Source organism: Pseudonaja textilis, chromosome 2, assembly GCF_049901715.1.
Source record: "Pseudonaja textilis isolate UNSWEBS1 chromosome 2, rPseTex1.2, whole genome shotgun sequence".
Classification (NCBI taxonomy): domain Eukaryota; kingdom Metazoa; phylum Chordata; class Lepidosauria; order Squamata; family Elapidae; genus Pseudonaja; species Pseudonaja textilis.
The window spans coordinates 36,899,891-37,827,018 of NC_141991.1; the positions used below are offsets into that span (position 1 = coordinate 36,899,891).

The 927,128-nt window shown below is 37.3% G+C and overlaps 2 protein-coding genes and 1 long non-coding RNA gene across 5 annotated transcripts in view; 2 read left to right on the plus strand and 1 right to left on the minus strand.

Moving 5' to 3' along the window:
• Positions 1-411,830: 411,830 nt before the first annotated feature.
• On the minus strand, positions 411,831-758,209 carry LOC148126826 (uncharacterized). Its single transcript, XR_015741609.1, has 3 exons — positions 758,199-758,209; positions 413,896-414,278; positions 411,831-411,921 (listed from the first exon to the last, which is right to left on the minus strand). It is a non-coding gene; the product is annotated as an uncharacterized LOC148126826 (long non-coding RNA).
• Positions 543,415-888,701, plus strand: LOC148126827 (contactin-4-like). Of its 3 annotated transcripts, XM_087923702.1 has the most exons (5): positions 543,415-543,858; positions 680,716-680,798; positions 841,114-841,254; positions 887,542-887,668; positions 888,516-888,701. In XM_087923702.1, exons 3-5 carry the CDS (start codon positions 841,200-841,202, stop codon positions 888,697-888,699), a joined length of 366 nt encoding a protein of 121 aa, XP_087779828.1. In that variant the 5' UTR covers positions 543,415-543,858; positions 680,716-680,798; positions 841,114-841,199; the 3' UTR covers positions 888,700-888,701. The 3 variants fall into 3 exon arrangements, with proteins under 3 accessions (XP_087779828.1, XP_087779826.1, XP_087779827.1); XM_087923700.1 differs by lacking the exons at positions 543,415-543,858; positions 680,716-680,798 and adding an exon at positions 774,030-774,359; XM_087923701.1 differs by lacking the exons at positions 543,415-543,858; positions 680,716-680,798 and adding an exon at positions 774,030-774,251.
• A 38,415-nt stretch (positions 888,702-927,116) lies between these two features.
• LOC113451119 (contactin-4-like) overlaps positions 927,117-927,128 on the plus strand; it is a 20,619-nt gene continuing 20,607 nt past the window's right edge. The window contains exon 1 of the mRNA XM_087923156.1: positions 927,117-927,126. Coding sequence (XP_087779282.1) covers positions 927,117-927,126 — 10 coding nt within the window. The remainder of the gene's footprint in view (positions 927,127-927,128) is intronic.

Below are 927,128 nucleotides of genomic sequence, written 5' to 3' on the forward strand. Positions count from 1 at the left end.
AATATATCTGTGACTTTAATAGCAATTGTAAAAAAGTACACAGGATTGCATTGCAGTGTTTTGTTATATGTATCCTAAACATGCAAACTATTAAGAACCACCAATCTTGACCAATACAACAAAGGGTTCCAATGGTTTGTGATGTACAATATTATTAAAACCAGTCTGAACTAAATATGTATTGATTTTTCAAATTTAAAATATTTCTTTTTACCATTTCTCCTTTTTGTAGCAATATTTGGATCAGCAGGGGAAAAAACCATACAAGGGACATGAATTTTATTCCAATGTTATAATTCAATTTAAAAAACAAACAATAATATTAGTGGGGAAAGTATTGTATGGAAAACTTTGAGACCAGACTATTAAATGTATGTTATCAAGAAATTTTAAAAATCTTTGCACAAGAATAGAAACCTACATTTTTTAGAATATATACAATTTATCTTTATCCTAAGATAAATTCTATGCACTGATCAGGAAGTCACAATTTCAAACCAATATGGTAAGACTTACTTGTTCCAGATTGGTAAAGGGATGAGAAAACTATGTACACTCTTTTTATTCCAATTATTTCCTAAATATATATTGAGGGAAGCTAGATTGGAAATTGAGTGTGGTTTTAAAACATAAGGAATTTCAACAACCTATGCTATGTGAATGACACTGAGAGCAGAAAATGCAAAGGATCTGCCAAGTCTCTTAATAAAAGTCAAGGAGCAAAATGGAGAAAAAAAATATGGAACTAAAATTAAAAATTGAGAAAAGTAAACTAATGACAAGTGGTATGACAACTAACCTTGGAATTGGCAATGAAGATATTAAGGAAACAGTTGTGAAGAAATATGCCATAGACTAGCATTAGGCCTTGAAAAAAATATTCAGCTGCAATGTTTTTTTCCCATATCTACAAAGATCAGAATCCTGCAGGCAACAGTTTTCTCTGTGGTGTGAGAAGCTGAACTTGGAACAAGTAGGATAGAAAAAGTATTGATGCTTTTGAGCTTTGATGCTGGAGAAAACACATGAGAATACCATGGAGAGCCAAGACAACAAAGTAATTTGTTGATCAATCAAATCAACTCAGAGTTCTTGCTCAAGGTACAGTTGAGCAGGTTTAAATTATACTTTAAACACATTGTGAAAAAGCAAAGCTCTCTGAGAAGGTTCTAATGCTGAAAGAGAGCAGCCAACAGCAAGGTAGATGGACTTAGTTACAATAGTAATTCAATGTTGTTAATGCGTGAAAGACCATATTGAGAATAGATCATCCAGTAGAAATGTGGTCTCTAAGAGTTGACATGGATTTGATGACACATCATCATAACTATAATTAAATTGTAATTAATTTAGTTACTGGAACCCCTACTGTATCCATTTCAATAAAACTTGTTAAAGAGAATTTCTGATATTTGTGCTTGGGGGAAAAACTCACTTTCAATTTTGATATCTAGAGTCTGACCATATTCTTATTTATCTATGTCTGTATTTATTAGTTATACTTGTATAACCCTGAATCTGGAGCAGCTCACAGTAGATTATAAAAGTCATGAGGCAAAACAGAGGCAGTGTTAAAACAATCCAACAAAAGAGACTATAAACTCTCCAAAAAATGTTTACTTTATGTATGAAAGAATCACTGAGAGCAATTTTTATCACTTCAGCCCCTGCAGCTATTGAAACAAGCTTCTTTTAAAACACTGACTTGTCTTCTTATCAACAGCACATGTCGACAACAAGAAAGCTGCAGAATTGTAGATGATTGCTTTGGATGCACATAAATGGCTTATTTTTCTTAAAACTATTGTATGGATTTCTAGGGGCATCGAAGCCACAAAGACTTTTAAAAAAATCTGAAGTATAACTATCTCACAAGATTGGAAGAAATTATGATGATTTAGGGAAGAAACTAAAATAAAATTACCGGACTATGAAAAGAATTATGCCTGTACTTAAGTGATTTATGTTTACACCTGCCCATCTTGTGACCAGATGTGGCTAACAATAGTAAAACTAAATGCAAAGTAATTAAAAACAACTGCAGGAACAATCAGTATACAGAGTGGCAAGGATCCAAATATATCCTTTCCATCATGCAGGCAGACACATGACTAACCCACAAAGCTCATCCAGCCACTTTGCCTCAGTGGAAGGTGAGAAATATAAAGTTTTTAATGTCTTATAGAAGGCAGGGACATTGGCAGGATATGGATAAAAAAGTCAAGATGGTGGCTGTGACAATCAAAGTCACACCCATTTTTAGGTCCATCACCATAACCCCACTCTTCAGACACTCCTGATGGAAAAAAGGGCTATGACAAATAAATATATCATCCAGAATTACCATGTGGCAAGATGGGCAGCTAATACATTTTGCAAATAAATAAATAAAATAAATAAATGTCATTAGCCCTCACTTTTTCAGTATTTAATTCTGGAACCCATTTTCAGGGAACTTCTCTGAGGCTCTAGAGCAGGCTTGTCCAACCTTTCACCTTCCCTGGGCCACATTAGAAGATGAAAATTTGGTTTGGGCCGCACATAAAATAAAATAACAGTAACGATACCTGATCATCCAAAAAAAACCATAGAAAACATTTTTTTCATAAGATATCATAAAAAATAGTCAACCAGGGAGAAAGGAACGTGGGGGGTGGGGGGAAGAAAGCTCACCTGCCTCGCGCCTACCTCTCCTCCTGCAAATGGCCTGGCTGGATGCAGCAGGACTGGAAGGCGAGGACCGGAAGGCTCGGTGCAGCAGTGGCGGCGGTGGCAGAAGCCACTACAACAGCTCTGGGGTGACGGGGGCAGAAGCCGCTAAAACAGCTCCGATGGCGGCAGCAGCAGCGGCGGCGGCAACAGCAGGAGGTGGCGGAGCGGGACTCTTGGGCTGCGGCTGCCTCAGCACGAGGAGCGCTCTGACGGCGCCCGCCTTTTCTGTTGCTGCTTGGCATGGCACTCACCTCGCCCTGCCTCGCGCCTGCCTCTCCTCCTCCTCCTCGCTGGCTCGTCCTCTTGCACGAAGGTTGGGGTGGGCACTGGGCCACATTACGAGCCGACCTGGGCCGCATGTGGCCTGTGGGCCGCGGGTTGGACAAGCCTGCTCTAGAGCAAGGGTCTTCAAACTTGGCAAGTTTAAGACTTGTGGACTTCAACTCCCAGAATTCCTGAGCTAACATGACTGGAGGAGGAATTCTGGGAGTTGAAGTCCACAAGTCTTAAAGCTGACAAATTTAAAGACCCCTGCTCTAGAGAGAAGTTCCCTGAAGATGGGCTCCAGCATGGATTTGAAAGCTCAGAAGGCAAAACATCTGGTCCCGATGACTGACTCCAATTGGATCAATTTATTCACCTTAAGGATATACTACATAATTAAACATTCAGAAACATTATTGAATTGTTTGGGTATTTTGCCTATGTATTTTGCCCCTTCCTGCAATATGTTTTCTTATTGTTATAATTTCTTGGTCAAACTGTGCTTATCACATTGATCAGTAACACCATTTTTCTCCATCAACATTGGAATTGAACAGCTTTGTCTCCTCTTGATGTTTCACCTCCTTTGGGAAATGCCAAACCCATCTCACATGAATTACAAAAATATTTGAGACATTTCTGGTGTGTCTTTTTATCATACCTTGAGATCCATGTCAATGTCACTTCAGAATGAGGAAATGCCAGTTCATTTCATATCAGATTTCCTCTGGAGATCAGTATTCAACCAGCTGGTTTCCTTTGGGTATGAGCTCTCATTAGTGGAGTAAAGTTGACATGTATCGAATCAATCCAGAATGATCTTGCTATGGGTTTTTAGTTAGGCTGATGCTAATGAACTTTTGCAAGAGCTAATGAAATGCTAGGTGCTATTGAGAAGCAAGCAAGATGGGAAGGCAACCTTTCAATGATTTTTAAAAACTGGATAATGAGTTGAACATTGCAAATTGGTCAAAAAGACAATGGTGGTGTAGGCAAAAAATGTTGGCCACAATATAGACCTGGAAAATTGGGAGAGAATGTGGGGATCAAATTACAAACTAATTACATCCACAGCATACAAGGAAAATCAATACAAAATGTTCTACAGATGGCACCTTCTTCCCACTAGATTGGCAAAAATGTTTAACTCAGACCCAAATTGTTGGAAATGTGGAAAAGAAAAAAGCACTTATTTTCATACCTGGTGGACATGCCAGGAAGTGAAAAAATATTGGAATACAATTAGACAATGGATAGAAGAAATCATAAATCAGAAAATTGAATTTAATCTGGAAACTTTTTTATTAGGTATAATAACACAAAAATCTAATAAAACAGATTGATATATTATGTTACATATATTAACAGCTGCAAGGATTTCGTACACACAACTCTGGAAGGAAAAAAAGGATTCCACCAGAAGGCATGGTTATAAAAAAAAAAAAAAAGATTGTATAGAGATGGACAGGCTAAAAATGTAAATAAAACACACAGAAGATTCAATTTACTATAGGGCCTGGGATGCCTGGTATGAGTGGTTTAGAAATAAAAATAAAATAAAATGGCAATTAGGAAAAGAATGAGGGAATATGTAAATATATAAATATACCATGGAGAAGATTTAGATGTAAGGATAAAAGATACTGATTTATAGTAAGAGTAAGATGTAATGATAAAGGAATAAGTAAATACATATACTGAAAAATGTGAGGTAATGCAAAAGGTGTTGATAACAATGTATAAAGTTTAATTTTATGTTTTTAAAATTTGGAAACTTAATAAAAATTATTTTAAAAAAAAGAAAATTGAAAAATTGAAAATGGACAGATTAGAATTATTTGGAATTTTTGAAACACTTTACATATGTTTGTTTATATGGAGCTAAAATTCCTTCTAAACGCCAGTGAGGGTAGACCTTAACATGTAATAATATTTGGAAGAACATTATGATCTAGTTCAGTTGTCTCTTATTTCTGAACTTCCCCCATTTCTCTGAACTTTTAAGTGTAGCACTGACTCATCTGATTTCTCACTAGCAGTGTAGCTCCTTTACATAATGTAAGTAGGCTACGGAGTGTTCTGGGAAAAACCTACATAATGATGTTGCATTATCGTTATGAAAGAAAAAGATAAAAGTCAGTTCCATTTGTCTGTGTTTATACTGAGAAAATGCTGAAGAAACACCGGCACACAAAGATACTATAGATCTTCTCAGAATAGCTTTCTCCCCTTCAGTGACCTAGTGACTACAAGTCTCAAAATTCTCAACAGTCTCAGTAGATTCAATAGTTTCAGAAGACTCAATAGCAGCATTTCTTAACCGTGAGAACAATTAACCAGTTGAATGGCTTGCCTTCAGAAGCTGTGGCTGCTCCATCACTGGAGGCTTTTAAGAAGAGACTGGACAGCCACTTCTCTGGAATGGTATAGGGTCTCCTACTTGAGCAGGTAGTTGGACTAGAAGATCTCCAAGGTCCCTTCCAACTAGTTATTGTTATAATTTGTTATTGTTATTACTAACTGGAACTCAAGGAGATTGCCATTAAACACATGGGGGCATCTAGGAGTGGATTTTTTTTTCCAAAAAAGAAATATTGTGTGATTTTGAAGAAAATTTTTAGAGGCAGTGGAGCTCCTATATTTGGGTTGCAAAACCCAACAGGTAAATGTAAGCAATGAATTTTCTGTATGTTTCCTGCCAGATAATGGTTGCCTGAATTTTTGCAATCTGAATTGTGTAGGTTTATAGAAAGGGAAGACCAAGAGAGTGCTTCAGTAATTACAAGGGGTCTTTGTAATAGAATACTTATTTTTGTCCAGGGAATATTACTCAGCTACTAATTTCACATATCAGTGTTCTTATAACTCATCTCCGCATGTTATTTCACAAGTGAGTCATTTTCTACATTTAGAGGCCAGGGAGAAATGATGTAAGCTTCATGCATTATTTGTGTCTGGGTTCCAAAGGGGCCTGTTTCAAAACAAATCCTTTTCTGCTGGATTGTCTACATAGATGTAGCAGTGAAACAACCAGTCCCTTATGCCTAAGTAGTTCTAATTTGTGCTAATCCGCTGAATAGAAAATTATTAAAGTACTTTGTACTCCTCTCATTTGACTGAAGATCAGGGTTTGTCCTTAAAGAAAAAAAAATATTCATAACAAATCCCTCTGCTTAGTCATATAACCATCTCAACTCGAGTAAAAGTCACTTGTTTACAACATCAGTTTTGAATGTTTAATGTCTCTGCTAGGCTACATTCAAGATGCATTTTCCTAGCATTTCAAATTTCATAATGATTGTACTTCTGTCAGTAAACATGATGGCAAAAATCTCTGAAGTACCTAATTCCCTAATCTTATCATTCACCATTTAGGAACCATGGTCGAGCAGTGATTAGAATGCAGTACTGCAAGCTGCTTCTGCTGACTGTCAATTGCCAGCAGTTTAGAAATTCAAATCTCACTAGCTCAAGGTTGACTCGGCCTTCCATCCTTCTGAGGTTGGTAAAATGAGGACCCAGATCATTGCGGGTAATATGCTGACTCTTTAAACTGCTTAGAAAGGGCTGTAAAGCAGGAGTTGTCAAACTTTTGGATCCCAGGGCCCACCAAATTCATACTTTTAAATCCCGAGGACCACATATATGATTTTTTTTCAAAAGCTAATATATTTAATATAAATATAAATATTATACATATACATATACATATACATATACATATACATGTAGGTCTAGGTGTGTTCGGGTCTTTTCCTGTGTAAGATTAAGAGTATCTTGGCGACGTTTTGGCGAGGTCCCACACACCATCCTCAGGCTAATGCTTTCGGCTTCATGTCAGTACAAGCAGTGTGTGATTGGAGCTGCCGTCTCTTTATAAATACTGGTGGTGGGGGCTGGTGTGCTGGGCTGGTTGGCTGCACTGCTGCCTCTTGATTGGTTGATGGAGTTGATGTTGGTATAATGGGCTGTGTGGTGGCCTTGTGAGTTTTGTTGTGGAGATATCCTGGATCTTGTGCTGTAATCTCCTGGGTCATTTCTTTTGTAGTGATCTTTTTTCCATTAGCCTCTTGTGTTTTAATGGCTTGGGTAATGGATTGTGTGATGGGCTTGCGAATTCTTTTGTTGTGGTATCCTGGGTCCTGTGTTGTAATCTCCTGGGTCGTTTGTATTTTAATCTCTTTTCCATTAGCCTCCTGTGTAGTAACGGCTTGGGTAATGGGTTGTGTGATGACCTTGTGAGACTTATTGCTGTGGTATCCTTGGTCTTGTGCTGTGATATCATGGGTCATTTGCTGTGTTGCAACTTCTTGAGTTCTTGTGGTGTAATTTCCTGAGTTTTCTGATTTGATATCCTGCCAAACCTAGCCACAAACAGTGATTATTTGGGGGTGTGGGAGGGAAGAGAGAGAGAGAGAGAAAGAAAGAAAGAAAGCATCTCTGGCATTACCAGGGGAGGAAAGGAGGTGAAACAAAACTCACTCTTTCACTGAGACCTACAAAACACCAATCTACCGCATCCCAGGAGATCTTAAAAACCACCAAATGCTCCCACTTGCAGTTCCCGCGCCTCCCAGCTCAGGTCCCTGAGATGCACGCTCCCACACACCACAGTGGTGGTAACAACAGTCCCCTCCCCCAGCACCCGCTGACAGCTCTCCCGATTAGTTGTCTAGCTTTGAATTGCTCCCAGCACTCTCTCTTTCCTCCCTGCTTCCCCTACGCCCATGTGCAGGCAGGAAAGGAAAGGGAGACGGAGACGTGCACAGCTCTCTGCTTTTCTAGCCCTCACTGCCTCTCTCAACATCAAAGTCTCAGAAACGCAGGCAAAGCCACAGCAGCAGGAGCACCCAGAGTTGCTTGCTTCTCCACTACTGCCTCCTCCTCCTCCAGCACCTCCTTCTCTGGGTAGGGCAGTTCGTAACTAACTGAGCATGCTAAGGCAACTCAGGGCACTACTGCTGTGGCAGCTTTGCCTGCATCTCTGAGGCTTCAATGTTGAGAGAGGCGGCGAGGGCTAAAAGAGCTGAGAGCTGCGCACGGCTCCACGTGGGCACAGGGTGGTGGAAAGAGAGGCGGGAGCAATTCAAAGCTAGAAAACTAATGGGGAGAGCTAACAGTGGGTGCTGGGGGTGTGGACTGTTGTTGCCACCACTGCCACCATGTGTGGGAGCTGGTTGGCACGTACATCTCAGGGACCTGACTCTGGGGTCCCTCGAAGAGCCGGGAGGTGAGAGAACTGCGCAGCCCAGATTAATTGCTTTTGGTGGCCATTTCTTCTGCAACCCACCAAAAAATTTCCATGGCCCACCAGTGGGCTGTGGCCCACCGGTTGGCAACCGCTGCTGTAAAGCATTGTGAAGCAGCATATAAGTCCAAGTACTATTTCTATTTCTAGTCAACATTTTAAATCATGGGGTACCCAAGTTACTTCATGACTGCCAGCTTACTCAGTGATACATAAAAAGAACATACCTTCAAGAATGATTGACTTCTTTCTTTATTGACAAAAATGACCAGTTTACTGAGTGAAGAAATGTTATTGTTTTGTATTCCAGTTTGCAAGAGGAAAACACTCAGAAAAGGTATCCTAAATAATGTATGACTTAACCCTCTACTTGTTGCAGTATATGAACCCCAGCTATATATTTTAGTCTTCAGAATATTCACATAGTATTCCTGGAAGACCAAAAACAAAACTGAATCACTATATTTAGCTTCTAGTGTTCTGTTTCCCGCCCTATCTTACTGTGGACAAAGAACTGCCAAGAACAAAACTAATGGCAGGTTTTTGTCATATTTTATAAATAATCAATGATCCAAACCATTATTTTTCTGAAGAAATAACTTCCTTCCTGAAGGATGCTGAATAACATGGAAACAAATATTTAAGACATATAGTATACATTTTATTTCATGGGATTAGCTCAGTGGATTTCTGATTCCCTAAAATAAGGAAAACAATCATAATCAATAGATGTTTCAATTAAATGAACAACTTTTCAATTTGCTCAGCATGCAAGGAAAAAAAAAGAATAAGTTTCAGCATCCAGATGTATATCAGTTTTTTTTTAACTGCCCAAAGGAGGCCACTGGGGTTTCATACCAACAGCTCAAGGTCAAAAGATGTGCAGGGGAATAAGAGTTTTCTTTTCCATGGTTAACAAGAAGAGCCCTTCCAGCCAAATGTCTACCTTAATGAATGCTATTTCCATATACACTAGTTGAATCAGCAACCAAAGGACTATTCTGAGAATAAAGAAAAAAGTAGTGTATGTCATATTTGGGACCCATAGGAGTTTAAAATGGCTTTGGCCAGCATAATTATAAAATTTGAGGGTCATTTGAGAATATTCCCCTGTCCTCCAATGAAAGAATTTTCATGCAGGACTGTAAGGACAAACCTCATGAGTTGCTGTTTCAGGTCAATTATAACCCTCCATTACTAGACAAGATCCAAAAAGGTTGATTTTGCTGCATCCTGTAGAACTAGCAGTGTACAGGTTTTCAATACATAGAATGTGTGGAATATATATTGAAAAAAGGGAAAATTTCTAACTGGCAGAAACATTCAATAGCATGGCAAATATGTTCAGGAGATGGTGGACTTTACTCTGAAAAACAAACATTTAAATTGTGTCTAGATGTGACATAAGGCTTATCAGATCTTGGAAACCCTGAACAGGCAGCAAGACTGTTATGGGAGAAAACAGGGCTATTGTAGAAGAGGTTTTTTTAAGTTTCATGGGAGGAGGAAGAATGAAAAAGAGCGTAACTCTGCCTTAATCATACTAAGTATACATTTTGCAGGAGAATTCCCTTGATGGGCATTTAAGATTCTGTCACATACTAGTCAGTGGAGGGATTTAAAAAAAATTACTACTGGTTCTGTGGGTGTGGCTTGGTAGGTGTAGCGTGGTTTGGTGGGAGTGGCTTGGCAGGCATGCCAGGGTAAGGATACTGCAAAATCTCCATTCTCACCCCACTCCAGGGTATGGATATTGCAAAATCCCATTCCTCCCCACCCCACTAACTGCTTCCAGCTCTGTTCTCCTGTGCAGGGCAACAAAAGAAGACCCAGCCAATTAGCTGGGACTCAGGAGGCAGAGAATAGATGAGGGTGGGGACAGTCAGAGGTGGTATTTGCCAGTTCTCTGAACTACTCAAAATTTCTGCTACCAGTTCTCCAGAACTGGTCAGAAACTGCTACATACCACCTCTGATACTAATAATACAAATATTTTCTACAAATCCATATGGTTCATGTATCTTGCCATTGCCACATTAGCCTGAGTTTGGATGACTATCTGCTAGTTCTTATAGTGGATTCCACCCAGAGAAAGGGTGGAGCTAATTTTTCAAGATTCTTTCAAACTTTTATACTCTCTGATTCTGTGAAATCTACAAGCTATGCATTATCTTATGACCTAAACTCTTTCCTTCCTTCCTTCCTTCATTCCTCTATCTCTGTCTGTCTCTCTCCCTCTCCCTATCTCTCCCTCTCCTCCCCGCCCATTCTCTCTCTCCTCCCTCCCTCCTGTATTTTTGGCATTTGCTTTTGTTCACTTATAGGGATATTTGAAGCTATAATAATTATTTAAATATAATTTAATCATGTGTCTAATTCTGATATGAATAAATAGCTCATCCTCAGAGATGGAATACATTTTCATTGGGTCAATGTATGGATGGATGAGACCAAAAATAGATTTAGCCACAAATAATTTCTCTAACCAGAAATCCTTGGAAGCTCATCCGTAGAGACATTTGAAGTCTCAGACCAACTCTTTAGTTTGTCCTCTTATGGACAGCAACTATTCACAGACCCATGGAAAAGATCTTTCCCAGCCCAGCAAAACTCTTTAGAAACTGTATTTGCTAACTAAAGCAATTTTATCTACTATACTTACAAGCCAATTATCTTAGAGATAACTAAGACTTGCAAGATTGAACCATTTATTTCTTTACCACTACTGTAATGATGCCATTATTGTCACACAGCCCTAATGGGACTGTAACAAAAATAATTAACCTTATCAACTCCTTATATTTTTAAATGCTCATAGAGGCAATGCATATTCTTGTTTATCTGGAAGAGAAAGCCAGTAAGGAAAAATATTTATTTTAGAAGCTGAGTATACAAATGCACATAGTCAATTATTCATTATCTCTGTCTGGCTGAGAAAGAAAATCAAAGAAATAGAGTTGAATTATTCGAGAGTATATAGCTGCAGATATTTGTAGCTAAGTCCAAACATAATAATTCATCTAATGTATCTATGGCATGAAAATCATATGTATGGACTCCCAATGATTTTCAAGCATTATCTCTTAGTCTTCTGTTTACCCGGAGTCAGCCACTAGAATATTTATTCTATAAATATAGAAGTGATATTTACAGTTGTTGAGGATTTCTAAACAATGAGAATGTATTTTCTACTTGAGAATGTATTTTCTAACTGTTTAGAAAACATTTTAATATAACTTCAATACACACACACACACACTACAAACTATTGCTTGCACACACACACACACACACACACACACACACACACAAAAACACAAACACAAACACACACATAGTGATGGTTTTCTTTTAAATTAAAAACATTAACCATGATTTGGTCATTTTGTATCAGTTCATTCTTTAAACCAAATAAAACTGCCAACATTTCTGATTCATAGGCTCTCCAGACTAGACTGGTACACTGCCTAGCATTTAATAACATTTAAATATCCCAGACCAAACCTTCCTGTCAGTTTTAAATCAAATCTTCAACATGTGTCTGGTCTTTAATCAGAGTTCCTATGTTATTTATGGTAGATCAGATGCCTCTTAGATCTGTACTATAAAGGAGTTTGCCAGGGATATAATGCAGCACTGTGTTTGTTCCTTTTCCAGGTGGAAGGCAAATAGAAAGATGAATGAAGGCCATTCGATTCCTGAGATATCAGCCCGTACAAATCCTATTCCCTTATTGATAAGTCTATCATAGTTTCTCCAAACATGTTTATTTTTCAGATATATAAAAATCCCTTCTGTATTACATGCTAATGAGGAATTACTTTAACACATGAAAGCCACTTAAAAGTTTCTCATAAATGTTAACATGGGAGCCAAAAGAGGTTCCCATGTCAACATCTATTATACTTGATTAGCATACTATTATACTTTATTAACATCTATTACTTTATAATGACCATGGCATTGTCTAAAAAAGTAAAAACTATTGCAACTTTTCATCATTTTGATACAAATTCCATGGTTTATGGAACCATGGCCTTGCCTAAATAGAGCATTTGTTTGTTTAGGTTTCAAGTTTCTAAACCATCACTAGCATGCATCTGGTGGTTTACAAATAAAACAGTGAGATATATATAACTTTTCTTAGCTTTTTGTGGGTACTTACATGTATGGCACTCAGCTTTGTTCGGGTATTTTCCCACGTCATTGTAGTTGTGCTTTTAAAGTTGTAGCAACGTTTCGGCAGAATCTCATCTGCCATCATCAGGCTTCTGTATAATATTCATCTGTGAGTCAGACTTTTACAGTGGTTTGAGATTTAAATTTGGGGCAACCTATTGCTGTGCCAGAATGGTTTTTTTTCTTCACCCTGATTGGTTGGGAGTCTTGGAGTTTGCTGTGTTCTGCTTGATTGGTGTTTCTAATATCTTCTGTCCAAACAAAGCTGAATGCCATATACATACATACATACATACATACATACATACATACATACATACATACATATTATATATACAAATAACACACACACACACACACACACACACACACACACACACACACCCCAGATATTACAAATTCCAGTTTATTATGGTGATGATTAGCAAATTATAATTGTCATTGGCTGAATAAATTATGAGATGAATTGTTCTTTTATCACAAGATGAAACTGAGTAATGTTCTAGAATAATAGATGATTCTATTAAAAATTCATATAGTATCTAATAAACAATACAAATTTTGCCAATCAACTACTGAAAAGCTGGAATTTTTTTCTTCCAGAAAAATAAATTTCAGCCATACATCTTAATAGAAAAATAGCAATTCTTTAGTATATTATTCTTTTAGCATGACTAATAACTTCTGATTGTTATATTATAAACAATTTTGTATGTGATGAATTAGTGCAATTAAATCACATTTTCATATACAGAGGAATACAACAAATTGTTTTAGAAAATATATGTCTCTATTACATATTGAAAAACATAAATTAATTTACAGAATCTCATTGAGAGAATTGGACAAGAGAAGTACAAATATATTATCTATGTGTTATTTCCTAAAGATGAACACTCATAAAACTTGCAAAAATGTTAAATCACTTAAATAATGCTAGCAATTTTTAGTTTGCTTAGAGACTGTTTTTAACTTACTTTATTTACTAAGCAGTTTGTCTTTAAGTTTCTCTTTCAATACAAGTACCAAATGAAAAATTTGACAGGAAATATTGCATAATAGAGAAGTTATAGTACTTTGGAGAATATATTTCTATAGACAAAAGTTATAAATAAAGTTTTTCAATTTTTATGTTGTTGCATTCTATCTTACAGTAAGATAATTGAAATATTATGCACGCAACTCATTTTTTTTCATTAAGACTGTTCCTTAGCATTAACTGGAAAATATTTCCCTGCTTTCTATTAAAGGGGTATTTTGGTGAAAGTCAATGTTAGAGTTTACTATTTTTTAGTGAAAAAGAAAAGAACCCCCTCCTTTAACTTCTAATGGCCTCATGAATGGGACATATCTCCTTTCTTCCTTCTTTCCTTCCTCTCTTCCTCCCTCCCTCCCTTTCTTTTTAAAGACAGCATATAAGTAACTTTGAAAAAAAAAACAGATAATACTAAACTAAACTAACTCTATTAATATGAAATTAATAAAGAAGTGAGTACCACCGAGAAAGAAAAATAAGAAATCCAAGAAGTAAAAAACAAGCATGGCTGTACAAAGATCTCTCTGGCAAATTGAAAGAAAAAAAGGACAAGTAAAAAAATGGAAAGAGGGACATACAGCTAAGGCAGAATATCAGCAGGTAGCCAGAATCTGCAAAGATGGAGTCAGGAAAACAAAGGCTTAAAACGAACAAAGACTTGCAACAAAAGTCAAAGATAATAAAAAAAGTTTCTTCCAACATATAAATAACAAGAAAAAAAATCAAGGAAACAGTTGATCCACTAAAGAGAGAAGACAGCAAGGAAGTAACAGGCAACAGAGAGAAAGGAGAACTGCTTAATTCATTCTTTGTATCGGTCTTCACGCAAAAAGAAACTATAGCTCAACCCACCAAAAAAGACAGACCAGAAATAAAAGTTAAAATAAGCAAAAAATAAATAAATAGTAAGAGAACACCTGTCTGATCTTGATGAACACAAATTATCAAGGCCTGATGGATTACATCCCAGAGTTTTAAAGGAGCTAGCAGAGGTCTTCTCAGAACCACTGCACCATATCTTTCAAAAATCCTAGAGCACCAGGGAACTACCAGAGGACTGGAAAAGAGCTGATGTGTTTCCCATCTTCAAAAAAGGGAAAAAACAGACCCAAGAAACTATAGACCAATCAGCCTAACATCAATACCCAGGAAGATACTGGAAAAGATAATTAAAAAACAGATCTGCCAACATCTAGAAACAAGTAAAGTCATAACTGGTGGTCAGCACGGGTTTGTTAAAAACAGATCATGCCAAACCAATCTTATTTCATTCTTCAAGATAGTGATAAATTAGTAGAACAGCAAAATACTGTGGACATCATATATTTAGATTTCAGCAAGGCATTTGACAAAGGAGACCACAACCTACTTCTTGGTAAGCTATAAAAAAGTGGAGTAGATAGCACCAACAATAGATGGACTCGCAACTGGCTGACAAATTGTACTCAACGAAGTAGTCCTTAATGGGTCTAAGTCTACATGGAGGGAAGTAAGCAGTAGGGTGGCACAAGGTTCTGTCTTAGGCCCAGTACTCTTCAATATCTTCATTAATAACTTAGATGAGGGAATAGAAGGGGAAGTTACCAAATTTGCAGATGATACTAAGCTGGCAAGAATAGGTAACACCCAAGAAGATAGGCTCAAGATCCAGATGGATCTTGACAGACTAGAACACTGGGCCATATATAACAAAGTGAAATTCAATGTAGAGAAAAGTCCTACACTTAGGCAAGAAAAGTACACATATAGACTGGGTGAAACCAGGCTCAATAGCAGTAACTGTGAGAGGGATCTTGGAGTCTTAGTGGACAACCAGATAAATATGAGCCAGCAGTGTGCAGCAGCAGCCAAAAAAGCTAATGCAATATTAAGTTGCATTAACAGAGGGATACAATTGAGATCAAGTGAGGTACTAATACCACTCTGTAAAGCTTTAGTAAGACCACACCTAGAGTACTGCATCCAGTTTTGGTCATCACATTATAAAAAGATGTTGAGACTCTAGAAAAAGTACAAAGAAAAGCAACCAGAATGATTCGGGGACTGGAGACTAAAACATATGAAGAACGGTTACAGGAACTGGGCATGGCTAGTCTAATAAAGAGAAGGACCAGGGGAGACATGATAGCGGTCTTCCAATATTTGAAAGGCTGCCATGGAGAGGAAGTGGTCAAGCTATTTTCTAAAGCTCCTGTAGGCCAGACAAGGAATAATGGATGGAAACTGAACAAGGAGAGATTTAACCTGGAAATAAGGAGAAACTTTCTGACAGTGAGAACAATCAACCAATGGAATAGCTTGCCCTCGGAAGTCACTTGAGACTATCAAGAAGTGATCTATATATTTTATGTAAATTTATGTAAATTTGCCCAGGTAATATTAATTAATTATGAATAACAATACATCATTTTAAAATACTGAAAACAAGTATAAAGCATCCACTCTCTGTATCTATACCATGTTTTCCTGAAAATATGGCCTACTCAGAAAGTAAGTCCTAGATTGATTTTTTACATGTGCTGCCAATATAACCCCCCCACACACACAAAAAAAATAAATCCTAATTAAGACGCTGCCCACTCCAGGGTGCATAGGTAAAAATTAAGATAGGGTGGAGATGGGTTGTGGATCTGCCCTACTACTTACCTTTGGACAGTTGCAGCCAGTCCTCGCACACCACCGCCCATTTCTTCTGCAGCCAGCAAGACTTTCCTGAAGGCCTCTGTAGCCGATAACAGAACTCCAGATCAATCTGGAGCTCTGTTATCAACTGTGGAGGCCTTCAGAAAAGACTTGCTAGCCTTGCTAGCTGAAGAAATTCCTGAAGGCCTCTGACAGTGATAAGGAGGCCAGGGGTGATGTGTGCAAGTGAGGTGAGTCAGTGGATGACATCCCCTGGTGCCTTTTTTTGGTGGGAAAAAATATATAAGACAGGCTTGTATTTGGGGGGAAACATGGTGTGTGTGTGTGTGTATGTGTACACACAGACACACACACTGTTTTCCCCTAAAATACAACCTGCTCTGAAAATAAGTCCTATCATGATTTTTGGGGTGGGCCTAATATAAGTCCTACCACAAAAATAAGCCCCAGTGAAGGGGACAGGGCTTATATTAGGCCCACCCCAAAAATCAGGCTAGGACTTATTGGCCTGCACAGGAAGCAACCCTTCCCTTCCCTGGTCATCTCATGGTGGCTCACCCCTAATCATGGTCTGCAGATCAGCTGAGACAGTGAGGGCTGGGAGCTGCCTCTCATTCTATCTCTCTGAGCACCTCCCGGCACACTCTTGCCAGCCCCAGCCCTGCCCGCAGCACCAGGTAACCCCACAGCTGAGGGCCCCTCTCTTCCACAGCTCACCTGGTGGCTCTGGAGCAGGCAGCGACCACCTTTTATGTTCCGCCCGCTGGAGCTCAGATCTTGCTCAGCCTGCTGCTATGATGAGGCAGAAGGTCATGTGGCATGTCAGAATTGGCTCCCCCTTCCTGTCTCTGCCCAGTTGCTGGGCCTACTTCACTATTCTGCCTTTTTTAAAATATTCCTCAGATATTTTTCTAGGAGAGGGTGGCTTCCCACACAACCTTCTGACAAGGAAAGTCAATGGGAAAGCCAGATTCATTTAACAACTGGATTACTAACTTACCAATAGCAGTGATTTACTTGACAACTGTGGCAAAAAGGTCCTAAAATGGGGCAAAACTCACTTAACAAATGTCTCATCAACAACAGAAATTTTAGGCTCAATTGTGGATATAAGTCCTCGAGTACAATATAGTCCTGCAGGTCAGCCTTTAGGGATATAAATAAGTCTTGTATTTCATCAGTTTTAGTAATCACAGAGTTATTTTTCTTAGCACTGCTTAAAGTTAAAAAGTTAAAAATAAGAATATGGTTAGATTTACGTTGGTACAAAAAAGAATTTCTATAATTTAAAAACTAACAATACCCCAATATTTGATAGTCAGTATTCTAAATCATTGGAACTCATTTTAATAGCAAGGTATACATAATGTGTGTGTGTGTACATATATATACATTGATATACACACATATATATGTATACATATACACATGTATATGTGTATACACACGCTCACACACACACACACACACACACTCACACACACACAGAGAGAGTATATGTGTTAAAATAAAGAATAAATTAGCTTCAATTACCTGGCCTCAATAATGATGTGGATTTTATGGAATTAATATTTGAATGATCATGAAAAGAGGGGCTTCAGAGGGAGTCCAGAGGGGAGTTGCTATTCTTTGTGTAATTCTGTATTTCTAAATTTCTGTATTTAACCCAATAAATAAATCAGCAATATTTTTGGATCATAGAAATAGAAATACACCATCCCCATTTGGCCCGGAATATATTTGTATATTTGTTCATATCAAATAATTACAACATAATCAAGGACTGCATGGAGTACATTAATATGTTCTTAGCATTACAGCCTTTTTTAAAACCTGTAAACAAATTAAAAACAAACAACTGAGCTGACCTTACCCTTGCTCTGCTCCGGGGTTAATTTTCTGCAGTCATCTCCTGCACCTATGCTTCCCCCAAATTCTACAGAGTCCTTCATTCTCTCAGAAGTTCAGAAAATAATGTTATTGCCTAACAGGAGGGAAAGCTGCCTTAATTTTGTTGTCACTGGGAGTCTAAATGTGTAAGGACAGCTGCTGTGCTCAAGCAACAATGCAATCAGTTAAGGCTTTCAGCAGGGACACATTAGCCTTCTTTGCCTGCTAGGCTGGGAAAAATAACTTATTTGGGAAACTTTTTAAAGACAATTTATTTGCGTATGCATAGTGCATCTTTTCTTAAGCTGGACAAAGACAGGAAGAGTTCGAACATGGAAGTACCTTTCACATTATTATTATTTCTACTTTTCATGTTTCAAGTTTGTTTTAATGCCCTCAAAAACTACAATAATCTCAGTTTGAATTCATAGAGAAATCAGCCTGGATTCCCATTGGCTGGTTTCTTCCCACTTTCCTCTCATTTCCATACTCCATAACAAAAGAGTTGTTTCTGATTTACATTCTCTCTCTCTCTCTCTCTCTCTCTCTCTCTCTCTCTCTGTATGTGGGAAAGATGCATAGATAGATAGATAGATAGATAGATAGACAGATTCCATATTCTTACTATGGTAGGTGTATCCTAGTCATTTTTAAAATCTAAATTAAACTTATATATGTTGTACCACAATATCCATCTCACCCAAATCTCAGTCATGTTCTTCCAACTCTAAAAGTCATTTATTTCTCAGCAACACTGTTCATCCAAATGAAGTTCAATCTGCAAAATAAAATTTCAGCCCAAACCCCAAATACCTCTTTCCTTTCCATCCTGTAATACCTTAAATTAAAACCATGATTTTTTTTCCTTCCTGTAAAAAAAAAAACCCTTAGATGTAGCCCTTTGTCACTTTTTAACTGGGGTATCAGTTGTAAAAATGATACTGTACAAAACATTATTCTACGCAAAACATTCCTTTTGATCACAGAAATTCTCTCAACAATCACATCTATAATTTCTCCCATCTTAATATAGGAATCTACAGAGTTCAATATATTCTCATTCCTTGAGAAAGCAAGCATGCTAACCTAAAAACAAGCAACATTTATTTCCATATTGTTGTAATAATTAAAGATGCAGGGTGGAAAGGGTGGGGGGGAAATCCAGCCCCTTTAACCTTGTCACTTGTTGATTTGAGCTGATAATGAGTATTTCTTTCTTCCTCTCCTATAGAATTGCTCTGTGAAACCAAGAGTTGCTCAGGGCAATGTCAAATTCATGTTAAGAAGCTATCTCTACAGAGTGCTTGAGAGAGAACACTAAACCATCCTAAATAATAAAGAGAAATGTGTGGTGGATTCAGGGAGTTGATTTCTAAACAAAATGAAAAAAAAAATATGTTGCAAATAATAACGTAATTTCAGAGGAAGTCTCCACATTTATAGAGTGCCATAGAATGTCACCAGGGAAATCTGATCCAAATATTTGGAACACTTGTTGATTCAAACAGCCATCCTAACTTGGAGGAAGACTAATGGAATTTAAAGAGATTAATACAACTTTTCAACGGTTATAGTGCATGTTTCATACAACACATGAATTGGCTATGATGTCACACATTCAATTTATGATTTTATCATGTCTTTAAGGAGATCAGGTTACCATGCTTAGTGTACTTCTCTGTTTGTCTTCTTAATTTATGCAGACCCTGAAATAAAAAAAAATGCAAACATAATGAATTGATTAGATAATTTGCAAACATGTTAAATTGATTTCTGCTAGAATGTCTAAGAAAAATATTCAAATTTGTAAGGAGATAGGTGTGATGGTCTACAGGGAACTGGGTGTTTTCCAGGAAGAAGGAAGCATATTACAATGAGAAAGGTGATGGGAATGCTACTGTGAGACAAGAAACAGCCCAGCCCAGAACTAGATCAGACAAAGAGGAAAATATTTAGGATAGCCGTTTCCTAGAATCTTCTGGGTTGTATCCATTGGAATAGTATAGGTTTAGTCTGGCAAAATTCTGTCTATATGGTATGAGCCAATAAAGAACTGAACTTTGGCTGGATTGTTCTATGTCATTCTTGGGCTAAGGCCTGATAGGATGCCCATAGATCTTTCCCAAGGCATTGGGCCTGGATAGTAGTTGAGCCCAAAGTATATACATTTAGGATAAGAGTATTATGTTTTAGTCATCTGAAATTTTTCATTTTTTTGAGTTTTGTTATTTAAGCCTATAATTGTTAGCCCAAGTTTGTACTGTATAAGAGAACGGCCATATAAATATTTCAAATAAATAATGATAAATGCCTGCTACTGTCTTACATAATAGTTCTTACACAAAAGTAAACTTTAAATATTTCATACAAAATAATAATTATGTTCATCAAAGAATGTGTTCAAATCTTGATAAATTAACATATATTCCCATAATGCTAAGCTGCTGGAAGTAATTGGGTATGCTATCTCCTGAAAGTTGCTTTGAGAAAAATGGATGAATTAACCCTAGAAAAGTATCTGCCACTTAGAAAACTATATATTGGATATAGTGATGAAGACAATATTCTTTAAATAATACTCCACTATATAGTCACTAAGTTTTCAATCTTTTTTTTAAAGAGTGGTCCCTAATCATATCTAGTTTGCCTTTGATCAAGAATCTGGGACTTTTTTTAAAAAAAAAAAAGATAGTTTATATGAGTTTCTCTTCCATTTGTCCCAGTTTGGAATAATTGCAAATTTCAATTGCCTCTGAGGAATGGATTGTGAAGATGTCAAAATTGGCAGAAATGGCAAATTTGAATTGTTTGGGACAAAACAATAAGTACTCTTCTAAAAGTCTGGAACCTTTTTATGGAAATGCTGAAAATGGAGGAAAAAAGTGATTTATTCATGTGATGATTGAAATAAGTGTCTGAAGGGACTTTTGTAAGGCAGGATATTGGGTTTCCCAGTTGAAAAAAAGGTTGGAAGTTATTTATATTTTTCTGATTCTTATTTCTTTTTCTTTCTTTCTTTCTTTTCTTCATATTTGTCTTTCATTTATATAAGCATTATATAAAACATGATACATCACCTCCAAATCAGTGCTTTTTTGACCAATCAATAGGACAGTATAGGAATTGTTAGCCAATTTAACTCTTTATCCCTGAGTAACAAATCCCTTTGCTTCCACTCCAAAAAAAGGGCTAAGCATTTATATGTTCATTTTGCAAATAATTTGAGTTGGTAGCAAAAAAACCCACAACTGCCTGCCTATAAAGCAGTCCTTTCCCATATATCAGAGGTATCAATTTTTTGTCATGTTGTCATGTATCATGACTTTTTCACCCTTCACTAAACCGGAGGTGGGCGTAGTCAGCACGTGACACATCCAGCCCACAGGCTGCAAGTTTGACACCTTGCCTATATACAGTAATATTCCCCTTAAAATATGGGTGAATGATGGCATGACAGCATTGTAATCAGGTATTTTTGTAGTCAAGTGCTGAAGATGGCTGCACTTATCAGTGCTTGAGGAGGGAGAGGAATTAGAGAGAACAATGGTTCCTTGAGTCCAGAGGCTGGGTAATAATTCACTATATGCTATTTATATAAGCAGGATAATCAATCCAGGCTACTCCTGCTGCTGCTACTGATACAATAGTAGTGGTAGTTATAGTGATGGTGGAATTGTAAAACTTACTAAAAGGATTAAGATCAGCTTGCTCATCAGGTGGCCCATGAAATCTACTAAAGAGCTCCCAATTTAGGCAGGGAGAGTCAAACTGCCCAACGTGAAACCCTGCAGGATTGCAATACCATCAATCACAACATAGACATTTTGCCAATTGAGTTGTGCCACAGCCAAGCAGAAGCAATTAAGTTCAGCCAAGGAAGACAACATCACAAGAGCATGACAAACTAAAGTCTGAGTTCAGATTTTTCAAAATTGTACAAATATCTCTCTGACCTAAATTCTAATATCTGAATATGGCAGAATTGAGGAATTATATAGAGATTACTGGATTATTTTTATGGATTGAAATAATCTAGAATCTATAAAATGGAAAATTGATGATGATAGATAGATAGATAGATAGATAGATAGATAGATAGATAGATAGATAGATAGATAGATAGATAGATAGATAGATAGATAGATAGATAGATAGATAGATACGAAGGCAGGCAGGCAGACAGATAGATATGAACCACAGTGGCACAGTGGTTAGAATGCAGTATTGCAGGCTACTTCTGCTGGCTGCTGGCTGCCTGCAATTTGGCAGTTCAAATTTCACCAAGCTCAAGATTGATTCAGCCTTCCATCCTACTGAGATGAGTAAAATGAGGATATAAATTGTTGGGGGCAATATGCTGATTCTGTAAACTGCTTAGAGAGGGCTGTAAATCTAAGTTCTATTTCTATTGAGATAGACAGACAGACAGACAGACAGAAGGCAGAGGTAGAGATAGAGATGGTAGAGACAGAGATAGAGAGACAGAGAAACACATATAGAGACAGAGAGACAGAGAGACAGAGATAGAGATAGAGAAATATAGTAACGGAGAAAGAGACAGACACAGACATAGATAAATGTAAATATCAGATTATGCATATGAATTGATATTTATCTATTATACTGTAAATCTGTTAAAAAAAACATAAAAACATCCTAACTGTGATAGGCTTAACAAACTGTGCTTTTCTGATTTATTTAGTACAACTAGACTTCAAGATTTGCTACAAGGCTAGAAATAAGATGAAATAATTTGCAAATCTCCAGCTAATCTTCAGTCCATGCTACTCTGTTAAAGTTATATTTGGTACATAGCAAAGTACCTACAGGAAATGTGTCCAATATTTTAGAGCAGATAAAAAAATAGCCCATCAACATTTTATTTTACATTCAGGTCAAGAAAAGCACATGGGAGAATTTTTTAATTTAACATCAGGAATGGTGATAAATGTTTAATTAGCTAAAATGTACCACCTGAAGAATATTGGAGGCATGTACCTGCATTGTGATGAGATAAAGAAATGACCAGAACATAAGCAATGCCTTATCAAAATTTATTTGGTCCATATATCATGTTAGACTCAAATGGGCTTTTTGCCACTGGTGCATATAATCAACAAAATGGATATCCACACAATTTCATCAAAACGTATCTCATCACTTAACCCAATATAACACAACCAATGCAAGCCGTAAAAAGAATAACATTGTCATACTTCAAAAACATCTCAGAAATTACCAACAGACTACTACAATCACATGGAATCAGCATAACACACAAGCTAACTAAAGCTCTTCAAAACATCCTAAGTAAACCAAAAGATCCAGCAGTTCCAGAAGAAAATACGGTCATCTACAATATAATGACTGGAGCACCTACTACATAGGGCAAACAGGCAAAAGACTAGCAGAATGCATCTATGAACACCAACTAGCAGTCAGAAGACATGATGCAAACTCTTTAATTTCACAACATACGGACAGATTTAACTATAGTTTCAACTAGGAAACTCTGATCATCCTAGACCAAAAATGCCACAAAATTTTTAGAAGCCTGGAATTCTGACAAATCAACAGACATATAGACACAAAACATAATTGCATGTTGTGCAAAAGAGATAATCAATAAGCCAAAAAGGAAAGAAAAAGACCAAAACATTTCCCCACCAGCACTCAATACCCAAATGAGCAAGATTAGCTTCAAGGTTAACATCAGACCAACAGTCAAGTAGTAAACAATAGTCCTATCAAGGAACTGCCAAACAAGCTATTAGTAAACAGCCCAATCAAAGAATCTTCAAGACCATCCCCATCAACACTGACAGGGAAAGCCATTAGAATATAAACTGAGAGCCAAACCTACTCCTTACTAGCACTGATAATGTTACCTCGTTGGGTAGTAAAACAACTAAGCTCAGAGAACATCAAGAACTCTCAATTCAATCCTTAGCCACAAATATTATTCTTTATTAATTAAGAAATTCTATCACACTGACTACCACAAATAATTGCTTTCCTAAATAAAAAGCAAAATAAAATGGGTAACATGTTTTTTGCAAATTATTTTGTGTATTTATTTCTTTTATTTATCTAGCCACTCACTTTGTGAAGCATAACTCTAAATGGCTCACAAAACAATAAAAAATCAAAACAAAAAAACAAAGCCCTCAAATAATAACTACAGATAAAACTTTGATACTCCAGGCATTATTATTCCAATATCAATGTACCCATCTTCTTGAGCTCCAGCTTCATCCTACCCAATGTATGTGGGAAGAGGCATCTCTTAAAGGTCTTTGGGAGGCAAGGAAGATAGGGGCTTGCTAGATTTCAGAGAAGAACAAATACTGCAGAGAAGGAATATTTCCTTTGAGACATTATGAATAACGAGTCTCTAACATCCTAAGCATTTTTATGCCATTTTTGTGCTGTATGTGCCAGATACAGTGGCAATCAGCAGCTTAAAATCAGGCCTGAGACATGGAATCATCAATATAGTTCCATCTAAATATAGGATCTTCAACATTCCTTTGAAAGGAGATGGGACAATAATGCTATCATTCCATATAATGAAACACTGCTACATTTAAAATGTATATCAAAAATATGAAGCTCAATAAAAGTTTATAGTAAGTACAAAGCTACATAAGCCAAACATTCTGACATCAAGTTAACACCTTTATGACTGTATGATTGTGAGCTTCCTAGAAACATAAAATGAGATGGGGTAGAACTTAATGGGAAGGAAGAAGGAAGGAAGGAAGGAAGGAAGGAAGGAAGGAAGGAAGGAAGGAAGGAAGGAAGGAAGGAAGGAACTCTGTGTGTTTCATTTGAAATGATAGCATTCAGTTTGAGGAATTTGAAATGAATGAGCAGAAAGAATAAATACTTCCACAAAAAGTCAGGAGAAAAAAGATAATAGTAGAATATCCTTTATAATTCTGACTGCTTCAATTTTAAATGTCAGTTTCTCAGTTTTTCTTCTGTAATTTTCTGTCTGTTCTATGAACTAATGATGACCTACCCGATTTCTTTCTAATGTTGAGTTTAAGCTGTTAGTATTATTTGTCTTATTCAAAGGATCTTGAAGAGCACATTATTTCTCCAAACCCTTGTTTTATTTCTTTCATGAAAGTTCATTTTTATTTTGGCTCTTCTCATTCACTTAAGGCTTACATTTTCTGAAAAGCATTTTCTCCCTCTAAAACCTTCTATAACAATCTTATTGAAATGAGATATTCATTCAGTGAGTTTTTACTGTAGTTATTTAGTTATTAACTCTGATATTAATTTCAGGAATTTGACTCTCTAGACTTAGTTTCTATGAATTTTATTAGACTTGAAGAAAAATTTAAGTCATTGTAAAGAAGAATAGCAACAGAGTATTATATTGATGGTGAGACATTAAGAAAATGTCACATATATAACAGCAGCTTCCCTAGTTCACATGATGGAATTTTAATCATGAGTTTAAGAATTTAAAGAATCTGAAATAAACAGCACAAATAAATATTATTTTGATCTTGGAAAGTTATAAATGAACCAAGGGTTCAGATAATGTTGAAAATTGAAAATTTTGCAACAAGATTTTGGAATTTATTTTAAAAGTGCAAACAACTTCTCCTGTGAAGTAGAAGATACAAGATACAATATAGATAAATGGTTTCATGATTTCAAAAACTGCAAACTAGACAGAACTAAAGATTTTAGGTAGAGGAAAGATATGTAGATCTGAAAGATGACTATGACAATAAAAATACTGAAGGAGACTTTTGAAGAATTTAAAAAAGAAATACAAATGACAAAAAGACAGTAACCTGAATATTTTTTAATGTGATCACTTCTAGCTATCCTTTTTGGACTTTTTGCTGATATTAAAACTGAAAAGATGGTGTTTTATGTTTTTGTTTATAGATAAAAGATAGGATATGGGATAAAGATATAAATATTTGTAAATTTAGAAAGGTTGAAAGTTATTAAATTTGTTTCTACTTGTGATGAAGATTGGAAATCATTTTTCTTCTCTTTTTGTTTCTTCCTTGCACTTTTTTACTCTTCTATTTTTTAATTTAAATTTAGTTTGTATTTGACTTTATGTTTATAATCAAAATTCTTAATCAAAAGTTATATAACAAAAGATGGGCATATTTAGTTTGTAGACAAGATTATTGCAATGATAATAAAAATTTGCTTTGTTCCAAATGCTAGGGCATAGACTAATTAGTGAAAATGTCGAGAAAGGAAATTTTACCTCAATAGTCAAGAAACTGTGCTTCAGAAAATGGAGGATTTTCCTTCATTAGAACTTTTAAGCACAGAATGGAAAGTTATGTATCTATCAATTAGAGAAGCAGAAGATCTGGATTTCCTACATTGCATGAGAAGATACTGGAGAAGATGAATTTTAAATTTCCTTCAAGTCATTGGATCACTATGTGATCTAACTAGGATGTTACTGCTTCAAAGCCTTAGTGGTTCATTCAAAACAAACAAGATTAATAACTATATTCAGTATGTTTGTTATGAAGATAAATGCAATAAAAAGAATCCTTTGAAAGTACAGTGCAAGTGATAAATAGATGTTCCAAAACCATATAATTGGGAATCACAACTTAAATTATCCATCAGTGGCCACAAGAAAAACATATTCCTTCATACACCTTAAGCTCTAGTATGAGTATATTTCATGATTATTACATCTTGTAAGTTTAAATGTTTAATATAGATGAGACGAAGATATTTAAAAGACAATGAAAGTTTTAAAAGAAAATGAAAACCTTAGCAAGTGAAACTCCAGAATCTTCAAATACTGAGGGTATCAGCAAAAGACCAAAACAAAAAGCATCCCATCTACCTCAAGATTCAAATAAATTGTTGGTTTAATCCTTTAGTTGTAACATTTATCTTAATTCCAAAAATCTATTGAAAAGGGATTTAAGAAAGATAAATCATCACTAGAACTTCTTAGAAAACGACAAAATTAAACTTTATAAAAGTCCTCTATGGAGAGAAGTGATTATATGAAGCTGCATGGAAACTAATGTGAAAAAACATCCATTTTATTGGTTAATCTTTCTGGACAGATTCAATTCTGTAAATTATATGGACATTAATCTTGAAAAATGTATTACATTTCCAAGTGTGGTTTTGCTCTCCCTCCCACAACCCTGGGAAAGCCCTATTTTAGACTTCAGCAATGAATTAGATTTTCAGATTGCTGTATAAGCAAACCCTTTTCCAGGCCCAAGTAAACAAAAGATTGATTTCATCATCATCATCATCATCATCATCATCATCATCATCATCATCATCATCATATTGTTATTGTTATTGTTATTATTAAACTGCACAGAGAAGGAAGGAAAAGGAGAAAGGAGAAAAAAGACAATAAATGTAAATGAACAGAATGTAGATGCTTATTATCTTTTCCTTGGTCCAATCATGCCTAGAAACTGAAAACCCACACTTGGGTTTTCAGGATTATAGAATAAACTTAACCTCAAGGAGATAATAAAGTTGGTTTCCATTCTCTTCTATTAATGCCAGACTTTGTGAAAGCCCCTTTTCCATAAGATTAAAACCTGTTATTTATTTTCCTCTCTCTTATGGGGAAAGGGACAGGGGGGGGTCGAGTAAACCTGATTAAATGCAAATAATTAAGTAAGCAACTGTTCTGCTTATAAGTCTTTTTTTAAAAAAAACATGTTACAAGTGTTCTGAGTCTTTTGGTACATATGAGTCATTTGCACATTCATGTATACTGAAGGTACTTAAATGAAGCCTTTTTGTCAACCGTCCCATTGGCATATGCAGTAAAAGAAACTTTTGGGACATTATTTTACCAAGAGTATAGCTTTACAGATAGATCCATATAGGCACAGTAGAAGCAAAGCCAGTTCTGAAGTTTTTGTGCAAAAAACTGCATAGTTAATCCCCTCCCCCTTTCCCACCCTGGGCCACCCACTGTCCATTGCCCATCAACCCAGTACAATCTCTTTGTTTTGGGAAATAGTCTGCTTGACTCAGAAAGCTCTTGTCATTGGACCTTGAAGTATTGAGATTCTCCCAGGCCACAGATGCTGCACATAAATTCCTCAGTTCTGTCTCAGACATCCATAAATTCCAATCCTACCCCTCCCCACCTCCCTGGATTCTGTTATCTGGCTGTGAGCAAAAGTGCACAGCAAGTCAGCCATGACACTTATGCTGTGTAATCACTGTGCAAAAAATAATAATAATGGAAAGATATTATTCCATACAGGTTGCTTTAGAAAAGGATAATAATCAGTTCTATGCTTTCTGGCTTTTGCATGTTTGAAACCACCTTGTAATACTAAAATTCTATGAACTTGGGGTTGAATGCTGTTTCTGTATAGTTCTGATAAAAAAGGTTCCTAACGTTTACAGGCAATACTTTAATATTAACTGATTTAACTGCTAACTATACAGCAATTATATACTGAGATTGCTACTGCTCTCCAAAACCAGTCTCATCTGGTTCTTTTAGCTTTAACTCAAGAAATGGTGTTCTGCCTATAGATTAAGTCTTAGTGAATCTACTGAATCAACTTATGATCAGATCAAGTGAAATTAATGAGGTTTATGTCATAAATAATATTGGACACATGCATTTGAGATGTATTTTGGATTTTTCCTGATTCACTCCACCACATGATTTTGTAAGCAAGACTTTGGGAATTATAAATGTCAAAGTAGAATACTAAAATAAGCCTTTCCCCTATGCTATCATTATGATCATTTTTAAGTATGTTTTTTTCCTCCCAGGTATGTTTGTGATGCTCATTTTTTTAATCTTTAAAAACATATTGTTAGAAATAGTGTAAGATTGTTTGAAATAAAGAGTTTTTTTCAAAAATGTATCAAAGAGCCAGTTTTGTGTAGTGGTTAAGGGATCAGGCTAGTAACTGAAAGACTGTGAATTCTATAAACAAAGCACAGTAAAAGCCTCCTAACAGGAAGGTGGATCAACCAATCAGAACAGGGCGCATCTTCACACAATGTATAGTTGAGATTTGGGAGGTATCTTCAACCTACACTTATCAAGCAGTCCTCCCAAATCTCAACTATACATAACAGCTCTTTCACAACATAACTATGTGTTGATGCCCATGTAGACTGCTTGATTCTATACTGGCAATCTCTTCTTCAGTCTTCTTAAAGAGATACTGTAGTTTTAAACTCAGTGCTTTCATATTATAATTAACAGATTAATGCATTAGTAAAGGACCTTGTTATGTATTCATTTCTTTGTGTAGCTACTATGTTATCCTCCAAGTCTTGACATGACTTATAGCATGTTCTATAAACACTGCCATATAAACATTTTTGCATGTCACTTCAGCATCCAAATCTTTTGTTCTGTGACATTTAGAGCCATTTGATTCCAGCAAAGGCTGTTGCTTTTCTTCTTTCTGACTTTATGACCTGTCTTAATTCCAGTCAACATTCCAATCAGCTTTCACTGACATATAGAAAATGGGGATATATTGACTTTTACAGGGAGACACCTAATGCAAATAAATGAAAACTTCCGTATGAATGGAGTGTTGGAAGTTAAATTCCACCTCTCTCCTAGGAAAATGAAATATTTTAGGATATACTAAAAGGCAGAATATTTCCCTTAAAAGAAAAAGTAGAAACTCAGCGCCACAACTTTGTCAATGGGCCATTAAGAACTGAGCCAGCCTATTCTACATAACAAAGATCTACCTCCTTCAGGCAGAGCCATAATTGGAATCCCAAAGCCACATTATCAAATTATCATCCAGCAAGGATCAACCAAGCCTGGGACTCAGGACAGCCTACAGAGTTGCCCCTCCATGGCCCCATGGGAATCTGACAACCAATCAGAATACAAGCTCAAATTCAAATCCCAATAGAGGGTATAAATCTCTCTCTCTCTCTCTCTCCCTCTCCCTCTCCCCCTGCCTCTCTCTCTTCACTCCATGTGCCTTTTCAGCCCAGGAACCCATCCTGCCCACAATTAAATCATCTTTCCAAACAGCCTCCATGTTTCCAATGTCTTTTTCCCCACTTGAAACTGAACCCAGAAGGATATTTCTTCCAATGGGAGCCATCAACAAACAAAAGGAGGCCTTTAAGAGACAAAAGTGATTTGTAATTATATTTTTAATTATTGTCATGTATTACTTCTTTCATCACTCGAAGGAATATTATTTTGATCTGTAGATAAAAATCTGTGTTATGAACAAAAATAAGCATACCATTTATTATATTTTTAGATCACCCAATAAATCAAGCTCTTTATCTGGTATATAGTTAAATGAAAAGTATAGATTGCAAAGTCTTAAATAAGAATATGGACCCAAAAGTAAGAGCAGTGCAGCACTTGGAATAAAATAAGACCAGCAAAATTAGAGCTGTGCTATAATCTGAAATTTTCACTTGGGTCTCAAATTGCTTTGGAGAATAAACTATTGTCTTTTTTTAAAAAAATCCTGAAACCAAATTGATACTAGCTTTTTTTTTTTTAATTCCCTCCTTCCTTCTTTCTTTCCTGCAATTTATATGCCACCATTCTGGTTATTGCAACACTGAGTAGCTGACAGTAAATAAATCCAAAAAAGCCAACAATCCAAATAATTAGAAACAATTACACCAATGATCAATATACAGTGTGCCAGAGATCTAATAACTGCCTTCCATCTTACAGGCACCAACAAACAGCAACTAAGGTAAGCAGAGATTGGGACACCATATTATTAATGAAAATAATTTCTTTCCTTATTCTTTTTTTAAAATTATATTGTGGCAAACTATATATAATAAATTATATTTTGGTGCAGAGGCATTAGTATAGTATTAGCTAAATATTATTAATACCATGATGTTTAAATAACAGACCATTCATGACAGAAATAAAGAGAAATATTATATTATTTCAGTATTAACTCTAATTTTAAAAATATCCACTATTAATAATCTAATTTTTTTTCATGTAGAACTAAATATTGTATTAAAAAGTGCATCACATTATTTTTTTTATTTCAAATTATAGATAGATTTCTTTTCTTCTGCCTCTTTCCCATATTTCATTTGTTAATCTGAGGGTCTCAGTTGGTTAAAATATAGAAAAAATATTAATTGAAACATTTTCTGAAAATTATTGATGCATTGAAGTTTGAAGTAGGAAAAATGTATACATTTCAATAAGCACTATCTCATATAAATATAAGGTGGTTTCCATTATATTTTTCACTCATTATTTTAGAAGTTACAAACTTGGTTTAACAAATGAATATTAAAACTGTTTACTCAAACAAAATTGCATTTCATTTGCAGCTTTCATAATAATACATTCATATTTATAAATGAATATTTTGACAACTGACAGGGTAAATTACATCTGATTTTTTCAGGTACTTTTTATAAGCTCTCATTGGAAAAAAAGTTAAATCATGCCAAAAGAATGATTCATCATGCATTTTAGCAATGTAATAAATTATTTAAGGTGCAAATTTTTAAATTCTTTAATACATTCAATAAAAGAATAAACAGTAATGTGAATTTTTAAAGCTCAAATTAAAACAATACATCTTATTCCTTTATCAAAATTATCTTGTTCTTACCATGCATCTATCACATATAATATGGGATTGTGCCTCCTCACTAACTCATTTAAGAAGATGTTTTGAACATCAAATAGTCATCTCCCAGAAGAGCTCTAAATGGAAATAAATTGGAGGTGGGCCTTTGATACAGAAGGTCAGTTCCATCATCTAATTCTATTAAGTTTGTTTTATTTTAAAAAATAACCCAATTCTCCATTTATTTTCAGCAATGGAAGGCTGAAAATCTGAGCAAGACTATTTGTTTATGCCATTTTGAAGACACCAGATTCCCAAACAATTCGAGAATAACTCCCAGAACTGAACTTATAACAGAGCAGCTACTGGAGGGTGGAAATAGTGTAGAAGATAAGCATCCTATAATTGGCAGAATCACATCAAGGAACTTTCATAGCCATAAGATCTTAGGATCAACTGAGTAATAGAATGACAGTGTTGGAGTTCTTCTAGTTTAACACCATACATAAGCAGGAGCCCTTATATCATTCTGGACAAATGGCTATCCAATCTCTTCTCCATCTTAGTGATGGAGTACCTACAGCTTCGGAAGGCAACCTGTTCGACTGGTTAATTGTTCTCATTGTTAGAAAACTTCTCCTTAGATTTAGGTTGCTTCTCTCCTTGATTAGTTTCTACCCATTGCTTTTTGCTCTGCCTTCTGCTGCTTTGGAAAATAGGTTGATCCCCTCTTCTTTGTAGCAGCCCCACAAATACTGGAACACTGCTATCACATCATCCCTAAAGCCCCTTGTACATTAGACTAGATATACCCAATTTCTGCAACTTTTCTTCATATGTTTTAGCCTTCATCCTCCTAATCATCTTTGTTGCTCTTCTCTGCACTCTTTCCAGAATCTCAACATCTTTTTTATATTGTGGAGACTAAAACTGGATGAAATATTCCAAATGTGGTCTTACCAAAGCATTCTAAAGCAGTACTAACACTCTCTAACATTAATGCAACTCTGTTAATGCAACCTAGGGTTGCATTGGCTTTTTTGGGTCTCATTAGTACAGTATTCTGGCTAAGCAAGCAGAACAAGATGAAAATAGTCAGCTAATGGACATCCCTTGATGCATTGTAACTGACAAGGTATATAATAGTAAAGGCAAACTAATGAGTATTCTTGTCTCCATATTATGTCATAACCAAACCTTGAATCTGACTTGATTGATTGTTAAGTAGTAACTAGCCCAGTTGCTTCAACAATGGTATAATATAGAATACAGAATAAGCAGGTTGGAACTTCGAAGGGATCTTTGAGCTCTTCTAGTCCAACCCACTGCACATGGCAGGAGATCCTATAGCATTCAGGATAATAAGTGGTGATATTCACATTCATTTCTTCATTGAGGGAGTTAGAATTTTATAAATGAATGATACCTCACAGTGGACATTGAAAATAATCCACCAAAATAATTAATGAAGTATGAGCCTTTTCAAATATTACCTTTTATATTCATATGTGATTGTTGCTAAGAGATAGTTCTACCATTTCTGAATTTGCATCCACACAAGATTTATAAAATCACATTTCCTAATTAGCTCTGTTCTTCTTTTGTTCCAGAGAATTATATTATCCTATCTGCAAAAGTTACTTTTTCCTGATGCTTGGGTAACTTGTCAAGTGGGCATCAGACTTAATAAAACCCACAAAGTTCATCTCTGATAGTGTACTATGACCCTCTAGTCTTCATGACCCTCATATTTCTGAATAATTTTGTCACTGTGCAAAATTGACCCAATGCTAAAACTCAGTATAATACTTTCAGTGCTGCAGAACCAAAAAACATCCAACCCAGGGAACAGATTCTCAGCTGATTTGAGTTTAAACCTCACTGCATGATAAATGTTACTTCTGTTTAAAATTAGAACTTCATGAAAGTAAAACTGCAAAATAATTCTCCCTCTAAAACCCTGGAGCAATGAGGTCATTAAAAATGCAACTGTCAAGCTGAATGACATGTTGTATGCTGCTGCTGTAAGCTTCGGGACCTGTTAGTTTTTTACCTTTTTAATTTATTTTTAGGTCTTCCAAGTCATTTCTCTCTTCTTTAAAAATAATGGGCCCATGAAGCACCTATGAATGTGGATATATAATGACAGAGTTCAAAATTTATGAAATGTCATATTCCTCCAATTATGAAGCATATACAATCCACTTCTTTCCTCATATGGCTCATGTCTTGCAGCAAGATTTCTGGAATGCACAGAAGAATCCACATTTAGAAGCTGAAAAAACCAATAAAATCCATGTATTGTTAATAAGGATCTTGTTTTGCGATATTTTATTCTTTGTCACCAACCCTCACCCTCACACAATTTCCTTGATGCATTTTTCATTATGAATTCTGATTGAGGCTAATACATGTCCTATAGATGCAAGGATGGTGTGATTTGTCTCCCTAAAGGCAGACAAGAAGAATAAGGAACTTCCATTGGCTCAGAAGCTACAGTACATGTGGCTTTACATATTATGTCAAGTGCTGCATTCCAAAAATGAACATTTATGAGTAAGCTTAGGGATCTGAGTGAAATGAAAAAGCTCTTAGTCTTTCCTTTAAACCCTTCTAAAACCCATACTTTAAAACCTTTCACAAAAATGAATTAAGCTCTTTCTCCTCCTCTTCCTCCTCCTCCTCCTCCTCCTCCTCCTCCTCCTCTATCTTCTGCATCTTCCTCCTCCTCCTCTTGATCTAATTTACAATCTGAGAATAAGTTTATTATCAGTCTACAAGTCACCTACATATTTGGCTTTTGACTCTCCTTGTCTTTTCCTTGTCTATACCTTGGCATCCTTCCTTGATTCCTTGACATCCTTCCTTCCTTGACTTGCTTGAGCATACAGATCCCGTTTTTCTTAGATAGGCCTAGGGAATGAGTAGACACTCGAAGGAGCTAACAGCTCCTGCCCATCCTTTCCACAAAGAAAGAAACAAGGAGAATGAATCTGACTATGTTTCTTTGAATAAATGTTTTGAATTATTCTCACAAATCCCATGTCTTAAGCCTTCAATTGTGTGTGAAGTACACAATTGCATTTAGTTTCAAGATGGCATCATTAAGACTATTTTTCTCACAAATGTAACTTTTACTTTTTGAATGAAAAGTTTTTCATGTTTGCAAAAAGTGGACAGTGAGGGAAGAAAAAGTGTCCATTTCTTCCTTTTGATAAAGCTGTCATTTCAGGCATTTATAAAGCTGTCATTTCAGGCTCATTAGCACAGATCCCTCTGATAGATCAATAGTACTTCCACAGAATCTGAAAAAAAATGTTAGGTACCATGCTCATTTTCTATGATAATTATGATGAGACCTATTGATGAGAACACAGAGGTATATATACAGGTTATTGAAGAAAGTTTGAATTTCTGTAAAGAAACAGAACAAATTGAAACCAATTATAATTCCCTCTTGGGATGCTTTTGTATCTTAGATGCAGTCATTTATACAACCCCTTGAAGAAACTGGATAAGGAATAGATCCAACCCTACAGGTGATTAGTTGGTCCACTAATCACCTTACTGGACTTCATAGGTCATAAGAAATTTCATACAAGATGCTGCCAATTATCATTTGGACTTTGCCCATGAAGCCTCAAGACTTTGGTGAATATTACTAGCTGTATTAATAAAATACAATAAAAAGTGTCCTGAAAGGAGATCTTCATACCCATCCTTCTGCATTAGGGAATGTCCTGCTCTAAACAATATTGCTGTTGGATGACAAGTCTCCAATGTAATGATACTGCATGTTGACAAGTCCCTGTTGCTTTCCTTGGCAATATTTTGGAAGTGATGTGATGAAATGCAGTCCAGATTCCCAGGAAGGAGGATTAAGAGACAATGGCATTTGGATACTTTGGTTGGGAGGGTTAGAGAGTCAAGTTAGCTCCTCCCTAGATGTCCTCGGTGTTTATTTTTAATGATGCAGGTGGCCTACTTTAGTCTGGCAAGATTTTGTCTATAGGTGAGATAATAAAGGAATAAAGGAACGTGCTTAGAAAGAACCCTATATGTTTTTTTTGTTTGGTTGGTGCTTGATAATGGTTTGCCATTGGTTCCTTCCTGGGGCTGAGTGAAAGGAACAGGCCCACTATCACCCAGCTGGCTTTGTTGCTTAAATCAAAACTAGAAAAACTCATAGCCTCCCAGTTTCTAGCTTAGTGCCTTATCCATACACCAAACTGCCTCTCACCAATGTAACTAGGGCAAAGAAATTTTGCAGCTTCACCACCTTTATCATTATGAAACTGTTACCTGTGATCAGTCAGGTTCACTTTTTTGTCCCCCTCCACCAGTACTAGATGCTCCATCTGCTGATTTGATTTCTCTTTAAAAAGCCATTCAGAAACATATCAATGTATCTGGTGTTCAAATATGTCCCAAACCCCTCCCCCCACAAAAGCAAAACAAAAAACAAAAAAAACCCAAAACCCCAAAAGACATCATGTAGCAAAATAAGTGTTAGCAACAGTTTTCATCTTTTTAACTTGAGAAGAAAATGCGCTGTCAAATAAAGGGTGGTATTTACTTTCTCTCCTTTTTGGAGGAAGCTGCCTGCTGTGAAATATGGAGAGCTAATTGGTTTATAGGTGGCAGGCAAGAAGCATGAATCACCATTTGTGGGATTTCTGATACCTTTTCTGGCATCCATATGTTTCCTATTAGTTATTATATTAGCTCCCGGTACACAAGTCACAATCATGCTATGATTAAATTTTATGATCAGTCATTGAAAGCCTTTATCAGTATATATCACTAGAATTACTTGGTAGGTAAGAAAACTTGATCTAGCACACTATTGTAAAGTGTGCAGGATATCCTTGCAATGTTTATTGACTTTATTCCAACATACTCCTGGATGTGGGCACAAATGTTTGCATTGTTATGATATAGAGCCGTGGTGGCACAGTGGTTAGAATGCAGTACTGCAGGCTACTTCTGCTGACTGCTGTCTGACTGCAATTTGGTGGATCAAATTTCACCATGCTCAAGGTTGACTCAGCCTTCCATCTTTCCTAGGTCAGTAAAATGAGGACCCAGATTGTTGAGGGTAATATGCTGACTCTGTAAACCACTTAGAGAAGGCTGTAAAAGCACTGTGAAGCTATATATAATTCTAAGTGCTATTGCTATTGCTATTTAGATTGTGAGCAATATTGTCCACATTCTATTAGTTTAGCTTATTTCCAGATTCTAAATCAAGTTTTATCTTTACAACTGTTAATTGGAGCATAACAACTAACTAGTTCTAGGCAATCAAATGAAGATTATCTGACTATTAATCTTAAGCAATCTTATAACAAAAGACAAAACTGATGAGATTAAAATAAAATAAAAATGTTTGTATTCTATTACAAGACTATCCAGAAACTTCTGCATAACCTATCCCTTCTGCTCTTGGTGCCCAATTGAATTTTGAGACTTGTAGGCCCAGTACTTACAAATATTACTTTCACACTCCTAATATAATCATAATTTCTCTGTTAATAATTTGGTATTTCTATAGTAGGAACATGACATAAAATGAATAGGGCCATTTCTGTTCTTTAATGGAATTTGTATTTCTTTTCATGAAATAATAATGTGGAAGAATATTTTGTCATGCTGTAACCCATCCACAGTTTTTTTGACATGAGATGGGCAGCAAATAAATTTCATAATAAATAAATAATAAATAATACGCACACAGAAATTTCCATAGCATATATTAACTGTTTAAAAATATTTTTGTAAGTTTAAAAAAAACAATACAATACAAACTAAACTCAGAAAAATAAAAAGAATAGGAAAAGAAAAGGATCAAAGAGGAAAAAATAAGAAAAAATAAAATAAATATTTAAATAAGTTATTTCCAAACATCATCACAAAGTACAAATTTAATAATTCTTCACCCCCTATAATGTGACCTGCAAATATCTCTTCTTTCCATAACCTATCTCTTATCCATATGAAATCCTAAAATCATAAACGTTTCAGTCCTGATGTCAACCAAAATATTTCAGTCACTTTATCTCAGTGCTAACCAAAGAGTGTCTCCCTCTTTCTGTCTCCCTCCCTCCCTCTCTTTCTTTTATTACCTTCCAATGTCCCATGTCTAAAATCATAAAGTCTCAAATTTCTGGGTTGATTTAAGATAGACTAAACAATTTCATTTCCATGAAGCTACTTTTTAATTTATATACAGTACTTCTAAAGTCTTATACCAAAAGTCCTAATTTTCAAATTTGTCTTATCCCTTAATTCATTGATAATTTTCTTGAATTAAAGTCCAGCCTTTTATTTAGCTTTTTGCCATTTATTTCAAATTCTTTAAATCCTTAAGCTTCTAGTTAATTTTTATTTTATTCTGGAATTAAGGTAAACTCACCAGGTGGCACTGCAAACTTGCTATTTGAAGATCTCTAACAGATATAAGCTAGTTAAATGGATAATTTCTAAAGGTGATTAGAAAGTGAGGTTAGCAAAACTGTCCTTTAAAAGATCCACCATGGTTGAAATCATGATGGCTTTTCTTCATCTTCCAATGCTCAAGAGGAAACCACTACCCTGTGGTCTTCTTGCAAGGAACAGCCATTCAGAGCATAGAGGAAATATTTCCCATTTTCTCTTTATCTGGGGAGGTTCTATGAGATTGGTCTACTCTCTGATCTTCTGGTCAGGACCACAATATTGTCTCTGCACATTTAAAGATATTCCAGCTTCCCATTCTTCACCTGAAAATTCCCATTCCTCTCCTGGAAGTCCCGTAACATATATCAACATGGAAGTGAGGCACCTTTAGTTTTTAAAGCCAGATTTTTTAAAAAATAAACTAGACTAAAATACAAAACCCAGGGGCTAAATTTAAGCTGATATATGCTACATTTTAGTTACTGAGCTATATATTTCTATTGCCAGACATTCTACTTATCATTCCTTTCTATAGCCCAGTCAAGGGCTGACTATTAATCAGAAATAGAGAAATGGGGGACAACTGAAAAAGGAGCAGGAGAGAAAGTGGTATATTAGGCACACATACTGAATATCTTCTGGCATGCAAAGGGTAAACCAAAAGTCTTCATGACAGACTTTTTAGCAAATGATTAATCAGATAATGCCTCTTTCACACTGTTCTGTTATCTTGAGCAATGTGAGTGGGATAGATAACACTTCCAACAGGTTTTTGCATTATCAGTTGTAACGCTCCAATCATCTCCTTCAAAAACTTATAGTTTGACATTTTGCTAGATTTATCCTCCTATCTGTGGAGTAGCAGATACATACTTGTACATTTGAAGGCATCCATTTTCTATCACATCTACAATTTCAATTCAGTATGTCAGGGTTTCTTCTTTCAAGAATAGCACAATCCTCTCTCTGTCTCTGTGTGTGTGGGGTGGGGGGTTGAGAGAGGGGGAGGGAGGGAGGGAGGGAGAGAGAGAGAGATGCTTCTTCACATGATTTAAGACTGCAGAGACCTAATTCTAAAAACCACATACATCTCTGACACAGTTCATTGGTCTTATAAACTGAGTGACTACAATGAATGATTGTACTTTTAAGTAGGATTATTGACAAATCTATTTCCTTTTAAAAAAGATATACAACATACTCAGATATAGTAAGCATGAATATAAGTATAGAAACAGGAAGAATATTGTGCAATCTGAAATTAAGCCTCTCTGATCTAGGAGTTGATTGTACAATGAACTTTGTGACTTGGCATGTATGCCCAAAAGTTGGGTTGAAGAGAGAATCAGAATCAGCTTCATTCAGTTAATACCTTCTGGAAACTTGATTTGGAATCAACCCAAATGAACCAAATGGAAATAAAGTGTTGGTTCTGGTATACAAGGATTCCATTTCCCTGGAATCCTTTCATTCAATGTGATTTTATACTAACTAAGCCAGATACATATAGTGGGGAAATAATGGGATATGAACATAATACAATGGCTATTGCTTGTTTGTTTTATTTGCCTTTGGGTCTGGTTTTGACTCCTGGAAACTACTGGATAAGTCCCTGCAGTTTTCTTGGCAAGGTTTCTCTGAAGTGGATTGCCATTACCTCCTTCCTAGAGGCTCAGAAGAAAGACTGGCCCAAGGACACTCAGCTGGCTTTTTGCTTAAGGCCTACTTTAGCTCAGCGTCTTTAACCACTAACACTTGCAAAAAATATTTTTCCAAGCAAGAAATCTCTAGATATTGACAAATGCACGTTAAGATATTACACAGACATGTATGTATATAAAATAAAATCAGTCTTCACCATATAAATAATCCAAGCAAGGTTCTCATTGTGGTGTCCTTGGTGCTCTTTGAGCTTGCTTGTTTTTTTGCAGATGTTTCATTACACAAACTAGGTAACATCATTAGTGCATGTCAGTGCAAAGACCCCTCATTTCAAACTGAATTATAAATATTCTCCTTTATTGGTAAAGTCCTCATTGTTTGACATCTAAAGCACAAATGAAGCAAACAAGGCAGAAATGACTATATATCTTGGGACCAACCTTCAAATAGCTCTCAGATTACAGCAACAATTATTGAATCCATCTCCCTAGCAACACAACTGCTAATTGTATCATGCAATTAATTGTGTAATTGTACCACAGTTAAAAAATGTTTTTGCTCTGTTTGGGATTATCAAGGCAAAAAGAGCAATCAACTGCACTCAATGATAAATATAATTAAGTAGAGGTATTAAAACACAACATGACCTAAATTGTACATGGAATAAACTGTTGGGATATGACATTTACTGGCTCTTCACTGTGAAGTGCTAAGATCTCTTTCCTTTTGCTTTTCCATCAGAAATATGGATGCATTAGGATTACACATACACTCTCCTGTCAAAGGAATTCTTGACCTTATCTAATAAAGTTTTAACCTCTTCACTGACAAATCTATGTCTCTAGTGTCAAAATATTTGCTTGTGTAGGAGGAGGAAGGAAAACTCAGGATTAAATACTCAAATAATCTGTATCATAAATCCTGAATCTGAGCAAAAAAAATTTCTATGATGGAAAAGCCAATGTGATAAGCAGGATGGGTATGAGAACAATGCCAGTAACATAGCTAGCAACAAAAGAACATAATCTAGCCTGGTTTCAAACTTCAATGAACACGGAGATGCCAGTGGTTTGTGGCCCATAACAAGCTATGACATCATATGATGATGTGGGCATTGTGCTATCATCACATAAATTGAGTTCTTATTCATTTTATGACATCTTATGCAAGTAGACAGGTCGTGTCATTTGTATAGTGAAGCTACATGCATGTATGATCATCCTCTCCACCATCATGAATACTCATGTCTGTATCTGAAAACAAGGCCCCAGTTAGTCTGGGAAACAAAAACAAGCATTCAGGCACACAAGACTCAATGGAACCCCTGTATCCAATATCTAAAATCCTTGTTTTGAAGTGTTGATTTATAATGTCAGAGGTCTGTAGACAATTAGGCCAATCAGAAACAATTTTATTAGGCAGATTTGATAATCACATGCTTGTAACTGAATTCATATGTTCCTGTTTTTCCTAGGGCCATTGGAGATTAGCTTTCCCACTTCAAAAACATACTGTAGCACCAATCCTACATTATTTAAGAGATGTTAGTGCACATATCATGCCTCCATCAGCTCAAATGCCCCTCCCCCTTTTAACCGCTGAAGCAGAGAGAGGGGAGACTAAGTATAACTCTTTTAGGAATATATGATAACTTGACACAGGAAACATTTCTCTTCTGTGGTTGACAAACAGATCTGGGAAATCGCTTCAAAGGTTAAAATTAACATATGTAGTTTTTTCCCAAGCCTGGAAACCAATTAGAAACCAATGGACTAGACATGCTGTTTGGGATTTAATTTCAAATAAAGATAATTAAATTTGAACTGCAGAATAGAATTTATATTGAATATAGGCTTATTCATGCTTAGGTTATATCCACTGAAATATTTTTTTTCAAAGCAAACTTGTCTGTAATTGTACAAAAAGGATGATAATGATGATGATGATGATTGAGGAGAAGGGGATTTCTAAATCATATAATAGCTAATATTCTTTGTTGGATTATGCTATGATTTAATCCAAGAACTCATTCTCCTTTCTTTTCCTGTAATATAGGATAACTTCTACATCTTCTTAAAGGGTGGTTTATTTCTTCAAAAAGCAGCCTCTATGACATGATGGAATAATGCAGTTCTGAAAAAATCTCCATTTTGGATTGACTCTGAAAATATAAAATTTGGAAAGTTAGAAATTGTTTATAGAGTAATTAGTTAACACTTGCATTCATCCAAAAAGTTTTACTTCAAAAGAAAAAGATCTGTTCAAAAAGAGGTGAACTGAAGAAATTTGCTATACTCAGTTACAAAATACTGCCTACATTCCAACTGCTTTGAACTATATTTATTTAATTCCAAGACTGAAATATTATGCATACTTATTTGAGAGCATACTTATTTTAACTTATAAAATACTGTACATTGTGCATTGTGCAACAAGTTCTTCTCAGTTTGAATTATTAAAAGGCAGTAGTTTGATTATGTATTTAGAAATCAAAGGTCTTAATTTTAATTTATTTATTTATAATTTGCAAGTATATAATGTATATAAATGTTGTCTTTTATTGTATAACCTTTACATAACGTAGCTTGTATTTATTAATTTTAAAACAAGAATATTGCAGTTATGCATCTTTATAAATAACAAATGTATACAACATTTTCCCCAAGAACTCAAAATAAGATGCAGTGAGATTTTCTTTCTCCAATTTTCCACATCATATTTCAATAAGATAGATTGATCTAGGAGCCATTGATTCAAATTCACTTGGTCAGCATCCATGGACTGAGACTTCCTATCATAATCTTAAACTGCTACATTATATACAACATTATAATGAATGGATCAACGTGTCCCACATTATCATTTTATGAACTTAGTTCAACAGCAAGGACATTTTTGGTAGACTCCCTAATAACATTTAGACACCTATGTCTGCAAGGAAATATGTATTATTAAGCCCTGGCACAAGCCACTGGTGAGTATTATCAGATGTGTAAAGGCACTCTTCCAATCCTCATCTGAAAGCCATTGGCAAGGCAGTGAGGATTAGTTGTGTTGAACACTCTAGCTAATATAACAGGGCTTATTTATTTTTTTAATCACAGTTTACTTCCCAATGTCCCAAAGGTGCTTTTCAAAAGGCAACTGGACTTCCTTTGTTTTTTCCTTGAAAATGTTTCATTTCATATTCAAGAAGCTTTTTAGCTTAGTACAGAAGTGAAGAAGCTTTCTTGGATGAGAAGCAAAACATTTTAAAGGGGAAAAAAAAGAGAAAGTCCATTTGTCTTTTGAAAAGCATCTTTGGGACAACCGTGACCTGGAAGACTGAGAATCTCCATAGACATTCACTTCCCCATGTTTTTCTTTAAGAAGAAATACACCAACCTTTCCACAGCAAGCATCATCATAATCCCGTATGTCAGACTTCCATTGCTAATTAATAGTAGAAGGCATTTATGCTAATCTTGAAACAAGTAGTAGCACTCAGGCAACCTTATATGAACTTAGAAGTTAATTTGATCCTGCCTGGGAGATGAATTAAAACAACTGAAATTATCAGATGTATTTATGTTCACTCTCTCTCACCTACATTTACATCAGGTTGGAAATATATTCCATGCACTTAACCAGGAAGCCACCAAGTATCAAACTCAGCTCAAAGGTTCATTGAACATAAGTTGAATTCTCTTTGGTTTAAAATAAATTAATTTATAAAAATCTAGAATCCTCTCTGTTACCTTTTCAACATTCATAACAAAACCAATAAGATTGCAGAAGCATATTGCATGTTCAAACAAATATTTCAAGACATGAATATTAACATTTAAACAGAAAATCAACACAATAAGCCTACAAAGTTTTAATCACTGCTGAAAACTTTCAGCACTTTTCTTCATATGGATGCAGATGATGACATCATCTGAAAAACTTTGCTTTAAATTATTACCTCTTGATAATCAAGTTAAATGGAAAAGAAAATCTGCTGTTTACACAATAAATGGGAATCATAGTTTCTATGCCATTGAAGGCAAGTCATTAAATTTAATTTTCTGCTTCTTTTTATCAGTATACCCAACACACACTTTATTTTAAAAAGTATTAGAATTATGAAGAAGAATGAAAGCCAGAAAATCCATAGTGAGTCTCGACAGGGTATCTCCTTAACTAGGTCTCAAAAAAAATCATATTCTGTCATCTTGTGCTTGGAAACGTACATTGTTTGTTGTTATGACTTGCTGTTTCAATTGTAGTTCTTTTGACTGACTCCAATCTTCTCTCTAGTGGGAATAAGCTATTCTGTTATTTCTCTCTTTGTTTCCCATTTAGCAACTTCATATAATGATTCTAACAGTAAAAATATCTTTATATTTTATTATGTTGCTCAAAACAGGATGAGATGAAAGCTCCCAAAATTGTAAATGATTGGACTTCCAGTTTGAGCTTCTTCGGCGACAGACCGAAACCTCGTCTCTCCGAGGCTTTGATCCGTGCTTGCTGCTGAAGCGCCCCGAGCCGGCTGGTTTTGGGGCTAAGCCACCCCGTAGAGGTGGTGAAGAGGGGGGAGACTGCCTGCAGGGTTGAGGATAACAGCATCTCTCCTCCCAAGCTGGCCATTACTCCCTTTCCCGAAGGCAGTTGTAGCGCTGGTCAGAAATGGCCACCACAAAGAAGAACTCGGCCGGAAAAGAATGTGCAAGAGGAAAATTAGAAGAGAAAATTTTGGTTGACTGGGTCAAACAGTAAAAGCAACAATTAAGGTATCCTGGAATTTAAACTTAACAACATTGTTCCCAAAGAAGATTTTGAAGCTGCGAAGGAGAGAGAGAACGGAAAAGATTAGTTTTTTTTTCTTCCCTTCCTTATACTGATTGCTAAGAGACTTAAGCAAGAAATTGAAAAAAAATCCACTTTGACATTAATAGGCATCTAAGCTGAAAATAAAAGTCAAAAGGATAATAAAGATTTCTGGACATTTAAAAAAATTTTAAAGCAGGAAAGGAGAAAAAAAAAGAATAAAAGGGCAGGATCTGGAAAAATGGAGGAGACTGCCTGGAATTAAGGAATGGAACTGTAATTAAAAGGAACTTACAGTGGAATTTTAACAAGATTCCTCAAAGATACATTTTAATTGAAACTTGGTAACAAGATAATAGAACCCCAGGAAGAGAAAGTGGAAAAAAAGAAGCAAGAAGAAACAGCCTTGGATTATTTGGATTATTTGGTGATTTTTGGTTTTTGCATCTAGATGACTAAAATTAACCGGGTGGTTGTTTAAAAGTTTTTAAAATGGTATCACTCTTAGAAGAACTGAAAATGGAACTTAAAAAATGGAAAGAAGATGCACAAGAAGGGAGAAGTTCTTTTGGCTTCGTGTTTCAATTCTTAGAAATGGAGATCTGGAACTATGAGAAGCAACAAGAAACGCTTGCAGAACAAGAAGATTGGGACAAAGAAGAAGCCTTCTTTAATGATCAAATAATTTTAAGTGGGGGAAAAAAGAAAAGGGGGGAAAGAGAGTGAAAGGTTTAAGACTAGAAAAAACAACCAAAAAGAAGAACAATTTGAAAGATAAGTATAATATTAGAAAGCAACAGAAGAGGAGATTACAGATGAGAGAGTTAGAAGTAGAGAGACGAGGGGGTAAAAAGGGGAGGGAGAAGAAGAGGGGGAAGAAGGCAAGGAAAAGAAGTTGTAAAAAACAGAAACAAGAAATGGAGAAACAGAGAAAAGATATAAGGATTCTACCCATAAGCTTGTTTAGAGATAATGGGTGAAAATTTAATTGCAAAAGGGATTCTGCAAAGGTACATAAGATAGCATTGTTATATTACAAATAGAAATAATTTTAGAAAATATGATGATGGATAAAATATTTACTGTAATGTAGTGGGATGTTTGTTAATAAATAAATGAATTAAAATGATTGAGAGAATTAAAAGGGAACATTTTTAATTATTAGTAATGATTTATAAAATATGTGAGAAATATGGGGAAAAAAGAATTAACTATGGAAAGTTTATAAGTGTTCCCAAGGAAGTATGATATTTAATTGAAAAGAAATGTTAAAGATGTTAAGATTTTAATGCATATTAATGATAGAATTGAATTGGAATGGAATGTGTGTTTTATTTACATTTATATATATTTTTTTCTTTTTAAGAATATAGTCTCTATTTTAAGAATGCACCAAGCAGAACTCGATTTGAAGTTATGTATTATATTGAATGCTATAATCTTAAAGGTATACATTGAAGCTTAAATAAGAGTTTGAATGGATAAAATTAAAGGATATAAAGATGTCATACTCTAATTGGTAACTACAGGGAAAAATTTGCTTAATAAGAAAATATAATGTGAAATTGAAATAGGACAGACAAAAGTATAAATATAATGATTTGAATTGAGATGAGATAATTAAAACAAAGTTGAGAAAATTAAAAGAGGGGAAAAACTATGTAGAAAATATAAAATGGTAATAAGATATGGAATAGAATATAAAAATGAGCATGAAAATGAGTTTTGTGTCTGTATGAAGAAGTGATAACCTGGACCATGCTATTTTCAAAAAAGATGTTTTATTTGTATTTTGTTTTTGTGAAATCCAAATAAAATTTTCAAAAAAAATATATTTATAAATGATTAAGGAGATATATATCCCATTTTGCATCAGAACCTGGAAATGGGCTTTGGAATAAGGATGAAATCTCCTTAGCTCACATCAGCATATATATTTATGTGATTGTGTGATTATGTATGTCAGGAAATGATTGTTTTTTTAAAAGGATGCAGGGGTATGTGCCCACCAATCCTCCTAAGCCCCTTTTCAGTGTTGAATCTGAAGTTCTGCCCATTCCTATAGATTATCTTTGTTTTGTTTAGTAGATCCAAATTTAAGGGTTAGCCTCCAAAGGACCCGTAATGGGAAAAAAAGGTGGTAACCTAGAGTGCAGAGCTGCAGGTATTCTTCAAGTCTCTTTATGAAGCCATCAAAAATGATAAAAACAAAGGACAGAAGTTCCTGCTACTTTAATATAGGCAAGATGGAAATTGTTTTATGAATTCTCAAGTATAATTATCTAAGTTAATAAAGAAATAACCTCCTGTAGAAACCAATCTTTGCCACTGTGTATAATGTGGCTGCAGCCAAATATTGTCCCCAGTTTTTTTTCAAAATTGTATGAAGTTCCTTGTTTCAATTTACTTACTTAAATATATTTCTGAGTCACTACTGTCTTGGCAGCTCACAGAGAAAAAAATAGAACATAAAAATATATAAATAAAAACACCTCAGCACTACAGCAATACAAAGAAATTAAAAAGATGGCAACATCAAAGCAAATCTAAGTAAATCTTAGTGACTAAATTAGTAGGCCAGCAAAATACTGTGGACATAATATATTTAGATTTCAGCAAGGCATTCGACAAAGTAGTCCACAACCTACTTCTTAGTAAGCTAGAAAAAAGTGGAATAGATAGCACCACCACTAGATGGACTCGCAACTGGCTGACAAACCATACTCAACAAGTAGTCCTTAATGGGTCTAAGTCTACATTGAGGGAAGTTAGCAGTGGAGTGCCACAAGGTTCCATCTTAGGCCCAGTACTCTTCAATATCTTCATTAACTTAGATGAGGGAATAGAAGGGGAACTTACCAAATTTTCAGATGATACTAAGCTGACAGGAATAGCTAACACCCAAGAAGATAGGCTCAGGATCCAGATGGATCTTGACAGACTAGAACACTGGGCCGTATCTAACAAATGAAATTCAATATAGAGAAAAGTAAAGTCCTACACTTAGGCAAGAAAAACTACAAGTACACATATAGACTGGGTGAAACCAGATTCAATAGCAGTAACTGTGAGAGGGATCTTGGAGTCTTAGTGGACAACCAGCTAAATATGAGCCAGAAGTGTGCAGCAGCAGTCAAAAAAGCTAATGTAATCCTAAATTGTATTAACAGAGGGATACAATCAAGATCAAGGGAGGTACTAATACCACTCTAGAAAGCCTTAGTAAGATCACACCTAGAGTACTGCATCCAGTTTTGTTCACCACATTACAAAAAAGATGTTGAGACTCCAGAAAAAGTACAGAGAAGACCAACCAGGATGATTAGGGGACTGGAGACTAAAATATATGAAGAATGATTACAGGAACTAGGCTTGGCTAGTCTAGTAAAAAGGAGGACCAGGGGAGATATGATAGCAGTTTTCCAATATTTGAGGGGCTGCCACAGAGAGGAAGGGTCAAGCTATTTTCTAAAGCACCTGTAGGCCAGACAAGGAATAATGGATGGAAACTGAACAAGGAGAGATTTAACCTTGAAATAAGGAGAAACTTTCTGACAGTGAGAACAATCAACCAATGGAGCAGTTTGCCCTCAGAAGTTATGGGAGTGCCATCACTTGAGACTTTCAAGAAGAGATTGGACTGCCATTTGTCAGAAATAGTGTAGGGTCTCCAACTTGGGTGGGGGGTTAGACTAGATGACCTACATGGTCCCTTCCAACTCTGATTATCTGTTATCTGTTAAATCAAGGGAAGGCCACCCAAAACTTTAAGAGCTGGTCATTAAGAAGTTTCAAGAAGCAGGGAAGACCCATTTCACAATGTTGATGCTGCAACAGAAAAGCAGAACTTACTCACCTCAGTCCCCCATACCTCCCAAATCCTCCCAGTGTGTGATCTGATACAATTTCTCACTGGTAGTAATTGGCTGGGCTAAACTACAAAAGGTGGTCCTAGAGGCATCCCCTGGGAATCCATGAAGAGCTAAAACCAGCACTAAACTGGACCCAAAATCATTTGGGAACCAATGCAGGGTTCACAAAACAGTAGTGTATATGTTTCCAATGAGAGGAACCCCAAAATATGTGGGCCACTGCATTTTGAACCAACTGCAATTTCTGAGTAACTTTCAAGGTAGCCCCAAATAAAGTTCATTAGAACAATTAGCACACCCACTGTTGATGATGATGCCCCAATTAGCACACCCACTGGAATTTGATGCTTCTACCTGCGAATCTAAAAAGAGCTCTAAATAAAGCCCCACCCACCCCAAGTTGCAAACCATGTCTCTGATGGATATTCTTTTCCATCCAGATTCTGATAGCTTCCTGGCACTGGGAGAGGGTACTGACAGTCTCTTCTTCAAGGCCAATTGGTAATGTGCAATTATATATCAGCATAAACATGATATTATACACCAAACCATTAAGTGGTCCCATCCAGTAGCGTCCTATAGATATTAAATATAAGGGGAAAAACTGTCTGCAGGTCTGCTAAATCAGCTGTCTCATCTATTACCAAATATGGATGAAAATGAAATGACCATCCATTCCACAAGATGGGGGGAAATGAGCTGGAAGTGGAGATAATGATCACTTTGCCCATCTTTGGGCATCATCAGCTAAAATATAGTTTGCTGCATATAAATATCTTTATAAGGAAGTGTGCTACTACCAATGTTCAAGTATAAAAATCAAGCTGGATCAACGCATGTAAAGGGCAAAATCCTAGCATGTCTATATATTCCCATACACGACACATCTATCCCTCTATTTCAATTTTGTGGCTTAAAGAGCCTGATTTTTCAAGTGTTTGCTTGCCATTTGAATGTGAAGAGGACAGTGTACATACCTATTTGGACTTATTGATCCAATAGAGTTGTTGTATAAACTGATATTGACTGAGAATCCAGCCAATAGGATGATGAACTGACAATCATGGAAGTGAAGTTCTTTTCTACAGGAAGGATTGAAACAGAGCTGGAATTGGCCAAATCTAAATCCATGGTTGTATGCAGGAATATATATTAAAACCCCAAGAGATAGCTGACTAGCTTTCCTTCAACATATTCAATAAAGGCAGCATATTCAATAAATTATCTCTCCTCCAGCAAGCTATTCTTACTATTAGAAAATTTGTTCTAACTTATAATGCAATAAATATGCCATCTTCAATATTAAATCTAGGAAAAGTTCATTTGGACTTGTATGAAAAGATGACCATTATAATAGCAATACCACTTAGACTTATGTACCACTCCATAGTGTTTTAAAGCACTCTCTAGGAGGTTTACAATGGCACATAGCTTAATTTCCACAAAACTATAGCATGAAACAGTCTGTTTTTCCCCTGGCCTTCCCCCTTTAAAATTGCTAAATATCATTAAAACATTGTTCATATTCCTCTTTTGAGCCATGCTAGGGCTTTTGGGATAAGGAATCAAAATGAAAAAGGTATCTTGAAACTACTGGTCATTAGTTATTGAATACAAACAGAGCTACATTCCCTGCTCCTCTCCCAAATAACTAAAACATAGAAACGAATGGAGTCTGCAGGAGCAAAAATATGAAACAGTGAATGTCTTTTTGGTGGTTCATCCACTAACCGCCAGGGAAATCAGGAGATCCAGGCAGTTCAAATGGGTATAAATATTTATTGCAAGCTTAAGTTCTCTACAAGAATCTGAACTACTAACAGCTCAAGCAAATTGGAGGTAGATAAGAGTCAGTGGAAGTCAAGGTGGACTAGACTTAGATCTCTTGTGGGCTGTACTTAGATATCTTGGGTGGGTGCAAAGGCACTCATGACTGGTGATGGGTTTGACCAATCCCTTGGCCTCCACCTGGTCATCTCCTGCATCTTCTTTGAGAGAGATAAGCGAAAGACAATAGGCAATGAATTTGACCCCACCAAACTGAAAATGAGCTCTTTACTAGAACTTTACTAAGTGTTAAGTTTGGGAAAAGAGAGGCTGAACCAGAGCATGAGTGCAACAATACTTTATTATAACAATAAAGGGCTGACCGTGCTTGCCACGCCTGGAACTGGCTCGCGGCGATCAGCAACTGGTTGGACCCCGCAGCCTGCTTTTATAGCTGGCTGCTGGGGAGAATCAACCAATGGGTAAAGGGGAGAACGCCCCCGCAAAGTGAATGGACCTGAGTGAGAACTCCTAGAGTCCTCAGGACATAACACCCCTTCCCCCCAGATGCGAACACGCATAGTCTTTGAGGTAGGTAGGAGGTTTATGTTGGCGCCCGGAACGGCGCAGCTCTGGAACGCTGACTGTCCGCTCAGAGTCTGTCTGGGAAGGCAGAGCCGGGTGAGTGTCATCAACATGCCCCTCGGTTCGGGCAGGCCCGGGACTCGTAGAGTTGGTCACTGGGGACGTGCTCCCGTAGACTGGATCGGGCTGGTCCACCGTCTGGGCGCCGCTGTCCGTGCTCGGGTTTTCTGGACTGACGGTTGGTGTGTACTGGTCGCCGGGAAGGATGTGGATGTGGGGTTGATGCTGAGACCTCCCGTCGCTTTGTGATTCTGGGTCCCTGCTAGAGTGGGTGCTGAGGCGCCTACGCAGCTGGTCCAGGTGCCTTCTCCAGACCCGGCCGTCCTCCAGTCTGACCCGATACGACCTTGGTCCGGTGATGGCCACGATCTCGCCCGGGATCCACAGGGGGTCACCAGCGAAGTTCCTCGCGAATACTGGCTCCTGTAAGATAAAATGTCTAACCCCCGATGTGGAAGCGAGGGAGAGTCAGGGCAGTATTGTGGATGAAGTCTGTCCAATACAGTCCTCAGACGCCTGCCCATCAGGAGCTCAGCTGGGGACTTGTTGGAGACTGAACATGGAGTTGAATGCTGGCTCATCAGGAAACGCGAGAGTTTGTGGTGCCAGTCATCCTTACTGAACCTAGCCAGGGCTTCTTTAGTGGTCCTGACGGCCCTTTCAGCCAATCCGTTACTGGCAGGATGAAATGGGGCTGTGAAAATGTGGCGGATACCCAGGTTGGCAGTGTAACGGCTGAACTCGGTTGATGCGAACTGCGGGCCATTGTCGGAGACAATGGAGTCGGGTAGCCCATGTGTAACAAACAGGCGTGTTAATACGTTGGTGATTGCTTGTGTGGTGGTCGTGGATAGCTGTGCAACGTCAATCCATTTAGAATAGGCGTCCACGACCACTAGGAACATCTTCCCATGCAACGGGCCGGCCAGGTCGATGTGAATTCTGGACCACGGAGCGCTGGCGCTCTCCCATTTAGTAGGGGTGGCAATAGGAGGAGCTGGACGGGATTCCTGGCAGGTGTTGCAGGAGCTTACCCATCTAGCAATGTCCTCGTCGAGGCCCGGCCACCATACGTAGCTGCGTGCTAACGCCTTCATTCTCACGATGCCAGGGTGTCCCTCGTGCAACGCCTCCAGGAATCGGGTACGCAGTAAGGTCGGGATGACCACTCGAGTGCCCCACAGTAGACAGCCCTGCAAACTGGACAGTTCCTGCATGCGGGTCTTGAAAGGTGAGAATTTGTTTTCAACATTGCCACCCGGCCACCCCCTCCTCACCCAGTCAAGCACCTGGGCGAGCGTTTTGTCTGCCTTGGTTTTAGCAGCAATGTCAAGGGCAGTGATGGGGAGGTCCAATTGTGTTACCTCGAAAATAGCGTGGACAGGCGCAGGGTCTTCAGCCGGGGCCGGCAAAGGACAGCGGCTGAGAGCGTCAGCGTGGGACAATGTTTTACCTGGGCGGTGTATGAGTCTGTAGGAGTAGGCTGCTAGGAAGAGGGTCCATCTCGTCATCCTAGTGGAAAGGACTTGAGGGGTCTGTTTGTCCCCAGCTAGTAGACCCAGGAGGGGCTCGAAAAAATGGCCAAAAAGAAATTCGTGAAATTTTTTCACTGCTGCAACAGCTGTTAGAGCTTCCTTATCGATCTGGCTGTAATTACGCTCTGTTGCGGAGAGCGTTCTGGAGAAAAAGGCAATGGGAGCCTCGGCGCCATTGGGAAGCCTGTGGCTTAATACTGCCCCAATTCCAAAGGGGGATGCGTCTGCTGCCAGCACTAAAGGAAGGTTTGGGTCGAATTGAATAAGTACCGCCTCTGACGTGAGTAGTGATTTCACGGCGTGAAAAGCATGGTCTTCTTTGTGCCCCCAGTGCCAAGGTGACTTTTTATCCAGTAATCTGTGTAGGGGTTCAGCTACTGATGCTTTATGGGGCAAGAAAGACGCGTAAAAATTTAATAGCCCCAAGAAGGCCTGTAGTTCAGTTTTGGAGGTTGGAGTGGGTGCCTCGTGAATTGCCTTAACCTTGGACTCCAGGGGGTGAATACCTGAAGCGTCAATTTTATAACCCAGAAAGTCCACCTGTCTAGTGGCAATGGCGCATTTTTCTTTTTTCAATTTGAGGCCATGCTGTCTGAACCTCTCTAACACTGCTCGAACTCTCTGGAAGAGTTGGGGTCTGTCCCTGGCCGAGACCAAGATGTCGTCGAAGTAGGGTACTACTCCAGGGAGGCCCTGTAAAATCCGCTCCATGAGGGATTGAAAGATACCTGGGGCAACACTTACGCCAAATTGGAGACGCTTGCATCTGAAAGCACCCCTGTGAGTGACAATGGTCTGGAGTTCCGCTGTTTGGTTGTCAACAGGGAACTGTTGATACGCTTGAGACATGTCCAATTTGGCAAAAATGCTGCCAGGTTCAAAAGTGTGTAATAAATGCTGAATGACGGGCACTGGGTAAGCGCTAACTTGTAGAAACTTATTGATTGTGGTCTTGTAGTCCGAGCAAATTCTCAGGCTACCGTCTTTTTGAGGGTGTGACAATGGGCGTCTCCCATTTGGCGAAATCTGTTGGCTCAATGACCCCTTGTTTTAATAGTTTATCCAATTCAGCATCTAGTTTTGGCCGAATAGCGAATGGGACCCTACGCGGTTTTAGCCTGATTGGGACTGCCTGGGGTCGACTGAGAACGATATTGGGGTACCGTTATAACACCCCAGCTCATCGCTGAATACATTTGAGTAATCAGCGAATAAGGAGTCAGTGTCTGAGGTTGAGACAGCATGGACTCCTGTTAGCCCTAGGCCGAGATGGGGAAACCAATCGAGCCCCAATAAGGTAGGGAGATTGCCGTTAACTACCACTAGAGGTAGGTGACCTTTAAAAGCTCTAAAACTGACAAGGAACTTGCCTCTGCCGATTACAGGATTGGTCCTCCCTGGTAGTCCTTCAGGCTAAACTGGCACTTCTGGAGCCGGCTGGTTGATAGGCTGGGCTGGAGCCTCTTGAGGGTGTTCCACGAGATAATTGAGAGCGCTGACCCTGTGTCAACCTCCATGCGGCACGGTTTACCTTCTAAGTAAACGGAGAGAGAGATTTTACTAACAGTGTGGCAAGTGTGTTTGGCACGGTGATGTGTGCGACAGTTCAATACTTGCCTCTGTGGCCCCGAGTGTGAAATGGGGGTGCCTTTGTGTTGAGCTTTGAGGGGCTTGGCAGACTCTCGCGATGTGCCCCCTTTATGGCAGTTATTGCAGGTGGCTCCTTTAAACTTGCAGGTGGCCCTCAGATGAGATCCACCACAGGCTAGGCACAGGGTGATGTGCTTGGGTGGACCGATGTTTTCTTGTTTGGCTCCTACCTGCGGCCGTCTGTCGTTGGAGAGGCGGTGGACGTCGTTTTCATCACTCAGGGCTTCCTCTGCTACCACCTCCTCGGAGTGGACTGGGATTGATGTCAGCTTGGCCGTCGGGCCATGGATTTCGGTGGCTGAGTGCGCTGCCAATTCTGCTGCTAAGGCCTCTTCGACTGCTTGTGCGAGATTGAGGTCTTTTTTCGCGAGGAGACACCTTTGAAGGTGTAGGTCCTTGACCCCGCAGACTAGTTGATCGAGGAGCATGTCCTCCAGGTAGGTTCCAAACCCACAATGCAATGCTGCTGTTCTGAGAGTGGCCATATACTGATTAATGGTTTCCTTGTCCGCTTGCTTCCTCATACGGAAGGTGAATCTCCTGGCAATCTGTGAGGGCCTGGGAGAATAGTGGTTAGTGAGGATTTCAAGTAGCTCTGACCAAGGAACGTTTTTCAACTCACGTGGAGCCACGAGGGCTGTGGCAGTATCGAAGACGATGGCTCCACAGTAGATCAGGAAATACGATTTTTTCCGATGTTCTCCAGCATCAGCAAGCCCAATTGCATCGATATAATGGTTAAAATGGTTCTTGTATGATTCCCACTTCTCCTCATCCGGTTTGAACGCTGGGAAGACTGGATTGGAGTTCATGGTGATGGGGCCGGTAGAACAACCTGTGGAAAAAAATCTCTCTGGGGCAGCAGAAAAATGTTCTAGTGCCTGTGGCAGGCAAGTGATTTCAGCTCTGGAGAGGCTTTTCGCAATCCTCTCTCTCTCTCTGGGTTAGCCACGTTTGGCCGTCAGCCGTTGGTGGCGTTTGAATTCGCGCCTGCGTGGGCGTCAGTGACTGACTATAGCACCGTGCTGTGCCTTTTAGGTTTGAAATTCAAATGACAGCCGTTTGAATTTCGCGCCTAAACAATGAGCGGCTGCGGCTCGCAGCGCTTCACTTTCCCTGTAGCTGGGCTAACAAGCGGCTACAGACGCTTCTAACTTTTCGTTCTGACCGCTCTCTCTGGCTGCGGATCAGTGTTCGCTTCTATTGCTTGCTGGCCACTTTCTCTGTCAGCAGACCAGCGTTCACTCTTTTTGTTTGCTCTTTTTGCTTGCTGACCGCTCTCTCTGGCTGCGGATCAGTGTTGCTCTTATCGCCGGCCGATCGCTCTCTCTGACTGCAGATCGGCGGCTAGTGACTCAGCGGTTGCATGGTGCTTCTGGTAGCCATCCCACCTTCGTCGCCAGTGTTAAGTTTGGGAAAAGAGAGGCTGAACCAGAGCATGAGTGCAACAATACTTTATTATAACAATAAAGGGCTGACCGTGCTTGCCACGCCTGGAACTGGCTCGCAGCGATCAGCAACTGGTTGGACCCCGCAGCCTGCTTTTATAGCTGGCTGCTGGGGAGAATCAACCAATGGGTAAAGGGGAGAACGCCCCCGCAAAGTGAATGGACCTGAGTGAGAACTCCTAGAGTCCTCAGGACATAACACTAAGTCTAATCAATTAATATTTACCCTTGATTCCTTCAACCTGGCCAGTGTCTGATAAGCTCAGCCAAAAGCCCTGCCTTTTATAGCATTGGGTTATGAATAAAATAAAATCACTCCCTAAAAAGAAAAGCATTTGCTGACATTCCTCCATTCCACACCTCAAACTTCACATACAGATATTTCTGTACATTTCCTGGCCCTTTCTAAAAATCAATTCTGAGAGGCTGCTATACATTGTTTAGAACTGGTCTCCCTTCATCTGCTGTCATGCCATTTTCTAATTTGGCAAATTTTAAACTTTACTGCAGCTGCCATAAGCAGCTCTCTCTGTGGGTTGCAGAATCCAGCCTGTTAGTGTTCCTCACAAAGTAACAATTGTTATATATGGTGGATTTAAAATATAAATTGCATTTTGTAGGCAGTCTGATACTATGGAACTATTGCATGCATGCAGAGAAATGAAGTAGAGGGTAAATTGTGAATGAAAGGACTAAAAAGCAAGTCAAAAGATGTGAAATTGAGTTATCTAGGTACTTGTGGGTGGCTGTGAAAGAATAAATTTATTGTTGGTGATAGTTGCATTATAGGATCCTATGAATGGTGATAAGGGAAGAATCAGAGGTGAGCTTTTATTTTTTTAAAAAATGTGCAGAATTCTGTATGAATGTGATTGGGTGTGTGTGTGTGTTATACCATTACATGAATGGATAGGTGGGAAGAAGATAAAAGTACAGGAAAAAATGGTAGAGCTATTTAGACATTCAGGAATGAAGCAACTGGATGTCAAGGTTGAATTGCTTTTGAAATATTTAGGTCTTATCACAATTCAACTTGTCAAAGAAAAAGAGGGAAAAAGAGAAAGAATGCAGATGTGCCAGAGAGACCGTGAGAGCCAACAAACCATTAAGGCCCCCGATGCAGGTGTCCCACAGAAAAGTTAACAGTTCTCAAAACAAAAGGATGATTCACAATTGGACAATGTGACCAACCAAGGGAGAGGAGAAAGAGAAGCTATTGTTTAACTATACATGCATTGCACAGGAAAAACCAGAGTTGGTTTTGATTCGTCAGTACCAAAATGATGTCTCCAATAAAGTTTTGCTTTTGGAATTTCAAAGTTCTTGAGAGTATCTACTTTTGGAGGGTTCATTAGTGGGACCATTGACACTGGGACCTGCTTACAAAAATATTTTGCTTATATTCATGAATTAATCATAAGTCTTGGACTATGACTTAGTGACCTCCTATTTAGAATAGAATAGCAGAGTTAGAAGGGACCTTGGAGGTCTTCTAATCCAACCCCCTGCCTAGGCAGGAAACCCTATATCACTTCAGAGAAATGGTTATCCAACATCTTTTTAAAAACTTCCAGTGTTGGAGCATTCACAACTTCTGGAGGCAAGTTGTTCCACTGATTAATTGTTCTAACTGTCAGGAATTTTTTCCTTAGTTCTAAGTTGCTTCTCTCTTTGATTAGTTTTCATCCATTGCTTCTTGTCCTGCCCTCTGGTGCTCTGGAGAATAGCTTGTGGCATCTTTGTGGCAGCCCCTGAGATATTGGAACACTGCTATCATGTCACCCCTAGTCCTTCTTTTCATTAAACTAGACATACCCAGTTCCAGCAACTGTTCTTTATCTGTTTTAGCCTCCAGTCCCCTAAATGTGATATGTAATTTATTGAATCAGATTTTAGGCACAAACAAGAGAACCATTTCTTTCTAAATTTCAGTAGCTGAGCAGAATATTGGAATTCAATGGGAAATGTTCTTTTTGTTTGGGAAATTCATGTTTTGGGCCAAGAATGTTTTAGATTATGCCCTAGTGATCACTCACTTACATGAGCATACTGATACAGCACAACTCCCTTGTTAAGGACTTTTTTAGAAAGTTATGGTCACTTCAGTGTTCAAAACTGTGGATGTGAAAAGATTTAGTATCATAATATAACATTAGAATCACTATGCATTGATAATTCTGTTTTATTTACAGAATTTATTTGGGTTCATTGAATGTATCCTTTGTTTCTGTCAAAAGAAGAAGTACAAAACATAATAAAGAAAATCTGAATCTATATGTTTCAAACTAGTAGAAATTCCTAGTATTAAAAATATCTAAATATTGGCTGGGTGAAACCCGAAATAAATGCTGCATTGTTGTTCTCACATGAGCCATAATATATACAATCCATATAAGCCTTTCTGGTCCTGTCAAAGTAAGTTTATTCTCATGTAACCTAGCTTTTATTTGCAACATATTATGAAGAGACACCAGCACAATGCAAGCAAAGACTGACATATTAAGCTGTTGGGTAAAAGTAGAATCTTGAAAGTATGCTTACAACTAGTATATGAAAAGGATCTTCATTCCAGATGCCTATAGCCAAACCATAGCCATAGCCACCCAGAGACACCTCTAGATGAAATGGGTGGCACATAAATCTTATAAATAAATAAAAATAATGAACTAGAAGTTATCATTGACAAGAAGTCCTCAAAATGTACTCTTTATCATCACACATTACCTGTATATGTAATGCTAAAGGTAAGTATTTTTTTTTAAGTAATAAGTTATAAATCAAACAAGAACAACCGTAGACAAAGAATCAAAGGGAGTGATCATATTATCTTCTCCTTCCTTAAATCATGGCTGTTGCTGAAGTATAAGCATTTCAAAAATGCAATAGAATTGCACAGTTGTAAGCATAGAAAGGGTATTTTCATTCTGGACAGATACAGCAGTTTTACTAAATCAGATGTAACTCAGTTCTGGTCATTAATATCTATCTGTTGTCTGACTTGTAAAACGTACTGCTTCATACAAATACAACCCCTTTGAAATTACCCCCAGAATAAAAGCATCCGTTATAATATACTGAAATTGATGGCATCCCCAAATGGAAAAAAAAATAGATTCACCTTTAGCTATCTTGGTTGGGAGAAAACGAAGTTTCACAGTACTAGCTCATGATATAGTTTAAGAAAATAGCCAACAGCTATATTCAGAAGCCAGTAAAAATGTCTCAACAAGTGAACAACATGCTGCTGACATTTAAGTAAAGTCAATGATAAAAGATAATACAAGTTTGCTTATTGCGATGATGACAAATGGATCCATCCTCTCTTTACAATTATTATTTATATTTTAATTTATACTTCAAGGCCTACAGATATTTATGAATCATTCTATTGGACTGAGAAAATGGAAATGTTGCTTCATTCTACTCACAGCCTGACAAGCCACAAGAAAATATATCAGCCCTGAAGGATAAATTTGTTATTTTTCAAATATATTTTGGAACTTTTTTCTCTTCATAAAAAGATAAAATTCAGAAGAATAGATATTGGCCACATCAGAGCAATTATATCTAAATGTTTAATAAAAGACTTTTTAGGGAACAGATATTCACAAAAATAATTTAATAAATATGTGTTGAGTAAAACTTCTAAAGTAGCTTAGGCTATTGAAAGCTATACAAAACATGGCTAAGATAATTGGCTAAGACTTACAATTTTAACCAACTTAGGATGTTTAGCTATCTTTATATACCACAGGCAATAATAATGTATTAAGAAAGTAATTGGGTCATTATATTCAAACATTTCTAATCTTGTCAAAAATATATAAAAATACTTGGTCATAGAATAATTAAAATAGAGAATAGAATAGGTTTAATATTCATTGAATATGGATACATTATGCAGAACTAATCATTGGTTGCCATAGCAATCCACTTCTTTTTATACAGAACAGCAGGGAAAATTTACAAACATATATGCTCAAGCATTTTAATCAAATTTAAAAATGTATGTTCCACAGTGGGTTTTCTTTCCCTTTCATTATTTCCTTATGTGTTTGCTTTCTTCAAACAAAAAATGATAGTCTTTACCATATTAGTTCTATTAGATTCAAATTACAGAAACTTCAGAATAAAGTTTACTGCAAAACAAATCATCATTTTAAATCTGTTATGTTTAAAAAATTTTTTTTTCATATTTGCCCTTTTCTCTCTCAAAAAACCCAGTTTCCATGACATAAAGTGTTTATTGACTTCCATGGAATTCATTCAATATAATCTCTTTTGTATTGATTAAACAATTTTGAAGCAAGTCAACAAAGCAAGTTAATGAATGAAAATGTGGCCCTCTTTTTCAAACACCAACATGCCTTCCTTTTCATACAGTCTGATGAGAATGAGAATGAAATGCCCAATTACGAAACTTTCCAAATAACAGCAATTTTTGGAGGAAAAGGAATAAGGAACAATGTTACAAAATACCTATCTATCTATATCTATATCCTCTATATCTATGTCTGTCTGTCTATCTATCTATCATCTATCTATCTATCTATCTATCTATCTATCTATCTATCTATCTATCTATCTATCTATCTATCTATCTATCATCTATCATTTTGAAGCAGTTCAACTGTTCTATGTCTTCCATAGATTTTTCCAGCAGGAATCATGAATTCCAGAGGATTGCAGATCTTGTCTGCACAGGGCCTGAAATCCTGTCCAAAGCTAATGCTAAATTCTAATGGAAACAATTCGCGTCTCAATCACTATGTATTTCTACCTTGCTGGGATTGAATCTACGCTTGTTCCTCTCCGTGCAGACCCCTCACAGCTTCCAGTTATTGGAACAGAACTTCAACTGCATCTCTTGCTCGCTGTATTAATGATAAGTCAAAGCTTTAGAATAAAATATATGTAGCATAGGGTTGGACTATGGTGTCCTTGGTGTTCTGTGAACTTAGCTGCTTGCAAACTCACATCTTTCCTGATGGAAGACCTCCTCTTATCTCTTCAGTGGAAGAAGTGAAGTACCAACTTTAAGCAACTTGCAATGGAGAGCCCAAAGGCTCAACCCTCATCTCTCCTCCTGAAATAGAAATCACTCATTTTGGAAGGACAGTAATTATAGAACAATGCCACTGTGTGTCCAGTCCCTTAGAAATTGATGGAATTGAAGGATTCTGAGAGGTAAAACATGCTAGAGTTTATTGCAGAAATTCAAATCCAGAAAGCACACACAGATGACTGATTCAGCAGGATTCATTAACTGCTTTATATACATAATAAATGAGTAAAATGTACAATACCGATAGTGGATTCTTCCAACATAATACAAGCAAAACACAAGCAGCAGCTTCAGAGCTCAGAGCAGATTAATTTCAGTTATGGAGATGAGAGCATAGAGCTAAGTCACACTCAGACTCCTTCTAGTCTCAGCCCCCAATTCAGCTCTCATTGGCTGACCTTGTTATCATGTCTCTGCCAGTTCATGAACATTCTGAGAAAAGACAGCAATGACAAGGATTTCTTTTCTTTATTTTTTGTCCTTGTGGTCAATATTCTAAGACTGGTAAAAGTGAAGATGATTGCAGATTGTCCAAATGACTTACAAGGGATTGAAAGAGTGGAGATAGTGATTATGTGACAGATTCCAATGATAATGCAAACTATGCACATATCTACTGAAAACCAAGTAATACCGAGTACAGCAGGATGTCCTCACAGATTATTGGTACAGTGTAAGGTTTCACTGCAAATGTCTTAGACTCTTAAATTTCAGTGAAACTTAATCACACTGGTTCTTCACTGTCAATCTGAGCTGATCAATTTCCTTAAACAGCTGCTATCCTGCTTGTAATAAAACCTAGTCTTAGCCATGTGATTCTGTGAGAAGGTAGCAAGAAGTGAATTCCTAAATTGTGGGCTCAAGATCAAATCTCTTTTAGCCTGTTATTAAGAATTTTAGTTCTATTATCTTTGTTTCAATCAATGTATTTATTTAAGAAAAGAGATGTCGTTCCAGAATGGAAAAAAATATCTGTAACATTACAGTATTCACAAAACTGAATACAAAGCCACCTAGAGTCACCTTGGAGAGTGAGATGGGCATAAAATAAACAAATAAATAAATAATAAAGTTATGTACTTCTCTGCAATTTCATGGATGCTACTCCAAAGTTCATGTGGAAGTCACTAACCAAAGTACACAAGGGAAAATAAGGTTTAATTAGCTAAATTTCATTTTAATTGAAATCCATGTAAATCTTTACCATCCTGCTCACCTGACAGTTTTCCTTCTAATCTCTACTCTCTAAAATGCAAGCAGCTGACTTGCAGATCTATATAGAAAGATGGAACATGAGCAATGACAATTACTTTGAAATGTACTTGAAATGTGCAGAAGACAGAATTTGTAAGAAAAAGGAGTAACAAAAATATCCAGGAAAGAGATTAAAAGGATGCGGTGGTGGGGAAGACCAGATAAATGTACAAAATAGCCATAATCAGCTATTCAGCACATGTCTAATCATAAATTAACCCAGATGAGAAGTAACACCTCCAAAGCATAACGAAGCAATTTCCAAGCAAGATTATATACTTCATCACTGAGAAGAGATTAATCATACCCAGAAGATAGAGAAAGACATCCATAATCTCTTCTGATTTGTCAATTAATGAATCACTAAGATTCATAGAAAGCAACCAAACACACAATGCAGACCTGTGCTAAAAACATGAAAAACAATGACTTCTTGTGCTTGGTGTTATTTATTTCTCCACCCTCTGTCTTTAACTATTGTTATCAAAGGCCTCAATCTGACTTGGTTTTCCATTCATGCCTGAACATCGTAAGTCTAAGGCCATTTATTTCTTTTTCTGTAGGACAATTTATCAAGTAGAAGCTTGTTAGCTAGGGTAATATTATTTTACTTGTAGATGTATACCTGGGGTAGGTTTCTCATAGAAGTACCCCAAACAACATAAAAACTCTGGAATATACATATACCTTTGTTGACTGTTATCGGGTTATGAAGGGTACATTGGGCATAATTTATTCTTAGTTCTTCTGATAGTTTCCTCTGAATCACAGAATGGAAGTAAACAACACTCTTTAGTATTTGTATAGACACATATATTTGCCCACATTCAACGAATTAAGTCACAATTCCTTGAATAGTTAACATTTGCACTTTAACTTTGTGTCCGTTCTGTCATACACACAAATTTTCTTGCTTCATTAACTTTTACTGTCCTGAGTTTCCCACTAGCTTATTGCATGAATTTAAATTTCATTATTATAAGTGTGAGAGAAATCCTGCATTCTATGGATAATTTTGCCCACTTTATCTTTTCAGTTAATTTTCACTTCTGGTTGCCATTTCTTTCTTATTTAGAGCAATGTGAAGTCAAGATTAAAAAGATTAAGTTGCCATAGTTTTACATGGATTATACTAATTTTGCCAAAATTTGGGAACGTCTTGTTCTGCATGTTTCCTTTTCTACAACTGAGTTTTAATCCAATATACATGAAGTTTAACTTTTAAAGATTACCCTCCTGTGGCAATTTTTCTTTGGATTTTATGCTCTATTTATAATAATCTATATTCTCCTTAACTAGTGAATGCCATCTGTTAGGGCTCTGGATAAAAAAAAAAACACCCTGAGTCAATGAAATATAAGAAGGCAGAGAGTTTTTACACACACACACACACACACACACACACAAATATATATATATATATATATATATATACATATACATATATATATATATATATGTGTGTGTGTGTGTGTGTGTGTGTGTATGTATGTATATGTATATGTATATGTATATGTATATATATGTATGTATATATGTTTTCTGAGGTTCTCGCGGGTATTTGTATGTGGATCTTTGGTTGTTCGGGTTTTCTCCGCGTAAGATTCAAAGTATCTAGGCAGCGTTTCGATGAAGTCTCATTCATCATCTTCAGGCTTCTGTCTCCGGCTCTGTGCTTCTCAGAGTGATGTGAGATTGCAGCTGCTTCTTCCTTTTAACTGCTAGTGGGGGTGGGACTTGATTGGGTGGGGGCTTGACTGTGTTCTGATTGGGTGGGGGTGTGTTCTCATTGGTAGGGGGTTTGGCTGTGTTCTGATTGGTTGGGGGGTTGGCCGTGTTCTGATTGGTTGGAGGCGTGTTCTGTTCAGGTGGGGGCTTGGTTGTGCTCAGGTTAGTCTTAGTTGCTGGGGGATTTGAGTTGGTGAGCTGTGATCTTGCTGTTTGGCTTCGAGTTCGTGGTCGTGCTGCATCTTCATAGTGGGTGTCGGTTTGCTTCATGTATGGCTCGGAGGTATGTATGGCTCGGAAGTATGTATATATGTATGTATATATGTATATATGTATACATACATACATACGAACACAATACAGAAGCCTGATGATGGCAGATGAGATTCTGCCGAAACGTTGCTACAACTTTAAAAGCACAACTATAATGACGTGGGAAAATACCCAAACAAAGCTGAATACCATACATACATACATACATATTTTCATAGATTTTCACAGGTACAGGTATGCAGGTCTTGGCATGTTCGGGTCTTACAATCTTACATGGGAAAGACCCGAACACGCCAAGACCTGCATAGACCCGTGTAAGGTTGAGAGCATCTTGGCAATGTTTCGATGAGGTCCCACTCGCCATCTTCAGGATGGTGCTTTCGGCTTCACGCTTGTGCGAGCAAAGTGTGATCGGAGCTGCTGTCTCCCTATATATACTGGTGGGTAGGTTGGCTGTGTTGTCATTTCTTGATTGGTTGATGGAGTTTATGTTTGCAGATTGGCTGGCTTTTTCGTAAGAACATGTGTGGCTGAGGTATTGGCTGTGTGTCTATCAGCCTTCTGTGTTGTAACAACCTGGGTAATGGGCTGTGTGATGACCTTGTGAGTTCTATTGTGACATCCTGGATTTTGTGCTGTAATCTCCTGGGTCGTTGGCTGTGTTGCAACATCCTGCGGTTTTGTGGTGTAACCTCCTGAGTTCTGTGGTGTGATATCGTGAGCGGGTGGCTGTGATGTGATGTTCTTGGTTTTGGTTTGCTCCGAGTTTGAGGCCTGTATATGCATGCATGGCGTGTGTCCATTTCCTTGGTTTGGGGGTGGAGGTGTGGCAACTGGTGATGCAGCCATGGTCTGGTTTCTGGACAGTGGTTGTTTTTTATCTATGGGATGGGTTTGGGTTTGAGTCTGGTGAGGAAGAATGGTGGTGGTGTTATGTGTTGTTTTGGGTCCAGTGTTGGTTTACATGGCTGGGACTTGTTTGTTGTTAAGGGCTAGTTTCCAGATGTCTGGATTTCCTGTTCATTCATGTTATGGGGGTGTTTCTCTATTTCGATGGCTTCCCTGATTATTCTCTAGTTGAAGTGTTCAGTATTGGAGATTAATTTGGTTCCCTCAAAATTAAGTTCATGTCCTGTGGCTTTAAGGTGCTGGAAAAGGGAGGAAGTATTTTCTTTTTTTCTGACTGCATTCTTGTGTTCTGCGATTTGTGCATTTATTCTCTTGTTGGTTTGTCCAATGTATGTGGCTGGGCAATTGTTGCATGGTATTTCATGAACTCCTTGGTTTTCTAGCTGGATCTTGTCTTTGGGGTTTCTTAGGATGTTGGCTATTTTTTGGTCAGTGCCGAAGGCTGTCCTGATATTGTGTTTGTGGAGAATTTTGTTGATTTTATTTGTGGTGCCTTTGATATAGGGGAGGAGGGCGATACTGTTGTCCTGTTCTGTCTCGGTTTCTGGGGGGTGTCTCCCTTAGGATTAGGTTGGTAATTGTGCTTTTTTGGAATCCATTGGAAATTAATACGTTAGTGAGGGTGTGTAATTCTGTTCTCAGGTGGTCTTTGTCAGCTAGGCATTTGGTTCTGGGGATGAGGGTCTTGGCTACGGAGTTGATCTGTGCAGGGTGGTGATGGGATTGTGCGTTTAAGTAGTGGTTGGTGTGTGTTTTCTTCCAGTGGATGATGTGTCCTAGGGAGCCATTGGTTCTTTTTGTAAATTAGGACATCCAGGAAGGGAAGTTGTTTGTTGGTTTCTGTTTCCATGGTGAATTGTATTTTGGGGTGTTGGCTGTTGAGGTGTGTAAGGAAGTTGTCCAGTTTTTCTTTCCCATGTGTTCGGATTTGTCTAGAGCATTGGTTTCAAAGTGTTCCATGTATAGGTTAGCGATGACAGGTGAGAGAGGTGATCCCATAGATGCTCCTTCTATCTGTTTGTATCTTTGTCCATTGTAGATGAAGTATGTGTTGGTTAGGCAGTGGTTGGTCAGATCTAGGATGTTCTTAGGGGGTTGTATTTGTTTTGGATGGCTGTCAAGGCTTCTTTGATAGGTACCTGGGTGAAGAGGGATATGACATTGAAGCTCATGAGTAGGTTGCCGGATTGTAGGTTTTGTTTCTTTATTGCTTCTATGAAGTGGAAAGAGTTTTGTACATGTGAGGTGATGGATTCTGTGTAGGACTGGAGTTGTTTGGTGAGAAATTTGGCAACATTCTGCAGAGGTGAGCCTATGGAGCTGACTATGGGTCTGAGTGGTGTTCCTTCTTTGTGTATCTTGGTGAGGCCATAGAGTTTAGGGCATCTGGATGATTTTTCTTTGGGGATGATTCTTTGCTGGATCTCTTCACTGATGGGGAGGCTTTTATTTTGAATTTGGTGGGTTTTTTTTCCAGGTAGGTGGTGGGGTTAGTATTTAGAGGTTTGTAAGCGGGGTCTTGGAGTAGATTGGATAGTTTGGATTGGTAGTCCAATGTGTTCATCACAACCGTGGCGTTGCCTTTGTCTGCTGGGAGAATGATTATGTTGTTGTTTTTCTTCAAGTTGGCGAGTGATTTTTGTTCTTCTCTGTGTAAGTTGCTTCTGGGTGGACTGCTGAGGCAGAGGATGTTGGTGACTTCAAGTCTGATTTTATTGGCTACATCTGGGTTAATTATGGTTAGGCTAGCTTCAACTCCACATATAATGTTTTCGGTGGGGATACATTTGAGAGTGACTGCAAAGTTGAATCCCTTTGAAAGAACATTGGTTTCTGGTCTTGTGAGGGTTCTGTCTGATATATTGTGTACTGCTTGTTTCATGCATTGTTGTGGGAGGGGGTTGGGCTTCTGGTGTTTGTCTAGTCTGTGGAGTTTGCTGGTGAGTTTGTCTATCTTGTGGGAGGTTTCTGTTTTGGCTCACCAGAGGATTAGTTGTTTGGATTTGTCCCAGAGTGCTGGGTGGATTTTGTTGCTGGGTGGATTTTGTTGCTGGGTTTGAGGTGGAGAGTAAGTAGATCCCTGTTGGTTTGGTCTAGTAGGAATCTTTTCCTGTGGAGTTCATTTCTGATTAGGGCTAATTCCATTCTTTTCATGATCCTTTCAGTGGCTGAGGTTTTGGAATGGAATTTGAGTTGAAAGCATGTGGGGATCACTTTTTTTGTCTTGGTGATTGTGTAGGAATATGAGGTCACATAAGATGGTGGCTCTTGGGACTTCGAGTTTCTCATAGGTCCTGGTCAGCTGGAAGGTTTCCTCCCCATAGAGGTACAATTATTTGTTTTCATAGTTTTTCACGGGTACAAGTATGCAGGAGCCTGGAGATTACAACACAAGACCCAGGATGTCAAAACAATAGAACTCAGAAGGTCATCACACAGCCCATTACCCAAGTTGTTACAACACAGAAGGCTGATAGACACACAGCCAATACCTCAGCCACATATGTTCTTACGAAAAAGCCAGCCAATCTGCAAACATAAACTCCATCAACCAATCAAGAAATAACAACACAGCCAACCTACTCACCAGTATATATAGGGAGACGGCAGCTCCGATCACGCTTTGCTCGCACAAGCACAAAGCCGAAAGCACCATCCTGAAGATGGTGAGTAGGACCTCATCGAAACATTCTCAAGATGCTCTCAATCTTACACGGGAAAAGACCCGAACACGCCAAGACCTTCATACCTGTACCCATGAAAATCTACGAATATATGCCTTGGTTTTCCAGATCAATTTTATCTTTGGGGTTTCTTAGGATGGCTGCTATTTTTCTGTCTGTTTTGAAGGCAGTCTTGATGTGATGCCTGTGTAGTATCTTGCTGATTTTGTCTGTAGTACCTCTTATGTAGGGCTGGACAGCTGTTCCATAGGTCTGTTCATCTTCTAGGTCTCCATTATGTCTCAGTGTGTTTTTGTGGATCAAGCTGGTGATTTTGCTTTTGTGGAAGCCATTAGCTGTCAGTACTTTAGTCAGGGTGCATAGTTCAGTCTTTATGTGTGTCTTGTCTGCCGGGCGTTTGGTTCTGGTGATTAGTGTTTTGGCCATGGAGTTTATCTGTGCTGGGTGGTGGTGGGATTGGGCATTGAGGTAGTGGTTGGTGAAACCCCAAAGATAAAATTGACCTGGAAAACCAAGGCGTATATGAAGTCCCCTGTGCATCATGCCCTGCCACATACATTGGACAGAGCAATGGAAGAATAAGTACCCGCAGTAAAAAAGCTGGAACACACTTCCTCACTAGTCCAACATATGAAAGCCACAGGTCATAGCATCAACTTAAATGGCACCAAAACCCTAGCCACTATAGAAAACCCCAACCACAGAATTATCAGAGAAGCCATAGAGATTGAAAAAAGACCTGAAAGCATGAATAGAAGAGGTGATTCCACCAGACTGTCAATTATTTGGAAGCCTGCACTCACAAACAAAAAAATCTCCACACCACAAGCCAGGCAAACACCTGGGCACAAACAGATCCCCCCTGATAACTCCAGCTCAAACACACTCCAACCAGGCACCCAGATGAAACCTAGCTTCCTAATAAATGATAGCCGTCCATTTACTCGGAGCCAAGCTGCACTAAAAGACTCCAATACAGGAACACAATGTTGCCAGCCAATCAAGACAAAAAAAGCCACAAAACAGACAGAAGATATTGGAAACACCAATCAAGCAGAACATAGCAAACTTCAAGACCAATAAACATAGACCAAGACTCCCAATCAATCAGGATGAAGAAAAAACCATTGTGGCACAGCAGTAGGCTAGCCCAAAATTTAAAACTGAAACAACTGTGAAAGTCTGACTCACAGACGAACACAATACAGAAGCCTGATGATGGCAGATGAGATTCTGCCAAAACGTTGCTACAACTTTAAAAGCACAACTACAATGACGTGGGAAAATACCCGAACAAAGCTGAATACCATACTATACATATACATATGCGTATACGTATACGTGTGTGTGTCTGTGTGTGTGCATGTGTGTGTGTGTGCATGGTACATATACGTATACATGTGTGTGTGTGTGTGTGTGTGTGCATGTGTGTGTGCGTGCATGGTTTAGAGATGCAGGCTTGTGATTGCTCACCTTGGTTTCAGAAAGGCATCAGGATTCATTTTTGTCCAAATCTTCCTTTTGAAGTTCAAGTGTATTTCCATCTAGCCATGATACCTATTAAGCAATATCCTTTGCTGAACACTTTTTCTTTCTTATCTCTATTAAGCACTATCTCTCTCTCTCTTGTCTGGATAGAGCTGATACTCCTAATTCATCATATCTCTTACTGAACTCTGATATATCAACCTGACGCCAATTACTCCCCCCCCCCAATTTTACAGATGCAGGAGTCATTGAAAATATGAAAAAGGATCAATGTGGAGAAAGGACGATATGAAGTGCAAAATGGTAATATATAGATTTCAGCCACACTGAAATCCATGTGCTAAAATTAATTCTATAGTACAAAGAACTGACTGCAGGTGAGAAGCATCTTTTGCCACTTTCATATTTTTTTTTCTCTTTTCAGAAACTTACCTCCCACTTCTGCAAACACCTCAGAACAGAAAGATATAAATTGGCCCACAGATGAGTGGACTTCTTTTACTGTGATAATAATATGCAATTTGAGATCAGCTAGTTTTCCCACAGAACTTATGTCTCTTTGATGGCCAGGATGAGCTCTTTATATCTCCAGTGCCAGAAAAAGTTATTTTGTGATAGCAATGCAAAAAATAAAACATTTTTGTAGACATTTTCTTTTTTCATGTATCAGAATTCTGTGTTTCAATATTAAGAATATTAAATAAGAATAATAGGAATAATATTGAATATTGATTTTTTAAAAAAATATTTATATTTAGCTTTTTAACAGATTAACAGGGTTGGAAGGGACATTGTAGGTCATCTAGTCCAACCCCCCACCCAAGCAGGAGACCTTACACCATTTCTGACAGATGGCAGTCCAGTCTCTTCTTGAAAGCTACCACTGATGAAGCTCCCACAACTTCTGAAGGCAAGCTGTTCCATTGGTTGATTGTTCTCGCTGTCAGAAAATTTCTCCTTATTTCCAGGTTAAATCTCTCCTTGTTCAGTTTCCATACATTATTCCTTGTCTGGCAGGTGCTTTGAAAAATAGCTTGACCCCTTCCACTCTGTGGTAGCCCTTCAAATATTAGAACATTGCTACCATGTCTCCCCTGGTCTTTCTCTTCACTAGACTATCCATGATCAGTTCATGCAATCAGTCAGGTCACTCTGGCTCGGTATACTGACATTGAACAGGCTTTCTCCTATTCAAGTTAAATTCAAAGTACTTATTGTAATGTTTAAATCCACTCATGACTTAAGTCTTACCTACTCCAAGGAATAACTCACCCAGTATGTTACTAACTGAGAGCTCTATCCATTAAGGATTTTCTGTGGGAACTGCCTAGAAAGCAAATGTAGTACAAATAACATGGTGCAAGAAAAATATATTGCAGTAGAGAAGAGTAACAGAATTTTAAAAGCCTGTCCAAGTTCTTCCCTGCTTCATCATGTACTGAATAAAATTAAGATGGAGTTGAGTTTCTTACTCATGCTTTGCTCTTTCTTAGGATTGAATTGTGGATTTATTTCCCCCCAAATCTGTTTCTTAATGGCTTGTTCATTACTTCTCTAGAATTGAGGTTGAACCTTCATTCTTTCACACTGGGCCCTTCTTAGTTCTTTTCCTACTTGTGTCCCATACATTGTGGAATACTTGAGATGTGGACTGAATCTTGCCTACCTAATTTGGGAGAATTATGAACCCTTACTTTATAAGCCAACAATCCCATCATAATTGCATATAATTCATTTATGATTATTTTATATCATTAAATTAGACATATATTTTAATTTCTTTCATTATGTTCATACTTGTATGGTTTTATTGACTGGGTGCTGTTTTGTAAGTTGTTATTTTTTGGTATTGTAAATCACCAGAGGGAGAGTGTGAATTTTGCCTGGAGCTTTCAGAAAAGTCTATTTCACTAAGTGAATTGTTCCTGGTTAACTACAGGAATTATTCAGGCAAATTTATTGTTGATGTTATGTATTATTAAAGTTATTGGCTATAACCTAATTTTGTTGTGTTTTGACCATTTTTGTTATTGAAAAGCCTTGGTCATAAATGTACCTTTTTTTTTTTTTTTTGCAACTGATTGTCTACATTTTATTTGACAACAATATAATGTGGCTTTCATATTAAGCAGAGCCTTGACTCAATTTTGAACCCACCTTTTCATGTAAATATAAGCCCATTTGGGAAGTAAATCCAGACATAATTATGAAGGTACCTGGCATTCAAATAGATGTATTCATATTCTGTTTATGCTACTCAAGACATTTTACCGAATCATGAATAGAAAATGTTCAAGGACTCTCTCTTGTATGCTAATTACAGAGTAAAATTAGCAGCTGTCTTTCAATTCTCATGCATTTAAGGAAGACAGAGCTCTAGATATATAGCTCTCTTCTTTTATCTGACTTTTATGAAAGCAAGCAGTGGAATGAAACAGTTGCACTGAATGAAATGTGTTTCAGAAAATGAGGCCTCATCAAAGAACCACTGCTTCTGCATTCATTTACATTTATTTGCTCATCATTGTTTTTCACTAGCTCTCAATTCAGTTTGTGAAAATTTTTACTGAGATCTGTCATCTAAAGATATTAGCAGTAATTGTAAAAATATTAAACCCTTGGGAAGCAATTAATTCTAATAGCGTAAGCTTATGCATGTTAATATAGAAGAAAGGGCCACTGGGATTAATAGTACTTACTTCCAGGTAAGCTTGACTATTCTTTCAAAATATTCATTTACTTTTTTTACTGCCCTTCTTTCCATATCATCAATTCTGTTACTATTCATCATTTTTAAAAGCATTATTTCAAGTGTTTATTTCTTGGAAATAGATCAGTGGGTGGTAGTATCTATTCTTTCTTATTATTCTTCGGACCATTTGGTTTTAGAAGGAGGGCAGGTGAACAGCAATGAGAATAAGGAGTTGTAACAAAATCAAAGGCTCAACAATTCTCTCTGAAGAAACTAATAAGTCATTGATCATTTAGATGACTAATCATTCCAGTTCCTGAAATGTTAAACCTCTGTATTTAAAGAGCTTCTGCAGCAAGTTGGAGAATGTCATAAGAATGTGTCATATAAAACTGATTTCTAGGGCATGTTCATATTGCATTTAAAAAGAAGATGACTCTTAAATGGGAAAGTCAGAAATGAAACTAGTTTTGTTAGAATCATTTTAGACCTATATAATTTCTTCTAGTTGTATCATAAACATAAAATATAAGAACTCTGAAGACAGACCTATTGCTGACATTGCACTAATTTGCCCAGTCAACTCTCAGTAGGTTCAAAAGATTTACTTTTTGTTGGGAATGATGTATTGTTCTGTATTAAGATGGGGATTAACATATGGCATTACTTCATGCAAGACATAATTGTAATGATGAAAGTGCTTTGATTATATACTCACATTACTTTTTCATGCAATTTTAAAAAATGTCACTAAGGCTGTTTTGCCAGCTATTGAGCCAAGGTTAGAAAACAAAGCAAGAACCTTAGAACATACAAAAGTTAATAGCAAAAACTGAAGTTATTATTGATTGTTGGGGACAAAATGCAGATGTTTGCAAAGAAATAGACAATTTTCTCTTGTAATTACTAAGTGCCAAGTCAGAAATCATGCAGCAACTCTCACAATTATCATTTGACTAAATATGATAAAACGATAAATGTATGACAATGTTAGGACTATTAAAATAAGGAAAAAGTTTAACTTTTGCTTAGTTTTCCAATTCCCCCCAATTTTTATTAAATATTTTAATTACAATAAAACCCAGTACAAAATAAATTCAGAAAAAGAAATTGAAAGTAGAAAAAGAAGATAAAGTAAAAAGATGGAAAATAAAGAAGAAATAAAACATGTAAGAAGTTACTACTGTGGAAAACAAAAATATAGGCTATTGATCTATCAGATTCAATAAGCCTTTGGGTGATAGCAGGCCCCAGAATAAAGAGACATGAACCAAAGTTTTAGATAGGATAATTTCAAAAGGTACCAGAACTATTTGTAATCCTGCTGAGCCATTGCTAATTGTGAAACATGATTTTGCAAAGTATGTTGCTTTATAAATATATTTGGACATAGAAGGATGAAATCACAAAAAATAAGGAACTTAAGGTAGCCGGTGGATAGAGGCTTGAGATGTACACTGGTGTATGTGAAGACCATCTATCAGTAAGAAAGAACAAGGAAGTAAGTTGTGAAATGCATGCAGAAAAGTATAAAAATAATGTCTTGAGGTGTGTTTGGGGCCACTGGCCATAGCTATTCCTTGCTGGACTCAGCTATGTCACTTGACCTCAATATGTTATTGATGTAAGTAATTTTATGATGGCTCTTCATGTTCCAAATTGCTCATGAAATAAACCTCTGAATCTTTTTTTCCCATTTTTTTTATTTCAATCTGCATGTGCACAACAATACATTAACAGTGCAGCATCAATATATCATACATTTTAGTATAAGCAAAATCAATCAATATCAATCATATCTCTCAATGCATATATTTCACATTAATTCATAATCTTTCAATGCTTATTGTCAACCTTTCAAAACTCTCTCCAAATGCCTACCACCATATCAGTTAGACATACCTAGTAATTCCATTATTCAATTTTCTTCCTGCTTTTACTTTATTTTTTAAAAAAGAAAATTCTCATTTGGCAAGCAGTGTGGTTCCAGGTTTCACATCTCAATACAAACATGAGCATAGTTACCTGTTCATTATATTTGTTTAGTTTCATATTGCATCATCCTTATTATTGTTAAATATTAAGCTTATCTTATTCAATTCCAATTCATGTTATATTAATACATTCTTATATCTTATTTTATAATGTTATCTAAAATTCTCATCTCATTTCTATTGTCATTTCCTCTGAATCTTAAAGTAAGAATTATTGTTTGTGGTCTGTCTGTGTTCCTCTTTATTGGAATTTTCCTATAACACTGCCAATATCATTACAAGTAGAAAAACATTAAAATGTCTCCCCTCATAGAGTTATAAATCTGTTCTTCCCATTTGCCATCCCTCATCTATATACAACTCCATAAATCATAAACTTTTCAACCCTTAAATCAACAGATACAATTCCTAAAGGATCCCCAGAGCTTTATAGAAGCATATTTTAATCTTGAGCAAATAAACCAACTCTATATTCCTTCCGTTTACTTCTAACAATCTTAATCCTTAGTCAATTCAAATATTTTCATAGGATTGATCTCGCTTTTTCTTTTACTGGGCTGGTCCATTCCCCTCCTATCTCTCAGGACCATGGGTGAATGCTAGACTGTGAAGACTAGGTCTATTTGCAGTCACCTCCCACCCTGTCAGAGATATAGTTAGTTTACCATGCCTCCACCAGAACTCACTTCTGCTTATTTTTCCACTGTTTTTATTAACATGATACAGGAACTGGCGATCACCATTCAAAACCCCTAGAACAACATGTCACAAGGGACAGAGATGTGAACTTGAAGATCAGACTTCCAATGTTTCTTTGTGTCATTAAAAAAAGAAAGAAGTGCATATCAAAATCAAAGCTAGTTCTCAGAGCTTGGTCCCCATTTTCTAATGTGGCACCAAGAACAACAATATTGGAATCTCTTACCTTACTTTGGAGCTTCTTCACTTCATGGAATAGCATGTAGCTCTTTTCCAGTAGATAGCCACCCTTCCCTTATCTCAGTCTAGATTAGTAGAACAGTAGCAAATCTCCAATCTCTGATTTATAGACTACAACTTTAAATTTTAAATTTTAAACTTTAGAACTAATTGGAAGCAACTTTAAAGGAAGGAGGAGAACTAACAATACATTGTGCCACCCATACCCAACACCTGAAGTCAGTCTTGAAGGATACCATGATTGATTGTGTCAAAACCCACTAAGAAGTCAAGAAAAGCAAGGATGGATGCCCCCCTGATTCCATTCCTGCCAGAAGGCAGACATATATGCTATCGGTGCCATTTCAGTTCCATAACCAGACATAAACCCTGACTGAAAGCAGTCCAAATAATTTGCTTCTTTCAGAATCCTTTGATACTGCATGCAGCTACCCTCTCTAAAACCTTTCCTAGAAAAGGAAGTTTGGAAACTAGATGAAAATTGTCCAGAATGATGAGGTCTACAACAGTCCCTTTAGTAGTATAATTCATTGTATTCTACTTAATGTACAGCAGCTGTAGTTTATTCAGATGCATGCAGCAGGACTGTATTCTCTGGAATACATGAACCACATCAATATTACATGAAATGTGATTCATTTGGTGCAAAGCCTAGGATAGTTACTGACTTAGAAGGGGGAAAATGCAAGGTAGATGATTTCACAGTCAGCGACTGACCAAAAAGCTATTGAACTGATTTATGTGACACTCCATTCTCTGTTATATTTGACTCCAAACATTTCAGGAAAGATTTCCTCCAATCCCTATAGAATTATGGCAACCACTGGTCCTGAGATATCAACAGTATCACCATGGCTACTGTAAAGTGTTACCAATAGGAAAAGGAATATTTTCCCATCACTGACAAGAAGAATTTTTGCTTGAGAGGATTCAGAAGAGCCATGCTTGCCGAGTCACAAAACCCATCAGCAAACCTGGAGGCAATTTGAAAGCTGCCAACATGCTTGTCAGTAATGTCTGCCAGGGGATCAGATGTTGCTATCGCAGAAATCTTTTCTGAAACTCAACATTTGGGGGTCTTGAAATTTCAATCCAAAAAGATCATATAGTTCAGTGAGCACATTTATGTCATAGCAGGTGAATATCTCCAGCCTATTGTGCTTTCCACAATGCTAGTGGCAGAGGTGGAATCTTTTCAAATTAGCATTGCAGTTTTTAAGAGGGACAATAAATGTGTTGCTTCTGACAATTTAGGGAAAAGACATATCAGGTGTGAATAGCATCCTTAAATGCATCTTACTCCACATTACTGGTCAATCAAATGTTTACAAAAATAACATTAAAAAAGTAAGGCAGCAGAATTCAAAGTGGAAATAGCCTTGAGGCAGAAGGAATAGCTTTGGGGACAGGAGGAAGAGGCATTACCAAGGAATGGTCAGATAAATGTCCTGAATCTGGAACAAGAATCCTGTAAGGACATGCCTCAAATGATATTTGATTCACTTTTGAGAGAAGTGATTGCAGAGAAGTCAGGCAGAGTCTGAAGATTCCTGCACAAAGCGTTAAGCTAATTTCCCCTGTTCAACCTCTACCCAGTGTCCACTAGCAGCCAATATGATGTCATAAAGGTGTAATGAGAATGTGAGGTGGGATGGTGATAACAGGTCATTCTCAGGGTGTCACAGCCTTCAGTAATAGGCTGGAACCAGCTGGAAGGGAATCCATTGTGATGGTCCAGGCTCCTTCCCCAATTCCCATGAAGTTACATCAAAGTAAAAGCATTCAAAGCATTCAACCACAAGAAGCATCCCCCTTTCCTTTCGAAATGCCAGTATTCTGTCAGGAACCTGGCAAACCTCCTTAATGGCAAGATTCATGGGTTTTGTTGTTGTTGTTTTACACTTGTGGATTGTACACTTTTCTTTTTCCTTCCAATTTTTTTAGCAAAATTAAAAAGACAGGGGGAGAGAGAGAGAGAGAGAGAGAGAGAGAGAGAGAGAGAGAGAGAGAGAGAGATTAGAAACAAAAAAATAAGAGGAAGAAAACAATGAAATGCTAAAGATAATGAATGGCTGTTAAAATAGCATTCAGGAGCCATCTACTCGAGCAAGGACTTTTCCCCGGAGCAACAAAAGTAATCTTTTATTTACTGTCAAAAATAAAATACATTGTTTACATGCATGCATATATGTGCACATGCATACTCCTTCTGAAAGACCTAGCTGCATAAGTGAAAATGGAATTCAGAAATTAGAATGATAGGAGGTATGAGTTATTTCCATTGGAGAAATGGGCATCCCATAAGCAATGTCAAACCATGGCTGCACAAGCAAGAGTGTTATACCACAACTGAGTGAAAAACAGTTTGTGGGGTTCCAGAACCTTGAGCTGTTTTTGAACTGATGCAGAATCCTTGCACAAAAGTGTTCCAAGTAGCTGTCATAAACATTTGTTTATTATCCTAGTGCAATAAATAAACGGCTATCTAAATTGCATTTTCTACCCTACTCCAATATTTCAGCAAAAGGTGTTTAGTTTCACTTTCTGTGCCTCACAGATGCTTAACAGAGTTATCAAACATTTCCAAGTCAAGGTCTCAAGAGACAGTAAGCCACTAGTAAGCAGAAATATTTGATTGCAGGTGATGGACTACTTGTCTGTACTTAAAGGCAAGAATCTGTGTTTGCTGTGTCTCAGATCTTTGCAGCAAAAATGGTCAGATTGGAAAGTTCTGATTTGTGGTGGAGGTTTTTTCCCTGAAAAGAAAAACAAATTTGTTGGAAGAGAAATAAGTTGAGAAGTCACTTGTATACCTCTGTAGCAATTTCACCCAGAGGATGCTGATTTTTTTCTGATCAGATTAACACAAGATAACTTTTAAGTGACTTTGCTATGCTGGCCCAATCTTGTGTATTGACATTGTGACTCATTATAAATCTCAAAAAATAACCTTTCAGTTACACAATTCCCTTAGCACAAAATGCTGCCAAGAAAGAAAATCTTAAACTGCATGGGTTTCCTATGAGGCAGTGCATGCCACAACAGTCTGCACATTACAATAAACATGTGCTAGCACCAAGTGAATTGATTACACAACTTTGTCAAGCAATGCACTAATCATTAGGCAACTAGGAACACAGCCCCTAGGAGCAATACTTTCAGGATTTCTTCAGTTAGTGCTGGGCAGAGTAGTAATGGCAGTGAAATTTTGCAGCAACAACCATGTCTCCCGGGCATTGTGTGAGTGAGTGCCAGCTACATAGGATTTGTTGCAAGATGAAAAAATAGCATATTTAGCTTTGTCTTACCTACCTATTTGGTATTATCTTTCCAATATGTTCATGTGGTCCCTAAAACAGCAATGTGTGTTTAAAAGAAGTGGTAATTTCAATAGCACTGCAGAACACTAATTCTTCATAGCAATGGAGTTTCTTTATTATGGCTTGACTGATGATCCATTATAGCAAGAATGTGTACAAATGGAAGAATCAAAATGAAGCAAAACTTGCTCTCAGGACAAAATATGAAGCATAATTCTTTAGTCATTGTAAAGTACTATTTGATTTGATATTTAGTAAGTCTTATTTCTGGGCAGGAAAGAGGCTGTAAAATCCAGGGGTGGGTGGGTATTGGCAAACACAAGACAAAAGAAACAATTCTTGTTTAAATTATAAAAATAATACCATACTTTTAAAAATGGTAATGTAAGGATAGAATGGAATGGAATGGATTGGAATAGAGTAGAGTAGAATAGAGTAGAGTAGAGCAGAGCAGAGCAGAGCAGAGCAGAACAGAACAGAATAGAATAGAATAGTAGAAAGGAGGTCTCAAATCCAACCTCCTGCTTAGGCAGGAAACCCTATACCATTTCAGACAAATGGTTGTCCAATCTCCTCTTAAAAACTTCCAGTGTTGGAGCATTCACAACTTCTGGAGGCAAGTTGTTCCACTGATTAATTGTTCTGTCAGGAAATTATGCACTAAAGATTTAGAGAGTTAAATGATTTTATTTTAAAAAAATTATATCCTGCAGTATGGTACTGAAAAAATCATAGTGGTTCTATTTTGACACTTGTTGCTCTTCTTTCTTTCTTTCTTTCTTTCTTTCTTTCTTTCTTTCTTTCTTTCTTTCTTTCTTTCTTTCTTTCTTCTTTTTTGTTAAATAAATGTCTGCATCATTGCAAAAAAAAAATATTTGGCAAACTCAGAAGTCAGTGTAAAGTTACAAGTCACACATTTGAGGTCTTCAGTAATTTGCTGAAAATAAAATGACCAGGTATTCATGAAATTCAGTCTAACATTCTGGAGATAGTTCCACTGCACTGAAAATAGCTCATAATATGTCAATAATAATTTTAAAACAATATAATTCTGATTCAACAAGTGATTCATTTCCCCCCCAGAAATTTAAATGAAAAGCTTTGGATTCTTACAATGAACTTGGGGGCAGGGCTAGAATAGGAAATAACAAACTAAAGAATCTTGGTCTGATGAGTTTATTTTAGAACAAATCAAATAAATTACAAATGGTCATTGTATTTTTGGTAGTTGCTACTACTGACCCATAAAATATTTGGAGGTGACAGAATTTAAGTTTAAAAGATGTTTCTTTAAATCAAGCTCCTCTACGCACACAAAAAATCACTATTTAAACACATTCTTATATATAATGATAGGTTGTGATCGTGTTAAGCATAATTATACACTTTATGAGCTGTAGTATATGTAAATCATTGGTGGAATTTTTTTTTACCATACTAAAAGTTATGGCTATAAATTATTATTTATGAATGTATTAAAATATTGTATAGGCTTTCTTAAAGCAAAAGGTAAAAATTGTTGAATCACATCATCTGTGTTTGTCATAGATTTTTTTTTTCTCACAGCAAACGAAAATGCCATGAATTATTAGCTCCAGCTCACTGTCTAGTTTGATAGATAACAAACCTAATACCTAGATAATGAAAACTAAAGTTAAAATTTAGAATCAACTTAAACTGATTACATGGTAGTTGCCCTGTGGTTATGGAATTTAGATAATTTCCCCATTGAAATTAAATTGGTTAGCTCACAGCCCATTGAAAGAAAAATAAACTGATTAAAACAATCACTCTTTCACAATTCTATGTATGCATATGTGCTTAGGTATAACTGAAAATTGGCAATGGTTGCTAGCTAAATAATGTTCATAACATGATATGATAAATAGAAACACTCCTCATCAGTTTGCTACATGGTATATAACCCAAGCATATGCCAACTTAAAAAATAACTTCTCTTGAATTCAATAGGGCATACTCTGAAGTATAGAACTACAATGGGTAGATATAGCAAAGCTACCTTAATAAAGGCTACTGAAATGTCTTCTTATAACATTAAGATTTCTATACCTTGGCTGGAATTTTACATCTGTGTACAAAATAAGAAGCCCAATAGAATTGTATGACATTCTGCTTTCAATAAAATGTGGTTGATTGTATATTTTGAAATAAAGGTATGGAATAGTCTGTTTTTGTAAAATAAATCAAAACTCATTAAATAGCAGACTAAAATAATCAACAAAATAAGGCCAAAAATAAGGATCAGTGTTACATGTTTCTCAGGCAGCAAATAGCTGCCATTCTGGAAAAACTATATTGTAAAATACCAAATCTTTCCTTATCCCTTAAGCCGAGTCTGGCTTCAATTTTTTTTTCTTTTTATAATAGCAATAGCACTTAGACTTATATACCGCTTCATAGTGCTTTACAGCCCTCTCTAAGCAGTTTACAGGGTCAGCATATTGCCCCCAACAATAAAAATGGGTCCTCATTTTACCAACCTCAGAAGAATGGAAGGCTGAATCAACCTTGAGCCTGGTGAGATTTGATTTGCCAATTTACAGGCAACTGGCTGTCAGCAGAAGTAGCCTGCAGTATTGCACTCTAATCACTGCACCACCAATAACACTTAAATAAAAATCTCAATCTATGATGAGAAAGAGGAATGAAGTTTTTAATGTTTAAATGTAGCTCATGGGATCCTGGAAGCAAATCATGGGTGAATGTATATCTTTATTTTATAACATCCTGAAATCCTGGCTCCTACCTCCTATGAAACAGGCATGGGAATGTGTGCTTTCACTTGGAGAATGACATCAAGGGATACTAAAACAAAATTAGATGTTGAAACATGGCGACACTATGTATGTTTTAATGATATTGTTATTGTCATTAGAAGGGCAGACTAAAATGTTAAATAACTAAATAATGAAGGCCTATATTTTAACACAAATATGTATAATACCATTACAATTACATAAGTATGATTTAAGTAACAAATAGTATTAATACTACCACTACTACTTGTATCTAATTGAATAATACCCAGGTGCCTCAGTGTTCATGTATTGATATTGATGTATATTCAAAAATAAAAAAATAAAAAAACATGTTATCCTTAAAACACCAATCACTGCATTTATAGGTAGCATGAAGTTGGTTGGGTGCTGTCTCTGTTATCTTCCCAGGAGAGATTATAATTCAATAGCCATGCAATATAAGAAAAGATAAACTACTAGATTCTTGAAAAGGCAATGGGGCATTTCTGAAAGTATTGATTCCTTCCTGTTAACTAACAGCAACATTACTTCAAAGGCACTAGTCACAAAATTAGCAATTGCATGAATGGCTTTTTTTTAAAAAAATGAATGGTTGAAGAAATAGACTTTATTATAAGATAAGGAGGACTTTTAACCTTTCATCCTTTCCCATGATCCAGAACTGAAAAAGGTTAAAACGTCACTATTCCTCTCAGGCAAACAGTTGTTCTTGAAGAACTGTAGATAACATGTATTTTCCCCGTGCCACACAATATCCAGCCTTCTTCCCCAATGGATGCTGATTGTTTGATGTTTCTCAGCTTCATTCATCTAAGAAATCTCAGTGATAGTTTAGTGAATAAGATTTATCTTATTTTGACTCATATTTTTCCAACAACTCTATTCCAAAACTCTTCATCTTACTTCCCTGAATAGCATTTGTCTGACATAGTTCACTTTTATCCTCTTCATTCCTTCTTTGAAACTGCTGCCTGGAATCATCTTTCTTCATTTATTTATCATCCAGCCGATGTCTCTCAGCATTATTTGTGTACATTAGAAATTATTATTTGACTTCATTTCTCTATTCCTTCTACTGTTGCTATCAGCATATCAAACAGTCATAATCAGCTATCAGTTTATTTAACTTTCTTATGTGATCTAAGTTTATCTTCACTAACAGCTATTCAGCAACTGCTCTACTGCAGACAGTTATACAAGCTAGCCTACTGCCTTATACCTCTGCTTCACAAGCCGCATTGGCTGACAATCTGCTTCTGAGTCCAATTCAAATTGCTGGTTTGACCTTTAAAGACCATGACATTATAGAATAGAATAGAATAGAATAGAATAGAATAGAATAGAATAGAATAGAATAGAATAGAATAGAATAGAATAGAATACTTTATTGGCCAAGTGTGATTGGACACACAAATAATTTGTCTTGGTGTAAATAATCTCAGTATACATAAAAGAAAAGATACATTCATTCAGAATCAAGAATCATAATGTACAACACTTAATGATAGTCATAGGGTACAATCAGCAATCAAATCATACTAGGAAGCAGTCAATATTAATCATAAGGATACAAGCAACAATGTTACAGTCCCACAATCACAAGTGGCAGGAGACGGTTGATAAGGAGTGATGAGAAGATGAAAGTAATAGTAATGCAGTAATAGTAGTCCAGTATGGGGCTGGCCTGTCTGAGGGATCACCTACCTCTGATTACATCTGCTCATCCACCAGATCCAGAAAGAATGGCATTCTGTGGGTCCCATTTCTCAGAAAACTAAATTTGGTGGGCCTGAGATAGCAGGCCTTTTATGTCATGGCATCTGCCTTATGGAACATTGTCTCCTCAGAAGTGATGTCAGTTCCATCCATCCTTATGCTATGGAAGAGCTGACTTTGTTATCAGGCCTAGGGGGTCTCAGGAGACTGGTGAGATCTTGAGATGGTTCCACTGCTGATCAAAACTCTTGTGTGTTTTTTTTTAAATATATATAACAAATATATAAAAATATATAATGTTCATTGGTTTTTATACTTTTCTGCTATACGCTACACCCAAAGTCCCTTCTTGTGAGATGAGCAGCCATATCAATTTGACAAATAAATATAATATGTACAGAGATACAGATATATGTACACTTATTTATGCATAAATGCTTACACACAGTAAACAATGTGTACATAGCCATATACCGATAGATACTGATGCACATATACAGTATACTTACATGCAGATATGTGCATGATGGGAAACTAAGTGCCAGATAGAAGTGCAGAGCAGAGACTAGGTAAATAAGGGAGAACATTCTCTTGGGTGTGGTGAGTTAAGGGAGAGAATGGGCAGTGGAACAGGGGGCAAAATGGAGCAACAGAGAATAGTGGGATATGGCTGAGAAAATAAGAAAGAGCAGGATGGATATATTAAAGTCAGAAAAGAGAGGAAGAGAAAAGTAATGCACAGAGAACTCCTTGAGAGAATGAGGAGCAAAACACTGGAGCAAGAAACAAAAGGAGAGGGTAAGTAGTTAAAGGGGTCAAATAGGGGAAGTAGTAATTAGCATGGGGGTGAGACCGAGGAGGTGTTCTCAGCCACACTAGTTAGACTTCACATTTGATACTTTTGATTTATGATCATGATAGCATCACTATTATGCACTTCACAGTATACATCAAGATGGCTGGATAACCAAACGTGTAAAGGTTACAAGAGGTATATATGCTGGGCAGTCATATTGCAACAGATTTTCTGCATGGGAAATATGATTAAATTATCACTCAGTTCCAGTGTCCATATCCAGTGTTTCTACAAATGCATCTCACTTTCATACAACGTCAGCTATTTCTATTAGCACCTTTTTTTTTGGTTTCACTCATGTTCCTACACTTTTATCAGTCTAGACATCTGTAAGAATGACTCAATCTTTTACAACTTCTCTATCTCAGCAAGATTTCACAGATATAGTAGGATTAAGTGCTAGTTTCCATGTTGTTCATCAAAGCTGTCCTGACACTTGCTGATCCAATAGTCCTTAAGCATTAGCAGAGTCAGAGTAATATTCAAGATGATATACAGCACCTACATCATCATCAGGTAATAGTCATAATACTGAGATTGTAAATATACAGAAGCTCATAATAATTATGAATCTATATTGTGAATATATTGTGAACATATAGAAGTAGCTTCCACTAAATATTGGAAACGGAGGCAGTTTTATGAAGCAAAACCTACCAACCAACCTTTAAAAGACAGCAGCTCTTTCTACTTTCTGTCTGATCAGCTTATATTTCAGGATATCTATACAGAAAAAGACTAATTTTCAGGACTTCTTCAATATCTTGAGTAGCCTCTAAATTCAGGGTGAGAAGAATAGGCCAAAATAATTAAATTGAGTTTTCAGGTTTATCATTAATGGGATTGATAACAATAAGATGACTTTAGAATTTAGCTAGGTTTAAATTCCAATCTTGATGTCTGCTTTTAAAGTGTTCACTCCTCTCTGGTCAATGATATCAACTTGCCATAGACATTCATTATCCTTCTTTGACCATCTAACATGGGTAGATGGACTGTGTAATTGGAAAACTGAATTTAAAATGCTAATTGATTTTTTTTAACAGAGGCAATGTCCCACTTAATCTTTGTTTCTTCTGTGTGGGACAAAGGTTTACCAAGTTTTTGATTGGCTTTGCAGAGTTCTGTAAGCTGAGAAAGTGAACTGTATACTTTCAGGATCCTTGTTAAATACAAGGTTCACAATAAGAATAATGTTTTCTTTAGTTCTTCAAAGTGTATTTTTCTGCAAGGGCTTTTTAAAGCAATTCTCCCTCCTCCATCATATGAGCAGACAGCTTTGTTATTGCATGGTTGCTCATGAATTCTGGACTGCTGGCATTGATTTTTTTTTTCTGGCAGCACTGAGAATTTGTATTGAAAAATAACCCTGGTGACCACTAAATGGACTTTGCAAAAAGAATGGAGGAAAAAATAAAAAATAAAGGTAGGTCATGTTTGAGTTAGAAGAACTTTGGCAGTGGGTTTTGTGTGTGTGTGTGTAGTTGTTTTTCTTTTTAAGAAAAGAAAATGGGGGCCAGGAGAAATAATTCTAATTATTCAATATATTTAGAGCAAAGCAAAATTGACTGAAAAGAACTCTTCAAAAAAGCTACAAATTTAGGCATGCCTTTCTTATGAATTTGGATAGAGCAACTTGGCTCAAGTACCATACGTATTTTGGAAAATATCAAGGTTTCTAGCATAATTTATAGCATAATTTCACACCTTTATAAGCAGCAATCTGCAAATCACAAATTCTTAATGTGATCTCCCCCTCCCCCTTCTTACATAGAAGAATGATTGATTTCTAAATAAAACATTTAGAAAAACTATATTTACCAGCGTGTACAGAGCAGTTATCGACAAGAAATACCAATCAGTATTTCCATGATTTGCCAAAACTCTTTCCCGAAGAATGCAAAACCCCTAAATGTAACTTAGCCCAGTATACAAATGCTCCCCCCAAAAGAGAGTTTTCTTTTTCCTTTATTTCAAATGTTATCATAACTTGTACCTAACAACACTCTTTTAACAACTTTATCACAATCTAATTTGGATATTCCCAAATCCTGAGCAACGAGAAAGTGAAGCTTTGATTGCACAATGGAAGCCACCATCTTGACTTTTTTGAACCAACCCCTCCATCATCCTGGGGGTTGCTCTGGTGATACTAAATGGCCTTCTTCTCAGATCAAATCAACATGAAGAGATCAGGCCTGGTAAATGCTTTGGAGCCTGGATATTCTGAACAAGGCCAAGAATTTCAGTAGGTCAACAAGGGATGCAAAAATTCTATCAATGGGCAGAACTTGGATTTCTCTGTTTTGTTACAATGCCATGATTTGATCTTTTAAAAAGATTAAGTTTATTGAACATGTTTAATTTCTCTCTAAGGCACCTGCCCTCTTGAATAACATCTCTCTGAAGATGACTCTTCTCCCAGGCCTAGATTTGAGGGGCTATCAGGTCTGTTAGTTCATTTTAGAGCTATTGGGCTGTTTGTTCCAGCATGTCTCATTTTTTTCCTTTCCTTTTATTGTTTCCTAATTTTTGAGATGTAATCTGCCTGGAGTTGCTGGGAATCAGGTAGGTTCTGGATCCAAAAAGTAGAAATGTATTTATTTATTGTTATGTATTTGTCTAATTTTTATAGCCTCCCATCTAAACAAAACAACACTGGGAATCATACAACAAAAATAAAACAATAAAGACCTAAGACCATTGTTATTAATTATTTGAAAACATTAAAAACCATAAAAGCAAAGCTATAAAAATAAAGTAAAAACAAAGAAATAGCAAAGGATGTTAATAGCAATAGCATTTAGACGTATATAGCGCTTCATAGTGCTTTACAGCCCTCTCTAAGAAGTTTACAGAGTCAGCATATTGCCCCCAACAATTTGGGTCCTCATTATGCTAATACCTAATAATTCAGCGACCTCACCAATTTATTCATTCCATGGAGCTTAAGGCCTGCTGGCACAATAAGGAACCATTAGAAGCTCAGAAATGATTGTTAAAACTTACATTATAATGTTGCATGTTTCTTCAAAAAGTAGGAAAGTTGCATCACTTGGAGAATTGCTGCATTGCCAGATTGCGCTTCTGTGAGTATGGGACACCAACTGTTAGAAGACAATTATTAGTTTCATTACTAAACAGTTTGGTAATGAAATCAACAGTACTCTGATGATATTACCTAATTGGTAATGAAACAACTGCAATAAAACCACCAAGCTAGGACCATGGCATGGAAAATAGAGATTTCTTGGCTGTTTAGATATAGCAGATTGTCTTACCAGCCTTGTGTGGGTTTGTCTAGCATGTGTTAATTGGTAGTAATGTGTCTTCCTTGATTGGCATGCTATTAACTGCTGCATATTTAAATGCTGGTTGTTACTTATCTGGCTTTTAGTTAATAAGAATGATAAGAGTGATAAGAGATGCCTCTTTCTTTGACCTTTGCTTCTTCTTTTTGAATGGTTCATAGAGGGTTGGTGTCCATTAGAATGTTGACTGCTGATTTGTCATAGTGCCAAATGTCAGAAGTTATCTTGCATTCTTAAACTTGTTTAATGTAAAACATCTACAGCTTCCCAGCTCAAATTGCAGTTGAAACACATTTGTCTGAACACTGTGAAGGTGATGAATTTTCATCATGTCTTCTGACCGCCAATAGATGTTCATGAATGTGCTATGCCAATTTTCTATCTGTTTGCTCTCTATACTTTCCTTTTACTGTGAGGTCAATATCCTGATTTGTCCACTTTGGCTACTAGGTCTCTGAATTTGCCTAAGATGCTTTGGGTAGATTTTGCTGATTTGGAGGCTATGGTGATATAGAGGCTATAGTAACCTATTGATGGTTTAGGTTTCTGCAATAATCTTTTATATGTACTGAATTAGAGAACTATCTTTTTTTGAGGGGTAATTTGACAATTATGCGGTGATTGGTTATGTGGATTGACACTTTTTAATGAAGTGTTGTGTAGATATCATTGTATTGATAAGATAATCTATTTCTGCTTTCTGTAGTTTTGGATATTGCAATATTTATTTGCTCTTCTGAACAGAGTTCTTAACTATATTTTTTTCTGTCTGCTATTGAACAAAGCTATGATATTTGATTAGTGTGTTTAGGCTTACAGTTTGCTTTTCTTTTCTCTGCTAATGAGAATGTCTCAGAAAGGTAGTCCCCAATTGTTCTCTTCTTCCCTCCATCAATGTTTGTTGATTGTCTTATGGGTGCTTTCTCACTTCTCTTTTCTGATTACAAGGGAAGTGTAATCTGTGTACCAGATCCATATTTAGGTTTTTTATTCTTCCATATATTCCAGATGTTGCATCATTGTCTCAGCCTTGAATTTTTTTTAACAAATTTTATTCAGTTTTTCACATTAAAAACAAAAATCTTTTTTTAGTGGACAACATATTTCTGGGTCATCACCTTTACATACAAATATGACAGCAATTATACATTCATATATGCATACTTAATTCTATTATCACCTTTCCCATTCCAAATTTTCAGAAAGGAGAGAAACAAACACATTAATTCTAGCCTCTTTCATTAATCTCAATTGAAACATCTTTTTGTTTCATTTCAATTATTTCAAATATAATCCTTTAATATTTATTTTAAAAATAAAGATAAACAATAGTGTTTGCCTAATAATAATAATAGTAATAATAAAAAAGGTTACCAATGTCTCTCCTTGCTTTTAATAGTCTTTATTAACTTATTAATTTAGTTGTTTCTTTCGTCTGTCATATTCCCTTTCCATTACACATTATTTTTATAAATTCTAGATTAATACAAATTTTAACACTAAAGAAAAAAAAACAAGTATAGGTTTCCCCCCTTTTACTGCTTCGAGTGTGACACCTCAATGATTAAAATATACCTTTATTCCCCCATCTTGATTCCCAGTAAACCATTATTTTTAAGAAGTTACAATAATAATCATTACATCTTTTTATTTGGATTCCGCAGCATATTTCCCCCCCTTAATTTTTAATAAAAGTTATCAGTATCTATATTACTCTATTTTCTAAATATTTTTAATTACAGAAATATTCTTATTACCCCGTTACCCTGCAGAATCCCCCTTTTAATTCATCAACCATTATCTCTGAAAAAACAATTTCTTTTCAACATTTTACTATTTCCGTATTTCTTTATTTCATGCATCTGTTTCTTACTGCTTCTCCTCCCCCTCTTTTCCCCATATCTTTTCTCATTCCAATTTATATCCCTCCCTTTCTTAATATCTTCCTTTCCCCTTTTCTGTTGGGTCTTTCTGCCTTTCCCGACTTCACAGGTATTCCCCCTTTTGATTGCCTTCTTAAATCTCAACTTTTTAACCTTCCTTCTTTCCCCACTTCTTTGTAGTGTTCTTTGTGTTAATTGTTTATTTAAAATGTCTTCTCCTTGAGTTGAATCCTCCTCCTCTGAAGCTCTTTCTTCTTGTTCTTCAATCGCCATTTCCATTTTTTCTAACATAAAGCAAACTGATTTGCATCTTTCCTGTAGTAATTCTCTCATATTTTTAAGTTCCATTTTTAATTCCCAAAGAGATATCATTACACTCTTGTAGTTTATGATCATTAAAGTCCACTCCCGCCCCCAAAAAGTTTTATTTTCCTTCTTTCTTCTTTCAATTTTCTAAAGTTCTCAATTATTCCAGCCCAGGGTCTGTACCAAAAACATCAATCAATCCCACAGTCAGTCTTTCCTTACTTCAAGTTTTTGACAAAAGGTGGCACTCTCCATTATACAAAGTCTTCACCTTCCCCCCCTATTTTTTGGTTTAGGGTTTTTCGAACCTCAATATTCCAGCACAGTCCAGTCTCCAATTTATAAACTTTATTATTATTATTTTTTGACAATCTTAAGTCCAGCTTTATTTTATGCCTGTTTATTGCCAAAACATTTTAGTCCAATTTAGTTAAATCTTTAGTTCCGGCTTCTTCCTTTCCCGGTTCAAAGCCCCGCTTAGCTGTCAAAAATATTTTCTTATTTTTTTTTCCTGTCCCTTTGTAATTTCACCACTCACTTTTCTTTTCTTAAAAATTCCTGTTCCCTTAATCCCGAGGTACTTTTGTTTAGTTGTATTGCCCAGTTGTCCCGGTTCAGATGCTATCCACCTCTTTCTTCCCTCCTGCACAAAGCTTAATCCAGCTGAGTCCTCCTTTTCGGGGTGGCCATTTTCAACCACTGCTGCAGTCGTTTTCGAGGGGAAAAAGACCAAGCCCAGGAGGGGAGATGCGGCTCCCCTCAACCTGGCTTGTGGCTTCCCTTTACTCCACCACCCCTCCAAGGCAGCTTCAGCCCCTAATCGTAATGATTGGGGCTCTCCAATGAAAGAGCACGGACCATAGCCACAAAGAGTCACGATCTACGGTCCATCAGCGAGGAGGCTCCGCCTTCTACCAGCATCTCAGCTTTGAATTTGAGGTGGGTAATCTTATGCATTTCCCCTAGTATGTCTCCCTAATTTCAACTAGACCACAGTGTTAATAACTGCATGGTGATTATAACATTTGTCTGACTTGTTGAGAGTTACAGTAGCAAACCTGTTGTACAACTTATTTTGAACCTCGCTAAAGGTTAGACACACTCCCTTGAGTTAGAAGAAAAATCCTCACCAGAAAATTACCTTAGTGGTGAGAAGATATCCCATGGGAAAATGCTCCCATCTCTATTTTCTCCTTTAAACTGCTAATTGATGGCAAATGGAGAAATACAATGGTGCCGTAAGCGGATATACATTGTTTCCAGAAACCTTAGATAAAACCAGGAAAGGTTATAATTTGAAGTGCTAGAAAAGAGACAATGCAAAGAATGCTGCAGGCAGGAAGCTAGAGCAGAGCCAATCAACATTTAAAGGGCAAAACACTACTTTAAACTGTTTCTTTCTTTCAGCTATTCCCTCTTTGCTTAGCGTTTTTGTTTAATCATGCAGAAATGCCCAAAGTTTCAGCAATCAAGCTTCACAATCAGAGGAGATGACCTGCAAAACAGAAAGCAGTGGACTATGAATTGTTCATGTTCAGAAAGACAAATTGTTTAAACTATTTTAAAAAATTCAATTTTTTACAGTTTATCTTTCCTCAAATGACAAATCAAATTAATACCCCTTTAATAATGAGATGTTTTAGCTGTGCTTATTAATGAAATTAATTGGAATACAAATCATATTTGACAATTAAAATTTGATCTTTAAAATCTAATGACTGTATATATAGAGTTGATATATAGACTAGTCAAATAGTCAAGGTAAACTATTCATAATTGGTATATTTATTTTATTTTTATGTAAAAGGCCTTTAGCTTATACTTAAGGCTGTTAACTTCTTTTTATGAAGTGCTAGCGCATATCTCCTTGCAAGGGAATGTGATGGCTCAGTGGCTAAGACGCTGAGCTTGTTGATCTTTCAGATTGGCAGTTCGGCAGTTCGAATCCCTGGTGCTGCATAACAGAGTGACCTCCTGTTACTTGTCCCAGCTTCTGCCAACCTAGCAGTTCAAAAGCATATTACAAATGCAAGTAGAAAAATAGGGACCATCTTGGTGGCAAGGTAACAGTGTTCCATGCACCTTCGGCGTTTAGTCATGCCGGCCACATAACCACAGAGTTCTCTTCGGAAAGCGCCAGCTCTTCAGCTTTGTAACAGAGATGAGCACTACCCCCTAGACTTGGGAATGACCAGCACATATGTACAAGGGGAATCTTGACCTTACAGTATATTTACATTTATTAAATCAATGCAAAATGCAGTGTTTCTACAAGCAAATAACTTCGGTATTTTTTTAATCATTGTACCATTTCACATTAAAGGGTTCTTTATTAAAGCTAAAAGCATCTCTAATATTTTTAACACTAATTCATGTGAAGTGTACGGAAATTCTTCGTATAGATTAGTTGTTTATATTTCTTGCAATAGACAATACATCTTACAAAAATGGGAAAACTCAGGACTTGATTGTTGTGATGAAAACTTGCTAAACTTCTTTGCTGTCTCCTGGATTCCCCGATCTCTGTATGCTTTTAGTTTTTATTTTCTATGTGTGTTTTTGTTTTATTATTTCTTATTTTCTGTGTATATGTGTGCATGTTTTCTATCTCTGTGCTTTTCTTTCTAATTTTATCTTTGGCCTTCTTCCTGAATGTACTGGTATATATGTGAATTTTTCAGTATGGACAATAAAATATAATATCCAAGTAATTTATTTCCATTTATTTTATTTATAAAATTTATTGGCCATCTTATCACAAGGTAACTAATGTAATTAAAGGTGTATAACCTCTTTTTGGCTACCTAATGGCTGCCAGTAGATTCTTTTAGGATTCATGACAATAAACACTTGTAGAACAAACAACACAAAAGTTTATTGAAGTGATATACATTACAAGAAAAGGTATAACTAAATATCCTTTCAATAGATAGGAACTCTGAAAAAGACTGGAACTTTTTCTCATGCCAGCTGAAATGTGGCATGTTGACAGTTTGTTGTTGTTGTTTTAAATCAATGTTATTACATTTCAAGAAAATATAAAATACAACATAACAAAAAGGAAAAATCAACAGGAAGGAGGTTTATGCTGAAGTTCTCATACCACTGATTTCTCCCAACTTAAATACTTTTGCAGAAGTGAGGGAGGATGATCTAATTTAACACTTGGAGATGTCTGTCCAGAGCATTCCAGAGAAAATGTATTTTCCTGAAAGCTATCAACTCATCCTACCTTTCAAACAGCCGTATTTCTGTTCATTACAGCCGATAAGGTTGAGATAAATAACATAAGTCTGTGCCTATCAAACTCTGTACAGGATAAGGTTATTAGAGGGTAACCAGAAGAAATAGCAAATGCAAAGGCAAAGGAATAATACATTATTGGATGATATCAAATAATGCAGAAGGAATCATGCATCACACCACTATGCCTCCTTGGATTTCTACTTCTTTTTTAAAAAATATTTTATTGTACATTTTTCATGATTATTCAGCACAATTCCAATTTCACAATGTCAGTGTACTGGTTATATCAAGTCCTTTTTTACATCATAGTATACATCCAGGTTATATATTATTCTTCTGGTCATATAGTATAATATCTTTTGACTACATAGTGTTGTACATCATGATTATAACTATTATTTTCTTATTTATACCATAATACACTGTTACATTTATCATTCTGTGCATTTTAAACTATATTAACATACAATCCAATAGTGGTATTGCTTACATTGTTTATTCTTACATATTTCGATATAACTTTATTTATTTCTATTTTATTTATCTTCTTTCATTGTTAAATACTAATCTCCATCTATTATTTAACCAATTATACAATACTTTCCCTGTTAAGTAGTATTCTGTTTCCTCTTTGTCCTTACATTCCATTGTTAGTCTGTCCACTTTGGCACATTCTAATATTTTTTATTACCTTCTCATCTGTGGGTGTACTTTCATTTTTCCAATTTTGTGCATATATGATTTTAGCTGCTGTTATTATATGTATGATTAAATATGTGAATCTTTTATTATATTTCCCCAATATTATCCTTGATAAGAATAGTTCTGGTTTCAGATGTATTTGCTATGTTGTCATCTCTTCTATCCAATTCTTTATCTTTAACCAATATTTTTTCACCACTGGACAGGTCCACCATATATGGTAGTAGAATCCCGACCTTTGTTTGCATTTCCAACATTCTGATGACATATTTGGAAACATTTTTGTCAATCTTCCTGATGACAAGTGCCATCTATAGAACATTTTATACAGCTTTTCTTTGTACACTGTTGACAACGTTAATTTATAATTTCTTTCCCACAATTTTTGCCAATTATCTAATTCTATAGTGTACCCCAAAATTTTGTCCACAGAATCATAGTTTCTTTTACATATTCCTCTTCCATTTTAAAATTCAATAGGTAATTATACATTTTCTTTATTAATTTTTCATCTGTCCCTAACAGTATTTTGTCCAGTTCCTGGGGTTCCTTATAGAATCCATACATTTCTAAATGTTTCTTGTGTCACGTTTGAATTTGGGTAAATGTCCACCAGTCCAAGTCAATTCCCTGCTTTTTTAATTTCTGTTTAGATTTTACACCGCCCCATTTATTAATTATATCTTTATATCTTACAATCTTACCTGGATCTAAAACATTAGGGTATATTAGCACTTCCATCATGGAAGACCGGTATTTTCATGTAGTAGTTCTGTTTGATTTTTTCCCATACTGACAGCAGAACATTTCTAATGTAGTGCCTTTGGAAAATATCTGTGTGATTTATTTTTCCCGTTCCATATGAATGCGTGCCACCCCAATTGTAGATCATGTCCTTCTATCATCAATATTATTTTATTCTTTAAATTTATCCACTCCTTTACCCATGTGAGCATTGAAGCCTGATAATACAGCTCCCAATCCGGGAGTCTGAACCCGCCTAGTAGGGGGCGTGCATAAGCATACCATCATGCCTACCATCCCTGTCCTATTGTTTCTTTTATTTTTCTTATACGTATCCATGCATTCATATCTATGTTTATACTTATACTTATTATCTTGTAAGCAATTGACAAATCAAATCAAATAAAAAAAATAAAAAAGTTTCATGCTTGCCTCTATATCCCACTCTTCATGTTTTTTAAAGAAACTGAACTGAAAAATGAGTTAAGTAACTCCAATTTTCATTATCTATTAGTATGTTGCATTTTTAATGGAATAGTAGTAGGATTACTTTTTTCTTTTGTACTTATTATTGTTCAGATTTCTGTAAAATCTATTTTTTTAAAAGATTATGTTGCACATTTGAATATGTCCTTCTTTAATTTTCTTTAAGTTTAAGAACTCAAGTATTAGGTAGCTATTTTTGTCCAGAACTAGCTACTTCCATTTGTTTGACTGAAGCTTTCCTGTTGGATAATATTAAATTGGACATAGCCATTTCTCTTGGACCTTCCTGTACCTTGTGAAGGAAATTGTCACTAAGAAAGGCAAGTCAGAAATTTCCTGTAAAGCCCATGTTTGATATAAACAGAATAATTAACCCCTACTCCCAAAATCTAGGAACTATTTATTTTGCTAACAGAATATTGTATTCTATATGTATTATATGGTGGTCACATACATTTTAGAAAATTTATACAGCCATCTAATCCATTCACATATCTTCAGGTATCTCACATAAATAAAATTCTAATACACAAATCAATAAACCCTTCCCTCCCCCCAGTGACAACAATCAGACCAACCATTTGATGGGCTCCATATCACTCTGGGGCATGCAGGCCCTTTAGTAAAACTATGTCTTCGGGGTCTTGGTTGGAGTGAGAGCCAATCTTATTTCTACAATGGTGATGATCCACAGAAAGAGCCATCACAGAGAAGGCCCTTCTTCTTGGTCCCACTAGATGGACCTCCTTAAGAGAAGGAACTGTAACATTCCCTGCCTCCCTGCAGTACTTAGAAGGGACCTTGGGGTGAACCCTATACCATTTCAGAGAAATGCCTGCCCAGTCTTTTCTCAAAAACTTCCAGTGATTGAGCATCCAAAACTTCTGGAGACAGGCAGTTCCACTGGTTAATTGTTCTCACTGTCAGGAAGTTTCTCCTTAGTTTTAGGTTGCTTCTCTCTTTCAGTTTCCATCCATTGCTTCTTGTTTGCATTCTGCTTCTTTGGAAAATACATTGTCCCTCTTTCTTTGTGGCAGCCCCTTAAAAGCCTGTTGCCTATCACACTCTTGAGTAAAGCATGTCAGCCATTTCCTCTTTTCAATGGTCCATAAAAGTACATCTATAGTATGCAGATAATAAAGTCAAAAAAGGTGAACAACATTTTTACAGAGCTATAGATAAGCTGAGGCTGGGTGACAAGGAATGGCTGGGAGGGGAGGGGCCAGGTAAGGCACCCCCTTATGTGAGTGACATTGAGTTGACCACGCCCATCCAGTCACATGACCACTAAGCCACAACCACCCAGTCACATGACCACTAAGCCATGCTCAACCAGTCACATGACCACCAAGCACGCCCACCCAGTCACATGACCACCAAGCCACATCCATCCAGTCACATGACCACCAAGCCATGCCCACCAAATAAGCCACGCCCACAGAACCGGTAGTAAAAAAAATTAAATTCCACCACTGAATATTATGCATTCTAAGTAGATCATTCAGAAAACTAAATTAAGCCTTAGATTAGTGATCAATTCATAATCATTTCAATGAATTAAATGATAGAATACTCTCCATAGAATATTTGCTAATGCAGTTGCTTCCCCCTTATTATAAACAAGAGATTAGCAACTAGAAAACCCTCAATAGGTTCAAAAATTGCTAAGTCTTTTGTCAAGCAACAAAAAGAAAAAAAAATCAGCATTCCAGTAGCTTATGACATTACAGGAGGTAGAGCTTGAAGGAAAATGGGAAAACATTTTTATCTGGTGATACCAGAACCAAGGGTCAGCTATTGAAACTGGGTTTTTTTTAAAAAAAAACAGATTTATGACAAAATCAGTCAACAGATATAACAGCAGGCCTCTGTGCTTGGATCTTGAATAGAGAGGGGAATTACAAACCACCAGATACAAATAGATAGCATTTTATAAAATTTTAGAAATAATGCTGCTGCAACAACAACAACAAAAAAAACCCACAAAGTGTAAACGAGCCCCTTTGTAAAATAAAAATAAAAACATCTTATGAAATGGAAGGACTAGATTTATCTGAACTTTTAAAGTTTTATATCTTAGACGACTAGTAAAAAAAATCTGAACCATTGATTGAACTTGTAGGAGAAACCCAAATATCACAGGTATTTGGAATTATGTCAGTCTCTCCTTGTGTCTGCTATTTTGGGAAAGGCCTAGCCCAAGAAAATCAACTTTCAATGCAGTCTGAAGGAGGAAAAAACACTACAGGCATTTTTCTGGCAGCAAAGGAGCCGAGTCTGTTACATTCAAGGCAGAGCAGAATGCTTGATGCCAAATCATCACCCTTCTCTGTTTGCTAGAATTAATCTCTTGATCCTTCATCTTCCCTGTAATTATGCTTCAGATCTCTGCCTAAAAGGGTCACCTAGTAAAGCTTTCAGCAGACTGTTATTTTTACTTTCTTGTTTAATCCAGGAGCAAGAATAGTTAGGAAACACCTTTAAACCATTTAATTGTTCCATATAATTCTGATGCGGGAGGCAGAGGTTCTGCCTTTGACTTTTAATTATTAAAACCAGACTTTGGCTATAAAAAAAGTAGCTCAGAAGTTAAGATACTTTGTCCTAAAAAGCTTTCCCCCCGCTCCTTTTGAGAAAATCATGCCATTCTCTCCTTCTACATTGCCCTAAAATATGATGCTGAAATTATAGGATAAGAATTTCTCCTATAATTTCTCTTTGGCAGGAAGCTCTCTTCCAGATTCTACCCTTATCCCCTCACTCAGGCCTTAATGAATACATAATTTCATTCAATAATGCCTTTTTGCTATTATTGTTGTTGTTAAAATAACCCTGCTTGTCTATCTATACCTCCCAATTTATCTGTTGACAAGTTTTTATATGGCATCAAGGATATCATTACCTTGCTCTTTACTCCTACATTCCTAGACATCACTTCCTTCCCTCTGTCTGATCTGCTCATGTCCTTTTTTCCCTTTGGAAATTTTGTTTTTTTATATTGAACAATTCTTTTAAAAAGATTGTGTCTTTCTGCAATTACATTTATAAGTAACTGGCTTTTTCTTTTACATCATTAGAGCCTCCATGAATTATTTATTTTGACTGCTACATGCCCTTACTATTACACCTTACTTCTGTAAGTCTTCCTCAGTGACAGAGCTACCATTTGTCATTTAAAACACAAACTTCAGTAACTGTTCCTAGACTGGAAAGTCCTAGGCATTTCAATTCCATTATTATTTATGATTTTGTCTTGATTCATTGCTGTTGTAGCCAAATTCCACTGTTACATCTGTGCTAAAAATTCTTACAGTATTTGTCAATGATTGGATTTTGATTTCTGGTTTTTTATAAATAAATTCAGATTATCCATACAAAACAAATGTGAGATTTTATTAGCACTTTTTGCTGTTTGGTAGTCAAGATTGTTTTCTTCAAAATCATTCAAAGTGGCATCAAGGTAATTGTTAGGTATAACATAAGTCACCTAACGTAGTTTTGGGTAAAATAATATATATAAGCTATGATTGTTAGTTTAAGTGTGTGTCACTTTAAATGTAAAGCATGTAATTTGGGGTGTGGTGTGAAACCACCATAAGAGGCAGCAAGACAACCTGATTGATTGCTGATGAGACGCTGACGATTCCCTGGCAATTACTGACAATTATTGGATGGTTGATGGTTCGTTAGCTGCGTTTTTCCCCTACTGAAGAGTTGCTGATAAGGAAGAGAGGAGTTTTTGAGTTCTTCATATCTCTCTACTGCGAGGAGATATATCACCGGACTGACATTTGTAAGTGTACTGACCTCTCTTTTTCGACACTGGACTTTGCAAATGAATAATCCCTGGACGGACTGAACTAAGTGAATGATATATGGACTGTTTTGACTATGCTTTAACTCTTGCTGGAATAAAACTATTTAATTAGCACTGTGCCTCTGTTTTACTGAGTGTAAGCTACAAAGACATTTATCTCACATATTTTGCCTGCCTGCCTGACTGCCCTGCAGATCTTGCTAGGGTGTATCCCTAACAGTAATGACAAATAATAGGAGATATAATGTCTTATTATTTTCCAATTTTATTGGTGCCAATAAAATGGATAACAGAAAGAAACAAGTCTCAAAATGGGACTCCTGTCCAAAATAACTTGCAGATACACAGTGATCAACTTTTGTCCTAATGAAGTCACTACTAGATATGACAGCACTACTGTCAAAAAGACACAATAGCCACTGCACTGACAAATTAAAATCTATGGGGAACCAGTTATAAAATCAAACCTTTCAAAGGAAAGAAATGAAGAACATAAATCACCTATGGACAAAGTTATACTCATCGCAACATAAGGTGAATTAATGAACCATATCTCCTACAGAAGGCTATTTAAGGCTTTATATTTCCACTTCTTACTTGAAAGCAATTTTAACCACTGTGTGAGAAAACAAAAACAGCTTGATAGGATAACAGATGTATTATTGACAGAGTGGAATAACAATAAACATACAGTACCTCAGATAAATGAGGAACTATACATTCCTTGGGAACAAACCTTAATTCTGATATTTATAGGATATAAATATCTGGAGCAGGTCCAAATATTTCTTTGCTGTTTCACCCAGATAGTCCATAAAATGAAGCCCTAAATCAATCTTCTTTTTTCTGCTTCCCTATTTCTCTTCAAAGAGAGAAGCAACCTAAAACCAAGGAGAAATTTCCTGACAGTTAGAACAATTAATCAGTGGAAAACTTGCCTCCAGAAGTTGTAAAACACTGGAAGTTTTTAAGAAGAGATTGGATAGCCATTTTTCTGAAAAGTTATAGGGTTTCCTGCCTAAGCAGGGGATTGGACTAGAAGACCTCCAAGGTCCTTTCCAACTCTGTTATTCTATTCTATTCTATTCTATTCTATTCTATTCTATTCTATTCTCTATATTTTATTCTATTCTTCAAAGAAGAAGACAGTGTCTGAATGTTGCCTGAACTTTTCAATTTTTGCTCTGCATATCAAGGCTAAAAATGGCTTGAATTAAATTGAGGACAATGCATCCTAACCTTTACATATTTTGTACATAATGGTGGCGGTGTTTGACAGATACCTTGGATTGTGGTTACAATATGCATAGTTATATAAGTCTTTTAAAAGAAATAAAATAATTGTTCAAGTATGAAGGGTGTAGGTGTATATAATTTACAATAGAACTCTTGAATTTGCTATGTCATTGACTGTGTAATGCAGTTCACTGGATCAATTCTACAATGAATCTTCTCCTGCTCTGCAGTTACTGCAATCAGAACTTTGAAACTGCAATATTAAGAATGTTAATATTTTATTCTAAAGCAGGGCTAAAATTCCAATTGCTGAATTATGGGTTCCAGCACACTTTAAGCTGGGCTTTCTGGCATTCTCCATCATTTGCAGTTTGGTATTACAATTTATATGGAAAAGCATTAATTAGATTTTGCAAGAGGGAGGGAAGGAGGGAGAGAGAGAACTTCTTGTTTTGCTCAGTATACATTGACATTGATCTATGAACAACTTTTACAGGACAGTATTCAATTACATTATGTTTTCCTAACAATATTTCCATAGCAGTTTCAGTGAGGTAAGGTGCATAACTTGCAGAAGGATTTTTATGCTCATCCCATTGTTAAATAGGCTGCATAGAATGCAGCCACAAGGAATTCTTGATCTAGCCTGAAGTCTATGGGAAGCTAGGATAATCAGAAAAACTCATTTTCTTAAAAGCTGTTCTATCTTGAAGGTGTTTCTCAATCTTAATAACTTTAAGTTGTGTGGACTTCAGTTCCCAGAATTCCCCAGCCAGTTGCTGGAATTGAAACACTGATTTTGTGACAGGTCTTAATACAGCATTCATATTGTTATTTCTTAATAGGCTTAGCTCCTGAATTCTAACCTTTTTATTTTTATGATGATGCAGTCATTTGAAAAAGACAAATATAAATATTGAGATGGGCAAACTAACTTCTTCAGAAGTTTTGGAGGTCAGGACCTATCAATCTTAGCTAACAAGATCATTAGTAAGGAATTGTGGAGGTATAATGACTGTCCATATTCTTTGTTCAATGAGGAGGATAGGCTCACTTATCGTTTCATCCCATATAAAATCCACATCATAGCACCATATGCCAACTAGATCTAAAATAAGCCTCTTTGGAGGATCTATAGATCCACTATGTCTAGACTAATAAGAGTCCTATGAGTATACATTTTAATGTTCCATGGGGCTCATTTCAATATTTATGCTTATTCGATACAGATGGACTTATAGTCTAGATAGTGGAATGACAATACTCTCACTAACACCAAAGAAACAGTGTTCAATTAAGCCATAATCTACAATTAAAGCAGTCTTTAAAATAGTGCTTTGTATTATCTGGGACCTTGTACAATTCATATAAAGAGATAAGCAAACGTTTTCCAAGCTCACCTGGGTTTTCCCCCCACCAAATGCTTTCTAATTAAAAGGTTTCTGTGATTCATTTCAGTATTCCTTTTCTACTGCCTGTTCTGACTTCCTCAACCTCTTCAATTTGCAGATCTGTTTTGCTTTGTTTGCTCCAATTTAATTTCTCATTCATTGTCATTTGTTTTTAACAAGAATCATCACCAGCAATCAACATTCCTCCTAAAAATGTACTCACATAATTGGCCACTGAGAAACAAACGTGGGGGTAGAGATGTCATTATGCTTAAAAGCAAACGTAGAGGCAAGATTTTTTCAGAGGTATGCAATTTTTAAAAATGCATTCTGGTAGCCTATAGCTTCCCAATGCTTCTCAACAAAAGGTGAACCATGAAAATCGCTGCATTTTTGCTACCCCTGTGCAGTAAATAATGTGGCAGTATACCCTGCCTTTTCTGTAACTTCTTTGGTGGGAAATAAAAAAAGAAAAATCATGATTTGTTTTCTTTCCAGCAAGAGGAGCCATGTGCATGGAGCAGGGGAGAGAGAGGAGATTGTCTATAGACTTATTTAAAGGGAGAAGGATATCAACTTATGAAACAAAAAGCATGAATGAGCATTTTGTCTGCTTCCGTGTTAAAATCTACTACACAGATTTTAATGCAGACCTTCTTCATATCACTCTAGAGTGAAACAACAGGGTTTCACCCCAGAGAATTCCTCATACTATCTCCTTTACTCAAAATCTGTTAACATCAAACCTGTGCTTTTAACATTATTTGCTCAAGACCCACATTTTATCAAGGCAGTGAAAAAAAACTCAAAAAACAACAGCACAGCTTAACCAAATAGGAATCCTATAACAATGTACACATGTTTCAAAAGACTTACAGGGTTTTTCTTTTCTTACTTGAGCAAATTCAACCACGAATAAAGTAAAAAACTGCAGAAATCTTTTCCTTCGAATCTTTGCAGGGTCAAAGCATCAGTCCAGGAATACATGGACTGGAAACTCAGATATTTTTTAGGGAAGATGAAGAAGGGGAATACCAAAAAGGCCATACAGCTGGCCAAAGAAGAGACAATAGCCATGATCCAGAGAAATCCTTCCTATTCTGATCACATCCAAGGCAATGTCCCCTCCCTCCCTTAATGGAAGAGGAGGAGCAGCCAAAATTCCAAAGGGTGTTTTTGTAGTATCTTTATGGTTCATTCATTCATTCACTCACTCACTCACTCACTGATGATTTAGCTATATTCGCTGGGTATTTCTAAAATTCTTGCATTTGACATTTTACAGAAGTCATGACCTCAATTCACTCTTTCTTTGTTTTTGTTTGATGCCTTAAGGAACTTTTATATGATTCCCCATCTCAAAAATCTTTACTTCCTGATTTCTTTTACTCAAGGAACAATTGGAAATAGCTACTGCTTTATTAATGCATGTGCATAGCTTCTCTCTGACGCTATCTATTCTTCATGTTGGTTTTTAGATATTGCTATTGTGATAGGGCCTCCTGTTCAGGGATTTCATGGTCTGGGGATTGTGGATTGCCTACAATTAGGCATATTATCAAATCCAACCCATTCTGACCTTTTGAACAATCTGCTGCATATTATCTCTAGCCCATCTTTTTTGTATTCTTGAATCTGTCTATTTTTCATTCATGCTAACAGATGCCGTGGCAAGTGAGGATGAACCCTACTGTTCTTTTATCATCCTTTTGTGATGCATGTGAGTTTTGTATTCTATTTAACTTTTACTGACCAGTTCTTACTGTTGCTGCAAAGTTTGGATAACACCTTCATGTTCTGATAGTGAAATCTGAGCTCAGCTAAAGCCAGTTGCTGTTCAGACTTGTTACTTATTCAGAAGATGATGGAAGATAACAAAAGTCCAAGATTTACCTGCCAGAGGAAAGCTGGCAGAGGACAATCTGGCAGCCTGAGTCAAGTCAGGGGGAAATAGAATTGTCATTAATCTCTGTAAAACCTTCCTTAACTTCCCTCCCTCCGATTACACAACTACACACACATACACACACACTTGTTTCCCTTAAGTTGAAAGTCAGTATTTGTGGGGGAAATGTCTAAAGCACTAGCCACAGCAGGGAATCTTTGCAGTAGAAAAGAAAGGCTTTTGCTCACAATAAAATGTTAGGCAATTAGCTGGCTGTAAATTGTACTTGCAAATAAAAACGAAGCTGCTTCTGCTATGTATTATCAAAGCCTGAATAAAAGGAAGGGGGAAAAAAACCAATCAGAATATTGTTTGCACTGGTCTTTCAATCAAAATCTCTGAACCTCTATGTCCACCCAATGACAGATGGGTAAAAATATGTTTGATTTAAGCATGGCAAGTTTGGCTTTAAACTACAATCCTGGGCATGTGGGTTGGGGTGAGGGTAGAATTAGAGATGAAAACACCTCAGATAAAGACTTGTACACTCTAAAAGGAAATGGGATTAGTCATTGAAAAATCAAAAATAACATTGTCTGATAAGGTTCATGGTAATCTTGAACTAATGCTCAGGGTATGAAAAAATAAAGAGCTTAAACTCTTGAGAGAGGATAACATTTGATTGCTACAGCAGCATCCTGGTAAGGTATGCTCCAAGTTTGGGATATAACAATTAGCAGATACAAGGAACAACAGATTACAAGAATAGGAAAGGAAGTAGACATTGCATGAACTTTGGGGGAAAGTAATCATGTAATGTTGAAATTCTTGATTTTTAAGTAAAAATAAAGCTGAAAGTAGTTGAATTTGGCCCTCAGCTGTTTTCCTCTTATGCATTCAACACAAACATCTTCAGGCTCCAGTGTTACCCTATCTCAGCACTTGGAAGAAGTACCAATTCTTTACTCCCATGCAGGAGATCAGATTCCTTTCCCTGAGCAAGTTCAATGTGTCAAGAATGCTTTCATTAATATTTCTGTATTAGTGATCTGAAAGGCCCCTTCAAATTATTTCATGCTGGGAGCAAGTTTTAGGATGGTGATGTTCTATTACAAAGTTCCATGTGATCTGTTAAAGTAATTTCATGGGAATGGTCATGAGATGGGATTCATGGGTCCATGGTTCTTCTCTGAAAAAAACTCCACCTAAATTTATCTCAGCCAATCATGATACAATGAAGTGTATCAGAGATATCTTCAGAGGTATCCATGGGTTCTCTTGCTTCATCAAATGATGGAAGCAGTATCATGCCATCAGAATGTGATGTCACAATATGTGCATGAAATTAGCAAAGTCTGCAAGAAGGCAAGAAGACCTCCCCCTCCGAAAATACTGGTACTCTCCATCCTACATTATCTGCTAGAGTTGATATCTTTTTCCCCTGAACAATCAAATGTTCTTCTTTTGTAATTGGATATAAAGACATATATGCAAGGTTAGATACATACATTTTCTCAAAGTCTTATATTGTGGCAGAGCTTACAAGAACTATATTTTTGAAGCTAAACTTTTCTATTTGGAAGCACAAGCCAGATTTATTATCTCATTAACTCCTGCTGGTTCCAACACTTTGAATTCGTGGGGTGCTTGCTGGTCACAGAATGTGCTTCTAGCGTGACCAGAAATAAGCAGAGTTTTAATGCTAGGTACAGAAAATTACTGGCATGTCATTAGTATTCTAGTAACATAGCACATTTCCTAAGTGGATAAATGAAACCTGTAGAAAAAAGAAGAAAATGTATTTGAATTCTACCTAGTAAAAGAGACACACAGAAAGTTTGTGAGAAATTTTAGGTACAATTAACATTAATCCATTTTAACTCACATAGCACCCTTATATACTGATTTTTTAAGAAATCTTAATATCAAATAATGCCACATGGTATCATTAATCATCATCTGTTAAATCATTTTACTTTTCCATCTGGTTGGGATGTCAGGTGTGATCCGGAATAGTTGCAGTACATTAATTTCCAACTGGTGCCTACTAGTGGCTGGCCAATTAGATTACTTTGTGACTAATTTATTAGCTGCATTAATTGTTTGATGGATCATTATTGACAACCATTGAGTGGATGGCAGATGGCCAATAAAACATTTAATGCACTTTGTTGTCCTTTTGTACACCTTGAATCAATCTATGGGTGTGTGTTTTTTTTAAACAAGAACAACAACATAAAAAACAGCATAATTCAAAGTAGAATATGTTTTATAACAGTATATAGAAAACGTAATTTATAGAAGGAAATTCTCAAATGTAATGTAGCTACAAGTAAAATTAAGATTGAGATTCAAAACTGATGCTGAAATACTAAAACAACTCATGCTCTTTGACTTTTAACAAAATTGCAATCAATTCCATTTTCAATAGAAAAGAATATCTGTAGCTTAAGATTGAACTGTAAGATCCTTGGTACTCTCTCAGCTTAGTTATTTTATTGCAGATGCTTCATTACTCGCTTTCTATAAACCACCATTAACCACTTGTATATAAACCAAGAGCAAACACCATTTCCTTCTAGAACTGATGTTACCTAACTGGGTAATGAAATGTCTGTAAGAAAGTAATGAATCTCAGAGAGTACCAAGGACCCCATAATTCCATTTTCATTATGATAATATACAATATTCTGACAATATGTGGCACAATATAGCTACAATTGTTTATACAATTGAAATTCAGGATCGGTGGTAAATTTGCTTTAATATTGAAACCAGAGATATTGTGGGAAAAGGTAAAAAAAAATATGTATAGATGCTGATCATATATATATATATATATATATATATATATATATATATATATATATATATATATATATGGATCTTTGGTTGTTCGATTTATATATATATATATATAATATATATATATATATTCTTAAGTTTTCATGGGTACTTACATGTATGTTATTCAGCTTTGTTTGGGTATTTTCCCATGTCATTATAGTTGTGGTTTTAAAGTTGTAGCAACGTTTCGGCAGAATCTCATCTGCCATCATCAGGCTTCTGCATTGTGTTCATCTGTGAGTCAGACTCTTACAGTTGTTTCAGTTTTAAATTTGGGGCTAGCCTCCTGCTGTGCCACAATGGTTTTTTCTTCATCCTGATTGGTTGGGAGTCTTGGTCTGTGTTTATTGGTCTTGAAATTTGCTGTGTTTTGCTTGATTGGTGTTTCTAATATCTCCTGTCTGTTTTGTGGCTTTTTTGTGTCTTGATTGGCTGGCAACATCGTGTTCCTGTATTGGAGGTTTTTAGTGCAGCTTGGCTCCGAGTAAATGGACGGCTATCATTTGTTAGGAAGCTAGGTTTCACCTGGGTGCCTGGTTGGGGTGTGTTTGAGCTGGTGGTGTGAAAGTCTGACTCAAAGATGAACACAATACAGAAGCCTGATGATGGCAGATGAGATTCTGCCGAAACGTTGCTACAACTTTAAAAGCACAACTATAATGATGTGGGAAAATACCCAAACAAAGCTGAATACCATACATGTAAGTACCCACGAAAACTTAAGAAAAATATATATATATATATATATATATATATATATATATATATATATATATATATTTGTTTTCGTAGATTTTCATGGATACAGGTAGGTAGGTCAAGGTGTGTTCAGGTCTTTTCCCATGTAAGATTAAGATTAAGATTGGTGACACTTTGGCGAGGTCCCACTCGCCATCCTCAGACTGGTGCTTTCGGCTTCATGACAGTGCAAGTAGTCTGCAAGCAGTCCCTATGGGACTGTTGTGGTCAAAACTGCTCAAAAGTTCTATCGATAGACATCTGTTCCTAATTAGATCGTTGTACAACCAGACCTCTAGTCAGGTCAGGTGTGGTCTGCAGGGAGAACTTTCAAATCCTATCCCGATTAAGAACAGAGTAAGGCAGAGTTGTGTTCTGGCTCCTCTTTTGTTTAATTTATTCTTATCTGACTTGGCCTTTCACATTGGACGTGTTGAGTCCCACACCCCAAAGTTGTCAACTACGAAGATCCGCTTCTCCTTTATGCTGACGATGCGGCCCTCATTTCATTGTCAAGGCCAGGTGTGAAAAGATTACTTTCTGCATTTGGGTCCTACTGTGCTGAGAACCATTTGTCTATTAATTACGACAAATCCAAAGTATTGGTGTTCTCTAGAGCCCGGAAATTGTATAACTGGGCCATCAATGGTAATGCTTTTAAGCAGGTTTTCCATTTTAAGTATTTAGGTATTCAATTTCAGAACACCGGTGCTTGGACTAGACATCGAACCCAGGTGCTGAACTCGGCCTTCTGTAGTCACCAGCAGATTTAAAGATTTTTATACCCAAGGAGGCCAGTTTATTCCTTCTGCTCTGCATATTTACAAAGGCAAACTTTGGCTCAAACTCTTTATGGAATTCCCATATGGATACGGGGCTTCAAGGATTATATTGAAAGAACCCAGGCTGTCTTTTTAGAAAACTTCTGGGTCTTCCTCCTTGTGTTGGTTTTTGCTCCAATGTACCTGGAACTGGGCACCCGATCAGTCAAATGTATGGCGTGGATTAACACCTTTAAATGGTGGTTTGGGGTGCTCTTTTGCTGACTCTCATATTTCTCATTGGGAGAGGGAGCTGATGAAGAAATTACACCTGCTAGGTTTTACTGGGGATGCCCTGGGAGATTATGGCCTTAAGGATGCCCAATTTAGGGTAGTCTAACGGCTTGTGGACATTGACTTGCAATATCTGAGCCAGAGCTAACAAAACTTGCTCCCTCTGATCTTCAGCCAATTTAATAATTACAGACTGAGGGTGGCTTCCTATTTTTACACTCAAACCATTCCCAAGTATAGAAGACCCCAAAATACAATTCACCATGGAAACAGAAGCCAACAACCAACTTCCCTTCCTAGATGTCTTGGTATACAAAAGATCCAATGGCTCCCTAGGACACACCATCTACCAGAAGAAAACACACACTAACCGCTATCTACATGCACTCACACCACCACCCAGCACAGATCAATTCTGTAGCCAAGACACTCATCTCCAGAACAAAATGCTTAGCCGATGAACAACACCAAAAAAACCGAACTACACACTCTCACCAACGTATTTTTACAGCCAATGGATTCCAAAGAAAGAAGATTACCCACCTAATCCAAAAAGAAACCCCAACCAAAATCCAAGACAGAGAACAAGAAAACGGCAAAGCCCTCCTCCCATATATAAAAGGCACTACAGACAAAATCAGCAAGATCCTCCAAAAACACAACATCAAAACAGCATTCTGCACAAACAGAAAAATATCCACCATCCTAAGAAACCCCAAAGACAAAATCGAATTAGAAAACCAAGGAGTATACGAAATCCCCTGCACTGCCTGCCCTACCACATACATTGGACAAACTAACAGAAGAATAAATGCACGCATTGAAGAACATAAGAACTCAATCAAAAAGAAGAAACGACCTCTTCCTGGTCCAACACTTCAAAGCCACAGGACATGAAATTGATTTTAAAAATACCAGAACTATCGCCAAAACCGAACACTTCAACAGCAGAATAATCAGAGAAGCCATAGAGATAGAAAAACGCCCACACAGCATGAACAAACGAGATGACACCTCCCGCCTTCCAGCCATTTGGAAACCCGCCCTCATGAACAGACGAGTACCTAACATGAAGAAGGACACCAGACCCACACCCATGAGAGCCACACAAGATGCCACCACCACACTTCCATGTAGAAAACAGACTCTCACCCACTCAGAAGATGAGACACGACCATGGACCAGAAGCTGCACTCACAGCTGCATCACTACCCACTTCAAACCCCTCCGAGCCATACATGAAGCAAACCGACACCCACTATGAAGATGCAACAGGACCACGAACTAGAAGCCAAACAGCAAGATCACAACTCACCAGCTCAAATCCCCCAGCAACTAAGACTAACCAGAGCACAGCCAAGCCCCCACCTGAACAGAACACGCCTCCAACCAATCAGAACACGGCAAACCCCCCAACCAATCAGAACACAACCAAACCCCCTACCAATGAGAACACACCCCACCCAATCAGAACACAGCCAAGCCCCCACCCAATCAAGTCCCACCCCACTGGCAGTTAAAAGGAGGAAGCAGCTGCAATCTCACATTACTCTGAAAAGCACAGAGCCGGAGACAGAGGCCTGAGATGATGAATGAGACTTCATCGAACGTTGCCTAGATACTTGGTCTTACGCTGGGAAAACCGAACAACCAAAGATCCACATATATATATATATATATATATATATATATATATATATGGATCTTTGGTTGTTCGGATTATATATATATATATATAATATATATATATATATATTCTTAAGTTTTCGGGTACTTACATGTATGTTATTCAGCTTTGTTTGGGTATTTTCCCATGTCATTATAGTTGTGGTTTTAAAGTTGTAGCAACGTTTCGGCAGAATCTCATCTGCCATCATCAGGCTTCTGCATTGTGTTCATCTGTGAGTCAGACTCTTACAGTTGTTTCAGTTTTAAATTTGGGGCTAGCCTCCTGCTGTGCCACAATGGTTTTTTCTTCATCCTGATTGGTTGGGAGTCTTGGTCTGTGTTTATTGGTCTTGAAATTTGCTGTGTTTTGCTTGATTGGTGTTTCTAATATCTCCTGTCTGTTTTGTGGCTTTTTGTGTCTTGATTGGCTGGCAACATCGTGTTCCTGTATTGGAGGTTTTTAGTGCAGCTTGGCTCCGAGTAAATGGACGGCTATCATTTGTTAGGAAGCTAGGTTTCACCTGGGTGCCTGGTTGGGGTGTGTTTGAGCTGGTGGTGTGAAAGTCTGACTCAAAGATGAACACAATACAGAAGCCTGATGATGGCAGATGAGATTCTGCCGAAACGTTGCTACAACTTTAAAAGCACAACTATAATGATGTGGGAAAATACCCAAACAAAGCTGAATACCATACATGTAAGTACCCACGAAAACTTAAGAAAATATATATATATATATATATATATATATATATATATATATATATATATATATTTGTTTTCGTAGATTTTCATGGATACAGGTAGGTAGGTCAAGGTGTGTTCAGGTCTTTTCCCATGTAAGATTAAGATTAAGATTGGTGACACTTTGGCGAGGTCCCACTCGCCATCCTCAGACTGGTGCTTTCGGCTTCATGACAGTGCAAGTAGTCTGCAAGCAGTCCCTATGGGACTGTTGTGGTCAAAACTGCTCAAAAGTTCTATCGATAGACATCTGTTCCTAATTAGACCGTTGTACAACCAGACCTCTAGTCAGGTCAGGTGTGGTCTGCAGGGAGAACTTTCAAATCCTATCCCGATTAAGAACAGAGTAAGGCAGAGTTGTGTTCTGGCTCCTCTTTTGTTTAATTTATTCTTATCTGACTTGGCCTTTCACATTGGACGTATTGAGTCCCACACCCCAAAGTTGTCAACTACGAAGATCCCGCTTCTCCTTTATGCTGACGATGCGGCCCTCATTTCATTGTCAAGGCCAGGTGTGAAAAGATTACTTTCTGCATTTGGGTCCTACTGTGCTGAGAACCATTTGTCTATTAATTACGACAAATCCAAAGTATTGGTGTTCTCTAGAGCCCGGAAATTGTATAACTGGGCCATCAATGGTAATGCTTTTAAGCAGGTTTTCCATTTTAAGTATTTAGGTATTCAATTTCAGAACACCGGTGCTTGGACTAGACATCGAACCCAGGTGCTGAACTCGGCCTTCTGTAGTCACCAGCAGATTTAAAGATTTTTTTATACCCAAGGAGGCCAGTTTATTCCTTCTGCTCTGCATATTTACAAAGGCAAAACTTTGGCTCAAACTCTTTATGGAATTCCCATATGGATACGGGGCTTCAAGGATTATATTGAAAGAACCCAGGCTGTCTTTTTTAGAAAACTTCTGGGTCTTCCTCCTTGTGTTGGTTTTGCTCCAATGTACCTGGAACTGGGCACCCGATCAGTCAAATGTATGGCGTGGATTAACACCTTTAAATGGTGGTTTGGGGTGCTCTTTTGCTGACTCTCATATTTCTCATTGGGAGAGGGAGCTGATGAAGAAATTACACCTGCTAGGTTTTACGGGGGATGCCCTGGGAGATTATGGCCTTAAGGATGCCCAATTTAGGGTAGTCTAACGGCTTGTGGACATTGACTTGCAATATCTATGAGCCAGAGCTAACAAAACTTGCTCCCCTCTGATCTTCAGCCAATTTAATAATTACAGACTGAGGGTGGCTTCCTATTTTTACACTCAAACCATTCCCAAGTATAGAAGACCTTTCTCCCTAGCTCATTTTAATATTCTGCCCTCAGCACTACTGGATGGGCGATTTAAGAAACTCCCGATTAACGAGAGGCTATGCCCCTGTGACAGAGCTGAGGTTGAAACTGTGGAGCATGTCCTTTTATATTGCCCTACGTATAACGCAGGCAGATCTAAGTTACTGTCTCTCCTTGAAACAGACCCTTCTAGACCCAATGTTAGTAATTTGTTCTTATATTGTCTAGGGGATGGCTTCTCATATATCACTTCTTTGGTTTCCATTTTTTTTTAAGAGCTGTAACCATCAGAGGAGAACATTGTAATTCCCTTTAGTCAAGTTTTTGGTGACCAATTGTTCATGATTAATTTTCCCATGTTCTTCTTTTGTTGTACTTGTGTTTTGGTCTGTGACCTCAAACAAAATATTATTATTATTATTATTATTATTATTATTATTATTATTATTATTATTATTATTATTATTATTATTGGTACGTTATGATTCTTGACCCTTAATGAATGAATGAATGTATCTTTTCTTTTATGTACACTGAAAGCATTTGTACCAAGACAAATTCCTTGTGCGTCCAATCACACTTGGCCAATAAAGAATTCTATTCTATTCTTAGTACGGATAACATGTGAGGCTGTTAGTAAAGCTAGAGGAGAAACACTAAACCAGACTTCTGGTTCTCTCATTCCATGAGAATTCTTCTTCTTCTGGATCATAACCTAGGATGAAGATCTGACAAGCCCTGTCTGCTAAAACTATTCTAGCTGCAGCCAATTTCATGATGTTCAGCATGTCATTATGAATATTGAATACCATGGGTTCATTTGGTTATCTCATTTTAAAACAGCCTGTAAATTTATATCCTTTGATCTAACTTTAAAAGCTGCAACTGAGTTTGCCATAAAAATAGCTTTGTTCCCAATTAAAAAAAATACCCCTAGAGTACAACTAAACTGGGTGTATTTGAAGGAAGTTAATGTAGATTAGATGTTAAGAAATTGTCCTTTTATGCATTATTTAGAGAAAGGGGAGGGTTTTGTAACTGAGGTCCCATAACAACCTATATTTTGTCAGCACTAATTTAATCAAGGAAATGGGAACAGAAAATACTAATAATCGAAGAAATAGGCTGGTTTGTGGGCTTTTTCATTTTTCTGTGAATTTCCTTTTTGATTTTCATTGCCGGTTTTTGGACCTAAGCATTTGCTGAGCATTGTTAAGTGTTTTTTGGTTTTGTATTAAGCATAATTCTTTAGGTACTTTTAGGAATCTAAAACTAAAAGTTTCAAGGTTGTTGCTTTACTTTTTAATGTGCTAAATTTATTATCTTCTGTGGTTACTGCTTGCTATAAACTGGTCATAAGAAGTTTTCTAATGGTGCTAGTTTTGCTCCTTTTGAGTTTTATGTTTTAATATTAAAAAAATTTCTTCTAGTATCGGGATTTTATTCCTCAAAAGGTGGAAAGCATACCTACCTATACGTCTTTAACATTTAAAGCAGGCTTGTCCAACCCGCAGCCCGCTGGCCACATGAGGCCCAGGTCAGCTCATAATGCGGCCCAGTGCCCACCCCAACCTTCATGCAAGAGGATGAGCCAGCGAGGAGGAGAGGCAGGCGCAAGGCGGGGCGAGGCGAGTGCCACGCCAAGCAGCAACAGAAAAGGCGGGAGCCGTCAGAGCGCTCCTCGTGCCGAGGCAGCCGCAGCCCAAGAGTCCCACTCTGCCACCTCCTGCTGTTGCCACTGCCGCTGCTGCTGCTGCCGCCGGAGCTGTTGTAGCGGCTTCTGCCCCCGCTGCCGCTGCTGCCGCTGGAGCTGTTGTAGCGGCTTCTGCCCCTGCCGCCGCTGCTGCTGCACCGAGCCTCCCGGTCCTCACCTTCCAGTCCTGCCGCATCCAGCCGGGCCATTTGCAGGAGGAGAGGTAGGCGCGAGGCGGGCGAGCTTTCTCCCCCCCCGCCCCCTTGTTCCTTTCTCCCTGGTTGACTATTTTTTATGATATCTTATGAAAAAAATGTTTTCTATGGTTTTTTTTTGGATGATCAGGTATTGTTACTGTTATTTTATTTTATGTGTGGCCCAAACCAAATTTTCATCTTCTAATGTGGCCCAGGGAAGGTGAAAGGTTGGACAAGCCTGATTTAAAGTAAATGTAAAGGGTTAAATATAAAATATCAGTTAATTAAAGGATCCCATTTTGCAGATCATCTTAATTTGGAAAGGTATCAAACATCTGCCATATAATGATGCAGTTAATGGCATTCCAAAATTACTCAATGTCACTTAGAATGGTTTATATTAAAATAGATTTTAATACATATTGTATTTTAAATATTTTAAATTAATGTGACAGCAATTAATATGAATCCATAGTCACCAGAAGAATCTGGATTTGGGATATATAATATACCTAAAGGTAGTTTCCAATGCTGAGAGATAAAAATTGTAGGACATATTAAAATATATTGTCTTGCAAAATATCTGTGTTCTTAAAATCCTGAATTAAATTGCTCGTTTTAAATTTGCAAATCAAATATGAGCTTTTGCTCCATTAACAAAATTTTAAAGTATTTCTTATTCAATTCTGAATATGTATATGAATTTAAGTGTTATTAAAGTTCACTCTAAACAGACCCTGTTTTAGAATTGATTAGTTTGACAAACTTGTTTGAAATCTTTTTTTTTAAAAAAACCTTTCTTTTATACACAGATTGAAAGAGTCGACTAATTTATAAGTACAGTTTGCTTGTTTTAAAATCAAATTCTCAAAAAAAAAAAAATTGTTCAAACATTGGATTATTACCTAACGTGATAAATATTTAAAACATATTGAATATTTATTTTAGCCAGTTCCACTTTTTAACTGCTTCTGGAAAAGGCTATTATGCAATCAACCAGTCTCAAGAGACTGACAGACCCAAGCTGGAATTGGGGGAAGGGAGAGAAGTTCAGGATAGCCACACCCTAAAATCTCTCAAGATCTATCTTAGTAAATTTGGAATATTTTTTGCTTTTCTTTGATAAGACTCTGTCTATTAGGTGTCAGCTGGATCTCACTGTCTCTTCTCTGGATGTCAAACACAGGAAAGCAGGAGACTGGGCCGTTCAAAGAAATATAGTTTTATTGTAAACCAATGCTCTCTACAAGAATCTGAGCTACTAATAGCCAAATAGAATCCAAGGTGGGCTATATCTCTTGTGGGCATGCAGGACTTGAAATTGATGATGTATTTGATTCCTCCCTCAGGCTCAGTCTTGTCATCTACCCTGGGCTTGGATATGACATCAGCCCAAGAGTTGGAACAAAGTAGAAAAAACTGACCCAAGTACCAGGTTGAGCTTGAAAGGGAGCTATTTTTCCATCTTCTGCTTTCCTTTTTACCTTAGAAACAACTGAAATAGCTGAAAAAGAAAAGGAATTCTAAGAAGTTAATGTAACAAAACCCAGTGATTGATTATTTGGATGAGGATGAGAGAGAAAAGGGGGGAAGGCAGTTAAAAAAAACTTCAAAGATGATTTGTAGATTTTTTAAAAATATGTTAGATTTGTAAACTTAGGTTTGCAATTAAATCACATATACATTCAGAACAAATAAGAACAGTAGCATCATAAATTATTCACTGTGTTAATCTCTCTATCATAATAAAATATTTTTTAGTTAGCATTTCAGTACTGTGGAATCTTTGGGTCACTTATTTCTTTTTTATGACCCTCTAATATACAGGGCATTGGCTCTCTCTCTTTTTTTAACTATACACAAATATAGTTGACAATGATAGCAGTTTTTGAACTCAAAGGCAGCCTTTTAATTAGAAATATTAGAAGCTTCCATCTGGAAGCAATCTATTTGGACTTCCAGAGAGCATCAACTTTCAATCTACATCTGAACTTTCACTCCTACCTTTCTGTAGAAATTATTTAAAATTATTTTAGTCCAACTTTTGAAAAGAAATGAATGAAAAGCTGTCTGTTTGATACTATGTCTACGCTTACCAAGATGAAATATGTAGTAAACTATAAAATATTTTTTAATAGGGACCCTAACAGGATTTATTTCACCTTGTATCATGCAAGCTATTTTCATTAACAATCAGTGGCAACTTAATGTTCAAATCAAGTGTGCCTATTTAAGGAAACAAAATATATTAAATCTCCCAAATCAATAAGTGTAATGCTTTAAAATCCATGAATTTTTCCTAATTATCATTTTCCTAGAAATGTTTTGGATAAGATACTACTTATGTAGCATAGGTGGTGCAAATGGCCTTCTGTGCAACAAGCATATTTCACATTAACACATAAATATATTCAACTTGGTGATCACATTGTTAACACTTTATTGGTACTCTTGTTCTCAATGCCCATACTCAGAAGCACCATTTAGCTCCAATGTCCATCTCAATGAAATGTCAAAGTCAAAGTTCATATGATTCCATCCTAGAGGTAATTAATAACTATGACTGTTAAAATAAACATGCAAGCATACACATGAAATATATGGTTGTGTTCACTATGATGAGAAGCAAGTCATTTCAATTAATTTCTGACTACCAAAGAAAAACATACTGGAGTTTGGGTTGGGGATTGGTTTGCCAACTAATATTTTTTTCAAAATGCCTAGTTCAAGTGACCTTTTTAACAATTTAAGAAAGAGTTATTTATCCTGAGCTGTAAACTCAAAGACAATCTCAAGTCAGGCAATTGGTTTATTCAATTTATGCATTATCTTCCTTCTGTTGTTATTTTGTTCTTATTTAAGTATCTTCTTTACAACCTGGGAAATTGCTAACAATCTAGATCTGTAGGAATGGACATCCACTTGTGATTCTCATTTCTGTAATGCCATCTCTTCAAAACCACCCTCCTTCCCCCACAAAAAAGTAATCCAAGATATACAGAATTAGATTTGCCAATCCAACAGGAATATGAGGAGCTCATGTAATTTTTCTGGCAATCTCAAAACAAAGGAGGAGGATAGTTTCATTCACATTATCAATATCTTGACTGTCAAACATGAGACTATTTCATTTACAATTATACATCTTACTATAATGTCACTATGAGCTCTTCAGGATGTGGTGAGCTAATTTTTGCCCTATTTTCTTTCTCCTGAAGTAACTTCTAAAGGGATCAGAATAGATATCTCAGGAAAAGCTGCTTCAGGAAACAAAATTCCTTGAGGTAACATCTTAGACTTTACAAGCTTGGACATCATTAGATAACAAGCATTAAAGGATCAGTGGACAACAAAAGAGGGAAAGTGGATAGAAAAAGAGAAGTAAACATATGATGATGGATGATGATGATGATGATAATGATGATGATGATGATGATGTAGTAAAAGAAAATCCTACACCACGAACAGGGGAAAAATTTAAAAAAATGATTATGTAATGAGTAAAACTTTCTAGACTATTATAATTGAAATAATAAATATGACAACAATTAATTAAAAAAGAAAAAACAGAAAAAGGATCTGTTTTAACTATAAATAGCAGTATAAAATTAACTTGGTATTAAGACATATTGCTTTCTCCTTGTTTTTAGTGCACTTTCAAAAACAGATAAATGACGCATCTTATATTCACCCAGTCATTTTTTGAGATGGGTGGCTATATAAATTGGTTAAATAACTAAATAAATCCCTTAAAATCAGAAGGATATATTTATATTCAGTTATGTAAAAATTATCTTGTTGAAAGTTTATTTTTAAGAATACAATTTAACTTCCTCCCTCCCTCCCTAGAATTCCTGCCAGCTTCCCCATTTATTTTGCTATGCAGTAGGGAAGCCAGCAGGAAATTACATGTCCAAGGCCAGTTGGGTGCGGGGAGTGCAGCACAGGTCAAATAGGTTGTGCGGAAGTAGATAGGACACCTCTGTTTCATGGTTCAGGACAGGGGACAGCATGGATTTCACATAATGCACATAGGGTGGCATGGGTAAGGGGGGCAGCACAGATCAGGGGCAGCACACACAGGGAACATCTTCTCTCTCTTCCCTCTCCTTCCCCTTCCTTTCTTAACAGGTAGATAAGTAACTGCTGCTGTATGGGGGAGAGGGCCAGGAAGCATGTGGCTGGGAAACTGTCACAGAACATGAAAATAAAGATCATGGGACTGCAGACTGCAGCAGCCACCTAGCAACACTGAAGGAGCAGGAGTCTAGCAGTACTGAAGCAGCCATAATTTCCTCAAATTTCATTCCCTCAGAAGTAATGGGTACCAGCATTCTGTAAGTTCACTTGAGGTACATTTGTTGATGAAATTCACCATTTCACAGTTAAAGTTTATAGACATGAGAGTATTAGTAGTATATAGATTAATCCATAATATTTTGGCATTGCTGTATGGATTTGTACTCAATTATTTATTTATTAGTTTGTTTGTTTTACTTTTTCATACTATGCATGATTACACATCTTCCTTTTCACACTTATTTAAAACATCTGTTTTCATCCAGGTTATTATTTTAAGCACTGTGGCTTAGCCATTCTTAATCACATTAGAGCTGAGAAATGAGCCACTATTTCAACAGGAAGCTTTATTGTTCACCAAAAAAAAAAAAGCTTTACTATTTGTTTATTTATTTATTTTAAAATGTTTATGGCATGTGGATTTGGGGGGGGATACTGTTGCACAGGGCAGGTGCCATGACAGAGAAAACACAACTATTTGATCCAAGGTGAATTGACAACTGTCATGTATTTCTCTAATAAACAGCTTTTTAATCTGAGTTTTTTTTTTCAGGTGACCCATGATATTTGTCAGATCCAAATTAAAATTAAAAATCAGTAGCAGATGAGGAAAGTCTTGTTTTTCATTAAAGTAAAATTAAAGTAAAATAAAATAAGAACCTCTTAAGCACATTTGTTGGCTCAGTCATCTAACTACACTATAACACAGCAACTTTCCATATTTTCTATCCATAAGCTGCTTATGACTAAGACCCATTGAACATGAAAAATTAATTATTTTAACAACAGCATCCATTACTTGGTTCATTTGTATAATTTTATCATACAGTGCTTCCTTATGTAAAATGTTACAAAGAGCAGGAACAGGAAGTGGCATGCCAAGATTGTTCAATTTCGTTCATAACAATACTTGCTGAATCCTTCCTTAACTCCTTGATATGGGGCGGGGGGGACATCAAACAAATAATATTTGTTTTACAAGTTCAGTTGCTGAACTTGTCATCTTGCAATTTGCCAGTTATAGCTCTCAATAATATCGTCACATAATATCCACACATTACAAACCATTAGAATGAAACATAGTTGCAAAAACAATATTTTATTTTATTTTTCATCTCTGTTACCAAATATTATATTTCCATTTATCTTGGAAAATCCATTTTTACTCCACATGTTTTTGTCAATGAGGATGATATATTGACAATTTATTAAAGGAAAAATAGGTTATCTCATATAATATCACACCATCATGAAGGCAATCTTGCTATTGTCCTATGCCTTGTCTCTGTGTTGTTCCGCATGGACTCCTGGTGGAAACTAGCATGGAATTGTGATGTCACCAGCTTGCTTTGTGTGTCTATGTGGTCATCACATGCCAGCTCAGACAAAGCAGCAAGACAGAACAGCAATAGCAGACCACGGGGGCCTTTAGAGCCAACCCAGCAGGGATTGGGTTTCAGCAGTGGCGTAAGTTTTTGAACTGTCACAGATCACACAAAATAACTCATAGGGTTGCATGCTGTGAGATTCCTGTTGCCCAACTCAATAAACTTTGGCAATGACATTGTATAATTATCAAGGATAAGCATAACATTATGAGCATAGAAAAACAATTTATTTTCAGTGTTGATTACCTCCACACCCTAAATTTCTTGAAACTGTCTAACAGACGAATAGTTCAAGAATCAAATGGAAAATTAATAGAAGCAACGACATCTCTGAGGGGTACCGCTATATAACTTGAGAGGCTGGAAGATAAAATGTTCACAATTACTCTAGCCAATTGGAAAAGATACCAAATTGTAAGTTGCATGGGAAGATGGTGGAAACCCATATCTTCCTAGATTGCAGTTCATAATCTGGACTGTATCAAAGGATTTTTCAGTGTCCAACAAAATTAAAATATCTGATTCGAATTTATCTGATATGATACTTAAATTATAAGGGTGGTTATAGTCAGATGCCTGTTTTTTATAAGTCCAGATTGAAGTGGATGAATTACAGAATCATAGAAGCGTTACTGAACCTTTCTGGTTAGTGTTGCAGTTAATATTTTATTTATTAATTACATTAACCACCAAGCTCCCCCCAATTGATTAGCACACAATTTAGAACAGATTAAAAATGTAAAAGCCACAAAAATAAATAACATACATACAAACAAAAAAATTAGCATCCACATTAAGCAAAGATATTGATCTAACGCATCCACATCCAGGTGGATCTCTCTCAGGATTTAATATTGCTGTAATGTAAGCCTCATAAAATTATAAAGGAACTATAAAAAGAGTAAATGATTGATTATGGATCTCTAATAATATAGGTGTCAATAAGTCCATATAGGGTATGTACCATTCCATTAGAAGTCACCTCGTTTGATGTCTTCCCCTCATTTCATAGATCAACGTGCTTCTATAATTCAATAATTAAAATTCCCTTTTAATGACCCCATAATCCCTTAATTTGGATTTTTTTGATCAAAGTGCCTCTGTAATTCAATATTTATGACAGTTTATTTTTGTCTTGTTGGGATATTGTTTCCAAATCAATATTTTCAAAAAAAAAAAAAAATTGAAAAATTATTATTCAGTTATCTAATGCAACCTCTGGGCCAAGACCCATTTGGAATTGGGCCATATGAGCAGCAAGCTGGTATGTGTATGCACAGCTCAACTCAGTCAACTGGCAGGCTGGCATGCACACATGCATGCACAGTTCAACTTGCAGGCTGGCGTGCACACATACATGCACAGCTCAACTTGTGTGAGTCAAGTTGCGTGGGCATGTGCATGTGCACTGGCCTGCCGCTCTCACGAGTCAAACTGTGTGCATGTACTCCAGCCCGCACTCACACAGGCTAGTTCCACGGTCCTCCCCAACTGGACTGTCAAGCCATAAAGACTGGGGACCGCTGATCTAATGAATACAGTGAGTACAGAAACAATACAGAAGTACACATTTTTATAAAGCATACTATCTTTTTCTTGTGGGGGAGGGCTTTGGTACCACTGATTTTTCTCTATACTTAATTCTCAAATAGCATCCTGGTTCCTTGCACAGCACTATCTACCCACAATTTTATTAACCACTCTTTAAAAAAAAAACACCTCATCACAACCAAAAATGAGGTAAATGATACATAACTTTAATTACATCATAACATGAGGAGATTAATCTTGATACTTTCCATTTCTTTTATTTATTTAAAAGATCTCAGAGCACAGTGAGGGTGCTGGATTTATAATACTTCATTTTCTTTACCTTCTTTTATTTTTTTTCCATTTTTTGGTCTCAGATTCAAATGACCACAAAAAATGAAATGAAAACCTGATTTGAGTCATCCACCAATAAAGCTAAAAAAGAAACATGGAAGAGTTGATTCAAGCTAAGAGTTTTTTTCCCTCTTTAATCGCACACCTGCAGTTCTTTTCAGTAGATATTAGACAGCAATGTTGTTTCATGCATTATTCTTTAGAATAATGATTCTAAAGAATCATCAAAGGACACAATAATTTTATTGGGCTGAGTTCTGTCCCCACCCTTCAAACCTTCAGTCTCTTTGACTATACTCCAAAAAATCTCTCTCTCTCTCTCTCTCTCTCTCTCTCTCTCCCTCCCTATCTATCTATCTATCTATCTATCTATCTATCTATCTATCTATCTATCTCCCTCTTATCAAGGCAGGCAAAATGAACCTGGGGAAGAGAAAACCAGAAGCAAAGTAGGCTATTGCATGATACCCACCCACCCACCCACACAAACACACAAAGAAAGAAATTAATAATTTGTAGGAGAGATACATAAACAAAGGCTAAGTAAAATAAAGACATATCTGTAAGCAAGATAAAAAAATTGAAATACAATGTCGAAAAAATAGACAAATGTCACGTTGCATGAGGAATTTTAAAAGAAATTTGAAAATTCAATTTGAAATTAAAATCGAATTTTAAAAGAAAATCAAGAGAGAGCACTAATGAGCAGAGAACCACTCCAAAAGAGAAAATGAGTTCTTGGGTAACCATTGTGGTAAGGCTAGCTTTATACCATTCTCTCTCTATCCTGTTTTTTACTATCCCAACTAGAGGAGGAAGATATGTTGCCATACATCATGCCATCTTCATATTTGAATGCCAATCCAGAAGAAGATTCTGCCATGTTTTTATCTTTATAGCGCTATGACATAACACTATCAGGGCAATGATTGGCTGTTTTCCATGGCTGCAAATTGAATGCCACTTCCTAATGCAAAACACCAGTAAACATCAGTAGAGAATACATACTGAAAAGATACTTGAAAGATCTGAACTCTCCATCCAATCTTTTTTCTATTGATCTAGCAACTTAACAACCATTAGATGGTAGCAAAGAGCCCATCTCTCTTAGCTAAAACAGAGTGATCGCCCAGATTTGTGAGCCAGATGCAATGACAGCTTAAGTGGAGATAGATTTCAGAAAAAGTGTTTTACTGTGTGAAAGTGTTTGCAGCTGTCAGGCATGCTTGAGTATATCCACAACATTTCTTTAATATTACCAACCACTATTGGATATCCTGCTTTATTGTTGACATTATATTTTGATTTTTCAGGCTGATGTTTCAAAATCAAAATCAAAATGCATTGTAATATTGCCTTTATTTCTGCAAAATACGTAGTGCATGTCTATGGTAGCCTGAAAACAGCATTCCTTTGAGTTTAACTCTAATAAAGGAAAGGCTTTATAGTGATGTGTTATTTACTTTTTTTAAAAAAAGACAAAAACAAAACTGTTGCCAAATATCTTTTTAACAAGGTAACTACTCTTTAACTCAAGAAATCTATCTGCTACAGAATGGAACAAATAGTAATTTTTAACTCATTAAGCTTGAAACACCAATCAGCAATATGGAATTTGGCAATTTAGTCAAGAGTGACAAAATTATATATTTTGATCCCACTTCGGCTCCTTATTCTCAAACTCTTCTATAGAAGTTAGTTCTGAGATCATCACAATACCCCATGAAGTAGGGCCCCCCATTGGAGATAAGGCCAACATGAATCCATCAATCCAAGGATGGACCTGCTTGTGGCTTGAAGTTCCCAATAGTTTTTATAGATATAATGAATGGCCAGAAGTTATAACCTTGAGGAATGTTGTGGGGGTGGGGGGGGGGAGAACCATTGGTCAGATAAAAGAAATCTGAGTTTGAGGTACGACTTAGATCCTAATAAGCATCTCAAACAACATTCCCTCTAGTTGTCATAAAGATTAGAGGGAAAGAGGGAGTGCATTTAGACTTGCCAGGGTTCTGACCCAGCCTTAGCAGAACCAATAAACAGACACCTGATTCCGAAAAACTCCTCTTTATTTAGCTACTGTGAATTATTGTCATTTACACAGGAAAAATCCAGGCAATAATACATCCAAGGGTTAACTGAAGTACAGACCATATCATTTCCTTGGGATAATTGTCAGGCAGGGAGCTTCCAGCTGCAAAGCTGAAAATTAAATTCCAGCAAGCAGTCTGTGAGGCACGAACCACGATGAGCAAATCTTCTGACAGAAATCCAAATGGTAGTCTCCTACAACCACCACTCCTCTTTTCCTTCTATTTATTCCCCAACCAAGAGGAGCTATTCAGTGTCCATGTGTGCCTTGCAAGTCGACCCTTGGTCCTCAGCTGTTCCCCTCTCCTCGAAGCTCTACACATTCGTGCATCTGGAACAGGCCCCAGCAGTTCTTGCTCCTTATCTCAGTATCCAAAGACAGCCGCCTTTCTGGTGGCTGGGAAATGTTGGATGGCCCTACTTCTATCTCTGCTTCTGACACAGAGCATCCATCAGAGCCTTCCCCAGACTCCAGAACTGGCCCAAGTTCCTCCCCAACCTCCTCATCGTCCAAGCAAATTTTAATTTTAACTAGTCTGGTCTAACTTTAAGGATTTTTGTAGCCATCCCAAAGACATACCTCCTTCTACTTGATATAGATATACTGTATATACCTAGGAATATATATACTGTATCGAATTATAAGATGCACTTTTCCCCGAAAAAAGTGGGTGGAAATGTCTGTGCATCTTATAGAGTTAATACGGGCTCATTTTTGGCCTCTCAAAGCCTCTGCGCATCCTGTTTTTGACCTTCCTGGCATCCAGAAGCACTCTGCATGCCAAAAATGTGCCTGTTTTTGCCTTCCAAAGCCTCCACACCAGAGGTGGTATTCAGCAGGTTCTCACCAGTTCTGGAGAACCGGTAGTGGAAATTTTGAGTAGTTCGGAGAACCAGAAAATACCACCTCTGACTGGAGATTTTACAGTCTCCTTCCTCTGCCACGCCCACCAAGCTACGCCCACAGAACTGTAGTAAAAAAAAATGAATCCCACCACTGCTCCACACGTCCTGTTTTTGACCTTCCTGATGCCAGGGAGGGCAAAAACAGGACCTGCGGGAGGCCTCCAGAGGCCTAAAATGGGCATGTTTTTGGCCTGCAGAGTGCTTCTGGATGCCAGAGAGGAGAAAAACAGGATGCACAGAGGCAAAAATCTATTTTTTCTTAGGTGCATCTTATGGTCTGGTGCATCTGGTGCATAGCCTGAAAATATGGTACTCATTTTCTTTAAATCTAGATCTTCAAAACTAAGACTGACGTATGTGACCTCACTCACACAAGTGTACAAATACATATAAAGAGTCATAGTTCTTTCCCTCAAATTCAAGCCGTCATGCATTTTTTTAAACAAGAGCAGAGCTTAGATAAAGAAACCTTCATGCATTTAAAAAATTGGAGAGAAAAGTAGAGATAAAAAGTGGAGATAAAAATTCAGAAATCTAGTAATAATAGCGATCTTTTTTGCTCTTTCAATTAAATAGCCCCTAAAAATATGCTGACCATGCTAACGCAAATGTTAGATCAATAAAGCAGAATATTTGTAGTCCTTGGGTGAGAAGTCTTTGGTACTGTCTGAGAGCAATTGTTGTCTTGCAGACGTTTTCTTGCAAACTAGGTAACCTCATCAGTGTTAGATGTCAAAAGAAAAAATGTTACATGTTAAAAGAAAAAAAAACACAAAATAAAAGCCTGGAAGAAATTCTGGTCAGTTGATGTGTCATGCATCCCTATTCCCCACTAATTTAATGTGTTTCCTATGCTGTCTCCCTTTAAAGAGAAATTTCCTGACAGTTAGAATAATTAATCAGTACAACAACTTGCCTCTATGTGTTGTGGATGCTCCAACACTGTAAGAAGAGATTGGACAACCATCTGTCTGAAATAGTATAGGGACTCCTGCTTGAGCAGGGGGTTGGACTAGAAGATCTATAAGATCCCTTTCAACTCTATTATTCTGCAATCTAAAAGCTATTTACATATGCCTGTTATGCCCTTTGTTTGTTGCAAGATTAGAACAAGACATTCTAACCAATGATTCCCAGATGTTTAGGAGATACTCCTGGCATCTTTGGTGTGATGCAGATACATTTCCACCAGGGTGCCTCCAAGAGATCAGTACAGAGCCATTTAAGACAGATGTTTCTGTAATTCTGATTAATAGCAAAAGCTCAGAGTGCTCAGCAACCATTTGTGCATGCTCTCACTCTCATTCTGAGTGAACAGTGAGAATGGAGGACTTCAAAGAAATCTGACTTTATTCTGACAAGCTAATGCTCTCTTCTCAAGCTTGCTTCCCTCGGTGAGAATATATGCTTTCATTTCTACTTGTCCCCATTCCAAAAAAATGCTAACAATACCAACCTGCAGGACTTATGAAATGCACCTGTTAGGTTCTCCCCTGCCTGACACACCTGGTGACTACCCACAGTCTGGCAATATGTCACTGGCACCCAGCGCAGGCAAAAACGACAAACAGATGAGCTGGATGATAAATCTCTTTTCTTTACAGTCTCATCCCAGATACCCTTTTGTTTAGCCATTACACCCTGGGATATTTTGGCAAGCTATTACAACATCCTTTTTCACAGAAGGATTGACTTTTGAAATGGGCAGGCTTGCCACTAGCAAAGCATACTGGCTTTGAAATGCCTCATCTCCTCTCTTTTCTTAAGAAATGAAAAGTTGCATCTTCATCTGTGCAGCAGCTTCCAAGCCCTTCATGACATACCGCGCTTGCTTTTGAGAATTGGGCTGTCACATTAGAGTTGATTCTCAGGGTTTGTTTTCAGATAAAAACTGAGCATCTCAAACAGGCCTGTTTCTTGGAAGTGAGTAGGAATCAAATTTATAGAACTTTCTCAATGAGGCAGCTTGCGATTTCATTGCTGCTAATGTTGAAAGAACTGAAAAATATATGTGTTGTATTGAAATCTGCAGGTTTTTTTCTTTTTATTTAAAAAAATCTATTGGGGGAAGGAATAGAATAGAGTAGAGTAGAGTAGAGTAGAGTAGAGTAGAGTAGAGTAGAGTAGAGTAGAGTAGAGTTGAGCAGAGTAGAGCAGAGCAGAACAGAACAGTTGGAAGGAGTCTTCTAGTCCAATCCCCTTCTTAGGGAGTTTGAATTTGAAGGAAGTAACTGCCCCCAGCCCAATCTATTCCTGTTCCTTGGAAGTGTTAATCTGCCAAGACATCCATTCATTAGAAAACACTACAGATTATTAAAAATGGCACTGCTATAGTAAATGATAATTCCACTTACAGTAGCTATTAATTTGCATCCCTATTTTGTTTTTTTATTAAACCCCATGAAGTTCCTGAACAGACATAAGATCATAAGATCATGTCTTACATATTGGCAAAAAAAATCAGAAAATAAAATACAAGCTGAATAGTCAAGACCTTGTTGATGATCCAAACTCTGTCAAGGACCTTGGAGTACTCATCTCTAATGATTTAAGTGTTACAGCCCACTGTAACTACATAGCCAAAAAGGCATTAAGAGTTGTTAACCTAATCTTATGTAGCTTTTTCTCTGGTAATATCACACTACTAACGAGAGCATACAAAACATCTGCTAGACCAATACTTGAATACAGCTCATCAGTCTGGAACCTGCATTACGTATCTGATATTAACACAGTTGAGAGAGTCCAGAAATATTTCACAAGAAGAGTTCTCCACTCCTCTACTTATTGCAGAATACCTTATGCCACCAGACTTGAAATTCTAGACCTAGAAAATCTAGAACTATGCCACCTTCGGTCCGATCTAAGTATAGTATATAAAATCATACATTGCAATATCCTGCCTGTCAATGAATACTTCAGCTTCAACCATAACAATACAAGAGCACATAATAGATACAAACTCAAGGTAAACCACACCAAACTTGATTGCAGGAAATACGACTGCAGCAACAGAGTGGTCAGTGTCTGGAATACTCTACCTGACTCTGCGGTTTCTTCCCCAAACCCCAAAAACTTTAGCTTTAGATTGTCTACTATTGACCTCACCCCTTTGCTTAGAGGTCTGTAGGGAGTGTGCATAAGCACACCAATGTGCCTACCATCCCTATCCTATTGTTTCTTTTTTATTTTTCTTGTATGTAACCATTTCATGTATCCATAACTATGTTTATACTTATACCTGTTATCTTATAATTGCTTGACAAAACAAATAAAAAAATAAATAAATGATGAAAGGTCACTTGAAAAGCACTAGGAAGGGAAATTATCAGCATTTTAAGTTCTGTATTCTCAAGGGACATCACTCAGCAATGTATTTCATATGTTCCATGCCTAAATTATAGCACAGAAAAAATAATGGCAAGGCTGATACTTGAAAAGCTTTGGATCAAAGCAAGGTTTGAAAAATACAGGTAGTCCTCACCTTACAACAGTTCATTTAGTGACCATTCAAAGTTACAACGGCACTGAAAAAGGTGACTTCTGTCTGTTTTTCACACAACAACTGCAGCATCCCCATGGTCACAAGATCAACATTCAGAAAACTGAGTCATATTTATGACCGATGTACTGGGTTCACGTGATCACCTTTTGTGAACTTCTGACAAGCAAAGTCAATGGGGAAGCCAGATTCACTTAACAAACATATGACTAATTTAACAATTGCAGCAATTCACTTAACAATTGTGGCAAGAAAAGTTGTGAAGTGGGTCAAAACTTAAAAATGTCACATTTAGCTACAGAAATTTTGGGCTCCACTGTGGTCGGAAGTCAAGGACTACCTGCACTTACTGATACTTTTTGTTATATTGCAATTAATGGATGTGTTGGAATGTAGCAAGGAGATGGATTCAAGGAAGGAGGGTATGCATTCCAGAGGACAAGAAGAGGCAACTCAACCCAGATATTTTGTGTGAGAGAAACAGGGTGAAGACAATCTCTCTCTAATAGTTTAATGAGTATATTGTAGATATAAATAGTAGAGTCCTCAGTCTGGCAAGATGTTTGGATGTAAAAAAGTCAGCACAGATCAATGATTTTAGACAAGCAAACTTCTTTCTGACAATGTTGGAGTATGCCTTTGTTTGTTTGTTCATCACATTTTTAACCACTCTTCTCTTTTGAAGAGGGATTCTCCAATGTTACTGGTGGAGGCCCTGATGATGGTCACTCATGTCTGAAGCAACTTTCAGATAGATTTAGTACAACTCACTCTGCATTGGGCTCCCCTTGAAGATATAATTACTACAGAATGCAGTAAAATGTGATATTTCTACTTGATTGCTGCACTGTTTACCAATTGATTTCTGGGTGCAATTCAAGCTTCCTGCTGTGGACTTTGAGATTGCCAATCTAACAAGAGCATGAAGGGAGTATCAAACCCTAAGAATTGACATCAACAACTACAAGATTGGGTATCTGCTCACCTTATATGAAACAACTTGCTGTTATATTGGAAGTTATCTCCAAGGAAATAGCCCTTGTTTTCCCTTAACACCATAGCTTGTACTTTCTATAACACCCAGCTAAAACGTTAGTGTTATGGGGGAGGCAGCTCTCAATCTTTGGAAGGTAGCCTAATCTTCTGAAATAAACAACAGAAGACACTGAAATTCAACAATAATAAGACTTTATTGATTTCAAAGCTTGGGAGAGAAAAACCAGACACATGTTCACTTACTCATACTCACTTACATAATTCCTGTCTATGATTGAGTTACCTGAACTTAATCTGTGTTATTGCAGAAGACAGCTTCATGACACAGTGAGAATCTGGATGGTGAGATCTCCCCACAGAGATTGATAGTGCTTGTGCTGTTTATCTTTTGCCATCAGCTTCTATCACACTTTCCTTTCCACATCACCTCAAGTCATTAAATGACCTAACAAATTAGTATTAGATTATGGATAAAATGTGACTTGCTGCATTTCAATTAGCAGTAAAGTCCTTACCTCTGGTTGTTGCCAGATCTGTCTGATCTGATCTTGATGAATTGTTTCCCAGTTCCATGCATTACTGCGTGAACTTAGTGTGTGCCCAGCTGTAAGACCCCATTTTTCCATTCCCATGCAGTGATAAAGTTGTTTTCTTTTACATTCCACTTGTCTACTAATTTAGCTATCATTGGTGCCAGGTTGCTTACTGTCACTAACATTCAAGAAAAGATTAAATGATTTAGTGAGAGAGATGAGTGGCCCCAACATTGCTGGGATTCTGGAAATGTCCTTTGAGGGATTATGTGAATTATGATACCTTTTAGAGAAATGGCTTTGTTGTCTGCTTTATTTTAAAAATGTTAATCTATATACTATTTTATGTTCTAATCCTGTTACTGCATACTGCACTATAAACTGCTCAGAGTTGCTTTTAACTGGAGCATCATAAAAGTATCTATAAATAAATTAAATAAATATAGTTTAATGCTTCATACTTCAGTGACAGTTGGCAATTCTCAGGATTTTCTACAAGCAACTTTCTCGCTTGTACTTGGAGATGTCAAAGAAAATAGCTAAGCTAATGATATGCAAAGTATCTACATTCAGGGGAGTTTCTTTGAAACAGATAACAGGTGTTGATGAGTTTGTATGAACCAGGCAACAGATTTTCATAAAGGAGTAAGAATCAGTTCCCTTTATTTTAACTGAATTCAAACACACCATTCCCCCACCCCCCCAATATCACAAAGATTGTTTTAAAAATCATGTTGATTTTGCAAACTGTTCCTTTGGGTATTTACAGATTCCCAGGTGATGATGTAAGAAAACTGGCCTTTACAAAGTGAATGATGAGATAATCTCTGCTTAAGGGTTTCTGTCAGGTTTGATATGTTCACCAGCATTTGGAAAAGATTTTGAAACATACTCAGGTCTTTCATTTGGGAATAACTATATCCAGAAATGCCATCAAATCTGTCAATTTCCTCATAGACAGGTAGAATTTCTAAAATGAACTACCATATCTCAAAAATACATTTGGGGGATTTAGCTAGGAAATCATTTAAATGCTTTAGAGGGAGGAAAGGAAGAGACCTGTAATAGCTTTAACTGGGTGGTTTGAACAACATAGGATACTATCCCCTACAACAGGACTGTCAAACTCCCAGCCCGCAGGCTGGACGTGTAACATGCTGACCATGCCCACACCCAGCTTAGTGAAGGGGAAAAAACTCCCGATATGTCACGTGATGTTGCCATGATGATGTAAGTTTGACACCCCTGCCCTACAAAGTCAACATGTTGGTCCTATATTGCTGACATTGATTGACAGATAGTTTTGTAGGGTCTGTGGCTAAGAGAATGACTTAGGGTAGTTGTGAATGACATCAATCTTAGTTTTAGCTAGTTAAATGCTGCTGATAAATTAAAATTTGGATGTGAATCTAAGGCTAATTAAAGGTTTGGTTTCAAAGAAAGTTTTTTATTAAAAAAGTAAAACAGAGTGTCAGCCTAGAAAGTAAAGGTTAACAAAATCTGTGCACTTCCAGAGGATTAGTAGCCATGTTATTTTCTAAATCTTTAGATCAGTTACTTATTTTCCTAATAAAAATTTCCAGCATACTCCTAATGATTGATATTTTCACTCCCTGATATCCAGTCACACACCCTTTATTTTAAAGCAATTGTTATAACCTCATTTTCTGTGGCATCACTTGGAGTATATTTGGATGTACTTGCTCTTGAATTAATTCCCAGAGATGAAACCAGGATAAATAGTCTTAGAAAATGCTGAGAAAAGAAAATGAGTAATCAGAAAGAAGAATTCCTCCCCCAACCTTTGGCACTTGAAATTACATCTCATTTCCACTTAATGTAATATTGCACAAGCAATTGAACACTTGAAAACATGGATCTGTTTCCATCATAATAAATTTGAGGAAAGAGTGAAGGAAAGATAAAAGACAAATTGGTGTGGGTCACTGAAAGTCATATCCAGAATGCCATCCAAGTTTATATCTTTCCAAATCCCATGAAAGGTCACAATTTATCTTTCTCTTGTAATGTTTGCTTTATGAGGAGGGAGTAGGATTAGACAGTGTTGACAGGTTTAAGCCAAATTAGTCAAAATTTGATTTATGTTATTTAGTAATCTTAGTTGATATAATATTTTGATGCAGTAGTTGGAACTGTTCTTTTTATTGTCAGTAAAACTTAAAAAAAAGATTTTATGAGAAGAGGATGAAATAGATCAAATTTGGTTATCCTGTCCCATAGCCGGTAGCCAAAACTAATATTTTACAGAATATAACAGTATGGTTTGGAAAAAATGAATCTGTGGTTAAAAAGAAAGCTATTCATGTAAGAGTCTGATTAGTTTCCAACTCCAGAAGAAAATTGCTATTCTCAGATACCTGTATCTCAAAGGATATGGGCTTTGTTCTGAGTTAAAAGCCACAGATAAATTTCTTTGATTTCAACAATAAATAAGCTATTAGCTTATCCTTAAAAGCTCTATCTATTAAATACCTTCACACATGCTCTAATGGTCTAAATATGTCTTTTTGGTAAAAGCTGTATTTGATACATTTAGTTATTTTCTGAATAGAATAGTTTGTTGGAGTCAGAATATGTTGTAGACATATGTGTCCCATCTACAATATCATTTTCCCCTAGCCTGATGTTTTTCAGTAGAAATACAGAACTCATTCATAGCATTTACTAAGTCTTATTTCTAAACTGTTAGTCAAATTTTATTCAGAAATTAAATACCATTTGATTAAATAAATGAAGAATTCAGATGAAGTAAATGTTGCACAACAAAGGAAATTTCAACGGAAGAAGATTAAATTCAAATCAAATATTACATTTAGAGAAAACTATTTTAAGATAGTTTATCCCTGGTACATTTTTACAATATTGATTACTAGATTGAACAAGTTCGCTTTCCAAAAAATGTTGGAAATGTAACAATAAGATTGGCTCATTTTTCCATATGTGGTGGAAATTTGTAGGTAATGTTCAACAACTTTAGAAAAAGTTTTATAGCAGAATGACACAAATTCTAAAACTGAATTTCTTTTCCTGTCTGCTTTTTTTAAAATTAAATATCGCTCGACCTTACATTCTCCCAAAGCTAACTAAAACAGTTTTGCACACGGTAATTGTTACAAGGACATTTTACGCTTCCTAATAGACAGTACGTACAATTCCTTTTGCAAGAAAAAAAATGGCTAATTAAGTTGTAGGAATGTGCCTCAATGTCCAAAATGACTTTCTATTTCAAAAGGAAATCTGACGCATTTTTTTACTGAACCTGTACACTGTATTTTTGCAATATAATTCTTTACATGAGTTCATACCAGATCCAAAATAGGTTTTTTTCTTTAACATAAAGTCAATGATCTGTTAAATAAGGATAGATCTTTAACTTTTTGTATAGAAATCACTGTAATTACTAATTTCATGTATTATGCATAATGTATTACACTATGTTGCTTACTGTGTTACTATGTTGATTATACTTTAGAATGACCTCTAGCTTTTAACATAATATGAGCAGAATGCAAATAACAGTTTCCATTCTTCTGCAGCCTCCTGAAACTAGGATTAGTTTTCTTTAAAAAAATCTTACTACCACATCTCTTCTTTTATTTAGCATTCTCACTGTGGCAGGTTCAAGCAGAATGCTGTTGCCTACTGCTCGACAGACTAAGAAAGTTACCTCTACCACTAATCATTCACCAGCAACATGCCTGAAGAATATTAAGGAGCTTCTTCTGTCAAAGATCTTCAACAGAGCACTGCTTGCTTGATGCCATGGAATCCATTCTCTCTTAATCAGTAATTGTCCAAGGTTTTGTTTTGATTTGTTTTTGCTGGAAACTGGTACTACTTTAGATTCAAATGCCTGATGAATGAAGATGTATATATGTGTCCCAGGATAATGTTGCAGGATCCAATCTGGATCGGTCACCGGAACCAGATATTTTGTTTTCCAAGCTTTTGGACTCATACTGAAGCCCCTCCTCAGGGAACTTCTCTGTGTGCTTTGGGCTATTTATGTGGTGTTTGGTGTTTATGCGGTGCCTGTTGTGTGTAGCTTTTTAGATGTAAATTAAAGAATTGATGACTGGCAATTAAGTCACTGGAACTCCATCTTCCCAGACATATAGTTCACAATGGAGGAAGAAACAGTCAATTACCATTTTTAGATGTCCTTGTCAACAGACAAGATGATGAAAGCCCAGAAACCACAGTTTACCAACACTCCACACATTCTGAATTTCACAGCAACCATCACACAAAAAGAGTTGCATCAAAACACAGTATGGCATGTTAAACATGGATTTTTATCTGTTCTTCTATAATATTTCACTTTGCTTATTACTCAAAAGTAAAACATTGAAGTTGTTTTTGAATTGTTTAATGTTTTCTTTCTACAATTTTATGGCTTTCTCCAACTGCACTGCCATGTTTTTTCAGTAATAAACTTCATTGATCCATCACAATATTTTGAGGATGTATATGTATCCTTAGTCTACTGTCCGGAAGAAAATATAACATCCTAGGAAAAAGCCATTAGTCACTTGCACAATCCCTTTTAAGCATTTTTAGCCCAATTAATTGTCTCCTTGGTAATGTCCTTTTAACTCTGAATGCCCTTTCTTATAATGTTAGCAAGCATGGCTTTGGAAATGACGGAAAGTGAATCTTTGAAAAGCTCCAAATCTTCTTTAATAAGTCAGCTGCTGTAAGATTCTCTTCCTGAATGGACCAGAAGACTATATTCCTTCTAATGACCTTAATTATTGGCAAATAAGTTACTAATACTGCAACTGAATATTAGTAATAATATAATTTATTATAAGAATGAAATTATTCATTAAGACTGTAAGTTGTCCTTTTGTTGTGGATGCTTCAAACTGAATTCCTGGATAGAGTAGGATTGGACTCAGTGGCCTAACTGGACCACACCAATTCAGTCATTTCACAATTTTCGTATTTAAGCTATAGTTAAAAAATGCATTTATTCCAGACATGACTGTGATGTGATCATAAGTGAACATGAATATAGATCCCTCTTTCTAATATACCTTTGAATTGATATGAATATAGCTTGTGTGTGGAGGTAATATTTCTTTTCAGTTTATGGTATAGTCACAGTCTTCTGATTGTATGTTGTTGTTGTTTTCTACAATGTATTTTATAATATAGAGCCATGGTGGTGCAGTGGCTAGCAGGCAATATTGCAGGCTAACTCTGCCCACAGTATGGAATTTGATCCTAACCAGCTCAAGGTTAACTCAGCCTTCCATCTTTTCCAAGGTCAGTAAAATGAGGGCCCAGATTGTTGGAAGCAATATGCTGACTCTGTAAAAATGCTTAGAGAGGGCTGTAAAGCACTGTGGAACAGTATATAAGTGTAAGTGATATTGCTATTGCTATTTGTAACCAAATATTTTCTGAATCATCTGTGTGTAGCATTATATCTTCTGAATCTCACTAAATATATTGTTCAATACATTCCTTCTCAAATTAATTGTTCTAAAAGGAAAATCATTTGCTCAAATCTTTTCTTTAGCAAGTTGTGTTTGCTTTTAAAGTTGAGGGGAGAGAGGCAAGTGTGTGAATTTATATCGCACAGCTTTAACAGAAAATAATTTTGGTGATTTCTCCATGGCACTGCAATTATATCCAGTACGCCTGACAATGAAATAAACAAATAGTACAAATGAAGTCATTAATTTCCTCCCTATCTACACAATTCTAATTGGAAGCATTTAATTAGACTTGGCTACAGTTTCTCAAGAATATTGCAGAACACATATTGGAACTAACATTCAAGCAAAGATGTATTTATCATGGTTTTATTAAGTACAACAAATAGGCATAATACTGCTAGGTAGCTAATGATAAACAATGCTATCAGATATAATCTTATATCTCCAAATTTATGGGAAAATAAATCATTTGCTATTCATTTGCAGCTGTTTTAAATTGTTAAAATTAATATACATCTTTATTTGTGCACCAACTTTTTAATAAGTTTTTTTATAGGTAGCAATAAATGTTTGTAAAACTCCCAGCAGTTTGTGCTAAATGTGATCTTCCTTGATGATTATGATAGTTTTCCAGTAATAGACAATAGTGTTTTCCATCCTCTGGTTATATTCTGTGACTGCATGAAGATTACAACCCTTTATAGTTTACACTGCCAGAATCATTCTTTGAGGGAGGGTGGTCTCCAAATTTCATTTATAAACAAAAATAAATAATTTGACAGAATAATTTGGCCTCACCTCTATTCAAGGAAAAGACAGAAATAACCATGGGGTTGCAAATGAGGGATGCAACCAGGTGATTGAAACCACATCCCTTTTTATGTCTATGCAGTGAGAGCCATGCAAATTAGGTCTTGGGTTTGGATTACATAATTGCACCCATTATTTTAAAGGTCATGTTCATCACTGGGTTTCTGTCCAGGATCAAATGCTGTGGATCTTGTTACAATCCAAACCACATACCTGATCAGAAAACTGTTATCAGCTGATGAGTCAATAGTGGAATACTAAGCATTTTTAATATGGTGATAATTCTCAAGCCATTTTTGAAAGCTCTGAGTTTTATTATTGCCTGTTGCTAAACATGTAACAGAGATTATGACAAAAATCAGTAGAAATTCCAAGGAGACATTTATATCTTATCCATATATCTTGTTTGACCCAGCTTGAAGATAGCTCACTTACCATTTCTTGAGGACAGGATTGCATAACATGTGCTCAGCCTGCCCCAGGACCATATCAAAAGCAGCTTCCACAGATATTTCATCTCAGTGTAACAGTTGTTTCAGATGAATTAAGAGATGGGTAGCATGGAAGATGAGAGTTCACAATGATACTGTGCCCTGTTGCATCCACATATTTATCATTCCATCCTCCTGAACAAATATTTTGCAACTCATCTCCCTTCCCCCCTAAAATAACCAGATTTAAGATGAATCTAATATCGTGTTTCATTTTAAGAGCCATGGTGGGGCAATAGTTAGAATGCAGTATTGTGAGCAAATTCAACTGACTGCCAACTGCAAGCAGTTTGGCAGTTTGAGTCTCATGGGCTCAGTGTTGACTCAGCCTTCCATCCTTCCGAGGTCAGTAAAATGAGGACCCAAATTATTGGGGGCAATATGCTGATTCTGTAAACTGCTTAAAGAGGGCTGTAAAGCACTCTCTAAAGTGGTATATAAGTTTAAGTGCTATTGCTATTACTATTTTGATTTCATACCTCATAAGCCTTGACTATTTTAAAATGAAGCAACCCCGTCCACTTTCTCCTGTTTTAGACATCAGGGCCTAAACTGATTAACTGCTTGGGAAAAGCACCTCGACAGTTAAAAAAAAAATCAAGCTGATATTTTAATATTTATTCCCTCTAAATGGGTGCACTTACATCAACTGCAATTGCCTGTCCCTGTGGGATCTGTCTTCTATCAGCAATCACACCAACCAGCAGGTAAATAAACAAAAGACAACATAACATTAAGGAACAGGAAACAGTCTCGGCAGCCCCACAGACAATATATGATCAGATCTCCCTCATTAATAATCGCATTTCTGAATGGCACTGGTACTTTATAAACCTCTTAAAGGAACAGGAGACATAGTATATCCTTCTTTACTTTGAAAAGTTCTCTGTACACCAAATGGTAAAAATACTATCATGTCAGTCAATTACAGAGCTCTAAAGCCAGAGAGTGCTAGCATTTTGTTCTCTAGTCTAGCCTTTACTTCTACATATTAAATATTTATATATAACCTATCAGGTAACTGCATACGGTATTCATTTTGGTTGTATATCATTTTGCCAATTGTTTCTGTGATATTGGCTTTCTATCACTAAGCTCCTAATCTTATGTATGATTATCCTGTAGTTGCCTCTTGGACTGAGGTGGCTGATCCTGCTAATGGTGATTAAAAAAAACCCACTGTACTTAAGTGTATCTGCTTTTGTTACTTTTGATAGGAACAAAGCTTGTTCTTTTTATTTTTTGACACTTGACCATTCCCAAGTTAATGTTTTGTATGTGTGTGTGTATGTGTGTGTATGTGTGTATGTGTGTGTGTGTGTGTGTGTGTGAATTCTAATTTCCACTTTTAAGCACAGAGGTCACAAAATGTAACCCTTTTGTACCTTTTCACTTTTGCCATTGTTGTGATTGCTTCTGGTGGAAATCCCAAAGGTGCTTTTTCAAGAAGCAACTGGACGAGATGAAGAAGCTTCTTGGATGAGAAGCAAAACATCTTCAAAGAAAACCAGAAAGTCCAGTTGTCTCTTGAAAAAAGCATTTTTGGGACAACCACCACCTGGATGATTGAGAATTTCCATAGACTTTTGGTAGGAATAAACAATGATGAGGAACAGAGGCATTAACACATCTGCTGTGGTCAGGTATAGGTGTATTAAAAGTGATCCCATGAGAAATTATGTTAGAAGGTATGCATGACCAGTGATCAGAAGGTTCTACTGAATAAACTAAACTTCTTGCCCATAATTCCTGTTATTTAGCCCCAAAAATGGACATGAAAAGCTTAAAATCAACAAGGAGGAAATTGAATTAGTTTGAAATTTATCTTCCTTGGATCTAAAATTGTTCATAATGGCAGTTCTACTCCAGAAATCAAATGCAGGATAATCTTAGGCCACACTGCAATGGTTAACATGAATGAGATTTGGAAAAGCAAAGATATTGATATAGATACAAAAAGAGGGCTAGTAAGAGCAATAGTTTTCCCTGTAATGATGCATGGGTGTGAGAGTTGGACACTAAGCATTGATTCCTGTGAACTGTGGTGCTGGCATAAATTATTGCATATATCATGGACAGCCAGAGTAACTAACAAGAGATGTGTTGAATTGTATAAAACCAGACACATCATTAGAAGCTAAAATCCTAAGACTATATCTGGCCATGTCATGCATGCAAAAAACATGCTGACTTGATAGCATCAAATCTGATACAAAGTTGAATCTCCAACAATTGAAAACAGCTATGCTTGACAGGGTACCATGGAGAGCACTTGCCTATAAAGTTGCCAAGAGTTAGACAAACTAAATGGTTAAAACAATAACAATGAAACACTGCCTTGATGGGGCCTCATGAGACCAGATAGCCTGTCTCACTTTCCTTTTGTTACACATTAGACTGCTAATGTAGATCAACCCAACTTTGTGATGACATACTGGATTTGTCCATTTCTGTAGATCACAACTGGTGAAGGTCTACAAAAAGACTAATACAATTTAATACAAAATATAAAGTAATATAAACATATCTTTTTTGTTGTCACAATCATGACATGTTTTTCCTGGCCCAATATAATTCTGTTGAGTAAGGATGGATTGCCCTTATCAGTGTCATGCATAATTGCCTCAGTGTTGTCAGATTCTACTTCAGTGCTGTGCTATGCAAACTTTTCCATGTGTAAACAGACTACCATAAAATATTGCCTATTGTCCAGTCTTTATAATGGCAAACTTTCCCTTGCAGGTTTTCTGCTATATCTGCAAGATTAACAACCATGTCTGCATTACAGTTTAATTCCCCTAAAACTGGTGTTCCAGCTATTGTTACTGTGCTGTACACAAACATAACTTTTCTGAGTTCAGAGTACCTATGAATGTACTACTTTTGCTTTTGCTTAAAAACAGCAACAACAAAGTTTTGTTCTTGCATTTTTGGAAAAAAAATTAAACTCAGGAACACTTAAAGCAAATTACCCCATAAACAAGATATGATCTAAATTTGATGCAAGATGTACAGAACCAGTTGCAACAATGGCATGTTGTCACAATGAAGTATTTTGTTTTAGTAGTTTAGACATCACTTTACTGTACAACTGACAACATGAGAGCTAATTTGGTGTAGAGGCAAAGATGATGTGAAAATGCTAGAAACCAGGAGACTGTGAGTTCTAGTCCTGCCTTAGCAATAGCAATAGTACTTAAACTTATATATCATTTCACAGTGTTTTAGAGCCAAGCTCTAAGCAGTTTACAGATCTAGCATATTGCTCCCAACAATCTAGGTCCTCATTTTACCAACCTCGGAAGGATAGAAGGCTGAGTCAACCTTGCTTGCAGTTGACAGCCAGCAGAATTTGCTCACAATACTGCATTCTAACCATTGCCTGTCGAGATTCAAACTGCCAGTTTGCAGGCAGCTGGCAGTCAGCAGAAGCAGCCTGCAATACTGCATTCTGACCACTGTGCCACCATGGCTCATGAAAGCAGCTGGATGGCTTGGACTAGTCACTCTCTCTTAACCCAACTTTCCCCCTAGGGCTGTTGTGTGGAAATTAGGAGAAGCATGGTGAACTAAGTATATTTGCTGCTTTGAGTTACGTATAAAGTAATAAAAATTAAAATCTAATAAATAAATAAGTAAAATGTGAGTTGCTTGGATGCCTTATTTTTTGCTGAACAGTATCATTTGTGGAATTAAAGTTAGGCCTAACTTTAGCTTAACCTCTCACAAAGTTTTTTTGTTCTGCAAACATCAATTGCTTTTACTAGGTAAGGGAGGTATTTTCTACAAATGTTTCCTTCAAACTGCTATCACGTATGCCAAAAACAATTTTGGCCCTCAGTGTAAGATCTTTAGAAAGCCCACATTCACAGTGCCGTGCCTTACTTTGAGGTTTTGTTACAAAATCATCTGTGCTTGCTGCCTCACCATACTACCCATGCTAGAACAGATAAATTTCTAACCTAAGATTTTTCTTCGGCTTGTAGTAGTTTTTGAGAGTTGCAATTACTCTGTGAGAGTTTTATTATTGGAGCACATCTTACCAGCTTTATCCTGCATGCAGTGAAGCATGACTTCAACTTAGCAGTCTTCAGATTCTTTCTTTAAAGAAGTGAGACACAATTTAAGCACCTGCTTCTAACTCCTTCAATTTTCTCCCAAATTGTCTTTAAAGGACAGTGGTGTAGGAAGTACAAAATAATCCATGAGACACAAGAATTATTGTAGATTCTTACTTAAGAAGCAGACCTATTCTTAGAACTACAGTGAGGAGTCTTTGATGGTCTCCACAGAACATAAACCCCAAATATTTGTTAGACAGACTGATAATTTATTCCAGTCATTGATCAATATAAACACATTCTATAAAACAGAGCAAAGTTAATCCCCAGCATGAGTGTTGGCAATTATTTATGGATGAAAGTTAGAACATAAAATACAGAATAACAGGATTAGAATGGAGATTTCTAGTCTACCCCACGCCAACCCACTCAAGCAGGAAACCATATACCCTTTCAGACAAATGGTTGTCCAATCTCTTCTTAAAAATCTCCAGTATTGGAGTACCCACAGTTTCTGAGGGCAAGTAATTCCACTGGTGGCAAATGTCCTTATAGAACTGACAATACAAAAGAACATGGGCTGTGGTTTTTATGGCACTCATGTCAAAATATTGAATTTAATAAGGAGTTTCCTATATGTCCCTTCCAAAACAGTGGTGGGAAGAACATTAAATTAAGTTACGGATAAGACTGTCCTGTATCTGAGGACATTGATGTTATAAAAACATGAAGTTGGTAGCAGTAAAATTTGATTATTTAAAATTATATTGTGAGGAAAAAAAAACAATTTCTGTTGAGCCTTCTGTATTTAAGATCTTTTGCCTTAATATTTGTATGATGACATCTGCTCTTTTCACAATAAGAAAACATAGCAGAAAGAGTAGCCCTCTTTATTCAATGTGGAAATGCCTACAACCAATATAACTTTTACAAATAATACATAATTTCCTCCTACCCACCATACACATATACATATAGAGAACAAACCTCTCTATCACACACATGGAGACCTTAAAAAAGAGGCTGGACAAGATTTCCAAGCTACTTGATTAAGAAACATATCACATTTTAATATTATTGAAAACTGAAATTTATATACATAAGTTTTTTTTAAAAAAAATCCATCCAACATGCACTCAAGGGCAAGGACAAAAACAAAACAAAAACAATATGCTGAAATACGAGACAGGTGTATTAGGATTTTGTTCATACCTAGCAATTTTTAGAATCACAGTGGTTTATCCTCTTCTACTGAATATCTGAGAATCAGAAAAGATATTAAACTCAGGTGGTTCTGACCGGAATATCACCCCAATGTAGCAATCCAACTTGTTCCACCACAGATTTCTAAAACTACTTGTCACTGCTGGTTTAAATCTCCCAGTGTGATCTTTCAAATAATTTGCTGACTGCTACCACTTTGGAAGTAATACAGGAACAAGAGCAACATGCTGTGGATAAAAGAAAATGCTTCACTAACCCAATCAGTAGTACAACCAAGATGCTTCTTACTAAACTTAACCTCCTTCAGTGAAGTTTGTCTTTCTCTTTGGATTCTACACTCAAAGGACTGCTTCCATTGATGGAAAACACTGATGGCCTTGATAATAAATATCTGATTGTGCATGTCCTTTAAGGATCATGGCTTTTTAATCTCCCTTTTTCCTAGAATTTGAAAATTAGGCATTAGGATTTAATACAATTTGAGAACCTAATTTAAGATGAGCTGCTGAGACCTTCTGGGCTAAACATTCAATCACTGTGTAGAATTAATGGGATTTGGTGGCATAAAAGTGATTCCTTAAGGCAATTGACTGCTACATCACAGCTGCAAATACTGAATTGCCCAGTTGTTTAGGATTAGTTAGATAATTGTTTAGATTAGTATTTTTATATAGACAATGGACAATGGTGGGAAGAAAAATGTATTATGATGATGAATGGTAAACATCAGCCTATGTAAACTGTGTGAAGACTTTCTTTCCAGTATCTGGGAGTTGTTATTATCATCACCTTATAAAGTATCATCACCATCACTCATTATACAGGATTTCATTCTCTTTTCACTCTTAATATAAACAAAATCTTCTTAGCGACATGTTGAAACTGCAAGCACCAGGATTCCCAACCATCATGCATTAGCACAAGGACCTTCAAACTGGGCAAGTTTAAGACTTGTGGACTTCAACTCCCAGAATTCCTGAGCTAACATAATTGGAGGAGGGATTCTGGGAGTTGAAGTCCACAAGTCTTAAAGCTGTCAAGTTTGAAGTCCCCTGCATTAGCATGTGATTGTTCCAACAAAAATTGTTTAACAATTTAAAAACCCTTTTCCCTCTCTCCCAATATATATATATATATATATATATGGATCTTTGGTTGTTCGGGTTTCTCCCGCGTAAGATTCAAGTATCTAGGCAACGTTTCGATGAAGTCTCATTCATCATCTTCAGGCTTCTGTCTCCGGCTCTGTGCTTTTCAGAGTAATGTGAGATTGCAGCTGCTTCCTCCTTTTAACTGCCAGTGGGGGTGGGACTTGATTGGGTGGGGGCTTGGCTGTGTTCTGATTGGGTGGGGGTGTGTTCTCATTGGTAGGGGTTTGGTTGTGTTCTGATTGGTTGGGGTTAGCCGTGTTCTGATTGGTTGGAGGCGTGTTCTGTTCAGGTGGGGGCTTGGCTGTGCTCCGGTTAGTCTTAGTTGCTGGGGGATTTGAGCTGGTGAGTTGTGATCTTGCTGTTTGGCTTCTAGTTCGTGGTCCTGTTGCATCTTCATAGTGGGTGTCGGTTTGCTTCATGTATGGCTCGGAGGGGTTTGAAGTGGGTAGTGATGCAGCTGTAGTGCAGCTTCTGGTCCATGGTCGTGTCTCATCTTCTGAGTGGGTGAGAGTCTGTTTTCTACATGGAAGTGTGGTGGTGGCATCTTGTGTGGCTCTCATGGGTGTGGGTCTGGTGTCCTTCTTCATGTTAGGTACTCGTCTGTTCATGAGGGCGGGTTTCCAAATGGCTGGAAGGCGGGAAGTGTCATCTCGTTTGTTCATGCTGTGTGGGCGTTTTTCTATCTCTATGGCTTCTCTGATTATTCTGCTGTTGAAGTGTTCGGTTTTGGCGATAGTTCTGGTGTTTTTAAAATCAATTTCATGTCCTGTGGCTTTGAGGTGTTGGACCAGGGAAGAGGTCGTTTTTTCTTTTTTGATTGAGTTCTTATGTTCTTCAATGCGTGCATTTATTCTTCTGTTAGTTTGTCCAATGTATGTGGTAGGGCAGGCAGTGCAGGGATTTCGTATACTCCTTGGTTTTCTAATTCGATTTTGTCTTTGGGGTTTCTTAGGATGGTGGATATTTTTCTGTTTGTGCAGAATGCTGTTTTGATGTTGTGTTTTTGGAGGATCTTGCTGATTTTGTCTGTAGTGCCTTTTATATATGGGAGGAGGGCTTTGCCGTTTTCTTGTTCTCTGTCTTGGATTTTGGTTGGGGTTTCTTTTTGGATTAGGTGGGTAATCTTCTTTCTTTGGAATCCATTGGCTGTAAGTACGTTGGTGAGAGTGTGTAGTTCGGTTTTTGGTGTTGTTCATCGGCTAAGCATTTTGTTCTGGAGATGAGTGTCTTGGCTACGGAATTGATCTGTGCAGGGTGGTGGTGTGAGAGTGCATGTAGATAGCGGTTAGTGTGTGTTTTCTTCTGGTAGATGGTGTGTCCTAGGGAGCCATTGGATCTTTTGTATACCAAGACATCTAGGAAGGAAGTTGGTTGTTGGCTTCTGTTTCCATGGTGAATTGTATTTTGGGGTGTAGGCTGTTGAGGTGTGTGAGGAAGTTGTTCAGTTTTTCTTTCCCATGTGGCCAGATTATGAAGGTGTCATCTACGTATCTGAGCCAGAGTTTGGGTTTGTGGTCGTATTTTTCTAGAGCTTGTGTTTCAAAGTGTTCCATGTAGAGGTTAGCGATGACAGGTGAGAGGGTGATCCCATGGGTGCTCCTTCTATTTGTTTGTATTTTTGTCCATTGTAGGTGAAGTATGTATTGGATAGGCAGTGGTTGGTTAGATCTAGGATGTGCTTGGGGGTTGTATTTGTTTTGGATGGCTGTCAAGGCTTCTTTTATTGGCACTTGGGTGAAGAGGGATATGACATGAAGCTTACTAGTAGGTCGCTGGGTTGTAAGTTTTGTTTCTTTATGATCTCGATGAACTGGAATGAGTTTCTTACGTGTGAGTTGATGGATTCTGCATAAGGTTGTAGTTGTTTGGCGAGAAATTTGGCTAGGTTTTGTAGAGGTGAGCCTATGGAGCTGACTATTGGTCTGAGTGGGGTTCCTTCTTTGTGTATTTTGGGGAGACCATAAAGCTTGGGGCATCTGGATGATTTTCTCTGGGTATGATTCGTTGCTGGATTTCTTCACTGATGGGGGAGGCTTTTATTTTGGATTTGGTAGTTTTTTCTAGGTAGGTGGTGGGGTCTGTCTTTAGGGGTTTGTATGTGGGGTCTTGGAGTAGGTTGGTTAGCTTGGTTTGGTAGTCAGATGTGTTCATAACCACTGTCGCATTGCCCTTGTCTGCTGGTAGGATTATTATGCTGGTGTCTTCTTTCAGGTTAAGTAGTGCAGTTTGTTCTTCTTTGGATAAGTTGCTTTTGGGTGGTTTGCTAGTGCAGAGGATGTTGGTGATTTCGAGTCTGATTTTGTTAGCATCATCAGGGTTGGTTTTGGTCAGGCTGGTTTCAACTCCACATATGATGGTTTCTGTGGGGATGTGTTTGGGAGCGACAGCAAAGTTGAATCCTTTTGAAAGGACCTTGGTTTCAGCTTCAGTGAGGATCTTGTCTGAGATGTTGTGCAATGTTTGTTTCATGTGTGGCTGTGGGGAGGGGGAGTTGGTTTCTGGCATTGTTGTAGTTTCCTGAGTTTGTTGGTGTGAGTATCTGTCTTGAGGGTGGTCTGTGTTTCGGCTCTCCAGACAGCAAGTTGTTTGGATTTGTCCCAAAGTAGAGGGTGAATCTTGTTGCTGAGTCTGAGGTGGAGTGTGAGGAGATCTTTGTTGATTTGGTCTAGGAGAAACCTTTTCGTGTGAAGTTCATTTCTAATTAGGGCCAGTTCTGTTCTTTTAAGGATGCGTTTGGTGGCTGCTGTGTTGGTGTGGAATTTCAATTGGAAGCTTGTGGGAATTAAATTTTGATCTCGGCAGTTGCATAGGAATGCAAGGTCACATAAAATGGAGGCTCTTTGGACTTCAAGTTTTTCATAAGTCCTGGTCAGATGGTGGGTTTCCTCCCGTAGAGGTGCAATATTTGTTTTCTGAGGTTCATGGGTATTTATATGTGGATCTTTGGTTGTTCGGGTTTTCTCCCGCGTAAGATTCGAAGTATCTAGGCAACGCGTTTCGATGAAGTCTCATTCATCATCTTCAGGCTTCTGTCTCCGGCTCTGTGCTTTTCAGAGTAATGTGAGATTGCAGCTGCTTCCTCCTTTTAACTGCCAGTGGGGTGGGACTTGATTGGGTGGGGGCTTGGCTGTGTTCTGATTGGGTGGGGGTGTGTTCTCATTGGTAGGGGTTTGGTTGTGTTCTGATTGGTTGGGGGTTAGCCGTGTTCTGATTGGTTGGAGGCGTGTTCTGTTCAGGTGGGGCTTGGCTGTGCTCCGGTTAGTCTTAGTTGCTGGGGGATTTGAGCTGGTGAGTTGTGATCTTGCTGTTTGGCTTCTAGTTCGTGGTCCTGTTGCATCTTCATAGTGGGTGTCGGTTTGCTTCATGTATGGCTCGGAGGGGTTTGAAGTGGGTAGTGATGCAGCTGTAGTGCAGCTTCTGGTCCATGGTCGTGTCTCATCTTCTGAGTGGGTGAGAGTCTGTTTTCTACATGGAAGTGTGGTGGTGGCATCTTGTGTGGCTCTCATGGGTGTGGGTCTGGTGTCCTTCTTCATGTTAGGTACTCGTCTGTTCATGAGGGCGGGTTTCCAAATGGCTGGAAGGCGGGAAGTGTCATCTCGTTTGTTCATGCTGTGTGGGCGTTTTTCTATCTCTATGGCTTCTCTGATTATTCTGCTGTTGAAGTGTTCGGTTTTGGCGATAGTTCTGGTGTTTTTAAAATCAATTTCATGTCCTGTGGCTTTGAGGTGTTGGACCAGGGAGAGGTCGTTTCTTCTTTTTTGATTGAGTTCTTATGTTCTTCAATGCGTGCATTTATTCTTCTGTTAGTTTGTCCAATGTATGTGGTAGGGCAGGCAGTGCAGGGGATTTCGTATACTCCTTGGTTTTCTAATTCGATTTTGTCTTTGGGGTTTCTTAGGATGGTGGATATTTTTCTGTTTGTGCAGAATGCTGTTTTGATGTTGTGTTTTTGGAGGATCTTGCTGATTTTGTCTGTAGTGCCTTTTATATATGGGAGGAGGGCTTTGCCGTTTTCTTGTTCTCTGTCTTGGATTTTGGTTGGGGTTTCTTTTTGGATTAGGTGGGTAATCTTCTTTCAGCAAGATCCTCCAAAAACACAACATCAAAACATCAAAACAGCATTCTGCACAAACAGAAAAATATCCACCATCCTAAGAAACCCCAAAGACAAAATCGAATTAGAAAACCAAGGAGTATACGAAATCCCCTGCACTGCCTGCCCTACCACATACATTGGACAAACTAACAGAAGAATAAATGCACGCATTGAAGAACATAAGAACTCAATCAAAAAAGAAGAAACGACCTCTTCCCTGGTCCAACACCTCAAAGCCACAGGACATGAAATTGATTTTAAAAAACACCAGAACTATCGCCAAAACCGAACACTTCAACAGCAGAATAATCAGAGAAGCCATAGAGATAGAAAAACGCCCACACAGCATGAACAAACGAGATGACACTTCCCGCCTTCCAGCCATTTGGAAACCCGCCCTCATGAACAGACGAGTACCTAACATGAAGAAGGACACCAGACCCACACCCATGAGAGCCACACAAGATGCCACCACCACACTTCCATGTAGAAAACAGACTCTCACCCACTCAGAAGATGAGACACGACCATGGACCAGAAGCTGCACTACAGCTGCATCACTACCCACTTCAAACCCCTCCGAGCCATACATGAAGCAAACCGACACCCACTATGAAGATGCAACAGGACCACGAACTAGAAGCCAAACAGCAAGATCACAACTCACCAGCTCAAATCCCCAGCAACTAAGACTAACCGAGCACAGCCAAGCCCCCACCTGAACAGAACACGCCTCCAACCAATCAGAACACGGCTAACCCCCAACCAATCAGAACACAACCAAACCCCTACCAATGAGAACACACCCCCACCCAATCAGAACACAGCCAAGCCCCCACCCAATCAAGTCCCACCCCCACTGGCAGTTAAAAGGAGGAAGCAGCTGCAATCTCACATTACTCTGAAAGCACAGAGCCGGAGACAGAAGCCTGAAGATGATGAATGAGACTTCATCGAAACGTTGCCTAGATACTTGAATCTTACGCGGGAGAAAACCCGAACAACCAAAGATCCACATAAATACCCAGAACCTCAGAAAAAAATATATATATATATATATATATATATATATATATATATATATATATATATATATATATATATATATATAATATATACATATACATATAATATATATATATAATATATATATATATACATATATATATATATATATATATATATATATATATATATATATATATGTATGTATATGTATACATGGACACACTCACAGAATGGGGGAGATTATTCGGCATGAAGATATTGAGATCTTCAAGAGAAGAAGTCAAAATCAGCAAGGTGGCAGGTGTAGCGTCATGATGCAAGTCCTACATCTTTTGAAGAGGAGTGCAACACTTACAGACACAAAATAATAAAACTTGCATCACAAGGCTCTCTTTGCCCTCTTGCCTATTTTGACTGCTCTCCTCCCTTTGTGGATGGCATTCATTTGCTTAGCCACAGCTGGAGCAATACATCTTAGAAATGAATTAGGGAAACCACATCAAACATGGCTTCTGTAATTCTTTCCACCCTACCCAGAAGTGATCAGAGGAAGCTTCTATATCTACTTCTGTGTAATGCAGTTGCCTATCCAAGTTCCGTGTGTGTTTCTCTTTTCTCATCATGTTGCATCTATAGATGTTTGTCTGTTCTGGAATACACAGGGCAGGCTTGAATGTATTCTATTCTAGGTGACATCACTAGAAGGAGAGGAGGCTTAGAATCGAGGGGTCAGCAACATTCCAAAGTCACTGGAATGGTGGTCTGGCATTGGATGATAGCCTTCAAGTTGTTGTTGTTGTTGTTGTTAGTTATTATTATTAGTTATTATTATTATTTGTTATTATTTGTTATTATTATTATTATTTGTTGCTGTTGTTGATTTCACTGATTTTTCTCACCATGCCTTATTTGGTTTTATTATGTTCATTTTTTAAGTGATTCCTAAGATGAGCAGACAGGATGTTGATCTCCTTATATAATTTATTTCCAGCATTGCATTGGTTCATGGTTATTTCACTGGTTCATTAGTCAGATTAACAGTTTACCCAAGATATATCTTTATTGAATGTGATTGGTTTGGGTGATCTCAACTCTTTCAAAGACAAACTGAATCAATTGTACCTTCATTACATACTTTTTCTGCCAGGGAGAAAAGGCTGGATTGAGTAGCGCTAAAAAAACATGGTAATCCTCTCTGACAAGTCATTACTGCACAAATTTTTCCCTCCACTAAAATTACAAGATGTTTAATTTCATGTATTAGTGTTCACACTGAAAATAATGTGGCTGGAATTTTGTCCTCACTTATGTTTCATGCAGCCTTTACTCTATGAATTTCATAATCACTGATTATAATTCTACATTACATTTTATGGGGGATATAAATTCACATGATGGTAAAAATCAAAGCCAAAGCCTAAATGTAGTAATTTAGCATAGCAGTTTATAGTTTTAAATCAAATAGCCACTGTCACCGAGAAATATTCCACCAGTTCTTCCCAGTTTTAACTATCTAAAATATCTCAATTATTATTAGACTCTCTTCTTGTATATTCTTCTCTTAGCTATTGTTACATTAAATGAGTTCAGCTATATGTCTTGATTTACCACAAAAGTTAAGTGTTGTATTTTAGGCAAATAAAAAATGATTAAAATGTGACAGCTGGCAAATTATGCTAACATCTGGTAACAAATCATTCCTGACAGTTCAATACTAAAGTTCTTATAGTTCAGCGATTAATGTTATAAACAGTGAGCTGAAAAATTAAAAAAGTACCACTCAAATAATATATTCCCAAAGTGATCAGAGAAAAATGCATTGTTTATCTTCATGTACAAGAAATGCTATCCATTTATTTCTTGTGTTAGAAGCAGATTGTAGATGAATAACTCTAAACAGAGGGTTATATCGATTCCTAACATTACCTGTAAAATGAAATGATAAAGAGAACACAAAATGTGGAGGTAAGTCATTCTCTCAAATAATGATGATGTTGGGGGCTTTTGTGAATATAAAGAGCTCTTTAAGAGCCAATTCTCATGCTTTCTGTGTGTAGGCAACAGGCAAAGAGGCAATGTAAGATTCAATGTAAGAGCAAGGCAATAGGCAAAGAGGCAATGTTAGATTCAATAATGGCTCCAAATTCTATTTAGAATGTCAGTCCAAAGCTTTAATTTTAGCTTAACATGATACTGCGCTTAACACTGTAGCATTCAGACTTTAAACAGACATTGGTTCTGCATGTAGTATATTGTACAATGAGGCTGTTGTTGCAGCTAGCACATAAGCAAACATGAAATCTCAGACTGTGCATGTAACAATGTGTCTAACAGTTTTGAAAGTTGGATGCTCAGAGCTCTCTGTCAAGAGACAGACCTCCTACTTGAAAGATTTCAGGAGATATGAGAAAAGTGTGAGAGTTTTTGGGAAAAGCAACAAGTAATCCAAGGAAAAAGAAGAAAAATAGCTAATTTATTCTAAGATTAGTTCATCATCGCCCTTTTCTTTAAATATTCTTATGCACATGTTGTTGTTGTTGCTATTGTTGTTGTCATTTCAGTGTAGTTTCATTCAGCTTTGCTTTTTATAAACACTGTTCTTTTGCCATTTGAATAAAGTCATTCCACTGTGAGAAGATAGTAAACTCTGCAGTATGCCTTCTACTGGAGATTTTTCTGCACAATCTTCTCTTTTACCATGCTCAGATATAAAAGGATGTTCTTGATTTTTTTCTGGTATAATGTGGCAAAACAGGGAACAATACTCAAGTTGAATTGGTAACCATTTATTTTTATTTCTTATACTAGCTTCTTAGACACAGGGAAATTGCATATCACAGGAAAAGGTTCTCAAGCTGATGTGCTGGTGCATGCATTTTGCTGGTTAAATAGATGTTACTTTTCATTATTTCCTCTGATGTTTATATTTTCATCATTGGTTTTTTCACAATCTCATAGATTTAGTTAGCTAAACAACCAACTCTTACTTTAGGGATATCAAACTCGAGTTCATTGAGGGCTGAATCAGGGTTGTGTTTGACCTCAGGGGGATGGGGAACCTGGTTAGATTGGGTAGTGGCCAGCTTGATGCAACTCATGTTGGGGGTGCCTATGGTGGCCCAAAGGCTCTGCCAGCAAAAATGGGCTCCTGAGTTCCGTTTTTGGCTGCAACGGCTTCCTGCAACCCTCTGCCAGTGAAAATGGAGCTCAGGAGGGTTACCAGAGGGTTACCTCCTGAGCTCAAATTTTGCTGGCAGAAGCACCATAGGCTGATCCTTCGCTGTTTCCAGAGCATCTCCATGGGCCAGATTGAAGTGCCCCGCAGGCCGTATCTGGCCCCCAGGCCTTTAGTTTGATACCTCTGCTTTAGACAAAGCTAATAAAAGTAATAGAATACAATAGACACATAGTAATACTGGACATATGAACCAGATGGCAAACAGTCTTTTTTAAACAAACAGAATGTAAAACACAACAAAAGGCAGACTCAATGAGATTGCACTATAGTCAAAGTAAAAATTTAGAATAGCATTTTAGGTGACCGGTCTATCAGTATAGATTTCTTCTATTTTTTCCCCCTCAGAAGTGATTGACTTTTAATTCATTATGCAACTCAAGACATAAAAGAAATGTTACTCTCTGTGTCATTTAATAAAATAATTTAAGTGGTATTTGGCTATTTGTATCTGGGACTTCTGAGCTGACTTTAAAGTTAATGGGTCTGAGAAGGCATTTGTTCTGTACGAACATTTGCATACTCGAAATCCAGCAGCCCTGATTGGCCAAAGCGCACGGCCACCAGATTGGCTGAGTGCGCAACACTTATTGGTCGTTAGGAATCGGCCGCGATTGGCTGAGCCGATCGCGGGCGATTCAAAACGACCCGATTGGCCGCAGCGCCCGGCGAAAAATGCTTTTAAGCTGCATCTCTTTCCCCATTTCCCCACTTGTGTTTTACCCCGAATAAAGAGCTGAACCAAGTCACTGCCTCGCGTCCTTTGTTCGTATGAGAGATACGACACTGGCGACGAGGATGGGATCTTAAAACAAGTCCCACACCGCACGTGGCTCACGGAACCGCAATCAGCAACATGGCCAGCGGCAACATGCCACCCGCTCCCTTCAACCAAGCTACGGAGGACTGGGAATCGTACATAGACAGATTCCTCATGTTCTTGGAGAGTAGCAACCTCAAGGACGCGAACGGGCAGAGAAAACGAGCCGTCTTCCTCACGCACTGCGGGCCCGCAGTGTTTAAAATGGCAAAAGCCCTCGCCAAACCTCTCGACGTGAAAGCCATGGACTGGGCCGATCTCGAACCGCTGCTGAGGAGCCACTACGCGCCTGCCGGGCCCACCCTCATCCGCCGGCACGAATTCTACCGCCGCGACCAGAAGCAAGGCGAGAGTGTCAGCAACTTTGTGGCTGACCTCAGGGACCTCGGGGGACTGTGCGGGTTCACCGATCTCGATGAAGCCTTGCGGGACCGCGTCGTCCTCGGCCTCAGGGACCCCGTCCTGCAGAGTCGGATCATGGCAAAGGGCGACATCTCCCTCGCCGATGCCCTTGCCGAAGCCACCGCAGCAGAGGCGACCCGGAAATCAGCGGCCCAATTGCGGCAGGCCAGCACCGCGGAGCGACCCGCCATGGCCGAGACGACTGCGACCCCCGAGAATCGGGCCGAAATCAACCACCGAGCGGCCGCATCCACGCACCATGGCGACCTCGAATCCCCCTCTGACTCGGAAGACGACGAGGAAGACATCCACCGGCTGCAGACGGGGCGTGACCGGCGCGAACCACGGAACCGAAAATCAAAGTTCCAGTGCGCTGGCTGCGGCGGCGAGCACCCGCGGTCGGAATGCCGGTTCTTTGATGCAATATGCCGGCATTGCGACAAGCGGGGCCACATCGCCAAGGTCTGCCGTTTCAGACGAAACCACAGCCCCCGCCACCGAGACGGCAGCCCACGGAGACGCGACAACGCCAGGCGCGACAACACCCCCGAGGAACCGCGACCGGGACAGCGAGAGCCGTTGGAGCCGGGAAGCAAGGAGCCGCCGTTTCAGCGAAAACTGCCAGCGAGGAAACGCACCAGGCGATCATCGTCGGCCATTCCTCCAACTGGGATGGCCGGAAGGTCCACGTGGAGGTCGCCATCGAAGACCGCCCATGCAAGATGGAAGTGGACTCCGGGTCCTACCTATCCATGGTCGCGTGGCGGGAAATTAAGCGGCTAGTACCCTCCATGAAGCGGCACGAGCTGGAGAGCCAGAAGGTCATCCTCAAGGACTACCAGGGGAATCGCATCCCCGTGGTAGGGACCGGGCACTTCAAGGTCACATTTAAAGGCGCACCGAAATACTCCCCTGACCATCGTCGAGCGAGACCGCCCCAGCCTCCTGGGACTCCAATGGTTCGCGCCGCTGGGAATAGAAGTGACCGGCACCAACCACGTCGCCGAGGCAGACTGGGAGGAGCAGCTCGTGCGCGACTTCCAAGAGGTCTTCGACGGCAACCTAGGCAAGTACCGGGGGGCCCCCAATATCGTTCAGCCTGGACCCCACCATTGCCCCCATCCGCCTCAAACCCCGGCGAGTGCCTTTTGCCCTCCGCCCCAAAATCGATGAGCAATTAAATAAGCTCATCGAGCAGGGAGTTCTCGAGCCAACGGACCATGCCCGGTGGGAGACCCCTATAGTCACCCGATAAAACCAGATGGGTGGGTGAGAATCTGCGGGGACTATAAGGCCACCTGAACCGCGCTCCAACAAAGCGCCTACCCCGTCCCAGTAGTGCAGCACCTCCTACACTCACTGGGGGGGCAGGGTTTTCGCCAAACTCGACCTGGCCCAAGCCTATCAGCAACTGCCGGTCGACGAGGCAACCGCAGAAGCGCAGACCATAGTCACACACCGAGGGGCATTCCGCTGCAAGAGACTCCAGTTCGGAGTCAGCGTAGCCCCGGGGGTGTTTCAAAGCCTAATGGAGAGGCTCCTCCGGGGCATAAGAGGGGTAGTACCCTATTTTGACGATGTGCTGGTAGCCGCGGCCGACCAGAAACAATTGGAAGGCCGCCTAAGGGAGGTACTGCAAAGATTCCAAAGTGCAGGGCTAAAAGTTAAGAGGGAGAAATGCCAACTGCGCACGGCACGGATTGAATTCCTGGGATATCTCCTAGATCAGCACGGAATCCACCCCACGGAGGGCAAAATCAAAGCCATCAAGGAAGCCCCAAGACCCAGTAACAAAACTGAGTTACAAGCGTTCCTGGGGTTGATTAATTTCTACAATGTTTTCCTGCCCCAAAAGGCAACCGTAGCGGAACCGTTGCATAGGCTGCTCGACAAGGCAGCCACCTGGACGTGGGGAAGACAAGAAGAGGACGCGTTCAACAAAACCAAGGACCTTCTCACATCGGACGCTGTCCTCATCCAGTACAGCGAGACACTCCCCATCACGGTAACATGCGATGCATCACCCTTCGGTGTAGGAGCCGTCCTCAGCCACACCCTCGCCGACGGAAAAGAAGCCCCCATCGCCTTTTTCTTGAGGACCCTTTCAAAACCCGAAAGAAACTACAGCCAATTGGACAAAGAGGCTCTAGCAATCGTCGCAGCTGTAAAGAAATTCCATGAATACCTTTACGGCAGGACTTTCTCCATAATCACGGACCACAAGCCGCTGCTGGGAATACTGGCGGGAGACCGGGCTACCCCAATCATCCTCTCCCCAAGGATGACAAGGTGGTCCGAATTTCTCGCCGCCTACAATTACCGGCTAATCCACCGCCCCGGTAAGTCAATCCCGCACGCGGATGCCCTCAGCCGCACACCATTGCCAACCCTGGACGCTGACCCGGCACCCACCACATCTACCCTGAGCATCGAGACTTTACCCAACCTACCCCTGACCGCGTCAGACATTGCCCTAGCAACCAATAAAGACAAACGTCTGGCGCAGGTCCTAAGATGGGTGGGAAAAGGGTGGCCGGAAAAGGACGTGGACAACGAGTTCAAAGCTTACCGGAGCCAACAAACAGAGCTATCAACGCAAAAAGGCTGTCTACTGTGGGGGGACAGAGTCATAGTTCCAGAAAAACTGCAAAAAAAAGTCCTGAGCATGCTGCACGAAGGGCACCCTGGCATCGTTAGAACAAAAGCCCTGGCCAGAAGTCACGCCTGGTGGCCAGGGATGGACAAGGAGATCGAAGCCTGGGTGGCCTCCTGCAAGCAGTGCCAGGAATCAAGACCAAACCCCCCCGCCGCCCCGATCCTAGAATGGGAAACCCCCAGGGGGCCATGGTCCCGGATCCACGTAGATTTCGCGGGACCAACCAGAGGACACACCTTTCTGGTAACCGTAGACGCTTACTCCAATTGGCTGGAGGTAAGCAACATGAAGACAACAACCACAGACGCCGTCATCAGAGAACTCAGTAAGCTTTTCGCAACCCACGGCCTTCCCGATGTCATCGTGTCAGACAACGGCCCCCAGTTCACCGCGCTGCCCTTCGAGAAATTCCTGGCAGAACGAGGGATCCGGCACGCATTAACGGCACCGGCGCACCCGGCGGCGAACGGAAGGGTGGAGAAAATGGTCCAATTCACGAAGAAGACCATTCAAAAGATCGAAACCGGGGACATACAAGACAAAATAAACCGGATGCTGCTAATACAGCACATAACCCCGAGCACTACAACGAACAAGAGCCCAGCGGAGCTACTAATGGGGAGGAAACTGCGATCACCGCTCGACCGCCTGCACCCCACATACAACCCAGAGAAACCCCCTGACTCCACCAGCAAACGCAGAACATTCGCACCAGGAGACAGGGTCTACGCAAAAAACCTTACCGGGGACCCCCTCTGGATACCGGCAACGATCACCCAAGCAACAGGCCCACACTCGTACATCGCCTTCAAACTACCGACGGACGAGCGTGGAAACGCCACATCGACCAACTGAGATCAAGAACCACCGCGGGAAATACAACCGACACGCAAACACCAGACACTGAAAGGAACCGGCAAAACACCAACCAAGAGGGGAGGGCCCCAAAGAACAAAAAGAACAAACCCACCCAAAAAGGAACCAGCAGTACTCACCACCTGAAGAACCGGAGAGCGACCCACTCGAAGCCTCACCTGGAAGGAGCAGCCGAGCCAGCTCAACCGGCCCTGGAAGCCCGAGCGGGAGCAGCCAAGCCAGCTCAACCAGCCCGGAAAGCCCGAGCGGGAGCAGCGAAGCCAGCAGCTCGACCAACCCGGGGAGACCAGGAGGGAGCCGCGGCGAGAGGCCTGACTCACCCTTCCAGGCGGGTCCATCAACGAGGCGAAGAGCAACAGGAAGCCCAACCGAACCGACTGACAACCAAGAAACAACTGACCTGCGCAGGTCCAGTCGGGAAGTACGGACCCCCGCCTACTTACGGGACTACGTCACGTAGGACCGATCCAAGAGGAGAGGGGTGTTCTGTACGAACATTTGCATACTCGAAATCCGGCAGCCCTGATTGGCCAAAGCGCACGGCCACCGGATTGGCTGAGTGCGCAACACTGATTGGTCGCTAGGAATCGGCCGCGATTGGCTGAGCCGATCGCGGGCGATTCAAAACGACCCGATTGGCCGCAGCACCCGGCGAAAAATGCTTTTAAGCCGCATCTCTTTCCCCATTTCCCCACTTGTGTTTTACCCCGAATAAAGAGCTGAACCAAGTCACTGCCTCGCGTCCTTTGTTCGTATGAGAGATACAACAGCATTTGCTTTTCCTGATTGCGGCTATCAAGCCAATAGACTTGTGACCACTCAATAATCATGTTCCAATTTATCCAAATTTCTAAAATGTAGTGAGAAGACTATCTGCAAATATATTGATATAAACTCCCCACAAAAAGAAAATCTAGGCCAGGTCCCACATTTAAGCAATAGGTAGATGAGGATGTGTGAAAAGGGGACAACCTTTTGGATTCATTATATATTATAATAGAAATAACAGAATAACAGATTTGGAGGGCTTCTAGTCCAACCTCCTGCTCAGGCAGGAAACTCTATCCAGTTTAAACGAATAGTTGTCCAATCTCTTCTTAAAAACTTCCAGTTTTGGAACATTCACAACTTCTGGAGGCAAGTTATTCTACTGATTAAGTGCTCTAACTGTCAGAAATATTTTAACTGTCAGGAAAAAATATATTCTTTCATTGTGTAGAGATTCTCTTAGGCTCTGTATTGTCAAGTTTGAACTGAAAGATCTGCTTTCAAAATAAGGAGTTCTATAGTCTCAAGATGGAATATGAAAATTGGGAACTTCATGTGGATAAGCTTAGAGGCTGATCTTCTTACAAAGTGTTGAAGAATGAAGGATAATTCCTGTTTCTTCCAGACATGTAGACCTTCTGTGTGACTTGTAGAATGAAGAGGAGGGTAGTGCAATAGTTAAGCTAGCTTTCTCAGACCATAATATCAGTATCAACAACACATCCAATCTTCAAGAATGGACATGACTAGGTCTATTAAGGCATAGGATGGTTGGAAGAAAAAAAATACTAAAATTAAACTATAAAAGGAGTTTCATTATTATGTTGACAAAGGTTCTTCTGTAGAATCTTACTACTATTCAGTGAAGATTTGTACCTAACCATGCATTGTTATAAGCTGGAAAAATATAGAATGGACCTAGAATTTAGTCAAAGCATGCTGAATTAAGTGTTTGGAAAATTCTGCTGAGGTCTTGTCACTAAGTCAAACATTTATTAAACCTCACCTAAAATGAGAATCAACTCCCCCCGCCCGCAAAAAAATATATTTTCTGGCTAATGCTGACATCCAAGTTTCAGAATATCTTTGCCTTCATCCCTGTAATCAGTATGAATACCTTTCACCACCTGCTAAGTTATATTTTCCCCTCATATGCAATTCAGAAATATGGTTGTAGAGGGAAGAGAAAAGTTATTTCTTCCCACACCATTATTTCATCCTTCTAATAAATGACTACATTATTTATCAGTTTAAAATGATGTATAGCCAGGAGTGGATAGTGAAAAAGAAACAGGACATTCCAATAAAATCTCCTGCCATCTTCATTTCATCTGAGTCTTGTAAGAGTTCTCTATTTATCTGCTGGATATCCCTCAGTCGTAGTCACATCTTACAATTTCCTAATGCAAACAATAAAATCTCTTTGTTTCCCTTCCTGCACAGACAATCACTATTCAAAATATCCCCATGGATAGATATGTAAGTATCATTCCTTTTTTATCTGACCTGAGAGTATTGTACATATATACATAACATTAAAGTTGAGAGAATTCAATATCACCAAGTCCATGAAGCAATATTATTTTGGCCATTGCTCTTTCTCCATCAAATCTAACTTTCATGGAGATCATACTTAAAGCAAGCTTAGCATCAGTGGTGGGATTCAGCCAGTTCACAACATTTCAGGAGAACCAGTTGTTAACTTTCTGAGCAGTTTGGTGAACTGGTTGTTAGAAGAAATCATTAGGGCAGAGAACCAATTGTTAAATTATTTCAACTCTACCACTGCTTAGCATCACTGTCAATCTGGTCTTGTAGCTTTTTCTTCATCTTTGGAGATCACGTGGTAAAAATCATGATCACGTCCAGCATTATTTAAACTGTTTTTCAGTTCTCCCTTTAGTTTGCCTCAGTGTTAGGATTCTGATGCTGAAGATTTTTTTTTCTCTGTTGAAAATTTGAGATCTAAAAATACGCAAGAGCAAAGGAGTCGTAGATTTTACCACTTTCACAGATAATTTATGGAATAATTTTACACCTCTCTAGCACCCAGCTTACAAATCATGTTCAAATACACGAAGTGTCACTTGACGTTTGCGGTGGATTGTTAATGAAACTCTCTAGGTCTTGCCTTTTAAATGTTTCACAGATTCACAGATTTTATGCTTGGCCAGAACATTGAAACTGCATTCACAGATGTTCCTACTGTGCAAGTGGAAAGAGAGTTGCTGTGTCTGCATTGCAGCTACATTCACAATGTGCTCTTTCATGGAGGGAGTTGAAGTGGGTTAAACTACAATAAATGCGGTGTGAAAGAAAGCTGTCATTACACTTGAATTAAATGCACATATCACCTTCAGCAGATAGATATCACTTCCAGCTGGACTTTGAAGTGAAGAACAATAATCCATAAAACAAGAGTGAATATTGAGGAGAACTCGACTACCATAGCAACATATCATGGATTGTTAAAAACAATAACAGAAACTGGGCTGATTATAATGAAGGTAAACCAAAAGCAGATTTACTTCACAAAACATTTACCAGTTATGAATTGGATAACATGGTTTAACATACCAGGTAAAATTCAGTATCATCTAGTTAAAACCCAGATTATTGTATACTCTTATTTGGGGGAGAAATGACAAGAAGCTGAATATCTCCATAGCATTTATCTGGGTCAGTGGTAAAGGGAGGGCAGATAAATTTAAGGAAGATTAATTATTTTGTGTTCAAAATTAGCAGCAGTATTGCTATTTCCTTTGTTTAATGAATTGTTATAGAATGATTTCTATTTTTATTCTCAGAAAAGCTTTTTTGAAACAAATATTCTGAATTAATTCTAAAACAAGTTACAAATAAATGCACACCCCTTTTTAAAAAAAGGATAAACTTGAAGATTATCTGAATATTTAGAATAGGGATCAAATGCAACTCCTAGGGGGAATAGGTTTCAGGGCCTGACAGTCTCATAAGAAAAAAAAGGTATCCTTCTGACAATGAGTATGTCTTCAAAGGATCTTCTACAGATCTTCTGAGCTTTCAAAATAGTGTCAAAGAAGCAACTCACAGCCAAGGCATAACTTTCAGCAAAGATGGCTTTTTCATTAAACTTGTATTGCCCAGTTGGCTCTTTATAATATTTATACAAAATCTAAAACAAAAAATGCATGTGTCTATTTCTTAATCATTAAAAATGAAATAAGATACTTATAGTTTAAAGTTTAGCAGCAATATTAATATCAATACTATTTTTTTCAGAGGTTTGCTCTAGTAGTATCTTTGAAGATGGTTTAGAAATTTGGTTACCCCTTAGTAGAGTTAATAGATTTTAAATGTTGAGTGCCAGATACGCAATCTCTGTTGATCCCTACACCTAAATCTTAGCTGCTGGTTTTTAAGACTTGGGACCAGAGCCACTTGATGTAACTCAATGTAATGTCTTTTGTCTTATGTATCCTGCACAGGTCCTTCAGTTATCTATGGAAACTTTCCTGTAATTGAATACCAAAGGGATGGCCTTCTTTCAGTGGAACCCCATTCACGGAAAATCCTTCATAGGAAGACAATTAAATAATGCTTTTATATGCTGTTTATTTTAATGACCTTATTGATTTCTATTTTCATTATCTCTTTAGTTAATAAGCTTCAGAAACATTTGATGATAAATAATTGTGCAATTTTGATAGAAGATGTGGAATTACAAATGTAATACTATCATATAATTCAGTCTGGATTGGACCAAATGGATCAATTATAAGTAACTAATCAAGGTGATGCTAGGCAAAGAAGAAAGTCTTTAAATTACATGACTTTTACTATATCTTTGATCTCATTTTTCATGTTTTCTTTTTTTTCCCCTGAATCGTCCTATTCAAACTCAATGGAACTTCATATTTTGTAAACTTATAGGAAAGAATTGTGAATAAATTATCTGAAAAAGGCCATAAACTTTGATCCTCTTGACAGTTCTGTTGTTAGATCAATGTGCTATTCTCCAACACTATGATAATGAGTTAATTTTAAAGATAAATGAGTAATTTAGCCTTTAGTTCTGGCATTAAAATTTGACTGATGTCAAAGTTTGTGAACACTGAATAAATCCAATGAGACAGCTAAATGCTAGAATTTAAAAGTAGCATATGCCTTTTTCAACAAGATGGAAGAGAAATAGCTTAAGTAAATGGATAACTCATATTCATTCACATGTTGGCTTCCAAAAGTTTTCATTTCCTAAGAGTTGACTTATTTATAAATGCTAGTATTGTCACCCATATGGCGCTCTGCCCTTTGTTTAAATGGTCATTAATCCATATGCAGTAATTTTTAAAACTAAAGTTATTGGATATCTGGACTTCTGTGATCTTATGTATTCTTAACCAAGGAGTGCTCCTGGAATAGTATGACAATGACTGCATTGTGGATGGGAAGTCCAACTCTGGGGAGGAAGTTCATGCCCCTCCTAGAAGTAATAAATGTTGAGTTCCAACTTTCAGAAAATAGAACAGAAACAATAGAAAGGAAGGACATTTGATTTCAAATTGTGAGTCAAGAAATTCTAGGGTTTTGATCTGCGGTCAATAAGAGAGCTCCTTGGTACTCTCTGAACTTAGTTGTTTTCTTGCACTTTCTTGTTTCATTACCCAAACTAGGTAGCATCATCAATGTTAGCAAGGAGTGGAGTTTGCTGTCAATTTATATTCTAGTGCACGGGTGTCATGTGACATATTGTGACATTTTTTGCCTTTATGGAGGTGGGGTGAGCACATGATGCCTCTGGCCCATGGGCCACCAGTTTGATGGGCCTGTTCTAGTGACTTGTTTTTTAAGTGTTGGCGTGAGTCATTTAGGAGGTTCTTTAGTTGAGCTGTTTACTGTTAGCTTGTTTTGGACTTCCTTGATCAGGGTATTATTTACCTCTTGATTGTTGGCCTGATGTTAATCTTGCTCTTAATCTATGGACATATTGGTGTTGATTGCTGATGAGGAGTTATTTTGATCTTTTTGTTCCCCTTTTGGCTTGTTGCTTGTCTCTTTTGCACAGTATGTAGTTGTTATTTATGTCTGGGTCCATTGATGGCCAATTTGCCAGAATGCCAGGCTTCCAGAAATTCTGTAGCATTTTGAGACTTGGCTTGGTCTAGGACAGTGGTCGGCAAACTCATTAGTCAGCAGAGCCAAATATCAACAGTACAATGATTGAAATTTATTCTGAGAGCCACCAACACAAAATAATTACAATTCTTAAATTGATGAAAAAAATACCTGTAGGATTTGCAGCTGGTTGAAAAAATACAGGTAACTTTATGGTTCAAGTAGGTACTTTTGTCACCCATGTGCGATTTGTGGAGGCGACTAGCACTAACCACTGCACAATGAGACTGCTGACTGACTGGTTCACTCAACTCATGCATGAATCGCATGCGCCTACCCCGCACTGCATATCCCGTGGCCCGCCTGCACCGCATCTCCCGTGTTACATGACTGGATTGCCAGCAGACCCACAAAACTACACAACTGAAAACACACTCCCTACACAACTGAAAACTACACACACACACACTCACAAAGCAGATACAGCTGGAAAAATCTAAAATCTAAAAATATAGCTTTAATTTATAGGCACATAACATTTCACACAATTTAAAAGAACTTCCATACACACACAATGACAACCTCACAAAGCAACTGCTTTCTAAAAATAGAAAAGCAGCTAAAATTTCCCAAATTTTATATGACTATTTTTTTAGGAAAAAAATTAACACACTTACTGTTTTTTTAAATCGGGGTCTTCAAACTGGAGAGCTTTAAGACTTGTGGACTTCAACTCCCAGGAGCCCTCCTCCAGTCATGGTAACTCGGGAATTCTGGGAGTTGAAGTCCACAAGTCTTAAAGACCCCTGCCCTGATTTAAATAAGAAAAAAAGCCACTTACTTACCCAATTGAAGAAAGCAGGCAGGCAGAATCAGTTGCTCACCTAGAAATTGGATGCAGCACAAGCAAGGCCGAAGACAAGTTTACAGCAACAGTTTGGGAATCGGAGAAAGCGTCTGAAGGAGGTAGGTGCTTGCTGGAGGCTGGAGGTGGGAGGAAAGTGGGTTATTTTAACAAGGCTGGCTAGGCTGGAGCCTATGGGCTCTAGCCTGATCAGCAAGGACCTCTGAGGGCTTTTAGAAGCTCTTGAGAGGATGGGGAGTGATCACGACAGCTTGGAAACAATTGCAGCAACTTAGAAATGATTGCAGCGGCTCAGAAACTCAGGGTGAGACTGGACGGCAGGAAGAAGATCTGGGGCCTTTGGCAACACGGCACAAGCCATCATGGCTGCTTGGCTGGCCACGTAAGGCCCTGGGCTGGAGGCCATGGCCTCTGGAGGCTCCACAAAGGGCAGGACGAAGCCGGGTGGTGGGAAAGTGCAGCCGGGGCCTTGGCAGTGCGGCACAAGCAATCGCCACTGCTTGGCCAGCTACAAGAGGCCCAGGCTTTATGCCACAGCAGCCAGAGCTCCACAAAGGTCCGGATGAAGCCAGGTGGTAGGAAAGTGCAGTGGGGGCCTTGGCTGAATAACACTCTGAACAACTACACTCAAGGGGCCAAAAAGCCACATGTGGCTTGTGAGCCCTGGTTTACTGATCACTGGTCTAGGATGATTACAGTTTCCCAGTTGAAACTATGGTTAAATCTGTCCATATATTGAGAAATTAGTTTTCATCATGGCTTCTGACTGATATTGTTGTTCACAGATGCATTCTGCTAGTCTTCTGCCTGTTTGTCCTATGTAGTGGCTGTTGCAGTCTTTACACTCTATGTTGTAGATGACTCCTGTTTTTTCTTTTGGGGCTGTTGGCTCTTTTGGTTTACTTAGGATGTTTCCAAGGACTTTAGGCTATTACAAACATATGGAATCAGCATAGCACACAAACAAACTTTATTCCAGTTGTTATAAAATATTTCAATAAAAGAGGAACACAGACAAACCACAAGCAATAAATCTTACTTTAAGAATAAGAGATTTATTTCATGAGCAATTTGGAACATGAAAAGCCACCATAACATACCTTATATCAATAACCCATTGCAATGAGGTCCAGAGACAGTAGCTAACTCCAGAAAGGATAGCTACTATCAGTGGTCCTGATTTGAGATTTACCCCTTCTTTTATATACTTCTTCTTCTGAAGCCAACCCAGTGGTATGTAATCTTATTGGATGTACTTCCTTGTTCCCTCATACTGACTGTCAATTAACACCCACTTGTAGGTATATGCCAACTCGCTTACCATCTGCTCTTTTCAGTTCCCTTTTTTCTCAATGTCCCAGACATTTGTGATCCAAAATAGCTCTATTTTTGACTGTCCAGCAAATATATATGTTTTTGCAGAAGTAGCAGATAGCAGATATTTTGCTGTGCTTGCAAATTCAGCTCAGCAGATTGCAAATATTTCACCATGCTTGCAAAATCAGCTCAGCCGGCACTAATAATATATACTTAATTTGAGGCCTTCAATTAAGCAGAGGTCTGTACTAACTTTACAGCCTAGTTACCCTTTTCTCACACAGTATAGAAGAAATTATATAAGCTCTGGTTGTGTAAGGCAGGGGTGTCACACCTGTGGCATCACACTGTCATCACGTGACGTATCATGACTTTTTCCCCCTTCACTAAACCAAGAGTGGGTGTGGCCAGTGCATGACACATCCAGCCCATGGGCCACAAGTTTGACATCCCTGGTGTAAGGAGTCATTTCATTGTTGGGGGGGGGGGATTTTAGAGGTAGCAATACCCTTAATTAGGTTACAGGCTGTCCTTCTAATGACCGCCTCATTTAGCAACAACATGCAGTTACAAAGATAATGAAAAAGTAAAACAGAAGAGAAGAGAAGAGAAGAGAACAGAACAGAACAGAACAGAACAGAATAACAGAGTTGGAAGACCTTGGAAGTCTTCTAGTCCAACACCCTGCTTTACAGCTTGAAAAGATTAAGGGGACTTTGTTTAAAGGCAGAAATAGTTCTTGCAGGACTGGTAGGATTTTATAAACCTGCTCCTTATCATGTTTACAAAGTAAAGAGAAAAAAAATGTCTTGGAAGAAGGTTTTCATTTTGTTGGCCTCAACAGTCCTTAGGTCTTCAGTCATGCAACTTTGGAGAGGCTTAGGTCACTTTGTAGTTTAAATAGCAAACAGAAATACTATAATAAAGAAAATAATGGGATCAGTTAAAAAAAAAACCAAATTCCATTTGTATTTAAACTTTTCTTAAAAAGTTAATCTGGTTACTTTCCAATCATAATGCCTCACATATTTTATTTTAAAAGTTTTAATTTGATAATCTTTGAAAGGCTATGGCCAGTGATGCTGTTACCATCTGCTCCTTTCTCCATTTTCCTCCTTCTGTTGGGAAACATTACATCTGTTGCCTGGTAAACAGGTAAAATCTATACCAGCACATTATGTAATGGTGGTAATATAAATAGCAAAGGGACAGATTTTCCTTGTTCTAGTTGCCTTAATTGTTAAATCTTTAAAGTACCTGGAATAATTGTGATTAGTTTCATTCCATAGGCTATATGTTATTAAGACTATAGTCTATTAAACAGGCTTATGTGCTCTTAAGTCCAAAAATAAAAGTACAATTACTGAATAATCAATACAATTTATTAAATAATATAGAAGCTAATGGGCAATTGACTAACTAGAGGTTGACACTTTATGGGGAATGTGTCACCAAGAATACTTGAGTCTAATGCCATACAAGACAATCAGATAAGAAGCAGATAATCTATGGTGAATTTTATGTATTCCATTCAATAAGAGAAAGGCAAAGAGTGAAAGTAACACATTAAATTCAATGAGGGAAAGATAGAGAGAATAATTATCTTTCATTTCCAGGTTGTACACTTAGTTCTGATCCTTAAAAATCAATGTAATATTGATCTGCCAACAGCTGCAAGAAAAGGAAAATATCCAAGACTTTTTGCCATTGCTTTGTCTGCTTTGTACACTTCCTAGGTTTTGGAAGACACAGTTCTCCATGACTAGGTTGGATTTGGAATCCACCTGATATGTTGAATCCATCTGATTCTTCCAGGCTGAGGAACAAAGATCTGTTTCAGGGATCTTGGCAGACTGCAGTTCCAAGTTCTAAAACGTCAACGTACTAAAAATGGTTAGTTCTGCTCCTATAAAGCCTACCACTCTCCTTGGACAGAGGCTATCCACTGACATCCTGCTCAAGCCCCTGCCAGTTTGAGAGCTACACACGCTGGTGTCTGGTCCAATCCATGAGGGAGGTTAGACTTCAGATATCTCAAGATTCCTCTATAAGCAAAAAGCTGGCAGGTGGGAAGCTTGGTACTGATACTCTCTGTCTATGGTTAATATGCACATGGAAGGGACTATTAAATGTATCCTGCGTTTTTTTTTCAAACGGATATCCTTTTTCCAGCAGCAGTGTCATCCTTCTTCTAGTCCATAAGAATATCAGGGCTTTTTTTTTTTTTACAAAATAAAATTGTTCCCTGCACATAGACAGGATAGCAAAGTCAGAAGGGACTTTGGAGGTCTCCTAGTCCAAATCCCCACTCTAACAGGAGACCCTATACCAGTGATGGCTAAACTTTTCGTCCTTGTGTGCCGAAAGTACGGGTGAGCCAACACCCATAATGCCATGTGCATGTGACCCCCCCACCCCCCTGCACATGCGTGTGTAACCACCACCCTGCACCTCTGCACATGCGCGGCAGATACCCAACAATCACCTGGCTAGCGGGAGGCATGCATGCATGTGCAGTGGACCTGATCTGGGGTGACGACTTGCGTGCCAGCAGAGATGGCTCTGGGTGTCACTTCCGGCACATGTGCCATAGGTTCGCCATCATGGCCCTATACCATTCCAGACAAATGGCTGGAAACTCATCATCTCTAATCCATTTGTCTTCTATTAAGGAATTAGAAAACAAGGGATGTAATATTAATGTAAATATTTTAGTTACTCCCAAAGTGATTATCAAACTTAAATCTTTATGTTAGTGAGTTTCATACACAGAAACAGCCCTGTCTACATTCTCTCAATCAGAAATTAAGACATGCACAATGGGATTATATTACAGGATTTCTGATGTTAAAAGATGGGCAAATCCACATGGAAGATATAAATGGTTCACTCTCAAGTCTTTTAAATATCTGGATGGAAGTATTGTATTCTCATAACTGCATCGGGAAACAAACTGGTAGGCAGTAATTAGTACAAGAAAGAAATGTTACAATCCCACTGTTTGGCCTTGGTAGAATCTTAACTGTGTTATTTCTCTCCTGTTTTCAAAGATAGCTTTATACAGAGTTTGCTACAGAAGTCCAATCCCAGTGGAACAAATGGTGTAGCTTAATATAGCAAGATCAGGTGAGTCAGCTTTGTCTGAATCATCACTTTCTAAAAGCCAAGGATAAATGCCACTGGCCCAGTGTGAACGCCTCTTTCATTTTACTGCATTACAGCAGGGCCTACATATAGTGCAGGAAGGAAAGCTCATTTAATTTCAGTGCCTTTAATTCCTACAGATGACATTTAAATTTTCATCTTTTCAATTGCATTTCCGAACACATAATAACAAGTAGAAAAATCAGCACTTTAGTTCAGCACATTGCAATGTCAAAGTACCACGATCAATCTTACTTTATAAGTAGATACTGCTAGTATACTTCAAGCTACACTTGATATCAGTCTGGAAGATAAAAAGTAAATTAGCCTAGTTAGGTTTGTGGTTTTGACAGTTTAATCTAAGATCAGGTAGTCCCCAACTTAAAACCATTAGTTTAGCAACCATCCAAAATTACAACAGCACTGAAACAAGTTACAACCAGGGTTCACATTTACAATCATTGCAGCATCCCCATGGTTCACATGATCAAAATTTGGGTACTTGGGAGCCGAGTTCTATTTATGATTATTGCAGCATTCCAGAGTCATGTGATGTCCATTGGTGACCTTCCTCACTGGCTTCCAACAAGCAAAGTCAATGGGAATAGCCAGATTTGCTTAACAGCCATGCAATCCACTTAACAACTGCAGTCATTCACTTAACAACCATGACCAAAAAGTTCATAAAATTGGGCACAACTCACTTAACAACTGCCTTGCTTAGCAATGGAAATTTTGGTCCCAATCGTGATCGTGAATCGAGGGCCCCTGAACAATGGGATGAAATAAGAGTGGATGCATCTATTGGTTTTGCAAAATCAGTCAAATGTCTTCTACTTTAAATTACTGAAAAATACTTGGTGCTCTTTTGTAACTTGTTCCAAAAATACTTTTTAAAAAATTAGTAAAGTATGCTGTTCCTCAAACCTATCTTTCCATCTTCCAAAGTCTGATCGGCTCAAAGATACCAACCAAATGACTTCTGCCTCAGGAGGTGGACATTGGACATTGAATTGAAGAGGGACCATCTTATTTCTATCCAGGTAATAAGTGGAAAGGACAAAGGAACTCTTTTCCTTTTCCTTCTCTCCACTGGTGTCTATTTCTTATAGCCAACCATCCCAGAAGGTGACTTCTGCTTTGAGTTTCTAAGAGGAGGATGAGATCGTAATATAATGAACTCCGCAGTCTATTGCACAGCCCAGTTAGATTCAGTGAGAATTGTCAAACCACATGTGACAAGGAAAGACTTTAAGATTTAAGTCCATTGTCCACTTGCTTTGAGTTCAAAAGCAGTTATACATAATTTCATTTAATTGAAAATTTGCTTGACTGGATCTGTCAATGAAAATGATATCAGGAAATGATACTGCCATTCTCAGCTTCAACAGTTCCTGTACACTGTGGCCCATATATCTGTCTTTTTTGTCTATTAGCTACTGGAAATAGCAATTCATTTCCTGAAAAGGTTGCAATGAATAATATAAAAGTGGCATCCATTTTGATGCTTTATGTTAAAAGAAACTACAGCTATGCTCTTCTCCCTGAAGGTTTTGAAGAAAATATATTGTTACCATCCCAATGCTGAACATCAACACAGAGAGGAAGATTGTATATATGTGCAAAAAGAGAGATAGAGACAGAGACTGAGACTGTGAGAAAGAGAATTGAAAAAATGAAAACCTTTTTCTAACAATGTTTTCCTATCACCAATGATTTGGTAGGATAGGGAAGAAACATTTGTCTACATTATTTGTTTAATATGTAAGTATGAAGTGTAAGGCAATGCAGCACTAGATGCACTAAATTGTACAAAGTCCCTTCTTTGAAAATAAAATTTAGATAAAACATCTTGGAAAATCCAGCTATGTACAATTTTGTCACTGTAATTCTTTAGAATGTCTAGGACTCTAGGACATTCAACCTGCAGGATGAAGATCCTGGTTACAGATATGCAGCAGTCTGGATTAATGGAACTGCAACTATTCCTGGTTTAGCATTGCTGCCACCTTCCTTTGCTTTAAGGAAGAATCAACCGATGAAATGAGCAAGCCCGTATTTCCTTGGAATTACCTTTTTCATACAACTTTAGATCATTCAACAATTTGATATTTTAGTAAAAACAGGTTGAAAATCTAGATGGATGGATGAAACTAATCAAGCATAGATCCAACCTAGAATTTAGCAGAAAATTCCTGACAGCAAAAACGATCAACCAGTGGAACAATTTGCCTTTTGAAGTTGTGAGTGCTCCATCACTGTAGAAGAAGAAGAGACTGGACAGCCAGCTCTCTGAAATGGTACAGGGTGTCCTGTTTGAGCAGAGAGTTCAACTAGAAGACCTCCAAGGTCCCTTCCCACTCTGATAGCCTATGTTCTGTGTTCTAGGGGTGAATGTAGACATTTATTTTAATTGTAGCTTTGGTTTTTTTATTCACAGATGATGAATTAGTTTGTTTCTGTTCAGGCTCGCCCATTTGCCTGTTATATCCTATTTCTACATTAGTCTCTGTTTTTTTAAAACAATGAATTCAAATTTAAATACCTAAATACATATATTAACATATTTTAGATGACATGTTGCTTTAAATCTCTCTCTTTCTCTCTCCCTCCCTCTCTCTCTTTGTAACTATTTCAAAATATGTCAACTTCATCAGAACAGTATAAAGTGTTACTGCTGGGGGAAATGCCCATTCAGATAATAGTCAAATATTAAAAGGAACATATAGGTTGGTATTCCTGCATATGTCCCTGTAGTGAGAAGAACATTATTGGCTTTGTAAAGAATGAGTCAAGAAGTGGAGCTATCATATTTCAAAAAGCAATTTAATCATCTATTTAATCACAATCACACCTACCGGTAGCTGTCAGTAGCTCATGATATTAATAATTGAAAAAACCCCTCCACATGTAGTTGTTTTGAAGATAGCATTAGAAAAAAAGTAATAGCAATATACATATGACATACCTTCTCTCTGTGTCTCATTTTCATCAGCGACATAGAACACTAAGTCCTGGATGGGACTGATCACTATCTGGGTCAGTAATGAATTGGGAGACTAATATATTGAAGCTTAATACAGAAAAGAAGAAAATGCAATTTGTAAGTCCTTTGAATCCTCAAGGTGATGGTACTCAGTCTCTTTTTAATAAAGCTGTACCACTCCATATATATGGACTGCCAGGCACAAAGAATCAGGTTCAGTCAGTAAGTTGTGTCTGACTCTTTGCAGCCCCCTCCCCTGCTGTCCTAGTTCTACACTGTCCCTGGGAGTTTGCCCAAATTCATGCCTATTGCCCTAGACACTATCTAACCATCTTATCCTCTGCTGTTCCCTTCTCCTTTTGCTTCAATCTTTACCAACATCAGGATCTTTTTTCAATGAGTCCAGTCTTCTCATTTGTTGTCCAAAGTATTTGAGCTTTAAAGAATCAGGATCATATGTTAAGTTAACAGCAAAGAAGATTTATTCAACCCTATACACAAGAGGCTATTCAACTAATGGTCAGCCCTAAATTGGTGCTCGATAAAGGTCAAAGGAGTTCAAGGAGGGCTGAAGTTGGTTCATTTGTGGCAATGTAGGGACTCTAAGCTGATGACACATTTAACTCCCAGCTCTGTCTGTTCTTCTCCTATATGACCCTAATTATATTTGCTATAAGAAGATGATCACAAAAACAGAAGTTAGACAGAGATTGTGTCATGCCAAGAATAACACATGGCGATTCTTTCAGGCTGAGTTCTTTATTGTTTCACACCTATTTTCTCACATTGAGGACTCTAATATCAGCATCTAGTCTATCAATTATTAGGGAGGGGCTGTCTTCACCAAAGGTGGTATTCAGCAGGTTCTGACCAGTTCTGGAGAACTGGTAGTGGAAATTTTGAGTTCGGAAAACCAGCAAATACCACCTCTGACTGGAGATTTTACAGTATCCTTCCCCTGCCACACCCACCAAGCCACGCCCACAGAACCGGTAGTTAAAAAATTTGAATCCCACCACTGGTCTTCACCCTTCTTCTTTCACACATGATATCTGGGCTGAATTGCCTCTTACTTCTCTAGAATGCAACCCCTCCTTGCTGGGGATCCAACTCCTCTCTACATTCCATCACAGATAGCTTGATCCTTTGCTATCTATGACCCCCATCCAGCATCTCAGACAGTTGCAACAGAGTGTGAACTGAAACTAGTTGATGAAGATGTTTCCTTTCCTCCATCCTTCGGAAAGGTGTAGCGTCTGTTACCTGACTTCAAAAGCCTTATTTTAAATGCTTTGGTTTCTCCATATTTAGAAATGCAATTTGGTTACCCAATTTTTGGCCAGTTCTGAATACTGCTTGCACAACTTATGATTTTTGAATTCAGGTATTTCTGTTTGATGTTTAGTGTATGAGGTACCACTTAATTTTCTCTGCAGGAATTATGTTACTTCAGGGAAAATGTGCTATTTTCTGTACCAGCATAGAAATGAAGTGGATAATTGCTTGCCTAAGGTGTTTTTAATCCTGCTATGCATCAATGTTCGTAATCAATATTTTTAAAAATAGTTTCAGACATTAACACTCCAATATATTACAAAAAAAGTAACCTAGCCTTGTGTTTTTTTTCTTTCTCATTTTCTACGAGATTATAAAATTATGAAATATACAGTTGCTTTATACCATTTTATTAATTTATAGTAGAACAGCATTTGCATAACAAGGAAATTCAGATCAACTGCTTCTTGATCTGAAATCAGCCTTAATGTCTATCAGTAACAACTACGTTACATTACACTTTCCTTGAAAGGGGAAGGTAGAAACTGATGTAAAGTTGTGTGAAACAGTCAGACCAGATAATAGGACACAGGCTGTCTCTTTTTCAGAGAAGAAAACATATTTTCATCAAAACAAGTATGGCCTCTGATTGAGAAACTTGAATCAAACATAAGAGACAGGGGCTGCAAAGTGTGGATTTCACCCTCAGAGACACCTATCTGCTTCCACAGGAGTCACAAAGCAAAAATTATCCCAGCTGACATCTCAGCCACCTCCACCATAATTCGCCAGCTAGAATCTTAACAAAGCTTGTTTCTCTTTGTATGGAAATGGCATTCAATATTTTTTTTCTCTTAGAATTTTAATTGAAACTTGAATTTCTTATTTTGCATTTTAGATTTGATAATTGTATTTCTGTTAGCAATTACAGGTGAGATGCCAGAACAAACATGGAGTGATCATACACATCTTTTATTTAATGGATAAATACAACAATCAAGATGCTGATTATCACACAACAGGCATAGGTTTCTTTCACTCTTGTTAGCATGTGCTTCTGAATGATAGCTTAATTCAGTTGCACTTTTCTATTATCATGTCACTCCATCAGGTTTTATTCAAAACTGATCAATACACTGAATGCTTATATCAACTTTGGCTGCAGCCCTGGGTCACATCAAGATGGCAATGCTTGCTTCACACCAATACATAAACAATTACAAGCCATTTAAAAAGTTTAAAACATAAAATTTACCCCAGTATCTTTGTTATAAGCAAGTTCCATTACAATTTTTTCTACGGTAGAGATCTGTTTTAGCAAGCATGTTTACTACAAGGGAATGGTAACCATTTCAACAAATGAGAGAAATTCCATACAGCCCAATGTCACAAAGTGTTCTGGTGTCAGAGATGGACATTCATAGTTACTAAAGCAAATGTAAAACCTCTGAATTATTTTATGTAGTAAGCTCTTTGCAAACAGTCTGATTGCAAGGTGGAATGTCTGCTACCTTGAAGCAGCGTTCAGCTATCTCATACATGATACAAAATGCTTAATCAGTGCAGGATATTTTTACTATGCACAAAATCAGTCCAGTTTGAAAATGTACAGAATTTCATATTTGATTTACAGATGCATGGGTGCCCTATGAAATGTGTTCACGATAATCAGTTCTATTTTTTCCCCCTATGGAATTATTTTGTTATTTAAGACTGTTGTCAAATTATGAGAGACAGTAGGACTATACAGACTTCTTATTTGTTTGTTTTTATGGTATGTATGGTTAGTCAGTTCCTTGTACTAAGCACTTTAAAACATATTATTAGCTTATGTTACACTGAACTTGCCTTTTCAGTTTTCTAATACTCTAATTGGTCTAATATTTGGATTGATACTTTTATTTATTTATTATAAAATAAATAAGAGTAAGGCCTATGGATGATACCAAATTATTCAGACTCATTAATATCGTTAGTCCCAAAGGCCCCACAAGGTCTCCACCATCAGTCTGAAAAAGGTCCAGAAGTCAAGGCAGGGATTTTGCTGAACAAGTTATTGTTGTTCAGTCACCAAGTCATGTCCAACTCATTGTGACCCCATCAACCATAGCAGACCAGGCCACTCCTGTCCTCCACTGTTTCCCAGAATCTGCCTAAATTCATACCCACTGCATTGAAGACACTATCTAACTATAAGCTATGGTGGTTCAGTGGTTAGAAGGCAGTACTGCAGGCTACTTCTGCTGTAGCCTGCAATACTGCAGTACAATGGCTGTTCAGCATTCTGACCAGCTCAAGACTGACTCAGCCTTCCATCCTTCCAAGGTTGGTAAAATGTTGGGGGCAATATGCTGACTCTGTAAACTGCTTAGAGAGGGCTGTAAAGCACTATGAAGTGGTATATAATTCTCAGTGTTATTGCTATTTCTATCTCTTCCTCTGTAATCCCCTTCTCCTTTTGCAAGCAATAGGTAGACAGTCCCATCAACTGTAACTCTATCTTGTTTCTGCACACCAATCTAATTTCTATAGGGTACCAGTGCCCTACCAGAAAAAGTCCTAGATACCATTAGTTAACATAGTTTACAGAAGGAACCTAGAGCATGTCCAACCTGCCAGAATTATAAAGGCTCCTCAGCCTAATTACTCCAATCATCTTCCTTAAATAACTTTCAATGGGTAGTTATGTAAGTATTGTGCAACAAAATAAAAAGCTTCACATTAACATATTCATACATGACAGTCACTGCATATTGCTGGTTGATGACAGTATAAAGAAGAACCTTCTCTGGATATCATGCGGATTGTGCCAGACTGGTAGGCCTAAAGCTTCTTTTAAAATTAATGCATTATTGTTGACCTCCCTCAGCTACCAGTTTTGTTTCACATCTAGTTTTATTGATTTTCTTTTTATGATGTTGTTATTATATAGATATCATCTTTGTATTCTGTTTTAACTGTATATTTCTACAAACTGTTTAGAGCTTTTGAAATAAGAATTTGTATATGAATACATGTAATAATTGCATAAACATAGATAATTAGCCTTATGTAATATAGGAAACTTTATTTTTTATTGATAAAATGCATTTGATCATCTAATAAATTAACTGCTCCGTGCTCAAACCTTTCCTTTCTAAGGGAAAGGAATACAGGTAATTCCTGACTTGCAACTATTTATTTAGTGACTGTTTAAAGATACAACGGGTCTAAAAAAGTAGACCCATGATTTTTCTCACAGTTATGACCATTACAGCCTCTTTGAGGTCATGTGATCAAAATTCAGCTGCTTGGCAACTGGTTGCAGTGTCCTGGCTCATGTGATCATCTTTTGTGATCTTATGACTAGAAGTCAATAGGGAAGTCCAGATTATTTAACAATTATGTTACTAACTTAACAACTGCAATAATTCACTTAACAACTGTGGCAAGAAAGGTCATCAAATAGGACATAACTCACTTAACAACTGTCTTGCTTGGTAACAAAAATTTGGGGCTCAATCGTGGTCACAAATTGTAGTTGGCCACAAATATTTTAGAAATGTGAACCTTCCCCGCAATTCACCTTAAGTTAAGATGAGTTCTTAGCTATTATTTGTATGCCTGTATAGAAGCAGGAGTTAACTGGGTCTTATGTATAGCTACACTGATATCAGTATCAACTACAAGCTTAGTCCCTTAGATTCCAATGATGTGATATGGAATTATATCTAAAACGTTTAGCCTGGATGCTTAATAGAACTGTTTAATTGAATTTAATTTTAGTATTGAGTTTTTAGTTGAGTTTACTAGGAAGTATAATTCAACAGGGACAGGCTTAATGAGTAATTAGTTCAAGGGATGCAATGCCAAGATGAAATTTTAATTATCAGAAGCCTTCTGAAGCCAGGTAGACTTTATGGCCTATCAATTTCTCCTCTTTTTGGTTAAATTTATCATTAGCTTTATGGCATCAACAGACTAACTCTAAAACCTAGGTGTTCTTTTTTAAAGGGCCAAACAATGAGGTTTGAATGGAGATAGCACATTAACTGAATCCAAAACCTTAATGGATTGAATAAAAATTTGGACTGAGTGTCCAACTATAATGATTCCAAGCTTTTTCCATTCTACTAATTAGATTTTTTTTTTACTCTTTTGCCCAAGAAACAGCTAAAAATGTCAGACTTCCAAATCTTTCATTGGAAAACAGCTGGAGTCCCAAAGCTGCAAACACAGTATGAAGCTGTAGTTCCAGTTTTTCATCTAGCTATTGCTTTTATTCATTTTCACCTCATTAATTCTAGTAATATACTGCTGGATAATTCTTTATCAGCTTTTTTCCCCACCTTCCCACTTAACATTTTTCATGTCCTCTGGATAGTTTTAATTATCTTTCATAATCATTATTAGTCTAAATTACACGTATTAAACTCTTTTGATCTCCTGAGATTGTAGACTCTGATTCAGTGTTATGATTTTCTCTTGAAATCTATTTTTAAATGTGTGTGTGTGTGTGTGTGTGTGTGTGTGTGTGTGTGTACACAGTATGTGTGTGTGTGCCTGTTGTATTAAATAGCATTTAAAACTATATATGACATGCTAACTAACTTTCATTAGGGAGATGGTTTAATTTTGACATTGGCATTATTTTGAATTCATATTCATGCTACTAAACAAATATAGTGAGAAAATAGTAGACACTGGGAATATGTACAGATCAATATTTTAAAGGAATTTTCCCCCTTACAATTTACTCTATGTGGTTGTTTTCAGCTGATGAAACCACTACAGAATCATTTTACCAATTTCTCTCTTCCTTTAGATTTTTCATAATAACAATTCTGTGGAGTAGTAACTGTTCCAGATGCAGTATACTGTGTACAACTGTCGTATTTCTCCAAAAGCACAATAGACAGCAAAAGCTCAGAATGAGCAAATTAATTAACTAACTGTGAAATCAAATAAATTTCACAGCAGCGACCCTGACATAAACTAGATAAAAGAAGACTTTTAAGTTCATGTAAATAGTTCTAGCTGGAGTAAAACCAAAAGTTAAACCAGAGGCTTTTAAAACTGTACTTCCCAATAAAAACAAAGCATTTAAATCCTACAAAAATAAAATGGGAGGACTGAGAGTTTAGTGTTGGTGCTTTCTTTCTTTGCTTTACCAAAATAAAATAAAAATATATCTCCTTTGTCTATTGTATATTCCTGCAATTTTTTAATTTATTAATAAATTTAAAACTCTATTAAATTACTTAATTAAATAAATTATAGGAAATACAATGTTGAAACGTTCTTTCATGTTTTTAATGTGTATTTCCCTTTTTTTTAATAACTGAAGATTTTTCCAAAATCTCTGATTGTAGCAATTAGAGATTCAGAGATGTGACCAGTATGACATCATGAAGCACTATTAACTTCTCACTGAAATGGTACCTATTTATCTACTTGCATTTTGCATTCTTTTGAACTGTTAGATTAGCAAGTACTGGGGGCTCACTCTGTCACGTGATGCTCAGATCTCAAACCTGGGCTGCCAACGTTCTAGCCAACAAGCCCAGCATCTTAACCAGTGAGCCACAATACTGTCCTAGTCATTGCTCTATGTTCTATTTAAATTATAATACTTATTCTTATCTGTGTAGCTATGGTGGTGTCATAATATGTAAGGACTAAAAGGAGAACCTTGAGGAACATCTTTTCCAATACCCTGCCTAGTACAAAAAACTTCTAGTACAGGAAAACTGGCAGAGTGCCCTCCAGAACATCTTCAGCGAAAGAAAGTCCGTCATTGAGAAAGTAGGGTCTATCATGGAAAGCAATTACCTTTAGGATACATTTCCGGATGTCCAACTGAAACTGGTTTCCTGGAACAATCTTAGTATGATGATTCTTTAGCTATTTGATAGCTGATTTGTTACTCTTCAGACATCCAAACTAAATATATCCATTCCAAATATTTTCTTTCTTTCTTTCCAGGTCTCTTATTATCTTGACTAGTTTCCACTGGACACAATCCAATTTGTTGATTTCTTTTCTATATTACTGCACCCAAACTGAATGCATTATTCCAAGGATGGATTTAACAATGCAGGAGAATGGAGCGAGGATAATTAATAATATGTCTGTGTAATTTTTTACATCATACAACATTTACCATTTAAAAAGATAGGTCTTTATTTGCTTATGTTCTTAGCCACACATGCTCTTATGCTCTCTCTTTTTCTCATGCACTTACCACTCACTAGAGAACAGAGAAAGGAACCCAGATAACTTCACATCTGTTTCTTGGTGATAGATACAAATTTTGCATACTTCCTTGGCCCGCACTGAAAGGCTGAGTAACTCTTGCCCCATTCAGAGGCTACAACAGTGAATAGAAGCAGTTTTCTTTTTTTAATTGGCTGGGGTTGGGGTGAGGGGAGATGTTTTCTAAGGACAGATGAGCAGGAAATAGCTGTCAGCAAAACAAATGTCTTGTTTATTTCTTTTAAGGCAAACTTTCAGTAGCTGGGCCTGATGAGGAAAATTAGCTTCCCAAATGATTTCCCAGAATTGTCAAACTTTGCCTGTACCATCTCTCCAAGGTGAGGGATACTGATTTTGCTTTCCAAGAAAGAATCACAAAGAAACAGTGGACCCATTATTGAAGCAGTGCTTCATTCAACATTTTAGGAACATTGACACTCCATGGTTATTTGTAATTAACCTTAGCTTTATCTTGGGATTGCTTTATTCCAGTGCTTGTACGCAATCAGATAAGCATGTAAGACAGATGAAGATGAGATAGATGATAGCCAGTCTATAAACAAAAATTTGAAATGGGTAGCAATTTTATTTATTAAAAATATTATTAAGCTCTCTGTTATAAACAAAGCAGAGTAGAACTTTTATTTCTCTTTTTTTTTCACTCTGTATCACTTTTCTGGGGTGGAAAAACTCATTCCCCAAATTTTTTTCCTGAATGTTATTTTTTTCCTCAGCTACTGTTTTTTCTCAGAATTAGAATGGGCCTGGTGTTCCGAAGATGTAAAACTATGGCTTGTCTGTCAGTGCAGCTGTTTTCATTTTCACTTTAGTAGTAGAAGCCTGGGGAGCTGTAGGGCACAACCAGATGGCCAGATAAAGCACTTTATATGTGATCCATAAGCTGGCAGAAAAACATGCCAGCATACTTTGGACTACCTTTATTTCCAGTAATTGCTGCTGCTGTTGTTGTTTTTTTCAGTCTTAATGTGGGACAAATTAATAAAGCAGATTTGTGTATACCTTTTTCATCATGGCTCACCTGCCAACAAGAAGAACAAGCACCAGCCATTCTCTTTAACATGTAGTAGGCCAGGATTGGTGAGCGTAGGCACGTGCTTAGAACAGCTGGGTAAGTTATATGCCAATTTGTCCAACAGGTTGTACGCTTGTAAGTTCTCTGCACCTGGTATCTGTCAGATAGGTGATTTCTGAACTCAAGTTCAACATGTTTCTGAAAACATGTCTCAAATTGGCCCAGCAGACAGGGAGCAAAAGAGCCTGAGCTGAAATGCAATAAAGGGGAGTACTTGGTGATTTTATATTTTCCCTCAACTTTATTATTTTTGTAAACAACTCAAGTCAACAAATATATCTAATGCTCCTTCATTGTCTTATTTTCTCCACAACAACAATCCTGTGAGGTAAATTGGACTGAGAGAGTGTGAGTCACCCAGCCAGCTTTCATACCTAAAGCAGGTGTAAAACTCATGGTTTCCTGGCTTCTAGTCTGGTCCCTCTTGTATTATAATTTGTACAAGGGTCTTTCTGTGAGTTTCTGGAATTTTGCTGAACACAAAAGGGTGACAATTGGGGGGAGGGGGAGTGTATGTAGTCCATTCTACACTACTGAGATGCCTGGTTTGGGGTATCTCTTAAAGAGAGAAATTATTCCCAACATTTATTTTGATTTTTTGTTTATAACTGTTTCATCAGTCAACAAAACTACCTATTAATTAAATAAATCAATATCTCTCTTATGTTTGATATAATGTAGGAAGCCCCTTTTTCTTATTATTTAAACAATCCTCTCAGCAGAATACTCAATCTGCAGGCATGAATCAAATTATGAAAATTCCTATAGAAACATAACAGGGCTTTAGTGTCTCATAATTTGTGACAGGAGAAGAGAGAGTACCAGTTCTGGTTAAATCAATTCACTTATTCCATTGAGAGAGCTTCAACATTAATCTCTGGGCTCTTTCAGATGAAAATCAAAGCACTGTTATACAGTGCAGAAATCAAAGTTTGCCAACTTAAAGAAACAAGGACCACATTTCCAACCTGTTTTCAACAAAGCAGAATAGAAGTTCTGTCTGTACAAGAAGTAGAAGGAGGAAAGAGACAGTCATAAGTAGCTGCTGACATTTCTTTGTCCAGCAATCCATGTGATCATTCCATGGAATTGGAGTAAGGGCCTGCAAAGAAACAATTTCAAATCCATTGTCCCTCTTTTCTCTCCCCTCCTTCTGCCTTTCAGTTGGGGACAATCATTTCTCCCTTCTGCCACCAATGACAACATTTCCAGTCTTAGCTTCTTTGCCAACCTAGTATCAACAGCCACCAGAGTCACTGAGAAGCATAAAATATAATAAGCCATCATTATTATCCTTAAAATGTGGCAAGGTTGGCTGGAAGAAGTGTGGAGGTCACTGGAGTAGACGTTTAAACCATCTTTCAGATTGTTAAGTGATAGATTCCTGCTGCAAAGGTAGTCTGCAATGGTATCACGTCCCTTGGTTTGTTTCTGAGCACAGGTCTCCTGAATGCACCAGTAAACAAGAAAATAGTCCATTTGACTGGCTGCTGGAGCAAAGTAATGCTCTTGTCCATGTCACCTCACCTCCAAAACATCCCAGATCAATAAGTTCTGCAAGGAAATGCTGATAGCAAGTGGACACTGCATAAGGAGTATAGGATGGAATGTGCAAATTAGCACCGATATACTAAATTTATATAGGATATCTTTCTGTAAGATGGCAAGCAGACACAGGCAGGTGATGCAACACCTACCATATCACCATTCACATGGGATTAACTTCTTCAGCTATTCATCCAGAGCATCATTCCCTTACCTGTACAAGTATAATGTAACAGTGTTACAAACTGTTGGCATTTTCAGTTCTGTAAAGAGGTCACATGCAGGGATGGGATTCGGCCAGTTCGGACTAGTTCAGGCAAACTGGATGTTAATTTTATATCTGGTTCACCGTTAATTTTATATCTGGTTCACTGAACCAGTAGTTGAACCAACCGGCTGGCACCACCCACCCCTACCCCACCCCTCCCAGGATTCTCCACACAGCCCATTTTAAATGCAGGTAAGTGCAGGGTCCACGTGAAGGCTCTGGGAGGGTGAAAAATGGGCCTTCTGGAAGTCCAGAAATGGACTTGTTTCCAGCTTCCAGAGGTCCTCTGGACCCCAGGGGAGGTCATTTCTGCCCTCTCAGAGGCCCAAGGGAAGCCTCCAGACCCTGAGGAAGGTGAAAAACAGCCCTCCTGGAAGTTCCGGAAGTCCGGAAATGGACCTGTTTCCGGCCTCCAGAAAGCCTCCAGACCCTGGGGAAGACTGTTTTTGCCCTCGCCCCCAAAGCTTGAAGAAAGCCTCTAGACCCTGGGGAAGGCAAAAAATGCCCCTCCTGGAAATTCTAGTAGGTCACACCCACCATGGCCCTGCCTATCCAGCAACTGGACAGTGAACCTGTTGCTGGGATTTTTGAATGCCACCCCTGGTCACATGGAATCTGAGACACGCCTGAAAAATGCAGTCAAGATGTTTGTGGTTGAAAACATTGCACATTCATGCCCTCAGTAAATGGTTAGTAGGACATTTTTTACATATAGCCAAGTAGGACAATACAGATGAGCAATTAAACTTAGAGAATTATTGAAAATAGAATTTCCAAATGGAAGAGCAAACAGAAGTCACCATAGTCTTCTATCGTCAAAACTAGAATTTTAGCACAGCTTTAGGCAGTAGCATCATTATTTTTAAACTATCACATGTCTTTCTAATCAGATTTTTTTTAATATGAAACAATATTTTACTTTTTTATTTTTCAGGCATAACTTTTGTGCAAAATGTTATGTATATCACTATTATGCCCTAACAAGTAAAGGCATTATGTTTTATATCAGTTCTACATAATAAGTCCAAAGTTGTCAGGTGCAATTTGCAACCTGACACTGAGGATTTAAAAGGAAAATTGTTGTGGATGGGAAAAGAGAGTAATTTTTTCTATTTTTTTGTAAGTTTGAGTTCTCTTACGTTAACAGAAAGGCAGCTCTATTTTTTTTTCTTAGCTATTCTATTCTTTCCACAAATAGTTTTCCATTATCCTCTACTGAATCTTGAAAAATTGATTGTCAGCCCATAGAGCCTTCCCCAACAAGTGACCTATTTCTCAGCCTTATGATTTCAGCCAGCAATCCACCTACCAGCTCCCAATAAGACTTCAGTCTTTTCTAATGCAGCTGCTGACTACAACCCTTAGGGGATCTGAAGTGCAGTGCCATCAGTTACAAACTGAACTGTGGATGCAACAATGCTAAAGTCAAATAGGTTACAGCTGAATTACCAAAAAAAAAAAAAAAAAAAACTAAGTTTCCATGTAAGTTTCCATGTCTTCAAATCCAAAGGCTGGCTAATTTACTTGTTGTGGACCAATTTGCATTATCTTTACAGGATTTATACAGTGTGGCTATGGTTAGAGAATCATTTTTATCTTATTATCCAGTTATCCTGTGACTCCACTCACTGAAGATAACATATTCTTGGTGCCACAAGCATCTCTTACCAGCTCCAATAAAATAGCTATGTTTCCTGGACAGAGCTAGCCAATTCACAGTAGTTTGTACTTTGATTCAATTGCTCATGATTCAATTAGTGTAACGTTCTTTGTGTTGGACTTCCCTTCAGGGTGGTTTAGAAGCAGCAGCTTGTACTACGGTGAGATTTTTCAGATAAGTAATTTGCTGGACAGATTTGACTGTTATGCTAAATGGCCACCAATCAGCTACCAAGCCATTCTCAAGGTGTTATTGTTGATTCAAAGGCCTACAAAACTTTGGGACCCAATTTCTTGAGGAACTGCTGCTTTCTTTACAAGGCTACCTGAACTTTGGGTTCTTAGTGTCTTCACTAAGTTCAATTCCCAAAATCATCATTTCAAAATATATTTTCTTTATTTCAAAGAGAGCTTATTTTATTGGTAAAATAGAAATATGCCATTCTTCAATTTTTTAAAAACTTTGTAGGGTTAGTTTTAGCTAAGGATGATTGATAGTGGATATGAATTTCTCAGCATCATAAATGAAAGCTATTGGCATAGCAGATGGAAAATCCATTGGTATTTAACCCTGGATATTTTCTGCAAAAATTCTAGAGTGACATGTGTTACAACTATACAATCCTTCGTTGAATTTTAATATTTTGACTGAAAACTGATAAACACTGTTGTAATTGATATATGTACAGTAGGTTTGGTTCATAACACAACGTAAAGCAACAAAAAGTAGGATCATCCTGTAATTATATCTCAGGTTTTCTATTCTATAGCCTTAAATCCAAAATAACTATTAACTTAATATACAGTATGGCATATAAATATGTGGCAGTGAAAAGATAGTTTAAAGGATATGAGAACCAGTTTGGTCTAATGGTTAAGGCATGAGGCTAGAAACCAGGAGATTGAGTTCTAGTCCTGCCTTAGCCATGAAAGCTAGCTGGGTGATCTTGGACAAGTCATTCTCTCTCACCTCAGCTCATCTCATAGATAGTTGTTGTGGAGAAAATAGGAGGAGAAGGTGTGTTGGATATAAGTTATTTGCAAAAATAATACAGGTAGGGTGTATGTATATGTTTATGTTTAAGAGAGAGATATTCTATGTATTCTACACTCTCTTAACTAAACACACACATACAGAAATGTCAATATTGTCCATTAATGATAAAAATAGATTTTAAAGCCTTAAAACAGTATTATTTCATCACAATTATTACAAAAGTTAATGTCCATGGCATGCAGAAGTGATTTTCAATGATTAGTTAAAATTTTGAACTGTGGCAATAGTGCTTATGCATATAAAATAAAGCTCCTGCTAATTGTGAAGAATGCCAAAGAGTGGATAGCAAAAGAATACCAACAGAATATTAAATTAAATTGCACATGCTTTCAAGGACAGGAACAACATTCCAGTAATAACAAATATACAAGTGGCTATAAAGTTGAGGCAGTAATTTAAAACACTTGAATATGATGGTTGACAAAATACTAGAAAAAATAAAATCAGAAGAAATACTAACATTGATGGAAGCAGCTGTATCCCTAACCTCTAGGAAAATAATATTCAGTATAGCTTTTGTCATGTAGCTTTATATTAAATGAAAACATTTTTCAATATGGCAAAGTCTTGGGAAAAAAATTACACTTTGTATACAGTTCTGCTCTATTACTCTCTTGCAGCTATGGAGCTGTGTGAAAAATTTAAAGTTTGTGGAAACAGCATGGTGGCTTAGTAGGAAAATTCAACCATGTATATACAATAGATGGTAACTTCAATATCATTGATGACTGAAGACCAAATCACAGATTCATAAGCAGGTCTAGAAAATCTGGAGCAGTTTAGAAACCTACCTTTTTGGCAATGTCATTAACAAAAATAAGGCAGGAAGCATAAAATATACTCTTGTACAGCTGTGATACCTTAGGAAGGAGCAATAAAGACACCTATAAAGAAAAGAAAAACATTAATTATCCTATATTCAACTTTCACAAGACGGAATACTGAAAATTTCTGAAAAGTTGTAAAGCCTATAGAATGAACAGAGGAAGACAAAATGAGGTCTAAAACCTCATCCAGGAATTTTGTAGACAGAGCCAGGCTTCAGATTACCCAAAGCTTTCTTTGTATGATATTGATATAACAATGAAGGAATATGTTGTAAAATGTTGCATTGCATTAATGGTAGAAATAAAGCTCTTACTCTATGCTTTGGAGAACTCTAATTCATTGCTTCTTAGTTATTAGGAATTAATTCATGAAAATAGCAGTAATCACAGCCAAATCCATCTGAGGCAAAAGGCCAATCTTTCCTCAATTTGCCATGGCTGAAGATTATTGAAGAGCATATTTTCAATTTTTATTTAGTAACACCACAACATAAGCTCCTAACTCTTGGTACAAAGTGCCCTGTAATATAGTCCTCAAATTTTCCACAATGTTTGGGGAATTCTAACAGATGGTCATTTTTCTGAAGCAATACATCAACATGGAATGTGTTGATTTAAGATTAATGTTTGAAAACCAATGTGTTTGGACAGGAAAATCCAGAATATTATTGGAGTCAGAAGCAAATTATACTTACAGAGAATCACACACAGTCAAATAGAGCTACATTTATTAGCAGCTTGGTTAATTCTGCTGAACAAGTGAGCAGTTGTGCTATATTTGGTACCTTTGTATTGCAAAAGACAGTTGTGACCCACATACTTTAAATTAATCACTATATGACATTTAAAATAGTTATAAAACAAGACACAAAGGTTTAATTAATCATTGCTGTCAAACCTTACCACATTGTATATTGTCTGTAATTTTCAGCAAACTTCTCTGTTAGAAAGAAGTTAAATATGTGTCATGACACATAGCTTCTTTTCATTGTGTTCTCATAAACACTTTTTTTAAAAAAGCTGTAGCAATACTTCTGCGAAAGCAAGGTTTAAAATATATCTACTGAGGAAACTAAATGCAATCAAGCTTTCTCCTCTAAGTTCAATAACTCAAGGTACAAAAAAGTTATAAGCAAGTGCATGAAGAAGAAAAAGGACAAATAATTCCAGGGTCCCTTGGAAAAAAGAAGCCCAATTTATTTTTCAAGGTTCCCCAAAAGTTGGACTTCACATTCTCTGATCAGGTTAGACCATACATGCAAAAGCAAAAGCCCTCTTCCATTCAAGAACTGTTTGAATGGAATGTTTGTATGTTTTTTCCCAAAAACAACCACCACCAAAAGTTATGCTATATCAAAGTATTTTGCACTTCAAACATTTTAAAGCAATTTTGCTATAATCTTTGGGAAAGTATTTAGGATACTTGATTAATTTTCCAAATATTCAAATCTTGCAGATTTCTCTCCACACAACTGAAAATATGGTTCCTGTTGAGAATGAGCACATATAGGGAAACGTAAAGAGTAGTGTTTGAATACAGCATACAGATACACTATACAGTAAATGTAGACTTTTACTTTCAATAAAGATTTAAGCAAAGTTCAAAATTATCAGTCCAAAATCATTCACAGGTAAGATCAGTCAGTTTTCAATCCAGGGGTAATCCAGTAACAAAGTCCAGTGTCAAAAACAGTTCAGTATCAGACTTACATCAAATTCAGTAATATCAGTCAATTAGAAGAAATGGAGGAACGGCAATACTTTCCATCAGAAGGAAACAGAGATACACTCTCTTCTGAGACTCAGACTAAACAACCCAGGTTTCTGGCTCCATCTTATGGCCATTTGAGAAACCACACCTAATTACAGTTTTGCATTTTTTTAAAGATACAGTTTTAAAATGTTTATCCTAGTTTATATATTTCTAACCCAAATACCTGTTAGGTGACTTATATTCCTAACAGTTCCAATTCATTGAAAGCAGATACATTGGTGACATTTCTGAAGTCAGTCTTTGGCAAAAACCTAAGGAACTGTAAAAACCTCACTCAAAAGTAAATAAAATCCCTGGATTCTCTACTTCCTAAATGTCTATAACCCTTGAAAAATATGTAATTTACAAGAATCCTAAAACTTTTCTCATTGTCACTCTTAATGAGCATATTGGTAATAGGAAGAAAGAGTTATCAATCCTCCAGAGCCAATTCTCTACCCATGTATTAGGTAGAGGGATACAATTATCTCAGACAGATTTACCACAAAAGAACTGCAAATTGTTATTTATTTACTTCATTGCTCATTGATCGTCCTTTTAGTTTAGTTTAGTTAGTTTAGTTTAGTTTATCATCATTGCACCTCATGCAATGAAATCAAACACCATCTTCAGTGCACATCATGACTATGACCATGAAAATAAACGTAAACACACAGGGTGAGGAATAAAATGAAATTTTTTGTCTCATATGCAGCCATGGATTGGATGGGGAAAGACACCACTTCTTACTTTCTTCACACAGCAGTTTTGGTCTGAACTTACAATCTCTGAACTTCACACATCTCAAATAACAGATGAATGAAAGATGAAAAAGAAAGAGAGAAGTGGAATGTGTCAAAAGGAGTAGGACCATCTCTGGAAATTGGGAGAGGTGTCTTAAAAGCCTGAATGGTAAATAGGACAATGTGATCTTTAATAGCTCTAGGCAAAAACAAAATACCTTATCACAAAAAAATAGGTTAAGGTACTGCTTGGACATATTTTTGCCAGATAATTAGACTCCTGAGGGAATATTAAAAGATATGTATCTAATGAACAAAATTGCTCAGGATGTACTAACTTTTTGCAGAAAGTTTTCTTTTGTATTGTTTTTCATTGTTGTTTCACTTCCTGAAATAATCATACTAATATTCAGTGGTCTGTTATTTTGCATCATGGTTTTGTTGAACCAGAACTTAATTTATATTTTAAAGTAGAAATCTCATAACAAGATATACTATTGATTCAAACTCCGGAAATAATTTATTTCAAGCCTGTCCCTGGATTTGCTAGAGTAAGGAAGCTAGCTGCCTGGATGTGTTCAAAATTTATTCCTTTAATTTTGCTTTTAATACGTTTTATTGGGAAATATTGCTAAAGAGACAGATAAATTTATAATACATTCTTTTCCAATGAATCTAGCAGTGCCAAAATGGTATAGTTGCAATGTTGGCAATTTTTTTCAGGCAAGGGACTATTTAAAATGGAACTTCATATGTGGCTAAAATAGCATGGGATATTTTAATATTGTTGAACAATAAATATTGTAATCTTAGCTAGCAAAAGCAAAAACAACATTTTATATAATTTAATATTATCGATGTAATTTATATTGCTAGCACAATTTATTTTACCACCTCTAAAATACTCCCCCCCCCACAATAAAAAGTAGGGCCATTTGATTTCTTGAATTAGTAGCAGGTTTTGATTTTGAAATTGGAATAGTATCTACATTACATTTGAATTGCATTTGATTTAATATTGCTCAAATTGTGTTTCACTGGATATCATGAACAACTAGCAATAAAATCTTCTTCACAATGTTGTTTTTTTAAATGAATATTGTTCTCTTTTACATTTTGATAATCAGGGAATATATATTTTTAAGGGGAGAGGAAAAGGAAAGGACAAGCTATTCACAAACCATGACCAAAATATAAATGATCTCAGATATTAAAATAAACCAATTAAATGGAAAAAAAAGCTTTCCCAACCATAACAAAAAAACCCTCTATCAATGCACAAATAAATGGGTTTCTGAAACCATGTTTTGTTAAGTTATATAACAGATAAGTCACTAAATTAAAAGATTCAGGAATTACACAAAGTGTGAACAATACTTAAAATTTAATATATAACTTTCCAGGGCTGTTGAACTCACAATATTTAAGACAAATGTCAAAGATTAAAGACAGGTTAATTTGTTTTTATTTGTTAAGTTTATGATACAAAGTAAATTATGAATCACTGATAACTTAATATTTGCATACAGTTTTCTGTTTGGAACTTTTAAGAGGTTGAAACATTCCTAAGAAGATTAAATACTTAAGCATTCTACTGTCCTTTAAATTAAGGAAATTTATAAACTCAATTACTGAATTACGCTAAATGTCATTATGTAGCATACAGCATGATTAAACGTTTTACTACTTCTCTATAAAAAGTATTATTTCTAGTAGGATTAAATCCTGTCTCCACTAATTATTCAGAAAAACTTGAAATACTTAACGAATAATGTATTATGGGGTCATCATTGAGAAACAGAAATACTCATGGAAAAACTGGTTACATATAATTAATGATCTTGTGAGGTCACTACTAATTCTACTAAGCAAATGCATCTGTAATGTTTTAACTTTAATATGCTTAAGGCTTAATATGCTGGAAAGTAATCATGTGGATATCTTAAATCCACATATTCTGCGTGTAGTAAGATAATGCAAAATAAGAAAGTAGCATTATAGTCTTCAGTGTACAAACAAATATATTCTTCTACAAATGCAGTTCCCTTAACCTCCACACAATAAACAATATAAAGGGTTTATTCATAATGCCCTGTGGAAGGAATAAAAATATTTTCAACAACAGGAATTTCTAGTATCACTAACTATGACAACAAACCATTTATAAGGTGCATTTTCATCTTACATAAGTAGACACTCACACACTTTATCTCAGTGATGTTAAATCAGCGCAAATCTTTGTACATTATTTAGGTGTTCTGTGCCACACAGCATTAATCCCAACCACTAGCATTTTTCACACAGTAGATCTTTACAACTCTAATTTTTCTTAGTTAGACAGTAAGGACAATGCATGTAATGAAAAAGAACAGGGGTAACACTGAGAGGCAAACAAATCAAAAGAAATACTAGGAGCCAACAATGCAAAGAAGAGACACTATAAGGTACATGCAGTACATCTATTCATTGACAAGCAATGTCTTCCAAAAGCAGTTTGTCAAAGAAAAGGAAATAGTAATAATTATAATTGGGCTACCTCAATATTGGCCTTCCTTCCTTCCTCTCACTGGGAGAAAAATGATTGATTTGCATTTAGCTATAGCTCTGTTTTCATTTAAGGCAATAAACATTACCTTGAATGTTCATCTAGAGCCAATGATTAACTTTAGAATACGATAATGACTTTGTGCTGGCCCAAATCATCTTTGGATCTCTCTAATCCCACAATATTGATAGCATTCAAAAGCCAAATTTATTCATTCCCAGCTTAGTGGGGAAGCATTTGAACTTGTAATAAAATAGTATTTTCTTTGAAATGCTGCAATTTTCTGGAACTTTCGAGCAAATTATTTCCTTATAAGGAAGAAACTCTTCACTCTCACCTCTGATTCCTGACCAGCTAGGGTAACAGATCTCTCAATGAGAAAAGTGCTGCTAAGAATTTTTTTTTCATACAGCTGGACAAATGTAGATGTAAATTGAGAACACCAGTGGTGTTTGTTAGGAATATGAGTCACCTAACAGCTATTTGGGTTAGAAATATATAAACCAGGATAAACATTTTAAAACTGTATCTTTAAGAAAATGCAAAACTGTAATTAGGTGTAGTTTCTCAAATGGCCATAAGATGGAGCCAGAAACCTGGGTTGTTTAGTCTGAGTCTCAGAAGAGAATGTGAGTGTATCTCTGTTTCCTTCTATTGGAAAGTATTGCCGTTGCTCCATTTCTTCCAATTGACTGATATTACTGGATTTAATGTAAGTCTGATACTGAACTGTTTTTGACACTGGAATTTGATATTTGGATTATCCCTGGATGAAAACTGACTGATTTTACCTGTGAATGACTTTGGACTGCCTATTTTGAACTTTGCTTAACGTTTCTGGAACTAAAAACCTACATTTACTGTACAGTATATCTGTGTGCTGTATGTGTATTATTCAAACACTCCTCTCAAATACGACTCCCTGTATGCGCTCATTCTCCTAATGGGGAATTACCTCAACATTGTTGCTGCAATCAGTTCATTTTATTTCCCTGTTGTAAGTACTTACTTCTCACAATTAGTGAAAACCCAGATGAATGCTAGCTTGACTATTGTATAAACAAACAACAGATATTAACAAATCACTGTAGCTCTCAAAATGGAACAAATTATCTGTGGCAATAGATTTGCCTTGATAGGGTGGCAAGAAAAAATAAATATAAGAAAGGTTAATGATTGTCATTATACAAAAGACTACAGTTGCTGAAATTCTTTTGGTACTAGCTTTCAAAATTCTTCAGTAAGTAGTTATTTATTTCCAGTTTTTTTATTTACTTGTGGGGTTATTTCCAGTCCCTCATATCCTGGACATAAACTGTTTCAACTCCTACCCTCAAAACAATGCTACAGAGCACTGCACACCAGAACAACTAGACACAAGAACAGTTTTCTCCAAAATGCTATCATTCTGCTAAACAAATAATTTCCTCAATACTGTCCAACTATTTACAAAGTCTGCACTACTATTAACCTTCTCATCACTCCTTATCAATCACCCCTCCCACTTGTGACTGTATGACTGTAAGTTTGTTGCTTGTTTTTATTTATTTTTATTTATTTTATTTGGTTTGTCAATTGCTTACAAGATAATAGGTGTAAGTAAAAACATAGTTATAAATACATGGATATATATAAGAAAAATAAAAGAAACAATAGGACAGGGACGGTAGGCACATTGGTGCGCTTATGCATGCCCGCGACAGACCTCTTAGGAAAGGGTTGAGGTCAATAGTAGAAAGTCTAAGGTTAAAGTTTTGGGGGTTTGGGGAAGAAACCACAGAGTCAGGTAGAGTATTCCAGACATTGATCACTCTGTTGCTGAAGTCATATTTCCTGCAATCAAGTTTGGTGTGATTAACATTGAGTTTCTATCTATTGTTTGCTTGTGTATTGTTATGGTTGAAGCTGAAGTATTCATTGACAGGTAGGACATTGCAATGTATGATTTTATATACTATGCTTAGAACGGACCAAAGGCGGCATTGTTTTAGGTTTTCTAGGTCCAGAATTTCAAGTCTGGTGGCATAAGGTATTCTGCAACGAGTAGAGGAGTGGAGAACTCTTCTTGTGAAATATTTCTGGACTTTCTCAACTGTGTTAATATCAGATACATAATGTGGGTTCCAGACTGACGAGCTGTATTTGAACATTGGTCTAGCAAATATTTTGGATGCTCTAGTTATTAGTGTAATATTACCAGAGAAAAAGCTACGGAGGATTAGGTTAATAACTCTTAATGCCTTTTTGGCTATGTAGTTCCAGTGGGCTCTAGCACTTAGATCATTAGAGATGAGTACTCCAAGGTCCTTGAGAGAGTTTGCATCATCAACAAGGTCTTGACTATTCAGCCTGTATTTTATTTTCTGATATATTTTTTTTTGCCAATATGTAAGACAGAGAATTTGTTTGACCATTCTGATACATAGTCGAGGTCTTTTTGAAGGGTAGCAGTATTGTCTGTGGTGTTGAATAGCTTTACATCGTCAGCAAAGAGAAGGAAGTTGCTCTTAATATGATCACAGAGGTCATTTATGTAGAGTATGAAGAGAGTTGGTCCTAGAACACTGCCTTGGGGGACACCACTGTTGACAGGTACAGAATTTGATAGGACGCTCCCAATTTTGACCATTTTTTGTCTGTTTGATAGGAATGCTTCTATCCAGTTATGCAGGTGTCCAGAGATACCATACGATTTTAGTTTTAGGAGTAGTTTGTTGTGTACCACTGAATCAAAGGCTTGACAAAAGTCTATGTAGATTGTGTCTATTGCTTTGCCCTGATTGAGTTGTGTAGTCCATATGTTTTTGCAGTGTAAGAGTTGCAGATTGCAGGATAGTTTTTTTTTTTAAACCAAATTGTTTATTAGAGAGTAGGTTGTTTGTCTCTAAGTGGAGAATAATGGATTGGTTTGGCTATGGCAATGGATAGCTTTTTAAAGAAGTAGGCACATATTCCATCTGGTCCAATAGATAGAGATGGTTTTAGATTGCATAGTGCTTTTTCAACAATGTCTTCTGTAAAATTGATATGTATTAGACCATTGTAGTTGTCTGTGGTTCGACTAGGAAATACTGGGCATGATCCATTGCTGTTTACAAATACTGAGCCAAAGAATGTGTTAAAGAGGTTGGCTTTAATAGTGTCGTCGTTGCAGTCTTTACCATTAAGTCCTTTCAGGGGTGGGATGGACCTTGAGTCTTTTAGTTTGTTGTTTACAAAATTGTAGAAAGTGTGGGTGGAATTGGTGCGTAGAAGGTTTTCTTCTTGTTTAATGTGATAATTGGTGCATTCAGTTTTTATCTGGTGGAATACATTTTTGTATTGGCTTTTGAAGTTGGCAACATGACCAGATTTGTTTTTCTACCAAAGTGATCTCTTTTTGGATTGAAGATTCCTTATTGTTATGGGTAATCTGTTTTTTCTGGTTTTTGGAGTTGTTATTGGTACATATAGTTTGATGACTCTTTTGACTTCAAGTAAAAATATGTTGTAATGGTCTTCTACAGTATTGCATCCAGTGAATAGAAATTGCCAATCAAGCTATGAGAGATCATTGTCTGTAAGATTATAGTTGCCTTTTTTGAAGTTATAATTGGGAATCACATCATTGTGTTGATTTTTGTGTGGAATGTATGTTGAGACAAAAGTCTATCATGCTGTGGTCACTGTTGGAAAAGGGTTCTTTAATTTGTATTCCATAAATTGAATTCAAACTAATAGCAGAAGATGAGATCGAGGCAGTTGTTAAGTCTGGTATTGTTGGTTACTAGTTGTTCAAGTCCCAGATTTGTTACAGCATTGTAGAAGATTGCATGTATGGGTTCAGTTTTACATTTGTTTAGGGTCCAGTTAATGTGAGGTAGATTGAAGTCACCAAGATAGATAAAAGTGTGTGGGCAGGATGTTTCTCATGTTAGCAGTGAATTTAGCTTGTTTACATGTTCAATGTCATAATCAGAGGCTCTGTAACATAGTAAGAATCAAAATGTGATATTTAAGGACAGTTCACAGATGATGGGCTCAGGAAGAGCAAGCTGTTGGGTAACTTGGATGTTTTTTAGATGTAATGACTTTTATAGAAGATAGCAACACCACCTCCTCTATGGATTTCACGATCAGATTGGTAAACATGATAGTCTCTTACTGTGGTAATGGAGTCAGGAGAGATGCCTTGAGCCATGTTTCACAGACAAATATGAAGTCGAATTTAGCCATATTTAGTAAGAGGAGAAATTCAGGTATTTTATTCACAAGGTTTCTTGCATTCAGTAGCTTGCATTTAAGGCCAGTTGTAGTTGGTATTCAGGTAGTTAGGGGCGTGCGTGCCTAGTTTTGAGTGATGATGGGTTGGATGAGGTAGGGTTGGATGTGGAGTTGTGGATCGTGTGACTTATTTTTGATACAATCTACATGGTAGTCAATGTAGACATCCTTCTCTCCATTGTCAAGACATCTTTTGAGTTCATTGAGGAGTTCACAGGAGTGGATTCTTTGCAGTATGGATAAGTCTGGTCTTGAGCGAAGTTTTTTGTGGTTGGGATTGGTTTTTCCAATGGCTTGTATCCTGACGATCCATATTGACTGTTTCCGAGTATGATTTGATTGCTCATTTGTACTCTATGACTATCATTAAGTATTGTACCTTATGATTCTTGACAAATTTATCTTTTTTTTAATGTATATGCACCAGAATAAATTCCTTGCGTGTCTAATCTAACTTGGCCAATACATCTTTCATTCATTCAAACCTCCAACACAGATACTGAACAATTTTTTAGGATCCTAGGACTCTAGGATTAGTTGCAACTTAATGCAGAACAATATTTTTTGTACTTTCTTCTCAGCAATAAAAGGACAATGAAAGTATATAGTATTCATTTATATTATCTGAAAACTGTTTCATGTCCTTATCTGTCACACAGATTTTGTAATTTGTTTCATGTGGCTCCTCTTGAAGGAATTGCAGCTAGAGGAGAAAAATCTAGGAGAAGGTTAAAACTCAGAGGTATTCATAAAGAGCCATGATGATACAGGGAGTAGAATACACAACTGCAGGCTAACTCACTGCTTAATCTAGGAGTTCAATTCTCACCAGCTGAAGGTTGACTTAGCCTTCCATCCTTTTGAGATCAGTAAAATGGGGGCCCAGATGATCAGGGGCAATATGCTGACTTTTGTAAACCACTTAGAGAAGACTATAAAGTACTATGAAGTAGTGTATAAGTCTAAGCGCTATTGCTATTCTGATCAGTAACCCTTTAATTTGAAATAGCATCCTACTGAACATTATTGAAGGATGAGAGCAGTTCCTATTTTTTTAACTTTTCGTAAGTTGGCTACAGGGCATTAACAGATAACAGCTAATCAGAGTTGGAACGTACCTTGTAGGTCATCTAGTCCAACCCCCTGGCAAGCGGGAGACCCTACACCATTTCTGACAAATGGCGGTCCAATCTCTTCTTGACACTTCTGAGGATCAGCTGTTCCATTGGTTGATTGTTCTCACTGTCAGAAAGTTTCTCCTTAGTTCCAGGTTAAATCTCTCCTTGTTCAGTTTCCATCCATTATTCCTTGTCTGCCCTACAGGTGCTTTAGAAAATAGCATGAACCCTTCCTCTGTGGCAGCCCCTCAGATATTGGAAGGCTGCTATCATGTCTCCCCTGGTCCTTCTCTTCACCAAACTAGCCAAGCCCAGTTCCTGTAACCGTTCTTCATATGTTTTAGCCTCTAGTCCCCTAATCATCCTGATTGCTCTTCTCTGTACTTTTTCTAGAGTCTCAACATCTTTTTTATAATGTGGTAAACAAAACTGGATGCAGTCCTCTAGGTGTGGTCTTACTAAGGCTTTATAGAGTGGTATTAGTACTTCCCTTGATCTTGATTGTATCCCTCTATTAATACAACTTAGGATTGCATTAGCTTTTTTGGTGGCGGCTGCACACTGCTGGCTCATATTTAGCTGGTTGTCCACTAAGACTCCAAGATCTCTCTCACAGTTACTGCTATTGAGCCTGGTTTCACCCAGTCTATACGTGTACTTTTGGTTTTTCTTGCCTAAGTGTAGGACTTTACTTTTCTCTACATTGAATTTCATTTTGTTAGAGTGTTCTAGTCTGTCAAGATCCATCTGGATCTTGAGCCTATCTTCTTGGGTATTAGCTATTCCTGAGAGCTTAGTATCATCTGCAAATTTCGTAAGTTCCCCTTCTATTCCCTCATCTAAGTCATTAATGAAAATATTGAAGAGTACTGGACCTAAGACGGAATCTTGTGGCACCCCACTGCTTACTTCCCTCCATGTAGACTTAGACCCATTAAGGACTACTCGTTGAGTACGGTTTGCCAGCCAGTTGCAAGTCCATCTCGTGGTGGTGCTATCTATTCCACTTTTTTCTACCTTACTAAGAAGTAAGTTGTGGTCTACCTTGTCAAATGCCTTGCTGAAATCTAAATATATTATGTCCACAGTATTTTCCTGGTCTACTAATTTAGTCACTGTGTTGAAGAATGAAATAAGATTGGTTTGGCATGATCTGTTCTTAATAAACCCGTGCTGACTGCTAGTTATTACTTTACTTGTTTCTAGATGTTGGCAGATCTGTTTTTTTATTATCTTTTCCAGTATCTTTCCAGGTATTGATGTTAGGCTGATTGGTCTATAAGCAGGGGTGTCCAACCTTGGCAACTTTAAGACTTGTGGACTTCAATTCCCAGAATTCACAAGTCTTAAAGTTGCCAAGGTTGGACACCCCTGGTCTATCGCTTCCTGGGTCTCTTTTTTTTTTTCCTTTTTTGAAGATGGGAACCACATCAGCTCTTTTCCAGTCTTCTGGTAGTTCCCCGGTGCTCCAGGATTTTTGAAAGATATGGTGCAGTGGTTCTAAAATGACATCTGCCAGCTCCTTTAAAACTCTGGGGTGTAATCCATCAGGCCCCAGTGATTTGTTTTCATCAAGATCAGACGGGTGTTCTCTTACTATTTGTTTGCTTATTTTAACTTTTATTTCTGGTCTGTCTTTTACAGTTATGTTTTTGGTGTGTTGAGCTATGGTTTCTTTTTGCGTGAAGACAGATGCAAAGAATGAGTTAAGCAGGTTTTTTTTTTCTCTGTTGCCTGTTACTTCCTTGCCATCTTCTCTCTTTACTGGACTGACTGTTTCCTTGATTTTTTTTCTTGTTATTTATATGTTGGAAGAAACTTTTTTTATTATCTTTGACTTTTGTTGCAAGTCTTTGTTCATTCTGAGCCTTTGCTATCCTGACTTCATCTTTGCAGATTCTGGCTATCTGCTGATATTCTTCCTTAGTTGTATGTCCTCCTTTCCATTTTTTGTCTTGTCCTTTTTTTCTTTCAGTTTGCCAGAGAGATCTTTGTGTAGCCATGCTGGTTTCTTCTTGGATTTCTTGTTTTTCTTTCTCAGTGGTATTGTGCTGGTCTGAGCTTCTATGATCATACTTTTTAGAGTTTACAAAGATTCTTGAGTTTTTTTCCTCTTTAGGATTTTCACCCATGGAATCTTCCCCAAGTTCTCTCTGAGTTTATTGAAATCAGCTCTTTTAAAATCCAAGACTCTGGTGTCATTATGTTCTGTTGCTTGTGTTTGTGTTATGTTGAATTCTAGTATGACATGGTCACTCTCACCCAAAGTTCCTGCAGTTTCAATTCTCTCTACCACTTCTTCTCTGATTGTAAGAATTAAGTCCAGTATGGCTGTCCCTCTCATTTCACCCTCTACCTTTTGGACAACAAAGTTGTCAGCTAGGTTGGTTAGGAACTTATTTGATTTCTCACTTGGTGCAGAATTAGTTTTCCAATTGAGATCAGGATAATTGAAGTCTCCCATTACTAGTGCTGTGTGTTTCCTGCATATGTTTGTTAGTTGGCTGGCAAAAAGGACATTTATTTTTTCTGCTTGATTGGGTGGCCTATAATATACACCTATGGCCATGTCATTCTTTTTTTCTTTTATATTGACCCATATGCATTCTAGGAGGTTTTCATCTTTGGTTTCATGCATTTCTGTAGCAATATAGTGGTCTTTTACATACAATGCAACTCCACCTCCACTTTTAAGTTTCTGTTATTCCAACTATATTTACCTTCATGTATTCATAGTTCAAGTTCACCCTGTTTGTTCCCCAGACTTTGTGCATTTGTATATAGGCATTTCAGATTTTTATGTCTGACACTGTGTTTACTGTCTACATAACCTGTGTTGTGCCTGCCTGCCCTTACTTTCTTGCCACCTGTTTGATTAATGCACTTGGTATGGCACTCACTATTAAATGCTTGGTTTTGGTTGGCATCAAGGTTAATAATCTTACCTGCACAAACATCTATTTTGCATGCACTGGTATCCTTATTAGTTTTAGGTTGCTCGGGACAGAAATGTTCTGAATCCATTAATTCTCTGTCCCCACTGTTCAGTTTAAATGTTTATCCAGGAAATCTGTGAATTTAATGCCAAGTAACTCAGTCCCTTTCTTTGATGGATGCAAACCATCTCTTTTGTACAGTTTTTCATTGGACCAGCTGCAAACATCATGACTAATAAAACCAAAGCCTTACCTTTTACACCACTCCTTTAGCCACTCCTTTAGCTACACGCTGCCCTTTCCCTTTTTGTTCCTTGTATATTGGTAGAACCTCTGAAAAGATAAGCCTACAGCCCATATTACTAAGTTCATACCCCAAGCTCTGGAAGTCTTTCTGAACAGAAAGTACATCCTTCTGGGACAGATCATTTGTACCAAGATGTATAATAGCATCAACATCACAGTCCTTGCTGGCATTCTTGACTATCTTAAGAATACATTTCTTGTCTCCGCTGGCAGTAGCACCTGGTAGACACCTGACCTCTTTCAAAACCTTAGTATCCTTTCCTAAATTTACATCCCTTACAATTGAGTCCCCAACCAGAAGGTGGCTTCTCTTTTTGGATGCCTTGCTTTTCTTGTGTGACTGGTGCGTAATACCTGATTCACACTTTCTCCTTTCCAAGGTAAGTTCTTCTTCTAGGACCATGATCCCCAGCTTACTTGAGCATTGAATAAGTCCCCACTTATTCAATGCCCTGTAGCCAACTTATGAAAAGTTAAAAAAATGGGAACTGCTCTCATCCTTCAATAATATTCAGTAGGCTGCTATTTCAAATTAAAGGGTTACTGCTTTTTGTAGGCGGCAGCAGCGTGCATGGTTTTGTGCTTTCAGTAATACAATTCTGATTTTATAGACTTCAGTTCATGCTCGGTATAAGCTACTGTCTGTTAGTCCACTAAATGACATACAAGCTGTAGTAAAATAAATAAGCAAGCAAGCAAGCTGCTCACAAAGATTCACAAAATAGGTAGAAAAGATGATCATGCAGATCTAAGTATAGTATATAAAATCATACATTGCAATGTCCTACCTGTCAATGAATACTTCAGCTTCAACCATAACAATACAAGAGCAAACAATAGATACAAACTCAAGGTTAACTGCACCAAACTTGATTGCAGGAAATACAACTTCAGCAACAGAGTGGTCAATGTCTGGAATACTTTACCTGACTCTGAGGTTTCTTCCCCAAACCACAAAAACTTTAACCTTAGACTTTCTACTATTGACCTCACTCCTTTCCCAAGAGGTCTGTAGGGGGCGTGCATAAGCGCACCAACGTGCCTACCATCCCTGTCCTATTGTTTCTTTTATTTTTCTTATATGTATCCATGTATTCATAACTATGTTTTTACTTATACCTATTATTTTTTAAGCAATTGCCAAACCAAATAAAATAAAACTATACTAGCAGAAAATTTGGAATTAACTTGATTTGACATTGCAAATCTCCTTTAAGAATAATTATTAGCCAGCCTTGCCAAAAATGATTGAGGTCTACAATCAAAAATACCTTTCATCAAATGTCTAAATTATTTTCCTTTTTTTAAAAAAAAGAATTTTGATTACCATTATGACATCATTCTTTAATTTGAATCAGTAACTTTACCAAATATTTTATTAGATGGCATTGTCGCAATTGTACCTGACAGAACTCTATCTTGCCATTTCTTTATTGGAAGTTATTATTCTATTGGCTCACTTCATATAATTCAAATGTTCCCTTCTTGAATTTCAAACAATGTCTCCACATAGGTCTTACTTAATTTTAAAGAAAGCCCTCCTAGATTTCTGCTGAAAATTATTTTTGTGAGAAATGAAAAACATGTAGATAGAATAATGGCAACAGAGGTACTGAATTTAAGTTACAACTGTGATCATTCCTGCATATGAGATACTCTAAACCATTTTTTCCACTTTGCACTGTGAATTTCAAATCTCTTCCCAAGTTATTTCTCCTAATTCTGTTGTTCATATAAGCTTTTTAATATATCTTTTTTAAATTTCCAGAATGATATGTTGGGGGGGGGGGGTGATGCTAATGATTGATCTATCAAAATAAAAACTGTTATTTTCCCCAATTTAAGTAAATATAACCAAGGTAAAAATTAAATACGTGAAGTATCCGAACACAGATACTTCATGAGTTCATATTTTAATTTAAAATTTACATCATTATGTGTACTCCTTCCTGTTTAGAGATGTTCCTTTTCTGTCCAATTCATTCCAATATGAAAATAAGAGGTAAATAAAAACAACTCGGTAAAGTTATTCATATAGTCTGGTATAAAATACAAATGTAACATTTTTCCTTCTGCAATTCTATTTTCCTCTAGAGGATATAGGATTTTTTTTTTTAAAAAGCTTGTGAACATAATTCCTTACATATACTAAATATACAATTAGCTTTTTAGTAATAAAAAGAGGGTACAACCCTATTTCATTTTGGTGCCCAGAAATAGCTCAGTAATTTGCACAGTATTTCTCCAGATTATGAATCACTTGTTTAAGTATGAGGTAATCCATATGGTTCAGTTCTATTTTTAGAAGTATTTATCTGTATGATAACAGAGGTCTTAGAAAGACGATTAGCATCACAGTAATCTAGCTGAGAAGAGAAGAAAACAGATACCGTTGTTTTGTATTAAAGTGTGCCTTAGCTATAAAGAAAACAAAATTGAGGTGAACATAGTGAGATTTTTCAAACTCTGTGCAAGCTACATTTTAATTTGGCAAAGGGATCCTTTGGAATGTAGCAGCTGTTGAGTTAGTAAAACTATCCTTCTTGCTTTCTTGACAATTTTACTTTTCACCTGCCAAATTACCCATTTATAATCTGATATCCCACTGAAATATAAATTCTGGGTGATAAATGAAAGCTACATGTGATGTATGAGTGAACATCTTAAAATATTAATATGTGGATACACACACCCACATACACAACTTTTTTATATAAGTGTTACATTATTATTACTATGAAAGCAAGTTTGCTGTAGTGTTTAAGGCACCAGGCTAGAAACCAGGAGACAATGACTTCTAGATCTGCCTTAGGCATGAAGCCAGCTTGGTGACTTTGGATCAATCATTTTCTCTCCATCCTGAGAAGAATTCATGTCAAACCCCTGTGAAACCATTCCAAGAACCTTGGAGGGACTTATAAAGTCAGTCTCTGGGAATCAATGCTGATGCCAAAGCATTTTTATTATTATATATTATTTTATTATCAAATATCAGCAAGATATATAGTTTAGATCTGGCATTTTCATCCATCTCTCAAGTCTTTTCCAATGACCTGAAATAGGCAGATGGTTTTTTTATCGTGTCAAATGTGTTGTCACAAGAAGTAAGCTGTTCCAAATAAATCTGCCTTTTGCAATTGACTGGTGATTTTGTTGTTGTCATTGGTGTTCAAGTGATGCTCCAGATGTTTTGGGATTTTTATTGCTGGTTACACATTTAGCCAGATTTTAGACTGGATTTGTCATTTTTATCCACCTACTGAATCCTTCCCAAGGACCTGAGATAGGGAGATATTAAAGACATTGTCACAGGATATGTGGTGATGAGATGAGATATGAGATGAGATCAAGTGAGATAAGACAGGATAGGATAACCTTTATTGACATTTTTTACTGTGAGTACACTGGCCTACATTAATAATGAAATTCTGTTGCTTGCACTCAAAAGAATGTTGATGACTGATGTTGATGTAATAATGTTTATGTTTAATAAAAATAATTATTGCTATTTTTGAGACCTAGTTTGTATGTAGTGGTTAAAACTTCACACTAGAAACTGGGAAACCAGGAGTTCCAGTTCCGCCCTAAGCATGAAGCCAGTTGCATGATTTTGGACAGTCCTTCAGTCTCTGCCCCAGGAAAGAGGCAAGGGCAAACAATTTTTGAAAGCATTGGGAAGAAAACTGCAAGCAGTTGTCCAGGCACACACACAAATTGAGTTTTATTAAAGATACTGCTTTATGTGATTCGTTATGCCACAGCAAGTGTCAGAAAATCAATTGCAAATAATAGCTTGATTCTTGGATGTATATATATAGGATTCTTTCTTTTGGCATTTCCTTTGTTTAAACAACTAGCCAGATGGAATTATCAGTCCTCCAGCAGGAAAAACCTGTCAACAATGGAGTTATATATTACCAGTAAACCATGGAAAGCAAATCCCAATAATCATTTATATAAACGTGCTTTTGTTGATTTGTTCTCATCCTTGCAGAAAGAGCTTTTTGCACTATTCCCTAACAGAAAACTGATGGGAGATTATCAGATAATTTAAGCTGAAACTATTCTTCCCAATGTGGCAAGAAAAGAATTTAAAACTTTTATAGGGTAGGAAAAAATGAGAAAAATGCTATTGATCATTTTAGAAACTTCTCATTAAGTATTTTGTATGATTTTAATATTTGTTTTACTTGAGAATTGCATTTCTTGGAACATCACTGATGGTCACAGAAGGCAACATTTTCTCTGTCCTTCCAATATTTATAATTAGCTCAACAACTTTGTTTTGTTACCACCTGATTTTTAACATGAAAACAATTTCCTAGAAAATTTATTTTATTATTTATATTTGCAAAATTTAGTAGCAAAATTCAGCAAAGAACATTACTTCCCATTGCTGTCAGAGATTCGGTAGCAGGTTGCTGCTTAACAAATTAATTAAAATAATACTGATTCATTGATTGATTCATTGATTGATTAAATGTCATCAAAGAGGTATCAACCTTTATTGACCACATAAATTGGCTTTCCCCAGGAAGATCTACCACCAACTTGACTCTTCAGGTCTTCCAACAGTGCACCCATCATCCCTGTACTTGAGTCCATTTATCATGCTTCTGGTTCTCCTCTTCGTTTCTTTCACTTTGCTAGCATTATAGACTTTTCCAAAAATCCAGAAGCATAATGTGGCTGATACAGGGTGTTTGAGACTGATCACCTGTGCCTGGAGAGAGAACTTTGAATTTATTTCTTCAGTGATTTATTAGTTGTTTGTTTTTTGGCTGTACATGGTATTTTCAGTTTTCTGCAACACCAATGTTCAAAAGGATCAATAATCTTTCGACCATGCTTCTTCAAAGGCCACATTTCAATTCCAAATTATAACATTATAATTATAACTTTCTGCACTGGAGTATCTTTTTCAATGCCTACGTGCCTGCTCTGCATCCAAGTAGCCCAAGAATGATTAGGGGGCTGAAGGCTGAAACATCTGAAGAACACTGTGGATTGGAATTGGACATGTCTATTTTAATGAAACAAAGGACTAGGAGTGACATAATAGCACTGTTTCAATATTTAAGGGGCTGCCACAAAGATGAGTGAGTCAAACTATTTTCCAAAGCACCAAAAGGCAAGACAAGAAACAATGAATGAATACTAACCAAGGAGACAAGCAACCTAAACTAAGGAGAAATTTCTTAATGGAATAGCTTGCCTTCAGAAGTTGTGGGTGCTCCATCACTGGAAGCTTTCAGAAAGAGTCTGGTCAAACATTTATCTGAAATGGTATAGAGTTTCCTACACAAGCAGAGGTTAGACAAGAAGATCTCCAAAGTCCCTTCCAACTCTATTATTCTATTTCTATCTTGTATGTTCTGCCAATTTCTGAGTCTACTTGTTTATAAAACACATCAACCTCCTCTTCATCTGCTTCAAATTATATGAAAACAATGCTATATTTTCTTTCCTTCTCATATTAAGAAGAGTAAACAGTATGATCTTCTGGCTAAAAGTGCCCAGTTCCAGTCCATCTCAGTTTGCTGATACCTAAGATATCTAAATGAATCATCCATTAGTTAATTAATTTCATCTTCACTGTTGAGCTTTTCATGTTCCTGATTCTTATATTCCATGTTCCCTCTGTAACTGTGTCTTTCACCTCTATTTCTACAAGGCATCATCTGCAACTAGATGTCCCAAAGGTATATTAAAAAAACAAAACAAATTAAGTTCTCCTCAGCTATTCCTGAGTAGAATGTTGAATGTCTCTGTCTTCAAGGAACAATAATCTGATTAATGTATTGTCAGTCATTGTATATTTTCTATCCATGTTTGTTTTGGGAAAAATACAGAAGTGGTTTGTTTGCCTGTTTGTTTAGTTATTTATTTAAAAATCAATATAGCTGACCATCATTTATTGTACTCCTAGTGGTTCCCAACTTCATTATTTATCATTACCTTCTTCTTCTCAGTATGAATTGATGCCTTTCTTATTGTCACTAAAGTGATTGTTTAGTTTTATCATCTCCCTATATTGCTACTGCCCAAAATATTGTTGTCTGCTTGCTTTAAGTGGGCAACTGGTAAGAATGGATACACTTTGCATGCATGTTCATTCTTCACTTATTCCTCCCAAGAACCTAGGAATATACACGCCACCAATACCATTACCACAGTGAGTCATCACAGGACAAATTGTTGGAGAAGAAATTTTACTGTGTTCTTTGAAAAACATATTCTGTTTTGGTTGGAAATAAACATGGTATTTAAATGATACAATATTTACTCTTTGATTTAAGACTCTGGGACACATACATTTCAGGGTATTTAATTTATCAGTCTTCTTCAGTCTCATGTCTCCATGTTTATAATTGGTTGGAGAATATGACATCACTGGTGGGGATCTGAAAATTAAATCCTACCAATATATTATATCACCATTCCTGAAGATGCGTCTGAGAAGGCCAACATATCAACACATCCCCCAAATTCATAATCTTTGACTTAAATTGGCTATAAGTGATGTCATGACCTTCAAAGATTAATTTAACTGGGTATTAGACATTCTAGATACTTAATGTAAATATGAAGTTCTATTATGCACGTATTTGGGAATAATATCTCCAGGATTGGTTTCAGGTGCAATTGCCTACTTGAGGTTAACAAAAGAAAGAAACTGGACATTGCATATGATTTTTGTTTGTGTTACATTCAGGTTTTCCAGTATAGTTTCTATAAGATGGGTAAAGTGTCTTAAATTCAGGATTGTCCTATGTTAGTGTGAATGTTCAATATATTTTTTTTTACTCAGGCCTTTGTAATTCAAAAATAAACCAAATAGTATTGCCTTTATATTCTCCAGCAAGCTGCCATGTCATCAAATCTACTGTGTAGTTATCAGCACAATAACATGCAGTATTTTGAGAAGGTGCAGCATATATCTTTTGTCACTGCTCTATGTGCATTTTGCACAAAATATAACCCTATTAAAATTACAATGCATTTATCATCCAGCTCTGGTTAAGAACTCACAAGCTGAAAAGAATTTAATTAAAATATGATGATTTAATGGCAAGCTCCATCTATTGTTAACTTTGGAGGTTGAGATTCTGTTTGAAATTGGACCCCAAATTTAATTTAGGCTTCTGCCAAACTTATTATACTTCTAAGGCTGCTTTAGGTAGGAGCCACATGGTTAACACATCCTTGTTAATCTTTTTTCTATAATGTCTTTCAAGAATAGTTCAGAAGGTTTAATAAAATAATTTTTAAATCTGCTTGCACTACAGCCCTTTGTTCTGACATGTTGCTTTGTTTTCAGATGCAATGTTTGTTAGCATCAATTGTTATTTAGAAGGGTAGTTGAACTTTTTCCAATGTAATAATTGAGTTATGAGCCGGTAATATTCATTTTGTAGAAGATAGCTGCCACTAGTCAATCTTGATTGTTCCTGAAAAAGTAAGGAATCTCAGATTTGCTAAGTAGATGGATCAAATACCTTTTGGAATTCCCAGAATAATAGAGCAAACTGGAAAATAAAAAAAAGATATCCCAGAAATCATTTGGGTATTATTCCAAAAACAATTTATCCACAAAGCCATGTAGTCAGCAATATTGACTTAAAATGGTTGTTGTCTATATATCCTTTTCATTTTGGCATTATGAGAACATCGAGTAGTCTTAATATCCTTGAGAGTGGTCTTGATAGAAAAAGTCCACTCACTTTGGTGAAGGAAATTTTACTCCAATCCACAAGAATGTAATAGCACACTACTTCAGAACAGAACTTTAAAGAACAGAACTTTACTGACCAATAAAAATGCAGTGCATTCTCTAAAACAGACACAACAAAATCCCCTAAAAGCCTAAACTCTTAGCAACCATTTCTGGGCAAAACTTATACACAATGTAGCAGAACATTTTAGATAAATAAATTCATCTTGGTTGTTAAATAGGTATAATGTAAATAAAAATTATCAGACTGTCCTAGAAATTTAAGTAAAAAAGGAGCAATCATCTGGTGGCAAATGACCCTGTAGAACTAACAATACAAAATACAACCATGGGTTATGATTTCTATATACCCAAGTAACAAGGGTAATATTGGGTTTCATATGGGTTTTTCCTATATTTCCCTTCCAAACAGCTTTGGGAAAGTGTTAAACTGGACTAGAAATATAATTTTCCTGAAATTATGATAGGAACTGTAATATGACATAAATACGAAGCTGGTTTAGAGACTAAGATTTGGCTATTAACAATTATTTTATGGGGGAAAGCAGCAGATGTGGTTGTTCTTATATATCTTAGATCCTTTGCCTTAATATTTATCTAGCTTGATCAGACTATAAGTTTAAGAGGGTGGGAGAGAAAGAAAAAGATGTATCTTTCAAAAATGTATTGACCTGAATTGCATTTAATACTGTCTATACCACCTATCTAACCCAACAATACTATTTCTGTATCATTACCAAGCAAATTGTACAGGCATATTTTCTGAAGCTGTGGTAATCTCTCTTCTACCCCTTCTCTTATTATCTTGCCCCCTGCCTCCCTATTGTATCTCCTAAATACTTTACATAATTTTACTTACTGGGGGGGGGGGGAGAGGAGGATACACTATTATCAAAGAGTTAAGAGTTTACTGTTGTAAGTATTAATAGTAAAAAGGGATAAACTTTGTTGATATAATCTATTTATAAATTATTTAGACTACTTATGACATTTAAGATTAATCCCTTAAAGTGTTAATTGATGTACTATTGTTGACCAATTTTCTTATTACAAAGACTAGAATATTGTTGCAGATCTCTATTTATGATATAGGGGAAAAGACTGTGGAGTGAGATATAAAATTGAAATACGTGAATAGTCTTTCAAGTACAGGACCCAAATACTGAATGGTGATTTGGGATAATATATTTAAAATTGTGCATCAACAAAAACAAATACTTAGAGAGATGACATCCACAACAACTATGGCCTTAAAAACAGGAAAGAAGGCTATCCCGACCCTATCGACTACGTCGACAGCCACCCCACCAACATCTCAAAAAACTATCGAGGAGTCTTTAATAGGGGAAAAGCAGCCCAATGTCCCCAATATTAATATACAAACTTCCATATTAGCCTTGCAGGAAGCTATATCTAAAATGCAAGAAATGATGATTAAAAATCACAAGGAAACTAGAGCAGATATAAGCGAATTGAAAGATGAGATGGGGAAACTGAAGGCTGAAATGAAAGCGGATATATCGAAGGTGGAGGGTAAGATAGGGTCTCTACAGCAGGCCATGGAGAGAAACGAAGTGAAAATAAAAGATATAGAGAGTAGAACAACACGCATGGAGACTAACTTTGAAAGGATGGATGAGGAATTTAAAAATGTACTTAGAGAAACGGAAGACTCTCTGGTCCACCTCGAGATGGACAAAGCAATGGCGTATTTAAGATTCCAGAATGTGGCGGAAGCCAAAAATGAAGAATTGGAACATTTGATGGCAGAAATATTGGCTGAATGGCTAGGAAAGGAAAAAGATGATCTAATTAAAGAGTTTGATGAGGTATATAGGGTTAGCACAAGCTACGCCAGGCGTAACAACTGTCCAAGAGAAATTCATATCCGCTTCTCTAGGAGATGTCTGAGGGATTTAATTTTGAAAATGTCTAGGGAGGAAACAATATCATATAAAGGCAGAGAAATTAGGATTTTAAAACAAATTCCAAAGAGAGTGAGGATGATAAGACAAGATTATAAATTTTTAGCTAATGATTTAAATAAAGAAGGAATCCATTTTAAATGGTTAATCCCGGAAGGGATGTTAATTACATGGAAAGAGAGGAAAATCAAAATCGAATCGATAGAACAGGCCCAAGTTTTTCATCAACAGCTTACAGATAAGAATAGTCAACCCACCAAAGAAGAACCTAAAACAAGACCACAGGAGGTCCGATATTATCACAGAACCCAAAAGGAACGACTTTCTCCAATTTCAGGAAGTGATAATCCACAACATGGGAGAGAAGAGCAAATCCCACAACAACAACAACAAGAGAACCGAATCATTACTAGGCAAAAATCTAAGCAGAAGTAGATAAATGGTGGAGGGGAAGAAGTTGCTCTCCATCAATATAAACGGATTAAATTCATTATTAAAAAGAAAAAGGATATTCTCAAAACTTATTCAACATAACGCAGATATAATATGTCTTCAAGAGACACATATTTCGAAAAATGACGAAAGACATCTAATTTGTCCAAAATTAGGTAAACTTTTTACAGCACCGGCCGACCAACACAAGAAAAAAGGAATTGCAATTTATGTAAAACAAGATGTAAAGGCAGAATTAATCTGGTCGGATCCCGAAGGAAGAACTCTGGTTATACAAGTTTGGATAAACCACATCACATTTTTACTTGTAGCAATCTATGCCCCAAATGATGACCAGGGGAAATTTTTTAAACACCTTCACCAAAAAATAGTAGGCTTTGAAAAAAGAAACATTTGCTTGATTGGCGATTTTAACTCCATTGCAGACTACCAGAATTTGAGTTTCAAATGGCAAGAACTTGAGGTTGAAATAAATGAACTGATATGGATTAGAATAGGTCTCTTTACAATGTGTTATATTGTTCAAGGAATGAATTCATCTACAGCAGCAATGATACTCAAAATGGCAGTGTTGAGGTAATTCCCTGTTAGGAGAATGAGCGCATACAGGAAGACGTAGTGAGAGAAGTGAAGAATAACACACAAACAGCACACAGATCCATTGTACAGTAAATGTAGGTTTTTACTTCCAATAAACATTTAAGCACAGTCCAAGATAAGCAGTCCAAAGTCATTCACAGGTAAATCAGTCAGTTTTCAATCCAGGGATAATCCAGTAACAAAGTCCAGTATCATAAACAGTTCAGTAACAGACTTACATCAAATCCATGAATATCAGTCAATTAGGAAAAATGGAGGAACGGCAAAACTCTCCAACAGAAGGAAACAGAGATTCACTGAGACATACTCTCTTATGAGACTAAGACTAAAACAACCCAGGTTTCTGGCTCCATTTTATGGCCATTTGAGAAACCACACCCAATTGCAGTATTAAAATGTCTATCCTGATTTATATATTTCCATCCCAAATAGCTGTTAGGTGACTCACATTCCTAACAGGCAAGTACTATGAATCTGCTTGGCTATAATTCAATAAGTGAAAGGATGGAATATATTTTTTAAAAAATACAGTATATCCAATAAACTGTAGCATTCCACAGCTGTATACTTCTGCTAAAGACACAATAGAGGAAGATATTGAGGAATTATATAGCAAATTGCAAAGGATGTTGGAGGAAGGACATAGTACTCAAGAAAGGACACAATTAATGGAAAATTGAAATTGGAGAAATCGAAAAACATGGAATTACAATAGTGAGGAGGTATGTTATTAACTGAGCAAGATTATGATGAAACCTTTTGTCAAGGAATTATAGAATGACAAATATTTGGAGGGAGGTAATGTACATAGGAAATCACTACAGAATTCATATGATATAAAATAGGACAGATCCCAAAATAAGAAAGCATTACCTGTGCATGAAATACTTGTTGAACAGTTTAACACTGCTGGAGAAAAGTTAGTTAAAATTTTGCATCATCAAATATGGAACAGATCTCTATGACCTAGAGATTAGAAACTTTCAGGGTATACATATGTTTATCAAAGAAAGGAAACAAATAATGCAAATTAAAGAATATTTGCATTCCTTCATCATACTGACATACTAGTTTGGCTTAAAATCTTATAAAGAAAAGTAAACCTATACATAGAAAGAGAATTGCCTAATGAACATGTTTCAGAAAGGGTAGAAAAATACAGAATCATTAGCTAAATGAAGATGAATAAAGGAATGGAGCAAAAAATAAAAGGAAGTTTACCTTTGCTTTATTGATCATACCTAGGGTGTTTGGCTATGAAAACCATTCCTGAATGTCAAAATTATTAAGGCTAATGAGGTGTCAGGCACATAATCATTTTTTGAGGAATCTTTGCAATGAATAAGGGGTTACTGTAAAAACTTAATTAGGAGAAACAGAGGAGTGAGATAGCCCCATAATCTGCTTAATTCATTGAAATTAATGAAATAAAATATTTTTTTTTTTTTAAACCATAGCAGGATTGAAAGACATGACAGCTGGAACCACAATCAGAAGCTGATATATTAACATCTTAGTTTTGCATACAGACAACACTGTTTTGCTATCTGAAACTAAAGAAGATTTAAACAAGTGCACTATAAAAATAAAAAAAATGGAAAGTGAAAAATCTGGATTAATGTTAAATGTTAAGAAGCATTCTTATTGAATTTACAATTGGCAGTGAAGAAATGAAGGTGTCAGCTTAGAAATAAGTAAATAGGGACTGTGTTCTGGAGAATTAAAGAGGGCATTAATCCTAGAAAGGCAATGACAGAGTTAGATAAGTTCATGACAGATAAAGGGCACTTCAGTAATAACATAAAATGTTTTTTTCTAGTGGGTAATATAAAGATGTAAATGCTGGAAAGTGAGAAGAAGTGAAAAAAAAGAGGAATACATGTCTTAGAACTATCATCTTGAATGATTTTACTATGTATATTGTAGATCAGTAAAATGAGTCCTGTGCCATATAAAAGCTGACTGAGAGAAAACTTTAAAATGAATTAAAACAATGTTTCTCACACTGGCAACTTCAAGATATGTAGACTTCAACTTCCAAAATGCCAATTGGTTTGGGCCTTTCAGTTAAATCAGCCTGAAACTGGCTTGCTTAATTGTCCATTCCATGTTTTCAGTCATGGTAAGCACCATTCAGAAAAAATAAAATAAAATCAACCCAATTGGGCTATCCACACATCTTGCCAAGATTGAGAAACACTGCATTAAAATAATGATTAGCAAGCAGAAGCAACGCACTTGTACATGTGATGCAAGCAGGTGTGAGCTACTAAAGAATTGCTTTACTTGGCAAGATTCAGGGCTATACAAAAAGGAAAAATAACACTTTAATGGAATTACAATTATTAAAAATAGGTCAAGGTGTCAAGCATTTGCCCATAGGGTCATCATATAGTCAACCAATCTTAATTGAATTTAACTGAATACTTTTCATTTTAAATTTTTCTCTCAATCCAGTGTTGAGTGCTTTTCTATTTTGATTATTAGTAAATATTCACATTTTAAAATCCCCTTATGGTTATTTTATATTTTTAAAAAGATTTTAAAAGGTGGGTTTTTATTTTTATTTTATTTTTTTTTTTTGTTTTTTCTTTCTGTCCAAAGATACTGGAGAGTTCTTACACATAAAATGCAATGAAATACTGTAATATCTGTAAATTTTATTCATTTTATTTTATTTAGAAAATTTATATTGCCACTTACTCACACATGGAGACTCCATTTCCATATATTGTGATCATCAAAATCATCTTTTATAAATGCTTTAGCAATAGAGATGGCTGGGTGCCTAGATCTCAACTTATTTTGCTCCAAGCAGGCTATGTCACTCAGTACTGACAGCTGGGAATGATCAATAATCTTCAGGAATTCTTGAAGGAGGACCTTTTTCATCCTATTTCTGTAAGTAGTATATGACTCAGAACAGGCAATAATATGTGGGAGTAGACTGAATTGCCCCTCTAATGATGTGCATTGATTCATACAATTGTCCATCAATCCTACTTGTTTGCCAGGCTATTAAGTCACACTGGGGCATAATACTCTGCTGTAAGCAAACTAAGCTAAGTTTAGTACCTTGCAAGGTGTCTTTTGCCAAACCCAGCTAGTGCCACACAATTTGTGCAGGATGCTATTTCATTTTCTGAGTTTGACATCAGTCTTTATCAAGTGTTCTTTATAGGAATGTGTTCTGTGATCCCAAGATATTTAGGATGCATGTTATAATTGAGTCAGTTTCCTTTAAATCATGATCCCCACCCCCCATCCCCCCAGTCCATGGCTCGGAGTCAGGCTACAGCCTTTTGTGAACCAGGCTGTACAAGTGGTGAGCAAGTGCATATGTGCAAAACTGCATTTGTGGAAGTGGCATGTGTACAACAAAAGCATCCCCTCCCCTCTCCCCCACTGATGCCACCGCCACTCCACCAAGATGGAAAGGGGCGTTGGTTCTTACCTGATACGCTTCTTTTCGTAGAGCTGTTGAGAGTGTCCAGGTTGGGAGGAGCTCCAGTCTCGGCTCTTCCAGGCTGAGCTTGAAATTGAGGAACGCCCCCTCACCGTCACGTGGTCCTCGGGCGCTCCCCAGGTTTTTGCACAGACGAGAAGGAAGGTCCTGTTCTCATCACACTCAGGAAAAAAATATATTAGATTGCTCGGTCAAACAGCCAGGTTTCCCACCAGACGGCCTACGGGTGGGGCTGGACACTCTCAACAGCTCTACGAAAAGAAGCGTATCAGGTAAGAACCAACGCCCCTTTTCCATAGAGCTGTCTCGAGTGTCCAGGTTGGGACATACCAAAGCTTGGCTAGTCCTGCGGGTGGGGCCCCGTCTGGTATAGAATCTCTCCTGGAACCCTGATGACCCGCTGGAAGGCATGCCCAACAGGAGAAAACCCTGGATATTGGGATGTCTCAACAAGTGGCCTAGAGAGGAGGCGGAGCTATCCGGGAGGCAGTCCCGCCAAAGAGGCCAACAGGCGTGCACTGGGACCGGGATTCAAGAAACTGGGAAGACCGACCCGTGTGGGGAATTCCCCTGGGAGAACTCTGGGACAGAGAGAAGGAGGAGGTGCAGAGATCTGTGTGAGGCCCGGGAGCGCAAGAAGGGACCCGGCTAGCATTGAATGGGGGTAGATGTGTTGCCGACCAGGCGCCCAGGGCAGGGTGAGGAGGACAAGAGTGCTCCTGGGGTAGGAGCCTGTTGCAAGCAGGGGTTAAAGATCGGAGTAGAGGTAGGCCTTCTCGCACTCCTTCCTCTTTTTTTTTTTTTTTTAAAGGACAAGCGCCTGAGGGCGACTGCATTATCGAGAACAGCGGAGCGAACCTCTCCCGGATCCCGGGAGGGCTTCCTGGAAGGATTACCTCCGGACCCATCCGGCTCCGCTCGGTAGGGAGATCTATAGGGAGAGGATCGGTAGTATCTGGCAAAGGAGGAGGAATGAGAAGAACCCTGGCGAGGAGAGGGGGAGCCTCTGAAGTCGGACCTCCTAGAGAGGGAAGGGAGGTACTTGCGCTTGTTCCGGGTCTCGGCCAGGAATGGGTCGAGAACCGGTCCAAATAACTTCCCCCAGAGATGGGGGCTGTTGCTAGCTTAGTCTTGTTTTTAACGTCCGCTTGCCAGTGGCGGAGCCAGAGTAGACGGCGGGCGGTAACCTGGGACGAAATGGCCCTGGTGGAGAACTTTGCCGCCTGGAAGGTGGCGTCTGCAAAACTCGGCCGCGGCCAGGATCTTGGCAATGTCCTGGTGCGCCCTGAGATTGGCTGTGGGGACATGCTGCTTGAGCTGCTGGAGCCACTTGATGGAAGACCTGGTGAAAACGACGCGGCAGTGGAAGCCCTGACTGCCCAAGCGTCAGAGAGGTGAGCGGCACAGGGCCAGTTCAGCTCGCTTGTCCTCGGGCTGGAGAGCATCGAGTGAGTCGCTGGGAGTAGAGCGGGAAACCAGGCCTACCACGGGCTCGTCCACGGGGAGGATCGAGCAAGGTGGAGAACTGCGGTTCCAGGTTAAAAAACCGCTTGTCCTGGGCGTTGGGGGAGGGGGCCCGAGGAGGCCAGCTGCCTAGAAACCATGTCTGAGAATATGGGCGGGACAGGGATCACCTCAGTTTCCGCCACGGGCTGAGAGAAGAGAGAGTCGGGAGGAACCCCTGCCGCCGCCGGGTTGGGTGGGGAGGGGTTCAGGCCCAGGTGGTCCTGGCTTTGAACAGGAGGGACCTAAATAGGTGTGGTTTAAGGAGCCCTAGAAAGCGGGCTGACCTGGAGGGAGGCCCTCGTCCTCCCGACATGTCCCCTTCTGGGGACCTGTTCCCGAAAAGAGTTCACTGCCTATGAGGGACCTCATGTCAAGGTCCTGCTCGTCCCCAAAGAGGAAGGGTCCCGGGTTCTTGGGCCTCCATTCCCTCCAACTCCAAAGGTAAGGTTAAGTCCTCTTGGGGAGTTGCTTGACCATGCGAGGCCGCTGATCCCTAGGGCCTCGGGGGCGCGGGCCGAGGAGCCAGGCCGGCCAGCTGCTGCATCTGTTGTGCTACCCTTTGCCGGATGGCCAGCTCCATAGCCTGCATTAGGTTTTCGGGTATTTCCGCCATGGGGAGAGACTCCTCCGGGCGCAGTTCTACAGCAGTGGTGGGCAAGGTGACCTCAGGGGCCTGTCCAGGCTGTGGGGAGAAGCAGAAGCAGGAGGGGAGGGGAGAGGAGGATGGGTGGAGGTTGATGGAACGGAAGGGTCCCGGGGCACAGAGCTTGACTCCTGAGAGCGTCTGTCAATTTCCCTTCGAGGGCCCTGTGTGCCTGAGGGCATCCCTTTGGGAAGCTTTGGATGGTTCCTGTGCCTGTTTGCGCAGGTGGTGGGATTTGGCCTTGGCCTTCAGAGAAGTGCCACGAGAGGTATTGTCGTCTGCCATCTGGAGAGGAGAGAAAAAAAGGAAAAAATTTTTGGTTAATGCGAGGCGGTTAACGGGTCTGGGTACAGCCAAAGCAGAGGCTGGAACTCCCAGTGCTCGTGTTGCACCCCCTTTTTGTCAAGGCCACAGAATTGTTCTGTAACGTGTTGGGAAGTAGGGCCTAGCCGGGGCCAATCAGCCAGAATAAACGCCAAGCTGTCCCTGCCGGGCGAACCGGGAAGGGACATGGCAAGCAACTAACTCCTTAGTTGGGGGAGACTTAGGCAGGATTGCAAGGTATTTGAGCAGTCCCAGGATCTGCCCAGGAGTCAGGAAAACAATGCGGCCTACTGGTAGGCCTCTGAAAAAAAAAACCAATGACCCTGAGGCCGCAGGCAGAAGGGAATAATGTAAGCTGAAACCAGGTCTGGATGCGGCCTACGGGAGGCCGGGAATCCCAACGCACGTTCCACGCCCCCTTTTAGTCAAAAAAAATTTTTCTGTTTAAAATAGAGGTTTGGTACGAACCAGGGCCTAGCCCAGAGACCAATCAGCCAGAAAGGTGAACGCCAGGCAGCTACCCCTGCCGGACGGACCGGGAAGGGGTGGGGCAGAGCTGCTACTTCGCCTGCTGGGGAAAAAAGGCTGCAGGGCCAACAGACCCTATTTCTGCAGGAGGCTGAGACGAGGGAATCCCAGGCTGCCTAATAGTCAGTTAAGGCTGCGGCCTGTAAAAGGCCTCTAGTAATGGCAGAGCGGCCATGCGGCCACTCCCAAGATGGCGGCCGTTCAGGGCACACCAAGATGGCGGCGTTCCAGGGCACACCCAAGATGGCGGCCGTTCCAGGGCACACCCAAGATGGCGGCCACTCCAGGGCACACCCAAGATGGCGGCCGGTCCAGGACACACCCAAGATGGCGGCCGTTCCAGGGCACACCCAAGATGGCGGCCGTTCAGGGCACACCCAAGATGGCGGCCGTTCCAGGGCCCACCAAGATGGCGGACGCCACAGGGGCCCGAGATGGAGAGCCGCAAGTAACGGAGGCAGCCCCAGCGGCGGTAAACTCCCAGGAAGATTAGAGCCTTTGGGAGAACCAGGAAGCGGCCCTGGGCTAGAAGGCGTTGCGGGGGGGCGGCTAAAGCGAGGAGAGGCAGGCAGGAGCAGGCGGCCTCGCGGAGCGATTAGGCGGCAAACGAAGCGGTGGGGGGCAGCGCTCGAGCGCTCGTTTTCTCCCCTAAGGAAACAGTTCGGAAGTTAAAAAACACTCCCTGGGAGTTCAAACCTGAAGTCCTGCGCTGCCTGCGGTGATCCAGTAGAAAGCGATGAGAAGGAGAGGCCTAGAATGCTGAACGACCGGAGCAAGGGAAAAACAGCCTGTTAGCCACGAGGCTGAGCAAAAAACTGGGGAGCGCCCGAGGACCACGTGACGGTGAGGGGGCGTTCCTCAATTTCAAGCTCAGCCTGGAAGAGCTGAGACTGGAGCTCCTCCCAACCTGGACACTCGAGACAGCTCTATGGAAAAGATTGGAGTGCGCTGCCTTAAATTGTATACCAAGCTCTCTACCTACTCATCTGTTATTAAGATGAAAGCAACCAACTCAGATAGCACCAAGGACTCCTCAGTTCAACCTTGAGCTCCATATATTCCCTTCTATTAGCAGTATTTCTTTCAGGAATGAATTTGGTTCTAAACTTGGTGACACAAGTTTGACAAGTTGCATCATTATTTCCTGCATCTAACAAAGAGAATTCTTCTTTATTTTACAGCTTCTCTCATCATAAATTCACATCTGTTTGAAGAGTCTCTTGAAAAGTGTCTGTAGAGTCTTTTAACATCAATTCTTTCTACCATGCCTTCTCTTCTGCCATCATAATTATAAATTTAGCTTACCTGAATATTAGAATTAAATCCAACACTGTCATTTCAGAATATTCACACCACATTTGCCATGTAAGAAAAATAGATCTTGCAAAACACTCTTGTTAAAATATACTTCATCCTACAGGGGACTGTCCCCTATAGTATTTCCCATCTAAAACACTGAACAAAAAGCATATTTCAGTGCTTTTGCATGTTATTCTTGGATAGAATAGAGCCCAGTTCCTGATAGTTTGTCTTGAAATAAGCACCAAATTGTTTGCTTGGCCATGAAAACAGCTCAGATATGCAATGAGACATAAACTTACTATAAGATAGTTAAGTCTGTGCAAATTAGGCATAGAGCCTAGATGAAAACCCTGCTTTTGAAATAATTCAGTTGTGTGCCTTTTTGTTAATTGTAGTAATTTCCATCTAAAATTAACTTCCAACATATAATGGTCAAATAGTCTGAAGATTCTTTCTTTGGTTCTTAAACATCAAAGTTAAAAAGTGAATAGAAAAAGTTCTATCCTAGCAACTTCAAAGATAAATGGGGTCCTAAAGGTGAAAGTATTTAGTTGTTGAGATTTATGTAACATCGTGTCACCTTTTCCCTTTCAATAAAATAGCTTACAGAATCCTCTGTGACACTCTTACTGTTGAGGTGTAATCGGCTGTCAGACATTGGACACAAAGCTTCTATGAACATACATAGTGCCACATCTATAGCAGGAGATACATGAACAGGAAATATTCCCCCATGACCTCCAAAAATTTGTAAATTGCACAAGTGAATGATAATAAAGAAATTGATTGATTTAAAATAGGGAGAAATGAAAAGCAACACCCCTCCCCTTTTCACTTTTTAACTATTTGCTAAATCATTCAGTGCCATGGGCGATATAAATATTTTTTTTTCATTGTTGTTCTCTGTACAAAAAGAGATGTTTCTTTTTCTCCAAAATGAAAAAAAAACAACAACAGTTAAAATAATATGTAAAGTTAGACTGTAGGTTCAAGTCCTACTTTAGGCACAAAGCCAGCTGGGTGACCTTAAGCTACTAACTTTATCTCCACCCTGGGAAAGAGGCAAGGGCAAACCACTTCTGAAAAACCTTGGAAAGGAAACAACAGGGACTTCTTCCGTGTTGAGATCAAACTTTTAATTGCCAGATTGAACCTATCTTCTAGGCTTTGTCTTTAGCCAAAAATAAGTCATTATCAGTATATGTTTCTGATAGTAGCCAACATAGCAGCAGATGGGCCAGATTCTTTGTCTCTCCACATTCACACAGCATGCTACTATCTGCTAAGAGCCTCCACTTAAGTAAATTGGTTTTACATTTAGGTGCTCCAACTCTCAACCTATTCTGGATCCTCCAGGTGATATAAGGGAGGTCAGATCCTTCAGCCATATCCTCATCTAATGTTATTCCTTGCTTGATGGTCTCCTTTTTCCAACTTTTAATTTGATTTTGATCTTGTGTACCCAAGAGACTTGACCAGGCAATCTCTAATAAAGGGGATTATTTATATCTCAGGGTTGAAATGCGGGTCCTTGGTGCTCTTTAAGTTTGGTTGTTTTGCAGATATTACCAAAACTATGTAACATCTTCAGTGCTAATAAGGAGTGAGGTTTGCTTTCAATGTATATTCAGAAACATGCAGTTTCTGAAAATTGGACATGATTGAACAGAAGGAAAAACAAAGTTCTGTGTAAATCATAAAACAATATTGATCTGCTTCTTTAAAGAATTTAGACAAAAATCCGTTACAAATGTTCCAGACAGCAAAAAATATGAATTTGCATATAAGCCTCAGAACCAATATATTAACAGCTATCACAAATCAGACTTAAATACACAGACTCAGGTGAAGTATAAAATCCTAATGCAGATGTCTAGCTAAATTTGTTTACCTGTTCCTTAGAGATAAATGGATTTCAAGGTACCTCATTACTTCTCCAGATTCTGTGTAAACTTTATTCAGAGTCTCAGCGAATAATATTATTTTAGCTCTTTCTCCTGCCCAAGAATCCACACTCTGCTTCATAATCCCTCTCTTTCTTTCTCTCTCTGGAAACTGTTTTGTTTATCTGTTTCCTTGTCTCAGGATGATTCTGCATATAGAGAGTATGTTCATTCTATTTCTGGCTAACAAATGCCTGTGATTATCAGGTGACATCACAACAATTGATAAACCATGGCATCAATCAAATAAAAACACTAAGCACAGAAAAGCTTAGAGGAAAGGAGAGTTTTCTGATAATTTCCTTGGCATGGTTGAAATAAATCCCTGAATGTTTCTGTCCCCAAAATTGCAAGAAAAAAATAAAGTACAGTAAAAGCTTTAAGACTTTTCAGAGGATCCGTGCTCATTTAACTTAAAAATCTGTTAACCAGTATCAATAAGTTGTATCAATTTATACAAATTTATTTCATTGGTGCCATTATATGATGAATGTAGATTTTGCAGTTTGCAGTTTCCACATTCAATAAATGATGAATCACTTGTTCCAGGAATGCTAAAAATGTGATAAGTTTCTATAGCAGTATTGTGAGAAGTTATGGGGAAATGTAAGATGAGATGTTTGAAGGTTCATTTCAGAAACAAAAATTCAATCCAGCTATGACAAGTGGGCAAGAATTTCATGGAGACTCTGCCTTAATTAACTCACTATAAATGAGACTGTGGCCAGTTGCCAAGTGTCTCATTTGGGGATGCTGCATGGTTGCATGAAAAAAGTCACTTTTTTCAGTCACTTAATGAATGATTGTAAGTCAAGGACTACATGTAATGCTTAATATGACCAAAAGTTTTGATAGTCTGTTATAATCAATAATCAAGCTCATGGAAAGTACAAAATCCTGAGATATCTCTACTCTTGTTCCATAGCACTGCTCCTGAATAGGACTCTGAGAAAGAACACTAAGGAGTTCTAGAGGCTGCCTTCCACTAGCATAACATTCACATCAAGAACAAACTTACTTCCTATATCCAAAGGCAGCTGTTACCTTTGCCTAAAGCTTGTATAAACTCTTTTATTTGAGGGAAAACAGCTAATATTAACACTTCAAAGCAGAACACCTGCATTCTTTTGGTCTTATCACTGTGCTACAGCATATGAGTGACAATATGTAATATGAAAGGTCCTTAGTGTTATCGAGCCTGATTGTTTTCTTATAGACATTTAATTACCCAAACTAGGTAATATCATCAGGGCTAGTAAGAAGGGGGGTTGCTCTCAGTTTATATTCTACAATATAAACTGACAGCAAAATCCACTCTTTACTAGCACTGATAATGTTACCTAGTTTGGGTAATGAAAGATCTGCAGGAAAACATCCAAGCTCAGAAAGCACCAAGGACCCCTCTTTTCAACCCTGAACTACTAATATTCTCTTTATTAAAGTACCATACCATAAACACAAAGAATTAAGCTCAAATTTAGAATGAAAGAATTGGAAAATAACAGGAATAGGAAAGAATCATGTTATGTTCTGAGAACCCTAGGAGTTCTCACCCTGGTCCATTCACTTTGCGGGGGCGTTCTTCCCCTTCATTCATTGGTTGGTTCTCCCCAGCAGCCAGCTATAAAAGCAGGCTGCGGGGTCCAACCAGTTGCTGATCGCTGCGAGCCAGTTCCCGGCTTGGCAAGCACGGTCAGCCCTTTATTGTTATAATAAAGTATTGTTGCACTCATGCTCTGGTTCAGCCTCTCTTTTCCCAAACTTAACACTGGCGACGAGGATGGGATGGCTACCAGAAGCACCATGCAACCGCTGAGTCACTAGCCGCCGATCCGCAGCCAGAGAGAGAGCGATCGGCCGGCGATAAGAGCAACGCTGATCCGCAGCCAGATAGAGCGGTCAGCAAGCAAAAAGAGCGAACGCTGATCCGCTGACAGAGAAAGCGGTCAGCAAGCACTAAGAAGCGAACGCTGATCCGCAGCCAGAGAGAGCGGTCAGAATCGAAAGTTAGAAGCGTCTGTAGCCGCTTGTTAGCCCAGCTACAGGGAAAGTGAAGCGCTGCGAGCCGCAGCCGCTTGTTTGTTTAGGCGCGAAATTCAAACGACTGTCATTTGAATTTCAAACCTAAAAGGTACAGCGCAGTGCTGTAGCCAAGTCATTGACGCCCACACAAGCGCGAATTCAAACGCTGTCAACGGCTGATAGCCAAACCGTGTGCTAGCCCAGAGAGAGAGAGAGGATTGCGAAAAGCCTCTCCAGAGCTGAAATCACTTGCCTGCCACAGGCACTAGAACCTTTTGCCGCTGCCCCAGAGAGATTTTGTCCACAGGTTGTTCCACCGGCCCCATCACCATGAATTCCAATCCAGTCTTCCCAGCGTTCAAACCAGATGAGGAGAAGTGGGAATCATACAAGAACCGCTTCAACCATTATATCGATGCGATCGGGCTGGCTGATGCTGGGGAGCATCGGAAAAAATCGTATTTCCTGATCTACTGTGGAGCCATCGTTTTCGATACTGCCACAGCCCTCGTGGCTCCACGTGAGTTGAAAAACGTTCCTTGGTCTGAACTACTTGAAATCCTCACTAACCACTATTCTCCCAGGCCCTCACAGATTGCCAGGAGATTCACCTTCCGAATGAGGAAGCAATCGGACAAGGAGACCATCAATCAGTACATGGCTGCCCTCAGAACAGCAGCACTGCATTGTGGGTTTGGAACCTACCTGGAGGACATGCTCCTCGATCAACTAGTCTGCGGGGTCAAGGACCTCCACCTTCAGAGGTGCCTTCTCGCTAAAAGGACCTCAACCTAGCACAAGCCGTCGAGGAGGCCTTGGCAGCAGAACTGGCAGCGCACTCAGCCACCGAAATCCATGGCCCGACTGCAAAGCTAATGACAGTTCCAGTCCACTCCGAGGAGGTGGTAGCAGAGGAAGCCCCTAGTGATGAAAACAACGTCCACCGTCTCTCCAACGCCAGACGACCGCAGGTAGGAGCCAAACAAGAAAACATCGGTCCGCCCAAGCACATCACCCTGTGCCTAGCCTGTGGTGGATCTCATCTGAGGGCCACCTGCAAGTTCAAGGGAGCCACCTGCAATAACTGCCATAAAAGGGGGCACATCGCGAGAATCTGCCAACCCCTCAAAACTCAGCACAAAGGCACCCCCCCTTCTCACACTCTGGACCGCAGAGGCAAGTATTGAACTGTCGCACTCACCACCATGCCAAGCACACTTGCCACACTGTTAGTAAAATCTCTCTCTCCGTTTACTTAGAAGGTAAACCGTGCCGCATGGAGGTTGACACAGGGTCAGCGCTCTCAATTATCTCGTGGAACACCCTCAAGAGGCTCCAGCCCAGCCTATCAACTAGCCGGCTCCAGAAGTGCCAGTTTAGCCTGAAGGACTACCAGGGGAGGACCATTCCTGTAATCGGCAGAGGCAAGTTCCTTGTCAATTTTAAAGCTTTTAAAGGTCACCTACCTCTAGTGGTAGTTAACGGCAATCTCCCTACTTTATTGGGGCTCGATTGGTTTCCCCATCTCGGCCTAGGGCTAACAGGAGTCCATGCTGTCTCAACCTCTGACACTGACTCCTTATTCGCTGATTACTCAGATGTATTCAGCGATGAGCTGGGGTGTTATAACGGTACCCCTATCTCATTCTCAGTCGACCCCCAGGCAGTCCCAATCAGACTAAAACCGCGGAGGGTTCCATTCGCTATTCGGCCAAAACTAGATGCGGAATTGGATAAACTGTTAAAACAAGGGGTCATTGAGCCAACAGATTTCGCCAAATGGGAGACGCCCATTGTCACACCCCTCAAAAAAGACGGTAGCCTGAGAATTTGCTCGGACTACAAGACCACAATCAATAAGTTTCTACAAGTCACCGCTTACCAAGTGCCCGTCATTCAGCATTTATTACACACTTTTGAACCCGGCAGCATTTTTGCCAAATTGGACATGTCTCAAGCGTATCAACAGTTCCCTGTTGACAACCAAACAGCGGAACTCCAGACAATTGTCACTCACAGGGGTGCTTTCCGATGCAAGCGTCTCCAATTTGGCGTAAGTGTTGCCCCAGGTATTTTTCAATCCCTCATGGAGCGGATTTTGCAGGGCCTCCCTGGTGTAGTACCCTACTTCGACGACATCTTAGTCTCGGCCAGGGACAGACCCCAACTCTTCCAGAGAGTCAGAGCGGTGTTAGAGAGGTTCAGACAGCATGGCCTCAAATTGAAAAAAGAAAAATGCGCCATTGCCACTAGACAGGTGGACTTTCTGGGTTATAAAATTGACGCCTCAGGCATTCACCCCCTGGAGTCCAAGGTTAAGGCAATCCACGAGGCACCCACTCCAACCTCCAAAACTGAACTACAGGCCTTCTTGGGGCTGTTGAACTTTTACGCCTCCTTCTTGCCCCATAAAGCATCAGTAGCTGAACCCCTACACAGATTACTGGATAAAAAATCACCTTGGCACTGGGGGCACAAAGAAGACGCTGCTTTTCACGTCATCAAATCACTGCTCACGTCAGAGGCGGTACTTATTCAATTCGACCCCAACCTTCCATTAGTGCTGGCAGCAGACGCATCCCCTTTTGGAATTGGGGCAGTATTAAGTCACAGGCTTCCCAATGGCGCCGAGGCTCCCATTGCTTTTTTCTCCAGGACGCTCTCTACAACAGAGCGCAATTACAGCCAGATCAATAAGGAAGCTCTAGCAGCTGTTGCAGCAGTGAAAAAATTTCACGAGTTTCTCTTTGGCCATTTTTTCGAGCTGGTCACGGACCACAAGCCACTCCTGGGTCTACTAGCTGGGGACAAACAGACCCCTCAGGTCCTTTCTCCTAGAATGACGAGATGGACCCTCTCCCTTGCAGCCTACTCCTACAGACTCATACACCGCCCAGGTAAAACATTGTCCCACGCTGACGCTCTCAGCCGCTGTCCCTTGCCGGCTCCAGCTGAAGACCCTGCTCCTATCCACGCTATTTTTGAGGTCACCCAACTGGACCTCCCCATCACTGCCCTTGACATTGCTGCTGCTAAAACCAAGGCAGACAAAACGCTCGCCCAAGTGCTCAACTGGGTGAGGAGGGGTAACCGGGTTGTAATGTTGAAAACAAATTCACACCTTTCAAGACCCTCATGCAGGAATTGTCCAGTTTGCAGGGCTGTCTACTGTGGGGCACTCGAGTGGTCATCCCGACCTCGCTGCGTACCCGAGTTCTGGAGGCGTTGCACAAGGGACACCCTGGCATCGTTAGAATGAAGGCATTAGCACACAGCTACGTATGGTGGCCGGGCCTCGACGAGGACGTCGTCAGATGGGTAAGTTCCTGCAACATTTGCCAGGAATCCCGTCCTGCTCCTCCTATTGCCACCCCTACTAAATGGGAGAGCGCCAGCGCTCCGTGGTCCAGAATTCACATCGACCTGGCCGGCCCTTTGCATGGGAAAATGTTCCTAGTAGTCGTGGACTCCTATTCTAAATGGATTGACGTAGCACAGCTATCCACGACCACCACACAAGCAATTACCAAAGTATTAACTCGCCTGTTTGTTACACACGGGCTACCCGACTCCATTGTCTCCGACAATGGCCCACAGTTCGCATCAACCGAGTTCAGCCGTTTTGCCGCTAACCTGGGTATCCGCCACATCTTCACAGCCCCATTTCATCCTGCCAGTAACGGATTGGCTGAAAGGGCCGTCAGGACCACTAAAGAAGCCCTGGCGAGGTTCAGTAAGGATGATTGGCACCACAAACTCGCGCGTTTCCTGATGAGCCAGCACTCAACTCCATGTTCAGTCACCAATAAGTCCCCAGCTGAGCTCCTGATGGGCAGGCGCCTGAGGACTGTATTGGACAGACTGCACCCACAATACTGCCCTGACTCTCCCCTCGCTTCCACATCGGGGGTTAGACATTTTATCTTACAGGAGCCAGTATTCGCGAGGAACTTCGCTGGAGACCCCCTGTGGATCCCGGGCGAGATCGTGGCCATCACCGGACCCAGGTCGTATCGAGTCAGACTGGAGGACGGTCGTGTCTGGAGAAGGCACCTGGACCAGCTGCGTAGGCGTCTCGGCACCCTCGCTAGCAGAGACCCAGAATTACAAAACGAAGGGAGGCCTCAACATCAACCCCACATCCACATCCTTCCCGGCGACCAGTTGACGCCAGCAGCCATTCCAGAAAGCCCGAACACGGACAGCGGCGCCCAGACGGCTGACCAGTCCGATCCAGTCTATGGGAGCACGTCCCCAGTGACCAACCCTACGAGTCCCGGACCTGCCCAAACCGAGGGGCACGTTGGTGACACTTTACCAGCTCTGCCTTCCCAGGCAGACCCTGAACAGACAGACAGCGTTCCGGAGCTGCGCCGTTCCGGGCGCCAGCATAAACCTCCTGCCTACCTCAAAGACTATGCGTGTTCGCATCTGGGGGGAAGGGGTGTTATGTTCTGAGAACCCTAGGAGTTCTCACTCTGGTCCATTCACTTTGCGGGGGCGTTCTTCCCCTTCATTCATTGGTTGGTTCTCCCCAGCAGCCAGCTATAAAAGCAGGCTGCGGGGTCCAACCAGTTGCTGATCGCTGCGAGCCAGTTCCCGGCTTGGCAAGCACGGTCAGCCCTTTATTGTTATAATAAAGTATTGTTGCACTCATGCTCTGGTTCAGCCTCTCTTTTCCCAAACTTAACAAATCAGATGTGGAGTTTATCATCTTCCTGCTGAATGGGACCCTCCCATTTTCCCCCCCTGTACAATAGTGTGCTTCTGCCATGAAAAATCTTTGTCTCATGCAGGTTTACCATGCAAACACCACAAATTATTTATGCAGACATGATATAATGTCTTATTGACTACTGTATTGTAAAGTGCCCTACCTGCACTTTAAACGTTTTATGTTATTTTAATGCTAGTAAATTATTTAGGAAACATTAAGATTGTTTCTGTTTTTGACTAATGAGCAAGGAAAGCAATGCCTGCATGTCCTTCATTGGCTGTTTACATCTTCCTGTGGAAATTGGGAATTTGTTATTTCAGGCTCAATTAAGTATGTGGATGATTCCTGATGGAGATGTTGTCTGTTTTTCTCTCCTTGATCGTGTCACTAAAGGACATTTGTGGATTATTGTTACTGAATAGCAAAAAAAAAAAAAAAAGCACTTTCATTTTGGGAAGCACTAGTAAACTAAAAATGTCAATGATTATTTTGAAATATTTAGTATCCTTTGTAAATTTAAACCTGACATGCATTATTTTAAATAGCATAACTAGATTAAAGATGATATTACAGTATATTACATGTAATATTACATGTAAAGTCATGTTTACTGTTCTATCAAAATTGGGAGAGATTTACTTCTGTGAGGAGAATTCAAACTGTGTTGTGCAATGAGCTTAATCATGTTATGATTAATTCAATACGACTTACTCTGAGGACCAACGTTTATGGGAACTACCTTCTGCTAGACATGTTAAGGGCCACAGCATTCACTCCCTCTTAGATAAATTTATGACTACAGCGCTGTACTTAAAGCTAAAATATTTATTTGCTTATTTAAAGATTTTACATTCCCTATTTGGTTCCCTTGTTAAAATAAGACATGTTTCAAGACTACAAAATATAAAGTATATAATTGCAACAGATGAAGCCAAATTATTTTAAGTAAAAGAAGGGGAGCTGAATAACACATTAAGATACTTTTAGGCAACCACATATTGTTTGCGCTTTAGGCAGGAACTCCCATTGAGAAAGCTTTGTCCTAACCATCCGAAAGGCTTTGTGGTGGGCCTGAAACTACAGCTCCCAACTGTGGAGGAAGGATAGGCTCCTCACACAGAATAAGCAGGCACTTTTCATCTCCTCTTGCAACCCAGAGCTTTGGTCCTGCCTGGGAAGGAAGGATTGAAACAGACACATCTTCTTCTTAATTGGGAAGTATGTCCTTGTATAAACATGGCAAAAAGAGGAGTTTATCTAGGAAGATGGTAGAGGAGCAGAAAAAAATCACCAGTTCCAAGGTGAGAAGCTCAGCTACAGACCCAGGATGAATGGCAAGCCTTGGGAGCTGCAAGACTCTCTGAGAGACAGAATAGAAAGGCAAAGAGATAGAGCCTGAATGGTATCTAGAAAAGAAGCAACCAACTCTAACTCCACAAACACAACCGCCTAAGTGCAAAATTTCCTAAAGCAGCTCAAGGAAGAGTATTGAGGAAAAGTCCACAGAGAAAGGAATAAAAAGGGGGTTCAGATAAAAGTGACCTGAATTTGGCAATTAGAGCCAAAGATCTTGGGGGAGCAGAAAAAAACTCACAAAGCTAAGAAATTGTCAAGATAGGAAAATATAGAGCACAAATATCGAAGCAGAAATGTATAAATGAAATAAGATAGAAGCAATTGTAAACTTATACCAATTGAAGGGCTCTAGATTAAGCTAAGCAGTATTGAAAATAAATAGTGAAGAGATAAAAGATAAAGGTAGCATTTAAGTTTAGAAATAAGAAAAAGGACTTTAATTTTGCGCAGCCCAAGTGCGGCAAAAGAAAAAAAGAAACTAAGCCTTTGTTCTCTGTGGTCCTTAGCAAATTAAGAAAAACCCTAGCACTGCTGGACAAGTTCAAACAACAATAATGTGGCCCCAAGCCATCATAGTAGAAGGAATGGATTTTTTTTTCAAAGCAGAAGGCAATTATCCTGTACAAATAGATGAAGAGTTTAGCAATGTCAACTGGAGGGGGGGAAGCACAGTCGTGACCTACCTGCTGGTCTCAGTTCTCACTGGCAAATATTGATTGTAATTTTTTACAGGGCTTCATTATGATCACTCCAACATATGAAGGGCCTAAATATATATCTAATGGAAACCTGCAGTCTGCCTGCAGTCACGGTATAAAAATGCATAGAGGACTGAGACAAAGCCGACAGATAAATCAACAATATCCTCTCTCCCAAACTCTTCCATATCTTCTAAAAGTTTCCTAATTCATGAAGCCCATAATTGACCACAGTCAATCATTATCTCTCATTTCAGACGTCTCTAACACTGATTTTCGAGTCAACGTGTTCAAGATTGCTACAGGACTGTGTTTTTGAATCCAACTGGCTAGGCAGGCATTAAGCACATGTATTTTGAACCCTGATGCTATGCATTTACCCCCTGCATACAACAGGAATAAGGAACGTGGGGCTACTGAAATATAGAGGACTGAATGAAAGGCTCTGATGGCTGTGACTGCTGGGAGTATTAGTGCAGCAACGTCTGACCCACCATATATTTCCAATTCCTGACATAGAACTAAATCTTACTGAAGAGAAGAAATTAAATTGCAGGCAATCCTGTCTGTCATTCCAGAATACGTTGCCCCCACCCCCTTTTGCCAACTTATTCATTCTTACTCACAATCAATAAATAGGTGTAAATTTTCAAAGGGCCAGGATCCAAGCTAACAAATAAAGCTTATGCACAAGTCAATATATCTTCACTTCCATTGTTCCCTGCGTAGCTTCAGAGGAGAGTTCTCGGAAAAAGAGCTGTAGGAAACCGAGTATCGTGGGTTAAGCAGTCCGAGAACAATTTATTACTATCGCTTGCTTAATATTCTGCTTGTTGAGCTGAAACTTAACCCTGTTGCTCTTCTGCTTGTTTTTAATTAGTAGTGGAGGATGACAATGAATGATCTGCGTGGAACCACAGGAATTTTTTTTAATTAAAAAAAAAGCTGCTTTACCTTTTTTTTACTTTGACAACAGTCACTTTTTTTCTTCTTTTTTTCTTAGGGATATTTGATATAAAGAAGTAATTAAAAATCTTATGAATGCTTTCATTGGATTTTTAATATGCTTCTTTGGACAAGTCTGCTCTTGAATATAGGCTTGGGAGATTCTACTTGAAGCATGGGATGCAAAGAATGAATCTTGAGAGTAAAAGAAAATTATGATTCCATTCCTGAACAGGAAAAAAAATAAACAAAATTTGCTGAAAAAATGTTGATAATACTGTGTAACCTCTCAGCTTGTTGTCATAGGATCTATATCTATGTCTATATCTATATCTATCTATCTATCTATCTATCTATCTCCTATGACAACAAGCTGAGAGGTTGCACAGTATTATCAACACTAGATAGATAGATAGATAGATAGATAGATAGATAGATAGATAGATAGATAGATAGATAGATAGATAGAGATAGATAGATATAGATATGTATGTATGTATGTATGTATGTATATGTATATGTATATGTATATGTATATATTTCACTGCCAGGGGTTCAATCCTGACCTGCTCAAGGTTGACTCAGCCTTCCATCCTTCTGAGAACCCAAATTGTTGGGGGAAATATGCTGACTCTGTAAACTGCTTAGAGAAGACTATAAAGCACTATGAAGTGGTGTATAAGTCTAAGTGCTATTGCTATTGCTAAAACATTTAACATGACAAATATACACACATTTTCAAACTAAAACATGTAACATGACAAATATATATATACATTTTCAAAATTATGCAGCAGACTAGGTATGTTGCAGCGATCACCTGCACTAAAAGTTGCTCAGCCCAATGGGTCATACTAAATCAAAATATTTTCAGTAAATGATAAGGTCCAAAATCATTTGTGGTAGCATCTTTCACCTTTTCCCAAAGAATCATGTTTTCATTCAGAATTTGAAGAAGAACTTCTTCTGTAGTTTTCAAGAAATGGAAAAATTCTGTTCTCCGCTGTTTTGTTTCCAAACCATCAGGATTTTAAACAAATAACATATATAACATAACAAATAAGGAAATCAAATCAAGTAACTTTATTCTGATCTTTGACTAGCTTTTACATTAAAAAACAGATAATTGTTTTAATACAATTTCTTATTAAGGGGGGAATCAATAGGAAAACCAATTAGTATAACTAATTAAAAGTTCAGCAGAATTGTATGAGTTGGTGAAGAAATTTGAGTGTGGGGTTATGTTGTGGCCCGTTGACAGAGTTAGAAGCAGAGTCAGATGAGGAGGTGGTTGAGGGAGAGCCTGGGCCTGCTTCAGAGCCTTTGGAAGGCTCTGATAAGGAAACAGAGATAGAGGCAGAGCCTGGGCCTTCCATCCTTCCCCAGGTGGAGAGGCAGCTGTCTTCAGACCCTGAGTTGAGTGAGGGGGAGGAACAGATGGGGTCCATCGAGATGCACGTATGCACAGAGAGGAAAGGAGAGGAGAGCAAAGGAAAATAATAAGCCGGCTCTCAAGGAAAAGCAGACATGGGTGCTAGCCACCCCCTCCTCAGATTGGAAATAAATAATAGGAGTTTGGGAGTGGCCTGTTGTCACAGACAACTGTTCGTTTTTAGGATCTAGCAAGCAATTTGGATTTCTAGGCCAGAACCAGGTCTGTTGGGGCTATTTACATTTGGTTTTTTGTTTATCCATGTGAATAAAAGACTGCTCCTACCCTGTTTGAAAAGGGGTTTGTTTTTACTCATGAGTTAGTGGCTTATCATTACTTGCAAGGCTGGGTCAGAACAGGTTAGGATCCCTTGAGAATTTCTATCTTTCTGGATCCACAAGGGCAAAGTCTCTGTAGGTAAGGAGTCCCATCAAAATCTTCCTGTCAGTAGAGCTCATGGGAGAGCATCTAAGTGGTCTTTGGAAAAGCCCCAAAAGTACAGAAGTAAATTTGTCATAAAATTGGATATGACTCACTTAACAACCACCTTGCTTAGCACTGGTCCCAAATGTCATCACAAATCCAGGACTAGTTGTACTAGAAGAGACAGTCAGTTTCACCCATCAAGTGAAACTAAATACATATGACTAATTCTATTATCTTTTACTCTTTTTTGCAACTGCATTATTAATTATCCCTGCATCATCTTTATTACAATGCCTTTTTCATAATCAAATGTAAAATATTTTTTCAACTTGTGTACTTGTATATGGAGGATACAATATCAAACAATTTAAACAGGTTGATCGTGCCTTCAATAAAGTCTGCGAAAGATCTTCTATTCTGATATATTGAAATAGGTCAACACAAAAGAACAAAAAAAAAAATCCCTGTTTACAAAATCCTTCATCTGCTCATCATGATATAGGTATCCTGAAAAAGAGTGATTATATGATATTTGTGAATGCTTCACAGTTTTGAAAGTAGACTACACTTACAAGGTAAGAAGCTGAGGATATTTATGCTCCACTATCTCAAATCTGACTCATTTGCTAGGTGAAAACAGTACACCAAATCATTGGATTTTTCAATTTTAATTAAGTCTTAGGTTTCAGACTGATAAGAACTGTAGGTATTCAGCACCCGTTCTCAAGCTTACTTTGCAGATCATAATCTGAACTCACTGGCTGAAATTTGAAATGAAGTTATTTGTTATTTTCTCATACCAGTAAAAAAAAATCACAATAAGATTAAAAGAATGGTCTTGTTCAGACATTTAAATGATGAATTATGCAAGCATTTTATCTTCCACTAGAGAGAAATAGAAGAAAAAATTGTTTTCATTCAAGTAACATCCATGACCCTGGTCATTCTAACTGCAACTTTATATACACAAATAAAGATTTGCTAATGCTTTTATATGTACTCTGTTTGAGAGCTGGACACAATGAAATACAATTAAATGTTTTAAAAGGATTTTTTAAAAGATGGGCATGTGCAAAATAGGTAAGACACTTGCTATGCATACTTGTCACATGTCACTCAGATTGACATTGGAAGTAGAAGGCTCGGGGACAGAAATTCAAGGCACAATTTTTTTTCTAAGACAGTTTGGTTACAGATACTAGAAAAGTCATTAGTACAAAGAAAACTGCCACTTAGAAATGGTAAGATTCAAATCAGTATAAATCTGTATCTATCTATACCTATAGCTACATCTAATCTATATCTATTTCTACTTCTATACCAGGGCTGTGCATAGACAGAAGAAAGGGATCTCAGATTGGAACTATGAATGTGAAAGACAAATATACAGAGAGAAATTAGAAGAGATTCAGGGTTTTCTGAGATCCTTTTCTTCTCTCCATGCATCACAATAGGCTGAGGGACTCCTGTTTTCCAGCAGAAGGAGCAGTTGACATTTCTCTACAATTATTGTAATGGACAAATCTGGTCTATGGCCCTTGGCTTTTGATTTGCCCTATCTATCCAACACAATAACCTAAGGATAGCTAGCATTTCCTCACCACCACCACCACTCACAGCTAGGCTGTCAGCTTTCAGGGTAAAGTTTTGACCTATAATTGTAAAACCCTTTTCTTGAACTATTTTGGCAGGGAGGTCTACTCCTGTCCTAAAATGAAATTTTCCTCAGAATGTGAAAGGAACTTACTTTTGCTGTCTGAGCCACACAAATGCAATCTCCTAAAGATGACACTGAAAGCAGAGCAATAGCACAACATCTTCAGTATGTGTGCGGTGCTTTCCTCAACACAACAGGCTGGCTGTGGTGAATATAAATTTGATTAGAAGAGGAATCTCAGAAGGACTTTTTCTGAATCTTGGAATAAAATTTAGGACTTCAGCACTTGCCTTGTTTTCTCTGCAATAACCTACTCTACTGTTTGGAAATTGGCCTAAAGAACCTCAAATCAAGAATCACATTCAATTGTGGTAAACTATACATGATCGTGTTAGTGTAGCAACAAATCAGAAACTCCAACCTGGCTGCTTAGGTCTGAGTCATTTCAAATTGCAAGCCTCGTGTACATATAGTAACTGTAGTCTATATAGTAGCATGTATCACATCCTTTTTCTTAAGCTTTGAATTACAACTTGCCAGAACAGTTTTCCTACAGAATGCTATCAATATAAGTCAGAAATGACATTTATGGACCTCCTTCTTGACAGCTGATTTATATCATAGTCTTATGCCTCATCCTCTTTATTGGTCATCACCAGTCAGTTGTGACAACGTAAGTGCCACATCTTGGGGCTTGGATGAAGAATGAGAATATGGATCCAGTTCATCCGGTGTTTCCTGAGAGTCAAGCACTGCTGGCAGCTGATTTTCAGATATATATTCATGAGCTGTCCAAACAGTTTTGAGATGTCTTCTATTTCTTCTGAGATCAGTTCCATTGGGGACTGTAGACATTTCAGAGGGCCATGGTTCATTCTTCCATTGTTCTATGAGTATGGAATACCATCCTTGGGACGTTCCTATACACCCTCTCTCCTTTTCCGCAATGGGAGAAAATAGCACTGCCTGTCATAATGGCACAGGGCAACTGCTCATGAATTCCGTATGTGTACATGGATTGGATGCAAACAACTGCTTGAAGAATATCTCACACTTTACCCAATAAACATTCTTGCTGGTGACTATTCCAATATTATTAGCCTCCCAGTGTCACTGTATCGGTAAGATGGAGGCATAAAAATGAATAAACAATGAAATAAATGTCAAATCGTTATAATGTGAATATTGCACAGCATATGAGCTATGGTGGCACAGTGGTTACAATGCAGTATTGCATTGTATTGATAACTGCCAAAAATTTGATTCTTATATTTATTTGTTTGTTTGTTTGTCAAGCATGTATGAGAAAAAAAGTATAAGTATGAGCATAACATATAAACATATAAGTATAAGTAGGTATAAGTATATACATAATAAATGAGTATGAATAAATGGATAAATGGGAACAGTAGGACAGGGACGGTAGGCATGTTGGTGAGCTTATGCATGCCCCCTTACAGACCTCTTAGGAACGGAGTGAGGTCCATGGTAGACAGTTTAAGGTTAAAGTATTGAGGGTTTGAGGATGTAACAACAGAGTCAAGGAGTGAGTTCCAGGCATTAACTACTCTGTCAATGTCTGATTCTGACCAGTTCAAACTTCATTCAGCCTTCTGTTCTTCTGAGGTCAGTAAAATGAGGACTCAGATTGTTGGGTGCAATATGCTGACTCTGTAAACCACTTAAAGAGGGCTGTAAAGCACTATGGGATAATATATAAGTCTAAGGGCTATTGCTATTGAGCCAATAGTGCTAGATGAGGGGTTAATTCCAGTTTTCAGTGTTTTGTAGAACATAAGTTTCACATTTGGATTATTTTCTCAGTTCTGTACATTGTAGAGAACCAGTGTGGAAAAGTGTGAGTCTGATTTTCTGTTTCAGTGGCAATTTTCTTCATGGCTTGAAAAGACTCCATGATCATTCACCAATTACCTTTGTATATTTTGGCACATACACACACTTTTGAGAGTATCAATAACTATACAAGTTGGTTTATTTTATAAATGAAGTGGTTCAGAATATTTTTAAAAATAATTCACTACCAGTTAAATATGCGTTAATATAAGTTAAATAAACTTATACTGTGAGAGCTGGGAAATGTCATTTGTGTGTGGCCTGAGGTGTATGCAGCTCCTACCCCAATGACATTCCAGAAAACTTTAAAACCTTGGGGTATGTTGGATTACATTCGAGTGTTTGTGATATTTTATATTTGCTTTGTTGTTGGATTGCCATCTTGTGATTATTTTGTAGTTATTTTTCTATTTCTCTGTATATCAATTTTATTCAGCTGTTTTTGTGTAATTGATTGTTGTGAGCTGTCCAGAGTCAGTTGGAGTCAGTTGGCATCCATTTTGAATGAATGAATGAGTGAATAAATGTGGCATCTTTAGCTTCTTCTGGTTCCAAGAAAGGCAGGAGTTCTGGCAAAGTTCACAACATTCAGCTGTTTGTTCAATATGGCTATTTATTACCAGCCAATGCTCTGGCATGGTCTTGTATCTTTGTATCACTTGAGTCCGCTTAAGTCTTTTGACACCTCCCACCAAAATTGATAAGGCAACCACTTCATATAAACAGCAGCAAACCCCACACACACTTGCACTAATGATGTTACCTACTTTGGCAGTGAAACATCTTTAAGCAAACAATAAAACTTAGGAAGCATCAAGGACTTTTAAAGTCTTTGCCCCTCAAACAGTGATGTTTGTCTAATCAACCAAAAATATCCTATCTTTTTTTCAAAACTAAAGTCATTATTTCAGAGTTTGGTAAGCCTTCAACTGAGGGTTTAATTGCTTCTATCTTTTTGGCCATTCTTAGAGTTGTAGTTGTCTTTCAAGAGTATGTAAAGAATGTGCCATGGTTAGATTGAGGTTTTCACCTATTATCCTGGACTATTCAAAGCAGGTCTTGTTAAAGTACCTGCTAACAACATGTTTTTTTTCTCAAAGTATAAGTTGTTCAGGAGTCTGTGTTTGTGTGAGTGTGTGTGTTTTCTTGACCACATTTTCAGAAATCATCTCTCACTGCTTTCTTTCTGAAGAGTGGCTGAGAGAGACTGACTGTGAACCAGTGGGTTTTGTGCTTGAGGCACAAAGATTCCTCAGTTTCCAGTCCAGTGTCTTTAATGACTACAGCAAACTCATAAGTTATCTTATGGTCATACTTTTATAACTGAAGTACTTTATTTATAGCTGTGCATGAGTCTGTTGTGGTGTTTCGTTTTGTCTTCTGAAGCAGGTAGATTCCTAAACACCTCCATCTATACTACAAGTTGTTCTTTGGAATCAAAGAATTAGAGTACTGTATCAATGGTGATAACTCTTTTTAGCATCTCTAATCCTTTATGATATTCTAGTGTGTGAGAGTTTGCAGCATAAATTCAAATCCAGAAAGCACACAGATGACTGATTCAGTAGGATCATTAACTTCATTATAAACATAATAATTTGTAAAGCATACAATACCATTTGTGATTCTTTCAATGTAACATAAGCAAAAACACAAGCAGCAACAACTCAGAGCAGATATCAGTTTAGCAGGCAAATTAGTTTCACTTTAGAGCTGAGCACTGAGCTAAGACATGCCCAGACTCCTTCCAGTCTCAGACCCCACATTTGCAAACCTTATTAATTATGTATCTGCCAGTTCATGAATATACTCTGACATGGGACCCAATCCCTTTTAACTTTTGTTTCTTAAGTAATTTTCTTAAATATGTTGTAGTAGCAGATTTTCTAGGACTGTATTGTGCTAGATTGTGTAGTTCATCATCTTAAGTAAATGCTGTAATGACTTTTTGTCTTCAGCTGTTAGCATCCTGACCATGTCACCTATTTTGCTCTTTTCTGGCTTCATATCATCTTTAATAAAGGTATATCCCATGCAACTCACTTCATTGACTATAAACTGTATCTTGTTTCTACTGACTACCAGATACCTCTCCATCATCCTCTTAAGAATGCCATTATGTTCCCAATATGTAGTGGCAGCTATAGTTCTTTTGTTGGAACATTATACCAAATAATTTTTTACTAAACAGTAGTCTTCTGAACTATAGACTATGGAGAGCAGAGAGGATGACACCGATGAAAAGAGGAGAGATTCATTCCCAAAGAAATGAGGAACAAAACAGGGCTTAGAGCCTAAACAAGAAGGTGGACACCCCATAATTCATATGTATATAAGAAAGGGTGGTATTTACTCCCTTTATTGTTTACTATTTGGTCAAGTATGGCATTATTTTCTGCTTATCTTGGTATTGATTGCTGGCAAGGAGGTATAGTAGTCTTTTAGCTTTTTGATAGTCTTTTTTTAATGTCATGTAGGTGTTGTTTATATCTGTGTGCCTGTTGATGGTTGATTTCTCTGACTGTCGGGTTTACAGAAATTTCCTAGCATTTTTGGACTTAGCTTGTTCTAGAATGCTCACAGTTTCCTAGTTAAAACTCCTTAATTGTACAACATATGGACAGACTTCACCATAATATCAACTGGGAAATTACGAGTGGTAAACAATATCCCAATCAAGGAACTACCAACTCAGACAAACAATCAAACAATGAACAATAGCCTAATAAGGGAACTGCCAAGAGGACTGCCAACAAAACTGACATGAAAAGCCACCTGCAAATAAACAGAGAGTAAACACCACTCCCTTTTGGTACACTGATGATGTTACCTAGTTGAGTGATGAAATATCTGCAAGAAAATAACCAAGCTCAGACAGCACCAAGGACTCCATCAAAAATCACTCCTCTATTTAAAAAAATACTATATTTCCTAGCATAATAGAAGAAAAGAGAAAGAGGAATGTGGAAATGAAATTTTATTTCTATCTCCATTAAAGCAGCTTAGCAAGCGGCACAAGAAGAAAAGGCACAAAGTTCTACTACAGCAGAAACAGTTAACATAAATGGATTGGATCATACAGCATTAAAAAACTAAGTAGAATTTTCTATTTTTGTTCTTAATTAGTGAACAGTAATCAGGAAGGCTTTTCTCTGCTTACCTTATATACCTCAAACAACAGCCTCTCCAAAGAAGGAGATTTAGAGGAAGAACGAATACCAGGTTTGACTCAGAAGAATTAATATTTCATTTTTGTCATAAAATATATTTTGCTATTGGTTTACAATTTTCAGGAAGTAAATGGTCAGAATTGCTAGTGGATCATGATGCTTCATATATAGATTTATTCTAAAGCCTATTCCATCCCCCAAACACAAAATTCAGCATATCCCTATTCTATTCCTTAAATGTACTTAATTAGTTATTTACTTGCTGAAACTTTCATGTTCTTTAATGTTCATGTTCTTATTTTTTCATATATAATGGGCACAAGGTTTTCCTTTGAAATCCCTTTGAATTTTTTTTTTTGAATCTGCAATCATCTTTATGGCAAAGCTTAGTATTTTTATCAAATGAGGGTTAGATAAGAATTCAGTTTTTGTAGTAGATATTCCTTCCCACTGGCATTATATATCTAATGTGACACTAATATGATTGGGAGCTTAACATCTCTAAGTCTTTGAAATGGATTTTAAGTCACTACATTGTTGAAGTCCATCCTTTGGGATTAAGCTTTTCTTCTTTTTCTTCTTTATTTCTCTCTTAGTCTACTTAGTATTCATTCAAAATTTCAGGAAGTTCTAATAATCCTCCAACAACAAAGTATAGCAGGTGAGTAAACCATTAGGGACCAAGACAAAGGTTTGAGTGAGAAAAAAAGAAAAATAATTTTAAAAAGTAGAGTTTAGCACTGGCAATATTAAAAATCGCTAAAATCCTTGGGACCTTAGAAAAAGTAAAAGGTTAAAGGAAAGCAGCATATCCAAAATTGCTATGAAGCACTTGTTTGGGGAATAACATTTCATCTGGCAATAGCATGTATTGCATAAGAAATGTTTTAACTATTTGCAGTAGAAAGCTAAGTATAAGAAAAATGGTGTTGCATTGAAAATTACAATTTAGGAGAAACTCTTGGAAGGCTTTGTGCATAGTTAAAGCTGGTAAAACATAGATTGGAGCTTTGCAAAAATTGCTCCTGAATTGTAACTTTTATTGTGAGATATATACTATAATATGAGAGGCTTCCCTTTGGCTTTCTATGGGAGCAAAGGTTGGATTTTGAAGAAACAGGATAGGAAAAAGTGTTGATACTTTTGAATTTTGGTGTGGAAGAAGATTCTTGAGTATACCCTGAAATCACTCAGAAAACAAACAAACCAATAGATCATCAATAAATCAGCCCAGTGTTCTTAATTGAGGCACAAACGATCAGGTGCAAATTATTCTATTTATGAGAGCACATTATGAGAAGACCTAACTCTTTTGAAAAGTTTCTGCAAAAGGAAAAGAAAAGAAAAGAAAAGAAAAGAAAAGAAAAGAAAAGAAGAGGACAACCAGCAGCGATGTGGATGATATCAGTTACAGGGGTGATGAGTGCACTGTTGGAAAACCTGGAATATCAGATTAGGGATAGATCATCATTGAAAAAAATCTATTTACATAGTTACTAACAGTTGATGACTCAATGGTACATAATCAATCACAAAAGAAATAATGAATGATATGGAAAAATGACTTGCCTCAGTGTGCTTCATTCATTAATAAAAATGTTTAAAACTGCAGCTGTCATTACAACAGGTTTAGTAAAACCATTTTTGTTGGGTGAAAAGAGATGGAAAGGATAACTTGCAAGACTGAAAGCAAAGACCAAAGGTCTACTTTGGACTACATTAATTCTTGACTAGCAAAAAGGAAGAAAATCTTGGTCATAGCTGAGCTTTGATTATCTCAATCAGATTAAAAAGAAACATGAAATATGTAAGAAAATTCTACTTTTTTCTCCCTAAGCACTTTGAAAATCTTTATCTCTACAGATGTCCTGTATCTTTCTTATCTTCTATGATGTATGTACAAAGGTTAAAGATTCTGCTCTTAGACTTGGTCTCATCTACTGGAAGGGGTCACAACTTACGTATGTTAATTATGTAGGAAATCAAGAATTCCAGTTGCATTTGTGTAATTCCTTGTGCAAACGGCTCTGCAGTTTTGTTCAATGACTGCTTTATTCATCATATATATCAATACTAAACAGACTTTTGCTATCTGGAGAAAGAAAAGAAATGTAAGCGTTGCTTGTTCTTGACAAGCAAGGTAGAACGTTGCTTCTTGAAGCCCTTTGGAATTTTATTTGTCAAAACAATGTACTTTGAACCTCATGAAGCAATTCAATGTACTGAAATGCCGCATTTCCTTAAACTGCAATTAAAATGCTTGAAATTCTTCATAAATAAATTTATCCCTGGATACAGATTAAAAAGAGGGCAGCATCCATTTAATAAAAGGAAGCACCAGAGTGAAACTGGGAAATATGAGGAGCTTTCATAAAATTACTCAATTGTCCAATATGTTTCAGCAGCAAATTACCTTGAGAATGTTATAATTCAATTAGGGGACTTATTTTAGTCATTGACATTGCCTAAAACATCCACAACGATCGTTGTTGTTCTCTTTCCTATCAAATAAGGGAGAAATGCAATTATAAGTGAGACTGAAATTTGAAGAGGAATGTTTATAAAAGGAATATACTGAGACTTGAAGTTCTTCAATGTTCATGGTCATAATTTTTGAAAGGATGAAAAGATGCAGCTATATATTCTAAATGCATGTGCCTCTCTTTAGGAATTGTAAGTAATGGATCCGTGAAAACAATATAGAATCACATCAAAACCAAATCAACATATTTTAGTCTTCACTATTTATTTGTTTAGTTTAAAATGACATTTCCTTTCCAGTTTCTATTCTGTTTCCAAGTCATTGAGCTTTTATAATGTATCTATTTGTCTGTCTGTCTCTCTGTCTGTCTATCATTTATTTAGTCTATCAATCTAATTATGAAACCTTGTAAACCCATTATTCCAAAATAATTTCCATTAAAGTAGTACTTGTATGAGAAATGAAACCAGAAAAAAGGATCTTGCAACTTTTCTAAGCATTCGTTTAGGGTATTCGGGATATCCTTCTATGGGGCAGTAATTACAATGCAGTTTTGCAAGCTAATTCTGCCAACTACCAAGAGTTCAACTCTGACCAGCTCAGGGTTGACTCAACCTTTCATTCTTCCAAGGTCAGATTGTTAGGGGCAATATGCTGACTCTGTAAACTGCTTAGAGAGGGCTGTAAAGCACTATAGAACAGTATATAAGTCTAAATGTTATTGCTATTATTATATTTTATCAAATCTTTAATGAATTGGATAGTTTTATTATTTCTTCTGCATAGGCAAACTTTCCAAGTTGTTTTCTTTTTACACTAAGTATTTCATGGGCAATGGCACTCTGTGTTATTAAGATATTCAGAAATGTATTTGTTTATTGAATTTATGTGCTACCCATCCTGTCCAGATTGAGACAAAAGAAATGAAAAAATTTGAAATGGAAAAAATAATTGAAGTATCAAAGAATCGACTTCTCCTGTATCTCACCTTTATAGAGAATGTATCATGTCAGACTTGCTGAATAATGTTCTTGTATTTGGCACAAGGTTTACTGAAGAGTAAAGGGAGGGACAACTGGAAAAAAGTGCATAAATTTAATTTCTATTGCCTTAAAAAGTGGAGACCCTTCAAGAATTAAAATAGTGGGAGAAGCACATTGGAGTAGAGTGACCAAAATTTGACCCTGGAGAAGAATGGCTTCATGTAAGCAAACTGAAGAGATTAAGGAAATAAACTTTGAAAACAAAAAAAGACTGGAGAACAGCAGTAAGGGATAAGAAAGTTAACTGTTGTGCAGCATATCATGTTTGATCCAGCAATTTAATGGTCAACAAAAGGACAGCTGAGATGACCTGTCAGCTGTCAGCATGTGGCTAACAAAAAATACAAAAGATGGCTGAACAGGTATCTAACTGAAAGATCCCAATTTGTGCATGCATCTATAAATAATCCTTAGAGCACTTTTATTTTCCTCTTAAGTGTGCACCACATGACCAGAGTGCAGCTCTACAACTGAGAATGAACTGGTATGTGTTTGTAATTCAAGTAAACCTTGATTAATATGCACTCATTGAATGACCAGAGGTGGGATTCAGCAATTTCTGACCAGTTCTGGAGAACCGGTAGCAGAAATTTTAAGTAACTTGGAGAACCGGAAAATACCACCTCTGACTGGAGATTTTACAGTATCCTTCTCTGCCACACCCACCAAACCACGCCCACAGAACCAGTAGTAAAAAAAATTGAATCCCACCACCATGAATGACCATTCGAAATTATGATAGTACCAAATAAGGAGTACTTACAATGTGTCTTCATGGTTGTGGGTGTTGCAGCAACCCCATGGCCACATGATTTGCCATTGGTGACCTTCACTGCTAGTCTCTGACAGACAAAGTCAATGGGAAACTGGCAGAAAAGTCACAAGTGGAGATCACATGAACGTAGGATGCGACAACCATCCAACCTTAAAGGATTCATCTAATGTATCAACTAGGACTGACAGAAGTGCTGCTATAAATTGGCAGAGTCACATGACATCACACCTTACTAGTTCCCAGTCTCAGTGTCAGTAAATGAGGACTAGCTGTATTTAAGCAATTGTAGTTGATAAAGCTATTGTACTTTAACACAGCATCTCTGAGTGCCATTTGCTCTCTTGGGTTTCAAATGTATAATAGGGATTACTATGATTTATTTGTTTATGTTTGTAAGCAATTTTCATATTAATTTCAAATGGCTATACAAACAAAACTCAATCTCCTCTAAAGTCATAAAAATATAAATATTAAATATTCCCGTTCTCCATTTCCGACTTAAACTTGTAAAGCTAGCTAGCTACTTCCCAAATAATATCATTCCAAAGAGTGGATGTATCACCAAAACCTTAAAGCATGGATATGCAACTGAAGCTCCAAGCCTATTCAAAAGGCATTCAAATGTGAACTTGAAAGAATGAAGTGCTTGGCTGAAGAAAATAAGTTGTGTATGGGCCAAGGTCATGGATTCTTTTTAGGAAAGGCAGATGACTCAGCACAAGAGCATGAGCACATAAACAGAAAAGGGCAAAGTGGTAGAGAGTAGCATATACCATCCCTGAAAGGAACAAATATTAAAGACTGCAATGATGACACCATTAAAGCCAACCCCTTTAACACATTCTTTGGCTCAGTATTTGTAAACAGCAATGGATCATGCCCAGTATTTCCTAGTCGAACCACAGATGACTACAATGATCCAATATATCTCTACTGAAGATATCACTGAAGTAACCAGAGATGGCCCTGAGTACACATACAATGATGGCTCTCTGGCCCCAAAATTTTGTAGAGTTGTTTGCAAAAATGAGTCCAGCAAATGCATATTCATTCATACTATAAACATCATTGCAAAAACCAATCCCAACCACAAAAAACTTTGCTTAAGACCAGACTTATCCATATTGCAAAGAATCCACTCCCGTGAACTCCACAATGAACTCAAAAGACGTCTAGACAATGGAGAGAAGGATCTCTACATTGACTACCACACAGATTGTATCAAAAGTAAGTCACAGAACCTACAACTCTACATCCAACCCTACCTCATCCAACCCACCATCACTCAAAACTAGGCATGCACACCCCTAACTACCTCATTTCCAACTACAACTGGCCTTAAATGCAAGCTACTGAATGCAAGAAGCCTTGTGAATAAAATACCTGAATTTCTCCTCTTACTAAATATGGTTAAATTTGACATCATATTTGTCTGTGAAACATGGCTCAATGCATCTCTCCCTGACTCCATTACCACAGTAAGAGACTATCATGTTTACTGATCAGATCATGAAATCCGTAGAGGAGGTGGTGTTGCTATCTTCTATAAAAAGTCCTTACATCTAAAAAACACCCAGGTTACCCAAGAGCTTGCTCTTCCTGAGACCATCATCTGTGAACTGTCCTTAAATATCACATTTCAATTCTTACTATTTTACAGAGCCCCTGATTATGACATCGAACATGTAAACAAGCTAAATTCACTGCTAACATGGGCAACATCCTGCCCACACACTTTTATCTTTCTTGGTGACTTCAATCTACCTCACATTAACTGGACTCTAAATGAATCTAAAACTGAACCCATACATGCAACCTTCTATAATGCTGTAACAAACCTGGGACTGGTACAACCAGTAACCAAGAATACTAGACTTAACAATTGCCTCGATCTCATTTTCTGCAATAGTTTGAATTCAATTTACGGAATACAAATTAAAGAACCCTTTTCCAACAGTGACCACAGCATAATTGACTTTTGTCTCAACATACGTCCACACAAAAATCAACACAACGATGTGATCCCCAATTATAACTTCAAAAAAGGCAACTATGATCTTATAGACAACGATCTCTCATCCCTTAATTGGCAATTTTGTTGATGATCCAAATTCTCTCAAGGACCTTGGAGTTCTTATCTCTAATGATCTAAGTACTATAGCCCACTGTAATTACATAGCCAAAAAGGCATTAAGAGTTGTTAACCTAATCCTACATAGCTTTTTCTCTGGTAATATCACATTACTAACCAGAGCATACAAAACATTTGCTAGACCAATACTTGAATACAGCTCATCAGTCTGGAACCCGCATTATGTATCTGATATTAACACAGTTGAGAAAGTCCAGAAATATTTCACAAGAAGAGTTCTACACTCCTCTACTTGTTGCAGAATATCTTATGCCACCAGACTTGAAATATTAGACCTAGAAAACCTAGAACTACGCCACCTTCAGTCTGATCTAACTATAGTATATAAAATCATACATTGCAATGTCCTACCTGTCAATGAATACCATAACAACACAAGAGCCAACAACAGATACAAACTCAAGGTTAATCGCACCAAACTTGATTACAGGAAATACAACTTCAGCAACAGAGTGGTCAATGTCTGGAATACTTTACCTGACTCTGAGGTTTCTTCCCCAAACCACAAAATCTTTAACCTTAGACTTTCTACTATTGACCTCACCCGTTTCCTAAGAGGTCTGTAGTGGGGCGTGCATAAGCGCACCAATGTGCCTTCCGTCCCTGTCCTATTGTTTCCTTTTTTATTTCTTTTATTTTTCTTATATGTATCCATTTCATGTATCCATAACTATGTTTATTTTTATACCTGTTATCTTATAATTGCTTGACTAAATAAATAAATAAACAAACAAACAAATAAATAAACATACTATATATGTCCTGCATACAGATTGTAAAAAGAGCAAGCAAAAATGTGGGTGGGTGTTATTTCAGATGCTGAAGAACACACTGCTGGAGAGGACATTATCTGGATAATGTGAAGTGATGCTTGCTAAGTTTAGAAGGTCCAGACCTGGGATGAAGAAGACTGGGAGAAAAATCCTGAAGTGATTTGTGAACATGTGGAAAGATCAGGAGGACAGACATCTTTGTGTAAAAAGATTCAGATCCTGGACAGTGGAACTTTATGAATTAAAGGCTTTATTTGGCATCAAGACCATTTGGAGAAAACTCAGATATTCCAGAATCAGCAACTGAGATAAGGAGGATGAGAAGCCATAATCAAATAAGCAGAGAGTTGAAGTGAAGTGAAGGATTAATATTTAGTAAGTTATTTCTTATATTATAGGTCCACATATAATATACCAACTGGCTTTGTAAAGATATTTTCACTTATATATAATATTAACTCACAATATTTTATTAGCTCAGTGTCCAAAATAAAAGCCTCCCCCATTTTTTTGGTACTGTCTGTGTCTGCCTATCTGCCTGCCTTCTGCCTGTTGTCTTTCTCTGTGTGTATCAGCTCCTATTCTGATGCATCCCCTAATCATTCTTTCCAGAACCTTCCATGATTTGTTATTGGACTGTATTTTTAATGTGACAAAATATGGCAATTATTTAAAGGAAACGGAGGGATAATCTATTATCTGTTTAATAAATGTCATTTAATGAAAATCAGGGCCCCTGTTAAGTTAAAATTATCTTACATTTTGCCTCATTCTTTGTGTCAGTCCATCTATTTTTAATGGGATATCTCCGCTATGTCTTTCCAAAATGCAGTGCAGACCTTATCCTAAAAAAAAAAAAAAAGAAGACTAAACAGAGTTGAATAGAACTGACTTAGAACATAATCAATGTCTTTGGAGAAATGAAGCAGAAATGTAAGCTTATCACCCACATTACAAATGCTTGATCACCAAAGATCGGCTTGTCACAGTTCTTCGAACATTCTAAAATGAAGGACACGGCTATCTGGAAAACCATTGAAGCAATTACATTGGTCGAGCCCTAATAAGGTGCTCATGCAGATAAGAAGATAACTAGTTCTTTAGTATTCGTTTTCAGTTTCATCATTCATCCATTCACTGGTTCAGCATAAGCTGTCCCTTAGCTGAACAGATAGAAACAGATTTGTAAAGATCCAGAATTCAAACGCTGTATACATGCTGATTCTATGTGTTGAAAGACTTACTGATTTCTCTATTTATTTGGTATAATGAAGCCTTTATTATGTTAATTACACATACACATACATATATATTCTGGATCCTTGCATAAATAAGGTACAGATTACTATACTCGTGCTGTATAGGAATTTTTTTCTATTGCTGTAAATGTCTATCACATTTTAGGAAGAATGAGGCTTTGCTACATTAAGTTAGAAATTATTTAAACCATTTATTTGTATCACTGTTAAGATTTTTTTTTACCTTGAATGACTGCATTTGTGGTACAATATATGAAACTATTTTGTTGTTATTAACTTTTAATAAGCAATCCACTAACCCTTCGTGCAATTGGCACCTTCATTTTTAAACTGTTCCAGATTTGCAAAGAGCTCATTTATAGATATTAATTGAATAATAAAGTTTCTGTAATTGTATTGTGACTTGCTCCTATCCTGATTATCTGATCAATTTGGTGGCACAATTGGATATATATATATATATGTGTGTGTGTGTGTGTGTGTGTGTGTGTGTGTGTGGATTTTTGGTTGTTTCTCCCGCGTAAGATTCAAAGTATCTAGGCAACGTTTCGATGAAGTCTCATTCATCATCATCAGGCCTCCGTCTTCGGCTCTTGCTTCTTGGTAGGATTATTATGCTGCTGTCTTACCAGCAGACAAGGGCAACGCGACAGTGGTTATGAACACATCTGACTACCAAAGCAAGTTAACCAACCTACTCCAAGACCCCACATACAAACCCCTAAAGACAGACCCCACCACCTACCTAGAAAAAACTACCAAATCCAAAATAAAAGCCTCCCCCATCAGTGAAGAAATCCAGCAAAGAATCATACCCAGAGAGAAATCATCCAGATGCCCTAAGCTTTATGGTCTCCCCAAGATACACAAAGAAGGAACCCCACTCAGACCAATAGTCAGCTCCATAGGCTCACCTCTACAAAACCTTGCCAAATTTCTCGCCAAACAACTACAACCCTATGCAGAATCCATCAACTCACATGTAAGAAACTCATTCCAGTTCATCGAGATCATAAAGAAACAAAACTTACAACCCAGCGACCTACTAGTAAGCTTCGATATCATATCCCTCTTCACCCAAGTGCCAATAAAAGAAGCCTTGACAGCCATCCAAAACAAATACACCCCCCCCCCCAGCACATCCTAGATCTGACCAACCACTGCCTATCCAATACATACTTCACCTACAATGGACAAAAATACAAACAAATAGAAGGAGCACCCATGGGATCACCCCTCTCACCTGTCATCACAAACCTCTTCATGGAACACTTTGAAACACAAGCTCTAGAAAAATACGACCACAAACCCAAACTCTGGGTCAGATACATAGATGACACCTTCATAATCTGGCCATACGGGAAAGAAAAACTGAACAACTTCCTCACACACCTCAACAGCCTACACCCCAAAATACAATTCACCATGGAAACAGAAGCCAACAATCAACTTCCCTTCCTAGATGTCTTGGTATACAAAAGATCCAATGGCTCCCTAGGACACACCATCTACCAGAAGAAAACACATACAAACCGCTATCTACATGCACTCTCACACCACCACCCAGCACAGATCAATTCCGTAGCCGAGACACTCATCTCCAGAACAAAATGCTTAGCCGACGAACAACACCAAAAAAAACGAACTACACACTCTCACCAATGTACTAACAGCCAATGGATTCCAAAGAAAGAAGATTACCCACCTAATCCAAAAAGAAACCCCAACCAAAATCCAAGACAGAGAACAAAAAACGGCAAAGCCCTCCTCCCATATATCAAAGGCACTACAGACAAAATCAGCAAGATCCTCCAAAAACACAACATTAAAACAGCATTCTGCACAAACAGAAAAATATCCACCATCCTAAGAAACCCCAAAGACAAAATCGAATTAGAAAACCAAGGAGTATACGAAATCCCCTGCACTGCCTGCCCTACCACATACATTGGACAAACTAACAGAAGAATAAGTGCACGCATTGAAGAACATAAGAACTCAATCAAAAAAGAAGAAACGACCTCTTCCCTGGTCCAACACCTCAAAGCCACAGGACATGAAATTGACTTTAAAAATACCAGAACTATTGCCAAAACCGAACACTTCAACAGCAGAATAATCAGAGAAGCCATAGAGATAGAAAAACGCCCACACAGCATGAACAAACAAGATGACACCTCCTGCCTTCCAGCCATTTGGAAACCCGCCCTCATGAACAGACGAGTACCTAACATGAAGAATGACACCAGACCCACACCCATGAGAGCCACACAAGATGCCACCACCACACTTCCATGTAGAAAACAGACTCACACCCACTCAGAAGATGAGACACAACCATGGACCAGAAGCCGCACTGCAGCTGCATCACTACCCACTTCAAACCCCTCCGAGCCATACATGAAGCAAACCGACACCCACTATGAAGATGCAGCACGACCACGAACTCAAGCCAAACAGCAAGATCACAGCTCACCAACTCAAATCCCCAGCAACTAAGACTAACCTGAGCACAACCAAGCCCACACCTGAACAGAACACGCTCCAACCAATCAGAACACGGCCAAACCCCCAACCAATCAGAACACAGCCAAACCCCTACCAATGAGAACACACCCCACCCAATCAGAACACAGCCAAGCCCCCACCCAATCAAGTCCCACCCCCACTAGCAGTTAAAAGGAAGAAGCAGCTGCAATCTCACATCACTCTGAGAAGCAAGAGCCGAAGACAGAAGCCTGAAGATGATGAATGAGACTTCATCGAAACGTTGCCTAGATACTTCGAATCTTACGTGGGAGAAAACCCGAACAACCAAAGATATATCAACCACAAAATATATCAAAGGGCTTGGATATCTCCCAAAGGATAAAAACAATTATAAAAAAAATAATTGGACCCTTTTTGGATTTCATATCAGCTTTTAATCTGATTCTAAGGAAGAGACTATGGGAAAAACTTGAGAGAATCTCAGTGCCCCTTCTTATCCAGACTCTTTATTCTAACAGCTCATTAAAAGCCACATGCTTCCCTTTCTTTCTGGAGCTGTTTCCAGCCACATTTCCAGCCGCATTCTAGCCACATTACTTTTCAATCTGTACATTAAATCAATAAGTCAGACTCTCCCTTTTGATCATAATTCTCCAATATTAGAGCCTTCAATTCCCTTCTTGCTATATGCAAATAATATAATAATTTCATCCGTCTCCCAGGTGGGATGAGAAGGACATTAAGGGCATTGGCCTCCTGTTACCTAAAAGAACATTTTTTAGTAAATTATCAAAAAAACTAAAAACTAAAGTCCCACTCTTCGCATGACACGACAGTGGATGCATAAATCACAAAATGAATGGGACGCCAATGGAGCAGGTATAAATATTATGCTGACTGGGGAATTTGGGGAATTGAAGTCCACATGCCTTAAAGCTGACAGTTTTGGATTCCCCTGCTCTACAGTTGTTTTAAGATTTTTAAATTCAAAGAATGTATATTTTATTCCTGCAGTTTGCAAGGTTTTCTTTACTACAATTGTTTCCCAGCCTCTTAATGACATTCAGATTTGTGTCTTTACAAAGATTAATATCCTGGAAGCTGTCCATTCTAAATTTATAAGAGCTATACTTACTATTATAAGATGATCAGCAATGCTGCTAGTGGTTAAAGACAGGTTTGATTTTTGAGAGTGCCACAGCTTCCTTCTGTTGCTTTAATTTCAAGCTAAAAAAACAATATTTTTCCTCTGTTCCTCTATTGGCTCTTAGAAACTGTTTTAAACCAACCTGGCTAATAAAGCTCATAGCAAATAACAGGCTTTAGGACTTTCTTTGGAGAGCCTCTGGCCATTAGGTTAAGGGTCATGTTAAGCAGCATATCTGAGACACTGATTCCCAAACCAGTTTAAAGAGAGTATCTAACCCCATGGATTCGCCCCCACCCCAAATATGCATGTGTAATTGTCTACTCCCTCTTCAGTTCTAATTTTAAATTTCCATTGGGCCTTCACCTTGGTTAGGTTAGGATAGTTGCATACCCTTTGCAGTCTTGTGCAGCTGATATAAAAACATCCCTATTCATCATGCCCGTGTAGGGATGACTCCATGCAAGCCCTAAGCCTGATGCTCCTTTGTTGCTTTTTTAAAAGAAGGCATATCTCCACCCCATTTTAAAGAACTACTCTGTAGAGAGCAAAAGACTTATCTTTCATTTCTTCTAGTCAACCATTATTACTCTGATGTATCTTTCCATATTGCCATTCACGCTGCCTATGATTGAAAAGTAGTACAATTTCTGGAGGCTGGAATTGTTATTTGTAACTTTTTCATTTTATGTAATTTTATTATACTTTGTTTATATTTTAGTTATATTAATTATAGGTTTATGGATTTTTACTGTAGAGCTTTCTGACCTAAAGGATATAATAAAGGTTTCAATTTAATTTGAAAAATAGGAAACAAAAGCCAGATTCTTGGGCATTCTATTATATGATTGCAGAAAATACCAACATTCAGAATAAAATTGTATATAAATTTGCAATTTGGTTAACCCAGTTAAGGTACAATTTTCTAAATTAAAAAAAATAATTCTATTGTATTTTCACAGGAAAATATGATAGTGTTAAGTTACATACCAAAGATATTTTCATTAAAAATCCACTTGAAAAATTTGCAGAAAAAGCTATATGAAAATATGTTAAAAATCCGTAAAACACCTGATAGTATACTGATGAGTTGGAATAGTATAAGAATACATATTTCATTGATGCAGGCTAAATTTCTACTAATCCAAACATCTCTATTTTTAAATATGAATTTGAGTCAATTTCCTCTAACTATAAGCAAGTAAGCTAACTAACCAAACCAATATTGTATGTGTAAACCACATCCCTTAAAAAGATTTTTTTAAAAACAGCTTCAGTTCATGCAGGTGTGTATACTAACATTTCCATAAATAGCAAGGCCAAGGATTTGTGCAGTATTCTAAAGTCAGCAGTAACCAGAGTCAAAAATCTAGGATTTCTATCCTTATAGCTGAAGAATCACTTAGGTTAGAAAAATTATATATATATTATTTTGCCAGCTGCTATTAATAGGCTATTTTGGCCAGCAGCAAAAAAATATTGTCCATTAAAATCATTCATGTCAATTACCTTGTCAGTTGCACAGTAAGAACTCATTAGATTATTTTAAATGGATCCATTTTAATTGACATTAATGAGAATGAAGTCATTTTGGAGATTTTATATACCATGCAGCTATTAGGATTACGTTGCTCTTTATCCTTCCTTATTTTTTCAGCAGTGGAAAGGGGAAGTAAATCAGGCATGAATGAGACACACTTTATATATGTAAATAATAGAAAACTCCTAAAGACCTTAACACTCTTACTTTACTGAACAAGACCATATGGTATATGTAGCCATATATCTGGAATAGATAATTAGTCTTCAGCTTCTGTTTGGTGACTTCTTTCCCATGACAGAGAACCACAAATTAAGATCCCTTTGGCCCTTAATGTTTGTTGATGATGACGATGACAACAACGATGATTGCTATGCCCTCAGTTCTCCTTCTGGTCCACTCCAGCAGGGGGTGCCCAGCCGCAATCTGATTGGTCACCAGTTTGACAACTCAGTATATAAGGTGCTGTCAAAAGGGCCAACAGCTGTTGCCTCATGGCTGAGCTGAACCAGCGTTGTTAGCGCGCGAAGCTAAAATAAAGCCTGAGCAACCAAGCAAGCCACCTCGCCTCAGTTTGTTTGTTTCTGAGAACAAAACAATGATGATATCCATCAGTTGTGATCAACTCTTGGCGATTCTATGGAGCAGGTCTCTCCATGTCTTCTGATCTTGCGTTATTTCTTTTCTATGTTCTGGCTGGTATCAGTTTTGATTGGCATCCAGCCACCATATTCTCTGACAGCCTGGTTTCCTTTTACCCTGAATTCTTCCAAACATAACTCTTTTCTCCAGTGAATTTCTCCATGTAACATGGCTGGACTCCAATAAAAGGAATCAGACAAACCTGGTTCAATGAAACAATATTACATTTCACTGCTGTTATAGAGTCTTTTCACAATAAGAGAAAAGGGAGAACTTCTGGTGAAGATAATGGTGAAATAAGGCATCTCCAAGGAAATTTTAGTTTAGTTTAGTTTTAGTTTAGTTTATTGTCATTGCACTTCATACAACAAAATTAAATACCATCTTTACATGGAGACAATGTTGTGGTAGAGAGCAACATATAGGTGACCAGCCTGGGCCAGGGAAACTTCTCTGGAAAAGGAGATACCAAGAGTTTGCCCACTCCTAATAGCTGCTCTTCTCAGAGAGACTACCGGATTGCATCAACTCACACATAAAAGTGCTGTGAGTCATGGAAAAACATCAAGTTCATAGCTGCAGTGGATCCTTTAAGGACACTGGGGTTACTAAAACTTCACTTTCCTAAGCACATTTTAATTAAAATACTTCAAAATTAAAATATTTTGTATTAGCTTTTATTATTCTAAAAAATTAAATAACAATAAGAGAAGAATACAATCTCTTGAATGTTTTTGGGGGGGAAATCTCAGCAGTAGAGCTTGTGGGCTATTAGAGAGAAAGTTAGAATTCATGAAAGTCATATTATATATTTCAAGCATGTTTAATGGATTTCTTTACCTTTAGACTTTGGAACATTTTCTTAATATTTATTGCTTTAGAGTCTGATATATACATACCTTGGTTGCAACTGCTCTAAAAATGCAGCTTTTCTTAGCTTAATAATAGAAATCACAAAACATTATGAGAAAACATGATTTTATTTCAGTTGATAGACAGCTTCAATTTTGACTGTATAGCCTAACTAATGCACTGAAAAATTACAACATGGGAGTCAATTATATTCATTCATCTGTTTTTAAAGTAAAAGGAGTTCAAACTGTATGTAAAACAACTGACTGTGTATTGCGGTTCTCTTTGTGGCATTCTTATCAAAATACTTGGTTTTTAAGTGAGAGTATTTCTATAAGCCTATACATTTGGCTGACTTGTGATGTCTTGTTATTTACAAAAATAAAGTGACTTCAAATGCCTTGACAAATAACAATGGAGAAGATAACAAAATGAATGTACACCAGTTGAAATATATGTAGATTCAACAACATATTCATAGTTCAAGAAGGGATAGAAATGCAGACTTCAGGCTAACTATTTATTTCAACCTACAGTTCTATCAGATTTCTTAATCCTTTTGTTCCTAGCTGCTACCTCTTTAAAGAGCTTTGTTGAGTCTTTGTACTTTCCTCCCCCCCACACACTTTTTAAATCTCTAGAAAATTATAATGGTAAGCTGTAAGTAAATATGGAGTATGTGTGGGCAAAAAGAAGCAACAAATAAATTTATCAGAAAGGAATTGGAAGAGGAAGCGGGGAAAGACCACTGGCTGTTTGCTGAGTCAGACTGTTATAGTCTGCTGATAGTTTCCTTCATTGATGATGTTACCTGGTTTGGTAATGAAACCTTTACAAGAAAATCACCAAGCTCAGAGAGCAACCCCCCCCCCCCCAGTTTTCAGAGTGCTATTAATTGGTTTACTGAATGATTGCCCATTGCATCTGATTGGAGCACTGAGGTAGCTCAAGAAGCCTATAAGGAAGCCAATTTCTAGAGGGCAAACTCACCATCAGCAAACAGGAGTTCAAGTGGATGGGGAAAAAAAAATGTTTTCTAGAGCAAGGAAAAGGTTTTCCAGAAAGGCTAGAAAAAACATAGAGGCTCCCTGGTTTGTTTGCTTCCCCGCCCCTCTTCATTCACATTCTTTATCCCCAGAAGAAAAGCAGAGACACATCAATCATACTATATGTATGTGGCACAGAGAAACAGAAAATGGTATGGAAAACAGACACTGGAAAAAACTTTGACGAGATGATATCTTTCCCCATTCCTTTCCTCCTTTTTAATTTAAAAGCTGAAGGTCAGGATAGCAAAAATACCACTTAACCTAAGAGATAATATAATAGTGATTATATGATTTGTTAACAGTGGATGCTAAAGGGTGGAATACCACAAACTGTTATGGAACTATGAGAAACTCTTTATATCAATATATACAGTGGTACCCCAGTACTCATCATTAATTGGGAGGCACCATGAGTACCAAAAACAATGAGTACCGAACAATTTTTTTCCATAAGGAATAATATAGTGGATCACAAGGCAGCCAATGGCGTAGTGCAGTGGCCTAGAGGTGAAGCTCTCACCTCACAATCAGGAGGCTGTGAGTTTGATCCTAGGTAGAAGCAGATATTTCCCTCTCTGGGCACACTGAGAATATATCTGCTGAACAAAACTCTGCATTGGTGACAGGAAGGGCATCCAGCCACTAAAATACTCTGCTAGCTCCATTCAGTTGTCCAGACTCCAACCCACAAGGGATTATGGGGTCATTAAAAGAAGAAGATGGTGATGATCACAGGGCAGTCAACACTGATAAGCTCCAACTTGGATATCAAGAACCAAATATACTATGAGCATTGGGGCAAAATTTTCACAAGTATCAAATTTGATGAGTTTCAAAACAGTTGAGTATCAAGGTACCACTCTACTAGTTTAGGAGGCAAAACACTCTTTCTGTGTGTGCATAAATTCCTTCCCCTTTCTCATTCTCCGATTTAAAAATATACAATTATTTATATATGAATAATATACATTTAATCAGATATTTAATAACATTTAAAAAGCCACTGAGATCTTTTGATATAGTACCTTCTTTTTCATATGTACAATTCTATATCAAAAAATTTCTTTGTAGGAAAAAAAATAATGATCTTCTCTTCTTATGCACAAGTTAAGGTAAAGAAGAAAGCTAATCAATTTCCACAAATTGCACAAATATCAGGAATTATTTTGAAGTCTGAACTTCATTGAAAGAGAACCAGCAGAAATGTGGAATTAACTCAAAGAAGTTGTTAAAGATGAATGTGGGAAGAGAAAAAAACAAAAGAACTAGATGTCAAAACAAACTACACAGACTGCCAAGAAGAGAAGAAAAGCCAAAGCCAAGAAAGAGGAAAAAAAATCTCAAGAAAGAACTTTCAAAGGTTCACAGTGCTGTTAGAAGAGAAGCATCGGTATTACAACCACATCTGTGAATACATTGAAGATGGAAAAACATATTTTAAAAACCAACCAATTTTTTCCAAAATATGTCTGGACTCGGAAGGCGTTTCTAACCTCAAATTGGCATGCTGAAGGATATCAATAGACAAATAACAATGTGCCAGCTGAGGAGGCCTGTTAAGTATCCCATTGGTCAAGGAATTATGACTGATGGGATCTAAGAGAAGAACCCTCTCTGCGGTGGCAGTAGTCCTCTTCCCCGAGTGAGATGCTCCCCCGGCCTCCTGTCCTTCCACAAGGATCTGAAGACCTGGCTCTGCCTGGCTCTGCCTGCAACCCCATAGGGGTTCACTGGTCATGGCTGCTGGACTAACTAGCTGACCCCACCTCCCTCGTGTGCTTCCTGATCCCTCTATGCTCATCTTTTTAATTTCATATTATTGTACAATTTTTATTGTTTTATTCCTTGCCATTGTTATGGTCATTGTTTTTATCATTTCTTCCCTCTCCCCCCGCCATTTTATTGTTGTATGCTGCCCAGAGTAGCTTCATGGCAAGATGGGCAGCAAATAGAATAGAATAGAATAGAATAGAGTAGAATAGAATAGAATAGAATAGAATAGAATAGAATAGAATAGAATAGAATAGAATAGAATAGAATAGAATTCTTCATTAGCCAAGTGTGATTGGGCACACAAAGAATTTGTCCTTGGTGCAAATGCTCTCAGTATACATAAAATAAAAGATACATTTGTCAAGAATCAAAAATCATAAGGTATAGTCATAAGGTACAATAAGGAATCAAATCACACCTGGAAACAGTCAGAAAAAAAACCTTAGGATACAAGCAACGAGGTTACAGTCATACAGTGATAAGTGGGAGGAGACGGGTGAAAGGAACAGTGGGAGGATTAATAGTAGTCATAATAATAATGCAGACTTAGAAAACAGTTTGACAGTGTTGAGGGAATTATTTGTTTAGCATAATAAATAATACATAAATTTAACAAACAAAAACCAAATAAACAAACAAACAAACAATTCAAAGAAGATAAAGAAAGATGGAAAGACTATTGTACTCTAGAGATGTCAACACCCAACATACTTTAGAAGATGCTATCTCTTTTCAGGGATCCCTAGGATTAGAAAATGAACTTGGATCAGCCATTATCAAGTCAGAGGGCTACAGTGGATGATGGAATATACACAGAAATATGGCAAGCACAGAAGAATCAGTCAAGCTACATCAAGAAATCTGGAGAAAGATATGGTGGATGACAGATTGGAAGAGGTCAATCTACATTCCAATACCAAAAAAGGAGACTTAAAAAATATAGTTTGCTTAATTTCACATGCCAAAAAAATAATGTTTAGGATCATCAAATTCAGATTAAACCTCTACAAGGAAAACAAGATGCCAGGTGTTCAAGCTGACTTTACAGAATGCCAAGGAATACAAAACCTTATTGCTGATGCATGTTGGATAATTGAGAAAGCCAAAGATTTAAAAAAAGGCATCATTATGTGCTTCATTGATTACCGAATCACCTTTTATTGTATAAATTATGTAAAGCTGTGTAGATGGTGCTCCAAAAAATGGGAATCCCCAAAATATGTTTTATGTGTAACAAATCTAAGACTGTTTTTTGGATAATTATAAGTTGGAATGTTGTACAGTGAATGTTCAAAGGATGTTTGGCTCTACCGATAAATCTTGATAAAGACACGAGACAGCTGAACAATAGAATCAACCAATTCCTCTTAAGCATGTGAGCTTGCCTAATAGAATGGCTTAGGAAACTGCTATAATTTTACTTTTATACATGTGTATATGGCATAAAATAGGGATAAAAAGGAGGTCTCACAAACTGTTGAAGATGAAAATGTTTTTAATTGTTTTCAATCTTTTTCTTTCTATTTTCTTCTTCTTTTCTTTTTCTCTCTTACATTTATGTATGTGTTGTTGGTCTATTTTAATTGTAAAATCAATAAAATTTATTTTTTAACTTTTTCTTTTAGAATTAATAGATAATACAGAAAAAAGTCATGGAAGAATATTTTAATATATAATTGAGATGAGATTATTATATGCACAAAGATGGAAAAAATGAATACTACCCAGTATGAAAGAATGGTTGGTGAAATTGAAAGATTTTGTTCAAATGGATAAGTTGATTTTTATTTTATTAAAGAAAAGACATTTTCTGTATTTATTGGTGACAGGAAGCCTTACATGGATTTTTGCATAAAAATGAAAAAAATGAACTTGGGATTTAAATGATGTTGATGGTTAGACAGGATAGATTATAGAAAGAACAATGTGGTGCAATTTTAGGATGAGAGCTTAAAATATATTTGTATTTGTAATTGCCATGTAGAATATTGAAAACTTTCTTTATAGCATTTTTTCTCATCTATTTCTCTTCAATTTTTCTTTTTTCTTGCACTTTTTTCTTTTACTTCTATCTTTTTCTTCTTTTTATTACTTTGTCATTTTTGTGTTACTTTGTTTTAATTTTCTTATTTAAATGTTTTAATAAAATTATATTGAAAACATTTGCATAAATTCAATATATCTACCTGCAAAGATGTGTGCACTAAATTCCAATTTTGAGTCATGAAACATTCATTTATGTGACCTTGAACATTATTAGAAGACAGACTTTTGGTCTAAGCCCCAAGATTAGATACTCCTCTGCGTAACTTGATTAGTGCATCCACTTAACCCAATATGAGGATTGATTACTGTTTTTCAAGATTGGCAACTCTTTCAACTTCACTATCTCAATGAATGAAACTCATTGACTTAAAGATATATTTTCTTCATTCACACTCAGGAGTGACTTTAATAAATCAATATTTCTAATTTGCAACGTTAAAACAATGGGCAGTATCCGGGAAATGTTCCTCAACTAAAAAGAAGGCATCTATTCCTAAGAGCCTTAGTGACGCACTGGTTAGAATGCAGTATTCCAGACTAACTCTATCCACAGCCAGGAGTTTGATCCCAATGGACTCAAGGTTGACGCTAATTTTCATCCTTTTGAGATTGCTAAAATGAGGACCAAGATTGTTGGGGGCAATATGCTAATGTTGTAAACTGCCCAGAGAGTGCTGTAAAGCACTAAGGGGTGGTATATATATTTAAGTACTATTGCTATTTCTATCTATCACAAAAACAGGAAGGAGTGTTTAAATCATCATCATCATTAACATCTAGCGCACCACTTGGACACCATCGGCATTGACAAATTCACTATCAGTCAATTGCAAAAGTCAGCTTTCCTTGGAATACCTTACATCCTGCAATATCTGTAACACTATCAAACATCCAGATCTGCCTACCCCGGGTCCTTGGAAAGGATTTGCTATATAGACAAAAATGCCAAATCCATTCTGAACATCTGTCTGACTGTGAATAACAATTATTATTATTATTATTATTATTATTATTATTATTATTATTATTATTATTATTATTATTATTAAACACAGTTCAATTGTTCAGCAGTGACATCAGAATGAATTTTGGACTTGAAAAATGTGCCATATTATCCATGTAGTGAGGAAAAATAGAAAAAAAATATAAGGAATATAACTGGGAAATGGAAGCATCATGAAAGTATTAGCAAAGGATGATGGTTACAAATACCTAGGCATATTGGAAGCAGATAACATCTTGAATGGAAAAGTCAAAGAGTCAATGCAAAAGGAATACATCAGGAGGGTCCACAAAATATTAAAATCAATGATGAAAGTTGGAAACATAATTAAAACCATTAATACATGGGCAGATCTAGTGATACGCTATCCAGCTGGAATCATCAACTGGTTGAACTGGAAAACATGGACCAGAAAATGTGCAAATGTTTGAATATGTACCACACTTTACATCCATGAAGTGACATCAACAGGTTTTACCTGCAAAGAAGAATAGGGGGCAGAGGGCTATTGCAAGTCCATCAAACTGTAGAAGATTAAAAACGAAGTTTGAATGACTATGTGAATCAAGGTAGAGCAAAATTTCTGCAGGCTGTTGGCATGGCCTAAGGTGGGAACCATCAAGAAAGAAACAGAAGGTTTAATACTTGCTGCTCAAGAACAAGCACCACAAACTAATGCCATGAAAGCAAAGATACAAAAATCCACTGACAATCCAAACTGCCAACTTTGCAATGACAAAGTTGAAACTGTTTCACAAGTGAATATGTGAGTGCAGCAAAATCGCGCAAACTGATTACAAAGCTAGACATGACCAAGTTGCTAAATTAATCCACTGGTCATTATCTAAAAAATATAACTTACCTGTATCCAAAAAATCATGGGAATATAAAGTGGAAAAAGTTGTCAAAAATGAAAAAGTGAAGATCTTGTGGGATTTTCGAATACAGACAGATCATCATTTAGAACACAACATGCCAGATATCACAGTTGTTGAAAACCGAGGTGTACAAATTATTGATATCAATTGACATCGGAGTTGAAAAAAAAACTGGAAAAGATCATGAAATATTGCAACCTGGTCATCAAAACTATGTGATTATGGATGAAACATGTAATAGTGATACCCATTGTCATCAGGGTACTTGATACCATGTCCAAGAAATTTACAAAATACATCAAGAAATTGCAGCTTCCTGCAATAACACCAGTACACCAGTAGAACTGCAAAAAACTATGCTACTCAGAACATTGTACTGTACATTTTAAGAAGATACTTGGTTTGATACCTAGGATGCTGGCAGCATATCAACCATCAGTGCCAGTCAATTATATTTGTGATAAGTTTTTAAATGTTCAGTTGAATGAGTTTCATTTTAATTTAATAATAATAATAAGAACAACAATAACAATAACAATAATGTTATTTTCTTTCAGTACCTTATGTCATTTTCTGTCCAGAAAAAAAACTGATCTAAAGAGTTTTCAGGCTATAGAGGAGTGTTATAGAGGAATGGAGGATTTTTGGAAAATTATTATTATTCTACTTCATTTGGGGATCTTGTTAATATATTTGGATGGGAGTCCATTAGGAGAACCTGGGCTTGCAGACTAAACAGGTAATTGGAAAAATCCCCAAAAGGCAGTGGCAACCTCTGCTATAGAAACTTCCAGAGGCGTTTTTCTGAGATCACTAAGATTTCAACTGAACTCAGAAGGAACTCATTTCTTATTGTCTTACTGTGCAATCTGCTGGTGGAAATCTTCCAATAGTTGTCAAGGAAAGATACTAATTGGAGACTTTTAATATTAATATCCTTTAGTAGGTCATGTTGCATAATAGCTGCCTTTAAAACAAACAAATATGCATATAGCAACTAGCACATCATGTTTTTTTAACATAGAAAAGATATAGCAGTCACATGCTATAAATACTCATTTAATTCAAAATTTCAAATCAGTCAAGAATAGAGTACTGTATTTTAAATGATTAAAATGGTAAAACACTATAACAAAGTTCACAATGTTATAAAAGTGAGTAGAAGTAATAGAAGTGCAAAATGCACATATGCAGAATAAAGACGTGGTAAATTTAAAAATAACTGAAGATTTTTAAAAAGAGTCATCAAGTTAGTTTGAAAGTTATCAGCCAATAAAACTTCTGTAGAGAGATAATGATGGTATTATATCTGTGTCCTTCATCCTACATCACTGACTTAAAAAATTACTGAAGTTATCAGTACTTTCAACTGAAGTGCATAGGAAGCAGTTTCTTAGAAATGAATTATGATGTATTTGTCCATGACTAAGATATTAAATTGTGCATATGAAACAAGGAAAAGGCACATACTTTTAATAGGATTTTGCCTTTAGCTTCATTCAGAAATATTCTAGAAGACAAAAAAAATGTAATTCAACAAATTCTTCTCATTTCTGATAGTTAATCATAGTCATTAATGACATCCTAGACAAACAAAATAATGCAGTTTATCTGTGTAAGCCAGGGGTGTCAAACTCAAGGCCTTGAGCTGGATCCAGCTCATAGGGTGCTTAAATCCAGCCTGCAGGGTCGACCTGGAATTATCAAGGGACCAGCCCATGGTGCCTCTGGTAGCTAAAATGGGCTGTGTGCAGCTCCCCACACCTCATTTTTACCCTCCATGGCCTTCTACAGCACTCTGCTAGCTGAAACTGGGCCGAAAAATTGGACAAAAATGGGCTGAAACAGGCTGAAAATGGGCCCAAAAGAGGCCAAAAATGAGCCAAAAAACAGACTGAAAATTGGACAAAAATAGGCCATGAAGCCCATTTTCAGATGGCAGAGTGCTGCAGGAGGCATCCATTTTACCCACCCCCACTGCCCACTCCCTGATGGCCTGCAGAGAACTACAATGCTGATCCGACCCTCAAAGAAATCCATTTTGACACCCCTGGTCTAAGCTGAAATCAATCCCCATTTATTCAAAGAAGTCCCATTATCTCAATGCATGTAAATATGAATAGACTCAGAGTACAAATCCAGTGACTTTGTATATGTTATTCTTCCAATAAATAGGACTTTAACATTCACTATATCACAACTGGATAAGTTTAATAATAATATTAATAATTGCTCAAATAATTGTTCCTATACACATAAGGTTATCCCATATATACATAACATCCAAATAATATCGACAGCACTTGGATTTATATATCACTTCATAGTGTTTTTACAGCCTTTCTAAGCATTTTACAAAGTCAGCCTAATGCCCCCAGCAATCCAGGTCCTCATTTTACTGACCTTGGAAGGATGGAAGGCTCAGTCAACTTTGAGCTGGTCAGAATCGAAATCCTGGCAGTAAGCAGTGAGTTAGCCTACAAAACTGTATTCTAACCACTGCGCCACCATGGTTCTTATATAAAGTATTATTATATGTATAACATAATATAGTCTGTAGCTATCCCTAACAAGCCTGGTTATGCTGTGTCATAGTAGAGAGGTGTTCATGGGACAGATGAATAAGACTTAAGGATGTACTTGCCCAAAATATATATTCTCAGCAATGATGCCCAAGGTATGAAAGTCATCCCAGCTCCCCAACTAAAGCAAGCACATACTTATATTGGACAGCAGCAATGGTGGAAAATGGTGATGATCAATTTCATGATAAAAGCAATGGCAATATTTCACACTGAGCTGAAGAAGGTAAGTCATCCTTGTGTATCATCAAGGAAACTGTATAAATAGACAATGTAAAGTGATTGATGCTATAGTGTTGGTTGATGAGCCCTACAGATAGATTGGAATTCAACATGCCACTGAGGAAGACTTGATTAAAGACTTGAGGATCTCTAGTTGCTGATGCTACCATGCAGAAAAGTGAATCGGAAACTGCAAAGGCAGGAATACAGTGGGAATATGAAATGTAAGAAGCCTGAATACAGGAAAGCTCAACACAATGAAAGATGAAATGAAATTGATACAGATGGATATTGTACACATCAGCAATTTGGGAGGAATGGGATTAGATACTTTCAGTCAAACAATTACACTGTTTACTACTCCAGACATGAAAAACAAAGAACAAACATGTTGCTTTCATAGGTAGAAAAGATGTAGCAAGGACCACACTAGGTACAATGCAAAGTTTAGTCATGCCGGCCACATGATCACAGAGATTTCTTTGGACAGCGCTGGCTCTTCGGCTTTGTAACGGAGATGAGCACCATCCCCTAGAGCTGGAAACAACTCGCATGTATGTGCGAGGGGAACCTTTACCTTTTTAATATCAATAGCCTTTGTGGATATCATGTTAAAATGATGGCCATCCATTTTTGTGCTCCAACCACTGATTCATAAAAATAGGAGAATGATTAATGTTATGGTCAAGTTCAACTGAAATCAACAGAACATGAAAGCAAGAGGTGCTGTTTGAGGTTGGTGGCTAGAATGCCCAAATCAGACAGATTAAGGAAGAGAAATTTACTTGGGTTGCATGCCTAGGATGCAGAAACGAAGCAGGAGAAACAGTTATCAATTTCTGCCAATAAATGATTGAATTATCTCCAGTTCTGAGGTACTACTGTAAGTAGTATACAGGTAGTCCTCGACTTACAACAGTTTGCTTAGTGATTGTTCAAAGTTACAATGGCACTGAAAAAAGTGACTTATGACCATTTTTCACACTTATGAGTATTGAAGCATCTGCAGGGTCATATGATTTACATTCGGATGCTTGACAGGTAGCTCACATTTATCATGGTTTCAATGTGCCAGGGTCTTGTAATCTTCTTTTGCAACCTTCTGACAAGCAAACTCCACGGGAAAACCAGAATCACTTAACAACCGTGTTACTAATTTAACAACTGCAGTGATCCACTTAACAAATATGGCAAGAAAAGCCATCAAAGGGCGCAAACAAATTTCTCATTTAGCAACATAAATTGTGGTCATAAATTGAGGACTACCTATATGTATAGAATTATTGCGGTCCAATTTCTTATACTTTGGGTGCTGAACTAGTAAACAATAAGCACAGACCAGTCTAAGAAAACTGGTTAACATCTTTAAGAGTTGATAACAGATTGGCAGACTCAGTCAAGAGTAGTCTCCAACAAGAACTGCAAAATAGGCATCTTTCAGATGTTTTGATATCAGCTCCCACACCTCTTTAACAAGGTTGGCCGAACAGGTGAAGAATTCAATCTGAATGGAATCAGTTTGCTTAATTGTGTAATATTATAACTTCATAAACACTCTAGCCATTTTTGTTAATTATTCAATGGTATTTTAACCAGAGGATTCTGACTGATCTTATTCTATTTTTGGAAAAAAATTAATTTTATATTAAAATGTATTTGAATAATATTAATTTTAGATCATTTAAATTAATATATTGCTAAGTATCAAAACCTCCAAAGAATTAATGGTAAAATTATTTTTACTAAAAGAGCTAATTTAAAATAAAGCTATTAAAAGCATTTAAAATAACACTAAATGCCAATAAAAATAAACAAAAGAGCTACTATTAATTACAATTAAGAATTAACCAATAGTTAAATCCCTATTCAAACAGATGTGCTTTAAAAACCATTTAAAAGCTAATAAAGCTATTAAGCTTCTTATCTCTTCAGGAAGTGCTTTCCAAAGACTTGGGATGGAAATAGAGAAGGTTCAATCCCAAATCACTATCAGATTATCTCAAAATGTGTGGAGGTTCATACATATAGAGAATTTTCTCAAATAGCTTGGACCTTAACTATATAGCCTAAAAAAAAGCTTATAGAGATTTTTAGTCATTCAGATCATGGTTGCCCTAAAGGTGCTTTTCAAAAGACAACTGGACTTTTTTGTTTTTTTCCTTGAAAACATTTTTTTTCTCATCCAAGAAACTCCTTCAGTTCAGCTGTATTGGGGTGGTGGTGAATGGAAGGACTTATATTCCTTGCAGTCATCTGGTTGGTAACCTTGAGGGCACAGATAAACCCCCAAGTAGCCTTAATGACTCTCAAAAAGAGTGCTAAAGACCAGATGACTGCAAGAAATATAAATCCTTCCATTCCGCCCCCTACCACTCAGTCAGAACTGAAGAAGCTTCTTGGATGAGAAGTGAAACATCTTCAAGGAAAAACAAAGCCCAGATGCATTTTGAAAAAGCACCTTTGGGACCACCATGACCTGGATGACTAAAAATCTCCATAGACTTTTCGGCTATATAGTTGAGATCCAAGCTATTTGAGAAAGTTCTCTTGCTTAAAAAAAAAAAAGAATTTCATATTTTGTACAGAAAGGAATTAGCAACCAGTGCAGTACTTGGATCACAAATGTAATATGGTCTCCTGGTTTTCTTGCAAAGTCCCCACTGGCTACCAATTTATGTACAAATTGAAGTTTCCAAACTATGGAGTTCCATATCATATCCAATCCTGGGGATTACTTCCACATGTATTGCAGTTTGATGGTAATTCTTTTCTGCAAGGGAACAAAATTGACATACCAAAGGAAGCTGGTAAGAGGTTTTCCTGGCTCTTGCCAAGGAAAGTGGAGAAAGATTTGGTTCAGAAGTAGCTCCAAACTGCATGCCCTTTCCTACTAGAGAATACAGTCCCATTCTAAAATAAAGAATTATAGTTTGCCACCTTTCTGGAATTATAGCCCATAATAAACCCAGAGCGTTGAACGTCTTCAAAGAAAAATCAAGAAAGTCCAGTGGCCTCCAGAACAAGCACCTTTGGGACAACCGTGACTTGGATGACTTCTAGCTATACAATTTGGGATGAAAACCCTTTGAATGGTGTGGGAGTATGAACAGATTTCCAGGAAAAAAAATTGCAGACTACAGGAACCATCTGGTGACCCTGAGGACACAGATAAACCTCCAAGTGCTTCAATGACCCTCAAAAAAGGATGCAAATGATGAGCTGTCTGCAAAGAATATAAATCTTTCCATTCTATATCATCCAGTGAAAGCTAAAAAAACTTCTTGGATGAGAAGCAAAATGTCTTCAAAGGAAAAAAAAAGAAAGTCCCAATTGCCTCCTGAAAAAGGCATCTTGGGATAACCATGACTTGGATGACTGAGAATCTCGATGGACATAGCGCATAATAAAGAACACTTCTGCCTGGCCTAGATTAAATTTCAATTAATTTTATCTCATCCAGTTTGTTACTGACTTCAAACAGGTGTTCCAGGAAATCACTCCATTTCCTGAAGATATCACAAATCTGGGTTCATCAGCCAGTTTCAGCTCTTCTAACAATATCCCCAACAGTTTATGTCGAGGCTGAAAAGCAATGGAGACATAATAGAATCCTGAGAGACATCAAATAATAGGTCCCATTGCAAAAAAAAAATGACTGCTTCCAAGTGTCTCCCTCTGAAATCTGCCTGAGAGATAGGAACGAGACTACTGCAAAGGCAAGCCCGCTATTCCCAAATTTCTTAAGCACTCCAGAAGGACACCATGCTCAATCACATTGAAAGCCATTGAGAGATTAAGAATAGAGTCATACTCCTTTTGTCAATTCACAAACAAAGCTTATCCATCAGGGTGGTTAAGATAGTTTCAGTCTTTCAGTCAACCCTGAAGCCAGTTTGAAATGGATTGAGATAAGCTTGTTTTCTCCAGTTGAAAAGGTACCACTCTCTTATCATGGGAAGTTAGAGACTCATATATAATTGTTCATTTCTGCAGGATCCATGGCAGATTTCATGAAAAGAGGTTTAATAGTTGTGTCCTTTATAGAAAGGGGCATCCTGCCCTCCTTCAGAGAGACATTTATGATATTCACTACTGTAAGATACATTTAATAACCCCCAAGTAACAAGCCAAGTTGCTCAAAGGACTAAAAAAAATAAGTCATCCCAGTCCAAGCAAACTAACCACCTCCACAAGAATCAATCCAACTAAATTATTAATCTGTTTTCTCTTTAAAATAAGAAAATGAGGTTGTTGTTTTTTAATTCCATGTAATAGATACATCTTTTCATATTGCAAATCACTTGGATATTGGGTTTTTTTTAAAAAAATGAAAGCAGTATAAAAACATTTATTAAATAAAATTCAGATAAAAGTTTTTAAATGGCAATGCTTCATTCCTGCAGATATTTATTCAAGCCTTTAGAAACTATATCCAAGACCTCTGTAAAGTTTCAAAAAGATACTGTGAAACCTTGGGTCACGACCATAATCCATTCCAGGACTTCAGTTGCAACCCGATTTGATCACAAACAGAAAGGAGACTGTCATGTCCTTGTTGGAGTCTGATTCAGAGGGGGTGATTGAGCAGCTGACATGGAGTGGGAGCGTGGCTCTGGTGGCTATGGAGAAAATGGGGGAAGGGCACAGTCCAGCTGGGCATTCAAAGGAAGACCCAGGGCCACTCCCTCTTCATTCTAGGGCATGCAGGGAGGAATGGAGAAGGGAGCAATATGATTTATGGGAGAGAAAAAGGCCCTGATCCCTTTCATTAGTCGCAGCTGGAAGAACAGGATATAAGAAGTGCATTTGCACACAGCACCTTGCTGGAAGCAAAGCATGCATTATCCTTGTCGAAGCTTATCTGGGTTTTGGCATCCTCCCAATTGTTTGTGTTTCATTATCTTTTGGAAGTCTGCAATTTATTATCCTGGCCTGTCATGTTAATTACTGCAGCATAGTTTGTGTTGGTTTTTTTATTTCTAATTTATCTGTACTTTGGGCTCAGACTGCATTTCTTCCCTTCGCAGACTGTTTCTGGAAGAGTTTGATCTCCAGCCGAGGATAACTGTACATAGGGGGCCAAATTGGAGGTATTAAAGGGAATTTATCTACTTTTGTGCCTTTGTTATTTTTGTGCCACACCCCGGGTCATCACAGGAGACTGACTTGCATGTGCCTACAATTCTGCAAATGCATGGAAGGGGAAATCATCACGGCAGGGAAAATCGCCGTGGTTGTACTGACCAGCATCTGAGGATCTGTTCGCGATCAGAAACAACAATTTCTCCAAACTTTTGGTCGTCACCCAATTTGGTTGCAAATAGAAGCGTTCATGACCCGAGGTTCCAGTTTACTTTCAGAAATTGTGCCAAATGTTTAGTCCCAGTTTTGAAATCATGATCCATTTTACTGTCCCAGCCTTTCCAACAATGTGGTCTCCAGATGTCAGAATACCACTTTCAATGTGTCACCTCCCTGGTTTGGCTTGCAGGAACTGTAGTTTCAGCACGTAGGATGGCAATTAGAGCAGAGAAAACTTTCATCTGCCAAAGCTGCTGCAACCACTTCAAGTGTTGTTTGTGTTCTGGAAATAAAAACATCTCTGAACAATACACGGAAAGAAGAATCTTCAAACTAGATCCTTTATTCTTTATTGTCCATTGCTCACAAAGAGTTGTGCTTTATCACATAAACATTTCATTGTCATCTCAAAAATAAAAAACCCTGTTAGCCACCCTGGCTGTTGGCTAGGGGGGGGGGGGGGGGGGGGGGGGGGGGGGGGGGGGGGGGGGGGGGGGGGGGGGGGGGGGGGGGGGGGGGGGGGGGGGGGGGGGGGGGGGGGGGGGGGGGGGGGGGGGGGGGGGGGGGGGGGGGGGGGGGGGGGGGGGGGGGGGGGGGGGGGGGGGGGGGGGGGGGGGGGGGGGGGGGGGGGGGGGGGGGGGGGGGGGGGGGGGGGGGGGGGGGGGGGGGGGGGGGGGGGGGGGGGGGGGGGGGGGGGGGGGGGGGGGGGGGGGGGGGGGGGGGGGGGGGGGGGGGGGGGGGGGGGGGGGGGGGGGTGGGGGGGGGGGGGGGGGGGGGGTTTTGGGGGGGGGGGTGGTTGGACACATGGACACTGTTACCCTAAGGATGGACCTGCCCTCACCCACACCATTCTTTCGCCTGATCTGCCTGTTGCCTTGCATAGAGATGCATCAGTAATGCAATGTTTATCCATCTTTGCAACTTTAAGATGTATGAACCTCAACTCCCAGAATTCTGCAGCCAGCATGCTGGAGAGCTAATGGTTGAGATAGATAGACTTGTCTGCCCCAAAACTCTACCAACTATCACAAATCAAGGGGTTGTGTTAACCTTTGGCTGAATCTGCCCATCTAAATTTATTATCCCGGGGGATAAGGTGCTCTTTTAAGTGGCATGACAAAGAAAAGCAATTGTAACCTCATCACTTTTACATCCTCAGATCACTTGCTTAGCTTATATCTTGGCATGTTCTGCTTAGGAAAGACTCACGTCTGGGAGTCCATTGTTAGACAGTTGGTGCACAGTGACATGTGCACCAACCATCTTACATTGTCTCTATTAAATATTCAAAGTCATTCATTCAAATGAAAGATGCCACTTCCCGAGTTATTTATCCTGCCCAAAGCAGCTAAGGAGATACTGATGATACCATTTCTATATCATAAAATCTTGATATTTATCAGAGCATGTTAAATTTATTTTGTTAGTGTATAGAATGAATCTATAACCCCAGAATTCAATGTTATACACAAGGAGCCACCAGAGATGAGGAATGTAAGTAGCCTGAAAAATTCAATATTAGCATATTTCTGTACAAATTGGAGATGAGAATGTATCTATCCACTGGAATTTACAAGTATTTGAATGCTGTGTTACCATATTAAGCTTTTAAAAATGTAAGATGCAGTGTTTGAAAGGAAATAAATAAAATTTGGAGACAAAATGTTTAAAAAAGCAAAAATGATACAGAAAGAAACATGTCAAAATAAATGTGTGTAAGAATTATAGAATTATATAGATCAGAAATGTTAAATTTCTATTGGTAAATTGGGTCAAGGTAATAGAAACAACTGCATTATCAGTGTTATATTCTGAGCCAGAAAAATATCCAAACTACTCAGCAGAAAATAACCCAAATAGATTATCATGACTCCATTTACTCAATGGAGCAAAAATTAGTTACAATAAAATAAAAGATAGAAGTCTACAATTAATTACAGGAAAAAAAGTGAATTGACATATAGTCATTGCTGAACAATTAGTCTTGTTGTTAGGCTAAATATGAAATTTTAAATCACAAATTTCTGCCTTTGATCTTTATTGTGGGTTTTCACGGGTATTTATATGTATGGTATTCAGCTTTGTTTGAGTATTTTCCCAAGTCATTATAGTTGTGCTTTTAAAGTTGTAGCAACAGCAGAATCTCATCTGCCATCATCAGGCTTCTGTATTGTGTTCGTCGGTGAGTCAGGCTTTCACAGCCGTTTCTGTTTTAAATTTAGTACTAGCCTACTGCTGTGCCACAATGGTTTTTTTCTTCATCCTGATTGGTTGGGAGTCTTGTTCTGTGTTTATTGGTCTTGGAGTTTGCTGTGTTCTGCTTGATTGGTGTTTCTAATATCTTCTGTCTGTTTTGTAGCGGGTTTTTTTTTTTTTTTTGGTCTTGATTGGCTGGCAACCTTGTGTTTCCTGTATTGGAGGCTTTTAGTGTGGCTTGGCTTCGGGTAAATGAACAGCTATCATTTATTAGGAAGCTAGGTTTCATCTGGGTACCTGGTTGGGCTGTGTTTGAGCTGGAGGTATCAGGGGGGATCTGTTTGAGCCCAGGTGTTTGCTTGGCTTGTGATGTGAAGATTTTTTTGTTTGTGAGTGCAGGCTTCCAGATAATTGACAGTCTGGTGGAGTCATCTCTTCTATTCATGATCTCTAGATACTACACAGACATCACATCAAGACTGCCTTCAAAACAGACAGAAAAATAGCAGCCATCCTTAGAAACGCCAAAGATAAAATTGACCTGGAAAACCAAGGCATATATAAAGTCCATCATGCATCATGCCCGGCCACATACATTGGACATACCAATAGAAGAATAAGTACCCGCCTGGATGAACACAAAAATGCAGTCAAAAAGCTGGAACACACTTCCTCACTAGTCCAACACATGGAAGCCACAGGTCATAGCATCAACTTCAATGGCACCAAAACCCTAGCCACTATAGAAAACCCCAGCCACAAAATCATCAGAGAAGCCATAGAGATTGAAAAAAGACCTGAAAGCATGAATAGAAGAGATGATTCCACCAGACTGTCAATCATTTGGAAGCCTGCACTCACAAACAAAAAAATCTCCACACCACAAGCCAGGCAAACACCTGGGCACAGACAGATCCCCGCTGATACCTCCAGCTCAAACACACCCCAAACAGGCACCCAGATGAAACCTAGCTTCCTAACTTATGATAGCCGTCCATTTACCCGGAGCCAAGCTGCACTAAAGGCCTCCAATACAGGAACACAATGTTGCCAGCCAATCAACAGACAAAAAGAGCCAAAAAACAGATAGAAGATATTAGAAACACCAATCAAGCAGAACACAGCAAACTCTAAGACCAATAAACACAGACCAAGACTCCCAACCAATCAGGGTGAAGAAAAAACCATTCTGACACAGCAATAGGCTGCCCCAAATTTAAATCTGAAATCACTATAAAAGTCTGACTCACAGATGAACACTATACAGAAGCCTGATGATGGCAGATGAGATTCTGCCGAAACGTTGCTACAACTTTAAAAGCACAACTACAATAACGTGGGAAAATACCCGAACAAAGCTGAATGCCATACATGTAAGTACCCATATTCATAGATACACACACACACACACACACACACACACAAACGCACACACACACATTCTTCTTAACCTTCATGGATTCAAATTATTTACATTATTTGTGCTTTATTTTGAGACAATAAAAGGCTAAGAAAAAGAAGACCATTACATATTCTTTCCAGCAGCCAATATTTGGATAATCAGGGATTAACACCAGGCAAACACCAGGCAAACAATCAAATAGAAAACAGTATCCTAATCAAAAAAACTATCAAGAGCTATCCTAAAAGCACCACTGCCAACACTGGTGGTCAATCTATTATATAACAATATGAAGCAAATCCTATACTCATTAGCACTGATGATGTTACCTAGTCAGGTAGTGAAATGTCTCTAAGCAACCAAGCTCAGAGAGCACCAACAATTCCCCATTCAACCCTGAGCTACATATATTCTCTTCTATTGGATTTTTGGCCATGTTCCATAAGTATTCTGGAAACAGATAATTGCATAAAACAGTAATGAGTATATGGTAAATATTTTGAAGAATTGCAAGACTTGATGCTATTGATTTCATTCTGATTTTGTGCAACAACATTCTAAGATCAACCCTCTGTATTTTCATCCCATAAAAGCTATAAATCATGTCAAGAAAATTATTTCTTCTTTGCTAATATTTCTGCAGTGATATTATGGAAGGATGAAATGGAAGTATTTTTGTGGGACTGCATGGAATAGGAGCCACCATCATATATTACTTACAGTATGTCCGCTGAGACCTGAATAGGAATGCATGCAGACCACGTTAAACCATGTAAAATTATACCAACTGTGAATGGTGCTGATAAGAAATATTAGATGTTTTTCCTCCCACAGATTCTTCAGAATCCTAATAGAAGCAGAATCTGATTATTTTTGACATGTGTTAATGTGCTTGTCACATTCCTTTTTTTCTATGGTGATATGCATAACTTTTTATGATATGCCTCACATTGTGTGTATATTTTATGAGAATGGATCATGTGTTGAAAACACACAAGATGCACATGGAATATATGATACTGAATGGATAAATCATTCTTTGGAAAACCGCATAACTTTTTTTGTTAATGAAAGAAAAGTGGATTCTTACCTTTGTTGTTGGTTGATTATCTGCCATCAACTCACTGTGAATTCTTAGCATCCACATACTGTAGATATGTGGTTCTCTAGATTCTCTTTCTCCAAAATGACCCTTCAAATCTTCCAACAATGTACCCATTACCTTTGTAATTGAGCCTATCCAATTTAGAGCTGGTCATCCTAGTCTTTTTCTTTAAACCTTTCCCAGAATTATAGACTTCTCAGGAAAGGTTTATTCTTGCACAAAGTAACAAAAAGATGATAAGGATAGTTAGCGCTAGCACCAAATTTAAAACAGAAATGGCTGCAAAAACCTGACACACGGACAAAGCCAATACACAAGCCTGATGATGGCAGATGAGATTCTGCCGAAATGTCACTACAACTTTAAAAGCACAACTATAATGACATGGGAAAATACCCGAACAAAGCTGAATACCATAAATATAAATACACATGAAAATTTAAGAAAACAAATACACACACACACACACACACACACACATATTCAATTTTAAAAGGTCATCCAACAGATCCTGAGAATTTTTGCACAGTTGAGAAGAAATTCTGATTCTGGACTTTTATTTCATTTTATTTATAATTCACATTTATGACTTCCTGTAACCAGAGCAGTTAAACAACCTGAACACTAGAAAGAAATAGTCTTTGAATTAACCTATTCCCAGGGCTTTATTTTGCCTATGTTTACTACTATCATCCCACCAATTTCCCTGCATAACACATGGCAGAGTGACACTTAATAATTAAGAAATGCTTTTCAGTTCCATACTGGAAAAAAATGATTGCTCAAAAAGATCTGATATGTCAGTGTTGTGACAACATAATTACCTAGTCAATGATAGCTTACCAAAGTGAAATCTTAGTGCAACCTTCTTTTACCCAATATCCTTCAGATATACTGAGATCAGGTGTCAGCATTCCCTGACTGTGGGCTTCCAGTAGATTTCAAGGTATCATTACCCTGTCCTTATTTTCTTTAGTGATTCAGAGACAATAAAGAGGATTTCTACTAAGGAGGGAATGGAGACAATCCCACGGGAAGTAAGCACTAAAAATAAGGCATGGGTGTTATGGAAAAATCTGGAAACTTATTGGGAACTCATAATAATAATAATAGTATGAGAGGCAGTGCAACAAAACATCAAGGATTTTTAAAGGTCTAACACTAGAAGCATATTGTTAGGTATCATTTTGTCTGGTTGAAATTGAACAGAATGAGATATGATACTGGAAGAAGTGTCTCTGTCTTGTATCACTGGGGATGGAAAGATTCCTCTTGTTGCAATTGTGGTGCTAATATGCAAACTATTAAACATACTGTGCAGGATTGCCCATGACATGTGTTCTATGCCATGAGCATAGCATAGGCACTAGCATCACCACAAGCATAGTGCAGCCCTAGCATTGGCACAAGCATAGCACAGGCACTGGCATTGCTGCAAGCATAGCGTAAGTGCTAAATCACTGTGAGCATAGCGCAGGCACTAGTGTTGCTGCATCATGTGGGCTCTACCATTGCCATGAACATTGTATGTGTGCTAGTGTCACCACAAGCAGCCCCATTTGCATTGCACCTGCATTCGCAGCTCCATTCGTGTATGCACAAGTGTGCGTAAAGGCACCTACCCCTCCCTGCTCCAGGCAGCTAATCCTGAAAGGTTGGAGAACTCTGCCCTAGAAGATCTGCATGAAGCAATGCCAGAAGTGAATTCCCTGGATAATTGAATTGGAAATCCAGTTATGAGGCCACTGCCTTACCCCCATAGGAGTTTTACTTATAATTATATGGATTGTGTATACTGCATATGCGTATGTCTCTTCTGTCATGTTCTCATCATACTCTAAATAATAATTAGAAACATGTCAATAAACAAAGTCTGAATTAATTCCCACTCAAAATCTCTCAATGGACCCATTGTTTGCCAATGTATGCAAGATATTGACATGCCATCAGATTGTATCCTGGCTAACTGGTAAAGAGCCTATGATATTGTACAAAATAAGGAAGATGACCTTGATTGAGATGTGCTTTAGCCTCTTTCTCCTGGGCAACACATTATGAATAACTCCATCAAGGTCATCATCCTTACACTCTATGGATACTACATTATTCTATATGATTCATGAAACATTAGTACTCCGAATTAAAACCATCATGTGTGTTTATATAAGCAAAAAAAAAAATCACAACTATTTAATTATTTATTTAATTGTGTGATTTGTCTACACTACAACCTCCAACTTAATAGAGCCTATACAATATAAAAATCAATAGAATAGTTACTTAAAGTAATAAAATCCCTAAGCTAATTTTTTCCAATAAATTCTAAGATAAAATAAAATAAATACTAAAATTGTTTACTATGAAGCCACTGGTTGTAGTTAATATCCAAAGAACTTCCAGAACAACCATGTTTTTTACCTGGATGGTCATGAAGACGAGGGCCACCTTTGTTTCAAGGGACAAGTGCTTATGGAGATTCTCAGTCATCCAGGTCACAGTTGTCTCAAAGTCACTTTTTTTAAGAGGCAACTGGACTTGGTTGCTTTTCTTTGAAGATATTTTTCTTCTCATCCTCTTGGATGAGAAGTAAAGTGCTTTCCAAGAAAAACAAGACAGTCCACTTGCCTCTTGAAAAAGCACCTTTGGTTCAAGGGTATAAGCTATGTTAGAAGAAAGCAGCAATATTCCCCATCAGGTTCCCTCCTGCCACATCTCCCTTGGTTAGAATACGGTGAATAAAAATTAGCAGGAATTTTATTCAAAATTAGCAGGATTAGCAGTCTCTAAGATATTTAAGCCCTAAATCATACAGAGCTTTGTAAGTAATGACCTGCACTCTGAATTACACTCAGAAACCCACTACTACTGGTAGTAATCAGTGCAATTCCTAAAGCAGAAGCTTAATGTGACAGTATTGCAATTGATCCATCATGTGCTATTATGTTCTAAATCAACAAAATGCAGGATGGTTTTGTTGTAAATGAAAAAAGGAATAGGCGAGAGGCTTAGACCAGAGCATACAAGCTAACAGTCTTTATTCAGGGAATAAAGGGTTGTCGCAAATCTGCTAGCTAACAAGACAGACTGCAAGTGAACAACGACTGGCTCTGCTTCCAAAAACAGCCACGACCGCATAGCCGACTGTCAAATGGAGCCAACCAATGGGAAGCCTGCTGATGCTCCCGCTCAAACCAGTGGACCTGGTTGGGAACTCCAACCCAGTCCTGAGACATAGACTTCTCCTCCACCCCTGGCTGGGCACATGCATAGTCTTTGAGGTATGAGGGTGGACTTCGCTGGCGACCGGGGCGTCGTAGCTCAGGAGACTGCTGGTGGGCATCGAGTCCATGGGAGCAAAGACTCCGAGTGCCCGAGGTGTCATCTTGGCTTGGCGTTGGATCCTGGGAATCAGCGGCTGCCGCGCAAAGGCCACCAATGCTGCTATCCCCTCAACGCGGACCTGGTGGACTCCAACCAGTCCAAAGACACGTTTTCAAAAGGCAAACCCATGCAGCACAAATTACAGTAATCTAATCCACAAATGACAAATGTATGAGACACCATCTTTGGTACAACTTGTTCCCAGTAAGGTTGAAATGCTCATGGCAGCTAGAGCTCTGCAAAAGTCATCCTGGTTATAATATCAATATACTAGCTCAATAGCCGTGCTTCACTACGAAACTATGTGGCCAGGCTTAGTTTTTGGGAAGGAAAATAAGGGGAAAAATTCTGTCTCTGCCTACCAGCATCCATCGATATCCATCTGGCTAGCATTCTGTCAGTGTGTGAGAGAGTTGAGGGCTGTTTGAAAACTGAAGCAGTATTTGCTGTGTGAGCAAGAAGGAGACAAAAAGGAGCCTGGGCATGGCTTAGCTCAACTGTTCTGTACTAAAGCTGCTTGCTGCTGTGAAACTGAAACTGAAACTGAAACTCCTCTCCTCTGCTGGTGTTTTGCATTTGGAACAGATTTCTTTTCAGGTGGGGAGGGGGAGTAGAACTCCTTAGCATCAGAGCATGCATAAATAATATACAAAATACTAATGCTCTGATGGTCATTTTGAAAAATCCTTTCTTAGTGAGCACCTAGAAGCCACGAGGAACATGTGTGCCAAATTTCAAGTTTGTGGGCTTTACAGTTCTGGAGATTTTGTGATGATGCATGAGGGGTATTTTGTTTTTATATAGAGAGATTATTTGAGCAGGCTGTGGGAAGTCAGAAGGTTCTCTGGATTGCAACTCCAGTCTAAATTTCTTTTTCCTGAACCAAAGAACCAAAAAGAGCATACTAATGGAATCATCAGACTTCTGAATCAATCACCACTCTGTTTTACCTGATCTGTTTCTTTCCATCCAGAACTTGACAGTCTTCAGACATTTGGCCAAGACCTCCACCATATTGCCCAACTTGCCCAGGGTACAGTTGTATAACTGAATACCATTTAAATATTGATGGAACTTCAACCCAAACAGACCAATGCTTTTTCTCAATGACTCCATAAATATGTTAAGCTGTATAGGGGAAAGGATTGATCCCTAACAAACTTTATGACAAACTGTGCATGGGTATGACCTCTCTTCCATTAGGAGCAGAACCCACACAACACTGTGCTCAGAATTTTAGTGATCACAGGCAATCCAGAAGGATATTGTTGAATGTATTGAAAGCCAGTGAAAGATCTAGGACAGGGCTACCAAACTCCCAGCCCGGGGTCAGATGCATCATGGGCTGGCCACACTCGTGCCTGGTATAGCAAAGGGTGGAAAAGTCATGTGATGCCACCATGATGATGTGAGCTTGACACTCCTGATCTAGGAGGACAGAGACATTTCCATCCTCCAGAGTCCTCTGCAAGTTCAGTCCTACCACTTTCTGAATAAACATCCCCTTTCCTCAAGGAAGAGTTGATTCCAACCCAGATTCAATTCTCATTCCCTACCCCCTCATCCATGTCCATTATCAAGTGAGAAAAGTATTTAGTCTACAACATTGCCAAGGATTTTATCCTCTACTGAGAATATACACACTCAAAAACTTCCCAGGTAGCACACCAATTCTGGCATCTCAGAAGAGTCTACACATCCTCCATCCAGTGGTGGCATTCAGCAGGTTCTGACCAGTTCTAGGAAACTGGTAGAGGAAATTTTGAGTAGTTTGGAGAACTGGCAAATACTACCTCTGACTGGAGATTTTACAGTATCCTTCCCCTGCCATGCCCACCAAGCCACGCCCACAGAACCGGTAGTAAAAAAAAATTGAATCCCACCACTGCCTCATGCACAGACAAATAATAACCGCTTACCCTGGTTGAATCTTTTAACTCATCTTTTTCCAAGAAGGTCCAGCAAATGCAACTGGCTGATTTTCCACAGCTACAACAGTAGAGAACTGATAATAAATAAATAGTTTATTTAACTCTAATAAGTAAATTATTTAATTCTTCTTTGCTTGCAATAATACCTTTCAGAGATCAAATTATGCAAGAGTAGCTTTAGAAATATTTTTGCTCACACAGAGTTAGGTTTTATGTCTGGGCTGATAATACTCGGAAACAAAACAGAAGCCATTCATTTGGATGTTGGTTGCAAATGCACTAGAAAATTTGGTGTAACAATTCAGAAGGTTTTCATTATCAGCAGGGAAAGCAACTTGATTATTTAATAGAGTTATTAGCTGTTATTAGCAAAGGCCATAAAATTTCCCCAGGTGAAAGATAGAAAATATTCAACAAGAAAAGCACTTCAGTTATTTAAATAATCCTTTTATTGTGGCATCAGATGTGAACATAGTTTAAAAACCCACTTACTTCTGTCATCAGGGCTGCTGTATCCAAATGAACAAAGCTTGCCTCTTATCAGCACCTTCCGGCTGGACTTCTTAATGCATTTGATTCCAGCTATTAACCCAAGAGACCTGTGTTGACAATCATTTAGCTGTTTCTAAGGCCCTCAAGTCTATACTGCTTTCGAGACTTTCGTATAAAGATTATTACCTTATTTTTCACTGAGTGCTGTTTGCCAATATCAACTTGATTTGTGGCTAAAAGTGACTAGAAGATCAGCCTGATAAGCTCCATGAGAGCTAAAAATTTTATTCCTGCCATGTTCCGGGTAGTGGGGACAAAGAATGTGAACTTTTAAACAAAATTGCATGCTACATTAATGGAAAGAAATATGATAGTATTATCTGTTCCTGTTTTTTTTTAAAAAGCAACAAGTTTCCTTATGTAGGGTCTTGGCCAACTTCTCAAATGCAACAACCTAATGAACCAATGCTGTGACAAATAACAAAGATAAGCTAATCATTGCGTATGCTATGTTTTATATGTTTTAACTTTTTTTCTGGACTTTCCATCACATAGTGATTGAGTTAGTGTTTCATTATAAAGACCTGACTACAATAGATATGTGAATACTATCAATAGTATCAATAGAAACCATAAAACCTGAGCAGCATCAACATGTGGGCAAAGAAAAATAATAATTCCTTCCCTTTGACAAGTCTGATTAATTCTATCATAAATCAATTTTATCCTATTTTTCACATCAATCTGGGGTTTCTTCTTTTTTAAAGGAATCACCAAAAATTCACATTTAAATGGCATAATATGCATTCTATGTACATTTATCCTATATGATACATATTTATAATATCCTCTCATGGCAAAATTTATAGATAAAAGTAATATTAATATACATCTACCTGACCCATCATAGCAGGGAGGCAGGGAATGTTTCACGTCCCATCCCTGAGGGAAATACACCTAGTGGGACCCAGAAGAAGGGCCTCCCCATGGTGTCTCCCTCTCTCTGGAACATCATTCCTCCAGAGATTAGAATGGTCCCCACTCTAATACTCTTCCAGAAGGTGCTGAAAACCTGGTTCTGCCAGCTGGCCTGGGGAACCTAGGGTGGAATGGAGCCCATTAAATGGCTCCTTTGATCTGCTGTCACTGGAGCAGGGTGGGAATTGGGGAGTTATTTTGTTATATTGTACTATATTAATTTATTTGATTCTGTTTGTTAGTTTTTATTGTTTTAAGTGTGGTTTTATATTCTGTAAGCCACATTGAGGTGCCATGGGAGAATAGGCAGCAATATAAATTCAATAAATAAATAAATATAATCTCATGTTTATTGGTGGTCCCATACATCTCTGAAAATGATCATGTAACTGCACCTGACACATAAATGTGATTTGGGATGGGGGGGGGGGGGAAACATCCTAAAACTTTGAGGTTATTACTAAAGTTGCCATGCTTTAAGAAGTTGTCATGCTTAAATTTAGAAGATACATCTTTAAAAAATCCAAATTGTATAAATCTAAAGATTTCCTCTTTTCTGAGTTTTAAAGGAAGTGGTCCTATCATTCAAGAGCATTTAATAGTTACATAAAATAAAAATTGCTTACTGACAGCATTGGACCAAGAAACATTTGATAGTAAGATAACAAGACAAAGACAGAAACCTTCCAACACCCTATTTTTGTTTTGAGATCCTCTGATCAGACAAAAATAATAGTAGTGTTATACGAAGTTCCCAATTTCCAAGCTTTGCAGATGGATTTATAATTCAGTAGCATCAAGCTATGGGAATGTGGTGGCTCAGTGGCTAAGACACTGAGCTTGTCAATCAGAAAGGTTGGCAGTTCAGCAGTTTGAATCCCTAGCACCGTGTAACAGAGTGAGCTCCCATTACTTGTCCCAGCTTATGCCAACTTAGTTCAAAAGCATATAAAAAATGCAAATAGGAACCACTTCGGTGGGAAGGTAACAGTGATCCGTGTGCCTTCTACTCAGTCTGATAATTCAGGCAATATTAGAAGGGATGCAATTGTACAGAGTAGGTGAATATTTTTTTATTTAGTGGAATGGGTTTGGTGTGTGTGTGTGTGTGTGTGTGTGTGTTTAGGTAAAGCTTGTCTTTCTATTTTCTCACTATGGCGCTCATCCTCATGACCCACTAACTGACATGAAGGTAACCATGCTGGCAATTCTGACTGCACCTCTGTCCCTTCACTGATAATGATTCCCATTTTACTTTGCAAAGCACCAGACTGCTAAACTAGTTTCATCACTAGCACATTCTTCCTGGTTTTCAGCTGAAAGTTGTCTTTGTATAACTTAAGTCTATTATTCATGCTTTAGGGGAACAAATGACAAAACCTGTAGTGTATGGTGTCAGATCACCACCTCCACCCTTTATGTACTTGCATGGAACTCTATGATACAAAGACAAAAGGGTGCACTTTTAGTCATGATGCCACAATGCACATTTGTCATTTGGGCACCATGATGATGAGCTGAAGTCCTCTCTGAGTCATTTCTGTCAATGCAGACTATTTTTTTAATTATTTTTTGGGGGGCAGCTGCAGGACAACAAACAATTGATTTGTATCTGTCTCACTTGCTTTCTTCTAGGGCCAAACTAGCAAATGTAGACTTTTCTTTCTTAGGTCTCAGGTGTTTTGTGGCCCAGAAAAGGAGATAGCTAGATTATTCCTTTTGTTTATTCATTTAAGCCACAGAGAAACTTGGTTTGTCATTTTCCTGTTCAGAACTATTTTTAGAAGAACATTGAGCTCATCTCTCAGATCCTAGTAGGTTACAACTTAACAATTGTCTGGAGAAAATCTTGTTAGTTCTTCATCATTATAAGCGCATTGGCAGTAATATCACAAGCTGCTCCCAATTTCCTTCACTATAATTAAAATATCCCATTATGATCAGTGTCTTGTTGCTTGTTCTGTTTCCTCATTCGGTGTTCTTTGGCCATGTTCATTCCACTCTAGAGGTCTTTAGCAGATCCCTATAATTACTTCTCTGCATTTATTACTCATTCATTGCAGCTGAAAAAATTATCTCTGAACATCCCTTCCATTTGCAAAATCTTTCCTGCTTTATTAATTTTAATTAAACTATTGTACATGGTCTAAATGAAGGGAAGGCTAGCATTTCCACACTTTGCCTACTCATTTTCCCACTCAAGGATACATACCACATCTAAAATACTGATGCTGAATAATTTCATCCTATAAGACTGTAATTAGTTTGTGTATTCTTAAATGATTCCATTATATTTCAATGCCTTATTGCTGCTCTGGAATAGATCTAACTAAAAGTCAAAAGTAGGAGTATTTTTTTCACAGTTAATAAGGAAAATAATCTGAGCCAAATATTTGTAAAGTGTCACAATCTTAAATGGCTACAATGTATGAATTTATCACCTTGGCATTTTCCATACTAGGCACTTTCTATCAGGCCCAAAGCATGACATGTGGTGATTCTTCCAAGCTGAATTCTCTATGTTTCATACCTATTGCTGTGTTCACAGACTGACAGCAGTCCTCACTCTGGTCCGCCGCCCACGCGGGAGCGCCGCCCGCTCCCATTGGTTGATACCATTTGACAGCCGGCTATAAAAGGAGCTGTCAAACGGCATCAGCTGTCACCGCCAGCTGACTGCCAGTTAGCCTTGGCAGCCGCGGCGACCCTTTATTTGCTAGAATAAAGCCTGTTAAACATTGAGCCTGTGTCTGTCTCTATCTCTACCGCCGCTCCACAACATTATAGCCAAAATCTTGCTAGACTGGGGACACACACACACACACACACACACACAATCACACACATACTACTATATCAGATTGCTGAGAATATGACTCTGTAAAACCACTTAGAGGGGGCTGTAAAGCACTGTGAAGCGGTATATAAGTCTAAGTGCTATTGCTATTCTGTGAGCTATTAGAAAGGCCTGTCTTCATCCTCTCCCTCTCACAAATAATATCTGGCCTGTATTGCCTCTTTCTCCTCTGGAATGCATCTCCTCCCTCTTGGCGATCTATCTCCATATTACATTCCATCACATTCCTGACATATTGTCTTGAATTTCTGTGACTCGTGAGAGAGAAAAAAATAGTTTTCCCACATCTGCTTCACAGGCTGAATCATGGGCTGAACCAAGTTGACAAAGAGTGGAAGAAAGGCAGTTGGGTATGTTGCAGTATAATGAGGTCTGTGTCTTAGAATTTAGTCTAAGGGTATCTAACTTGTGTCATCATGGTGGCATCATGTGACATATCAGGACTTTTTTCCCCTTTGCTAAACCAGGCGTGGGTATGGCCAGCGCATGACGCATTGGCCCACAGGCTAGAAGTTTGACACCCCTGGTTTAGACTGTTAAGAGAAATCATATGTTACCTCATTTCTGCAGAAAACAAGTAGCAGCCATTTTGTTAAGAGCAACTAACTGAAGATGCGAATAGAACCTTCAACAGCTCAAACTTAAAACCAAATTATTGGAAGTGCAGACAACAAAAATGTACCTTCTTTCATTCTTGGTGGACATGCCCCAAAGCAAAAAAATACTGGAAAATGATTCAAATGTGGTTAGAAGAGTTAACCCCCCCAAAAATTTGATTTTGTCCCGGAATTATTTCTCTTAGAAATAATAAAAAACTATAATAGAAAGATAGAATATCTTATATTAGATATATTAACAGCAGCAAGAATTTCATATGCTCAGTACTGGAAGAAAAACTTTATACCACCTGAAGGCTTAATAATAAAAAAAAAATTAGAGTGTGTGGAAATGGATAAATTAACTATGGAATTAAAAGGGAAAACAGACACAGAATACAATGCAGTATAGGAAACACGGTTTATTTGGATAAATATTAGATATAAAAATAGAAAATGTAAATAATGTATATAATAAATAAGAAGCTATGAATGTATTATGCATTGTAAGTTTTGATAGGACACATAAATGTATATATAATGTCACAGTGCTGTTTAATAACTATTGGTATTATCTATAAATGGAAAAAATTCAATAAAGCATTATTTTTTTTAAAAGAACCTTCAACAGCTGTTACAGGAGTTTTGTCACAGAAGACACATTGAAAAGCATCACAGTTATTATTAGGCACAGTAAATGGACCTTATTATTCCTTTTTTTCTTTCTCTTTTTTTCTTCTCGAGGAGGAATGTCTCTTATTCAATATTATTATCCAATAATAAATTTGGGAAGAAAATAATGCCTAGAAAATTAGGGACAAAGGAAATTTTCACATGCCTCCCTCCATATTTTAATAGATTTTTCTACATGTCTTTTGTTCCTCTTCTTTTTCTTTCACAAAATAGTGTGTTGGCTATTTGTACAGTAAAGAAAATGACTTTCAAAAAGAAATTATGTCTTCCCATTTGAAACATTTAGAGTGCTTCATTCTTTCTCTGTCTTTGCAAGAACTAAAGCTGGTAGATTTCAAAGTTAAAAGCCATAGCCGAGGGTGATGATGCCCTACTTTTATTTAATCCAACTTAAGGCAATGTACATGATCTCTTTATAGCCACCCAGAGTCACCCTACTGGGGAGATGAACAGCATATAAATTTAATAAATAAATAAATAATGCTCCTATCTCCTGTTTTGTACACAAAAACAACCTTGTAAAATGGATTGGGCTGAGAGAGAGTTAAGTGGCTGTATCTTTAAAAAAAATAAGGGAGGGGGAAGGAAGATGGGGGAGAGTATATTATGCAAGTTAAGAAAAACCTGATAAACGTTTATTATAATTAGGGGTACTTTTTTTAAAAAAAATGAAAATTTAAAATTTATTGAGATTATGTTTTGTAAGATTCCCCCCAAATGTTCCTTTAATCTGTGATGTTTAAAAAGAAACTAAACTACAAAAGTTTGGGGGGGAGGGGGAGCAACCAGAAAAAGGAGATATGGAGTTGTGTTTATATTCCCACCTATTTCACTTCCATTCTCACATACATAGCTTGAATGCCTGAATAAGACTGTTAACAAAATGTATTCTAATCTATTTTCCTGCCTTCTTAGAAAAGGAAAATTCAGATTTGCTCCACTATTGCCACTCTAAGAAAAATCACACCAATTTGCCCTTGCCATTTTCAGCTTAAAAATCAATCACAGAGTCCTGAGTGATGGGCTTAACATCACATATAGTTTTCCCTTTTGTGTTGCCTATCCAAAATTGTTGCTGATTCTTGGCTAGGGTAAAGATTTCTTTCAAACTCCTATGACAAGCACAGAAAATCAATGAATTTAAAAACTAACTCCTATCAAAAGACATCAGCAGACCAATACAGCTAATTTAACCTGCAATCTACCAGACATAGAAATGACTAGCCAACAAATATAGCCCTATTGGCTTAAGCAAAGTTAAATATTTGACATAAGCAGCACGTTTCAGATTTCAGATTTATTCGTATGCAAGAGTTGAAAAGTACAAGAATATTTTTAAGTTATTAAATTATATGTTTGAATTACTTCCATATTAGAACTTTAGTTGTACATCCATGAGAAACTTATGTTAAAGTACCATATGAGCAATTCATGAGCTGGAAGTAGGCTCGCTGCTGATGTGTGTGAAAAAATAATAATTACAGTTTTAAAAATGAACACTATAATTATAGGCTACCTACAGTATTATTATAGACAAGACAATATATATATTTTGAAGTTGATCAAATTTCATAATTACACACTTTTATTATTCTCACTCAAGAAAATCCTTCCCATTGCTCCAAAAATAACAGGATCTTCATCTATTGTGAAAGCTCACAGATGTTTTCCAAATTATTCAGCATCTGAATCTTTACAGGCTTGTATGTAGAAAAGAAAAGAAAGAGAGTGTGTGTGGGGGGGGAGGGTGTCGAATGTATAAGAGGCATGTATGAATCAGCTACCCAGGGAGTTAGGTCTGGTAATGAGAAATATAATACTATCAATCTGTCTTGAAAAGTTAAGTGGCAATTTGATTGATGGTATCTGCTGAGCTGGGTCATTAGCTTTTTAAGATGATTGCTATGATTTTAGGGAGAGATTCAGAGAACCACATTTAGTAATTAATCATAATCTCAGAGGAGGGGCATTCACTTTGGCATGCACTTATTTAACACAGTGCTCCCCAAATTTAGTGCATGACCACCACAGCATTTAAATCAATGTAATCAGTAAGTGGTGGGGAAACCCACTGCTTATAACTACTACAGATGTTGCTCTGGTAGGAAATAAAAGAAAAGTACTTCAGTGCATCTTAAAATAGGAACAGAGCAGTAAACGTACACATTTGTTCTTTAAGTGAGCAATTTGAATTAGGTGCTGTCAGACATAACCCCTGGTGACTGCACGAGCAAGTACTTCCCTTCTCAAGGTTTCTGTGGTAATAACTTGTAACTATTCCAGGCATTCCATAACACCTTTGATCCAATCAATTCATTTTATTTGCCGTTTCCATTTCTTCTATTTCCCTCAACCCTGAAAAGCTTTGCTGTTTCTTCTATCCTATTACTGCTCTCATGACATACATAAAGAATGTAAATTTTTGTTTGTTGATTATAACTTTAAGATTATAACTTTGAGAAGTCACTCATTCTTTGGTCTACAGTTAATTAACTGGTTGTTGCAGTCCATGGCATTCATGATTTCAAAGGTATCTGGTCACCTTTCTCTCACATTTGTTTGCCCAAATTTTATACTCATATCTTACAATTAGAAAGGGAACATTTTAGCTATAATGATGTTTGTTCTCATTGAAATGCCCTTACATTTCATGATGTCAATTTTTTTCATTGTATTCTTATCTAGTTTTATTACCCTCTTTACTTCCAAAGTGGCTTTTGGTGATGTCTGTTATCACCTATTCCTGAGCTAATCAAACTACCCACCTCCTTCACTTATTTGTCATCAGTTGCAATTAACTTAAGCATATATGTCTATGGAGATTCTCAGTCATATGGGTCATGGTTATCCTAAAGGTGCTTTTTCAAAAGGCAATTGGACTTTGTTTTTTTTACCTTGGAAAAACAAAGCCTAATTGCCTTTTGAAAAAGCCCCTTTTGGTAACCCAAGCATAATTGAGAAAGATAGCATAACTGAAAGAGACCATGATGAAGGTTCCAAATTGATGAGAAATTCCTTCCCTTCCATTTATCTTGAATGGCTGCCACTCCCCAAATCCCATTGCTAATAAAATTCCATTTTAAACTTAAGCAAGAACCACCACCACCACCACCACCATCCCACAAAAAAAAAACAACAACGCTTGATAACACAGCAAGTATTGGAGGAGACATAGGGTTACTAGGGTCTATCTAGTGTTTCTGAGAAATCCTCCTTCCCTTATTGTCCTACTTCCTTGCTGGCGTGATATTTGCTTCATTTTAATGCCAATGGTGCTCAGGGGAATAAAATTTCCATTGTGAGGAAACATATGTAGGCTTCTTGTTGAGATTAAAAATCTCACAAGTGATTATCACCTTGAATGCAAGATAAAAGAGAAAGTAAAATTACTGGAATGGCCTCTTTAATATATAAAACCACCCCTCTTTTCTTGGATTGTGTCAAAGAGGTAAACAATTTCCCTAATTTTGGTTGTAATAACAATTGTTCATGTTGCTTTTTAATATGAACTTCTTGTAAACAAATTATGTCGAACCTTAATTTCATTAATTTATGGAAAATCTTCCTTCTCTTAGCAGCTGAATTCAGTCCATTTATATTCATTGTAATCAATTTTTTTCTCTTCCATAATTATGTTTTATATTTAGATTTAACCACTCTCGTGGGTCTTGCCTCACGTTGATCTTTAATATCCACTTGTCCACCTACTGCACCTTCTTCTTTTCCAACCTCCATTTGTTCCTCTTGGGATTCAATTGATGGGACCTCCTTTCCTGCTCCACCTTCTCTGGCTCCAAAACCTCTGCACAAAACAGTTCTGCTTTCTCGATTGAATCAATTCTATGTCTCTGTTCCTGCCACGTAAACATCAATCCTTCTGGAATCAACCACCTGTAAGACACCTCTTTTTCCAATAACCTTTAGTCAGGAATCGGTATTCTCTTCTCATCTCTCTCACTCTTCTAGGTATTTGTTTTAAAACCAAAATTTCTTTACTTTTGTATTTCAGTGGCTTCTCTCTTGCTGCTTGCAATATTTGTGTCTTCAAAGATTTTTTAATAAATCTAATATGAACTTCTCTGGGTAGGTTATTTCTCATCGCATATCTTGTAAAACTCGATATATCTCATCAATTCCATCCATCATCTTCTCTTCTGTTATCTCGAGCGCCTCCGCCAGAATTCCTACCATTATCGCAACCAAATCTTGTCCTTTTTCTTCTTCTATATTTTGGAATCTAAGATAAAATTCTGATCTATCCAACTCCCACTTCAACATCTCACTTTTTTTCTTGTTCAATCGCTGTTAATCTATTGTCGATATTTCCAATTTTCTCCTCTCTTTGTTTGCCTCCCTCTTCAACATTTTGGAGTCTCTCTTCATATTTTTCCATCATCTGTTCCATCCTACCTGTTCTTTGTTCAATAGTATCCATTTTTACCTTAAGATCTTGAATTCTTGCATAATCATCTGGAAGGATACTCTTTCTTGTTCTTTTCTTCTCTTTATCTTGCTTTAACAATGTCTGAATTGAGCGCTGTCCAGATGGTGGGGAGGCAGAAGCAGACATAGAGGCACCCGAAGATATAAATTTCTTACTCATTTTAAGTGGTTCCAACTCTTCAAATTTTTTCAAATTTTAATCCACAAAAAAAAAAAAAATATGAAATTATAATCCAAGGTAAAAAGGCCAACAATAAAAAAGCCAAAAGTGAGAGAAAAAAAAAAAAAAAAAAAAAAAATTCTTCAAATTCTTCCTGACCTTAGTCCAATAAAAAGAGAAAAAAAAAAACCATAAAAAAGTAACAGTAAAAATAAAAACCCAATAATAATAATAAACAAGACAAAGCCAAAAGGGAAGAAGGGAAGAAGAAAAAGAGAAAAACAAAAAACAAAACAAAAACCAAGAAAAATAAGTTTCTTCAGATTCCACACCTTAGTCCAGCCAGAGAAAAAAAAAAAAAAAAAGAAAGAAAAACCTCAATTGAAAAAAAGGAAAAAGAAATAGTCCACTGATGTACATTAAAAAAAAAAGGAAAAAGAGAAAACAGGATCCAAATAGGCAAAAAGAAAAATAAAATCAGTTAAATCAAAATAAAATATAAGTAGAAAAAAGAAATTCAGAGGCTTCCTTTGCAAATAAATCAAGCTTAAAAGTAAGGACCTTGATATTAGTGAAGGGGTTGGCAGAACTCAAAAAAAACAACAACAACACTGCACTCTATTTAATTATCCAAGGCTCTAATTATAACTCCCTTCTTTCCCATAAGCTTCAAAGCTGAGCCATGTATATCCAGAAAGACACCTGTAATAATATTCCACAAAGTGCTTTCCTCTATCTTATCAGGGATGTCCTTGAGAAGAAGAGTCTATTTTTTATTTTTTTTAAAATATTTCCGAGCCTCTAGGTGGCAGTGTTACAAAGTATCATAGTTCTCACTTTCCCCCTCCTCTCTTAAGGGAAAGCCGCTTGCAATACACAAAACAGAAACCAAAAATCAAACAAAGTCAAGAGAAGCCTCTAGCCCAGAAAAAAAAAAAAAAAAGTCCAGAAGAAGAATAAAACATATGAATATATAGAAAAAGAAAACAGTCCAGTTATCCAATAAATAACAATAGAGTCCGGAAGCAAAGAAAAGAAAAAAAAATGGATTCTCTCTTTGACGTTTCCCTAAAAACGCCGCTAAGTCAATTTTGTCAAAAAACAAAACAAAAATCACACAGGTTTCTTCAGATAATTAGAGTAAACTTTCAAAATTCAAAAAATTAAATAAAAAAAGAAGTTCTCACCCAACCGACAAACTCTTTCTCAAACTCTTTCCGTCTGGAGTCGCCCGGCCTCAGCAGCATGGGGGGCTGCCTCTCCGCCGCTGGCAAGAAAAGCTTCACCCGGCTCTCCAGGGATTTTGCGGTATCCCGGAATCCTCAGGATATGCTCTTCACGATGGCTGTCCCTACGGGACAGCGTAGGTCCATTGGACCGGCCAGTGGCGGAGATATCGGCTGCAATCGAGGAGCTCGATTGCAGACCGTATCGCCACGGCGCAAGCTCCTCCCATCTCCTTGAACTTGACGTGGGTTAAAGAATGGATAACATTAAGGAAAACCAGATTGTTGACATTAGAAGGTCATGATTTGTTGTTGGGCTGGCATGCTTTTTTATGGTACAAGGGAACTAAAACACAGGGGTATTTTAGAAGACATTATATACGGGAGTCTCTGTGGTTGAATTGGGAGAAGATAAAAAAACAGTGTTATTTGAAAATTCCAGTTTGGTTATCGACGATAGAAGCGTTCTCTTATCCTATAATTTATAAAAAGGAACAAACAGTTAACTATGGGGAATTATTAGATGAAAAGGGTGAACTTAAATCGATGCAAAAATTGGAAGAACAAGGTATACAGATGAATTGGTTTTCATATTTGCAAATACATTCAAAGTACTATGAGGATTCCAAAGCAGAGGGATTTTATGATAAGCAAACTGACTTGGATAAGATTTTGATGGGTACTGATGAAAAGGTGATTAAAAAATTGTATGGTTATTTATTGCAAATTAAGCTTGAGGAAGAACAAGTTAAAGAAACTATGATTGCGTGGGGAGGAATTTTGGATATGGGATTGATTTAGAGAAATGGCAGAAATTATGGTCGCAAAATTATAAAATGACAATGTCTACAGCCTATAAAGAAAACTTCTATAAGATGTTTTACAGGTGGCATTTTCCCCGACAAGGATAGCAAGAATGTTCAAGAACAAATCCGAAAAATGCTGGAAATGTCATCGGAAACCTGGTTCATACTATCACATGTGGTGGACTTGTGAGGATGCTAGAAAATATTGGACTAAAATCCACATGTGGCTGGAAAAAATGACAAAGAAGCATATAGACTTGAAACCGGAGTTTTTCTATTGGGAATACTACCAGATACTTATAGTAAAGAGTTGAAATATTTGATTGTAAATGTATTGACTGCTGCTAGGATTGTATTTGCAAAAAATTGGAAAAATGAGAAAATTCCATTGCAAGAAGAAGTTGTAAAGAAAATTTTGGAATGTGCTGAGATGAGTAGATTGACTTTTGAAATTAGAGAGCAAGAAGATAAACAATTTTATTTAGTTTGGGATCTTTTCTATCAATGGTTGAATGATGAAATATTAAAATATAAAAGTTAGATAATAAGGAATAATAATGACTTTATTTTCCCTTTCCTTTTATTGGTTTTTGATACTATATCTATATAATAGTTTTCTTTGTTTCTTTCTTTTTCATATTTGGGATAGAATTGGTATGATTATAAGATTTGTTTTAGAATAAAATATTTAAAATATAGTTATCTCATAAAGGCATGACCGAATAAGAGTTTAGTCAATTTTTTTTTTTCTTTAATAGCGATACTAGGAGTTATAAATTTGTATTGATAAGAGTATTATATAAAGTAACTGTAATTGTGACTATGAGGTGAATGCACAAAACCGATGGACCAACCGACTTACTGTGTGTACAAAAATATGGGGGAGCTGATACTTTTATGTTTTGTTGTTGTGTTTTTTATGTTAAAAAAATAATAAAAATTTATAAAAAAAAAAAAAAGAGAAAGTAAAATTAGAACTGGGAAGCCTTTTCTAAATTTGGCCCTGGTAAGGGGATGATTCAGCAACCCCATCTCTCTCCCTTAATAAGGCACATTGAGCTAATAGACCATAAAACAATCTTTTTATCAGAAACTGAGAAAAAGATTTATTTCATTTATTCATTCATTCATTTGTATTTATTTATAGTCCATATTTCTAAACTGCCCATCCCTCTCAGAGTTTATATTGTCTTTTTATTTCTAAGTGAAGTTGCTCAAGGAGAAACTCCTGCAGCTGAAGAATCAATTGGAAGATTCCCTCTTTCCTTGCAAGCTTTTGGTTATTCAGGGAACTTCCTTGAGCCATTTGAAGCCAGTTTTCCTTAAAATCAACTAGTCCAGGGCTGTCAAACTCCCAGCCCATGGTCCGGATGTGTCACGTGCTGGCCACTCCTGTGCCCAGTTTAGCGAAGGGGAAAAAAGTCCCGATACATCATGTAGAACCACTGTGACAACATGAGTTTAACACCCCTGAATCAGCCTTAGTGAAATTCCTGATTTCCACAGGTAGCCCATGTGAGGTAGTTTCCACAGCTAGAAGATCCAGCTGCCTATATTCAGTTGATCCGGCCTAAATAGGAAAAACACAGGCAGCGAACCAGTTGCTAGGATTTTTGAATCCCACCCCTGATCAGGATTGTGATACAGAAAGATTCACCAATATTAGAGGAGGGGCTTTGTTAAGTTTGGGAAATAAGAGGCTGAACCAGGGCATGGGTGCAACAGATACTTTATTAGGGATAATAAAGGACTGAACGTGCTAGCCAAGCCTAGAACTGGCTCGCAGCGATCAGCAACTGGTTGGACCCCGCAGCCTGCTTTTATAGCTGGCTGCTGGAGAGAACCAACCAATGAGCGAGGGGGCAGCCGCCCCCGCAGCGCGAACGGACCTGAGTGGGAACTCCTTTGAGTTCCAGGGACATAACACCCCTTCCCCCCAGATGCGAACACGCATAGTCTTTAAGGTACGCAGGAGGTTTATGCTGACGCCCAGATCGGCGCAACTCTGGTGGGTTGTCTGTCAGTTCAGAGTCTGTAGTGGAAGGCTGGATCGGTGGGGAGTCACGAACGCGTCCATCGGTCCGGGCTGGCTTGGGACTCGAAGGGCTGGTCACTGGGGACGTGCTCCCGTTGACTGGTTCGGACTGGTCAGCCATCTGGTAGTCGCGGTCCGTGTCCGGATTCCCTGGCTCGGCTGTTGGTGTAAGCAGATCACCGGAATTGGTGCTGATGTGGGGTTGATGCTGTGGCCTCGCCCCGGTCAGTAACCCTGAGTCACTGCTGACGAGAGTGCTGTGGCGCTTCCGCAGCTGGTCCAGGTGCCTTTTCCAGACTCGGCCGTCCTCCAGTCTGACCCGGTATGACCTGGGTCCGGTGATGGCCACGATCTCGCCCGGGATCCACAGAGGGTCTCCAGCGAAGTTCCTCGCGAACACGGGTTCCTGTAAGACAAAATGCCTAACCCCCGATGTAGAAGCGAGGGGAGAGTCAGGGCAGTAATGTGGGTGAAGCCTGTCCAATACAGTCCGCAGGCGTCTGCCCATCAGGAGCTCGGCCGGGGACTTATTAGTGACTGTGCACGGTGTTGAGTGCTGGCTCATCAAGAAACGGGAGAGTTTGTGGTGCCAGTCATCCTTGCTGAACCTAGCTAAAAGCTTCTTTAGTGGTCCTAACGGCTCTTTCTGCCAATCCGTTACTGGCGGGATGAAAGGGAGCCGTGAAGATGTGGCGGATGCCCAGATTGGCAGCGAAACAGCTGAACTCGGCAGATGTGAACTGAGGGCCATTGTCGGAGACAATAGAGTCTGGAAGCCCGTGTGTTACAAACAGGCGAGTCAATACCTTGGTGATCGCTTGTGTGGTGGTTGTGGATAGCTGTGCCACATCAATCCACTTAGAGTAAGAGTCCACGACCACTAGGAACATTTTTCCGTGCAACGGGCCTGCTAGGTCAATGTGAATCCTGGACCACGGGGCGCTGGCGCTTTCCCACTTCGTGGGGGTGGCAATTGGGGGGGCTGGACGGGATTCCTGGCAGGGATGGCAGGAGCTTACCCATCTGATGATGTCTTCGTCGAGGCCCGGCCACCATACGTAGCTGCGTGCTAATGCCTTCATTCTGACGATGCCAGGGTGTCCTTCATGCAACGCCTCCAGAACTCTGGTACGCAGTGAGGTCGGGATGACCACTCGTGTGCCCCACAGCAAACAGCCCTGCAAACTGGATAATTCCTGAAGGCGGGTCTTGAAAGGTGTAAATTTGGTTTCAACATCACCGCCTGGCCACCCCCTCCTCACCCAGTCCAGTACCTGGGCGATCGTTTTGTCAGTCTTGGATTTGGCCGCAATGTCAAGGGCAGTGATGGGGAGGTCCAATTGGGTGACCTCAAAAATAGCATGGACCGGTGCAGGGTCTTCTGCTGGAGCAGGCAGGGGGCAGCGGCTGAGGGCGTCTGCGTGGGACAATGTTTTACCTGGACGGTGTGTGAGTCTATACGAGTATGCCGCTAGGAAAAGAGTCCATCTCGTCATTCTAGGAGACAGGACTTGAGGGGTCTGTTTGTCCCCAGCTAGTAGACCCAGGAGAGGCTTATGATCAGTGACCAGCTCGAAAAAGTGGCCAAAGAGAAATTCGTGAAATTTCTTCACTGCTGCGACAGCTGCTAGAGCTTCCTTATCGATTTGGCTATAATTGTGCTCTGTCGCAGAGAGCGTCCTGGAAAAAAAAAGCGATGGGAGCCTTGGAGCCATTGGGGAGCCTGTGGCTTAACACTGCCCCAATTCCAAAAGGGGATGCGTCTGCTGCTAGCACTAATGGAAGGTTGGGGTCAAACTGAATAAGGACCGCCTCTGACGTGAGTAGTGATTTGACTGCGCGAAAAGCGGAGTCTTCTTTGTGACCCCAGTGCCAGGACGATTTTTTATCCAAAAATCTGTGCAGGGGTTCTGCCACCGATGCTTTATGGGGCAGGAAGGATGCGTAAAAATTCAATAGCCCCAAGAAGGCCTGCAGTTCCGCTTTGGAGGTTGGAGTGGGTGCCTCGTGGATTGCCTTAACCTTGGACTCCAGGGGGTGAATGCCTGAGGCGTCAATTTTATAACCCAGAAAGTCCACCTGTCTAGTGGCAATGGCACATTTTTCTTTTTTTAATTTGAGGCCATGCTGTCTGAACCTCTCTAACACTGCTCGAACTCTCTGGAAGAGTTGGGGTCTGTCCCTGGCCAAGACTAAGATGTCGTCGAAGTAGGGTACTACACCAGGGAGGCCCTGCAAAATCCGCTCCATGAGGGATTGAAAAATGCCTGGGGCAACACTTACGCCAAATTGGAGACGCTTGCACCGGAAGGCACCCCTATGGGTGACAATGGTCTGGAGTTCCGCTGTTTGGTTGTCAACAGGGAACTGTTGATATGCTTGAGACATGTCCAATTTGGCAAAAATACTGCCAGGTTCAAAAGTATGCAATAAATGCTGAATGACGGGCACTGGGTAAGCGCTGACTTGTAAAAATTTATTGATTGTGGTTTTGTAGTCCGAGCAAATTCTCAGGCTACCGTCTTTTTTGAGGGGTGTGACAATGGGCGTCTCCCATTTGGCGAAATCTGTTGGCTCAATGACCCCTTGTTTTAATAATTTATCCAGTTCCGCATCTAATTTAGGTCGAATGGCGAATGGGACTCTACGAGGTTTTAGCCTGATTGGGACTGCTTGGGGGTCGACTGAGAATGAGTTGGGGGTACCGTTATAACACCCCAGCTCATCGCTGAATACATCTGAGTAGTCAGCGAATAAGGAGTCAGTGTCAGAGGTTGAGACAGCATGGACTCCTGTTAGCCCTAGGCCGAGATGGGGGAACCAATCGAGCCCCAAGAGTGTGGGGAGGTTGCCGTTAACTACCACTAGAGGTAGGTGGCCTTTGAAAGTTCTAAAATTGACAAGGAACTTGCCTTTGCCGATTACAGGAATGTCCTTCCCCTGGTAGTCCTTCAGGCTAAACTGGCACTTCTGGAGCCGGCTTCTTGATAGACTGGGCTGTAGCCTCTTGAGGGTGTTCCACGAGATAATTGAGAGCGCTGACCCCGTGTCAACCTCCATGCGACAAGGTTTACCTTCTAACAGAACGGAGAGAGAGATTTTACTAATGGTATGGCAAGTGTGCTTGGCATGGTGGTGAGTGCGACAGTTCAATACTTGCCTTTGAGGTCCAGAATGTGAGAAGGGAGGGTGCCTTTGTGCCGAGTTGTGAGAGGCTTGACAGACTCTAGCGATGTGCCCCTTTTTGTGGCAGATGTTGCAGGTGGCTCCCTTGAATTTGCAGGTGGTCCTCAGGTGAGATCCACCACAGGATAGGCACAGGGTGATGTGCTTGGGTGGACTGGTGCTTTCTTGCTTGGCTCCTACCTGTGGTTGTCTGGCGTTGGCGAGGCGGTGGATGTCGGTTGCATCACTGGGGTCTTCATCTATGATCACCTCTTCGGAGTGGACCGGGACTGCTGTTAGCTTGGAAGTAGGACCATGGATTTCGGTGGCTGAGTGTGCTGCCAGCTCTGCTGCCAGGGCCTCCTCGACAGCTTGTGCGAGGTTGAGGTCCTTCTTGGCGAGTAGGCGCCTTTGGAGGTGAAGATCCTTGACTCCGCAGACTACCTGATCGAGGAGCATGTCCTCTAGGTAGGTTCCAAACCCGCAATGGAGTGCTGCAGTCCTGAGGGCGGCCATGTACTGGTTGATGGTCTCTTTGTCTGATTGCTTGCTCAATCGGAAGGTGAATCGCCTGGCAATCTGTGAGGGTCTGGGAGAATAGTGGTTAGTAAGGATTTCTAATAGTTCTGACCAGGGAACGTTTTTTAACTCACGTGGAGCCACGAGCGCTGTGGCAGTGTCAAAGACGATGGCTCCACAGTAGATCAGGAAATATGATTTTTTCCGGTGCTCCCCTGCATCAGCCAGCCCAATTGCGTCGATGTAATGGTTAAAGTGGTTCTTGTATGACTCCCACTTCTCCTCATCCGGCTTGAACGCTGGAAAAACTGGGTTGGAGTTCATAGTGAAACAAATCAGGTTGTATAATCTGTTGGGAAAAAAAATCTCTCTGGGGCAGCAGCAGGAAGGTTTTTTGTGCCTGTGACAGGCAAGTGACTTCAGCTTTGGAAGGCTTTTCACAGCTCTCCCTCTCTCTGGGCTAACACGTGGTTAGGCTACACGGCCGTTGGCAGCGTTTTGAAATTCGCGCCCTGCGTGGGCGTCAGTGACTTCGACTTACAGCACCGCGCTGTATTTAAGGCAGAAATTCAAATGACAGCCGTTTGAATTTCGCGCCTAAAGAAATGAGCGGCTGCGGCTCGCAGCGCTTCACTTTCCCTGTAGCTTGGCTAACAAGCGGCTACAGACGCTTCTCACTCTCGCTGTTTGCTGACCGCTCTCTCTGGCTGCGGAATCAGCGTTCGCTTTTCGTTGCCTGCTGATCGCTCTCTCTAGCTGCGGATCAGCGTTTGCTCTCTTTGCCGGCTGATCGCTCTCTCTGGCTGCGGATCAGCGGCTAGTGACTCAGCGGTTGCAATGTGCCTCTGGTAGCCATCCCACCTTCGTCGCCAGTGTTAAGTTTGGGAAATAAGAGGCTGAACCAGGGCATGGGTGCAACAGATACTTTATTAGGGATAATAAAGGACTGAACGTGCTAGCCAAGCCTAGAACTGGCTCGCAGCGATCAGCAACTGGTTGGACCCCGCAGCCTGCTTTTATAGCTGGCTGCTGGGGAGAACCAACCAATGAGCGAGGGGGCAGCCGCCCCCGCAGCGCGAACGGACCTGAGTGGGAACTCCTTTGAGTTCCAGGGACATAACAGGCTTCTTCTTCCTGGTCAATTCATTTTCTATCCATATATACAGGCTAACTTCTCAGTTTCTTTTCTCTTTGTCATTTCTCTCCTACCCCCAAAATACAGGCTTACCTTTTATTTCTCCTTTGTCCTTTTTTTCTTCTACTGACCTTATTATTGAAGCTATGTGTTGATTAATTCCCCATGAATACTCACCCAAATATCACTTTAAGAAAAAGGAAAGGATCTCTACAGAGAATATATGAGATGGACACTTCTCTTAAATGCCTGCAGTGTATGTGTTGTCCCAGGGATTTTTTGCTGTTCCCTAAAAACTGCTTACATATTCTGGTTCCCCAAAAATCACTACCTTCCCTCATATTACTTTTCCCTACTGATTATTAGAATAATTTCATTGCTATTCCCTCAATACTGTTTACCATCTACTCTTTTAAAGGATATTTCCCCATAGAAGTATTCACTAATATTCAGTTTTCCTTTTTTTAGCCATTTCCCATTGGTTCATTTTTATTGTACAACCCCTGATTAATATCCAACCCCTTTCTTTTTTTTAAACAAGTTTTATTGATTTTACAAACAAACAAACAAAACAAAACATCATTAAACATTAAAAACATAAAACCTCTTTCCATTGTAGATCCTTACAAGGCAGGTAACATATTGCTTTATATCATGTACTTATAATTTATCCCATTTCCATATAAACACGTAAATTCCCTTTACCAAATTCCACATTGTTTCTCTTTAATCATTATTCAATCATATTTCCTTTCTGATTTATCTGCTATCCAGTCATCAACTTTATATTTTCCTCTGGCTTGTTTATAATTATTCTCATCTAGTCTTCCTCCGAGATTTTATTATTTAATTCTTAATTAAACACACACACATAAGACATAAACATAAAAACAAAACTTTCTTCTAGAAAGTAACTTGGCCCCAGATTACCTCTTTTTGTATGGACTCAATTGAATTCACGCTCTTCTTATATACCATTACCCATCTTATTTACCATTCTATATCTATTATATAACTCCTCTCCACTTTTGCCTCATCTTAATTCTGTTTTATATATTTAATCTTGCTTTAAAAAAATATTTTTATATCTTTTGTCCATTTCTCCATTTACATCTGTCTCATTTCCAATTTAAGAAAGAATAGTTTCCCCTGGAATCACTAATCGAGTATGATGCCTTTCTATCATTCCCCTAAGTTAAAATTTAAAATAACACCTAAATCCCAATCAGATTCTGCTTAGTACATTCTACTATTTCAAAAACCAATACTACAATAATAAATCCATAACAATCAACACATTAATCCATTAAACTCTAAATTCAAACTAATATTTTAAACATTCCCTTTAGTATTTTATTAAAACTTATTATCATTCATTATTAAACCTTTTAAAGTTATACCTTGGTATTTTAGTCTTTTATTAGATCTTAAAAAGTTCTAATTATCTACTTATAATACAAATACCATTATTACAATACTCATGTGTACTTTGCAGAATCCCCTTTTTTTAAAAAAAAAAAATCCCATATATTACCCATTATCCCTAAAAAAAGTTTCCTTTTCTCCATCTTGTCTTATACCTTTGTAACTTTTTTTCCCCTTTTCCCTTTCCTTCTTAGCCTGCCTAAACTTTTTACCCTCTCCTCTCCAAACCTCTGCCTTCTTGATTTCCCCTTTCTGTTGCATTCCTCTTTCCTTTTGCTTTCTAGCATTCTGTTGTTTTTGCATCTTCTTTTTCTCTTTCATAAACATTTTTTTATTTCTTAAGTCCTTCCTTTTCGCTCCTCTCTTTCTCCTTTCTTTCTTAGTCACACCGTTTAGAAACAGTTTAAAATGGCTCTATCTCTTGATGAACTAAAAAAACAATATTTAAAAATGAAGAAAGAAGGCAAAGATGTTATGGGAGAAGCCCTTTGTTTTCTAGATATGGCGCTTGTCATGTGTCAGCAAATTAAACAACAGCTGGAAGAAGCCGAGGAAGAAGAAGCCATTTTTAATGAACTCAACCCCTTTCTATAATGTCTGTATGTTCACCAATTTTGCAATGCATATTCACTCTAGGATGTATAGTTTTAAAATATTTTTCAATTAAGATATTTCACTTGCATAGCAGGCTCTCCAAAAAAGAAGAGGGACCCTATGTAACAAAATGAAAATAAATAGAACACTTAGAGATTGCATGATTTCCTCCCTACATTGGGTAGGAATGGTTTGGGATGACAATGCAAAGAAAATTAGACACCATAACTGAAAACATTTGTATTCTTACTGTCTATTATATATTCTATTAATGAAGTTGGCTTTTAAGCAATTAATTGTTCTCCACTGGGACCTAATAAAGCTGGACCTCTTTGATAATGCTTTAATTCCCAGTGTCTTTGTATAAGGATGGATACTAGACCCAATGGTGGTGGCATTAGTGCTACAAAAACGTTTATGCTTGTAAATATGCTAGAGTGCATGTAAGTGCACAGATGGGTATGTATTGTATTGTGGTTTGTTTCCAGGCTTCCAAATGATATAGCACAATTGCCACATAAGAAGTAATCTTATATTCCACAGTTTTTTCTAAGAAAATAAGAGGACAAAATATAGTAAATCTCTACACCCACCCCTATTTTTACATATAACTACACAGAATAGAAGCATTTTCCAAATGGCAGAGATAAAAAAGAACATGCTAACTCTCTTTAGCAAAGTTTATATTTATTGCTTGTGTCATTTGTTCAGCCTTGGTTCTTTTGGGGCAGTGATAATAATCTCCAAGTTTGTGAAAGCACTACCCAATTTAAACATGGTACACAAGAGTTTTATTTTATTTTCTTGCCTATTTAAATATCATGACTGTGTGAAGTAGTGTAAAATGACTCCGATTAAGGGGAAAAGAACAGTAACACAGTCATGGAAAAGTGTAAAGCTTGGAAAAAAACTTTATTAGCCCAACTTGATTCTCTTTGGTATAAGATGGCACCAAGAGAAACTCTTGCATCCACAAGCATGTTTCCTTATATAGTGCACCCTAATGGTCTGAGAGGATGGGAGGCAAATGTATATGTCTATCTACATTTTTGTATGTATTCATGTTATTCAATAATACAATTAATGATATCTTTATTGTTGAGCAATAAATAAGTATATACCAATGTTTAAGAGCAAATCATTTTTGAGTTATTTGACTGTGGAGACAAAAATATGCTTACCCTTCCAAAAGGCAATCAGGTTTTACTGAAGTACTGTACGTAGAATTATTCATTTAACTGGGATCCATTTCAAATCCTTGAAGTATAATGTAGCAATACAAATAAATAACATAACAGTGAAAGATTAAACAAAGGAGAATGAAAACAACAGTCAATATTATTCCTCTTCTCACAACAATGTGGACAAACTCAAATAAGAAATGTGATTTTTTTTAAACTACAGAATCATTGCCTGTTGCCTTTGCTTCAACTTGAGCTAACAGTCAGTCTTTTCTCTTGACCCTCTGTGTTTTTCAAGGTGTGATCATTCAATTAAAATAATATTGCAGGAGATATTTAAATTTTATTTGTCAAATTTCCATGATAACAATTGTAATGAAGGCAAGATATTATAACAGGGAAAGTTTTGTATAAATTAAATCCTGGAGCAAAGGAAATGGGTCAATTTTTTTTCTTTTTTCCCCAAAGGAAAGAATTACCATATAGCAAATACCACAAGTCAAATTTTGCTTCCTTGACATTAAGGAACAGCGGGTGGGTGACAGCGGTTCATGCAGCATCTGAAAAGGAGGAAAAATAATGATTTATTCAATTGCACAGAATTACTAACAATTCATATAATACATTGAAATCCATGGTTCATTTTCTCACTGAGACAAGTTTCTATAATCCCAGTCAAGGGGGTTAAAATATCCTTAATTTATCTTAGCAATGTTACAGAAACATGTGTTCTGTCTATATAATCCTATAAAGGAAGATTTTTATCCTTTAATTAGGATAAGATAGTGCTGAGTATGATTAGGCTTATATATAGTGTTTGACTTCTATTGATTATCTTAAAAAAGTAATTCATATAAGTACAATACTATTTATAATCTGGAAAATCTTTTTTTTTTCAAAAACATATTTCTGTTGCCCTTTAAAGTTCTGAAGAATAGAATCATAAAATATAAGACCATTTAATCCATTGTATGCCCACTATAATAACATACCTGAGAGAGTACAGCTAGCTCTTGTTTAATTACCTTCTTCAATAAAATACTCTAGTATTACTTGAAACAATCTGCTCTATTGTTTAGCCATTCTTACCATCAGGAAATTTACAGGTTAAAAAATGAAACTGTTTCTCTTTCTTGGTCTCCTAGAACAACTTGAGCAGTCTCCACAGCTACTTAATCTTGTCAGGATTAACCCTGGACCTGTTCCTCCCCATCTAGATCTGAACCCTACAAAGCTTAGGCACACAACTAGACTTATCCAGTAAGAGTCCAACTTTAAATTGATCCAAATGACTTAATTCACCAAGAAGGATAAAAATGCTTCAGTGGGAGATATTCCTGACTTTTGTTTCTATGACAAATTCAGATCATAAACAAACAAATTCATAAACAAAGCTGTTCATGAGTTCAATAAGGGCACAGAAATAATTTTTTTTCCTGTCCTTGTCACACTGTGGCAATGTTCAGTCCAAGACCTCTAACATTCATTTATACCAGATTGCAATCAAGGCCTCAGCCAAACCATCAAATCCTTAGGAAAAAAAACAACCCCAACTTCATTCTGGAATCCCATAAGGTCCATAGGTCACCTGAGTTTTTCTTCCTTTTTTATTCACATTGCAAAAAAAAATTTTTTCCTTTGTAAAGAAAAGTATAATTCCATTTGCATTTTAGCCTTTCTACTATCTTTTTGTAGATATTAGTCACTTGCTGGTATGCTTTCTTGGTGATTACTCCCAAGTTTCATTTCCCAGGCATGTCCTTTTTATTTATTGGATAGATTATAAGGAAAGCCTCTAGATTCCTATAATGTCCCTCAATTTTTATTGGAATAATGTGTAATTATAAGTATAATAGTTTATTTTTTAGAAGTACCCCATCCTTCTGCTTTCCTTTTATCTTGAGAATTTCTATCCATGAGATCCCATTTAACTTGAAATAGATTTACCTGAAATCTCATGTTCATGTTACATTTCACTTTCTTTTTTTGTAGTATTTTGACATTCAGGATCACATGGTCATTTCCTCCCAACCTTTTCACCACTTTAGCTCTTTAATGAGCTGTTTCTTATTGGTTTAGAGCAAGTCTAGGAGAATTGATCTTCATGTACTGTACCTTCTTCAACCTTCCAAAAATAAAGCAGTCACCAAGACCACTGAGTCCTTGAAATCTTGGATGAGTTCTTTTCCAATAGATATCCCATTAATTATGTTAGTTCTGGTGTTATATGGATCTTTTGCTGGCTTGAGCAGCCACTCCAACCCCCAATAATGTGTTTCTTGTTTCTCCTTTCTTGTATTCTTACCCAAATCTCTCATCTGGCCTCTCATGTTCATTTTCATGAATCTCAATACACACACAAACACTACACCTTCAGATATACTCCAGCCTTACATTCTGTTTGGCCTATTCCATTTGAATAAATTATATCTTTCAATCCTTGTAAACCATTCATGACTTTGAATCATTAGAATTTATTGCTTGCTAAATCATGTTTGTCTGGCTGTATTAATATCTTCTTCCTGCACTCCCCACTCTGTGCATCTGTATGGAGACATGGAATCAATGGATGATATAATGTGACTTATTCCATCCTTTAGGTATGAGCTCAGAACTGCATGCCTCCACATCCTGCACACCGGTCCCAGTGTTATTCCAAGTATTTAGAATTGTACTCTACTCGGTCCTCAGACTTAAACATTCTATAAAATATCAGTCCATTAGTTGTTAATGGCTAAAGTGCAGGAAATTGAGCTCAAAATGTAGATAAGCAATGGGTCCTGGACTTGTTAAGTAATGTTAAAGGGGTAAGTTTAAGAGTATGGTCCAACTTTAGATGTAATAATGAGTCATAAAACATAATGAATTTTTATGACAAAGAAATCACAGTAGTCAAAGCAATATTTTCTACGCTAATATACAGTTTTGAAAGCAGGACATTACAAAAGTGTGGAAGAACAAAGACAGGTTCTTTAGAATTATAGCTAATACACTGCAAGAAGAGCCAATCTATCAATTCTGGACCAAATAAAGACAAACTGGACCCTTGAGGTGAAGATCAACAAGCAGAGACTCATATACTTTGGACATATGGTGCAAATAGATGATAGTTCTAAAAATGGTTAGTACATTTTGAGGAAGTCAGAGAAGAAAAAATGAATAGATAAGATAAAAAATTATAGGACTGTCCTTGAAGAAGCTGCAAGCTGTACTGTAACTAATGATAAAGTAAGATTATAACCATTTGTCCATGACATCTCCAAAAATCAACTCAAAACTATGGTACCCAGCGAATCCAAATAATCAACAGTTCCTTCCAGTTAAAAGTTTTTACAGAAACACATAGAGAGCATGGAATTAAAATCAATTGATTTATTCTGTGGAATGAAGAAAATAACATTTAAAAGTATATTTTAGCTAAACAAAAATAATTAAAAATAACACCATGGCAAGAAATAAACACATATTCAGGTCAAAGGGATTTGAAACAAAGGATGAGAATTTGTACTGAAAATAGAAATCTACAGGATAGCAGAATGAAAAGGGGAAAGAGACACTCAAAACAGGAATGTAATTTTTAATATTCTTGAGGCTGGTGCTTGCATAGAAAAAATAGAAATAAAATGATGATAAGGAAGTCTACCTAATGGAAACCTCTCTAACATTAAGAGCCAGTGTAGAAAGTCTGACAAGTCCCTGAACAATAGAGGTTAGAGGAAGAGGATTAACCTCAAGAAGTAGGAAGTGATAAAGAATTTCAGCCTAATTATTAGGAGGTATGTTACTTAGAGACAGGCAAAGTTAGTCGTTTAGATGAGGAAAGGAGATAAAAGTGTGGAAGCTCTCTGGAAACTATCTCTATATCTACTGGTCTTACAGTCAATAGATGTAGAGGTTCAGAAAGTACTGGATTCAAATTTTATTCCAACAAATTCCTGAGAAGAGGAACCAGAAGAGAATATTCAAAAGATTTCCTAAGAGTTCTATTGGAATGATGTAGATCAGGGGTATCAAACTTGTGATGACAAGATGTCGTCACATGATGTATCGCAACTTTTTCACCCCTCACTAAACCAAGGTGGGCATGGCCAGCACATGATGCATCCAGTTCATAGGCTGTGAGTTTGACACTCTTGATATAGACAGTATTGGGAGCAAGTGGAAATAGACTGGATTTAGGCCACAAAATAATGGAAAAGGAAACAGATACTGTAGTACTGGATAGCATGGGATCCATGATCTTGCCTTTCTTTGGCTCTGACATGTGCTTCCATTTCAGCCTCTGTGAAACTTTTCTTGACTCTGTCCTAGCAGATCTGTTTATTCTGTTAGGAAAAAGGCAATCATAGATGTACAGGAGAAAAATCATTCTGGTTTGTAGGAATCCTACCTTAGTCATGCAAAAAGCAGTGAGGCAAAAGCAATGAAGAGACTGAGGTTTCATTCTGCATGTTAACAATGTCTCTGGATTTCTTTAGAAAGATTGGAGAAAGAACACTTTGAAATGCATTTTTGTTTGCCAAAGAATGTGGGTTGTCCAATCAGAGGAGAAAGATAATTGATAATTGATGGTCTTGAGAAATTGAGGTTATAGAAAAAGCACCAAAAAGAAAGGTTAATGCATGTCTTGGTTGGTTTTAGCTTCACCAAAATAAAGAGATTGATTAGATGAAAATGGAATAGAAAGCTTATTATTTAACCTTTGCTTGGTTGACCCATTATATGAGAATTCCATTTTTAATTGTATTAGCACATTAGCCAGAGTCTTGATAATGATAATCTGATAAAGTCATTTAGCCAGATTTCTCTTTAGAGGTATTCTGATATACATAAGTATTCAGCAACAAACATAGATTTAATTAAGATTTGGGTTCATTCTTTCTTTTTTAGCATTATATTCTGACTTTCTTCTAGATAGAACCTGTAAGCTGCCCATATATCTCCTCTTATATCTTTTCTAAGTGGAATTTTTTACGGGGTAGGCAGAGTTAGTTGAAATTCACTAGAAGGATGGATTTAGACTGTTCAATCCTAATCCATCTGATTAGGCAATTGTCTGTAAATGCCATGAAAATGATTTCAAGAAAATTTACAAGCACGAACACATATCTGTTATTTACTAAAGTAGATCAAATACTTTCAGGTTTCTGTACAAGCCTTAATCATGAAATCTTATTGCTTTTATTCATGCTTCCATGGTAGGGAAAAGAAAATAAACAGTTTGCTTTAGTAAACAGGAGAGAAGAGTACTTGTACAATGTCTGAAGAACTTCTTCCACATTGTTTTCAAAGGGTCATGAGTCAAATACCAGGTCCATATATGTTCAATTAATCTGATTTATTGTTAAAAGCCTATGCATAGGAATCTTCTCAACTAATGATTGGCAGCTGCTTAAATAAAGATCAATGACACACAAGGTGACTTAGTTCTAGGCTGATTCCCTTTTTTAGTTCAGATTTACATTTAGACTTAGACTTAGATTAACTTTATTTCACTTTGAATGTACACTAATCGGCATACATTAAAATGAAATTTTGTTGCATAATCAAAGGGTCACCACCTCCAATATACACTACATAAACATGACAAAATAAATAAATAAATAAATAAATAAATAAATACACATATACATACATACATTATTATGCACATACCCACATATATTATGTGACACGGAGAAACAAAACAGTCTACTTCAGATGTATACATATACATGGTGAGAAAAATGAATCTTGTGAGTTTGCCAGACAGATGGTATAGGGAACAAAGCTTTTACAGAATCTGGTAGTCCTGCTAGAAATACTTCAAAACTTCCTCTCAGATTGGAGCAACAGAAACGACCGTGAAGTGAATGTGTGGAGTCTCTAACAATGCTTTGAGCTATAAGCACATAGTTCTTATGAGCAGTATCTTGAATGATTCGAAGCGAGCTTTCTATAGTCTTCTTAGCTGTCCTTACCACTCTCTAAATGGACTTTCTCTCTGAGGCACTGCAGCCACCAAACTAAACAGTGATGTTTTGTTAAAACATTCTCAATTGTGCCTCTGTAAAAATTGGCCAGGACAAAAGGAGAAAGATGTGGTCTCCTCATCCGATGCAGGAAATGCAGACACTGGTTTGCACGCTTCAGTAAGGATGATGTGTGGAGAGACCGGTTCAGATTGTTAGTTATCTGTACCCCCCATACTTAATATTGTTGTTCACCTCTATAGCTGCATCCTTGATACTGAGTGAAGTATGACTATGTCAGCTCTTTCTAAAATCTATGATGATCTCCCCTGTTTTATTAACTTTTAGAACCAGTTACTTTTATTGCACCAGTTTACCAGAGCCTTCACCTCTTCCCTATAAGCATCTTCATGGATCACTGCCATGTCATCCGCATACTTCACAATAGGCTTTGTAGCAGATTTGGCACAGCAGTCATGGGTCATCAAGGTGAACAGTAGCAGACTCAAGACACAGTCCTGTGGGGAACCTGTATTCAAGGAGATGGAGTTGGAAATTTTTCTTCCAACTTGCAGAAACTGGGGCTCACACAAACTGGGGTCCATCTGCAGATTCAGAATTCCTTCTCCTCACAAAGTATGTGAATAACTTCCAGGGATCTTTCAGGGATTGTTACACTAGGCAACTGGGTCTGGGTTTCAAAATTTAGACAATTAGTCACAAAATGATATAGAAAATACTTACTTTTTTTTAAACAAATTTTATTCAGTTTTTCACATTAAAAACAAAAATCTCTTTTTAGTGGACAACATATTTCCGGGTCATCACCTTTACATATAAATATGACAGCAATTATACATTCACATATGCATACTTAATTCTATTATTACCTTTTCCATTCCAAATTTTCAGTAAGGAAAGAAACAAACACATTAATTCTAGCCTCTTTCATTAATCTCAATCGAAACATCTTTTTGTTTCATTTCAATTATTTCAAATATAATCCTTTAAAATTTATTTTAAAAATAAAGATAAACAATATGTGTTTGCCTAATAATAATAATAATAATAATAATAATAATAATAATAATAGTTAGCAATGTCTCTCCTTGCTTTTAATAGTCTATATTAACTTATTAATTTAGTTGGTTCTTTAGTCTGTCATATTCCCTTTCTATTACACATTCTTTTTATAAATTCTAGATTAATACAAATTTTAACACTAAAGAAAAAAAAACAAGTATAGGTTTCCCCCCTTTTACTGCTTTGAGTGTGACACCTCAGTGATTAAAATATACGTTTATTCCCTCATCTTGATTCTCAATAAACCATTATTGTTAAGAATTTACAATAATAATCATTACACTTTTTCATTTGGATTCCGCAGCATATTTTCCCCCCTTAATTTTTAATAAAAGTTATCAGTATCTATATGACCCTATTTTCTAAATATTTTTAATTGCAGAAATATTCTTATTACCCCTTGTCACCCTGCAGAATCCCCTTTTAAATTCATCAACCATTATCTCTGAAAAACAATTTCTTTTCAACATTTTACTATTTCCGTATTTCTTTATTTTATGCACCTGTTTCTTACTGCTTCTCCTTCCCCTCTTTTCCCCATATCTTTTCTCATTCCAGTTTATATCCCTCCCTTTCTTAATATCTTCCTTTCCCCTTTTCTGCTGGGTCTTTCTGCCTTTCCCGACTTCACAGGTATTCCCCCTTTTGATTGCCTTCTTAAATCTCAACCCTTTTAATCTTCCTTCTTTCCCCATTTCTTTGTAGTGTTCTTTGTGTTAATTGTCTATTTAAAATGTCTTCTCCTTGAGTCGACTCCTCCTCCTCTGAAGCTCTTTCTTCTTGTTCTTCAATCACCATTTCCATTTTTTCTAACACAGAGCAGTGATTTGCCTCTTTCCTGTAGTAATTCTCTCATATTTTTAAGTTCCATTTTTAATTCCCGAAGAGATATCATCACACTCTTGTATTTTATGATCATTAAAGTCCACAAAAAAAACAACAACCACTTTTACTTTCCTTCTTTCTTCTAAGTTCTCAATTATTCCAGCCCAGGGTATGTACCAAAAACATCAATCAATCCCACAGTCAGTCTTTCCTTGCTTTTTTCTTTATTCTGGTTTTGCTTTCACTTTCTAAGATTCTTACTTTGTTTCAATATTTCTTTAATGTTATATCCACACAAGTTTATTCAGAAACAGGATGCTTTCCCTTTTGTTTGAGCTCAAGTTTTTGTCAAAAGGTGGCACTCTCTATTATACAAAGTCTTCACCTTTTTCCCCTATTTTTTTGTTTAGGGTTTTTTGAACCTCAATATTCCAGTCCAGTCCAGTCTGCAATTTGTAAACTTTATTATTATTATTATTATTATTATTATTATTATTATTATTATTATTATTATTATTATTTATTTGACAATCTTAAGTCCAGCTTTATTTTATGCCTGCTCATTGCCAAAATATTTTAGTCCAATATAGTTAAATCTTTAGTTCTGGCTTCTTCCTTTCCCAGTTCGAAGCCCCGCTTAGCTGTCAAAAATATTTTCTTATTTTTTTTTTCCTGCCCCTTTGTAATTTCGCCGCCCACTTTTCTTTTCTTAAAAATTCCATGTTACCTTAATCCCGGGGTACTTTTGTTTAGTTGTATTGCCCAGTTCTCCCGGTTCAGATGTTATCCACCCCTTTCTTCCCTCCTGCACAAAGCTTAATTCAGCTGAGTCCTCCTCTTTGGGGTGGCCATTTTATACCATTGCTGCAGTCATCTTCAGGGGGAAAAAGACCAAGCCCAGGAGGGGAGATGTGGCTCCTCTCAACCTGGCTTGCAGCTTCCCCTTACTCGACCACCCCTCCAAGGCAGCTTCAGCCCCTAATCATAATGATCAGGGCTCTCCAATGAAAGAGCCTGAAAATACTTACTTTTGACTGCCCCCAGTTGATGTTGAGGAATTTGCTGGAAGGCTTGCAACAGAATGCCTTATACCACTAGACCAGGTGTAGGGTTCAACCAGTGTTACTACCAATTCAGTGAGACTGCATTTTGTGCATGGGTGTTCAGCATTTGCAAAAAACCATCAGCTGTGCCATCTGGACAGATGACAAGCATTGCACACAGGTGTGCAGCATTTGAAAACCCTCTTCTTTCCTGATTTTTCAACCTCAGCTGTGCCACACAAAGCAGCTGAGGTTGAAAAAGCAGGAAATAAAGGACAGCCAAGAGCCCAGGTGGGTGGGTGGGCCAAAAAGAGCAGCAGACACCGAACCGGTTAGGTGTCTGCTGCTCTTCAGAGCTACCGGTTCTATAGAACCAGGCCGAACCAGTAGCATCCCACCCCTGGACCAGACTTGAAATTCTGGGCTTAGACAACTGTTGCAGTAATTCCCCGTTAGGAGAATGAGCGCATACAAGGAGACGTAGTGAGAGAAGTAAAGAATAACGCACAGAGCACACAGATACACTGTACAGTAAATGTAGGTTTTTACTTCCAATAAATGTTTAAGCACAGTCCAAGATAAGCAGTCCAAGTCATTCACAGGTAAAGCAGTCAGTGTTCAGTTCAGGGATAATCCAAATATCAAAGTCCAGTATCAAAAAGCAGTTCAGTAACAGACTTACATCAATGATCAGTAACAGTCATTAGGAGGAACGGCAAAACTCTCCAACAGAAGGAAACAGAGACTCACTGAATCTCTTTTCTGAGACTAAACAACCCAAGTTTCTGGCTCCATCTTATGGCCGTTTGTGGAACCCCACCCAATTACAGATTTAGTATTCTCTTGAAGACATAGTATTAAAATGTCTATCCTTGTTTATATATTTCCAACCCAAATAATTGTTAGGTGACTTACATTCCTAACAACAACCTAGAACCATGCTGCCTTTGGTCTGACCTAAACATAGTACATAAAATTATTTGCTACAATATCTGTCAATGACTACTTCAGCTTCAACCACAACAATCCATGAGCGCACAATAGGTACAAATGTAAGGTAAACTGCTCCAAACTCAACTGCAGAAAATATGACTTCAGCAACAAACTTGTCAATGCTGGAATACACTACTGACTCCATGGTTTCTTCCCCAAATCCCCAAAACTTTAACCTTTGACTGTCTACTGTTGACCTCACCCCATTCCTAAGAGGTCTGTAAGGGGTGTACATAAGTGCACCAATGTGCCTACCATCCTTGTCCTAATGTCTTCTTTTATTCATACCCATTTCATGTAATCATAATCATGTTCTAATTATATCTATAATCTAATACATGATTGACAAATAAACATTATTATGTCATTTCAATCAAAATTTGTGTGAAACACATTTTTGTCTACTTTGTTTAGCATTTGCAAAATGGGGTGTTGTTTGCAAACACTACACATAACACAGAAATATTTTTCAGCTATTAAATTTATTCAAGTCAGGCAGAATTCTGCAACATATCTCTCAAGACACAATGTATTCATTTTTGCCTCTAGAAAGAAAGTTGCATCACTCAAGTTCTTTGGAATCTTTGGTGATCTCTGGGCTTGGCTGTTTCCTTGCAGATATTTTGTTACCTACCTACCTACCTAACAACATCAGTGCAGGTGAGCGAGGGCTTTGCTTCTATTTATATACAGTAGCTTGCTCTGCCTGTGTAGGAGGGATTTGATTTTTCTCCTTGTTTTCTGCAGGAATGTTTGTTACTGTATGTAAACTGTATACTACTGTATAAAGCAGTGGTGGTATTCTACCGGTTCGGCCTGGTTCTGGCAAGCCAGTAGCAGAGACCAAACCTGTTCTCTCTGCTGTTGGGCTCACCCCACTGCCCGGGCTCCCATACTCACCTTTATTTGCTGAATTTGAAGCGCAGCTGCTTTGCACGCCACAGAATAGTGCCATGCGGCAGCTACTGAAGCAACCGGGATCATGCAGGCTTGCAGGAGGCAGGTTAGAACACCTCTGCACCTGCACAAATGCCTCTGAGCCTGTGCAAAGTGCACATTTGGTGCACGTGTGATATAAAGTGTGTGCACATGTGCAAAGCGCACCCACCAAGCCATGCCCACCAAACCGGTGGCAAAAATATTTGAATCCCATCACTGGTATAAAGCTACTATATATAAACAGGGAGCAAATTCCACACTTATTAGCAGTAGCGCTAGTCAGATAATGAAATGTCTGCAAGCAAACAGTCAAGCTTAAAGAACACAGTTCAGCTTTGAGCAAGATATATTATTTTTCTCCTGGAACAAAGTTCTTTGTTGAGGGAAGCTGATTCTATAACCCAGTATCTTAGGCATTGTAACACACTGGTTCTGTTCTGAAAATACAACTTTTTAAAACATCAGGAATTAGTCAACTATGTAGGTAAATAATTTCATATGCATGGTAGAAATATTTGTGGTTATTCTTTTGATCTGGTTAATTTCACAGACTTTCCTTGCATATTTTCACAACCCGAATGAATAGATAGACATAGCCTTCCTCATATATTTCATGATCAAAAGAGTTGTGGACCCCTGTGCTTGGCCCCAGACTCAAGTTTATGTGATTATGCCTAACCCATCACATACTTAGGGTCCACTTTCTCAAGAAGGGATTTGTCTGTATTTCTGAAGGCTCTCTGTATTTTTTTCTTATTTACCACATTTCTGTATCACCCTATGCCCATGCCATTAAAAGTTCCCAAAATGAAATCATTGGTCTCAAACACCATGTTTAAAGTCTATGCCTTGCAGAATGTCAGAAATGACAATGATACCTCAAGGGTGTCATATTCCATAAAGTATTTCTTCTTTAGATTGGTATTGAACAGACGTATATAAAGGATTTTAACTACATCCCATTTTCACTTTTTTGAACATAAATGTGATAATCCTTTGTTATCCAGCAAACAAAGTTTTCATTGTATATCATGGACATATATTCCGTGTTCAATTTGAGACTCTAGAAAAAGTGTAGAGAAGAGTAACAAAGATAATTAGGGGACTGAAGGCTAAAACATATGAAGAATGGTTGCAGGGATTGAGTATGTCTAGTTTAATGAAAAGAAGGACCAGGAGTGATATAATAGCGGTGTTCCAATATCTGAGGGGCTGCCACAGAGAAGAGGTGCTCAACCTATACTCCAAAGCACCCGAAGGCAGGAAGCAAAAGATGGAAACTAATCAAGGAGAGAACCAACCTAGAACTAAGGAGAAATTTCCTGACAGTGAGAACAATTAATCAGGGGGAAACCTTGCCTCCAGAAGTTGTGGGTGTTCCAACCCTGGAGGTTTTTAAAAAGAGATTGGACAACCCTTTGTCTAAAATGGGATGAGGTTTTCTGCTTGAGCTAGGGGTTGGACTAGATGACCCCTAAGGTCTTTTCCAACTCTGTTAAGTGCTGCACAAATATATTGACTTTATTCATGGAATCCATCTTTTTTTAAAAAAAATGTATCACAATTCCAAACAGTTTATGAGACTTTCATTACAATCAATGAGCATTTCAGCAAGGGTAAAGCATTCATAATGAGCAAATTCCTCACCTAAACCCACAAACCTGCTATCTTTGGGTGCCTAACCTTTAAATACAGACCACATATGGAATTCCTGATTTATTTTGTGAACATGGAAAAGAATTCAGCTGATGAGAAAAACAGGTATGGCATGACAAAATGGCTGAACTCTGATTATAAATGACACAATTATAGACTCCAGCATCTTCACTATAAGGCATTGTCTTTGCTACAGAATTGAGATCAATGCCTGTTTCAGATATAGCTGATCGTTCATCAGCTCAGGGTGTTGCCAGCCGGCACGTGCTCAAAGAGAGCTAAGAGCATTGCATTTCTGTAATTTCTCAATATCCCAATTGCCATGACACCTTTTTAACCATTTCTTTCTGGTAGGGGGAAAACTATCCCACAAAGCTCTGTTAAGTCAGAATACTACTAAATTTAAGATAGAAAGTGATCTATTTGTAATAGTGTCAAATATTTATATTATAATATGTGAAATTCCTCCTTCTAGGATACTTACTGGATGTAAATCTACTTATAAGCTCCAGTTAGCCCAGCCATAAACTAAAAGAAACCTATTTGCACGATTGTTATACACTACAGAGAGTGGCACAGTGGCTCAGTGATTAAGGCGCTGGGTTTCTGGACTTGAAGGGGGGGAATGAAACTTTTATTTTGGGTTTTACTGATTAGATAGATTTGTTGTTACAGAAATGGCTAGTTTATACTGTTATGTAAAAGTAAAAAGTTGAAGCTTGATGTTACTATCTTATTCTTACTGCACCAAATAGAGTCAAAAATCAATGCCTTTTCTTTCTTTTTCCTTTCTTGTCTACACTTTTCCCTTCCCTTTTCCCTCCCCTATTTTTCCTATTATTTGCTTTTGTATTTTTGTATTTTATTTTATAAACTAATAAAAAGGACAATTGAGAATAAAATAATAATAATAACAATGTAGGATTCTGGCAGCAACTGGTGTCAATGATACCAGTGTCAGTCAATGATATTTGTGCTACATTTTAAAATATTCAGTTGACTGAGTTTCATGTTTAATGAATAAAAGAGGCGATGATGATGATGATGATGATGATGATGATAATGATGATGATGATGATATGAAAAGGCAATGTAACCAGAAGCAAGCTACAAGTACTTAGGGATATTAGAAGCCTCTGATTTAATGCATAATAAAGTCAAGGAATAACTTCAGCCAAGTACTTTTAAAGAATTCATAAGATTTAAAGTCCAAATTGAGTGGTGAAAACATCATAAAAGCAATAAATACCTGGGCTATACTTGTGATTTGATACTCTGCAGGAATAATTGACTGGACCCAGATGGAGCTGGACAATCTGGACAGAAAAACAAGGAAGCTTATGATTATGAGTCATTCTTTGCATCCTAAAAGTGATGTTGATCATTTATATCTACCGAGACCAGAGGGTGGTCAAGTTCTCTTACAAGTAAAGCAAACTGTAGAAGAAGAAAGACACGGCTTGAATGACTACATCCAGGAAAGTGAAGAGCCAATGATTAAGGAAGTACATAAAGGAGGCCTTTTGAAGACAATCAAGTCAAAAGCTGAATACAAAAAAAAAAGTAATTGAGAAGCAAATTGAAAACTGGAAAAGCAAAGCTATGCATGGCCAATACCAGAAAAGTATTGAAGGCAAAGCTGACTAAAAGCTTACATGGAATTGGCTAAAATCAGGAATACTGAAAAAAGAAACTGAAGGCTTTATTTTGGCTGGTCAAGAACAAGCCTTAGCCACAAATTGCATGAAGGCAAAAATTCAGCATGTCACCACCAACAGCAAATGCCGCCTCTGTAATGAGAAAGATGAAACAATTGACCATTTAATCAGTGGATGCAGCAAAATTTCACAAACTGACTACTTAGAATAACATAACCGAGTTGCTTAAATCATTCACTGGAAATTATGCCAAAAGTTTGGATTTGAGTATAGTAACAACTACTGGGAATATCAGGTTGAGAAGGTTCTGGAGAATGAAAAAGTCAAGATCTTGTGGGACTTCAGAATTCAGATGGACAGGCATTTGGCCCACAACATGCCTAACATAACAATAGTTGAGAAGAAAAGGGTTTGGTTCATTGACATTGCAATACCTGGTGATGCACGAATGGTAGACACGCAGCAAGAAAAAATCACAAAGTACCGGGACTTACAAATTGAAGTTGAGCAACTTTGGAAAAAGAAATTGTCCCAATTGTAATTGGAGCCCTTGGAGCAATACCTAAAGGGCTGCCTCGCTATTTGGAAATCCTGAATTTATCAGACTTGAATACCCTGATTCTACAAAAAAACAGCCTACTTGGAATAGCTTATATCTCCCAATGCTACCTGAACAGTTCCTAGGTCCCTGGTTAGGACTCAAGCTGTTGAACTACCAACCAGCCCCAAAGTCTGTGAATAATAATAATAATAATAATAATAATAATAATAATAATAATAGGATGAGGATGATACAGGGATTATTACTGGAAAGCCAGTACCCCATATTCAAGACCTGAGTCCCATGCGATGGGATGAGTTCCTGTCCTCACCCCAGTTCCTGCCAACCTAGCAGTTCAAAATAATGCAAATGCAAATAAATAGGTACCATTTTGGTGGGAAGGTAACAACTCTCTGTGATATCATACTGGCTACATAGCCATGTAACATCTTGGACAGTGCTGGCTCAATGGCTTTGAAATGGCAATGAGCACTACTCCTATAGTGAATGATGCAATGATTAGTTGAGTAAAATCTACAGATATTCCTTTACCTTTTTTTTTCACACTACAGTGTCCACACAGATCTTTCCTTAATGAATAACACATCCCTTAGAAATTTGGTAATACTGAAAACATATTGGAAGACAAAGTTGGCTTTAGAACAATAATTAGAGGTTCATGAACAGAAAGAGGTACAGAAAGTGCCCTTGGCTGGAAGAACAGGGATTTTGTGTAACATCTTCCTGCCCTCCTGATTACTTTGGTGTGCATGCATATCTCTCTTCTCTCCCTCCCAGATTTGCCCCAGGGAACTTCCCAATCATCCGGGAATCAAGAGAACTACAAGGGAAGAGTAATCTATTTAGCCAGTAATTTTTATTCCACTGGTATTCAATTGAATTCAAGCCATTATTGCCTTTGGCTAATTTAGTACAATTTTGCAAAATTTGCAAAATTATTTTTCAGTAGCAACACTGAGATTACTGTGGAAACATAGAAACACATGTTTTCATTGCGTCACTTTTGCACTTTTGAATATATCTTCATTTATATAATTAATTTATAACCAATTTAGCTAACATTAAAACCAACACAGTACAAGAGACAGAAAGAGGCTTCACAATAGGATTTAGTTACACTTGAATGACCCTACTAGAAACTGGCAGGAATAGAGAAGTTTTGGGTTGTTTTTTTTAACTAAAATATGGTAAAATATATCAGTTGCTGATTTGTGTCCAATAGATATATGTCAAGAGATATAACATGGGGCTCGCAGAAAAAAAGATATTCTGTATATTCACAAAAAATAAGCATTAACTTCCATTTCATGGAAATTTATAGGAAATGTTAAACAAGCAATATATCGTATTGCACTTAATATACCATTCAGAGTATCGTTGCTGCAGAGATATTTATCTCTGTGTTGTCTCCAGCCCACACTACTAAGTCTCACATTGCTATCAGACATAAAGCATAATTCCTACAATTACGAAGCACGATTATAAAGCACACACAGTGCATGTACCCAACTTTTATTATGAGTAAATAATGCCTTCTAAATTCCTTTGTCTTATAGTGTCTAATTCTTCATGCAATAAATAAAAATATGTTAGTTTGGAAATGATTTATAAGAATTTCAATCCCACTTATCTATTAACATAATGTGAAGCTAAGCTATTTTCTACAAGGAAAAAATATAGTATGTTTATTCAGAATTTTTTTTAATCATTCATAACCCAGTCATTTAGAAGCAGTCAGAGTGAACTAAAGTGTTAATGAATTATTTCTGGAACTAACCTTTATAAAACCTCCAACAATCATAAAATACACTTAAAGCCATCTTCTGGTGCCCTTTTCAATCATTGTGTTTGTATGTTTGCAAAATAAGTAGCATGTTGTATTTTTTTTAATTTTAGAATAGAAAATAGAATAGAATTTACAGCCATTTATTCAGCAACATCTTGAGATTAGGATGGCACTGAATGGGGGTTACACCTGCTCTTTGAAATTCCCTTCCCAATCAGAATTTCTTGTATATCTTCACTTGTGACTAGCTTGCTTAGCAATGAAAATTCTGCTCTCGATTGCCATCATAAGTTGAGGACTTTTAGTCTGCAACTTCCAAGTCAAACAAACAGGAAGCCATCCAGAATATTAGTACTGTTGCTTAAACTTAAAAAAAAAAAACCTAGGGAAGATAGGTCATTTGATCACTGCCTATTAGTCTTAGTTGTTTCTGGAGAGCATTTGTTCCAGTAAATTGTGTCTTATATACAAATAGTGCCATTTAGCATTATTATTATGGTGCTTTTCCTCTAATATGCTTCAACAGGATTCTTATAGGTATGGATGATATGAGGATATCAGTACACTGACATCAGGTCTTTGTATCATAATTTATGCATGTAATCATAAGCACAGGAGAAACAAATATTCTATTATTGTGTGCATGTTTCCCATAGGTAACAAGAAGATCATTTTAACATCAACTTTTTCCTTGGCTATACTATATGAAGTTTACAAATAAATCAGTAGACCACGGGAGCAGTGGGGCCATTGGATCAACCTGTGTTTCTATCAATAAGAACTGAAGAAGTGCTGCAATGATTATAGTAATTAGATAACATTTTATGTTTGTTAACATCAAAACATTTTCTCTAGGACTCTTGCCTCATAAAGGCCTTACAGGAGGAACCAGTTAGCATGATAAAGATCTCTAATAATCACCACATTCAAATGCTGAGCTTTGTAATAATCAAGCATGTTTATGGGAAATAACAAATGAATGCATCAATCTCTTTCTTTCCTTGCACAGGAAGCTCTTTTTCTTGTCGTCAAAGAATTCAAATTCTGCTGGATAGCTAGTAAGTGAAGAAGGGAGCCCTTGTAAGAAAAGTTTAATTTATATTAAGAAAAAGACAATGTTTTTTTCTCCTTATCATTCAATACAGTGATTAGCAGGCACCTAGGTAGAAATGCAAAAGGCTTGTAAAACTCATAATCAAACCAAGCATTTCACTTAACTCCTTCCATTTCAATTGAATGTTGGCAAGGAATTATGCCCCCAAAAAAAAAGGGTCTGCTAAGTCTTTGTAGGCTAAACATTCCTGCCCAAACCAGGAAAGTAAATTTGGATTACAAAGTAGACTATACCAAGGCTGGAACTGCAGCCAAAAAAAAAAAAAATTCCTGAAAAATCAAGCAATATATCTCTGCAGAAGAAGCCGTTGGACAACAGCTTGGACCATCCATCCAAGATCCTTGCCTGTTTCCCTTCCTGTCACATGATCAGTGGTGGGATTCAAAAAAATTTGCTACTGATTTTGTGGGTGTGACTTGGTGGGCATGGTTTTGTGGGCATGGCAGGGGAAGGATGCTGCAAAATCTCCATTCCCTCCCCACCCCACTAACCTGCTTTCCAGCTCTGTTCTCCTGTGCAGGACAACGTAGGCCGATTAGCTGGGACTCGGGAGGCAGAGAATAGATGGGGGTGGGGTCAGACAGAGGTGGTATTTTCCAGTTCTCTGAACTACTCAAAATTTCAGCTACTGGTTCTCCAGAACTGGTCAGAACCTGCTGAATACCACCTCTGCACATGGTCCATTACAAATTGTATGAAATCCATCACATGCTTCCCCTTTCATACATATGCACAAATGTGCAACACATGGGGAGAGTAGAAACCCAAACATGGAGAAAAGTAATATTGTGTGGCACAGAAGAAAATACAAGCTACTCTTGTGCACTGATGGTCAAGTTATTTGGCACCCTTGGAAGAATACTAAAACAATAAAGGGATGGGGGGGATCTACATGCTTTTCCTACTTTGTTTAGGAGTAGCATCTGTGATGATGAATTGCGTGTCACTTTTTAAAGTTTCAAGAATTCAAATATTTTTTTATGAAATCTAAATTAATAAAAAAGATGACTGTGGACTCAGCGTGCTAAATGGCCTTCAGGTAATACTGGAAAACAGTATGACAGTTGGAAAAGGAAAAAAAAATGGGGAGAATGATAAATTGGCCTGCAGTCTCTTGCTGATCATTTTGTGCCATAGGAGGGCATGGCTGACCAGATGGCATCCTGAATAAAATGCCTTCCCTGCTTGAATCATTTATTGCCCTTTGGTGTGGCAATATTTCACTCATTTGTTTACTTCATTCATTCATCGGAGTGAAAGATCATTTTCCATTTCCATACTGGGACAGCAGTTCAACTCTTCTTATATCCTTCTCACTACAGCAGATTATCAGAAGCAGATCAGAAAATTTGATCATGATCCTGCAAATCACTGTGTATTGGACCAGTGATGAACTTTGTACATTTTGCCTTAAATATATCAACCATAATTTGATATAGAGCACAAAAAGTTCATGATGCGTTTTCAATTTTGGCCAATGTTAAGAATCTTCCTTTACATCTGAAAAAGTAATCTATATGCAGATGAGTAAAGTTACTGAGAGATACTTGATAGAATAGAATAGAATAGAATAGAATAGAATAGAATAGAATAGAATAGAATAGAATAGAATAGAATAGAATTCTTTGTTGGCCAAGTGTGATTGGACACATAAGGAATTTGCTTGCAGTGTACATAAAAGAAAAGATACATTAGTCAAGAGTCAAGAATCAACAGGTACCACACTTAATAATAGTCATAGGGTACAGTTAGCAATCAAATCATACTAGGAAACAGTCAATATAAACCGTAAGGATACAAGTGACAAAGTTACAGTCATACAGTCACAAGTGGGAGGGGTGGGTAATAAGGAGTGATGAGACGATTAATAGTAATAGTAATTCAGATTTATAAATAGTTGGACAGTGTTGAGGGAATTATTTGTTTAGCAAAGTGATGGTGTTCGGGAAAAAAACTGTCCTTATATCTAGTTGTTCTGGTGTGCAGTTCTCTTTAGCGTCATTTTGAGGGTAGGATTTGAAACAGTTTAAGTCTGGGATGTGAGGGATCTGTAAATATTTTCACAGCCTTCTTTTTGGCTCGTGCAATGTACAGATCCTTGAATGATTGCAAGTTTGTAGCCATTGTTTTTTTCTGCAAATTACTTTCTGGATCAACTGACTTTTCATAGTTTTTAGTTAACCATCCTTCCTATGAATCAGAAGTAGAGTAGAGTTAAAATCCAAATGATAACTTTTAATGAGAACATGTCATCTTTTTGTCAACATTACCACATTCTGTCTTTAATCACCTCTTAAAACTAGATGTTAGTTTTTACTGTTGGATCTTCTGCCACAAGTAAAAGTACGAAGTAAATTAAAACATGAGAAATATTTTATTCATATAGAAATATATATAGCAGTGAATTTGTCTTTTTAAATTGTTGACAGGAAACTTCTTAAATCTTCTAGGACAATATTCTGTGACAGAGGGTTTTTTAATATCATTAGATATTACATATGTCTAATTTAGTTTAGTTTACTTTATTTTCATTGCAACTTGTAAAATGAAATCAAATACCATTTTCAGCGCACATCATGACCATGACCATGAAAATAAATACAAAAACACATCGTTCACTCTCCACACATTGAACCAAAAAACCCCGACACCGCACCAATACTGCACTATACAGCAGAATTCAAAAGAACTACTGCCCTGGGATAGAAGCTGTTTTTCAGCATATTTGTCCTTGTTTTTATTATTCTGTACCGTCTCCCAGATGGTAATAGTTCAAAAAAAGGGTTCCCAGGATGAGATGGATCTTTGAAAATGTTTTGAACTTTCTTAAGGCAGCAGGAGCTATAAAGCTCTTCCAAAGTGAGGAGAGGGAAACCAATGATCTTCTGGGCAATGACGTTAACTCTCTGGAGTGCTTTCCTATCTGCCACAGGGCAACTGGCAAACCATACAGAGGTGCAGTAAGTTAAAATACTCTCTGGTGCAGCAGTAGAAGGTCACCAGCAGTTTTTCATTCAGTTGTTGTTTTCTGAGAAGTCTCAGGTAGTATAATCTCTGCTAGGCCCTATTGACCAGTGCTGGGATGTGAGCATCCCAGGTCAGGTCCTCTTTTATGGTAACACCCAGAAACTTAAAATTGGCCACTTGCTTCACTCAGTTTCCATTGATAAGCAAGGGCTGGATGTCTGATCTGTTTCTTTTATAGTCCACTATAAGCTCCTTGATCTTATTGGTGTTGAGGACCAAGTTATTATCTCCACACCATGAAAGCAACTAGTCCACCTCATCTCAATAGGCAGACTCATCCCTCCTGGAGATGAGGCCTACCACTGTTGTATCATCTGCAAATTTAGCAATAGTATTACTAGTGTGAGTGGGAATGCAGTCATGCATATAAAGAGTATAGAGTAAGGGACTCAACACACAACCCTGTGGTGTACCAGTGTTAAGAATAACCTGGGCACAAACAGATCCCCCCTGATACCTCCAGCTCAAACACACCCCAACCAGGCACCCAGATGAAACCTAGCTTCCTAACTAATGATAGCCGTCCATTTACCTGGAGCCAACCTGCACTAAAGGCCTCCAATAAAGTAACACAATGCTGCCAGCCAATCAAGATACAAAAAGAGCCAAAAAACAGACAGAAGATATTAGAAACACCAATCAAGCAGAACACAGCAAACTCCAAGACCAATAAACACAGACCAAGACTCCCAACCAATCAGGATGAAGAAAAAACCATTCTGGCACAGCAATAGGCTGCCCCAAATTTAAATCTGAAACCACTGTAAAAGTCTGACTCACAGTTAAACACTATAAAGAAGCCTGATGATGGCAGATGAGATTCTGCCAAAACGTTGCTACAACTTTAAAAGCACAACTACAATGACATGGGAAAATACCCGAACAAAGCCGAATGCCATACATATAAGTACCCAGCAAAACTTAAGAATATATATATATATATATATATATATATATATATATATATATCTATATATATATATATATATATATGTGGATCTTTGGTTGTTCGGGTTTTCTCCGCGTAAGATTCAAGTATCTAGGCAACGTTTCGATGAAGTCTCATTCATCATCTTCAGGCTTCTGTCTCCGTCTCTGTGCTTCTCAGAGTAATGTGAGATTGCAGCTGCTTCCTCCTTTTAACTGCCAGTGGGGGTGGGACTTGATTGGGTGGGGGCTTGGCTGTGTTCTGATTGGGTGGGGGTGCGCTCTCATTGGTAGGGGGTTTGGCTGTGTTCTGATTGGTTGGGGGGTTAGCCGTGTTCTGATTGGTTGGAGGCGTGTTCTGTTCAGGTGGGGGCTTGGTTGTGCTCAGGTTAGTCTTAGTTGCTGGGGGATTTGAGCCGGTGAGTTGTGATCTTGCTGTTTGGCTTCTAGTTCGTGGTCGTGCTGCATCTTCATAGTGGGTGTCGGTTTGCTTCATGTATGGCTCGGAGGGGTTTGAAGTGGGTAGTGATGCAGCTGCGGTGCAGCTTCTGGTCCATGGTCGTGTCTCATCTTCTGAGTGGGTGGGAGTCTGTTTTCTACATGAAAAATTTTGGACAAATCCAAACAACTCGCTGTCTGGAGAGCCGAAACACAGACCACCCTCAAGACAGACACACACACCAACAAACTCAGGAAACTACAACAATGCCAGAAACCAATTCCTCCCCCCGCACAGCCACACATGAAACAAACAGTGCACAACATCTCAGACAAGATCCTCACTGAAGCTGAAACCAAGGTCCTTTCAAAAGGATTCAACTTTGCTGTCGCTCCCAAACACATCCCCACAGAAACCATCATATGCGGAGTTGAAACCAGCCTGACCAAAACCAACCCTGATGATGCTAACAAAATCAGACTCGAAATCACCAACATCCTCTGCACTAGCAAACCACCCAAAAGCAACTTATCCAAAGAAGAACAAACTGCACTACTTAACCTGAAAGAAGACACCAGCATAATAATCCTACCAGCAGACAAGGGCAACGCGACAGTGGTAATGAACACATCTGACTACCAAACCAAGTTAACCAACCTACTCCAAGACCCCACATACAAACCCCTAAAGACAGACCCCACCACCTACCTAGAAAAACTACCAAATCCAAAATAAAAGCCTCCCCATCAGTGAAGAAATCCAGCAAGGAATCATACCCAGAGAGAAATCATCCAGATGCCCCAAGCTTTATGGTCTCCCCAAAATACACAAAGAAGGAACCCCACTCAGACCAATAGTCAGCTCCATAGGCTCACCTCTACAAAACCTAGCCAAATTTCTCGCCAAACAACTACAACCCTATGCAGAATCCATCAACTCACACGTAAGAAACTCATTCCAGTTCATCGAGATCATAAAGAAACAAAACTTACAACCTAGCGACCTACTAGTAAGCTTCGATGTCATATCCCTCTTCACCCAAGTGCCAATAAAAGAAGCCTTGACAGCCATCCAAAACAAATACAACCCCCCAAGCACATCCTAGATCTAACCAACCACTGCCTATCCAATACATACTTCACCTACAATGGACAAAAATACAAACAAATAGAAGGAGCACCCATGGGATCACCCCTCTCACCTGTCATCGCAAACCTCTACATGGAACACTTTGAAACACAAGCTCTAGAAAAATACGACCACAAACCCAAACTCTGTCTCAGATACGTAGATGACACCTTCATAATCTGGCCACACGGGAAAGAAAAACTGAACAACTTCCTCACACACCTCAACAGCCTACACCCCAAAATACAATTCACCATGGAAACAGAAGCCAACAACCAACTTCCCTTCCTAGATGTCTTGGTATACAAAAGATCCAATGGCTCCCTAGGACACACCATCTACCAGAAGAAAACACATACAAACCGCTATCTACATGCACTCTCACACCACCACCCAGCACAGATCAATTCCAGTAGCCAAGACACTCATCTCCAGAACAAAATGCTTAGCCGATGAACAACACCAAAAACCGAACTACACACTCTCACCAACGTACTTACAGCCAATGGATTCCAAAGATTACCCACTTATTCCAAAAAGAAACCCCAACCAAAATCCAAGACAGAGAACAAGAAAACGGCAAAGCCCTCCTCCCATATATAAAAGGCACTACAGACAAAATTAGCAAGATCCTCCAAAAACACAACATCAAAACAGCATTCTGCACAAACAGAAAAATATCCACCATCCTAAGAAACCTCAAAGACAAAATCGAATTAGAAAACCAAGGAGTATACGAAATCCCCTGCACTGCCTGCCCTACCACATACATTGGACAAACTAACAGAAGAATAAGTGCACGCATTGAAGAACATAAGAACTCAATCAAAAAAGAAGAAACGACCTCTTCCCTGGTCCAACACCTCAAAGCCACAGGACATGAAATTGATTTTAAAAATACCAGAACCATCACCAAAACCGAACACTTCAACAGCAGAATAATCAGAGAAGCCATAGAGATAGAAAAACGCCCACACAGCATGAACAAATGAGATGACACCTCCCGCCTTCCAGCCATTTGGAAACCCGCCCTCATGAACAGACGAGTACCTAACATGAAGAAGGACACCAGACCCACACCCATGAGAGCCACACAAGATGCCACCACCACACTTCCATGTAGAAAACAGACTCACACCCACTCAGAAGATGAGACACGACCATGGACCAGAAGCTGCACTGCAGCTGCATCACTACCCACTTCAAACCCCTCCGAGCCATACATGAAGCAAACCGACACCCACTACGAAGATGCAGCACGACCACGAACTCAAGCCAAACAGCAAGATCACAGCTCACCAGCTCAAATCCCCAGCAACTAAGACTAACCTGAGCACAACCAAGCCCCCACCTGAACAGAACACGCCTCCAACCAATCAGAACACGGCTAACACCCCAACCAATCAGAACACAGCCAAACCCCTACCAATGAGAACACACCCCACCCAATCAGAACACAGCCAAGCCCCACCCAATCAAGTCCCACCCCACTGGCAGTTAAAAGGAGGAAGCAGCTGCAATCTCCATTACTCTGAGAAGCACAGAGCCGGAGACAGAAGCCTGAAGATGATGAATGAGACTTCATCGAAACGTTGCCTAGATACTTCGAATCTTACGCGGGAGAAAACCAACAACCAAAGATCCACATACAAATACCCGAGAACCTCAGAAAAAATATATATATATATATATATATATATATATATATATATATATATATATATATATATATATATATATGTCAGTCTGTGCTCCATTCAAAATCCAAGAAAAAATACTCAGACTCCAATGATTAGAGCAAAGTTTTTCTTTACTGAAATTCAAAGTGGAAGCTACAGGTAGAATTCTGAATCTAAGGATTTAGGCGTGCAGATCACATATACAAAGGGATGGAATTGTTCCCACCCTCCAAAGTTCAAAAGATTCTTCCAATTAAAAGTTCTGAATATGATCATGTGGGCATCTTCAGGTGGTGATGAGGCCTTTGTCCGTTGACCTTGACATATTTTGATAAAACTTCGCAGCTATGCAAAAGGAAAGAAGGCTAAGCAAGGAAATAGAAACTTAAGAGCAGGAATTTATACTCCCCCCCCGACTCCTCATTTATACAACAGAAGAATGTAACACCTCCAGCCCTCTTCCCAGATGCAACCCCTCCCCTCCCGTTACTCATGGCAGCCGAAAGATTCGAAGCAGTAGAAAAATAGAAAAGATCTTGAAGGCTGACTATATGTGTGTGTGTGTGTGTGTATGTGTGTGTGTGTGTGTGTGTTTCTTGAGGTTCTCGCAGGTATTTTACGTGGGAGAAAACCTGAATAATCAAAGATCCATATATATACACACACAAAGATAAACACACACACACACACACACACACATATTAAAGGTTGGATTTAAATAGCAAGATAACTATGTTGTGCTATGGAATGCTTCATACATTAAGAGACAGGCTGCTATTAAGCATTGATAAAAGAGCCAATCTTCTCCTGATTTTGCAATCCATGATTATAAAAGAGCCTGGCCATTGGAAAACATAAATTGGCCGTTGCAGATGTGAGAAACCTGTCTGAAAATATTCTTCTAAGTGTAATACCATTCTGTATAAAATGATTGATTTGTGTAAGAAATCATTAACAGGCTACAGATCATATACTTCCATTATATGGTCATAGAAGGTTGATCACAGATCCATTTATTTTAGTGAAGAGTGACAATTATTGTGAATGTAGAGTATGTGAATGCATAGATTAAAAAGCTAGCCATGGAAAGACATATCAAGGCTGCACAAAGACACTTGCTATGATTTGTGTCAAAGTAATGAGCATTCCAGGAGGAATATAAAAAGAACAGAGTCCCTTTTAAAATTTATGGGAGATCTTTATCAAACACTTTCAGAAATGAACTCCTTGAAGGTTATAGTAGTGACACTATAACTAAGTGCATGATGGTGTCATAAAAAACACTCTTCGTCTTCCAAACTGTGTTTTTAAATCTAACATCTATGATCCAAATCAAAATTAACCCTTTCAAAATTGCTTTATAAATCCAAAACGAAGTCCTTTTAGGCCAAGGATGTAACAATGTTTTTAGATCAATGGCTCCGGTTAGCTTTTATGTATCGTGTTAGACACTAAATTCCAAAAAACTAAGTGCAGCCAGGTGGAATAAGTGCATGGAATATGGACAAAAAAACCCAAAAGAGGCTCAGTGCTCTCTTTTCAGGCTTTCTGAGTCCTGCAGATAGCTGTAGCTTTTGGCAGTTAATCAGTGTGAATGTTTATGTCCTCTATTTTACTCACTGTGGCTGACAAAGAAGTTAATATCACACATATTTATATTTCAGAGAAGCTATGATGCAAAGGAGAGAAACTGACAATTGCAAATAACTAGATTTTGTCCTTGAGAATCTGGTGCCTATATAAAAACAGTTTGTTTTGACATGTGGGTTGTTTATTATTATTTCAATATAAGTGTGCTTAATATTACAGTCTAGAATAGTACATACTTGGCTTATTCTGCTCTTCCCATTGATACTCCAACCTTTGCACGCACTAAATGTTTAATTAATTAATGTAATTAATTAAAGTTAATTAAATAATGCCAAATTGCATTAGCTGTTATACAAATCAGGCTCTTAAATTCACTGAGATTTCAGATTAGATAGATGATAGATACAGGGGTGGGATTCTACGGGTTTGTACCTATTTGCTAGAACCAGTTGTTAACATTCTAAGCAGTTCGAAGAACCAGTTGTTAGAAGAAATTACTGGCCTAATCCTGTAAGGAAGGCAGGAAGGAAACATTCTGGTGTTGCTTACAGAAACTGCCTCTCTGTTGACCCTTATTGCAGTCTTGGCAGGACTAGATTTCCTATCTCAGGAACTTCTCTGGAGTTTTTTTTCCTCCTTTGCTGGTACTTTGCTTGTGTGGAGTGACCATTCAATGTTACAATGGCACTGAAAAAAGTGACTTATGACCATTTTTCACACTTACGACTGTTGCACCATCCCCACAGTCATGAGAGGCCAAGCGAGGAGATGCGTACCTCAATGTGAGTGATCTTGAATTGGCCACACCCAGCCAGTCACATGACCACCAAGCCATGCCCACTAACTAAGCGATGCCCACAGAACCAGTTGTTAAAAATTTTGAATCCCACCCCTGGATAGATAGATAGATAGATAGATAGATAGATAGGTAGGTAGACAGACAGACAGACAGACAGATGTAGGCAGGTAGATGGACAATCTATATACTACTAAAACTCTTGTTCCTATAACTTTTAAGTGGGTGAAACAGTGCATCATAGTCAATAAATTTTGAACTAAGGCACCTAAACGGGATAATTTATGGAATGCATCCAGCCTATGCCTCTAGAGGGAATGAAATTTGGACAAATTGTGGCTGCTTCAGCTGCTGGGTGTCATGGCCAGCTTAGACTCTGAAAATGAAGACAAGTTACAAGAGGGTCATCAGCCTGAGGAGATTCGGCTGAAAGAATCATAGGCAGGGAAAGCAATATTACCTGGCAACCAGGAGATGCAACTATTGCTGGAATCAGAAGATGAAGACATGGTGCAAACAACTCTCCTGAATGCAAAGGCCAATCAGGAAGTGGGCAGAACAATGGCATCTCAGCAAGATTATTGGTCAGATAGAATCCTACTTCACCAAAAGAATGAATCAGAGTCATGTTGCCCTATATAGGGTAGTAACACACCTCACAGATTAGTTGGTGATAACTGTCATTTATCTTACCATTGTGTTCCTCAGCTCTTTAGCCAATGATCCTAGACCCTTATATCACATTTATTTGACTTTCTTGTATCTTATTTACATTTTGCTTTCTGTTGCCTATAATTTAAGCTTGTTGAGTTTTTGTGGACTGAGTATTTTGGGCATGAAGAACTGTGATTGTTTGTTCATACCTTTTTGCCATTAGAGTTCTGTTTAAAATATGGGACCTATTTCTATATAATTTCTGTGGACAGGAGAAGGTATTGTTGCTATGGTCATGTGATCTTTATTCACAATGTTCTGTGACAGTTTCCCAGTCACTCATGCAATCCCTCACTCACTCCCCCACACACTTACCTACCTGCACAAAGGGGAAGGGAAATGAGGGTTTTCATGATCCCTGTCAGCTTCCCACAATGAAACTAAATGGAGAAGCTACCAAGAAGTTGGAAATAACCCCCACTCTTACTGCTTTTTTGCCCACCTCTAGTCATTCTGTTTTCTCTTTTTAGGTAAGGAAATATCTCTGAATTAATGACAAAACAGGGCATTAGTCATCTAGTAAATTGAATTTATGAGAATTATGAACCACCTCAGGAACACTGATGTATACATACAATGCAACAATGGAATGAAACCCTTAAATATAATATCTTACTCATTATAATAGCCACAACAATCACACAGGTGCCAACAGCTAAATAGCCATCAAACCCAAAGATCTTCAAGGGGCTTGCTTTTATGAGATGTAAAAGGCTGTGCAAGGGAAAGTTTTTGTTATTTCAGGAGGCAAATTATTTAGGAGAAAAGGAAAGTTCACCAAGAATATCTGGTTTTCTGCCTCCTCCAGTTAGACATCTTCGGAAAAATTCAGAAATTTGAAGGAAATTCTCTCTTCCCTTGGATTAGACAGGCAAATCCAATCTGGGGTAGATGATCAAGATCCCAAACTTTGTATATTAGAGTGCTCACTGTGTTAATAAGATGCTATCTAAGACCATAACTGGAGGACAAAGTGCTTAAAAGAATAGTACAGATCAGCCTCCCTTGCCATGTCATCTCCCAGGTTGTTGTGACTGGCAATCCATGACTGGCTGGAATTTTGCCCGTTGGTGAGGAGGGCTGCCCTAAGAATAAGAAATAGCATTACCTAACAAATGAAAAATAGGGAGAGAAAAATAGACCTGGTTGTTTTTTTCCCCATCCGAAAATAAAGGCTATGCTCCTGTCTATGCAACTCAGCTACCTTACTTTTCTTTTCCTTTTTTTTAAAGCTTTCAGCATGAGCATCACAATTCATGAGTAATTCTAATTTTCCTATGCATTTTCACAATTTTAATAGAAGAGGGGGTTCTCTCTCTCTGCCTCATTTTCCCTCACAGTGGAACATGCACTCATTTCAATTACTGCACTATTAACCTTGTAACAAAACAATTCTCTCAGTATCTCTCTGAGAATTATAAATCACTCAGGTGGAGAGCATACTGACACAGTTTCTTATGGTGGAGCATAATACCATTTTAAACCTGTTTTATTAACTGGTGCAGAGCTGTTCTTGGAGCCCGATCGGTGAAAAATTTCATTATTATGCCCTCAGTTCTTTTGCTCTGCAAATTATTTTTACATGTGTCCCCCAGCTGTGCACAATCATTTATGACCTCCCTGTACATTTGGTTCCTTATTAGAAAAATCATACATTCTTTAAGTTTTGGGGAAAGCCATAAAAACTGCAGTTTGGGTTGCTGTTCTCTTCTTTGGATGACTCATTAACATAAATTATTGAGACACTGGATTGACAACTTAAGCTATTGCTTGCTGCTAGTCAATAACAAGTGTGTTAATTATCATCAAATTACTACTCCAATTATGTGGCCATATTCCTATCTCTAAATATGCATTTCTTGGATTGACAGAGGATGAAAGTTCTATAACAGACTAAAACATCATGGCAGCCCCAAATATATCAAAGTATCAATCAATCAGTCAATCAAAATAGAGCTGGAAGTAACCTTGGAAATCTTCTAGTCCAGGGGTGTCAAACTGGTGGCCTGCAGGCCATGCCTACTCTAGGTGCACGAAGGGAAAAAACACGATATATCACGTGACAGCAATGTGACATGACAAGTTTGACACCCAAGTTCTCGTGCAACTCCCTGCACAAGCAGGAGACACTATGCCATTTCAGACAGGTGGCGTCCAGTTTTTTTCTTCAATAACTCCAATGATAAAACACCTACAATTTCTGAAGGCCAGCTGCTCCACTGATTAATTGTTCTAACTGTTAGGAAATTTCTCCTTAATTCCAGGCTGTTTCTCTCCTTGATTAGTTTCCATCCAATTTTTTCTTTTTCCTGCTTTTTGGTGTTTTAGAAAATAAGTTCACCTCCATGTTTGCATATATGTTGCTTGCAAACTTTGCAAACTGCAGTCTCAGCTGGATATTGAATAACCAAAGGCCAGCTGCTGAAGCCTGCACTGCTGCATACTATACCACTTTACATTTTCAGGTAAACTTTGAGAACAGCAACAGATAGGATACATTGCAGTAGTCAAGTCAAGAGATGGCTATGGGATGAGTGATTATGTGAAGGATCCTTCAATCTAGGAAAGAGTGCAATTGGTGCACCAGATGGTTGTGCAAATTTATTTTTTTTTTGCCTCAGCTGATAACCACATTCTTCAAGCAAGACATTTTGACCCCAGAAAAACCCCAATATTGCATTCCAGTCTTGAAGGGAGAAGAGGTATCCCACCCAAGGTCAAAGATAAAATACCCATTGATCTACATGGCCTGTTAAACATGTGATAGGACTGAGACAGACATGATTCTTTCCCATCCAAATGTACATAGTCTCTAAGCAGTGGGATGGAATCCTGAAAGCTGCATTTGGCTGGCATCAGATTAAAAGATGTATAACAGATAACAGATAATGAGAGTTGGAAGGTACCTTGTAGGTCATCTAGTGCAACCCACTGCCCAAGCGGGAGACCCTGCACTATATCTGACAAATGGCAGTCCAATCTCTATAATTGAGTATCATCAGCATACTGATGATATTGAACCCCAAATTAGTAGATGATATCACCCAGAAGCTTCAGGATCTTGCCTAAAATAAACAGTCAAACTGTCTGTTCTATAACTGTCTGGTCCCTCTCCTCTTTTTTCATGATAGGGACATTTATTTTCTTCTGGTCATCTGGGGCTTTATTAGTTCTCAGGGAGTTCTCAAAGATTATAGTTGGTGATTTTATGATAAATTTATTAGTTCCTTGAGTACCCTAGTGTATAATCCATCTGGCCCTGGAGACTTTAAGTTAACTTCTATCCCCTTTTTGTCTATCCTGAGCTCTGTTCTTTTAAATAGTGGCACATTAGGGCATCGTTTCATTTCTAAGAGAAGACATACATAAATTATGAGTTAAGACACCCTGACTTATCTTCATCAACCATTATCAGATTTTCTCTTTGTCCTTGCAATGCACTCTTACCCTTTTTGCCTTTCTTTTCATTTTTGAAAAGCAATTTTAGTTTTTCTGGGCATTTCTTTCAATTTTTATCTCAACAAGTTAGCTTTTCTGAAACAATCCATACAGTTTCTGGCATTTGCCTTGTAATCTTCTTTATTAGGGGTACATTTGTTTTCTTTTCCTGTACATGTTCCCTAGCATTTTAGAAAGGTCTGTGTATGTTCACACTGGTCTTTAGATGTCTTTCTGTTTTTCCTTCAATTAAGAATTGTTTGTAATCATCTTTTCTTCACCTTTCCTGGATACTTTTCTCCTGCAAGATTTCAAGCAGATGTACCTTCTATCTGAGTTCATAAAAACCTGTTCTTCTGAAATCCAATAAATAAGTCTGAATATTCACAGGCCTTCATATTATTATTGCTTCGTCATTTTACCCCAAGGTTCCAATCACCTTCATTTCTTCAGCTAGTTCCTCCATTCTGATAATTGAGCACAGAATAATAGATTCCCTGTTTCTTTCTAAGATAAAGGTAAAGGAAAAGGTTTCTCTTGTTCAGTCATGTCTCACTCTAGGAGTCAGTGCTGATCTCTGTGTCAATTCTCAAAATTACTCTAGCCAAAGCCATGCTTTACTTTGCTTCATTTCTAAGTTGCCATGCATATTGGGGTGAAGGGGATTTGAAAAATGTAGAATGTTTTCCTCCAAAGTACCAGACATAACAGCGATAAGGCTCATGAGAACCAAGGTCAGCTCAACGTGCCCTAGCAACAGCAGGAGGGAGTGATGAGAAGCTCATCACCTGCTTGGTTGGTTAACATGATCTGTGACACAAGGGGAGTGGACAATATCTATTCTTTAATTGTACCAAAGCAAGGGAATTATTCAGAGTTGCTTTCACATTTGAACATGCCGGTATGATGTACCCAATAAAATGGATCTTAGAGAAAAACCACAGCCTCGGAGTTCTGAATTGATTGGGCTCATTACTCAGAACCATGACACTCTGTTTCTTAGCCAAGAGAGCTAGTGTTGTCCAAAGACATTTCCATGGTCATTTGACCATCATGACTATATGCTGAGATGCATGGAATGTCGTTACATTCCCCCCAACATGCTACCTATTCATCTACTTGCATTTGCATGCTTTCAAGCTGATAGGTTGTCAGGAGCTATGTCTAATAATGGAAGTTCACCCCACCGCAGAGCACTCAGGTCTCAAATCTGCCAGATTTGTGATAAATGAAGTATTCTGTAAGAAAGAATATGAATTTCTTGGACCTTGGATGTTGGCAGTTTCATTTGCAGCAGATGTCCCATTGTTACCACTGCATGTCTCTTAGAAAGTTTGGTCATCTGACATAGAAAGATGTCATTCATTTCTTCTATCTGCCCAGCCACTCTATAATAAACTAGCAGAATATCCTCTTTTGTTTTTCTTTCATTTTATTCTTACCCAAATACCTTCAACAGAATTTTTATGCCATCTATTTATGTATAAGTGTATAGTTCAGTGTAATGAATCTTCCTTTCTTTTGAGCATTTTTCTTTTCATAAATTGTACTCTTCATTTGATATTTACTTTTCCATCTGTGTTGCAGATAATAATTTTGAATAACCTGAGGAATTATTAAATAAATTTTGGGATGGGGCAGGGAGAGGGAAACAGAAATTAAATTAAATCACCTCTATGACCATGCAAAATATTCATTGCAAATTAGCTTTGATCAAGTAGTTGCAGGATACACCAATGTTAAATATCAGTTGAAAAAGTATTCTTAATCTGATTGGGGAGATTGGTTTGCCTTAGTCTCTAATATCTTGGAAGAGAAAAGGGATTATTACTTGGATTCTGAAAGAAGAATATCTATTGTGGTAGTATAAGTCATTTATTGCAAATGATGAAAAAGGTCACCATCTGAAGCCCTGGAAAATTGCTGCTAGGACTAGTAAACAAGCAGATGCTGAACAAATGATCCACAGGTCTAATTTGCCATAAAGCAATTTCTTTTTATATGTTTTAGATGAGTTTGGTAGGCGTTTGGCTTTTGCACAGGTTCTACAGGTAAAGTAAGGAATTTACAACATTTGTATAGCTCCTTAGCAGACAAGCTCATGGAGACTCTTTTTTTAATTTTCCCACAAGCCCAAGTGCACCCTAAGTAGCTCCCCTGCCAGTTTTCATGCATATGAAATAGGGCATTTAGCCAATTTGATCATGATCATCTTGGAAATTCTCTTGAGTACAATTGTTGCAAATACCTTTTGGGTCTATTGTGCATAAAGGCAGGTGGTTGCTGCACCAAAGCATAAAAGTCACTTACAAATGAGGATCCCCACAGTATTAAAAAAAAAACCCACAGCTCTTCTGATAATGCTTCTCCATTGAGATTACCATTGCAGTATTTAAAAAAATATTGTAAATAGCATGTTTTACTAAGATGGCTTTTCAGTATTGAATAGCATTCTGTTTGCTGATGAATGTTAAAAGTAACTGCCATATAATTCAAGCTGTGAGCAAAACAATCATAGGTTGAAGACAGTTATGAAACATAATTTAGAAAGAACTGAACAAGGAACTCTGATCAAAGGCAGATCACAGGCTTTCCACACAGAATTTAATCCCTGGCGTTTAAAATGATCAGGCTCTATTTGATGGGGGAAAAAACCTCCGTGAATATAGAGGGATGCTGCCATACTGGACTAGATACATCAGGCTTCCAGTGGTTCTAAAAAAATACTCTCATCATAGCTTTATAAGTCAATTTTCTGAATTGTTGTATCACACAGATTGCTATAAGATCTTAACTCTATGCAGTTCAGATGAAGTTTTCTCAATGAAGCCAGATATCACTCTGCTTACCTAACTGTACAAGGTACAAAAGCATTTAGTGCCGATATTCCTCAAATTAATATCTTTGAATGATATTATGGTTATATCCTTCCTTCCTTCCTTCCTTCCTTCCTTCCTTCCTTCCTTCCTTCCTTCCTTCCTTCCTTCCTTCCTTCCTTCCTCCCTCCCTCCCTCCCTCCCTTAACAGTACAATTATACAATTGGTGTTTCTGCCATAGTTATATTGACAAAAAACACCACTTCCACTTTAGCAAAATGGGCTGGCCCTAGATCAATTACTAGAGCAACATGTGGGGGGGATGTCTGTACATTAATCAGAGCTGTTGTATGTTTCATGAAGACTTAATTACACAACAACATAAAATAGCCAGAGTAGTTAACTCCTTAACTAGGGACAAAGAACATTTTTAAGAACAAAGGAAGGACAACCAATCCAGTGGGATTGGCTCACTTTTAAGCTCCTGGATTGGAGTTGAGTGAAACATTTATTATACAATGTACTTTTTAATGTTTGTGTGTCACCCAATGTTGCCATTATCCTTTTAGTTCTGCCTCACAGAACATTCCATAGATCCCATACAATTTCAGATGTTAACTGCTCACTTGCTTACTAAATACTGTATAAAAGCCAAATGGGATTTTTTTTTACCTGGAATGCTAGGCATTTTTTCCCCATAAAATGTCCATGCCTGCTTTTGAAGTGCAGGAAACTGTGTTTTCTTTTTATCCACAGCCATTTTCAATGTCTTAAAAATAGCTAATTGATAAACTAATCAGTAGGGACCATATTCTAGAGTCCTTCCATGTTGTAAGGGTCAAAGAAACAAGTCTGGCTGAGAAAAAGAAAGATGCTATATAGTTTAAGGGTGTCTGCCTTTTATAACATCTAATCAGTGTCTTTCATTATTGTTTTCTGACACACCACAAATACCAATATTGTGTATCAATAGTTTCTGTATCTATATAAAGACTTGACCCCTTAATAAACAGTTCTTGATTTGCCTGATTTTTGGTCCATACTGGGAGAGGTGAGGGGGTTCCCTTTTAAAGTTAGTGTCTTTCTCCTAAATTCAGAAAACAAATTCCCAACATCCCCTCCCCTGCTCCATGCCAAATCAGGTGCCTGAATTTTAAAGGCAACAGTACCAGAAAATGTGGTAAATTCTGTCTTTATTTCCCAAGTTTTGTTTAATTCAGAATTTTAAAAATGGAAACAACTAGTTTATTGACATTTTATATAGTTAGTTAAAAGCTCTTTATCTTTTTGAAAATATATATCAAAATTTCCCAACATTTATTATAATTAAATTGATTTATAGTCATATTGTTATTCTAGCAGTTCAAAGCAGAAAACTCTTGTCAGTTTTACTTCAGTATGTTCCTGAGATAAACTAGGTTGTGAGAAAATATGAGCTAAAAACATCCAGTAAGCTCCTTTACAGATATAGGCAATACCTAAAGTATATTCCATACCTCCCTTTAGACTTAGCCCAATCTTTCTTTACCTGGGGGTACGGTGGGGGCAGGGTGAGAGGGAGAGACAGAGATTTATTCAACCACTTCAAATTGTGACAGGACACTAAACATGAAACTGTCTGAGATGGCGTCCTAGATGCTATCTGTTTTGCAAATCAAGATATACAGTAAGCTATAGTGAAATATACTTTCAATTTAAGATTATAAATGGAACTAGTGAGGGATTGGTATACTACTATCAACAAAGGATTGGTAAAGGATTCATTGTGGTGTTATACATGTATAAATATACAAAGAATTTAACTGCATTTGGAAAAGTTTATACATTGGCCTTGTGGTGCCAAATTTAATCACAATAAATTTGTATGATTGACCCCAAATATTTCTGAAATTGATCTCAATTCCTATTGATCATTATTTTTGTAGAAGAAAAAGTAGTATCATCATACATATAAATCTTTTAGTTATTTCAAGAGCACGAACATGAGAGCGTTATTTGTTGCTCAAAAGGTATATTTCAACATGGCAAATCTAAAAAGCAATCATTTTCTTTCCATCTAACTCAATCACCAACCTTTACCCCAACCTTCATCTCACTCATGTAAAGTATCCATTTTAAATTAAAAACAATTATCTCACATGGCCCTCCAGCAGGGCAAGTACAAAATCCCATCTGAATTATAATGAACACCATTGATTTAGTTACACCACAACTGAAAGAGTGGTTTGTTGTGATTCAGGCATAATGGCAGGGAAATAAGCAAGACAGAAGATAAAACAATATATTACATTCAACAAGCATTTAATGAAAGCCAGAATGGTCAATTTTATCACCTTAACTTGATCCTTGACAGATCACAAGAGAGTTACAGTGCAAAGAGTTTTTTCAGTTATCACTGCCATTCATGGAGTTTTGTAACATTCAAGGGATACTAGTAGCCCCTAGAGACATAGAAAACAGATAAACAGCTTCAATTGACTCAGAATTGGGGACCAAGCCCAACTAGACAAGAGATGATTAAAAAAATTGTCTTCATCAACATTTCTTACCATATATGGGAGTTCTCATTAACTCAGTCTTGTTTTTGAGGAGACAACAAGAAAATGTTAGCAATCAGATTATTTTCCCCTGTGTCTTTGATTTTAAGACTTCATGCAGTCTGCTTTGCATGTATGCATTAATTCACCAACTAGAGAAGAAACTTGACAGGTCATACAATTTTCACTAAGATTGATGGATTTATAGTACACATCCTTGTCCTGTAATGACAAAACAGACTTTTGGAAACAGTGGCAAGCAGCACGGCTACCATTTTGAAATTCACTTTAGAAACTCTGCAAGGTAAATTAGTATAGAATAATAGAATAAAATGAAGACCAAATTGGTCCATTTATCATTACAAGCTGCCTGTTTTCCAGGTTGACTTGAAAATGCCAAAGGAATGAAACATTACAAGTTTGTGAGTCAAGCTATCTTGGCAACTGTTTTAGGATGTAGATATTGATGCCAGGCTTGTTCCAATTATTTGAAGATTGTATTAATAGAATAATAACTTAGAACAACCAAGACATGTTGGAAATGAGATGAGCTTTTTTCCTAGAATGTTATATCAAAACATTTCCTAACACATTCATATACCTACGTGAAATTTCTTAGTAGAAAAATTAAAGTGTTGAACATGTCAGATATTTTTGACATGTCATTCCAGAAAAAAGCTAGGTAAAATTATTTATGTAATCTTATAAATCATTGGCTCATGTCAAAGCCAAACTTTCCATCTTTGAAGATGTTGAAATTCACATTCATTGAAAATAATTCCCTTACTCTCCTTCCTTTACTACTTCATACTGTATATGAAAATCTGCCAAACTTTAGTAATAGGAAAACCTTTTGAAATACTATGGATGAGCCTGAGATAAGATAGGAGATATTGTCCAATCTTTTATATGAGTAAAGATGGAAATTGAGATCCAACTCACAGTACTATAATAACAAGAATCCATTGAAGAAAGGATGATGTGCTTTCCACGTCAACAATATGTTTTAGATTTAGAACATTCTTGTGATGAAATGTGTACCTGGAGAAGCAGTGGGTAGGATGAGTTTTGGCAACATAGAGAGATAAATGAATTAAAGGGCTGCACACAATCTAGAGCTGGATGGAGAAGAGGGGAAGAAGTTCGTGGTAGCCATACCCTAATATCTCCCAGGATAGATCTGTAAGGTTAAAAGGCACAGCTTTAGTTTGGAAACACTTACTTAGAATAATTTTATTGTCACTTTGAATGTACACTAATCAGCATACATTAAAAATAAAATTCTATTGCATATAGCTCTCAAAGGGTCACTATCTCCGATATGCACTATATAAACCAGTGGTGGGATTCAATTTTTTTTTACTACCGGCTCTGTGGGCATGGCTTGGTGGGCATGGCAGGGGAAGGATACTGTAAAATCTCCAGTCAGAGGTGGTATTTACCGGTTCTCTGAACTACTCAAAATTTCTGCTACCGGTTCTCCAGAACTGGTCAGAACCTGCTGAATACCACCTCTGATATAAACATGACAAAATAAATAAATAAATAATGTTTTATTAGGTTCAAGCAAATAAAGGACTGTATTTGATTGGACCTTGCTGTGAATTATCAGATCCAAGTCTTTGGGCTTGGATCTGACAATTCTGCATCTAATGTTTATATAACAAGGTAGAAAAAGCATGGCTTCTGGAGTTCTTTGCCAACAATATGGTATTCAGCTTTGTGTAACAAAGTAAGGTGCACACACACACTCTCTCTCTTTCTGTTGCCTTATTTAACCTAGTTTTGAACTGAATTTTTCTTTTGCTGTTTTTTCCCCCACCCAAACATACTAACCAAATTTGGTTGAGTTCTTTCTGTTTTCAAAGTTATTTTGCTGGTGGATACACAAGCAATAGAATCTTGAAATGCTTTATATGTTTTTTTTCCAAATTTCTTCAGGTTGGAAGCTAGAACAAGGCAGGGAATACATAAAGAGTGTGACTTCTGGCATTTTGCTTCCTTTATTCTTTACCAGCAGGAAACACAGGGAATCATCTACCTTTTTCCTTTTGTGTGACAAACTAATGTGGTGTGTATGTATTTCTACTCACTAGTCACCCAGAATGCACTAAGCAGCATAAGTCAGACACTATATGCTCCATTCCAAGTCATGTAACCAAGAAGCCTGGGGTTTAGAATGGAACATTCAACAATATAGGTTGTCCCCGACTTACGACAACTGGGATCAGAATTTCAATCGCTAAGCCATTTAGTTGTAAAGTATGATTGCATCTCTTAGTGACAGCAATCTCAGCAGTTCCAGTTACTGTTGTTAATTGAATCCCACAGACATTAAGTGAGGCAAGTTCCGGATGACATCCAACAACCAAGTCAATGTGATAATTTTTGGAAGAATGAAAATACAATGTACAACTTTTTCAGCTGACTTATTCTTGATCTATTTTTTCCTATTTTATTTATTACCAATTCTTTATCCATAGCTTAGTCATGATTTTTAATTATGCACTAGATGTTTTGACTTTCAAACCAATTCAGTTCCTGCCTTTTCCCCAAGTATGCTATTCACTTAATAGTTGTGTCACAAATCAATAAAATACAACCTATCCCAAGTCTGTGCTGCAGAAACGCTTTGTTTCATAATGGGTAATCTACACATTTATTAACATGGTAGGAACTCCATAGCAACAAACTCATACAATTAAGGCTATGTACTATTATACTGATTACAAGAGAACACATACTAATTAAATATACATTTTCACAACTTAATTTCTTGAATCATGAATGGGGAAAGCACAAAACTGATGTGGTGAGTCTATTATTTAAGGAAATGTGTGGAAGGTGGCTCACTGAGACCCTGCTATTATAGTAGGCAAAAATACTAAAACGATGGATGGCCAAAAGTAGCGACACAAATTCCACCATAAGAAGCAGAGCTAGCCCATAAATTTCAGATAAATCTCTTTGCCTCAAGCAAGATTACTCTATTATAAAAAAGGTCTCTGTTTACCAATTTTTTGGCAAGAGTTTGAGCCAAGGCAGACATGAACAGTTAGAGGCCTAGGTCTAGTTTTACAGTTCATATTATTTTGCAGTTATAATATATTCCCGAAAAAATCATAATGAAATGATAGCCTTGCAGTTAAATGACTGGTACTGTTAGAAGAAATACAAGATCAATCGAAGTTTCTGTGTACCAAGTTAGAAATCACTTCTATCTTCCTGGCTTTACAAAAGCATGCATTATTTAGAGAGAAGGAAACAGAGCTTTACTTTGGAGGTGACATGAAAACATTTTATAGAAATACCAGATGGAATACATTGTAGATTCCGTGTTGACTTAGGAAGAAGCCTACATCTAATGGATGTTCTTCAAGAATAGCCTCTTGAAGTGCTCATTATAGTGGATAAGATTTGAGACTGCAAAAGCATAAAGGATGGTTGCTAGATCAAACTGTGGCAGACAAGGATTTAGCCTCATTATAACAAAGAATTGAAGATAGCAGGCATCTGATATTCAGGCCATGTGCAGCCACTAGAAGCCTGAAATCATCATGCAAAATCTAAAGGCACAATGGCCAATTTTCAGTAGTGGTTTTTCTTTTGTTGCAATGTGCTTTTGTTTTGGTTTTTTTCCTAAAACTAAGGAAGGGGGAAAAAAGACCTCTCAGAGGCAAATCATTCTCGCTTCCACCTTTGTTAAACAATCCAAAGCTATAAAAATGGTCAATATTGTACCACCAAACTGGAGACACTTTGCTGAAGAATTTGAAGGGGAAGCATTACTGGGAAGGCTAACTGTTTTAAGGATAGACATGAGAGCAGTTTGTCTCCTAAAGTTTTCTTATTCCCATTCTCATTATAAAAATCTAAGTACCTCAAAATAGGGCAAAAAGTTTGCTCTTTTGATCTCACTACCATTTCGGTAATTACTGGCGGCTCTCCAACTGGTCCAGAGAACTAGTAGCTGAAAGTTTCCCAGTCCTTCTTTTATATATTAATATTTTAATTATAATCACCCATTATTTCAGGGGTGGGCAATTCATTTTCCCGAGGGACATCACAAGAAAATGGGACTATTGTACAGGGCCAAATCAATAGGGCTGTGACAATGCAGAGGCATGCATGCATCCACATATGTAAATTTTTTAAAAATAGGAGTCAATTTCAAAATAAAAGTGACACGTGTGGGCCAGACAGTGACAGCCAAAAGTCTGGATATGGCCTGAGGGCCAGAAAATGCCCAGATCTGCATTATTTCATCAATTACCAGGACATTATTGAGAGCATAGCTCTCTAGTGATGTACAATGAAAATAAAAATAGCAAGTAGAAGAAAAAATGTATTTCTCTTGCAAAAAGCAAACAAATAATCCACCTAATTTGTTTGTGACTAAGTCATGCTGTTAATGGTAGGAAAGCTTTAGTTCATAATTCCATCTTCCCAAACAGAGGTGGTATTCTGCAGGTTTTGACGAAGTTCTGGAGAATTGCAAGCGGAAATTTTCAATAGTTCAGAGAACTGGCAATCACCACCTCTGACTGCCCCTGCCTCCATCTATTTTCTGCCTCCTGAGTCCCAGCTGATCGGCTGGGTCTTTTTTGTTGCCCTGCACAGGAGAACAGAGCTGGAAAGCAGGTTAGTGGGGTGGGGAGGGAATGGGGATTTTACAGTATTAGTGAAAGAAAGTAACCTTGTATAGAATGGTGTTTATCTACATATTAAACAAATTTATATAGCACCCATCTCACACATGTTGGGCTCCAAGTTCACTCTGAGCCCGTCAGCTCTGAATATGCCTTGCATATTTACAGGACCAGTCTAGTTGGTTTGGAAAAGAGAAGCATGCTTGTCCCTCTGGATCTTCATTAGTATCTCAGGGTCCTCTACAGAGTTCCAGTCCACTGGACATTCCTAGGGGTCAGGAGCGTTATGAACCACCATCTGGATGATTCCTAGAGATTATGGGGCTAGTTGTATCCCAGAGATATGGAGCTTTGGGACAGCCTGGAAGATGTCAACCAGATATTAACATTACCCCACTTGATTGGGGTGGAGCAGGGCATGGAGATGAGAGGCAAGATCCCACCAGGTCTGGGGTTGGCTTAGCCCCTTGGGGACCACAACAGAATAGCTGGGGACCTCTTCAGTTACATGCCACATTTGTTGGAGCAGCAGAGATACGGTGGCATGGCCAGCTGACTTGCTGCAAGGCATATTCAGAGCTGAAGGGCTCAGAGTAAACTCAGAGCCCAGCAATAAACAGTGCTATTGCGCTATTTATATTTTAATTTTCTGCCATGATACTTTTGATAATAGTTTTTATGGCTTACTGAACAGAGCTCAAGGTATGGTCCATACGTTACATTTAAAATCACTGGTTGTCTTAAGTAGACACAACTGGTAGGATATGGCTCAGTGTCACATAAACTGTACGCTCTGAAAACCATCCTGAAAAATTTTACCTTCTTAGCTAAGCACTTTTTAAAATTTTTATTTGTAAGATAATAACCATTCTGGAGCTAGACTGACATTTATATTGTCTGTGCTTTTTTTTCAATGAACATTTATAATTTATGTGTTTATTATTTTTAAGATTTTATTTAAGAAGCCTTTTAATAGTCTCTTGTAAACTGCTCTGGCTCTTGGATGAGAAAGAGTAATATAGAAATAAAATGAGACTTGTATCATATTGTATTATATTAGATTATATTTGCTTGGTTTGTTTTTTTTTAAATTTCTCGTTATTATTGAACAAAGTTTTGTAGCATGGGAAAGTCAACAATAAAATATTTAGGACACTTTTAAAGCAATCTTTTGTTGTGTATAGGCTCCAGCCTGAATTGCTCTTACAGCCATATCTATTTTGAGAGCTCAGGGCAAGTGCTTCAGATTTTTTTGGCTCCTCTTTATGGAATTGGAACAATACTGTGGATTTCTTTGAATTGCTGTGGTCCACAAAACTTTTGGACAATCCATTTTCCCAAAGACAAGAACTTTTTCAATCCATTTTTCCAGTGACAAGAACTTTTTTCATTTTAGAGCAGTGGTCCCCAACCTTTGCTGCTTGGTGGCCCAGCTGGAGGGGAGAGGGAAACCGCCATGCAAGTATCAGGCCATTGTGTAGGCACGCAGCTTGACTTGCATGAGCAGCAAGTCATTGCACATGCATGAGCACCCACCAGCCCTCTGGTTGCACAAGTTTGAGCTGCTCATGCATATGCGCTCTGACCAGTCATTCATGTGGCCCAGTGGTGGGATTCAAAAACTTTTACTACCATTTCTGTTGCTTGGTGGGCGTCATGTTGCTTGATGGGCATGGTGTTGCTTGGTGGGCATTGCTTGGTGGGCATGGCAGGGGAAGGAAACTGTAAAATCTCCATTCTCTCCCCACTCCTGGGGGAAGGTTACTGCAAAATCCCATTACCTTCCCACCCCACTAAACTGCTTTCCAGTTCCATTCTCCTTTGCAGGGCAACAAAAGAAGACCCAGTCGATCAGCTGGGACTCGGGAGGCAGAGAATGGATGGGAGCAGGGGCAGTCAGAGGTGATATTTGCCAGTTCTGCGATCTACTCAAAATTTCCCTTACCAGTTCTCCAGAACCGGTCCAAACCTGCTGAATACCACCTGTGATGACCTGGAGTGTAACTCAACATAACAAATGTAAATAACTGTCCTTGAATGCCTCCAACTTGGCCCTACTGTTCAATAATTCTCAGTTGGAGATAAAACATATTCAAAAATAGTCTTCAAAAGAAAGCAATACAGTTCGAACTTAATGAGCAGATACAGTTGAAATAAAAAAAAACTAAAGCAAACTACAATGAAGGAAATTCCACAATGGACCATGATAAGTAATTACCAACTTCAAGGAGATAACAAGGCATAGTCTGTTGGAAGGACACCAACCAAGATAACTTCAGCCCAAAATAACACACACTTTGCTTCTGGCAACGATGTGTTGTAACCATCTCTCTTATATACTATTCTCCCCAGCTGCAACTAATGAGGGGGATCATGGCTGCTTCCTCTCTTGTAAGCCAAGTTGTTGCCTTCTCCATTCCTCCCTGCCTGTCCTAAGATGAAGAGGGGATGGGCCTGGTTCTTCCTCTGACTGCCCAGCCAGTCTCTGCCCTTCCTCAGTCTCTTCCGGAGCCACACTTCCACCCCCTGTCAGCTGTTCCTCCTCTCCCTCAGAGTCTGACTCTAACAAGGGCATGACAGCCACCTCTGGTGTGGCCCAATTCCAAATAGGCCACGACTTGGTAGTGAGCTTCAGCCTAGGGATTGGGGATCCCTGTTCTATAGGACTCTGGCTTCTAGGATCAAGTCACATTCCTCTTTCTTCTTCTCATTCATATGGCCATAGGTTCACTATTTTATTCATGAAGCACATATTATCTTGTATGGATTCTCTACAATTTCTCTTGTCATTTTCCCAATTCAATTAGCAGAAAAAATATGCCACCAAGTTCATAGTTATTTGAGAAAATGCCCAGGAGCAAAATTTCAATCTTACAACTTCACAACTCATAGAGGCTTTTAAATACAAGATCAGAATGATAGAAATAGACCTGGAGAGACTTCCTAGGACTTCATTGCTTTTTGGTATGCATTGAGGGACTTCTGGAAGATTGAAATCTCACTCAATAGGCTGTGTGCCATGTCAGAAAAGGCTCATCTCCTGGTCTGCTTAGGATTTGGCATGGTTTGGTCTGCTTAGGATGTTTTGAAGGGCTTTAGTTGACTTGTGTGCTATGCTAACTTCATGTGGTTGTAGTTGTCTGTAGTGGCTTCTGAGATATTCTTGATGTATGGTAGCATAACTGTTTTTAGAATTTGTGTTGGTTGTGTTATATTGGGTTGAGTGATCAGAGACTTTTGGACAAAGTTGCAAGCAGGGGTGGAATTCTACCGGTTTGGGTGAACCCCTTGTTCCCATGTTCAACTTGCTCCAAACTGGTTCACTGCAACAAGGAAATGGGCCCACCTGCCTGACCGCCTCTGCTCTTTCCTGTGCTTTATGCCTTTGTTTAGAGCACAGCCGATTCACATGACAGAGCCGTTTGCCACACCTCAGCTATTTTCTTCACAGAGGCTGCAGCTGAAGTTAAGCATGGGCTTGCCTCTTTTAAATGCAAAGTGTGCAATCCCTGAATCGGTTGTTATACCAGTGGAATCCCACCCCTGGTTGAATGGATATCCACTTTGTTGGAATATATTGTAATGATGATCTATTTTCTTTTTCTAGGTTGCTGCAGTGTGTTTGGGCTCATCTAAATAAGATCTTTATGCAGTTTCTCTTATGGAAGGTTAGGTTGTTGCTTTGGTAGTGGAGCACCTAGTTAGTATGGATGGTTTTTCTATAGACCTGCATTCTTAGTTTGCCATTGTGGTCTTGCTGATCAGGATATCCAGGAAGGGTAGTGAGTTGTTGTTTTCTTCTTGTCTAATAAACTGGATTCCTTTAAAATTTTTATTGATAGTTCTGTGCGTGTTCTCTTATTGGTCCTTTTTTATTATGGTGAAGGTATCATCTACATATATGATCCATATTTTTGGTTGTATTTGTGGAAATGCTATGACTTCTATAAGTTGCATGATGACCTCCATTATAAGTCCTGAAAGCAGTAATCCCACAGGTGTCCTTTTAATTAGTTGGTAAATTTGTCCATCAAATTGGAAGTATGTAGTTAATCCTGGGTGTTTCAATCTTCATTTATTCCGTTAAGTCAGATGTGCTGTGGAGCAATGCAGTCATGGATTCTTTGGCTAATATTGCATCTATAAATGTGAACAAGGCTATAACATCTAATGAGACCATGATTTCATCCTCATCTATAGCACATCCCTGACTGTTTGAAGCAGGGGTGGGATTCTACCAGTTCTCACCTATTCGCTAGAACCAGTTGTTAACATTGTAAGCAGTTCAGAGGACCGGTTGTTAGAAGAAATTACTGGCCGAATCCTGTAAGGAAGGCAGGAAGGAAACATTCTGGTGTTGTTGACAGAAGCTGCCTCTCCATTAACCCTTATTACATTCTTGGCAGGACTCTGGAGTTTTTTTCCCCTCCTTTGCTGGTACTTTGCTTGTGTAGAGTAACCATTCAAAGTTATAATGGCACTGAAAAAAGTGACTTATGGTCATTTTTCACACTTATGACTGTTGCAGCATCCCCACAGTCATGAGACACCAGGCGAGGAGATGCGTGCCTCGATGTGAGTGATATTGAGTTGGCCACGCCCACCAACTAAGCCACACCCACAGAACCAGTTGTTAAAAAATTTGAATCCCACCCCTGGTTTGAAGACACTGTGGTGGAGTGTTAATGGAATCTTTGCTTCCTCTTATGAGGTGCCCAAGCTTTTTTGTTAATTCTTTTGCAAAGTTGTATGTAGGGATCCCTGGTAGTGATGTGATTGGATGGAGGCACATGCCAGTTTGTGTATTTTAGGGCAACTGTAAAAATGTGGGAGGAGGTGTCCACTGCTTCTCAACCATCACTGTTCCTCTTTTGTAATTTGACCTTTCTTAGTGAGGTCACTTATGGTTCTCTTGATCTGATTGTCTAGTTTTTGTATTCTGTTAGTAGTCCCCTCCCCCCAGTATTTCTTTTGTTTTTTTTAGTTCTTGTGCTCTGTCAATAATAACCATGGTTCAACCTTTGTTTGCAGATAAATGATGATGTTCTGGTTGTTCTTTATGTTTCTGAGAGCTGCTTTGTCTTCTGTTGTAAATCAATTCTGTCCGTGTCTTCTTTTGATCTGTGGAATAATGTTTTGTCTAATGTTTCCTTAAATGTCTGTGGCAAGTGGTTTTAAATGCCCCTGCTATGGCTGCAAAAAAATCTATGTTGTTGGCATCACCTATTTTATAATTGAGTCCTTTTTGTAGGATCTTGTGTTCTGCAGTGGACAGTGGGCAGCTGGACATGTTGATCACTCATTCAGACTCTGGTATTTCTTTGGTTCTGGAGTTGAGTTTAAAGAATTTGCTCGGTTTTTCTTTTCCCAGTATGTCTATAGGATGTATTCATGATGGTAGTGGCCAATCTCTCCATGTGCTCTAGTATAATAGTCTGATCCAACTGTTCTTTGAGATTTGCTATGGTGTGCAGATATTTGTTTAATCTGAGGTGCAATCAGCACTAATTAATAGATTAACCCCAAGATTTACTTCAGTGCAACAATCAGATAAACAATATTCCAATCAAGAAACTGTCAAAGAAGCCAACAGGAAACAGCTTAATCAAAGAATCTCTAAGATCACCCCCACCAAAACTGACAGGCAAGCTACTAGAATATAAACTGACACTTTTTACTAACACTGATGGTGTTACCTAGTTTCAGGAATGAAATGTCTGCAAGAAAACAAGCAAGCTCAGAGAGCACCAAGGACCTCTGAGTTGAAGCTATTTATAATTTACTGTTCCTTTCTATTTGGAAATTTCCCTTTTGTAAAATAAAAGGGAGATACTAAAATTCTTCCATATATTTTTTTGGGGGAAAGAAGTCAATTTCAAACTACTTTGTGAGGGATTGGGACTAGAAATGTTGGTGCTTTATGTAATTACCCCAGATATAGTAATTAATGCCAAGACATAAATATTGTCAGGATTCCAACATTTTGTATACAAGTTTTATAGTTGTCAAATATTTTCTGCCTACTTATATGATTGTTTTAATGGACATCCTGACTAAGCCAAAACAAGTAGATTCCAAGAACTGGATAACTATTCAGTCATCATCTCGAAAATATTCAACATCAAATTCTTAAGGGAGGAATTTGATAAGAATTGTTGCCTTAATTTTGTGATTTTAGGAATTTGGGTAGAAAGTAAACTATCAATCAAGTGTGAAGTTGTGGTGAATTATAAATTATAACAAAGGTAGGCTATCACATTCCAAATGGACTTTCCAAAGGAGATAAAAAAATATGATGGAGAGAGATTAATAAATTCTTCACAGCCTATTGGTTAATTTTCCTTCCTTCACAATGAAAAATCTAACTTTACTGTTAGATATGATTGCTACAAGCACCTTTGAGAATGTTCCAAGGTGTCATTCATTCCTATTATTCTGCCTGTATCAAATAATATTTTATTTCTTCATGGCCTCAGGGATACAATGATTCAGTTTGTTTCTGTACTTTCCTTCTTGATTCACGGTTATATTTGGTTTCTCTGTTGTACCAGATTTTCAGTCAACTTGCTGACAGCTCTTCTTAGCTTCAAGAATTGTATGTAGGATTTACTTGACTTATAATTTTTCAAAGCCACAGTTGAACACAAGCTTGATTTGAAGTAGGTGGTAGTTTGTTTAAAGCAAGGGCACAGATTGAAAAAGTACCAACATTTCTAGTTTGCTAAATATTTAATCCTGAACAATTTACAGCATTTACTCTCTTACTGGAAATGAAGCCACCCTAAACTCAACGAAGCTTATATTTGAGTTGACAAATATAGAACTATGGTGTAACTTTATGGAATAATGGAATAACAGAGTTGGAATGGACCTTGGAGGTCTTCTAGTCCAACCCCTTGAACAAGTAGGAGACCCTCTTGTCACTGATGTACACAAGCAAATTGATCCCCTAGGATAGACTTACATGAAGTTTAATTTGCCCTCCATATGTCATTTCCATTGTTCCAGTTGTTTATAGTGTCCTGCCTTTTTGATGGAGAAAACAGGAGCATCTCTGCCTAAATAAGGTGACAGAGACAAATGTGGAAGACAGAGACTTCAAAGAAAAAATAATATATTTTTAAGATTTCCCCTTTTTTCAAACAGAAAACAATGCAGAGTATATATTTGCAGTGCTTTAAGTAGGCTGAATATTTTTGGTTTACAATCTATTGGTCTTTCCAATCAATGGGATGGACTCAAAGTTTGTCAAAGTTGTGCCACTAAAATTAATGAGATCTGTTAAATTTAGCCCTGTTTATTTCAAGGGGACAAAGCTTATTTCAAGGTCTATCCTAAACATGGTCAAGTCTGCATACAGGCAGCTTTAGTGATTGGTGTGGTAGCTTCCTAGAGACCTTTGTGTGGCATGGGTGTAGGTCACAAAGGTGGAGGAGCAGGTGCCCTTTGACAGGAGGATAAGGAAGGCAGGTCAGTTCCTTGGGAACACTAATAGCTTTATGATTTCATCCCTGCAGGCTACAATGTCAGTTACTGTCAATTATCAGTTATCAGAGCCAAGATACCTTCCTAGAGATAAGCTGCTCCTCAATAGGGCTCCTGGACTCTGGGAAAGCTTCTCTCCTTTTATAGCCAACTCTCAGAGAAGTAAGTGGGTGAGAGTTTGGGTTAGGTTTAGGGTGGGGGTGAGGGGTTGAGAGGTTGGGAGAATGATGAGGGTGAGGGGGAAAGGGGGAAAGGGAGGAACAGTCTGAGAGGAAGGGTGAAGTTGAGAGTCAGGGTCAGGATTGGAGGGAGGGAACTAGGAGTATAATGGGAATGGGGAATGGGAGGAAGAAAAAGTAAAAAGGGGAAAGGAGGGAGAGCAGAGGGAAAGGAAGATGGGAAAGGGGTGGGGGACAAAAAGGTGAAGTAGATGTCAGCATTCCAGCAAACCTCCACTCCAACCAATAACTCTGAGACAGACATCGCTCAAACATTCTCTTTTATTTGGATAGTAACTGGCACAACTGGGAGAATCCCGAATCTGAAAATTCTGAGCTTCTTTGCAATAATCAAAACTACAAATCCAAACCCCTACACCCATCATCCCATCACATGCTCCAATCATCATCCATCCCAACTGAAGACTTCCCCTCACATATGCGCACAATAGCATGACCTTGAACTACAAAAAGAATGTTATTTTGTCTAGCGACATATGCCCCAAGAACTTCCACCCTCCCACTTTCCCAGGCTCAAAATGTGGCAGCTTGGGAGCATCTGGTTTCAATATGGCTTCCAAAGCTGACAGTAGGATGGATGGAAAAGGGGAAAGGGAGAGAGGAGGAGGATAAAATAGGGAGGGAAGGGAAAGGGATGATGAAGTGGGAGGGGAAGGGGATGAAAGTAGAATGGACCCAGTAGGAGAGGGGAGGAAAGGGGGACAGGACAGGTAGAGAAGGGAGGATAGGCACAAATTTGCCTATAGGCGGGAATTTGAATGCCTTTATGACTTCATCCAGGCAGGTTATTATCAGAGGTAAGGGAGAGGGAGGCAGAGTGATGGGGAGAAGAGGGGAAAAGGTGAGAGGAGGATAGAAAAGAAGAAGGGGTGGGGTTGAAGAGTAATGGACTGGGATGGAGTAGCAAGAGGAGCGGAGGCAGAGGGGACCATGAAGAGAGGAGCAGGGAGGAACAGGGAGGAGGGAATTCTAATGTCTTTACGACTTCATCAATGTAGGTTATTATCAGAGATAATGGAGAGAGAAAGAGAGGTGGGGGTGAGGGAAATGGGGAGAAGAGAGGTAGAGGCAGAAAGTCCAGGGGATAGGAAGGAGGAAGGGGACAGGAGTGAGCCAGGGAAAAGACGTGAGGGGTGGGAGGGGGAAAAGAGCAGGGGATGGAACAGGGTTGGACAAGAAGGGTGAGTAGGAACATATGGGGGGATTTTTAATATTTTCATAACTACATTTGTGCAGGTCACCAGAGGTAAGTGAGAGGAAGGGAGAAGGAGGGTGAGGGAAATGGAGAGGAGAGAGGCAGAGGCAGGAGGAAGAGGGGGAAAGGTAGGAGGAAGGGGACTGGGACAAATAGTAGAGCATCACAGAGAGGAGAAGGCAAGGGTAAGGAAGGGGGAGAAGGACTGAGGAAGGACAAGAGCAATGGAAACCCCATTGCTGATGTCCCTGATGTGTGAGATCTAATACTTTTGTGTAAGCATTGAACAAACTTGGTGTACTGGTGATTTCATAATTCATCATGATTTTCTTCACTGCAAATTGCTGAATTGTTTTCCACCCATTTTAATAAGGTTACATTATCCATATATATGGTACTTTCTAACGTATATGTTTAATAATTTACAATTGGGGGGGGGAAAATGACATGGACCATTTCCAGATTATGGTGCATAGACTGAGTTGATCCTTCCCCTTGTAAGCAACTGCATTGCTGTGGGATTACCATCACTCTATCTCTATCTCTGTCTTTATCATCTCTATCTTTAATCTCTATCTCTACCTCTATCATCAATCCAAATCTATATAACCACCAATCCACCAATAGCCAAAATTCACTTTTGGCAACAAACAAAATAAAAGCAAAGTACACTAAAAAAAGACAATTTAAAACAATAAAAAACATTAAGTCCCACATTCATCTATGAACCACCACATGCCAACTCCATCAACATTCTGGTCCCAGTGTCCAAGAAGAAAACCAAATCTTAACTGTTGACTTTACAATCTGATGTCTTCCTGTTGCAATCTCAAGATTTTTGTAAAATGGGGAACTTCCATTTCAAGCAGCAAGTATCACTGTGTGGGGTGTTGCATTCTGGTGAGGTTTTTTTTTATTTTATTTTCTGAAGCCTGTTGAAAAGGCAACTGGTTTGCCTAACTCTTGTTCATTATTTTTTTTCATTGCCATTAATGGTAAAAGGATCCACTATATGTTGTAGAATTCAGGTGGTGTATTGTCCCTGCCAAAACCTCTCAATTGACTATTTCAAGGCTAGTATGGAAATATCCCCCAAATAATGCCTGTTGTAATATAAATCAATTACACTTCTGCAGTATATTTAAAGTCAAAAGCAAACATTGCTGAGTCTGCAAACAAAGAATGTGAGGGATGTGACTGCCTGTAATGAGAGGAGAACTTAAATGGCTTCAGGAGATGACTAAAAATTTAACCCCTGGAGCATTAACCAACGTTGAGCAATTAGTACTGTTTTCTGTTTATCAGCATTAAGACTACATACTGCCAGCTTGTAAATATGCTCAGATCAGCACTTTAGCAACAGAGTGGTCAATGCCTGGAATGCACTACCTGACTGTTGTTACATCCTCTAACCCCCACTCCTTTAACCTCAAACTAACCACTATTGACCTCACCCCATTCCTAAGAGGTCTATAACCTAGAACTATGCCACCTTCGGTCCGATCTAAGTATGGTATATAAAATCATACATTGCAATGTCCTACCTGTCAGTGAATACTTCAGCTTCAACCATAACAATACAAGAGCAAACAATAGATACAACCTCATGGTTAATCGCACCAAACTTGATTGCAGGAAATACGACTTCAGCAACAGAGTGATCAATGTCTGGAATACTCTACCTGACTCTGTGGTGTCTTGCCCAAACCCCCAAAACTTTAACCTTAGACTTTCTACTATTGACCTCACCCCTTTCCTAAGAGGTCTGTAGGGGGCGTGCATAAGTGCACCAACGTGCCTGCCGTCCCTGTCCTATTGTTTCTTTTATTTTTCTTATATGTATCCATGTATTCATAACTATGTTTTTTACTTATACCTATTATCTTGTAAGCAATTGACAAACCAAATAAAATAAAATAAATAAGGGGCATGCATAAGTGCATCATCTTGCCTACCGTTCCTGTCCTATTGTCCCCATTTATTTGTACCTATTTCCTGTATTCTTACTCATGTTTATACTTATACCTATTATCTTGTAAATGATTGACAAATCAAATAAATAAATAAATGTACATCATTGTGAACTCTTAGAAGGACAGGATAAAAATCTACCCTCCCCTCCAAAGTATCTCACAAACAACAAAGAAACAAAACATGCTACAGTGAGCGTTTAAATAAACAAACTGAAAGCTCACTATTGTTTGTATTCTCTTTTTTTATTTCCCCCCAAAAAATGTTTTTATCAAACCTAGGACGCATACATACTTACATATCCACCGATTTCTTGCTTGCTGGGACTTTTGTCATATTTCTGCATTTGTTTTCCTATTTCACGATATTTAATGAGGTGCATTTTGATTATTTTTGTACCTGTATTTCCAGAAAGTGTTTGCTTATTTCTCTGAAATATTTCTAGACTGCAAAAGCTGGCTCACAGAGTAATTATTTGGCTTGAATGCACAAATCTTTAAAAGCTTTCTAAAAAATGAAACTCACTAGTCTCCTAATCATCCTTATGTTTTCTATAAGCTTTCTTTTGTTCTAGCCTCAAAACCATATAATCTAAGTTGCACATTTTATGATTTATAATATGTCCTGTCAATCATCTATTATAATCAGCTGGATGCTTTTGGCAGAGATAGCTAATAGTTTTGGGGCTCAAGCTGTTCCATTCTATAAAAGTACTCATTTTAAAGGTTTAGATAGATTCCTTCATCACAGTTGAAGTTTATCTCTATAAGATTGTCATTTAAACATCTGCTAGTATGCATATCATTAATTATTCATTGGTTTGGGGTCATGTAATTCTAAAATGTTCTAATAGTATATGAAATATTTTGATGCACTTTATTTATAAAATGTATCTTATCATAGGGTAACTCTGGGCGGCTTACAGTTACATCTAAGCTAAAACATAAAAAGTTAAAAACAAACCTTTAAAACCAAAGATGCATGGGAGGGCAGGGTGGGATGGGGGGGAAGGTGGAATTTGTTATTACTCAATCAATCACTTGCATTATGCTGTTCCATCACTGGGCCCCCAAATTGACTGGCAAAGCCACATCTTTAGGCCCTTACCAAAAGATAGCAGGGTTGGGACCAATCTCAGGTCAAGGGGAAAGATGTTCCAGAGGGCAGAAGCAACAGCAGAGAAGGCCCTCCTCCTGGACCCTGCCAGCCAGAATAATTGGGCTGCCGGGACCAACAGCATGCCTTCTCTGCTTGCATGAGTGGTACGGGCCAATCCCAGTGGGGTGAGATGTTCCCTCATATAACCTGGCCCCATGCCATGAAGGACTTTAAAGGTGATCAATAATACCTTGAATTTCACCTGGAAGCCAACTGGTAACCGATGCAGCTCATGGAGTAGTAGTGCTACAGGGGCCATTCTTGGTGGGGGGAGGGTCAAAATTATTCATGCTGCTGCACTCTGCACTAGCTGCATGTACATATTTTAGTGCTAACTCTTTTCCAGAGAGCTTTAGATTCATGTGGACTAGAATGAACTCCTGAGTAAACATGTATAAATGGCAAGAAAAGGATTTATGGGTCCCAAGAGAAAAAAAAGGGAAAAACCTATTGATCAGAATCCAGGGAGTGAACTTAATGAACATTTGATATTAAGTTCTATCATATGATTTGAAAATCAGTTGCTCTAATAGTTAAGACAGCAGGCTAGAAAGCAGGAGACCATGAGTTCAAGTGTCACCTTAGCCATTAAAATCAGATTTGACTTTGGGCAAATCATTCCCTCTAAGCCCAACTCACCACACAGGGTTGTTTTTGTTGTGGGGAAAATAGAAGGAAGAAGATGTGAAAGGCCCTTGGTGATTTCTGAGCTTGGTTGTTTTCTTGCAGTCATTTCATTACCCAAACCGGGTAACATTACCAGCACTGGGAGAGAATGCTCTCAATTTATATTCTAGTGACGTCCTATCACTGACAGTGGGAGTGATCTTGGTGGGGTTTTTTGGTTGGACTGTTTACTGTTGGATTCTATGGAAGTTCTTTGATTGGGGTATTTTTCATTTCTTGATTTCATTTCAAAGCTGAGCTACAGACATTTTCCTTTATCAGAGGAAGATATGTTGGATATGATTTCCACCTTGTTTATTTCTGGTAAAAATAATACAACCACAAATAAATAAATATGGAGACATATGTATTAATGTAAGAAGATAAACTTCTCTTGCAGTGGAAATTCATAGCCCGTAGGACAGGGGTGCCAAACTTGTGTCATCACAGCATCATCACATGATGCGTCATGACTTTTTTTCCCTTTCACTAAACTGGGCATAGGCATGGCCAGTGCATGACACATCTGGGCCGTGGGCCATGTTCTGGCCTAGGCTTCCCCAAAAAGCACTAAGCCAACTCTTTGTCCTGCAAACCCCCTTTTATTAAATGAAGGTGAATTTCTTGCATTCACATTCAGCCAAAGGCCTGGCAAACAATCTTTCAAGGGTTTAATTAGGAGCACAGACCTTATCTAGCTTGGAGAGCTGCCAAGTAAATATTTTCAAACCAAGTGCTGACAAGGAAGGACTTGGCACAGACTCTCTGAGATGCATAGATAGATCTTCACACTGCTGAAACAAACAAATTGTTTCCTTCAAAAGCCCCCTCCTCTTTTGCTCTTCTATTAATCCCTATGGGAGGGGCCATTCACTGTCCACCGGTGGCTTTACTCCAGGGGTGGGATTCAAATTTTTAACAACTGGTTCTGTGGGTATGGCTTAGGTAGTGGGTGTGGCTTGGTGGTCATATGACTGGGTGGCCATGGCTTGATGGTCCTGTTATTGGCTGGGCATGGCCAACTCAATATCACTTGCATCGAGGCATGCATCTCCTCGCCTGGCCTCTCATGACTGTGGAGATGCTGCAAAAGCTGTAAGTGTGAAAAATGGTCATAAGTCACTTTTTTCAGTGCCATTGTAACTTTGAATGGTCACTTCACACAAGTAAAGTACCAGCAAAGGAGGGGAAAAAAACTCCAGAGTCCTGCCAAGAATGTAATAAGGGTTAATGGAGAGGCAGCTTCTGTCAACAACACCAGAATGTTTCCTTCCTGCCTTCCTTATAGGATTAGGCCAGTAATTTCTTCTAACAACTGGTCCTCTGAACTGCTTACAATGTTAACAACTGGTTCTAGCAAATAAGTGTGAACTGGTAGAATCCCACCTCTGCTTTAGTCCCATGTCGACCCTTAGTTAGTAATTGTTCTTTTCTTTTGGCAGCTCTGAGCATGCGCAGGCTGGGAATTGGCTCCAGCTGCTCCCCTGCCTCACTGCTGTGTGACTCCAAAGGTAGCTGATAACTGCCAGACTGCCTTGGCCCTATCTCTGCCTCTGATGCAGAGCCCTCATCCAAGCCTTCCTCAGCCTCCAGGACTGACCCATGTTCCTCCCCAACTTCCTCACTGTCCAACTCTGCTCCAGCTCCGCTAGCCACTGGCAGGCCACAACAGGTCATGGGTTGTAGGAGATGACCAGGCTGAACCGAAGGGAGGTGTCAAACACATCATCAATCACGAGTCCTTTCATGCTCACAAGAAATCTAAGTCCAGCCCACTTTGAACTCCTTTCGATTCTTAACTCCAATTAATTTCCCTTGAACATTAGTGGTTCAGATTCTTGTGGAGTGCTTATGCTTACAATGAATCTTTACATGCAATCAAACATTGTATGCTTGGATCTTCTGATTTCCCTCGTGCTGACTTAGGCAAACTCATCATTTGATCCTCCATATATATATAAAAAAAAACCTTCTAAAAGTTACTCCATTTCCACCTGAAATCCATAATAATGGTCTACATAATGAGCAGTTCCTGGCCATGCAGATGTGTTATATCATGTACAGTCAAATTTTGGCAATCTGTCTTCCCAACTTTGGGAACAATCATAGTAGAGCAGTGATCGCCAAACAGTGGGCCAGAGACCACTGGTGGTTCATGAGAAAATTTTGGTGGTCCGCAGAGCACCCCCCAAAGCAATTAATCCAGGCTGCATAGGAACACAAGGCTGCACCGTCCACATGGCCCTCAGGAACACAAGGCTTGTGTCACTTGCATTGCGAACAACACAAGGTAGTGAGGGGAAGGGGGAAGGGTGGAAAGGTGGAACTTGCCCCACTCGCCCGTGCTCCTGGCTTGGCCAACAGGCTGCTTCTTTCTGCTTCTTTCTTCTTCTGCTTTTGGCTGCACACAAGGAAAGCAGCAAAAGTCTTTCTTTCTCTCCCCAAACTCTGCCAAAAATAAGTCTTTGGGACCCTGCAAGGCATCCTGCTCCAAGAGGCTGCACCAGTGCAATAAGTCTCACAAAGGCTCATTCCTAGCGGAGTTTGGGGGAGAGAAAGAAAGACTTCTGCTGCTTCTGCTGCTTTCCTTGCATGAAGCCAAAAGTTTCTCTCTCCTCCCCCTCCCCCCGAGACCGGAGCTGGAGACGGTATCCTGCGATCCCAAATAAAGAATGATCGATCGGTAGGAAAACGGGGTGGGGAATTTTCCTGCAGACTTTTTTGGGGATTTTCCCAGGGTCTCTCCTGCTTTCTGCAGAGATCCTGGCAAAATGTCAGCAAGCCACCATCAGTCAAAATTCATATTAGTGGTCCGCATGATTTAAAATTATGAGTTTGGTGATCCCTGAGATCCAAAAGTTTGGTGACTATCTCCTCCACATGGTTTTAAAATGCTCAAGGAAGTATATCTTATTTAGGACCCCGGAAAATGGAAACATATTTTGGAATAGTAGCAATTCTTTCTTCTTTTCAGATAGCATATGTTAAGTTTGGGAAATGAGAGGCTGAACCAGAGCATGAGTGCAACAATACTTTATTATAGCAATAAAGGACTGACCGTGCTTGCCAAGCCTGGAACTGGCTCGCAGCGATCAGCGACTGGTTGGACCCGCAGCCTGCTTTTATAGCTGGCTGCTGGGGAAGAACCAACCAATGAGTGAGGGGAAAACGCCCCCGCAAAGTGAATGGACCTGAGTGAGAACTCCTAGAGTTCCAAGGACATAACACCCCTTCCCCCAGATGCGAACACGCATAGTCTTTGAGGTAGGCAGGAGGTTTATGCTGGCGCCCAGAGCAGCGCAGCTCTGGTGGGTTGTCTGTCAGTTCAGAGTCTGTAGGGGAAGGCAGGATCGGTAGGGAGTCACTAACACGCCCCTCGGATCGGGTTGGTTCTGGACTCGTAGGGCTGGTCACTGGGGATGTGCTCCCGTTGACTGGTTCGGACTGGTCAGCCATCTGGGCGCCGCTGTCCGTGTTCGGATTCCCGGAATGGCTGCTGGTGTAAGCTGGTCACCGGGACTGATGCTGATGTGGGGTTGATGCTGAGGCCTCGCTCGGTCTGCAATTCTGGGTCACTGCTGGCGGTGCTGTGACGCGCCTACAGCTGGTCCAGGTGCCTTCTCCATACTCGGCCGTCCTCCAGTCTGACTCGATATGACCTGGGTCTGGTGATGGCCACGATCTCGCCAGGATCCACAGAGGGTCTCCAGCGAAGTTCCTCGCGAATCACGGGTTCCTGTAAGATAAAATGTCTAACCCCGATGTGGAAGCGAGGGAGAGTCAGGGCAGTAATGTGGGTGAAGTCTGTCCAATACAGTCCTCAGGCGCCTGCCCATCAGGAGCTCAGCTGGGGACTTATTGGTGACTGAACACGGCGTTGAGTGCTGGCTCATCAGGAAACACGAGAGTTTGTGATGCCAGTCATCCTTGCTGAACCTAGCCAGGGCTTCTTTAGTGGTCCTGATGGCTCTTTCAGCCAATCCGTTACTGGCAGGATGAAATGGGGCCGTGAAAATGTGGCGGATGCCCAGGTTGGCAGCAACGGCTGAACTCGGCTGATGCGAACTGTGGGCCATTGTCGGAAACAATGGAGTCAGGCAGCCCGTGTGTTACAAACAGGCGAGTTAATACCTTGGTAATTGCTAGTGTGGTGGTCGTGGATAGCTGTGCCATGTCAATCCATTTAGAGTAGGAGTCCACGACCACTAGGAACATTTTCCCATGCAATGGGCCGGCTAGGTCGATGTGAATTCTAGACCACGGCGCTGGCGCTTTCCCACTTAGTAGGGGTGGCAATAGGAGAAGCTGGACGGGATTCCTGGCAGGGGTTGCAGGAGCTTACCCATCTGATGATGTCCTCGTCGAGGCCCGGCCACCATACGTAGCTGCGTGCTAATGCCTTCATTCTGACGATGCCAGGGTGCCCTCGTGCAACGCCTCCAGAACTCGGGTGCACGCAGTGAGGTCGGGATGACCACTCAGTGCCCCACAGCAGACAGCCCTGCAAACTGGATAATTCCTGCAGGCGGGTCTTGAAAGGTGTAAATTTGTTTTCAACATCACCACCCGGCACCCCCTCCTCACCCAGTCCAGTACCTGGGCGAGTGTTTTGTCTGCCTTGGTTTTAGTAGCAATGTCAAGGGCAGTGATGGGGAGGTCCAATTGGGTGACCTCAAAAATAGCGTGGACTGGAGCAGGGTCTTCAGCTGGAGCCGGCAAGGGCAGCGGCTGAGAGCGTCAGCATGGGACAATGTTTTACCTGGGCGGTGTGTGAGTCTATACGAGTAGGCCGCTAGGAAAAGGGTCCATCTCGTCATTCTAGGAGAAAGGACTTGAGGGGTCTGTTTGTCCCCAGCTAGTAGACCCAGGAGAGGCTTGTGATCCGTGACCAGCTCGAAAAAGTGGCCAAAGAGAAATTAGTGAAATTTCTTCACTGCTGCAACAGCTGCTAGAGCTTCCTTATCGATCTGGCTATAATTTCTCTCTGTTGCAGAGAGCGTCCTGGAGAAAAAGCAATGGGAGCCTCGGAGCCATTGGGAGCCTGTGACTTAATACTGCCCGATTCCAAAAGGGGATGCGTCTGCTGCTAGCACTAATGGAAGGTTGGGGTCGAACTGAATAAGTACCGCCTCTGACGTGAGTAGTGATTTGACGGCGCGAAAAGCAGAGTCTTCTTTGTGACCCCAGTGCCAAGGTGATTTTTTATCCAACAGTCTGTGTAGGGGTTCTGCCACTGATGCTTTATGGGGCAGGAAGGACGCGTAAAAGTTCAATAGCCCCAAGAAGGCCTGCAGCTCAGTTTTGGAGGTTGGAGTGGGTGCCTCGTGAATTACCTTAACCTTGGACTCCAGGGGTGAATGCCTGAGGCGTCAATTTTATAACCCAGAAAGTCCACCTGTCTAGTGGCAATGGCACATTTTTTTTTTTAATTTGAGGCCATGCTGTCTGAACCTCTCTAATACTGCTCGAACTCTCTGGAAGAGTTGGGGTCTGTCCTGGCCGAGACTAAGATGTCGTCAGTAGGGTACTACACCAGGGAGGCCCTGCAAAATCCGCTCCATGAGGGATTGAAAAATGCCTGGGGCAACACTTACGCCAAATTGGAGGCAGCTTGCACTGGAAAGCACCCCTGTGGGTGACAATGGTCTGGAGTTCCGCTGTTTGGCTGTCAACAGGAACTGTTGATACGCTTGAGACATGTCCAATTTGGCAAAAATGCTGCCAGGTTCAAAAGTGTGCAATAAATGCTGAATGGCGGGCACTGGGTAAGCGCTAACTTGTAAAAACTTATTAATTGTGGTCTTGTAGTCCAGCAAATTCTCAGGCTACCGTCTTTTTTGAGGGTGTGACAATGGGCGTCTCCCACTTGGCGAAATCTGTTGGCTCAATGACCCCTTGTTTTAATAGTTTATCCAATTCTGCATCTAGTTTTGGCCGAATAGCGAATGGGACTCTCGCGGTTTTAGCCTGATTGGGACTGCCTGGGGTCGACTGAGAATGAGATAGGGGTACCGTTATAACACCCCAGCTCATCGCTGAATACATCTGAGTAATCAGCGAATAAGGAGTCAGTGTCAGAGGTTGAGACAGCATGGACTCCTGTTAGCCCTAGGCCGAGATGGGGAAACCAATCGAGCCCCAATAATGTGGGAGATTGCCGTTAACTACCACTAGAGGTAGGTGACCTTTGAAGGCTTTAAAATTGACAAGGAACTTGCCTCTGCCGATTACAGGAATGACCTTCCCTGGTAGTCCTTCAGGCTAAACTGGCACTTCTGGAGCCGGCTTGTTGATAGGCTGGGCTGTAGCCTCTTGAGGGTGCTCCATGAGATAATTGAGAGCGCTGACCCTGTGTCAACCTCCATGCGGCATGGTTTACCTTCTAACAAAACAGAGAGAGAGATTTTACTAATGGTATGGCAAGTGTGCTTGGCATGGTGGTGAAGTGCGACAGTTCAATACTTGCCTCTGAGGTCCAGAGTGTGAGAAGGGGATGCCTTTGTGCTGAGTTTTGAGAGGCTTGGCAGACTCTCGCGATGTGCCCCTTTTGTGGCAGGTGTTGCAGGTGGCTCCTTTGAATTTGCAGGTGGCCCTCGGATGAGATCCACCACAGGCTAGGCACAGGGTGATGTGCTTGGGTGGACGGTGTTTTCTTGCTTGGCTCCTATCTGCGGATGCCTGGCGTTGGTGAGGCGGTGGATGTCGTTTTCATCACTAAGGGCTTCCTCTGCTACTACCTCCTCGGAGTGGACTGGAACTGTCGTTAGCTTGGAAGTTGGGCCATGGATTTCGGTGGCTGAGTGTGCTGCCAGTTCTGCTGCCAGGGCCTCCTCGACGGCTTGTGCGAGTAGGCGCCTTTGGAGGTGGAGATCCTTGACCCCACAGACTAGTTGATCGAGGAGCATGTCCTCCAGGTAGGTTCCAAACCCACAATGGAGTGCTGCTGTCCTGAGGGCTGCCATGTACTGGTTGATGGTCTCTTTGTCTGATTGCTTCCTCATACGGAAGGTGAATCGCCTGGCAATCTGTGAAGGTCTGGGAGAATAGTGGTTAGTAAGGATTTCTAACAGTTCAGACCATGGAACGTTTTTAACTCACGTGGAGCCACAGAGCTGTGGCAGTGTCAAAGGCGATGGCTCCACAGTAGATCAGGAAATATGATTTTTCCGGTGCTCCCAGCATCAGCCAGCCCAATTGCGTCGATGTAATGGTTAAAGTGGTTCTTGTATGATTCCCACTTCTCCTCATCCGGTTTGAACGCTGGGAAGACTGGATTGGAATTCATAGTGATGAGATCGGTTGTACAATCTGTGGAAAAAATCTCTCTGGGGCGGCAGCAAAGTTTCTAGTGCCTGTGGCAGGCAAGTGATTTCAGCTCTGAGGAGGCTTTGTCACAATCCTCTCTCTCTCTCTGGGCAAGCACGAGGTTAGGCTGTCAGCCGTTGGCAGCGTATTGAACTTCGCGCCTTCGTGGGCATCAGTGACTTGACTTACAGCACCGCGCTGTACCTTTTAGGTTTGAAATTCAAATGACAGCCGTTTGAATTTCGCGCCTTAAACAACGAGCGGCTGCGGCTCGCAGTGCTTCACTTTTCCTGTAGCTGGGCTAACAAGCGGCTACAGACGCTTCTCACTTTCGTTCTGCTGACCGCTTTCTCTGGCTGCGGATCAGCGTTCGCTTCTCGTTGCTTGCTGACCGCTTTCTCTGTCGGCGGATCAGCGTTCGCTCTCGTTGCTTTCTGACCGCTCTCTCTGGCTGCGGATCAGCGTTGCTCTTATCGCCGGCCGATCGCTCTCTCTGGCTGCGGATCGGCGGCTAGTGACTCAGCGGTTGCATGGTGCTTCTGGTAGCCATCCCATCCTCGTCGCCAGTGTTAAGTTTGGGAAATGAGAGGCTGAACCAGAGCATGAGTGCAACAATACTTTATTATAGCAATAAAGGACTGACCGTGCTTGCCAAGCCTGGAACTGGCTCGCAGCGATCAGCGACTGGTTGGACCCGCAGCCTGCTTTTATAGCTGGCTGCTGGGGAGAACCAACCAATGAGTGAGGGGAAAAACGCCCCGCAAAGTGAATGGACCTGAGTGAGAACTCCTAGAGTTCCAAGGACATAACAGCATATTTTTTCATCTTCCTCCTATTCATTTTTATGAACAAGAATGGATGTACCTGTGCAAATAAGTTTGGGGAATTTATATCTACTCTCACAAATAATCATGAATGATAGAAGTTGTTCTTCTTGCCATAAACATATAGAGGACATTAGATTGCTTACTCTTAATATTTCTTATCTACCTACTCCTCTTTATCTGGTCTGCTAGTTCAAAGCTAATCTTCACAGTCATTGAGAACTTTATCTGTGGGAACATTCAGATTTTTGATCTTTCACTTGTAGGCTGAAATTATACAGTCTAGCAATTGAGATACCATAAGATCCTGGCTATTGTGCCTTTAATCTTCCAGGAGTGCTTAAAATCAACAGTGCCTAACCTATGTATACATTAAGAAAGTGCAACATCCTGAATGATAACTGCTGTTCATACATATATACTCTTTCCAATCACAAATATTAATCCTGATTGGGTTTTTTTTAAAAAAAAACAGCACTTTTGATTAGCAAAAACTGTCCTTATCACTAAATCTAAAGCAGAGAATTCTGAAATATTGTGCCAATCAGAAACAGTGAGTAGAAGTAAAGAAATATGTTTTTCTTTCTTTGTCTCCCACTCCCTCTGTGTATTTCAAATGTTCTCTGGCACTGTGAGTTTCTCCAATGATTGATATACATTTTCCCCAGAATAAATAGCTTCTTGAAATGTGGGAAAGACTTTAGAAATCACATTCTATTTTAGCCTTAGCACCACCTGCTTAAAGATTCTTTTTGGACTTTTCTGTGTTGTGATAACTTAATATCAAAAACAGTCCTACAGAGAGAGAGATCACAGAGAACCTTATCCCTGACCTTGAAGAGGTAAATCTAAAGAATCCTGTGGTCCCTAAAGCTTAAGAGATACCTGGAATAATATTGAAAAACAATCAAGTATGAATGAATAGAGATAACAAACTCATATTTGAGACTATATCTTCATAACTGTAGCAAAAATCAATACTTCTCTGTATTTAGTACATCTATACATTATTATTTTAGATTGTTATCCAGTATCCCCTTTAAGGTTGAAATAAGGGCTAGAAGATCAGTTAATGCAGTGAATTTGCAAAGAATCTGTAGAATAAAATCACCCATGCTCATTTGGACATTAGCTGGAAGGTATGTAACAGATGTCTTGCAAGATGTTCTAGGAATAGTTTGAGCTTGTAAATCCTGAAGTTTTGCGTATGCAACATAATCTCTGCCACCTCTACTTTGGATCCTTGCCACATCTGGGATATGGCAGAAGACTGGGGTATGGAAACTAGTTGAAGCATCATTATGAAAAGAGACGTCACTTTCTTTGAAAGAGGTGTGGTCCTCCTGATTTAATTCATTTGATTTCAACACCACCCAACTCAGGACATCACCTATGGATGCTTTGTGAGTGGTCACTTACACTTTTTCTTATATTTTGATCTTGGTATTGTTGAATACTATCCACATCTAATTAGCCATCTATCAGAGCTAACACTAATGCTTATTAAGTAATCCCATTACCTTAAAAATATAAGGACATCATGACAAAGATTGTTTGAGAGAGAAATATGGGTTTAATTACAAATATTTGAAGCGCAGTACAATGCTAATACTAATATACTATTGATTGTACTGCATAGTTCTAATGTAATATTAATATAACACAAACTGACTACCATTCCATCCCAGTTAATAGTAAGAAATGTTTTTTAAAAAGCTGATTTCAAGAAATGAAGAAATAATACATTCAATACTTGTGTTACATTTATTAATAACAAAATGAAAGTTTCTAGAAAAGTCCAGAAAGATAAGTCAGGAGGTTGCTAAACAACAATAATTAATCTCTGGTTCTTTTACTGAACAGAATAATTCACAGGCTCAGAAGATTTATCAGAAGCAAACCAGAACTGTGTAGCTAAAATTGTTCTACAATGCCAGATATGGACATAAGGATCTTGCTGCTTCCATCAGAATTATGAAAGCAATGATGCATTGCACATTCCACTCTATTGTATGTAGATGAGATATTATAACACATCCACAAAAGAGATGATCTTGAATTGTGACACAGCTGTCAACATTTTGACACCATTTGTCCCCTCCTGCATATACAATAAACTCCAGAATGAATTTGAATTTGGTCACATCCTCTTTGAAGATTTGAAAGCTGCTGGTTTCTATATATTGGTTTCATATGCGAACACACAAATATAAATCATATTTTGCTACAGTATTCCCAAACAAATGTATCTGTATCATATCACTGAACTGAAATTGTAGTCATTCATCATGCCATATGCATACACAATTACAAAAACCACTTCTTGTGTATGTAGATATGTTTTCTTCGAATGGAAAGTGTGATGGTTCTCCTCTTCTTCTGCCTTAATATTGGTGGCACTAGCACAGTATGTGACTTAAGTGACTATTATACCTCCAGCAAGCTGGATCCTCAAGTAATCTAACTATAAATAATTTTTTTATATATTTTTCAAGTCCTTTACATTCCTTCAAGGGTTCTAGTGCAAATGTTTGTCTCATCATTGATGGTACACAGTTAACTCTAGCAAGTGTTTGATGCACATAGATCTAAACACATATTGTATACAGTATGTGTCTCTGTCTTGATGCTGCTACAACAGAATTCCAAATCATGTTGAGTAACCAACATCTTAACCCAACATATCATGCATGCAATAATTGTCTTTCCAAGTATTACTCAATCTTGTACTATCATGGCATTCCTTATACTTGACATATTCTTTCAGTTACAGTTACTACAGTTAATATTATTCTAATAAAATATTCCACAATTAAAAATCCATTATCCTGTTCCATACATATAAAATCTAATGTTATTTTTCTACCTCTCTCTATTAAATGGAAATGAAACATATCTTTTAGATATGCAATGGGGAAAGCAATTTTATTCCTACATATTCAAATTTCACCTTGGAGGAAGATTTTTTTTTGTCTTTGAAAATTCATACCAAGCTTATAGCAAAGGCCAAACAAATAAGCATGAATTGGGAGTAATTAATGACATTAATGGCACAATGATTATGATTGTGTTAAAAATTATTTAAACACTAATAAAAGCAAGCATTTTGAGGCAGAGGATTAAAATTACATTTGGGAGTAGGAGATCCAAACATGTAGGAGGTCTATAAAGTTGAACAATATTGCATGATTTTGATAAACATGATTTTGACCTGAAAAGAGGTTTGAAATGACAATACTCAGCTCAAGTTAAATTACTTTCCATCCTTCCATGGTCAGTAAAATGAGGACCCAGAGTGTTGGGGGCTATATGCTGTAAACCGCTTGGAGAGGGCTGTCCTTTATTCACTGCTTTTACCTCCTCAGCTGTTTTGTGCAGCACAGCTGAGGTTGAAAAAGCAGGAAACAAGAGGATTTTCAAATGCTGCACACTGAGCACAGTACTTGTCAGCTGTCCAGGCACCACAGCTGATGATTTCTTGCAAACGCTGCACACACGAGTGTTCCCTGTTCAGAGAACCAGCAAATCACTCCACTGGCTGGCCCCGCCCTTCCCTGCCCACTCACTCCTTACCTGGCATGCAAGCCATACTTGCCTGGTTTGGTAAGTTGCTATTTTTCCTTTTTTTTCAACCATCAGCTGTTTTGCTCTGCCAGGAGATTTAGATTAGCCAGAAAGCAGGAAATCATTAGCTAATCTAAAAGCAGAGCCGAACCTCCCTTAGGACTGAAGCTTTTCAATGCAGACTCAGGTAGCTGATTGCAGATAGATAGATCTCTAAGTGAATCTGTGATTCTGTGAGCAACTCAATCTGCCTGCCTGCTTTGCCTACTTTTGGGTAAAAATTGCTCTTTAAAAAAAAAAAATTACATAAACATTTATAATATTTACATACAAGCCATGACCACCCAGTACATGACCACCAAGCCACACCCACAAATTAGGCCACATCCATAGAACCAGTTGTTAAGAAATTTGAATCCCACCCCTGGAAATCATCTTTGCCTTAATATAACAAAGCATTCATTCATTTTCAGAGCTGTAATAGTAGTATTACTAGTATTCCCGCAGAAGCTTAGTAATATACTATAAATTTGAAGAATGTTTATATGGTATGTGTTTATATCCAAGTGCAGTATAATCAAACAATAAAACTAATATAAGCAATTTAATTCATATTCATTACTATTACTTTCTAAGCACCTTTTAGAATGCTTTTGGAGGTTCTGTTAATAACGTTCCATGAATTCCAATTTCTATTTATTTATAGAAAGAATTTCAGTGTGGTGTGTAACAAGGAAATTATACTTGTATATATTCACATATAATATTATCCTTTGCTTATGAACAATTCTCAAAAATGTCATGCACAAAATCATGTGCATGAAATATTATTTCAACCTCTCTGCTCAAGGAAGCCAAAAAAATCATTACAAAAATATCAGGTACATTGACCTACTTTATATATTTTAATTTTTTTTGTAATGTATTGTATTGCATTATGTTTATTGTATTTATTGTAATTTTATTGATTTTAAGTAAAAGAAGTGACCTGCATTGAAAAGTATTCCCAGAATAACCCAATCCCAAATAACATTTGGCAAAAAAAAAATATGCTAATTCTAAACTTAATTTTCTGTTTGTGTCATGTTTATTCTGTGTTAAAAATGACTTCACCCTCTCCTCCTAATATTCCTGCTAGGGCTGCCTTCCAAAAAAAATATATGCTTCTTTAAAAACCATGAAGAATGGGCTTTAGCAATAGAAACACATTCCAGATGCAAAAGTGTAACTTTCCTTCTCACATGAATCAGGTAATCATTTGCATCCCTATTCAGGAGTAAATTAAATGAAATAACAGAACAACAGAGTTAGAAGACACCCTGGAGGTCTTTTAGTCTAACCCACATGCAGGAAAACTTATATCATTTCAGAAAAATGGTTGTCTAATCTCTTCTTACATGCCTCCAGTTTTGGAGTACTGACAACTTCTGGAGGCAAATTGTTCCACTGATTAATTGTTCTGTCAGGAAAATCCTCCTTAATTCTATGTTGCTTCTCTCCTTGATTAGTTTCCATCTTTTGTTTCTTGTCTTGCCTTCAGGTTCACTGGAGAATAGGTTGACCCCTCCACTTCTTTATGGCAACCCCTTAGATATTGGAACACTGCTATCATGTCACTCCTAGCCCTTCTTTTCATTAAATGGAATTTCCTTAGCAATTTAAAAAGTAGTCCTTCTGAGGACGATTGTCCCACTATCTCCAAAAGCCTCAGAGGAAGCCTTCAGTCCAATTTTTTCCGTAGACTAAGTGCCAAGTGACTACTGGAGTAGCCTCAAGTGGCCATTAAGAGATGAGCATATCATCCCCAGCATCATCAAGGGGGGAAAGACCTGTTTGGGGAAGAGGATGATTACAGAAAAGACTTCTAAATAAATAAATACATTCAAATGTATGCTGTCTTAGTGGTAGGCTGGGGGTATCTTGAGGACATGTCCTGTTAGTAATCTAGCTTTGTGCTATATTTCAGCAGACCATGGGGATGTGACCACAGGCTATAAACACTATAAGTGTTTGTGTGTGTGCGTGTGCGTGTGTGTGTGTGTGTGTGTGTGTGTGTGTGTGTGTGTAAACTTGGAACCCCAAATAGGTCAGCCTTCATTATATTTTTACATTGCATCTCTGAAACAGCCATTTTTCTTTTCCGCTCATTTATTTTGGTAGTGTCATTCCCGATAGAAATAAGAAATACTTCAAATGATTCAAATATATGCATGAAAACATTGAATCACAAACCTTCACATTTAAAAAAAGCAAAGGGAACATTTTATGGTTGAAATGTTCTGTGACTCACCTAGGGGATAAGGATGAAATTATTCCACCACCACCCCCAATAATTCCCTGTTTGTTTTTGTTTTTTTATTTCTCCTGTATAGGAGCACTATGCTTCAATTTCTGCAAAAGGCTATCCTTTTTCATTTTCTAGAGGAAAAGAAGTCTAATAGTTGTTCTATTACCAAACTTTCTCTGGTCAAATTCATGTGAAGCAGCAGAATGAAACATAAATAAATAATATAACAAACTGCATAAAGATTTGGAGAGAGAAATATGCACATTTAGAAAAACAGTAAGCCATTTTTATAAATATTGGGCAATGCCTCAAAGAGTGTCAAATATTCTTGTGGGAAAATACTTTACGGACTTTTATGTATAGTACATTCATTGTCTAGAGTTATATCTTGTAGATAATTTATGGAAGTTGCACATTTCTGTTCCTATTTTTTCTTACTGTATGAGCCTCATATGTTTTGTAGTAATTTCTTCTGTATATCCTGAAGGGATCCAGTTAGCAACTTTTTTTCCTAACTCTCCAAACAAAATAATATATTTCTGTGACACACAAGCACAATTATAAAATGTATCAACTACAGAGTCAGCAATACAATATCTGTAAGCCCCTATAATGTGCAGCACCCTATAGGATTTCATCAATTTAACCAATGACTGATACCTGATACAAATCTTATGAAGCTTCAGTGCTTGTGAAATTTTATAAGATTTGGGGAGAAAAAATATTGAGCTATCAATGTTTTGGCTATTCCTTTACTATGCATTTAAGCAATTGAATTTGATGTTTTGTCACACCTGCAAATATTGACAAATCTTCACTAAAAGGATTGACATACAAACATAATAGAACCATAATTGCTACAAATAAATTAGCAATGTCGTTAAACCCAAAGAAACATTTTAAAATTATAAGCTGTTTTTAGCATTTAAAATAAATGTACTTAATTCTTATTTCCTGAACTTGTACAGTGTACACAGGAAACAGAGGCATCCAGAGAATTTGACAGTTTTGTCAGGAGGATGAAATGAGCATGATGTGGGTGACACAAGCTCTGTCCCTTACATGTTTGGTTGTGGTGTCCTAACATTAAAATGGCAGAACTTGTGTCTCACAAAATACACCATCATTCCCCTTTCTTATTCTCCTCTTCCCCCACATATGTCTATGACTAGAATGTTGTGTTTACCTGAATTAGAACGTTAATACTTTTTGTCATACAGGTTCCACTCCCCGCCGCAACCCAAAAAAGCATATGGCCTATGGGGATAAAGTATATAAAGTGCACAAGTAAAGATGTACATACAAATATGCTTTTAAAATCTGAATGATGCTGAAATAGGTGGACTGAAATTGAATGGGAAAATTCACCTACCGTGACTTCTCTGGTTCAGTATTGTGTGAGTTACTAATGACAGTCAGTTCCCTGTATATATATATTCCTAAATTGCTCCACTGGTACTTTAAACCCTGAACCCTAACACTGCCCAGCATGAAATAACTCATTGTAACTATTTGTTTCTTCAAAAAAATTGATCAAAATTCATCAAAATAATTAGTATTTGGCTAATTAGACATTGTAATTAAAAGTGAGAATAAGTATCACTTCTACACAAAAATCAGACACTTTATCCTATAGAAATTCTTTGGCTGCTGATCATCATGAATTTATTTTATTTTGATTATTTATATGCAGTCTTTTAATCCAATTATTTTAACATTACTTTATAAGCATATTATAATAAGCATTGGTTAGTGTATGATGTGGGATTTCAAAAAAAACTTTACCCAGAATTGACCAAATAACAATACAAAATGTGAGGGGGGGACTTGAGGGGGGACAGGGAAGGAGGGATAAATTTGCCATACTTTTCAAAAGCTAAATAAAAAAAATGGCCAAGTAAAATAGACATGGAGAATTTTCAAAATGCAATGATATTGTATTATATAGATTCTTGGCTCTTTAGTCCTTTACAAGAAGAGTTTGTTTCTAATGTGCATATTATCCAGGATCAGAAGGTACAGGATCAATAGGATTTCCAATAAAATAATTATATTCCTGTTCATTGGTATCAAACTATTGAGACTCTTACATATTGTGCATTAGGAGCTAGAGTTCAGTAATACCCTTTAAAAAATACAATGAAGATCAGATGCATAGCAGAAATTTTATGTTGTTGTTTTTTTAAAAAAAAATTGTACACATCTCTTCAAATGAGCAATGTGATTCCACATTACAATATACATACATAGTCATAGTTACATTTCCAGCTTTCTTATCTAGTTTCATAGCAAATCATTATATATTCATTTTCCTTTTAATAAATTTTGCTTCATATTTTTTTATTCATTAATCTAGTAGCAAAAACATTTTCATCCTAAAACATATTTTCCACTATTTATCATCCCCTTTTATTCATTTCCATCTTACTACCTATTTTGTTTTACATATTTTCTCCTTTTTCTTTCTCAAAGCCGATGTATAGCAAACAAACAAAAACTAATATCAATATACTCATTCTTAATTATTACCTTCCAATTAACAACAATAATTCAATTTACAAGAATATTTTTTTCCTCCAACAATCTGGGTCCTCATTTTACCAATCTTGGAAGGTTGGAAGGCTGAGTCACCATGAGCTGGTGAGACTTGAACTGCAGGCAGCTGGCAGGCAGCAGAAGTAGCCTACAGTACTGCATTCTAACCACTGCACAACCACAGCTCATTTTAAGGCAGACATCTCCAGGTTCGGTGATGTGGGTACTTTATGCCTCCTACATTCTCTCTTAAAGAGTACTGGATTATGAACAATCTAGAAATAAGGATAAATCAAGCTAGAAATAATAATTTCAAATTGGATATCAAAAAAATATGCAAGACTTGTTGTCTAGTTAATACTCTCTTTGCCATATCTTAATATTTCTTAATATATTAATTGCTTATTATTTCCCTTATAATGACTATCAAAACAGCAGGAATTATATTCTTTTTAGCATCTCCCCTAGGCAGTCTGTATAAAAATAATAAATCATGTAAATGAGGCAGAATCACATGTAAGTTCTCTGATTAATTTTGATTGAGAGTGGAAGAGGCATCTATGCCCCCAAAGATCAGCATATATTGGAGAAGTAGAATAATTTCTGCAGTTCATTCCATAATAAGAAAACAGAGTTCTATTAATCCTCCACTGCATCTCAGGACAGAACAGCCTTCCCTAAACTGATCCTTGTGAAATCTGTTGGGAAAAAAAACTCCCCAAACCCTGGGCTGTTACCAAAGTTGGGTGAAAATTTTGATCATATTCTGTTCCCTAATTGTGAAACTAATTTCCTTTGGAACTACATTTTCAGAAAGGGTCACAAGAATGCTACGTTTAAACGTCCAGGTGTATATTTAACTACTCACTGTGACCATGAAAACTGAAACAACAATTGTCAAAGGAGGAAGAAATTTTGGTGAAATATTTGGGACCAAAATAGTAGCAAATAGAGTTTTGAATGTGCTTACACTTTTGAGTAGCTCTTGACTTTTAGCAACTGCATGGAAAAATTCACAGTTTCCTTAACAATACTTTTTGGGAAGCATTTGCCATTACTTTTTTCTTTGGGCTGAGAAAAAGTGACTGGTGCCAGTTAGCCTTGTGCCTCAAACAGTACCAGAATTTACTATGTGTCAGATTCTAGCCAAGTGCCTTTAACTACTATCCCAAAGTGGCTCTAAACAGCTAATAATATATTTTACTTAGGACCTGTAATTAAAGTATAAGTAAGAACCAGAAAACAGGGATCTTGGGTTCTTCCTTTCATGAGTCAGGGATCTCTTCAATAGTTTGGAACCTACCTAATCCTCTACTCAGAAACCAGCAATGCCATAATCAGGTTCCCACAGTTATTTTCCAGATCAAGAAGCATCAAATAGCAAAGAAAAGATGATGATACAGAGGTGTGGAATTAAAATTAAATTTAAAACTTCGTAATAATCCTGTAAAATAAAATAAAAAAACAGAATAAGGAAGGATATTTCTTTTATGTCTATGGAGCTTCTCAGTCATCCAGGTCATGGTTATTCCAAAGATGCTTTTTCAAGAGGCAACTGGACTTGTTTTTCTTTGAAGATATTTCAGTTCTCATCCAAATAAATGTGAAGCAGTTGCTTTGTTTAAAAGACAAAGGCCACTCTTTTCAAGACAGTAAAGTCCACATTTTGGGACAGAGAGGGCCAGTGGTTTGAAAGAGGGTCAAAGAGATCATCTATATCAAAATTGAACAGCCGTCTCTTAACAGAGGGGGAGGGATACAATATCATCTATCTCCAGTCTATAATACAGTCCTTTCAGTGGTTCCAAGAAGTCTCCTTGTCCATTTGCACTACTCAGATGACCCTGATGACACAGATAAACCGCCAAGTGGCCTCAATGACTCTCTAAAAGAAGGCAAATGACCAGCTGTCTGCAAGGAATATAAATCCTTCCATTCCCCACCACCAAGTCAAAGCTGAAGAAGCTTCCTGGATGAGAAGCAAAATGTTATCAAAGAAAAACAAAAAAGTCCAGCTGACTTTTAAAAAAGCACCTTTGAGGGATATTTCTTTTACTTTTCCCCTGTGTCAAGCATTTAAAAAAAATAAAGCAATTTTATCTCATGAAACCATCAGGGAAAAGGTAACCTACTTCAAAGTCATATCAATTAGAAACAGATTTGGAGGCATCAGTGACAGTCAGGAGATCATTTGTGCTTAATGGTCCATTGTGTCTCATGATATGGAGATGGAAACCTCACAGAGACCATAGGACTGTTACTTTAGTGGTACTTTATTTTAAACAAAAGGTTATTTTTATTAGGTCAAAACCCTACATGATTATTATTTTTAGTAGTAAAATTTTTGCAGCTCAAACTTGTGAGACTTAAACTTTAGCACTAATATTTTGTTTCTAGTAATAATAATATTGCCTCTAAAAACAATATAAAAATTCTAATAACCAAATTCAGGTTTAAATTGAACTTGTACACCAAAGGAAGGTTGATTAATAGTTGGTTGGTCATTGAACTATTTAGCCATTGATGTGATGGCTAGATAGCTCAATGACCAACCAACAAATTCATTGACTGAGTTTATAGAAATTGAATCAATAAATTACTATTTCCCAGTATTCTTTGAAGTAGGGTCATTGCATAGCTTTCATGAAAGAGCTACAAATCTATATTTTCTGCCTTAAGCTAATTAGTAGTTGGAGAATTCTCTATGTGCATTCCTAAGAGTGGGAATTTGACATGAGTAATGATTACTTAAATAAGCTGTATAACTACCATACAAAAAAGGTTTACTTACAGAAAATAGATTAAAGGAACTCATTCCATCAGGAGAAGATTTGGAGCACATTCCTGTGTATCTGACCCTGTTGAGAAAGGCAAAATAAATTACCTCAGATTTAAAGTGTCATAGACTGGAAGCAAGCAAAATAATAAACACACAGTAAATCCTTAACTCTCTTTCTGCCCTTAGTGATCAGTAAATCAATGAATAGCCAATACTATTAGATTTATATCTCCAACAAAACATAGAAGTCATTGAATCAGAATATGATCCCCAGATTGTAAGTTTTAAATTAGGCTCTAATGTCTTTATCTGTTTTCTAGGGCTAAGGCAGAGGAACTGGCCCAAGATTTTGTGCTTAAGGTGAGCTGGAATTGTTGGTATCTGACCTCATAGCCTAACCAAAAGATATAATTTTGAGTTTTCATGATTATCTACACTTCTTCAAGCACTATGCTGAGTCTGGAAGGACCAAGGAACTGGATAGGAAAATGTCCAAACTTTTGGTTTGAAAACACAGGTCTACCTGGGGGGACAGATTCATCTTTTTTTATAGTCTGAATTAGTTACATGCAGAAGAATTGCATAAGTCGGTGGTTCTCATCCTTTTCTTCACTGTGGACCCCCTTTAGGTATCTTTTGTCACCACAGACCATGGCCATATACCCCCAAGACTTAACTCAAGATTTAAATCATAACATTTTTTCAACCCTTTAATGACATTGCAGCCCCATCAGTCACAGACCACAAGTTGATAACCATTGGCATAAGTGGTTAATTGCCAAGTTGCCCTATAAAGAGAAAAGGAAGATTACAGGAAAACAGTTGTGATACTTTGACTGTTTCATTCAATGCTCAGACCAATTTGATTTTTTCAAGCCATACCAGAGATACAAATTGATGCCTAGCAGAGAAAAAATGTATAATTTTCCCTTCCCGAAAGAACAGTGGATTTTTACTGCACCTCAGTTAACTCAACATTGTTTCTGTTATTGTGTACCATGACTCAAAAGCAGTATCTGAAATCTTCTATTGTTGCAATAAAAAGAAAAGCCGCAGTTTATTTAGCTAGAAGAAAATTACTGAAAAACTAATGTATAATGGCAAGAGCTAGATGGATACAGCTTGGAGCAAAGCAGTGAAAATGAGCTAGTTAAATGAAATAATGATGAGCCAAGGAGCTTATGAAGTCCTTTAAAATGTTCTTCTCTAATGAACTGTATGTTTTTCTCCTCCCATGAATTTTAGATGAAATTTTACCAATTTTGGAGGTTGCACAGATAACAATAGAATTCAACATTCCTTGTTGAAACCTAGCTGCGAAGGAATAATATAACCAGATGTGTGATATTTTGTTTGTGTCTATTAGAGCATTATTTTACCTTAATTTGCAGAATGTTAAGTTATATATTTGAACCACATAGCTTTGAAAACAGGATATGGAAGAACAAAACTACATTATAATAACATTTGTTGTCTTACCAGTAAAGAGGCCACTTGTGCTTAATATGCTGTATATGTTCTCACTTGTACATACCTAGGGCTCTATAATCAAGTGGGGCAACCTGAGCCCAAAAATTGTGTGTTGCAGCATCATGGCTACTCTATCAAGTCTGTACTGTACATCTTGACAGCTTGGTGGTGCCTCCTAAAAGGCAGATATTATCCATTTGGGTATGCAATCATTGTCAGTTTTAAGCAGTGGTGTGTCGCAGCGAGCGACCGGTCCGTTGTTCCGTCTGCGTTCTTTCGCTGCCTATGGAATTCCCCGCAGGGAAGAAGTTTAGAGGGACCCTCGCAAGGGTGAATACCAATAACAGACACCAGACATCCGATTGTTTTCTTTTTTTTTTATATATAAATTTTATTGAATTTACAATTAAAAAAATAACATAACAACATTACATAAGAAACAGAGAGAGAAAAAGAAGAAAGAAAGAAGAGAAAGAGAGAGGAAAAAAAAAAAAAACGCTCGGTCTTGCGACCGAAAAAGGAGAAAAAGAAGTATAAAAGAGAGAAAAAAAACAAAGAGACGGAAGAAAAAAGAAAATACGTTAAAACCAGACAGATATTCTTTTTGACAGTCTACAAGATCCAATTCTCCTACCTTACTTTAAATATACACATCTTATCACTATTTATGGTTATTTATGCTTATTTATGCTCATTGAACAGTTTATCTCTGATATAACCAATTATACCACGCATTCCAATTATTATCAAATGCTGAAGACTCTTTATTTTTAAGAGCTATGGTTAAATTGTCCATTTCTGCGCAGTCACATATTTTCTGAATGACCAATTGATCTGTAGGTAAACGGGATGATTTCCAGCACTGGGCAAATGCTAATCTGGCCGCAGTTAGAATATGAATTATTATATATTTCGTCTTTTTAGGAAAATGTTTATCAGAGATCCCTAGTAGGAAGAACTCTGGTTTGTATTCAATTTGTTCTTTGGTTATCTCCTCCAGCCATTTTCTAATTTTTTGCCAGTATTTCTGGGCTTCTTTACAGGTCCACCACATATGAAAGTAGGTTCCCTCTATGTTTTTACATTTCCAACATTTTGGACTAGAGTTTGGGTTCATTTTCGCTAACCTCGAAGGGGTAAGTGCCATCTATATAACATTTTATACATATTTTCTTTGTACGCCGCAGATTTCGTAATCTTAATGATTCTATTCTAGATCTTTTCCCATTCTGTTAATGTAATGCTTCTTCCAATATTCCTACTCCACATTATCATGTTCCCTTTCACTATCTCTTGCTCTAATTCTACCTCCAATAAATATTTATAAAATTTAGAGATATTCTTTTTATTTGATCCTAATAAGATTTTATCTAAGTGTTGTAATTTGCTATAGATTCCAAACTCTTTGATATCTTGTTTGTATCTACTATGGATTTGTATATATAACCACTGATCAATTTTAAATCCCTGTTCCTGTAAGTCCTGTCGAGTTCTTAATTTTCCTAAAGGGTCTAATAAATCTTTATATTTAGTCGTTTTTGTTATATCCAAATTGTTGGGATGAACCATTGCCTCCATTGTTGAAAGCCAAATCGAATTTTTAAATAATGTTTTTACATATTTTTTTCCAATTAGTTAATAGTGAATCTCTAATAAGATGTCTATGAAAGTACGCCTGTTTAGTTTTCCCCACATCCCATAGAAATGCGTGCCATCCTCTCTGAAGGTCGTGCCCTTCCAAGGCTAGAGTTCTTTTATTCCGTAAATTGACCCAGTCTTTTAACCATAATAAGTTGGCTGCCCAATAATATAATTCCCAGTTTGGAAGCGCTAGCCCACCTCTACTTTTTGCATCTTGTAAGGCCTTAATACTGATTCTAGCTTTTTTCCCTTGCCAAATAAATTTAAGAGTTACCTTATTTATATCATCAAAAAAATTTTTGGTAATTTTATTGGGATTGTCTGGAATAAGTAAAGGAGTTTTGGTAAAATGTTCATTTTGATTGTGGCAATCCTGCCCAGTAAAGAAAGCTGCAACTTATTCCAAGATTCTAGATCTTTCTTAATTTGCTGTAACAGTTTATCATAATTATTCTCTTTGAGTGATTTACTATGTGGTGTTAACCATATGCCTAAATATTTGACCTTTTTTGTTGTCTGTATCCCCATGGTTTTTTCTAATTCTTTCCTCTGGTTCTCTGTTAGATTTTTAGTCAGTAATTTCATCTTATTTCTGTTAATCTTTAATCCTGCTACTGAACCATATTGTTCTAGTTCTTTTATTAGATTATGTCCTTTTTCCATGGGATCCTCTAGGAAGAAAACCATATCGTCTGCAAACGCCTGTAATTTATATTCCTCTGCTTTGACCCTAACCCCTTGGATTTCAGAATTTTGTCTTATCCGCATTAACAATGATTCTAAAGCAAATATAAATAAGAGGGGTGAGAGAGGGCAACCCTGTCTAACGCCCTTTTCAATGCTTAGTGGGCCTGTTTGTTCACCATTAATTAGTATATTGGCTTGTTGGGTATTGTAAATTGTTGTGATAATATTCTCGAATTTAGTGCCCAGATTCATGTTATAGATTTTTTGTATTAAAAAGTGCCAATGTAAGTTATCGAATGCTTTCTCCGCATGTAGAAACATGAGTGTAAATTGTTTCTCTGGATGAGCTTCATAATATTCTAAGACGTCAATAACGGTTCTTAAATTGTTTTTAATTTGGCGGAATGGAAGGAAACCATTTTGGTCTTCATGAATGTATAAATTTAAAACTTGTTTTACTCTATTCGCAATAATTGAGGTAAATAATTTATAATCGGCGTTTAAAAGTGAGATTGGTCTATAATTGTTGATATATCTGGCATCCACATCCTCCTTCAGAATTAACGCAATCAACGCCTCCCTCCATGAGTCTGGCATTTTGGCAGCCAAAAGTACTTCGTTAAACACTTCCAGCATCAGAGGCCCTACTAAATCTATTGTGGCTTTATACAATTCTACTGGAATCCCATCTGGACCAGGGGATTTATTATTACATTGATTTTCCATTGCAGATTTTAACTCAGACCATGTAATATCCTTATTTAGTAATTCTTTGTCTCCTTCCCCTATTGTTTTATCATTCGTATTCTCCAGATAAGTTCTTATTTTATCCTCATTGATTTCTTCTTTTTTATATAATCTTTGGAAATAGTTTAATATAATATCCTTTTTCTTCTCAATCTCATGTTGTGGGATGCCTTTCTCGTCTATTAATTGGTGTATCAATCTCTTTTCTTTTTCTTTTTTAAGTTTATAAGATAGCCATCTTCCTGGTTTATTGGCGTGTTCAAAATAATTTTGTTTGGACCTTCTCAAGCTAACTTCTATTTTATCTTGTTCAATTAAATTCAGCTTATGTTTGGCTAGTATTAACTGATTTTGTAGTCCTTGGGTCTTAGGGTTTTTTGTAATTGTATTTCTAAGTCTTGGATTTGTTGTTGTAACGCTTTTGTTGGGCATAAATTCTTTTGTTTCTCATAGCATTATAGGAAATTGTTGTGCCTCTTATAATTGCTTTCATTGTATCCCAAATGTTCTGTTTTGAAGTTGTTTCATTATTATTATCTTTTAGAAAATAGTTTAGCTCCTCTTTCAGTTTATTAATATACTCTTCTTCGCTTACAATTTGGTTATTTAGTGTCCATCTTTTTTTATTCGTCTCCTATCTCTCCAAATTAGCTGTATTGGGTTATGATCAGCCCATTCATTCGGTAGGATTTTGATTTCTTTTATTTCATTAGCCAAGTCCAAATCCATCCAAGCCATATCTATTCTGGTCCAAGTCTTATGTGGGTTAGAATAATATGTAAATTGTTTTCCTTCAAGATTCCGTTCCCTCCATAGATCTTTTAAATTTAACTCTCTCAACATTTCTTACATGCCGCAGAAAGTTCCCTTTTCCCTTCTTGTTTTTCCCCATATTACTATGGTCTTTCTGGTAGTCTGCAATGGAGTTAAAATCGCCAATCAAGCAAATGTTTCTTTTTTCAAAGCCTACTATTTTTTGGTGAAGGTGTTTAAAAATTTCCCTGGTCATCATTTGGGGCATAGATTGCTACAAGTAAAAATGTGATGTGGTTTATCCAAACTTGTATAACCAGAGTTCTTCCTTCGGGATCCGACCAGATTAATTCTGCCTTTACATCTTGTTTTACATAAATTGCAATTCCTTTTTTTCTTGTGTTGGTCGGCCGGTGCTGTAAAAAGTTTACCTAATTTTGGACAAATTAGATGTCTTTCGTCATTCTTCAAATATGTGTCTCTTGAAGACATATTATATCTCATGTTATGTTGAATAAGTTTTGAGAATATCCTTTTTCTTTTTAATAATGAATTTAATCCGTTTATATTGATGGAGAGCAACTTCTTCCCCTCCACCATTTATCTACTTCTGCTTAGATTTTTGCCTAGTAATGATTCGGTTCTCTTGTTGTTGTTGTTGTGGGATTTGCTCTTCTCTCCCATGTTGTGGATTATCACTTCCTGAAATTGGAGAAAGTCGTTCCTTTTGGGTTCTGTGATAATATCGGACCTCCTGTGGTCTTGTTTTAGGTTCTTCTTTGGTGGGTTGACTATTCTTATCTGTGAGCTGTTGATGAAAAACTTGGGCCTGTTCTATCGATTCTATTTTGATTTTCCTCTCTTTCCATGTAATTAACATCCCTTCTGGGATTAACCATTTAAAATGGATTCCTTCTTTATTTAAATCATTAGCTAAAAATTTATAATCTTGTCTTATCATCCTCACTCTCTTTGGAATTTGTTTTAAAATCCTAATTTCTCTGCCTTTATATGATATTGTTTCCTCCCTAGACATTTTCAAAATTAAATCCCTCAGATATCTCCTAGAGAAGCGGATATGAATTTCTCTTGGACAGTTGTTACGCCTGGCGTAGCTTGTGCTAACCCTATATACCTCATCAAACTCTTTAATTAGATCATCTTTTTCCTTTCCTAGCCATTCAGCCAATATTTCTGCCATCAAATGTTCCAATTCTTCATTTTTGGCTTCCGCCACATTCTGGAATCTTAAATATGCCATTGCTTTGTCCATCTTGAGGTGGACCAGAGAGTCTTCCGTTTCTCTAAGTACATTTTTAAATTCCTCATCCATCCTTTCAAAGTTAGTCTCCATGCGTGTTGTTCTACTCTCTATATCTTTTATTTTCACTTCGTTTCTCTCCATGGCCTGCTGTAGAGACCCTATCTTACCCTCCACCTTCGATATATCCGCTTTCATTTCAGCCTTCAGTTTCCCCATCTCATCTTTCAATTCGCTTATATCTGCTCTAGTTTCCTTGTGGTTTTTAATCATCATTTCTTGCATTTTAGATATAGCTTCCTGCAAGGCTAATATGGAAGTTTGTATATTAATATTGGGGACATTGGGCTGCTTTTCCCCTATTAAAGACTCCTCGATAGTTTTTTGAGATGTTGGTGGGGTGGCTGTCAATGTAGTCGATAGGGTCGGGATAGCCTTCTTTCCTGTTTTTAAGGCCATAGTTGTTGTGGATGTCATCTCTCTAAGTATTTGTTTTTGTTGATGCACAATTTAAAATATATTATCCCAAATCACCATTCAGTATTTGGGTCCTGTACTTGAAAGACTATTCACGTATTTCAATTTTATATCTCACTCCACAGTCTTTTCCCCTATATCATAAATAGAGATCTGCAACAATATTCTAGTCAATGTAATAAGAAAATTGGTCAACAATAGTACATCAATTAACACTTTAAGGGATTAATCTTAAATGTCATAAGTAGTCTAAATAATTTATAAATAGATTATATCAACAAAGTTTATCCCTTTTTACTATTAATACTTACAACAGTAAACTCTTAACTCTTTGATAATAGTGTATCCTCCTCTTCCCCAGTAAGTAAAATTATGTAAAGTATTTAGGAGATACAATAGGGAGGCAGGGGGCAAGATAATAAGAGAAGGGGTAGAAGAGAGATTACCACAGCTTCAGAAAATCAACAAACAAACAACAAGGAAGTCATCTTAAAGAGAAAACCCTGGCTATTGAATGGTATACCGAATTTATGAGTGATGGCCCACTTATGACAAAACTCAGCAAAGGGAGAGCTGACATAAACAGGACCATTATCTGTTTTGAGAATTTTTGGACATCCCAACGTTACGAATGTTCGAATACAGTGATTAATAACATTTTTAGTTGCCTCTCCTCTTTGCAATGTTGCCATAATAAACCCTGAATAAGTGTCTACGGACACATGAATGTATTTCCAGGGAGCAAAGGGAGGGTAGTGAGTAACGTCCATCTGCCATGTGTCACAAGCTTGGATACCCCTGGGATTAACACCTTCAGGGATACCTCTAGCCTGGAGACTACATGTGGGACATTGTTGGATTATTGCTGTGGCTTCCTGGTATGTAATCCCGAATTGCTGTACCAGGGCCTTCTTATTTTGATGGAAATAGTCATGACTCTCCCCAGCCGAAAGTGGTTGAGGAAAAAGGGAGGATGTCATGATTTTGCAGGCCTCATCGGCCATATGATTGCCTTCTGATAAAAATCCGGGCAAGTGTTGATGACTTCTAATGTGAGCCACAAATAAGGGCTTACTTCTTTCCTTCAGTAGCGCTTGGAGCTGTAAAAAAAGTGTCATGAGAGAGGGAGGGGTAACAGGGGAAATATAGGCATCAAACATGCAAACAGCCATTTGAGTGACATACATACTATCAGATATGACATTTAAAGGTTGCTGTGGAAAAAGAGACAAGGCCAATGAGAAAGCAGCCAATTCAGCCTGTTGTGCTGATTTCTGCGGGGCAGTTAAGCGTTTATTCCATTGAGCATCTATGTACCACACACAGGCCCCAATAGTCTTAGAGCCATCAGTGAACACAGTAAGGGCTTCTTTCAAGGGCTGTTGAACAAAAGGTGACTTCAGAACAAAAGGGACTGTTCGCAAAACTTGTAGCCGAGTATCAGGGGGAAGATGGCATGACACTTGACCACATCAATCTTCCAATGCATCCTGCAATACCATGGAGGTTTGCAGGAGAGGTTCCCATTGAGCAATCTTAAAAGGGATATATAGTGTAAAAACATCCATTCCCATCAAGGCTTTGGTTCGTTTTCGCCCCTTCTCTATAAGGGAAGCCATCTGAGCTGCTCTAGTGGTTATAGATGTCTTGGGAGTGTGTGGTAGGTGTAACCATTCCAAAATGTGGAGGCGTTTTTCATCCGAAATTTGAATCACTATAGCAGTTAATAGCTGTTGGGTAGAGAGAACGGCAAGGGAGGGTGGTCTATCAGTGAGGGCACGGTCCACCCATCTAGTGGCTAAAGCTGTATTTACCTGGTGCAAAGCGTGTAAGTGTTGTTCTGAAAGATAAATTTTGTCTGCTGGATGCTTTAATCCTACTAGTGCCTGAAACAGTGGTGACAGCATATGTGTGGTCAATGCAAGATAAGGTCTAGCCCAATTGATGACCCCTAGGCATTGTTGCAGCTGAACCAAGGTGGTTGGTTGAGGAAGTGTAAGTGAGGGAATAGATGGAGAAGCCGTGGAGGCTAATACCTTGTGACCTAAATACTGCATTGGGTAATGAGACTGGATTTTTTCAGGTGCTATGTGTAACCCTGCTTTTGCTAATGTGGTTAAAAGGATTGGAAAGGTTTTCTGAACTGTTCCTTTTGGCCCATCTGCAGCTATCAAGATGTCATCCATGTAATGATAAACAAGAAAAGTGGGAAATTGAGACCTATAAGGCTGCAAGGCCTCGTTAACAAAAAATTGACACATAGTTGGTGAATTTAACATGCCTTGCGGAAGGACCTTCCACTGGTACCGAGCCGTAGGTTTTGACTTGTTGAGCTCGGGTACTGTAAAGGCAAAAATGATCCTGTCCTTTTGTGCTAAAGGTATGGAGAAAAACTAATCCTTCAAATCTATAATGATAAGATCATATCCGACAGGAATTAAGTTAGGATTAGGCAAACCACACTGCAGAGGTCCCATGGGCTGCAAGATAATATTCACAGTCCTTAAATCTTGTAATAAACGTCATTTGCCTGATTTCTTTTTGATAACAAAAACAGGAGTGTTGTAAGGACTTGTAGATGGCTCAATATGCCCTTCCGCAAGCTGTTGCTGAACAAGAAGGTGCAATGCTTCTAATTTTTCTTTGGTAAGAGGCCATTGATCAGTCCATACAGGCAAAGATGTTTTCAATGTGAGAGTTAGTGGTGCAATAGACATATTGAAAGAAAGCAAAGATTTTACACAGAGGTGTTAGGGTAGCTGAATATAGGCATGAAACTGAGAAAGCAAATCACGTCCCCACAGATTGCAGTGCAGGGGAAGAACATAAGGCTTAAGGTATGCTGTTATAGTTGAATGTGGAGTAGAAGCAGAGAGCCAATTAGAGCTGACCTTAGCGGCTTGAGCTCCGCCTACGCCTTGCACTGAGGCAGCCTCGGTAAGAGACCAAGTAGGTGGCCACTCAGCAGAGCAGATGACAGAAACGTCAGCACCGGTGTCAATCAGGCCATCAAAAGTGTAACCATTCAAGGTAACAGACAGGGTAGGTTTAGAAGCGTGCACAGGTTGCTGTAATGCAAATAGGGAAGGCGGATCAGTAGGTGGCATTAAGATAAGCGTAGCGACCACAGTCCCCTTTTTTAAAGAAAAACAGCGATCCCCTATTGCAGCAAGAGCCAAGTTATTGAGAGCAGAGGAGTCATATAGATAAGGAGCAGCAACAATACCTTCTATAGTGAGAGTGGAATTGGGAATGAGCAGAATAGGCAATGAGGGAGGCAAGGGTGTTAAAAGAGTTGCAGTTAAAGGAAGCGTTACAACAGCACCAGGGTCATCATACACAAGGTCTTCAGATAACACTACCGGGAAAGTGGTAGTGGGGAGGTCAGCCTTGGTAGCGGGGCTAGCTGAGGGCCCCATAGTTAGTTTCCGAAGGCTGAGCAGAGGGGGTTACTACGACACTGCGAAGCCCAGTGAAAGCCTTTACGACAGCGAGGACAGATAGTTTTTGGTTTTTAGAATCAGGAGGCGGAGGGCCCCTAGCTTGGCCGCGGGGTGCCCCTCCTCCTCCCGGCATCCGACACTGACTTTTAAAATGTCCAGGCTTGCCACAGTTGAAACAATTGCCATTACGAGTTAAAGCAAAAGCGTCGGGAGAGGAAGCGGGGGTAGGCAAAGAAGAAGATATAGCCGCTGCGAGCGCATCCATTTTATGGGAGGTTGTGCCAACAATTCTACAAAGCTGGAGAAACTCAGCCAAAGTGACCCCTGGCTTGTTAGCAACAGGTTGCAAAATCTTTTGACAGTCATGATTAGCATTAGAAAAGGCCAATTTCATGAGTAATTCCTGTTTAGCAGTAGCGTTGTCAATCTGACGATCCAATGCAATTTGCAAGCAACTAATGAAAGATGCATAGGATTCATCAGGATTCTGCATTACTTTTAAAAAGGCTTGGGTGGATTGTGAGTCTGTATCATCCACCCATTTTAAAGCATTCATTGCACACATATGAATGATGGCAAAAGCACGGCGGGGACAAGTCTGTTGTTGAACTAAAGTGGCAAATTGCCCTGTCCCTTTAAGATGGCCTTCCGTGACTGCTGCCGGCAAACCTCGCCGTATTTCTACATCAACACATTTTTCATACTCAGACTGCCACACAACATATTGTGCTGGGGTCATAAGCATAGAAAACAACATTTTCCAATCATAGAGCAACATGACAGTATTACCAGAAACCAAAGAATCAAGTATGCCTCTAGTGTAAGGTGAGTGCAGACCATAATTAGTTGCGGCATCTTTTATGTTTTTCAAGACCTTAAATTCAATGTTAGTATGTACAGGGTTGCCGCCACCTCCCGGGGGAAGGGCAAGAGGGAAAGCAGAAAGAGTTTCAGAATCATCCAACGGTAGAGGGGAGGAAAGGAGATTGCTAATAAGGCCTCCTCGAGGAGTTAGTGGAGAGGAAGAAGGAGTGGGGGCAGAAGGGGGAGGATTAGAAGATTCTGCAGGATTGGTGTAAGGTGGTGGAAGAGAGGGAGTTTCCACCTGTGCCACAAGAGGATCTCCAGATTTAGCAGGATTAGTAGAGGAAGAAGAAGAGGAAGGGGGAATTTCAGAGGTAGGAGGTGCAGCATTCTCTTTTGGAGGATAGAGTGTGTTTAATGCTGCCATGACAGCCCGCCAAGATATTAATATTTCAGGCGGGGCTCGGGGGATATCGTGTAGATACTTCCCCAATTTCTGCCATGAAGAGTGTCGAAGTGTTCCCTTCTCAGGATAAGATGGACAATGTTCCTCTATATATGCCAATAGGTTAGTCAATGATTTTTTTTGAAAGAGGATATACAGTGGTGCCATTAAGTTTTTGAAATGAATTAGCCTTCTTCACTATAGTATAAAGTTCGTCCCTATGACTTGACAAAACTTTGGAAAGTGAGGAGCCCATTACTTACGATTGCGCGATGCCTTTGCCAGGTGCGTAAGAACGGAAGTGAAGGAGATGCACCTCTAGACAGAGATCACACCTTTGAGACAGCAAAAGGCAGACGGATCCCGGACGAGCCCCCAGTTGTTGCAGCGAGCAACCGGTCCGTTGTTCCATCTGCGTTCTTTCGCTGCCTATGGAATTCCCCGCAGGGAAGAAGTTTAGAGGGACCCTTGCAAGGGTGAATACCAATAACAGACACCAGACATCCGATTGTTTTCATAGGAGGGAGCACATCACACCCGGGGCAGATGGAATGACCCAGGCAGCAGCAGCAGCAGCAGCCGGAGGAGCCCCGAGTGCTTCGCACAAACCTCATTTATTATCCTCTTTCAAGCGGGTGGGGGAGCACACAGGGGGTAGCAAAGTTTTACCTTATATGGAAGAAGATCATAAACAAAGAACAAAGAACAAAGTATGTGATAGTTTACAAGCTTGCAATTATGCTTATCATACTGAGCTAACGTGTCCTGGGATGGAAAGTAACAACAGTCAGTGTTTCATGATCATATTGAAACATTTTGCAGTTGGCTAAAACAAGGTCATTAGATACGTGCAAACATCCCTGTATCCGTGTTTGACAATGTCTGCTTAATGGTGGAATAGCTACAGTGGTGGAATTCAAAATATTTTAGTACCGGTTCTGTAAGGGCACATGGTGGGGAGCATTCTAAAATGAGCAATTTTAAGCATGAAAACTTACTGCCAGTGCTGGTGAGTAAAACAGCTGAGACACGGCAATTCACTCTGCCGCACCTATCAGCTGAGCTACAAAGGAACTATAGGATAGGGTGGGTAGACAGGGCCAACTGCTGACCAGCACTACCGGATTGCTAAAATTGGTGCGAACTGGCAACATACCACCACTGGTTCTAAGGCTCATTGTTATCAATAGTTTGGTTGTCTTTATATTTAATTTTAGTCCCATTTTTTCACTGTGCCTTGATTTTTATTACTAAAACTTAGATATCCTTTGCATTTTTGGCTATCAGATGTTTTTTTGGCATAGCATGAATTATTGATGCTTCTTCCTTCCATTTTAAAATCACACTCAACTTCTTCCAATCCAGCTTCCCTTAATATGTATTCAGCATAAACTTTGAATAAATAAGGAGCTTGTCTCACTCGTTTGCCAGCCTGAAGCCAATTTACAATACTTTGTCATCTACTGTCTGTACTATGGCTCCTTGACCAATATAATGAATTATTATACATGGCCAGAATCACCTTATGTGAGAAGAGTAGCCATTTAAATCTTCCCATTTCTTCTTCTGCAGCTTGCCATATTTCTGTGGGTATCCCATCTGTTCTTTTAGTTTTCCAACTTGGTAATGACCAGGGTGCTGATCAAATTCTTCTAGTACTAAAAGTTTTTGTAAGTAGATATTATCTTCTAATAATAGATCGTAGATATTGGCATCACTACCGTACAATATTTCAATATACTTCTTCCTTCATTTGATCTCCTTTGAACTGGTTACTATTAGTTACTTTAGCATACTAGTTTAAGGTTGGAATGTCCTTCTAAGTTCAGAGATATTTTATTTTTTGAAAAACTTTTGTTTTGCAGGGCTGTTTCTATCTTCAGTTGCTTTATGGATGCTGCTATAATATTGCTTCTTATATTTTTTAACAGCTCTCTGAAACTTTTTGTGAAGTTTCTTTCTTAGATGTTTCTCTTTCTTAGCTTTGAATTCTTTTTTCTTCTTGAAAATTTTCCACATTTGTTCTGACATTGTTTGCTTGCTTTATTTTTGGCCCTGTCTTTACACTTTCCTCCTTTACAACCTCTTTAAATTCATCCCATAATTTCTCTTGTACTTCATGAAAATGGTGGGTGCATGTTGAAGAACATATTGTAGAAACCAGGTGGCTTTTGTCTTCTTTAGCTTAATCTGGAACTCATACATGATCAATTTGTGATCTGTTTCAGCCTCTGGACATGCCTTTGATTCTATAACTGAGCTCTTCCATCTGTTTTAACAATAGTATAGAAAATTTGATTTCTACAAATACTGTATGTTGATACCCATCTATAAAGGCATTATTTTGGTTGCATTGTTAACTATGAAGAAACCACTGACATGGCAGAAATTGACAAGCCATTCTCCTGATTCATTTCAGTTGCCAACTACATTTTCTTCCTTAATATTTCCACTTTTGGCTTTGTAGTCTGGTATCAGAAGCAGCACTCTTCTTGTTGGTTTCAAATGGAACTTAATCGCAAAACTCATTCACCTTTTCTTCTGTATCAGGTTTGGAGCGCTCATTTAAAGCAGTAGCTTAGAGTATCTAATATATGTTTTTCAAAAAAATGTTTTTCAAAAAAAATCTGTCCCCAAATTACTATAAAGTGTTATTTTAATCTGTTAAAATCTGCTAAAAATAAGTCTAAAATTTTACCCCACACCCAGACTCCCAGACTCTCAAGAATCTCTGCATCACCAATACTCCCCAAACTATGACAACAAAAACAATAATTCTAAGCTGAAAAAGCCCACTCCAGGTGTAACTTAAACCTAAAATAGGCTGCTTATACTTAAAAAGAAAAACCTAACCCCAAAAATTCAGAAAAAAAACAAAGAATTCACGAGGTAGATGCATAATGCTCAGTGTTGGGTTCTGAGTTCACCCAGAGCCCACCAGCTCTGAATATGCCTCTCAGCAAGTCAGCTGGCCATGTCACCTTATCTCTACTGCTGCCAGATCTGTATTTCTGCTTGTGTGCTGGCCGATGGCTTTGGAATAACACAGCAGAGCTGAGGATGGATTCTGCAACAACTGCGGGGCTGCTGGAACTGGCTCTTTATTGATGGGGTGCATATTGTTAAACTGGGTTGGGGCAATATAGGTGGTAATTAGGACTTAGGTTAAAACATGGTGAAGGTGGCACCAAATGGGGATCAGTTAGTGAGGGTCGGAATAAGGTAGGAATGTAGACATGTTATAGGGTTAATAGCATTTAGAGATAATGGGCCAGAATTTGAACTGCATATAGGCCTTTGGATTCATTTAAAGACAAATTTTCAATACTCAAGGACTGGCTGAGACTCAGCTTTTTTTCCATGGGTTCCATTTGACTAAAATGTGTCCCCAAACCACACTTAAAATTAATTTACAAGAAACAAAAGCAAAATATTAATTGCTTCAGAGCATGCCTATTCATCAGAGTCAGCTATTGAATTATAAATTTTGCTTGATTACATGAGCTAACTTTTTTTTCAAAATTAACTTTGGGTCCAGAATTCAATTAACTTTATCTTAAAGAAGCAAAAATTTATTCTTTTTTATTACTGAATATGTAAATACAATATGTATTTACATATTCAATAGGGGATGCAGTGGCTCAGTGGCTAAGACGCTGAACTTGTCAATCAGAAAGGTCAGCAATTTGGCAGTTCAAATCCCATTACTTGTCTCAGCTTCTGCCAACCTAGCAGTTCAAAAGCATGTAAAACTGCAAGTAGAAAAATAGGGACCATTTGGTGGGAAGCTAACAGCGTTCTGTGCACCTTCAGCATTTAGTCATGCTGGCCACATAACCACGGAAACATCTTCTGACAGCGCTGGCTGTTCAGCTTTGTAATGGAGATGAGCACCAACCCCTAGAGCCAGAAACAATTAGCATGTATGTGCAAGGTGAAGCTTTACCTTTTAGGTATTTACAAAATTCCCTTTAAAAATGCCAGTGCCAATCATGTCAGTGCTGGAGAGTGGATTGGAAGTCTGTAGTATATCAGAATGTTGTCCTACTTTAATGTTAATATTGCACACAGGTCCTTTACAATTTTCTAAGCTTCCTTTAGACCTTTAGACTAGTATTTTGTCTGATGTTTAATTCACCTTTCACTATTTTTGTTTATTGACTTGTATCCCACATTTATTATTTGTTATTCTTTTTAAAGCACACACATTTGTATTTGGGGTGTGTGTGCCTTTTTTTAGAATTAGCCATGTTCTTCAACTTTTTCAGCTGCTAAGAGTTGAATTCACTGTGGTGAGATATAAATGCAGTAAATACAAAGTAAGTATATAACAAATAAATAAACCAAGTAGTGCCACAGGTTCCAGAAACAAAATATATTTAGAAACAAAATATATTTTTGGTACAGTGAATATATAGAATCACAGCAGTGAGAAATTAAAAAATAATTTCTCTTATTTTCAAAATATAATTGCTGAGGTTATTCAACTTGATTAGAATCCATGTCTCTATATTGTTCAGTAACCAAATGTAAACAGAGAAGGATTTCTGATAAGGCAGTTCTTCTTGTATGTATAAATAAGTGGTCCAGTAGGTGTTCTTCTATTTTTAAAAAATGGTTTGCATCCTGTATATTGCTGTCAAAGCTGTTGCAATGTGTTCTGCAGAAAAATAAAAATAGAAGTTTATATAAACATTGAGAAGGTGGAGTGGATGCACAAAAACATAAAGCAATAACTACACTTTTTCATCAGAAATAAAATAACCCAGAATTGTTACAATTACATGCAATCTCCTCAAGACCACAAAATCACATTCAATCAAATGTTTCACTTATTTATAGCCTTTTAAAATCATTTATATATTGGGGATAGGAGGGTGGCTTTGAGCCAATGTTTTAACTCCGGCATTGGCTTCGATATAAGTCCCTGCATTTTTCATCCCTGCATTTTCCCTTCCTTTTTCCTGGGGCTGAGAGAAAGTGACTGGTACAAAGTCACCCAATTGGCTTTCTGTCTAATACAGGACTACAATACAATAGTCTCCCAGTGGTTAATCTGATGCCCTAAACACTGCACCAAACTGGATCCAATAACTGGATTGTTATTACAATCCAAAATCAGTTCAAAACTCAAATCTCTGTGTTCTTCCCCTCCATCCCTCAATGTAAAGCCTTCTAACTATTAATTTTATTTTTCCAAGTTCAAATCCAGAAATAGGCATCATTCAGTGGGCATCATCAAGTCATAAATAGTGAGTTAAGGTAGCATCTTATAACCATTTGTGCCCAAATAGTTCATGGACTCCAGTGGAAAAAGAGGGAGAGGGAGAAAAAGGGAAAGATCATTATATAGCTATAGCAATGCAATATATTGGTGAACAGCATGATAAATATACCTGACAGCATCAATTATCTGCTATCTAAGATGAAAAAAGATCCCACAAATTTAGCAAAAAAAGTAACTGTCTTGTGCTGTTCTTTTGAATTCCCCAATCAGAGTAATTAGACAGGGAATTATCTTCAGAAAGTTTTACTCATTGCTAAAGAATTCAAAGCCATAGATTCTCCCGCTGTATAGAAAATGAGGGAGAGAGGAGGGAAAAGAGAGAGAGAAGGAGGGAGGGAGGGGGAGAGGGAGAGAGAGAATATGAAGATCCTTTTTTTACAGTACTTTCAGTCTGGCATGTTTTTGAAAGTTACATGTACCTTTTAAAATTAAAATGGAATTTTTGTTCATTTATGCATTTAGGAAAATAACATATGCAAAGCAAAGTGACTGAATTTTTAAAGTATATGGGTATGTGCTGAAGGAAATGCAGATAGCTTGTCTCTCCAATCTTGGCAGTGGTTAATAATGGAGATGCCAGACAATGAAGATAGGAAATCTTGATTTTAAAGAGAGAGGGCAAGAGACTGAATCCATTGGAGAGAAAGAAGACAGCTGCAAGTAGTTCTACCAATAAGAGGTGCAAAATACACAAATACACAAGGAAGTTATGCCAAATAATTGGGGGAGGGGAACAATAACATCATTGAAATTCCTACTTTTTTCTCCCTTAGCATCAAAGAGACAGCTGCAGTGCAATCTGCTATTTATGTAGAGAAAATGTTAATAGGGAGAAGGACAACATCCTCCTGGGAACGTTTATGCTAAACTTATTATTAACATGATAGCCACCAAGATAGATGGCTTTAAATGAGGATTTGAGAAAAATGATGACATGGCTGGCAGTGTGTACTTGATGTTGAGTTCCAGGTGCAAAAGCATTATCTTCTCACTCAAATCCAATCAGTAGGGATTATATTTTAGAAGGTGGCAATACTGGGCTCCTAAACTATTTCTAAGCTTAGTACCAACACCCATTTGGCTTCTGTGAGAATAGTATGCTGAACTAAATAGACCGTTGTTCTGATTCAGCACAGTTCTTCACATATCCTCAATAAATGAAGCTGTATTATACTGAAAGACACCCTTTTCTCTAACCAACCACTATTGGGCAAAACAGAAAGAAGCTTCCTACAATGTCCAGTTTCTTTGTCTTGTTTTTTCTTTGTTCTCCCATACTTAAGGATTGCAGGCATCTGAAATTTTTATTTACCAGAAATAATTATGGAGCCCAAGTAAAAAAGGAAAATGATATATTTTTTATTAGTGAAATCTTCAGAAACCTTTTTTTAAAAAAAAGTCAGTTGGTACAAGGAAGCCTGCAAGCATCCCAGGAGATGGCTATAGGTACATTAGGACATGCACTTGGTGAATAGCAACTTCAGGGTGGACCATTTATATAGCATTTCCTTCTGATAATTGTTCAGCAAATGCTAACATCCCCAAGGCTCTATCTTTGCTAGGGTAATTTAGGTAATAGTTTAAGTGCTAGCCAGCGGTAAGCCTGTAGTATATCTATGAGGAATAAATTCCCCGTTATTTAGAACAATGTCTACTGAAGCATGCACAATGCATCAATCTATTGTAAAGTTGAACATACTATAAAGGAAGTGCATTGATTTCAGAATATAGTAGATATTTATCAGTTTAAAATTTGTGCTTCTATATCAGATTCTCAACTTTATTCATTCATGATCTTTCTATGTAATTTTATACAAAATAAAATGGAATATATGTACTATATATTTAATAAATGTTAAATATTCCATTATAAATATTTAATAAAAAACAATATAAGTACTATATAAATACTGTAAAATTTATGGATGCAGTAATATAGACATTATAGTTTTTGACACCTAGTTTTAAAAAAATTATTATGCAGCTGAAATTAAGTAAAGCAAAAAAAATTGGTGAGAATTTTATTAGTCATTCTCAATATTAATGTTTTAATTTTGTTCATTTAAATATTTGAAAAATTAACCATCTAGGATAATGACTCTATTAACCCTGCAGTATCTGAATCCAACCACTATATCTCTCTCTATATATAAGTATATATGTGAGTGTGTGTGTATGCACATTTGTATACTAGAAAAAGAAAAAAAATATAATATACTTAAATTATATATACAACTATCAGTCTTTTTTTAAAAGAAAGCCTACTGCCAAAAACCCCTTACTTTCCTGATGTAACAAAAACTATTATTTCCATGCAGATTCATGCTTATTCAGGTTTATTTATCATGATTAATTATAATAAAGACCCTTTATTAATTCTTCCAGCCTTGATAGGAGGCTTAAAATATGATAACTCTATGACAGCTATTAATTGCAATATTAGGTTCTGATATCTCATATCCTTGTTTAAGTTTTAAGACATGGTACTATTTACAGCAATAAATACATCACCAAACTCAGATATCTGTGATATAATTAATGGCAATGCATAATTATGGATGCTAGTAAAACCTATTACTACACTAATCTATCATGCATTTTACAACATTTCAGAGAAAGCACAGCTTCCAAATGCATCAGAGATGAAACTAATTATAGCCTACATGCACTCACTGCCCACCACTTCTATAATTATTATATAAAAGAGGAACAACATTTTAAGAAAGGAATATCAATATGTAAAGATTTGACAGTTGCCATGAAAGTTCCAGAGACCTTAATAAAAGCATTCCGTGTCAGTGTAAAATCATATCAGAAATGTGTAGGATGACATTTCAACCCCTTACACAATTCATGCGATCAGTCACAATATACCCCATAGTCACAAATTAATTATAGTGGTGTGATCCATTTTGCCTTGAGTTGATAGAACCAGTGAAAAGAAAACTTACCCTTCTTGATTTGAGTGTCTTTTATTTTCTTCCTTCTCTCTGTCTCTCTCTCTCTCATTTCCTCCTCCCAATTCATGTTTTATTTTGTCAGGCATACTCTTATAAATTTATCTCCCACTGTGTGTACTTATTTTATTGTGTACTTATAATACTTTTCTACTTTGAGCCAGTCTTCTTCTGACTTAAATATCCACAGCTGTTACAAATCTACAGGAAGCTTTCTTCATAGGCACTGATTAAAGTTTCCTGCTTGCTTGAGCTTGTCTGTTTTGGTTTGGTCTCTGAATAGTAGTGGTGCTTCTGTGTTTTCTTGTTTCTTAAATTGTCTAGATTGTGTGTGATCTCTGTATTAGTTTCTCATCCTATTACTTCTGCTTCACTATCTATGAACAATATGTATCCTGCATTTGCTTTTATCACTGGCTCAGCAAGCAAAAGTGTTTTTCTTCACCAGATTTCCAGTGTTCCACAAGAGAGAAAGAGAAAATGGTTTTTCCAAATAATATTTGCATTTAAATAATAGGGATTGATGGTGTATAAAATGTGGAAAGCAGCTCTAATAGACATAATGTTGGACTGGATCCTAGATTGAGGACAGATTCCAGCTCAGCATTTGCAAGTGTTTTTCTCATGCTGTGTTGCCCTTAAGTGGGATATTATTATTTTTTCCTCTGCTGCTTACTAGATTTGGTAAAGAATTTAATGTGTGAATATACAGCCTTGCTACATTTCTTATTTTGTGGAGAAGAACAATATTCTCAGGAATCAGATGATCCATAAATTAAAAGCAAATCTAGTCTATTAAAATAGCATCAAAACTACTTTTATATTTTCCCCAATTCTGATAATGTGGTATTATATTTCATTAACAGAGAATATAAATAAATGGGTGTTGGTTCAAACACAATTGCTTTACAGTTGCAACAAAACAGATATTTTTAATATCCCCCAATATCTATTTTTCTTTAGAATGTGAAATGAAACACATAGTTGCAAATAGCACTAAAAATAAATAAGGAGGATAGCAGAAAAAGCCAATTTGACTCCTCAAAATATCTAATGTGGATCTAAAAACAAAGCAGTGAAAACATTGGAAAGGGGCTTCTAGAATTCCTTGAAATCCCTTAGCAATAGGTCCAATGTGAGTCACATGTCTAAAAAAAAGACCAAAGCAGAGCCTAGGGATACCATAGTGTTCATTTCTGAGATCCTGTGCAACTACCATTCTGACTGAAATTGGTTTTTGTTTTTGTAAATTTCCTTCCTGACTTTTTGGCTGAAACCAGCCCTGTTTCTTAATTCTGTTGCCCTCTCCTCTCCTCACAAATGTTCTGTTCAGTCTACAGAACTCTATCCTGCTGAATGATACAGATACAGTTCAAAAGAGAGAGCAGCTCCTAACTTTTGCTCAATGAAGATAGCCAAATGCTAACAAGAAACAATGTCCAGGCTTCCCAACCAGTAGATAGGTGTTTCATTGTACAGTTGTGAAGAACAGAAAGAAGCAACAGGATTAAAGTTTGAGAATGATAACTATGAGCTCATTTTAGATCAACATAGGAAAGTCCAACCAATCCATTTCAATATGGCCAAAGTTTAAACAACTGTTTAAAACCAATGTTTTCCTTATATATTCCTCATATATGTTTTCCTTATATCCTGTTTATTTTTTTCAGGTTTTGGTAGAGGTTTAATCTTTCTTTCTGTACAAGTGATATCATGAAAAAAAGAACTAAAATCACAAATAAGAAAGAGAAGAAGGCAAGGCAGCCTTCCCCAATTTTTATTGTACAGATATGCTATGAATACAACTTCCAACCTTTCTTCAGTTGCGCTGACTAGGAATTTTGTGATTTTATTATAATCAGCTGGAGGCACAAGAAAGCGGATAGCTTGCAATCTTCTGGAAACCACACCAAGTTTAATGAGACCTGTCCTGCGTACAGATTCTCGTATGATTTCATTAGCTAAACCAATGGTAAACTACACATGGCTAAATGTACACATTTTTAAAACTTCCATTTTCTTTTAATTGTTTTTCTCATTGTTGTAATAATGTCTTGACTACCAAATGAATGCTTATTTGGATAATTTTTGCAGCACAAACATTTCTATAGCCTGTTTTGCCACAAATCTATTGAGAGCTGTATTAGCAATGCTGTGTTTATATTCAAAGCAGTGATGCTAACCATGTTACACCTCCCCCCCCCAAAAGAACCCAGCTTTAACTCATAAAGATATGTCTTAACAAATATGAAAATGATCTTAAATAAAGTTAGAGAAGGAGGACAAGAAGTAAAGGAGGTGGAAATGGGAAAAATAAAATTGAAGTGCTTTGAGATGAATAGAAACACAAGTAGATGTGTCCTTAACTTTGAAAATAAAGCTAAACTACAGGTAGTCCTCAACTTACAACAGTTTGGTTAGAGACTGTTCAAAGGTACAACAGCACTGAAAAAAGCAACTTATGACCATTTTTTCACACTTATGACCGTTATAGCATCCCCATGATCATATGATCAAAATTCAGACATCTGGCAACTGACTCATATTTATGAGGATTTCAGTGTCCCAGCATCATGAGTCATGGTGGCGCAGTGGTCAGAGTGCAGGACTGCAGGCCACTTGTGCAGGCTGCCTGCAATTTGGCACTTCAAATCTCATCAGCTCATGGTTGATTCAGCCTTCCATCCTTCTGAGGTGAGTAAGGACCCCAATCATTGGGGGCAGGTGGTATTCAGCAGGTTCTGACCATTTCTGGAGAACCGGTAGCAGAAATTCTGAGTAGTTCAGAGAACCAGCAAATGCCACCTCTGACTGGCCCTGCCCCCATCTCTTCTCCGCCTCCCGAGTCCCAGCCGATTGGCTGGTTCTTCTTTTGTTGGCCTGCACAGGAGAATGGAGCTGGAAAGCAGGTTACTGGTGTGGGGAGGGAATGGGATTGTGTAGTAGCCTTCCCCCTGGAGTGGGGAGGGAATTGAAAATTTACAATATCCTTCCCCTGCCACAGCCACCAAGCCATGCCCACAGAACTGGTAGTAAAAAAATTTGAATCCCACCACTGATTGGGGGCAATATACTGATTCTGTAAAATCACTTAGAAAGAGCTATAAAGCACTGTGAAGCAGTATATAAGTCTACGTGCTATTGCTATCAGGTAATTCTCCTTTTGTAACTTTCTAACAAGCAAAATCAATAGGGAAGCCAGATTCACTTAATGAATATTAGTAACACTCATGTTACTAATTTTACAACTGCAGTGATTCACTTAACAGCTGTAGCAAAGAAGAGCATAAGATGGGGTAAAATTCACTTAACAAACGTTTCACTTAGCAACAGAAATTTGGGGCTCTGTTGTGCTCGTAAGTTAAGTACTATCTGTACTACATCTTAGGGTGCTTAAAGAACTAACTGATGTGAAATGAGACTGAAAGTAGAATGACCTCAGGAAGAGAAAGACTACACAGAAATGTGAAAAAGGGATTAGAATATTAGCTAATCTCCCACTGAATAACTTGAAATAGGATGTACTATAAGAATATAATTAAATAATCAAGGAACAGTTAATGTCAAATGAGGCAGATAAGATGCAGACCAATTTTAAACAAAAAAAAATGTTTGTGAAGTGGGCTAAAAAAGAACACCCAGCAGGTTGAATGTTGTTGTTGTTCATTTGCTAAGTCATCTTCTGTCACCTTTTTTGCCATTTTCCTTCAGTAAAAGGTTAAATTCAATTAGAAATAAAGCGATGAAATGATTTAGGATTAAACTGAAGTGGGGGAATATTTGTTTCTTAAAAGATTTCTATGGTAACGATAGTGATAGACCAAAGAATGAAATTATAATTAATATTATAAAATGATGAAAATGAAGTCTTACTTTAAATGTTTTGCTGTGGAAAAAAGGTAAGACAGTGAGTATTAACAAGGACATGTTAAAATATGCATGTGGTTTGCTTGTGGAGTGGCTGTGGGATTTGATTTACCTATGTGTGAAGGTGCTATCTGTGCCTGATGATAGGAAGGATGTAGCTATTGTTTAACTATAGAAAGGAAAACGTAACAAGAATGATGTAATAATTACTGAAGCGTATGTTTTTTGCTTGATAAGCATGCCTGCAAAAGTATTTGCAGGAAATATGACTGAAAGGAAACAGAAAGTTGATAATAAGAACATTTGGGAAATGTAGTATAGCTTTACGCTGGGAACAAAGCATACAGACCACATTGTTGCTCTTTAGCAAATCACTGAGCAATGTATTAGTGTGAAAACAAAAGTCTATTTCATATTTGTTGATTCTGAAAAGGCATACAACAAATGATTAGGTTTGAACCACTGAATGTGTATTGCTTAAATATGGAGTGGTTGACTGTTAGTTGTGATAAGAGCTAATATATAATGGGAACAGAACATACCTGAAAATAAATGGAATGTTAGCAAATTGTCCTACACTGATCAAGGAGTAAGATAAAGATGTGCAATATCCTCTTTGCTCTTTAATATAGTCATGGATACTTGTATAAAGAATGCTTCTGATGGATTTGGAGATATGTTGGGAATATGAAAGCTTATCTATTATACATGCTGACAATAGTATTGTTCACGTAGTCATTTGTTCTAAATGTTCGAAAGGTTGTTGTAGGAATCAGTAAGGAACATGAATATGAATGTTAACATATCAAAGAGACAGGTAATTGTGTTTGACAGGTTAAAGCACCTTATGCACCTTGGAAGAATATCAACTAAAGCTGGAGAAATTCTAAGAGATGCTAATGCTTGTAAGAAAAGTAGTGGTGGTGCAAATATTTTAAGGGGTGTAAAATGGCTAAGAGTGAGCTTCTGCTCACTTTGTTATAGGGAGTTGAACATACACTTCTGTATGTTCAGAAGTGTGTGAAGTAGAAACCAGCAGGTAATGTCAGAAATGAATGGATATGGAATGAACATGTGTTTATTCAAAAAGAACCTAAAAGAAAGCAATTAAGTTGATCTGCTCATGTAGAAGAAATAAATGGAGATCAAATTTCAGAACCAATTACATGAAGTCTGATTGGTTGAGAAGAACAGAAATACTAAGAAAGTTATGGTTAGCTGCAGTTGAGATTCGCTTTTTAAAAAGGGAAGAGAACTTTGGAGAACAAAAGGGAGTGTGTGTGTGTGTGTGTGTGTAAAATGGAAGTAAGGAAATTTGCACACATAGAAAAATATAGTATAGTGGATGGTATTGGCACAAAATAGATTTAATTGGTTTACCTGTTCTTTTCCTTTATCTCCCCACTTAATTTTTCTTGATCTTTACTTCACACTTTTTTGTGTCTTGCATAACATATTGTAGTTCAATCTTTTCCAGTTCTCCATGACCAGATAGAAATAATTTCATCAGGATGTACAGTAAATGTTGACTAGTTTTTTTTTGATAATTTGGTGAATATATAACTGGTTAGAATATTATACTTAAAATATCCCACTCAAACTGGAGAGAAATATTTATTGGATTGCCTCAAAAATTACTTTTCAGCCCCCTACTCTTCAATATTTTCAATGATGATTTGCACAGACGCAGTCAGAAGAGAAGAAAATACTTCTTCCCTCTTCCAGCACCTTAAAGCCACAGGACATGAAATTAATTTCGAAGGAACCAAATTAATATCCAACACTGAACACTCCAGCAAGAGAATAATCAGGGAAGCCATCGACATGGAGAAACACCCCCATAACATGAATAGACGGGACAATACCTCCTGTCTATCAGACATCTGAAAGCTAGCCCTCACCAACAAATCAGTCCCAGCCACAAAAACCAACACCAGACCCAAAACAACATGGGACACCACCGCCAATCCCCCTCATCAGACCCAGGCCCAATCCCATCCTATAAATGAAGGACAACCACCATCCAGAAAACAGACCATGGCTGCATCACCAGCCGCCACACACCCCAACCCCCAAACTAAGCAAATTGACACACACCATGAACACACAGCCAGACCTCAAACTCGGAGGTAAACCAAAACCTGGAACGTTACATCACAGCCATCCGCTCAGGACATCACATCATGGAACTCAAGAGGTTACACCACAAAACCTCAGGATGTTACAACACAGCGAACGACCCAGGAGATTATAGCACAAGACCCAGGATGACACAACAATAGAACTCAGAACGTCATCACACAGCCGATTACCCAGGTCATTACAACACAGGAGGCTGATAGACACACAGCCAGTACCTCAGCCACACAGGTTCTTACGAAAAAGCCAACCAATCTGCAAACATCAACTCCATCAACCAATTAAGAAAAAACAACACAGCCAGCCAGCCCACTTACAACAGAGCCAGCACACCACACCTCCCCACCAGTTTATAGAGAGACGGCAGCTCCGATCATGCTCTGCTCGCACAAGCACAAAGCCAAAAGCACCAGCCTGGAGATGGCGAGTGGGACCTTGTTGAAACGTTGCCAAGATACTCTCAATCTTACATGCGAAAAGACTCGAATACACCAAGACCTGCATACCTGTACCCATGAAAATCTACGAATATATGTGTGTGTGTGTGTGTGTGTGTGTGTGTGTGTATAACAATAGGAAATGAAATAATTACTCTATTTGAGTTCTGATCAGCCATTAATGTTAATAGCAATCTTTTACATTTCTATTTAAAATATTTCCATCTTTTAATAAACATTTCATTACCTAATAATATCAGTTGTCATTCACTTTAATCACCTATATTTCATATTTTACTCAAAACAATAATTATTAACAGTAGTCAATAAAATTATTATTCTTATTCAAATTCATCCTGTCAACTGATATTAATTTCATTAAAAATCTTTCATTTTCTTTTCAATTATATACTTTTTTAAAATCATTGAGAGCCTTATTCTCTTATCCTCTTTGTTTCATTTAATTACTAAGAAATATTCCATTTCATATCAATACCAATTTTATCTGTCACTTTAATCATCTATCATATTTTCTAACTCTTTTCTATTTCTAATATAACAATACTATCTCATGTACTCTTACAGAATCCTCTCTAAGTTAAATTAACCATTGTCTCTGTATCTTTTAAATAGGCTTATACCTTTAATTCTTGTACATTTTTCCTGTTTCTCTATATCTTGTTTCCGTCCTTTATAACTTCTTTTCCTTTCCATCTTCCCCCTCTTCTTCTCCCTTCCCTTTTTGTTCCCTTTTCTATCTGATTCTCCCTTCTGTGATCCTCCCTTCTATAGTTACTTTTCAAATTACTCCTTTTTTTGGTTGTTGCTTCAAGTCTTGTTTTTAGCTCCCTTTCCCCCCTTTCCCTTTTTTACTACACTTAAAATTGCTTCATCATTGAAGATGGCTTCTTCTTTGTCCCGCCCTTCTTGTTCTGCAAGTATTTCTTGTTGTTTTTCATAGTTCAAAATCTCCATTTCTAAAAATTGAAATACAAAGCCAAAAGATCCTCTTCCATCTTGTGCTTCTTCTTTTTGTTCTTTAAGTCTCATTTTTACCTCTTCAAGGAGTGATGCCATTTTAAAGATTTTTAAACAACCCCCAATTGATTATATTTCATTTCATTAGGATCCACCATCCAAAATTCCAGGAATTTTCAGGTTGATTTTCTAATTGATAAGTTTCCATTCATTGCTTCTTGTCCTTCCCTCAAATGCTTTGGAAAACAGCTAGACTCCCTCTTCTTTGTGGCAGCCCCTGAGATATTGGAACACTGCTATCGTGTCACTCCTAGTCCTTCTTTTCATTAAACTAGACATACCAAATTTAGTGTGTGGCATTTCATAGATGGACTAATGATATATATTAACAGTCCACCTAAATTAATAAAATGCAATAAAATATAAATATTATAAATGGGCCATGAAACTAGTCCACCTTCCTGGATAGCACCACAATGTAAAGTAAATGAACTAACAACTGCTGGCAGCCAGATTATTCTGTAGCCTTTCCAGGCTCTCAAAAGACATGATAATGAAATAAAATGAAAAAAAGACAATAATGGGAGGGGAAATGGGGCATAAAGGGGAGAGACACAAACTGATAAAGAATGGAACTTTTGGCAAAGACATAAAAGAAGGAAAGATGGCAAAGAAAACAAAGTTGGATATCCAGATGCTCAATAAGAAAACAGATTTCCTTGACCTTTAGTACCTGGAAAGGCAAGGGAATCAGCCACTTCATGAAGCATATTTACCTGCTTTGAATTTTTACTGGTATGACATAGATACATTGCTTCCTTTTATCTTAGGTTACTCTGTGTAGTCAGAGAATAGGCAAGACTTGAGGAACTTGATGGCATGAGGGCAAAAAGAAAGATGGAAGCAAATTACATGCTGAGACTAAAAGTAGGTTACCCATGAACAATAAGCAATTGGTCTACTGCCAGGAATAATAATATAGACAAATACTGTGAAGAAGTAAACCAAATAGGAAGTGAACTGAGATCCATGATTTTGGGAAAAGGCACAGTAGAACAGAATAAAAGAGTTGGAAGTGATCTTGGAAGTATTCTAGTTCACCCCCTGCACAAGCAGGAGACCCTATACCATTCCAAACAAGTGACTGTCCAGTCTTTTCTTAAAAGCCACCAGTGATGGAGCACCCACAACTTCTAAGGGCAAACTGTTCCACTGATTAATTGTTCTGCCAGAAAATTCCTTCTTAGTTCTAGGTTACTTCTCTCCTTGGTTAGTGTTAGGAATATAAATCACCTAACAGCTATTTGGGTTGGACAATATATAAACCAGGATAGACATTTTAATGCTGTCTCTTTAAGAAAATGCACAAACCTGTAATTGGGTGTGGTTTGTCAAATGGCCATAAGATGGAGCCAGAAACCTGGGTTGTTTAGTCTTAGTCTCAGAAGACTCTCAATGAAGTGAGTGAGTCTCTGTTTTTCCTTCTGTTGGAGAGCTTTGCAGTTCCTTGATTTTTCCTAATTGACTGATATTCATGGATTTGATGTAAGGCTGATACTGAACTGTTTTTGACACTGGACTTTGTTATTGGATTATCCCTGGATTGAAAACTGACTGATTTACTTGTGAATGACTTTGGATTGCTTGTTTGAACTTTGCTTTAAAGTTTCTGGAAGTAAAAACCTACATTTATTGTACAGTGTATCTGTGTGCTGTGTGTGTATTATTCAAACACTGCTCTCAAATACTGCTCTCCCTGTATGCGCTCATTCTCCTAACAGGGAATTATCTCAACTGTTAGTTTTCATTCATTGTTTCTTGACTTGCCTTCTGATTCTTTGGAAAATAGGTTGATCCCCTCTTCTTTGTGGCAGCCCCTTAGATATTGGAACACTGCTATCATGTCACCCCTAGTCTTTTTCAGTAGACTAGACATACCCAATTTATTCCCCAGTTTCTACCATCTTCTGCCTAAGATAGCCATTTCACAATTTTGCCTGATGAAAGGGCTAATCATTTTTTTTCTCTTTAAAACATTTTGTCTATTTCTAGAACAAAATCTTACATCAAATCGAACTCCTTCTCTTCTATCTCTTGATAGTTGTCTCATTCTTCAACTTTTAGGACACATTTCAACACTATTATTTTAGAAACTTGAAGATCAAAAGATAATTTTACTAAAGTAGTCCTACCTGTCTGCAGTCCAAACACAAAATTTTCTATAACTTAACAAGCAAAATAAAAAAAGTATGATGAAGCTCCAATTGCACTTTCACTGTCAGGAATGACTTTCAGCCTCTAGGCTTTCATTAGGCATTGTAGAAAAGAAAAAGAGAAGTCTGATTCATACAACTTGTGAAAGGTGCCAAATGACTTTGCTCATTTCCTCACCATCAGGTCCAGCTGTCAGATACCTGTGATTCATTAGCAAATATAGTTTCCTCTTTCTTTGTGTCAAAATATGTCCTCTTGGTTTTAATAGAAATGATGTCAGATGCGCTATAAGTGATGCTGCTTAAAGACATAAATTGGACCTCCATAAAATGTATTTCTCCCAGTTGAAAACTTATTTCTTTAGGTTTCAGTTTGACTTATTACTTATATTTAGGGTAAACTCACTCAAATCAGTGTGATTCAATTTGGTATGATTAACTTTTGTGCCATTTGAAAAAGTCTCAGTTTAGGATTAATACTGACTAGAATTTGAGATGAAAGGTGCACATTCCACTTTTTTTTTTTGAAAACAGTTTTATTAATTTTAACAACAAACAAAAACACATAAAACATAAAAACATCATCCAGGCAGTGTGTCGGTTGGTTTACCACTTTTTTGTGCATCCATTTCATAGTCTCCATTGTAGTTATATAACATAATAGCTCATATTATCAATCAACAATTATATAGCCTGATATCATTATTAAACAATCATTTGACTATAATTTTATTAGTTCATACTTTAACGAGATAACTATAGTTTACTTAATTTATTTTATAGCAAATCATAAAGTCATACCAAGTCTATCTTAATAGAATTTTATAAAGATAGTATCAAAGAAAAAAAAATGTATTCATTGTTTCCAAAGGTTCTAAATATTCTATTATTATATTTTATGATCTAGCCATTGATAGAAAAGGTCCCAAACTTCATAGAATTGTTTATCTTCTTGTTCTCTAATTTCAAATGTCAATCTACTCATCTCAGCACATTCCATTATTTTCTTAATAACTTCCTCCTGCATTGGTATTTTCTCATTTTTCCAGTTTTTAGCAAATACAATCCTAGCCGCTGTTAATACATTTACAATCAAATATTTCAAATTTTTATTGTATGTATCAGGTAAGATTCCCAATAAAAAAATCTCTGGCTTTAAATCTATATGTTTCTTTGTCATTTTTTCCAACCATATGCGAATTTTAGTCCAATATTTTCTAGCGTCCTCACAAGTCCACCACATATGGTAATATGAGCCAGGTATCTGATGACATTTCCAGCACTTTTCAGATTTATTCTTGAACATTCTTGCTATTCTTGTCGGGGGAAAATGCCACCTGTAAAACATCTTATACAGATTTTCTTTATATGCTGTTGACATTGTCATTTTATAATTTTGAGACCACAATTTTTGCCATTTCTCTAAATCAATCCCATATCCAAAATTCTTTCCCCAAGCAATCATCGTTTCTTTAACTTGTTCTTCCTCTAGTTTAATTTCCAGTAAATAACCATATAATTTTTTAATCACTTTTTCATCAGTACCTGTCAAAATCTTATCTAAGTCAGTCAATGGACTGAACTCAGCTACCAAAAGAAGAAAAACCTTTCACAAATTAGAGAAGTTGAAATTTGATATAATTTGCTTACAAGAAGTACATATAAAAAAAAAAAACATGAACAATTACTGACACGACCAAAATTAGGGAAAATATTTACTTCTCTGACCCACTGTAAGAAAAGAGGAGTGGTTTTATATATTAAAGAAACTATCCCAGCCGAACTGATTCATACTGATGAAGAGGGAAGAGTATTAATGGTTGAAATAGTGGATAATAATACAAAAACACTCCTGGTTGCAATTTATGCCCCGAATGATAAACAAGAAGAGATTTTATAAAAAATTACATATGAAAACAATGGGACTGGACTATATTAACATAGTTATGATGGGAGATTTCAATGGAATTGTAGACAATAAACTGGACTATACAGCAACAGCAACAAGACAAAATGCACATTCCACTTTTCTAAAGTGGCTTCCAAAATCTTGACATAACTGAACACCCAAATTAAGCAACAAAAGATTTGCAGAAAAATTATAACCACTGTTATCCTTTGTATTTTCTTTTCTTTTTTTCACAGATTCCTTTTCATTTCTAAGCCACCCTGCTTTGTTTGCTCCAATATATCAAGTAACATTAAACAGGCATTCACTGTTAATAGCAGTATGAATTTGAGCCAAATAATTATGTCAAATCTTTAAGTGGTTCTTAAATATATGAGATGCTCAAACTGTCATCTGAGTGATCCATAGAAAGCTGTCGTAGCAACCACACAATTTTTCAGAGATCATCCTCAAAGGTCAGAGAGCTTTGTACTCTGATGTGTAGTGAAGAAGAGATAAAGATTGGGAATGATAATCCAGTCACCATTTCAGCGATTAATCGTTTCAGGTGCTAGAGCTACAACATATTTCTCAAGCCCCTGAAACCATCATTCTGTATATTCATGCATACACACAAATTTCAATCTAAAAGTCAGAATGTCCTATTCCTATTATGGAAAAAACTAATTGAGGCTCTCTTCAACTGGATACATTAGAATATGCTATTGGAAGCCAAGTTACAGTTGAAAAAGTGACAGTCTTAAATAATTATAAACTTTGATGGTATCAGTAAAATATTGAAATCTGTTTGATTTATTAAAAGAGTCATATAAGATGTATAATTTATGTGAACGTTGTTTAAAAGGTCATTAAAGACAGATTGGTTTTATGGCTATACCTATTTATTTAAAACATTTACATAATCACTTATCTTATACCCAAGTCCAGGTAGCTCACAATCAAAATTAACACATATATATTAACACACTATATTGTATATTAAAATACACTTAGATATTTAGTTTATATATACAATGCATTCAGAATTCAGACCCCCTTTACTTTTGTCAATTTTGTTATGTTGCAGACTGATTGTACTGTTGCTGAAATTCATTTTTTCTCAGTCTATACTCAGTACCTCATAACAACAAAGTGAAAATAAAACTTTAGAAATATCTGTAAATTTATTAAAAAGAAAAAACTGAATTACAACATTGTCATAAATATTCAGACCCTTCACTCAGTAATTTGTTGAAGCATCTTTGGCAGCAATGACAGCCTTAAGTCTGTTTGAGTAAGATGTGACAAGCTTTACACACCTGGATTAGGAGATTTTCTGCCATTCTTCCTTGCAAATTCTCTCAAGCTCAGGTTGGATGGCAACCATCAGTGACCATCAGTGGACAAACATTTTCAGGTCCCTCCAGAAATGTTCAATAGGGTTCAAGTCAGGGCTCTGGCTGGGCCACTCTAAAAAATTTACAGAGTTGCCCTAAGCCACTTCTGGGTTGTCTTGGCTGTGTGCTTAGGATCATTGTCATGTTGGAAAGTGAACCTACAGCTGAGACTGAGGTCCTGAATGCTGTGGAACAGGTTTTCATTGAGGATATCCCTGTACTTTGCTCCATTTAGTCTTCCTTCAATCCTGACCACACTCTGGGTTCCTGCGCCTGAAAAACACCCCCACAGCCTGATGCTGTCACTACCATGCTTCACTATTGAGATGGTATTGGGCAAATAATGAGCAGTGCCTGGCTTCCTCCAAATGTAACATTTAAGGCCAAACAGTTCAATCGTGGTTTCATCAGACCAGAGAACCTTGTTCCTCACAGTCTGAGAGTACTTCAGATACTTTTTTGCAAACTCCAAGTGGGCTTTCATGTGTTTTGCACTGAGAAGAGGCTTCCAACTGGCCACTCTGCCATAAATCTGCCAGATCGGTGGAGGACTGCAGTGATGGTTGTACTTCGGGAACTCTGTCCCATCTCCACACAGCACTACCAGATAGATTGCCATCTGAGCAGTCAGAGGAGATTGGGAAAAACCACTTATCAGCAGACACAACTGCCATCACTCTATGAAGATGAGGGGGCACCACAGAGCAAAGGCTCACTGCAAGACTTCTTGTATAGAAGGATTTTCACCCTACTAAATGAATTACACCAGGGCTGCTTCTATTAAAATGGGACAGCAAGCAAAAACTTTCGGTTTGCATAACTACTCATTGATTCCCACTTCATGTGTCTTGATTTGTGAAGCTCGCAACTCTTGAGTTTGAACCTGGGCCAGCTGTTGATTCTGCTACAAACTCTGTTCTTCAAACTCTGACTAACTACTCTTCTACTTGCTGCTTTGAACTGAAACTCTTGTAAGTCAAACAAGTTAAACTCTTGCTGAATCGGGGGTTGGGGGGAGACTTGTCTCTTTATCACAAGTGTGTGTTTGCAAAACTCCTTTAGTAAAGAGGAAAAAAAACCCACCTCTTTACATATTTGTAGGTGTGCTTGATCTGGGACACATAGAATGTACTGTATTTAAGTAGAAGATGCAAAGAAACCACTTCCAAGGATAATGCTGCATGCCTCAGGTTAGTCAAAGTCATTCAATTATATATGTGTTTTCACCTTTGGTTCTCAAGAACAGCCTTAAAGTCTAAAGACTTCATCATTAAATTAATACAAAAGAAAAGTTCTAGTGCTGATATATTCAGTGTTAGCTGATGCTCATACTTTCACACTATTTTTATTTCTACTGTTTTTTAAAATCTAATTATATTGTCTTCACTGGTTTCCTCTCTCATTTATTCTTTGCCTAGGTTTCATTTTAGATCATTCAGTTTATCCCAGATTTAGCTATTCATGTAACTTAAGCTAGCAGCATGAGAATTACAAGAATATCAAAATTAAACCCAGAACATTAGTTTCATTCAAATGCAATCATTATTTCAGTTTACACAACAGAAAATGGGTAATACACTTGTACTACAAGAAGCTTGTGTTGACTGACGGTCAACACAATTGACGGTCAATGAATAAATCAATCAGATTCTAGGCCCTTCAGTATTTTTACATGTTAAAAACATACAGTCTGATGTCAATTAGACATTCTGTGAACATTTGCTGTTTTCCACTAGACAAGATTTCTGGCAGTAGAAAAATGACAATGTTTCCACATGGCCAGGCTGTCCGTCTGAAAATCTAAAGCATCAGTTCATCAAAACTGTGATAATGCTTTAACTGAAATTATAGGCATTTGGCTACAGCTTGTACACTCAGCTACTGATGTCTGAAAACATGTTCATTCATTGATGTATCCATTGATGATGTTTCATGCAATCTTAGTATTATCATGCAGAAGCTATTTCTAAACAGGTTTTAGCTGTCTTGCTAATTGTGGTTGAGTTTTGCTTTAGTTTAAATTTTCATTCCTTCTACTAAAGATTATTTAACAGCATTTTTACAGACAAATCTAAAGCTACACTAAAGCTAATAGTATGCTTTTTGCTAACACCAGAGGAAGGCAAAGCCAGGCAATATGAATAGTTAGTGTACACAATCTGGCCTGAAAATGTGTCTCTCTCTAGAAAGCATCTGCTATAAATTACAGCCAATTGGTCTGCCTCCATGGATGAAATCCATAAGGAGCATGGAGTAGTCATTAAAATATAATTAGGGACACCTGAGTGGGACTATAGCTTCTATATGCACTAAACATACACATTACACCTTAATTTCCTTCTAATAATAGCAATAATGATTTGTTCTCTATTTGGTTTTGGAAACGTGGAAAGATGTGAAATCAGCTATTTCAAGACACAAGATGTATGATCACATTGCCAAATCAAATGCTATGCTAAATATGTAGTGTGCAGGGTACAGAGTTTGGGGTTTTCTTTCTATTACTTTGAAATGAGTTTGGGATTGATCTAGATCAAAACTATGTCATTCATGGAGAAAGACTTAATGCCTTTCTTCTTTCATTGTTGTCTTTACAATTATAACCATTGTGATCAACATTAACAGCAGAGACAGGTATCTCCCAGACCTGTGTTTTGAAATGGATGGCTACACAAATCTTTTAAATAAAGAAATAAACTTTCTTTTGGCAGGAAATTCTTTCTTTCTTTCTTTATTTCTTTCTTTCTTTCTTTCTTTCTTTCTTTCTTTCTTCTCTCATCAGAGATGATCATGTAAATATGTGATCATGTTTTTAACCCTTTTATATTTGGAGGTTAAGAACAAAATGGCAGCCCTGTAAAAGCCCAACAAATGTGGAAAATCTAACTAATTTGGGGGTAGTTAAGTCACTTATTTCATAACTTAAATCACTCCAATCTCTCCAAATGCAAAAAATAAAGAAAGTGGAGCCAACCTTCAAACTCTCTGTGCTACTCCTCTCTCCCAAATACAGATGAGGGCCTCATGACAAGAAAAACCCTTGAATTATGCTATACAGTTACACTTCCATTTCTGCTAGACACATTTCTCATTAACATAATACAGTATATATAGTATAATGTTGCTATTGACAGACAAACCAACAAGGCCAAAAAAGATACAGAATTATTACCCAAGAATTAAAATACATTAGGTAAAATTATGAACAAAATATGCCTTATCAATATGAAAGCAACCTAGGAATGCCTTAAAAACAAAACTATGGTTAAAGATGTGACACTGTTTCTTTTAAGCTCTTTATCAAAGAAACTCTTTATCAAAGAAATTTCCAATTTCTTGATATGTGAGCTGTGAAGCAACCTCAATTGGCTGGCAATTAAGGAAACTTAAATAAAGCCATTTTTCTATGGCTATTTGAATATTATTTTTCATAAATAACAAGGAATAGAAGGATGTTTCGACAAAAGGAGCAAAATATCTAAGAAACTGAATAGCCATTCAGATAAAGGATCACATTTTGCAAAAATACTTGGATTTCTCTTATAAATAACAGTAGTATTTAGGCTTAATGTAGTGCCCCATAATGCTTTAAAACACTTTCTGGGTGGTTCACAATGTCAGCATTATTTGCATATTGCCCCCAACAATCTGGGTCTTCATTTTACCATCCTTGCAAGGATAGAAGGCTGTGTCAACCCTGAGCCCTGTCAGAATCAAATTCCAGGCTGTGGGTTGAGCTTCCCTGCAATACTGTGTTCTACCCATTGCGCCACCAGGGCTCATTATTTCAAGCATTAAGGCTATTTACATATATTTGGATTTGTCCTATTGGGTTTCCTGGTGTTAATAAAGTTGGTATTAGCATATCATAATTTAACAAATTGCACAACCAATGCAAATGTTTGAAAAAGGTTAAGAAAGTAAAACTTATATGAAAGAAAAACAAGAAATATGTTTCAATAGAACTATTACAATCCTTATTCAAGCACACTATGTACTTCTCACAGCATGGTAGCTATGGTAGCTAAAAACTAAATAGATTCAATGTTGTATGGATAATGGAACTTTGAATAATTAAAATATTTATTCATTGTTTTTCTTCTGTTAGTTCAGAATAACACACAATGGAATTTCCCTTCATTTTAATCTTAAAACATTTTTTAGACTGAAAGATTGGGTACAGCCCCAAGTCATTCATTGAGTTTCTTTTTCAAGTTTTTTCTTTTCTTTTTAATCCCAGTCTAGTATCTTAGCTATCGCAAATATTGGTTAACCCCTTATCAATATATTTTGTTTGTGCAACAGAATTGCCATTCCACTCTCCCCCATGCCATTGACTGCAAATCTCAGTCCTTCAAAAGTTCATTAAAGTTTATTTTGAGCCTGAAAAAGAACAGATGTAGCTGCTTTAAGGAGATGAGTTCTTAAAATTATTGCAGCAAGTAATTTGCTTTTTTTTATTCTGTGAACATCCAGAGAACTTTGCATTATATAATAAGCATAAATAATGGGAACATATAAAGAACATTAAAAGGAGGAATTTATTCTTTTATTTTATTGGATTTAGAGTCTGCCCAATTCCCAGATGGTTCTGTCTGTCTCACATTTTTAAAATGAGAACTATAAAAGGAAAAGAAACAGGTACATCTAAAGAAAATTAACTAGAAGTGCAGGAAAAAATATGCATTAACAATCATCCTTATTCCAAGCCAAATAATTGCAAGATGGGAGCTCCAATACATAGGACAGAGGATTGTATGCAACATTTAAAACTATTAATTAAAGTACCTGCTTGCTGTTTCACTTATTTTTTTGTATTCCTTAGTGGTTCAGGCATGTTTCAAAGTTCAAGACTTATTAGCTCAATTTTTGTTTAGCATTACACATTTTTAGCATTTTTTTCATGTTTTTATGATTTTTTAAATATTCTATAACAGGTTGTCAAACTCGCTGGCCACAGGCCAGCTGTGGTATGTGCTGGCCCTACCCCCACCCATGATTTATTGTTTTAATTGATTAGTGTGATTAGAGTGTTTAGTGCAAATGGTGTGATTACTGATTAGTTTAAAAGATCAAGATTCATGTAATTTAATTGATTAGTAAAATTAGTGATTTAGTGAATTTAATTGAACAGTGTGATTAGTGATTAGTGTAATTAATTGATTAGCAATTAGTGTAATTAATTGATTAGGCTGATTGTTGCTTAGCAAAATTATTTGACTAGAAAGATTATTGCAATTGATTGATTGGTGTGATATTAGCTATATTGATTACCCAAAATTGTTTCATTAAGTAATTTAATCATCGTTCCATCTTAACAAACCTACCATGCCAAGAAAAAAAATCCAATGCCAAACCACAACCTAAAGAGAAAGTAATCCCCACCAATGAATCACAAGACTCCTGCGTATGCCTTAAATGCTATAAAACTCTAAAGGATAATGAAAATTCCATCAAATCCAATGAATTTCCATACCTCTGCAAATCATGCAGACCCAAAATGGATCTGTTTGAAAGAGTTGATACCATAGAAACATGAATAACACCCCTTGACACCATAGTATGGATGCTTTAAAAGAAAGATTATCAAACCTTGAAAAAAAAGACACAACTCAAAAACCTGAACATCCAATAGCTACAAACCACATCACTACACAACAACCACAACCCAATCCACAACCCAATCCACAAAAAAAAACATAAGTCAGACAAATAATGATATCCCAATCCTCATCAGAGAAGCTATTGGGCGTGAACGAAAACGTCCAAACGCCATCTTATTTGGTTTAGAGGACATCAATGACAATGATGACATCACAACTGTCCGAAATATCATCAGTGATTATCAAGCATAAACCATCTCCCCTGATGAAATACTTGACATTTCCCACTTTGGCCGAGAGCTCAAAAACAGAGACGGCTCTGTGGCCCCACACTTCTGCAGGGTCATTTGCAAAAATGAATCAAGCAAACATAAATTCACTTATACTATAAATTCACTTGCCAAAAGCAACACCAACCATAAAATTCTCCGTTCTCACCCTGACCTAACCATACAGCAACTTGCCCTCTCCTGTGTACTCCGCACAGAACTCAAAAAAACATCTAGACAATGGAAAGAAGGACCTGTACATTGACTACCATGCTGACTGTATCAAAAGTAAGTCACACAACCCACAAGTCAGCTTTAACCTTCAACCACAACCCTACCTCAACCACTCCACCATCACCCAAGACTAGGCACACACGCCCCTAACTACCTCAATTCTGTGGTGTTCTCTGATGGAAAAGATGAGACACAAGCGAGTGTTCTTGGGATGAGAGCCCAGAGCAAATTCCAGTGCTCCCTTTTATTGAGATTTTTAGCATAGCAAGTATAGTCACATTGTGGATTACAATAATTAGATATAGTACAGACTTGTTTACAGTTGTCTGAGCTGCTTGATTGTTTCTAGCATTTGTTCTTAATTTCCTTATACTATCTCAGTGATCTTTAAGCAAGCATGTATGTATAAGGTCTTAGAGTAATCATTACCCAATACCCAAGTCAAAGTTTATTCCCACATCTCCCCTGTTTTAGTTTTTTGATGATCACGGATGCCTCGGTAGCTTTTCGCCATCTGCAACAGCAGTTCTCCTTCCGTAGGCTTCACCCGACACATTCCTAAAAGTCCAGGGAGACATTGGATACAACAGCATACACAAAGAGAAAATATAATATCACTCCAACAATTAGGTGACGAATCCATGAACCATCTGGCAACCAGGACCAAAGTGCAGACCACACGTCCAGTCCCTCACCCTCTGATTGTAATGGATTCTCCTTCAAGGTTTGTTCCATATGCTGTATAGTAGCTGTAATGTTTGGAAAATAATCAGAGATATACATGCAACAATGCGTATGAACCACAGTGCAAACTCCCCCTTGCACAGCCAAAATAGTGTCCACCGCATATCTGGTTTGCAGGACAAAGTCAAGAATTTTGCCTTGCTCTTCTTCAAGCAGCTTTAGCATTTTAATGGTGTCTTTAAACATAGTAACTGTCCAATTGTTTAAACGATGTAAATCTCTATAGTTCATCATGACTCCTAAAGGGGGAATAACTCCCCTTGATATTTGTGTCCAGTAGTCATGGGTCAAAACAGAGTTTACTTCTGTTGCAGAATGCGCATTGTGGATATGAGCAGTCCCCAAAGATTTTAAAATGACATGAGATGGGATTACTTTCCCAAAGGTGCAGACCCCTTTCCATCGTGCTGGCATGCGATCATAGGCCATCCGTCCACACAGCAACCATAGATTTGCTCCCAGGAGATGACCAACCTTATTTGGCTCAGCATAGATTAGTTTTGCAAAAGACCCCATTAACATAGCCATATAAGTGGACGATGGTGCATTATTCCCATTTGCACATTTAGGCATCTGGTTTTCTTTCGTGGTGGGACAGCATGTGGCAGGAATATATGGACACCCATTTTCATTGATCAAAGATGTGATATCAAAATAAGAAATGTTGTGTACAAAGTAAGTAAGATTTTTTGTTTTCATGTCACCCGAATAAACCCGACTTCCATTGCCAATAACAATTGTTTTGTTACAAAATGGATATGTTCCCAAGTAAGTCATATTCTCTACCATCTCATTGTGGGTCCAGCAGATACCCGCCATCTCTTGGATCCGGCTTCCAAGGTGTAAGGTATTTACGTTACTTGTAGTCCAACTGCTAGACCACGTCCCTGAACAACCATAGCATTGTTCCTTATACCAGTCACCTTCAGGCAGAAGTACTGCACCATTGGAAGCCCTGATGTTTTGTGAGTTAGCATGTGCATACATACCCAACAATCAGTTTTATTATGAAGGTTTGCTAGCTTCTCCATGTCCTGGATCAACGTGTTTCTTTTCCATTCCCCCAAATCCACCCCCTTGCCCCTTTGGCTGATGATAAGGACGCACACAATGACCAGGAACCCAAACAACTATCCCCTCATCTTCAATGGCAGCATATCCTTGGCCCCAAGTTATCAGCAGGACAGGTCCTCTCCACGTTGGATCTGGCAGTCTCCTATACCAAACTTTCGATCTTGGCGCTTCTGCAGAAGGGGAGGAAGCAAAATGCCTACTGGCTGCTGTAGCAGCAGGGGATCCTGTCATGTTTAGAAAATTTAAAGTATATAAGGTAATATTAAGAATGTTTTGTATGTAAGGCAAACCATATCCATCCACTTCCCCCGTTTTTGTTTTTATATGAAGGAGTGTTATACGGACTAGAAGTTGGCTCAATGTGGCCTAATTGTAGCTGCTCAGCTACCAATTGATGTAAAGCTACAAGTTTTTTCCTATGGAAGTGGCCATTGGTCAATCCAAACTGGCTGAGAGGTTAACAGTTGTAACTTTTCCATTATCCAATAACAATTTTTGTGCGGAACTGTGACAGCAAATCTCTACCCCACAAGTTTATGTGCAGGGGCAACACAAGAGGTTGGATCCTTGCGGTCTCGCCAGTTGCTCTATGCAATGCCGTCAACCAATGTACACTACTTCTTGCAAACTGCATACCACCTACGCCACGAACAGCCGGAGAGTCCTCAAGCGCCCATTCATTTGGCCATTCCTTTTGGCATATCACAGAGACATCTGCTCCGGAATCTATAAGGCCAGAAAATGATTTTCCTTGAATTTCAATTGTCATTTTTGGTTGGTCTGTAGTCAAATTTTTTGTCAGTGCTAGCAATTCTGCAGCAACTGGAGAACTGGCCATTTCAGTGGACCCAAAACCGCCAGTTCGTGGGATCCCAATTAAAGGATTCATAGGAATGTATGGAAGCAATAATAACTGGGCAATAGATTCACTGGCCATTAATGATGCAGGAGTATCAGTGTACAATTATATCTTAATAACCCCTTTATAATCTTGATCAATAACCCCTGGAATGACAAAGAACCCTTTTTTGATGCAGATGACCTCGGAAGTACCAATCCCACTGTTTTTTCTGGCAGTGGCCCATGCAAATGAGTGTCCTCAATGTACACTTGATTAGGAAAAGTCACATCAATCGAGTGCAACATTTTTAAACACAAACCTGCATTCCCGGTAGTTGCGGGCGATGCCTTTGTAACAGCCTTGGGAGCGGGGCTAGCTGCACGCCCCAAATTTAGTTTCCCGAATTTTGGTTCTGATTAGAGCACCATTGATTTGCCCAATGAAATCCTTTTTTGCATTTTGGACAGACCGACTTCGGGCAGATGTTCTTATTTTTGTTTTTGTTAAACGCCATTCCCTCCCCCAGGTGCTTGGCACTGGGCTTTAAAATGGCCAGGCTTCCCACAATTAAAACAGTTCCCTGTAGGTTTCATCCCTCTTTGTAATGCCATAGCCAAAGTCTCCATGTTGTAAGCCTGAGAACCCACCACTGCACATGCCTTTAACAGATCAGCCAGAGTAACCTCACCTCTAGCCACCAAAGGCTGTAAGATACGCTTGCAGTCAGCGCTTGCATTTTCGACTGCCAATCTCAGCAAAAGTTCTTTTGCCGCTTCCTCGTTGGAAATCTGCCGGGTAATAGCCAATTGTAGTCTTTCCACAAAATCATTATAAGACTCAGATGCTGTTTGCTTAATTTGAGAAAAAGACCATGCCGGGGTTCCCACATCCTGGATGCGGGACAACGCCCCAAGGACAGCCGCCATAACCACGGGAAGTGCATGATCAGGCAAATTAGTAGCTTGATCAGCAGTGGATTCAAACAAGCCTGCCCCATAGATTTGGTCTGGCGTATACAGCCCCCCCCCGAATTTCGTTCCCTAGTGATAGCTTCCCTTTGGTACTCTGAATCAAAAACCACATACTGAGTAGAACTCAATATCATTCTCATTAAATCTTTCCAATCATTAGGAATCATGCATGAGGTAGCCAAACTTGTCAGAAGACCCTTTGTAAAAGGACTTTGAATACCATAATCTTTAGCGGCTTTCTTGATTTCCCTAAGTACTGCCAACGGAATCGGAACCCATTCCACCTGCATGTTGCCTTGAGCATCCACTTGCCTATTAACTGGAAACAAATTCATCTGGGGAATCTCATCAGGTTCTAATTTCCCCTCATTGAAAGCTTGATGCATCATTGCTTGAACTTTTCCCATTTGTGGCTGGGGTTTCTCATCCACAGGCGTAGGCGCTGTTGGGGGTGAGAAAACATACTCCAGCTTTGGAGTTGGAGGGTGCAACACAACTCCTTTATAAGGAGGAGGTTCTACTAAAGATTTTAAAAGAGGTTGTTGCTGGGTCTCTAAAGCAGTCATAACAACCTTCCAATATGTCAAAATTTCAGTTGTTGCCCGTGGTTCCTCATGAAGGATAGTTCCAATTTTCCTCCACGTGTCTAACTTTAAAGAGCCCTTCTCTGAGTACCAGGGGCATTGCCGCCAGATCTCTTGCAGCAGCTTTTTCACATTACCTCTTGAAAGAACTATATACTCCCCTCCAGAAGGTTTAAAGAGAAAGAAATTTGTCCTGACTAACTTCAGCAGCTCACTAACATGACATTCCTGTGGCTGAGAAAGTTTTCCCCCCATGTTCCCTGAAAAATCCTATTGTCCAGCAATATTTAAGTATGCACTTTACCTATTCCAGGCGAGGAAACACAGAGGTCTGGACACGTACCACCTGCAGTGGATCACGTCGGGGTCACCACTTGTGGTGGTCTCTCATGGAAAAGATGAGACACAAGCGAGTGTTCTCAGGATGAGAGCCCAGAGAAAATTCCAGTGCTCTCTTTTATTGAGATTTTTAGCATAGCAAGTATAGTCACATTGTGGATTACAATAATTAGATATAGTACAGACTTGTTTACAGTTGTCTGAGCTGCTTGATTGTTTCTAGTGTTTGTTCTTAATTTCCTTACACTATCTCAGTGACCTTTAAGCAAGCATGTATGTATAAGGTCTTAGACTAATCATTACCCAATACCCAAGTCAAAGTTTATTCCCACACAATTCCAACTACAGCTGGCCTTAAATGCAAGCTACTCAATGCAAGAAGCCTTGTGAATAAAATATCTGAACTTCTCCTCTTACAAAATATGGCTAAATTCGACATCATATTTGTCTGTGAAACATGGCTCAACGCATCTCTCCTTGACTCCATTACTGATTATGGCATCAAACATGTAAATAAACAATGACTTACCTGTCAATGAATACTTCAGCTTTAACCATAACCACACAAGAGCACACAATAAATACAAACTCAAGGTTAACTGCATCAAACTTGATTGCAGGAAATATGACTTCATCAACAGAGTGGTCAATGTCTGGAATATTCTACCTGACTCTGTGGTTTCTTCCCCAAACACTTTAACCTTAGACTGTCTACTATTGACCACACCCCTTTCCTAAGAGGTCTGTAGGGGGCGTGCATAAGTGCATCAACATGCCTACTGTCTCTGTCCTATTGTTTCTTTTATTTTTCTTATATGTACCCATTTCATGTATTCATAACTATGTATATAATTATACCTATTATCTTGTAAGTGATTGACAATTCAAAATAAATAAAATAAATAAAATAAATAAAAATAAATAAAGAGGAAAAAAGTCCCAAAACATCACAGGATGATCCTGTGATGACACGAGTTTGACACCCAGTTCTATATAATTTTTCTTTGATAAAACTGGCAAACGATGAGGATGCTGAAAAGTCTACATCTGGTAAAGAACCATAGATTATGCTCTAATGATTCAGGCTAGTCCTGCTTCTGTGCCATCAATTAAGTAGGTGGCAGAATGTTGGAAAATTCAGTCATCTGAAGTAGTATAATAGTTTCAAATAAGATAATCTATTAAAGATGATCAGACAAGAAAAATATCCAACATCTGAGGAACAAAAAATGTATTTGGTGTAGGAAATGAATTCTAATTAGGGATTTAAAGAAGCAAAGAATACTTCATATTACTTTCAAGAATTTTGAATTTCTTAATTGCAAATAGTGGCAAATTTTTATAGAGGTCAGTAATTTAATTGTACAGCTAATAGTCTATGCGGTTCTGCTTCAGGAACATCAAAAGGTTATCATCAAGCTGAAAAAGGACAACTCAAGTACACTTTTTTATAAGGAAGTTTGCAAGAGTTGGAAATGTTCACCTTAGAAAAAAAATGAAAGCTAAAAAGGTAAGCACATATATACAAGTGTGCTCAGGGTTGGGATTCAAATTTTTTAACAACCAGTTGTGTAAGGCGTGGCTTGGTGGTCATGTGACTGGGTGGATGTGGTTTGGTGGCCATGTTATTGGCTGGATGTGGCCAACTCAATATCACTCACATCAAGGCATGCATCTCCTCGCCTTGTCTCTCATGACTGTGGTGATGCTGCATCAGTCGTAAGTGTGAAAAATGGTCATAAGTCACTTTTTTCAGTGCCATTGTAACTTTGAATGTCACTCTACACAAGCAAAGTACCAGCAAAGGAAGGGAAAAAAACTCCAGATAAGTTCCTGAGACAGGAAGTCTAGTCCTGCCAAGAATGTAATAAGGGTTAACAGAGAGGCAGTTTCTGTAAGCAACACCAGAATGTTTACTTCCTGCCATCTTTACAAGATTAGGCCGATAATTTCTTCGAACAACCCGTTCTCCAAACTGCTTAGAATGTTAACAACCGGTTCTGGTGAATAGGTGTGAACCTGTAGAATCCCACCCCTGAGTGTGCTGGTGTTCAAAGTTTTTCCATGGTTCTGTTGCATACTGCTAGAAATTGCTTCTTATTTTTTTAAGCTTTTAAAATTTTCTTTACAGTCAGTGGCCAGCAAAGTAGCCACAACGCTGAAGTAACATATAAAAGTAGACTCAAATAGAATAGGAGCAATAAAACCAGCATATTGACCTGTCAATTAAAATATGTATAAGGAGTTCACAAAAGAGAATGAAATAAAGCAAAACCAAATAGACAAAAGAAAGAGAAAAGAATGAAAGAACTTTCTCATACATTGTTCCAAAATTAGGGCACTTTAAGTCTTATCAGGGGTGATAACTACTGATGAGAATCTGGCAATTTTGATTGGTAATAGCAAAGTTATAGACTGTGAGTCAGAAACAGTCACCTCTCCATTGCTGAAAGTTTGATTTCTGCTACGAGATGCTCTAGGTCCATTGGTTGTATGTGTACATGTTACTTGTTGGTTTCTTCAGAGAAGATAAATGGTTATATATCCAGATCAGGATGAAAGATTTCAGCCAGCACAGCCTTAAATTATAAAATTTGCTTCTAAAACATACCAAAACAGCTTAGTCTTAAGGAGAGTGGAGAGCTTCATGGAGAAAACTATTAGTCATTATGGTTATATACTACTTCCACATTTGCAGCCAGTACAGTCCTTATTATCATTCACTGGGAACTACCAGCACCAAGTCACAATTGCATTTATCTCATTTGTGATCTTCTGATATAAATATATTATTGGCTCTGTAGAAAATAGGATGCTGGATTAGTTAGATATGATTGATCAAGATTTTCATATTATGTTCACCCTTGAACTTATAGCAGTGTAGTTGCTAAGTGAACATGTGTTATTTATCATTTTCTTAGTGATACACTAATGGTAACTTATTTGCATTATTTGTTATGAAATTGTGTTTTAGCCAGACTTGAAGTTAATGATTTTTTTAATTGCTCAGATATTTAAAAAAACAATTAGCTTTCAATGGCAGAACAGATGGAGGTGCAAATCTGTTAGTTATCTGTCTCTCTGCTAATATATTTTGGTTCTGGCTGACAACGTAGGTGTTTTTTTTAAAAAAAAATCATTACATTAAACAATAATCACGCTTAAAACAAGAAAGATCGTATCTAAATTAGCTGTTTCTTAGTTTTCATCAAGAAGATGGTATATTTTCTGAAGTTGTAACATTTATTCCACAACAGTCTCTTTCAACTTTGGTATTTTCAAGATGTGTCAAGAATTTTCTGAATTCGTGATAGAATTCTTGGTAACTATCAAAAGAAAAATAAAGAAGATTCTCTTCTCCTAAGCTTTTGGTGTTCTATTATTTACAGCTGTAAGTGAATAATATTAGTAATAATATTAATAATAATTAGTATAATATTAATATTAATAAAATTATGCTTTCATTACTAGGCCTGTTGGGATTAGGATTTTTCTGCTTTGTCTTAAGATCAGGGCAGCACAAAAATGAAGTGCAGTAAATGAAGTGGAGGCGTTCAAGAAGAGACTGGACTGCCATTTGCCAGAAATGGTGTAGGGTCTCCTGCTTGGGCAGGGGGTTGGACTAAATGATCTACAAGGTCCCTTCCAACTTTATTAATCTAAAGATCTAAATAAAATAATAAATAGACAAGGGTTATAGTGACTCCAGCTTTCCTTACCTCCCCAAGCCTTAGATCTGATGATAAACTAACATCTAGACTGAAATGCAAGCTTGAAGATTGTGATTTTTCCTGAGAATACACTATTATTTTAATTTATTTTTAGCAAATTCCCTTTTCCCTCCAGCCTTCTTAACCCATGCTTTCTGCTCAGAAAGTTTACTATGTTGGAAATAAGAAAGAGACAAGGGTTAATATTGGAATATTTGTAGAAGAATGTTTACAGTTTCCATGTAACTTTTTTTACTCTGTCTAAAGGGTTGAATTGTATTCATGTATTGGTTGAAGTAAAAGATTATGATTACATATGTTCCCAAATAACTGTATTCAAGATGTTCTTTTTACCATGTTATTATACAGAAATTGCTCAATCTACTAAGCAAACTGTCAGTTTAAAACTTCAGCATACATTTCATCACTGTCATCAGGAAAGAATAAATCATAAGAAAAGTGAACCTTTAAAATACCATGCAGAGAGCCTTTTCTGAGATAATTTTGGAGAAGAGTAAACATGGCCATACTTGAGTATCTTTCTGGTTTCATCTATAATCAGTCATCAGTGGCATGAGATGCAAATCAATAACATTAATACAGAATGTGACAAGTGGTGGGAATATTCAAAGATGTGACTGCAGGAGAAAACAAAAATTTTATACCACTTACCCTCTCAATGCAGTTTATAAAATAAAATTAGTAAAATATTCTTTTTGCTATAAATAAAACTTTAGCATGATTTCCAAACCAGTAAGTACAAACATATTTATGAAAGGCTGAATGGAAAAAGGTGCATCCATAAATAACATCCTTAAAAGAGAGAAAAAAAATATTTATCTTATCCTTTAGGGATGAGTTACTAAATACATGTTTATGTTTGTATACAATCATATCAGTATTCTGTCAGATTGCCATCTGCCTTTGCACATGAGCATTTCATTACAAAAGCTGCCTTACTCCTGTCTCTAAGTAAGTAACATTAAGACAGCACAAGGGTCTATAACCAAGAGCCAAATAGTCATAGAATGTCTACACGTATCATCTGAAATCAACAAAGCTAAATATGAAGAACAGAATTGGAGTTGGATAGGAACTTAGATGTCTTTTAATCCAACCACCTGCACAAGCAGGAGACCCCATATCATTCTAGACAAATGGTTGTTCAATCTCTTCTTTAAAATCTCCAGTGATAGAGCATCCACAACTTCTCAAGGCAACACGATCAAATTACAATTAAAATGAAATGGAAATTATGTGAAAATATATAGTCAACACAAACTTTGTTGTTGTTTTTTAAAATCTGAATGTATATTGAGATTTTCTGTCATCCAGGTCATGGTTGTTCCAAAGATGCTTTTTCAAAAGGCAACTGAACTGGAGAAGATTCTTGGATGAGAAGCAAAATGTCTTCAAAGAAAAACCAAGTTTTTTCCAGTTGCCTTTTGAAAAAGCACGTATTCTAAATCTGATTTTGAATATTCTGTGAGACATAAACTGAAAACCAGAAGTTCTTAAGGCAGATTAGGTCAACAAACAATTTCAGCATTAAGGCCATGAAGCAGAAAGTCTAACCCTTTGAAATCTGAAAAAGACAATAAGCATCAGCAATATATTTGAACTGCTATAGGCAGAGCAGAGACTGAGGGCCATTAACTGTTTTTCAGGTGGCTTCATTCTAATTTACCATCAGCAGTCTAATCTAGCTCTACCATGTCATGTCTCTGAGAGATGCTGACAAAGTTCAAATCCAGCAGCCCATTAAAGCCATGACAAACTTATAATTAAATCTTCCTCTAAGAAACCTGATAGTAAATTTAGTTTATGAATGTTGAGATAGATTATTCAGTTACTATCGATCACCAACATGCATGTCCCTAGTTCAGTCAGAATCAACCATGACTCTATTTATGTACAACATTAATAGAGTTATGATCAGTGTAATCCTCCATAATCAACTACACAAAGCCTATATACTCTCTAACAATAGGGCCAACATTGAAGATGAAGAAGCATTATTTATTTTAAATCTCTATTGCAACAATAAGAATCTTATTTATATATCAATACAAAAAAAAAAAAAAACAGGCCCTTGAAATGATCTGATACTGAGCAAATTTGAGAGTTCCTGCTCAAAATACAATTCAATGCATAAGGGCTTGGGACACTTATGGTAGCTTAGGACACTAAGCCTGCTTGCTTAACTCATTGTCAAATTTTATTGAAAATCACAACTGTATTAAGAAACCAGTGCTTTTTGCCAATCTTGTGGTGAAACATAATTTCTCCATTACTTTTTATTACATAATATAACTTTTTTTCAGAATTCCTATATTCCCATCAAGAACGTCATATAAGCTTTGGTGCACAGAATTCATGAACAGACAGCATTGGCGGTTTGACAAGCAGAAGAATCCATCCGTAATACTGAATGATATACGTAATGAGGAGATTCTCCAGCTATAACAAATTAACAGATTGTGGTTCTGCTTTCCTGACCATCATAATCCTAGGAGAAACACTAATATTTCCACCCTTTCATTCAGCTTTCATGGATATGCAACATAAGTTCTATAGGATTTCTCTATTCCCTTGTGGTTAGATCCATTTCAAAACTTGAAGGCAAATTTTCTAAAGACAAGATTAGCAAGGCATCCCTAAGTTTTACAAAGTTAAAAACATAAATTATCTAGCAAATTGGTTCATTTTTATTATTATTTTTAGAAAATAGGAAAAAGCTTCAGAAAAAATTGTTTTGTTTCTCCCAGTGGAGACTTTTAACTATTTAATTAAAGGCCTCATTGCTTCATCATTAAATTCAAAGAAGCATATCTAATGTGAGCACTTAAATGTAATGTCACTCATTAGTCTTTAATGAAGAGAAACTTATTCTTTCTCTGAAGAACAGCTGTAAAAATAGTGTCTGTGTCACCCACAGAATTACACTTTCTGAAAGATATTAATGAGGATTTAATCATTTTTGTTTTTTGTTTTTTTAAGGCTTATACAGTCTTGGACACTATTTAAAACCTTGGTTAGTTTCATTCACAAAAGGTTAATTAAGGCTGTAACTTCTATAACTTTATTGTATATTAGATCTGCCTTTTGTGATAGCAAATCTTAATGATTTTTGGCAATGTAATAGATGAAATTCTAGGCCATGTTATTTAGAGATGACAGGAGGGCAATTTCTCCATTATTTATATACACAATTATTATATACTGGGGCTTACCAAATTGTGCTGTTATGGTAGCATCTTTGTATCAGCCATTCTTGGTCACAAAAGGGCAGGCATGCTTTTTGATGTGCATAAAGTGGATTTTCTAAGATTATTTTATTTAGATAACAACACTCCCATTTCAGAAGAAAGCTTGCCTCTCTGATAAAGGGCTGGCTAGGTCACAACTGCAGTGTTGAGATCAGAACTGAAAGAGAGTGAGATACTTTATGTACATTGGTGCATAGATCATACCTTGGGGAAACATAATATCAGAAAGCCAATATTGTGTGATGGTATAATTGGACTCCTCCTTAGGCACAAAGCAATGGAAAACTTCAAGTTCCCTGGTTTAACTGTTGCTCACTGATTTCTCAAGGGGGGGAGCATTTACCAAAGCAAAGAGAAAGAGCAACTGCTGTTCTTAATCTACACTGCTCAAAAAAATAAAGGGAACACAAAAATAAGACATCCTAGATCTGAATGAATGAAATATTCTTATTAAATACTTTGTTCATTACATAGTTGAATATGCTGACAACAAAATCACACAAAAATTATCAATGGAAATCAAATTTAGCAACCCATGGAGGTCTGGATTTGGAGTTATATTCAAAATTAAAGTGGAAAAAAACATTACAGGCTGATCCAACTTTGATGTAATGTCCTTAAAACAAGTCAAAATGAGGCTCAGTAATGTGTGTGGCCTCCACATGCCTGTATGACCTCCCTACAATGCCTGGGCATGCCTCTGATGAGGTGGTGGATGGTCTCCTGAGGGATCTCCTCCCACACCTGGACTAAAGCTTCCCCCAACTCCTGGACAGTGTGGTGCAACATAGCATTGGTGGATGGAGCGAGACATGATGTCCCAGATGTGCTCAATTGGATTCAGGTCTGGGGAACGGGCGGGCCAGTCCATAGCATCAATGCCTTCATTTTGCAGGAACTGCTGACACACGCCAGCCACATGAGGTCTAGCATTGTCGTGCATTAGGAGGAACCCAGGGCCAACCGCACCAGCATATGGTCTCACAAGGGGTCTGAGGATCTCATCTCAGTACCTAATGGCAGTCAGGCTATCTCTGGCAAGCACATGGAGGGCTGTGCGGCCCCCTAAAGAAATGCACATGGAGGGCTGTGCAGCCCCCAAAAGAAATGCCACCCACTGACCCACTGCCAAACCGGTCATGCTGGAGGATGTTGCAGGCAGCAGAACATTCTCCACGGTGTTTCCAGACCCTGTCACGTCTGTCATATGTGCTCAGTGTGAACCTGCTTTCATCTGTGAAGAGCACAGGGTGTCAGTGGTGAATTTGCCAATCTTGGTGTTTTCTGGCAAATGCCAAACGTCCTGCACGGTGTTGGGCTGTAAGCACAACTCCCACCTGTGGACATCGGGCCTTCATACCACCCTCATGGAGTCTGTTTCTGACCGTTTGAGCAGCCACATGCACATTTGTGGCCCACTTGAGATCATTTTGCAGGGCTCTGGCAGTGTTCCTCCTGTCCCTCCTTGCACAAAGGTGGAGGTAGCGGTCCTGATGCTGCGTTGTTGTCCTCCTACGGCCTCCTCCACATCTCCTGATGTACTGGCCTGTCTCCTGGTAGTGCCTTCATGCTCTGGACACTACACTGACAGACACAGCAAACCTTCTTGCCACAGCTCGCATTGATGTGCCATCCCGGATGAGCCGCACTATCTGAGCCACTTGTGTGGGTTGTAGACTCCGTCTCATGCTACCACTAGAGTGAAAGCACCTCCAGCACTCAAAAGTGACCAAACCATCAGCCAGAAAGCATAGGAACTGAGAAGTGGTCTGTGGTCACCACCTACAGAACCACTCCTTTATTGGGGATGTCTTGCCAACTGCCTATGCTTTCCACCGGTTGTCTATTCCATTTGCAAAACAGCATATAAAATTGATTGTCAATCAGTGTTGCTACCTAAGTGGACAGTTTGATTTCACAGAAGGGTGATTGACTTGGAGTTACATTGTGTTGTTTAAGTGTTCCCTTTATTTTTTTTAGCAGTGTACATGCTTTCAATCTCCAGGTAGACTTTTTGAAACTTCACTCAGTGATGCCATTTCTTCTGAGAGCTAGAAAATAACTGGCAAATTCTTTATCAGGAGCAGGTCTTCTCTCTCTTGGCATGAATTATTGCAACTAATGGAAAAAGCTCAGAAGGTGAGTAAGATTATTTGTACAGAATATTAAACTTTGTACCCTCATATCACATTTAGCTTTTTATACTCCTTTAACTAATATGCCATCCTTGTTAACAGTTGTCTCTATCTCAACTCCAGAAAGCTTCATGACTATGCTTTAATAATGATTAATAAATAGCCTATAATATTATTCTATAATATTCTTCTTCCAGCATAATATTAATTGTGTAAAATCAAAATGGAGAAGAAGATATAATTGGTTTGGAATGATGACCATATGGCTAGGACATCCAGAGTATTTTCCATTGACAAAGCCAATGGGGGTAAATTAATGCATCTACTACATATCCTGATAAGTAATAATCTTATTCTGAGGTAGGGCAAATATTTCATTTGGAACAGGCAGCAATTTTTGATAATGTTAGTGCTGTCTCTGAAAGCCCTGTTGCCCTTTCTCTTTCTAAAAACAAATATTTATATTTATTAAGATTTTTTTTCATAGAATAATAAATTGGGGGTAAAAAAAACAGATAAAAGAAGGAAACAAACAAAAATTGCAAGAAATGAAAGAGAAAGAAAGAAACTAAAGTTAAGACATACTTATGTATATAAAACATTTGGAACTTTCTTTTCAAGAAATGCATTTAAAATGAATATAAAAGATCCTGAGCCCCTCATTTAATCCACATCTTTCTTAATCTTCAAATCCATAGATCATTATGTTAGTTTTTTCTTAACAAAATAACAGTTTAACAGAGTTGGAAAGGACCTTGGAGATCTTCTAGTCCAACTTCCATGGAGGGAAGTAAGCAGTGGGGTGCCACAAGGTTCCACCTTAGGCCCAGTACTCTTCAATATCTTCATTAACGACTTAGATGAGGGAATAGAAGGGGAACTTACAAAATTTGCAGATGATACTAAGCTGGCAGGAATAGCTAACACCCAAGAAGATAGGCTCAAGATCCCGATGGATCTTGACAGACTACAACACTGGGCCATAACTAACAAAATGAAATTCATTGTAGAGAAAAGTAAAGTCCTACACTTAGGCAAGAAAAACCAAAAGTACATATATAGACTGGGTGAAACCAGATTCAATAGCAGTTACTGTGAGAGGGATCTTGGAGTCTTAGTGGACAACCAGTTAAATATGAGCCAGCAGTGTGCAGCAGCAGCCAAAAAAGCTAATGCAATCCTAAGTTGTATTAACAGAGGGATACAATCAAGATCAAGGGAAGTACTAATACCACTCTATAAAGCCTTAGTAAGACCACACCCAGAGTACTGCATCCAGTTTTGTTCACCACATTACAAAAAAGATGTTGAGACTCAAGAAAAAGTACAGAAAAGAGCAACCAGGATGATTATAGGACTGGAGACTAAAACATATGAAGAACGGTTACAGGAACTGGGCATGCCTAGTCTAGTGAAGAGAAGGACCAGGGGAGACATGATAGCAGTCTTCCAATATTTGAGGGGCTGCTACAGAGAGGAAGGGGTAAAGCTATTTTCTAAAGCACCTATAGGCCAGACAAGGAATAGTGGATGGAAACTGAACAAGGAGAGATTTAACCTGGAACTAAGGAGAAACTTTCTGACAGTAAGAACAATCAAACAATGGAACAGCTTGCCCTCAGAAGTTATGGGAGCACCATCACTTGAGACTTTCAAGAAGAGATTGGACTGCCATTTGTCAGAAATGGTCCAGCTTGGGTGGGGGGCTGGACTAGATGACCTACAAGTCTCTTCCAACTCTGATTATCTGTTATCTGTTAACTCTTTGCTTAAGCAGGCAACCCTATGTCATTTCAGACAAATAGTTGCCCAATCTCTTCTTTAAAATTTCCAGTGTCGGAGAACCCACAATCCCTGGAGGCAAGACATTCCACTGATTAATTATTCTAGTTGTCAGGAGATTTCTTCTTAATTCTAGGTTGATTCACTCCTTAATTAATTTCCATTAATTTCTTCTTGTTCTGCCTTCAGATACTTTGGAGAATACCTTGACCCCCCTCTCCTTTGTGGCAGCCCCACAGATATTGGAACACTGCTATCATGTCACCCCTAGCCCTTCTTTTCATTAAACTAGACATACACTATTTGTGCAACTGTTCTTCATATGGTTTAGCTTCCTAACATCTTTGTTGCTCTTCTCTTTCTAGAGTCTCAACATCTTTTTTATATCGTGACGAAAACTGAATGCAATATTCCAAGTGTGATCTTACCAGGGCATTATAAAGTGATACTAACACTTCACATGATCTTGATTCTATTCCTTTGTTAATGCAGCCTAGGAATGTGTTGGCTTTTTTGGCAGCTGCAGCACACTGCTTCCTCATATTTAAATGATTGTCCACTAGGACTCTAAGATCGCTCTTGCAGTTACTTCTATTGAGCCACATATTTTTCAGCATAAAAGCCTGTAAGGCAAGAGTGTCAAACTTGCATTATCATAATGGCGTCACATGACATATCACAACTTTTTCCCCCTTTGCTAAACCAGGCATGGGTATGGCCAGTGAATGACGCATCCAGCCCAAAGGCCACAAGTTTGATAGCCCTGCTGCAAGATTTCCAGTCTTTCAAAAAAAAAGTTTGTCATTTTTCTCTCAGTTTTCTCTCAGTTTTGTTATTTCTGTGAATTCTGACATTTTCATTATCCAATCCTTGACTGAGGGAATTTCATTGTTCTTCCATCATTATGTGTACAATAATTTTATTGCAGTTACTCTATGCAGAATTAATCTACCGGGGGTAGGATTCTACCAGTTCGGACCGGTTTGGGTGAACTGGTAGTTGCTGTGATTATATGGCCCCATCTACCTGCCCACCCTAGTCTGTCCTTTATTTCCATGTTTTGCAGCTCAGCTGATTCATGCGGTACAGCAAATTGCTGCGCCTCAGCTGTTTTACTCTCCGGGGCTGCAGTAGAAAGTAAGTTTTAGAGCTGAAACGCTCAGTTTTCAAATGCTGCGCACACTCTCATCAAACCAATTGTTACACTGGTTGAATCCCAACCCTGATCTTTTATATCATCTTCCCATTTTCCAATGCTTTCTTGTTCTGTGATAGTGGCTTCTGTTGAGCAAAGTAGTAGCCACCAAACAGTGATGCAGTGATGCAGTTTGTTAAAATGCTGCCAATTCTGCATCTGTAAAAAGTGGCCAGGACAGAAGGAGAAAGATGTGCTCTCCTCATCCGATGCAGGAAATGTAGGCGGAATGATACCATATGATACCAAAAGAGCAAACAGAAGACAACTGCACAAGAATCTTTGGTATTGTCCTTGAGTCACTCTTTGTGAGGGAAGTGAGGCAGGACTGGGACTTGTTGACACCTTAAATCTCTATTAGGAGTAAAGCAGAGTTTTCTTTAATCCTAGGAGCTTGAATATACCTGTAGATAAATGAAAAGATTGTCCTTGTTGACTTAAAGGGGAAAGAAAAGAAAAGAAAAGAAAAGAAAAGAAAAAGAAAAAGAAAAAGAAAAAGAAAGAAAAGAACAGAACAGAACAGAAAAGAAAAGAAAAGAAAAAAGAAAAGAGGGAGAAAGAAGAAAAGAATAGAATCTTCCTTATTATCTCATGGATTCCATTTATTTTGTTTAAAGACAATGCACTAGAAACAGAAATATTTTGAACTTAAAAGCTCTTTATACTCATCATGTTTATTTCCTCTTGCAGTCAAAAATAAGTAACCATAGCAATAGATTATACTTCTCCCTATCTATATGTATACACATTGTGCTTAAAACAGCATTTTAAATACCTTGGCATTATGATCAGACATTCAAGAGTTGGCATTTTGCTTTTAAACACACTGGCAACTGAGCAGACAGGCATTTATGGTTATTTTAGTTCTATTAATGTGAGAAAAGGTAACATGACACCAGGAAAGCATGAAAGTTTCCTGTTTTAATTAGTCACTGAACATCTGCAGTGCTGTATACAACTAAACCCTAATGTAAATTTGTTTATAGCAAACAGAGTATTGCACTAGAACAAAGTAAACCCTCAACATATCTTGGCTTGACAGACTTGGGTAGAATAGATAAAATCAACCAGGTGACACATGGCAGCCTCATTGGCAGTGTGTTCCCCATTCCTAACAGCTTCCTTAGTGGCATATGAACAATTAATACAGTATACCTATCAACCCACCTATTCCTCTCTTCACTAGCTTTCCAGATTACTGCAGTAGCAGTAAGTAGCACCAAGTCTGTTGTTTGATTTGAAACCAAACATTTAATGGACATTGGTTTTAATGGACACCCCTTCCTCCCATTAGTCTTTTGGGTATGATGATTAATCCCGTGCATTGTCGTGTGCAGCACCATTTTAAGCAAAGATTAGAAGTAACTGAAAACTATGCAGGAGTAGAGTCTAAAAAATGTTAAATTGCATTGACAAGTTATGGGGTCAAATTTCTATTTAACCCTTCATTTACTGAAGAATTCAAGATAAGACTGATTTTTGATGGATCATGTGTTATCAAGTCAGTGTTAATGCTTAGTGATCACATACTTAGGTCTTCCTCAAGATAATTTGCTCCCAATCTGGTCTTTGAAGTTCCCAACAGTGCACTCATCACTACTACAATCAAGTCTGTCCACCTTTCTGCTGGTTGTTCTCGTCTTCACTTTCCTTGCACATTTTCTAACATTGCAAAATTCTCAAGGAAATTTAGGTTTCCTCATAATGTGTCCACAATATAATGATTTAACCTGATCATTTGTGCCTCAAGTGAGAATACTGAAATGATTTGTTTTGTGATCTATTTGTTTCTTATCTTGAACTGTCCCATAGTATTTGTTTATTTTCTTGGCTGTCTATGGAACGCCAATGTTCAAAAGTGCCAATGTTCTTTCTGTCTTGCTTCTTCACTGTCAAACTGTCAAACTTTCACTTTGGTGGGGTGATAGGGAAAATCTAGCTGGTCATAAGTCAAAGTGTATCTGTACATTCAGAGCCAGTTCTCTGGCAGGTCCAGAAGTACAGCATGTATAGACAACTTGAAAAGCTTGCAGTAACTTTAGTGCTTCAAAGACAGGTGCTTTGTTTTAAAAGAATATCCTTCAAATAATTTGCCCACCCTAGTATGCACTCTTCCCTTTTTAGTATGTTAGCTAATTTTAATAAAACATGGATTATTAGATTAAATCTGTTGCCTCTCTTACCATGCAAATAGTTTATGGAGATTCACAGTCATCCAGTTGCCTGTTGAAAAAAGCACCTTTGGGACATGCAAACAATTGAACATAAATGCACCTCCCTGAGATTTGCTGCTCTGTTCTAAATCCCCTGGAGTAGAAGAGGAAAACATCTTTATACCAAACTGATGTACTCTTAGGCCAAGAACAGAAGAGTTGACAGATTGCATATTATAACTTCAAATTATTACAAAGCATTCATTGGGAAAGATCCCAATGAATATATTCTTTGAATTCCTTCCTGATACTAAAGTGAAGCTTGCATAGACCTCAGTACACCTGTATTACTGGTAGATACAGTATTTTGGTGTATACTCTGTAGTATCTTAAGAGCTTGGACTTTCCTCATAAACTGCCATGTCCTCATAGGACAGCCCCATCTCTTATTCATAACTCGAATATGGGAGCAATTAAGTTGATTTATCTTCCAGAGTTGCGAGAATTAATGCGATGGTATAGATAAAATGCCTTTTTAATTCTCTAGAAATTTAACTATTTCTGTAAGAATTGCTATGGATCTGGTGCTGTGATTTGCATTATTAAAAGTATTTAGATGAAAGTGACCTTCTTCTTCTCCAGAATAGCTGAAAGCTTTGATCTAGCCCTATCCCCTTTTGCAGATGCTTAGATTTTGTTTGCTCTTTAAATTCACAATAATCTCTTAGCCAAATTGTTTTGTTCCTCCCCTAGCAATTTTTCGTGCCATTTTCCTTGTTCTAGCAGCTGTTGATTTGTCATTTGGTGTTTGTATCTAATTACCAGTTTTGCTTTCCCATTTTGGAGTTAACCTTTCTCAACACCATTCTTCCCATGATGTATTAACCGAGACACTTTGGAAAAAATTTCATTGGACATTTAGAAGAGATGAAATGAAAAACTACTTAATGGGAAACTGCATCTCCTGTTATGTAGCTATTAATATAAGTGGTGTTACAGAACATCCAAATTCGCAACTGCCTTTAAAGTACATACTTGCCAATTTGTGCTTTAATTTGGATCTTTTATTTTTATCATTTAGAAATATAGCTCTTAATTGGGATCAGCTATGCCTTAAGGAAGAATGTGCTTGATAAATAAGCGAATAAATTAAGTCACCATCAGCAATGAAAGGTATCATGAGAAGTAGGCACCTGTATAGTTCTTGTTTGTCTGAGACTCATCCAATTATGGAGAAACACCATTTCTGTGAACATAATGCTTCATGATATGAGGTGTAGTCATATGGAATGTGTTTATTTGTCAAAAAAAATAAGCTCATTAGGTATAATTAAGAGAGAAAAAACTGATATTAAATTTTCATAGCATGCTGACAGTTAGCAAACTCTACTAAAGTGCTGAAAGCAGAAATGCTACTTGGTTAGTACATGAAGCCATTGGTCTTTCACGTAAATAACCAAGCAAATATTTCTACAGTGATATGAAATAAATCCCATTGAAGTTAATAAAACTACTTTGGATTTGTCATATCTGGCTTCTGTAAAAGCATCTAGCCATGTAATGTCTTACAAATGTTTTCTGCAGGGCTTTTCAGATCTTACTTAAATGGTTTTTAAAAACAAACAAACATGGGTTTAACACTCTTGAAAGAATGCTAAACCTGGATTCAATTCAAACCAGGAAAAAGAGTTGTGTTCTGCCATCTGGTTGCATCACGTCCATTGGCATTAGGTGTATTACAAGTTTTCTACTTCAGTTGCTAATCAGGAATTTCACTTAGCAATAATTTTTACAGGGTTATCAGTAGCAGCATTGGTATGCTCCATTCTTGTTCCATGGTCATTCATGGACTATTTCTAGATAGTGTCAACCTCAAGGGCAGAAATGAAGCCGTGGATGACATTTTCTATGCATTGTAAGACAAAGGCTGAACTTTCACACATATAAGATTTACTATTATTGTGAAAGGGTTCTGGTCCTGAACTTGTGTTCAAAAATAGCCTGAATGTCTGACATAGAAGATTTCTTTTCCTATGACCTTTTAGTTGGCTAACATGATCGTAGATCCATGGTGGTGAACCTATGGCACACATGCCACAGGTGGCACACAGAGCCCTCTTTGTGAGCATGCACACCATCACCCTAGCTCAGCTCCACTGCACATGCGTGCAGGCCTCCCACCAGCCAGTTAATCTTCGGGTCTCTGCCATGCAATGTGCAGGGGCTGGGGCCCATGCATGGGGGGCAAGGTGCATGTGCGGGGGCAGGGCACATGCGGGAGCATATGTGCATGAATGTGGGGGATGTGTGCATGCATGGGGGAGGCACTGTATTTTGGGTATGCGGGTTCACACACTTTGGGCACTTGGTGCCAAAAAGGTTTGCCATCACTGCCATAGATACACTCAGTTCCAAACACCAGTCTAGTCATCCAACCCTGCTTTACTCCATGTTAGGAAAAGTGATTGGTGCCTATTTTCCTACCAGCAGAAAATGTTGGGTGGAAGGATAAACAAAGGAAGGGGAATCCATCAATGTTTTTCTTAAACTTGTTAATTAAAACAATACAGTTTCAATGTCAATGGAGATTCTCAGTCGTCCAGATCATAGTTGTTTTAAAGGTGCTTTTTCAAAAGGCAATTGTGCAATCGTGTGTTTTTTTTTTCTTTGAGGAAAAAGAAGATGTTTTAATTCTCATCCAAGAAACTTCATGGATGAGAAATGAAACATTATTTTTCTTCCTCAAGGAAAAAGCAATCCAGTTGCCTTTTGGAAAAAGCACCTTTGAGTACATTTTCAACCACCAACTTGTATGTTACTAACAAATAGGGCTTAGAAATCTGAGCAACAACCATATGTTAGGATGGTTTTCTGTTGGGTCAACCACCTTGAGTTCCTATAAACTAACAATAAAAAAGGCAGAGGCAGATAGAACATCTTAAGATGATAAAGAATTGAGGCTTCTTCCTGAGTTCTTACTGATGCATGTGGGATCATACCAGAAACAATGGTGCTCTATTCCCATGTATAATGGGCCCACTTCCAGTAATCCTAACTTGGCAACGTTTGAATGCTCAGGTTTGTGAAGTATGCAAGGCAGCTGTGAAAACAATCATTTGAGGGGAGGTAGAACTCTTTGTAGCAACATATCTTGATAAAGGAAAATCCATAGTTATGAGGGAAATCCTACTCCTCTAAATTAATGTTTGCTACATGCCATTGCAAATCCTTACAGCTGAGCAACATTGTGGATCTATATGACATAGCCAAAATCCACAGTAATCTTCCCTGGATTGACTCCTTGCAAAACAAAAAGGTTAAGTGGAACTTGATATTCGATAATTAAGGATATTATATTGAAATCTGTCCCTCAAGTCCTTTTCTCCATTGTAAAAGAAGCTTTTTGGCTTTTTTATCTAATTCTTGGAATGCTTTAGAATTTCTTCTGAATTAAGTATTTTTTAATTGTTTTATTGTTCTGTGGACTCCCCCCCCCCCTTTATTATAACATCTCTATCATTTTGTAATCCCCTTGGTTGTTTGCATATTCTGAACAATGAAGGATATAGTTTGCACATTATAACATCCCTTGGGATTTCACAAAAGACTGAGAATCTGTAGAGATTGAAGAGTGATGGGAAATTACTGAACACACACAAACTCAAACACAGATTCTTCTATCATATCATAATTAAGAAAAGGGTAGGACTTCAACTGCATAATTGCAGTCATCACCTCTACTTTTTTTAAAAAAAACTGCACTGCAGAGGCATTTGGCTAAAAAAAAAAAGAGTAGGCATTTTGTGACTGGCCATGCCAAACATGAAAAAGATTTTGTAAATAAGTAAGCCCTTTCCCTGTGGCAGCTATTTTTATATTGTCCACAATGTAATCTTGAAATTTCCTGTGTCTACCTAACAAAAAAGTTTACTAATGCCTATCTAACATCCTTTTTCATTATAAATAAGACTCAAGAATTAAGAAGAAAATCCATCATTATATAACCAGTAGTAATATGGGCAGGCAGAGATTTAAATCATAATATTATGCTACTAATAACGAAGTCATTTTAGAAAAAGTGTCAGAAGAAGACAGTATATAAAATTTAGAAATGGAAAACACTTAAGAGAGGAAATACTTAAGGAAACATACTGTGCTGTACTGTTGGCTCCAGATGTTACATCAGCAGGATTTCCAAAATTATAGTCATTTCTTTCCAGTTATTTTAAAATAAATATGGATATATGTTGCTAGAAGGGAATAAAAATGAGCAAACATAGAATGTTTACTTCATATAAGCATGTTCCAGATGGTGCTTTCCAGGAATGTAGCCACAATCCCTACAAGAGTCTAATACAAAGAAAAGACAACCAAATTCATACTGATAGCAACTGAAAAAGTTTGGTTTGCAGCAGCTAATAAAGACAAACTAATATTAACCTAGTTTATAATAAACACACCAAGATCTGAAAACATAATGAAAGACCAAGGTACTGTTTACATTATCAGGGTCACCAAAAAAGAATTGACTCCAAGCTATTATATCGTTTGAGAACAGTCCCATGAAACTGGACCCTAAATTAATATGTGGTTTTCTTTTCAAGTAATGTTCAAAGAATTGCACTGGAAACAGAAAGATATTACAAATAAATGTTAAATTTACCAAATTAGAGAGATTTCTGCTGTTGTATAGCAACAATTTGCAGTTTCTGCATAGAAGTGAACAAAAACTGCCCATCCAACCCTACCTCATCCAACCCACCAAAAACTAGGCACGCACACCCCTAACTAACTCAATTCCAACTACAATTGGCCTTAAAAACAAGCCACTCAATGCAAGAAGTCTTGTGAACAAAATACCTGAATTTCTCCTTTTACCAAATATGACTAAATTTGACATCATATTTGTCTGTGAAACATGGCTCAATGCATCTCTCCCTGACTCCCTTTCCACAGTAAGAGACTATCATGTTTACCGATCAGATCATGAAATCCGTAGAGGAGGTGGTGTTGCTATCTCCTATAAAAAGTCCTTACATCTAAAAAAACATCCAAGTTACCCAAGAGCTTGCTTTTCCATCATTTCTGAGACCATCATCTGTGAACTATCCTTAAATATCACATTTCGATTCTTACTATGTTACAAAGCCCCTGATTATGACATTGAACATGTAAACAAGCTAAATTCACTACTAACATGGCAACATCCTGCCCACACACTTTTATCTTTCTTGGTGACTTCAATCTACCTCACATTAACTGGACCCTAAATGAATCTAAAACTGAACCCATACATGCAACCTTCTACAATGCTGTAACAAACCTGGGACTGGAATAACTAGTAACCAAGAATACTAGACTTAACAACTGCCTCGATCTCATCTTCTGTAATAGTTTGAATTCAATTTATGGAATACAAATTAAAGAAACCTTTTCCAACGGTGACCACAGCATCATTGACTTTTTTCTCAGCATACATCCACACAAAAATAAATACAACTATGTGATCCCCAATTATAACTTCAAAAAAGGCAACTATGATCTTATAGACAACGATCTCTCATCCCTTGATTGGCAATATCTATTCACTGGATGCAATACTGTAGAAGACCATTACAACATATTTTTACTTCAAGTCAAAAGAGTCATCAAACTATATGTACCAATAACAACTCCCAAAACCAGAAAAAACTTTACCCATAAAAATTACCCATAACAATGAGGAAGTTCAATCCAAAAAAAGATCACTTTGGCGGAAAAACAAATCTGGTCACGTTGCCAACTTCAAAATCCGATACAAAAATTTATGCCACCAGACAAAGACTGAATGCACCAATTATCACATTAAACAAGAAGAAAACCTTCCACACATCAATTTCACCCGTGCTTTTTACAACAAACAACAAACTAAAAGACTCAAGGTCCATCCCACCCCTGATAGGTCCTAATGGTAAAGACTGCAATGATGACACCATTAAAGCCAACTTCTTTAAAAACATTATTTGGCTCAGTATTTGTAAACAGCAATGGATCATGCCCAGTATTTCCAAGCCAAACCACAACAAACTACAATGATCTAATACATATCGATTTTACAGAAGACATTGTTGAAAAAGCACCAAGCAATCTAAAACCATCTCTATCTATTGGACCAGATGGAATATGTGCCTAGTTCTTAAAAAAGCTATCCACTGCCATAGCCGAAACTCTAAGCATAATCTTTGAAAAATCTTTCAGGACCAGCTCCTTGCCTAACCTATGGTCACAAGCCACGGTCATCCCCATCTTCAAAAAGGAAGACCCCAGTGTTAGATCTGGGAGGATGGTTCAGAAACGGAGGCAAGACTCAGATAACAACAACAGCTCTTTATTAGTGACTTCAGATCTGAGCAAACTATCCCGGCCGCAGCAGCCCCTTATATAGGGCTGGCTGCGGCTAGGCAGCCAATGAAAGCGATTTGAGTTTGCCGCTCTGGGCAGGGCCAATCGCGGCAGCCCGTTTACTAGCCTATTGCATCAGTCAGTGGTGACGATCTGCTATTCGCGGGCCAATCAGAGTTGCAGGCTTTTGAGCCTGCTAGTCCGGAACACCCCTCCCCTCTCGGTTCCGTTTAAGGGGTGGAATTATACAGTCTCGCAGGTACGCAGGTCTTCACACCTGTCTACATGACTTACGCAGTTCCAATTGTCCATGTTCACATTCGGGTTCAGATGGACTGTTTGCTGGATCTAGGAGGAACGGTGGACCGGTGCCATGGTTGGGGCTCTCCTCGGATGCCCCCGGGGTGATTGAGTCCTCAGCTTCGTTGCTACTGTTATGGCACCCCGGGCTCGCTGAACCTGCTTGGCTGCTGCTTCTTGGTGAAGTGTTCATCTGCCCAGGTTCAACTACAGCTGGTGAGTATTGCAAGCTATGACGTGGTGATCTCGGTGTTATTTCAGAATAAACAGGTGTTGGTTCTATTTCTGGGCTCACGGCTTCCCCTCCCCCCCTGGTGTCAAGGCTGGGGTCAGGGATGGAAGTTTTGGTCAGTCTGGAGCGTAGCTGGTCAATATGGCGTTTCCACGGTCTGCCATCAGTGGTGAGTAGACGGTAGGAGCGGGGACCCGTGACTTGAGTTACTTGAGCAGGAATCCAGAGGGGATCCCCAGAAATTTTTTTTGCAAATACAAGGTCTCCTACCTTAAAGGCGCGATGCTTGCTGCTGGAACCCAGGGGCTTTTCCGGGGTGTAGGCAGGGTGCAAGCAGTCTAGAGGCAATCTGAGTTTCCTGGCCATCAGGAGTTCAGCTGGGCTCTTGTTAGTCATGCTGTTAGGTGTGATGTGTTGAAGAAGCAGCATTCTAGTGACTTTATCGTGGATATTACCTTGTTCCATTTTCTGTAGGGTTTTCTTTGTGAACTGAACCATTCGTTCAGCCCTACCATTCACCGCTGGATGAGCTGGCGATGTAAGTGCGTGTCGGATGCCCCGTTCAGCTAGGTATTGGTCAAAGGCTAAGGCAGTAAATTGGGGCCCATTGTCAGAAACCAGGACATCAGGTAGGCCATGTGTGGCAAAGAGTCTGTTCAATTTCTTGATGACTGCCTCAGTAGTGGTGGTTTTCATTTTATTGACCTCAAGCCAGTTAGAATACGCATCTACAGTTATTAGGAAAGTGTGGCCTCTAGTAGGTCCCGCAAGGTCAATATGAATGCATGACCAGGGACCCCTGGGTGTTTCCCATTCGGCTGGTGGAGCTTTTGGTGGGGCTGAGTGGTTTTCCTGGCATCTGTTAAAAGAGGCGACCCAGGTTTCAATTTGTTTGTCCATACCTGGCCACCAGGCGTAACTTCTTGCCAGCGTTTTCATAGGTACAATGCCCAGGTGTCCATCGTGTAGCATTTGGAGGACTTTTTTTTGTAGTTTGGTTGGTATGACGACTCGGTCTCCCCATAAAACACACCCTCTTTGTTAGAAAAGTTCTGTCTGTCTGTTTTTGAATGGTTTAAAGGTTTCCTTGGGCTCGTATTCTGGCCATCCCCTCTCCACCCAGCCAAGAACTCGTGCCAAACATGAGTCTCTTTTGGTTTCAAAGGCGATGTCCTGGGCCGTTAGTGGAGGTGAGGGAATTGTCTCGATTTGTAGTATTGGGAGCGTGGGAGCTGGGTCTTCCTGTGGTTCGGGTAGTGGCGAGTGGCTCAAGGCATCAGCATGAGGAATAGATTTCCCCGAGTGATATTTTAGTTGATAGTCGTAGGCAGCCAGGAACTCCGACCATCGGGTCATTCTGGGGGAGAGAATGTGTGATGTAGGTTTGTCACCCGCCAGAATGCCAAGTAATGGCTTATGATCTGTGATAATAGAAAATGGTCTCCCATATACATATTCATGAAACCTTTTAATCCCAGAGACAATAGCAAGGGCTTCCTTATCTAGGTGGCTATAGTTTCTTTCTGTTTTTGACAGAGTCCTTGAAAAAAATGCAATTGGTGCCTCTGAGCCATTTGGGAGGACGTGGCTCAGGATGGCCCCCACCCCGAATGGTGAGGTATCACAAGTAACAGTCAAAGGGAGTGTCTCATTATATTGAATTAACACTGCATCAGAGGTAAAGAGATCTTTTACTTGCTGGAAGGCATGTTCCTCCTGACATCCCCAAATCCAGGAGGCCCTTTTATCGAGTAGTCTATGAAGGGGCTCAGCAACAGTCGCCTTCTGGGGTAGGAAAATGTTATAAAAGTTAATAAGTCCCAGGAAGGCTTGGAGGTCAGTTTTGTTTTTAGGTCTTGGGGCATTTTTGATAGCTGTCAATTTCTTTTCAGTAGGTGGATTCCTTGTTTGTCAAGAAGGTAGCCAAGAAACTCCACCCTTTCCATGCATAGCTGGCACTTTTCCTTCTTAACTTTGAGACCAGCATCTTTGAACCTTTGTAGGACTGTTCTGAGGCGTTTCTCTAATTGACTTTTTGTTGGGGCTGCTATTAATACGTCATCAAAATAGGGCACGACCCCTTTTATGCCTTGTAATAGTCTCTGCATCAGGCTTTGAAAGATGCCTGGGGCTATGCTTACTCCAAACTGGAGCCTGTTGCATTTGAATGCACCACAATGTGTGACTATAGTTTGGGCTTCTGCAGTTTCGGAATCAACTGGCAGCTGTTGATACGCTTGGGCCAGATCTAATTTTGCAAATATTCTGCCACCCCCAAGTGAATGCAGGAGATGCTGAACGACTGGTACCGGATAGGCGCTCTGCTGCAGCGCGTGATTGAGGGTGGCCTTGTAGTCACCACAGATTCTCAAGGACCCGTCAGGCTTTATGGGGGTGACAATTGGTGTCTCCCATTGGGCGTGGTCAATGGTCTCTAACACTCCTTGTGCAATTAATTTGTCCAGTTGCTCATCAATTTTGGGTTTGAGAGCAAAGGGAACTCGGCGTGCCTTTAGGCGAATGGGCATAATGTTGGGGCAAAGATTAAACGAAATGGGGGACCCCTTGTACTTGCCTAAGTTTTCGCTGAACACTTCTCGGAAATCGTGGACGACGGCTGCCTCCCAGTCATTGTCTTCAGTATGATGGATGCCAGCCATTCCGATTCCTAATGGCGCGAACCACTGAAGGCCCAATAGACTTAGCCGGTCTCTGTCTACAATGGTGAGTGGTAGAATTGCATTATGTCCTTTGAAAGAGACCTGGAAATGGCGGGTACCTGAGACTGGAATCCGGTTGCCTTGATAATCTTTCAGTATGAGTCTCTGACTGCTGAGGTCTTGGCGTCGGATGTTGGGAATCAGTTGCTTGAGCGTTTTCCAGGATACCATGGATAGTGAGGACCCAGAGTCTACTTCCATGATGCAAGGTTTATTTTCGATGATTACCTTTACACGGATTTTTTTTAGCATCTAGCGATGAAGCGTGGCCGATGGTGATGGTTTGATGAGCCTCTTGTCGTCTGGGCGTACCATTAAACCTTCGGGGTCTGCTGTGCTGGTTCCACTGGTTGTTAGGGCGATCCCTCTGTGTGGTGGGGTTGCCGTCATTCCTTTTCAGGCTGCTCCCTCTCCGTCTGGGGCTGGAATTTCTTTTGTTTCTGCATACTTTCGCAATATGCCCTCGTTTTTCACAAAAACGACACATGGCATCTAAGAATCTGCATTCGGATCGAGGATGGTTTCCCCTGCATCCAGTGCATTGGTAGTTGGTTTTATGACCCCACTGGTCTCGTTGCTCACATTCTGACCAGAGTCTGTGGACTTCTTCCTCCTCGCTGTCTGAGAATGACTCAACATCTTCATGATGTGTGGTCGATGAGTACTTGTCTGAAGGTTTCCCAGCATCATTGGTGGGTTGGCGGTTGGTTCCGCTGGTTCGGCGCATTTGTGCTGCTGATTTATGAGTGTCTTCAGCTGCGGTGGCGTCTGCTATGGAATCTGCAAGCGAGATGTCTCCCTTGGCCATGATCTTGCTCTGGACAGTTGGATCTCTAAGGCCAAGGATGATTTGGTCTCTCATGGCTTCTTCGAGATTGGCGAAGCCACATAAACTGCCCAGGTTCCTCAGGTCTGCCACAAAATCCCCAACGCTCTCACCTTCACGCTGGTCCCTCTGATAGAACTCGTGTCTGTGAATGAGAGTTGGTACTGCTGGGGTGTAATGGTTGTGCAGGATGGGAGCAAGGGTGTCCCAATCCATAGTTTTAATTTCAGCTGGTTTCACTAAGGCTTTAGCCATCTTAAAAACGGCTGGTCCACAATGGGTTAGAAAAACGGCTCGTTTCTTGCATGGAATCTTTGAGGTTGTTGGACTCTAGGAACATTTGAAATCTGTCCATATATGAGTCCCAGTCCTCGCTAGCTGGATTGAATGGGGTGAGTGGTATAGTGCTGCTGGCCATGTTGCCGTCGTTGTGCTCTGTCAGCCACATGCTCCTTCAGCTAGCTCAGTTCTCGTAGACTTCGTTGCCTCCACATCCCACCCTCGTCGCCAGTGTTAGATCTGGGAGGATGGTTCAGAAACGGAGGCAAGACTCAGATAACAACAACAGCTCTTTATTAGTGACTTCAGATCTGAGCAAACTATCCCAGCCACAGCAGCCCCTTATATAGGGCTGCCTGCGGCTAGGCAGCCAATGAAAGTGATGTGAGTTTGCCGCTCTTGGCAGGGCCAATCGCGGCAGCTGATTTACTAGCCTATCGCATCAGTCAGCGGTGACCAATCACGATCTGCTATTTGCGGGCCAATCAGAGTTGCAGGCTTTCGAGCCTGCTAGTCCGGAACACCCAGCCTAGTTGAAAATTACAGACCAATCTCTTTATGCTGCATCACCTGTAAAGTCATGGAATCAATTATTAATCAATCCATTATCCTCCACTTAGAGACAAACAACCTACTCTCTAATAAACAATTTGGTTTCAGAAAAAAACTTTCCTGCAATCTGCAACTCTTACACTGCAAAAACATATGGACTACACAACTTGATCAGGGCAAAGCAATAGATGCAATATACATAGACTTCTGTAAAGCCTTTGATTCAGTGGTACATGACAAACTGCTCCTAAAACAAAATCTTATGGTATTTCTGGACACCTGCATAACTGGATAGAAGCATTCCTATCAAACAGACAACAAATGGTCAAAATTGGGAATCTCCTATCAAATTCTGTACCTGACAACAGTGGTGTCCCCCAAGGCAGAGTTCTAGGACTAACTCTCTTCATACCCTACATAAATCACCTCTGTGATCATATTAAGAGCAACTGCAGCCTCTTCGCTGACGATGTAAAGCTATTCAACACTGTTGAGGTAATTCTCCGTTAGGAGAATGAGTGCACACAGGGAGACATAGTGAGAGTGGTGAAGAATAACACACAACCAGCACACAGATACACTGTATAATAAAATGTAGGTTTTTACTTCCAGTAAATGGTTAAGGAAAGTCCAACAAACAGTTCAAGTCATACACGGTTAATGCAGTCAGTATTCAGTCCAGGGATAATCCAAAAACAAAGCCCAGCATCATAAACAGTTCAGTAACAGACTTACATCAAATCGAAGAAGAACTATGATCAGCAACAGTCAATAGGGAAAAAATTCAGGAAACAGCGATATTCCTTATTATCTAACATTCTAAATATTCTATTATTGTATTTTATCATCCAACCATTGATAGAAAAGGTCCCAAATTTTATAAAATTGTTTATCTTCTTGCTCTCTAATTTTAAATGTCAATCTACTCATCTCAGCACATTCCAATATTTTCTTAATAATTTCTTCCTGCAATGGAATTTTCTCATTTTTCCAATTTTTAGCAAATACAATCCTAGCCGCAGTTAATACATTTACAATCAGATATTTCAAATCTTTACTGTATGTATCTGGTAAGATTCCCAATAAAAAAAAAACACTCCGGTTTCAAATCTATGTGTTTCTTTGTCATTTTTTCCAACCACATGCGGATTTTAGTCCAGTATTTTCTAGCATCCTCACAAGTCCACCACATATGGTAGTATGAGCCAGGTATCTGATGACATTTCCAGCATTTTTCAGATTTATTCTTGAACATTCTTGCTATCCTTGTTGGGGGAAAATGCCACCTGTAAAACATCTTATACAGATTTTCTTTATAAGCTGTTGACATTGTCATTTTATAATTTTACGACCATAGTTTTTGCCATTTCTCTAAATCAATCCCATATCCAAAATTCCTCCCCCAAGCAATCATAGTTTCTTTAACTTGTTCTTCCTCTAGCTTAATTCCCAGTAAATAACCATATAGTTTTTTAATCACCTTTTCATCAGTACCTGTCAAAATCTTATCTAAATCAGTCTGTTTATCATAAAATCCCTCTGTTTTAGAATCTTCATCATACCTTGAGTGTATTTGCACATATGAAAACCAATTCATCTTTATACCTTGTTCCTCTAGATTTTGTATCGATTTAAGTTCACCCTTTTCATCTAATAATTCCCCATATCTAACTGTTTGTTCCTTCTTATAGATTATAGGATAGGAAAACAGTCGATAACCAAACTGGAATTTTCAGATAACATTGTTTTTTTATCTTCTCCCAGTTTAACCACAAAGACTCCCGTATATAATGTCTTCTAAAGTAACCCTGTGTTTTAGTTCCCTTATACCATAAAAAAGCATGCCAACCCAACAACAAATCATGACCTTCTAGTGTCAACAATCTAGTCTTTCTTAATGTTATCCATTCCTTAACCCACATCAAATTTGCAGCTTGGTAGTACAACTCCCAATTAGGCAGGCCAAAACCTCCTCTAATTCTAGCATCTTGCAAGAGCTTTAGCTTTATCCTCGCTTTCTTACCTTGCCATATATACTTCAACACAATTTTATTTAAGTCCTCAAAATAGTCTTTTCCGAGCCTAATTGGTATTGTTTGAAACAAAAATAAGATTCTGGGTAAAATGTTCATCTTGATTGTTGAAATTCTCCCTATTAATGACAATTGTAAGTTTTCCCATTTCTTCAAATCTAAGGCTATCTGTTGTTTAAGTTTAATATAATTCTCTTTTAATGTACTACATCTTGATGTCAAGTATATCCCCAAATACTTGACCTTGTTCGTAACTTGGATTTTCAACAGGTCTGCCAGTTATTCTCTTTTTCTTAGTAACATGTTCTTTGACAAGATCTTTGTTTTATCTTTATTTATTTTCAGACCAGCCACCTCACCATATGTCTCTATCTTTTCCAATAGCTTCGGAGCTATTTCTAAAGGATCTTCCAAAATAAAGACTAAGTCATCCGCAAAGGCTTGCAATTTGAATTCTTCCTTTTTAATTTTCATTCCTTTTATACTTTTATCTTCTCTAATATTTCTATTCAACACTTCCAAAGTCAATACAAATAGCAAAGGAGATAGGGGACATCCTTGTCTTTTGCCTTTTCTTATATTAATAGAGTCTGTAAGTTCTCCCTCCATCATTACCTTTGCTGTTTGCTCATGATAAATAGCTTCTATTGCTTGGATAAATCTTCTGGCAAAACCCATCTGTTCCAATAGAAGTAACATAAATCTCCAGTTCACATTGTCAAATGCCTTTTGGGCATCTAGGAATATCAAAGCCATTTGTTTTTCAGGATGTGCCTCATAGTATTCCAAAGTATCCAGAATTACTCTCATATTGTCTCTAATTTGTCTCTTTGGCAGAAATCCATTTTGATCTGGATGAATAAAATTATTCAGATATTTTTTAAGTCTTTCTGCTAAAATTGAAGCAAAGATTTTATAGTCTGCATTTAATAAAGAAATCGGTCTATAGTTCTTAATTTGCAGTGGATCAGCCTCTCCTTTTGGAATAAGTGTAATATAAGCCTCTGACCATGTTTTAGGTATCATCTTCTTTGACATAGCTTCATTCATGACTTCTAACAATGGAGTGCTCAATGATTCTTGTAATATTTTGTAAAATTCTGCCGGGAGCCCATCTGGACCTGGTGCTTTCCCATTATTTTGTTTCTTAAGTGCTTCACTTAATTCCATCATTATTATATTACTTTCTAGCATTTCTTCAGTCTCTTTGGATATCTTAGGTAGGTTAGCATTCTGTAAGTACTGTTTGACTTTTTCCTCATCAATATTCTCTTTCTTATATAGTTGTCCATAGAAATCTCGAATAATTTCCTTTTTCTCCTTATTACCATAACAAACTTGGCCTTGGTCATCTATTAACTGCGATATTTTCCTTGACTCTTTCTCCTTTCTCAATTTATATGCTAGCCATCTACCTGGTTTATTTACATCTTCAAAGTAATTCTGTTTAGCATTTCTAATTTTCTGTGCCAGTTCTTCTTTCTCTATTAAGCCCATTTTATGTTTAGTTATGTCCAATTTCAATTTAATATCTTTTTTCTGTGGCATTTTCTGTAATTCTTTTTCAAGTCTTTTATACTCATCTTGCAAGGCTTTAGTGGCTTGCCTTTTCCTAATATTCTTTTTTCTTATGTAGTCTATTATCAAGCCTCTAGCATATGCCTTCATTGTATCCCAAACATTCTGCATTGAAGTATCTTCTTTTTTATTTTCTTTAAACAAAAAGGCCAATTCTTTCTCAATCCATTGTATAAAATCTTTCTCCTTTAAAATAGTATTATTTAACATCTCGATCTTTTTTTTTGTCCCTTCCATTTAATTGTCATTGGGTTATGGTCTGCCCAAGTACTTGTTTCAATATTTGTTTCTTGAACACTAGATATTAATTCTGTTGAGATCCAAATCATATCTAATCTGGACCATGATAAATGTCTGTTTGAATAGAAAGTATATTGTTTGATTTTAGCATTTCTTTCTCTCCTTATATCTTTTAGAGTTAATTCGTCTGTCATTTTAAAAAAGGATTTAGGAAGAATCTTTCTATTTTGCTTTGCTGTTGTTGCTATATAGTCCAGTTTATTATCCACAATTCCATTAAAGTCTCCCATCATAATTATATTAGCATAGTCCAGTCCAGTCATTTTCATGTGTAGTCTTTTATAGAATTCTTCTTGTTTATCATTCGGAGCATAGATTGCAATCAAGAGTATTTTTATATTATTGTCCATTATTTCCACCATTAATACTCTTCCATATTCATCAGTGTAAATCAATTTTGCTGGGGTAGCCTCTTTAATATATAAAACCACTCCTCTTTTCTTACATTGAGTCAAAGAAGTAAATATTTTCCCTAATTTTGGCTGTAGTAACAATTGTTCATGTTGTTTTTTAATGTGTACTTCTTGTACACAAATTATGTCAAACTTTATGTCAAAGGAATATCTTTGTTTTTTCTTTTTCTTTTGTTATTTGACATCATATCTATAAAGTGTTTTTTAGGATAGATTTGGTATGATTATATGATTTGTTATAGAATAAATTACCTAAATTATAGTTATCTCATAAAGTATGAATGAATAAAATTATAGTCAAATGATTTTTTAATAATGATATGAGGACATATAAGTTTGGATTGATAATAAGAGTTATTATGTAACATAACCATAATTGAGACTACAAAATGAATGCACAAAACTGATGAACCAACCGACACACTGTTTGTATATATGTACGGAAGAGAGCTGATGTTTTTATGTTTTGTTTGTTTGTTTGTTTTTTTAAAAAAACCAATAAAATTGTTTTCAAAAAAAAAAAATTGAGGAAACAGCAAATATCAGAACATTGACCAACTAGCAATTATCAACAACAGGACTAACAAAGCAGGTTTCTGGCTCCATCTTATGGCCATTTGAGGAACCACACCCAATTACAATTTTTAGCATTCCCTTAAAGAGACAGTATTACAATGTCTATCCTGGTTTATATATTTCCAACTCAACTGTTAGGTGACTTACATTCCTAACATTATCCCCTTTAGGTAGGACAATATATACAACCTGACATTCTAAGTCCATAATCCTCACAGCAAGCCTTATGCTTTACAGAGCCTTGGGCCTTTATAAAATGTTCTGCGATGTTATTTTCTGACATACAGTATTCCAGCTTAATCTTCTTACTTTGCACACATTATCTTACATTTAAATATCTTAAATCTGTGTGCTTTGTTCTTGTCTCTACAGCAAGATTTGAAGCCATCTGCATTGCTGATTGGTTGTCTTCATAAACAACAATAGAATCTGTTACATCAATTCCCATATCAATCAATAGTTGCTTATAATAAACTAAATCTGTACATAAGAGAGATAAACATGAGTATTCAGCCTCCATTGTTGACAAACTTAGATGTTTCTGTCAAATAGACCTCCATCCTATCAATACTTTTCCTAATAATACTACAGTATCTATGGAGATTTATGTGTATTTACATCTGTAGCAAAACTTGCATCAACATATGCAGTTAGACTTAGTTGATCCTTAGGCTCCAAATACAATGCATAATGCATTGTTTCAGATAGCTTAACACACGTTTAGCAGCTTGCCAGTGCTTTTCAGTTGGCTCAGCATCAAATCTCACTAATTGGTTAACACAGTATGTTATGTTTGGCCTTAACTAATTACTGAGATAAGATAAACTACCAATCAAGGACTGATAAATGTTCTTATCAAAAACAGGACTTTGAACATCACTATGGCTAAACTCCTGGCTCATCGATGTTTTAGCTGGTTTACAAAGTTCCATTTTAAAAATTTTTAGTAACTGGTTGATTTTATCTGCCTGTGAGATCTTGTATCCTCCCCAAGTTTTATCTATCTTTAAACCAAGATATTGTTTAATTTCACTTAACTGTTTTATCTTAAATTTCTTTTCTAACAGTGAAATTATTTCAGTAGCTTCTTGTTCAATTTTGGTAATTAATGCTATGTCATCAGTAAGCAATAGCAACAATAAAATTATACCATCATTTTCCCTTTTGAACAAACATGGATCAGTCATGCCAGCTACAAAATGTATTATAGTTAATTCCTTAACTATACACTGGTTCCACTCATATCCTGATTGCTTCAAGCCATAAAGACTCTTTTTCAACCTCCAGCAATCAGCTGTATTATCATTTTTTATATCTAAAGGTTTCTTCAAATATATAGTGTGTTGCAACGGTGCATGCAGATATGCCATCTCTACATCTAAATGATTTACAATGTATTCCTCCTTAGCTGCCCACACTAATGCTGCTCATAATGTAATAGCCTTCAGACTAGGTCCAAACACCTCCTCGTAGTCGTTTACTGTCTGATTGAACCCTTGTGCTACTAACCTGGTTTTATGGGTAACAGTCCCATCTACACCTGTCTTTAGCTTATAAATCCATTTACATCCTATGGCATGTTTACCAGATGGTAACTTAACATTTTTGTGTTCCTCCAACTTTTTTAATGATTCCAGTTCCTTATCCATTGCTTCCTGCCAAGCAGCCTGATCTTTAGCAGGATACAGTTTCAGTTCATTATAGTTATTTGGAACTGTATTCGTTTGGCATACAACACTAGCCTAATATCTATCAGGTGGTTGTGTTACTTGGGTTGAATATCTAGGTAATACAGGGCTTACTGGTGGACTCTCCTGTTCCACCTGCTCCTGTTCTTCTATCTCCTCCTGTGCCTATTCTCCTACTTCCTCCTGTGCCTGTTCTTCCTCTTTAATGGCTATTGATGGTTTAATTATTTCATCTTTAGGGACTACTTGGGTGTCAATTACAACATCATTTCTGGATTCCTGTTCCAGTTTATTCCACCCAATGTGCTCAAGAAATTTACCACTAGCGCTGCAGTAAATATTAGCTGTGCCTTGATCCCAAAATCTAAATGATCTATGGTTGGCCTTGTAGCCTATGAAAAATAATTTCCTAGCTCTATGTTGTCATTTCAGTCTTACTTGTGAGGGAATATGCACCCATTTTGGAGCTCCAAATGTGTGTAGATAACTTAAATTTGGTTTTCTGCCATGCCAATGAGTGAATGGCAAGTCAACAGTGGTTGTGTTCACCACATTGTTCAACACATGGTTGCTACACATTATGGCTTCACCCCACAGTGTTTCAGGCAAACCTGAATCAGATAACATAGTGTGAACCATGGCTTGTAATGTTTGCCCTCTTCATTCTACAAATGAGTTATATTGTGGCCTGTAAGGTGCAGAACGTTTATGCTTGACACTAGAGAATTTCAACATAGTTTGGAATCTCTTGTTAATAAACTCAGTCCCGTTATCAGTAACTAAAGTAATTACTTTACTTTTCATTTTGCTCTCAGCAAATCTTAGCCAGTTAAAGAAATGTTGGAATGTTTCTGTTTTGTTTTTCACGAGATAGCAGAAACCATACCATGAGTAATGGTCCATTATATTCAAAACATAGCAGGCACCTCCCAAACTGGGTTTCTGAGGACCAATTATGTCAGCAAAAAAACCTCTAAAGGTTCTCTGGTCTTAAACCCATTCAGTCTGTTTGCTGGAGTAACCTTGCTTTTCTCCTGGCTACAGGCATTAGTTTAAGTACTTACTACAGGGTTTTAATTTTACTCCCTCTGACAATTCAACAGTTTGTTTCAACATTTTGAAATTAATGTGCCCCAGACATCTATGTAGTAAATGTATACATTCGTCATGTGGCTTAACACTGTTATAAACCGAGTTAGCCATCTTTAACTGGTCATCATGTAGCACATATAAATCACTCTTTAAAGTAGCAGTAACACTTTTACCCTCCTTCTCTATTATACATTTATCTCCCCTAAAGGTTACTACATAACCAAGATTAACTAAAGCCCTTACTGATAGCAAATTAAATTTCAGTTTAGGTACATATAACATAGTTAAATGTTTGTTTATACAAGAACAATATGCAGTACCTTCACCTGATGCTTTAATCTTCCATCCATTTGCCAATGATACATGTTGTTTACTCATGGACATCTTTATAAACCTGTTTCTAACTTTAGTAATGCATTGCGATGCTCCACTATCAACAACCCACAAATCATGGTTTACAGTTGAATTGCTAGACATGGCTAAACTAACAATCCTCTTGGCCTTCTGGTGTTTGCCAGTATTCTGTCTTTTTCTTTTCATACAGAATCTAGCTATATGTCCCCTAGCCCCACAAGAAAAACATTTCCTAACAGTATAGGCAGTTGAAAACAAATCCTCTTCTTGTGGTTGTTCCTTTCTCAGTTGGTCTCTATGCAGCTGTCTTCTTGCCTCTTCTAATAACTTTCCGATTATGTTAGTCAATGTCAGTTTATCTGTGGTCAGGACTTCCAGTGAAGATACGTAATCATCATAACTCTCATCCAATGAGGAAAGAATTATGTAAACTTGATGCAGTTCTGAAAATATTAATTCCTTTTCATGTAGCTCCTGAAAAGTTCTTTTCATGAAGTTTAAATGAGCTAACATATCTCCACTTTTCAGAAGACGTGCTCTAAACAGTTTATGTGTAAGATGTATGTGTGCATCTACACTGTCACGAACATAAATCCTCTTCAAATTCTCCCAACACCTAGCAGCAAACTCTTCTCCACGAATATGGACTTGCTGTTGGTCACTCAGTGTTAGTCCAATTATACAAAGAGCTCATTTGTTGTTTTATTTAAAGTCAGCAAGCTTCTTGGCATCATCCTCATCATCTGGATCCCAACGAGTTACATCCAGTGGATCCTGAACTGCATTCCATAACCCTTTCTATGCAGAAGTAGACTGCACTTCATAGACCAGGAAACATAGTTTGTTCCATTGAACTGGGTTATCAGTGATAGACTTGTTGACAGGTCTTGTGCCACCTTTACCAGGACAGTAAACAACAATTAAACAGTAAACTTGTCTGTGTATGGTACTGTGTATTCACACTAACTCTCAGTTATCTGAGCCTGGCATGGCCTGGGCCCATAACCAGTGTTGAGGTAATTTCCCGTTAGGAGAATGAGTGCACACAGGGAGATGTAGTGAGTGTGGTGAAGAATAACACACAACCAGCACACAGATACACTGTATAGTAAAATGTAGGTTTTTTATTTCCAGTAAATGGTTAAGGAAAGTCCAACAAACAGTTCAAGTCATACACAGTTAAGGCAGTCAGTATTCAGTCCAGGGATAATCCAAAAAACAAGGTCCAGTATCATAAAGAGTTCAGTAACAGACTTACATCAGATCCAAGAAGAACTATGATCAACAACAGTCAATAGGGAAAAAATTCAGGAAACAGCGAACATCAGAACATCGACCAACTAGCAATTATCAACAACAGGACTAACAACCCAGGTTTCTGGCTCCATCTTATGGCCGTTTGAGGAACCACACCCAATTACAATTTTTAGCATTCCCTTAAAGAGACAGTATTAAAATGTCTATCCTGGTTTACATATATCCACCCCAACTGTTAGGTGACTTACATTCCTAACAAACACCACAGACAATACTGCTACCCTTCAAAAAGACCTTGACTATGCATCAGAATGGTCAAACAAATGGCAATTTCAAATTTCAACAAACAAATGCTCTGTCTTACATATTGGCAAAAAAAATCAGAAAATAAAATACAGGCTGAATAGTCAAGACTTTGTTGATGATCCAAACTCTGTCAAGAACCTTGGAGTACTCATCTCTAATGATCTAAGTGCTAGAGCCCACTGTAACTATATAGCCAAAAAGGCATTAAGAGTTGTTAACCTAATCTTATGTAGCTTTTTCTCTGAAAATATTACACTAATAACTAGAGCATACAAAACATTTGCTAGACCAATACTCGAATACAGCTCATCAGTCTGGAACCCACATTATGTATCTGATATTAACACAGTTGAGAAAGTCCAAAAATATTTCACAAGAGTTCTCCGCTCCTCTACTCATTGCAGAATACCTTATGCCAACAGACTCGAAATTCTAGACCTAGAAAACCTAGAACTACGTCACCTTCGGTCCGATCTAAGTATAGTATATAAAATCATACATTGCAATGTCCTACCTGTCCGTGAATACTTTAGCTTCAACCATAACAACACAAGAGCACACAATAGATACAAACTCAAGGTTAATTGCACCAAACTTGATTGCAGGAAATATGACTTCAGCAACAGAGTGGTCAATGTCTGGAATACTCTACCTGACTCTGTGGTTTCTTCCCCAAACCCCCAAAACTTTAACCTTAGACTGTCTACTATTGACCTCACCCCTTTCCTAAGAGATCTGTAGGGGGCATGCATAAGCGCACCAATGTGCCTACCGTCCCTGTCCTATTGTTTCTTTTATTTTTCTTATATGTATCCATGTATTCATGACTATGTTTTTACTTATACCTATTATCTTGTAAGCAATTGACAAACCAAATAAAATAAATAAATAAAAACAAAAAGATTCTTTTGAAGAAAGTTTTCATTTTAACAAAGACAAAGTAGCTGGGATTAGTTGATCAGGTCTAAAGAAAGTCAACAAAATTCTATCCTGTATAATTATTATCAAAGCTGCTATTCCAGATTATGTGAGATGTCAGCAATCTAGGAGAGGCTGACAACTAGAAGTAGAGTGTAGCAGGATACTATCCAGTGGCATTGTCATCAAAGGGGCATGGCTGATTCTTTTCAACCCATTTTTCTTTGTTGCTTTTAGGAAACTAGAATGGAAATGGGAGTGTTGGGGGGGTGGGCTCTGGAAAGAAAATTATTCCCATCCTTAGGCTTAAATATCCACAAAATGGCCACCATGTTTCCTACCAAATTTCAACAGCACGATTCTGGAAAGATTGGATTGTATGAGGTTTAGTGATTGCCTACTATTGTTCTATTTGATTTCCACCTGATCTGTTCATTAACTTTTAGAAAGGACACTCCAACACATTTATGAACAAGTGTTTAATCTTAATTCATTTTTCCTGTTCTTGATTTGCTGCTGTTGAAAATCTTTGAGAAGAGTTGCAAATAATCAATAAAAAATTAATAAAGCAAGTAATGAAAATAAATATATCTGAATTCATTCCCATTTCAAAGGGCATTGGAATGAAGTTTAGATATTCACTATCAAGTAGTTGATTTTGATATTTAATGATAACCTTTTTAAATAATAATTTCTTCTTTAATATAGCACACTTGCACATAGGATTTGGTGCTCAGATATTTGAGGAGTCCTTGGTGCTCTCTGAACTTTGTTCTTTTCTTGCAGATTTTTCTTTACCCAAACATCATCAGTGCTAAGAGAGTATTTGTATCTCAGAGTTTAAATAAGGGGTCCTTGCACTAGTGCTAGGTTGGGCAATGAAATATCTGCAAGAAAACAACCATGTTCAGAGAGCACCAAGGATCCTTTATTTCAACTCTGAGCCAAGGATGGGATTCTACTGGTCCAAACTTGTTCTATAGAATCAGTTGTTACGATTCTGCACAGTTCAGAGAACTGGCAAATTGTGCCTCTGGCTGGCCCTGCCCCTCTCTACCCACCCTCCCTGCCCAGTCAGTCCTTATCACACATGCACAACATCACATCCATGCCCGACATCACTGACTGCATTCTCCCCGCCCAGTCATTCCTTAAGGTATTTTTTTTTCTTTCCCTCCTGATGAGCTGTCCCAACAATCAGCTGTGCCGTGATCCCCCTCATTGTCTTACTGCTTCACCCAGGAGGCTTCCCTAAGGCCCAGGAGGCCAAAAAACATAGCACGGGTGGGGGGGAGCTACAAAAAGAAAAGAAGGAGAATCCACACCCACCTAGCCACGCCCACAGAATCGGTCATAAAAAATATTTGCATCACACCCCTGCTCTGAGCTATAAATATTCTTTTTTATTGGTTCAAATATTTGGTGCTGTGTTGTGCCCAAATTCCCAGATCTTCCTGTGAGCACTTCTTCAGAGAAGAAACATGAAATATTTTGTTTAGTAGTGTCATTTTAACACAGATGTGGAACAAAGTTTGACTTGTGGAAAAATTCATTTGGAAGAAAGGAGAAGAGGAGAATATATATATATATATATATATATATATATATATATATATATATATATATATATATATATATATATATATATATATATATATATATATCCCCCAACCAATCAGAACACAGCCAAACCCCTACCAATGAGAACACACCCACCCAATCAGAACACAGCCAAGCCCCCACCCAATCAAGTCCCACCCCCACTGGCAGTTAAAAGGAGGAAGCAGCTGCAATCTCACATTACTCTGAGAAGCACAGAGCCGGAGACAGAAGCCTGAAGATGATGAATGAGACTTCATCGAAACGTTGCCTAGATACTTCGAATCTTACGCGGAGAAACCCGAACAACCAAAGATCCATATATATATATATATATATATATATATAGAGAGAGAGAGAGAGAGAGAGAGCGCAAATCATTTCATCTAGCGCAAGATTGATCTGGAGATGTGAAGGTCTCCAGCTTTAGGTAATCAGATTTTTAAATTTCAAATAATAAAATATTGGGCATACTGTGCCTTGAGATGGTGAGGGGATTGATACAAATTAAATTCCAAAATATTGAGTGAGCATATGGTTTCTTCTGCTCCAATGAAGAACTGCAAAAGTATCCTTCCACTCCTTAATAAGAGGATCCACTGCACCTTGGTCTGTTGTAAAAACTAGATGAAGATTTCAGTTCACATAAGGAAAATTCTACATCTAATTCTTTGAATAGGTTCAGATGATTTTCTAAGCAAAGCTCAGGTACAGGAATACCAGGTCTCTGAAATTTCTAGGAACCATGTTATAAGGGACAAAAATGAAATGTTACTGCAGTAGAGTCAGCTATCAAACAGACACATCTGCTTTCTGTTGGTAAAGTTTCAAGGGGATAATGTACCAGTGGCTGCATCTGCTTCTAAATTTAAATGAACTAAGTAAGTATGAATATGTTTCTTCTTCAAACAAGGTTCAGATAGTTGTCAGCAGAAAGCAAGAATTGCTTAAAAAGAATCAAAGGAAAGTCAATGGTGCAGAAGAGTTATGGTAATTTCTCTGATTAGTCAAGGACAAGTAAAGGTAACTGGTCCTTTTTTAATGTAAAGTTATTGCAAAGCTATGAACAAAGTAAAAACAGACCTACAACAGATCTCCAGATTATTCACAGAATAATATTTCAGTTGGTGAACATATAATATACACAACAAATTACCTGGCTATATTTATCTAAATGGAATTTTATAGATTCACAGTGGCAAACCAATGGAAGATTTCTTCATGATATCTCTGTTTTCTTCTAAAATATGAAAAAAATCAATTTCCTTTAATCTCCCTCAAAAGCCAATATATTATTTTACATTCAACATATTACTTTATTCATTTAATTTTAGGTCGGAGAAGATTTAGAAAATCAGTTTTCACTGACTTTTATATGGGTATCTCTCCAACCTGGTGCTCTTTCCTGATGTGCAAGACTTCAGCTCTAATAATCCTTCTGGTGACACAGGTTAATTGCTGCAAGATCTCTTTAGCCCAAATCCTTAGAGCAATCTTCTGCATCCTGGTTTGGTAATTCTTATCCTTAACTTTCCTAGGCTGTTTATTTGAAGACTGGAATAAGATTGCCCCAAACAATTGAATTACATTTAACAATTCAATATTAATTTCACCTACCTATTACTTTGTTTGTTTTCTTTTCAATAATGTTTTTTTTCCAAAAAAGAATAACTGAGATTGAAACATAGGGCATCCTCTGATATGCACTGTTTCTAAAGCTTCTGGAGGAATGATTTTAGGAAAGAGGGGGAAATCACCAGAAAATGAGCATTAGAGAACCTTCTGGAAGAGGTGGCAAGGGAGAGTTGTTTATTTTGCAATGTTTGTAAGTCACCTGAGTTCCCAATAATTTTGCAATATCAAACCCCAAAACAAACAATGAATAGCAGCATAATAACTAAAACCAAATGACTATGAAGAACAAAATATAAGCACAAAGGGAAGAAAACAAAACAAAACCCAAGATAGGTGTCCACACTCAGTCAGCTGTGACTGAAAGTACATTGAAATAAAATAGCTTGGATTTGCTTATAGAACTGCAGTGAATATGGGATGCATATGGTATACTGGTGAGGGGCTATTACAGAGAAGTATATTGATATGTGTATTGAGCTGAAACTAAGGAGGAATATAAATGCCAAGAGGATTTTATGAGTACAGGCTCGTTCTCCTTAGAAAAATGATGGGATGTAAGTGGAAGCAAGCAAGCAAGACAATAAATAAATAAATACATAAATAAGTAAAAGTTCAACACAATGGTCCATTTATTCAAATGTTATATTAGCCATTATACACACTATTTATATGGATTTCTGTGATATTCAATTCTTAGACATTTCACAACACTTCTCCATTTTCTGGAAAGTTATTTCTCTACAGGGTTTCTTTTTAGGGACTTATTGTTGAATTGTGCCACTGCTGCTCCCAGTTTCTCCAATCCCTTGCAAGTACTCCCTGTAACTCATATTTCCACCCTGCATGGAATTCATCCATGGAGATGCATTTTCCATTTCTTCTCTGCCCTTTCCCATATTGAGGTCAGATATGGAAGATGGGACAAAACTTTGAAAAGTTTCTGGTTACACTTCATGAATTTAGATGTTCATTTACTAACCCAGCTACTTAACAGAATAAGAGAAAGGACCTTGGAGGTCCTCTAGTCCAACTCCCTGCTCAAGCAGTAAACCCTGTACTAGTTCAGACAATTGGTTGTCTTCTTAAAAACCTCCAGTATTCCACTTAAGTCATTCCACTTATTCATTGTTTCTAGACCTAGAAAACCTAGAACTACACCGCCTTTGGTCCGATGTAAGTATAGTAAATAAAATCATACATTGCAATGTCCTACCTGTCAATGAATACTTCAGCTTCAACCATAACAATACAAGAGCAAACAGTAGATACAAACTCAATATTAATCACACCAAACTTGATTGCAGGAAATACAACTTCAGCAACAGGGTGGTCAATGTCTGAAATACTCTACCTGACTCTGTGATTTCTTCCCCAAACTCCAAAAAAGTTAACCTTAGACTTTCTACTATTGACCTCACCCCTTTCCTAAGAGGTCTGTAGGGGGCGTGCATAAGCGCACCAACGTGCCTACCGTCTCTGTCCTATTGTTTCTTTTATTTTCCTTATATGTATCCATGTATTCATAACTGTGTTTTCATTTGTACCTATTATCTTGTAAGCAATTGTCAAAAATAAATAAATAAATAAATAAATAAATTGTTCTATCAGTCTACTGAAATAAATACCAAACTAAATTGCCCAATAATTTACCTACCATCACTATCTCGCACCTGATTTCAATGTAAACAGCCAATCTGTAGTATTACTAAATTTTGCTAGGTATCTGCTGCATGTTATTCTCTCTTCCTTGATAATCTAATCAAGAGGTCCCCAAACTTGGCAACTTTAAGACTTGTGGACTTCAACTCCCAGAATTCTACAGCCAGCTATGTCCACAAGTCTTAAAGTTGTCAAGTTTGGAGACCCCTGACATCAATCAACCACATGTACATGAAGTAGATACAAACACTTCCACACCATACAAATGGGTTACAAAGACAAAATGATGAAAAATGGGAGACACTGATTACAGCATAGACAAAAAAAAATCATATATAGTTATTGGGTAGGGGATGATAGCAAAAAAGTAACATAAACCACTCACGTCCCAGCATTTGAGGATTGTGCAGTCCATTGGCAGCCGTGCAAAGCCATCCAGTCCCTTAGAATTATCCCTTCACTCTAGACGCACATACACACATGCCCCTTATCCTTGCACAAAGGCGTCAAGCTCCAAGGGAAGTTCACCTGTTCGCACCCCAGGTAAACTGAAAGCCCTGCAGGGGGTGGGGGATGCAGCAGCAGCAAGGCACCGATGGCAATTCCGATGGCGTAGGGGCTTCTGGAATCGTTCCCCCCACCATCCATGCAGCTGCACACGTGGTGCATCAAGGCTTCCAGGCTCTGCTCCCACAGCCACTGTCAACTGTCCTGGAGTTGATTAAGGGGTGCCTTGCTGACACGAGCCTCTGGCCGGGGAGAGGAGAGAATGTTCTCTTCTCTCATCTTACTGTCATGCACGGCCCCAGCCCCATGGCGGCTTTTCCATGGCCAGCGGGGGCAAGAGAACGCTCTCTCCTCTCCCTGGCAAGCATGGCCCCAGCCCCACGGTACCTTTTCCTGGCCAGCAGGGGCAAGAGAACACTATCTCCTCTCCCTGGCAAGCACAGCCCTGTTGCCGCGATAGCTTTTCCTGGCCAGTGGGAGCAAGAAAACGCTCTCTCCTCTCGCTGGCAACCATGGCCTCCAGCCCAGGCAAGCCTGGGGATTGGGTGGGTTTTTGGGAGACAGTGCAGCAACCTAGGCTGGCCCGGGTGTCGACTTAACTAGGGATTGCTTGTAGGCTCACTCACCCAGGGAGATCAGGGCTGTGGTGGAAAGCAGGCAGCAATGGCGGGCAAAGGCAGGTTAGCAATGGCGAGTGATATGAGGAAAAACTGGGCAGGGCGGGGAGTGGGTGGGCAGGAAGGGGTGGAGCCAGCCAGGGGCGCGATTTACCAGTTCTCCAAACTGCCCTGACTCATTACTTCCGGTTCTATAGAACCAGTAGAAACCAGTAGAAACCCACCCCGGGATTGGTCTCATTCAAGACAACGATGAATCCGCATACAGACCGGAGGTTATACAACTTGCTTCGTGGTGTAACTGGAACAATCTGGAACTGAACACACTCAAAACCATAGAAATGGTGGTAGACTTTAGAAGAAAGCCTCCCATACTACCATCTCTTACAATACTAGACAACACCATATCTACAGTAGAGACCTTCAAATTTCTAGGTTCTACTATATCACATGATCTAAAATGGACACCTAACATCAAAAAGGTCATCAAAAAAGCACAACAAAGAATGTTCTTTCTGCATCAACTCAGGAAGCTCAAACTGCCCAAGGAGCTGCTGATATAGTTCTACAGAGGAATGATTGACTCTGTCATCTGCACCTCTATAACTGTCTGGTTTGGTTCTGCAACCCAACAGGACAGACACAGGCTTTAGAGAGTAATTAAGTCTGCAGAAAAAAACATTACTAGTAACCTGCCTTCAATCAAGAACCTGTATACTGCACGAGTCAAAAAGAGGGCTGTGAAAATATTTACAGACCCCTCACATCCCAGACATAAACTGTTTCAGTTCCTTCCCTCAAAACAATGCTATAGAGCACTGCACACCAGAACTAGACACAAGAACAGTTTTTCCCCGAAAGCCATCATTCCGCTAAACAAATAATTCCCTCAACACTGTTCAACTATTACAAAGTCTGCACTACTATTACTGTTAATCTTGTCATCACTCCTTATCACCCATCCCCTCCCACTTGTGACTGTATGACTGTAACTTTGTCACTTGTATACTTATGATTTATATTGACTGTTTCCTAGTATGATTGATTGCTTTATTGTACTCTATGACTATCATTAAGTGTCTTAACTTATGATTCTTGACTCCTGACAAATGTATCTTTTATTTTATGTATACTGAGAGTATTTACACCAAGACAAATTTGTTGTGTGTCCAATCACACTTAGCCAATAAAGTATTCTATTCTATTCTATAATAGAACCTTCAGTCTTAAAAGCAGAGCTGAAGATCTAAAGACTAGCTAGAAAGCAAGAAATCCAACAATTTCCTGCTTTCTAGCTAATCTAAATCTCCCGGCACAGCAGAACAGCTGATGGTTGGGGGAAAAAAAGGAAAATAGCAACTTAGCAGGCAAGTGTGCCAGGTAAGCAGTGAGTGGGCAGGGAGGGTTCCCACAGGCCATGTGGGAGGCGCAGCTTTGTGTTCCCACACAACCTGGATTAATTGTTTTGGGGGTGCTGTGGGGGTTGACATTTTTCTGCAGACCACCAAAATTTTCTCACGGACCACCAGTGGACCACAGCCCACCAGCTGGCCACCACTTTTCTAGATTGCTTCTCTCCTTGATTAGGTTCTATCCATTGCTTCTTGTCCTGCCTTCAGGTGCTTTGGAAAATAGATTGATTCCCTCTTCTTTTGGGCAGCTCCTTAGATATTGGAATATAGCTTTCAGGTCACTCCTACTCCTTCTTTTCACTAGACTAGTCATACCCAATTCCTGCTATTGTTGTTCTAAACTTTCTAAAATATTTGTGTGGTATTTAATGAGACAAATATATGATCTAGAAGGGATGAAAAAAAAAACCACTTGGAGTTCCTTTCTTATATCTTTGTCTATGAAGGAGAATGAAGGGATTTTCTCACTTTTAGGACCTGTGTGTCATAGTTGCATTGAGGGAGGAATTTGTGCCATAAACAGAATAATAATCATTGGATAATTAGGTGTCTCAGAAAATACACCAGTATTTCCTAATCTTCAATACAGATAGAATATAATAGTTTTTCAGGACAACAGATGGTTGTCTGAAAGGACCATCATAAGGTTTAAGTTTGTTGTAAGAAGAACAGGTAGCTTTTTCTGTCATACTAAACTAATCCAGTAAACAAAATAGTTCAATTTGCTAATAAAAATTATAATCAGTATACATAGAAGATGTTATTGAGCAGAATGAATGTTGAGCACCTCTGCTTTTTATTCAATATATATATATATTGAAGGTAGACATTTCTTCCAGTAGAATGGACTAACATGCATTAGGATAAGTTGTAGAAAATGACTGATACCTTTTGTTGTTTACAAATGCCATAATGGCAATGAGAGTTTCTTTTTAATGGATGTTTATTTTGCTAATTTGAGAAAATGTATATGAGAATTCTCATTAATACAGGGCCCACAATAATGAATAAAAAGGTTCAAAGCAATTGTGCATTTTGGTAGCAATGATGGGGCTTGCTTTTTGAAATGTATTTGGTTTTTTCTCCTTCTTTTAAAGGATATCCTGCTGTTATTATTTAAACAAAACAGTGTTGGAAACAATTGCAGTAAATGACCCCTCTAACCATTGTAATTGTGCCAACAAGCCTCACCTATTTTACTTAATGGGATTCTATGTTTAAACATATGTCAGAAAAGATAATTGCTCTCCTGTATAAGAGATTAAATGAACACAATGTTTGTTTTACCATTCACTGCATAAGTCAAGCCAGCTCAAATCTGGTGTTGTCCAGCTGGCCTTGACTGACTTGCAATCCTACAAAATAAAATAACTTCTCGATTCTGAAAGGTTTTTCACCTAAAATATATTTATTATTCATAGAAACTTCTTAATAACTTTGCAAGTAGGTGCCTGTGACATTGTGATCCACATACAAAAGCAGAGGGGCTTGTACTGTGATGCCCTGATGCTCAGTGACTCGTTCTGCTCCCCATTGCCCCCATCATAGATGCTACTGAAGCGTGACTAGCCCATTTAATTCCTATGAATGTTGATATTAATAATTCTTTATCAATAATTCTTTATCAAATTATTTGCTGGATATTCTATAGCAGTACAATTAATAACAGGGATTAGGATATATAAATATTATCTATAATTTGTTTTCTGAGGTTCTCATGGTATTTGTATGTGGATCTTTGGTTGTTCGGTTTTCTCCCGCGTAAGATTCGAAGTATCTAGGCAACGTTTCGATGAAGTCTCATTCATCATCTTCAGGCTTCTGTCTCCGGCTCTGTGCTTCTCAGAGTGATGTGAGATTGCAGCTGCTTCTTCCTTTTAACTGCTAGTGGGGTGGGACTTGATTGGGTGGGGCTTGGCTGTGTTCTGATTGGGTGGGGGTGTGTTCTCATTGGTAGGGGTTTGGCTGTGTTCTGATTGGTTGGGGGTTAGCCGTGTTCTGATTGGTTGGAGGCGTGTTCTGTTCAGGTGGGGGCTTGGTTGTGCTCAGGTTACTCTTAGTTGCTGGGGATTTGAGTTGGTGAGCTGTGATCTTGCTGTTTGGCTTCGAGTTCGTGGTCGTGCTGCATCTTCATAGTGGGTGTCGGTTTGCTTCATGTATGGCTCGGAGGGGTTTGAAGTGGGTAGTGATGCAGCTGCAGTGCAGCTTCTGGTCCATGGTCGTGTCTCATCTTCTGAGTGGGTGTGAGTCTGTTTTCTACATGGAAGTGTGGTGGTGGCATCTTGTGTGGCTCTCATGGGTGTGGGTCTGGTGTCCTTCTTCATGTTAGGTACTCGTCTGTTCATGAGGGAGGGTTTCTAAATGGCTGGAAGGCGGGAGGTGTCATCTCGTTTGTTCATGCTGTGTGGGCGTTGTGCACTGTTTGTTTCATGTGTGGCTGTGGGGGGAGGAGTTGGTTTCTGGCGTTGTTGTAGTTTCCTGAGTTTGTTGGTGTGTGTGTCTGTCTTGAGGGTGGTCTGTGTTTCGGCTCTCCAGACAGCGAGTTGTTTGGATTTGTCCCAAAGTAGGGGGTGAATCTTGTTGCTGAGTCTGAGGTGGAGTGTGAGGAGATCTTTGTTGATTTGGTCTAGGAGAAACCTTTTTGTGTGAAGTTCATTTCTAATTAGGGCCAGTTCTGTTCTTTTTAGGATGCGTTTGGTGGCTGCTGTGTTGGTGTGGAATTTCAATTGGAAGCTTGTGGGAATTAAATTTTGATCTCGGCAGTTGCATAGGAATGCAAGGTCACATAAAATGGAGGCTCTTTGGACTTCAAGTTTTTCATAAGTCCTGGTCAGATGGTGGGTTTCCTCCCCGTAGAGGTGCAATATTTCCACCCCGTAGAGGTGCACAGAGCCGAAGACAGAAGCCTGAAGATGATGAATGAGACTGCATCGAAACGTTGCCTAGATACTTCGAATCTTACGCGGGAGAAAACCCGAACAACCAAAGATCCATATATATATATAAAAACAGAAGCCTGATGATGGCAGATGAGATTCTGCCAAAACGTTGCTACAACTTTAAAAGCACAACTATAATGACGTGGGAAAATATCCGAACAAAGCTAAATGCCATACATGTAAGTACCCGCGAAAACTTAAGAATACATATACATATACATATATATATTTTCTGAGGGTTTTGCGGGTATTTGTATGTGGATCTTTGGTTATTCGGGTTTTCTCCCACATAAAATTGGAAGTATCTAGGTGATGTTTCATTACTCTGAGAAGCACAAAGCCAAAGACACAAGCCTGAAAATGGTGAATGAGACTTCATCAAAATGTCACCTAGATACTTCCAATTTTACGCAGGAGAAAACTCGAATAACCAAAGATAGATAGATAGATAGATAGATAGATAGATAGATAGATAGATAGATAGATAGATAGATAGATGATAGATAGATACATAGATAGATTTTCTTAAGTTTTTGTGGGTACTTACATGTATGGCATTCAGCTTTGTTTGGGTATTTTCCCACGTCATTGTAGTTGTGCTTTTAAAGTTGTAGGAATGTTTCGGCAGAATCTCATCTGCCATCATTAGGCTTCTCTATAGAGCCTGATGATGGCAGATGAGATTCTGCCGAAACGTTGATATATAATGTTTACAGCTTGCTTCTGCTTTTTCTAGAGGATGTTGTGGTAGCTATAATCCAAATATGATATCCAAGAATGATAGTCAAGATAGAGAGATAATTTGCCCTCTGCAGGAGAATGAAGTCAAGGTGTATGTGAAAGTAAACTGTGGGATTTAAAAATTTTATTCTGTTTTTGTGTTGTTCATATTTTATTTGTACACCACCCAGAGTCCCTCCATGAGGGAGATGAGTGTTTCAGGGAGAGAGGGAGAGAGAGAGAGAGAGAGATGAGATAGAGATAGACAGATGATAGATAGATAGATAGATAGATAGATAGATAGATAGATAGATAGATAGATAGATAGATAGATAGATAGATACAGAAAATATATAGACAGATAGACAAATAAATAAATAATATTCAGTACAAAGGAGAAATATGTTTCAGTGGCATGTCGTCTTTTAGGTCCTGTAATAACAATTTCACCATGTAAGATAATAGGCTATCTAGAAGGGAGGAAACAGAAATATCTGAATACTTTAAAATACAATCCTGTAGATGTCTTTCAAGAACAAGTCTCACTAAATTTAATGGACCATATTCCCAGTGACTTGTAGTTTGTCCAGCATTTTATATGTGTTGCTGATCAGGCCTTATACCAGGACAGCTCTCTAGAAACTTGACTGTTCTCCAGTACTTGGCTTAACTGAGCAAAAGACTCTCCAACATGAGTTAACTGCACTAACATCTTTATGATGCGGGTGGTGTGAGCAAGCCATATATATACAACAGGATAGCACCAGGGTGGGCCCAGTCAGTGGTCAGAACTATTGGTACAATCAAGCCGGTCCAAACTGGCAACAGCCCACCACCGCATAAGGGTATTCCACAGTCTGAGAACCATGGTTGCCATCTCACCAAATTCCTGTTTTGCTGGGAGGCAAAACTTTTCACAAATAACCTGAGATTATATGGGACTTCACAATTCTTAACAGAACAGAATCAGTGGAAATATTTTTTTCTGCTTAGAATTATGTACAAATTTATATGTTGAAAGAACTGGAGAGTATAAAATAAGTATATGTGTGTTCAATCTTATTCCCAGAGTAAAATAATCTACACTTAATCATGAGGTACTATATAATATAAGCATGGGCATGGATGAACCAAATGACAAAATACATATCACATCATCCAAATACAAGCTCTCTTTTTTGTATTCCATACCAGCAGTAAAGGGCAGAGTTTGTGCCATAACATAACAACACACATTTCATAATGTTGATGAAAGCTCAGTTTGCTGTTGACACCAAAGAATATAAATAAGAGAGCTTAATGCTCTGTTTTCAGTAGCAAAAAACAGAGCATAACAGTTGTGTGGCCAAATCAATTTAAAAGAAAATAGAATATATTCTATTCTGACTGCCATACATTAGAAGCATAATTTGTAACACTTTAACAAAAATGATACCTGGTCTATTTGGACTCCTTCAGATCTATTTGATCACTAACGTGCATTTTCAATTGCAAGAGAATGAAGTTTGGATTTCTGCCTGTGCTATAGGAAAAACAGTATAGGCAGACAGAAACATTTCCCTTGCACCTTCCTCATGCATTCAGACATGCACTAATACATTTACTCACAGGCATTCAAGCTGCAACACCACACCCTGGTGTTTTCAAAGACCTGTTGAGCTAACTTTCTTGCCCCAGTGCCTGCCCACATAGCAGTTTGAAAGCATGCAGATGTGAGTAAATTAATAGGTACCACTTCAGCGGGAAAGTAACAGTATTCCATCAGCCTTTGGCATATAGCTATTCTGGCTACATGACCATGGAATATACATTGTCAGACAGCGCTGATTCCTCAGCTAGGAAACAAAGATGAGGACTGTGTTCTAAGCTGGACATGACTGGAAACAGAGAAACCCTTACATTTTCTTATCAAGGAAGAGTATTTTCATTCAACTGCCAGGATCACAAGCTATGGTAAGCAGCTTATCCTGGTGAAAATCCTGCCTGGAGCTTGGAGTTTTGCTTGAAGTTCAGCAGCAACTAGAAAAGAAGCAACCACATTGAAACAACACTTCATTCCAATGTTAAAATTATGTTTTACTGACAAAGAAATAAATGGAAGCAGTATGCTCCGTCCCATAATTGGGTAGACCAGGTTGCCCAGATTGACCACTGGAGAAAAAACACTTCATTCCAATAGTACAAGAATTTTTTGAGAAAGGCAAAGGAAATGATGTATGTTATCTTGAAGACTTTGTGACTTTGGTTTGAATTGAGTATTAAAAGAATGTGCATCAAAGGATTGAATATTAATGACATATTTATGTGGCAACATCATCCTGCAAAGGCTAGAAGGGGGGAGTTGACCCAGAGTAATCGCCTATTGTTGAGAAGGTGTGTGTTGCAATAAAGCATTTGTACAGATTTGCTATGCTGTGGTGTGTCCAAGTCTTGAAGATCAAATAACTCTGACATCTATAACATGAGTATGTTTTAAAATAAATACCATAAAAAGTAGGATTATCTCTAAACTATCATATCGGACATATTTTAGTATATTTTAGTAGAGTAAGACAACATTATGTCTTGCAAATTATTTCCTTGCTCCTGTTTTTTCAGCTCTTTAGATCTTGATTATCATCTTACCAAGTTTACTGAAAAAAGAATAAATAGATAAGTTGTGAAAAAATGCAAATAAGAAAGTGGGAGGGAAAAGAATAAAATGTGCCTGGATTTTTGAAGAACAGCAGGTTGTGGGGTATTTGTTACAAAATTCCACATTTTTTTATTTATTACATTTTTTTTCATCTCCATCCCTACCCACTTCTCTTTCCTTTTTCTCTTTACATGGTTAGGATTAAAAAAGAATTTAATAACTAAATGGGTATAGAAGATAAAAGGCATGTATTTATCAAAAGCATACATCAAAAGAGAGCATCACCATCAGATGGTTTTGTAGTGGATGACAAACCATATTCAACAAGTAGTCCTTAATGAGACTACATCTACATGGAGGGAAGTAAGCAGTAGGGTAACAGAAGCTTTCCTCTTAGACCCAGTGGCCTTCAATATCTTCATAAATGACTTAGATGAGGGAATAGAAGGGGAACTCATCAATTTTCAGATGACACTAACCTGGCAGAAATGGACAATACCCCAGAAGACAAGCTCAGGATTCAAAAAGAACTTGATGAACAACATGAAACTTAATTTGGAGAAAAGCAAAGTTTTACATTTAGGCAGGAAAAACCAAAGGTACAAGTGGAGATTAGGCAAGACCTGGCTTAAAAACAGTAACTTTGAGAGGGATCTTGGAGACCTAGTGGATGATCACTTGAATCTGAGCCAGCAGTATGCGGCAGCAGCCAAGAACGCTAATACATATAAACAGAGGCATAGAATCAAAATCATATGAAGTGTTAGTGCCACTTTATAAAACTTAGTAAGACCACCTAGAATATTGCAAGCAATTCTGGTTATCACACTGAAAAAAAAAATGTTGAGAGTTTGGAAAAGGTTCAGAGAAGAGCAACTAAGATGATCAAAGGCCTGGAGACTAAAACATATGAAGAATGGTTTCAGGATTTGGGTTTGCCTAGTCTAGAGAAAAGAAGAACTAGGGGTTTCATGATAGCAGTATTCCAATATTTGAGGTGCTGCCACAAAGACTAGGGGTCAAATTATTCTCCAAAGCACCAGAGGGCAGGATAAGAAACAATGGTTAGAAACTAATCAATGAGAGAAGTAATGGAATTGCTGGAATTAAAGAGAAACTTCCTAACAGCCTTCAGAAATCATGGGCACTTCATCACTGGAGGTTTGTTAAGAAGAGACTGGACAGCCACTTGTCTGAAATGGTATAGGGTCTCCTGCTTGAGCAGGGGGCTGGACTAGAAGACCTCCAAGGTACCTTCCAGCTATTCTATTCTATTCAATACAGTCTTGAAATGTCACTCAAATTCACACTGATGGGTTTTCCTTCTGGAGTGATCCAAATTATATGTTCTCTTTATTTCTGTTTAACAACAAAACACCTTCCTGCCATAAATTATAATTAGTTTATATTTCATCAGTGGATATGATGTTTAAAGTCTTTCATTTCTTTTAAGAATCCTTAAGGGTATATTATTTGGTGTTTTATTTTGTAATTTCATGAATGAAAGATCAATGTTAATAATTGGAACCTATATTAAAAATGCAAAAAGGCCTTCAACACAAATCCTCCATAGAGTCCTTTTGAATATGCTGAAGAATTTCAGCAGTAGTTAATCTCATTAAAGGTATTGTTTTCCAAACTAAAGGCCATCTCTTAAGGAAGAAGACTTCTCATAGACTCTTGCTGTTTGCCGAATCTGCTGCAGCAAAAGTGACCTGAGATATGAACTTTAAGGATGCTAATTTGATTGTGTATCTTCCCCAATTGCAAATGAAGATCAGAAGAGAAATCAAGAGCTAAACAAAATAAATCATGCACTTGCCACTTCATTGAAAATATGGAAACATAGCTCCTATGATGAATCTGAAGTTATGGGTTGAGCTGAGAATTCTGAATTGGAGGGCCTGACAACTTCTGACCATGCAACTCAGGAACCAGGGAATTGTCAGATGCTTCGTAGAAAAATAGGATTTTTTGGAACATGAACCTATAATTCTGAAGCAGTCTGGTAATTAGCTACCTTGCAGAAGAATACTGTCTAGCTGAGTCACCTGACCTGCAGCCTGGTCAGAAAAGGATCTTCAGTCTTTGTACCTACATAAAGATTGAGTGGAACAGATGTGTTCAATTAGATTCCTCAAGAGAAAGTGGCATGAATCAAGGAAACAGGAATGTCACACCCGATGCTACAAAATTAGGGCAAACTTTGTTCCAAACAATTTTTTAAATATAATTTTTATATTGATATTTTAAAATCAATGAATTTTAAAGTGAAAGATAACAGCTAACAAGGATAAATATTTAGAATGGAAAAAAAAGAAAAAAGAACATAAAGAAATTACTTCCAATTATTATTTTTTTACAACAGTTACAAGTGTAAATGGAGACTAACCTCTTACTATATGGTTATAACTTTGTTTACATTTGCTTTCTATATTTTTCCAATCAGAACCATATAATTTCATTTTTTCCTGTTTCATACAAAAAATAAACAAGGGGTTTCCTATTGGCATTAAACTTAGGCAATGTTCTATCTCCAATTAAAATTGTCAGTTTGGCCATCTCAACAAATTCCATCATCTTTGCCATCCAGGCCTTCATTATGGGTAAAATAAAATCTTTTCACCTTTGTACATATAATAGACTCACTATAATTCTCATATACAAAACCAAGCCATGATTTAATATTGATTTACTGAATAAACCACATCAGTGGATATCAGAAATATCCTTCTGAGTTCAAGTGGGGAAAAAGACACTGGAAACATGGAGGCTGTTTGGGAAGATGGTTTAATGGTGGACAGGATCACATGCCTTGGAGCTCCTGAGCAAAGAAAAATGGGAAGAGATGCTGAATGCCTGGATTTTATGCCCTCTGTTGGGCTTTGAATTTGAGCTTGTGTTCTGACTGGTTGTCAGATTCCCATGGGGCCATGCAGGGGTAACTTTGTAAGTTGTCTTTTGAGTCCCAGGCTTGGTTGAGTTTTGCTGGGTGATGGTGCAATGAAACAGCTTTGGGATATTCCTATTATGGCTCTACCTGAAGGGGGTAGATCTTTGTTATGTAGAATAGACTGCCCAGGCCTTAATGGCCCATTAACAAAGGGAGGGGTGAGTTTCTGACTCTCTGAGTTTCTACTTCTCTTTGAGGGAAAATATTCTGCCTTTTCAGTATATCCTAAAATATTTCATTATTTTAGGAGAGGGGTGGGTTTTAACTTCCAACAAGACAAAATACTAAGCCATGAATCAGAAAATCTGATCTGACTATGTTAATGCAAACCAATACATACTTTAGTGTGACTCAGCACAACATCCATTTTCTCTCTTAAGCTGCATGCTAGGTTAGCTGATTATTCTCTTATAATCTGCATGCATAAACCAGCGCATGACAAAATATGAGAGATTTTTAGTGGTTGAAGTGGCACATTAAACAGAAAACATGAATTTTTAATCTATTTTTTGGAAGTAGTTCCTACTGAATTCAGTTGAATTTTCTATGAATAAGCATTCGTCTATACTTTTGTTTAGTGCTAAAATGTTACCTTGTTTATGTGTGTATATATGTGGATGTATGAGAGAGAGAGAGGGTGGGTAGATGAGGGGAAATTGGCGTATGAATATATCATTAATTAATCTGTTTCCATAGGCTTTGTTCTGAAAAAGTACTAATTCACACTCCAAAACAAAATGGCATTTTAATAATGTAGAATGTTAATATAGCTGACATAAAATGTATACCTGAAAGCACTGATACAGAAACTGGAACAACATGTTTCCTGTCTGTGTGAGTTTTACTACAGCTCCTCAGAACATCAGTTCCATCTATGTAACTAATACTTACACTGGTGATTAATTATGGTTGTAATCCAGAGCAAAGTTCCATATACTTTAATCCCATTGAAGGGCATTCAGCATGTGGAGGATTTCAGTGAAACTACTCAATTAAAGTCGCTGGAAGAAGCAAATTGAAAATGCTTACGTCAAATAACAGAGTGAAGCAAATATTCCAGAACAGTTTGATTTTCCAGCATAGACAGGAGCAACCTAGACAGAGTTTGAATATGTTATAGCTTGCTGATCCTTAGAGACCCAAGCACATCCTGATAGCAAGGGGGGTTATAAATCACAGATCTGTTTATGCTGGTTCTCCAATCTGTGACAAATTTCACGGGGTAAAAGAAACACCTTGTCTAAATAACTGACATGGAATTGCAAACAGTACATATTAAATGTAGGAGACACAGAAGCTAGCATGCTGCTGTGTTAAAATCCACACAGGGCTTTTTTGTAGGATACTTGTGTTTTACAAATTCTTTCTTGAGCAATGGTTTCTCCTTCTTCCACATTTATGTGCAAAACAGGTCTTCAGAAAAATAGCCATGCCTCAGAGTGAAACCATTCCCCCTTTTTTTTCTTTATTTACCACAATGGTTTGTACTAAAAGATTGATTTTTAAAACAGCAGGAAGCAACTTTAACATAAATACAGACAGATATTCCAAAGAATTTTAAAACAGCAGCTAACCTTATCACTAAAAAGGACCTTTCTTGAATTATCTAAGAAATGTGTCTAATGTATGTAATTGGCTTAAAATGAATTTAACAGTGATAGCAAAATGTACCTGACTTGCACAGTTTGAACATCTTCTGAGATCGTGTCTTTACAAGAGGGTTAAATATGTTGGAAAATTACTGTGGATAATTTTCAGTTTAATTCCCATCTAGAACTCTCTCACACAGTGCTTATATCTAGATCAGTGCAAATACATAGGCTGCTCAACACAACTAGCAAAATTACAATTTCATGTTCATTAAGATCAGCAAATATTAAAAACAGTTAAGTGGCAGAAAAAGGACAAAAGGCAGGAAAAAGAGAGAGAGCAAGATAAACATACAGCAGATAAAAGTTTATATTGTATATTTTTCAAACAGGACATGACTCTCCAGAACCACTGGGGACAAGCTTTGAGAGTAATTAGCGAAATAAGTGGCTTTTGGTTTTCCCAGCTTTCACTCTTTCATATACAAATTGACAACAGAATAAAGATGGAAATATAACTTCAGCAGATTCTTCTTCTATTTTTCACTGTGAAAGGAAACAATTCGGTGAACAGGGATGATATATCCAACAAAATAAAATATAGTACCATATTTCTCAACCTCAGCAACTTTAAGAAGCATGGACTCCAACTCCCAGAATTCCCCAGCCAGCATTCATGGGGGAGTTTTGAGAACTGAAATCCATGCATCTTAAAGTTGCTGACGTTTGTATAGTACATCATGATTCTAAGTTTAAAAGAGTGAACTGAAGTACTGCTCATTCACAACAGATTTACTAGTTGTTGGGAATTTGGAAAGAATGAGCTTATACTAACTCAGAAGTAGAATTAATATTTACAAGTAACATCAGATAATTAGCTCAGTTAACTATTAAATTTCCATAAATTGATTAGATTAATTTAAATACACATATAGAAAACAGCAAGAGATAATAACAATTCACTTTATAAAGCAGCTAATGGTTGATTAGCATAGCCACACCATATTGTATGCAATGGAAGACTACGTTTAACACAAATTTTGAATAATTTGATATATAAATTGAAAGGATGAGGAAAGAAAATGGCATTTACCAGCTGGGATGAAAATAGTTTTATGGGTCTTTATTAATGAAGAACTATCTTTACTCAAAAGATAGTCGAAATATAATATTAGAAAAAAATTGGATATTTTGGAAGATGTAGAACAACATAAAACAAGCTGCACTGATTGTCATAGATCCAAAATAAATGGAAGATATGGATTTGGTGACTATTAAACGGATAAATGAACGTGGGCTGCTGGATAGGATGTATTTTAATCTTTTGGGTTCCTTTCTAGATCTTTTATTGTATCTTCAGAAAGGTATGCAAATGATGTTTACTTTTATGAGCCCATTGATTCCTGATTTGTCCAAATGCCAAGTCTCCTGGAATTCTCTAACATTTTTCGATGTGGTTTTGTCTAAGGTGCTAATAGTTTCCCAATTGAAACTATGGTTGAGTCTGTCTATGTGTTGTTAGATCAGGGTATTTTTGTCATGTCTTCTGACAGCTAGTTGGTGTTTGTCGGTGAGCTACACTATTCTTCTACTTGTCTGTTCTATATGGAGATTGTTACAGTCCTTACATTGTATATTGAAATAACCCCTGCTTTTTTTTTTTCATTTGGAGGGCTTTAGTTGGTTGGTGTACTATAGTGATGCCACACGATTGTAAGAGTCTGTTGGTTCTTTCTGAGATTTTATAGTGTTACCAGATTATCAAATTTCAGATAGTCTCCTAATACATATTGACTAAGGCATATTGATTGTATATCCAATTGCATGGTGATTTCACAGGAAGAGGTACATACTGCCTTAAAATGATATTTGAGGCAACTGGAGATATGGGAACTATTTTGGTATTTTTTGCTATTTGATATGCTATTTTAACTTTGGGGGGAGGGAGAAATGGAAAACACATTGAAGCCACAGCTTCTTCACATACCCAAAATATACCTATTAAGTAAAACTGAACTGCTACACATACTGAAGTTTCTTCTGCTATAAGAGTTATATGCAAATACAGAATTATTATAATACAATGAATATTGTACAGGAGCCATGATGTTGCAGTGGTTAGAAAGCAGTATTGCAAGCAAACAATGCCTATAGCGAGCAGTTCGATCCTGATTGGCTCAAGATTGACTCAGCCTTCAACCCTTCCAAAGTCAGTAAAAATGAGGACTCAGATTGTTGGGGCAGTATTCTGCCTCTATAAACTGCCCTGAGACTGCTGCAAAGCACTATGGGCTAATATATAAGTGCTATTGCTTATTAATATACATGGAAACTTCTATTGCTATTTGAGCAATAGCGGATATGCCAGATATTTTAATTATTCTCATTTGGGAGATTATTAGTTACAGTCAACATACCTAAGAATGAAACGCAAATAAAATGAAGGAAAAACACAGTGTTATCAATTCAAAAGACAAATAAGAAAACAGTGTTTAGAACTGAGATCTAGCTAAAGTGAGGAATTTTCCTGGCAAATTTGAATGGTATTTAAGTTTAGGCTTCTGATTAATTTAGTCTATCTGAGTGGAGATCTGAGTTTGCCTGAAATAATTTGTTTTAGACAAAATTGGAGTACTCTGAAAAGTCTTGAATATTGCAATAAAGATAGAAAAGAAGCTGAAAATACACACACACACACACACACACACACACACACACAGCTATGGTTTAGAAATTGTTAAGTTTATTCCAATGACTCCTACTTTTCTTGCCAGTTATCCTCCCACTGTACTCCTAAGGACAACTGGTATAAAACATTACAATTATTTGCACACTGCAGGGCTTCTAATCATCATCATAAGTGCCTCTGTTTGATTCAAAAATAACATTTACTATTTTTCAAATGAGTGGATTTGTGCTTCAGTCTCTGCAATAACATTGCACCCAGAATTACAGTTTTGTAGGGTCATTTACTGCTGCTAATAAGAAACCTTACAAATCTTGTATTCCGTTTGATAGGTATCCCATTGATTTTATTTGAGTTAAATATAAATCACACACAGAAGCATAAAGTCTGCTCTTCTAAACACAGCCTATGCCCAGAAGTAAATGAAGCAGATCCTGTATCTATGCTACTGTCATACATCTCCTGTGCAAAAAGCTGCAGTAGTAATAAATAATGTTTATATAGTACTGTACCTGTATGATGTTGTGTCATCATGAATCACTCAGAAATGACAGCCCAGAGGAAAGAAACTACAGAAAGCTCACCAGAAGAAAGTAATGGAGGCAGTGGGGATTTTTTTTTTTAAAATTTTGCTTGACAGATCCATTCGGTCACATGCTGTTAAGTCCACAATGAGAATTTCAGGGCCTTATTTCTCTTTCTAACATGGGGATTACATTTTTTTATGTGCCAAATGCTGTCCAACAGCAATTGCCACTAACTCTTGGATCATTCCCCATTAGCTGCTCATAGAGCAATGACTGGGTGATTATGCAAATATGCTATATGTCAGTACTTAGTGAAATGGTTTTAATTAGTGTTTAATTACTATGCACTAGATACCATAGAACCTGATCTCTTATTATTTCAAAGTTCTGTCCTTCAAGGTACATAAGGGTTTTTCAGCAATAAAGAAATCATGCTATTGATGTATTTGTGGGGACTCTCTGATTTCTTATACTGTGAGGATTATTGTGCTTGAATTATACTTCAACAGAGGTCATCAAAAGGATGCAAAGTTTCCTTAATGAACCTGGATGTAGCTGATCTCTCTCTGAGGAAGTCAATACCAAACAGAGAAATTGCTATTTTCATGTTTTCATGGCAAGTTTGTGAAGGCTTCTACTATAAACTGGCACAAGGCTTAATGGATAATCATTACACCCACTTTGTAGAATTTGGGAGAAAGAAAAAAGAGGCAACCCATCTCTTGCTAGGACAGGGCTGTCAAACTCCCAGCCTACGGGCCGGATGCAGCACGTGCTGGCCATGTCCATGCCTGGTTTAGCAAAGGGGGGGGGTCCTGATACATCATGTGACACCGCCATGACGACATGAATTTGACACCCCTGTGCTGGGAGATCTTCATTCAGAAAATGTGATCAAAGAAACCTTAGCCCTATTTGATGAAGCAATCATTCACTTCCAGCATCCTCTCTTCTCTTCTTCTGCTATGATTCTTTTCTTGCTTCCTGTCTAGGGCTTCACATATTTTCTGGAAGTTTGTTCAAGGTCTCTTCTACCATTTTTAACCTCACAGAAAGAGAGTACAGTTATTAGTAGATCGAGAGTCTGAACGCCTGCCCATCATATCCTGTATACAGGAAGTGTTACCTATCAAGCTTGTTCTTTCTGCTAATATCACATTATATAAGATATTGGCTGTGGGGAAACAAAGTGGTAATATATTTCATCTTATCCTAAAAAACATCCAGGTATAAATCCATAAAGCAGTAGGTTTTATTTATCTGGGCTGCAAACATCTGTATAACCGCTACTTTGCAACAGAGAGTTTGCCTTCTATATCACTTTGTTATCATTTAACAGTCATGCTCATTTTTTCAGCCCAGGAAAGAGAGGCCTAAAACTACAGATGCCAGTAGACAACAAAGATTTTGCTTCCTAACACTATTGGGTGTATCTTATAGATTTTGTTTGCTAATCTGCTTTTATTTAAATATTGAATTTTATTTTTATTATTTTTCCTAAATTTAACTTATCATGTATGATCTTACAGAACTTTTCTGTTTTATATAATGGCTTTCTGTATTTCTATTGTCTGTACTGCACAGATGAAAGAAACATACCAAAACATGAAATTGTTGTTGAAGCACATCCAGTAAACCAAATACAACTGGAATAACTCTGGAGATCTAAAATTAGTGGCTCTGCTACTTGGAAGGCAGCATTGTTAAATGTGAAAATGGGACAGCCATGCAAAAGCATCGGATTGCATTATAAAGACATAGCCACTCCAGATGAATTTGGTTCCAGGACTGAAGTAATGTGGCACATGAAACACCTGCTGAACTGACAAAATTGTTTTTGTCTCTGCTTCACATGAAATAAGTATTGATGAGAACTTTTATGAAAGTGATGAACAAGGAAGGCGAAGGTTTTTGCTACTTGAGACAAATGATTCCAAGAATAAGTGATGACAAGATTAAGGAAGGTATTTTTTGTTGATTCACAGATCAGATATCAGTGACAAGTGATTTGTAAATCTGCTGGTGGAGCAAGAGAAAATTCCGGTCTAAGCTCAATCTGATAGCCAGTGATCTCTTTTAACCAATTTTTAATTTGAATCTGGTATGTCCTGGCCTCCGGGCACATCCACCACATGTGATAAAATGTACCATCAACTTATTTGCACTTCCAACATTTAGGACTCATATTGGAGTAGATTTTTGCCAATCTTGTTGGGGCTAAATACCATCTATAAAACATTTTATATGTTTTCTTTGTATGCTGCAGATACCATTAATTTATAATTTATATTCATAATTTTTCCCCATTCCTCTAATTCTACAGTGTATCCAAAATTCTGTGCCCATGCAGTCATTGTACTTTTGACTATTTCCTCTTCCATTTTAAAATCTAATAAATATTTATATATTTTAGTTATAAGTTTTTATTCCGCTCCCATTAATATTTTATCTAGTTGGTTCTGCCCTTTGTCAAATCCAAAATCTTTTGAGTCTTTTTTATATTTATTTTAAATTTGCAAATATGGCCACCAATCGATTATAATTCCATTTTCCTTCAGTTCTTGATTTGATTTTAATTTCCCTTGACTATCTAATATGTCTTCATAGTTTACCATTTTCTGTAGGTCTAATCTATTTGGATGTATTATGGCTTCCATGGTTGACAGCCATTGTGGGATTTCTGTATAGTGTTTACCTTTGATTTTTTTTCCAAATTGTAATCAATGAGTCTCTTATTAGGTGTTGATTGAAATAGGTATGTATATTATTTTTATTTTCCCACAAAAAAGCATGCCAACCTATCAAGAGGTCATCTCCTTCTAATGTTAAGATTCTCTTGTCTCTTAATTTAATCCAATCCTTAATCCAACTCAACACCGCTGCCTGGTGTTAAAGCTCCCATTCTGATAGTCCGAGACCACCTCTGCTCCTATTATCTTGTAATAGTTTCATTTTAATATGTGGCCGCTTGCCCAACCAGACAAACTTGGATGTCATTTTATTTAGTTCTATAAAAAAATATTTCCCTAATTTAATTGGAATCATTTGGAATAGATATATTAGTTTGGGTAAGGTATTCATTTTCAACGTTGCTATTTTTCCTAATATAGACAGTTTCAATTTGGCCCATAATTCCAATTCTTTTCTGATTTGCTTAATCAGTTTAACATAATTGCCCTCTTTTAATGATGAACATCTGTGTGATATCCAAATTCCCAGGTATTTCACCTTTTTTACTATTTGCAGTTCCTTTTTTACTATTTGCAGTCTAATTCTACATTCTGTTTTGTTGTACAGTTTTTGACTATCATCTTAGTTTTATTTTTATTTATTTTAAATCCTGCTGCTTCCCCAAACTTTTCTATTTGTTGCAACAATATTGGTCCCGAATTCATTGGCTCTTCCACTATAAATACCAAATCATCAGCAAATGCCTGAACTTTATATTCCTCATTTTTAATCTTAATTCCATAAGTCTCTGGGTTTTGTCTGGTTGCAGCTAGCAACACTTCTAAAGACAAGATAAATAACAGAGGCGATAATGGACACCCTTGTCTCACTCCTTTTGCAATTTCAAAATCTTCAGTATGATCTCCATTTAATAATACACTTGCTTTTTGATTTGAGTATATTTCTTGTAGTGTTTTTTCTATATTAGTGCCAAAGTTCAGCTTTTTAATTTGATATAGCATGAATTTCCAGTTGAGATTATCGAATGCTTTTTGTGCATTTTAAAAAATTAAAGCTCCCTGTTTTTCTGGGTGAGCTTCATAGTATTCAATTGAATTTAGTACTGTCCTAATATTGTTTTTAATTTGTCTATTTGACAGGAAACCATTCTGGTCTATATGTATAAGTTCACTCAAAATTGGTTTCATTCTTTCAGCTAATATTGTCATAAATATCTTATAATCCATATTTAGCAATGAGATTGGCCTATAGTTTGCAATTAGTTGTTGATCAGTGCCATCTTTTGCAATTGAGGAGATGTATGCCTCGGACCAGGACCTCGGAAGTCTAGCTTGCGTTAATGCCTCATTATATAGTTCCAGTAATATTGGTTCAAATATTTCAGATAAATTTTTATATAGTTCGCCTGGTAGACCATCCGGGCCTGGTGTTTTGTTATTTTTTTGTTTTTGTATTGCCTTTTGTAACTCTGTTAATGTTATTTCTTTATCAAGTATTTCTCTATTTTCTTCTGAGATTGGGCTCAGACCGTTTCCCTCCAAGTAGTATCTAATGTTTTCTTCCCTAACATCTTCTTGCTTATAAAGCTCGCCAAAATATCTTTGCGCAATTCTCTTTTTCTCCTTCATCTGATAATACACTGTCCCTTCCTCATCCTTGAGTTGCTGAATTAGTCTTTTCTCTTTCTCTATTTTTAATTTATGGGACAACCACCTTCTTGGTTTATTTGCTGATTCAAATAAATTATGTTTAAGAGTTTTTAAGTTACATGCATTTTCCTCAATATCTATTGAATTTAGTTCATGTCTAATCATCCCTATTTCTTTCTTAACTTCCATATTCTTTGGGTCTTTTGGGAGCTCATATTCAAATTTTTTAATCCTTTCTTGTAATTCATTCAGTTTCTTCCATTTTTCTTTATTTTTCTTAGCTATATAGGCTATTGATATCCCTCTCATGAAGGCCTTTGTAGTGTCCCATAAATTTTGTAAACTAGTATGTTGTTTTAGATTAACCTTAAATAATGTTTCTAACTCATTTTTTATTCTTGAGATATATTCTTTTTCCTTTGTTATTTGTGAATTTAATATCCATCTCCTTTTCCATTTACTACGTCCTTTCCATGTAATTTTAACCGGGCTATGGTCAGCCCATATATTAGGCATTATCTCTATTTCACTAATGTCTTTCTTGATTGCCCCATTAACCCATACCATATCGATTCTGGACCATGATTTTTGTGGACTAGAATAAAATGTTTATTTCTTCTCATTTGGATCCCTCTTCCTCCATATATCTTTCAAATTGGTCTCATGTGTTAAATAAAAAAAAACTTTTGGTAAAATTCTCTTATTTTTTTCTTCCTAGTCCCTTCCATACTAACATAGTCTTTTCTTAACATCAACAATGGCCTTAAAGTCCCCTGTCAAGCAAATATTTTCTTCACCTACACTAATTATTTTATCATACAGTCCCTTGTAAAACTTCTTCTGGTTATCATTAGGGGCATATATCCCCACTAATAGTAATTGTTTTTGATGTAAATTAATTTGTATCATTAAAATTCTGCCTTGTTCATCTGCATAGATTTTTTTTTGCATTTATCCCCTTTTTTACGTAAATTGCTACCCACCCCCCCTTTTCTTTTGATCTGCCAATGCTTTAAATAATACACCCAACTTGGGATATTCTAGATATTTTTTATGCTGTTTTTGGATATGTACCTCCTGTAGGCATATAAAATCAACGTTTTGTTTAGTTAATTTGGTTAATATTTGTTTCCTCTTGATCTGGGAGTTTAATCCATTGATGTTTATTGAGAGTAATTTAATCTCTTCTTCCATTGTTGATTCTGAGTCGACCTAAATCTTCTGTTTGTTCTTGCTTCTCTTTGGGGTATTGTTCTTAGTCCTTCTCTCCTTGGGTATTCTCTCTTTTCTTTGCTTCTCTCTTCTTGGTCCATTTCCTGTATTCCCTGTTGCTGATCTTCTTGTTGGTCCTCCTGACTCTTGCTTTCTGACTCTTCTTTACTGCTCCCCTCTTCCTCTGTTTCCATCAACTGATAGTAAAGTTCTTGCGCCTTTTCAATACTATCAATTTTTAGTCTTCTTTCTTGCCACGTCACCAGCATTCCTTCAGGGACCAGCCATCGGAACCAGATGTTTCATTTATTCAGGAGTATTGCCAGAGATCTGTAGTCCTTCCTCAACTCTCTTACCTGCCTCGGAATTTGTTTCAAGGTCATGATCTCTTTTTCTTTATACACCATCAGCTCATCCTTGGTGATTCTATATATAATATCTCTTACATTTTTTCTGACGAACCTGATGTGGACCTCTCTAGGCAGCTTGTTTCGTCTGGTGTAGTTTGTATGGATTTGGTAGACCTCATCTAATTCTATCACTATTTCCTGCTGGTCCCTTTGCAATGCCTCTGCTATTAAGTGGGACATTGTGTCTCCCAGGTCTTCGTCTTTGGATTCCAATACATTTTGGAACCTCAAATAGAATGCTGCACGTTCCATTTTGAGATGGATAATCGAATATTCTAAGTCTCTGTTCATCTCTATTACTTTCCTATCCATCCCTTCCAATCTCTTATCTGTTTGTTCAGCTTTAGTTTCTATATTCTTTATTCTTCATTCATTCTTCTCCAGTGTCTGTTGGATCGTTCCCATATTCTCCTTTCAATTTTGAATCTTACCCTTCATTTCTCCCATTTCCATCTTCATATCTGTATGGATATTAACTATTGTCTCCTGCATTTTAAGCATCGTTTCCTGAATAGCTGTTAATGTTGCTTGCATTGTCTGTCTGTGGGCTGCGTTGTTCATCTTTTCCATATTTAACATTCCTTCTATTGTTTTTTGGCCTGCTGGAGATGCAATAGACATTGATGAACCAGACATTGGTTTTTTCCCTTTCAGGTTCACTGTTGTAGTACTGGTCATATTCCTAACTTTATTGTAGATATCTTCCCACTTTACCATTCACTATTTAATTTTTCTTTTGTTATTAGTTCTATTCAGTAGTTTTCCTTAGAATATAAATATCTTTTCCCACTTATGATATTCTAAATTATTCAGATTTGATTCAATCTTTTATAGAATCTGAAACTAACTGAATCACCAAAATTAAAGAAGATAAAGGAGAGAGCTAAAGGGATGACAGGAAGGATAATATCAAAATGAGAGAGAAAAGAGAGAAAGAGTATAATATAATATCCTAAAATATACTTGCTGTAAATTGTTCTTATACAACTATTTTATATTACTATATTATGGTATATCAACTGTATTCTTTATCTTTAACTGTAAAGTTTGGTTTCCTTTAAACAATTCTATATTCCACTTCTTATATTTTGACCTTACTTATTTCATTAGTTGTTAATAATCAATCAATTGATAATCATCAAAATAGTATTTCACCAGTTTTCACAGTTTCATATCATTTAAACTTTTAAATTCTTAATAAATTCAATCAAACCTTAATCAAAATGTTATTTCATTAATTATATTCTATGAAAAGAAGTCCAGTAATATTCAATCACTTTCCTTTCCTTGTCCGTTCACGTTTTGTTTAGTCACAGTCTGTTACATCAGCTTCTCTTCTCTCTGTATAATCTCAAAATGTCACTTCCATTCTTCGGTTTAGTCCTGTCTCTTACTGTTTTTTCCACTGTTCTTCTTTTACAAATCACAGATCCATCAGGTTAAACTCCAAATTCCTAGTTAATCAGTCTAAATCAACTCCAAATTTTTCAAAACAAGTCCAAGACACCAGTCAATCTTTAATCAATTAAATCAGCTTTGATCTCTTTCTTAAGAGTTCCTTGCTTTCACCGCCGGATCGCCGTTTCCCTTCAGACTTCCGTCCTCTTATTTAAGACTCACAGTTCTGCCGTCTCTCTCTGCCGTTTCTCTCCTCAACTTTCACTTTCTGTCTCCTTCACTCCAAGTTCAATCCGTCAATTGATGCCAAAAACGCTGTTCATGCTCTGGTATCTTCCTCATTGGGCTAAAGCGATGTGACTTTGGTCTGCCATCGAGATGGCTGATCACTCACACATCCGAGCAAATGAGGTCTCCCTCGAAGCTGTCAACAGCCACCACTGTCAAACTTTTCCTCGGGCTTCCTCACACCTTCGTCTTCCCCTCCAGGGTCTACATGCCCCTCACCGGAGCCTCCAAACATGCAGATTGGGGATGAGAGAGCAGAGCTTGCTCCTCTCTCCCCACCCTGCCACAGTGCTGCAACCGGAAGTCACCCGCTGTATTCTAACATGTAAAATTAACTACAAATCTCTACTCAGCATTGATAGTACACAAAACCCATAATAAATATGTACCTAAACTATAATGCACATAGGTGGGTCTTTGTTTATGAAATAAAGAAAGAATTTGATATGTGAGAAGAAAAGTCAAGGAACAAAATAGAATCTAATGAAATTCAAATTTCTATACTTAGATCGGACCGAAGGCAGCGTAGTTCTAGGTTTTCTAGGTTTAGAATTTTGAGTCTGGTGGCATAAGATATCCTGCAACGAGTAGAGGAATGGAGAACTCTTCTTGTGAAATATTTCTGGACTTTCTCAACTGTCTTAATATCAGATACGTAATGTGGGTTCCAGACTGATGAGCTGTATTCGAGTATTGGTCTAGAAAATGTTTTGTATCCTCTAGTTAGTAGTGTGATATTACCAGAGAAAAAGCTATGTAGGTTAACAACTCTTAATGCCTTTTTGGCTATGTAGTTACAGTGGGCTCTAGCACTTAGGTCATTTGAGATGAGTACGCCAAGATCCTTGACCAAGTTTGGATCATCAACAAGCCTGTATTTTATTTTCTGATTTTTTTTGCCAATATGTTAGACAGAGCATTTATTTGTTGAGATTTGAAGTTGCCGTTTGTTTGACCATTCTGATATATAGTCAAGGTCTTTTTGAAGGGTAGCAGTATTGTCTGTGGTATTGAATAGCTTTACGTCATCAGCGAAGAGAACGCAGTTGCTTTTGATATGATCACAGAGGTCATTTATGTAGAGTATGAAAAGAGTTGGTCCTAGAATACTGCCTTGGGGGACACCACTGTTGACAGGTACAGAATTTGATAGGACGCTCCCAATTTTGACCATTTGTTGTCTTTTTGACAGGAATGCTTCTATCCAGTTATGCAGGTGTCCAGAGTTACTGTAAGATTTTAGTTTTAGGAGTAGTTTGTCGTGTACCACTGAATCAAAGGCTTTACAGAAGTCTATGTAGATTGTGTCTATTGGTTTGCCTTGATCGAGTTGTGTAATCCATATGTTTTTGCAGTGTAAAAGTTGAGATTACAGGATAGTTTTTTCCTGAAACCAAATTGTTTATTAGAGAGTAGGTTGTTTGTTTCTAAGTGGAGAATGATGGATTGGTTACTAATTGATTCCATGACTTTACAGGTGATGCAGCATAAAGAGATTGGTCTGTAATTTTCAACTAGGCTTGGGTCTCCCATTCTGAAGATGGGGATGACCGTGGCTTGTGACCATAGTCTTGGCAAGGAGCTGGTCCTGAAAGATTTTTTTAAAGATTATGCTTAGAGGGTTCAGCTATGGCAGTGGGTAGCTTTTTTAAGAAGTAGGCACATATTCTGTCCAGTCCAATAGATAGAGATGGTTTTAGATTGCGTAGTGCTTTTTCATCATTGTCTTCTGTAAATCAATATGTATTAGATCATTGTATATTATATATTCTATATTCTATATGTATGTTACATATTGTATATTATATATGGCACTCAGAGTCTGGACCTGAAATTCTTCATGAAAATTCTTTAAAACATCAGCTTGGTTTCAGGAAAGGTTAAGGTAATAACTTTCTGCTGTATGGTAGCTGAATAGTGGCTTACAAAATGTAATAGGCAGCATTAGCCTTTAATACTGCTTAACAAGAATATCCATAAATCCAGCATGATGCCAAAGAGTTTGGATTACAAAAGTGGGCAACTATATTTTTTCCATAATTGTGTTACAAAAGAAGCCTGAAATTTTTCAAATCCAAGCTTCCATACATTTGTCTTTAATGATTGGAGTATTGTTTCACGGAAGCAATATGCAAATAATTCTTCAAAAAGGAAAAAAAATAAAAAGTTTTCTTCTTTAGTAGTGGATTTGATTACAAGCATGTCTACCTTACAGGTGCAAAATGGAAGCAGAACAATGATTTGTTCAATACCGCATAGTAAATAGTGAAGCGATAAAAAATTTGGACTCCTAGTTTATGGTCAAGGTGTTCCTTACTGAATCCCAGCATAGACATTTTCAATAATTGAAAATGCAATTCTGGGTTTGCAGATGGCTGCAGCTTTCAGTTTTCAGGAAAACCTGTTCCAAAGGCTACATGATAACAGCTTTTTCTACAATAAATTCCAAATTTTTCTCATGCTACTACTCTAAGTATCATTAACATTCATCAATTTATTGGTACTTACTTTGCATTCTTCACACACTTTTATAATAAAGTTGACCTGGATGGCTAATGCCTGGACACTTGAAAATATGCATAAAATACAGTGTGTACATTTGTGAAAATGTATTACAAATGGTCCATTAGGATTACTGCCTGTGTTTCCAGCTGGGTTGTTTTTGATATTCATTCTTTTAATAATCACCATTCATACACTTTCATTTGTTTTGTCTTCTAATATATTTTATTAGTCAAATTAACACTGGTAGAAAAAAAAAGATCAGCATCAATTCTCTATTTAATTTAAAAAACAAAAAGGCAGAAAGATCAGCAATAAAAATACTTCTTCAATAACAAGCTGTTCTTTTAAGATATACAAGAATGAACTATGCATAATACATTAGAGGGTTGTGTTAAATGTTTTAATGTTTTTTTTATTTGCTACATAAGAATTTCTTTCAAATATGCTCTTTGTTAGTCTGTGAATGGTAAAAACCATAGACAGTTCAAAATGGAACTTGGATTTATAGTCACCTGGAAATCAGACTCATTGACCAATTGGAAGTTTAGCCTTCTACTCAAACACTGGTCTGTTACAATGTGAAGATGATGACAATCAAAAATCAGATTTGCAAACTCTATCACTACTTGCCTAGCATTTCAGTATCCTCACTTTCTTATTAATTACAGTCATCTAGATTTTATATTTTATCTTATTTCTATTCAGAAGCCATCTGACTCCATGGGATTGTGGGCACTTTACAAGTTTAAAAAGTACTCCAAAGTAGGAAAGCGCTAACAATAGAAACATATATCATGTGCCTCTAGAAGATATTACTTAAGAAAAAAAACTCTAAAAGGCCACAGTACACATCCTTGTCCCAATGCCTAGGAGAATAGCCAGTTTTCAATAATTTTGTGAGTATCTTTAGGATGGGACCATAGAGAACTCTGGGGGATACTTTTCCAGAGAGTAGATGCTACTTTATAAGTCAGGGATGTCAAAATCACATCGTCACAGTGGTATCATGTGACATATTGGGACTCTTTCCCCCTTTGCTAAACCAGGTGTGACACATCTGGCCCACAAGCCACAAGTTTGACAGTCCTATTCTAAGACCTAACATACATACTAGGTCCAGATAGATGGCATTATTTAATTAAAGACATATGGAATAGATCAATTTAATGGTTTCCTAAAGGTGAATAGATTTGGTGATTGTCATATGTCAGATGTGAGTTCTTCCAGAAAATGTGGCAACCACACAGAAAAATGAATATTTCCTAGTCCTATAAGTTGGCATGATTTTTAAAAAGGTACCTGGAGGTCTCACTTGTGAGCAGGTGATTCATTCCTGGGTGGGTTTTCTTTTTGTCAGTGCTGACTCTTCTGATGCTTCAAAACTCTCAGCTCAGTCCACTGTTAGGTTCAGATTCTTCCATTATTAGTTCAGGTTGTTCCTGTCATCACCATGGCAAATCTCTGGTTGAGATGATGTGTATTCTAACCACTGTGTCTCGATGGCGCAGTGGTTAGAGTGCAGGACTGCAGGCTACTAATCTTACCAAGACTCAAGGTTGACTTCCATCCTTCCAATGTGGGTAAAAGGAGGACCCAGATAGTTGGGGACAATATGTTGACTCTTTAAACCACCTAGAGTGGGCTGTAAAGCACTGTGAAGCTGTATATAAATCTAAGTGCTAAGTTCTATGGTTGGCTACTCCATTCACTGTGGTATGCAGAACCTAAGCTGCTTTGTATTTCTACCTCTGATTTGAATAATTAATGGGAAATAGACAAAAGATCATATTCATTATAGAATCACTGATGTATTTACATTTTCACCATAAGGTTATTGGCAATTCCATTTGTTACTATTGGACCATTGAAATATAATTTGCTATCTAGCACTATGTATTTAAAAGAGAGTAGTCTTTTTTTAAAAAAAATGCATTTAAAATAGGAGCTTCAGGTTAGAATTGCCAAGAACAAAGTAAAGGAGGCAGGAAAGTTGTCTCTGTCCAGTCTTCTATTTTGATGGGAGTGGATTCAGCTTATATTTGGTGATATTTTGAGTAAATATAGCATTGTGAACAATCTCTAATAATAATAATATGTTTTACCTCTTTCTTGGCTAAAGTTCTTTCAAGCATGTGCAAATTGGATAGCATGAATATATTTTTAGCTCAAATTTGAGAACAACAGATAATATTTAAACATTATATATTGGCTGTTCATATTCTGTTGAAAATGATAAGAGTGTGGAAATATATGTGGATAATTCAAATTACTTTGTGGGTAATGTGGATTATCAGGTAGAGAAAAATTTCTGTCGCAAATTATCAGGTTGTATTTTAGATGTAATAATTGTATTAATTGCATTTGTATCCCGTTTTCTTCTGGCACTTCAAATTTATTGGTACAAGGAATCCCTAATTTTATTTCCATAGCAACCCTATAAGATTTGGCTTGAGATAGCAACTGGCTTAAAGCCATTCAAGGTGGTTCAACACCTGTGTCTTTCCAATCCATTCTAACAATTCTTTCTTTCTTTCTTTCTTTCTTTCTTTCTTTCTTTCTTTCTTTCTTTCTTTCTTTCTTTCTTTCTTTCTTTCTTTTCTTTCTTTTTTGTTTTTCTTTCTCTTTCTTTCTTTTTTCTTTCTTATCTAATAGAAATAGAAAGTAATTTAGTTCTTGGGATAGCAATACCAATAGCACTTAGACTTATATACCGCTTCACAGTGCTTTATAATCCTCGCTAATCATTTACAGAATCAGCATATTGCCCCAACAATCTGGGTCCTCATTTTACCAACCTCAGAAAGATGGAAAGCTAAGTCAATCTTGAGCTAGTGATCAACCTCCTGGCAGTGAGCTGAATTAGTCTGCAATACTGCACTCTAACCACTATGCCACAATGGCTCTTTGTGTTGATAAGAAGTTTTTTGAAATCTTAATCGAACTACTTACATTATGTGTTATTCATGCTTAGAAGATAGTAAATAAGATATATGTGTATGCATAAAAATAACTTCAAATTGTTGTAGGCATAAAAGTAATTTAAATTACTATAAATTGTAGTAAATGAGGTATCTGTGTAGGCATAAAAGTAATGTCTGTTGTTGTTCAGTTGTTCAGTCACTTCCAACTTGTGGTAGTCTGATTGACATAATCTTTTTCAGAATAATCTGTCAGTAACTGCTTTTTTGAGTTCTTGTGAGGTCATTAAAATTAAACCTAATCTAAATATTCACCAGGTCAATTTCAGAAGCATAGAAAATGTACTTAAAAGCCTGCTAGTTAAAAAAAATAAATACAAGGAAAATAATATTTTTCTTTTCAGAACTCTTATGTTCTGAAAACATCGAGTTTCTTTGATACCCTTTTAAATTGTTTAACTATCCTTCAATTTCAACCTATTTCCAATCAAGAAGCAGCGTATTATGCATGATAGTGCTCCAGAATATCAGGAAATAAACCTACTATTTTCACATATACATATACATATACATATACATATATGGAAGACGAGAAGAAGGAACTGGGACCTTCCCAGGACCTTCCTCTCTAGCAATGCCTTCCTCCCCAGGACCTTCCTCCCTGGTAATGCCTCAGGTTCCATCAGACAACCGAGAGGTACAGCCTGAGATTAATCAGGAGGAAGGCATATCGGAGCAGCCCCTGACAGGGAGTAAAGAGGAAGAGTGTTGGCTCGATCCTAAGCAGTGTCATAGGGAGAAACGTGAGCAGCAACGTAGGAGGCGTGGGAGGGTCAGAGAGTGAGCTGAGTCATTGAGCCACACTCCATAGGGGATAAAAGTGGGTGCATTTTCTCCTGAAACTTTGTACAGGACAAAGTTTAACCTTACTTCAGATTTTCTTTGTGGACTTCCTTGTGATTTTCTGTGTGTAAAATTTTATTTGCAATCAGTTCAGACTTGGCAGGCAGAAGGTGATGGAATGCCAAGAATATTATCAGTTCCAAAGAATTAACTCTGTGAAGTCTGAGCCAACTTGCCTGCCTGTGTTTGTGTGAGTTTGTACTCTTTCATCTTTTGGGAAAGAGGAAAGGCGAGACAGAACACACATACACACACATGTGTGTATGTGTGTGTGTGTGTGTGTGTGTGTGTGTGTGTGTGTGTGTGTGTGTTATTCAACTTTGTTCGGGTATTTTCCCACATCATTATAGTTATGCTTTTAAAGTTGTAGCAACATTTTGGCAGAATCTCATCTGCCATCATCAGGCTTCTGCATTGTGTTCGTCTGTGAGTCAGACTTTTACAGTTGTTCCAGTTTTAAATTTGGGGCTAGCCTACTGCTGTGCCAGAATGATTTTTTCTTCATCCTGATTGGTTGGGAGTCTTGGTCTGTGTTTATTGGTCTTGGAGTTTGCTGTGTTCTGCTTGATTGGTGTTTCTAATATCTTCTGTCTGTTTTGTAGCTTTTTTTGTCTTGATTGGCTGGCAACATTGTATTTCTTGTATTGGAGGCTTTTAGTGCGGCTTGGTTCCGAGTAAATGGACGGCTATCATTTGTTAGGAAGCTAGGTTTCATCTGGGTGCCTGATTGGGGTGTGTTTGAGCTGGAGGTATCGGGGGGGTCTATTTGTGCCCAGGTGTTTGCCTGGCTTGTGGTGTGGAGATTTTTTTGTTTGAGAGTGCAGGCTTCCAGATAATTGACAGTCTGGTGGAGTCATCTCTTCTATTCATACTTTCAGGTCTTTTTTCAATCTCTATGGCTTCTCTGATAATTCTGTAGCTGGGGTTTTCTATAGTGGCGAGGGTTTTGGTGCCATTGAAGTCGATGCTATGACCTGTGGCTTTCATGTGTTGGACTGGTGAGGAAATGTGTTCCAGCTTTTTTACTGAATTTTTGTGTTCATCCAGGCAGGTATTTATTCTTTTATTGGTCTGTCCAATGTATGTGGCAGGGCATGATGCACAGGAAACTTCACATATGCCTTGGTTTTCCAGGTCAATTTTATCTTTGGAGTTTCTTAGGATGGCTGCTATTTTTCTGTCTATTTTGAAGGCAGTCTTGATGTGGTGCCTGTGTAGTATCTTACTGATTTTGTCTGTAGTATTTCTTATGTAGGACAGGACAGCTGTTCCATAGGTCTGTTCATCTTCTAGGTCTCCATTATGTCTCAATGTGTTTTTGTGGATCAGGCCTGTGATTTTGCTTTTGTGGAAGCCGTTGGCTATCAGTACTTTCGTCAGGGTGCATAGTTCAGTCTTTATGTGTGTCTTCTCTGCCAGACATTTGGTTCTGGCAATTAGTGTTTTGGCCACGGAGTTTATCTGTGCTGGGTGGTGGTGGGATTGGGCGTTGAACCCTACAAATCATCAAAAATAAATACCAACCCCCCAAATACTTCATGGAACTAACAGAACACTGCTTAACCAACACATATTTCATATACAAAGGACAAAGATACAAGCAAATTGAAGGTGCCCTATGGGATCACCACTGTCACCCGTCATTGCAAACCTGTTCATGGAAGAATTCGAATCCAGAGCCCTGGCCAATGCCATCCATAAAACCCAAACTATGGTTAAGATACATCAATGACACATTTGTTATTTGGCCCCATGGAAAAGAAAACCTAAACAATTTTGTAACACACCTAAACAGCACACATCCCAAAATCAGATTCACCATGGAAATGGAAACTAACAAACAATCACTATTCCTAGATGTACTAATCTACAAAAAAAAAAAGATGGCACACTAGGACACACCATATACCAGAAGAAAACACACACCAACCGCTACCTCAATGCCCAATCCCAATATGGTATTCAGCTTTGTTCAGGTATTTTCCCATGTCATTATAGTTGTCCTTTTAAAGTTGTAGCAATGTTTCAGCAGAATCTCAGCTGCCATCATCAGGCTTTTGTATTGTGTTCATCTATATATATACATATACATATATGTTTTTGTAGATTTTCATGGGTACAGGTATGTAGGTCTAGGTGTGTTCGGGTCTTTTCCCATGTAAGATTAAGAGTATCTTGGTGATGTTTTGGCGAAGTCCCACTCGCCATCCTCAGGCTGGTGCTTTCAGCTTTGTGCTCACACTGGCATGAAGCCAAAAGCACCCCAGCCTGAGGATGGCAAGTGGGACCTCGCCAAAACATCACCAACTCTTAATCTTACACAGGAAAAGACCCAAACACATCTAGACCTATATACATATACTATATACATATAGTATATATACTATATACATGTAGTATATCTATATCCATATAGATACCCGCAAAAACTTAAGAAAACATATATGTATGTATGTATGTATGTATGTATGGCATTCAAGCTTCGTTGGGATTTTCCCACGTCATAGTAGTTGTGCTTTTAAAGTTGTATAGCGTTTGGCAGAATCTCATCTGCCATCATCAGGCTTGATGATGGCAGATGAGATTCTGCCAAACGTGCTTACAACTCTAGAAGCACAACTACTATGATGGGAAAATACCCGAACAAGCTGAATGCCATACATAAGTACCGAAAACTTAAGAAAACAAATATATATATATATATATATATATATATATATATATATATATATATATATATATATACACACACACATATATACACACACACACACACACACACACATACATACATATAGACATAGATAGACACATACACACACATACATTCATATACATATTTACACACACACACATATAAAGAGAGAGAGAGAGAGAGAAATCTCCTACTTCTTAACCAGTATAAAACAAAAAGAATCTCAACCCAAAGAGATTTGTATAGAATTGTCAAATACATTTACTTTCAGCTCAACTTCGCTGGGGGAAAAATACAGTTAATGCTAGGTTGTGTTTCTCTTTTCCACTCATAACCCTTTAGGCCAAATTTAAACTTGACAGGAGAGGAGCCTCTTTGTCCCTCATGCATAGGAGAAAATGCTTGGGATAATTTATCCACGTGAAGTTGCAAGCTGCAAGGTCACAAAGAGCATCAAAGATTGCTGAGTAAGTGCCAGTCAAGCAATACAAAGGTGCCCTGTTCAGCTTTACCATATGGAACCAATTTGTCTTATTCTTTTTCTGTGTTTTCTCTTGGCATGGCTACCTCTTACAACTGTCTTGCTTTTTTAGCATCCAATCATTATTATCCACCATATGAAAAAGACAGTAACTTTACAATGGTTCCTGATGTTGTTTTTCAGAACAGGGTATTGGGTTTAGAGGCTCTAGGAATGCTGAAATCTGTAGAGTGTCTGTTAACATGACCAAAAATGTAGTCAATCTGGTAAAATTACATTGGACTCATTCATGTTGGATTACATGCCCAATGGAACTGCCTCTAATTTCCTTAGAAATAATTACTAACTTAGTAATGTTCCTACTGGAAAAGCCACAGCTAGACTTTTGGCCAATAACCAAGCAGTAGCCTTGCTTTGTTCAAAAAGGGGAAAGAAAAGAAACATACAAAGGGCACAAAACACACCTTAAAAGGCTGCATTTCTCATTAGTTTCTGGAAGAGTAAAAGTCAAACACACTTCATCAGATGCATGGAGTTTAGGAGAATATTAAATAAAGCTCTTACTAGGGGAAAAGGAAAGGGAAAATGAGAAGTGAAAAAGTGAGAATTACCTTTGGTGATCTCTACAAAGCAGTAAAGTGATATGTAGATTTTTTTTTGCACTGCACAGCTTGTTAAATTATGTAGCGTCATAAGAAAAGTTAGTCATTCTTTAATCCATGATAAACAGTTTTGAATTTTGATCAGAATTCTAATTCTGCTATTTTGCATTAAAATGTGTATCAGTAAGGCTGTTTCTCAAAGATGGCCAGATGGAAGACAGTGACAGCATTTCCAGAGAAATTCAAATGTTTTTCTTTGGTTTTTAGACATTTTATCATTCTGTTATCAAATTTTGGCCCATTAATTTGGTGGGGGGAATATAGATTAGCAAATTTTTCCACTATCAATTACTATGATCTCTCTGTGACTTTCTTAAATTCAGCACTATTGAATTCCAGTGGCTGAACCTCTGGCAACTTCAAAAGGCAAGAATGATGGCTATTACAAGAAACAACTTAAAGGTAAATTTTGTAAACTTTTCTTGTTTAGCACTCAGGCAAATATAAATAAAATAACAGCTTAAAAGGAGTGGGTAAGAATGAAGAAAGGTTCCTGTCACAGAAATCATGTGAATAAACTGCAGAGAGTTAAGAGACACTGTAGTGTACCGATTAATTTGAAAAGTATAAATTATCTGCATCCTGCAAAGGAAACAATATGCTTGCAAATCTTAAGGCAATTTATGTTCTTGTACCCCAGATAAGGTCAGCTAAGCCACTTGCTGAGGCCTATATAACATTTTGATAGTTAAAACTAATGGACTGATTCAAGAGGCACAATGTTTTAACAATGAAATGTACACAATGCCACAAAATCATCTTGGTTGCATTTAGGTGGTTTCTCCTATTTCAGTGCTCACATTCAGCTGTTCCAAAGGACTTTTGATTTAGAAACAGGACAGGAAGAATGGTAGCTCACTCTCTCTCTCTCTCTCTCTCTCTCTCTCTCTCTCACACACACACACACACACACACACACACACACACACATCACTTATTTCCTGGCATGGTTACCTTCTTCCCTTCAAGTCTTCACCATCCCCTGCTACAAATTCTACAAATACCAAGGCACTAATCACTGAAATAAGCTTCTATCAATTAGCCTTCAAGTGTATGTTTCAGTTTGAATAAATTAGTGATTGAAAAATCACCACAGTTTTATTTGAATGCATATTAGCAATTAGCTAACGATCCAAATACTATAAACCAGCCTTTCACCATCCAAGGCCCTCCAGTCCCCAAAGCTGTTGTGAAATCACATGAACTAGAAATCTACATATACATATGTAGAGAAATGTATTACAGAGATGTCTTCTCTCTGGACATTCTTCCACTGTGCTAAGAAGGGATCGTGACAGCAATGACAAAGGGCTGAGGTTCCAAAATGGATAGAAAGAAAAAGTTTTCCTGTCTAAAAGATCATATACTGTATTAGGAGAGATGTAAGAAAAGCAAAGGAGAAAATGAAAGCAACTAAAAAAGTTTGGTGCTCTGTAATAGCAATAGCAATACCACTTAGACTTACACCATGGCAAGAGTGGCAGTGGCACAGTGATAAGAATGCACTTCTGCAGCTACTTCTGCTGACTGCCAGCTGACTGCAATTTGGCAGATCAAATCTCTCCAGGCTCAAGGTTGACTCAGTCTTTCATCCTTCCAAGATGGGTAAAATGAGGACACAGGTTGTTGGAGGCAATATGCTGACTCTGTAAATCGCTTAGAGAGGGCTGTAAAAGTACTGTGAAGCAGTATATTGTTACATACCACTCCACAGTGATACAGACACAGATAATCAGAGTTGGAAGGGACCTTGTAGGTCATCTAGTCCAACTCCCCGCCCAAGCGGGAGACCCTACACCATTTCTGACAAATGGCAGTCCAATCTCTTCTTGAAAGTCTCAACTGATGGCACTCCCACAACTTCCGAGGGCAAGCTGTTCCATTGATTGATTGTTCTCACTGTCAGAAAGTTTCTCCTTGTTTCCAGGTTAAATCTCTCCTTGTTCAGTTTCCATCCATTATTCCTTGTCTGGCCTACAGGTGCTTTATAAAATAGCCTGACCCCTTCTTCCCTGTGGCAGCCCCTATAAAGTAGTGCTTTATACTACAGCATTTACAACATCAGCATTTTATCCCCAACAATCTGGGTCTTCATTTTACCAACCTCAGAAGGATAAAAGACTGAATCAACTTCAAGGCTGGTCAGGACTGAACTCTAGGCTGTGGGCAGAGTTTGCCTGCAAAACATGCGTTCTTACCATAGCACCACTAGGACTATTTGATTTGACTGTGCTGATTATATACTTTGAGTCTTTTAAAACTCTCTTGTCCTAAAAGAGAAGCAATAACTGAGCCAACTGGGTTGCCTTTGAGAATTGCATTTCAGAAGGTTCTCATCAACAAGGTGACAAATACTAGGTGCCATATTTTGCATAGTTGCATATTTTTCATTATTTCTGCCTTGACAACAAGGCCAACAAATGGCTCTGTTGTTAGAAATTTAATTAGAATGAATTGAAGAAAGTGATAGTTGTGAATCTGGTGATGCTCAACGGTGGGTAAAACAACAACTAATTGTTTTCCTTAGAAGAGAAGAAGAGATTTTGATAGATGGGGTTAACCCTAACTCTAACTCTAACCCTAACCCATGGTCTCCAAAGTTTGGTAAAGCAAGAGAAGTTCTTTACTCCTGACTTCCCTTACCCCACCATTTCATCCATAGTCAAGTGCTGCTCAAGTGATGGATGAGCTGGAGAAGTAAATCAGTAAAGGCTAATATCAGATATTATGTTCCAATACACTTATACAAATCAAGGGCTCTTGTTTTAGTATTTGCTCACAAAATGTCTGAATTTAATCAAACAAAATAGGGTTGTTCTTAAATGTTAGTTATTTGTTCTGATCATCAGCATAACAGGGGGGAAAATTCTGAGAAAAGCTTCTAAAGTTGCTTATAGATATTTTTGCACCTGAAGCGAAAAATCAAAATTATATGGACCACAAATCAATGCTTTAATGATAGAGAAAGGACAGTTTGAAGCGCTGAAATTATGCTCCCTCTGGATTTTACCTTACAAAATGATGTTTGCATTTTCCTTCCTGATAAGCCCATTCTTAGAGCTGACAGTTTTGCAGGCAATTTGTGATACTTCATTAGGCATATGTAAGGCTACTTTGATTTTTTCTCAGATTTCTTGGTAATTGTGGCTGGAATGTACTCAGTGCATGTAATTTTAGAAATTTATATTTCAACAAATAGTTATGTTCTTGGCATGCATGGCAATTATCTGAGGTTGGAAGATTTTATTTTTATGACTATTCAGATAAAGAAAAAGAGTAATGATCTATAACATCTGATCTAAGGCTGAGAATTTCTAGCTGACTTGGAAGAATGCCCTGATTGTTCCAGCTGAAGGACAATATAAATGTTGTGTGCATGCTGGAAAATTAATTCCACACATTTTTTATTTACAATGCATACCAAGTGCAGCAGCACTGCTTCTGTGCATTTTGCCAATGAAATATCTTAGCTGTGAATTAAAACAGCCTGAATTTTTTTAAGTTTGCAGGTAAGCTTGGAGGAAAAGGGTGCCATGCTTTAAAGAATACACTCACTTTACCTTTAGTGTATTGAAGAGTGTATTCTTCAAGCAGTGAAGAGGGAAAGGATTCGAAAAAGTTGGTCTGCTTTGGCAGTTAGAAAAGCAGTGTTCTACATACATCATATTCATGTTTTCATAACCATAAGGCTAAGGTTTTCAGAGAAAATTTTACAACACAGCCTTTTTCTCATCCCAGACTACAATATACAGGCAGTATACATGCATCTATAACTGTTCCAATTTTAAAGTAAACCTTTTTGTTCTTTATCCAACATGTCTTGTAATCAGATAGTCACTGGTGATATTGGTGATGGGCTGATCATTATGACAAATGTGCCCAGCTTCTACTGTCCACTTTTGTCTCTGCTGTCAACTTCCAGCCTATCCAGTCACCGGATCCTGTTCTCTATAAGCTTCTGAAGGCCAGATGAGGGTACTTGGCTTCTACAGAAGAGCATTCAGGTATTGCACAATCTTCTTATACAGAAAGGTCTAGTATTTTTCTGACTTGTTTTTAGTCCCGTGCTTTTTGGACGTGTTTTGGAAGGAGCAATAAACTCGTGTTTAAAAAACAGGATGAGCACATTTTGCCCCAAACTTAAACAAAAAGTACACAGGATTTTGCCAGCTACAGTACATGTGGCTGATTCTGTTTTGGGTCATTTCTGCTGACAGCAGCATTGCCTTCCTTTATTTATTACTCTGACCAGGAGGGTGGGGATCTACTTTTTCCACTCAATAGGATATTTCATGGTGTTGCTGGCAAACACAACTCACTGCCAGGACTCTCATGTGTACTATTGGGGAGATTTGGAAGCTGATGTTCTGCTACTTTCTCAGTTTAGCTGAGTATCAAATCACATGCATAAATGAGGGACATGGGTACCGGCACAGAGGAGCACCCCCCTGGATTCTTCCAAAGCCTCCACCATTCTTGTGACCTCTAATTTAGGATATTTCTGAACAATAAAGGAGAATATTTATAGTTCAGAGTTGAAAGGAGGTGTTGTGGCCTGCTGGCAGTTAGCAGAGCTGGCAGCAGAGTTGGACAGTGAGGAGGTTGGGAAGGAATATGGGCCAGTGCTGGAGGCTGAGGAAGGCTCAGATGAGGGCTCTGTGACAGAGGCAGAGATGGGGCCAGGTCAGTCTGACAGTTCAGATGCCTTTGGAGTCAGACAGCAGTGAGGCAGAGGAGCAGCTGGAGCCGGTTCCCAGCCTGCACATGTGCAGAGCTGCCAAAAGAAAAAAAACAACAATTAAAAACTAAGGGTTGATGTGGGAGTAAAGCCACAAGTGGACAGTGAATGGCCCCTCTCATAAGGATTCAAAGAGAAGCAAAAAGGGAGGGGGCTTTTTAGGAAGCCATTTGTTGCAGCAGTGTGAAGATCTGTCTGTGCATCTCAGAGACTCTGTGCCAAGTCCTTCCTTGTCAGTACTGCGTTTGAAAATATTTACTTGGCAGCTCTTCAAGCTAGATAAGGTCTGTGCTCCTAATTACACCCTTGAAAGACTGTTTGCCAGACCTTTGGCTTAAAGTGAATGCAAGGAATTCACCTTCATTTAATAAAAGGGTTTTTTCTGGTACAAAGAGTTGGCTTAGTGCTTTTTGGGGAAGCCTAGGTGAGAACATTTAAGTGGAATTGAAATATTAATGGACAAATTAAAAGAGTAGGGTGAATTAGCAGGATTCAAAACTAATAAAAATGAGAGGATTTTAACAAAAATGTAAAATTAGATCAAACAGAATTAATAAATAAAATGAGTTTTAAGATTGAGAAGTAAAATATCTAGGTATCACTACGACAAACATAAACTGCATTATTTCAAAGTAACTATATTAAGACATGGAATGAATTTAAAAATATATATTTTAAGAGAGGAGAAATTACAACTGTCACTGCTGGGGAGAATTTCTGTGATAAAAATGAATATCTTGCCTAGAATGATGTTTTTGTTTCAGGCAATACCTGTTTTGACAACTGATGCACCATTTAAATAATGGCAGAAGGATATATCTAAAAATGTGTTAAATAAAAGGTGTTGCAAGATGCAAACAAAACAAGCGGACTGTATTTACCTGATTTGAGAATTTTATTGTGTTGCTGTTTGATTAGAATGAAACAATGGTTGCTACTTAGAAATGAAAGAGTTTTGGAGTTAGAAAAAAATGATGACCTGAGATTTGAGAGGCATGGACACTTGTAGTACCATAAAATCAAGATTAATGTGGATTTTTAAAATCCTCATGTTAAACAGGCTAGATTGAGCCTATGGAATACAAAGAAACTCAAATTGTACTCAAACACACCCTTGTGAACAAGAACCATTATGTAGAAGAGAAACAAATGGATAACTTAGTGAGAGATGCTAGAATTTTGTCGAGGAGGATAAACAGTCAAATCAAGAGGGGTATAGTTGACAGTGGTTCTCTTATTTACAATTATTAAAAGATTTTAAGTAGACAAAATATTTTATGGTTTTGCAAATTGTAAGACAATCATGTATAAATTAGGAACATGTAATTGCTAAGTATACACTTCTATTGAAATTTGAAACAGAAAAAGAACAAGGGAAAAATTGTATGGTAAAATGGGCTATTATTTTGTTTATAATATAGAGATGGAACAATGGCAACATATATGGCTGACAGTATGGAAATTTACATTAGATTATAATATTAAAGGATTTTTTTATAAATGATGTACCAGTATATGTCAGAAGAGAAATTGTCTAGAATATCTAGAATGGTCTAGATTTTAGAACCTCAAAATGTATGAAGAAGGGACATTTTATCTTGTTTGGTGATTGAATAAATAAGCTAGAAAATTCTGGTTTCAAATACGTAGTCTATTTCAGGGGATTCAAAGATTAGAATGACAAAATGTCTCAGAGTGATTGATATCATGGATACTTTCTGGATGCCTTACATTACAACTGACACCAGAGGTTTTCCTTTTGGGATTAATGAACAGACTGTTGGAATAATGTGATGTAATTTTGTTTGTACATGATAACTGCAGTTAAATTATTGTATGCATATAGATGGAAAGATTAAGCATTTCACACAATAGAGAAATGGTTGGTAAAGATGGTAGAAATTGCTAGGTTGACTTCTTTGATATGCATATTTATTGCTGACTGGAAATCCCTTATGGATTTTTTTGCATGAAAAAAAAGTGAACATGTGATTTATGATTTTGATGATTAGACAGGATAAAATATACAAAGAGATCTATGTTGTAACCATAGAGCATGATGTAAATTTGTAATTATATAGTGCTTATAACTGCTATAAAAAAGATCAGAAGCTACTTCTTTGTATTTTTTCTTTCTTTCATTTTTGTCTTTCTTGCAATTTTAGTTTTCTCTTTGATTTTCTTTTCTTTTTCTTATTTTATATTAGTTTGTATTAACATTGTATCTTCCTTTTCTAAACAAATTATATACAGTATATGTGTGTGTATGTATAAAACTATTTATACTTTATTATATTTAAATTATATACTTAAATGATGATAGACAGACAGATAGATATAGATATAATATAGATATATAGATATAATATAGATTTATAGATATATATTTAGTCACAATAAGACATTAAGAGGCATAATAATCTCAACAGTGTTCTAAATTATCTTTCTGTAGATCAGGGGTGTCAAACTCACATCATTATGTTGTCATGACATATCATGACTTTTCCCCCTTCGCTAAAATGGGGGTGGGCGTGGCCAGCATGTAACACATCCGGCCCATGGGCCATGAGTTTGACTCCCCTGCTGTAGATGAAATAAATAGAGAAGCTGAATTTATTCAGGAAAGTTCTCCATTCGGAGTACTGAAATGGAAATGCCAGATGCAGCTGAAAGCAAATCAAAACAAAGCTGTGAAACCTACAGATCAATGTATGTACTTGGATGAATGATCCAGAAACTGCAGAATCAAAGAAACAGCATAACAATTTCTATCAGTACTTCTGAACTGAAGGGAGGCCAATTGAGCCCTTCCTTACATTTTGGTGAGGCAGGTGCAACTTCTTAGTTCACAGGTGCAACTTCTTAGTGTGAAGCTTATGTTATGGGAATCAGACTGACTTTGCTGATGGCTTTCCTCAAGCTTTAAAAATGGGATGACAGTAGTTTTATTACTTTTTTCCCCTCCACTTTTGTTAACATTTTTAGCAAAAATTAGTCTCCCTCTGAGGGAGAGGGCCATTTCTCTTTATATGATAGATTAAAAAAAGGAAAGGAAAGAAACAACAAAACATTAAAGACAATTAATAATTAAACAAAATTAAATAGAGCCCAAAATCATGGATTCTGCTATCTGCATTTTCCTTCCCATATCATCATCAGCCAGCTGGAAAAGGAACCAGACTTATTCTTTGTAATGTGTGCAGAAATAGTCTTGGGCACTGTAAGCAGTTGACTGGGAAAGAGGCTGTAACCAGGGATGGGATTCTACAGGTTCGCACCTATTCGCTAGAACTGGTTGTTAAAATTCTAAGCAGTTTGGAGAACTGGTTGTTAGGAGAAATTACTGGCCTAATCCTGTAAGGAAGGCAGGAAGGAAACATTCTGGTGTTGCTTACTAAAACTGCCTTTCCGTTAATGCCTTATTACATTCTTGGCAGGACTAGACTTCCTGTCTCAGGAACGTCTCTAGAGTTTTTTTCCCCTTCTTTGCTGGTACTTTGCTTGTATGGAGTGACCATTCAAAGTTACAATGGCACTGAGAAAAGTGACTTATGACCATTTTTCACACTTACGAGTATTGCAACATCCCCACAGTCATGAGAGGCCAGGCGAGGAAATGCATGCCTTGATATGAGTGATATTGAGTTGGCCACACCCAGCCAATAACATGACCACCAAGCCACATCCATCACCTGAGCCATGCCCACAAAACCGGTTGTTAAAAAATTTGAATCCCACCCCTGGCTTTAACTACCTTCTAGGTTGCTCAAATGACAAGCCAGGCTACTCCTGAACATATGCCTGCCAGTCTTTGTGAAGTCCAAGCTTGTTCGGAAGGTAAGAAGACATCAGAATATAAAGTGACAGCAAACAGCACTCCTTACTAGCACTGAAGATGTTACCTAGTTAGGGTAATGAAACATCTACAAGAAAACAAGCAAGGTCAGAGAGCTCCAAGGACCCTTTGTGTTCTGACCTAGGCTTCCCCCAAAAGCACTAAACAGACTCCTTGTACCAGCAAAAACCCTTTTATCAAACAAATGTGAATTTCTTGCTTGCGCATTCAGCCAAAGGCCTGGCAAACAGTCTTTCAAGAGGGTAAATAGTAAGTATTAATAAAGATAAAACCAACATGATAATTTAACAGATAACCAAAAAGAAAGAAATTAGTGGAAGTTACAGGTTTACAATTTTTTTTTTAAAAAAAAAATACTTGGGCATTTGGCTTATAGCAAGATGTTCAACAATAAAAGAAGATAATTACATAAAGTTAGTACAACAAATAAAGACCTAGAAAAATGGGGGGAAATACAGCTATCGGTGTTAGGAAGAATTGCTGCCATCAAAATGAATATCTTACCAAGATTACTTTTCCTCTTCCAAATGATTCCCATAAAATTGGATTTTTTTTACGGATTTAAATAAAATGACCGTGAAATTTGTTTGGGCAGGGAAAAGAGCAAGGATAAAATTGAGTGCACTACAAGATAATAGAAACAGAGGTGGATTTGGACTCCCTACCTGGGAAATATATTACAAAGCAGCAGGTCTAATGTGGATCAAAGATTGGGTCAACTTAAGAAATAAAAGGACTCTAACCTTAGAAGGGCATGATCTGCAGGCGGGGTGGCATACCTTCATGTGGAACCCAGGAAACAAGACTTATAGTTATTTTCATAGACATGCAATTCAAAATGCACTAATGTGAATCTGGTGAGATATTAAGAATAAACATTATATAAAAATCCCAGGATGGGTATCTGTCATGGAGGCATTGATATACCACAATGCACCGGAAATTGGAAAAATGACTATTATGATGTTTTAGATCTTCCAAGGAATACTAAAAATAAATCAAAAGCTCAGGGAGCAAGGGCTGAATATAGATTGGTGGCCATGCCTCCAGCTCAAAACAAAGTATAAAAAAGATGTGGAAATATACGGAGTAGAAGTAAAGCCAACTCAATTAGAGAAACTTTTAGAGAGTACAGATGAAAAAGCAATTTCAAAAATGTATAATTATTTATTAGAGTTTGAAATGGCAGAGGAATTAGTTAAGGGCCTAATGATAGCCTGGGCAAGAAATGTAGGGCATAATATTAATTTGGAAGACTGGGAAAGAATTTGGAAAAAAAAATTACAAAATAACGAAATTGATGGTGTATAAAGAGAACCAATACAAAATGTGTTATCGGTGGTATCTGGCCCCTTTAAGATTAGCCAATATGTATCCAAATTTAAGCCCACTTTGTTGGAAATGCAAACAAACAAGGAGTTCCTTCTTCCACGCTTGGTGGCTTTGCCCGAAGAGTAAAAAATATTGGACAAAAATATGAACATGGATAAGAGAAATTCTGAACATTCAATTAGAATTTAAGGCAGAATTTATTTTATTGGGAATAACGAAAGGTGAATATGCAAAAGAAATAAAATATTTAATTTTACATATAATTACAGTGGCGAGGATAGCCCTTGCACAATCTTGGAAGGGTGATCGAATGCCAGTAGAAAACTTAGTAATCCAAAAAGTCTACAATTGTGCTAAAATGGACAAACCTACCCTAAGATTAAAAGAAAAGGAAGACTCAAAATATTATACAGTCTGGGAAAACTGGTATAGTTGGATAAATAATAAAAACCAGTGAGTAAATAGATAAGGAAGGAAGAATATAAATAGGTTATAGTAGGAGTAATGACTAGATAAATGAAATAAGTATTAGAATATTGTTTGATAAGAAAGCACCATCTAACTAATTTGTAATGTATACGTTTTTTGTTTTTGTTTCATTTTTAATGAAATGCTTTGTATTTTTATATATCTTTTTAATGTTTAATAAAGTTTTTTTAAAATAAAAAAGAGTGTAATTAGGTGCATAGACCTTATCTAGTTTTCAAACGCAGTGCTGACAAGGAAGGACTCAGCACAGAGTCTCTGATGCACAGACAGATCTTCACACTGCTGCAACAAATGAATTGTTTCCTGCAAAAGCCCCCTCCCCTTTTGCTCTTCTTTTATTCCCTGTGGAAGGGACCATTCACCATCCACCTGTGACTGGGAATTGGCTCCAGCTGCTCCCCCACCTCACTGCTGTCTGACTCCAAAGGCATCTGATAACTGCCAGCCTCCCCTGGCTCCATCTCTGCCTGTGATGCAGAGCCCTCTTCTGAGCCTTCCTCAGCCGCCAGGACTGGCCCATGTTCCTCCCCAACCTCCTCACTGTCCAAATCTGCTGCCAACTCTGCTAGCCACCAGTGAGCTACCACATTAAATGACCTTTCAGAACTAATCCTAATAGAGCTTCAAATGCCTTTATTTATACATTTCTTTTTAAAAAATCTTTATTCCCACAATCCTCCCATCTTGTTATGTATCTCTGTTCAATATTTCAAGAATCAAACTAAACAAGAGAGGAGACAGTGGGCATTCCATCATGTTCTTTTTGTAATTCCCTCATTTTGTTGAATCACCATTAATAATAATCATGAAATGCTTTTTCTATGGCTACATTATCCATTAATGTAATATCTCCCTCTTGTAATTTCAATATTATTTTCTTTTCTTTTTGATATATGCTAGCTACTTTCTCTGTTTATTCCCAAACTCTTTTCTTTTGCTTCATATAATTCACATTTATTTCTATTTCTCTTACTATTAACATAGATAATTTTTTGTAAAGGCTTAATTTGTCAAGAAATACTTATCTTTTCTGAAAATTTCTTTAATTCTTCTTGTTGTCTCTTTATTTAATCAAAAATAGCTTCTCTTGTTTTAAGTTCACATATTATATAAAATAGTCTCCAGTAAAAACTTTTATTCCATCCTCAACCATTTTTAAATCAGTGCCTTTACCTAACATTTGCAAAAAAAAAACCTGTTAACTTCTTTTTACAATCTTCTACTCTAATTTTTTTATGTAGTAACATTTCATTTAGCCTTTGATGAATTCTTTATTTCTAAAATTATAATCAAAGTAATCTTATGGATTTGCCTCTAGTAGAGATTCATGAAATCCAGCTACATGATGAAATAAAAGCAAAATAAAGAGAAACAACATTGTAACATTTGTCTGTTAGTTATCTCATCTATTATTTTGGTAACCTACTGAGACAGTGTTTCTTAAAGTGTGGTCCTAAGAACTATCAAGACGCTCTTAGATGTCCCCCAAAATCAAAATGTACCTGCATATGATGAAAAGTAATACAGTATCAAATATGTCATCAATCATGAAAAGTAGTAGGAGCAGTGAATGCATAAATATCAGTAGAGAGGAAGTTTGATGTAGTGCGTACTTGCATTTGCATGCTTTTGAATTGCTAAGTGGTAGGAGTTAAGGCAAGTAATGGGAGTTCACCCATTGCACAGTTTGGGCCTCAAACCTGGGCTCAGTTCTCCAGTTGATAAGCTCAGCATCTTTAACCTCTGAATGTCTATGGAAATTTTCAGTCATCCAGGTAATGGTTGTCTGAAAGGTGTTTTTCAAAAGTCAACTGGACTTTCTTGTTTTTCTTTGAAGACATTTTGCTTCTCATCCAAGAAGGTTCTTCAGTTCTGACTAAATGGTGGGAATGAAAGGATTTATATTCATTGCAGGCCGCTGATATACATATAAATCCTTCCATTGCTCACCATCCAGTCAGACCTGAAGAAGTTTCTTGGATGAGAAGCAAAACATCTTCCAAAAAACAAGAAAATCCAAATACTTCTTGAAAAAACACCTTTGGGACTTTATATCCTAAGCCATCACACCCACACTTTTTCCATGATTAGAAGTGGTGTACAATTCCAGTTCTCAATATAGTCATGCTATTGTTGGCAAGGCAAATCAACTCACTGAGTTTATATCATCATTCATTCTTTTTTATGAATTCCTGCATGGGTGGTTTTAGGATTTTGAATTATGTTGACTAGTAATAATATGAAAGGTTCCCTTTCATGGTAGAGATGCTAAGTGCTTCATGACAAAATATATCATGTTGCGTTTTGTTATTTGAAGTTTCTCTTAAACACTATTTGTATTCTCTGCACACCACCAAAGAACAATTATAAAACACCCAGCTGTGTCTAGAAATAAATAATGTACAGATACATTTTTTTAATGAGAACACTTCTGACAAATTTGTATACATGTCTGCTGGATTTCAGAAGGTCCAAAACTGAGCCAAGGTGAAACTATACAGTAGTATGAGACATACTTATCAAATATATCTTAATTTACCTAGGAATTATTTGTCTTTCTACTTCACCCCTGAATGTCTATGGAGATTCTCAGCCATCCACGTCATGTTTGCCCCAAAGCAGTGGTGGGGTTCAAATGTTTTTACTACTGGTTCTGTGGGTGTAGCATGGTGGGTGTGGCAGGGGAAGGATACTGTAAAATCTCCAGTCAGAAGTGGTATTTGCTGGTTCTCCAAACTACTCAAAATTTCTGCTACCGGTTCTCCAGAACTAGTCAGAACCTGCTGAATACCACCTGTCCCAAAAAGTGCTTTTTTCAAGAGGCAACTGGACTTTCTTATTTTTCTTTGAAAACATTTCACTTCTCATCCAAAAAGTTTCTTCAGCTCTGACTAGATGATGGGGAATGGAAGGATTTATATTCCTTACAGACAGCTGATAATTTGCATACATTTAGTGAGTCATTAACGTCACCTGGAGTTTATCAATGTCATCAGGGTCACCTGAGTGGTGCAAATGGGTATGGAGCCTTCTTGGAACTGCTTAAAGGACTGTGCTGTAGGCGGGAGATAGATGATGTCGTATCTCCCCCCTCTGTTGAGAGAGGGCTGTTTGGTTTTGACAATTTTGATATAATCTTTGATTCTTCTTTCAAACAAGTGGTCCTCTGTCCAAAATGTGGACTTCGCTGTCTTCAAAAGAGTGGACTTTGTCTTTTAAATGCAGATGGATTGCTGAATCTTGTCCTGATGGGTTTGTTCTATGTTTTGTCATGCATTTATAAGGTGGTTGTTTTGTTTCCCCAATATACAAATCTGCACGTCTCACTCTCACTGCAATTGTAGTGCACACACACAGGGGTGGGATTCAATTTTTTTAACAACAGGTTCTGAGGGCATGGCTTAGTTGGTGGGCGTGGCTTGGGGGTCATGTTATTGGCTGGGTGTGGCCAACTCAACATCACTAACATCGAGGCATGCATCTCCTTGCCTGGGCTCTCATGACTGTGGGGATGCTGCAACAGTTGTACGTGTGAAAAATGGTCATAAGTCACTTTTTTCAGTGCCACTGTAACTTTGAATGGTCACTCCACACAAGCAAAGTACCAGCAAAGGAGGGGAAAAAAACTCCAGAGATGTTCCTGAGACAGGAAGTCTAGTCCTGCCAAGAATGTAATAAGGGTTAACGGAGAAGCAGTTTCTGTAAGCAACACCAGAATGTTTCCTTCCTGCCTTCCTTACAGGATTAGGCCAGTGATTTCTTCTAACAACCAGTTCTCCGAACTGCTTAGAATGTTAACAACTGGTTCTAGCGAATAGGTGTGAACTGGTAAAATCCTACCCCTGCACACACCATGTTGGTCAGTTTCAGAGGTGGTATTAAGGCAAGTACTGACCAGTTCTGAAGAACCGGTAGTGGAAATTTTGAGTAGTTCAGAGAACCGGCAAATACCACCTCTACCTGGAGATTTTACAGTTATCCTTCCCCTGCCACGCCCACCAAGCTATGCCCATAGAACCGGTAGTAAAAGAAAATTGAATCCCACCACTGCTTCAGCTTGTGTCTGGGTGTTTTTTCCATGGGGTGGACAAGCTTATGCCTTAGTGTATTCTTGGGTTTAAAGTGCATGTATGTTGTGTTGGCTGAAGATCCTCCTGAGCTTTCCAGATAATCCTGAAATTTATTGTTTTCTTCTTTGTCTTTCCTGCTGAGTCTTTTGGGGGGTTTGATGAAGGCCCTAAAAAACTGGCTATATTCCTGTGCTGGGGTGCTGAATGTCCTAACAGCCTTATTTCCTGGCTGTATTGCCAACTAGCCAAATTTCTTGTTCCTATGTATATTTAATTTAATCTGAATGTTGAGTTTTTATTTTATTTTTAAATAAAGCAATATTGTTTAGAGCTGTGGTGGCACAGTAGTTAAAATACATTATTGTAAGCTAATTCTGCCAACTGCCAGCAGTTGCATCCTGATCAGCTCAAGGTTGACTCAGCCTTCCCTCCTTCCATGGTCAGTAAAATGAGAACCCAGATTGTTGGGGGCAATATGCTGACTCTGCAAATTGCTTAGAGAGAGCTGTAAAACACTATGAAGCAGTACATAAGTCTAAATGCTATTGCTATTTAAAATGGTTTTAGTATTTTTAATTGCACTATGTTTTTATTTATTGTTAAGCTGCCCAGAATCATTCACTGGCAGATGGATGGATGGATGGATGGATGGATGGATGGATGGATGGATGGATGAGAAAAGGGAACGTGGACAAGAAGAAAGCCGCAATCCACGTGTATACATGCATTCATTTCATAATACACTCAGCTTAAATAAGATCTTGGGTTTCAGAACCTCCTTAGATGTCAGTCAAGCTCCTCCCTCTCCTTATTGAAAACAATCATTAGACCTTTACAGAACTGAAGGTTAAATGAAAGCTCACCTCAGTTGGAAGACTGTTTCTTTGTTCAGTGCTTATCTCTAATATTAAAGGATTAGCCAGCAAATCAAAAATCACCAACTGGCATCTTCCGTGACTGAGAAAAGAAGGCACTAACTGTTTTTTTAATCAATTATAAATATGCAATTGTTCCATAAAGGTATTACAATTTGGGAAATCAGAATTTGGGAAATGTTTAGGAAAGATGAATTATGTATGTTTCAGACTCTCAACACGGAGTCAACTTATCAGGTGCTTTTGGAAGCACTAGTGAGCCACGCCGTCCAAAATAGATGTTTTTCACAGAGGAATCTAATGTTATCAACAGAAAATTGTAGTAAGCCTCCCCCCGCCCCCCCACAAGACTGAAGAAATGGCCAAAAAGTTGTTATAGTTATATATTACCTCTAAAAGTTGAGGCACTATATCATCCTGGAAAACCCAATTAGAACTATTTTGAAGACTTTCCAGAGGTATCTGCTTGTTCACTTGGCAAATAAACTAATGGATTAGACTGACACTTGTTTTGACATATAAGGTGTGTTTTCAAAGGTTCAGTAAAAGAATGGCCTTATGACTGGTGGCATAGAAAACTATGAAGAAACTTACAGCTCCATAAAATCCATCCCATTATATTTGCAAAAACTTTAGTTGCCAAAAGTCACTTTAACGCCTTAAGTATTTATTATAGAACATAAAAGCTATTTAATTGGGGATGAGGTGAAGTAATTCCCATATAAACATTTACATTGTTATAGCAGATTTGTTTCCCCATATTACAAACATTGCATGTTGGTAGCTTTTGAAATTTCAGCCTTCTATAGCCATCTAATTTCCCACAGTATTTGTGTTCTGCTTTCTAAATTTCTCCCAACAGCTGAGGTGTATATTGAGACAGAATGAGGGAACTTCTGATTTCTTGAACTTTTTATGGTACAATATAAAATGATGATTCCCAGAAAGACTTGCAATTTGCTATGGGGAGACCTACCATGTCTTAGGAATGTTTCTAACAGTGTGATCATAAAAGTATAAATATTACCATGCTAGAGAATCTACAGGCTCAGAATCTGTGGGTGGATATAAAAATGTGCAACATTTTGTTAGTAAGCTTTGGCATTTATCAGTCTCTGCTCAGACCAAACCTATTTTTACTTAAGTTAATGTAAAAACATGTAAATGTATTTATGGAAGATGTGTTTCCTTAATTAAAAAAGTAAGTAATGGCTGATTGAGAATATTGAAGGATGTACAAGATGTACAAACCAACTCCACAAGAAAGCTTTCAAGGATTTTACTTACTGACCCTACTCCTTGGCTTTAATTTTTTTTTCTTTTAATACAGTATTTACAGTTTTGATAACACCAGCTGTGTTATTTGGCACTTTATAAACAAATAGATCTTTGGCTACAAGGAAGAATCCAGTTTAACTAGCTCAGGAACCCACATAAAAAGATCGAAGTGCTGTACTGTCTCTATAAGATATTGAGATGGAAAACTGAGGATACTATTTTACAAGTGCATTTAATAAGGAATCATTATAAAAAGAAACTTAGTTTGCTGCCAAAAAGCACTGTTTTGAAATATTTATCTTCTGATGAAAATTCATAGTACAAAAACAGGAGTTCAAAAATATGGACAACAAAAAGAAAGTTCTATATAGGGATATATAACAGAAAGTTTTCTAGTTGCCTTTTTAAAAAACATGAATACACATTTGCAGGGTAGAAAACTATCTTTATGCTAAATCAGTGGAGTACATTTTCTTGCATTTTCAAAAGATAATGAGAACACTATTTACTAGTTCTTAAAAGTCACCACTAACATTCTAATGACTCTTCTAGGATAGCAGCAGATGAAAATCCAATGGGAAGTCCAGTATAATGCCTTTCTATTGTATCTTCATCACCCCTACCCCTACCACTACCCACTGCTGCTACCATCACAGATAAATCCATTGCAGGAGGAGGTTTCTGCAGCTGTTTTTAAATTGCTTGAGACCATGAAAGTCATTTCAAGTTAACAGTGAAATGAGCTATGTCATCTACCCAACATTCCTTTTAGATGTTTTCTGGGATATTGCCCACAAAATTCTCTTTTCATGTAAAGCACTCTAAAAATGTATGCTGACTTGCTTTCCACAAGAAAAAAGGTCCATTTTTTAATAAATATTTTTTTAGGTAGCATTTGCTGATGTCTGCCAGTGGTCATGTTATTCTGTTATTCTGTCACATATATGGTTTTAGCCAGCCAAACAAACAAACAAACAAACAAAAACCACAGGGAAGAAGCCAGCTTATGAAGTCAGATGAAGTCCAGAGTCACTAAAATCAAGAAATCATTGAAATCTAGAAGTCAAGAGTAGGAAGGCAAAGGTTTCTGCATTTTGTGAAAAGGGCAAGATAAAAAAGAAAAAGAAATCCATTGATTCTGACACTGTTCAAGGTTACTTATAAAATCATTTGCAATGTGTATCCCTGGCTGGCATAGCTTTTAATAATTACTACACAATCTGTGCCCCATTGGGTCATCATTTCAGAGATATTCCCTTACCTAAACAGAAAAACAGAATAATCACAAATGGGCAAAAACCAGTGGGAGCAGGAGAAATTTCCTACTTCCTGTGAGCTTCCCCATTGAGTTTCCTTGCAGGAGTGAGCATCAGAAATCTTCTTTCCTTTCCCTTCCCCTTTGCCCCTCACCTCTCTCCCCTTTCCTTCCCTTTCTCTACCCTACCTTCCCTTTCATTCCCTTCCTTTTCCAGTAGACAGATAAGTGGTTGGTGCTTGGATGGTGGATGAATTGGAGCAAGGGACGCTGGGAGTGGCCAGCATGTTGCAAGAACAGAGATATTGATGGAGAGGGATTACTTCTCCATTGACTTTTGCCCTTTGAGCTTCCCATAAAATTTTGTTCATGGGAAGGAGGTAAGGAACATTGGGATTCCTTCTGGGTTCCAATTAATTTTTGTGAAGCTGTCAGAGAAGGTTGAAAATAAGGATTATGTGACTGCAGCTGACCACAGTAGTGCCACGGTGCTGAAAAGCAGCAGTTCCACAGGGCTGAAGTAGCAAATTATTTCTCAAATTTCATTCCCAGAATTATGTAAGTTTTAGCCCATTTGAGGTACCTTTGTTGACAAGGTTTTGTGTTTTAATGTACTGTTTTGTTCAACTGAAGGTTACAAAATATTGAATAGACACAAGAGTTTCAGTAGTACATAGATAAAATTGCAGCTGGATCTCTAGTTCTGCAGTGTTTCATATTCAGGGGGACATTCAATCTGATAGTTGGAGTATTTACAACTTCTGGAAGCAAGTTGTTCCACTGATTAATTGTTCTGTCAGGAAATTTCTCCTTAATTCTAGATTGCTTCTCTTGATTAGTTTCCATCCATTGCTTCTTGTCTTGCCCTCAGGTTGTTTGAATAGCTTGATTCCCTCTTCTTTGTGGCAACCCCTGAGATATTGGAATGCTGCTATCATGTCACCCATAGTCCTTCTTTTCATTAAACTAGACATACCCAGTTTCTGCAACCGTTCTTCATATGTTTTAGCCTCCAGTCCCCTAATGATCTTTGTTGCTCTTCCCTGTACTCTTCCTAGAGTCTCAATGTTTTTTTTTACAACGTGGCAACAAAAACTGAATGCAGTATTCAAAGTGTGGCCTTACCAAGGTATTATAAAGTGGTATTAATACTTCACATGATCTTAATTGTATCCCTCTATCCCAGCCTAGGACTTGTTGGCTTTTTTGGTAGCACATTTTAAATCTCATCTTCCAGAAAATACAAGCCTAGAGATTTATCCTTAGGTTGATCCCAAAATTCCATCTGTCCATCAGAGGAAATCCCCACAAAACAGGTATGACATAGACTCACACTTTCCTTTTCTGAATGTTTTAGGGAGTAGTAAAACACTTCTGTAAGTCTGGTTTTGATGGGATCCTTATTTGTTTTTATTGCATGTGATCATTTATGTACTGGAAGTGAAAAAAAATTCATATAAGCAAATTAAAGAAAGAGTTCCCATAGACAACATGAACTTGAGTAAAACCTAAGTCTAACTTGCTGCCATGGGAGTCAGATGAGGGGTTTTTAATGGGTTTGTATTATATGATGGATTTTTAAAATTTTACAAGGTGTCCCAAATCACTTATATGGGAACTGGACAGCTATATAAATTTAATAAATAAATAAATAAAATATAGGAACTAAATGGAATAATTTGTATCAGTGGATACTTTCCTGGCCTAGCTTGTACTTTTCAAATGATTTTGAAAAACTTTCTCCCAGCAAGTAGAATTCTTGACTTTCTTTTGAAAGAGTGGATGTGTATTTCTCCTCCTCCTCCTCCTCTTCCTCCTCCTCCTCCTCCTTCTCCTTCTCCTTCTTCTTAGCTAACAGGTTCTGTGGCCTGGAAACATTTGAAAACTGCTGCTTTGGGCAATGATTAGCCAAGATTCACCTTTTCAAATATTTACTATAAAGGAGCATTTCATTTTCAAGAAGGCTAATGTTCATCTCACTTCTTGGTTTAAGAGGTTACCTGTTTCTTCCCTGTTCTGAGAGAAAGTTCTATGCAGAGCTCAGGAACATTTGAGTTATTAATGTAGTATCCATGAGGGGAGCAAGTATAGAAAGGGATGGAGAGAGTAGCTTGCAATTCTGTCTGTGATGGAACTAACCTAGATCTCCTCCATAACTTCCACTGTATTGTGTGTGTGTGTGTGTACCCAATAAAGATCATCATAATTCAGTTGTTCATGATCAAACAACTCGACTGCCTCATCATTACAACAAAGGTGATTAAAAAATTGTATGGATATTTATTAGAAACTAAACTAGAAGAAGAACAAGTTAAAGAAACTATCATTGCTCGGGGGAAGAATTTTGGATATGGGATTGATCTAGAGAAATGGCAAAAATTGTGGTCTCAAATTATAAAATGACAATGTCAACAGCATATAAAGAAAATTTGTATAAAATGTTTTATAGGTGGCACTTTCCCCCAACAAGAATAGCAAGAATGTTCAAGAATAAATCCAAAAAATGTTGGAAATGTCATCAGATACCTGGCTCATATTACCATATGTGGTGGACTTGTGCGGATGCTAAAAAATACTGGACTAAAATCCACACGTGGTTGGAAAAAATGACAAAAAAGCATATAGATTTGAAACCAGAAATATTTTAATTGGGAATTTTACCTGAAATATATAGTAAAGACTTGAAATACCTGATTGTAAATGTATTAACAGCGGCTAGGATTGTATTTGCTAAACACTGGAAAAATGAGAAAATACCATCACAGGAAAAAATAGTGGAATGTGCTGAAATGAATAGATTGACATTTGAAATTAGAAAACAAGATGATAAACAATTTTATAAAATTTGGGATCTTTTCTATCAATGATTAGACAATAAAATATAGTAATAAAATATGTAGTCTTTTAGAAAGTAATAAATATATAAAGGTGTATTCTTTTCTAATTATATCTACAAAATGATTCTAGGATAGATCAGGGACGATGATACGAATTGTTATAAAACAAATTAAGTAAAATATGATCATTTTGGAAAACATGAATGAATAAAAGTATAGTCAAATGATTGATTAAAATGATATTAATGTATTTAATATATTGACTGAAAATATGAGATTATATACAATGTAATTATAATTGAAGACTATGAAATGGAAGCACAAAACAATTTGTAAACCAACCGTCACACTGTATGTACATATATGGAAGATTATTTGATGTTGCTTTTTGTAAATATGTCCTCTTGTATTGTTGTGGTTGAAGCTGAAGTAGTCATTGACTGGTAGAACATTGTAGCAGATAATTTTGTGTGCTATGCTTAAGTCCAACCATAGGTGGCATAGTGCAAGGTTGTCCAAGCCCAAAATTTCAAGCCTGGTGATTTAGGGTATTCTGTTGCGAGTACAGGAGTGTAGTATCCTTCTCGTGAAATACTTCTGGATTCTCTCTCTTCCAATTCTATTACTTTTGTTTATAGTATGATTTTCAGATATGTAAAATGCTCCCTGAAATCTGTATGAAGTTATACCCCAAGTATTGCAGGAACCAGTATGCCTTTTTATGTAACATATCTGTAGAATTAGAAAGCAATTTCCAACATTTCAAATGAGACACATACGTCATATGTAGAAAAAAAAAGAGTAATCTCCATATGTGTGTAGCGGGGGGGAGGGGAATCACACCATAATAGGGAAATTTATAATATTATCTAGAATTAAAAATATATGATAAAATAACAAAATATTCTGCCCAGATATCTAGAAGATACTTATCCTGAGCTCTCTTTTTTAATAGTAAGATTTGTGTATGATTCATGTAAGAGAATATCATATGTATATTCCAAATTTGAATACACTTTGCTAACAACCAGATGCTAGCAACCAGATGATTGCAAAGGATAGAAATCCTTTCATTCCCCAGCATTCAGTCTTGGATGAGAAGCCAAATGTCTTCGAGAAAAAAACAAAGAAAATCTAGTTGGCTGTTGAAAAAGCCCTTTTGGGAACTTCAGACTAACTTTTTCTGAAGTTATGCAGCTGCCTCCATATAGGAGCACTACACACCTACATATCACCAGCTTTTCATATACAGTATGTGCAAACATCCAAGGGATATCTAATCTGAGCCAGCAGGATACCCACAGTTAAATGGGGCCAATGATAAAGAGCACATCTTGAAAATCCCATGATGTAATTCATATGTTAATATGTTCATTAAAAAAGAAAGAAAACAAAACAGCTTATTAGCTGGAGCAAAGAAGAATAACAGTCATCTGCAATCTGCAGAACATTATTTGGCTGCTTTCAAAATCTATTTACTTATTCTTCTAAAATATTAATCACTTGCTTAGAATAAACCATTTCCAAGGTGACTTCCAGCAATCACCATGAAATATAAATAAAACTCCAAAACAATAAAACCGTAATACTAAAATTAAAAATAAATAAGATCTAGCTGTAATACTGAAAAGCATATCCAGCACAATGAGAACATTTAGACCTAATAAATAATTACAGCTAAAGTCTTATTATAAATTGAACAACTTTTTTTTTTAAAAAAAGCCTTTCTATGAGAAGGCAGTGGTCTTTAGAATAGCCAGTGAGGAGCCTGATGCATCATTATTATTACACTCTGCAAATGTATCATTGCAAAAATACTCGCTTCCAGGCTCCATCAGCCATAATGCACTACAGTGATTGGAAATTAAGATGCTAATTGCAAATTGTGGGTGGGTCCCTTATGGAACTTAGTCCCCAATCATTTAAATCAGAGATGTCAAACTGGTGGCCCGCAGGCCGGATGCATCACATGCAGGCCATACCCACCCCAGCTCCATGAAGGGAAAAATATCACGAAACATTACATGGCCACGAGTTGGACACCCGTGATTTAAATTTTTGAAGGGTAAGCCCAAAACAGTAACCTGGCTCAAAAATGTGAAATTTCTGAAATATCATTGAAAAGTTTGTTTAGGGCTATTATATCCAGGTTGCATTTGTGGAAAGAAGAATATTAAGTGAATCTTGCTTTTTTTTGTGTGTGTTACCCTGTAGTGGCCATCAAGATTTTTTTCAGCCCAAATATGATAGCCCTACCTACTAGCCTATCAACCCTTGAGGTAGGATGATTAAGAAACAGGAATTCTAGGACTTTAACGAATACTCTTTACTTGGAGTGGGGCAAAATAACAAAATCTTGAAAGCCTGTCAGTTTTTCTCTTATATGAAATAAAATCAAGATGGGATTATTTTGAATGTCATTTCTTTCCTTTTTGGTGGGACTGAGCAAAATTTCTTGAAAGTCTCTCCTTAACAGCTCACTATTTTTTTCTTCATTCCCTAGGTTGGTATTACATCCTTCATACTATCCCATGTCACTTGTGCATGAGTTAATTGAGGTAAGATCATTTTTCCTGCTTTCCTGCTTTTTCATTCTTAACTGCTAAAAAATAAAAAAAAAATTCCCTTTACTGCCCTAGTCCTGGGAAAGATTAGAAACAATCACTCAATCAACTTTATTGTAGGCATTGACCAATTCATAAAAGAAAAAAGGAGACCAGCTCTAAGTTAGCAAATAAAAAAATCATATAAAACTAAATTATTATAAAACTGCTGCAGTCAAAGTACAATGTGTTTACAAATAGTGAAGTAAAATTCAGCCACATTCAGAGATACAGAATCACACTTGTCAGATAATTGTAGCTGTAAATAGAATGAATATGGACAGCCTCAAAGCTTCCTGAATAGAGCAGGGGTTATTAACTCTAACTGAACTTCTTTGTAATAAGGGCGATATAACAGAGCACAATGTTTGAATAACTCCTTCACTACAGAAGCGAAGTCTTTGTTCAAACAGAATATTGTGAAATTTCTGAAGGCATTAAATCTTGCCAGAATTAAGTCTCTTTAGAATTTTGGAACTGCTATTTGGCTTAAATGTCTAACTGGCTTGAAAAAAAAGGGTATCAATTAGGCAGTAACACATCTTTGGGTATGGCAGACAAGTCTAATTGGTCTTCCAAATTATTGGCATACTATTTAAGGAATAGTTGTATGTGCTCATGTCCCATTATCAGAACTACTATAAACCATAACATTTTGGTTTCTCATGCAGTGCCCTGCCATAAGATGAAACAAAATCATCAATTAAAATTGTAGGTGGGGCCTACCTCCTGCGAGACTGGCTAAGATGTTCCCCAACCTACCACCCAACTGTTGGAAATGTAACTAAGCACAAGGAACATATTTTCACATGTGGTGGACTTGCCCATGTGCTCAGAAGTTTTGGAGAAATATTAGAAATTGGATTTTAAATATAACAAAACAAAATTTAAAACTTGAACCTGAAACCTTTCTGCTAAGTATGATAGATTTAAACATGTAGAAAAAATATCAATATTTAATTTTGCACATCAAAACTGCGGCCAGAATAACCTACGCACAAAACTGGAAACTGTCTTTTATTCCTTCAGAGGATATGGTAATTAAAAAAATACATGAATGTGCTGAGATGGATAGTCTAACCAAATTGTTAAAAAATAAACAAGATAGTGACTATTATGAAATATGGAACATTTGGTATGATTGGTTAAAGAAAAGGTAATATTTGATATTTGGATAAGTTATGGAAATGACAGAAGACATGCATTTAATTATAAACTATATAGAGAAATTAAAACATTAAAAGAACAAAGGAGTTATTGTAACAAGGCAGATCATGTCAATGATAAAGATAAAGAAAAAAAAATTAACCATTGCTCAATATACACTGTAAAATGTATATATGTATGTGTGTGTGTGTGTGTGTGTGTGTGTGTGTGTGTGTGTGTGTATATATATATATATATATATATATATATATATATATATATATATATATATATATATATATATATATATATTTGTTTTCTGAGGTTCTCGGGTATTTGTATGTGGATCTTTGGTTGTTCGGGTTTTCTCCCACGAAGATTCGAAGTATCTAGGCAACGTTTCGATGAAGTCTCATTCATCATCTTCAGGTTTCTGTCTTCGGCTCTGTGCTTCTCAGAGTGATGTGAGATTGCAGCTGCTTCTTCCTTTTAACTGCTAGTGGGGGTGTGACTTGATTGGGTGGGGGCTTGGCTGTGTTCTGATTGGGTGGGGGTGTGTTCTCATTGGTAGGGGGTTTGGCTGTGTTCTGATTGGTTGGGGGGTTGGTCGTGTTCTGATTGGCTGGAGGCGTGTTCTGTTCAGGTGGGGGCTTGGTTGTGCTCAGGTTAGTCTTAGTTGCTGGGGGATTTGAGTTGGTGAGCTGTGATCTTGCTGTTTGGCTTCGAGTTCGTGGTCATGCTGCATCTTCATAGTGGGTGTCGGTTTGCTTCGTGTATGGCTCGGAGGGGTTTGAAGTGGGTAGTGATGCAGCTGCAGTGCGGCTTCTGGTCTGTGGTCGTGTGTCATCTTCTGAGTGGGTGTGAGTCTGTTTTCTACATGGAAGTGTGGTGGTGGCATCTTGCGTGGTTCTCATGGGTGTGGTCTGGTGTCATTCTTCACTCTGAGAAGCACAGAGCTGAAGACAGAAGCCTGAAGATGATGAATGAGACTTCATCGAAACGTTGCCTAGATACTTCGAATCTTACGCGGGAGAAAACCCGAACAACCAAAGATCCATATATAGATATAGATAGATAGATAGATAGATAGATAGATAGATAGATAGATAGATAAAGTTTTCACGGGTATTTACATGTATGGCATTCAGCTTTGTTCGGGTATTTTCCCACGTCATTGTAGTTGTGCTTTTAAAGTTGTAGCAACGTTTCATCAGGCTTTTACAGTGGTTTCAGATTTAAATTTGGGGCAGCCTATTGCTGTGCCAGAATGGTTTTTTCTTCATCCTGATTGGTTGGGAGTCTTGGTCTGTGTTTATTGGTCTTGGAGTTTGCTGTGTTCTGCTTGATTGGTGTTTCTAATATCTTCTGTCTGTTTTTTGGCTCTTTTTGTATCTTGATTGCCTGGCAACATTGTGTTATTTATTGGAGGCCTTTAGTGCAGCTTGGCTCTGGGTAAATGGACGGCTATCATTAGTTAGGAAGCTAGGTTTCATCTGGGTGCCTGTTTGGGGGGTGTTTGAGCTGGAGGTATCAGGGGGGATCTGTTTGTGCCCAGGTGTTTGCCTGGCTTGTGGTGTGGAGATTTTTTTGTTTGTGAGTGCAGGCTTCCAAATGATTGACAGTCTGGTGGAATCATCTCTTCTATTCATGCTTTCTTGTCTTTTTTCAATCTCTATGGCTTCTGGCTGTCCTGCCCTACATAAGAGGTACTACAGACAAAATTAGTAAGATACTACACAGACATCATATCAAGACTGCCTTCAAAACAGACAGAAAAATAGAAGCCATCCTTAGAAACCCCAAAGATAAAATTGACCTGGAAAACCAAGGCATATACGAAGTCCCCTGTGCACCATGCCCGGCCACATACATTGGACAGACCAATAGAAGAATAAGTACCCGCCTGGATGAACACAAAAATGCAGTCAAAAAGCTGGAACACACTTCCTCACTAGTCCAACACATGGAAGCCACAGGTCATAGCATCAACTTCAATGGCACTAAAACCCTAGCCACTATAGAAAACCCCAGCCACAGAATCATCAGAGAAGCCATAGAGACTTTCAGTTTTGGCCATACTGGCCTCATGGCACAAAATCACGTTAAGAACACATCATGGAACCTTTTGAAAATTCTTCCTTAAAAATTCAGTCTGTACCTTCTCTAAAAGGGTGAGTGAAAAGTATGGTCTCAAATGGATTTTGAATAGTTGTGTTCAGACTCTGGCTTAAAATATTTTTAGTGCAACAAACATGAATAATGCATCCCTAAATAATAGAAAGATTGCAAAGCCATTGCTGATTTCTCTACAGTCTGTGTAACATACTCTACTGGATTCATTGGATTTATGGTAACATGGTACACTATCATAGACATTAAAAAATTTAATCCATTCAACTGGATGCCTATTCAGTTGCCAGACATACATTTTACAAGTACTTAACAAACTGTTTCTGTGCAATTAATTTTGAGCACTTCTATGCTACAATATGTGCCTAAGGCATGCAAGGTTTACTTAAGGCCATTTGGCAACTGAAATAGCACCACACCATGATCTGCATATAGGAGGACTGGAATATGTGTATCCTTCAAGGATTATGAGCTGGATTACTCATCTTGGCCAACAGAAAACATTAAAGAACAGTGGCATTGATATGCACCCCTGACTAAACTGTCTGCCAATAATCATATTCTTGATTTAATGGTCCTGAAGACTGCACCTAATGTTTTAACTAGAACTCTCCTACTGTTTATATGTAAACAGAAACTGGCATCTGCTGTATCTCCGTTAGAATTTTTAAGTTTGCACCACAGTTTAAATTAAGAAATAAATTTTAAAAAGAAACTGAAATCAGTAATAGCCACATGTAGTGTTGATCCTGACTTAAAAGAATACTTTTTGAGCATATGCTATAAAATAAATGTATATGGGCTAAAATCAAACAGCCACCTAAACTATCAAGCCGCTTCAGCCAAAATGGTCCCTAATTCATCCTACTCTAGGAATTGATTATATAAATATCTAGCATACAATGTCCTCATTATACTAAAAAGGTTAATGGGCTGATAATTAGCAGGTAAAGCCCAGTTTCCTTTTTTATATAGATAAGAACTTTCAAAGCTAAATCTGAACAGGGAGTCAAAGCAGGGGTCCACCAGTTAAGAGGGGTCCCCCAGTTAATTTAACTGGTCTACCAATTAAATTCTGAAGAATTTCTGCAATGATGTATTCGTTTCCCTGGGGCTTTAAGGCTTGAGATGTTTAATTAAAACTACTGTTTCTGAGCCTGTTAGAGGGGTTCAGTATGGGAACACCTCCCCATTGAGTTCCAAGTCGGCTCAGCTGGTTCTTCCTGAATTACCTAATTTAATTGAATAGGTCCTCGTATGCTAATGCTAATAAAAAGATGGAGAACAAGAAGGACTGTTAATTTGGATGGGAAAATGGTGCCAAATGACAGACAAAATTACTGTGATTTTCTGAAAGCCTACTTCTTCTTGACTCAACTCAATGCTTTTACTACTACTTCAGAAACAATAAATCTGGGACAGGATATCAAACTGGAAGGAGTATGTTTATTTTTATTTTTTTTCTAAATTCCTTCTATAACAGTTGTGATCAAACCAAAGTTAGGTGATTGGGGGTAACCTTCTTCTGTACAGTGATAACACTGATTGGAGAGCTGTTGTAATTTGACAGACTAGTACCCCCACCTACCCTTCAAGTAAGGCAGATCAAATTTAAGAGGGAGCCTCCAATATGTTTTAGAACCCAGGTTATTTCTGAGATGCTGTCCACTTCATGGAAATTAACTCTCTATCTCTATTTGTAAACCTTGTGGCTAGTTTTAAACCAAGGGCAGTATAATTCAGTTTAAAATCAACTGTAAACTTTCATTAGGGTTGTTAGCTCCCCTTTGCATGCTGCCTTCATTTAAATAGGATTAAATCTCATCCATGCCTAACAATGACTGGACATTTCCTTGGAATAAACTAAACAATTCTGCACTAAACTGAGGTTTCTGGCACCAAACAGGTCTGCTCCAAAACTTAGCCAGAAGCAAAAATGGGTTACTGTTATCATGTAATTGCTTCACATGGTTCACTGCATATTAAAAGTGAGAGAATCTTCTCATATGTTTGGCCATAACCTTTTACAATTGTAGGTTATTGTTATTATGTCCTAAATTTCCAGACCAATATCACATGATTTTGGAAAATGCTGGTATGCTAGTAGTGATGCAAAAATGTTTCAAAATTGTCAGTGAAAACAGAGCTCGGGAAGACCATAAGCGCCCTGCCCCAGCTCCGTTTTCACTTGCAGGAAGCCATGGCAGCCAAAAATGGAGCTCAAGAGCCCATTTTCGCTGACTGAGTGCTCAGGCCCCAACGGACGTCCCTGACATGAGTGATATTGAGCTGGTCATGCCCACCCTGGCCACGCCTACCCCCAGGTCAAACATAACCCTGATGCGGCCCTCAATGAAATTGAATTTGATACCCCTGCCCCAAAGCATTTATAAATCTCACAACATTTTAAATTGCTATTTTTTTCTACTTTTTCAACACTTATGTTTCCACCAACTGGGCATACCATAACAGGCAGGCATATGATAATTTTTACAGATGTGAGGGGCTCCTTGGCACTCTCTGAGCTTGCTTGTTTTCTTGCAGACATTTCATTATCCAAATTAGGTAACATCATCAATGCTAGTGCCACTGATGATGTTACCTAATGAAACGTCTGCAAGAAAAACAAGCCAGCTCGGAGAGCAGCAAGGACCCCTCATGGCAATGCTGAGCTACAAATATTCTCCTTTATTTTACAGAAGTTCCAGTGAATCATTTTGGCAGGTGTGTTATGTCATTGTTTATAATCAGTTTGGTCCTGGGACTAGGCAAACCATTAAATGAAAATGTCTTATGTAATTTTAATTTCAGAAAATGAACCCTACACCTAAAAATATTTTTACCTTGAAGTAAAATATACAAAACTGATTTTGCTACAGTGCAATCACCTAATATGCTTAATGTCTTATTCTGAGGTAAGTGGCTATAGGGTTACAGCATTATTGGCATTTAATTATGGTTAACAATTTGAATTATAAGTCTGAAAAGGTTTTCCTTTATTTTTCCTTTAACTGAAATACATCATTATGTGAATAAGGTTTATTTTATTCATAATCCATAAACGTTTTCCCCGTCTTTTCCAAGATTGCCATTTCCTCAGCCTTAAATTTATTTGCAACTGTGTCTTAGAATCAGAATGTTGATTCTTATCAATTATTTTTATATATATTTCCAATATACAAAAATGTATGCATTAATGTTTTTTTATGTTTTAGAGGTGCTGAATTTATTTTTCCCTGAGAAAGATTTAGTTGTTTAATTCTTTCTAAATGCAGAAATGAATATTTTTTTATCTTGGACATCTGTATATATGAATTGCTAGAGACTGGTAATAAGCAATTCTGTTTCACTTTTTCTCAATGTTGCTTTCTCTGGCTGTTCTATTTGCTTCTATATTTATCTGCATTATACACATTTTCTGAATTTTTAAAATAACCTTTTTTAAAGAAAAACCACATTGAAATTATATATGTGTGTGTGCATGTATGTGTGCATATAAAGAGACAGAGAGAGAACAACTCACAACTTTTCTTTTTTTAATTAAACATTAAAATTCAACAATAAATGCAAATAGTGAGATACACTATAAATATACAGTGGATTCTAAAATATCTTGAAGGTTGCAGTTTTTCAATATTTCATTAGTTATTTATGGAATTATGGAATTTATTATATTACTTTAAAAGGAAAAATTACTATTATAATTAGCACAGTATAAATCACTGACTAAAATTACAAACCATAATAAATTAGATCAAGATTAGAAATCTAGTTTCCAATTAAATTAACATTGAAATAGAGTGGTTTCAAGTTAGAATTGAATTCTACAACATATTTACTTTTTAGACCACAAATTATTTTGAATATTGAAAGATATTCCCATAATTTAGCCATTCTTCTAAAGAAGGAATCAAACGTATTTTCCAATAAAAATGTAGAATATTCTTGAAGCAATTAACACATATAAAGCTGGTTCACTTTACAGTAAAGAAATATATGGTTTACTAAATTTCAGTAAAAATATTGCTCGTTGCAATAGGAATTCAACCTTTAAAATTTACTTTAATATGAATCATTTTATAAAAATGATACTATTGCATTTATGCATTGTCACCAAGTATGAAAGACTAATTCAACCTCTTCATTGCATTTACAACATTTTTATAAGATTAATTGTTCATATCAATGATAAAGACTAGAGTGATATATTGTGATAGAACATCTTATGCCAATTTTTTCTGATACAGTATAGAAGTAAATGTAATGTTCATTGGGTTTACACTTCATGAAAGTCATGAAATTACATGCAGAAAATTGCATGACTTTTATGAAGTGCTAAAACACATTAGTAACTATATTACAGTATTAGTCTAAAAATATTAATCAGATTATTTACTATTGGAATTTATAAGATGAAATTTCTTAAATATTCCTAGCAAAAGATACAGAGTTTGGTGCAGCATTAGTGGTAAGTTAGGTTTGTTAAAAGAATTAAGTATGTAACCACTGAAAGTGGTATCAGTCATAGAAGATGATTACATCTAATTGACTGCTGATGTTACCTAGTTTGGTAATGAAATGTCTGCAAGGAAACAACCAAGCTGAGAGAGCAGCAAGGATCCCACAGGTGATCACATGACAAAATGAAGAATATTGATAATTCAAGAACAGCACCAGTTTATAAACTAATTTGCATAGTTCAATAAGGGTGTCTTAGGAAGCAAAGGGAAGGAGGGGTAAGGAACAATAGGAGAGGCAGAAAAGAAATAAACAGCTGTGGGAAGAAATATTCATCTGGTTCACTTCCAATCCAGGAGAAATACACTGGAAACTTGGAAGCTGATTGGAGAGATGATTTAATGATGAAGCAGAAGCACATGGTTCTGGGCAGCCGATCACATGGAGTTGAGAGTGGGGGGTATTTATACCTTCTCTTGTACTTTGCACTTCAACTTCCTGTTCCTGTGCAAGAACATGTATTCTATTGGCTGTTGTCAGGCTCCCACGGGGCCATTCTAGGAGTTTGTCTGAGCTCAGTTTGGTTGAAGTTTGTCTGATGCAATGAAGGGGCTTGTTGGGCAATTCCTATTGTGGCTGAGGGCTAACCCTACATTTGTTCAGATCTTGCTGCAGGGAATTTGGTTATGAATAGAGCTAGCTATCTCTTTATCTCTTAAGTGCTGACATCTGCTGTGGGCTATTAAGAAAGGTGGGCGCTGCTTTCCAAGAGCATGTTTCTCCAGTTCTCATCCAGGGAAATATAATATTCTGCCTTTTTAATAGTTCTCAAAATATTTCATTCTTCTAGGAGAGGGGTGGGTGCTCACTTTCTACACTGCAAAAGAAGCAGGAATGTGGCCATGCCAAAAGAGACCAAGAGCAAAGCAAAGGATACACTTATCTAAGTATGGAGAAACCTAGATTTTGTATGACTCCCACGTTTCTTCGGCTGGCTTGAAGGGTGGGAATGTCGGGTTGGTGTTCATCTTGAGGCGGCAGTGCCTGTCACCTCAGCTGCTGTAGGCTTCGAAAATCGCGCTCTTAGAAGAGTGTTTTGCGGCTGCACCTGTCAGGCGGCGTCTGTCTCCTCAGCTGAGGAGGCTTTAAATTTCGCGCTCTTGGTGAGCGTCAGCGGCTGTGACTTCAGCGCTCGGTGGCTTCGCTCTTTTCTTTTTTTTAAGTGACCAGCTCAGCTATCGGACATCTGGTAGCCTCTCACTGCATCCCGCCCTCGTCGCCAGTGTTGTGGAGTGGCGGAGATACGAGGCAGAGCCAGAGCGTTCGTTAAGGCAGGCTTTATTCGGGTGAATAAAGGTTTGCCGCGTCTGCCAGGCTAACTCGGCAGATCAGCTGGCAGCAACAGCTGATGCCGTTTGACAGCTCCTTTTATAGCCGGCTGTCAAACGGCATCAGCCAATGGGAGCGGTCGGCGCTCCCGCTCGAACTGCAGACCTGGTTGGGGACTCCAGCCAGTTCTATAGACACAACACTAGAATAGGATAAATATTTTTTTAAAAGGAGTACAATGGAGAATGAGATAGAAAGCACTCATATTCTTCCTGGAGATATTCTTATTGGCTAATTTCTTTTAGAAAAGCCAATTCTCTTCACCCAGAGCTAAGATAAAACCACTTGTAATATTCTGTGTCACACTGAAATCCATGGTCTTATAAAAAAAAACCGCAGAGAGATTTTGTTTGCATGGTTTGCACCTTTTCTATTACATTTATGTGCATAGTTTTTCCTGGTAGCATCAAACAATTTGGGCTATTGACAGCAATACAGCCTACTTTGCTAACTTTATCCAGTATAGCCCTATGCAGAATATAAAAATCTTATGCTGTGTATTTTCCCAGACTTTTCCAGATATGCTTATGCTCCAACCTTTAACATTTATCAGTAAGGAAATAAAAATAATTTGCCAAACCATTTTTTTAAAAAAAAAGCGGGGGCGGGGGGTAAAAAAGAAAACCCTTGCCTAAACAAACATGTTACGTTGATACAATAAAATTACAGGACTACTGTTTTAGTTAGCAAGTGTAACATTACATACCGGTAGCTATCAATATATCAAAACAAATCACAAGATGAGGTTTTTTTAAAAAACAGTAATAGAAGTGTTTTGATATAGAACAGGCTTTCTTTTGTCTTTTTTAAAAAGGGCAATCTTAAAAGCTCTTCACTGCTATTATGTTATATGCTTAGTTAACACTTAATTGACCTTATTATAAAATGACTATCACTTTTTCTCATGCTAATCATATGACATTTATAAATGTCAACACCTTATCAGGTCCAAGCAGCCTGGATTTGGTGTCTCTTGTATAACCATATTTTTCATGTTTCTCTTAGTACATGTAAAAGGAAAAAAATATTCATTAAAAATCATTTTTCAAATTGAGTTCTGAATGTTGTGAACTTCTTATTAATAAAGCAAATAATGAATAAAGCAAGAAACAATCATTACAAATTTTTGTAAAAAATAATAAAAACATTTTAACATGGTACATTGGATATAAAAATATTATCCCTTTCAAATCTTAAGCTTTTTATTAACAATTCACAGCTTTGAAATATAGATCTTTAAGTACTTCCAATGCTATTTTAAAATTTATTTTTGCAGTTTTTTTTTTAATCTAACGCAATTATTTAAAATTACAAGGAAACCATTCATGAGTTACTTTCATTATTTCCATTCTTAAACCTTGCCATGTCAGAGGTTTGTTTTTTAAAGAAATTATGGTTAAAATATGTTGTAGAATCAAATACTGTATAAACAGCTGAAGCATTTATTGTCTGAGGAGAGGAAAAGTTCAGATAGTTTTAGAAAAAGATCTTGTTGGAAGAAATATCCTTCTGGTTCAGTTCCAAGTAGGGAAAAAGACATTGGATTCATGGAAGTTGCTTGGAAAAAAGATTTATTGATGAACAGGATCACTTGCCTTGGAGATCTTTGGCAGAAAAAGGGAAAAGATGCTGAGAGTCCCTGGGTTTTATGCCCTCTCTGGCTTTGAACTTCCTGGGGCACAGGAAGAGTATCCTGATTGGTTGCTGTCAGAGGTCTTAGCTAGCTTTTTAGGTTATCTCTTTAGGTTATTACTTTAGGTTAAGTTTGGTTGAATCTTGCTGGGTGATGTAATGAAGGGTAATTAAATGGCTCTGCATGAAGGAGGTATTTCTTTGTTATGTAGAATAGATTGGTCCAGTATTTAATGGTCCATTAACGGGGGAGAGGCTGAGTTTCTGCCTTTTTGAGTTTCTACTTCTCTTTTAGAGGAAATATTCTGCCTTTTTGATATATCCTAAAATACGTCATTTTCCTAGGAGATGGGTAGGTTTTAACTTCCAACAAACTAAAAACAAATTACTAGTTTAAAATATAGTTATTTCATACTTCTCAGAACGAGCAAACAATGTAGTGCTTTTAATCTTTATTTCATGGTCAGACCTCACACTCTTTATTTCAGAGAAAATTCCTGTGGCTTTCAACATTAGTTTTGCCAAGATAATGAATACATAATATCCTGGAAATATCACTTGGTCAGTTCACAGTGGGATAGGGATATAAGGCTGCAATCCTTATGTTTTTGGCAGACAGTTTCATGGAATTCAGTAGAATTTGCTTCTGTTGGAAGAAATGTCCATCTGAGTTCAGTTCCAAGTGAGAAGAAAGACACTGGAAAAATGGGGACTGCTTGGAAAGATGGTTTAATGGTGAACAGCAGGACCACATGGGTCCTGGGCAAAAAAAGGACATGGGTAGAGAGGGGAAAGAGATTTATGACTTCTGTGGGGCTTTGAACTTGCTTCCTGTTCCTGGTTGGTTGTCAGACTCCCATGGAGCCATGCAGGGGTAGTTTGGTTGAATCTTGCTATGTGATGTAATCTTCCCAGGTGCCATGTGGTGAGATGGGTATAAGGCTAATCCTATCATGTCCTGAGGGCCATGTCTTAATCCCATCACCCAGGAGCTGAAGATCTTTTGTGTTGTAGATTTTGTCTTTCAGGGGGCCTCTTTCCAAAAAGGTGGGGGCTGCTTTCCAAGAGCATGTTTCTCCTTTTCTCATTCAGGACAGTATAATATTCTGCCTTTTTAATATTTCCTAGAATATTTCATTTTTCTAGGAGAGGGGTGGGTGCTAGCTTCCTACACTTCTAAAAAGTATTTAGCAATCTGACCTGTAGTTTTTCTGATTTTTATATATTACTATTTCAACAGTAAACAAACCAGCAGTTTAGAAGTACAGTGCAGACGAGCACTTGGTACAGTAGCCATGAAGACCTTAGAAAAGATATTCGGATGCCAGGATGTGCCTATAGAAGATCAGACAATGACATTCCCTGTGACATTTTATAGAAATGGATGATGGATTTTGAAGAAGCAAGACAAGGAAGACTATTTATTCTTTTCAATGTTGGCATTGGAGAATATTGATCTTGAGAATATCATAGGTAGCCAAGAAAACAAACCAATGGATTATGAAACAAATCAGCCTAGTATTCTCACTTGAAGCACAAATGATCAGGTTTAATTTATCAAACTTTGGACATGTTATGTGAAAACTTCGCTCTCTGGTAACGTCTACAAACTGGGAAAGGTAAAAAGGAAAAGAAGAGAACAACTAACAATGAGATATATGGACTTAATTACACTAGTAATGGGCATACCATTAAAGGACTTGAAGGTTGGGGCCTATCTTCTTGGAGAAAAATATATTTGGTCACTAAGAGTTGATGCTGATATGAGGACACACAATCAGTCATCAGTATATTACAATTACATCCCTCAATTAGGAATCTAATATATCAAAGCACTTGAGAACTGATTATACATTCTAATATAAAGTTGATGTTTTAAGCTTTTTTTTAAATTTATGTAACTCCTATTGAGATACAGAGGCTGATCCACCATTTGATCTTTAGGGATGAACAGCCAAAATCAACTTTACTTATATCATCTAAAGACAGCATGCAAGCAAATACAATAATCACTTAATTACTTAATGCAGCAATACAAAGTTATTGAATTCAGTATGTCTGGAGAGTCTTGCTTGGAGCTAGCAGTTCATCCTCTTTCACACACAATCGACTAAGCAGTGTCTTAAAGGCACAGCATGTTTTAAAAGCACAGTGCATAGTTAAACAAGCCAACTTTCTGATCACCCCAGCCAAATGCACAAATCTTATCTAGCTGTCCTTATCCCACTTTCTTCCAGGCTTTCTCTTTTTTGACCTATCTATCTACCTCTCCTCCTCTCACCATTCCAAGCCTTTATCATGATGTTTCTCAACTTTGTAAACTTTAAGAGCTGCGGATTTCAGCTCTCAGAATTTTCCAGTCAGCATGCCCTTTCCCTCTCCCTTCAATTCTCCCCCTATTTATGTTAGCAACTCTGACATATTGTCCTTCTGTCTCCTTTCATTTATAGTCATTTGCATCCAGATTCATTCATAACACCTGTTAACCATCTTCACTTGCATTAGCCCTCACTCCTATGTCCATGTCACACAAATATGTGTGTGTGTGTGTGTGTGTGTGTGTGTGTGTGTGTGTACGTACACAGACACACACCAGCTTCCATAAATAACTGTCAACATAGCCAAGATATGGACTCTATCACACCCCCAGAGCTCCAGGGCAGAAAATCAAGTTTTTAGGTCTTGCAAAAGGCAAGCAGTGTTGCCACTAATCTAATTTCAGGGAAAATGATGTAGCAATAACAATATTGCTTTAGCTCTTAAAGATTTCTAAGATAGGTATTTTTAAGACATATCAGCAGATGAGAGATTTAATGGTTCCATTGCTTAATTTCAAGAGCACATTCTCCAGGCTGTCAATTCAACTTCTTTCACCAGCATTAAATTCACTTTAAAAATCTGTCTAGGTGATTTATTATATCTGGATTTAACACATCAACCTGGTACCCTTTCAGGTAAAGACATTTTATCTGCAGTGACACCAGCTTCTTAACTCCTTGATGGTTGGAAGGGGAAACTACTAAGTGTAATTTGATACAAATTTCTAAAAGATAGAAATCCAAGGAGGTGCAAAAGCTTTTGCAAAACACTTCCTTATTTATCAATTAATTACCTAATAATTAATCAGAGACATCAGCTAGTTCATAATAGAAGTAGAACAAAACTGCAAGATGATAATGTGAAAAAGAGTTATATCCCATCATACTACCATTTATTTATATTTAACTCAGATGTCAGGGCAGGAATGCTTTACGAGTTGACATCAGATTTTATGCACATTTAAAATAATTTCAGAATATTAAATAAAGGCTGTTGAGCCTAGTCAGAACCAGATTTAACCAGTGGTGGGATTAAAAAAAAATTGCTACTGGTTCTGTGGGCATGGCTTGGTGGACGTGCCAGGGGAAGGATACAGTAAAATCTCCAGTCAGAGGTGATATTTGCCGGTTTTCCGAACTACTCAAAATTTCTGCTACCGGTTCTCCAGAACTGGTCAGAACCTGCTGAATACCTCTGGTGTTAACTATCTTAGCTTGCATTAGACCTCACCACACACACACACACACACACACACACAGCATAACAATTTCAATTTAATAACTTCTGAAGCCTTTCAAATCATCATTTCATTTGGTTAAACACTAAAAAAAAGTCTCATTGAATCTGACCATAGCATTCAAGAATTTAATCTCCCAGGAGCTATCTAGGCTGTGTAGTGATCACAAGGTAGTTGTTGTTGTTGTTGCTGCTGCTGCTGCTGTTTTGGAATCCATTCAGATTATTCAGAAAGCAACTTTACTCAGCTTGTACTGCTTTAGAAGCCTAAGACTCAATGTGGATATAATCAGAGGCTTTCTTTGAAAAATTTGAAGATTTAAGCTTCTTTATTGACTACTGCTGGGAAAGTAATAAAGGCTGTCATCTATGTACATGCTGAATGAAATACACAGAAGAACAAACTCTGCTAAATTTTAGACAAACGGAAGAAAGGGGCTATACCAATTGCCTTTAAATTGCGGCTTCTTTACAAAAAAAAATGCAAGCAAACTTATTTCCTGGCAAAATTAGATGAAATTTGCAGGTATACCTGTCTTCTCCAGTCCTCCGTTGCATTTAGTCAGGAATCTAAAAATAAAAATCAGTAGCAGTATACTGATATTTTGTATAAGATGCTTTTAAGTTTGTGTTTCAGGAATGGAAATTATCTATTTCTCCACTTTAATGTTCTGTTAGGGGTCTTCTCTTTTTTGTATGAATCACAAATGCTCCCAAGTTGAGTAATCCATATAATTTCAAAGGACAGGATTCAGAATTTGGGAGTTACAGTGAATGGAATAAGAATGAGCTGTGTTCAGTGACTATTAAGATTCATATACCAAACATATTTGGTGCCTAATTGAACTTTTCCTTTCCTTTCCTTTCCTTTCCTTTCCTTTCCTTTCCTTTCCTTTCCTTTCCTTTCCTTTCCTTTCCTTTCCTTTTCCTCCCCTAGTAGTTTATTCATGAGGGCAGGTTTCATTGCAGACTTAAGCAAAGAAATTGTAGCTATTATATGAGCTAGGCTAGTCAGAGGGGGACACATGTAACTAGAATCTGTAATAAAGGTTATAAAAATGTGATTTATTTACTGTATATGTTTACTGTCCAATCTAACCACTCTAGGTCACATACAACAAAATGAAATAACCAGAAACAATACAAAAATAGAACATCCCATTAAAAATGCAAGATAAATGTACACACAGAACCTCAGACCTAAATGCATGTACTCAAAACACAATTTAATATAAATAACACCAAAATGGTGTTACACATTATACATAGCTATTCAGTCTTGCCAAAGAAAACAATATTTTATTTTATGTGTGAATTATAGAAAGATCTCAACTATTCAAAATTACAATGGCACTGAAAAAAGAGACTTATGACTTATAACTGGTACTTATGACCATCACAATATCTCCATGGTCATGCAATCAAAATTCAGGCACTTGGCAACCAGTACATATTTATAAGGGTTGAAAGCATCCTTGCGTTCACTATTTTTGTTTGCATTCACTATTTTCACTATTTTCAACCTTCCCAGCTGGCTTCTGACAAGCAAAATCTATGGATGACACCAGATTCACTTGATGACCATATGATTCACTTAACAACTGCAGTGATTTACTTAACAAACGTGGCAAAAAAGGGTTTCAAAATTTGGCATGATTCATTTAATAACTCCCTTGTTTAGCAACAGAAATTCTGGTCCCAATTTTGGTCATTATAGTTGAGGACACCCTGTATTCCAATTTACAATGCATCCAATTTAGATAGCAATCCACCTATTGGAAGAAACTGTGGGCAGCAAATAAAGCAAAAACAAGGCAAAATGTAAAGATTCCATTAGAACCAAAGCAAAGCATGTCAGACCTCTCATCACATCCCAGCCCCAATGCCTGGAGTTAGAGCCAAGCCTCCACAACCTTCCAAAAGACAAATACCATTGAAGCCATCCAAATATCTGAGGGAGGCTGATCCATAGAGCAGATACAGTACAATGACAAAAAAGTCAAAATTCTTGGGGTCCATCAGATAACACTCTTACCAATGGTACCTGAAGCATGTCCCAATTGCCATGCATGGGAGAGACAGTGCTGCAAGTACTATGTGCCATTTAGGGCTCCAGTGTGGACAACCAGTGCCTTGAATTGCACACAGTTCACTCCAAGCCAATCCATGGCATGTGACAGAAGTGTTATTTGGATATAAGTGATGCACCCAAAATTCCACATGCTGCTATACTCTACAAGCAGTTATAGTTTCTGAATGGTCTTCAAGGGCAGCCCCAAGTAGAATGACCATAAGCAAGGTATCCTGGTATAGGAATGGGCATAACTGATGCACAAGGTATACATGTTCTCTGGGCCATATAAGCAAGAACTCAGGAACACATCCAGATTGAATATCCACTCAGTGGATGACCTCAACTAGCAGTTTCGTGTAGATGTTAAATAGAATACCATGTAAACTTGGCTATTTTAAGTTGCGGGGATGTCATGCAGGCTGGGAAATTCTGGGAGATGAAATCCACTTGTCCAAAACTTGTCAAGTGTGAAAAACACTAAAGTAAACTATCTCTGCATTCATAGGCTTTTACCAAGTATATCACTAATTCTGTAAACCATTTCATAAGTTAAGCAATCCTGATATTAGAGAAAACTGTTTTTAATGTGATATGGTCAAAAATGCATTTTCTTAATTATATCTGAAATTCTGGAAACAACACAGTCACAAAACAGTTGTGATATCTAAGTTCTATTGTTGAATCTTTAAAAAAAAATCTTGATAACAAATATTCTAGTAAAATATTTTATCTTCCAGCACTGCTTTCAGAAGATTATAATAAACTTTACTGGAGGATTTGTGAGCAATGAATTCAAGGCTAGAGGTTGTCTTCAATCAACATACAGTATATATTTTATTTCTTTAAAGCAATATTAAGAAATGTGCATGAATGTAATGGACATGCATGCTCAAGTGATCTATGGAATGTATTTGTATATTTGAAATGTTAATGTGCTGCCCTTTGCATCCAGTGCATGGCTAGGAAAGCAACAGATTAAAAAAAGAAAGAATGAAATAACCAAATAAACACAGATGGAAAAGATGAATTTATATTAAACTATACAGAGAACTTGCATATTGTACACTTTTATTTGGTATTGTTAAAAATGTATCTTCTTCTGATTTTTGATGAAATTTAATCATAAGGCATAAGTAGCAGAATGAGAGGAGGAAGGATTGGAGTTTTGTGAAAAAGTTAGTAAGATCTGGGATAACTGATTGGGAAAATTAAAATGGAGAAAATGAACAGAAACATGGTTTGGACTGCACATGAAAAAGAAACAAACTGAACTTTATGTTATTAATCTGAAACTCTCTACAGTAGTTACTTTAACTGAGCTTCTGAGTTTTACCCTGGGAATTAGTTCTGCCTGAAAATTGGTGAAATCCATGTAGTCAAAACAGTTGAGAAAAATATACCCAAATCCTTCCGGGCAGAAAGTGTGCATGTTCACATATAAAAAGCACACAACCCTGGTTTTAAATAGCCCTGGAAGTTACCAGCAAATGCCCTTCTCATAGTAAAGACAGTTTTGATATTTAATTAATAGTCAAGCAAAATTATTCTGCAGACTGTGGGGATATTTTAGTGTAGTAACTTCAGTTAGGGTTGCCTAATGAAGGTTTTACTATATTACTAGGGGTGAAAGTGGTTAAGGTCCTTTCGAAATGTATCATACATCATAAAAACAATGTGTGCTTGATGTGGCAAGTGATAACGTGTTTTTTTAAAATGCATTTTAGAAAGAACTAGACTCCTACTGAAATCAAAGTAATGAATTCAGAAGAAACTTTTTTAGTTAAACAGCCAGCTACACCATAATGTCTTTCAAGGGTTATTGAAACGATATTAGATTTTCATTTCTAGAAGAGGAGTCAATACAATTTTGTAAAATATCCTGTTACCAGAGATGGCTAAAGTAATACATTATTGTTTGCATTATTTGAATTTTAAAATAATTCTGAGAAAAACCAAAGGAAAGCATATAATTGGACAAAAATGTTGACCAACTGGTGCAAGAAGTGGAGAGATTCATTTGCTCCAGTAGGCACCACTGAAAGTCAGATATTGTGCACTGAGAGGAATCTACCCCAATAATTACAATTATTCTAGGTTTGGTTGGATATGTATCAGTTTCTGAGTAGAGAAAAAGGAGCACCATTAGGTACACCTAAACCAATTTGAGGAGCTTGTTTTTTAAAAAAATCCTATTACAAGAGATAGAAATTCCCCATAACTCTACTACATATGGAAAATAAGGAAGGAACTTGATTTTTTTTTTAGAAAAGTTAGGATTGGAAGAATTTATTGACTCCACTTTATATGCAAAAATGTTATTATTCCTGCCAAAGCTTTCTCAGTTTTTATTTTTGGGGGCCTAATTCTGAGAGTGCCAATTATCTGTAAGATAAAAAACTTAATCTATATTATGTTTCCTAATTCACAGTTAAACAATTTAAATAGCAATAGTTATCCAAAGCTGTTAACTGCCTGTGCAATCCCATTTGACAATGGGATATAAGGAATATATCATTTGTATAAACTAACATGGACAAGTTTTTATTTTCTGCCTTTACTGGAAGAAATTGTTCCACTCAGGGCTGGAACAATTATAATTGATAGATTAAAAATTAATCTTTGTTTCACTTCCTTGAAAGTCTTGATATTATCTGTCAAGTGCTGCACTAGCACCAATCTGAATTTGAGTATTTATACATAAAGCCATGATAAAAATTAATAACTTTCCATCCAAATTCAACTCATCTAATTTAATGTATATTTTGTTTCTATCAACAGACTCAAAAGCTGTATGAAAATCCACAAAGGCAACATACAATTTCCCATGAGTTTGTTTTACATACAGTACTTACTTATCTGATGATCCTATACAAAACCATGATCAGTTCTTGAATATCCACTCTAAACCCTGTTTGTTCGCCTGCAAGGCATTGCTGTTGATAACTGATCCCTCTAATTTATTTTTTAAATAAATTATTTTATTTAACTTTGAGGGAGATGGGCAGAAATGGGATAAATAAACAAATATGATGTAGTTTTATGGGTGATAACTACAGTCACCATTTTTGTAATGTTGGGATCACTGTGATTGGATTCTAACCCTGGGGAAGTTGACCACAGTAATTTATGTTATTAAACAGTTTAGCCAAAATAGACTTCCATCAGACAATAATGGTTTTTAATAAATCATCAGAGATATAGTCTTCTCTAGGAGCTTTGTCTAATGGCAATGCCAGGATCAGATATCCAATTTCTTTTAATGAGACTGGGTGCCCAAAGTTTAATTGGAATACTAATTGGACTGTCTTTGACACTCTAGCTTCTAATCTTCTTATTTTCACCCAAATTGGCATTTACCAATTTCCAGGATAATATTGTCTTTAGAATCTCTGAGTCAGAAGAGAGTGCCAAAGAGTCATTTGAGACAATGTCTTATTGAGCTTGAGCTGATGTTTATATTCTCTTTTCTTCCTAAGCATTTCCATGATTAACCATGGGGCATAACTATCTTTCTTGCCGAATACCTCTCCTTGCCAAATACCTAACCATACAATATGCTGTTTTATGCTCCATATCAAAGCAGTGGCTGTTGTTGGTGAATAAACTTAATTTAGAGGTGCCCTAATTATGGTTTAAAATAGTCAGCTATTTGTTGATAATGGCTAAGGATAACTGGAGAGGTTGGATCAGCATTAATCAATTTAAGTTGAATATCAACCAAATGGTACAAGTGAAGTATTGTGATTTCCTCAGCTAAATTAAACAGACCATTTAATAATTCTTCTTCTTCTTCTTCTTCTTCTTCTTCTTCTTCTTCTTCTTCTTCTTCTTCTCCTCCTCCTCCTCCTCCTCCTCCTCCTCCTCCTCCTCCTCCTCCTCCTCCTCCTCCTCCTCCTCCTCCTCCTCCTCCTCCTCCTTCTCCTTCTTCCGCCTCTTCTTCTTGCTTGAAAGTTTGGGGCAAGCATGTGATCATTAAGTATTGTCAACATTCCATTCTTTTCAAAGCAAGTACATTGGAATATATTAGGTTGGTGATCAATGCAACTTTGTCATTGGTGGGATTCAAAAATTTTTACTACCAGTTCTGTGGGCATGGCTTGGTGGGCATGGCAGGGGAAGGATACTGTAAAATCTCCAGTTAGGGGTGGTATTTGCTGGTTTACTGAACTACTCAAAATTTCCACTACCGGTTTTCCACAACTGATCAGAACCTGCTGAATACAATCTCTGAGCTTTGTGGAAAATCATTCATGTTTTCAAATGTTCTTATTTTGGCAGAGGGAATACATGCATGTCAATGATTGTTGTTTCATTTATCAATGTGTATATAAAATTACCAGAAGGATCTCTGGGCCATTCAGATTTTGAGAATTCCATTTGTAAAATAATCTTAGAAGTTTAACCATTTCTAGGTTTACTTTAGAGTCCTTCAAAATATAAGGAAAAGTAAGGGAAGGTTCATCAATATCAGATTTCAACTGTTTTGCTATTTTGTGCTTATTGCCTCCTATTTTTGCATGAAAACCACCCACTATGATAAAAATATCTAGTAAGAATTTGTCCTCTAGAGCGTTAATTGTATTTTCAAGTGTAGCCCAGTGGTCCCGGCTTTGAGAATTATTACCTCTGAGAGACATTTCCTATTATTAGGTCAATCTTATTTGTTATCTTAAATATCACTGAATGAAAGAGGATTAAATCACTGTAGATTTATTTACTCCATATTCTGCTTCCTATATGACAGGATAGCAGAAGAAGAATTTAACTTTCTTGCTGGAATGTCCCATGATCTGAAATGAGATAAATAAATGCTATCAGATTGATTTTTCTGGAATCCAAGTTTCTTGCAAACATACGTCATATAATTTTAGTAACTTTATGGAATCCTTGTTGGTAATTGAAATATTCCATCCCACTTATTCCACAGTAGGATGGATAGGCTATTTGCAGAACTCTAACTTAGTTGTCATTTATTATGTTGCTGCTTACGAAACCAGAAAGACATGCTTTATAATATGTGAATTATTAGTATCAGTTTGATTTAATCCATGGGCAGATTTGTTTTTATTTATTCTTTGACTACCAGTAATTCTATGTCTTGGGATAGGATTAGCCACAATCTTCCAATCTTCAATCAGAGTGTTAAAGCCCACACATTTGGTATAATTTACAGGCATGCTGATATAGTACTTTAACTAGGTTTATTTTCAAGGGTTCAAATAATTTACACAACTTCCTATTTCTTTTACTCTGTCTTCCCTCTCAGCAATCCAAGACAAAGTTTCATTAATAATTTCCTTTAGAGATTATCTTCAAAAGGGTACATATGATAAAATTTAAGACTTGAAACCTCACATAAATCTGGCTGTCTCATCTCATCTTCATCTCTGAAACTAGTCTAAAAGACAACTATTGAATCGGATTTATGTATATATCACACTTCAACAGTCCATTTCTGAGGGAGGTGGGTGGTTTACAGTTAATTTGTGGACCTGAGGAAATAGAAAGTGAATGATACATAAGCAGAACCCTTATCTTCTAACCTTCATGACAACATTTTACTCTTGAAAGTAGCAACATCCTTGAGGACAGTCCTGGAAATGGGAAATGGATCCTTAAAAAGCATTGCTGCACAGCCATTCCCCAACCACTAGTTTTCTATATTTCAAAGTGTAAGGAGGAGGAAGGAGTATTAAGTATGTTCACCACCTTGAGTTATAAAATAATAAAGGCAGGATAAAAAATAACAAATCAGAATCTGCAGAAATTTTCACAAAGAAAAGCATCTCTGATTTTTTTTTTTGCCTCATCATCAATTCCAAAATATTCTTGGTTAATTCTAAAATGTATCTTGTTTAATATTATGGTTTCTTGTATATGTAATGCATACTTTTGGCTGAATGTTGCTAACTCAGTCCTTTAGTTCTCCCATTTGACCAGGGGTGTCAAACTTGTGGCCTGTGGACCGGATGCATGATGTGCTGGCCACGCCCACCCCTGGTTTAGCAATGGGGAAAAAGTCATGATACGTCACGTGACAATGTGACGTTGTGAGTTTGACACCCATGCACTAGACATTTATATACCATACAAAATAATTCTTGGGCATTTTATAATTTTCCACATAGTTTTGAATAATCAAAGTACTTGCTATGCACATCAATTTATTACTGTTGGAATTATACTTTTACACCACCAAATTACTACTACTACTACTAAACTGAAATACCTGTTGGAAGGTCACTTTCCAAAAGATCTTACTTTGGGATTGTTAGGGATTCTTCACACAACCTGCATTTTTCAGGACTTATTCTGTCAGCTGGAATGACTTTTCGAAATATTGGGTTGGTACTGCTTTTTTGTGCATACATAAATTCAAAATATTGCATTTGAATTTATTATGCATCATTTTCTTTCCACTTCTGTTTTATCCAATTTGAAATAATATCCGTAAGCTGATCCTCTGCCTTTCTCTCCAGACACCCAACTTATCAGACTTAATCAAGTAGAGTGCCTTTTTTTTTTTTTGCTTTTTCTCTTCCATATAAACTGTCTCTTCTCCACAGAATTTCTGTCTCAGGTTTAGAGCAACTCTTCCAATCTTAGCTGGTGTTCTTTTCCTTAATTGCTGCCAGCTGGAATATAGCTTGCATCAAGTAAGTAGACTAACATTTTGCAATATTTTCCTTGACATCCTGGTGGAGGATAGTTTTCTTCATAACAGTTTCATTGATCACTGTCTGAGATTGTTATTAAGGCGGTGGTAATTTCCAACAGAATGAAAACGCTCATTCTATTTTCATAACATCCCTTGAGGAAAAATGGAAGTATAGCTCTATCTACAGTTCATATTGGCCTTTTCGGCTTTGCAGAGTTATGGTTTCCTCAGAGAAATCCTGATGAACTGTAGTTATGATAAATGTTTAGATTTGTGTCAGAAGATCTTACCCACCGTCATAATGCTATCATTTGCTGAGTTTCTTGGTGGTGTGAAATTTGTATGAATTTGGTCTTTCAAAATTCAGGTCCTATTAGAAATCTATAAGCACTTCAGTGGCTTTCATTTTATTTTCCAAGATATGCTTCATGGTTCTTTTTTTTTTCTTTTCGAAAGTATCTTGTTTTAAAGATAAGACTAATAAATGTTTCAGATCATCATTTCTTCTTTCTAGTTTTCTTCAATGTGAAGTCAATAATAGCCTTCATTCTAACTTATGGAACTCCTTCTGTCTTTGTTTGGTAGCAGTTTTAAGCATAGTTCTTGAGAAGCGTCTCGCCCCAAAGCTTACAGAAAGAAGAGTACCTTTCAATTCTGCTTCTCGACAATCTTACATTTATATTATAAAAATATAGTAAATATATCTAGCAGCACTTACATGAACTGAACAACTGCCACCCTTGAAAAGTAAATCTGATCCATATTGCAAGAAATATATTATTCTATGATCCTTGCCTCAGATAATAGAAAGTCTATTACCCAAGTGTTTCTCCTTCAGAAGTGCTTTTTGTGAGTTCTGCAAAGATTCACGCTGCCACTGAGGGATGATAAATATTGCTCATCCATTTTACTTTTTGAACTCTCTACACTGATTTTTTTCCCATGCTTGCCAGAAGGAACTGAACTGTTGTCAGGATGCAAGATCCCTTTGTTGTTTGGGGAAAAGGCATTGATTTATTCTTAACACTAGGAGCTCTTCTAATAAGGAGGTGCTGATATGTGAAATGAAACCATGGAGTGCCAGCACGTGGAGTGTAAACCTGTGAACCACATTAAGTACAAACCCAGTTTGCACTAATTCTAATTGTCATTCAGCTTATATCAACATGAAGTTTATTAAACCATAAAGTGAGGCATCTAACACCAAAAGTAGCACTGGAGACAATTAAGTGTAGCAAGTGTTTTTCTTAATTCTCTCAAACCCAAGAGATTCACAAGACACAGATGAGCATCTTGCTTGCATTTAAGGCACCGTGTACATGGCTGCTGCATAAACACATTTTGTAGAGATGTCAGAAATAAAGGCAATTTCCCCTGAAGTTTGAAATCCCAATGTCCTTCCTTCCTTGTGTGTGTGTCAGTTTATCTCACCACCATCTTCTTTTCTTGCCCACAAGTTATTTTTCTGATGCAGATGTTTTTCTATACTTACTGTTTATTTTTCTCTTAATTTTTGAGACTGACATGACTTATTTCATGAGTGTGGCAAAAGACAACAATATATTGGCAAAAGGATATGAAGAGATTCTGGGTCTTGAGATTCTTAGTTTTACCATTTGTAGAATAACCCATGTATAGAAGTCTATTATTGAAATGTACTTTATGACAGCATAACCCAAGCACTGCACAAGTGCTTAAGGAATAGAGCTTATGTAATATTATGATACCTGATTCTTACTCGCTGCCAAGGCCACCTAAATGACTGACTCAGTGATAAGACTGCTTATTAATATATTTTCAATAAGCTTTTATTTACTCTGTTTTAAAATTGTGTGTATGCACCTGTATGATTGACTAATTGATTATGTGCCATTAATTAAATTTCAACTCTTAGCATTGGGAAGGACGGTCCTCATCTGGTACTTCATGTTTTCCTTGTTCCTGGACAAGGACAGCTGGATCTTCTCATAATTCATTGAAGATATAATAATTTGAGCCTAGAGTGTAAAGTCTAATCAATTATTTTTTTATGCTTGTCTTCACTTTTCATGTGATTCTCAGGCATTTGCTTTCCTACTAAAGTTCAGATTTATGTCTGTGTGTCAAACATGTACAGATAGACTCTCACATACATACACACTCACAACACAAAACATTTTTCTTCAGGAGGGAAAGCAATACAAATATGCTTTATTTATTAAACAAATGTATATAGCTATTCATCCATAGGCAACTGCAGGCAAATTACATCCAATGGTGTTGATAATTTGCTCTATTTCTGTCACCAATTTTTACCCTGAAAATATTTATAGAACCATATTTTATGAACTGCATTACCTAGCTGACATGGCCTAGTGAATGAACTATTTTATTATATGTAATTAAATATTTTATACTTGTTTTAATCAAGAATACAATCCACTATATTTAGTAAGGAGCATTATCTTTCTTTATGGAACTATGCTTTGCACTAAAGCTATGATTTCTCTGATATATGACACATGCAATATTTATTAGCAAAGGCAATTTCTTCGTATTCAATAAAATTATGCATAGTTAAAATAGTATCATGCTTTAAAGGAGCTTCATTCAAAAACCTCAAAAGCACCAATTTCTTTTAAGTCCAGCATGCTTTATATTACATAACAATTAGTTTACCTGCAATTTTCATTCTGTTCTGCTGAATTACAGCCATTTCTGTTTTTTTCATGCTAAAGTATAGGAATATGAAGCACTGTTTTTCTAAATTTTGCTCTAGATCTTGGAAAATCAAATTTGGGGATTTCTGGAATAACCCAGATTCAATCAGACCATTTCTAGAGTTCTGCATGGGTTCCTTAAAGAAAATATGTATGTGATCTCTGTATACCAGATCACCTTCAGGGCCTGGTATATCAAATCTAGGTTGACAACCTTGAGCCAGTGAGAATCGAACTGCTGGCAGTCAAGAGAATTAGCCTGCAACATTGGATTCTAACCACTGGGCTACCAGGGTATTTGGACTTAGCAAACTTTGTAAGACTGAGTTCCTTAGTAAATTAGATTGCTAATAAAGGAGGATATTTGCACCTCAGGGTTGACATAGGGGGTTCTTGGTGTTCTCTGTGCTTGCTTGTTTTCTTGCAAACATTTCATTACTCAAACCAGGTAACATCATCAGTGCTAGTGTGACTAGCATCGATGATGTCACCTAGATTGGGTAATAAAACGTCCGCAAGAAAATATGCAAGCTCAGACAGCATCAAGGACCCCTCAAATTAGACTGCACTGTGTCATGACTGACAGCTTATACTCACCTAGAAACAAGTTCAGTTTTACTATCTGTATACATTATTGAAAAGAGGCATGCATGATAAATCACTGAAAGTTATTTAGCTTATGGGGATAATTCCAAATGATTAAATAAAATACTTAATAAGAGAATTGTATTTCAAGATACATTAATTTGTGTGCCATGTTACATGGCAGAATTTCCTATTAAAAAGTAGCAGACAAATATGAGATAGTTTTGTTTGAAGTACTGCATAGTACATCCCTTTTAATTATTATAGGACTAAGTAGACCATAACCATCAAGTTATTTATTTTCTAGCTAGTAAGTTATAGGATAATTACTAGACATTATTCTTTAACAACATAAATGATATATACCATTGAGATTAGATAAACCTGATAAAGGCTTTCTGAACTTTCTTAAGAGTCCATAGAAAATGACTTTGGAGTTAATATTTCGATGGATAGCGGGCAAAGAATTTATACAAAGGAATCAAGAAAAATGAGAAGCAAAACTTTCAAAGTGCTAAAGATTTAAATTTCATTGTTCATGCTTCTGAATTCATAGTGATAATACATTAATATAATGTTCTTGCTGCGCTTAAATTAGATTTATCCACAAGCTTTAATTGGAGAACAGCCATAAATGAACTGTGGATTCAGAACCTTGTAAGTTTTCTCTCTGGTATTCCAATTAAAATACTCAGTGCGGGGCAACAAAAAATACTCAGATTATGTGAAAGTTCTCTAACACAATCCCTACAAAGGAAGGCAGCTTCCTATTGTTAGAATATTTTATAGAACATAATATTAGAACATTTATTAGAGTCGCCTTGTGGCAAGATGGGCAGCAAACGAAATAATAAACAAGCATTTTTATTTAAACTCTAAAACTATGCTTCATTTTAAGGTGTTGGCATTTTTGAGCTTTCTTAGGCCTTGACATAGTTTATGCAGAGAAATGAGATAAGGTGTCCAGTCCAAGGATAACTTCTTTAGATAAATATATTTTCATAAATGTTAGATGTCTTGGGGAGCAGGAAAGGAAGGAAGGAAGGGACCATATCAGTGGTGGGATTCAAATTTTTTTATTACCAGTTCTGTGGGCGTGGCTTGGTAAGTGTGGTATGGGTTGGTAGGCATGGCTTGGTGACCATGGCAGGGGAAGGTTAGTGCAAAATCCCATTCCCTCCCCACCCCACTAACCTGCTTTCCAGCTCTGTTCTGCTGTGCGGGGCAACAAAAGAAGACCCAGCCAATCAGCTGGGACTCAAGAGGCAGAGAATAGATGGGGGTGGGGCCAGTCAGAGGTGATATTTGCTGGTTCTTCAAACTACTCAAAATTTCCGCTACCGGTTTTCCAGAACTGGTCAGAAACTGCTGAATACCACCTCTGAATCATATATGAAATTATGCTAAGAAAAATGAGTGATTGAGTGGTATTCTATAGAAGTGATGAATTAAAAGAATATAAGGTGTTGTAATGGTCAGATGAGTGGCCCACCCATATAACAGTTTCTTATCATTGTTGTTGATAAACAATAAAGAATTTAATTTCGTGCAATTACTTGCTTCTATGATCTTGGCTTGGAATGGCTTCTATGATCTTGGCTTGAAATTTCCGCTACCGGTTTTCCAGAACTGGTCAGAAACTGCTGAATACCACCTCTGAATCATATATGAAATTATGCTAAGAAAAATGAGTGATTGAGTGGTATTCTATAGAAGTGATGAATTAAAAGAATATAAGGTGTTGTAATGGTCAGATGAGTGGCCCACCCATATAACAGTTTCTTATCATTGTTGATAAACAATAAAGAATTTAATTTCGTGCAATTACTTGCTTCTATGATCTTGGCTTGGAATGAACTTGTTAAGGAATAAAAAAATACCCAACACTGTGTTAATTATTGTAACCTGTTTTTAAATTATTGAATGATCTTTGCCTTAAAAACGTAGAAAAATATCCCAGTAAAAGAGAAGTTTAATGATAATTGCTCAGAGTTACCTGCAAACAACTGCATATATGATCCTAACCACATTAGAATCTGCTCAAGGACTCTTTCCTGAACTGTACTGTCCATATCTCTGTGTGAGAGTTGTCATAGGCAAGGTGATGCTTTTTTCACTCCCTCTTTGGCTTTCATGCTGTTCCTTTCAATATGTCATCAGTCAGCAAGAAAGCACAAACTAATTGGGACATTGCAGCATGTGATGTCCTTGTGCAGTTCTGAAATCTGGGGGATCCACCTGGTTTTCTCCCACACCCTATTTTGGCATTTCAGAAATTAAAATTAATTTGAAATAAAGAGATATATGGGATGACTCATATGTGTATGTCTTTTTTTAAAAAAAGAAAAAAACCTGAGCAGCACCAAACAAATTATGATTTGAACATGCATAACCAAAGACACACAGGGAGATATCAGGGCACAGATAGTTCAGAATGAGGGTCACCACTACCAGAGGTGGTATTCAGCAGGTTCTGACCAGTTCTGGAGAACCGGTAGCGGAAATTTTGAGTAGTTCAGAGAACCAGCAAATATCACTTCTCACTGGAGATTTTATAGTAGCCATCCCCTGCCACACCCACCAAGCCACGCCCACAGAACCAGTAGTAAAAAAAAATGAATTCCACCACTGGAGAGCTCCCACAAAGCTGTGTGGCTAGTAGCTTTATAGAGATGGAAAACAGAAAGTGTCTAGCAGTTGTAATCAGGCCTGTGAAAAAATGATGAAAATTGATAAAAACAAGGAAACTGACAAGTGCAACAACCCCTATTTGTTTCTGGATATCACAGTGGGGACAACCAGGAGGTGATAAATGATGCGATATCAAATATGCTTCCTTTTCTTTCTTGAATAAACCTGTCTTCTCATCTAAGTCAGATAAGAATTGATATCAGTAAGAGGAAGGTTGGTGCAGAAGAAACTCAAGCAATAGGAAAATTCAAAATGGTGTTGGAACATTCTGGGGAAGTGCAGGATGGTATCCAGGCCCCATTACATTATGTCTGGAACAACAGAAACCATTGCCAGTTTGAAAGAATAATTTTCCAAAAAACACTGGACAAGCCCAACCAGAGCAGTATGAAACTAGGGGAATACAATATTATGGATCTCTTTCATCATCATCATCGTTAGGTCCTGTGTAGACCACATTGGGCAGCAAGAGTTTTCCAGAGGTTTTGATCATTGGCAGCATCTTTTCCATCACCTCCAGGGACATTAATTAATGGATCTTTTTGAGACTTTTAAAAGTTATTTAACTGATAAGATGCCTCAATTGTCCAAGCCATTCCAATGTTCCCAGAATGTTGGGCTTTGCACATCCTTGATAGGATGGGACACACATGAGGGCAATGAAATGAGGAGAGGATATAAAGTTGGAGAAAAACAGCTGCAGACAAGATTGCTTAGTGATCAGAGGGAGAGGCACACTGATCCACCTGTCAACATGCTTGAAGCACGCCTAACAGATCACCTGACCTTGCCTCAAAAATAATTAACTGTTTCAGATTTCACTCTACTTTTAATCCAGGAACAAGAGGCAGGTGGAAATCACAAAGTCTGTGAACAATGGATGACATTTATCAAGGCATTAAGCTACCTGTGTAAGGACTCTAACTACCCGCCCCTTCAAATAAATCTGCCTTTATGCTTTTATAAATCAATAAAGGCATATCGATCGCCATTCCTGTACCTCCGCCCTGCCCTGAGCTCTTCTCGGGCCATTGTGGCACAACTATGAGGCTCCGGGCAATAGCAGCCAGCGGTTTGCCATTAACTGCCACTAATCCGAGGGTAGCAATACATCTCTAGGAAAAGGGGAGCATCAACAGGCGGCTCCCCAGCCCCGGTACGGGAGCCTCCCGAATAGAAGGAGCAGGCAGAGCAAGGCTCCTCGTCCCGGCCCTCTCCGGTCATTCAGCGAGCAAGGCGCTTCCTCCCCCCGCCCCCGCCTCCATGTTTTCTGATGACCGAGAGGGCTGGGCGGAGGACCTGTACAACAGGTGTCAGAGGCAGGACCCCAGACCACGGGAGTGGGTATCTGGGGTGGCTTACGAAGGGCTTCCGCGTGGGCCCACCTGCCGGGCTGCGTCCCGTTCCCCCCACCCTCCAGAGTCCGGCGCGTGCTATGGCACGTGGGCAGCCCACCCCCGTTTGATTTCCCTCCCCGCCCCCCCTTTGCAAAATCCACGGCCGTGTTGGCTCGGCGCGCCTTTTGCCTAAAGGCACATGCAAGCCAGACGGCTCTCCTAACCTCGCCCCGAGAACCCCCCACCCCACTCCACCCCTTCCCCTCCCAGCCCCCAAAGAACCTGTGATGCGGCTCTTTTCGCCCGTCGTCTCCTCGGTGTTGCAGGGTGAGGACGGAGCCAGCGAAAGGGAGGGGGGAAGAGAGAGAGAGGGGAAAAAAAGAGGTTGTTGGGGGGAGACGGAAGGGTTGGGGAGGCGGGGCTAAGCACCGAAGCAGCTCGGAGAGTTGGAGGGCAGGCTTCTTCTCTCCCTTTCCCTTCTTTTAATTGACTCTCGTTCTCTCTCTCTCTCTCTCTCCTAGCCTTCTCCGCCCCGCTGGCGTGCGAGCCGTTTGATTGGGGAGGGTGGGGTCGCTCAGTGACCACCACGCAAGCCTTTTTTTTTTTTTCCCTCAAGCATCTTCGGCGTTCCTCGTTTCCCCAGGTTTACATTTCCGTGTAGCGGGAAACCCCCGAGCTTAGAAATAAAAGAATACCTGCGCGTATTTTTCTAAAAACAAAAACAAAAAGAGGGTGGGGGGGAAAAAAGGAAGAAAAGAAAGAAAGAAAAGAGAAAAGCCGAAGAGCCTCAACGCGTCGGTAAAAGCAGCGGCGGCGGCGGCGGCGCTTGCTCGCCCAGTGTCCAGTGCATTTCTGCCTGCATCCCGCTCGGAGGAGTTTCTGGACAGCTGCCTCGGTTTCAGGTAAGAGCTGGCTTGGGTTGCATGTCCGGACAGCAGTATCGCGTTTCGGGGGAGTGGGTGCGGAGCAAAGAAAAAGAGCGCGAAACCAGAAAGTCGCCCCAGTTCTGGGAGTCGCTGTTTGCCCCCTGCAAGGGATATTGATGAAGAAGTCTTGCTTCACCGACGGGACGGGGAGGGGGGGGCGAGGGGGGGAGGGGAGAAGAGAAGAGGCTTCCGAAACGAGCGTGCTTCATTCAGTCCCAGGGATTTTCTGCATCGCGACGGGCGCACCCCGAAGCTCGGCTCTCCCTTCCTTCCTCCCTTCCCCTTTAGCCCAGCGCCGTCGGAATCGTTTCACTCACCCACCCACCCCCTCGGCTTGGATTCTCGTGTCTTAATTTGATTCTAGCGTGTTGCGATGCTTTTCGTCGAGTCGACGAATCGATAAGTTTGCATGTGACACGGGGGACCCGAGCCAACCTTCTGACCTGCTTGCCTCTTTAAAAGACACTTCGAATTAACTGGAGGGAGGGGGGGTACGACGACGTGCCATCCCCAACCTTTGGTTGCTAATTGTTTGCCTTGCTGGTCTTCTTTTTAAGCTCCCCGCCTCCCGGAAAAATATCTCGCGTTTACTTCAGAGGAATTACGGTTGATTTCTAAATAACTGTTTTGGAATAAGCAAGCTTGAGTTCCGACGCTGGACTTGCTCACAGGTCCCCGCTACTTGAACTCGGACTTATTTCTGTGTAAACCTGCGTGGAAACGCCTTGTAAAGGCGAGAAAGGATAGTAGAATTTGTCCCCCGTGCAGTTTGTGCGAAGAGGGGAGCGGAATTCTGGAGAGGCTGAAAGACTGCTGCCAATTACGGCTTTTTATTTTTTATTTTTGCTAAGAAATGGATAGGAAGGACAATCGTAGGTAGAATCGCAGCCCTCTGTGTAAAACGACGGTGGTATATATAAAACTCTGCCCCCGTTGTGTACGATTCTTCCTTGCTTCGAGTTTCCACTTCAAGTTTATCCAGGCAACTCCAGATACAGACTTTGCCAGGTACCAAATAGCAGCCCTAATCACTTTTGCAAAAAAGCCAAGTTGACCACACAAAGTGGTGTGTCTCAGACTCACCTTTGGTTGTGTATCAGATAGGGTGAATAATAATAATAAAAGAGACGCTGATAATAAAAGAGATGGAATGGTTGAAGGAATAACCCAGAGGGTTTTTCTTTGCTGTCCAGAGATATTATTTTTCCCCTTGAAGTATAAAACTTGTTTATATTTTACAGAATCATAAAAAACACACCTATGATCCAGGGTCTGGGACAAAGAGCTGAGTGTTGCAAAGTAAGAGGGTGAGCTTTGTTTTTGGTTGGCATGTGCTGGCTGAAAGTAGACTTGCAATAGGAATAAATGCACACACTGTATGGGTTGTGTGGTGTGGTGTCTGTGCACATCTCGTGTGCATGTTTCCCTACCAGTATATTCAGTGCAAATGCTCCCAACAACTTTTACTGGATGCCAACATGTGTTGTGTTTTCTGAATATCTCTTCCCATTGGTGGTGGTTAGGTTTTTGTGTCAGGAACAACATAATGCAGCACGTTGCTTCTTACTTATCCTAGACTGAAGCAGCTTGCTCACTAAACAACAAATGATGAGGGTGCAGCTTGCATAATGAACAGGGAGAGTTAACATCTTACATACTGATTTTCACTTAAGGTAAATGAATGGAGGACTATAGTTGGCAATTCAGTATTTGCGATGATCATTATGCTACCATGACATTTCAGAGTCATCACAATGATGTTTTTTTTTCTTTGTATTTATTTTTTGGATTTTTTTAAACCATCAGACTTCTGAGAAAGTTGTAGGCTCTACTACAATATTAAAAACATTTTAAAATACTAATTGTGGTGAAGTAATTTGTACTAGGTTAGGGATAATGTGCAATTTATATACATTATAAATTATGTTTCAAATCATAATTCAAAATCACGTTGGGTTCATTGTTTCCTTTTTGAAAAAAAGAAATGAAAACTAGTCTAAAAATATAGATAATCATAAGTTTAACAAGTGTATTCTACTGACAGTTGTATGATTGCAGCAATTTAATAAATGGATATTATAGATACAACTCTGATCTGTAAAAATCTGGACCATCACAAAAATGGCAGCAAATATATACTTTTATTCAATTGTAGCCCAGATTTGGTGACCCTTCTGTGAAACATTGGACTGTTTTAAAACGTGTTACATTTGCAGAAAATCTGTTCTGGCTCACTTGGAATGATTGATAGAATAATCTTTCTCAGGCTTGGAATAATTTCAAATGCTGCCTTCACTGTAACTTTGCTTCCATCATTTTTAGCCTGTATGTTTGATCTTCAAACTTTTGTTGCTCATCATGGATAGAACTTCTTTAACTTTAAAAAAAAAAAAACTTGAAATACTTTTGGCTTTTTACAATTGGTATCAACTTCTATCATGTTCAAAGATTGTTGTAGGTTTTTTAAGGAGAGTAGCAGCTGCGAAGTATGTTATATGTTGTGAATGAGACTATTTCTATAATCAAAGCTGCTTTCACGCTACAGCTGATAAGGAATAGTTGTGCTGTTCCCAATCAACAAGGCTTATTTTATATAAATGCTACTACGCAGGTGTGTTATTATGACTATTATTTCTAAACAGATTCTCCTAGAAGAATACCACTGAAATGATTGCCAAATTTGTGTGCTTAAGTAGTTGATAACCACTCTTAGAAATAAGAAAGTTGTATTCCTTAAGTATCTATTTTTCTAAAACATGGTGGGAAACATGTTGCTTTTCAAAATGTAATAGTACAGGGCATGGTAAAGCAATATAAATAAGAATAATTGTCCATAGCATAGACAGCAAGACTCAATCTGGTCTAGTGGTTAACATGCTGGACTAAAAACAGGGAAACCTGAGTTCTAACCCTACCTAAAAACCAGCCGACTTACTTTGGATGACTAGTTCCTATTACTTTAGCAAGAAGGCAATGGCAAGCCACTTCAAAAAGCTGTGTAGTTGCCAGAAACCAACTTTGATTCCACCCCAGACCCACAGAACAAGGTATCAACAGGCCAGTATAGTATGGTGCTACCATATGTCCACTTTTGATTTATTTTGATTTGCAGAATGGTTGTTTCAAGAGAACAGTAACTCAGTAGTGGGGCATGATGAGTGACACAGTGGCTGAATTTGGTCAATATGTTAAAACTTTTTAAAAAGAATATGACTAATAGGATAGGGCAATAATTTGGATGGGTAGTGTGGCTGTTGGATTTTGTGTTTATTGTATGGGGGAGGTCAATTGTTTGTTGGTAGGTAGATATAGCTGCCCATTTTAGAGTAGAACTCTGGGCAGCTCACAACAGAAGTGTAAAATGTGAGGCCTCTGGGTCACATGTTGCCATTAAAAGTTATGAGTCTGGTCAGTGGAGACTTGTGCAGGAAAAGAACTAAGGAGAAATTTCCTGACAGTGAGAACAATCAATGAAACAACTTGCCTGCAAAAGTTGTGGATGCTCCAACACTGGAAGTTTTTAAGAAGACATTGGACACTCATTTGTCTGAAATGTTAAAGGGTTTCCTGCCTGAGCAGGGGTTGGACTAGAAGACTTCCAAGGTCCCTTCCAACTCTGTTATTCTGTTATCTCAAAAAAGCTGAATTTTTAAAGGTACTAAAGGGGAAATTATTAAATGCACGTGGAGTAATCATATAAACTATATTTAATTTTCATTGCATGTAACTTAAGTTACATTGGAAGTAACTTTCATATCTTGTTTTTGGAGTGCAGTATTTGGCAAAAAAACTTAAGGCACATTTCACCTTCATTGATAATATATTTTGGATTAAGATTTAGTACACTGTGTTTCAGGTTGCTGTGAGTTTATATCATAATTAAAATAAACTGTAGTTTATTTTAATTTATTTTACTGTGTTTACAATGTGTATAAACACGGTAAGTAAAAGAATCTCGATGCTACTGTTAAAGTGTAAACATTTCAAATTTAAACATTTTTTTAAAAAGTAATCTTTAAATCTGATAATATTCAATGGCATAGGTAAACTGATCATTTTAAGCAATTTATTTTTTGATGCTTCGTCCTAACAAAATGAGACAATGGCATGTAGAAACTATGTATTTGTATGTTCATGCATGTACACCTTCTCAGATTTTTGTTACTTTTAAAAATAAGACTCAAAAGTCTTTTATCAAGTATACCACAAGCTTGACTGGACTAAACCTCCATGTTTACTTTTTCATCGTGCTCATAACTGTGAACAGTCACTGTCTGAAGTAGTTGCTAAATGAGGAGTAACTCTATCTGCTATTATTCTGTGTTTATAACATTTTGTAAATAATGGAAGATTGAATCCTAAACCAGCAAATAAATTTTTGTTGATTTGTCCTAAGCCAAAAAAACAAAACCAGAACTATTAATGGAAAATAAATGTTCATAGTCACTGGTACAGGTTAACTTTTCCAAGAAGGACAATATCTAAAAGTTTGCTTAAATTATTAAAAAGGAATTGCTCATGGCTGAATATAAATGGAAGAAGTGCTTATTGGTGCTGCAGTTTTTGAAATTATAATACCAACAAGCAGGCATATTTGGGCCTTGGACAAGAAAAACAAAAAAAAATATTCAAAAGATGCAGTATATTTTAAAATATATATATTAAGATAAACTTTCCTTTTATTACTGAACACAGGAGTCCTACATTTCCCAGAAGTCCTAAATTTCCAGAACTTAGTTCTTTCTTAAAATATAAAAAAGCCTTTTTGAGGCCATTAAATGAGTGATTGATTTGTTATAAATTCAAATATTTCATTTATAATAATTTTGGGAGATAGAAGTTTATTATCTGATGATTTGCCATTCAGCATAACATCAGTTAAAGTTTTGATGGTTCACATAAGGGAATTCTTTAAATTCTTCATTTTTCCTCCATTGCCTTAGTTTACTTTTTGTCTTAAGAATTTAACTGTTGAAAACTCTGTAACTGTTAACTTAAAATTCAGCCTGATTTTGCCCTTTAGATAAATTTGAATTGTATGTAAAATACATTGTATTAGATAGAACAGGAGACCTGTATAAGATAAAAATGAATCAATGTTTGAGTGCAATGATTACCATTACTATTTACTATTCTTTTCACATTTCTAATTTGAAACATGCTTTAGAGTTTGATTCTTTTTGCCCTAATAATAATCCTTGAAAATAGATGCGATACGCACATTTGATAAATTGGGTGTTATGACTAAGAAAATAACTTGCTTAAAGCCATTACAAATAATGATTCAATCCCACATTTTACAGACTCCAATCAAAGCCTATAAGATAGTTGTTCTCAATTGTTAATGAGATTATTTGGTTCTGCAAATTTATCTTTGTTTACAAATATTGCACTTCTTAATTTGCTGTGTGTATATATGAATTCATATGTATGTTTAATGATACTAAAACAAGATTAAAGTGAATGCTTTTTAAAAATTTATTCCAGGGATTTATTTTCTATCTTCTACAATGTTGTTTGTGGAGAAGAGCAAGAAAGATGATTAGGGAGCTGGAGGCTAAAACATATGAACAATAGTAGCAGGATTTGGGTGTGTCTAGTTTAATGGAAAGAAGGGTTAGGGGTGACATGTGTTCCAATATTTGAGGGGCTGCCACAAAGAAGAGGGGTCAGCCGATTCTCCAAAGCATCTGAAGGAAGAACAAAGAGCAACAGATGGAAACTAATCAAGGAGAGAAGCAACCTAGAACTAAGGAAAAATTTCCTAACAGTGAAAACAATCAGTGAAATAATTTGCCCTCCAGAAATCATGGGTACTCCAACATTGGAGTTTTTTTAAGAAGGGATTATCTGAAATGCTATATGATTTCCTGCTTGAGCAGGGGATTGGACTAGGAGAATCCTGTTATTCTAAGGCAGTATTCAGCCAGGCATTCAAAGAATATAATTTATGGTACATTCTGATCAGTGTTAATATGGAACCTGTTTTTTTTTTACTTAAAATCCTTTAAATTACTCATACACCAGAAATTGGCACTTCTGTTCTACATGGTTGGTATGAATTAATTGTTATATATATTCGTGATGCATATCAGTAAGTCTTCTCCATACAGTAAGTGTTTGTGTTGACTTTGTCCTATCTTGTGCAAAGGACATTTTCAGTTCTGTGTTAACAATAACTCTTCTTGCAATTCTAGTTTTCAGTCTTCAGTTTGTTTTAACATTTGGATGATTTTAGCATTCCCACTAGTAACAGGTCTTGTTTAGCACACCTTTTGCAGATCTACATTTATTGCAGATGGTATGTCATTATTGCCATCCTGAAAGCTTACGTACAAGTTTTCCTTTCCATATGTAACTGTGTCTCTTGATTTGGAGTTTAAGTGTCCTTCGCTTTTTTTGAAGAGGCAGAGCAGAATTTACTTTCTACTTAGAAGCATTGTGGGGCAAGTGAGTCTGCAACATTGGCTGGAATCTGATACTTCTTGTCTTGGCTTTTTCTGGCTCCAGTCTGTTCCTCAATAACATCAGTTGTATCATTAAGCAATAAATCTGGAATTGGAATGTACACAAGTGAAAGTTTATCAAGATAACATTTCCAATGTCTCTTCCACAAGGAAATCCCTCTAGCTAAGGGGATTCGCTCTTCTCCAAGCCTGTAGTGCATGTAGAGGTTTTGCCTTCTCCCATTTTGTTCCTGGACACGGTCAAGGAACAGTGCGCTTCTCCTTCAGCAGGTCCTCGTCCATCTTCTCTAGATAAGCATTTCTACAGTGTCAGCGCAGCTCTGGACAATGCCCTGGCAGTGCCTTCTGTTGACATTCCGGTTCTGGCCTCGTTCTCATCTTCTGGCACTCCCACGTAGCCAGAAGATATCCTGAAACTGGATGATAAATGTTCTGAACAGGCCCGCAAGCGCAATCACCAGGCTGCTGCTTGGGCTGTTCGGGCTTCAACAGCAGCATCCTTCTTCACCAGGGCATCCATACGGTGGCTGCACCAACTCCAGAATAGATTGCCTGCTTCTGACCTTTGGTCTCACCAAGACTTTAATAAGATTATTACAGCGGCGGAATTCACTGCGGATGCCACTCTCAATTCCGCCAAATTTGCATCCAAGGCCATGGCATCTTCTGTAGCAGCAAGAAGACTTTTATGGCTCCGAAATGGGCAGGAGGAGTCACGCCGAAAATGGAAGCTGGCTTCAGTTCCTTTTGCAGGTGATAAGCTTCTTGGCGATGCTCTGGAACCTTATCTCATCGAAACCAGAGATAAACGTAAAATTCTCTCTTCCTCTGTGAAGAAAGCCAACTATTGCCCTGCTCCTTATTGCCCTCCTGCCTTCTGAGCGGAGACCTCATCTCGCTTCCCCCGCTCTCACAGGCCATACTCCCAACACCAAGACCAATGGGTGGAAACAACTGGCAGGCAACAACCTTCTGCTGGTAAACGGCCCTTTCGGGGGGGAGGGGGTCATTCCTTCCGTCGCTCTAAGTAATCCCTCATTCTCCCCACCCATCGGAGGTCGCCTAGCCTTCTTTGCCTCCAAATGGGAGGAGTCAACGACGGATGCCTGGGTGCTCAGCACTATTAAGTCAGGGTTACAATTGGACTTCCTAACCCCACTCCACCCCAAAATTTTTGATCTGTCCTGTGTCTCGAGACATTTCCAGGCAAGCCCTCAAGAATCAGGCCATTCAGCACCTTCTTGAAATCAGGGCTATTCAACCTGTTCCCCCATCTCAATGGGGACATGAGGTTTACTCTCGCCTTTTCATCGTTCCCAAAGCCTCAGGGGGGTGGCGAGCCATCCTTGATCTAAAATTTCTCAACCAATTTGTAAAATACAGGTGATTTAAAATGCAGACTCTGCATTCTATTTTAGAGAACGTTCAGGAGGGTGACCTCCTCTCTTCCATTGATCTCACTGAGGCTTACCTCCACATCCCAATTTGGCCTCATCATCGCCAGTTTTTCCATTTCTGTTATCAGAATACCCCTTACCAGTATCGAGCACTTCCCTTTGGCCTCTCATCGTCGCCAAGGGTCTTCACAAAGGTTCTGACAGCATTGGTGGCTTCTCTGCATTCTATTCCAGTGAGGATCCAATGCTACTTGGATGAAATTTTGATTCTTTCCTCTTCCATCCTTGCGGCCCATCAGAATCTGCAAATTACCGTCATGTCTCCAGAGCCACGGATTTTCCATCAACACCAAAAAGAGCCAGCTCTCTCCTACAACCAAATTGCAACACTTTGGAGCAGTCATCGATACCATATTGTGCCAGGTTTTCCTGTCCCCAGCTCATGGAAAGAGCCTTGGAGAGATCATCAGCCAGATCCAGCAAAATCAAATTGTCCCCCTGTCGCTGCTGTCCAAACTTCTGGGGAAGATGGTTTCCTGTATTGGCATTGTCCCGTGGGCTTGGCTCCACTCCCGAGCCCTCCAGTGGTTCCTGCTTCCCTACCAACGAGCAGGAACCAGCCACTCATCCATCAAGGTCCCACTCCCGCCACAAATCCGGAGATCTCTCAATTGGTGGCATTCTCCATCTATCTGGGGGGGACTCCTGTTCAGGGACCCAGACAGGCTAGTGATAACCACTGATGCCAGCCTCCTGGGTTGGGGTTCCCATATACAGGGCCAGATAGCTCAGGGCATTTGGTCCAGATCGGAACAGACCCTTCCCATACATTGGCTAGAGCTCAGAGCTATTTTTCTGGTTCTCAAGCATTTCAGGCAATCAGTGAATGGCTCTCATGTTCTAGTCCTTATGGACAACATGGCCGCAAAGGCTCTTGTCAACCGGCAAGTGGGGACGAGGTCCAAAGCCCTCATGAGAGAGGCACTATGGCTGGGGTTATGGGCCGGGGGAAACACCTGTTATTGATCTCAGCGGACCACATCTCCAGGGGCGACAACTCCCAGGCTGGTTGGCTCAGCAGGAGCCTAGTCGACCAGGCAGAATGGTCCATTCCTCCGTCTCTATTCAGGGATCTTTCCCTCAGATTCAGAACACCGGAGATGGATCTCTTCTCCCTCCTCAAAACACCCAAGTCACCAGATTCTTCACCAGGTTTCCTTGCCAGGGAGCGGAGGGGACCAATGCTCTTTGGTGCAGATGGCCCAAGGGTCTCCTCTATGCTTTTCCCCCTCTTCCCATCATTCTGGCAGTAATTCGGAAGATGTTGGAGGAACGTGTGGAGCTCCTCCTCTTGGCACCCTATTGGCCAAGGAGGCCCTGGTTTGCGGACCTGGACAACCTATCAGTGGCTTCTCCTTGGAGGATCCCTGCCCATCTAATCTCCCTTCACCAGGGGGCCCTGCTCCACCCAGAGCCCCAGTGATTCAAGCTGACTGTGTGGCACTTGAGTGGCAGCGGCTAGAGGAGGCTGATCTTCCAGAAGGGGTCATCGTCACAATCCTGGCTTCTTGCAAATCTTCTAAAAGGCGCATCTATGATGCCACCTGGAAGGCTTTTTCCCGATGGTGCTCAGGGAGGGTCTTTCTTTCTCCTGCTTCGGCCCAGTTGGCAGAAGTTCTTAGCTTCTTTCAGCATGGTCTGGAGAAAGGTTTGGCCCCCAACACCTTATGCGGGCAGGTTGCAGCCCTCTCCTCAGTCCTTTCATGGGGTTCGCTTCCTTCCTTATCCCATCACACTTCAGTCAGGAGGTTTTTAAAAGGGGCTTCCAACCTGCACCCTCCGGTGGTTCACAGGTATCCTTCCTGGGACCTTCATTTGGTCCTTAATGCCCTTACAAAGCCCCCCCTTGAACCCCTTAGAACAGTGTCTCTCCGTTTCCTGACTCTGAAGGTGGTGTTCCTTGTTGCCATCACTTCTGCCAGGAGGGTTTCTGAGCTTGCTGCTCTTTCCATCAGACAGGACCTTTGTTTCTTTCACGATGATAGGATTGTTCTTCGTCTGGACCCCTCATTTATTCCGAAGGTTAACACCTGGTTTCACAGGTTCTAGGACATTGTTTTGCCTGACTTCTGTCCTCTCCTGCACCATGACTTAGAGCAGCAGTGGCACATGCTAGACATAAGAAAGGCTCTTAGAATATACATTAAGTGGGCTTCCTCCTTCAGAAAGTTGGAAGCCATGTTTATTTCCTTTTTCCCTTCTCACTTGGGGCACAAGGCTTCTTCTCCTACTGTTAGCAGGTGGACCAGGTCTTGCATAGAGCAGGCCTACAAAGCTGCGGCCCTTCCGGTTTCTCGAGGTCTGACGGGGCACTCTACCAGAAGCGCGGCCACTTCTGCTGCCTAGGAGACCCAAGCATCCTTGGAGGAGATTTGTTGTGTGGCCACATGGACATCCCTGTCTCCTTTCATCAGACACTACCATCTGGATGCTTTTGCCTCAGCGACTGCAGCCTTCGGCAGACGGGTGCTTCAATGAGTGGTTCCACAGTCAGTATGATGAGCCAGATGAAGACCTGCCCGTGGACATGCAAGCTTTGGTATGTCCCATCCTGGGCTCTCAATGCAGCATGGAGGAGAAGGGGCATTGGTAGAAGTTACTGTGAAAGCCCTTTCTATCTATGCTGCAAGAGAGCCCAGCCCCTCCCTTGATTCATCCGGAAAGGGTAAAACATATTTCTGTATTTATTTTGGGCTTTCAGAGACACCTTTCAGTCTGTCAAGTATCTTTGCCAAAGCTGAGGTCTCTCCTGGGGGCTGGCTTTTATATCTTAGTACAGACTCAGCAATGATGTCACAGGAAGGAGTCAACCCATCCTGGGCTCTCTCACAGCATAGATAGAAAGGGCGTTCACGGTAACTTCTACCAACGCCCATTTTATCAAGGCTGTCGCAATCTATAAGTTTAAGATAATTATCCTCCTTAAGTGTACTACATCTTGGTGTTATGTCTATCCCTAAATACTTAACCTTATTTGTGACCTGGATCCCCAAAACTTCCTCCAATTCTTTCTTTCATCTCACTAAGATGTTTTTTGCTAAAATCTTTGTTTTATCTTTATTTATTTTCAAACCTGCTACTTTCCCATACTCTTCTATTTTTTCTATCAGTTTAGGTGCTGACTCCAATGGATCCTCTAATATAAATACCAGGTCATCTGCAAAAGCTTGTAATTTGTATTCTTCTTTTTTAATTTTCATTCCCTTTATTTCTTTTTCTTCTCTGATGTTCCTATTCAGCACTTCCAATGTTAACACAAACTACAGAGGCGACAGTGGACAGCCTTGTCTTGTCCCTTTTCTTATATCTATAAAGTCTGTTAACTCTCCATTTATCATAACCTTTTCAGTTTGTTTATGATATATCATTTCTATGGCTTGAGTAAATTTTTTAATAAAGCCCATTTGGTCCAATTGTAACAGCATAAAACGCCAATTCACATTATCAAAAGCTTTTTGTGCATCTAAAAACATCAGAGCCATTAGTTTTTTGGGATGTGCCTCATAGTATTCCAGTGTATCTGAAATTATTCTCATATTATCCTTAATCTGTCTCTTCGGCAGAAATCCATTTTGATCAGGGTGAATAAAATTGTTTAAGTATCTTTTCAGTCTTTCTGCCAGAATTGAAGCAAAATTTTTATAATCTTAATTTAATAGTGATATTGGTCTGTAGTTTTTAACTTGCTGTGGGTCTCTGTCCTCCTTCGGTACAAGTGTGATATATGCTTCTGACCATGTTTTGGGTATTCTCTTCTTTGTCAAAACTTCATTCATAACTTCCAATAAGTGAAGATTCAATGTTTCCTGGAATGTCTTATAAAATTCCGCTGGCAAACCGTCCGGACCTGGTGCTTTCCCATTGTTTTGCTTTTTAAAAGCTTCTGTTAATTCCATCGTTGTTATGTTACTTTCTAACATTGTTTCAATATCTTTGGGTATCTGGGGCAAATTTGCTTCCTGTAAGTATTGTTGAATTCTTTCTTCCTGAACATTCTCTTGATGGTACAGTTTTCCATAGTGATCTTGAATAATTTTTTTTCTTCTCCGCATTTCCATAGCATACATGTCCTTGTTCGTTTATCAATTGATTTATTTTTCTTGAATCTCTTTCCTTTTTCAATTTATATGCTAGCCATCTACCTGGTTTGTTTGCATCTTCAAAATAGTTCTGCTAAGCATTTTTAATTTTTTGTGCTATTTCTTCTTTTTCCATTAGCCCCATTTTATGTTTAGTTATGTCCATTTTAATTTTAATGTCCTTTTTTGTGGAAATTTTTGTAGTTCTTTTTCCAACTTCTTGTAGTCATCTTCCAATATTTTAAAGGTTTTTTTCTATTTTATATTTCTTTTCCTTGTATAGTCCATTATCAAGCCTCTCGTATAAGCCTTCATCGTGTCCCAGAGGTTCTGTAATGATGTATCCTCTTTTGTATTTTCTTTAAAGAAATAAGTCAATTCTCTCTCAATTTTCTGTTTAAAGTCTTTTTCCTTTAATATCGTATTATTTAAAGTCCCTCTAGGTCTCCTTTTTTGTCCTTTCCATACAAGTGTTATTGGATTGTGATCTGCCCAGGTACTTGCTTCTATTTCAATGTCTTGTATGTTAAAAAACAATTCTGTTGACATCCATATCATATTATTCTAGACCATGATGCATGTCTATTTGAATAAAAGTATATTGTTTATTTTCCACATTTCTCTCTCTCCATGCATCTTTTAAGTTTATCTCATCTACCATTCGAAAGAAGGATTTTGGCAATGTCTTTCTAGTTTTCTTTGCTGTTTTTTGTGTTTTATAGTCCAATTTGTCATTTATTATTCCATTAAAATCTCCCATCAGACAGATATTAGCATAGTCCAGTTCAATTATTTTCTTATGTAATTTTCTGTAAAAATCTTCTTGATTATCATTTGAAGCATAAATTGCTATTAAAAGTATCTTTAGATTATTGTCCATTATCTTCACCATCAAAATTCTTCCGTCATCATCTGTATATATTTGTTCCACAGGGATTGTCTCTCTAATGTATAACACCACTCATCTCTTTTTACACTGTGTCAATGCTGTAAATAATTTCTCTAATTTTTGTTGTTTCAATATATAATCATGTTGTTTTTTAATACGTACTTCTTGGAAGCAGATTATATCAAATTTTAATTTCTCCAACTTATGAAATATTTTTCTTCTTTTAGTAGCTGAATTAAGTCCATTTATATTAATTGTAATCAGTTTTCTCTCATCCATTTTAGACTTTATAAGAAGGATTTGTTGCTCTAGTAGATCTTGGTTCTCATTGCTCTCTGGGTACACCATCTACGGCTCCTTCTTTTTCAATTACTGCTATACATTCCTCTTGAAATTCAATTAACGACTCTTCTTTTCTTGTATCTTCCTCCCTTCCTCTGAAATATTCCAGATAGAATAACTCAGCTTTTTGAACTGTATCAATTCTGTGTCTTTGTTCCTGCCAGGTGAACATGAGACCTTCCGGTATCAGCCATCTGTAATTTATTCCTCTCTTAAGTAACTGTTTGGTCAAGAATAAATATTCTCTTCTTATCTCTCTCACTCTTCTAGGTACCTGTTTCAGTACCACTATTTATTTATCTTTGTACTTTAGTGTTTTTTCTCTTGCCGCCTGCAGTATTTGTGATTTAATTATTTTCTTAGTAAATCTGCTATGAACTTCTCTTGGCAGTTTATTTCTCATCGCATATCTTGTATAGACACGAAAAACCTCATCCATTCCATCCATCATCTTCTTTTTTGTTACCTCTAATGCTTCTGCCAGGATTTCTGTCATCATTTCAGCAAGGTTTTCACCCTTTTCTTCTTCTATATTTTGAAATCTAAGAAAGAATTCTGATCTATCAATTTCCCATCCCAATGATTGCAGAGATCTGCCCTTGTCTCTTTCCATTTCATTCAATCGGGTATGCATATCTCCAATCTTCTTATCTCTTTGTACATCTTGTTCTTCGATTTTCTTGATTCTGTCCTTGTATTGCATCATCATCTGTTGAATATTTTTAATTTTCTCATCTGTCTTTTCAGTTATTTGCTCAATATTCTCTGTTCTCTTTTCAATATTATCTGTTTTTACTTGTATCTTTTGAATTCCTTGCATAATCATCTGCAGTGTCACTTCTTTCTCTTTCTCTTGTTGTAACATCACCTGTATTGATCGTTGTCCTCCAGATGGTGAGGAGGAAGAAGTCGGGATTGGAGAAGCTGAGGCTGGTATCTTTCTGCTCATTTTAGAATACTTCATAGGAAAATTGAGAAAGAAAAAGCAAGAGCATCCAACTGCCACTCCAATAAAAAAAAAATAAAAGCAAAAAATAAAAATAAAAAAGGGAAGGGAAAAAATCTTCAGGCACTTGAATATCTTAATCCAATTGGTTCCAATTATGTAGAAAAAAAGGGAAAAAAGAAAAAAATGTGAAATGGAAAAAGGATGAAAAAATATAAAAAAATAGGAAAAAATTTAAAAAGACAGAAATCTGTATAATCCTCTTGCTAAAAAGGTAAAACAAAGGGAGGAGGGAGGGAAGAAAAGTAGTCTTATTCCTGCATCAAAGGACTCAAGTCCAAATTAAAAAAATCCAGCTGGGGAGGGAGTAAAAAAAAGGGAAAGAGAAAATGCAATTCTGTCAGTAAGCAAAGCACTGCCACTATATATTTGACGCTCTTTACTAAATCAAAAAACAAAATTTCCAGTTCTCTTTTCAAGGTCACTTCAATCTTCTTTCTTCAATTTCAGATCCAGACTCCAGCTATCAGTAGTTCCACAGAAGAGCACTTGCATAAACAATCTACATGCTCTTCCCACAATCTTTTCAATGAAAAGCACAGAGTCCTTGAATGTAACACCAAATGTATCAACAAAAAAGAAAGAAAAGAAAACAATGTATCCAAGCCTCCAGATGGCAGCGCTACTTATTTCCCTTTCCTTTCCCTTCCCCTCTAATATTAAAACCAGGAATAAAAAAATAAAACTCTAAAATTATTAAAGAGAAGAAACAAGAGGAAAAAAAAGCTTTTCCAAAGAGTTATTTTGAAAGGAAAAAATAAAAATTAAAAAGGAATGACTGGTCCAGTTTAAAAATTGAAAAGTCTTTACAAAAATCCAAAGTTCCAATAAAAAGAAAAAAAAACCCTACAGGTTTAATTTGTGCTTAATCTTGCTGCTTGAGCACCTTTATCTTCACTTTTAAATTTAATTTTTAGTCTTTTAGGATGTTCTCTCCAGAAAAAAATAAGTAGGAAATTATCTCACCAAACTGACACATTTTCTTTCCAGCTTTCTTCCATTCTGGAGCTGTCCCAGCTTCAGCAGCTTTGATGGCTGCCTCTCTGCCGCGGGGAAAAAGGGCTTCTCCTGGATCTACCAGGGACTTTGCAATGTTCCTGGGATCAACAGGATGTGCCCTCCTCAGTCACCATCTCTATGGGATGGTTTAGGTTCGTTGGGACCATCCTGCAATGGAGATATCAGCAGCGATCTTAGAGCTTAAAGATTGCATGCTCTACTGCCGCGACACCAGCTCCGCCCTCCTCTCAGAACATATTCTTTTTTTTATGAATATGCAGTCTTTGTTTTACCAGCTCTCTTCCCAATTCCCATTAATCCATCAATAGGTATGACTGTGAATTGAGAAAACAGGAGTGACTACCGAACTGGTAAAGATTAGAATTAGAATTGAAAGCTGAGTTGGAGAAGACTTTGGAGGTCTTCTAGTTCAACCTGATCCTCGGGCAGGAAACTTTATATCATTTCAGACAAATGGTTGTCTAATCTCCTCTTAAAAACTTCCAGTATTCGAGCATTCACAACTTCTGGAGACAAGTTATTCCACTGATTAATTGTTCTAACATCTAAAGATGTTACACATATTAATAAACCTGCATCTCTTTCTTTTTCTTTCTGTACACTTTATGTAAAAACATGTTTTTTTAAACATTAGAAATCTAGGTTTATGGTCAAGATTATTGGAAGACTCCATAAGCTTTCTCTACGAATGTTAGGAAAAGTGGTTGGTAAACAATCTCATACCTAGTCACTCAATTTAACTGATAGTATTAAGACTTTTCATAGTCTTGCCAATGTACTGCAATTTGAATACAAGGTCCATTGAGAGTTAACAATTCCATTTTGCCTCTTTAAATTGAATAATTTTATTTTTTTAAAGATCAATTAATCTAAATGGACACTATATCACAATAAACAGGCTCTAAAGGTTTTGGCTATTTTCCTTCTTTATTGTCTTAAAGTGCACTAAAACAGATGTTTTTCTTTCCCAAATGGTAATACCTAAGCTTTCACTTTTTACTTGATTTATTGTCTTGGTGTAGTCACTTGTTTAAGATATGGATATAATGAACACACTGCTTTGCAGAAATGAAATGAAACTAGAGTCTGTTTACTCACACAATTGCTGGTATATATTGTGAATTTTATCAGATGCTTATAGCTTTTAAATCAAGTCATGTAGCAAAATAAGTTCAAGAGCATGAGATGTATAGTATAAATCAGCGGTGTTAAACTTGTGGCATCACGGCAGCATCACGTGACATATCGAGACTCTTTCTCCCTTTGCTAAACCAGATGGGGACGGGGGCCAGCACATGACGCATCTGGCCCACGGGCTGTGAGTTTGACACCCGTGGTGTAAATGAACCCTTTGAACTTTGCCTAATATTGTTTTTTTTTGTGTGAACTGAATAGCCACAATGGCTGGTTTTCTTTTTAAGAACTCAAGAAATAATATGAGTCTGGAATACAGTTAGTTTCAAATGATGGCAGAGTTTTACTGTTGCATTTTAATAACACTTAATTATGTGCTCTAGGGTCATCTAAAAAGGGCTTATGCTTTAGGATGTTATATATTTTATAGGACTATATTTTATAGGCTGTAGAGTGTTTTTTTCACCATTCTATATCTGAGAGGAAAGCAATGCTAATAATTGATAAAGGTCAGATGCAATCAGACAAGTGTTGACACTTAACAACCACAAGGATACGTAATCTCCAGGATTCTCATCTATGCTGCGACAAGAGTCCAGGAATGGGATATGACTCCTCCCTCTGACATCATAGAGATGAGTCTGCCACTATATAAAATGCCAGCCCCTAGCTGGCTCCTCAGCTTTTTACTTCTTGTCTATGAGCTAGTGTCTCTGGAAGAAATTTAAAGAGTTTAAAGTGTTTAAAGTGTTTCAAAACAATAGTGAAACAAATCAGAAGCACAGTTCTACACAGTTCCTGGGACTCTGGTTGAGCTGTGTCATGAGAAGAGCGAGGATCTACTCTCCTGCAGCGTTGAGGCTTTGGCACTGCCTTTTTGGGAAGCTGCGGCCACAGGGAGTGTTCTGCTGAGCCTCTCATGCAGTTTCCCGAGCATGATGAGCTGCCGCTCTACAGCTGAAATTTGGGCTGCTCCACAGCTGATTCTCAGAGTTCCAGTATCACCGCCTCTCAGCTGTTCGCTAGCTAACCGATTGATCACTCGGGATCTGGTAAGAGCCTAAGGAGCGAGTGAGACAATGCCCTTCCAAGGCTAGCGCACGAGGTGGGTGGTCATTTTGAGTGATGGGCGGCCATTTTGTTTTAAGGAGTGGCTATTACCAGGGCCTCACAGCTAAAATTGCTCACCTGGCCCATGCAACAGGCAGCACTCTCACAGGGAAAGCTTCCAGCACCTCTTGTGTCGGTCTTGTTAGCAACATGGAGAGTGAAGTGGCCCAGTCAGACTTTACTGGCCTGGAAGAAGATTCTCAGGCCCCAATGAGGAAGAGAAGAAGATGGAGCAAAAAGAGAGGCTGCAGCTAAGGTCAGGGCCAAGGCCTTGGCCCCCAAAAGACTTCTAAATCTGAGCACAGGGCTGAAAAAAGAAGGCATGCTGCTTTGTAGAAACAGTTTGCTAAGACCCTGGATCAGATGAGAAGCCAGATCTAACAGACTTCTCAATCAGGGGAAGTGCAGGTTTGCCCAGAAGTTATGCCCGGGGGGGGGGGGAGGCTGAATCTAGCACTGCCAGCCACCTTCCAGCTTGGTTTCCAGAGAGGGTGTAGGATGAGTTTTACCTCAGGATTTAAGCAGGTCTGGGCACAATCTCAGGCTGCCTGGAGTCCAGGCCCCTCTCACCTCAGATGATTCAAGGAGGCCACAGGCCAAGACCTGAGGCAACCTACACTCCTGCTGCAGGCCTGCATCCAGTGGACCCCACTACAGGAAGCAGGCCTGATGACATTAGAGACATGGTTTCAGTGGCCATCAGGCAGGACCTCGCTGAGGGATTTCAGTAACTCCACCCCTCAGGCGGGTGTCCTTTTTCCCTGCTTTCTCCCAAGGAGTCCTGCCTTCTCAGATGAGTTTTCCCAGACAGCAACAGTTTAGTTACCCATCTGCCCAATCTGATTGGGGCGAGGATGAGGAGAGGGATTACACAAACCTTTCAGAACACAGTCGCTCCTCCATGTCAGAGGAGGAGGAAGGTGAAATCAGGGATCCTAATTTATCAGATGAGGAGGGGCTTAGATCTGAAAAAACCCCTCTGCAGCAGTTTTTAAACCTTTCCTGTTTAAATGCTCCTTCACAAGACCTTAGTCACCGCCCAATTAAGTCTTGAGGAGGTGGCTCCAGAACCCCAGGTGACTTCTTCTGGCCACAGTGACTCTCTTTTTTATAAACCAGTGGTCCATACAGAGGTACCTCCATCTTCTCTGGTATTCCTGGATTTAGTTAAGGAACAGTGTGACTCCCCTGGCACAGGCCTCAGCCTTCATCACATGACAGGCGCTTTTACAGTGTGGACCCTTCCTTGGCCAACTCGCTCCTGGTGTCTTCTGTGGCTGCTCTGGTGGTGGCCTCATTCTCTACATTGGGCATCTCCACTGAGTCAAAGGATGTGGCCCAAGGCAGAGGACAAGAGGTTGAAACAAACTCTCAAGTGCAACCACCAGGCAGTGGCTTGGGCTGTCTGGGCCTTTACAGCAGGTTAGTTTTTTATGAGGGTATTGCTGCCCTGGCTGCACCAGCTGAAGGATTTGCTACCTACCACCAATTTTAGGTTACATCAAGATCTAAATAAGATCATTGTGGTGGTGGAATCTATGGAAGATGCTACAAATTTCAACCAAATTTGCATCAAGGGCCATAGCCTTCTTGGTGGTGGCTAGGAGGCTCCTCTGGCTGTGAAACTGGCAGCTTGATTCTCACCAAAAATAAAAGTTGGCCTCCACTCCATGCGCCAGAGAAAAGCTGTTCAGCAATGCCCTAGAACCATACTTGGTGGAAACGGACAAAAGAAAGGTCCTCTCCTCGGTGGGGAAGAAATCAGAGTATCATCCCGTGTCATACTCCCGACCCTCTTCCTTCCGATCCGAGTCCAACACTAATTTCTCTAGGGGCCAAAGAGAGTTCCCTCCTCACCAGGAGCAATGACCAGAGGTGGCAGGCAGGCAACAGCAGCTCTTCCTCCTCGAAAGGGAAACGGCCTTTTCAAGGAGGAGGAGGAGGTCGTTCATTCCAACGCTCAAAGTGAATACCCTTTCTCCCTCCCATCGGAGGTTGTTTGGCTTTCTTCATCTCCAGGTGGGAGGAGTCAACATCAGACACCTGGGTCTCAGGATGTTGAGGTTGGGTCTCCGACTTGAGTTCATCTCCCCACCCCCAGTTTTTTTTTGTTTGCTGCCCATTATCTCAGGACAAGTCCAAATGGGCCCTTATGGAATCAGCCATTCAACACCTTGTGGACATAAGAGCCATACAGATGGTTCCAGTGGATCAATGAGGGCTAGGATTCTACTCTCACCTCTTTGGGACCCCAGAAGCCTTGGGGTAGGGCATTCTCAACCTCAAGTTTTTGAACAGGTTCATCCCATACAGGAGTTTAAAGATGTAGACTTTGCATTCAATCTAGAGAGCATTCGGGAGGGTGATCTGTCTTCCATAGACCTCACAGAGGCATATCTCCATATCTTTATCTGGTCTCATCACTGCCAGTTTCTTCGTTTCTGTTACCAAAACAAGCATTTCCAGTACCAAGCCCTGCCATTCGTGCTCCCATGAGCCCCAAGGGTCTTCACCAAGATCTTGGCAGCATTGGTGGCTTCACTTCGAACGATACCGGTAAGAGTCCAGTGTTATCTGGACAACATCCTGATTCAGTCAGCATCGATTCACTCTGCCCATCGTGACCTCCACACCATGTTGCAGTTCCTACAAGACCACAGTTGGTACATCAAGAGCCACCACACAGAGACTTCTGGTTTCTTCAGCGACAGACCAAAATCCGTGATCATGTGCGGTTTTGATCTGTGCTCGCCACTGGAGCGCCCCGATCCTTTGGATTCGGGGCTGAAGCCACCCTGTAGAGGTGGTGAAGAGGGGGGAGATTGCTAGCTGAGTGGAGGGGAGCTGCATCTCTCCTCCTTGGCTGGTCTAAACTCCCTTTCCCGAAGGCAGTTGCAGCGGTGGTCAGAAATGGCCACCTCAAAGAAGAACCCGACTGGATAAGATTGTTCAGGAGGAAGACAAAGAGGAAAGCAGGACAAACCGGGCTAAACAACAGAGAACATCTAAGTAAGGTACCCTGAATTTAAAAATACTTAGAGGGATATTTCTGAAAATCAGCAAAGGAGAGAGAAAAGGAGGTTTAAAACCCCCTTTTTTAACCTTTATATTGACAATTACAAATGGTATGGAAAGAAATATATGTTAATCTATTTTGACACTGATAGGCAACTTTAAGCTGAAATCTAAGTGTCAAAAGGAGAATAAAGATATTTTTTTTTTTGGTCATTTCACGGTCCTAAAAAGGAGAAGAGTGGAGGCAAAAGGGTGGGACTTGGAATAATGGAAAAATGGAGTGCCACCTGGAAAAATAAAGGGGATTAACAGTGAAACTTTGAAAAGACTCCCGAGGATACATTGTAACTGAAATCTTATTAAAAGATACAGTAACCCATGGAAAGGAAAAGTAAAGGAAATAAACAAGAAGGAATAGTCTGGGATCATTTGGTGAATTAAAAAAAACAGTTTTTGGCATTGGTTTTTTTTCTTTTCTGTTTTTACTTAAAGTCAATCGGGTAGTTGTTTAAAACTGTTTAAAATGGCATCACTCCAGCAGGAATTGAAGATGAGTCTTAAAAACAGAAAGAAGATGCAGAAAGGGGAGGAAGATCCTTTGGCTTCATATTTGAATTTTTTGAAATGGAGATCCTGAACTATGAAGAGCAAAAGGAAAAGCTCCAAAAGCAAGAAGAGTAGGACGAAGAAGCCATTTTTAATGATCAAATAATGCAAAGTGTGGTAAAAAGGGGGAAAAGAGTTAAAAGTTTGAGATCAAAGGGAACAGCCAAAAAGAAAAATAGTCTGAAAAAGAAGTAAAACAGCAAGGAGAAGCAAAAAAGAAAACTACAGAAGGGAAAATTAGAGAGAGAAGGGTATAAAAAGGGGGATGAGAAAAGGGGGAAAAATAGAAAGGGAAAGAACTTATGAGGGACAAAAGCAGGAAATAAAGAAAAAGGGGAAATTTACTAGGATTAAAGGTATTTGCTCAGCTAGAAAACACAGATAAAATGGCTAAATTAAGGTAAAAGTGAGGATTCTGCAAAGGTACAAAAGATAGTGTTGTGACAGTAGAATACTGTTATAAGTTAGAAATGAAATAAGTAAATAATCTATGAGATAAAACTGTATTGTTATGTAATGGTATGTTTATTTATAATTAATGCAATAGTAAAGAAGAGCGGGAAACATTGTAATTATTTCTAAAGATTGATAAGATATTGAAAAGAAATGTGAAAGATATATAAGGAAATTTATACCAGTTACTAGAATGAATTTGAATAATTATTTTGCTTATTAATAGTGAATAATTTATAAGATAAAAGTGTATGGTTATCCAATGGTATTATTAATCCAATGGTATTAATAATAATGAATGTAATAAGGGAGGGAAACATTTCAATTGTTCTCAAAGATTGATAAATATTGAAAAGAAACGTGAAAGATTTACAAGGCTCATACCAGTACTAAAATGAATTTGAATAACCATTTTGTTTACTAATGTTTATATATATATATATTGTTTTTGTTATGTTTTTAGAATTTTTCTTTTTACATTTTTAAGGGGAAGTATCAAGCAGAGTCTGAATGATGAGATTTACATGATATAAAATAGATAGAAATTTGAATGTTATAATTTTTGAATGCACAAATTTAATGTTTAATGAGATATCATATGATAATAACAATAAGACTTAAAGGTGCTGCAATCTGATTGGCAATCATAGGGGGAATTTTGCTTTTTAAGAATGTTAGAAGAGAACATATGAAATTGTAAACAAGACAGACGAAAGTGTAAGTATAATGAATAAAAAGATATAGAAATTTAGGTAAAAGAAATACAGTTGAATAAGAAGAACATGAGATAACCATAAAAGAAAATTAAGAGAAGTAAAGGGAGAAATAGAAGTTGGAAAAAGAGTAATAAGATATGAAGTTGAATACATAAGATGAATATGCATATGAAATTGTGTCTGTATGGAAATGTGATAACCTGGAACCATGCTGTACTCAAATAAGATGTTTTATTTGTTTTTTTAAAACTCAATAAAACTTTATTAAAAAAAAAAGAGCCACCACAAACAGATGGGTCCTGGACATGGGCTTCAAATGTCGTATTCCTCTTGTCAAGCCCCTCTTGAACAACAAACAACATCAGAAGTGTCTTACTTGGGCTAAAGAAAAACACAGTTTATCTGTTGCTCAGTGGTCCAAAGTCCTCCTTTCTGATGAGAGCAACTTTTGCACCTCATTTGGAAACCAAGGACCCAGAGTCTGGAGGAAGAATGGAGAGGCACACACTGCAAGATTTTTATTTATTTTGTCAATTGTTTACAGGATAATAGGAATAAGTAAAAACATAGTTATGAATACATGGATACATATAAGAAAAATAAAAAATATATAAAAGAAACAATTAGGGACAGTAAGCATGTTGGTGCGCTTATGCACGCCCCCTACAGACCTCTTAGGAGAGGGGTGAGGTCAATAGTAGACAGTCTAAGGTTAAAGTTTTTGGGGTTTGGGGAAAAAAAACCACAGAATCAGGTAGAGTATTCCAGACATTGACCCCTCTGTTGTTGAAGTCATATTTCCTGCGATCAAGTTTGGTGCGATTAACCTTGAGTTTGTATCTATTTTTTGCTCTTGTGTTGTTGTGGTTGAAGCTGAAGTATTCATTGACAGGTAGAACATTGCAAAGTATGATTTTATATACTATACTTAGATTGGACCGAAGGTGGCGTAGTTCTAGGTTTTCTAGGTCTAGAATTTCAAGTCTAGTGGTATAAGGTATTCTGCGACGAGGAGAGGAGTGTAGAACTCTTCTTGTGAAATAGTTCTGGACTTTCTCAACTGTGTTAATATCAGATACGTAATGTGGGTTCCAGACTAATGAGCTGTATTTGAGTATTGGTCTAGCAAATGTTTTGTATGTGCTAGTTATTAGTGTAATATTACCAGAGAAAAAGCTATGTAAGATTAGGTTTACAACTCTTAACGCCTTTTTGGCTATGTAGTGGGCTGTAGCACTTAGGTCATTTGAGATGAGTACTCCAAGTTCCTTGACAGAGTTTGGATCATCAACAAGGTCTTGACTATTCAGCCTGTATTTTATTTTCTGATTTTTTTTGCCAATATGTAGGACAGAGCATTTATTTGTTGAGATTTGAAGTTGCCATTAGCTTGACCATTCTGATACATAGTCAAGGTCTTTTTGAAGGGTAACAGTATTGTCTGTGGTGTTGAATAGCTTTACATTATCAGTGAAGAGAACGTAGTTGCTCTTGATATGATCACAGAGGTCATTTATGTAGAGTATGATGTAGAGTATGAAAAGAGTTGGTCCTAGAACACTACCTTGGGGGACACCACTGTTGACAGGTACAGAATTTGATAGGACGCTCCCAATTTTGACCATTTGTTGTCTGTTTGACAGGAATGCTTTTAACCAGTTATGAGTTGTCCAGAGATACCATAAGATTTTAGTTTTAGGAGTAGTTTGTCATGTACCACTGAATCAAAGGCTTTATAGAAGTCTATGTAGATTGCCTCTATTGTTTTGCCCTGATTGAGTTGTGTAGTCCATGTTTTTGCAAAGAGTTGCAGATTACATGATAGTTTTTTCCTAAAACCAAATTGTTTATTAGAGAGTAGGTTGTTTGTTTCTAAGTGGAGGATGATGGATTGGTTAATAATTGATTCCATGACTTTACAGGTGATGCAGCATAAAGAGATTGGTCTGTAATTTTCAACTAGGCTGGGGTCTTCCTTTTTGAAGATGGGGATGACCCTGGCTTGTGACCATAGTTTTGGCAAGGAGCTGGTCCTGAAAGTTTTTTCAAAGATTATGCTTAGAGGGTTCAGCTATGGCAGTGGGTAGCTTTTTAAAGAAGTAGGCACGTATTCCATCTGGTCCAATAGATAGAGATGGTTTTAGATTGCGTAGTGCTTTTTCAACATTGTCTTCTGTAAAATCGATATGCATTGTAGTTGTCATTGTCAATTGTCATTGTAGTTGTCTGTGGTTCGACTAGGAAATACTGGGCATGATCCATTGCTGTTTGCAAATACTGAGCCAAATAATGTGTTAGAGAGGTTGGCTTTAATAGTGTCGTTGCAGTCTTTATCATTAAGTCTTTTCAGGGGTGGGATGGACCTTGAGTCTTTTAGTTTGTTGTTTACAAAATTGTAGAAAGGGTGGGTGGAATTGGTGCCTAGAAGGTTTTCTTCTTGTTTAATGTGATAATTGGTGCATTCAGTTTTTTTCTGGTCGCATAAATTTTTGTATCGGCTTTTGAAGTTGGCACTGTGACCAGATTTGTTTTTCTGCCAAAGTGATTTCTTTTTGGATTGAAGCTTCCTTATTGTTTTGGGTAATTTGTTTTTTTCTGGTTTTGGGAATTGTTAATGGTACATATAGTTTGATGACTCTTATGACTTCAAGTAAAAATATGTTGTAAAGGTCTTCTACAGTATTGCATCCAGAGAATAGAAATTGCCAATCAAGGGATGAGAGTTTGTTGTTTATAAGGTCATAGTTGCCTTTTTTGAAGTTATTATTGGGGATTCTATCATTGTGATTATTTTTGTGTGGATGTATGTTGAGACAAAAGTCAGTCATGTTGTAGTCACTGTTGGAAAAGGGTTCTTTAATTTGTACTCCATAAATTGAATTCAAACTATTGCAGAAGATGAGATCGAGACAGTTGTTAAGTCTCGTGTTGTTGGTTACTAGTTCTTCTAGATTTGTTACTGCATTGTAGGAGATTGCATATGTGGGTTCAGTTGTACATTCGTTAAGAATCCAGTTAATATGGGGTATATTGAAGTCACCAAGAAAGATAAAAGCATATGGGCAGATGCTGCCCATGTTAGTAGTGTATTTAGCTTGTTTGCATGTTCGATGTCATAATCAGGGGCTCTGTAACAGTAAGAACCAAAATGTGATATTTAAGGACAGTTTCCAGATGATGGTCTCAGGAATAGCAAGCTCCTGGGTAACGTGGATGTTTTTTAGATGTAGGGACTTTTTATAGAAGATAGCAACACCACCTCCTCTATGGATTTCACGATCTGATTGATAAACATGATAGTCTCTTACTGTGGTAATCGAGTCAGGGAGAGATGCATTGAGCCATGTTTCACTGACCAATATGTTGAATTTAGCCATATTTAGTAAGAGGAGAAATTCAGGTATTTTATTTACAAGGCTTCTTGCATTGAGTAGCTTGCATTTAAGGCCAGTTGTGGTTGGAATAGAGGTAGTTGTGTGCGTGCGTGCCTAGTTTTGAGTGATGTTGGATTGGATGGGGTGGGGTTGAATGTGGAGTTGTGGGTTGATGCTTAAAGTCCAGTGTGACGTTTCCACAGACTGTGTTGATTTGGGGAGCTATGTCATCTGCTGGTGTTGTTCCACTGCTTCATTAAGTCCAGGGTCAAAACAGCCATCTGCCAGGAGATTTTTGAGCACTTCATGCTTCCTTACGCAGAAGAGCTTTATGGAGATGCTGACTTCATTTTCCAGCAGGACTTGGCACCTGCCGACCCTGCCAAAAGCACCAAAACCTGGTTCAATGATCGTGGGATTACTGTGCTTGATTGGCCAGCAAACTCGCCTGACCTGAACCCAATAGAGAATCTATGGGGCATTGCCAAGAGAAAGATGAGAGACATGAGACTGAACAATGCAGAAGAGCTGAAGGCCGCTATTGAAGCATCCTGGTCTTCCATAACACCTCAGCAGTGCCACAGGCTGATAGCTTCCATGCCATGCCGCATTGAGGCAGTAATTGCTGCAAAAGGGGCCCAAACAAAGTACTGAGTACATATGCATGCTTATACTTTTCAGAGATCCGATATTGTTCTATGTACAATCCTTGTTTTATTAATTGCATGTAATATTCTAATTTTCTGAGGTTGTGGATTGGGGTTTTCATGAGCTATAAGCCATAATCATCACAATTATGACAAATCAAGGCTTGAACTATCTTGCTTTGCATGTAATGAGTCTATCTCATATATTAGTTTTACCTTTTAAGTTGCATTACTGAAATAAATGAACTTTTGCACAATATTCTAATTTTTCAAGTTTCACTTATATACCTTTCCCCCTCTTCCTATTATTCCGGCAATCATTCGGGAGGTGTTGGAGGAAAAGGCAGAGCTAATGCTCTTGGCACCTCATTGGCCCAGGAGCCCTTGGTTTGCTGGTCTGGTGAATCTGTCTGTGGCCCAGCCGTGGAGGATCTGGGCCAACAGGATATCTCTCCATCAAGGACCCTTACTCCACCAGGATCCTCAGTTTTTCAGATTAGCTGTTTGGCGCTTGAGCGGCAATCTCTGAGGGATTCTAATCTCCCTGACGTGGTAGATACTATCCAGGATTCCCATAAGCCATCTACTACTCACATCTACGATGCTATCTGAAAGGTCTTCTGCTCTTGGTGTTCAAAGTCAGCCTGAGATCCCACTTGGGCATCTGTTGCAGATTTGTTAATGTTCCTTCAGGATGGGCTAGATCAAGGGATCACACCTAACACCCTCTGCCGTCAGGTGGTGGCACTGTCCTTGGTGTTGTCCTGGGAAAATTATCTGGCCTTATCCCATCATCCTTCAGGTTGCAGGTTTTTGAAGGGGGTTTCTAATCTACGTCTCCCTGTAGTTCACAGGTTTCCCACCTGGGACCTCCCTAAGGTGTTGCAGGCTCTCACAGGGCCCCCATTTGAGCCTCTCAGATCTATGTCACTTCAACTGTTGAGCATCAAGGTGGTTTTCCTAGTGGCCATTACTTCAGCCAGGGGAGTGTCCGAACTAGCGGCACTCTCAGACAGGATCTGTGTATTTTCCATGAGAACGGTGGTTCTAAAGGTAGACCCTACGTTTGTTCCTAAAGTAAATTTTTGGTTTCATCGGGCACAAGACATAGTGTTACCAGATTTTTGCCCCAAGCTACACCATGAGTTGGGGCACAAGTGGCATACGCTGGATATAAGGCAAGCTCTACGTATCTACATCAAACATACTGTGGCCTTTCGGAAATCTCTGAGGGATGTTCATGTCTTTCCAACCTACATCCTTGGGGAGCAAGGCTTCATCATCTACCATAGGTAGATTGATCAGGACATGCTTATCCAAGGCCCACCAGTGCCCAAGAATCTTACAGCCCACTCCACTAGAAGTGCTGCTACTTCCACCTCCTGCACTACCCAGGCTTCTCTTGAGGAAATCTGCAGGGCAGCTAGCTGGGCATCCCCTTTGCCATTTATATGGCACTATCACCTGTATTCCTTTGCTTCTGCTGAAACTGCGTTTGGATGGAGGGTACTACAGAAAGTTGTCCCACAGTTGGAGTGAGTGGACCAGATGATGGCCCTCCCATGTACATGCAGGCTTTGGTATGTCCCATTCCTGGACTCTCGTCACAGCGTGGATGAGAATGGGCATTGGTATAGCTACCTGAGAATGCCCTTTCTATCTGTGCTGCAAGAGAGTCCAGCCTCACCCTTATGCGTCTGGTCTTGGTGGTGGTGGTGGTGGTGAATTAATTTTCATTGTTTATCTTCCAGAGACTTGTTACATCTGTCAAGCATCTTCACCTAAAAGCTAGGGAGCCAGCTAGGGCTGGCTTTTTATATAGTGGCAAACTCAGCTCTATGACATCAGAGGGAGGAGTCATCCCATTCCTGGACTATCTTGTAACATAGATAGGGCATTCTCAGGTAATTATACCAACACCCATTGGCCCTTTAGGTTCATCAAAATTGCAGTAATTGCTGTTTTATAATCTAATTGATTCACTTTGCTACTGCTGGTCCTCTTTTTTCTTCCATTTCTCCTAACAATACAGACTTTTCAAGAGGGTTGTGCTTTCAGATACGTCCAAAATATGAATAACTCTCAAAAGTTTTAATTGCTATCCTACCAAGTGAAAGATTGTGGTGTATTACTTGTTTGCTGATTATTATTTTTTATATAAATAATTCAAGGCAACAAACATGCATAATATTCTTTCCTCTTCCTATTTTCCCAACTGTACCAACCTGTAAGGTATATTGGGTTAAGAGAAAGTGACTAGCCCAAATTCATATAGCTGGCTTTCATATCTAAAACCCAATCTCCTGATTTCCAGGCCAGCATCTTAATCACTACACCAATTTGACTCTTTATTTTGGGGTTTGGTAGTCAATTCTAAAAGAAGGAAGGTATTCAATACTTCAGTGTCTTTGCTAACATTGTTCTCATTGTTATTAAATTTGGTCTTGTATTTAATCACAGTCACATATTTTCCAGTGCTTCTTAACTTTCATTACAAGAACTTGAAGATCATTTTCAACTCTCAGAATAGTGTTGTGCTCATAATTATATTAGTGATGTTTCATGCCCTAAAACCGTGCTCATCTTTTTTCCAAATCAGCTTCCCTCAGTACATATTGAACATGTAGGTTGAGTAAGTATAGTGAGATAGTATACAGATTTATCTCATTTACTCATTTACTATTTACTGAGCTGGAGAAAATCTGTTTTATTATGTCCTATTTTGAACTATGGTTTTCTTATGGATAGATTTTTCATGAGGACAGAAAGATGTTCTAAGATTCCATAGCTCATCATAGTCAACACAATCAAAGGTTGTTTTTTTGTATGTTCTCAATTATACACCATGAACCAGCAATAATGTCTCTTGTTCTTCTGCCTTTTAAAATAATTAACCTGCCTTCTATTAATTCCCTTTCCTTATAGGGTTGTAATCCGCATCAAATGATCCCATGCATTATTTTGCTAGAATCTGGAATTAAAGAAATGATAGCTTGCTTACTATTGATAGCTGATAGCTTGCTTACTATTATGTCTACTTTCTTTTGGTATTTTCTTATAGACTGATCTCTTCCAATTTGGCCATTATATCATTCTCTAGATTTGCTGCCATAACTTAGCTAGAAGCATTATTGATTCTTCTTGAGTTGCTTGCTATATTTCTACATAATTGATGGAATACATTTCTATATGTATTTCTATATATTCCATTAATTCCTTCTCTGACTTGATAATGATCAAAGACCAAAGTTATCTTCATCTTTCAATATTAAAGGTTATTAGGAAATACTTTCTGCAGTATTCTGGATGTTGACATTTCTACAGTATGTAGTGTCAATATTTGAATTTCTTTGAATCCGTTATTCTCTGTCTCTTGGCACTCTTAAATATACCAAATTAAAACTTGGAATTTCCTTCTGAGTTCTTCCTAGGCTTTAGTTGCTCTTTTCTTCTTGGCAATTTCCACAATATGTTCTTAAATCCAATCTTCTTTTTCTGTTTCTCTTTTTTGGCTAATTTTTTTTCCTTTTATATTCATCTTTAACAATTTATCAGTTCCTCTTGTTGCTAGCTGTGTTTTTAGTAGTTCTAGATGGTTCTTAATGTTCTCCTTGGATGTTGTGGAGAAATGCTTTAGAGTACATTGTGGAAACTGGTTGGCTTCTTTCTTCTTTAGCTTGATGTGAAACTTACTAGTTCCACAAACAGTCCCTGGATACGTATTTGCTTAGCATACACTTCTATCTTCGAGCCTCATTTATAGTGTCTTGACTCTAGAAATGTTTATATTCTGCTTCATATTTAATTCACATACTCATGATAAATGAATTTTGTATGCTGACATGTATTCAGGAGAAATATAATACTGAAATATAATTTTATTAATTCTGAAAACACTTGTAATAAAAGATTGGACAATGTACCATATTTGGTATATCATTTGTAACTACAGATTCAGAGGGTAAGCAGGATACATTTGAAAACAACAGCATGTTTAGACAAACTTTGGTATAATCTCAAGTCAAATAGAAAACAAAGTAAAGGCCTGCAACCCTGCAAAGGTTAAACTAATTTTCAGTTGTATGACAATGGATAATCTTGATGGCAATGAAAAGATGATTACAAAGTCTTGGTGATTTTCTTTCTTTAGTGACATGATTTATTTTTCTGGCAATTTAGAAGCTTTCAAGTGACATTTTGTCATTTAATTTGGTTTGAAGTAATTGTTCCCACCAGTTGTTTGTAGCTCAGAAGTCTCTGCTGATTGTTTTAACTGTCAGATGATACGTTCAATGAAAAAGCTGTATATTGAGTTAACTGAAATACTGATTTCTAATTGTTCCTCTAGCACAGTGTGCAATATTCATGTACATGCTATGTAGTAAACAAAACATTAAGCAATTCTAAACCACTATTTCCCCCATTAATCTGAAATCTTCTCAATGGTCAAGTTAAGCTGCTTGACAGAATTGCTCTGTTGTTCTAGTTTCCATCTATTTTTGTTATCAGATTGCATTGTTGGACATTTCAAATAACCAATACTGCATATTGAGGCAACTGCAGCAAATATGATAGAGGAATTTGTTTAGATTAAAAAAAACCACTGAATTTATAATTTTTATAAATAGCTTGAGGTGGTGAACATATCTAATACTCTTTCCTTTGCATATTTTCCTCACAACAGCCCTGTGAGATGAGTTGGAGTGAGAGAGGTTGATTGGCCCAAAATCACTACGACAGCTTTCATGCCGTAAGGCAGGATTGAACTTCCACAGGAACTAGAATTCCCACAGCAAATTAAGAGGAGGGTGACATGAAAGCTGTAGTGTTTGAGGAATGAAATTAAGTGGCAGGTTTAGTTCATAACCCCACCACTACCCCACCCCTGGTTTCTCATTCTTTAATTAAGTGCTACTGTGTCAGGTTTGACTCCTGATATCTCTGTAAGCATATTTCCCTAATAATTCATAATTGTTCCAAAGAAGTTTCCAGTGATCTTCTTGAGCCTGTCCATTTAAATGTGGTCTTTCAGTTATTATCTTTTTCCATCAGATTTGTCTATTACAGTCAGTTTTTTCCCTAACCCATTGTCTCCTTGAAATCAGTGGCATGCACAACTTTTATGCATTTCTCGTTTTTGATCATTGCTTCAAGGAGCAAGTCACTCTTTCACTAGTTGACTGCTTTTTCTTGTAGGCCGTAGTAGCTTTTTGCTTTTATATTTTAGTGTTCAGCTTATTTCTAGTATAAAGTACTCAGAATCATGGAGAATTGAGTGATTTTAAATTATGAGTAGCACCATTCTATATATACACTTAAGATGTACTTCAAAAATGCCCATGTCTAGACAATAGTCATTTTTAATATTTTGGTTATTTTATCTTTTTGTTAGCTACACTAGTGGTGTGTATGTGTCCGTACATCTGTGTGTGTGTGTGTGTGTGTGTGTGTGTGTGTGTGTGTGTGAGATATAAAAATATAAAATGAAAAAGATGGGTGGCCACATTTATTTATTAATTTAATTAATTAGAAACAAGAATCTCCCACAATGCAGAAGTTAATTGTTAATACAATAGTAAATATTGTACTACATTACAATATAGTACCCCTCAAGGCGGTACACATATCCAACACACCTTTCTCCTGTTTTTTCAACAACAGCAGCAGCAACAGCAACAGCAACAACAACCCTGTCAGGTGAGTTGGGCTGAAAAAGAGTTCCTGGCCCCAAGGTCACTCAGATGGTTTTCAAGTGTAACTGTCCTTTTATGCTAGAATAATTCCTTTTTGTTCTGGAATGTCTTTTCTTGCAAATAGATCATCTTCTGCCCAAGTATCCAGAATATATAAGGAATTGTGGAAAGTTATTTTGCTTGCTACACTCCAATATTAACTAGGATAAAGCTCTCTTAATTTGGAGGAACTTACATTTTGAGAATAAAGATGTGCAACTACAGTAGACATATTTTTTTTTCTTTTGAGCACATCCTGTGAATCTTCTTCTTCCACTCCTTGCTTTAGAAACCCAGAGTCAGAGAAGATAACATGCAAATGACTTCTCCCTCCATTTTCTCTTCTTTTTCTGGGAAACTTTCAGTACTTTGCAATTACAAGTTTAAATTTTATTTTCTGAAAGTTTACTCCTCTAAAAGTTTTAGTCTTCTGTTGGAAGTTAAAACCCACCCCTCTCCTAGAAAAATGAAATATTTTAGGATATATTCAAAAAAGCAGAATATTTTTCCTAAAAGAGAAGCAGAAACTCAGAGAGGCAGAAACGCATCCCCCCCTTGTTAATGGGCCATTAAGGTCTAGGCCAGTCTATTCTATATGACAAAGATCTACTCCTTTGGGCAGAGTTATTTAATTGACCTTCATTGCACCAACCACCAAGTTTCAACCAAGTTTAGCATACAGACCACTTACAAAGCTAGCTATGACCTCTGACAGTAACCAATCAGGATACTCTTTCTGTGCCCCAGGAAGTTCAAAGCCAGAGAAGGGTATAAAACCCAGGGACTCTCAGCATCTCTTCCCTTTTTCTTCGCCCAAGAGCTCCAAGGCATGTGATCCTGTCCACCATTAAACTATCTTTCCAAACAGCCTCCATGTTTCTAGTGCAGGGGTGGGCAAACTACAGCCTGGGGGCCACATCCGGCCCGTTGGTCTTTTTAATCCGGCCCGCCGAAGATTGGTACAGAATTAAGGTTTGATGTGAATGATTGAATGATTGCATTCATTTGATTTTGACTTGTAATGACAGGCATTTCGACACCAGGTGGCGACCCATCTGTCAAATTTTAAAAGTCAATGAGGCCCCCAAGCCAAAAAGTTTGCCCACCCCGTTCTAGTGTCATTCTCCCCATTTGGAACTGAACCCCGAAGGATATTTCTTCTAACAACCCTATTATTTAATTATGTTAAATCTTCACAAAAATTTGTAACCTTTTGACATTGATATTGTGATACCACAAAGCAAATATTTATGACTTTATATTTTGAGAAATGTATTTGAAATTATGTTTTGTAAGTCACACAGCTGTTCCTTCATCTGCTGTGGGCACTTAGAATAGTTTTTGTCTGCTTTTGAATTTCTTTTTCATTTCTTCTAAGGTGTCAGACCACAATTTTAGAACTAAAATTCAAGTATCTTAAGTTAGCCATCCAAGAAAAAGATAAACTGCAATATATACATAATTTGAAAAACTCAGAGATGAAATAATAAACACTATTTTAAAATATGTGCAGGAATATAATTGCAAAAATCTGTATGTTGTGACAGTGACTTACACTGTTGAAAATAATTAAATCCTTAATTTGAAGAAATATTCATAAACAGTCAAATAAATGATGTTTCTAATTAGAAGAAAAACAACCAAGATCTTACACTGGATGGTAATAACATATTCTTTTAGGATTACCATAACTGTTAATGAAGAATTTCATATTCATTAGAAGCTACTCAAACGGCTAGCTAAAGACTATTTCAACCAATTAGGACTCATTCTGATGAAAGTGTAGGAGAAGAAAATGAATGGGATGTTGTAATAAAAAAGTAAAAGGAGTTATGGAATATAAATTCCTTGAGTTTGGGATGAGCTGTGTTTTTATTAAGTTATGATTTGCACGGAGCAGCTATAATAAAGATGGCATCCAGGTTTACCTCTGTTGCTTCTGAATTCATAGGTATGACAATACCACATAGGTCTCATTCATTACCAATACAATCACTATTTTGACATAGAATCATGATGTTTTTATCTCCCTTTTTTTTCTTCTCCTTGGCTCACAAAAAGATGAGAAGTTCCATTAAACAAAAGTAAATGTATATTGTATAAAGAGTATTGTATTTTTTACTACACTGAATTCTTCATACAAATATGCCATTCTAATAATCTAATAATCCTATTTTGCATTCCGGTACTATTTCTCATGCCAGCATTTCAGCATACACAGTCCTTTGCAAAGTGAGGAGGCTGAGTAGATGTCTCTGCTGGTTGTATCATGGTCTCTGTGCAACAAATGAGAGTTGTTCTTTTCTTGTACTAGAACAAGGCTCTAAGGCAAGTGGGCTTTCTTTGCTGGCTAGAATCACAGTAGTACTTTGTAGAAAACAGGATACCCCTTATGAAACAAAAATTGTTTGTACAATATAGGAGGTTCCTAATCGTACACGAGGACCAAGACTTTTTAAAGCTAAGAAGAAGAAACGGAGATGCGTGCCTGGGGGAAATATTAAAACCAATGAATACCAACCCTTTTAAACCATACAACATTTTGTTCATTTAACACAACTTAGCAAAATACATCTTTCTCAGTTGTAACTATCCTCTTAGGAAAACTAAATGTTAGGGGAGAAGTCAATGTATGTTAATTTCTCATTCGACTGGGTCAATTCAGTCCTGAATTTATTGAAACAGGTTCTCAGAAGGTCACAAGCAAGTTACAAGGAAACAGAGAGGGAAGAGAAGGACCACAATTTAAAGTTGCTTTAGTTTGTACTGCTTACTTAGCTTATACAAACCCAGTGGGTAGTTGCAGATTCACGAAGTCTGGGGACATTTGTGTTATATAGGTCAACATTTAGCTGTTGGAATGTTTTTTTTTTTTTTTTTGCAAAACTGATAGCAGTGAAATGATTATTCATATGGGGTTAGCACAAATTAATTTATCATTTAAGGAGTTATAGTATGTATGTATATGTTTGAGAAGATTGGTGAAAGAGAGTTTGAAATATAGCTTGATATTACATTCCTTCAATTCTGCAATATATGGATGTTAGTGTGCATGTTTCTATACGTAAATATAAATATAAACAAAATAATTTTGTATCCCTTAATTTGTTGCATCAGTTATCTTCTGTTCTAGCTCTTTTCTGATTGTCATATTTCTATAAGAATGATGAACATAGGTACATTTAGCTCAGATCTGTAGAATATTACATAGCAAAGCATTTCTGGTACTAAATGCTAAGCTAAGCTATTACCGAGGAAATGATTTCTAATGTAGCCTACATGTTGTTCTCTTTCTGATGCGGAAGAAACTTGTGTTAATAGTCTAGTATCAATTCTTAAGACTTGAAAGAGAGAAAGAACCTGATAGCATTGAACTTGAGTAGTAAAATATTGTTAATAATGTTTTCTGACAGGCATACCCATATTGTAGTAGAAACATAAGGGCACTAGAAGTATAAAGTAGCAAGAAATGCATGCAATATACAAATATGCTTGAGATGCATGAATGCAATAAAATAATCACATAAAAATAACACGTTGTACTACTACTTGAGCATTTTCTCTTCTCCCTTCAAGTAAGGAGATCATAATTTAATCAAAAGAAAAAGAAAGGAAACTGAAAACTGGAATAATACTTGACATGTCTCTGTTAGGAGCAACAGTCCACGTGTTGCCGTAAGCTCTAATGTAACTTTTTAGGTACATTTATGAATACTTTCCTTTTCTTTCATAGAATTACATTGTCTGTTCACATTTTCCCCAAAGCCTAATTGCCTCTGGATTTCTAGGCTATTTGATTACTCATCAGAGCCCAGAAATTTAGCCTTTTCAGACCAGCTGTAGGAAATTTGTCCTGGTGACCATGGGGAATATCTATTTATTTACTTAAAACATTTATATTTGCACTTTAACTCTTCCTGTGCTGGCAGAATCATTGGACAATCTTACTTCAACTATACAATAAAATTTTCACCTGAATAATTCCTTTTGAATTGGGAGAAAGGCCTTATGTTCTCAAAGAATAATTACTGAACAATAATCATTGCATGCAGAGAGAGAGAGTGGTTGCTGAGAAGCATAATTGTCTTAGAAGTTGGGACAGTCCCTTAGAGGGATTTCTTGCTTGCTGAATTGTGATGCTTTTAAATCACATCTAAATTCTCTCTCCTTTCTGCCGATGCTTAATTCTTCTTGGCTTATTTCCATCAGTTTTGTTCCACATGTTATCTTTCTTCATCTGTATAATACAATGCAATTTCCCCCCACCCCCCCACTGCCAAAAAAATCTGCCTTCTGTTTTATTTCCCTTCTTTTTTGGTGTTTTTTTCTGAAAGCAGAAAGGGGAATGTGTTTTTGTATATATCATTATGTCTTTTTTCTGTGGGGTTTGTGTAAGAGGGAGAATGAAAGCATATTGTATATAAATAAAAGAATAAATTTTATAAATGGAATGATTTATTTAACAGTCAAATAATTTTAATCAGTATTTATGGCTACCTGATTGGCTCCCCCTCCCTAAATTGTACCCCACAGTGTATCAAACTGTTCTCTGAACTTAATTGTATTCTGGTTTAGCTATGAATGAAATTATGTTTATTTAAAAAGACTCAAAGATGTTTTTTCAACTTCAGCTGTTTCAGATAGCCTCTCAGTCTGGAGACATTGCCTTGCTGAGTGCTGAATTTTAAAAGGGGAATGTAGCAGAATTAAATTTGTATTAGGTATGTCTGGCCAGTCCTTTAGTCAGCTAAGTGAACAAATATCCGTTCTATATAGTTTCTTTATTCCACGGGGGGCTGGGGGGGACTTTAACTCAACCAGATCCTGACCTCCAGTATAAATACTGTGTGTGTGTATACATTAATTTTATTTACATAATTTTAGTCTCTGTTCCCCATCGGCTAACATCCCATTTCCCATTACTGAAAAAGAGGCAAGACACTACCAAAGCTCAAATGAACTTGTGCTATATTCCCAGCCCCTTTGAACTCTCAAAATGCTTTCCATCTGTAGTAATAACAAGAATTACTGACATTGTTTAAAGGTCAACAATTGAAAAAAAAATGATTGAAAGTGTGTAAAACACAAACACTTCCATATACATCTGCACACTTATACTGTACATACAAGTATTTAACTATTCATTTGGATAAGATCTTCCTCTCTTTTTCTTATTTCCTGTGCTCGGGAAGATAAGGACCTTTTCTTTTCTCTTTGATACCATTTTGATCTCTTAAATCCTAAAATGAGAACTTAGTTTTGATTTCTTTTAATACATGAAGTTCACCAACAAAAGTATAAAAATTGTCTACAGATATTCAGAAAAGAGAGAAGAGGATAAAAGGACAAGAAGTCTTATTCCCTTTGTAGTATGTCAAATAGAATTGCTTTGGAAAGTTACAAGATTAATTTGCCATTGATAGTGATATCGCTACTGGTAGATTTTACAGCTAACAATCCTGATCTTAGAGTGTATTGTATCGATGATAGTAGATATGGCTCCCAAATTCTTTGTATTTCTAAAATATTAAATGAACTTCATCACTGTCTGGGAAACTTTTTAATCAGTATTCATTTTCTAATGTCAATTACTTCACCATTTGGTTTCTCTATAGCTTGAATAGCCATATTTTTTTTCAGTTTTGATGCATCATGGGGGTCAGATCTTCCATGAGAAAAGCACCCTTAGTCCATAAATTTCAGCTGGCTTATTCTACTCCATCTGTATCATTTAGTATGACAAGAGGGTCTACAAAGATACCAGAGAATGCTGTTGTTTATTCCAAGCTGTGAAACAAGCAATAAATAGTAGAGATTGCTATTTCATATTTTACCAAAACAAAGTGTAAACAAGAGGTCAGACAAGGTGCTAGAAATTATTGAGTATGGTGATTACTTGAGAGCCAACAGCATTTCTCCTTAGTGGATAGATTTATGGATGTCTGGATTTGCTAGTTTTTTGGTCCCTGATGCTTTAACATCACTCTGAAGCATAAAATGATCTGTCCATCCTGTTATAAGCTTATTTTCTCTCCAGCATGCCTTTGGGATAATCCACACATATGGATTGAATCTGCCTTTCTGCACTGAGACTGAGTTATCAATCTTTGCCATGCTGCTTCCTGTCAGGGCAGGAAGCCCCCTAGCCCCAGTCACGACTCAGTCTTGGCCCTATAGGTTGGCTCCAAGAATTTCAGTAGAAAGCAGCAGTTTAAAGTGTGGATTCTCCCAAAGGTTTGCAAAAAGCCCCTTAAAATATCCAAACATTGTAAACAGGCAGCAATTGGAAATAGAATAGAATAGAATACTTTATTGGCCTAGTGTGATTGGACACACAAGGAATTTGTCTTGGTGTGAATACTCTCAGTATACATAAAATAAAAGATACATTTGTTAAGAATCAAGAATCATAATGTACAACACTTAATGATAGTCATAGGGTACAATCAGCAATCAAATCATACTAGGAAACAGTCAATATAAATCATAAGGATACAAGCGACAAAGTTACAGTCATACAGTCACAGGTGGGAGGGGATGGGTGATAAGGAGTGATGAGAAGATTAACAGTAATAATAGTGCAGACTTTGTAATAGTTGAACAGTGTTGAGGGAATTATTTGTTTAGCAGAGTGATGGCTTTTGGGAGAAAACTGTTCTTGTGTCTAGTTATGTGCAGTGTTTTGAAGGAAGTGTTTTGTCTAGTATTGTAAGAGGTGGTAGTGTGGGAGGGTTTCTTTTAAAGTCTACTACCATTTCTACGGTTTTGAGCATGTTCAGTTCCAGATTGTCCCGGTGACACCACGAGGCAAGTTGTATAACCTCCTGCCTGTTGTATAAAATCCTGCTTGCTCCATTTTTTCATGGCCCCCTGAACTACCAATTGAAGGCCTAACAGCCCAGGTAGTCAAGGGGGAGCCCCCAATGAACCCCAAACCCAGGGAGGGTGCTGAAGCCAAGATTGCCCCCAGCATCCCAGGCTTAACTGGGTAGCTCTGGAGCAGCCACTTTCGCTTTTGCGACCTCCAGCTGATTTTTGGGGCTGGAGGTGGCCATTTTGGCCACATGGCGAGTTGTGCAGGCTATCCAGGAGACTGGTAGTGCTGCCACTGTCACAGCCCAGAGAAGAGTTCCAGGCCTTAATTCCCTTTGGAGCAGCAGGATTGAAAGATCGAGAGAGCTCTCCTCCCAGCCATCTGGGCAATTGCAATATGGAGCCCATGAGTGCTAAACGATCCAAGCAGAGTCCCGGGAAGGCCATATCTGCAAGTAAAGAGGCTGCTAACAAGATAAAGGCAAAGGCTCTTTATTCCAGAAAACCCACAAGAGCAGAGGAAAGAAGGCAAAAAACATTGGAAAAGCAGTTCTCCAGAGCTCAGAAGCAAGCTGACAGGAGAGGTATTCCCCCTCCCCCTAGCCAAGTTCTGTTAGCCCCTCCCCTCAGCAGCCATTAGCACAGGGCTTGCCTGCAGTTTCCGGGGCTTGCTCACCAGAGGGAGATAGGGAGTAGGAATTTATCCCTCCTGCTGAGGAAATCCAAACTCATAAGATTTCCTTTTGATTGCATGCTTCCTCCTGCAGAATTACAGACCAAGACAGGACTGGATCACTTGAGGCCACCTTTACTCCAACTGCAGCAGGGATGCACTCAGCAGAAAGAGTGGCTCCAGAATTATCAGAGGATCTTAAGGCCCTTATTGCTCAGGCCATTTACCCATGGGGTAGCCTCCTCCCTGAGGGGAAGGAGCCATTCTTCTCCCAGATCTGATCCTCATCCATTGCAGTCAGTGCAATATCAGGGCTCCATGGGTTCTTCCAGGCACCAGAGAAAGATCTCTCCAGCCCACTCCATCAAAAGCAGGGCATCTGGAATGGAGGAGGAGGTTCAGGGAGAACAGAGGTTCTCAGACGATGAGGACCTATCACCTGATCCAACCCCCTTCACAGATCTGTTCAGCCGGGGGCTGTTTAAATCCCTCCTCCACAAGGCTAGGACCACTGCCCAAATTGATCCTGCTCCCACTATACCAACTACTTTAGCAGATACTCAGGAGCCTAACAGCAGAGTTTTTTCTGAACCTACAATTCTCCAACAGGAGATTCCTTGTCCCAAGTTATTTTTGGACATGGTCCAGTGTTATGACTCCCCTTCAAAATTCAAACGAACAAAACAGAAAGCAGCCGTTTCACAATTAAATCAAATGGAAAGAAGTCTTACAAGATAACGGCTGGCAGAAACCACAGCATAAATCTTTACTCTGTCCGGCAAACCAGTCCTGGCAATAAAACCTCAGCCTCAGAGCTCTTTGCTGTAACGTCCTCACTCAAATAGTTATTTTGTTCCTGGCAAAATGTACCAGCCCAGCTGTGTCCTTTTATACTCATTAAGACAATGTGCTAATTCACTGACTTGCTCTTCTCATTCGCTCCAGCTGATTTTGCCTTTTCAACCGTCTTCTATTTTTTACATTTAACCAGAAATTTTCCAAGTTCTCATCTCCACTAGAAGGCTCTCTCAAAACTTCCCTGTCAGCCATTCCTGGCTGTTGATCAGATAAGGAACCAGAGGAGGTCAAAGGTCCTGACAATTCTAATACATCAGGTCTGTCGTCCTTTGTCACGTCCATCTCCTCATCCTGGTTATCAGTCCAATCAGTAAGCAAGGCTGGCTCATATCGTTCTGCCATGACCTCTTCAGTTGAACTCATATCAATCACAGGAGCTGAATCCAAGCCCGGAGCCACAACAGTTCAGAGGCAATGGGCACAGCCAGGATCCTTCCCCACTCCAGTGGGGGGTAATGATAATTTTTTCCAGTATGGCTCACTACAACTTCCCCCTCTGGATGAACATTTGGTGTCCTTGGTCTCTCCCTCTGCAATATCAGGTGACATAGCAGAGGCCCTTAAGACAGAGGATAAAAAGGCAGAACAAAATTTCTGCAAGACACACCAGGCCAACGCCTGGGCGATTAAAGCAGCTGCAGCCGCCTCCTCCTTCACTAGGACATCCCTCCTCTGGTTCTGCCAATTACAGGCTAGGATTCCCCCTGAGAAAATCAGAATGCATCAGGACGTCAACAAACTAGTGTCTTTACAGGTACATCAAACGTACATCAACATTTCATAAAACCAAAGCCCTGTTCATCTTATTTCAGCTGTCTTCAACGGGCACTAAAGTCTCTTCTTCAACTATAGGCCACTGGATCAGGGCTTATATAGCCAAGGCCTACAAGACTCAGGACCTTCCAACACCTAGATGGGTAACAGCTCACTCGATCAGAAGTGCAATTACCACAGCTACCTGTGTGATGCAAGCCTCACTTGAGGACATATGCAGGGCAGCTACATGGTCCTCCCATCTCCCATTCATAAAGCATTACAGACAGGACACATACATCTCAGCAGAGTCAGCCTTCAGCAGAAGAGTGCTACAGTGAGTGCATACAGATGGGAATGCACAGGACCAGACTTCTTCCCGCCCATATGGATTGCCAGCTTTGGTATGTCCCAAATATGTGGATTATCCCAAAGGCATGCTGGAGAATAGGCATTGGCTATTCTCATGCTGAGAAACTGCAGTTTCTCAGCATACCTTGGGATAATCCACTCCCACCCTGGCAACCGTCTGATCTAGTGTCCAGATGGGAGGCAGAGCCATTGTCACAGGAAGATCATCAAATGGCTGTACCTTCATTGTGACTGGGACTAGGGGGCTTCCTGCACTGACAGGAAGAGGCATGGCAAAGATTGATTACTCAGTCTCTGGGCAGAAAGGCAGATTCAACCCATATGTGTGGATTATCCCAAGGCATGCTGAAAAACTGCGTTCAGGTAAGGCAACACCTATTTTAATCATAGCCATTATGTTTTTGAGAAGAAACTTTAATAAGAAAAAGATAGATAGATAGATTCATTCCAAGAAAAGATTGCAGAAAGCAACCGAGTGGTCAGTGCCTGGAATGCACTACCTGACTCTGTTGTTACATCTATCCAACCCCCACTCCTTTAACCTTAAACTAACCACTGTGGACCTTACTCCATTCCTAAGAGGTCTGTAAGTGGCGTGCATAAGTGCACAATTGTGCCTATAGTCCCTGTCCTAATGTCTTCTTTTATTCGTACCCATGTTCTATATTCTTACTCATGTTTATATCTATATCTGTTATCTTGTAAGCAATTGACAAATCAAATTAAATAAATAAATAAAAATAAAAAATAAAAAGAATTGAACTTGATCAAGTCAATTTTTTATGTACAAAATAAAATATAGGTCATAATCCACAGTATACAAAACTTTCTAGTAATTCTTGGGTAACTATGACCCAGCTCGCAAACCCACACACTTGCAGAACAGACATTTCCCTCTCAGAATTCAGCAAGCTGGGCTTGCAAGAATCTTAGTTCAAAACAGGAAGCAGAAGAATTGCCTGAATACCAGGAGAATAGTCAGGCAGAATAAGAGGATTGTAGATTGTAGCGGATTCATCAGCCGATCCACATTCAAAATGAAGGTTGAGAGACTCACAAAACAAGGCACACAGAGTGGGAGATAATGGACAGGTGTCCTCCATATAAAGCTTGTGCTTGCTGCTCCATTTTGATAAAAGCAGCCATGGTGTAGCTCATTTAATGGACTCCTTCTATGCGAGCAATCTCTCAGAGCACCTTTGCTCTATTTTCTTTGCATCTCTATGTTCTGGCATTGAGAGTGGCAATAATTCCATATCCTCGTCTTCAGATAGCAATGGTCGGCCCCACCTCCTGTGTCTGATCAAATAGTAGTTCATTTGGTGGCACTGGCTGTTCATCATCTGCTGGCACTTCCGGAGCTGGCCCCCTCCAGCTGGCTTTGGTCCCCTCCTCTGACTTTGAATCTTGAGCCCACCCTGACAGTAAGAATCTCACATGATCATGGCTTCTGATTTCCTGTCGACTTCCCCATTGACTTTGTTTGTGGCAAGTTGGCAGGAAATGTTGGAAAATCGCAATCATGTGACTGTGGGTCATTGTAGTGTCATACTTGCAAGCCAGGCGCTGAATTCCCAGCCTGTAATCACATGACTGGATGGGTACTGTGACTGCCAAAACTCTTGAGGACCTGTTATTAGTCTCCTTCAATCACTTCTCCTCCTTCTCCTTTCCTCCCCCCTTCTCTCTATCTCTCTCCCTCTCCTACTTCTTTCCACCACTTTCAATCTCCTGACCACCGTGTTGTTCTCTAGATTTGTGGTATAGCTTCGTTAGAAGAGTTTTTGATTCGTCTTCTGTTGCTTGCCATATTTTAATTGGTAATCCTTCAGTACCTTCTGACTTGGTAGTGATAGCAGTACTGATCTAACTTCATTTACTAGGACTCAATGTTCTTGAAAGTAAGGAACATCTAAAGAATCTTAGATATTGACATATCTACTGTATTGTGCTGTACTGTACTCTTCAGTATACTACTTCACTCTTTGATCACCTCTGAGATCTAAAAGCGCCATTCTTTCTTTGTTTTTAATATCCTGAGTAATAAACAGTGTGATCTTCTGACAGAAAGTGTCCAGTCCCAGTCCATCTCAGTTCACTGATGTCTAAAATGGCAACTTTTAATGGTTTCCTTTCACCTTTCCCTATGTTCATCTTTCCCAGGTTTATGCTATTATGTTCCATGTTCTCATTGTCATTTCTGTTTGCAGCTTCATAATTTTGTTTTCCTTATGGTAATATCAGCATCTAGGCATTCTGAATGCTTTAATGTAGCCTCCATTAGTAGTCTGAGGATCCTCAGCTCTTTCTCTGTAGTATATATTGAATGACATCTGACCGGTGGAGGTATTATCTGGCATTTTACATTTTCTATTAAATGTAAAAACATAGGAATAGTTATCTATTGCCTTCTCCACATAGCGTGAAATGATTCCTTTGTCATTGTCACTAAAGTGATTGTCTGCTTCCAATGTTGTCCTATATTGCTGCTACTCAATAAACCTGCTTGCTGTAGTTGGGATGCTGGACTGACCTTCACATCTTGGGTAACTTTGCTGGAAATATATATTTTGGACATACACTTCCAATATTCTTTGCTCATCTCTCCTAAGAATCCCTTTGTCACAATAAGGCAACACAGCAAGGCTTATGTGTGGTAATTGTGTTTTAAAAGTATAAACAAGGTATAATTTGATTAGTTGTTTAATCATGTGGTTAACTTGAAAAACTGGCGTGCTATTGTACCTATATTTTTTCTTATACTAGATTCTTCTAGAAGAAAGTTTAAACTCGTGGTGGGAAATATATTCCGCTTCGTTTTAGAATTCTTCCAATAAGACAATAACCACAATATCAGGTAACATCTCTATGATATTTGCTTGCATTTCAGACAGTATCCCCTAATTCCTTGGATCAATGTGTATCTAATTGCTTGCTTAGTTTTATGATGGTTAATCACTAGGCATTGTATTTATTAACTACGTATTCTAAGTTAGGTTTTTAAAATGCTTTAACAAAGAAACACGAGTATGCCAATAGCAGTAATATAAATGCTGGCTTACTTTATAGCTTGTTAGACAAAGAAAAAACATCCTCTTTTTCAGTTCCAGTGTTAATTAAAAATATGCTTGAATATTTTATGTTATAAAATTGCACTGAATTATTAGATATTTTTTCCAATGGATGTTAGCCTTGCCAAAACTGTTAATTTTTTTGAGAAGTTACTATGCTTCTAGGCTGCTCAAGGAAAGATTAAAATTAAAACTTTTTTTAGTTCAGGCTTTGTTTTTAGCTGTCTTCTCGGAGCATCTTCCTTGCTAACAAGATGTTAATATATGAAATATTCATACTCTGTCAGAAATAATTTTGCTTTAAATATATGATATTGAGTACACCAAAATTACATTAGCATTATATTTTCCTTCTGACTTCCTCTTTATCAGCATTAGGAAGCTGTTAAATGGCTTGAAAGAGGGTGCATTTGAATAGTTCTTTTTGTGCGTAAAGTTGTACAAGCTTTCTCTGTTGGGTTCAGCACATTTATTCCTGTTTCAATATTTTTATATTTTGTCTTCTGTATATCCAAAAGCCTTAAAAGCTCAGAGAAACCTAATATCCATATTTTCCTGTTTTAAGTGTTTACTTTGAAACCTTGGGAAATTAGAATTGAAGCTGTTTGCACGGTTGCAAACCAAAACATGGAATTACAGGCCCCAAACACCTCTCTTTCTAATAGCCTGGAATTGTTTAGAATTCATGCATGACGGAAGAGTGAGATAATTTTGCTCTGCATCTTTCCCCACTGCCCAGTGCCTGGGGCTTGGCATATTGGACATAGTAGTGAAATGCTAATATGATCAGATGGAGATTTAAGAGAGTAGGGCAATTAAATGCTAGGTAGATTGAATTCTATATATGAAACCTTCTTGGGAAGTTATGGACAAGACAGAGGCATCCATGTCCTAATTGGAATTTTGAAATATTGCTGTGCATAAACCTTGTAAGGCTGAATGCAGAGCTTCATTATATTCCTATCCTGACTTCTTCTCATTCTTTGCCCATAATTTCTGCGTTCTGATAAACAAAATGAAAATCAGGTTAGCCAAGTATATGGTTTTTATGAAATACTACTGTATTCAGCAACCTAATACTGGTAGTCCATAGGTTATGTCCATTATGTCCAAAGACAAAGTTCAGAGGGGGGAAGAGATAGTTTGGGTGGAGAGAGTTGACATGGAGGCTTACAATTTCAGGGAAGCAGTGGATCACATTGTTCTGAATTAGATCAAATTCCCTCAGAAGTAATTACATGGTTTGGTGATACTTTTGAATCCAGATCCCCCCAATGGTTAGGCTTGCATTTCATCACTTTTGTCTGATATAACTGATCTGCAAGAAAATCAAAATAGTTAATGTGCCAATAACGATCAGGGATGACTATGTGCCTTGTTAATTGTATACGCTTTTGTATCTATTCTTGAAAAGTCTGTTAGTATAGAATTTAGCCGGAGCAATTTCTGGAAGAACTCAATGAGACAATTTGCATCTATACTGAAGGGACTTTACACTGTCCGGCAGTGTAGACAAAATATTGCTTATTATATTTAAAGTAAAATAAGATAAATTAATTCTCTTCAAGATCGTTGCTTTATGTGGAAAAATAATGGATATGGCTTTAAACTTTCCTTAAAAATAGTACATAAATAGGTTATGGCTTTTCCAATCAGATTAATTCATTCTGTTTAAATTCATTCATTTTACACATTAATAAAGTGCTGACATTTTTACTTTTTGGGAAGTTCACAGCGTGCTTTACTTTCCTAAATAAAATAATAGTATTTCTAAAAGTTATCCAACTTCACTGCTCATTACCTTCAGCTCAGGGAAAAAACCAAGGGAGGATTTGTGATGCATACACAATGTTCAACAAATCAATTAGCATTCTAATTTAGACAATAAATCCTTCCTTTGCCTTTATAACTTTCAATTTTTAATTATTCTATTCCTTTTTTAATTGCCTCCTATGGGAATATATTTATATATGGTTTTTAGGTTTTTACTGTACACTGTCCAAACTTATTCTGTGAGTGAGATGGGTGGTTTCCAAATTGGAGACAGTCTAACAAATAGATAGACAGATCAACAGAGAGACTGACACACATATGCACATGTGTTTGGGTATGTATATATGTATACTTCATGAATAACTTGAATTAAAATTAAAATTTCCAAGTATCTGAGGAAATACTAATATTGATTTATTTGTTTGTTTATTAGATTTTTATGATCACTCATCTAAAAACACAACTCCTGGTAGTTCACAACCACAATAAAACTATAAAAACCATAACATCCTAAAAACAAAACTAAATTCTGTCTTAATTATCCCTTTGGGACAGGGGTCCCCAACCACCGGGCCCCGGACCGGGACCGGTCTGTGAATCATTTTGTACCGGGCTGCCTATTTTGCTTGGGTGCTGCCATCTTGTTTCGACAGTGCTTGAGAAAGTGCTTCCGGGTGAGCTTGTCGGTCGTCTGTTGGAAAGTGACGTTTGGGTGCTGAAGGAATCCTCAAGCCTTAGTTTCATCGAAGGGGGTGGTGGCTTCGAATGAAGAGCTGTCCCGATGGTGGTGGAGTCTCGCATTACTCAGGAGGAGATTAAGAAAGTGCCCCAAAAGCCCATCAACCATGAGAAGGTACAAAGGAGGAGTTGAAGGTGGCGGGGAGAAGCAGGGGACAACTGGCTGGCCGGTCGCTCGGCTCGCCTTGCCTTGGTCATGCGTGCTGATGCCGGTACCGGTCCATGGATCATTTTGTACATTTTGTACTGGGCCGTGGTACAAAAAAGGTGGGGGGCCACTGCTTTGGGATATCCCACAACCAACTCCAAACATCCTTACTCTTCTTTAGCACCTAGATACAAAAGCAAGTCTTGATAGGTTTCTGAAAGGCTGGAGAGGTGGGGCCATAGAAATTTGCAAGTAGCAGTTATTTAGTTGCAAATGTGAATTATTGCTATCAAATTATTGCTACCAAATTTTGCATGCTGCTTTTAGAAAGTTTGTCACTCCTCGAAAGTTTCCTGCCTAATTCACACTGTTTATAAGAATTTCATCCTCAGGGAGAGATGAATGATTGCATTTTCATTGTATAAGGTCACCAAGTGGTTTTCCTCCCTCCCTCCCTCCCTTGCTCCCTCCCTCCCTCATAGTTTGCAATGTTTTCTTCTGAAAGTGGAGAGAAAGTGGCTGACTCAAGGTCATCCAGAGAGCTTTGGGCCTAAGGTGAGACTGGATCTCTTGGTCTCCCGGTTTCTAGCCTGATGACTTAACCACTGCATCAAACTCTTTTAACATATCCACCTCCCAATATAATTGTTTTTAAATTTTAATCCATGGAATTATTGTCCAGCATTTTAACTCAAGAGATAAAATGGTTTTTTCATTCTTGAAATTTACACTGTAATATACATAGTTCTCCAGGAATTTTTAAATTATTAGTACAGAATATATCAATGGGACATGACTTCCTAAGGAGACAGTACACATGACATTTTATATATATTTAATTGAAGACAATTCACTTCATGAAATCAGGCAACATAACTTTTGTTGATATTTATTTTATAATAGATGTAATCAAATTCAATTTAAATATCCAATCTACATATATTAAGCATAATATTTCCTTTCCTTCTTGAATTGGATTTGGTATAATCATTGCTATAAACTTGCCACATATAAAAAAGACTTGAAAGTGGCAATTTTAATTCCTACTGGATATCTTTTGCCATGTAATTTTGCTATATTTTGGCTTGTGAAAAAATTAGTTTATAAAATTCCAGTAATTAATCATCTGACATTGAAAAATGCAACTTAGGTCTTAATGCTTGTTATCATGAGTTATTGCAAGTCCAAAGGGATTCCCAATTTAAGTCACTCAGAAAGAGAAAGAAAGAGAAAGCCTCAGTGGATTTTCTAGCTGTATATTTGTCTATAAAATACATTGTAATATTAAGTTATGTGTACTTCTGATTACCTGTCAGATTTTGGTAATTCACATTTTACCCTTTATATCTTTTCCAGTGGATCTGTCTGCAGCTGATGTTCACCTAAAAGATAAACAGCCAGAAGTAATATTAAGCAGTATTCCTACAATTATCCTTTTTGATTGATACCAAGCATTACAAATTATAAATAGTAATATATAGTGAAAACTCTTGGCTCTTTCAGTGAAAGCTTGTTTACATCCTAGTAACACATATGGAAGGATATACTTTAAGGTACAGAGGGACCCAAGATCTCTAGATAATTGTTTCATGAAAACCTAGCAGAAAAGCTTTCTGTGTTATTTCTCACTATTCCACTTTCTCCTTTATCCTACATAAATTTGTTACGAATAGGCCATATATACCTTCTGTGACCTGAAAAAAGTTTGAAAACCCCTCTTCCAGAACTAGAGTGGGAAAGCCCATTTCATCCCTATTTTCCATGCCTAAGGAGGAGACTTCTGTTATTGTCTGAAGTTGTTTTCAGCTATTGCCATTTAATAGCAATAGCACTTAGATTTATGTACTGTTTCACAGTGCTTTAAAGCAGGGGTCGCAATGCTTTAAAGCTGGGTTGGACCTCAGGGACCACCAAACTCATAATTCTAAATCCTGCGGACCACTAATATGAATTTTGACTGACAGTGGCTTGCTGACGTTGGTGGGAAACTCAGTCCTATATTCCAGAGCTGCAATAGTCACAGGACTGGCCCTTTGGTCATCCCAGAGCAACTGCTCCTCCACCTGAGTGCACCAGCCTGCCAAAGGTCCAGTCCTGTGATTACTACAGCTCTGAAATATAGGACTGACTTTCCCACCAACATCAGCAAGCCACCCCAGGGTGGATTTCCCTTCCATGCCGTTGGTCTTACCTTCTAGTTCTAGCTCGCGTGGTTCTACTCAAGGTAAGGTTTGCACTCGGCCGAAGGGTGGGGGCCAGTGTTCCCGCGCAGCCTGGATTAATTGCTTTGGGGGAAGTGCTTTGGGGGAGACATTTCTCTGCCAAAATTTTCTTGTGGACCACCAGTGGTCCCCAGCCCACCAGTTGGTGACCACTGCTTTAAAGCCCTCTCTCACCAGTTTACAGAGTCAGCATATTGCCCCGAACAATCTGGGTCCTCATTTTATCAATCTCTGAAGGATGGAAGGCTGAGTCAACCTTGAGCCAGTGAGAGTTGGACTGCTGGCAGTCAGCAGAATTAACTTGCAATACTGCTTTCTAACCACTGGGCCACCATGGCTCTTGTTATATGGATCTGGTCAAACCAATCAAAATGTTTCAGTTTCCAGAATAGGGCTATCTACCCTTATTAGAACAGTTCAGGAAAAAATGTATTTCCACTCCCCAAGAAACAACATACTTGAGAATGTTTCTCAAAAAAGTAATGTTTATGATGACTACAAAGGTTGTGAATTTGACTTTTAAGGACCTAAAACATTATTCTGCCATACATTGCAACTGAAAATGCAAAAGTTTAGAAATGAATGATGCTTTATCGATATTTCCTCTGTGAAAAAATGATGTCAAACTGGTGGCCTGTAGACCTGATGCATCATGTGCAGGCTCACCTCAGCTCCATAGGTCATGCCCATCCCAGCTCCGCGAAGGGGGAAGAACATCACAAAACATCATGTGATGGCAGTGTTGACACCATGTCTTTGACACCCATGAGCTATATATTTTTCTATTTAGCTATCAAGTTTAAAAATCATTTCTTATTTTCATGTAGTTTTGTTCATATCCATCAGTTTAAATGATACATACATATGCCTTTCTAAGAGCATTCTTACGTCTTAAGGTCCATGATTGTAAATGATCTTGTCCAGATTCATATTCTGTCTCCTTGGTGTTACATTGAGGATCTTTTCAAAGTGTGTGACCATCATTTCAGCAATTTTCATTTAAGATGAACAATCATTTTCCAGATAAGATTCCTGGATAGATGGAAACTTGCAACAGTGGCTTTAATGAGTAACTTCATCATTTTGACTTTTCATTGGTTCATTTAATGTTAATGTCCATTAGGTTTCAGGAGGCAGACAAATTGCATAAATAAATAACTTTGGATTCAGGCTTTGTCCAAGATATTATGCAAGTCTTAAAGCAGTCAGAAAACTTTCAAATATGCTTAAAAGGGTCTGTGGTTCCTATTGCTTCTTTATTCTCTAGTATGGGTTTTAAATTTCATCTCTCTTTGCTTTGCAAAGATTTGAATTACAGTTTTTTTTTAATGTATTTGTCTGGAAACTTGACTTTTTATGCCAAAGTACTTTTCTCCAAAGCTTTGTCCAAAGACTTTTTTCAATTACATTCTCCATCATTTTATTGTTCTCCAGTATGTTGCTTATCTCTTGTACTCAGAATTGATGCTGAAAATGTTGAAGTTTATGACTTCATATGATAAAATATAAAAAGCTAGTTATTGAATCCATAAGCCACATATGTCCCCCCCTCCCCTTCATTCTTTGGTAGTGTCCAAATCCCCCATCAACTTACAGCATTTTAACAGCAAATAATAATATATTAGTAGAACATTTCCCTGCTTAAAAAATAAAACAAGATAGGCATAGTAAGATGCAAAATTAAACTACCCATCTGATACCTTTTAAAATAAAATGTTAGATACCATGAAAATCAGGTTATCTACCTATTTGCCCAGAGAATATTTTTTATTATTTTCATAAAAAATATGACATTGTGAATGGATAGTATTGCCTGGGATGGCACATATGTTGTATGAACAATATTTATAGCCATAGCATTAGAGATACCTAGATATCTAAACTCACATTGTCATGGCGGTGTAATGTGATGTATTGGGACTGTTTCCCCCTTTACTACACAGGATGTGGCTAGTGCATGATGCATCTGGCCCATGGGCCAGGAGTTTGACAGCCCTGTACTAGACTCATTTACTCCAACATGTATTCCTGTGTCAAAGTAAGGCAGCAAATAATTTTTTCATTGTTTTACAACGTTGTTCTATTATTTGAATAAAACAATATTGTAAAACAATGAAAATATTATTTGCAGTCTTACTTTACTAAAATTATTTGAAATCTGAAGTGTTAATTCATATTGTTCTCTGAATATAACTTCTCTAGTTTTCTCCAGGTTTCTTTCAGATCAGCATATCTCTACTAACCTTGTTCTAGTCATCTGCATTCTTCCATTGCTACAAGTTGGATAACAAGATTAGACAGAGCTGTTTTACAATTCAAGAAGTAATTTAGACTGAATATAGCCAATAATCCTTTTTGGGAGGCTTTATTTCCAATTTAAATAGCTACAATTAATAAGGAAAAGTTAGTGGCTTCTGTATAGGACAGTTGGAATATTTGATAAAACAAACATTCATGTATTTGAAAATGATTTGGGTGATCTTCATTTAATGGCTACTCGTTCAATATCACTAGAGATTTTTAAGAAAAGACTGGACAACTGCTTTTCTGAAATGGTAAGGGTCTCCTGCTTGAGCAGGGGGTTGGACTAGAAGACCCCCCCAAGGTCCCTTCCACTTCTTTTCTTGTTTGGTTGATATTGGAACTCACAATGGTGCTAAACGAGTGTTAGAGGTCCTCATTGTTAACTTCAGTTGTACATAATCACCATTTGTAATCATCTTTGCTAACTTCCTGCAAGCAGAGTCAATGGGGAAACCAGCAAAAGAGCTCAAATGATGAGTACCTGATGTCCTCACTTAACAATCCATGGTGATTTGTTTAAAGACAGCAACTTGAAATGTTGGAAATTCCATTGTTAAGAAGCACTGATACATGATGTTGCACTTTATCACTGGCATAGCTTAGTGACATAAATTTTGCTCCCCATTAATGTGGTTAAGTGATTTTTATTGAATGTATGGTGTTGTGTACTTCTTGCTAACATTTCCAGATAAGAGCCAGCATAGTATTTAAAGATACTGGGCTAGAAACTGGTATATTGTGACCCATGGTGGCAGTGGTTAGAATACAGTATTGTAGGCTTCTGCTGCTGCCTCCGGCTAGCTGCAATTTCACAGTTCAAATCTCACTAGGCTAAAGGTTGACTCAGCCTTCCATCCTTCTAAGGTGGGTAAAATGAGGACCCAGATTGTTGGGGGCAATATTCTGACTCTGTAAACCACTTAGAGAGGGCTGTAAAAGCAGTGTAAAGCGGTATATAAGTCTTAAGTGCTATTACTATTGCTATTTAGTTCTTCTGTAGAGATGAAGCTAGGTAAGTGGTGGCGCAGTGGTTACAATGCAGTACTGCTAGGCTACTTCTGCTGACTGCTGGCTGCCAGCAGTTTGACAGTTTGATTCTTACTGGCTCAAGGTTGACTCAGCCTTCCATCCTTCCGAGGTTGGGTAAAATGAGGACTCAGATTGTTGGGGGCAATATGCTAATCTGTAAAGAGGGCTGTAAAACATTGTGAAGTGGTATATAAGTCTAAGTGCTATTGCTATTGCTAAGTGTCATTCTCTCTAAGACCTAGGAAGAAAACCAAGGGGAAGCCACTTTCAAAAATGTTGCTAAGAAAACTGCATGGATTCTCAATTCAACAAGGACTTGAAGATGCCCTCCCCCAACCCCAGTTAGGAATTCATGGAAAAATACTTGAGTGCATGCAGACTTTACATTGTGTTGCTTCTGAAGGAAAATTTCACCTTGGGCAAAATATGCAAGAACTTGCAAGAAAAAAGCGCTCTTTCCTTGTTAGCTAGTTTTATATTCAGGTAGAGATGGTATTGTAGTAGTTAACATTTAAACAGTTTTAAGGAATGTAATTATTTTATTACATGAAATGTCATATATCCTAGAAGGTTTCATAGCCTGTTTTTAATGTTTAATTTAGCTTAAAAAGTCTTGGAGATAACTTTCTTTTAAAATAAAAATAAAAAGTATTTTATAAGATAGTTGATTTTTGCTTAAATAATTGAAAAAGCACCATGCATAATTTACCATACATGCAAATTGCAGCATTAAAGTATTTTATTATTTTATTATTATTTTTATTATTTGATTTGTCAATCACTTACAAAGTAATAGGTATAAGTATATACATAGTTATGATTACATGAAATGGGTACATATAAGAAAAATAAAAGAAACAATAGGACAGGGACGGTAGGAACGTTGGTGCGCTTATGCACGCTCGCTACAGACCTCTTATGAAAGGGGTGAGATCAATAGTAGACAGTCTAAGGTAAAAGTTTTTGGAGTTTGGGGAAGAAACCACAGAGTCAGGTAGAGTATTCCAGACATTGACCACTCTGTTGCTGAAGTCGTATTCCCTGCAGTCAAGTTCGGTGCTTGAGTTTGTATCTATTGTGTGCTCTAGTGTTGTTATGGTTGAAGCTGAAGTATTCATTGACAGGTAAGTCATTGCAATGTATGATTTTATATACCATACTTAGATCAGACTGAAGACGGTATAATTCAAGGTTTTCTAGGTCTAGAATTTCAAGTCTGGTGGTATAAGGTATTCTACAACGAGTAGAGGAGTGTTGAACTCTTCTTGTGAAATATTTCTGGACTTTCTCAACTGTGTTAATATCAGATACGTAATGTGGGTTCCAGACTGATGAGCTGTATTCAAGTATTGGTCTAGCAAATGTTTTGTATGCTCTAGTTAATAGCGTGATATTACTTAACTGCAGTTGGTAAACAGGCAGAAAATTATGCCAGCTTAACACTTCACATTTCTGAATCCTATTTCTTGTTTAGCAATATGGTTGAAAGACAAATAGGAAAAAGGGGAGAAGCTTTCATGGCTGTTGCTGGCAGAAGAAGACCATTGGATCTTCTATCTATTCTTTGAGCCCCTGTGATCATTTCATGGGATAATGAAAAGGATAAGCAGGCCTTCTGCTTTCAATTCTCAGATCTCACCTGAGGAAATCCAACCTCCTTGGCTCTGAATTGGATGGCACTACCTCAAACAGACCCAGTGTGCAAAATGAGAGTCCTCCTGGACTCACAGTGTTTGCTCAAAAGAGTATGTAGCAGCTGTGACTAGGAGAAGGACTTTTGCAATACTTTATGGGTTTTGTAACTGTTTCTGAACTGGGAGTCCCTGCTCATGATGACTCTTGCCTTTGTGACTTCCTGCAATACCCTGTACACACTCTTCAAGGCTGTCCTTGAAGAGTCTTTGGAAACTTCCAACTAGTGCAGACTGTGGCAGCACAAGCAGTTTATGGTGCCAGTTGTTCAGTGCATGTGACACCACTGCTCTGCAAGCTGCATTGCCTACTGTCAGGTTTCCAGGTGCAATTCAGGTTGCTGGTAGTAAAGCCCCTCATGGTTTGGGCTGGGGTACGTACTGGGCCATCTCTCCCCAGTTTTCATCCTATCCTACCTGATCTGATACCATTGGCCATGGATTGTTGGCTGCCAGGGCCCAGAAATAGGGTTTTTTCTATCATGGTGCCCACTCTCTGGAACAGCAATCTCAATCCAGCTGGCTTTTCATAAGGCCTGAAAGACCTGCTTTGGTACTCAAACCTGGGTGTGTGAAGAAACCTGGCTGCTGTTTGTGTGTGTGTTTTCCCAGCTGTTCTTGCTTTACTTTTTTTTTAGATTTTGTGTGTGTGTAGTGTGTGTGTTTATTTTTAATATTGGTAGTCTTCCAGACTCCTTTCTGGTGGGTGGCTGTACAAATCAATAAATCGCTAATGATGAAAATTCTTGAGCAGTTCAACTTTTTATTTCAAGGCCTCCCAGTGGCAAAAGGAATTGAGAGTAAACAAACGAATTATATATAGACCCCTATAATAGTATTATCACTAAACAAACAATCGAAAGCTCTCTGGAGTTCGACTTACTGCACTTATTTACAGGACCAAACCAAAAGCTTAAAAATAAAGAGTTTATATTACCCATTTAATTATAGCAGCCAAAACAATAATTGTACAACACTGGGAAAACTTCAGATAATTAGATAGCAAACTAAGCTGGTGCAAGCTGCTTTGTGGCATAGGTGTTAGGCTTCTGATGAAACTTCAAGTTCAAGCTTGTTATTTTAGAGAGATTGCAGTCCCAAAGATGAACAGTTGGACAAATAAACCCTCTACCAAGAGTATACGTAGAGTGTCTTGCTTGGATTCAGCTTCCCTTTGTTGGCTCTCATTATCACAACTAGCACTGGTTCAGAATTCAACTGGCTTACTTGAATTTTTTGAGAAGGAAATATAAACAATTAAGGTGTAGTAAGATCATCATTCAAGGCACCAAATGTGCATGTTAGCAGTATTTTCATCCCATTTACTGTTTATTGCCATCTGATTTTTTTAATGATTTTAATTTAATGTCTATTTTATCAGTTTGATTTTATCTTTAAATTCTCACTCTCTTATTAATAGAATCCCTATGTTAATTCATTCTTATTATCAAGAAAGAAATGAAAGATGTTAAAAAAAGGGAGGAAAGCAGTAGCTACACAGTGTTATGTAATCTAAGCCCCTGAGAGTGAAATACATGAATAGAATAATAAACACTTCCAACATGTTCTCTAATAAAATAAAATAAAATAAACACTATTAAAGGTCAGTGTAAGTGAACTGGTATCTTCATTGTATTATAAGAAAGTAATGAGAAACGCCTTCATTCTCAAAAAGAAGTCAATAGAAAATCAGCAAATAGCTATTGCAGGTGTCAGTTATCTGCAAGATTCCGAATCAACGTGCAAGCATTCTAGAGTTCCACACAAAAGGCTTTTTAAAAGAATACAGACTACTTGGAGCAAAGAGCAAAAACAACCAGCTCTGTTACCATGTTGGTGAAATAATGAAAGAAGTACAGGGAAAAACTGCCATTCTTTTTTTCAGACATAAAATTGCACACAATTTAGGTTTATAGCAGCAGATGGCCTCCAACTAAATTGAGTGCTGTATGAATGAAGGAGAAAAAGGGATATTTGAAACCCAAGTTAAAAGTGACAGTCATTTCTCTCCCTAGACATAATCGCAACAAAACACCTTATTAGAAATGTTAAGAGTGTTTTGAGAAAATATTTCAAATTGTGGAAGAGATAATTGATACTCTAGTTAAAATACACAATTATCTAACTTCAGAAAGATGGATTTCAGACACTGATATTAGACCTAAAACACATTTTAATGTATAATCTAGGACTGTGGTAGAAAAATAAATATATAATTACTTACATAGTGCACATAACCTATAACATAGTGTTCAACATATAATTGCCTTAATTTACAATGGTAAATCTCTTGTTATCAGTTAATTTTCACTACACAAATAAGTACATGATTATCTTCTTACATAGCAGTATTTACACAGTAATTAAATTATAACTAATTAACATGTAATTCCACATACTTATTTGTACCATGCAAAGTGAATTATTTATTTAAACTTAGATAAAATGCTTGCAACTAAAAAATATTTTTCTATTGCAGATAATTATGGATAAGACTAAAGTTTATTCCAGATGATTTGTTAATCATTTTCGGAGTTATCTATATGGAAGGAGTTTTTTTTTCTTCAAATAGCTAAAATTGGTAACAACACTAAGCAATCCCCAAATATTTAATTATTGACCATTTAACCTCCATTATTTGTAAAACTGTCCCCTCAAATATATTCCAAATGAGAATTTCTTATAGAATTCTCACAATAAGTTAGTACAATAGCAGCCTTAGTGACTAGCATAAACAATTGCATAAACTATAACCAAAATTATATTATTACATTTGCTCTGGATGTTCTCAAAGACAATAAGGGAACAGTATTTTTTTCTGGTACTGGAATCAAAGTTTCATTTTTATTATATCTTCTTGTTCTTTAACATAAAAACTTATTGCTTTTATTAGTACAGGTAGTCCTTGCTTACTGACCACTTGTTCAAAAACCATTCAAGATATTGAACAAGTAGTACTTACATCCTCAAAGTTCCAATCACTGCACAGACGCCCAATGATCATGTGATTTCAGTTCAGATGCTTGGCAGCTGGCTTGCACTTATAACAACATGCAATCACACGATTGTCTTTTGTGACTTTTCCTGCTAGCTTTCTACAAGCAAACTCAGGAAAATCAGTAGAGAAGGTTGCAGGGTTGCAGGTTTCTTGGGTAAGTTCGTCCCCAGCCTCCTTGCGCTCATGTGGCACTCTGGCTTTTTTTTACCAAAATGCTTTGCATTTTGTCAAGCTGTGGCATCTCTGTACTTGCTCTGTGCCACAGCCTTCTTCTCCCTGGCCAAATTGATACCAAGCTCTCTCAAGCGCTACACCTGGTTAAACTAGGATAAGTATGGGAATTTGATGTATAAAAAAAGAGCCACCAAAATTTATCATGCTTTTTATGTTTTTGTCTTTTCCAATGCCTCTTCTTGCCTTGTTAGCAAAGGATTATTTTTGTGTAGCTCAGAATTAATGTGTGCTTCTACTGGAATATTCCTGCATATGCTGTATCAGTTTTGCTGCTCATTAATTGACATTACCAAGACCCTGACACTTAGTGACACACATGGAAATAAGAAGCATTTCCATGTGTCTACTTAATCCTTTTATAGCAAATAGCTCTGGCATTTATATAGTTTTGTTTCTCCGAATAGCTCTGTCTAGCAAGGGCTTTGATTTTCTAAAAAGATCCAATTGTTTTTACAATTCCCATCTTATATGTACTTTTCTGGGGGAAAAAAGGGGGGGGGGCTTAAATTACGTAAGCAGTGTTTCAGGTACGTTTAGAACCCAGGCAGCAGTCAGTGCAAGTGATACAAAACAAGGATTGTCATTTTTAAAAGTGCTACTTGAAGATAACCATTTAGGTTGTAATCTCTGTAATTTGGGGAAGTAGCCATAGATAGTTGAGAACATTTACTATGATGTCATGATGTTACTATGATTAAATAATTGTTTGTAGGTTATTTATTTAGTGATTATTTAGATCTATCTAAAGGTAAATAGGAGAAATCAGCCTTTCAAAAATCAGAAACATGAAAACTTCAGTGTTTTTAATTTAAAAAAATCCAAAGAAGATTGAATAATCAGCACCATAATCACACTTTAAATATAAGCTGTATATAAATTTATATCTAAAAGGTAATATCATGGGATGAACTATATTTTTCAGTGATTACTTCATTTCATATAAGGTATGTTCTACTAATATCAAAGATGTCCAACATTTGTATGTTCAACATTAAATGTATTGATTGTTCTCATCAAAGGCTGCTTCCAGTGTGCAAATAGACTGTGTCCAAAAGATGTTAATGAAGGAGTGACTGATGTGAAACAAATTTTTTCTTAGGTAGAAATATTGTTTTAAAAATTAAACTGGCACTACCAGTGATAAATCAAAGAATGACCTGGATAATAACTTTTTATTGAATTTTCAAAAGATGTTTGCTAATGGCCTGAAAAAGTTTTTGGAATGAGAAAAAGAAAAAATGAAGGGAAACTCAATCATATGACATCTGAATGAATTCAAGATGGTCAGAAGGAAAAGGAAGGAATATAAAGTTGGTTTATTTGACCAAAGTTTAAATAAGACATATTTATATAAAACTCTGGTAACCCTTTACAGACTTTTTGCTGTCATCAGAATTGAAAAGTGGCAATAAAAAACAAAGAAGGAAACAAAAACAGAATACATCCTTTTCAGCAGTCAACACTCACAAAAGCCTGATAAATAATCAAGCAGTAAACAATACCTAAATCAAGGCACTACCAAGGAGAAAACCACACCCTCACCAATGGCAGGGCAAGCTACTGTATGTAAACAGGGAGCAAACCCACACTTACTAGCACTCATGATATTACCTAGTTGGGTAATGAAATGAATTCAGAAAGCACCAAGGACTCCCAACTAGTGAGGTAACTGAACAATGCTGCTAGTGGGCTATCTGTGTTATAGCTAGCTCTAAACCGGAGGAAAAAGACAAAGAGGATCTTGCACTGGAGAGGCTGGTTGGATTCAACTAAAGGAAACTTTGAGCAAGAAAACCAAAGAGGAAACTGATAATAACAAAGAACCGATAAAAATACCCATACTTCAGATCATGTTTTAAATACATTAAGATAAAATTAGGCCTATTAATTTTGTGACTTCCAGTATGGGCAAGAATGTGATCATTTGGGACAAGTCCATAATTTTTTTATTGTAGCTATGAATGATTCTCACTGGGTCATTAATAATTCTATCTTAATGAAATCTTTATTGTAAATGGCAAGGTCAGAGAACCTGAACAAAGGAGAAAAGGAAGAAAAGGGAGAGGAGGGAGAGGAATTAACAACTGTTTTCTGAAGAGGCTGATCTATGTCAGCTACTCTCTCAGTCCAGGATCTTGCATCAAACACACACTTGAATTCATGCCAAACCTGAATGCATAAAAATTAATCAGAACCTATACAGTATTACAACTAGTTTCATTGATCTAGCTTGCTGTTTAAATTCACTAGATTTCAGCTTGGCTGAAATAGGTTAGAAACTTTGACATCTTCTTTTCAGCCAAGTTTAAAAAACAAAACATTTCACAAAACAAAATGGACACAGCTGCCTCCTCTTATAAAATTCTCGAGAATGTAAACCTACCCTTTTGATTGGCTCCTCAGCCTTTGAATATCCTGGATTCCTGGGGACTTCATTCATTACCAATGAATTGATATTCCTTTAACCTTTGCACTATTTGGGGCTGTTGAAATGGAAATAGAATGGAATTCCCATACAAGCACTACAGCAAATAGACATTGAAATCCTGTAAGATAAGCAGACTAAGATAATCAGTGGTGGTGCAGTAGTAATCAGTAGTGCAGTACTGCAGGCTACTTCTGCTGACTGCCGGTTAACTCCAATTTGGCAGTTCAAAACTTACCAGGCTCAAGGTTGACTCAGCCTTCCATCCTTCTGAGGTGGGTAAAATGAGGACTCAAATTGTTGGGGGCAATATGCTGACACTAAACTGCTTGGAGAGGGCTGTGAAGCAACGCAAAATGATATGTAAGTCTAACTGCTAGTGCTAGTGCTGAAATCTCAGTTAGCTCAGATTAAGAAAGAAAGAGCATTAGGTGCATCAGTATGGTTATCTGGACAGCAAGATATCTATACTGATAAAATTAAAAAAGAAGAAGCAATTGGAGATACTGTTGCATATACATAAATATGCAACCAATATTATTTTTTATGATGGTACTTTCTGGTGAACAACTGATTTTAATATTCATTCATTCGCTATATTCCACTTTTTATTCCTCCCTTTAGAATATATCTAGCTCTACACTGATTGTTGGGGGCAATAAGCTTACTCTGCAAACCACTTACATACATACATACACACACATGCACACATTAAGTGGGCTAAATTCAGTCACGTAGAATTTGACATCAAGGTTAGAGCTAGTTAATCTTAGTCATATATAGTGTAAGTCCACTTAAATACAAATTTTTAATTTACTCATGACAAAAATTTTTTAAAAATATTGTGGGATAATGGTCATAGAATAAATACATCTCATTCATAGAGATAAACACACAAAAAGTTGTAGTTTGTTTTTGTAGAGTGCATTGTTTTACACTGCAGAAATGGTTGATGCCTTTGAAATTAAGTTGTCATTGAATGTCAATAACAAATACAGAAGTTCTTATGAACAACTTTGTGTTGCTATAAACTCCTTCTCCTTTAGTCTGTTAAAACATAGGTTATTTCTTCCATCAATACAAATGGAGTTTTGAGAAAATCTCTTGAGAAATGATGGACATACTTTGTTTCTTCTGTAAGAAGTCTCTTGTCTAATGTTCATGTTATCACTTCATATCAAATAGGAAAAAAAATTAAGCAGATTTTTCTGTCTAGATGTAGCTGAGTGAACAAAAAATAGGGCTGAAGAAAAAAACATTACATTAACGGAATGTCACTGCCTCTATCTAGTGCTGTTCAACCACTCTCAACCTCTTCCCAATTCTTTTGTAAGCATCAGCAGTGAAATTTTTTAGACAATAACAATCTTATTCATTCTTATGATAGTCTGTTATAGAGTATTGCGTAGAGAGTGCTATACATGTCACATAGCAATTTTATAGTTATGATTCCCTGAGTGATCTTTGTTAAAGAAGCAAGCAACCAGCTGAGTTGATTGATAGGTGACAGATACTATTTCAAAATTAAATTGTGTTGGGCTTGCTGAATGCTGCCTAGAACCACATTTTTACTTCATTAGCTTTAAGTATTAAATGTTCAACAGGACCTATAAAGAATTAACAACATTAGCATATTTTAATCAGTACTAATACATGAATTCCATTATAGATAATATTAATTATATGGATTATACTAAAAGATGAAGATTATTGTAGAACCATTTTTAGTCAGGTTTGTAGAATTTAGGATTTTTCAGCTAAAATGATATTGTATTCATAAAGTAATAAAAATATGTTTTTATTATACAATTAGATAGGGACTACATACAGATATGTAATATGAATATTTTATGAACACCAAGGATAAGGATTACATACAGGTAGTCCTCGACTTAGAAGCACAGTTAACACCAGAATATCCATTGGTAAGCAAGGCAGTTGTTAAGTGAGTCACACCTGATTTTACGACCTTTTTTCCAGGGTTGTTAAGTGAATCATGAGGTCATTATGCAAATCCAGCTTCTCTCATTGACTTTGCTTGTCAGAAGCTAGCTGGGAAGATCACAGATAGTGGTCACATGCAATCATCGTATATAGAGTTGGATTTTGAGAGAATGGGAATTTCTGCGATAGTCATAAGTATGAGGGTTGATCATGTCATTTTTTTCAGTACCAAAGTTTTGACATTTATTATATGAAAATAATTTAATAAATGCACTTTAATTAATAGTGATACAAATAATAATAGATAAATGAGGCCCATACCAACACACCACCGATGGAGACAACTCAAGATAGTTGTCATTAGCTTTTGACCATTCATCCCTGGATAACACCACCTCAATATCAGGACTAGGGACTGGTATGGATCAGTACAGAGATCCCAAACATTAAAATGACCTTCCATCATTTGTAAACCATCTACTTCCTCCTGTATTGATCCCCTTTTGACCTCCAGCTATTTATCTGTCCTTGGATAATCCCACTGATTCTTGGGGATGAATACTGACCACTTTTGGGAATCCTGGTCTAGAAGGCTACTGTCATGACCCTGTCAGAATCTGATTTGGAGGGGGAGGATGAACAACTGACAGGGAGGGGGAGTGTGGCTCCATTGGCTGTGGGAGAAATTGGGGAAGGGCAAAGTCTGGCGGGGCAGAGCAGGGGACAGGTAGAGCAAGGGAGAGAGAATTCAGAGGAAGACCAAGGCCCACTCACTCTTCATCCTAGGGCACATAGGGAGGAACAGAGAAGGGAGCAGGTGAGTTGTATGGCTTATGGGGGAGGAAACGGTCCTGATTCCCTTCATTAGCTGCAGCTGAGAACACAGTGTTTAAAAAGGGAAGCTGCACACAGCAAATTGTTGGGAGCAAATTGTGAATTTATCTGGTCTTGTCATGTCTTATCTGTGTTCCTGGCATCTTGCCAACTGTGTGAATTTTGCCGTGCTTTCAAACAGGCAATTCCTTCTTCCCTGTCAAGTTAATTACTGCAGCTTGATTTGTTTGGATTTTTAGTTACAGTCTGTATGTATCTTGTTTTGGACTGAATTTTCTCCAGTTAAAGGCTGTTCCTGGGAGAGTTTTTCTTCTACCGAAGGTAACCTGGGCAATGGGGGCAAAGTTGGAGATAATAAAGGCACTCTTCTTGCTTGTTTGATTGTGTTGCCTTTGTGCCATGCCCCAGGTCATCACAGCTACTAAGATTATTGCTGCAAAAAGCCACAGAGAAGGGTCACATTCTCCCTGTCTTTCTTCCACAAAAATAATCCACCAGGGCGTACCAAAGTTGTTTATAACTATAAAGTGGCCCCCAATATACAGTTAAAATTACTGAGTTTCTTCAGAATAATTGAACCTCTGTGTCAAATCTGTTTGCTGCTGTCCATTAGAGAAACAGAACATTTTTTCAAGATTTTGACTTAATGAATATATTTACCTCAATTTATTAACACTCTCACAATTTACATATTCATCAAAAGAATTTAAATTGGTGATTAAAGCTGTATACCACTCTTTTTAAACCTCGATTTTTGCCACGCTAAGTGCTTTGAGGAGGAGACACTTGACATATTCCTTTTTAAATGGGCGGGTGTATGTGTTGTAAAACCGTTCCACCCTAAATTATCTGAAATTGAGTGGAAATAAATACTGCCCTTTTGAATACTGCATTTTTTAAATACATGGATAATTTTGGACCAAGCCAATTTAAGGGAATTGCTCCTGAGAGTCTTTTTATAGCTGGAATTTGTTCTAGCATGGAGTTTGCTGACTTTGGCAGACGGAAAGTATCAGGGGAAGTAAGGGGAGAAAAGGGGTTTCTGTGAAAGGGATTGGCAAACTGGAAAAAAAAGCTTTTTCTGCCTAGAGTCAGTTTTAGGCAGCTTGATACTGATCCCAGGCAGCTTAGTGATCAAAGTTACATGGCTTTAGGTAGAAGAACTGCATTTGAAGCATTATAAACCGTCCATACCATAGCATCATCTTCCTGAGAATTATTTAGGGACAAAGCTCTGTAAAAACAATAAGGTGATTCATAGGGCAGAACAATAAAACAAAAATTTGGTTTCTTAAAGTGTTAATTTCAATTTTCTAAATTAAGCCTGTTCACTTAAACACCTTTTCAAAGTCTAATTTGTGCACAATATTTTAAAAATGCAATTTTATGGCAATAGTATAATATTTCTTTTCAATATGTAAAACTTATATTTTAATTCATAAGGGTTGCAAACAATTTCCAATTCAATTTCCAATTCAGTCATGGTAGTGACCAAAAATGAAAGAATAACTTTGCAACCAATTCTTTCATTTGCAACCTTTGCAGGTCTGTAAAGCAAAGGAAAGCTGAATTAAGCTCAGTTATGGTTTTATTTAGGGAATGCTTCATTTAACAACCAAGTTGCTGGTCCCCGTTGTAGTCCCTAAAGAAGAAGTATTTGTATTTTAAGGGATGTCTTCTCAAGAATTTTGTAAACTTGGTGCAAAATAACTTTTTGTCCATAAAGTCCATAATACTATATATCATATGTATTCTTCCAGAATGAAATGAAATGAATCTTTATTATGCCTTGAAGTAAGTACCATTGCATTTCAGATTTCTTTTTGTGTTATTTTTATTTCTTTATCATGACATTTCTTTCTGTCATTGTTACAAAAAAAAAATGCTTGTTTGGTCTCTTCCCTACTTATTGCCCAGTACCGAAAAAATAGACCAAGGTACAAATCATACAGATAGTATGCAACAAAGCACTAGAAAAGGAAAATTCTCTCTCACTGTCTCCAAGATAAATTCTGTTGATATTTCTCATTGATTATAAAGATATTGTGGAATAAAAGAAATGAAGAAGAAAGAAGCCAAACTATAAAAGAAACTGAAGGTGTTCCAAAAATGGGACCATAGACAATCATATAAGTTATGTCCATGGAGATTCTCAGTCATCCAGGACATGGTTGTCCCAAAAGTGCTTTTTCAAGAGGCAACTGGACTTTCATGTTTTTTTTAAAGGCGTTTCGCTTCTCATTCAAGAAGCTTCTTCGGCTCTGACTGGATGGTCCATTCCCTACCATCCAGTCAGAGGTGAAGAAGCTTCTTGGATGAGATGCGAAATGTCTTCAGAGAAAAACCAGAAAGTCCAATTGCCTCTTGAAAAGGACACATAAATTATATTAAATGTTTGAATTGGGTGCTGTTTTCTTCCAAACACTTCGAACATTCCTGACTTTTGAACATTTCTAAGTATAGTAACAATTATATGAAAATAAATAATGAAACTGATTATGCAATTTTGTTGTTCCCTGTCTATCTTATATATGTATATATGTGTGTATAGACACACACACACGCACACACATATGTATGTATGTACACATTGTATATATCACACACACAATCACACACACAAGCACATAAACACACACAAGCACATAATCCATGTGTGAGAGAGCCTAGTAAAGAGGGGAGAAGGAAATGACCCTGAAAAAAAAAAATCACACATTAGGAATTACTATTTTAATTGCAGTCTTCAGTCATGACTCAGAACCTGGCCCTAGGAAAATTTCAACTTAGTCTACTGAATCAAAGTCCAAACAAAATTTTGTTCTGTTAGTAGTAAAGTTTTCTCTAACCGCCCACTGGTTCCATGGTAATGGTGATTTATAAAGTAGGAGACAAAACCCCTACTTCCACCATGAAAGCTGGAATGCCCACTAGTGGGCGGTAGGGACCAGGTTGACTACTACTGCTCTAAAAAAAAGAGACAGCCATGATTAGAAAACCTTCCTGTACTATGTGAAGATTGAAAAGAGGAGGTGGTGATTTTTTTTTCTCAAGAGTTCAATGTGTTTCAACCAAATATGTTTTGTATATTACAAAGTCAGCATTCAATGTCACATTTGTATTAAAGAATTACAGTAGGACTCATTATGCTTTATGTAATACAAATATTCATCAGCTGCAAAATGATTGCAAGGAAGACTAAATGCTCATTTGTAGCCCTACTTGTATTTCATCAAATATGGAAAAATACTTTAGGCAAAAGTGCTGTGCAAAAACAAATATGATTTGCAAATTAAAAAGAAAAAAATGAAAGTATATCAAACAGTATTTGTAAAATGGAGCTATATATACAAGGCACAGTCATTTAGGCTGGCCTCTTGCCTTTTCTTGTTATTATCCTGAAGCTTATGAACACCATCTTGGATAACATTTTTTCTAACAATTTAGTATTTGTAGAGACAAAATTCTCATGAGTAACAGATATGTATTCAAGATTTTTATTCTGTTAAATTAAAACAGTAACTCCAATTCTTTTGCATATGTTTTAAACTACTATAGTGTCTGAATAAATTTAGGTTTTGCAATTATCAGTATAGATGAGAGTTTTAGACTTTAAAGTTCGTGTATGTGGTTAATACAACTGATCAATTCATTATGACCTATTCCAGAGTCAAGTTAGGTAACTTCTAGCAAGCTACTGTTTTATAGCAAGATAGGGATAATAATTATATTTCTACAATCTGGTATTGTAAGAGTACAAAGATTATAAATGTAGGGCATTTTGATGTTCAGTATATTTTCCAAATATATTGCAAATGAAGAACTTAAAAATTGGAGGAAAATGTTTTGAAAAAGGCGTTTGTAACAGAACCTCCTGTTCGTTAAAAATGTCATCTACTTATTACAAATAATAAAAAATAGGGTCAATTAGCATCCTTGACAACAAGCTGGCAATCCTGAGAGAAACACATGCATAATTCAAATGTGGAAAAATGAGAAGAATTGACAAAATAAATATTTTAATGATCTGGCCATCTGTAACCATTTGAGAGAGGCAGAATAAATCTGAGATTAAAAGAAGAGCACTGTGGAAATGATTATTGATTGGTTTTAAAATCCCTTGCATATTACCTTTCAAGACCATAGATTTCCATGAATTGTAGAATTAATCTGGCATGTAAATGTGGACAAGAACTTCCACTAAAATAAATAATGCATTTTTAAGCAGGAATGGCTACCAGAAGATATATCAGGAATCCTTTCATATTTTGTCTTTAAAAACAGATGACTGAGAACAATAAGATTCCAATGACTGATATTTAGGCATTTTATTTGTTCTGTATTAAACTGCAAAAAACAGCAACTCATCTTATAAACTATTCAATACCTGAATTCCAATGGAGGAAAAAGTAATTAAAAGACCTCAGAAAAGACGTTTGGTTTTTTTTATGTTCAGTTTACACCTTGCTCATGAATGCTATTAGTTTTTTTATGAATATTATGTTATATATTCTTGTATCATTCTTTCACATTTCAGTAGTGCATTAAGTCTTTGGCTTGATCTCCTCAACCTTTTGGGCACCAGGGATCGGTTCCGTAGAGGCTTTTCCATGGGCCAAAGGGGGCGTAGTTTTGCATGCTGCCTGCATCCCGTAGATGGGGCTTCACTTATTTGCGCAGACCAGTTGCTGGCATGCCACGGACCAGTGCTGGTTCATGAACGGAGAGTTGGGGACCCCTGGCTTAGAGTATATGAAGTAGAATTTCCCTATTTTTATTTGTAGCCAATTAGGTGAGCTATATTAACATTAAAGTTTTGTTTTTGTGAAGGATTTTTTTTGCACTCTCACCATATGGGAAAAAATTAAAATTATTTTTCAGACACTGTTTATGCTATTTTTAATTCTTATACCAGTTTTCAAGAACAACAACCAGTGTAATAATAACCATGCACAAAAAAGGGATATCATAGCATTTAACAATTTAACTCTATAGTTTTTTTAAATGTATTTAATTTGGTTTCTCTGGATAGACTGCATCCTATCTGAAAATATTTTAGAACGCTAACATTATGCCCCCAATATAACATATGTAAAGCAAGGCCTGATTTTCGGATGTTAATATTTGAGAAAGTTTGCATAGATTATTTTTATAAGGAAATATAACATGACACTATAGTCATTTGCATTGATTGATAATCATGATATTATGAGTCAGCTAGTATATGTTTTGTATATTATCTTGTAAGGATATAGCAAGATGTTTGGTATGTTACCTCATGCATTGTGTTAAATCACTGGTTTAACAATGGCCTGGTCCATGGGATTTGTATTTGCATGTTATACTGAACCAAAACCAAACAAAGGAAAAAAAATGGTTTACCATGCGGTATGAACCTAGCCATTATGTGGAGACTGCCTGAAAGCCACAAGAAAGGATTTGCTATCTGTTCTCCTATTTAAACTAGAGAGATTGAAGACATCAACCTAGAGAAAACGTGCTTCCTTCCTTTTAAAAACTGCCTTATCAAGGCAATCTATTGATATAACCTGATAGACTTTTGTTAGATTAATTTGTGCAGCCAGGAAAGGGACAGTGTATCCATCATTAATCTCTCACTGGCCTTGACAAGTCATGGAATATTTCTGGATCAACTCAGGGGTTGGGATAGGGAGGTATGTTGTAGTGTTAGTTCACCTCCTTCCTTTAGAATACATGTTGCTGGAAAAAGAGATGCGGCCCATGGTCTCTGTTGTTTGAGTACTTCATAGTTTGATTTTCTTCCTGTGCCTTTTTAACCAGTATATGAAACTACTGGATTAGGTCATCTGTAAGCATGGAGAATGGTAATATACACAGTTACAGATCTCATTCCTTTGTTGTCCAAGTGATGGTTTTGAGCTTGGAAGTTCTGTGGATCTGGATGAGAGGGGAGATGACTCAACTTTACCTGTCAAGACCTTCCTTTCCCTCTGGCAACGGATTGCGTGATTTTGTGCTTATAGAGATCTGTCCAATATTCCATGTTTAATTAAGCTGATAAAGAAGGCAGTGGTGCTTGTAGCTCTAAGATTTCTTAAACAAATGATCAAGATCCTTTTTAGTTTAGGTTCAAATCAAGACTTGACTTTAATTGCTCTGATGGCTGATTTGTATTCATATGAAGAGTGTGACGTGCAGGAATGTCTGATTTTTAAGTGCTTTTTGACCAGTCCTAGCTTCACAAACATCAGTTCTTATTAGGTAAAAGTTGTATTAAATCTGTCTACAGAAGAAGGGCTGAGAAAGTATCTGCAAAGCCCACATATCCTGGACATAAACTATTTCAACTCCCTCGGGACAACACTATAATATAGGGAATGGCATGCTAAAATAAATAGACACAGAAACAATTTTTTCTGTCATACCATCAGTCTGCTGAACACCTCAGTGTTGTCTAATCTCTATGTATATTTACCCATGTAGTATGGCTATACTATTATTATTTATCCTTATTATTATCTTCTTTATTCCTTCCTCTTATTGGTATTAGGATGATGATTATCATTACTTTGTTATTTTACATGTATACAGAGAGCTTCTGCACCGGAGTCAAATTCCTTGTATGTCTAATAATATTTGTTCAAAGAAAGTATTCAATTATATTTAATTTTTATATTTGCATTGATTGGTTTTTTAATTATGTACTATTAAGTCAGTGTCAATTCTTAATTTAAAAGTATATTAAGTGACATATATTTTTTCACTGTAATTTTTCCCCAGGCTGGTGTTCCAGTGATGCACTTTTGTTGCTGTGTATTTGTACTAGTGCATGCATATTTTATTAAATATAGGTGACTGCAGTACTTATGTTAATTGTTTAATCCTTCCATCCTAGGATGCTTCTGTAACAGATTGTCTTATTGCATTGAAGATTTTGATTTTTTTTTTTTTTACCAAAAAGAGTTTGAGCTCAGTTAGTGCCTAAAAATGCCTTCAAAACAGTTCTATTAACTTTTAAGCAACTTTCTAGAGAAGGAATAGGAAATCTTCAGTGGCAAGTTTTATTTATTTAGCAAACTCCAATCATACACTGTTTTAAAGTATGAATAAATATAGAGTAAGAACTAGTACATAATATGCGCTGGTTATTATAATCAGTTCTATAGGGAGAAAAAAGACCTGAAGCAAGATTTTTTTTAAAAAAAACCTATAGTTTAAAATACTTTTTAACAGACTACTGCAGTTTTAGTAACTCTAAAGAGATTCAAAGAATTGCCTCATGTCTTATGAATTATACATATATTGGTCTCTCACCTCTCCTCTAAACATAGATACAGCTCAAAGCACAATGTATAGTTTTACAAGAATCTTTCCAATGAACTATGACTGTAACATCATGATTTTTCAATATATTTCCTGGCTTATTTTGGTCATCCAGGCAGGAATTCATAACCATTACAAGTTTGTTTATTGGTTTTCTTTTTAGAACAAAATTATCTTAAGGGATTACTGTTCGAATTTCAGTCTTCTAAAATGTACACAGGGCATTATTCTTTATAACCCCTTCCCACCTTGGTGAGGTCAGAGGAGAACAGCAAATCTCTCCAGATCAAGTGAGCAATTAGAAAGCTTCTCTAGCCCCTAGGATATCTGTGTCACCAAAGTGAGTAATTGAAACTGCTTATGATGTATGCAACTCTCTAAGATTAGTATGTTATAAATCTCTGTAAAGTTCATCCCCAATAGGAGGAAGTTATTAAAAAAAACAGTTAGAATACAGGTTTTACAGGTTGAAACAGCAAAAACTGTGAAATTGATTCTAGGCTAAGTCTAACATTATCTTTAAATGATAGGAGTCCTTAAACCAGTGTTTCTCAACCTTGACAACATTTACAATTCTGGATATCAATTTTCAGAATTCTCTAGCCAACTGTGGGACTCATACAGTTATACATCTAGAGAATTGTACAGTGGCATGAGCCTTGGTTTCTGAGATATGAAGAATTATATTTGGGTTCATGTAACATTCCTGCTTCCCCTTTCTGCTGTTCATATGAATTAATATAAAAAGAAAAAATAACAGTGCCATAGGTCTGTACTTCAGGCCACTCTACCAAGGATAAGAAATAGTTAAACTTTTTGTTAATCAGTTAATAAACGTATGTAGGAAACACACCACAGTAGTAATGGGGGACTTTAAATATTCAGACATCAACTGCAAGACAGGTGGAAGTTCAAACAGGTTCTTGACAAGCCTAGCTGACAACTTTGTCATCCAAAAGGTAGAGAAGGAAGCTAGAGGGTCTGCTATATTGGACATAATTCTTACTAACAGAGAAGAAATGATAAAGGGGTTGAAGTTTCAAGAATTTTGGGGAAGAGTGACCATGTAATATTGGAATTCAATATCATACAGACACAAGCAATAGAACATAATAACAATAATAATAATCTTAGATCTTAAAAAAGCTGATTTCAACAAATTTAGAGCTTCAGAAGAATTCCATGAATGAAAATCTTAAAAAAAAAACCTTTGAAAAATATGATTATAAGAGCCCAGTCCAACACAATACCACTAAAAAAAATAAATCCAAGAATATATTCATTGGTTGCAAAAAACAACAACAACAACCCTCTCTGATAAAATGAAAGTCAAAAAGGATAAGTATAAAAAATGGAAAGATGGACACATAACTAAGGAAGAATACCAGTACATAGCCCGAGTCTGCAAATATGAGGTCAGGAAAGCTAAAGCTCAGAATGAATTAAGATATGCAACAAATGTCAAAAATATTTTTTTAAAAAAATTCTTTCAACATGTAAAAAACAAGAAAAAAGTCAAGGAAGCAATTGATCCATTAATAGAAGAGGGCATGGAAGTGATGGGTAGCAGGGAGAAAGCAAAGTTACTTAATTCATTCTTTGCATCTCTCTCTTCATACAAAAAGAAAAAAATAGCTCAACCTACCAAAACCAAAATGGTAAAAGACAGATTAGAATACAAATTAAAATAAGCAAGAAAATGGTAAGAGATCATTTGTCCACTCTAGACAAGTTCAAATCACCAGGACCAGATGGATTACATTTCAAGAGTTCTGAATGAGACATAAATTCAGAACTATTGAACCATATCTTTCATATCCTGGAGCACTAGGGAACTACTGAAGGCCTGGAAAAGAACTGATGTTCCCATCTCCTCCACCCTCACCCCCCCAAAAAGGTGACAGCAATAAAAAAAGGCTGGAAATGTTTAACTGCAAAGTGGACAATTGCCATAAATGCAGTTACTCCATGCACATCTACCTACCTATCCACAGTCACATTTGGCCTCCGTTTAATGCCAAATATTTCTATGTCTTAAAGTAATTAACATACCAGTCCCTTAGTATTTTAAATTAAGTTAAATTTCTCTTAATTAACAATAAATTAATTTCCTGTCATTGTAGTTCAGCTCAATTGTATCAATTCAGAGTTGCAGTTGTTGTCATATCAGCATTTATCCTCCTATAAGATGGCAATATTGGCAAATTGTGAATTATAAAGAGTTATGTAAGCCCATTGATCAGATTCCGTACTTTGCTTTTTAAAAGAGTATGGTGGGTTGCAATACCTCAAAACAGGCATAAATCAGTAGCAATCATGTATCTTATTGATCAGCTCTTGGGCATGGATTTAATATCAATTTTTTCTTACTTCAAAATACACTTGATTGATTTTTGTTTTTTTGGTGGAAAATCAACTTTGTAAGTTGACTGACTAAATTGTGCCAAAATTGCCTGTTGGTGTCTTTACTATCGGAATGGAGTACTGCATTTGATATGGATGAAACTCAGATTGGTAACCTAGTCTGAACTACTCTAAAAAGCATAATAATATATGAAAGCCTAGTGAGAAAACCTTAGTTTACCAAAGCCATGACAAAAGCCATATCTGAAGGTCATCTGATAGTAACCATGGCATAGGGAAGGCTGCAAGTTAGAATGAAAGAAGAACAATGGCAATACTTTTGCTCTTCAGTAAAACTTAGAGGAACATATGAACATGAGAAAGAAAGGTTATTGTAGATTTGATTTAGATAAAGCACATAATGAAGTGTCTTGGCTTGAACAATGGAGTATTCATGTAAATAGGGAGTTGCTGAATATGGTAATAGTGATGCATTATGGAAGAAGAGCGTGCGTGAGAAAAATTGAAGGCTTTATGAATTAAGTATTCAGCAGAAAGTAAAATAAGGTTTTGTGATTCTTTTGTTGCTTGATCCATTTATGTTATGTTGTGGTGGTGTTAGAATTGTGTTAGCTGAGGATGTGAAGTTATGTGAGGAGGGGGGATGGTATTACCATATTGTTGACTGAGAAATTAAAGATATGTGAATCAAATGTTAGATCACATATCCAGGAGACTGGATTGGAAAAGTAATTGAATTATTGATATTAAAGAAATATATGTTAAGAGAAAATGGACTAAGTGATGCACTCAGCATGGGGCATCCTTTTAATTTTGTCTAGAAATTCATCACAGGTTGATGTCTAGACCATACTATATCACTGTTAAAAGAGTTACACTGACTGCCAGCTCCTCTCTAGGCATAATATCAAGTGCTGAATATGACCTTAAAGCCCTGTTTTGTTTGACAGCATGAGTCTAGATTACTCAAGAGAATGCCTGCTTCTTTAATATCTTTCTATTCATCAAGATCATGTGAAGAAGATTGTCTGATGCTACAATTGTAACAGCAGAAATCTGCTTTAGATGGTACTTGTACCATGTCATACAACATAATTAATAATGCCTTCAGTTAGAATTAAAGATAGAAAAACTAGAACAAAGATTCTTAACTGGGTTTACACTGTTTTAATCAAGTAAAACAATGTAATCCTTTTGAATTTATTATTCCAAATAATAAATGTAGAGTATTATGAAACATTAAAGCATTGCTTAAGTCAAGAAAAAACAGAGCAATATGAAAATTTTTGCCAGTAAGTCTGAGATAAATGCATTACACTTTGAGAATAATCTGTTCACCTTATTGGTGTCTCTGAAATGTTGGTTTACATTTTCTCTAAGCATTTCTCTTAACTTCTCAAGAGATATGTAGCGGTTAATAATAAATGAAAGAATTTTATTGTATGCCCTATATTCAGTGGAAATTTCTCTTGCTTCTACAGCTTCTGCAGTAAAATATTCATTGTCTTTTTGCTCTATCCACCAGACTCCTTGTATAATAATGTTAGGAATATAAGGATGTTTCTTTTGTGGCTTGAGTTTCTACTTATGAACATGCCTAAGAGATTCTTCACATATTTTTGTTTATTTTTGTTTATTTCCCAGATATATACTGTATTCTGCTTTGCTTCAGGAGTTCAATATGCCATTCCTTCCTTTAAATTTTCCTCAAATCAGCTGTCAAGGAGAGAGTCAATTATTGGCCCAACATTGGCTTCCATGGGTCATGCTGTGCTGAATCGTTCCCAGTTCGAATCCAACTCTTCAATCACTTCACTACAGTGGCTCACAGAGTACAGCAAAGGCAGGACTTTCACAGTAGGAGATTGGCCAAGCGTATGTGCACTCAAATGTAAATACCCAATAGATATTTTAAAAACAAGAATCCATCTATATCAACAAAATTAAATGTATCTTTTTCAGTTGTAAATAAATGTGTTCTCAGGATAAATCTTTGCTAAATAAAATTTGTAACTAGGCTGTTCTCCTGCAATACCCAGAAGTGAAATACATTCAAAATGCCACATTTAGAATTTTATGTTTATACCAACCATGATAAGAAATGAAAAACTAAGACTTTATTCTAAGTACAAAGACAAATGGGATATATTATATATCCCATATATTAAATTTATTTGCTGCCCATCTCTTCCAAAATGACTCAAATATACATACATTTGAGTTGTCTTAGGCAAGATGGGCAACAAATAAATTTAATAACTAAATAAAATTATTTTAAATTATTTTCCACCTCCTTTATTTCATCCCTGCTGCTAGTGTATTCACCAGTGCAGTTCCAAAATTGTTTTGTGAAATTTTTGTATTTCAGTTCCAACAGAGTGATAAGAAAAGCTGGATGATTGTCTCTCAACTTCTGTTAATGATCTTAATTAAAAATACATTTTGGATGTCTTTGGATATTTTCTTTTAAATAATTACAGTTGCTCCAATTCAAATGTGGACAATCGTTTCCTATTTGAAGTGTCTGCTGAAAAGTCTTTCTTTGAAGATGTCTCAGCACTTCCCTGTGTTTTCATTTATAAGATTCTGAATGGTTTGATTTTTTCCAATCTTCAAATACAACATTATCAGCTGAATAAAATCAATCAATTACTTCAAGAAAATTTGACAGTATGCTTTGTATGTGTATTGTTAAAATTATGTTGCTAAATCTTTCAGTTATTCAAGCTTGAAATTGGAAGTCAACAATTTGGTTTAGTTACAAACATTAAAAAAAATTCCACATTTTCTTCTTACATATAGTTTCCTATTAAAATTGCAAGCAGTATAGAAATTCCACAGTCAGAAGCTCAGTCTTTTTGAAGGAGGACGGACGGCTAACTGAAACTCACACAGAATATATGATATAGATAGATTTTCTCCAAAAAAGATTAATGTGTTCTTAAGAGGACAATGACAATGTGTTCTTTATTGCACTTAATAAATCACTATACAGAGCCAAATATTGAATCATTTGAATAGTGTTTTCCTTCAATCCCCAGGTACTAAAGATATACCTGCCAGGCATGTTTTATAGAAAACATAGCAGCAGACTCTCCATACATGAGAACAGCTTTATCTTCTATATTCCCCCACGACCTTAGAACAAATCAATGATTTTGTATATGGTATAGTTATGTGAACATAGAACTATACCATATATACATGGTATATACACAACTGGTGACCAAACATTATTTTATAGAAGCAAATTCCATTTAAATCAATCAATGATTTGTACTGCATTCCTAATTTTGCAACTAAGACAAATGGAAAGAAAAAAGTGAAAGAATTGACAGAACCAACCTCCAAAGTGACAATGGAATTTGTAGCTTCAACCCTTCTGCTCCCAGGGCAATGACATCTTGCCTTCCATTACCCATGTCAGATATATAGCTCTTTAATGTTCTTTTTTTCCCTAAGCATATGTGATGGGGGAGTCACCATCATCATAGAAAACGTATTAACTTTGTTTTACTAAAAAGAAGATGTTTGTTTTATGGTATTTATTGCTATTTTAAAAATTATAAGTCACCTGTGAGTGAGAAAGCAAAATTGATGAAAGCAAAATTCTTAGGCTGCAGAAGCTCAGTTTCATATTGCTAGATTGCTTAGTTTCCTTAATTTGTTCTCTGTGGTTATGCATGTAACAAATGGCAAACCTATTGACTAGATGTAAGATAATATTCAATCTGATATGTCTTCTCCTCCAACTACTTCATCCCAATTCCTATGTTATTCCAACTACTTTGTTATATTATGTATCTGACTTGCAGTTTATGAAAGCTGGATCTCTTCTGATAAAATGTTAGTCTGAAAAAGTGCTACCAAACTACTCCTGATTTTTGGCTGCTATTGAATACAAATAGTCCTTGACTTGTAACAACTTGTTAGTGACCATTTGAACTTACAATGGCAGTGAAAAAGTGACACGATCATTTTTTCACGCTTATGATCATTGTGGCATCCCCATGGTCAGGTGATCAAAATTTGTATGCTGGGCAACTGGCAGGTATTTATCACAGTAGCAGTGTCCCAGGGTCATGTTGTCACCTTTTGTGACCTTCTGACAAGCAAACTCAATAGGGAAGCCAAATTCACAATATCTGTGCTACTAACTGAACAACTGCACCGATTCACTTAACAACACTGGCCAAGAAAAGTCCTAAAATGGGGCAAAATTTACTTAACAGAATAACAGAAAGAATTGGAAGGAACCTTGAAGGTCTTTGTGTCCAACTCCCCGCTCAGGCAGGAAGCCCTATACCATTTCAGACAAATGGTTGTCCAATCTCCTCTTAAAAACTTCCAGTGTTGGAGCATTCGCAAGTTCTGGAGGCAAGTTGTTCTGCTGATTAATTGTTCTGTCTGGAAATTTCTCCTTAGTTCTAGGTTGCTTAGTTCTAGGTTGCATCCATTTCTTCTTGTCTTGCCTTCAGATGCTTTGGAGAATAGCTTCACTCCCTCTTCTTTGTGGCAACCCCTGAGATATCAGAACACTGCTAACATGTCACCATTAGTCCTTCTTTTCATTAAACTAGACATACCAAATTCCAGCAACCGTTCTTCGTATGTTCTAGCCTCCAGTCCCCTAATCATCTTTGTTGTTCTTCTCTGCACTCTTTCTAGAGTCTCAAACTTAACCATCTTGTTTGCAAGAGAAATTTGGGGCTCAAATGTGGTTGTAAATTGAAGACTATCTGAAATCCAACTCTCCTCTTAATAATATTTCTAATTTGTGCTATATTCTGTGTTCAGATATGGTGCTTGATCTGTACTTGGCCGTATACTAATATTCAAATTATTTTGACAGAGAAATGTAGAAGTTTTAAATAATGAAGTTATGTACTAGTTTTGTTTCAAAATAAATAAAATAATAATTATTCCATTAGAAACATTCTGATTAGAAAGGTCACCATGCATAAAAATCAATTAATTTACATCTGTATGAATAGAGAAATGTATCCTTCATTGTTAACGTTGTTGATTCAATTGTTAAATGAATGCCAAAGGATTAAATTAAATTGACCCCATTGAACTGCAAGAGCAAGATGGTCAAGCTAATTTATGTATGTAAATATTTTCATTTATGCATGCAATCCTTTCAAGTACATCTTGTCCAAAGTGTCTAGCATGATGGTCTAAATATAGATATCTCCTTCATCAAAATAACATATGGGAACACAAGAAAACATATTCAAAAGGGTAACCACAATATCCTGTGTAATGAATTCTGCTTTTCAGTGCTTTCAGCATGAGCTACTTTAAATAAAGTAATTAAAACAAATGCTCTGTAATTTCTTATTTTTGTTTTTTCATATAAGTTGTTGTTGAAAAATCTCACCTGTATTTCCAAAGTAGAAAAATGTGTGGAATTGAAAGGTCTTCCCTTAATTTTTACATAAAAAAATTCATGCCCACTTATCAGTAATCAATTGCATCTTTTCACACGCTTAAGGTACCAAATAAGTTTCTATCCCATTCTGATAGGCAAGACTAAAAAGTTTTTCACACTTGATCCACATCAAATTTCAAGTTTGAATTCATAAAATTCTAGTGAAAAATAATTGAAATTAAATACAAAATACAATTTTAAAATACAATTTTTAAAAATGCAATTTTAAAAATGCAATCACCATTAGACATGAAACTATGAATCAAATGCTTAAACTGCAAATGCCTGATAGGACCAAAGTATCGTCTTCAAAGCAACTATTTTGGGGCCATCAGAATTAGTGGGAGAAGGAACTTTGCACTGAAAAAGGCTGTCCCCAGGTTTTACTCCACTGATAAATCAAGGAAATCCCAAAATCCTTCTCAGGTGGAATTCATCAAGCAGCCAGATTCTATTAGTCCTGGCTTCTTAATCAGCCTGACAACTATCATATTTTGTCAAAAAAGAATATCACCAGTGAATGAAGTAGAGTTCTCATTTTACAATTAGCAATGATAAAATGTTTTAGTTGAAATGGAGCCTTTGCATATATATTTTTGCTCAGTTTGTCTTATGTTCATAGATTTCTTTCCAGCATACCTGTATTAATCAGATTGTTTTAGTTATCTCAAGAATAAGAGTGAATCTTTATTAGAAATGTAATCTTTTTATTAATTTTATATAACAGAGTCTATATGTATAACTTTCAAGAAATCTAATGCAAGCAGAGAAAAGTGAGTGTGTTGTTTGAAGTTATTTGCCTGTCTCCATCTAATTAATCAACTGGAAGAATTGACAAAAAGCTTTATTTTTTCGTTCTCTGCTTCTACTATTTCTGCCTTTGCTTGACTGATTTATGATTACAATTAATGACCTGTTCTTTGAACAATCTTGGTCCAGTTTTCCAGAGTATAGAATTTTGTGGAATTTTGCATCCCGCATTCGAGTATCTTAATTTTCATACCCAAGTAAACTGTTGATAAATTAAACTGCTTGTAGCATGTGTAATATGATTAGAGTTTTCACAGGTTTTTTTTTTAAAGTACTTTCAATCTGTTTAAATGATGAGTTAAATCTAGGATGAACTAGTATGCATTATCATGTTTTGTTTTTTGTTTTTGGGTGAGGATGCATGGTGTTCTGCAGATATTTAAAAAAATGGAAATCTAGTGACTTTTTAAATTAGAATTGCCTTATGTTTAAGTTGTTAATTTATGGTTGTAAAGTTTCTGAAATATTCTAAGCTTCCTTGAGAAATAAATGTGATTTTGGCAAGTTAATTTTAATCTCACTCATTGAGATTTCATGATGCTGCACAGCTAACAGATGTATGAATATGATTAGATCCTCTAAGTAGGGAATAGTTGAAATATGTAATAGTAACTTCTTAATCTGGAATTAAATGTTTGTCAGGAAAGCTAAAAGTCATATTTTTTAACTGACATTGATTTATAGCACAAATAAAGTCATAAATGCAATAAGATCAATAAGTAATAGTATTAATGAAATGATAGAATATGAGACTTGACTAATGAAATGTAAACATTCTTTATGGGAAGGCTATGGAAATGAGGCTATATAGTTCTTGGAATACTGCATCCCTGCATCCAGTTTTAGTTGCCACAATATAAAAAAGATGTTGAGATTCTAGAAAGAATGCAGAGAAGAGCAGCAAAGATGATTAGAGGACTGGAGGATAAAACATAGGATTAACATTTGCAAGAATAATCTAATGAAAAGAAGGACTACATGTGACAAGATAGCAGTCCAATATTTGAGGGGCTGTCACAGAGAAATGGAGGTCAAATAGCAATAGCACTCAGGTTTGTATGCCACTTTATAGTGCTTTACAGGCCTCTCTAAGTGGTTTACAGAGTCAGCCTATTGCTGCCAACAATTTGGGTCTTCATTTTACCCACCTCAGAAGGATGGAAAGCTGAGTCAATCTTGAGCCTAGTGAGATTTGAACAGTCAGCCAGCAGTCAGCAGAAATAGCCTGTAGTACTGCACTCTAACCACTGCACCACCGTGGCTCAAAGCACCTAAAGCAGGGGTGTCCAACCTTTCACCTTCCCTGGGCCACATTAGAAGATGAAAATTTGGTTTGGGCCGCACATAAAATAAAATAACAGTAACGATACCTGATCATCCAAAAAAACCATAGAAAACATAGTTAACATATTAAATTTATTTGGAAATGAAGTTAGTGAGATGTTTTTATTATTTATTATTTATTAAAAATTATTTATTTTTATCACGTTTTTTATCACAGTTTTTTATCACGGTTTATTTTCCAGCCAAATTTTGCGGGGCGGGAAGCTCGCCCACCTCGCACCTACCTCTCCTCCTGCAAATGGCCCGGCCGGATGATGCAGGACTGGAAGGCAGAAGCGGCGGCGGGGGCTGGGGAAGAAGCGGCAGTGGGGGCAGAAGTGGCAGCGGGGGCAGAAGCGGCGGTGGGGGCGGGCGGGGGCAGCGGGGCGGGGAGAGAAGCGGCAGGGGCAAGAAGCGATGGCGGGGCAGAAGTGGCAGCGGGGGCAGAAGCGGCGGCGGGGGCAGAAGCGGCAGCAGAAGCGGCGGTGGCGGGGGGCAGAAGCAGCGGCAGCAGAAGTGGCGGCGGTGGCGGGGGCAGAAGCAGTGGCAGGGCGGCGGCAGCAACAGTAGGAGGTGGCGCTCTGACGGCACCCGCCTTTTCTGTTGCTGCTTGGCCTGGTGCTCGCCTCGCCCCGCCCCGCACCTGCCTCTCCTCCTCCTCCTCGCTGGCTCTGGCATGAAGGTTGGGGTGGGCACTGGGCCGCATTACGAGGTGACCTGGGCCGCATGCGGCCCCTGGGCCACGGGTTGGACAAGCCTGACCTAAAGGCAGGACAAGAAATAATGGATGGAAACTTATAAAAAAGAGATCCAACCTAGAACTGAGGAGAACAATTAACTAGTAGAACAGCTTGCCTTTAGCTGTGAGTTGTGAATGTTTCATCACTGTAGGTTCTTTTTAAGAAACGTTGAGCAGAAGGTTGGACTAGAAGACCTCCAAGGTCACTTCAAACTCTGTAATTCTGTTCAGTGTAAAATACATTCTAATTTAATCACAAAACTAGATCTGATTAGAACTCTTAAATGAAATGAAGTGTTTTCTAAATGTTTATAAATATGTGCCCAAGTAAAGCATAGTGTGTCAAGTAGTGCAAATAGAATAGAATAGAATAACAGAGTTGGAACGGACCTTGGAGGTCTTCTAGTCCAATCCCCTGCTTAGGCAGGAAACTCTATACCATTTCAGACAAATGGTTATCCAATCTCTTGTTAAAACATCATGTGTTGGAGAATTCACAACTTCTGGAGGCAAGTTGTTCTACTGATTAATTGTTCCAACTCTCAGGAAATTGCTCCTTAGTTCTAGGTTGCTTCTCTCCTTGATTAGTTTCCACCCATTGCTTCTTGTCCTGCCCTCAGGTGCTTTGGAGAATAGTTTGACTCCCTCTTCTTTGTGGCAGCCCCTGATGTATCTGAACACTGCTATCATGTCACCCCTAGTCCTTTAAAAAAAATAATATTAGACATATCCAGTTCCAGCAACTGTTTTTTATATTTTAGCCTCCAGCCCTCTGATCATTTTTGTTGCTCTTCTCTGCATTCTTTCTAGAGTCTCATGATTGTGAATATATTTATTTCTAGAAGTGTGGTGCAAATGCTACCATCCTATCCTGAGCAGAAACATTCATAGCAATAAGGAATATGCTCACCTTGCTTCTTGGTGTGCAGGTGAGGGATCCACCTGCCTTAAAGGTAGTTGTGGGCCATTGCCTCTTCAACAGCTCATTATTGTTTTCAATAGCACTGGATAATTTTATCCTATTCCTTGGAATCTCTACAATGCTGTGAAGGATGTTGATTACCTGAATTTGTAAGAGTCCAGATTTCAGGATAGTTTCAATTTCCTTGATTAAGCCAATTAATGGTTTCTAATAGATGATGCAGCCATCCTGGTCCTATTTTGTATTGGCTTTCAATGTCAGTAGTCATGGTATCCTTCTGAGTTGGATCCCAGTACACTTTTGAGTATAAATTCAACATGTTGGGAATCATCTTTAACAACCTATGTGCATGAGACCAAGTTATTTGTGGGCCACCATGATGATATCTGCAGATCCTATGGTCATACTCCAGATCTCAGTGTTACCTGGTGGCATGTCAGAAGCATGACGTCTCTGTCTTAGGATGTAATGATCTGAGAGAATAACCTTGAGAGGCAGGAGGAAGACCCACAGGCTTCACAATGGTCTGATAAGTTATATGTGAGCTAGATTCTTGACAATCATGGGAAATAATAATTCCATTATGTTTTGCTTTACTGAGACATCTTGAGTACTGTGTTGTATTTTGGCACCATGTTGATTCAAAAGAGAGGATTGGGTGCCTTCAGCTGATTAGGAACTAGCCCGATGAAAAGAGATTACAAAATTGGAGATGTTTAGCTTTGAGATGAAAATACAGAGACATTTAACACACATTCTTTAAATATTTGAGGTGATATCCCATAGAAGAAGATAACTTTTATCCAAATCTATCTAATCACAGAACAAAAACATCATTAAACAGTGACTCCATGAGGTACATGAGGTACAGTGAAGATACAATTTGAAAACATAAACTACATTCTGCTTTCCTATAATAATGGGTTGGTAAGATTGAATAAGTATGGTAAGAAAAATTTAGCACTGAATGACAAACTATATCTTAGCTAACTTTCAGTCCAGGAATCAAATTTCTTAAAACATTTTAACAATATTAGATAGTTAAAATAGAGATCATAATAGATTGAATACAATCCTGTCCCCATTCATAGATATGCTACAGAGATTCTTTGTGGCATAAGCAGGATTTTCCTTAAAAAGCTATTCTGACTATTCTAGGATGCACAACACGATTTTCATTCCACTCCTAAATTTCTGTCCCATAAAAAACTGACAGAAAAAGTTTGATATGAAACACAATTAATTAACACTGCTTCTTGAGAAGTAAAAACATTTCAGTAAATACCTAATAAACAGTGGAAACTGGTGACTGGAATGGAGTCAAAAAATACAAGATGTTGGCTGCAATGTTCCACTTCGTACATGTATGTGTTGTCATACACACATAAATTGGATGGGTCTTTGATTGTATAGTTGCAAATGTCTTTTGACTTTTTATTGTCCCTCTGATAAATTGTTAAGACTGTATTCCTGAAAAAACAACAACCATCTATTTAGTTATCTAATAGATAGTTATTGTCAAGAATACTACAGTAATGACCAAGACTTAATTGTAACTTGCAGCGGTCTTTGTCTCTTATATGATATAATCAGAATAGAATTTAAAAAAATCTTTCAAATAGTAATTAAAATTTAATCCACTAATTAATGTTGTAGTTAAAACCAATTAGTCAACTAATAAAGCTTTATAGTAGTAAAATATACTTTATACAAGGTTGGATCCGTAAGTGAGAATAATGAATGAAATGAGATAAATAAATTGCATTGTTTTGTACAGACATATAATATTTTCATCTCTTTGTTTAGCATATCATTCAGTTTCTTGTAAAAGTGGATAACTATTGTTTAGCTGGTTTTACTTTTTTCATATTTTACCTGTTGCTAAGATGAAATTTAAGTAGCATATCTTGATTAGAAGACACTTTTTTCTAATACTGGATATGTTCTAAGGAAAAAGATAGCTTAAAATATATTCTAAATGTATTAAAATCAACATCAAAGTTGGATAGTAGAAAAATAATAAATGCATAATATAGTTCTTACTAAGCTTTAATATAACCAATATCTAAATATGATTATTGCAAACTTTTATTATATTAATTTAATGAGATGCTTTCTTGGCACTTTGGTAGCTAAACCATTGATTAATTAATTTGAATTCCTAGAGCAAAGAAAGCTTCCACCAGAGGAAATTTAAACTATTCAGTGGCACTGTGAGTCATTAAAAAAAATTACGTAGTTTCTTGTTTAAGGTCTTTAAACAAGTATTTTTATCAGAATTACAATAGCTTGATAAAAAGCTATCATTGCCAAATTAGAAATAATATAATTGAATATATCATTTCAAAAAATAGAATTGGACATTCAGGTATTATTCATTTTATAGCTTTGATTGTCCTTTCAGTAGGAAATTTTAATAACTTCAAATATTATCTAGACTGATTGAAGATCCAACTAAGACTAGCTACTAAATATTGTGACAGATATTTATACTACTAGCACTTTTCTGAAATAATTAATTCACACAGCTTGGCATTATGAGGCAACTATTGTTTTTAGCAACAGATTTTTAGTTATTTTCATTATATGTTATTTATTAGAAAATAAATATTAAAATGTTCTTTTGATTTATCAGCACAGATTTTTATCTATGCTTTAAGGATCATTTCAGTGATCCAAAAGATTTGAACCTATGTCACAGGTTAGCTCTTAGTTTTAAACAGAAGTGAAGCTTTGTGGTCTTGATACATTCCATATTACAGAATTTTTAAAATGCATTGGACAGACTATTCCATTTTTTTTTAAATTAAATATATTCCTCATCAGTTTTCAAGATTAAAATGCTTGAAAATATGAGCCACCGTTGCTTTTAATGTAGGGTTATTCAATGTGTTCAGACCCTGAAAAATACATGTTCATGCTTCAATAAGTGTCATATTTGATATTCCTGAACTATGGGACCTAATTGAATTATGTTCCAATTTTCAACAGATCAGAATTCTTCAGGAGTAATCCCCTTATTCAAAAAGACAACACTAAACTGGCAGGAATAGCTAATACTCCAGAAGATAGGCTGAAAATCCAGATAGATCTTGACCGACTTGAACACTGGGCTCTATTTAACAAAATAAAATTCATTGTGGAGAAAAGTAAGATTTAACACTTAAGAAAGAAAAATCAGATGGCACGTACAGATTAGGTAAACATGGTTCAATAGCAGTAACTATGAGAGGAATTTTGGAGTCCCAGTGAACAATCACTAAATATTGCAGTGTGCGGCAGCAACCAAAAAAGCCAAGGTTGCATTAACAGAGGGACAGAATCAAGATCATATGAAATAATGGAAATAGTGCAGGAAAGAGCAACAAAGATGATTGGGGTGTTGGGAGCTAAAATATATGAAGAATGGCTGAAGAAATTGGGTTTGTATAGTCTAATGAAATGAAGGACTAGGGATGACATGATAGCAGTGTTCCAATATTTAAGGTGCTGCTACAAAGAAGAGCGGATCAACCTATTTTCCAAAATGCCAGAGGGCAAGATAAGAAACAATGGATGGAAAAGAGAAGAAGAGAAGCAACCTAGAAGTAAGAAAAAATGTCTAATAGTGAGAACAATTAAGCAATGACTTGCCTCCAGAAGTTGTGGATGCTCCATCATTGGAGGCTTTTAAGAAAAGACTGGACAACCACTTGTCCAGAATGGTATAGGAATGGATTGGTCTAGAATATCTCCAAGGTCTATTCCAACTCTGTTTATTTTGATATTTTGTTATTCATGGTAAGTTCCATAGTACACTGCCAAAAATACATAGCAGTAGTAGATAGCTTCTAGATAGTGGTGTCCCTTTGGTATGATGGATAGTAGTTGTTTTATTTTATTTTACTTTTCTACCAATAATTTCCAGGTTATTCAGTATACAGAACAACAGTCATCTTGCTTATTTGCTCTATTCTGTCACACAGAGATCCAATATGTTGTTATAAATTGGCTTTAAACTTCCTGAAGTGAGCTTTCAATGATATGGGATCCTTGAGTTATTGCTTCATTGTGACAGAAAGAAAAGAAATGTTGAGCCCTCTGTGATTCTTTCATGATGCTTTCTTTATCTGCTGTCTTGTTCTACTTTTCAGCAAATTCCATTTTTAACTTTGGTTTACAAGATTTAACAGGAGTCTTTTCCAGACTTACAAATACTTTAGCTAGCTAGCTAGCTAGCTAGCTAGCTAGATATTGATTGGGGGGAAATCTTAAAATAGTGAAAATGTAACAACCTTGTATCTTATGAAGTCAATAACACCAAAAGAAAATGCAGTTGTCTTTTATCTGATTTTATTGAATAAAATTTATTTGGAGAACACACTGCTGTTTTTATTCTCTATCCATAGTTTGTGCACATCTTATTTTCTATGTTTTTAAATAAACACAACTGTCATATTAATATACTGTAACTGGATCCCTCTTTAAAAATAGATATATTTCTTAAATTGTAATATCTGTGACTTTGTTATAATATTTGGGGTGTACTTTTATCGCATTATAATGAAACAGCTCATCAAATCACTGGCACAATTTATTTTGTGTTTCAAGTGAAACAAAACAATTTATATTATTCATTGATCTCCTTTTATTTGGCAGTCTGAACCCTGTAATATTGTGTTTTTAAAATTGGCAGTGATGTCTGGAATACTCTACCTGACTCTGTGGTTTCTTCCCCAAACCCCAAAAACTTTAACCTTAGACTTTCTGCTATTGACCTCATCCCTTTCCTAAGAGATCTGTAGGGGGCGTGCATAAGCACACCAACGTGCCTACCATCCCTGTCCTATTGTTTCTTTTATTTTTTATTTTTCTTATATGTATATGAACAAGAAAAGATCTGCATGGTTGGGTCCACAGGAGCAAAGGAACTTTTTTTAGATAAAGAAGAGATATAGCTCCATTCTTTGTAAGAGATGCCAGATGGAGAGCCATTTGAGGGAATCCTGAGAGAGTGTAGATTCACAGATTGTTACCTGGTGTCATTAATTGCAGGTTTTTTTCCCCCTTTTGAATAACTTGGTTCAACAACAAGAAGAAAGTGAGATGATGTCTTTGTTCCTCTGTTCCTACCAATGGGTAGGACCAAAGAGATCCTAATTAACAAATTGGCAGCACAACCCCTGAGCAGAAGTCATTCAGAATATTGGCCATGCTGAATATTAATGTCAGCTTTGACATTAGAAGTACTTACTAGTTGAATTGTTTATTTTTCAATGCTGTAAGGTGGTTCTTCCTGTCCAGTCATGGGAATTTCATCAAAGAAACTGTTTTTAAGAATTTGAATATAGTATAAACAAAATGCCATATGCTGTATATGTAAATGATAATACATCTCATTATGCAATCCAGATTATTTAAAATCAGTTTAATTTAAGACCATAAACTTTGCAATCAGTTAATAAACACAGTACACTTTTCATAGTTGTAATTCCAGGCATAGATTTGTGATTATAACACCTGTGGATTGACTTTGGAAAGCATGGGAAACAAGAAGTTAATGCCAGAGATGTATTGGAAGAGTGAAAAGGCATTTTAATTATATATTTCTTATAACTTATCTATCATCAACTTACTGTGCTAAATTCCACATTTGTCTTTCAAAGCTTCCCAATACTTAAGATTAGCTTTTCAGATAGTATTAGAAATTTCATTTTAGATGAAGAAGCATACCGTGAATTTCCTAGTTCAGATATTCAAATAAATTATTTTACAGAATGTTAAAATTTTCATTCTCTTTTTTTCCCCCATGCCTTGGGCGATGGAGAGTATCAGGAAACTTTTCTTTCATAAAACTTCCTGAATTTAATATGAGTTGTGGTTTATTTGTAGTAGGAACTGTACTTCCCTTATATTTAAAAATGAGTCATAAGTTGAACTGTAGGCTTGTAAGTAATAGATGCATCCACAGAGTTTCATTAGCCATGTATTTGCATATCAGAAAAGCTCTGTGATAAATAGGTGATTTATTTTTTCTTGCTGTTACTACATATTATAACGCTTTTAACAAATTAATGTTATAGAAAGACATTTTGAACTGAAAAAGGTGAGGTCAGATTTCAGAACATTTTTCACTTAGACTTTTATTTCATTACTGAAAACATTTTGCAAAATCCATCCCAAGCCTTTCAATTTACTATATGGAGAACTTATATTTTTGCTTAAAACCTTTAAATGAGATGATAACATCTAGCTGCTCGGATATCAGAAGTCAAGCAAGGCCAGCCCTTAAGCTGTTTGGATGAGGGATCCCTTGGGTATATTCAAGGGTACTTGGCTAGGCTACAATGCTGAAAAAGACATGGTAGAAGAAGCAATAGAGAATGACCTGCATATCATTGCTGAGAAAGCTGCTTGAATGCAGTCACCAGAAGTTCAACTTGACCTGAATACGAATGGAGGGATTTCTTTACCATTGAACTGACCAGGATTTTCATTCTTTCTGCTATTAAATGGTACAGTATATTATTTTCTATTGCCATTGATTGAAGTTGCTATCAGGCTCTTATTTATATTACCTAAGGTTAGAAAAAGGATCACAGAAGCCATTAAAGTTACAGGTAGGCTTCAAGTTAGCCATTACAGGTATTCTTCAACTTACAACCATTCATTCAGTGACTGTTCCAAATTACAACAGCACTGAAAATAGTTACTTATGACATTTTCTTACACTGTTGTAGCATTCCCATGGTCAGGTGAGCAAAATAGGGACGCTTGGCCACTGACATGTATTTATGATGGTTATGGTGTCCTGGGGTCATGTGAACATCTTTGTGACCTTTTGACAAGCAAAATTAATGGGGAAGCCCAATTTATTTAACAACTGCAGTGATTCACTTAACTACTGTGGCAAAGTGGACAAACCACTTTGTCCCTCATAAAATGGGACAAAATTCACTTGTCTAGCAACTGTCTTACTTAGCAATGGAAATTTTGCACTCCGTTATGGTTGTAAACCAAGTGTTACCTGTATATTGCATATAGAATGGAATTTAGGACACAGAAGAAGAAAATAGTTTTATTTAGCTGTCTCAGTTGTCCGTTAGAATGTACATGTTGAACAACAAGGACCATAGTTGTCAGCCTGCACAGGAAATGAGAATTGAGGGTGTTGTAATCTAGCATACTTAGAAGGCATCAGGTTAGAAAAAAAGTACATTAAAATGAGGATAAGTTGTTTTAAAGCCTGAGATGCTTAAGGATGGGAGGAGGAATCCTTTTTCTTCTGTTCCTACATCAAAAAGAAATGTCACACATAAGAAGAAAAGTTTTTTTTACTGAATGATTAACTGTCTTGCTGTTGCAAATTACTTCTCAAAGTAAGACAGTAAGTAGTGTATTTGGCTTCCTGCCTTGGGAGAAGCTGATAAAAATGCTTAAGATTCTTGCAGTGGTCTCAGATACTGCCAGATTTTTGAATGATGTTTTTTCAGAGAAGTGTTTGGTGCCCTTTTAGGGACACCTTTGTCATAAAACTGATGACAATATTTGCATGGGGGGGTAGATATCAGTGTTGAAAATGACATCAGAAGGCTATAACAGTCACAGCTCACCTAAGGGACAAATTTTCATATCTTTATAAATGCCAGGATAATCTTGAGAAAGAAGAACAGGTAACACACCTTTTAATATATTTTGGAAAACTAGATGAGCCAGTAGCAAAATCGTACACATATGATGTTTTCGTCAGGAAAAAGAGAAAAAGCTTGACTTCATGATAATTAATTTTTTCCCCTTAACAATGAGTAACAACAGTCACTTTATTTTGGTAATTGACCAGCAAATGAGTAACAAGATAGTTGGTGTTCAGAAATTCAGATTTGCAAGCTTCAAGCAGCTTTATCGAAACTTTTCTGTTTAGATAAATAAATTTAATAACATCTATTTGTAATAATGTTGTTTTTACTACTCCTTGATAAAGACATGTAATAAATAAATAAATGTTACCATCACTTGTATCCGATAGACAGACAGATTAATCAGAAAACTGGATTAATTGAAGTTTGTGTAAATTGGCCAGTTTTTTAAGTTAAGTAATATTTATATTGGCTACCAAAACCTGGTTTATCTTACCACTTATTAAACAATTCATGATTGGTACATAAGCAGTATCTTAATTATGGCTTTCTGATTTATTTTGCTAGTCACATTTATTTATTCTTTCATTCACTCATTAGTTCATTCACTTATTTGCTGCCCATCCCAGTCATGTGATGAACTATTTGAGAATATTTATTTGTGTAGTCTAAGTATGCCTTTTAGCATATACTGTTTTAGTATTGTTTTTTAGTTCTTTTTGTTTGTATGTTTATCCTTTTGTCCTTTCCATAGCTATCTTGACTTTGTCAGTTTAACTTTGTATATTTTGAATTTTGAATATCGAGTCTCTTGTGCTGGTTAATGACTCCAATAAAGTAATTTACTAATTTACATTATTAAGTATACATGTGCATGTTGGTAATATAGGAGATAAAACAAGAGAACTAAGAACTAAAAACATATAATATTTTGTTTTTTTGTAAACAAATAGTGGTTCCTTTGGCTCAAATTAACTGACTAAAAGAAAAAATATATAGCCCTTTACCATACAAACTAGTATTACATTTTTAATAAACATTTCATATGAAATTTCAGAAATGGAAAACAATTTTCTTCTCAGTACTCCAACTTGTTTAATGCTTGTCTGGGAGAAAGCTTATGATAAAATAATGATGAATCTTCTAAATATTGGGGGGAAATCACAGGAGAGAAATTATATTGGTGATAACTCATTTCATTTCTTTCTTTTCTTGATTACACTTTATTCTTCTTCTATTTGTCTCAGTCTAAATTTGGGTGCTTAAAGAACTGAGTATGAAACTTCATTTCAAAATGATCTGATCTGCAAAAAGTTACAATGCTGCTTGAAATATTTAAAAATCTGTAATAAATATGCAATTGAATTGATACTTTAAGGAAAATAGACATTTATTTTTAATTTTGTATGTGGAAATTATTTGTTTCTTAACAAGACATGATCTTTTTCATATCATCGCAGATTGTAGGACATGAAATAACAGTCTTAAATTATAGGAGAAACTGGTTAAATCTTAGTAGAAATGTTCTGATAATGAGGGCAGTTCAGTGATGAAACCAATTACTTAGGGATTAATGGATTTTGTTTAATAAATTCTCTGCAGATAGTTGGTACTAAAATTTGAAATCCTGCACTGAACAGGGAATTGGGGTGTATGTGTGTCTAAATAGCCTTTTCAATTCTTTGATTCTTTGATTTTGCTTTAAATTTTCCCATCTGCCATAGTTTAGCTAAAGAATACTGAAATTACAATAAAGACTCTGTTTAATTTAATACAACTCTTAACTTCCTTCTATATTGACCCCAATTGCTAATTAAAGAGTTTGGGAAACCTAATTCTATATACTTACAGGTGCTTTTAAGTATTCAGATTGTTCAGAATGTGTGTTCCGGGTAGTCTGTCTATCCACATCGCTCTCATGATATCTGCCAAAGGAAACCTTATGTGCCTATGCCTATAGAATATCTCCCTGCAGATGAACATGCATAACATGCCATTGCCAGCTGGAAAGCCAGATCATGTGACTGTTATTGGCAGGAGGCAAGATTTCTGAATGCCTGAATATTTTATCTCACTGATGCAGATTTGTCCATTTACCACTTAAAGGCATGAACTAGTTTTTTTTTTCAAACATCTTTAGCATGGGACCAAATCAAGTAATTGGTTCTTGAGTTCACAAACAGAAATTTCAGATGTTTTCCTGTATTCTTGTGAAGAGTCCGAAATATAAAGCTATTTTCCTCTAAGGAAATGCTATGCAACTTTTCCCAAATATGAAGTATTAAAGTGTACCTGACTTTTTTATGGAAATTTGGGAGGAAGAAACAAAAAAAAGTGGCATTTCTTGAAAGGTTTTTATAGGTTAGCTAACCTTTTTTTCCTCATAGCAGGAATAACACATCTGTTGCAGCCAAAAATAGAAGCATTGGAAGTGCATACCTGGAAGTCCTTAATTTGCATTTCCCCCAAAGTATCTTCTGTTTTAGCTTAAAATAGTCTACTAAAGATTGAAAGTGGCAAAATTAGAAAATTTCCTTTCTGCCATCCAACTAAGTCTCCATTCTTAAAGGTCAGTTTGGGATGCTATTTTGGAGCCTGCTCTTTGCTTCTTGTTACTGACAATGTTACAATAATTCATTTGAATGTAATGCCTCATTTTGTCACTGCTGTTTATTAGCATTGTTCACCACAATATGACAGTGTTGAGATTTGTAGGTTGGTTGCTGTCTGGTACTGTAAGAGTCTCACACCAGCCTGTCAGTACTGAAATGACTGAATGAGAGTTTGGAACAACAAAATATAGTCTAACAAGATCAGTACTTTGATATTTGAATGATTCCATAAAAGGACACACTTCCACCATTGAAGGAGAAAGGTTTCTAAAAGTTGCAGTGCTTTTCATTCTGATTAGATCTATACCACTTTCTTTCTTTAATTCTGAAAAGTGGTAACAATAATTCTTTCAACTTTAATTTTTCTTCACTAATCAATGTGAATATTTTTAGACTACTGTATTCTTGTAGAACATTGGACTCAAATTCCCTCGTAATTAGAGAACTGCTAATCTTGATTTGTTGAGGCTCTGATGTCATATCAAGGAGAGCCAATTTAGAGATAATGCACTTATGGGACTAATACATTGCAGCCCTGTACATTTGATATTTACAGGGTCATCTTTTCCATACTGGCAAAGTAATTTATATGAGAAAATGAATGGGTCTCATGTGTGATTGATTGCTATGAAGTCTGCTTATCGCTAGCATTTTTTATGGCTACATACATTACAGCTAGGTTAAAGGAGATAGTATAACGATAACTAACACATTCTAATATTAGAGACAAATGTTTCTTGGCTGAAAACTTAAAAGTGTTATGCCATTACTTTCTTCCCATTATGCAGTTATACAGTGGAGCTATCTTGATTATTCTTTTAAGCAATGAGTGATTCTATCCCTATAAAAATAGAGGATGGGAAGTAAGTTATTAATTTTAAAATTATTATGGTAGGTTTTTCAGAGTCCATAGTGTCCACTTATAAGTCCTAAAGTTAATTATTAATTTATTCTGAAGCAAAGAAACTTTCCTTGATTTAGTGTTTGGTAAAGACATTGTCTCACCAATTATTGGCATTTCAAATTCTGCACCTACTAGGTAAGAGACTATGGCTCAACATCCTGCTTGACTTTAAATTCCCATGTTAGCCTATATAAAATGTACATATCACATGAAATAAATGCTATGTAGTTAGAAGAAACTTTTAAATATGAGAAAGTAAAATATCAGTGTAGGGATGCTTGCAATATGGAAATAATCTAAGTACACATATATACATATGCAAACACAATTTTCGAAGTGTATTTTCTCAATTATATACATACATATTCATTATGCTACTCCATTTCAGGCTTAGCAATTTTATGTAATGCCAAGAAAAGGAATAATAAATACTAAGTTAAGAAAATTAGATAAGGAAAATAAAAGAAAATGCAATAAACTCTGGACTGTGAACTACATTTCTACATTATCCAGCTTCACAAGCCATCATTGTTTTTGGATACATTTTGGAGAGAGTAGTTCTCCAAGGATGGGCTCCAGCATGAGTCTGAAAGCTTGGAAGAATTAACCTCTGGTCCTGGTGACAAACTCAGACTGGATCCTGTAGCGTTATCTTGGGACAGATATATTTACCTTCATTTGCATCATTGCTTCATTCCTTATATAATTAAATTCCAGTTTTACTTCCAATTGCTTGTGCTGTTCTGAACAAACTGGCTTCTTAACTTAGAAACTTCTGGGGCTTCATCACATTCACCAACAGGTATATGCAATGTGGTGACATCAATTCAGGATAATTTTTGACATAGGCACCGGGTACATTGTATGTTCACTCTGAAGATTGTGACTGGTGTGTTGAAACAACTTCAGCAACCGCTTATGACCTTGGTGACAACCTGTGCTTTCAAAATGAAGAAACAGTAGTGTCAAAACACGCAGTAGTCTGGTTTTGTTTTTGTAGCTATGCTAAACAATTAATCAAGTAAATGATACATAATGTAGTGGATCCTTTTAGGACTGAATTAAGGCTAGTTGTTTTTAGTTTTGTTTCAGGTTCATTAGAAAAATGAATAAAATGAACATGATGAAAGCAGTTGAGAAATAATCATTAGAATGACTACTAAAACTTCTAACCAGTTGCTCTCTCCCACCCACTCCCATTCTAGAGTGTCAACTGATTGTGTAAGAAATTAATTAAACCATTTAAGTTGAAAATTCTGTATATTCTTACCATTGGTCACTTCTTATGATCATCACCATCTTTTAACGACACCATAATCCCTTGCGGGGTGGGGTCTGGGCAACTGAATGAAGCTAGCACAGTGTTTTAATGGTCAGATGCTTTTCTTGTCGCCAAAGCAGAGTTTTGTTCAGATATATTCTCACTATGCCCAGAGAGAGAAATATCTGCCCCTACCTATAATCAAATTCACAGCCTTCTGATTGTGAGGTGAGAGCTCCATCTCCAGGCCATCGCACCACTACTATTGGTCACTTCTTATGATGCTGTTACTGAACTATTGACTTCTGTCTTTTAAAAGTAGCTTCAAAGATATTTAGGAATTGCCACAGACTGATTTAATGTAAAGTTTTTGTATAGTGACTGATCTTAATTGGCAGGACCTAACTTAATTGAAAACATAGGGATACCAAAGCATAAAAAGTCAACCTCTAGAGTGAACAATGCTTGATAAGCATATTTTTGTATTTTATGACAAAAATAGCAAACAACTTGTATTGGGCAGATATATTAAACAAGTAATATAATTTTTAGTAGAATAGTTCAAGCAGTATAATTTTGAGGCTTTAAGAAATAACTCATCCTTCTATTTTAACTGAAAGTCAATAGATATTAACTGCTAAAGTTGACTAATTGAGGTCTTGTATAATTATAGGTTTTTATCCCAGAAAGTCTTATAGCAGAGTGGAGTATCTATTTCATAAAATAAATAAATGTTTATTTCTGGTGATATCCTCAGATTTAAGCTTAGCAATTAGTATGATTGATTGAGGGCAGAAGCTAGCCCTACATTTATCTTCCACAAAAAAATGATGGAGAGAGAGAGAGATGGAGAAGGAGATAGAGAGGGGGGGGGGGAGAGATGGTTCATAGTAACCCAGAGATAGACTTTTTTCAGGAATAAACCGCTTTCATCTAGGCCTTTTAGACCTTTCAGTGATCCATTCATTTCTATTGTAATTAAGTCAATCTACCTTGGCTGCTGGTTGGTTATAATTCTTTTTCTTTCTATTTTCCACTGTTTTCCTTATTATTTGTTTATGTATTTAAGCACACAGATAATTTAAGTAGCCATTCATCTACCAGAAGGAACAAAATAAAAATGTTCATTCAGTACACCCAAAAAAGACCACTTAGAACAATAAACAAAGTTGGGGTCACAATAAAACTTGCACTCATCCACTGCTAGTTCCATCAACATCCTGGTCCCAGTGCCTCGTGGAAAAGCAAGGTCTTCACCATTTTCCTGGAGGCTAATAGGTTTTAGCCATCCCTGGGGTGCAGATTATTCTGTAAGGCAAAAGGGTATTGTGGGCATCTCAAGGAATATTTCCATATAACAGCCAGGAATCTAGGATCTTAAAGTCTAAACCTGGAAAAGACAGCACTTTGTGGGCAACACACTTGATAATTTGCTTTTGAGTTGAACAGACTTTTTGCAGTGAATACAGAAAGAGCTCACAAATAAACAGCATATGAATTCCAATCTCCAACTGATTCTACAGCTGTCAATATTTTCCCTTTCTCCTCAACCTGTCATGATATTAATTTCCAGCTAGCACACAGGGTCTGCCAGTGGAACAAACCATTTAACAGCTTTCTTTCTACATACTGTATGCACGTATGAGAGTACTCATGATGGTGATTATTTTCCCAGCTTTATTCTTCTTAAAATATCTTTTATTTGTGTTGGGTCTGCTTAGTTTGTGCCTTGCTTGGTTTTCTTAGAAGAATTTGAACCAATAGTCATGTAGCTGAAATTGCACTTATTTCTTATTCTTCCTTCAGCATTATTAATAAACATTTAATATTTTATATATTTAGCTGTACACAGGAGCTTCTGAGTAGATTTGTATAGGATTGTGCTGTGTAAAGCATTTTTGCCATTCTTATTGGAATTTTGTCCTAATTTATTTAGAATTATATTATTAATACTTCAGTTAAATTTATTTATAATTTTTCCACATTAGATTGTTTTTGCCATTCCTTAATTTTAAGAACTAAGCTGTATGTATTAATGGGTATCTTAAACTTGATTTCCAAATTACAAACATTCTCATTAATTTTATCTTTAGCATTCTTCTTTTAAGACATTGGGTATTGCTCCAATTTAATGTTAGCAAATTAATTATGGCAATTTATTTCTTTTAAACCTCCCAAGGTGTAATATGTTATATCTAATATTTAATATTGTGGAATTTTTCCTGTCTAAATAAAATGTAATTAAATATTGATTACATAGTATTAAATCTTCGGAGGTCAAGCTCTGGAACTAATGAGGGTTGAATTTTAATGAAAATGTACATAGTTTGGAAGGAATTTTTGGATCTATTGAAAAGTTTTACAATGTAAATGTAAAAGGTACATTGTACAGTCTCGGTAGAGCCATGGTGAGTCCCATTAACAGTTCTCTTCTGTTCAAGATCTTGTTTTTAATTTTAATTAAAAGTTCTGCACCTTCCTAGATTATTAATTTTTTTTGAACTTTTGATTTTTTTTTTGCTAACAGGAAATGCCAGATATTTTTTATTTTTATTTTCAGAAAGTAGGATGGCTTTGGTTTGGCTTGATTTTGCATGATATTTGTATTTGGCATGACAATTCCATTTTCTGCCTACATACCATAATGTCTGTATTGTAACTAAATAATGCTTTTCATTAATTCTGTCCCTTTTCAATGTATGCTTTGATGACTATACTTGTATCTTCAATTGCAGTTGTAGAATTTTAGACCAGTAACGTTCTTTCAACAACCGTCATATTAATAGCTTTTCTGCAGTAAACAAGAAGAAATACTTTAAAGTTCTTTATCAGGGGTAAAAAGAAAGGGAAAAAAAACCCTTCTCTATTAAAAGTCATTTGGGATAGCCAATCACTTTAACTTCTGGTATGGCTTCAGTGATGCCATTTTAAAATGAAATATTCATTAATAGTTTTGAAAGATGCAGTCCTGAAGTCTGCCTACCCTAATGTTCACTAAGTGTGTTTCAGAAAGAAGTAGCACTGCACCCAAATTCATTTTCTAGAACTTATTATGTATAAAAGACTTCATTACGCTTATTAAAGAGATCATTCCCCATTTCTTTCTACGACACTAAAGAAAATTGATTACATAAGTACTATATTAGTTTGGTGTAGTGTAAGATCATGCTAGAAATCAGGAGACTGTCAGTTCTAGTGCTGCTTTAGACAAGAAAGGTGGTTGGGTGACCTTTGTCCAGTCACAATTTCTTATCCCTAGGTAGGAACTTGTCTCTGACAATCAGAAATGATGGAATGGAAGAGCATACACATACATAAATATAAGTAAATATAAACAGGAATGAGTATAACTTTGATTTGGAAAAGAAATGGGAGAAAAATGAGTTGGAATCTCCCTATTTTATGTTGGAATGCACTTCTGCGTGGTGGGGTCCAGCACCAAGAGAAGGCTAGTTGGTTTTGAGCTTCTCAATCATGGCTCTCCCGTTGGAAGAGCCAGTCCCAGACATCTAGATCACCCTTTCCATCCTCTCCTATTTCACAAATGTGTAAACGTGCCCCATTAGAAAGGCATTTGGAAACAAAATTCATATTACCTCCACTTCAAGTGCATGATCTTTGTTTGTAATGTTATTATATTAATGTTTTATAAGCCATTCAGGAAATGGAGCATCATGTAAATTGCAGTAATAGACATTCTACAAATTTAGGAAGCAGTTTTGGGAAGCCACCTGTTCTCCAAAAGAGTAGAAGATAGCGACCTGATAGCACTAAAATTAGAAATGTAACTGCTTATGAGCAAATAAAATTCTAGAAGCATGGAGTAAAACAAGACTTTCATTAGAAGGGACCCCAAAGCAATCCATAATCTGATGCTAAATGTGAAGTATGTAATTACAAATACTTACATAGCTAAATCTCTTTGTTCATCAACAAGTAGCATTTTGTTGATAAGATGCTAAAACTAATATCCCCAACTGCATCTCTGCTCATGTAACATCAATATTGGAGGAATACTGAGATGCTTTAATAAAGTTAAGAGTTTGGCAGATTTTTTAATATATTGGATATCTTCTTCCCAAGAATTTGGTCATGAAATTTTGGCAAACAAAAAAGGAATGACACTACAATAAAAGTATTGGAAAGTTTAAAAGAAAAGAAGGGAAGTTGCATATCATCTTTCCCTCTAGCTATATTCTTCAGAATTCAGCAAAAAAAATAATAATAGTAGCTTTGTATGTATAGTTTCGAAGTATTTTCTACAGTAGTTTTAAAATTGAATTTAAGTCCATAGAAATCTTGGATTCTGGTGTGTTTCCATCAGTCAATGCATTGTTTACTTTATATTTTTTTATAATTTTGTGAGAAAGAATCCTTTAAACACTAAAGTTGTTATACCTATGAAAATCTATACTAAGATTATTCTTTTCATTTTCCTGAGGCCACTCAATGTGAGATGTAACTTACCAGATAATTGTTTAGGAGGTATGTCAATAGAATAAATTTTAATTATATTTTGTGGCAATGAATAAATATGAAGGTTAACCTTGCTACCAGTAAATGTAAATTAGGCAAAAGTACAAAAAATCTGAATATAAGGCACATGTCAAAGACTGCTTTTCTCTTTTAGTGAATACTAATTATAGTAATTTTTTGTAAGTAAAAGCAAATTACCTTCAAAACAAAAAAGGAAAATAACAACAAAATCCACATTAAATTTAGCTTCAGACTCAAATTGTGTTCCAAAATCATTCAGTTTATACATTTTATTAAACTATAAATACATTTTTAAAAATCCAGTGAACATTTAAGTATTTTATTATATATAATAAATGCCAGAGAAAATTAAATCAAGAACGCTTGCAACATGCTTTAATATTAGTTTTAATATTTTTTGTTACCATAAATAGTGCTTTTTAATATCAGGAATAAATCTGTATGAAAACTGGGGAGTAATTTTTCCCTCTTGTCTTGCCTCAAGCTCTGACCTTTTGTTGGTGACTGGTTTTAATAGCTGCACCGTATTTTATATTCTTTTTTTTTTTTTGAGTCAAATTTGATTACATGCCCTGAGCAGTAGTCAGCATCACTGAATGAGTAAGATTTGGAAGCCAAATTGATAAAAAATGCAGTTCATGTTGAGTGGATGTTACCTTGAGAAATCTCTGCAAATTTAATTTTAATGATGAAAGAATGAACAAACACAGTTACTCTTCAATATTTTCCAAGTTGACGAAGACAACTTGCTTGTTAGATCATTGATTTGGAATGAGCAACCTGTTATTTGGTGGTATCCTAAAATTCTAGTTAGAAGAGACTCTTACATATAACTTAAGTGCCTGTATCCTCCCTCCCAATTTCCCATAACATAGCAGGCAAACCTAGGTGACCAAAGAAGTGATTTGTGTTATGTTTCCTTTTGCCCTGATCATGCAATCCTTTGCACTGCCTTTTGGGTTTTTTTTTAAAACTGTGCATCTGGAATGAGATTTGGGATTGAACTGGAATTTTGACCCAAGGATCTTCCATTCTCATACATGAATAATAAAGCTGAAACAGCTTTTTAAGCCATCAAATATTTTTTTCAATAAAGTTTTATTTGGGTTTTCACACATATAAATACAAGTAAAACATCTTTTTTGAAAATAGCATGGTCCCAGGTTGAACTTCTTTATACAGACACAAAACTCAATTTCATGCTCCTTTTTGTGTTCTATTCCGTATCTTATACTATTCTACATTTTCTATATAGTTTTTCCCCTCTTTTAATTTTCTCAATTTTATTTTGATTATCTCATCTCAGTTCAAATCATTATATTTATACTTTTGTCTGTTCTGTTTCAATTTCATATTATCTTTTCTCATTAAACAAATTTTCTCCTGTAGTTACTAATTGGAGTATGACACCTTTATATCTTTTAATTACATCCATTCAACTCTTATTTAAACTTCAATATATGCCTTAAGGTTATGACCTTCAATATAATCCATAATACATAACTTCCAATCGAATTCTGGTTGGTACATTCTTATAATACACACTATATTCTTAAAAAAAAGATTATAAATATATGTAATTATAAACCCTCATTCCATTCCAATTCAGTTCTATCATTAATAATCATTAAAATCTTAACATCTTTAACACTTCTTTTCAATTAAATATCATACTTCCTTAAAGGCACATATAATCTTCATAATTAATTTTTCCCTTATTTCTCTTCATATATGTTTTGTAAATCGTTAAATATTCATTTTGTTACATTTGTTTATTGACAAACCACTGAATTACAATAGCTATTTTATCAAACATTTTAATCATACATTGTTTCATATTTTCTAAAATTATTTCTGTTTCTAATATAACAATACTATCTTATGTACCTTTGCAGAATCCCTTTTTCCATTAAATTTTCACCCTAAATAGGCCCTGTTTCTCTGTTTCTGTCCTTTATAACTTCTTTTCCTTTCTTTCTTCTCTCTCATCTTCTCCCTCCCCTTTTTAGCCCCTTGTCTCTCTACTTCTAATTCTCTCTTCTGCATTTCCCTCTTCTGTTTCTTTCTGATTTTATACTTATTTTTCACTCTATTTTTTGGGGGGGAAGTTGTTTTTCCCAATTTAAAACTTTCCATTCTCTTTCCCCCCTTTCCTTTTTTTCCCTCACCTAAGATTACTTGTTCATTAAAGATGGCTTCTTCTTTGTCAATATCTTCTTGTTCTGAAGGCATTTCTTGTTGTTTCTCATAATTCCAAATCTCCATTTCTAAAAACTGAAATATGAAGCCAAAAGAACCTCTCCCTTCTTGTGAATCTTCTTTGTACTTTTTAAGTTCCATTTTCAGTTCTTCTAAAAGTGGAGCCATTTTAAACAGTTTTAAACAACCACCTGATTGATTTTAGTCATTCAAATACAATAACCAAAAATCCAGAAATCATCAAGTAATCCAAATATTCCCAAGTTATTTCTTCTTATTTCTTTTTCCACTTTCTCTTCCTGGGGTTTTTGTTGCGATATTTCAGTTAAAATGTATCTTTTGGAAGTCTTGTTGAGATTTTGCTGTAAGTTCTTTTTAATTCCAGGCAGTCTCCTTCCTTCCAGATCCTGCCCCAAACTGGAAGTCAAGCCATCAAATATTTTGTTTAGTGCAAAAATCCAAATTAACTCAGCCCACAGAGATGGAGCACCTAGCTTTTCTTTAGATTGTTTTTACAATTGAAGAGTCTCTGCCCTCCCCCAACACGCATCAAATATGCTTTCTGAAATCTATGTCCTGAATTATGGAATAAGAATTGGTGATGACATTCCTTTGTATGACATTCAATCAAGTATTTAAAGAGTGCTATCATGTTGCCCCTCCGTTCTCTTTGTTTTTCTTAGATGTTCAGAATCTTCATTTTTTAAAAAATATTTATATAGCCACAATATTTTTTGGGCAACCCCCAAAACTGTGTAGCAAAGAAAAAAAGAACCCCAACTCCAAGTTATCAAAGGAAAACTTCATGGTGCTCCAGGACAAACTCCTGCAACATGTCATCATAGCATCTTCATGGGCACCATCCTTATTCTACCCCAATGCTTGTGGATACAGCCAGCCCTCCAAGGTCTAACACCAGCTGGGGGAAAGGTGTCCCACACAGCATGGAATGCTACAGAGAAGGCACTCTTCCTAGACTCCATTAGTTAAGGGAAGGACCTGGTGTGTGCCTACCCTATCTGACTAGAAGGGATGGACAGAAACCCTTAATAAAAAAGGCTCTTTCAAATAATCTTGAATCTTCCTTTGTATGCGGACACACTTATTCAGCAATGCTTTGACTGTGTTCTGCTAGGTGGATAGTAATGTTGTTTTTGATTGCTTATTATCTAGTGGGGTTCAAGAGAGACAAGTTATTTGATTTTTCAGGGAAATTAGATACAATGGCCATGCATCAGTAGATAACTTATCTGAGCTTGGCAACTAAGCCGGTGAGGTCTGGTAAGGATTTGGATTGGAGACATCCAGGGAATAGCAGAGCTGTATTGAACTGCATAGATACACAAGTGAAGTTATTAGGAGCTGAGTTTAGCTTGAAGGAAATTTTTAACCAGAATGGAATGACAGGTAGAATGTTGTTTGCAGATAACTGAATAGAGAGTGACTGAATACATATCACAGGTGGTTTCAAAGCTTGTGTTATTGTAGGGCTATAGTTTTTTACTTTTATCACTGAAGTAGAATAATGCAGCTAAAGCATACCTGCAAATGCTGAGATCTTTGTGCATTATTTTCTCTTTTTTAAGACCCATGATTTTCTAGAAGTCGTCTTTTTTAAAAAGAAACACATTGATGATTTTGATACCTTACATTTTAAAGTCTTTTCTAGCTGTGTGTTCTCTCACACTCTATTATGGAAAAAATATATATGTTTTTTTTTTGGTCAAGTTTTATGTCAATATTTTGCCCGAAAACTTTCTTGCTTTTCATTTGATGTGTTTGTGTGTGTATGCGTGTTTGTTTGTGTTTCTTTGTCTGTGTGTCTCTGTGTATATGTCTGTCTGTATATCCATCCATCCAGCCAGCCAGCTATTCCCTGATATCAGGATTTGCTTTTTTGGGAATCAAGTCTTGGTTGATATCAGTCATATCAGTGACACCAATTTCCCTTCCATTAAAATCCAAGGAAAGTTTTTCATATCTGAAGTGTGATTGAAATTGGTAATGCATGTAGTAAGTATTTCAAGGGCTTGATCCAAACAAAGCAAAAATATTCTAAATGAAATATAAAGGCAATGAGTGAAAAAAAAAGTGCTATATAACTTTCAGATAGGAAAGATTTGGATGCCAAAAACATATCCTGGTAAGCATCTCCTAAAGATCACATAACTTCCAACAGATGCAGTTGCTCTTTTTTTCTAGATGAGGATGAGATTTGTTTCAGCAGCAACATTTCTTTCTTTCAGGCTTCTTGAGCAGTTTTCTGCATATTGGTATTGTGTTTGTATGTTTGTATCTAAACCAGAGATGGTATTCAGCAGGTTTGGACCAGTTCTGGAGAACCAGTAGTGGAAATCTTTAGTAGTTCGGAGAACTGGCAAATTTTACAATATCCTTCTCCTGCCCACCAAGCCATGCCCACAAAACCCGTAGTAAAAAAAATTGAATCCCACCACTGATCTAAACACAGTGAAGAGGGGGGATGTAATGGAATATTGTTTATTGACAACCAAGTACACTAATCATTTACCTTCAGGTTGCAAGTATAATTTAGATCTTATATGTCTGGTCTTCGTAATTAGAGAAAATAATGAAGTATAAAAGGCAAGCTCTTTCTGACATTGTGTGGTACTTCTGTCTGACATTGTGGGATATGAGTCACAAGCTCAGGAAACCAGGGAACAGTGTCTATACTCAGATATTTAGGTAAATTTATCTTAAACTATGTTTGAAATTAGATAACATCAACATCTTTGGGAAAGGTTTAACTCTTTGTATATAAAAAGTAGCTGCAAGAATGTCACATCAAACGTAAACTGTCAAGTATGATCTATTTGAAAAATATTTTTCCCATATCCTTCCCTGCCAAATAGGTTGTATCCTCCTGCCTTCCCTAAAATTTCCAAACTATTTTCCATTTTATTAATTTGTATTTGCTGACAAATATATCAGCAGAAATTTGTAGTTAATAGTGAACCTTTTTAGGTGAATTTATGCTTATGCTTGGGGCTCTAAAGTTTGTGAATGGCTTATTAGAAAGAACTGTAATCTTTGGCACTATAGAATGGTTGTTCATCTAAGCAAATTCAATGATTTGGTTGAATTGGTGGCAGATATCCATTATAGATCTCTGCATGCATTCTAAATAGACCTGCAGCTTTTATTCCTTGTCTTAAAAGTGCTTAAAAAAGAAAATAATAATGTAAAAGCATATAAATGATGATGACTGAACCTATTAAAGACCTTTTTTCCTTTACAATGTGAACACATATTCTTTTGTAAGCCAGGTGCAAACTGTGTGAGGTTGCAGTTCAATGCCACTTTGGTTGAATTATCAATGGTTCAAACTTGATGAATGGTTTTTAATAGAATCCCTGACATTAGTGCCTGGCAGGATTGTAATGTACAGTATAACATGATGGAAATTCATGAAACAGAAAAGTTAATTTTATTTTTTGTGTGTCTTGACTGTCCCTAAAAGCTAACCTCTCAAATACTGTTTGAAATGGAAACAGATTTCTCTGGTATTTTACCTTTTGAAAAGGTAGCATGAAAGTGAAATGAGGTCATAATTTAAGTATGCAATACTTTAGAAACACTATCTAGATTTTAATAATTTTCTGCAATAGGAAAAGAAAACAACACAAATAAAATTTGAGTTTCCTTATACTTCTTTCAGTATTAGAAATAGTCTCAGATAATGTTTGTTCATCATGTTCCAAGAGGACCTTGACATCTAATGGGTTGTCCATGGTGTGTCTGCAGGTGGCTGGTAAGGCCTATACAGGCATGGAATGTTCTGCCATATGTCAGGCAGACATTTGTGGGCACCACTGTTGCAGCATTTGCAGCTCTGGCTTTACGGAGCACTCGTTTCTTTTGTGCTGTAGTAGTTCTTTTGTCTTCAAATGTCTGGCAGCCTTGGTGGATCAGCATGCACCATGTCAATTGATCTTGTACCAGGGTTTCCCAGGAGGTGGTGTCAACGTCCAGGGACTTGAAGGAGGCTTTCAACATGTCTTTGTATCATTTCCTTTGTGTGTCCCCCTTGCGATCGCTTTCCTTGAGACAGCTCACCATAGATGAGTTGCTTAGGGATGCAATGGTCTGGCATCCTTGCAACATGACCTGCCTAGCGTGTCTGGGCTTTCATCATCAGAGTGTGGACTGATGGCAGGCCTTCTCTGGAGAGCACTTGTGTGTCTGGCACCTTCTCCTGCCACCAGATCCTCAGAAGTATGTGGAGGCAGGTTCTGTGGAAGTGGTTCAGTTGCCTAGCATGCCTCCTGTATACAGTCCAAGTCTCACTGGCATTCATCAGGGTAGTTAGCACTCCTGCTTGGTAGATTTTGAGCTTTGTAGCAAGGCTTACTCCACGGTAGTCCCACATGTTGGTCAGTAGTCTGCCATATGTAGAGCTTGCCTTGGTGATTCTGCAGTTCACCTCAATGTCAATTGTCACTGCATGGGAGAGAGTGCTGCCAAGGTATGTAAATTGGTCCACGGCTTGCAGCTTTTGTCCCTTCACTGTGGTGGTGGGCTTTTGGTATTGGACTTTCAGAGCTGGCTGGTACATCACTTCAGTCTTCTTTGTGTTAATGAGGAGGCTGAAGGTGTTGCATGCTGCTGCTGCTTTCAATATTAGAAACAGTCACAGGTATAGAGGTTTGGGCAACAGGTCCATTTTTTTAAATGTAAACTATTTCCAGAGACCCAGTGTGGTGTAGTGGTTAAGACATCAGACTAGAAACTGGGAAACTCTAAATTGTAGTTCCTCCCTCAACACCAAGCCAATCAGTTGACTTTGGCCTTGTCACTCTTTCTCAGTCCTGGAAAGGAGGCAATGGCAAATTACTTCTGAATCTCAAACTGCCTAGGTAGTCACTAGGAGTCAAAAATTGATTTTGGTTTTGATTTGTTAGCACCAAATAAATAAATACAATATATTGCTAGACATCGGTAACAAATATTCAGTGGCTAATATTTAACATCTACACAATATAATGTGTACATGTTAATATACATTAATGTTTTTAATGTCTTGTCTAACCACATTAAACAATCTTAATTCCTGAGAAACTGCCCATACAATTGTATTTTTAGTTCTAATTATATTGAACATAGAATAGGATATTCTTTATTGACCAAATGTGATTGGACACACAAGCAATTTAACTGGTGCATAAGTTTATGTATGTATGTCGGCAGAATCTCATCTGTCATCATCAGATGAGTATTGTGTACTTCTGTATTGTGTTCATCTGTGAGTCAGATTTTCACAGCTGTTTCAGTTTTAAATTTGGGGCTAGCCTACTGCTGTGCCAGAATGGTTTTTTCTTCATCCTGATTGGTTGGGAGTCTTGGTCTATGTTTATTGGTCTTGGAGTTTGCTGTGTTCTGCTTGATTGGTGTTTCTAATATCTTCTGTCTGTTTTGTGGCTTTTTTTTTGTCTTGATTGGCTGGCAACATTGTGTCTGTATTGGAGGCTTTTAGTGCAGCCTGGCTCCGAGTAAATGGATGGCTATCATTTATTAGGAAGCTAGGTTTCATCTGGGTGCCTGGTTGGGGTGTGTTTGAGCTGGAGGTATCAGGGGGGATCTGTTTGTGCCCAGATGTTTGGCTGGCTTGTGGTGTGGAGATTTTTTTTGTTTGTGAGTGCAGGCTTCCAAATAATTGACAGTCTGGTGGAATCATCTCTTCTATTCATGCTTTCAGGTCTTTTTTCAATCTCTATGGCTTCTCTGATAATTCTGTAGCTGGGGTTTTCTATAGTGGCTAGGGTTTTGGTGCCATTGAAGTCAATGCTATGACCTGTGGCTTTCATGTGTTGGACTAGTGAGGAAGTGTGTTCCAGCTTTTTGACTGCATTTTTGTGTTCATCCAGGTGGGTACTTATTCTTCTATTGGTCTGTCCACTGTATGTGGCAGGGCATAATGCACAGAGGACTTCATATATGCCTTGGTTTTCCAGGTCAATTTTATCTTTAGGGTTCCTTAGGATGGCTGCTATTTTTCTGTCTGTTTTGAAGGCAGTCTTGATGTGATGCCTGTGTAGTATCTTACTGATTTTGTCTGTAGAACCTCTTATGTAGGGCAGGACAGCTGTTCCATAGGTCTGTCCATCTTCTGGGTCTCCATTATGTCTCAGTGTGTTTTTGTGGATCAAGCCGGTGATTTTGCTTTTGTGGAAGCCGTTAGCTGTCAGTACTTTAGTCAGGGTGCATAGTTCAGTCTTTAGGTGTGTCTTGTCTGCCAGGCATTTGGTTCTGGTGATTAGTGTTTTGGCCACAGAGTTTATCTGTGCTGAGTGATGGTGGGATTGGGCATTGTGGTAGTGGTTGGTGTATGTTTTCTTCTGGTATATGCTATGTCCTAGTGTGCCATCTGTTTTTTTGTAGATTAGTACATCTAGGAATGGTAGTTGTTTGTTTGTTTCCGTTTCCATGGTGAACTTGATTTTGGGGTGTGTGATGTTTAGGTGTGTTAGGCTAACCCGAAATTTAAAACAGAAATGGCTGTAAAAGTCTGACTCACAGACGAACACAATACAGAAGCCTGATGATGGCAGATGTGATTCTGCTGAAACGTTGCTGCAACTTTAAAAGCACAACTATAATGACGTGGGAAAATACCTGAACAAAGCTGAATACCATACATGTAAGTACCCACGAAAACTTAAGAAAACACACACATATTTATATATAGAAACAACAAAGGGATATAATTATAAGATACCAATAGTAGAAAGTAATAGGAAGGACAAGAAACATAAGAGTAATACAGCCCTACTACATGGCTAAATTTCCTTAGGCATAAGACAGTGCTGTGGGAATTAGGTATTTAGCAGAATGATGTCATGGGAGGAAAAAAAAGTATTTGTGTCTAGTTGTTTTGGCATGCAATGCACTGTAAGATTCTGTCGAAATAATCTCAGTTTTAAAATATTTGTATTTAATTTAAAATAAAGCCATCATATAATTTGGAAACCAGAAAATATAGGGTGACTCCAAGACTTTTTTCCCTTTGCTACCAGAAAACATTGGCATAATAAATGTAAACCAATGAAGTTGTTGTAGCAGGTATATATATATATAATCCCCTCTCCAAGAGATGTTGCTGTCTAAAAATTCTCATTTCTTGAGATTAAAAAAAGCCATCCTTATCATGCTTTTCAAGCAATGTCATACAGCTGTAGTGGCTAGCCACGCTTTGCATTTACTTCAGATGCTTCATTCTATTTAATCTCTGGCCATTTTTCTCACTCAGTGGAGAAACTGTGAAAGAAATTGGAGTGGTTATAGTCTGAGTTTTGATACTGTTTGAAAAATGGAAGGTGAGAGATAGCAAACCAAACATAGCATGCAAGTAATTTTTCTAAAATGGTTGATGTTCCAGTATTGTAAACGTATATCCTGGTGAGAGATTATCATTCTCACTGTACAAGAATATAGCATTGTATAAATACAGATTTGAGATTTTGTTTCTTTTTCCCTATATCATGTTGAACCCCTGAATTTTAGTGAGTTTTGTCCTTCAATAAGAAAACAAACAAACAGGAAGAAGCAGGAGTCCCAAGCAAGGAGCAGTGAAGGAGGAGAGGATGCTACAAATCTGGTGAATGTCAAAGCTCCAACTAATGAACCCAAGCAAATGAGAACTCTGAAACTAGGCTCCTTCTCAAAGGTCTTCTTTGATGAGTACATCATATAGCTTCAATGGAAAACCAAATCTAAATCTTTCGCAGAGTTTCAGTATAATGAAGCTAGGAAATAACCCCATCCCCAAGTCTCACAGGTCATGTTGCCCAGGTGGCAGGCTTTTCAGTTATTCCTTCCCCAAACTTATCTGTGGCCAGTAGAGATGACCATAGTTCTCAGGAGAAAGTTCTTTGTTGTGTCTGCATTCCAACCCCCTTCTTCTCTTCCCTCCCCACTTTATGTGGCAACTGAAGAACAGAAAGATGGCTGCAGCCAGGTTCAGTTCTAAGTTGACAGTGGGACTGATAAAGGCTATGGGCAAGCTAATGGGGGATGTGGGTGCAATGATGGAAACAACAGGTGAGTTCTTCTGAATGGGCAGGTTGGCAGAGCTGTAGGCAGGTGCTACTTCTGAGAGTGGGCACAAGATAATGTAGGTGGAAAAGAACACAGGCCAAGGCTATTAGAGAATGTGAACAGGCAAGGAGATACATACATTGAATGAGGTTCCTAGGATCTTGTATTCTGCAGTAGGACTTCTTGAGTGCAAAAGTGTGGGAACTCTTACAACTTTCCCTACAATCTTTCCCATCAACTTTGCTTGTGGGAAGCTTGCAGAGAAACTTGCAGATGGCTATCATTTGACTATGGTGCACTGGGATGTCATAAATGGCAAGAGAGGCACCTGTGTCCAGACTGCTCTCGGGACTGCAGGAATCTGCAACATCTGCAACTTTACAGTCCTGTCATAAATCTTTCAGTGCCAGTGAAATTTTGAACAATCACTACATGTGGTTGTAACTCAAGGACTATCTGTAGTTCTTTGTTCTTAATCTTTTAACAATCTTAATTGTTTAGCTCCTTTCTGACATTGCCTTTCCTGTCCCCATCATAATTGCACTGATTGGCATGTCACACATTATCCAGTTTCCCAAACCAAATCTTTCTATTAAAAGACAACACATCTGGTCTGTAGATCATAAACATGGTATTCTGCAGCCTCATCTATGATGCGTTTTCCTTCTTCCTATCCAGATTATTTCCCTTTTCCCTTGTTCCTTTTTTGTGTTCTGCATCAAACTCCATCTTTCTCAAACTTCAGTACGGCTATAAGTGTTTCTCGTGTTTCTTATTCTGTCATTGTAGCCTGAAGTCATGATTTGTGCCTACTAATGAGCCATCACAAACAAAATTTATTCCATAGCTAACTAATCCAGAATCTTCATGTTGCCTCTCAGACATGGGAAGGAAATTATTTAAATTTATTGCTTCATGTGTTTAAAGATGACTGGAGACCTTTCCAGATCTAGGTTCAAGCATACAGAGTTTCAAGTTGCAGGGTTCTTGACAAGTGTTGGGTAATCAAATCATGTTTAGACATGAAGTTCTGGCACTACTGACTATTTTACTGTATTTCCCAGGCTCTCTGCCTGCCCTTGTTCAGCTTTGATACATTATACTGTCAGCCTTTATTTCACTGCAGTCTTTTTAGATGAATCATTTGCAGATGGTCCAAAATTGCCACATTTATAGTAAAATGATAATGATACACTAAAATGATGCATTTATGCAAGAGTATATATCTTAAAAATGTTATTATTTCATGCTGCCACTATTTGTTGACTTAATTATGTATACTAAACATAAAAAAGAGTGTCTATTAATTTAAATTTATTATAACAAATAGAAATCTATGTACTTCAAAAATCTAAAAACCAGGAAGGCATTCATATACTGTATGATATCAAAATCAAAATGGACATTTTACATTCTGTTGTATATGATTGCTAGACTGCATAGAAATGGCTGCTTGTACCATATCATATTACCTAGGAAAGTTGGCATTTTACAAGCTCAGCTGCCTTTTTGTTCCTTTCCAGTGTTATTGCTCACCTGCTACAGATTTTCCCCCTTCCCCCCGCTTCTGTTTTACACAACTATCTCATGGAGAATAAAGCTGAACTCACAACCATATTTGCTGCTTGGCTCTGCAATCTATTCCCAATAGGTTTGGCATTGCCACCATTCTGGCTGGGGCCAAGGCTGTCTCCATATTTCAGCTGCACTGCAATGGCCTGTAACACTAACAGGCAGAGCAGCTCCATCCTTGTGCTCTTCTAAGTCTATTCTTCTCTTGGCCAAAATAATAAGAGGAGAATTGGGATGGGGATGCCATTTAAAAGACAAATCTGGAAACATGTTTTCATCTTTCTTGTGGCCTAATTTGCTCAATAGTGGATATTTTTAAATACCATATTTTTCTCTCCATAAGACACACTCCCCCCCACCCCACCCCACCCAAAAAAGTGGATGTAAATGTCTGTGCATCGGTGCTGGTCCTTTGGTGAATAGCAGCCGGGCAGCAGTGGTAGAGTTCTTTTACAGTGATGAACCCCACCTCTTCTGTCTCTTTTCCACAGGGCAGGAGTCAATAGGCAGAGCTGGCATATGAGAGGACACCTATCTGTGGTCTTCTATGGCTCTGCCTGATATTGTTTTTTCTTGTTTTCCTTCTCTAAACCTAGGTGTGTCTTATGGTCAGGTGCGTCTTATAGTGTGAAAAATACGGTATATGCTTTCTTATTTAGGGGGCTGTCTGTGAAGTACATCCTGCATCAGTATAAGTCTATGGCTATGGCTATCTCAAAGATTAGGACTTTGGACCCCTGATTACTTCTTTCCTAGTTTCAGAAAGAAAGAAGAAAGAAGAAAGAGGACATGAACATATCTATAGAACATGACCAGAGGGGAAAAAAAAACTTGCCAGGTTCTCAAGACATAAATTGAGCTTTAATTACATCTAACATTTTTTCCCAAGACTCTTTGAACTGTAAATGTAATAATGAAAAAGGCTTTTCCTTCAAGCTGGGCTTGGTCCATTTTGGTTGTGTTCATATTGGGCATGATTAGTCTCTGGAACTAATCATGCCTAATAGGGCTATATTGTTCAAACCCAGAGTAAGAAGGGGGGGGGAATCTTTGATATTACAGGTAGTCCTCAACGTACAACAGTTCATTTAGTGACCGTTCAAAGTTACAACAGCACTGGAAAAAAGTGATTTATAACCACTTTTCACACTTATGACCATTGCAGCATCCCCTTGGTCACATGATCAAAATTCGGATGATTGACAACTGATATCTATGAGGGTTGCAGTATCCCGGTGTCACATAATCATCTTTTGAGAACTTCTGCCAATCAAAGTCAACGGGGAAGCCAGATTCACTTAACAACCGTGTTACTAATTTAAGTGATTCACTTAACAAATGTGGCAAGAAAAGTCATAAAATGGGGTAAAATTCACTTAAAAAATGTCTCACTTAGCAACATAAATTCTGGGCTCATTTGTGGTTGTAAGTCGAGAAGTACCTTTATAAAGCTAGGCAACTGTGGCCAATTGAACAAACCATAGTGTTTTAAATAACATTTTATTTTACCTTCTTATTTCTGTTTCAATTTCAAGTGTTGCTGCTATGAGAATCATGTTACAGCAGAACTCACAGCAACATGCTTTTTTTCCCATTTGGGGAAAAATGTAATTTCTATTGAAGATATCAAATATATTAGTATTATATGCTCTTATTCATCTTATCTGCATTTACTTTATACTTTAAAAAAAGACAATGTAAGATACTTTTCTCCATGAAGGCCCTTCTAAGCTTTTAGGGAATATCATCTTAAACATAGCATCAACAAAAATCATTGCTTCTTGAGGAAGAAAAGCCATGCCCTGTAGGAATTCTTAATAGGTGGCCTGAGAAGCAAGTGTTTTGATGGGGGTAGATTATTTTTATTATTATTCTAGCTGAAAGTAAATTTCATTTCTCAAGCTCAGGGAATACAGAAAGGAATCCATACTTAGATCCTTTGAACAAATTATGGATGTTGAAAAATAGTTGCTGTTTAAAATGTAGTTTACACATTAATTAACCATAGCCTCAATAGTCCTGTCAAAATACCTTTTTTATTACTATTGTTCTTTTTAATCCCATTTTCAGTGTACTTGGCTCATAAAGAAGAATAAGAAATGTTTTCCTTCTCTGATTTATACTCTGGCAGACTTTCAGGGGAAAAAAAAAAGTATATGTTTGTGTCAAAATGATGGATGTATTAGGATTGGAAAGACAGCCCAAAATTCCCCAAGGATATGAAATAATTATAACAGTTAAACAAGGATATCTTATTGTAGATTTACAAGCTTGATAAAATAGGACAGAACATCTTCAAATGGACTGTCGTTCAGCTTTACCTAATTAAGGGTTCCCATAATCTGTCAAAATCTTACATATCAGTAATGCAACAGGCACCTATTGTTTGTTATTTTTTTTTAAAAAAAGCCACTGTATTTGTTTAAAACAGCATTCATGTTCCATATGTTAGGGAACTATTCAAATGTATACAATAGGAGAATTTGTCAATAAGAACAATGAGATTTTGTAAAAATATTCAGGAAACAGGATTGATTGCCCAGTATGAATTCACTCATGTCCCCCATTTCTCTGATCAATGTTTCTGGAAACTTCTAAAAAAGTGAAAGCATTAAAAGCCTTCCTTCCTTCCTTCCTTCCTTCCTTCCTTCCTTCCTTCCTTCCTTCCTTCCTTCCTTCCTTCCTTCCTTCCTTCCTTCCTTCCTTTCTTGCTTGCTTGCTAACATTTCTATCTAGCCTAGGGTTGTGTATGAAATAGGAAATGTAACTTGTTTCTTACACAGAACAAAAAAAAAATCTGTATGATCAAGTTGATAGAGAGACCACACATTAGCCCCCACAAAACATAAATGCAGTGACAAAATGTAAAATAACCTTGAGGATAGGAAAGAATGTATGAGACATTAAACAGAATTTTGAGAAAAGATTGCTCAGACCTGAAAAGGAGAACACGGCCAAAAAACTTAATATAACTCTGCCTTGAATTTGTTTTATATATGAAAGGAAAGGGAAAAGCTTCGACAGGCTTTCAAGATTCTTTCATTCTATCATAGTACAATAAAATTATGCATTTCCTGAAACTCTGTCATACTTGTTTCTTGACTTCGTTTCTCTTGAAGTATTGACATCAATTTTGAGCAAGGGTCTCCCCCATCCTGCAGAACTGCCTTTCTTTTTCTTATTCGGATGCAGAACTTTCCTGTTAAATTCCATCAAATTAATTTCAGCCCACAACTCTTAAGATTACCATTGACTCTTCTGTCTTTTCTTAAAAGTATCAGCTACATCTTTCAGTTTCATGTCACCTGCAAATTTTATTGGTTTCCCTCACCCGTTGGAATCCACTCAATGCTACCTTTCATGCATTTATGGGAGCATTTATGACCACATCCATTCAGCTATCTATGAATTATCTAACAGATGCTTCACTTAGCCCCTATTTTTTTCCATTTCATTAAGAAGATTATCATGAGTTGCTGAAGATATTACTCAAGGCTACGTGCACTGTGATTTCCCCCGATAAACTAGGCTAGTAATTTTGTCAAAGAAGGCAACAGAGTTAATCTGACAAAAAAAATTGTTGCAGAACTTTCCTGTTCATACAGGAAAGCTCATACAGGCTCCTATTAATTGTTGCATGCCTATCCAAGCACTCACAAACATGCTCCTTATAATCTGTTTAGAGAACTTGCCATAAAAGGTTTCACACTGAGAGGTCTGCAGTTTCCTGGATTGTCTTCCACCTTCTCCCACTTGTGAAGATAGAGATTACTTCTCTATCCATAGAGAGGAGGTTCTGCATTCACCTCTGATAGTTCATTTAATACACTGGGAGGTATTCCATCTAGCCCTGGAGACTTGAACTTGTCTAAATTAGGAAATTAACTTTTCCTCTCCTAGATTTTCCTAAATTACAGTTTTTTCCTTCCCTCAGGGGCATAATGCTGGTAGCCTGGAGCTCTAATTCTCTTTTGAGAATAGACAGACATAAAATAAGCATTAAGTTCTGCCTTATCATCATCGTCTTTTATTGATTCATCGCTTAAACATTCGGATGGGCTTACAGCCTCTTTCATTTGTCTTTTGTTACTAACAGACATTTTTGGTTCTTGCTAAGAGAAAAATGACTGTTTTAAATGCTCCTGATCTAATGGGAACAAAACTTTTTACATATTACAAAAACTAACCCAATGCTGCGGTGTCCAGAAAGAAGAAAAGAGAAGAAAAAAAAGCAAATAAAAACAAGCTGGAGACCTTATACCGTTTCAGACAAATGGTTGTCCAATCTCTTAAAAACTTCCAGTGTTGGAAGACCTAAAACTTTTGATGGTGAGTCATTCCACTGATGAATTGTTCTAACTGTCAGGAAAGATTGCAGGGCAAGTGCAATTCCTCATCAGAATTACGAACAAATTGGAAGCCCATGATACAAATGTCCACCATGGATTAACAAACCCAGGCTTCAGTTAATGCCCTTGATCACAAATCAATACTGAAAAACTAAAACAATACCTCCCATTGTAAAACACTAGGAAGCAATACAAAACATTTAACCCCAAAACGGACACACAATCAAAAAGCCAAGCACAGTGTTAAACCTCCCTATTTCCTCTTTGTGAGCCATTGACTTCTTCATATCTGAATCCATAGGCTGATATGTAGTTACAGTCCTTGACTATAATTGTTACTAGAATTTCAACTAAACAAGGCAGTTTTATTTTTATATATTTAGCATATGGCAAATACATGGACTAACAGTGGTTCAAATGTTAATGTCCAGTCCACACAGCCATTCAAAGACAGGGTGTTCTATGTTGAAAAAATTAGACAATGGGCTGGTGTAAGCTCTTGATGGACATTTGGACACAATGTGATGGATATTTTGTCAAGGAGCACCACAATCACACTGAGGCATAGAGACGGTTGGTAAATACATCACAATCGATTTTGCAATCTTTTTTCCATGGTTGTTAAGTGAATCATGATTGTTATATGATTTCAGCTTCCCCCGTTGACCTTGCTTGTCAGACATTGGCTGAAACTGTTACAAATGGTGATCACATGACCCTGGAAACCATCATAAATACATGTCGGCTTCCAAACATCCCAATTTTGGTCATGTGACTGTGGGGATACTGCAGTGGTTGCAACTGGGATGGCTAGTTTCATGTTTTCAGTGCTGTTGTAACATCAAATGCTTGCTAAATGAATGGTTATAAGTCAAGGACTACCTGTGCAGCTGTTGTGATAAAAGATCAGCCCACCAAATAGCCTTCTCTTTGGATACAGCAATTGCCTTGTGTTTTTGTTGAAATAGCATTTTTACTTATTCTGAAACTCAGATTGAAAAGTAGGTCCAAATTTCTGCTTGTTCATTTACCAGCCACTAGTCCTATTGCTGTTGCTTTCTTCTCCCTTTGAACACTTTGCAGAGTCTTTACCTGTGTTACATGCGTGTGAAGAACTGCTTCTAGCTTTAGGAGTGGAGAATAATGTTGTGCATTTTAATTGTGGATTGCATTGAGAAAATCCATGGAGGCTTCAGGGAAAGCTTTGAGACCTGTTGGTAAATTCAGTCCATTTTCTGTGTTAGTCAGCTAAAAAATTCAGAACATATCTAATAAAGGGTTTAGCATTCTTTCCCCTCCCCCCCACCTCCATTATCAGTGACTTCAACATATTAGAACTCAGTAGCAATTTGTATTAGCAGTAGCAATAGCACTTAGACTTATATACTGCTTTATAGTGCTCTACAGCCCTCTCTAAGCAGTTTATAGAGTCAGCATATTGCCCCCAACAATTTGGGTCCTCATTTTACCCACCTCGGAAGGATGGAAGGCTGAGTCAACCTTAGCCTGGTGGGATTTGAACTGCCAAATTATAGGCAGCTGGCTGCAGAAGTAGCTTGCAGTACTGCTTTCTAACCACTGCGCCACAGAGGTTCCTTAGGTTGTGTAGGGTGATATTTTGGGTGTTCTATTCTGCCAATAACTTGCAAACTAAAACTACTGAGTACCTACTAAATTGCATTTGCAAATATCTCAGGGAGATCAGTTGTCATTGAAAGCACAGCAATTAATGCCAATCATTAAAGCAGTGAAGTGCAGTTTCATGAATTGTAATCAAATTAGAACAGTGAGGATGCAAAATGCTATTTCTGAATAATATTTGGTTCCTTCTGTGGAGTATACTTAAGGGGAATAAATGATGATTCCAGCAAGTATTCATTTATATCTGTTGGATATAAATTTATTTGACAGTAACTATTCTTATTAAGATACAATTCATTTTCTGTATTAAGATGCTCAGAAACTTTGCTTACTTTGACATCTGACTTACTAATTTTAAGGTCAATAGCTTTCAGTTTATAGCTGTTCAACTATAATTCTAGGGCAGAGACTATTTTATGATAAACTAAAAAAGGATATCTGCAGTGTCTCCACTTTTTAAAAATTACAGTTTATTGAGGAAAATCACCCAAAATAGACAAGAGGTGTGTGTGTGTGTGTGTGTGTGTGTGTGTGTGTGTGTGTATGTATATGTGTGTATATATATATATATACACATACACATACGCATACACATACACATACACACATTTTATTTTATTTTATTTTATTTGTCAATTGTTTACAAGATAATAAGTATAAGTGTATACATAGTTATGAATACATGAAATGGGTACATATAAGAAAAATAAAAGAAAAATAAAAGAAACAATAGGACAGGGACGGTAGGCACGTTGGTGCGCTTATGCACGCCCCCTAGAGACCTCTTAGGAAAGGGGTGAGGTCAATAGTAGACAGTCTAAGGTTAAAGTTTTTGGGGTTTGGGGAAGAAACTACAGAGTCGGGTAGAGTATTCCAGACATTGATCACTCTGTTGCTGAAGTCGTATTTCCTGCAATAAAGTTGGTGTGGTTAACCTTGAGTTTGTATCTGTTGTGTGCTCTTGTGTTGTTATGGTTGAAGCTGAAGTATTCATTGACAGGTAGGACATTGCAATGTATGATTTTATATACCATGCTTAAATCAGACCGAAGACGGCGTAATTCAAGGTTTTCTAGGTCTAGCATTTCAAGTCTGGTGGTATAAGGTATTCTGCAACGAGTAGAGGAGTGGAGAACTCTTCTTGTGAAATATTTCTGGACTTTCTCAATTGTGCTAATATCAGATACGTAATGTGGGTTCCAGACTGATGAGCTGTATTCGAGTATTGGTCTAGCAAATGTTTTGTATGCTCTAGTTAGTAGTGTGATATTACCAGAGAAAAAGCTACGTAAGATTAGGTTAACAACTCTTAATGCCTTTTTGGCTATGTAGTTGCAGTGGGCTCTAGCACTTAGATCATTAGAGGTGAGTATTCCAAGGTCCTTTACAGAGCTTGGATCATCAACAAGATCTTGACTATTCAGCTTGTATTTTATTTTCTGATTTTTTTGCCAATATGTAAGACAGAGCATTTATTTGTTGAGATTTGAAGTTGCCATTTGTTTGACCATTCTGATACATAGTCAAGATCTTTTTGAAGGGTAGCAGTATTGTCTGTGGTATTGAACAGCTTTACATCATCAGCGAAAAGAATGCAGTTGCTCTTAATATGATCACAGAGGTCATTTATGTAGAGTATGAAGAGAGTTGGTCCTAGAACACTGCCTTGGGGGACACCACTATTGACAGGTACAGAATTTGATAGGACGCTCCCAATTTTGACCATTTGTTGTCTGTTTGACAGGAATGCTTCCATCCAGTTATGCAGTTGTCCAGAGATACCATAGGATTTTATTTTTAGTAGTAGTTTGTCATGTACCACTGAATCAAAGGCTTTACAGAAGTCTATGTAGATTGCATCTATTGTTTTGCCCTGATCAAGTTGTGTAGTCCATATGTTTTTGCAGTGTAAGAGTTGCAGATTACAAGATAGTTTTTTTCTGAAACCAAATTGTTTATTGGAGAGTAGGTTGTTTGTCTCTAAGTGGAGGATGATGGATTGGTTAATAATTGATTCCATGACTTTACAGGTGACGCAGCATAAGGAGATTGGTCTGTAATTTTCAACTAGACTAGGGTCTCCCTTTTTGAAGATGGGGATGACTGTGGCTAGTGACCATAGGTTAGGCAAGGAACTGGTCCTGAAAGATTTTTCAAAGATTATGCTTAGAGGTTTGGCTATGGCAGTGGATAGCTTTTTTAAGAAATAGGCACATATTCCATCCGGTCCAATAGATAGAGATGGTTTTAGATTGCAAAGTGCTTTTTCAACATTGTCTTCTGTAAAATCGATATGTATTAGATCATTGTAGTTATCTGTGGTTCGGCTAGGAAATACTGGGCATGATCCATTGCTGTTTACAAATACTGAGCCAAAAAATGTGTTAAAGATGCTGGCTTTAATGGTGTCATCGTTGCAGTCTTTACCATTAGGTCCTATCAGGGGTGCGATGGACCTTGAATCTTTAGTTTGTTGTTTACAAAATTGTAAAAAGCACTGGTGGAATTGGTGCTTAGAAGGTTTTCCTCTTGTTTAATGTGATAATTGGTGCATTCGGTCTTTATCTGGTGGCATAATTTTTTGTATCGGCTTTTGAAATTGGCAACGTGACCAGATTTGTTTTTCCGCCAGAGTGATCTCTTTTTGGATTGAAGTTTCCTTATTGTTATGGGCAATCTGTTTTTTTTTTGTTTTTTTTTGTTTTGGGAGTTGTTGTTGGTACATATAGTTTGATGACTCTTTTGACTTCAAGTAAAAATATGTTGTAATGGTCTTCAACAGTATTGCATCCAGTGAATAGAGATTGCCAATCAAGGGATGAGAGATCGTTGTCTATAAGATCATAGTTGCCTTTTTTGAAGTTGTAATTGGGGATTACATCATTGTGGTGGTTTTTGTGTGGACGTACGTTGAGACAAAAGTCAATCATATTGTGGTCACTGCTGGAAAAGGGTTCTTTAGTTTGTATTCCGTAAATTGAATTCAAACTATTGCAGAAGATGAGATCGAGGCAGTTGTTTAGTCTAGTGTTGTTGGTTACTAGTTGTTCCAGTCCCAGATTTGTAACAGCATTGTAAAAGGTTGCGTGTATGGTTTCAGTTGTACATTCATTTAGGGTCCAGTCAATATGAGGCAGATTGAAATCACCAAGAAAGATAAAAGGGTATGGGCAGGATGCTGCCCATGTTAGTAGTGTATTTAGCTTGTTTACATGTTCGATGTCATAATCAGGTGCTCTGTAACATAGTAAGAATCGAATTGTGATATTTAAGGATAGTTCACAGATAATGGTCTCAGGAAGAGCAAGCTCCTGGGTAACTTGGATATTTTTTAGATGTAAAGACTTTTTATAGAAGATAGCAACACCACCTCCTCTACGAATTTCACGATCTGATCGGTAAACATGATAGTCTCTTACTGTGGTAATGGAGTCAGGGAGAGATGCGTTGAGCCATGTTTCACAGACAAATATAATGTCGAATTTAGCCATATATATGTCTCACTCTTCCCAATTTTTCTTAAATGTTGGTAACTTGGAGAATTATTTTAGCAATGCAGGATAAATTTCATACCACTGTGTTAACTGTACTCACGTCCTGACCCTTTGTAACAAGCAAAAAGATAAAAGTATTGTAGATGGGGATGTTCCTTGCAGATCAGTCGTGTCTTACAATAGATCAAAAAAAGACTTCAGTGTGGTAGCCATTAAATTACAGCAGCAAATAAAATCCCACATTTCTTCTAGGATATTGAAATAAAGATAAATTGGGTTAAAGTAGAAATGGGTTTCTATATGTGAAATCTGAAAGCTCAATTCTAATAATGAAATTAAATTCACAGGCTAAACACGTGCCCAGAAATATCATCCAGTCCTTAGTTCTATTAGCATATGCTTGTTCTAACAGGCAGATTTTAGCAATCTACAAAAAAAAGTAAATCCCACTTGTCTGACATTGATCATCTTCAATTTACTCAGTTCAAAATAATGTTAACTTATTGGGGAAATTATTATTGAAGTTTGTGTTAAATATCTGGGTAGCAGACACTTATGCATGCTCTGCAAGTTTTGAGGAAATGAGCTAGGTGTCCATTGCAGGCCACATACCAGATATCATTTTTAATGCCACCACTTAGTTTTTCCTTGGCAACTGTTGAACTTCTTCTCTGTGTTCTTTTGCTTTCTCTGTTTTTGTGTTTCTGATTATTCCATTCTGATTCTTCAACTTGCCAAGTCATGATAGTGTTGGAAGAAATGTCCATCTGGGTTCAGTTCCAAGTGGGGAGAACAGAACTGGAAACATGGAGGCTGCTTGGAAGGATGAACCAGCAGAACTATTAAGCACATGGTCCTGGTGCAGCTGAACACATGGAGTGGAGAGTGAGTGTTATTTATACCCTCTCTTGGACTTTGAACTTCTTGTTCCTGTGACAAGGGCATGTATCCTATTGGTTGTCAGACTCCCAGGGGTGGGGGTCTTAGTTAACTTTGTAGGCTGTCTGTGTCCTAGGCTTGGTTGAATCTTGCTGGGGCTTGATTGTGCCATGTGGTGAGCTAGATAATCCTGGAGGATGAAGGTCTTTTGTTTTGTAGGTAGGCTGGCACCAAAATATATGCTGGGGGCAGGGGGCTGGGGCTGAGTCTCTGTTTCCTTTGAGATTTTTATTTCTCTTTTAGGGGAAATATTCTGCCTTTTAATATTTCCTGGAATATTTTATTCTTCTAGGAGAGGTGGGTGCTAACTTTCTTCAGTATGGAATTGTGTCGCTTTATTAACACTGAGACAAGCTGGTGCTTTACTATGCAGTCTGCTAGCACCTAGACCAGTGGTGGTTAAACATTTCGGCACTGAGTGCCAAAATGGGAGCACACATGCAGGGAAGCACCGGAAACTGGAAGAGCAGTTCCCGACATGTACACACGGGTGATGGCTGGCATGCCCAGAGAGATGGCTCTGCATGCCATTTCTGGCATGCGTGGCATAGGTTCATCATCATGGACCTAGACATTTTACATACTATCTTTGTAGTAGAGGTGACACTTTAGTAGTAGACACTTTGTAGGACAGTTTCTGACAGAACAGTAAAATTGTTTCTTCAAATGGCTGCTGTTCATGAGTTTGTGGTTGTACAGTTGTTGATTTTTCTACCCTAAGAAATCCTTTTAAGTTTTACACTGTTGGTATTTAGTTGAAAAATAGACACAAATTCATAGAGTTGCCATGGAAATGAATCTTTAGAAGTCATATCAATTTTAAACATAGCCCACTGATTGGTGAAACTCCTCAGATGAGCTATAACCACATCTTTAGCCATCTTAGATTGTAGCTGGCTTGTTGTGACTTCAGAGTTTCAGTCAAGTATTAGTGGCTGCAGACCTGAACTGCTGCAGGGACCTTGACATGTTCAGTCTGGTCTAAAAGGGAGGGGGATATTCAATTGCTGACTATCTCTGAGATCTATCTCTATCTCTGGGGGAAGTGAAGTGGCTGCTGGGCTCAACTGTTGCACTTTTTGCTGAAGTTTCCTCTTCTGCTGCTGTCCCATACTGCTGTGCCAGAGCCACTAAAAGTTGAGAGCAGGCTAGTTTTTGTTTTTTTGTTTTTACAAAGAAAGGCAGAATAAGTGTTGTTGTAAAATGTTCTTAACATTTAGCATCTAAACAGGTTGTTGTTGCTTTTTTCAAAAAAAAAAACAGAGTTCGGATTCTGGGGATATGTTATCTTACAAATGAACCAGAAGAGTAAGTTCCTAAGAATGATGGATCCTCCTAAATGCTGCTGTGAGAGCCCAGGATGGGTGTTCTTGACCTAAACTCGAGGCTTCCTTCACCCCCGCTGCAGGCCTTCGCCCCCAGATCCATCATTTGGTGGTAGACCCAAGATTTAGTCTCCATTGCCATCAGACAGGGCCTAGCAGAAGGGCTGCTATGAATTTTTTGACCCTCAAACAGGGCCCAGCCCCCCTTTGCTGGCCTACTACAACCCAGATCCCCCAGAGGGGACTGCTTCACCCACATGAGTGCAAGGCCCCTTCTGGGGGGGCACTAGAGCAGGGAGACTATACAGAACCATTGGAACATAGCCACTCTCCTTCTCTGCTTCTGAACGGGAGGAGGGAGAAATCTGGGACCCCAACCTCTCTGAGGAAGAGGAAGATCTACTACCCGATCAACCCCCATCAGCCACAAACCAGCTTTATTCAACCCTCCCCTCCACAAGGCATTGGTTACTGCCCAGTATCCCCAGAGGAGGCTGCCTCCGAACCTCAGGTGGTACAGTTGGGGTCCAGGGATTCCCTCTTCTCCAAAAACATAGTCCACTCGAACGTCCTTCCATCACCCAGTTTTTCTGGATCTGATCAGAATTAATTCGCCTCTCCTGCTGCAGGCCCCTACCCATCTTCATATGACAGGCAGTTTTACAATGTGGGCCCTTCCTTCTCTGCTGCTCTTACAGTTCTCTCTGTAGACACTCCAGTTGTGGCTTCCTTCTCCTTGGGCACTCCAATTGAGCCCGAGGATGTACTTTAGGCAGGGGACAAATATCAGACATTAAAATATAACCACCAGGCCTCTGCTCCAGCTCTCTGGGCGTCGACTGCTGCATCGTTTTTCACAGGTCCTCTATCCGCTGGCTGCACCAGCTACAAGACCATATATCTCCATCAGACTTGAGATCGCATCAAGATCTCAATAAGATTATAGCAGCAGCAGAATTCACGGGGACACCACCCTAACTTCTGCCAGTTCTCCTCCAGGGCCATGGCTTCATCTGTGGCAGGGAGGAGACTGCTATGGTTACGGATTTGGCAGCAAAGCCTCAGTGCAAGTGGAAGCTGGCTTCGGATCCCAGCACCAGTGAGAAGCTGTTCAATGATGCTCTCGATCCATTCATCATCTCTGTCAAAGAGGCCAAAAAAGCCACTTTACTCCCACCAATTTCTTACTCCATCTGGGAGCTGTATTAGATACTTTTTCCTGCAAGGTGTCCTTGTCCCAGGAATGTCAGGAGAGTATCAGTTAATTGGCCATATAAAATCTAACCCTAGAGTGCCCCTGGCTACATTTTCCAAGCTCCTGGGGAAAATGATATCATGCATTAATACAGTGCCATGGGTTAGATTCCATGCCAGGTCGCTCCAATGGTTTCTTCTATCTTATCAGAAGACAGGTAGGAGTTGTTCCTCTTTTAGGTTAGATTAACTCCATTGGTCCTTAAATTTTTTCGATGGGGGTCATCTGAGGCGTTTTCCATGGGACTCTTCTTCAAGGAACTGGACAGGTTAGTGCTGACCACAGATGCCAGTCTGTATGGCTGGGGAGCCCACCTTCAATCCAGGGTGGTCCAGGGACCATGGTCCCAGGCAAATTTGGCCCATAAAATTAATTGGCTAGATCTTCGAGTGGTCCATTTGGCCCTGACACAATTAGAGGATGCTGTCTCAGATAGAGACATCCTGATCTTGCTTGACAAGGTGTCAGCCAAGGCACATTTTAACTGCCAAGGCGGGACACATTCAGGACCCCTGATGTTAGAGGCAGATCAACTCTGCTTATGGGCAGAGATACACCAGGTATCACTCAGAGCTGAGCTTATTGCAGGTGGGACCAATGTTGAGACTGACTGGCTTAGCAGAGCCACCACTGACCAGGCAGAGTGGCATTTGCACCCCGATTTATTTCAGGAGCTGTCGGAGTGCTTTGGATTGCCAGCGGTGGATCTCCTCTCTTCCCAGAACAACACGCAACTCCCGAGGTTCTATTCCAGGTGTGCGGTTCCGGGGGTGGAGGGAATAAATGCTTTACACAGCCCTTGGCCATGGGAACTCCTGTATGCCTTTCCTCCTCTGCCCCTGATTCCAGGGGTCTTCCAGAAACTGTGGGCAGAAGAGCAGAACTTATACTTGCAGCCCTCACTGGTCCAGGAGGCCATGGTTCACAGACTTAGTAAACCGTTCCATCTCCAGTCCTGGGAGGATTCTGGTAGTGTCGCTCAGACAGGGGCCAATATTACTTCCAGAGCCCCAGTGGCTTCAGTTGGTCATCTGGAGATTGAGCGGGGATCCCTGCTCCGGAACTATCATTCCTCCAGAGTAATAAGAACTATCCACGCCTCCAGGGGACCCCCCACCAACTGCATCTGTGATGCAACCTGGAAGGCTTTCAGCGATTGGTGTCATAAGTATAATATTGCCCCTTCCAGGGCCTTAATTTCCAGGTGTTGGACTTCCTCCAAGAGAGCCTAGACTTTCATCTAACATTCTGCGGAGGCAGGTTGCAGCCTTGCCCTCTCTTCTATCCTTGGGGGGGAGTGGAATCTTTGTCTAGACATCCCATGGTCCGCAGGTTTCTGAAACCTGAGGCCTCCAGTGGTCATCGAGATCCCACATGAGACTTCTTTAAAGTACTGCAGTCGCTGACTAAGGCCCCATTCGAACCACTGAGGTCAATTCCCTTGCAGTTTTTTGTCTTGTAAGGTGGCATTTCTGGAGAAGCGATCACCCCTTCTAGAAGGATTTTGGTCCTGGCAGCCTTGTCTGTCAGGAAAGACATCTGGACCCTACCTGTTGTACCTAGATTAATACTGGGTTCCTAAAATCCCAACTCATAGTGTTACCTGATTTCTGTCCCCTTCCGTTCCACAACTTAGAGCGCAAGTGGCACTCCCTAGATATTAGCAGGGCGCTTCAAATTTACATCAGACATCCCTCTACTTTTAGCAAAACTGAGGCCATGTTTGTGTCCTTTCCCCTTCCCATTGGGGACAACAAAGCCTCTCCTCCCACCTTGAGTAGGTGGATCACGGCATGCATCACACAGGCCTTCTAACCAGAGCCCTTCCAGTAGCCCAGTGCCTAATGGCACACTCTGCTAGGAGTGCCTCGACTTCAGCTGCCTGGGCCACTCAGACACCCCTAGTGGAGATTTGCAGAGCGGCTACATGGACCTCCCCGTCTCTGTTCATCAGACATTACTGTCTGGACTCCTATGCCTCAAGGAGTGTAGCTTTTGGCAGAGTGTAGCTTTTGCTTCAGTGAGTGGTTCCAACTTCGGAGAGACTTGCCAGATAGGGACCCTCCTGTGGACATGCGGGCTTTGGTATGTCCCATCCTGGGCTCTCGCAGCAGCATTTAGGAGAATGGGCATTGGTAAATTTACCTGAGAACGCACTTTCTATAGATGCTGCTAGAGAGCCCAGCCCCTCCCTTATTTCATCCGGACTATGGTAAAATGTGTTAATGTTAATGTTTAAAGATTCTGTTTGGCTTTCAGAGACACTTCTTACAGTCTGTCATGTACCCTCGCCAAAGTGGGGGGAAATTCCCACAGGCAGTCCTTTTTATACAAGACAGACCCAGCTTGATGATGTCATCAGGAGGAGTCCAACCCATCCTGGGCTCTCTAGCAGCATCTATAGAAAGGGCGTTCTCAGGTAAATTTACCAATGCCCATTATGCAAAAATAATCCAGTAACCTATGTAGCATCAGATTTTTTCAAGAGTTACATATAATGTAGCAATGATTAAGTCTGCCATTCAAGTAAGTTCAGTGGGATTTTCTATTGAGTAGACTTAAGGAGATTGAATTCCAAGGCAAATGATATTATAACAATGTGCAGCTTTAATGTCATGAATAACAAACTAGTGAATCAAGCCAAGCAGTGATTTCTCTAGCGGCCAATTCCTAAAAGTAGAAACAGACTTGTTGCAGAATGATATATATACCTTCAGCTTCCTCTTACCTGACATTGAAAATGGATGTGTGATTCTGAGACTTGGCTTAAACAGCATGTCTTTATAATCATGATAAGTCGAAAGTATTTTGGTGAAGGACTGCTCTCTGATTCATTCATTCTTCATAAAATCCACAAGAAGCCATTCAGCTGCGAACTCTTGGAAAATTTTATGACCTCCTTTCCCCTTCCTGCTGATGTAGCTTCCTGTGTAATCCATCTCTCTGCTTATTATTTAGCACAAGGGACTCGGAATCCCATGTGGAAGTTCTGTACAACTGCAGAGTCAGCTTTATTATGGTCAGAATAAATATTACAAGACAAGGTCTCAAAGGGCTCTTATTACTTTGATTTGGCATTATCAGTGACAGAAATACTTGGGTTGTGCTCTTGCTCATTTTAGCATGTAATAAAACAAGCAAGCTGGGTATCTCAGGACTCACATATTGCCTATGCAAAAACCTCCTGCGGTTAACATCTGATTAATTTACTGGATCACACCTATAGAAAACTTCATTTGTTGGCTTACTTATTTATGTGTGGCTATATGTCAACCACAGACTTTAGAGATGATAAAATATGAGTATAGAATTCTATATATTAATTATTCGCCATTACTTATTGTTTTTCTACTGCTTTACGATGCTTACCCTGGAAGGAAATAGTGTGGTTACTGTGCGTGCATGTGTGTATAATTAAAAGACTTAAATGCTTGCTGTGAATAATGTACATTCCATAAGTTTCAGTGGGTCTGTTCTAAATCTAGCTGCAAACTATCACATTACATTTGAAAGGCTCACTAGCATAGTGATGGCTAACTATGGCACGCATGCCATAGAGCCCTCTCTGTGGGTACACGAGCCATTGCCCCAACTCAGGTCTGCTGTGCATGCACATGCACCTCCTGCCAGCCAGCTGGTCTTCAGGTTAGTGGGGACACGGGGGACATGCACACATTGCATTTTGGGGATGCTTTGGGCACTCAGTGCTAAAAAGGTTAGCCATCATTGCACTGGCACAATGAAGTATAATCATTCAGTATAGCTCATTGCAAAAGTAATACAGTTAAAAAATAATTTTGAAATAATTGCAACCTTTATTTCTATTCTAGACAGTCATTTCAAAAGACTTTCATACTATTTTAAAAATCAAATAAAACATATACCTCCCTGTTTAGCCATCTTTTCCCTCAAACGCAGAAACAGTAGTGTAGTTTGAACCGAGTTTACCCCAATTGTCCTTTTCTCTGTCCTTGAAATTTGCAATGCCAAAAAAGAGAATCATCTAACAAGTACTTGAAAATATTTTTAAAAGATTTGCTCTTTTCCCCCCCCGTGATATTGGCAGCATGAATAGTGACAAGCTCAACAATGATAATGACTATCAATTTACAGTTCAATTCCAGACACACAGAAGTAATCAGTTCTGTGCCATTTGATTCAGTAATGACAGTAATTTACAGACAGTCTCACTTGTTTTGACAAATAGCACTGCACATCCCATCAAGTCGTTCCTATCTGATTTTCACTTACAAATTTTCCTCCATATTTTAATTATTTTTGGTAACATGAAAAAAGAGGGGGGGAGGATTTTGCTTGTGTCTGCTTTTTAATCAGAACATATTGGTTAATAGCCTTTATAACATAATCTCTGTTTCAAATATCTTTGGAACACCATATCATATTAAATTTGTCAAGTCCCAGCCCAGCCTTTCAGTAACTTTGAATGTGTCTGTTTTTTCTAATAAGCATACCATAATTTACTTTTTTTTGCCTTTGTGTGGTATGATGGCGGAAATGTCTGCTGTTTCTTTTGTTTCCATAACGTGGCTTGAGGAGACTCTATTTCTCTCTCAAATCTTGTGCCAAAGGAAAAGTTTTACAAGTGGGAGGGCTTTTCAGCCAGCATTATGCTCTTTGGAGTTTCCTCTCTTGCTTACGGGTTCTTTAAACCACACCTTAAATGACATAAAGTTTCTCATTTCTGTCAAATTATTTGAAACTGTCAGAAAACTTGGAAAAAGAGGTGGAAGGGGGGAGAAGACTTATTCTTGATTTATTTGATTCAGAATCAGTCAGAATTAAGACTCTTTTTCTTTAGCGTTTCATATTTTATGGTCAACCCAAACTGGAATGGTTAGTGAAGATTTTTCATACCAGATCAGAAAAATCTGGCTGAAAACTTTCTGTACTTCCCCACCCCAAGCAGTTCTCATAGCTTATGTGATCTACACATATTAGAGTGGCATGGTGACCTTGATGTATGCCACTGTTCTGTCTTTCATTATCCCATCTCCAGATTAGTGATCTGCATCCTCTCTGCCATCGACTGTGCAATTAAAAACCCAAGGGAAGACATAATTTGGGAAACTACTGCATAGAATCTTTTCACATCAGCTGGACAAACTGCAAAAGGATGGAGAAATACCTGAATGAAAACAAACAAACCCAACCTCAGCACTTTGTAATGATAAGTTTCAAAAAATTCCAAAGAAATCTGAAGAAAATTTGATAATGGAATGATAAATCCAAAGGCTTTTTAATGGGTGAGGAGAAATTACAGATTTTGGCCTGTTACTAATAACAACAGATTTGTAGAATGTTCTATCTAAGTTTCTCCATGCTGGTGGCATTTTTTTTATATGATGATTTTTTTTCCTAGTAATGCTCAATTTGTCATCTTTAACATTTTTTTTTTCTGGGCAAAATCCTTTTCCCCACCCCAAAGCAAATCTTTGAAGATGAACGACTTTTTTTAACATATTAAGAAATAATTATGATTCACACAGATCATGAATAGTTAACTTATTCTAAATTTTCTCTGTAAAATGTCTCTCCTTGTTGCTTTTGATTTCACTTTTTTTTTTTGCATTTCCTGTAACTTTTATTGTTTATTCAATTATTTTATTGTTCATTTTAAAATATATTTACATAAAAATAAAAACAAAAATTTATCCTACATAAAAATAACAAAAAACTTTAAACAAAAATAAAATACATAAAAACCATATACAAAACAAGTTTAATTACAATCATAACCCAGGTTCATTTGAATATTAACTAAGCCTGTTGTAAAAAATTTCTCAAATGGAAAGATAATGTGACAGTTTCTGATTAATCAGATATTTAATTTTCTGAAAAATGGCTAAAACTCTGAAACACAATCTTTGATATCTGGAATAATACTATGGTTCTTTTTATTTCCTAGGGATTTATTTTTTATGGGGGATAGGGTTTGTTAGAGCACAAACAATCTTTTTTTTTGAACATGTAAAATGTAATATCTCTTTTTGGTAATATATTTTATGGAACCTTTTTGTAATATTTTATGGGACCATTTAAAATATAAGTTAAAAGTTGACCAGTTAAAATATAAAAATCTCCTACATAATAAACTACACAGCATCTCTAGTTTTACTTATTTTACTACTCATTTTTAAAGTCACTTTAGTTATTTTTACCTATAAAATACTTTTAATACACCAAATAACAAAGCTGAGAAATAAAAGTTCATTTGGAAGCATACTTGAACTCGTTCTATGATGTCAAGTTACCTATTAGAATCAACCTGTGTTCTTTTTGGTTTTAATTGTCTTCTCTATTATATTATCATTTACTTTATTACAATTTTTATTTAATAAGCAAATTTAAATAGCCAATCATTTTTTATTTTGTTTACCATCTACAAACATTTTTATTTGTTGTGGCATAGTTTGTCAAAATATCAACAGCTCAGTTGATATCAGTATATCCATCATTGATGGTTTTGATTGATTTTGTTGTAATGCTCTATATTCTTTGAGGATGCAGCTATTGCCACTTTGAATTGTGTAACTGGATCACTGTAAAAGCACCTAATTGAATGATCAAAATAAGATTAAAGATACTAATCATGGTAATTAAATCAACAAAGAGCTCTTTAGAACACAATGCATTTAATGTTAAAAGGTGTTTGGATGAATATGAAACTTCTAACTTTCTAAAACTCTTATTATTTACTTTTAGAAGTCGGAATCCTTCTTCCATTTCATTCATTTGATAAATCCAAACCCTGGTGAAAAATCTTGCTTCTCTTCTTTGACCCAAAGAAGTGACCTTTTTTTTTTTTTTTGCTTGTTGGCTTTGTCTTTCATGTGGTATTTATTACAATTAGAAATAACCTGAAATAACTTGAATTGAGTCCATTTATGTTATTATGTAAAAAAATACAATTGGAATTGAATCCCCTCGCTTTCATGATCATCAAAATAACTCAGTGCTATCAGTTGTCTGCAGTCAATAATAATTGTGGTTATTCAAAAAATAATACAACCAAGTTTCATAAGCTTATGAGAGCTGAAGAAATCCCCTTTTGTACCTTCTTTGAAGAGTCCTTTTATAAACATAAATATCATGGGGTCAGGAACAGCTCAGCAGCAGTGATCTTGTGATATTTTCCCAGGTAGTCAGGTTTAATGACATTTGAAAGAGCTAACTGGACTGGGTAGTAAGAGAGAGAGATGGAGAGACAGACATACGGCAGCAAAGGTATGGGATTTGCTACCTACTGTGTTTGTTCATGTTTAATCTTGGCAAAATAAAAGGAAATAGTGCTTATAGGATAGCTTGATTCCAATATCTTTTGCATCTGAATTCCTTCTCTCAAACAGGAAACCCAGCCTACCTTATTTACAAAATAACAAATATCTTTCAGAGCATGATTTCAAAGGCATAAAATACTTTTAATCACTTCATATAACAATGTAATTATTTTTCTCCTCATTCCTCAAAATTAATGTAGTCTAAAGAACAAAGACACAATATGATTATTTCAGTGAAGTTCTTAAAAGTAGTTTCAGATTGTGTCATATTGTATGGATAAAGCATATTAGCAAGTGACTTAACAGATACAGGTTGTTGTGCACCTCAGCTACTGAGAATAATGGGAATACCTAATAATAAATTGTATCTCTTTTCTGGAAATAGAAAGTTGTTATTTCTTCTCTCTCTTTTTCTCTTAAACTTTCTATTGTGTTCATTTCCAATATACAGTAAATAACTTTGACACACAAGGTACTTCTCCTAAACCAGATGTCTCCTAGTTGAGAATAATGGAACCATACCTATTTAAGGTCTATAGTTATAATGAAAATTAGGCTGCAAAATTAATAAATAAATTAAATAAATAAAATAACAATAGATGCTACTTTTCTCATAATTGAAAAGATTTCAAATAAAATTAAAAATAAATAAATAATTAAAATATATAAATTAATTTAAAATTTTAATGTAAAAGATTAAGCTTTTAAAAAGCCACCCCTATAATCAAGAAATGTGATTACAGCAAGCATGTGCAACAAAATGTAGTCAAACATCACCAATATAATTATCCATAACTATAATGCATAAGAAAACATGTTATGCATAGGCCATCAGACTGAATAACCTATTAATGTATTAGTGAGAAAAGACTTAAGGTATATATATCAATACTGCCATTTTTAACACACATCCATGATAACTTACCTATAATGTGCACAAAACACAGGGGATGGTTTACCTGAAAAAATAACAAGCACCTAAGAGTATTTGGCTTGTTCAGGTATACTTTGGCTATGGGAAGACAGCAGAATTCAACAGCAGCTTCTTGGGTTGCAATAATTTGATGGCCTTTAGACAGCAGCAAAGAAATTCAGATGCCATCTAGGGATCATCCAAATTAATTTCAATCAATTCATTAAAAGAGTTATTTTAGAAAAAAAAACATTTATAAATATTTTCTATATCTTTGTTCTCTGTTCTGAACTTAATCATGCATTTAGTCAGAGTATAGACCATCTCTTATGCCCACAGACTTAAAGGCTCAGTTGTGGAATTAACTCATTTTCTTGGCTACCTGCCAAAAACAATACAAAAATAAAAGAAGTTTCTGCTTGGCAAAATGAGCATTAGCCAAAGAAAGAAAGAGGTGCTGCGCAGAAGAGAGGGCCTACTTAGGAAACTATCTATCATCTACCTACGTACCTATCCATCCATCCACCCATCCATCCATCCATCCATCCATCCACCCATCCATCAATCATCTATCTGCCATAATTTATACTTAATTTGTATTAATTTTATCAGTTATCATCATACACAAAACAAAAGTGCAACCAAGAGTCATGTACCTTCTCTTGATCAGGAGCTCTTCTATTTATCCCTGGAGTGGTAAAAGGACAGAAGAATTGAAACAGGTTCCTCAAACCAAGAAATTCAACCACTTAGCCTGTGAGGAGTGAGGGAAAAATATCTCATGGTTGATCTGTCAGTGTCTGTTTTGGATATAAGAGGGAGACAAGAGAAACTCTCCCATCCTTTCAAGATGGTTACTTTAGCTAGAATTCTACTATGTTTTGTGTCATCAGTTTGCTCACCTGGTTTGTTACAGCATCACCTTCACGGGAATGTGTGGTGTCCAGGCAGCACAGCTTCTTGAACCAGCTAGGTCAAGGACTGCATCTTAGCAATATCCTGATTGATATTGATATGCAGGGAGATAAGGTGAGTGTGGGAATGGGATTTATGGAGAGCAGGAAGCTGTATGAAAACTGGCAGATGAATTGCACTGCAATTCAGATGTTAGAAGCAGCAGAGAAATTCACCTGGAGATCTGCAATGAATTGGGTCCATTACAGAACATTGTCAAGACTTTCTTCTTATTTTAGGAAAACAGGGAAAGCATCATCTGTCTGATAAAAATGGTACATGAAGAGTTCAATGGCCAACCAGAGGAAGGAGTTTCTAGAATTCAGCAACTTCCATCATGCTGAATATTTGGTCAACCAAACCCATCATTTTTATAACACATCAGATCTTATACTTTTGAATCTACATTGCTTCTAATTGGCTTCGTTGTCTACTGGGATGCCTAAACAAGTACTTCAGAATTGCCCAGACAAAACAACGTCTGATGTCCAATATCTTGCAGTGACTGTAGGCAGCTCAGATTTCAAATGCAAGCTAAAATGGTTACTGAACTATACAGCCCTTGAGCCCATGATGTGCTACTTTGGGGATGGCAGCAGTTTGCTAGTGCATCTTGGTCACAACTGCTATTACATGTCATGCCTAGGAAATATATACACAAACACACAGACAAAATACAGATGCAAACGCCCCTATCTACATATCTGTAGAGTAGAAATGTCAAACTCAGGGCTTGCAGTCCAGATCTGGCCCACGGGATGCTTAGATCTGGTCCGCTGGCAGAGGGTTGCAGGAGGCCGTTGCAGCTGAAAATTAAGTTCAGGAGCCCATTTTCACTGGCAGAGCACTCGGGCCACCATTGGTGTCCACAGCACGAGTGACGTCAAGCTGGTCACACCCACCCTGGCCACACCCACCCTGGCCAAGATCAAACACAACCCTGATGGGGCCCTCAATGAAATCGAGTTTGACACCCCTGTGATAGTAAAAAGTCTCCCAAATAAGTAAGCAGGACTAAGTTGGAACAGGTGTTCTTGGTTGATTGAAAAGGCAGTGGAAGTTGAGAGGGGGAATCCAACTTACTTTCTTTTTAAAATGGAGTCAAAGCTGAAATAATCTTTTTAAAAGATGATTGGATCTATAGAGGTTTTCCACCAATCACCACTTATTAGCCAAGCAGCAGTCCAATATTCAGCTCAATGGTCCTTTGTGGTAGTTTTTTCCTTTCTTTTTCCATAGTGCATTCTCTGGTCATTTATCCAGTAGTAGTTAAATCCATAATGCTTCCTCTGCTGCTTAAATGCCTCTTGCTTTATTGCAGAATTCCACACAGATTATTCATTTATTCATAATTTAAATGCAAAAAATGATGCTTTTAAATCTTTCTAGGCCAGGATGTCAAACTAAATTTCATTGAGGGCCGCATCAGGGCTGTGGTTGACCTTGGGAGGCCGGACGGGTATGGCCGACTGGATGGATATGGCAACTTTCTAAATCTGATATATAAGCATGGAAAAGTGTTCCACCAATCTAGAAAAAAATTTTTTTTCTTAGCTCTTGATTGATGTTTGGCTATGTTGAAATTTGACAGATCTTGGTATAAGTTTTGAACATTTAGGTAGATTAATGTGGAAAATAGAGGTAGAGATCGTTTTGGGCTTAAAGTTATGGAGCCCTTCAATAGAGGTGGAAAAATAACCCAAAACCAAAATCACTACTTGATTTTGTGATGTAGATTTCTTAAAAGTGGTGGGATATATTCCCCCAATTATCTTCTGCATTAACATGCTAAAACTGTATCTTGCTTATATATGTAAAGTTGGTAAAGATTGATGTGTTTCATTCTTAGGCAGCATTATTGTAAGAATGTTTCAATAACTCACATATATTAGAAATCTTGGGAGATTGTTTATGTGAGTATATTTTATGGGTTTTACCCTTTACTGAATCTAACATTTTTCCTTTTATATAGGTAATTTCATTGTCTCTCAAACAGACTATAGGAACAGGAGCAGAAAATGAAATTTACCTCGTGGGGACATTGATTTAGGTTTCACAGACCACTTAGGGAAGAAATTAGGATCCTGCACTTCTACAAGTCAAATAATATTGGATCACTCTTTGCTACATGATTAAAATTGATTTGACTCATTTTTATTACTATTCGTTCCTCTCTCACTCTTTACCACAACCTCATGTTCTCAGGTTTCCCGTCTAGACTGATGTATTGAATGCTGATTATATGATAACTGATTCCTATTTTTTTCATAGGATATCTTACTTCTTAGTAATACAAAAATACAAAAAATATATTTTCACAGTAGTTTTATTAAACATTTCAATTAAAAAGATAAAAAACTACTACAAACTTCAAAAAATAAATGAACAAAAGTAAAAAATAGAAATAAATAAAAATAGAAATAAATAAAAATTAAGAACATAATAAAGAAAAGGAGCTAAAGAAAAGGGTAAACCAGCATATTTCTTTTTTTTTACTTTTAACGATCTTTAATCACTTCACATAATGTCCTAGTACTTGATTTATTTTCATATTTTCTTTGGCCCTTCTCACAAAATTCTCTAAAGTTATAACAAATCTCTTTCCTAAATGCAGTGTAGGTTATCTTTTGGATTATTGTTTATATATTCCTTTTAATGATTAAGACATCAGCTCAACTCATTTGTATATCCAAAGTAAGATTTCTTCCCCTTATCTATCACCTTTGTAGCCTGTGGATTTTAAATCCACTTTTGATTTAGTCTCAGTCAGAGGTAGTATTCATCAGGTTCTGACCAGTTCTGGAGAACTGGTAGCAGAAATTTCAGAGAACCGGCAAATACCACCTCTGACTGGCCCCGCCCCCATCTATTCTCTGCCTCCTGAGTCCCAGCTGATTGGTTGGGTCTTCTTTTGTTGCCCTGCACAGGAGAACGGAGCTGGAAAGCAGGTTAGTGGGGTGGCGAGAGAATTGAGATTTTGCAGTATCCTTCCCCTACCATGCCTACCAAGCCATGCCACACCCACCAAGCCATGCCCACAGAACCAGTAGTAAAAAACATTGAATTCCACCACTGGTCCCAGTGTTATCTAATATTATTTGTTCCTCTTTCATACCAGTTTTTAAACATATAATGGCTGACACTTTTAAAATTAACTTTAGGGTCCATTGTATAAAAATATAATTCTATGTTAGATGATGTTGTAATTGTCCTTATATTTGCTACAAAGAAAATCAGAAGCTGCTTTCTATTTCTTTTTCTTCTTTCTTTCTGCATTTTTTCTTTCTTTTTTCCACTTTCTATCAGTTTTGTTATTTTTCATGTTTTCATGTTAAATATACACACAAACACTCTGTGTGGGGGTGGGGGTGGGGGGGGTGCATTTTTTTTAAATAAAAAGCATTTTCTCCATAGGAAAGATTATTATAATTAATATCAACTTTTTATTTCAAATTTGTCTGTACCCTTAGTCTGTTTGTAATTTTCCAAAATTAGCATTTTCATCATGCTTCCGCCATTGAAAAAAAAAACAAAAACTTTTGTTTAAAAGTTTGAAGGAAAAGATTGAGGAAACTCACTCAGTTTTGTGAAACTTTTGTATCCTAAGTTCCTAATAGCTCAAAAGCAGTTAATAAGCAATTTACAAAAGTTATTAGAAAAGGAAGTATGTAATCCCTGTATCCATAAAGGTGTCCAACTGCACTTTGAACAGAGATGGGCGTTCCCTTATCTCTGAGAACTTTAAATGTGTTGGAGATTGCTGTCTTGCAATCTCTTCACAAGGAATAACCAACTATTTTGAGTTCTTGTGAGTAATGTCAAGTCCTCGCCTCTTCAGAGAAAAATTACAAAGAGCCAATCTACTCTCCATCTCTTCATTCTGTCACAGTGATCAGCTTTGCTTCTGTTAATCATTCCTTCCACAGAAGACATGGTAGATGAGTTTCGTCAAATAGAAAATGTTAAGGTCTCTTTTTTACAAAGTAATATGTGATTATTATTTTTATGAAATCTGTCAGCTTGTGGTTGTATATCCATGCATTTAATTACTTTAAGCTTATTTCCTTCCCCCCCCAAAAAACCCCCCACTAATAATTTAATAAATGTATTTTCTTTTTTCATTCATAGACAAATATATGATACTAATACCTTGTGAGAAAGCCCGATATAAGAAGAAAGTTCAACACAGAGATAAAGAAGGTCAGAGACTGGTGAGTGGAAGCTAACTCTTGAGTAAAAAAGACCGAGGGTAACACTTTTCAAATCTCTAAAGAACTGTCACACATAGGAAAACCATGACCATTTTTTTTGCCATGTCAAAATGCAGAATGGAATAATACTCTTAAACTGTACTGCACTGATTCTAATGGAATGTTAGAGGAAGCTTTCTAACAGAAATAGATATTCAGCAGTGGTTACTTAAGGAGATGACAGTCTTTATACAGTTAAGTATGTTCAAATGAGTTAGACAGCTATTTCTCGTAGATATTTTGGGTTGAGTTACAACAGTGATCTATGAGTTGGCCATGCCGTTCTTCAGATTCTATGAAATTGTAAAGTGCTTTAAAGAATTCAGTATCTACTATTCTGGATAAGAGAGGAAATAATTTCAGTAATAAAATGGGCATTGCACAGAGCAGAATAGAACATGTTTTTGCATAGTATCAATTAAGAATTATATTACTTTCATGATATATCTCTTTCTGTAGGATCAGTTGAACTTTGATGTCAAGTCTGATTTCTGTCTCTCAGTAGGGCTTGGATGTGCTATTCAACTTTCATTCAGTTTTCTTTATGTGATGCTTGGATTTTGTTGAGTTCTGTGGGCTTCTTCTTTTCAGGGTCTTTCCTGGTTGGAGACATATTGCATCCTCAACCAGAAAGATTTATTTCCAATTGTAGGTTCATCCTGATAAGGAAAGAAAGAAAATTAGAAACTATTTTTCTTCATCATCTGAATAGCTTTGAATGTTACTGAAAGCTAGGACGACAGGGACACTTCAGAATGTAGAGTCACCTGTTTTATTTTTGCCTTGTCTTTGTTTTGTTTTTGTTTTATTTTTCTTCTGAGTCCTGTGAACACTGAGATTTTCCTTATGTCATTGTCTATGGCAGCAAATGTGATATTTAGACCACAGATTTACAGTGCAGAAGAGGGAGCAAGATTCCCCGTCTTTCATTTATCTTATAGTCATTATTAATAGATACATATGTAATTTAACTATTATATGTATATATGAACTACTGCAACCAAAGTAACATTATTTGTCATTCCTTCAAGCATTCTTCATGGACTTACATATGCAGTAAAGCTTTTATCCTTCTAATGGTGCCGAAAGAAATGTGACCAAATGGAATCTGAAAAGATTTGAAGATAAAACCTCTTTAAAGGTCAACCTAATTAAGACCAAATTTGACCAAGAGAAAATAGATGCTATTATTGGAAATATTCGTTGCAGTGCAGTTAAGTGGCATTCTACTTACCGTTTATATTTTGCAAAAACTAATTTGAGAAATGTCTAGTCTCTTAAATCTTAGTAATGACTACAGATATTATTTGGAAAAAGTAGTCTCTCAGTCACAAATTAGAGAACAATAATTAAGTAATAATGGACATGGTTTTGAAAAGGGAAGAAGCAAACAAGAAATAATATATATTTAGCATAGTCCTGCCCACCTAGCAGTTTGAAAGCATGCAAACACCAGTAGACTAATAGGTAACACTTCACTGGGAAGGTAACAGCATTCCATGCAATTTTGGCTATAGCCATGTTGGCCACATGACTGGAAATCTCTTGGACAATTTTGGCTCCCTCAGCCAAGAAACAGAGATGAGCATCATGCTTTACTTTTTGTTTTTTTAGCAAAGTCTAAGCCAGAATAAAAACGTTTTAAAGATTACCTACAGTGTCTAAGATCCTATAGATTCTATATTCTATAAACCATCCTGGTTCTCACAGTTGCTTCCTTGATGCCTCCACAAACTAAATGTTGTTCAGCTTTCTTGCTTTTGCACCTGTTTTTGGAAGGTACCAAACCTTTTATATATTCATGTTTATTAATATTCATATTGTTTATCTAAACGAATTGGTAGCTGCAAAATGTCTGGTAACAAACTTTGGTGCACACTGCTTATTTCACTGGGAATTATTTTTGAGGCATTAAATTGGAAAGAATTAGCTGAAACATGTACTCACAAATGATTGCAAATATAATTAGCTCTACATGCATTCACATACCACAGGGAAGAATTACTTTGCAGATATTAATTTTTAAACAGATAAATGGTTCTGCGCTGACCAGTGAACAGAAACATCGAGTTACATTGTACCTCTTTTAACAAAGAATGTAAGACAAGGAGTGAAAAAATATTATTGTGGTTCTTATATTCCATGCACGTTGCTGATCTGGATAAGTCTTTATGTTTTGTTAGTTTGTCTTTTCAGTGTTTTTGACAAATCAGTTCGCAGGTTCACCTTTAAGTATTTATTGGGAACATAATGGCTTCTAATTAGATATGCTGTACACAATATACTTATTGTGGGATAGAGGGGACCAAGGATGGCAATTTGGGATGGAGAGGACCAAGAAAAAGAAAATATATATATATCTGAACCAAAGTTACTGGTAACAATAAAATAAAATGAAAGGTTCAAATAAATATATAAACATAGTCAAGATGCTACAATCCATACTATTAATGTTCCTTTGATGTTTTCCAGGAACTGTCTGATACTTTCTAAAGCCTTTTATGAAAAAGGAAAAAGGAAATTTATAAATTCCTAAAGTTTGCCACTCTATCTTGTAAATGAATACTAAATAGGCAAACAATAGAGAAACTTCCTCAGCTCAACTGACATCCTGCCCTTTGGTACACCTGGCCAGGTTTGGTAATGTGTAGAAGATTGGCTCTCCATTCACAATTAAATAATCAATGCGAGTAACTCCATTATTAGCTGAATGTGCATTTAGCAGCAATATAGGGAAACTGAGGCCACTGAAGCGCCAATACTCAAACACTGGGGGCACAGCACAGGGATCAGGAACAGAATATCAATATGAACACTAAGGCTGCTATCCCAAAAGCCAAATTGCTCTGTCTCCTGCTATGACTTTCCTTCCCATCAATAAAAAAAATGTCATTACCATTCTGGCTCCTCTTCCTTCCCACCACCACACCATCCTCTCTGATCCTGGTTAATTCAGTGTCAAGTCAGAAGACTTCATCATACCACAAGAAACCATATTTCTCTCAACCAAATGACTTCTAGAGCAGTTCTGCCTTACACTCCACTTATACTTATACTTATATCCAGCTCACATTCTTACAATAATCTACTACTTTCCCCAGCCATCACTCCTCCTTCTCTTGAATGGTGAGAATAGGTGTGGTGCAAAATTCCTGTAGAACATTCACTCAGTGGAACATAAACAGTAGAACATAAAAAGATAAAATGGACAAAATGACCATTGATCTTCATAACCAATCTCAAGGCAGTCATAGAATTAAGACCCACTCCACCTGAAAGATTGCCAGCTCCCGCTGTCACTCCCGTGTTGGCTCACAGATACACATAGTCTACAAAAATCCAAATCAGACTTCATCTGATTATCAGCATCATCAACTTCCCAGCTGAAAGACCAGTCCAAAACAAGCACCCCATTATCATTTTTGTGGCTGTTGCTTGCATTAAAAACATCAAGTCCTCTGTGTTACTGAAGAATCTGCAGTAGCTGAGCAGTGATGATTCAGAGAAAGTCACTTCACAGTGCTTTTACATTCCTCTCTAAGCGGTTTACAGAGTCAACATATTGCCCCCAACAATTTGGGTCCTCATTTTTACCCACTTTGGAAGGATGGGAGGCTGAGTCAAACTTGAGCCTCGTGAGATTTGAACTGCCAAATTGCAGGCAGCTGGCAGTCAGCAGAAGTAGCCTGCAGTCCTGCACTCTAACCACTGCGCCACCATGGCTCATGCTTTGTGGTCCACCAGAGTTGCACCAATCTCTGACACCAATCAAATCAAAAGGTTCCCAATCCAACAACAAAACCTCTGCAACCTATACCAACTCTCCCTAACACAGTGAAAACAAAGTGTGCCCTGAGCCCTGCATAAAAAAACATTTACCTTTGTTACCATAACTGGAAACTGGAAAAAAAAACGGAATAACACAGTTGGGATTTGGTGTTCAGATTAAGATGGTACTTTCAAGTGAATTTGACAGCCGCTGATTTAAAATGTTTTACAACAGCTTTGCTAATGTGAACCTGCATGGCTTTTGTGTTGTAAATATTTTAGATGCTGTAAATATTCCATTTACAGGCTTATCTTTGTTTCCTGGAAATATTACATTGCTTCTGTTGGTGCACATGCTCATCCAGTTCTAATTATGTCTGACCTAGATATGTTGACTGCAAAGGAGCAGCTGGTCTACACAGTCAGACTATTCCTCAGAAGTCTTTTTACTATTAACCTATTTTTGTGGCATACAGAAATGAGCCAAAATATTTTAGTGCATTTTGGTGGGAAATGAATCTTCATATTTACATGTATTTTCATGACCACAGTTAATACAGCAGCATGAATACCAAAGGCAACATTTATACTGCTGGCTATAAAAAGCAAAAAAACTTCATGTGCTGTCAGGTTTTTGGATGAAAGAATCATGGCAAAAAGTCAACTGCAAGTAACTGTTAAATCTTAAAATTAGTTTTTTCCTATCAGTCCTAATAAGATCCCACAATTGTTTAATTCTGGATTGTTTTTCCTGTAGCATTTTTTTCTATTGTACTGTAGCTACTCTGTAATTATAATTCATTTTTAACTCCATGCACTTACTGAATGTAGCCCATTGGCAATAAGAATTTCCTGTTGTAGTTCTGGGTATTCATTGACTTGTCTAGCAAATGAGGGGCCATGTATTTTGGAAGTTATGTGGAAATCGGATTGTTTTAAATAGAAAAATCCTTGTTTACAAAATGCTTGTTTCTTGTGGTGTGCTTTGTTCACATAATTCAGGAATTTAAAAAGAGCAGAAGCAAAAGGTTTGTTTAAGAAATGTTTTCTTTGTAGCAAGATTTCAAAGCAAAGACAAGTAAATTCCCTACAATTTCCTTGGAAAGAGTAACAAGATAACTGCTGGCAGTAAATATTGCCTTCATCTGCATTGTATTTCAGCCCGACTATAAATCTATACATAATTCCAAGGCAATTTAAAATATTAAATTTGCTAGAACTAAAGAAGGAGGATTTAAATTTGGTCAGACAGTTTTCCTGTTTCCCATTGCATCTTTTCAGCCCTTCAGAGTAATTTGAGACTTTCAAGGACCTGAGATTATATCGAGTTCTGTCAAGCTCTCCATGATCCTTTGTGAAACACTTTTGCAGTTGGACTGTTTAATTTGTAGAAGAGTCTAGATCCTCTTGGATTACTTTACGTTGTTCAGGACAAAGAATGTAAACAAGGTGCTTGGAATAGTTTTCCAACCATCTCTTTGGTGAATTTCTTTAGTTTGCTAAAGGAGACTATATCAAGACGCCCCCTCCCCCCACCCACCCCACCCCAAAATATTGGACTCATTCAGTCTGAGTAGTCATGAGACTCTATCTAATATCTCCTTCCTAGGCCATATGCCTAAGTATAAGTAGTAGCAATAGCAATAGCACTTATACTTATATACCACTTTACAGTGCTGTACAGCCCCCTCTCTAAGCAGTTTACAGAGTTAGCATATTGCCGCCAACAATTTGGGTCCTCATTTTACCCACCTCAGAAGGATGGGAGGCTGAGTCAACCTTGAGCTTGGTGAGATTTGAACTGCCAAATTGCAGGCAGCCAGCAGGCAGCAGAAGTAGCCTGCACTACTGCACTCTAACCACTGGGCCACCGTGGCTCAAGATAGTAGCTCTTCTGATGCAGAGATGATGAAATCTATAACTCATACAGCAGAGGTCTTCAAACTTGACAGCTTTAAGACTTGTGGACTTCAATTCCCAGAATTCCTCTTCCAGTCATGTTAGCTCAATGCTGAGTTGATAGATGACATCAACTCTCTGTGACTTACAAACTGGCCCATCTGTTTGACCTTCCATTCTTGAGCAGCTCCTGAGTAATTCTCACACAAAATAGGAGAGCCCTTATGATTCATTTGCGTGACATTCTACTAATTTCTGCAACATTTCAGTTTTAGTGAGAATCAGATATTTCCCTTCTATAGTTGCCTATCTTTCTTTAAAGGCCTAAAATAGACACCTTGATCACTTATTATTATGTTTCTTAGTATGATTTGATTGCTTATTTGTACCCTTTGACTACTATTAAGTATTATACCTATGATTCTTGATGAACGTATTTTTTTCTTTTTTCTTTAATGTACACTGAGAGCATTTGCACCAAAACAAATTCCTTGTGTGTCCAATCACACATGGCCAATAAAGAATTCTATTCTATTCTATTCTATTCTATTCTATTCTATTCTATTCTATTCTATTCTATTCTATTCCATTCCATTCTATTCTATTTCCTGTCCTATTCTTTGCTCATTTTCATACACAGCCAATGATTACAATGCTGGGGTTTCAGTTAGAAAACCTAGCTGGATGAAACACAATATGCTTATACAAGCCCATATATAACATGCATGTCCCAAAAGCATACTACTGTTTTTCCTTAAAGAGTGTTATGTAGGTGGGTTTACAAAAGAAGATATAATGTACATAAGTAAAATGCAAAGGTGCAGATGTATGCACAGTTGTGTTTCAAGCAAAGCTGTTGGTAATGTGGTTATACATTAAAAGAATATTTATCCAGTACTGTTGGGCTTGTTGTATTTCTATGTACATGCTTTGAATGCTTTGGGCATGTAAATATGTCAGCTTAGTTGGTAAAGATTCATTTTAATACATTCTAAGTACATTGTACATTGAAAAGCTTATTTTTGTCTTTTAACATTGATTCTTGTGTTTTGTTATTAATAGCAGATGCTGTCAAAAAAAACCTATACAAGTAATCTTCATTTATTGATCACTCATTCAGTGACTGTTCAAGTCAGGACAACGCTAAAAAAATCAAGTTTAGGGTCAGTTCACAGTGGCCATGCTTCACAGTGCTTCACAGTGTTCCTCAGTCATATGATCACCATTACAGTCAGTATGTGTACATGCTATTCTGACCTGTGGGGTCAGAGAACTTAGAATGGAAAGAATTGCAAGAGAGTATGCTGATTGCTCTTCTGCATATCAAAAGCAATGCCAGCAATCAAGACTGGGAGCCATGAATATGCTACAGTCTGTCTGCTGTACGGAAGGAGTGGGTGGGGAGGAAACAAAGCAAGTGCAATTTTATAAGCAGCCTCTCCATGGCTTGTTTCTTTCTCCCCACAGGATAAAGGATTGGAGAGGAAGGGATTGCAAGAGAGTAACAATTCTAATTTCTGGGCACAATTTTTATATATTTTCCCATTCTATTACCATCCTGTTTCCTAATTGAAAAGATTTGTTTAGGTTTGGTTCAGCTTTGTTCAGAATGTTGCACAGTGGACTTTATAATCTGGAGAAGTCCTCCCAAATTTTAACGACCTAAGATCAAACCTTTCCCAGAAGCCTTATTTTTTGTTCCAACCTGAACAAAGTTCCTGTTCCTGCCTGAAGTCTTTTTAAATAAGATGGGATACAATGTTAACATGAAATACAGTAATGTATTTCTCAGAGATGATGTGATTTCTTGGGAGGAAATTGACTAAAATCGAAGATAGTAGTATATGGGATGTAATCCTATTGGGTTATTTTTATTGCCTGTTTCTAGTTATGAAAGTAATCAATCACCTCTCTCTCTTACATACACAGATACAATGAAATTATTGTATGAAATTGTACAGTGAGAATTTGTAATGTTTCAAGGTCTAAGCTTCTTTTAAGAAGTGGTATATGAAGTCCATTTTTTCATGGTAATTTTGCCACAGTGGCAAATACAGAAGTGCTCTGACAAATTACTCAAAACACCATTATGTGGTATCATTTCCCGATCATTAAAGAAAATATGGCTTACATGAAAAGAAGCTAAATAAAAGCAGGAATATCCTTTGTGGCAAAAAAAAAAAAGTATTTAGACTTCAGTCTGGGGAAGTGATGGAAGAATCTATTATAATTCAATTTAAGTATGTTCTAGCAGTGTAATATGATTAGAGTCTCTCTTGACATTGGAACTTTGCTTCTTGATACCTTTATATAATCTATCATACTGGCTGCTCAACCCAGTGGTTCTGACAGCATGATCTGAATCTGGCAATAAGTTTCTTTTGGCTGCCTTGCTGACTTTGTATTGCTTCTCACTGTTATACTTCAGCTGTCCATCCTTTCCAGGGAAAGAGGTAGAAATGATGTAACATTACTACTGTTACTAAAATGGGAAAAGGAACTGCTGTAATGATCAGTTCCAGTGGTTTTAGCATGCATCAGATAAAGATCCCCCCCCAACCCCCCATGATAGCCTTGTTATCTGATAGGTTCTAAATGGAGCAGATAGTTCTCTAAGCTTCCTTAATGGAATTAGATAGTTGTGCATTAATGTAGCAAGCATTAATAAGCTGCTCCATGATGCTTATGTGATTGCGTATGTCTGCTTTTTCTTTTTAATTTTAGTCTTTCGGTCAGACCCCATACTCAGAGTTTGTGATGGCTCTATGGTTACATGCAGGCATCTATATGTTTGTTTGTTTTTTCCAATAATGTTTGGCTGAGAAAGGTCAAAATGAGGCATGGCCTTGTTTTCCTCACATTGACTTTCTGTTAGATTTTCCAAAAGAACAAGAATATTTAGGCATAAATGTAAATTGCTGTAAGGAAAATGTCTGATTCTCTGCTTAGAGAAAAACATCTTTCTATTTAATAAGTACAAGATAGGGAAAACTGAATTGAACTGGCAGAGATTTGATCAAAATCCAATGGGCACTGAATGTAAAAGTGGTAGCTAGTATGCAAAGTGGATAACTAGTATGCACAAATACATGGAGATACTTGGAATGATAGTTATATATATGAAGCTTGATTAAATAAGTGTAAATGATTTGAAAGAATTCCAAACTATTGGAATATCATTAACGCACATTCATATCCTTAAATTCTAATTTCAGTGTAAGAATCTGGTCCACCATAGTAATAATTCCTAATCAGGAAGGCAACAATGGATATGCATATTGGGTCTTGTAATTTTAGTTGTGTTTTCAACTAAGAAGAATGACAAGCAACTTTAAAAAATTGAAGAGTCCAATAGACCCCTAAAAGATATTTTTGTTTAATTGAACTTTTTAAATCATACAAAGTATTTTGTATTTTACAGTACTTTTTTTAAAAAAAATTTAAGAACTTTTGATTTTGCAATAAAAGATACTTCGGTATTCTTTTTTCAGAGTTCTTCCAGCTTATTCAAGTATGTGTGTTTGTGTATTTGAATGCTAATCCTGAATTGCAGTTAAACAATGCAATTGTTAAGACCTATCTGGTATACCTGAGTCTTCTAGAGCAGCGGTCATCAACTGGTGGGCCGCAGCCCACTGGTGGGCCATGGAAGAATTTTGGTGGGCCACAGAAGAAATGGCCCCCAAAATCAATTATCTGGGCCACACAGTTCTTGCACTTCCTGGCTCTCCGAGGGACCCCGAGTCAGGCCGCTGAGATGCACGTGCCAACCAGTTCCTACACCCACTGGCGGCAGCAACAGCAATCCCCCTGCCCCAGAGCCCGCTGTCAACTCTTCCCCATTAGTTCTCCAGCTTTGAATTGCTCCCAGCTCTCTCTCTTTCCTCCCCCTCACCCACGTGTAGACAGGAAAGGAAAGGGAGATGGAGCCATGCACATCTCTTCCCTTTTCCAGCCCTTGCTGCCTCTCCCAATATTGAAGCCTCAGAGACGCAGGCAAAGCTGCTGCAGCGGTAGCATCCTGAGTTGCCTTAGCATGCCCGGTTAGTTAAGAATCGCCCTACCTAGAGAAGGAAGTGGTGCTGGAAGAGGACGAGGCAGTAGTGGAAAAGCAAGCAACTCAGGACACTACTGCTGTGGCGGCTTTGCCTGCGTTTCTGAGGCTTCCATGTTGGGAGAGGCTAGCCCCAAATTTAAAACTGAAACAACTGTAAAAGTCTGACTCACAGACAAACACAGTACAGAAGCCTGATGATGGCAGATGAGATTCTGCTGAAACGTTGCTACAACTTTAAAAGCACAACTACAATGACGTGGGAAAATACCCGAACAAAGCTGAATAACTAACATACATACATACATACATACATACATGTGTGTGTGTGTGTGTGTATACATCTACATATATTAAATATGTTAGCTTTTTTTAAAAAATTCATATTAGTGGTCCTCGGGATTTAAAAGTATGAGTTTGGTGGTCCCTGAGATCCAAAAGGTTGGTGACCCCTGTTCTACAGTTTTCAAAGCTTCTAATAATAAGGGTCAAGGGAAGAAAATAATGCTTTAACTGAATACATTTCTATTCTACTGTTGGGCACATTAAATTCCTTTTGTGATTTTTCAAAAGTTTTGAAGATATCATTGAATATGAACTGGTCAAGACTCCCCTTTTCTCCTCATGACTTCTCTCTCGTTTCCTATTTAACATCTTGGATAAGGTCATCCACCAGATTAGGGTGAGATATCATCAATATGCAGATGACACCCAGTTTTATATCTTTACTCCAGGTTCCTTGAGTGATGGTGTGGATGTCCTACCCCTGTTCTGGAGGCTATTCTAGTCTGGATGGTGCAATGGGATGAAACAGATTCCAACTCCTAGGAAAATGGAGTAGATGCTGTTTGAACCTCTGGAGACAAGGTTCTTTCATCTCTAGTTCTGCATGAAGCAGCACTACACCAGACAGATATGTGTGCAATCTGAGTCCATCTAGACCAGGGCTGTCAAACTCCTGGTCCATGGGCTGAATGTGTCACACACTGGCCATGCCCACATCCAGTTTAGTGCAGGGGGAAAAAAGTCCCGATATGTCTCACATGACGCCACCATGATGACATGAGTTTCACACCCCTGATCTAGACTCAAAGGTCCTGCTTGAAAAGTTGGTGAGAATTGTGACTAGGAGAGACTATACTATAACACACTCCACATGGGGCTGTCCTTGAAGAGCATTCAACTGATAGAAAATGTGGCTGCATGGGTAATAAATATTGCCAGCTACATGGTGTATTTAACACCACTTACTCCATGAGCTGCACTAGTGGATGATATATTTTCTATTACAATTCATGGTTCGGGTTATCACCATTAAAGACCTACATAGCTTGACACCTCATTACCCGAGAGACCATCTTTTTCCAAGAGTTTATACCCAACCAGCTCAAACCCAAAATCTAAAATTGGATATGTATTTTGGGTTGATTCAGTAGAATATTTGGAAGTGGTTTTCTTTTTTCATATTATGGGATCTTGAATCTATAACCTAGAGGAATTTTTTTTAAAAAAATGTGTTTGGATGGAATTGATTAAATACTTTAAAAATGGTGAGAAATTTAAAGAACAAAAAGCAGTGAGTGCTGGTATATGAACATGACAGAAACAAGCATGATTTGAAATGGTAAGAAAATGTTAAGACTATGGAGGAATATCCTGTATGATGTTGGTGAAAACTGGATTTAGCAATATTTCCTTTTCTTTTTCTCATATCATGCCCCTTGTGTTTATTTGTTTTGGGCTTTATGTTTCTTATTCCTTTTCTGAACTTTACATTATATTACCTTGAAAAGAAATATCATGTAAGAACTGTTATATAAGAATATATTTGCATTTTTGTAACTTAGGAAAAAGAGATTCTTCATATCATATAAAATGCCTTTTCAAAAAAAAGTTTATTTTAAGCCTTAAGTGTAGCTTATATTTTCTTTGCTCCAACTCTTCTACATTGTCTCATATTAATTAATGCAATGGAGGTGGGGGGAAGAAATCTAGTATAGGGGCTGCCTTATTCCAGCCTGCAATTTGGGTCAATGAATTATTAATTATTTGACTAGTATAACATCAGCTCTTCAGAACTCAATATAAATGTAAAAAGCTCACCTTATCTAGTCATAATCTAAGAAGCAGCAGTAATGCAATTCTTACCATTTAGCACTTTGTGGCATCATGAAAAGGAATAGGATATTTGTTCACTAAACTCTGAAATGTAACACAAAGTAAGGAAGTGTTTTCCCTCTCATCTGCAGAAATGTTGTAAAAAAGACCAATTTTTGTGGGTTTCGCTAGGTATTAAAAGGTGGAGATTTGCAGAGAAAGATAGACTTGAGAAATGAGTAGACTTGTTTCTCTGAAGGAACCAAGTGCTTTGCAGCATCCTTACTACCCTATTTATGAAGAAAAAAAGAGATACAACCAAAGACTTCAGACATACTAAACAATAAGAATACTGACCATAGGAAAAAAAAATCAATGCTATTGTAAGTAATTTGCAAATTTTCTTTTCGCTTTAGTAAGTTTTTTTGTAAGATAAATTTTGCTTAGAGTTCTTGATATTTTCTGTAGCTAATCAAAATGGAAACTTCATTTCCACCTTCCTCTTGTTAATGAAGTTTAGCAGAATCAAATTTTAGTCAAATTAGTTTAAGTACTGAAATTACACTTTCAAACAGGTTTGAAATATATAGTTTTTTTAATTCCTTAATGTATTTACTTTCTTACATAGTAGTTCATAACAATAGTGAAATGCCTAAAAACTCATCATATTTCTAGCTTGTGTAAATATTTATTTGGAGATACATTGAGTTAAAAAAAAACCTTCTTTTTTAAAAGTTACTTTAAATTTAATTTAAAATTTCAAAGTTTGCAGGAATTTGTTATGAAGATAAAGAATTAAAATTACATTTACCCAAATACCATAAAGCATGTCTCATTAATTTCACTGGAACTATAAGATTGTAAGATAGTTATCTAAATAATCAGCATGTTTGTTTTCTTGTAAAATATAAAAAATAATTTAATTTTTCACACTATTACACTTTTTATGTCAAAGTGTGATATGATAATATTGGGAGTGTTTTGAATTTTAAAGAGTAAAATGTTAATAGCATTCACTTTATGTTATTCGAATTGTATTTTTTTTAATGAAAGAACAGTCTAACAAATCTTACTATGTTTACAATAAAGCAGTTGTTAATACTTATAAAAATGCCCAAATATGAACCATATAAAATTTAACCAAGCATAGTAAAATGCTCTGAAAACTTCCCCGATAAACAAATTTTCTTTTTCATTTTTGAGATCTTAAAGTGATACTCTTTCGATAACAGCTTTAGAATTTCCGATGAATGGAAATCCCAGTTCACCAAATAAAAAATATTAGATTTTTGAAATTTCATTTAAAAGCTCTATTTAGAAGTGGCAAATTGAGAAAATTGTGCAGTTTGCTCAAATTTGGAATGTATGGGCTCATTTAGTTGAGCATATGACCATTACTATTCACTTCTTCCTCTGATTTTATAATGTATGGTCCTCCTCATTACAAGGTTTTAAAATAATGCTTAGTTTTATTACTATTTTTTAAACTTGGAACTGCTTTCTGTTTTTGGAAATCTTCACTCCATTGGAAAAGAAACTATTCTTTTTAACATTGTTCTTCTGTATTTTCTCCAAAGCATTATGAGTTTATTTTTGGAATAAAAATCTTTCAAGTACTCTGCATTATTTTACATTATTTTTCTACTCAATGAAACTGAAACACACAGCAGTGTGCTGCTTTCTCTTCTTTATAAGTATAAAATGTCATTTTCTATTTTAAAAGAAACAGGATTTGTAGAATCTCTTTTAGTATTTGATTCTTGATATCATAATTTTTCAGTCATAATATTTAGCTTAAAATACAGTGCAAACAGGTGTTCAGTCAGTATATGAAAAAAAAACCTTTTTGTACATTTTTGACTTCACTGCATGTTTGTGTATGTGTGTTTGGGTGTGTGTTTTAGAAATGACAAGTTTTCTTCTGAAGATAAGTAACAAATAACATTTAAAAATTAAATTAGGTATTAGGATTATTTTAATACATTTTGAGAGAAAGACAAGACCACTGTAATTGAAATTACATTTCTTTTTTCCCCAGTCTATATACTTCTTACCTGAGGATATATAGTACTTTTTAGGCTAAAGAGCAGTACTTTTAGAAAGATATTATAAACAAAAAAATGAACAACAAAAAAAGAAAAGAAAACCACAATCAATTAATCAATTTTTATTTGGTCATGCAACAGTAAATAACAAAAACCCACAAAAGTTATATATCAGCTTTGTTTCCTGCAATCTAATTCAACAGCAATTTGAACTCACTGAAAACATTGACTGCATTAGTCACTTTTAAGGAAGCTTTTTAGAGAATATAGTTCAGATTTAGTAAACTGCTGCATACAAATTACAAAAATTTACCTTGATAGATTGTAGCATACAAAATTCTGGAATATGGAATTAATGTTCTTTGACCTTAGAAAACACACATATTTGGATACAGGCTACATAGTTCAAATTATTGCCCTTCATGGGGAATGTAATGAGAAGATAATTATAATGAAATAACCATCAATTAACCAATTAATTATTATTTCTAAATTTACAACATGAGCAGAGAATGTTTGTGAACCTATAGACATGCCTTCCCATGTTTCATTGGCATGTGACTGTCTAAAAACCCTGATAATTCCAAAATATGTCTTTTTAGAAGAACTGTTATTGAACAGAAAACCCTTTTCTTTTTCCAAGTGGAAATATCAAAAGGGGGGTATTTTGTCTATACATTTAGTGTATAAGGATTTTTTGGGAAGAAAACTTATTTATAATATTAAGAATACTTTGTTATTTAACAATGAATAAAAAAGATCTAATTTTAAACAGCAGAATGAAATAATCCTTTTGTTCTTGATAGTCAATAAAAAAAAATTACATTATCTGAGAACTGGAATTTGATGTGTTTCTTCTACATAAGGTAAATGTGGATAGAAAGATCTCAACATGAGACAGAAAATGAATGTATCCATATTTTAGAAGAAGTAAAAGTAATGTTTGTTTTATAATGTAATTGTATGTATGGAGCAATTGTGAGCAATCCTGGCCTCTTCTTTGCTCCCGAAAAGAATTCAAATGGTTAATCCCATTGCCATTTGCTCTTTCTGCCATGCAAAGCCATTTTGCCCTCTATGCAAAGCCATTTTCAGTCAACCTTGCTTCAGCCACCACTGCATTCCCATCCATTTTCTGAAACATTTAAAAGATAAAGATCAACCTGACCTCAGGGGCATGCTGTTCCAGAATAATGAGGCTGCTATGGGAATCTCATTCCAGGGATCCTGCCTACCTGTTCTCTTGCAAATTGGACACATATAACATCTGCTTCCAATTAGACAATATGTTGGGTGGTTGGATTCTATCCTAAATTATAAAGGCTAATCAAGATAACTACCAGCATCTTGAACCAAATCCCAAAGTCTACTGAACATCAGTGCTGCTCCTCAAAATAGGAGGAATTATCTGGTACCAGTTAGCAAATTACACCATCATTCTGTACCAGTTGAAGTATCCAAGTTATCGTCAAGAGAAATCCCACATAAAGTGAATGTGCTTAGCACGAATGACTGTCTTCAGCACCCTCAGCCAGGCAAACAAATAACTGCCTTTTCAAGTCAAAGCGTTCCCTGGTTTCTGTTTCTGCGGGAGTTGTAAATCCAGAATAACTCCATATTGTTTACCAATTTCTTCAAAGGATATACAGTTCCCTGTAGAATACTTGATGAACATGTACGGAACCAAAGGGTTTTATTCCTTTCTGCTGGAATCCAGTTGGAATTATAATCAGAGAATAAAACATCCTAGAATATATCCTTGATTAAGTTACTCTGGGACCTACTAATGTAATTTGCTCTATAACAAGCCTATACTTTTGATATATTAAAATAGCTTATGTACCTGCAGAATCGCCTTTACTATTTTCCTTGCTGGCAGTATCCAAGATATATCATCTTCTAGTTGCACTTTATCAATTTCTGCATAAGTAAATGTAGTAAAAATAACGGAGCATACAGTAAGTTAGTCCAAAGGAATTAATCCCTTTGACTTCACTAGGACTATTCAAAACAAGAGTGACAAATATGTCTCTTTGATTTCATTGAGTTTACCCCAAAACATGACTTCATTGATAAGTGGCTTTCCATTTCACTGTCAGGTTTCCAAAATTAGACTGAAAGTCCTTGAAATGTTCTACAAAATACATTTAAAACTGATCAAGCACATAACACTTGTTCTTATTAGTGTCTGTCGCTTTTGATAGACTAAATATTATAATGCATCATGTTCTGTGAAAGAAAATTGTTTCTGTGGTTACTAAGTTTCTTCTCTCAAATTATCTTTTATGCTTGAAATAAATACAGTATATAGCAGATATTTGAAAGAAAAATAGTTTTATATATTGTTTTACAGGATTGTCAGGGAGCAAATAGTGACATATTAAAGGTATCTTTTATTGTATGTTTTCAAAATACTTTGTATTGTTTTGTTTTTATACTTTTGGAATTGTAAGCCACCCAAAGTCATTGAGTGAGATTGGCTGTTATAGAAATTATATAAATCAATCAATTTTTACTTTGGGTCCTCTTTTAGACAATTCTGCTATTTCAAGAATATTAATATGGAAGTGCATGCAGCCATCTTGATAGTAATTTTCAATAATGAAACTTTAAGTTGCCCTTTTGCTTTCTAATTCCTGTGAATGATAGAATGTGTGTCTCTATGTGTACAATATTTTCAACTTTTTAAAATTATTAGTTTGCAAATGAAAAAGATCATATCTTTAGTTCCTTTTATTTAATACACCATGTATCTTTTCAATGCTACACATCTTGTGTGATCCTTATTGAGGTTTAACCATATCATAATTGCTTTTTACACAGTATGATTTTGTCATGGTCAGTTCTAAGAAAGAAAGTTGAAAAGTTTTGAAGGTTTGAAAATGATAAAAACACCATTTTTGAAAGCTCTCTTCAGAGTTGTTATTTCATTAAAATAATCAACAGAAATTTACATTCTAATCTTTCTTTATAATATACAAGTTTACATTTTATTTTTTATGACAACCTACCAAAAAATAATTAAAAGTCTCCCCACTGCATATATGAAATAGTGTGTAGATTGTATTTTTTAAAAAATAATACATGCTAGACTTTTTGTGTGTGTGTTTGAGTCTGTGTTGATGCTTGCCAAGTGCCTGAACTAGATTCTGCAGTTTTCTTGGCAGTAATGGCAAAATGTAGCTTGTTCTTTCTTCCTAGAGTTGAGAGAGAGAGATTCACCCAGGGTGAGAATTCAGAATGTTTCTAGCTTGGTGCCTTAATCGCTATACCATTACAGTCAGCCAAACTAAATTGGCATTCAATGTATTTTATTTTTTCATTTGATTTATATCCCACCTTTATTATTTTATGAAAAATTCAAGGCATTGAATGTAGCTAATATTCCTTCCTCCTCGTATTTGCCCCACAACAGTAAATGTGTGAGATGGGTTGAGCTGAGAGAGAGTGACTAGCCCAAAGTCACCCAGCCAACTTTCATGCCTAAGGCAGGACTAGAACTTGCTGTCTCCCACTTTCTAACTTGGAGTCTTAACCACTAGACCAAGCTGGCTTTTATACATATACAAATACGCACACATATACATATGTATTATATACTTCTACAGTACGTAAAGATATACAGTATATATACATATACACATTCATACATACATACATGCACTTACAGCCCCTCATTATATATTTCCTTGAAATTTCTAGAGGTCTTTTGACATTTACAGGAACTGTTTCTATTACTAATATTAATTTTCATAATTTTCTTTTACTTTTTTCAGCTTTAATGTAATATACATTTCCTCGATTGATCCTACATCTTAGCTGCAGATACTGAGTACAGTACTGGAAGCATAACTGAAAAGTTATAATCCTAGGAAATATCAATGGTCTTTTCTTTTTTTCTTTTCCTTTTGTTCTGTAAAAGAAAACAAGCTCTAGATGTAAAGTATTAGAACTTCACTGAGAGCGAAGAACATCTGCTTGACTATAATAATTGTATCATAATTGTATGTACAGATTTTTCTCTCTGTGATAATATAACATCTGGTTTGGCACTAGGAGAAAGCATTTTCTGAGAGTAACAAATTATTTTGGGAATTGAAAGGGAAGGTAGGAGGCCCAGCTGCAAAACAGAAAGAAGAAAGCGCTATCGTTTATTCTTACATTGTTACTTATATTAGGATAACCTTACAGACCATGTGTCTTAGTTGGCTTTGTATGAAGGTAGTTTACTTTGGAGTAGTGTGCAATATGGGGATGAAATTTGGAACTTTACTTTTTTTTTTAACTTTAATCAATGGCAGTGCATTGAAAATTAATTATCAGCATTTGAAAGGGCTATTTTGCAAAGCTCATTGTCATGAGAAAAGCATCCTACCTCGAAAAACTGGAGCTTCCGAAAGGCTTCATGTGGCTGTTTGCATAGCTTTTTCAGTTGTTTCACATTCCTGTTTGTTCCTAATCTCGATGGAAGTGTTACCTGTGCATGTATGTAATTTGTCCTGCTAAAGCAGGGGTGTCAAATTCAACGCCTGTGAGCCAAATCAGGCCCACGATATGGTTGGATATGACCCACGGGGCTGCCCTGGTCTAACCAATGTGAAGAGGAAAGATCAGGACAGCATGGCTTTGGCCCAGTCTACCCAATGTGAAGAGGAAAGATCGGGCCAGCCTGGCTTCAGCCTAGTTTATCCAATGCGAAGAGGAAACATGCCAGCAATTTGGAGAGTGGCATCAAACTAGCCACACCCACCCAGTTGGCCACTCCCACCCAGCCCACTGAGGTCAACCACAGCCCTGATGCGGCCCTCAATGAAATTGAGTTTAACACAGTCTTAATATATAGTTCATTCAAATATTGTTGCAGGATTTAATTTCGTTTCTTTGTTATGTTGCACAGTGTTAACATTCATGAATTTCATGGTCCAGTGTGACCTACCCCAGAGGGCTGACATCTCCATGTTTTGAAATTAAAACAAATAAACATGAATCCCAGAAAGGAGAATAAAACAGAAAGAGAATGAAACAATGAGTCAGTATGACTGCAGATTGATATTTTAGTATTGAGACAGAGACACCACAGAGTTGAAATCTTGAAAGCTATAAAACTGAAAAAATGGATGTAGAAAACAACTATTTTTTTTCCCCACAGCATTGAATAAATCCATCTGGTAACTACTTTGAAATTGGAGTATGTTTGCAGTTTTGACATTGTTTGTACTGTATTGTTGTGTTTTTTAAATTACTGTTCATTCTTTTATTTTTATGTTTTTAACCATATGTCATCAGTCCAATGTCACTGTTTGTGAAATGGATGTCCAAATAAATCATCTAAATAAATAATGCTATTAAGAGAATTTCAGCAGGCTTTGCATAATGCTGAAAGTTGTACTGAATTCAAGAGAAGCTATGGTTGTAGAAAAAGAAAAGGGATTAAATCACTGGAATTAAGAATTCTAGGTTAGCCAAAGAAAAAGATAACTGACTGTTTACTTTGAGTAGTTGCTTATCAGTATTAAGTAAGAGGCCATAGACAATAGCTCAAGATTTAGAATAGCATATTACAGGTATTCCTTGACTTACAACCACACCTGAGCCCAAAATTTCTGTTGCTAAGTGAGAGAGACATTAAATGAGTTTGCCCCATTTTATGACCTTTCTTGTCATGGTTGTTAAATGAATCTGACTTCCCCATTGTTGTTAACATGGTTGTTAAGTGAATCTGACTTCCCCATTGACTTTGCTTATCAGAAAATCTCAAATGGTGGGACATTGCAAACACCATAAGTATAAGTCAGTTGCCAAGCATCCAAATTTTAATCACATGACCATGGGGATGCTGCAGTGGTTTGCAAGTATGAAAAACAGTCACTTTTTTCAGTGCTATTGTAACTTCAAATGATCAGTAAATGAATGGTCAATTGTACTACTATATGCCTGTAGTAGTATAATGTTGCCTTGTTTTTCTTTCCTTTCTGTGGTCCAGAAAGTAAAAGATAGAATATTGTCTATGGAGACTCTCAGTCATTCAGGTCATGGTTGTCCCAAAGATGCTTTTTTTTTCAAGAGGCAACTGGGCTTTCTTGTTTTTTTCCTTTGAAAACATTTTGCTTCTCATCCAAGAAACTTCTTTAGCTCTGATTTGATGGATCCTTCCATTCCCCACCATTCAGTTAGAGCTGAAGAAGCTTCTTGGATGAGAAGCAAAATGTCTTCAAAAGGAAAAAAAAAACCAAGAAAGTCCAGTTTGCCTCTTGAAAAAACACCTTTGGGACAAGGTAGAATTGGCATATTTTAAAATAACACATTTGCTGCTGGAAATAGTCCTGCTATATTTCTTATTCTATTAACCCCATTATTTTTCCTTCAGTAGTGTTTTTTTTTTTTGCTCAGAAGATGCAGTTTACAAACAATAACAATCTACTGTATGCATAATTAATTTGCTGTAGCTTTTCTGTAGGAAAAATTTGAGCAAATTAGACTAAGTGATTCTAAAAAAAAATGGTGAAAAAACAGAAACTTTGCAGGTAGGAGAATCTAACAATTACAATTGTAGATCCTTGGAGACAATGGCACTATTCTATCATTATGTGGCAGTAAAAATCCAAGAAGTAGACTTTTTTTCATCTAATGTTTCTTTCTTCTGGGTTTCCTCTTCCTTCCCCTCCACGTCCTCCTTCACGTCCACCCACTCCTCCTCCTTTTTGCATTTTAAAACTGAAAAAATTAAGAAACCATGTTTTTGATGATTGTGATCATGTCATAAGGAAACACATAAAGGTTTCAGGATCTTTATCCCAAGTATTGGCTACCACAATGTAATTGTTGAGTTGTTTCTTCCTGCACAGGACTGAACCTAGTAAGTTTCACTGAGCTTAGCAGGTCATAACAAATCAAATTTAGGGTTGTTCTGTGAAAATATTTTCAGGCTTAGTTTCTCAAGAATAAATTCATATTTATCTGGTAACTCTGTTCTATAAAATCCTTTTATAGAATTTCAGGGCAAATAACAAATGACCTTCATATTTATGATAGTGATTCTTCTAGCCATATTATAATGTACAATAACGCTGTAATGTAATATTTAAAGGTAAAAATACTTAGAAGCTCAAATCCCTGAGCTATTAAAAATGTGGTGGGAAAACCTTTAAAAGTCCTTTACTTTCCCCAGTCATAACTCATATTACTAAATCCAGTGTCACTTTTAGCAGTTGTACTGTGAGGCATTGCACTCACAAGTTCATATAACAAAGTGTAGTACAACGAGAAATGTGTTTTGGTTGGCTTTTTGCAGAGACTGACATTGATTAGGTCTGAGAGGTTGTGACTGGCCCAAAGTCATCCAGCTGGCCTTGTTTCTTAAAGGAGGACTAGAACCTGTATCTCCCTGCTTGTAGACCATCACAATGCTGGTTCTCCACATTATAAAGTCCATTATACATTTAAAATAATGTTTTTGTTGTTTTAAAAACTGTTCAACATTGATATACATAAAATTAAAATGTACAAAGGTGTCAAGTATTATTTTGTGGTCTTGTCCAGAAAGTGCAAAATAAATGCAAATTTATGCAAACTGAGAACGTTGTATGTGTGCTCACTCTTTCAACTGAAGAATATAAGAAAATCAATATTTGTTTTCCATTTTATAGAGCAAAGAATATAAAGGCAAAGAAAAGTAGACTCAAATGCAAAACAAAAAAATGAAATGCAGTTTTTACAAGTCAACTAGGAAAATGGTAGTATCTTCAAAAAAGCTCTCTTGACTGAAAAAATGAAGGCGAGTATGTCATTGTTTTAAATAAGCAAAGATTATCCAATGATAAGAAGGTTTTCTCAAAGTACAGACGTATGATCTCTCATGTAATAGCCAATCAGGAAAGCCAAGAATGATGAGTAAAAATTCTGGAAATTTTAGTCCTCACTTCTGAAGAGTATCAAAGTGAGGAAGTTTGAAGAAGACCCTTTAAAGGTTGCTTTTCTAAATCTTATTTTTGGTAAAGCAAAGAAAAAAATTATTCCAGGTTTGACCTGGATGTCCTTAGCTTGTATTACATAAGCAGTATGCTGCTGTAAGTACTATGGTTCCTTGGACATCATCTTCTTCCAAGTTTTGTTTCTTTGATTGTTGCAGACCAGGTGGTTCATTTTTTATTGGGTTGAGTACAGAGGTGGTATTCAGCAAGTTCTGACCAGTTCTGGAGAACCGGTAGTGGAAATTTTGAGTAGTTTGGAGAACCGGCAAATACCACCCCTGACTGGAGATTTTACATTATCCTTCCTCTGCCATGCCCACCAAGCCACACCCACAGAACTGGTAGTAAAAAAAAAATGAATCTCACCATTGGTTGAGTATAAGTTTCAGTGAATCATCTTCCCCGTATTTCAGTCAAGTTTTCTTTGCAGCTCGTTGTTTGAATTTCAGAGCAATCATTATGGAACTCCGCATGGGTCATGCATGCAGATGCAACTTGCCACCCCAGTTGCAAAATCCTTTAGGTTAAGAATGGATAGAAGTAGTTTACATGCCATGTTAGAAACATGTACCTAGTGAGTTAATTAAAAAGTATTAAATCAGCTAACAACTTTTTGAAAAACTGTTGAGTTAACAATATTAGTAGTTTGAAACTAATCCTTCCACATACACCCCCCCACCCACCCCCAAAAAGGATCAAATTGAAGTAAATGGTATTTCCAATAATGTTCAAGATAGGGTGAAATTGACTATCATATGAAGAAGACTGAAAGGTCTCATTCTTTAGCTTCATGTCCGTTGGACATCTTCCGAGTGTCAGAGAAGAAAAGGTATTCTCCTGATATGACTCAGATGTTTAATTACAGGTAATCCTCAACTTATGCAACAGTTGGGACCCTAATTAGTTTTGTTAAGCAAGGCAGTTTTTAAATGAGTCATGCCTGATTTTACCACTGTTGTGGTAATTTTTTTTGCCACTGTTGTTAAAGAAATCACTGCACAAATCACTGAAGTTGTTAGTGAAATATACAATCATCAAATGAATCCAGCTTTCCTCATTGACTTTGTTCTTGAGAAGCCAGCTGGGAAGCTCATAAATGGTGATTATATTATTCTGGAATTCTGTAGTTATTGTAAATATGTGCCAGCTGCCACGTGCATGATTTTTGATTCCTGACCATGGGGATACTGTAATTGTCATAGCTATGATAACCAGTCATAACTCACTTTTTTCAGTGCCGTTGTAACTTTGAACAATTGTGAAAATGAATAGTTGGTTAAGAACTATCTGTGTTCTACATTGCTTGTAGAATCAACATATGTATGGCAATCTCTCTGTTAAAAAAAAATTCCTTTCAAAATAGAAAGAAGTGCAGACAAATGTGCTCATGCCATGCATATGTTGAATACCAAGGAGCTCTGCTTCGCCAAAAATTGAGGAGTACAGAATATGGATATGAAATGTTGAGATAATACCTACCTACCTTGCTCTCTCTCCCTCTCTCTCCATCTCCCCCCCTCTCTCTCCTCAAATTATTCAGCTTTGAAAAAAGCTAACTGACTTAACGTTTGCAAAGGAGAAATGATTATATTTTATTCCACTACTTTAATCTAAAAATTCACACTAATTTCTCGATGCTTATGGTGTTACTACTACTGATTTTGCAAAGCTGATATCAAAGCCTACAGAAGGTTGTGCTTCTTTTTTAAATCTTGCACCAAGATTACAATGATGTTCTCAAAGTTACATTTCCCTTGGGTCCAATTACAAAAGTTCATAGGGTTGCTTTTATTGTTCTTTCTCTTGATGCCTTTTTAATGAGGCCTCCCAATAACTAGCAAGCACTATACTTTTCTGGTATTCCTGTCTGCTGTCTTCAAGCATGCATTATTAAACCAAATGGGAATTGATTTATGAATTAAATATTAGAAAATATTGTATAAAATAAGATGTAGTGGGCATATATGACATATAATTTCCATTTGAAGGAGAAAAATAATGTTACTTGCTAATGGAAAAGCTTTGAAAAAAATGTTATGTGACTATGTTTAATAAAGATTGTAAAAGTGGTAGTGTTAATTGTAATAAAGTATGCTTAGAAAACTGCTCTTCCCCAAAAGTTCAGAATGTTCTATAAATTGAAATTCATTATTTTCCTGCCTAAAATCTACATTGTTGGGAAAGGAATCCCAATCCCAATTATCTTCAATGGAGTCACTCCTCACTTGATGGATTGATGTAGGAGTGCTAATGGTGAGAGGAGCAATAAATAAATATGTAGAAGGGTATTTTTGTTTTAAATGAGAAATACTGATGATACTTTGTGTTAATCTTTATTATAATTGTATTTGTCATACATTTACTTCAGACATGTATGCTAATCTATTCTATTTTGTAAAACAATGAGAATTCCTTTGTCTCCTGTCTGAAGATGCAGTATCTAAAACAGTTTGAAAGCAACAGCAACATGAATAGCAATACAGAACTTTTTCCAACAGGGCTTACCTTTCTCAAGTACAAGGCATCACACAATTTCTAGAAAGTGATGTATTATGTAGACAGTGACATGAAATAGTTGTTCTTTGATTTATTAATTTACTAGGCAAATATGCCATCCAATCATGTCTGACTGCGTGTTTACAACCTATAAACAATAATGGAATTTCAAACAAATTCTTACTAAGATGAATAATTGCAAAAGTTCAACATGTCTCACAATGTTCCCGGCTCTGTGAAAAGACAGAGGTGAAAATTTCAGTTGCTAAACAAGAAGAAAGTTTGCAGGAATTGTATTTCTGTTTCCTGCCAAATGTATTACCTAACAGGATACTGATTTGGTCCCGTCGATCAGGCAACAAGTTATTGCTCTAGAGCTCGAGATCTTCCCTCTTCCATTTGCATCATCACAGTATCATAACAGTCCTTTGGAAAGGATGGCAAAAGTCACACTTATGACTGTTGCAAGACACCCATCAGGCTGTGGATGTGCTGCCCTTAAGTTATGTCTTTATTGTATGATCCAGAGGTTTCCTTCCAACTCACACATCTGTGATTCTATAATTCAGTCTCTGTTGACTGAGATTTTTTAAAAAAAATCTATAATTATTCACTCAATTTCTTTTCTTTTAAGGTTAATTATTGAAACTATAATTCTTTTTTAGAAAGAGAAAGCAGATTCTAAATAACATTCAGATCAAGGAATTTACGAATAATGCCCATGTTACAGGCTTTGGTGGGTTCTTGCATAGCACGTGAAACACTTGTGATTCCTTCGCTTTTTTCTTCAGGAAGCAAAGGAAAACAATCCTGTAATGCCGATTCTAAGCAGTATGCCTGCTTTCCTTCCTTTTATTATTGATAAGCTGTAGGGAAAAAAAACATTTGTAAATCAGCAGCTGAACTGATATATGGCTGTTCTCATGTTTGTAAACTATGTATCTCTCTACTAGTTAAAGAAATGTTCCTGTTCCAGGAAAATTCTGTGTTGTTTTGTATATAATCTAAATTGTCAGCTACATACGACTATTACACTAGCCAGCATTTGTTCTGCTACTTGGGTTGGCAGCAAGTCTGTCATTTTTGGCAGAACATGGGCAAACATTTGTTTGGTTTATTTCACAGAAACCATCTCACTTTGTAGAACGATCTTACAGAACATACCAACTTTCAATTCTGAAAGACTAGCCCTGTGTGCTCATTGTACCAGCAGCAAACCTCCTGGTGTCCATCTAAATATTAATTAGATTATCATCCATTACACTGTTATTCCCCCTGACTCTTCATGTCTTACTGCTTATTTACTGCTATTCAGCAGAAGTACCCCTTTCCTAGGGAATCCATTTTACTTTCAAGGTTTTGCATCAACTACAAAGAATAGTATGTCTGACGGAATGCTAGTGAGTCAGATGTGACTGCATGATGTCACAGCAATACCTGAGAACATTTCCATCAACTAAAGGAGGTCATTTCTAGCCCTATGCAAGTTTGAGCATCAACCTAGGCAAATGTCATCTGAGATATATCATTGGCCTGTAAGAAGTTAAGCCAGAAGACAAAAGGTACAAACTATCCCACAAATGCAACCTCTAACCATCAAGATGGAACAGTTGGCCAGTTCAATATAAACGGTTAATGTGTTGGCCTATGAGTGGAAAGATGAAGGTTCTAGTCTATCCTCAACCAAGAACATTCATGGATTATTTGAGATTTGTCATTCTCAGTCAGTCCAACTTATTTCAAAGAATTGTTCTTCTGGGGTAAAATAGTCTGAGGGACTGTTGTATTTGAGCTCTTGAAGGAAAGAAAAAATATAACTAACAAACATTTTTTTAAAAAAAAAATATCACCCCATTCTTATGAAATAATAGCTGCAAGGAAGCATTACAGTAAATATATTTAGCTACTTGACCCATGCTATTTTTTATTATCTGGAAGCAACATGCTTGTATAGAAGCTGCCCTAGGACAAATAAAATTGAATTGGTATAATAAATACATTTTGTGGTGAGAAACTAAGCATTCAGAGAAAGCATAAAAGGTCTCAAATTCTTCTAACAGAACAGAAAACTAAGCCATAGTTACCTGTCAATGACTTAGCATGTTTGTTGAAAAATAAAAAATAAAACAATTTTAATTGTACTCAATTATCCTACATGATTTAAACTTATTCACTCTTCCTGTATAATACAATTAAATAGAAATTTGTGCTAAATTCATTATGTCATTCATGACAGCTTCAGTCTCTAATCCTCTAAAAATAGTTTGTTATTTTTATACCATTAAATATATTGTAAATTATGTAAAAGTGGATGATCTGTTATAAATTGCAAGTTGATTTGTTCTGTCGTGAGGTAAATAGCCATTTCTTGAAATTTCAACAATTCTCTGATTTGCTGTAGTTTAGATTTTGGTAAATATTTTACTTTTGATAAGCTATTTCAAAAGTGTATCTTTGATTACATTATCATATTCAGAGTGGGTGTATGATAGGTTTATTATACATCATGACATCTGTGAATTCTTCAAAGTGTCAATGTCAATTTCAATTTAATAGAGATAATCTCAATACATATCACTTTATGGAGAATGTAGCTTCAAACTTTTTGAAGTATGTTTGAGAATTTTTACTGTGGTAGCTTCATTGATTGAGGTCTAAAGTTGGAACAGCCTACTTGTACATGTAATTATAAAAATGATTTTGTTAAAAAGATAGTTTCCCCCATTTTATTTCAGGACTTTTAAACTGATTCATTGACTTTTATAAGGAAAATAAAGAAGTTAAGAATTTAATTTCAAATTTTATTGTTAGTAGCAGAACTTAGAAAAATGCATTGGTTAGACTGAGTGATTATAGTTACTTGGACTTCCTGCATCTAGGAACTTTTAATCTTTGGTCTGGGGTAGAGTTGCAACCATTTGATACTGGTGCATAATCTGGGGGTTGTCTTAGATTTACAATTCTGCTCAAAAAACAAGTGGCACTTGTAGGTAGAAGAGCCTTGCATAGAATCTTGTGTGCCAATTTCTGGATTGAGAGGGCCCTTCAGTAGTTACTCATACCCTTCAGTGTACTCTACATGGGACAGCCCTTGAAGATCTCTCATAAGCAACAACTGGTCCAGAATAGTTTATGGGTTGCTCATACCATGATATGATTTTGTCTCAGCATAAGTCCACACAAAAATCATCACAACGACAAAATCCTCAACTATAACTTCAAAAAAGGCAACCATGATCTTATAAACAACGATCTCTCAACCCTTGATTGGCAATTTCTATTCACTGGATGCGATACTGTTGAAAACCATTACAACATATCTTTACTGAAAGTCAAAAGAGTCATCAAACTATATGTACCATTAACAACTCTCAAAACTAGAAAAAACAAATTACCCATAACAATAAGGAAGCTTCAATCCCAAAAGAGATCATTTTGGCAGAAAAACAAATCTGGTCATGTTGCCAACTTCAAAAGCCGATACAAAAATGTATGCCACCAGATAAAAACTGAATGCACCAATTATCACATTAAACAAGAAGAAAACCTATGCACAAATTCCACCCGCGCTTTCTACAATTTTGTAAACAACAAACAAAAAGACTCAAAGTCCATCCCATCCCTGAAAGGACCTAATGGTAAAGACTGCAACAACGACACTATTAAAGCCAACCTCTTTAACACCTTCTTTGGGTCAGTATTTGTAAACAGCAATGGATCATGCCCAGTATTTCCTAGTCGAACCATAGACAACTACAACGATCTAATACATATCAATTTTACAGAAGACAATGTTCAAAAAGCACTATACAATCTAAAACCATATCTATCTATTGGACCAGATGGAATATGTGCCTACTTCTTAAAAAAGCTATCCACTGCCATAGCCGAACCTATAAGGATAATCTTTGAAAAATCTTTCAGGACCAGCTCCTTACCAAAATTATGGACACAAGCCATGGTCATCCCCATCTTCAAAAAGGGAGACCCCAGCCTAGTTGAAAATTACAGACTAGTCTCTTTATGTTGCATCACCTGTAAAGTCATGAAATCAATTATAAACCTGTTGGGTATAACATTGATACACCAACTAAGTTTGGGTGAATAAATATATAAAACCAAGGTTTGGGTGTTTGTAACTTGTAGCCTTAAGCACCAAACTGCTTGTAATTAACTAATTAAGGGTGCGGTCACAAACGGCAATAAAAGGCAGTAAGAGAAACGTAACTCTCTCTCTGCTTGTTTTATCTGCTTGCTACTGTTTGTTTGCTACTGTTTGCTACAACTGTTTGAATACCTGAACGAAAGGACTATTTCATTGATGTGCTGATATCCTGTGAATACTCAGCGTTGTCTTCAAAAGGAAAGGTATCAGAGGAGAAGATATCTTTACAAGCAGATAAGGATATAGAACTGACTAGTGAATGGACTAAGTTACTGAATGGATATATTTGTGAATGACATATGGACTGATTGACAATGTTTAAACTCTAATTGGATTAAACAACTATTTAAACTACAAAAACAGTGTTTGTCATCAGTGTGTGTAAACTCTAGGGCCCTTCCTCTCTCATTTGGCTGCCTGGCTTGACTGCTGCTGCACATTCTGTTTGGGGGTTTGCCCCCAATCACTAACATTGGTTATGGGCCCAGTGCGCACAGTCTAACTAACGAGGATATAGCAGTGAGAGTTGGTGTGAGTTGCACATTACTGTAAAAACAAACTGTTTTTTTTTTCAGTAGTTTTTTAAATAGCTACATATCTGAAGAGCAATGGCACAAGTAAATTTGCCAAATCTGTCCATGATATCCAGACTAGATGGAACGAACTATGTTTCATGGTCAATGAAATGTAGTTTACTTCTACGAAGAGAAGGTTTGTGGGACATAATAACAAACCCACCAGATGTGACTAACTTAGATCCTGATGTTGAGGAGGATGACAAAAAGATACAAGACTATAAACAAAAGAATGAGCAGGCTTTATGCATCATAGGACTGACTCTCTCTGACCAGCAACTTATCCATATCCGTGGAGAGGAAAATGCTGCAAACTGCTGGGAGAACCTCAGGAAGATATATGTTCGGGACAGTGTAGGAGCTCATATATATCTTACATGCAAACTATTTCAACACATCTTCAGAAGAATGGAGACATGTTAACTCATTTAAATTGTATGAAGAGCATTTTTCAGGAATTACAAGAAAAAGAGCTTATATTTAATGAGTTGCAACAAGTATACATCATACTGTCTTCATTAGATCAAAGTTATGATGATTATGTGACTGCTTTAGAAGTATTGCCAAAAGATAGTTTATCATTAACCAAGATTACCGGCAGGCTATTAGAAGAAGCCAGAAGAAGGTGTGAACGTGACCAGCTGAGAGAAGATAAACCTAATAAAGAAGAGAAATTATCTTCAAAGCTTGAAAGAAACCAACTAAGTAAATTAAAGCACCCGGAAGAAGAGAATTTATCTTCGACGGCATACACAATTAAAAAGTGTTTTAATTGTGGAGGCAGAGGACATTTGGCAAGATTCTGCAGAAAAGAAAAAAACCAGAATGTAAAAAAGCCAAAGAAATCTTTTGAACTAGCCACGTTTAGCAACTGTGATGTGAAGAATGATTTATGGGTGGTGGACAGTGGTGCATCCCACTGCATCACGAGAGATAAGACAAAATTTATAAAAATGTCTACAAGCTCTCAACATATATCACTTGCTAATGGCTGGGACCTCAAGGCCAAGGGAGAAGGTATTGCATACCGTCCATGCTTAAACCAGGATATAAAAATGTTGTATGTACCACAGTTAAAGGTGAACTTGCTTTCTGTAAGGGTATTAGACAAACTAGGTTATGTAATTACATTTAAGGATAATAATTGCATAATTGAAAAAGATAACAAAAGAGTAACTGCAGCTTTAAATGAAACATTGTATGTATTACATGATAGTAAGAAAGGGGAGGCACAGACTGTATTTAACAATATAAAGCCTCATAATGAATGTATCCATTTATTGCATAGGCGTTTGGGGCATGTAAATTTTAAAATGCTAAAACGTACAGTAGAGTTATCTGTTGGAATAAGGTTAAAACCTTGTGATAAATATTTGCGTTGTAATGTCTGCTGTGAAGATAAGAGTAAAATATTGCCTGCAAATAGGCTAAATGGTTTCAAAACTAAAGAACCTTTAGAAGTAGTATTTGCAGACATTATAGGTCCAAAGAAACCCAGTATGGGGGGTGCTCAATATATACTGAGCATTATGGACCATTATTCTAGATATGGGTTTTGCTACCTAATGAAAAGCAAAACTGAAACATATCAACATTTCTTCAGCTGGTTAAAATTTGCAGAAAGAAAAACTAAACGGCAACTGATAACCCTGGTGACAGATAATGGTACGGAATTTGTTAACAGCAAATTCCAGAATAGATTAAAGGTAGCTGGAATAGAGCACAAGAAATCTGCACCATACAGACCACAACACAACACATTTATTGAGAGAAGAGGCCAAACACTACAGGCAATGGTTAGAACAATGTTAACTGATTCTGGATTACCTGATTCTTTGTGGGGGGAGGCCAGAATGTGTGCTAATAACATATTAAACAACGTTGTTAATACAACTACTGGTGAAATACCATTCACCATGTGGCATGGCAGGAAGCCTGATCTGAGTTACCTGCACACATTTGGTGCACCAGCATGGGCGCATATCCCTACACAACTCAGGCGTAAAGGGCAACACAGAGCTAAACAATTATTCTTCGTTGGTTACCAAGCAAACCATAGGGCATATAGATTTTGGGAGAAAGGCACATCTAAGGTGTTATGTAGTGCCAATGCCCAATTTCTAGAGCACGTAGGATGGGATAAGTTAGAACAGGATAACAATAAAGAAGAAATTTTTGAATCCTATAGAAATCCCATTAATTATCCCTGTAACTTTAAGAATAAAGTAAAGAGACAAATACAGGCAGAGATAGAGCCCATAAAGGAAGAAATAGTACCAATAGCTGAGCAAGCTGAGGAACATGAACAGGTAGTAATTCAAAAAAGTCCTCATACTAGCCCAGCAATTCCCAGAAGAACTACACGAATATCTAGACCGCCTGATAGATACCAGGCTAACACAGTGTGCCAGATTAATAAAGTTCCATATACTGTAGATGAAATAAACATGTATCCTACTAAAGATAAGGAAAGTTGGTATGCAGCAATGAATAAGGAATTGAAATCCTTAAAGGATATGAAAGTATATGAAAATGCGAGATTACCTGTTGATATAAAACCCATTGGCTGCAAATGGATTTTTAAGATAAAAACTGAAAAAGATGGTAATATAATCCATAAGGCACGATTAGTAGCCCAAGGTTTTAGACAAAATGCCAATGACTATGATGAGGTATTTGCACCTAGCCTTAAAGCAGCAACATTAAGGGCAGCTTTAGTGTGGGCAGCAAGTAAGAAATATATAGTCAGCCATCTAGATGTAGAAACTGCTTACTTGCACGCTCCACTAAGACATACTGTATACATGAAAAAACCTATTGGATTTAAAGGTGAAAATAATAATGATTATTGGTTGTTAAAAAAGAGCCTCTATGGTCTTAAACAATCAGGCTATGAATGGAACCAGTATATTGTAAAGGAACTAAACAATATAGGGTTTAAAGCTGGTTTAGCCGATCCATGTCTATTTAAAAGGGAGACAAATGGGAAAATATCATTATTACTATTATTCACAGATGATATTGCTTTGATTACAGAAACTAATGATGAAGCCAACAAAATAATAGCATCATTAGCTAAGAAAATAAAAATCAAGCAATTAGGGGAGATAAAGAAATATCTAGGTGTGAATATACTGAAAACACAGAAAGGTTTTAAGATATCTCAGGAGGATAAGATATCTAAATTGCTAATAGATTATAAGATGGAACTTTGTAAGACTGCAAAGACTCCAATGAGTCAGGATATTTGCAAAATGGATACTCAAAGTCCCAAGTTTGATAAGGTAATATATCAATCTTTGATTGGTAGCTTATCATATATTAGCAATTGGTCAAGGCCAGATATTGCTTATGGTGTTAATCAACTGGCACGACATAATAATGATCCACTTAAATGTCATTGGAAGGCATTAAAGAGAATTTTAAGGTATCTTAAAGGAACATTACACCATGCACTGTATCTAGAACCAAAAGGTAATCTAATACTGAGTGCTTATGCAGATGCTAGTTTTGCATCAGAAAGAGACACAAGAAAGTCGACTTCAGGAACAGCCATAATGCTGGGTAAGACATTAATAGGTTGGAAGTCAATAAGACAACAGCATATAAGTTTGTCTACTATGGAAGCAGAATTCTCCTGTTTGTCGTTATTATGTACTGAATTAATCATGTATAAGCAGATGATGAATGACATGGGATTAACTGTAAATTATCCTATAATTGTACATGAAGATAATCAGGCAGCAATTCAAATGGCCACAAATATTGCAGTAAAAACTAGGAGCAAGCATACAGATTTAAGGTACTTAAACGTTAGACAATCTGTAAAGAGTAAAATGATACAGCTGGAGTACTGCATGTCGGAGGACAATATAGCTGATAACTTTACTAAAGCCCAAGGTGCCATTAAGCACCAAGAGAGTTGTGTAAAGTATGGTTTTAGATTGTAAGGGTATTGTATATTTATATCACCCAAAAGGGGAGAATGTTGGGTATAACATTGATACACCAACTAAGTTTGGGTGAATAAATATATAAAACCAAGGTTTGGGTGTTTGTAACTTGTAGCCTTAAGCACCAAACTGCTTGTAATTAACTAATTAAGGGTGCGGTTACAAACGGCAATAAAAGGCAGTAAGAGAAATGTAACTCTCTCTCTGCTTGTTTTATCTGCTTGCTACTGTTTGTTTGCTACTGTTTGCTACAACTGTTTGAATACCTGAACGAAAGGACTATTTCATTGATGTGCTGATATCCTGTGAATACTCAGCGTTGTCTTCAAAAGGAAAGGTATCAGAGGAGAAGATATCTTTACAAGCAGATAAGGATATATAACTGACTAGTGAATGGACTAAGTTACTGAATGGATATATTTGTGAATGACATATGGACTGATTGACAATGTTTAAACTCTAATTGGATTAAACAACTATTTAAACTACAAAAACAGTGTTTGTCATCAGTGTGTGTAAACTCTAGGGCCCTTCCTCTCTCATTTGGCTGCCTGGCTTGACTGCTGCTGCACATTCTGTTTGGGGGTTTGCCCCCAATCACTAACAAAACCAATCCATCATCCTCCACTTAGAAACAACCTACTCTCTAATAAACAATTTGGTTTCAGGAAAAAACTATCTTGCAATCTGCAACTCTTACACTGCAAAAACATATGGACTACACAACTCGATCAGGGCAAAGCAATAGACACAATCTACATAGACTTCTGTAAAGCCTTTGATTCAGTGGTACATGACAAACTACTCCTAAAACTAAAATCTCATGGTATCTCTGGACATCTGCATAACTGGATAGAAACATTCCTGTCAAAAAGACAACAAATGGTCAAAATTTGGGAGCGTCCTATCAAATTCTGTACCTGTCAACAGTGGTGTCCCCCAAGGCCATTTTGACCATGTATCAAAATGGTCAAACAAATGGCAACTTCAAATCTCAACAGATAAATGCTCTGTCCAACATGTTGCCAAAAAATATCAGAAAATAAAATACAGGCTGAATAGTCAAGACCTTGCTGATGATCCAAACTCTGTCAAGGATCTTGGAGTACTCATCTCTAATGAACTAAGTGCTAGAGCCCACTGTAACTACATAGCCAAAAAGGCGTTAAGTGTTGTTAACCTAATGTTACATAGCTTTTTCTCTGGTAATATTACACTACTAACTAGAACATACAAAACATTTGCTAGACCAATACTCGAATATAGCTCATTAGTCTGGAACCCACATTATGTATCTGATATTAACACAGTTGAGAAAGTCCAGAAATATTTCACAAGAAGAGTTCTCCACTCCTCTACTCATTGCAGAATACCTTATGCCACCAGACTCGAAATTCTAGACCTAGAAAACCTAGAACTACGCCGCCTTTGGTCCGATCTAAATATAGTATATAAAATCATACATTGCAATGTCCTACCTGTCAATGAATACTTCAGCTTCAACATAACAACACAAGAGCAAACAATAGATACAAACTCAAGGTTAATTGCACCAAACTTGATTGCAGGAAATACGACTTCAGCAAGAGAGTGGTCAATGTCTGGAATAGACATTGTGGTTTCTTCCCCAAACCTCAAAAGCTTTAACCTTAGACTGTCTACTATTGACCTCACCCCTTTCCTAAGAGGTCTGTAGAGGGTGTGCATAAGCGCACCAATATGCCTACCGTCCCTGTCCTATTGTTTCTTTTATTTTTTTTATTTTTCATATATATATATATATATTTGTTTTCTGAGGTTCTCGCGGGTATTTGTATGTGGATCTTTGGTTGTTCGGGTTTTCTCCCGGTCTTCTCCAGATACTTCGAATCTTACGCGGGAGAAAACCCGAACAACCAAAGATCCATATATATCTATCTATCTCCATGTATTCATAACTACGTTTTTACTTATACCTATTATCTTGCAAGCAATTGACAAAAATAAATAAAAAAATCACTGCTTGGAAATCCGCAATGGTTGTAATTAGGGTTCCAGGTGCAATTCAGAGTGCTGACTATCACCTACAAAGACCATCATAATATAAAACCTGGTAATTTGAGACAGTGTATCTCCATATATTTTTTTTGCCTACCCAGCAAAATTTGGCAGAATGGGCATATTCAAGGTTTCATCAATTAAACAATGTCATTGATCCCAAAGGTGCTTTTCCAAAAGGCAATTGGAATTTCTTGCTTTTCTTAGAATTTAAGAAGCTTCTTGGATGAGAAGTAAAATATTGTCAAAGGAAAACCAAGAAAGCCCAGTTGCCTTTTGGAAAATCATCTTTGGACAACCATGACCTAGATTAGGGTGTCAAACTCACATTGTTATGGCAGCATCATGTGACGTATCAGGACGTTTTTTTCCTTTGCTAAACTGGGTATAGGTGTGACCAGTGTGTGACGTTTTCCTCTGCTACACTAAAACTCACACCCAGCCCTTATTGATGATCCTCAAGTCATGCTCTCCAAGCTACCTCAATTCTGAACTCCCCCCCAAGTCTAGTCTCTCCCCTCCAAACTCCAGCAACTTGACCTTGAGCTCTGGCAAAAGAATGCTGTTGTGGCTATCCTCCCTTCTCATTACCTTCCCTTCTCACTCCCCCGTTCCCACAGCTATCCATCCCCCCTTGTGGCAGCCCTAAATCTGAATCAAGATGGATCCAGGTCTGACATAGTAGTGGTGAGAGAGACCTTGGAGTCTTAGTTAAACTTAAACATGAGCCAGGAGTGTACAACGGCAGCCAAATAAGCTAATATAATTCTTGGTTATATAAACAGAGGCATACAATCAAAATCAAGTGACGTTTTAGTCCCACTTTATAAATTGTTTTTTAAAAATAATTTTATTAAACATATTTTATCATTTTATATGACATTTACAATCTTTGCAGCACTCCAACATCACTAATATTCATATATACATATATGAACATATCAGCTACATTCCTTTTCTTCCTTCAGCTATATGCATTGCCATTACATTTAATATAAAATTACCCTTGTATTTTACTCCTATTTTATAACCATTTATACCATGTGTCCCAGACAAAATAATACTCCATTTCTCCTCTTTCTTTTAATCGCTTTATAAATTCTTAGTAAGACCACACCTGGAATACTGCATCCAGTTTTGGTTACTGCCTTACAAAAAAGATGTTGAGACTTTGGAAAAAGTGCAGAAAAGAGCAACTAAGATGATTAAGGACATAAAACATATGAAGAATGGTTGCAGGAATTGGGTATGACCAGGCTAGAGAAAAGAAGGACTGGGGGTGACATGATAGCAGTATTCCAGTATTTGAGGGGCTGCCACAAAGAATATTTTCCAACAATATTTTCCAAAGCACCAGGCAAGACAAGAAACACTGGATGGAAACTGATCAAGGAGAAAAGCAACCTGAAATTAAGGAGAAACACCCTAACAGTGAAGACAATTAACCAGTTACAACTGCCTTCAGAAGTTGTAGGTGTTTCATCACTGGAGGTTTTTAAGAAAAGACTGGACAGCCACTTGTCTGAAATGGCACAGGGTCTCCTGCTTGAGCAGAGGATTGGACTAGAAGACCACCAAGGTCCCTTACAGCTGTTCTCGTATTCAGCTTTGTTCGGGTATTTTCCCACGTCATTATAGTTGTGCTTTTAAAGAATCTCATCTGCCATCATCAGACTGCTGTGTTGGGTTCGTCTGTGTGTCAGGCTTTCACAGCCGTTTCTGAGATTCTGTTGAAACGTTGCTACAACTTTAAAAGCACAACTATAATGACGTGGGAAAATACCTGAACAAAGCTGAATACCATACATACATACATACATACATACATACATACATACATACATACATACATGTTTTTGTAGATTTTCATGGGTACAGAGGTATGCAGGTCTTGGCATGTTCAGGTCTTTTCCCATGTAAGATTGAGAGTATCTTGGCAACGTTTTGCTGAGGTCCCATTCGCCATCTTCAGGCTGGTGCTTTCGGCTTCGTTTCTTCGTTTCTTCTTCTCCCTATATATGCTGGTGGGGAGGTTGGTTGTGTTGTCATTTATTGATTGGTTGATTGGTTGATGGCAGCTCCGATCACGCTTTGCTCACACAAGCATGAAGCCAAAAGCACATTATACATATACACATTATATATATATATATATATATATATATATATATATATATATATATATATATATATGCACATACACACATACATACATACATACATACATACATACATACACAACACACACACACACACACATACATACATTTAATTTTAGTTAACTCTTCCTCATTTAATGTATTAATTTGACAATACTGAAGGATAGTGGTAGGTTCCTTGGCGTTGGATGGCAAAGAGCATCATTAACGTAATTATAGGATCTCTATCCAAATCCAAATGATCATCTCCAATGGCTTCCATGTGTCCTGCCTCAGAAATAGAATCTAAGTGAAAGTGTTCATTTTTGTTTATAGAGAGCAATGTATGTTCTTTGCAATAAGCCATTGATTATTCAGGATTTTCCTCTACATCTTAGAGATGGAATTGCCTCACAGAATGGAAGAATACTACTGATTATGAAAAGTTAGAGAAATAAACATTCCAATTGATGTTTATATGCGATCTGATCAGGGCTAGGTTTCAAATTTTTTAACAACCAGTTCTGTGGGCATGGTTTAATTTCTGGGTGTTGCTTGATGGTCACGTAACTGACTAGGCATGGTTTGGTGGTCACATGACCTGCTGGGTGTGGCTTGGTGGTCATGTGACTGGCTGGGTGGCCATGTGACTAGCAAATCAAATACAAGTGGTCCTCTCTTAATGGCCGGTTGCTTAGCAAGTATTCTAATTTATGACTAACCTCCCCAGAGCTACTTGACCTGTTTTTGGAGTTTTGACAGCCATGCACACACACACGCTTACACTTCTAAGCCTGCTGGAGCAGGGGGTTGGACTAGAAGTTGACCTCTAAGATCCCTTGCAGGCCAACCCTAGATTGCTGTGCTGTTTCAAAGAGTCTTCTGAAGCCAGGGTTTGTGTCCTTCCTTCTTTCTTTTTCTCTTTCTGTCACTCCCTCCTTCCATGTATCTATCCATCCATATATCTCATTCACTTTCTCCTCTTTGTTTCTTTCTCTCTCTCTCTCTCTCTCTCTCTCTCTTTCTTTCCGTCCCTTCCATCCCCCCTCTTTCTTTGTCTTATTTCTTTTCTTCCATTCCCTCTCCCCTTTTCTTTCTTTCCCTTTTCTCTTTCTTTTTCTTGTCTCTTCCTTCTCTCTCTCTCTCTCTCTCTCTCTCCCTCCCTTCATATCCCATTCACTTTCTCCTCCCTCCCTCTTTCTTTCTCTCTCTTTCCCTCTCTTTCTGTCCCTTCCTTCCATTACCCTTTCTTTGTCTATTCCTTTTCTTCCTTTCTCTTCCTTCCTTTCTCTTTTTTTTCTTTCCTTTTTCTTTCTTTACTTTCTTGTCTGTTCCTTCTCTTTCTCTTTCCCTCTCTTTCCCTCTCTCTTTCCCCCTCTCTCTTTACCTCTCTCCCCCTCTTTTTCCCCCTTTCTCTCTGTCTCTTTCTTTCTCTCTTCCTCTCTCTCTCTTCCTTTTTCTCTTTCCCTCTCTTTCTATCCCTTCCCTTCATCCTTCCCTCTCTTCTTCTAAAGCTAGGAGGGGAGACCCACCTGAAACAAACACAACACACACACATGCTTCTAAGCACTTGGTAGCATCTCTCGTTACGTGTTTTTTTCCTGGCCAGTCTCCAATCCTGCGTTGCCTGAAAAAGCCAGCAGGTCCAGCAAAGGAGACGTGGGCACAACAAGAAACCTCCGGACACCGCTTTTTTGCTGGCCAGAACTGAGCCGGGAGCGGCGGCTGGAGGATTCTCCTGCCAGCAAAGAGGTGGCGGTTGGAGTCTTCGTGGTGGGGACACGGGGACATGGCAAAACTCAGAAGGCAGCTCCTGCACCCTGCCTGTCCCTTTTTGGTCCCTCCCTCCACATTGAAGTACCTTAAAGGGACAGGCTGGGGTGGCTGCCTTCTGACCAGCAGCGGAGCTAAGTGAAGGGAGGCAGAAAAGTTCACCCAAATCTTCTCCTCCTTCTTGGAAGAGCAATGCATCTCACAGTACCACAGGGATTTGCCCATGTGCCATCTTCTCGCAGAAGGCCCCGGCCTCACGTACACATGAGATTCCGGGACCTCCTGCTAGGAGATGGCACATGAGCTACTGGCTCAATTAAGGCTGGGAAAGAAGCAGCAGCTAGGACTTGCTGCCCTGTTCTTCGCACCGGGGGTGCACCTCATTGCCTGCTGTGCCAGAGTGGAGGTGAGCCCAGCAGCTCTCAGCCCTGGCTTGCCTTCCCTGATGCTATGCCGCCTGGGTGATGCGGACCCAGGCAGCATAGCATTGTGCTTCCTGGTCGCCCCCCACCTCCGCTTCTAACAGGCAAGGCAGCTGCGGAGAATCCAGGTGGGACCTAAGCAGCAATGGGTCAGCCCCGGCTCGACTTCCTCTCAGCCACCAGGAAGCCAGGCAAGTGGAGCGGGGTGGGAGCTTGCTAGGCCATGAGTGCCATATGGAGTTGCGGTGCTGGTAGCTAAGCAAGCCAGGTAAGGGGGAGAAACTTTCTAGGATGGGAGCACTGAGGGCAGCGGTGGCATGACAGTGGCAGCCTAGGCCGGCCTGGGAGTTAGGACTCATCCCGGGCTTGTGGCAGCAAGGGTGAGGGTGGCGGTGGAGGCGTGGCGGTAGTGGCCTAGGCCAACCCAGGAGTCAGGACTCAACTGGGGCTGGCGGTATCAAGGGCATGTAGGTGACCTGGGCTTGTAGAGCCTCACTCACCTAGGGAGATCAGATGGTGGAAGGCTGGCTGGCTGGCTGGCTGGCTGGCTGGCTGGCTGCTGCTGCTCCTGCTGGAAGCGATGGCAGTGGGCAGGAAAATGTGGGAAATGATATAGTGCACATGTGCTATAAGGAGTGACTTGGGTGGGGTAGGCGCAGGAGAATGCCATCAGTGATTGTCGTGCATGCACACGATGTCATGCATGCGCAATAAGGACTGACGGGAGGGAATGGAGGAGCGAGTGGAGTGGGGCACAACCTGCCAGGGGCCTGTTTTACTGGTTCTCTGAACTACCAAGAATCGTAACAACTGGTTCTAGTGAACTGCTGTGAACCGGTCAAATCCCACCCCTGTATCTGATCAGTATTAGAATTGTTTAATTTATTTTTTAAGGTATCTCAATGACTAGTTTCACCCAGTTACCCGTGACCTAGCATTTTTTTTTCTTATAGAACCATCCATATATTTCTAGGAATGGCACTTCATTAAAATATTTTCCTTATTTCTTCAGAATTCATGCAAAGGAAAATTAATTTGATTTTACACTCTCAATGTTCACTCATCCTAATTTCTTACAGGCTACTCTATTCACCAGAACAATTTTCCTTTACTTCTTGAACAGTTTGATTAATATTGTAGGGATATTGGAGGTTTATCTAGAGACACATTTGAGATGCTATTCTAAGTCTAAGTGCTTTGTTGATAATCTTGAATCCATTTTTTGCTCAAAATACTTTGGTTGTGCAGTTGGCTGTTATGATTTACAACAAAGAGGCTATTTCCCAGTATTTACTACAATCTGTTATAGAGTACAGCAGTTTGTTGTTTATCTTGAATTTTATGAGTTGTACTGTAAATGCCTCTCTGCTTGCTGGAATCATTTTTGGTTTTTAAATAATTGACAATAATTCCTTTGAAATTAACTCTTAGGGTTGCTTACTGTTTTCTTCTCTTCAAAATTTGCAGTTCCCTGCTTTATTTACCACTAAAAGTTGTTTGTAATATTGATGTCTTTCTCATACTCATACAGATAGCTTGCAACCTTCATTGAGATTTCCATGTTTTCTTTATTGTGGCAGTGATTCTGTTTTTAGGACCACACCTAAACACAGAATCTACCTACATCTCTGCCTCTCTCTTTGATCTTATTCTATTCTGTTTACAATATTTCTGATATCATAATTGGGAAGTAGTTAACTTCTCCAGAGGCAGTAGGAATTGTTAGGTCATGAAATTAAGCAGATTCTCACTGTGCTGTTTGGGCTTCTTAATTTCTGTTTCTTCTTTTATTGTGTTATCTTGCTGTCCAATATTAAGATTATAAAACTTCACAGATTCACTGCCAGACATATTTAGAATACAATGCTACCTTAATTGAATTGATTCCCATGTGTTAGATTTGGGATGCAATGAACAATATTTGTAACCAAATGTAATGACTATTTTACATAATCCCAAAAATAAGATTATGTTAGTTTTATAAGATTTACTATTAACAAATCCATGCTGATTTTTGTTTCAAATCTGCTTTCAGGGAGCTAGAGCATTCTCAGGAATTGATGTGGTTACACGAAAAGTGCTTTCATCACTTTTGAAAGACACAGACATTAGTTTCCCTAATACATAGTTTTCCAGGAATTCTCAACAATAATCCATAGAAGTCTAACTTTCAATAAGTTATTTGATAAACTGTAGCTCATTCAAAGTATTTCTTGATTATGTTTGTCTTGGTCTGAAGATGGTTCTTTTGTTTGCTTGTCACAATTGTCTGGTCAACATATCCTTTTTATTATTATGAATACTATAAACCTGCTTTTTCTTTATGTTGATAAAGATTCTCAGTCTTCCAGGTAGAGCTGTCTGGAAGTTGAGTCATGGCAACTGAATTTCTTTTCTTTTTTGGATAAGCAACAACTCTTATCAATAGGAAAAGAAATCTGATTCTTCTTTCTTTTAATTTGAACATACTTAATAGATAAGAAAAACTGGTTCCCTGCTAGAAACTGGGAGACAGAGTAGAAGCTGGCAGCCAAACTAGGCACTAAGGCAGCTGAGTGTCCTTGAGCTAGAGCTCAGCCTAAGAAGGAAGCACTGGCAAACCACTTCTGAAATCTTGCCAAGAAATCTCCAAAGATGTGTCTAGGAAGTTGCCAGAAATCAGCACTTACTTGAAGGGACACACAGAAAAAGTCATTTTTGTTACACTTATCCTTTACTACAGAGTCCCCCAATGTTTCTGGATTTGTGGACCAGCAGGTGGGGAGGGAATTGTTCGCACAAGTGATCGGCAAGCATGTGTGTGTGTACAGCTCCATTTGCATGAGTCACTTGCCTGTGTGCCTGCCACACATACAAAATGAGCATGCACACATGCGCTCGCCTGCTGCTTATGCAAGTGAGGATGTGCATGTGCATGCATACGCTCATCGGTGGTTTCCACAGTCCAATTGCAAACCCCTCATATCCACTAGTGGGCCATGGCCCACAAATTGGGAGCCTCTGCTTTATCACATTAGAGTATTGTGAATTTAATTTTTTAACACAAAATGCACAATTTTAGGCAATAATTTTTCCTTGATGACCTATATCTCTTTCCATCTCATGTCCTCTCTTGTTTTCCAATGTTCATTTTTTAGCAAGTGTTGCCTTCTGATTTGCATTTTTCCCCATGTTAGGCTTGTTTGCAATAGTGCTTTTGGTAACTCCATTTTTAATAACCTCATAATCTTTAGCTCCTATTCCCATGGCTTCTACTACCATGGCATCTTAGTTTTCTTTGTTCTGCATTTATTAATATCAGCTATCGTGGTTGATTACACTTAGTGTTTGTTTCTCTTAAAAGGATGCATTATAGCATTAGATGGCCACTTTTCTCAGTGTCCCTGCTGTTTCCACTTTCTCAGCCAAGTCTTCCCTACTAAGTGGTTTCAAATCATACTTAACCAACAGTTGTTTGCTTTCCCTGATCCTGTAAGAAAATTATTGCCAATAAACAAGTGAATATTTTTAGAAATCAATATGCTTTGCCAAGTTTGCCTCTCAACAGATGTTGACATAATTAAAGTCTCCCATTACAACTTGTTCCTCTCCTCTTCTCTCCACTTTTCCCATGGAAGCAATGATTCCTGCCTAAGAAAACAGATCTTTAGAGGACATGCCCAAAAGGCCACTATCAAATATTGTTGGTAGGGAAAAATAGCACCACAATAGTTTTTCTTTTCTTTACGATTCAGCAGCATTATTACAGCTTAGCAAAGTCATTTAATCTTACAAACTGTTGTTAAATGTTCTTTACCTCATCACATTTTATGTCACAAATGTTGAGTATTTTACCTAGTGTTGAATGTTGAACAGTCTTCAACTTATGATATAATGGAGCCTAGAATTTTTATCATAATCATTCCAGTTATATGTTGAGGCATCATGTCACCAAACTCAATTTTTTATGATAGTTGCAATATGAGTCACCATGGATGTAAAGTGTATCATATGGTCATTAAGCAAGTACATAATTCTGAATAGGATTTTTTTATGGCCAGAAACTGGTAAAAGTCATTCATAACATCATGTCTTGCCTTGTAGAAGGTCTACATTATTCTACTTAAGAGGAGAGTAAAATTCTCCCAAAGGGAGACTTTCTCAATTCTTATATATCACTACACTACATTGTGCAGTTCTATTTACATTGAAGCAATCTAATTCACTCACAGTATACATTTTAACAGTATGCAATCTTTGGTATTGCATTTTCTCTTTCTGAAAGGAATAATGGAAGCACTGGTTTATATTACCTTTTCTTTTAAGAAAAGTGGTTTTGATGGAGTTTATGAATGTTATTAACACGTATACCAAATTATGGTATGTCATGCTGTATCATGGGTATTTTTTTTAACCTTGTAAATGGTTGGTATTTTTATAACAACATAATGCTATAAATTCAACTAATATAACAATTTTGGATTTTACTGAGGGAGAACAGTACAACAGATTTGATTGAGTTGACTTATAGTCTGGATACTGAAGTAGCAACTAAGGAAGAGTACAGTGTTACTACCTTTCTCTTATTTACATGATGTATAATGCTTCCAGTTATTTTCTTTGTAAATTACCATGGGAAAATCAACCAACCACCAGGAATATTTATTTACATCTAGCTCTTACAAAGCTTATTTAGCACCTCTTTCCTTTTCTATCAGTTGTAATCTTTAGCTTCAGATGGCATCTCGTGACAGATACTATGGAGCGACTAAGTCCCATACAGTTCTGTTCCTGACTTAATGCTCCAACATTTTCTTTTGTTTGGTGAAGGCTTTCAAACCTAAAAGAATGCAAATGACCAGCTGGCTGCAAGGAATATAAATCTTTCCATTCCTCACCATCTAGTGAGAACTGAGGAAGCTTCTTGGATGAGAAGCGAAACATTTTCAAAGAAAAACCCGAAAGTCCAATTGCCTCTTGAAAAACACCTGTGGGACAACCATGACTTGGATGACTGAGAATCTGCATAGACAACTTTCAAATCTAAGCATACAAGGTTTCTCAGCTGGGTCAGCTTTTGAGAATTACAATAAGATAATTATTAGCATGCTTTGAGTGCTGTCAGCTAAGCGATGCTACTTGGTAGGACTTAGAAGATATGCCTTTGGTGCCATACCAGAGCCCTTATGGAACATCTTCCCTCTGAAGAACAGTCCAGAACCTCTTTTGTAAGGCCTTAAATACCTGGCTGTGTGCTCAGACCAGGGGCCTTGAATGTGTGAAGGACCTGTTTCTTAATTGTATTAGTGAGTATGAGTTATTTATTTATCATATTTAGAGCCCACCAATCTCCCTCAAAATGTGGACTCTACATAAAGCACACAATATTGTAAAATACATGAGTTGTATTTTAATTTTTAATTATTGCAATTGTTTTTACTTTATTTTAACTTTGTTTGCAGTCCAGAGTTTCCTGTTGAGGTGAGCAGCTATACAAATTGAATGAATTAACCATAAGCAAACAAAACATATACTATTTCATCAGAGGTGGTATTCAGCAGGTTCTGACCAGTTCTGGAGAACTGGTAGCAGAAATTTTGAGTAGTTCGGAGAACCAACAAACCACTTCTGACTGGACATTTTACAGTATCCTTCCCCTGCCACGCCCATAGAACCAGTAGTAAAACAAATTGAATCCTACCACTGCATTTCATCCTTTCTGTGCAGCAATATTAAAGGAAAACAGTATGTAATCGGATGCAGCCACTCCATGTATACATACTCACATATGAATGAACATGCATGCACATGCTCCCAGACACAAAATAAATACCCATATAGACATTTTTATACTATTATCCAATATACTTTGCAAATCAGAGTCTCTGGATGAGGAAAGATGGATGGATGGAGCATCCTTCAAACAAATGTAGACAAATCTAGCCATCTTTATAATGTTATCAATACGCTCTATTTTATTTGTTTAAACCTAATATCATTGGGTGTTGTGAGTATGCCATAATATTAGTCTTTATTTCCCTTTAGATTTTTTTCTTCTTTAAAGGCTCATGGATATAATTTTATAATAGTATTCTTCAAAAAATACAGGCCTGATGGGAAAAGTTCTAAAAATCAGCCTTAAGATGTTATGTTGTCAATCTGTGTCACTGCACTCATAGATCAAAAGGAAGTAATCTTTCTAGCAGTATCTTGGAAATGATATACCCAGTATGAGATCCAGTAATTTGTACACATATGTTTAATTGTTACACAGTGGGATGCCTAGGATTTGATAGGAAGGAAGAAAGACCACAATTCTACTAAAATCCAAATGGAGAGATGGATTATGAAAAAAAATCTTGGTCTCAACTGAAATACTATAGCAAAAGTCAGAATGAAATATAAGTATCTGATAAAATTATTGTTTCATGTATAACCTTATTATAATAAAGTGAAAATTAGATTCTGTTGCTTAGTGGAAGTTTGACTACATTAAAAAGCAATATAAATAGAATGTATATTAAATCTTTGCATACTGATTTAAAATATCAAACATCTATTGTTGAATATGATGGAAATAGCAAAGTGTTGTGGCTAATGGACTTTATAATATTGTAAATATGAATCTTCTTTACTTCCTCTTTTACCACATTGGGTGTTGAGAGAGTAAATATGAATACACACACAATTTCCTTTATATATTCATTGTCAATAATTCACACATCGATGCTATGAATATTTTTTTAAATGAAACAGCTGCTCTAATCTTAACCATAAATATTCCAATATTGTTTTGACTGTAATTCTCTTTTGAAACTGTTCTTGAAGTATTCTGAGCTTAAAATATATCCAGAATGTTTAGAAAAAGATTAGAATATTTCCAGTAAGGTAGAGGAGTAACCCATTTTGCAGAGCCAGAGAATTTGGTGGAGATATTGAAGGCTAATGACTGCCTACCTTTGAGAAAAAATAGTCAGGACAGTTAAAATGTATTTAACAAAACAGCTCTGCACATTTTGAAGCTCCTTGAACAAAATCTGAAAAATGTAACCCAGCAAATAAAGAGGACAATATATTTCATTCCACCCGTCTACCCACCTACCCCCAAAAACCTAGTTTTTGCAAAAACACACTTCTTTGGATATTTGCTTGAAGCTTCATTTTAATGCCATGGGCAGCTTTTGCAATCTGCAAAGTTCAGCAAACCAAAAGACAAACCATCATAGTATTTGCATTTAGCAGTCTGAACAGGTGCAGCAATGCTATCTGTTGGACCTGGCAGCTTTCCAGTTTTTTTTTTTTAAAGAGATGACAGATTGGGGATACCAATATTACATTATAACATGTAGATGTTAACTTCTGTCTAGCAAAGACTTTTAAAGCAGCCATAAATTTGCTTTCCAGGTAGGCAGTAGTTAGTCTTAATTGACTTCCTCAGGCTCCTTCTCCTTTTCACAATTAGTATGAGCCAATGGCGGCAAAGATTTAACAATTTGATGGGTGCTGTTTTAATAACCAACGTGTTCTCCAAATTTTGTATAGCTTGGAAGAATTAAAATGGTATAAAAGACAATTGTGGAATGTTTGGAATACTTACAACAGCCATAAAAGAGATTGCGGTTTGGATGAGAAGGTCATTAAATTATGCATTTCTTGTTCTACCGATTAATCATCTGGAATTATTTCATAAACCTTATTCATGGGAAGCAAAATGTTTCCTTACTATGAGCTGTAGAAATAGGGCCTTCCTATCTGCTTTCTTTGTGCTGAATATATACTGTAAAGGTGTGTGTCTAGCATTCAAAAATGCAAGTTCCAGACAAAGATCCCATAGGTTTTAGATTAATCGTGACTGCACTGTTTAGCATTCTCTTTCTCCACCTTTTAGCTAATCTTACTTGTTATAATGAGACACGGAAGAGAATATTAAAATCAGGTAAATGCCTGTCAAAAGGCTTATAAAAATGTTCAACACAACATATTTTTTTAGTGTTACATCTTATTATTTTAGTGAACAAGGCTTTGCCGTTGATCCTGTAATTTAGATGTCCTAGAACTGGATAGGAGATGGAAAAGAGATCAGTTAATGAATGGAAAGAATTAATGCCAGAGAGTATATAAAACTGTCAAGCCAAATGAAAAGAATATAGTTTACTTTTAAAAAATTTTAATCAGATGTGCATCTGCTGTTTTTTTTTTTTTTTCAGTATGAAAGTAACAGCTCTTCTATGTGTTAAACTGAAAAGGCTCCTAATCTTTTACCTATTTGTTCAAATTATATGACTTGTTTGGGGAAAAAATGAAGTTTGGATCCACCTATGAACATTTCTTTTACTTAGTTATGTAACTTTCACAACAAATGGCAACATATAGCTGATCTTAGAAAAAGTAAGTTCAGATAGTCCTTGACTTACAGCAGTTCATATAATGACTGTTTGAAATTACAATAACAGTAATTTATTATTATTTTCACACCTAAAACTGTTGCAGCATCCTCATTGTCAGATGATCAAAATGCAAACACATGGCAACTGAATTCATATTTATGATAGTTGCAATACTCCAGGTTCATGTGATTTTGCAGCCTTCTGACAATGTCAATGGGGAAGCCAGATTCACACAACAATCACGCTACTAATCTAACAAGAACAATAATTCACTTAAGAGCTGGGACTTCCGGTTTGCAGCGCTTCGGTGCAGGCAGGAATCCGCGACTGTGCGCGGTCCCTGCCTGTGTTCACTGCCCGAGTGCCCCGAGCCATTTGGCTTCGGGGCTAAGCCATCTTTGCAGAAGGTGGTGAAGACTGGGGGGCTCTGGCAGGGATGAGAGACATCGCATCTCTCTTCCCTAGCCGGCTAAATCTCCCTCTCCGAAGGCAGCTGAGTGGCGGTCTGTAATGGCTGCCACATAGAAGAGCTCAGCCAGAAAAAGAAAGTGCAGGAAGAGCTGTGAAGAAGTGAAAGTGATCTTTGCTGACCGGGACAAAGCAACAGTGAAAGTATCCTGATATTTAATACTTATTAAAGATACATTGTGCCCAGATTGAGTAAGCGGCAAATGGATATTAAAGGGAAAACTTTTTTTCTTTTCACTCTCCTTCCAAATGGAACAGTGATAGAACTTTGAGAGAAATCGGAAAACCCGCATTGGAGGTATGCTAAATGCTAAAGACTATGCTAATGCTAAGGGGATATGGATTTCTAAATATTTAAAGAAAAATTTTTTTTTGCTGTAAGTGGGAAGGGAGAGGAAAAAAAAATTGAAGCAGAATTTGAAAACAAGGAGCAGACTGCCTAGAATTGTAAAGAGCCATTTGAACATTAATAAGACTTCAAAAAGAAATATTTTAATTGGAACTTTGTGACTTAACAGTAACCCCAGAAAAAGAAATGGAAGAAAGGAAAAAGTGCTAAAAGAAATAGTTTATCTGGATTGTTTGGTGACTTTGGATCTTTTGGAAATTTTTGTTTTGTTTTGTTTTGCTTAAAAACACTCGGGGGGGGGGGGTGTTTTGGGGAAAATTTTTCCTCTTTATAATGGCATTATCTTTGGATGAATCCAAAACTGAATATCAAAAATATAAAAAGGAAGAACAAGACTGGAAAGATACTTTGGGCACTCTTTTTCAATCTTTAGAAATCTTCTCTTATGGAGAATCGATTGCGCAGCAGGATGATTGGGACAAAAAAGAAACTATCTTTGATGAACATGTGATCCTATCTCGGAAGGAGAAGAAAGAGGAAAATAAAAAAGGGATTTTAAGACCTAAAAAAACAACCAAAAAAGATAAAAATGAGTTGAAAGGTGGATACAAGGTTAGAAAACAACAGAAAGGGGGAAAGCAGAAGAAGAAAAGGGAGGTGGAGAGACAAAGGGGTAAAAAGGGTAAGGAGAAGAATAAGCAAGGGAGAAAGGAAGGGGTGAGACGTCTTAATGACGGGAAGCAAGATTTAAAGAAACAAAATTCATTTAGAGACAATGGGTAAATCTAATTGAAAAAGGGATTCTGTAAGGTACATAAGATTTTGTTTTTATATGTGTTTTTAGAATAAAATGCTTAAGATATAAATGAGTATTAATATGTATGATTAAAATGGTATTGATAGTGGTATTAGCCACATTATATATCTATAAATTTGTTCTTTTGTTGTTGTTGTTCTTTCTTTTTTTTCCTTTTTCTTTCTATGTAATACATTGTGTAATTTTAGAATGTGCTAAACAGAATCCCAATACAAGGTATGTGTGATATTAAGTATTATTAGGTTAGGGGAAAGAGTTAAAGGCGTCATACTCCAATCAGTGTACAGGAGAAGTTTTGTTTAAAGAGAAAAGATGAATGGATAGCTGAGAACAGACAAAGAATGATAAGTATTATGATTTGAACTGAGATAAGTAGAATAAAACTAAGAGAGTTAAAAGAAGGAAGAAGCTATATAGAAAATGGAAAACGGTAATAAGATATGGAATGGTATATAAAAGGAACATGATTTTTGAAGTTGTGTCTGTACGATGAGTTTTAACCCAGGATCAAGCAACTTTCAGAAAAGATGTTTTATGTTTCTATGTTTTATGTTTTGTCTGTTTGTGTATTGGAAGAGAACAATGAAATTGTAAATAAGACAGATGGATATTAAAAATGTATATAATCTAAAGCAAAAGAGATATAATTTGAATGAATAGAAGGAAAGGGAGTAATAAAGAGAAGTTGGGATAAAATATGAAGTTGAACAGATAAGGTAAATATATATATTAAATTGTGTTTATATGGAAATGTGATAATTTGGAATAACTCTGTCTTTAAACAAGATGTTGTATTGGGTTTTTTAGAAAAAAAATTCTTATGTTATTATATTCTATGTTTTGTTTGTTTGTATATTGTTTTGTAAAATTAATAAAATTTGTTTTAAAAAAAATTCACTTAAGAGCTATGGTAAAAAAGATCATAAAATGGGGCAAAATTCACTGAACAACTGTCTTGCTTAGTAACAGAAATTTTAGGCTGCATTGTGGTTGTATGTCAAGGGCTATCTGTAATACTGGACTCAGGTGGTATTTAGTGAGATAACAACATGAAATCCCAACTCTTTTACTATACTGGAAAATTGTGGCAAAAAAACCCTAACATTCTGGAAGAAAATAGTTGCAATTACTTTCATTTTACAAAATAAAATATTTTTATAGCAATAGCAAAACCTTTATCCAAGTTTTTTTCACAAAATAGCAAAACCTTTATAGACTTCTATACTGCTTTATAGCCCTGTCTAAGCAGTTTACAGAGTCAGCATATTTTCCCCAACAATTTGGGTCCTCATTTTACCCACCTCAGAAGGATGGAAGGCTGAGTTAACCTTGAGCCTGATGGGATTTGAACTGCCAAATTGTAGGCAGCTGGCTGCAGAAGTAGCTTGCAGTACTGCACTCTAACCACTGTGCCACAAAGGCTCTGTTTAGTCACCAGGAATCAAGGTGATAAATATAGCTGTCAGAGAAGAAACAAAAAATGGGAACATCATTTGGAGGTAACCAAAATAATCAGATGAAAAATCCAATTTGTGATAGGTAGTGCTAAAATTATTCTTGATTTTGTGAAAAAAACTTGGATAAAGGTTTTGCAGAGCAATAAACTGATTAAATTGGGATGTTTTAATGGCATAGAATTTAGATATTTGGCAAGCAAGTACATTCCATAGTTATACTTAAGTGGTTTTCTTCCTCCATTGCTCCTATTTTTAACTATTTCAAAATAATGAATAAAATAGATTAGAATAAATTAGGAGAAAGATTGATAAAAATTATAGAAAATAATTCACTTTGCTAATTTTGGCACTGGTGCCTGGTAAAATTTCATTAGCAGACCCAGAATAAGGAATGCTATCACAGACTGTAACTTATTTTTAGGCAGGCTGTTCTCCAGAAACTGACATAAAAGCTCATGAAGAAGACATTGCACAAATAAATACTGTATCCATGTAAGTCTACCTCAGGAATATATACAGGGATAAAGATATTTAATATTATACTTAATAGTTTTCTTAAACACTTCATTTGGCCTGATAGTAAAATGCATTATTGATTTAATTGTACTACACTAAACTAACTTTTAATGTATTGACTTGATTCCTGTCTGTATTTAAGAGAGAGAAAATATTTGATTCCGAGCTTAACTCAGAAGTCTATTTATGTCTATAAACTCAAAGATATTTTACAGTAAATAATTCATCAAAAGACTGTAAAGAGAATCCATATGTTCTATTTTATTATTATAATCCTTTCTAGTTTTTTTGTTTTATTCAGTCCTGTTGATGTGTGGGGGAGAAACTGTACTGATACATTAAGGGACAGCAATTTTTGTTCAGATAAATATATTTAAACAAGGACAGGGCCATTCTGAAGAACTGCAACAAAAATCTTTGGCCATTCCTAATTTTCTCTTTGGTAATCTCTTCATCATTAATGCAACAATGAAGCTTCCTTCTTAAAAATATTGTATCTTCTTGTAGACTGAGTTACTTCTTTGCTAAGATAATTTAATTAAAAAAGACAAAGGTGAACAAAAAAAAAGAAACCACTTAAATATATTTATAGATTATTTAAAAAGTTTCAGTATTAAAAATATTAGGGAATTTTCAAATAATACATATTTTCTAATTCGTTGTGGTGATCAAAACTATTGCATAAGGTTGGTTGCTATGTTACCAGTTGAAATGACTGGAGTTTTGTTATATAAATACATTTTATTTATTGTCTCTCTAAAGAATTATAAATGTATTTTTCCTCAACCTATTTTATTAAACTAACGAAAAAAAAAAAACACCCATGCAGATCATAAAGGTATTTGTTCAATGACATACATATCAGCCTCCTGCATATAAAATGTATTCTGTTCAAGATATTATTTTATTGTGTTAGGTGCCATTATGTTTTTCTGAAAATAAGATCTATCCTGAAAATAAGCTCTAGCATGCTTTTATATGTGGGCCTAATATAAGCCCTACCTCCCAAAATAAGCCCTATCTAAGAGCCTGCACAGCTGGCTGGTTGCTCGTGGTGGTGTGGCCATGAGGTGAGCGGGGGGGAGTGGTGGAGCTGCCCCATGCGCCCTGCACCAGCTTACCTCAAGGCCCCTGCAGTCAGGCCATCTATGCCTCAATACCTGCCTCATGGCAGCAGCACCATCTATATACAGCAGGAGCCCACATGCCACTGGCCCACTTTTTCTGCTTGCTCGCACTGCGGTGATGCCGCAGCAGCCAAGGTGAGTCAGGTGTTGGGGCCTGAGATAAGCCGGTGAGGGCTTTGAGATAAGCTGCTGAGGTTGCATGGAATAGCTGCACACTCCCACCTTTCCTCATGGCTGTGGAACTGGTGTGCTGCCTGTCCCATTGTGCCTCCTGCCCCATCACAAGCAAGCAGAAGTTGGTCTCCCATCCCTGGGGGGAAATAAGACACTCCTGAAAATAAGCTCTAATTCTTATTTTGGGGCCTAAAAAAAAATAAGACCCAGTTTATTTTCAGGGAAACAGGTACTTAAATAGTTAGGGGGGGAAAAAACATTTGCAGCTGAAGTCCTCCAAAATTCTAAGCAAATTGGCAATGTTTAAACCAATGTTTGTTTATTTAAAATAGAGGAGGACTTTGGATGTATATTATTTATTGTTGCTTGTATACATTTTTTCAAATGTTTGATTTCCATAAGATGAACAGTTTGAAAAACAAGAAATTAGAAATTTAAGTTTCTATGGTATTTGTTTTTTTAGCCTGGATATTCAAGTTTTATATAGTCTTTGAAATTTGAAATGCCTTTGAGATTTATTTTTTTTTTGAAAAAAACAAGGACCAAAAACCAAGATCCACAGCATGTCATATATAATAGGCAACAATATAGTATAAGCGACAGTATTTTTTTCATTCATTAAATTTGAAAACATAATTTACTTTATAGAAAAAAAGTATGTAGGTATATACTATAGGTATAACAGTTTAAAAATACTGTAACATTAGAAATTTTATAGGGGGAAAAACAGTTCACCATAGATTATAGATGCTTGTGTCCACACTTTTACCTTGCTTTCTTTGTTGTCATGGCTTATGTGACCTGGATACAAGATATAAAAATAAAAAATTTTTAGGATTCTGCCAATAATAGCAAAACAACACTTATTAAAATAGTGCTTCTGTCGCTTCTTGACTATTCAAAATGTATTAAGAATCAGTATATAAATATCAAGTACACTTTAGCATTTCTCTAACTGATTATATACAAAGATTATAGCATTATAAAATGTAACCTCAGCATAAGTTACAAATGTGGAATAGGTGGCACAACTTTTTTATTTACATTTGTAATTTCTATGCTTTAAAATATGTTTAAAGCCAGATTAGCACACAGTGTTACAAATAGTTTCCCAATACCAGTATATTGATTCTGTAGAAGTGATGGGGAATTGTGATGCGAAATACAGATGGATTCCAAGCTTATTATGAGTCTGATATATTGCTCTATCATTGTTAAAAATTAGAATTTAAAATCAATCCTGGAAATATTGCACTGTTTCAAATATTTCATCTGCATATCTTGGGGTTGAGATGTGGGGAAGAAAACCTCTCTTTCTATAATTACATGATCTATGGAGATGGATATAATGGAAAATACTGCTGCCATAGTAAAATTTCTAAATTTAGTTCCCTTTAGAGGAAAGTATCATAGTTTATCTATAATTGTTCCCGTGCATCCTTAAATGTGTTATACAAAACTACATAGATACAAGATTCTAATGCTTCTGTGATTTTACTGCTCATATTTCAAGTTGAATAAATATAGCAGATAGTGTTTGAAAGGTCAATAATTAATTAAATAAGGAAAGAAAAACTAATGTAATAATTTTATTCTTAACATCTATATCTGAAAAAGTGCAAAGGAATAAATATTAGAACTTGTTATTAAATTATCAGTAATATTTATTGTAGTAATAAGCACAAATAGCAGAGGAAATTAAAGCAATTGTGAATAAGGTGTATTATGTGTAGCTAATGCTTTATTTTATTTTTTCTTAATGTACAAAATGATTTTCAAAGGCCTTATGATTGTATTACTAGAGCTGAAATTTAATTAGATGTTAAAGTTAATGTATCTGCTAAGATTTTATAATTTAGAAACAATGTTAGCAAATTCCATCTTTTTCATTTTATTATATTTGGGAAAAAATGAAATGTGGTATTTATTCTTTTGTAGCTTTCAACATTAATAAGATACAAGACCATATGCATGCCTAATTATCAATATGCTTTTATTCATTTATTTTATTTTTGCAATTTATCCACCCAATCCTCATGCTCTTTGTGTAAATAGTGTGTAGAATAATAAAATATATTCAAATATTTGAGATTAGCTAGAGATTACATAGAGAATAACCAATGGTGTGTAATCTCTATCAAGTCTTTAAAAATCTAATTTTAAAAAATAAACCATTTTTATCATCTTCTTTTACACATAAGATGATTCTATAGCTTATTAGATAAATACTATTTATATTACATGCTACTGAATGATTTTTAGACTCATCATGCCATTCACATTTGTAGTCCCGGCAGAATAGTTTGTTGGATTTCTTTCACAGTTTCCTATCATTTACTGGTAGTGAAATATGGGCAAAAAAAGGATGGTAGCTTTTTTCTGTCACGATTACTCCAATTCCAGTTTATCTATTGTAGGTAGATAGATAGGTAGGAAGAAAGAAGGAAGGAGGGAGAGAGGGAGGGAAGGAAGGATGAAAGGAAGGTTGCAAGCTCTTTGTGATGACCTGGGGCATGGCACAAATGCAACACAGCCAGAGAATAAGCAGAGATCCATTATTAGTTCCAACTTTGCCCCCAATGTCCTGGTTACTTTCCAGTCTGGAGAAAAACTCCCCCAGGAACCTGCAACCGCCTTTGGCTGCACATATTACAATCCAAAATGGTGTAAATAGAAAACTTTAAACTATAGGTCCAACAAAGCAAGATAAGGTAATAAATCCAGCAGGGCAAGGTAAGAGAGTTCCAGAAGTGAAGTAACACAGCATTAAATCCAACCAGTTGAGAGGATGCCAGGAACTAAAATAACAGCAGCCAACATTAGATAAACTCAAGGTTTGTTCCCAACAAATGCCCCTCCCAATTGGTCCTTTAAACTCCCTTCCCAGGTGTGCCTTGCGAAGGGAATCAGAGCCCTTTCCCACCTTGAAAGCCACGCAACCCATGTTGCTCTCTTCTCTGTTCTTCCCTGCATGGCCTAGGATGAAGAGGGGGTGGGCCTTGGTCTTCCTATAAATCCTCTTCTCCCTTGTCTATCTCTCACCTGCTCTGCCCAGCCAGACTTTGCCCTTCCCCAGTTTCCTCCACAGTCAACAGAGCCATTCTCCCGCTCCCTGACAGCTGTTCATCTTCCTCCTCAGATGCGGACTCCAGTGACACTATCCCAAAGATTTTTATAAAAGCCTAATGGAAGAATTTAAGCAGGCTAAAATTTTACCAAACTGGAGTATGGCTAGGGTGATAGGCTTGGGCAGGATGTTATTGCTCTACAAAAGTAATCTTCTCAATGGATCGTCCTTATTTCTTAAAACGTTTGTATATTTTGGCTGTAAGACTCTTCCTTAGTCTTTTATTTGTGAAACTTAGCAAGCAATTTGTTCTCTGCAGATTTATTTCTTCCTGTGAACGTGAAAGGGAGAGAGTAGTAGTACAGAGAAAAAGAAAGGGTAACAGGCTTCAACAATGAGTTTTTTTATTGAATTATCTTGTTTGGGAAGAACTTCTTAATTTTTTTAGTTTAAACAGTAGAGTAAATCTAAATACTTGTGGCAATTTCCCCCCATATTTCTTAATACTTTATATTATATATTTTTTATTTATTTATTTATAATATATAATATATGTCAGGGAATTGCACAGCCAGTATCCAAATGAAGTCAGAGACGCTAACATGAGCTTGCACTTTTATATAAATAAATAAATAAATTTACAGAGAATAAGATAGTCAAACAGGAGCATCAGATAAATCAACACAGCAGGAACATCACGAGGTAAATTACAGAGAGCACACACAGAGGAAAAAGGTGTGAATCAAGGAAATTCCCCCTTTTCACTCACAGCAACCAATCACAGCAACCAATCACACCTCAGGTTGCCTCATGTAGTGACCAACCAATTAACTATAAATGCGTGTTCTTATTCATTGCATAACCCTTCACTGCTCCAGCTATTATATTTGAAATATTAAATATATTAAATCTTAATATATTATTAATTCTATTTTTATACCATTTTCCCCATGTAGGAGCCTATAACAACATATAAAACAACAAAAAGTCCAATAAAACAATTGCATATTATGATCAGCTATAGAAACAACTGTTCTAAAAGACAATGGAATATTAATGTTAAAATGATTTACAAAAGCATTTTATAATTCAATCTAGTTTTAGAGAAAGTATAATCATAACTTAGCTATTGCTTAAAACATGTGGGTGAGCAACTGTATTCCAAAGTCCATTATCAAGACACTGCCACAAGAAGGTCATGTTGCTGGACACCACACCACTCCTAGACTTGATGCTAAGAGCTAAACCTATTGAAGAGGGAGGATTTGTTTTGATGTCAATGGAAATATTTACAAAATTGTCCCCTTTCTTTGACCGAATCTTGAAAATGGCTTTATGTTTGAAATTACTGCTTTAGAAACTTTAAAAAATCACAAATGTATTATTTTATCTGATGAATATTTCATCATATAGTCTGGCAGATTGGTTTGTCTCTTACCAAGAAATGCCTAACTGCAGCAGCTAAAACACATTGGATGTGTTACATCTGTCACCACTACAGAGACAAAAATAAAGCCTGTAATTACAATATGGAAGAAACAAATCATGCTGCAATTACTCACAAAAGGATATGTAACAGACTGTAAAACTGTTGGCATTTTTATTCTTTCATTTTTACAAACCATTGTGCTAGATCCAGTGAAGTATGAATAGCACTAGGCAAATTGGTCAGGAAACAACAAACTAATTATTTATCAGTAAGAAAAAGTAATCAGCTGCTGATAACCATTGTTCATCACTTCATGTTTTTGGTTTTTTTCACACAAGATAGTGATAACTTGTCCAGTGAAAGGTTATTCTAAAATTCTATCTGAAGGATGATTTGGCTGAGAGGGCCATTAACCAGAAAAAAACTATATTAACTAAGTAAAATGCTTTTAAGAGTTAGAGAAACAGAAGCAGACTTGTTTTTATGACTTGAGACTAGAATGTAATTCAAGCATCAGCCATTTAAAATCCATGTGATAATAAAGACACATTACATTAACTATGTTCATGTATATACACATTAACTATGTGAATACCTATTGATTTTTTTAAAAAAATGTTTGGTTTAGTTTGATATTAAAGGTAATTATAAAGAGAGGATAGTACATGAGTGATTGTGTTGTTTCAGGCAGTGCTTAAGGTACTGCTTAAACCAGGTGTAGGTATAAAGGCAGTGAACAGTTTTCAACAAGGTGGATTGATTTGTTTAGGATATCAATGAATATATCAACTGAGATTTCTAAAAGGCCAAGTTGAAATGACATTAAAATCATCTTAAAAATTGTCCAGTGAGCCGTGATGGCACAGTGGTTAGAATGCAGTATTGCAAGCTAATTTTGCCACTGACAGCAGTTCAGTTCTGACCAACTCAAAATTGACTCAGCTTTCCATCCTTCCAAGGTCAGTAAAATGAGGGCCCAGGTTGTCGGAGGCAATATATTGACTCTGTAAACAGCTTAGAGAGGACTGTAAAGCACTATGAAGCAGTATATACATCTAAGTGCTGTTGCTATTTACATCTATAAATATGCCTTCAAACCTATGTAATGTGTATGAAGAACAAATGTATACTCTTCACAATGAACAATTGCCTTATGAAGAATTTATTTAATGGTAGGAGTTTGAAGTTATAGTAATGAAAAAAAATTGTTTGAACTAAGAGCACATAATGGATCCACTCCGCTCCATCTAAAAGAGACAGAATATAAGAATTCTATTGAGATCGTATCATTAAGTTCAAAGTCTGACATGACAAGTTTGTTGTTCTTTCTCTAACTTTTTATGGATTATTCATTGTGATGAGTTGGCTTAGCATTGCCAGATTTTTTTAAAAAAAATGCCATTTCAATGTTTTTTTAATATATCTATTTATATGGAAAATGTAGACCTCCCATGCTTTGTAGCACTTACCCTTAAATTAGTTACAGTAAACATGAGGGAGTGGATAGTTTCTGAATTTGGTAAATAAATAAATAAAATAAATATATACAAATAAATAAAAAGTAATACTATAAAGTTTTAAACAGATAATCCTTACTTAATGACCATTCATTCAGCCATTGCTTGAAGTTTAATGCTACATATGTCCAGTCCCCAATTTATGGTTGTTGTAGCAGCCCCTGTAGTTGGATGATCAAAATTCATCCATATTATGATTGAAGGGGGTACTTCAACTCCCCCAACCCAATTATCCTTCCCTCCCCATCTTTGCCCTTTTGGCTACCTTGTCCAATGGAACTGTTCTGTGGTGGAGGTGCTGTGCCTGAAGTATTTGATACCTTCTAAAATATTGTGAGTAATCTGCTCACCATTTTCCAGATCTCATGCACCATTCTTGTGTTGCTTCAGAACTTCCAAGGCCTTCCAATGCATCATGAGAATGGCACGGATGATTTGGAGAATGGTAAGTGCTGTTTTCCCACCAGGTTTCAGATAACTCAGAAGCCTTCTGAAACATAATGAGAATGATGCATATTATTTGGATGGTACAAGTTGAGAATTGAGAATAAGGCCTGGCGCAGTGAGCAGCTGCCTTACATAGGACCAGACCAGGCATGCTTCATGAGCAGTAGGAGGAAGATAGTAAAGTTCACCTAGATGCAGCATGGCCTGTGGAATGCAGGGTGGCGGGGACTTTGGCTGTGGCACTGGGTTGACTGGTTGTGGGTGGAGCTTCAAGCAACAGAAACTGCCAGGATTGCCATCACTAAGCAATGCAGTCATGCGATATTGTGATTTGTAGCTACGTGGTGAATTGATGGAAATTCTGGTCCCAATTACCATTGTAATTTGAGAACTATCTTTAGTGGATATAAACAAAGTAGCATTAAAATTACTTAGTTTGTAAACTAAAATGGCAAAAATATTATATAAAAAAGGAAGATTTTATGAGGAACGGAACTAAAGAGTTTCTACAAAGCTTCCATTACTGTTGGGAAATGGAGTTCTTAGATAGGGTATTCTCATTTGATAATCTATCATGTTGTTTCTCTAGCTTTTATGCGTTGTTCATTATGTTCATGTGTTGTTCATTATGTTCATGTGGTGAACGTATTCAAATTAGTAAGGCCTTAAAGTTCAAAGTTAAAATTCTGGATTATACCTAAGTATGAAGAAAACTTGGAAATTATCTGAAAGATTATCTGTGTGCATCCCCCATGCTAAGAGCCATAAAAATATGAAGATAAAATACAGGCATAGAATTTGTACTTGTTTTGTAAAGAAATGTTTTTTGTTTTTTAAAGAGAATATAATTGCTCTGACATATAACATTGTCACAATTTACTTAGTATAAAAATAAAAAGTTAGGTGGTTAATTGGAGGCTTGCTAACAAACTTTACCAAGATGATTTGGGGGGAACTTTGGAGGATCTGTAATTTTCCAAATATTGATCTAGCAGCTTTCCAGCACCTCCAGAAGCTGGTAATCGGATTTGCAGACCGTCACATGGGATATAAACTAAACAAAATGGACACAACTTCATCACCTTTTAACAGTAACTGAAATGTGGCAGCCTTGAGTTTCAAGAACTGTTTTAAAAAATTCACAAGCCTTGCAAAGCAAGCAGAAAAATAATACCCTTTTCACAGGTATTTCACAGAGCGACATAGAGTTTGCAATTTTTTGATCTTTCAAAAACAACAAAATCATTGTTTTTAAAAACCATTATTCTTCACCATTTAGATTTTCGGAGTTGTTTATTCTTCAAATCAGTTCCTTTAAGAGATTTTATACTCCAAAATCTCTTCATTAGAATAATACCACCAAACCAATTCTAGAGTGTCAGCACTTTTTTTTTAACCTTCTAAATACCAATCGGATGAATGATATCCTGTGGTGAAGAAAATTACACACATTTAATACCTAAGGCAAGTGTATTGCAGTCTCAGCATCAGTTTAAATTATTATATTGTTTCTTTTAGCCAAAGGGAGTGTTAACACTTTTCTGTTATCAGCCAAAGTAATAAATTATTTCCTGCATCTGTACAAGGGCAAGCTCAAGAGATCATTTCATTTACAGAATTAAAGAATAAACAATCCACTTGCTGATTTATTGCATATTTATTGTTCCCCATTTTTATTACCTGTTTCATGGGATTGTATGTGAATTCCACACTTTAGACATTGTTACAGAGTTCTCAGATCAAAATATTTGTTGTTTGTTTAAAAATAAATTTAAAGCCAATCCTTGGTTGTATAAACAGAAGCATAGAATCAAAATCATGTGAATTATTAGTATGATTTATAAAGCCTTAGTAAGACCACACATGGAACACTGCATCCAGTTTTGGTCACCACACTACAAAAATATGTTAGAACTTTGGAAAAAGTGCAGAGAAGAGCAACAAAGATAATTAAAGGCCTGGAGACTAAAATCTATGAAGAACAGTTGGAGGATTTGGGTTTGGCTAGGCTAGAGAAAAGGGGTTTTTAAGGTTTTTAAGAAGAGACTGAACATCTACTTGTCTGAAATGGTATAGGGTCTCCTGCTTGATCAGGGGGCTTGATTAGATAGACCTCCAAGGTCCCTTCCAACCCTATTCTATTCTTGTTCTATAACGTAAATAAGGGAACGTTGTCTGTCATTTTCTGTATTTCTTAAAATACCTGAACATCTGAACATTTCTCAGAAAAATTTTTAATGTTGAAAAGACACTGAGTTTTTGTAATGGAGGTCTAATGAAAATGTTTATTCTTACTTTGATGGATCTGGAGGGTGTTCTGAATGCCTGTGGATAGTTTTCCGTGTTACCTGTTGGGAATATTATGAGCACCTGAGTTGATACGTGTAATACAGAGATGTGTTTCAGAATTGATATAATCACTGCCAGTTCTTAGAGCAAAATCATCCAGTTATGTATCAGAGAGTTGCAAGTGATAAAAGAAATTGAAGTCAGCTGTAGCTCGTATTCTTGTAGAGATCCAGAAGATCCTGTTCATGTTGGCCTTTTGTAAGGAATTAAAGACCTTTCTGCTCCCCAAGATATTGGGGTCAAATAATTAGGTTCTGCTATTTTCTCTTTTTAATGAGTTCTGAAATGTTTGTAACCTTAAGTAATGGCTATTATTGTTTTTAACCTATGACTTTTATGAGATAGGTGACCATATAAATCAAATAAATAAAATGCAAGTGGAGGAATTTTTAGGACAGATCAGATTGAACTGACAGTGCGGATTATCCAGAATGTATTTTAATTCTTAATCTATGGCAGTGGAGGCACTAAAGAATCTTTATTCATTTGTATTTGTTTGGCTCTCACATAGAATGATAGGCTTAGAGCTGGAAAGCTTCTAGTCCAACCTTCTTCCCAAGGCAGGAGATTTTAGTGTTGCTTTTCTCAGCTACATGGATCTCCTCCTCTTAATAGTGAGAAATAGAAACCAAAAGAATTGTGCATACAGGGAGTAATATGCATCTTTTTTATAGATGAAGTTTGTAAGATCCAATGATAGATACTCTAAACATAGAAAAGTTCATAATAATTTTGAAAGTTTAAAAAAGGGGTCAAAGAGGCAATCTATGTCAAAATTGAACAGCCTTCTCTCAACAGTGGGGAAGGGATACAACATCATCTATCTCCAATCTGCAACACAGTCCTTTGAACAGTTCTAAGAAAACTCTACACCCATTTGCACTGCTCAGGACACAGATAAACCTCCAAGTGTTTCAACGACCCTCTAAAAGGATGCAAATGATTAGCTGTCTGGCAAGGAGTATAAATCCTTCCATTCCCATCATCCAGTCAGAGATAAAGAAGTTTCTTGAATGAGAAAGGAAATGTCTTCAAAGAAAAACCAGAAAGTCCAGTTGCCTCTTGAAAAGCACCTTTGGGACAACCATGACCTGGATGACTGAGAATCTCCATAGACATTCATAATAACTATTTTTTCTATTAGACTGGATTTTTTGGCACACAGGTCTTTGAGATGAAAACAGGATGTGTGGAGAGATTACCACCTACTTACTTGACCATTGTCCTAGTGAGGCTCCTTATTCTCTCCTTCAAAGCCATTCCCTGTGACTTCTACATTGCCCAGGAGAAATTTACTCTTTTACAATGCCTTTTGTTCATTGTTTTTAGTATTTTAGTTCCATTTTAATTTAAGCTTTATTTATTTATTTACTTAGTAGCCCTTTATATTACTACAATACAGTGAATGAATGTTTATATTCTAGTTTTTTTTTTAACTATCCTGAATACTTGCTGAAATATAAAGATTTGCTGGTGGCAATGATGATGGTGATGGGTGATAGCAGTAGTAATAGCAATAATATTTGCTGGTGTCCACATGAGCTTATTATTTTAATACAAATAATGATGATTGCTATTGTTTCATTTTTATTATTTTAAAAGTTAATTGCTGACATGTAGTAAATATGAGATTAATATATTTTGTATGTAAAATGATTGGGGAAATCTCTGTTGAGCTTTTCACTGCTCTATATTAAACACTGCTTCATTTTTTTCTTCATTTTTTCACATACAACTTTCATAATAATTGTTCTTCAATATGACACCATTTATTCTCTCACCTATTCCTCTTATTTTCTTACTCTGCTCAAATTATCTTCGCTGTTTGCTGCTTTAATGATTTATTGAAGCTTTTCTAGAAGCAATAGAACAGGAACAAATTAAATCCAACAAGCAAGAGTAACTTAAAATTAAATAGAGTTTAAAATCATAAAATGTTGCATGAAAAATAACTGCTAAATAAATATGTGAACTATGTTTTTGAACTGATCGTCAATAAGGATTAATGATGAATCATCTACCCCTGAACAAAGCATTACAGAATACAGTCCTCAGCTAATTTTCTTGCTACTGGATTCAGGCTTTGTGCTGGAGGTGTATTGTGTTCCTAACTTAGAATGTGTGTATTCAAAAATATTTTAGGCCACCTTTAACAGTACAAGCCTCAACGATTCTCAGAAACAGTGTTAATGACCAGATGACTGCAAGGAATGTAAATCCTTCCATCTTCCATCATTCAGTCAAAACTGAAAAAGCTTCTTGGATGAGAAGTGAAACAACTTCAAGGAAAAGCAAAGAAAGTCCAGTTGCCTTTTGAAAATACACCTTTGGGACAACCATGACATGGATGTCTGAGAATCTCCATAGACATTTAACAGTACAGCCTTCACAATTTGGATTTTATAACCATAAAACCCGAATATCTAAAAATCAATAAATGCCAGTAACAATGCCAATTACAGGCAATGTTGAATATTTAGTATTGTAAACAGTTACATATGAAATATAAGAAAACAATGGTGACAAGAAATTTTCAGAAGTTTCTTAAAGAGTTATGAGAATTTTATCGAAGCCAAAGGACTAATCTTTGTATTACGATTATCTTCAAGACAACTAATTGTACCTTTAATTCCTAATCTTAAAGATTAAGATAAAAGTTGGTGTAATCCTTTCTATTTCATTAGGAATAAAATAGCAGAGCGATGGAAAGCAGAATAGTTAAATAAATCAGTGTCAGCAAAATGCATCCTTTTCCTATCTTTGAACAGAATTCACCTTGTAAATGGAACCATCAGAACACAGGAGAGATTCACTCTCCCTTATTGTAGCCATGGTAGTACATGCATAAAGGAGGGATTTACCATTTGATGTTCTTTAAAATTAAAATTATTGCATTTTATAATCAAACATAATGCAGTATACAGTCTCATAAAACAATTTCAATGTATGTGTTTTTTAAATACCATATATTGCACAATATGATAGTTGTACTTTGTGAGATACTGTCCTAAAGTTAATATTACATGCCCTTCTTGGACCACTTTGAATTAGTTGATATATTTTAATAAATACTTTGGGCAGGGGGCAGAGTCTTCTTATTTCTTCTTATTTTCCCTATTTAAAGGAACTTGTTCCATGGTGTTGAGGGAAATAATTAAATAGTAACTGTCCAAAAGAGAGTTTTTAATACTACAAGATGTATTCTAAATCTGAGCAATTTGGGACTTTCTTAGCAACAGACTAAAAAGAAGGGATCTTACTAAGGCAAAATATTCTGGTTATGAGAAAAATCATTTTTCATCAGTTACTTTCTTGAGAAATTGTACCGCAGTGCAACAGGCAGTAGTTTCAGGCTGAGCAAAGATTATTTTAATTTAGGGAATAAATGACTGCCACCTACCAAACCTGTAAAAAAAAACACCCTGTAAAGTCTTGTTGCTCTCTGAGCTTGGTTGTTTGCTTGTGGGTGTTTTGTTACTTAACCAGGTAAACATCAAGTGCTAACATGTTCAGTGCAAGCCCCACTCCTTTCTAGCACTGAAAATGTGTAATGATCAGCATAGGACTGTTTGAATCAAATTTGTAACAACATAAGAAAAAATAATGTTTTTTGTCTTGTCTGATATATTATCACTTATTCCATCCCATCATATCTAATCAACTATTATTAAAGTTCTCTACATTTGCTACCATCTCCACACTGTGTGCATTTCAACTCTCTCTGATTTTCTCTTAACATCTCATGATTCATGCATGCAATATTTTTTCTCAGATACATTTCTTGAAAATCTTTATCATTTAAAATAGTACTTAATTTGATAAGTGAAACATTAACAAGATTTACTATGAACACTTTATTTGGAGTGGGTGAGGGAGTGCTGTTGGTAGAGTCTGGCCTCATGCTTTTAGTGTTATTGATATATGGTACATGTATATGTACCAATGTCCTAAACAAAAAAAAAAGTTGAATAACATAGAAGTAGTTCAGCTGTTTTTACATTACAATCCAAAAATAGAGTATTTGTACTCTTCCATGTCATGTGCCATAGCTCTTTTATATGGGCTCTTGCAAGTTGTTTTTATGATAAATTTATCTCTGAATCTCAACAGCACCTGGCATTCCTTTACTTTGGGATATAATTTTTCTATGAAAAAACAGGTCCAAAAATAAAGATCTTCTGGTTATTGCTTAGGAGAGCATATTTTTGCTCCTTTCTACAGTTCACCATTCTCTTGTAATAAGTGGTATAGAGAGATTAATGTTCATGGCTGTGTTATTGGGTGATAATTTATCACTTTGCTATCAGTTCTACATTGCCCTGAATTTTTGTTTACAAGAGGTAACTAATAACAATCTAGATTTCTTGCATTTAGAAAAACATAGAGCACAAAAAGATCTTCTGTTCACATCTTTGTGAAAATTACCACCAAGTCTACAGGGCAATTCTTGAATGGAGCAGAAAATAATGTTTCCTTCATGAACTAACATATAAATACAACCCAAAGCTGCCTGCCATGTTTTTACTTTTCACTGCCCAGTGTATCCATTGGTTTAGAAAGTCCTTTTTTGTATGCTGAGGTCTCATCAATTTATATGGAGAGCTAAGCTGCTCTGATACATTGAAGGAAATAAAAATCTGCAATAACAAGTTTTGAAGAATGGCACTGAAATACAGTCAAATCATGGCAATGTCTGAAGAGCTCAGTTTAGGGAGGGATCTGAAATCCTCCATTGTGTAGTTAGAGGCATCACCTGAACCTCTTTATGTTCAGGCTTGGCAAAAAAAATTATCAATATCCAGACAAAAAATCCTTAGTTCAGTTCTTACCTTGACAGAAAACTCACCGATCCAGTTCTGCTAAAATAAGAATTAAACCTTAGAGATAACAGATAATTGCTAATCACAAAGCAGAGACCTCAGAGATTTTCTGTATTCTTAAGGGTAAACTCTGAGTTTCTTCTTCCAGTCATTCCAAATTAACAGTTAGTTGACAGTCATTTAGTGGCCTGGGTTACTGAAACATGTTTATAGCATATCAGTCTCTAGATAGAGAACTGCTGGTTCCTGCCTCAGCAGCCTCAGGCCTTATACACCTTCATTTTCTGTTTAAGGAAGCCTAGAATGAAGCTACATAAACATTGTTGGAAGAAATGTCCATCTGGGTTCAGTTCCAAGTGAAGAAAGAAAGAAAGAAGAAAGACACTGGAAACATGGAGACTGTTGGAAGGATAGTTTAATGGTGGAACACGACTACATGGTTTGAGGTTCTGGGCAAAAAAGGGCACACGGGTGAGAGAGGGAGAGAGATTTATACTCTCTGTTGGGCTTTGAACTTACCGCCTGTTCCTGTGCCAAGAAAAGTATCCTGATGGTAGTCAAACTCCCATGGGGCCATGCAGGGGTAACTTTGTAGGTAGTCTTGAGTCCCAAGCTTGGTTGAATCTTGCTGGGTGATGCAAACTTCCCAAGTGCCATGTGGTGAGATGGGTAGAGGGCTAATCCTATCATATCCTGAGGGCCATGTCTTAATCACATCACCCGGGAGCTGAAGAGGGGGCAGGGAGCTGCAGGAAGCTGCTGGAAGCTGCTTTGTCTTTAAAAACATGTTTCTCCTTTTCTCATCCAGGGAAATATAATATTCTGCCTTTTTAATATTTCCTAGAATATTTCATTCTTCTAGAGAGGGAGTGGGTGCTAATTTTCTACAACATTACCAAATTCGGGCCACATAGTCACATAAATTTAAACCATAATATAGATATTTGCAGGATTGTTTAGACACTAGGTCTAGCCTTGGTATTGAACAAACCCAGAACTGATTCTATCAGAAATTCAAAATTTATAAACTACGGATTATTGTTTGATTATGAGTTATATATAGAATTGCCCCATCTTGCTATAGATTAAACCAAAAATGTGCTTAACCCCTGACTTATTGATGAATGTAGTGCAAACTGTCCACAGGACAAGAAAGGTAATGAACTATTTTCACAATTGCTGGTAGAATAGAAGACTATTTCAATCTTACAACATCTAATAAGTCTGCAATCAAACCTTACATTTTACTGTTTGAGGGATATAAATACATCCTTTCCAATGTTAAGAAAGAAGAAAGCACTAACTTCAAAGCACCTATCATTTTATGGACCAGGGATCCTACAGAAGTGTTTTTTGTGTTCCACCCACTCAATTTCATTTTTTGTTTTCACTGCAGTCAGGAGCCAAGACTAATTACCTAATTATACCTGAACAGAGTATTGCAACCTATTTTTGTGATACATTGTTTAAATTACCAAAAAATCAGCATTAGCTAAGTTGAATATTATTTTTGTTCAATGTACAACTTTTCTAAATTATCCTTCAATGTATCTGCAGTTAGAATGTCTTGCTTGGCTTTCATTATCTGAGAGCATGAATGGATATCTATTGTTCATAAGGAAGTGCATGGTAATCACATGAGGATTTTTGATTGTACCTATAGTCTGGTTTTCAACTTTTTAATATTTTATAGACAATGAATTATTGCATGTTTATTCTGCTATAAGCAATACTTGCTTTTCATAAAATAAAACCCATTTCTTGAGCCTTTTGAAGCAATAGATCAAAAGCAGGAATAAAGAATATTGTAGGGGACAAATGTTATCATTTATTGAATGCATAATATACTTTATTTGTTGGGAAAATGAAATGCTCCTGTAAATAACTATTTTAAACTTTTATTACTCATATATCCCAATAACTTGAATGGTATCATGTCTTTGGTTAATAAAACCTTTTCTGTTCTTCTAATTTGGGGCTGGAAATTAAATACAAATTAAGAGCCTTTGTGTGCATAAAAAGAGAAGCACCTATTGTGTAGTAATTTGGAAGCAAGGGCAGTGATCAAGTGAGTGAATGGTTACAGAGTAAATGAGCTTCTGTTCTAAATACTGTTTACTGCAGCTAATTACAATGTTTCATGAAGACATCTCAGTGCAAATTAATGTGATGCCAGTAGCTCTCTTACTGCCTCAGCTCCTACACAGACAAGTATACTCACTGTCCTTGTATTCAACCTTTATGTTACGGAATTATGCAAGCTCCTAATTGTGAATTTCATTCTCTCTCCTCTCCTTGCTTGCTGACAACACTGTTAATTCTCACTCTAACCTGCCTTTGGTTTTCCTCAAAACCTCATTAGCTGAATCCCAACATTCAAAGAGATTGAAAATGAACTAAAATGGTGTCCTTTTTCACAAAGAGATGTTACCAGTATAAATCCAAAATTAATGGTTTTTCAGAAGAACATAATAAAGTATAAATAGTTTAAACAGTTAGGCATTTATTTTAATCCCTGACTTCCTGGATTTATAACAAGCACAAAGTTATAGCCCAGACAATCAACAGATGTCTAGCTAGTTAGACACTATTTGAGTCTGTTAAACTAGCAAAGCATTTGAAAATCTGGATAATTTGTAACTATTCACTCAGTACCAACTATTCCTCTGGAATTTAAGTTGCTGCGAGACTTGACTTATAATATGGACACTAGGAGGAGTAAGAACCTCACACTAACAATTAAGTTCTTACCTTGGTACAATAGATTATAAAACACCTAAATTTTAGTCAATATAATTGCCTACAAACCTCAGCAAGCCTTTATAATCCTAAAATTGCAAAGTGTGCCCACAACAATGATAGAAAATAGATATCAACAAATCTCTGTTGAAAAAAGGTTTGCCCTCATGGTTACTCTCAGGTTCAGCATTTACTATGCTATCTTCCATTCTGCTCATTATATTTATAAATCCATGAGAAGTAGATTGAAAACAGGTGGGCAATCTCTCAGCTCAGTTGAACTGCAGGAAAAAAATGCTTTCTTTTATCTTATTTCACCAAGCATAGGTTTTTGGGGTTTTTTTGCACATGCTGCTCAAGAGGATCATCATGTGGAAATAGTACAAGATGTGGGGGGTAGATGAATTAAGAGTTGTATTTTTATTTTTTTTCTAATATTAATGGAAATAACAGACTATGGTTATTCATATTTAATAAATAAACTTTCTAGATTTGCCAGTTGCAAAGGGAAGATTCCTACAGTCATTATATTGATTAATGCTAAAGAACCTTCTGTTGTTTGACATTCACCTTTGCTGTATAGTGTTAACATGCTAACAAAGTCACAGAATCCATAGGATGCTAAGAGTTATCTGTGATCAACTGTATCCATTATCAGATTTAAGGTGCCAGAGTTAAAACATTTCCAAAGGACTTTTGGGAGGTACTGGAAAAGATTCCCTTGTAATTAATTAAAAAAAATATTGTCACTTTACCAAGCCCCTGCATAATGCTTTATCACAGTCCTAAGACATGTCTGTATTATATACTGTCATCATTATCCGAGTCCACTGGGAGACAGGGAAAATACCAATGGCATATTTTGTTTTGGTACTTTGAAACAGTAAGTATGTGAGAAGGGAAAGCAATTATAAAAGCAAAGCAATCCCCACATAAATATTGAAAATTTTAAGACTATGACTGTATTAAGAATTCTAAGTAATTGTTGATTCCAATTTGTCTTGCAAAAATATATTTCAATAATATAACAATTAATTGATATATTGAATATTAATCAACCATTAATGATTGCCAGAATGTTTAAATCAGAACTTAAAAGTGATGAAGCATTAAAAAAAAGTCTCTTTTACTTTAGTTCAGTTTCTTAATGGCCATGGATATAAATTCAGAGATATTAAAGCTAGATATTGTAGCAAGTACATATTTCTTGTATCATTTATTGAAAAATGATATGTGAGAGAACTTACCTACCAACAGTAGGTAAGTTATCTAGAAACAGACTTCTGATCATCACAAACTGAGGACATTGAGACTCCAGTCTTGTGATTAGATGGTTTATAAAACCACTAGAAGCTATAATTTTCTTAGTTTGTTGTTGGGAGATTATAACAGTGTAATTTAGCCATAGGTGTAAACCTATGGTGTAAACCAGAGGTTGGGAAATTCTGGGGATTGAAGTCCATATATCTTGAAGTAGCAAGATTAGGAATACTTGGCGTAGAGATATGCATTAAGATAAGCTACTGGAGATTAACAAATTATGGTTAATGAACAATTATTTTAAACAGGATGTACTGTATAGAACCACTTTTTTAAATTGTTACCTTTTGATTTTCTTTGTTTTAAACTATTTGATGCAAATGATTGGAATAATGCAGCAGCTTCTTTAATATTATTTACAGGATACAAAAACAAATTAGTATAAATTGGTATATTTCTGTAACAGGATTTTTTTTAATGACACTTTAATAAAAGTTAAATGTGCTGTGATAATGTGTATCATTTTGGTTCGGAGACACTCTTTCCCTTGACATGGTTGATTGGCTCCAGAATACTTATGCCGCTGAGGTTCTTGGTGATCTCTTGCTGATTCATTCACTGCGGAGACTTCAACAGCTTTTTCTGGAAGTGTGCTCTTCCAGGTTGATCCCTTGAAGTCCACCTTGATTCTTCTCTCTTCCTCTCCCATATATGCTCTTCTAAACCTTATCCAAACAGCAGAGCACAGAGAAGATACTCCATGATCACAAACTCCCATGATCCTTTCTAGCCTTTCCAGTGAAAAGGTAGTTTAACCAGGGTATCTTGTTTTTGCTTTTGGCAAGTAGCATTTACACTTGTGGTTTTTAACAATTGGTTCGGTGAGCGCGCACTTCGAAGGACACAAGTAAAGCAACAAATTTCTTAAGTATTTAATACATACTTTAAAAAAAAAAACCTCCCAGAGAAATAAGGGAAAAAGACTAAACCAAGCTACATTTAGTTTAAAATTGAAATAAGAAAATATTTACATCCAAAGGGCCACCAAAGTTATAAGCTAGTGGTGGAGATTATTTGACATGACTGAACTGCAATTCTGTCCAAATAAAAAGGAAATACAATTAATCACAAATTCTTGAGAACTCAGTCTAGAGATATTCAACTTACAGTGACAGAGTTGTGTTTCTCTGGAAACAGCAGATGTACTATTTCTTAATCACTGGATATATAAATAACCGCTGTGACAAAGGCAATTTGTCTTCTGGATAGCATTTCTGCTACACAAAATCACAGATTTGCTTTCTATGTTGGGCTATCTTTTATTATTATTTTACATCCAAATCTATTTCTGCTGAGCCCTTGAAGATTGGAATGTGTCAACATAATTTTAATTCATTTTTGTTGATTGCATATATTTCCTGCTTTTTAAAGTTATGGTATTGGCCTTCAAGAGGCTAAATGCTTTGGGATTGTTAAACTTCAAAACTCTTTTAAATACTTTTTAATTTAAAATAAGCAAATAACCTGAGAAAGTATACAGTACAGGTTACAGATTGGCACTTCCTTTGAAATGAAACTCATCTTTTTTTATCTTGTATCGACCAAAAAAATGTCTTGGCCTTCTGACCCTGCAGAATTGCCAGGGTTCCTCATTTTGGTTTTGGAGCTGGAGGAGGCTATGGATCCACCTATAAAACTAGGGATATATATATATACTCTTGCAGTGCTCCTCCTGTCCCTCCTTGCACACAGGTGGAGGTAGCGGTCCTGATGCTGGGTTGTTGCCTTCCTACAGCCTCCTCCATGTCTCCTGATGTACTGGCCTGTCTCCTGGTAGAGCCTCCATGCTCTGGACACTACGCTGACAGACACAGCAAACCTTCTTGCCACAGCTCGCATTGATGTGCCATCCTGGATGAGCTGCACTACCTGAGCCACTTATGTGGGTTGTAGACTCTGTCTCAGGCTACCACTAGAGTGAAAGCACTGCCAACATTCAAAAGTGACCAAACCATCAGCCAGAAAGCATAGGAACTGAGAAGTAGTCTGTAGTCACCACCTGCAGAACCACTCCTTTATTGGGGATGTCTTGCTAACTGCCTCTGCTTTCCACCTGTTGTCTATTCCATTTGCACAACAGCATGTGAAATTGATTGTCAATCAGTGTTGCTACCTAAGTGGACAGTTGGTTTTCACAGAAGTGTGATTGACTTGGAGTTACATTGTGTTGCTTAAGTGTTCCCTTTATTTTTTTGAGCAGTGTATATATATCCATATCTATATCCTTCTCTCACTCTCACTCTCTCTCACTCTCTGTTACTTTCTTTCTCTCTCTCTCTCGATACAAGGTAATCATTGTTTAAACATGCAGGATCTTATTTATCAAACTAAGACTGTAAATTGTGCTTTGAAAGCAAATAACTAAAAGAGTACTGTGTAAGAGAGATTGAACCAGAATGCCTTTGATAAGTTAATAACTTTGCTGCATTAGTTTGTTTATTACATTTGTGCGTACATCTTGTCTAGATTTTTGCACTAATTTAAGCTTCCATGCACTCTTCCAGAGGCAAAATGCCAAGAATGTGTTGGTGTATAAAGTATACCAACATATGATTAAGAATAGCAACACTTAGCACTTAGACTTGTATATTGCTTTACAGTGCTTTATAGCCCTTTCTAAGTGGTTTACAGAGTCAGCATATTGCCCCCAACAATTTGGGTCCTCATTTTATCAACCACGGAAGGATGGAAGGCTGAGTCAACCTTGAGCCTGGTGAGATTTGAACTGCCAAATTGCAGTCAGCAGAAGTAGCCTGCAGTAATACACTTTAACCACTGCGCCACCATGGCTCATATGGCCACAACAAGCAGATCAAGTGTAATTGTACAGATGTATTACTACTTCCACCACCATTTCCAAAAGCAATGCTAAAATATAACGGATTCCAAACTATGAATCTGTTCTTTCAATGGAAAAGAATACCTTACCAAAGAAGTTTGTATTGTATTAAACAGGTTGTTTTTTTTCTTCTAATTAATAACCATGGAATTGTTTTATATGAATTTAATTTCAGTTTATTTATGGTCATTGAAGACAATTTTTCTACCAACACCTTGTGTAGTAATTGTTATTCCTTTACAATTATTTGTATAATACTCCTCATTTTACAGTAAAGAGACAGAAAGAAAAAAATATAATTCAAATTTGAATATGATGTTGAATACAATAAATGAATATTGGTAACAAAAACAAAAAATCAATAGAATTGTTAAGTAAAATGTATACAAAATCTATTGATAAATACATAAAGTATTCATAAATCATATTAGCCAGCCAAACCACTCTAAAATGTTTTGGATAATAAATAGAATATTAAAAAAGGTAAACTCATGAAACTTTTTAATAATCAAGGCATCATTAGAAAGAAAAGTCTCTTCCTTGTCATATCATACACTAGATGTATGGAGAAAAAAAATTTTTTACACTGATAGTGTCAAAAAATTGAGACTGATGATTTTAGTCTACAAGATTCCACTGATCAGTGACACGAGTATAATTAATTTTAAAAAATAATAAAATATTAAAATGTTTCCAGTCCAGCTCTATTTATATGGAATAACTGTAATAGCTGCTCTCCAATTTGTTACTGCATAGTACAGTACACAATACTAACTACTAAGTACCTAAACAGGTTGTGCTTGTTTTCTTCACTGCTGCATTTAACTCAGTGTAAACACATGAACATTTTAGGCAATTTATTTATTTATTTGTTTATTTATTTATTTATTTTGTCAAACACAATATAATAGAAATAAGAATAAATATAACTATAAATACATGAAATAGGAACTAATAACTGGGGACAATAGGACAGGGACAGTAGGCACAATTGTGCACTTATGCATACCCCTTACAGACCTCTTAGGAATGGGGTAAGGTCAATAGAGATTAGTTTGAGGGTAAAGGAGTGGGGGTTTGAGCATGTGACAACAGAATCATGTAGTGAGTTGCTGACATTGACCACTCTGTTGCTGAAATCATACTTCCTGCAATCAAGTCATCCAAACCACCATCACTCAAAACTAGGCACGCACGCCCCTAACTACCTCATTTCCAACTACAACTGGCCTTAAATGCAACCTACTCAATGCAAGAAGCCTTGTGAATATAATACCTGAATTTCTCCTCTTACTAAATATGGATAAATTCGACATCATATTTGTCTGTGAAACATGGCTTAATGTATCTCTCCCTGACTCCATTACCACAGTAAGAGACTATCATGTTTACTGATCAGATCGTGAAATCCATAGAGGAGGTGGTGTTGCTATCTTCTATAAAAAGTTCTTACTTCTAAAAAACATCCAAGTTACCCAAGAGCTTGTTCTTCCTGAGACCATCACCTGTGAATTGTCCTTAAATAACACATTTCGATTCTTACTATGTTACAGAGCACCTGATTATGACATCGAACATGTAAACAAGCTAAATTCACTACTAACAAAGGCAACATCCTGCCCACACACTTTTATCTTTCTTGGTGACTTCAATCTACCTCACATTAATTGGACCCTAAACGAATGTAAAACTGAACCCATGCATGCAATCTTCTACAATGCTGTAACAAACCTGGGACTGGAACAACTAGTAACCAAGAATACTAGACTTAACAACTGCCTCGATCTCATCTTCTGCAATAGTTTGAATTCAATTTACGGAATACAAATTAACCCTTTTCCAACAGTGACCACAGCATGATTGACTTTTGTCTCAACATACGTCCACACAAAAATCAACACGACGATGTGATCCCCAATTATAACTTCAAAAAAGGCAACTATGATCTTATAGAAAATAATCTCTCGTCCCTTGATTGACAATATCTATTCACTGGATGAGATACTGTTGAAGACCATTACAACATATTTTTACTTGAAGTCAAAAGAGTCATCGAACTATTTTTACCAATAACAACTCCAAAACCCAGAAAAAACAGATTACCCATAACAATAAGGAAGCTTCAATCCAAAAAGAGATCACTTTGGTGGAAAAACAAATCTGGTCACGTTGCCAACTTCAAAAGCCGGTACAAAAATTTATGCCACCAGATAAAGACTGAATGCACCAATTATCACATTAAACAAGAGGAAAACCTTCTATGCACCAATTCCACCCGCGCTTTCTACAATTTTGTAAATACAAACTAAAAGACTCAAGGTCCATCCCACCCCTGAAAGGACCTAATGGTAAACACTGCAATGATGACACCATTAAAGCCAACCTCTTTAACACATTCTTTGGCTCAGTATTTGTAAACAGCAATGGATCATGCCCAATATTTCCTAATCAAACCACAGACAACTACAATGATCGAATACATATCGATTTTACAGAAGACAATGTTGAAAAAGCACTACGCAATCTAAAACCATCTCTATCTTTTGAACCAAATGGAATATGTGCGTACTTCTTATAAAAGCTAATCACTGCCATAGCCAAACCTCTAAGCATAATCTTTGAAAAACCTTTCAGGACCAGCTCCTTGCCAAAATTATGGTCACAAGCCATGGTCATTCCCGTCTTCAAAAAGGGAGACCCCAGCCTAGTTGAAAATTATAGACCAATCTCTTTATGCTGCATCACCTGTAAATTCATGGAATCAATTATTAACCAATCCATTATCCTCCACTTAGAGACAAACAACCTAGTCTCTAATAAACAATTTGGTTTCAGAAAAAAACTATTCTGCAATCTGCAACTTTTACACTGCAAAAACATATGGATTACACAACTCGATCAGGGCAAAGCAATAGACACAATCTACATAGACTTCTGTAAAGCCTTTGATTCAGTGGTACACGACAAACTACTCCCCAAACTAAAATCTTATGGTATCTCTGGACATCTGCATAACTGGACAGAAGCATTCCTGTCAAACAGACAACAAATGGTCAAAATTGGGAACATTCAATCAAATTCTGTACCTGTCATCAGTGATGTCCCCCAAGGCAATGTTCTAGGACTAACTCTCTTCATACTCTACATAAATGACCTCTGTGATCATATTAAGAGCAACTGTGTTCTCTTTGCTGATGATGTAAAGCTATTCAACACCACTGACAATACTGCTACCCTTCAAAAAGACCTTGACTATGTGTCAGAATGGTCAAACAAACGGCAACTTCAAATCTCAACAAATAAATGCTCTGTCCTACATATTGACCAAAAAAATCATAAAATAAAATATAGGCTGAATAGTCAAGACCTTGTTGATAGTCCAAACTCTGTCAAGGATCTTGGAGTACTCATCTCTAATGATCTAAGTGCTAGAGCCCACTATAACTACATAGCCAAAAAGGCGTTAAGAGTTGTTAATCTAATCTTACGTAGCCTTTTCTCTGGTAATATTACACTAATAACTAGAGCATACAAAACATTTGCTAGACCAATACTCGAATACAGCTCATCAGTCTGAACCCACATTACATATCTGATATTAACACAGTTGAAAAAGTCCAGAAATATTTCACAAGAAGAGTTCTCCATTCCTCTACTCGTTGCAGAATACCTTATGCCACCAGACTCGAAATTCTAGACCTAGAAAACCTAGAACTACGTTCGCCTTCGGTCCGATCTAAGTATAGTATATAAAATCATACATTGCAGTGTCCTACCTGTCAGTGAATACTTCAGCTTCAATCATAACAATACAAGAGCAAACAATAGATACAAACTCAAGATTAATGGCACCAAACTTGATTGCAGGAAATATGACGTCAGCAACAGAGTGATCAATGTCTGGAATACTCTACCTGACTCTGTGGTTTCTTCCCCAAACCCCCAAAAAGTTAACCTTAGACTTTCTACTATTGACCTCACCCCTTTCCTAAGAGGTCTGTAGGGGGCGTGTCTACTGTCCCTGTCCTATTTTTTCTTTTATTTTTCTCATATGTATCCATGTATTCATAACTATGTTTTTACTTATACCTATTATCTTGTAAGCAATTGACAAAGCAAATAAAATAAAATAAAATAAAAAGGTTGGAGTGTTTTACATTAAGTTTACAATAGTGGAAGAAATAGGAGAATATACAGTATATACACATTTTTCATTTATGTGTTGTATCTCACAATCCAAAATGACTCTAGTGATTTACAGTGCATAAATACATTTATACTTTATTCTAATGCTTGTGGCTAATTGGGTCTATACAAATATTTCAATCCTTTTATTTTTCTTCTAGCATTCATCTTCTGTGTACCTTGTCAATTAATAAATCCAAAACAATTAACTCTCTGTAATTCTGTATTTGTTTTGTGGATATCTTCCAGAAGCATATTTTATAAATGCTTATGATTTGAACACTGTAGTCATCACTGATTACTGGAAATATATTGGACAACAATTAGACATTCATTTCTGCTTACTGTGTCAAGTCAGCAAATAATTTCATACAACAAAGAGCCCATTATTAAAGTTTGAAAACAACAGAAGTAGCAAATGTAGAGTAATAACTTCTGATTACATTATTGGTGCTTTCATGAAATACAGAAACTTTTCCATCTCATAATTTTATCTAACTAGTTATCATTTTGGGGTAAGGGATAGTTGAAATTCATAGGTAGGAAGATATTATAAATAATACAGAAGAGATCATTATTCATATTACCATTGGCTCAAACTGAGCTGCCAATATGCATTCAGTTTTATTCAGCATATGACCGTATTCTGCTTTTCATAATATGTTGCTATTAGTTATGAAACTGAAATATTTTTATGTTATTTATACATTTGGTTCAGCTATAATTGAGAAAAATTAATACTCTTCCCATAAGCACAAAACTGCTTGGAAGTCACAGTTCATTAAAAGATGTATGTTATTTTTGAAAATTCATTCTAATATAACTATCGGGCTTTTTATTTCATATTTCATTTATACCACTGAAAATAGCTGACAGATTTGTGGCTTGCATCAGCCATCTTATTCAACCATGACATTATTTATGTAATACCTATACAGTAATACATGAAAAGAAAAGTTTTGTATTTGTGTTATACTATTCAAAGTTATGTTAGTCAGGGTACCATCATTTTTAGATTGAGTTTGTCAATACTCTCCACAGAGGTTTGGAAATCAAATTTCAAATTCAAATAAATGAAGAAGGAAATAGTACGCATTCATCTTTATGCCCACAGAAGTCTTTTCAAATTTAGATAACAATAAGCATTTTCTTGAAAGCTTCAAGAAAACAGAGCTATCTTGTCCAAAATTCTTGTTCATGTATTTCTTTGTAATTGGACAGCTAAACTGATGGATGAGTGAACAATTTATTACTTTTATAGGATTATTTGTTATTGTTTGTCAATCTTCTTCTTCTTCTTCTTTTTCTTCAGCGTTTGTCTCGCGCTCGGGCGAGGTCCGCTAATGTCCTTGAGTACTGCTTCCACACCTCTCTGTCTGCCACGCGTGTTATTGTTTGTCAATATTAATACCAAATCCTAGAATCTGTATTATGCATAATGTTAGCATTTTAACAAATACATTTTAAGACAAAATACCATGGAGAACAATTATTATTCAGTAATAGCACAAGATCTTATTGTCTAAAGATTTGGCTCTGTTGTCTTGCTTGGGACTCACAAAGAGCAGACAGCTATGGGATTGATTTGTCACCTAAAAGCTCTACCAGCCTTTTAATTAATCATAATGTTGGAATTTAGCTATTTTTACGTCTTGCAAACATTTTAATACAATTTTTATGTCTGGATACGTTACTTGTACACCTCTCACAATTCCTTTGTGGGGGAGATGAGCAGTTTCAAAATTTGATGCATAAATGAATAGCAATATTACTTAGATTTATATACCACTTCACAGCCTTCTCTAAGCAGTTTACAGAGTCAGCATATTGTCCCAACAATCTGGGTCCTCATTTTACCCACCTCAGAAGGATCGAAGGTTGAGTCAACCTTGAGGTGGTGAGACTGGAACAATCGGCAGTCAGCAGAAGTAGCCTGCAGAATTGTATTCTAACCACTGCGCCACCATGGATCATGGTGAATACCTGAATACCTTACAAGTTCATGAATATATTCTTAGAAACCCATTGGGATAAACATTGTTATATTTTCATATCTTGAACAGAAAAATATTTTTGAGTCTATAAATATTTTTCCTATAGAAATAGTTTAATGAACTGAATATTTAAGTAATAAATTATTATTATTGTTGTCATTTTTTATTTAGAAAACTTGTTTAAGAAGGTGATCAAATGTTTAATGTTGCTTCTAATCTTTCATACTTTCCTATTTACTATTGATATCTCAGCAGATTCCTACAAGGCAATAATAACAATAGGACTTGTATTCCACGACCTAATATTGCTAGCAAGTCATCTGTAATGGTTTCTCCAACAAAGATAAAACATGAAATAATATAAAATACGTATTAAAGCATCTATTTAAAAAAATAGGTATCACATATCTAGCTTTCAGAGTGAAGACAATTCTGCTGACCATGAAGAAAAATAAATAGCGATATAAATAAATTCTGTCAAAGATCTTTCTTCATCTCTTTGTTTCAATAGATGCAATTTTGTTCTATGAAATTTTATATATTGCCACAATACTTTTCTATACAGCAGCATTCGCTTATCTATAACCTTCAGCCAGAATGAAAATATTCATTATAAGTGTGTGTGTGTGTGTGTGTGTGTGTGTGTTTATAACTGGAGCAATTGAATACAAAGTTCAATACCTTAAAGGAAATAGGTTAGAGGAGTCTACTAAGATTTCCATCGTTCTAAAATAAGTACTAAGAAATCCTGCAGTATTCCATTTTATTTGCATATGAGATTATACCAAGTAATGCCCATCTCCCTGCAAAAGATGAAAAATACAGTAAGGTACTATCATTCTTTCCAGCAATGGCTTTTCCCCCCAATTAGGTTCATGGAAATATATTGAGGCAAGCACAGTGAGACTTACTTTAAAAAAAAAAAAAATCAGATTGAAATCATGTACATAACTTTAAACATGCAGTTTTTAGGAGAGTGCATTGATATGAAAGAAGGTATTTAAAAAAACTTCTCAGCAGCTGAAATTGTCTAAATTATAAATGAGATTGGATTCAAAACTTATATTATGGATTTTATACCATGGTATTTTGTTTGTTGGATAGAATAGCATCTGTCTGTGGAACTGATAATTTAACCTGGAATTAAATCTCAGGACTATTCCACAAGGTTGGCAGATTTACTGGAGCAAATTTGGAATATGAGAGAACAGCAAAGGAAAATCATGGGACACACAGACAAAAAGGAAAGAAAGAAAAAAAAGGAAAGAAAGAAGAAGAAAGGAAGGAAGGAAGGAAGGAAGGAAGGAAGGAAGAAAGAAAGAAAGAAAGAAAGAAAGAAAGAAAGAAAGAAAGAAAGAAAGAAAGAAAGAAAGAAAGAAAGAAAGAAAGAAGGGCATCTAACTGAGGTGATACAATTCACTTAGAAAGACTTATTACATCTGTCAAAACAAGGGGTGGGATTCAAATTTTTAACAACTGGTTCTGTGGGCATGGCTAAAGTGATGGGTGTGGCTTGGTGGACATGTGACTGGGTGGACATGGCTTGGTGGTCATGTTATTGGCTGGGTGTGGCCAACTCAATATCACTCACATCGAGGCACACATCTCCTTGCCTGGCCTCTCATGACTGTGGGGATGCTGCAACAGTCGTGTGAAAAATGGTTATGTCACTTTTTTCAGTACCATTGTAACTTTGAATGGTCACTCCACACAAGCAAAGTACCAGCAAAGGAGGGGGAAAAAACTCCAGAGACATTCCTGAGACAGGAAGGATGTAATAAGGGTCAACGGAGAGGCAGTTACTGCAAGCAATACCAGAATGTTTCCTTCCTGCCTTCCTTACAGGATTAGGCCAGTAATTTCTTCTAACAACTGTTTCTCCGAACTGCTTAGAATGTTAACAACCGGTTCTAGCAAATAGGTGCAAACTGGTAGAATCCCACCCCTGGTCAAAACTGAGAGCCAGCACCAAGGCACCAAGCTAGAAACTTGCAGACTGTGAGTTATAGTCCTACCTTAGGCATGAAAACTGGCTGGGTCACTTTGGACCAGTCATTTTCTCTCAATCCAATCATTCTCATAGGATTGTGGATAAAAAAAGTAGGAAGAAATATTATGAATGTTCATTATTTTGAAAGAAATAAAATATTACTTTTTTAATAAGAAATATTACTTTTTTAATAAAAATAATAAATCAAAATCAAAATAATTTTTTTCAAATGATACTTACAAACTGAGCATGAGTCCTTTATTAATTAATATCCTTTGCATTTGATGTTAGAAACAATATCAATATATACATAAATTCTTGTGGCAATAATTGTGATATAGTTTATTCTTTGTTCTTTCAAATAAGTAAGCTGTTCAGAAATATAGGTACCTTCAGTGCAGATGCTAAGCTGAGCATCTTCAATTGAATTAGTACTAGGATTAAAATAGATGAATTGCTTTGGGGAACTAGGGATTATAGTAGCATAGAATGGGTATAGATTTCTATTCATTGCCTAGATTGGAAGGATGGGAGGCTATACAAATTTTTAAAATAAATAAAAACAAAATATTTTTAAATAATCTGAGACTTTTGACTTGTAGTTTCCCGCTGTAAAGTTCAGTTAGAAATTTTTTCTAATGTAGGCAGATTAATCAGAAATCTGAGATTAATGTGGTTAATATGCTATTTCCAAAGGCTTAGTGTTTGAAAAGGAATTATACTGGGAATGGGGAGTGTGGGGGTGGAAAGTAAGACAGAATACACCTTAGTCACAAGGGAATGTAAACCATATTAAAGAGATGATGAGCTATTGATCTCCTCAGGGAATCTTCTGAAAACTCCATCTAAAAATGCTGTTAAAAAAACACTCTGTGTATGTGTGAGAGAGAGAGGGAAGGAGGGAGGGAGGGTGGGCACAGTCTGTCAAAACTATCAGGCATCCTGAAACAAATTAAAACATTTCTTTCTTGGCCTTATTTTCTTCCATACTGAAAGGTTGATTTTGTGTATGTGTGATGGAAGAGCAGAGAAGGAACAATGGAATGGCTTATTGACTGTCCTGATGACTATATTGGAAATACATGATGGGGCATCTGTTTTGAATAGTCATCCCACCATTTCTATATTCTGTCTACAAATCACAAAGAAGCACTGGTCAGTGACCTCTTATTCCTCCTATTCCAGCAATCTTACCAGAAGAAATCCTAATGGTAGGTGTTTTCTCATAGTCATTAGGGAAACAACAGGCAAATACTTTGAAAATATGTGATTTAAAACAAGCTCTTTCCAGTCTATATATTGCTCATTTGAATAATTTAACTTCAGCATCCATCAGGAAAGTGATTTTCTCAATATCAAATTACAAAGCTGTTGTATAATACAGAAAGATAATACATTTCATCCTCTATGAGTCTGTAGAGATTCTTAGTCATGGTTGTCCCAAAGGTGCTTTTTCAGGAGGAAACTGGATTTTCTTGTTTTTTTCTTTTGAAGACGTTTTCATCTTCTTGGATGAGAATCGAAACATCTTTAAAAGAAAAAAAACAAGAAGGTCCAGTTGCCTCCTGAAAAAGCACCTTTGGGATTTCCATCCTCTATGAAAGCAGCATCTCTTCTGTCCCTTGCCCAACCCCCATCAAAGTTGAAAGCTACAGATCTTACTGATATTAATACTAAAGCCAACTCTATGGAAAAGTCAGATATTGCTCATTCCAATGATTTCTTTATTGACCATTGATCATATCCCACATAATTCAAATACATGGGTTCTTTAGGATTAATCAATTAATTTGATCTTCAATCAAGGGACTGTCACCTAAACCCGGGGTCGCCAACCTTTTCAACTTCAGGGACCACCAAACTCTTAATTTTAGATCCCGAGGACCTCTAATACGAATTTTTCTTAAAAAAGATAATATATTTAATATAAAATTTTTATTTTTTATATTAAATATAAATTTAATGTTAAAAATAATTTTTATTATACACACACACACATATAAATGCTTACTTAATTATAACAAATTCGTAAATGCTTAATCATAACTATGGGGCAGAGCGAAGGGAAAGGAGGGGCCTCTCTTATCCTTTGGGGGAGAAGAGGGAGGATTTAAGAAGCCACATGGTGCCTGGAGGCTGGGAAGATCTGGACAGGGAGGAAAAGGCTCCTGCTCAAACGGAAGAAAATCAGAGCCATCTCATATCTCCCCCAAGTCAGAGGAAACCTCTCCCTCCTTTGCCAGGTGCGGCTGCCTGGAGTTGGGGGAGGGAAGGAGGGCTGGGCTGGAATTGCCAACAGGCTCGTAATAACCAGGCAACACCTCCCTTCAGCCTCCACATAAGAAGAGGACTCCCTGAGGCTAAGCCCCAGATTTCTCCTCTCGCTTCCAAGCAGAGAAGGATCCCTCCCTGTATGGAGGCTGAAGTGGGGGGGGGGGCGGTATCGAGTCCAGAAAGGCTGGAGCTCTCACCTGCACAAACAGGTTGGTTATGAGGAGCCTGTCTTCCTCAGCGCTCTTTTGGTCTGGCCATTTGGTCTCTCCACCCCACCCCATGCCAAAGAAAGCCAGCTGGGCTTCTCCTTCCCTCCTACCCTTCCCCAGAGGAGAGCGCACTGGAAATGTGTGTTGGCTTTTCCAACACACCTTTCTCCAGTGCTCGCTCTCAATTCACATTCCACCAGTCCTGACTTGCTGAGAGGGAAGAGCAGCCCTGATGTCACATGTGTCCCCTTCCTTATTTCTTTCATTTTTATTTTAACAATGTTCTCCAGGCCCTTTTATGATCCACAGGATGAAGTTGTCCCCATATTCATCTGACTAATAGAAGAAGGTTATGAAAAAATGCCTTTTAGATATCTGCTAAAGGGTATCCAGAGATGATTTGGTATCAAAATGCCAGGAGTTCATTGTGAGAATGACCTAGGGACCAGTTTGGCCCTACAAGAGCCCTAACCAAAGCAGCCATGCACAACAAAGACATTAAACTCTCCTTGTGGTTCCACTAAAACAGGCTAATATATACACTTTCTGACAATTTTTGTGACCCTTTATCATAGCTTAATGTGAAATCCAAAAAGAATTAGGCACGCACTAGATCACTAAATCATATAATCACTTGTGCAGTTAGAAAGAAGTCAAGAATTTTCTGAATAGTTTACAGCAAGGGTGTCAAACTCAAAGCCTGCGGGTAAGATTTCACCCTTGGGGTGCTTAGAACTTGCCCAAGGGGCTGCCCTGGAAACAATAAAGGAACAGCCCACAGTGTCTCTGTTGGTGAAAATGGAGCTTGGGAGGCTTCCTCCTTGAGCTCTGTTTTCACTGGCAAAAGAAACAGATCTTGGGAGCCTGTTTTCCTAGCAGAGCCCTCAGTCCACCACAGGTGCTCCCAGAAAAAGTGACATCAAGCTGGTCATGCCCACCCTGGCCATGTCCCCCAGTCCTGTCCCCAAGGTCAAACACAACCCTGATGCGGCCCTTAATGAACTTGAGTTTGACACCTCTGGTTTATAATATACAGAAGAAAAGTCAGATTTGTACAGAATATGTAACATAGTTCCCTCATGTAATTTTCTCAGATCTTGGATTGCATACAGCTTTTTAAGAGACAAATGAATAGATTCCACTAGGATGAAATTTGTAATAAAACTGCACTACATCATTCAAGACTTTAATAGATGATTGAAACGTTTCAGTTTTGTTTGATAATTACTTTTGTAAAGCTTAGTCTGGAACATACCAGACTGAAGGCATTTGGACTGTTAATAGGGATCAAATAATATTTCATGGGCAGATGTCCTAAATATTTAGAGGGGAAGAAAAGGGGCATGCTAAAATGATGCAAAATATATGAGTCCATGTTATCCATATAGGAAAGACTGTAATTTTCCATGGATTCTGTTTTCCATGGTTACTGCCATTTGTCAGAAATGGTGTAGGGTCTCTCACTTGGGTGGGAAGTTGGACTAGATGACCTACAAGGACCCTTCCAACTCTGATTATCTGTTATCTGTTGTGGTTATTAATATTATTTGGGGTCATATCCATTTTCCGCCTTTAAAGCATGGGAAATTATGCTTCCAATTTTTGCTTATATTTCATGTCTTTGATGAATCGGGCTTCAGAATTGGAAAGAGGTTTGTGGATTATAGAAGCCCTTAGTGCCTCACATCTCTGTTTATTTAACAACTTATTTTGCTTGTTTTGAAGCCAAAAGATGTATAAAGATTTTAATAACCTAGGAGTATTCAGCACCAAAATAATAATCCAATCACCACTCACGTTGCTTAAGAAATTTTAGCCTTCTGCACCTATCCATGCATTGAATTCAGATGTCTGCAAGAATAATATTTTCATGTGTGAAATCAATCTGGCAAGAAGCCTGACAATGGAAGAGCCCAGCTTAGGAGGAAGACAAGATTGGTCTAGAGGTTAAGGCACCAGGCTAAAAACCCAGATATAGTGCGTTCTAATTCCACCTTAGACATGAAGCTAGCTAGGTAACCTTGGGCCAATCATTTTCTCTTAGCCCTAGGAAGTAGGCAATGGCAAAACCACACCTGAATCTTGCCAAGCAAACTGCAACAGCAGTTGCCAGGAGTCAAGGCTATCTCAAAGGCACATATACACACAATTTGCGTACACATATGCAAAAGCTTTGTCCAAGCAGACATCCAAATCAAATACCTGAATGTGAACATTCTGCTACATGTTTTTACAGCTGCCTTCCCTCAAGTAAAAAAAAGAATATCATAAAAGCATAGACACTCTTTGCCCTGACTCGAACTTCCTTCATACTATAGTTGTTTCATAGCAACCCAAAAACTATTTTCTCTTCCCCCTCTTCTTTTTGTCTAAATTGCACTCATCCACAAATTGGACTTTGGTTTTTATTTTGAAAAGTGACAATTTCCAGACAAATTGAATTTACCGTTTCTTCCACACAATTGCTGTCAGATCCTGACAGGAGTTAGAAACAGCTGGGCAATAGGTTTGAAAAGATTTTCACAAAGGAAGAAAAAGAGCAAGAGGATGGATTTGACAATATTATACCACTGGGTTCATGGAAATACACAATACAGAATAACTTTATCTGATAATTATGATGATTATACTTTTATTAAAAGTAAGCTAATACATTACATAAATTAAAGTGGATGCTGATGAATTCTCTTTTTTTTTTTGCATTCTTTCCACTTAGTTTGGTAGAAAATTCATTGAATGTTTTGCTTATCCTTAGCCCTAAGTTAAAGAATATGAACAAAAGTACAAGCTTATTGCATAGAGGATTTCCAAATCTAGGGAGGGTCTATGTAAGTGCTATAAAGTCATTGGTAAGCTAGAAATACATCTATAAATCTGTATGTGTGTGTTTATGTGTAATGTAAGTACAGTTTTTGTTTTGAATTTGCAAATTGTGTTTGTGAGTTCCTTGGTGGTCTCTGAGTTTGGTTATTTTCTTGCAGATATGTCATTACCCAGCTATGTAACATCATCACTGTACACTGAAGGTATTAACTAATTGGATAATGACACATTAGAAAACAGACAGGCTCAGCAACCACCAAGGATTTTTATTTCAACCCAGAGCTACAAATATTTTCCTCTATTGGTTAATTGTGCTTGTGTTGCAAAGTGGCAGAGAAAGTACTGTATGTGTGGCCTCCAACTTTTCTCCATACGTTTGTGGATTCCCACTTGTAAGACAGTATTTCCTACTTTTTATTGTTCTGTTTTTAATTTTCTTGTCTTGATGTAAGTATTGCAAGTATGACAAAGTTGCTATGCATTTCTAAACAATACTATACTAAATAAATCATACTAGGACCATGTCTTGTTTTTTTTCTTCCTTCTTTTTATCCTACTTAAGTTTTCCAGGAACTAAATTGTTCACTTGAACCTCTTAGTAATCTTATTTAATCTCACATAATGAAAAACATTACCTGATGGATTTTATTTAGCAAATTCACTTTGGCTGTTATGTACAAGTGTCTTGAATTGAGGAAGTTAGTTGAATAATGCCTTACTTGGTGTCATTAAAAGAAACTTGTGAGCACTATTACTCTTATCACAATTAGAAACAATTGTTATATACATTTAGAAAACATGAGTGTTTCATAAAATCAAGAATGGGCCATGCTGTGCTTAGCATACATAATGTATGTGTGGCCTCCAACTTTTCTCCATACGTTTGTGGATTCCCACTTGTAAGACAGTATTTCCTACTTTTTATTGTTCTGTTTTTAATTTTCTTGTCTTGATGTAAGTATTGCAAGTATGACAAAGTTGCTATGCATTTCTAAACAATACTATACTAAATAAATCATACTAGGACCATGTCTTGTTTTTTTTCTTCCTTCTTTTTATCCTACTTAAGTTTTCCAGGAACTAAATTGTTCACTTGAACCTCTTAGTAATCTTATTTAATCTCACATAATGAAAAACATTACCTGATGGATTTTATTTAGCAAATTCACTTTGGCTGTTATGTACAAGTGTCTTGAATTGAGGAAGTTAGTTGAATAATGCCTTACTTGGTGTCATTAAAAGAAACTTGTGAGCACTATTACTCTTATCACAATTAGAAACAATTGTTATATACATTTAGAAAACATGAGTGTTTCATAAAATCAAGAATGGGCCATGCTGTGCTTAGCATACATAATGAAATATTGTTGAAAGTCTATAATAAGGGCAACAATAAACCAAATTATATTTAGTACTATCTGTCCCTAAATACCAAATTGCTTTTTAAATATTAACTAAGGCTTTGTACACCCCTGTTGAGTAGGTAATTATCACTCCTGCAACCATTTTGCATATGAGACAGAAGAGATTAATGGCCCTGTATGTTACAAATAGGAAACGAAACAGACTGTTTATGTAAGGAGGTTCAAATTTCCTTTTTAATAAGATTTTTATAAAGGCCTCGGAATATTTTAAGTTGTGAATCTGTCCTTCCCCTATCTTTTTATTTTGAATTGGTAATTAAGCCAGGTGGGTTTGTGAGCTGCAGAGTCCTTGTAGGTTATTATCAATTTATGTAAATATTTCTAATTTCATTAAGAGATTTTTGTCAGAACAGCAGATACTGTTAAAATCTTTTAACCACTGTTGCTTTATCCTCATATTAATGGTTCAGTTGTGCTTTTATACTGAAAGAGACAAATAGAAGAGTCCAGCTTAGTCAGTTGTTCCAATTTTATTGAATTTCACTTTTATTTTATTTTTTCAGTTTAGTTTAGTTTACTTTATTGTCATTGCACCTCATGCAACGAAATTAAATACCATCTTCAGTGTACATTATGTCTGAAAATAAACACAAATACACATCCTTCACATTCTATACATTGAATTGAAAACCCCTGATATTGCATTAATATTGCACTATACAGTAGAATTCAATAGAGTTACTGCCCTGGGATAGAAGCTATTTTTCAGTCACCTCATTTCAACGTTAACTCAATTCTAATAATTTTCTTTTTTTCACCCAACAGACCTCAGTAGCAATTGGTATAAGTTTTAAAAATAAGTACATAAGTAAAAATGATAATTATGCCTATGGTGATGTTGATGTATGGCTATATATCAGGTCTATGTATATCTACTTTGAACCCCACTATATTGGATCATTTATTATTACTGTCATAGATTCAATGTAACAAGCATACACAGTTTCCTTCTTAGCTTTTTATTATCTCTTTGAATAAAGTGTAAATGTGATTTATCTCTATGTGTTTATTGATTACTGATTTATCTGAATGCCAAGCTTTCTAGAATTCCTGAAATCCATATCCATATAGTATTAGCTTCTTCAAGCATTATTTCTACTGTATAGGAGAGGAATAATAATTAAGCAGTAAAAATGAATCTTGACATAATATATAAGTGACCTATTTCAGTTCCAAGTCATCAGAGATTATGTTCAGATCATCATTTCAAATGTGTGGTTTTTAATATTTTATTTTAACTGCATACATTTAGAAGTTGGTTGCCCAGTTTGGGAAAATCAGCTTCAGTACAACTGTCAGATCACTTGGTAAATGAAACAGCAAAATTAAACAGGTGATATAAGGAGAAGTTCAAATTTGACTAATTGAAAACTATAATCGCCATGATTTTATTCAAGAATATGTCAAACACTGAGCCATGATTGTAATGCTTCCTAAAATGAAACTGGAAAAAAAATCTAATTTAGCAAAAACTAATATCTACTAACTTATATCATCCTAATACACTGTTTCTGAAACTTTTCATTACTAATAATTCCATTTTTATGATATAATAATAGTCATTTTATGATATAATAATATTTAATTGAGTTAGGATTAGGCAAGCAATACAGTATATTTATTTATTGTTAATAGTCACATTGTAATTTATGTATTAACCAAAACAATGACAGAACTTCACAACTTTATGAAATTAAATTATTACATTAGAAATAAAAATGAACTTTAAAACTATATTTTTATTGGCAAGAACAAGCTTACTTACTTTTGCATAAATCCTTTAGTCAGAATTAACATTTTTGAGGCAGCCATTTTCATATATCACTTACAGCTTTAGCCATTTCAGTTGCATTAATAGCCTCAATACACAAAATATATTTTTATCAAAGCAAATTGCAAACTTTATGAACATTTTTGACAACAATGGGTTTTAGAGAAGGGCTCGCCAACCTTTTGGACCTCAACGACCACCAAACTCATAATTTTAAATCCCATAGACCAGTGACCCTGGGAAAATCCCCCAAAAAGTCTGCAGGAAAATTCCCCACCCCGTTTTCCTACCGATCAATCATTCTTTATTTGGGATCGCAGGATACCGTCATTTTTGGTGGAGTTTGGGGGAGAGAAAGAAAGACTTGTGCTGCTTTACTTGCGTGCAACCAAAAGCATACGAAGAAAGAAGTGGAAAGAAGGAGCCCAATGGCCAGGCCAGGCATATGGGGTGAGTGGGGCAAGTCCCCCCCCCTCCGCCCTTTCCCCTCTCCCCTCATTACCGAGTGTTGTTCGCAGTGCAAATGATGCAAGTCTTGTGTTCCCATGGGCCTTGTGGGTGGCGCAGCCTTGTGTTTCCACACAGCCTGGATTAATTGCTTTGGGGGGTGCTTTGGGGTGCCATTTCTCTGCGGACCACCAAAATTTTCTCACAGACCACCAGTGGTCACCAGCCCACTGGTTGGAGACCACTGTTTTAAAGGATAAATGTTTGTAAAAGAGATAGCTGTATATAGAAATGTCAGAAAGTAATGTTGCATTATACCAATAATACCTTTTGGAATACAATATTGTTGGCATTTCAAAAAAACTTTTGTGCCTCTGCTACAGAAGGGAAGGAAACAAAAGTCAATTTGTAAGTTTAGCAATATTCAAAAGTCTGCACTCAACTACCATGCCTAGGGCAATTTTGTGACTCCCCATAAGAGGATGGATATAGGTTTCATAACCACTGCCTTAGTGTGCTAAGTATTATATCATTGCAGTTTCTACCAGGGAATATTGGAAATGTGAATTATTAAAACTCTTACTATCAATCTGCAATCTCAATTGGTAAAAGCTTCTTGAGCTTCTTGACCCATTAGACTTATAAAAAATGTACCGTATTAAATACTACAGCTTGAACAGATTTTGCTAATTTATTTTGTATCATTTAATTACACTGTTAATCACTTTATTCACTTAGTCTATCACTATATAAGTGTATACATGATATACATAAGTGTATCTCTCACACAGAGAGAGACCAAAATAAAATTGAGTTCATTTGATTCACTTGGTTTTTCTATCTAACGATTTATGCTATAATCAATATCATTTAACTTTATCATATCCTCAAAATGACACTATAGGGCAGAGGTGTCAAACTCAAGGATCTGGCCCACAGGGTGCTTAGATCTGGCCCATGGGTCCACCCTGGAAACTGGAAAGGACTGGCCCGCGGTGCCTCTGCCAGTGAAGAGGCCCCCTTTTCACTGGCAGAGGGTTGCAGGAGGCCATTGCAGCTGAAAATGGAGCTTGCAAGCCTGTTTTCATTGGCAGAGCACTCAGGCCCCCATAAGTGCCCCCAACATGAGTGATGTTGAGCTAACCACGCCCATCCTGGCCATCAAACACTATCCCGATGTGGCCCTCAATGAAATCGAGTTTGACAGAACAACTAGACACAAGGACAGTTTTTTTCCTCCATGCCATCACTCCGCTAAACAACGAATTCCCACAACACTGTCACACTATTTAGTAAGACTGTATTACTATTATTCTTCTCATCTTTCTTATTACCCGTCTCCTTTCCTACTTATGACTATAACTTAGTTGTTTGTATATTTACAATTTATATTGTTTTATTTAATTTCCTAGTATGATTTATGTTGAGTGCTTATTTAGTATCCTATGGCTATCATTAGGTGTTGTATCTTATGGTTTATGATGAATGCATTTTTATGATGACTATGGTCATGATTTATCCCTTATAGCTTTTATATACACTGAGCGTATGCACCAAAGACAAATTCCAAGTGTGTCCAATCACACTTGGCCAATAAAGAATTCTATTCTATTCTATTCTATTTATAATTTGAACCCAATATTCTATAATGATTTTGCCACAATAGTACAGCACTGCAACTCCTCCAAAAGCTCTAATGGTTTCTTGCTCATTTTCCAGTGTATTTTCTACAATAAACATCAGCTCATGGTTTATTCTATTATTTGTTTGTTCAATTATTTTTTATGCCACTCCCCCAGAATCCTTGCAAATATAATTTTTAAACAGCCGAAGAATGCAAATAATAACATCAAGGCATTCTAGTTTTTTCACAGCAATTGAAGAATTGTGGTAATATTTTCATTTTATTCCTGTTATATAAGGGTCCTTATTATTTTGATAGGCTACCAGATAAATATGTTCCACATGCAGCTATCATTGTGCTCTTTCAACAACTATCCAATTTTTCTTTACTATCTTAATTGATATCTGAAAATTAAATTGAGTTGGAAACTTAAAATCTAACCAGAAATATATGTTTGATAGTAACCTCTTCCAAATTTAGCATTAATACTTCATTAGTGTTTTATTGCATTTTTACATTTTATCATTTTTTTAAATCATGTTTGTTAATGCTTCAACTTTAACATTTATTATTTGTCCTAATCCTAAGAATGAAAAATGATGATGATGATGATGATGATGATGATGATAGGGGTGGTGGTTTATTATACACTAACTCTTTTTCTAAAGAATGCAGTGTCAGGAGAAAAAATAAACAAATGATAGGGCATTATTAGAATAAATATTATTTCCATTTATACAGTAAAATAAGTTTTTCTTAGTAAATTCTTACTACTCATCACCAAGACTCCACCCATTCTCAATTCAGGAAATAGGAAGATTGCATCATGCACATTTCAGGGGAAAATACCATGGAGAGTTCCCTGCAGTAGTTAAATCAGGCTAGAGAAAAGATAGTAAAGACAATATTCATTTTAATTTCAGAGATTTATGTAATCAACTATTATATGTCCATAGCAAGATTACAAGATTACTGAAATTCATTAGCTACGCCCTATCTATCTATCTATCTATCTATCTATCTATCTATCTATCTATCTCTTTGCAATGTGTTTGCTTTAATTAACGATCAGCCTTTTAAATTCTTGATCATTGAATGAGCCCTCTATTTGACTATCCCTTAACAGGGATTACAATATATGTTCCTATGTGTGCAAGGTCTTCAAACGTGTGTTTTTGATTCATGTGCTAATTGTTCAGGTCCTTGGGGGAGGGGAAGGAGTACAGAGCAGCAGAGTACTGTATTTCCTGATTAATGCTGCTGTATGCTGAGACACACAGGACTCAGAAGAGAGCGGTTCGGCTTCTCCAGTCCCAGCTGAGAATATGGTTCCATTATCTCCCAGCTGCATAGACAATCCATAAGGGCCTGTTCTGCCTGGTTGATCAGGGAAGGGGAAGCAGTGGCTGAGTACTGAGATCTTTGTTTGATTTGCTGGAACATGTAAAAGAGAAACTGGGACATTGTATTTTAGAGTTCTGTAAGTACATTTTTTTCCTTTGGAGCTGCACATGAATGTGATTTTTGCCTACTACGTTTAATGTTCTCTTCCACGGGACTTTGTGGAATTTAACAGGCATAATGGAAGGTAATCTGTTTACAAACTGTAACTTCCTTTGCCTGTGTGGGTATGAGACAATTGATTTATGTAAGCAGATAAGTTCAAACCCATTTTTAAAATGGATTTGTATATGAGAGAGAAAGTTTTATAGAATTGCATTATTTTGTGTTTTACTTTATAATATGGTTTACATGTTTTCCACTCCAAACATCTGGATGGTCTTTTTTTCCCTTCTGTTATTTATAAAGTAAGGAAATGACATTAAAAACACCTATTTTTGCAAATAGAAGAATCAGAAAGTCTTTGGCATGTCAATAGTCTGTAATTCCCCTAAAATAATATTAAACCTATTTCAGATTGAGGGAGGTAAAATATTGATAAACTTAATTGTTTTGATCAATACTATATAGCTAAATGTCAGAACATTTATTGCATGTATTACTACCCACGTGTAGTAGAAGTGTGTGAAATTGGGAACCATTGGTACAGCTGGAAAATGTTTTACTGTATAAAACAGAATAGTCAAAATAACAGTGTAACATGACTCTTGAGTTTCATCTGCAATTTTGGCAGTCCATATGGGTAATTGATTTTTTTTTAAATGTGCCTCGTGCATTTTTTTTTTTCACATTTTGCTGTTTCTCAACAGTAGTTGACCCTAAATTATGTGGTCTACTTATGTACTCAGTTCTGATACCGGAACTCAATTTGGTGAATAGAGTTCTAATCCAAGCCATTCCTGTTGATAAAACCGAGCATTTCAAATAAGAAGTTGAATGAAACCATGTGGTGTCTTTTTCCGCCTTTCTTGAATAGGTAGTAAGTTTCAAAAAGAGCAAAACCACAAGCTGTGAAGTATGAAAGTGCCTTACTGCTGAGGATAGAGTATGTTCTCATTAGGTTTGGTTGATGTGAATTGTGTGCGAGAGAGAGCAGAATACTGCAATAGATAGTTAACAATAGTTGTAAAGAAAACATCTTTCTAGCCTTGGGGTCTTGGGAGTAAAATAAAGGAATCGGAAGTGGAAGAAATGGCTCACAATGAGCACAGTTTCTCTCTTTTTGCTTTCAAGTTATTGCGGCTTTCAGATTTATATTGATGTTTCAGTTTAGACCTCTGTCTTCATGGAAAGTGTTGGTCTGAATTAAGTTTGGAAAATTTATAGAAAGATACTCGTGGAGTTTGCTCTTTTGATTTAAGTTTATAACAAATTCTAATTTGTTATATAACAAATTTTAATTATACTATCATATCTGACTGGGTATCTCATATGTGTCTATTAAGGAATAAATCCATCAGATTTAATAATGGAAATTATAATTAGTAAACATGTATGGTATAGGTTTCTATGTTATTTTGTTAGCCTTCACAAATCTGATTTCCCCTTTTTACCAATATCTAGTTTTCTCGTTATATGGATGAAAAAGAATGTAGTGTATGTGGGTAAGAACACTACTAATGGTGACAAAAGCTGATAGAATGCTTCAGAGAGTACAAACAAAACTAATGACTTTTCAAAGCTTGTTTAAGCATAATTTCTTTTAATGAAAAGAGTGACACTGTTAGGGCTTTCAATGCATTTAGCCCAATGACCTTAAAAACTTTACATGGCTTTCTAATTGCTTGGAACAATTTGAAGATCTATGCTTCTGACTCCATTATTATATGAATGAAAATCTGATATAGGTGTCAGCTGCAAAGAACTACCCTAGAAAACACTGAATAGCTCTGATGGGATTAAAAGCTATGCTGTTCATTATGCATTGTGTATAAAATAGCTGACGTTAGAGACTGCCAGCAAAACCTTATTGTATCAGATAAAGGAAAACAGAACAATATTTGAATCAGCATCAAATACTGAAAAATGTATATCAGGCTGAGCAGTGATTTGAAAGAAAACTGTTGAATCAGCAGAATTTCAGAACGTTCTTCCCCATGGCAGGATCATATTAGCATGTGTATCAGTATAAATCTCTGCAGTAGCAGAAATAAATGTTTGCATATCTTAGTAGGAAAATGATCCAAGCAACCATTTTCAGATAACATAACCCTGTTATCACATGCTTGTAAAAACAACAGATTCTTGTGGCACCTTAAAGGCAAATACACTTATTATGGAATAAAACATGGTATGTGTGATTCAAATAATTCACTCCAGCCCACAATAGCTTAAGCTGCATTTCTTATTCCTTTAAGATGCCACAATAATCATTTAGGGAGTAATTTTAACATAAGGAGAGGCCGGGGAATATGTATGGTCAAGAACAACGCTATTCATAGTGTTTTGTAAAATTTAACTTTTATCTTACATTTGGATTTCATATTCTATGTGTGCTATGTCTTTAAAAACACATACACACACCCCAAAAAACCTGGGAATTTGTGTTGTTTATCTTTATTAATCAACATTCCTCAGCATGATGGCTATAAAATTGAACGTGTGCCTGCTGACTCCTACATTACATCACAGATGCCTATTTTTATTACTTTGTTCACAGTTTAATATCAGCATTTGAACCTTTTAAATATAACAGTGCTGCTCCCAAGAAAAGTCTAACAGTTGTAGGAATTAAGTCACAATCCAATGGCCAGGCCTATAGAAATGGTAAAGTAAAGAAGACCCATGAAAAGGATAGTGCATGCTTGATAACCTTCTCCCTATCACCCTATTTGCTTTATGCTGAACAAATTGTTATTTTTAATGGCCAATTTCTTTACAGCATGCTTTATAGACAAGTGTTATATGCAACTTTCAGTAATTCTTACTGTTACTTACATGTTGGTTTTCAAAAGAAACTTGAATTCTACACCTGCCAGAAAAGCATCTCTCTTTATTTAAAGAAAAGCCCTAGCTTCTTTTCCTTCTTTCTAATGTCAGTGCAAATATGTAATGGCTTTTAGATGTCAACCCAACCTTAAAACAGCATGTTTGAGAATTCAGGACACAGAAGCAGAATGAATTGTTGTTCTTTAATGTTTTGCACTTTGTTCATCTTATTGAAAAATTCTTCTATTCTCAGCTAAGTACACAGCTAAAGAGCCCTGCTTGCATTAGAACCTGAACTTGTAAGAGTTTGTGTTTTACTTATTGTAACAACCATGAGGAAAGAAAAATATTTTTCATTTATATTGTACCCAGGTTATTTGGAAAAGAGAAACTGAAAAAAAAAACATATGCTGTAGTGTAGTTTTATTTTTCAATGGCATATCAATATCTTCCAAGGTTCAAGATGCATATTACTTATGGAATTGATTTTGGAAATGATATTTTACTCATTCCTATGAAAAGAAGCTTTATTTTCCCAGTTCCGTAAATCAGATTTGTTCAGAATTCTAGCTTATGGCAAACAAGTATCAAACTAGTTTCCATTACCAATCATGCCTGCTTGCTTTCCTCTGCAAGAATATAAAGTTATATGAACCTCAAAAAGTCCCCTGTGTCTTGATTACCATGACAAGGAATCCAGGTTACCTTTCTTATCTATTATATATCCCTTTGAAAAAATTTAAGAAATATAATTGTGTCTTCTGGGTCTTTTTTGAAAGAGAGGGATTGGGGAGAGAAAGGAGCAAACACTAGAGCTCCTGGCTTGTAAATAATGGCAGAGGTCTTCTGTAGTCATTCCCTTGGGCTAAATGCTGTTCATTCAAAGTAGGCCATTTTAACTTGCTAGGATAAGCAATTCCATCTGTTGTTCAAATGAAAGTACTCTATGTGCGTATCATCATCATCATCATCAACAACAACAACAATCATCTCCATTTAATTATCCCATAATCACTTGTGGAGTGAATGGAGCTGAATGTTTACAGGCCAGATGCCCTTCCTATCGCCAGTACAGAGTTATATTCAGCAGATATAGTCTCATCCATGCCCAGAAAGAGAAATATCTGCCTCTACCTAGGATTGAACTCACAGCTTCCTGATTGTGAGGTGAGAGCTCCACCTTTAGGCCACCACACCACTCGTGTTACACCACTATGGTTTATGGTTTATGTTAAATGTTGGACTTACAAGGAACAGAAATATGACTTACATTCATGTTCAAGTAGGAGAAGCTTCCTGGCTGACTTTGGGCCAGTCTTTTTCTCAGGGCAGCCTATTTCAGAGGACTGTTGTGAGGAAAAAAACAGAAGGGTGAAGTGCATTTCTTTGTGTTGCTTAAGGAAGATGGACTAGGCATCTAATAAGACAAGAAAAACATTTTTTTCTTTAATATTCAGAACATGATCATGAGCATTAGTTAGCATAGGGATGTCCAACTCAAGGTCAGGGGGCTGGATCTGGCCAGCGGGGCTTCCCTAGAAACAGTGAAGGACTGGCCCACGGTGCCTCTGCCAGTGAAAATGGAGCTCATATCCTGATTATATCATATCCTCATTCTGAAGAAGGCATGGGCAAAAGGAAAAAGAGGAAGTTAATAGAATTTGAGGGGCTTAGTGCAATCATAAAGCCTGTGCCAGTCTTATTCAGCAGGGTTCTTCTGAAATTTGTTTTGGATTGATTTTCAAATAAGGACATCAAAAGAACGTTGCTGGACTAGGGTTTAGCAAGCAAAGAAAACAAGCAAAGTAAACAAGCAAATTTGGCATGAAGCATTTTGTACAGTCCAAAAATTAAGAGAATAGTCTGCCTGGTTCATTTATTTCAAATCCCTGGAATCCTTTGAAACTTGTAGTTGTTACAATTCTTTACATGTGTTTATGGCAGACCTATTTCTCGAAGCATCAGATGTAAAAATGCTAATATATCTCTTTGGACTCCTATTTCTAAGCACAATTTACTTTGAATTATATCAGTAGAAATTAGGAGAACATATGTTCCAAATGTATTTAAAGTGATATTACAAACGTTTTTCCATGGAATGCATTATTGATGTAGAGAGAAAGAAAAAAGGCATGCACATCTGTTGATTAAAACAATGGGCACTCAAAATTGTGATTTTTCGAAAAAGGGAACACCTTCTTGAAGACAATAGCATTAATATAATGACCAAGAAAAGAATCCATTGCTTCCTACAAAAGTAAATATTTCTAGAATTGTACCAGTATTATGAGCTACTAAAATGATTAGATTTCTCTCTTCCCTCCCTCTCTATTTTTGATGAGAATTACAAGGGCAAATAGTGTCCCTGATTATCCATGATATAATCTGATTATCCATGATATATCCCTGATTATCCATGATATAACCTGATTATCCATGCCATTATCTATCAAGCCAGGAGACAGTTAAATATTTTATATAATTAATACAGCATATGAATAGAATAGAATAGAATAGAATAGAATAGAATAGAATAGAATAGAATAGAATAGAATAGAATAGAATAGCAGAGTTTGAAGGGACGTTGGAGATCTTTTAGTCCAACCCCCTGCTTAGGCAGGAAACCCTGCACCACTTCAGACGAATGGTTATCCAATATATTTTTTAAAAACTTCCAGTGTTGGAGCATTCACAACTTCTGGAGGCAAGTTGTTTCACTGATATTAACATCATTTATTTGTGTTTTGTAAATATGAATATATTTGATGGGCAGTAGCCTACCAATTAAATGCAAGTACTGATTTAGGTTAATCTAGTAAGTTTTCTTTCTAATGCTTCTGTTCTTTCCATCAAATTAATTTTCATGATATCACACTTGTTTACATATCAGTCTCCACATTCTTTAAACTATCATGTGCAAATCTGATTTCTTTAGATTTGTAGCTCTGGATTGAGAACTTTATATTGATTGCATTTTGTCTTGTGTCTTGAAACAATCACTCAAAATGTTTTCAGTATTGCTTAATATTTACCAACCAAGCATTTGTACTAAAATATCTAAAATAAAAGGTAAGGATCAGAATTAAGATCTCTATGTGGAAAATTGAGGAAAAAAGTTAACAGCCTTTTTCTGTTCACACGCTTGCTTTCTAAAAGAAGGGAAGACTGAAAAGGAGCAAGTTGGAGGCTGTGCCTAGAATGTTTTTTTTTTCCCCGCAAGAAAACACTTGTGATCTAATGTTGAGAAGAAAGAATAAGAAGTATTGCAAAGAAATAAGTTATCTGTTACGATGACACACAAAATGTGATGGAGCTCAAACAATTAGGAAATCCCATTATTTCAGACAATTGGCAAGGGAAAGTCAGGAAGATTTAAGATTCTCCAGAAAGAAGCCCTTATATCAAAGGAGAAGGCCTTTAAATATTTGGCAGAACATTCGCTGCTGTCCAGCAAAATGTACTGGCACTGTAAACAAGATGTGAAGAAGGCCAAAAAAGCAAGCTCTCATTGTGACCGGATGAAATTCAGGAAAATCATTCCCAAAAATGAAAAGGATGTGTAATAGTGAAGGAAAAAATATCAACAAAATTGCAGGACGAGCTGTCATGCTTGCTGGTAAGTGGCCAAATAAATTACTATAAAACTTAAATAGCTCGCAGTATAAAAGAGATATTTGGAGATATCGTCTCCTGTAGTGATTTTTGATGACTGAGCACCTTAATAGCATCACAATGCAAGCTTTAAAACAGACCGCTATTTTCTAGGAAATTATTAAAATCACAGTAGGAATATAAGAAAGTGTCAGTCTTCTTTCTGGGCCAAATGCTTGTTTCATAGTTTTTACTAAATGACAATTATTCAGTAAAGGAGAAGTTAGGAAAGTAGGTAATTGCATCCATGTATATAATGCTGTTTTCATTGAAGTGTTGAATGCAGTTCTGAAAATTCAAGCAAAAGTGGAACACCTATAAGTTGTAGAGGTTTATCAAAACAATCCTTGTTTCTGTGCATGTGGTGTGTTGTGAAAAACACTACGTGGATTCCTCTGGTCCCTAGGAACTGAATACGACTCATGGGAATTTCCATCTTTTTTTTAATTAGTTGTAGTCAAGGAAAAGCGGTTAGCTTAGATTTTTCTGGGTATGTATGTTCAGGCACTACCCTTGGTTGAGTGAGGGTGATAAATTCAGGGTGGAGATAGGCCAGCTATTGTTTTGGGACCAGGGGCACTCCCCAAATAAACTTGCTTCTTAACTGAGCAATGTGCTCTCTTATTTATTATCATTTTCTATTTGATATTTCCTGTTTCTATGCTGATGCTCTTTATCTATCATAACTTATCCTGGACCATATTTCTATATCCTAATTTTGCTGAATTTGCTAAATTCTTAATCTTGTATGATTGTATCTTGGTTCTAATCAATCACTACAATTTTATAGTTTATACTCCAGTTCCATAACTTACGCTTACATGTCCAATTGACTCAAATCTAGCTGTTCTTAACCAATTCATCATTTAGTTTTCTATAATTCTTCATTATTCTACATCTCACCTTTAACCTATTCCCTTTATTCTTAATAGATGCCTGACTTCACATTGGCAGAAGTATGAATGAAATTTTTTTTTGTCATTATCGTCAATCACTGCAAAGGGCAATGCATCAACCTAGCTAGGAGAAATGGCCTGCATTGTTTATAATTTGTTAAGAATTGGCAGTAAGCAGCTGGTTTAGTAGGAAAAATAAATTCCAAAACTCACCCTCTATTAAGAATCCTTTCCTTCAATATTAATTTTTCTTGATTGTATCCCAGAAAGGAGATAATAACTGAGTTTGGTTAAGAAAGATGTTTGGTAAATGACACAATGTTTTTACTTAATTTAATGCTGAAAATTAAGAGTTTGACCTCAGAATTATTTATTGATATAGAGAGTAAAAAGATACTCTTCTTTAAAATGATATTTTCTGTGACATAATTGAAGTATACCAAAGGTAAATTATAGTTATTGAAATATTATCTTTTTTAACAAGGTCTGCTCTAGTCACTTGATAGACCTATTGAGTTCTAGACAACCTATTGGGTTGTTCTTTGGGGCATTGGTATATGATTCAACTGAAAGGTTGGTTACCACCTAAATAAGAAGATGAATGTGGTGTTGAATTGAATTGTGTCTGTACAATCTGTCTCTCTTGTGTGTCTCAGAAGCCCTCTGATTTTTGGAGGAGCCTTTGGTGATGAAATAGTATTAGAGATGTCTAGAACATTGGAGATAAACAAAAAATGAATATGAGCATGAGTAAGAATTTCCTTAACAATTTCCGCATGGTGATAAGGATGGCAAAACTGTTGTGGTTAGCTGGCAGCAGATGTGGACGACTGAGGAGAGTAAGGACTCAGATGAGGGGCCAGGACCATTAGGGAGTGGATGGCTGCCTTCAGAGATTGTGGGGGCTGGCAGCAGCGATGAGGAGGTTCCCGAGGAGCCTGTGCCAAATGCGCGTGCACTCAGGGCTGCTCATAGGAAAAAAAAGCTGCAGCAGCACGGGCAACTTGGGAGTAAGGCTGCAAGGTAATGGGCCCTCCTTCAAGAAGATAAAAGCCAGCTGTGAATCAGAAATCAGCAAAAATATTTCAAAACTCCAGCCTCGTGGACATTGCAGTATCTTAAGTTGGTATTTGAAGACTCTTGTATTGTAAGATATTTCTTATCTGTTATTCTTGGCAGCCTCGCACAGTTTTGGCACGGCTTGTGTTTATCAAAGTTAATTAGTTTGCAGCAGCCTTTTAACCGGGGATTTGTAAGAATCATTAAAAGGTTTCTGTTCCCTTTGATTCATGTTTGTTTTATTGGAAAAGGGTTTGGGTCAGAACAGAAACATAACTATTTCTCTTATAGTATCCATAAGGAGCTAAACAATGGCCCTGTTTAGGGTGATCCAGTCCCTCCTGGATAAAGAGGAACTATGTAAAGTCTTAACAGGGCCACTTGTGAAGTTTATTCTAGACACCTGAAGTTAAATTTGCTTGGATTCACTCTGATGAACAGGTCACTTGCAGTGCAGTTTTGTCTGGTTATCTGGGAGGAGATCAAACCTGTGGATCCTTGGAACTGCAAGTTAGAATAGAATAACAGAGTTGGAAAGGACCTTGGAGGTTTTCTAGTCCTGCCCTGCTTAGGCAGGAAACCCTATACCACTTCAGACAAATCGTTGTTCAGTCTCTTCTGAAAAACTTCCAGTGTTGGAAAATTTATAATTTCTGGAGACAAATTGTTCCACTGATTAATTGTTCTGTTAGGAAAATTCTTCTTAATTCTAGGTTGCTTCTCTCCTTAATTAGTTTCCATCCATTACTTCTTGTCCTGCCCTCAGGTGCTTTGGAGAATAGTTTGACTCCCTCTTCTTTGTGGCAGCCCCTGAGATACTGGAGCACTGCTATCATGTCACCCATAGTCCTTCTTTTCATTAAACTAGACATGCCAAATTCCAGCAGCTCTTCTTTATATGTTTTAGCCTCCAGTCCTCTAATCATCTTTGTTTTGTTTATGGTAGTTTTCTGTGCTGTAGAACCTGTCCTATCTGGTTGATAAAGAACTCATGTAGATGGCAAATGGTTGGGTCTATGCAGTAGTCCATATTTTGGGGGGCACCATGGATCAGTTCTGTGGAGGGTGGGTTTTCTGCAGACTGGGGGAAAAATAGTTTTGTGTGCTGTCTGGATCCCACATGTGCATAGATGGGGCTTTGCTTGCTTGTGCAGCCTGGTTCCTGGTGGGTTGCATCCACGGCCCAGGGATTGGGGACCTCTGCAGTAATGAATGCTTCTCTGGGGAGAGAAGAGACCCTGAGTCATTTTATTCATGAGATAGACAGCATATAAATTTAAAAAATAAAAATAAATGGTTCCATAAACCAAAAGGAGATACACCTTTATTTAAGAGACCTTTACTAGACCCAAGCAACCTTCTTCACAGTGACTCATGTCTTAGTAACATTCTCTTTGGATTATTATTACATTCTCTACTTGGAGCTATCCTTAAAGAGTACTTGGAAATTGCAGCTGATTCAGAATGCAGCCACAGGAGCAGTCTCTGTCATTCTTATTCATCACTTCTGCTCTGTGAGTTGCACTGGCTCTAACTAGGCTTCTGAGTGTCCCAAAGGTGCTTTTTTTAAGAGGCAACTGGACTTTCTTGTTTTTCTTTGAAGATGTTTCACTTCTCATCTAAGCTGAAGAAACTTCTTGGATGAACAGCGAAACATCTTTAAACAAAAACAAAAAAGTCCAGTTGCCTCTCGAAAGAGCACCTTTGAACAACTATGAACTGGATGACTGAGAATCTCCATAAACATTTAGGCTTCTGTGTATTATCTGGTTATTACCTATAAAGCCCTACAAGGCAAAAAGTTACATCTTTCTCCTGTTTTTTTTTTTTTTTCCCAACCCACCAAGTCTAGTAGAGAGGACGTGCTTTGTGTCTCTTTTATCAAACAGTATCATATTGTTGCATTCTAGAATTGTGCCTTCTGAGTTACAGTACTTGCCTTATGAAACAGTACCTCCATGGAGATTTAGATGTCCCAACTGTGTTAGCCTTTTGTAATGTGCTGAACTTTTGCTGTTTCCATAGACATTTGGGTCAGGAGATTATGGCTTATCCTTGGATGAAACAGGAAATGTTGTGTGTTTTGTTTGTTTTTAATCCTGCCCATAGTCACTTGTAGGAAATGAGTAACCAAATAAATAAACAAACAAACAAATAAATAAATCTTGAAACAAACTACAAGAGTATACAAACGTTATATTTAACATGATACAGCATTAGCAATAGCAATAGAATTTAGACTTGTATACTCCCCTATAGTGCTTTACAGCACTCTCTGGGCAGTGTACAAAGTCAGCATAATCTGGGTCCTCATTTTATTGACCTTGGAAGGGTGCAATATGAGTCAGTCTCAAGCCTCCATCAGTATCGAACTCTAGGCTATGGGCAGAGGTAGCCTACAATACAGTATTCCTACCATTGTGCCTCCAGGACTCCATGAGAAAGCTGTTTGATGCCACATACATCTAAAGCACTGGCATATGTATTTCTTTGTGGGATAGTAATGCCCATGTACAAGGTGTTTTATATTATGTGATTTCTTTAATTTAAGGTGTGAGTATTAAAGCAAGAAACTCTGGTTCTTGACAGGTTTTATGTTATGTATGAAAAAAAATAGCAGTTGGTGAGACTGACCAGTTTTCCATGAATGTTGGTTACTGAACTTGAAATAATAACTAGGAGTTCTAGGTTTGATTTGTTCAAACAAAAGAGAAAGAAAATGGAGCTATAGTTAATAAAGAGCTGGGGAGTCATCCCAATCTGTCAAATAATGTTCAGCAAACTGTTCAGTGAAGTAATCATGTTAAAGGTTACTGGTGTGGGGATAGCAAGAGAATTGTCTTGCTGAGCAGGGCAGGCTAAGTGGTACTGTACTGCTCTAAAAATAGAAATAGCATAATTATTGCTTGTCTGTAAAAATCTAGTAGTGTTCCTGACAGAATAGAGGAAATAGAATGGCAAAGTTTCATTTAAGTCTGACAAAAAAGTCCATCCTTCTATCTATACTTTTAAATTCTATTTTGTATAACTAAAATTAAATGAATTAATTGTTTTGATGCTAAAAATAAACATACAAACCTCTATAGCATTTCCTTCTTTCCTCTTAGCCATTCAGTAATGAGAACCTGTTTGGTGTAGTTGGTTAAGGCACTAGGCTAGAAACCAGGTGATTGAATTCTAGTCCTATCTTAGGCACGAGGCCAGCTGGGTGACCATAGTCACTCTTTGTTATTTGTAGGAAGCAGGCAATGGTAAAATCCTTCTGAAATCTTAAAAAAAAAAAAAAAAAAACCTATAGGGGACAAATCCAGGTAATTGCCAAGAATCAGATTACAGATTAACAGAGTTGGAAAGGACCTTCTAGGTCATCAAGTGCAACCCCCTGCCCAAGCAGGAGACCCTACACCACTTCTGACAAATGGCAGTACAATCTTTTCTTGAAAGCCTCCAGAGATGAAGCTCCCACAACTTGAAAAAGCAAGCTGTACCATTGGTCGATTGTTCACACTGTCAGAATTTTTTTCCTTATTTTTAGGTTGAATCTTTCCTAGATCAGTTTCCATCCATTATTCCTTGTCTGGCCTTCAGGTGCCTTGGAAAATAGCTTGTCCTCTTCCTCTCTCTGGCAGCTCAACAAATATTGGAAGATTGCTATCATGTCTCCCTCTTCAACTAGACGAGCCATGCGTGGTTCAACCCTGACAAAGACACAAACAAAGCATGTTAATATTGTACATTTTATTTTCTGGTGTTAATGCATAATTTTAGATAATTTGTTCTGTTAATAGATTAAGATGTATAAGAGGTTTTGGTCAGGAAGTTTGTGCTGAAAAAATAAATTTAAGCTGCAGTACCTAAGCATGAAGGAAAGGATTGTTTACTTGAGCTTCCCATATAAATGAACTGCCAGTCAGAGCACAGTACCCTCTTCCTCAATCCTCTATAATTTGCATGGGAGAAAACATGTTCCTAACAATAGTATTGAAAAACAATCATGTGATATAATTAATGAAATTAAAAAAAACTCAGAAGTTGCTCTCTCTGAGATATCTTGAATTTTGAGCATTAGTTTTGGATCTCACCCTTCTGGATTCTGTATTCTGTCCCATTCTTGTTTTGTGGCCTGCTTTGTTTTAATAACTTCACATTGTCAAAATGGTTGGACAACTAAGGTCTTAATTTGATTTTTCCCCATTTTTGAGACCTGATGGTATCTAGCCCATGTTAGAAACATACATGATATTCTTCCGACTAAAATCGGAATTCCGATTTTTTTCTTTTCCGAACAGCAGCGCTGTTAGTTTGGACTACCGGTAGCAGGTTTCTGGCTGGCTGCTCTTCTTTGCTCGCACTGCTCTTTGCAAAAACAAAAAAAACAAAATCCTGGAGCCCTCCGTGGTTTTTGCATTTGCAAGGTGCAAAGCGACAGTGGCGGATCGCGCATGCTGGAAAGGGGTTGACTGTATTCCGGTAAGAGAGAGAAAGAGAGAGAGAGAGAGAGAGAGATCGTAAGAATGGCTCTTGCTTTTTTCGCCATCCCCGGGTGCTGGGGGGCTTGCAAGGGAGAGAGTGACTCCTGCCTCCTGCTGTCATCATCATCTTCTTCTTTTGGGTGGGTGGGAGAAGGAAGTTGTGTTTCTCAAGGCATGCAAAAAAAGAAAGAAAGAAAAAAAGAAAAATAAAATGCATGGGCGAATTGTTGGGAGGGAGTCGAGCTGGAGAGGTAGCAGATTCCCATGGTGGCAAATCATCCCTGCGGCAGGCGGGCGGGCTGGCTGGCTGGCTTGGCAAGCGGATGAGCCGAACAGCGGCTTGGCTACCTACCTTGCGAGGCAGGGGAAAGTGGGAGAAGGGAAGAAGACAGGGGTGGCATGGGGCTGGGGGGAGAGGTTTCCCAGGGATGCGGAGGTGTGGAAAGAGCCAGACGGCTGCAGCTCCCTCCGGAGAGCGAAAGCAATGTTCATTTACTGGAAGATTCCCCTGCGGGAAGTCACACAGAGGGGGAAAAAAAGAGAGAGAGCTTGGAGCGGCGACTGGAACCAGAGCTTCCTTGATTAACAATTCTGAATTTTTTTCCCTTTCTTTTTTTACTCCCTTCCCGCCATTGATAATTAGGATCCGGTGCCTCCAGGGTCCTGTCAGCGGTGTTGGGAGGGATGATTAGATTTGGGGAGGAGGGTGAGGTCAGAAGGAAAAGGCTCCGGGATCGGGCTTGTAAGGCAGAGGGAAGGTGGAAGGTGGAAGTTGGATTTCACTGCTCTTTGTGTAGCTGTGTGGGATACCTGTAGTGAAGATTTGGCCAACAAGACTTAATGTTGATAGTACTTCCTCTTCTGTGACTTTAAAGGCCAAATAATAGTTGCAGCCCCCAACCCACCATCATAAAAGATAAGGCATATTGCACTGCCTGAGCTTCCCACTTTAACATGTGTGGCACCTAAGTGTGTGGCACCTTAAAAAACTAGCAAAATGTTATCGCACCTGTTAAGTTTGAGCAATGAGAGGCTGAACCAGAGCATGAGTGCAACAGTACTTTATTTTACAATAAAGGGCTGACCGTGCTTGCCACGCCTGGAACTGGCTTGCAGCAATCAGCAATCGGTTGGACCCCGCAGCCTGCTTTTATAGCTGGCTGCTGGGGAGAACCAACCAATGGGAATGGGGGAATAACGCCCACATAAAGTGAGTGGACCTGAGTGAGAACTCCTTGAGTCCTCAGGACATAACACCCCTTCCCCCAGATGCGAACATGCATAGTCCTTGAGGTAGACGGGGGTTTGTGTTGGCGCCCGAACGGCGCAACTCGGGACATTGTCTGTCTGTTCGGTATCAGTCTGTGACGGTTGAGCCGGCATAGTGTCGCCAACACTCTCTCTGGACTGGGCATCCTCGGAAACCACCAGGTTGGTTGCTGGGGTCGAGCTCTCGTGGGTTGGATCAGGCTGGTTAACTCTCTGGCCGCTGTTGTCCGAGTTTGGGCTGACCGGAACGACCGCTGGTGCAGACTGGTCGCTGGGTGCGATGTGGCTGGGCGGCGGATGAGGCGGTTCCTCTTCGACTGGAGACTCTGGATGCTTGTTGGCAAGGGTGCTGAGGCGCCTTCTAAGCTGGTCTATGTGTCTCCTCCAGACGCGACCATCCTCCAGCCTGACTCTATACGATCTCGGCCCGGTGACGGCGATGACCTCGCCTGGAATCCAAAGTGGGTCCCCAGCGAAATTCCTTGCGAATATCGGCTCCTGTAACATAAAATGTCTAACCCCCGAAGTAGAAGCGAGGGCAGTATTGTGGGTGCAGTCTGTCCAATACAGTCCTCAGGCGCCGGCCCATCAGAAGTTCCGCTGGGGACTTATTGGTGACTGCACAGGGGTTGAATGTTGGCTCATCAGGAACCGTGAGAGTTTGTGGTGCCAGTCATCTCTGCCAAACCTAGCGAGGGCCTCTTTGGTGGTCCTGACGGCCCTTTCAGCCAACCCATTACTGGCAGGGTGAAAGGGGCTGTGAAAATGTGGCGAATGCCCAGGTTGGCTGCAAAACGGCTGAATTCTACTGATGCGAACTGTGGGCCGTTATCGGAGACCATGGAGTCGGGTAGTCCATGTGTAAGCTAACAGGCGCGTTAACACGTTGGTGATTGCTAGTGTGGTGGTCGTGGATAGCTGTGCCACGTCTATCCATTTGGAATAAGCGTCCACGACCACTAGGAACATCTTTCCATGCACGGGCCGGCCAGATCGATATGGATTCTAGACCAAGGGGCGCTGGCGCCTCCCATCTGGTAGGGGTGGCGATGGGGGAGCAGGACGGGATTCCTGGCAATGCTGCAGGAACTACCCAATTGACAATGTCCTCGTCAGACCCGCCACCATACGTAGCTGCGTGCTAATGCCTTCATTCTCACGATGCCGGGTGTCCCTCGTGCACGCCTCCAGGACTCGGCACGCAGCGAGGTCGGAATGACCACTCGAGTGCCCCATAGCAGACAACCCTGCAAACTGGACAGCTCCTGCATGCGAGTCTTAAAGGGTGTGAATTTGTTATCAACGTTGCCTCCCGGTACCCTCCTCACCCAGTCGAGCACCTGGGCGAGCGTTTGATCTGCTTTGGTTTTAGCGGCGATGTCAAGGGCGGTGATGGGCAGGTCCAACTGGGTGATCTCGAAAATGGCGTTGACAGGAGTTGGGTCTTCAGCCGGAGCGGGTAAGGGGCAGCGACTGAGAGCGTCGGCGTGGGATAGAGTTTTGCCCGGCGGTGAATAAGTTTGTATGAGTAGGCCGCTAGGAAAAGTGTCCACCTTGTCATCCTAGGGGAAAGGACTTGAGGGGTCTGTTTGTCGCCGCCAGTAGGCCCAGGAGGGGCTTATGGTCGGTGACCAGTTCAAAGAAATGGCCAGAAAAGGAATTCGTGAAACTTTTCACGGCCGCAACAGCTGCTAGGGCTTCCTTGTCTATTTGGCTATAATTTCGCTCCGTGGCGAGAGTGTCCTGGAGAAAAAAGCGATGGGGGCCTCGGCGCCATTGGGGAGTCTGTGACTAAGGACCGCCCCAATTCCAAAGGGGATGCGTCCGCTGCCAGTACTAAAGGAAGGTTGGGGTCGAATTGGATGAGCACTGCCTCTGACGTAAGTAGTGATTTGACGGCGTTAAACGCCTGGTCTTCTTTGTGCCCCCAGTGCCACGGTGACTTTTTGTCTAGTAATCTGTGTAGGGGTTCGGCCACTGAGGCTTTATGGGGCAAGAAGGATGCATAAAAGTTCAGCAGCCCCAAAAAGCTTGTAGCTCCGTTTTGGAGGTTGGTGTGGAGCTTCGTGGATTGCCCTAACCTTGGACTCCAGGGGGTGAATGCCAGAGGCGTCAATTTTATAACCCAGAAAGTCCACCTGTCTAGTGGCAATGGCGCATTTTTCTTTTTTTTTAACTTGAGGCCATGCTGTCTGAACCTCTCTAACACTGCTCGCACTCTCTGGAAGAGTTGGGGTCTGTCCCTGGCCGAGACCAAGATGTCGTCGAAGTATGGTACTACACCAGGGAGGCCCTGTAAAATCCGCTCCATGAGGATTGAAAAATACCCGGGCAACACTTACGCCAAATTGGAGACGCTTGCATCGGAAGGCACCCCTGTGAGTGACGATGGTCTGAAGTTCCGCTGATTGGTTATCAACAGGGAACTGCTGATATGCTTGAGACATGTCCAATTTAGCAAAAATACTGCCCGGTTCGAATGTGTGTAATAAGTGCTGAATGACGGGCACAGGGTAGGCGCTAACTTGTAAATATTTATTGATTGTTGTCTTGTAGTCCGAGCAAATTCTCAGGCTACCATCTTTTTTAAGGGGTGTGACAATGGGCGTCTCCCACTTGGCGAAATCTGTTGGCTCAATGACCCCTTGTTTTAGTAGTTTATCCAATTCAGCGTCTAGTTTTGGTCGAATAGCAAATGGAACTCTACGTGGTTTTAATCTGATTGGGACGGCCTGGGGTCAACTGTGAACGAGATGGGGGTTCCATTATAACACCCCAGCTCCTCGCTGAACACATCTGCGTAGTCAGCGAATAAGGAGTCAGTGTCTGAGGTTGAGACAGCATGGACTCCTGTTAGCCCTAGGCCGAGGTGGGGAAACCAATCGAGCCCCAATAAGGTGGGTAGATTGCCGTTAACTACCACTAGAGGTAGGTGGCCTTTAAAAGCTCTAAAACTGACAAAGAACTTGCCTCTGCCGATCACGGGAATGGCCTTCCCTGGTAGTCCTTCAGACCGAACTGGCATCTCTGAAGCCGGGTAGTAGATAGGCTGGGGTGGAGTCTCTTGAGGGTGTTCCACTAAAATAATTGAGAGCGCTGACCCTGTGTCAACCTCCATGTGGCACTGTTTACCTTCTAGGGAAACGGAGAGAGAAATTTACTTACAGTGTGGCAAGTACGTCTGGCGAGGCGGTGTGTGCGACAGTTTAATACTTGCCTCTGTGGTCCCGAAAGTGCGAGGACGGGGGTCTGTGTGCAGCGCTTTGGGGGCTTGGCAGACTCGTGATGTGCCCTTTATGGCAGTTGTTGCAGGTGGCTCCTTTAAATTTGCAGGTGGCCCTTTGATGCAATCCCCACAGGCTAGGCACAGTGTGATGTGCTTGGGTGGACCGTGTTTTCTTGTTTGCCCCTACCTGCGACCGCTTGTCGTTGCGCAGGCGGTGGACGCTCGTTTTCATCGTTGTGGGTTTCCTCCGCTTCCACCTCTTCGGAGTGGACTGGGAACGATGCCAGCTTGGCACTTGGGCCCTGAATTTCGGTGGCTGAGTTCGTTGCTAGCTCGGCTGCTAGGGCCTCCTCTACCGCTTGTGCGAGGTTGAGGTCTTTTTTGCTAGCAGGCGCTCTGTAGGTTGAGATCTTTGACCCCACAAACTAATTGATCGAGGAGCATGTCCTCCAGGTATGTTCCAAACCGCAGTGCAGGGCTGCTGTTCTGAGGGCGGCCATATATTGATTGATGGTCTCCTTACTCGATTGCTTCCTCATACGGAACGTGAACCTCCTGGCGATTTGTGAAGGTCTGGGAGCGTAGTGGTTAGTGAGGATCTCAAGCAACTCGGACCACGGAACGCTTTTCAACTCTCTCGGCGCCATGAGTGCTGCGGCGGTATCGTAAACGGTGGCTCCGCAGTAGATTAGGAAATAGGATTTTTCCGATGCTCTCCCGCATCCGCCAGGCCGACCGCATCGATGTAATGATTGAAGCGGTTCTTATACGACTCCCACTTCTCTTCGTCTGGTTTGAACGCCGGAATACTGGGTTGGGACTCATGGTGCTGGAACGGCTGGGCTACCTGCGGAAAAATCTCTGGGACAACGGGCGCCGTGAGTTATTAGTGATATCAGCTCTGGAGAGGTTTTTTGCTACCCTCTCTTTTCTCTCTGGGTTACCACGTGGCTGCTAGCCATTGGAGGTGTCTTGATTCGCGCCAAAAAGTGGGCGTTAGTGACTTCTTACAGCGCTGTGCTGTGTTTCCTACTGGCTCAAAATTCAAATGACACCCGTTTGAATTTCGCGCCAATGCAGAGCGGCTGCGCCGCAGTGCTTCACTTTCCCCGTAGAAGGGCTAACAAGCGGCTACAGACGCTCTAACTATTTGAATCAGACCGCTTTCTCTGGCTGCGGATCAGCGTTTGCTCTTTTTGATCGCTCGTTTTGTTGGCTGACCGCTCTTTCTGGGCTGCGGATCGGTGGCTAGTGACTCAGCGGTTGCATGGTGCTTCTGGTAGCCATCCCATCCTCGTCGCCAGTGTTAAGTTTGAGCAATGAGAGGCTGAACCAGAGCATGAGTGCAACAGTACTTTATTTTACAATAAAGGGCTGACCGTGCTTGCCACGCCTGGAACTGGCTCGCAGCAATCAGCAATCGGTTGGACCCCGCAGCCTGCTTTTATAGCTGGCTGCTGGGGAGAACCAACCAATGGGAATGGGGGAATAACGCCCACATAAAGTGAGTGGACCTGAGTGAGAACTCCTTGAGTCCTCAGGACATAACAGCACCTTTCATAGAAGAATGCTTCATTAAAATGATGGTTGCAACTACTCCACATTTCTGCAACATGGTCCTCTCCAGCTGTTTTGGATTTAAAAGCAAAGAGGGCCAATCTGGAACTGAAGAGGAAGACAACTGTAGCCAAAAGACAGGCCAGACTCAAAGTTATGTTATCAGCTCAACTAGCTAGAAAGAAGCATAGAGAAGCAATGCTGATCAAAGGAAAGGGAACAAAGAGAAAGTCCAATTAGAGGTGAAGCATTGTGGCTGTTTTTCTGTCTTGTTAAGCAGGGTTTGTTTGTTGTTTTTGTTTTATTTTTTAAATGTGAAATCCTTTGCCCGAGGGCATTCTCATGGTGCTTTTTATTATTATTTTTTTGTCAAACAATAAAACTATCATGTAGACTCACCTTGAAAAATCACTTTTGATTACTTTACTCTGCTAAAGCTTCAAGGGGGCGTTGCCAATTTAATTCCCACTGGGGCGCTGCGCAGACCGCGGCGGGTGCTTAGGCAACCCCTGCACCCCTGGCTTCTTTTCAGATTTTTTTTTCAGAGGGGAATATCATGCCTGCAGAAATCTATTTTTTTCAAAAAGTGGAGGGAGATATGGAACTTGATTTGAAGTTGGTGATCTACTGCTTCTAATGATTTCTTGCCTGCCTCAAGCCCAGTTTCTGTGCACTATTTAGCCATTTTTTCCTCAAAGCATTGTGGTTCTTCTTTCAAAGGCAATGAATTTTGATCCACTTCAATGTTGTTCATAACATATTAACGTTGTATTTATATTCTGCTATATTCAGGTTATTGATGTCCTTGTTAGGTTTGCGAAATCTCATCTTAAGCACTCTGTTATTAAAGCAAGACTTACACTAATTTGCCCCTGTTCAGTTATTTGCCTGCCCTATGTTATCCTTTGAGGCTGCTTTTCTTCTCAATGTAGGAAAGAATAATTAATGTCAAAGAGAAAACGAAGGAGAGAAAGCCCCTGCCATATCTATGGCTTTTTTATAGAGAAAAAACATAAGACATCCATATATTGCTAGTAATTGAACCATCTAGTGACATCTAGAATACTTTATTAATATAGCACCTTATTAAGTTATACACAATATGAACAAACTCAGTATCTACTAGAGGCATGGTAGTTATTTATATAATGAGCTTAGTATAAATGAATTGACTTCTCAGTGGTCTAATCGTGCTGCTCCTGTCAATGGTACCACACAAATTGGAATTTACATCCTTAGGGACTGTCAAGAGATGGGTAGAATTAAATGATCTGAATATGAACCCCTTTTTCTCAACCCACACCAATGTATGGTCCTGGGAAAAAATGATGTTGACAACATTAAAAATAAACAGTGCTTGCATAAGTCAGATGGGAATGCCAGCATATGAAAATCAGATTACTTGTTTTGGAAGTTATTGCATCATTTATGTTGCTTGTGTAAAGATGGCAATTATCAGAAACTTTATCTCAAGAGATTTCACACAATACAACACCCAGGACACTAATATTATTCCTTGCAAGAGTTGTGGAGCACTTTCTTTTAAGGAGACACTTTGTCTAACCAGCTTCCGCTGTTGTTTCAGCTGACATAATTTCGGAACTTCGTACTAAATCACATAGTTAATATGTCTGTTTTTCTTTTCTTTTTGCTATCTGAGAAGTGCTTTTTCTGTAGTTTTGTGAAAACTGTAGAATAAATTTCTTAGCAAGATATGCCATGCCTGATGCATATGAATAAGACTTTGTCATTGTGAGACCATATTAGGTGTTCACATTGTTTCTATTACATGTTGTCAGCACTGTAATATTAAATGCTATTGTTACAGATTAATAATCTAGGGATTCTCAACTTTCTAAAATGTAATTGGGCACAAGGTAATATCCCTTTTCCTTGTCAGTCTGACTGTGCCAGAGTCTCTGTTCAGATCATATTTATGCTTAACAGAGAGAATTTTGGGGGTGGTGGGAGGAATAACTTGTAGTCTAATTATTCGTCTCATCAACTATAATCAGAGACAAGCTTTATAACAGAAAAAGATTCTCCATGTTCCCTTTAATATTCAGTAACATGGGAGTCTTTATGCTAAACTGAAATCAAGATTCTCCCCAGGCCTTACATTCTATATCAGGGGTGTCAAACTCCTGTCATCATGGCATTGTCACGTGATGTATGATGACTTTTTTTCCCCTTCGCTAAACCGGGCATGGGCATGGGCGTGGCCAGCATGTGACTGGCCTGCAGGCTGTGAGTTTGACAGCCCTGTCCTATATAATAGTGAAAAGGATAAAAATAGGTAAAAGGAAAGAATAATTTCCCTCTTTCATCTTCAGTGCCTCTACCTGTTCTTAATGATTCCAGTTCTACGTATTATACACAATTTTTCCACAAAAACCTGTGATAGCATATATCTTTAGGAGGGGCATACAAACATATTACAGGAATATATTAAGTATTTCATTAATAAAAATTGTATTTTCATATTCTACATGGCAATACTAGTTGAGTGGGGAAGTCGTGTATTTCTTGGGATGTCAGTAAATCAAAATCAGATGTCTGATTTTTAAATTTGTCATTTTTGTTCCCATCCTAGATATATTCTCTGTTGGTAAAATACTGTAAATATATTTGTTTTGTCTCCATGTCACATATGAGATGACCTGGACCTGCTTGAGAATCTGCACTGTCAAGCTTCCCAATTAAAAAAAATATTTATTTTCCTTCTGCTGAAATGCATATTTCATTGCCATAAGTGACAACTCAGAAGCTGGGTGTGACACTTCATTTCTTCCTTGTGCAATGATACGGTGACAGCTAGTTGTCGGTGGAAAAAAAAGTTTCCACTATTAAAATTCTTCCAGCATAATGGGAATAACCTCTGGGCAGAGGGAAATGCTGGGCTACCCAGTATTTTGCAGACTGTTATTATCTATGTTTAAAGAAATTCCTCTTAATTTACACTTCTTATTACACTGATAATAATTTTGTTAGAAATGTCACAAAAACTATATATGCTTTGAGTTATATACATGACTGTGTGGCTGTATTTCACTGAGAAGTTATGACTTGTAACTTGGAAATAATGAAAAGTTGCATTATTATGTTATATTTCTAAAACATGGTTTAACATAATAACAGCTCCTTGCTCAGGCAGGAATCCCTATACCATTTCATGCAAATGGTTGTCCAATCTCTTCTTTAAAACATCCAGTGTTGGAGCAACCACAACTTCTGGAGGCCAGTTGTTTCATTGATTAATTGTTCTACGTTGTCTCCCTAGGTTTAGGAACTGTGCTCACCTAACTGAGCAAGCTCTACTTGAACAAACTATATTATGGCTTTGCAGGCTGTCTCAACCCAGCCATTGAACAGTTTAGGTATTTTGGTCAGATCAGATAAGGATTGATTGTTGTTCCAAGCCAAATTTGTACCACAATGTATCCATATTACCAAAACAAGTCAAAAGTTACCATTATTTTTCATCTGAGTATCCAACATCTTAGAACATGGGTGTCAAATTCACATCATCATGGCGGCATCACATGACGCATTGGGATTTTCCCCCCATTTGCTAGACTCGGTGTGGGTTTGGCCAGCACGTGATGCATCCAGCCTGCAGGTCAGGAGTTTAACAGCCCTTTCATATAATAATGAGGTCAGAAAGCATATTTCAGACTAGTGTTCCTGGGTGGAGAAGTTTGAAAGTTGAAGTACATACAATTGATTACCAAAACTGAAAAATACTGTTTTAAAGCATATTTTAGAGCTCAAATGCATATCCAGTACACTGAGTTCTAGTTTTCTGAGATGCATTACTTGGTACACAGTATTGGATTTGAGAAAGAAATCAAATTAGTGCTTTCTCCGCCCCCCCCCCCTCCTCCTCCTCCTCCTTTGTTTAGTGTGGTAAGTTGGAGGTGCCACAATTTCATAATGTTTGAATAAACAGTTCTGTAACTTTCTCACTTAGGTTTCTTGGTCTTTTCATAAATAGGAAGACAGTGTGTTTCCTTTTAAAATAGAAAATTTTGGTTAGATGTTACATGGGTCAGGAATTTGGTTTCCATCTTTTGCTCTCTTGCAAAAATGCAAATACTTTTTATACTATCTATATCATAGATATAGATAGTTGTCATACTGTAAATTTTTACTATTTTGTTCTATGCCTTCTATATATTACATTTAATTTTGGTTAAAATTGTGATTGTTTTTTCAAAGTCTTTGCTGTCTGATAGAAAATGTAAGTTTAATTTCTTAATATTTTTTCTTGCCGATTCTACTTTTTTATAAATGTTTATTTGTGTAGCATGTAGAAGCAGAAACTACATTCTTGATGTGCTTGCAGAGTATTCTTTAATCCATAAAAGTTATGGTGCAGAGTCAGAAATGTGTATGGTTACTAACAAATTGCTGTGTCTTCTTTTGTTTTCCTTCATACATGATACTTCAAGTAGCTTCTTTGAAGGTCACAGTCATTTTAAATTAATATTCAATATCCATCATTCCCTTATTTTTTATTTTTTTAATTAATTGTGTACATAATGTTCCAAGATAAACTGGAACATGTGCCTTGCTGTGGTCTTGTCCCAGCCGTACCGATTACAAATTTCTTTCTCTTTTGCACAGAAAATAAAAATGTAATTATGCAGGATAGTTACATAGGTATAGTTGTTAAAGTGGTTACACATAGTTGATGTAGTGGTTAAAGACATGAGGCTAGAAACTGAGAGGCTGTGTCTTCTAATTCTGCCTAAGGTATGAAACCAACTACTGCCTTTGGGTCAGTCATTCTCTCTCTGCCCTAGGAAGCAAGAAAGGCAAACTATTTCTGAAAAACCTTGCAAGAAAGTTGCATGATTAGATTGACCTGAAAGTGTGTTTGTGTAAATACATACACACATACATACATACATACATACATGCATACATAAATACACACACACACACAGAGAGAGAGAGAGAGAGAGAGAGAGAGAGACTTATGCTTATACACACAGCAAGTACATTGTACATATCTCCCAAGATTTCTGGTACCAAACAAATGTAATATTTGATTGATTGATTGATTAAGGTACTGCCTGACTCTCAAAATATTGTGAGCATCTTGCATTATCTCTGAATGTATTACACATGAAAATAAAATAAAATACTACAAAATGGTTAAAGAAGACATAAGACATAAAGCATATAAAAAATACGAATAAAGACGCTTCTCTGGAGCAACACCATGGTTACTTTAACACTCAAATAGTTATCATCCAATTAAATCCTAGCATGGGGCAAGACATTGCTGAAAGTGGAATGTTAACATAGATAACGTAATTTCTTGATGCACATATGCAAAATGAAGGAAGTCTCTCTTCTAATTTTGCTGTTAAAGTTTGCCATTTTTCCTTTTTCACTTTTCACTGCAGATGGATAGGCAAGTTTCAGTTGATGGGATGTTGTCTATCTCTGCTTCAGAAAGTAAAAGCAGGTGGGCTAATGATACTGTCACTGCTGAAGCAGAACTGGTGAGAAGATAATGAGAGCAGAATTGGAATAGTGATCACTCATATCTGCTGTATTGAAAACGTTTGTCAACTAAACTAATCGTATTCTCAGATAATTCCATAATGTTAAATGAATGAAAAATGGGGAAAATCTTTTGTTATATCTTGTTTTTTCCCTCCTTGCAAAGCATAGTAATTGATTAAAATACTTTTTATCATCTGAACAGTTTGACTTTCAGGTGTCAACCTGCAAAGCACAGGAACCAATAAACAGATACGTTAAAATCTGGGTCTCTGAAATCTATAGCCTTTCTTTTCCCCTAAGTGAATAAGTATATATGCATACGAACCAATCAATATTCAGTGACATTTTAAATCGAGAGTCATGGACGATATTTGTTTGGTCAGATGGTCGCATTGTTTTTCAGTTCTGAGTATTGGAAATGTATTGCTGTCGATTGACTGATTGATTATATACCATCAAGTCTGTGACAACTCTTAGCAAGCCCTTATAAAAGACCATGTCTGTGTTTATCTGTCTTCCAAGTGGCTCAATTGCCAATGAAATTCCCTGTCATTTCCAATCAGTCCTCTCCTCCCTTTTCCCTTTCCAATTGTATAGAAAATTTATTTTATCCCAGAATTTGCAATTAGCATAGATTATTATTCTACAAAAGAGTATCAACAGACTGAACATTATATGTAAATTTAGGACTAGGCATTTCTAGAGATATTTGCAACAGCTTAAATAGATTAACGCTGACAATGCCTTGGAAAATAAAGTGTGAAGCAAAGGAACTGTTCAAATAATTTATTAAATTTATCAATCTTTTTATGTTGTTATTGTAGCTTTAAATACTTCTACCTATGGGACATTTTAAATCCGATGTTTTTAAATTATATCATTTATTTGTTTACTTTTATTTGATTTATATTTAACATTGTATGGACTTTTGCCTGGAAAATCATTAGTTAATGTATCTTAGAAATAAACAACAAAATAGGTCAGTATTTATTTTTAAAAAAAGATTATCTAAAAAAGTTTTGTTTAGGTTAATACTACTAAACAGAAGTAAATACTACTATTTTTCAAAAATAGACTGGACAATGGTTTGACAAGGATGGTATAACATCTGAGGGCCTTTCCCTCCCTATGATTCTATGTCTTTATGTAGTTACATTTAGGATTAACATTCACTGCACTGTTTATATATTAAAATAATTTAGTAAGTGGAATATACTGAATGAAGGAACATTTTATTACATCACAAAATTAGATCATAAAACTTGATGCAATTTGAGAATACAGCAAAATCTCATATAATTGTATAAGCTACTTGTTTCATTGTCATTGTCTAAACATAGTTTGGATTTATAGCTTGGGCACAGGATTTAATAATTATATACAGCTTTCAGGGCCTTTGTCTTTTAGGAAAAAAATAAATACCATTGGTCTGAATGCCCAGACAGTTTATTTATTAAGGATTGGATTACCTGGAAGGACAATTCCTTGTAGAATCTACACCTTACAGGCAATTTTTTTTACTACCGGTTCTGTGGGTGTGGCTTAGTGGGCATGGCAAGGGAAGGATACTGTAAAATCTCTAGTCAGAGGTGGTATTTGCCAGTTCTCCAAACTATTCAAAATTTCTTCTACCGGTTCTTCAGAACTGGTCAAAACCTGCCGAATACCACCCCTGCTTACTGGGGTGTTAAACTGGTGGCCAGCGGGCCAGATGTATCACATATAGGACACACCCATCCCAGCTCCACAAAGGCAAAATATATCACAATACATCATGTGACGCCATCAAGTTTGACACCCATGCCTTAGAAAATCATGTTCCAAATCTTTCAATTTCATCAGTATTACAAGGCGTCATCTGTGCAAAAGGGTTATCTCATCATATATACTATCCATGACTTCATGAAAAAAGAACATTGAAATGTGTTCGAGAGAAAGTCCAGCAACATTGGGGAAGGATAACATATTGTAAATATTGTGCAGATTGCCGTTTCTTTCATTTAGTATATAGTCAGTGGGGCAGCACAAGGTTGCTCTGTAGTTCCATTTTCTCTAAGCTTTCCTGGTCTCCTGCTTATCAAATATCATGGTTAAAAGGATTAGAAGATATGTCCAGATGGAACAACATGGTTGGCTACATTATTGTACCATTTGCTTTGGAAGATGTGTCACAATGAAAAAAATGGTATTGTAAGAAATACACTGATTTTGAACTAGAAAAATTCAATGAATTACCAAGCTCTGTTTTTTATGCTAGGTAGCCCAACCTCCAATCCGATTTTCTTCTTTAATATAAGTGAACATTTATATAGGCTACAGTGTCATTTAGTAAAGAAGCTACACTGATATTTTCACAGCAAACAATTTAGTAGCTTTGAGTATAAAAATCCATTTGCCAAAATAAATGATTAATTTCTGAAGAATCTTTTTCAAAACATAATTTGATTTTTAAAGAACGAAAGGACCACAAAAAAAGAAAATGAGAAATATATAATGGATGGAAAATAAAATATCAATAAATAAAGAAAATTTACAGTTCTCATAAAATTTTAGATTTGTTATTTCATTCTTTAAATAATTGAATATATAAAACTAAACTCATTATAACATATTGAGCAATAACTGTAAATCACCACAAACCTCTAAATATTAATATTTACATTGAATGTCAACACTATTTCTCATAAAAATTGTTCATAAAATAAATGATCATGTTTTTATGAAAGAAAAAAACATGCTAAAAGCAATCAATAAAAACAATATCAAGTTCCCTCTTGTTTTATCTGAACTGGTGATTACATCAAATACAGAATATAGAATAACAGAGTTGGAAGAGACCTTGGAATTTTCTATGACAGCCTCTCAAATATTGGAAGACTGCTATCATGTCACCTTTTGTTCTTCTGTTCATTAGACTAGACATACCCAATGCCCTTGCAAAACAACAGAGAAGTAATAATAATACTAAAAGTATGCAACCAATAGAAGGTGTTGATAAAAACCAATAGAAGGCGATAATAAAAGGAGAAATAATACTACAGCCATACTCAGTGGGTTAATATATATATGTATTAGACAGAACTTAGTAGTCACTGTATATTGTCAAATACGAGAATTAGGTTTTCAGCTAAGTGATGACACAAGGGAAAAACTGTCTCTGTGCTGAGTTGTCTTGATGTGCAATGTCCTATAGTACTGTCCTGAGGGAAGAAGTTGAAACAGTTTGTGTCCAAGATGTAAAGGGTATGCAGATACCTTCTCAGCCCTCCTAACCCACACAATATATCTATGGAAGGCAGGATGGTTAAAAATATTCTTTCTGCAGTCTTAACTATAAGTTGAAGTCTTTACCTGTCCTGCTTGCTTGCTGTAGAAAACCAGACAGTTATAGAAGTACAAATAAAAGACTCAATAATTCCTCTGTAAAACTGTTATCAGCAGTTCTGGGGATCATTTGATGCAAGAAGAACATTCTTTGTTGTGTCTTTTTAATGATGGTTCTGGTGTTAAGCCTTCATTTCAAGTCCTGGCAGATTATAGAACCCCAAAACTTGAAGGGTTCCATTGCTGACACCGTACTGTTGAATATAGTAAGAGGGGGTAACATGGAAAGAGTCCTCCTAAAATACACAATCATTTGTACAGTTTTAAGCATATTCTGCTCCTGACTGATACAGCTGTACCACAGAAGATTTAAAAAACCCTATTCCCTAGATATTTGAAGAACTAGCTTGTTTGTTGGATATTTATCAAAGAACCAATCCCGATTTTTAGAAATTTTCTTAAAAAATGCCCCTATTTTGGATTTTTTTATAATTTATAATGAATTGCTTTTCAATGCAAAATGGACTATGCACATCTGATTTGAATCAAGGAAAGGATCACTGCATCTTCCAAATATAATAAAATAGGAAGATTGCATGCTGTTTTGTGAGCATGTAGTACAGCTTCTCAAACATTTATTCAGATTTGATATACTGTAGATGGTATATAAATTTGGAGTCAAAATACCTCATATCACACTTTTTGCTTATGCTATTAGATTTGGATATACAACCCTCTAATCTCTACACTGTACTCTTCCTGTTATATTCTTGTGCAATGTATAGATTTGTAGCAACAATTCTCTATCAATGGTAGATTATTGGAGATTTTTCATATGTCGGATATTGATATTGTATCAAAGGTTGTTTTAAAGTCTACATATAATTGTGTGTATGAACTGTAGATATAGTTATCAACTAGATCAGGGGTGTCAACTCAAGGCCTGTGGGCCGGATCTGGTGGGCCCACCCTGGAAACAATGAAGGACCTTCCCACACTGCCTCTGCCAACAACGTGGCCCTCCCTGGCTCCATTTTCAGCTGCAACAGCCTCCTGCAACCCTCTGCCAGTGTCTGGGTAGGCCTCATGTGGGCTACTCAAGTTCTATTTTAGCTGGCAGATGGCTCCCGGAGGCTGTCGCAGCTGAAAACAGAGCTCGGGTGGGCCATTACGGCTGAAAACAGAGCCTCGATGAGTGTTGTGGTTTGCCGGAAGCAAGTACGGATGGCTGAGGTCTTGGAGAGCAAGGACTCAGATGAGGGGCCTGCATGTGATGCAGGGATGGGGCCAGGACCATCAGGGAGTAGAATGCTGTCTTCGGAGATTATGGAGACTGGCAGCAGTGATGAAGAGGTCCCTGAGGAGCCTGTGCCCAGTGCGCGTGCGCGCAGGACTGCTCAAAGGAAAGAGCAGCTGCAGCAGCACAGGCAACTCAGGAGTAAGGTTGCAAGGTAATGGCCCCTTCCTTAAGAGATAAAAGCCAGCTGAAAAACTGGAGTTCTTTGCAGGAAGCAACGAAGTTTTTGCACTCAAGCCTTGTGGACGTTCGGAGTATCTCAGTTGGTGTTTGGAGACTCTTTGTGTTTGAAATATTTCTTAGTAACTTTATCTAGTATTCTTGGCAGCCTTGCACAACCTTGGCAAGGCTCGTTCTTATCAGAGACAATTAGTTTGAAACAGCCTTTTAACTGTGAAGGAACGGAATTCATAAAGAATCATTACAAGGTTTTGCTGCTACCTCTGTTTCGTGTTTGTTTCCTTGGAACAAGATTTGGGTCAGAACAATGAGTGACATCAAGCTGGCCATGCCTCCTGAGATTAAACATATCCCTGATGTGGCCCTCAATGAAATCAAGTTTGACACCCCTGAGCTAGATGTTGGTAGAACATGCTGTGATATAAAGTGATCTTCCTTCTCCAATGCCTGCATCTCGAGCCAATTGTGTAGATTCCTGAAGGGATGCATTTTGAACCATGTATTGTTTATATATAGATGTGTAAGTCTGTAATTGGTAGGAAATGGCCTATCACTTTTTAAAAAGATGGTCACAATAATTGCTTCACCCCAGTGCTCTGGAATCATCTGAGATATGATTAAAAGAAAGGAGATATCCATGGATTAGAATCCACTGATCTGTACTGATCTTAATTCTTTCGCCTGAAATTAAATTGTTTCCTGAGGCTTTCCCTTGCTGCATCTGTACAAATAGTTGCTTAATTTCTAAAATGGAAGCCAAGAAGGGATGGCATTGAGGAAGGATTTGAGATTTGAGAAAGGATTCACCAAGCCATAAAACTCATGTTAACAGTGCTTCCACACTTTATTTGAATATTTCATGGAAATAGATAGATAGATAGATAGATAGATAGATAGATAGATAGATAGATAGATAGATAGATAGACAGACAGACAGATAAAAACCTTTTTTTGCTTAATTGTTATGTTTTTCCATATCTTCCACCTCACTTTTCTTTAGCTTTTCATATTCCTTCTTAGATCGTACTACTGTTTGGCTGAAAGTAAGCAGTGGTGTGTTCCTGACTGATGTTTTTTAGTCCTAATGCATTAATGGTCAATTGATCTTTTAAATGAAATATTGTTTTGTGATATTCAGACTCTTGGGTTAATGTGGCACATGCTCTTAAGGTCTCTGCCTCTACTTTTGTGCTCCTCAGGTTAGTTTTAAGCTCTTACTTTTTTTTTTTTTTTTTGAGCCAAGATTGCTGGTAACTTCCAGACATAACTGATTGGTCCATTTAAGGCTCAGCTTCCCATCAACAGCATTGGAAAACTGGAAAAACAATGCCCCGAATAAAGCAACTAAAAATAAGCAGTCAGTGCTCATTCTCCGTTTTGGTAATATTCCAGAATGATTAATGCTGAAGGACAGATTGGTTCATAATTGATTGTTTAGACTTTGGAGTCTGACCAAAATGTAAATTGTTCGAGGAGATCTCCATGAAAAGCACCATTTAAAAGAGAGAGGTCCTTGTTTATAGGTCATTTGGGCCAAGCACAGGCCAGTTAAATTAAACAGGGAATCCCTGGAAATCAGTGGAAGAGAGGTAGTGCCATTTATCATCAAGATATTGATGAAAGTGCCTATGTAGGTCATCCTAATTAGCTCCCAGGTGGGCATTAACATTCCTTCAGTTATTACTTGTTCCTGTGTATATTGGCCTATGAGATAGGTATTATACCCAACCACTACATTTAAAAATTTTCCACTCTGTCTATAAAGATGTAAGGACAGTAAATACCAATTGATGCATAATATTACAGTTTGCTTTCAATTTAAAAGCACAGCTACCACACCATAAAAAGGGATTTGAATTACATTAACATGTGTTTTGATTTAAGTAAATACACCTTCCATAGCCCAGCCCTCTCTTTTGCTTGCAAATCAATGTCAAAATTGACAAGCAGGCCACCAGATCAGATATGTTTCAAGACCCATCTATGAAGATTGTGTATTTGGTGGAACCATAAAAAGGGTTCTCTTGGTAATGGCTCCTTCACTATGAACCATAATTTATCTCGATGTATAGCTGGACCCACTTTGCTGCTACTCCAAATCACTTGGTCTATGTGGTTTCATCAGCAAGTTAAGGATCATTAATGGAAATTGATCTGATTGTGTTGCTGCTGCCATAGTGTATGTGTAATGGGTTATAGTTTCTATATAGGGGATTTTTAATGTTGTGAGCTACTCAGAGTCACCTGTGGAGAGTTTTATATGGGTGACCCTATAATACATTTTGTTGATAAATCATCTGATTTCTACTCAACATTACCAAAAAGAAGACATAAAGGAAGTATGTGTGTGTATGTTTTCTTAAGTTTTCGCGGGTACTTACATGTATGGTATTCAGCTTTGCTAGGGTATTTTCCCATGTCATTGTAGTTGTGCTTTTAAAGTTGTAGCAACGTTTCGGCAGAATCTTATCTGCCATCATTTTAGGCTTCTGTATAGATGAACACTATACAGTACAGTACAGCACAGTACACTGTACAGATGAACACTATACAGAAGCCTGATGATGGCAGATGAGATTCTGCCGAAACGTTGCTACAACTTTAAAAGCACAACTACAATGAAGTGGGAAAATACCCGAACAAAGCTGAATGCCATAAATATATATATATGTATATATATCCTCAGGCTGGTGCTTTCGGCTTTGTGCCAGTGCAAGCAGTGTGTGATCGGAGCTGCTGTCTCTCTATAACTACTGATGGTGGGGGCTGGTGTGCTGGGCTGGTTGGCTGTGCTGCTGCCTCTTGATTGGTTGATGGAGTTGATGTTGGTATAATGGGCTGTGTGATGGCCTTGTGAGTTTTGTTGTAGAGATATCCTGGATCTTGTGCTGTAATCTCCTGGGTCGTTTGTTTTGTAGTGATCTTCTTTCCATTAGCCTCTCATGTTTTAATGGCTTGGGTAATGGGTTGTGTGATGGGCTTGAGAGTTCTTTTGTTGTGGTATCCTGGGTCCTGCATTGTAATCTCCTGGGTCATTTGTGTTTTGGTCTCTTTTCCATTAGTCTCCTGTGTAGTAATAGCTTGGGTAATGGGTTGTGTGATGACCTTGTGAAACTTATTGCTGTGGTATCCTTGGTCTTGTGCTGTGATATCCTGGGTCATTTGCTGTGTTGCAACTTCTTGAGTTCTTGTGGTGTAATTTCCTGAGTTTTCTGATGTGATATTCAGAGCAGGTAGCTGTGATGTAGCATTCTGGGTTTTAGTCTGGCTTCGAGTTTGGGGTCTGGGTCTGTGTTCTTTGTGTGTGTCAGCTTGTTTGGTTTGGGGGTCAGGGGGTGCAACAGCTGGTGAAGCAGCCGCGGTCTGTTTTCTGGATGGCGGTTGTCCTTTGTTTATAGGATGCGCTTGGGCCTGGGTCTGATGAGGGGGATTGGCGGTGGTGTCCCGTGTTGCCACTATAGAAAACCCCAGCTACAGAACTATCAGAGAAGCCATAGAGATTGAAAAAAGACCTGAAAGCATGAATAGAAGAGATGACTCCATCAGACTGTCAATTATCTGGAAGCCTGCACTCTCAAACAAAAAAATCTCCATACCACAAGCCAGGCAAACACCTGGGCACAAACAGACTCCCTCTGATACCTCCAGCTCAAACACACCCCAACCAGGCACCCAGATGAAATCTAGCTTCCTAATAAATGACAGCTGTCTGTTTACTCGGAGCCAAGCCACACTAAAAGCCTCCAATACAGGAAACACAATGTTGCCAGCCAATCAAGACAAAAAAAGCTACAAAACAGACAGAAGATATTAGAAGCACCAATCAAACAGAGCACAGCAAACTCCAAGACCAATAAACACAGACCAAGACTCCCAACCAATCAGGATGAAGAAAAAACCAATTCTGGCACAGCAGTAGGATAGCACCAAATTTAAAACTGAAACAACTGTAAAAGTCTTACTCACAGACAAAGACAATACAGAAGCCTGATGATGGCAGATGAGATTCTGCCGAAACGTTGCTACAAGTTTAAATGAACAACTACAATGACGTGGGAAATACCCGAAAAAAGCTGAATGCGATATATATATATATATATATATATATATATATATATATATATATATATATATATATATATATATATATACACACACACACACACACACACACACACACACACACACACACACAGAGACATATTGCTCAAAAAAATAAAAGGAAATAATGGAAAGGCACCAGGCCCAGATGGACTTCCGGCAGAATTTTATAAAACATTATAAGAATCGTTGAATCTTCCATTGCTAGAAGTTATGAATGAAGTTATATTAAAGAAAAAGATACCTAAATCACGGTCAGAAGCCTATGTTACACTTATTCCAAAAGAGGAGGCCGACCCATTACAAATTAAGAACTATAGACCCATTTCTCTACTAAATGCAGATTATAAAATCTTTGCTTCAATATTGCAGAAAGACTTAAAAATATTTAAATAATTTTATCCATCCTGATCAAAATGGATTTCTGCCAAAAAGTCAAATTAAAGGCAATTTGAGAGTGATCTTGGACACCTTGGAATACTATGAGGCACATCCTGAAAAACAAATGGCTCTGATATTTCTAGATGCACAGAAGGCATTTGATAATGTGAATTGGCAATTCATGTTATTACTGTTGGAACAGATGGGTTTTGCTAGAAAATTTATTCAAGCAATAGAAGCTATATACTATAAGCAAACAGCAAAAGTAATGATAGGGGGAGAACTGACAGACTCTATCAATATAAGAAAAGGAACAAGACAACCGTTCCCACTATCAACTTTGTTTGTGTTAACTTTGGAAGTGCTAAACAGAAATACTAGAGATGAAAAGAATATAAAAGGAGTGAAAATCAAAAAGGAAGAATTTAAGCTGCAAGCATTTGCGGATGATCTGGTTTTCATCTTAGAAGACCCTTTAGAAACAGCATCAAAATTGATAGAAAAGATAGAGACATATGGAAAGGTGGCTGGTTTGAAAATAAATAAATATAGGACAAAGATCTTGACAAAGAATATGCTATTAAGACAAAAGGAAGAACTGGCATACCTATTGAAAATTCAGGTCATGAATAAGATGTACTTGGGGATATATTTGACAGCAAGATGTAGCACATTAAAAGAGAATAATTATATCAAACTTAAACAGCAGATAGCGTTAGATTTCGTGAAATGGGAAAATTTACAAATGTCTCTAATAGGGAGAATTTCAACAATCAAGATGAATATATTACCCAGAATCTTATATTTGTTTCAAATAATTCCAATTAGGCTTGGAAAAGACTACTTTGAAGATTTAAATAAAATTGTGTTGAAATATATATGGAAAGGTAAGAAAGCGAGAATAAAGTTAAAATTTTTGCAAGATGCTAGAATTAGAGGAGGATTTGGTTTGCCTAATTGGGAGTTGTACTACCAAGCTACAAATCTGTTGTGGGTTAAGGAATGGATAACACTAAGAAATACTAGATTGTTGACATTAGAAGGACATGATTTGTTGTTGGGGTGGCATGCTTTTTTATGGTATAAAGGAACTAAAACACAGGGGTATTTTAGGAGACATTATATACGGGAGTCTCTGTGGTTAAACTGGGAGAAGATTAAAAGACAATGTTATTTGAAAATTCCAGTCTGGTTATCGACTATTGAAGCATTTTCTTATCGTATAATATACAAAAAGGAACAAACAGTTAGATATGGTGAAATATTGAATGAAAAGGGTGAACTTAAATCTATGCAAAAACTAGAGGAACAAGGTATAAAGATGAATTGGTTTTCATATGAGCAAATACATTCAAGGTATGATAAAGATTCTAAAACAGAAGGTTTCTATGATAAACTGACTAACTTAGATAAGATTTTGACAGGTACGGATGAAAAGGTGATTTAAAAATTGTATGGATATTTATTAGAAATTAAACTAGAAGAAGAACAAGTTAAAGAAACTATGATTGCTTGGGGGAAGAATTTTGGATATGGGATCGATTTAGAGAAATGGCAAAAATTGTGGTCTCAACATTATAAATGACAATGTCAACAGCATATAAAGAAAAATTGTATAAGATGTTTTACAGGTGGCATTTCCCCCCCGACAAGAATAGCAAGAATGCTCAAGAATAAATCCGAAAAATGTTGGAAATATCATCAGACACCTGGCTCATATTACCATATGTTGTGGACTTGTGCAGATGCTAAAAAATACTGGACTAAAATCCACATGTGGTTGGAAAAAATGACGAAAAAACACATAGATTTGAAACCAGAGATATTTTTATTGGGAATTTTACCTGAAATATATAGTAAAGACTTGAAATACCTGATTGTAAATGTATTAACAGCGGCTAGGATTGTATTTGCTAAAAACTGGAAAAATGAGAAAATACCATCACAGGAGGAAATCATTAAGAAAATATTGGGATGTGCTGAAATGAGTAGATTGACATTTGAAATTAGAGAACAAGAGGATAAACAATTTTATAAAATTTGGGATGTTTTCTATCAATGGTTAGACAATAAAATACAGTAATGAAATATGTAGACTTTTAGAAAATAATAAATATATAAAGATGTATTTTTTTCTTATTATATCTACAAAATGATTTTAGGATAGATTTGGGCTGATAATATGAACTGTTATAAAATAAACTAAGTAAATTATGACTATCCTGTAAAACATGAATGAATAAAAGTATAGTCAAATGATTGATTAATAATGATACTAAGGTATTTAATTTTTGATTGATAATATGAGAACATATGCAATGTAATTGTAATTGAAGACTATGAAATGGAAGCACAAAACAATTTGTAAACCAACCGGCACACTGTATGTACACCTATGGAAGCTAGCTTGATGTTTTTATGTTTTGTTTGTTTATGTTTGTTTTTAAAAACCAATAAAATTTATAAAATAAAATAAAGGGAACACAAAAATAAGACATCCTAAATCTGAATGAATGAAATATTCTCTTTAAATACTTTGTTCATTGCATAGTTGAATGTGCTGACAACACAATCACACAAAAAATTTAGCAACCCATGGAGGTCTGGATTTGGAGTTACACTCAAAATTAAAGTGGAAAAAAAATACTACAGGCTGATCTAATGGGATTCTCAAACATGACACGTAATTGCTGCTGGAAACCCTGGTAGTCATTTAATAAAGGACTATCTTGTACCAGCAGAGGAGTAGCCCATCTAGCAGCCGGACCTGATAAGAGGCTAATAACAAACCCCACCCTAGCCCAGTCGTCAGGAAAGTCTTCAGGCCATAAGGACATGAATAATTGGCATTGTCCCATAAACTCCAGGAACATATCAGTCTGTCCCGAGAATTTATCCGGCACAGATACTGGGCATTTCCAGGTGGGAGGAGCTGGGGGAGCCACAGGAGTCTGTAACTGTGCAACATGATTAACCAGTTGAGTTACCTGTTGTTGTAAGACCTGGTTAAGCTGTAAAAGTTGGTCTATTTGTTGTTGCTGCTGCTCTACCAGTTGCTTTAGTTGTGTTGGGTCCATCTTGGTTATAAGATGGAGTCTTGGCTCGAAGCAAAAATGTTATGTCTCACCTGTATCCACAGGTGAGAATCCAAAGTTCCAGAGTTCAAATATTCAAGCAAAACAAAACCAGACCCAAAAGAGTTAACTGCTCTGTTTTCACAGTCCTTGTCAGTCTTCCTGGAATCTGTCTGGCAAGTCTGAATTGTCCATAAATCACGATGGCTGCTTCAAACGTATTCTTCCAAATCCAAAAAGCACTAAAAATCCACTTTGCTTTGAGCGGGGGAGAGGCGTTAAAATGCTCCTTATATATCACCTGAAGGGGCGTGTCAGTCTCTTTAATTAATCCTTGGCTGGACGTCTCTTTTCTAATTGAGATTGACGTCTCAATCTTCTCCTAGTCCTAGCATCCAGCCAGCATCCGGCAGTTTCATCATCGCTTGAAGCCTCTGGCACACTTTCCTGATTAACAGTTAACACCTGAGGTGCAATCAGGGAGGGAGTTCCAGAAGAGGAAGACGCCTCTGAAACTTCTAATAAATCAGGCTCATCTCTCAGATATAACTCCTCCTCCTCCCACAGACTCCTCTCAACGTCGCTCAGTAATGCAGGCTCGAATCTCAATACCAGATATTCCTCATCACTCGAGCCTACATCTGCTGACTGACCTGGTTCAAACCTCGGAGGCACAACACATATATATATATATATTTCATATCCTACAGGTAGCCCAGAACTATAGGTAAAGTACATAAGTAAGGTAAGTCTTAGAATGAATTGATATTGGCAAACAGTGCTAAAGTAACAAAAAGCTTTTTTAGATATGCTAAAAAATAAAAGAAAGGGAAAAAATCAGTACACCAGCACATATATCACCAGTGAAGTTGGTAAAATGCTAATAAAGGAAGAAATGTGTTATTGAGCCTTAAGCAGGATTTAGACAAGCTGGAGCAGGTTCACAGATGGGCAGCAAAGAAGCGACTAGAAATCCTAAGTCCTATGAAGAAATTGAAGGAGCTTGCCTTCTTGAGAAGACCAAATAATGGTTTTATTTTAAGGAGAATCAATCCTTTTCAAATACCTGAATGGATGTTACACAGAAGAAGGTCAGAATTTATTTTCTATAATTTGAGTTCAGGACATGGAACGATAGATTTAAGTTACAGGGAGGCAGATTCTTATTGAATGGTAGAAAGAAGAAGAAAAAACCTCAGCAGTTCAACAGAATCAATTATTAAGGCAGGAATTTTCTGGATGTTCTCAAGGGTAGGAGATACAGCTTTCTTCCCCTCCATTCCCTCTTTTCTGTTTTAATTCTAGAGATCTCCCACTGCTCTGGAATTACAATGATTTAATAAGTGCTTTCCACATGTCTGGGTCCAGTTATCACCTCTCATCTAACTCTTGATTGACTCCAGCCAGATATTCAGAGGAGCTACTTGAAGATGTGATTACAGAAAAATAGATTTCTACCAGGAGTATGAGTATGTATAAATGAATAAAAGGCATTGTATGCAGCAAATTGAAAGTACCCAGCTTCAGATCTCCTGTTTACTTAGCAGTTCGTGTAGATGCTAAAAAGCATTGAAGGCATAATGGAATTGCCTTACAGGTGAAACTTGAAAAATTAGAATATCATGCAAAAATTCATTTATTTCAGTAATGCAACTTAAAAGGTGAAACTAATATATGACATAGACTCATTACATGCAAGGCAAGATAGTTCAAGCCGTGATTTGTCACAATTGAAATGATTATAGTTTACAGTTCATGAAAACCCCAAATCCACAACCTCAGAAAATTAGAATATTGTGAAAAGGTTCAATATTCTAGGCTCAAAGTGTCCCACTCTAATCAGCTAATTAAGCCATAGCACCTGCAAAGGGTTCCTGAGCCTTTAAATGGTCTCTCAGTCTGGTTCCGAGGAATCACAATCATGGGAAAGACTGCTGACCTGACAGTTGTGCAGAAAACCATCATTGACACCCTCCATCAGGAGGGAAAGCCTTAAAAGGTAATTGCAAAATAAGTTGGATGTTCCCAAAGTGCTGTATCAAAGCATATTAATAGAAAGTTATGTGGAAAGGAAAAGTGTGGAAGTAAAAGGTGCACAAGCAGCAGGGATGACCGCAGCCTGGAGAGGATTGTCAGGAAAAGGCCATTCAAAAGTGTTGGGGACTTTCACAAGGAGTGAACTGAGGCTGGAGTCAGTGCATCAAGAGCCACCACACACAGACGGATCCTGGACATGGGCTTCAAATGTCATATTCCTCTTGTCAAGCCACTTCTGAACAACAAACAACGTCAGAAGTATCTTACCTGGGCTAAAGAAAAACAGAACTGGTCTGTTGTTCAGTGGTCCAAAGTCCTCTTTTCTGATGAGAGCAACTTTTGCATCTCATTTGGAAACCAAGGACCCAGAGTCTGGAGGAAGAATGGAGAGGCACACACTGCAAGATGCTTGAAGTCCAGTGTGAAGTTTCCACAGTCTGTGTTGATGTGGGGAGCCATGTCATCTGCTGGTGTTGGTCCACTATGCTTCATTAAGTCCAGGGTCAACGCAGCCATCTACCAGGAGATTTTGGAGCACTTCATGCTTCCTTACGCAGAAGAGCTTTATGGGGATGCTGACTTCATTTTCCAGCAGGACTTGGCACCTGCCCACACTGCCAAAAGCACCAAAACGTGGTTCAATGACCATGGGATTACTGTGCTTGATTGGCCAATAAACTCACCTGACCTGAACCCCATAGAGAATCTATGGGGCATTGTCAAGAGAAAGAGGAAAGACATGAGACCGAACAATGCAGAAGAGCTGAAGGCTGCTATTGAAGCATTCTGGTCTTCCATAACACCTCAGCAGTGCCACAGGCTGATAGCTTCCATGTCACATTGAGGCAGTAATTGGTGCAAAAGGGGCCCAAACCAAGTACTGAGTAAATATGCATGCTTATACTTTTCAGAGGTCTGATATTGTTCTATGCACAATCCTTGTTTTATTGATTGCATGTAATATTCTAATTTTCTGAGATTGTGGATTTCATGAGCAATTGTCATAATCATCACAATTATGACAAATCACGGCTTGAACTATCTTGTTTTGCATGTAATGAGTCTTATCTCATATATTAGGTTCATCTTTTAAGTTGCATTAGTGAAATAAATGAACTTTTGCATGATATTCTAATTTTTTGAGTTTCACCAGTGTAATGGTTCCTATTTTGAGGAATAACTGCATCCAAGAAGCATTATCTGAAATCTACCTGAAAGATAGGGACAGAATCACTGCAAAAATATTCTTTTGGTAATATCACTCTTGCTGTTGTTATTATGATTTGGACTGTGAGTTGTTCTAATTCTGTTGTTTCTGCTGTAATATCGTAACTGGGAGTAGCATGTTTACAGCAGATTAAAAATCAAATAAACATAGCTCATGTCCTTAGTTCTCTACAGAAAGATACCACAGTTGAAGCTACAGAAAACTATTAAGAATAGTCATTTTCCTTCTATTGGTTCCCAATTAACCTCTGCTAGTGTCAGATTTTTCAACCATTTATTAGTGTCAGACTTGAAACCAAAAGTCATTCTTTCCCAAGCATGATTTTTCACAGTATTCTCTTTAGTAAGATTTATAGAAATTGATCAACAGAGTTAAAAGAATTCAAGTAACTGAGTTACTTTTAATTAAGAAACAATATAACTCCATACAATAGGATGGAAGGATATGTGTTTGTGATGGTTGTTATTATTTCAACTGCCTTCTGAGGAACTGGAAAGGATGTGAGACTCTTTATGACAATGGGGGAAGTTTGTAGCTGATTGTTTATAGAAGAGTCTTTTAAATCTCTATTTATCTGGGAACCATATCTTACAAATAGAATGAGAAATTGCAGAATCCATCCTGTAGCTTTCCCAGGGCCAATTTGAATATGTCAAGTTTTCCTGATTCCTCCAGGGCTCCCTACAAGTTGAAAAGTTATCACTCCTTTTTACTGAGCATGGAAAGTTAGAGATTGACATTGACCTGTCCACTTCTGGTATCACATGAACACTTCATTAGAAGAGGTATAATAATACATGAATTCCCTCCGGATGGCATTAATGATTTGCTTCTTTGTGTACTTATATGTGTGTGCCTTCAAGCATATCTTGTCTCCTGGTGACTGCTTGGACTAGTCCCTGCATTATGCTTGACAAGATTTCAAAAGTGGGGTTTTCCTAAGGCTGAGATGACTGGCTTAAAGTCACACAACCGGCCCCTTGCCAAAAGCAAGACTAGATCTCATGATCTCCAGGTGTCTATCCTAATACCTTAACCACTGCACCAAACTGGCTCTATTTATGATATAGACAACTCTAATAACATTGCAGTAATAAGTTATAAGTAGTTCAGAAAAGATCATCAGGGAATTTATCAAACTTACTTCTCCGATTAGCTTGTCCACATAACTCAGCTGACACAAATTTCAAAAGAACACAGTTTAAGTTATCCAGAAAAGTTAGCAGACATTACCACTATGATCTCTATATTAAGGAAATGTTCATGCTGATCCCAATGTAAGAGATTGCACATACATACAAAGAAATAAAAATAATTAATATACATTACTTCAAGGAAGTTATGTAATCAATTTTTTTTAAAGAGGAGATGTGACTATAAAATTATGCAGTGACAAAACTTTCACTGCAACATGTATTATTGCACATATGGGCTTCTATTATTCCTTATCAGACTCAAATAAAATCATCTTCTACCTGTCCTCTAGCACAATCCTTGTTATTTTAAGTCTGGTATTCACATAAACTACAAAGCCATCTCTGAAACAGGTTGGAAATTATGCTTAAGAGTGATTCTGTTAATTAACTCAGCAAGACTACCTCTTCCCTTTCCTAAATGTAATTTCAAATAAATATTCTTTAAAAACAAAATGTCCTTTTTGTTCCCTGATCATAGTAACACAGTCCTGTCTGGGAGGCTATATGCTGTTGCTCACCACTGCTCTAAATTAGTGGGGAGATTTGAGATATCCCTCCCCATACCTTCCTGATCAGAATAAAGGAGCAAATGGATTACAGTATTTATGTTAATGGCTTACTTACAGCTGTTAAGCATCCATTATAGCCATCAGAGATGAAACATGACTTAATACCATCTTAAATCTTAATGCTTTTCATGGCAGACAATGAACAGGTCAGATACCGAATGCTGATGTATCAAATGCAAATGTAGAAATGGAAACAAATAGTAGAGTTGATCTTCCTAATTGCATATATCCTTCAACCAATTTTCTAATAGTTGTTGGGGAGACCTCTGTTACTGAGCAATTATTGTTAAAGAAATATTGAAAGCAGACTTCTCTAAATATAAAATTGCATTTTGAAATTGTGCGTAAAATGAAGTCAAAGGAACCAAATTGTCCAGCTATTTGGACTAAACTTTACATTCTTTAAAATAAAACAATTATATAAATGCTTTCAAATGACTTTGATGATTTTGCAAGTATTATCAACTATACAAATTAAAATATTTGTAACATTACCCTGTCATCTTTAATATCACATTAGTGATAAGTACAAACTGTTATACTAGAATGCTGACAGAGATGAATACATGCACGCATACACAGATATGAATATTATGAACTGTATATTTCTAAAATAGAAATTAATGTTCTAATCATATTAAATTCTCTGTTTTAAAAAACTGTAATGTTATTTTTTACTCTGTTTAGTTCAACCTTTCTAATAATTCTATTTCCTTCCTTCTTTTCTGCTGCTGAATTTGTGTCTCATTTCTCTTGATTTCTATTTCCCTTTTTTCTATCTTCTCCTGTGTATATTTTTATCCAGCTTCTAAATTATCTCTACCACAGGTTTCTATTCTGCTTCTAGATTTCCCTTTGATAATCTCCACTTCCTGTCTTCTTTAATATTGATTCTCACTTATGCTGCCCAGTCATTCCTAATGATTTTTGACATTTTTAAGAGTAGAATGCTTCCTTGTACACTACATTATGCATCTCCCTTGGCAGGATACAAGTAACTCCCATTGAAATAATTGGGAGTTATTTGTAATCCTATAAGGAGGAGAAACATTAAGCCGTCTGAAATGGATGCAGAGATATTGGGCACAATGGGCTGCAGTTTAAAAGGCTAAGTAAGTTCTTTCTTGAGGACAAGTGAATGAATATAAAGTTGCTTCTATGCAAGAGTCTAACTAAATCAATCAATTTGAAAGCAAGGAGGGGGAATTCCTTGGTCAAATTACTTGGTGCCGGCCGCACTGATTTTTTCCCTTCCTTCCTTTTTCCATGTGGCATTTGATATTTTTTGGTTGTTAGCTTTAGATGGCTTGATTTAATGGTACTTAAATTATTGACATCTTCAGATATGATGGGTATTTGTTTCTTTCAATTCTCACATTTTGTGCTTATTGGCAGAATGGTTTCTAACTGAAGATAAATTCATATTTGTGACAGTTTGATGTAGAAAAGAAAAAAAAATAGTTTGATTTTTGTCATGTGTTGATGTTCTTTTATTCCAGCTAATTAGAAATTTATTCCACTGCCAGGGAAACACTTTGTAGTTGACCTCCTACATTGTTGTTTTGGTTCCGATCTACCAACAGAGATGAATCTATATAAATATGTAACTTTTCCGTTACACAGGGCATTTGTATACCCGAGCTTTAATTAATTTCTAAAAGGTGCAGTGTCCCCTATTTAAGATATGATGTCTAGTTCCTGAAATGGTGACTTCACAGGCCTTTTGTATGAAAATATGCTCTTTATTTGCAAGATGCCACTTTCTATATTTAAAAAGGATATTCTATAATTTCTGTTCAAAATAATATTCTACTCCAATTTTCAGACATTTTATTGTTGGGTGTTTAAAAGAAGAAACCAGGAAATTACTGAAAATCTAGAATTGTGATATTGATGCAAGTTGTTTGAAATTTCTATGCAGTTCAGCAGATCATTACATGAATCAGCATCCACATTTTCTGGTCTTCTTTGAAAATGAGGTTGCAATTTCTTTCCTTGTTCTGCTCGTCACTGACAGCTGACAAATTTTCAGCAGCTTGATAACTCATCTGTATTAGAAAGAGTTCTATGATAAAGTAAGCAAGCCAATTTGGTTTAGCAGTTAAAAAAATCAGACTGGAAGACTGTGAGTTCAAGTCCTGCCTTACCCATGAGAGAGGGCAGGGTGACTTTGGGCCAGTCAATTTCTCTCAGTCCAACCTACCACAAGGGATTGTTGTGGAGAAAATAAGATGAGGAAGGTGTGTTGAATATATTCTTTCTGCCTTGAGCTATTTGTAAAAATAATAAAGGCGGGATACAAATAAATACATAACTTGCTTTATTCTTTGTATCATGCACAATCACATAGTGTACTTTGACTTTTTAACCAAATATTTTTTTTCTCTACAAATGAAAGAGATTTTAAAAATAATGCTACAAGGACTCAATTCATAATACTACAAAATCTGCATGTATAACATGAACATACTGAAGCATATTTTAAGCTTTATTGTAAAATGCATTTTGCTTCCATTTTGTAATTTCTTCTATTTTCTATGTATAAAACAATTCATTTATGCAAAGGACAAGGAAGTGGAAATGAAAACATTGGCTTTGTGGAATTAACATGTTTATGGGCAGTTATGCATCATAAGCACATTTCTGCTTATTGTGTTTTATTTTGTGCTGAGTATCTCAGATGAAATCAATTCCTAATGTGGTATATCACTCTGGATCCAAATTACAAAATATGCTTCAGGAAGACTGTACATTTCAGTAGCTCTTCTCTCGAGCTTTTTAAAGTAGCTGTATCTTTATCCAAGATTCTCCAGTTGCTTTCTGCAGCTGAGAAACTTTGTAAGAAGTGGGACAAAACTGAAGGACAGTGCAAGTTTTCAAGTGCTTTAACTCCAACTTAGATTGCAAGTTTATTCAGATAAAGCAGGAATACTCTCAAAATTTGATCTTGGCATTTTCCAAAGAACTTCTGATGTTTTCCTGCCCTTTTGTTTGGGCAAGCCCACTGTGGGCTGTTGTGGCACCACAACATTTGAGAATTGTGGTATACCAATTAACAATGTGGGATATTAATTTACATCAATTATTTACTATAATAATTAATTTTAGAAATATTAAATAAAACCACTGCTCCATCCCATGCACATTTTGCTACCTTGCTCTTCATCTTGATCAATTTTATTCTTTTTAATTTAAATTTAAAGTCTCTATAGTTTTAATGTTTTATGAGTGGTGTGGTAGCCTAGTGGTAAAGACAATGACCTCCTACTTGGAATGTTGAGAGTTCAATTCTACATAGTGGTAGATATTTCTAAATAAATAGCCCTACCCTACTCCCAGTTTTCTACCTACCTAGCAGTTAAAAAGCATACAAATGCAAATACATAAATAAGTACCACTTTGGTAGGAAGGTAATAATGTTCTGTGTAACTTGGCATATAGCATCATGACCTTAGAAGCATCTTCAGACAATTGCCTAAGAAGCAGAGATGAATACCTCCCCCTACAGCTGGACACAACTGGATAGGGAAAACTTTTACCTTTACTTTGAAACCAAGTAAGTTATTATTAATTTATGTAATTTCTATGGCTGCCCATCTCCACCAAGTTAGCTGTATTCATGGGACAAATACATGTTAATGATTGTAGTTCTGCAATGTTTGAAAAGGTCTGAAAAAAAAAATATTTCGTTTTCTTTCCAATACTTTCTGAGTTGTAAGGTAATAAAATGCAAAAATTGTAAGTAAGAAGGGCAAGCTCATTATATAAATGTTCACTTGACTTTATATTTCAGTTAATGTGTCCATCTGATTTACTGTGGAAGCATAGAGTAATACTTATAACTCTCTGCTTAATGTGTAGGAGAGAAAGAATTCTATTAATGCCTAATTGCTATCAATTTGGGGATGATATGGCTCATGTAGAGAATTCAGAAAGTAGAAAACAAGTGCATATATTACTTTTGTTTTCTTTTCAAATCTAGTTTCCTGCTACAATTCTAATACTTGACTTCATTCACTGGAGAAAGGAAAACTGCAATTGCTGATGAAATAGGCCTATTTTTCCAAATCTTATATCACTTATTTTTTGTGGGGAAAAAAAAAACTTAGTAGGTTTGTGCATTAAATTATACATTTGTACTGAATTCCTCAGTGCTTGTGCAAAGGAGAAACCACTGAGTCAGATAGTGCTGTTGATACTGAATGGTTTCACAGTTATATTAATGGTATGTTTTGAAGCAGATGTGTTCGATGACAAAACAGTGGTCTGTGTTGAACCAGCATTTGTCCACCAAAATCTGGATTAATATTGATGTTGCAAAAATTATTCTGCAGAATAAATATTGCACAATAGATAGGCCAAAGGATGCTGGGAGATAAATTCCAACAATTTACTTTTAATCCCCACTGCTCTGGAAAGCTTATTTTCTCAGTAAGAGGAAATACACAGATTTCTAAATGCCATTAGTTTGAAAAATTAAGGGTGAATGACTTTTTGTGTAAGGCAAGTAAAACCTTAATGGCATCTGAGGATTAATAAAGAACTAAGCTTCTAGCAGAACCTTCAGTCTTTGATAAAATACAAAGTTTTCCTTCATTCTTTTCATTTGTTAGATACATGTCACTTTTCCTTTAAGAACTCAAATCACTTTACATACCATGAGAATCAGAATTTAAATCACACAAATTAGGAGAGCTGTGAGAAGCAGATCTATATGTATGCATCTGTATGTACTGGTTGATAGCCTCATTGTGTCATAGGATCAAGACAAGTACAATAGCACTGTTCCTTTAATATTCTTTATAGAGTTCATTAACATACTTACGATCACAGTTGAGCCCAAAATGTCTGTTGCTAAGTGAGACATTTCTTGAGTGAATTTTGCCCCATCTTGCCACATTTGTTAAGTGAATCACTGAAGGTGTTCATTTGGTAGCACAGTTGTTAAGTGAATATGACTTCCCCATTGACTTTGCTTGTCAGAAGGTTGGAAAAGGGGATGACATGACCTTGGAACTTTGCAGTCATTTTGATCACCTGATGTGATGACCCATGGAAGCAACACAGCAGGAAAGAAGGCTTAACTTCCTTTTATTGCTCCAACTTTCCCCCAAAGTCCCACCATTCACTGCAAGTCCAGAGCCCATTCTAAACATAGTTCCTGGTGCTTTTAATCCAGAAAACAGTTCTGAGAACAGCCACAGTTCAGGGAATTTGGTTCCAGGGAGTCTTCATCACGGAAGAGTTCCCAGGGACTGTAGCACCATCTGGAGTAGAACTGTGTTGCTGTGAACTTGCATATAACCAGGCCAGGCAAGCAGGGCAAGGCACAGCAAAGTATCCAGACATCAGTAACAACACATAAGTCTGGAAAAAGGAAATGTTTGCTCCTGACAAGTGCCCCTTCCAATGGCATCTCTTGAAATCTCATTCTCCAGATTACCCTTGTGAAGAGGGGCATGGCGTCCTCCTCCCAAGTCATCAGGTTGCCTTGTCTGATCCCACATCTTCTCCATTCTTCATGATCGGTGATCAGGGGGAGGTAATTGCTTGGTGCCAGAGCTCCTTCGCTCTACTGCCTGCCCTCTCCTCCCCATTTGCTTGGTCATCCTGTGCCCTCTCTCCTTTGCTGGTGACCCTTCCCAGGCCTGAGGGACCTGGGACTGCCTCCTCCTCCTCCTCTGGTCATTCCTCCATTGGCCCTAACTCCGTCTTGTCCTCCTCCTTGGACCTAGGCTCTGAAGGGCCATAACACATGTCCTTGGGGATACTGCAATTGTGAAAAATAGTCACACTTTACAACACTTTACAAAATAGTCACACTGTTACAACAGTGTGGTTGTAATTCAAATGGCCACTAAATGAACTGTTGTAAGTCAAGGACTACCTGTATTTGTGTGATTCTGCTTGATTGCAGTTGATATTCCAATTGGCATTCTTCAGATGTTTTATTGAAACTGTGGAGAACAATAAGAGACACATTCTCCTTAAATGTCCTACTTAGTAACCACAAACATTTTTTTCTTCCTAGTAATACTAAGTCAAATTTACTATATTCTGGGTTGCTTTTTGTAACCTTCTTCCCCACCCCAGCTATCTTACAACTGTGGAGCAGTAGTTGTTTCCCACTCCACCTGTTGTAGATTGAGCAATGAGAGGCTAGACCAGGGCATGGATGCAACAAGACTTTATTAAAGTAATAAAGGACTGAACGTGTTAGCCCTGCCTGGAGCAGGCTCACAGCGAACAGCGGCTGACCGAACCCTGCAGCTGGCTTTTATAGCCGGCTGTCGAGGGAAGCCAGCCAATGAGGGGCAGCAAACGCCCCCGCAGCATGAACGGACCTGGGTGGGGACTTTGGCAAGTTCCAGGGACATAACACCCCTTCCCCCCAGATGCGAACACGCATAGTCATTTAAATAAGCGGGTGGTCTGTGCTGGCGCCCCGAGCGTCGTAACTCCGGTGAGTTACCAAGTGTCTTAGAGTTCAAGGAAACAGGTCGGGTTGGTGATGGGGTGCAACCTCGCTCGGAGGTCCGCGCTGGTACCGGTGCAGTGCTTCTGGCCGGCGATGTCGTGGCCCCGTCTGATGGTTCAGGCGGAGGACCCATCTGGCAGTCCCGGTCTACTGCCTGTTCCCTTGGCTCGGGTGATGGTGGCGAAGAGCCTCTGGAATGGTCTTCGATGAGAGTTTGGTGAGGCATCTGGGGGCTGACCTGAGCCCACGACCCGGCACTGGCAAGGGTACCCTGTCGCTTCCTTAGCTGGTCCAGGTGCCTTCTCCAGATGCAGCCGTCTTCCAGCTGGACTCGGTATGACCTGGGACCGGTGATGACTATTATCTCTCCTGGAATCCAAAGTGGGTCTCCGGCATAGTTCCTTGCAAAGACATGTTCCTGCAAGACAAAATCTCTGACCCCCGCCATTGAAGCGAGAGGGGTGTCAGGGCAATAGTGAGGGTGGAGCCTATCCAACACAGTTCTTAGGCGTCTACCCATCAGAAGTTCAGCTGGGGATTTGTTGGTGACCATGCAAGGGGTTGAGTGTTGGCTTAGTAAGAAGCGGGAGAGTCTGTGATGCCAGTCTTCTTTGCTGAACCTGGCTAATGCTTCTTTTGTGGATCTAACGGCTCTCTCCGCCAGTCCGTTGCTGGCAGGATGAAAGGGGGCCGTGAAGATGTGTCGGATGCCAAGATTGGTGGCAAAGCGGCTAAATTCTGTTGAGGCAAACTGGGGGCCATTATCTGAAACTATGGTATCTGGTAGCCCGTGTGTTACGAATAGGCGGGTCAAGGCCTTGGTAACCGCTTGCATGGTGGTCGTGGATAGTTGGGCCACATCGATCCATTTAGAGTATGAATCTACGACCACCAAGAAGGTTTTGCTGTGTATTGGACCGGCTAAGTCAATGTGAAGTCTTGACCAAGGCGCGTTGGCGCTCTCCCACTTTGTGGGGGTGGTGACTGGAGGGGATGGTCTGGATTCCTGACAGGGTTGGCAAGAGCTTACCCACTTGACGATGTCGTCGTCCAAGCCAGGCCACCAGACGTAACTCCGAGCCAACGCCTTCATCCGGACGATGCCCGGGTGGCCCTCGTGTAGTGCCTCTAAGACTGGTGTGCGCAGCGAGGCTGGAATGACAACTCGGGTGCCCCACAACAGGCAGCCCTGTAAGCTAGATAGTTCCTGTTGACGGGTCTTAAAAGGTGTGAATTCGGCTGCGAGGTTAGAGCCCGGCCACCCCCTCCTCACCCAGTCCAGTACCTGGGCGATTGTTTTGTCCGTCTTGGATTTGGTGGCGATGTCGAGAGCGGTGACAGGAAGGTCGAGCTCGGTGACATCGAAGATGGCATGGACCGGGGCCGGGTCCTCAGCTGGAGCTGGCAGGGGGCAGCGGCTGAGGGCGTCTGCGTGGCTTAACGTTTTTCCTGGGCGGTGGATGAGCTTGTACTAGTATGCCGCCAGGAACAAGGTCCACCTCGTCATTCTGGGAGACAACACTTGGGGAGTCTGCTTGTCTCCAGATAGAAGACCCAGGAGAGGCTTGTGGTCCGTGATTAGTTGAAGTTGTGGCCAAAAAGGAATTCATGAAATTTCTTTACCGCTGCCACTGCGGCTAAAGCCTCCTTGTCGATTTGACTATAGTTACGCTCTGTTGCTGAGAGCGTTCTGGAAAAAAGCGATTGGTGCCTCGGAGCCGTTGGGTAGTCTATGGCTTAATCGGCTCCAATCCCAAAAGGGGATGCATCCGCTGCTAGTACCAATGGGAGGTGTGGGTCAAATTGAATAAGGACCGCGTCTGATGTGAGCAGTGATTTGACTGCGCGAAAGCGGTGTCTTCCTTGTGTCCCCAGTGCCAAGGTGATTTTTTATCTAAGAGCCTGTGTAAAGGCTCTGCTACTGATGCTTTGTGAGGTAGGAATGACGCATAGAAGTTCAATAATCCCAAAAAGGCTTGTAGCTCGGCTTTAGTGGTTGGCGTGGGTGCCTCATGGATTGCCTTGACCTTGGATTCTAGGGGGTGAATGCCTGAGGCGTCAATTCTATAGCCCAGAAAGTCCACCTGTCTCGTGGCAATGGCACATTTCTCCCTTTTTAATTTGAGGCCATGCTGTCTGAACCTGTCTAACACTGCTCTGACTCTCTGGAAGAGTTGGGGCCTGTCCCTGGCCGAGACCAATATGTCATCGAAGTAGGGCACTACGCCAGGGAGGCCCTGAAGTATACGCTCCATGAGGGATTGGAAGATGCCAGGGGCAACACTTACGCCAAACTGGAGACGCCTGCACCGGAAGGCACCCCTGTGGGTCACGATAGTTTGTAATTCGGCTGTTTGGTTGTCAACAGGGAACTGTTGATACGCTTGTGACATGTCCAATTTGGCAAAAATGTTGCCAGGCTCAAAGGTGTGCAATAAATGTTGTATGACCGGGACTGGGTAAGCGCTAACTTGTAGAAAGCGGTTAATTGTTGTTTTGTAATCCGAACAAATTCTCAGACTGCCGTCCTTTTTAAGGGGTGTGACAATTGGCGTCTCCCATTTGGCGAAGTCTGTCGGCTCAATGACCCCTTGCTTTAATAATTTATCCAGCTCTGCGTCCAGTTTAGGCCGAATGGCGAATGGGACTCTACGAGGTTTCAGCCGGACTGGAACCGCTTGGGGGTCAACTGCAAATGAGATGGGGGTACCGTTATAACACCCCAACTCATCGCTGAATACGTCTGAGTAGTCAGTGAATAAGGAGTCAGTGTCAGAAGCTGAGACAGCATGGACTCCTGGTAACCCTAGGCCAAGGTAGGGGAACCAATCAAGCCCCAAGAGACTAGGGAGGTTGCCGTTAACTACCACTAGAGGCAGGTGGCCTTTGAAAGCTTTAAAATTAACAAGGAACTTGCCTTTGCCGAGTACTGGAATGTCCTTCCCTTGATAGTCCCTCAAGGTGATCTGGCACTTCTGGAGCTGGTTTCTGGATAGTCTGGGCTGGATTTTCTTGAGAGTGCTCCAAGAGATGATTGAGAGCGCTGACCCCGTGTCAACCTCCATACGACAAGGTTTACCGTCTAATAAAATGGAGAATGTGATTTTACTAATAGAATGACATGTGTGGTTAGCATGGTAGCAAGTGTGACAATTTAGTACTTGCCTTTGGGGTCCAGAATGGGAAAAGGAAGGAACCTTTTGTGCTGAGTTGTGCGCGGCCTGGCAGACTCTAGCGATGTGGCCCTTTTTGTGGCAATTGTTGCAGATGGCACCTTTGAATTTGCACGAAGCTCTCGAGTGAGGTCCGCCACAGGATAAGCACAGGATGATGTGTTTGGGCGCACTGTTACTTTCTAGCCTGGTTCCTACCTGTGGTTGTTTGGCATGAGCGAGGCGGTGGATGTCTGTTTGATCGTTGGGATCATCTTCGTTGACCACCTCTTCTGAGTGGATGGTGGCACAGCTTTGTTTGGGAACGGGACCTTGAATCTCGGTGGCTGATTGGGTTGCCAGCTCTGCAGCCAAGGCTTCCTCGACGGCCTGGGAGAGGTTGAGGTCCTTCCTGGCAAGCAGCCGCCTTTGGAGGTGAAGGTCCTTGACCCCGCAGACAAGCTGGTCGAGGAGCATGTCATCTAAGTAGTTCCCGAACCCGCAGTGGAGAGCTGCAGTCCTCAAGGCGGCCATGTACTGGTTGACGGTTTCCTTTTCAGCTTGCTTCCTCATCCGGAAGGTGAAACGCCTCGCGATCTGTGAGGGCCTGGGGGAGTAATGATTGGTGAGGATCTCCAGCAATTCTGCCCAGGGAACATTCTTTAATTCACGTGGAGCAACGAGTGCTGTGGCAGTGTCAAAAACGATGGCTCCGCAATAACTGAGGAAGAATGACTTCTTTCTGTGCTCTCCTGCATCAGCCAGACCAATAGCATCGATGTAGTGGTTAAAACGATTTTTGTATGACTCCCATTTTTCTTCATCCAGCTTGAATGGTGGGAAGGCTGGGTTGGAGTTCATGTTGTGAACTTCTGCAGGTTACACTGCTGTGACATCTCTCTGGGACGACAAATGGCCCTTCGTGCTCTTGCCAGACTAGTGACTTCAGCTCTTGAGAGGTTACACAGAATCTCTCTGTTCTCTCTGGGTTACGCTATGGCTCAGGCTGCAACGGTCGTTGGCAGCGTTATTTGAATTTTGCGCTCCTGGAGAGTGTAGGCGGTAATGGCTGACCGCAGCTGACAGTGATTTGAATCTCGCGCCCTGAGCTGGCGTCAGAGACTCCCGAAATGACAGCACCGCGCTGTACTCCGACTCGAATTCAAACGGCAGCCGTTTGAATTTCACGCTCTTTTTGAGCTGAGCGGCTGCGGCTCGCAGCGCTTCACTTTCCCTGTAGCTTGCTACCCAAGCAGCTACAGATGCTCTTCCTTTCGCTTTTGCTGACCAAGCTCTCCGGTGGCGCGGCTGCGGCTCAGCAATTGAGTGATTTCAGCTGTTGCGAATTGCCTCTGGTAGCCATCCCATCCTCGTCGCCAGTGTTGTAGATTGAGCAATGAGAGGCTAGACCAGGGCATGGATGCAACAAGACTTTATTAAAGTAATAAAGGACTGAACGTGTTAGCCCTGCCTGGAGCAGGCTCACAGCGAACAGCGGCTGACCGAACCCTGCAGCTGGCTTTTATAGCCGGCTGTCGAGGGAAGCCAGCCAATGAGGGGCAGCAAACGCCCCCGCAGCATGAACGGACCTGGGTGGGGACTTTGGCAAGTTCCAGGGACATAACACCACCTTTATTCCAGAGCTATAGAATAACATTCCATGTGATCGAGACTTGATTCAAAAAGGAATGTCAGGAAAATAAGGGGAAGATTTAATCTTTGACTTTAAAAAAAATGAATTTAAATTTATTGCATTATTTACTTAAGTTACTTAATCTGAGACTGCATGATCAGTGGGATATCCTGTAAAAGCTGCTAGTTCCGCCCTAAACTTGTCAATTTTCTTTGACTAGCTGGTTGTATTATAATATTAGAAGTTATTGCAATAGATGTCTCTAGAAATAAATGGAGGATCTGGACTTCTTTATGAAATCTGAAAGGAGATTCTCAGCTTGACAAGTGTTGAAAACAACTGCAATATGGTTTTGCTCTTGGCAGCTGCCAACATACTGCAAATTCAGACTGACTTGAACAAGGGAAGCTTTCCTAGGTTTTAAAATAATTTAAAATCATTTATATACAGTATATTAAAAAAATCATCGCTTTGTAGTTGGTTTTATTACCATGTCCTGTATTATAATTTGAAGAACTTCTGGATGCTACTTGATGTACAGCCTGTGTTTTAATACCAGTTTTGTAGATGAAAGGAATCTGGAATGGAATGTAAAGTTTTCTTTTGGGTTGTTCGGCGAGAGCTTTTTAGATAATTTCATCACTAACAGTCTTTCAAAGGAAACAAGGCAGTCTGTCTTATTATCATGTTTTTTATTACCACTGTTTGTTTTTTAGTTTCTGTAATGGAAAAAATCTGAAAAGGAATAAAGCTGAGATAATTTTTTTTTAAATGGAAACAGTTTACCATTTCCAATGGGAAAATAGCTTTTCCTTTAAGAGAACTTTGAAGTTTTCCAAGATGGTGTTTAAAGAAAGCTGATAAGAAGTAAAAATAGTGAGTTTCTTTAAAAAAAATTGCTCATTTTTTTGCTTTGAATATGCACAATGGACATTTTATTACAGTATGTAATTTTCTTCTTCATCCACAGCTATTTTTTGCTTCATCATATTCACAGTATAACTCAATTATTTGTCTTCTTTCCAAGCAGCTTCCATATTCTTAACTAATGTCAATTTTTCCTGCTGGGATATGAATTTGTGGTCTCATTAGCTTTTGTATAGGACTTGATCTTTCCTTTATATATTCATTCTTTTTTCATGTTTTCTTCTTTCACTTTTATTCTCTCAGTCATCAGAACAAAACACATCAGTCATTAATTTAGATTTATGTTGATCTCATCTGTACCATTAGCCATTGACTTGACTCAAACCATCTAACCTTAATCATCCTTAAACCATAAGCAGTATTACCTACTAAACATAAAGATAGTTATATCATATTTTAGCCAGTATGCCATAAATGCAACATAGTTCAGTTTTACGTCAAGCATACTCATGGTACACTATGCATTGCCTGACATATAAGTCTAGAAACTGCTGGTTGTTTGATCAGGATAACATAATAATAATAATAATAATAATAATAGCAACTATACTCCATTCTGTCCATGGCTCATGAGATGAAACTACTTGGACCCAGTAGCAAACAAGAAGTCACAAAAATATAACAGAGAGGAGAAGAAAAATAAAGGCAGGTTTGGAAAACCTGACAACAGATAAGCAGGGAGAGGAAAGCAAGAGAGAGAAACCATAGTTGCAGAACAGAGATGAAAGACCAACACAGGTGCAGTGGAGATTAGAAAAGATTGGATTTGTTGAGAAACTGGATAGAAGGCATTATGCATAAGGTAAGAAGAAAGAAAAACACAGTAATAACAGTCATGAGAGCAGGCAGAAGAAACTTGATCAAGAAGTTACAAGGAAAGAGAATATTTAAAAAATAATAATAATAGAGTAATGGAACAGAAAAAGCAGTAGGGGAGCAGAATGGGGACATTTTTAGGTGCTATTGTGGAGTACATCCAAGCTTTTGTATCTGATTGTACACAGGCTAGAGATTGAACTTTGCTTTCAATAGAATTAGTGATACCGAACAAATAGAAACTACTAGCCAGGCAAGGAGAAGAGATCAAGCAGGGAGTTAGCCCAGTGGTGGGATTCAAATTTTTTTACTACCGGTTCTGTGGGTGTGGCTTGGTGGGCGTGGCAGGATACTGTAAAATGTCCAGTTAGAGGTGGTATTTGCCGGTTCTCAGAACTACTCAAAATTTCCGCTGCCGGTTCTCCTGAACTGGTCAGAACCTGCTGAATACCACCTCTGAGTTAACCTTCAATCTTTGCATAACCACAAAAGTCCTATGGATGACCTTCCCCACTGAGTTCCATGATACCTTTTCTGATTGTTCCCAAGAGAAGTCAGGCAGACTGAAAAGATTCTTGTATTATAGGCAGAATTCAATAAAGTAGTCAACTTGAACCCCTTGTGTGTGAATCTGGTTGCTTGCACCTAACCAAGAAGTACCTTTACGATGTAGATGAGAGAAAAATATAATATTTTGGAATACCTGATGTAAAATGAAAGCATCCTTGTCTAAAGTATGAATCAGAATCTAATATTAATACTTATATTCAATTAGTTCCACTTGTTGCATCTTTAAAAGGGGGGAAAGTATATTTGGGGATAAATAGAACAAAGTACTTGTCTGCAGGACAGTTGATCTCTCCTGTTCTAGAAAAAGAATACTGTAATAAAATCATGCCAGGAAAACATCCGAGATGTATCTATATTAGTAACAGAACTGAGCCAAACATGAAGGGGTTTTTCCCAATTTATTGCCCTCTGGAAGTCTTGAAATATTACTCCAATCATCCTCCAAGCAGATTCTTGTTGAGTAAGACTAATGAGAATTGTAATTAAATACTTTTGGAATCAGATCTGAGCAATCTATAAATAACCATAACAAAATAGTATAGTAGATACATACAAAAGAAAAATTAACTTTTAAATTGCCAGTTTGTTGTCAGTTTTGTCAATAAAGAACTTGGAAGAGATATTGGAAATATATGCATCGCAGGATCTTTTCTAGGATCTCATTGTTTCTAGCTTAGGACTGAATTTCATGACAACTGAAATTCAGCTAAGAAATCTCCTGCAGTGAGAGGAAAAATTCCCATACTTAAAAATAAAGAATATGACATCCAAACTGAGTGGGAAGTGAGTTTTGGCTGGTGCCTCTTAAATGTGGGGTCACAATAAAGTGAAATCATATTCTGGAATGAACAAGATGACCAATAATTTAGTAGATATTTTCATGAATGAAGGCAAATATATATTTCCCAGGATAATGTTACAAGATCCATTCTGGGTAGGTCAGCAGGACCAGAGTTTTAGTCTTCCAAGCTTTTGAACCCATGATGCAGCCCATCCTCAGGGAACTTCTCTCTAGCAGAGTGTATTCTTTGGGTTATTCTCTGTGATATTTATATGGTGCCTGGTTGTGTGTCCCTTTTTAGTTGTTGATTGGGATGTTGATGGCCAGCTATTAAAGCAGGGGTGGGCTTCAAATTTTTTAGCAAGGAACTCTCTGCCTAATGACTGGCTGGATGGTCATGTGACTGGATGGGTGTGGCCAACTGTACATCACTTCTTTGCCCTAATTACCTAAAAAAAGATATATACAAAAAATTTATTATTTCATGCATTTAATACTTAAATAAAAGACTGGGTGAAACCAGGTGTGATGGTGGTGACTGTGAGAGGGATCTTGGAGTCTTAGTGGAGTTTCTGGTGAATTAAGTGATTCTTAAGTATTTGGGAATTAATCCCCTAGTGGTTATGTTGTCTGATTTTCTCAATGGCTGTCCCTCAAAAGCACTGAGTGAATGGTTTATCTAGCTAGCAACATTTTTACCAAGTGTGAAATGCTCTTGGTTGAACACCCAGAATTCAGTTAAGCCTATTAAGAGCTTTCCCTTTCTGCTTGTCTTTCTGAGGATATTGAGGGCTCTTTGAGCCCTGCAGAGTCTTAACTAGAGGCTTTCCTGAGCCCCTGCAAGCCCCCAGCAGCCCACCCCTGAGTCATTGGCTGTTGTTTCCTTGTGCTGTCAAGCCTCCTAAAATAGTGGTAAATCAGCACTCTTGCTGATTGATGAGGGGCCTCTTTTCCAGGCTTTAATCACTTCCCTGACTATGTTTGTATCTGCTCATCCAATAATCTTAGTACCTGCAAAATTGAATGTATGTCCTTGTTCGTTGCAATGTGTTCATTGCAAAATTGAATGTATGTCCTTTTTCTTTGCAATGTGTGTCTACCAATGAGTTTGGGTCTCCTTGTCTGACCACTTGCTTGTGTTCTTGCAATCCAATGGTTACTTCCTCCCCATCTGTTCTACATAGTCACTGGAGGAATCCATGCAGGGGATCTAGTAGATTACATTGGAAATATTTTTCAGCTCCGAGCAATCTTTATAATGCATAATTTGTCCTCATATGACGGTCTCTGGGCAGTGTGTGATGTCCACCTGCAGATTTCAGAAGCTGCATTCTACTGCTTCCTAAATGTTTTTGATGTATGGCAGGGTGTGCCATATAGTGGTCTTGTACCTTGTTTCTTCATTTCTCTCCCTACTATGTTGCACAAACAGCATAACAAATGCTTATAGTACATATTTTCTCCATTTAAATGTCTTCCTCTTTGCACAGCCTACAGAACTTAATAAAGGAAGCTGTTTATGTATAAATATGCTGTGCAATATTTAGCATCTCGGACACTTTCTTTGTGCATAATTTTGATTAAATGCAACTTGGAATAAGAAAGTAAGCTATTTCATGACAATGAAAGTGACTCCAGGTTGATTCCAGAGTGCTCTATCTCTTGTGTGTTCTTTTTCCTTTCCTCTCCTTTCAAAAGAAATGTGAATGTAATTTTTGAAATGGCATTTTTAATGAAATTTTAATCTGTCAAATCTCTTAGAATACTTTCTCTAGGGTTGACTTAAAGTCAATTATTTTTTATAAAAGATGAAGAACTAATTATAGTACAATAAGGATACATTCTTTTTTGATATAATATGTACATGTGTCATAAAAACTCTGCAAATACTTACCTTTTAGAGAGTATAGTTCAAACTGAAAATGTGAATCTATTACCCTTTTAAAGATGACTTTGTAATATTACTACAGCTTTTCATTAAGAACACATTTTTAATTTCCCTAGAAAATACATAATACACCTTCTGCTTTTCAACGAACTCCGTGGAATAACAGAAGTCTAAATTATGGCTTCATTCTTGGTTTCATGTGAGGATATAGTCATCAGGGGATTTAAGATGGATTTAAATGGTCAGGATTAAATAGATAAGGGTGACATTAGTTCTTTCCTCTCTTTTTAATTGCCATATAACCAGAACTACATGGAACAAATCAAATTAAGTAGTGAAAAAAAGATTTCATTCTTAGTGGATGAAATGCAGCATTTTATAAGAGATCCAGGTAAAATAGTAGGACTCCTTCTCCTTTCTCCTACTTCCTGAAATTATTCCAATCTGTGTAGCAGATATTTGAGAGTGGTCAGGGTAGAGAGAAGCAGAGATTCTCTTACTAGTTCTGCTAACAGTAGTAATTTCATCCATCGGTGGGGGGAAGTCTCTGGATTTCATCCAGTGTCTTCCCTACTGCTAGGCAAGAATCTCAGATCTGATCTTTCCTTCAGACATAGTCTGTAAGGATTGGTACCATTTTGATTTTTAAAGTACTGTGCATTTGTAATCATAACCTTTTGGTAAGTTATTAGCTTAATAACTAATTAATAATTAATGACCTCTGTGATCATATTAAGAGCAACTGTGTTCTCTTCGCTGACGATGTAAAGCTATTCAACACCACAGACAATACTGCTACCCTTCAAAAAGACCTTGACTATGTATCAGAATGGTCAAACAAATGGCAACTTCAAATCTCAACAAATAAATGCTCTGTGCTACATATTGGCAAAAAAAATCACTAAATAAAATACAAGCTGAATAGTCAAGACCTTGTTGATGATCCAAACTCTGTCAAGAACCTTGGAGTACTCATCTCTAATGATCTAAGTGCTAGAGCCCACTGTAACTACATAGCCAAAAAGGTATTAAGAGTTCTTAACCTAATCTTATGTAGCCTTTTCTCTGGTAATATCACACTACTAACTAGAGCATAAAAAACATTTGCTAAACCAATACTTGAATGCAGTTCATCAGTCTGGAACCCACATTACATATCTGATATTAACACAATTGAGAAAGTCCAGAAATATTTCACAAGAAGAGTTCTACACTCCTCTACTCGTTGCAGAATACCTTATGCCACCAGACTTGAAATTCTAGACCTAGAAAACCTAGAACTACACCGCCTTTGGTCCAATCTAAGTATAGTATATAAAATCATACATTGCAATATCTTATCGGTCAATGAATGCTTCAGCTTCAACCATAACAATACAAGAGCAAACAATAGATAAAAGCTCAAGTGTTAATCGCACCAAACTTGATTGCAGGAAATACGATTTCAGCAACAGAGTGGTCAATGTCTGGAATACTCTACCTGCCTCTGGTTTCTTCCCCAAACTCCAAAAACTTTAACCTTAGATTGTCTACTATTGACCTCACCCCTTTCCTAAGAGGTCTGTAGGGGGCATGCATAAGCATACCAACGTGCCTACTGTCCCTGTCTTATTGTTTTTTTTTATTTTTCTTATTTGTATCCATGTATTCATAACTATGTTTTTACTTATACTTATTATCTTGTAAGCAATTGACAAACCAATTAAAATAAGTAAAAAAGTAAAATAAATAAAATAAATTTTGGTTGGTGAGTTATTAGCTTACTTAGTTGTGTGGCATACATGGTTTTCTTTCTCCCAACCAATTCTAAAACCCAAAATGGTCTCTTTATTTCACGCATCCTCTTTAAAATCATTTCCAGCAAAGTGCTTCCACTCATTGGTGAAGAAGGAAGATTCAGCAATGAGTACCTGTCAAGTTCAAATGTCTGTTTTTCCTCAGTATTTAGAGCAGTGCTGGACAGGGATTTTGCTAACTGTTGTGTTAGCAGGTACTAGAGATAACAGCAACTAAAGTATCTCCTCTTCCCTTATGTCTTATTAGACATTTCCTAATAAAACTAGTTGCACTACAACTTGTGTTATACTTTGATTACACATTTTGTCTTCTTTTCTACGTGTGAGAAAAATCACCTGCTGGTTATTCTTAGAAATAGAAAAAGGAAAGAAGTTTTTTAATATAACTTTTTATATTTTTAGCTTTGCTGAGCTAAAGAAGAGTTCCTTCTCCTTTGAACACTATGTGTTCAAAATGTCAGCAGCTATTATTTCCAGGGCTTAAGAACCTGTTGAAGATAAATGATACCTTGAGGAAAAAAAACCCTTGGCCTGATTGATTAAATTAAATAACATTTTGAAAATTTCTTTCTCCTATTTAGAGGCAAAGTTTACACAAGGGAATAAATGCCATGTCAGCTTGAAATCCTTGTATGTGCTTTGTTCCCATTTCTTATCATCTTATAGATCAGAGCACCCAACATGGCAGGAAAATGTTGGGTCTGTTTTCCTTTAGATTTAAAACAATATATCAAAATTTCTGACAACAAATGTTGCTGCTCTTCCAACTACCTGCCGTTTCGCCATATCTGAAATGACCTTGCCAGCCAAAAACAAGGTAACATCAGCCTCTGTCCCCAAAAATTTAAAATAAGGCCACGTTTTTTGCTAAAAAGACTATCCCCAAAAATCCTTTTAAGACCGCCGCCCTCACGGGTCTGCCCCTGAGGGGGGGGGTTGAGCGCCCAAGCCCCCGGCTACCCCCCCCCCACAGCCTCCATGCCGGACCCCTTGCGGCTGCAGCCACCAGCAGGACCAATTCTTCGCCCCTGCTGTTTTTTTAACCACTTTAACTTCACTATCTCTTGTCTACCCTAGGCATATCACAAGATTTAGGAAATGGGTGGTGATCAGCATTTAATTAAAACCCTGTTTGTGGCATGTTTGTAAAGCAAATGCAATCCACTGATATTAGTGTAGTAGTTGCAATGAATTGGCAGTCTTCAGAACCCTAATATCTATAGGTAGGTATCACAATGATAAATTTAAACTGTTGCAGACTGCCAATATTGTTAATTTATCATTTTTTGGTTTTATAAGTCTGCACATATGTATTCTGAAATCTGATCTCAGTGCTATCCAGACTACTCTAGAGGAGCCTTTTTCAACCTGTTTACCCTGCTCTTAAAGTTGCTCTTAAAATAAGACAATTCCTGTATAAAAAAATCACACAAAAATAAAAAGTCACCATAGAATTAATTTCTAGCCTGTACAATCCAAATTTTACAAATTTTACGTTATGGCTTGTAAAATGTCCCACCACTGTGCTAACTTTGTGAAGTGCAAAAAGACCTCCAAAATATAAAGTTTGTTTCTCCCAAACATGATCTCTGGTAGAACCAGCAGCAATTTCTCAAGAGACCTTAGTGCATGTCTATGGAATACCAATTGAGAAAAGCTAGTGTAGAGGTTGAGAGGAGATTCAGCAAATTATCTCGTTCCAGAGACTATGTTCTGTCTTACAGAGTTTGGCTGAACAGTCAGCAAAATGAAAGATGGAGAGAAGCAGGATCCTGGGATTAGAAATTGGCTTCAGTTGATCTGCAGTAATGGGGAAGGCTGACACTGCCCTTCTGATGGTTCTTACAGAAAACAGATGGCACACATTTCTTAATGTCATGGCAGTCCAAAAACATGATATTTTTTCAGCTTAATCTTCAATAAACAACTGATTGAACAAATTGAAATGCTTCTCTCTTTCTCCTAATCCTCTTGGGCTAAAATTCTTTGCAAACCATTGGGAGATGGCATTATTTAATTATTCTTTAATTTTCATGGAAGAAAATTTCATTGCTATCACTGGGATTTAGTTTTCTGTAAGCTTATAATAACAGAAATAGAACCACTTAATTATTCCTTAGAAAAGTGTGTAGAACATTTCAACGTTAACATGAGAAGCATTATTAGTTTTATTTAGGCTGATCTTTTGCTTGTCTTCTAGTTAGATGGTTAATGTATTCTTTATTCTCTGCCATCCAAAGCATACTTCATTAAATGCTTCTTTATTTTGCATTTAGTAGAATTAGTACATCAGTGACCTCCAAAGGAAAAAAAAAATAGACACGTAACAGCTGCTAAGAAACATATTCTCATTTTCAATTCTTTAGATGTGACTCTAAGCATAACTTATGGATGATAGCAGAAATGGACAGGGCAAGCTCTAGACTATATATGCACAGATCTCCATGACAAACTGCTTTGCTTCTCTTTATAACTGGAAAAATAGAATTACCCATGTTGCTTCTTTCTGTGTCTTACGCTTCAAGTTCTTAGAGTCAACTTTCCTGATCAAAATCCAATTATAGACAAAGGTGCCTTTCAAAACAATTTGTTACAGCTGAATGGAATTGCCAAAAGTAAGGTTAGAAAACTATCGGCACAAGCATGAGAGCAGCTTTAGATTCAGATTGTATTTAGATCCTTTTTCAGCTCTTCAAATGATCTGTAAGTATAAAGACGTTGACTTCCCAGATTTAGAAAGTTTTAATCCCTGTCTTTGGCATTGTTCATAGTCACTACAGCTAGGTAGTGTGCTTTGGGATTCTTAAGTTATGGAAATCTGAAAAGAAAACCATGCATTGGTTATTGGTGGCTGTCTGGAAATTATTTAAGTAAAATTAAATTAAAACAAAAGTGTAATGTCTACTAAAATTGTAACAAGTGTACTGGCAAAAGCAGTATTTTTACTGGAAAAGAATGAGCAATCTTTCTAAAAGAAATGTAAAGGAAACAATCTGGTATAAGTTGTACTTTAAAAATAATGGGTGAGGAGCTCTGGATTCATAGAAAAAAATATGATTCAGGGCACACATAGCCATTGAGATATTGTCAGAAATACCTTAAATCAAGCATTTATTTATTTGCATCTAATCTTTATTATTTTTATAAATAACTCAAGGCAGTGAACATACCTAATACTCTTTTTTTCTCCTATTTTCCCCACAACAACTTGTGAGATGAATTGCACTAAGAGAGAGTGCCTGCCATAAAGTCACCCAGTGGCTTTCATCCTTAAAGTAGGACTAGAACTCACAGTCTCCTGGTTTCTAGGCCAACACTTTAACCACACTGGTTATCCAGGGATCAGTCACCTGCTGGAGAAACCTCAGAGAAATAAGCAGGTGCCTTAAGGTGTTTCTGAGAAGTATCCTTATGTGCAACAACATATATTCCAAACCAGTGGTGTGATTCAAATTTTTTTACTACCGGTGCTGTGGGCGTGGCTTGGAGGGCTTGGCAGAGGAAGGATACTCTAAAATCTATAGGCAGAGGTGGTATTTGCCAGTTCTCTGAACTACTCAAAATTTCCGCTATTGGTTCTCCAGAACTGGTCAGAACCTGCTGAATACCACCTCTGTTCCAAACCACATTTTGCTCTTTATAGATACTGTAAATAACTTTATTAAGTAACTATATTAAATATGTCGAAGACTTGACACATGGCAAACAGTATCAAGATTGGGACTGTAGGCTATATGTATTTTTCCTTTGAGTTGAAGTTCTGTGTCCTCCCAATTTCTAGGAGCTGAACCTTAATTTCAATTTTCTGTGTATATGTAATTTTAAAAAATGTAATTTTGGTTTAGTAATGAAATTATTTTTTTTTTCATGGGTAGGACAAAAAGAAGCTTGTTAAACAGCCGAGAGGAGCTAAATTATTGCAGAGGAGAGCTTTAATTAGAAAAAAGAATGTCTTTTAAGAGGCCACAGTTGCAACTTTTAATTGTTGAACTGTACACATTACTAATACACACACACACATTATACTGTACATGTGTTGAGCATTTTACTATCAATTTTCCCACTAATGGTAAATCCAAAAATGGTACTCAGGAGTGATGTGAAAGCAGTTCAAGCGAGTGAATGCAGTAATTCACAATTATTTTCTTAGTAGAAGCCTGGATTGGGCTTCTCCAGTTGCATAAGCCTGAAACTGGCTTGTATAATTGTTCACAGTTTTTTCAGTCATGGTAAGGAGAATTCAGCAAAAAATGAAATCTGGTCTTAAAACCCAGTTAGGCTATCCCCAACTGTTTGCAGATAATAAGACTTGATTTCCATATACTAAGTACCCTTTTGCTTCATAGTCCAAAATTTTTTATATTGTTAAATCCTTCAAAATCAAATATTACACCATCTTTTAAAGAGAGGGAAATTCACTGGATGAATGCAGTAGAACTGTTCCAGTCTAAGTGTCTTAATCTCAAAATGTGACTAATAAAATAATCCAAAATTAGCTAAGATATAAGACTTAGTCAAGTGTTGTATTTGTAAAGGCTGGAGCTTGGAAAATGTAAATCTTTACTCTCAGCCACTCCATTCATAAACCATCTATAAAATAACACTGTCCATGGTCTACTCATAAGGAGAGGCTGTCTGGAGTATCAATAATTTTCCCTTCATTCTGGAGAGATTACACTGACTCAGATCCATCATCCAGTGGTAATTCGGCTTACAAAGCTGTCTTGCTAGCTAACAAAATCCAGAAAGGTGTCCACTCGCCATGGAATATATAAGAAACATTGCTAAAATCAAGATTTAGTTGTGGGAATAAAAATTAATATTAAGTAACAAAGGATTACTGTTCTACCAACATCAGCAACAATGTTTCGGAATCTCACATTTCTTGTACACCAAGGAAGCTTCTTTTTTAGAGATACATATGTCAGGTATTGTTTTCAAGAAGACATGAAAACCTGTGTTCCATCTTTTAAAAGTTTAACTCCTGATGTAATGTTACATGATTCTTTGATAATAATCTCGTTCAGCAATGGGATTGACTTAAATTCCTATATCACTGGATCCTGTGGTGATAATAGCTGTCAAAGAGATTCTGTCGGACTCATAATAGCTTGTGTCATATAACATACAGTATATTATTACAGTTAGGACTATTCCTACAGTAGTTCAATGACATTTATGATGATAATTGCACTTTTGAAACATGTAAGTAATAACAGAATTGTGGCTTTTCAGCTGCAGAAGCGGAGAAATGGAAGTTCAACTCTTCCTTCCTGCTGTGATCATGACAGATATCCCACAAAATATTGTCTTTGAACAAAGACAGGTGCTTTGAGTGGGAGTTTTTTTTGATGGGGTCATATTTATTCCTACAGTTGCAATTTCTGCACTTAAAATGTTCATTTATACAAGTAATGCATGTAGCCCTAAAATTTTGATGCCATTTGGTATGCCTGTTGCACTAAGAGTTGACAATTGCAGGCAGTTGCAGTCTTTAACAAGTTATCTATCCAACTCATAATATAGTATATTGTAATCATTATATTTAAAATGTCCATTTCTATTGATATACAATTTTCTGCTTATCTTCAGTCAGCTTAATTACTATAGATGGGAGAATACTGACATATATTGGGTTCTTTTCAAACAACTTCTCCAATTCTCAAGATAGGAAATATTTTCACATGTCAGGACATTGAACCCAACTTTAGCAGAGATTGAGCAATGTTAACATATAAAAGCAGGCAAGTTCCTCTCATAATATCATGCCGCTTTCTATTAGATATGCTGTTTGTCTTAAACACCCGACATTAGGAAGATGAATTTCTAACAAGAACATAGGATTAGATTGTTTTATTTATTGTTAATCTAAACTTTCTTAACACAAATATTTTAAAAGATGTGTATGTTTTACGTCAAATATCATGCACACAATTTAATGCATTAAAAAGGATCTCCAGTTATGATGTTTGAAACAATGTGTAATGGATTTAATAGAGCAGGCATGCTGAAGTGAAGTGAAGTGAAGACCATAGGAGGCAGGGAAAATATATACACACACACATATTCAAGACAATATGTATTCACAGTCACCCAGGGCTACAGAATAGAGTCATACTTTGCTGAAAATACATTATCTCCAGACAAATAGATAAAACAATTCAAGTGATTTGCCACCTTGCTGAACCTTTCCCCTAGCTGCCCTGGAGGTCTACTGGACTGACAGCCAAGTGTCATGCGAAAGGTTTTAGTTACAGCTGAGCGATTAATCTCAGGCTATCTCTGTAGCTTCAGCCCATGAGCAATGAGGAGAGGACACCCAAGCTCTCAGAGTGAAAAGGGAGGGATATAGAGCCACCCGTAATTGCTCACCCTGAGGGGCATTTATCATCCTGGAGGGACTTGCCATCTGTCCTTGTTAACATTTGTTTCCTGGAACAGTTAGCAAATTCAAAGGTGTCAAAAGATAAAAGAGGTAGAGATCAACATTTAGTGGATTTAACAATTAATTCTAGAATTGTTACTGGATCAGTGACTTGACCCAGAGTTTAATAGTGCAGCTTTGAGGTCAGGAGCATGGGATGGGGTAGAGAGCTAATTCCAAAGAGCATCTAATTTTTTTTTTTTTTAAATGTGATATTCTTTCTTCTATTCTCACAGTAACTCACAAATGCATTTTTTTAAAAAGAAAAGTGGCATGATTTGAGGGCTGTGGTTTCTTCTATAGCTCCAAGCAACTTGAAAGTAATTGATATGTCTGCTGCAGTAAAATCTGTGTAAAATCTGTGGCAGATTTTACTTTTATTCCAGTTGTTTTCATCTCTTTTCCTTTAGGTGTAAATTTGTTTTAAATCAAGGGGAAAAGCAGAGAGTCTCAAAGAGCATAAGGAGCTATAATCCTAAATCTTATTGTAATACTGCTCTTTCTATTCCTACAGATTAAAGATCAGATATAACTTAAAAGAAGCAGCATTCTAATCACTACATATTGGACGTGGGTCTCCTTTGACATCAGAAACCGAAAATGAGGTTGCCATGGGAACTACTTGTACTGCAATCATTCATGTTGTGCCTTGCAGGTAATGTGTCATTTTTAAAACTTTTCCCCCCTCGTTTATTTCTGATTTTTAAATGCCACTGTAATATTACACATTCATTCCAAAGGCCACTGTGCTTTGTATGTGAATGATACAGCAGCAACAATAGCTGTCTTCCTGGCTTGCATTTAACTAAAATGGTTGAATGGATTCCACAATGCTTTTAACTTCTTTCTTTTATTACTGCTAGTATTTTCCATGCTTAGTTCAAGGTGCTTCAAAGTTCAACCATTCTATTTGGTTTTGTGTGTGTAAATTTAGAGTGGTTTGTTGATAGCAACTGTTCTCTATCCCATCCTAAACACTCCAACTATAAGAAAGCACTTTTTAAAGAAACTAGAGTTTGACTGATTTTTTTATTATGTCTGATTGTGAATAGTGTAACTACAAAGTGAATAATAAAATACAGAAATGGAATCCCTGATCCTTGTTTTCTGTTAATTTGGAGACTTTGATATTTTTTTCTCTCTCAGCCTTCATCTCCCCTTTTATATAAAGCTTCCCTATACTTGCATGTGTTTGATGGAAACAAGGATTTATTAATTTTTTAATATGTGGTGTGCAGTTTTTACATAATGAGGGGTGAGATTCAGGTGGTGGTCAGAAATGTTGATCCTTTAAGCTGCACTGGGTTTTTAAACTTCGCAAAAACAAATCAAAACAATTTTTGAGGGGGAAAAAGACTGAGTTAATTGTGATAGGTACCTCTAGCAAACCACGATTTCATTAAAAAGACCTTACAGAGTGACAATGCAAGCTCCATCTCATATGTATTTGAAAAGAATATTGATGAAAAGAGCAGAACTACCATTATTTTGCTACACACAAAAATAGTTATAGCACTTAAACTTATATACCACTCCACAGTACTTTACAGCCCTCTTTAAGTGGATTACAGTCAGCATATTTCCCCTAACAATCTGGATCCTCATTTTATTGACCTTGGAAGGATGGAAGGCTGAGTCAACCTTGAGTCTGGTGAGATTCGAACTGCTAAATTTCAGGCAGCCGATAGTTAGCAGAAGTAGCCTGCAGTACTGCATTCTAACCACTGTACTATCTCAGCTCTTAATTCCCTGCTCAAATTACATTCTGCAATTATTACAAGAGGAAAACCATGTTATTTATACAGGTCAGAATGTGGCAGAGTGCAATAGTTTATGGTTTCAAGTTTCAAGTTATATATGTACAACAGGTAGTCCTCAACTTATGATCACAATTGAACTCAAAATTATGTGTTGCTAAGTGAGAAATTTGTTAGGGCAGTTTTTCACTATTTTATTACTTTCCTTGTCACATTTGTTAAGTGAATCACTGCAGTTGCTAAATTAGTCACACGGTTGTCAAGTGAATTTGGTTTCCCCATTGACTTTGTTTCTCAGAAGTTCACAAAAGAGGATCACATGACCCCAGAACTCTGACAACTGTCAGTTATCAAGCTCCCAAATGTCAATCACGTAACCATGGGGATGCTGCAATGGTCATAAGTGTGAAAAATGGTCATAAGTCACATTGTTCACTGTGGTTGTAACTTCAAACTTTGTTGTAACAGTGCCATTGTAACTAAGTGGACTGTTGTAAGTCGAGGTCTACCTGTCTATGAGATTTCTACTCATCTCAGCTGAGCAAAAGTTTCCTCATGACAATATTGGACCAGCAATGTGTTTTCCAAGATACTTCATCAATCAGATCAACTTTCTTCCGGCTTCTGGTTTTGAGCCTCTTCGGCGATAGACTGAAATCCGTGATCGTGCGCGGTTTCGATCTGTGCTCGCTGCTGGATCACTCCAAGCCGGCTGGTTTGGGGGCTAAGCCACTCCATAGAGGTGGTGAAGAGAAGGGAGACTGCCGGCAGGGTCGAGGAGAACCGCATCTCTCCTCCCCAGCTGGCCATTACTCCCTTTCCCGAAGGCAGTTGTAGCAGTGGTCAGAAATGGCCACCTCACAGAAGAACTCAACCGGAAAAGAATGTACAGGAGGAAGATAAGAAGAGAAAGTTTTGGCTGACCAGGTTGAACTGAAAAAGCAACAATATAAGGTACCCTGGAATTTCAATTATAAAGAATCATTGCTCCCAAAGAAGACTTTGAAGTGGCAAATGAAAGAGGGAAGGGAAAGGATTTGGGTTTTTTTTTTCTTTCCTTCCCCATATTGACAACTAAGAGATTTAAGCAAGAAACTGGCTAAAATCCACTTTGACATTAACAGGAATTTAAGCTGAAAATAAAATGTCAAAGGGGTAATAAAGATTTCTGGACTCTCAAAAGCTTTTAAAAGAAGGAGAGGAGAGAAAAGGAAAAACAAAAGGGTGGGATCTGGATGGAGAAGACCTTATGGAAGTGAAAGGAATTAACAGTGAAACTTTAACAAGATTCCTAAAAGATACATTCTAACTGAAACTTTGTAACAAGATAATAGAACCCCAGGAAGAGGAAGTGGGAAAAAAGAATCAAGAAAAAACAGCTTTAGATTACTTGGATTACTTGGTGATTTTTGGATTTTTGGTTATTGGATCTAAAGGACTAAAATTAATCGGGTGGTTGTTTAAAAGTTTTTAAAATGGTATCACTTTTGGAAGAATTGAAATTGGAACTTAAAAAACAGAAAGAAGATGCATAAGAAGGAAGGGGTTTTTTTAGCTTTGCATTTCAATTTTTAGAAATGGAGATCCTGAACTAAGAGAAACAACAAGAAATGCCAGTAGAACAAGAAGGGTGGGACAAGAAAGAAGCCATCTTCAATGATCAAGTAATTCTATGTGGGGAAAAGAAAGGAAAGGGGGGAAAGAGAGTGAAAAATTTAACATCTGAAAAAACCAAAAAAAAGAATAGTTTGAAAAGTAATTGCAACATTACGAACAAACAGAAGACAGGATTACAGAAGAGAGAATCAGAATTAGAGAAACAAGGGGTCAAAAAGGGGAGGGGGAAGAAGAGGGGGAAGAGGGAAAGGAAAATAAATTATAAAGGACAGAAACTGGATATAAAGAAACAGGGAAAATGTACAAGGATTAAAGGTATAAGCCTATTTAGAAAATACAGAGATAATGGGTGAAAACTTAATTGAAAAGGGGATTCTGCAAGGGTACATAAGATAGTATTGTTACATTAGAAATAGAAATGTACTTTGAAAATATGAAACAAGTGTGATTAAAATGATAGATAAAATACTCATTGTAATGTAATGGAATGTTTGTTAACAAATCAATGAAATAAGAATGAGAGAATGAAATTAGGAAAGAAGGGGAACATTTTAATTATTGCTAATGTGTTATAAAAATTTAAGTGAAGAGGAATATGAAAGAAATTTGAAAAAATTATGGAAATATTATTAGTGTTCCTAAGGAAGTATGATATTCTATTGAAAAGAAATGTTAAAGATGTTAAAGATTATAATTAACATTAATGATAGAGCTGAATTGGAATAGAATAAGTATTTTAATGTGTGTGTGTGTGTGTGTGTGTGTGTGTGTGTGTGTGTGTATGGCATTCAGCTTTGTTCGGGTATTTTCCCACGTCATTGTAGTTGTGCTTTTAAAGTTGTAGCAACGTTTCAGCAGAATCTCATCTGCCATCATCAGGCTTCTGTATAGTGTTCATCTGTGAGTCAGGCCAAAAAAGAGCCAAAAAACAGACAGAAGATATTAGAAACACCAATCAAGCAGAACACAGCAAACTCCAAGACCAATAAACACAGACCAAGACTCCCAACCAATCAGGGTGAAGAAAAAACCATTCTGGCACAGCAATAGGCTGCCCCAAATTTAAATCTGAAACCACTATAAAAGCCTGACTCACAGATGAACACAATACAGAAGCCTGATGATGGCAGATGAGATTCTGCTGAAACGTTGCTACAACTTTAAAAGCACAACTACAATGACGTGGAAAAATACCCGAACAAAGTTGAATGCCATACATACATAACACACACACACACACACACACACATATATATATATTTTCTCTTTAAGAACTTAGTGTGTATTTTAAGAATGTACCAAGCAGAACTCTAGTGGGAGTTATGTGTTATATCGTATGTTATAATTGTAAAGGCATAATTGAAGTTTAAATAAGAGTTGAATGGACAAAAATTAAAAGATACAAAGGTGTCATACTCCAATCAGTAACTACAGGGAAAAAATTTTGAGAAAAGAAAATATGAAATTGAAACAGGACAGACAAAAGTATAAATATAATGATTAGAAAGATATTGAAGCTTAGAAAATGATATATATAACTGAATTTAGAAAGGAATGAGATAATTCAAAGCAAAGTTGAGAAAACCAAGGGAAGCGAAAAATTATTGAGAAAAAGTTAAAATAGTAATGAGATATGGAATAGAACACAAAGACGAATATGAAATTGAGTTTGTGTCTTTATGGAGAAGGGATAACCCAGGACCATGCTATTCTCAAAAAAAATTTTTTTACTTGTATTATGTTTTGTGAAAACCCAAATAAAATCTTTACAAAAAAAAAATCACATCAACTTTCTTCCAAGAAGTCATACTTCTCTTTACAGCAAGCAAGCCAGTAACAACGTTTGAATGGAAAGATGGCACAAAAAGTTGATATTTGGCATAAAAAGCAAACTTTTAAAAACGGAAGCTCTGCCAAGCAGCCCTCTATAACTAATAAGTGGCTGGTTCATTGCTTATTTATTTGTAGGGCTATGATATGGTTTTCAGATTGTAAATGGTTCAGTTAAAACTTTTGTTAAGTAAAAAAAAAGTATATTGTGTGTTTTACTACTTGATACTTAGCATGTGGGAAGGCAAGCAAATTGTTTATGAAGTTCATGAAGTGAGCTGTTTTTTTTGTACTGTCCAATGTGAGGCCCATCTGAGCAGTAATGACAAAAGTTTTTAAGAAGAGATTAGACAACGATGTGTCTGAAATGGTGTACAGTTTCTTGCTTGAGAAGGTTGGACTAGAAGACCTCCACAATCTCTTTCAACTCTGTTATTCTGTTCTGAACTGGTTTTGTGCTTTTTCTCTTTCATATTGTACTTAACAGTGTCTTTTCACATGAGCAAGTTTTTAAATATATTTTTCCTACCTTTTAAGCTACATTAAACATATTTTGCTAAATGCACATATGTAAATGAAAAATATAGTGATTTTATTAGTCTATTAAAGTTAACTGTCAACTTAAATTTAAAAAGAAATCCCCCCCTTAATCGCAAGTTGCTGCTTAGTATTTATATTAGTGGAACCAACATTTCTTCAATGTAGTTTTTAAAACGAAAGATTCTGCTGTTCTCCATTTTGTCCATTTTGTAATATGTGATGGGGTTTTGCTAAGTGGTATTAATTTTTTTGCTTGACAGCAGTTCAAGTAGATAATTTGTTTAAAAGATGTCTTACAGCACAGAGAGGTTATGGTTATACTAACATTACAATTTCTAAAATTGTATGTCTCAACCTTCTCCATATGTACACTAAGTAATTGTGTGGTTAAGTTTATAACAAAATCTGAGCATTTTTAACTATCTTTTCATTCCAAGATAAATGATTGAATGAATGATAGCGTGGCAATTTTTTCTACATGGATTTTACTGTCTCATATTTTAGAAACAAATATTTAGAAACAAATATTTAGAAACAAATATTTTTTTATTTGTTTGTCAAACATGTACAAGATAACAAGTATAGGTATGAACACCATGGAAGAAGCATTATACAAAACATGAACAAAAGAACTAAATACAGAAAAATGGGGACAGTAAGACAGGGAAAGCAGGCACGCTGGTGCGCTTATGCATGCCCCCTTTAAGGACCTCTTAAGAATGGGGTGAGGTCTATGGTAGACAGTTTGGCATTGACTACTGTGTTGCTGAAGTCATATTTTCTGTAATCGAGTTTGAAGTGGTTTACCTTGAGTTTGTATTGATTGTTTGCCCCTGTATTATTGTTATGTATTAAATACCAACTTTATGGTTTGTTGAACTATCCTTTTATATATAAACAGCAAACCTTTATCTCCTTTTTGTGGACATCCTTATCATAGTTAGTATACTGTAAATTTAAAACTTAACCAAAATTATAAAATATTTCCAGAAGTCTATTTACTACTGTCTTTTAATTACCGAGCATTTGAACACGAAAAATGCTTATGTCTCTGAATAAATACTCTGTCTTTTCCCTTCTAATTAGAATATTAATATACATTTGCTTGTCCTAACAATACTTAATGCATAAATTAGTCTATATTGAGAGGATATTTATCCAAGGCCATAGATCATTCCTTCATTGCTGGTTAGCATCCTCCTATTTCAGTGTTCAGTATTTCCAGACAGGAATTGTCTTCCACCCTCCCTTGAATCCGACATACAATGCAACAAACTCTGTCACAAAGAGGTGATAGGGCAGGACAGATACACCATGGAAGAAGCATTATACAAACCGAGAGAACTATGACAGCTGCAGCTATAATGAATGTTCTGTGATTGGTTTCAAGTTCAGGCAGGTGAGATGGGAAGCTGTTCAGGGTGAGTTGTTAAATGGATAGATTTAAGCTCAGGCAGTGAAGGAAGAAGAAGAATGTTAGATTACTCAGGCAGGTGGCATATGAATGAGCTGAGGGATTTGCTTCTGGTTTCACTCTCTTTCAAAATCAGCAAATGGGAGAAGACTTTAATTATGAATCTGGAATAGGTTGGATCCTTGCTGCAAAAGGCTTTGTGTGTATGTCAAGTACAACATTAAATAAAGCAAGCTTTAAAAAAAGTGAATAATCAAAACCTTTGCTTCCCCCCTCCCTCTGTGGGGTAGCACATTGAGAGGAAAAAATGCCTTCTTCAAGTACGTTGTTACTTAAGTTTGTTCCTGTAAAAATAAAGTAATGTAATGTAATGTAATGTAAAACTAAAGGCATATCCAAAGGGCACTATAAAATTCTAATTGCTGGCTTATTCATTTTAAATAATCAGTTTTAATTCCACTATTTGACCAAGCTCTGTTTAAAATTAGAAATGAATTATAAAAAAAACAATGCACTCAGTATTTCAAAGAGCAATTAATTTAAGACTGTGAGCCCTAGCTTTAATTGCTTGTACTTTGCCCAAAAGAAGAAATGTTATTAAGGAGCCAAAGTGACTAGATTTAGAAACTAAAGAAAGGTGTCTTGCAAAGTTCAAATTAGCCAGTTTTGAAACCTTTGATACGTTCTAATAAAAATATTTTTCTTAGTATGATTTTTGATTTTTTTTTCATGAAAATCTGTGTGTCATATTCTGGGAAATGTATCACTGATAGTTATGATTTAAAACAAAGTAGGGCAACTCTTTCTTTTGTCAAAGACCACATTCTGTTTAGAGTAACCTGATAGGTCCTGTGTTAAAAAAATAAAAATAAACTCCATGAAGGCACTTGTTATTTCTCTGACATTTGTTTTTTATTCCTTCCCTTTTCCTTTTTTTCCTCTCTCTCATTCTCTTACTGACGTTCTGTTTCATGTAGCAAGCCACAGGAACAAGGAAAAACTGTTATCAAAGTCTCAATTGATCTCTTCTTCTCTTTTTTCATAGGCAGAGTGCTCCATACAATTCCATAAACACTTTTTTAGAGTTTCAGATTTCTTACCTTTCCCTGTCTTTAAACAGCATGGGTTGGATTTGTTTTTCCTCAGAGCCACTCCAGTATCAGGAAGAGTTCTGGGCTATGGAGAACATCAGATTCAATCTTCAAAAGGCACTTTAGCATATCTAGCAGCAAAACACCTGTCTACAGTGTCCCGGAATAGTATAGTGCTTTTTTTTTTACACAGCTGCTTTAAAGGGTTGCAAACAGATGTGATCTTTTCATTCTTGTATGTTCTGAAGAATCTTTGGGAGATCATATCTCAAAGCCTGCACAATACTTGTTTTAAATTAAATGGAGGAAATATTGGCTCATAAACCTTTCTTATGGTGATCTGGTGCTATCTTTTATGCTCTCCTGCCTTTGGTTTCTAGATCAGCTTAGCAGCAGTCAGAGTGGTTTATACATTCTCTTGAAGTCTCATAGCAAAGTGCCACATTATATGTTCCCATGTACAAGGTTTTATAGAACTTGGAGGATGAGAAATTTCTCCTTTATCCCTTCCTGCAAGCTACTACTGGTAGTACCTAAAGCTAATTCAATAAAAGTAATGATCCAAGTGTGAAGATATATGAGTTCATTTCCTGTAGAGGGTTTGAATCCCAGAAAATACCATCTGACTGCCTTTGATGATTCCTAATAAGGAATGGAGTAACAAGGTGCCTCTTGGTGATCAGATTAATTTAGGTAGCATAATGTGTCAACTCATAAAACATTCCTATGCTTGTTTTAGTAGTTTCCATAAAAAGGGGGAGAGAGGAAGGAAATATGGAATAGCAGTGCAGCATTTTGAAAGCGAAAATACATTCCAACTCTTATCTTTAAAATATTGTAACTAAAATACCAGAGCTTTTGCCCACAAATATATTTAATTGGAGAATGTGAATGATGACACCCAGCCCATGAATGTGCTCAATTGGAGAATCTGGTTTATGAGACCCCCCAAGGTGGGGGGGGGACAGGGTCACAGGTGACTGTAAATTATGTATGCCAGAGTTCGCTTCATACAGGTCAGTGCCAGTATGTCACCTCTAATAAATCCTTTGAAGTTTTTTGAAGTTTAGCTCGAGAATCATGATTTAATTAGGGCGATTGCTGGAATCCTGACATAATGAATATAAACTAAATGAACATTCACCCCAATTTCTTCTAGATGAGCATCCTGTGAATAGAATTTCACTAATGAGATCTCTTGTTCCAATCATAAATAGAGAAAGAAGATGAGACACATCCATTCTCACCCAAAAATGAACTTGTCATCCTAATCTTTTCTTTCTTTAATTTTGTATTTGAACATAATGTTCTGTTCCCTTGTTTAGCGCTTAATTAAAATGCATTAAGCAGATTGTGTTCTTTGTTTAATGTATTTTAATGTGTGCCTCAAATATTGTGGCACTTTCTGAAATTAAGCAATAGTTTTTTGCAGAGAATGTTGGCTCATAATTGCACTAACTTTCAAAAAGTTTTGGTGTAAATTATGATAAAACAAAACACAAATAATTCATTTAGATGTTTTTATTTTATGCTACTTTTTTTGATTAACAATAAAATGTAGTTTTGCCATCATAAATAATTTAGACACACCAGTAGTTAAACAGTCTATATCATATTAATTAGACTCCAAAGCAAGGCAGACATTGTAGCCATTTAAATTGAGTACTGCCTAAGTTGCTAATCAATGAAAGAGGCAACTAATTAACAAGCTAGCAGTCACCAGTGGAATAGAACTTGGAAATTTCTAACTTAATTAAGCATCTAAGGTGTCTAAGGCAAAAAAAAAAAAGAACTTATTTGGAGAAAAGTATTATAATTTTAAAAGTATTAAAATTAAAGCAATATCAGATAAACTTATATATCACTTCACAGTGCTTTACAGCCCTTTCTAATAAGTTTACAGTAAGCATATTGCCTCCAATAATCTGGGTCCTCATTTTACCAACTTGGAAGGATGGAAGGCTGAGTCAACCTTGAGTTGGTGAGAATCGAATTGCCAAACTGTAGGCAATCAGTCATCAGCAGAATTAGCCTGCAGTATTGCATTCTGACCACTGCATCACCAAACAGGGGACGGAATTATGAAAGGCTTTGCTATTTGAAAAGGACAATATGTATTTTGCATTCCTATTTCATTCTGTTCTGAAAATTAGAACAATTAAGATATATTGATACTGTACATCAGTATAATTAACTTAAACTATAACCCAACCGAAGTATGTCCAACTTAAGTACATTCTTTAGATGTATCATGTTTTGTATAATTCTATATGTGAATAAATATACTTATCTCATAAAAACCTTTTCTTAAGTAGTTTCATTGTAATTAAATGTCCAATGGTTACTGTGGATAGTTGTATTCTTACAAGTATGAATTCATTTCTCTTAGCAACTGCAGATAGTTGTTAAAGCAGTAGTAGTTATATAATAGGAGCGGTTTGATCTCTTTGTTCAGCAATCCCACAAGTCATTAAGATTTTAAATATAATGAATATAGAATATTGAAGAGTTAAAACTATGAATAATTGCTGCATATATATTGAAAACGGTTTGTTATCAGCCTTGTCCTAAGTATGTATTTCTCCGCTAACAGGCAGGCCACAAAAATCTGGCCAAACAAGGTAGCATAATATTAAGAAACATAGAATGTTTTGAATCAAAAGAAAAATGGTCAGAAAATGTTTTTTTTTTTTAAGGTGGTAGTTTCCACACACACACACACTTTTGGTTCTAACTAAAGGTATAAGTACAAATGGAGTTGTATATGTAGCTGTTGAGGAAAGGCAGTGGTTTGTTAAGCAAATCAGAAAAGAATGATGTGTGAAGAAATGTTTCTTTATGACAAAAGATAAAGGAACTTTTTTTTGTACATGCAGAACTGTAGTTTAATATACTGGGGAAAGAGGATTTAAAATGCACAAGTACATTTTCTAACAAGCTGGGGACAACTCAGTGATAACAATAAACACTGAATAATATTAGTCTGAGTTCTTTTATTACACTATTCTGGCTATCCTCTACAATATATAGAGAAATCCTCCGATATTTGTCCCAGACGCAGTGGAGAACGCTGGTGGTGAGATATAGTCACTTTTCTGTGCTTCTCCCAAATTATACAACACCTCTTTCAGGGTGCTGCTGTTCTGGCCAGTTGCCTTATGGAACAGTTTTATTGTTCAACGGAGTTTATTTTATCTTTTATGGCTGCTTTATCATATTCTATTTGCTGTATTTTATTTATTTGATAACTATGTCTAGCAGCAAAATATTAATTTACAGTAAACAATGGTCTTTATTTTGCCTTTGACTCTTCCTGTTTTGCAAAGTCTGGTCATTCAATCACTTTAGTTTTGCTATTAATTTAGAATCGCAACATCTCTGGGAATGATATCTTGAAAATAATATTTTGGATGGGAAAACTAAAGATATATAAACATATAATCAATATTCATTTTGGCACAGTGGTTTGCTACATTGGGATCACTTTATTGAAATCATTTCCTTGCATATATTCTTATAAATAGGTTCTTTTTTCATAAATTATCATGTTTGGTATAATAAGTGTGTAGGTGTAATTTGATAGACAGTAATTATAACACATTTATATGAAATGTTTTTAAAACTTTGGTGCAAGATAGTTTTTTAGTAATTATTATTGTATATATTGAAGCTGAATCAAGAACAGCTCTACCAATATTTAGACAAAAGGTCATAAATAGGTTCTTTATAATAGTTCTAGTACTACGGGAATGTATACTATAGGAATATAGAACAAAGGCTTATTTGCAGCTTCACTGTGCATTTTCTAAATTAACAGCTTTAAATTTTTCACTCTTATCACACACATTGACATAGAGACATGTACGTGAATTCTCCCATGCACACACATCTACACATAGCCCAACTCAAAGACTAGGTTGAGTGAGTAAGCAAGTGCGTAAATACATACATACATACATACATACATACATACATACATACATACATGTGTCTGTGTAAATAAAAAGAAATAAATACCATAAATCATTACAATGAACAAGAAGGTCTGAATGGAAGGTCTGGAGAAGTGATTCAGATAAAGAAGTGTCAGCCCTCCCAAGTAAACCAAAAAGGAGACATAACTAAATGAACTAATTCTACTTTACTGTAAGTCTACATTAACAGAATCTTGCAAGTTTAAAAATTGCACTTTTTCCTCTACCACTTTTAACTGCTTTTTCCTGTAAGGTGGACTCTTCCTAAGTTTCTTTCTATGGCTTAAGCAGCTGGAGGCTCCTATCTGTTTTGTCTGATTATTTCCTAGACAGTATCTCTTCCCCTCATTCCCCAAAGTCATTTACACATTCCATTACAGGAAGAGAATGAAAGAAGTATCTTCCATCTGATGAGAGCCAGGAAAAGATTCTTCTCTGTAATGGCACTTACCCTTTGAAACTTCATCCTCCCTGAGGTTAGATTGGCCCCAGCTCTAATGGCCTTTAAGAAGTCATTAAAGAAATGGTGGTGCCATTAGGCTTAGAGATCCAGTGGAGGTGGGGAGCCTGTAAGATGACTGTATTGTTTGTCAACTGTTGGTTGGCACTCTCTCATGTTTTTAAATGTTTTGGGTTAATTTGTCCTTTAATTGTTTTACATTCATTTGAGTTTGTGGTTTTGTTGTTATTAACTTGTGGGTACCTTGGAATCATATATATGAGTGGGCATCTATATAAATTGAAATAAATAAATGCCTATTTTGATCCCATGTCTATCAAATCTTCTTATATAGAAAATATGCTCTAGGCAGGATTGATAAATATGAAGCAAGAAAATTGAAAGTTTCAAATTTCGTTATAAAGTGAAAATTGTTTTGTTAGCTAACAATAAAGAACACTTTAAAAAACCCTATTGAAAGTTAAAAAAAGATCAAGGTTATGATTAAATATTAAGAGAAAGATAATGTCAGTCTGTATGCTCAATTGATTTATGATTGATGGAGAAATATGAAAGTGGTAGATAGCTTTGTTTTCTTTGGCTCATTAATATATAAAGGTAGAAAATTGTTGGAAGATTAATTTGTGGGGAAAAAAATAATGACAAATATACAGAAGATAATTAAAGTAGCGGCCTTTCTTACATAGTGTACAACTATGAAAAGTGGACACTGAGAAAGAATAACAAAAGGTATGACTTTGAACTATGGATTTGGAAAGGGTTCATAATGTTGCTGTAGACTACAAGAAGGCCCATTAATCAGTCCTGGGCCAAATAAAGACTAATTGTCTTCTCTCAAGGCATTGATCAACAAGTGGAAACTAACATACCTTGGGTATATGAAATGAACAGATGATTAATTGCATCAAGAAAAACAATTATGCTTAACAGGTTCAAGGGAAGTAAAAGAAGAGGAAGGCAGATGGGTGGAATCAAAAAGATTATTGCAAGGTCCTTTGAATTGCTCTAGATTATTATTAGAGATAGGTCAATGTGGAAACTCATAAATTGAACAGGATGACTAGCGGATCCCAAAGAAAAGAGAAAATGGAAACTAATACTCTTTTTGAATTACAGTAAAAAAAAAACAAGAACAGGAAGATAATAATTAAAAACAAGGCCATGAACATAATACACAACTTGCTAAAACTTTTTTAAAAATTGCCCCATGAAGCAGTGATGCTGATTGACTTTCTCATCTAAAAGGGCCTTCTCCATGGTGGCTCCCTCTCTCTGGAACATCATTCACCCAAAGATTAGAATGGTCCCCACTCTAATACTCTTCCAGAAGACTCTGAAGACCTGGTTCTGCCAACAGGCATGGGGAACCCAGAGTGGGATGGAGCCCATTAAATGGCCCATGTGATGTGCTGTCACCAGGGTGGAGGATGGCGGGTAGGGGATAATTTTATTATATTAATTTATTGTATTCTTTTTTTTATTAATTTTATTGTTTTAAATGAGGTTTTATATTCTGTAAGCCTCCTTGAGTAGCCATGTGCTATATAGGTGGCAATATAAATTCAATAAATAAATAAAATGAATGAATAAATAAAAAGAATGTCTACTTATTTGAAGAGGACAGGTATGTGGCCCACCAATAATGGTTATTTGTTGACCTCTGTTTCTTCCTTTAGTACAAAAGAGTGTTTAAGATATTGGACTAAAACCTGGAAAGTTTAACTCCCCAGCAAAAATTCAAGCTCAGTGGGTGACTTTGGAACAATAAATCTCTCTTAGCCTAATCTATGTCAAAGGGTGTGGTAGGGAAAAATAAGGGAATGTATGTTATATGTATTTTGCCTTGAGCTCTTGAATAAAAGGCAGAATATAAATTAGATAGTAGGTGAGATAGGTAGATGGACTGATTGGAAAGATCTGATCACAATATTTAGTATTATTTCAGATTATTTAAGTAGGAGATTTGGGAGTGTATTGTACAACACAATTAGACTGGGGATACTTCACATTTGTTCATTATTGTTCGAGTCATTTGAAGTCATTCAAAGAGAAACTCTTTAAGTTATGCAGCACAAATGCATTTATTCCTGTGGCAGTGAAATAAAAGATGCACAGTGTATACTATTGTAGTTGATGAGTTAAATTATTTAAATTATGCTTAAAGTTAACAGAAAGTTTGTTTAAAATGTTTAAAATGAATTGTTATGCCAGTAGCTGCCTCTGGTTTTATTTCCAGTGAAATATTTACAGGATCACACACTGTATTTTCCCCCCTCTAAGTTAAAGCTGAATGGAAATGGAATAAGTTTTATAACAAAACTGCACTTCTTGGTTATTTTAGAAAATACAGAAGTTCAAATGAATGTTTAAATATTTAGAAATTTACTGAAAGACCAATGACATAGAAAGAATATAATTACATGTATTACTAGGTTACATTCTAGAAATCTACTAATATTATATTTAGAAATATACCAGAGCTGATAGAATGAAGATGTTTGTAGAAACAAAAATATCTCTAGAACCCTATTTCAGAAAATTCCCAAAGTTGTTATAATATTAAAGAAGTTTCTGATGATTTTTTTTTTCAAGCTCAGGAATTATAAGTAGTTTTCATACTGCCAAACCCAGTGAATGTTTTCAAGCTTCATATCTTTATTTCTTGAAATATCAACCCTCTAACCAAACAGTTATAATTTATTTCTGTTACAGTGAAATGAAAGATGCAGAGTATATTAATTAAGTTATGATTAATTGCTTGATTTCAAAATTTGAACTAAGATCAGTGACGAGGATTGTACCTTGCAAAACTATATCGGTGTTTGTATCTTTGAATTCTCTGAGCCCATACCAAAGGGACAGCTTACAACATTAAACAGCATGGGGCTGGGCAGCCTTTCATGCTTTAAACTTTAAATAACTAAAACTGATGAAATGGGACCAAGAGGTTATGTTCATGAAAGTGGCAAAAGAGATAAGACAGGATATTGCCTTCCTGCCCCCTGATTGTCACAGAAATAAGATCCTCTGTGCTATCTAGCTTTCCAGAGTGACCTTGATAGATTATTCACCTTCAGCACTACAGTAAAAAAGGGGTTATACAAGATACAAATTGAGGACAAGAGGAAGTTCATGTCCATGAATACACAACAATAACTTCAGGGTTTCCTATCCTGCCCTTCATTTTATTTAAAAATAAGAGCAATAAGTTTAGAACAAAATTCTAACATTCCTAGCTACAAATGGAATGTGTTTTTTAAAGGCGTCATGCACAGGCATGTGTAGATTGTGCACACCACCTAGGCTAGGTTTGCTAATTTTAATTTTTTGTTACTGTTTTGTGTGACTGAATGCCCCAATTGTTTAGTTAGCACCTGATTAAATAAAAAGTGAAGCTAATTCCATCATCATTAAACATACTGAGCAAATCCAGTTGTATTTTGTGTGGTAACAGCTGGGGAAGAAATACAAAACCTCAAATCTACTAGCTTTAAGCTGAAGATATGGGTGAGGGATGGATGTTTTTTAAGCAACATGAGCACAAATCTATGACCTCACACCATTCACATTATTTCAGCACTATATTTGTTAGGATCAAAAAAATGAGAAGACTGTGGAAAAGGTCCAGTTGAAGAACAATTTATTTTATTTATTTATATATTTATGTCCTGCCTTTATTATTTTTATAAATAACTCAAGGTGGCGAACACAAATAATATTCTTTTCTCCTCCTATTTTTCCTCACAAAATAAAAAACCCAACTCTGTGAGGTGAGTTGGGCTGATAGAGGATGACTAGTCCAAAGTCACCCAGCTAGATTTCATAATAGAAGGGAAAAAAATCTTCTGTCAATTATGGGAAAAGAGATATTTCTGTCATTACCTCACATCATCCACTGCCTCTATAAAAGTTTACATCCAGAGTCACCTTACTGGTGACTTGGGCAGCATATAAATTTAATAAGTAAATACTAATTTCTGTTTGATATGCCATAATTTACATTGCTAGGTATTCTCAACAGCCACTAAACACTGAATGAAAAATGCAATAATATTGATGAAAAAAGTTTTGATTAGTATATATATGATTGTGTAGTCAGCAGGTAATCAGGTTCAGCTAGAAAAGGAAAAGAGATATCTGGTGGAGACAGAGGAGTTTCTGAAGATAAATTGAAGAACATTTCCCATTTGTACTACGAGTCTTATAAACTCCACAGTTGCAGACAAAATCAAGTTGTTAATGAAATAAGCTTAGAGCAATAAGTAAGTAAAATAAGTTCAGGAGTGTAAAAAAAAAAAGAAAGAATTGAAATACGAATGTTTGTTTCAACTCAAAATGAGGTATGGGTTATTTTCAAAAGATGTTAATAAAATACACGGAAAGCATTCAGAAAAGTATTTCATAGGTGGTATATGTATAAATGTCACTACTTTAATCTCTGAGGATATTTTAAATTGAATCAAGGATTTATAAAGCTATAGTTTCAAGCAGTGCTTTCTTCTGTAAAACAGAAGGGATTATTATATAGGCCACCTTGTGGCCTTCAAATAAAGAAATAAATACTCTAGTCTATATTTTTAGTATGCCTTTATTTCCCAGTTCCAGGTCTGAAGTCTCTTCTAATATATGTTAACCTCCCTGCCCAATTAACAGAAATAGAACATCACTTTTTTTGCTCAGGTGTTAAAGATGCTTGCTGTGCTTAGGTTTTGGTCAGAAGTATGAATGAAATGTAGCCTTTGATTGTAGTTTTTTAGATGTGTGTGTCATAAAGTTATTTTATGTCTGAATACTTGCTGTTAGCAGTCTGAAATACTTAAGAAAAGTTTATTCGGTATAAAATAAGCCATGTGAAGAGAGGAAGAACAGACTCTCTGTAGCATCCAGCAGTTAATCATACTAGGAAATAGGATGGAACCAAAATAGGAGGAAACCAAGGTTTGTGCAATTCAGATAATATGATTCAAGGTCAATTAGTTACCTCCAGTATAATTGATCATTAGATCAAAAGCACATGTAGGTATGTAGGTCACTGAATGAGTTGTAATATTGCATGCACTGTGTTTTAATAATTCATTACAATGTTGATCTTCCTTCCGTGGAAGTAAAACAATCAGCAAGTAAAAATTATGCTAGGTTTCTTTTCAGACAATGCTGTACTAGCTGGAATGCTCAATTGCTCAGCCATCTGTGAACTGACCCACAATGGACTTAGCTCATCAAGAGAAAACAATAAAATGAAATACCATAGATATTTGCTGACTTCAACAGTTTTTGCATATCATTATGCTGAAAAAAAAAAAAAAAACACCACAAGTTTGATTTGGATAACCTGAAAAATCAGCCTAAGGAAGACAGGATAAAAACTTGTTCTACACATATAGAGGCCTCTTGACAAGACTGCTAGTACGTTCCTTTGAATTGAAGGTTATCACTTTAGTAGGGCTGATAACTCATATTTATATAAGCATCCAATTTAGGAGGGTTTAAAATTATGCTTAAATTATGTTGTAGATTCTTGAAGATGCTTGGACAGTACCCCTTTGATACTTGTCTGAAATAGGAATCGACACATCATACTTCAAGTTCACATACAATTGGTTTCAAAGTTGGGTAGTTAAAATATATATTTAAAAAGATAAAAACACAAACTTGGTGATATTGAAAGAGTTAGAGTCACATATGTGGTCCATAAGAAGAAAAAGGCATTAAAGGAAGTATATAAGGCAGCAGGGAAAAAGCCATTGTGAGTACAGAAGATAAAAAGATGAGATTTGAGTTTGAAGAAAATGACTTCATTGATGTAGCATATGTAGCAAATGTAGCAAAAGCTTGAAGCTGACAAGAAGAAACAAAGCATTAGAAATACAGGAGAATTTTAAGCAGTTTTCAAACTCTCTGCTCCAAGTTAATACCCAGGATTTCACTTGCATGCCCACTGCTTTCCTTAGCAAAGTAAAAATGCAAAATAAAAGTTTCTAAATTTTATTTAAGCAAGATAATACTTGCATCTTGAATGTACCATTTATTTAAAAAAATTCATTCATTTTGGTTTTATATCCCATATGCAGATAATCCTTGACTTACAACAGTTCACTTAGTGACCATTCAAAGTTACAACAGCAACTGAAGAAAGTTACTTATGACCATTGTTCATACTTATGACCATTGCAGCATCTCCATGGTCATGTAATTTACATTCGGGTGCTTGACAACTGGTTCACATTTATGATGGTTGCAGTGTCCTGGGGTCATGTGATCACCTTTTGCAACCCTCTGATGAGCAAACTCAATGGGGAAGCCAGGTTCACTTAACAACCATGTTACTAATTGAACAACTGCAGTTATTCACTTAACAAATGTGGCAAGAAAAGTTGTAAAATGGAGCAAAGTTCACTTAACAAATGTTTCACTAAAGCAACAGAAATTTTTAGCTCAATTGTGCTTGCAAATTGAGGACTACCTGTATACAGGAGAACTGTGTTTGGTAGGCAAAAATCAGGAGGAGTCTGATCATACGATATCTGACTAAGATATTTTATTGTGTGACAGAAGCTTTTGTGACCAACAGCTCAGGTTCATGGAGTTGTTAACATGATTTAAACTGGAAGAAAACAAGGGAGAGGGTGAAATAGAAGACAGCAATATGCATATATTCAAACATATTTAGGCATCTGATGAATTACCATTTATTAAATGTTAAAACCCATTGAATTTTATTAAGACATTTTGTGATAGTCTGAAACCTTTCTATGTTTATGAGTTCATCAATCACTTGCTTTGTTGTGTTGTTAAAAAACCCTTTTCCCCAAAAAAATGTTCCCTTTGAGATCTGCAGTAGAGGGTCCTGGGAGGATGAAATGCAACAATATTACTTTGTCCTTGTTTTTAGTCTTAATGTCAAATCTGAATCCATTAATTATTTTGTGAAAAGTTATCCTCTCTCCTCTGCAGAATCTAGATTGCTGGCTGATGATAACATGTACCACAATAGAGAAAGAACATGGTGTGTCTGTGTGTGTGTATCTCTGTATCTCTGTGTGTCTGTGTGATTGTTGGGACCTATGTGCTGCTGTTGGTGTGGATGCAGGGACAAGGAGACATCTGAGTAGATTTGTGTCAGGATTTGATTTCCATATAGGCATCATTGCCTTGTTTCTTGTTTCTTTGGGAACCCTGCTTCAAGTTGGATGGTTGTACAAAAATAACATGTGATTTTACCAAATAAGCCTAATCCCTGAAACAGTTGTAGTTTCTACCATCATTTATTTCATCAAATTTTTATTTGCATTTAAAGAGCTGAAATCATAAGATTTAGCACTCCGAGAGTAAAACTGGATAAAGACATTTCCACTTAAGGAAAGCAAGCAAAACTGTAGCCCCAGTCCTTGTTGAAGATGAATAATATGAGAAGGTGCTCAGAGGCCAAGAGATTTGAGCAAAACACTGAGGTTTGCAGAAAGGCAAAAATGAAATGGAGACAAGGCACATAATATTTGTAACACCACATCAGCAGTTACATCATCATCTACTTTCCTCAACCTAATGCAAGATAATCTCCCAATTGAGCACTTTGTGGTTTCAGTGAAAATTAGAAGTTTCCAGACTTTTGCATTGAAAATTGTCCTCAATGAAAATATGAAGAGGAAAGAAAGGTAAATGTTATATCAAAACAGCAGTTTCCACCCGAATCAAAACAGAGTAATTGACTGCAGAGTTCAGAGAAGGATTGGACAAAAACAAAAGAAAGAAACATGGCTTGGGGATTTAACTTCTGCACCTGTGTCAGTACTCTGTAGTTATGGCTGTTATTTAAAAGTCAGCCACACGATCACAGCACTGTCATGTCACATTCACACTTTTAAGAAATATAGTTGCTGTATCAACTGTTTTACAGTTGTATACATCAAATTCCAGGACATGTCATTTGGTATACAGTGTTGCAGCTGCAGTTGGAACTGGTTCTGTTGTGGGAACAGAATGCTGTTAACAGACAGTATATGTGCAGTTCAAAATGACAGAATAATGTGTTGCAGAATTTACAATTGCCAGAACCTATTCTATCACATTATTCATTGTGTTTCTGTAGGTAGTGAGCGTGGAATTCTTGGCCTCCTTGCTTTTATGTGTTCCTCTAATATAGAGTAAAATTTTTGATAAATACCACATTTTTAAGAAATAAGATTTTGTTATCACTGTCCTTATATATACAGTAGTCCTCACTTACTGACGATTTGTTCAGCAACCATTCAGAATTATTAATAAGGAGACTTAACAGTCAATCCTCAAAGTTGCAGCTCTTGCAGCATGCCTATGGTCACATGATGGTGATTTGAGGACTTGGCAACGAGCATGCATTTACAATGGTTATAATGTCCCTTGGTCATGTGATCACTATCTCTCATCTTTCAGTAGGCTTCTGACAAAGTCAATGGGGAAAGCTGGCAGGAAGTTGCAAATCACAGTCATGCGATGTTGTGTTTAATGACCCACATAGGTGTGTTTTGTCACGTTAAAGTTGTCTTATTCAAAAGTAAAAATATTCATTGAAATTTTGGGGGGTATTTCTACTTTTGCCTTCATAAATATGATTAAAGCTTGTGGGTTCTTTGGTTTGTTTCTAATATGGACAGTGAAGAAGCCCATGCCAAGAAGATGGAATTGTTGCTTGCCCAAAGACATCTTGGCTCAGCGCCAGTCCCAGGATTAGCTGGATGGGATCATTCTCTGAAATATGCCTGTTGTTTTAGATCAGGGATCCTCAAACTACAGCCCCCGGCCTGGATACAGCAATCCAGGCTGTACATTATTCAGAGCTGGGACACACGCTGAGCTGTGTGCCGGAGTGCCGGTCTGTCTGTCTGTCTGCCTGTTGATGTCAGTGGGAAAGTTGATTCCATATTACATGGCTCTAATCACAGGACTGGTCCATTGGTTGTCTCAGAGCAGTTCCTCCACCTGGGTGCACCTGCCTGCTGGAGAGATGGGGCTGGAAATGTCTGCCATAAAGGGTGGTACAAGAAGTGGTAAAAGGAGTATAACTATAACTTTTATAACTGGGCTGCCATGTTCACTATGATGATAGTTACAATTTTGATATGATATATTGTATTGATCTTATTTGTTTAATGTATTTGAATTCTGTAATTGCAAACTGCCCTGGAATTGGGGCAACTAGCCAGTATATAACTAGGTAAAAATAAATAAATGAATACAGTTGTCCTTATGTTTGGTAGAACATCAGAGTGGGCCACAAAATTTAAGTCTAGGTTGCAATTAAAGAGATAGGGTTTCTTACTTGAAAAGCACATTCAAGATCCTCATCCATTTGTTTCTTTTTGAAAAGAAAAAAAAACCCTCCAAAAATTCAGATAACAGATAAACAGAGTTGGAAGGGACCTTGTAGGTCATCTAGTCATCTAGTTACCGCTATTGAGCCTGGTTTCACCCAGTCTATATGTGTACTTTTGGTTTTTCTTGCCTAAGTGTAGGACTTTACTTTTCTCTACATTGAATTTCATTTTGTTAGTTATGGCCTATCTTCTTGGGTGTTAGCTATTCCTGCCAGCTTAGTATTAACTGCAAATTTGGTAAGTTCCCCTTCTATTCCCTCATCTAAGTCCTTAATGACGATATTGAAGAGTACTGGGCCTAAGACAGAACCTTGTGGTTCCCCACTACCTACTTCCCTCCATGTAGACTTAGACCCATTAAGGACGACTCGTTGAGTACGGTTTATCAGCCAGGTGCAAATCCAACTGGTGGTGGTATTTTTCTTTCAGCTTTTAAGTTGGGCAGGCAATATTTTACTGAGTGAGGATTTCTCTAAATTCTAAAATTTCAGTATGTCTCCCTTGGTCAATAGGTGGGAGAAAATATTGCTGGTAGTTTTTGCAAGTTTCAAGTATAATTATTGTACTTTGAAATTATTCAGCAGCTATAGGAAGTGAAAATATTCTCCATTTTCTGGCAGAAGTATATTGCTGTTAAGTTCTTTTAAAAGCTTCCATTCATTCTTCAACTGCTCAGCTACCTTTTCATTCTCTCTCCACTCACTATTGAGTTTTCTGCTTTCAGCTCCAAGCAAATGATTGGAAAAATAGGTGTTGTTACCAAACTGAATGTGTTTGGATTTGTTTTTCTTTGCTTAATCAATCTGCTCTGATTTTATAGACCATAAAGTCTCTCCTTGAGCAGCAGCATCTTTTGTGGCTGAGAAGGCTTGCAGGCGTTATGTGGGAAAAGGGGAGGGTACTGAAATTACCAATGCCCAGAGTGCCTCTGAATAGCTTTATGTGATTCACAGACATTATTGGAAATTAAGAAGGCAAACCTATACCTACCTTATTTATTATAGTTGCTTGGACTGCCAGGTTATAAACCAAAATTATTATACTAAAATGAAGCAAAACTGGTATTAGTTATCATTAGTTACTCATTTTCCAGAACAAATATGAGTACCAGTATTTGACTCCAGTAGTGGATGAATAAATAAGCTGTAAGGAGTAACAAATTTGCTAATTCTGGACAGATAAAGACTTGGTGTAGAACAGGGTATCAAGCTCAATTTCATTGAGGGCTGCATTAGGGTTGTGTTTGACCATGGGGAGCCAGGGACGGCATGGCCAGCTCAACATCACTTGTGTTGGGGGAAACTGCAGGGCTCCTGCAGTGCTTTGTCTGTGAAAATGGAATTCGGAAGGGCCACAAGCGACCCTCCTGAGCTCCATTTTCACTAGCAGAGGCACCATGGGCTGGTCCTTCACTGTTTCAATGGTGACCCCCGCAGGCCAGATATGATATACGGATTCAGCCCATGGGACTTGTGTTTGACACCCCTGGGGTAAAGATTAGGCTAGAAAACAGGGCAGTCTGAGTTCTAAACCTGCATTAATCACAAGGCCAGCTGAGTGATCTTGGGCTTTCAGTCTCTCAGTCCTAAGAAAGAGGCAATAGCAATCATTTCTGAAAATTTGCAAAGAAAACTTTAGGGACTACTCCCAGCAGCTGCCAGGAATCAACAATGACTTGAAAGGACCAAAAAAAAAACCTACCAGACTTCTGCTGCCATAGTTCTCAGATGAGACAATGATAGATAATAGGATAACATGAAATTTAGGATGCATTTCAGATATGAGAAACCCAGTATATTTACATAAACTGTTTTCGCTGGGTATATTTATATGTATCAAATGCTTCCAGCTCAATATAGGGTAGAATCCTATAAATCAAGATTTTTGTCAATCTAAAGTCCATTAAAATAAAGCATGCAGAATTTACTGCAATTGTGTTCCTGCAAAAATAAAATTTTTGTGATTACATGTAGTTCATACTTGATCAAATAGATCAGGACTGGAAGCTGGCTTCCTTTTTAGAACAGCCTTTGACATATTTTTAAATAGTACATATTACTATTATCAGAATGGCTGCATTGAAAATACAACTTCAACATATTATTTCATTGTGCTACAGGTAGTTATTTAATACCATCAATTTACAAAAGGCAATTTATTCTTTTTCTCATGCTGTTAAAGCAAATTGGGATGTAATTAGATTTATATATTGAATAATCTCATTTGCATATCCAATTAATTCTTCCTGTTTTAATTTGCTAAGCTTGAACTCACATTAGTAGTAAAAATAATATTTAAATGATCAAGAATTCATCCTACCTTTTTTATAATTCATTCAAGATTTGTCATTTGAACTCTTCTATTGCCCCTTTTTTCTAAATCTTGAAAGTTATTATACAATAAGTGAAAATAATTTTAAAAATTAAAGAAGTAATTTAACCTGACCAAAACTAATATGTTATAAATTATATTATTTAAACCATCAGCCTTCATGTAATTATGATTCAAGCATATAACATGGCTCATTTTATTTAACAAGTATAATGTTCAACTTGCCTATTTTATGCTCACTCTGAAATAGGTATTTTTCTTCACATATAAAAGTTGTATTAGTTATACATTTCAAAATATTGATATTTTGCACTTAAAAACAAAACACAATAAATACATTTTATTATCTTATCCTACAGTATTTGACCCAAGATTTTTATCAAAGTCAGGAAGTAACCCATTGCATTTCTTGTCTTATCTCTATTTGAAGATGGCCCAGTATCAATAAATAAAATTTTAGTAGTTTTTTCAATATTTGTCAGAAAAGATAAATTTTGATCCTCTGTATAGTCCTTAATAGTGTTTCTTAACTTCAGTAAATGTAAGATGTGTGGACTTAAACTTCAAGAATTCCGCAGACAACCATCCTGCTGGGGAATTCTAGAAGTTGAAGTCAACAAATCTTAAACTTGCTAAGGTTGAGAAACACTGGTTCATATGTCATAGTTTGCATGGTTGTTAATACATCTAAAACTGTTCTACTTTACTGAGCAAAGCAACTAAGCATCCGCCATTTTTTCCTTCACCAGAGGAAATGTCACTTCCTAGATTTCTCACTGTCTTTATTTGCTAATATAACTTTTCACCCTCTTTTAAAGTGACAAATACATATTTATGTATTTAGTCAAGCCAAAGAGTAAGCATGATATATTTAGTTTTAAAAGTAAATAGTGTGTAATTCATTCCAAATATTAACTGTGTGTACTGAATGGATTGAAAAACCTCATCATTGTGATATGAATAAAAAGGTATATTTGGGTAAAATCCTGTTTTTCTGATTGTAAGGGCTGATGTAATAGCTTTTGTTGTTGATAAGTGTCACATATCAAGGCATAATGGTGAGAGAGGACATGTTTATGTAAAATATTGTGGAAGACAAATAATTTCTCCATACATGAGGAGCTCATATGCAACATTTTTCATTGGAAAGAAACCCAAGTAATCTATTACCACATCTGGGCTAAAAAAAACCAAACTGGATAGCATCTGAATCAAAAAAACACCTCAGCATATAATTCTTGGGTAATCATCAAAAAACACTGTGTGGGTGCATGTGGGTGTGTTTTTTATCCTGCTTTTAGTATTTTTATGAATAACCCAAGGTGGAAAGAATACCTAATATCTTTCTTCCTCTTATTTTTTTCACTACAATAACCCTGTGAGGCAGATTAGGCTGATAGAGAGGCCCTGAATATCTGGTTTTGTCAGAAGGCCTAGGGACTCTGAATGCAGATGAAGTTGATCACAAGATAGATTTGATTGTGTTGCTACTCCTTGGGGGAAGGGGAGTTGAGTGGTTATGGTTTTCTATGTTGTGGGTTTTAATGTGTAAGTTGGGCAGCCATATAAATTTGTTTAATAAATAAATACTGTTTTCACATATTTGTTCAGGATAATATATTTGTTTGGCAGAACAGTGCATGTATCTGCTAGTTGGTTAGTTGCAGGCATCTTTTTTGGTTTGAAAATTATCTCTAGAGTAGATATTTTATCTTGCATAGAATCACATACACATATGTTGTATAAAAGACTGCTTCAATTGTATTTGATACCCATTAGTCTGAAAGAAAAAGGAAGTACATAAGAGCCCTGGTGGCGCAGTAGTTAGAATGCAGTACTGCAGGCTACTTCTGCTGACTGTCAGTTGCCTGCAATTTGGCTCACCAGGTTCAAGGTTGACTCAGCCTTCCATCCTTCCAAGATCGGTAAAATGAGGACCCAAATTGTTGGGGGCAATATGTTGGTTCTGTAAACTGTTTAGAGAGGGCTATAAAAGCACTGTGAAGTGTTATATAAGTCTAAATGCTATTGATATATATTATATCTTAATGAAGATGATCTGACCAGTGGGTTGGAATTGATGGATATATGCATGAAAGTTAAGAGGTACAATTATTGATGTTGTCTAGATGGTGTCACATGTAGATATGTGTGAAGATGGGGATTATTTTGATGATAAAATAGATGTCTGAACTTAACCTTGATGATGCCAATGACAAAATCTTCATTGCGATATAATGATGGCAGCTCCACCTTTTATAATTGCTTTGCTGTCTCTCTGCCTCTGCCTGTCTCTGTCTGTCTATCACACACACACACACACAAAACATTAAGTTTTGCATCATGTTGCAACATACATTTTGTTAGCTAGACTCTAGCTATGGACAGTAGTAGTTTTATATACACTCTAGTGAACACACTAATGAATGGCAGAGATAAATTGAGGGAAAGAACATATTACATTCTGAATGAATGTGATCCACTGGGACAGGTTACTCTATTGTCTGACCTAAATGGATAGATGTAAACCATATCAAAGTTACAGAAAAAAGTCTGTGGCCTATTTGGGCAGAAATGTGTGAGAATGTAAGTTGCTCTCTGGTGACTCAAACATAATAGTTACAGAAAACCAAGGCAAAGGTGGGAAAAAGAAATGTAACATTATGCAAATACAAAATATTACAAATGTATTTGCAATTTAAATGTGACTCCTATATATGTAATTGACAGAGTTCAAAAAATTAAAATCATTGCTGTTTTATGTCCCATCTTTTTCAGAGTTCATCTTTTTTTCTCTGATCTTACTTCAATTTTGTTTCTGTTGCCTTTACTTTAGGTGTTAATGATGATACAGTATCCTTTGTGTGGAAATTCTTAGCAAATAAAAAGGAATATGGAGCTTCCTAAATGATAAGGTTGTGTTGAGAGCCAGATTTAAGGGCAAAATATCATTTTGAACATACATGGGCACTCACATTGCACCTGGAGCCTTGAGGCATTCCTGACAGGTATGCCTGTTAGCCCACGTCCAGTTTGAATCCCATGTTACTCTTCAAATCTGAAACTCTTCACATTTCTAATAAATAATTAGCATAAGGCAAACAGAAGAACCTGCTCTTGGCAAACGAGAATTACAATATCTCTGAACCTGGCTTCAGGGAATGGTATAGAACAGAAAGAGGAATAGTGTTTTTAATCTGAAAAGAAATCTATCTCATTCTTTCAGTGGAAATAAATCTTTTAATTAAATTAACCCTAGGAATCCATTGGTGGTTTGCAGAGTGCCTAGAAATCTAAAATTCTCTTATTCTAACCATCATCTCTTTTTTATTCTGATGTTTAAATAGAGCCAGTCATAGAAACTCTGGAGACAGGAACTTGAGTAGAAAATATTCTTGGCAAGCTCAGTGAGATGTTAGAAGTCCCTTGAAAGTAATTAATGTTGAGAAACTGCAACTAGTAGTTTTAAGTAACCATCAGCAGCTATCTATAATGTTGGAAGTGATCATTTATAAAACTGTACAGTATTTTTTTTCCATTTAGTACCCTAGATATTTTTATATCCCGTTTTACTGTCTATCATAGACTGATAATAACAGACTCAGCAACAATAATAAAATGGAATCAAATAGAACTTCAGTTCAAAATAAATTCTACGCTTTAAGAAACACTAGCAGAGAAAGTATTCCCCTAGTATTTCCTTAGTTTTAAGCTTCATGTTTTGAAAAATTACACATGTAATTCCACCTTAACTAGATTTCATTAGACTAGAGCAAGTATAATCCAACATAAAAACATAAGTGGTGCCATGCTTAAATCATACCACTCAACCATCTACTCCAGTAGGCTGTTCTCACAGTAGCTAACACAAGGAGGTTCAGTACCTTCCCAATGGATGGTCTTGAGAGGTAGTCATCATGGCTAAGAGCCATTCATCTTCATGTCTTCCATCAATCAATCAAATCCTTTTTTGAAGCCAGCCAAGTGAGTAGCCAACATCTTTTGTTAGTGAGTTCAAGCTTTTATCTGCGTGTCAAAAGAATATACAAATTCCAAAATTTGTATGTATTTTAATTGGATAGACATAATCTGAACACATCCATTTCACTCCTATCTCCCTTGACTTTCTCTTAAAACATTTATAAAATAAATAATAAAAGTACTTGTACACTATTATCAGATAAAAACCATTTTCAGTTAATTGCTGGAAGGGACATAAATATATCAATTTATGTGCATATAATGTCATTCTAGGCCTGTAAGGACAAGGAGCTATAACACACTCATAAAATTAAGAATGTGTCATATCCTAAAAATAATTTGAGTGTTTAGATGTATTTATTTTTAAGATATTTTGAGAAATTACTCCATAGGAATTGCAGTTACCCAGTCAGCATAGTTTTCATATGTAAATTAGGTTATTTCATTGTAATAAAAATAATTGAAGCTAGAAATAAACTATCATGAGTTTTCCCTCATACAGAAGTGAAGGTGGGATTAAATTACCTCTTTCAAATACTCATTGTCTTAGTTTCCATTTTTTAAAAAAGAAAAGGAAAAGTGCACTTTTTTTCCCCTCAAAGACATGATATTTTTAAATTGTCTTATGTTTATATGTTAAGCACTAAGCAGAGGCATAAACACTCAGACCAGAAACATATATTGAGAATCCCATGCTTTATTTCCATGCTAATTTTTTCCCCTTGAGCTACTCCTACTCAAATACATCAAAGGACAATATTTATTACTTTTGATTGAAATTCGAGTCCATGGCTTCTGAGAAATTGGAAACCTGCTGATTTACCTCCAAGTATGCATTATTTAACTGTTACTTCATTTTAGAAGGGTGATATGCAGCGCATATGAAAATAAAATACACACTTATTACTGTTTCAATGAAAATGGTGCATTGTTTTCAAACCATGTTTGGTATTTTCTAAAGAAATATGCCAACTCCTATGCATTGGATCCTTTAATAGGCAGCCTCTTAAGGTTTAGTCTGATCGCTATCTGTGCTTTGCATTTCAATATCAATGTGTTTTATTTACTAAGGTTCTTATCTTTGAGCATTTCCCAGCTCAACATCTCTCACCATAGCATCAAAACAAACTTTTCCTCAAGAGAACAACTAGCTACACTTCATCTCCTGAGATGCAATTATTCCATGTTTGTCCTTAATACCCTTGGGATATGATGATGCAGCAGACTCCCTTTGTTCAGCCAAACACAGTCATCTCTTTGTTTGTTAGTGCTGTAAATACTAATTCATGCAGGTTTGCATCACACCTAAATGTACTTCGACAGCCTGCTAGCTGTCCTGAGCAAATTTCTCTATAAAAGTTCTTTTAGCTATCTACTTGCAACTATAACTGTGAAGGCTGAGAAAGGCGGATATGAAGATCTGTGACAATTTCCGTATCTAGAGTTGATTTTTCAAGGGTTCTGTTACATGTAGTACTCAACTAACAGCAGTTCATTTAGTGACCGTTCAGAGTTACAACAGCACCAGTGGTGGTATTCAGTGAACTGGTAGCAAGAATTTGGTGTGGGACACCGAACCGGTAGTAAGTTCTGGCTGGCCACGCCGCACCACCCAGTCGCCCTCCCACCCAATGCTCGCTCACCCCGCCCTCCTGACATTCGCCTAAGGTATTTCTTTCTCTTTTTTTTCCCTCCCGACAATCAGCTGTAGATGAGATCAACTTTGCCAGGATTTCCCTTGCTGAGGCCCAGGAAGGCAAAAAATGGAGGGAGGAGCTCAGCCCCCCTCTCCATTTTTTGCCTTCCAGAGCCCCAGAGGTGTCTTAGGGGAGTAAAAATGCCTCCCAGAGGCTTCTATGGGGCTAAGAAGCTCCCAAAACGGAGCTTGGAGGGGTGCTGCGTGCCCCTCCCATGCTCTGTTCCTTTTCTTCCAGAGCCCCAGAGGAGCTTTAGGGGAGCAAAAACAATACACCCAGAGGCTCCTCTATGGCTAGGAAGCTCCCCAAAATGGGTTGGGGCTGCAAAAAAGCCACGGCCACCCAGTCACATGGCCATGCCCACCAAACCATGCCCACAGAACCGGTGGTAAAAGTTTTTGAATCCTACCACTGAACAGCACTGAAAACAAAAACTTGTGACTGTTTTTCATACTTAACGACCATTGCAGCATCCCCATGGTCACGTGATCAAAATTCAGATGCTTGGCAACTTGCTCATATTGATGAGCCAGGGTCATGTAATCCCATTTTGTAATCTTCTCACAAGCAAAGAAAATGAGAAACTCAGATTCACTTAATAGTGATTCACTTAACAACTGCGACAACAAAGATGATAAAATGGGGCAAAACTCACTTAGTAAATGTCCCATTTAGCAACAGAGATTTGAGACTCAATTGCGATCCCAGGAGATGTGCCTTTTCTGCCGTGGTATCTCCCTTATGGAATATTATTCCCTCCCAAAATTACTTTAGTTCCATCTCTTTTGATATTGCAAAAAGCCCTCAAGGCCTTTCTGTGTAATCAGGCCTGAGGCTCCCAGGCACCTGAGGTTCCCGGGCAACTTGCTTAGAGAATATCCTTAAATGACAAAATTGACAGTATACATATATCTACAATAGAACTTTAATTAAATTCAAACAAGAATGGCTCCCTTATGTACAATTTATCACAGAGAAAGGCTGATTTAAACATCTGAAATATGTTTTTATGACTCATATAAGAACTACCAACTATTACTAATGTTTCAATTGCTAATTTCGAGTATCTAAACTCTGGCTGGTATTTGGGGCTATAAATGGAAATCTTTCAGTAAAAAGCACTTTACTTTTTCCTTTTTTATTCAAATGTAGCAGTCCTTTTTGTATCAACTTGCACTTGCTTTGATTTTTTTCAATATTTTAACAATAAACACATAGACAATTAGTTAAAGAATATAACAATAAACAAATTAGTGTAGCGTGTATTTATTTTAAAAGTGAAGAACAACATCTTGAAACTGCTGAGTACTCTAGTTCTTAGGTAAAATGAATGAAACAAAAACAGAAAAGAATTATTCAGAGAGTGGGTATTCTTACCGAATTGTCTTACTCTATTCTGCTGATGAATTCATAAAGCATATCACGGAAGCATTACAATTACAAATGCTTTCATCTGCTTGTCACAAGAACATGCAAATGAAAAGAGTCCATGGTACTTCAAAGAGAAGATTAATGTTATAGTCGGTAATAAACTAAAGTCTAGAATAATAATCCAATGTTTGAAAGAAAACATTTAACTGTATGGAGTGTCTTATGTTAAGTGGAAATATAAAGTAAAAAAACCCAGAAACAAGAAGCAGAAACAAAGGTGGCTTTTAGGACAGAGTAAACTGTCTTGGTAGAGAGATAGTAGAGAGGTACTACTTCATCTTAGTAAAGTTTGAGTCGGATTTAGAAATCAACAGGGAGCTATTTATTCAATATATTATATATAAACAAAGCTTACTTTTACAAATATTTTGCAGAAAAGTAATAGCATATTCCCAGAATAATTCCCAGAATTTATTTAGTTTTATGTCCGTATGGTGAAGTCCACTAAGTTTACAAACCTGTGCATACTTAACTACAGGCAAAGTTCTATAGAGATTCTCAACATCCAGGACATGGTTGTCCCAAAAGGGCTTTTTCAAGAGGCAACTAGACCTTTGCCTCTTCCAGTTGCCTCTTGAAATAGCACCTTTGTGACTGCAGATGATGTTCTTCTGCACTCTGAATACATTTATAAACAAAACATTGTGACAAAGACTAACATTATTTTTCTTATTCTATTTTAATGTTTATACTTCCCAACTCTGCCCTTGCTTATAGATAATGCAAATATTGAACATCAGACCAAACAATAATTTCAGCCTTTGAAAATGCTGAGTAGTCTATTTGGCAAAAAAATAAATAAGCAAAAACAAAGAAAAGAATTAGCCTTTGTGTTGTGCTTGATGCAACATGATGCACCATATTGTCTAAAGCAGGGGTGTCAAACTGGATTTCTTCAAGGGCCAACTCCACAGGCCCGGGGGGAGATGGGATGGATGCCTCTTGCAGCACTTTGCTGGCAAAAACAGGGCACACATCACAAAGTGCTGCAGGAGGCTGTCCAAGCCAAAACTGGGCCATGGGGAGACTGTGCACACCCCCACAACCTATTTTGGCTTCCAGAGGCACCATGAGCTGGTCCTTTGCTGTTTCCAGGCCGGCCTGAGGGCCAGATTTAAGCACCCCACTGGCCAAATCCATCCTTCAGGCCTTGAGTTTGACAACCCTGGTCTAAGGTCTATAAAGGGCTGCAATTAGTGATAATTTAGTTTGGTGAAATAATAAAATAAGTTTTGAGCTGCATGTTAATACTGCCTTGTCATCAATAATGAGCACGTTAAAGGAAAATCTGCAATATATTTCTTGTAAAAATGTGGCAGTGTAGAGAAATCCTTTTTTTTTTTTTTGCCTTTTTAAAACAATTATCCATAAATATGTCCTGGTAGAAATAGGTCATTGCCATTGATTTATATACCAAAGACTTTGTTGCTTTTTTCTCCAGCAGGTTTCTTTTTTCTATATCCTGAAAAATGCGAGTAGCTTTGTAAGGATATTTCTTTTTAAAAAAAAATCTATTCATATATAATCTGGGACAGGAGAAAAATTATAAAAATAGGTCAGTGTTCCCCAATTATCTCAGAATATAATGAATGATATATACCTAATAATAGATATAAGTGTCTGTTATTTTATCAATAATAAATGTTATTATAAAATTGTTCTTAATTGTTATTCCCAATTTAGAGTTGAAATGAGGGGATAAATCTGAAATTCCAAAAGCAGAAAACAATTAAGGGTACAAAGCCTGATTTTAAAACTATTCAAACTGTTGCTGTTTTTCTGTGGACTATAATTCTTATGTGAGATTTAAGGCAGTTCTACAACATCACTGTGTCTTTTAAAAGCAATTCAAGGTTGATCAGCTTTTGTTCCTCAAAATGATGTCAAAATGCAATAGATATCATTTTTATTCTCTCTCCTTGAGCAACAGGGAAGCACAAAGATTGACATGCAGTCAGTTTTATTTGGGTGTTAATTTCTGTGATGATTCTGCCCCAAAGCCAGAATGCTTGCCAAGAGGAAGAGCTGCAAAGTCACACAGCTGCCATCCTTAAGCAGTGGTGGGATAAAAAAAAAATTACTCCTGGTTCTGTGGGTGTGGCTTGATGGGCATGGTGTGGCTTAGTGGGCATGGCTTGGTGGGTGTGGCAGAGGAAAGATATTGAAAGATCTCCATTCCCTCCCCACCCCACCCCACTAACCTGCTTTCCAGCTCTGTTCTCCTGTGCAGAGCAACAAAAGAAGACCCAGCCGATCAGCTGGGACTCGGGAGGCAGAGAATCAATAGGGGTGGGGCCAGTCAGAAGTGGTATTTGCTGGTTTTCTGAACTACTCAAAATTTCCGCTACTGGTTCTCCAGAACAGGTCAGAACCTGCTGAATACCACCTCTGCCCTTAAGCTACATTTTATTTTTTATTTGTTTGTTTATTCAAGTCATTGAATCAAGCGGTTATTAGATAATATTAATACATGAAATGGATACATATAAGAAAAAAAAGAAACAATAGGACAGGGATGGTAGGCACATTGGTGTGCTTATGCATGCCCCCTACAGACCTCTTAGGAAAGGGGTGAGGTCAATAGTAGACAGTCTAAGGTTAAAGTTTTTGGGGTTTGGGGAAGAAACCACAGAGTCAGGTAGAGTATTCCAGACGTTGACCACCCTGTTGCTGAAGTCGTGTTTCCTGCAATCAAGTTTGGTGTGGTTTACCTTGAGTTTGTATCTATTGTATGCTCTTGTATTGTTATGATTGAAGCTGAAGTATTCATTGACAGGTAGGACATTGCAATATATAATTTTATGTACTATACTTAGATCGGACCGAAGATGGCATAATTCAAGGTTGTCTAGGTCTAAAATTTCAGTCTGGTGCATAAGGTATTCTGCAACAAGTAGAGGAGTGTAGAACTCTTCTTGTGAAATTTCTGAACTCAACCATATTAATATCAGATATGTAATGCGGGTTCCAGACTGATGAGCTGTATTGGAGTATTGGTCTAGCAGATGTTTTGTATGCTCTAGTTAGTAGTGTAATATTACCAGAGGAAAAGCTAGGTTAACAACTCTTAATGCCTTTTTGGCTATGTAGTTACAGTGGACTCTAGCACTTAGATCATTAGAGATGAGTACTCCAAGGTCCTTGACAGAGTTTGGATCATCAACAAGGTCTTGACTATTCAGCTTGTATTTTGTAATTTTTTTTTGCCAATATGTAAGACAGAGCATTTATTTGTTGAGATTTGAAGTTGCCATTTGTTTGACCATTCTGATACATAGTCGAGGTCTTTTTGAAGGGTAGAAGTATTGCCAGTGGTGTTGAATAGCTTTACATCATCAGCGAAGAGAACGCAGTTGCTCTTAATATGATCACAGAGGTCATTTATGTAGAGGATGAAGACAGCTGGTCCTAGAACACTGCCTTGGGGGACACCATTGTTAACAGGTACAGGATTTGATAGGACGCTTCCAATTTTGACCATTTGTTGTCTGTTTGACAGGAATGCTTCTATCCAGTTATGCAGGTGTCTAGAGATACCATAAGATTTTAGTTTTAGTTTGTCGTGTACTACTGAATCAAAGGCTTTACAGAAGTCTATGTAAATTGTGTCTATTGCTTTGCCCTGATCGAGTTGTGTAGTCCATATGTTTTTGCAGTGTAAGAGTTGCAGATTATAGGATAGTTTTTTTTTTCTGAAACCAAATTGTTTGTTAGAACAATTTAAAAGACACCCAATGCATTGAGTCTCTAAGGAAATGAGAAAGGCTGATTAGAGTGCAGGAACCAGGTTAAGACACAATGGGGAAAAGCCTTCCCCTCAAATTCTATCTCCCATTCTATAGAATATTATCTCCTTTATGATTCTGGATGGGCCTGAATGAGTAGAAATCAGGTACACAGTGGTAAACATTGTAGGCTAACTCTGCCCTACTGTCAGGAGTTTGATCCTGATGGGGCTGAAGGTTGACTCAGCCTTCCATCTTTCTGAGGTCAGTAAAATGAGGAGCTAGATTATGGGAGGAGGGGGCAATATGCTGACTTTGTAAACCATTTGGAGAGTGCTATAAAATAACCTTGAGCGGTATTTAAGTCTAAGTGCCATTGTCATTGCCATCTCACAAAGTGAGGCAGTTGGGATATGGAACAGCCTGCATTCAGCCATGGCTTTCTAAAGATCCATACCCAACCAATCAGTATTGATGTTTTCAGTGTTTTTATTGTTTGTACTGTTTTATTTTACAGTTTTTAAACATTTTTAATATTTTAATTGTAATTTTTTTTTGAATTGTAAGCCGTCCAAGGTAATTGCCTGAGATTAGCTGCCATAGAAATTGAACAAATAAATAAATAAATATTCTTTCTGTTACCTAATGAGACAATCTGACCCATAGAAAAATATTCCTATAGGAGAAAGAAAGGTGTTTGAGCTGGAAATCTTATCTGAAAATTATCTGAAAACTTAGAAGAATTGGAGAGGATTTTGAGAGAGGAGGTGCAATCGCCAAAATAACTTAAGATAGATCTAACTAGCAGTGAGGATTTGCATAGATTTATTTAGTAAAGAGCAATATTGGCTGGTTATCCTAATATGAACTGAGCAGTTTTTTTTCCTTTTCTATTGCATTGTGATACATCTTTATTTCAATACAGTGATGTTTATTTAACATAATTAAAAATTATTGACATTTAGATATTTAGAGAAGAAAAAAAGATAGACTATCAATATTACATTTTGGATATCAGTACTGCAAATGATGAAATGATGCAAGGCTGAGTCAATCTTCAGCCAGTGAGAATTGAACTGCCAAATTGCAGTCAGCAGATGTAGCCTGCTGCATACTGAATTCTAACCACTGTGCCCTCATGACTCAAAAATGGGGGAGGGGGAATCATTTTTTTCTCCATTGTACTATGTATGTCTTTTCAATATTTGGGGGAAGGAGTTCATAATTTTCCTTTAGGATATAACTTGGTATAAGTTTATAAATTTCATCAATAATTATTCTCACTGTTATGTTGTAACCATTCTTCAAAGTTTTGCATCCCTTTTATCATACAGAGGTTTTTTTGTGTGTGTTTCTGTGCCATTAACTAAGTAAAAGTTTATATATGTGGCTGGGCAGTCCTGATGTATACCATATAGTTAATTCAAAGGGAGCTTGAAAACTCTTGAAGTGTTCCAGGACAAGTCTAAAGAACATTGCCCAAGAGAAGTCCAGGTTTGAGTGTAGCCAAGATCATAAAGAAGACATGGTGCCATGGGATATTTTCTACTCCGTACAAATGAAACTTCAGGTTTCAGGTTGAAGATGACAAAAAACAGCTCATTCTGCTTTCTAAGGAAGAGGGTGCAATCTTGTACTAGGCTGGGGAAAAAGTTAGTATGGAATTCTTTGGGAGTAAATCTGTTTTTGGAGTATTGCTAAAATAGTGGGACTTTATTTTTAATATATAAATTGCTAGGTGAATTCCAAGAGTATTGTACAATACTTGTGGTGGTGGTGGAAAATAGGATTGTTTTATGCACTGAGTATTTCCTAATCTTGGTAGTCCTGGTAAACCTCTTTCTTTCTTTGAGCTCATCTGTCTGCAAACTGATTAATAATAACTGTAAACATCTTCTCCCTTAGTATATTTGATCATCTAAAAAGGATCAGATCACATAATCTGTACAGTGCTACTGGGGTATCCATAATTGTCATTTCTTTCTTACTCTTGTTTTGCCTAGGGTACTGATTGATGCAAAACAAATTGGTATAGATCAAGAAAAAAATGGATAGGTGTAGAACCTAGTCAGTGATTATAAAATCTACATCTGCTTATTCTCCGTACCCTAAGGTAATAAAAAATTAAAACTCTGTGTAATTATATCCACATTGATCTATGCAAAAATACTAAAAAGTTTTACACTAAGTGGCAGTAACAATTGAGCAAATTTTCCCAGAAGTCATCATTGACTTAGCAGTTAAAAAGGGAATGAAGGAGTCTTCTCAAGAATCATCATGGCCATCAGTTAACATAGACATAATTAAAAATTTTCCATGTTAGTCCTTTGAGGTAGGCAAGGCCAGAAAATCAATTCCACAAGTGTGATTGGAAGTATGTTTATTGATATAGATTATAACAGAGAATCCTGAAAGCCTGAGTTTTGATTCCCTTCCCTTCCTCTTATATTCCAGGAAGTTAGTCAGAGCCAGTCTGATTTTTCCGTTAATGTTTCCTTTATTTTCCCAGCTTAAAGAATGCTTCTTTACAAGTTGTGACCATACCTGCATATTTTTTCCCAATCCTTAGTTTTTCTACATTGTGCCAGATTAAATGAAATGAGCAGTAGAAAAGGACAAGATTCAACTTACTCCAATAGGAAAACAATGTTTTTACAGTGGGACAGCAGTTAATTTCCTTTCTAATAATGATGAACAGAGCACATCAGAGTGGCTAAAGCAGAAATTCTTCTATATGTTGAATGAAGGTTTTGGGGAAGGTAGGAACCTGCTGAAAATGACCTTCCAAGTAAACCTGAACTAGATAGTGCATGGATCATTTCATAAATTCAGATAAAAGCCCACTGTTTCAGCTTTGATGTGGCTATCAAACCATTTGTGCTTGGATTTTGAATGAAAACAGCTAAAGGAAATTATCCTTGTTATTCATAAAGATGTAAAGTTATCCCCAAGGCTCCTGAAACAGATTACATTTTAAATTAACGTTTTAGGCAATAGAGCCCAATTCATTCATTCATTCATTCATTCTTTCATTCAATTTGTGTGGTGAAGTAAGAGGCTCAAAGAAACCCTACCTTGTTTTGGGAATGGGTGGAAGTATTTTCTGACTTTCAAGATTGATATCAGCCAGATAAGCTAGAATCAACAGAAAACACAACGAGATGGGTTAATTCATTTTTAAGATTACATTAACATTAAGGAGGAACTCTCTGACAGTAAGAACAATCAACCAATCGAACACCTTGCCCTTGGAAGTTGTGGGAACACCATCACTTGATACTTTCAAGAAGAGGTTGGACTGCCATTTGTCAGAAATGGTGTGGGGTCTCCCACTTTTTTTTTGGGGGGGGGGTTGGACTAGATGACCTACAAGGTACCTTCCAACTCGGATTATCTGTTATCTGTTATCTAACAGAATCCTGCAAGCTTGAGAGGTATTTCTCTCTCTCCTTCCATCCTAACCCCTTTGAATCCCCAAAATTAATTAGGGACAATTCTGGCCCTATTGTCCTACCTGTGGATGTCAGATCCCTATTCTTGATACTGTCATTCTGCGGGAAAGGGGGAATGTAGTATTTAGATGTATTGTGTGGTTTATTGCTTTCTTCCTTGCTTGTAACTTTTCATTTTGTAACATTTATCCTGGTGCCTGGGCACCTTGAGATTTTCTCACCTTTTGAGGAAAGTGAAGGGAGGGGGAGGCCATGTGGATTGTTTCATTCTGAAAGGCAGCAGAAGATGACCCTGGGAACACTGGCTTACCCAGGACTGCCATTACAATAACATCTCAACATCTGTAGATTGGTTGAATCCATATCGGGACTGAAGGGAGGGGTCTCTAATTCCTATTATTCTAGCTGTATTGCCTGAGGGAGCTCAGACTCAGACTTTTCCTTTGTCTTGCTATCACTCCTGCTCAATAAATGTTCTTTTTGAAATGCCAAAGTTTCAAGAATCTTTACTTTCTTGAGTAAGGAGAAGAGGCAGGACTTTACAGTGGGTTAAGCTGTCTTTTATCTGACTGTTACTTTGGTTGTGTCTCATTGCATGATGACTCAAGATCATTCCCACATTTCATTCATTATTACATTGCCTCTTCTACTGGATCTAACTGGTCAAGTAGATAAAATGAGTAGGTGGTCCTAAAAGTAACATGGTCCCAAGGAAAACTTTAAACCAGTACCTTGCATTGAACCTGAAAGCACGCTGGCAACCAATGCATTAACTGTATTGGTTCAATAGACATAGGTTGTACAAAAGTCCTTCTAGCCAAAACTGCCATCCACTCTTTGAGCAAAGGGAACTTGAGAAGGGAACTTCTGCCCAGCCCAGTCAGGTTCATGATGGCCTCTTGAAAAGGTTATGAAGTACCATTTCTTTAACCCAGGAAGTTTTATTTATTTATTTATTTTTATTTATTTATTTTTGTCAAAAACTTACAATATAACAGAAACAAGAATAAACATAAGTTTAAATACAAGAAATAGGAACTAATAATTGAGGACAGGGACGGTAGGCACGATTGTGCACTTATGCACGCACCTTACAGACCTCTTAAGAATGGGCTGAGGTCAATAGAGGTTAGTTTGAGGGTAAAGGAGTGGGGGTTTGAGCAGGTGACAACAGAATCAGGTAGTGAGTTCCAGACATTGACCACTCTGTTGCTGAAATCATACTTCCTGCAATCGAGTTTGGAGTGGTTTACATTTAGTTTATATCTATTGTGTTCTCTTGTGTTGTTTTGTTTAAAGCTGAAATATTCATTAACTGGTAAGACATTGTAACATATGATTTTATGTACTATGCTTAAGTCTAATCTTAGTTGGCGTAGTTCAAGGTTGTCTAAGCTAAGAATCTCAAGTCTGGTGCTGTTGTGAACAGATAAATGTTCTTCTGGTAAAATACTTTTGGACTCACACAATTATATTTATGTCAGATATACAGTGTGGATTCTAGGCAGCAGAGCTGAATTCAAGTGTTGGTCTGGCAAAGGTTTTGAATGCCCTAGTTAGCAAAACAGTATTACCAGAGGAGAAGCTTCATAAAATTAAATTTACAACTCTTAAAGTCTTTTTGGCAATACTGTTGCAGTGATCTTTGGAGCTTAGATCATTCAATATGAGAACTCCAAGGTCCCTGACAAAGTGAGGGTCATCGACAAGGTCCTATCCGCCTAGATTGTATTTGGTATGTAGATTTTTTTTACCAATGTGTAGGACAGAGCATTTGTTGGTAGATATTGGGAGTTGCCAATTGTTAGACCATTCAAACACATGATCAAGGTCTTTCTGAAGGATGGTAGTGTTGATGGTGGTGTTGAATAGTTTTACATCATCAGAGAAGAGGACACAGTTGCTAATAAGGTGATCACAAAGGTCATTTATATAGAGTGTAAAGAGTGTGGGTCCTAGAACGCTCCCTTGTGGGACACCGCTGATAACTGGTGCAGGGTTTGATAGGACATTTCCCATTTTACTTTACCCATTTTACTTTACTTTACTACAGGAAGGCAATAATCCACTTGTGAAGGGATCTAGAAATGCTGTAAGAATTTAATTTTAATCATAGTTTGTCATGTACTACTGAGTCAAATGTTTTGCAGAAGTCAATGTAAATTACATCTATTGCTTTACCCTGGTCAAGAAATGTAGTCCATATGTTTTTGCAGTGTAGAAGTTGCAAATTGAAGGACAATTTTTTTTCTGAAACCAAATTGTTTATTGGAGAGTAAGTTGTTAGACTCTAGGTGGAAGGTAATGCACTGAATAATAATTGATTCCATAACTTTGCACATGACACAACACAATGAGATTGTTTGGTAGTTTCCAAACAAGCAAGGTTCACCGTTTTTGAAAATAGGGATGACCATTGCTAAAGACCATAGCTATGATAAAGAGCTGGTTCTGAATGATAACTCATATATTATGCTTAGTGGTTCTGCTATGGTAGTAGAGAGCTTTTTAAAGAAGAATGTACATAAGCCATCAGGGCCAATAGATAAGGATGGTTTAAGGTGGTGTAGTGCATTTTCTACGTTATCTTCAGTAAAGTCAATGTGTAGATTGTTGCAGTTAGTTGTCGTTCGATTAGGAAATGTGGGGCATGAGCCATTACTGTTAACAAAGACTGAACTGAAGAATGTGTTGAAGAGGCTTGCCTTAACAGCTTCATCGCTATAGTCTTTCCCATTAGGACCTTTTAGAGGTGGGATGGTTTTTGAGTCTTTAAGTTTGGTGTTTACAAAGTTGTATGAGTGTTGTATGAAAGGATTGTCTGCAATAAAAAGCAAGTTTCTGAGGCATTGTCCTAAGCCTCTCATAGGGAAGCCCAAGCCCAGCCACAGCGTCTGCCAACAACAGGCACTGAAGTTGGAAGGTCCAAAAATGGTAACACAGAGTTCTCTGCAAGATAGAGAAGCCTCAAGTTGACTTGAAGGAAGAAGACTAGAACATTAATGCAAGTCTAGATGTGCAGTGCTTGCCTAAGGCACAGGGGAATATGTGTTGTAAGGTAAATAGTATCTGATGCTGGAAATAATTATTTTGCTTCTGGTTTGATTCCCTGTATCTGTATATACTATTTGCCTCTTAGACGGATTTCAGTCTTCATTTTTTTACTTGACTTGGTTGTCATGTACTACATGATTGAATTTCTGGCTAGACCTGTTGAACTGCCATTAACTCAGTTTAAGAAACCCATTAGACTGTTGCTGTCTCTTTGCTTATGGTGAATATTTGAAGACTGCAGGATAACTCTGCTATAATTTTAATCTTTCATTTGCCTACTCAGTTTTGACATCTTTTCCTGAGACAAATGGGTCAGCCAATACATAGATCTTTGTTTCAATGAAAACATTACAATTTTCTTACCCTCATCATCTTTTTAATCTGTTTTCTATAGCCTGCCACTTCCCCTCATCTTGGCTACCAATTCACCACTTTCCTTTGTCACTTCTACATCTTCCCCTTCCCTTAATCTTGTTTCTCCACCTCTTCACTGTTGCAGGATGTCTGCTTCTCCCAAAACAAAGAGGTAGGTCAGTTACATGTGTACCAATGGGTCAGTGGAATATGCAAATTTGAGGCATTTTTTTTTAGTCTAGACACTACTAATGAATATAATTGATTGGCCAAGAAAGTAAAAACTAGCTTTAAATCATTTTTATCCTTTAAAAATTGAGTCTTTTGGAGGCAAAATCATACATAGCACCCATGGCTTCTACTTCACTGATCTGATTTTATATTTGCTCAAGATCTAGTTCAGATCTTTTACTGAAGAGTGAAAGCTCAGATAATTCACTGGTATATTTTTCATGCAAGTCAAAAAAAACACTAGAAAGAATAAATCAGTATACTCTCTGGAGATAAGACATAAATGGTGTCACATGGGAAACATTTTTGTCTAGGGACAGAAATACTTTTCATAGTCAGTATCTTTATCTAGACAGATAATCCTATCCTGCCCTTGTCAGATGCATCTACAGTTTATTCCTGGTTATTCTTGGTTATGTTTTTGAACCTACTGTCTTCTACTACTTGTAACCTGGAGATATGTTTTTAATGATCCAGATTAAATGCAGAGGTTCCAAAATCCTAATCCCAAAGGAGATGTCCCATTTCTGCAAAGTTAATTTGCTTCTTTCTAGAAAAGTACTGTGGAAAGGGAACTTCATGAGGACAGTGGTGATACCCAAGCAGGAAAAGCCCAAAGGGAACATCAGGCCAGCCATAAAACAAACTTGCATAGGAAAAGAGATTTGATAAAAGTTATTGAAAGAAGCCCCCTAGACAAAAGCCAAGTAATTAAGAAAGCTAGGGAAACAAGAAAAAGAAATCCCTTACAAACAAAAGGTCATGCCAAATCAGCAAAACAAATAGACAAAAGACACAAAATAAATTCCATAGCAGACAGGAGATTGCCACCAAACAAATATAAGAAAACATTAGGATGAAACTGATAATCCAATCAAACCACCCCGCAGAGTTTACCCTCTGGCGGAAATGAAGACAACCCCCTGACAGGATTTAAAACATTAAGAAATACAAACACAAGCACTCACACACAAAAGGAGAAAAGGTATAAAAATCAGGGGTTTATTATACAAAGATGGCTAGCCCCAGGAACGCAGACTTCTTGCTATCTCTTGCCTTCCTGAAAATTAAAGGAACCCGCTTCCAAGCAGTTGTCTCTGTCTGTGTCCTTGCACTGGAGCCCTCCCAGCAGGAAAACCAAATCCTCAAAAGAAAGGCATTTTCCAGCCTTTCAACAGTACAGAACAAGATGAAGTGTTTGAATGCTTTTGATTTTCCTCTAGATTGCAAAAACGTTGGTCAGTGAATTAAGTTAGTTTCCTGACAATATTAGGGTGTAGTATTTCCATGAATGAATCTTCCATAGAGAGCATCATGGACTCTGATTTCACCCTGCAGGTCTGTGCTAATTCTCTCCCAGCTGGGCTGTGGCAATCTTTTAACCCTGGAGCTTGACAGTTTGCCAAAAGCCAGCCCTGCCTGCTGGCTCAGTGTCTTTTCTGCCATCCTGAAGCTGTGAAACCTCCAGAGCCTTGCCCAGAGCTCAGAGTCTCTTGCAAGCAGACTTGCTTTTTTCTCTTCTCTTTCTTCTCACAAAAATAAATGTGATAAAGCAAGAATGTGGGGGGATGCAGGCAGGAGGTTGATTTGTAAGTTCCCTGGTCAACCGTGGAGACCTCAGGCTGACTGCTCAACTGTATAATCTGCCATGTGGATGGTTACAGCCTATAGTCCGAGCTCTGAGGGTTTGAAAAATAGCAAACATGGTTGCATGGGAGGATCTTTATTTATTTACACATATGTATGTTTTGAAAAAAAAAAGTTATTACCCTTCAATTTGGGGTGGGGCAATTTTCAACAGACTGTAACACTGATTGTCATGGCTGTATCTTACCTATCCAAGTTTCATGTGCTGGAAAAGCAAAAGCAGTTTACTTTTTTCCCCCTAGAATTATGGCAGTAGTATTAATTAATTTTCACAGTGCTAATGACAAGCATAAACAGTGTTATTATTTTGCATCACTGAGAACAGTACTTTCAAGAAGAAATTAAAACCGGGAACAAGTCTGCTGTTCTCCTTTTTAGTATTATATTGTAAATATATTGGATACTGTAGATTAAAAAATATTCTCTTATTGCCATATTAGAAAACAAGCAAGTGTTTATAATGATTGTGGTTATTATTTGTTAGCAAAGTGACAGAAATACTGGTGCATCAGTACTACTAAAACAATTTCATCTGACTTTCATTACTGTGTTTGCAGAAATAATTCTATAAAAACTAACCTGTAGCTGAAGATAAAATCGGGCAATATGTCCAAATTGATAGAAGTGTGCAACTTGCTTTTTAATTGTGAGTTGAAATAGGATAATTATATTTGTATGTGTTGATCAAATAAAATGCCTTTGGATGCTTAAGATTTGTTCTATTACAATCTTCTTGGACAAAAAGAAAAATGGGTTGAACTAAAGGTTATGGAATATTGCTTAAGGTAACGTCTTGTTATTACATATTTTCATTACGTCTTAACATGTTTATGCTGAAATAAATTTCTGTCATGTAAAGGCATTAACTTTGCATTTTGCCTAAGTATAAAATCATTCATTGTCAGCTTACTTCTTCTTCCTTCCAATCTATCATGGTTTGCCAATGCCTGCTTCCTAGAGCTAAGAGAAAGTGACTGGGCCATGGTTACCCAGCTAGCTTCATCTCTAAGGCAGAACTCACAGTCTTCTTTTTTCTAACTTGATGACTTAACCACTACACCAAACTGTGTTTTTTTTTTCAATGATAAGCACAATCTTAAGTGAGCTAAAGTTCACTTTATGAGAGGCAGGGAGTAACTAGAGATATGCAGAAGTTAACAATGACCAGAAGAAAGAAATAAACTAATTTGTTTGAATTTTTTAAATATAATGTTATATAGTGTGTTGTTTTCTTGAGAATTCTATATCTTATATTGTGAAGGTCTTAACAATTGTTCCCCTTTGAAACCTCTCATGAATATGTGTGTATCCATGTCTTAGCTATGAATTAATGTTTTAAAGAACTGAAAAAAATTACAATTTCTCTCATTCTTTATCTTTGTGTGGAATCCACAGAGCAATTTTACATAATTCATTCATATGTGATGTTTTGACTTCATCACGCCAGATGGCTAACAGGTGCATGCCGTGTAAGATTTTATGTTTAATACTGATTCTCACCATCTGAGATTTTTAAATCCCCAAATAGATAGAATAATTTACCAGCTTTTCTTGCAAAAGGACTGTATGGCTGCCGATTAAACAAATTATGAACTTGGTTATCTCAAACACACAGTGGTAGTAATTAGAGAGGCTGGGAAAAGGAGAAGAATAATCAATTAAATAATGCTAATTGGACATTGTTATCATTTATCCTCTTTTTCCTTTTTCCTTTATTCTAACAGCTGCTGTAGGATTTTTCATATATGTTAGATGATGCAGTTTGTTTGCTTAAAACAAAGTAATAGGTTCTTTCTATATTAAGAAAATAATTCTGTTGTTTTTTAAAAGGGTATGCGTCAGTGGTATTTTAATGGCTAATCTGCTAATATGTCAGACTCAAATGAGTTTGATTATTTTAATTTTTCCTCTTTTTTAGCTATTTATGTTCATGATGAGTATCTTTGTCACAACTGCCAATATTTTTTTTGAATCCTAAATCTTTTATCTACGGTATGTCTATAGTATTCAGATTTGAAACAATTTCTGCTATGTCTTTCAAGTGAAATTTGGTCTCCATTAGATAAGTGTTACTGTTATAATTCACCAATTGTAATATGCTACATGCAACTGATACACAACCTGATATTTGTGTGCAAAGCTAGGGAATTATCTTATTTTTAAAATAATTGTCTGTTCTAATAATGGTATGCTGTTGTTATGCATAAAAATAATATCTTGATTTTATCCTGAAACTCTCAGTTCATTGCAGCAAAAAAAGAAAAAAAAGAAACTATAAAGAAAAATGATATAAAACCTTTCTCCAATGGATCCCTTTTTCTTCTATTTTGCAAATATTGCCTTATTCCAGTTATGACAGCCCTCTGGGCATTTCCTCTACAACTAGTTGACAAAAGCAAGAAATATTCATTTTTATTACTGTGCTTTTCTGATACAGTCAGCCATCTGTTATGGATGCTTCTAGACAGGCAAATCTCAAGTGGTCCTCAGTAGATCGCAATGTACACACCAATAACTATAACCTAATATCTTCTCCTCTGATACAGAAGGAACATTTGACTCCATTCCTGAACAAAACCTAACTCCTTCTTTCCCTTGAGATTAAATAACCAGGAAAGAGTTTGTTCTAGTCTTTTGGTTTTTTTTAATAATCCCTGGGAAACAAGAAGAGAAGTTTCATATTCCAGAATCAATCACAATTAGGTTCCTGAGTAGGTCAGACTGAATGTGTCAGTTTACTATATTTTACTTTGGATGTGCTCAAAGCCATGTCTGATTTCTTTCAAACAATTTACTCTGAAAATGTGTCTTTTGTACACCATGAATTAATTGTGATTTATAAGAAATACAGTATATTGTTTTACTACACCTAAATGTTGGAACCCAAAAGTTGTCTAAATCTGAAGGGTGCAATTGTTTTATTTATAGTTATTTGCATAATAAGCAGTAGTACTTATGCTTTAAGTCCATAAAATCTAAATGTCAGTACTCTGTTTATTGTAGATGATAACATACTGCATGGACCAGTTTTTATCCAGGAACCAAGCAGCGTGATTTTTGCACTTGACTCTGAGGAAAAAAAAGTTAAACTGAACTGCGAAGTAAAAGGAAATCCTAAGCCAACCATAAGGTAAACTGTGACTTTATCAACAATTTTGTCAATATCCTACAGCATCCAATAATGTGTCTGTGCCAATCAGGCCTCCATGAAGCAGCCCTATTTTTTATACAATCCTACTTTTTATAAAATAAAACCTGAAATCTTATGTTACTATGAAATGCCATAAGAGATTCACAGAAATGACAACAACTCCTATGACTGCTGGAATTCAATGACATTTTGTCAGTCTCACACAATATCTCAAGAGTTCAATAATAGCTATCAGTTGGAAGTGTGCCCAGATTTTCCCAACCCATTGAGGTATTTTACAGTTGACTAGCATCAAGTTTCCAGTTGATAAGAAAAGTTTGCTCATTTCTGTTCTATAGTAATCAAGAGAGATTCTATTACTTAAGTAGCTCCTGCTGGTAGGAGTAGATACCAGGATTAACTGAGCATCCGCAAATTTGCACCTTTCCTTGTTTCCATGTCTTATATGCACAATTTTGATCCTATATAGTGTTTTATTCTTTTGCTGAAGTCATGTACTAATGGCAGGATTTTAGACACTAATGTGAAAGGGACAAACTAGATTTTAAATAAAACAAATGTATGTAAATGACAACATAATGAGATAGTAGATATAAAGAATTTATTTCTTAATATGTGCTATTGGGCTAGGATATTTAGTTCTAGAATGGTACAACAGTGGTGTAAATAATATTTCAGCTATTGTAATGTGTAACATTTTAGATTTTAGGAAATCATAATTGCCTGCTTGTTAGGAAATAAAAAAGGCATTTTTGTTGTATGTCTTCATTTTGAATACACAAACAAATATTTAAGTGAATAAATTACCGTCTCTTTTGGAATATAGGTGGAAGTTAAATGGAACCATTGTTGACATTGGTATGGATTACCGCTACAGTGTGGTTGAAGGCAGCTTGTTGATCAATAATCCCAATAAAACTCAAGATGCTGGAACATACCAGTGCATAGCAACAAATTCATTTGGAACAATTGTTAGCCAAGAAGCTAAACTGCAATTTGCTTGTAAGTAGAAATTATATAATAGTCATATACTGCTTTATTATAACATAATATTGGGAAAAACTATAACATTAGCTATGTTGGAATAATATTTGTTATTTTATTTAGAATGTGTCCTGATTTGGAGAATAAATTCTTAAATTGGTTCAGAAATATATTTTGATAGGTTTTATTTTGGCTAAAAGAGTAGTAAATGTTGGTAATTTTTTTAGTTGGGTAGAAAAGAAGAAAAATCTATCACTATAGATCTGATAAGCTTGTACTGTTTAACATCTTCTTAAGCTTCTGAAGAATTCAAATGTACATGAGTGCTCTCTCTCTCTCTTTCTCTCCCCCCTCTCAATTTACACAATACTTCATAAAATTACCAACAATTCAGTGATAATAATTTGGGCCTTTAGTAAGTCACTTAAAGGTTATCTCTTTCAAATGTCTTCTCTGCTGTCCCAAGGTGTAATTATATTATAGGGGATAGATATAATCAACTTACAGAGGAAATGGGATACATAAATATTTAATAAAGTAAGAAAAACAAAGAAAAGCATTGAACTATGAATACTGGGTTGATTTTCAGTGAGGAAATAGGAATCAAAAGAGGCTGTTTTTTTAAATGTCGAATCAAGTTTAGAGGTATGGAATTAAATAATATGTTCAGGAGATATGCCCAGTAAATAGAACAATACAGATAGTGTAATGAAATGTCTTGTTTTATACTTCAAGGAGAGCAAATTAATCAATGCTATCTCTATTAAGTAGAATTTTAGATAGGTTCAGATTCAGAATGTTGTAGAGATTCATTATATCACATTAAGCTGCAATAGATTTGTTAGATACAAATTATATGAATACAATAATTGAATCTTCTTATACCATTTACAGTTTAGTGTTGTGTTAACCTAGCCATTTAGTAATTTTAAAATAATAAATATCTGAGGCACCATTTGCATAGTGTTGATGTGGTTTGAGCACAAATTCTAAGACCTTGCTAGAAGAGGAAAAGGAGAAGAAGAAGCAGCAACTAAAATGCTCTTGGACTTCAGAAAACAAACAAGCACTTTCCACATAACATCCCAGGTGTTGATAAGAAAGGCAAAAAGCATGTATGGTGGACTTTACAGTACTTGGAGACATCAGAATAGAAGAGAAGGACCTGGAGAAAATCACAAAATACAAATACTTGCAAATAGAAGTAGAACAAAAGAAAGCAAAATTAATACCAATAGTAATAGGTGTCTTGGGTGCAATCCAAAAACTTCTGGAATACCACCTGAACACCATTGGCATTGACAAAATCACCATCAGTCAATTTGCAAATGGTAGCTTTATTCAGAACAGCTTGCATCATGCAACAATACCTTTAAACACCAAATAATAATTCTGCTTATCCCAGGCCCTAAGGATGGACTGAATAAGTGAATAAAAATGCCAAATAGAATACAATAGAATAGAATTCTTTATTGGTCAAGTGATTGGACACACAAGAAATTTGTCTTTGTGCAAATGCTCTGATTGTACATAAAAGAAAAGATTCATTAGTCAAGAGTCAAGAATCAAGAATCATAAAGTACAACACTTAATAATAGTCATCGGGGACAATAAGCAAGCAAATCATACTAGGAAACAATATAAATCATAAGGATACAAGCGAAAAAGTTACAGTCATACGGTCACAAGTGGAAAGGGATGGGTGATAAGGAATGATGAGAAGATTAATACTAATAGTAGTGCAGACTTAGTAAATAGTGTTTACTAACACTATTTTGACAGTGTTGAGGGAATTATTTGTTTAGCAGAGTGATAGCATTCAGGGAAAAAACTGTTCTTGTGTCTAGTTCTGGTGTGCAGTGCTCTGTAGTGTCATTTTGAGGGTAGGAATTGAAACAGTTTATGTCCAGGATGTGAGGGGTCTGTAAATATTTTCACAGCCCTCTTTTTGACTCGTTTAATGTACAGGTCCTCAATAGAAGGCAGATTGGTGGTAATTGTTTTTTCTACCAAACCAGACAGTTATAGAGGTGCAGATGACATACTCAATAATTCCTCTGTAGAACTGTATCAGCAGCTCCTTGGGTAGTTTGAGCTTTCTGAATTGGCGCAGAAAGAACATTCTTTTTTGTGCTTTTTTGATAATGTTTTTGATGTTAGGTGTCCATTTTAGGTCATGTGATATAATAGAACCTAAAAATTTGAAGGTCTGTACTGTTGATACTGTGTTGTCTAAGAGGTGGTAATATGGGAGAGTTTCTTCTAAAGTCTACCACCATTTCTACGGTTTTGAGTGTGTTCAGTTCCAGATTGTTCCAGTTACACCACGAGGCAAGTTGTACAACCTCCTATCTATATGCGGATTCATCGGTGTCTCAGATAAGACAAATCACTGTTGTATCATTTAAATCTGGTCTAAACATCTGGCTAACTGTGACTAACCATAACAGTTCATCTTTTTATAGTATTTTAAGGCATAAAAATCACACAATTTATTTTTTTTCTATATTTTATTAAAGAAAAAGAAGCTTAGCTAAAACCAACCCACCAGATGCCCAGAATGACTAAGGATCTTTTTTCATACATTTTGATGATGAAAATATGCTAAAATCAATTTTACACAATTGTTTCACTGCTGGTAAATGTTTGGAGGCATTATACTTCCTGTGCTTATATATTCTTATGCTGAAATTGCTCTCAATAATCACTATGTGATATGATTAATTGATTGATTGATTGATTATGTGCCATCAAGTCAGTACTGAATTTTAGTGATAACATAGATCGATTTTTTCCATGATGATCTGTCCTAGCCTAATCTTTCTGGACTTCCAGTGGTGCACCCAACATTCCTCTAAGTCTGTCAAAGTGAATGGAAGCAATTCTCATACTGCATGAATTATATTAACTTAATAATTAGCCTATCATTTCATTTTTAAATAATTTCCTTAACTATTTATTGAAATAAATAAACATAGATAAACAGCTTCATGTGAGGAGCCAGGTATTTTTTCTAGAAAAAGGAAGAAGTAATCTAAAATAGTAGCTACATCTGAGGAGGAAGACAAGAGAAGATCATCAGTGCATCTTCTGATTGCATGTAAATTTTGTGATCTTTGCGTCCTTTCATTTTTGGGAGGCTTTGCTCCCTAGAGAAAGGAGAAAGGGCAGAATTGGGGTATGCAAAGTCCTTAGGTCTAGTAATCTATTCTCCCTTCAGGGTAACAGAAAATAAAAGTTATTATGGCACTATCACCTTTGGAGCTTCAGGTTCATCTGACAGATTTACAAAAGGACACATCTTTTTCATCTTACACACATTCTATGAAACTAAATGAGACTGAAGGATCTGGTAATGCTTAGCCTTGAGAAAAGATGATTCAGATAGCACTTTTCAAATACCTCATACAGAAAAGGTCAAGACCATTTCAATTTTGTTTCAGAGCCCAGGTAATGGAACAATGGATTTAAACTGAAGGAAAACAGATTGTGATTGGATATTAGGGATTTTTTTTTCTAATAATAAGAGCATTCATTAAGTGGAACCAGTTACCCATTGAACCCTTTATTGTCTGTGTTCAAGTTGACACTGAACAACTGTCTGTCTGAGATGCTTTAATCAGGGTTAGGACTCACTGGGCAAGATTCCTGTTTTTGACTTGATTGCCCCTCTGCTTGGAAGTTATAGGATTGCAGCCTAAAGATCTGGGTAGTTGTGGAGAATTCATAAAGTTGCAGATTTCCCTTGAGACATGGCTGGTTTATTACATGGTTTCTGAATGATATACTTTAATTTGTCCTTGGTAAAAAATAATTTTATGAAGAAGATAACCTTATAACATTAATACTGCAGCTTCAAGGCTGGCACTTTCTGGTGAAGAGACCTATTTTGTTTACTTTCTTCCTTGCTTGATGATGTCAGGCTGCTAACTGCCTTATGACAGAAATCACAGAGTTGGAAGCTAAGCTTGTTTTAATTTGTGAGCACTGCTCACTGAAGTCTCTCTTATTCTTAACTGTGGTACTGTTTTAGTCCAAGATCTCTGATAGCTGACCAAATATCTACTGTTTAATTTTATTTTAATTAAGAAAATTGTCTTTTATAAGCAACAATATTTTAGTTTCCTAGTAATGAAGTAGCAAGTGGCAACTCTTATGACCAACAAAACATTTAACCAAAGTAACACATTATTTACATCTTGATTTAAATTAGTACGGGGGAGATAAATAACTCTTTTGAAGTTTGCTCTGTTCCTTCCTCCAAGAAAAAGCAAAAATGGGATAACATCAAGGTAGCAAGAGAAATGTTTGAAGCATTCTATATGGACTGCATGTATTTCATACGTTTTGCTTTTAAAAAGCAAAGGTAATAAGGTCTCATAATGCATCCTTTGCTCACTGACTCACAAGCTAGGTATAACCAACATTACTAAAATGAAATCAGCTGTAAGTGATGTTTTGGAGAAGGCACTGCAAGTCGAAGCTGACTTCTAAAGGGAAAGTTTTTCCTTGCAGAACTGCAATTTTACAGGCTTAGCACTGAGGAAACCCAAACCCTTCCCATAAAGGCATCCAGTACAAATTGTAAAATGGAAAAATAATGAAATTTGTGTCACAATGCAAAAGTCAGCCTTTAATACTGCATCCCGTTGCTAGGTACAATTACTGAAATCATGGACTTTGTATTGTGATATCATGCTTGTACGTTTTGTTATTTGCCGAACTTGGATGCCTGTGATTTCCTACTGTTAGCTTGAAATAGGACACTATGACTTCCTACGGTTAGCTTGAAATAGTTTTGACAATGTTGTTTATCTTTAATAACTGTCTATGGATTTTTATTTCTATTTTTACAAAAACACTGAATTCTTTTACTGCTACTCAGAATGATCTTCACTGGCTGTTGTTAATCAACCCTGACCTATTGAAACAGTCAGGCATTGTTTCCACCATGACTTAGTTTATCGATGAAGTTTGAAAAATAAGAATTCGTTTTGGCTTAGAATCAGTGCTTTTTTGTTATTTTCTCCCCCTAAGACTAAATGGTTCCATTTTGAAGGCAAGGGTTTCATTTGGCATATTGACACTGTGCCTTTTAAACTGTTGCTGTCCCACCTCCATGATGGCTGGCGTCAAACCAGCCTAAGAAAATTCTATTTTGATTGAAATGCTTTGGCAGCAACTTGTCAAGTGTTCAATCCAGATTGTTTGCTGCTATGGTTCTCCATTGCTGGGAAACGTGACATTCTGAAGCATCTGTTTAAGTTTGCAAAGAAATCAGAATAGCTTAGCAATCTATTCCTGATATATGTTCAGGTTACAAACTAATGTTAGTGCAAATGCTAAATTTCTGCCTCCAAGTTGTTGCCACGTCCTAACAATGTTTTTTTTTCCATTGCTGCTTGACATGATAGTTGCCCTTTAAAATAGAATCAAATGTTATAATGCATTTTCCTTTCTTTCTTTCTTTTTGTTGAGTTTTGTATTTTAACTTTCTGAATAAAAATAAAAAGTTGATAGCAAAAAAAAGTTATATGCAAAAAGTATGAATTACTTTTTGTAATGAAAAAGTAATGAATTACCTATGAATTTGAAAGTAAAAAGGTCTAGTATTTCTTGCTGTGCTAAAAATACTATTGCTAATCAGAAGTACATGGAAAAAAGAATTCATATCTAATTCATTGGTTTGATGTTTACTGAGAATCTAAAACATAAAAGCATTATTTTTAGTTGGGTTAACTACTGTATTTCAGAAATAAAACCTAGATAAATTATGCATACAAGTGGACTGCTTAAAACCCAGGCTAACAGCAAGTCAAAATGGACTGAACTTCATTTGTTCTGAGTTATGTACTGTCCACCTTATATAGTAAGATGATTGCTGGAACTATAAATTATACACAGAAAACCAGGGGTGGGATGCTACTGGTTCGGCCCAGTTCTATAGAACCGGCAGCTGCAAAGAGCAGCTGACACCGAACCAGTTCAGTGTTTGGCCCACCCACCTGCCCAGGCTCTAGGCTATCCTTTATTCCCTGCTTTTCCCTCCTCAGCTGCTTTTCACAGCACAGCTGAGGTTGAAGAAGGAGGAAACAAGAGGATTTTCAAACACTGTGCATCCGCGTGGAGCGCTTGTCAGCTGTCCAGGCAGCACAACTGATTTCTTGCAAAGGCTGCACACACACATAGTTCGGAGAACCGGAAAATCGCTCCACTGGATGGCCCCTCCCCTCCCTGCCCACTCATTCCTCACCTGGCATGCCAGCCATCCAACTTGCCTAGTTTGGTAAGCTGCTATTTTTCCTTTTGTTTTCCTAACCATCAGCTGTTCTGCTCTGCCAGGAGATATAGATTAGCTAGAAAGCAGGAGATCCTTGGATTTCTTGCTTTCTAGCTAATCTAAAAGCAGAGCAAACCTTCCTTAGGACTGAAGCTTCTACTTTGCAGTGCAAACTCAGGTAGCCGATTAGAGATAGATAGATCTCTAAGTGAATCTGTGATTCTGGGAGCAACTCAAACTGCCTGCCTGCTTTGCCTGGTTTTGGGTAAAAGTTGCTTATTTTAATAAAAAAAAAAATCAATATTTACATATATGGTGTGTAGTGAGTTAATTTGTGAGTTTGGTTGCTTGCAAATTTTATGTGACAGACTCAGGTAGCCAATTGGAGAAAGATAGATCTCTAAGTGAATCTGAGATTCCGTGAGCAATTCAATCTGCCTGCCTGCTTTGCCTGATTTTGGGTAAAAGCTGCTTTTTTAAAACAAAAAAAAAATCAATATTTACATAAATATTTATAATATTTACATAGAAGCCATGGCCAACAAGTCACATGACCACCAAGCCACATTCACAAATTAGGCCACACCCACAGAACCGGTTGTTAAGAAATTTGAATCCCACCCCTGCAGAAAACCGAGTAGCAAATTCGTTCTTGTAAAGAACTATGCAATTTTGATTTGCCTCTTTTCTTTGTATCATTTTCTGCATTATTATAGACCAGAGTTCCTGATGTGCATACTGACAATTGTGCATATTTGTCTGATCCTGAAAAACATACTGCCTGACAATGCATTTTAACATATTGTAACTATTTTAAACTGTATAGTTATACTGGACAGGGATTCAGTTAAGTTCATGCTAAAGCATTGTTGTCTCAAAGGTGCTTTTTCAAAGGGCAAATGGACTTTGCTTCCTTCAAGATGGCTCACTTCTCATCCAAGAAGCTTCTTCAGTTCTTTGTTTCTCCAAAACAAATTTTGAAAAAGCACCTTTGGAACAACTATGATCTGGGTGGTTGAAAATCTCTATAGACTTGGCCCCTATGTATAGACCAATCTATAGAGAATCACTGTAGACATAGACACTGGCCCAAAGTCTGATTTTTTTCAACACAGACCGCCCTGCCCTTGAATGGCTGGGTGGACTGGACATTAACATTTGAACCACTATAACTCCATGTATTTGCCATATGCTAAGTAAAATAAATAAATTTATAGACATAAAGTATTGTTAGCATATTTGAAGCAAGATTTATGCTAATTTAATGTTTTAGCTGATTCATGCTCTTTGAACTGGCATACAACTATTCTCTTTGGCTTGGCCTTTTACCTGTTGTGAGAGTGAATACAGCCTGTTGGTATTGCAGCACAATTTCTCTATAGCCCTATAATTGTTGGCTTTATTGTAGGGCAAGTATGTCAAACTCAAGGCCCAGGGGCCGGATTCGGCCCACAGGGTGCTTAGATCTGGCCCACAGGGCCACATTGGAAACAGCAAAGGACTGGCCCACAGGGCCTCTGCCAGTAAAAATGGAGCTTTGGAGGGCTACATGCAACCTTCCCAAGCTCTATTTTCACTGGCAGAGGGTTGCAGGAGACCGTCACAGTTGAAAACGGAGCTTGGGAGCTCATTTTTTATGGCAGGGCACTTGGGCAACCACAGAGCCCCTAACATGAGTGACGTTGAGCTGGCCATGCCTACCCTTGCCCCACCAAGGTCAAACACAAACCCTGATGTGGCCCTCAATGAAATTGAGTTTGACACTCCTATTCTAGGGGGATTATTCATCAACTGGCAGTGTTTGTTTAGAAACATATGAGGTTAGATATAGACTGTGTTTATGTGTCTGCCTGAAAAAGTCCTTGCAATCTTTTGGGACTTCAGAAGTGATTTGCCACTGCTTTCTTCCTAAAGCTGAAAGAGAGTGACTGGCTCAAGGTCACTGAGCTGGCTTTGCAACTAAAGGGGGATTATAATTCAGTTTCCTGGGTTCTAGTCTAGTGTGTTTAAAGTTTGATTTTTTTTAATTACAAAAGGAAGTTGTTGGTTTAAATTTATTGGCAGATTTTCCAGAATACACACACACACACACAACTATATATAACTATATACAGGGGTGGGATTCTACCAGTTCACACCTATTCGCTAGAACCGGTTGTTACCATTCTAAGCAGTTCGGAGAACCAATCGTTACAAGAAATTACTGGCCTAATCCTGTAAGGAAGGCAGGAAGGAAACATTCTGGTGTTGCTTACAGAAACTGCCTCTCCGTTAACCCTTCTTACATTCTTGGCAGGACTAGACTTCCTGTCTCTGGAACGTCTCTGGAGTTTTTTTCCCTTCCTTTGCTGGTACTTTGCTTGTGTGGAGTGACCATTCAAAGTTACAATGGCACTGAAAAAAGTGACTTATGACCATTTTTCACACTGTTGCAGCATCCCCACAGTCATGAGAGGCCAGGCGGGGAGATGCGTGCCTCGATGTGAGTGATATTGAGTTGGCCATGCCCAGCCAATAACATGACCACCAAGCCATGTCCACCCAGTCACATGACCACCAAGCCATGCCCACCAACTAAGCCACGCCCACAGAACCAGTTAAAAAAATTGAATCCCACTCCTGACTATATATAACTATATAACTAACTATATAACTAACTATATAACTATATAACTGTATAACTGTACGTATGTATGTATGGCATTTAGCTTTGTTCGGGTATTTTCCCACATCATTATAGTTGTGCTTTTAAAGTTGTAGCAACGTTTCGGCAGAATCTCATCTGCCATCATCAGGCTTCTGTATTGTGTTCGTCTGTTCGTCTGACTCACAGACAATATCGCTACAACTTTAAAAGCACAACTATAATGACATGGGAAAATACCTGAAGAAAGCTGAATACCATACATGTAAACACCCGCGAAAACTTAAGAAAACTATATATAACTATAATAAACTATATAACTATAACTTTAACTACAGTATAATGAACACACACACACACAGAGACACACACACAGACACACACACACAGACACACACACACACACATATATATATATATAAACTAGATATTAAGAAACTTGAATTACACTTGGAACAGAATGCCCAGGAAGAACAAAATGCTGATACAAATGATAATTTAGTAGTCTAAATAAAAAGCTAATTGGAGAAAAAATGATTTCTACATTCTTACTTTAAAAACAGGCACACCCATGCAGAGAAGAAAATAACAGCCAACAATGCACTTTGCTTTAAACTATAAGATAGTTCATCCATACATAATGAAAAAAATATCCTGATTCAAAGACAAAGTATCACAAACTTGGTAGGACTACTGAAATGCTAGTATTGATTCATCTAATGATTTCTTTTGAAAATTTTTATTATTGTGGATGATTGACATTGGCTTATTTGTTTTATCTGATGAATGTTGTCAGTGCAAAATTTTGTTCATCACTGTTTATTGAGCTGTCATTGTTTGAGAGACTTGATTGAAAAAGCTACTGAACTTTTTGAAGTACTGTTCTCTGGAACTAGCATGTTTCAAAGGCTAAATAACTGATCTAGGAACATTTTGCAAATTACAAATGCAGTTGATAAGCAAAGGGTTCACCAAAACAGTTTTTATAGGAAACAACTCCATCCCCACATTATTATGTAGCCTTGGAGAAAGATAAATTTATTGCAAACTGACAAGATTTGCCATGAAGAGCTAAGAAATTAATTCATATGTTAGAAATGTGGACATTCAGTGTAATAAATGGAAAGAATTAGGAATAGGGGAAACAAGATTGTTGCAAATATAAGGAAATAATAAGGCTAAATAGACTGTGAGGAAGATAGTGCAAGAACTGTGGAGTCCTTGGTATTTTCTAAGTGGTTGTTTGCTTGTGGATGTTTCATTAGTCAACTAGGTAACATCATCAGTGTGTTTGGCATTTGATAATGAAACATCAAATAACCAAGTTAAAAGAACCAGGGATTCCACACTTCAATCCTGAGCTACAGATATTCTCTTATATTGAGTGAGTGAGTAGCCTAAAAAAAGAATCAAGGGACCTCCAGAAGAGAAGGAAGAAAAGTGCCCTGCAGTAGTTAAGAGAAATTTCCAATTGGAGAGTTTGGGAAAGTGTATGAAAACTATGAAACAAGGTATATCCAGGGGACATTCATAAATATATAGGTAAAAAGAAAAAGCAGAAATTGGTGTGGAAGCAATAGCTTGGCAAAGGAGAAAGAAAAAGAAATGGATAGCCTAGAAGTAGTAATTGAAATATCAAGCTAAGAGAGAAACAGAAATCTCACTCATGAGTAAGAGACAAAATCAGAAGAGTTAGAGAGGTAATAGGTAAGAGAATGACTACTTTAAACAGAGAAAGAGAATGGACTACTGCTGAGTAAGACATAAAAAGCAAAACTTCGTTAGAATTGCCAGTGTAAAGCATGAGGTACTGGAAGTTTCATTGATAAAAAGAAGTAGGATGTCAGAGGTGGTATTCAGCAGGTTCTGACCAGTTCTGGAGAACCGGTAGAGCAAATTTTGAGTAGTTTGGAGAACTGGTAAATATCACCTCTGACTGGAGATTTTACAGTATCCTTCCCCTGCCACACCCACCAAGCCACACCCACAGAACCAGAATTTTAAAAAAATGAATCCCACCACTGCAGGGTGTGTTGGCTAAAAATAGACTGTGGAGCAGATGGGATTTTGATGGATCGGGCCGAAGATAGATAGTAGAACCTGGCCCATGACAATGCAAGGTAGGAAAGGGAAAGAGTTGAATTGCTTTTTTGAAGTACATTTTTAAGGAACCTTTCCAGCTGGTGTGTGTATGTTTGTTTGTGAGTGAGGGGAGAGGGAAACTGATTTGTTAGCTAGCCTGTCAGGACAGTGGAGTTCATTTCACTTGAGTTCTGTCCTACAGTTGTGCTGTTTTAAGTCTGAGCAGTTGTATGGTTATTGTGTCAGTGTGCAATAAAGTGAGCCTCTTTCTATCTATCGCTAACCAAAGTCTTATACTTTTATTACAGTATTAAATTCAGGGAGGAGAGAAGTTCTCTCCTGGTGAAAAGTTTAGCAACAAGGTTATTTGAAGTGATTTGAACTAGCTTCTTCGGTTTAGGATGAAATACTATATGAAACAAACCAAGGTTATTAAGGACAAGATTATTAAGGACAAACCAAGGACAATTAACCAGTGAAACAGCTTGCCTTCAGACATTGTGGGTGCTTGCTTCATCACTGGAGGTTTTTAAGAAGAGAGTAGATAATCACTTGTCTGAAATGGTATAGGATCTCCTGCTTGAGCAGGAGTGTGGAGTAGAAGACCCCAAGTTCCCTTCCGGTTCTGTTCTACTCTACTCTATTCTGGAACAATTATTTCATTGAAATAAAATTAACCGTGTTATCCTCATGCATTTGTAGACAATAACTATGGAAAGTGGTAAAGATGACTTTTAATAACAATTCCCTGCTATTTATGCTTATATTGTGACCCTAATTAAGACAATGTCCTTTTTAAATATATTGATCATTGGAGGAAATATCTACTTGCCAGTTATTTTCACATTTACTCCAGAGATTATTTCATAATCAAAATACATATCAAATTCTGTACCTGTCAACAGTGCTGTCCCCAAGGCAGTGTTCTAGGACCAACTCTCTTCATACTCTACATAAATGACCTCTGTGATCACATTAAGAGCAACTGCGTTCTCTTCGCTGATGATGTAAAGCTATTCAACACCACAGACAATACTACTACTCTCCAAAAAGACCTTGACTATGTATCAGAATGGTCAATCAAATGGCAACTTCAAATCTCAACAAATAAATGCTCTGTCTTACATATTGGCAAAAAAAAATCAGAAAATAAAATACAAGCTAAATAAGCAAGACCTTGTTGAGGATCCAAACTTTGTCAAGGATCTTGGAGTACTCATCTCTCATGATCTAAGTGCTAGAGCCCGCTGTAACTACATAGCCAAAAAGGCATTAAGACTTGTTAATCCAATCCTACGTAGCTTCTTCTCTGTTAATATCACACTACTAACTAGAGCATACAAAACTTTTGCTAGACCTATACTCCAGTACAGCTCATCAGTATGGAACCCATATCATGTATCTGATATTAACTCAATTGAAAAAGTCCAGAAATATTTCACAAGAAGAGTTCTCCGCTCCTCTACTCATTGCAGAATACCTTATGCCACCAGACTTGAAACTCTAGACCTAATAAACCTAGAAGTACGCCACCTCCGGTCGGATCTAAATATAGTATACAAAATCATACATTGCAATGTCCTACCTGCAACTGAAGACTTCAGCTTCAATCATAACAATACAAGAGCACACAATAGATACAAACTCAAGGTTAACCGAACCAAACTTGACTGCAGAAAATACAACTTCAGAAACAGAGTGGTCAATGTCTGGAATACTCTACCTGACTCTGTGGTTTCTTCTTCAAACCCCAAAAACTTTAACCTTAGACTGTCTAGTACTGACCTCATCCCCTTCCTAAGAGGGGGCCTATAGGGGGCATGCATAAGCGCAGCAATTGTGCCTACCGTCCCTGTCCTATTGTTTCTTTTTATTTTTCTTATAAGTATCTATCTCATGTATTCAAAACTATGTTTATTCTTAAAGCTGTATCTTCTAAGCGATTGATAAATCAAATAAATTCTAAATATAAAAGTACGCAATGGCTTTATTTGGAATATACTGTATTTGCCTTGTATGTGAATATCCAAAAGAAAAAGGAGAATGGAGAAAGGTGTTTTTCCTCAGGTTATTCATCATTTGTTTGTCTCTGAAGATTGAGAGTAGCTTCAGAGAAAATATAGTGTAGTTTGGATCTGTGTGGTATGTTTTGCAATCTCTCTTAAATGTTATAATAACTATTGTAATAAAAACTTGCTTGTATAAGCATTTGCTGATGATATAGTATTTTTCTTAGAGGAACCAGATGAAACTGGGATTGTGTTAATAAAAGAAATAGAAGAATTTGGCATTATAGTGGGGCTTAAAATAAATAAAAACAAAACAAAGATATTAACTAAAAATATGACAGATAAACAAAAAAAGGAATTAGAAGAAAGATTGGGAATGCAAATAGTTAAAAAAGTAAAATATCTTGGTATTTGGCTAACATCAAGATGTTCCTCAATTAAAGAAAATAACTATAACAAATTAATGATACAAAAAAAAAAGGAATTGGAAATATGGGGAAAACTTCAAATTTCATTAATGGCAAGAATTGCAGCAGTTAAAATGTCTATACTACAAAAAATATTATATCTATTCCAAACTGTACTGGTAAAATTAGATAATTTGGGGGGGGGAATTGGATAAAATAATAGCTAAATTTGTTTGGGCTGGGGAAAAGCTAGAATTAAAATGAAAATGTTGCCAGATAAAAGAAAGAGGGGTGGTTTTGGACTTCAAGATTGGGAAACGTATTATCAGGCGGAAGCTATGGTATGGATAAAAGATTGGATCAATTTAGAGAACAAAAGAATACTATTAATAGAAGGACATGATCTGCAAAGAGGGTGGCATAGTTTTTTATGGGAAGGGAAAAATAAACAACATGCTATTTTTAAAGGCACCAAATTAGGGCATAGGTGGCATCTATCCCCCGCCAGACTGGCAAAAAATGTTTGTAAATCAAAATCTGGAATGCTGGAAATGCAAGAAAGAAAGGGATACATACTTTCATGTGTGGTGGACCTGCCTGGAAGTTTAAAAATATCGGAATAAGATTCAAATTTGGCTGGAAGAAATAATAAAACAAAAAATTGAATTTCAACCAGAATTATTTTTATTGGGCATAATAAAAGGAAAATATAGTAAAACCGATAGATATATCATTCTACATATAATAACTGCTGCTAGGATCTCATATGCACAACACTGGAAACAGGGAGATACACCATAAGAGGGAGCAGTGATAAAGAAAATATTAGATTGCACAGAAATGGCAGGCTGACCTTAGAATTAAAAGATAAGAGGAATCGATATATTACTCAGTCTGGGACACCTGGTATCTAGGGAGGAAAGTAGTACTGTAATTAAGTAAAGGATATTAAATTATATATACTGAATGTAGAATCAACAGAAAATATATTATGTAATGAGTGGTATAAATATGGAATAAGAACTAGTGACTTAATAGGAAAAGTAATATGTAATAATTGTAATGTAATAGGAAATTAACTAGAAGAATAAGATTAAGAAATGTAATCAAATCAAAATGTATGAACAGACTTCTGCTAATTAATTGAGATACCTTTGCACCAATTTCTGTTCACTCTCTTGAAATGTGAGCTGTCCCAAGCTTATGTTGACAGCATTTAAGTGACTGTTCAAATGATATTCATCCAATTTAAGTTTTTAATATTTTCACCTGTTAACTTGCTCTTCCTAGTAGTGGTGCATGCAGCAATATAGCCAACTATACCATAAATAAGACCAATGCATTACAGATATGATCCAGCATCTAAAATCTATCTGTCTGTCTATCCATCCATCCGTCCATCCATCCATCCATCCATCCATCCATCCATCCATCCATCCATCCATCCATCCATCCATCTATCTATCTTCAAGTAACTAAATGTGGTGAATTAAGTATGATTACTCCTTCCTCTTCCTATTTTCCTCACAACAACAACCTATGAGGTGAGCTGAGAGAAAGTGACTGGTCCAAAGTCATGCAGCCAAGACTTTCATGCCTAAGGCAGGACTAGACCTCACAATCTTCTGTTTTTTATCCTGGAGCCTTAAGTACCAGGCCAAACTAAACAATTTATTTAATTCTTAATTTTGCAAGCCAGTTCTGACAATATTCCTGTTTCACAGCAACAACAATACGTAGTATAGACTCAAGTTTCCATTCAACTGAAAAGGAAGATCATACTTGCAAATAAGGTTTAGCTAATTACTGCTGTTATAATTACTCATTTCCTTTTTCATTAGTTAATACAGACAGTTATTATGGATAAGAAAAAAAATAAACGGTTAAGTGCTTTTATCTGGGATAGTGTTCTTTTCAAATAAAACCATGCTCAGTTAATATTAAACTCAAAAGAATCATGTGTAGAAGCAGCATTGTGCAGTAAATAAGGGTTCAAGTCAAATAATAACTTTTGTGAACAGAAGGCATTCATAAATTCGCGTTTTTTCACAGAAGTTAATTTATGGCACTATACATGTTTCATTGCTTGTGCCAGTAATCTCTTTCTGTATCTCAATGGTCAGATATACTCAGCAATTTGACCTTTTGTGACCTACCAGCATTTGTCACTTGCTCAATTTCTATTTATCAACTGTATTTATGAATTATCCATTGGTCTCCATAGCATCTCAAAAATCATTTCTGTAAGCCCCGAGCTATAGCATCATTATGAATGCTGAGTAAAGGGCAGCTTGCATCTAAATTCCCACATACACATGGTAATTAAAAGGCTATGATTCTTCTCCCTCCTTCTCTAGGGAATATAATAAAATGTGACATCTCCGTGTATAAATGGAAGTGACTGGGAAATCCAAACAGCCTGGACTATGCAAGTCAGTATGGTCAGGAATAGAGCAGCTTATATACTTCTGCACAATGTGACTACTACTATTACCATTATTGCCATGTCAATTTCTATTCTACCAATAAGTTAGTCAAGACAGTTTGCTGTACTTACAAGAATAATTTTGTTTAGCTTGATTTAATCTGAAAAAAAAAAAACCTCTTAAATAACTCAATGCATCAAAAGTGATATGCTGATAAAAAATAACACACTGCATTAACAAACAGAGTCTGAATGGATTATTCTTGTTTTGATAAGATATTTATGTTGAAAAGGAGGAAAGCCTCTAAGAAGCCTCTGGACAAATCAATTATTTTCTGAAAATCAGATCATTTCTTAAATTTGATAAAAAGAGAGTTACTTGCATTGTTAGAAAAACACAATTAACTCTTGTTTCACAGTATTGTTAAAAAAAGCGTGTGTGGGGGGGGCGGGAATCCACAATGGAAATATATTTGAAACACGTATTTCTTTTTGTTGTTGCTGTTGTTTTCAAAAAGACCCTCAGGTAGAATAAAAAGCTGACGCGATCAAGCAAGATGGGAAAAGGTGTAAAACTCTTACCTATTTGATGTGGTAGCAACAGTTTCATAACTGGGTCAAAGACATTAATTTGAGGTGAAATTGGAACTTATAATGATCAATCATTGGACAAATAATAGTTATGAACAAAGAGTAAGAGTAGCAGAACACCTTGGGACCTAGGAAGACTTGTGTCAGAATTAAGGAAGAAATTGAGGATTGATTGTAGAAACAAAACAAAAGACAGAGTAAAAGGCCAATGAAAACATAAACAAAGTTTCTCAGTGGCAGCAAATTTTAAGAGGTGTGGTCTCCAATGGATTATGAAAGAGAAAGAGAAGAAGAAAAAGATTTTTTATAATCATTTTTGTCAAGAAGGTTGTTTGTATATTTCCTCTAACTATAGAAATCTCAAAACTAAATAAAAATATTGCAAAATAATCATTGTAGGCAGGGGCTTGTCAAGACCAGCACACAAAGTTTCACTGATTATTACAAAAAAAAAATCAATAAAAGTAGAAGAATCAGTCTGAGAATCTGAATAATGAATAAACTTCCCAGATATATTCATTCATTCATTCATTCAAATATTTCTGGCTGAAAGCCCAGTATCTTCAGAGCAGGTATGAAAAATATTTCCAGGACTGACCTCAAAAACCAGTGAGAGACCATGGAGAGAATATTTATCCTGCTGTTTAGAAATATATTGAAAGGCAGGGGGAGTTTTGTGGACATTTAAAAACACATTTTCTTTCATGCAGTAATTTACATGTCCTTTGTCTGTTGCACAATGTAAAACCACTCTGAATACATCACCAAGGAAAAGGAAGGGTTAGAGGAGAAAAAGATCATAAGTTACTTGCATTTTGCCGAAAGAACCACTTTGTTGCTGCTCCTTTCACAATTTCTCTATTTTCTTTAAACTGAGGCATTATATAAAAACACAAGTATGAACTGGATTTTTAAAATGTCTTTTATTTAGCCTGGCACAACAGATAATAAACTTTTGTAACTGCTAGCAAGTTTCTCTTTTTCTGTATCACTGAATTGATTCTTTTGCTTCTTTGGCTCCAAGAAATAAATGTAGCATTGAGAAGAAGGCAGAATATGTTGAGCTAATCACTCTTGTCCTAGAATAGAGGTGTCAAACTCAAGGTGCTTAGATCTGGCTCACGGGACCAGACTGGAAATATCAAAGGATTGGCCGTGGTGCCTCAGCCAGCCAAAATGGGGCACAGGGGGGCTGTGCGTTGCTCCTGTGGCCTGTTTTTGAGTGCTGCAAGAGACATCCCTCCTGTCCATCCCATCCTCCCTGCCCACCACCCAGAAGAGAACTACAATGCTGATCTGGCCCTTGAAGAAATCCAGTTTGAAATCCCTGACATAGAGTTTCAGCTTGTTCCTCTAACTAATAGACAACATAAGTTAGTTTCTTCTATTCATTATGAATTGTAACCATAGATATTGGTTCATCTTAATATCATGGACCATGAATTATGGACTTCCTAGAACTGTTGGGCTGTTTTCCTCATCTTGGTTACCATGCCACAGGCATGTAAATAATAAGTTGGTTGGTTGGTTGGTTACATTCAATAGATTATCTTCATTGGGACCCTGTTTTTTTTTACTCCCACTGTTATAAGAGTCATGGTGGTACAATGATTAGAATGCAGTACTGCAGACTAATTCTGCTGACTGCCAGCTGCCAGCAGTTTGGCAGTTCAAATCTCGCCAGGCTCAAGGTTGACTCAGCCCTCTATCCTTCTGAGGTGGGTAAAATGAAGACCCAAATTGTTGGAGGCAGTATGCTGACTCTGTAAATTGCTTAGAGAAGGATGTAAAGTACTGTGTCATGGTATATACAGTAGGTCTAAATGCTATTGCTATAAATCATACATTAATGCTTATTTCTAAAGAGAAAAGAAAACATTACAAATCATCTAAACTACTAAACTGTATTAAATGTCTGGAGATTCTCAATCATCCAGGTCATGGTTGTGCAAAGGTGCTTTTTCGAGAAGCAACTGGACTTTGTTTTTCCTTGAAGATGTTTCGCTTCACATTCAAGAAGCTTCTTCAGTTCTGACTGAATGGTGCGGAATGAAAGGATTTATAGAGTGCTAACAATCAGATGACTACAAAGAATATAAATTCTTCCATTCCTCACCATTCAGTCAAAACTGAAGAAGTGTCTTGGATTTGTTGTCTTCAAGGAAAGAAAAAGTCCAGTTGCCTCTTGAAAAAGCATATTTGGGACTAAACTATGCTAAGGCAATTTGACTGCCATCCTGGTATAATCATTCTATAATGTTAAATGACTAAAGCAGAGCTTCTTTGGCCCTGTTGTGGTCCACCAGCGGCCTGCAGAGCTGGCAGCAGAGTCAGAGAGTGGGGAGGGATCTGTATCTGACACAGAAATAGGGCCAGGGCCATCTGAGAGTTATGTGCTGACTCCGGAACCTCCAGAATCTGACATCAGTGAGGCAGAGGAACAGGGGAAGCCTGTTCCCAGTGCATGCTTGCGCAAAGCTGGTAGAAGGCAAGAACATTTAAATCAAAAGGGGCAACTCAGGAGTAAGGCTTGGAGATGATTGGCCCCTCTCATAAGACATAAAGGAGGAGCAAAGGGACATGAGCCTTTGCAGGAAGCAACTTTTTCATTCTAGTCAATTTAATCTCTGAAGCTCTGTGTTGACTTTGTGCTCCATTTGGCCTTGTACAGCTAATTGGCAATTTAGTCTTTGGCGGCATTTCAAGGGAGATAAAGGTGGGTGCTTATCAGCCTTATCCCGAAAGACTGTGGCAGTCTTCTGTTGGACTATTCATAAACTGTTTGGGACTCATTACCAGCTGTGAATGCATATAATTCACAGCTGCTGAAATAAAACAAAAGGTTTTGGGGAACAGCGTGTGTTTGTTACTGTCTCAGGAAGCCTTGGTCAGAACAGTCCCTGAGAAATAAACATAGCATTGAGCATGGAAACCAATCAAGAAGAAAACCAACCTAGAAGAAAGGAGAAATTTCCTGACAAAACAATTAATCAGTGGAACATGTTGCATCCAGAAGTTGTGGGTGCTCTAACACTGGAGATTTTTAAGAGATTAGACAGCAATTTGTCTGAAATGGTACAGAATTTCCTGCTTGAGCAGGAGATTGGACTAGAAGACCTCCAAGGTCCTTTCCAACTCTGTTATTCTGTAAGTAGGTAGAATATATTGAACTTTTACAGAGCTTTATTTGCTACATATATGTTTTCCTTGGCAAATGTCCCTTAGTCCAACTGGTTAAGACAGAAGATGATACCCACCTATTTCATGTCCTGAAAATTAGACCCACAACAGTAGAGCAAAGCCGACTAATTTAATTCCAAATAAATATAGATAAATAGGGGTCCTGTCTAATGTCTTTATATAACCTTACAAAACACCTCCCCAGATGTTCAGGTACAATTTTGTAGTTTAATGAAGTTCTTTAACCTCCATTAAAATGTAAAACATGATACAACTCTTCCAAAAAAAGGTTTGTCCCTTGCGATAGGGTGCTGTCGTAAATCATTTGAAGGATCAAGTCCCTCTGAGCCTTTCCAAAAATTGCTTGCTGCAAACTGTAAAATGAAATCAAGATTGGGGAAAATATAGTTTTATCCCAAGATTTTTTTTTCTCAGTGTTGTCTAGGAAACATTTATTCAGGATTCATTCATTATTCATGTATCATCACACAGGCATTTTGAAGATTAAATGCAGAGAAAGACAAAGCTCATGGTAGCACAGATGGCACAGGTGAAATGTGAACAGCTAAGGAGTTGTAAAGAACATGTGAGAATGAATTGTGCTTGGAAATCAGCTGCTTTGGGAATTCCAGGAGTCCAAAACTAACACTTAGTTAATAGCATAATGCCAAGAGAGACCTGTGTTGTTAGCAATGCATAACATCAGGGATTACACACTATCACAAACAGGCTTGATAGAAACAGGCAGACAAGGCAAAGTTTTGTTTTGCTGCTGAAAGCCTTTTAAAGAGTTTACAGAGGAGATTGGGAAAAGGCAAGTTGAAAAAAAAAAGAAAAGAAAATTAACATCTGAAGCCTTTTGTTCTACTACAAAGAAGGGCAAAAACAGAGAAACTTGATCTCAGCTGTACTGTCGGTAGCATATCTCCCATCTCTGCCATGAAAAGAATCCCATGTGGTTCTAAAGAGTATGTGCAACAAAGGGACAAACTGTATTTTTAGGTGATGCACAATCAGTAGGTTTTGCCTATAAAATTAATTTCACTATAATATTCCAATTAGTATTCAGTCAGATTCAGCTTTATTCTTCTTAATACAGAATGTGGAGATAATATCACTGGCCTATTTTGCAGTCAGAACTCCTGAGGTTAAGATGTTAGGTCAACAAATGGCGCAGGGTACTCTTAATTAAGAATTGGATAATTACTGGGCTAAATCAATTTTGAGTGTCCTCAGACAAAAGAACATTTCTTCCTGTTCATGAATTAATCTGCAGTTTTTCAACAGTCACCAAAATGTGAACTGAAAGTATGTGTTTATGTATTTATGAGAGTTACATGTGGCCTATTCAATAAAAATATACAGATAAAACAATAGATCCACAAAACAGCATCACATTTACCACAATGACATCATGACATTGCTCATTTGCTTGGGCCTTCATGACTTCTAGAAGGCAAAAAGTATAGAAGGTCTCCAAAACTTAGGAGACACAGGTCATCCACAGAGAAGACACATTTCTTAAGCCCCATCAGATGACAGCATTTCGGAAAAGGGTACAGGAAAGAAAGGAACATCTTCTTCCCCTTCAAACTGTGTATTTATAAATCCCTTTCACATACAATAAATATGACCTACACTCTGCATTAAACTTAAGAACATTAAATCCTTCAGATGTCCCTATAATATTCTGTAATTCTCTATATTTCAAAGTTACCATTCTGATCAACAAAAGTTTTCCTGTTTTTTTTTTTCATTATTTCCCTTAAAAGCATTTCACGGACAACTGGAAATCAGGAGAACATTTATGCTGTTCCATAAGTTGATTTCTAAACTGCGCAATTGCAATGATATATATTGCTGTTGAGGATCACTTTGGAATAATCATAGTAATTTTATGTGACATGTCATTATAATGCAAAAGAGAAATGTGTTTTCTCTACTCTTTTCAACGATATTGGCATATTCCACCATATTGAAAATATAATTTTCATTTATGTAGAGATATGTAATCTTAACATTTTATTATTCAGGGTATAATAAAAGAATCTTGAAAGACCAACGGAGGCTCTTACTCTCCTCCTTTATACCAAAAGTATCAAAGTGGGAAAATCTTGGTTTTTTCCCTAATCTCCTCTTGTCATTGTTTCCATAAATGGTTGAATTCCTTATCCAACACTATATGCATACTTTTCTGCAAGGTCATTGAGCCATATATAATAATAAAGTTCAGTATGTAAAAGTAAAAACCACTGCATTCATAATGGTGACTACAACAACCATGTCAAACATGCATCTCTATTAAATTGAATTTAGGTATTTTGTATGCAACATTCAGATTAGAATAAGCAAAGCATGTAACATCCCCTTTGTTCAAGATTATTTCCAAAATTTCAAAAAGCTGCTCTCAAAATTAAAGTTGTAGCATGAGCGGAATGGATTGATGTTCCCTACAGTTCTTGCCCCAAAGTAACATTCAGAATATGGCATTCTCATATATAGTATCTCCTTTCAAATATAGCAAAAGGTTGGGCATCATAACTAACCATATAAATACACTCTAATATTAAAAGTAATCTGCTAATTTGGAAAGTGCATGCACATTGAATGTGAGAATTATCTAGTAAAATCATGATGATTAACTCATCTCTGAAAAAAATAAATTAAGCCAATAACTGAAGTTTAAGGCCATAACTGAGTTTTGTTTTTTCAAACCTAACCTCCAGTCTCAAATTTGTACTAGAAACACATTTGGCTATTTGTATTATAAAATTGCCCAATGAAACTTTGATTGTAGCATTTCTGCTGAATTCGTTTATATATGGAACTGGTCAAGAGCTATATAATATGTGTTATAGTTTTGTTTCAAATAATTTCAGGGATTGCAGGAATAAACTATCAATTTTAAACTGGTAATGGGAATGAATTGTCATTGTGTTTATATGTGCTATTTGAGATACATAGCCTAAATGGGATTTCTTTGTCCAGTATCATAAAAGCAAAGCTGCAAATACTTGAAGTATTTTGGTGTGCATGGTTATCCAAAAAAAAAAAAAAAACCCACAAAAAAACAACAATGTGATTTATGTCTTTCTCTCTGTAAAAATCACAACTTTAGCTTTGTGAAAATTTAACTCCAATCAGAAAATTTGACAAACAAATTTAAGACTAACGTCTCTTTCACAAGGCAGCAGAAAAGGGTCATTGGCTTGTCTGGGAGTCTGCATAAAAATGTAGCATTGAAAAATGCTGACTATAGTTTCAACCTGCACTCTGTCTCTGCTATGAAGCTAAGTAGAAGTTTTATCTGTGTGAGAAATTGCAGAGGAGAAAGACAGAATAGGGGGATGCCTCCTTTGGTTCCGGTAACTGACAGCAGAAAACCTGGGTGATTTCTCCTGTTTCCTTTCCAATCACATTGTGTGTTCATGTCGTGGAATCAAAGGATTTATACTAAAAGTTTCTCCCACTTTTCTCCCTAAATTTAATTTTCTACCCATAGCAAAAAAAAAAAAATGGCAGAGAAAAAAAATATATTGCCCTATACTTTTCTTGCAATGGAGAATAGGATAAGTAGGTTTTAGCTGTCAATTATCTGATCCCACCATGGATCAGAGAATTCACACAATGGAATTGGAAAACTGGCATGTATAGGCATAGGAAGAACTGCCAATGGCTTCAGGGAGGAGGTCTATGACAATTCATTCTGGCCAACTCACCATGGGACTACTCACTGCGAGACAACAGTTACACTAATACCAAGGAAATGGTGAAATAGAATCATTAAAAAAGAATGCAAAAGGAGGGACAATGAAATGTGCATGACAAAAATTAATATATATTAACTTTTATATACAATTGAATTTAATTGAAATAATTAAATTCAATTGTTAACTTGTCCTGCAACAAGGACAACAATTATCCCATGGTGACTTGGCCATGTCAAGTTGTCCCACAGCAAGTTGGCCATGGTGAATTGGCGGCTCTGATAAGTTGGACGCAGAAAGTTGGCTATGGCAAGTTGTCCCATTCTGCCAGGGGAGGAGGGTTAGAAGAAGACTCGTGGGTCTGTAGACTGTGGTAATGTTATTTACAATTCATTTGCTGTCAAAGAGCAAATGGCCCTGACAATCAATAGCCAGGCCCCCTTTGGAAATTGAAAAAATAATCTCATTTTCTAAGCAATAGCAAGAAAGAGGTGTCTGCCTTCATAGTGCCTTCATAGTGTTCTGGAATCAGGTTGAGGATGCGCACGTGTTCATATTTATTTATTTATTAGAATTTGTCAAAAATGAGAACAAGAATAAATGAATAAAAATACAATTACAGGGTTGATAGGCACATTAGTGCACTTATGCACGCCCCCTCTACTAACCACTTAAGAATGATGTAGGGTCCACAGAAGTCAATTTGTGACTTGAACTCTGAAAATTTGTAGTTGAAACAACTGAATCAGGTAGAGCATTCCAGACTTTGACTACTCTATTACAGAAATCATATTTTTTTTACAATCAAGTTTGGAACAATTTATATTGAGTTCAAAGCGGTTGTTAGTGCACATAGTATTGCGATTAAAACAGAAAAATGTCATTTATAGGTAAAACATTAGGTTTTACTGCAAGTGACATAATTCTAAATTATCCAAATCGAGAATTTTGAGTCTAGCAGCAGAAGGAATTATATTGTGTACAGAGGAGTGCAAGACTTTTTTCATGAAATAATTCTGAACCCACTCAAGTGTACTGATGTCAGATACATGCATGAAACTGTTTCCATGACCCATGCTTTCCCTCCCAAGACCAGAGAGCCATGCTGCTCCCAAGTCATACCAATCATGATGAAACTTATGGGGGCTATCAGGAACCACAAAACAGAATGATCACTGCTTCTGTATTTATACTTTATATTTAACCTCAAAGAAAGGAATTCCTCAGAGGGTTTTCACCGTTCCTGCCTTTATCAACTAATATTCCCTCAAAGAAAATTAATCAAAGCACTCTAAGATTTCCATTGCCTTTGGCTATTTCTGCTTGCTTTCTTGCACTTATTTAGTAGAAACAGATTTGTCATTTGATTTTTTATAAAAATACTGACTTTCAGGACTTTGTAGGGTTTGGGGGATGACCAAATTAATTAATTTTGGTATAGCAATTGCTAATACATTTTCTCAATTAACAAATATATTTGGGAACAAATAAAGGTGGGTGTAAGACTTATTCTTAGTTACTTTGGATATTGGAACTGTTATCCATGTAATTGAAGTTAACAAATCTCCCAAAATAGGTTTTCTTATTTTTACTCCAACATACTATTTTTCTTTTTTTAATACATATCTAAAATGTAGCCTGATGGTAGTCTGATAGTGAGTTTAGATTTGCTTAGTAATTCAGTGGGAGATTTCCAGGAAATTCCTGTAGAATGGGTACTGATAAAATATCCCAGGAGAAATCCATGGCAAACCACATCCATATTCTTGCCAAGAAAAAAAAAAACCTCTGCGGGAATGTGCTCATAAATTTACCAGAAGTCAAGCTTGTCTTGGAAGAAAGTTTACTTTATACAAATGGTTTATTTTTATTTATTTATTTTTTGTAACATGGGATTCTGCTGAAATTTTCAGTTAAACAAATTGCCATCACTTATAGAAAAAGATGGATTTAGTTCACCACATATTTAACCTTGTATTTGAACAAAGCTTTTAGGCTCAGCTAGAGATTGGGATAAAGCGTTTCAAAATCCAGTTGCCTACTGGGTTCAATTTGAGTGTAATTGGTTGATTGCACTAAAACCTTGGCAGGTCTTTCTTTCCTCAGGGGTCTATTTCATTGTCAACTGTTAACACTACAAAATACCTAAGGAAAGAAGAGATGTGTAAAATATTTCAAATTCAGAACAAGTTGTTCTGGTTCCACTGAGTACTAGAAAAGCCATTTTTAGCTTGGAACCCTTCCATTAAAGTTAAAACAATGTCAAAACATCTCCAGTGAGATTGGAACAACCTGTTTCAACCATGAAGCCTCTGTTTGAGGTGTGAAATATTTTGCACATCTTTTATATAAAGTATTAAGTTGTACACACTAGGACATGAGCAAGGAAAAACATATGAGAGTCTTGCTTTTAAAATAGTATGTAAGTAATGTGGCTATGTATATGAAGAATCTTTGTGAGCTCAATTCATATTCAATAAGAAACAAGTTTAATTTATATAATTTAAGTGTGTGTGTGTGTGTGTGTGTGTGTGTATGCTGTCTGAGCTTAGTTATTTGCTTGAAGACCTTTCATTACCCAACTGTGTAACATTATCAGTGAATGTAGAATTATTGGCTTGAAAAAACTGATAAATCACTGTGATGCTTCATTTTGATTTCCTAGTTCATACAGTCAGGGGTGGGATTCAAATTTCTTAACAACCGGTTCTGTGGGCATGGCTTAATTTGTGGGTGTGGCTTGCTGGCTGGGTGTAGCTTGGTGGTCATGTAATTGTGTGGGCGTGACCAACTCAATGTCACTCACATCAAGGAGTGCCTTGCCTGGCCCCTTCCCTCCCAGCCATTCGTTGTCACACCCAGCCTCAACTTTATAGTTCTGTAAAAATGTTGTTCACCATTTTTTGACTTTATTATCTACATCAGTGGTTGCCAACTGATGGGCCATGGGTATGATGAACCAGTCCAAACCGGTAGAATCCCACCCCTGCATACAGTCCAATTATGTTTTCCCTTTTAATATCATCAGATTTGCAATTCCAATCTCCCATCATAAGCTGTACATCTTTCTTAAACATCCTGTGAATTTCAGATTTAAGTTGACTATATAAAAGTCATATCTCCTTCTGCATTAGTGGTTGGAGCATCAATTTGGATAATTGGTTGTTCACAGTGTTCAGCTAATATTATTTGGTAATTGGTTGCACTATGCCTAACTATTGTCCTTGCTATATCCTTCCTGACTATAAAAGCAGTATATTCCTTCTTCAATTTTAATGCACAAGTAGTAAGCAGTATGATTTTCTTTTTGAAAGTATTCAGTTCGATCCATTTCAATCTGCTCATATGTAAGATGTCCATTTGTAGTTGATCCATCTTCACTCTGCTGAGCTTTCCTATTTTCATGTTTCTTCCCGTAGTAATTCTCTTTCCAGTTTCAGTTTTTTCCTATAGCAACATCAGTAACTAGGCATCCTAAAAGCTTTAACTCATCCATGCCATAAATATCATTAATAATCTAAAAGGTCTTAGCTCCTTCTCAGTACCATATTAAGGGCCATCCAACTGTAGGGGCCCACCATCCAATATTATATCATCAGTTGTTTTATTTGTTTTATCCATATGGTTTTCTTGGTAAAATACAGGAGTCACTTATTATTGCTTTCTCCCATGAATTCTCCCATGGAGTATGAAATGAAGTTTTTGGCTACAGTGATCACCTTTGTCTACCATGTTCTTATTTCTTTGTTGTCTGATTTAGGTTCCTTCCTATTTTAGTTAGGCTCCTATCTGCTGGAATTCTGTATTCGTGTCATATACTCCCAAAATCGATAAAGTGGAATATTTCTTACTCAGGGTTGAAATAAGGTGTCCTTGTGCCCTCTAAAGTGTTTGTTTACTTGCAGACATTTCATTATCCAAACTAAGTAATATCATCAGTGCTGATAGAGAGTGTGGTTTGCTTTCATTTTATATTCTAATGACTTGCCCAGTTAGTATTGATGGGAACGATCTTGGTGATTCTTTGAAGGGTTGTTTACTGATAGCTTGTTTGGCAGTTCCTTGAATGGGGCATTGTTTACTTCTTGATTGTTGGATTGATGTTAATCTTGGTGTTAATCTATGCTCATTTGAGAGTTGATTGCTAGTGGGAGCTGTTTTGGTGTTTTTGTTTCCTTTCTAGCTTGTTGATTGTCTCTTTTGCATCACCCAGAGATGTTGTTTATATCTGTGTTTATTAGTCTGAGTTCCAAGCTTCCAGGAATTTTTTAGAGTTTTTGGACATGGCTTGGTCTAGGATCAAGTTTGAAAATATGGTTAAGTCTATCTATATGGTTAAGTCTATCTATCTACCCGTTTGAAAATATGGTTAAGTCTATCTATATGTTGTAAAATTAAAGAATTTTCATCATTCATTCTTCTGAACTGCTAGTTGATGTTCATGTTTGTTCTATTTAGTGGCTGTTGCAGGCTTTACACTGTATGTTGTAGATGATTCCTGGTTTTTCCCCCCTTCTGAGGCATTCTTTGCTTATCCCTATTATGAACTCTCTCATTACCACAATGAGACAGCAGAGCAGGACTTGGGGAAGTAGATTTTCCACAACTTGTACCAAAATTTGTAGTTAATTTTTCTCTGAAACAGAAACATATTGATAATATTATTTTTGTTTGTATGACATTTGAAAACCTAAACTTGAGTGTAACTATTTAAATCAGTGTGAAGTTTATTGGTAATCAGTGAAAAAAATACATTTTAAAATAATATCAGAGATTTTTACTTTGCACTTTTGAACCACTCAGAAAGGACTGGACATGGAAAATGTAGTTCAGGAATGAGCTTATTTAAAACATCAGTCTAAAATTCAAAGCCTAAACAAAGAAAGGACAAGGAGTTAAAGATGAAGACAATTTTTAGGCTGTTTCTAATTCATTGCATTACACAATAAGAATTGTGTAAAGACTTGAAAAGGAAAGACCTTGGGAAATAATTTACATAATTATTATACAATATTATATTCATTGCATCTCTGGATTCTTGACATGTCTATGGATTCTTATGTCATGTCCTGTCAGTTTCAACTTTTTTGATAAGGCAAGGAAGGTAATTTCCAGTAGATAATCATTTTTTCTCAAGTATTTATATTTATGATGTTAGGTTTTTTAAAATTTAACTCTGTTCTCTTTATAAATCCTACTGTTTTCTAATAGTTTTAATTGTATTTTTATGTAATTGTAGTCAGCCATGACCTGAAGGCAAGTTATACACTAGAATTCAAAGGGTTATCTCAATACAGATTTGGCACTGATGTTCTTTCTACATTCTGGTTAACAACTTCTCTATTTCTAATCAGACTAATGCAGAATCTCTTTGTCTCTTCCTACTCAGCAAAGGTTCTGTGGAGAATGTCCTCATTCTACCATTGCTGTTTTGTGATAAAGAAATCCTTGTTCTTGTATTAAAAAGTAATAAACACCTTGAGTCAAGCTTGACTCCAGGTGAGTACACGAACACATTCATGCAGTTTTCTTGGCAACAGTAAATTCTGTTTTCCAGGGTTTCAATAAATCCATGTGGGACATAGATTTTATCTCAAACAGAATGTATTTAATTTATCTTTGTAGGCTTTTTTGGTTTTTAAATTGACATACATCATCCAATAAATGAGGAAAGTAAAATATTTCTATGAAACACAAAAATAAAATAAGATTATAAGATAAATGAAACAAAATGAAATAGAGAAAGATGAATTGAAAATGACTAGTTCAGGTGAAATATTATTCCAAGTAAACCATTTTGAATATTGAGATTATTAGGATTAAGTTTCCTGTGATGAAACCATCATATATTATAGCTAGAAATAGATAAACAGGAAAGTTAACGTTTATGGTTATTACTTAATTTGGACAAATGTCATCATAAACTATCTTTAAATCTTTTGGCAATTAAACAGAATCTAGCAACACCATAAGAGAATACATCATTCTGATCATATGAAAGATAGTTGAGGTAAAAAGAGTCAGTCTGGCCTGGTTATTGAGTCAATAAAATACATTTGACCTGCAGATTCCAACAAGATTGACAGGGAAGAAGCCTGTGGGGTGTTGTTTCAATGACTCCTAAATTAGAGTGACAAACACTTTGCAGAGCATTATAGCATGCCAGCATCAAAACTCTTGGAAAATTTGGTATGGTGATATCTAACAGGCTGGCGACTGGCAATATGGTTGCTGAGAAGACATCATGTATAATTTGGTGTACCATATATCACACAAGTACCTTCCTGCATAAGCAATATTTCAGTTTTTATATTTCATTATCTTTACTGGCTAATTTTATTGATAACACATATAAGAAATACCCACAAAATATCATAGAAAAGATTATAAAACAAGAAAATGCTTTAAATATATAACTGTGAAATTAAGAAATGAAGGGGCATTGGATCTAATTTTGATACCTTGGTATTCTATTTTCCCATTCTTAGGGGAAAATATGTACATTTGCTTAATGTGGATAGAATTTCCCATTCAATCAACTGAAACTGAGATAAACTTACATCCCCAGTAATAAAGTAAATCAAAGAAATCTTCCAGAGATTAAATATAGAGCTTCTGGTTTCTACATATATATTATCTGGTTTTAATTATTTAATGCAACTATATTATTTATTACTTGATTTTAATATCTGTAAAAAGAAATGCATATAGAAATGAATCTATAAAATAATTTTAATGTCCTTAAATTTATCTTTATTTTTTAAAAAAATATTAAAGGAATTTCAACCAGTGCAGTTACAAAACTTGTGGATCAAGAATTCTTAATAGTGGAAAAGTAATTCATGATAAATAATTTCCAAAAGTGAGGTGGAGCACAAGTGGGCAATTTCCAGAGCTGCCAACAGTTATTGAGAGTTGGGTATCATATATTCAACTTTAATAAATTATTATTATATTTATTATCTGTTTACAACAATGCAAAATCACACCTGCCAGTTCTTAAGCTGGTATTGGCCTTCATTATGCATTGAGCTCTTCCTAAGAATCTTGGATGTCAGAATATATTGATGTAGAATATGTCCAGATCCAAACTGCATAGCATTTTATAATTGACAGATGGAGATGTTATGTAATAAAATAAAATAAATGCAATCCCTTGAAAATAGAAAACTAATCACAGGAATGTCTGGCCAATTGATAATGTTTTTTAAAGTGTGCTAAAAATTAGGGAGACTGAAAAGAACATGAATTAATACTTCATGTTCATAGGGCAGACATTAATATATGAGCTAGCTTGTTCAGGAGATGAATTAACTAAACTTAGATAAATAGCATTAAGATGAAGTTATAGGTCTGCTGAACATAATATATATTTTTTTAAATTCAAGAATCTGACTATTAGTGATTTTCTGACAAAAATAATGCTTCTGAGGACCGAGATATAACCATTAAAAATAGTAATACTGATAGAAGGGGGAAATCAACAGAGATCCAGGAAATTATAGGCCAGATGGTACAACATCTGTTATGGATAAAATGATAAAAAGTGTTATTAATGAGAAAATAATTACATGTTGAAGAGAAAGCTTTCTTGAAAAAGAATCAATGTATGTTTTCAATGGTACATCATATTTTACAAACTTTCTAGACATTTTTAGAGTTTCATCAAGTATGTGTACAAAAATGATCCCAATAGACTTTGGACGCTCAAAAAAATCTTTGACAAAAATCCTCTCACAAAAGTGTCTTTAATTCAGAGATAAGAATTCCAGGGTCAGCCAGCTGGTTTTGTACTTAAGTCAGAACTAGAATTCACAGCCTCTGGGATTCTGACCAGGTGCCAATATAGATAGCCCTTCTTTTTGCAACTGTATTGTTTGTTTGTAGTTACCATGGTGGTGAAAAAGTAACTTTATGATCAATTCTCACATATGTGATCTTTGAAGTATGTAAAGCAAAGAAAATCTGAAGTAAGATCATAAGGTTACAATCACGGTTTGACTTAGTAAACACTTCACTTAATGACAAAGGTGTTTGTCATAATTGATTGCTAAATGAGGACTATATGTACACCAAACTGGTATTCTCTCTTTCTCTAAATCTAGATAATTTAAACTGCAAATAACAATAGAACATGCAAATGATACAATTCTGTATGTACAAATTACAATGTTCCAAATGTATGTTTCTTTTCAAATATTAGTGAAAACTTCCATAGAGTTTGGAAAAATTAGGCCAGTAAATTAACTTGAGAAGTGCTTTATGTTAATAATAAAATCAGACCCTTTGGGTAATATCCTTTGCAGAGACAATGTTCTTTTCATTAAGTCTATTACAAGTTAATCTTCAATAGTGCTATTATGTATTTAGGTGAGCGATTATGTGAATGTGTCAATTTACCTTTGCTAAAGTTAATATGTTGTTCACATAACTTATTACTTATTAATGTGTCCGTTCTTAGAATTTGGAAGTTGTGGTTTATATTTCAGCAGATTTTCTGGAGCCAGAAATTCTTTTAAACAAACCTTTGCTTAGTGTAGTGTGTGATTCAACTTCCTGCCCCATCCCATGTGATTAGTAATTTTATCCTAATTCCTTTTAATATGTCAAAGAGCAGGGAAAAAAAAGGAAAGAGTCTTTTTAGACACGCACATGGTGTTCTTTAAATTTCAGTGGTTTGGGTTTTTTTTTTTTAGTTACAATGCTTTTTTTGTGTAAATTAAGTTGTGTTTGTTGACAATATATACAGTAAACGTAAAGGTTCCCCTCGCACATACGTGCCAGTCGTTTCCGGATCTAGGGGGTGGTGCTCATCTCCGTTACAAAGCTGAAGAGCCAGCGCTGTCCAAAGACGTCTCCATGGTCATGTGGCCGGCATGACTAACCATCAAAAGCAAATGGAATGCTGTTACCTACTAAAGTGGTCCCTATTTTTCCACTTGCACTTTTACATGCTTTCAAACTGCTAGGTTGTCAGAAGCTGGGACAAGTAACTGGAGCTCACTCCATTATGAGGCACTACAGATTCAAACCGCCAACCTGCTGACCTTTCTGATCAACAAGTTCAGCATCTTAGCCACTGAGCCACTGCGTCCCTTGTAATATATACAGTAAACTTAGCTTAAGAAGCTGCACAAAGATTTCTATACAGATTTTTTTCCACAAGGACTTGGCTAAACTATCACCCTCTTTTCCTTCTGATTCATACAGGTGCTCTCTATCTCAACTTTGATATGTTCCCTCTCTTTGATACTTACAATACTTTCATTACTCAGACTTGTTTTTGACCTAGAGAAAAGAAAAAAACAGAAAAGAAAACAACTTTGTTTGTTCGTTTGTTTGTTTGTCCAGTCTGTGATTTCCAAATGCTGTCACCTTTATCTACTAGGAGTTTCTCTGCACAGCTGTCTTTCAAATCCTTCTTGATTCAGCTGCAGATCCCTTACCCTGTTATGCCTAGACTTCCACACCACACAGCATATATACATCACCAGCAATGTTCATGGACCAGTAATAACTTCTGTTATTACTTCTGTTGCCCAGCACCCTTTTATATATATGCATAGTTCCACAAAAAGGCAAATATATTTGCTGTCAAATGGCTTAAATAAGCAGGAAGTTTCTAAGTCAGGGCTGTCAAACATGCAGCCTGGATACGTCACATGCCAGCCATGCACCCACCCGATTTAGCATAGGGGGGAAAAGTCGTGATACGTAACATGATGCCACCATGATGACATGAGTTTGACACCCCTATTCTAGGTTGTATAACAGTTTTCCTGATGCTGTCAAGAAGCGGGGGAGTGTAATTTTGAGATCATTTTGTAACATACATTTTCATCAGTTATCTCATTCTACCTCATATCCAGGGACAGAGGATTATAAATGAACATTTATTTATTTATTTATTTTATTTGTTTTTGTCAAGTGATTATAAGATAACAGGTATAAGTATAACACAGTTATGAATACATGAAATGGATACATATAAGAAAAATAAAAAGAAACAATAGGACAAGGACGGTAGGCACATTGGTGCGCTTATGTGTGCCCCCTACAGACCTCTTAGGAAAGGGGTGAGGTCAATAGTAGATGCATCTTCCTTTACCTCTGTTGAATGTAGACTTTCCTACAACTTAAGGGTTAACCAAATCTTAGGGCTAGTTTCAAAATTGCAAGCTTTTCCAGTATCTTTAAAATCAACTTTCGGACATCTCTGACTGAACACCAATTAAGATCTTAAGAAACAGAAAGTCAGCTGATTTGCTCGTGGTTTTCTTAATTGTTCCACTATAGCTTATATATAAATCTGTACACTTCAGTAAAATAATTATTTTTATTAGAATAAACTTCAGATACACCCTCTAGGTTTACTTACACAGGTAAGTTTCTATCACTTCTCAACATCAGAGTCAAAAACTTTTTTTTTTAATTAGAGGAAACAATCTTTCATGGAAGATTTTTATAACTCCAAGATCTCTGGTATTAGAGAATATTGCTCTTTTGAGATTATAATTCCATTGTATATTATTCCAATTATAAACCACTTGTATCTCATGCGACAAATTTTGAATTAGAAATAGCAGGGTAATAATATCTAATATTTTTGCTGTAAGGCAGAATATTAATCATGTTTGCTTTCATAAATCTGGATTTAACAATGTGTAAAGAATTGATCTATCTCAGTTTTCTCTCTTAGGGTACTAACATGATGTATAATTATCTGCTATTTAAGCATATAAGAATATAAGGAACTCAATTTATAATACAGTTGGAATACATAAGAATGGAGTAGTTCAAGCATGAATGTATAAGTTCTTGTACAGCAAGCCTCTTTAAATATGTATAAAGAATTGTTCATGCATAGTGGCCCTTGTTTCTTTTACAATAACATAATTTTATTAAGGATTATATTAAACATATAACAGAAATACAAAAAGCTATTACAATAATGCATAAAGAATAAAGAAGAAAATTAAAAAGTGAAAACCTCCCTAAAAAAAAGAAATATGAAATATAAGAATAAGCTTCTCCCTTTATCCCCATCAAGTATATTCAACATTAACAACTTATTGTTTCTTGAAATACAACCAAATACCTCTTCATTCCATACCTCACCCCATTTTCTATTAACTGGTCTCTAATTTTTCACCTCTCCTTATTAGTCAATAGCGATCCAGGAGAAATTATCAAAAATACTAATGACATAAGTGTGCAATCCTCCTTTCCATTTGGTTTCCCTTGTATCTCTCTTAACAATTAAACATTGTAAAAAAGACATTAAAAACTATTAAGTATTACCAGAAATAAATAAGTACTTTTTAGAAATTAAAAAAAAAAATCAATCCATTACACCATTAGATATTTCCAAAAAAAGTTACTCAGTGGCATTTGTTTTCTTTTGCAAAATAAATGTTGCTATAGAATGTGCAGCAGATACCTTCGAATACAAATTCATCATGTAATCCAGGTAAACATATCTACTAAGAACCGCATCCTACCCAATTCAGTTGGGCTTACTTCTGCTGACAGTTCAAGTCTCACTGGCTCAAGGTTGACTTGGCCTTCCATCCTTTTGAGGTCGATAAAATAAGGACCCAGATTGTTGGGGGCAATATGCTGACTGTAAACCACTCAGAGAGGGCTGAAAAGCACAGTGAAGTGGCATATAAGTCTAAGTGCTATTGCTATGACTTGTGAGTATATGATTTTCACACGAATAGCTAATCCACACACAATTTCCCTTAATATCTGTAGTTCTGATCACTGAATTATTTCTGTAGTTCTGATCACTGAATTATTTTGATAACTTGGTTATCAAAGAATATAATTCAATATACTAGAAGTTCTTGTCAACCAAATGATTTCATTCCATGTTTTTGTTTTGGTCATGCATTGATATCTTTAAATATGCAGTTTTCATATGCTTCTAAGCTAATTCCCTGCCTTTTTTTTCTTTTCCCTACATTTAACCCCTCACTCCTGTTATTTGACCTACTTAGGAAATTTAAACTATAATATGGAATATTATATCTTATAGGAAGGACAGTCTTGCTCTCAGTTATTGCTCCCTTTATCTTGAAATTCAGTTATTTAGTTCAACAACTTTAATATTTCCTGCCTGTACCAACTTTACTGTGACTCCTAGGCTGCATCATACTAGAAAATCAAATTAAAATCATTAAGATTGAAGACCTATAATCAAATATTGAAGACCTATAATCAAATATCTTCCAAATTGCATTATTCATCAGAATCACTATTAAATAGTAAGGTAAAACATGGCTAAGGATGCTGAATGTATTTTGGCAAATTATATTTTCTGACTGGCAAGCAATGAAATGCATTTTTTTTTTAGGATACCCATAGTTTGACAACTATACTTAGTTTGTTAAATATGGTGTAATAAAAATCCAGAATTACACTACCTGAGGAGATGGTAAATTAAAGCAGAAATTGGCTGTAAGCTATTGGGAGTGTTTTGTAATATCCAGTCATAGTTTGATTTTTAAGCTTGCCAGAAACCATGATCTAACCAAAGAATTTTTCAGTAAGACTAACTACTCTCTTATATCCTATATAAATTTGTTACTGTTACAAGAGGTGTAACATTCAAAAATAATTCCCAACTTTCTATAAAATATTTTCATAGATCTTTTTTAACCAAAAAAACCTCTATGAAAATATTTTATAGAAGGTTGGGAATAATTTTAGCAAAGTATATGCGGACATTAACAGGATCATAATAGAAAGAGAAAAAGAAGCAAGGAAACTGGAGTTTATCAGTTTCCCCTTAAGTATGAACCAGGAACCAGGTTGATGCTGTCAGCTTAATAACTTTCAGACAAAAGAAAATATGAAGCCATGAAATAAAGTTGGCATTTGAATTCCAGCTGCTGTCAATTTAATAACTCCTCTTAAGAAAAGACAACAGCAAGAAGAAAATGTTTTATGCTCTAGGAATAGCTGATGGTAAATACCGCAACATTCAAATTAAAATGTAGTAGTTTCTCAATCCAACAGAAGTAAACAAAATAAAATTTATAAACTATTCTAAATGCAATAGTAAAATACTAAGAAATCTTATTAAAACTAATTAATAAGGAATATGAGTCTCCAGCCCTACTTTATTACTGAATTCGTTAACCTGGGGATCTTTTAAAAGGATTTGCTTTTTTCCCCCTAGTCTGTTCACATGATAGGCTGAGAATTTGTTTCTAGTAAACCATGAATATTTTTATTCCTCCTCCACTCCTCATCACAGTCCTGCTTTGCCTATTTTGCGAATGTGTTATGACTTTGCACATACATATGGAAGGGGCAGAGCTTATTTTGCAATAGTGAATTAGGTGACGAAATTATTCAATTAGTGTTTCTGAACAAAACATCCATAGTCAGCAACATCACATGAGTGGCTGGTTGTATTAAGTTTAATTTCTTTCTTTCTCTGAACTCCTACAGTGACACATCTGAAAATTTAGAATAACTCCTATATCAGCCAAAGTAAATGCTAATTTTTTACTGTTCAAGCTGCAACTGGCAATTATTATTTTCACAGAGAGATATCTTTATACAGAGATTTTAATCAAGGATGATCTATTTCAGTCCAGGAAATATCTGAGGAATAATAAGAGTACTTGCTGCAAAGTCAAGAATTTTTGAGTTGACTTTATAACAAAAGTAACTTAAATAAGTCATCTAGAGAAGTTTGATGGAAATATGCAGAAAATGTTAACCTAGGCAAAAGGGGCTGAAACTGGTTTTAAATCCAGACTAACAAGATAATATGTGGAAGTGGGTGAAGTAGGGAGGAGGAGGAAGGGAGGGAGGAAGAGGAGGACAATCAGACTTGCAACGTTTTGTTATTATAGCCAATGTCAATAAAAGTAGTTTTAGCTTTCTTTTGGAGTCTATTTCCTGACCTGATCTATCCAATGTGGCTGAGAACAAGAGAAAATAAGAGTTTCTAGTCAAAAGAGGATTCAACTTCACATGAGTACAGTATAAACCTTTTGCAGCAATGTACTCTTATACCTTTCATCGTAAAGTTATACAGCTCTTAAAAATTAATTAACTTGGCCTCTTCAGAGTCAGTAATAGTTAGAGCATCATTACACTCATCATTTGAAATGAGCAAACCTTGACCCAGAAAAGTGAAATAATTTACCTAGGTCAGATATCAATCAATTGAGTAAATCAATGGTTTTTCTGACTGCACCTATATCATAGTCTCTGACAGCTTCAGGTAAAATACTGATAACTTGCATGATAAGTATAAACAGCCATAATAAAACTTTTCAGAATAACTAAAAAATGCTTCATCATACCTTTAATTAATGGCATAGAAAATATATTTGAATTTAAATTCAATCCTCTAATTTAGAGTGAAATCAAGTGTTTATACCTCAATAATAAATTAGTGCCAAGGGCGGCTTCTTACAGTATAATTTTGTACATCAGTAAATGTACTAAAGTATAGCTGTAGCTACAGTGAGGATCAAGGGCAGGCAATCTCATCTTTCTATTTCACTAAACTTTTCCAAGGTTATATAAGGACAAAAGGAGAAAGAAAAAAGTTAGGCCATTAGTTGCATGTGTTATGTGACATATTGAAATTATTATTTAAAAAAAATGTGGAATTCATTGTGACAGGTACAATTTTTTTCCTTGCAAAAATTACTGGCAAAATACCCCCCCACATTTCTATTGTACATAACTAGGGCAATTAAAAATCAGATAAAGTTATATAAAGATGTATGGGTGGGGTTTTTTTTAATCATCTCATACAGCTCTTCATTCAAAGTAAAATTGGAGGGTTTAATTCTCATTTTTTGTTCAAGAGGTACTCAATGAAAGAGAAAGATTTTGTGGTTGTTTTTCAAATGATAGTGGGTATCAGTTAGCTGAAGCCCCAAATTTTCTTATATTTAGAAAAAATAATCTAACCTAATACATTTCAACCTTGGAGGTTGATGTTTGACAAAGCAAAACAGCACTGGAGTGGTTTAACATAAAGTCTTGATGACTGTGATTCTAAATTGGATTAGTGTTACACTGCTGAAGAATATAAGGTTTGAAGAGGCTGTATCCCAATATTAACTGGGCTACATTTGGAATCATGTATTCAGGT

Excerpts from the sequence above, each read along its gene's own strand:
- LOC148126827 (XM_087923702.1), top strand. The coding sequence starts at position 841,200 with ATGAGGTTGCCATGGGAACTACTTGTACTGCAATCATTCATGTTGTGC. Across the intron at positions 841,255-887,541 it reads ATTCATGTTGTGCCTTGCAG|ATGATAACATACTGCATGGA; the intron begins GTAATGTGTCAT and ends TGTTTATTGTAG. Across the intron at positions 887,669-888,515 it reads AATCCTAAGCCAACCATAAG|GTGGAAGTTAAATGGAACCA; the intron begins GTAAACTGTGAC and ends TTTGGAATATAG.